The 1,139,320-nt window shown below is 38.5% G+C and overlaps 3 protein-coding genes across 7 annotated transcripts; 2 read left to right on the forward strand and 1 right to left on the reverse strand.

Annotated features, from left to right (window-relative positions):
• Positions 1-38,146: 38,146 nt before the first annotated feature.
• SNCA (synuclein alpha) lies at positions 38,147-109,399 on the reverse strand. Of its 2 annotated transcripts, none has more exons than XM_049815138.1 (6): positions 107,581-107,988; positions 107,142-107,287; positions 100,690-100,731; positions 92,302-92,447; positions 39,812-39,901; positions 38,147-38,789 (listed from the first exon to the last, which is right to left on the reverse strand). In XM_049815138.1, the coding sequence occupies exons 2-6, from the start codon at positions 107,260-107,262 to the stop codon at positions 38,757-38,759; spliced, it is 432 nt and encodes a 143-aa protein (XP_049671095.1). In that variant the 5' UTR covers positions 107,263-107,287; positions 107,581-107,988; the 3' UTR covers positions 38,147-38,756. The 2 variants fall into 2 exon arrangements, with proteins under 2 accessions (XP_049671095.1, XP_049671094.1); XM_049815137.1 differs by lacking the exon at positions 107,581-107,988 and adding an exon at positions 109,153-109,399 and having other exon boundaries at positions 38,148-38,789.
• Positions 109,400-147,904: 38,505 nt separating this feature from the next.
• Positions 147,905-192,645, forward strand: MMRN1 (multimerin 1). Its single transcript, XM_049815099.1, has 8 exons — positions 147,905-148,431; positions 165,103-165,222; positions 167,501-167,607; positions 173,058-173,156; positions 177,178-177,351; positions 182,258-184,237; positions 190,628-190,774; positions 191,901-192,645. The coding sequence occupies exons 1-8, from the start codon at positions 147,905-147,907 to the stop codon at positions 192,320-192,322; spliced, it is 3,576 nt and encodes a 1,191-aa protein (XP_049671056.1). The 3' UTR covers positions 192,323-192,645.
• A 65,973-nt stretch (positions 192,646-258,618) lies between these two features.
• Positions 258,619-974,310, forward strand: CCSER1 (coiled-coil serine rich protein 1). Of its 4 annotated transcripts, none has more exons than XM_049815129.1 (11): positions 258,619-258,806; positions 333,991-335,349; positions 337,935-338,122; positions 392,187-392,280; positions 443,284-443,404; positions 542,676-542,886; positions 599,350-599,427; positions 649,781-649,864; positions 704,261-704,338; positions 833,688-833,733; positions 973,556-973,728. In XM_049815129.1, the coding sequence occupies exons 2-11, from the start codon at positions 334,035-334,037 to the stop codon at positions 973,639-973,641; spliced, it is 2,301 nt and encodes a 766-aa protein (XP_049671086.1). In that variant the 5' UTR covers positions 258,619-258,806; positions 333,991-334,034; the 3' UTR covers positions 973,642-973,728. The 4 variants fall into 4 exon arrangements, with proteins under 4 accessions (XP_049671086.1, XP_049671088.1, XP_049671085.1 ...); XM_049815131.1 differs by lacking the exon at positions 833,688-833,733 and adding an exon at positions 877,473-877,520 and having other exon boundaries at positions 973,556-973,575; XM_049815128.1 differs by lacking the exon at positions 833,688-833,733 and having other exon boundaries at positions 973,556-974,310.
• Positions 974,311-1,139,320: the final 165,010 nt, after the last annotated feature.

Consider the following 1,139,320-nt stretch of genomic DNA (forward strand, 5'->3'; position numbering starts at 1 on the left):
TCCTGCAGTCAGACTTTCGCAATTCATTTGGGCTCTGTCTATCTCTGTTGGCGTAGTCTGCCATCATCTGTGATGCACGATCAGAACTGTATAATTTTTGTGGTTGTTCACTTAATTTCTTCTGTTATTTATGCCTTTTTGTACAGATGAAAACAACCCATAGATGAAAGCAAGGCAATCATTTGTCCCAACATCAAGCACTGCTTCACCAAGCGCTTAAATGATGATTTGCTTATGCATGTCAGCTCACTTTTCCCTACATTTTAGGGGAAAAACTGGCCTTGGTGACGCAGGAGGAGTGCAGAGACGACCATCTTCAAAGCCGAACAAAGGAGAAAGAAGATCCTAAAAAGAGGAGGATGGGACAGCGGACAACAGCACCAGTTTTGCACCCAAGACCATCACCCTCCGGGCCAAAGCTAATTCTTTTAATCCCCCTAGGAAAGTTATCACCAGCATTTTGGCGACAGTTCCCCAGACACCCCCCCCCCCCCCCCAGCACCTTGGCAGGAGGGGGGTGGTGGGGACACACTGGGGTTTGCGAAGGCAGGGATGGCTGTCAGCGGGGGGGCGACAGCGGAGGGGATAGCTCGTCGCCGTAGTGACGACAAGTGACAAAGGTGGGGCGTAAGGGCCATTCTCCCCGGCGCGTCACCAGGTGCGATGTGACGCCAGCAAAGCCCCTCGCTGCGGGCAGTTGCCCCGCTCGGGAGCGGGTCCCTGCGAGAACTTGCGGGTCACGTTCAGAAGAGCATAAGAGGTATTCCCGACACCTGGCCCTCGCTTCATTTTCCCATCTATTGGCTAACACATAACCAGACAAAATTATTACTAAATACAGCAATTTTTCCTGCACACGGCCTCTCTGAATATTTGCATTGACCGTCTGTCGGGACAGTTGAGATGTGACAGCAAGAACATCCGTGCCTAAGACTTCTTCAAAGGAAAGCCACTGTTACATTCAGTCATCTTGAAGTGCCTTGCAGCAGCCAGAAATCTCCAGTGCTCTCAGATGAGCTGCTCACATTGCGTCTTGGACCCCCCTTCCTCTACCATAGGAGACTTTCAGCGTCTGAGTGCAAAAGGATCAGTCACCTCAAATCATATTCCCTAAGTTTGCAAGGTCCCTCTGCAAGAGCTGCCAGCCCCTTTGAGAAAAAGTTGTTTGAATTAAAAAAGGTTAATAGAGATTTCACCTGTATCACCTGAAGATGCAATTAATTTTGTGGAGTCTCGCACTGAGACTACTGTAGTTGTGTTATTACTGGTGCCCATCCTTTCTCTCTACCTACAGCTCAACAGCTGTTTGCAATTCAGCTTGAACACTCAAGGCTGTTCCTTGCAAGTGAGGTGAGAACAAAGTTTCATAATATTTAAAAGGAAATATTCTCTAAGTTAATTATGGCCCCTTTTTCTTTTTGCATTCTGTAAGGCAGCATGGCTCTACAGTACTTTCATAACTGTAAGTTGCCTTCAGAACCACATGACTGGTGCAATTTCAGAGTCTCAGAATGAAATGTTTTCATTATGGTCATCTCAGTTTTGCTGGATATCGTTCAGCTTTACCACCAAACTGCAAAGCAGAATTCTCAAAAGCTGCACAATTTCTAAAGCTACACCGAAATGGCTTAATATCGAGCACAGCTCTTTGCAAAAATTTTACCTACTGTTAGTAAACAGTTGATTGAAAGGGCACACGCAACTTTTCTTGACCTCTCCTGGCCTCTCAAGCCCTGTAATGAATACTTTCTAACGGCAAAGGAGAAGGAAAGAAATGAAAAGGGATGAACCGCTCAAACAAAGCAAGTCAGAGAGAATTGCAGGGCCCTTGCAGACATGATAACAAGAAAAATGTAGGTAGGTTTATTTTGGCAGGAAGAAGCAGTGACTAATCATGCACAAAGGAAGCCTCTATAGAGTGGGAGTTTGAGATGCAGGTGGGGGAAGAAGTAACCAGGAGAAGAACATTAACATTAGCATGACAGAGAACTTATATTTGCAGTCTGTGGCTGGGATTCCCTTCATAATGCTTCAATCTGCATCAGTAGTATGCATCAAACCCAGGTGCTGCCATGATGGGATTTCAGGCAACCTTGTACCTACCTTGAAATCTTACAGAGTTAAAAGAAGAATGAGCAGAGAGCATTACATTAGATGCTGAGAATTTACATTCGACTGAAGACGAGGAGGAAGAGGGAAACAAACCCATTATCTGCCAAATCTGCAACTGGGGCTGCATTCCCGATTAGAGCTTCACTTAAAAGTAAACACAAGCTGTTCTCTAGGTCAACCTCAAAGTAAGTAGCAAGAATCCAGGAGTATTCCACAACTCCTCCTTAAGTTTATCCATGCCAGCACCTGGGAAACCAGCAGGGAAATCCAGCTCCTGGGCACTGAAAATGCCATCATGGAGCTATTATGAAAACACAGACCACAGCAACCTTTTACGTCCTCAAGTTGTGTCACTCTGTCTGGGCCTTTCAATGAATTAATTTCTGACTTAGAAGCAGACTTTTGTATGCCTAATGCACTATTATATGCTGTGCAGAGGTGGATAAAAGTTGCCAAGTTTATTTTACCCTAAACAAATGAGATTCATATGCTTAAACAAAAGCAGGAATCACCCCCAAAAGTTCAAACCTATCTGATTTTTTTAACCTGCAATTGAACAAGCTGTCATTCTTTTAAGAGCAACTGGGCTTAAAACCAAGACCCAGCTATATATTGGCCTGGTGATACAGTGACATCAAAGTGGCTGGCCTGGTGCATGAGCAGCTGAAGGCAAGTTGTCTCTGGATCACCTTAGACCACTAGTAAGATGTTTCCAGGGCCTGAAGATCCCAGAATGGATGAAGAGAGCTTATTCTGTGAGCCCCATCTGTATCTGATGAGCACACATGTCACAACCTGCTCTCAGTGCAACCTGAGAACTGAGTCAAAATTTTCAGCATTCCCTTGTCTGACATGTAACAGAAATGGCCAGGGGAGGCCTGAATGGAAAAAAGCCCCCAAACCCTAAACCAAAAAACCCCCCAGAAATTCACAAGTGTTAAATAACTGTTGGGAATTAGCTGGACAAACAATACTTCTTTTTTTTTTTTTTAAATAAAGTGGAGCTGACCTTTTAAGAACTGTCTGGAGGCATTTCAGCTCAGAGAAGCAGCTTGAAAAGATAAAGAATAGGCAAAAGTGTCCCAGGAGAGGGAAGAAAATATTTAGTCTTTTCAGAGCAACTGAAAACCATCTACCAGGTAGTTGTTGTAAAGATAAAGCTAGATACTATGTGATGAACAGCAGACAAGGACACATCACTGAAATGACAGACTGTATATAAGGAATAGAAAAGGGGGGAACTCCCATCTCCCCGTAGATTATTGATTAGTTTCTTGGGGATGGCTATGCTGTGTTGCTAGCTTAGATTTGGTCCTTCTATATGCTGGGTGCTGAGCTGGGGAACCCGCGCCTGCACCCATACGGTGGTCAGAAGCATAAGGCAATCTCATCTGGGAAAGCATACACAGGTGAGGGCATGCATGTAAGGCAGGACTAGATATTCAAGTCCCTGCGTAGACTGTATCAGGCTCATTGGATTTTCTACTGGAAGAGTGTTGCTTCATCTGTGCCTGGAACCAAAATTAAAACTACCAGAAGATGAAATAACAAATACATCCCGAATCTCAGCTATGAAATCACTTGGATTATATGAAAGATGTTGTTCCAGGTTAAATCAATCTGAAGCAGGCTTGCTAGCTGGCTTACTAACATTCTAGTCTGAGAAAGAAAAACGTGTATAATCAAGCATCATCTGAAGAACAGAATATCCAGCAGTTCTACAGTGTGGAGTCAGTAAAATTCTTATCCTTAAGACTACAATTTTGCCTTGAAATTTCTGAAACTATGTTAACGCCACCAAAATTATTCAGAACTCAGTCCCATGGCATTTGCAGGACTTTTCTTGACATCAGCAGAGATCAGTACTGTCTGATCTCTGAGTCTTATTGTGTACTATAAACTCAACTTGGCTCTGTAGCCAAATTCTTAACACATGTATTGGCTTTGTGTGGCAAGGTTTTGGTAGGGGGCGGGGGGGTTGATGGTTACAGGGGTGGCTTCTGTAAGAAGCTGCTGGAAGCTTCCCCTGTGTTCGAGAGAGAACGAGCCCATACCAGCCGGCTCTAAGACGGACCCGCCGCTGGCCAAAGCCGAGCCAATCAGTGATAGTGGTAACGCCTCTGTGATAACGTTTTTAAGAAGGAAAAAAAGTTGGGACAGACAGAAACAGCTGCTGGAGAGAGGAGTGAGAACATGTAAGAGAAACAAGCCTGCGGACACCAAGGTCAGTGAAGAAGGAGGGGGAGGAGATGCTCCAGGCGCCGGAGCGGAGATTCCCCTGCAGCCCGTGGTGAAGACCCTGGTGAGGCAGGCTGTCCCCCTGCAGTCCAGGGAGGTCCACGGTGGAGCAGATCTCCACCTGCAGCCCGTGGAGGACCCCACGCCGGAGCAGGTGGGTTCCCGAAGGAGGCTGTGACCCCGTGGGAACCCTGCGCTGGAGCAGGTTCCTGGCAGGACCTGCGGATCTGTGGAGAGAGGAGCCCCTGGAGCAGGTTTTCTGGCAGGACTTGTGACCCCGTGGGGGACCCGCGCTGGAGCAGTGTGCTCCTGAAAGACTGCACACCGTGGAATGGACCCATGCTGGAGCAGTTCGTGAAGAACTGCAGCCCGTGGGAAGGGCCCACGTTGGAGGAGTTCGTGGAGGACTGTCTCCTGTGGGTGGGACCCCACATTGGAGCAGGGGAAGAGTGTGATGAGTCCTCCCGCTGAGGAGGATGAAATGGCAGAAAATAATGTGTGATGAACTGACCGTAAACCTCATCCCCATCCCCCTGTGCCTCTGGGGGGTTTTTGTAGAGAAATCCAGGAGTGAAGTTGTGCCCAGGAAGAAGGGAAGGGTGGAAGGAAGGTGTTCTGAGATTTGGTTTTATTTCTCATTACCTTGCTCTGGTAGATCTGTAATAAATTGAGTGAATTTTCCCCAAGCTGAATCTGTTTTGCCCGTGACAGTAATTGGTGAGTGATCTCTCCTGTCCTTATCACAACCCACAAGCTCTTTGTTATATTTTCTCTCCCCTGTCCAGCTGAGGAGGGGTAGTGATAGAACGGCTTTGGTGGGCACCTGGCATCCAGCCAGGGTTAACCCATCACAACACAAAAAGAAGGTAAGTTCAGAGATGCATGAATGTATCCTGAGGCTTACAGACATATTCCTCAGCCGTGAAAAAAAAATAGAGAGAAGCTGAAACTGCAGTTCTGCTTACATATTTATAATTTTCAATGGAAAATTTGAATGGGGATCATCCATCCCTGCTGGGCAATTTCTAAGAAAGAATCTGTGTAATTGTGAGGTTGTTACACTCTATATTGTATGCATCTAAATTAAAGTAGGAAACCCTGTAAGTCATAATCCAAGCCAACTATTAGTCTAATCAGTCTATCATGCTTATTGTAAGTCAGTAATGAGTTGCTGGAAAGACTCCTCTAGGCTGTATGGAAGGGCCTGGAAAAGATCCAGTCACTTTACACATCTAAGAATGTCACCAGGAAGAGAGAAATTAGATGTACAGTGCTGTTAAAAACAAATGTTCAGATCACTCCCCATGTTTTCTTATTACCCTCTACAACACACAAAGGTGAATAATTTGCCATGGGAACACAGGGACTGTGAGTAGTAACGTTTATCTTGAGAATATTTTTGTCAGACTCCTGCAGCCTAGGCACTGCAAAGGAAAAGCAAAATTAAATCATTCTTCAGAATTACCTTTAAAATCAAAGTCAACCCTGCTAGGCATAAGTTGGAATTATTCAGAGAAAAGGAGTGAACACTACTGTGCCATGTTTGGAGGTAACTGGTTTGTTTTATAAATCTAATCAGATATAAAAAGCTGTGCCTGATATATCTAAGACTGCATAACTGTTCCCAGTTTGTGGCATGCATATTCTGTTCTGATCTAAATAACTTAAAATGCTGTGTACAGAAAGCCTACAAGTAATGCAGAAACATAAGGGAGTCTGTCAGTTCATTCTTGTCCTGTTACTCTGAGATTTTGAATTCTTGAATGCTCGTCTGTGTTCCTGGGTACTGAATTAACGAATTGAAGGTGCAGAACCTGACGACACTCTGCTCCGGCCTCTAGAGTAATATCCTGAAATCCCTAAACCAGAGCTGGACATGGGGCTCTTAGAAATGCCACTGTTTCCATGAGAGAGCTGGGATGGAGGAGATGGAAGTTTTGGGCTGCTCTGAGGTGACGTGTACTGCAGGGATGTCCAGGAGACAGACGCCCTGGACCTCCCTTGTTGCTCCACAGACCTCGTTGCTGGCAACAAGAATATTATGGTCCCCTGGAGCAGGTGCCGAGTGAGGGAAATATTTTGCTTCAAATATATTTCATTCAGATGCTTCTGAAATCAAATTTTCTTTGACTTCTGGTTCACAGATTTCTGCCTGAAATAGAAAAAAATCAAATTAAAATAATCAAATAATGTCTCATGAATAGTGGACCTTGGCTGTGCAGCCACCTCTATGTGGTGCTGTTCTTTAGAATAAAAGCTGATTTGAGGCTGTTTCCCATTGCTTTTCTGCTGGTGGATAAATAACAGGGATGCTGGGTATAGCTATATTGCAAATAGCGTGAGGTAACTGCAGCCTTAACACCTGTGCAAGAAACAACCCTGCACAATTTTGCCAACATCAATCAATGCAAAAATCTTTAAAACAACATGTGAAGTGGGAGTAGAAGGCACTCCGGCTCTGATCCATCACTGCTTTCACTCAAATAATGTATTCATTTAAAAAACATCACCTGCAGCAATCTTCAGCAGAGCAAAGGAGGGAGAGCATTGAATTTACATCAATGGCTGCTGGTTTTCCCTTGGGAAGAGGCCAATTTGGTAAACCTCCACAGGCATGCTGCTTTCCTTGCCTTTTTCGTCATGCCATATCCCGAAAGAATTTCAGCTTCCTGCTCAGTCACACCTCAAGGAAACTGCACCATAGGATCAAAGGTGACTGGGGAGTTGTGTTCCTTCCCACCTTCCCTGAGCAGCACGCTGCGAACCTGCTGCTGCCGCAGCCCAACTGATAGGCATCCTCTCGATCGAAATGACATCAAAGATACCTAAATATTATTTTGCTGTTTAAAGCGCAACTTCTGAGAATGAGGTCAAGCAGGCATATGGAGCAGAGTTCCTCCCCCTCCCACCATACCTGACACCTACCAATCTCCTTTTGCTCTCTGGGCAGCTTAGTGGGCTAGCCTTCATCCTCTAAACAGCAGCTGTGTAGTGGAAATACTTTACCAAAGACTGGCAAAGTAGTCTCTGTTTCAGAAAGGCAGTGTGATTTTTGTTTGCTGTCCTCTCCAGCAGCTCTGCAAAACACCTCTCACCAGCAGGCAGAATCCGGCCAGTTGCAAGACCACGGCACCAGTGCCTCAAAAGAGCTGATGTGCTGGGTACCCCAGCGGTACGCCCAGCCATTTCCAGAGGTATTTAAGATATAAGCTATCAGTAGGGCTTTTAACTGAAGGCAAGCTTTGGTCAGTTCAGTGTGTAGAACAATGGATCAGGAAAGTCTTTGGCGGTCCTGGGAAGTTGGATTCCAGACACTTAAACGGTTTCCTAGGATGGTGTCAGTCAGTGCAGGCAGCAGAGGCAACGCAATTATGCACTGAGCCTAAGCAGAGGCCAAGACTGGTCTGCCTCTGAAATCACAAAACCAAATTAAAAACAAAACCAGTGACATACACAGAATGACAGCTCTCCTTCTGCATCCAGCTGGATACTACCATCGCATCTCCTCTTTAATTAAAAAACTGAAACAGTAAAAAGTCTCAAAGTTTAGGCTGACTTAACAGGTGGTGAGAGTGGACTAGGAACAGTCTCTATCCGTGAAATGGCTGAGACTGCCCCAATACACTCTGAGGTGCTCAATCTCTCCTTACCAGCTTAGAACACTTGCAACCTAAGGGTAGCATGCTCTTCCTCTAGTCAACAAGATAGGAGGTTTCCACTGCTTACACTCAGACAACAGCCTTCCTGATGGGCAAGCACCCTGGCTGGAGACGTTATTTTGAGTACTGATACAACAAAATACTAAATGAAATATTCATCTCTAATTGCTTTAGAAAATTAGTTCCATAGGCATGTTTTGGTATGATTTACTAGATCCATTAAAACTCTAGCAAACATTTGTTAAATTGTACAAATTAGAGGTAAAGGAGAGAACTTGCAAATGTATTTTTGCTCAGCTTTGCCTCACTGTTGGCGCAGATGTCCGTGGACTATGATTCATTAATACTGTTTTCAGGTTGGATTTACTTTTAAGCCCAGAAGTACACTTTGTGATGCATTTACTCCAGATTTTCTAAGAAAACCGAATCCTGGCATTCAAGTTACCCTGGCTGTCAGATAGCCTGCAAAATGTTTTTTCTCAAAAGCCTTTGCACAGCTTAGAGTGGTCTTTGTGCTTGTTTACTTCAATACAAAAGGCAGAGCAGGAAACTGGTAATATTACTCTCATATTAAAATGTTTCCTAGAAACAGTTGATGAAATTTAAAGAAAATGAATCAAAGGAGAAATTTCTTTCATATGTTAATCCCTAACCAGTAGCTAATAGTGTGGAATTAACAGAAGAACATAAGCATTCTGCTTATGTTTCAAGTTGCTTGCTAAATATTCTTTACTTACTAACATCACGGGATACAGAAAAGGCTTTGGGGGGGGCAGGGGGTATCCATTTCAGGTGAGTAAAAAAAAAAATGCACAAGGGTTCTATGTAGGGTTCAGTTATATGGAAGTTAGTTATTGGACCTGAAAATAGCTCATGGTCACAAGATTGTTCCAGGCGCCTTTAGAAGGCCTTGAACAGAATAAATAAGAAGATAGAAGAAGAAAGATCCCAATTAGGAAAACACAGGTGCACATTCCACGATAAAGGGAACTTGGCACAAACAACCTCAATTCAGGGGCTTATCTTGACCAATTGGACTAAGACAAGTCTTGTATGCTCTAATTAACACAACCAATTATGTCTTATGTTTGTGCGCGTGGACAGTACCGATGTAACCAATCACCGCTTATGCTTGTGCGTGTGGACACCAAGTGCTTGCATGTAGTAGCCAATCAAAGTCTCTCAACAACTTAGAGAATTGTATAAAAATGATTAGCTAAGCTCAATAAACTGGCGACTTTAATCACCACATTGGTGTTCCGTCGTCCGGGCCCCGCACGGATTAATCCCTAAACCCTACAGTTCTATTAATAGCTTAATTGAACATCTGGCTCCAATATAATTATGATAATCTTTGCTAAGGAGTTTGCAATTTGTAATGTTTTGATGCAACTTAATTGGTTAAATTCACTATATAATGTGTCTATGTTACACTGAAGGTGAACCCTCCTGATATTTAAGTGCTACACACTATTACAAACAAATTTGTAATAGTTTGGAAGATTAATTTTAAAAGGTATTCTTCAGAAAAGTTTGTTTCCAGCTTGTCCTAGAGTTCTGGGCCTGAGCTTACTGCAGAAGAAACAATAAAACAGAGTGGTTTCTGTCTGAAAAGAAGGTCCTTCCCTCAGGATTTTTAATGCTGTTGACATGGAGAGTTGGCTGGAGGAATGAACCTTGCAGCTAGTGATGTTGTGAGCCTTTGCAGCCTCATGTAGAATTCCACCCATGCCAGCATCAGCTGAGAAGAAATACTCTCTTCAAACGAATGGTTAAATATGTCCAATGTGAATGTAACTGGAAAAAACAAGGCACTGATGAAGAGAGCTTTGAGCAATTGGAGACATCCATTGCAGTTTTTCTCTTTTACCTCAGGTACTTAGGTTGTATCTGTCCATAGATGGAAAGTCACAGTCTTTATATCTACAGCAACGTATATCTTGCACAGCCCCTTGGAGATACCTTCATCTAATGGAGATCCTGAAGGGGGGAAATATGGTATAAACGGCATCACTACAAACTCACTTCAGTGAGGCCACAATTCCTCTACAGTTTTCTCTCTGTGACTTGCCAATCAACACCACCTCTGTCAAATTCAAATTTTGGATCATATTTATATCTACAATACTAGACCAGATGCACTTTAGCTCACACTATCTTCAGCAAATCAAATTTCTAATCTATTTTGTGAGCTTAGTGGACCTCCTTGTTTCATACTCAGCAGCCATATGATCATACTCTCTCAGCTCAGCAAAAGCACACTTTTGCCCTCATGAAACTGCTGAACAGCTGGATGGGAACGTCTAGCTTGGCAGCAAATCTTGCCATGTTTAATAAAATGGTCCCCACACACCATCCAGAGTACAGACTTGATGTTTCAGCGCTGAAACCAGGAGGAGTTTTATTGTGGACTTAACAGATGTGAAATTGGAGCCCTGAGCTCAAGGAATAATTCAGGTTGAATCTGACAAATTCTGCTTCTGTCTAGGTTTGCATGCAGGGCAAAAGCGTGTTGTTTATTTCCCGAATAGGCTTTAATTGGGAGCTATGCACTAAATACTATCTGCAGTAATTCTTTGTAAGCAGTTCAGTTCAAGTGTTCACATTCCTCACTGGAGATGTTTTGACTGAACAAAGAGATCACCTGGTATATTTTCATGCCCTTGTTACTCTTCAGAATCACATTTCTACTGTCCATATTAATTTTGGTGTGCATGCTGTTTCAGAACTGATTTTCATTACATAGATATTCAGCAAAAACCCATGCGAAGTGTGTCGTTGGTGAAAATATTCTAGCTACCAAACGAATTCACTAGGAAGTGCGCAGACTGACTTAACGTCACGGGAGGACTTTGAGACCAGCTAAGAGTTGTGCCCACATGGAGACTCTCTAAGCTTGCAAGCAGTGTCAGTGCTCTGTAGAGATCCTCTGTTCTCTGTTCTGTTCTGGAAGTCATTCCTAAAGAACACGTGTAAAATGTGAGCAGTGTTCAATTCAGTCCATCTTGAAATATCACCAAAGGTGAGAATAAAGTTGAACAGTATCTACCAAACTGTCCTGCTGTAGAATATGTCCTGTGGTCTCTGCTATCAAAATGAAATATACAGTATGTTTTGCTGTTAAATTGAGTTTATTATTTAGCAGCCCATGAACACATTATGCCTTCCACTTAATAAACTGGCTGCCTTTTATGATTAGCAAAAGGAGCTTGTCTTCCCACTTAAAAACCACTACTAATCAGTGAGCCCAAATAGAAAGGATTGTAAGCTGAAATGAGGTATGGGATTGAGTCTACTTCTCAAAGAAAAGAAAAGAAAAGGAAAAGAAGAAAAGGAGAAGAAAAGAGAAGTGAAAAATGAACACGGTATTGATATGAGGTATAACCAAATACATAATTTGTAAGGAAAATTAAGGAACCTTAATACGACACTGTTCTTGTGAACCAGGGCAAATACTGCAGATAGAGAAACTTAAGAATTTGAGAATGAAAGCTCTTGGTTGGGAAAAAAGATAAGAAATTCAGTTTTAAGGAGAATGAATAACACTGTAAATTGCAGCAGGCTTGTCACTATGAAAAGTAGGCGAGTATGTTTAATTAAAAATGCTGCTTTTTCATGTAAGAATACACAGTCTGGGCTGTGTCAACATGCTGCCTGCCTAATCGGAGTAATAAAGAGCTGGTAGCAGTGAGATAAAGTACAAGCCAAGGCTATGGTGGTTTTTTTGGTGGTTTTTTGTTTGGTTTTTTTTTTTTTTTTTTAATTGCCTCTCTACCTCATGGGGTTTTTTTTATTCCCAGGCATTAAATAGCCTCACACTCTTTCTCAGATTTGTAGTAAATTGATCATTCATTTAGGAACTGTAAAGCAACATGAGATTAATCTAGATGACAGAGGGAGTTTCAGCAAAAACATTCCTCTTGAATATTGAGATATGTTGGACCCAAGAAGTTTCAGAGTGCTATTGGCCCAAAAACCTGTGAACTTTTTCCAATTCATTGCAAATTGAGTCTTTGCAGAATGAAAAGGGGCGGGGGGGGAGGGATGAAAATTCAGGAAGGCTGTCACATGCAATAGGTACACTGAATGTTTTCCTGATCTTCAGGGGAAGTAAATTTCTACATTGCACATCTGAGACTCTTACAAACCTTTAAAGCCCTTTTGAGGGAAACAGGACATCACCTGAAGGTCTTTGTCAAATGTTGGAATTGACTCTGATGGGCTTTGGCTCAGAGTAAGCAGATCCTCACTGTACGGAGTATATCCAAACACAGAATCAGTCACACTAGAGGGGGAAAAAAGGGATTAAATTCCAGAACTTAAATGCACACCTCCAGCATATTTTGACATATTTTCCCATCATCTGGGAATTGTCCATAAACCTGAAGAACATAAAAATCCGTCAAGCTCTATTCATTTAGTACCTTTTAAATTTCTCTAATTGGTACATTTGCATGCCAGTGATGCTGCAAATAGTTTCCAAGTTATAGTTACAGTTCGGAAATAAAGAGAAAGATTTAGATTGTTTGCAAATTACAGCGTCCCTTTTCTGTAAACTTCAGACTATGCTTTTAGCACTATGATCTAGTTTCTTTTCTGCATGTACCAGCTTGTTAGGAATAAAAAACTAAAACGAAAAATCATAATAATACAATCATGAGCAACTTCATTCTCAAATACAATTACAACAACTCAAAGCTGAAGAGCTGGAGCAAAACAAATTAAACAGTTTAATGACTAAAACTTTTTCTCCATTTGTACACAAAAAGAAGAGTAGGAAGAAAGAAGTTTTGAAACCTCTGTTCAGTCTCGAGCAAACCACAGTCTGATTTGCCTGTATTTTTTGGCTTATTACATGACCCCAAGTCAGCAGCAGTCCAATGTCAGCAGAGATCAGAGTCTTCCAGTGGCAGCGGAATCAAAGGCAGTGTAAAGCTATGTATACGTTCATGTAACATGTTCTCAAATATGAGGTTAAAAAAAGTAATGTTTTTGGTGACCAAAAGACAGAGAAAACTGCTAAAATACATATATTTTCATGTGCAATTTTGCAAAAATATCCTTTATTTAAAGTGACCAGAATACTTTTTTTTCCCCTGCAAATTGAGGCCAGCTATTGCTAACCCTGCTGTCTCCCTGTTTTTTTTTTCCTGCCAGTATTTTCTTCCTGACAACTTCTGTCAAAGAATTACTGAAGAAAGCAATATGGACATATAAAAAATTGCCAGAACTAGGTGTTTAGCTGATGATGAGTTTGATTTTCTTTCTGCTCCTCGGCAGAATGGACTGAACTTTCTCAGGGAGATGTAGTGTTCAAACAAATATTTATCATTTGATTATCAAGCAACAGTGGCCATTTGTACGTGTTTTCAGGAGAAGCGAGAAATCATCTGCTGTCTGCAATACTCACATGAGTATTGTAACAAGTTATATCTGTGGCTACCATAGCACAAGACAGAAATTCAAAAGATATGATATATATTAGTTTTGGCATGCACAGCTAGTGCATTTTCTCACCCCCAAATTAAAAAAAAAAAAAAAAAAAGGAAGATGACCCAGAGAAATTAAGTCAACATCAGTCCCAAGTAAAATCATGGGGAAATTAGTACAAGATTCAACTGATAGACAGTGAAGGATGTAATTAACACCTTTAACACAGTTTTATGCAAAACATCCTGGAGGATCTATGGTTTGTTTAATGGGGAAAACTGGGGGTGTGTAGCGTAGCGTACATAGACCTTGCTCAGGTGCTCCATTTAGCTTTGCAGCACGTTCTGATAAAAACTGGCTCATATAAATGGATTTGACTTGACAGGCTGACAGATTTCAAGAACACAATTTTATTAAAGAACCATAATTGAAATCACATTGTTTCTCATGATTTTTTGCATGGAAGTATATTAGATCTGATACTGCTCAATTGTTTTCACCAGTGATCCAGAAGTACTTTCAAAAACTTTGATGATCAAATTTTCAGATGACAAAGATGAGTAGAATGAAAATATTGAGACAGACAAGCAGTCATACAGAACAACAGAGACAATCTGAGAAGCCAGGCCTGGCCATGAAATTTTCATTTTAATAGGTTTCAGTGCAAAGCACCGTATCTAAACACACAGACTACAGAACAAGCTTAGAAGATTACGGTCTTCATCCTAGAGCGGCAACTCAGGGAAGCCTCTGCCGCAATGTCCAGAAATCCTACCCTGAGGTCCCAGTGTCATGCTATAACAGAAAAACATGTCCTGCAGCAGAAAGAGGAGCCTATGACAGTGACATTGAGCTAAGTCTTAGTAATTCCTTTGCAAAGATTTGAAGCAGATGCAGAAAAGACTTTCCACAAAGACCTGAGAGACAAAGAATACACCTTGCACTTGAAAGTCTTAAAGAGGACAGTCTGTTCAGTGAATATCAAAATGAAGACAGAAAGGCGATGTGATTACAATGTACAAGTACTTCCCTGGAGGAGAACAAGAAGGCCCTGAAGTGCTATTTAATCTAGCAAGGAAAAGCGTAACTTGGATCACTTGATGAAAGCTGAAGCCGGAGAAATTAACACTGGGAGTAAAATACAACTTTCATCATGAGAGTGATTAATCACTGAAGCACATTGTGAATGAAGGCAACCGAGTCTCCACCCCTGGATGTCTTCATCAAGACGGGGTGCCCTTCAAGAGCATGCATGAATGCAGCAGAGCATTAAGCTCAAACAGTGGCTAACTTGGTGGCATAGCCTCAACCATAGCCAGGATAGTACAAGAAGGGCTCTTGCCACTATTCAGACTTTGAGAAGAGGCCCAAGCTCAGCTCCAGGAGCAGGGATTGTCCCTTATGCCTGCTAGTGATGGACTAAGGCACAGCTTTGATTTTTCCCCTCTGACCTGGACCCTGCCCACAGTTCCCCTGCCAGCAGCACTCACTCAGAAAGAGCTTTGGAGAGAAGAGTCATGGTCCCACGCAGAGTAGAACTGTGTATGTTCTCCCTGCCTGCCACATCTTCCTTTCCCTGACACCTAAAAGGAGGAAAAAATGGATGGCTGTTCACACTGCAACTTCAGCCAGTCACGGCTCCTCTTGGGACCATCCCTCCTACTCTGGTGGCTCAGGTCCAAGAGGACCTCAGAGCTGCTATTTGACTTTAGGGGCCTGAACAGCTTAATATGGCTCCAGTGCTTCATAAACACAGAACAAAAGGCAGCATCCCTCACCCCCGGAAATTAAATAGCACAGATGCAATAGATGCAAATTTATTGGCAAGTGGAAATAAGCATTCCCATATTTCTGTAATATTCACATGGATCTGCTATAGACGTCAATTAAAACAGCACAACAGCTAACAAATTAAATAAGTCAGAAGCATAAGGATAAACACTGCACAGGAAAAAGGGGTAGGCACGACAGTGTACACCCTACTGCATTTCTCAAGGTGAGCAAGAAAAGAAAAACTGCACGGACACAAAGGTCTCTGAAACAAAAAGTCCTGCAGTTTGAGCCAGCTGAGGCTGTGTGATTCATGGCGTTAATGATCCTGGCTCCTGAGAAGATCTGGCATCTTGTATGAGAGTTGCAACAGCCAGCTGGACAAGGACCAACTCTGGCAGCAACAGCGGCACGTGCTACAGATGGAAATGATTAATGCTGAGAGAAGGTTCGAGGATTAAATGTGTTTATATTAACCTGCACTGCACTGTTTCAGATTTCTGCCCCTGCATGCCCTTGGCTAATACCTCCTTGACAAGGTTTCCCTGCTGTGTTCTCCAGGGAGAGATGCAGGGGCTAGATCTGATCCTGAATAAACAGTGTCTTAGCATAGTGAGAGTCTCAGGGGTCAGCTTTCAGCCACAGCAGCTCCAGACCTGGCCCTGGCAGTAAGTCAGAGCAATCTGGGCTTGTTCTAACCTGTGACAAGCAATTAGGACCACTAAGGGACCGCTGACCAGCATCTGTATGAAACCCTTCCCTCTCCCACTCTTACTCATCCTCCAACATGCCTTCTCCTTGGAGTCCTACACTAATAGGGATAAGCTGACGGTCCTCTGAAGGACCACTTTGCTGAATATAAAGGACAAACAGAGGGATCAAGCATGAATATGTTTTGCCTTTTCAGGAAATCTGCCTGAGAAGCAGAAGGCAGCAACAGCCTCTTTTCCTGCACTGTGAAGATTTGTCTGCAGCACACGAAAAGATTGGGAAAGCCGCCGCCTCTGAAACACCTAGCAGAGTTTTGCTTGCACAAATTCAATTTTTAGTCAGCAGTTATTTGCTAATGCAGCAATTCTTGCTGTTGTGCCATGCATACTAGTGGGAGTTTGTAGCCTCTATGTATGAGCTGGAGACCAGGAAAAAAAATACTCTTGCTACCTTATTCTACTGGAAAAACCACCAAAAGGTAAGAGGCCAGCAAACTCTTTACCCCGGGAAGTAAGGATATTTGTAAATTCATGTTTAATATCTCTATTCTTTTGTTTCACAAAGGCCCAAGTTGTTATCTACTTCAGGCACATAGAAGAAATTCTGCTGACAGTAGAAGAAAGCTTCTGTAAAATAAAAAGGATGCCATGCAATGCCTCCCAAACACCTAGCTCTAGCCTTCATCCATGTCAGTGAAGTTAGCAGGGGCAGCACTGTGTCAGGTTTGCCTGGAATCATGCTTGAAGATGCCTTATGCCATCTGTCCCCATCTGTGACAGTGACTTAGGGCAAGCACACTCATTCCTGAGCCAAGACACAGGATGTGCAAAGACGCCGTGTCCTCCTGGAGATGGCTGAACCCTCAGCTCCTTGCTTCCAGACCTCTGCATGAGAACATCCCTGCTCCATACATAGGATTTTATATGATTCAGTGAGAGCTCCAGATGTGACTGGTTAAGAACAGTGATCAGTGATACAGACACTAGTCATTTATATCTCATAATTCCTGAACTTCTAAGCGTATGACAGATCTAATGATATTAGTACTGACGTCTGATTTTTTCCCCTCCACTGGAATTAACCAGGTTCACCAATGCCACTCCAAAGCCAAATCCAGACATATGCCAGAACTGAAATGCCAAGTGGACATGAGGCCTTTCCATAAATGTCATATCAATACATTTTTCACAATCTGAAGCATGAGAAACCTTAGGCAGGCAAGTGCCAGTGTCTGCTGTAGGCACAGAGCATCCAAGCCTATCGGCAGGTAGGTGACATGTTCTTCCAAGGAGGGCATCACCAAGCTCTTCAACACCTCCCTTTTCTCAGAGACATGCTGAGCACCCAGCTTCACTGGAGAGAGACAAATCCCTGAGTTCCTGGAAGAGAAATTCTGCAGCTATGTTTATACATGACATTTAATATATTCCATTGAGCTTCAATAAATGAAACCCAGTGATCATGGACTTATTAAATATTTTCCTTTACTGTGCGCACAGATCGGTACAACTTATTTCTTCCTTTTCCCAGTGTTATGATACAACAGCATTTGGTAATGCAGGATTGCCTACAAGTACTGTGAAAAGTAAGCATCTGCTGTTACCTGATTCCTGGTAGTAGTGTCGCACCTGGCTCTTCAAAAAATCTCTCTGAAATAAGCAAAAGAAAAAAGAAAATATAGGTGTCACTTATCAGTACAATACCCCAAAGAAGCTATTAGAAAGCATTTGGGGCATGAAACATGCATTTATAACTGTACAGCACCTAGCACAAGAGAATTTTGAATACTGATTTGGCTGAAACCCATATGCACTGCCACTCTACAATTAATAACATTATTAACACTAAGAATTAAAACACAAGCTGATCACAAGCTGTTATGGAAATTGCTCTGTGCTGCTCAGACATGCAGAGACCACCTCTCCATCTCAGCACAGCGAGACCAGGACCAGACCACAAAACGCAAAAAAAGTCCTTTGCCACCCCATCTCGATCCCAGACAACCGGAGACTGGCGTAAGGACTAAAGCCTGAGGCTTAATATTCTTCCCAACCCCTACTGTCGCATTTACAATTACAGCCGGGCTTTAGCTGACTGCTTTAGAGGACACGTCACACAGCGCGGGAACTGCTTTCCCATCTCCCTGTGGAGTCGGGAGAGGCGAGGCCATGTTGCATTTCAAAGCAGGTCATCAGCAGAAGACATCTGCCCGCAGTAGCGAAGGGCAGGACAGGAAACCTTCACACAAGGGCTTTCATGATGCAGCACAGGCAGGCGGCGCAGTTAATGCCGAACAGCCCCCGAATTAGATGTGCTCTTCAGATTTTCCCACCACTAGTTTCCATCTTCCCTGTTGAGCACCTGTGTGGGCGGCGGGGGGGTCCTTCATGCATATACCCCTGCTGAGCATAGCTGTCTTCAAAGTGACACACGTACGCCCTCCTGAGCAGCAGCCAATAACTGGGAATGGCATAAAGGAAATGAGCCTATAATTAATTACAAAAATAAATAGGTTTTCTTCAAAAATGGAAGGAAGAAAGCCTTGCTTGGTCAGGCATCAGGAAATATAGGTACATTAGTATTCGCACTGATCTTTACCCCCACTAATAACATTTCTAATAGGATAACTATGAAAAGGATGGGAAGAAGAAAAATGAAGCAAACAAACAGGAGGTGGGTAAATACAGTTATTAAACTAAAATCTTTTAAAAGCACAAGCTTGCTGTCTTGAGAGAAACAACGTCCCTCCCATTTCTGGTTTGAAAACAAAACCTGCAATGTACCACACAAGACGAACAATTTAAGGACCAAAAGATGAAAAAGTGTTGTCTTTCATTGAAAATTTATGCACCAGCCAAGGCAGGGATGCATCTGGAAGAGTAAGATGATCTATGGACTTCCTTTCATCACGTTACCATCTGGTAACTTCAAATCAGAGCGTGTAGCACCATGCCTGTGTCTGCCTGCACGTTACTGTTGTACCTAAGGGAGGGTGGCAGCTTCTACCAGGTCACGAGTCTTTCCAAGCTCTGTGGCTGACTCCAGCTTACTGAGGCACTGGCTGACCCAAAGCCAGCCGAAGCCAAGGAGAATCCTACCCCCGATTTCAATGGATATTGGAGCAAACCCTGAAATATTTCACATCAAGGCGGTCTTAATCCTGAAATCTTTTCCCCTTTTTTTTCTGGTGAAAGAATCCAGGCTAACTGAAATGACCATGTCTGTTATTCTCTGCAGAAAATCTTGAGGGACTTGCTTTCAGACACATACCTTATTTGTCAGGCAGTCTGAGAATCTCTTCAAATCACAGTGATTTTCTTTGCGCATTTAACACATGGAAATTTTTCTGTAGAATAAAGCATTATATAGCATAAGAAACACAGACTTTACAAATAGAAAACATTTCCACAACAGGTAGGGAAAAAAAAAATGGATTATTAAAAGCAAGATGTCATTTTCCCTTTAAAAAACACCACCATCAATAAAACCAGTTCTTCACCCTGCCTGCAAGCTCCCTTAGAGGCGTACTCCACCATTTCACGCTAGGCTTGGAGTTTTGGCTAAAATGTTAAAAGAAGATTGAAGAGTTACCTGGAGTAAACTAAACAAATTGCAGTACAAAGCCCGGAAGGTATCTAAACACCGTAGGGTCCTTTGAAAAATCCTGTGCTATATTAGAAGAGTGGCAGGCAAGTCTGCTTCTCATTTTATTGCTCTGAATTGTCTAAGTATTTAAGGGCCATTGGCCAGGAATATTTTTCACCCCGGACCTAACAAACAAGTACCCCTTGGTGGCGATTATTGAGCACACAGAAAAATATAATTCTTGTTAATGAGAATACACTGAATCGTAAGTTAACAAGCAGTGACCATGAGTGTATTAAAACCAGTCTAAATTGATACACATATATTTGCATACTCTAGCATGCAGCTGTTTCTCAGCACAAGAATTGCAGTGTATTGCAATATGTGTATTGCAGTGATGGCTGCATTTTCTTTAAACTGTTACTCCTAAGGCCGTATAGATTTCCCTCAGTTTCACACAGTAGTAGATTTGCAGCCTATGCGTACTTGACATTCTATATGTAATGTGTATATTTAAAAGAAAAATTCTTTACTTAAAGTAGAGTTCTGTTCAATAGACATGGAGGTATAATTGGTGTATGTGGACAGGGAAGGCTGTAATTTAAGCCCTCTTTAACCTATCAAATCAGTGTATAAGGGCCTTGATGTAACATACAGAGGTGCTTAACATAATAGACTTGTTTCCCTAGAAAAACTCAGGCATTTCCAAAATAACTGAAGCTGAGCATTATGAACAAACTGCTGATGCTGATAAGTTATTGAAGCTTTATAAAAATACAAAACCCCCCAAAAAAGCCAACAGCAAAATGCATGTTTTTTAAAAGAAAAGAAAGGAAAAGAATGATGCTACTATTCTACCCATTTCGATGGACTAAGATCTCTCTCATGGAAAACACTGGAGAAAAACAGATTCAGAAAGAAGAAATACCAGCAACCAAGACAGAACACTACGTCAGCTCAAGAGAGAAGTAGGAGCATCATGCCAATGCTTCGAGCAGCAGGCTGTACTCCACACAGGCTTTGTCTGGAAAGCTGATTTGCCATTTATACTTGATAGGCAGCGTTCCAGTAGTTGGGCTAATCACATTGTTCTTTGTTTCTAATATTTTCACGATGTCACACAGATTGGAAATGTAATACAGTGACCAGTAGCATGCGAAAGGGCCATAAACCTGAGCTGAAAGGATAAAAACCATTTGTTTCCATCTTTTCTAAACTGAATTCCAGCCAAGGTGCTGTTGGGAACTGGATGACAGTGAGAAATCTGTATTGTATTGACAAGCCAATAGCCAGAATTGAGTTCGTTTACCGACCTGGAACCAAGTTTGGACCTTAGACATCAAATGCTCTATCAGCAAATTTTCAATTGTGCTAGCATTAAAAGTCACTTTTTTATTGCAACTCTCCAGCCCTCTGCACCCACTCCAGATAGAAATAAACTCTTCAGTCAAAATTGGAAATAGTGATAAAAATGTATAAAGTGGGAGGAGAACCATAGTGCACCCATAAGCAGAATCTGTCTTCAGAAGGGAGACATAAAAAGCTGGGGAAGAAATAATGAATTTTATGGAGGCAATGCGAAAACAAAGATGATTAAAACCAAAACTCTTTACCATCATGATGCCCATGTAATAGCTTCCCTACAGAAAAATAAAGGAACTGTCATCTGAATATCCATGTACGGGGGAAAAAAGTTGTATTTCTCTTGGCACCAGAAATGCGTGACGAGTGGGATTTTTTAATTCAGATGAGCACCAAAGAGATTCAACCTCAGCTCCTGTAACACTAGGAACATTCTGGTACCATCAATCACCAGTCACTAAAGAAATATTATGGTGACAATGCCTCGTATGGTACTTCAGCAGTTTCTTTGCCAGCCAGACTGAACAAGTACAAGGACTTCCAAATATTTTGAGTCATGGAAAAGGATTAGTTGCAGTTTTGTGGAAACTGTTTTTATTGAATGGGTCTTTCCTGTTACTTTTGCGGAACGTGCAATGCCTTTTACAACACTAAGGCTAGGTATAAGAATCTGGTCAGCTGAGAGGTGAACACCTTATAGCCAGGGTAGGTAAAGGGATGACAAAACCTGCTTGCTTGCAGCAAGCAGAGCACTGAGCACCATGAGTGACCTCCCTGCCGCACGGTTCGAGCCCACGAGCTCTGGGCAGGACACCTGGCAGAGGCAGGGTCCCTGCCACCTCTGCTGCCCCAGCAGCTTCTCTCTGACTCTGTCAGATGGTATGCTGGTCTCTCTAGAGAGGGAAACATTTGACTTGTCTATCTGTTCAGCTAAGCCAGTGACTGTATCAATTAATTTCTGCTTTATTAATCCTTTCCTACAAGTGCTTTTAAGTGGAAGCATTGCCTGGCCCACAGAGCAGCTTTCTGCTCACGCTGCACTTGCCCAGCTCTTCCACCACCTGAGCTCCAGCACTCATTACCCACCTCAAAACTTCCCCTCCAGTGATATAACTGCACATCGTGCAGAGATGAGATCGAGCTGCCTATTTTGAGAGCTAAAATGCAAGTAACAACCGATAGTTACACTTTTCTTCCTGCCCATTAGGAATATTTTGCAATCTGCAGATCTTAAGTGTTTTTAAGCTGCAGTTAAAACACTTTTCCGGTATAATATCACACCGTAGCCAAAGAGCTAGTGGACTGAATCCATCCCCTGGCCTTGTGGGCAGTGATGGGTGGAACCGTACCTGCCTCTCCATCGTTCCAGAAACCCTTCCAGCTGGAGAGATGCAGGCAACCTCACCCCAACATCCTGCCAACTTCCAATGAGAAACATTGACAGCACAGGCTGCAGATGTAACTATTGCTGTAGGGACGCAAAAGATCATATTTCAAGGCTAATCTAAAAACCCCACTGTGCTGCACATGGAAATCTGCCAGTGCTTTAAGAGCAGGAGGCTTCCTGAGAGGTGACTGAGCACCAAAGGGCGATTTCAGAGAATATATCATCACGCGTGCCAGGGCGTACTTAAAGATCACTTCCTTTCCTTTTATATTCTGTTATTGTTAATAATGCGCCTAAGATTTAAATGCTGTGCACAAGGTCTCTGGTGGGAAGCAAAGCCTTTGCTGATAAAACAGTTTAAGCCAACAGTTTCCTTCCCTGCAAGCCCTGTCTGAACTACCAGCTGTGTCTGCCAGAGTAAGTGTTGCCTTAAATAACTTCCTCTCCAGACAGTAAGGTGAGGCTGGCAACCAGACACATCTTCTTGGAATAAGTTTTTTTTAAAAAAACAACAACAAAACAACCCAACACAACAGTCCATTAACAGCTCTGTGGAAGTGGTAAGTCTCAAATATCCCTTTCTAATTAGCAGGCTGAGCACTTTCGGAAGGTGGAGCTTTACAACTAAGCATTTCAGCTCTGTCCCCTCGTTGCCTATCACTTCATGGCAGGGCCCACCCTTGCCGCTGCTTCTTTACCTCCCCATCTTCTCTGAGCACAGCAGACGTCTGTACCTGCCTTCCCTCCTTTCTTCCAGCCACCGATTCCCTTCGGTCACGTTTCTGCTGAAAGAGCTCTCGGAGCCTCTGTCGTGCCCTTGGCCTTTTCTGTTGTGCTCATTTCTGTAACTCTTTGTGTCACTGAAATGAAATGCCCCAAACCTACTTTCTGTAGGATCTTTACCATGCTTCATCTTTGCCCCTTTCCTTGTTCTCTCCATGGTATAACTGATGAGCAAGTCCCTGGTGGTCCCACCTGCCCCCACTACCGGCAGGCACTACACTGTTCCCTCGCTTGGCGAAAAAATATACTGCAATTTTCCTCTGAGAAACATGAATTCCTATGATTCTGGTGCACAGTTCAGAAGTACTTCATCCTATTTATTATTTTTAATTAAAGTCTGCAAGACATTAACCTCAAATTTAAGTTTTTGGATGATAACTAGGGCAGGCGGGCTGACATTTTTAAAAATTTTCACATTTTTTTCATATTTTAACCGAATTGTTGGCAAAGGAGATTAAAATGAAAATAAAAACCCCACCAAAACCCAAAATGATCTCTTGGGATTCTTCAGACTCTTAAAAGAAGAACTTTTTATGAATTTAGCAATGCAGCTCAGGTTAACATACATACTCAAAACAACTTAAAGTTGACGCAGAATACAACAAAAGCTGTTTCTCTCTGCTAAGGACACCTATAAAACAGTTTATCTGTTTGAGACACCTCAGCCTTTACAAAGAGTTTCTCTGACAGCATCAGCAGAGACAACAAGCCCATCTCCCCCAGACAAACTACTAAAGCTAGCAGATGAACACTAAATTTAAACAGAACTCATTCTTCCTCTCTGGGAAGGATTTGATCAAACCTCTTGATACTGTGTTTGTATCTATAGGCACAGAATTGTATATATACCGTTTTCTTGTGCTGCTTTTCTTTTTCTTTAAGGAACAACCCAGGGCTGAGGAAGCATCAGAAATTGAAGTATTATGCAGTCCTTGTCACTGTCAATACTCAAATATTATTTCATACTGTTTTCTTAGCAACTTCTGCTGAGGTTCAGAAACAGTTTGTACATAAGGATTACTAATTAAGTTTAGTCTCATTCTTCAGGCCCACCCCCAGCCTACAGTGTAAAATACAGTTGTAGTCTGAATTTAGAAGACTGACTAATTGTGTAGGATACCTACCGTTCCTCTATGGAGAAGGCAGCACTTCGCTGCAGTTTCTACAAGAGGGTTCCTGCCTTTTGCCCCTTTGCACAGCTCTGTCTCAAGACAGAAGACTATTCTGTGGACAGGGAGATAAACAGGGCTTCTAACTCATGTAGTCCCAAATCACACAGCCTTCAGTCCTGAGGAAATTACTAGCAGGCTTCAATAGTCTACTCTTTAGGAGGACTGCTTACCATTAGGAGGTAAAGGATGCTTGACCTAGTATTTATACTATGCAACTGGGAATAAAGGTGCACCTTAAAGAGCTGCCTTAATATAAGTTTTCATATCTTGGCACTGAGCAAATGCCCTAAAGTCCAAGGAAACAGATGATGACACAGATCTCTTTTTGGAAAAACTTGGCTAGCGTAAATATCTTTTCACAGACCAGGTAGTTATCAGCCTCCAGGCTATATTTTACAGCCCTAAAATACCTGCTGTTAACGTTCCTCCTCTACTAAGAATATCAAAGTATCACAAGACAGAAGAAAAGCCCTGCTACATCTTCTCACATTTACCAATTTTCAGGTTTAGGGTCTTTTTTCAAAAGCTTTTGTAGATAAGAACAGACAGAAAGTTCCACGCGAGGAAATATTTGTCTGTGCAACCTTTAAGAAGAGCACATCTGGAGCAGAGAGGGAGAAAAACCTTGCAGACAGGCAAACCTCTAATAGATTGGTTCCATGTCAGAATCTGTCAGCAGTGTGACTCATTCAGTGCTCATTTCTACTATAATAAATTACTGCTTTTCTAGGCCTCAATTTTCTCTCTTGCTGTTTCACTACAGCACTCCACAAAATAACCCAGCGCTGAGCACTGCACTGCAGGAGTGCCACATGCAGTTAAGCATTAGCAATATAATTTTGGCAAAGGATGGAGAAGAGTGGTGCAATGTACAAGTGAAGAAATATTAAACAAATAAACAAGCAGCAGCAGGTGGATTAGAAATGAACGGCATGGCATAATTACAGTATGCTATCTTACACTGAGTCATCAGCTTGAGTCCAGCCCGGTTTTGTTAATGTTATTGCCATCAAGCAGCCATTTGTTTTTCTCTGTCTAAATATGGTAGTGACCATAGTCCTTCTGAGATGGAAGGTCCAGATTTTCAAGCACACAGAGCAGGCCTACCAACAATTAAGGACAAAAGAAGCAGCAGATTATCCCTCTGTCTCTGCTCTCCCCTCCTTCACATTACACCTCTATTCTGCATTTCTGTTCTGCTTGCTCAGCTTCACTACAATCCCTCTGCATGTGTCCTTTGTCTCAGCCTTTGGGCAGTCAGTGCAAAATCTAAAAGTCATTTCCTAGAAGCCACAGCTGGATGCTGCTAAGTATCACTGAATGCTGGCATTTCCCCAAACACCTGAGATTGCCTTTTGCTCCAGGGTGGGTAAGAAGAGAAAGCGGGAGTTCAAAAGAAAGGAGGCTTCTCATGTGAAAAGGACAGACTGTAAGAATTGCCTTGTTGGGCATTTCTACACTATTTTTTTCCTGAGATTGGAGGAGGAAGAACTGCCCCCCCGCCCCCCCCCCCCCCCTTTTCCTTGGGGACTTGCCACTGGTTTTTCTCCTTGCTGAAAAAAGAAATTAAGAACTCAGATTCAAAACCAAAATTAGCCCCACACCCTGTGCGTCCTTTAAAATGAGCGTTGAGGTAGTCCAATGTGAGTGTGACATGGAAGAGGCTCGCTGAAAGTCAAAAGGTGATGCAAGAAATGTGAATTCACTAACATGAAATGAGCTATACTCGGTACAGAGTTAAATGAGTGTTTTTAATGCTGCTTAAACACTGTTTTCTTTCATTGTAGCAGATGTTGTTTTCCATCTGAGTTACAGACTACAAGTGACAAAAGGATCCTGACTTCTAAACAATAATAATTTAAAAAGCAAGAGAAGTCTCTGTGGTGTGACTACCCATGACATGAACGTGCAAAGACATGAATGTCCTCCCAAATAAAAGGGCAAACCAAGAAAATCTTACTAGTCATCTCCATCACACTGGCTTGTGTTCAGACATCTCTAGAGCTAGAAATTTATGAGGTCAGATTTTTAAAAGTATCCACAAAAAGCTGCTATTTAAATACAGAGGTGAAGCATTTTAGGTGGTAGCACAGGCACTCTGAATTCCTGGAAACTTACTCAGACAAAAGGTTGTACCTGCTTGTAGCGCCGATATTTGTATTTCTGTGTGTTCAGCAGCAAATGACCTAAACCCTTGACCTGGAAACTCCCGAGGCTTCATGAAGCTCGTCGGCTGTGCAGGACACTTCATGCTGCATACACACACATGGCAAAGAAAGGAGAAAATGGGGATCAGGAGAAGCAGAGGTGAGGCAGGGATGAGCAGGCACTGCGATTCAGACGTGCTGCCTTGCCTGCACTGAGAGCCTGACTTGGAATTAATTTTATACCGTTTTGTCACTAGATTAACTGAAATAGAAACAGTATGCTATCATTTGGTGAATCATTTGTTCAAAAAATCTGAAATTTAAACAGGTTGTCTGCTCCTCAGCTGCTTGTCTGATGGCCTGAATGGCAAATAGTGTTTAAGAAAAGAAAAAACAGGCATATTGATGCTACAAATCAGCTGAGAGGTGGTTTTCTTTAAGTCCTTTTTAAGAACCTAGTCAAAAACAGTATGTAAATGATGACATATGAATAACATTCCTGGTAGGTTTTTAAAGTATATTCAGATATGGCCCTGAAAGGTGATGACAGTCTTCAAGATACCCCGCAACAAGGTTACTCTCAGAATTTGAGGGGGTCATTCATCTAAAATAATAGCAATGGTAAATCTACTGACCAGAATTTGCTGTGGGGGGAGGATAGGCCTAGGATATTTCTATCCAGATAGTAACACAGACAGTTTTAAGACAGTTTCTTACCGCAAGGTAGAAATACTGGAAAGATCTTACTAGAGTATGTGGTGCTAGAAGTCATATGAAAAATCGTACAAAATTCCATCCAAATTTAAATCCTTCATGGGATAGAGTGAATTATGGCAAAATCTCATTTAGCTGAAAAAAACCTAAGTTGCAAAATGGTTTCGGAAATACAAGTGTGGATTTTGTTTCTGTTTTGAAACCTTCCAGCTTTATAAACTTAAACTGTATTGTACAATGCAGTATTTCCCCAGCTCTTTCATTTTCAAGGGTTGACCTCTTATTTATCTGGGACCAGTAGCGCCACACTAATTTTCAGTACTTCACTCACAGAGAGCTAATAGCGATAGCCTGGTATTAGCGCAGAGTTTTCTGCCCTATTCTCAAGCCACTATAGAGACAAACTTCTAATTAACTATCAAAAGCAACAGGCAAGTCTTTAAAGCCAGTCTGATTATTGGGGTAGTTTCTAATTAAACACAGCTGATAGTCAGTGCTCATACCCCGGGTGTAGAAAGGCTTGCGCTAACAGGGGATGAGATTACTGATCCTCACATGAGGGCCCCCCATGCCGACGGGGACCCTCTGCCTTGCATCTTGCTTGGTGTCTGCGGCACGGGGGTGAGGCTATGTTTTCCAACAGCACCACTTCAGCAGAGAAGCAAAGATGCCTGACAGAGCACTCTTGTTCCTGTGTTCAAGATGTAAGGTGTGACTGCACAGCCTAGGAGGGGAAACTCTTGGCCCTGACCTTGCGGTGACATCCTCACAAAGCGAGGAGCACGCTGAGTGTTGGCTTATGCTGCTAATTCATGCTCAGTCACCAGCGGTACTCTACAGTTTACCCACTCTTTCACTAGAAAACGCAAGAACATTTGCATCGGAGGGTCAGTACTCAATCCCCAGTAGGTCAGTCTACAATCTAGGTTTTTTTCCCCATTGACGCTCAGAAACAATCATCTCCCTCACCCCCAAGCATATGTAATTTGTGGCAAATGGGAGACTCATGGCATTTAAAATGAAAGTATTTCACAGTCCTTCCTTGCAATGTTGTTTATTTGCATGGCACTGGGGATATGCCAGATGTTCTAAAAAGTCACCGAAACCTCATTTCCCTTTCAGCTTTGTAAATAGCAGCTAATCCATTTACATTCCTTGTCAGGTTTGTTTCTTCAACCTGATTATTTTAAAGCTCCTGGCCCAATTGTGTCTAGGGCCTGAGGATGCTCTCCTAACACAGACAATGAATAATAACTGAAGCACCTGGGATTTCATGGATATGTAACTACTGTGAAAGTGAGATCTGAAACAGGCTTCAGACCTGTCCATAGAATTTAGAATCTCATCAGAAAACACAGAAGTGACACCAGTGAGCTGGCCAATGACAGTCACAAATACTGATCTTCTTACAAACAATACCATTAAAAATGGCAGTGGAAGTACACCGCTGTGTGAACCTGCGTGAATACCAACAGGAAAGTGATAGGTCCCTCTGCGCTTCAGCAAGCTTTTCTCAAGTGATAGGTAAAGTCTTGCACACCCAAAAAAATTGTAGCAAGTTACTTTTGGAGACGGAAAATCTGATATGCATCAGCAAAGAGAGAAGCAGAAATCTGAAGCCCGGATGGTCTCAGTGGCAGGAGGAGGAAATGACTTCTTTCAGGATTTTTTAATAGCAATGTACTGTGCAAAGTAGGATTCAAAAGCATCAGCAAAGTGACACCAGTCTCCTTTCTGGAGAAGGAAATCAGACTGACAACCATGAAAATAAACTACTTGGATTGCAATGAGCAGATTAATTAAATCTGGACTTTGAAATCTGCCTGACTTTTAATTGTCCCTATGGTTAAAAATGGATTTTGCTTCTCCAATGCCTGTTCTCACCCGGACCACTTTTCTAAGGTTCCCTCTGTGGCTCTGCAAACCTAAACTCACTACACTGTGACATGTAGCTAGAATCACTGATACAGAAAGATAATTATGGAGAAGCCACCACACTGCTGGTTTCTATTCTCTAGCTCTGTTGCTCTATTTCTCTTCAGATGGCCAAGCTACCTACTTATTATCTAGTAATGTACCCACAAAAATGAACATGTTAATAACCATTTAGTTTGGAAATAACGTAAATGGAAGAGAAAAACAAAAGGAGATTTTTTTTTTTTTTACATCAGCACATGTCCAATTGTCCTGACCCTGCACTTTTTGTACGTCATGTCTCTAAAGAGATTCCATGGGGAATTAGGGATGTGCAAGGTTATGACCTGATAGTCAACACATCTTTGGTTTTGTAACTGAACACTATAAGATCAGCAGAAAGACAAGGACAAAAGTTAAAGGAGACTATTCTTTGGCAAGAGTGTTTTGGGAACAGCATCAGAACTATTCGTGTTTGTGAGTGAAATTCTTTCCAGATCCCAGAGGTAAAAAAATGACTAGGAAGGATGCACTCTAATTCTTAACACTTGGGGACAACAGTACCAGAGCTCAAACTCTAGTTAAGTTCTAGTCTTGCTGCCCCAATGAACAAGCCTAGAGCTGATCAGAGCAAGTCACAGCTCTTCTCCAGCCCAGGTGTCATTGCAGTAGGGATCTGGGTCTTGGGGTCAGCATGTGGCTGGGGCATGACCCCAGGCCAGGGAAGATGGACACACATTAATCTTCAGGTACTTCAGCTGCAAACTGATGTTGTGCAAATTAATGATATCCATGTGAACCTTCATGTTTCAGTTTATTTAATAAGACAACTAGAGATCTTTTTTTGCATTTTATATCTAACTGAACCCATTCTTTGCTTTCAGCTTAAATTAAAAAGTTGAAGGAAAAGACCTGCTGTTGGTCTTTTCCACCAGTAGAATGATAAATGGGATATTAAAAAACCTCTTTTAGTAATGTTTCCTTTTTTTAAAAGTCAGCCTTCTATAAACAGTATGGTTTGGACACTTCAGCAGTAATACCTGCATGACACAGGAGAGCCTGCAATCTCTTTCTTTTACGCTTTCCAGCTCAGTTGTCTTGATCTTGTGCTGTGTTTCGTAAAGTCAAGATAGCCATTCAGCCCTGGTAAGAGACATAAAAACGTGTGACAGGAGAAGGCAGAGGAAAAGAAACGCCAGACTGTGGCAACCAGCTACAAATTAATTTCAAGTTCTTTATCGTCTTCTGTCATATTACATCCATATTAGTCAAGGGCATCAGATTAGCTTCAGAATTAGCTGTAATAACACCTCTGAGATCTGTGAGCACTTTACAAGTACAGCTATTTCTGTTTTACAGTTGGGGTCATAAATTCAGCTGGGATGACTTCCTACCACAACACCATAAGCAATTAGCAGAATTTGAATTAAAGCCTGCCTCTGTAGCTTATATTACCAAGGGATGCCCTTGCTGTGCTACAGCGTTGTACGATCTGCACTTGCCCATGGATTTAATTGTCTAATGGTAACCCTTCATGCCCATCGCAGACACAAGACCAGAAGGCACAGCCCTACATTGAGTGCACTGCTTCTGCAGGTACTGAAGAAACAGCAAAGCACTTAACCTCTAGAAAGCATCTGCTTTTTGCAAAAGTGCAGCCACACACTCTTCTTCCTTTCCTTCCCAGTTTCTGTGATGAAATAAATCTCACTTTTAAGTCAGCACCTTCTCTGAAAATTACATCCCTGTCAGCCAGGTGGAGGTAGAGCTGGTTCAGACACTCAGCGGTGGTAGCTGGGCAGGCACAGGTACATAATTTTAAACAATGCCAAAATTATTTGCTTGAGTAAATTCAAACTTGATTTTCCATGGCAGCACCTGTGTTTTGTGTAATGAGAAGGCTGGCAGGAACCCAGGCAACAGTTTACGAAGAGTTGAAGTAGCCCGCAGGGGCTGAGAACTGAACTCTGCTCCAACACCACCTGTACCGTTCTCCTGTGGATTTCAAAAGGGTCTCCAGAGGCAACATACCTGACTTCTGAACCTCCAGTTTACAGTATTATCCTCACACTTCACTTACGTTTCAGTAATATCTGGGGTCCGTTGTACTAGGGAGTGAACAGTCACGGAATAGGCAATGCTTTTCTCCAGCAACCTTGTAACATGTAAGACAAGACAAAGTGATTAAAGAGAGAAAACAGATGGGCAATTTATCAACATGTTAAATGCTGTTTTTCCCCAAAGTGCACTCCTCTCACCACCAATTTTGTTCTTTCAGATCTACCCACCCTCCTGAGGGAGTGTGCACTTTTGCTTTCGTTTCCTCTAGACTGACTTGCATTAGCCAGCTAACATCCTCCTAGAGCTGCCTTGCCATCTGGGTCAGAGCTGCTCTGCTAACACTCATCTATTTGGCTGTATATTCAAGCTCAGGATAATTCCTTTTATTTAAGCAGCATAGCTTATGTCTTCATGCGAGAGAGAGAAACGACCCTGATTTAACGTGATGGTTTACATGAAGAACTCGTTCATGGTCACGTCGGAGCTGACGTCCCACTGGCAGTCAGGGGTTCAGAAAAACCACGCTGTTCCTGGGAGCAGAAGGCCAATCCCACATAATAAAGGTTTGCCAAGAAATCCATTGTGTAACTAGGCAGTGCCAGGGTTTCTGGGTAGGATGCTTTTATTATCACACTCAGTCAAGTGGAACTGGCACCATGACAAGCGCTTCAGCCCCTGAAACAGCACTAAACACAACACCAGTGAGAATAAATGCGATTCTCCACTGATGTAGCTGTATCATCAAGAACACCTAGTCCAGTATAGCAGCAACAGTGCATCTTTATTAATAGAGCATATTTCACTGTAAGGGACCAAACAATGTTGGTAACATTGCTAAGATAAGCCACATCTGGATTTGTAGAGTTATGTGGTTACACCTGCAAAACTTTGCTAATACAGACTTGGCCTGTCATGTTAGTTGTGAGGCTAGAATTTGGAAGCTTTCAAATATGTTACCTAATACTTATATTAAATGCCTTAAAAATGCATTCCTTGAATTTGGGATAATCCCTCCCCACAGCGAAGACCATTATTAAAATTGTAGCACTTTATAGTGCTTAACAGTAATGCCCACACATACTTACCCATATGGGTGCACACACACACAATACCCATTAAAAAATACATACATATGTATACTTCTATGTGTCCAACGTGATCCAGGATGGTATCATAAGGATGTGTTAAAATCATGTTTCAAACATATTGTAAACTGTATATGATATTTGAAAAAAAAAAATCTCCTTTCTTCAAGCATTTTCCAAATAGCAGGTCTCTATCAGGTACAGTGAACAGCAAACCTAGATTATAAACATGCAGGCACTGAAGAACTCCTAATGGCAGGAAACACTCATCTGTCCATGAAATGCGGTAATACAGGAGATCTGTCCCTTTAGTGCACAGCAACTGCCTTTCACACAGACTATTACAGACTGGAATTATCATCATATTTGAATTGGTTGAGCTTTCAAAAAACTGAGAATGAAAAAGAAAATTGAAGGCTTTGAATTCACTTCCATATATTTCACACCTAAGAACATCCAATTATTCAATCACTCTCTTGCTGCAAATCTGCACCAGGAGGGAACTTGATTTTGGAGTGATGGAGCTGAATAAATAGGAGGAATTTTGTTTCAAGGGTTTCGTGGAAGCTGCCATCACCTTTCTTCACCAATGAAAGTTGCCGCTTAGTGGACCGAGATAACAGATTTGTTTTTGGCCTTATTAAGTAGCATTTGTAGATTATTGTCCTTTAAATTTTCACTATTAACACGTTTGTCCATTTTTACTCTACAACACTGCCTTGTCTTCTTGCTAAGGCTGCTCCTTGTAAGATTTTTCTGGTTTGGGGAAGTGGGCAATATAATCAATTCAGCAGGATGCTATCTTACCAAATGCTAACATTAGATGACCATCTTTGTTATTTTTGCAAGGCTTCATGGAATTTTACAACTGAAATTCACATGAATAAAACTCCTGATCAAACAACAGAGGGTAACAGTCCTATGGGCATTGCACAATTCCCTTTTCTATGCAGGAGACTGATAAAATCAGCTTTCATAGTTTATGTTGATTAATCTAGAACACTCCTCAGTTAATTGCTTTTATTTTCTTGGTACAGAGGACTTCAGGTGGCAGAAAAATAGAAAAGGGAATTCAACATAAAAAGCCAGGTCTCCTCAAACAGCATGGGAATTCTGCCTCACGGAGAGCAAAGCAGCCCTGTTCTGAATTTACCCCACTCGTTGAGGTGCCTGTCCTTGGAAAAATTGTAAAACCACAGGCTATTTTCTATCATTAGCCTCTGACACCGAAAGCACTGCCCAGGGGAGGGAGGCAGGATGAATGCCAGCCCATTCTCATCAAGGCTCTCATGCCTGTTTTGCTTGTCCAACCTCCTCCTTTACCTTCCTTCAACAGCCACCATGCCTCTCTGCCTCGCTGCTTTTGGGCAGTGCCTCTACCTTGCCATGTCTTTGGATACAGTAGCCATGGGAATATCCTGAGGAGGAAATGAGCTGTGGTCTTTCCTCTTTTTAAAGGGAGGGTCGAAGACTAAACTCCCGCTCTCCAGGCATGCACTTGCAGCCTCATCGCAACGTACCAGACGCAATGGCTAGAATAAGATTTTGCAATAAAATGGACACTCGGCAACGGGGACAGGGTAAGATCTAACCCTCTGAAAATTTAGCAGATGAGTGGAAAGAAACAAACAAATGGGAGAGTGGCAAGTAGAGAGAAAAAGAAAAGAAGTCGAGGTATCCCAGCAGCTGGCTTTTCGTAATAACATTCTCCTTGTTAAATCTCAAGTTAATCATCAGAAATGCATGGGTGCTCTGGCCTCTTGTAGAGAGATCTATGCTGCAGCTGAAATAAGCACACTTGTAAATCTCGGGTGTTCACCTTTTCCACAGAAATATGCCCTATAGATGTATCAGATGCTGACAGACTCTGACCTATTCAGAGATACAAATATTGACGGAAAATGCTGAAAACCCACTTTTGTGCCTCCACTGGAGGAAGCATTTTCAAAGAATTTCTTCCAACATGGAAGGAATCTCATCTGACCTAGTTTCCTACCCTGTTTGTTACCTCCTGGCTGTCTCATCTGAGGTTCTACCTGCTGTTTCTCCATCTGCCAGCCTTTTTTAGATCAGAGGAACCTTCTGAGTTACACATTAAATGTCAGGCAGGCTTGAGAAAAGTTGTTTATGTCTGCATTTAAACAGATGATATTTTCCATTAAAAATGCAGCATGGAGACACTAAAGGCTAAGATCTCATTTGCTTTTGGTTACTGTAACTCAAGAGCAAGTCTGCTTACATGAAAACTGATGCTGTTAGTTCAGACCTGTGTATATGCAAGCAGAATGATGATACCCTGTGAAGACCATTATTTGTGTCTTTCCCAGTAGTACTGAAAGCCTCAAGCTGGGGGCCAAAAAGTATCAGATAATTTAGTCAAAGTCACTGGAAGCCTTGTGTGGACTGAAATCAAAACCCAAGCCAGTATCAGGGAACCATCTATCTTCTCCCACTTACTTCCTAAGCTATTCCAGAGCAGAACACAAAGATTTAGTTTGCATTAATATGTCATTAAATATCAATTACCTGAAGGAGTAATTACCTCTAAGGTTGTAATACCTAAGGGCAACTACTCCATCCAAACCCAACATTTGAGGCACGCTGTACCATGCAGTATTTACAGTACGGTATTTTGCCAGAGTATAAGACCACAGCACTGCTGAAAAAGCCTGTTGAGGACTTTGCTGTGGGATTTTATGGTAATCTTTGTTTTTCTGCTACTTCTGCTACTCTTACATATTGTGCAGAGGAACTTTGACCATCTCATCTCTGCCATCTCTTGAGTTCTACCACAGACTTAAGAATGGCACCAGCAATCATCCACACCCACATAAGTCAACAAAAAGACTCCCTTTATTTTCAGCAAGTTAGGGATCAGAGCCCTGGAGCATCACCTCCACTGCACACCATCTATCTGATGAAAAAAACCTACTGTACAGCCAGTGCCTTAGAAAATTCTAGAAGCAAGGGTTTCAGCAGTTATTTTCTAGTAAAAAAAGCACACAGAAAACAACTGGAAACTCATCACGTCAGTACAGACTGCCACACGTAATTTGTATGAAAAGATCAAATGAACGCTGGAGCTACGGGTGTCCTGAAACACCCATGTGAAGCCAGTAGGAAACTTTGGATCAAATCTTAGAGGCATTTAAGTAGTTCTACTTGGTATATTAAGATTTTATGAATATGTGTAGGCAGCCATTCCATACCTGTCTTCCGTTGTGCTCCTGCAATAATTTCAGCCTTAAAATGGATGGCCCTGAATCTTTGAGTCTCCCAGCTCTTGGAGGCAGAGGTCTCTACTCCGAGTTTGCTGCAGCTGATTGACCTGCTGTCCGTGCCAGGTGCTTCCATATGAGAATCACCGAGCCCGGACTGCCCACACTACGAAAACTGGGGTGAGTAAAATCTGTGCTTCCTGAAGAGATGCAGGCACGTTACTTTTCCTCAAGTTCAGCACACCGTAATTTACCTTAACTTAATGAAGGAAAGTCTTGGTGGTGGGAGGAGGGCATTTCTTGCCTTAACCCTCAGACAAATACAATGACTTGGAAGTCATTATACAAAAGGCAGGTAACCCAAGTATTAACACTATGATTTACAGTAACAAAAACATTATTACAATGTGTCTAATTAGAAACCATTATAAGACCAATCAAAGCTGTCAGAACAAAAAAGCAGCATGTGTTTTTTCCCTGGAGGACTGGAATATGGTGAGACTCATTACTAACTAGTAATTTGAGGACAAGATTGCTTTCAGTTTGAGTTGAAATCTAGGCTCTTAAGGAAAAGAGGGCTCTGAGGTATATTCCTCTCTGGCAGGCATTGCTTAAGCAAATGTTATCATGACAGTAGAAGCATTTTTTAATACCCAGGGCAGACACTTAAAAAAATCTGAATGCAGCAGTATTTATTTAGTTCAGCTTTAGTATCCAATACAATTCTGACATTTGCAATCCGCGTGTCAGTATTCATCTCACTGCAGGAAATAAGACAAAATGGCATTCAGTTTACCTGGAAAGAATGGTCAGACAGCCCTTAAGGAATCTAATTAAAATGCAGCTTGTTACCAGAGCACTGCATCACACTGTGCTGCCATAGTAACCAGGGGTCCCATGGACTTTCGGGGCCATCTGAGGGCATGTTTGCAAGAGGCACAAGAACTAAACTGATCTCTTATGGTACATTCTAAATGACCTGAAAACTCTGAATGATTTGCTGATGTTAACCTACAGAAGGAAATAATTAACTCCTACATGCTCAGACAATGGGCAAGTCTCAGGAGTCAGTTTATTCTTATTACTGTTTTTTATGACATGCTGCTCCCCACACCTTATTTAAGAAGCGCACGACTTATTTGCAACATGTGAGCAACCAGTTTAATTTGATTCCCTAATAGAGAAACAATAGAGCAATCAAGACCTGTGGGCTGCGGAAGAGAAGATAGAGAAGATGAACAACAGAAATAAGTATTCTACTTAGGCTGCTATTTCCAGTGCTATTTCCTGAAGCATCAGGCATCTGACTGCTCTCAGTTGTTGCTTTTGGTGGATCAGTCCCTGCTATAGCAAGCTGGGCGGGGGTTGATAAAAAAAAATAAAAATCACACTAGAGCACTGAGCTTTTCTTCCTGAATCCTTCTACTGCAACAGAAAGATCCTTAAACAACATTAATAATTATAAAGCAGTATCTTACATTGTGCCCTGTCCTGATACTAATTTTCCATGGACACAATCAACAGATTTGCCACTGAGGCATTAAGATGAATTTTAACAGTAGTGATGTCCAGGTCAAGAGATTCTTTTGACACACCACCTGTGAAGAAGACCGCAAATCGTTAGTGGGTTGTTACAGATTATCATGAAAGATTTCTGCAAAAGAGCATAGGACTTTAGGATCCATTAAGCAATTTAACTATTGATGAAAATATCCACAAGTTGTTTGAAATGATCAACGGGATTTTTAATTGCTTTGAAAAAAGAGTTTGATAGCAATTCTTCTGAAATAAATGAAATGCCTTAGAAATATGAGGTTGGGACTGGGGGATGACATGGGAAATTGAAGCACCTGTTTTCTAAGCATCGTGAAACCACTACGTTCATGTGATTTTTGGCTCACAGTACTACACCATCAGCTCCCACTGTATACAGCTGGGACGGTTACATACCTGGAAAGATCTATTCCACATTGTGCATGCTAATACCAGGAAGGTTGCAGAAAGCCAGAAAGGAGCTCAGTTCAAGAACAAGTTGAAGAGTTCAGCCTCCAGGTTTTTGGGTCTCTTTTTGTACATATCAGTGACATGCATTATGTGGTTGTGCCTAAGTTTCCCCATTTACAAAAACAGACAATGATATTTACTTGTTTTAAGATCCATGCCCCGGAACACTGGAAAGACTAGCTGTAAGGGAAGATCAAAAACCTACTCAGGATTAGAGAACCTTAAACAAAAAACCACTGTATCATTCAGGTTACAGGCAATATTTGATCCAAAATAACAGACAATAAAACATGAGAGAAGTAAAAACATCTCACATTTAAATCTTTTTACTATATGGAAAAGTTTCCAGGCAACACAATAACTAAAATTACCATGTCTAAAAACAGACAGTAGACTGAACTTTTGCTAAATGGGACTTTATGCAAGACAAATTGATTGCAATTAATCCATCACTCCTCTGTATAGGCCAGCACTTTAACAACCTTGAAACAGTAATTCTTCAAAGGGCCTCATGATTTCCTGATAATCTGCTGCAGCCCATTATTAATGGCTTCATTCACTCTCAGGTTCTCCTTACAACAGAGTTTATTAGCACTACAAATGAATCTATTTTGTCAACAATTTACTCCAGCTGAGGTACCAGACCTGATACTCTCCTTCACTGGTTTTTGTATAGACTGTGCTTCTCTTTGCTGGGTTTGTTCCTCCAGTTCCTTCACAGGAAGCAACACAGCCTGAATGCTTTAACAAGGGCTTTTGGAGAGGAAAGAAGGTGTTATAAATCATCACTAACTTAGAAGTTCATTTTTAATGGGTTACATTTTATTTGCTTCAGTTGAACACCATTATTTACAGACACAAGTTAATAAAACACATCACAAAACAATAAAATTTCAACAGCTAATATTTATAGGTGCATAGTTCATGCTCAGTTACTTTTTTTTATATGTATAATACATACACATATATATATAAAGCTCTCACAATAAGTCATCTCTGCACAGAAAGAATAGTCATAGGAAACAAATAAAAATTGTATCATAAACAATATCAAATTACTGACAGCCTATCAACAAAACATGTACAGAGTTAGAAATAAGCAGTAGACACTTAGGTGTTTTTATTTAATATTTTCTTTTTCAACTTTTAAACTTGAAGCCACAATATCCACAGCACAACAATGACCCTGCCAACCAGCTTTCATTTCAGCAGGAGGGAAATGCTGAAACAAGGTGGATGCAGTCACAGATACTCCAATCATTGCTGATGGAAGACTTCAAAATACACTGTAAAAACTGTAAAAAAATTTTACGACTGGGCACATTGGAACTCAGCACTTGTACAGGATGGGACGTCTTTAGTAGTCTAGTAGATTTCAGGAGATATAAAGGAAGGAAAGGTCTCTCATGCTTCAGGTTCATAGTCTTGATACTCTTCCTAATGAGGAGAGCAGAAATCAGCGCTACTAGTATTTTAGATAAATACATCCTACTTTCACTGCTTGTTCTAGTCCTAGTGGTTTCAATGCCAAAATATTATGGCTTTTCACGTGATCGGGATCTTGCAAGCCATTTATTATTATTTTGTTACATCTTCCGGATACCGTACCTGACAAGCTGTGGTATTTACAGGATAATTAGGCTTTTACAGTGGTTAACACGTCATTCAGTTGATGTTGCCAGGAACTCAAGAAGCCACCCATGGCCATTCACTTGGAGAGTGAGGAGGACTGCCTCTGGGCTGAACAGCACACCAGGTGCTGCAGATACTCATACCAGTCAGTAAATCATTTAAACGTGTGTTTAACTATGGGTATGTGAGCAGCCCCCAGAATTTCAGTGATATTCAAGGTGTTAGTGATCAAGTGTGCCTTTAAGTCTTTTACGGGATCATGGCCTACATGTTTTATACCACTCATTTTCAGCCTAATTATCTGCACTACTGTAAAACTGCCACTCCAACTACCTACCAATGCATCATGCCAGACATTGTAGTAATATCTTAGATAGCAGGTTCATGAAAAACAAAATAATTTACTCCCATAATTGCATTAACTTAAGAGTATAATAAAGAATTATTGTTTTTTACGAAGCATGATGCTTTGCTAAATGGCCAAGCTATTAAAACAATCTCTGAAGATGCTGTTTTTCCCATATTACCTATCAAACACAAGAAAAAGTTACAAATTTACTGTGGATTGCTCAGAAACCCAGGCACAAGTGTTTTGAAACACACACAATACATTCCTGTTAAACTTCTTTACTATCAAGAAGAGCAATGGATTTTCTGAGTCCCAGCACTAACACCTCTGGGAGATCTTGGCCAAAAGAGACTGCGCTTCTGCCCTGCCCTTGCGGCTCACAGCACCAGCCTGTGCCAGGCTAATGTAACTGGAGCATGCAGCCCCCCCTGTGCCCTCCTCCTATGTGCAGTCACAGCGACTACCACAACAGATTTACCTCTGGAGGCATTTCGTAAGCCTCGTTCTCAGGATCCACAGGAACATCTGTGTTATTCACCATTCCCTCCTGCAGGAAACCTTCTTCATTCTACATTTAAAACAGGGAAAGAAAAGTGACAGACTGTAACTGCTTGCCTCGTCATTTATGCCAAAGCGTGCCTTTCCTACCCTTCAGTGGTTGACTTCTTGGCCTGTCCTTTGGTTGCCCGATGTCGCCAGGGGTTGTGAAGAGCTAGAGGACATCAGCTCCAGAGAGATCTCCATGTTCCACAGGGGTATCCATGGGAATGACTACTGTCATCTTTCTAAATAGCTGAAGTGCTGATATTCCATTTCTCTCTTGCCGCGGACAGGCCAACAAGTCAATCTGAACATAAGAACTGTACCACCACCAACTTGCTGAATATCTTCGGAAAATATTTTAATCCCACAGAAAATGCTTTGGTCAAGTCATGAAGCAAACAAAACCAAGTTTTGTCCTCCTTAAGAAACTGATCTGGGAAACATAGTCCCACACAAATTGTTTAAGTAGGTTATCGCATTAATTTCTGTTTAACTACTTGGGGGAATACAGTCACAGGTATGCACAAGTAGTTTTAAAAGCAGGCCAAAAGAATTGAGTAGTATCAAGGCACACAAATGAAATAGTAATTCAAGTATATATATTTGTAACGTTAGTAATTCAATTATGTATTTTTTAATGTTATAGACACATCAATCCTCTCATAACTCATTGTTTATTTTAGAGTCTTAGCCTTTTTCCAGTACATTTCAAAGCAGCCAAAAACAGGGAGAACTATTGTAACTTAGACTATTCCATGCTGGTTTTTTCCTTCAGTTTTAGAACCCAATTGTATTGGGAAGAGTTTTTTTCCCTTTAGTATGCCAACCAGCATGTTACTGTATGCAGTATTAGTCCACGATACACGGCACTACCTGATACCCAGCTTCTTACACTTTTTTCTGGGCCTCTGTTATTGACCATTATAGAATTGCTTCTATTTTATATAGCAATTTTCATAACAGCCTCTTGGAATTAATGGGATTGTAACGGTGTAAGGAATAACTTGCTGAGTAAGATTACTTAAGTTTTGTTCTAGAATCATAGCTACTATTTACCATCTGAAACAAACACAAATTATAAAGGAAAAGAACAAAAACATTCCAATTGGGCCAATTCCTGTAGTATTTGTTACTACAGAAGTTCTCAGAGAAGAAACTTGAGTTTTGCCAGAACAAAGACTGCTGGAGTTTGACCTGAACTGTAAGAAAATTGATATGAAAACAGGCAGAGTACCTCAGTGTGACCACGCTGATTTATACCAGTTGCCAATCTAGACAGAAATGCACTAAAAAACAATTACAGACGCTCAGGAAGAAATTCACTCAAAAAAACCCCCTGCAGGCTGGTAGCTTAGACAGAAATACAAAATTAAGTCACAAACCAGACTAATGAGGTAATTCTTCAGAGTCTGCAATTTACAGGATAGTGATGCTAAATTAAATTTAGGTTCTAGATAAAATGAGGATAAGAGAAGCTAAACCTGAAACTCACCTCTGCAAGTTTAACTTGAAATAGAAAATAATATGCAAAACAGGTGGCACTAAACCCTCTTTACCTTCACACAGTATTTTTCATGCTTCTGCTGTTCATCGTTTGCCACGTATCGGCTCCCTCTCTGGTTTAACCAGGTGACCTTAGTCACAATACTCTGTTCCTCACTTGCTGCATCTCTCCATGCACAAATTGTGACTTTATGTGCCAGATATGAATCCTGTTCTTCCTTGGTTCGGTCACCTTTTCTGCCACTGATGCATGTGCATCTACACGTTTTCACCCTCATCATCAAAGTCCGTGAAGTGCAGAATTTATATCTATAACGTGGATTCTCTCTAGCTCTTACTTCAGACTTTAAAAGGTCCAGTATGAAGATATCTGGTCCCATTGTGTCTCAGTGGAGCCAGATATGTTTTTTGCTTTAGAAGTAAACAGTATAGTCTGTGTGGAGTCAATGCCTACTATTCTGCCAAGTTCCCTCCATTCACATGCCTGCTATCAGTTAACACCCTGCGCTACTCTATGGCATAAATAACATGGACAAATTCCAAAAGTCAAGGGACACCAATGAATAAGGTTGCCAGTATCTTTATTTAGGCCTGTGTCTTCCAGAAGAACTAATAAATTTGGGTGTTCAACATGACAGGTAACTTTTCAAGCATGAAATTATCAGAAAAAAACAGGCCCAATTACAGTTCTGCCCCGGCTTACACTTGAGCTAAGATTATTTGATGTGCAATATTTAATTACCCTAGCTTCTAAACATTTTTTTTTAGGAGCATTTATGCTTATTTACTTTTATGAGAAGTAGCATCAATCCCTACCAGCTTTGACTGAAATAACTAGTGTGTGCACGATACAAGTTTTAAAGCTGTTACTGTGCACTTGATCAAACATATCAACTCTAAGGACCTACAGCTCTAGTCTACTGCTCTCCTGTTTAATCCAAAATATAATTTAATTTCTGCTTCCCCCTATCATTAAAGAACAGCTTCGGCTAACAATCGGTACATCAATTAAAACTGTGCCCAAAATCAGTCTTGAGGCTGCATGAGGAAGAAAGCATGCAGCTTAATGTTATCTGTAGCGGGAAAACAGATGGCAAATGAAACTGCCAGGACCATTAGTAACGATGAAGAAAAAGATTTGCCAGCCGAATTTCAAAGAAGAGCTTCAAAGCTCTTATGCTGTTTGTTTGTTAGGAACCTCTGCCATGGGTCTGGACTGTCCATCAGGATTATAGAGGCACAATGCCTAAAAAATGGCTGAATTTATCATCTTCCCAAGTTCCTTCAGTGAGTTTGGGATGGAGATTCCTCTACAGCTTCAAATAAAATGATCAGCAGCACTAGTGAAATACAGCATCAACCACAACACCAATATTTTTTTCAAATGAAGCAAATCATAAGCCATACCAAACCATCAAGGGAAATCTTTGCCTAGGAAAGGCTTATCACCTTCATCCAGCTGCAAACAGTAACACAAACACCACCTTTCATGTTGATGTCACTGCAGTTCAGATGAGAATGACATTACTCAGGGTCACATTTGTTATGTTTAAATGTATCACATAGGCCACCACATCATTTTTAATGGTGGCTTTCTCTCCTGATGTACTGTCCCCCAAAAGTTAGGATATCACAAAAGTAAACAACCACCCCCAGTAACACAGAGCTATCTAAGGTACACCTTACATCATTATTTACCTCCTTTAAAACAAAGAAATGCAATTTTATGTTCTCATGATCAATAATTCCATATCCTAATTCAGTTATGGAAGAGGAAAAACACCCAACAGACCAATTCTTGTCTTAGTATGAAAGACACATTTTTCTCTTGAAGCTGCCACCTCTACTCTTAAACCACAGAGAAGGGCATTTCCAGAGGGAAAGTTTTTTATTAGAAGATCTGAAAAGGTAAACAAAAGCTTCTCAGGGGTGAAGTCAGTTTTTAAGTGGGGAGCATGAGCTCTTTTGCAGGGAAAACACTTTAAAAAGGGAAAAATACAACTCAACAATGAACAAAGTGTTAAAAGAACGGCAAGGTGAAGACCTCGTTTTGTCCCCTGAGGATTCCCATAAGAATAAGCAAATGCCCACCTATATCTTGGTTTGAAGCATGGTCAGTCTGGGTAAGACTTGTATGTCCACTTCTCCAGAGAGTCTTGTGCTCTCAGACCCCCTGTTATGGAAAGCAAGCTTCTGCGGCGAGCCAGAGCAGAGCACACCACGCCACACTGCTGTTCCCAGGTACCAACAGTGGTGTCAGTTTGTGCTATTAGCACTCCTGCCTGCCTTGCCAAAGCTTCACAACTATCAGACTTGTACAGCCCAAGACCTACATGCTATCGGGCTACCTTGCAAGCCCACCCACACCTTCCCTGGGAATGAACAGCTACGGCATACACCTCCCTCCCGAAGCATGCTGTGCTCTCATTTTGTTGAGCAACTCATGCCATTTTATAAACAAAGGGGAGACAGTGTCCCATCATTGTACAGTAGTACATTTGCATGACCCTGGGGGCCGGTTCTGACTCAAGGAACAGGTACAAAATAACTGGTATACAAGAGCGGCAAAAATAAGATGTGAAGTAGAACTTACTTGCTGCAATGGCTCAAAAATTTTGACTCTTTTTCCTTTACTATGGGAATGAATCCTCCTAAGCTATGTGCATGACAGTGTGAAATGACCCACTTTTGCAATAAAATAGTAACCAAACTAATTAAAAAGTCTTCCTGAAGACCTGGCCCTGTTGAAATTATGGAGTATTTGCCAAAACTTCAGGCCTATTCCTTTTAACAGGAAATGTCACCAAATGGGTTTCTCTTATTTCAGTCTTTTTGGTGAAAATCACCCCCCATTCTTTCCCTTCACCTTCTTTCCCACCTCATAACACTCTTGGGTGAAGGGGAGAGACTGTTTAAGATCCCGTACACACGGAACAGAGACCAAGTGATCTGCCCATGGTACCACACCTATGTCAGCACCATGTGGTGAAATGGTCACCTTCAGGAGCGTGCATTCAGCCCTCTCGGTGAGGTCTTTGAACACCAAGTTACTGTCATCAGAAATAAATTATTTTATCTCAAGTCATGGACCAAAGCAACGTCAAAAGGAAGTACAGTAATTTTAATTTAGCAGCTGATCTAGGCATTATAATTTACTATCTCTCTGGCTAGTAACACATTTTTTCTTTCCATTACGAATGCTGAAGGAGTCTCACAGTCGTGTATATTCTCATGATTACTGGAGACTATTTCCTTCTGGAGTGATTCCATATTCTGCGAGAAATAAACCAGGCTACCAAAGTGTCAGCTCTTAAAACATTTATGCTGGCAAGAGGACATCACCCTGGAAGTCACTTCCACTAATCACAGAGGTCAGAAGGCACCTCCGGAGATCATTAGTCCAACCTCCCAGCTCAGTGCAGGGTCACCTACAGCAGGTTGCTCAAGGCCATGCCTGGTTGGGTTTTGACCATCCCCACAGACGGAGACACCACCATCTCGCTGGATAACCTGGTCCAGTGTTTGACTACTCGCACAGTGAAAAAGCTTTTCCTTACATTTAAATGGAGTTTCCTGCATTTTATTTAGTGCCCACTGCCTCCTGCTATTTCACTGGGCACCGCTGAAGAGTCTGGTTCAGTCTCCCTTACCACCACCGCATCAGGTATTTATACACATTGATAAGCTCCCTTCATAAACTTTCACATTCATGTTGTTTCACACTTTCTGATTTTCTGTCTGTTCTTGAGACCTCTGAAATTTCCCATGCAGATATTGTGAGAGGATTTTTTCCTCTAGTAGAAAGCTCTACTGTCCACAATCAATTATATACATAAAAATAAGGTAAGACTTGCCTCAAACACCTAACAAATTAATGTAACATAAGAAGTCATAGTTAATTTCAACAAAATTGATTATTATAAACTCAACAAGCATTGGTCACAACACATCACTTGCCAGTCTGTTACTGAGTGTTTTATAATTATTGACTAGCTGTGAACCAAGGTAAGAGGCACTATGGAAAAAGTAGTGAATTAGAACAGGGAAAAAGCTGGTTTACAGGATAATTTTGGTACACCTATTTTGTAAAGACCTTTAAAGTCCCTTTTGGAAAGTCCTTTGAGACCTACAATGAAATGTTCTATGCAAAACATTTTTTAACATAGTCCAGTTTGTTGTATATACATACAGCTGGTACATGGGGGAGCTTGAAATAAAAATAAGAATGTAAAAAATAAAAATAAAAAAATCACATCCAATAGCATTATTACCTTGAAAAATTACCATGTACTGTTAGATTACAGCAAGGGTAGTATTGCCCTATACTGTACTTCTGAGCCCTGTGCACACCAAGCACAGGACTGGCAGAGATGTGGGATGTGGTGTTCGGTGAACAAGCCCAAACAGTGCTTTCCCGACTCAGCAATGGAAAGGACAGTCCCATCAGGGAATTTGATATTCCCCAAGCTCTTCAACTGATCCAAGTAGCTCGTCCGGAGAAGCAGCCCTGCCTGCTTCCTGCCTGCCTGACTGCCATGGTCTCGTACATCTTTGTGAGCCCAGATACTAAGTCTAGTCCAGTACTAGTGAATTATTGAATTTGCTGTTGTCACAGTCTGGATAATTGTACTACTAATCCGTCTTTACTACCACACCATTATTTAGAGATAAATTATTTATCCCTAAAGCTGTTGGTCTAGCGCCTGTTATCACACCCCAAACCTATAACTCAGCAGGGCTGCCTTAAGTCCTTACAACTGGTAACTGAATATCCCTCCAGCCTGACTAAACCCATTTAAATTTGAAATTATGCACCCTGTAAGAACTTTCTTCAGGAATTGTCAGTCATTATATGGTGGAGCTTAACGAATTTTGGGATTCCTTTTGTATACCGAGTGCAGCTGTCCAAATTCACCTCTTGCTACAAGGTGAATAGCAATTTGCTGTGCCAATGGGCTTAAAATTCCCCATCGAAAAGAAAATAATTTGTATTCTTTTTTCTCCACCAAATATCAGGGTACTTAGGGGCTGGATATTGGACTTAAATGAACCAATAACTGTCTTTTCCATTTGGTAACTTATTTTTCGCAGGTATTTTGACTGTAAAGTCTAACTTACCTGATGGGAGAAAACCCCTTGAACAAAACAGCAAATTCCCAACAACCTGCAAACCAAAGATATGCTAAAATGGCCTCAATTTATTTACTGTCCTAGTCCTAAGGTATTAAATATATGGTGCTGACTGGTTATAACTGAGTTGCCAGGTTAGCTTAGCATGCTCTAAAGCTCCCGCTCACTCATTGCCATAGTCAGTGCCTCCAAGCCTTGGCTGCAAATGACAAAGCATTAGCTGCAGTCTAGTGATTTTACTCCAGAGAGGCAGAGAGGAGACATATCTGTGCACTAGTTAGAAAGAAGTAAGCTGTTTTAATTATCCCTAAGCTAAATACCTAGGTGAAGGAAATTATGAGAAAGCATTATGTGTGAAGGAAACTAGATGTTCAGTGCACAACTCCTTTGGAGTACCAATAATGAAATGGGACTACGGCCCTCCTTCTTCTTAAATGGCGAGTGGAAGTGAAAAAGAGACATTTAATTAAACAAATAAATGTCAGTGCGATAGCACAATTCCAATGAAAGGCTAACATAGTGCCTGCAAGTGCTACAGGCTGCATTTTGATTCATGTTTTTATGCCCTTCAGTTAGCAATGACAAAAGTGAAAAGGATAAAGACTGAGGCCTACAGAGAGAGGAATGAACATGAAGACTGTCTAAGCGTCTGTGGTTACAGGTCCCTCTTGGTGTCTATAAATAGCTGGAAATACTTGCTGTTTACAGAAATTTATGAACTGTTGTAAATTGCTAGAAAAACAAATTTCAATACAACATAGATTGTGTATATTTTTGTTTCTTTCCTTTAAAATTCCCTATTTAGTATTACTTGTAAAGATGAGACTCAACTCAGTTCAGAGTACAACAGGAACATTTCTGTGAGCAATCAACTTTCCTCAAACTCAGATTCATGTTTTACATTAACCAGGCTGGTGAAGTACTAACTAGAGCTGCTGGTATGTTATTTGCTGAAAAATGGATGTGGATTACATGGGGAACCCACCTGTCGCTCAGGTCAGACCAGCAGGTCATACGAGTGCTAAAGTGATGGACATGTGCATTAATTACACGTGACTTAAAATAACAGGTTGCCTAGGGGCTCAGAGAATGTGCCATCAGTAACGCATGTAAATGCATGCAGAACACACAGTCCTTTCAGCTTCACCCTTTTCAGCTTCCCAAATCTATGGTGACATTGAAAACTCCACAGGTAGGGAAAGAAAAAGCTAGAGCTTATCATTTAGACTGAATTTATAATTGCAAAATAGGGGGAATGATATACGCTAACTAAACATCACATCAGGGGCAGGTGGTCACAGCTGTGCCTCACTTGACATTCTCCTGAACAAGGCAGAGCAGCATAGGTCAATAAAAATATTTTAGGGTAATTGATCTGCTTAAACAATATCCACTATCAACACAGTGATTTACATTCTCAAAATCGAAGTTTCAGAGTGCAGTTTCACAGAAATCTTGATTCCAGTAATACCACTATTTTCAATAATGATTTGGAAGAAGGACTAGGGACTGCACCTACCTGTATGCTCAGTCTTATACATTAAGAAGGAGCAATAAACAGCCTGAGTTTATTTTTGTTATTCTTACTACATAATTCAAAGATAGCGTGACAAAGCTGAATACGTGACTGAAATAAATAAGATGCAGCTCAATAGGAAAAGGTGTTAATATGCTGCACTTAGGCACTCGCCAAATCAGAGGAAGGACAAACGGAACACAGAAAAGAATTACAAAGTCAAAGAATAATATAAACCAGCAATGCCATGTTACTGCAAAAAAGGCAAGCCATTCTCTCATGTATTAACAAGGCCTGTGAGGTAATCTACTTGGTCTAATCCAGCCCAAGGGTGCCTTCTCCTGAATATAGAATTCAGCCTACACTTTGCTGGGGATGTTGGGATATCCCAAAAGGAATGCAGCAGGAATGATCACATCCTAGAACAGAGAGAAAAGATGAAGGAACCTGTCAGGAAAGCATAAGTGAACTAGGCTTATATGATCCTCAAGGAATCCCCTTAATCAGAAGTCTTTAAGAACAGCCTGGCCCTACATCTGTCAGGAGCTCCATGGGATTAGCTAATCCCATCTGTCCCCCTGCAGCAATGGAGGATTCTCCAATCTGTATGAACCCATCGCTAAGAATGACCTCCGAGTATGGTACCTGAGCTTTGTCTTCATTAAATAAAAATAGAACATAATGATATATGATCTTGACTGATCACATTAACTAAGACAATGGTACACATCAGCTTTGCAGTCATCACAGAAATGAGCAACGTTGTTCGGATTTGGCTCCATTAAGTCAGTAAAGATGATTTTAAACAGCATGGTCCCAGTCAAAGCTGCAAAGTTATTTTACCATATTTTATTGAAAACTGTTTGAATATCATAATCACAACAGTACATAATTTTTAGCACAGATAAACTCCAGAAGAAGTTATTTTATAGACTCCATGAGTATATATTCTCTTTCCTAAGAGACAAAATTAAAGGACAAAAATGAGCTCCCTCTAAAAGAATTCTCCACTCATGCAAACAGTTCATTCAATGCTGCATTATCTAAAACAGCAATCTAAACCATAGTCATTTCTCCTAGTCTTAGAAAAAGTCCCCTATACAGAACTGCAGGACCAGCCACCCTCTAGCATCATGAACAGCGTGAGTTCCCACCCCGTTACGCATAGCCCCAGAGACAGCACACATTTCATTTCTGTACCCCATCTTGTGTGAGTGCATTCACAAAGCAATAAAGTAACTTCACTCATTTCCAAGGAAGTTTGTAAAGAAAGAGAAAGAGATCTCTACAGGTAGTGGAAAGCGGGTAGGATTTTCTTCCTTTTGCTTTTCTGTAGAGTATGAGTGGATAAGCTAATGCAATCAGCATTGTCTCATTTGCTTTTACTCTCCAGCACACTGAGCTGTGGGCTGACAGGAGAGTTAGTGGCAGCATGGTCACCTTCAAAGGCTGGATTGACAGGACATGCTGTTAGTGAAGTTGTTACCCTTCGGTTATTATCAGTGAGCAACTCTCTAAAGCGTTGCTTTAATTCCAACCTCTTACAACACTTTATGTAGCTGGGGAATTTTAAAATGTTTCTTCTAAGGAAAAAAAAAAAGCAGCTGCATTGAAAACCACCTGCAACAATTATTTGAACTATAAAGGTTTCAGGAGCATTTCTTGCAGTTGTGATCTATTCAGCAGCAGATCAAACACTACAAAAGACCAGAGAGTCAGCCTGCATTTTAAAATTCATATTCCTGAAGTATCCCTCCTCATCCAGAAGCAAGTATACAACTATTCAGAGCTTTCACTTGCATTGGGAAAGATTACTTCACAGTCCAGTGGCGTGAAATACAAACATCACAAACATCTCTTCTGCTTATTCTTCTCTTGTAGAAGAAGAAATAATTTTTTTTAACTAAGTGGAAAGAATTATTTAGTAAAGTTTACTTAGCAAGGTATAGAAGGTGAGGACACTCTGAAAGGACTAGTACCTAAATATATAATACTTGAGTATCTGCGTTTTCTTTCCTTCCTCACCCAGCGCTGTTACTGTTATCTTTGCTTTTCATTTCTGGCTTGGATGAGGGAAAGCATCAGACTGAAGTCTTCTATCCTCTACACTGCATGTGAGTGGAGTTCAAAGCAAAACAGCCTTTCCCAGGCCAAATTCTGCTCTTATCTATGTCAGTATAAGCCTGGTGTAACTCTTCACCTTACTAAGCCATTTTTGTACTCATACCTGTACCTCTGAGACCAGCCTGTCTTCATGATCCTCTTTTCAGACATCTGCTGCTGTTCCAAAAGGGATACATATCATAAAAATCTGCACCACTTCTTCATATGTAGAAAATCATAAGAGTGCAAGTTTGGGTGGCCTTGAGGAGCCACCTAAGCCACACCTCTGCTTTAGGCAGGTTCAGCTTTCCCTAAATGATTCCCAACAGATGTCTGCGAAAAGCCACCTTAAAAGCCTCCAGTGACAAAAATTGCACAGCATCCGCAGGCAATCTATTCCTTCACTTAGTTACTGTTACCATTAGCATCTTTCTCGGTGTCTAACCTCGATCTCCCTCACTACCATTTAGCGCCAGTATTTCTAGTCCTATTCCCAGTGGACACAGTCCTCTTGCTCTCTGTCGCAAGGCTTTGATGCTGGAAAAACTGCTACCCTGACTCATTTCAGTCTTCTCTGGACTAAGCCAGCTCGTTCAGTCCACACAATGCAGTTAGGAAAAACCTGTTGAGCATCCACTACTCCATATCTCTGGTGCTCAATTTATGAGAGCTGCACACAAGGTAAGTCTTGCTAGAGCCGGGATGTGGCTGCTTGGTGTTTGGAGCAGAGTCAAGTAGGGCAGAGATGCTGCTCTTCAGGCTGATAGAGGAAAAGGAGGGCAAGGCCCAGTGGTGTCTAACGTCAGAAAACTACCTGAACCAGTGTGGGCTGATGATCTCCTCAGTCATAAATGGAGCTTCAAAGGGGAATTGTTAACTGCACCATTTTTACCAGAAAGAGCCTTCTATTAATAAACTCTGTCAAACCATCTGAAATTAAAATGCAGAGCTGCTTTTAAAGGACCAAAGAAGTATAGAATGTTAGTTGTCAGAATTGTTAGAATGACACGTTCCCTCTGGTCCTTTTTTATTATTAATCACAGCAGCTCCCCAAACTTCACCTGCTAAGCAGGGGTCTGCCCTCTGCACCCAGGAATGCATTGGAGTCACAGCAAAAGAATCACCATAAACTGCTACAATTCACAAGAAGCAGTTGGTCCCACAGCCACAAGGAGCGTAATGAAAGGGAAATATTGTCCTCTTCTCCACATCTGCTTTTATGACTTGAGAGAAGGGACTCCACTCATACTTCAGCTACTGCTGCATTAATATTTACGCATACCAGAGGAAAAAATTATGCATTCACACCACAGTGGTGGCACACAAAAAAGTAGTTGAGGTAAAGCATTCATTCTGTTCGCTACATCCAGAACAGCAGGTAAACCCACATTTCTGTCAGGAAGTTTTGTGTGAAGTACTGCTTAGCAGCTGCACTCATTACAGCCTCTACTTTGGGGATAAATAGAAAAAACCAAACCAAACCACTTTTCTTCAAATTCACAGCATAAGTCAGCTACACGTCATTTACAGAAGTTCAGATGAAGTTGTAGAAGAATAATTTTCATGCATGTCATGCCAATGAGAATGATTATCAAAGCTTATTCTATAGAGATGAGGGTACTCAGTTAAAACAGAGGAGGAATTGAGAGAACACATGTGGCAACTCTATTACAGTCACTACAGTTCTTTCTCCTACAAGCCACAGTCGCAGTTTCTGCAATGGACATTGATATGCTGCCCAGAGCAATACAACATCTTCAGCATTTATGTTCTCACTATGATGGAGCTCTTTTATATTTTCAATACTTGGGATGATGCAAAAAGACTGGCAGGATGAGTCCATGCTTCAGAAAAAGATGTGCATTTATGAAATTACTCCCTGTAGTTTGAAAACAACACAAAAACCTATCTGCTACCAGACATAAAGATGTTTCTCTATATGTGCTGCTTGGTGAACATTCAGATAAGAATGAGAGCCAGATCTTGAGAATTAGCCATGCAGATCTGAACACAAAACAACTCACTTGCATGATTGTCACAGCCAGATGCCCAAGTGTTTGCAAATGCTTGAGCAATATCAGTTAGACACCCAGCTGGTGAATTTATGTTCAATACTAGAAAATACTTATGTGGAATATGTGGCTAAATGTAGTTTGCCATGAACAAGCAAACTAAATGAAATTCAGCAGTATGCTATATTTGTCTTTTAATCATGATTTCCAAATCATTTTGTTTCAGTTATCTAATGATAAGTATATGTGCATTCCCATCACAGGGGTACTTCAATGGCTGTCATTAAAGTATGATAATTTTTGTAGTGGTTTAGCATAAAGCCAGTTGATGTGTTTACTATTTCATAATAATTATTGTTCAACAAGCAGATTCCATGAGAAACCATACTACTGAAAATAGCAGTGGTTTCTGTTATACATGTGTAACATTTCTGTAAGAGCAGGCAAAAAACCAACTAGGTCTTATTCTCTGGTTTAGTCACCCATCTGCCAAGAATTATCCAAGAAAGGCAGTGGCATTGGAAATTGCAACAGCAACTGCACTAACATTATTAATCTCTTGCCTATACTTGCAACATTCCAAACATATACATATAAAGAGTGGATTCTCAGAGGGCTACATTTGCCTAAACAGGAGACACTTCTGCCAGGATGTGCCTCAGACCATCCAGCATCTAGCTCAAAAAGCTATTTACAGAATAATAGCTAGTACCACAAATATTCAGAAGCATTTTTCTGAATAGATTCTTGCAGAAAAGGAATTCAACACATTCTTTGCAACAGCGACAAGTGTATACCATATGTAAGCAATCTGATAAAAGAAGCTTAAAATAACATTATTAGTGAAAGCTTAAAAGCTGATTTACTCGAACTTGTATTATTTTTACACATTTAAATACATATAAGCCCTGATTCAGCAAAAGATTTTCAAGCATACACTTAAGCGAGTAGTTAGGTCCATGGAAGTGAAAGCCTTTACATAGATTCAATACTAAAAAAACCACTGTAGTGAATCAAGAACTAACTTCAGAAATCTCAAGTGTTTCAAGTGTCAAAGAACAAACTACTTAATATAAGGTATGACATCTTTGAAATCTGATGCAAACCATTTTTATCTAGTGAAATAGACAGACTCAGTACTTATCCACGTGTAATTTCTCAAATTAAGTCAGTAACAAGAGAGCTCTTCTACTGTACCCTCAATGCAATAGGAGCATTAAGATTCACATATAAAGGGACAACATTCAAGCAAAGTGTGTTCCTAATACATGTTCCAATAACTGTGGAAACCAAGATTTACGTAAGTCAAAGCAAACTTTGGAGACAATATTCCCCCCAATGACTATTCACTGCAGAAACAGAACCCCTTCAGCACTGAAGTTATTTTTTTTGTATATATACTGCTGATGATTACTCTATGCAAAAGAAAACCGCTCCAGTACTTTGTGTTGTGTGGGTGATGCTCCCATTTCCCAATTGAGTTAGGCCCAATGTTTATAGCAGGGGTGAAGTATTCTAAATTGGCTTGTATCAGCACAATGACTCAGTGATCACTGCGCAAGTGGGAGGACTTCAAGCATTTGACATTGCTCCTCATGTTCTTGCTGTCACAAATGCAAATGTTACAGAATTTAAACTCGTTTTTATCTTGTCATTCTCAAATCCTAAAAGGGACCTTTGATCATTCATCAGCCTGTTAAATATTTAGCAGTCAGGAAGAAAGGATTTTTTTCCTTCTGTGATTGTTTAACATGTGGATACAATGTATCACCATTTGACCGTTTCTCCAGCAAAAAAAAAATCCTCAAATTAAAAATTGATCTGTCTTCTAAACTTTAATGAAAAAAGAAGATGGAATTAATATAAACAGAAGATGGGGTTGTGAACCCCACAGGCTACATGTTCTGTATGCACAGAACATACGTACATCTTGGTGGCTTCTATGAAACAAATTTTAATTACTGTGTCTCCTTTCAAAGCTAAGTACCTTGCGAATAGTGGCTGGAGACACGCTCGACTCATTGAACACAGAATTAACACTACCCTCTTCAAAGGTGTAGGACACCAGTTCTGCAGGCACCAATACCCTAAAGCACTTGAACGTGTTAATCCCATTGAAGTGCATGTGATTGTTTTTCATCATAATATTAATCACACACTATGAGGATATGTGTCTCTTTAACCGACGAGCTTAAATTAAACACCTGGGAGCACTGAGATATAACTGCCCTGTTGCTTAGGCTTGCCTAGGGAGGGATGGCTCCTTCACCTTTCCACCACAAACCCTCTGCTGTGCTTGTTAGCATGTCTGTTATATTAATGACTCATCTACATTGTAAAGCACCAGTTCAGACTTTTCATTGATCACCTTAGCATGCTGGCTTCAGCAGTTTGCTCAGAGTTCCCGCTCTATGAATAATTCAGGCTTCAGCATTACAAACACAGGGAAGGAGTTTGTGGGCCAGGCCTTGCACTTCAGCAATGACTTTGTAACTTCACAGAAAATACCCTATGGTTGGAATCCTTTTTTTTTTCAGCCCAGTGTTGAGTATCTCCCGGATATTTGTTACCAGCCAAAATACTGCCTTCAAAATGTGATTGTTAAATTGCATGGGTGGCCAGGCGGTCACTGCTGGTACATTCTCAGTGATGCGCTTGTACGGAGAATTAGGCTTGTACCACAGCCCCGACTATCTTTCCTGTAGAAAAAGCACTGACTAGCTTGTTCAACAGTATGAAAAACCTAGAGTAAATAATGAACGCACTGTACTGCAAATTGATTTATTGTTCAAGGGAAGAAAAAAAAAATCTCCCTCAAAATATTCTGCAAAAGATGCTATATGTTTTATGAAAATGAGAAAGCCACTGAGGAGAGCTGCAGGTTGCAGAGAGGAGCGTTGACTTTTGATGGACTATTGCCACTTTCTCCCGCATCCCAGCCACCACTAGATTAGATTCACAGCTCCTTCTTTACATCCCTTTCAATTTCAATAAACTATTTCTTAGTTATTTCTAAAACTACTATATTTTATTCCATTTGACAAATGACCTTTTTTTATTAACGCTAACTACAAAGTAACTTGGCCTCATACTCTAGATTAAAACAGCTTTTGTACAAATAAACAGGGCAAAGTGCACTGCTAGCAAAAACTAACAATGTGTAACTGATGTAAAGTTATGACCACCTATTGGTTAGCCCATCAATTTGTTCTCTGATAAAACTTCAAAACTGCTGTCAATCTTGCAGACACCCAAGAGGCTTTATCACAGAGACTAGAAGACTAACTCTCCCTTCTAACTTCTTACATCGATAAGTGTACCATTTGATATAGAGATTAGAACTCAGACACAGTAGCACAAGAACTTGACAGATACGTAAGTGACACATCAATGCTGTACCACTCCTTGACATAGCATTTTTTTAAAATACATATTTTCTAGGTATCTAGAACCACATAATTCAGCAGGTGTATATCAGAGCAGTTGTGCTGACTTTGGACCCCATGATGGATCACTTATCTACCATGATAGATTGCTTATCTACCAAGACTGTAATTTACCCCAAATCGTTGCAACTCTAAAAGCAAAATTCATTAAAGCTGCAAATATTCTTGGAGAAGCTTTTATACAGTTTGAACACTCAGATGTAAAATTTAATTAACTGGAATATAAAACACTGATACAATTTCAGAGGAAGACTGGTCACTAATACCATCACAGTGTCATTTGAATTCTCCCAGTACATACACATTAAAGAGCTGAGATGGTCCTGATTAGGCATAACTTTTCAACTGCACTGTGTGAAGGCAGATAATTTTGGTAGGGACTTAGTTCTGAATGGTCTCACTTGTTCTTCTGAAAGACCGAAGCCGCTCCACAGCAGTTGATGGAGATTTGGTTGTACAAAAAGCAAAATTAAATTTATTAGCTAGTTTATACAGTGAACTTAGCAATGGAAAATGACACAAAACCCCAGAACACTATTAACATAAACCCCAAAGTTCACATTAATGAATACACAGATGTCCATGAAAAGAAAAAAAAAGAAAAGGTAAGTATTTTCTTAATATTGTAAAGCTGATGAACCTCTCCAATATTAAAGGAAAAGTAACTTCAAGTAACAGACGTTCAATGACAAGAGTGATCCTAGGAGAGAAAACACACTCATTTTATCTATCTGTGAGGGCTCATACTGCAGCTGCTCATAACTTCCTGGGCTTTACCCTGTGAAAAATAATCATGTGGAAACCTAGTTTTCCCCTTCTCAGTAACCACAGCTGAAACAGTTATTTGGATATTAGGTTTTGGGCTTGTGTAGCCTAGTGGCAATTCCTTATTTGTGTCTTCTTGTGTCACATTGTCCTGGCTTCTGCTGGGATAGAGTTCACTGTCTTCCTAGCAGCTGGTACAGTGCTATGTTTTGGATTCAGTATGAGAAGAATGTTGATAACACACTGATGTCTTCAGTTGTTGCCAAGTAATGTTTAGACTAAGTCACAGATTTTCCAGCTTCTCATGCCCAGCTGGCAAGAAGGCTGGAGGGGCACAAGAGGTTGGGAGGGGGCACAGCCAGGACAGTTGACCCAAACTGGCCAAAGGGGTATTCCGTACCGTGTGATGTCACGTCTAGTATATAAGCTGGGGGGAGTTGGCCTGGGGGGGATCGCTGCTCAGGAACTAACTGACTGTCAGTCAGCAGGCGGTGAGCAATTGCATTGTGCATCACTTGTTTTGTATATTTCAATTCTTTTATTATTATTATTGTTGTCATTTTATTATTGTTATTATTATCACTATTAGTTTCTTCCTTTCTGTTCTATTAAACTGTTCTTATCTCAACCCATGAGTTAGTGGTTTTTTTCCAATTCTCTCCCCCATCCCACTGGGTGGGGGGCTAGTGAGTAAGTGGCTGCTGCATGGTGCTTAGTTGCTCGCTGGGGTTAAAATACAACACACATCCATCATAACTGCTTTTCATTGAGACAGTTTGAAATGGTTGTATTTTATTTTATTTTGGTTTAATTCTGGTGAGCAATTTCCACCTCCAGATTATAAAACTGAGCTTTTAAAGTGCTAATGCTTATCTGAGAAGCTTCAGAGCAGTGCTGGTTTTGGCTGGGATAAAGTTAAATTTCTTCATAGCAGCTAGTATGGGGCTATGTTCTGGGTTTGTGCTGAAAATAGTGTTGATAATGTGGAGCATGTTTTTGTTACTGCTGAGCAGTGCTTGCACAGAGCCAAGGCCCTTTCTGCTTCTCACCCCACCCCACCAGGGAGGAGGCTGGGGGGGCACAAGAAGTTGGGAGGGGACACAGCTGGGACAGCTGACCCCAACTGACCCAAGGGATGTCCCAGACCATATGATGTCATGCTCAGCATATAAAGCTGGGGGAAGAAGAAGGAAGGGGGGGTGTTCAGAGTGATGGCGTTTGTCTTCCTAAGTAAGGGTTACACGTGATGGAGCCCTGCTTTCCTGGAGATGGCTGAACACCTGCCTGCCGATGGGAAGTGGTGAATGAATTCCTTGTTTTGCTTTGCTTGTGTGCACAGCTTTTGCTTTACTATTAAACTGTCTTTCTCTCAACCATGAGTTTTCTCACTTTTACTCTTCCAATTCTCTCCCCTATACTGCTGGGGGGGAGTCAACACGCAGCTGTGTGGGGCTTAGGTGCCAGCTGGGGTTAAGCCACAACAAGAGCGTAAATTCAGAGGAAAAGAAAATGCTATAGTGATATACATCTGTTTGGGAGGGACACGCATCGATCGCAAGTCTCATTCCCTCTTCATCCAAGCACAGCCCGCGTTAGCGTCTAGGAGAAAGGAGTGAAAGCTCTGCCTCTCCTGCCAACTTTACACTATCAGGATTACATGCTACTCAGCTGCTTCACACGGTTTTTATTTTTATGTAAAGTGAGGAAGTTTTTTGCTATTCTGAAACAGAAAGTATGTCACAGCCACTGCCTGCTGACACCAGGGTGCAGCTCACGACAAGCACCGTAGGCACTGCAGAGGCACCAGCACATCCTTGGCTGGCAGGTAGAGAAGGGCAGCCCAAGCAGTGCTGCTCATAGGTGCTTTTCATCTGACTCGGCACAGCTGAGCTGGGACCTGAGCGACTTGGGTCCCTTTAGGTGTAGCCAGCACCTGGGAAATGCACACAGTACCCCCTGCTCTCTCCCCATTGCATCCCTGGCATAGGTGCCAACAAAAACCTCAGCCCCAGCCTTGCCTGGCCTTTAGTAAGATCCTAAATCTTTAATCCCATCCTCCTGCTCATCTGTTTCAACTAGAAAGTAGGGGCTGCACTACGTAAAACCACTCCGTTCTCTGCATACTAAGTTACAGCCTGCATCTTTGCAGAATGCCGTGACTAATATCTGTCTCATGTAAGGCCTGTATCACCAACAACATCTATCACAGCAAGAAAATAAGAGTACTTTCCCTCAGGTTAGAAGCTATTTTGATGCCATATGTGTTAAGGAAGAAATACGCAGAAGCCTAGCTAGCTGGTGCAAGCAGGCTTGAAGGAACATGATGTGACCCTGATCCCCACAACCCTTCCTCAGCCCAAGTACTGGTGATTTCACAAGAAAGTTTAAACCAACAATACCCACGAGCTCCACTTATTTTAACAACAGCACCCCGATGTCCTAATCCTGCTCAGGATTTTTGTATACGCGCGCTTGAGTTCACATACCCACACAGAAGCACAAACCCAAGAACACACATGGTCCTTTACAAGAACCAAGTCCTGGTGTTTCTTGCAGTGTGATTCGTGGGAGGCAATTTTCAGAGATGCATGTCTTTTGCTTTCTGTATTTTCCAATATGATATAGTGCAGTTAGTAATTTCCTTACAACCGGTACAGGTTTTTTCCCCTGAGCCAGCAGAAAACCAGGATTTCAGAACATTTGAATGTTTCTTATAAAGTTACCTCCCCCTCTCCTTCGCTGTCGAGATTCCAACCTCAGTAAAACAAAACCATTCCTCCTCCACACTTAAAACCACTGAGCTCATTAACTACTTAATGAATTTCGTGGTTTCCTGCTGCACAGCTGCAAGCCTCAGCCTATTTTCTAAGTATCAACTCTATTTGTTGTCATTTTTATTACCCAGTTTTGTGCACAGAGGTTTCCTGGGTGCCGTGTGGACTGAGCTTATGTTTCTTCACAGTAGGAAATGAAGAAATTGATAGAACAGCAATATTAAAATTAATATTAAAACATCTGATATGTCAAATAAAACTTACAGCACCAAACCCAGAAGTTCCTAATTATATAACACTAGATTAAGAAAACATAGGCAAAATGTGTAAAATATACTGGAAATGTAAAATTTTAAATGTTATCAGATATATTATTTTTTGCAATATAATTTAAGTTTACCATAAAGCAGAACTGCCTAAACATTAGACAATTATATCATTATAGTTTATCCACTACACGTAACTCTGCTAGAAGACAAGAATTTGTAACTGGCCTGTAGGGAATTCTTCTGGATGAATTATCAGAGGGTGGTTGGATATTCAAAACAAGACAGCTTTTAGAAACCTATTTCTCAAAGAATATCCTATTTAGTTAGTCCTTTCCGAAAATCAGGCTGGATTTTTATTTATAAATCTGTCAGTGTAGATCATCTAAATCAATCATTTAAATTATGTTTACTTTTTAACCATTAATTTTAAGAATAAGAAGACCATGAGATGATCTGCTTGGTTGATCTCTGGCTTCTGCTGCCAGTACAGCTGTTAGGGGGAGAGCAGACAAATGTCTGACATATGCAGGAATCCATCTTTTTAAGTTACTACCAATCAGATCAAATGACCACCTGGGCAGCATTCGACAGCTGCTACTAACAGTGGTCACCGACACACATTCAGAAGGCATCTTTGAACTAATTGGTGAGCTCCCACATTGCAATAGCTTTCTAAGAAGAAAACAAGCATCTATTATATTGGCACTTTTTCAAGTTTATATTTTACCTGATCAAAACCACATAAGGCTAACGTGCTTGGCGTTAAGCAAAAGGCCCAGATCCAAAGTCAGCGGCATTATTTCCAAAAGCCCAGTCAGTTTTGGATCAAGCTTTGTGGTTGCAAGTTTTTCAGGACTAGAGCTGTCGTTTGCCTCTTAGGCTTATACTCTCAGATGCTCAGAAATGATAATAAAAAGCAAAACACGAGGCTGTCAGCCTTATCACACCTTATCTACATCACATGGACTCCTAGCATTACCAAAATTCTTAACTTGCATGGCGACAAAAAGCGCAGGTGAAAGTACTTAGGAAACAGCAGTGATATTGGAAAGCAGCATCATTTCAGGAAACAGTCCTACAGCAACTGTAGACAGAGCCAGTGGCAGCATCTTTTTCCACATCCCCAAGCCTTCGATCACCCTGTGGTAAGCCATGGGGAAATCTCATCCTTGGTTCTAGGAGGGAGAGGAGAGGTGGGTGGACAGTGAGGATGAGCAGAGGAAGTGGTTTTTAAGAGTAACCATGTAAGCAGAGTCCACAAACTCCTAGAAAATAGCTACAGAAGAACCACAAGAAAAAAACGAGAATGAGTCACTACCACAGGCAAAATCTATGGTCCTGTCACTTTGTAGTAACTTTTCCTGAGGCCAAAAGTCAAAGCAGGTGTCCTGTTCTTGCCTGCAAAGTGGGAATAATTAGAGATCCCATACAGCCATTTCCCAGCAACACCTGTATGAAGAGGAAGAGTATCCTTCTTTTCTCCTAACCTATCAACGTAAAAAAAAAATAATTTTTTTTTTTTGAAGAAATTTATCCTGCTATTCACACATATAAAGTGTTGTTCAAATTAGTAGTGTAGATTTATTTTTATTTTCCTTCTTTAAAACAATTATTTATTTAAATATGGAAAATAATTCTATTTATGTTATTTGGCATCTAAGAATATGGTATAAAAACAAAGACCAGAACACATGTAAACAAAATGCGTAGATAGCAAGGAGAACACTTTCTTAAGATCTTACTGTGTAAAATCAATACGAAAAGGAATGAACTAGCAAAAGCTATCATTCTTAATCCGACTTCCATGGTGTAATGACAGGAAATGTCTCAATCAAATCTCTTCAGCTTTGATGAAACCATTAAGTCCTTGTTTTCGATGGCTCTGTTCCTCTAGAGTTTCTGATGGGAAACATGTGAACTAAGTGAGGAAAACAGATCTCTCAACTACTCAAAACCAATAAGGAAATAGAGAAAAATAACCCCCAAAGCTAATAAGACAGCTTCAGTCACCTTCTTACATTCAAGCCCTCTTCCCAGCACTTCCATGTAGTGCTTCAATTTTTTTCCCCCTAGTGTTATCATTATGATAATAGCTATGTTACCTATGAGCCCCAGTTATTGGGGGACTCCATCTTCATTTAATCACCTTCTGGCAAATAGATCACCCAGCACAAAATAGCCAGTGTTAACCGGTCTCGCACAGGAATGACGTTTGGGAAGAGTGGTGCTCAAGCTCTGCCATGGACTTAAATTGAGATCAAACACAGTCTATACACCTCTGTCAACTACATCCATGAATTTTAGTGTTCTGAATGTTTTACTAAACACTGTGCTGATGTTAAGCTCTGTGGAAGTCTTAAACTTGCTTACAACAGCAGCATGCTAAGCTATTACATTTTACATAGAGAAGGCAGAAACATACTACAAGCTTTACAGAGAGGGAAACAGGGCTTATAAGATCTTCAGTGATTCAATACAAAGCCATCAGAAGTTTATGATGGAGCAGAACCATTCCTTCTACTTTTCCAGCAGCCTCTGTCCATGGATCCAAATTTCAAAGCAGCTCAAAATGCATCCCAGGCATTTTAAGCTCAAGAGTTAAAAATTAATTTTGCCTAGCAATGTGCCCTTAAGGTATCTTACTTTCATGGAAATTGTTTTAGTGATCCTTTTTTGTTATAGAAGCAGCTTATGTTCAGTATCAGCCATTTCATTTACAACTGGTACTGGAAGAACCTGGAAAAAGCTTCACTTCATTCATTCAGCCTTGAATTTTCTTCCCTGCTTCCTACACTAATCCTTAACTGAATGTCACTGTCCCCATTTCCACCACAACAACAATTCATGGAAATTATTTATTTTCTGCAGGACAATACAATATATTAATTTCTGATTTTTTTCTTGACATCCTGGGAGGATGCACAGACTTCACGGCAGGGTCACCGACTGCAAATGCCACTTCCCGTACTTTTGTGGAACTTTTCTTGACTATGTGCTCATCTGCCATCAGGCAGGTTATTGTGCATTATTGTCGGTTTCTCTGACTGCTTGTTTCCAAGGGCAAAACATCTAATTGTTAATGATTACATCCCCAAAATTCACCAGCTTCATAACTACACTTCAATTCATGTCAAGGCCTTGACAAAGCCTTCACATGTTCTGTCTTCCTCAGTTTCATCCTACAAATAACTGTCCTTTGAACTTCTTTGTCTTCTATGAAGAAAACTTATCCACGTGTGCTTCACATACATGGCACCCTCCCAGTCCTCAGCAGAGAAAAGGGACATGAATCTTACATAGAGAAAAAAAGTTTTCCTCATTTAAACAGGTGTTCAGTGGGAGCCATATAAAAGTTTGTGTACCACCCAGGTAATGCTGTTCAGGATTAATATTCCTCTTTTTTTTTTTTTTTTTTTTTTTTATTCTGTCCTCCAAAAAATCAATTGTTGCTGGGAAAAAGGAAGCCTTGAACTGTTTTTCAGCCACATTCTCCACATTGGATACCTTGCTGGGTCTTTACTCATCACTTTATATGCTGCCACTGCTTTTATCTTTTTGCCTGTTGAACTAATGTTTTTTATTTATTTTCACGTGCTGTCCTTCTTTGGAATAATGCAGATTGCTTTTCCAGTGTATGCTGCTCCCATCACTACCTTAGCCACAGGCTGTATATAGTTGTTTTGGCTGCATCCCCTCATTATTTAGTGTAGGTTACAAACTCTGATATTGATTCTGCCCCCATGCTGATCTTTCAAACACAGAAACATAGCCCACCAAGTACTTATCCTCAGTCTTCCATTGCAGGAAATACACTCTCTGTCATTCTTTCTATAATCTCTGGCACCACTGTCCATTGCCCTTAAAAAAAATATTATAAGGTGGAGAGCATAAAACAGTACTGGTTTCTCTTCTGCTCAAATGACTAAGCAAGTTTATTTTCTTTTCCTGCAGGAAAATCTGAAGCTGAGTCCTCAAAGTGTGGCTCAGCGTATCACCTGCCATTTGCGAGCTCCTCCTCGGGAGATTTGGTAGGCATGCTACCAAAGCAAAACTCTAGGGCAGTGTGATGGGTTAACCCTGGCTGAACACCAGGTGCCCACCAAAGCCGTTCTATCAGCCCCCTCTCCTCAGCTGGACAGGGGAGAGAAAATATAACAAAACGCTTGCGGGTCAAGATAAGGACAGGAGAGATCATTCACTATTACCGTCACGTGCAAAACAGACTCAGTTTGGGAAAATTAACTCAATTTATTACAAGTCAACCAGAGCAAGGTAATGAGAAATAAACCAAAATCTCAGAACACCTTCCCTCCACCCCTCCCTTCTTCCCAGGCACAACTACACTCCTGGATTTCACCACCACGCCCCCCCAGCGGCACAGGGGGACAGGGATGGGGTTTATGGTCATCACACGTTATTTTCTGCTGCTTCACCTCCTCAGGACAAGGGCTGATCACACTCTTCCCCTGCTCCAACGTGGGGTCCCACCCACAGGAGACAGTCCTCCACGAACTCCTCCAACGTGGGCCATTCCCACGGGCTGCAGTTCTTCACGAACTGCTCCAGCATGGGTCCATTCCACGGTGTGCAGTCCTTCAGGAGCTCACTGCTCCAGTGCGGGTCCCCCACGGGGTCACAAGTCCTGCCAGAAAACCTGCTCCGTGGGCTCCTCTCTCCACAGATCCGCAGGTCCTGCCAGGAACCTGCTCCAGCGCAGGGTTCCCACGGGGTCACAGCCTCCTTTGGGAACCCACCTGCTCCGGCGTGGGGTCCTCTACGGGCTGCAGGTGGATATCTGCTCCACCGTGGACCTCCCTGGGCTGCAGGGGGACAGCCTGCCTCACCAAGGTCTTCACCACGGGCTGCAGGGGAATCTCCGCTCCGGCGCCTGGAGCATCTCCTCCCCCTCCTTCTTCACTGACCTTGGTGTCCGCAGGCTTGTTTCTCTTACATGTTCTCACTCCTCACTCCGGCGGCAGTTTCTCTCCATCCCAACTTTTTTTTCCTTCTTAAAAATGTTATCACAGAGGCGTTACCACTATCACTGATTGGCTCGGCCTTGGCCGGCGGCGGGTCCGTCTTAGAGCCGTCTGGTATGGGCTCGTTCTCTCTCGAACACAGGGGAAGCTTCCAGCAGCTTCTTACAGAAGCCACCCCTGTAACCCCCCCCCGCTACCAAAACCTTGCCAGACAAAACCAATACAGGCAGTGCTTCACCAGGTAGCTGATGCCAAATTCAGGTTGCTCACAGCACGGTTATGCTGGCAGAACATGCAATCCCAGATTTTAGTGGTGCAGATTCCACCAGGAGTCATAACTCACTAGGTTGCTCACAGAAGAGTTTTCTGACACACATTGTAGCCAATTTTCACTTCCCTGCTATCCTCCTTCTAACTCTCAGTTTGTCTGTTGATTCTTGTTCAGTCAGAATCCTTAGCGTTTCTCATGTTGTTTTAAGAAATCACTAAGAACCACAATAAAACCGCTTCCTTGCAGAATTATGTATCAAAATGCATTTTAATGGGGAACAAGTTAATTGAAACATAAAAGGTGCTGAATTCTCAGCAAAGGTACAGAGAAATTATTAAGACAACATAGTGAACAACACATCTCCTGAACTTCCCAAATACAGATCATTCCTTATGCTTTAGTGACTACAGCTACAGCCTTTAGAAAAATCTTGTGTTTTTAAATTCTCTAAGTTTTCTGTCAGTCACTCTGTGGTGATAAAATTATTAGTATTTAAGGTTTGAGGGATCTGGCTAAGAAGTTTATCCTAAATAAAAGAACATTCCCTTTGACTAAAAGCTAACAGTGTGTGATGGTTTGCAACTCCCCGCTTCCGAGATAGCATAGTACTGGGTGTGCCACTCCTATGGGCTCCACCAAAAGCCATCTCCCCACGTTATAATGCTATTTATTGTTTCATTCCTTCTTTGAATTGTGGTGGTTAGCAAGCTACCTGAGGAGCCCATCCCTCCCAGCGATGGGTACCTGGCTTTGTTAACACTGAAATGATTGGTTTTCCTCACCTTTCTTTTTTTCTGAAACAGCCTATGGGTTGGGTCTCTGCAATCTCTTGGCAGAGCGCATGGATGCATAGGGGGAGACGCCGTCCTATGTCCTATGTTTTCCCCACTGTGACCATAGTGAACAAAGCTTCTGTCTGACCTGTCCTAACTTGTACTTGTGTGGTTACGTACTTGGAGTCCCCAGACTCTCTGACAATTCTGTACAGAAGCTCAAACAAATGAAACCAATGGCCTTATTTTCCCCAAAGCAGCAATAATTTCAGTGCTGCATTGTAGCTGGTGGAACAGTATGTCTTAGAAATTAAACAGCAAGAAATAGCATTCCCAACAACATACTGCATAATGCAAGACTGAGAGTTACTATGTTATTCACGAGTCTTTACATACTGTACTCATCTATTCACATAGTACTGAATCCTCCTTTTTAGAAAAGGCTCCTACATGCGCCATGCTAACAAAGATGACATTTACAAGTTTTACCATGAGCCTTTCTTCTCCTCAACTAATTTCGTCATGGTAGGAGTATGTCACTTATTTATGGCATGCATTTGGGTGGAGTGTGGGGTTTTAATCACTGGCTTGAGGAATTTTTGTTGTTGGACTTTTTGGCCAAGCCTGTGTTCATTTAAGAGTGGTTCAGAATTAGTAACACTGAGAAGCCCAATTGGAGGCAGTTTAGAAATACCTATTTTAAGGCACTTCTAATTAATCTTAAATTAGACACCCTGAATTTAGAATCCTAATTGTGGGCCACTCAACAATTGCCTTGGACAGTGTCCTAATTTTTAATGCTAAAATGACATCACTTATTTTATTGCTGCTGAGAACAAAGCAAAGTAATTAGTTGGTGGTCTTTAAAACACAACAGGACAACCACCAATTTAAGTTTTTTTTATGTGGAAATAGTAAAAATTGTAGAGTTATCTGCAAATAAAGCTTTGCTGAATTGCTTTCTCCACTGCCAAGGATAGGCTCCCATTGCACAGAGAATAAGAGGTTGACGGGAGAGAACTGCATCATTAAAAAGCTAAAATGGGTATGTTATTCCACTTTCTCAAGCAAACACTGCTTCTCTTCTTTCATAGCCTTAGAGAGAACTTAAGAACAACACATTTGAAGGCAACCTTCCCTCCAGTTGCTTCAGAGGAGGGAGTAAAATAACCAGGACAAGCCTACGTAAAAAACCTACGAAAACCACAAAACCAAAAAATAAAATGAAAAACACATAGAAGTGAAATACCATGTTTTTCTGAAAGTCTAGTTACCTCCCTACCAAATTTTCTATTGAATACTTGACCAGATCTTCAGGTGGTCTAATATAAGCGTCAATGAAAGTCAACCAACAACCACAGAGAGTCACAAGGTACTCTGGCACTTGAGAACCACACCACACAGGCCCCAAAGATGGTCTCACAGAACAGATCAGTAAGTCTCCCACTGACTGCACTGGAAAGAGATGTAGGCCAACATTACACACAGCTGAAAATCCTGGGCCTGGATGGAAACAGAATCACAAGCAACAAAACACAAGAGCAAATCTTGTCTGAAAAGATTACTTCTTTTGCACAGAATTGCAAAATCAGTGGATTAAGGGGGGCACAGTGGAATTAATATAGTTAGATTTTAATGAAGCAGCTGATGTTGTACCTCAAATTCTTAATTAAAAAATTAATTCAAACTGATCTGAATAAAAACAAGGCCTTTTGTATTAAAACTGAAAGGCTGAAAAGAAAGAATACTGAAAATTGACAGTGTTTCAATTTGAAGGAAGGTGTCTCATTGGTTACTAAAGGGATATTTTTTTTTTTAAACATCTTCCTTAAAGATCTGTGACAGAAAAGACAGTGTACTAGTCACAAATTTAGAAGTGGTAATGAAGTGGAAGGAATTCTGAAAACTGGCAGCAGAATAGGAACAGAAAAATCTAGAAACTGAATCTCAAGCACAAAACTTCCAGAATTTATCCCAGAAGCCCTATCTGTATTTGTTCACGAGCCTAAAGTTTCACTTAAAAAAACCCCCAAAACAATTATTTCTATCAGGAAATTTTGAAAACATGAGCCAAGTGTAACTGTTAAATACATGTGTGCTCAAAACCACAGAAAGAGCCAAATGACAGCTCAGAGATGTCACCTCTCCCCTTCACTTCTGGCTGTTAAATCTGAAACTTAATGACAACAGTTTAAAGGTCTGCACAATTAACTATCTCAGTAAGTCTCCTACAAAAGAACCATCCAGCTAATGCCCATACATACCCACAATGGCAGAGCCCCTTTCCCGCCAAAATTTCCAACATCAGCTGTGATGATGCTCTCTATAGAGAGACGCTGCTTATTATTAATTTTTTTTTAAATAAGCAGATGTCCAAATTATTGCACCAGAACATTCCTGACACAGTAGCAGTTGCATGCAATTTGTCTTGGACTAAGTGGTACTTCCACTTATGGATTTATTTGTTTTATTTTAATTAAAGTATAAAATAACTTAAGGTTTATCACGTAGAAATAGCCAATATGAATTTCTCTCTCAACGGTGCATAGGAAAGAGAAATTTGAAGACAGTGTCTTTACAACACCTATTTTATAAAGTATCCAGGAGAAGCTACAGTAACGTTAATCCATCACAAAATATTCCAGAAGACTTGTACAAACACAATTCTTATAACCATTTCAATTCCATTCCTTTTATTTACATTCTATTATCATACATATGAAAAGCCACTACAAATATGCATGCACTAATGTATCTGCCAGAGTATTTGCACAGTCCCTTCAAAAAGGCTTTGTGAGCTTGGAAGACTTTCTATCCAAGAGCAGGAACATTACGCACAATCAGTGACCAAATGCAGAGTACAAATAACAAATTGCAAATAACAGACAGAGCAATCAATAGGCTGGAACAGCCAAATAATTTTGAATAATGGGAAAATTCATGGAAATTGAAATCTGTTCACACATCATTTGTGGACAGAACACCTGAAATTTCTTTTCTGCATAATAAAGTCTCGAAATAAGCATGAGAAAATGTATTATAGGAAAAAGATGGCTACTAGGACCAAGATAGATTTTTTTTTTCAGTTCCTTATAATCATTCAGTCTACGACAACAAAAACACAGCTCCACTGAATGAGTTAGTTACATAAAAACGTAGGATTTCCCCTTCTCTCTCATTTTATTACAATGTGAATGTTTTTCAGGAAGTGTAAATAAAAACAGAAACCCAGTTAACGTTAAGAAATATCAGGATGAAGAGCAACTGAAAGAGCTCAGATCTGATATTTTTTTGATCATCAACTTGACCTTTACCTGCTAAACAGCACAGAGATGATAAGGAATGATAGGTCAGCTGTCTTCACAGATGAAAACTGAAGGACATCAAATAAAACCAGCAGTGCCATGATCAAAACCTTACCATAGGATATTGTGGCTGCAGAGGGTTACATGAATTCAAATAACCACTGCACAAGTTGAGGGGTATCATAGAGAAACATAGCACCTTTCATCCAGCCTACTGGCACCTTTGAGTTAGGAAGTCCCCCAATTGCAAATCCTTGCTGGTAAGGGGAGAATATTCTGGAGTAGGACCATACCACACGTCCTGCATCTTTGAGATGAGATTCCCCTGCCACACCAATGTCTATAGCTCTTCTTAGGTTCTTATGTCTAATGCATTTATGAGCAAAGGGACTAAAACACCTAATGCTAATTTCCAAGGAGGGGGAGGATGGATAGTTGTTGTAGCAGCTACTCATGCCCCTAGGAAATCAATGTGACTCCTTAAAGATGAAGAAGTTTTCTCTCAGTCAGTAGGCACCAGGAAGGGAAAAAAGAAAGTGGCCAGGGACGGCTCCCTTATACAATACAATGTGTTCAAAACAGCTTACACATGCAGAAGGGAAAGTACAAGAACTCAGAATGTGTCAAAGGCCATTTCTGTCCACTGTGGATATGAAAAGAGATATGATAATTGTAAAAGCCATAAGGCTGTTAATCATCTCCACCATGTGATTGATTCCAGTATGTTGGTGGGAAGTTCTCAAGAAGGTAGAGACTGCTTCAGCTGTTATTTTTCCTGATACTTACCATCTAATTGAGGGTGAATATCCCTGCAAATATTCATACTATTCATTCACTTGAGAGTGAATAATCCTGTAGATAAACATCCTTAAGCGCTTTTCTTTTTTTTTTTTTTTTTTTACTGTAAGATCAATGTCTACTCAAGCTAATGGTAACTGAAATCACAAATAGCGCCACTATCAAGTAAGCAAAATACCCTTGCTAGGGGTAGGGAAGTTACAGAACATTCATCCCTTTTTTTTTTTTTGTTTTGCTTTTGTTTCAAAATTCTCCCCTTTTGGCCCCGAGGAGGAAAATTAATTCTGTCTTTAATACTGAATGCTCACTGCTGTCATTCCCAGGAATTACTTGGGTGTTTATAATCAGGAATTGAATCATTTGCTCTTCTACAGCAACAGGATGGTGTTGCCTGCTGAGTATGAAACAAGTCTCATGTTACAAAACATCACTCTAGACAGAGGGATTTCTCAGCCTGCTATCACATCCCCAGTTGAATATACCTTCACTCTGACCTGGTTCACCCCAGGGGGGAAAAAAAAGCAAACCAAAACCAAAAAAAGCACAACAGCAGCTACACAGATTAGTTTCCTGACAGACAAACTACAGCTGATATTCTTATACATTCATTTTTAGACATTTTGGACCTAAGAAACAAATAAGGCTATGGCAACACATGTTAACTGAAGTTCCAGCCATTTGAGTCTGATTTGACTCAAACAGAACTTAACAAACATTTCCTTTTAATTCAGGAGACAACATAGAAGGCCAAGCCCCATTTTTTGCCTTCCCAAATCCACAAAGATATTAAAACCATAAGAGACTTCAAACATTTCAGTGATGGTTGTAATTTCAAGAAGCACAATGAACAATTTAAATCTACATTGCAAACCTGGCCCAATGCTGAAGACTCGGAAGCAGCAATACCAAAAGATGCAGCTCTGAGTCTGAACAACTCAACTCAATGTCACATTTGAATTTCATGCTAGTCCGTGAGACTCCCCCTTGCCTTTGCATTAGAAGGTTTTAAATAGAAGTGTTGTTAAAAGAGATTGCTACCAATCTTTGTTTTCCTGTTACTGTAAGAAATTTAATCTTTAAAAAGGTGAAGACAAACAATCATCACCCAAATAAAATTTTAATTAGTTTAAATTTAAGAGGACAAGCGATTCATCAGGGTTGGGCTGTTCTTTACTAGACAGATGGCATCAAGATTTCTTTCAGTGTTCAGAAACTGTTGACAGCACAGTTTCTAAAATGCTTTAGGAGTGCTGACAAATTTTAACAAGTGTAAATAGTGGCTGGTAAAGCCCTGGGGGATGTTCCAATAAGCCCTATAAACACTAGCTGTAGGTGCCTAAATCGATACTGAGGCAGTGAATCTATCCTTACATACATGTCTATGTTTGGCAGACAATTGGCCAGTTTGGGTTCCCACCACTGACATCAACATTACTAATTGGACTAATTAATGTTGCTTACATTCTTCTGCCTCGCAAAGAGCAAGAGAAATCCAAGCTCTCTACCTCATATTTCCAACAGACTAGAAGCATCTGTTCTGAAGATGAAAAGTGACATTTGGCTTTTAAGTTCTTTGAAATAATCTGCATGCTCTTCAGAGTGTAAGGACTAATGATTTTTGTCAGTTTAAATGTTTGAGGACGCTATTCTAGTAAGCTGTGTTTCTGTTGCATATTTTTCTTGGATAAAATACAAAAAACTCCCAAAGCAAAAGAGCAGTACACCTACAAAGCCTGGCGAACTGTCTTCCTCTGTCCATCCAAACGACACTCTTCAGGATACAGTGCGACTTCAGACAACAGCACAGGACTCTTGACCCAAAGACTGCCAAAAACCATGTTGTGTTTTACTTAAAAGCTTTTACTTCAGTTCACACTAGGTTTGAGGGAAGCCCTGTGAGTGCTTAGAAGACAATCCCTTGTGATTGGGGAATGTGGTTTTGGTGGGTCTGGTCCAGGATTAGAGGTACATAAAGAGAAGTATCAACACATCAGCTTCGGGCCAACGCTGGCCTGTGTGCATCCCCCCATCAATGCAACCCATTAAGGCACAAGGCATCCTCCTCCCCAGCCATGCAAGAGGTAGTGATTTATTCTCCACAAGGATTGGTCTCGAAGCTAATGCAGTCAATGCTGACAGACTGACTAAGACTCATGATGTTCGCTATCTTCTAAAATAGACTAGGACCGTACAAATCCAGTTGTTTCTACAGCATCTATATCTATCTATCATGTCTGGACTGAGCAAAACAAGTCACATAGGAGCTCAGCATTGCCACTTCACACTGTCTGAATATGTACTTTTAACTGTATCTTTAAATACTAACTGGCACTGAACACTTAATTCAGTTTCCCATCTCCTTTCTCAAACAGACATCTATATGTGGCACTTGAGCCAATCTTGTCCGAATAATGTGATACAGAAGAAAGACATTGTCAAGAAAAACACGCACAGAATGTATTGGGTCTGGCCGAGATGGAGTTAATACTCCCCATAGCAGCCCTCAGAGCGCTGTGCTCTGCATCAGTAGCTAGAAAGGTGTTGATAGCACACCAGTGTTTTGGCTACTGCTGAGCAGTGCTGGCACAGCATCAAGGCTGGCTCTCCAACATTTTTGCCCTCCCCTCAGTGGCAGGCTGGGGCAGGGCAAGATCTTGGGAGGGGACAGGGAGGACCAGGACAGCTGACCTAAACTAACCAAACAGATATTCCATACCATATGACGTCAGCTCAGATATAAAAGCTAAGTGAAGGGAGACGGAAGAGGGGCATTTTGTCTTCTGGAGCAACCACTACGCGTACTGAAGCCCTGCTTCCTGAGAAGCGGCTAGACATCGCCTGCTGATGGGAAGTAGAGAGTAACATCATTTGGGTTTTTTTTGCTTTTGCGTGCAACCTTTGCTATCACTTTATTAAACTGTCCTTATCTTGACCCACGAGCCTTTTGTTATATTTTCTCTCCCCCGTCCAGCTGAGGAGGGGGATTGATAGAGTGGCTTTGGTGGGCACCTGGCATCCAACCAGGGTCAACCCACCACACCATCTTATGCTACGGTGTATGTGTTCTGGTAGGAAACACTTCAAATACAGCCCAAATACTAAGATAACACTTAAATCACAAAGATGAAAGAATTAGTATGCATTAGAAGGTACAGCAAAAATAAGCAAGGCAAAATTCTTCCTCTGAAATTAAAAGTGTAATCACTTTGCTGCAAAATTTCACACACAGCTCACTGATATTTTAATAGCTGCAGGTCTATTCTTCCGAAATATCTCCCTGTTGTAAACATGTCTCCATCCTTGATCACTACCAGTAAAAAGACTGAAGAATTTTCAAAGAATCCAAACTCCACAGGAGCCAAAAACTTCCCTCTGTTCCATTTCTACCTAAACCCCTTTCCTTCTAGTGATGGACATGCAGTGATGGACATGAAGGACAAAGACTACAATATAGGGTGTGCTACTATTCTGTCCTCATAAAATAATTGCTTGAGAACCTAAAGATCACCAGCTTTATGATCGCTCTATCTGGTATCAGATTGTCCTGGTTTCAGCTGGGATAGAGTTAACTGTCTTCTTAGTAGCTGGTGCAGTGCTATGTTTTGAGTTCAGCATGTGAAGAATGTTAATAACACACTGATGTTTTCAGTTGTTGCTCAGTAGCGTTTCGACTAAAGTCAAGGATTTTTCAGCTTTTCATGCCCAGCCAGCGAGAAAGCTGGAGGGGCACAAGAAGTTGGAAGGGAACACAGCCAGGGCAGCTGACCCAAACTGGCCAACGGTGTATTCCATACCATGGGACGTCCCATCTAGTTTAGGAACTGGGAAGTGGGGGCAGGGAATTGCCGCTCGGGGACTGGCTGGGTGTCGGTTGGCAGGTGGTGAGCAATTGCCCTGCGCATCATTTGTACATTCCAATCCTTTCATTATTGCTGTTGTCATTTCATTAGTGTTATCATTATTAGTTTCTTCTTTTCTGTTCTATTAAACAGTTCTTATCTCAACCCACAAGTTTTATTTTTTTCCCCGATTTTCTCCCCCATCCCACTGGATGGGGGGGGGGCGGGGGTGAGTGAGCAGCTGCGTGGTGCTTAGTTGCTGGCTGGGGTTGAACCACGACACAGATCAAAAACTCCACTCACTTTGCAATAATTGTCTGCTTCTCTGGCAGTCTGAAGAAGACTCTAATAACTTATTGTATTCCCGAGAATATGGCAGTGAAGACCCAAACTGCTTGGATTGGGAAAGGAGGAAGAAGGAGGGGAAAGCAGGGGCAGGTGGGAGACAGGATAGTTCTAAATTACTATTACTTACTACAGAGTTAAAAAGTCTGTGTACAGGATAGGAAATATGCTGGTCTTTTGTAAGGGAAAGCAAGTTAAAAGGCAGTATACGCCATAACTGATCATGGCACATACAATAGACTAAATACATATTGATATAATAGTACTCCAGGAAATCAAACACATGACAGTCTGGATGATCTGTCCAACAGCACAACTCGCATCTGTGCCTTTTTTTTTTTTTTTTTTTTTTTTTTTTTTTTACTCTGAAGCACTTCTGTGAATGCTTGACCAATCATTATTTTGTATATTCACAGCTGAAGAATCCTGGCTTTTGTACTTCTTAATCTTTTTACTAATATCACAATTATATTAGTATCGATGATCAAGAAGTGGAATAGAGTATTCAGTAAGAAATCTGGCCATGCACCAAATTATCTCAGATGTTCAGTCTCCACACAGCCTTGAAAAACAAAACTGTTTATATGGCATAATTAACTACTCAAAGTCCAGAACAATCTTCAACAGGAAGCAGAATAGAAAGCAAACAGCAAGTAAATGGAACACAAATTTTTCTGTTAAGTAGGTTTGACTGACAACATCATCCCTTCCTGTCTTGCCCCATCCTTCCTTGCTGTACTCACCCTCAAAGAGTGTCAGTCCATGCTGAGGTGGCTGAGAAAAGCTAGACAAAAACTTACTGTCAAAGGAAGTAAGAAAACTCAATTGCTGCCTTTGCCCGGCTGCCACCAACCCTCTTGCCCCTAATAAATTCTAGTTTCTGTAAAATCTTGCCAAACTACAAGACATACCAGGTTGATCAAAGAAAAATTGTTACAAAATAGAACTGACAGTTGACAGGCTCAAAACAGCCCTTCCTCATGCAGACAAAGAAACATATCAAATGGGATCAAGGGATGAATTTAACAGCCCCCAACACTGTTCTTGCATAGCCAGAATATGATGTTATTTGCTGCTCTGTACTATTTGAATCTTATCCACCTACAGCTTGATTTCTCTGGAATGGAGCACCTGCCCAGATGACTAATGCTGACTCCTGCACTAAAGTAGAGAGGACAACCCTCAAGATGCTATGAAAGAACAATACAAAGAACAAAATATTTTCATGTCACATTTTAAAGCCAGAAAAATTACACACCCCATTTATTTCCACTCTCTAGAAACTTGTTTCTAATCATTATTCAATAATGCCTGGTGGCAAAACTCTCTTTTTTTTGTTTGTTTGGCAAGGACAATTACTATAATTTATTTCTTATATATAACTTTACCATATGACGGTCGAGATTATTAACAAAAATTTGAACACTGCAACATGCATTGCTCCAACAGTAAAAACTAAGGAGAAATGAGTCACAACTGTTCTGAAGACAGAGTCCAAAAAGAACTGGTAAAAACTCTGTATGGAAATATCAAATATCCCAAGGACTGTTTTTGCTGAACAAAACTATGCACTCCTTGTAGCCAGTCTACTTAGACAGATGACTGAGAAAGCACAGGATTAATCAGAACAACTACAAAATTGTGTACTAGCATTGCTAAACACTCTAGTCGCACGTCACCAGTTACACACATACCTGTGTATGTAGTTTAGAATATTTTATGTTATCAATATGCCCATTCACTTCTGCATGTTTTTCCTGCAATAACCTGTCAAATGCTGAAATTCTTCCTTCTTTCTTGAGTAGCTCCATGGACCACAGTTCAGTTCACCTGCTCACCAAAGCACTACTGAGTGGCTGAAGAATAGAAGTGCCTTACCCTTGATGCACTTCTAGTATTAACATTAATGTATTAAAGCAATTAAGCCTGTCTAGCACGCCTGGACAAAGATGATCATGAGAAGCACGCACTCAAGTGAACAATTCTTTCTCATGCACACCCCACTGGCAAATATGTGTCCCAAGTCTTCCCAACGCTAGTCCACAGAGCATGCAAGTGTTGGACTCTGGTCTCCTGCCCTTTGATTTTGGAACTGAAGCAGGCTGTGCTTCTCGAGAGCCACAGTTCAATTCATCAGCCATAAGAGGAGCTTCTTGGTCAGGCTCCCTCACTCCTAAGCTTCTGTAGCTTCTGAACTTTTGTTAGCTACTCACTCCGGAGTAAGGGAGGAAACTTCATGCAATGCTTCATTGTGAGAAAGATAGCTCCTCTGATGCAAAGATAAACAGGATTTCTGCACTTCTTTGTCCCCACCCTCAAATCAGTCTCAAACGGTGGCACATGCAGAATGACATTTTGTCAAAGCGCCGTGTATTCTTCTAACAAAGAGACCCAGTGATCAAGAGATAGTTGGGCGTTTTGAAAGACAGGCCACAATGCCTGGGGATGAGCCAGCCAAATTCCTTCCTCCCCTCCAGAAGAGATTTAAAAAAACCCCAAACAATCCAATGCAACTCAGATACCACAATCTGAAATTACATGACAGTCTTACAATAAGGGATGTTACAGATAACATACTGTAACACAGTAAAGCTCTTGATTAACATACTACGTACAGTAGCTTGAAACAGTCATGATTTCAACAGCTACATTAAAGTGATTTTTGCAAGCAGTGGACAGTTCATGTCAAAACAAAAATTACAAATTATTACAAGTTTTCTTCCTTCTGAAAAATCTTTAGTAAATGCTATGACAGGTATGTTTTTCTCCCTGAATGCCAGATACGCTCAGCTAAATGTAAAGAAAAGCCCAAAAGTCAACATGAGATCTTACTTCTCTTGGACCACCACTATATTTAATAAAGAAGTTTCTAGCCAAACTATATCTTCTACTTCATCTTTCTCCTGGATAGCCACTCTGGATAAAAATCACGTACCTGTTTACACCTGGACAAGCAAGGTAGCCTTCGATAGATTTAAATAACTGAAACTGAGCATTAGGGTAATAGTTTGACTTGTATGTTGATGATTTGTAAGAAAAGCAAGAAAGCATCAATCCAGTTCTGATCTCCTACCAGTCTACCTGGGAGCTCAGGCGCAGGAAGTGGTTACAACTGTGGTATACACGCAACAAACACTCTTGAAACAGTAAAAATAGATAAGAGAGACAACATTTAGAAGGAAATTTTTACACTGTTGAAATTGTTGGCATTTCCTTTGAGTGTCAGCGTTGTGCCAACAACGGACAGTCACTCCCCTTGCCATCCTGGTGAAGGGCAGATTAGCGTCCACCAATACAAGGTGGTCATCTTTACTTCCTCAGGATGGCTACAGAGAGCCTGACAATGGAGCAGGGAAGATAATGGCACAATATGATGTTGTACTAGACTGATGAAATAGCTGGTCAAACACTATGCACCCCATGCAAACCAAAAGGATGGTTCTCCTCCACAGGACACAAGAGTGTTTGCAAGACACTGACCTAAGGCCCAGTATGAACAGATTTTAACATACTGCAAATTTTAGAAGGTATTCAGATTTTTTTAAACTTAGATAATTAATAAACACATACAAGACATGTAGCTGTAGATATTTCTTAAACTCATTAAACTTTGAAAATTACTTTTCTCCTTCCTTCATGCTTACAAACCCATTCAAATATCAGATCCTCAGAATCTGACTCAGTTGAACCTAAGATAACACTTCCTTTCTCCTTGGGGCAAGGGGTACTAATTAGGTGAGCTAGCGACATGTCAGCAACACAGAATCTAACAACACTTGGGCTGATGTGATGGCTTGCTCACAGCTCAAAACATGCTCAGACACTGAAGGGTAGGACAAGAAAGCAGTAGAATAGGACATGACATGATGGACACTGTACAAGTCCTTTCAGATAAATCAAAATCTTCAGCTGAATCTGTGTCCCTGAAAAACAAACACTCAAAAGCCCTGCTTTTCTAAATTAAAATCAGAACATGCAAAAACTCCAGTTTTAAGTGTTAGGATGTGATATTCAAAAGCAGTCAACACTGATCAAGTTCTGCTCCAAATAAGTCTCCTGGCATTTATCAATGGGATCAGCATTAGGACTGATGCAGAGTGGTTATAAAAAAAGAATCTAAAATGTAATCTCTTCCTTCCATAGGATTAATGTTCATGACGGATGTTTGCCAAAAAGGCAAAACATCATGCTGAAATATTCAAGTTCCAGGGCAGCTAGACTTCAGAGCCACTATTTTGCTGGCAAAAAGTGAGCAGCTATGTGTAAGAGGAAGGTAGAATCCATTGCACATCCCGTATCATAGGCTGAGCCCTTTTTCTTCCCTGTTCCCAGCAGCTGGGGAGCAGAAGCAGAGATTTCTGGAACAGGAGTTCTGTGTCAGCATCCCGTACCCCAAGGAAACAGGATTAAGAGGTTGCCTCATGGTGCTTGAATGTTAGGGGAATAAAAGAGCTGCCTTCTCTGATGCATGGCGACTCTTCCCGCACTGACCCCCGCCCAAGTTCCCTGACCATCAGACCTCCTCTACCCAGTCTTTCCATCCTTCCTGAACCCAACTCATTCCCACCATCTGCTTTGTCGCCACAAAATAGACTTCTGCTAGCTAGAGGATGCAGAGCATTTCAGAGGAGATATCAATACTAGGTAAAAGACAAACCTGTTGTTGCATGTCCTAGAACAGCAACAAGTGCTTCTAGATATAAAACCACTTGCCTTCTGCCTCTTCTTCCCCCAAAGGATAGTTTGGTAGTAAACCTTCCCTTACTACAGGATAAAACAGATACAGGGTGGCAGTGGTACTAAGAAGCATATGACCATGAATGCCAAGCCCTGTCTAAAGAGTTACACTAAATGCTGTTGAGCAGACTCGCTCACATTCACCTAAATGATACAGGTACTTTCAAAGCAAAGGAAAAGCGCTCTCTCTCTCCCTCTCTCTCTCTCAGGTAAAAGAAAATAAAAAAAAATAATCAGTATTTAAAAACCTAAAGACTTGAAACATTATCATTCCACAGACAACTCTGACCAGGTCCTAATCCTCTGTGCATCTTCATCCTGAAATCAAGAGAGCCTCTGACAGAGCATCCACAGCTACGATCCGTCTTTGGCTAAATTTGCATAAGATTTCTAAAACAGGAACAGATCCTGACATGGGATGAACATTTACGAATTGTACATACAACACCTGACATAAGGGTAATTTTCTTTCTGATTTCTCCCTGTAAACAATAAAGAGCACTGTGGAACCGATCAAGGTGTTTAATATAGTGGTAGCACAAATTTCAGAGCTGTAGGGAGAAGCAGTGACAGAGTTAAAGAGAAAACTTTACCAACTTTGTAATCCATCTGAAATAACATGGTTTCAAACTTGGCTTTGTAACAATTAGCACAAAGAATACACTACCAGGTTAACAAGGTTTACCAGCAGAAACAAGGTGTGTCAGCAGCCTTCAACAGCATTTTGTCAAAGGATGCTGCCAGGTTGGGTTTAGCACCATCTGTCCTAGTCAAAGCAGTTACCTTTTTCTCCAGCCAACTTTAAACCCAAGATGCACAAACAAAACCTGAAGCAACTGAATGTCCTTAAGTCTGTAGAACATGCTAACTTGGAGATGACACCTTGACCAGCTACACTCATCCATTTTATTTCAAGTATGACCAATAGTTCTCCCTGTTCTTTTCTCATAGTCTGCATACCAAGATGAATCGCTAACCCTGATTCTTCTTCAGGAGGCCAGCAAAGGCTTCTGGTTAGTTGCTTCCCTTCCCATTATGTACAACACAAAATCTAGAGGTGTAAAACTGAGCTAAGGAACAAAGAATAGGAAAATATAAACAAACAAGTCCACTACCCTCTTCTTAACTGTCATCAAGGCGATCATTCCACTCCAAATAGATTGCAAAGCATGGCCTAAGGTTTGCTTTTTAAACTGGTTTCATTACTTCTCCCAGCCTCCCCTATTTCTCAGTCTGGACAACAGCAAGCTTTTACAGCAGTCCAACCAGCCACGTTATAGAGCATACAGCTGAAATGAAGCTCAGGGACAAATCTGCAGAGAGAACTCAGACTTAAAAACCCCATCTCATAGATGCATAGATGGTGTGTAGGAGGTGGAAAGAAGCACTGCTAAATCTGTTACCTTTCCTGTGAATGATGAGCACACCATCCCTTCCAAAAATAGACTATGAAGGAAACATTATGCTGATGACCATGAAAAGCAAGTTCACTACTCCGGTTTTGACAGCAGGTCAGCTGTATGCAAACACATACCCTCCTTCAAAGCTACTAGAATAGCTATTAATTACTTTTTAAAAAAGTAAACACATTAAATTTACTGGAAATAATAATGTTTGAAAAAAATTCATCCTCATTTCAAGAAGCTGTTTTATAAATTCCAAGCAAACAAAAGGAAACAACTGACATAAACCTCCTAGGAAAAGTTTCCATCTTTCACCTGTCGGTCTGACAACCCTGTGCTACACTCTATCACAACAGCCACTACTACTCCCTCCTACCCTCACCCTTCAAATTTCTGCTATGCAAATATATGCTCATAACGGGGAAGCACATAGCTCTGTCTCCATGCTGTGGACAAGGAAGAGTGTTTAAATGTTAAATGCATTGGTCCGGCACAGTCAATCACAGCAAATGCACTTCAGACAAATTTCTAAGACCATGGTAGGGATGGGTATGGGGGTGGGTGGGTGGGAGGAGAAATCTTTCTTCCGTCTGAGAATCCGTGAGAAATACATTCATATTTACATCACCTTTTCAGTGACTTTTCTCCTGACCTGTTAGAATAATTTTCTCCAGAGAGGGAAATTAATTCAGCCTCCAGCTCCATTTGATCTCTGATCTTTCTCTACAAAATAATTTACATACAGTATGTCTATCTGAACTCTGTCAGTTATATCTTGAGGGATTTGTAAGATGAAATATCGCATGCATAAAATTAAAAGCGACCCAACCATTAAAACTGATGCTGCTAGGAGTCTGAGAAGAAGTATTTGTTCAGATCAACTACACAAAGCATTAGGTAAGTCAGACAGCGGTTAAACAAGCATCTTAGAATGCAGTTCTTACATGGCCAAGATGTGCTTGGTGTTAAGTAATGAACTAAAGCATTTGATGCCACAGTGTAATGTTATTATTTTTAATTGTTGTAAGTATATTCATTAGGCAAAACGTGTTTCATGTGTACATTATGTCTATAAGCTGCATTTGGGATATAAATTCTACCAAACTGGCCAGTGACTGCATACATGCTTAGAATTAAACCACACATTTCAACACCTTTAATGTATTAACTGATTATAAATCATTAGCTTAATTAATTATAAATACTCCACATTAGAAGCAATCAAAAGCTCATAGTCAGTTCTTAATACCAGAACTGCTAACAGGTTTTACAGCTTCCAGCCTCCTTCCTAAAGGCTCACACAAAATTAAAAGAAGCTCCAAGTCTTAAGTGTTCTCTACCTTAGCTCAGTTGCCCTTGTAATTTCCTTCCCCAAGTACACTTTGCATTTCTATCTGTAAAAATAATTTTCTTTAGATGTGATAGTTTGTTTCAACCACTGGCACCTTCTCTTCTTCAGCTTGAATGGATACTCCCTGTTAGAAATACTGTCTCTACAGATAAGAACACATTTCTTATGAGTGATCCTCTCCCTGACACCTTAATTGAATTTTTCACACCACTCTAGGGCAACGCATGCCTATTTAGACCAGAGGGCACCCTTTGAAATCTAAAATCATCACAAGGAATTAGTAAGGAAAAAAAACCCCAAACCCACATACTTCTTTACATATAATAACACATGAAGAAAGGATTACATTTCACAATGAAAAGGTATAGCAAAGGTCAGACAAAAAAAGCCTAGAGCCTTTGCTCCATCCCACAGACCCAGAGAAGAAATATGCGTGCCTGACATAATACTGGCAGGGTATCAGCTGCTCTAGGTGATGCCCCTTCCACGCAGGATGGAGTGGGAGGTGGGACAGAGGGATTAAGCAGCTTCAAAGGCACAAATCCTGTTTTATGTGCTTCTGAAGGAAGTGCAGTTACAGACTGCTCCTCTTTCTGTTTGTAGCTAACCTACTAAGCAGAGCAAAAAAAGTTCTTTATTGGCTGTGTCTCCTCATCTTGAGCTTCATTTTGACTTTTCTGACCCAAGCCTGGCAAACCTCCTGGGCATGTGCTAACAAAGCATGAGCAAACAGCTCTGAAAGCTAACACCAAAAGCTTGGAGGGCAATCAATATGTCCAATATATTTCAGAATCAGGTTCTCTGCCTGCTTCACTCTCGCAAAAAGCACGGTTTTTTAGAAGACAACTTTAGCAGCTTACACCTCCAGTTTCCTCACAGGGCGTATTTTGCATTAGACAAGCCACTGTCAAAAAAGGGTTTGCAATCTAAATTTTCAGATGTATTTGAGACATTTGATGTAGCTTTCTCCAATAGCAAATTCCAGTCTCCAGATATATCACGGAAGCTTTTGAAACACTTTCTTTGAGACAAGTACTTAAAACCTGAAAAATTATTGGTAAGAATCCTTACACAGGCCACTTAACTTTCTCTAAGGGACAGATTTAACACAGCTGAAAGCACGTGAGAGCCAGACAGTTTAATGACAGTTTACTGTAGGAAAGATGGGTCATCTCTTCTCCTTCATTATGTGCTAGCAGCTTTGAAGAAGTCCCAGACATCCACAGACTATGTACAAGCTTTTATTTATTAACCTAAAGATTCTTTAGGAAGTTCTATTGGTGGTAAAAATAGCCACCAAAATAACTTGTATCATATGCTACTGGTATTTGCTGATTATCACTAGTCCTCACATAAACTTCCTTTCTACTAATAGTACTAACAATTAGGTAATCCTAATAAAAGCATTCTGCCTTCTTTCTTTCTTCCTCCCTCTCCTTAACCTACAGGCGGGCTTTATTTGTTTATGGTTTTTTAGGAGATGACATTGGATTGATATTCTGAAACTACAGATTAATCTATTTCTCCACAGAGACGTGTTTCCTCCACACTTCGGTCCCAAGTCATTTTGAAGTTTATACAACCCTCACCACCACACCAATCCAGGACTCCAATTTGGCACTCATACCTATTAAGCATCCCACTGCAGTGCCTTGCTGAATAGAGACTGGCAGACATAAACACACATTGCGGTGCTTTGCCAAAATGTCACTCCAGTACCATAAACTTTCACTGCTAGCTAAAAAAAAACCCCTCCAGCTGCAATGTTTGGCTTTTACAATATCAGCAAATGGCATCAGCTGTCACCACAAATCCTCTGAAGATAATGACTTCCAGATAGGCACTGAATAAATCACATTTAAGCTCCCTACCTTCCAAGGCTTACACGCTTCCTCTTGGCCAGTGGAGGAAAGAAACACTGGCAGAAGATGCTAAGGAGACCATTATTGTAACCCAGTAATGTCTGCAAGCTTATAAAACCTGTACCTTAAGTTGCACAAAAATGGTCCTATTAAGTTTGCCCAACTATCACGGGTTACATAAAATTACTTCCCACCTGAAACAGGCGAATCTTTCGCACAACAGTGGGCAAGAAAAGGAATAGTTGGCATGAATATGAATCATCCCCAAATGAACTTAAACATATTCCTCTCAGCAAGCAGCACCTTCTTGAATATTTAACATGGCAACTACTGGCAACTACTTAGAACAGGAAAAAAAAAAACCAAACCATTTCTGTGGGTACTGCATGAAATCCCACAGATGGATGCATAGGAAAGACCGGGACACTGAATCAGAACCGGCCCCACGTTAGCCTGGGAAACTTGCATAATGCAATGGCCATATACACGCAGGGGAGACAAACACAGCAGTCTGGAACGTGCTACAGGGGCATATCAGGTTAGTTAGAAAGGAAATTGGAGATGGAGGATATAAGAGGCGGAAGGGAGACCAGAGTAAAGAACACAAGAGGGAGGAAAAAAAAAACCATAGCCTGCAGACAAGTAAACCCTTAGAATAAATGCAAAAGTCAGTTTTCTGGTAAAAGGATGGGTAGTGTCTTTTGCTTCTCCCTCACAAGTTAAAGAAAAAGAAATGAAAAGTTGCATTCTGCTATCTCTGACATATGAACAATTCCTAGTGAGAATGTGTTCACCCTTCTAGCAGCTAGCAAACAATTCCTGTTCTTTGAGATTAAGGGAGATAGGCACATTCAGTTTAAGGATGGGGGTACTTTATTTCTCCAGGGTCAAAGCTATATCTGTGGTTGAGCAATTGCTAGAAAACAAAAAGCAGTATGATGCCACCCTAAAGCTCCTCAACTTAATTCCTCCACAGGCAATTAGGAATACATTACGGTCAGAAGTAGTGGAGGCAGCAGGTAGACCTGGAACATTAGTCTGCACTAAAATGTTATCTCACAGCATGAAAGCCATTAGGGAAGCAGGAAAACTCATGAGACCTTTACATTAAACTCATATTTGTTCCCAAATTAATGAAGAGCAATAACCTCCAGGATATTTAGATAATACCACACATGTTTTCTTCCCTTGTGACTCAACTCAAGTTCTGCTCGCGTCACAGATGGCAATGCATGGAAATGCTTTGACACAGAGAACATGGTCTTCCTTTAAATACTGCTATTTTGCCCTCTGAGAAAAAATACTGACAACGTGCCCCCATGCAGGAAAGGCATTTTCTCTGCTAACCAGGAAGGGCAAGCACAGGTTGCTATTCAAAATCCTCCCAGCACTTCAACACTCTCTTCAACAAACACAGAAACTCTAGCACTCTTACCTGGAGTCATCCATCTGTTTTTTTCCTGAGGACTGTTATTTTCTGTGCATATTCATCTCTGTCTTGCCTGGCCTAATTTTAAACATTTCAAATGGTGGTATTCAGAGTGAAATAAAATTAAGCTACTCATGTCCAGAAGTGCTACCAGAATGTGCACACACCTGCCGAGCAGGAAGTGACAGGTAAGATCTTATCATAAAGAAAAAGAAAGGTAGAAGAAAAACATGGTATTTCCTTGCTGGCTTTGTGACTTCTGTAGCCTTCCCATTTATCAATCTGTTCTCTGTGGGCATCATTAGCACATTTTACCAAATAAAATTGCTTGTAAACATTAGAGTCTGCTTCAAGCACTCTGTACTGTTCTTTACAGTGCCATTATGCAGTATCAACATATACCAAGCTACATACAACGGGCTTGCCTATGTGGAAACATAGGGAAGGAAAACAGAATTGTATTAATGTAATTACATTAAGTGGCCTCAACTGTAATTGTGGAATTTATTTTGGAAAAAAATTACAAATTATTGAATGAAAGCCACTTGCATTCCAATACAGAGCATTCATACAGGATCGTAATGCAATTTGACAAGTCTACTGACATTCATACCTCTGTACAACCCAGATGATTCCTGAGCTTTCCCATCCAAAAAAATATGTGCACTGTCATGAGGGGGAGATTTGACTGTGTACGTAAAGCAGATTCAAAACCTTAATACTGCCTACCTATGGGTGCCTTATTATTTATAATAAATCAGTTTCCTGTTTCAAGAATATGGATTAGCTTTACAGAATTAACGTTATGGATGTTTTAATACAATACACCATCATTAATTCTGCGACCAGTAAGAAAGGCCCTACCAAAATAAATCAGTCCAGCTATGCTACAATCAAAGAGATATGTCAGTTCACCGACAGTCCTACTTCATTCATTAATTCAAAGAAACAGCTAACAAATGCTTTCTCTTAAGAAGGGTCTGCTGTGATTCAGCTCCTGAGCAATGTGGATCCCCTAATGGGGAACCTCTCTCCTCATTCTTCCATTCTCAATCCATCTACGTACATTAAAAAAGGAAACATTGCTAATTGTTGCTAAATATCCGTTCTGTTTTGCAGCAGTCACTCATACATTATGCATAGATAAAGAAATAGAACAGTAATGGAAAAAGTAAAACCTATCTCAAACTATGTGCTCTTCACACATTATGATTTAAATAGAAATATGAAAACAAGTATTGTCTGCTTGATGTTTAGTTGTGACAACCTGAGCAGGCCTTCTCCTATACATCAGCTAAAACGCTTTGGCTTCCTCGAGGAAGATTTACTGTCTGCTAGTTATCCTACCAGAAACCACAGTAGGCGAGCTTTCCAAACCGCTGCTGTAATTGCTCCTACAAACCAAGCAAGAGTGTCACACCAGAACTGTGGTTGGGCTCACCCTGAACAACCAAAAATCCCACCCCCCTGCACTGCACCGCAAGGCAGAACCGGCATGGCTCAGCTCAAGTGTAGAGGGTTAGACCTCTGGCTGCTTAGCAGACTTACTAGGGATCACATATATTTAATCAGAAACTTAGCCATTCTCTACTGTGACCGTATATCAGAGCCATAAATGGCAAGAAGTAGTTGAGGGGGGCAATTAGATGTTGCTGCACGCCGGCAGCCTGCTTGCTCTACAGTGTCTACAGGAAAGTTACCAACTCCAGAAGTTAATTGGGTGGAGGCTATTTCTGCATTTGCCAAACTAAAATCTTATTAAAGTTTCTTTGCTTAATTCAAGGCTTGAGTTTTTCCTCATAATAAATTCTAGGGGAGATGAATAAACCTGCTTATTCCAACAAAAGAACAATGGTTTAAGTCTCACGTAACTTGCACTTACTGTCCTGCTTTTCATTTGGGTCTACTGGCCTTTTGGGACACCAGCTGCCTAAAAGCATTAAATGTAATGGAAAGGTGGAAAAACTCCCTAACACCCCTTCTGAAGACATAAATTGTATATGTCTGCTCAGTAGCTTTTCCTTTGTGTTTGTGAGCTAAGTTTTTCAAGATTAATTGACTCACCTATGGACTGGAAAGAAGATAGGCAACAGTGATCCTTTAAAAAGCCAAGCACTCTGTAGAGTATACTGAGTGTGAAGATGGTCAGAAAACTAGGAGATATCCATATTCTATCAAAATGCACGGTTCCACCTAAACCAAAATTTTGCCATGATTAGACCTATTTCTGGAACCCTATTTACAAAAAAGCGCATTAAAAAATCAGTTTTTAAAAAGTTTCAAGAATTTTCCGTAGCATGTCAGTATTGTGGCACAGTAGGAAATAAAATATGCAAAATATATCTCAAAGAGATAAAGAGACAAAATGAGAAAAATGCCTGTTTCAGCTTTTTCAAGCACTAAGCAAGGCATTTATCTCATATGCAGGTAGCAAGGGGGCTACTAAAACAATGATGGAGACTTTAACGTTAGGCATTTAAACTTCAGGGACTGCTACCCAAAATAACTTTGGTAAAGGCCAAATGTCAATCCCAAGTTTCTAGTTATTTCCACATAGGATTTCTACAGAAGGGTTTCTAAACAGATCTCTGCATTTTTTTAAATGCAAGATGTAAAGTGCAATAAATAAAGATTTCATATTCAGCTTTTTTTCTTTTTAAACTACAGGTAGTAATTAACACTTTTTTGGGAACACTTGGGAATCTTAGTTTGCAACAAGACAGAACAGAAATCTTTGAAAGACGAGATATTGCTTGCATTTCAAAATGGGCTTTTAATAAAGTAGAAAGGAAACTTCCATTCTGCCACTGAAAAAGAGACGAATCTTCAGAGGCACTTACAGGATTTGCTTCCCTTCTCCCAGAAAGATTGCCCAAATGAACAAATAATAGCTGGCTGGAGTACACTGTGACGCTTGCTATCTTAATCAAAGCTAAGTTGCTCTCATTTCATCAAAATTAAAAGGTGTTTCATGATGTCTTAGCAGCGCACAATGTCTCGTGGTGCTTCTGTGTAAAAAGGAGGAAAAATGCTCCTACATATTGATATATTTGGTTATGGTGATTCCCCAGTGTGGATTCATCCTGTCCCTAAGCAATGTAAAAATGGAAAAATTCAGTTGTTCATAAGACTAGCTATTCTGACCAAGGAAAGTAATAATACAAGAAATACTCTATACCTGTGGGTTCCACTGCACTGAATATTTATGCGAGGACAGTGTTTGGCTTCTAACAAGTCCCAGGAAATACAGGCTGGGATGAGGGGGAAGAAGATATGGCAAAGTTACCATCACTTCCATTCTTCTAAATTATTTTTCATGTTAAATGCAATTAACAAGGCCTTTTAGTCATATAGTATTTTCTGTGGAAAAAAATGCCTAATGCCTAAACTGACAGTCTTCCCTCTTACGGTCATCTTTTCCCTGAAAGCTTGGTAATTAAACCAACGAGTTATATTATCTGGTCTGTAAGTATATTATCTATCTATATGTTATCTGCTACTGTAATTTTATGTTTGTGTTTACAGTGCTGTTTACTGTAAATGTTAAATTAAGAGACACTCTAGAAAGAAAAAGGATTTAGCACATATAGATACCAAACACAATCCATATAGATCATATGGATCCTAAACACGATAAGGACAAGGCCTGCTACTCTACTTACTTTAGTAAGATCTACAGCACAGAAAATCTGTCTAACTATGTCTTTGCATGGTACTCAAAGTACCTTGAGGTTTCAGCTTGACTGGAGATTTTAGTGCTAGAACAGTATAAATAAAATTATTCACTACAGAAATCACAGAACATACCAACAGATTTATTCTTGAGATGCTAGAGAAAAAAATGATGTGAATTTAGTGAGGTTAAGAACCTCAATTAGTTAATTACCTATCTGAAAATAATAAACTTTATAATCCACATTTTGTTCTCAGGCAATATTATACACTAGATATTCACTAACTAGTACCCCTCCATAATATCTGGATCTATATGCTCATACTAAGCTGAAAATAGAATATTCAAAGGATTTCACAGCTTTCTTAATTTAGGAAAAAAACATGTTCATTTCTACAGTAAATGTAATTATCATTAATCTTCCTTTTTTTTTTTTACTCAATTAATATAGAAGCACACTCACACTGTACACAGAAATAAAACATGCACAGGCACAGAATAAATTTAAAACAAATGTTGTATCTGTATAACCCAGTATTTCAGTTTATCATCTTCTCTTAACAGAGAGAAGACAGCATGAAAAAGAAAAGCAACTTCTTTTCTGCTTCCAGGAAGAGTCCCAGTGATTACAAAGAACAGCATTACTATGGGCAGATTGTAATATTAGGCCCAAATTAACTAGTTTATAAAGAGTTAGTCCATTTTCAATAGGCTCTATGCTAAATGCTAATGTGCATTAGAAATAATTTTTGAGTAGATGCATGCTGGCAATGCATGAAAGAACTTTTGGAATCTAAATAATCTTACGAATTGTTTTGTCATTTATTAAAATGCTACTTGCAGCATGTTAACCTTTTTGAAATGAATACAAGCTTCCTAGCTGCCACTACCCTTGCTGCGTTAAGCAGTGAGTTTCCGCCAAAGCGTAAATCCCCCAGGGCAGTCCTCACATGGGCGCTATCAAGTCAGCTCTGTCACTCACTCGTCTCAGCTGTCACTTTGCGCTGCCTGCTTCCACCAGCTGCAGGGTGGGTAAGTGACAGTGTGGTGTGACAGCAGCCCTCCAGCCTGGCCTCAGTTGGATGGTTAAACCTGTTCTTCAGGGTCCAAAGCACACCAGCATTAAAGGCTGCACTAGGCAACCTCAAACAAACTTATGGAGAAAGCATCGTGCCAAGAATCTGCTTCGTATTTCCTTTGCATGAATATTGTTGCATCCACGGGTAAAGAAATGCTACAACTGTTTTCAATGAGTTGAAAGTCAAAACCAGACTTCCATCAAGGCACAAGAAAAATGCCAGTCACCACGCAAGACTACAGGCTCTCGCACAAGCGAGCAGATCACTAGTAGCAGATCCCAGCAATGACCACTAGTTTAGATGGGCTTCCAGACACGTTTTGAGGCAGCTGATACTTATTTCACAGTCCCTGATCCTGTAATTGATGGCAATGAAGCAAACTCCTCCAGCTGGATGGAGGCTGAGTTTATGGCAGTTCACAGAATAGTTCAGGTTGGAAGGGATCTCAGGAGGTCACCGTTTTCTATGTTCAGTTGGAGGATTGGGACTCGATTATGTGGGTCCGTGTGAACTGGAAGAAAACATTTGTCACAAGCTTAGAAGCCAACTAAAATAACAGATTATTGGCTAATGCCTTTTAGTCTTCTGTGGAAAAACAGCCTGTAATCATGCTTCTGTCCACTTCTAATGGATATGCTTCATTTGCAATTCCCTGTCAAATTCCAGTACTTGCTTACACTGTGTAAACAGGGTAAGTGTTCATCTTGCACATGGGATATACAGCCATTTGCTTTAGGACAATCCCAAATAGATGTCCATAAGAAGAATAATCTGCCAAAGGCACTGCTAGCCCTACTTAAGCACAAGGAATGAATTTGCTAGTTGTGGTCTCTTACTCCCAGTTTAGAGTAGACTAAAGATATCACAGCCTTAAGAGACATAACCTTCCAGAGATAAAATACACAAAGTTACATTGATATTTCAATTATACACCTGGTAGGCACCTTCTCTTATTTCACTGAGACCCACCCTGTTTCCTACAAGGGACCTGTGTCCTACTGGTATTCTGAATGCCCATGCCTGGTCCCCACCCACCCGTCAGTTTACCTGGAAAATCCAAGAAAAATCAATCTTGTGGACCTCTGAACTGCAGAGAAATGCAGAAATACTAGGCTGTAGAATATCTTTACATGATTGAATTTTGATGTTAACATTTTCGAAATGGCTACTTATCCCTTGCAAAACCAGTAGGAGACAGAGAGACAGAGCAGCCTGCTAGGAGCCGTAGATACTAATCAGCTAGATAGCCATACTGCATAGATGACTGAGAATCTCATTCTAAAAATACAAGTATCAAGAAGCAAATGAATGGTTTTGCGTATCTAAAGAACAAAGCACCAGTTCAGAGTAATGATGTTATTTATAGGGCTACGGGATAATATGCATGTACGTTATGGATGTCCTTTAATTTCACAGATGTGACTTTATTCTGTTAAGACATCATGATTCATATTTAAGCTTTACAATATACAGAACAGAATTAAATGAAAGTCAGCAGAGATTTGCTTCATACGCTATAATTGTAAGGATCTATTTTTTTTAATCTTAACATATACATATTAGGTATGGTCAATACTAAAGTAGGTAATTGTGTGTTACGGCAATGATGATCCTTATGACACTGAGTTTGAAGATCTACAAACAGAAAAAAATATTCTCAGCATAAAACTATGAAAGAGCTTTAGCAGAAACTAAGGGTATAGACTACTGTGGCCATGCCATACTCGTGTAACCCCTGGCAGTTCATTAGATACTTAATTTTGCAAATCTTCAACACAGCTTTTACAAAGGATCATGGCCACATCAAAAGCAACATTTTACTTATAGCTGAGCAAAAAAGGACTAAAAAGCCCCCCAGGAAAAATGCTCTGAAAGAGAATAAAACTGCTTGTGAGATGTTTTCAAGACCAATCCACCACAGTGGAGTGAATGCCTACCACAAAGTAATACCCCTTTTATTCCCCCCAAACTAAAGCGCCAATAGGATTTGTCAGACAGACAGGAATTCACTTCAATAACAGATAATGATAAAGAAGAGTTTTTAAGGATTCAATTTTAACAGCTCCTCTGGACACTAATTGGAAATAAGATACACCACAGAACTTTTTCATGCTAAATCCATGAGACACCCATATTTTTGTGCAAATACTAATATTCTTTGTAATCCTATTTTTTTCTAACACTTAAATGTTCATACAGAAAACAACACAAAAGGATGTATTTGTCTCTTCTGGGTTATTTTTGTCTCCAAACAACAATATACACATTTTAAAGCATCGTTCCCACCAGCTATTTGGGGTCACTTTTTACCCAGTGTAAGTGGATGTATATAACTGCAGTGTATCAGCAACAAAAATGTAGTAACGCTTAGTATTATGCAAATACTTAATGCTCACCTTGGTGCTGGAATAAAAATATCTACAGAGTGTTTTACAGCATGAGCTAGAGAAAATTTAATCGGAAGAGTTCAGAACAGTTTGGAGGCATTTTTGAGTTTGTGTCACTATATTAATGGAAGATAGTGACTCTATAGCTAGATCTAGACTTCAGATGCCATGTATGTAACCATTTAGTGGATTGGTACACAAACCCTTCTGCTCTTCATCTGCAAAGGATAAAAATTGTGCTGTTAAACCTGAGATTCGGTGCTTGACCTTTCAGCTCTAGCAGGTTGCTTTTCAATCCTGAGTTATTTGGAAAAAAGTTATCTTCCCATTCAACTGTACAGCAACCCTACAGCTGCTGGCCCCCAACTAGAGGCTGCCAAGTTCAGAATCAGCACTAGATCACAGTTCCAACCGTGATGCAAACTTGCTAAGACTTTTCAGAACAGTAAAGTTCCATGCCCAATCCTACTCCAGTTCCCAAATCCTGGAAGCCACTCAAAATACAAGCTATAAACAGCAGACATTTTCTTTGCTGTTACTTCATTTAGCATAACACAAATCATCCTGCATTCATACCACTGGCAGACACAAAAGAAAACACTCCATCTGCCCCTCAGTTCAGGGAGGCCACTCATCGTTCACTTCTTCACCTGGAAAAGTCTGTAAATAAACAAACCTGTTTGGCCAGCTGATCCTTCTTCACCAAGCCAGTGGCTGCAGCAATGTTCCCTGCTCCTTCCACTGTCTTCTGGGCCACCGCCGTCACTCCTGTCACCACAGCTCCCCCAACATTAGACACTTGCTCTTTGGTCTTCTCAGCCACTGAGGAGAAGCAGAAGATGGAACAACATGTTACAGCTCTGGGAGCTGTAAGCTTTTCAGACAATCGTATCTATCACTGACAGCCCAACACCGTGAAGAGCCATAAGGTCATTGCACTTTGTGTACCCCAAGTGGATCTTAAGAAATGAGACTATCCATCTGGTAACACTGGAGCTGCAGAGGTAAAAATAAGCCTTATTTGTGGCTCAATTTCTTCCATGTGAAAGACATTTGACATTTTCATTCATGCCTAGCTGTACGTACTTTAGGGAAGAAAAGTCATTACTTAAGGGGCCTTATTATGCCCAACTCGCTGTGTAACATGTAATAATTTTATTCAATATATCCCAGTTTGGAAATGCATTCCACTTAGACCACCAAACACTTGCTACATGTTACAGGGCATGGAAGACAAGATTTTTTTACATTAGACTCAAAAGCCATTGATTATTCTTTTATTTTTATTTTCTAAAATACACTTGATTAATAAGCAGAGCTACTGTTACTCAACCAGAGAATTTCAAATACAACCTTTTATCTGATTCTCTGAGATTTTTTGCTCCACTGCTGATGTGTCCATCTATTACATACTAACCTGCAAAAAGATTGAATGCCAAAGATGCCAAAGCAAAATAGATTAATAGTTAACTTCCAAGATGCAGGGAAACAACAACTCATTTAGCCTACATGTACATCAGCAGTTGCCATTCTATCTTTCAGAATATCACTGGGTTCTTTCTGCTCATTCATCCCCAAGGGCTCTTTCTGACAGCAGCTTGCACTGTAGTGAATGAAACTGCTATAAGAGAAGAGATGGGATGACTTCATGCCTTCAAGTTACACAGGCAGATTTTCAGCTAGAAACGCTTTTACTCATCTAAACAAGGGACTGTTCTTCAAAAACATCCGGCATATAGTTTTGTAATTGTAACTAATCCTATAATTTCCTCCAGCCCAAATCCCATCTGATCCATAAAACGTATTCATAGCTCTATTTGCACCCTGAGCACAGCATGGATTCTGCATGGCAGATAGACCACCCTTTTTTGGGAAGCACACACGAATAGAAGACATAAAAAGTATCAGTGCCCATATCACAGGGCATGCAGTATAGGTTGTTATGATTGACATTAAATAACAACAATTAGGAAAAAGCTAGAAAGGTACAACATGTGCCCAATATGTGATTTTTATTAAAGACCCAAATAATAAATATCTGCTGACTGAAAATGAAGGCAGATCATTTAATGCTCATTCTAACTAAAGATAGTAACTGATTGAGTATTCCCTCTGTTACGATCAAAACCAGAAGCTTTCATTATAGAGCAGAACAACAGTGGACTATACATAGTCTGAAATTAGAAACAGAAAAAGTCTGTTCCAAATATCTTCCAACCTATACATGCTAATAAGGTACAAATTCACAAGAAATTTCATTGTATCCATCCAGTACTCTATTGCCATGATTTTTCCAGAAAAAAAAAAATAAAAAAAATCAAAAGTGGGCTTTGCTGAAAAGCAAATGTTACCCTCAGGGAAGGTTTGACATAATGCTAGCAAGTGCAGAAAGACCTCTATTAAGATGCCCCATTTGATTATTACCAGCTACAGACTATAAAAAGCTCTGGATTCTACACATAAAATTTATATAGGAAGTTTTTCACTAGTTCTTGCAAACACATATCTTAAGGTGTGTGTCCTAGTAACACGTCATATCTTCCAAAGAATGTTAAGATGTGATTGTGCATTGAGTCTTTCAGAAACAAACTGAGAAATGTTATGAGACGGAAACTTGTTAACACTTTCATATTATTTAGAATGGCAAGAAGAACTCTCACACAGAGCTATGTAAAAAAAAGTAGCATCTTGCAAAAATACATTTTAAAGTGACATTCTTGAAGAAATGTAAAAAATAAATAAAAGAAAGAGACGTGTTTTGGGTAAAGTTCAGTATTGCTTTTTATTTTTCCTCTGTCTCATTACTTTTCTGAGAGAGAAGGAAAAAAGAAAAAACAAACCCAACAGAAGATACATAAATCAAGGTCATTTTCCTTGTATGGAAGTGACATACGCTATCATGAAAACTCCTTCTTCCAAAATACACTGAAAGGCAGAACATTTAAAAGAGACAAATTCAGCAGGCTCGGTGCTGACAAAGGATCACATGCTCAGCTGTTCTTGAGCGGACTCCTTGCTTTTGATAAAATGATAAAGCATGGTTGCATTGTGTTCATTGTCAATAGTCATAATTACTTTCATTATCTCAAGATCTTAAAAAACCTGCACATCAAAAGCAAAATATCAAGAAATAGAGTGAAACTGAATGCATTGTGGATGCTGCAATATAAAACACCTAACTCCCGATTCCACTATTAAACCCACATTTCTCAGACTTATGCTGTCATGGCAAGTATGACCACTCACCAAGAATAACTACCCAGTGGCTGCCGTTCCCACTATTAGAGTGTTTTGGGAAGGCTCTGCCTGAAGTCTGTTTTCTCCTCCCAAACCCACATTACCCTAGAAAGGGCTTAGCACATGCAAACAAAAAACCCCAAAGAATCAGGCCACTAACACTGTTACTGGCACAACAAGAAGATACCTGATAGAAGGAGTAACAAAAGCAGTACATTTAAGATTGCTTTTATTTCAGACTGTCATGGTTTAACTCCAGCCAGCAACTAAGCACCCGGCAGGATGAGGGGGGGGGGAAGAGAATTGGAAGGGTAAAAGTGAGAAAACTCATGGGTTGAGATAAGAACAGTTTAAAAATTGATATAAAATAATTTTAAAAAGTAGTAATGAAAAGGAAAATAACAAAGAGAGAGAGATAAAACCCAAGAAAGACAAGTGATGCAAATTAAAACAATTGCCCACCACCGACTGATGGATGCCCAGCTAGTCCCTGAACAGCAGCCCCCCAGCCAACCTTCCTCCTCGTTTTATTGCAGAGTATGACGTCATATGGCCTGGAATATCCCTTGGGCCAGTTGGGGTCAGCTGTCCCATCTGTGTTCCCTCCCAGCTTCTTGTGCACCCCTAGCCTACTCGCTGGTGGGGCGGTGTGAGAAGCAGGAAAGACCTTGACTCTGTGCAAGCACTGCTCAGCAATAGCTAAAACATCCCTCTCTGTGTTATCAGCACTGTTTCGGTCACAAATCCACAAGATAGCACCATACTAGCTACCATGAAGAAAATTAACACTATCCCAGACAAACCAGCACAAAGACATAGCATAAGAAAGCTGACACAGGAGGTACCTTGAAAGCTCTCTCATACACTGCTTCAGAAATCAGAGTCATGAAGATAAATTCCGCAAACTATACACATAGCACAGATCTGCAAAAGCACTCATACTAGTAGGAGAAAGAGAGTTTTCTTTTCTGTCTCTAAGGAATACCTAAACACCATCAAAGTCCCTTTTACCAGAGTGACTTTGTAAATAAGCTCCAGCCTGGTGACCCTTCAGCTCTGAAACCCTAGCAACAGGAGAAGAAAAAACAAAATAGGTTTCCAGCCTCATGTATTTTATTGCTTACACTAAGTAGTAACAGGGGAAAAGCATTAAGTGCACACAAACAAATCAGTTCAGAATGCAGGGGGTTGATAGCAACTAATTAAATTAATCTGAATACCTGGCTGTTTAATGATCTTAAGCCATTAAAAGTCTTTCTAAAGTTGATGTCTGCTTTTCATCACGGTGCTGAGAAACAGAGTAAATCAGCTTCTGCAGAGCTCTGCCGTGCTATGACCTGATTACTTCTGTCCATCTATGCAGAGACTGTCCATTCCAGTAAATGATCCTGGGATGGTGTACAATGACCATGCCAAGGCTAACTTTGAAACTGAAGTTCTAATACTGACTATAGTACTGTGCAAAAATCATTGGCATTGAAGGTTTCTTTTCCCTACTTTTTATACACAACTGGGTAATATACGATATCAATATAAAACCTTTGGAGCAATTCAAAATCAGAACTAATTGCTTTCAATTTAGAACAAGAAAAGTGGATGAAAACCACAGGATTTCTCTGAATTCATGAAATTACTCTTACTGCACTAAATATACTTTTGAATATGTATTTCAGACAATAAGGTTGCCTTAGGTACTTGAAGAATTCATTTACAAAGAAACCATAAATACATGGAGGGGTTCTTTAATTCATACAATTTACTGAAAGATACCTGATGGAGTTAAAACAAACACAACAAGAATACCACTGACTAAGAATGTTAAGAAGAACAAGAATGATCAGATAAAAGAATTAAGCAAAACACTTGCTTATGGTTCGTAACTGTTGATATTGTGTCTTGACTCAGCTTCAGGAAACAGACACATGGTTGAGGTATCAAGGGCTTTTTGGCTGTGATCTTTTGTACAAACCAGTGCTTTACTTTTATTATCGGGAAATAAGACTGTAAATATTTCATCTTTGATACTATACATTTCTGGACACTTATCCCTGGGAGAGAAGCAAGATTGATGAACTATGCATTTACAGTCAAAGGCCAGTAGACATGTTAATTAGGCAGGCAAGTCAGATACACAAGCTAACACCCGATAACACCAATAAGCAAACCTACTTCATCTTCAGAAGTTCTAAGGGTGACCTGACAAATAACATGCTCACCATATTCCTGCGAATCACAGCCTGGCATCCTCATTTTACAGTGTCTTGATGCCACTAAAACTGGTACAATTAGGTCATACTTTGTTTAAAGCAAGAAACATCTGTCTAGTATTTCTGGGTTTGGAAAGCAACTGACTGAAAACTGTATTTAGCTGTTCAGCACTTTGAGGTGCATCAGCTCCCAGTCCCTTCACCAGCAAATGGTTTTAAACCACAAACTATTAAAAAATAGCAAAACTAGCAAGACCTTGGAACTCAGACAGTAGGAGAGGACTGACTGCACAACTGTGAGCACACTCATTTTGATCTGTGATTTTAGTTTTTAGTTTGCATTTGACTGTCTCCAAGCTCTTGAATCATTTTTATGCACATAAAATGGGTTATTGCACCTCAGGTTGCACATGATAATAACACACTGGTGCATCATAAGACCACCAGAACTGGCAAACTCCTGGTCCTATGAAAAGAAACAAGTAGGTCTTTACAAGTGCCCTAAAAGGCAGTTTGTCACATCAACTTTAATAGCATTGATTGAAATGGATTTGATTTCTAAGACTTTACTAGCATTTCTCACTGTCTTCATATTGTATCTCATAGCATCACTACAGTGAACCCAAATCTGTTTTTACCTACCTTTCCCCTGCTTCCCAGAACAACCCTTCATAGACTTGCAATTTTTTAAAAAAATTTATTTTTAAAATATGTGCCCAAGCAATTCTTCTGGTTTTATACTACCAAGCCTATCCTGTTTCATTTTAGAAACTGCGCTCTCTGGATTTTGCATTAGGTCTCCTCATCTCATTGCCACATTTCAACGTGCATGCCTTCTATTCATTTTCCATTTTCATTCAACAGCCAAACTCCTTTCAAACAGTTTAATAGGCCAGAAGGAAGCAAACTGTGGCACAGAACCCATTATTCCCAAGCTTTGGGTGTTTCACTTTGTGTCACCCATTTCCTAAAGAGGGTGAAGAGCAACCCCTGTTTTGCCTAAAATTAGCTGTAACTTTTCTGAATTTCCTATTCATAGGCACAGCACATAACAGATGTGCTCTCCTTATGTTTGGCTTTATAGTCTGTTTTGTATCTTGCAGAACAAAATTTAACATCTTTTCAAACTTGGCAAAAATTCTATTCATCTACTTAAAATTTCCTGTCTCACTAAGCATATTGCAATCAGATAAAGATGGATACTCGCAGCATTTGAGACCGGTTGTTTCTCGCAGAAGGGAAAGAAGCTCCCCACTAAGCAGGCCCACTACAGAGTCCCAGCGCTTCAGCAAGTTTCATACACATGCCAATGCCCTTGACTTTTATCTACCACAGCCCAGCTTAGTGGACACCACCTCTATTAACTTGCTTGTTAGTGCTGTCAGTTGCTGTTCCCACATCTGTGGTGACATTAGATATATGTGTCTCAAATCTCATTCTACTGCAATCCTCTATTGGTTATAGTAATGATCCCTCTGAATGTTTCTCTTAATTGAGGTCTAACAAGATGCGATTTCAAACCTCCTAACAACAGCATGCACGTTCAGCCTGAGGCTAAACTCTGAAGGACTATCATAGACGTTCTGTTCAGTTTTGTTACTAAAAATACTCTTGACTGACTTCTCAACCATTTATGTGGGGTGTGATATTAAGTACTGCCATTGGTTTACCTACAGTTGTTCATCCTTTGCATTGGCTTATGTGAGCACAGGTGAATGATAGACTGGCTGTACACAAAACGAAAAGAAAGAAGAAATCCTTTTCTACTCCCTTACTTATTTGTTTCCTAATTTCTTAGGGGAAAAACACCTTAAAGTTCTTGGCCATGCATTTTCTTCACATCTTCAGAAGTCCCACATTCTACAGCAGAAGATTACACATTCTATTCAATGCACTATGGTCAGCTAAGGCTTTCCCGCACTCTGTAGAGATCAAAGACTTCCATTCATTTTGCCACTTACTACGAATTATTGGTTACTGGTTTCAGTTCACACCTAAAGCGATCCCTGCAAATCAATTTAAAATGTGAATTTACTACTCTTCTGTGTAGAAACGCTAATGTGAATGTACATGCCTGGCATTAACTTCAAAGTCTGCAAGTGCTGTTGCTGCTGAGAGATTAGTAATTCCAAAAAAAAATGTTTCAAAACCCTCATAACTGTGACAAATCCAAACCAGTTTATCAAAACTCTGGAATTTGTTTCTTTCCTATAAGCTATTTCCCTTCGATCTTCCAACCCAACCAGCTCCAGTGGGACACACTGATGAGTCACACCAATCTTGTGGGAGCAGAGAGGGCGATGGGGCACGTCCACGCTGCAGCGGCAGCATGACTGTTGGTGCTGCAAGCACACCTTGTCTGAAACCGCACTATCTGTGTGTTGCTGGAAACGGACCCCAGGCTGGGATGAAGAACCACTAAGAGTACAGGGGATACTCGGGTATTAAGCTCCCGGGAGGAGCCGCTGGCCATCGGGCGGGCAGGCGGGCGCCTTCCGCCGCTGCAAATCACCCGCGTGGCCAGCTGCAGCCCGGGCCTAGCCGCGCGGGGGAAGGCCCCACGCCGCCCCGCGGTCTGCCCCTGCCGCTCCTCGGCCTGCGAGGCTCGGGCAGCAGTCGGGCCGGCTGCGGTTACACGGCAGCCAGCTTAACGGGAGCTGGGGTCTGATCGTACAGGCTGCGGTGAACAGCAGCGATTGTACGACGGGGCCGAGTTGCCAACCGCGGAGGTGAAACTCCGTTTTGCATCCCAGCTGCACCACGGGCAATCTAAAAGGCTTCAGCGCGGACACGCTGCTGACCTCGTTTGCCTTAACTGCGGACGCTCCCTGCGGTTCTTCCTTCCTACCTACCTACCTCTTGCAGTCCCTACCGTATGAAGGAGGCTCCTTCTACGTTATTTTCCCTCCTTCGTTTGTTGCAGTAGTTCCCGCCTCTTCCACTAGCATTGGTCCCGTCCGACTATGAGCTCCCAGATCAGCAGATGAAAGTCCTCCTGACATATGCCCAGGTCCGTCCCTCCCCCCTTTGCCTTCCTCAGCCCTCCTCCAGCAGCATTCCTCTTCTCCAGATCCGCCTTTGCTGCCTCCTCAGCTCACAAGGAGACAAGCCTGGGCACCCAAGCCAGGCTTGCAGTTTCTACAGGTCAACGTTCTTCATAGCAAAAAAATAAACAAACAAATAAAATTAAGAAAGACCTCACTTTTTTTTTATGCCAATTAGTTTATAACTTTCCAGCACCAAATAGTTCACCTTTGGCAATAAACAACAGAAAGCCGCTTGATTTATCTATTTCCACAAAAGCAAGTTATTTCCTTCTGTTTAGGAATCTGTTTTCGTTAGTCTCCTGGCTTATACTAGTACAGCTTGACTTTGATTTGGGAACTTCCCTCAAAAAACTCTTCTCACATACAGCTATATTAAATTTACATATTTGATTGTAAAACAGTGTATGCGTTTTGACAAAATGAATGTTGCTTTCTGCCTCTCAATTGTTCTATGTTTTTCTACGATTCATAAATTGGAGTGCTCTCAAAAAAAATACACAGAATTTTAAACAGCTAAACAGTTGGTTAATCAAACGTAGGGAAGCAGTTGAAATTAAGAGATAATTGTCTTACCTGTTGTGACACCATGAACAACTCCTTCCTTGGTCCTGGAACCTAAACAAAGAACAATATTGTGTTGAAAATACATGTCTTAAGTACTGGTAAAGCCTAGATGGGTGATAAAGAGGGATGAATATACAGATTACATACAGTTGCATACAGTATTTTCTAAGATTATTAAAATTAATTAAAGAGAAATTCAATCTGAGGGAAAGGGCAAAACCATCAATAAGCAGCAACTGCATGAATGTGTATTGACTGCGGAAAAGGCGAATAATACTGGAAACACTTCTGCAGGTTTTTTTTTCTTGTACATACCAACTTCCTTGCCATTTTCTTAATAGCCATGTTAATTAAGCCTCCCACTTTGCAAACTCACATGGATGACTCTGCACAGAAACCATGTTACTGTTAACATCCTAAGAGGCTAACGCATGTCTTTGCAGATCAGAGCCCAAGTTTCCGGAACATCCTTACAATTTCATCTTATAACTCTTCTCCAGATCTCAGTTTGAAGGCATTAACAACCATTATTGAACTACAGAAAGACCTAGAGGTTAAAATCATGGGGAGCTAGTAGTGCTAGCCAGATTTAGACAAAAATTAATCTGAACAGGGAAACATTAAACAGTAGATAGGATTCAAACATGAAAATGCCACCAGGGTCAAACCCAAGGTCTGCCGCATCCAGTGTCCTCGTTGCCACAGGCACATGTGACAACATGTAAAGATTCTGCAGACAGCAACCTAGAGCTAGTACTAGACTGAGACATAATGCAAGACCTGTGCGAGCAGTGTAACTCTGCCACCCTGAAGACCAAACCATATCTGGAACACCCATGTAAAAACACCATGACTTGTTACCACTCTGCATGAAAGGGAACAATCTCTCATGTCTTCAATGGGAAAAGAAACAAATTAGCACGTATTGCTGTTGAAAACCTAACTCCATGTCTTTCAACTTACCAGAGGTCTACTTGTTCTTGTCAGGTTTTATAACCTGGCTACATTTCAGGGATTAGTAGCCATCTGTGGACTATGATGCTTAACAATTAAGCATTACATGGCTCCTAGCTTATCATCTTACCCTAGTCTGCGGGAGATAGGATGTCTTTTTTTTTTATTATTGCTAACACAGAAGTTACCTTATTTGTAATTCTTTTTTTTTTGTCTGCATGTCATTCAGTATTTTACACATTATAATTTACACTTCTGACTTTACACTTCTAACATCTATATAATTTTAGCTTAACACTATGTGTAAAATCATATACAAACTGATATAAGCAGAAATATATTAGAGGAAAATATATGACCAGAAAAATATTAGAAGAAAGCAACTTTGGCCACAATTCTTTACAATAATACAATTAAACACTGAAATACAATATAAATTCATTCATCAATATGTCCTACTTGCTACTAGTGCCAATTTATGGAACTTAAGCCACATATTTATAGTACTATCAGATTGATTAGAGCATTGAAAAGGCTCTGTTATCTATGAGCAAGAGCAGAATAATAATCCATGATAAATAAGAGGAAAACAAATACTGCATGCAGTAAAATGGCATGTTCCTTTAACTAGCTAATGAAGAGGTTAAAAGCTGAGAAGTCTTTTTCCCCCTTTATTCTGATTTTCTCTTTTTAAAAAGCTTATTTTTGTCTCACTGAAAATATTTACCATTGAAAGAATTGTCCATTTTATTAAATCCAAAGTGTTAATGTCTAAGCACTTGGTTTAGGACTTTGGTTCTCAATCTTGCAGCACCACGAGATCTGAAGCAGCAAAGCACTTTGAACACTTACTGGAATCCAAGCAGGTGATGGTTCTAGTGACTTCTAGAAAGAGACTAAACATGGTTTCAGGCTTACGGTGTGTCTATCAGAATACTTAATATTAAGCATATGCTTTTAAATGCAGTTAGACCTGGCTAGTGTCTTGTTCATCTTGTTGAAGTTATTATCTGCAAGCCAAGCTATTAGACACATGGAAACCTGTGAATAGCAAGTACTCAGTCCCGTAGGACTGGTAAGAGATGGATGGTACACCAGAACTTCCTGAGGACCTCTGCAATGCATATTATCTCCAGAGGGGCGTATGCAAGTTGACTCTTACTTCTCTTACCCTGAGGTAACATTGCTATAACCACAACTGATACAGAAACGCTAGTCTCTTTCTGTTAGCGGAAGACAGGCTTTTCTTTAATGAAAGCTCAGCTCACAGACCCATACAGAACAGAGATATGTATAGCCAAATCCATTAATTGGCAAACAACCAGCTAAGCAGTGGTCCAGACCTTACAGCATATGTTAGAGCTCAATACTATTTGCCCCACTACTGCGCACTTGCATGGAAGTAGCTGTTTTTGCAGCCACAGCTACAACAGGATCTAGAAATACATTAGGATCTGCCAGAACAGGCCTATAAATAACAACAGTTGAATTCAGTAGGACGACTTCTGGCAATGAAGGAAAGCTGGTCATCCACATTTTTCCTGAGAGAAACTAGCTGTCTTTCATTCTGGCATTCCCAAAACATCAATAAACTTGCTCATTGTACCCTGCATAACAATGGGAACAGAGGAATCGGAGTAGCGATAATACAAAGACTAAGGAACCTGACACTGACCTACACCACCTAGGTGATGCAGGAGCAATGGTAGTACAGGGTAATGCTACTTTTCTTTGCTCTAATACACGTTTCTGCAAGGGGAGGATGAAGCCAAAACCAGAATTTTTGCCTTTTTGTAATTATAAAAAAATATAATAGACTCTTAATTTCATTATTTATTATCATCACTGTCATTATGCCAAAACAAAAGTGTATATCAGTAGTTTGGCAATACACTCATTTCTGGGCTTTTTAAGAGACAAAGAGAGTATTCCAAGGAAGTCCTGCCTGAGATTCAGGTTGCTTAGTCAGAGCTGGTTAAAGACAGGGAGACATAAGCGCAAATTAGGGGAAGGAGAAATCACCGCCTACGGAAGACACTTCCTCCCAAGTGCTGAAGCTCAGTATTGCACCAGACGGACCCTGAGTCCCTCGACTACTCTGCTGGCTTTTCTGTTACCAAAGGAAAATAAGAAACCTTATGAAAAGAGAGTGCAGCAGAGGAATTTGGATGGTCTTGCCAAATAGGTCATGACTGCACTATTCTACTCTAAGGCCATGTGCCAGCTAAGCACAGGGAGTAGTAAACAACTCATCCACTAGCTACCCTGCTCCTGATAAAACTCTTCCTTTGTTCTGCTAGGGTATAACACATCAAAAATGATCAGACTGGAAACTTCCATTCTGAGCACTGAACATGCACTCAAGAGTCAACTCAGCAAAAACTTCAGCTCCCTGGTAGGACAAAGAAAGCTCAGAGGAGCTCTTGAGCAATACATCACTAAGAGCATGCAAGAGCATCCTTCTTACTCTCAGTTCCTGGTTTCAAAGCGAGTGGGGGTAACTATTGCCACTTGTTTCCTCACTGCTTCACACCAACAGCTCTTGAACGATACACAGAGACACAGTTTTAAAGTTACAGCGTACACGATGCAGCGCAGGATTGCTGAGCCTCGGTCCTCCTTTCTAATCAATAATCAGGCCGTTGTTTGACATCAAGAAAGGTCCTGATGCTGTGCTTGTACGAGTCAAGACACAGCCACTGATTTCGGCTGGCCACTGTTGAAGTACATCAGCAGAGGAATTTAGGGAAAAAAAACCCACCTGAAAGCATAAAAACACACTACAGACTGTATTGAACAGTATCTTGGGTATTAAAAAGCACGACAAAAACAGTGGACTGAGGGAAGAAAGAATAGACTTCATTCAGCATGGAGAGGGAAAAAAATCCCCAGTTAATCCTCCAATATGCCACTTTCCCTCAGAGCTCCCGCTGTGCAAAAGGGAACTTTCCTTGTGTGGGAAAAAGGGAAAAAAGTTACAACAACCACATTTCATCCCAAGCAGCAGCTTTTGTTAATAGAACACTTACCAGGTAGAATTATGTTACAATCTTTCGCATAATAGCTAACAGCATTCTGGACAGAAAGGTCCAGATGTTTTCCATATTCGCTTAAATTCCACTGATTTCAGTGGGAGGCCGTATCACCTAGGGGATCTGGACCAAAGACTTTGCATCTTATTAATTCTCCAGCAGCAATGGAAGGCTGAATGTTATGGAGCTGACTGTTGAAAGTGAAAACTATTAACAGGTCTCTCTCAGCCCAGTGTTAGGTTCTTTTTTGCAAGGTGTCAGGCAGCTTTCACAGTATAATCTGGCTCTGAAACTTGTATCTGAAAACCCCAGCTACAGACATAGGGAGGGAGAAACTACCAGGAGCACTAATGCAGTGTGCTACTTCTCTCCTCTTCTCACAAAGAGGTTTCACCACCTTTTGCATTGCAACTGTTACCAGCCTCCAGAACCAAAGAGGATCACACCAGCCTTTGCTAAGGCTGCTTGGAAGAGCCTCCTGCACTGTGTGCTTGGGAAGTAGACAGAGAAATATGCTGCTCCTCATTTGCCCCTTACACTACTTGATCCTGTTGAAACTTCAGCTGGGAAAACCGTGGCTCCCTACAAGCAGGTATGGGCCGGCACATACGCGGACACATGAGCTGCCAGAGCTCCCGGAGACAGCTTCCAACCAAAGGCTTTTTTACCTGCACAACTGAAACCACGCATATAGCTCTTTCCTCCTGAAAAGCAGGCGTCTGCTGTGGGAAGGATCCTTTACCACTACTACAGTCATATGCACTGGTCCCTATCATGGCTCAGGGCCCCGCTGTCCTCAGTATTTTATTCTTGAACTAAATAGCAAGCCTGCCCTCCAAAGTTCAACCTCATCAAAAGCGTCTCTGAAGACAATAGGGTATCCGTTGCCTTTGTGAGCAGAACGAGGTTCAAATATTATCACGGTCTGGAGAACAGGTCTGACACAAAGATTAATTCAGCACACAATGCAGGTTTCTAATACAAAGAAATCAATGACCCCAGAAGCACAGTCAAGAACTAAAAGAAAACAAAATAAATTAAAAAAAAAAAAAAAAGCCCCCCAACCCAAAAAATAACTCCAATACCAAGCACGGTGTACAGTGAAAGAACATCTATTTTGATGTATCGAAAATGAGCAGATGCTCATTTTAAAATAGACTCATCTTACAATTAGTTTTCAAAATGACTGCCATCTCTGTTGGCAAGAGCACTGAACTTTGCTATGGCTCAGCAGGAGAAAAGTGTATTCCAAATGAGTAGTCCAAACTATCTGGAACAGGAATAATTTGTTGCAGACTGTCACTAGCCTGCAAGGGCAGAGGGAATCCTGAAAAGACTTTGGAATTGCAGACACTTCAATGCTTCCACTTAAAAGAAATGTCTCAGGTTTTCAACTCTGTTTAACTTCTCTTTGATATCTGTGCACATCTCCCTGGGTACACACAGCATCCATTACAGAACTGACCTGCTACAAAATCAGCAAAAAAGAAAGGACCTACACAAAAGAGTATCTTTTCCCCTTCATTCTTTTATAGAAAAGCTTTATTTGATGAATAGGAGAAATAGATCCATAATTTTTTTTTTAAATGACCACTTATTCATATGGTCTTGGTAGATTATTTTCCTGTGAAGTTTTCATGGCGGCATTCACAAGACAGTCCTCTAAAGCCCGATACTTGCTAAGTGAAGATGATGATCATGCAATCAAAGTACCGATTGGAGATTGGAAAAGAATTTTATCCCTGGCTCTGTGCAAGACTCTTGTGTATGGCCTAGATAAGTCACTTAACAACTGCTTTGGTACATTGGGGTCTACCTGCCCTACATCATTAACTGTAGTCGCTCTTCCTTGAGAAGTCACGGGAAATATCTGCTATGGATATGCAGTAGTAAGTACAGAACATGAAGTTAATTTCAAAAGATGAGATGATGTCACTTTGCCATACAAAATGTTACTGTCGGCATGCCAAGTAGTCAGCATGGCTTATGCTCAGTTCCCAAATTAACCTCTCAAGCTTCTTCTCTTAAAATCCCACTTAAACCCCACGTGTTCAATTGGATGCTGTGAAGCTACCTTCCACTTCAGCTTTTACTTTTTAAAAAAAAATAAATTATTTTTACTGTACCAACTATCCCTTCAACCTTAACCTAGCAAACTTCTTGCATAGAGTGCCAGCTAGTGACCTGTACTGTAAGGCACCTCCTACGACACAACCTCATCCAGTATGGCACTACGGATGTGGCTCCACAGAGCAGTAACGTATGGCCAGCACAATGCAGTGACTTAAGAACCAATATTCGGCTTCAGAGAACTGGAGCTCAGGAGGGCACAAGTCTCCTGTTGTTTGTTTTGCAATGGTCTCTCCTATGAGTGACTCGCATATATTTTTTTTGCAGAAGAATAGGTCTGATGAGGATCCAGCTGTGAATGTCAGGGTACACCGACCAGCAGCATGATCTCTGCCATCCACCTACCTACATAGAGGACACCTTCTTTCGTCTTTCCTGCTGCCTCTGCCACACCCTGCTTGGTTTTTTCTGCTGCTGCTACGACTCCCTCCTTTGCCTTGGAAAGTCCTTTCATGAACACATCCATGGCTGAAGAGTTTCTTCACACAGCTCTGGAGAAAAAAAAACAAAAGAAAAGAAAAAAAAAAAGACAGTACACTTCCAGTAAGATTTTTTTCAGCTTTTTATCCCAGAATGGGAGGAAAAATTCAGTCAAACTGAAAGGGATGGCAATTACTTAAAAATTATATTATTTATACCCACATATTATGTAGCTTTCATCCACATCTCTATTAGCCATACACAAACACCCCTCTATATGCAAGGTTGCACTCAGTATTTCAGACAGAAAGAACAGTTAAATAACTAGAAAAACAAGGAGTAAGGTTACACGAATCACCTTTACATTTTCTCACATGCTGCTATACATAGTAAGTTAAACAGTGCTGCAAGAGCAGTTCCCTCAGTCCAAGAAAGTCTCAGGGATCCTGTTTCCACAGAATCCTACAGAGAGGTTGCCGCTCTGGTTGGAAGATGGATTCATCAATACAACTCCCTTCCTTGCCTACCAAGGCATCATTTCCTCCAAAGGGCAGTTCTGTTCATGTGCTGATTGCAAGATTTAGCCCTGTGATTTGATGATACTCCACCTCTCATTCAGAGGAAAAATCTGACTTAAAAGAAACACTAGCAACTTAAAAAACAATGAAAGCAAGCCACAAAAACCCAAACTCCTCCTAAATGACAAATGTTCACTTGTTATAAGAAACCGCCATTATGACCCAGAAGGAATGGAGCAAATAGAAAAATGCTGCTTTTCTAGTAGTCCAGCATTTTGTGCACAGTCCACGTCATTCTTCTGGAAACTGAGTCTTCCCAAATGGATTCTTTGCATGTATCAGGACCGAGAAGAGATTTTACTAAAAAGCAAAAGCAAGAATGCAGGATTTTAAAAGCACTGCACTAAAGCTACCAAGTGAGTTCTGTACCAACTACATAACCCAGTGCTACACTGGAACTACTACAACAGTCATTAAACCCAAGAAGTCGGTGCCCCTTCAACAAATCAGTTATCGATAGTCCTTTCCCTTCCTCCACCCACACAGAAAGAAGTGCTGCCTGTTATTTTCTCTTCCCTGCCGGAGGCTGAGTAGGAGGAATGGATGTCTAGGAAGGCATCTGGGCTGCCGCAGCTTTCCACTAACTCGTGACGAGCGTGTGAAGAAAGGCAATATTTGTGCTCCAGCCAAACTGCCTCTGCCTACCGTACCTGTCACCCTGGGCCTGGGGGGGGAAGTGAGGAGGGTATACACAGAGTGGGGGAGGCAGGCAGGCCCCAGCCCGCGGGACCCTCCGGCTCCACCACCAAGGGGCTCCCCAGGCCCGTCCCCGTCCCCATCCCCGGGTGGGGGGGGTGGGCTGCGCCACGACCAGGTGCAGGGGCACCTGGGGACGGCGGGCGGGCGGATATCAGATATCAAATAATACCCAGGCACCTGCAGAGGGAGGGAGAGGGCTGGGCGTCGTGACTATATCTATACGTACAGAGAGAGAGAGAGAGGCACCTACCGAGGAGAGCTGGGCGACGCGACCGTGTGGGCACCCACGGGCTCCAGCTGACGCACCGTCGGCACAGGGCGGCCACAGCGCCCGGCTTCTCCTCCCTCCCCCGTGCCCACAAGAGCACGTTCAACAGGACGCATATATATATATATATATATAATTACACATGTATGTATATATACACACACACACACATACACGCACCCCTGCGGCTACACAGGCACGGAAAGCCCAGCCCCGGGCAGCACCGACGCGGAGCGGAGCCGTTCACCCCCGCCGCCCCGCTCCTTCCCCGAACCCGGGGCGCCCCGGGGCGGGGTGTTGGCGGCCGCCCGCCGCCGCTGGAACGGAACGGAGCGGAGCGGCCCCCGCGCCCCCGGCCGCTCCCGGAGACGGCGCCTGCCCCGCCACTTACCGCCGGGCTCCTCCGTCACCGGCGACCGACCCGCTCCGAGCAGGCGTGTGGGTCGGAGGGTGGGTGGACGACGCCGACGGTGAGGCGGGGGGCGACGCGTGGGAGGGGGCGGGGAGGGGGGCCGAGGGGAGCTGCCCCTTTCTCAGCACATCCCCGAGGCCGGGTCTGCTGGCAGCACCCCCGACGGCAGCCCCGCAGGCGGCGAGTGTGAGGGAGAGGCAAGGGCGAGGGGTGGAGAGAGGATGCGCCGCGGGAGGGAGGGAGGGAGGGAGGGAGGGAGGGAGGAGCGGAGGGAGGCAGGCAGGCAGGCAGGCAGCGAAGGAGGCTCCCGCCGCCCCCCCCCCCCCCAACGCCTCCTCCCGGCCCACCCTCTGCTGGGGTTTGGGCGGAGGGGCTGCGCCCCCCGCCCGGCCTCCTGCGCCCAACCCCTCGCGCCCTCCGTGGGAGAGAGGTGGGTGGGAGGCGTGATGAGCTGGGAGCGCTTGTTCCGTCCGTGCAGCCCAGGAGAGGAACAAGAGCGAAAGGCAGGCCGGGCGACCCGGCCCGCTTGTGAGTCCGCACACCCACCGCTCGCTCGAAGGGCTGGTGCGCCGCATCCGAGAAGTGGTGTAAGGAAGCTGTCGATGGTGACCCCGGTACACCTACGTTTCACTTCACCGAAGCCTTAGAAAATCTCCCCGAGCATCTACTTGCTTTTTCTTCCGCTTCCAGATCTTCGGCCCTAAGTGGCTGGAGTTCGCTGTGACTGTTCTCGCAAGGTGCATGGTCCCAGCTCAATTTTAAGTGTGGGAGGTGATGCTTTTGCAGCTGTACTTTGAGTCTTAAATCTTTTCGTGCGCTCACAAAAATTTTCATCCCAAATCAGGAACGCTGTGAGAAGCCCCACCTCACTCCTGCCAGATCTGCCCAACCCCTACTAGCATCCTCCAGCATATGCTCCATGGCCACTGCTACTCAAGCCTTAACCTGATATGTAGAAGTCACTTTTTCTCCAGAAAGGGAACGCTATCAAACTTCTCTATTTTGGTAGCAGAATTTAGGCACGAAAAGCCAAGAGCAGTAGGAGACAAGGCACTATAACAGATGGACCTTCAGCTTCAGTACATCAGTTCATGTGCTATATAAAATCCTTGCAAGACCTACAGAAACAGTTTGTTTTTTATTGCACTCCAAAAGAGAAACAGAACATGGTGTAGATGAGATACAAGGTTGTGAGCTGCAACGAGCATCTTTCATCTATCATCCCATGAAGACAGCTGATGCATCCCTGGTTTTGTTTTCATTCTGAACACGTAGCGCAGAGTCTTCCTCTCGTCAGGTTTCTTCATAAGCCTTAATATTTCTATACTGTTTGTTTGGTAAACTTTCTCTTGGTTCATTCCACTACTAGTTTTAATCAACCAAGCATTCGGCAATATGTTTTATTTCTTTGTGTAAGTAGGTGTGAACTGAGAATACAAATAATTCCTTCATAATTCTGCCCTCAAGGAAAGCCTTAAAAAGAAGAACAAAAAGGTGCTCAGGAATTAAATTACATAAGGTGCTTCATCTCATCCATCCTGTGCAGCACATTCATACTTAGTAGTGTAAGAACTAGATCTGATATTTCTATTTCCTCTCAATTTGGGGGAAAAAAAAGGCACATTTTCAGAAAGTAAATCAAAGTGAATCAAAATCACCTTCTTTCCACATGTTGTTAAGTGGCCCAGCAATTTATATACCTTAATACATAAATTGGGTCATTGAAAGCCACTCCCTCTGTCATTCTCTACTACCCAGGCCAGAAAACATACACCCCAAATTAGAATCAAAGTGAATATTACTTGCCTTGCATAAGTATTATCTTCTGGATTTAAAGAAGCCTTTTTTTTTTTTCTCTAGCACGCAAGTGACTATGAGCATGAAATGTTGCTTTTTATGATGCTGATATAAATCTGGACAGACTTATTTAATTATCTTAGCAATAACAGCCAATCTAGTATGATAAATATCCTTGTATATTTATGGCTCTATTTCTGAAAACTTCACAAAGTAGAGCTCAGATGTTTGCAACTCCAAGCTTTTTCAAGGCTTCTTTTTTTGCCTTGTGTTTATCAAAGACAGGCATTATGTTCTGCTGTTAAACAAAGTAACAGCTTGTTGGTTAATAAAATCATGCAGCTAGAAATAGAGAGGTAAAGGCAAGAGGGATCAGTTACCAGAGCAGAATAAAGCTTAAAATTTCAGCTGTAGTATTCAGAATAGGCAGCTCTTAGATTCTAAATCAGAGGTAAGAGGCATAGAAAGATAAAAAGGTAGAGCATGAAAGTTGACACAAGAAATTCTTCCTTCTGAAAATGGGTGGGACTTAAGTGGAAAACAGAATTAAATATGGTAGGGAATTAGCATTGCATCTCCAAGGTAATTCCTATTTAAACCACATTGTGTGCAACAGCTGGGTGGGGTTTTTTTTAGGTCGTCTCCTCAGTACTATTAGTATCACAATAAGTTCTCCCCTGAAGCCTTTCCTGTCTGAAGAAAGGTTGGTAGCAAGCAGATTGCCCACTGATCGCATTTAAAACAAATCTTTATTTAATGACACTGTTTACTTTGCATGAGCATCTAGAGCAAAATTTAATTAAGCAGTAATAAAAACTCCTTCAATCCGTCTTGTGTTGCAGGCTAATTTATTGGTTTAGTTGCTAGTGATCAAGTAAATCTATCACTATGAAAAGAACGGTTATTGACAATTGAAAAATGTTGCAAAGTAAAACCGATCAGAATTTACTGTCTTCAGGTTAAAAAATTCAAATGTAAAACTCTTCATGTGGAAACACTAGAAGGGTGTTCCCCTTGAACACTACATATGAAATTGAAAGCGTTCCCCTGTTTATTCAAAGGGTGACTCACACAGGCTCTCTGTGTTACCACGGAACTGATCGGTGATGTTCCTGAGAAGAAAGGTACCTCTGGAAACCCAAAAAGCTGCGGTATGAAAGGAAGCTATCTTAGGGCAGGCTATTCATAGGTAACATTGGTTATTCCACTGCAGGGTCTTTCTACTGATGGCAGATAATCTGAAAATGGTCTTAATTTGATAAATCTGTTAACTGCGTGAAACAGTGCAGTTTTTATGCAAATATATCTCAGTCTTTGCATTTCTTACAGAACAGTTTACTATGGGCGTTGCTTTAGAGGCAACTAGGAGTTCAAACCATTTTCATAGACTTTTGCATCACAATGTTCGCATTTCTATTCCCACTCAGGTCCCTCTGTGGGTCATTGCTGTCGTCACTGACCGTTCTGTAACTACCTGTGTGCATAAGCAGCTTCTGAGAACTCAAAACCATGCTCAATTTCAAAAAAAGGTGAGTATGACCTCTCGTTTGCTTACAGGTAAGCCTGAGGTTTAGCACGTAAGTGCTCATAAGCGTTGTAATGTAACACACTAGAGCATGTATGTGCCTCACTTGCATGGTGTTTCCAGTGCTGTTTACTCAACCAAAAATTAAGCATGTGTATTAATGCCTTCGTACAATCAAGTTGCAAGTTATCATTTCACAGTTAGTTTTCCAGTGGAAGCATTCTGTCTATTAATTTAAAATTCGTATCCATTGTTACGCAGCAGTTGCCATTTCTAATTCACCCCTGTTGCAAAGATTTCTGCTCATGAACTCTTTTGATAGATAGAACTGGGTGCTGATTATGGGCTGGGTCACTGGATGTCCACTGTCATGCCATGCAATCATTGACAAGAGACACAAATAGAGCTGAAGCAGGTTTGTTTGAAATTCAGAGCAATATTCTCAGTGTCTTTGTGCATAGAGTCCTTCATCTCAGATCAAAACCGGAGCAAGGACAGAATGCTTCACAGAGATAAACCTCCATGACCAGACCTAGCTCCAGCCTTTAATCTTGTTGCTTCTCCTCTGATTTACCTGCTCCTCTCTGGTATCAGGTTCTTTCTCAGAAATCTCATTTCTCTGCCGTTCCAGCCCTTGTGTTTGACACAGTCAGATCAAACAACTGGTCTAGTACTTCCAGCTCTCAGCTCAGGTGCACATGGCATAGCGTGTACCATCTCTTGTCTGCAAACTACAGGCTAAGCCATTTTCAGCTTCAGGCCAGAACATGTCCAGTGCAGGTGGATGCATCAGAGATCTAACCAAGAAAAAGGTGCATGGGCTGACACCGTGGAATAAGGAGGGCTTCTTCCCTAAGTCTTAACTTTTGAACAAATTAGGCTGGAACTGAAAGCATATCTGGAAAAACCCCACATGTATATCTCAACTGAGGCTGCTAAACTTCAAATGCCTTCTTCCAAACATGAACAATACAAACATTCTCAAAAGGGAAATTCACCAGAGTATTCTAGCACAGGTGAAACATACGATTTCTCCCCCAAAAGCTACTCAGGCATAGCTCAGCCATTTTTTTGTGATTTAGTACATGTATATTTATATGTGTATGTGAGAGAGAATATTTACAAAGTTTACAATGATTCAATATATATATATATATATAATGTTTTAACTGAGACAGACATATATGCCAAAATACCTTGTTGGAGGTATGTACACACATACACACACATGTATATGTATATATATAAATATATTTAAAGAAGGTTGATGTATGTCTCTGACCTGATAAATATCAGCCCAACTACACTAATCTTGGCATAACTCTAACCAACAGAAAGAAAGGTCTCACAGCTTTATACCACCTCTGTTACAGGCAAAATCTGCCAGACCTCCACCTCCTTTACGTGAAGTCAAGGCTGAAGTTACAGGGGCATCACATCTTTCATAGGCAATGGTAACATTTCATAAATGAATTAATTTATCTGGGCTAGAAATTCAGCACTGAAGGGCAAAACAACTCTCTCTGTTGCACCTGGGACCTTAAGCGAAGCTGTACTCCGAAAAGCAACAGCTTAAGTGCCAAGGAGGCCATCTAGCAGCATGTCTCTACTCAGAGATACCCAGTACATCAGATGAGGCTGACCTAAGCGTGCCTGGCAAAATCAGTATTGGTTGTTCGTTAAGATGTTTCCCATTATGCAGCACCTATGGGTTGATTGTAACTGAAAGAAAGAATCATCTTCCTCACATGTGATGCAACACGTTAGCAGTTTTCTCATATAACTGAAAATTCTGATGCTAGAAAAGTGGAAATCATCATGCAGGGTCAGGTCTGACACCTGTCCTGTCCCAAATCCTGTTGGAGTGAGAGGCCAACACCAGATGTCTCCAAGGTCAATGATAAGACTGCATGCTCTAAAGTAGCCTGGTGCAAATATATAGGTATCTGAGCCAGTGCCGGTACAGCACATCATTAATTACCTGGATGGCAGCATTTCTCAAGAGATACACCAGGAAGGCAGCAGCTTTAATTAGATACTGAAGTTAGTCACCAGCAAACTGTTTAAAGAAGTGCAAAACCCAGACAGGAGCATACTTCGTTCTATCAAACTGTCTTTCCACAATTTCTAAGGGAAAGTAGACATCACACAAAAGAAAAGTGGCGCTTTTCATTCAGATCGTGCTTTTGCCATCAGAAGTGATAAGCATATAAGCAATCCAAACACATGACTCCATCTTCAGACAGAAATTTTTGGGTTTCATGTTGCTTGTAAACAAGTTGGCTTTATTGCTGGTAGTCTGTTATCTGATATATTTAATAAACAAAAGTTCTATTCACCTGATGTTCAACAACATTTGCTACACAAAAAGGAGATTCCCTTTTTGAACATTCAGCAGTTGCAAAAAAATATATATAAGCAATGATATACAGAGCAAGTACATAAAGACTACATAGTTTCTTTTATTACATTTTGCCATATTAACCCATAGGGAAAACCTAGAGTCTTCTCCGGAAAAGGCAACACGTTATTCTCTTCTCATTTCTCTGATTCCAACAAGCAAGCTGCCCAGCCAAGTAGGTCCCTTAGATACTGTTTGCTGGTACCACTCCAATCACCAAAAACTCATGACATGGTCATCAGTTGCCTGCACTTTTTTTGTAACACCAACTACAGGTCTGATTCTACTCCCATTCATGCTGACATTAAACCAGAGATTGACTCAGGGGAACCAAGAATAACAACATTACTATCTGTTCTGCTTTCTTTGGCTCCATTATTTATTACATGGAATCACTTATTGGAATCCTATCTTAGTGCAATCTCCAGCCCAAAGGCCTGTACCTTCTTGTCTATGTTTTCATAGCCACAAAACATTTAGGCACTTGTCTTGATTTAAAATTCTTGATTTTAAGGCAACAACTGGGCTATTAAGATTTATCTATATGCAGCACTAAGCAGGGCACAGAGTGACTGCAGGGACCTTTTTCAGATTTCTTCACAAGTGGTTGTATACTCAGGCTTGGGCAATGTAGACAATCAATAGGAAAAAAAGATTACTTTTCCTCGTGTTCATGCACAAAATAAACGTACCTGTAAATTTAATTTAATTTGAATTACCATTCCAGTTACAGCCTCAAGCTCAGATCTTGTAAAAAAAACTACCTTAGAAACATTTAATTTCTGTTAGGCTCTCCAATTTGTTTCAATTCACAAGCAGTTCGAAGCATTCACATTTGCAGTGAGGCCCAGGGGGCAGGAGAAAAAGACTCAAAAGATGACTTAAGTAAGGGATTAAGTTAGTTAGGTAAGGGACAAAGGGAGGACAAAGCAGCAAACTTGGTGGCTGGCAGTAGTCGCAATGAAAGGCCACAGTCAAATTCAAGTCAAATTTGCGTAGGCATCTCAATGAGGGGTTTGTCCAGAAAGGAATTGTAAGATGTCAGTGGGCTAAGTAGAGGTTTCTGGAGAATGACTTTTCATGGATGAGGATTGATGGGGGAGAGGGCATGAAAGGTTTTCAGACAATCTGTAATGGTCAGGTGGCACAGGCACCTGGCAGAAGGGAGGCAAGAGCTGGCATGCTGGCAGCAGGCAGGAGGTGGTCAGTTAGGCAAGGACAGGCCACCGGGAGCCTTGAGGTGTGCTGTCCAGGAAAAAGAAGGGACAGCGAGGATACACAAGAAGAGAGGTGGCATGCCGGAAGCAATGTTCTAGGAAAATTATTTCTCCAGCAGTTTATTGAGGGGGTACTGGAAAAAAATTGCATTTGTCAAAGTCAGAGTAGAAGCTGTATTTGCCAAAACCTACAAGCTGTCAGATGATCAGATAATTTTAAATGTCCCAAGCCAGCAAGGTCAGAGTTACAGCAATCACATCCTACCTCTACTAGGATAAAAGTTCATAAGTCCCAGCTGTAGGAGTGCTTGCTTCCCAGGCTGTTCGTACCATCAGTGACTCAAAGGCGACTCACTCTTGGACTGAGAGATACTCAGATTTTAATGCTTGAGTGAGTGAAGTCAGTCACCCAAAGCAGCTAAACAAGTGGTTGGATTTGCAGCACTGTTGCCTGTAACAGGCCAAAATCGGTTGCTCCCCAAAACAGGGCTACTGATTTAGTTTATCTAAATAGGCTTTTTTTTTTTCATTTTGACAGTTACGGCTTTGCACTGTCCTGAAGCCACATTCAATACCCAGTGTTGTGGCTCAGATCCCTCAGTAGTCATTACCCTGCTACGTGCTCTGTGTAAGAAATACAAATGATCTTGTCTGAAACAGCTGAATCTCCTTTTTTAAAACAAGTAGTCAGTTCCCTGTATGTCCAGGAAAAACATCCTAAAAGACTGGTCTGCTCTCATATTGGGGATCTGCATTTTCCCCTAGGTCAACATACAGATTTCCTTTTGTGTTTTGAAACACAGATGCAGAACTTGTGCAGAATCAGAGTCTCGGGAGTTTATCTGCTCTTCCTGGTCCTAATCTATAGGAGATATTCAAAACCTTTTCAAAGTCAAATTTGTTTTCACTATCAATATATTTTTGCATTCATTTCTTACTAGCACTCAAAACTGCTGATGAATGCCCCATTGTGCTTGATGTTTTACAGCCATGACCAGACAATATTCTTTGCTCATAAAGGGCTTATTATCTTGGTTTCATGACAAGATACAAACAGGAAAATAAAGCACGGATGAAGGATGTAAGAAGGAGTAGTGAAACAGGTGAAACCATTCACAATAACGGTAATCACTGAACACTGCCTGCCTAGGTACCAACTGCCCTGTGAAATGAGAGTTTAGCATCCCTGTAGCTTTTTTAGCAGTGAACTTAGAATATGGAGTCTCTCATTTCTCTTCAGCTTTCACTGTAATCTTCTCTGCTGTTTGCAGCCAAGGTCCACATGTGTTCAACCTGTGGTTAACACACCACAAGATGCTGCCTTTATTGCTGCAATTTCAAACTTCTCTGAAAATGACTGATCTGATTTACTATACAATGAACAGATTCCTGGTTATGCCATTGCTCAAAAATGTCTGTGTCAAGATGCATTGAACTTGATGCATCCTTTTGTACACCACACACAAACCCACTCAATATCTTCTTCCTTTCCTTGTCATCAGACACAGCACTGTTCTGGTTGGGAGCGGCAGAAGCTAACTGCTACTGTCCCTAATCAGGGGCCTCTCACAGGTAACAGTTTACATGTTTTGGCTACAATCTACGTTAAGCTTTTGTATATAAACTGTTTATAGAGGGCTAATGTGTTTTCAATGTTTCAATCAATTGTTAATAATTGTTATTTACTGCTAATGTCTAACCAAGCAGTAAATTCTTTGTACCTGTGGCACACACTCCTCAATACTATCTTCTGCTGGCATCCTCATAACCATGTTATGAGTTATGAGTTATGAAAATCCCTCCAAATATTAAACTCTTTCAGAACTACTTCAGATGGGCATAAATCAGAATTGTAAAGAATTTCCTCTTTCTATTCATGAGCCAAATGCAGCTTTCATTATTCTATGACTAGCTTGAATGCTCTGCTGAAGGAAGGCATCCCCCATCATCAACAAGCTTGTGTTTCGATTTGAAATGTCTGATGACATACTTTTAAACTGAACATTCAGCTTCCTAAATGAACTTCAATGTTCTTCACTTAAAATCATTGTGCTGAACACCTTAAAGAAATGGTGAGTATTATATTTGCATTTAGTGATTTTGAAAGGTTGTGTTTCAGTCACTGCTACTTTTGTCTATTGTGAATAATATAGCATTCACTCTGTGGGGTCATCTGTGCGGTGAGATACTAACAGCATCAATGACAAAATGAGACCTTGACACTTCATTAAGTCATCTCAGTCTAAGAACAGCATTTCCAGTGTCTTTACCATTTTTCACGAGTCAGCTATATTACTCCCATCCAGCACCTTCTCAACACAATGTTATAATTTTGCAGTTTTGACACATCTAGTACCAAAAACCATCCTTGCCTGCTTTTGACTTCAGTGATCTCCATTTGACTTTACCTGATTGGGGCTACCATTTAGTCGAGCTTCTGTGGAAGACTGATTCCTCACAGGAACAACAGAACTAATTTTTCACATGACATAGTATGAGTCGCTGAGTCAGCCAAAGCTTTGAGGTGGATCCGCCTTGTCCTTTTCCCTAAAGAAGCTCCCTAAAAAAGGTCAAAATGTTCAAAAAGCCAGGTATGATGTGAGTAAAATCTAGGCAAATAAACTCAATTTACTGGTGATGTTCAATTAGATTAGCCCAACCAATTAGCTTGGCAGAAAATAAAAATAGTTTATACTCAATTTTCTCCCCGATTGCCACATTCTGGCAGCAACTCTTGCTTCCAGACTTGCTTTCAGATTAACTTGGTGTCTTTCTGAGCTGCAGCAAGCAAGCCCTGCACATTCAGCTCTGGTCCGTGTGAAGTTCTCCAGCCCCACTTGAGGCCTGGTGGCTGCTCTGAGCTCTTCAGTGCAGTTCCACAGTCTGTGAGCTGTGGGCTTCTGGCTCCAGGTGGTGCTGTATGGCCCTGCAGTAGGACTTTATCTCCCTTGGCAGTCAGTAGCTCCACAAGAGAAGTTGCAATCTCCTTCTGCCTTCTCGAAGGTCTTCCTGACCCAGTCTTCTTGGCTTACAAGCAGTATGGTATTGTAAGGAAAGATCCGTAGGAACAAATTGCTGCTGGGACCCAGAGTCCACAAGATACGTATTTGGAACAAAGACGTTCTAGAGTGGAACATCTAGAGCACCTAGAAGACTTTTGGAACAAACGTATTCTATAGTACCTCCAATTTGGTCCCATGGACAGGATACCCACTAATGGAATGAGCACAGCTTCCAATTTATTTTCATCCAAAAGGAAAAGTTTGTATACTCTGAGACTGGTCTGTGATGCAAACCAGTAAGTCAGGCAGAGTGGGAGTTCTGCTTCAAAAGTGCTCTCCTGATCTGATCTAAACCAGTAATGTCGATGAACTGACAATCGTGAATAAAAAAAAATAATAATTGTCATATGGCCTAAATCAGTTTTGAGCATCATTGTCCAGCAATAGAACAATGGATCCACCAATGAATTTTGTACAACACTTGTTTTCTTCCGAGTTGTATAAATGTGCACAACTACAGAATAAGCAAAGGCTCATTTTATATCGGTTAGAGAATGTCTCTTTATTTTGTTGCTAATAAATGTGGGATTGGCATTGTAGAAGATAATGTTCTTACATAGTATGATAAATTCAGTACACCTTTAATAAGGAATTTCCAGTATTGTCAGAAAACACAACTATTGTATTGCAATTCTGCAGCAATACTACCTCTTATTCTATGTCTATGTCAATTTTACCACTCTGAAGAGAGGAAAAAGGGGTTAGTTTTAAAGCTAATTGATATTGCTACCTTCAAATATTGTGGTAAAACACATACCAATTAATGTAAAAGCAGTAAACTGAGATTCTCAGTGATGATGTAGGAATTCTTGTATTCCTAGTGTAATATCAGTTATTGTATTCAGCAAAACAGGAGGAGGTTGAGGATTTTTTTTGTTAATCTTTTTCTTATTGCAAGATGCTCAGAAACATTTGAAGAATTCTGCTCAATAAGCAGCAAGGGGTACAGGTGCATACCTGAACTATACAGTCTTTAAGCACATTTCCTGGCACAAATGTGATTCCGATACAAATTTATGGACATGATACTGAAGATAAAATCTGAATCTACTCTCTTGTGGGTGTAGATCTCAAGAAACTGCTAAGAACAGAGGAAGAAGAGGAAAAGAACTTGGGGTAGAGATGAGCTGGAAGCAGAGCTTATAACTGATCATACACATCGCTGTATTTCTCCATTTTGCCTCATCTGGTGTGATGACTGAGGTGGGTGTGATCAGCTCTGGATATGAAACTAGCAACTCCAGCTCATGAGCAAATCTGAGACTTAACAAGATTGAGGAAAGTGGGGAGAGGGGAAAGCAAGAAACCCGATTGTCTGTCTTATCTACCCACCTGCCTTCAGCAGAACAGCTAATCAGAGCAAGAACTGAGCATTAATCATACATGAAGTCTGGGTTGCTCCTGTGTGTACTTTAAATTTAAGAACTTGCTGGTGTGCACTGTTGAATTGAGGAGTCTGACCTATCAGTGTTCCCATATAGAGCAATTATTTCATACAGGCAGATTACCAGACAAAACTTCTTGGAATATAAAAATTTTTAAGCCTTACCATATTGAAGGATATTTTGGACTACATGCCAGTATATATTTGGTGGCACTTCTACATGTATAATCATTGAGAATCTTACAGCTTTAACTGAATTTTGAAGTTGTTGTGTTTTTTTTTTTTTAATCTAAAAAATCTGCAGTCCTCCACTGAAAACTACCATTGCTGGAGCTGTTAATGTAGAACATAGCAGAACTTTTTTATTAGGAATAAATTGAGGATCAGTTATTAATTCTGCTTTGGTTACTCATTGCTTCTCAAGGAAATTATTTTTGAAACACACCTGTCCTTATCCAAAGCTTGTTGGAGAAAATGGAGAACCACCCATTGATCTCCTCCATTTTGTAATCTTGTCTTTGGTGTTGAATTGCTTAATCAAGAAGTTTTCCCTTTTTGATGGGGGTAAATGAAAAAAAAAACCAAACAACTTGGCAGGAGAGCAGGTTGATATCTGACATTTTGAATTCCTATGGGAAAACAGGCACATATAAGTTATGTGTCATATTTGATTTACAGTATCATTCTTTAGTGAATATTCAGAATGGAAATGTATGTTTTCAGGTGAAAATGTTACCTGTGAGGTTTACATACTGGTTGTTAAGGTAACAGAAGAAGGAACCAGTAGAAATTTTCATCTAAGCCTAGTTCTCATTGAACTCAACACATTTTGGCTAACTAGACTGTTCAGCATCTGAAAACTGGAAAGAACATAGCAAAAGGTCAAATACAGAGAAATGTTAATCCTTTGGAGAAAACAGTTGATGAGTCTGCTCAAGTTATTGAACCACTTCTTCAACCACAACTTAATGACATACTCTTCATGTCCCCCTATGCGAGTCTTGTACATTAAAAAGAGAGAGACAAGGTTGTGACTCACAAAGTACAGTAGAGGATAGGAGACGTAGTGACACAGCAGAGCATCTCAGAGCTTAGAGCCTGGTAAACAGATGTAGAGTTGAGCTTCTAATGGTAACAGCAGGTCACATGTTTGGAAGGAAGCCTAGAAGGTTGCAAACCAGACTGAAAGATAATTCAACCATAACTAAGTGTACTGTTTTTTCTGGGGTAGAATTAAATTTCTTCATAGTAGCTTGTATGGTGCTATGGTGTGGATTTGTGACCAAAACAGCGTTGATAACACAGAGAGGGATGTTTTAGCTATTGCTGAGCAGTGCTTGCACAGAGTCAAGGCCTTTTCTTCTTCTCACCCCACCCCACCAATGAGTAGACTGGAGGTGCACAAGAAGTTGGGAGGGGACACAAGCAGGACAGTTGACCCCAACTGACCAAAGGGATATCCCTGACCATATGATGTCCTGATCAACAATAAAAGCTGGGGGGGGGGGGGGGGGGGAGGGAAGAGGAAGTGGGGGGGGACATTTGCAGTTATGGCATCTGTCTTCCCAAGTAACCATTATGTGTGATGGAGCCCTGCTTTCCTGGAGATGGCTGAACACCTGCCTGCCGATGGGAAGTGGTGAATGAATTCCTTGGTTTGCTTTGCTTACATGCGTGGCTTTTGCTTTACCTATTAAACTGTCTCTATCTCAGCCCATGAGTTTTTGCACTTTCACCCTTCCGATTCTCTCCCCCATCCCAACGGGGGAGAGTGAGCAAGATGCTGTGTGGTGCTGAGCTGCCCACTGAGGTTAAACCATGACACTAAGGCAAAGCTTGGCAAGACTAACGTGCATGAGGCAAGCAAGCGAAGTCTTAATCTGCTCTGTAAATGACAGTCACTAACAGTTTTATACAGGCTGCAGCAACATAGACAAGCTAACTTTTTCCCTAGCTAAGCCTGCAAACATAAAATACCCTTGGCTAGAGAGGGCCCTTTTGTTTCCATGCACGCGTACTCAGATCTGGAAGCTCTACATCACACTGGTCCCCTTAGCAGGGCTAAGTTTTGCTGTATAGCCTCCCAGACTGATCTCACTCTCTCCAGCAGACTGAGGTCTTTTTACACATGCCTATGCACATGTGTTGTTGAGAAAAACATATTTGATCTTCACCAGATTCTCAGGTAGAAAGAATAAGGCTGTCTTTGTGGACTTACACAAGTTTATTGCAAGAAATATCTTTCTCTCTCCTTACAATTACAAAGGAAAACTGCAATAGGATCCTGCTGTTCTATTGCTTACTGCTATTCTGCTGTTTCTACCGTGAATGCTAAATGCATTGCTCTCTCAGGAAGCCCTGTTCTCTCAAGCAGCTCTGGCTCTTGCAGTTTTCTCCCTCCATCATATATAGGCTGTCTGAAATCTGTAATCACAATAACAGATGAAAAAACTCTCAAACCCCGCATTACAGTTTAGGCAGAATGTGCCATTAGCACTTGGATCAATGCTCCATGCTAAAATATATAATTTTCTTTGTGCATGCTCAGACCATCGCCATCTTCAGTGTGGGATTTCAGTTCAATATCTGGGCTTTGTAGCATCTCCAGATTTACAAGGGTGCGCATGACACAGCTGCTTCTCTGCAACAAAGCTCTTCCTGAACAGGGTGAGATATTTAAATGAACAAACCTTTTGGATCTCAGGGTAGCATAAAGAGGCTGTACAAATATTTGCAAGGCTAAAGAGAATAGCACCATGGCTCTACGGGCACCAATAGCCTTAACTGCCCCGAGTAACTTCATTTGGGGTCCCCATCCCATGCCCTCTGTGCAAGGACCTAGGAGCCCTGTTTAAGCTTGGTCCCAGGCCTCAAAGCCTTGCCTGAGCTCACCATAAGGGAGCAGCAGCAATGAGGGCTGCCCTACACGACAGGGTGCAGGGTGGCTCCGTCATGGACAGGGACCTTCCCGACAGGCAGGATAGGCAGTAACAGGCTCCTGCCAGCCCAGGGACAACCAGAACAGCTCAAGGGGACAAGGGTGGCCTTGGTCACTCCATCAGGGGACGGGGGTTAGGGCTGGGCACAGGTGCTCAGTGGGGTCAGGGGAGGCTGCTCAGGGTAGATAAAGCCATTCCATGCCCCCGAGACCCTGAGAAATAGAGGGGCTCAGCTGCATATTGCTTATTTTCTCTGCAAACTGTTTCTCCAATTAACTACTTTTACTGTCTAAAAGTCGCATACAGGATGTATTCTCATCTTCATGATGAGTATTGTCCCATCAGAGGTGACTGCTCCCCATGGAGCCTAATGATTGCAGTACAGAGAAAAGGGCATAAGAGCAGCTAACCAACTGATGTAACCATAAAAAACATGTTAGTAAAGTTTGAGTTTATCATCTCCCTTTTATATGTGTTCAAAACCATATCCTATCTCACAACTAGTCTTGATGCCACCAAAGTCAGCTGAAATTCAAGGGGGGAGGTGTGGACTTTAAAGTTAGAACATCATAATGTAATGATACAATGTATAGACTTGATAATTTTATGGGGGGAAAAAAGTGAAAATCTCTGTGAAACAGTATTTAAATAGTGTTCCCTCTGTATGAAACTAAAAACAAAAGGAGAAAATACATATTGAGAGGGAGTAAGATTTTCTTCACGCTGAATTTATAATTTGAGCCAGAGCAATCTGAAGGCATATTGTCGCAGTAACTTTATCACCGCTCTAAGCCAAATGTCCCATTTATTGTGCATACAGGAGACTGGCCAAAGCCCAGGTTAAGCAGACTAGGGTTAGAGCAGAACCTGATGAAATCAAACGAATAATGAAAATAATGGTAACACAAGCCTGCCACCAATCACTGTAATTTATTTTATATAAAAATATATTTAATTAATGCTTCCCTCACATCCATGTCTACAATACCCCTATTCCCCATCCAGTCCTACAAGAATAACCACACTTTAATTTTTAATGGTTTTCAATACGTTATGAAGGGCAAGAGTTCAAAAATCCAGTGGAAACATACTTCTGAAACAGATTGGATTGTACTTCTGAGGCTCCCCCTGCTTCTCCTCTTTGAATAAAGAGATAGCTCATTCCTCTTTTACCAACATAAAGGTCACTGTACAAAGTGAAGGGAAAAAAATTTTGAAGTGTAATCTGGTTAAATAAGGGGTCCCTAGCCACCTCCCAGCCTATCCACCAGTTTGCTGGTGCCCCTAAGAAGAAGATCCAGTGCTCAGGCTAGGGGAGCTGTGACGCACTGCCACCCCACACTCGATCCAGACAACAGCGGGGCTGAATGCTGGGGCAGACGAAAGGGAGTATACACAAATTCTGTGTATTAACCAAATTTATTACATGCCTGCCACTGTGGGTTATTCAACATGATGATGCACCTTCAGTCAGGAGTTCCCATATTCTTTCATATACCCTACAATGCCTACCTAAGTGGCTGTAGGAAGGCTGTAGCCTGCTGCTTTAGATACGCATATTTTGTTGCACAGCAACACCTATCAACCCAAAGTACAGCTATCTTTTCTGCCCCTCTGTCTCACTAATCTGTCAGTTAGGACTGATTGAAACTCAGCAAATGGAGCTGGCAGTGGCAAACCAACAGTAAGGCAGAACATGTAGAAATTGAAATGGGGCTCACAGGGAAAATTTTATTGTTGCAAAGGATGAGCATAGCTCACACACCATTGTAAACAAGCATCTTAGGCCCTGACCTGCCACATGACAGTAAAATACACTGCTCAGTTCAAGCAGTTTGAAAAGCCAGGAATAAGCCGTCATCATTTCATTTTACTGTGCCTCGTAAATTTGTCAAGCCTGTATTTCCCAGCAGACCACACAACCCATTTTATAGAACCATGGAACTTCCCAGGGAGCTGGGCACAGCCTGGCCTGCCCTGCTATGCTATATTTTCTTTGGATTTTCACCAGCAATGCACGTCATTGACAGTGAGTCCTTTTACAAGAAATTAATCCACTGAAATCCCCCTCCCAGTAGTTGGAAACACCCCTGGTTAACAGCCCCAGTTACTGGCAAGGCTTGTGCTAGACTGCAATATACGCTGATGGGTTTTTTTCCCTGCTACCTCCAGTCTGCTACTCACAGTACAGACTCTGCTCTACACTGTATTAGCAGTTTGTTGCATCCATATTAAAGACTAGATTGCCTGAATTCTCCATCATTATACTCCAAATCCATGAACAGAAAAGGGAATGCACCTTTTCTGTAAAACCAAGAACTTATTTTTAGTTTAGTTAAACTCTAAGCTATTTAATCAAATAAATATTTTTAGTCCAGTTACAATTATACTTACAGAGTTCAAATGAAATACGGATAAAACCGACATATACACAAATTTCCTAGAACCTACCGCTTTCTCTGGTATTGTGCTCAGCCTTGCACTGCCCCTCTGGGTGTGAAGGTTGATGGCTTCAGGCCATGGGCAGGGAGTTACAGCACGGTCGGCACCTCCTCTCCGGGAGGAGTGGGATGTTGGTTCTTCCTTCTCAACCCAGGACCCGTGATTGGCATCATTTTTTACGTTTGGTTAACAGCATTTACGCTCTGCTCTTTCTCCCTTGGTCTGTGATACGATGTTACAGCCACATTTGTGTGTTTCACATGTGTTATATACTAATTCTTTGTTCTCTTCCCTTACCACTAGAACTGGTTTTACACAGCTGCCAAGGTTGCTTTCCTTTGGTAACCTATTTACAACCCATTCATAACAATTGACCAGTGCTGAGCTGTTCAGAGTTGTGGGTCCGCTGATATGATCTCTTGCCTGTGCTTTAAAGCTCCTGCTTTGATCCCATGCCTGCGGTCCTCTGCAATGCATTTTATTTGGGGGTTATAGATAACTCATTCTACACATAACTGCTTGCTATTGCTATGTGTTAAGTAGAGATAACAATATGCATTATGTCACACAATTGTACAAAGCTAAGCGAACACTAAAACAAGGTCAGTAATAGTTACCTGGTCATTAGCTAATTACTGTTACAATGAAAACAGGTTAAAACAAAGCTTCAAGGAAACACAAACAAGTCCAGATCTTTCAGAATGCTTTTTGGTACAAATAGAGAAAGGAAGAGAAGCATCTAGCTCACTCCCCTTCCTCTGAATGGAAAAAAAGAGCTAGAGGATATAGAAATAATCAATCCCCAAAGGGGTCAGAGCTCCGGCATTCCCCAGAAGTGGAAAGACACTTGCACATGTGGTGGGATAAGCTGAATAAAGAAATTCTGCACATGTTGAAAGAGCAGGAGAGGATTTCTCCCTCTATTAAAATTAGATTGGAAGAGCTTAAAACCATGCAGAAAAGTTACATGGCTTTTCTCACCTGGGATGTTCACTGCAATACAATATGTGAAGTCCAGGTCACCCCCCTCCCAGGCCAAGAAGCAGCTGCTTAAATTAGTGGCTCCTCTGTTGTTTCTAGGTCTCTGAAAGATCCTGATGCTTATGGCCCAACACCATGACTTGCAATGAAACCCCAGGGCTTTCCGTAATAGATGTTTCCTGTTCCCTCTAGAAAGGGAAATGGTAGATTAAGGTTTAATCTTGAAGGGAAAGTCAGGCCTTGCTCACTCCAAATTCTTCCAGTGATCCAGTCCAAAACAGGTTCGCGCTGGGCACTCCCAGAAGTTGTGTTCCCAAAGCCCCTTTGCTGCTCCTGTGCCAAGTTTGAACAGTGGAGTTTTTTGATGCTTGGAAAATGTCTTTCCCTGTTCTTTTTCGGTGTCTGAATATTACACAGAGGGATGGGCAAATCTCAGTGCCTTCCTGGCAAGGCTCAGGGAGGCTGCCTGAGCTTTTCATAAGCATTTAAAGGCACTCCAGAAAATAGATCAGACAGGCCCATATTGCTGTACGTCCTGTAGGAACAATGTGCTAGGTGTCATACTGCGGTCTTACATTCCTCAATTTCTAAAAGAGCTGGCAGGGGGTCCTACCTTTCAGCTGCACATGATAAAACATATTAGGTTCAATGCATCACCATTCTAGCACTGTAGCAGAGCTGTAAGAAGAGAGCAAAAGGGTTTCACAGAAAACTTTGAAATTTAAAATCTTTAGCTTACAAAGTGAAGCAATTTTACATTCATTATTTTTTGTTTTGTTTTGTGAGGGATTTTTATTTTGAAAGCTTTTTCTCAGTTATTCATTTTGTTTCTCTTCCTTTTATTTCCTTTGCATCTTTTCGCCACTGGTGACTGGCGCAGTGATGAAAAACACACTTTATTAATCTGGGGATTTTCTAACAACAGCAAACCCCCAAACATTTTGATGAAATAAGATTTTATTATTATTTCTATTTTATTTTTTTTAAGAAATAAACCTCTCCTGTAGATTTACTGGCATGCTCCTGGGGTTTCAATCCGAAATGAAAACAAAACAATGAAGCCAGGGTGAGAAGTAAGAAATCATGCTTATATACTTCGTACAAGGTTTTCCAGCTCTTCCATTTGAAATCAGTTGCTGGTGGCCGTTGCTGCTTGTTGTTACCTCCATTGACCCTCTCTTAACCTCCAGTTTTCCTCTTACTGATGCAGCTAAGAGAGACTTTTCAAATCCAAGCACTCATGTTGCACATATTTTGTCATGGCTACTATACATGAGCATACATACATATATTTAGATTTAGTACTCACTCCCAAAACTCATTATTTTCTAAATTAAGCTCCTTCAGGCTCCAGTCCAACACTAAACTCCCAGCTGCAGCAACCATTGCATAACACATTAGTCAACCCTCCTTCGCTTTTTGGTTCCAAGGGAAAAATTAGTCACTACAACAAGTCCACAATTGCTCAAATTGGAGATTACTCACAGAGGTTCCTGTTGCCCTCCTTTTGTTTTTCTCCCATGGCATGTCAAGACTGCTAACTAGTTTTCTAGGAATAGAATTAATCGCATGGGTCAGAGAAAAGCGTCTCAAATCTATTTTCCGTACCACTGGGGAAAGCTTCTCTGTGAGTAGCAGAGGGCTCACTCCTGGAGCTTGGAACAACATCCTTCTGTTGCAAGATCAGAGGACTTTGAGAAGCCTTCAATATAGATAAATTTCACATATTATGAGGGTTTCCAGGAAAACAAAGCATGGCCCCATATAGTAGCAATCCACACAATAGCAGAGTATGGGGTTTTAAGTCAGGGTGGAAAGCATAGTTTCGAAACCCTTGTGTCAAAGGCTACAATGAAGAGTAAATTTCAGCTGGTTTGGAATATCTTTTCTGACAAATCCAGGGCTTTCCCCATGGCTATACACCATTTTCTGACCGGGAAATTAAAATGCGACGTCACTGGACACATCTGGAGGTAATTTAGCCTACCTTCAAATGCCAAATCTTAAGGAACAGAGATCCCCAAGTATCTTTATAAGTAGAAGAGTAGGGAAAACAATACAATAAAGCAAATTCTATAAAAGAAACGGAGCATGTTAAATCAAAATCAGTGTTGGAAATTGGCTCCAGCCGGTCATTGCAAATCAAATTAATCTCTTGCATAGGCATTCTGCATCCTCAGGTCTTCTACCAAGACTATTCATGTAAAAACCTGCTTACAGATCCAACTAGACAAAACATCTCTCTGCCACAGGACCACTCCACTCTAGATACAGCCACTTTTACAGATCCCCCTGCAACGTGCAGCTACCTGATTGGGTTCTGGGACTCAACTTACCCCTGAGTCACATCTAAATGAAATTAAGACACCATGTCCTGGTTTCAGCTGGGATAGAGTTAACTGTCTTCCTAGTAGCTGGTACAGTGCTATGTTTTGAGTTCAGTATGCAAAGAATGTTGATAACACACTGATGTTTTCAGTTGTTGCTCAGTAGTGTTTAGACTATAGTCAAGGATTTTCCAGCTTCTCATGCCCAGCCAGGGCACAAGAAGTTGGCACAGGACACAACCAGGGCAGCTGACCCAAACTGGCCAACGGTGTATTCCATACCATGGGACGTCCCATCTAGTTTAGGAACTGGGAAATGGGGGCAGGGAATCGCCGCTCGGGGACTGGCGGGGTGTCGGTCGGCGGGTGGTGAGCAATTGCCCTGCGCATCATTTGTACATTCCAATCCTTTCATTATTGCTGTTGTCATTTTATTAGTGTTATCATTATCTTTATTAGTTTCTTCTTTTCTGTTCTATTACACCATTCTTATCTCAACCCAGGAGTTTTAGGTTTTTTCCTGATTTTCTCCCCCATCCCACTGGATGGGGGGGAGTGAGTGAGCAGCTGCGTGGTGCTTAGTTGCTGGCTGGGGTTAAACCACGACACACTACCATATCCTGACCCAATAGACTTCAAGCCACGGAGATTCTAGTTGGGAAACACCTGGCAAACCAAGTTTCTTTACCTACTGAACTAGAACATCACTATCAAACCAAAGATCACTACAAAAACTGGAGACTGACACATTTATTCCTGTGCAGTTCATACACCCACCCTATGAACAGCAAAAAGCTCTAGTCATGTATCCAGCTAAACCTGGACAAATTTCAAGCACAGCAGCAAAAATCAGGAGGCAGAATTATGGATAAACTTTTACATTTAAATTTATGTATACTGAAACGTCTACAGCTGTATTTATCACCTTCCCTTTTAGGTTTCTATCCCACTAAGTCTTTTCAAATGCCCCAGACAGAGTTTGGCACCAGACCATAGCTGAAGCGTAATGAAGAACTTCATAGTTATCTGCACACTACCATTTGAACGCTGAGGCCTCAGTGCTGGAAAATGGAAACAGCAATTCTGTGTATAAAATGATGAAAATTAAATCGACCCATAGATGCCTCGGATGAGCAAAATGCAGAAAAAACCCCCACCATGACCAGAACACCTGTGGTCTTAGGAAATCACATGCAGACTTTTTAGAGCAGATTTTTATCTTGATCATATGCATTAAGACTTGCTCTTTGCATATCTTGCACAACGTTCGTTCTGCTTCAAAAAACACGAATGGCTTCTCACTGTCTCTTAAAGTAGCTGTGACTCTCACTCCAGACTGAGCTGCTCAGGGTGGGGAAAAAAATCTATTTTCCCATGAAATACATATCTACAAGAAAAGTGATAAAGGAGTGTGGTTGTAGAAAGCCAAGTCTGTATATTTGCCATGGAAACAGCAGTTATAAGAAACACAGTGATGGGAGGAATGTCAACTGTCACTTCAGTCTGATTTTTCCAGCATGCAGACACAGCTAACTGTAGGCTGCTCCTTATGCAGCTTGATAGACTTGCCAGTTGTATTAGCTTGTTAATTATGGGTCATTTCTGGCTGGTACTTTTGCAATGTCCTAGGTATCCTTTACTATATTGGAAATGGAAAGGCGAAAGCAAGGGTGGAAAGGGCTCCCACCTCGTTCTGGATTCTCACCTCATTTTTTGTGAGGCCAGCAGTAGCCCTGACACATATTTCATTAACCCATTTGCCTGTTCCTTTACATCCTGGCACAGGCACACAGTATGAGGAAGGAGAAAGACTTCTTTGGAGAGCGCCTGGAGACAAAGCAGTGCAGGCCTTATTCTGTTGTTCTACTTTTGGAAATTTTTTGTTTCATCCATATCAGGAAAAGCTTGACATTAAAAGCACCTCCAAGCTGTAAGAAAGCTTAATCGAAGTTGCAAATCCAAATTTTAGCACAGGGTTCCCTTTCCAGAACTGTCACTACTTCTGTAATTGTCACCTCTCTGTTCTTTGCCTCTTATTATTTTCCTTTCCTTTTGATGCCCTGTTCCTCTTCAGTTGCCTCTCTCTCCCTTCATTATTCCCTTCTTTTTGCTACCAAAGCTGTAGTGGAAGCATCCCCATCTCCATTCTCCTCCTGACTGACGTGAATAAAACCCCAACCCATTTTTGCCGAAGGAAAGAGATGCACATGCTGAATGCTGTCTGTTAGCACCAGACTCTGCAAAAACAGAGATGATTCGCACTCCGCAGGAGTTAGCAGCACTTGATGACCTGTCCATAATAAGAATGCCAAGGGACTTGACAGCTTCCAGAGTTCAGGTAAAGGCTGCTTTTCCGCTCACTTGCAGCACTGCTGTTCAGGAGGGTTGATCACTCCTTGTGGAGCCACATGCAGCTGTGAGAAAGCAGCCCAGCACCAATATGAATGTGTGCTACCAATAGAGGAAATTTTTACTGCTCTGATCTTTTGTCACAGCCCTGGCTTCCTTCTAGTTTCCACAGAATATTATTGATTGATATACTAGGGAATGAGCTAGCATGGGAGCTTTTCAGTGCTTATCTCTAGCAGCACCAGTCTGTTTTTCACAGGGTGTTGCTAACGAAACTTTGCCAGTAGCAGATATGCGTGGGAATTTCACACTATCAGACAGACGAAAAGTGCATCCAGGAAGTTTCTGTGCTTCAGAGATGATTACGTAGTCCGCAGCTTGCTACATTCTCCTGAAGGTAAAGCCTTGACTCCTGGGGCTAGCCAAGATTTTCTTACTGTTGGATTTAAAGGCTATATAAGTAACTGTTGCTTTCCTATGTCTTTTGCTGATTTCTTGGCACTTGGGAATGGTTTGGTCTCCAGAATAAGTGTGAGCATTCCCTAAGCTAAACTGTCTTTTAGCACCATTCGCTAGAGGCTGCTAAAAGAGGCTACAATGCTTACCAAAGATCAGTGCCTCCATCACACTTGGGAGGCAGTACAGGGAAGGAAATGGCCAAGGTTGGACCTCTGCACCAATGAGTTATTTATTTTGTTTTAGGAAAAACCTAGTGTTCTTTGGTATATTTGCATACCAAAATCTTTTCTAGAAAGGAAACGCTAGGAACAGCTCACAGGTATTTTTTAAAAGTAACCCAGACCATTGCCAATTCCTGTTTACCTGATGTCAACTTTGCCCTAAGGATGAGTTGAAGTTAGAGCAGAGCAGAGAGCAATCTCATTCATCGGCTGCCACAGTTTCCACATAAAAGATGTTTTTGATACATAAATGTCTCTGAAGGCTAAAAACTTCCCCACGGGCAAAGGAAAATAATATATTGGAATACACTTTAAAATCACAGCTATTACATGATACTTCAGCAAAGATATACTCAAATACTGTAGGGTATTTTGTTTGCTTAGTGTTGTGGTTTAAGCCCAGCCAGCAACAAAGCACCACAAGGTCGCTCACTCACTCCCCTCACCCTGGTGGGATAACGAGGAGAAAATATAAAGAAACGCTCGTGGGTCGAGACAAGGACAGGGAGGGATCACTCACCAGTTATGGTCACAGGTGAAAACCAGACTCAACTTGGGGGAAAAAAAACCCCAAATAAATTTAATTTACTACCAATCAAATAAAAAAAAGGATAATGGGAAGTAAAACCAAATCTTAAAACACCTTTCCCCCACCCCTCCCTCCTTCCTGGCTCAAGTCCACTCCCCATTTTCTCTACCTCCTCCCCCCAGTGACACAGGGGGACAGGGAATGGGGGTTGGGGTCAGTTCATCACACCTTGTCTCTGCCGCTCCTTCCTCCTCAGGGGGAGGACTCCTCACTCCTCCCCTGCTCTACAGTGGGGTCCCTCCCATGGGAGACAGTTCTCCATGAACTGCTCCAGCGTGGGTCCTTTCCATGGGCTGCAGTCACAGACTGCTCCAGCGTGGGCTTTCCCATGGAGTCATGGCCATCTTTGGGGGCATCCCCCTGCTCTGGCGTGGGGTCCTCCCCGGGCTGCAGGTGGGCATCTGCTCCCCCGCTCCTCTCCGTGGGCTGGGGGGACACAGCCTGCCGTCTCACCAGGGGCTGCAGGGGCATCCCCTCCTCCGGCGCTCCTCCTCCCCTCCTTCTTCACTGACCTCGGTGTCTCCATCAGTGTTCCTCTCACATTCCAATCTCCTCCCCCACTGCAGGTTCCCCTTCTTAAATCTGTTCTCCCAGAGGCACTACCACCATCGCTGATGGGCTCAGCCTTGGCCAGAGTTGGGTCCGACCTGGAGCCAGTGAAGCTTCTGGCAGCTTCTCACAGGAGCCACCCCTGCAGCCCCTCCCCCACTACCAAAACCCCACCACGCAAACCCAAAACACTTAGTTTGATCAAGAGTGATGCTGATGATAGAATATAATTCCCTGCCTTAGCTGGATCTGGATTGCAGCTGACTCACCAAAACCACTAAGAATTTATGCTGTAAATATGCAAACTTCACATACTGACCTTTAATTGGAAAATCCTCTGCTGCTATATTCTTTCTACACTAAGTAATGATTTTTCCTGTTACTACTATTCTAAGCAAATAAGATTCATAGGGGTTATTTTTTGAGAGGTACACAGTGGTCTGTATTATGCAATCAAAACAAACATAAAGAAATCTTATTGATTTATTGAGTCTTATTTTTGATGTAAAATTTGAACTTCCTGGATTGACTTTTACGGAGAAATATTCTTGTGTAAGTACACAATGGTTATAACCAGTAAAACATAATCACTTTGAGCATGATGGCGTCTCTTATATTGTGTGCTTTTAATTCATACTAACCAGCCATATACATTGGATACAAGCTGTTAATTTAAAAAAAAAAAGGGGGGGTGTGGGGTGTGGGGGAAAATTCAGAATTGCTCAGAAGCCTTCAATATGCTTTTGGAGGTTACAGGGGAAGCTGTGACAAGAAGAAGAGACTTTCTTTTCTGATATAGAGGGTTATTAGAGCTCTTCATATAACTTGATGAGAATTTCCTGCATCATTGCGGAGTGACTACAGAAGTGATTTCTTCTTCCTGACCCCGATGTGCCTATTTTCATGTCTTTAGTGCTGCCCTATCCCATCTGTATAGGAGAGGAGAAAGCAAAGTGGCTTTTTCACTGGACCAGCTCAGCTGGTACCAAGAGGCACTGCAAGCAATGTGAGATATTACCTGAAATACAAATGTATTTTATCTGGGGCAAGGGAAAGCAAAATTCTCGCAGCAGTAGGCACACCAGTGGCCTAAAGTGCTATTCAAGAACAACCTTCTCACACAGAACTTCTCATTTTTTACCATATCACTTGTGACGCTAGGTGCTAAGCAGGCATAGAACCCATGGTCTGAGCACTATTTCACACCTGTTGTCGTAACTGCCAGCACAGGTAGAGAAGATGATCTGGCTGTGCAGTCCTTGGCCTGGATAGTTCTGGCACACCTAACCCCTGTGGATTTGGACTACTCTGACTAAGAGGGGGAGCAGTTTTACTACTGGTAAACCCCAAAGAGTGAGGATGATAGAGAGCTGTAAGACAGACTGTGGCTGTGTAGCAGAGGTGAGCTTATAGAAGTTATTAAATAATCTGGAGAATCAACAATAGCCAAATAGTATGCCAAAGTGGCTGTGCAGTCTGATAACTGCAGAAGAGAGCAAACCTGATGCTCCCCTTACAGTGCTTGGGGAGAGCTGGAAGTCCCTGAAGATGGTTCAGGTTATTCAGTGAGATGAGCAGGGATTTGTCTGAAGTCACAGTCTTGAGTGTATGCCATTAGCAGATGTTAAACATAAAAGTGTTTCTAAAATCCCAGCCTTTGGTCAGCTTACTCAGGCTTCAGTAAAGTACTTGCCTTATCTGGAGAGCCACAGCTGTGACCTGGAAAATAAATACCATTCTTTTTTCCACAGTACCAAACTGGAGTAACTCTTTTGTGAGCAGAAGGGTACTACTCTCTTACGTAATGTAGCCTGGTGATTTAAATGCCCCCCAGGAGTGCAGTTGCATCTTCAGACTCCATTTCCGCCTCCCAGGAAATTGCTTCTTTTACCATCCTGTGTTCTCATGGGAGATGAGAGACTCTCCTTTCCTCCTGCTGAATGTGCCGATATATACATAAGTTAAGACTCACTGGGCGAGAGAATATGTATACAACAGCAAGCACGAGTGTAGACTCCAGGATGGGCACTTAATACAGACTACCAACTTGAGATCCAGCGTCTGCTCCAAGGTCAACTTTTAAATTTTACAATAAAAGCCCATGAGGCCAGCCCAACATGCAGGGATTTCAGTAACACTGATACACAGCTAATACAAAAAATGTGGCACCTATGGATTTATGCATAAAGAAGTAACCAGCATGTTAAGTGGGAGTTTTCAGGATAATTTTGAACTTATTTTTAGCTGTTTCACCAAATGCATCCAAGTGCTTATCTCTTCCTAGGTTCAATTTGCACTGAGACAAGCGGTACTGGAATGTGAACTAATGCTGAAATACGATCTATAATGAGCTTGGGATTCAGATCCAGCATGCAGCAATCTGAAAATGGATATCCTGAGTTTCTTACAGTCCTGGGATTGTTTTGCTAAATAAAACCAGCTTCAGACTATTTTATCTTTTAATCAACAACCAAGACATGTACTAATAAAATCATATTAACGTTAAATTTTCATTTTGGAGTATTCAGACAGGGAAATAAACACTGTTGTAATGAAATCTACCAACCACCAAAAGCCAGACTCTTCTACACTACTCTTCTTTGCACTGGTGGAAATCTGCAGTTGCTTCCCTGACTTTAGAGGCAGAATTAACACTTGCAGTTGAGTAACTCAAAGCAGAATCCAAGCTTTGTTTGTTATTAGGCACTCTGACTGTATAAATAAACACAGTATGCAGTTGCTGTGATTTTTCTTTTTTAAAGCCAGCTTGCATTTAATTTGCAAATTTGGTCAATACCAATTTACCCCTCATTTTGTCTTGAGATTTCTGAAAGTATGGGATGACAAATGCTAATTCAGGTAATGGTATTAATTCAAAATCTCAAAGACAGAGCTCAAAAAGAGAAGCACTCACATGAAAGAGCTTATGTTAGCCTTTAAATGACATTGTTCATCAGGCTGCCTCCTGTGTCCTACATTCAAAGAACATTTACAGATTTTCACTACGAATAAGAAAAAGAGAGGGGAAATAAAGTCTCCAAAGGGAGCACAACTGCATTTCTTTTGTAACATGTTGTATCACAAAATCACATCTATTTTTCTTGCACAGTATAAGCCTACACTTCACCAACACAATAAAACAGAAAAATAAGATCATAGCAAATGGAAAACCCAACACTTCAGCACACGTAAAAGTCCAGACTATCACCTGGAAACTGAAAGCAAGGCACTGTTATCCAAATCTTTCAAAACAGGAACAGCCATCACAGAGATTTACTTGACTGCAGTAAGAGCTAGTGGTTTATCCTCCATGGTTGGGGCTTTTAGTTTGGTTGGTTTTTTGTTTTGTTGGGGTTTTGGGGTTTTTTTTGTTGTTGTTTTTTTTTAAAGTATCTTCTGAAAAGAACTGCAAGTCATTTACCAGCTTTTCCATGGTGTCACTGTTAATCATGAAACTTCCATGAAATGGGCTTTTTGCTTCTGTTTTTGAGAAAAGGTGATTCTCAAACAATATGAAGCACACACAGGAGATGCTGTTCTGTTTCCAGATGTGTAAGGTTGCTTTCATAGATGCATTGTCCATAGTTCTTAGTGCAGCACTTGTGTAAGTGGCTAGAGGGGTTTTGAACAGGTTGACAATACGCTGTCAGATCTATTTGGTTCCTGACAGGTCTATTCTCCTACTGCTTTGTCCCTACTTTAAAATTTCATGTTACATTTCTCTATGCAATTTCTTCAGCAATTATCTTTTCCCTTTCTTTTCCTTCAACAAGAAACTAACTCTCCTCAGGCTCAGAGAGCTGGAGAATGGCAGTAGAGGAGGAAAGATTCCTTCTCCTCTTCCCTGACTGCACTATTCAACCTTGTAGCTATTAAGCATAATTTCATAGAGTAATATAGCTTGGAAAGGACATCCAAAGGTCAACTGTTCCAAAACCCAACTCAAAGCAGTGCTTAGATCACATTGCTTGGTCTTGTCTAGTTGAGTTTTGAATTTCTCCAGGCATGGAGATCCCACAACCTCTCTGGGTAACCTGATCCAGTATTTGTCTACCCTTCTGGTGTAAAAAGTTATCTTTACTCTTTATACTGAATATCCATCTCCCCAGATGTGAATGTTAACTGCGTGTTCTGCATGTGAAGTTACCAATATTATGTTTAGGCTGCAATTAATATTGTTTTAGAATAATATTAATTGTAATTAATTGTAAAAGTATGCAATTATAGGGAAGGAATGGACTCAGTGATTCAGGATATTCCTTTCAGTCTTGTCTATGGCTGGGATTCAGCTAGCAGATTTAGAGATATGGATTTAGAGGTTCATAAGTATGGATCTGCATGTGAACTAAGTGTTAAAACTCCAGTTACAGTCAATGGGGATCATGGATGGGATTCAGTTGCCCCTATGTAATCTTTCAACACCATTTGAAATGCCCTCAAGTATCCTGCCACAGAAAGGCACATGTCTCCCATAGACCATATGCCACCTGTGCAAGGCCCACATATGCAGTGACTGAATTAAGCGCTCAAGCTATCGGTACAAGATTCCCTTTATTTCACAAAAGAATCCAACTTACATATGTTTCAACAAAGATCTAGAAAGCACTAACAGCACACAGCCAATACTACTAACACAGGAGCGCATATCTGGCTCAGCTGGGATGTTTGCCAGTCCTCAGAACAGTTAAAGATAAAAACATTCCATACACATACTCATGACTCTCTTCAGCCACATTTTCCCAGGCCTATACAAGGCCATCCTCCAACCTGTCCTTGTAAAACTAGTTCTTCAAGGCTTGGCAAACATACAGCACAACAAATTCTGACTGTCACTCTTGAAAACAAATGCCAGGTGTTCTGAGCTTCTCCCACATCTCCCCCTTTTTTGTTTAGGAACATCAGATTCATGAGGAAGGCAGCGGAGACTCTAGCTTCGAACTGGCGCAATCCTTGTACTGCTCCTCAGATGATTCTGATTGCTGCCAACACACAAATGATTAATAACCCTCCAACAGCAATACAAATTCAGATACACAGATTTAAACCTTCAAACCATGTTTTTTGATTTAACCATTTAACACTATTAGACAGTTCTTTGAAAAACACCTTATTCTGCTAATTTTATATATTTCCCATTTGATCTTGCAATATCTGTGCAAGATCTTAGATGTCTCCTGCAATATTAGTAGCAAATGCAGCTTGCAAATGTGCCTTCACCTAATTCCAATCTCATACACTTTCATTCCTTTGTAAAGGAGTTACACAGAGCCCTTGTTTTTTAAACTCCCAAATTCAATGTAATTTTATTCTATTTTGTAATGCACTTTGTCTATCTCTATGTGATGGGTTGATCCTGGCTGGACACCAGGCACCCACCATAGCTATTCTACCACTCTCTCCTCCTCAGCTGGACAGGGGAACGGGAAATGAGGTTTGTGGTCAGTTTATCACATGTTATCTCTGTCTCTTCATCCTCAGTGGCAGCACTCATCACACTCTTCCCCTGCTCTAGCGTGGGATCTCTCCCACGGGAGACAGTCCCCCACAAACTTCTCCAGAATGGGTCCTTTCTGTGGCGTGCAGTCCTTCAGAAGCATATCGCTCCAGCGTGGTTCCCCCACGGGGTCATAGGTCCTGCCAGAAAACCTGCTCTGTGGACTCCTCTCTCCACAGATCCGCAGGTCCTGCCAGGATCCTGCTCCAGCGCGGGTTTCCCACGGGGTCACAGCCTCCTTCAGGCACCCACCTGCTCTGGTGTGGGGTCCTCCACGGGCTGCAGGTGGAGATCTGCTCCACCGTGGACCTCCCTGGACTGCAGGGGGACAGCCTGCCTCACCAGGGTCTTCACCACGGGCTGCAGGGGAATCTTCGCTCCGGCGCCTGGAGCATCTCCTCCCCCTCCTTCTTCACTGACCTTGGTGTCTGCAGGGTTGTTTCTCTCACACGTTCTCACTCTTCTCTTCAGCTGCCATTTCTGTGTGTTCCGCAACCGCATTTCTCTTCCCCCTCTCCAGCTGTTTTGTTTTGTGTTTTTTTTCTTCTATCTCTACCTCTGTCTATCTCTTCCTTTTTTTTTCTTTTTTTTTAACACAAAGGCACTACTACTATCACTGATTGGCTCGGCTTTGGCTGGCAGCAGGTCCGTCTTAGAGCCAGCTGGCATTGGCTCTGTCAGACACAGGGGAAAACCTCCTGCAGCCCCCACAGAAGTCACCCCTGTAACCTCCCACTACCAAAACCTTGCCACACAAATCCAATACAGCCCAAGCCAAATTACCACTGCTTCTAAAGCGTCCAATCATGCTAGTATTATTGATCAATTTGTACCTGGGTATTCATTTCAGCCATAACATTTTTTAATACATTAGCTACTGTGTGAGCAGTCTGAAGGGATTTCACAAGCGCTGTGGTAGCAACGGCGGCAGTAGCTGCAATAATGATAGCTGATATTATAAAGGCAATGAGCCATCCTATAAATTGTTTTGGGTGACTAATTGTCTGCTTTAAAAGCCTTGATAATTGACTTAATCCTGATTCCCCTTCCCACGATTTGGTCATATTTACAGGGATCCACAATTCAGCACGACGTCACATTGGCGTGATTACTGTAAGACTTAGTTCAGATATGTTCTTATGAGTAAAACAGCTGAAATACCAAGGTTAATTCAGATTAGTTTCAAAAGCATGGTTACATAAAGCAATATCTACAAATTGAGCTGCTACAAAAACATAAGGATGTGAAGTACGTACCATCACCAAATCCTTGTGATTCTGTGTGAGGTTCAAACTCATACAAGGAATGTTTTTTTATATAATCACCGTGGCTTAGGCGCAACGCCTCCAGTGGGCCCAATAAAAATGCCGCATCCGAGCCACAGTGACCCTGCAAAGAAAAAAGGATCAGAATTCTTACGATACTGTTGCTGGCCACTATTGCCAGGTATGCTAAAAAAGGTATTCTTTGGAGTAGGATACACGTTGCATTATCATACTCACTTGTTATTGCATTCTCTTCAAATGTCCCTATGTGATAGCTTTTTCATTCTCCTCATTTATTTCTCCTCTCTCAAATTCAAAGTCTTCATCTGTGGGATTGGGTTGTCCGAGTGGTTTCACCAGCTCATGATATGGCTTCACGTGTTTGGCTGGAATCCACTTGGTTCCTGTGGGAAGAAGAACACAAGCATACCCTCACCCCCAAGTGATTAGTTCCACAGGTCCATTCCACCCAGGTCCACTAAAAGGATCTTTATACAGTACTTTAGGTCTGTGTGAAACAGAATCAGGGGTTTTAAAATGCTGAGCTATCGCTGTGCTGGCCATTAAGTCTGGTGAGCAATTTAAAAAATTCAAAGTAAATGTAGCATTATCTAGCTGTTCTTGTGGTGGCATATTCCCCCTTTTTTGTTTATGTAGCCTAGGCTTTAAAGCATGATGTGCATGTTCAATTATTGCTTGTGCAGTAGGTGAATGTGGAATTCCTGTCACATGGGTTACCTGCCACCGTTGCCAAAATAATCGAGTAGATTTAGCTACATACCCTGGACTGTTGTCAGTTTTAATGGTTTGAGGAACCCCCATAACTGCAATGCATCATGACCAATGTTGTTGAACATCACGTGCCCTTTCTCCAGAATGAGCAGTAGCATAAATATAAGAGGAAAAGGTATCAATAGAAACATGCACAAATTTCAAGGAGTCAAAGGCAGATACATGTGTAACATCACTTTGCCAAATGGCATTAGAATATAAACCACATGGGTTAACTCCAATGCTCACTGCATCAGAAGCAACTCTTTGACAATCTGGACAAGAACGAATTATGTCTTTAGCCTGTGCTTTTGTCAAATTAAACATCTCTTGCAATGCTGCAGCATTTTGGTGAAAAATGGAATGAGAGGCCACAGCAGAGTGGAATTGCACTGTGCCAACAGTAAAAGAGTCAGCCATGGCACTGCCTTTAGTCAAAGGTCCTGGCAGCACAGTGTGTGATCTAATGTGACAAATAAACAAAGGATAAGCTCTTTTATTTAAAAGTTTGCAATTCCAAAAATTTGTTGAATAAGTCTTCATCATTATCTCCTTTAAGTAAGATCCTGATAATTGCTGTACAACATGTACGACATATTCTGAATCAGAATCAATATTGAGTGGTTCCGATGGAAATAAAGCTAAAGCATATACAACAGCCTGTAATTCCACACTGTGTGGAACCATGTAACAAAACAACAGACGTCTGCCATACTCCATTACCTAGCCAGGCAACTACACCTCTTCCAGTTTTTCCAGAGCCATCTACAAAAAACGTACAAGCATTAACAACAGGAGTATCTGATACTATCATCTGTGGTTCGATGTTTAGTGTGCGAAGGTTTTGCAGTAACTTACATTTAGGCAGTGAGAAAGAAATTTTGTTCGTGAAGTCAGCCAATGCAAATTTGCAGTGATTGTGATTGAACAAAAAGGTAATCAAAATCTTTTTTTGAAAAAGGAAGATACAAGGTATCGGGACCAAAACCAATGAGACGCTGAGTACGTGACCATGCTTTTTGTATCAGTCACAATCATTTCCAAAGGCTGTGTAATAGTTTTCTTTAAACTGTTAGAGAGAAACACCCATTCCAAATCTAAAATTTTCTGAGCGACTTTATCATGTTGCCCTATAATAGCAAAAGGTTGTTTTGGACCTTGTGTTACATACACAGCAACAGGTAAATTTAAGTCCCTTCTATAGGCTTGTAACGTAGATATCTTTTGTGAAACTAAATTTAACTCTTCCTTGGCAGCTAGAGTTAAGATCTGTGGTGATGTTAAATCAGGATCAACTCTCAGAATGTTAAAGAGATTACTTAATTCCTCCGTGATTATATCTAACTTGGGTCATACCCAGTTTATTGTTCCTAGTAATTTTTGAGCATTGTTCAGAGTACGTATATGTGTCTGCAACTTTAATGATTGAGGCTGTACTGTTCTTTCTGTAAGAATCCACCCTAAATATTTTCAGGGTGGCATCTTTTCAATATTTTCTGTAGCAATTTGAAGTCCAAAGGTTTGCAAAAACTTTACAAGATGTTGCACAACATTTTCCAAATACTGTGTTGTTTCTGTTGCAATTAAAATATCATCCATATGATGATATATTATAGCATTTGGAAATGCAACTAGGCTCAGTTGAATAGCCGCAGCAACTACTCACATATAGTAGTGACCTGAGGTAGTACTGTCCACTGATAACGCTGCATTGGCTCAGCATTATTTACACGAGGCACTGAAAAAGCAAAATGTGCACAGTCATCAGGATGTAAAGGAATTGTTAAGAAGCAATCTTTTAAATCAATGATTTGTAGTTCCCACTCTTTAGGGATCATTGCAGGATTTGGTGTTCCTGGCTGAGTAATCCCCCATAGGTTGTAACACTGCATTTATCGCTCATAAATCCTGTAATAATCTCCATTTTCCTAACTTTTTTGGAATAACAAAAATCAGCCTGTTCCATGGACTAGTTGAAGTGACAATGTGTCCTTGCTGCAACTGCTCTTGAATTGGTTTATGTGCTTGTGTCAATTTATCCCCTTTTAACGGCCACTGATCGACCCAAACAGGTGTGGAGGTTAGCCACATAAGTTTGAGCAGGGGTTTTACATCAGTGAGCCTTAGGATAAATTTGAATTGACTGTGGTTAGGGTTATGTGCCATCGTTTCAATAAATGTCTGCCCCACAAATTTACAGATGAGTCAAATACATAAGGCTGAATCCATGCTTCATGCTTCTCAGGCCCCTTTACTGACAAAAGTTTGGCACTTCACATTGGCTGTCGAGTGCCTCCTGTACCAACAATTGTAGAAAGAGCTATTTGCAATGGCCATGAAGTTGGCCAGTCCTTTTTTGATATTATAGAAACATCTGCTCTGGTATCTAGCAATCCTGAAAACCATCCACCCTCAATTTGCAAATTTAAAATCCGCTGTTGCTGTGTTATTTCCTGTGACCATAATACAAAAGGTCTCCCGGTGCTACCAAAGCTACCGTCACCTCAATTATTTTGCATGTTTTGAGGTACTCAACAAGGAAGTGATATTAATTGAGCTATTTTTGTGTTTGCTGGAATTGTACATGGAATTTGCATTGAAGTAGCATGATTTTAATTTCCCCTTGATAATCTGAATCAATAACTCCAGGGTATACAATTATTCCCTGTGTCGTAGTACTAGATTGTCCAATTATTAATCCTAACATACCATCAGACAAAGGTCCAAATATTGCAGTCCCCACAATGTAAATCCTCTGTTCTTTTATTGAGAGTGTTACAAATATTCTGATAAGTTAAAATTTTATATAAGCTGGGATTGATCAAAAGGTAAAGATTGTAGAATATAGGGGTTTGAAGCTCGCAACGTAGTCATCGAAACTTAGGAACATACAAAATGTGCTGTATACAATCATAAGAAAATAAGAATTGTCTAAAATTAGTTAACCATAGAAACTTTGATGGATTGGTTAGTTTGTAGTGTTTTGTCCTAAGAAACTAAGAGAGATCGTTATGGACCTTAGTTCTGTTGCTTAGAAACCCCACTTTGATGAAGATTCCAGTTAGTGGAATTAAGTAAGATTAACCAATGAATGTTTTAGTATAAGAATATTGATAAGGTGGTGTGACTGACGGCCAATCACTAGAAACATTAAATTCAAGAATTAACACTGAATGTACTTTTATGTAATTCTAATGCATGATGGCGAAAATCGTACTGCGCAGAATCACATAAGAGAGGTCAACTATTGGACAAAGTGAGGAAGACTATGGAAGACCATGAGAGGGCTTCTGAAGACCACCAGAGACTTCACCATGCCTGCGTAAAGGGACATTTACATATGCTAATGATTTATGGGACAGTTGATGATTATGTATGACATTTCCCAGAAATTTTGTGAATATTTATAACAGGTGTGTATTTAACCTGCATGATTAAACTAGACAGGTGCATACACTAGGTGGAGTGATCCCCTGTGTGCCCAGTGCTGCAAAAAAGAAGTGCCTGCTTCTTAACTTCTCATTGCTGTTAAGGAGTTTTATTCCGGATTTCGGCAACAAGAGGTTGGCTGCTGTTGTCAAATCCAGCCCGGCACTCCCTGTAGTTGCAGGCTGGAGGTCATAGATGGTTCTTGAAGGCTGCCTGTTTGTGTAGCAGTCCCATCAGTTAGTGGTGCCTGCACTGAATTCCAGACCCTGTTGGTTTGCGGGGCACCGGGTGTCGCGCCCCTCCTGTGGTTTCCCTGTAAGATATTACCTTCTTTGTCAAATTTTGATTTGTGTTGATTCGCCCAATGATATCCTTTACTACAATGAGGGCAGAAGTGATTTACAGGTTTATCAAGTTTGGATTTCTGGCATTTAGGACATTGCTTAGCCATATGTCCCGATTTTCCACACTCAAAGCATGTCACGGTAATTTGATTAACATTTAGTTGCTGTGACAGTGCAGCAGCTAACATGTTAACTCTATAAGTGTTTGTTCCTACATTTTGACATATCTTAATATATTGCTCAATGTCAGTAGCTCTTCCTCTAACTGATTTCAGTGCAGCCTGACAGTCTGTATTTGCATTCTCATAAGCCAATTGAAATAATAATAGTTTTGCAGCTTCTGGATTTTCTACCTGCTGTGTTATCGTGACTTGAAGGTGATCAATAAAAGATATGTACAGTTCCTGAGAGCCCTGTCATATAGAGGCAAATGAAGCGATACCTTGCCCAGTTTCGGGTATGCGTCGTAAAGCCATGGTCGCAATACAAGCAGCTTGATCGAAGACTTGCTTTGGCAAAGCTTCTTGTGCCTGAGGTGTAATGTAAGGGCCTGTTCCTCGTAACATATTTTGATCTATAGCTATCCCTGATGACAAGTTGTCCATAATTTGTTCCACTGACAAATCATTGTATTCTAATTGCCATACAGAATACTGAGCAGAAGTCAACACACTTGCCATAAGCAATTTCCAGTCCCAAGGAGTCATAGTATAAGTGCCTCCAATTGCTTCCACTAGTCCCACTGTAAATGAACAGTGTAAGCCATTTCCATGAATTGATTTCCGTAATTCTTTTATCATTTCATAAGGTAAACCATCATGCTGTGGTGGATTATGAGGTTTGCGTACAACAGGAAAAGTAAACATGGTATCTCCTTGCTGTAGAGCTTTTTCTTGACAGCGTTGAATCAAGCCATGTGTATTTTTTCCCCAAATCATGAAGTGAATTGTCACATTTAGCATCGAAGTCTGTTAAAGGTGGAGCTGAAGGCACTACAGTTTTTTCTCCGCACTGCTGTAAAGCAGGAGCCACAGGATTAGACAGAGGCACAGAGTTAGAGGGATTAGCAGGAGAAGGAGATACAGGCAGTGCAGCAAAGCCATGTTCTGTTTTAAGTTCTGCAGACCCTGGAGAGGGAGCACCAGGCGATTGGGGTGGGGAGGTGGGGGACGGCGGCAGCGCGGCAGTGGCCGAGGTGGAGGCCACGGCAGGCGGCGGCGGCGGCGAAGCGGGTGCGAAAGCGGCGGGAGGCAGCTGCGGGGCGGTGGGGACCTGTATGCGGTGGTGAGGGTCGGCGAGCCCGTGCTGCCTGCCCACTGCCTGCCTGCCTGCCTGCCTGCCGGCAGGGTGTGTGCAGTAACCGTGTTAGTGCAGGCGGCAGTGGAGGTAATGAGGGATATAAATCCGGCTCTTTTTCTGAGTCCACCCTGCCTAATGCAAAAGAATTATTATTGGAATCAGAACCCTGCTCGTTAGCGGCCTGCTTACAAACTGTCTCCTCAAAAGCAGGATCAGGTTGTATTGATACGATTTTCTCTGCCGGCTGTAAATGCACCAGCGCAGTATAAATAAATTTCCATGTCACAATTAAATTTTCACAATTTTAATTTTCACAATTAAATTACACTGAATGCCAAAGTTTTTCGCGTTTGTAAATGCTCCCCGACTCTTTCCCAAACCTTGCTATCAAAAGTTCCCCCTGTGGGAAACCAGTTACAATTATCCTTAACCCATATTAAAAGCGAAGCAATTTGTCCCTCCATTTATTTTATACCCAGAGGCCTGTAAAATCTGCTGCAAAACGTTTAAGTAGAGCTTATGCTCCTGAGAAACTGACTGCCCCGTGCTACCGCAATCTCACAACTCACTCGTTCCACAGGGGTTGCTGTTACCTATTTTCTCGGAGTCGTGGCCACTTCTTCAAAACTCTCCCCATTAGATTGCGTGGTCTCCGCAGTGAAGGGGAATCACCTCTTTTCTTCTTCTCTCGATCACGTCATTTTCTTCTCTTAATCATGTCGTCTTCTTCTCTTGATCGTGTCGGGCTCACCATCTGTGGCTACTGAATTAAGCGCTCAAGCTATCGGTACAAGATTCCCTTTATTTCACAAAAGAATCCAACTTACATATGTTTCAACAAAGATCTAGAAAGCACTAACAGCACACAGCCAATACTACTAACACAGGAGCGCATATCTGGCTCAGCTGGGATGTTTGCCAGTCCTCAGAACAGTTAAAGATAAAAACATTCCATACACATACTCATGACTCTCTTCAGCCACATCTTCCCAGGCCTATACAAGGCCATCCTCCAACCTGTCCTTGTAAAACTAGTTCTTCAAGGCTTGGCAAACATACAGCACAACAAATTCTGACTGTCACTCTTGAAAACAAATGCCAGGTGTTCTGAGCTGCTCCCACACACATAGGTGTTTCTCATACCCTAGAGAATCTGAAATGACACCAGACACCTATGGGCAATGCTACAGAAATAGTTCATATGCATTTTTATATGAACTATAGAAACAGAATGCGACATAAATGGCCAATGACCTATGGGTAAATGATTACATTTGAAGGCTTGTACAATGATGAATACAGTGTGAACGTCTTCCTTATCATCTCCGCACTTTTGGCAGCAGTGTGCTTAAACATTCAAACAAAAGGAGAAGACACAGCAAACTTTCAGCTTTATGTAGCACACCAGTTTTGCCAACTCTTTTTTCAATAACAAGGTCACAAGTAGGAACCATCAAAAGTGCACATGTGATAAGTCTCTTCTGTCCTCTGTACACGTACACGTGAAAGGAAAATTACCTCATAATTTCAGTTTTTATCCCTCGGGATTACTTCACAGCACACAGTTTTCCTCATTTCTATTGTGCCATTAATCTTTATCCTGTGCCTTCTGCAGAAACTTCTTTTTTCCTCCCACAAAGGCTGCCAGGCTCCCGCTCTCCAAAGGGTCACAGGTTGCAGAGGAATCCACAGAAACAGGAAACCAGGCTTCCTCAGTCAGATTTGAAACACCAAAACCTGTTTCCTTTCTATAGAAATAAAGCCTGTCAGGGCATCCTCTGGGTAGGCTCACTGTATGTGCAGCAGCTGAGGAGGAGGGAGAGGCTACAGGATTTCTTGCTTGGGAAATAAATGTGAGATAACTTGTAGCATTTACAAGCCAGCAGAATGAAGGAGATTGTCTTCTTGCTGCTCCTATTGCACTTACAGAGTGGCAGCATTGGATTTAACACACCAGGAAAGCCCTGGACCACAGCCCAGGGTGGTGAAAGCCAGACAAGACACTCAGACTTGACTCCATCTCCATCCACAATTGTGGGGTCACCCCATTCTGAGATCCAAGCTGCCAAAGTGAGTGCCTCAGAGGCACCTCCTTTAGCATCTTCAGGCAAGACTCTGGGAATGAAAGCTGTGAAGAAAACCTCCAATCCTACAACGTCTACCCCTGCAAGCCGGTCAAATGGACACAGTGATGGTGACTCTGAGAAAAATAACACAGCAAGCTCATCTAGCAGCAAAGGGACATCTCTACAGAGCAATGCTAGAGAGGTCCCTCTCCAGCAAGAGGTCACTACAAGCCAGGATACAGCTACAGGGAACAGATCTCTCAAGCAGTCATCGCACAGCACTGGTATCACCAGCACCCAGAAGGATGGCAACCCCAAAACATCAGGCTTTGAAACTACCAGGGGAAAGTAAGGAAAGTTACATATTTTTTCTTGTCTCCTATGTACTGCTTAGGAATGGTTATTTTCCTGTTCCCAGTGAAATAATTGGCAAAAGTCCTGGTAATTTCGGTAAAATTGTTTTCTGGGCTTAAAGAAAACCATCTAAAACAAGCAAGGGACCAAATCTGCAGTATTTACTCCATCAAAATCATGCATTTGTAACAGAGTAAATGCTGCAATATTTTATTCCTCAGGGTAGTTATCTCAAAACCATCAGGAAAGTCAATATCATATATGGGTAGGAAAGGACTAGAATAGATGCCTCCCTGTTTTCTGCACAGTAAACTTTTGTTGATTTTTTTCTTTATTTTCTTGTGGGTAAAAGAAATTTCAAATGCACTTTTTAATTTGGAATCTATTAAAAAATGATTGTGTTTGTAGGCTTCTCCACTAAATTGAAAATACAAGCAAATAACTGTACAAAATGCATCGATGTCTGACAATTTGAAACACCTTATTCTGTGATAAGAGCTTAGGAAAATTGGCATTTGCAGGTGAATGTGCATTCAGAACTGTATAATTTAATACATAATAGCTATACATAACATTGTATATCAAATTGTACTGTCTAGCTTTATAGCTCTGGAACACTCAATTACATTCTTTGTTCGCCAATGTCTTCAGTTCTCAATGGGGATGTTAATACTGACTTTGGAGATGCTGCAAGGTTCACTTTATTGCTGATATATATTCAGATACTGGTAGAAAATGGAAGACACAAAGGATTGGTTGTTTTCCATAGTATTTATGGAGAGTGGGCTTTCAGAATGTAGATTTCTTCTTTTGATAGTACTTGCCCAAATGTTAGCATCCAAAAGGAGGAAAAACTCTTTCACTTAAATTCACACAAAAGAGACTAAATCACCACTTAGAAATATTCCTACAATTATCTTGCTATGTGTGGCTGAGAACTAATGTTCCTTCAACTCAAAGAGAAGAGTCCCATTGACCTGAGCATGTTTTGGATCATGCATAAATGAAATAATGCCCCAAGACCCAAAGGAAAGGAGGTCTTTGCCTCTGCTTGGAAGAGATACCCCATTAAGAAGCTGTGTTTCCCAGATAGCTTTGCTAGCATACTCCTTCAGTTGTGAATGTCATCTGTTACAACACCTTACCACAGTGTTTGCCAGAGTCTCTGAGTTAACCCGAGTTAAATGGATTCTCTTTACATATGAGAGCTGATAACTGCATCTCCATTAAAACAGGTCTTAACATATGCTAACCTTAGAGTCTTTAGCTTTCTCAGCTTTTTTCAAGAATAATATTTCAGTGAAATTAATCTTCAGAAAAATTCTGTGAATCAGCAGGTATCATTTCTACCTTTTACATATGATGTAAATATAGGAAGCAAAAAATTAGTCTCTGGTGAACAACATCTCATATTTTATTTATCATAATGGGATGTGGTTGCAACTGCAGAGAGGCAAAATAAGCAAATCTTGTATTGACTAGCACCTTATTTCATGAGTGGTTGAGGAGCAACCTGCTGTGCAACATACATAAAGGTCTTTTTTTTTTGGAGTCCATTGAGCAAGTTAGTGATAAATCTAGGATTCCATATCAAAGTTACAGGAATGTGTAACAGCATGAAACCCCAGCATAAAACAGCACGTTAAATCCCCACTCTCTTTCTCAAACTGCTGTGTTACATAGCCTGTCTCTAGCAAATGTCTACAGTTCTAGGTGTGGCTTGATCCTTTTCACATTAATATTCCTGTGTTATAAGCCTTGTCTTCCTACTACATACAAGTGCTTTTACAATCAGCTGAAGTGGTTTCAGCTTTTCTTCCAGTGTTGCCACTGACCTGGACTGTGACTTAAGTAAGTCACGTCACTGTTCTTTCTCCCTTTCCCTGTGAATTAGACCTGGATGAATAATAAAGACACTTGTGACTTATTTTTTTTCCACTAAAGTCATGAAAAAATGCCAAGTCTAGTGTGCTCAATGTTACCAATCACTGCTGTGAAACACCTGGAAAGCTACTGCTTAGAAACTATGCATAAGAATGCAAGCATTTTTATTATGTACAGGTGTTATCCATTTCTAGCATATGTTTTCTTTTTTTAAAAAAAATTTGCATCTTTACTGCAAATAAAATGAAAGAGATGCTGTAAAACTTCCAATAAAGACATAGAGCTTTCTTCAAGGTTTACTCATTTAATGCTTGAGCACAGCATGAATGACTCCGTAGCAGATTTCATGGTTGTAAGATGTACTACCTCTGAGGAAATTTGGAAGCACAGTTTGCTTTTTGAATTTACTTTGAAGTAAAACGACTCTTTGGTTTGTAGTCTGTATTCCAACCTGAATTTCTGAGTGACCTTGTAGGAACTGCATGACTCTGTTATCCTTTATGGCAACCCATTGTGTTAACATATGTGCAGAGCTGCTGATGTTAAGAGGCTCCATACAGAAGGAACAATAGAGAGAGGTCAGGGAGAGACAAGAGGAAGGAAAACAAAACAAGAATGAGCATTTGTTTTTTAATATATTTAAAATTTTTAAAATAACAATACATATACTTTATTGGAGAGTCTCCAGGACTCTCAGATTACCCACAAGGTACAACATGTGCCCATTGTACAAGCTTAATTCCCAAATACCCCTTTCTGAAGGAGGTCATGTGCCTTACTGGCTTAATTACAAAGATAATGCCCTCACTATCTCTACCCTAGATTACCTGAGGACAATATTATGTACACATATCACATGCATACCGGAACTAGATTAGAAAAAAGTTCCCGTTCATGCTATTTCTGCAAAATTCCTGTTAAAATGTCAGAAGAGCATGATTTGGAAATATTTCATGGATTTTCAAAATCTGAACTTGAAGAATATTTCTGACAACCACCAAGTGTGGCAGGCAGGACACACCCAGGTATGGCAGCTAGCATCACCTCAGCCCAAATCGCCAGGCGCAGCCATGGTGAGGCTGCAGTGCCACGATCAAGGTGGGAAGGCAAATCAGTGAGTCAGGATCAGGGCTGGTGATGGTGGCCAGGGTAAGACAGAGCCCAGTGATCACTGGGCATGTCTACAGTGATGGAGCAAGGCCAAAGTGAGGCCAGGATGTCAGCTTGCAGGTGCAATGTAGCCCTGCAGTGAACTTTAGTGGGGGTCCTGACCCCACAGGCAGTGTGTATGACTGGAGACCCCTGGTCAGGCTGGTCAGGGTGAATAAAACCCACAAGTGACATCAGGGTCCTGATAAGCTTCCATTTCATTTTATTGAAAGAAATGCACTATTAGAACTGTCAGAATAAATTAGTTCTTTTTTTCCTACTGAAACAGAACCATATGTCCCAAAGACCATGACTTTATTTTAAAAACTTGTCTCAGGTTGGCTTTTCAGGTTTCAGCAGAACTTCTTGGGGCAGAGACATACTGCAACAGGCAGTCATCTGATGAGGAGCACAGTCAGTAGGGCTAAAGGCTCCAGATTCAAGATTCTGCTGTTAATAAGGCAAAGCTTGGCTTTGAGCCCCTCTATATCACATCCTGATGTGGTATTTTAAGTGCTAAATATTAGGCATATCCTTATCTTTAAAACCACTAAACTCTTCCTTATGCTTCACTAGAATGAAAATGCAATGAAAACCTGTTCTTTTGCAGTGAAGTGGAACAATTTTATAGGTAACATTAGAATAGGTACAGGAGGACATAATTTATAGATTCTGTAGCTACCTTGCTCTCAAACCATTTCAGAAGATTGGTTTCTCTGGTGAGGTATTACCCTTTCTGGGAGGGCCTGCACCCTTTCAGAAGGATAAGGAAACTTCACAGGAAGCACACCTGGAATGGCCTGAGCTGAAGGAAAATTCCTTTCTTCACTCCCAGTAATGAATTTGACTTAAGCTCTGAAATGTAAGGCTCATGTCTCTGCAAACAAATATGCTTTTTTTTTTTAATTCTACCTGTCTTCAAATTTTTGTGCTATCCATATCAATGAATAAAGAAATGCTGGAAAACTAGAGCTGTGCTTCAGCAGCAAAGAGAGTTTTTCCAAAGTTCAGTGACATTAAATGTGAGCATCAATTTGGTGTCAAAGAAGAAAATTGATGATACATTCTTTTCAATTGAGTTCATGTGAGATACATCTTTTTTAGCCTGTGGAGAGAGGCAATTGCAGCATTTCACCATATAAAGCAGCTTAAATAACAGTGGTGCTATGGAGCATGTCTGAGGCGGAGTCCTGAGACTAGCACACTCATCCCTCCATTCTGAACCCAGTTTTATTAATTACTATTCAAGGTAGCTCCTGAATATATGAGCCATTCATTCAGGCTGTAAATTAACCACACTATCTCCACATTGTTGGATAGCTCTACATTACTCTTTTCTCTTAGTATGTGTGTATTACACATTTTCCAATTATTGTGAATCCACTGAGGGTCTTCATAGACTTCCCCTGCCATTACCTTGGGTAGTGGTGAGGTGACAGTATTCTATTACTAAGCACAGAAGGCTTTAATAAAGTCAGCACCAGGGACAGATTTGCTTAGCTGTCACATGTGGTAGGAGTGCTGAAATATTTCATTCTCATGACCAGCCAGACCTTTGCATTTCTCCCCGGAAATTGCTTTTGCCTATATCAGCTTGGTAGAATTTCTAGTGTACTGGCAAATTAAAATGAATGGTTAAGCTCAGCAGATGGTTCAAATACACAAGACACATAGAAACCTGATTTAACTGCCTAGTTAACAGTCTTTTTTGATCATGTCATCCTTTAATGGAACAGAGAGAACAATTCTTGAAATGATTTCTTAAGATTTTGCATCACTATGCATTTACAATAAATAAAGTCACACATGGCTTAGGTTTCTGCCTCACTAGGTATATTCACTATGACCTGGAAGGAGGAATCTCTTACACTGGTACTTAGGTTGCCTTGGTGTCGAAGTGTCAGAGGATGTTTGACAAGCAGTGCTTGCTTTGCCCTCACAGTGTTGAATTCCAGCCATGGAGAAGACCTTTGCAATGAGCCCCTCTTGTCCAGCAGCATCTTGAATGTACTTCTGATGCTTGGCTGTAAGCCCACAATCTAATTTTCTTACACTTGCTGAACGCACTGTTACTCCCATTGCAGTCCTAAAGACCAAAGCAAATTGTTCACCTAAGTGCTAGTATTCACTACTTTATTGCTATTTCATCCACAGAATAAATGGGGCAATAGACATAATTATGCAGTTCCACAACGATGCATGTGGCATGGTACCAAGAAAATGTAACTGTCCAAAGAGAATTTTAATGCAAGTATTTAGAGATTGGTGCTGTCTTCTGCTGAGGACAGAAGTAAAACAGTTAACAGGTGCCTCAGACTGCTGGTGTGAAGTAGTAAAACACCTTACTGCACCGTGCAGATTAGGTACTACTGCATGCTGTACAGCAGTACTGGTATAGGGCAAGAGCTGCACAAGGTCCATGCAATTTATAGACTTTTAGTTTGTATCAGTGCTATTATACCCCGTGCATTGAAGACATCTTTTCCACTGCTGATGTTGCATGCACAGAATGAATTAGAAAGTCTGTTTGCTCCAATGTGGTGGTCACTTTTCAAGGGGTTCCTGTTCCTGGGTGGGAAGGAGTCATTGCAGGAAATGGTTTACCCAGTTTGCACTACATCCCAGAGAGACGCTGTAGGATGTTTTGTCTTTCAGGGAGAGATGGAATGGTAAACGCATGTCCATAAAATTCTGAACTGTAGGTGATGAAATAATAATTTCAGAAAACTAGACAAAAATTCAGGAAACAACAAAATCCAATGTTCTTGTTTTCTGAAACAGCCTTTCAGCAATGATGGCAAGGCAGAGTCATGACAGACTGTTTTCAGTAGCACAGAAAACAGCACTGGGCAAAAAAAATCACATCTCCACCCAGGCTGCTTTTGAGACACTCACAAAGTACTTATACAAGACAAAAAGCCCCAGCATCTTTTCCTCTTAGCCTTCTCAGAGTCTGGTTATTTAGTTTTTCTGGGATCAGATTCAGATAAGGTACTACTATACAGATGACTTCTGAAATTTTCAAATGAATATAATAAAGGTTTCCGTTCATCTCATTACACTAACTACTGCATTAATGCTCTTGCTTATCTTTGCTCTTACTCTTTGTTTCATCTGCCATGGGAAGAGTGAGGATTAGGAACAGACTGTTTTCCATCCCTACTAATGTTTATTCACCTTTCTGCATAGATTAGGATTACTGTACCAAGCTGGACACAGCGTTAGGATTTACCTCCTAACCACTGCAAACATTTGACTCTTTACAGCATTTCTTTTAAGGTACACCAGAAACATCTGCTCAAGTCTGCACAGAAAATATGCATTCTTAAAAATCTGAACATAATCAACATTTTAGAAAACTGACACAAATTCCTAGAATAGACATGGCAAGGAAAAGGACAGTAGCAAGGTGTCCTCATATGTTTTCCAAAAGCATTATCTGTGTTGCCAGTTAGAGAATGCAAGTGTTTCAGAAGACAACTTTTCTGCCAAATCTCAAAGCAACTACTCTGTATTACACTCCTGGTACGTAACACCATAGGTCATGAGGAAAAGCCTGGGGAAAAAAAATCATCTTGAATTTAATGGACTTTGGCTCAGATCCTTTTTTTGAAGTCCCCCCTAAGAAATTAATCAGTGACAGTGTAAAGATACAGGTCTGCATGATTTAAGTGGCAAATCAGGTACAAAGCAACTGGCAAGGCATATAACCATTTAATGAAGCTAAATAAGAAAAGAGAAGCTGCCCAAAACAACACTATAAACAGATTAAAGAACAACACTCACCCCTCTGGAATTGGGATGGATCTTCTTTTTTAACATTTTCGTTTTGTCACTTATAAAGGCTTTTTTTTGGTCAGTATTTCTCAAAGTGGAGAAGCCATTACTGACATACTACAATCTCCTTTTCCGTAGATTACAAAGGGACTAACAAACCACTGAAAACCAGCACCACTTAAGGTCATCTGAGAAGCACTGACAATAAACTAGACCAGAACTAGCTTACTGAATTTTGTACTCTGGGTCAATTAGATGATGGAAAATAAATTTATACTCCAGAGGGAAAAATGCAGAATGAAGACCCTTTTAAAGAACAGTTTGTCTGGGTTTTCAAATGTGTTTTGCCAGATGATTCTCAAAGCAGATTAATGGATATCTTCTCAAAAGTCTGAATTCTATTTGTGGGAAAGTTTGATTATTTTGAAAGGCTCTGAACACAGAGAGGGAGATAAGGTCTAAAAGAGTTGATCTGGTTCACAACGGGACAACTTTTTAAATGCTAAAATAGATCAGTGAAGTGCTAGATAAGTGGAAATTGTGAATTAATTCTTGCAGCAAAAGGTAGGACACAGAATTGGTCACAACAGTAAATAAAAACTTGGATGAGACAAAGAGGTTGTTCACAGTCCAAGGCTCCAGCACTGTACATAAAAAAAAAGGAAATGAATGATGATAGTAGAATCTGTGTTTTGTAATAGACAGGACAAAGTGTCAGGACCCCGAGTCCTGAAAAAAACATAGAAATTAAACAAATGGTATGACTGCCCCCACCTGATACTTCACGGTCAACAAGTCAGCTGTTTCTCCCAGCTAAAAACATATCCTATACATATTTTACCATTACATACTGTATTATATTGTATATCACATGCACTTTTCAGAGGCTGTGCAGGTTTTCATTCTGATCAGCATGTAAAACAGATTTCCCAATTTGATTTGTTTATGGTCAGTTCCTAGTGAGTACTGAATTTTTATTTCAGCTGAGATTCATACATTTCAGAGCAAAGGAAGAGAGGCAGTGAACATAAACAATTAACTGATTTTGGTTCAGATTTATGATTTCTCTTTGAACTAGAGCTTACATTTTTGAAAGATGACTGGTGTTCATTTAAAGATACAGAATTTACCATATCATTAGTATCAAAAAAGTGAGGGGTCTCTGTAGTCACCTAGTGGAGTTCAAAGGAAGCTGCTGAAACCAAAAATTTCTTTCCCATCCAATAGCAAAAAAATCTTGTGAGGGTGCTTTCTATCCCTATAATCTAAGTGTTTACATTATGTCCACCAACATTATCTCTCCTCATCCAAACTTCACAGGTTGTTTAAAGCAAACTGAAAATATATCACTGCAAGGTACTTTTATACAACCTAAATTCAGGGCCTATACTCTGATTTTTGTGTAACAGTCTTTCAGACTGAAAAAGATCCTAGCTGAAAAAAAAAAAAGAAAAAAAGAAAAAATGGATTTCTTCCACACCACGTCATTACATATTTTTATGTATGAATGCACTTAACCTACTGTATTCAGAAGAACAATCATATCACCCAAAGGAGATAGATATATAAGCAAAGGTCACAGGTTCACAGAACCACAGGATCATTCATGTTGGAAGGGACCTCTGGAGGTCACTAGTCCGACCTCCTGCTTGCAGCCAGACCAGGTGTGAGATCAGACCAGGTTGCTTGGGGCTTGAGCTAGTCAGCTACTGAGCGCCACACTCTGGGCTGGTGATTGCACAACCTCTCTGGGCCCTGCTCCAGTGCCTGGGTCTGGGTGTCCTCATGGAGAATAAATTTCTCATACTCAGTCTGAACCTCTCTTGTTTCAATATGGGCCTGTTTTCTCTTCTCCTCCTGCAGTACAGCTGGGAATAGCCTAGCTCCAACTTCTCAATAGCCTCCCTGTAGGGCCTGAGGGGCTGCTCTTAGGTGCCCTCATAGCCATCCTTTCCCCCAGCCTGAACAAGCCCTGATCCCTCAGCTTCTCTTCGCAAGGCATCTACTGGCTCCAGATGCTTGTAGCATCTTTCTACATTCCCTTTGCCAAGGTGTAAAGGACAATACAAAATGAAAACAGGTGTAGAATCAAGGTTAGTATTTCATAAACTACCCTGTGAAATACAAATAAACTGCATACAATGTGAATGAGGCACAACCACCAAGCTATGCACAGACTACGGCTCCAGCTCTGGGTCCTTCTGTATTCCTTCAGCAATGCAATAATCTCATTTTTCATGATTCAGTGATGTTCAGATGCACTGATTCAATAGCATTTCCATTAAAAGCCAGGTAATCTAGTTTACTCATGGATAAAAATAACTAATTGTCAGATATAATATGAAAGGGGCAGAACAAAAATCTATACCCTCTGTGGCCTGGCCGCCACCAGTGTTCCTGCTGGGTGGCTTTAGGACCACTCACAAGGATCTGAGCTTAGAAGCAAGTGGAGGCAACGGCGTACAGGTGTATCTGATAACTCTGTAGCTGGCAGGTTTTGTGAGGGTTTAGGTTTTTTTCTTGGCAATGTACCCAAAGAACAGTTTACCGTGGAAATGTGCTGTGGAATGTGAGTCCTTGCAGTCTCATAAACTTCCACTTGCCCTCTCACCCCAAGGAAATTATAATTTTTCAATGTTACTGTAAATTGTACTTCACTTTTCAGCAATATCGGGGCATCACAGCATCCAGAGGACTGGTTCAAAACCTGCTGAAGTTAAGCAGAAACATTTCCATTGACTGCAAATGTATTCAGGACAAGCCTGCCACAGGCCAGACAACCTTACCAGCAAGCAGTGGTAGTGCTCCTCCTTTGCAGCTAAACAAATTTGTTTTCTTCTTTTGCTGCCCTCCTTCCTGCAGGCCCTCTGCTCTCCCTCATCATCCCCTGGGAACTCAGCAGAAGCGGCAGGGCTCTCCCTGGCCGTTGCTGCCGGTGAGCCGTACGAAACTGCACCCGAATTTACACGGCCACAGCGCCCACGGGGCCCGACCCCCTCGGCGGCCGTGAGGGGGATGGCCGCACCCACACGGCCGCCGGCATCGGCAGCACCGCGGAGCGGAGCGGCAGGCGCATTACCCGCCCCCGGCAACTTCCCGCCTCTGCAGGCAACGGCCGCCATCTGCCGGCCCTGCCCGGCAGCGCCTCACGCCGCCCCGCCCCGCGCCGCCTCACAGTGTCAGGCCTAGCGTCCCTCGCTCTCTCCGCCAGTGCCTCAGGGCGCCTGGCGGTGCCCCACGGCGGAGTCGGTAGCCGGCTGGGCTTTGGGGCGGGTGTCTCAACCAGGAGCCGGCTGCCCAGCAGCAGCAGGCAGATGGCGGTGGCCCCCGCACGGTGGTGGCAGCCCGCAGGGGGCGGCGGGGTGAGCTTCCCGCCGCTTCTCAGGGTGGGGGAGAGCAGGTCAGACGGGGCGCCCGGGCCGCCGCTAAAGAGGTGGTAAAGCAGAGCATAAGTCCTGCTAATTGCGAACTAGGCGAGGGTTTTGAGAGTGCTGGCAACACACCAGCGAAGCAATGATGAGTTTAAAGGCTCTTGAGCGTCCGCTGAATCAGGAGGCAGGGTCATGCCTAAGAGCACATGCTTCTATAGCTACTTCAAACCAAGTGGGGTATTTTTCATCCTCTAAAGTCAAGTCCAGCTTCAGAAATCTGCACGGCAAATTAAGAAACCATATTCAGTGCTTATGAAAGCTTAAGCAAGAATAAGTTAAGTACTGCTGGGACTTTACCTACTATTTGTCCCCTAGGCATGCTTCTCTCAGGGCAGCATTCCATAGGCCACATAGTTTCATTTTGTGGACGGGGAAGTTGCTTTTTGTGGGGAATCACGTCCCTTTGAAGTTGCAAGATGTTGCCCAGTAATTCACACCACATGTATATATACACCTTTGTATCATGAGGTTGATGTAAATTGCTGAGGATGTCAGCTGAACACAAGGCAACACTACAGTAATCTGTCTTACACTGACCGAAATAAGTGTTTTTTTCCAGCTGAGGGAAACACAGGTATTATTGGTACACACTCATGTAGACGGGACATTGGGTTTCTTGCCATGGACACAGCGCAGGCAGTCCTTGCTTACAATTGCCCCGAAGCTACTTCTATTTCACAGTTATCTCTAGGCTGCATCCTTTCTGTTTTCTGGCCAACTGTGGAAATGAAGAAATGCTTCATGTTTTCTCTGTGGAAAAAGAAACAGGACTGGCATAAGCAGAAGACAAGAAAACTTTTCCAAGAGGGTATTAATGCAAGATCTGAATAAGCTGTATGGGACATGTAGGATCCCAAAAGCTAAAGACAGGCTTAAAGGCACCATCTGGGTCCCGCTAATGCCCTGCCAGTTGTAGGTGCTTTGCTCCAGCCACGTGAGCAGGCTCCACGGCCTGTTAGCTACTCAGGACTGACTGCAATGGCCATAAACCCCAGAGGACTCGGGCCTGCCAAGGCTGCAGAGTAGACATGTTTACTGGTTGCAAAAGAAACAAATGCCGCTCTTTGTACTATGCCCTACTTCTCAGCTAGGGTCAAACCACATTTGTTGCAGAGTTGGGGCAGCAGTATTTTGATTTGAGCTGGAAATACTGCTGCAAATATCACAAACAAAGAGGCTATTTCAAAGGCCTGAGGACTCAGAGGTATTCTCCCACACCTTGCTACCAGTGGGTTTTCCTGGCCAATACATGCAAGAGGAGAATGAAATCTGTCATACAGGCTTTATGCCAGTTGGGACTTGCACCACTCTCTCCAGGCTGGATTTCTTTTGTATGTTGCAAGGATTTTGTTTTGTTTTTAAATACAGCTTTCCTGACTGAAATCAGGTTCAATGCAAAAGAAACACCAGGCTCCTAGAGCTCTCAACAAAACCTGCATGTTAGAAGCCTGTGTTGCTGATCTGGAATATATTATTCCACGGAGGGTAAAGCGGATTTTCAGGTTTAAAGTCCTGTTATGCAAATCAGTTGTCTTCTGTTCTGCCTTTGCATTAACACAGCCTGTCATAGTTCTTCCGCCACGCTTCATCTTCTGTTTCCAAATCTACATTTTTTCAGACAATTTGATTTCAAAATTATATTTACATTCTTAACATCTCTTAATGAGCTTATTTCATTGGTTGCACAAACCTAATTATGAGTCACACCAGGGGCTCTTTTGCTGTGAATATTTCCTCCAATTTAGCCTGATCAAAGATTGTTGGGCTGTGTGAGAACCACAGCTTCAGACATTGCACTCATGTAGCTTAAGAGTGAGCTAAACATTTTAAATAGAAACAATCTGCTCAAGTTGAGTTAAATTTTTGGTAGAGACCAGAGGCTGAGTTCAGACTATCTTTAAAAACCAAGAGGAGTCCTTAACCAATATGTTTGGGTTGTATTGTACCATGTTTTCCTTTGGAAGGCATCTCCAAATGGGAAAGTTCCAATAGCTTTTACCTTGAAGCTAGCCACCATCAATAATAATGATAATTAGTGGATTTACATTATGAACTTTTAAAGTAGATTTTATTTTTTTTAACTGTACTCTTTGTATTCCAAGGTTTTCATGTATTTCACAACTGCTTTTTTTGCCTGTTTTCTTTTTTTTATCTTTTCATTGACCACATTTGCTCAGATGTGAAATGGAATTCAACTACCAAAAATTATATCCCAACTGCGTGCATTGCAGATAAGGTCATCACTGACAACACTGCTATATGTCTTCTGCTTAATCCCTTTCTCTGGTGAGCTGTCTGGTCTGTAGGCGAGGGAGCCATGAGCTCAAGTCCTAACCTCACCGCTGGTCCCTTGTAGCCCAGATTTTAAAATCTGACTCCTATATTTGTGTTCTTGATTTGCAGAGGTGGTAAGCATAGAACCCAGCTGCCCAAGGTGTTAGCTCTTCGTTCCTCACTTTCCAGACAGCTATTGGGTGTGGTACTACATAAGTGCTTCAGGTGGTGTTATCACTTCAGATGTCTTCTGATCAGACTTTATATGCCATCAGTTAATTGCTGAGAGTTATTCAGGAATTTAGATGTTTACATTTTCTCTATTGAGTTTAAATCATAAGCAAACCACCACGCTTAGTCAGAGCTCCAGTCTGGCCCAGTATCACTTTCTGCAGCCATTAAGAAATGTTTAGTATCCCATTTATATGCTGAGAGATTTTTTTCTTTTTTTTTTTTCATCTCTGTGCTGCACTCCAGAGAAAAAATACAGTCTTCAATCTAGGGTATGAATATGCAGAACCCTCACTACAGCTGTAAAATGGAAGAGACCTCATGCCTGTAGTGAGAAAGGACCTCAGTAGTAGTACCCTGGGCACACTAACAAGCCTTGATAGCCCTAAGCAACCTCACCTGAAACCTCCACCCACCCACATGAGCCAGGGAGGCTCCATTTAAGTCGAGGCTTGAGCCTGTTCTCCTTATAAAGGTGCTTGTCTCTATTAGCTTTCTTGGATCTGACTTGTTACCTGGTCTCTGCCTGATACTTTCTGGGCTGCTAATTGACCTGTGACCCTACTGCTGCTTGCCTGTCTCTGGTGCTGTGGTACTGTATGCTGCTGTTGAGGTCAGTGCATAACTTGCGTAGTTGCCCTTCCCCTCCTGGCTCATGTTCTGTTAAGGAGAAGCCCTGCTCTTGCTGCTCTCTGATGCTCAGCAAGGATGCCCCATGGAAGACCTGTCTTCCTGGTTGTGCTTCTAAGTGAGGTAAGAGCCCTGCCAAGTCCTGCTCCTGCTGAACATGGTGCCTATTGTCCCTTGCTGCTGCAGAGGTGTGCTGGAAGGGATGGAGCTACAAGCTCTCTCTGGCTAACTGTTGGCAATGTTTAGCTGTAAATATCATCTAGTTATTGCTGCTAGTCTCTGTGTGATACAGGAGCCTGTAAAGGACCCATATACCCCAACCAGAGGGGTGGTGTAAAGTAACTTCATGATCTCTCTGCAAAACTCAAAAGACTTAAGTCTTCTTTTGATTCTGCCAACTTTATGTGTCTCAAACTTGCATAGAGGTTGCTCCTGGCTTCCACAGATGTAGTGAGAAGAGTACCTAATCTTTAAGCTTATAGTTGAGGAGGTGAATTTAATTTTTAGCAAATATTTATTCATGGAGTCTGTAATTTATACATACAAAGGCTATAGCTAAAGGAGACAGAACATAAAGGAAGCATCAAACAAAATCACAGCCTTTTTATACCCAATTAAAAAGAAATATTATCCTAATGAAAACTCTCAAGGAAGTAGAGAGTGAGTGAAATCAGATCAAAGACACTCAATAAAACCACATTTTTATATGAAACACATTATTAATCAATTAAACAATGTGTTGTGTGAGGGAGCACCACAATATAATACTGACAGCAGAAATACTGAGACATTCAGTCTGTTGGCCTTACTTAGCATCTTACTTGCTAGCTTATCCTGCCGTTTTCTCAGGAATCATTTTCCAAGTAAGGCACTACTGAATTTAAAGTGAGTGACCTCAGTAGACAAAAGCAATCACTTCAGGACAGATGCTGATGCTATTTTGTGTTTTGTGCCGTTGTTCTTGTTTGAAGCAGAGTAAATATGTATTAATGCTAGTTAAGTAAATGGAACTAATCTGGTCTTAATTGTATTTCAATTTCCACTTTAAGGAGCCCAGAGCAAGATACTGATTCCAGGACCCGTTGGGTAATGTAAATACAGATTTCCATACTGGGTTATGAAACACTAACAGAATTACTACAGCTGGAAGCAAAGGTTAGCAGCAAAACAAGACCCAGGAAGATGAACTTTAAGTTCTCATATGCAGATTGGTATGGAAGTACTTGCAAGTTCACCAGCCCTACAGCTGAAACAGTGTCTTGTCACTAACTTGCCAAGTCAAAAACTAAATATGTTTCAGCATGGATATAAGGGAGTGCTAAGTTTGGGGGAGGGGGGTCCTGGGCTGGAAATCACTGCTAGACCAAACAGACATTTGTTCCACTGGCAGAAATGCAATAATACTTTCTTCAGGATGCCTTCTTATCTGCAACTGGGAGACTTCCTGAGACAGAGATTACAGCTACAACTTTATGTTTTAAAAAAACCAACCAAACCAACAACACCCTAAAGGCCTGTTCTTTCATGAAATCACTTAACTGCTTTTTAAAATCCATTTTGGCTTCCCAAATTTCCAAATCTGGCACAGTCTGTTTGTGGAAAGAGTACCCTAACACCCCCCACACCCCCTGGTTTTTTTCCCTTTAAGTTTAAACATGTTTTGTTTTGATGCCTCTTTCTCACAACAAGACCAACTGAATAATGAATGCCATGATTTCCCATCCCTCCTGCTCTTCATCTTCTGTTTGTATCTTTCTTTTCACCTTTCTTTAGGATGTAGGAATGAACCTGAATTCTGTATTCAAACTGTGGTCTAACCATAAACTCGTATGCAGCAACAAGGAGTTGATGTACTGAAACAGTGGTGGTTTCTGTTTGTTGTCTAGTCCTTCCCTAATAATTTCATGAATTTGATTCACTAGTTTAGTTAATGCAAAATACTAAATTGGCATATTCAAAGAGCTAAGCACAATGGCTCCAAGATATTTTTCCTGATGATAGTTAATTTAGGTAGTCATATTGTCTGTATAAGGCTGTCTTTATTTGTGCGTGACTCTGCATTACAAGACTCTTTTCTGACACTTAATTATTTGGAAATTCAGTATCATGAGATTTCTGCAATTGTCCAAGATCAGCTTTAGGTTTACTACACAAAATGATTTTGTACAGCTCTGTATAACTGTCATCTCCCTATTCACCTACTTCCCTCTCATTAATGAACATAGTGTCTATTACAGATTCATGTGGGATTCTGCTGATAAACTTTCTGGATAAAGCTAACTAGTCTTTCACCTCTCTGATTTAATGCCTTATTAATCTGTAACAGGATCTATCCTCTTACTATGCGACAGATTGCTTTCTTCCCCCCTCTAATAGCTTTTGGTGAGTGACCTTGCCAAAAGCCTCTGAAAACGCCCCCTTTATCTACCTGCTTCTGATTCAAAGAATGCCACTAGATTTCTGAGGCATGATTTCCCTGTACAAATCTGTCCCAAACCATCATTCAGTTTATAATTTGTACTTAATTTTGTTCTCTACTGTAGATTCTACCAAGTCGCCTGGTTTCAAAATCCAATTTAACAATTTGTGGTTTTTTGCAACCTGCTTAGAATTATTTAAAAAAACCAAAAAAAACCCTGGCCTTGCCCTTGCCAGCTCCTACATCCTGTGCTGTAGTGATCAAGAGTTTCATCATTTTGTGTGTGACTTCCTTCTCTAGGTGGGTAGCCAGTGGCACAGGTGATTGTGGAGCTACAGCATGTTATTGCTGTGTGTGGCTCAAAGTGCACTGCAAAACACAGTCTACGTGCACTTGCAATATTGCTGGGGAAAGGGAGGAAGAGTAGAAATGTCTATCCATAAAGTGAAAGTTACAGGTGGTTAAAAACCTTACTAAACAATCCTTTGAATTCTGGATAAACAGTTTCTGTAGTCTGAAATGTAGGTATATTTTAAGACCTGTCATTACTGCAGTCTAGAAGAGCTGCTTTGTACTTGGTGTTCCACAAACATTTACAAGGAAAAATTTAGATTTGCAATATAAATACATGTAGAGATGGAGAAATGATTGTCTGTTTTCTTTGTTGTTAATGGGTAGCTGAAGCAAAACAAAAACTAAGTAATTGGCCAAGGCTATGATGGCAGTCTGCAAGAAACCAAACTTAGTCTTCATAACTTAGTCCTATCCCTAAATTACAGGTTTAACTTTCCCATTTAAGTGTAATATATCTTCATATTGTGGAAAATGTTATTTGTTCTTTTCGTTATATCTACCTTCTGTATCTTACAGAAACTGGTGTGCTTATGTCCATACCAGACTCTTGCCTACAGTGGTAGTAGACAACCTGGAAACCTTCTCATCAAGCAGAGCGAAGCCTTGCACTTGGCATATTGGATCCTGTGCTCAGAGGTGTGTAGAACTAGGAAGAAAGAGTACTTGCAATTACATTAATTCTCACCAGCTGCATAATTAATACAACCATGACTTCAGAAATGAAAATTAAAACAGGCGGGAGCAGATCAGCATGTTTCCAGGTCTCATCTTCACATACCCCTACAGCAAGTATAAAAAGCTCATGACTTGTCCCTATAGCAAGTATGAAAGTTCATGACTTGGCATGCTTGCACTCTGGCATCCTCTGATCAGTTCGAAGTCTTCAGGTAAGCCCATTGTATGCTCCCCTCTTCCAGAGTACTGAAAGGAAAGGTACACATGTACAAAGTTTTAAAGCACAAGTGGGGAGGAAAATCCCTTCTGTGCAGTTTTCCAAGTTTGTGCTTTGTTGGAGGAAAAGGGTTCCCCTGAGAGGCATAAATATTTTTGTCATTATCTCTCTGCTGGGTGCTTATTTCTGGCACAGCTTTGGTCAGACAGTGAACCTAGAAAAGTAATTGGCCTGGATACAACTTGTAAATAATAACTCTGTTAAACATACTCAGATTGCTTTTTATGGTTTGGGTGCCTCATTTTATTCTCCAAACATTAGATTTCAGTAGTAACTGAAATTGGATTCTAATGCATGGACCTGGAAAATGAACCAACAAAATAGAGGTTGTAACATATTTTTCCTCTGAAAAATTTCAAAAGCCTCTTACAAGTCAGTTTGACTGTTCTGAGAATTGTCCTCTAGGTGGTATGGCAGAACATGCTTAAAGCTTTGAGGTGAAACAGGGAATAGAGTACCTTTAGGATTTGGTGACTTAAATATAGTCGATTGTATTGTAAAACTGTGGAGTGGACCCTGTGGTTGAAGTGTTGCCAGTTTTTTTTCTAATGCAATCTAGAAGATTCATAAAAACTTTGACTGATTTTTTTTTTTTTTATAGGAAAATGTAGCTCCTTGATCTGATCCTGTAAATAAGTCTCTACTATATACATTTTTGAGGCTTGTTTACGTGGAGAATTATTTTTGAAATAGCTATTCCTGATTAACTCCTTTCATGGACACTTCATTTTTATGAGTGCTTTCAGGAATGGATTATGTTAATGCAGAATAAGGTAGTTTTATCATAAAATAAGACCATCCATACAGCAAAATAACTGTGAACTCTCTTGATTTCAGTTCACCTCAGTCTTTGAGTTCTTGCTGCTGAAAAGCCATTTCTCTGAGGCAGAGCTGGTTGGGGACATATGCAAAGCTCCTGCCAGCTGCTATGAATTTTAATATATATAATATTACATCCCTTGTGAAGGGGTGACAAGATTAACTATAGTGTAAAACAAGGTGGCATCTTCTAATTCATTGGGAGGATATTTTTTGATCTGACAGCCTTCAGTTTTGTCCCCCTTTCTGGAATGATTTAGATGGGGATTGTGTCTCCGAAGCAGTTCTGTAACTATTATATCATTGTATTTTCTGAGATTTGAGGTGTTCTTCATGTTAGTGTTTAGCAACTAGCAGAACTGTGTGATACTCTTTTTAGTCAAACTCTGTATTTAACATATTAAGAGGCAAGTAGACTTGCTGTAGTTAGTTTCTTCTGTATGCCCTGCTGCAGCGTGTTTATTCTAAACTGACTTCTCTGTGAAGTTAAGAAAGCTAAAGGAAGTGATGGGGTAGCCAGGACATGCAGAAGGTGTTGGACACAGAAACAAAATTGCTGCTGCCTCTGCAGTTGCATACTATAAGAGTAATAACTGAGGCATCACAATTACATAGCCATACCCTCCTTACAGCGATGTCCAGAATGGAAATTTTCATGCTTCATCGGATTAATGTTTGTATAATCTTCTTTCAAGTAATCAGAATAGAAGGCTTCCAGTGTGCACTAAATATGAACTGATGTGGCATAAATTCATTGTGAACCCTTTTTTTCACTGATTTCAGAGAAAACATTATAATTGCAATTGTATTTTTGGCTCACTCTCTCCAGTTTAGTAGATATTAATTGTAATAACTTCCATAAAAGTTGGCAGTATTTGGCTCCTGAATAAGATACTCAGGGAATAAGTCTGACAGCACTAGACATCAGGTCCCTTTAAAATCCATGCAGGTGATCTGAAGGCTGCAATATTAAAACTATGATTGCTACTGAAACACCAAACCCTAGTTAGGCTTCACTTTCAGTTTCAAGCAGTTAATTAAAAGATACATTTGACATGTAAGATAATGTAATGTAGTTATACAGGTATCTTACAACTCCTGTTGGGTCACCTAAAATAGGTTTAAAATGTTCTTGTTTTGCAGGTCCCAGACAGCAACACACCAAGCCTACAGAATCAAACATAAAATACTAACATCACTGGAGTGGAAGTGCTGTCCTGGGTACAGTGGGCAAAACTGCCAACCCAAAGGTGAGTAGAGTTGTAAGGATTTGAAACTATTCACTTCAGCAAAAGAAAACAGTAGAACCTGATTTGTGAGCAAATGGCTCTGCTGAAAATCAATGCAGTTCTTCCTGTTAATTTAAAACCAGGAAAAATGCACAGTAAACTAAAATGCTTTGGGATGTTGACTCTTCCCCACACATGAATTTCCAGAGTAGCTAAGCAGAATGTCCTTTCCTCTCTTCCAGTCTAAAACTCATAAAATCTTCAGCCTTATTCCATTTTGCTAAAATACGGAGTTTGCATTCAGTGCGTCTCTACTTTTGACCTTTTAGTTATTGAGTATTGCAGTGCTGGGGATATTAAATCCAGGTCCTCTATTGAATACTTGCTGTAAAATTCATCTACAGCACTGTGACTCTCTTGGTTTTCAGTTTCAGGCTCTAAGAATACATTTTAGACATGATAAAATAATGTATCAACTTTGTTTTCCTCTGAATTGAGTAAGACTTTTGTCATTCATTTCAACGGTGACTGAATTTTACTAGGTATTACTCATGATCCCTGTATAATTGTGCCCATTTTTGACAGAATAGAGTGTTTTACCTCTGCCTTGGTGATCAAACATATGGCAATGTACTGTAGTTTAACATCTGTATAATAGCTATTTCTTTGCTGATGGCCTTAAACAAGCAGCCCTTTAAAAATAAGATATGGCATCAGCATACATATTTTAAATGAATGAATATTACAAGAAAGGCCATTAGATGTGGTGGTGAATTCAATCAGCAGTGGTGAAGTAGAGGCTGTGATTAAAAATTGATGTAGAGGAATGAAGAGAAATCACTGTTATTCACATTCAGGAGGGAAATTTCAATGCTGAAAAGCCAGAACCTCAGCAGGCACAGGATTCTCTTCTGTGCAGCTGAGCATGGAGTCACATATTAACATGGGATACAGTCAGCAAGGCTGTCCAGTGGGCACGGATCAGACGTTTTAAAGGTTTGCTTTTTAAAAATGCAAACGTTAGCAAAAATAGATTAGAAAATGCTTATTGAAGGCGGAGGCTACAGTTGATAAAATTTAAAATGGCATCAAAACAACAGGGAAGCATTGACCAGGAAAAAAAGCTGTATAACTCAATTTGTAGTGGTATCTGTGTAAAGATAAGAATAAAGGAAAATGTTGTCAAGTGTTACAGGAATGGGTTTGAAATTACATCTCCTGGGTTCTATTTTCAAACCTCTTCTGGCTTGCTGAATAACTTGGGGAAGCCACTTATAATCTGCATACCCAAGTTTACCCATCTAGAAAATTGAGATGACACTTATCTCACAGGGGCACTGGGATATTTAATTAATTAATGCTTGTAGAAGTGCTTAAAGAGACTGGGATGAAAGGTTTTATGTCAGAAAGGCTCTTCTTCCCTGCTTCTGGAATCCTGCCTCCCACGAGGAGCAGACCACCAGCACAAGCCCTGCCTGTATTATTCAATTCCCATGAAGGGATGTCAGCTAATGAACTTGAACAGTTGGGAGCCCAACAGCCTTGTCTCAGGCACTCCCTTTCTGAAACTGTGAGGGAGAGACATTGTAAACTCTGACTGAGTCTCTCCAGAGTCACTGAGCCATCTGCTTGGCCTCTCTGTGCTTGATCTCCTCAACAACGGAGCTGTTATAGAAGGGTTTCTGTGCCAAGCGAACAGGGGTATTCTGACAATATGTTATAGATCCTGGGAAGGCACTGTTAGTGTGATGTAGGCTGCTTGTAGCAAATGCTAATTCAAAACGCCTTCTGGTTTAGCTTCTCTCTCAAACCAAGTGAAATCATACGTAACTATTTCAGTCTGATAGTCTAGGAAGGAGGAAACACTTGTCACCATCTGATAGTTATTACCAGACATCTGTAAACCATATTTGGTAGCCTCATTGTAACTGCTTGGTTATAGATGCTTCTCAAGGTAATGTAGTAGTGAGTAAGACAGAAGAGCCTCTGGGAAGAGATGTGTTTAAATCACTATTTCTAATTTTACCTCCCATGTGGCAACACATGACCAAAATGGATAAGACCTGGATCCTAGTCCAGCATGGACAATGCAATTTTACAACAAACTTTTTAAGAAGAGAAAAATGTAGACATTTCTTCCAGCTCTCATGAAAGAGTGCAATATGGACAACTCAACAAATAGAACATCATTATTTTGATTTGGGAATATCAAATGCTTAACTGGGAGCAAAATGGCTAAAATGAAAGGACTTGTAAGTTCTGAGTCACAAAGTTCATGACATCATTTTTGTTAAACACTGCTTAATTTTAATTTTTCACCCTTAAGCTGGAGAAAACCATGTGCTCCTAGTAATGTCCGGGGGGAAGAAATCCCAGTTTGCTCATGTACATATGGTCCCTGAACACTGTATTATGTGTCAAAAATGATTTCAAGAACTGGAAGATGCATCTTCAAATATAGATCATGCCGTTTGAATTCAGTTTTGCTATGGAGTGAGCTGAGGTGACTTAATGTATATATGAGTTCATTTCCATCTGCCCTGGCTGTGGGTTAGAGCAAACAGCTGGTTCTCAGAGTTGCTGACAATGCCATAGCCATTGTTAGCACTGAATTCTCTCGCATGGTAGCGATGTCATTTCTCCAGCAGATGGCTGTAAAATGTTCCACACAGGAGCGAGTGCTAGCCTATGCGTGGGGTGAGCTGCAGACACAAAAGGTAGCAATTCACCTTGAAATGCAGGGAATGGCAGGAAACTACCAAACTCCCCGCAGGGACTCCCCTTCGGCCATTCCTGCTTCATCAAAAATATATTGAAAGAAAAAGATCCAATTTCCATATTTTTAATATTCCCTGAAATCATTTTGCATGCTATGTTTAAAAATACATGGGACAATAAATTATACATCTAGGCCAATATATTCAATGATAGGAGCCTAGTGTTAAATTCCTATGTGCGTTACCTGATATTCAGAAGTGCTGACAACCCTGAAGCTCCTGGAGGAACTGGAAGAACTCATTGCGCAGCATTTTGAATTACTGCTTTTTTTGGTAGTGTTGCTTTGTTACTGTAAATAGCACCTATAAGATGGGTCTAGCAGTCTAAATTTTATTTTATGTTTTAACTTTTTAGCTTAAACTGAGCATAGCATATACAATTTTTAAAAGGTCTCAAATGAGAGTCATTTGATGGCTATTTCTACCCTAAAGGGTGTATGTATTAGAGTTTCAGTCTAGTGCTCCCATCATGTGTGCTTCTATTCAGCATCTAGGATGGGGAATCTCAGCAGTGGGACCAAGGAGCACATAAGACATAATCACCATATGATGTGTCAGAGTGATTCCTTTGGAAAAGGACTGAGCCACACTGGAAGAATGATGTAGAAGAAGCTATATTGCCAGTGGCTCTTCTGAATTTTTTTTTTTATAAATTAAAACCCTGAATTTCTAATGCTGCCTGAGAAGTACCTTTCCTATAGAATGATGAAATTTAATAACTGCAGAATATGAGGTATTGTCTCTGGGTGAGTTTTTCATGTGTGTGCATCACTGGTTACAGTCCTTGCTGCTTTTAGCAGTATAATGCACTATTGGCTTGCTCCTTTACAGGTTTTCTCCAACAGAGTGATACTATGTCCTGGGTCTTACAGGGATTAAGTTATCTGAACTGTTTAGAGCATTAGTAAACCTAGCACACAATGATAAATATATATCCTTGAAACTCTAATAAAAGTGAAAACTGTAAGGGTTTGGGTATTCCACAATGTGAAGCTGTGAGTGGGGCAATTGATTTAATAGGGAGGATGAAAGGTAAGATGGATAGTATAAACAAAAAAAAATAATCTGGTGTCTATAGCACTAACAGTGGCAGTGAATACATTTGGAGCAACAGAAAGATCAGTAAATGAAAGAATAAAAGGACATCGATCAGCTGGTCTTTATCACAGGCAAGTAACTGACTCCCTTGTCACAGATTATATCATCACATCACCACCTGATAAATCCTGTGTAATGAATTGGGCTGAATGCAAGTATTTAACTCCTGTCAATAACCATGCCACAGAAAGGTAACAGAAGCTATTGAAATTATAATTATTTGAGGATTTTGTATTTCTTATCAGCCAACTTCAATAATTTCTATGAAACTTTCAGTCTATATGATAATTGTCTTTGAGTTCCTGTCCTAATTGTTACTCCCCCCCAATTTAGAGCATAAACCACCTTATACTATCCTTAGATGTAATCTATTGATCCTCATATATACTGCTAAGAGGCTGGTGAAACATAGGGAATTTCTTGATTCAGCATTTTGTTCTGTTTCCTTGGAAACTCATATTATGGCCAGACTAGGTTTTAATATTTGAACTAGAAAATAATGTCACCATACCCAAGTTATTCTGCTTGTACTGTATTAATGACTGGAAATGGCATCAGTGTCACATAAGTGGCATTCCTTAGATGTGCTCTAGCTGGAACAACATCTACTTCAAAAGCTTCATGAACTGAGCAAGCATATACAAATTGGTAGGAATTTACACTAGCAAATTTACAACCTACTCTGTACATATTTATTTTTTTAAATAATAATGAAATGAAAATGACACCATTAAGCCTAATGGCTAGAGAAGTAAGTCAGGAAGGTGGAAATTTCAGTTCAGTTCGTAGCTATCCTGTCAGTTGTTCCCTACATTTTGTGAGTGAAGGCACTTTACTTCTCTGGACCTCTGTTTCCCCAACTGTAATATTGAAATGATAATAATGTTGGTCTAACTTTGAAAATTTCTTTGGGATCTTTGGGCTGAGATGTAAAACAAACACAGAAAATCCCATCTACCATGACCAGAGAAAGTATTTACAAACTTGTCACCTTTGTGAAGTTTTTAAATGTAGATACCAGTCACGAATCTCGGATGACATTTGTTGGTATTTTTATTATGTTTTGAAACTGTTCTTATTTTTTAGGTGCTGCGACAATGTAATATCACTATTGCCTTTAGTGAGAAGATTTCCATGGCTGAAGATTTGTGTAATCTGTCAAAAAAAACCCCACCAAAATCACTTTCAACAAACCTGACTAATTTTGTAGCTATAAAAACCACCCCTAATTAATTTGACAGCTGACTAGCTCTGTATTGTCTTTGTACTGCTGTTTTATATTGATCTAAAATATTCTTCTAGAATTTTTAGCCCTGGAGATTTCAAAATTCTGTTTGTTATAGGACAAGTTTTGACATTTTAGTTTTAACACCAACCCCTGCCAATCTCAGGAAGCCATTTATAAAGCCATTCACTGTCTTCATCAGCGTGGTCCCACACTGTTATAGACAGAGCAAGAAGATAACAAGAATCACTGCAGATGATTAGGCTTTGGTAAAGTTGGTACAGAATAGAGACAGAAAGCAATTGTTGTGGAATCCTGATTGTCATGTTCCATGTTTCACACACATCCTTTCCTTTTCCTCCCTCTTTTAGCTCAAGAACAACAATCACTTATACACAGCACCCTGGCTGAAAGCAGCAGAACTGTCAGTGAGAGGACACCAGGAGCTCCTCGGGACCCTGGTGGGCCAGGTCAGCTGTTACAATTACTATCATCTCTAGCCCAATTACTGACCATGTGGTTCACTAAGATCACTGCAAAAACAATTTGAGAAAAATTGCTATCAGCTGAAGGGACCTGAATGAACCCTTAGAATTTCTAGTAGTCATGGTTCAGCAGTATGCTTCTCTGACAAAGATAGGCAGAAGAAACTGAATTTAAAGGTACCAGTAGCTTAGCATTTATAGAGTGTCTTGTGACTAAACTAAAATGAGAAAAGTCATTCTACCTAGAAATATTTAAACTATTATATTAATAAGTAAAGTAGATGAATTAAGAGAAAAAAAGAAAAAAATTCAACCAAGCAACAAAGCAACACAGCCAAAAAAACCCCAAATCTAGGAGTAGTATAGACCAGCATTGGTCATAAAAGAAAATGTAGTAATGTTAATTGTATTATCTGAATACGTGATTATTGTTATATATTTTCTTATAAAAATTGCTGTTTTATTCAAGTTCAGTACAATGGTGCTTCAAACTCTAGCAAGGGCAGCTTAAGTGTTTTAAGCTATTCCATCTAGGATGATCAAATAGCTAAGCAACACAGGGACAGTTTACAGCTGTATGCTACAGATGTTTGAGATTTTTTCCTTATTATGCTATTCATTTGCTTACTACTGTGTTTACTTCAACCTACCTAGACCATAAGGTTGTGGAACTTAATGTACAGACCTCAGCATTGTAAGAGCTAGTTAGTAACCATAATGCTTTTAATCAAGCAGTGATCTACACTGAGAAATTGCCTTAGGTGACAGCTGCATGAAAAGCTTCTCCACCTCTTAGTCTCTAGAGTTGCTGGGTGTGCTCACTTCTCTTTATTTTCCATTACCATCTGTATCATTTAAAGTTTACCAGCACAAATGTTCCAGAAAATTAATTTCGTAGTTATCTGCATAAGTATTTATGGGAAAGGAACTTTATTCATGCCAGGTGTGTTTGCACACTCACTAAATTGGGAACAGAAACAACCATGGTTTATCAGATCATTTAAATTAACCATGAATTCAAATATTAAGTGTTTGCTGTAAAGAAACATGAAAAAATACCTATGATTTAGAGGTACTCAAGTAGTTGACAGACTGTGCTATATTCCAATCTGTACCACCTGAAGGTGTATATGCCTTTGAGGGTACAGAGATGTTGGTAATGCAGAATTATTTAGAAAGTCTGTGTACTCGGGGGGACTGCAAGCAATCAGCATATTGTGTTTAACAACAAAAGAAATATGTGAAATATGCTTGAATAAGGCAGTTGTTTGAAAAAAATTATTCTCTGCTTGTGATATACTCCCCAGCAGTGAGTGAGACTGCATTTATCAGGCAAATTTTGGGTGGCAAATTATATGCACGTTATTTGGCAGTGTTGTCTACATACTGTCAAATGAGCTTGTAGTTTACATTATGAGGGGCCAGATGGACTTGCGAAAGACAGTGTAAAGGAGACATGTTGCTTGAACTTTCTTACTGCCTCACTTTTCTTTTGAAACTGTTGATGTTTCAGTTAAGTATGTCTACATTGGCTTTTTGTGTAATCATCAGCTGTTATACACCATGGTGTTATTGTCACTCACACAGTTGGCCTATATCTGAAAACGTTTTATTGAACCAAATAATAAGGCAAGTTATGTTCTCAGTTCTGTGTGTTGCTGTTGTCAATATACTGTTCTGGTCCTGGGCTATTCGTGCATGCTGGGAGAGCAGGATGTCAGAATCCAGATTGCCACAGATTTTGTGGAGACAGTACACATGTGCTTATGTCCATATATGTGTTTTACTTTAAATTGTAATTGACAAATAGAAAAATTAGCATAGGTGGGAGAGGGAAAGACTGAATCTGGCATGGAGGTATAGAAAGGTATTTTCAAATGGCAGTTAGGAGAAGCCTGTTGCCCCTTGGTGATATTGTGTGAGGAACAGTGTTTCCCAGTACTGGAGAGAGGAGGATGTTTAGTAAAGCAGGCAGGACCCATGTGATAGAGAGCTTGACCAATAGAGCATTAAAACATACCACTTCTCTTAGTAGGAATTCTGCTCTGAAAAATAACTCTGAAATTGGAATCTCATAGATCCATGTTAATTGCTTTTCAGTTATTTTTAAATCAAATGGGGTCAGTTTAGAAGGAGAGAGATACCTGTTCTGGCTGCCAACCCTGCAAACATGACCTGGGGCCAGGACTGACTGCCCTGGTCTGTCTTTCCATCAGCAGCTGCCAGGACTCTACAAGCCAGATTCTGTGTCCAGCTCCCACTATGCAGCCATGCCACTTATAAACCTCACTTTTACGTTCATCTATGCAGCTTGTCTTCCCCCTTCAGTAAGAACTGACAGAAACAGAACTGAAGAAAGCATTGTATCCTGCAGGTTAGTTATCAGTTTGGGTGACTGTGCATGATCAGGTAATGAATGCAAATCACTTTCTCATACTTCTGCTCCTGGTTGAATTGTTAGTATCTAGACCTGTCTGTCACAGAGCAGTGTTATGATGAAGAGTATTCAGACAAAGAAGATCCATCAGTGTCTTGTCTCCACAGTGCTGTTGTGGAGAATTGCCAGAATCTAAACTAGGTGGTTGAGTTAGTTATAAACACAACTTTGTATCTGTGTATGTAGACACCATGGGCAAAGTAAACAGCTGGAGAAGCTAACATCCTAACGTATACCAGCCAGCCTTATTTACTGGGGTCTACCAAGTATGAATTTTACAACCAACATGCCTCTACAGGAGCACATTTTCATGGGTGTTGACATGCTTCATCTGCACTGACTTGGTGCATTTAGTGAATTTTCTGGGTTTTCCCAAAGACTATCGAGTTAGATATGATACATTTACTTTTTACATAGTAGTGTTTTGAAGAATAAAAGACTAGTCAGAAGAATATGCCCTTTTACACATAACTTGACCTTTTTTGTTGTAGTCTTTAGGCCCCTGTGCTTCCACGTGATTTCTGATTATAACTGTTTACTGCCATGGGAATAGACACCGATGCCATAATAAGAAGTGACGTAAGATCAATAGCAATACTGTAAATTTACACTAATAAATGTTTGTATGTGATGCTAAATAATCTCTTGCATAGCAGTTTATTAAGTCATAGTATGGCCTGGATCATGTAGGGCAACATATCCTGTGTCTAAGGTAGGCTATTTGGGCCAAATTGTTGAAGGAACTGAAGAGATTTTGTAGCTTTGCTTGCAGGAATTAAAACATTTAATTTTATCAGCATCTTCTGAAAATGCCAGACTAAGTTTCATTCCTGTCAGATGTGAAACTCAGATGGCTAGCTGAAGTCATGTGGAGTCTTAATTTGCAAGACCACGGCCTTCTTCACCACTACCTATCTTAAAAGCATCCAGTTAGGCCTTTTTACACCTGGAGAGACTAGACATGTCAGGAACAATTTGGGCAGATTTTAAAATAAACTTGCCTTCACAAGTTGCGCGTCTTTTTTTTAGTGGCAGACTAATGATTATTCCAAAGTAATTTATGTATTAGCTGTTTTTCTGCCTTGCTGCTGTGTTGAACAAGTCTTTATTTTCACCCCAACACTGCAAAGATGATGTATTCCTTCAGACACATCCTTGCAAATTCATGAAGTTATGTTATGAATGGTAAGTAAAAATCAGTGCTTTTGTGATTGTGTTAAACGAGATAGACTAAATGAGAGTTAACTGAATACCCTGTAGGGTGCTAGGTAGAGAAAGAATGGCATTATGCTGATTAAAATATGCTAACCGTTCAAAATACTCTTGTAGAATTATAAATACTTTATAATGGATACAGATGCTTCAGTAATTAGTTATTGCTGTGCTGCTGAATGTCACCAACACATGATACATGACAAAAATCAGGATGATTCACTCAAGACTAAAAATTCAGAAACTTTTCACCCCACTTCCAGCTAATGTCTCTCAAGTCAATTATACTTTCTTCCCTACCCCACCAATGTTTTAACACTACTTTTTTTTTTCTTCTCATTTTTTTGGCTGACCAAGCACTTACACAAAAAATGAATGAGAAGATTAGCAGCCAGGAGATGAAACTGACTTTTCTACAGAAGAAGGTTGACAGCATTGCTGCTGCGATGAATGATGTGAGCAAGGTGCTTTCTTCTCTGGAAGGCAAAATCAATGAAGATAAGGGCAAAGACTTCCAGTCTTTTCTAAAAGGCAAGAAAAATAAATTAATGCAATCACTCACCCAGTTAAAGGTGCCAGAAAAAAATAAATGCTAAAAACATTCATAGACTGTCCTATTCTATTGCTCAACATTTATAGGGAGAACTCTTTTTTTTTAGTTTCATTTCATAACAGAAGGATTTGTTTATTTCTATGTTTGTTATGGTGTCTTTTATAGTAACAAAATAATTACATTCTTGGGTACTACATTGTCTACATGGTAAGTTAAGCCACTATCAAGACATTTTCATTTACTTAAAGCTTCTGCAAATTTTCTTATCTGTTTTTTTTTATCTGACTGCTGCTAAAGGATGTAGTACTTGCTTTGCTACCAGGTCTAAGTAATATTCTTTCATACTTAATTCACATATGCAGGGGAAACATATAAGGAATGCTGTGGTAGCGGTATTTATAACATGGCAAACATGCTGCTGAATAATTATGCTGCTGAATAATTTGCCTCTGATCATATTAGGCTACCTTTGATAAACGTCTCTGTACTCATGTTTGGTAGATGAGAAAGACATGGCCAAGGATCAGGAGGTTGGGCAGACCCTCACCAGCAGAATTATGCATCCATTCTTTGCGAATCCTACAGCAAGATCTGTTTGCTACCCAGCTACAAATGGTGCTTAACAAACAGACTGGAACTGAAGCTTTCATTTCCTTGATGTGCAATATTTTTCCTTATTTTTCAGGAATTTTCCCCAAACTGTTTGTATTACACACTTCAGAATCCAGAGGACTTTCCTATGGTTTAAAAATAGAATGAGGGAACTGGAGCTCCTTACGTTGAGATAAAACTAAATGAAACAATAAGTGCTATTGTATCTATCTTGAATTTAGCAAGTGTTGTCCCATTTCTTGTATTTTCAGTCCTCTGCCTCTTGAGTTGCTTGTCCCATATGCTAGATGGCTCTCTTGCACCCTGGATCACGTTTATCCCATCTCTTACTCAGTGACCTGCTTTCACCTCTCCACATATTGCTAGATGGCATTCTTGACCCTTGGGCGTACATTTAATTTGTCTTTGAATAATTCCCATTTCCCTTCTGCTTTCTCTTGATTCTCTTTTATATTCCACTCATTCTAGCTGTCATGTCCATGCTATTCCAAGAGGTCTTTTGTTGCATCCTGTGCTCCTGCTTCTCCATTCCTTATCTATATTTAAGGGTCCAAGTCCTAATTGTGTAGTACACCCCCCCATTATTTCACACTTTTCTACAAATGTGTTTCAAGACTTTATTGTTCTTATCTGCAATGCACTTTATTATACCTGCTTAGATGAAATCTCCAGTTGCTGGCCCTTTTTTGATGTGTTCTCAATCTATCCCCTAATCAAGTAGCTCTAATGAAAATGCTGCTATCAACTACTTTCTTTGACTCTAATTATGGGCATTCCAATACAGGTTATTCTTGGCTTGTACATAGGTAAACAGAAGTAAAGAGGGGAGGAAGGGAGAGAGAACAAAGTTAGTGTTTCTGTTGGCTTGTATATGTGATGTTGGAGGGCAACTGCATTTTCTGTCCAGGTAATATGTCAGTCATACTCCAAGTGGGCAAAGAGCATCCTAAAGGAGCAGGAGCTGGAAGGAGTTTCCATGCTGTCCTCTAACTTGGTACAGATGTGCAGTATAGGCACATCTGACTTGCTAAAAATTACTTAGAGGCTCACCTGAAGCAAAACACAACTTTCCCCACTACCACTGCCATCCTGAAGCAACATGCTTTCAAAGCACAGTTAAGTTTGTACTTGCTTTATGCTGTTCAGACTTCTTCCTTCTTCCCCTACTTTTCCATTTTCTTCCAATGGTTCCCAGGTCCTTTGCTCATATCTATTAATTACCTTTTTTCTTATCACAGAAATTCTAATGGTTGACCAGCTTTGTATCAGGGTTTGGTAGGAGTGAGGTCTTTTTCTCTGAACAAATGATTCAATACAGTTTACAAAGTCTTTATTTCTTGGTTTCATCTGTAAATAGACTTTAGTCCCACAAACCTGTCATCTGTTGATACAGGGCAACACTCACTGGAGTAACTGATATACTCCTCTAATTTCATTAGTGAAACCTGTTCTGCATTTTCTGAATTGTTTTCAGTACTCAGGAGATTGTTCCTACTTTTTACTTAGAGAAAATAATTTGGTGTTCTCCCTTTAATAAACTCTGCTTACTTCTTGCTATTCTTTCTTCCTCCTTTTGTTTCACATCAAACCTTTTCATAGATTCCTTTCCTCTTCATTATTAAAATGTACACTCCTTTAAAAATGAACTCAACAATGGACTGTTAATCACTTCCAAGTCAGAAATGTTATTTACAGCTGGATATATAACTTTAACTCAGTTTCCTGCGTGCAAACATTTATTTTGCACATTATTCTTCAAATAAGTGAAACTGTAAAGGGAGTATATGTTGACACAAATTAATGACACAATTTGGATTTCAGTCAGGGAGTTAAAATTCATAATCTCATAAAAAGTGCAAGATATCTTTAATGTTCACAGGTAGTTTGGACCTTTCGGTTTCAAAATGAGCAACAGAGAAATTGAGTTACACCCATGAATGTGCTCGTGTATTCTCAGCTCAAGCTTAAGAATATACACAACTGTTACCTATGACAAAAGTTTAAATTGGGTCTTTCTGTGGAGAAGCGTGCTACCACAGCCACTGGTGAACTTTGGAATAGGACTTGCTTAGCAGGTACCTAGTTGTCCTAGCCAGCAAGTAAGGGAGATAAACCCAAAGCTGTTTGTTTTATCAAGTTCCACCCCCTTGATAAAAAGAACACCTGAGAACCAGAGCTGAGTTCCATACAACACCTGCGATCCAACTAAATAGAGTAGGAATAGGAGAGAGAGAGGCTGGTAGTTTCCTGACTGTCACAGAAAGAAAAGACCAGTATAGGTCCCGTGGAAGACCTCTTGCAGCAGGTCTGTTATCAAGATTTGTTGCTGAGATGAAGAAATTTAATTCCTTACAGAAGGTGTAGAGTAACCTTGTTTCTTTCCACAGCCATTAAACTTTTCTTCACAGCTCATTGTATCTCTTAAAGCACAGAACATCTTTCAGCATCATAAAGTAACCTGACCAAATCATCAGTTACAATGGTTTCTCTACATGTCAGTTATTTTACTCTACATTCATATCTTGGTTATTCCTCTCAGCTGCCAGGACGTCCTTATTCTCAGGTATCTTATCTTACTGTTTTTCCTTCACCGTAGTCCACTGACAAAGGTCTGTGCGTAAGTGTGCATGTTCATATGCACATTCATGTATATACATCTGTCTAGTCATTTACTTCCCATTCAGATAGTGAAAAGTAAAATAATAAAGGCAATGTCAGTATTATCACCTTGTTGGTTTTTGTACTTTGTAAAAATTGCTGTGACATCTGTGCCCACAGTTAACAGTAATTGAGCTTATTACTTAGGAAACTTCATGCTATATTTCTGAGGTAGCTCTTTTCTAGGCTAGCAAACTTATTGCACTTGCCTATTATATCCTGCCTTGAAAAAAACCCCACTTGAACGAGTGTCAGTTTTCTAGCCTAAGGATCAGATGTGTTCACTGCCCGTTTTATGAGATGTAATGAAGACAGACTCATTTATAGTTCATAAAAAGCAAATATTATCAACTACTTCATCTCCGTTTCCAGCTGGAAACACATGCACAATTCAAATGGATCTCCTGTGTAGAAAAAGTACTGTGCTTTTCTCTAGCTTGCTGAACATAACCATTTTTATTTGGAATCATTTTGCACTACTGGAGCCCAAAGTTGCATTGGGTTTCATGGGTCTGATTTCCTGCCATTTTACTGCTCTTGCTGAGAATGTACTTTCAAATAAGGTTTCAGAGCATGCCTTGCTGTTTTAGAGATGAAGCAATAAAATGCAGGCTATATAAGTAATTGAGAGGAAAATACGGGAAGGCAACAGAGAATTTCTGCCTTTATCAATACAGTTTTAATCAGAGAACTGATGGTCATCAAGGCATTGTAGAGGTTGAAGGGTTTAACCATTCTATCACAAGCTGGCTGCAAGTATACATAGAGTTTAGAAAAAAATGTGCAAAGAATGCTTCAGCGTTTTAGCTGGACGTAGGGTCTACCTTTGGAGAACAAATTAAAAAATTCCTTCTAATCTCACACCAGAGCAGAACTACTGTTCTAATTCAAATATGTTATGCAGCACTCTTGATGAACACTATTTTATGACTGTCTTAACCCATCTAAGACTACATGGAAGACATATTTTGATGTTATTCATACAAACAGAATTCCCACACATTCACCTCTGCCTAGTGCTTTTCAGGATCAATATTCCTAGAAGCTGTTTAAAGAGTTGTAGTATGCAAGACTAACTAAACATTTGTACCTTTAAAATGTCTGCCTTTTGCAGCAGTTGTCATGTTACTAACTTTAGATTTTCAATAAATTCTCACTTAGCATGTACAATATAATAGGAAGGTAATAATCCCTGCTTTTATTTCTTGACCATAATGTTGACAAAGCAGGTGTTTTTTCCTTACTTTCCCAGTGAAGAAAGGACACATCCTTTTCTTATGATCAAGCCACAAAAGTACACAGATCTCCTAATTTCAGTGCTCAGAAACAGCACAGCTAGGATATCAAAGTTGATACCATGTGCAGAGTCTGAGTGCCCTTTCAAAATGGCAAAACTCCCATTGATTTCAGTAGAAGCAGGGATTAGTCTTCAAACACTATAATCCATCCTCTCCATTCCTCAGTTTTAAATTTTGCTCTATGGGTGGGTAAATTGGGGCAAGGGTGTGTGTGTTTTACTTCTGTATGGCATTGTGTTTGTTCATATTGTAGAAAAATCTTAGATGCTGCTAACACAATTGGTTTGTTTCCATATTTCTCCTTTTTTTCCCAAAGGTCTCAAATCCAGAAACGTTAATGAATTAGTCAAAGACCTTGTCAAAGAGCACTTTAAAGCATTTCAAGGTGAAATGCAAGACAACACGGCTCAAATTTTCAAGGCTGTGTCTAGTTTGTCAGATGATCTTGAAAATACAAAAGAATTAGTCAAGCGTCTGAATGAAACCCAACAAAAATTTGCTCAGGAGAAAGACAGTGGGCCAACAAAGCTTGACATTCTGGAGCTAAAGAGTCATATGGTGCAGATGAAAGAGGAAATGACCCTCACTTGTGACAAGCCTATGAAAGCTTTACAAGAAAAGCAGAAATCCTTGGAAGATAACTTGGAGCATCAACAATCAAGAAGTGTCATTTATTATGAATCTTTAAATAGGACTCTTACTGAAATGAAAGGTGCTCAGGAACAGCTATTATTAGCTGAACAGTCTTCAAGCCAAAACATCCCTTCAGCAGGTAAAGTCAAGGAGTACAATGTTACAGAGTACATGTTCACATTGCATGAGAAAGTAAAGAAACAAGGCATGATGGTGCTGCAGATCTATGATGACCTAAGGGTCCAAGACAGCAAGATCAGCAATCTCAGTGTTGCACTGGAAATTCAGAGGCAGTCTGTTTTGGCAGTCTGTGATGACATGTTGTCAGAGAGCAGAAGGTATTTCCAAACACAGCTGGCAGCAGCTCAAGAAAATGTGCTTGTCCTAAACAAAAGTCTCTCTGACCTGGTTCTTCCATTGGACAATAAGATGGACAAAATGAATGAGCAAATTAATGATTTGTGCTATGATATGGAGATCCTGCAACCCTTGATTGAACAAGGGGTTCCTTTTAGTCTGACTTCAGAGCATGAGCAACAAATCAAAACTGAAGAAATCAGTGAGAAGCTTGAAAACCTCACTACTGTCATTAACAGAATGAGTTCTGCAATTAAGGAGCTTTCCAAAACTCAAGAAGGACTTAAAAATGAATCTCAAGCTTATCAGGAACTGTTCGAGAGTCGTGTTAATGAATGCTCTATGGAACTAGAAGATGGGTTAAACAAGACCATGATAGTAATAAACAGTGCTATTGATTCTATTCAAGATAACTATGTACTGAAAGATATGCTACGTGCTCTAAGAAATGAGACTGAAGTCTGCTGTGGCAGAGCTGAGAAACTGGACAGCCTCCTGGCTTTCATTCCCCAATTCCAACAGTTGAATGAATCCCTCCAGACACTGCTCCTTGGTAAGAAGTATGAGTTCACTTCACAAGTAGCGCCACCCCTTTCTGATCTTTCATATGAGGAGTCTGACAAAAGTATCCTCCACAATTTCAGAAGAGTTTTCTATCTTTTAAATGATACATTGTCAAAAGTGGACAATCAACAACAAGATATCAGCCACCTGAAAGAAAAACTATTTGACTCTGTGGAGGAATCAAGGGACCATGAGGTTCGCCTTCTGAATGTGGAGTCAAAAATTTCCAAGCTTTTGGCAAACAACTGTGTCCCACTGAAAAAAACCAAAGCTGCCTCGACAGAGAAAGAACTAGTGGTCTCACTTCAGCTCCAGACGCTGAGTTCCAGGATCAAGGCCCTGGAAGCCAAGTCGATCCGCTTCTCAAACACCATTCCATTCCTGAACAAGACTGCTCATGAGGCCTGGGGGCTGTGTCAGGATACCAACAACAGCATCCAAAAAGTGAATGCAAGTATACCTCTGCTAGTTAAACTTGCTCAGCCAGATATCCCCCTGATGCAGAGAGGCCTCAAAGAGCTCATGGAATCTGTGCTTGAAATAAAAGCAGGAACCATCTTGGCAAATTTAACCCAGCGTGTTGACATAACGGTGGCAAATGCAATGAACAACATCACCAAACTTCAGAAGCAGGTGAAACCGGTTATAAAGAAACCAGCCCCAGCAAAAAAAGGAGCAGCAAATGTAACCATGGGCCTCGCAAGCCGAAGTCAGAGAAACACAGATAATACTATAGATCCAGGTAATACATTTTACTCTACTAAAAATGAGGGTCTTTGTAATAAAGGCTTATGTAACCATTGTGATGAACCGAGGTGGCAGACCTTGACTAAGGTTGCATAAAAAGCCCAAAGACTGCAATAAAGAGTGTTTCAGAGGAACTTGAGGTTACTCTGGTCTCTTGCTTACAAGAGAATTTATTTTTCTTATGAGGATACTCTGCACTAAGGCATCTAGGAGCTCCATTTACTTTTCCTTAATACATTCACATATGATCAGTTTAAGATATATGTGTATGCACACATACTCAACTGAGAACCTGACCTTTCAAATGTAACTGACAATTTAGACAGAATCTAAACTACAAGATTTTTGTGCCTGCATCTCAATTAGCAATTTCATTAAAAAAACCATGCAAGCTGGGAGAGAAATCTGGAGTTGCATCAGTACTTTGGAGTGTCAGTGGGGATGAAAAGTATCAAAAACCTGAAGCAAGTGAATACACCAAATGACTGTAATGAGGATTTTGCCACCTCCTTCAGTACTTCATTGAGATTATTAGTGCAGTTACAATTACAACAGTGTGTTCTTGCAGAATCAGGAGATCAGCCAATAAAGTAAGTTTGTCTTGAATTCATGTGGAGAACAGAGCAGCTAAGTAGGAGCTGCCATTTTTATAAAGGACATTTTGAGTGCGATTTGCTTCTGAACTTAAATTCAAATGTCATCATGTGAAATGAATTCATATGGATGAATTCACAGAAATACAAACTCTGAGTTATGACTTTTGGAATCAGACTTGAGTGAAAATCAATAGCACAAGATAATGTTTTATGGAAATATAATTTCTAGGAAAATAAAGAGTGGTTAAGTGACTAGAAGCCACTAGAGGACTCAAATTCACATTAAAATAAGTGAGACAGATTCCTAACTGACAGAGAGATGTCCAGATACTTTTGAAGACCCAGACCAAAATCTGTTCTGTAAAGCATTCTTAAACTTATGAACATTTCTGAAATTATATTTGGTCCCTATCGTAAGCAGATGTAGGGGTAGTAAGAGCTACCAATCTTGTTCATCTGGTAAGACCATGGGCAATGTCCTTTCCTCTCTCCCTCTCTGTGCCTCTTCCCTCCCTTTCCCCCCTCCCTCCTTCATCTCCTCCTGTCTTAGGTACTGCACTTTTCAATAATCAATGGAAAGGATTCTTTTTAAAGCCCCAGTCCTATAAGTAGCTTTGCTTCTGCTGAAAGCCATCCAAACTGAAAGATTTCAGTCCTTGGTTATCTTTTCAGTTACAGAGGACACACAGCTATTCAAACAGGCAGTCACAATTAAAAATGCACCAAGATTTGCCAAATTCTTACTGCAAAGTAGATTGAATATTTTTATATTAAAAATGACATTTTTTTCTCAGTCATTTCTGTTTTCTGCCCGTTCCTGCCACTGCACAGGATGGAAATTCAAACCACTCATTCACAATTAAAATTAAGGGAAAATGAGCTATGATGCCTTTGATCCTTCCTGAGTCTTCTACTTTGTTGGAAAATGTCACCAGTGCTACATGCCTGGAGCACAGGAAGATGCCACCTGCTCTGTTTTTTACTCCACATTAACGAATTTGTGTCTTTCCTATTTATTATTTGTCTCATGGTGAATTTTAACAAATAGCTTGCTTGATAACATTCGATATATGCTCACTCTTTCAGAAAGTGCAGATCTTTGCAGATGTTGAAAAGCCCTATTTTTATGCAAGGTTTCTACATAGCAATGTTTATGCAGACTTTTCCATCAGTAATGAGCTTTTGCACTTGATATGCCTAGCAGTCATACATTTCTGTAAGTTAAAGAAGTAAGACTATTATCCTAATTAACAATTACCCATCTTCTACCTGGGTTGATTTTACTTCTCCAGGAAAGCTTTTCCTCTCAAGTTCCAGGAGACCATCCAGAGATATGTGCTGACTCTGCTAAAGTTTCTAGAAGAAACCCTAAGGCATAATTGGCTAATTATAAAATGTATTTGATGTTAGATGGTATTTTTCAATTAAAAAATATTAGAATAAAATTCTAGAAAGAGGTGAATGACAATTGTCATTGATTCTAATACATTCAACATTTGATCCTCCTCTAACAGATTGGGATTTTCATTGGCTTTAATGTGTTCAGGATTTGGCCCTGAGGTAATACTTTCCTCAGTAGTTATTTGAAATCAAGGGGAAACAATGTGAATTTGCATTGCGTATGCAGGGACATACAGGTTTGGAGACTTCCCATGAACAAAAGAAAAGGTTTATGTCAGCTAGAGGCTGCAATATGTGTATGAGGGACAAAAACCCCCTCTAACACTTTACCTGATACTAACTGTAATGGCAACCTGGTGGGAATAAAAAAGTGATGGTCTTAGGACAGCTTCAAGTATCTAACATAGGGGAGATGATAGCCTTTAAAGAAAAAAATATACAGTAAACTCTTTATTAGTCTTTGTTATGGATTACGTCTGGTCCTACCTTCCAATGTGCTGTTCTACTGCAGAAATGCATGATGCAGCATGAGGGCAGCTTAGCTCAGTTCCCATTTTCCCATTGGCATTTAGTGCTCTGTCTGTTCTCTACAGAATCTAGAGGCTGCCATGGTTTCCAAAGGGAATGCACTCTCTTGTTGCACATCTTATATTAGTTGTGGTTTTGCTTTATTCAGATTATGCCATCCTCCCATCAACATGAATAACTGAGAGTGCAGCTGTGTTAGATTTATGTATTTAAAACAGTGCATCCATGTGTGAGAGAGGTAATTTCTTTTCATTCTCATTTTCTGTGTCTTATTTCTGATTTTGTTTTTCACATGATTTCTGACTCCTAACAGAAATGCAAGCTTCCATTGTCTCTTTATCATTCAAGCCTGCAGTGAAATTAACCTGTTTGAATGTTTTCCATCTTGTGTTTTAATTCCACAAGTTCAATGATTATTCTATTTCAGTTTGATGACATATACTTCAATTTTGCATATTTACTCTTTAGACTAATGGGTAGATGAAACTGTTCTGTGGTTTTAATTTTGTGATTCTGAAATCATCACACTGAAAGTATCAGATACCTCTGCTTAACAGAGAAGCAGAGTTTCCACACAGCTCAGATCAGTCTCGACAATCCGCTCCCACCCAAAACTGGAGAGCACAGCTGAGGCACCTCTCCTCCTTGCTTTTTGCCCAAGAACACTGCGGGTGAATCTTTGTGGGTTTTTTGCACCACAAATGCCCTATGCAGCACTTATATCTGAATTCCCTGTCAGGGCCCTGACTGCACCGACAGCCTTAATTGCCCTGGGCATCCTGACCTAGCCCCGAGGTTGCATACCCTGTCCATGGGCCTGGGATCCCTGTTTCAGCTCAAGCCAAAATCCCAGGCCTTTTCAGTCATGCTGGGCTGTGACTAACCCTGGTTACCATGATCAACCTGTCATGCTCTGCTTGTCACCTTTCCAGGTGAGGTACCAGCCCTGCTGTCACCCTTATTTCCTGAGTGCTGGCCCCAGTGGGGCTGCCTCTCTCCTGCTGTTCCCTGGCACTCCTCTCATCGAGGCTACTGGAGATGCTCATTGCTTTCATCACTGTCAGACTGAAAGCACTAAGCCAGATGTGATTAATAATTGTAGGCTGACAACCAGACTGAGCCTGTGTAAACAGGGTGGTTTAGTAGATTCCCAGGTTCTTCCAATCTCCCAGGGCTTCCTGAGAGACAGTTACTGATAACTAAATATTGAGAAAACGTTGATTACTTCCTGTTCAGACATTTCCAAATTGAAACACTGGAGTCACTTCTTTCCATAAGGAGACCATTAAATTGCTAAATATTTGAGCTGCTTCTAAACAACACCTCAGTAGATACTGACAGAGCTTCATTATTTGTTTGAAGATTTGTTTGTACAGCATTGGCAGTCTATTTCCCAAAAGAGTTTCTGGCTGCTTGCCTTCCCGAAGAGCAGCAAAACTCAGCATTAACTGGCTCTCTTCGTTCCTACCATACCAAGCGTAAATAGCAACTGCATTCCATTTATTCTCTGCTATTAATAGCTGCAATTTAAGCCTTTAATTTAATTTATAAGGTCTCTCTCTTTTACTCATCTACACTACTAAACTGTGAAAGACTAATTAAAAATAGGATATGTACTGTAGTAGGAAATGCTTTCCTAATCTGAACCTCTTGGCATCTTTACCTCAAACAGATAATATGGACATATTATCTCAGGACGGCCTTCAGCAAGGAAAAAGAAAAAGGAAATACTGGTCAGAGGGACAGCCTCAGCCAGAAATGACAGCAAAAGCATGCTATTGTAAGATCACATGGAAGTTAGATAGAGATTACCTGCTCAGTTGGAGATCTAGGGCATTTGCCTCTTACTCTGAAAATCCTAACTTGACTCAAATCTCTCCACAGCTTCTCCTAGTTCTAGCAAACGAAGCAGGCTCCCCAGCTTCTGTTAAGCAATGCTGCACCTGGAGGGTTAATTTATTGTAGGTAAAGCTATGTCTGAATTTGATTTAACTCCAAGGTTAAGTTCAGACAAAGTCATGCCTCAGCAGACTATTAAAACACTAGTCTCAGTCTCATCATCATTTTCTTTTTGTGATCTTTTTCCTGTTTCTTGGATTTAATTCTTCTTTCTGATAAGCAGAGGCCAATTAGCAGAGAGGCTGCCATGTTCTTGCACAAAGCTTTTGTATTGTGGGACTATGATACAGTCAGCACAATCAGCTGTTTTCCTTCCTTTTCTGCTTTCCTTTCACACTTGGTAAATACGTGGATGCTTGGTAAATATGAGTGAAAAATGACTTCAAATAAGTGTGCAGCAAAACTATTATCTGAGAAGAAAAACATTATTTCCTCATGTCCAGTTGCCTGTGCTGTGACCCCAGTCATGACAGTCCTAAATTGCTTTATTTCGGACATTATGGGATGGACATTATATTCTGTGAAAGGAATTACTATTGTGTTTTTAAGTCCATATGCCCCATCAGTGCGAATTCAAGTGGCACTGGACAAAGTGCTTTAGCATTCTGCTCACTGAACTAAAATTTCTCACAGACATAGTTTGCCTTATTGCAGCAATCTGTGAAATGGCTGGGTGAGAATCTGAAGACCACTATGGGCATTACTGAAATATCTATGTGAAGATCCAGTTCAACATTTCCCTAGCAAAAAGTAGATCCTCTCATAAAAGCCTTTTTCAGCTCCCACCTACCAATCTCAATTTACCATCACAGGACTGTGTGGAGTTCCCTTTCCAGAGCGTACTCTTTCCCAGAGAGTAAAGGTTCATTTTCTAAAACATCTGACTTTTATTTGACCAAAGCAAGAGAAAGGAAAAATGTATGGCTTTGTGTTCAGAATTTTGCATAGCGACATTTATTTTCTAATGTGATCTGAACGTTCTTCCCCTCAAACTGCTATGACAACACATTATACAATTACACTCAGTAGTTACTGTCTCATAGCTCAGCAGCACTGGACAGACAGATTTATCCATATCAGCTGGGTATGACCTGGCCAGCTCATACATAGTCATGAAGAGAGACAAGAACATCCTTGGTGAGGGTGCTCTGCAAAACCACCCATTTGATATAATTTGTGTTGCTTGAAATACAAAACTTCTACAACAGTCTCAGTAGATATCCTGGAACTGAGTTATTTATGGGCAAGAACAAGTACTGGAAGTAGTTTGGACTGCTTTTAAGATCTTTCACCACCAGTAGTCAGACTCTCCTGCAATGGTTGTGACACATCTGGGTGAGTAATGTCATAGACAGGACAGTCCAACCTGTACACCAGCAGTACAAAATCTGTGTTTTGGTACACCCAAGGATAAGCTGGCTCTGTCCAAAAAGAGCAGCCTTCTGTGCCTGTGCTAGTGAGACCAAACTGAAGCACAGATTTGCCCGAACCAGCAGGAAAATAACTATTTCATTTGTCTCACCAAAAGAAGGAAATAAAATTGCATGTCAGTACTGTCTCTTCAAAGTTTTGCTGTTTGTTTCTGAAGGACTCCTGTAGTATGGTCAGCTCCAAGCCTCTCAGCCCATCCCCATTCATTGTAAAGACTAATTAGCTGATCCAACAGGTTTCTTTAGTCATGTGATTGCAGACAACATGAACTCAGAATTTATAGGTTATTCTGAAGACCTTGGAGGCTGGCTGAGGGTGTGCTGTGTTCAGGCAAAGAGGGAGGTTAGACTAGCAATGGGTCCAAACAGCCTGGACAGGATCTGAAGCTGGCCTTCACACAGAACCTCTGCAGAAATTCCACCAGCTTTATGAATTGACCAAGAGGCTTTCCAAGATACTGAAAACTTGGGAAGTGTCACTGTAATGACATTGCAACTGATGTTGTTGGGTTTTCTCCCTCTCTATCACAGGGCAGTATTCAGCTTGTGTCAGTTCCCCATGCCACAATGGAGGAACCTGTATCAATGACAGACAGAGTTTTATTTGTGCTTGTCGCCACCCCTTTGGAGGAGTCAACTGCAGCACGAAGCTGGTGAACGACAATTCTCTGAGTGTCGGCAAGTAAAGAATTTAGTAGTGCAATATACTAGCAGTATGGTCCTCTGCCCCAGGGCCTAATTAGAGAGCATTTGCTGGTCAAAGGTCTCACATTTCACTTTAATGAGTGCCAACTCAAGTAGTAGTGTCCTGTGTTTTGGTGCTGAAGACATCAATCCCTGTGGGTGACTCATAATCTCTTTCTTTAATATGACCAGATGATGGGATTAAATTGGGCTGGGACCAGCCATAATAGCTGGAAAGCTCCCTGCTGAATTGCACAGAGTGGGAGGGTATGCAATAGATGTATCTGAACATGATATCATAGAATATGAAGGGGGAGGTAAATTCACATCACTGGGGAATATCAGCTTCAACACAGCCATAAATGCTCTGTAAATACCAGCAGCTACCATGATGTGTGGGACTATGGCCTCAAGGAGTCATTTTAGGCGTGCCTCTGATTTTCATCGACAAAGATGCAGCCCTTGAAAGATATTTCAAAAAAGAAAAGTGGAAACTGTGCTATTCAGTCCAGTAAACAAATAAATAATTTACATCCAGGCCACATGGAATGTGATTTTTATGCAGCTTTCAGCAGCCATTTGGCTGTTTCTCAGTCATGACAGGATATGAATAGCGAATAAAATAATTTTTACCGTGGCAGGGAATCATAGCATGCAGGCTCAACTTGAAGGGAAAAAACATATACTTTTATTCACTCATTTAATATCAGGAGTGCTAAACCTCTTCAGTGTTTGTCTAAGATTTGTGGAGAAAATTCTTGGCTTCAGCGCACACAGAAGAACAATGAAAGAGATCCAGGGGTGGGAAAAACTTCGCAGGGAGGGGGGGAGTGCAGGGAGAAAGAAAAATAGCAGTTCCCTTAATGATAACATAGTATAGACAAACATAAAGTTCCCTTGCTGTTTCTAAAATTATTCTTTTGTGGATACACTAATTGTGAAGAAAATGACTTTTTGTACAATACAGAAAAACTCTGTGTTTATGCAGAAATACTGTGTTTCAGTTGCTCAAGCTACTGGATGATGTGACTTCAGAAAAGCTGCTTTTGATCTTCTGGCTGGTCCCAGTTGCCTTTCTACAATGTAACATTACTTGAAATTGTTCTTTGTTCCTTTCCAGATTTTTCAAAAGGATCATACAGATATGCACCTATGGTGGCTTTTTTTGCCTCTCATACGTATGGAATGACGACTCCAGGACCCATCAGGTTTAACAATCTGGATGTCAACTACGGAGCTTCATTTGCCCCAGCAACCGGGAAGTTCCATGTTCCATATCTGGGGGTCTATGTTTTTGAATATACCATTGAATCATTTAGTCCACATGCCTCTGGCTATCTGGTCATTGATGGAATAGACAAACTCACTTTTCAGGCTGAAAATATTAATAGTAACAAGTACACTGACAGAGTAATTACTGGGAATGCTTTATTAGAGTTAAATTATGGTCAAGAAGTTTGGCTCAGGCTGGCAACTGGCTCTATACCAGCCAAGTATCCACCAGTAACTACGTTTAGTGGTTACTTGTTGTATCGTACCTAAGTCAGTTGTAATTGTAAACAGTTGCCTAAGTGAAGCAACCTGCATGGGAATTTACCTTTACCTTTAAATACTTTGTTTCTTTAACAGCAGTAAGTTTCTCAAAGTAACCAGTGTGATGGTGTTTGAAGTGCTGATTCTCCATGAAGTTGCTTGGTTGTAGCCACGTGGGCATTTACAAAGAGAGTCCACAGGTTGGAGATGGGGGAAAAATAAGCATCTTCCTTATATATAAGCATGACTGAGAAGCACAAATCTAATTATGTTCTACATTTACACTGCATAAACGTACTTACACAAGGTTGCTTAGAATCAGTTCTCAAGACAAATCAAAGCTGGTTTTGATTGTTTCTTTACAACCTGAGTGCATACCAAAGGTAAGGTGATGGATAGATTTTGATGACTCAGATGCTGGGTTACTACTTAGCTCATTGTATCAAGCCATAATCGTGTATATATTCTGTTTGGAAAAAAATATATTTCTTTTTCATTTTTCCTGACATCATTCACCACATATCTTGATATGTCAACGTTTAATTGATTCATGATTTTTTAATGTAACCAGCATGATAATAAACTGGTTTTTACCTAGCAGGAAAAAAAAAAAAAAAATAAATCCAAGAGTGGATACTGAAAAGCTGCACAAAGATACATTCAGATTAGAAATAAGACTCATTTTTAGCAGTGAAAATAATTAGTCATGGAAAAAACATTATAATGGATTTGGTGGAGTCTCTCTGTTGCTTGAAGCATTTAAACCACAGCTGGATTTTTCTTAGGTGATATGTTTTTGACCAAACATGGTTATATTGGATTCATACAGATTTTAACATATAAACTTTGGCTTACAAAGTACACAAGGTTAAATGAGATAATCCTACTTTCTAAGTTTGAGCTCTATAATTCTATGAGTTTGTTTGTTTCTGCATTATATTCATTAACTACTAAGGCAAAATGAAATGAACTTTAGTCTGCATAAACCAGAATGTGATTTCCAAGCACCAAACCAATAAAAAAATATTTTTAGTTCATGCTATGACTGCCTGAATAAATAAACCCTCAGGTTCACCTCCTCATCAGTTGCAACGTCCTGGGTTGCTGCAGTTTCTTGATAGCCCATTGACTGGTGTGACTGGCCAGGTTTGCTTCTGGATACTGCCTTTGTTAATGCTAATTGATCAGGTGTTATGTCTCTGTGTTTGTCTCCCCCTCTTTCTTTATCCTCTGAGCTGAGAAAATAAACTTTCTCACACTCCACATGTCCTTACCAATTAGTGCCACCAGCCAGGTTTGTTCTCATCACTACCTCCCTTACCATGTGTGCCTCTGCTTGTTCTTGTTTATGGCTCCTTTGACCAGCTACCCTTAAAGGAGCAGATGCTCTCCTTCCATGGCCCTTACAGTCAGTTATTGTTAATTGTTGTGCTCCAGTGATCTATGGCAATTTATGCCCAGAATGTTTAGAAGTTCCTTGAATTATTTTGGTTTCCACTGTCAGGAACTTTTATTGAAAACACTTGAGAATCTTCAGCTCTCTTCTTAGGTATTAGTTAATGTAATTTACCAGGTCTTAAGGTGAATGTCCATGACATGACTGAATTCCCCTGTGCTGTATATGTCAGATAAGATAACCCACAGCACCTTTCCTCAGGTGTATAAAACTACACTTTGTTGTTCAAACCTGAAGTGTGCATTCTCCACCAGGAGCATTGGTACTGAAGCATGTCTGTGGGCGGGTGCCTGTGTGCACTGGTTACCTGAACTACAGAAGTGTGCTGCACTGAAAGGCGTTCTCCCAGCTTCAGGGAGGGGGGTATCCTACCATGGCTTGTGGTTAAGGACAGCAACTGAGAATTGATGAAAGCTTTCAATCCAAGCTCATTTTCTGAGGCCCTAAATCCACTAATTAATTGTGAAGAGATTTTGCAGCACACAAATAGTTATTAAAACATCCTGTTTCCTTGAAGGATCTGACAAAAGCAGAGCCACTACTCTAAGGGTCAATTGCAAATCTTAACAGGTTGGGATGTTTTACTGTTGCTTGGGTTTGGGTTTTTGTTGTTGTTGTTGTTTTTTAGGCCAGAAATCCTTTCTTCTTTGTACCTGATGGATTCTTATCATACCACGAACCCTGAATGAGTGTGCTACAGACCTTTCTCCTGTTGCATACCGTATTTTTCTGTAAACACTCAAAATCTTTGATACGGCACTAACTCAGCCTACCGTATCATTGAATTTTATCAAATATAATGACCACAAGCCCCAGTCCCTCCTTGTATGATTTTTTTCATTTTAATGTGTTTAGCCCTCTTTATTCCTGCTGTGGCTATGGCTAAATGGCGTGAAAATTACTCTGCAGATGAAATTCAAATGACCCACCAGAGACTGCATCTCTGTTTTAATGTGACTTTCTTTGCCCTTGCTGCCCTTGCCACTAAATTCTTCAAGCTGGTTCTTCATTTTCACAGGCGCTATTTTCCCCCAGCAGCCAGATACTTTCTATGTCATTGTACTGGTTTTCTTTCCTCTTTTCTTTTCTCCTTTTTTTCCTCACAAAACTCTGAATTCCTTTGGTTCAAGTAAGAATTCTGATTAAAACCACACCTGTAGCAATACCACATAGAAAAATAATTTCCCTAATAGAAAATAGTACTGAAGCTTATTCTTATTGTACTATTTAAAACACGGAAGAAATATTTTAAAAATATAATAAACGTACACTCCCCTTTTTATACGGTGCAATAATCCAATAAAATCTTTCTGCTGATGTATTAAAACTAAGTATACTTGGCTTTGTCTATTGTTAAAAACAAAAATGCAGATTTTTCACTGTGAAGATAGGTTTGCATTGGCCACTTAGGCTCATTTGTGGGCTTGCGACTATGTACCTGGGCTGCCTGGACTAATGAAGCAAACAATATTGAAAAATAACTGAGGGTCAATAAAATCAGTCAGCCTACCTATTATGCAGAATAGATAGCAATCAGTCCAAACTCCCAGGAGAACTTTTTAGGCATCAGCCAGGAAAGGTGGTTCCCGAGGCACCTTGTCACTTCTCTGCTTTCATTTTCACACTCTGATTTGCATTCCCTAATGAGAGCAGGCAGCAAATCTGAACGTTCATCTCTACCCACAGCCCTTGTGAGGGACCACAAAGCCATCCTGAGCCTTTGTACTTCAGAGTGAGTGGTGTTCTCTTTATTTGGGTAACTCAATAACCATGGCAACATTTTGTCTGGTTTGGCTTTGACAAGCCCGTCCAATTTACTCTGGAGCTTGCATTATCATTTCCTCACCTATACTAAGCAAGTTACCACTGAATGCATTCCCCAGCCCTTCACATATTTAGCATTCATGCTGAGATCAGCAGTTTATTTTCCTCACATACCTTTCCTAGCTGAATAGCCAGCACAACCCTGCTTCGCTCCAGCTCATGCCAAAATTCCCTGCTAACACATGTCTGCCTGACTTGTGGGTATTGCTGTCTGTCTGTACATCTGGGATATTCTTGTTCAATTTTTTTTTTTTTTTTTTTTTTTTTCTCCTGAGAGAATAACATCTACATTGGCAGCAAATGGGAAGAAAGCCATTATTTCTGAATTCATGCATTGACCTGAAAGCATCTATTAGAAGCAGCACTGCAGCTAAACCCCACCAAAATCAGTGGGTATCTGATGATTAAGTACTTTTCACAGTGGGATAACAAGTACATTGAGACAGTTCCAAACCTGAATCTTCCTAACAGCTAAATTCAGGCAGGTAAGCAGAAGAGTGCAAAACAATGCAAAACAAACAAACAAAAAAAACCACAACAAAAAAACCACCACCACCACCACCACCCCCCCAAAAACAAAACAAAAAAACAACCAAACAAAAAAACCCAACCCACTTTTGACATTCCAAAACCCCAAAATGTGTACTGTGGCTTTACACACCTTTCAGTGGTGGCTACTACTTGGGTGCAGGAACTATTGCCTAGCAGCTCCATGGATTTCATTAACCCCTTCAGGCCATGAGATGTATCACAGAGTTAGCAAGACCTACATTTTTTTCATCCAGTTTTAATTTGCTTCTTTCTACGCTCAGCTGACTGCTAGAAAGCCTGAGCCCCATATTCCTGTCACCATGCCGGAGTGTTATCAAAAGCAGAAGATGGGAATCTTCTTTAATTATTGCAGAGGAAGTTTTTGTAATTACTAAATCTTCAGGGTGTAATCATGTTTTCAGCAGAGTTCTATAAGAAGTACAAGTATTTATCACCACTTTGTATTTAAAATATACAGTAGAAGTCCCATTGTAGTTACTTTTCTCTTTGCAAAGCTGCCGTCCTCCCTTTTTGTATGATAGCAGTGATGGCAGGACAGTTGTCAAGAGCAAGATATAATGAAACACTGACTTTTAGATGGGAGTCCAGTTAAGAGTGCTTGGTAAGAAAACTTTATCGGTGTCCTGGGTTCACCTGGGATAGAGTTAATTTTTACAGGAACCTGGGAGGTGGGGGGCATAGCCGGGGCAGCTGACCTGGACTAGCCAAGGAGCTATTCCATACCATGGGACATCCTGCCCAGTATAGAAATGGGGAGCGGGCCAGGGGGGGTGGTCTTGGCTTTTGGTGGGGGAAGTGGCGGAGCGTCGGGTCCCGGGTGGTGAGCGGTTGCACTGTGCATCACTCTTTTTGTATACTCTTTCATTAGTGCCGTTGTTGTTGTTGTAATCTCTTTGTGTTGTCCCAGCAAACTGCCTTTATCTCAGCCCTCGAGGTTCCAGGGTTTTTTTTCTTTTCTCTCCTCTGTCTCCCCCCTATCTCACCGGAGGGGGGCGGAGGAGTGAGCGATCGGCTGCGAGGTCCTTTGTTACCGGCCGGGCTGAAACCACGACAATCGGCAAGCTGCTTCCTAGCTGAAGTCGCTGTAGATATGTTACAACAAACACACTGGCTCGTAATGAACTTCCTTGCCCTGCTTCTCCACCCTCAGAAATCTGTGGCGGCTGCTAGCTGAAAACAGTCTTCTGCATTCACATATTACGTGTAAACAAACTGAAGTGTTTCTGAAAATATTTATTGTGGTGGTTGCTGTTGAAGATTCTTATCTTAGAAAATGCAAGTTGCAAACAAAACAGACCATGGTTGTTTACAAACAGCATACAAGTATTTCCAGAAAGCTTGCTATTCGGATCTGCAGGAGTTGGGAGATACTGTACAAATGACCTGAAGTGCCCAGAAGTTCTTTATAAATACCAAAAGCCTTTTGAAAGCTCTTTGAAGCCATTACTGGAAACTAGTATATCTCACATCCACACGGATTTAGCGTGATGAAGGCTTGTATGTCTCAAATGAAATCACACATTTGACATTAAACCTCTGCTAGAGCATCCTTCCTTCTTATCTAATGGCAGAGTCAGGAATGGTGTAAATTTAAAAAAAAAAAAAAAATTACTAATATGATAGACATGTTTAGACACAGAATTATCCTCAGCTCTGAGTCCTCTGACTCCTCTGCAAATTGCCTTGGAAGGGAACAAAAAAAAAAAAAAAATGTTCAGCCATCCATTGCTAGGTTACTTACTGCTACTTACTGAAGTGAAAAAATACACGTGAGAAAATTGTTTACGATTACTTCTTGACAAAGAAAGTGCCATTACCAGCTTATACAAGCAAGAGACAATTTTCAGGCTCAGCGTTAAAACACATTCTAGAAGAACATAGTAGACCTCAAGTATGGTTTTTGTCAATAATTTCTAGGGTCTAAGTTGATCACTCTGTTACCTTAGCCCCAACACCTGGGCATTACTACAGCTTGTTCATAGGTACACACTATCATAATACATCTAATTCTGGAAAAGCAGGAACTATGCTTACAGGAAAAGGAGACACACCTCACTAAAAGTTAAAAAGTAGCAAAGGAAACTGTGGAATGCCATCAGCAATGCATTAAATACAGCCTAACTTAGCCAAAAAGTGCTAAAAGTCGTCCTTTTACACACTGAATTTTTTGTGTGAGCTAAACAGAAATATGATGAGAGCTATGAGGAACTCCTAGCTTCTAGAGCAGAAGACACAGATCTAGGTCTGCCCTTCAATCTGTCTGTGGGCTTGTCTTGTTTGCATAGGATTGGACTTTGACTTAACTAGTATGTATGGCCATTTTCCCCAAAGGAAGTTCAGATGCTTAAATAATTGTGAAGGCAAGGCACAGATGCATAAGCCAGGGAAATAAGAGGCCCTGTTTGTACCTATTACCATTTTACTTGTTTAATGTACCTCACAAACAACTACATATTAAACAGTCTGCAAGTTGTTTTTTTCATACAGCAAACATCTGAAAAATTAGACAATTGAAAGCTTTAAAGAAAATGCATAAGTAACACTACATATGCCTTCCTAAATAAGGATGAAGGGAAAAATGAATTAAAGCTACGATATTTTAATATACTTGATGAATAAGGGAGAGTGTTCATCAACAAATAGGACACCCAGCTGAGAGGGGCTGTGTGAAGGGTGAGCTTTTACAGTGATCTGCCCTACAGCATAGAAAGGCTTAATTTTGAACTATTTCCGAATAGAAACTAACTTTCCTCATGGAGTTGTTGTCTAGGAAACCAATTTCCATGTTTCACTGTGTGAAGTAGATTTTCCTGTGGGACTTCACCTCTATGGTGTGATATGAAGCTTATTTGGTGGGCATGTGATATTACCACACAAGTACAAAGCCTCACTACAAATTTCAGTGGACGTTGAGAGCTTGAACGACTGGCCATGTGCGCTCACTGTGAGTGAGCTGAACCACAGCCCTGCCTTTTCTCAGACTTTCCTTTCTCCTACCCTGCATTTCTCTCTGCACTTCCCTGCTGGTTTTGAGAATGACCAGACTGTGGTGACTCACGATTGTTTATGATGCAATATCCTTGCACCAGATGACTTCTGAGACATAAAATAAGCCCAAATCTATTATTATTATTTTGCTAAGTCATTATTATTATTTTGCTAAATCCTACGGGCACCCCAATTACCATTGGTTTAGTTTTGTTATAGTACACTACAAAACTCCCAAAAGCTCATGTGGTAGAAAGGGTAGAGTATTCTTTCAATCTATTTGTACACAAACACAGTATTTCATTGCTATTGTTTGTGTGTGGATCCTTTTTTTTTTTTTTCTTTTTCAGGCAATAACAGGAAAAGCAGGTGGGGAGAAATTACTTTTCAGCCAGGTGATAAACACTTTTGTTAGAGGAGAAATTGCACATGGCTCAGAAGCTGTCCAGTGGTCCCCTGTTTTAAAAATCATGCCACTTCATGCCATGCTTTTCATTTTTACAGTTGTATATACAATCTGACCACTCATTTAATAGCTTGTTTCATACCTCTGTCTGCAGATTGTACTCTCTGAAGTTATTTTCCCAGTGACTGTTAATGAGAGGTGTGTATGTCAAAGGCTCTGTAATGACAGAGAAAATTAATCGAGCTGCTGTAAAAATACTTGGAGATCCTTTCAGGTTAAGATATACTGCTGGTAACCCAGCAATGCTGCCCAGCAGAAGGCTGTAGCCAGCAAGTAGAGCTTAATCTACCTTTTTTAAACAGGATTAGAAGCAGGTTCAAAGATACGAAGCGGGAAGAGGACAGTTAAAACCAAAGAATAATTAAAATCATTGCAGGAAGAGTTAGTCAAGTGCTGATATGTGAATTTGTTGTGCAGTGTATAGGATAGACCTTTTAACCACTGCTGAGAGTCAGGTGAAAAATTCTCTTTTGTACTGATCAGAAAAACTTCCTATTTACTGAAGACAGAGAATGAATGGCAAGGCATATAGATCTGTAAAATTACATTTTATTAAAGCACTTAATCACAAGTGAAGTCCTGAAGTCCACCTGAAAGCAGAAGGGAGGTACAGAATGAAGAATCATGCGACATCTGAAACTTGCCAGGAAAGCTACTGATGGGAACAGCAAAACTGAAGCTCAGTAGATCAGAATAGCGTGCTCGCTTTGTTACTGGGAAGAACATGATTAATCTGGGGGCATCTAGGGTGCCTTCGGCAATCTCAGCTCTTATTGTGAGGTCTCCAATTATTAGATCAAAACTGGCGTATGATTTACAAACAGGTACGTAACAGGCCTATGCACTGATGTGTATGTACAGAGCTTCCCTTGGCTTATGAGCACTGATAAAAATAAACTCACTGAGTGAAGTGACTATCTCATGTCAAATTACTTGGTATCAGCTGCACGCAATTCTGAATATGCTTTTGCAATAACTTACATGGGAAAAATTGAATCCTTACCTAACTGGGAACTGTTCAGTTGAATTTAAGCCAAGTAATATCTATTACAAAAATATTTGTTTAAGAAAATAATGAGATTACATTTTGCAGTTAAAAATCCCAGGACAGACTTTAAAAATTGCAGCAAACAATGCCCAAGAATTTTTCAGTATATATTGAGGGAAGCTAAAAATGAGGGTTTGGTTTTGTAGCCCTTTAGTTCTGCTAACTGTATTGAACTTGTAGGAGGGAGGAAGGCTATTCTTCCTGAACAGAGAGAGCAGTGCTTAGAGGCAGTATTAGTGTGGCAAAGTTTTTAAAACCTCAGGCTTAAGTGGTTATAGCAATGAATAAATACCAAACTGTATGCGTGTCACTCTTACTGTCTGATGGAATGGAGCTATATGGAGCAACACGTGCACAGCAGGTACTTTACTGCAGTGATGTTAAAAAGACAAATAGGTTTGACCGAAGTAAATTAGCATTTACGGCAGGCATATAAAAAGTTGAAGTATCGGAGAAGTAGCAGTGCCTGACAGCATTGACAGGTTAAGAGCCAGGTTCCTGCTCAAGTCGTTTTCCTGCTGGTCTCCTATTGTGTTTGTACCTTTTCACCTTCAGGCCACTCTAAGATATGATCATGAGGCTCACAGCCTGCGACCAGTGCGATTACTATGAACAGCAACGTCTGTCATCTATGAAGAGCGTGACCAAAACTAGTGAATGCTGTTAACTTGCTCCTAAGCCACCGAGTGTTACGGTGGATCACTGATCTCAGGATGAAGTGTTGCCTATAACCGGTTACGCTGCTGTCTTTGTAAACTGGATAGCTCTTGCTTCTCAACTATTGACTAAAATAATGATGTCTGGGGGTAAAAGGACTGTTTTGGAGTAACCTTTCATCACCATCCAATTCGCTACTCTTCTTCCCACAATTATTTTCAAAAGTGCTGGCAATGACAGCTTGATTATGAAGCTGCTTCCCAGCTATCACCTTTAATGAGAAATTTTTGTTTGGGTTTTTATCTTTCCCCAGAGTATTGACTATCCTCTGCAGAGTTACAGCACCAGCCATGTGGTCATGTGTGCTTTAGAACAGCATGCCGCAAATGCCGATGTTGTTGGACCTGTCTCTCGAACCTGACAGAATTGATCACATCAGTTCACCTCTGAAGTGGTCAATACTTCTGCAGTATTTCAATCTTTCTGTAGTGGATCCCATACGGTTTCATGCTTTTAACTTGCTTTTCTTTCCTGCCAGTTCACTCCAGACAGACTGTGAAATCTCATGAGGACTCAATTTTTACATCCATGCTGCTCTGAGCTTCTACATTTCTTTGGAGCAGGCAGCACACAACATAATTTCCACTGTCATTGTTACGCTGATGATTCACTGGTTTCTTTATCAAATGCTTGGGAATTTGCTTTCAAATTCTATTACTTCCATAATGCGGGAGTGTAAAAGGAATTGCCTTGGGAATGGTATCTTTCTCTACCACCTCAGTCCACCTTTGTGTTTGTTTTTAAAGGTGTGTGTTGTGTGATCTCTGATCCATTTTGTCTTATGAACTTTACAAACACAACTGGGTTCCCATGCACCCGTTTAGGGTCTGGTCTGTGATCATAATGCTTCAGCCACTCCCACAAAGCTGACTCACGTGGGCCTTAAAAAATTAAACTCTCCTTTTGGGGTAGCTTCCCTTCAAGGCTGCACCTGAATAGCTTTCCCTTCCCCGCTTCCCTAGCAGATGTGCCTCTTTCTGTGACACAGGGATTGCAATTGCAATTTCCATCTCACCAGCCTGGGCTTTCCTGCCTGGCTTGGAGACACCTGGCTTGAGAGCAGCGTGAGCAGGAACAATTTCTAGATGGTGGGTTTCACATGGAACCAGAAAGTACCACAAACACTCAGAGCTGAAGATAAAGGAGACACTTCTATGTCTTTCAGCATAAAAACTAACTTTGGTAAAGCTACACTTACTGGTAACCACAGTGACCCTAGCTCCTAATCTGGTGTCACAAATGGCTTTATACATTGTGATTGTGAAAAGTAATTTAAAATACATTGAATGATTCAGTTTTCATCTCCTGCTGGGATTGCTTTGATGTCCGATATCTTCTTGTTGGAGTGGGACTATTTGTCACGGCCTTTCAAACACCTAGCTCGAAACTATGTATTCCTCTGGAATCCACAGGACATTTGAAGCTAAACACTTTAAAATTCAAAGAGGCTTTGCTCAAATACATAGGTACAAAAATGCTTTCACAAAATTGCAACCTTAAAAAAAATCCCCTCATTTTCACACCCTGTTGCATTACAAGACTAATTCTCCTGGGAGCTAGCAGATCTAAACTGCGTGTTTTGAAGTCAAAAATCTTCCCTCTGTCCTCCTAGGAGCTGTGAATCCAATTCCTCCACAAAACTATCCAGATTGTTGAACTACTATAATCTTTCAGACAATAGTGACATTTTGCTTTGGAAACTTGCTCTGATTTACTTGTATGTTGCCAGTTCTACACAAATTGCCAGATATTCTTGCAAATCTAAACCCCTCCAAATTAAATGTCTTTATCACGCATGTGTCCTCCCGATCCTTTTATCTGACCAAATGGAATGAGTTTGGGATTTACAGGGCCTGATTTGATGATTATTGTATTGTGCAGAGGTATAGAAGTGTGACAATTCAAGACTTAAAGACAAACCCAATGAAAACAAAAGGAAAGCGTCTTGCTTTGTCGGACCTCTCCTTCCTTTGTACCAATGCCATCTAAACCAGTTTTTCCCATTAAGATTAAAAGAAGCAGCTTAATTCTTAAGGATAGCAATTATTTTTGAGCGCTCTGGTGAGTATAATTACACTGTCAAGAGTTCACTTATGTTCCTCCCGCAGCCATGTGGCTCTGTTTCAGATTTCCAGTTTCTCTCTCCTACAGGCTCTGCGCCCCTTAAACGGTTGTAATGTTGCTACCAGTGTAATACATTTGTGCTCATGTCGTGATGAGTTGCACACCACCTGCCCACCACCATAACTTAATGCTGAGCAGATAAATATGACAGTCCATTCCCCAGAGGCTCCTGCTCTCTGCTTCCTAACAGGTGGCTGCACGGCAGGATCTGAGCCTGGGAACATCACCAGAAAATGAAAGTGGGAGAGGAAGAAAAGGAGAATCTATGCTGAGAATGTACAACAACAACAATAAAAAAAAAAACACTTAAAAGCCTAGGTGTGAGATGCATCCTCATAATGATGAAAGAAAGTATGCTACTGGAGTGAGAGAAGTCACCATTAAGGGAAATGGCTCACAGGGAAAGCAAAGAAGATGTACTGTGAGCTGAAGGCTGCCGTGCTGCTGGAGGAGAGCATGCAAAACTGGAAAGCAGCAAGCAACAAAGGAAAAGCAATATTTAATAAGAGATACAGAAACAGAGGAGAAAAATATAGAAAAAAAAGCATGATTAAGAAAAAAAGGAAATAAAAAGAAGAAATTATTGTGGGCAGTGATCCATTGACTAACATTCACGGGATCTGTGTGATTTGCAGAGGGCTAAACCTCGACTTCGAGTTATGGTTCAAAGTAAATTCAGGTCTTCTCAGGGAAGGGGGAATGAGTCCGGCTGGTGAGCAAGATAAAACAAAGAACAGGAGAGAAACCGAGAAAGTATTTTTGTTCTACCACTGATTTTCTTTCTGTGTGATTTGAGCTGTTCTTTAGCTAGGCAGTGCCATTTTAACCAGTCAGCACACCCCTTTGACCAAAATTAAGCATTTGTATCAGGTTTACTGGTTTAATGCCATGAGGTGAAGAACGGAAAGATTTTTATGATGAGCAGAGCATAATTTTATGCATTCCTGACTTTTTAAAGCCAGATCAATTTGTCCTTGTGTTAGTCCGTAGAAGCCTATTACAAATTGCTACTGCTTGGTTCCTTTCCCATCAATATGTGCTATTATAGCTTGTGTTATGTGAAGCAGGAGAGGGAGTCACAAGGTAAGTCTCAGGGGTGGCGGAGCGGAAAAAGATGGTCTTCCTTACCGGTAAAGCTTGAAAAAAGATGAAACACCATGGGGTCCATGAAGGTTGTTCTGAAAAAAAAGTGTCTCAACTCAAATGGGAAAACTTGATGAGAAGATCAGCCCACCGGCTCTGTTTTGTCCCCTCCAATTTGCCACTTCCAGGGAAAGAACGTCGCTTTGCTTGGGAGATGTGGGGTAGACCTGTTCTTCATCAGGAAGCAAGAACACTTCTTTGTGGTGGTTTGAAGGGGAGAGATGACAACCCTTTGAGAGCTCAGCGTTGTCTGATTGCCTCTTCCCACCTGTCCTGTAAAATGGCGACCTGTCTGAGAAACCCTGAAACCAACAAAGGAAACATGGAGAGCCACAGAGAGCAGGTCCTGCTTCCTGATTCAAGGGGTCAGGAGAATCCCTGCGCAGCAGGTCTGGGAGTGCGTGGCCTGGGAAAGAGCTGATGGCTGACGTGCCTCAGGAAAGCTTGGATGCACCTTCTGTTTGCGTGGTTTGAGAGACTCCTGGAGCCACAGTCACTTGGCTATGGGTGTGCTGACTTTAATTCTTACAGAAATGGAAGGAATAGGCAGGGGACAGAAATGAGCACAAAGAATGTGTTTTGGAGCGTATTTTTCGTTTTCCCTTTTATCCCTTTTATCCCTTTTATGGATTATTGCTGTTGTAGTGGGACTTGCAATCTGCGGGCTAGTCTTTCCTTATGTGCCATTCTCTCTTTGTGCTCTGACTTAATTTTGTAACTTGTGGTTTTGGTGATGCTATCATTGTCAACTATATAATGATTTTTTTTCTGCTGTTCTTTCGAAAAGCTTAAGAAAACATTAGATGGTCTGAGTCGGCACTGTTCAACTGATTTCAAAACAGGTGAAGCAAAGCTGACTTGAGGAGCTGGTAAGGCAGAGGGATGGAGGGAAGAGGAATTTCCCCTAATATCACAACACAAAATTGATAGTGATAGATACGATTCTGTTTCTCATTTTTTGATCAGTGCTGTTGAATCAGAACAGATATTAGGAAAGCTTTCCATTTCACACTTGCCTGTGATATGACACTTTGTTGACAGAAAGATGATTTATTCGCTTTTCCAGCATCTCTGCACAGTTCATGCTTGTCACGTGGAGAAGCCTTCCTGATTCACTGGGACTCTGTAGAAAAACGCATCTCCTTTTCTTGGTTTTTCATAAGATCAGTACATGGGTCCCTTCCAACTCAATATATTCTATGTTTCTATGCCTTCCTCCAACCCCATTGTAAGTGATACAGGATAAGCATGGGATTAAAGATTAAAACAAAGAAGTGAAAACCCATGTTTATTGATTGCCTGGTTGTGGTGAGAAAAATCTACTCAGACTCACTGTAAAGTGCAGAGGTTGCAGCAAGGTGCATCCTGCATAGATTTGGCTCATCACAGGCAGCACAAGCGTGGAGTCAGTATTGACTGATTTTATCAGATGAAGCAAGAGACAGAGGAAGAAGCAAAAATCAGTGTGAAAATAAGGTAAGTGTACGAATGCTTTTCCTTGAAAACAGTCTATTTAAAGCTGACAAACCAGTCCCTCCCTGTGATTTGACTTGTTTCAGGAAATCACTTTCACATTTAGGGTGAGAATTCTCAGGGCTCAAAAACTGCACTGTACTTGCATAAAAATCGTGAACTTGTTTGTTTAGTTGGGATTTTATTTGCTTGATTTTCTAACTCTCAGATCTTTTTGCCTGAAAAGTCAGGGATAGAAATGTGTGTTGGATGGATTGGTAGAAAATGTCGGTTTTGAGTAAATGTTAAGTTTTTCATGTAAACCCTGGCTTTGTGAGCTGAACCTTCAAGAAATATTCCTGTGAGACTCTTGGAAACTTAACAATATGTTTGCTTGTACTGGGTGTCAGGTTCCTGTACCATAGCTGGTAAGTTGTGGTCTACATAAACCATGTCTTGAATAGGCTTGCCCATCCTTTTTTCCTTCTGACACAGCATTCACGACTGCCCTGTTGCTGTTTAATATCAGTGCAACAATTATCTATTATGAAATTCAGGGATATGGCAATAATAAAACATCAGAAGCATCAGTAAGTGTGCATGTGCAAATAATTCTGTGATGCTTTCGTTACTGAATCTTAAGTATTCAAAGCCCAGTGCTGTATCCTGCCCAGATAACACTTTGCATTTAAATGTAACCCACAGTTAGTGACAGATGCTGAAATAAATATATGAATAGGGGGGTGAAGGTATTAGTTTATATACAGTCATTTATCTTCTGATAACATGAGCAAAGCTTAAGTCAGATACAGTTAAATGAACTGAAGCTTTAACAGTGCCTTTTGAACTGCTTGAATTAAAAAAATCAATCCTCATAAATTAAACTATCATTGATCTATGAAACAATTAAGTTCTATAATCAAAATACACTATCAGTGCGTGCAGCATAACCATACTTGTTCCAACGCTGAATTTTAACCACTGCTGGCTAACTGCTCCTGCCATGTTGTGTAAGGCTCCCATCTGGCATGGGAGATGCTAACGTTATGATACAGTATTTCTTTTCCATTTTTCAATTTAGGCTGACATCTGCTGGTCTCCACAAATGGCAGGCAACCCTGCTGAATGCAAACCAATTTGAGGCGGCGGCTCTTTCGTTTTTCCCCTTTGTCATTTTTCCAGAGCTGGGAATGGCAACCAAGCTACTTAATTACAAAGGAAATTCACGCAGAATAATAACTCTCTGGAAGAAGAAAGGCAGGAACAATACCATGTAAAAGAAAATGAGTTTGACATGATAAATTACATGTGTGCACGCCCAGCACGCTCTGCGAGTACTCAAAGGAGCCAATACCAGCTACTATATATTGGCCAATTAGACCTACACAAAAAAGGTGTTATTTAAGGGCAACACACTGTGGGTCATAATGAGGAGGCTGTGGATGGGAGTTCTCTCTTTTACACTCTCAATAAGGCTAAAGAGAGGGGGAGTGGCACCACGTTGCTCAATCAGCACTAGACGTTTGAGCAGGCATATGGCAATGGTCACAAAGTGCTTGGGATTGGAGCGGGTGAGAGGTTCCTCCAGGAGCTACCAGCCCTCCAGGTGGAGAAGTGCTACATGCATTTGGCCAGAAGCAGCAATAGAAATGAGAGGCTGCTTTCCATCATAGTGATTAAATAAAACAAGAGGCACCTCCACATTCCCAGCTTGCTGTAGGTTTCTCACCTCTGACCGCGATTTTAGAAAGATGAGTTGACTGGCATCTTACATTGACTGCAGCACTCCATGCCCAGTCACCTAGCTTCAAGGCCATTCAAGTGTATTTCCAGCGGCCCAGCCTCCACCTGTATGGACTTTGTGCTGTATTGTCTCCCGACTGTTATTTTGGATAGGAATCCATTCACAACCAGCTGTACACCTACTGTTTTCCCACTGTGATTTGGAAATCCTGAGTAAAACCAGTCATCTCTGAATAAACTGTGAATCTGTGGAGGTACCGATAGTTGAGTTACAATGCCGATACTGGATCGGCAGTGTTTACTCATTCCCCAGAGGTAGTTTGTCGTGCACTTTTACGTCCAAAGCATTTGCAATATTTTTGCTCTTGCTGCCTTTCATTTCCATTTGTCCCAGCTCTTTGTTTGAGACTGCTGGTGTCCCTGCTTACCTCAGCAGCTGTATTTCCCATTCCAGTTGCATCACTTTGTCTTTCCCAAGATAATTCCTAAGTGGCTGGAAGAGAAAAGGGACTCTTTAATTATGCAACGGCAGCTACTCCTGTAATGCCAGAGTGTTTCAAATGTAGGTTACTGACACTAACTGTTGTCCCTGTCACCTACAGGCTGCCTGGCCTTCAGTAGGAGGTGCGTGAGAGTTGGAGTATTGCCCTGTTCTTCCTGTGGTGGCCAGCCCTGCTTTTCAGCAGGGCGATTACACCACGTCGGCTGCCTGAGCTAACGCCCTGAGACATTTCAACACGGAAATCACTGCACAGGGCAGATGCCCTTTAAATCCTGCACTACGCATCCCCTGAGCTGGTTTTGGCTTTGTAGGGTGTAAAAATACTCAATGCTAGTTGTGGTCACTCATGATGCTGGCATTTCTCCTTTAGAAACTGGGTTGACGTCTCTGCTCCCTTACTTACAGCTGTAGCTTGGGACAGCCAAGAGACCCTCAGCCGGCGATGGAGGAGAGCCCTTCTAAAGCTGCCTGTTCCACCTCGGGGAGCTGCCACGGCTGGCAAGGTGCTGAGGTGCAGCCGCATAGCACACACAACAAGAGAGAAAGGGCAGGTGAGATCTATGTACTTTTATTGTCCTCCTCTGTTCTTCCAACTTCACATTACATCTCACAAGCACTAAGGATCCTCCTGTTGATCCTGCCCAGAAAAGCAGAAAGCCGCCCTGGTTTTGGGAGGAACAAGCAGAGAAATGAGTGCAGTTTATACATGCTGCTAGTATTTCAACCAGGAATCTGAAGTCAAGTTGGATTTTGGCACAGGCTTAATGATGGTTCCTAATTACAATTAACTGTTGCTGTCTGTTAAGTGCTGACAGACATGAAAGGAGACAGTGCCACCCTCAAGCATGGTAACAATCAAATAAATCAGCAGTTGTTGCCAATAATCTTGATCCCAGGTGCTAAGGCACAGCTGAGGTACAGATTTGGGCTTGATGAAGGTCCTGTAGGTAGTGCTTGTTTAGCATTGGTGTGATAGCAAGGAGAGTCCTCTCACGTTTCTCTTGCTAAGATAATTCTACAGCACTTACAAGAATAAAAGGCAATTTCAAAAAGCGTCAACCCTTTGGTTCCTGACTCTGAAAATTTATTCAGGGAGATAGACAAGCTAGCTAACAAGGTGAGTCTTATCTTTTAGTACTTCAAATCATGCCAGTTACAAGAACTAGAAAACTACAGGACTGAAGCTGGCACAGAAGTTTGTCTTCATTTTTTCTAAAACATATAATGTGGGGGGGTTGCATTGGGGTTACAGTTTAGAGCTTTAAATCCTCTTTATAAAAACTATGTAAAAAAATAGCAGCAAACCATAAAGCAGGTGCCATGGCAATACTGGTGTAAGCATCAAGAAAATCCTTAAACTACCTTAAGCCTTTAAACGACTTCTTATGTTGCAGTTTGGACTGCTATGTAAGTAACTGTAGTGACGTTTGGTGCTTCTTCAGGTTAAAGCTCTCTGAATGCTCCTAACATCTCTGAATTACAGTTCAGATTGCTCTGTGTAGTTGCTTCCAAATGAAAATGAATGCATTTACCACTGAATTGCTGTCCTACTGCTGGTGTTCATTTCTCTCACTCTCAGATTCTGCAGATGCCCTGTTTCTATCAGATGTTTAATGGTGACATTAATATACTGACAGATCCACCCAAGTATGATGCAATTTTCTAGAGCTGATGGGGAAATGTTCTCAGACCTACACTTGCAAAACGTATCTGTTTTATAAATTTCATGATTGCTGTTCTTGAGAACTTCACCTCTCCGAGAGTGCTGATAGACAATTTTCCCTTCCATTCATTCCTCTGCTTATCATAATAGATACTTTCAGCACAGATCAGTGAACTGTAAATCTGAACAGACTCCTCAGCATTTCATACAGTAGAAGAGAAGCGTCAGAGAATTCAAATTTGTAACAAAGCTAATATAAATTACAGCACAGGTATCTTGCTAAGGTGGATTTCAAATTCCAAATCTCCAATATCAGAGCCAAAACCCTCATCAGGCTAAGGTTTTAAATCTGCCTACCGCTATGCTTTGGGTAGTAGACTTTAAATGGCGCAATACACTGGATAGACCTCTGAAATTCTCATTTAAATGGATTCCTGTAAATATGGAGTGATGTTTAGTGTGTTGGGCATCCTGGATTCAGTTAATGGTGGAGTGTAGAATTACTGTGTATGTACACAACAGAACTTCCATGTATATATAGCAGACTAATGGTGTGTCCAAAAATTTGTTAAGAGTTTAGCCAAAAGCCAAACCAGCTATTCCCCAGCTGCGTCGCACCTTAGATCATTAATGGAAAACTTTATTGTGGGGTTTGACTTTATTACAGTTTCAAGCCACAGAGCATTAATACACTTAAAATAGGACTATGGTGCACGGTCTTTTACTATTAGCTGGCTCCTTTTTAGTGCTAACAACCTTTGCCATTTGATTACATGATAGCTACAGTTTTTCTTGTAAAAGTTGAGGTAGGCAATTTCACATTTATGAAAACTGTATAGTACTGCCTAAGCAGTTAAGATATGCTGTGGTAACATCTAATTTTGTGTCATCATAGGCATTCAGCTTGCATAAATGCTGCCCCCCCCTTATACAATCTCTTTTAATAGTGGCATCGCTGCTAATGAACAGGGCCTATAGATATTAATTTTCATGGACTTGGAGTGTAATCATGCCTAGAGGATTCCAGTTGATCAGGATTTCATTTGAACTGCCAATGCAGTTTTATACTCTGGGCTCCTACAGAAATGAGCATAGACAGGAACCAGAACTGCAGCAGTTCAGCTGTGTAGGGCTTTCTTTCAGATATTCAATTGACAATAAGAATAATCTTTATTTCCTGTTAGTACTTCCTTATGAAGCCACCAATTTGTTTTGGTTTGAGCTCATTAGGTAAAAAACTCACTGGTCCTAACTGAAGATGATGATCTCTGAAGGCTTTTCAAAGAGCCCAGACGAGTTTAGAGTTGGTAGCCCCTGAACTTGAAAAAAGAGACACAGGTGGAAATTGCTGGACCCATCCATCTAGATGACCTTTCAGTCAAGTCAAGTCATAGAAAACTCTCCCAACAGTTAGGAGAGTGGAAGTGAAAGCTTATGTTTCTCAGTAACGTCATGAATAGAAAATGTTCCAAAGTGGTAATGTGATTTCTTGACTCTCAGTCCTCTTTTTACAGACAACATAACCCTCTGGATCAGCTTCTAACCCTTTTAAAAATTTTGGTCTAATTTCTCACAGCCTTCTGCTTTTTCCTATTCATGCCAGTAGAAGAAGTTGTGAACCATTTTAGAAGACCTCAGATGGTAACATTTCTTGTCCAGTTTGTCTCTGGTGACCAGATGCTGGTGGAATTCAATGCAGAGGCAATAGGGTGCAAACCATCAGAGATTCAAATCGTGACATGATATAGCAATCCCGGGGCATCTGTAAGAAAAGACAGAGAGCAAGATGAGGACCTCTTTGCACAACAGAGCTCAGGGCAGCACAGGCCGAGTGAAGCTGGGCCATCTGTCAGCTGCTCCTGTGGCATCCAGCTGCGAGACAAGAGTGGGATATAAATTGGTGGGGCTGCTCAAAGTCATGCTGGGATAACTGATCACAGCCTGACTAGCTCTGAGGATTTGGGGTCTGCAGGGTGGGTGCAAATCCTCTGTAAGCCTCAGCAGTGAAGAGCTCAGGCCAAAAAAAGCTTCAGTGCTGCTGTAGGGTTTCTACCTCTGTCCCCGTTCAGCTCCCTCAAGAATGCTAAGCAGCAAAGCTTAAGCTTAATCGAGTTATGTGAGCCAGTAAACTTTGCTGCATTTCTTGCTGCCCTACCACAATGATATGCTTTTAAAATAGTTTGCTTAAAATCAAGGTAAGGATTTATAATTCTTCTAGCATAGTCTCTCCTCTTCATCTCCTGAACTTGCTGCTCCGCAACTCAGGTGGACTCAGGACTGCTTGGCATGTACATCTGTGAGGAATGTTGTGATCTGCACAGCTTTCACTTGACCCCAGGCTTCAGGAGAAACACTAGGCTTAGACCCTGAATATCTGAATTAAAGGCTTAACTTTGAAAAACACACCATCGAAGTGGTCGGAAGGTCTGTGGGGTGCACAAAGCAGGCTATTGTGCGCTTAGACCCGTGCATTAGCTTTCTATCTGTGCCAGCAACAAAGGCTGAAAGAAAGTGCTTGTGTTGCAGGTAACAGCATGAAAAATAATCTGGGACGAGGAGTAAAGAAGCAAAACTCCTTATTAAAAGCCCAGTTTTGCAGAAGCTGGCCTTTCTACCTCATTCCTACAGCTTCACAGTAATGAGAGAAGCAGTGAGCTTTCCCTCTCATGGTAACCGAGCTCACCCAGTTCCTTCACAGTTGCAGTGTCTGTAATCCTTTCTGTCTTTTATAAGTGGCACCTGTAACAATTATAAAGCCTTAAGAGAGGTAGGGCTTCAATTTTATAGGTATCAACGATGCTCTCAGGGGCACATATCTCTTGATCCTGGCCATCACTAGTCCGTGCTTCCTATCTCATCGTGAGCGCAGGAGGAACAGCTCGTGTCCCGGGGCAATGCGGCTCCCAGGCATCTTTCTTCATGATTCACACAAACATTTAATTTATAGAACTGACATATTAACTCCAGTGGCCTAAAAGAATAAAAAAGTAATACTGTAGGGTCATTCGCTCAGCAGCAAGAATGTTTTCCCAAAGATCTCTTTTTTTTTAATTGAAGCCATTTGTCATTTTGAATGTGGAATGTATTCATTAGAAAGCAGCAGCTCGGAGGGGACTGGAAAGCTCAGGAGATTAGTAACAGGGTACAAAGTCTTTTGCCTCCAGGTTGCCAGTTTCAAATCTGGCCATGTCATTATTGATCAGAAGAAGTCATTACAGTCTGACAGATGTTTGGCTGCTTATATAGAAGTGACCTTGTCAGATTAGTCAATTTCTTTGTTAAGAGATACGTCCCTACTCGCACACACAAAAAAATCTTCATTAGCACCTTGTTGGTAGTCCTTGCAGTATCAGTAAGGACAGGGCAAGCTTATTTATGCATAATCAGAATGGAGGGGCTTTTGAGCCATGTGAAGGTTGATTGAAACATTTTCAAAGCACCTCATGATGTGCTTTGAAATTTTGAAGTTGATTGTATGCTGCATAATTTAAAATTAATTCTTCTTAGAATATTTGCCACACTTTGATCAACATGAGATTCATTTTAAGAATCTGAGAACTGAGGTTTTGGGTTTTTTTAGAATCATCAGTATGTGTAATAACAGTAAAACAAGTTCTTAGCAAAAAAAATGCATCTGAAATAATAATAATAAAAAAATGAACAGAAGTACTGCATACATTTTATTCAGTAACTTTCAGAGTAAGGCCCAAAATATTCTTAGTCCTGTGCTGTGTGTATATTTTTCAGATTTTGCTGAATGGTACTTAGGGGAGAGAGGAATCTTACAAAATCACCATGGGCACTTTAGCTCAGCCTGCAGTAGCTCATATTTGTAGTTTGAATTAAACCCTTGCTCTGTGGACCATGATGGCCACCTGTGGTGAAAGCAGAAGTCTCCCTTCACAAGGCTCTGTTACCTCTTTGACATCACCCTTGTCTTTTAAAATCACCCAGGGCAATCATTTGGAAGAGCATACACAGGAATTTTCAAATACAGGCTCTTAGAGGGATCCCTTTCCCATGTCCTTTTGAAGATCCTGTGAGGAAGATAATCCACCTTGGAACAGGGCTTCCTCCGCTGTCCCCCAGCTGGGGCTCAAGGGGACTTTAACCAAGTGAAGGGGAGAGCTGGGGCTCTGACAGAGAAGAGAACTTCTGCACAAATAGTCTGTGTGGGAAATACACACCATTGCTCCTCTGAAGCAGGGGAAAGAAAGTGTCAGAAATCCAGTGGGAGCTCAATTTGCCCTAGGGAAGAAAAGGGTTTTTTTTTGTGAGCTTTGCAGCCCGTGCTGCAAATTGAGTTTGAGACCAAAAAATCACTTGGGGGGGGGGGGGGGGGGGGGGGGGGTTCATACTTTTTGCATTACCAGCAATAAATATCAAAGCTGGGTTGATAATTTTGTTGGCAGAAAGAGTGCAGGTGACATTGGTCTGTATTGCAAACAGCAGGTAAAGTGTCTCTTGGTCAGTGAGGTGGGTAGGTGAGAGTTTGTGCCGTTGTGTTTTTGATTTCAGGCCAAATTCTGATTTTAGGGGAGTGAATCGGGTTTTTCCCTGAGATAAACTTACCTCCATCCAGGGGCTTTGCACAGGGTCTTCTTTAACCCATTGTAACCTCTCTGCAAGGGTCTTATAAGGTGCTGAATGCATTAAATAATACCTTCCGGCTTGGCTGGATTGCTCTGAGAAACACCAAATTTTTGGCACACCTTGTTGTATCCTTTAAGCAACGACAGCATGTGACTTTGGCTCTTTCTGTGCCAAGAACATTTGTTGTAAAATGCTGCAAGGATATGTGAAGGTGTGCCAAAGCTTCTGTGCACCTGCAGCTATACTCAAGGTGATGAGAATATAAGGGTGCTTACATCACCAACTTAAAAATTGCGATGTAGTCTTTTCAGAGCACAGAACAGCACATACCATTCAAGTCTTGGGCAAACAGATAAGATAACATGCTGTATTTTAGAGTTAAGGATTATGAATTGGCTCATTGAAGAAAAAAAAAAAAAGACAAAATATATAATGGCACAACACTTCAGCCACCAAATTTGGCTGATGTGATTTTTCTTATCAATAAGGAGCTTTAACCTGCCTGATGTACTATTTCTTTAAGGTTTAGGTAACAATGGGTCTGCAAGGAGTAATAGTTCAGTATGCATATTTTAAAACACGGCTTGCCTTCAGGTAACATCAGCCGTAAGTAATGCACACCGAGTACTTAGGATCCCACAAATGCTTGTGTCCCGGTAACATGAAAGGCACCAGCCCAGAGCAGGCCTATGGATTTCGTAGGTGTCTGAAATGGAAAATAGACAGCTGTTTCTGTGTATTTTAATGGGGGGGGGGGGGGGGGGGGGGAAGGTAGAATCAACAGGCAGCTCTAAATTAGTTATTGTGGTGATGAATACTGCATTATGGACTTGCATATGTGCCTCGGGCTTTTATGGGCTTGTAATTACATTAGCAGATATTGCTTTGACCTAGGCATAACTGTAGAGGTGATTTACTATGATTCTTTGGCTTGAGTTAAATAAAACCTAACGAAAAGACTTTCAAATGCTGTATGCCAAACATATATCTGACAACATATAGAATAGAGAGTCCCCGATGACAAAAGGAACAAAGATGGCCATAGAAAGCCATTTCAGGGTGGATCTGTGAATGGGAACATCGATGGTTTCATGAAGGTAATTTTACTTGTCTTTCCGTAATGGTGTAGCTGAACTGAAGTTTGCGCTACCAGTCTGTGTCTGGAGGCAGTGTGCCCTAATGGACTCAGGAAACTTAGCCTGTTTCAAGGCAGTGGGCCAAATTAATTTAAATCACCACTGAAGGTGTTTCAGAATAACCTGGCTAACTTTTCTAAGGGGATTCAATGCCTTCACACAGCCTAGAAAAGCTGCTCAGCTGGGATGTTGCAATGAAGTAATTGGGCAGTAGCTCTCTAGACTGTTCCAAAATAATCATGAATGTTCATAAAGCAGATGAAAGACTCCAAGTAGCACAGCAGAGCTGTATCAGAAGGCTAAAGTAGCAAGACACATGATTTGTTTAAGACTTTCCCCTCAATTCGCATTAATTTTGTTTCTTCCTTGCATAAAAAGTAAAACAAACCCTTCAAACAAAAGGCTGAGAATTTTCCAAGGTTAAAATTAAAGGCTTTTAAAGTCTCATGAAAATATAATACTGCTGATACTAAAAGACATTTAGAAAAAGAGGTTATAAGGATAAAAACTTAAAAAAAGAATGATAAGGAGTTAAGGAGTACAACTTTTTTAGTATTGTTTCAGCTAGACTAAATGGACAGGCAACGGTAGCTATACAGTAAAAGAAAACAAACAGTGGATACAAAGGATTACAATTTCAGGGGAAAAATAAGAAACCCGTAGCACAGCTTGGAAGGCACAGCTATTAAAGCAAAGATAATTTTTGAAGCTACAGATGGATGCTACGCTCCAGGAGAAACTGACACACAGAAGGGAAAATTAAGCTTTGCTGACCAAATAGCCTTTCACCACCACCAAAAGAAACTCCAAACCCCAAACCAATTGGGAGAGTTTATGTAGCGGGTGGCTTCACTTGCATTTCTCATTTGCTTCCCACCAGGTTTCCTTTTCAGATCAATAAATACACAACATATCCAAACTGTAAAAGCCTAATTTTATTTTCTTGGTTATTTTTTTGTGTCACTGCAAAGCCTCCAAAGGACGAGTTGGAGGAAGACGTAAAGTCTGTGTAGCCTGAGCTACAACTCCTTGAGGCGCTGCAACAGCTGTTGGCATGACCAAGCTGGACTTTGCAGGGCAAGCAAAGGGAGAGGCAGAAGAAAGTAGTATCGTGCTGCTTGCTGCTTTGGCCAGTGCTGTTTTAGCCTGTTTCTACTCCAGCCACTTCCAAGAGCCTGCAGCATCCCAGGGAAGCTGCTCCCTTCAGCAGCTACTAGTCCTTCACCCTTCCCAGGGGAAAGCCAACAAGAAAGCTTGAGCTGGATGTCTCCAGGACCTACACGGCAAAGTGCTCTTTGCACGCACCAATACGTTCTTGAACCATGGCTGCGAGCAGCTAATCGCTCTTTAATCTTACTAACCAATTTGCCTTAGCCATATGTTGGGGTTAAAATTCCTGCTGATAAGATTAAATGCTGTCTTGGACTGGGGCCTACATGATAATGCTATTTCCACTGTTGCACTCATTAGAATAAAATGTAAGAAAGGATGCTGGTATTCCTGCTGTGGGACATCAGCCAGCTGCTAATTGTTCGTGATCAGAAAGCAGGTCTCTTTTTGCCATCCTTTAGGGTTCTATATAGGGTGTGTTGATATAATTACGTTTTACTCTTGCACTGAACTCAACTCTATTTATCTACAATGTTTGAGCTAGATTTTTTACCTCTTAAATGCTGGATATCTGCATGTGACCTCAAGATTGTATTAACCACAAGTTTTGTCTTTAGCTTTCTTATAAGGTTGTATTTTGAATCTGAGTGGCACCTGCTATAAAATCCTTTTGAATGGCAAGGACAGTCACACCTCAGATTTAATCCCTTCATTATAAAACTGACGTGTTTTCCCCATTGTCACACCATTTGTGACTCATTGCTCCTATCTGCTGACAAACAATCCATTATATTAATATGTGTCCGAGAAGTACAGTGACATTGTTCTAGTAATCTTTATTTTAAAAATTTATCGGCGAACACCAGAGAAACAAAGCTGAGAAGTCTGTTCTTTTACTGAAGAATCTAAGAAGCAACATCTGTTAGAGAATGAACATTGAAATTGTAGCTTTAATCTTTGGAGGTGCTCTGTCACCAGCTTAGGCACAAACGCCCTGAAACACAAGCTCAATTTTGGGCAGCTCTGCAATTGTCCTGGAGTGACTAAATGCTTTAGTTGCTTTAGACATATGTTGGCCAACTGAGGAGACTTGTAGATAAAACCAGCAAGGTCTGGAAAGTCTTCCAAAGCAACTCATGTATCAAGATAAAACACTTACTCATGCAGCATTTTGAAAATAAATGTTGAAACAAAACCACCTGTTTTCTCTTGAAAAAATAAGAAACCCAAAAGAGACCAAAGGCTAACTTTCCAAGTAACAGGTGTCCTGTGTAGAATAATGTGTGCCTGAAACCACTTTTAACGTAAAGTGTACAGTAACGTGTGTGATACGGATATATTAACATTTCCAGCACTCTTTGTCTGTTTGAATGCTTATTTTAAACAAACAAACAAACAATTTCCTTGTAAATCTCTTTACTGGGGGATGGCAGAAGGGTGGAGTGGAAGAGTACTGATTGCTCCAATTTCACTAAAGGTATGCAGAGATTGCTTTGAAAACCCTAACTGAATGGCTATAATCACAAGAGGAGTCTGGCTGACTGGGGAGCGGTGCTTTGCCAAAGGAGTTATGTAGGGCATGCCTACATATATGTCAAATAAGACTTGTCTGTGATGCCATTCCCAGTTGCGTGTGTCATGAGTTATCTTCACTGTTTCTGAGTCGTGCACTGTTAAGATAGAAATGCAAATTTCCTGATGTCTTCTGGAGGGCCGTGGAGGGAAGAAAGTGAGGAAGGAAATCAAAGAGAATATATTATTGGTGACAGCAACTATACTAAGTGAGAGATGCAAGCATGAACCGAAGATCTGGTTAATGAGAGCGTGTGAAAGAAAGCAGCCCACCGTGCACGCTAAACGTATGGCTGGGGGAGGGGGTGAGGAGAGACGTTTGGGGGGGAAGAACAAAATAGAGCTCGTCTGGTAATATTTCTGATACTACAACCCTGGCCTTCCAAGCAAGCAGCACTCACTTCAGCTGGCATGGTCAGAAGCCCTCTAATCTTATTCCTCTTGGTACATTCCTCCTCTAGAGTAGAGGTGCTCTCTCCCTTTCCCAAATCTCTTCAAACCTCCTGTTCTCCAATACTGATGCTAAAAAGATCAAAGCTTGGTGCCATTTTGACATTGTGAAATGAATTACTTGTAGCACTAAGAGACTTTCAGTCTCCAGTTCTTTATTATTGTATCTTCTAATATTTTCAGAATGAAATGTTTTCTTTATTCAAAAAAAGAGCTTCCAAGTAAAATAATTTTCTTCCCAGAATATTTCTTTCCCAGGGATTTCAAAATTACCATGTTCCATTGTAATGCATATTGACGCCAAGACAGATTTTGAATTACTTGAAGCCTTTGCCAAATAATATTTTCATCCTTTTGCCAGGTCTAGTTCAGGCTTGTAGCAAGACAGCAGCAGAACAGATCTTGTATTATACATTCAGCCCTGCCAGTCTTATGCAAGACTTGTAAACAAGAGTGTGTGTCCTCATCTTGGCCTGTAACTCCATTTTCCTGCTGGTTTAGTTTATTTTTGTTACATTATTATCACAGCCCTGCTTTTTCTCTTTCCCTAGAGGCTCAAAAACCATACTGAAACACCACAATGTCACAGTACTGCTGTTCTTATGGTAGGTACTTTTGGAAATGCTTGGTACCACTGTTCTGCGATTTATTATCTTCCTAATATAAAATTTCCAGACCTCTTAATTTATACATTTATGTAATATACATATAAGCACACCCCTCAATCCCCACCCCCACCCCCAGTCATACTTTGTATTTAACCAGTATTGGCATTCTTTCATCTATGATTAAGGTGATCTTCAGTGATCAATACAGTCTCTAGGTGAATATCTTACATCCACAATCTTATTAGCATCTCTTCACAGAGGTCTTGCCTTTGTATTCCCTATTCTGTTGCATTTAGGACTCCTTCAAAATATTCTGAAATTGTAAAATACCCAACCAAGATTACCAAAATTATCTGCGTAAAAGTTATTATCATGAGTGACATGGAAATCTAGATGTATAGTACATACTGCCTTTTTCTGTATTGGGAATATTGCTTAAACTTTCAGTTTCTCTACTTCCAAGCAGAAACAGAAAATTTGGTGTTTGAATGTACTGAATGTGTAAAAAAACCAGGAGGGCTTACGTGTTTTAGAATCAGGCCAGCAAGTGATGCCTGGACATAGGAACTTCCAAAAACACAGATGGGAGTTCTAGTGGATGCATCCTTTATACCTTTGAAAACCTTTACCTTGAAGTTACCTATTAGAAACTTACTTTATCAGCGCTTAAGCTTCTGTACTCAATCTTCACAGTGTGTTGAAACAAGCTGTGTCCTGTATCATGGCTAGAAAAACATCAAAATTTTAATGAATGGCTTTTATGAATGCATGCGATGTGTCTCTGTCTTGCTCATATTGCCATGCTATCTCTGAATGTCTCGCCTGATGAGTCTGGAGTCTAGGAATGTGCTGATACATTTCACAGCACAGTACCATCAAACAAGGCCTACAAGAAAAATTACAAGTGTCTTCATGGGGAATAGAAAAATAAGACTTCAGATAAAAAGTTGTATTGAATTTGGATATGTAATTATCTATGAGTAATTTTAGAAATTTAGGTGAGTGGATTTTAAATCATACTAAAAGAGACTAATACATAAATCCTCTTTAAATTTTATTTTAAAAATGTCCAGAGACACTTTGCTTTCAGATCAGGTGAGAATGAGCGCATGTGCCCGTGAAAGCTCTTTTCCTCCCCTCTAGTAAGGAAAGTAATTTCTGAGATTCTGTTTGACAGCACTTCTGACAAAAAAAGAAGACAGGCCAGTTGAAATGAATCAGTATTTCATACAGAGAAACAATACAATCATTTCTATCAGGAGACTGTTTGAAAAATAAAAAGCATGTTGGGCAGGAAGGAATAGCTCCATAGATGATCAGGTTTTTGAAGAGCAGTCATTCTTTTGAAATACTACAGACTTAAATGAGCCCATTTCTCTTAGTCTGACAAGAAATGAGTTTGTGCTTTGCAACATTTTTAACACATACAAACAAAGTGAAATCATTAGATGCTTTTAAAAAAAGGCTCAAGTGAAAAACTATGTAATTTTTATCCACTTGTCCAATCCCAGAAAGCACATGCTTCACAAGAAGCCAACATTAAACTAACCTGAGACTTCTGGTAGGATGAAATCTGTTTCCACGAGCATCCTGCTGCTCAGAAAAAAACCTGCAAATCTCTGACATTGAAAAAACTGCTTGAGTTTTTCTGCTTTTCAGCGTGACTGCCACTTGGATGGGGCTTTTCGGCTGGATTTGTTTCTGAGCCCAGTAAGCACAAGCTAAAATATGCCTCCAAGTCTAGTGGAAGACTTAGTACACATCCTTAGTGGACCTAATTACTACTTAAAGTTCCTTTACAGTAATTGAAAACAGGAAGCAAGGAAGGGTGTTATATCTCACTGATGAGTTACCCGAAATGAAAGAAGAGGGGAAAAGGATGATATCGGGCTTGGAGGCCTGAGGCGTTAATTTTACTGTATTATAGGCATGGTCCCTCACCACTGCAGACATGTCAGGGCTCTGGTAACAGAGCAGCTCTATAGCGCAGTGGCAGAGCCAGAGACTTCTAGGCATGAATCCAAGGCCTTTGGATAAACTCGTGGAGCGAAAGGAAATCATACCGCACAACCAGGAGAACTGATCTGCTGGAGAAAAGGGGGTTTGTCTCCCGCTCCCTTTCTGACGAAGAGGCTGGTGATGGGCAGAGGGAAGGGACTTGCCGACTGCCAGCCGGCAGTGCCAGCAGCCACAGGGCACCCCTTGCAACGCGCATAGCTAGCTGCAGCTCTGCTTCCACAGGGAACTCCCTACAGACTTCCTGCTGAGAACAGCTGGAATGCATTACGGGAAAATCCACATTTTAGGAAGAGCCAAAATCTGTAGGCAAAACACCCTCCAGTTCTAGCAGCCTTACTCTGCTGGGGACACAAGGTGCCTACGTGCACTTTCTCCTTTGTGAACGCAAAACTGGATTAGAAGGACCGTGAGGGTGATGATTTGAATTGCCTCTTGCCAACAGCAGAATGTCTGACTGCCTTATTTTTAATACAGTTTATGAGAGAAAAACTGTTTATACAAATCACCTTCCAGACAGTGCATAAAAATCTTTTAGATTTGAATGTTGAGATGCCAGGAAGTATGATTGCTAACTGGAACATAAAAAGGTTAATACTCTTATAATCCTCTCTTAATGTGGAAATACATGAATTTGAATAGAATGTCTTCCTAGCTAAGGAATTGTCCCCTTCCTAATTAGCAATCACAAATCTGTCTGTCAATTCCACATATAAAATAAGTATCAAGCTAGAAAGCAGTCTTTTAGTTCCCACTCTTCTCTCTTTTGTGCATTTGTAATTTGAATGCACAAATCCTTTTGTGTGAAGATCACTAAAACCAGCATCGATGTATTGTCTTTTTAACACAGGAATAAACCTATGTCCACAGAAACCACAGTTTCGGTGTTCACTTATAATGTGTGTCAAGAACTCCAGCTATTCTGCAGAATATTACTAAAAGAACCAACTACCCCTCACTTCTATTTTTACTACATTTTGCCTTGATCAGAAGCTGATGGGTCCTGCTATGGACATGGCTGGGAGGGGATGGGGGGGTGGGCAGAGGGAAGGATAAAATCCTCCGCAAAACAAATAACCCTCATGCGAATTCTTCTCTTGTAACAATGTATTTATGGATCTAGTTCACTCCTTCCCTTCTGGGAAAGTTCCCGTGAGACAGTTACCAGCAAGTTCAGACTACAAAGCTTCGGAAGATGGGAATACTAAATTCAGATGTGGTCAGTCCTGAAAACTACAGAGCGATCAGGCCCCCATCAAGCAAAGCACATGCTTAACCACAAGCAACTTCAGAGTCACATGGCAGATAAGAAAGCAACTTTTGTACTTAAAATTTTATCGCCTGTTGAAGTGCTTTTTTGGAGAGAGTCCAGAGGTGTCTCTGCCTTGCAGGACTGAACACTCCACATGACCTGCTCACCTACTCAGGTCTGAATCCAAACCTGCTGCAGGCAAGGAAACAGCGTCTCGCTGTTAATGGACACTGTTATCTCCATCAGCCTTTGATTCGGGCCCTCTCACGGCAGCAATTTTTCTTAGCTTTCCTGAATACCTTGTAGCTTGAATTTGAACAATGATGGAGATTTCAACACACTTTTATTATTCCCATTTCTTAACTAAAATATCCTCTGAAAAATTCCACAATATTATTACATTACTTCAGTCAACTGTTTCTTCCCCATTATCTAGGTCTTTGTTAATGTGTGATCCCTCATACTTCTTCACCTTTTTTTTTCTTCTGGGTGACTGATATAACAGTTCATTAACCCTGCCATTATAAAATTCGTGTTAATTTGATTGTTCCCCTCATTTATCGTGGACCTGCTTTTCCCTGGTTCTTCTTTTATGTCTGTTCCATTAAATAGGCTGTTATTATCACCCATAGCTTTGTCAGCTAGCTATAACTCATTATGCATCTTTTTCTTTCTCCACCTTCTCCTGTCCACTGCTGGTTATCTTCTGCTCTGGTTTTTTTTTTTTTTGGTTTTTTTTTTTTTTTTTTTTCCCCTCCCACTTCAGGTGTGTCTCTTCCTTTCAGCTCTCTGTGAAGCAATGGTACGTGCATGTGTTTAGCCAGCCACCTGTGATATGGTGGTTCTTTCCCTTTCTTTAGGCAGCTCTGAAAGTACAGAGAAGATATGAGGTATGCCCTGGACACGTTCCTCTGCAGACCTCCCTCACCCTTCAACCTATCTCCCCTTTGAGACATCCAGAGCATATCAGCCTCAGGAGTGAGCTACTTCTACTGCTGCCAAAATGTGAGCTCGATTCATTTTTACTGCTGAAAATGAGTTCACATTATAAATCAAGAACTGCAAAGATGACGTTACAGAAAGAGATGCATTTATGCTGGAGGGAGGAAAGAAGAGATTCCCAAGTATTTCACTGTCCTGCCACGATATTTAGCATGCTGTGTTTGGTGGCATATTACACATTGTTGCACAAGCTTCTTCTGTGAAATGCCTGCTTCTCGTTTAAGTAAAACTGCAAAACTGCCATTAGTTTCAATGTGACATAACGGTCTCATTAGCTTTGCTACTGATGGAGCCACAGCCAGCAAGCCTGTGTTCTTCCTTCGGCTCTGCCACCACACTGGCAACCAGGTACAGGGTCTGTCTTCCTACACCCGTTTTTTTCACATGCCCTTTCTGGTTAAGTGCATGCCGGAGTTCTTGTTTTCCAATACGTTTTTACTGAATACTGGTGATGGGTGCTGCATAACGCACATGGTGCGGAACTGCAGCTGCTAAAGCCCCCCCAGCAGATTGCTCCCTTCACTGTTGCTAATTCTTTGCTGTTAAGCTGAGTGATCAGACTGAAATCCAAAAAAGGAGCCAGCCTACATCACTCAAAAGCAATCTCCTTTACCCTCCCCTGATCTCCTACATCTGAGAGATTTCCAGCCAAGGTGCTGCCAGTCTGTGCTCACAAAAGGGAGGAAATTCTGTAGCTTAACATCTTTTGTATTCTTTCACATAATCTCTATTTACGCGACCAAAACACTAGGATTAGAATAAAAACACAGAAGTAGTCCCAGAAGAAATGTCATAGCAATTCTGTTGCTTATTTCCCTAGAGCCCTCATCACGTTAAAACCTACCAATCTCTAAAATTGGTAGCTGGAGAAGAACAAATCACAAAAGAGCAAAGAAAGACAAACCCCCACAACTGAAATGGCAGAAAAACCCACATGCATACAGCTGTATTAGCTGGCTCTGCGTCAGCCTCTTCTACTTAAATATGTATCACTGGGCAAAGAGTTCTGAGTGTTGTGTTTACCCAGAGAGTTACTTTCAGTCAAAATGCTGGCTAAAAATCAAGTAGGCAAATGCTGGTTCCTTTAGCTCTTGTAAAAACGATGAATTTACCCATTCCAAAGCACTTCTCTACTTTCTGCTGTATTTTTGTTTGTTTGTTAGTACTTCTCGGTACTTTCAGTACTTACTTTTCAGCAAGACCTCAAAAATCCAAAACATGTGCGAGGTGCTATACAACTGAATAAGAAGGCACAGCTTACAGTCCTTACATCCCATGCCACCCCTCCACACAGACCCAGGCTCTTCAGGCACAGGAGTCCACCTTCATGAATATGTTAGACAGTAGCTTAAGCTGAGAGGAGACTGCAAGAGGCTTTGACAAATATGAGGTAAAAACTTAACTTGGAGGTTGGGATTAATGATAAATATACAAAGACTGGATGCCTAAACTGATGTAAGGATGCTACATCGATTTCTAGCTGCCATCTCATTCCAGAAGCCCACTCCCAAGAAGGCACTGGTAAGCACAGATTTATCTGATCTGTGGGCATGTGAATTGTAGAGAACAAGGAGTCATCCAGTGTTTTTTCTGTAAATCCATACATCTGGAAAAAGACATAGGCAACATGATAACCTTCTCCCTACCATACTCTGTCTCTTCTAAGTGTTTCCATACTGACAGCTGGAAACACAGACCAGAGACACTTAAAAGCTTGTCAGCCCTCGTGTTCTCCTATTTTCACTGCAACAACCGCCTACTCACCTCCTCGAATGCAAGGATCCTGCACAGAAAAATGCACAAAATAAATAGTAGTCCCTTCCCAAAACTTGAAAACACTGTGAAGCTGATGTTTCTATAATATTTGTATTCATTGTTCACAGAGCACCATGATTGGTAGGGTAATCTAGAATATGCAAACAGCTCATTAATGCATGGACATTTGTTGTCATGGGGAATATACTTCCAGCTCCCATTCCTAGCAAATTAAGTTTTATAATGAAGTATGCTATTCACACATTATATCCATCAGGGTCAGACAATAATTTTGTTTTATATAGTCTTGTCAATAGATCTCTAGTCCATAGAAAAACAAACAGTTTTGGAGGAACTGTCCATGTGGAAGATGAAAGACCTTAACCCAGAGCCCCCGCATTCTGTTGTCTCTTACAAGAAATGTGTCTTGCGCTCTGAATTTTTCTGGAGAGTACCATAAACCATGACATGGCTGCATGCTGCTTATAACAGGATTGTTACTTGCTTAATCCTCTCACTGTGATTTTTTTCCCCCTTTCATTCTCTTTTTTTAAAGCCCCCCTCATATACTGGCTGGGACACTGCGCTGGACAAAGGGGGCCTCTATTTGCAAATACAAGATTTCCTCTCAGACCTATCATTAACAACTCCCACATCTCTCCTTGACTTTCCATCTCCAGCGTGGGTCTTAGCTTTACGTAAGTTACCATATCTTGCCAGTGTAGACGGGTGGCTAATAAGCTATCATGACCTAGATTTTTTAAGAGATATGTATTGCTTCTAAACAGATGTGACAAGATAATATTTAATCACTGTAGCATTCTTGACATCTACTGGGCTAAATGCCTAAAACCCACCACTTGTATCAGAAGTGCATGATTGCAAAAGGAAAAAAAAAAAGACTATTTGCCTTTTTCTTCAATTGCTGTGGAAACATAGACACACAGCTGTTCTTCTTCATTACTCTCTAGCAGACAGAGCACAGTATTCATTGTTGAGCAAAATAATTGCAGAAAAAAAAGAGAGATGAAGAGAGAAGAAAGAATTGTCTAATTAAGATAATTTGTTTGGAACTGAGAAATTTGTAATCCTTCCATCCATACCTATTGTTCACTTGCACTGTATTTGCTTCCCCATAGCTGAAAATAAGCTTACAGGTTTTTTTTCATCAGAGAAAACCACCAGTTTTATTAATTTGGCATTTATGGTGTGCATTCATCTGTACCCTCTGTCAGACTGCGTTGGCATATTACTTGGCTACTCAGAAGCGATATCTGACACAGGAATGAAGTGGGGGCAGAGAGGGGAATTGACTTTTTCAACCCGTGACCACGCAGCCACATCTGGAATTGTGGGATGTCTACAATAAATCCCATCCTATTATCCTGCATATGAAATATAACTCAGCTAATAACCATATGGAGCAGATTAATGTGAGCAGAGTCTAATTTAGTAAAGACAGGGAAAAAAAAGGAAACTTCTTGCTTAATTATCTAGGGCAGAAATACAGCAACAGACAGTGTAACAGGAGGACCGTATTTAAGACATCTCCCATCAGATGTTTTAATGGCATATAGGACCCAAGGCATCTCTGAAAATGCCTAGCACTGCTAAAGAACTTGTAACATGGATTTGCTTTTAAAAGCATTTTGGCTAACGGTTTTGAAAATTATTAGCTATTAAGAATATCTTGATTTTTCTGTCTGTCCGACTTGCAACACCTCTAACGAGGATGATGTCTAGATGACTATGGACAGTAATTACACAACTGTTGCAAGGCAGAGCAAGGTACACTCTCAAAAACTCAAGGCACCCCGGACTTGCTCGGAGGAGGATACAGCATGAGCCAAAGACAAGGTAAACCCAGATGCTGCTTGTTCCTGACTGATACTCTAGAAATGTTATTTTAACTGGGACAGCAGTCTTTCATCATCTTAGCAGCTGTAAAAGCACCTTTCAAATATCATCTTTGGCCTGTGTGGGCGGTGGTCCATCATGTAGCATATGTCGTTGCTTTTGATTCCCTACCCAACCCAGGCAATTCCTTTGATTACTACTGCAGCCCTCAGAAGCCATTTGTTTTCTCATATATTCAAATTAGTCCTCGTGGATGATTGCTGCATGAAAGCCTATGGAGTATGTTTTTGCTGTTAAAGCAGTAGTTTTTAACTGATTTTTTTTTTTTTTTTTCATAGCACTGAAGGATCCCAGCTGCTGCGGACCTTGTGAAGTATGCTGTAAAGACACATAGCAAAAGGCATTATTTTTTTTTCAGGGAAATCTTTCTGTCTGAGAAGGAAAGCAAGAGAAAAGTGATTTGTAGAATCTAGAGAGAAAGTGAATATAATTTTAAGGCAGATTTCACAATAAATTTGAAATCTTTTTTTTTTTTGCTGCTTTTTTCATTATCAAGTTAACATATTAACCATGTGAAACTAGTGAAATCTGAAACATTTCAGATTTTTGGTTTGTTTTTTTTATCTATGACCTTTTAATCTTTCAAAATGCAGGAAACAACACACAGTATTTCTTCATATTCCTGACAGCCTTCCTTCAGCCTAACTGCTATCCTAGCTATGAAGCCATTTTCTGTGTTGTCACATATATGACACTGGATGGCTTGGATTATGTATAGCAAAATGTAATTAAAGATACATATTCCACAGGAGATGTAGAGTCACCAAGGAAAAGAAGATTTGCCAACCCCAAAATGAGGATTAAGGAGAAGGAGGTTTGCAGAGACTTGAATACATTAATTTTCCTAACAGCTTGCATAGCAATTCAGAGACTTCCGTTATGTAGAGTTTAGTTAGTGCCTTCCTTGACCTGAAATCAAGAAGAAAGGGTGTACCTGTGTGGAATGAGATGAGAGAATATTTTATATCAGAGTCAAAGAACAAATATCCTAGGCTTGAAAAGAATAGCTGTTAGGCTGTAGCAGAGGATTAAAGTGTCTAGGTCACTGAGGAAAAAACACATGTTCTATCTCGTCTTTTGGGACTGCAGTTCAGTGAAAATTCAATGGTCAATGAGATTATTTTCCCAAATCTCATTGTTTTTCAGTGCTTGTTGGATGTTTCTTGCCTCAGACTCATGATGAACTAGATCTGGGAATAAGATAGAAATGTCGCTCCAGTGTTATCTATAAGCTGTTGAGTCTCAACTCTTAAACCAGCCTCAGTGGTTTCACAAAGAGCAAAACCATCTGTAACAGAAGGAAAATATTATTTAGGAGCTATGCTGGAATAGGGAGGTACGTTGTCTGTTATCCTCCATTGTAAATGTCTGTCCATAAGCTTGCATATTTTATGCATCTTTTGCCCTTCTGTGGATGTGTGAAGGCACCATGAGCAGCTACAGATTTTGCCTGTAAGATCATGAAATAAATGCAAAGGCACAGAGGGAAAAACACTCCACTACAGTGTGGTGATTTTTATGATTCATTTCTTTAAATCTCTGTTGCTTTACTTAGAGATATTGTTACACTTGTGAACAAACAAAAGCGGAGAAGATGTGTTGATCAGAAGATTAAGTGAGGCAGCACAAACCTTTATGCCAGCCCAGAGGCTACTGAGCAGGGGATATTATATTACTGAGCAGCAAATACACAGAACAAGTCACAGACCAGCATATAATTTTGATAGCTGCAATGGGAAACTCTGTATTTCTTTCTGAGGCTAGAAAGACATTGTTCCTATCGAATAAATACATATTCTGCCATTGCTGCAGTATAAAAAGGACCCCAAAAGACATCTGATCCTTGGTAGGATTTCAGAAACATGAATCACTGCTTTTGTTCAATGGAATCAACTTCTTTTCATTTAATCTTAATACTAAGGAATTATTTCTTTGCAGCCTTGTTTCTCCACACAGGCACAGGTCTGCTTTCAGCTCTGGTGGGAGGCTCCGCATGTCCTCAGAGGGCTGATTCTTTCTGAAGCCTTTTGTGTGCTGGCTGGCTGCGTTTCCACTAGCTGCCCAGCCCTTTCGCCAGCTGCTTTTCTTCAATGGGGATAGCCATCCTGGTGCAGCGGGTACATAATTTCCTGCTGGTCACACAGAACAGTCCGTGGTGGTTGGTCATGTGTTAAATACAGGTCCTTGCAAGCATTGTGATGTTTTGTGTTACATTGCTTAAGTGTCTTAGGTAGGTGTGTTTTCTACATGCTGAATATCCTTGCCTTGATTTTAGAGGAACCTGCATGATATAACATTGTTTTTCCTGGATACACTGCAGTTTATTTGTCGAGCCAAAGGAATGAGAAAGAAAAAAGTGCAGCCAGCCTGAAGTTCAGTGAAACTTTGCATTTTGTCCTGTCAACTGCACATGTGTAAGTGATTTCCTTGTGAATAAAGATTAAGGCTTTTTTAAATGCAGGGATTATTATGAGGGCTAAGCTTTCTTCCAACTTACTGTTTGTTGGGAAAGCGGGAGCAATTCCCTCTGAACTTTACAGCCCACAATAAGCCCCCATGGGCTCATTTTATCTGATTCCACAAACGTAAGCCAGTTGCACAGAGCAGGTGATTTCTCCTTAGTTCTTTTATTATGGCTACAGTTTGCACTAGAGCTGGTGGGACACTATGGCGAGAATCCAGGGAAGGCAAGGGGTTTGCTTTAGCCGGGACTCCTGGTGGGGACTGTGAGGTGTCTCCCCCTCAGCTTCGGCCCCAGCCTGAGAAGTAGCACAGCAGCTGAAGCTTGGTCCTGCTGCTGGTGCATTCTCTCTGGGGAGTTTGACGGTGCTCCCCAGACGTTACACACGGACACTGGGCTCTTTTGCAGCAGAGGCTGAGGTTGCTTTTCTCTACCGCTCATACCTCTGATCTCCCAGAGCTGTGAGAGGGAGACAGCTGAAAAGTTCCTGCCTAGAGCTGAGAAATTCAGGTCGGTTCCCTCTGCTTTTGCTTGTCCAGTGAGAGGGATGTCTAGGGCAGCCTTGCATGCAACAACCCTTTTCAATACCTTCCTTTCTCCCACTGGCAGCATCATCCCGGCACACAGGCCTGTGTTCAGGCAGATCAGCATGGGTAGCTTTAACCTATGATACATGTTTTAAAAGCATATTCATGGATTGTATACTGGGAAATGCAGTGTATTTTTGCTGAACTGAATAGCCTGAGCGTCTTGATAGCACATGAGACCATTATGCCTAGCTTATCAGAATAATTACACTATCAATGACCTTGACTAAGAAGGTCAGATCCTTTTCACTCATCTCCCAGTTTAGTGTTATCTTTTTCATGCAGCTTACGCCAGCACTTAAGTAATCCATACAGTGCAATTAGCAGGGAAAGGCCGTGAGTTTTAAGTCGAAAAGTGGGGAAAGAAAGGTAGGATTTCTCTAGTACACACCTGACTACTCAGTAATTAGCTCCTGTTGTATCATTAACATCAGATACAGATCTCGGGAGATGAAGGCTAGCCAGTGCCGAAAACAGACCACTTACCATTAATTCACATACGGGCTATTTTATCTGCAAAAGTTTCTGTCTCTTATAATGATTTGTCTTACTAAGTGCTTCATAATGTTAGGTATTACAGAAACTAAGGGGGGGGGGGGGATTCTTAAAATCTTAATTATTATTTTTTTTTAAGAGCAATGCAAAGCCCTCTTCTATTAACTGTTAATTCATACTCTGGCATGAGAAAGCTCTGAACACACTGTTTACAAGAGCAGGTTGATCATGTTGTACTTGTAGTTTTAGAGAAACTAGTGTGTAAAGGCTGGGCTTTAACTATACTAAGTGCTATATAACACTGTGTGCTCTGAAAGACCATGTGCTACATCGATCAAGTGACATCCCCACAGTGAAAGTGTCTTTTTTTTTTTCCTCCTGTCTGTGCTTCAGTTCCTTCATCTCACAGAGACTGCAACGAAAATTAATTAATTTTTGCAATACACCCAGGTATTAGCGTAATGAGATTCCAGTCCCCATCCTCCCAACTTTCTGTAATATCTGATTGTTTTCCCTCTTACTGATTCCTATTTTGATCTTAGCATTCACCCCTTTAAAAAGGCACTTGTTCAAAAGTCCAGACAAAAATTAAGAATAAAAATGTTGTCCAACATCAAACATTTCTTCTATGCAGGATAAACACTTCCACTTTCAGCTTATTTAACCATCTTTTGTGAATGAAATGAACATAGAATCATAGAATGGTTTGGGTTGGAAGGGACCTTAAAGATCATCTAGTTCCAACCCCCCTGCCATGGACAGGGACACCTTCCACTAGACCAGGTTGCTCAAAGCCCCATCCAGCCTGGTCTGGAACACTTCCAGGGATGGGGCAGCCACAACGTCACTGGGCAACCTCTTCCAGTGCCTCACCACCCTCACAGTAAGGAACTTCCTTACATCTAATCTAAATCTACCCTCTTTCAGTTTAAAGCCATTACCCCTTGTCCTATCACTACATGCCCTCATAAAAAGTCCCTCTCCGGCTTTCCTGTAGGCCTCCTTTAGGTACTGGAAGGCTGCTATAAGGTCTCCCCAGAGCCTTCTCTTCTCCAGGCTGAATAACCCCAACTCTCTCAGCCTGTCTTCATAGGAGAGGTGCTCCAGCCCTCTGATCATCTTCATGGCCCTCCTCTGGACTCACTCCAACAGGTCCATGTCCTTCTTTTGCTGGGGGCCCCAGAGCTGATCGCGGTACTCCAGGTGGGGTCTCATGAAAGCAGAGTAGAGGGGGCGAATCACCTCCCTCAACCTGCAAGCCACTTCCTTTGAAGCAGCCTAGGATACAGCTGGCTTTCTGGGCCATGAGAGCACATTGCTGGCTCATACTCAGTTTTTCATCCACTAATACCCCCAAGTCCTTCTCCTCAGGGCTGCTCTCAATCCATTCTCCGCACAGCCTGCATTTGGGCTTGGGACTGCCCTGACCCACGTGCAGGACCTGGCACTCGGCCTTCTTGAACTTCATGAGGTTTGCATGGGCTCACCTCTCGAGCCTGTCAAGGTCCCTCTGGATGGCATCCCTTCCTCCAGTGTGTCGACCGCACCGCACAGCTTGGTGTCGTTGGCAAACTCGCTGAGGTGCACTCCATCCCACTGTCCGTGTTGCCGACAAAGATGTTAAACAGTGCCAGTCCTGATACCAACCCCTGAGGAACGCTGCTTGTCACTGGTCTCCACTTGGACACTGAGCCGTTGACAGCAGCTCTTGGAGTGCAACCATCCAGCCAATTCCTTATCCACTGAGTGGTCCATCCGCCAAATCCATGCCTCTCCAATATAGAGACAAGGATGTCGCACAGGACAGTGTCAAATGCTTTGCACAAATCCAGGTAGATGACATCCATTGCTCTTCCTTTATCCACCGATGCTGTAACTCTGTCGTAGAAGGCCACTGAATTTGTCAGGCATGATTTGCCCTTAGTGAAGCCATGTTGGCTGTCACCAGTCATCTCCTTATTTTCCATGTGCCCTAGCATAGTTTCCAGGAGGATCCGGTCCATGATCTTGATGAGCACAGAGGTGACACTGACTGGCCTGTAGTTCCCTTGGTCTTCCTTTTTTCCCTTTTTAAAAATGGGGGTTATGTTAACCCTTTTCCAGTCAGTGGGAACTTCTCTGGACTGCCGTGACTTCTCAAATGTATTATATCCCTTTAAAATTGCCTGGAAAGTTTTATCTTTTCCAAAAAACTTCTCCTTCTCCTCTTCTATTTTACAGCAAATGTATTTGTTAAATTCATCCTGAGGACAAAACCCCCGTTTTGTTCCTGAAATAAGCTAAAAATGGCCAAAGCTGAGTAGCTAGCCCTGCTCTGTAATAAAATAAGCCCTGGGTGCAGTGGATCAGTTCAGCTGAGAGATTTAAACAGGGTCTTGCTTCAGGTGAGAGGAAGCATTTGGGACTTGCTTTAGGGTTAACTCATAGGAGTGTTTATATTTTATCACTTGAGGGCTACTGTGGCTTGTTATTTTCTTCTTTCTGCTTCTCTTTTTCTCAGCATGTATAGCTGTACTATTCCTTCTATTTATTTTTTTAGAGAAAAGGTCTGGCTAAGCAGACTGGCTCTAGCATTATTAGTCCTGTGCTAGTTAAGAGCCATAACAAATCTCAGGTGGAAGGAAACAGAACAATCCATCCTGGGAGAAATATGGTACCTTTTCTCAATTTATGATGCCTGGAAAAAGTCAGGAGATCAGTTTAATTCCAACTTATAAAGAGATTTTTTTTGTTTATTTGTTTGGTATTGGTTTTAGGGCAATTGAGTTTTAGTGTTGTTTCTTCAAGGGGCTCTAATGTTTTGATTGCTGCCTTTACCTGCAACACATGGCTATATCATGAGTCATTTATTAACAGTATATGCCAGCTGAAAGAGATCTTGCTTTTCTTCATTGTTTCTTAACTGCTGTGCAGGAGAGGTGTCTTCCACTTGCTGTGTGATGGGGTAGTCGGAGCAGACTTTGCTTCTGTCCACATGTACCTGTGCCCTCTGCAAGCAAGGTCCAAGGAGGAGATATGAGAGAGCTGGGAAGAGGTCCCTACGACTGCTCTCAGCATCCAGAACATATAACTACAAGCAGGCAAATGCTTTGCCTTGCTGCTCTCAGAGCTTTCCTGATACACCTTGAAGGGCTGAAGCAGCAGTGCAGAGGTAAATCTAAACAGTGATGAACACAAAATGTCTTCTTTATTTGAGCAGAAAGGGAGCAAGGAAGAGATGGTGAGTTCCCTTGCTTTGCATGTACTGGTTTGTAACTGCAGCAAAATTACTAAAGAAAATAGCAAATAGTCACCCTTTCTTAAAGACACTTTTTGCATTCATTTTTTTTGTATAAACCTGTTCTCAGTCTGGAGTGTTTGTGCAATTGCCATGCAGGCTTGTGCTTATATTCTGCCTAATTGTCGAACTGGTACGCTGGGGAGATGTGAAATTTCACACTATAGTCTCAACTTGAGCCATAATATTCCAGTTATAATAATAGCTAATTAAGAAAATGTGAAATTAAATCCATTCTTATCTGGGGGGACCGAAATGAGAATACAGAAGAAAACTAGAAGAAAGATATAGTGAAAATTGTTGCCCCTTAACATCCTATCTCTATAAACTGCTTTTGAAATACAAGTGATAAATTTAGGTATTGGAAAGTCAGTTTAGAGAACAGCCCTGCGTTAAGAGCTGCCTAAGCTCTTTTCTCTGCAGAAGTAACTATGAAGTCTTTCCTGTGAAGTTAATACTATTAATATCGGTATCATAGATTTGAAACGCTAGATCTAGAAAAAGTGCTTTGAGTCTATGCAACCATCCTACTCAAAGCACTTGTTAATCAAATATTCACAAGACAAGGTAGCTGTGAATTCACATGTTTTGGAACACAGGTATTTTGACTGTTCTCATACCCCATAATCCAAAGGAATTAAAAGATTGCTATTCTTGAATTCAGTTGTATACCTACACAAAATGTGTTTGCCATATGAAATGTATATACATATAGATCCTCATACTTATTTGTATGCATCGTTATACATGATGTTCAAGCAAGGCTCCGTGCCCCAGGATCTCCTTACTTAAGCTGTGACTCCTTCCTGCAGAAGAGTTATCCCAGCATTCAGAGTCTTGATGGATTTCCTTTCCCTTCTGTGCTTGGTTTGTCCTCCCTCCGTGTGATGTAAGCAGTGGGTGATGAAGTCTAAAATGAAGGATGTGCCTTGTTTTCTGCAGACACATTTGCAGAAAACTGATGACAAGAGGATGTTAGCTAGCTCTTTCTAAAACTTTCTTCTTGCTGTTCCTTATTTTGGATGTACAATGCTTCCACCCATTAAACTTTGTTTTGAAGATAGAAGGTTTTAGGTAATGAAACTTGATATTCCTAGAAATAAAGTGAATGAAATATACACGTTCCACCTACGGTGAAAAGGGGTATTTTCCGTTGAGATGTGTATTGTACGATAGTGATAGAAATTCTTATTTAGCAGATTCCAATTCTAGTAATAAAAGGGTCACAAGTATCTATTTTTACATCTTTTTAGGAAGTTATGGTGCTCTTTCAAGATTATTTCTGCAGAGATATTGTGTAAATATAACAACGTGGGAAAATAGTTCCTCTGTGTTACTATTTACAGGAAGTTACAGATCTTCTCCCCCCGCGCCCCCCCGGATATATGAGGTCCAAGAAGTCAGCAAATAAAGTGTTGCAGTGCATGTCTTCCTATATTCTGTCAAGGACTTCTCAGACCTCAGAATTACTGTATTGCTGTGTTGTAGCAGCCCCCTTGTCATTGATGCCCAAAGGTAGGGGTGCACTAGACTGTACTAGGCAGGCAAACTGGGACTTGTTTTTCTGGTGATTTAAATTTTACCTTCTGAGCTCCTTAAGAAAATACTAACTAGTCTATAAGTTCTGGACAACATACTGTATGTGATATCATCCACTCCAACTTGTGCTACAATCTACTTTCCACAGAAGTGTCTCTTCAGCCTAACAAATTTATGATGTCTGTGCTTTCTACATAATTAAGTATGTACATGTTGGTATAATTATTTGGTCCCACTGCTTTAAGGTGATTTTCAGGAAATTGCAGCCTCAGTGGAAAAAAAAAATAAAGATAGAGTTAAAAAAAGACCAGTTGTTTCATTGTTTTCGTTTAAAGCCTGTGGATCTAGAGTCAGAAGCAAAAACTAAACCAATATATCATGGGAGGTGTACCTAGGGAATGATTACTCCCTTGTTTCTGAAAATTAAGGGCCTGCCACATGAATCCAAGGGGTTATTGATGTCGGCAAACTTGCCTCTCGGCCCCCTCAGAGAGCACAGGGAATGCAAGACAGGGACACGGATTGCCACTGCTTCCAGGTCACCCTTCTGGAAACTGGGAGGGAGTTTAGGTAGGAGCTAAGCAGCAAACATGAGATTTTTCTACCAGGTGGCTGGACATTTTGAAGATGTTGGCTCTAAAAGTCAAACTCCTTGTTTCAGGTGACAAACAGCTCATAAAACAGAATATCAAGCGTCTGCCTGTGCTAGTGATCTGTTAAGCTAGTATGGGAAAATATATTCTCTTCTGTAGCTACCAGAAATAAAAAAAAAAAAGGGGGGGGGGCAAAAAGTGCTGGAAGGTAACTGCTTTTATTAATCTGGATTTAAACCTGAACTCATCTATCAATTGGCATAAAAGTACTTTAACTTTTCTGCTACGTCACATCATGCTGAGATGCCAAAAATGAATATGCCACTAACTCAGTGGGACCAAACTTGCCATTTTCTGCTCATTTTGAACAGGCAGGCCACATCACGAACAATAGCTAGCTACACATCTACTGCTGATGCTCCTGCTAAAATATTATTCCCGTTTTGCGAATGTGATGCGTTTGTCTGTATTCTAGCAAACACATACTAAAACATGTCTCTGATAAGTGCATATGCAGACAGAAACCTGTGAAATAAACCTGTGATTTTTTTTTAATTTTTTTTTTTTTTTTAATTTTATTACTGGCCTGTGAAAGACTGCTCAAGCTGGAGAATATCCAACCATTAATTATTGCAAATGCCTCTGTTTCAGTAAGTGACAAAGCTGCTGATCCCTTCCCCACTCCTCCACTGGCTTTTTGCTGTAGGGAGGTAAATGTTGTTTTCAACCTCTCTACAGCCTTCAGGTTCTACAGTGGCATATGACTTAATTATATAGGACAGTCGGAGGGAGTGAATTTCTGTTCAATAGTACAAGATTCAAACCTGTGAAGTGACATATCTTGAGATTTAATTTTGCATGTCCAGAGCTCTGTAAGATGACTTGAATTATGGCTATGAATGTATCTTGTGTGAGCATCCATATTCTATATATTAGAAGAAGAGTTCTTTGCCAATCTAAATGTAAAACTTCAACCTGGAGTGAATTTAAGTGATTTCTGGGAGTCTTTCTGCAAGCTACAAAACTATGGATGGAAAATCTGCAAGCCTTTTTTAGACTCTGCTCAGATATTTTGTCTGTTGATAGATAATTGCAGAAACTCAAATAAGTTAACATAGAAAGTTTTAAGCATTAAAAATAAAATCTGGCTATCAACTAGTCTTAATTGGTACAATTACTGAGCCCAGTGGAGCTCTCTATGTTTTCACATTGTGAAAATGTTGCCATTCGGTGGTGGATCTGTGTTTTCCTGGGGTTTTCTCATTTCCAACCCTTCCTCCTGCAGAAAACATAGATTGCTTCCCCTCCCTAGCCCCTTGCCTATTGCTTATTAAAAGTAACATGAAAAATGAATACCATAAGGGTCAAATTATTCTGAGTAATCAAGAAAACTAATTATGAATTTTAATATTTAGTTTTAAGAGCAATTAGCCATTGGAATAAAAATGCCTGGAGAAAAAATGGATTTTCCTTCATTTGACATCCTTAGATCTGGATATCTTTTTAAAAGAGAAGAGTTGCTCAAGCAAAAGCTAGTTTTAATGTAGACATTTCTAGATCAGATTTTAACACCAAATCATGTAAAGTATGTCATTTCATGTGAGATATTTATAATAACTCCTCTTAACTAGTGAACTTAAAAATATTAGAGGTAACATTTTGTTCTTTGGTGTGTGAAGGAAACCACCAGATTGCAGTCTTGGAATAGGATTAAATGCTGTTTCCAATTCTAGCTAGAACAGTTGTCAGAAAGGTGGATTCATCTACTGTGGTCAATAACGACTTTTAAGAACTGATTATCTGAACTCAAGATTCAGCAATACTTAGGAAAAAGTATCATGTGAAATGACGTTGGCCAATGCAGGAGCCTTTCCTGAGCTCAGGAACTAGAGGCATCATAACAAACTCTGAAATATGTTTTGCAGTTCAGAAAGGGTGATTTAACTGTGTTGCCTAGTTGAAGAATTTCACTGTCCCTGGGCCTTATCTGGCAAATACATTTTTATTATTGTTATGCAACCCTGCTCATCAGTGAGTATTTGACAGTTCAGACAGGTGACAGGCATTTTTAAGATATTTGGTGTTTGTCCCTGTAGAAGGAGATGCAAAATCTCCTTTGTGTGATGCGGACGCTGCCATACGTCATGTTGTCACTACACTATTTCATGTGCCGTTGACGTCTCTGAGAGTGGGCAGAGGAGATGCAGTGTTGAAATTGCCCGTGTCCTTCAATCTGAGTCAGTGCTGTGACGGCTACATGAAGAGCGTGGACTTGGGGAGTGTCGTGGTTTAACCCCAGCCAGCAACCAAGCACCACGCAGCCGCTCACTCACTCCCCCCCATCCAGTGGGATGGGGGAGGAAATCGGGGGAAAAAAAAGCAAAAGTCCTGGGTTGAGATAAGAACGGTTTAATAGAACAGAAGAGAAGAAACTAATAATGATAATGATAACACTAATAAAATGACAACAGTAGTAATAAAAGGATTGGAATGTACAAACGATGCGCAGGGCAATTGCTCACCACCCGCCGACCGACACCCAGCCAGTCCCCGAGCGGCGATTCCCTGCCCCCCACTTCCCAGTTCCTATACTAGATGGGACGTCCCATGGTATGGAATACACCGTTGGCCAGTTTGGGTCAGGTGCCCTGGTTGTGTCCTGTGCCAACTTCTTGTGCCCTGGCTGGGCATGAGAAGCTGAAAAATCCTTGACTTTAGTCTAAACACTACTGAGCAACAACTGAAAACATCAGTGTGTTATCAACATTCTTCACATGCTGAACTCAACACACAGCACTGTACCAGCTACTAGGAAGACAGTTAACTCTATCCCAGCTGAAACCAGGACAGGAGTCGATCTAGAGCTACAGGACATGAAAATGATTTAAAGCTTTCTCTGTGTAGACACGCAGTTGCTCTGTACGCTTCTATCCAGCAATGCAGTTGGGCTCAGGGTAATTGTTTTTATGCTTCTTTGCAACACTGAATACTGTCTGCTACTGAAAGAGCTGTATAAAGGAAATTTTTCGTTTATCACACACTTAGATGATAACATCTACTATGGTTAGGGCTGACGTAGTCCTCTACAGACTGGTAGGCTAGAGTAACTTCTGAATGTATCTGGAAAGAGCGAAATAAATCCAAGCCATCTAAATGCATATTCAGTGAGAGCTACACAAATATTCCTACTCCTATATGATAGGCTGAAGCAGCCTAAGGAAGTAGCTGAGCATACTTTGGCAGAAGGGGACATAGCAAGTGCATAGAGCCTTCTTCCTTTTTGGTACTATTCCCTGTAGCAGAGAATTGTCTCAAATGTAATGCAGGTCCCCACTGATGAAGCAGCTTGCAACTGGGCGTAAGCATTTACTACAAACCTAGTTCTTCCCCATCCAACACATTTTGGCTGCAGACATAAAGTGCTTCCCCAAACCAATCTCCCCCTGCTTTGGTCTCTAATGCAAACCTGATCTCTGTGAAGCAAATAAAAACTTACGTGCTTTGCTGTTGCTAACTGTTCATTGCGGAAGACTTCCAAGGCTCTGAAATGAAAGTATTAGCATAAATAAGTTAAAAATTAGTTTTAAATGTAGGCTACACAAAATCTCTGTTTCATCACAGAAGAAATAAACCAGAGGTCTGCTCAGAAGTTAAAGGGCCCAGTTTCCTTTGTGATATGTCAGTGTACAGTAACTCTTACTAATGTGGATGGTAGTTACAACCTGGTGCTGCTCATGAAAATGAGGGTAGAGCTCAGCAGAAAGGTGACAAGACCGGTAACAGACCCTTCCCCTTTTCTCATAACCGTCTTTGGATTGCCTGTACTGAGGGCTTTCGTTATCCCTGATGCTACTGCAAACACATGTGCTTCTGATAAGAAACATTGGCAATGTAGAGGTACGGTGATCACAGGAAGAAGCAAGAATGACTGTAGACTTGCATCTTCCATGTCCAACCTCCTCCCGCACACAGGGCTTCCTTGCAGCCTGCCAGCATCCCAACGCTCGCAGTCTGTCTGCAAATGTCCATCTGCGTCTGTTTTAAGCTGCCTCCTGTTGCCAGAGATCTGACGGATGGCCTCTGGCTATGCTTGGGGTGATGCTTGAGGCAGTGCTGTTGTACAGTCTCCAAGTTTGGTCTCTGGGAGAGCCCTGGGGAAGCCTGATATGATGATAAAGATGCAACTTTTACTTTTTTTTCCACTCCTTGGAGAGTGCTGGGAGTCAACTTGCTCTGGGAAGCCCAGGAATTACTGACATTGCTAAGGAAGAGAGTTTTGTTTAAAACGTGAGGGCTTCTAGGTTCACCATGATGCTCCCAGGCTGCTTTTGGGTAAGTTCAGAGTCAGGCAACTCACGACAGCTTGCACTGAGCTGGCTCTCATGGATCAATACTTTATCTAGGGCTCTGCATCTGACACTGCAGTCGTTTGCACTTCCAGACCCTTTGTGTATCCTGATGGCTTCTTTTGATAGATACAAATGAAACTGCTTGGTAGCTGGCTATAGGAAAAAATGTACTGGGCAAAAACCGAGCCAGACTCAATTTCTTATTTACCAGCTCCTGGTAAAACTTTCAAAGCTTTTTGTACCATTACTTCAAGTTGTTCAGTCTGTATGGTAAGATATTTCCAACCTATTAGCATGTGGGACTACCTGAGTTAGTAACACGATGATCTGATTCCTGGCTGACTTTGATGCTGTTTTCTACCCACATAGCAGATCAAGAGTAATATCATAGGAATTTTACATTTTACTGCTACTTTAACCCAATCGATGCAAGATTGCCAGTTACAGTACTATTTTAAAAATTTATTGCCTCTTGTCTAATTAAAAACACAAAATGCTTTGCCAAGGTGATGCGGTATCTTTGCCCAATTTTAAGCAAAGGTACAAATACAGTGAGTGCATGAAGGTTGTTGCCAGTCCCAGCGGAAGATCCACATGCAGAGCCCAGAGCTCCCCACCCTTGTTTGTGCTCTAACCACAAATCACCCTGCAGCCATCTGCACCCATCAGCTCAATTTCGTAAATATAAAATGGAGTGTAAACGGGTTAAGTGAAATACAGGTCTGTCTCCTCACGTGCTTGAAATAACAATAGAAGCAGTTGACTGCATTTTCTACGGATGCACTTGCTCTCATTTACGTACATTCTCATATTGACTTGGCGATCTTTGGCAATTGATGCTCTGTTTCGCTAAAAAGATGAAATACAAAAATGCCCTGTCAAGTGTCATCTGATTTACAATGTGTTAGTTTATGAATGAAGACAAGCCATGGGCTTTATGAAAAGCAAAGTGTTGAGTAGAATGAATTCCAAGGGTAAGCATTCATTTGTTTTGTGAGTTCTATATCAAAATCATAAATAAGGCATAACAATTTAAGTCTCCCTTCTGAATTAATCTTATATGGCTCTGAAACAGTACTAATCGTTATGATCTCTTTTTTTTTTCCCCTATGCTTACATGGACACTGGCTGTATTGCCATTTGTGCTGTACAATTATCTAGTGGCATTAATTGCTGCACTCTTAAAATAGTTTACCATGATTTCACACATACTGTGAATTGCTTAGGTGGTAAACCCATATGCAGCTACAAGAAATATCTGATGGTGTTTATGAGTGCTTAAATGCACACAGCTATTGACAGTGTATTTTAATGAACATATTACTATTGGTGTTTATTCCATTGTAATTAAGTTCCAAAATTAACTTTAATTATTACTGACCTTGCATTAGCTTTCTGCATACTGCAGGCATTTACAATAAATAGATAGAGACGGGTAGTTCACCGAAAATAATTTAAGAATTGAGCTTTCAGCAAAGTGACTTGAAAGAAATTATGGCAACACTTTTTTGTTCTTAATCTACAGTGATGTATGCAACACTTGACAGTTTAACATACATGCAGCTTAAAAGAAGACACCGGGTACATGGTCCAACCCTGCTTGTATTATAGTAAATGCTTTTCTTTCGTGAGCCAGTACCTGAAAGATTTGTTTTAATGTGGGCAAAGCAGTACATAGGAGTAGCGGCAGCTAGTTAAGATTATTTAAGGTTTGCTGAGCAGTAAAGTTCACTGGAAAAGGTGGGACTTTAAGTGCTAAAAGAAATACAGCTGGTACTTGGCCTTTGTTAATGAGGCAATTGTTTTAAGTGCAGGGGCTGACACTGAAGAAGCAGCAAATTGAAAAAGAAGATAGAAAACAAAAGGCAAGGTTATATGTGCAGCTTCAGTATTTGTAAGTCAGAACACAAAGCAGCTCCTGCTTTGCCCAGGAATGGGAGGGGATACCAGGGCTATGTTTTTCCTGCAGTTGTTCCCGTTCCTTCCAGGCAGGCACAAAGGATGCTTCAGTGGGTTGGGCTGAAGGGGAGTTGTTATGGGTGGAAATCATGCAGTCTCAGAAACCATCATCACCTCCCATGACCTGCAGCAGAAGCCAAGGACAGGTTTGGCTTGGAGAACCTCAACTGCCAGGGAAAAACTGAAGGAAGGCGTATCATCTCTCTCGCTCCTTCTAAGCACCAGCTGACTCAGCCCAACTAGTGCTGTATTGGAGGCACTAAGATGTAATATCTCAGTTATTTCAGTTATTCTGGTGTAGGCTGAGGAAGCCCATGTGTAATGGAATTGTGCTGTTGATTTAAAAAAAGGAAAAGATGAAACACCATTCTGAGATTCCTCTTGCATCTGCCTGAGCATTCTTAAAAAGTTTCAGTATTTTTCTTCTTAATTTCTTCATGCTTCTTAATTTGCATGTCAAATAAAACCTCAGTGACTAATTTTGATGACACTGCAAGTGCTTAGCTCTGTAGAAAATCACTGTAAATTGTCATACATTATCAGATAACCATTGACAAACTACCTAACCATGTGCTTCATAGTCTGATGTGTAACAATTTTCTCATGAAATTAAGAACATTCCGTACAAAACTGTGTCTTTTGTTGGGAATATGTTATGTGCAATGTTGTAAAATGAGACTTAGGTCAGGGAATCTGACTGAGGTTCTTTCTCCCTCCGCCCCTAAGGCCTATTTGTCCTTGAGACATCAGCTATATGCCACAGACTATTTTAACAAAAAGTGCTTCATATCTTTATGGATAGGGAACTACCACTGGGCTTTCACTATAAGTGTGCTTTCAAGATTATCTTTCTGAACCAGTCTAAAAATTATGCTGTTGTTGCAGGCATGTCCCTCTGGATCTTAGCAGTATTTTTCTTTTTTTTTTTCTTCCCTGTGAATAGAAATTAAGTATCTGTGAATAGCCATTTGTTATGTTGCAGCATGAACTTGAGGCAGAAAGAGCAGAGTATGTGCATGTGCATTTTGTCTGGCAGAGGGTATGTCTTTCTCTAAGCTATGGGGAATGTAGATATTGTGTTTTCATATTAGGCACAATGGTAAGTAACACACTTTAGAGCTTAGTTTCCAGTCGGCTCTCCTACTCAGTGAGCTGAGATGATCCATACTAAAGAGATTTTTTTAGCAATATCTTGGCAAATGTCAAAGAAACCAACTCTTTATTGTTGATGATTATTTTCCCCAGTGGAATGACATCCTGGTTTTATATGACAAAACAACAGGAAGGTGCAAAGTTGGCCTCGTCAACTATGATAGAAGATTTGATTGAATGCACAGTGGCAAAGAATAATTAAATACCTAGGCTTTCTTTTTCTAGGGTGTTTTTGGTTTGTATCAAAGAACATAATTTCACTTCTCTCTATGTTATGGTTAGCAGCCAGAAGAAAACATCTCAGATGTGCAGTGTTGTTACTAGCTGTTACTTATAAACATGCATTTGCGTTAGTTCGATGGGCTGGCCTAGTACTTGTTAGAAATGTTTTCTTTCTCCTCAAAAAGACATGTTGTTCAGAAAGGATATTTTTTTTTTTTTCATAAATGGGATTCAAGTGTGTGTGTCATATATCATTTAAGAAGAAATGAGGAGATGCTATGGAAAGGTCAAGTACAAGCTTTACCTCATTTAAAAGGTAAGCTTGAACTGTTTCTCAAAGCCCCCTCCTCAGGGCTTGGTAACAAAAAAACTACCAGAGCGAGAGCTTTTCCTCTGGCCTGTTCCCAGGATTTCCTGAAGGGCCTCCTTGTCTTTCCTCCTTGCTCCTCTGATTGTGGGGTCGCTTCCCCATTGCTCTGCAGCTGGAGGGCTCACAGGAGAGCCCGTTGCATGGGGCAGGGGTGTTCCTCAGGCGTCCGGCTCTGTTACACAAAGGGCCTTGCTGTCTTTATTCCTCAGCTGCAGAGGGGCCGTAGAACAACTGAAAAATGCTGTAAAAGGTTTGCCAACACACTGCTGTCATCATGTGAATAGAAATGCTGGACTTTGTGTGGCACGTGCACCTCTTCTTCCTGCCGATATAAAATTATTTGGGTGCTAGTTACTTGCTGGTTGACTAGTTTGAGAACATTGCTTAACAGCTCTTATTCACGGATGTAAGATTTTGCCGTTTGTTCAGATGCAAATACACTGAAAATGCTGCAAAGGATAACATGAAATTCTGAGGATCCCTGTTTTGAGGGTTTGCCCCAGGTGCTGGCTTCAACCTGCACCCCAGGGTGAAGGAAGAAGCAGGACAGCGAGAAACAGTGCTCAGACACTCTTATAGCAGGGGGTTGCTTGGAGGAGATGGCAAGTACTGAGAGCACAGCCAGGGCAAAGCAGGTCTCTAGCCCCTTGGGCTGACTGGGACCCTCCTCTCCTCTCCACCCAAGCACCCATCTTTGCACCCAGTCTGGCCTCTCCCTGCGGGAGAGGAGTCTCTCTGGTCAAAGAGATGGTGTTCAGTTTCCCAGGAGGTGGACAAACTCGACTATCTGGTTCTGCCATGGTTCACACCGTCTGCTTGCTAAAGAGATCAAAGCATATTTATTTCTGGCACAAGACTGATACAGATTCCTGGGGCTGTATGTCAGCAGAGCATGGATAAGCTCTCTGACCATCGCATTCACCCTAGCCACACCAAAACTTCAACACCTCTCATCATCCCTTTTGGGAAATCAGTCTTTTAGCTGTCAGACCAACTCCCTTATTAATTAGTTTGTAATGATCAGACACATCAAATTCTCCTGAATATTTGTTATTTTTGATGGTTGTGTTACAAATTAAATCATCTCAGGTTTTTAGGCAGCCGGATGGTATAGTTGTGAAACAAGATGATCAACTGACTCATCTAAGGTTATGCCATAAAGCATGGTTTGATTCAGCTTAGAGTTTAAGCTGTGTCTAGTTGTAGCTATAACCGACTGCTGAATCACTACCCCTTGGTCACTGACTGTTTCAGTGTTGCTTGGGCTTTGTGAAGAAAAAAAAAAAAAGTTTATGTGAAAGTTAGAAAATGTCTATCCCTTGGTCCTAACCCATTGTAATTAATTAACTGCATAGCTACCATTCCAATGTTCAAATGTTTTTATTTGTTCATTTTTCCTTACTTTCCTCAGAACTTTTGTGAACTTTTGAAGAGGCTGGTTAGTCCACAGCCTTTCCGCCACAGCTCTCTACTGCATCACAAGCTCTGTCATGTGTTAGGGTGACTGATGTTGAGTCATACTTTCTTCTGCTCTACCTATAGTGTTTCTACCATAATCACCTTCACTCACATTCTGTCCTGCATTTTCTTTATTCAAATAATAATTCACATACTAATAAGATTTTGTTTGAGTCTGTTTCCATAAGAGTAGCTTTTAGCTGGGGTTTCAGTCTATACTTTCCATTGTAAAGATCTGTTTAGATTTGTAAGTTTTTGTTTGTTTGGTTGGTTTTTTTTAATAGCTGACATTGGTAAACAGCAAGCACTGTGCTTCATAAAATCCCTCATGAAAAACTCTGAGTAGAGTGTATACTATTTGCAGTAGTATACCAGAGGTAAAGCAATGTTAGAGCTCTGATGCCAGAGCCACCGATTCTGGTCTCTCCTTTGCCTGATGGCTTTATCTGTCAATCTCCCTTTTTACAGGGGCTGATTCAACATCTTGGAGGGTCCGTGGACAGATGCTTGTCATGGTAAAGGTGCTCCGGAGTGCTGCAGTGCTTGCAGAGGAGGTAGAGTGCTCAGCAGGTCAGGGCCACCTTCTTGGACTTTCCCCATGTATCTCAACAATCAATGTGTATTTAGCATTCAGGCCTAAATTGGGCACCAGGGCTCCCTTGGGAAAAAGTAAAAAAAAAAAGTCTGAGGAAGGGTTCCTCTGAAACCAGAAAGCCCATATTGCTTGGGAACAGCTAGGAAGTGAACTTCAGAAGACAGAACTGGAGTTTACATACGTGCCACCTACTCCTTCATTTGGGATCTGAAGTGTGACCTTTTTCTGGGAGTTTATTCCAAAATGTGACGTTAGTTGGCTGTATCTTTGAAGTTGGCCCTGCTTTAAGCAGGGCTTGGAGCAGATGACCTCCCAAGATCTGACCTAAATTATTACTGCCCAGTGGGGACTGGGTGGAGGGACATAGCTCAACACTGCCCAGTTTCCAGTAGCTTGTGATTAAAGCAGCCGCATGTGAGAGGCCCAAGTTCACGTTCCTGTCCTGCTTGTTTCACAAAAACATGAATCCCTATGATTTGCTCCTCAGAGGGACTGTCCTGACAAACAGGCTAGTAGATGCTCCAGAGGGCTGAGGTCTCCCTCAGTTTCTTCTTCTGGAGGTGTTTATCTGAATGTACCTTGAGAAGGAGACAACTGGATGCTGGCTCCATAGGTTACTGCACTTGCCTGCAGATGTAAAAGACTGGGCTAACAAATGTGGAATTATTTACGTAGTGTAGACCAGGAAGAACAGAAAATAGCTTCCAGGTTACTGCGCTTATCTGAGTGTCAAATAGCCAGGTTAAGTGGGCATCTGAATGTGACTGTCTGACCCCCTGGCTCAAGCCCCTTGCTGCACTAGTAGATGTTTTGATGCTTGCCATGCCTTCAAACAGCTTTTTAGCTTTTTGGGCAACATCCCTATATATGCAGTTAAGCACATACCAGCATCAAACCCATATTTACAAGCAGGCCATGGTAGCAGCCAGCCTGATACTGAGGGACAACAGCAGTCCTGAATGAAACTGAAAGGTGCCCTCATTTTTTCCCTGCATATCTGGCCCTTGGCATGACCACAGTGAGGCCCTGGAGGCCTTCTGCCTGTCTTTTTCTCAAGAAAATAGTACTCTACAATCATTGCCAGAAGGCTTTCTTCTATAAATACTGCAATAATGGGCACAAATGAGTTTTCCAACCAGTGCCAAATATCATCTCTCCTTTAAGTCCTGAGTAAATGCTAGAATCTAAGTTTCTAGAAATTTATCCTGCGGTAGGTCAGAGTGTATCCCACAATATGGTAAGAAAGAGCCAAATAATTTTATGTAAAACTCTGAACTTCTACATATGTGCACACATAAAATTCTATTGAAGTAACAGGCTTTCTATTGCAAAGGAAAATTTTTTTTTTTTTTTTGCCTCTGGCTTTTTGAAGTAAAACATTTCAGTGTGCATTTCAAATTATGCACTTTAAATTAATCATAAATCAATGGACTAGTTTGGACTGGTTTATATACAACACGGAGAAATAGTATTTTTAGGCATTTTGGTAGAATAAAAGGAACTGTTCTGCAAAATCAGCTTCAGCCCTCAGCCCAACTTCCACGCATAGTTAGATTAATGTAAGTGGAATTGAAATAAGTGAGTCTGGATCAAGTCCAAGGAACAAACAGATTGCAGTGGACCCAACACTGAAGCAAAAGGTAATTTTTCCAATTGATTTTGGTAGATACAGGATGTTGGAGCCAAGAAGGATGCTGCAAAACCTGACATTAGTTCTATTATTAGTTCTGTGTTGAGGATATATCTGCTTCAGATTTCCCCAACTATTTGTTAGCCCTTGAGTCCTGATTCCTTTAAAGTCCTTTATCCAATGTCTCGCTGTGGGTTTCTGGAACTGTGCAGGGGCATGGGCAAGGTGTAGGCAGCAGGCTGGGAGGAAGCTTTCTTGCAGGGGAAATGATTGAACCCAGGCTTTAAGGGCTGAAAATCTCACACAGCATCCTCCTAGTAGGCCAGTCATGAAACTCAAGGCTTTATAGCCAAACCCGTTATTCTAAGAATATGCTGTTAAATATCTGATCAGTCTTCTGATAAAACAACCTAGATTCCTACACTAGAGGATGTTGGTGGCAGTATTTTCCTCGCTGTGAAGAGAACTGGCACGGCCCTTTTAGATAATTGGGTTGCTGTTTTTTTTTCACACTAATTAAACAGAAAACATTTTGAAGTGAAGTCAGTCACTCTCCACTGGCAAACTGCCATACTGAACGGCGCAGGGGCAGATGCATTCACAGCTCTCTTCGCTGGCTGTAGCGCACAGCGAGGGACAGAAAAAAAGATCCGTGAAAAATGGACTGTTCAGTGAAGATGTAAGTAATGGCAATGTTAGACCAATAAAATCAACAGTATGATTTTTATGTGCAGTTGTAATTATTTTCCACTAAAGAGGGTGTGGGAGAAGTGTAAAGCACAGCAATCCCCATTGCCAGTAGCCTGAGTAGCAGAACGCCTGCCTCCTCCTCTCCGCCTCTCGCATACACACATCAAACAATTGCATTAGCACTTCTGCTGCCTTTCTTCTCCCACCCTCTTCTTTCGCACTATTTAAAAGCTAAAGCAGAGTGGTGTTGATAGTTGAGCCTAACAGCGAGTTTTGTTTGAACACAGCCTATACTATCAATGATAATTCGAAATTTTCTGCATGCATTTTGAAGGCAAGTTTAAGTAAATTTTAAAGACATGTTTCTTCATTTGCAAATAGTAAATCAGTTGTTCTTTTAGTGCTTCTGAGAGCATGTCTTAGTGGAAGAGCTAGTTGGTGAAAGCTGGAACGTGATAAAATTCTGCCTCTGCTCACAGGGATGTGCTCTATGTATTTGTTGATTTAGAATACGTATACTTTTAGAAAACGTATTTATATCTTACTACCTTTTTTAATTAAACCCCCATTATTGTAGAAGAACAAATTTTCATATTTCATCTTTATTGCCACCTCTACTAGTGTGGGAGCAGTTGTTAGGAAATGGCAGTTCAGTAACTCTAGGTGCTTTCTGCAGACAACTGCTTTTTTACTTGATGGGTTTTTAACAGTTTTTAGATCAGGCCCCAAATATATGTAATTACCTTTCTCCTTTCAAGGCTATTGGGTGCAATTGTCCTCCCATCTGCATTTTATGTTCTGGCTATTAATACTATAAATGCTTTAAAAAACACAGCTCCAAGCCCTGCTCTCTTCCTAATAGCTAAGGCCTAAATTCCATTTTTTGGCAAAGAGGCAGGGAGAAGCTCTTGGGACTCTAAACGTAAGCATCATCCTTACACAGGGGATGTGTTTAGTATTGTGGTTACAGGTAATTCACCCACTGATAGGACTCCAGTGCTGCTTCCATTAAAAATACTGGGACCTTTGCCATCAAGTTCAGCAGATACAAGTTTGTACTCTTCACTTAAGTATTAGCAAAATATATGTATATTTGCTCACGAGCTTTGATAGCAAGCTTTCTTTTTCACTTAGTCAGTATGTCTTCTGCAAGGGCTAAAATTTTGTGGTCTTATATAATGTAGGTGATAGTCATAATTTCTAAACAAAATCTGCGGGCATCAGTTGGTATTTTCAGAGGTCCTACTTTTTGCAAAAGACATGTTTCATATGGACTCAAAACAAAGTGTGGTCTTAAAGAGTACATCCATTTAGGATGGAATATTTGAGGAAGTCTGTGGGAGTTAGTACCCAATTTCTAGTATTTTAATTGGATTTTGGTCGCTAGCTCTTATATACTCTCCAGAATCTCTCAGCCTTACTTAGTCCCCAAAATTTTCAGCAAAGACCAGAATCCTGCTGGGCTAAAACACAGACTAAGTGACAATTTCTGTCTGAAAGAATCCTATATATAATCACTTCAAACATAGGATCTGGTCAAAGAAAAAAAACCCACAAGTTTGTTAAAAAGGTTTTATACCTACAATATAGAAAAAATATTTTGTCTTGTCCTAGTGTTTTTTTAAATCATCATTTAATGAATAGAATTATCTAATGCACTTTTTTTCTCAAAGATTAATTCAGTATCTTGGAATTAACTAAAGAACATATGATTCATCAGGTTTCATGGCAGGTATACAAATGTTTATTGAAGAGAGAAGCATTTAGGGACATAAATCTATGCTGCTTGTTGAGGCATAACTTACTGTTACCCTTGGGAAGGAAAGACACACTGCATTTGTATGTGTGTGTTAATGAACACATATTTAATATACTGGCACATTTTACTTCCTACAACACTCAGGTTTTCATTTTCCATTTTTATTTAATGTCCATTCCAATGGCACTTAATTGTCTATGGTCTAGGCACAGATGAATTAAAATAATCTGAAAAACTCTAATGTTCAGAGCTGGTAACAAATACCTGTGTTTATTTCATAACTATTCTGTACATGTATTTCAGAAGGACCCATTTATTACCTGTATATGATTCAAAGATTGTCATGATAAATATAAAATTATACTCAGGGGAAGTGTTAATAGGGATATAAAAGTCAGGAAACGTTGTGACATGTGAATTATTATCACCATATATTAGTCAAGTTAGTTTTGTGTTTTGAACAGTTTTTCTTATTGATTTAGTTGTAAAGTGTATGTATTTGGCAATGTTTGGGCACTGCTGAACTCTACAAATTTCTGGTACCTTTCTACCCACATCCTCTATGCTGCTGTGTTTGCTAATGCTTTTGAAATCCATGCTACTGAAAATTTGGCTGTTTAGTGTCAGTTATCACATTTATGTGACTATAAATAATAAAATTACCCAGGATGAAATTAACAGACGTTTCTGGTGTCATCCTTAGGTCGTTTAAACCGATCACCAACTGGGAAAGACACTACCCCAGGAGAAGAGCAGTAGGGAGCTGGTGCCTTTCACTGAATGCCAGACTTGTACTGTTACCATAGATCCTCTTTTCCAGATGCGTGTTCCCCGGGAAGGGATATGTGCTTCAGGGACCTGAGCCAGAATATGAGGCTGTTCAAATATTCAGAGCATGAGGCAACACTGAGCACTTCTATATTTGGGGAAGTGTGCTAATTTTTTTTCTCACACTGACTATGACAGAGCTATACATCATGGGTGTTTGTGATGTTCATAACAATAATACTGTGTAATAATAGAGTATGTAATGGAGTAATAAATACCCTTTAGGATGTGAGCCAAAGCCCAATAAATTCATTAAACCGACTAGATTTCCAGCCACTAGCAGCAGACCTTGCACTTAAATCAGAATCACAATGTGAGTTTCGGCAACTATCCATCTCTAATGGAGACCAGGAGGTTTTTGGAAACCAACTTTAAAATTAGATGTTTGAATAAAGAAAAGACCTCTCTTCCATAAATACAAAGTATGAAGCTAGGCATAATAGGCACGAATGTGAAAATGGGTGCCTCTTAGCACGTCTTTGGATCTCAGTTTGATTGCACATTGTGAGAGCTTGTGGCTTGATGCCTTCTCTCCTGGAACCTCATGATCACACAAGCCAGTGCGATGGCTGATGAAGCGAAGCTGCTCCTGCCACAATAGCAATCTGAAGTGAAATGCAAGGCACCAACCTCTTACAGACTTTGGTACAAAATTTGGAAATTTCAATGCAAGTACTACTCTGTAAAGCTGCTATCTCACATGTACACGTATCTGCCTGAGGCTGCACTGCGCGTGGTAGCAAGTAAGGGTGATGCAGTGGAGAAGGCAACAGGGTCAGACTGAGAAAGCTTTCTCTAACCCCAGCTCAGCAAGGGGCTTCCAATGCGAGACTGTCAGTTCATTTAGTTCGCTACATCCACTCCCCAGCCTGCAGCCTTAGATAGGGCACAGGAATGTGCTCACTGAGTTTTCAGACATATTATATTGTAATAGCCCATAAACAATCTGCTTCCTGGGTTAAAAAATTCAAGTTTTTAGTTAAGTCTAAATGCTTTAATTTTTACTTGGGTACAACTTTAGCATCGTATAGGCATTCAAGGTCTGCCACAGGTTTGTTTGTGTGATTGCTAAAGATCTAAAAATGAATGTGCTTTTTCCTGTGGTTGAGGAAATACAGAGCTGATGTTTTATATAAAGACCAAATCCTTTGCCTTCCTGAAAAAGCACTGGTGATCATCCACATACAGCTTTCCAAATTCTTGCCAATGTGACCACTACATAGTGGATATACAGAGATAATGCATTGAGGGGACTCAGAAGTTATTGTGTATTTATTTCCAGTATGTTTTTTCCAGGTAGATTCTTCCTACTGAAGATCAAACTGAAAGGCTGTGTGGAAGAACATCAGTAACTGAATGAGCTTCTATGTTTTTCTAGGTGTTGCCAAGATGCTGGTTATTGATCATACAAGCCAGCTGAGTAATAGAAAATACATGACGTATTCTTCTTGTTTTGATATTAATTCTTATTCTTTGACCAATACTTAAAGTTTAACTAGATAGTCTTACTAGCAGATTTTTTTTTTTTTTTTTTTAAATTTACCAAGGGAAAGAAGTAGAGAAACAAGTGTTTTCTCCTCAGTAAAGCCCATATTGATTCACAGGCACATGAAGAATGGGCATTTCAGGGGAGAAATTAGATCTACAGCGGCAGAAGTGAAAGGGAGAATTTGGGACGAGAGCGCTGAAAAGCGGCCATTGCTCTACCTGGGTGAACAGTACTGAGCAAAACCTGCAGTATGGAGTGCCTGTAACAGTTGTAATGATGGACTGCAGGGCCCTTAGTCTATCTGTGCTGGAAGCCTTTTCATTAACTGGTCTTTTAGGAGTTACACTGCATAATATATGACTGTGCCTTATACGTTTCCATGTATCAGTGTATACACCTGGACACCCTACATTCCTCTGCATAATCTCAGATGATGCCCACCTCTTTTTTTTTGGCTTGTGTGTGGTCTTTTGTCCGCAAAGCAGAAAAGTTGCTGCTCATTAAACGTATGAGGAAAACTTTCATAATTCCATGCTAACTGAACAACTTTAGGTGCTATTTAGGCCTGAGGCAAACCTAACTAATGAGACTTAAATGCAAGATTTGCTCAGGCCCCCAGGTTCAGTGGTACTGTGGAAAGCTCCTGCTGTGATGATGCATTAGAGTGGTAGATATGATAAAATGAGGCATACCTTATTCTTTTTTAATCCTCTATTTTCTGGTACAGAATACCACCCTCAGACTATGTTTTCAATGCTAACACTCAATCTGTTTCAAATAGAAATGCAGTTTTCCCTTTCAGCAGGTTTTCTTCCTATTCCCTTTTTGTACAATGGATAAATAACGAGGCTGAAAAGAATGCTTGTCAACTTCAATTTTGCCAAACATGTAAATGTTATAAAAATAACCTTTAAAAAATCCCCAGACAAACCAAAATATTTCCACAATTTAAGTGCAAAGGTTACAAAGCTGAACAGACAAATTACAAGCAAATATACCCTGGTAGCCCGGAGAACCAAAATATTTGCCATGGGGATCCTCCAAGTGAAAGAGCTCAGAATGAAAAGTAAAACTGACTTTATGCAGACTTCTGTTGTCCAAATAAAAAGGCATGCCAACACACAAGGCAGCCATTGGATGCTTTTATTAGCTGCTGTTTGTGAAAATACAATACCCAAGTTCTTTGGAGTCCCTCAGATTTACATATCCATGTGAATCTTCAGGGTTTACCATAGAGATCCAGGAGTTTGCTCACCTACTGTGGGATTGGACCCTCAGCCAGTATGCACAGATTTTATTGGGAAAATACGCCTCTGAGTTAGGAGTGGGTTTTTTTCACCAAGAGAGTTTTGCCAGTGAGAAACATTGAAGTAAATACATTTACGCTTGTACAAAACCATGTTCTCCAGTTACGGTGTATTTCTATATGGAAATGTAAACAAACTATACTGCTAAGCTAATTTATACAAATATTAGAGCTGATAAGGTTTTTACTACTTTGATTATACCAATAACAGTAAAGCACGAAGCTCGCATATCGACAGTGCTTAAAATTGGACTAGCTAAAAAAATATATTCACAAAGCTGGTTTATTAAAGAGAAATCTTCTTGCTGCCCTTCTGTGGTAGTTATACATTCACTGGCATCACAATTTCCAGCAACGAATGATAACAATACCTGACTTAACTGTTTGAATCTGTTTGAAAAGAAAATAGCAAAGCCAAAATAGATGAACTGAGCTGTTCTAACAGGCTAAACAAGGAGAAAAGCAAGGGCATGGGGATTGATCCTTTTTTAATGCCAAACTGGAGGGTTTTCATCAAAGGTAGATTCATGTCAGTTATCTCACTACAGAGATAGTCAAATAACCTTTCTTCATTCAATTTAATAAACTAAATTTTGAGAGTATAAGGAGCATTTATCTTTTTGAATGAACAGAAATTCTATATTTCTAATTGTAATTGTTCTTTCTGGCCTATGTAGTGAAGGTGGTTACATTCCTAGAAGGTGCTGTTATTTGTGCCATTGGTGCTGAGGGAGCCCAGTGACAGAGACTATAAATCAATTTACAGCCTATTTAAAAGCAGAGGACAAAACATGAATTTAAAAACTGCTGCAGATTACTATTCTTTTATGATTAACTAAAGGGGACTTCAACCTCCTTTGAGATTGCAGAGTTAGCATGACAAAATTCATCGCTTTTAACAAACTGCCTGGCTTCAGTGACAGTATTCAGTACATTGCATGTACATGGCACACTATACAGCAAGTGGAAGGACGCTCGATTAATCCTTGCTCCAAAGGTGTGAGTGGATATGACCGTATGCAATACAAAACCAATACATATTGATTAGCGTGACAATGCTCCACTGAACAGATGTTTCTTGAAAGGAGAGTGAAAACGATTTGGTACAGGAGGCTTCCTTTGCCCTCTTCTGTAACGGGAAGATAAACCAGGACCTGACAACAGGAGTGCTTCATGGTTGCTGTGGTGTAGCAACACCCCCAATGCCAAGCTGGCCCCCAAAGGACTGGTGGTAGCTATGGCCAGACCCAAACTTGATGCAGTTAGGGTCACTCATACAGACGACTACTGAGTGTCTAGTCTGTTGAATAAAGGCAGACTAGCACTTACTTCTCTCTACTGAAGACTTATCTCGGGAATAGAGATGCCTGTTTGATGAAGGGCTGAGGCCTTGAAGAAGGTCACACAGGGATGCATGCTTGACCCCTGATGGACATGTCTGTTGAAACCGATTTGATCTCACTTGCCACAGCTCCCCCTGTGCCTGCCCTGTGATGGACCCACACTGACATGTGGGGGGGTGGGGGAAAAAAAAAAAAAAAAAAGGGATAAAAGTGTGAAAACCCCACATCCCTCTTACTTATTAAGAAGGAGGCAGCATCAAGCACGGGGGATCACGTGAAATCATTGGTCACACAACAAGGAACAAACACAAACTGAGCAGATAAATGATGCAAGGGAATCGTACGTGTCAGTTGCGTGACTTTGAGAACATTGATTTCTCAGTCAACAAGAATGTCTTGCTCCTGATGAATCCGCTCATCTCCGAATCTGGAATTTCCTCTTAAGCTTCATCGTGCTAGCAAAACCTAATGAAGATTTTGGTGAAACACCCCGTCATACAGAGAGGCTTTCTGCTGAAGTCACTTACGCCATACCAGTAGGAAACGGGTGGGAGAAGAGAATCAGGTTACGTGTGCTTGGGCAGGTTCAGGGCGCGGTGGCCACAGGTTTTCCTCCTCCTGTACCTCCCATAGCTCTCTGTTGGGGCCTCAGTTAGCAAACCTGCTCCAAAGCAGGCATTGCTCGATGCTTAAGCTTATTACAATGTTTGGGGCTTTTTTCCCCACCTCCAATTCACTAGAACGCAATTTAGTGTTGGAAAAGCTGCCATTATTCCGTACAACCTCTAGCTGCTGGCTGTTGTTGATCTGTCTGTGTCACTGGGCTGATCAAAGCCTCGCCGGCTTCACTGGAAGCATCACTTGTGAGTGTGTCTGGAAGTGCTGCTTAATCACGGGGGCTCACCTTTCAGCTCAACAGCAGGCAGGAGAGCTTATATAAACGTGCCGGACAGTCGGAGTTAACCATTAAGGAGGCTCTGAGAATCTTCTGCTGAATACAAGGAAGAAGGAGGGCGAGAGACGGAGTTTGAAAATCATGCAAGACTCTTAGGAGAACCCTGATTCAGCAAAACACAGATTCCTCTGCCTCTAACTTCAAGGCTGCCTCAGCTTAATAAAGTGGCTAAGCAGACCCATAATTTTACTTATGGCAAATACCCTAGTCTTCATCGTAGACGACTCATGCACATGGAGTTGAGTACATGCTTAAATGCTTTGCTGGCTTGTGAACTAGCTCTCAGTAAAACAATCTGGTTACTGCATACTCTTGTTTGAAATTCCCAAATTGTGAATGTAGGTACTTTCACTAACAAACACACCTACTCTTGAGGTGGTGTCACATGAAATTTTTTGCCTTTTAAATGTTGATTACAGGGCACCAAAAAATCTGTTTCTCTCTACGTGGCATCGTTGTGGTCCTACTGTGTGCTGCGTACGCCAAACTTTCCTCTGCGACCCTAGAACATTTTATCTGTTTTAGTTTTATTATCTGGCCCAAGAGAAACACCATTAGGCTTGGTTACAATGTTTCATCAAACGGTCTTGTGAACATGTTGAAAGGATTGACAGTTATATTTAACAGTTTATATAATTAGGTATGATGAACTCACTTGTTTGAAAGTTTAGCTTTTGTAAAGACGCATTTATAAGCATTCAGTTTCCTGACACTGTCATACCAAATGTGACATAGACACAACTGCTTCTGCATTCTCACACAATTCTTATTCAGAATTTCAGCAGAACCTCATAGTTGCTGTTAAGTTGTAGGTGTATTCCGTGTGTATGTGTTTTACTCAAAATTCTTCAAAACTCTCATTGACTTCATTCTGATCTGCATTTCTCTGTGTAAGCCTAATAATTAAAATTTCTTTGGGTTCAGTTTCAGGGTGAGGAATGATGTTACGGAATGAAGAACATACTTTGTTCCTGTGGAGACTCAAGACTGCAAAGTCAACGCGTTTCTTCAGTTCACCAAATCATGCACGGTGTTTTTTATAACATGAGGGGACAAGGCACATATCTGCAGTCTGTCACTCGTGAATTGTCACTCGTTTTGCTCAAATGACCTCCTTACTGAGGCAAGATAGATCACTTTGGTATGTAACAAAGGAAGGATCCCGTATAAATTGGCAAGCAAAACCAGCAGGAAAACTCAATCATACTCCTTAAGTATTAGTTGCAGAGAACACGGTTATTCCTCTGTTTTGCCTTTTCTTTCCGAATTGAATAAGGAACTTAATTCATTACATTTAAACGCCATGTAATTGACCCCTGCCCTGACCCAATATTCCAGGGAATCACTCCTGCTCTTGCAGCGGGCGCAGATGAGACCTGCCTTTGGTGTGGCGACTACTTCTTAAACGCCGTTTCCTCGTTCCCTTCCTAGGATGGGCAATGCGCCGGGATGGCGATAGAGCAACTGGAAAACAATTACAAAACACGTATCTGAAAAGAGGATGAGGAAGTGAAATCAGACGGCTCCACCGCCCTACGGGAAAGGGAAAAACACAAATAACAAATCCCTGAGCAGATGGTGAGTGTAAACACACCGGAGCTGAGCTGAATTCCTCCCGGGGAGGCTCGGACTTCCCCGCAGCCCCCCCCCCCCCCCCAGTCCGCGCGTTTCCCTCTCGCCCGAGGAGGCCGGGGAAGCTGCTCTGCCCGGCCCGCCCCCGCGCTGCCGCTGAGCCCGCCGGGGGGCGGCTCTCCCCGGCCCCCGCCTCACCGGTCCCGTAGCGGCGGGGGGCAGCGCGGGCAGGTGGCAACGCGGTGGGTGGGTGGGAAAGACACGGACAGACACGGGGGCGCACAGCGCGACACGCGCGTGTGCGCGCGCGCGACCAACCCCCCCCCCCACGCCACGCCGCACGTACGGACACACTCATCACTCACACACACACACACACACACACACAGACGCGCGCCGCGGGCACAGGCGCATCGCACCGGCGCGGAAGCGCCGCCCCGGCCCGCCCCCGCCCAACGCCTCCCTCCCTCCCTCCCCCCCCCTCCCCCTCCCCCCCCCCCCCCCCCCCCCGCCGCCAATCCTCCTGCCGCGCACACACACACACACACACACACACGGCCGGCCGTAACATGACTGACTGACTGACTGACTGACTGGGGCGCCGCCGCTCCGGACGGATTATTCACCCCGCGACGGGGGGACGCAGGAAACCACCCAACCACCCACCCAGCGCCCAAGCGGGGCGGTGGCGGCGCCGCAGGGGGGCCAGGAGGGTCCCCAGCCCCTGCCGGCCGGCGGACGGCGAGCGCCCCGGGCGCTGGAGGAGCCCGGCCAGGTAACACGTCAATCCCCCGGGCGCTACCGCCGGGCTGAGCTTGCCGGCGCGGCGTCAGGGGGAGCCGGCGCAGGCCGCGGGGCGCCGCCGGGTTCCCGGCGTGCGGGTGCCCCGGGGTGGTGGTGGTGGTGGTGGTCGTGGTCGTGTGTGTGGGGGGGTTGTTGGCGGGAGAGGGCAGGGGTGCGCGGCGGTGGGGGCCGCCTCGCCTCCCAGGTGCTGAGGTGATGCGGGCGGGTGTCGCCCGGGGGCGCGGGCGGACCCCTCCCCCGTTCGCCTGGCCTCGCCTTCCCCGCCGGCGGGGCGGCGGCTGCCGGCCGCCCTGCGTCGACCCGCGGCGCGGCTGCAGTGGTGGCGGCAGAGGATCGGGGCTGCCGGTGCCGCAGCTCCGCGCTGATCCCCGGGAGCCGCGCTCCAGTAGCGGCGGGGATTAGCGAGGCCGGCCGGGGAGCGGGTGGCAGGGCGGGGGGGGAACGACACCGGCACGAGCGTCTTTGTGGCGGGGCTGGCAGGGGCTCGGCGCCCGCAGGTGTCACCCGGGGGCCGGCCCAGCTCGGGGCAGAGGCAGCGCCGCCGGGGCCGCGGGGAGGGGGAGGCCCCGGGGGGGTGTGTGTGGGGCCCGCCGGGCCCGGCCTGCGCTGGGGCGCACCGTGGGGAGCCGGTGCCGCAGCGGCTGCACCTCTCTCTGGCAGTCAGCTCCGGCCTCGCCGCTGCAGGTGAAGGGGAAGAGGATCAGGTCCTTTTTTTTTTTTTTTTTTTTTGGTTGGTTGGTTGGTTGGTTTTGGCGTTTCTTGTTCTCCCCCGCCCCCCTCCCGTGTTTGTTAAGCAGTCTGCAGTTAACCTGTGGGGATGGCAGGGGGAAGCGGTTTCGGAAACGTGAATGGGTAGGGCCGGGGCACGCCGTCGTGTGTGGCCCTTGCCGTGGGGTTGGATTTGGAGGCAGGAGCTGGATGCTCCTGCCTGTGTTTTCCAAAATTGCATGGCCTTTTAAAAAGCGGAGCAGATGGTGATGGTAGTGCTCATTATGGAAGAGGTTCGTGAAGATCCCATATTTCCGCTAGACGGTTTTGGTGTTGCTTCTCCTGGCTGAAAGCGGTTATCTTTCACGTTTGCCAAGGAAAAGAACGTTGCTGTGAGTTGCCTTGCAAAGGAACGGGGTGGTTCTGCTTTTCCACAGAGAAGGGAACCCCCCACAGCTTTATGTTTCCCTCTTGCCTTCACGATTGACAACAGTAAGTGTCTTGGCATAAAGAGAAACTGTGGTACACTTTATTTTCTTATTGCACGCCTTTATAGTTGAATGGAGCTAGACAGGAGACTCAGAATCTTCTCTCATCCTTTTCTATGCCAGATATGTTTTTCTACCTAGTATATATTGCACTTGAAATGTTAAACTCTCAAGAGGCACAGAGGTGGGGTTGTGAGGCAAGGTCTACTAGTTACTTCAAACAATTCTCCTTGCTCATACTTAAGAAGGAGAGAAAGGAACATCTTGTAAAAGCAGCTGAGGAATATATAAAAGTGAAATATTAATGAACTGGAAAAGCTCAGATAGCAAAGACATTGCACCTAATCATTCAGGAGTGTTCTTTTCCTCTTTACAACTCCTCATTGTATGTGTCTTTGTAGTACAAATGCAATTGGTATAAAGAGCAGTGATATTTGTATTTATCTAGCTAGAAGTAGTAATATTACGTAAAATATTTTTTGCATTGGTGATCAACTCTGCAGTGGCTTGATTTAGCCGTGATTTTTGAGGCTTCTGTAGAACAGACAATTATTGCAGAAGCAGTAAAAAATATTTCAAGAATGTTTTCTTAGAAATGGAGATGGGAAGGGCTGACTCAGACCTGGAATAACCCTGAGGAACGACTAGCCTTAGAAAGTCCTCTTAGAGACATGATGATGACGAATCTTTTCACCCTGAAGTTGTTATTCATCTCTAGCATCCCAAATGGAAAGCAACATCCCCTAAATAGGCAGCACTGTCTCAGGAGAAGGTAATAAGACATGGCTGTCCAGGATCCGCTGAAAGCGTGTCGTACAAACAAGGGATATTTTATGCAAATTGGGGTTCCTTTACCCCTTGGAGTGCGGAGTGCAATGGTCCCTGTAGTTTGAAGAACCTCCCTGGTTTGGCTTGGAGGGCTACTAAGTGCAGCAGCTTTCTGCGGCATTTTGGTGAGGGAATTTAGTTCAGTGGGAAAGTTGTCTGTCAGCCCACAGGGTGAAGTCCTGTAGCCCTGGCTGTAGTCCCTGGCAGGACTTTTTGGAATAGCTGGTGCACATTGGCTTGAGCAGGGCCTGCCTTCTGGAGACCTTGGTGCAGGCCTGAGTAGGGGGACAGACATGGGGAGCTGTAACAGAAGGAGGACCTGGAACAGTACCCAGGGTATGTACCATGACTGGGTTGCAAGAGATGGCGTTTGATATTTAAGTCTGTTGGAAGATGCTGAAAAGCATCTTGTGTCATCGGACCTAAGCGTATGGTTGTGAGAGAGCACGATCTCTCATGCGGCATAAACTGTGTGTGATTGAGTTTGTCCTTCTTGATTCAAGCCTAATGCCTCACATAAGCCTTCGTAGTTAATAGCTGGATGTTGAACAACTTAAAATAAATTTGGCAATGTTTTTGTTCGCTAGATAGAGTGTTTCATAAATTGCAAGGGAGATGTTGCTCCATCTGGACAAATTCCCACTCTTCCATGAAGGTTCATGGAAGATACTGTGGCTTTGTTGGATTAGCTCATCTGGAGTATTTGGAAGGTCAGAATTGTATAAAGTCAATGTATGGTTTTTATGGGATGTTGGTGAATTGCACAGATATAAGTCACTGAGAAAAGTGTTTTGTCAAAATAAATAATGGTAGATTTTGAAAAACATAAAAATCTGCACAGTCTGAGGACATGACATTTTTGTAGAGTTTAAGTTCTGGATTGTTTTCACTGTACTTCTGGAGGTGTCCTAATATAAGGAGGATGTGTATTTGCCAGGTGTTACAGACCTTTGAGGCAAGGTAAGAAGTAAAAGCTGCATAGCTGTTTTTCTGAGGTTGATTAATACAAGTAAAGCATGAGATGAAATAGCATTTGTGTGTCAGTGAAAGCATTAATGGAAAAGAAACCTTATAGACACTTCAAGTCAAATTAATAAGCAGTGCGCACTTTATTTTTGAAATAACTACCAGTTTACTAGGGGGAAGAACCTAACCTAACTATATCCTCTACCTTGCAGAAGTTACTGCTTGTTATAAGATTCAGTGCCTTAATTCTTCCCCTTGTGAGTAGTTTTGCTGCAATTGAAGGGGCTCACACAGGATGGGGAAACAAGAGGAAACATATACATAAGTAATGGCAAGTAGGGGCTGCGTTTGTTTCCTGAGAAATAACTATGCAGCTTCATCAGGCTTTTCTCTCATTATTGCATTTATTTGACAGTTTTCTGCAATGGTAGTAAACTGGGTTACCTTGATAAAGTAAATATACTTTTGTATTAGATTTCAGCTATTGAATGTGCTGGCTGTGTGAGATGGCATGTATAATACAGAACTTGCAAGCACTTAAAATGTGTAGTGTGATTTGTACTTGTAACATTTCATGTATATTCCTATGCTTCAGCAAGGGCCTATAACTTTGAGGTTATGGAAGATGCAGCCATATATTTTACATGCAACTGTATTAAAACTCTGTAACTGTTCGCTAGTTAAACGTGTGGTTCTTTGTACTTACCACTTTTTGACTTGTTCTTACTGCACTACATGTGTATCGCTTAGACAATATAAACTCGCATGCGCTGTGACTGAAGACTAGTATAATTTCTCCATTGTATGGCAACAAAATGTTAATGTTTAATACAAAGTCTACTGCTTTTACCTGAAATGTGATGTCCTGTACGGGATAGTTGTTTTACTATGAAATACAATGATAGCGTAAGGGAAAAGAAACCACAGGCAAGCAAAAGCAGGAAAGTCCTGCATGTGCAGAAAATAAGAAATTTTTAAAGTGTACGCTGTAGTCTGTTGCATGTGTTTTGTAATACTGCACAAAGAGTAAAAAAATAAAAAGAAATACCCCAAATAAGTTTCTGAGGTGTATTATAAGATCTGAATCATCATGTTTCTGTATCCAGATGTTCCAAGTTGACTATAGATGGTACTACTTTTTTGCCCAGGTTATTGCTATGAAAGCCCCTGTGAGTATCGAGGTATGAATGTAATTATTTTCTTCATAGATGGGAAATTGAAGCAGTGATTGCATTGAAGTCACACAGTTGATTTGTGATAAAGACAGCTGAACTGGAATATGCATCCCAAGTCCCACAGTCTTATCTTAATGACTTAATTGTTTTAGTATAGTTTGGGGTTTTTTTATAATTTGGCATAGATGTGGACACTTCCTACAGATCCAGTTGCAGGACTTGAGTGTAAAGTTATGCAGCATTTTCTCTATAAAGACTAATTACTAGCAGATTATTTTTTTTTCAGTCTAGGAGAAAAAGATTTCCTGGCTTTTGTTTTGTTGTTAAAGAGAAAGCAGTTCAGCGCTCGTAGAATGTAAAGACACTTTTACATTATTTAAGGAAATACCACTTAATTTTTTATAATGCTCTAGCATATCAGGAATTTGAGATCCAGCTCAGTCAGTAATGCTTTTAAGAGTCACAGCTGCCTTCCAGTGTGACGAACCAGTTGTGATGGACTGGTAGGAAGCTTTAAAAAATACTCTTTGCCTATACATTTTGGTAGTGCACATCATTGCATCTAAAAATACATTGATTGGTTCTAGTGCATTTCCAGCTCCGGCTTTCTCCTCTGTTTTTGCTGCTTTCACTCTTGCTTTCAGGCCTCTTTCCTGCTTCTTCTTTGATGTGCCATCTTGATGTGATCTCTTCAAATGCTTTAATGTGAAAACAGCAGCTCTCAAGTGATTCACTGATTTTGTATAGTACAGTGAGATTTAGGTTTGGGTGAGAGTATAGAAGTATTCAACAGGTTCCTTGTCTGTATGTTGCTTGTGACTTAGTCTAAACCTTGTCATTTGAAGCAGAACCTGTGAAGCGATGACATCTGTGCAAATGTCACCTTCCAATGATGTTAACCTGTCATCGTTAGCCATGCTAGCAAAATCTCAGACCCTGAGAAAGATGGAGTCACCTGGTAAAGTCAGAACGTGGTAGGAGGCGTGTGCTGTGCTAAGGTGGTAATGGCAGCCTCTGCCAGTAGCCAACTAAAGCAGCATTCTGTGCTTTGTATCTTGTTCTGTGTGCTAGGTAGTAGTTCCAAATTCTACAGTGTATTCTAGCTATATTTAGTGCAGTGACAGCCTGGGGGGGTATATTTCTGAACTATCCTGGCTCATTTATTTATTTAATCATTCATGTAAAGAGGTTTGTAGTCATTTTTTACTATATGACTAGTGAGGAGAGAGAAGAATGAAGTTTTGCTGTAAATTCTCAGAGAAGTTTTGGCCATATAAGCCAGTGGCAGAACTGCTCCTGATTTGAATAGGAGCCTTGGTGACTCTTTTAACAGGTTTTACAACTTTAAAATATGCAGGCTGGATTCTTGATGACCAGCTGAACATGTTGTGGCACAAGTACAATGGAAATAGAGTAACAGTCCTGCCAAAAATAAGATTGCCTTTCATTTTCTTCATTAATTGTCACCATACTTATTACATTAGTTGTGCAAGAAAAATAGTATTTATTCTGTTGTTAACACAGAAGCTTTAAATAAGAACTTAATCTATATACTGAAAGGATGAAAGTGCTAACAAGCTGATTTTGTTTGCAGTATTCAGAAATATTAATAAACTGCCTTAGTAAGCAGATTCTTCCAATGATATATTAATGTTTTATTCTTGATACTGCTGAAGGGAGGTGACTGGCAGAATATGGCAATAGGAAAAATGATGTGGCTTTCTCCATATTTATTTAAAGTGGTGCTGCAAGTTGATGTATATTCTACATTCTTTCAGATTCACAGACCTCTCAAACACCTTGAGAGCAGATTATGCCTTCAGCTGTGAGAGCAAGGTATCAATTGTGCTTAAAATGACAAAGTAGCTATAGATAATAAGTATCAAGAAATATTAAAAATTTAGTATGTATTGATATTTAAAACAAGTATTGTTGGGACACAGAGCATCTGTAGGAAATGGCATTTACAAATTGATATCATGTAACGGAAATGTTGGTTTCGATATGCATGTGGAAGTGCAAACATTGTGTATAATTGCTTGTTGCACGACTACTTGGCTATTTGGAAAAAAACCATGTTGTATGTGAAGGCACACCTGTATGTCTTCCAGAGGCAGTCTATGAAGGCATTCTAATTGCTCCACCTACGTTCCTTCTGTAAGAGGTTAATGAGCTGCCAAGGATCCTGGGGTGGGAGAGCTATGTAGGTATCTTCTCTTTGGTTTTGCTGTTTCCCAATGTAAAAGTAGATGTGGTATAAGGAAATGTGGTGTGCAATGGTCGCAGCAGGCTCTGCCCTCATTGTGAGTAGCAAAATAATATGGTTTTGTTTTGTGTGAATTCTCTAGCATTTTGTATCTAGTTAGTGCAGCGATTATGCTGTGGGTAGAAGACTCAAGCATCCTAATTTGTTAGTATTTTGAACCCATTTTTTTAATGTAGCATCTATAAGCTCTGTGAGAATAGTTGGCCCCGTAAGCCAGTGGCAAACCTGCTACTGATTTTAATGAGGCCTTGATTATATCCTTAAATAATACTTTAGTGTCCGTTGGTTTGCTTTGTACAGCATTTGTTTGTGTCAAGGACTGATTTTCAGAAGTTACCGAGCATGTACTGTTTTGATGTTTTTTGTTACATCATTAAATTCTTAGTACCTCTAAAAATTGGGTTATCAAAATTTTTCTTACAATGAGTTGAGAGTCCAGAAGAGTAAGAATAGGAGTTTCAGAATGGTCAAAACACTGCAAATACAATTGATGTGAAGAAGTTCAGTGTGTCCGAAAATAAACTGTACTGTATGTTTAGGCACCTATTCTATACTAATGGTAATTATGCAAGGACACAATATCAGATGGGAAACAAGGCATTTAGAGTTTTTATGAAGGCCAACTGGAGCAGGGGTTAAACAGACAAGGGATGTTAAAATGATTGCCTGGATTTTAAATTTTCAGAAGTTGATGAATAATGGGAAAGTAGAGGAACATAAGATTTGGGAAAACTGTGTTTCAAAATAAACTTGAGAAGAGTGTTGTGGAAAACATGCATATGGAGTAGATGAGGAGGAGGTAGAAGGAATACAGAGACATTAGTTTGTCAGCTGTTAAGAGTTCAAACCACAAATGGCTTCTTTTTACCTGGTAATCTTTATTTTATACCTAGCAAACTCTGGGGCATCCACTGAGACAGGGAAGAAAAAGACTTAGTGAGATGGTAGGGAATGAAAGAAGAATCAGCTGTTAGGTTCTCCCAGCTCTGTGCCTTTGTTCTACTCTACCACAAAAAGGCTGTTGGAAGAAACTCAGGGATTAGTCACATTAGCCACAAGGTAATCTCTCCTCTCTAAACCCTCATCTTAATATCCTGATATTGGTCGAATATGTTTTTGGTGGCTGACTGTCTGTGGCAGGGTCTCAGCAAACTTCACACCAGCCTTTATTACTTGCTCATGGCCCTTAATAAGGGAGTAATAATAAGGGAGTAATGCACAACTGTCTGTTAATGATAGGTTTTGTTACAGATTAAACTTTTAACAGGCAGAAATCAGAACTAGAAGCTACAAGGCTGTTTTAAACTGTCAGATCTGCAGTTCTGTTACAGTTGTGTGTATTTTTAACATACAGAAAAGTTAGTTTCAACTTTTTTCATTTAGTTTTTGATGTGAGCTAAAAGCATGCAAACAGCAACCTTATGTGGCATAGCTAAAGGCCTAATAACTTGATTATGCATCTGAATCTTTTGTCAAGAGACGCATATCATTTATACCTAAAGTAGTTTCAAATTAAGAGTGTTAGCAGATGAAGAAGACTAGGACATTAATAAGACTTGAATGAAGTTTTTAGCTAACCCATCCTGCGAGTAGCCTACAGGGATACGTAATATTCCCTAGAAACCATAGGGATCAATTTTCTGTGGTAAATACTGCATACCTGCATATGTATATATATATAAAATACCAATATTCTTTGTGAAAGCCAGAAGATAAGCTGTTGTGCTTTCAGTTGAAAGCTACTCTCTGTTCTAGCTGTGGAATAGTGAATGGTTCAGAAAAAAGGATTTCTTTCATTTACTTGCTCTAGTACAGTAAAATCCAGACATAAGCTCACAGCTTTTAAAATCTACTCTCAGATCTCTAAATACTTAATAACTGGGGGGGGAGAAGATAACAGAACAAAAAAATACTACTCATCCTGGTTTTAAGAAGTTTAGTATGTTGTGGGCAAGATGTTTCTGAAAGCTGTATGTTAGCAATACACAACGTTATTTGTAGTCTTAGTTTAAGAGGGCCTTAGGATGATACTATTCATTGAAGAAGGTAAGCAAGAAGTTACTGTTGGAAAAGGGTGTGAGAATTTTAGTTTCTGTCCATTTTCTCATGCTTTCATTTGAATTTGATTGAGATCCTGCAGTGTTTTATTGTGATTCTATATGCTTGGAAAATAGTCAAGGGAAAAAAAGTATGTATGAAGGAAAAAATTCTCTACTCACATTAATGATTCTTTTTTCCGTATAGTTTGCAATTGCCCAGGACAATGCATGTGGCTTCCAAAATGCTGAAGTTGTACACCAGCGAAATTGTAAAACACTTACACAGCACTATATCTTTATGCAGCATTTTCTAAATATAGACTAAGTCCTTGTCATAAAGAGTTTCTACAGTTAAAATAAAACAAGACTTGGCATGACACAGAACAGCTTGAGAGAGGCATGAGATCTATTGGTGAGGAACTGTGAGGATCTGAGTAACTGTTTCAGGTCAAGGATTTGAGGAAGGCTTGAAAGGGCAGTGAAGATGTCCCACCCCCTCACCCCCAGTTAAAAAAAAAAAAAAAAAGAAAAGATACCGGGATTTGCACTCCTTTTGTTGCTCAGGTTTTGTTACTAGTTTTTAGAAACCACTATTTCTTTCTAATTTAGATAGTAAACCCAGTAACTATATAAAATCTATGGAAATTTATTTAGTAATAAATAATGAAGGAATTAAAAGCTGTTTACAAATGTAAGCTTATGGGTCTAGATCCTCAGCTAGGGTAATAGTACTGCTTCCTTCAATGGAGCCAAATGCACCTATTGCTTGTCGCTCCTTTTTGGCTTTGTATTTGTTAGGCTGAGCAGTGACTACTGATGGCTGAGTGAAAGAAGGATGGAGTAGGCTGGCAACGCAACAGCTTTTGAAGTATGGTGCCTTTAGCAGCTCTCCCTTAGTATATTGTTGGTTCTTCTCCATTCCTCTTGAAACTGGTTTTCTGTCCTGGAAGTTGAAAATGAACCTTGCAAACCTTTGGTAAATTGTGTTGCTCAGAGGATAGATGAAAACACAATACAGTGGAAATAGCTTATCCTGATTTCCTAAGGAAACAATACTTGCTATCCTACTGTCCTGGTGTATTGTTTGTATATTAATCTGCACCAGGTATCTTTGAACTTGATGGTTACTTTCAGCAATATTTGACAAAAGAATGGAAGTCTTAAAACTTAATTAAAGTTTTAATAAGTTTTGCGAAATCAGAGGAGAGTGAGTCTCATGTTTTCTGGCTGAGAGAAAAGCTGCCTGGTGAGCTCATTCTATGATCAGTATCAAAAAATCAGCCTAGGAGAGGAGTCTTATATGTGTCCTGGCTGCTGGGAGCTCCTTAGACATTAAAATGAACTAACCACAGCATGCAAATCTGTAGGTAACTAGGCCTTGTTAGATCTGGCGCTCATAATGATATGTGAGAAAAAGGCCTGAATGTTTTTTTTAAGTTGTGGGTTGTTTTTTTTGGGTTTTTTTTGTGGTGTGTTTTGTTGTTGTTGTCGTTTGGGTTTTTTTTGTTTGGTTGGTTTTTTTTTGGTTTTTTTTTTTGAATGGTCTTCCTCCCTCCCCCTGGGTTATTTTTATATTACCTTTTCCAAAAGCATAGGGTGGAGCACTCATTCAGGGCATTGGACTGACACCTGCCTGATGAGAATTGATTTGTTTAAGCCTGTATGCTGCATCCATTTACACCACCTGAAGATTTGGCTTTCTTTTTGTTTTTAATACTTACCTACCTGAAGTCCTCAAGGAAGCATGTTGCAGGTATGGAGCTTTTGTTAAACTCAGCTTTTGACTGAAAAGCTAGCAGGTATTGTGTTTAAGTTAGTCTGTTTTCACTGACATCCAGCAAACCTATCAGCAGAAGCAAAGCAAGCCAGACTTGACTTCTTTCTGTTGTATGGTGTCAGAAAAGGATGGGGAAAGCCCAAACCAACCCTACTGTCAAGAAGGTGCAGGTTAATTGGTTTTGCTTTGAACTAATGCACCTAAGTGCTTGGAAGAACAGAAGCCATGCCAATAAAAAAATAAAGCGAGGGAGTCTTTGTGTCAAGAGAAGCTTAACAGACATATGGAACAGTAAGTTTAAGTACTTCAGTCTTTATGCTAAGATTTAGAAAGCATATTATGTTTCTGAACTGTAGCTGATCACAATTTATGGTGGAGAACATACAGAATAAATATTGAAGGGTGACTGTGAAAAATAGAGTGTAAGTGTTTGGTACAGTAACAACAGCAAAAACCTCCTCATGTAGTTATTTATTTTGGAAAACAGTTTGGGCCAGGCACTGTAGTGATTATTCAAGAGCATGTTTATATATAAAATGAGCTTGGTTTGCTCTGTCAGACAGGTGTGCATTGCTGTGTTCCTGTAAAACCATTTGCTGAGCTTATGTGCAGAAAATGCACCTGTTTATTGGAATGAAAATTTCAGCTGAAACTGGTATGCAGGGTACAACAAAGTGATTTAAGGGTGAAGCATCCTTTTCAAGCTGGGATTCTTGCTTTGGCCCTGTGATAGTTTTGCCTTTATTCATGTTAATTGTGCTTCAGTCAGTGCTGGTTGCACTTCAGTTGTGCTCTGGTTACTGTGTATATGTATTAAAAGACCTTTTGTAATTTATCAGTTATGAATGATTGTTATTCAGGAAAGTTGTTTCATGGGCTACTTTATTATCTTGAATACTGCAGACCTATAATACTTCAGGGTTTACCAGAGGGATTTAATGAATCTGTGACAATAGAAACAATTACAGGGGTGGTGGAAAGAATCCTTGAATGTATTATTTTTATTCCCCTGGAGTTAATCGTCACATATCAAAGTAAATTAACCAGAATATGCTGCTTAGATATCTTCTGAATTCCCAGGTCAAAAGCTATTATGAACAAAATCTGATTCTCTTTATTCCCTGTCATACAATTCGTACTCTAAGTATGCTCCTAGTGAAGTCAATATAACTGAACAAAGTAGTATTTTACGTACATTCATGGTATTAAGGGAAAGATGCCAGTCACTGCGATATGTATAGGTGAAATTATTTCAGGAGATATTTTGTCATGAGTGTTGGTTTTTTTTTTTTTTCTTTTTCCTCTGTTAACTAGATTTTTGCCATTAGTTAATCAGTGCATGAAAACTGAACAGGTGTTTTTCCTGTAACGTATTCTAGGTCATAGCCTGTCGTATCATTCTGGGAAGATTTTTATAAAGTGCAATGTTTTGTCATGAATCTAGTTTTCAAAATCAATTTAAGACCCATGGAGACACGTGCTGTGCTAGAATGGAGTGTTTGCATGCCTCACTTTGTCCATTTAATACCCTGAGGGTTTTCCTACTGAGTGGCATTTACTGGAGAGGTCAGATTTGATGGAAATTGAAATAGTATCCTGGCTGAAGATGAAACGGAATATATTTCATATTTGTTTATTTGTCTAGGAGTAGATACATACAGAGATGAATTTGAATTTCAGTGTAATCCTCAAATTGTTTACTATGTTGTGCTAATCTCTACAGCTACATCTGATTACAAAAGGAAAAAAAACCCACCGGTAGGCTTTAAAAGTTTATGCCATCTGTCCTGGTGCTTACCCTTCGTTCACTGTAAGGAAGTACTGCAAGCAGCTTGATGGGCATCCCGTGTATTTCAGCCTTTTATGCTGTTTTTACTTTCTGTCTCTCTTCTGTGCTGTCTGTTCAAATGGAGCAGCATGTGGGTCTTCTTTTTCACCAGAACAATGCAGATCCTCTGATCCTTTCCTTCATTTGCTCAGCCTAGCAGCTTTGGATTTGGGACCTTCTTTTTATACCGTACCTGAAACAACAGCTTGTGCAGCAAAGTTTTCACAAGGAACAGGTCTCCTAGGTCTATTCCAGCAAGAGGAACTGTGTGCTTTCCAGCTCATTCATCCTTGGGGTCTTAGCGCTCATGGGCTGGTTTTACCCTGCATGCCTTGTTAGCTTACTGTGTCTCCAAACCCCTGCCATGTAAATGGCTGTACCCTTTAGCTGGCTTTCTGGTTTGTGCTCATCCTCTGTCCTCATCTGACACTTCACTCTTTCTGTCTGTTGGGGAGATCTTGCTAGATTTGAAACCACAGGAGGAGGGGGGATGGCATATACTTCTAGCAAGACAATAGTTTTCTGGCAGCTCCTGGCCTACTTTATGGTGTGTATGAGTTAGTGTAGTTGAAAGGAATATCATTACTTGTGACTGCTGTGGAGGAACAGGCTGTCATCATTTGAAGAGCTGAGTAAGGTGCACAATTCACAACAATGTTTTCCATGCTGAAGTACCTCGTTCATCTAAATCACATTTTGTCAATGTCCTGAATGTAATAAACAATATGTCATTAAAGCTAGTCATGACCTCCATGGGCTTTTGAGAAAATACTATCATTACTGAAAAGCTGGGTTAATCTCTCCCTAAATCCATAAGTAATTCAGGCTGTTACTGTGGTTTCAGCAGTCTTCCCTAGAAAGCACAGACCAGGCAAGTGATGGAGATGAAGAAAATAATCTGCAGATACAAAAATTGAGAACTAATCCCTGTATTTTTTAAATAGTCAATGAATAATTTATTTTAAAAAATTCAGTATTTAAAATATTTAAAGTGTATTTAAAACACCATTTCAGCAGCTCTCCCTTCTTTGGATTTTTGTTTCTAATTTTTTTGGTTCATGCTAGAGGTCTCAGGTATGCTGTTATTTCCCCTCCCTTAGGCTGTATTTGAAATGAAGTATTAGTTCAAGACATGAAATTGGTGATACCAGTGCTTGGGTACAGTAAGGCATAGATACCTAAAAGATTTTAATGGTGGAAGTCACTTAAAGTTGTGGATTTAAGAGAGAAGGCTGTACTTAATTTGAATTATTTGCACAACTGGATGGAAGGAATTAGTGCTGTCACAAAATGTAATTATCAAGTTTTAAAGATTTTTGGTTTAAAGGATTTTTGCCTCCCCAATGTATACGTTCTCTAGAACGTGATGTGAAAAATACAGTAAAAAATACTATTGGTATGTTGGGTTTTGTGCTTAAAATACATGATCTGTGCTTACTGATTGTCACTGGCTGTGACAAACGAAAATAGGTGTAGCCAGTTTAAAGAAAATAATGTTTTCTAACATGTTCTTCGTGCAATGGGTATGTAAACTTGAAGCTTCATGCCAAAGTGTGTGGTGAAGTTTAAAAGCGTGTATGTTTTCAAGGGAATGCAGGTCAAGCTTATGGAAGTGAAACCCAATGAGTGTTACCAAGTATGCAGAAATTCTGATGTGAAAATGGTAGGGTGCGGGAAGAATATTTTTTGGGGGCAGTATCTTATGTTCTTTCTGGACATAAGATTTTGCCTATGGCTAGAAGCAGGTGTGCAGGCTGGCTACATCTTAGGAATGGCCATGCAAGATCAAAGTTCTGCATTCACAAAGCGTCCTCAAATTAAAAGTGTTTACAGTTGTGGAAATTAAGAACCAAAAGTCTTCATGTGAGTTAGTTATGTCTGCAGTGCCCAAGATAATGCAAATTGCATGAGCTGACAATCTTATTCTGTGAGCTAAGGGAATGCTGCTGATCTTCCTTTTGTTTTTTGAACTTTGATAATCCACTGTCCCACATGGCCAAACAAGGGAAATCTTGTTTTCTATGTATCAAATGATGGCAACAATTTCTTGGCAGCTGAATTAATTTCAGATTCGGTAACATGACTTCAGATTAACATTAGATTTCTCATAGCTAATGGTATTTTAGCCTCTCAACTCTATTCATAAGAAGAAAAAAATCCTCTCTCTGAGGTATTTGTGTTTTAAACCTGATCTCCCCTACGTTCTTACATAGCATGTGTGTGTCACAGTTTGACCACTTAACAGATAATGGTGTGGAAAGCACTGTGGCCATGACTAGCATCGCTTGTTTGAAAAAAATCAGTTCTTAAACTTTCAGATTCTAGATGAACAAAAAGGTTGTTAGTGTATACATAATGAGAGGAATTAAATTTCAGAGAGTGATCTGTGCTGCATAATAAGATGAACTCACTTGTACAGGATTCATTTTAATAAGCTAAATGAAGTATCGCATGAATAGGAAGCAAAGATTTAGGTCACCCTTAAACTACATTAGAAAAACAGTGACTTACTGAAGTAGTGGGTAACCAATCCCCATTTCATACAGGGGATGAGGCTACAGTATGCCTCTGCACGGGTGAGTCCTGAGCAGAAATAGAGGTGTTTTTCCTGCTGTGTATTTCGTTAGTGAGACTCCATGCTGGAATGAGTCAGTTTGGTGTCTTATATTGAAAAATATGTCAGCTTGTGGAGGGTTTAAAGAAAATGAGGGAAGCTTATTCAAGAATCAGAAAATGTTTTACCCTGAGGGGTTAAAAATGGTTTGCTTGTTTGAGTTAACAGGAAAAAAAAAAAAAAAGAAGGAACTTGATAAATAGAAATATGAAATGCAAGTGTGGGTAAGAGGAAGCTTCTTGACATAGGGTGGTATTTAGTTATAGTTTTGTAGTTGGAAGTACAAGAAGAGCTTCTATAAAATCTGGAATCCGAATATGAAGAAACTAATTTGTGTTGACTGTTATAGAGGAGGTCTGAAGTGACGCTCAACTTGATTACTCAGTCCCTAAAATCTGAGAATAATAGAGTTATTCCTCAGATGCGAACACGGTAAATTTTATTTTAAGACTCTGATGGATGGATTAAAAAAGTGATTATTTTTAAAGAGTCCGCAGTCCAAGTATCTTCTGTTTAACACTAAAGTATTTTTAATATGGATGCATTTTTCACTGCTCATGCCAATTACTCTGTCTGTTAATTTATTTTAGGTTTTTTTTACAGCTTAGAGTAGGAAAATGATCTAGCCTCTTCCATCTTCATGTTCTTGCACGTTAGGGCAGACTTAATAAGAAAGTTGATGGAGAGAGGTTAATTAATTTAATTGGTTTCCATGGGACTTAAAAAAATTAAATATGGATACAGTTCATTTTCTCATAGAAGACTGTTTTCTGTAAGCTTACATATTGAATTAAATTTGGCTTAAAATCTGTTTGGAGGAACTTTTTTTGATATGGCCTAAGGGGTAGGATGGTAGGAAGTTTTGGGGCTAAAAAGAGGGATCCAGGACCTGAAAAGTGCTTCCCTCCATCCTTGGCAGCAAATGTCATCCCCCCAGGGCCACTGCAGCAGTGGCATCTATGTTGTATCCTGGACTGTGTTCAGGAGGAGGTGTTCAGCTGCTAGGTCTGCAATCACTGCCTGAGCAGCTGTTCTGCATCTCCTCCAGGTGACGAAGTGTCCTATGTGCCTCGTATGACCCACAGGCTGTCCTCTGGATGGTCCACGTGGCTAGCCAGTGTTCATAGCTCTCATGGTAGGCTTCTCCTGCTAGTGTTAGTGGGTTTTCTAAAAGGTTGCAATTCTGTTGTGTAAGAGTACACTTAAAGTCTTGCTTTCTCGAGAATACTGAATGAAAAAGATCAAGCATTTTTCTAACTCGGAAATGCAGTGATTATAGATTTTGCTAACCAGAAACTTATGTTTCTTCCTCCCACCCTGCAGCTATGACTGCAGCTGCTTTCGTTGTTATCTGTTGGCCTTTTGCCTTTTACATCTGTGGACACGTGCAGTTATAGTCACTCCCTATCCTACATTAGCAGTCTGTGCCAGGAGGAGCCCTCAGAGACCATGGCTTAACTCTGCTTAGGCTTTGCTGTGCAAGCCTGTTGTTAGACAAAGCTTCACATTGAATTCACATTTTCATTATGAAAACGTGCATCTAATTGGTTCTTTCAGCTAACTGAAATGAAAGATGGGTGGCATCTGCTTAATAAAGTCCGTCATCATCTGGAGATTAAAGAGGGAAATATTTATAGTTTCCTGTATCTTAATGTATTGGCTCAGTATTTCTATAGCAGTTGAACATTGACCTGGAGTTTTATGACACTTTATGCGGTCAGTACATGGCTTGAAACTGTTATGAACACATTTCCATATAGACATTTTCTTGGACTCTAGTGGATATCTGAAAGTGAAAGTGAGCTTTACTAGTCTTTTGTCTGAGCTGTCCAGTACAAAGACCCTAATTTAACCAGGTTTTTCTCATTTATTTCCACCATGATTCTCTGTATTTTTAGGACTTCAGTGTATGATTTTTTTTTTTCTTTCTTTCTTGGAAACAGTACTTCTCCGAAGAAATCTTTATGCCAAGAGTTATATACAAACACATCAACATTTCAAGAGGAGAACAAACTGAAAAAGTTTGTAGATAGTTGAGGTGTACCGTATGTTGTCCACCACTTTGCCACAGCTGGATTCTTCAGAAGATTGTTGTGGTAGCATTTCATGGGGTGAAGTATATGGAGGACATATGGAATGTTTCTTGGCTGACTGTGAACTTACGACTTTCTTGTGTATAGCATAGGTATAATGTTTTTTTAATACAGGTTTTGTGTGCATGTGTATATATTTGAGAGAGTTTATTTTATACTACAATATTATAGAGAGGTGTCATAAGGTATAATTAGGCAAGCTATAATTAAACTACTACTGAGTTATATAGTTTAGGATGATACTTTATTTCCTTTTGGATCGAGGCCATTTCTTTCATGTGGTTTCCATGTCTGTGATTTCTTGTTCTTCAAAATGTGATTAAAGACTCAGCAGACATACACAGCTAATGACATAGTGGGAAGTTCAATATTTTAATGACTTTGAGGCATAAAGCCCCCTCCATATTTATTTTTTTATTAAAAATATTATTTAATACTTAATATATGCTAATGAAATATGACAGAAATGAAACCACAAAATACAGCATCTGTGGTGAAGCTGAACCTTAGATATCTAGGATGTTGCAAGTAAAGGGCATGGTCAAAGGCTGTCCTTTATGCATCAGCTAAAACTACTGGGATGCCATGTCACAGTAGCAGACTAGAGTGGGAGCACTGATTGCTGACCAAGAGGCTGGTCATAAGCATTTTGGTGACTGAAGGATTTGGATAGGGATGCCATGTTCTAAGGATTGTCCTTATTTCTGCCCAGTCAGCTGTGGTAGACAAATTCCTGGACTGGTTTGGATCAACCACTTCAATACCACATTCCAGTTTTGGTTATAGCAAAAGATAAGGGCATGGGTGGTGCCTGCATCAGAAGTGGAAACATGCCCTCATGGAAGAATGTGGATGATGAGTAATATAGGTAGAGAGGGACAGCAGTAAGGGCCTGTGAGGAGGGAATGGAGAATTCTTGTGTCAAGGAAAGAGTGACATTTTATGTGTACATGCGCAGGTTGTGTGTCAGGAGCTCGACAGTGTGTTAGAGGATGACAATGGGACTGCTGACCTTGAATGCTGCTCCTTTTGCCATATGATGGCTGGACAGCTGTAGCTCTTTCGAATGAACCTGTTCAGCTGGGGACCGGGGCATGCTTTCAGAGAAAAGACAGCAGCACCAGTGTCAGATGGACAGTCTGATAGTGAATGTTGCTTTGCTTCTTTTTTTTTCTGAAAAAATTTCTGAGCAAACATAACATACACTGTGTTTGTGCATGTATGCTGTGTGAAACGTACATATTTGCAAAAGCTTCCATCCTTTTGCATACATGGTTTCTGTGATAAAGGTGTTTGCTACTGCCTGGTGAAAACTGTTGTGTGATCTGTTTGAGTAAATGTTGTTTTTGTCAGGAGATTTCTGCAGTAGTGATGATATTAATTGGTTTAAATTTCTTTGTTTTTTTTTTTTTTTTTTTTAAATTTATCTTTCCCTGTGAACTGTGGTATAAGTAAAAGCAAGGTGGATGACAACTTAAGAATAAATATCTGTTCTGCTATAACAATATGTAAGGCTTTATTAAAACTGATAGCATATATTTTTCAACTACTTTAAAACCTTTTCTATTTCCTTATGATAACAATAACATTTAGTGCTTAGGCAGTGCTTGACCTTTCTGAGAGCACTTCACAAATATTAATTAATTGTTTTCTGAGGTTGAAAAAGCTGCACATTGCAGAATGTGGGCAGGAGCAGTGGGGAAAGCCAGGCCAGGAGAGCAGAGTGCGTCTTGCTACACCTTATTATTTCCCATTGTAAAGACTATTGTCAGAGGTGCCAGCCACGTTTCATCATCCTTTCCTCTTGATAGCTCTTATCTTGAGGAGTCCACCCTGCGTATTTCTTAACGAATCTCTCCTCTGACAATACACCATGAAGTTGCACCTCCTATATAGTTTTAGGCCCACTGAGTTTTTGACTGGAAAACAGCTAATATGGCTAATATTCTCTTTGTATGCCTCAAACTAGGAGTTATTAGCATTTGTGTGGTACCTTCCAAATAGTGATCTCAATGAGTCTAACAAAGTTGGCATTTCCTCATTTTGCAGATGGATAAAAAATTGAACCTCAGAGAAGACAGAATTGAAAATAACTTATTGGTGTCCTGGCAAGTAGCTTCTCCTTAAGTGAATGAATAAGATTGTCTTACTATGGAAAGCAGAAATGCTTTGAATTATGGAAAAGAACAAGATTACAGGACTTAAGAGGTACAATATATTTCACATCCCATGCCTAAGTCAGAGGAAAGGAAAAGCCAATATCCATGTGTGTCAAACTGGGTTCACAGTAAGATAGTGCATACACCTGGGAATTTGTGTAGAAAAATGATGGCTACTATCGTTATTTAATTTCATTAGCAGATTGATTAGCAAGCAAGGCCAAGTAAAGCTAACTGAGGACCAACAGCAAAAAATCCTGTCTCAGACCACACCCGTTGCCATTGCTCTGTGCACTTTAGTGGACCTGTGTTGATTTTTGCCAGCAGAGGGACTGGCACAAATCTCTGTTTAAATCCTAGTTTTGTTACCAAGCACATTAAACTGTGTTCCTCCTGAGTTCTTCAGAAGCACGGAAACGCTTCTTTCCAGTGCTCTCTTTCACGGATGTGTCAAAACCAGGACTGCTGCTGTTACAGTTCTTCACCTCCAGCTGCCAATTATAGGCATAGCTTTAGTGTTGTGCTCCTCTGCTTTTGGTGAGGTACGATTATAATGTGTGCCCTGGGCTCCCACAGCCCTCTGAGCTTCTGCAATAGTTGCTTGGACTGCAGCTAGCCAAGTTCGAATGCGCTTTTCTTTGTGCTTTTTGCTCTATCCTGTCCAAGGAGAACAGGACGTCATTTCCAGTGATCCCATAGGGGCTGGGAGTTGAAAAATCAAATAGGAAAGGGAAGAAGATGTCAAGAAAGGAGGAAAATGGCAGATGGAATCAGGAAAGAAGATTAATGTTCAAACATGTCAGACTTTTTTTTAACCTGGTGTTAGGTTTTTGTAGAGCAATATCTGCTACAGTTTCAGGAGATGGTATTGGCATTTAAGCATTTTTAAAAAATTTGCTTTGCTTTTTTATTTAAAGTCAATTTTTTTGACCTTCCAGAAACAGAAACTTGTTTATCTGATGATTGTGATAAATTATTACTTCCTGAGAATTCAAATGGACTCAGCTGAGATGATAACTTTTTTAATCATCTTTGTTAGCTAAGAATAATCAGTCCAATATGTTATTCTTCTCTCTACTGTCTTTCACTGTGCATCGTAGTTAAGGTTTGTACTTTCTAGTAGGCATTTTGCTAAGTAAACAGATATGGCTGAAATAGATCAGTCCGTGGCCTATTTAATCCAGTGTCCTGCCTTGCACAGTGAAGAGTGGCAAGGGCTCCAGGAAGAGTTGCAGATATGACTTCTACATAGGCATTGCTTTTATTCCTTACACTTTTGAGATTTGCTAGAGCCCTGAAAGTTGAGCTTTAACAATATATTTGGATAGGATGTTGATATTAAATACTGTGGTTGTCAGCATTGTCGTCTTCATAAAATTGAACACAGTTTTTGATTCGTTACCTTTGCAACTGGTAATGAGCCAGGTATCCGCAATCTTTGGTACCCCTCAAGAAATGAGAGCTGGGAACATAAATCACTGTGTTGTAAAGCATCTATGAGTGTGCTAAAATCCCACGGAATTAGGGATTTTGATCATTATGTGTAGCATATTGATTACCCTTAAATGGCAGAGGGATTTTAATTTTTTTTAAATAAAGACAACTAGACTCTAACAGCATAATCAGCATAGCATATCTTCATTGTTCTATTTGTGCTCTTACTTCAAGAAGCAGCTAAGAATGGATGTATATCCATTGTTAGAGGCACCTTGTTGTAGTAAAAATCATAACCACCTGGAAAGCTAATGTATATACACAGGTTAGTTGTAAGTAAAAGCTCACGATGTCTTTTAAATTTCAATTTTGGTACACATCTTTGCTTAATTATGCTCTCCACTTCTTTTCAAGTCCTTTCCATTTTTGTGTGTGCAGCTTTCTCTATGATAGTATATACTAAAGTTTAGGAATTTTTTTGGGAAATAGGACTGAAACAGCTAACAATTTATTTATTTGAAGACTGGTTGAAATAGGTGTAATTGAACACCCAGTTCATCACCTCAGTAGGCAGCTTGTGTCTCATTGCACTGTGTCTAGTGACACTTGGTTAACATGTTATCTGAATGTTTTATCTGAACTGATCAGTGGTGAAGTTGCTAAGTTGATATTTAGATTACTAAGTTAATGCATTGTTTATATGAATACTAGCAATTCAGTATCACATGTAGGCCTATACTTTTAGTCTTTTCTTGGTACAGAGAAACAACTCTGCTTTGTTTTCTATCTACTCATACTGAGAAACTTAGCTTGGAAACATAGGATTTTTCTTTTTCTTTTCTTGGCAGCTTAGGTCTTGCAGGAATGGTAGGTAAATCCTGCAATCGGAGCAGGAAGTCTGAAGTTTTCTGAAAATGTGAGGTCCTGATTGCTGCTTATTAAGAAAGCTGAATTTCCATATTAGCTAACAGGAATTTAAGAAAAAAGTGAGGTGATGCTTGAGATCTCTTAATTACAAGCCCAAAGGTTTTAATAATCTGAATATCAGGTCTGATTTGTTTGTACAATTTCTTAGACAATTATCAAAGTAGTGTTGTGAACAGTAGTCCTAGCAGCTTTTCAGAGGTTAAAGCATCTGTGCAGCTTAAAAAATATAATCCAGAATAGTAGAGTATTAGAGACCTCAAAAACATACTTGGGCTATTGCATATACAAATAAAATTATGCTTTCCAGTAGGCATGGTGTTGATCACTGGTCAATCAGTGGTCCCTTAGAATACATCAGGTAGTGGGAAGACTGATAATGGGTAAAATTTTGATCTCAAATTTAGGCTAGAACGAGCCTGCAGTAACTCCGCCAAGGACAGTAGGGTTATTCTGTGTTTATGTCCAAATAGATGATTATCCACTTAGTTGAATAAAAGAAAAAGACTAGAAACCATTGAGCTGAAAGATGTTTGGCTTTAATAAGGATGTTGAAATCCATGTTAAATAATCAAAATTTAATGAGTATAGAAAGATAAGTGATAGGAATAGACTCTTTTTTTCTAGCCATGTGGATGTTACTATCAGTATAATGCCGAGAGGTGTTTTTCGTCTGTATTGGAACATTCTTCATGGAAGCATTGGATGTAAGCACTGTATACCCAGGCAATTTTGCAATTTAAATTGTGGCATGTATTCTATCAGGATATGTCACTGCAGACTGCCTGCTGGAGGTCAGAGAGTTAAATATTGGAGTTGGATTCTAACAGGGCCAGATAATTTAATAACCCATAACAGCATTAATAGTTATGCATACTAAGATAAAGGTTATCATGCTTTGCTCTCTAAGCTGATTGCTGTAGGGACCTGTGGTGCTGCTTCCCTCCTCTACTCATGTTAGAACAGTGCAAGAGCTAGTGGCATTAAAAGGATAAAAAGGTTTTCTTATAGTTGAATCATCTTTGTAAACAAAAAGATAGTGGACTTTAAGGTTCAGTGATCTCAATTTATATATGAATGTTGCATCACTTCCTCTATACCGATGAGATGCTTGCAATGCAGAGGTGTTACATGAGGGTTGGCGCAGCACCTTAGGGAGATAAAGTACTGTGCCCGACTATTGCCATAAACATTATTAGGATAAAGTAATAGGAGCTGCTTTGTATGAGTTAGAGAATTTAGAAGTGGATTAAGAACTCTTAATCTCCATGTCAGTACAGATGGATACCTCAATAGAGAGAATCTGGTAAGCTTTTGGGAAAAGATGTGTAGAACTGCCATACTGAGACCATTATAAGAGTTAATCAGAGCTGAACAGCTTTAATCTGTTTGTTTACTACTGAAAGAGTACACACAAGGAAACATGGAATAAAAATTGAATTTACAAGTGAGTAAAATGTTTCTTGTTTGTTGATTAAGCATACTTTTTATAAAAAAATTTGCAATCAATTACTGATGTGAAAGAAGAAGGCAGAGTACACGAGCCAGATACAGTCAACTAGGAAAAAAAAAAAGAAAATCTGCTGCTTAGTATCTGTTTATTCAGGACTGGCTGCAATTTCAAGTATGTTCTCTGTTGATCTGGACTTTATGAACGAATATTGAACAGAAAGTACCATGTTTTTTTGAGAGATTATTAGCTGATGCTCAAACACACTGATTCAGCAGCTGAGTATGTGCTGAAATGTATTATAGTCTGATAACCACTCTGGGTATGTAGAAGATTTCATTATAGTTAGATTTTTAGTGCTGTGGGGGAGAGCTGTTAACCTAAAATATAATTACCTTGTCGCTCTCTTTGTTCTCATAGTCTGTTTGCCTCTTTATATTACATTGCCACTTTTTCCCCCCCCACATTTTGTTGGAAATCTATTTCCTTCTTTACATTTCCTTATTTATTCTACATTTCCCTAATTAATGGAGAAGTGAAAGAATATTGGAAGTGTTGAATTATTGTTTACTGTATATTGTCATTGCAGTAAAATGAAGTGTGGGTTTCTTACTAAAACAACACAAAACAACAACCAAAACCACCCCCCTGTGTTCTGCCTCAAGCCATTTAGAGTTGAACTTTATCCCTCATTGTATATTTAACTGGAAAATTGGAACCTGCTTAGGCTGAGATGTTTTATTGAGTACAATACCCTAACTTTTGTGGGCTATTGCTCTGAACAGAGCAGTATGTCTGTCTGAACCATTTGGTGCAATGGGCCTACAGGCATCCACTTAACATCACTCACTGTCCTAATCAACAGATACTTCAAGGAGACTTGGTGGGTGAATAAGATAAGCTTTATGCTGTGCGCATTTAATGGATAAGTGAAGAAAAAATGTGCATAGTTTTGCTTGTTTGTTTGTTTCACTTTACAAACATAGAGGGGCTTAGTCATTGTCGTGTCCCGTCCCCCCCCCCCCCCCCCCCCCCGCCAATTCTTCCACCATTTTCGATCCTGTAGTCACAAAAAAAATAGTCACAAAAGCTAGGGATGTGCAGATGCTTTAAGCCTGCCTATAACAGGGATTCCGCCCCTGCTTATCAACCTCAATCTGCAGAGCAAAAACCACAAAAACCAATCCTCTCATGTAATTGAATATCTAACTCCTTTTCCATGCCGGAAGTTACTGTAATTCTCATGTACTGAAATTGGTCTAGTGGTCCATTGTGGGACACAGTAAATGACTCCCCATATAGCTGTGATTGATCTCAGAGAGTATGTAGTTTGTCTGGTGCCATTGTGAAATGTCAGGAACAATGCACAGAAATCAGAGTTTCAGCAAGGATTTTTACCTAAGTCTTTGAAATTGCAGAGACCTTTTAAATCTGGTTGCTTAGATTAGAGGCATAGAAGACAGAAGAAATGCTTAGTTTTGAGTGTGACTGCATTGGCACACATCAGTCCTCCAATAATATAAACATTTGGACTTTTATTCTCTGATTTGTGAAAACTTGTTGGAAATAATGATTTAAAAAGCCCCCAAATTTTAAAAATTGAAAAGGCTTTCAAGCTCCTTGTGCTTTCTTAGGAAGGGGGAAACTGACTGATTCCTCCAGGAACAATAGTGAAGTTATTCTAACAAAAGTATTGCATAGTTTTGGAAAGAACAAAACACAGGTGTATACATGTAGAGTGGCTAGGTGTAACTTCTATGTATTTTTTGTATCAGAAACATCTTTTACTATTGCAGCTGTGATGTTAATGTTGGAAAAAACGTACTAAGTAGAACTTCTGTTACTTATTGGAATGGGTGATGGGGTGCTCTTTGTTTATGCCAAATCTTTTTCAATAAAGAAGCCTAAGTCCAGTATCTTAGCTGAAGCCTTGTGCAGGAGATGCCTATCAGCAGGTTATTTGGAATTCGGTGAGGATGGTTACTAAGCTTTCTATGCAAAAGTGCTCATCCCTTGGAAATGATATTGATGGCACAGGGGCTAGAGAGTTCTCTTCTAACCTGATCAGAGGTTAAAATTACTGCATGGTTGCCGCACTTGGAAACAGCCTAGCATTTGAACAGTAAAAACTGTAATGCTGTACAAGTTCATTGGCAGTAAGGAAGCCTGCCTGCCTTGTAGTGGCTCATATGATACCTGAATTCAGCATGAAGGAATTACGACTTGTGGAGAAACAAATTGGCTTCTAGAAAATGGGTACAGCTGGTAAGAACTCTGGCTAGCACCGGTTAGATTAGAATCAATTATAATAAAACATGCAAGTTACAGTGAAGGAGGCAAGAATAAGGGTTTGAAAGATCTTGGTTAGCTTGTGCTTCAGGTGAAATAAAAATAAGATGATAACCCTTTCCTTTTCTTTTCCTCCTAAAGTATCTACTGTTGTGTTTTTCTTTAAAATAATAATAATAAAAATATCAAGTGAAATTGTTGCTTGAAAATTGGCATGGAGTTCTTTGTGTGTTATTTGCACAGAAACAGCTTCCAAAAGGAAGCCTTACAGTTTTCTCCCAGGGAATTCTATTTCCTTGTATTTGGTAATTGTAACGTTGTTAATTGAAATGCTTTGGCAGGAGAACTGTTTCATTTTAATAACCTTATTTGAAATACTTTTTTTTTGGGGGGGGGGCAACAATTACAAACTTTTATGCAACAGGTTATATTATATTTTGTTACATTTTGGCAAGATGGTGAGTATGGATTTATTTTTTTCACATTTTAGTGTGTTTTTCAACTTTTCCTATTGGTGAAGAATAGGTGGTTAGCTTAAAGCTAACTAAGCTTCATATGGCCAAACAGGTTAATTTTCTGGGTTTAAATCCCCGATATCCTTCAGGAAACTTCTGGAGTATTTCCCGCTACGCTCAAGATATGGTGGGCCATACTTGTAAGATTCCTAAAATAATATCTGTGTAGCACTGCAGATAAAGAGTAATTTGGGAGTAGTTGAACAACCTCCTGGAAATGACGTCTTCTCCATAATGCTTCCTAATCTCCTGTATCAGTAAATGCAGGCTATGATCTTCCACCTCTCTGGGGCTGCAGGCTACAAGCTTCCACCTCTCTGGGGCTATGAAGCTTTACGGCAACTCCAAAGTTAGAATAATTTTGATACTTTTCACCATGAGAGCTATGGCAGCGAGTTAGCTGTTGGTATGTTAGCTTTACTGAACTACAGTAAAGCGTGACTTCAGACAGAAAGTTTGTGGGAAAGAGGGGGCTTCTTGTCATGTCTGCTGGTGTTTGGGTTGGTATGAAGTGAGGAATGGGCAAGAACGGCATTTCTGCTAGTCTTACTTGTGAAAGGTGAGCGTGTGTAGTAGAAAACATTTTCTGGGTTACCTGCTTGGAGGAGAAAGCAGGGTTTTATGTGACAACTGCCATCTTGGCTTACAAGCCGGTGAGTGAACTGGTCCCGTGAGTTATTACAGTGCGGAACTGTACCTGCAATTGCTGCAGATCCCATTGGCACTGACTATTAGTAGGGGGATGTGACATGCCTATACCATTGGGTTTCTTCTTCAGGGAAGGTGAGATGTGATGTAGGGATGTATCTTCAAGATGTGTCTTCAGCTTCACAAATAAAGCGGTAAGTAGTCATATTTTAGAATGTGGTTTGATTTTAAAGATAGGCATTTTTGAGGGGAAGAAGCATCGACATCATCTAACTTCAGTCATGTAACTGGGATTCTTATGTTAGAAGTCTATTTTTTTCTCAATGGTCAGTGGAGACAGAGAGGCTTCTCTGTAAAGCAATTCAGAACCTCTGAATTGGATTAATTCCCTGATTTTGCTCCCTGATGGAGCCCACCATTCTTCATAGAGGGACCTTAGGGAAGCTAGACTCATAATATGCTCTTTTAAGTCAGATAAGCTGGAACACCTCTACCCAACTTCATTAATAATATATAATTGCGTTATATGGTGGAAAACCACATGAAATTCAGTATCACAACACTAAGCCTTACCTTTTCATTTTAAAGAAAACCCCAACCTTTTCCATTAAACATTGGTGATAGTCAGCAAATATTGCAATTACTATATAATGGTGCTTTCAGAATTTCTTAGTGTATTTATGTTTTCATCAAAAGTAAGAAATTCCAGATGCTTTTGAACATCTCATTCAGGATGGGATAATACAATACAGTATTGTGCTACATGCTTGAAAATATTTATTATGACAAGGGGGGCAAAAAGAGCTTAGTCAGTTGTAAGGAATATGCAATTGTGTCTCTGCAAAAATAGTCTTAATGTTGTCTCTGACATATGTATTTCAGTTTTGGATGTTTTGCAGTTGAGAGGGAGTAATGGTCAGAGACACTTTTTGAAAGTATTAACACGCATGCTTTTGTTCCTATATAAAATAATTAGTTGACTGACTTGAAGAAAACTTCTCTAGTGTGTGGATGTTAAGGATGCGTTTACAAGTGTTTGGGTTCGTCTGACTTACTAACACATTAAAATGGTAACATTTACAGTGTATAGGAGAAGTACTGCTTTTGGATCCCCATTACTGACCAGCAGAATTGGCATACAACTGCAAGAATAATTGCAAGCAGTCAGACTTTGTCTCCAGCTGACAGTTAAGCAGATAGTTCTGGTGAGTTGTGCGGGATCACTTTGTGTACTTGAAGTTAGTAACTGGTGAAGTGCTTTTGTTGGATCAAGGTCAGTGGTTCACTTCCTCAAAGGATCCCACCTCTATTTATCTTAATCTTTTTCAGCTTTTCTATAATTTCCAATGTAAGGGCAACAAGTTTTGTTGCTTAAAACTAAATAAATTGAAAGAAGTCACCTCAGTGTCAGGCATTTGCTAACAGTTTATTTCAGATTGTTCTACTATTCCTAAAGTACAAGCAGAAAGTTCATAGCCCCAGGGACTTGCAGCCTGATAGGAGGCAATGGGAAACAGGGAGGCAGTGTTCAGCTGGCCAGGCCTGGGAAGGGCCCCCAAGGGTTGCTGCAGTAAGATCACAAAGTTACTCAAGTTAAGCATATATGCATCTTGATTAATTTACTTCAGTGTAACAAAAGAATTGCTTGCTAAGCTGAAACAAAATGTACTGAAATGTAAAAATACATTCTTGGAACTTCTTGTTTCAGTGATTTTTCAGATGAAATAAGAAATGTTAAAAATTATTCCCAAGTTGACAATGTTCATACTCTCTGTTGCTCCTGTCTCTTGCAGTAGCATATTCTTGGTGCTTTTGATCAAACAGCTGGTGTTTTCAGGCAAAAGACATGTGCCACGGAGAGCAGCAAAATGACCAGAGACACTTTGGCTGACATTGGACAACAGTATTAAATGAGAAAATGTTTTGAATGCTATGTAATCTGTTTGAAATATGGAGTTATATCTCTTTATAATCCCATAATGAAAGTAAAATCAAATCTATAAATCAGAGTGGTGCATTCAGTTGACAAGTGTGGCTTGTCAGAAAGGACATAAACCAGAAAAATATTTTGAACTATAACTCTTTCCTGGGAATATTTGGGTTTACAGAGGAGGCAAACATAAATAAAATATTCTTAGAATAATTTACATGGTGCTAAGCTAGTGAGCTCAGTGGACTTTCAAGGCTTCAACCCTTCAAAGAATAATACATACATATATCTGGAGATAAAAATACAGTGTCTGAATGACTGATTTTAGGAGCTGTCCTATTGCCAGAAGCACAAATCTGCAAAATTAGAGAATCCAAACCAAGAAAGCCACTGTCCTACTCAGAATATTGAGCTAACTATAGACTGCACAGGCTCTGGCTTTATGCTTTGCTTCCTTCCAATCTGTGAAATGCTTTGCACCAAAAAAAATGAGGTATGTAAACGCTGGAAAAGGGCCTGAAAGCTCAGACAGCAGCATGGCAGTGACCTATAGTATCCTCGGAGCTGACAGAAGACCCCTGCAGCTTGGGAGTGGGGCTTCATCATCTGGCAGTCAGTGCTTGGTGAGGCATCAGTGCCCCTTTCAGCTCAGCACAGCCTTTGCTTGGCTTCACTTACGGCTCAAGCTTGAGCTGGCACGCTTTCTGTGCAGTGCTTCCTATGTGTTCATAAAAGCAACTTTTGAAAGTTCACAAAACGGTCTGAATTGGATTATTAGTGACCTGGTAGTGCTGGACATGGTATGCTTAGCATTTAAAGCAGTGACAAAATTATCCTTGATCTCACCTTGCACGTGTGTAAGCTCTAAGGCAACAAAGCCAGCGAAATTATGCCTAGATACTTACTCCTGCTTGAAAGTTGCCTACTGATAACATACAGTGTCACACTTAACCATTATTCTGTGTCATTCGTAGTGTGTATGTACTTAAGATACTTGGTACATAAACAGTAGAAGACCATTAAAACCAGTTAGCAAGTTGTTTGATTTGTAAGTATCCATTTTTTGATACTGCTAACACCAGTTTTGTTTTGAAGGACAACGTGTTACACAGTTCTTTTAAATTACTTGATACTATAGTCTGCTAGATCTGATCATGAAACAGGGTATAGGTTTGGGTTGCAGTGATGTTTTTGCAGAATGTTTTGATGGAATCTGTTTATTGTATTATTTGTTTTTGACAAACTGTTTTAGGGATATTTTCATCTATTACTTGAAAACCAATTATTTTAGGTTGAAATGAAAAGAATATTTTTTTTTATAGAAGTGAAGGCAGATTAGCAGCCCTTTCTGTCTTCAAATTTAAAACACTAGTATTTTCTTGGGAACAGGTATTTTCTGCAAATAAGCACATTTTGACCTCAAAAGTGCATTACTTCGAGTATGTTTAAGTGGAAATTTTCATCCCACATCTGTGCAACACGCTTTTCTGTTCATTATTTGCAAAACTAGTCAGTCCATATAAGATTCAATTGTATAGACTGCTCCTGATTTTATGCCAATCTGTGAAGACAGAACAGGGAGTGACAGGGCTAATTATAGTCTCTCATGCTTACTCATCCACATACACTTGCATTTGCAAGTGTAAAATTCAAGATGTTGTATGTGCATGTCATTGCACTTGATAAAGATATATTTGCTCAGAAATAATAAATATGTGCTAGAGATACTTGGAAATTTTTTTGAAAATCAGGAGAAAGAATGCATTGCAAAACCACTTGGGTCTCACTGATTCTGTCTGTGGCAACTCTAAAAGCAAAAAGCATGGTGTGCAAGCTTTTTTTCTGCTTTTTGTTTGGAGATACCAGAGTTTTGAAAAGTTGACATCTTTTTCCAAATGAGTCTTTTTTTTTTTTTTAATGAGAGTCCTACAATTTATAAGAAAGCATAGTATTTTTATTTTATTATAGATTAGCTGTCAATAAGAATTTGGAATGCCCAGTTTACTATTACTATGCACTAGTACTTGCATAAACTGTTGATGAGGTGATCATACCCTAGTATTGTCTTGAGTTTAGTCGATATTTACAAGTTGTTTAACAAGTGTTTGCTGTCTTATGGAATTTTTAAAATCTTTTACCCCTGTGTAATTATGGGCTCTGAACCATATTGCAGAGTGTCAAGCAGTGAGATGAGTCCACTTTCTCCAAGCACATTCTCTATGCAGTGCAGGACCAGACCTTCACAAAGCAAAAGCTAGATTCTGATAAAGCTTGGATTATACTTGGTGTGAATGTTTATACCCTGAGGGCATCTGTCCCCTCCTTGAAGTGGTGTATCAGATCACATCTGTAAGCATATGTAGCCAGTATTGAGATTGAGAGAACTCTCAAAATGCAATTGAGAGTGATTTGTAATGCCCTTACTGGAATCTATTTCTGAGTTATTTTTCTCATATTCATTTAGTTTAAAGCTGTGTCTATTAAATTAAGTTGTCTTTACTTCAAATGCATTTTCTCAGATGCTTAAGGTAAGAATGAGTGAAAACCAAATGTTACGTTGTGACCTTCTAGCTTTCTGCTCCAAATCAATCACAGAGACGTATATGTTGTATCAAATACATATTTAAAATGCAGTCTGAACATAGAGATGTGATGGGGAAATGGTGCAGAATCAATAAAAATCAGCTACAGTTCTTGCTGTTTAGCTGCATTGTGTTTCAACACTGAGGCAAGAGAAAGCTAGGGTCCTAGCTTACAAAGGAGAGAGATACTAGCATGGTAGTTCTTAAAACATTCTCCTGCAGAGCTCAGCTTGTGTTAAATATTCAGTTCATTGCCCTGTAACTCCAAAACCATTCCTTCTGCAGGATTCTTTCCCCCTCAAGTAGCATTTGCATCAAGAGATATCGGTTCTGTTTGGTACAATACACTGAGGTGTGGGGGTTGTAGCTAATGATACAAATTTGATAGCCAGTTGGTGGAAGCACCAGGCTTCTTGAACATCACTATAGTATTTTTATTTCATTGAAATGTCTTGATACAATTGAAAGGTATGTGTTTGAAAGAAAGATCCTCCAATTCTCTGTCATGCTTTGGTGGGGTTAAACTGACTCTGTTTCCAACCTTACAAGAAAATGTCCTTGTGGCAGGCACTTTAGTCATGGGGCTATTAACCCTCCTTCAGAAAGAAGGTGAATGTTAAAATTAAAGGCATTGTCACAATAGATACAGCTGTTCTATATGAAGAGGGAGTTTTGGAGGTGGAGTGTTGTTCATCTGCTATTTAAAACACTCATTTTAATTGATGCGTATTTTCAAAGGCATTATTTCAATATTCCGACAACCGGTGCCTTCCTGCATTCTGTGTTCAAAGGAAAATGGCTTCAAATGTAATAAACTTCTGTAGTCTTAATGAGAGCTATAAAAAGTAACTTGTAAACAGGATTGAACATGCTGAAAGAAATACTTATAAGAATCTTACCTTTTAATGGAAACCTAGCACAGGTGCCTGTGTGTGTGTGTGTGAGGAGAGGCTAGGTTAGAGGAGGTAGGATCCAGCATGCTGATAATAAGCTATAGTGCTTCCAGAACCACATACAGTGTTTAGTTCAGACAGCTATTGGTACACTACTATTGGGTTTGGGTATATTTATTTATTTAAAGTCTTGTGAACAACAACCTGTAGTTGGCATCACCTGTCAGCTTTTTCAGTGACCAGTATAAAATGAGCTGATGCTCCTGGTTTGTTTCTTTGCACAGAGGTAAACTTCTGCTGTTTAACATCTCTTTTTGGCATCTACTCTTAATACCTATTTAACAGAAGCATCTTGTCTCAGGGACTTCTTTTCTAATGCATATTAGACGATGATGGTTGTGAGTCCTGTATTGTTACTTCATATTGCACTAGTTATCAGCAAAATACCTTTGAATATTGGAGCATTTTTGAAAAAGAAAAGACTGTGGTAGAATTTCTGTAACTGTTTCTTTTAATTTTTTTTTTTATTTTTTTTCCCAAGCAATTGCAGTAGAAGCCCTAAAAGCATAGATCTAGAATAAAAAAAGAAAAAAATTAGTGAAAAACATGGCAAAAAAAGGCAGAGCATTTAAGAGATGGTCGTAGGGCTCAGAATTGGCCTTGATTTGGCTCTGTTGTTCTGATTTATTGAAAATATTCTGAAAATAAGTGTTCAAAACAGTAAGTGGAAACATGCTTATACTTACTATCCTTAAAGATTCAGTAAAAGTGTAGGGAAGTTTTATTACAGCAGTACTGATAGAACAGGAAGAGAAAGTTGTATCCTCAGAATATTTTCCTGCAGTTTTGCAGCCTTTTTCCCCATACTTCCAACAGGAATGTGATAAAAGCTTCCAGACATCTCTGTTTGAAACAGATCTTTCTTGTGCCATCTTCCTGCCATACTCAGCATGGGCCAAGGGGAGCTGAAGCTTTGGCAAGAGCATGTTTTTTTCCCTGTGACTTTCCCTGGCAAATGGCCCTCAGGAAAATAGCCTTCATTTGTGCTTTAGACCCAGAGTCAGCATGAATTAATCAAATGCATCTGTTATCAAAGTGCAGTGGAAGGTGGGGAAGGAGGGAAGGAAAAAAAAAAAGTGGAGGTGTTTTTTGGGGGTTTTGGTTTCATGTGGTTTTTTTGGGTTTGTTTTTTTCTTTTTTTTTTTTTTTTAATTAGAATATATATAAAAAAATGCTGATTTCCCTGAGGCACAAAGGTGATGGTTTTGGAAAACTACCAGGTATCATGTAATAAACCAGTTTCTTTATCCATTCTGACTAATGGAAATTACTGTTTCAAGATGTACAAACGAATGCTATGGACAACTTAAAATTAGAGGCAACAGAGGAATTATTTTCCCTAATAGCTTTCCAGAAATTTACTTTCTCTATGAAATTATATCCAAGCATTAAAAACAATGTGCACTTCTCTCTTTCAAATCCTGGGACCAGAACTGCTCTGGGCAGTTCTTTAGTCCCTTCCTGTAGAGGAAGTACAAGAAGTGAGTCACAAAACCAGACTTGGAAGAAGCAATTTCTCCCATGTTCATCCGTAAAGGATGGAAGCCTTGTAATAATATCACAAAGCCTCATGTGTTGGTTCTTAACACTGTTTAAGGGGATATATACTGTTCTCTCGAGGTAGCATGAGCAGATATTAGCCTAAATAGGTAATGATGTGGGAATTTATGAAGGCTTCCCCCCTTGGAACTACTCACAGTGCTATTGAGGGTGTTAGGTAAATGTAGGATAAGATTTGACAGCCACCCAAATTATGATGCTTGATAAGTGCAAGGATTTGTGTATCCTATGTTTGGCTGGTGCTGGCCGCACAGTTATTGTATCTAGAATGCAATTAGTGGTGACTGGGCAGCCTTCCTGTGTGCACAGAAGTTCTGTTTGCAAAGCAGCACAGATTAGCTTGCAAAAATCTCTGTTGCAGAATACATGTGAAGGAGAGGGAGGTCTTTGTGTAGCATTGCAGTTACAGGAAAGAGATGGTGGGAGCAGTGTGAAAGCTTCCTGCAAAAATCTGGACATATGTAAAGGTTCAAATGTTATCCTTTACTCATCTCACAAGAGAACAAATTTTAGCCATTTGCTCTGAAAGGAAGGAAGGAATAATTTGTTTGAAACTCTGCGGAAATGGTAGAGTTCCCTTACATGTACACAGGTGTTTCCTGGATAGAATGCGATATATCCATATATTAGCATATGGTTTTGCATATCTTTGGGTATTCTCTGGAGCTAAATAGGCGTATGAGCTTTTCTTACGCTTACAGTTGGGGAAGTAATGAGCAGCTTTTCAGCCACAACGTACACTGATTATTTCTAACACTAGTATTACTTATTTTGTTACAAAACCGTTCTTCAACACAGTGTGTAAAGATGGACAGGGATGCTTTTCATAAGGGTAGCAAATTAGCAGCAAAGAATATTGATCTTTAGTGCTTTTGACAAAGCCTTACTAAAGTCATCCCCTAGAGAGTGAGGATGAAGAAACCATTTGAGACATGTTATAATTTTGCTCAGTTTAGTTTTAAAACAAGGCAGTGTACTGCCACTTTGTTTTTGTCTCTGTTGGGTGTTATTACTTGTTGCAGCCATGGTCAGAGGTCCATTCCTCAGATGTCCACACTGTCACCAGAGGGATGATCCCGCCGTCGTCTTTGTCCCAGGCATTAGTGTCGTGAGGCTGTTCCTCACCATAGCTGCATCATAACTAAGCCTGTGGGAGAATTCACTTTGCTTTTGTCTGGTTATTTTTCAACTAGTTTAAGTTCTCTTGATTTGATTTATTCTGTGCCCTAATAGCACCCATGCCAGCAGGAAAGCATGAGGGGGCTGTGAGACACAGCTGGGTGGGAGAGAAGCGCAGAGTCCATTTGCAGTGGGTTGAAGTGTCTTGCAACTGTTCCCTGGGGGATTTGGCAGGCCTGAAAACAAACAAAAAGGAAAATAAACTTTGTATTTTGTTTCTACCATTAAGAAAGGATTTATTTAAAAAGGAAAAAATAAAGAAAAATGATTGACATATTTCAGTACTGAAAACAAGGAGCGGATTCATGCTACTTCATTTGGTCTGTAATCACTATTCCTTTACTTTTTGAATATTATTGAGGCACACACATTTATGACTGATGAGCTTTCTTAATGGAAAGCAGTGTGTCTGGACAGCAGTGTGACAGCCAGGAGGAATTTCCAGCTGATGCAGAATATGCTGGTGCACCAGCTAAGTAGCATAAATTGCTTAGGATGCAGGTAGCACCCGCTGGACCACGTGTTCTCCTTCCCTCTGCATTTTCAGACTGGACTGCACTCCTAAGTGCTGATCCTTACCCTCTCCCTCAGCTGGCCTTGTGTGAAGAATTACAGCAGAGGAATGTGAGGCTCCATGGGAGTTTCCTTTTTTAAGACCTCAGGGCTTGTCTGACCTGTGCTTTTGTGTTTGAGCGTTGCCAAGCACATAACTGTTCTGTGTGGCTGGTGCATTGCTGCCAGGTAGAATTCCCATTTCTTTTGTTTGAGAACTGTGTTTCAACAATCCAGTGAAGTTGTATAAAATGTATTTAACACTTAGTAAACAATCCCTTGAGCTAGCTCATGTATTTTTCCAGTTAATTTATTACTTTACTAAGCACAGCTACACTGTCCATTTCTAAATCTGGTATGCATTCTGTATCTTTTTCTGTCCATACAGCACATTTGAAAAGGGTTTTGCTAATTACAGTTCAATAGTTCAGACCTATTGTATGTTGTGATCACTCTAATTTGAATTCTCACAGCATACGTTGAGCTTGATGGTGATGCTTATGAATTTTTTTCATTGAAATTGCTACCTCATCTCATCCATGGAAGTGCTTTCTCTCTGAAACACAGCTGCATTATGATTTGCTATGATAAATGTTAATTGATAAATGATAGTCAGAGTCTCTTTGAACCTTATTACAGATTCCAAATTAAAACTTGTAAAGCATTTTTCTGGATGCGTGAATGGTATGAGGCATGGGGAAAAATAGGTTTGGGAAAATATGTAAAAGACCCCACAAATGGACAGGCAAAACTCTTTAACATCATGTTTTTAGCTTGAGAATGATTCTTATGTTAATCATTAAAGTGAACACTAAAGCGACTCCTTTACTAATGGATTAACAATATGTATTTACTGCTCATTGATGTGTGAAAAGTCTTTGTTTCCAGCTTTTGTGGATATACCTAGGAAGGTGCTGATTTATGTTCCTGCTGCATGCAGTTTTATTGCAACTCAAAGCTGCAGCTGCCATGTAACTTCAGCAAATGATATGTCCAAGTAAAGATTAAAAGCAGTTTCCATCTGTGAAAATGCGGTAATTCCTGAATTGGGAGATGACTGGGTCCCAGTTCTCATGAGCATTGGGCAGAAGTAGGAGCTCTCTGGAGTAGCTTTTTCTGTTTGTGTTCATGTATTAGCTAATACGGACAATGTAGCTGATGAATGTGAGGTCTACGCTGCCTCACAGTGAGATCTTTACATGTTTATTTGCATTAGGAACCTTGTGGTGGGAGTACAAATGCACCATGATCAATTTGAAGACTTATGATATGATATAGCAGTTCTGATCTGACAGTCCAGTTCATGATTTCAGTAATTGTCAGTTCAAGATCTGCTGGATTAATATAAAGGTGTATTTCGACACCAGGTTTATTTAGAAAGGGTAGGAAAGTGAATTTGTACATATGTGTGTTGAAACTCTCCTGGCACCAGACTGTTACGTTGATTTTACTCGCCTTAATGTCATAATTCATTAGAACCAACTTTATGGATACATGTACAATAAGTGATACTTTGTACTGAAAAGTGGAAAAGAGCAAGGATTGTTTTGTGTTTCTTTTTTAATATGGGTACAGCACACACAGTTTTGCTAATCTAAGTATCACTCTATGTACATATGAATCTAACTTAAGATTAATTTTTTTCTTAGATGAACACCTATCGTTCTGCATATTGAAGCCTGTTGACTTCAAAAAGCGTAACTACATGTAAAAACATCACACGACTCTTTCTGCTTAATTTTATTTAAGATTTTTGCTCCCTTTTATTAAACATCTTTGCAATAAAGAGTGCTTTATTCCAGCCTGTGTGATAGCGATGTTGTTTTGAGTTTAACAGGAGTATGTTTAGTATATGTGTTTAGAATGTAATGTATGTATTTTTACAAATGTTGACAGTGCTTACACATTGTATAATGAGCATTGCATATTTTCAAGATTGGTGTTGTGGTTTAAGCCCAGCTGGTGAGAAAGCAGCATGAAGCCGCTTGTTCATTCCTCCCACTTGGCGAGATGATGAGGAGAACGTATAAAGAAAGGCTCATGGGTCAAGACCAGGACTGGAAGGAATCACTCACCAGTTAGTCATGGGCAAGACACAGGCTCAACTTGGCAAGAAACAAAATCAATTTAATTTACTACCATTCAAATCAAAATGAGGATAATGGGAAGTAAAACCAAACTGAAGAACACGTTCCCCCACCTCTCCCTCCTTCCCAGCTCAAGTCTGCTCCTGGTTTTCCCCAGTGGTGCAGAAGGACAGGGAATGGGGGTTGGGGTCAGTTCTCCACACTTTCTCTGCTGCTCCTTCCTCCTCAGGGGGAGGACTCCTCGCTCGTCCCCTGCTCCAGCGTGGTGTCCCTCCCATGGGAGACAGTTCTCCATGAACTTCTCCAGTGTGAGTTCTTCCCATGGGCTGCATTCCTTCATGAACTGCTCCAGCGTGGGTCCTTTCCATGGGCTGCAGTCCTTCAGTCACAGACTGCTCCAGCGTGGGCTTTCCCACAGAGTCATGGCCATCTTTGGGGGCATCTCCCTTCTGCGGCGTGGGGTCCTCCCCGGGCTGCAGGTGGGCATCTGCTCCCCTGCTCCCCTCCATGGGCTGGGGGGACGACGACAGCCTGCTGTCTCACTGTGGGCTGCAGGGGCATCCCCTCCTCTGGCGCACCTCCTCCCCTCCTTCTTCACTGACCTCAGTATCTCCATAGGTGTTCCTCTCACATTCCAATCCCTCTACTCACCTCAGGTTCCCCTTCTTAAATCTGTTCTCCCAGAGGCGCTACCACCATCGCTGATGGGCTTGGCCCGGGCCACAGGTGGGTCTGACTTGGAGCTGAGGAAGCTTCTAGCAGCTTCTCATGGGAGCCACCCCTGCAGCTCCCCAACCCCCCCCCCCCCCAGATTCCCACCACACAAACCTGAAACAATTGAGTAAGAGGATTGCTTTGTTTTAAGAATGAGGTGGAATCGTTTCTGTTACGATTTGGTGCAGCAATGTTCCTTATAGCTCCTTATGCTTCTGTGCATTGTATATGTCTGTCTGTTCTAACTCTCACTTATTGTAGAATGTGCTTCTTCCAAAAATACTTAAGTCAGAGCCAAAAAAACCCCATCAAATGTGCTGTTACACAGGTGGGGCTTTCAACAAATAATTGATCTTTGGCTTCTAGATGTCTTAATCCTTGAGAGCTTTAGGAATTGTGCTAAGGTACTAAAACAGAAAGTCTGAGGTCTGAAAATTAATTTATGTTTAGTTTGGAGGCTCAGCTACAAAACAAATTTTAAAAAATCCCCAGTGGCTCAGCCAACAAGGATTATTGCTTCAATATACAGCAGACTGAAATGAAGTAATTTAGCTTAAAAAGTGTTTTGTTAAGACACAAAATCAAATTGTTTTATTCTGATTTTTGGATATTTTTCAATGAAAAGATGTAATTTTCCCTGCAGTGTGCAGGAAAAGATAGGACTGTTGATACTTATCTTCTCCCTCAGGTGTCCTGACTGACTTCTGGAGGTAAGTGACTCTGGGATCACTCACTTCAGTGGGACATCTTTCTCTTTTTTTTTCTCTTGCTGAGTGCATATGTATGTATTTGGTACAAAATGGAATTGTTTTGACAGGAGGCTGCTGTGGAGAGTCCCCAGGATCTTCACACCCTGTCAGTGAGGCACGGCCTGGGAATCAGTCCTTGGTTCACATCTTTGCTAGGAATCACACAGAGAGGGAGACTACGGTCTGGGTCTTCCCTGTCCCTGGAGTCAGATGAGACTCTTCTTCATAGAAGGTCATTGTAACCTTGCCAAAGGCCAGCTTGTGCTTCACCCTGTCCTAAGACCTTTCTGCCTGCCTGCTGCCTTCTGTTACCTGGTTAGTTACACCTGGAGGATAACTGCATTCACCAGGGAAGATGCTTCATAAAAAGGAAGAGGGAAGGGGTAGGAAGCTCACCATGGAGCATGGGTGAACTCTTACAGGTGCTGAAGAATGTGGAAGGTCTGTGAGGTGAGCAGTGCTTGCTGTTTTCCCTGCTAGGCAGTGGACAAGTTTTTTAAAAAGGATTTTACTTGATCTGGTTTTAGTTTAAAGGCTTCCAGCCTACATAGCAGAGCAGTCTCTGGTAGAAAAATTGTGTTCAGAAGACCGCTAAAAATATGGAATTCAAGGCAATAGGAATGAAAGACTAATTAAAACTAAAGGGCTGTAAGGATGTGGGCTTGGGATGGAGGAGAAGGAATGAGTGTATGTGGCCAGGAGGAAGTGGATGATATGGAACTATGGAGTGAGTTTACGATGTTTTAATAATATTTTAATACAGTTTTAATAATGCCTTCTATGCCCCTAAAATTGATCAATTACTGTTGTCATGATTTCACCTCAGCCAGTAACTAAGCAGTACACAGCTGCTCACTCACTCCCCCCATGGCAGGATAGGGGAGAGAATTGGAAGAGTAAAAGTGAGAAAACTTGTGGCTTAAAGTAAAGACAGTTTAATAGGTAAAGCAAAAGCTATGCACACAAGCAAAGCACAATAAGGAATTCATTCACCACTTCCCATTGGCAGGCAGGTGTTCAGCCATCTCCAGGAAAGCAGGGCTCCATCACGCGTAACCGTTACTTGGGAAGACAAACGCCATCACTCCAAATGTCCCTCCTTCCTTCTCCTTCCCCCAGCTTTATATGCTGAGCATGACATCATGTGGTCTGGGACAACCCTTGGGTCCATTGGGGTCAGCTGTCCCAGCTGTGTCCCCTCCCAACTTCTTGTGCCCCCCCACCCCACCCCCGCCTCCAGCCTCCTCACTGGTGGGGTGGGGTGAGAAGCAGAAAACGCCTTGGCTCTGTGTAAGCACCGCTCAGCAATGACGAAAACATCCCTGCATTATTTGTTTTCGGCACAAATCCAAAACATATCCCCATACTAGCTACTATGAAGAAAATTTACTCTATCCCAGCCAAAACCAGCACAGCTGTGGATTTTAGAAAGTGAGTCGGGCTTTGTTTCTTTGGTCTAATCTGTACAGGTGTAAAAATGCAGTGTTGGGTTAAATTTGTGTGAGTTTCATGAAAGTGCTGGGATCTGTGAACAGGCAGCTGAAAGGTGGTGGATTAGAGATAACTGAGCTTCCAAAAATATAGTAAGGAATACAAAATTCTGTCTCTGCGTTTCTCTGCTAGCAGTAAGGTTTTTTTCTCTCTCAAATGCCTTAGCCTTTGTCTCTTCTAATATTCCTCACTCTCCTTTCTGTAAGCTCACTTTTGTCCACAAAACTTATTTTCCCTTATTATATTTTTCCTTCCCCTTCCCCCCCCCCCTCAATCCTCTTCTTTTCCTTAGGGTTCTTGTAGGAGGATTCTTAGCTGTAGCCTTTCCTGCTACCTCTGCTGGTTTTGCTTACTGTCTTGTGATTGATGACTGAGTTTCTGATGCTTGCTCTTTAATTTCTACAAACCTAACTGGCACCACCCAGAAGCACCTTTGAATGGCTGGAGCTGGAACCTGGATGAATGGTTCTTAGCCTGTTTGCCTTTAGGGTGGCCATAAAGAGACTATAGTTGGTGGAACTTGTTCAAGAAACACTGTTTTTCATTGTAAAAAAAACCCTAAATAATTAAGTGTGCATACCAATTTGTGTGGACCAGAAATGCAGCAGTATAATTTTCCATACCCTGCTGCTTCATTTATTTATATTTTTAAAATTATGTTTAAATTTAAAACTCTGCTTCTAAAAATTCTTTTCATGTCTTTTTTAAGTTTCCAACTACACTAATTTATTTCTTCATATACTGTCCTGTTCTGCTAAATTCTGTAGTAAATCTTATGACAGACAACTTGCTTAAGAGAAATACAGGTGAGGCCACTAAGTTCAAAAGATATTTCCTTGTTTTACAAGATTTTGTAACTTGAATGTGTATCATATGACAGTATTTACAGTAAAACCTTGGGGTCGTTTGCTCTTTTTCTTATTTGAAGTAGAATAAGATTTTGCTTTAGGAAATTGGCAGCTTTAGAACAGTTGAGTAGTTACCACTTTTAGAGGTATTCAGTATACACATCCATGTATTACTAAGAGAGAGTGAAGCAGCATACAAGATTTAGCAGCTGACTAATGCCAATTACAGACAACTCATTCTGCAAACAAGTGGTTTATTTTCTTTCAGGTAACAAATAAAGATACAGTAATTTTCACCTGGTTAAATCCACAGTGTATTGATTTTCTTTGCCAGTATGGATTTTCTTTGCCAGTATGGATTTTCTTTGCCAGTATGGATTTTCTTTATCAACATTGATTTCAGGGAGATAGACCTCTTATTTTATTTGCTTACGGAAGAGGCCAAGCAGTACATATTGACCATTCCTTCATTCAAACTACAGTTGTAATTTGGTAGTGAGGTTTGTAATGGGCTAAATGAGCTGTCTGAACTTTTCACTCCCTGAATAAAATTCAGCAAACTTGTTCTTAGTTTTTAGAAGAAAGAAAACACTGAAAATTTGAGATCTTCATGTACTTTTCTGCACAAGAAGTAAATTTAACTTGGGAGATCCTCTCATAGACAGGTACACACAGTTGTTGAAGTTTTACTCGTATTTTTAACAGTGAATGAATTTAATGCTAGAAGTTCCCAAGTTTGTGAAATCTTCCCCCAAACTCCAAAGTGGGAAACTGCTTTCAACTCTGATACTGTTTCGATGTTTGATCATCAGTGAGAACCTTGTATCCTTTGCCTCAATTTATCCTTCTGTAATGTCATTATCTGGGTGTGTGGGCTTAGATAACACCTACAAACCACCCAGGACATTTGGATGAAAAAATTCTGGAAAGTCTTTGAATGGATGATGATTTGACAAGGTAGTTTGTAAAACAGCACTTTGAGGTTTGAGTGTTGTGGTTTTGTTTGTTTCTTTACTTTATCTCATCTTGAAACGTTGTTTAAAATTGTAGCAAAATGTATTCCTCTGGCCTTGTGCAGGTTTTCTAAGTGGTGTTTTTTTTGTTTTTTTTTTTTTTGTAATAGTCTTTATTGGAGGTTCTTTATTGCTTTCAAAGTTCATTCTGTATGTCAGCTGAACCTGAATTCAGTTGTAAAACATGAGGGCTTGGTTTGTTCATGTAAATTGCTGCATCATCTTGTTTTACTATCATATGAAATCTAGTGTTTGGTAAACTCTGTAAGCTAACTCTGCTTTAGAGCAAGCAGAGAGAGAGAGACAGTATAGTGACATTGGCTCCTTGTCGACAAGACCTTTTGGAGGTGCATTTCCCATTTTCCTTCAATGATTGGTAAAGTGCTAAAGAAGCTCAAACAAGGTAATAGCTTCCCAGGTTTTGTAATACAGTTCACACACTCTCAGTGCAGGACTCTTCATCATGTAGTGGTATATTAACATCAGCAAGACTTTATTAAAATATTGAAATGGGCATTTCAATCAAAAGAGAACAGAAAGAGGACCTTCAGCTTTTTCAGGAAAGAGAGGTGTGGTCATTTTATTAGCAGTTCAACGTAGTCTTCTAAAACTAGACTCTCTTGTGGATTTAGTTTCAAGTTGATCTCTACTCAGTAAAATACATAAACCTGTGGTAGATTTTTGTTGCAAAGAGTGCCTTAGGTGAGATTTTTGTTTTCTTTTTTTGTAGTTGCTCTCTGTTAGGAGAAAGTAGAGATGTAAAGGAAAACAGGGGTATGTTTATGTATTAAAGCATCCCCAACTGTCATACCACCTGGTGGTTACCCTGACTGCCTCCTGTGGTTCCGGGCTTCTGAGGAGTGCCAGGAATTTGGATATTCAGATCCTCTTATGTGGTAGGAAGGAGTACTTAAGTGTGTGTTTTATCTTTACACTTAGGTAAACGAGGAATTATTTTTTTTCTTGTTTTTTGTTTGTTTGAAGGAATAATGTAAAAAATTGCCTTTGAATCACTACTAGAATTACATGTTTCCTGAAGCCATAGCTATAGGCAAATATTATTCTTTTTATCTGAAGCGTGAATGTATGTACATTGTAAGAGGTACAGTTACAATGAAGTGTTAATTTTACCTATTTCACTTGTTTTGATTTCTGCTGTCATTTAGCTTGTGCCTTAAGTACTTAGGGAGCAGAGGGTTTTGTTTTGTTTTGTATTTTTTTTTAGGAAGGGTACTATTATACTGTTAGAGAAGCAGCATTGCAAGTATTAAGTGATTGTGAATGTAGTTACAATGTAGTCAAGGATTAAAGTCCAAAGCTCATTTTCCCTGTACAGATATAATGGTTCTTTGTTCTGGTCAGTATTATGCCATGGATAGTGATACCACAATCCTCAATGACTGTGACTCAAGTCAAGCAGAGAAAATAAAATGTTGAAGAGACTGATAACTGCAATATCTCTGTTCACAAACTGCCCTGAGATTCTGTTTGATGGCATGACTGCAGCATCAGACTTCAGGTCTCTTGATGTGAGTCCTTCTGTTTAAAAACCCTCAGGGAAGAAGTATGCCTGTGAATACTGTCTAGAAGAGTTAATTTGTTCAGAGTTTTGAAAGTAGGGCAATTTTTCTAATTGTGCTACTTCTGAGAGCTGTTCTGTTGTTGGTTTACCTTTCATATATGGGAGATTCTGCTTTTGAGAAGGGACGAAAACTTCTGTAGAATTTAAAAAGATCAGTTTTTATAACACAGATTTCTGATCAGGTATACATAGGGAGATGGCAAAAGATAAATACCAACAGTGGTAACTTTGAAAACCTTTCACTAAACAAAAGCCTTGTTCACCTTTTTTTTTTTTTTTTTTTTTTTTTTTTTTGATTAAACAACTTAGATTTCCTGGTAGAATTATCTGGGTAGTAACGAATGGTTAGACTATAGTATTGCGCGTATTAAGCTCACTGGACTCCTGCGATTAAGCCTCCGACATTCAGGCATAATCAGGATCTTGATATTAGCCCTCTCATTGATTACATGGGACAGATGTTTATGAAGCTGACATTGAGTGTCCGTAGGTGGCCTGACTTGTCATATGCACAGTATCTATGTGCATGTGAATCATGTAGAGTCTGCAGATGTGCAAGGGGTCAACAGCTGCATATTATATTAAAAAGGACATGTCAGTTACACAGCGTATTCCCTAGGTTTCAGTGAGCGCATTTCATGTGTAGATCGTTACGCCAATTATCCTCCTTCCAGAGACAGGGAAGGTGAAGCACAGGGACATTAAGTTACCTGCCTAAAGTCACAAGAGAGTCCGCTGGCAGGAACTGACTCCACATCTCATAAATCTCTTCTCCATGTTATGTCCACAGAACCACAGTAAGACATTCGTATTGAATTATTTTCTTAAAAACTCTGAAAGTGCTGCTCGATTGTTATAGGCACTGTATTTTAGAATGCTTTCAGATGTTTTTAAGCATTGTAACTGTCTATATTCAAAGAGGAAAAACCCAGACCCCTTTTTTTTTCTTGCACTAAAAAAAAAACATTCACACCCAGATGCAAAATCCCATCCCGAAGCAAATTTTACAGCTCAATTATTAACCCCTGGAAAAGAATTCCTAATGAAAGTGCTGACAGTTCCTTAATTATAGTGATTCTAAGAGAACCTGTAATAATAAGGTAGCACCCCAGTTTGTTGAGCTGCTGTGTTAGCTGTCAAACCCAGGCTCACAAAAATCACTTTCTGGGTAGAAAAGTGGTATAATGCCATTCAGGGCCAACTTGCATCTGCTGTTCTCAGTGAGCACATTGGCTAAAGTATGAAACAGTGTTTTCCTACCATTACGGCTGTGTAGCATGCTGCTGAAAGTATGTCTTAACACATTTGCAGTTATCTCTGCTTCTTTGAAAGAAAAAACCTTTCCTTATTGGATGGTATAAAAGCCAGTGTTATTCTGGGAAATTGAGGAATAATTAGCAGTGTTAAAAATAAAAATGGTAATTGTTCTTTTTTGTTAAAATGGTCTTGAAAGCAAACTTTACCTTGAAGCACTGGTATTTCAGTTATGCGTAGGTTATAGTCTTCATAGCAATACTTGCCCACATAGTGTGGAAGACTGATATACCAGTGACCCAGTTTTTCCAGGTCTGTCCATTTTCCATTCTCCTGTGTCATAAACTAAAGATTTTTCCAACTTGTTTACTTTAAACAATAGAAAATATTTAATCAAGTTATACATGGTGAGGGTAAGGGCCTTGAACTGGCATTGCATGTCTGGTGCTGCAAGTTCATCTGGGGGAACAAATGCTTCCCCAGGTAAGCCGCTGTCGAGAAGTGAGCACTGGGTTGCACTGATTACTCTAGGTAGACCACAGTTATTTTCAGTCTCAAGGAACAGCTGATACTTGGACTCTTTTTCTGGGTCATGAACGTATTGCTGGTACCATACCTGATAATGCCAAACCAAACATCTTAGTGTGGATATTTAAGAATTAGGTTTGCTAGCACTTAAAAATGCATACATGAACAACTAGTACTTACATATGTGATTATTAGCGATTGTATTACTTTGTTTCTAAAAATATTTCATTTTGAATTAGCGATGAAACCTCTTGTCATTGTTCATCTAAGAATTGATCTAACTGAGCTTTAACTGTCAGTCTCATCTGCAACAAGACTTTTGGAGCAGGAAAAAGATAGAAGAGATTGCTGCTAAAAACAAACATCTGTTTGCCTATGATTTTTAAAATGTACGTTCAACATGGGATGAAAAATACCTTTTTAGAGTCATTTTGTGTAGTAAACGAGGCATTCAAGATAAGTCATGATAGTGTCGTGTTTATGTGTCTTCAAGGAGCTAATCTTCTTAAATAACAGCTTTTCTGATGGCTGTTCAGCCAATCATATTGATTACTTCAGTGCTACTGAGATATATACTGTGCTTCAAGCACTGATCCATGGCACTATGAGAATACTTCAGGTAAATAGTTTTATTTTTTAAGTGAGGTAGTGTCAGGAAAAATAAAGAGGTTTTCACCAATATTAAAAAAACCCAGTTTGATATTTGTTAATTGTAGTGTTTTAATTAGCAGTACTTCATTTGTGAAAAATGAGAAAAATTGTATTTTTTTTTTCTCCTGAAAGTAAGCAGTTAAGTACTAACTGAAGCATACTTCAATTTGTTTGGCTTTCTTAGAGATGAAAGGAGCAAGTTGTTTTTTGTAAGTGGATTCATAAACATGGCTGTAATGCCTAATAATGCAAAGTCTCTTTTCTTTTATGTTATAAATGGAAACAAGTGCCAGAATCGGGCTTTGATGCTACTGGACACCCTTTCCTGCTAATGTTCTTTTTTGGGGAAAAATGACTGGAAAATGTTTAATAAAGACTTAAAGCCTGAAGCCATAGGCTTGCATTCTCATAGGCAGCTGCTTCTTCAGATCAAGTCATTGAGAAACCCTCCAAAGAAACACCTCTGAAGTATCAGTAAGTTACCTTTGACTTGCAGCCACTTTTATGCTGTTATAAAAGCCAGTGGGAAAACTGTGTTTACCTTGGGAGTCTAGCCTAGGAGCACTGTATGCAGTTCATTGTTGCTAACCTAAATAACAGTATTGATTCTTAAGTGCTAGGGAGTGTGTGTGCCTGCACAGTTCAATTTGATAGCAGTCAGTCATTTCTAGTGCTTTGATACTGATATCACCAAAATTACTGTTCAGATAGAGACATGAAAGTAAAAGCTACGCTGTGCCCTACAACCACTTATAGACAACTGTTGTGCCGTTTTCTTACTGTTTCTATGTTTGTCAGGTATTGATGATTGTGGTAGTGTGAGGGCTGTTATTTGAAGCTCGCCAATAAAACCAGCACCAAAAAAAAAGATGTTGCAGAAACCCACTTCTTTTGTCACTTAATCAGCAGACAAGCCCTTGTGGTAATGTGGTGGGACAAAATTTCTTGTCCTTTTGTGCTGGATCACAGCAAGAAAAATGCAAGAGTAGGTCTCTTTCAATTTGTTTCAGTACTTCTACCTAAAATATCTGGGTTATTTTAGGATGTTTATTTTGAGATGTCAGTGATAATCCATGAGGCTGAGAAGGTTCTTAATTTCTGAAACCAGTTTGGTTGTTACATCTTACTTTTCAAACTTAATGGATTCAAATTCCAGATTATTTTCCCTTGCATTCTGTTCTGAGTTGCTCATTTTCTTTTGCTGATCTATGATGGAGAAGGTGGCTGAAATAAAACTAGAAAAATAGCAAAAATTGTTAATGTCCAGGTCATAAGGATATGTTCTTGCCCTTATCTCTTCTCCTCATTCCCCCGCACCACCTTTAGCCTCACTTTTTTCTGCTTTCTGTGCTTCTGGTTTGGAACTGTGCTTCTTATCTTTTTGGCCTGTGTTTTCTTCCTGTTGCTCTCTGCTGTGCTTGCATCCTGGTTCTAAAGAGATGGTGAGTTTTATTTTCAGCACTCGGTGATTGGCAATGGAATTTCTTTGATGAGGCAAATTGTGCATCTAGAGCCTGTTCTCCGACTCTTGCAACAGTACAGGGCTTGCTGCTAAATGTGATGCTCATCTCTGGTCTAGACAAAACCTTGGTACCTTTGATTCATTTACTGTCTGTTTTGCATTTGCTTCCCTATATATCCAAGCACTAATATTGGTTGAAGTCATGTTTAAAATAATTAGTACAAGAAATTGGAGAGCTTTTTGGCTCTCTAATTTTTATTTTTTAGACTCTGCATGAGGCGGAGTGAAGAAGTTACCTCTAGCAAGTGCAGCCATCAGCATATGTTTTAGATTCCATCTGTGGAAAAACTGAATTTCTGCATGGATTACCAGACCAAACTGCAGACAAAGGATTTGCTCTAAAGAAATCCATGCTTTTATTTCCTGAGGTCTTTGACTCCATCCCAAATATGCTGGCAGTCATAGCCACTGTTACACTAGCAAATACTGGTTTTGGGTCAAAAGATGTTGGTGTATTTTATTGTCTTCTATGTAATATAAAGATCTAAACTGTTGGATAATTAACATCTTTGTTTCAGATAGACTTCAGTGTGCCTGAACTTGTAAAGCATGGGCCCAAAATAAAGCTTCTCCTGATTTTGAAGTGGAAGTGATATCAATAACACATTAACCTTAAATGGCGTGGGGAGATGGGCAAGCAAGGTATAATTCACCCTTCCTTGTATAAAGTGGTAGGAGTTGTGCACTCTGTTATTGTATGTCTTGTTGTGCCTCAGGCAGTTCTGATTGTGACTTGTGGACTGTGTTTACAGATGAAGTTTCACAGGACCCTTATTGCTGAATCGTGTCAGGCTGATGTTGTTTCAGATGATGTCCGACATTATCTTCTTGTTGCATGGCTGTGGCCATCCTCTCTTGGGAGCATTCTAGCTGTTCGCAACCTTTGTGCCATCACAGCACCTGGCCTATTATGCTCAGGTGTTTGTCAGCAGAATAAATGTTTCCTCCTTCCTCATAGTGGGGTTGCCTATATTCTCAGAGTATGGGTTGATTTGACCCTTTACTGACCAAATGAATAATTATAGCTTAATAGGTTACACTTTCCATTTGGCTTTTCCCATGCAATTTAAAGAGAGGTTATCAGAATAGGAGCTTGTCTGTGGGATTTTATTTAAGTATTTTTACATCCCTTAAATGAAGAGACAAAATTGTTCATGTAGCCCAAAGCAGAGCATCAGGGAATTGTTGCCAACTTCTCTTCCAGTTTTTGCCTTGGAAATGCTTCATATGAGGTGTTGTGTTCCTGTACAGCCCATTCCTAAAATGGGGGAATGACTCAAGTAAGTATTCCTGGCCAACCTTACAAGCCTTCCCCTCTGTCATTCAACACTGCCTTTTACTTACGTCTGTCAACAGCAACTCTTGAAATTATTAAACAGTCTGTTGTGTAAAAAGATACATCTTATATAATGTCTTGTCCAAGTTTTTCACTTGATCTGCCTTACTTATTTTACCATTCCTGTTGACAGTATTGAAATCTGGTATTTTCATAATCTCCACAGAAGCAGTATGAGCTGCTAATGTTATGTTATACTGGTATTGCCTGGACAGTCCATATTGCCCTGAAATGTCAGTGTTTCAAGGGATTTCTTTTGCTTTGCTACAGCGCCTTCTACATTTACTGCCTTTCCAGAAGCTTACTGCGCTGCCTTATATTAGTCTCAGCTTCAGAAACTGCAGAGGTAAACCTGGGTTTGTGCTATTTGGTCAGTTCTTTTGTCATTTCTGTTTCTGTCTGTCAGAGCTTGAGGATTATAATTGTCACTTTGGCTATTCACTTGTGAAGCTTTTGGAGGTCTTTTAAAGATGCTACAGGCTGAAGGTGGGGAGTCATTTTGGAGCAGGTCCCTGGGCATGGTGAGAAAGAGTTCTGCTGGTGCAATGGGTAGGTGTCAGGGCCAGACCAGGAGAACCATGCAGGTGTGTGCCTTGCGCTGCCGTGGCCACCTTGAAAACTTTACACAGCATAAACTAGCCTGAAGAGAAGAAGGTCAGAGCAGGAGTTGTGGGAACAGAGAGGAATAAAAACATAGATGAATCTCTTCTTTCAAAAAACAGTTTATTCTTCCTTAGCATCTCTAGTGATTGCAGATGATGTATGAATTGGCTGATCAGAGGTAGGATTAGCACTTGATTTGCTATTGCCATGTAACTTCAGTTGGTCTGGATTAAAGCAATGGATTACATGTATTGCAAGTACAGCTATATCTAATAGCTTAAAATCAGCTATGGAAAGGCTGGTGTTAAGCTTCTGGATTTTTACTAGTATTTTTGGTGTGGAAATTCCCAGCAATGCTTTATTTTTTTGGGCTGAAAGTTTTGTGTTGGGCTGTAATACACTACAATAGTCTATTATATTAAATAACTTTCAGTTATGTTTTCAGTACAATTTGAATTGCCTGTCCAACCATATCTCCTGAATATCTTTAGGAATACTTTGATAGTTTGGCTCCACCTCTATTTTTAGTAACCTTGTTCCTAAACCTCATTTTCCTTGTATTTGCCTTCTAAAATACCTATTTTATTCCTTGTATTCTAATAGCCGTCTTCCTGAACAAAGTTTAAAGTCTGAGTATTTGGCTGCTTTCTCCATTTCATGTGTGTGTCTGCCTTTTGTTTGCAACTTTCTTCAGATCTTCTGTATAAAAGGAGATTCTTAAAGCTGCAGTTATAATGGATGAGACCATAACAGTTAATGTAACCTATTGGCCTGAATATTGCAAATATTTCCTTCCATACAGTTTTCTCAAATCAGACAGGAGCAAGTGTGTGAAAGTGCCATGTGCATTACATGCCTGTGAAGTATTTGTATAAGAATGAAAATAACTTTAAACAGGCATGCCAGCATTTGAGCTTTGACCTGCTAATGGCTTCCTCATTCAATAAATTGTGGAACACTGAATTCCTGTGCTGGGCTAATTCAGGCTGCTAATCTGTCAAAGCTGAATAAGAGGAAAATGTATATTTTGTAATTCATTGCAAGAACGTAAGGAAAACAGAAGCCTTAGTAAAAGGAGCAGTAAGGTGCTGAATATCCTTTTTGTCTGTTGAAAGCAGATGAAACACAGTAGGACTAATCCACAGGATCCAATATGTGTACTTGTTTTTGTGTCAAATTAGATGATTCACATGCTCAAATGAATATAGGAGTGTCTTCATGCTGAAGAACGGGTGATGGTAGAGGATTGGAGTAATAGGAAGTTCAAGTAAATATGAACTCATTTACATTCATTCATACATTTCAAATTGGTTAGCACACACGAATTAGCAGGTTTTCGGTGGACATATTTTGGTTGTAGAGTTCAGTTAAGGCTTTTAGGACAGATCATAAGTCTGAGCTGTCACCCAGACACTTTTTTAAAAAAAAAAATTTATCAAACCAAAGATAATTCTGAAAATACTTATTTTCTCTGGAGGTTAGCCCACTATTGCCAACTAATCCAAAGAGTGAGCGATGTCCTTTACTCCTGTATTATTTGGTCTGTTGAGTGACTTTGGGTTCTAGCTATATATTCAGAAAGGAAAAAATACAGCTATAGAGTGAACAGTTCAAAGCAGGGCCATGCAAACATGTGCCCAAATCCTGATACTCAATGGTAGAGCAACTTATATATGCTTAGTGCAAGATGATGAACAATGCAAGTGCTTCTCAAGTTATGCTTTATTATCCAAATAAAGTGCTGTATTCCCTTAGTCAGCAGTTCCTATTACAATTGCACCATATGTTCTCAGCAAATGGCAGATGTACGGTCTAACAATTAGCAACAGAACTTTCCCACTTGAGAGTTTGGGATAATACTAAAATAATTCATAATTAATTTGTGTTCCAGTTGTAAGGCAGTTTTTCTTTTTGGTGCTATTTGTCCCCACTGTATGCTCCAGAAAGGTTTGCCACTTAAAGGTTTTAGGGCTCTCATATAGACATTGCATTAAATCTTTTCAATAACCCTGTAAAGGATTCTCCATTTTAATGCTTGAATGACTAAGTGACTTCCCCAAGATCACACAAGGCACCATAGATGTGCAGGGGGACACCACAGGTGTCTTGAAGACTAATGTTTCTGCAAAGACAGCCACAGCTGCAGGGTTGATGGGGAGCTGCCCAGGGGCATAGTATCTGTTAAATGACATGGTACCACCTTGGAGGCAGTGCTGAAAGACATTGTCTCGTCAGTCTCTTTACCCCTTTTGAATACTATATATTTCATTAATAAAGGGAATTCCAGATACTGGATGTTAATTCCAGTTTTCCCTACTGCTGGAAGGTTCTTGCTTTATAATGCTATTGAATACTGAGGAGGTGCAAGGTGGGTACAAAGTTGTGTCAGAAGAGGATGCAAGATAATGGGAACAGGGGAAAAAGCCAGATTTCCACTGCAAGTTTTGATAGATCAGCTCAGCCTTGGAGTAGTCTGAAGAATATAATATGAATCAAAAGTCCACTAGAATCAGCCATGCTGTGGGAAGTGGAAAGGGATTGACTGGCTGTAATAGGATTTATTTTTAAAAGTGTCAGTTAAAATTGTTCCTGTCTAGTCATGTTCTCTAAGAAGAATCTTGTATTGTTTGTTGTGAATAGTGTGTTAGCCCTTATAGCCTCCCGAGGAATGTATTGATTAACTTCCTTTTTCTAATTCAGCCTTACAGTTCTATGGAAAAATGTCTAATGCATGTATAATGTGTAGAAATGTGTATAATATTTTCTTCAGCGGAAAACTGATGAACTTACGACTTTCTTGCATAGCCCTTTGCTAGAGATATATGTAGTCTTATGGGACTTTGATTCTTAAGTTCTTAAAAATAGTACCAAGCTGTAAGAAAAGGCAAAAGGCTTCCCTTTTTTGCAGTATTTTTTTTAACTGTAAAAGCTCTTTTAGCAATTTTGTCAAGTGTGAAACTTGATCTATTCCTTAGAAAGTGTTATTGTCTCTTTCTACAGTTCATTTACAGTGCATTAGAAGTCCATGACTTGTTTATTTTTGGTTTTAATTCTGCTTAAGCCAATCAATAATTGTCAGATCTTTCCTTGGTAGTAATTTTGCAGGCTGTAGATGTTTGATCTCTATCCCTCATCTAATTGAGGATGAGTCAAGGCTGAATACTCATTTCTTTGTTATGCACAAAGTTATCAAGAGTGCAATAAATGGGAACAGATGGCATGGTTTTTGTATGAGGACAAATTTCTAATAGATTTCTTTGTTGCATCTTGGATTATTTTGCCTTACTGTGCCACTGTGGCATACAAAGCGTCTTCTGAGGATAAAACACAAGCAAAACAATCCTTCTGTTGTTCAGTGATACTTCTTGATGATATCTGGATGAGTGATAAAACTGTGTAAGACTGCATTAGTTGCACTAATAGTCTGTACTTTCCTGGGGTATGCATTGTAGTTCGGGTGGTGAGGCATGGGTATTATTCTCAATAGGAAGACAGTCATTAAGTTTAGCATTCAGCACATCTTACCTGTTTGGTTTTCACTTGCTATTTCTAATCGATCTGAAGGAGTAGGCTTCCAAAGTCATTCCCACTTTGGTCTAGTTCCTGACACAGTACCGGATCTTCTCCCAGTCAGATTTAATTCCAAAGTGTACACCATGCTTTTAGGGTTTTTTGCCCCTGGACCTATCCAGTAGTTGCTTCTAGGGATGTGGACCTCATTTTGGCATTGGAGTTGTACAGTTTTGAAGTTTGCCAAAATTAAGGGGCTTGTTCTTCATTACCTCTGTTCTGCATTTGTCTGCTGCTGCATTCATAGAATGATCATTTTTTATTTCTCAAAAGTTTTTTGTTTTTTTTTTCTTGTCCAACCTCTCTGTGTCCCTGGAGGAGTTAAAAGTGCAAGTAATATGCAAATAATGTGCTGCTGATCTAAGCTGACTTTCTATTAGATGCAAACATGAAAAGCTGGCCCTGCAGAGGTTTAACTCTGACCATCAGTAGAAAGAAGTGCAGTTTAATGAAGGTCAGTTTTAGTGAAGCTGAAGTTGTGAGGGGGAGAGAGTTGCTCTGTCATTAACTTCCCTGTCTGCTAAAGGCATCTGTTGACTTCTGCTGTGCTCTTCATGTTTGCAGAACAGTCAGGTAGCTATGGCTCTGAAACACATCTGTTTTTCTTCCATGACTTTTCTTCTAACTAAATCACTTTCTTTGTATGAAAAAGTGAAGCTCCTAGGCTTGAGATTTGAAGACAACCAGCTCTCCTACAAGTATGAAACCACTTCTCTTAAAGCCATATTTATTTAAGAAATGGTGTCCTGTCTTTTCAGCTAGAGTAACCTGCTTTCACATACTTCAGTACTTTACTCTCCTTACTAGCACAAAATACCTCCCAAAACTCAAAAGACTTTTACCCTCAGAAACCTGTTTGGCCTTGAAAGACCACACATACACATTTCTGTTACAGCTGTATCAGTTGTATTCAGGAGTGATATTTCAAATTTTCACTCTTTTGACCATTGGATATAAAATGATACCAGAGTGCTTTTGGGTCATAGCCTGCACAGAAGACAAGACAGCCGCTTTCTTTTTTGAAATAACTATCTTTAGTAATGGTGTTGTCTCTCAAACCAACTGGAATGGATGTATCTTGAAATACTCAGCTCTGAAAATAGGATTATGATAAGAAAATAGATATTAAAAAAAAGTCCTCAACTTCATCCTGACCCATAGCTTGCTCTGAACTACTGAAGGCATTGATGAAGGATTCAAATAACTGAACTTGAGGTAGAACTAAAAATCTTGATATATAATGAACTTGTACATTAACAGCAATAACTCAGGGAAACAAGTTGCAGAAGGGTGTTGATATGGTAAAATTATTGCTCAGAACCAAAATGTGTTGCATATATATATGTACACACTTTTTTTTTGTCTGCAGAGCTACTGTGTCGTATTGAGAAAATCTGTCCAGAAGTCCTGAGAGATATGTTGAATATGAATAGCGCACAATTCTTCTTCTGGTGATATTCCAAATGGAATATTCACTATGGCATATTTTTGCTGATGAATTTTGCATGACAAGATAGGTACATCACAGCAGGGAATGATGGTGGTATAAGGAATGGTCTTTACATCTTGTAGTCCCTCCAAAAGACTTCTTGCTTGTATACACACATAACCAATTCACGGATGTGCTTGTACATACCTCATTGGAAGTGTGCTGGCTTCATTAAACATACCGCAAATCTGAAAACGATGGAATTTCAGACCAGATTCTGACCAGTTCATTCTTGGCCAGTGACCAGGGGGTCTCAAGCCCTAACACTACTTCTGTCAGGTTTACCTCCTATGCCTCTGCATTCTCTCATTCATTGGGTTCCTGTGCCCCTGTGTTTGAGTTGGGCAGTTTTCCTTTATTCACAGTAGAAAGTCACAGCTGTTACAGTGATGGGTGCCCAAATCCCTGCTTTGATTTGTAGTAATACTTCAATCAGCTAAAAGTTGGTCAAAGACTCGATTACAATATCTGTAACCTTGGCTGAGGATGAGAGCATGTTTTCTGTGAATGAAGAGGGATGTGTAACAGGGTGATAGGAACAAAGGAGGTGTTTTGGCGGTGGAACTAGTAAGAAGTAAAATTTTGTGCTGGTCTGTGCAGGCATTTGGATGTCTTTACCTTAGATTGTGAGAGCAGCCTCACTTAATCCTGTGGGACTAATTATAGGAATATTGTTATTCACAGGCAGTGTAGGGGAGGGTTCTGATTTTTGTGACTGTGCTTTAACTGCTGATAATGCAGTCCTCCTTGTTTCCTGCTTTTTCTTTGGAGAACCCTGAACAATTAGCATAAATGTGATTTCTCTTTGGTTGGGAGGCACTTTGCAACATCCCCGTGCAGAATAACTTGCCTCTGTATCTTTGAACGTTCATTTCATATTACATATAGCTTGGAGCTGGTTTCATATTAAACATTGTTGGACATGTCCCAGTGCACAGGGACAGCATTGCTCACTGCATCCTCTGCAATGACCTGCCCTGCCCAGAGCCTTGGTGGAGCTGTGGGTGTATGATCGAGCAGAGGAATGTGTCTCCGCTTCTTCCAAGTCTTCCCACATTTTCTTCTTCTCTTGTCTCTGGAGAATGTTATTCTGCAGGTAGCAGTGGCGCAGGTGCCTCAGGTACCTCTTCATCAAGTCAGGATTTTCCTTCAGCTGGCAGATCAGCTCGTAGTTCTTACAGGAGCAGTCACACTGGCAGGATGTCCCTGGAGAAACTGAGGGTGTCTGGCCCATCTCCTGGAAACAACAGGGCAGGGAGCGTGATGAAACGGGCAGGGGCTTCAGGGGGCTGAGACCTCTCTGGCTGGGCTTGGCCTCTCCTGGAGAAACTCAGGCATGGCTGGGCTGCCCCAGGCAGCAGGTTGTGTGAAGATGACCTCAGGCAGGTTCTGTCTTGTTCCCCTTGTGGGTCAGCCTGTCTTTGTTTCCTCCTCTGTTGCAGAGAACCACCTCTGCCTCCTGGGGCTGGGCAAAGGGCTGGGGAACAGGCAGAGGACCTTTGGCGCCTGCCCAGGCTTTCTTCTTCACATGGGCTGTTAGTCCTTGTCCTAGGACAATAGTTGGCCCAAGGCCTTGGTGGGTCCTGGCTCCCAGCCACCTGGCACCATCCCACCTGCCTGACCCCCATCACTTGCCTCTCTTGGGTGTCTCTTGGCTTTTCTGCAGAGGCAGCTTACAAGCAGAATCCCGCTGAGCAGCAGGCACAGGCCTGAGCATCTCAAACAGGCCATCTCCAGGGACCCCAGGGTTATACCCAGCTGGGCAGAGGAGGATTGAGGCTGCTCTGCTGGGCAGGGCCGGTAGGAGCACTGGCTCCCTGTGCCAGTGCCCTGTTGCTCCAAGTCCTGGGGAAGCACATCCCACATGACTGTGGCCCAGGCAGGACGGCTGGAAAGGCCGAGGCTGCTGGGGAAGAGAGAGGCCATGCAGAGAGCGAGGACCAGGGAGAGCCCCAGGCTGAGCATCGCGCTGCTCCCTGGCGAGCTGCAATCTCTGCACAAACCGTCCCCTGCCGTTGCCCAGAGCCGAGCTCAGCCTGTCACCAGCAGCGCCTGTGCAGTGTGAGGGTGATGGCGTGAGCTGTCACCCACCATGCTGTCACCAAATGCCCTGTGATGTCACGAGGCCTTTGCCCAGCACCCAGCAGGCGGGCAAGGTCAAGGCAAGGACGGAGGGTCCGAGCATCTGGATATCTCAGCCTGCTGCTTTGTCACCCCACTGGGGGGGTGGGCCTGAGCCCCAGGGGCTTTGGGCTGTGCTCCCCAGTGCTCACTGAGGAGGAGCCGTGCCAGGGCAGGGGTATTGCCTGCGTACTCGCACGTGGGTGGCTGCCCCCGAGCCCCAGCGGTGCTTCAGGGCTGCCCTCCATGGGCTGCCATCCACATGCCTCCGGGCTGGGCCTTGGGCTCTGCTGCTGAGGGCTGTGGGTCCCACATTGGGCCTTGACCCAGCGAGTGTGGCCCTGGCGCGGCCCACGTGCTATGCACCACTTTTGGGGTACCCCAGAACTCCCTGTGTGCCTTTACATAGACCCGAGCAGCCCCTGTATGTATTTTGGTGGGTGAATTCAGGCCTTGTCTGAGCTTTGCTTGTGCCCCAGGGGCCTCTGTGTGTCTCTAGGAGCACCCTGGGGTGGTCCTGCCCCTTTCCTGGTGGCCCAGGGTTCTCCAAGTGCCTTCTGGTGCAACCCAGCCACCTTCCCGTGCCTTTTGGCACACCCTGGCACAAATACATACAGTATTCTAACAAAAGTTTAATTGGAAGAAGTTGTCAATAAAATATTTTGCATGATCGTATTTCCATTTGTTGTAAAAACGTTGTACCTGTCTGTTTTGCCTGAGTTTTATTGTGAAGAACTTGAAGAGTTCTGAGCCAAGGACGAGGTAGAGCATAAAAGCAGGCAGCTAGAGTCTTGACATGAGAAAAGCCATGTCCTGCCCCATTGCTCTAAGACAGAGACAAAGCTAAGAGAGAAATTGAGACCTGACCATGGGAATCGGAGAAAATGCATTTAATATTGTAGCAGGGCGAAGAATCATGTGTTTTGTGTTTATGGTGTGTATGTAACAAAGGGAAAGTAATTCGTGATGATCAGGGCTGCTGTTAGTTGACTTCCCTGGAGCTACAACTATTTTTCAGCTAGCCATCTCTTCTAAAATAATTTGTGATTGGATCAAAAGAACAGACTTGAAGAAAATGCATTATAATATTTTACAGAACAGCCTTTGGCCCACAGCCAAAAAATGTGGTAACCCTGGACGTAATTATTAGAGCAGTAATGAGCTTAAGAGGTGACACAGAGTGCAATCTCTGCCCTGCTTGACAGGAATTTAGGACTAAAGCAGAGGTGTTATTTTTATTCATGATGTTATAGGACAAGTAATACAGCAATAGTGTAATTTTCAGCATGTGATGGAAGTTAAAGGACTACATCCACTTTCCAGCTAGGTTGACGGCAGAACGAGAGAGACGAAGATAAGATGCAAGTTTTTGAAAGGTCATGTATCAAAAATTTAAATTTCATAGGTGTAAAACAACTACAAAGGTTTTGTTTTTTTTTTTAAATTGATTTGATAATTGGGCATTGACTAAGAAGCAACATAGACAAAGGCTCTGAAAGAATGTCTGAAGGGACACTTTTGGAATCCCTCAGGGACTGTGGTCTGCACAGAAGATATTGTATGGAATGGCAAAAGTCAGTGAGGGGAAGAAACAGGAAATTTAGTGATACTCCACTGACTTGAGGTACTTGGTGAATGGAGATAGGAAGATAAAGACCAATAGGTGTGCTAACCAAGAGACATCTCCTGTATTTTGTTAAACCTTTTGGTTGACCACAGAAGACCTAAGAAGTCCTAATTTGAATTATAAGGGATGAGAAGAGAACTTAATGTAACATGAAAGAAGAGGTTGTGGCTAACTAAAAAAAGTTACAAAATACCCGTATTATCTCTTAAGTCAAGACAGAGGAAAAGGAAGACTGATTTCTACTGAAATCCATGAGCTGTCTATGTCATGTGTAATTCTTGTTTGTAAGACTAACTTAGAACCACAATAGACAACTTCAAAGCATGACAAAATAACTGTAGTTGCTATACCATTATTTTAATTTCATCTTGCACCTTCATTTGTTAAGTTCCGATGTCTGATTTGTATTTCAGTTGTAAACTCATTGAAGTATAGACCACATTTTCTTAAATGTAGGTGTATCATGTACCACAGGGTGCCTGAGACAGGACCTGCAGGCACTCATCTAATCCAAATAATAATTAGCGTCTGAAATAATAAGCTCAATTTTATTTATTTATTTAATACTAGATACTTTTGTCACCAATTGAAGAAGAAAAACTATCTTGAAGCTTCTTTTAACAGCATTTTTCTTTTTAAGAAGACTTAATTTCCATTCAGTATTTTCCTTTGCTAGGTCACACTTTCTGGTCCTTGTCAGATGCTGGAGGATTATAACCTCGTTTTTTACTCATCTCCTGCACATGAAATGTATGAGATTTGCCTTTGTAACATATGCTTTTGACAGAAGAAAATGAGTGAGATTTGCTGTTGCCATCCTATGTCATCACTGAGCAGAAAGGCATTGAATGTAATACTCTGTGAAATTATCTCATGAAGTATATGCCGCTTTTTGCCACAGCCTATGTTAGCAGTAGTCAGATATAGTAGATTTTTAAAAGCGCTCATTGTCCCTCTGCACAGAATTGTGATTTTTCAAAAGATCTCGGTAAGAGTGACTAGTTAAGACTGCTGTGCATCAGATACTTTTGCATATCTCATCCAAGCTGGCAGATGGCATAGTGCTGTCACTAGTTCAATTTCATGGTAACACTTTAAGTTCTAGAAATTTCATACAAAATACATCCTGCTCCGCTTAAGCGGGGAGGTTCGTTTGCTTGCTCTGAAGCTGGCAGTTTGCTGTCTGGCAACAGAGCTCTCCTTCATTACTTCCAAACATTTCCCCTCTGTGGACTGTAACTCCTCTCTATGTCATTTTGTTAGGATTGTTTTTACAGTGTGCAGAGAGAGTCTGCAGACAGGATACTTGCTTATATGTGTGATTTCAAGTGCAAAGCAACTGCTTATTGTCGAACACGTGCAGTTGACAGTTAGGACTAATGAGAGCTATGAGGCTAAGTATTAATATACTCACCATCCTGGTGAGACTTCTAGACAGTGTGTGCTTGCTCCTGATTCATGCTATCCGTATCTTGGTTATGCCATCTATGCATATCCTCACAAGAATAACAAGTAGATGTACTACACTAGGATTCAAAAGGTTGCTTTTCAAGATTTCAAAATAAGGTTGCTTTATCTGAATACCATTGTTGGAATTCATCTGACATTATTCTGGTCTCTTTTTCTGAAGAAGAATAATCAAAGAACACATTCCATTTCTGGAAAATAAATTCATGAAAATACAAGGAGAGCTGCAAATATGCAAAGAGATTCAGTGTTGAGCAAGTATGCTTATTTCGGGTATGAATGAGAATTCACAGAAGCTGGTAAGAACAGTAGTTGAAGTGTCCCTGTTCTGGCTTTTAACTTACTAGTTTGTGCCAGTTTGAAAACTTCATTATGTAACAAACAAAAAGACAAGGAGTACATGAAAATTAGAATATATGGAGATCGGTAGATGTTTTTGTATTCAGATGTAAATGTGCTGTGTTTTGGGAATACATTCACATGTTGTGCTGTGGTGTAGGAGGGCTTGGTTCAGCAGCCGTGTTAAGCAGTCGTTCTAAACAGAAGATATTTTCCTTCCTAGTGTGCAGAGTCTGAATCATGTTGCTTGCTTATTTTCATTTTTATATTGCTTGTTAAGGGACTTTTCCAGAGCTACATGTCTCAAAATCAGTTTTGGGGCACCTTTTGTGTGTCATCTGGGATTAAATTTGACACTAGCATACAGGGTCTCTTGTTTTGGAATTATTCTATCAGGCTTTGTGCAGCTGACAGGTTTTAGATGCCTTTCCACACTTCTTTGCAGCTCTGGGATTTGGGCAGACTCACAGAATGGTTTGGGTTGGAAGGGACCTTTAAAGATCGTCTAGTTCAACCCTCCTGCCATGGGCAGGGACATCTTTCAGTAGACCAGGTTCCTCAAAGCACCATCCAGCCTGGCCTGGAACATTTCCAGGGAGGGGGCATCCACAGCCTCTCTGGGCAACCTCTTCCAGTGCCTCAGCATCCTTACAGTTAAGAACTTCTTCCTTACATGTAACCTAAATCTACCCTCTTTCAGTTTAAAGCCATTACCACTTGTCCTATCACTACATGACCTGGTGAAAAGTCTCTCTCTCTTAATTATAAGCCCCCTTTAAGTATTGAAAGGATGCAATAAGGTCTGCCTGGAGCCTTCTCTTCTCCAGGCTAAACAATCCCAACTCTCTCAGCCTTTCCTCACAGGAGAGGTGTTCCAGCCTGCTGATCATTTTTGTGGCCCTCTTCTGTCCAATCCACCAATATCCCCAAGTCCTTCTCCACAGGGCTGCCCTTAATCCATTCATCCCCTGTCCAATATTGGTATTGGGATAGCCAGTATTGATATTGGGGATTGGCCTGACCCAGGTCCAGGACCTTGTACTTGGCCTTGTTGAATTTCATGAAGTTTGCATGGGTCCACTCCTCAAGCCTGTCAAGGTCCCTCTGAATGCCATCCTGTCCATCTAGCATATCAACTGCACCACTCTGCTTGGTGTCATCTGCAAACTTACTGAGAGTGCACTTAATCCCACTGTCTATGTCATTGATGAAGACATTAAATAGCATTGGGCCCAGTATGGACCCTTGAGGGACATGACTCATTACTGGTATCCACTTAGACATTGAGCTATTGACTGTAATGAATCAGTTGTTGGCTTTGCTTTCAGGTGTAACAAAGCTTTCTGGCTAATGTTTTCCTCTTTGAAGCAGATATATCTAAGCAGGATAAGCTAAAATTATTGAATATGTAAAAGCAAGCCCTTATAACGTGAAGGACCAGTCTTTGCATATTAGGAAAAATTTCTTTACTGAGAGGGTTGTCAGGCAGTGGAATAGGCTGCCCAGGGAAGTGGTTGAGTCACCATCTCTGGAGGTTTTCAAAAAGCACGTAGACAAGGCACTCCGGAATATGGTTTAGTGGGCATTGTTGATGGTTGGGCTCGATGATCTTGAAGGTCTTTTCCAACCTAAATGATTCTATGATTCTATGATTCTTTATAATACAAGCTGCAATAGGAATCATATTTATTGCTGGGAGTGTGCGTTTTGTTACCTGATCACTTGAGGGCCATGGAGAAAAAATGGGTCTTTTGCAGCAGCTGAGAGACTGTACGTTTGTATTCACAACATGCTTTCTGATGTTTTTAGGCCACTTTGAAAGTATGGAAGCACTATTGCTATATCATGTAGAGCTTGGGTGTGATGGAATAAGTCATGAATAGACACTATCATGAGCTAAAACTTAAATCTCTCCAAAGCTTTTAGCTGTGGGCTTGTAGTTACTCAGTTGTGAGTGCTTACATAGTAAATGAGATCATACAGCTGAATTTTCTGAATTTGCACTCCTGTTTACTAATATCTTCCTCTACACAAACTTTCGTCAGACTCACAAGTGCTACTAAAGTAGCCAAAATATGCTTGTGTAAAATGAACAGTGTGCAAAACTAGTTATGTCACTTAGAACAGAATAACTAAATACGCAAAACCGCTGATCTCTATAGAGTCAGAGGTCAGTGATATATAAATGTTGGTATCTCATAAGTATATATGCAGAAATGGAGTCATATGAGCTTCCGAATCCATTTTTTTATCCTAGAATTATTAACCTTTAAATAATAAGTGCGCAAACTGCTTGCTTATTAGAAGTGATTGGGGGAATTGGGAAATACCGAGGCTTGTTTTTTTGACACTTCCTTTATGCATTCAAAACTGCATATAAAAAAAATAATCAGGGAAGCATGGAGATCTGCTGTATTTAGTTTTCTTTTAGTCAGAGTTTTGTGTTCACACAGAAGTGTGTGAAATCTACTTTTATGTCTCTGATTTTTGGAACTGAGAACCATATGGTATCTTGGTTTTGCGTTTCTTAGATCTTAATTATGCCTGCATAGCAATTAGGCTTGTGCATAAATTTAAGAAAATAATTTATTCATTTGTTCTTACTGTATAAAATATAGTGAGAATTCATTTCAGCTTTTACCATAACCCTAAAAAGCATTCAGAGTAGAGCAACTTCATTTACAGTTATTATGTAGTTAATTTTACCATTTAAATTTTGTTTTACTGTTCTGTCTTTTATTGTGAAATGGCAAGACACAGGATGTCTAAATCATCCAGTGAAGGGGGACTAAATTATATCCCTGTGCGCTGATACACCGAAGCACTCGGCATTGTGCTTATGTGCCATTGAAGTCAACGGGACCACTCATGTTTTGAAAGTTAAGTATGTGCTTTTAAGTGTTTTACTGAATAGGGATGAGATTATTCTCATTCTTAAAGTCAAGCATGTCCTTAAGTGCTTGGCAGAATTGAATTAGTTAGCATCTATGAGTTAGAACAGGAAAAAAAGAGCCTTGTAGCATGCTTGTTCAGAAGGTCCTTGTAAGTTCCAGTTGAGTTTGACCGACTGAGATAATATCATTAAGCAATAAGTGTCAGTAAACTCTTCTGTGTGATATCTTTCAATGGAATTAAAAAACCAAAAACCATTCAGAATGATTTGAGGACTTTTCCTCATTTGGACGTGATTTTATCACCAAAATTCTCTTTTTTTCCATCTTTGTCTCTTCTATTAACTTTTTTTTATTTTGCATTTTCCAGTTGCTTTTTCTTTAACTGTCTGTTCTAGACATTTATCTTCTCTAGGTTGAGAGGAGAGTTGAATTTCTTCCCTTGAGTTTCTGAGCAGTTCTGTGTTTCAGCAGGCATCTCTCCTGCTAGGGTGCTGCCTTACCTATTCTCTATACTCCTCTGCCTTGAGATAGGTCTCCAAACTGCCAACTCTGAATTGACATGAGAGATTATTTCTGTTATCATTTCTCTGTTGCTGTTGGCATCCTTGCTCACCAATTTTCTCTCTTTTTATTTGCTGAACTTTTTTGTATGTGGAAAATTGTTTATATGTTAACCCCCGCCCCCAAATGTGGGCTACAGATCTGTCTTTCTTAAGTGTGAGGGAACATGTTGTAAAGAAATAGCAATTTGTCTTCCTGCGAAACTTATAGGCGTGGTTTAGTTATCTCTGCTTTCTGTCTTCCCAAGCAGGAGGCAGAGTACAGATGGATTGTACCCTGCTAAGAATATTTTGATTGGACTTCTAGGACTGACTTAAAACACTAACGTCTATAAAAATGCCTTCACAAGTGTCTCTGATCTTTCAGAAAATCAGACTAGCTTTGAGGGTTACATCTGATGATAAGGGAGAGCAAATGATACCAGCTTGGACATAATGATAGAGTCTGATTAAAGACCCTTGAAAGCTGAATCATTGTTTTGGTTAACAATGACAAAGCACACCAGAGACATCCAGGAAGTTACAGTAAAAGCATTATCTAAGAAGATTAACTGTCACCTGCTCTGATTAGTTTTGGGGATGATTGTTAGAAGCTGTTTGTTGAAAATGGTGGTGGTGGAGGGAGGTTCAAGTAACAGGTAGTTGCCACAGTTGTGAGAGGCAATATGGTAAGGCAATAAACTTTAGAACAAAAGGCAGTTGTAAAATATTATTAATTGAATATCTCAACTGAAAGAACTGTTTTCACCCATTTTGGGCCTATGTGTACACTTTCTTGTTTCTCAAGCAAGCTGAATGAAACAAACTTAATCATCTGTTCATACCAACCACTACACTGCTTTCCTTTTCTGGAAACTCTCTCCCCTAATATAATCAGTATTTCTCCTTGCCTGTTTTTCTTCCCAAAGGGTTGCTTTTCACTGCTCTCTGTCTCCTTCACCTTTACTTGCTACAACATCTTTTCTATTAATGGGGGTGGCTGGGAGAAGTATTTTTCTGGGGATCAGATTTAGTATTTGATTCCCAAATAGCACCGACCTGAGCGTGAAACCTGATTTTGACAGTAACTGTGGACAGGTGGCTTATTTTTCTCCTCACACAGTGCTGACTATTAAATTGTCTTGAGTTCGTAAGGTGTTCTGTTGATGTGAATAGTTTTAGCAAAGATTTGTGTGAAAAAGTTGTAGAAAATTAATTTGACAAATTTTGCTTACTTTTTAATTAATAAAAGTATCCATTCTGGTTTCCACTGTGATAGAGTTAACTTTCTTTCTAGTAGCTGGCATAGTGCTATGTTTTGGGTTCACTATGAGAAGAATGTTGATAACACACTGATGTTTTCAGTTGTTGCTAAGTGGTGTTTAGACTAAGTCAAGGATTTTGCAGCTTCTTATGCCCAGCCAGCAAGAAGGCTGGAGGGGCACAGGACATAGCCAGGGCAGCTGACCCAAACTGGCCAAAGGGGTATTCCATACCATGTGATGTCATGTCCAGTATATGAACTATATATATATATATGGGGGGAGTTGGCCAGCAGCGGGGGAAGGGGTGTATGCTTGGGAATTAACTGGTTGTCGGTTGGTGGGTGGTGAGCAATTGCATTGTGCATCACTTGTTTTGTATATTCCAATCCTTTTATTATTATTGTCATTTAATTATTGTTATTATTAGTTTCTTCCTTTCTGTTCTACTAAACTGTTCTTATCTCAACCCACATGTTTCCCCCTCCCCGCCCCCGATTCTCTCCCCCATCCCACTGGGTAGGGGGGCAAAGTGAGTGAGCGGCTGTGTGGTGCTTAGTTACTGTCTGGGCTTAAACCATGACATTCTCCTAAATAATGTTAGGTATCATCCAAAGGTCTTTATTTGGCTGTTTCTAAAATATGATTTCTAAACATGAAGTTAAAATATCTATTTGGTTAAAATATTCCTGGTATAATACATCATAATTCTCTGATAATGCAGCAATACTTTTCGGCAGCCTTCTATCTAGTTGTCTCAAGCTGCTTTTACAGGGAAAAACTACAATGCCTGAGTATGATCCATATGTTAGATGAGAGGGATAGGTTCTCATGGGTCCCTTGGTCACAGAGCAGATCATTGCTAAGTAGGGGAAACACAGCTGATGGCTTCCAAGAGGCTTGCTCTTCCACTTAATATCTGGCTATTTATTTAGCATTTGGGGTAAATGGAAACTGTGATATACCATCTTCTTGTAAACTTTTCTGTGTTGAACTTTGTTTTGAATCCTAACATTAACGGAGAGTGTGTTGTTTTGTGACTACAAGCTGTGAATTTCCAGGGAGTTGGGTTCCTAAGTGCAGAGGAAAGAAAATTAAATTAGGTGTTTTTTTTTCTAGGACTCCTATGAACTTCCATGCTGGTTTTTTTCTGGTTCGGCAGCTCTGAGTTTGCAAGCTGTTTTCTTTTTCCCCTTCCTGTGCTTGCTTTTTGGGCTTCAGATTTATGCTGAGACCTTCTTAACCTTCAGTTTTCAAACCAAAATGCAGGTCTTTACTATGTGTGTAAAATAGGTGTATGTGGTTCTGGGCATTACTTCTGTGGCACTTGATTTTGCTAAAGTGTGCTATACTCATTGCTGCAGACATGTGAGCCACTGTGTTTTAATGTTTGATTAACAACTTGCAATCAGATTTTGAGTGTATGAATATGTTCAGTTGTCTTGAGTTTTCTTCTCTTGCATTGTTTTTATTAGTAAGGAGATGGATTGAAATGAGTCTGATAAATCTAATCTAGCAACAATTATATTTTCAATATAGCAAAAGGGGAATTGCCTGAGTCTTTGCTAAGATTCACCGAAGTCTTAAGTGGAACGTGATAGAGTATTATCATTTATTTCTAAGTGTAGTATGATTGATTCCTAAAAATGTGTTGTTCTTCTAAGTGGTGTCCAGTGGAGTACGTTAACATAAAGAAACTAAAGCCTTTAGTTTGCAATTAAAATAATAAAATTGCACAATATTTGGGATGGTAATTATGTATGTATTTAATATTCAGCCCCATGAGGCATACGTCTTAATGTGTGGTAAAACCTGCAGGGAAGAGGAATCATGTGGTTCCCTTTCATAAGAGTTTAGTAAGCTGTGAGTACCTTGCCTAGAACAGGCAGTCTGAGGATTTTCAGTTCGTTTTGCACAACCAGAATTCTTTCAAGGCATGAGCTCGAAATTGTTGGGTTTTTTTCTGTTGAGCTTAGGGGAATTTGGAAAAGAGCATTCTTGCTCCTGTTGCTGTTAATGATATATTATTTCATGGTAACATAGTCAACAGCTGCTACAGTCATGTACTACAATTACCTTATTATTAATCAAAGACCAATCTGTAAATTAGTCTGCCTAATGTTAGGCAAAGCTTTCATGGTTTGCTTTCATGAGTACTATTAGCCATGTTGATTTAATTTATTATTATTTTTTAAATCCTTTCATTTCTCTGGATCACTTGGAAGAGTTCTTACTGCCCATTCCTTTTCACTGTGAGGATATAAGGTGGACCATGGGTCCCTCTGTCTCAGTACTCTATTTTCAACAGTGGCTCTCAACAGACAGTTAGGGAGAAGTAGGAATAGAGTACAGGTGTATGGATCTTCAGAACTGCATGATTAATTTGTTAGGATTTTATCAGTTTCCATTATAATCCATTAAGGGATTCTGTACTTGGCCAGCTTAAAAAAAAAAAGATGCAAACAAAATCCTGCTTCCATCCACTTAAATTGGGAGTCTGTATACTAGGAGTGTCTACATCATACATGTCCATGTGTTGCTTTTGCAAGAGTTAAAGAAGAATTACAGATGGGGTGACTGAGGCTTATAGGGATGAAAGGCCAAATGGTTTAAATCAGCATGATTCACTTCAGTGGAGCCCCATGAATTTACAACAGATGAGGCTTTGGTCCGTTTTAATGCAGTTAAGGTCACACGTTCAGCCGGTGACAGAGGTGATAAATGACCCCAGCCCTTGTTGTCACTGTGGTTGCCATATACACAGCAGAAGCAGGCAGCACTTGAGACTGAAAAGCAGTCAGACTGGAAAACGTGCAGGAAGCTTTAGCATAAAAAATAAATTGCTGATGACACTGCAGTTATGGTTCAGGAAGATAAGAGGAATAGACACGGGAGAGCACAGAACAAAGACTTGCAGTTCTGCTGGGACCGCATAGTGCCGAGATAGTTATGAGGTGGTCGCTTGAAGTCGGCAAGACGTACACGATTGTAACACATCGAAAAACAGATTTTAGAAGGAGCATGTTAAGGCAGAACTTGAATTCACTACTGACTGTGCAAATCAGGCAGATCACGCTTTAGAGACACTTAGGACGTCCTGTGAGCCAGCAGAATATTTTAAGAAAGTTGTTGGGGTCTTTTTGTGGGCGAGCTGATAGAGATGCTTAGAATGCCTGTGGGAGTTGTAGCCAATATTGGTGCTTTCCTTCATGCAGCTGACAAATTTCATGCAATGAACAGTGCGCCATGGGTACAGAGCTAGGGCAGTGTTATTCCTGATATTTTTCTCCTGAGAATACCAGCTGGCTTGTGCAGTGGTGATCTGTTCTACTCAGATTCCAGAGCAAATGGCTGGAAAGGAGTCTCTCCCTCTCTTATGTCCCGGGCTGAGGCAAATGCTAGATCTGCTGTTTTCCAGTGCGCAAATGAGTCAGTGCTCCAATGAGCACGTCACACCTGTTTTTCCCGCATGAAGGAAGCAAAGAAGAGCCTTGATTCTTTCTAGGTTGCTTTTCCTTTTTGGTTAAAATAAAATACAGGTGAAAGTCAAATTGCTGTCTATAAATGAACACATCCCATATTTATGACTAAATCCTAGTATTTAGTGTGAAGTCCAAACATAATTATTTTCCTTAAAGCCTTAATTGAACAAGATTTTCTGCTATCTCTAAGCATCATAAAAACACTACCATGTGCATCATGAGTAGGGGTGAGAGGAGAGAAAGACGTGAGGGAAGAAGGATGCCATTTGATCCTATTGAATCCTGCCCAGTCACGAGACTGCCATTTCTATGTCCACCAAAGACGTCTCAACATTAGTCGATGTCTTTTTGTCCTTTTATGGTATAACTTCCACATACACTCAGGGACCTGTGTAAGTCCACTTGTTAAAAGCGAATAATTAATTGCTTACAAACACATTTGGGAAAGGTAATCAGGGGAGTTGGTGCCATGATATTTGAGTCACAAAGCGAGCATATGCTCTTTGATACTTCTATTTCCACATTATTGTTTATACTTGTAACTGTTTTATAGTTAAACTATAAGTATTGCAAATACCAGATGTTGTAAGAAATGCATTGTACACTTCTCCAGAATCCAGGTAAGTGATAGAGGTGAGAGATACCTCTGTTAAGAAACCAACACAACACACCAAAACCCAGTCACATGAATGTGACTGCTGCTTCACAGTGGTATGGTCCTTGCTCTGTTTCTGACCTGTTTGTTTCTGATTGTTGAATAGGTGAAAGTTAGTTGTTTATCTTCTTCACACGGTCAGCTTTTTTCTAGTAGATTATCCCAGCTCTGACTGAAGAGTAACTGGCTGTTGGGTGTATGTAAATACTACCAGTAAGATTGGTTCACTTCTGTCCCGATGTTTTGTAAATTATACTGAAGTGCTTTGAGATAACCTTTGGTGTGATACAGAAGCATTTGAAGTAGGGGATGATTTAAATAAACGTAGGTAGGAGGGAACTGTGGCCTCTACATTTCTAGAGATCAGTTTCCCTGGTTCTCTTTCAGTAAACCCGCAGTTCACCTGGTACAAGCAGGATGGATTTACATACCCAGTGATAACGAATGAAAGAATGAGTTGCATGTGACATGTCTCATGCTAGTGTTTGCCTTCTGGCTAATTTAAGGTCAAAAGACGATATATAGATAACTTATCTCCAGTTTTCTTTGAATGTTTGTTACACTTCTAACTTCATTCCAGTGCTAGGAATAGCAGTTACAAACTTAAGAAATAGCTGTCTTCAAGTGGTACCAGTTTTGACTGAGACCAGTCAAAATGGGAGAAGGGGTTTTGATGTGTGTGTGTGCCTTCAAATTTATTTATTGCAAATTTATTTGCGTGCTTCCTCTCTTACTTCCTGATAGCACAGGAGCATTTGAAAATAAAGATAGGCCTGGGCTGCAGGACACAGGAAACTGAAAGAAATTGCATGTCTTGCCTTATGATACCTCAGTGCTTGGATTCTGTATTCTTTTTTTCCAGATATCTAAAAGCTATTTCCAGATGTGTAAAAGCTATTTCACCCAATCAGTTTTTAGCACAGAGGGAAAAAGTGCGTGGAGTTGTACATGTGTGCATGTGTAGACACACATAATGTTTTAAAATTCTAACTCCCTATGTTGGGTATTCTTTCGTTTATAAACACTGTTGAGAAAAATCAAACTCCAAGCAAGTGCGGACATGGTAGTAGCTTATAAAATTTCACACGAAGATTATGGCTGTGGCCACTGTTCCACAAAATACGTTCTTGAGCTTTGTACCACGCTGCAAGGGTTACACGCACAAGGAAAGAAAAGGGAAAAGTGTTATTCACAGAAGCAAATGGAGCTGTTATGTATTAGAAGGAATTTCACTCATTTCATTTGCAAAAACAAATTGCTTCAGTATCAACGATCCCATCTTTGTTAGCTAGTGCCTTCTATTGTACAGGCATTAGGCTCTGATAGTATTTTCAGTAAGGCCCTATTAATCCAGTTACATTATCCTTGATAACAGCTAAAGCCCTAATTATTTCTATGCAGGTGTTTCTTTGTTTGCTTTTGTTTTAAATGTAAAGCAGTATTTTAATGACTTTTTAGGCTCTTACATTCTCCCTGTGTACAGGATTGCTCACACGTAGTGACCTTTGGGAGCTATGCAGATAAAAACAAGTCACAAACGTACTAGAGAGTCAAATAATATTGCAGTAAAACTGGAACAATATTGAAGGTGGTAATGCTTAAATGCTGAGGACAATATAGTGCTGGAGTCCGGAGTGATGGAAGTTTAATGATTCAGGTGGGATCCCCAGGCTATTAAGTTACCTGTTGGGCTAAAGGACTGTTCTTTACAAGTGCACCAGCTGCATTAGGACTTCTGTTGACTCACCAACAATTAAAAATATTTATTTTCATGTGTTTTTGTAGGTATTTGTAGTATCCTGGGGTAAATTTAGTTTCTGTGTAAGTCTGGAGCCAGCTGGTCTATACAGACTGTGTCTATCATGTGGTTGTTGCTTCCTGCCATATGGTAGTGCTCATGTGAGGGCTGGAGTAGGTTTGCAGTTTGATTCATGTGTTAGTCCTCTGTGTTTTGCTTTATTATATGGTTCCTGATTCAAAGCATTAAAGAAAATGTATCATCTTCCTTAAACTTTGAGTGTAGCCTAAAAATCATACTGCTGTGGAGGAGAGAGGTAGGGAGCAGATGGGTATTGATGTTCTGCTCTGATTTGAAGCTGGGGCCTTTCACCTGTGTCATGTCATCTCCCAGTTTAAATTTAGATAGCTAATTCAGATTTGTTCCTTGCATGGAAGACATTGTTTGATATTTCTAGGAGGTGCATCTTTAAGGAGAACATCTTTAGGAAAGCTTTGTTTAAAACATGTTGAGAGGTAGTAGCAGGTTGGTTATTTATACAGGGAGTGTTTGTACCGGCCTATGCGTTACAGTTCTCTGTTGAAAAAACATATATTAGCTTTTGGTATGTACATGTAATTATGATAATGGTAAAATTCACAAATAATTTCAAGTCCTAAATTTTGCCTCAACGGCAACGAGAAATGTAAAAGGCACTGACTTGCTTTTTCATACTTACAGTCAATGAAAATGAAGATCCACGGCTCCATCTACTGGAGTTCAAAACCACCAGTGAGATTTGCTCTTTATTGAGTGCACTGCACTCCGGCACACTTCTGTGAGTAACTGCTTGGCAGAAGCTGAAATAAAAAATACTGGGTTTTATTTTTCAGCTGTTGGACTGGTGGAGTAGATTTCTCTGGAGACATTCGTGTAATGTTTTGACAATTTTGTCTGTTTTAACACTTGTGGTTTTTTCTGCCATTATACTCACTGTCTGAAAGTTGAACAATTTGTTTCTTCTGAGAAGATACAGTAATATATAAAATTCAGAGCTTGTTGTATAATTCTTAGCCTGTACATTTACATATTTTATACTCATACAACTGCTGTAGGCAAGATAAAGGCCTAATATTGTATGGTTGGATGGTTCCTCCAATGATCTCCTGTGTGGAAAGCATAAGCCAGCCCCAAGTATAAAAAACTTGGCCTCTTCTTTTTCTCTGGCAATTAAATACACAACTTTAAGATAGTTTTGAGATTAATTTGCATTTTGCAACATCTTGGTGCAGACCAGTGTGATTGACTTCTTAAATTGCTAATAAGAGGGAAAACGTTTTGTTCACACTGCCTGTTTCTCATTTGCATTGGTTTCAGCACAGGAGCTCAGAAACTGTGAGCTGTAGCCAAGCTCTTGAGGAAGAGCAGATCCTGAAATAATCCACCATTACTCTGGCTGCAGTTAAATATTTTCAAACATTTATTAGGTCTTAGATTGACTGTGTAGGATCAGAATTGTTGTCCAGTTTAAATTTGAGAGTTGTCTGGAATGGCATAATACCATTGCAAAGGTGTCTTTGCTGTTTTTTTCCCTCTGCTGCAGCTGTTAAGAATGATGCCAATAGGGATAAGGATGCTAGATACAGAAAATTAGTACTTTCGTAGAGAATATATAGCTGGAGTGAATTTCACTCTGTAAGGGTTACTGTTATAAAATGGTAAGCATAAGTGATTATGTTAAATGTGAAGACTGAAAGGAAACACTTATTTTGCTCATAATAGGACATGTATGATAGTTTATAAGTCCTCTGCAATAAGCAAAAAAATTAATGAAAGATTTTATTTCTTCAATTTCTGAGGGTATTAATATCTTGAAATACATATTATTTTTTCCTGTGTTGCAGGTAGAATTGTCACTTTAACTCAGTGCTAAACTTACACACATTTTGCAGAGTAAAAGTGCTTGTGTATATATCTATAGAATAAACGGTATATTCAAATAATATTCAAAATTTAATAAAATATTCAAAATATTCAAACTGTATATGCACATAAGCATTCATATATGCATATATACATGGATGTGTGTGTTTTAAGAAATGTCTTCTGATAGCTATTGTAGACCCAGAAAGAACAGTATATTGTAATTAGTTTGTATTTTATGGGTGAGGATTTCTGCTGTTTAGACAAGAAATGTTCACAGTTTTTGTGCTCTTCCTTCAAGAGGCAAGGAAGGAAAAATGACTGAATAAATGCCATTTTGTTATCTGCAGTTAGAGGCAATGTATTCTATTAAAAACTGTTACCACCTGGAAAGCTAAGGCTGTGTATGTTCATGGGTCAGTTATTAGGAATAATCTCTATTCTTATTTAGATACAGCCTTTGTATTTCCAGCAAAAGTTACAATACCTGCTTTTTGCTCAGTTTTTTGCTTCCTTCTGCTCTCAACTCGGAGAATTTCGTAATTATAAACCAGGATAGTTTGTTCTCCAGTGAACTGACAGCTAAGGTGTGGGCAAGGGAGAGAATGATGGGAGCAAACATATTGTCTGAGCATAAGATGCCTATAGCAATTTAACATATTTTAAAAATATTTTCCTCCTCTACTGCAGTTGTAAAATTGCATTCTAAAGTCTTTTTTCAGCAGTTATGATGTCTCCTTAAAATACAAGGAAGAACCGTCACAATTGCTAAATAATCTTGTGTTTATGTGTGTGTGTGCATATCCATACATAGCAGCATGCCTGCAAGTACATGTTCACAAAAACAAAAAAAACCCAACACAATAGGGCTGGAAATGGTTAAAGAACCAAGAGAGGTTTGTATGGGGAGGGTGGAGATGGTTGCATGTGGCTTTCCAAAGTCCATTCTCAGTAGGCTGAATTGTGGACAGACAAACAAGCTGGTATAACGTAAGCCCCTATGTGAGTTTGCAGGGCCTCAGCTTCTCTGTGCTGTCGCCTCTGCTTTTGCTCTTACAGTGGTGTGAATGCAAACTACCTTACATGTCAATGAAATGGAACAACTGGCTGTGCATCAGTTCATTTGGTAGTTGCAAAGTTATTCTGACAACCTACGTGTGTGCCTGTAGTATCAGTTCTGTCCCAATCAGCCTGTATTCAAATTTGGGTTTCAATCATAGGACCTGGGTATTGTCTAGGTCTAGTTTCAGCTTGTCATCAGAGATCACTGATGACTTCTAGGAATTCGTGATCATTCCCAAGCTGTTTCTCTCATGTTAAACTACAAAATTGCTTATTGATTCCTAGTGCTTGTGAATATTGTGGCTACTTGGCAGTGCATGTTCAGACTGGAGCTGTACTAGCTTTTTAAAAAAAAAAAAAAAGCTAAGAATGCAGAAAGTACAGTCCAATGTCCAGTCAGAAATAGTCTCTGAACTTACTCATTACCCTTTCTTTCACAGTAATATAACATATATGTAGTTTCAGTACTCCTTAAATATTCTGCTCCTATTTTTATTTTTATATATGTGTATACATATACTGTATAAATAGATATATTGTTCTTAGATAGTCATATCTAATGCATAATGCATATTAAATTGCTCCTTAGATCAATGAATTTGTTTTTGCACTTGACATATAAACATTGCTTAGATAAATGACCTGATTTTTACTCCTGTGTGCTGAACACTTGCAGCTCATGAAGTTGCACTTGGGCATTATACCTACAGCCTTTCTTGTTCTTGTGATTATATGTCACATGGTTTTATTGCTCCCTCTGTGGTCCTGCCTCTCACAACGGTAGTTTATTATAACGTGAACAAAAAGGAGATAGAACTCGTGTATATTTCATAAAGATTAATTTTCTTCCAGTACATCTTCTGTGCTGATCAAAATAAGTTTTTATTGCTTAAATACTTATAAAAAATGCCAAGTGTCTGTATGAAACACTTTTCACTAATTTAAAAAAAAAACGCAAAAATAGCTAATTATAAGCAAGTAGGCTACAAGAGGATTTCAGAGAAGTGTTCAAAGGAAACATTAAAGTTCAAATCTAGAAATGTGATCCCATATTTTGACAGTAAATTCCTAGAACTTATAGCTCCTTGGGAAGAATTTTTGGTGGTGCATATTTTAGCTTCACTGCAATGCCAACATTTTCTCTGCTGTAATGTGATACATACAGCCTTTAGCAGGAGCACATAAAGGAATTAAAAATCCAACTGAAAGTTCAGTGAAGATTAGAAAATGTAAATCCTCTTCTTTCTTGCAAAAATCTGAGTATTGAGGAACATGAAAAATCAAGTCTTTTTTAAGAGAGCTCACAGTTTATAAGACTTGTCCCAAGAACTTACAAAAACAAGATTGTTGTATTTTTATATCTTTTGGCATGTCGATTTTATAGTTACCCAGTGTGATCTGCATTGTATAATATATTGTATATAGTACTGTATCTCGTCTACAGAATGTTTTGAGCCACATTTTGCTCAGCTGCTGGGTTTTCATTGCTGCCTATTGAAATCACTCTGAAATTCTAAAAATCTTCAGTAATGCACGTGCAAAAACTTGCAGCTGTACATAGAATTCATGTTGGCATCGCATGTATGTAGGCTGACTTAAAGCCTGTTCAAGTGGACTTTGAGGCTGAATCATTTATGGTTTTGGTGTTTTTTTTTGTCTCTTTCTCATCCCAGATTAGTATATTGGTTGCAAAGAGCCACGGACACTTTGTGCCCTGATGGGGGACTCAGGATCCAGACGATCGACTCTAGTATCTCGGTTGCCAATATTCAGGAGAAGTATTAGCCGGAGACACGACTCCCTTCCTTCCTCACCTTCTTCTGCTAATGCCATTGGTATCCATACCTCCTCCCCATCCAGCACTAACTCCAGCTCAGGGAGCACAGGCAAGCGCCGGAGTATTTTCCGCACTCCTTCCATTAGCTTCCATAACAAGAAAGGGAGTGAGCAGAAGCCTGACTCATCTAGTCAAAATGTTAACATCTCAAATGGTGCCCAGTCATGTCTCAGCACTTTTCAAAAACTGAGCTTAGAGGAACACATTAAAAGCAGAGGAAGGCATTCAGTTGGCTTTGGCAGCTCGCGTAGCAAGAAGATAACAAGGTCTTTGACAGACGATTTTGAAAAAGGAAAGGAGCCCTCAGCTAATAAGAATGTCTTTATAAATTGCATAAGCTCTGGGAAGAATGAGGGTGATGATTCAGGCTTTGCAGAGGAGCAGAGCCGATACTCTGTCAAACAGTCCACGCGAAAACTTCTCCCTAAATCTTTTTCATCGCACTACAAATTTTCCAAACCAGTTCTGGAGAGTCAGTCAGTTTCCTCTGCGCAGCAGTCCAGGTGCTTGCTGGAGGTTAAATCGTATGTGGAAAGCGAACCTGTGATCGCCAAGTCCTCTCCTCCATGTTCAGCCGAGACGACAGAGTGCATGGGAAGCTCCTTGCAGTCCCCGCCGCTCTCAGCTGACCTCACGGCTGCCCAGACCCCCTCTGACTTTGTCGCCCTGACGGAGGATTCTGTTTCGGAGGTTGATGCTCTGCCCAGCAGTGGGACTGGGGTGGTGCTTGCAGAGGATTTTGGCCACAATGTCTCTACCTCTCAGATCTTCTTTAATCCTGCTGCTGCTCCTGCAGGGGGAACGTATATTGTGGAAAGTAATGGCCATTCTGCTGGTGTATCTCCTGTGAGTCATGCAAGCTCGTGTAGTGTTGAATCTAATACCTTATTCAAAACCGCAGCTGCTAATCAAACAAAAGTATTGTTGCAAGCCAATGAACTACATGTTAACGATGCCAGGCACATAGGAGAAATTAACTCGGCAAAGGCACATTTAGAAACCTTTGCGTTACAGCACAGAGAAGAACCAGTGGTACTCTCTCCAAAGGCACAGGGATTGAGTGGGGACAGAGATGGAAGCACGCCGTCCAAGCACACAAGAGAGACAATTCCTCTAATGGAGTCTAAGATTGTTCCATGTTCTGAACCTCAGTCCTTTAAAACACAACAGGGTTATGAAACAAACCATTCTAAAGGTATGTCTCGTTGTCTTTTCATTGTTGGGTTTGGTCGGGTTTTATTGGGCTCAGTTGGTCTGTAAGAATTGTTTGGTCATAAAGTGTTTTTGTAGAGTTGCAAATGCTAGCTAGGAAGTTGTGAAATGTGTCCTCCTTCCAAAATTGTAGAAATTAAAAAGTCTATGATTTTTTGAGTTTGCATTTAACAGTTTGCTAATGCCCATCAGTGGTGTTCACAGCTGTGCTTTCCTGTGGTAGAAAATGAATTAACAGAGTATTGATTCTCGTCTCTTGTTGAAGGCTGAAGCTGGGATTTTTGAGGCATGCCTATTTTGGACTTGAGCCAGAGAGTTGCATTGTTTGAGATAGAAACATTGCCAGAGAAACAAACCTTCTTTTAGTCTGGTTATGAAAAATAACACAGTTTATCTTATATTGATCTGGGTTTTGCAATTTCCTGACTCTTGCTTGCTCTATTCAACTTACGTTCTAGAGAAGCTTGGAGTGGCTGTCTCTGTGGCAGAGTATGAGAGATCCTGTTTCTGCTTCCATCTGAAATAATATTGTGCAAGTTCTTATTATGTAATCTATGAAACAGAGTTAATTACCATCTAAATTTCACACTGGATCTTTAGCTTATGAAAAGGAATTTGGAAATATTAACAAGATTAAGTGGAAAGGCTGTGCCTAGAAATCCCAGTCTATAGAGATGCAGATGAATAAAGGCACCAGGCCCTTGAGTGAAGGACACCTGTCAGAAGACATTTATCTCTGACAGTTTATTTTCTCAAACCAACCTAAAGACTGGTGCTTTCTTGCATAATCCTGAGGCTGTATCTTGTGGCCCAAAATTTCTGAGAGTTAACAAGACTGCATTTATAGTGTTTGTATTAGAAAATGAATGAGTATAAACGCATAGGAATTCATACCCATCTTTTTGCTTGGACATTTATCTAGGCATGTAGATTATAAGCAATCAAAAGCAATCTTGCTTTTTTAATTATTTCTCACTGCAAGGCTTGGTTGGATATCTTGTACATAAATGGCAATATAAAGTCAAATTAATCCACTAAATTGGCTTTCACCAGAATGGACCTCTTTCCCTCTGGACCTTAGTCAATTGGGAGAAAAAATATTTCCATTTTGGTCCTGAGCACTGGGTTGTTTTTCCTTGCAACATTGGCTCATCTGTGAAAGAGCTCGTCCTTTTGAATCTGACTTAGTAGAGTGTATTGCAGAACAGCAAGCAAGCAGCTTGGAGTGATGTTTAGAAATACACAGTGCATTTGAAACTCATGCATTGGCAGTTGTATATTTAATCTGTAATTCTGGAAGGCAGCTTAAGTGGAGTTGAAACTGTGATGGGGGATTTTTGTAAATGGGATTCATGTTCACAGAAACACTAAAGCTAATACTGCACTATTTAAAAGTCGATGATTAATTGTTAGGGTTTTATAGTGCTGCTCAAAATGCAGGTTTTTTTTTTTACTTGTGTGGTGAAGAATGTATTTAAAATTAGAAACTGGCCAAGCCTACAAAGGGGCCATTGAAAAAACATATAAAAATCCTGCCATATGAAATGAAACAAGTATAGAAAAAGCTTACGTGGCATTCAGTAAGATATGGTTATTAGTAGTTATATCTGTTACAGACTGACTGGTTTGAACATTTGGTTTTGCTAAAACAGTATTTAAAACCAGATGCAAATGCAAAATATTTCAGTGCATTTTCTTTGGCAATAGATATTTTTCTCCTGTAGCTGGTCTCATAGCTGATATCATTATAGAGAGCATCGTGAACATGACATTAATGTATGAGAAGGTTTGATGTGCCATATATTTCTTAGTATACCTTTATATATTTTTATGTGATGTGGATTTTTTGAAAAGCCTTAGAGAAAATGTCTGTTTTCTCACACAAGGCAAAAGAAGATAAGATTTTCTGTGTTACATTTATTATGCTATTAAGATATTCTCTTTCCCCATCTCTAAATTTGCCCTAACACCTCCAAATGTATTTTTTTCTCCTCTTTTGTGATGTGTTATTGTTTAACTGGAGTTGGGGACTGGGATTCAGCCTGCTGGCTGAAGCCTGGGTTTGGAGGGTGCGGATGCAGAGCTGAGCTAGGAAGGCCAAACAGAAACTGAAAGCAATGTGCATCCCTGTCTTATGCAGTGATAATAAAGCTGTGACCTGGCCCTACAAAACCTGGACTTGCCTCAGGACTCAGGGTAAGACAGGTTGTGTTTTGGCACCAGTGGACCAGTGATAGTGTCTCTGGTGGGTTTTACTGGACAGTGGTTTGGAAGTGTCCTAGAACAAGGGGAGAAAGGAAAGGATGAAGCAAAGGTCCTTCTGGATCCTGTTAGGAGCCGTGGACTGAGTTGTAGTGTGCAGAGTGTGCTAGTCATTGGAGGCTGAACAGCAAACTGGTGGCCCAGGTGATGCTTTTATCTAAGTAAGCAGGATCTGCTTTGTACAAAACATCTCTTATGCGATTGCCTTTCAATGTAAGCATTTCAAGCAAAGCGGTGTTCTCATTAAGAAAATATTTGTAGAGAGTAATTCTCTTTAATGATTGCTGATTGCTTCTCTATTTGTAGTTGATCTTGCCAATAGCTTCAGTCCATACCGAGAAGGCAGATTTGTTGAGAAACGACTGAGATCCTCTTCAGAAGGTACTGCTGGAGGCAGTCGGCTGATCATAAAACCAAAGGCTGGAAATACAGAAGAGCTTAACAGCCTACGGAAGCAGAGAGCAAGCTCATCCTCTTCAAAAATGAACAGCATGGTTAGTTTTATTCCCATATGCGTAAGTTTTTGGGTTTTAGTGGTTGATATAACTATAAAGAGAAGCAGCAACTTTACAAGTAATGGGTGGTAATAAAAGGGGCGGGGGCATGGGGAGGGGCAGGGTGCAGGAAGCTGTCTCAGGCTTCCAAAATGTGATCCAGGCTCCGCTACAGATATTAAAAGTATTTTTTTCAGGGTGTGACATTGTGAAAAGGTTTGCACACTTTCTGTGAAGAGATTCTTGTTGTCATGCTTTGCTGATTTGCCTGGGAGAAAAATACTGGGAGAGGGAGCTGCAGCAAAATGCCATATGACTATTTCTGAGGTTAAATACAGTGGGCTATTCTGCGGCAACATTTTATTGTTACTGTGTTAGTTATTTCATGGACTCATGTCTGGTACGAGTGAGATGAGACTCAGATCAGAAGTTGGATAGAGAGGAACTTGTCTGTAAGGAGGCTCATTTGAAAGGGACTGAGCAGTCCCTTTTGAAACTGGTGACAGGTTTGAATGCTTTCACTCTGAGTACAAGGTAGGGAGGAGAGGAAGGGATCTCTTCTGAGAACCCTTGAGGGTTCCGAGGACTGGAACAGCTAAGACAGATCAGATAACTGCAGGAGAGTACTTTTGAAACCTCTTCAAGTGAAACAATAGTAGAAGGAACTGAATGACTGACAAGTTTGTACTTTCCTATAACCAGTGAGAATAAACATTTTAAGATGAGTGTAATTGGCACTTACGCATGTGCTTTCCAGTGAGACAAATAAAGAAGATGCTAAAATTGAACATCTACAGCAATGGCATCCACTCTTTAGCTTATGGGAGTCACTAAAACAAGTTTTATGGCCATTATTATTTTGAAATATTTTATTCAACATGCTAGCTGAAAAAGAGGAGGATTCATTTTGTACTTATATCTGAAAACATCTTTCCCTAGAAAGCAAAAATCTCCAAATTTCTTACCACTGCGTAGAATTGCTAAACAGATGTGTAAATAAAGGGGCTTTTCCTTTTCACGTTTATGTAATAGTCATTATGTTACAATGATGCAGGACCAAACACATCCCCGAGAGACACAGATGTGAACACAACTGCCTTTTGTAAAAGAGAATTTTTGCAGTTTTTTGGAGATGTGAAACTATTGGTGCAAACTGATCTTAGATTTCCAGTTATGTGCTCTTCTGGCGTAGTTTTACAGGCTAATACCAAAATTCAACTACTCATACCATTACTTAGACAACTTTTATAACTGTGTGCTGCTTTGCCACTCTCACCCGAGAAGGCAAGGAAAGCTAAAATTGTCTTTCTCTGCAAGATTCGCCCATACTAGTTCCTGGTTTGTCGTTTAAAAATAGGTCCCCAGAGAAGGATCTGATTTAGTGTGAAATACCCTTAAGGAAACTGTGGTGGGAAATTGGGGTTTGGGGGTTTCTCAAGAGGATGTGAAATCTCTCTTTTGTCTTGGGAAATCTCACCCATGTGCCTGAATGTATCATCCAAATGTTCCTTTGTGGCTGGGCTGGCAAGTGCTGTGGATGGTAGGAGAAAATTACATCAGTACCACGCATATTTTTACTATGTACGGCTGACGCCCAACAGATTTTCCAGTGTACCAGTGTAGTGAAGCAATGGTTACTAAACAGACTCAACTAAAATGGAGTTACTTGATGTCTTTTCAGAATGCTTGCCTGTACACTCACTTTGTGTAACCTGTGCAGATTGGATTACCTACGCTTCAATAACAGGATTATTCTCTTCTTAGCAGTATCACATTGTGCAGATTTATCAGTATTCACTGATTAATTTTATCTACCTGAAAGAGCAGGAGGCAAATAAATTTAGTAGGGAGAAGATTTTATACATCTGCCTTTCTTGTTTCTAGATTGTTGTTAACTTGTAAGATGAAGCAGTCCAGTAAATCAAATTTCATTAAAAAACACAAAACCACCTTGACTGCCACTGGATAATTACACCCAGAGATACAGCACAGAAATTATGAGGTAGAATTGCTAAATAGTAGAAGAAACCTTTGTGCTACTAAAGTGTATAGTTATAGTGTGTTTCTCTGTTTTTACAGGAAGTTCATATCCAAATGTCAGTAAATAACATCTTATTTTTCAAAGCCAGAAAGAACATGATGCCATTTAAAGATGCTGTTTCATGTAGGCATAGAGCATTATGCAGATGTAGTTCCTGCCCTAAAAAGCTGGTTAACCCTGGCTGAAGCCTGTAAACCTTATTTGGGTTGTTAGACCCAAGCTATTTGGCAGATCTCTCCGTTCATTAAATACTAGGCTAGACTGATGCCACAGCACTTCATTCTATTTAGCCTGGTATTAATCATGAGACTGGGCAGGTGGCAACATGGTAATAGGAAGTAAGCAAAGTGTGCATGTGGGGTAGGTAGCGATTTGAGTCTCTTCTTCATGTTTTGTGTATGAAATCCACAGTTGTGTTTTTTTGTTGGTTTTTTTTTTCTTCCACTTCCATTAGCAAGATTGTCCCCAAATTCACAAGTGTTTGCTCATGCTTATTTGTATTATAGTCACAGACCAAGAACGTTTATGTCAAGATTACTGGGCATACTCTTGAGTGAAGGTGAAATTATTCCTGCTTTCCCCCAATACATAAGGATGTCATCTTCATATGTGAAGAAAAATGCTAAGTGAAAGCTTTTTTAGTAAAAAATGAGGTTTAAGAAGAGGTAAAATGAACAAAACCAAAACCAACAGCACTCCCCTCCACCCCCAAACAAGACAAAAGAATAAGTGGTGTTCCCTGGAAAGAAAAGGAATTAAAAATTGAAGAAATTGAATGTTTGTAATAATACATATCTGAACAGTAAAAAGGCCCCTTCCAAATACTTGTCTCAAGCAATTAATATTTAACACCACGGTAGCAGATTGTTACCAGTGAATGATCCTAATGAAGAATAAATACTAGGTAAAGAATTGGAGTTACTAAACGAAGTATCATTAGAAACCTTAACCTAACTTTCTTGTGTGCCTAGAAAAACATTAGGCATTATTCTTCTGTGGCTGTCTGTATTCATTTTGTTCAATTTTGGAAGAGAAGGAGCCACAGGCGTTTAAGAGATGGCACGTTCATGGGGGATTGCTGAGGCCTCCCAGCCATTGTGGTTCAGTTCTGCTCTGCGGCACCAAGCCAGTGGTAATAGCTGCGGATGCTGGTTTTCTAGCATCATCCAGATGTCGTGTTAGGCTGAAGAAGCTTTGTAGTGTGGAAGATACCCTTTCCTCGCAAACTGAAGAAAGTCCTCCAAGACCCTGTTTGCTTTCTTTTTCTTGTTTGCAGGCAGTATGGGCTGCTTCTGCTAAGGGGCTGGCAGGAGTGAGGAGCCAGAAGAACTCAGGGGATGCTAGATTTTCACAGGAGATGAGAGGAAGAAAAAAAGATTAGCATCCGAGAAACTGCTCTTCCTCCTAAACAACTTGCTCAGCAGAATATTCTTGCGTGACTGGCAGTGCTCTTTTTGAAGGTGATAGAGAAAAGCTTGGATAGGTGGATCTCCTAAATACCGAGAATATGTATCAAACCTACAAAGGTGGTCACCAGCTCCCCCAGGAGTGGCATTAACTCATTTGTGAGATGCTGAAAGTAATTTATAATTTGGACAAGAGCAATGCTACTCATAAATAAGATATAAGGAAAGAAAAAATTCAAAATAACTCTGCAAATGTGCCAATTTCTGTAGTAATGTAAATAATGAACTGAAACAGACACTTGAGATTAACTGCTTAGATTACTAATTATGTGTGTTTTTCATCAGAATCGTTTCAAAGCCATCATTCTTGCAGTGGCAGATTTCTGCCACAAGATGCCATCATTTCACTAAAAATGGTTTTAGACTTTAGTGTTACATAGTTTACACAGAAGGTGAAAACTGCAATTCAGGACACGTTTTTGGAACAGCTTAATGTTGATTAGCCTGTGCAGTATAATAGACCCCTTTCAAATGAATATGGTTGATACTGATGCAATTTAAAGAGATTCATATTGCTGTAGAAACTCTGGTCATTCAAATGTTCCAACTATGAAGTAATCAATTACAACTTTAAATATTTAGACATAACATATAGACTATTTAACTATGTCTCAGAAGATTGATAGAGGCTATAGCTGACCTCTCTGTTCTCCAGCTAAGTGGTGGTTCTTTTCCAATGTATAAGAGAGGCAAAAATAAAGAAACAAAAATGCAAAGCAGCATGGTAAAAGACCTGAATGACCTGAAATATGCAGACCTGCAAGACCAATGAAAAGAATGTAGACCTGTGTAGTTGAAATGTAGGAGACAATTAGAATAACCACGTTGAAAAAAATAGGATCAGACCCCCAAAGTGCTGTAAGTTTGTTCTTTAAAAGGCTTAGGAGACAGAACAGCAGGAAAAAAGAGTTGATGTGCTACACTACTTAGAATTAACAGTAGAAATTGAGGTGTGAGTGACAAAATTATCCATTGCTTCTCATTGTAGTGGCTAATGTGTAAAGATGACTATCCTAAATATCACCTTTACCACTACTAAAGAGAAAATGCAAAAAAAAAAAAAAAAAAAAAAAAAAAGCCTTTTTTTTTTTAAGTTGCTGATAGAGATTTTTAAATGCTAACAGATTCCAGTCAGTCATTAAAACCAGATAGTCATGAAGGATGATATGAATGAAAGTAGCTGTATGTTACTAGAAGTTAAAAAAAAGTTCTGAGGATTGTTGGAGTTCCTAGACCACAATGTGCAGCTTCAAGAAGGGAGCTACACTGTGCTGTATGCACGCATGTGTTTTAATTCTATGTAGAAATGTGACTGCATACATGTAGTAGAACGAGACTGCCCACTTATATTTGGCTCTCACAGACCTGCCTTTCTGCCTCTCTACAATTATTTACAAAGAAAATAATTGTCTCTGTGAGTGCTCACTTGCCCACACCTGGGTATCAGCATGTGTGCTATATAACTGAAAGAAACCTCATTTTCCAGCTTTTTCCTGTGTCAGTGGGTGAACATTACCACTGTCCTTTCTGTTCTGCAGGACTCTGTTTCTCTGGGCACTCTCTTGAGCACAGGTTTTTCTTCAGTTTCTCATACTTGAATCTCCTCTAAATGTTGCCTGTTTTTCATTTCTTAAATTCAGCTACAAGTTTTCATCCTTGCAGGTTAAAATTTTTATTCTTGCCCTCAGTGCTGCATCATTCTCTCCTTTTGCCTAAAGCAAGGCAGCCTTGCCTGCTTGTGTCAGTCCAATTAGAGCTGCAAAACTTATTTTTCCAGATTGTTGCTTTGACTGTGCTCTTTCTTTGTATCTTTCCCATGGTTCCAATATATTAGATAAAAGTGTTTGTTGCCAGTTAAAGGACTTTCATGGCCTAAGGTCATCCCAGCTTTTTCCCCTCAGCTTTAACAGTGATACAAGTCTTCATTGCCCACTTGTCAAACTGTCAAATAGTTGCATTCACCCTTTCTCCCACACTGCCTATCACACACTAGAGTAACTGCAGTTACCACAAAACTTTCTTCACTTCCGTTCTCAATTTTCATTTTATTTTTTTGCCTTGCCTATATTAACAACACACTACTGAACTAAGATAATTTTTTAAGATGCATGCTGGTACTGTATTATTGAAGTTTTTTTGCTTATCCATCTAATGCTGACACTTAGGCAAAATCCCCTATTCCTCATGCTTTTACAATGCTTAATATGTGGGGATGCTCCGAGTACCTAACATCTCAGTAAGTATACTTACAACTTAAATTAAGAACAACGTGTATCCAAAACCCAATGTTGGAAAACAGGGTAATATTTCATGGGCTACTGCAGGCTTCAGTTGGATAATGTGAGGAGTTGAATATGTCAGTTAAATGTTAAATTTGAAAAATCAATAATTGACTAATTTAGTATATAGACGGCCATCTGAAACTTTGGGAAGATATTACAAAGGTAAACGATTGACACAGAAATAGTGAGATACTAGCAAAAGAGATATTATCTGCAAGTATTTGAGATTCTTTGTATATCTCTGGAGGGAGCAGAAAGGCAAAACATAGGTCGCTTTAATGGAAATGTGTTATGGCCTCTGCTTGGAATGTCTGTTTGTGATAATTATCTAATTAGCAGCTGGTGTCTAGATTTTAGTTAGGTGTCCTGGATATTCTGTGTGAGTAACAGTACCTAGGTTTTGTTACCTAGGTGACTTGGGGTGACTTAGCAATTAATAGTCAGGTTTCTAGTGTACTTCAGAAATAGTACTTGCAATGATGGAGCAATTATCCAAACCTCACTGTATTCAAATCTATTCTTTGTGTTTGATATCGTATGTTATGAAGCAGTATCCAAATCTGCAACTCATGAAAAGTGTGATTGCTGCTTCTCACAGATTATTTTTAATGTTTCCTAAGTAGTCTTGTTATCAAGCACCAGTTCTAACCTAGTTGCTACATCATGAGAGAAACGACAGGATACTGTGCCCCCATGGACTTCACTGAATGTATGTGAATAAGGGCTAAAATGGTTTTTATGTTCCTCTTCTCTGTGCTGTATAGTATGATATTTTGCTGGTGCCTGATGAAGCACTGAGTGTGGGTAAAACTAGGTTGGCTGCTTAGTCTAGAGAGGATTGAAGTGATTTTCATATTTGTTCCAGGTTGATTTAACATTACTTTCTCCTGCTCTTTTCTCCTTGAGTATGGACTTGATCTTCTGCTTCATACCTTCTGACAGTCTACACTGAGACCATTTGGAAGCTGAAATTTTTATGCAATCTGTGGCCAACGCATTATGTGGAAAATGCTATTGAAAATACATGAGTTGAATGGTTTATGAGTTACAGTGGGTGACCAGTACACTTAAAAGTGGAATTGAAGGTGGTTGTTTTTGTGACCTGTAAATGTGACCTGTAGAGGCTTGAGAAAACCCAATGGGATACACTCTCTGTCTACAGAATGGAGACACATTAATGATTAATGTCTTAACAGTAGATAAGCTTCTGTCTTGACAGCTTGCACTGGAAAGGCAGTGAATGAAAGGTTATAGAGAGGACTTGAGTACTCAGGGTTTCAGTTCAGGTTAACCGCTCCTCTCCCACCAAGCAAAACAGCATTTTTCAGATATACCAAAACTGTTATAAAAATATGAACCAGGTAAGCAAAATGCACACACTCCTGTAATGTCCTCAGCACAACTTTATTTAGAACTAACAAGGCTATGTTTTCTCTGAATAACTGCAACCTGTTGTTATCTTGCTATACATATCTCTGGTATCTGTGATGTTCACAAAAGTTTTTTCATACTTAAAATAGATGTTATATTTTGTTCTGTCACTGAATTATGGGATTTCTGCTTAATTAAAATTCTTTGTTATACTGGGCTTCTCAATGGGGAATATTTAGGAACATCAATTCTTATTGAACTGTTCAAGCAAACTCTGTAAGGCACCGGTTTACCCTTCATGTGAAGTGGACTTGACAGCATTCATTTATAACTAGCTTTGTACTTACATAACAAAATCTGCCCTTTTGTAATGAATTTGGCGTTTTGCTCCTTTGTGGACAGAAACTGTGGAAGCCACTTAAAGCAAGAACTGTCAGGACTGCTTTGATAGTATAAGGCTGAACAGTGCTGTCTAAATAGGAACAAACTGCTGATTGTAGGTAAGTAGTAATTTAGGTCTTGCATTCTTTTAATTTAGCATGGAGAAAGTGCCTTTCACATACTTTTAGCATGAACAAAATGGAAACTGCAAATTGGGATTTAAGCATTTTGTCTGTGATTTTTAGGTCAAGTCAACTAGAAGATTTTCAGCTAAATGCCCTGTGGGAAATTAATGTCTGTGGTGTAATATACATTTCTTAACACATTAAGAGCTTTGTAAAATCAGATTGCAGTTGTTAGACACTTTGAATTAATTCTTGAGATCAAGTGACTAATGGAAATTAATTTAGATGTGACTTAATACTTACGCTATGGTGTTCTATGTACTTCTTTAAGGACATAATCATTATAGCCCCAAAAAGGGTAAAGTGTTATTCTAACATTGCTATAATTATTCTGATTGAATAGTTATGTTAATACAGGTAGAAGGTAGAGTGTGCTATTAGTAATTTTAGGTCCCAGAGTAATCATGGCAGTGGATGGATGTGTTGTTACATAGTGAATATAGGACAGAATTAGTTCTTTTAGTTCTGTCATGGGTTAACCCCAGGGGGCAGCTCATCACTGTGCATCCATTCGCTTACTCCCTCCAGCAGGATGGGGAGGAGAATCAGAAGGGTAAAAGTGTAAAAAAAAATTGAGATAAAGACAGTTTAATAGGTAAAGCAAAAGCTGCACATGCAAGCAAAGCACAATAAACAATCCCCTGGTTCCCATCAGCAGGCAGGTGTTCAGCCATTTCCAGGAAAGCAGGGCTCCATCACACGGAATGGGTACCTGGGAGGACAGATGCCGTAACTGCAAATATCATGCCTTCTTCCTTCTTTCCCCCAGCTTTTATTGCTGACCATGACATCATATGGTCTGGGACATCCCTTGGGTCAGTTGGGGTCAGCTGTCCCAGCTGTGTCCCGTCCCAACTTCTTGTGCAGCCCCAGCCTCCCCGCTGGTGGGGTGGGGTGAAGAGCAGAAAATTCCTTGACTCTGTGCAAGCACTGCTCAACATTCTTCTCTGTGTTATCACCACTGTTTTGTTCACAAATCCACAGCATAGCACCATACTAGCTACTATGAAGAAATTTAACTCTCTCCTAGCCAAAACAAGTACAAGTTGGATATCTGGTATTTTCTTCTGAAGTTCTAACGTAGGGGTACTTGCTGTAAGTATTGTCTGAATTAATTTAGAGGGGACTGGACTTTTAAAACTACAGATAGGTGTCCTCGGTCATGTGTTATGTTTTTCTTTTTTTGTATTTTTCTGGAATACTTAGCTCTTTATCGAGACTCAAAAATATAACTATAAACGGCACCCAATTAGTGGATTTTTCTAACAAAACATACTTCTGTGCTAGTCTCACTACAGTCCCCAAACAGTTTTGTGAGTTAATGTTAGGAGAAAGCTTATTTCAAAGCTGCTCATCTTTTTGAGTTGATATTATCTTTAAGGATTTCTTTTCCCGCATAAAGGGAAGGATTTGTCTGCACATAAATATCTAGTAATGTGTTAAAATATGCAATAATGATCAATATAATTTAAACAGATAACTATATTTGTCAAGCAAAAGCAGCTTTGTTATTTTTCTATTTTGTTTTGACTTTTACATTTTAGTTCCCTATTCATTACCACGTTTTCCACAAGCACAACATATTCTGAGTATAAGTGAGTACTGTAGCAAAGATGTTATGCAGTGTTGTTGGAAAAAAAAATAACTTTCTATGGTCTTTAGTGTGTTTGTGTATGTCGCCACCTACGTGCCACCTCCAAAGAAACAATTTATTTGTGGTGAAAACCTTTACCTTCTGCTCAGTGCCTGTCATGCTTTGGAGATGTGAGAGTGGTCAGGGATTTACCAAGGATTAAACAATCCTCTGACAAATCTAATCAATACTCCCTACTGACTCTCACAATACGTTAATCAGTAGTAGGAGAGGAACAGAATCACTGTTCCTTGTATTTCATTTTGCGCCTTGCGTCTATTCAGTGGGCACCACTAAGAGGAGTCTGGCTCTGTCTTCATTATTGCCCATGACCACCCTCGTATGTCAGATGCTCAAAGCCCTTTGATACTGGGAAGAGATGAGAGTCCAGGGTTGAAATGCAAGGACAGGGAGCTGCAGGGAATACTGAAGAGGACTCCTTTGACACCTCCCATTACACTCCCAACTCATTTGTTGTGCCAGCGGGCTCTGCCCAGTCATGCTCTGCCTGCAGACATGCTGGGGTGGGAAGAAATCATAAACTCACAGGAACTGGTGTCATCGCCATGTGTACACACACCCTCTTATATTCCTTATTCTACTGTATGGACTGGGTGTGCCAGAGAAAGGAGATGGTTAACAGGGAGTTCCTGTGACGTGCTATGGTGGTGGATGGAAAAGCAGAAGTGTAAGCAGGGGAGGAGGCAACCAGGACCCTAGAAAATGTTTCCGAAGGAATCGGAAGAGGTAGTACAACCTGATGTACTGTGTGTGCTTCCATACTGGGATCTCTTTCTAATTGTAGAAGGGACACAGGTCAGGGAAACCTGAGAGTTATCGTTGGTGGAGACAGGTGATAGGGTTATATGACCTAGTGTGGCTGATCTAATATCTGTACTTCAATTACTACAGCTGAATTTTAAATAAAAGAGGGGTCTTTATGGAATGAGTAATACACTTAAATGGAAAAATCTTTCTATCCAGTATTGGTAACAGAAAGTACTTCTTAAGAAAACAAGGTAAATGATTTTAGTTTAATTCCTTCTGTGCAATGGAAGATTACTGTCACGTCTGTTATCTTGGGACATGCCTTTAGCACTGGCAGATTTTTTTGCAACTGTGGTATAACTTCTGAGGTTAGCATATGCAAATGATACATACAATAGGAAAACAAATCACTAGGTAACTTCTCTAAGGGAGACAGTTAATGGAGAGGTAATTCACTGAAGTTGAAATTTATGACTAGTGAATACAAATTAAACAGCATTGGGTTTTTCCATCATGTAGGTCAGATGATTCACAGATAGTTTGCACTCACTTGGTTTTTATGGAACTAATTGAAAATTGCCCTGGTCTTGTTCGTAAAGTGACTAATTTAGCTCCTGTCCTTTCTTGTGCATATCATTTGCTGTGGTATAGGTCCCTCAAACAGTGTGACCAAGAACAGTGTGTGGTGAGAGTTCTGCAATGCTTTCCCATAAACTACCTATTTGTATTCTTTTGCTTATGTGAGAATACTCAGAATAAATGCAGTATTTTTTCCTCCAGGCTATAGCAATTCATGGTAGGGACTGTCTTCCAAGCCTTTGATTGCCTTGATTGATTAAAAAAAAGGTAATGGGGTGAGAAATGGAAATGCTGGTGGGTCATGGTTGTTATATTTGTAGTCCTTCTTGTCTTGTCAGTGTGTTGCTGAAGGCAATGCTAGGTGAACCTTGGGTTAAGGAAGTGGCAGTGGCTGGAAAACTAGCTGCAGACCCCAAAAGCTTGCCATTTAGAGCAAGAGTGTTTTCTGATTTAGAGTCAAGTGCATGCTAGCCCACTAAAGACTTGGGATCACGTTTTACATGCTATGTTACTGATTGATATGTGGAAATTAGGTTTGGGAACGCTTATCTAGGTTAACTCACCTTTTAAGAGAGGAATAGGCAAAAATATATCATTCAGGAATGGAATGAGATGCAAAAACACATTTTGTTGCCTCAGAGATCATTTTCTGTATTCATAGCATTCATTCAGTAAAACTAATAAAATTCATTGAAATAACATAGGCCTGGTGAATAGCTTAATATCTTTCTTTTTAAATTTGCATAACTCACTGAATAGATGTTTTCATTAAAAAACCATACACAACCCCTCAAACACCACAAACATTTCTGAAGTCAATACACTTTAAATTCAGGACAAGAATGTGCATTTTTGTGTTTGAATTCTTCATAAAGAAACAAACATTTTGCATTTTTGTGCTTTGAAAAGCTTTCTTGAAGAATATTAGTGTCAGATAATTGTCTAGGATTTATGGTTACGTAAACAGCCTGGATAGCTGTTATGAGTCAGAGCTGATTGGCAGTTAGAGGAACATTGGTACTTGAGAAGTAGTAGTTAGTAATAGCTGGAGCAATTCATTGCATGACACTTACAAAACGCAGTCTTTGGTACCAAAGAAAACCTGGGGAGGAGAGTTAAAATTTTTAGTAGCAGCCTGCTTCAGGATCGTGAACATCTGCAACGGAATGGAGAGTTTTAATCAATCCAAGGCTAATGGATGATTGTTCACCCGTCTATTTCAGTTGCTCAGATAAATATCTTGGATGAAAAGAAGGGCTTCAGTTTTTCTCACTTAATTGTTTTTTATTCATGTGCATGTTTTAAGTTATACCCACATACCTACCCTGTTATATCTGATCCTGTAAAACAGGCAGCACTGTAGCAGAACTCACATTGTCTCCTAAAAATGACTCCTATAAGATTCTTCACTGGATAACTTTTTGGAGTATATCAAAGGAAATGAGGTTAGTTTTGACTGCTCCAAAAATCAGAAGTTTGCATTTGCATGAGAAGTCTCCTGTCATCTTCTTTTGGCACGTTGTAGTTGATAAAAGTAAAACCCACCAGTTTTGTACTTTGTTACTCTAACCTGAAATGATAAGATTTTAAGTGTTTGGAATATATTTTGAAGAAATTATCCCAAAATAAGCATTGTGAAACTTGTGTTGTGCAAAGTAAAATGAGTAAATAGTGGGAGGGAACACTTAGTTAATGAAATTGTCCTTATAAATCTGCAGACTTGGCAGAGTGTTACCCTGGCAGACTTTTGTCTTTATAAATCTGCCAACTTTTGGAATCTGGCTCCTTACTGGAGTGGAAGAACTGGGAGTGGGGAAAGTGAGGACCTGATCCAGAGAGTAGCGAGGAAGATAAAGAAAGGGTAGGACTTACTGCAGGGTGGGCTATGTTTCCATCAGAAAATGGGGAGGATTATGAAGTGCTGATGATAAGAGAGGAAGGGTTGAAGGTAAGAAAACTGGGATTTAGTATGGGGTGGAGTTCACTGCAGGTAATGTGGAAAAGGAAGCAATGAAGCACTGGGAAGGAAAGAAGTTTAGAGGAAATTTGGGGCTCTGAAAATTAAGAGGATGGAAAGTAGGTCAGGGGAAGGAGCTGGAAAGAGGGGAGAGGCTTTCTGTATTTTTGTAAATCAGGCAGGAATTGAGGGAAAAGATGGGAACTAAACAGGTCAAGATCTGACAGAACTGGTTGCCAAGAAAAATTTGTAACCTTTCTTTTATCTGAAATACCAAAATCCAGGGGTTAGTCTTATTTTCTATGAATATTCGCTCTAAGGTACAATGTTCAGAGGAAAGTAAGGCAGCCTGTGAAATATGCATTGTTGGCAACAGCCTGTCAGGCATTTCAACTGAAAGAGGGAAGTAATGCAATTTTCCTGCTGTAAGTGTGGCATCATGCATGATAGTATAAGTCTTTTCATATTTTCATTACTGACATTTTAACAGAATTTTTCCTCCAGATGAGAATAAGTTGTCACTTTTGCCTTTACTCTTTAAGGACAGATGTGACATGGAAAGCAATTTGATCCTGTTATCAAAGCTATACCTTTTCTTTTGAAACACTTTACCTTCTCTGACCCTCTAAAAGAGGAAAGAAGAAAAAGGAAAAGGTATGTTTTTGCACCTTGATACATAGATATTTATGCCTGTAACTTCCATTCATGTTAGCTCTGATCAATGTTAAATCACAAAGTATCCCCAGCACTGACATCTTCCTTAATTTGTTAATTCAAGTCTTTATACAAGATACATTTTCTCCTTTCCGATGTGACAATTATGTGCTCTTTTTGCAACAGACCACAATATTTCTTTTCCTGTATCTTTTTCTTTCACCTCGTATTCACCAGGTGCAACTGTTTTCACAGCTATTGTTTAGATGTCCCTGTTGTGTTCCTTATTTTGCAGGTATATAACATGGGAAATATTTTCTTTCTTTACTTGTGATTAAGGCTTATGTGATGAATTGTTTCCTTAAATGATTTGGCATTCTTCAGGGCAATATCTAAAAATATAAATGTGACACACGAAAATGAATTTATGAAGTTTCAGAACAAGTCTGAGGCTGTATTAAGTGGATTTAGATGAAGAGAGGGGGAAAAAAAAGCAATCAGTAGAGACTACGAACTGTTTTATGGACAGAATTGTATCCAGGAGAGCATATACCTACAGACAGAAAAGTAAGCTTCTGAAATGAATTCTGTGTGTCTAATGTGTTGACATTTCTAAGGGAATTATGAAAAGATGTGGTGTCACCTGTTTATTCATACTTTTACTGTTTTAACCCTATGGTTCAGGGCTTTTGCTGGTCAGAAAAATTCTGTGGTCAAAAATAACCAAGCAACAGCTGGATCAATTGACCCTGTTCGCTGTAGACCTGGCACCATGCTGTAGGGAGTGATGTGGGCATAGGGGAATTGCTATTTGAGGGTGGCAAGCAGAAAAAACATCTTTTTTGGCATGGCTATTAACTTAAAGCACATGTCAAACTACAGCCTTGTGTTGCAGATCAGAGACTGGCTGCTGCTGGTGATGTGGTAGGCGGGTCTCACAGTGTTGCAAAGATTGTATGAGATGCCTCTTCAGTATGTCTTGTTCACACCTACACTATTAAACTGATCACTAGCGATATGGAGTCAGGACAAATTTTTTTCCCCTGTGTCAGACAGAAGGTAACTTCTGGGAAACTTTTGTTTTCCCCGTAACTTGGGATGTTGTTCTTTGTATTCCCTGCTCCTATGTCAGAGGAAGTATGCGCGCACTCATTAAAGATTATGTGGAAAGAAAAATTAATAAAGGAAATTAAGACTGAGTCATGGCTGCGCTTCAGATGCTGCTTGCTCCCAGGCACATGCTAAGGACCTGTGTTTTATGTAACACATTGTCTACTTAATGTAAATTAGTTCTCAATCAACTACAAAGTAATGCATATGTTATATTGTTGTTACACTGAATCACTTCTAAAGTTTACTATTGGAAGAAGAGGTTCAAAAAAAGGAGGATCATCTTCTATGATTTGATCACAGTGTGAAAATTTAGATGTCTTTTAAAAAACCAAGAATCATCATTAATGACTGAGGACTACCTCTATTTCGGAGACAAGCTGTCAAGCTATTCATGCTTCAGGTTTCTAAGAGCAGAAGGGAAGCAGAAGTAAAGTTAATTCCTCAAAACAGTACAGTTTAGTAACAAGATATGATCAGAACTGGTATATTTACATGAAATAGAGTGTTCCTGAGTTCTTGTGAATGTGTATATTCATAAATATGCATATATTTTTATTTATATTGGTATTTCTAAAGTAAGAAAATAGCGGAAAAATAAAATGTCCTTCTCACTTTTCTGTGCCCAGATGCAAAATCAGGAGTAAAATAGCCCACTGAGAAGTGAGTAGCAACCTACAAAGCTTATTTGTGCAAATGAAATCTTCAGAACAGACAGATTTAGGATGGGGGCTTGTGGATGTCAGATTCTTCATCGCCTTTATTAGGCACTGATAAGATGAGACATGGAATCTCAGCATGTTGGTGTCTTTGTGAGGTTTTTATTTCAAAGAGATACAGATACATGAATAAAAATCTTGAATTTAAGTGAAAGGAATAGTCAGCCATTCAGCCATGGTTCATGAATCACAGCAGTTCTTGTTTTAATAACTTGTGTTGGGAAACTGGATGCCAAACTATTCTGAACTCAATGCTTTAAGTGGACTCAGCTGTCTACTGGAAGGACCTACAGGTAGAAGAGAATAGAACTGAAGCAGGGATGCTATGCTTACTAACACAAGAAAGAAAGGCACTATTAATGCATGGTTTTACTCTCGGATAGCATTCACCCTTCTATACAGTCTGCATAACAAAAGCAATTGTGACGTTATTAAATGGTATGAAGTGATACACAGATTTCTTGAGGCATATTTATTGCTGCACTGCAGGAGGTCTGCAAGGTCTATTAACTAGAGAAGTTCAAAGATATATGTTGTCGTTCCATATTTATTTTTTTTAAAATTCCATGCAGCAGGGTGTCTGATAAAAGATTTTAGGATCCTCTGTTGTCCCTGTAATGCACATTTCAGCTTGTTTCAGCTCTTTTTGGAGCTAATGTGTGAAGCTGCCACAACTAAATTGTTCATAAGCCTGGTTGTTGTTGTGAGGAAAGAAAAGCCAATGTTCCTATGGGTAAGTAAAACTTTTTCATGATCAGATGCTTTAATCATTATTGCATGTTTTAATAGCTGGTGAACAAACTCATCATTCGTTATTCTGTCTCTGTGTTGTGATGGCAAACAGTATTGGTTTACCAAAAATAGAACAAACACTGCAGATTCTGTGGAGGGCTTTGTTCAAGCTTAGAATTGTTTGGCAAATAACAAAAGAAATATCTGGTTTTATTCATTCTACATATTTCAAAGGTAGAAAGATGCAGCTTCAGGCAACATTGTATAGATGTACTGAAAGTTATTTGCATATTCGAGGTGAGCAGAAAGGATTAGCAGATCCTAACATGAAATAGGATTTAATTTCAGACCTCAGTTCCATTTTGACAGGCGGTTGCTGCATACAAGGTTTGCACACTAGCATTACAAAAGCCACACACTAATAGGTATTTGTAGAGAATGGTCATACTTTGAAGTTCAGTCTTACCTACATGACATATTGTTTGAAATCATAAAAGTTTTGACTCTTATGGGTGGCTTCACAATAAAGATGAACTTGAATAGAACTATGTATGTAACAATATTCCTGAGTAAACATTAAAAGGTTATACATCTATGAATAGGAAAAATAATCTGTGTTATTGCTTGAGATCCCTTCTTTTTTTAGCATTTTTTTCTTAGACAAACTGTTGGAAATTATTTTTACTAACAGTATTTCTAGACCAAAACCAAACTATTTTGTTCTTTCCTGTACTTGTGTTTACTAAGGTAAAAGGTGGTGCTGTGTCCAAGCAGAAGGCAAGTATCAATGTGTGTGGTATGACAAAACTTCGTAGATGATGGGGTCACAGAGTAGGGAACAGAGCGTTTGCTCATGTGTGTACAAGAAGTGATATCAAAGAACTTCCTGGTACATATGTAGCCACAGGTTTTAACAGAAAAAAAGACTGATAGACTTCTAGAGCTGGAAAGGACCATTGGATCCTCTGGCTAGGATAGGACATATATAAAAGGACATGTCATAAAAGGTAACCAGTTACCTCTGGGTCAAGGACAATGAGTTCTACTGGAGTAAGGATATAAAAAATATGAAGAGATGGAACAGTTGTGCTTTCACTTGCTAGATTATTCCAAAAGTGTGAGGTTTTCTCCCCCCCCCCAAAAAAAAAAAGCCACAACTAAACCCAACAAACCAAAACACCAAACCCAAAAGACTATTTGAAAAAAATATGCCTAATTCCTAAATTAATGGTAACTGTGTTTTTTATTCCAGCCATTAGGCCTCAATTTGTTTTCTTGTCCTGGTTTCAGCTGGGATAGAGTTAACTGTCTTCCTAGTAGCTGGTGCAGTGCTATGTTTTGAGTTCAGTATGCAAAGAACCTTGATAACACTGATGTTTGCAGTTGTTGCCGAGGAGTGTTTAGTCTAAAGTCAAGGATTTTTCAGCTTCTCAAGCCCAGCCAGCGAGAAAGCTGGAGGGGCACAAGAAATTGGCACAGGACACAGCCAGGGCAGCTGACCCAAACTGGCCCACAGGGTATTCCATACCATGTGATGTCATGTCCAGTATATAAACTGGGGGGTGTGGGGGTGGGGGGATCACTGCTGGGGGACTAGCTGGGTGTCGATTGGCGGGTGGTGAGCAATTGCCCTGCGCATCATTTGTACGTTCTAATGCTTTTATTATTGCTGTTGTCATTTTATTAGTATTATCATTATTAGTTTCTTCTTTTCTGTTCTATTAAACCGTTCTTATCTCAACCCATGAGTTTTACTTCTTTTCCCGATTTTCTCCCCCATCCTACTGGGTCGGGGGGGGATTGAGTGAGAGCCTGTGTGGTGCTTAGTTGTTGGCTGGGGTTAAACCACAACACTTCTGTACTTAGAATTAAGAGCATATTTTAGTACCTGGTATTTTTCTGTCCATTAAAGCTGCTTGTAAATTGTAAACAAAGCTACCTTCTTGGTCTTTTCTTCTTTTTTATTGAACAGATTGAGGTCTTTACATATCTTACTTTACAGAACATTTTGAGTCTTTTTATTGGTTTTAAAAAAAAATAAATCCGATTCTAACAAAATAATAAATAATACCCTGTCAGGCATTTGTGAAAATAACTGGTACAAAAAGGCAAAAGTCACCACCTTATTACTGTCTTATTGTTGTATGTACAGTTGATAGCTATAATAGCAGTGAATACCTTAATTCTGCACGGTAAGATACACTGCACCTCCCAAAAAGATGAAGTCTTTGCTGCAAAGTATAATGACTTCACTTAGATGTTACTTATGCAAATGATATGAATATCTAGTCCCTCATAAGGCATTTTGCTCAATGAAGAGAGTAGCTCTTTCTAAATTCGTGTATAGTTGGTGATTTTCCACTGTGCTGTTTCCTGTAAAGCCGATGCAACTCTTTATGCATTAAAGAAAATAAAGTGCAGGCAGCAACACACAGTTCATGTTATCAGTTGTACTCACTGAAGTAGGAGTCCTATTGTAGCTCAGTGGGATGACATATGAAATTATTCCAGTGTGTTCTGGGAAATAACTGACCTTGGATTTTCTTCATTGCAGCCATTCTGTTGTTCTTAATGGTTTTTATTTGTCTGAGGGCTACATGTATATTTTCTGCAAGGGCTGCTGGTCATAACTGCGTGTCTGTCAACCTTTAAGTGAATATTCTTCATCCATTACTTCATCTATCATCCACTTGCATTGAACTCCACAGACGTGAAGAGATATTTGCTCTTGTAAAAAGACGTGCTGCACCATGATGCAGAAAGATGCGAGCAGTACAGGTAATATATTTTATTAGTCTAATTGAAATAGAGGAAAAAAATAACAAGCTTTTGGCACATAAATCCTTTTCAGGGCCTGTTCCTTAGGTAATAAGTAGTTATCCTGGAAGAAGTGTTTGTGTCCAGGGAACATGTGTGTTTTTTCTAGCTATAAAATTGGTCCAGTAAAAGATATTATTTCTTCTAATAAACCTTGCCTTTCCTAGGTCTTTAGTCAATCATGGTTGCAACAATTCTGCTAATGCAGTTTTTCAGCAGCTCTCAGTTTCTTATCTCCCTGCTTTTATGTGCCTTCAGCTGACACAAGCAGAATGCAAGCTTTCTGTTTTACACACAAGTAAAAGTCTGGAAAAGCAGTAGTACATCAGAAAAATTAAAAATATACCCTGTTAATCAACTTTTTTATACAGCTTCTTTTTACAAAGGTGATGCTATTCTCATCTCCCACTGCAGCTATTCACTACAAACTCCTACTTCTTCATATTTATGTTGTTGATTAAAAAAAAAAGAAAAGAGATGGTGCCTTTCTTAACTTGGCAGATTTCATCATTTACATTTTAGATGAAAGCTGCCAAGCTTTATTAAGGGGCTAAGCTCAGAAGGGGGATACTTGTGTCATTTCCACACGCTTGTCATGTTATTTTCTCTACACTTGTTAACTCGAACTGTCAACCTATAAAGTGCTCTTATAACATTTGCACATGAGGGGCTGCAGGAGGTGACATAAGCTAATAGAAGGTGTTCATGGAAACAGAAAATCTTGTTTGTACGTAGCACAAGTGATGAGCTCAGGGACTTGCACTTTGATTGTGTTATAATTAGGCGTGCTTTGTATATCTTGGTGTGATAGCTGCAGATACTGCTGCCGCCTCACAGGTCCTGTCTGACAGATTCCTTTCTCCTAAGAGATGTGGACAGCAGAGAACAATTGAGCAGGTACGCAATCTAGCTGGGTTGATTGCAAGTTTCTCTGCTAATCACAGGCACATCACTCATGATTAAGAATCAAACACAGTCCTCAGCCTTACGTCCTGGTTGTGGATGTGAAGTCTGCAGGACTATGTTTTAAAAGCATTCCTTTTATTTAGCAACAGTGGAAGAATTAGGTAGATATCCACAGGAATAAATGCTAAGAAGAGACCACAAAGACAGAAAGCTTATATCATATTGCCGTGTAAAAGGATGGCAAGATAAACCTTTTATGGTTCCTGGAGATGAAGCTTTCTGCACCAGATGTTGTTGAGAACCTGTGGGCTATTTGGTTTTATTCTGCTGTTTCTGATTACATCTTTAGAGAGCAAAACATTACCTACTGAATTTCTTACTGTGCTTGGCTGCTATTCTTTCCCTTCCCTTAAAAAAGAAGGCTTGTGAAGAGGATGAATAGAGCTGTTCCCGTTTGGTAGCTGCAGTAATCTGGCACTTGCTTTGGTTTGCCCTGGGGGCAAATTGGCTTAGTCCCTTCTCTGTGAATCCAGAAAGGTCCCCCCTTTTAAGATAACAAAAGCCTTAGTGAATGCACAAGCCCATTTAAGAGAGAGCTTATTTGGTCTCTCTTCAAGGTCTCTGCCAACCTATTTTCCTTCTCTAACATGGAAGATCACTAACCCTGGTGGTTTTTCCATGCTAAAGGACTGCTCATGCTTTTAACTTCTTGTAGGGCTTCAGACAGTAAAGTATTTCCCTGGCTGCTTTCCCTTGTTGTCTTTTCTAAAGGCTGGGTGAATCTGGCCTTAACCAAGTGTTTCAAGGGATTGGCATGAACAGCTTCATTCCTTCAGGGCCATCTTACAACTAGCAAGCAGAGTTGATTATAATTTGCATAGCTTCCCAACATTTCTCATTTATATACTGAAGATTACATCTTTGATTTTTTTACTGAGCAGATCTTTGAGCCTAGAGCTAAAGGAAGAGAAACTTTAGCTAACTCTTACGAATGTTTTGTATTAACTCTAGTGTAATAAATAAACTACTTATATATTGTCTTATTTCTACTGCATATGGATTCAAGTCTTCTCATCTCTTAACACTGGACATTTGTCCTCTGTGACCTTGTATAGCACACAGCTGGTAGGGTCTATTTGTAAAACTTAACTTTAAATTATTGTTAGTTTCCCTGGTGTATTTTATAGTCAGTGGAGAAAAGGGCTCCTCCAGGAGATAATTAACAGTGGCTAATTTCAATCTCACTTCAAAACCATGGGTAAATTTCCTCACTGTTCTGCCTTGCTGACTTTTGAGAGGACCTCAACAGATTAGCTTCACTGGCCTGGTTCATCTTTGAGAGTCTGGCTCACTATTAAAGCATTCAACCCAGTTTTGTTAATTAGTTCTCTGTGATGGCAAATCATGTGCTATGTGGATCCAGCCCAATTTTTGAGTGTACCACATGCTTACCTGTTTCAACTGATAGTGTTTGTCCCTTTGCCTCTCTGTACTGTTGTATTAGCTGGATTCTTAAGTATCTGCAGGGTGTTTTGGTACTCGTTATGTAGATGAGACAGGTTTTTAACTTCATCTGCTCTGAGCCAATTGATACTGTTTCAGGCTCAATTTGAGATTCTGTATACCATAGTTCCCATTTTATTAAGTAGGAACTGGTTTAATATAGCTAAATAAATACTCTGTCACATTTTACAGAGGTCTTTTTCCTACACATACTGACTAGTGCTGGCATGTGTAATAGATGTGAGCCAGCATTTTTTTGTGCTGCCCTGCTTTGGATGTGTGTTTTCTCTGGAAATATATATTTTTTTAATTTGCCAGCAGATTTTGCATCCTACAGTGTACTTAGCCTTACTGCTAAATATTTTCAAAAAATTATCCAAAAATCCCTGCTAGAAGGGTATCAGAGGGTATCCCAAACAGTTGCAGCAAGCCAGTGAGAATAATTCATTTCAGATTTTCATTTGATTTGCTGTCCTTAGAGGTCTTTTGATAAAGGGATGGACTCAGGGAGAGGAGATGGAAGACAACTTTATTATAAAGTAGATGTCATCCAGAAATTCCAGTGTCCAGCACTAGGGTGTTATTCATCATTAGTAGACATGGTAGAAACAGTATTTTGGTTAACTACCAGCACAAATACTATAAATTGTGAAACAAATCACCAAATTACAGCAGTTTTTTTCAGGACAGTTCTCCTTCCTTTAGTCCATGGTCCTTGAAGTCAGGAGGCCATATTCATACCCTGTTGTGGTTTAACCCCAGCCAGCAACTAAGCACGACGCAGCTTCTCACTCACTCCTCTCCCCTGCCCTGGTGCGATGGGGAGGAGAATTGAAAACAAGAAAAACTCATGGGTTGATATAAGAACAGTTTAATAATTGAAATACAAATTAAAATATAATGATAGTAATGAAAAGGAAGATAGCAAAAAGAGTGAAATATAGCCCATGAAAGACAAGTGACGCACAATGCAATTGCTCACCACCCACTGGCCCATGCTCAGCCAGTCCCCAGGTAGTGATCTGCCCCTCCTGGCCAACCCCCCCCTTCCCCCCCCCCCCCCCAGTTTATATACTGGATATGACATCACATGGTATGGAATACCTCTTTGGCCAGTCTGGGTCAGCTGTCCCCTCCTAACTTCTTGTGCTCCTCCAGCCTTCTTGCTGGCTGGGCATGAGAAGCTGAAAAATCCTTGACTTAGTCTAAACACTACTTAGCAACAGCTGGAAACATCACTGTGTTATCAACATTCTTCTCGTACTGAACCCAAAACATAGCACTGTACCAGCTACCAGGAAGAAAATTAATTCTATCCCAGCTGAAACCAGGACATACATGACAATGTGTTTGAATTTAGCAATCTAAAAAGTGTACAGTTACTGCACACTTACATACTGTTCATCACAGCCTCACCAACTCAGTCTATCTCAAGAAGCTGAAGTCTGTTATCTACCATACACATAAATATTTCACTGCAGACTTGCAAGAAGAAACTAGGACTGACTTCTACAACTGTTGGTCCGAAATTCATGGATTGATTATCATTTTTTAATAGTACTTCAGACTGTGTGTCGAGGAGGTTTAGTTGTTGATGTTATCTGAAATAAAGTTCTGTAACCTTGGAAAGAATATACTCACCCTTTTATTTCCTAGATCATCATAGTATATAGAACATATGACATTTGGTTTTAGGATTGTATTTTTTGTTAGAACAGAAACATTATATTGGGAAACTCCTAATAAAATCTACTGAAATTTTGCATGAGGAAAGACAGGATGTAAAAGATTGGATATAGCCAAGGATCATACCATTATTCTTCATGACATTCAAATATAAGTTGCATTGTCAAATACTGGAAAACACCTGCAGTTTAGATTGCTTACTTTATGCTCCATTTAATCATCTTTCTTAGTATGGCTTTTTGTTTCAAGTCCAGAAAACAAATAGTATAAACTTAGTCACAAGCTGCTTTTTAATGAGATTATATTTTTCCCAATTCTTACATGAATTGAAGTGATATTGTTCTCTCTTATTGTATGATCCCGGAATTGCAGGCCTGAGAAACGAGTGAAAGAGCATGCTAGATTTTTGTGGTGTGTAGATAAACCTTTAATGTCATCAACTTAGAAATGTCAATCACTAAGCAAGGAGATTCCTTTTTGCCTGAGAGCACAAAAAAGATGTGTTCAAAACAGTACTTCAAGCCCCTTTTTTCTTACATACTCTCTAGGAATAAAAGTTCAGGAAAAGCAAAAAGTAGCATTGCTCTCAAAAATGCTTGTTGTAATACAAGAATTTTCTTTTCTTATTTTTGCAAAAAGACTGACAAGAACTTGTTTTGGTAAATGCTCTTACTGCTGGAAAAAGAATCTGACATGAAAAATGCTTGCTGTGCCATTGGCCCCTCATAGAGGGTCAAAAAAGGATGCAACAGGAATAGGAAGGAGATTACTGGGATTGCAAGCAGGTATTAAAATACCTTTTGAGGCAGAACAAATTTTATCTTAATTTAGCCAGTGAGCTGAAATTACAGGTGGAGGTGAAAAGAAAGAACATGGAAATAACAGATAAAGAGATAACAGCTTAATATTTAGAGAGCAGATATTACTTTTTCATTACCCGCTTCCCTCTGTTGGTTTATGTATTAGGGTAATTTGGTTTGCTGCTGCCTTTATTTCTAAATACGTGCATATTATATAGCACTGTATAATGCACTTCAATGTTCCTGCTTACTAATTCCAGGGTGAAATCTGGTTTAGGCTTGATATACCACGTTTCACCCATTACATTCTCAAGAAAGACAAATGATTGTAGGTCTTTGCAAGTCAACAACTCGTAAATAGGGCCTTTGGGAATTAGAGGCTACTTTCTTCTGTCCTTCCTTGCAATCGCATAAGCTCTGTGTGATAAGAACGGAAGAAGAATCAACAGTGCATTGTAATTACAAATAAAGGTGTTAAAAGAAAAAGTACATTGACAGTCATTCTGCTTAGTTGGCTACCCCCATAATACTCATAGCATTACATATAGTTACAGTTCACTGAGAACATAATGCAGACGTTTGGCTCCTTAACACAAATACATACATTATAAATAGGAAGCGTAACAGTGTAAGAATAAAGTTATAGCCTGGTTATTAAATTATTCCATTCCTTTTTGGAAAATCCTGTAATCACTGTGCCCTTAAATTCTCCTTATTCACAGTCTTCTCTCTTGGAACTCTCCGTTGTTGTCATTAATGGAACTTTGTCAGTCATGCTGATGTTTGTTTTCCATTTGTTTTTTGTGTCTGGGACTGATGGAAAGGCCCATTTATCTGATCTGTTAAACTTGCAGACTCTTTATAGTCACCGCATTGCCTTTACATCTGTACAAAGCTTGTGGCATGCTTGGAATGCTGTACAAATTTTGAAATATTTTGATAATTTCATCTAGGTCTTTGCGTACTGCAGGTTTGTTTACCATAATAAAAAGCAAATAGTGCATAGTAATGTTAGTTATGCTTTATGTACGTATGGTGTAATATAGCATGAATGTCTTTGTTGTTTTTCTAAGATACCATGGTGAAGGGATAGTAATAAAACCTGGACAGATTTTTTGAGTTCACGTTTCTTGGAGGAGGACTTTGATTTGCTATGCCTGGGAGCGTCGTTTGTGAAAAGATGAGGAGCTGTTAACTGTGAGGCTTTCCCTTACCCTCTCTCATAGGCTTGCTGCATAGCTTGCGCTAAATTGCTCAAATGACTTTTTTTTTGCCTCATCTGAAAAAAAAAAAAATATAGTCATCTTGCTGGCTGTGAAGATACTGATGTAATGAGGGATTATCTCCCTAGAAGCATAAGATGATAAAAGACATTTTACTGGAGCATTTTGCTATCTCTTAATCTGTCCTTTTCAGTTTAGTGTCTGAATGTATGCAAGAGCTTAAAGGCCTGTACGAATTCTGGATTTTGCTGTAATGAATAGAATCAGAAGCAGCTGTGTATACATGCATGACAAAGGAAAGACAAACAAAGATTTATGCTTGTAATTCTGAGGTAGCTACTTCATGTTATATTCTTCAGTTTATTATTGATACAGCTCTACAGATTTCTGGTGGTTTTGAGATGGGAAATATACTTCAAAATGTTGATTCAACACATAAAGTTACTATTACATTGTTCAGAATTCATTTTCCATTCATTAAAAATGTCATAGCTAATTTACAGATATCAGTTTGTTTGATGAGGCTGTTGACATTTCAACCCACTGGCATTGGTCAAGAGAAAAGTCAATTTTTTCCTGTTAGCCTTACAGGCAATAAACAGAAATCTCCTTTTTATTTCATTAAAACATTTATTTCAAGTATTAATATTCTCATGGGTGAAGGAGATACTTATGTGATTTGTTTAAGGAAAATCTTAGACTTCCTTAATCAGGGAAGAAAAATGTCTTTGTGTGTCCTTCCTGTTGCATTTAAATCACAACCAGCTACCTACCCAGCCAACCCTGTTCTCTTAGTTTTTACCATAGTGCAAATCTCAATTAACTTGACTGGCTTTATTGCGTTTATATTACCAGAGGAAAAAAAATGAGTTTTGTGGTGCATTGACTGGCCAAGTGCATCCAATCTTAGGTTGAAAATGAAAACTCCAACTCCAGTTAGCCTGCAGGCATGGCTGAACTCTTATGATGAACCTAAGCTATTTATCTGGAACAGAAGTTACATGTATGCAGAATAAATTTGATAAAGCAGACCTGTAAAAGAAATTTAGCAAAGTATTAGGAAATTAACTAATAATCTATTTCATGGGCAATTAGGGGCTTTCACACTAGTGTCAGTGGTACAGTTTGTGAGTGCACTAGTTTTTTGGGTTTTAGAATCATCTGCTATTAGGTTTTGCATTTCTTATTCTCTGTGTGAATATAATATTAGAATTTACCATTAATCCTGCTGATGCTATATTGAAGCACATGAAAGTCACCTTAGAATATACAACAATTTGGATGTAAAAAACCTCAGCATGAGAATGAATATTCTGTTTTGATAAGAAAAACAAGGCCTTGCCTGAACGGTGCCTCCAGAGAAACCATTTGAAGGAGACATCTGAAGCCTGTTGCATTTTGTACTTCAGATGTTGTTTGACAGTGAAGCTTGCTGGCACATCAGGGACCGTGATGTTCAGTGGAATCATTGGGAACATTCAACTGAAGTTGGTTAAAGTATTATAATATGAAATTTTGCTTTTTTTCAAATGAGTTTTGCTTTTCTGGAAACCTTAAAGTGTTATTATGGTTACATATCAAATACGAGTAGAGAAGCAGCTATCCGTGGCAGGGGACCGAAATTCTATGGTTTTATTAATATATCTAAAAAACAAACACCAACCCCCCTCCCCTTTTTGGACTGTTTAGTAGCCTGTGTGAAAAATGGTGGCTTTAGGCTTAACTGATTCTGTATGCTGAAAGTGGAAGAGTGCTTTTCTCTAGATTACTGGATCAAACTTTTTTTCCCACTTGAATTGAGATCAGTAGTGATTGTGTTGCAAGCAGTACTTTAGTGGCAAGTACATGTTGTGAGTTTTGCTTTTTCCCTGCCCAATACTAAATTTAATTTGTTTATCTACAGATAATTTTACCGATAGACATGAAATAGTGTTATCCAAGTCATACTAAAAGGACAGGTATGCAGAATGGAGCATTTAAATTTCTCATTGCATTGTATAGATCTGCAGGGGTTAGTTTTTTGCCTTTTATGTATTTATTTATAAAAAAAAAAAAGTGAAGAGAATCTTAAAAAAGAGTAAAAAAAATACCTGGAATTTCTCCATGGAGGATAGAGAATAATTTGCTGTTAATTCTCTGTATTCAATGAGAAGCGCAGTACCCATTCTAACTTGCAGTTTTATATGGTTTTACTTGCTGTTGTGTGTTCGTATGTTGTTTTTTATCAATATGGTTGCCCATAATAATAAATTTTAGGTGTGTGAGTGTCTGTGCAAGAGCTGCAACAGACGGTGATTTAAGGTTTTACTTAATGCTTTAATACAATCCTTGATCAAGTTAACAAAACTCTGTATCAGCAGGGGAGCAATCTTTGCTGGCTGGGCTCTGCTCTAATCTTACAGATAGGCACAGACTGCAGAACTGTGGATGAGAAACCTGTGTTTGGATTTGCAGTACTTGAGAGTATATTACACTGTGAGGTAGCTAGTTTTTCACTCACCAGTATAATAATAAAACACACCTTTATAGATTAAGAGATATCGATGCTGAGCTCCATATAACCTGTCACAGGTAAATAAAGTGCTGCAAAAATATTGATGCTTCAGGCACAAATCATGAAATAGTGTTTCTTAGAACATACTTTTTCAGTTATATTAAACCTGGTCTAGCAGAAAAAAACCACATTGCTGGTGGGCATTGTGAGCCCTTGGAGGTTGTATGTCTTGTGCTTATATTCAGGAGAAGAGCCTGTATAAATATGAAAAGCCAGGCCCAATCCTGTGCTTACAGCAGCAGGGGAAGAGAGGGGTAGAAGTTAGCTACGCAACAGTGATTCAACATAGAACTTAGTATCTGTAAGTCCAGAAGCTGCTGAACTGAAAACATTATTTTGGATATATTTTAGTCTTAGTATCTATATCCTGATTTATAAAATATACTGTACAGTGGTACTTTAACGTGGTCTTGAAAGGTGCATAACTGAATAGCTCTTACTGGAAAATTCATTGTATTTGGGAGAGATACTCCATAATTCTGGGATGCAGAAACATGAACTCTTTTCAACCCAGAGTACTGTGTTCAGTTTAGGCAACCATATCTCTAACATTTGTGAAGCATGGGGGAAGGGGAAGCAATAGGAATGATCAAAGAAAACTCTGGGCAATATCTGAATTATTTGAGGTCAAATAGCCTAAGAGGAGAAATTTTGTGGAGGAAGTAATAATTACTCTCAAATACATTAAAGTCTGCTGGAATGTTGGAGGAAAGAATCTATTCTCTGTATTGAAAATGGTTAGGACAAAAAGGATTTGTCTTAATTTGCATTAAGGAGGGTCCAGGATCTATATTAAGAAATGCTTTCTGATGGTAAGGAATGGTAAAAAACACAGGTAGTATGACTAAAAATATTGTGGAATCTCCATCACATCTCTAAGATCAAATTGGATAAGCAGTGGATAAAAATTATATACATGTATTTCTTACTGCCTTGGAGTAGCAGATTTGACTCAGTAACTGCTTTTATCCTGCTTTAGTCTTCCTACAACTTTCCGTGATTCTGAGTTATGTGCTGTGCACTCTGTGGGCAGCTGTGAAGCTTCAGCGTGACTTGCTAGGAGGTAAGGTTGATGTGTAAAAGGTGCACAGTCAAAACAAGCAGGATTTTCAACAGACAATTCATTTATTCTCTGCATGTGTCAGAGGAGTGGAGGAGGAAGAAAAACCTGTTAGTAGAAGAACCAACACCAGAGAATCAGCAAGAACCTGAACTACTCATTGAAAGCACTATAGATCACCATTAACTGAAAGTATTTTTCCCATTTGGTAGCAGTCATTGCTAGTAAGTCATTGGGCCCCTGTCTTCTGTCTGAGAGAGATTCTGGAGTGCGTATTTGTGTGTAAAGTTAAGACTTTTATATTAGCTTGTGTGTGCATGTATATATATTCAATTACATGAACTTGTCCTGAGTTCAAATGTCTAGAAATGACAGCTGTCATTGTGCATGTCTTTGCATCACAGTCACTCAGGAAAACTAAATTAGAAATGTCTCAGAGATTCTTTTTAATTTTAACAACCTGTGTATTTTTATAAACTTTTCTACAGTGACATTTTACAAACTTCCTTCAGTTACACATACCAAGGTACGCTAGCACACTAGCAAACTGGTGGAAAACTTAAGTGCCAGTTTTGCCCACCTAACTGATGTAATCCCACTTTCTTTTTCCAGGAGCAAAATTTCCCATTTTGAGGCTTCAGATGTTTCAGGTGGTACTGGCAGGATCAGTCATCTTAAATTCCACTAATTTCCTCTGCGTTTAGTGCATCCTCCTGGCTACTGCAGGGCCTTGAGCCAACCATCAATAGCAAAAACTAGGTAGAGTGACTTTGATGGAATTAAAGCAATCTGAAACCGGGCCTGAGTGTGATAAAATGGTTTTATGGTTTTCTTAATGAGGGGAAAAGGTGATAACTGGCCTTGTGTTCAGAAGTACGATTTGCATTTTCTCTTCCCAAAAAACATTGGCCAAATCTTTCAAGGAGCAAAGTGTTGTTTTAACCCTCCCCCATATATTGCTGTGTAAAGTTATTCTTTTTATTTTATAGAATTGTCTGAAAGTCTGCAGCAATAAATTTATCAAGCAGCTTGCATTTTAGATAGTTGAGAGAATGTATTAGTATTCACTGAATGCATTATCTGCAGTTTAGAAGAAAAATATCCAGTATTTTAATATGGGAGATAGGTCTGCTAAGGGTGTGCCATCATTCCCCCCATTTACCACTTCATTTTCTATTCCCTTTCACTTTCTACCCTTGATTAAATACTGTGCTGTGGTGCTCATGAGAATAACTGGGATGAGCAGAAGCATTACTAACAGGAAAAAATTGCAGCCTCCAGCAAGTACTTTTTCTTATTAGTCAATGTGCCACCTTATGAGAATGCGATTAATTTCAGATCAGAACTTCACTTTAATGATGTGCTGATGTAATACTGTATGTGGGTCATTTGTTCCCCCAGCCCCAAACATCTGCTGGGCATCAAGGTAGTTGTTATTTTTATATCTGCGATGACCACTGATGAAGGTATAACTTTTTATACTAATGCTGTATCTTCATTGAGGAATATATCTTGGTCTGAAGCCTAATGCTACATAACTAGTAGTAATACAGTACTTGGAGGTTTTTCTCAAATCAAAACTTGGTGAGAGGCCAATTTTGATAGAAAAGGATTCATGGGGAGAACTGGCTGTGGCACAGGAATGAAGACCTTGGATTTCTTTTTTTACTGTGCTATGTCAGTAAAAGCCTCTGGGAGTTTGAGAAAAACAGTATTTCTGCCTCCTTGTTCTTGTAGCGCATATCCTGAATTATCTGGATCCTGAGATGAAAAATGAAAGAAGCGCAAAACATTGATGCTTGCTAAGTTTTGCTTTGGTTGAGAGTGTTGATGTTGGTACTAGGATTGGATGGTGTTCAAACCAGCTGAGTCAAAACTGGACCTTTTTCAGATGATTCCATATGGTTAAATTATGCTTGTTCTGGCAATTGTAAGGCAGCTGTGTCCTTTTTGTAAAAACCTTGGACATTTCAAAAAAAGGCAAAAGGTCTGGTTCCTAATGACATGGAATTGTTTTGTGTTCATGCAGGGCTTGACTAGCATGTCTACAATTTCACTTTTGAAAATCAGGAACTTGTGTTTGTGCTGCTTATGAAGAACATCTAAAATGAGAAAAAAACCCAAACAAAAAAACCCCAAACCAAAATCCAAAACAAAACCAAAAAACCCAGCATGGAAAATGTCATAGTGATAGTGAGGAAAGAAAAGCATATGGTTATGGTTGTATCAGACTGTCAGGAATTTGGGGAAACAAGGGCTGAATATCCAGCTAAAGTGAAACGGGAATAGGAAGATTCTGAATTTTGTTGGTTTTAAAAGAAAGTACCTTTCATTGAATTTACATGATAGTTTTAGCTTCTGGGAGTTTAATGAAAGTGTTTGTCAGTGTCTCTTTCACCAAAAAAATCCTTTTCACTACACTGTTGTTGTAATTCTAAAGAGTGAGAAGAGCACTGTGACTTGCACAGTAAAACTCTTAAGCAGAGCCCCCATTTGATGTGGGTCTGTCTGCAGCCAGGCAACAGACTTCCCTAAAAGAGTAAGTAAAGGCCCCATCTAAAACATGCTCAGTTACAGACCTGCTTCTGAACAAGTGCTTTGAAGTAATGATGCTTGTGCTGACCTGTAAGTCACACATTTCTGCTGCCCACTTACTCCATAACGGCAGAAGTATTCTTCATTGGAGGCTGCACTGTTGGGGCAGTCATTTCATTAATAAGTGAGTAAATTCAAAAGTGCTGTTTCTTGGTCTTGTTCCTGGCTCCTGTTAGTCAATGAGTAGTTCCAGTCCAAAACCACTTCCTGAAATTTGATTAGCTTTGCGTTTTTAGCTGGTAGAGTGTAACATCTGTGTTCTGAAATCCAAGTTCTGTTTAAAGGAGTTTCATGACTCTTATCTGTGGATAAAGAATAGTTGAAAATGTTCTTGGGATGGTGTTTGATTAATTTGCAAGCCTGTGCGATGGTAGGATGGTCTGAGGGACACTGCACCTGAACTCATGACTGCTTTGTTGCCTTTGCCAAGCAGCTGATTCAATGAGTTGTTTTGTAAGAAATGAGCAAGTCACCTAGTGCCACTACATTGCCTTTGGATAAATTTGCAGAACACCTACTACATTGTGGACTTCTTGTAATGTAAGCTCCAAATATACCTGTGGACAGACCAGAAATTACTTGAATTTCACATAGAGAGTTTTGCTGTTCATTAGAATTTACTGTCCAGAGACTGAAAAGCTTCAAAATGAATTACAAAACCCTATAATCTTAATTTTTTTGCAAACTTTTATTTTTAAAATTTAGTAGTAGTAATGACTCCTTTATCTGTCAGCATAAAACGTAGTCCTATGATATTGTATCAGCAGATGCAAATGGGTTCGAAATTTTTCTTCAGCAGTACTCTAATAAGAAACTGTGGTGTCATAAGGTAATTTCATAACTCATAAATTTGGAAGTCTACCTCTGGAAAGGAGACTGTTTTTTCACAGTCATAGAAAAATATTCTGTACATCAAACAACCGCAGAATGGAGAAGATGCTTTGGTCGCTTATTTGAATGGTGTGTGAACGAAACTTTCCTCCTGTACAGTATCCTCAGGGAAATAGTTACTTTCCATTTGTATTTATAATTGCTGTGTGTTGACTGCCAGCCACGAGCAGAGAACAAGGAATGTTCAGCGGCCCCCTTATTAGAAGTCAAGATTCCACAGGCTTTACACACAAATAGATAAGGAAGGACTTCTCTTAATTCTAAACACATAATGCAACTGATGATTAAAAAAAAAAGAAAAGAAAAAAGTGTCTGGAGATAGTAAGTGAAAGAATAGGATGGATATTTGATATCTAGAAGATTGCAAATTCTTTCTTGGATGTCATTGAGAGCACAACCTTATTTGGTAAGGAATCCCATCTAACTTGCCCTAATAATTTTCAAGAAAGTCTCTGGGCTTCTACAGATAGTAACCTCTGCTTGAACATGTATTTAATACAAGACTTGTCTGTGAAAGGAACTCTGATTTTCTTACCTTATCTTCACTGGAAAATTATCACATGATAAACAGTGATATACTTATTTTGCTAGTTTGAATCAAGCTTATTTTCCTAATAGTGCTTTTGGAAATGCCTTGTCTCTTGTTTGTGATGTTTTGTGCTTCTGATGTTTTCCTGTTTTTTTTTTTTTCTTACTAGCTTAACTTAAAATACCAAATCGGAAGATAGATCTCTTGTCTCTGTAAGCCTTATGCGTATAGTTTCTTGTAGAATCACAGGATCATTCAGGTTGGAAGGGGCCTTAGGATGTTGCTGGTCTGACCTCCTTCTCACAGCAGGGCCAGGTGTGAGTTCAGACCAGGTTGCTCAGGGCTTGATCCACCTGGGTCTTGAAAGCCTCCAAGGCTGGAGACTGCACAGCCTCAAGGAACTGTTTCAGTACCTGGCTGTCCTCATGGGGAATGGAAAGATTTTTTTCTTATATCCAGTCTGAACCTCTTGTTTCAATGTATGTCTCTTATGTCTTGTCCTTGTGCCATGCACTGCTGTGAAGAGCCTGGTTCTGTCTTCTCTCTAATCTTCTCAACACTAATGGCAGGCTGCTTTTAGCTCCTCCCAGAGTCTTTTTCTTTTACTTCCATTTGTATCACATCACGTTAGGAGGTGTAATATCAGCTAAAAGCAGCAAAGATTATTTAGTTAGACTGTAGAGATTAAATCAGGAGTTCTTGTCTGAGTGCACAAGCAACCTATGAATAGAGTTAACTTGATATGGAATTTAACTACCTCCCAGTATTCAAAAAATAAATGTAATCTTTAGCAACTTTTTCTTTTTTTGCCCATTGGTGACTTAGAGTACAGGAAGATTGCTTATGTCAGAGGCTGTTATTTTCTCTGACCTAAGTGGAAGGACTTTCAGGTGTGCAAAAATGAATCTGAAGACAATTTTTCTTTGCTTTGTGCTTGAGTTGAAACCGTCAGCTAGTAGTGCAAACTACTACGGCACGTACAGGACAACCAGGTGGTCAGGGCCAGTCAGCATGGGTTTATGGAAGGCAGGTCCTGCTTGACTAAACTGATCTCCCTCTATGACAAGGTGACCCACTTAATGGATGAGGAAAAGGCTGTGGATGTTGTCTACCTAGACTTGAGTAGAGCCTTTGACACTGTTTCCCAGAGCGTTCTCCTGGAGAGGCTGGCTGTTCGTGGCTTGGATGGGTGTACTCTTTGCTGGGTAAAAAACTGTCTGGATGGCCAGGCCCCAAGAGTGGTAGTGAATGGAATTAAATCCAGTTGGCAGCTGGTCACAAGTGGTGTTCCCCAGGGCGCAGTATTGGGGCCAGTTCTGTTTAATATCTTCATCAATGATCTTGACGAGGGGATTGAGTATCGCACCCTCAGTAAGGTTGCAGACAACACCAAGTTGGGTGGGAGTGGTGATCTGCTTGAGGGCAGAAAGGCTCTCCAGAGGGATCTGGACAGGCTGGATGGATGGACTGAGGCCAATTGTATGAGGTTCCACAAGGCCAAGTGCTGGGTCCTGCACTTCGGTCACAACAACCCCATGCAACACTACAGGCTTGGGGAAGAGTGGCTAGAAAGCTGCTCAGCAGAAAAGGACCTGGGGGTGTTGGTCGACAGCCGGCTGACTATGAGTCAGCAGTGTGCCCAGGTCACCAAAAAGGCCAATAGCATCTCGGCTTGTATCAGAAATAGTATGGCCAGCAGGACTAGAGAAGCAATCGTCTCCCTGTACTGGGCACTGATGAGGCTGCACCTCAAATACTGTGTTCAGTTTTGGGCCCCTCACTACAAGAAAGACATTTTGGTGCTGGAGCATGTCCAAAGAAGAGCAACGAAGCTCATGAAGGGTCTAGAGAACAAGTCCTATGAGGAGTGGCTGAGGGAACTGGGGTTGTTTAGCCTGGAGAAAAGGAGGCTGAGGGGAGACCTAATTGCTCTCTACAACTGCCTGAAAGGAGTTTGTAGTGAGGTGGGTGTGGGTCTCTTCTCCCAATGAACAAGCAACAGGACAAGAGAAAATAGCCTCAAGTTGTGCCAGGGGAGGTTTAGATTGGATGTGAGGAAAAATTTCTTCACCAAAAGGGTTCTCGAGCATTGGAACAGGCTGCCCAGGGAAGTGGTGGAGTCACCATCCCTGAAGGTATTTGAGATGTGTAGATGTGGTGCTTAGGGACATAGACAGTGGTGGACTTGGCAGTGTTAGGTTTACGGTTGGACTTGATGACCTTAAAGGTCTTTTCCAATCCAAATGATTCTATGATTCTATTAGTGTTTGTAGTACTGTGCATCACATGAAACAGAAGACAGTGTTCACTATTCTGAGCAATCATTTTTGTTTATAATGGAACAAAGACATTTAGAATATTTATGTGGTGTAATGCATAACCATGTGATATAATGTATATGGATACAGAAAGTTGTTAGGATTGTTATACTCGTTTTTTTATATCACTAAGAGAAAATGACAAGTCACACCTGAAGAACTTGCACCGTGTCTTCTTTCATTGTACCTTCAAATCACCAGGAGTGGACCACAGTCCCCTAACAGCCCAGTTTAAGAGCTCCCATGAAGAAATAAGCATTGAGATAAGTGATTATCAATCACAAGTTAAGTGCTTTTTTCTTTTTATGTGGGAATTTGTTCTGAGGATTTAAAAAATCCTTTTGGCATTTTTTTTTAAATTCACATTTTAAAAGCTTTTTTTTTCAAGTGACATCTTAAAATATAAAGTTTATATATAAAGGGCAGAAGGCAGTACCATATCATCCTGTTATTTTTAGTTTGAAAAGAAAGCATGTGTGTGTTTGGTTGAAATCCAAGTATAACAGACAGTGTGGTTGGAACTCCTGGATGCAGAGTTAATTTAAAAGTATGCCAGAAAGATATCATGTCTGCCACTGATAACAGCAATAATGATGTACTTCTTAAATTCTGGGTAGCATTAATATTTAAATTCATATATCTTTCCATTATAGTTTAAGGTTATGATACAGAACCCTGAGGCAAAAATTGAAAGCACTTATGCTGTGTGGTATCAATGCACTATTTGTCTCTGATTTCAGAGATCCAGGAAGATGTCTGTTGATTGTTGTGCCTAGAAATTAATTTTTGATTGCCTGACTTTCTTAACTCAGACCGCCAACTGCCATTCAAAGTCATTCTTTTGGGAAATGCATCAACATTAGGATCTACAGGCTTTCTGCACTCAGTGCATTTCGCCAATAAACTTATTTTTCCTCTTAGCCACTCGGTGGCAGTAGGCTTCTTTGTAACAATGAACGCTGATGTAAAATGTGCCTGTGCTTCGGAGTAGAACACTGCTTGATTTCTTGTGTAGTATGATAGCTAAGCCTTTTGATTAAAACATAAATTATGTTTTCCTTATTTTATACAAATAACAGTGTGATAATATTTTGGAAGCATTTAGGAGAATCTATGCCACTGTGCAGCGTATAAAAAGGTTTCTCAGCAGATGAGGCCTGTGACAAGGAAGGCTCTTTGAGCTTTTATTTCTGATGACGCCATTGTCATAGCCAGGGAGCAGTAACCCTGCAATGCTATGAAATTGGCAGCACGTCGTCCTTGGGATTGGAAGTATCTGAGATTGCTCAGCAGTAACGAAGCCTGACAGATAAATTACCATGGCAAGTCAAATCCTTACGTTGAAGCTCTACAGGTTTAGGTGCCAAGCTTCAACTTCAGAGTCGTGTGGTATGGCCGACAGGGAAGAGATGCCTAAAGGCACTGGGCAGCTGGTAGGCTAAGCAGTTCTGCTTGTGACATGGAGAAATGCTCTGAGTGAAGTGATGGACTGGCTGGTTCAAGCGTGCTTTTACTCTGCCTCTAAGCAGCAAGAGGCTGGAAAAGAAACTTGCAGCTTTTTGAGTAGTAGAGCTAGAGTATCCAGTTGTTGCTTGGTAGCAATGCAAGTACTATATGGATGGGAAAATAAAATCCTTCTGTATTGCTGCATAATAGAGGTTAGGCTTGGTTTCCTTTTTACTATAAATTGTCTCAAGACATTTCAGAAAAGAATGATTTAATAGCACACAGACATTATACACAAATGAAGGAGCTAAATTTCATGCATTATGACAATATGCAAAAAAAGAAGTAATGATATCTGTGAATTTTCTTTGTTTAATAAAGCACTAAATTGTCATGATTTCTGTTTTTTTAGTATATGAACACTGGCATAAAGACGTTGATTGAAAGACACACTTGGTGTTCTGCATAGGCATAGAATGCTGCAAGTGAAAGAAGCTATTACGGCTGAGACAGTTACAGCTCTCCGTTTTCCACCTGACTCCTCTTTTGGCTGAGAAAGCAGAATATAATAAATGACTGCTCCTGGGTCACAAAAGTTTACATCACAGACCGTTAAGATAAATTACCATAAAGAAATTTATTTTAACACTTCTAGTGGTAACTTGTGGAAGTTCAGAACTGAATACTTGTTCCATGTGTCCTCATAAGGTTGCAATAAAGTAGAGGAGGGATGGAGCAGAGATGGGGTTGGTGGTCTTCTCAGCTGTCCCTGCAGAATCTCCTGCTGAATGTGAGTGAAAAAAATTTACTAACAGAGTCATTTGTTCTAAGACTTACTATTTGAATAAGCTAGACAGACATGGAGTAGGAGTGGAGACAGTACCTTCAGGTTGAAGAGATTACCTGATGTAATGAAGCAGAAAGTGTATCAAAGCTCACAGTTTCTCAGTTGACTGATATTCCTTTAGGTTATGCTGCCTTTCAAGTATCAAGTTGGAGTCCTAGTTTATAGCTTCATCAAACTCAAAAAATAAAAGCAAAATATAATCAGGTTTCAAGTTTTTCTCTGGTTTCATATCCAAAGAAGATAAAGATACAAGTTTAATATTATTTATAGTAAGTTAGAAGGCTTTTGCAAGCTATGTAACAAAGCAAATCATATACTGGCTCTGATTCCCCTGCAAATGCGTTTTTTAAAGCAGAGTGTCATTGAGTAAAAGCAGATTATCACCTGCTTTTTTTCCAAAAGGCGTGAAATCTACTTTTCCTTGGACACTTACCCCAACTCATGCAGTAAGTGGAACATATGAAGAATGCTACTTTTAGCAATGCAAGCGTATCTTCCACTGGGAAATATTCAAAGGTATGAGTCTGAATCCTGGATTTTTATGGCCCACAAACCATAGGTCTATTAATGTAACCTTATAAAATAGTAAGGATAGATAATTTTGGAGACCTATTTTATACATGGCAAATACATGCTTATGGGTAGCTTTTCTCTGCTTTATATTTGATAAATGATACAAGAATCTTTAGTGTAGTATTTTACTTTTGTAGATAGTTCATGGAAAATCCTAGAGATGAACAGTTATTGCTCTGTTCATGGGTGGTACCCAAAGAACACTGTGTGACATGCATTTTTGCACACAAATATTTTCTTTTTTTTTTTGTTGTTTGTTTTTTAACATTTGATGTTTACATTCTCATAGATTATACTGGACTTTTTCCCAGGGATCAGAATGCCAAACTTTCATTGGTACACTGTATTGTCAAATTTTGCAGTGCTAGCCTCCTGCGTATCCTGAGGGAAAGGAAAACAACAAACTTATTACATCTCTGTAGTTCATTCTTCTATGGATAGTCTGAATCTTCTTCTTGAAGAAGGAAGTACATACTGTCAAATTATTTGGAGTGTAGAAGGGCCCTTGCTTTGTGGCTGAAGTGCAGGACTGGAGCTGAGACCAGTGGAGGCTCATCACACTCATGATGAAGTACTGCTCAGATAGTGACCGGCAGAAGGAAAACAAAGTTTTATTTTTTTTTTTTTCCCTTTGTCATCCCCTAAAAGAACAGATGAAAACTGAAATTAGTTCAATGTGCTTGTAGTTGTAAGCAGGTATGTTTGGTTTGGTTTGGTGGTGGTTGGTTTTTTTGGTGTTCTAGCCCAGTACTTTCAAATGAATGCCTCTTGCCCTCCTAAATCTCTGCTAGTTGGGCAACAGGGCTGTTGCATCTGTGTGGCACAGCTATTTTAGGAGGTTAAAGCCATAACTAACTGGTCATCTCTCAGGTAGGACCGTTCCTTACACCTTTTATTACCTGGTCATTGGTTTTTAAATGGGCTCTGTTCAGTTGTGGGTCGGAGCAGGGAGGAAGATCCTGAAATCGTGTGTTTGTGGTGATGGGTGCTGCTGAAGCAGATGAATTCATGTTCTGTATTTGCACGTGTCTGCATTGAAGGAACATGCCTGTTCCTCAGTCAGTTTCAATTATCACATGTTTATAAATAATACAACTGTAGCATTTACACTTTACCTTTAACTCAGTAAATCTCTGATTACAATGATTTGTATATAGTTCTCTAACAGCTTAGGATACTCACCTATCTGAAGTGAGTACAGATTTAAAGAAGAAAACCCTTTCCCTTCCCTTAGTAGCAGTAGGCTACGTATGATTATGCTGGTACACGCTCATTGTTTCAGGAGCTGTAAGGACGGACACAGGGGGTTTAGCAGCTAGTATGGCAGCACAGACAAACCTGTTTAAGAACCTCTGGCAAATAAAGAGTTCTTGTTTTTTTAGTCAGTTCCACTAGGTGGTTTGTTGCTCAAATTACGATACAATAAAATTAAGTAATTGCCTGGTACTGCTGAATAAAGGAGGAGCAGAAATGAAAGACTGTGTTCTGGTCCCAGCAGTGCAGCCTTCTCATTCTGTGGAGTAATTTCACCTTGTCTCTGATTTCTCTTCTAAAAACAGTAGGATGTTGATTTGGTCTGTATTAGTTAGTGTATGGAAAGTAATCACGGAATATTCACTGTTTGATTGTGTAACAAGCAAATGAGTTTTATGAGCACCGGAACTAGGGAAACCTGACTTGCAAGGGTTTTCATGTTTTGGTACAGATGGATCAGTGTCACTACCAAAGAAGGATGTAGGGTTCAGCTGAAACTTCCTACAGTCCAGAAAAAAGGATATTTCATACCCACCGTTGTAAGGTGTGAGTTTGTACAGCACTTTTGCTCGTAGCAGATGCACTGCTTGAGTCTCACACTTTGATCCACATATCTGCTGTTGCTTAGCTTCTGCATTTTCTCTTAGGATTGCTACCTTTCTGTCCAATTCAGTTAATGTTGGTAAAGAGGTTCAAAATTTCCTGGGAAAAGAAAAAAAAAATTTTGTGCTTAGACGATGAGATGACATCAACCTTGTTCTTTAGGAAAGTAGGCTAAAAAGTTGTCATTTGTAAAAGTACAGGCGTGCTTCCACTGCAGAGCTGGGAATAATAGTCCTGCATAGTACTGAACACCAGAATGGCATTTATACGTGCTGGCTTTATTATAGTGACTATATTTTCTTTATGACTCCAATAAATAGAAAGAAAACCAAAACTAATTTTTGGCATAATGCAGTCTATTCATACAGAATTAAGGCTGTAGAAGATATGGGCTTTGATATTTGATCAGATTTCTTTTGATCAGCACATCCAGTAGAATCTAATATTTATGTAGATTCTACTGCACTTTCTAAAACCTCTTTGCTGTCCTCTTATCTTACCCGAAAAGCAAGAGCAGTTACAGAAGGTGCTTACATGCAGAAAAGCATCTTGAAAATAGGGATATTGACCAAGAAAGAACATGTCACTCTATTTTGGGTGTGTCAAGATGCCTGCTAATCATTGTAGAAAGTATTATTAGAACCCATTGACTGAAGTGAGGTTTGAATCTGGGTGAAAATCAAGGCAACAAGAGAAAATCAAGTAGTTTTAACGTCACTAATGTTGGTATAGTACAAGTACTATAGAAGTGCCATACTGAAAAGTATAGTTCAAGTGCTTCCTCGTTCTAGTAAACATTTGAAATGAATGGCAATCTGCTATTGCTAAGACGTAAATATTTGGTGTGTAATATTTCAGTTTATTCTGTAAGGTCCTGACTACAAAGACATTAAGGACAGGTTTCTTAATTTAAGTGTCCAAGTTCTTCTTAGCATAAATTTGAGCATTAAGGTTATGTGTTGTTATATGCTGAATAACATTTCATGGTAAGTATTCTCCAGATGAGTTTATTGTGATGGCCCTACTGAAGCCTAGTCCATGAGGATCCGGTTTATTCACATTATGGGATAAAAACTTGTCCTTGATGCTGAGCAAGTCGGGATTTTTGTGGTGTTGCCTGTTTAGAAAGGCAATGAAACAGCAATGTTTTGTTAACTGAACTTCTAAATGTCACTATTCTATTCAAAACAGAACAGAAGACTGTGTTTTACCTCTTTCTGAAAGAAATCATAGCTGTACTAAAGAAGCCTACCCTGTGATGTATGTGGTGCTGATACTTTTTAAACCTAGACTTTTGACCAGGAGGCTATCTTATTGTAGGCCTCTTAACAGTATGCCCTGAGCAGCTAGCTGTTAACAAATAATGAGAGCATTGATTCACTGAAAGCAAAAAAAAAAGCCCAAAATGGGAGCGTGTTAGACTATTAAATGAAAAATTTATTCCAATTAGTACTGGGGGGAATGCTTTCCACCCTACTAAATTAAGCAGCTGAGAATTAATGGCAAATGAAGATCATTATAATGACAGTCTTTTTTGGTAAGGATTTGAGAAAGTTTCTGACAGTGTCATCATGACCTCAAAGAGTTTCAGTCACTGTCTAGACGGAAGATGCATAAATTTTGATTAGTGAAAAAGGTCTTTGGAGTACTTTCTAGCAGAGCTAAGTCGTTCCTGAATGTCTTGGGTCTGATGTCTAACTTGGCGTAATAAGCTACACATCCCTGCTTGTTCAAATAGCAGACTTTTCATGTGCTCAGGATGAAGAATTCTGTGACTAGATATATGATACTTAATTGCAAACCAGAGAGCCTTTAAGAAGTAAGTTCCTGATTAAGGGAGTGCATATTTTCAGTCATTGCCCTTTTAAACAAAAAATATGCTGTGTCTTTGCTATTCTTTATTATATGCACATTATTTCTGTTAAATTTTATAGGAAAAATGGAAACTGTCAAATATTGCAGAAGCCATTTAAACTGCAAAGCCACACAGTGAACAGAAATAAATGGAAACAGAATTACGGGTAAAAGACCTATAAGGAGAGTGAAGAACAGGTTTTGTGCTTCACTTTGTGGCAAATCCGGTACATAGTTTTTTAGAATACTGTTTTCTTCTGAGGAACCAGACGCTGATCCAATCTCTACAATACGTGTATAACATTATGTGGGCTCCATATGTATGTATATATATGTTATATGTAACAATATTATTTGAGCTTTCGCTGGTTAGAATGCATCAGCAATTACATTTTCCCAATCTGATAAACCTGACATCAGTCTGATTTGTAAACAGCTATATTGACTCCACGAAATTATTGAAGAATTGGATGTCCTGCCAGCAAGTAACAGTTTGTGATGCAATTAACATTACTAAGGGTTATGTTGTACTGAAAATGGATTGTGAATTCATTGCCTTACAAAGGGAATCATCTTTAGCTGCTTCTTTGGGCTCTGAAGCAGTAATAAAACTAGTGCTGCTGTTGGGGTAGGTTGAAGAGACAGGGGTGCCCAAAAGCTTAAGGTATAGCCTAAATATCTGCCCTGGCCTTAGTTCGGGCAGTGTTATGCCTCTCCAAGAGTTCTCAGGTATTTCCACTTTGCTCCTACAAGGAGATTGTCCCTGTAATAGTATACTATTTCTTCAACGGATTTTTTGGGGGGGCGGGGGGAGCACAAATGATGTAACACAACCAGATTCTGTTGATTATTCCTGGTTGTGGTTGGCAAGGTGACTGGCAGCTGAACGTACAGGTTTGGTCATCTCTGAATCCAGATAAAAAAGCCAGGTGATACCAGTATACTGTTCTCTTCTTAAGCTCGGCATGTCTGGCAAACCAATGTTTTCTGTTCAGTTTAAGCACCTGTGTAAGTCATGGGGAAGAATTTAACACTGGTTCCATTCTGATGTCTAGGGGCCTAAATATTTGTTAGAAGAAAATGCACATGTGGATACTGAAAGAGAGAGTAATTTTAAACATCAAAGAGTACAGAGGAGAAGTAACAAAGCCTGTAAAATGTATGCAGGACAGAATTTCCGGCAAGGGATTGTTGTTTCTCAGTCTCTGTGAGATTTAGATACCTCTCCAGGATGGAATATTGCGTTTTGTACTGCTGATGTTAGTCAAAGCTTGTTGCAGGTTGCCTTGCTTCCTCAAGTTCTCAATTCACTGCCCATTCAACTGCAATAACAAACAAAATCTGTTTTCTGGACCAGTAATTGCCATCACATCTTTTTCCAAAAAAAAAACCAACCCCAAAAAAAACCCAAAATAAAGTGGGGAAAAAGTATGTGCTAGTGGAAAAATGACATCTGAGCAGAAGCCTTTCTCAAAGAATGATTTAAAACCCTGTTTACCAGAGCTGCCGTAGGCCAAAGTTACCATGGAAACAGAAAGAATTCAAATAATATTAGCAATAGCATATCTATTATGATATTGCATTAATGATGCTATAGTAAAGGGTCACTTGTGGTTTCATTTACAGGGCTTACTTTTTAGTGATTTATCACCAATGTTATCAGCTACAAATTAGAATTAGAAACAGAAGGTTCAGCCTTGAATTGGCTTTTAATAATATTGGGAGGGAAAAAGTATTAAATTTTCCTGTTACTAGACAATTTTTTTTTTTTATTTAATCATATGTCTAGGAGAGTTTTGAGTTTTTCATATGTAGAAAATCTTAGTCTTTTCTTAGAAATGAAATAATACTCAAGCCATAAAAGAGATTATATTCATTTAGCATCCAAAAATACTGACTCCAACAGTATAGGTGATAAAACTAGAACTGGGACATTTTGGGGAGGGATTATTTGCAAGAAGAATTGATCGGGTTTTGAGCTTGGTACCATACATGTACCCTCTCCTGCATTGCTTTTCAGAAATACTGAAAACACATGCTAAACAATGTTAGTCCTGTTTGGGGAAATGGGGCTTTAATTCAGCTGTCTCTGCCAGATGAATGTGGCTGGTGCTGGATGGTGGCAGAAGGAGAATTGTTCTGATGTGGTTCATCAGAAGAATAATATTCTTTAAAGAGATTGCCATGGTTTGCCCCTTAGGAGTGGTAGTGGTTTATCAAGATTATAAATGCTAAGGTTCTCCCTCTTGTATCCCCTGAACTTAAATGTTTCTTTTTTTGGAAGCCAGGCCCTCACTAACTGTATGGTTATATTTTTTTTTTTTTCCCTTTTTTTTTTTTTTCCCTCTTTGTGTACTACTGGCCAGGAAAATTAAAAAATGAAATTGGAGATTGATTAGATGTCGTAAAGCAATTTTTGACCCTTTAAATGTTGGCTGAAGTATCGACTTGTGTGCTGTCAGGACACAGCTGGAAGTTTCTCATTGCCGAAGTTCAATCGCAAAAGGTTTAGCTGTAAGTTATGTGTTTAATTTGAATGGTTTTGGAAAAATTTACCTGATCAATCCATGTGTTGAATAACCTGTTTTACTCACATCTCTAAGGTATATACAAATAAACTTCACAGTATGGTCTAAATTATATTCCATATAAATGCAGGATAGAGATACTCAAGGAGCTTTTTCTGTTTGGCAGAAAAATCTGGCACATGAGATGTAGAAAACTTTCCCAAAGCTATATGATGATTATGACTGCACTAGAATGTTTGCATAGCGCTTTGCCTATTACAAAAGCTGTAAAAACATTAACTAATCCACAAAGCAAATTATGTGTTGCAGATGTATCCCTCTGCTGGGAGGAAAGCATATGTGTGTATGAGTGAGGGGGGAAAAAAAAAAAATCTATTAAAGGAGGCTTTATTTGGTCATTTTAAGCTTTATTGCATTTCTTTGACTGAGTTTTCATACTTTCTTAATAGAAGAATTTTTTTTTCTAGGATTCTGTTAATGAAATTTTACATCGATGTTTGAAAAATGTACACACCTTTTCCTTTCTGAATACAGAAAATCTAATTGTCTTGATTCTGTTCATAACCAAAGTGAATCTGAGTGCTCCAGAATTACTTGAAGGAATGGCAAATAGTAAGCAAAGTGCCTCTCTGTCTGAAATGATACTGTTTTTTCTTTTATTCACAGACTCAAATCTCAAGCTTTCTGGTGCACATAAGCTTGTGCACATTTTAAATGTGTCTTTGATATGCTATTGCTAGATAGTGAATTCAAGGTTACGTGACTGCTGTCTTTATCAGCTTTGTCAAGAGCTGATCCTTACCTAGGGTCGACTTGAACCTGGATTTATTGCAATCATAAATGCATAAAGTATGCTAAATTTCAAATGCTGAGGGCACCTGTTGCCTCCCAGCTCTCTAAGAGCTGTTTGTCTGTGCAGCTGGTCTGTGTGTTGCAAGTGGGTGTGTGCACATACATGTATGCGTATGTAAGTGTAGGAATTAAAGATGGCTGCAATGGAGTTTAGGAGACTGACAAAGGAGGCCAGTTTCACTGGGGTGTGGGTACCGGTGATGGCGGTGATCCCGGCCATTGCCCTCACTGAGGCTGTGGGGCCAAGCTCCTGTGCTCTCAGGTGTTGGAAACTGGAACCAAAGTGTGCTGTGTCTTCCTTCCCCATCTTTACGCGCTCAGCCTTGGTGGTTTTGTGCTTCTTGGCTTCTTCCCCAAAAGGAAAGGGAGAGGACCTTATCTGCCTCTCCTATAGGTCATCGAGTTTTTGGGACCAGGACTAGTTCGGGTTCCATCACACACCTTTCCTGCCTGTTATACAGCCTTTGTTGTCAGCTTGCATGTTTTGCTGTATCAACGTTTGTGCAAATACACCACCATTCTCTGAGTCTTTGGAGTTGCATGTTATTTATATACCTGTGCTTAGCAGTGTTATAAGATACTTGTATGCTACCAGTTAAACTATTAGTGGCATTTCCGTGTTACAAAAAAACTGGCTATTGCTCCTCCGTGTTAGTGTGCATATGGCCGAGTTCAAGGCAAGCTAATACTAAGTGTGGCTTTTGTTACTCCTGCGAAGGTGCTCTCTTAGAGGTAGGTTACACTATTGCACTATGATCAATGCTGCCAACCCGTGGCTTTCGGCTGCATGTTATCCTTGCCAGTGTTGTAGTGTTTGGATGACTCAACAGCAGCAAATGTATCCAAGACCAGCTGGCAGCATCTACAGCTGCTATGTAGGAAGAGAAGCCCTTGTAGGTTTGCAGTGGGAGGTGGGCTAGTGACCTCAAGGTGTCAAAGTACCCTACTATATGAGCCCTATGCGTGCTGTCACAATGATAGGAAAGCTGGTTAACGTGGGGAGAGTGAACTTTGGTGCTGTATATCAACATGGTATTTGCTCAAATGCTTTTGTCTGTGGACTTCTGAAGGTAGGTGCCACTTTCCCCTGTCATCTGATCCTGACTGACACTGTGGCTGGACAGGAGCATGGTCAGCTCCTCTTTCTGCTGCCAGTGGTGCTTGGGCTTTGCTGAATTACACTTCTGTGGCTTCAGTGAGCCGACCATATTGTGGGAGAATGAGCCCAGTGTGGGTGAGTGCAAACAGATCTGTTAGGAGAGTCCATTAGTTATAATCACTCAGGCAAAAGGAGCATCATTGCAGACATTGATTTAATGCACAGAGAGAATCAAAAGGGCAGAAACAAGAATAGGATGGAAAATACTGCGCTTCCCTTACGCACACGAAAGTGTGCATGCAAAAAAATACTTTGAAGAATAGTATGATGGGTCTGAGCTTTACAGTTAAGACAGTTCCCTCCACTGATAGTTTTCTGTCTTTGGTTCTTAAGGGCTCATTATTTTATAATATAAATGGATTTCCACACGTTAGCTACAGAAAATGTTCTCACCAAATGTTACAAGATTTATTTTTTTTTTTCCTAAAGTCTGTAGTTTATTTGAGTAAGGAATAATATGCTTTTTCGGTGGTGCTATTCAGGAGAAAAGAATGCTTTTAACCTGCTCTTGGTATATGAAAGGCATCCATAAGCTTTATATTTGATACAGAGATTTCTAGGCTGCTGGCAGGGATTCTGTGTTTTTAAAGGTTTTTCTGTTTGCTGGGTTTTGTGTACTTTCATTTTCCCTTTGAAGTGTGTAGGAGAGCGCAGAAGGTGAAATACTTCATTATGTCCATGAATTATTCAGGTATGGTTCTAGGAGTTAACATTACTTTAAATAGCTCAAGGTCTTTCTTTTTCCTTGAGTATATCTCAGTTTTCATTCTTATGCTGATTGTATGCCATGTTCCTTTGCTGAATACAATTTTGATGAAGTACTATCTTTTGGCAATCTCTAGAAATCATTTCAGACTTGAAATAAGTATTTAATTCTGATCTTTTCCAGCATCAGATATGCAGTGACCCTGTGTAGATACAGGTGAATTGTCGTACATATGACTTTACAAAAGCATCAAATTATTCTCCCTAGAGTGTGTTTTCTATGTGCTTTGCAAAAGCATTGATCTCAAATAGCCCCCCCCATATATTTCTACAGTGAAGGAAAAAAGGAATCTATAATATTAAATGCTAAAATACTGTTATACATGCAATACCAGCATGTTTTTCTGTAAGAGGGATTTTATAAATCACATTTAGTACATTGTTTCAATGGGGAGGCATGAACACTAAATCCTTACGTTTTGAAAAGAAACCCAAACCAATAAGAAATGAAAATCTGTATTCAGAAAATAGTTAAGAACAATAACACAGAGAAAGGTGATCAGAAAGATCTCTAGAAGCCAACATGGGGAGAAAGGAAAACAAAACAGAATCCACAACATGTTTTTGAAAAGTGAGTTTTTAAAATTTTGTTCTTGTATTTCTAAAAATACCTTTGAAAGTCCAGTGATCGCTGCATAATCACTTATGCAAACGAGACACAGGCTATTATGTCAGCAGAAAAAAACTTTAAAAAATTATTCCCCTGGATTTTAGGACTTTCCTGATATAGTCTGAAGTGGCAGTGAAGTAGGATTACAGATTCTTGAGGAGAAATGCATATAACGTGTACATGTCAACTGTATATAACTAGGTGATGATGAAGAATAACGTTTCAAAGAGGGATGCCTGTGACCAAAGCTCATATGCTTGGTTTGAATTGCAGCAGTAGTGAGTATTTTTTGTAGACACACGTCAGAGGAAGCACAGTGACAAAATGCTTTCCAGGGAAAAGTGTTTTCTGAGCACAGGTGCAAAGGTTGATCAAAAGATACATTAAAGATTAAAATGTAGTCAATATGTTCCAAGTTCATGATAGTAAAGGTTATATCAGCGTATATATAACTGGAGCTAACTATTCTGTGAATACTATCTTCAGCCATATACGTGTCTGACAGAAACGTTTATGAACTGAGTAACTGCAAACATGTCAGTGCTTTAGTCTTGTAGCTTCACTAAGTTGCTTACTGGACCTCAAGTTCCCAAAGGTCTTGAACAATCTCCAAGCAATAGTCAAGATTTTGTTGCAGTATCACTATACTGTAATGAAATGGAAATCTGTCACCTGTGTAAAAGAGCCCTGAAAAACACTGGGAAATGCCAGGCCCCAGTGGCAGCCTGTGGTCAGAAATTGGTCAGAAAAAAAATCTGCATCCCCTTGCTCAGGAAAACAAAATTTGTCAGTGCTGAAAATGAAAAAGGAACAGAAGCCACTGAACATCATATTGACTAGGTACTGCATGTTAATTAGAATAAGATTACAAAATAACGTATACAACTACCCAAAGATGATGGTAATGACGAGAACCTCTATCTGCTGTCTTTAGGACCTTGCTGTTACTTTATTATTTCAATGGTCTGGGAGCAAGAAGTCTAGAATAAAAATGTGTGAAAACATCAAGAGATGTATCTTTTGATTGGTGCTGTTGATTGCTGGTTGTTTCAAATGGGCAGATTTGTCACCTAAACCCAATTATTTATCTTGGTTTTGCATATTAGTTGTAAATATTCGGTTCTACATGGATTTACCCTGCTTTGTTTATATATATTGTGCAATTGATACGATTTCGCTAGGTCCATTTTGGAATTGAATTGCATCGCTTAGCAAAATAATATGCTTTAGTGTGTTTGTATATTCATATGTATGTTTTATTGTCATTTTTGAATACTAGACTAGTCAATTTTTAGAGGACTATACTGTAATTCTATAAGCAGTAATTTCACTAGATATTTATAGGTGTGAGTTGGTTATTTGGAATAATGATTTAAAAAAAAAACATAGTAAAAGGGACTTCATAAAGAAATATTATCTGTTTTTTGTTGTTTGATATAAGCTTAACAGTAGATTTGAGACCTGTTATGTGGGGCACTTTATATGTATTTGCTACTAAAGCTGTTTTTATTTATTCCAGCTTTCAAACACATTTTAAGTATTGGAGAGTCTGAGCTGGAACAGGTCTAAAAATAATGAAATACTTGACTATTCTGGAAAAGGACTGAAAATTCATGTATTATGCATTAGATTTCCTTTAAGTGATTATAGAAAGGGAAGCTGGGAAGAGAGAAAGACAGAGATAGAGAGGGAAATAAGGTAGGAGGAAAGCCCCCTTCAGCAACCCTGAGTAAGCTTACTATCCAGATACACACCATTTGGCTGGGACAAGCTATATGTCTAATACATATCTATCCCTGTAACCTTTCAGCTGTTTCTGAACTATACCCATACAAATCACTACGCTTCTTTTAATAATAAAACGATTCTTAGGTCATATTTCTTAAGAATGTTAAGAACGCCTGGGCTCAGTCACGACTAAATTGAGTACCATTGAGTTCAATGAGCTTTGAGTAAGATACCTAGCTGTTGGATGAAAAACAGCAGTTTATACTTCTTGTTGTTGCCGAAAGAATTTTGAATACGAAAATTGTTACTGAAAAGTTAGTGATGCCTTGAAATATTCTTGGATTAGCATCCTGTTCTGCTACAGCCATTATCAGTTCTCAAAAGCAGCCTGAACCATTGCACAAATTAGTGCTTTTTATTCTGAATTAGTAACACTTGAAATATCTCTGTAAAACTCCTATTTAAATAGAAACTTGTTTAAAAAAATGGTGGTAGTTCACCAAGTCAAAGGTGGAAAGACTGATAAGTAAACGGGGGCTGCAGCCTGTCTTGACCAGGAAAACTTGAGACGTGTGGGCAAATGAGTTTAAGGATTAAGTAAGCGTGTTCATACGTTCTTCTCACAGGTTATGATCAACTTCCAGATCAACTGGAAGAAAAAAGCACCATCATGTTAATTTTGGGTCTATTATAAAGGCAAAATGATGGTAGAAGTCAAGCAGACACCAGAAGTAGGAAATATGTCTTAAGGCTTCTAAGGGGTTGTAACAGTCAATAAAGAGGTTTTTGCTGCAGAGCTTCTGCCTTAACTAAATAGTTTGCCTCCTGGAATAAATAAAAGGTATGCCACCATAAATAGTCAACAAATGTTTCCTTGGGACCTTGATGGAAGCATTCATTTCTTTTTCTTTATGTAGCAAAGCCTTGAAATTATTCACTTTGAATGCTCTTTAGGGCTTGATCTCTGTCTCTCTTATTTTCTTTTTTTTTTTAAATTTAATTGCGTTATTCTTCAAAGAATGCAGCAGCAGTAGTGAGGGGGAGAACAGGGAAAGGGTCAAGAGATATTAAACTTAAAAAGAAATTACAATTGTTACTAACTGTCATAGCAACAAAGGAATGATGGATCCTGGTGAGGAGGCAGAGGGGTGGACGATGTCAGTCTGCACCCACAGGGGTACCGCTGAGCTCTTCTGTGGCATTAGGCAGGTGATTCTAGGAGCCCTTTTCTCTTATTATGTTTTCTTATTGTATGTTTCTAGAAAATATTACTCAGGACAGCCCTGGGAACCTAACTAACGCTCTCTGCTTGGGTGTGCTTTTATGCATTCATGAGTTCATTTGTTTTGTATCTGTGGAAGGACTCCACCCGCAGAGGTGGGCAGTGGGAGCGGGGAAGCAGCTGGACTGACAGCACTGACACCCCTGGCAGGTAGAGCAGCTCTCTGCCAAGCCTTTATTCTCGCCATGATGGACAGTGGCTGCTTTAATTTGTTTGTTTCCAGTTTTGTGATTTGTCTCTTTGTAAAGAGCAAGTGAACTCCTGGGGAAAGAGGGAGACTGCTTCCTTGGTGGAGGTACTTCTGAGAAAAATAAACCTGGGGGAGCTTTTCTTTGTCACTTTAGCTTGCCTACAGTTGTTGGTGCAGTTGAAGAGGCTGTAGGAAAGAGAAGGCAAGGGGGTCACAGGTATGTTGGGAAGGCAGCTGGGAGCCCTCAGCTCAGGTGGACAAGCAGAGATGTTGCTGTGAGGAGCAGGTGCCCATCAGCCTCGGAGGACAGAGAGGATACACAGACCATGGTTTGTCTCTACTCCGAAGGTTATTGGCAAATGAAGACCTTCCTGAAAGGCAATAACAGTTTTCCTTTTTGGTCCATCTTAAATGCGGTGGAGTTTCTTCAATTTAGAAAACTGTAGTTCTGCTTGTGTTGTTTGCTCTTTCCAAATCAGACAGAATTTGGGTTTTGGTGAAAGCGGTGAATCACTACATATTTGCAGAAAATCTCCCAAGATTTCAGACCATGCATAAGTTATTGCACAAGATGTCAGAGATGCTCAATTAGCATGAAATCATGCTCATTACTACTGGTATGGCTCATCAAAGGATGCTTGGCATTAATATCAATATGGGTTCAGTTAGTCAGCCGTCATATAGATTATAATTTTAAGGTAAGGAACAAACCTGTGTACTTAAACCTTTTTATCTTTTGCCTCTACGGGCATGAAAAACTTTCAGCTGTTGCTTAAAAATTGCAGGGACTGTTCTTTTGGACTTGTCACCAGAATGCTTTTCTTACATTAATAAAACAATATATAAACAAGGTGTGTTGTACATTCTCTGAGTAGTTTAATATACCATTTGATCAAACTCGAGTGCATAATAGCACCTAAATTTAAAAAGGGAGCAAAAAGCCCCACGCTCTTCCTTTGTTTAGACATGGTTTCCTTATGTTCATCTGCTGTTAACTTGCCATAATCATTGATTCTCCTTTGGAAATTCAGCTGGTAATAACAATTGGACTGAAGATACTTCATTCATGTCAGGCAGTGCTCTTGGAATTTGTGAAAAAGAACAGAGAACAAATCTTAGAAATTTCTTGCTGGTACTATTTTGAAAGATATTTAGGTACTAAAGGATACACATAAGCCCTAAATGAGATTGTCAATCTTCAGTGTTTCACTGGCTCTAACAGTGATTCAAAGGTTATTTAAGTTTTAGGTTATCTGTAACATTGAGCAGTGTATGTTCTCCCACTTTTGTTTTATACAGAACACTTTTTCTTTAATTTTTTTTTTTAGTGAACTAGTTTTTGTTTGGGTTTGTGTGTTAATGCAAATCTAGACTAGAAAAGTTTGAGTATACGTAAGCATCAGGTACAGTAACCTGATACGATGCATCTGCATATTGCATTTTCCTGTTTTATTTTTATGTTTTTGTACTGTATAGTGAGTGATAATTAATTTGATTACTGAAGGTCTGTATTTTGTCAGCATGAGGGAAAGAAACAGTCACTATGACAAAGGCTTGTCAGCAGCTCTTTGGGTTAAGACAGAGGGGAATGAGATGTCTGTTTGTCACTAATGTTCATGTGTTTGATATTTTCTTTCTGTACAATGCTGCTCACTGCTTGTGTGGAGGTCTCTGCACTTGACAATTGTCATTTTCTGCGCTTGGCATCTGTAAATACAGTGAAAGCATTAGCAGTGGGTTTTGAATCTACGAAGAGGTTTTCTTCTGCTGATAGTAAGCCAGGGAAAGAATGCAAGAAAAAGTCCTTGTGTTGCTTGTGTGGTGTTTGTGAAAGAGTGGAAAACAGAATTTGAAGAAATAGTTACTCAAAAGGGTTGAATAAGTGCAAGTTGTGAGTGTGAATAAGAATTGGCATCTGTTGGGGAGGAAAATACTTAAAAGAAGGAATGTAAAAAAATATGGTTGGAACTGAAGTCAGGGAGGGCTTTTGCTAGTTTAATGTATACTACTGTTATATTTCTCTGCTTTTCATACAGCAGATTGCTATACAGAGATCTTACAGACAGCTTGATACTTTGGAACAGTCATCTGGCCTCTTTTGCCTGAATTCCCATGTTCTCTGGGTTACATTTGTATAGGGAGCATGTGAGATGTGTGGAGTGCCAGCATCTCATGCGGGATCTACTGACTTTTTTTGCCTGCAAATGGGCTGAAGTATTAAGCCTGTTGCAATATCACTTGTAGATATGCAAACAAGATGCCAGCTGGAGAATGCATGAATTGTCTTTGATTAGATGTTGGTGACTGGAGAAAATCATGATAGAATCAGGCCAAAAGAAATGACCATGGAATAAAATAAACATGGAAAGAAAATGGCAGATTAATATCTCTTTTAATACATTCAGTATAGCAACTTTAAGTTGTTAGGGGCTAGAGAAAACAGGTGCCTCATTTTCCAGAGTTGCCCGTGGTGAACGTAGGAACAGGGAACAAGAAAGAAGTGAACAGTTTGGGTGTGGGTTGCCTTCTCCTCGCTGCTGTTTCTCCCTGGATGGCAGAGAGGAGAGACTTTCTTCAGCCATGGTTCCCTGTGTGCAGCTCTGGCCCCCGTCAACGGTGTGTCTCTTCAGAGACCGATTGTCATTCCTGTGTCTGGCTGCAGGCACTGGTTGTCCAGGCAGGGCTTTGCCAAGCCTGAGCTGAACACCATTTCATAACCACAAATGACGCCTAAAACGTGATATTGCTGTATTCAGAGTTTACAGAGTAAAGATGTCTACCTGCGACGTAACTAGTCATTTTATCTTTGAGAAGCTAATCCTGTAGGGAAAAATGTAGTGCGAAAAGCTACCATTTTGCTCTCTTTTGACTGTAGATCACTCACCCCTTTTTGACTTTCCAGAACCTGCCTTATCTGTCTGTGGTTAAAACTTGTGTCGGTGGTTAAAACTTGGCAAACAAAATGAATCACAAAGAGGGAATGAGGACCCAACCAGCTACACTTCACAGTCAGGCTTTCTTCTCTGTCCATGTAAGCCTTTACCACCCTCCTTAATACTTAAAAATTCATGAGTTGGTCATTCGTGCCTGAATTTCCTGTTTATCCTAAATTTGTGTCTCTCTATCCCTTGGATAAATAGAACAATAAATCTCTCTTCAGAGTATATTGGTAAGGGCAGGCAGTGCTTAGAATTCCAAAATTTAATGAAAAACAAGTACCGATACTTCTATATTGTGCCAAAAATAACATTTTTATGTTTCATAAAAAGTCATGATTAAACTTGGAAAGACACGAAGCTATCATTGAACAGAATAAAAACCCCAGGGTTATATAGATGGTATTACTCGTACTTTTCGGGTTTTGTTAAGTATTCGAGATTCTGTAAAAACAGAGAATGGTAACAAATACATTTCTACTTGGACAGTTGTTTCATACAATTTCTCACTGGTCCAACGTTAGTAGGAAAATTTTCTGTAGCTCCTGCTCAAATGTATTTCCCAGATCTGATTGTTCATTATTTTGTGCAGAACAGTTTGGTTAACACATCTATCTAAATGCTTCTTTTTTTTCTTTTTTTTTTTTCTTTTTTTTTTTTTCTAAAATATATATTAGGATGTTTTGAATAACTTGGGTTCCTGTGAGTTGGATGAAGATGACCTAATGCTTGACTTGGAGCTCCTAGAAGAACAACATCACCATCGTTCTGGTAAGTCAGATGAATACTGAATATCTTCAGCAAGGTATTATTATTCTAAAAATATATTTAGAAATATTATTATTCTAGAAATATAAAGTAAATCTATGTAGTACAATCACTTGGAAATAAAAAAGTCATTGTATTGGAAGTGGAAATAGTATGTATTTTGTAGTGTTATTTCTAAATGCATTTGCCATTTAAGAGAAGGATATTCCTTACACTGCTTTTGGACTTTGTATGGTCAGTTATGAAATGGAAGTGATTTTTACAGCTGCAGAAGAATTCTAGCACCAAGGGCAGACCCTTCTGGTTTTCTAGATAGTTAAAATGACTGCTACATACCCCAGGCAGTTACCAAAAAGACCATTGCTGATAATTGTGATACCATTTTGTGTGTGCCAGAATAATATGCTTCAAACAAAGAAGGTTTGACTTGAGATGTGAGTGTAACTCAATCCTTTCTCTCATGGTTGGTTGAGGCACTGTTGCACTGCCTTGATAAATAGTAATAACCAAGGTCCATTTGTGGTGTGTTCAGAATGATTTTATAATAGGATTACCCAAGGTCTTGGTAAGTTGTGGCATTTGCAGCGGGGAATCCTGCATTTCCTTTGGCTGTGACGTGGAACAGCATAGGGCCTAGTCCATGAACAGGAAAGGTCCGGGTAACTCCACGGGGTTCGGAGAGACTTAAAATGTACGTGAGAGTTGTAACTGATCACAGGTAGAGCTCTGAGTTTGTACTCTGTTATGGCAGTGACGTGCTTTTAAGCAGGAGCAATTCTCACCCTCTCTTTTACCTGCTGTTTTCTGACCCCTCTTTCTCCATCCACCCACGTAGGTATCTATAGTGCATATTTATGCAGACTTGTGTGGAAGTGGTGTTAATGAGACATGTGCCTGCTGGTGTGCACCATTTTCAGTTCTGGTCCCTCCTTTGATGCAAATTTAGCAATGGTTACAGATAAACTGCTTGAATTATGCTCCTGTTTTAAATGTTTTGTGTTTGATAGCTCTGTGAATGTATCTGAATTAGCTCTATGATAATTCTATTTAACCATTGTATTGTGCTTTTTAAACCTGTTCTGCATATCTGCTTATAGGTTAAAACATCCCTTCCATTTTATTTGGTAGAAAGCAAAGTAGTCAGAGAATGGAAGGTTGTAGCAGGAATATGTGCATGACCATAGTTTCCTAAATTGCTGGGAGCTAGGATGCAACAAATTAACTGCACAGAAAAGTTTCTACTCTTTCTAATTAGTACTGAATAATGCTATTAACTGGTTACAGAAAGTCAACTCATGGATGAAGAAATATGGGTCAAAAAGCTTCAAAAACAAACATTACATTTCTATAAGAAATCATAATGTTGACATTTGCTCATTCCCTTGACCTGTTGGAAACAAATTAACTGGCAGAACCATTTTCCATAAATAAACTGCCCTAACATGTTGCACTTGGCCTCACCTGTGGTTTTGTCCTTCTTTATATTTATAAAGCACTGAATGAACAGTTACGGAAAAGTTATGTCCACTATAAAGATTTGTAGCAGCTTCTAGAACAGCTAAGATCATAATGCCTGAATAACATTATACTTGATAGAAAAGTAATTAAGATGGAGATACGATATGACACATAATCCTTCTACTCTTGGCTCATTATCCAGGGCAAATGAGATGCTTTTAAAACAGAAAGATCTACATTGCCCTTTGAAGAATGGTGACCGTTTCTATTCTGAGCAGTAACGTAGAGACTCGCGTTGCAGTCTCTACATTGTCTTTAAGCACAAAGGTGTTTCTCTTACTAGTATTTGCTCTTTGATTATTTGTTTGGTGGGGGGTCTAGCTGCAAAAAATTTAGGATTTGCCTAGTTGACACTGTTGTTTTTCAATCATTCAGTTGGAAGAAAGGTTGGAAGTATAGAGCCACAGTGTAAGGTGACACAATTTCACCAAATAAAGCTGATGTCTTTATACTGTGTTAGGATCTGGCACAAAATGGTTAGATGTGGTTTTTTGTAAGTGTTAAGATATTGAGATAAGAGTCTTGATTTTCAGAGTCTTTTAGCATTTACATACCACTGAAGTACATAAAACCCTAGAGTTAGATACTGACATCTAAACATTTTTGACAAGTTGCTTTTCTGATTGCTATATTAAGGTGTGGCTCACTTCCAGAATTTAAGACTTTTCAACCAAAATTCTTTTTAGTAATTCCAAATCAATCCATTCTCTGTTTTCACTTTTGGGCTTGTTTGTTTTCTCCAATAGGACTCTCAATTCATACTCAAATAGAATTCTTCTAAACTTCTTCAATTAAAATATATTATCAAATATTATTGATGCTTTTTTTTTTTATAAGCACGTGAATACAGAAGTGATCAAGTGATCACATTCAAGATATACAACTAGTTTAATGCAAGCTCATCAGATTGGAAGTGATCATATTTCTGGGCATGACCATATAAGCTATTGCAGATAATTGGGAAGCAGTATATGTTTTTAAAAGATCTTTACTCTTGCCCCCTTCATAAACAAGATGACAATGGATTACACACTGAGGATGAGCCAGTACCGTTATGGTAGAATTTGTTATTCTAATCAAATTTAAATAAGACCAAGGGGCTATTTAATTATTTTAGTATGTGGCTAGCCTGAAAACAAGAGTAGATGATTTCCCATAGTACTTGCTAGTAGCTGGTTTCTTGGACTCTTTGTAAAGGCTTCTTTAAGACAATGGGCTTGATAGTTTGCCTGTGGCTTGCTTCACCAAAAATCATTTATGACAATCCCAGACGTTCAGATTTGTGAGCCTTCTCTTCCCTGTTGGTACATGCTGTCCATTGTATACAGGATTCAGCCCTGTGTTATGTCAGCTTTACATATTTAAGCAGTTTCGTAGCAATATTTGTTTATGTTCCTAACAAGTTCCTTAAGTTTCTCTAATACTTGAAAGGGATCTGTATATCTGACATTCACATGTGTATCATACTGAAGTCAACTGGGAGTTAATATATGTGCTTCTAGATCCGTTATCAAAATGAAGGTGTTTATGAGTATAAAAATATGACATGAAATGCTGCTTTTTGCATGGAAACCTTAAAATTATTCTCCTCTGGAAGTCAAAGCTGTCAACACTACTGTGACTATTTCTAGTGCAGTAAAAATCCTGTTGATGTTCTACATACTGATGCTGATTATAACATTTATTTGGTTAAGGCCATCAGTCCTAGGGCTATATTACAATTCACTTGTGCCCCACTTTGGCTCTTTATAAGGATTTCTGTGGGGAATTACCATGGGGGGGAAATGTTCAAAGGGAAGCTCTGTTCAGTATTTTAACAAATACGTTGAATATGGAGAGGTGTAATTGGAAAATAATTCAGTTCTTTCTTTAGTTGTTATGGAGGGATAACTAATGAATCAGGCAACTTCCTATTCTTCAAGAGCCTATGAATATCTCTAAAATGACAAATTACATGAATATGAGGGCTAACATCACATCTTTGATTTGAGTATCACAAACTATTCCTTGGTCAGGAGGCTGTATGCAGCAGGCTGTATCATTGAAACATGGCAATTCTGAAGTGTGGTGCCACAGTTGTTAAATACAGTTGATGGGTTGGTTAATAGTGAATTGAGAAAGTCTCTTAACTACCATTAGGAGCTCCAGATTTTGAGAGACTCTTGTTAAGGCCCGATTTACAATAGCTTCTGCTTTTAGCTGCTGTGGTTGAAAAGAGTAGTATTTGCTGGGGTGAGGATATGTCTTTTTGACTTTCTACTGAAGTTAAAAATATAATAATAATTTAATAAATTAATTGTATTGATCTACCATAATTTTAGTGACTGTTTCTGAATAGAAAATAAGATATTATTGGAAGGATTTATGGGAGAAATGGGTATTAATGAGTGAGTTTTAAAAGAGGAGCTAGGAGCCAATTGGCAGGCAAGGAGACATTGTTCCAGAAAGTGGAACTCTGTATTAATTAAAATACAGAGCTAGAAAGGAGAAAGATCTGTCATCTCTTTCATTGTTTGTGATTTTTTTTTTTTATTTGTTACTCCAACTCAATTTTTACTTGTATTCTGTCCTCTCAGCTTTTCCCTAATGAACTGGTTGCCCTCCAGCAGCATCCTCATGAAATGGGGTTCGTGCAAAAAGGCACCATGAACCCTGATGAGTAGTAGAAAATTAAAAAATATCCTTAATTTTTTTATCCCTAACCATACAATTGAAGATAAGAAGAAACCTGCAAACCTCATGTAGATAATTCTACTCTGAATGTACATTTCTGTGCCCTACTAGTTTTAGCATGGGTTTAGAAGTCTGGAATTCCCTCATTTCTGACCTTCTCTCCATAAGTGAGTTTACTGCTTTAATTTACTACTTTTGCTTTTGTTTTAAAGGCTGTATTGCTGAGATAAAGAATGTGAGAGAGAGAGATATTTTATTATCCCGCCTAACACAATTGCTTTGAAATTTAATAAAATAATATTTATATAGTACTTGGTGAGTGGAGAGCACTACTGCATACAAATGCAAAATATTAATCAACTTGATTCGCTGAGATTTTTGCATACTGTTCTTAAGCTGGAATGTTTAAAACTAAGCATAATATGACATACATGATGAGCCTTGAGGGTGCCTTTTTATTACTCTAAGTAAATTAGACTTTTAAAATATGCTACAGCGTTGATTTCCTGTTGTAAAATAATGAAGTTAGTGGTTTCTGTAGCGGGAAATCATTGCTGGTTTATAGAAAGTGACAGCATTAATTTAACCTCATTCATTTTCCTTTTCCCCAGTGAAACATGACTTATTTGATTCCAAGTATTGATTACTCAAATGTATAAGGAAGACCTTTATATTCAGTGATACAAGCAGTGGGGAATTTATTCAAGCAATGCACATTAATGTGGGTGAGTTGCGTGCTTGTGTTGTGCCATAGCCTATTGAAAAACCAAATACTTGGGTTTGAATGGTTAGTGTTGTCATTAAATCATGATTGCAGTAAATAGTAGCCTTTTCTAAAAGTTCACAAAGGCATAGCTATCCAAGGTCTTTTGTAATTTCTTAACCATTTGCCATAGGTGTCATAAACCCAGTACCCTTGCATCTTTCTACAAAGACACAGGTGTGTAGCTGGGATTTGTAGTGAGTTGGCTGAAGTTGGGGGGACTGCTTATGATACCAAATATTATGCACATGCGCATGTTATCTCCACATCATGCTCCATACTACACAGTGAGTATTCACGAGTTTGATGTTGATTAGCTGTGAGCACAGACTGGTCTGCTGCATCCATCATGTTGTTGCTTGAATGCTTGCCAAATAGTTTTAAGTAATGCAGCTTGCTATAATTTTTAGAAGAGACTTGTCTTCAGCAGGAGCTTTAGCCATTTTTGGATTTAATGCCTCAGCCTCATCTGTAAAGGAGAGATCCAATGTACACGTAAGGCATAGTTATTTCACCCAGCATAGTTCAGAAATTAAATTATTTCTCTTATTTGCTGGAAAAAAATTAATTAAATGTGGAAATACGAAAGTATACTTTAGCTTCTGTCTAAATATTGTTAACTCTTAAACCAAACACTTTCAGAGATAGGATGCATTTTGTTCAAACCTAACTTAAGACCATCTCTGTTAAAAGTTTTTAAGTGTATGCTAAATTCTATGTATGTGTTAATACATGCTTTGGTACTTGCTCAAGGTTTATGAATGAAAAAGAGTATACGTGACTTGGGAAAATGACTTTTGATGTGCTGGTAATGGTTTTTATGTGCCCTGTATATATTTTCTTCTATTAGTGGATGTTGAGAAAGAAGGGCCTGTTCTTGGTGTAGGTTTTGTTGATAAAACTGAAAGCAATGAGCATGTGAAGTGCTGATGTAGGAGTATCACGTTTATGATGTAATGCTTGCTCATGTATACATAATAAAACACAGAAAAATAGTTATTACATAAATGCTCTTTATCTTTAAATGTAATGCTGTGGTATGGTGTCTGCTTAGCACTGTCAGTAATGAGCACGGAAAGGCACATCTTAGTGAAGTGGTTGGAAATTGTGGGCTCTAACCTCCTTTTTCATGTGTTTGTTTTTACTTTAGTGCACATTGGTGAGATCCAAAACATAGTGTGTTGGGTTACAGTGCTCTATCACAAAACAAATATTTATTTTTTTATTTAAAAAATAATTATTATTAATTTGACATATTAATGTATAGGTTTTGCTAACTTCCAAGGGCAAGGTAGAAATAGTGTTTTAATTTTTGAGATGGATACACAACTTAAACATACTTATTTAAATGTCAAATTACAGTCATCATATTGGATTATGATCTTTAATAACATAATTACATTAGGTATCAGCAGCCTCACCAACAAAAATGCAGCACACTTGTTTTTTAGAAGGTAAAAGTCAGGAATTTTTATTGTGTTTCTTTTAAGTTCAGATAGCCTGCAGATCAATTGCCATCAGTACCCAGTGAAACTAGAGTGTTGGTGTAATAACCCAGTGATATTAATTAGGTAGTTGCTGAGTTATATTGAATGTGATGAACAAGCTGTATGAAAATTCTGTCATGGGTTTGGAGCTCCTCCTGTGTCTATTAATTAAATGTACTAATTATATTTATTAATTTTTTAGTGGAGGGTAGGAGTGCTGAGCTGAGATGAAAACCCCTTTGGTGTTTTGGGGTTTTTTTGGCCAGGAGTGGGAGAAATACAAATGCTATTAAAGAAAAAGTACAGAAAGATTCAGTGCTGGTAGTGGGTCATTAACACAGGTAGTTATGAACTGTAAAGCAGAAATAAATTTGCTTGCTTTTGAAATGTGAAACATCTACTAAATGTAATAAGGAAATAGAAAAATATGATGTATTTGTAAATTATACAACTTGTTTTGGCCGCAAAACGCCAAAAGCCAGCTCCTCAGCTATGGTGCATCGGCTGGGATTCATCAAAACCAAAAGCATTAGCTATTAGTGTGCCCAAAGCAGGGTGGTTGCAGGATGCCGTTGGCTCTAGGGCCAGTCCTCAGCCAGTCAAGGGGCGGCTCTTCTCAGAAGCCTGGAGTCGGCATCAGTTTCTTTGGAGGACAGCGTGGGCAGCGAGCTCTGGCACTAGCACTGCTATTGTCTGGGTAGATGGTATCTCATTTTATAATACAGTGGCCAGGGGCAAATACCACTTGTTGGGTGTTCTTCCTGAGCTTTCTAGCAAAGCAGACCTCCTGGTCCCAAACTGAATTTGTCTCCGGGAGTCTGACAAAGTGCCTGTGTAATCCATTCGTGTTTATCAGTGCAAGGGAAGCAGATTTTTTTCAGTTTTTAATTTGCCTTTAAATAGAGAATAGGAAACGAGATCCTAATTATGGGGTTTTTTTGTCAGACAACTGCTTAGAACCAGAGAAAAGATACTTAGGTAATTTGAATGTATTGCTTTACTCGTGAATGTATCGTTGGCAGCAAATTATGTTTCTGTGTTTAAAACCAATGACAACTTTCGATTTTTAATGGGAACTGGGCACCCAAATCCCTGAGCTCTTTTGAAAGCTTCACCATTCCCAAATGCCACCTTTAGAGATGTATATGTTACAGATCAGGTTAAACTAGGGCAGCATCCCTTCAGTTTTCTGCAAAAACAGAGCTCTGTGTCTCTGCCAAAAAGGAGGTTCACAGATTATTTAGCTCAGTAGCATCTTGTATTGTCAGTACAGATTTTGGACAATAAGATAATAAAAAAGTGAGCAGTATACTAATAATGAACATAACAAAAACTGATGTGTGACTTCACTACGTTAATTACAACACTACATAGATATCCTAATAGCGATTAAAAGGGGAAATTCATGTTAGTTTTTAATTTCGCAAGGGAAGAAGTCTCACTGAATAAATGCCTGCTAATTGTCTATGAAACTCCTTGTCGTGAAGGGAGAGCAGCATGAGCCCGAAATGTGGCCAGCCTGATTTCACATATACATCCGACTTCTAGCATGGCTTTGAAGTATGGAGTGGAGAGTCACGTGCAACTAGTTTCTCAATAGCTAGAAAAGTTAGAAACAGAGGGATTTTTGTATTTTCAGAATGACCTATTCTACTAAGCTACACATTTTCCCCTGAAGCATCGTTTAATAAATCTGACACAGTAATGGAGTAACTTAAGGTCTCCAGGGAACTGAAATAAAACTTGTTGTCTTCTATACTCTTCTAACCATGATCTACAGCTTCTGAAAGAGCACTGGGCATGGAGGAAAGGGATCTTTGTGGTCTTCGCAGTGAAAGACTACGTAGCATTATCAGAAGAAAAGAGCATATTTGTGCTAGTAAAAAAAAACGTTTGCACACATGTGGCTAGGCCTGTTATTAGAATGAGTCTTGAAGCTTAAGTTATTGAAAGTAAGGAGAAGAAATAATGACTAGAGAAGAAGTTAGTATTACATTGGAATGAAACTAAACAGAAATCATAGGCTGATAACAACGTTAGTCCTCTATCATCCTGGAGCACCCTGGTCCACATTCTGGAAAACTACTGAACTGAGAGTCCTTCTTCTGTTCTGTTATTTATATAAATGAATGATGTAATCTTATCTGAATTTTAATTGAGGGAAAAAACCCCGCAGCCCGGAACTGCTACCAATTTAACTTTATCCTAAAACTCATTTAGTGTATTTTACCTGAAAAGTTGAGTTGTGAATGAGCCTAGTTGATGAGCTACAGGAGGCGTGTTAACACTAGCTTCTAGCTGTGCCCCTCTCAGAGTATGTTTAAAACATGTCTGAGATATTATAGATAATTGGCCTGTGGTGTGCGTTCTCAGTGGATCAAGGAAAATATTCAGTTTCCTGAGCAAATTAGTATTTTTTAACTCTTTTTTTGGTGTGAAGAGGGGTGAAGGATTGATATGTTCAAATAGTGGGTATAAGTTAGGTTCCTTTCTGGCTGATACAAATTTTATTGATTATATGTACTTGCATATCCTATTCAGTTAAATGAAGCTGTTAGAAGATCAGCATCACAGAACATCACAGCCACAATTTAGATGCCAAGAGGTTTTTTCCTTCATAAATAGACAAGAAGGGCAAAAGAGCATGGTCATGAAAGACTTTGAGTGAGATGCATTTGTATGGTTATCATAGAGCAATTAGAATCAGTGTCTGTATCTCAATTTCCTGCTTTTTCATAATTACAGCGTGACATTTAGTTACAAATCCTTATATTGGTATGCTCAGCCATCATTTACTGAAGGAACAAGGACAGTAATTAAAACAGGCATACTGCCTTTCTTCATTCCTTTGATTTTATACATACATTGAGATGAAACCTTTTTAATAATATCTGCAGGCAGAAAATAAATGCAATAATAAACATTATGACAAATCAAAGCATACCATCGTATTTAAAGCAATTGTGCATTTCTAGATGGCAAAGTTTAAGTAATGTGTCAAGGGCTGCTTTTCTGTCCTGCTTTTTGAGTTTACAAAGATCTGCACTGGATGTCTTGCCAAAATGGAAATGTGAGGAGAACTTGAGAGGAGCATGCTGTTTCTTCTCAGTTTTGCATGAGTACAACCAAGAGATTTAGGGACTAAGAGGAACAATTATGAGTTCACAATTATTCTGCAGAACAGCCATAACTCAGTTGTATAAAAACAACTGCACCTTAGATACTACTTCTGCAGTGATCCTACGTCAAGGTCAAACTGAAACTGCATGTGTCTAGAAAATGTGAGTTAGCGATAGCTTTCGACACTTTGAAGTATTTATCTCTGGGATCCTTGTAGCTCCGCTCTTAGGTAAAGAAAGGAAGGGCAGTCTGATACTTAAAACTTGAGTCTAGGTGTCCCGTGTTGAGCTGGGTTCTTTGATGCAGATTTCCAGTGTTACTACAGGCTACTCAATTTACCTGTAGTACATAGGAAGTGGTACTCGTGTAGTCATGGGGGTTTGCCGTTAAAATTTGAGAGATACTCAGCATACCATTGGGATGGAGCTGCATTAATAACTAGAGTCATTACAGTCTTTAGAGGCCAATTATGTTATATTTTGTGCCTCTTCATACATCATTCCAGGAAGTGGAACAGACACTATCATTGCTGGTGTGTCTGCTACTGTTATTGCTCCTGTTATTTTTGTCTTCCCTTCTGCTGAAAAAATGCCAAAGCAAAACACAAGTTTCTTTGTAACAGGAAAAAAAACCCCTGTAAAAGCCTATCATACTCATCAACTAAAGCCTTGCTTCAAAAATAAATTACTTTTTACATCTTTCCAGAATTGTACCTACCATCCATCGTTACTCAAAGATTGGGTCATATCTGCTGTAGTGTTTGAAAATATTAGTTCATTTTATTGTTGTATGTCTTGTACCCGAGTTTCTTGTGATGCCCCTTTTGTTCCTGTGAGGATTCTGTCAAATACTTAATATTGTTTGGATTTTGTCAAATTTTATTTCTGTTTTTACCTCTAACTTCCCTTGAGAGGGAAGGAATTCACAAATAAATGCCATGCAGGTAAGTAAGCCATGAGATTTGTTGCAGCCTAGTTTCAGCTTTAGGAGAGGGGGTCAGTAGGTAGCAAGCGCTTTGGATGTAGATCAGGGGCACACAGCAGCTTCCTGAGAATGTTTCAGCCTCTTGGAGAGCCCCAGAAGTCTGTGCTTTTGGATTGTATAGCTTAGCTAGTTTTCTGTAGTATGCTGTAAGAAGGAAATCATACACCTCTCTTTGCAAAAGGAACAATTAGAGATTGTCATGGTTTAACCCCAGCTGGTAACTAAGCACCACGCAGCCGCTCACTCCCTCCCCTCCCACTCAGTGGGATGAGGGAGAGAATTGGGGAAAAAAAGTAAAGCTCATGGGTTGAGATAAAGACAGTTTAATAGAACAGAAAGGACAAAAATAATAATGATAATAACAATAATAATAAAAATAATAAAAGAATTGGATTATACAAAACAAGTGATGCACAGTGCAATTGCTCACCACTTGCCAACTGATGCCCAGTTAGTTCCCAAGCAGCGATCTGCCCCCCTGGCCAACTCCCCCCAGTTTATATACTAGACATGATGTCACATGGTATGGAATACCCCGTTGGCCAGTTTGGGTCGGCTGTGTCCTGTGCCAACTTCTTGTGCCCCTCCAGCCTTCTTGCTGGCTGGGCCTGAGAACCTGGAAAATCCTTGATTTAGTCTAAACACCACTTAACAACAACTGAAAACATCAGTGTCTTATGAACACTCTTCTCATAGTGAACCCAAAACATAGCACTGTACCAGATACTAGGAAGAAAATTAACTCTATTCCAGCTGAAACCAGGACAGAGACAAACTCTGAAAGGTGACCTTGAAGATATTCTCTGGTTTTACCTTCTGTACTTAGGCTTATTTTAGGATTGTTTGATCTGACCCAAACTAAATAATGTCCAGCCATCTCCTTCTCACACACCTGATTTCAAAATTCTTCCATGGAACCCTTACTATAGGGAACAGCTTTAGAATGAAAGTCTGACAAAGCACCTGCTTGCCACCGCTCCAGTAGCTTCTGCAAAAGACAATGCATTCATTACACCTACTGAGGATAAAATCAGCATTACATGGTTTGTTGGGTTTTTTTCCCCCCCTCCTGTTTCTGTAATGTTGTAACATCTTTAGGACAAAGACTCTATTTCCAGTTAAGATTTAAAGGAAAGTGTGGTTGCAGTTGAAAATGTTCAGAATGTGCTTTTGAAAACAAGCAACGAGTGGTCTATTGCAGGGTGAATGACATATATACTGATGGATCTGCACGTGGCAAGTTATGCACTAATGGACAGTGCACTGACTCTATGGCTATCCATATCATTTTTCTTTTTTCACAGAACCAAGTTTTTATCAGTTTGATATTTAGAGAATTGCTGAACCATACATTAGTCTGTGAAAAGCTGATTCCCAATGAAGGTTTCTCGACCTCCAAGAGTTGGAAGAGTTCCAAGTAGTCTGATGAATGGGTAATTTGAGAGCTCCTTGAATCTTGCTCTACGAAAAGTTTCTCTTTCACCACCAGCAATGGTGAAACTGAAATTCTTTCATATCTGTATAAAAAAAAGGAAAAAAAAAATCAGCATATTCCTGCAGGCAGTGCATTGCATACTAGGGAAAAGAGGTTGCAGTTAGTTGTGGTGAGTAGTATGGTGTTAAGATGACTTAAGCTGCCAATAAAATAGGCAGTTGCTAAAGCAGAAGGTTATCGTAAGAGGTGAGAGGGGCTGGGGTGCAGGCAGGTGTGCCGGGCTGACAGGGGCTGTGCTGGTATTTCAGGGATCCACGAACGTGCGTGTGAATCCAGACAGTTGGAGAGCCGCGTGTGCTTTCACTAGCGACCTTCAGTCTTCACCAGCCCAAGAGGAAGAGGGCACCTGGCTGGCTGTGCTTCCATTTTATGCAGCTCCTGTACACAGGCGCTGTTGCAGGCAGCGCCTTGTCTGTGGCAGTCCGTGTGACGGGCCGTGTGAGTGTCCTGCGCGTGTCTGCCCGTCTCTGGCGTATGAGCTCATTTTCACCGCTGGTTGAAGCTGCAAACAGGCAAGCGGCGGCAGCGTCATTCGGGCTGGGGCACAGACCTTCCGACTGAGCCCCCGCGGCTGGGCAGGAGGGGTCGATCTCCCCAGCCCCGGAGCCGCTGGAGTTGTGGCCCCTTGTAGCATCCCCTCAGCCCATGGGGCTGCGTGTATGTGCTGAAAGGAGTGTGTACGTAAACACACGTCCCTAGTAGTAGTACAGACATAAATGTAAAAGGTACCTGACAAACCAAAGGCGTTTCTTTGAGCTGTTCCAGGGTTTTAAATGCCTTAATTCCTCACACCCAACTTTTGAGAACTAGTGACAGGTTGTGTTTGTAACCCAGTAACTGCTGAATCTGCAAGGATGAGAAATAAAACAGAAAAATTGATAGTAAATGACTGTAGTGCTTTTTGGTTGTAGGATGGATAATGCGCTCATTTTCTCTTCCCTCTCTCAATATTTCCAGCACTGCAAACACAGTTCACATATTTGTTAGGAAAAAGGATTAAAGCAGTGTCTTTGCAAAGGTTAAGGAAACCAGAGAGGCCCTAGGGCCTGAGAAAGCCTTATGAAAAAAGAAGAAAGAAAAAAAAAAAAAAAGTGTTAGTAGTAAATTTCTCTTTATTATAACAGATTATGATTTTGCTGACTGTCAAAAGCCCTGGCAACATGATTAACCTGTTGAAGATCTTTCTGACTTGACCACTTTTTTTCCTCACAGAAGTTTTTCTTTATAAAAAATGCAATTTACTGTAAAAATACACTTATTTGGAGGTTGAAAAGCAGGCAGTGGATAAAATGAAAGTACAGCTGTGTTGTATTATTTTTATGCTTTTTCCCCAAACTGTTAATTTCACAGAAAATAGTTTTGACAAGCCTCTGTATTTCTAATATATTTTCTCCATGAATAAAACATGGAATAACTCTATTTCTAAGGTTCAATTTCATTGTTTTCTTCCCTACTCAATCTTTAATTTGTTTGTTTGACTTGTTTGGAGATTTTTGCAGCATTGGAGGTTCAGGAAAAGGTATTCTTTATGCTTCTTAATATAACATTACTGACAACGATGTACTACTTGTAAATTATGGTTTTTAGGCTAGAATGACACAGGTATGTTACTTAATCATCTTATTGTCAGCGTGTATTAGATTAAATGCAAATAGCTCCTGGTTCTGAGGATTTTAAATCAAAACCCCTCAGTTTGCAAATACAGCACGTGTGTATTCACAGACAGGCTGTGCAGAGCTGTGTGGAGTTACTCACATGGAGAAACTGGTGACTGTATCATTGTGCATCTGGAAGGGGTAGTTTTGGCTGTGGAAGGAGGTTTACCAGGCAAAAGGCATTGCCTTGTACTGAGTTTTCGTGGTATACTGCGATCCTTTGACACTGAGTTATGACAGGCAGTGAATAGTAGGAGTAAGTAGAAAGGAGAAAAGAAATTAATAGAAGAAGGAAAAATGGCATGGGAAAAATCACACCTTTAGCTTCTGGGAAAAATAAAATGCTTTGGAATGAAGTTGCTTTAAATTTGGTTTAGAATGATATATGGCAAGCGGCTTAAAAGAATTTTTCAAACTCTCCCAGGTTTCAGATACCAGCAGAAGTATTATTCTGTCCCTCTATTCTGAAAAGAAATCAACAGGTTGAATGAAATGCAGGAGTGTGTTCTTCAGGCTGCAGGGTTCATAAGCAGGAGCTCTCCATACTACAAGTATGCTTGCTGTGTGGGCTGCTCCCCTTGTTCCCCGCAGCAAACACAGACTATGGGTAAGAAGGGACGGGGAGGTATGTTACGTGGTATATCTAGTCTCACAATAGCCTGCATTCTTACCTAACCTGCAAGAAAAGCTCCTGAGAATTTCTTCTGTTGGCATACAGGAATAATGAGCCATTGAATCAGCTCAGTGGCAGGTGCTAGAAGGGTGGTAAAAAGGGAATGCAGTGAGGCCTGAGGAGATGGCAGAAAAAGCTGTGCTTTCTTCCAGTGTGAGAATTTATATTTCCCAGATTTTGTAACTGTAAGTAAAAGGAGACACTTCCAGTTGTGTAACTTTTTCTTCTTAAATACAAATGAGGTTGTTTTTCTCTCCCCCTGCCCCGACGCTACCAGTCACTTCTAGCTTGCCTTTTCTCTCTTTTTTTCCTAACAAGCTTCCTGTACTTTCCTAGAATATGCAGGAGCCTCTGTTATCTTAGATGATGTTTGGATTTATTATGATTACAACTCTAGCCTATGAAATCAGTTACATCAGCCTGTATTTTTTCAACCTTCAGTTAGTTCTTGATTTCTGGTAACAGTGTATTCAAGTGACAGTATGTTTTGAAACTGTAGGTCAAAGATGCTAAGTCTTAAAAGTCCACAGTTTGCCAGTTTGTTACTGATACAATAATGGAGAATGCTGTCTCCCAATAGGCTGTTTTATTCTTTATCTTGTAGAATAGAATCACCGTGATTACTTAATAACACTAGTTGTATTTATAAATTATAAGTTAGGCATTCTGGAGTCGGCAGAACTCCTTAGAGATCAGCCTACTTTCTAATTATGTGTGGGGATGAAATGTCCCTATATTTATTGCTGCAAAAATATATTTGAAATTTTGATATCTCATCAGGATTTAGGTCACTGTGTTTACTGTTCTATTCAAATTCGTATCTGTATAAAGGATGAGTCAGCACATTTTACATTTACCACTTAATCCCTTTGATTTCTTTAAGTTCATTATAGTTTCAGATCTATTCTATGTCCTTACTGATTTTTGTATGTGCATATTCACTAGTTTAGGGAAATAGGTTGCTAGTGTGTCAAAGAGTACTTGGGAAAAAGACATCTTTCCTTTAGGAAACAGAAATTGTTTGGTGCTTCAAGAATTTGCTGTGAAAGCAGCTCGGTGGAGCGTTAAGCATGTTGTTAGCCTAAGGCACATAACTATCTCCACTGAAGTCACTGGGATCATACACTTCAGATTTAAGCTCATTCGTAAGTGACCTTGGTCCTAGGAGCTTGGACTTGGTTCATATAATGCCCAGTGTGTGACTGAATTTTTATAGCTATTCGGTCGCCATCATTTGCCTTAAATATAGTTATGTTGTGGCTAAAAGTATATGTAAGTACAGTATTGCTAACTATAGCTATCTATAGTTACAGATAGCTAATGTATGGACTATTTTCTTCTTAATTGTGGTATTAATAGCAGCGTAGTTTAGAGGAACAAAAGGTCACATTATTAAATGAGTGACGATTATTTTTCTTAAAATACGTTTTGGGATGCTGTCTAGCTGTTTAATTTTGTGTGTTTTGTAGGCATGGATAGGAAAGAAGATTTGAAGATACCACAGAATTTTTGTTTATATTGCAAGGCAAATTAGAGTTGGTAGCAAAGCACAGTATGCGTATTTCAATTAAAATGTTAATATCTTTTCAAGAAAAAAATCCTTCAAAAGGTACTCTTCTCTAGTGAGGCTTAGTCCGTACAAACTCTGCTATTTTCCCAAAACAATGAGGGCATAATTCCTGACTCATTCTTAATCATCCAAGCAATGTAGAAATAGGTAATATGAAGAATTTACTTCTAATAAATATTTTCTTTAAATAGGTTGGTTGTTTTTTTGTTTTTTTTTTTTGTTTGTTTGTTTGTTTGTTTTTTATAACTGCCTATTTTCTACAAAGAGTAGTCTGAGGAGACCTTGAAAACAATTATGTGGGGAAAGGAAAGAAAACCCACAGCAAAAATAACTTGTTCAAGGTTCATTTAGGTTAAGTTCATTTAAAATCTCAGCATGCCTTTTAACCCACTAGACTCCTGTTTAAGAAGTGTTGTGAGATTAGTTCTTTATTAAAGATCAGAAGCAGATTAGGTCCTTCACTATCTCTCTTCTTAAATAAATTCTTTTTGTTTTTCTTGTATGAATGTACCGCCTGAATATTCTGCATCTAACAGATGAAATTGTTGGGCACTATGTTAATCAATTTTGTAGTAATTTCCACTGAAATTGATTCAAGTCATCCTAGAAAGTGTTACAGTCTGGGTTTTTCCTGAAAGAGAAGCTTTGTCCTTCTTGGCAACCTTGTACACATGTGTAGGTTTCTAACTAAACTACTCTGAATAAGGGATTCTTAATGAGGATATTTGATTTTTCTTAACCTAAACCAAAGACCATGATCTCACAGGTTTGTTTCTGCATTTTGTGTCTTGAGCAGGTATTTTCCAATAAATTTTCCCAGTGGGTGGCTAAAACTATACTCCTACTTTCTTCTCTTCCATACATATTTTGAAAAGATTTTCTTTTATGAGCACAGGATTTTTACAGGGTTTTCCATCTCTGATATGACCTATATAAACATCTAGAATACCTCCACTGGGAAAAATGAGTCAAAACCCAGTGAAAGACTTGAATTAATTTATTTTGAAAGAGCTTGTGTGTTGTAGAATCAAATCAAAATTTCTGGAAAAGCAGTTTTGTCTCAATAAGCGGAGGCTAGATCTACAGAGTTTTAATGGCATCTTAGCTCCTACCTGAGTATCTGGTCTGTGCTGTTAAGTGCTTTAACCTCTACTCCTTACCCTTCTGGTTAGGTACCAAGTAATCAAATCACTTATGGAGGTATCACACACTGATTAAAGTGGTTTTATGGAGTTATGGAGCACTCGCCATTCAAGTGTCAGATGTTATGATTTGTTAAAAATTCAAGTACTGTCTGTATTTCCTTTGTCTGGTGCAGTGCATACATGCAGTAAATAGGGTATGTATGGATGCAAAAATAAAGTAGGTTAGGTATAGACTGCTTACAGGGGGAATAGATCTGTGAAGCCATAGTTCTTTAGGCTGTTAGCAATGTGGTGAGCTGTAATTTCTTGTGTGCTGATGCAGCTTTCCATACTTAGCTGTACTTGGCCTTCTGCTCTTTAATAATCTCAGTAGTTTTGTTTTGGTGGTTTGGGTTTTTTTTCCTTGTTATTCATATGCATCATTCCATGTAGTATAGCTGTCCAGATTGCAAGAATAAGCTAATAACTTTTCATGCCTTTTAGCATACCTAAGTATTTTAAGAATAACAGCCAATGTGCTGTCTGAGCAGAGGATAGAGTTTAGAAATATTTATCTGGGGATTTTTTTGCAGTCTTTCACCTTAGAATTTAATGTAGTGGCTTTAAAAGTTCTATTTGTATTTTCCATAGCAAATACCGTAAGGAGTATTACACTGTTTTTATTGGACAGCCTTGGACTGTTTCCTGTGATTTTTTTCAAAACCCTTTTCCTTAGCTGGTACTCATTCTGAAAAATTATCATGTACTATCCTGAGAAGATTTAAGTGTGTTTGTGTGAGATAACATTACAGAAACAAGACTTCTTGCATGCTGAAAATACTTAAAACTCCTTATTTTCTTAATTCTTGAGGTGGCAGCAAAGCAATGCTGCTGAGTCACTACTGATTATTACTTCTGCAGTTTGTCACTTGAAAATGGGAATAAGAGTAGTTCAGATATACTGGAGGTGACACAGAAGACGTTTTAGAATAGGTTCTTGTGGACATTGCGAGAGTTAGTTAGAGTTTCTAATGAAGAAGTAACCTAGATTTCACTCATTTTCAAGCAGCAAATTTTATCTTCCTGTTAATGCAGCAAATGGGGTTTTGTGGTTGTGATCTAGGGATCTCTTTGTGCCCTGTAGCACTTGCTGAGTATTTGGAGAGTAGTTTGAAGGGAACATAATATTCAATACATTATTTATGTTAGGTGATTTTTTTCAATATTTTTGCTAAAAGGAAATCTTTCATTGATAAGATGTGTGTTGGATTTAAGAACAGCAACAAATGGTTTGTGTTCTCCGTATAACTTTACAGACAGATCTACTTTAAAGGAAAATTTGTGTTAAGAACTTGGTTTCAATTTCCAAATGAATGCAGAACTGTGCTTTGCTTTTGAAAGTATCCTTAACAAACTGATTGGTAAAGATGTAATTCTGCTCCAGTTATAAAATGCAAAACAGCTTAATTTTGTTAATTGTATCAGACTGTCCTCCTTGGTCTTTGGTGCTTTATGATGGTAGGGTTGATTCAGCTCTAATGAAACTGGGGAGGGGTAAGGATAACCTGAATTTAATAGATTCATATCTTCTAGTGTAGACTTGCTGGTTTCCTTAGAGATGTAGTATGTTACATACACTAAAACAAATGGATGTAAAATATCATTGGGAGGTTTAATTTAGTCAAGTACTGTCATTTTAAATAGATGACTATTGAGTTAGATGAAAGAATTTACTTCCAGTGACTTTGGAGAGAATGACATTTGATTCATGTTCCTCTTCACATTTGTACCCAGTAGGGAACTGTCTGGTAACATGAGATCTCATATGTCTTTCACATAATTCAGAGATTCTAACAGTGCATCTAGCACTCAAGGGTATCGTGCAGATTTGTGGGTTCCCTGTAGTACCTCTGGTCCAGAAAGCAATAATTATGCTGACTCAAAAATGTTGTAGGTTTGGTTGTTGCATTTCTGGGTTTTGAGGATGAAAAAGGAAAAAGTAGCTGAGAAGGGGAGAAATATTTTTCTTGTTAGTTTTGATTTTCTTTTTTTTTCCATTTAACTGGATACGAGTAGAGGCTGTGTAAACATTAACAAATAAGAATGAATATATTTTTAAACCAGTTTTACTTGATAAATATCCTAAATTAAATCAGCACTAATTTTATACTTGTATGTTAGTCTTTTGTATTCTGAACAGCTTCTTTTCTGGTATGTTTCGTAGTCTTCCCAGAAACTGTAATGGAATTACAGCCCTCCTCTGGACAAGCAGAAATAAATCATACAGTTTACAGGAAAAGTGTGTAGTCTCGATTCAGGACATTTGAGATCTGCTTCTATCCGTGCCACAGATTGTCTGTATAATCCTTTGCAAGATACTCTATTTGCTCATCAGTATTTATCTGTCACATAAGGATCCTGTTGGGATGCATTCTTTATTTCATAGGTGTTTATAAACTGTGATCCCAAGTGCTATAATATTTCCTGCACTTTAATAACTTACAGTAAGTGTTTGGCAAATAACTTTCTGATACCAACTGGATTGCTTGAGAAATGTTTTGTTACGCCTTTTTTTTGCTGTAAGTTTTCAAGTGATGTTTACTCTTAACAAAAGAGAAAGTAAATAGCTTTAAAGTTGACGATGATGAAACAATGCTTACAGGGAGCTCAATCTCTTGATTGTCAGTGAATAGAAGCAAACAGGAGATTCCAAACTGGACTATCAGGAATGAGGATCAAGAGCTGCACTCACAGGCTGTGATAATGAGCCTGGACTGAAGAAGGGGCTGGTCCAAGGGCTCCAGTGCTCTGTGCTGTCATTCGGCAGATCTATAGGTGTGCTCTCATCATACATACTGTACCAAAGTGTAAAATGTTATTTGGTTCACAAGTATTTATTCTGTACATGCATCCATATTTTAACTGAAGCTCTTCATCCTGAAGAATCTCAAAACATTTTATGGCATCACAAGCAATATTAGTGGAATTATACCTGTAATTGTATTCTTAGTTTAAAACCCAATTTGGAAAACAAACTACAATGAGAGAAAAAACCTGCAAACCACCAAGATGACAAAACTGAGCCATTTTCATCATCTACACTTACCAGTATGCCCTATACCCAATCATAGATTGGATTGTTTTGTGACTTTCTGGATCCTGTGGTTATAAGACCTTCTCCTCTGTACTGTTTCCTGGCATCCACTAGTATTGAGAGTTCAGATGCTTCTGCTATAGAAATTACTAATTATGATGTTGCTAACATCTGTTTATTTGCAGAAGTGGAAAAAATTCTTTCAAAACTAGAAGAAAATGCAGAATTTTTGAAAGAACACATAATTGACCATCCCTACTTGTGTGAAAAATATTTTGACATCTTTCATCCAGCCAACAAACATAGACTTTATGAGCCAGTATAAATCACTTTAGTTCTGGAAGTGTTGGGCTTGTGTTAATGAACTAAGCATCTGTGTTTTTACGCTGTAACTCTGAAAAGGCACAGTATCTTCTTTCACAATATTGGGACAGGGAGCCAGTGATCTTGTCAAAGAAACAGAACCAATCCCAAGTCACAGGTGTTTCCTGCTTTTCCAGTGGTTTCTCATCTAGATACTCATTGGGCCTAGTGCAGTCTGTCGTAATGGGGAGTTCACAGCCTGGAATACCATGCCTGAAAACTGATCAGTTGAATGCAGTCTTATCAATTTACAAGCAAATTGCATGATACTTTTTTGTGATCAGTTTCAAATATTATCATTCAACAGAAATCAAGGGCAGAATGGTATGGTTTTATACATAATTCAACACTGTGGACTGATCATTTTAATGCATTATTCAGTTTGAGGAGGTTGTAGTTTCCTCAGTACGTCATGGGCTTTAAGCAGGAAAACTGAAATTCAAAGAGGCTACTAGATGTTTTCTGAGCCTCAGGTTGAAGAATGAAATATGTTTGTTTTAAAATATAAACCAATTATTCCTGAATTATACTGATCACCATAGTAACCTACATTCATTGTATTTCATATGAAGTTATTTAAAGCCACTTAGCTGGAAGAAGTAACTGTTGTCAATTATTGATATATGAATCTTGCCTAATTATATTAATGTGAAACATTTTTGTAGGATGAGTATTTCTTCATGCATTGTAGTTTCATGTCATTGTCATAATTAGTGTCAGTCATTTAGGTGAACTGTAATTTTGAGAGTTTTTTTCCATGTCACTCTTACACCATGGGTTGTATTCAGCATTTTTAAATTATTTCAGTTCTTTTTTTGGTCGTGTGTAGTTGCAATCTTCCTTCTACTAGAGTCACATGAGTTTGGTTTTTCTTCATGTATCTGCCCACATAGGGTCTGCCTCGGTTGTGCTCATGACTTGCAGTAATTTCCCATATTTGAAGACTTTGAATGGCATGGAAACATGCCTTTCTCTATATGTTTTACTATTGCTAGCTATTTAGAATCATGTCTCTACTCTACAATTTAGTTAATATTGAGAGCTGTCCTGTTGGTAAGCCTGTGCCCCCTGCCTAGATGTCTGAGCTGTTAATGAATCACTTCCCTGACTGAGCCTCTGCAGTTTAGAACTTGGCTTTTTAAGGCAAATCAGGATCAATGGACCACCACTATGGACTTCCGGAGGGCAAACTTTGGCCTCTTCAAGGCACTGGTTGAGAGACTCCCTTGGGAGATGGTCCTGAAGGACAAAGGGGTCCAGGAGGGATGGACATTCTTTAAGAAGGAAATCTTAATGGCTCAGGACCAGGCTATTCCCATGTGCCACAGGTTGAACCGCCGAAGAAAATGACTGTCCTGGCTGAACGGGGAGCTTTTGCTAGGAGTCAAGAAAAAAAGGAGAGCTTATCATCTCTGGAAGAAAGGGTGGGCGACTTGGGAGGAGTACAGGGATCTTGTTAGATCATACAGAGAGAAAATTAGAAAGGCAAAAGCTCATCTAGAACTAAATCTGGCCACTACTGTAAGGGACAACAAAAAATGTTTTTACAAATATGTTAACAGTAAAAAGAATCCCAAGGAGAATATCTATCCCTTAATGGATTCAGAAGGGAATGTAGCAACCAGAGATGAGGAAAAGGCCTAGGTACTTAATGCCTTCTTTGCCTCAGTCTTTAATAGTGAGTCCAGTTATTCTCAGGGTACTCCACCCCTTGAGCTGGAAGGTAAGGATGAAGAGCAGAACATACCCCCCTTAATCCAGGAGGAAATAATTAGTGACCTACGCCATCTGGACACTCACAAATCTATGGGACCTGATGGGATCCATCCAAGAGTACTTAGGCAACTGGCAGAGGTCCTTGCCAAGCCACTCTCTATCATCTATCGGCGATCCTGGTCAACAGGGGAGGTCCCAGAGGAGGCTTGCCAATGTGACTCCCATTTATAAGAAGGGTCGGAGGGAGGATCTGGGGAACTACAGGCCTGTCAGCCTGACCTCGGTACAGGGAAGATTATGGAATGGTTTGTCTTGAGAGCACTCATATGGCAAGTCCAGGATAAGAAAGGGATCAGGCCCAGTCAGCATGGGTTCATGAAAGGCAGGTCCTGCTTGACCAACCTGATCTCCTTCTACGACGAGGTGACCCGCCTAGTGGATGAGGGAAAGGCTGTGGATGTTATCTTCCTTGACTTCCCCAAGGCTCTTGACACTGTCTCTCATGGCATACTCCTTGAGAAGCTGGCAGCTCGTGGCTTGGATAAGTGTACTCTTTGCTGAATGAAAAACTGGCTGGATGGACGTGCCCAGAGGGTTGTGGTGAATGGGGTGAAATCCAGTTGGCGGCGGGTCAAGTGGTGATCCTTAGGGCTCGGTGTTGGGCCCTGTTCTGTTTAATAACTTTATCAATGATTTGGATGAGGGGATTGAGTGCACCCTCAGCAAGTTTGCAGACAGCACCAAGTTGGGAGGCAGGGTCAATCTGCTTGAGGGTAGGGAGACTCTACAAAGAGATGTGGACAGGCTGGATTGATGGGCTGAGGCCAGTCGTATGAAGTTCAACAAGGCCAAGTGCTGGGTCCTGCACTTGGGTCACAGCAACCCCATGTAGCACTACAGGCTTGGGGAAGAGTGGCTGGAAAGCTGCCCGGCAGAGAAAGACCTGGGGGTGCTGGTTGACAGCTGGCTGAATATGAACCGGCAGTGTGCCCAGGTGGCCGAGAAGGCCAACAGCATCCTAGCCTGTATCAGAAATAGCGTGGCCAGCAGGAGCAGGGAGGTGATTGTTCCCCTGTACTGGGCACTGGTGAGGCCGCACCTCGAGTCCTGTGTTCAGGTTTGGGCCCCTCATTACAAGAAAGACATTGAGTTGCTAGAGAGTGTTCAGAGGAGGGCAACCAAGTTGGTGAGGGGCCTGGAGCACAAGTCTTATGAGGAGCGGCTGAGGGAGCTGGGGCTGTTTAGTCCAGAGAAGAGGAGGCTGAGGGGAGACCTTATCGCTCTCTACAACTACCTGAAGGGGGCTTGTAGTGAGGTGGGTGCTGGTTTCTTCTGTCAGGTGGCTGGAGATTTAGGTTAGATATTAGGAATTTTTTTTTTACTGAGAGGTTTGTCAGGCATTGGAACAGGCTGCCCAGGGAAGTGGTTGAGTCACTGTCCCTGGAGATATTCAAAAAGCAAGTAGACGGGGTACTTCAGGACATGGTTTAATGGGCATGGCTGATGGTTGGACTCGATGATCTTGAAGGTCTTTTCCAACCTAAATGGTTCTATGATTCAATGGTGACTTACCTTAAAATGTGGTTCAGGAGATGATTTAAGAGCTGCCCAGACATTTTTCTGCATGGGCAGATGGATAGCGCTGATCTTGCAAGCCATCCCAAGTAAGCTGTTCGTGCTATTCACTTAGTCTTTAGTTAGTTTGGCTAAGTATCTAGGCAGAAGCTAAGTCCCTAGGACTTCAGACCCGTCTTAACTGCAGTCCTTTGTTAGTATTAACAGCAGGCGTTTTTGAGTGTCTAGGTTGGCATCCAGAGCTGTATCACTTTTTCCTACAATGTCTCTCGCTGTCCTCAGAGCATGAGTGCAGACAACTTCAAACTGTTACTTCTACACCTGGCCACTCTCTCTCCCCTTTTCTCTCTGTCACTGCACAGGGCTGAAATTCATATTGCCTAATCTTAGAAATCTACTTTGGAACCATCGAGGACTATTCTGTGCTCAGTGGCCGATGAGCACCACTGCTTGTCGTGAGACATACTTCAGATGTGCCCATTTCTCTGCATGGGCTATAAAGGCGTCTAAACAGCTAACCCAGGTGTAGATGTCTGCTGACATGAATCCTACTGTTGTTTTTGTGGATTCTATCTTGGCTTCTTAAAACAGATATAGGGGCTCAATCTGTGTTTTGTTTGCAAATACACCTGGGTTGTATTTGAGAAGTGCTAGATGCCTGTTAGGTTCTGCGGTAAAGCTGTAGTCACATGCATACAGATACATATCTGCAGAATCTCAGTTATCTTATTTGTCTTTTATTTATTTTCCTGGTAGACCATTATTGATGTGGTCTTGCAGAGCCTGATCGCAAAGTCTCTTGAAGTTACTGAAAAGGTTTCCTTGATCCTGATTTTTCAATGGCTTTTGCATGGGCACTTGATTAATCAAACTGTTGCTTATTTGTTTAATTGATTAAACCCAGTGGTGTTTGAAGGCTCAAAAAGCAATGGAGTGAACAGTGTATAATTGACTGAAATGGGAATTCCATTTGAAGAACTGCTGGAGATTCAAGTTCACCATGTAATCTTAAAATGCAGAACACTTTTGTTGTTTATGTATGCAGCTCCTGTTCATTATGCTGAAATTGAGCTGAAAATTGTTTTCTTTTGCTGCCATTAATTTTAATTTTTAAATTCAAAACAAATTAAGTTTCTAACTTCAACAGCTATAGAGATGACTTCCTAAATACGAGATAAACTCAATCTCCAGCTATGCCTAACAAGCCTCATTTTACTGGGTTGTTTCCAAATACCTGCAGTGAAAGCCAATGTATTTGAAAAAGAATTTGTCATGATTGTTCCAACTAGTATAAAATGCCTGTTGACAGCAGTAGGCAAATAACCCTAAAACTTACTGTTGAAATTTTACATGCCAGCTTTACCTCATTCATTGCTAATCACTTCACCAGCAGCATTCCGTTCACCTAGTAGGGTTGGATAACACAGAAGTTACAGATGGAGAGAGCTAATTACCTCATCTGGCATGTTCATTTTTGTTTTTCTTCTTCCTTTTTCCTGCCAATACAGGATGTTTCCTATGGTGTTTCCTATCAGCTTTCCATTACCTCAGTTATGAGATGGTGGCCAGTTGCCTTGAGAGTTTTCCATGTTTCAGCTTTTTCCTTATTTTGATTCGTATCTAGCATTCATAGATATGAGCGATGCCCAAAGTGATGCAGAGGAAAAATAGACGGTGAGATGAGTGAACAGATGTGCCTGGAGTTCCACTGTTGTGTTTCTTACCTCTGTGACCCTGACTCTTAATCAAAATAGGTTTTTTTATGATTTTCTGTAACACACTTATTTTAAACTTAATGAATACTGATATAAGATGCAAATCTTTTTTTCTTTTTTTTTTTTTTTCCCCCTTCCTGATGGGGGTAACAAATCAGAAACATTTTTTTTTTCTGATGTAGGCAACATTATTATTTAAACTGTTCTTTATGTGATGTAAAAGAAGTAAAGAGATGCCATATTACTGATAACTGACAGTTTAAACCTCATTGCCACAGGGATTTGGTTCAGTCTCTTAATACACACAGAGCTATAAATACAAGCAATTACCACATTGTATTTGTATATGTGGTATACTGTATATGACTTCTGTGAAGCAATATGGTTTCTTCATTGTAGTAAAGAAAACATCCAGGTAAATACCGTCTTGTTCAGTAAGTTTGCTTCTGTTGCATATTCTGATTCTAATCTGCTCACTTTCTTACAAAACTAAATGTCTAGACTTTTAAAATTTTGTTTGATCTCTTACTTCATTGGTGGAGGAAAGAGTGTAAAAAGGAGGAAATCAACTTTTTTACTCTTCTTGGCCTTAATCAACAGGTTTTTCAATCAACAGAACTGTGAGCTGCTTCTGATTTTTATTAGCGATGATTCATTAGCCTAAAAAGAAACCCAGAGGCTAAGTTAAATATTCTGATGTTGCCACAAGGGAAAGAAAAAGGTTATAGTAATAAATGGAGCGTATTTGCTCTAGAATCATTTTGAGAATAAATGCAGGGCCTCGTGAGACTCTTCCATACACAGTCATGCTGAGATTATGCCTTCATAAAATACATACACCAGGCCTGAAAATAATACAAATATTCTTATATCTTTTGATGTTTAAATAGAACTCTCAAAGAAGGCAAATGGTTTGGCTTTGGTCAGTCAAATTTACACTTTAACTTTCAGATCCACACTTAGTCTTTGCTTTTCTGTGTTTGACTGTTCATGAATGCTTACTAGGTGCCTAAACATAAACTTTAATAGTACTTTCAATAGTTTGATTTTGGTGCTCATGTTGCTTTTAAAAGGTACCTTGTTCTTCTCAGCCTTGCTGTCATTAAATGAAGTGTATTTCCCAAAGTGTTCCATGTTTACATGGAAAATAAATAACAGCAGAACTCAATTGACCATCTGAGGGTTGGAGAAAAGCTTAGACTCCTGCATATGCCACAAAGGTGGACATCCTGGAAGAGTGCGTTAAAGGTAAGAAACATCTGTACTCTTCCAGGGCTAAAGGTGAAGATGAGTAGCTCAGCAATGTAAATTCCTCACCTGTGTCCATGTATGTCAGGATCACACATTCATCAGCTCATTGTTCAAGACTCTGTTAGTTAATGAGCTTTCGGCTTAGTAGCCTCTTTGTGGTAGAAATACTGCTGTTTGGTATCAACTGCTCTGGATGAATACTACTGCTATGAAATAATAAAATAAATCATAAAACAAATAACAACATTTTGAAATAAGAAAGAATTCCCTCTGTTTTATATGTGTCTGTTTGTATAATCTTTGTTGTAAGAGAGAATTTAGATGCAGCTGAAGGATTTGCCTTCGCAACTAGAGTGTGGAAAAGCTAAATCCTGGCAAAATGGTGAAGTAAGATTCTTTTCAGATGACCCAGAGTAAGAGAGTTGTATCTATTGACTGCTTATGTGAGTTTTTAGTGAGAAGGCAAAAGTTTTTTCTGAGGCTTTATCATAGTGCTTGTATGACAAATTGTACCAGCTTAAGTATATTGGTTTAGAAACTGGTGGAGCATAACTGCTGCCAAACATGGACAGACTCTTACCTTGGTTTAACAGTGCCTCACTGTTTTCTTTTAAATTAATTATCACTTCTGTTGTTCGAGCTGTTTTTCACATATATAGCTATCTGCACAGTTTTATCCTTTACTCTTTAGCAAAAGAAGTTGCAACATCTTTTAATAAATAGCACTGTGCGGGTTGAGATTCTGGCAGTGCATAAGTCTCCAAAGTCAATGAATTTTAACTGTAACGGCAGTCTCAACCATATAAGACTCTCTGATAGTCTCTGAAAATTTCAGAGAAGCTGGAAAACAAGCAATATAGCTGTACTACGTGCAGCATAAATAGTGTTATGATAGCGTTCAGTTGTTTGAATGAGTACTCAGTAGAGTCTCAGAGGCTTTAAAGAAAGAGCTCTGGGAGTATGTGGTCAACTGCAGGTAGGTCTGTCATGCTTATCTCCATGGGATGTTTCTTAATATGCTTTGTTATAGTGCCTTGAATTGGTAGGATGACTGTAGAAGATGTAAGCCTAATTGGGAGGAGGAAGAAAGTCTCTGAACAGTTTCATCTATGACAGTGTCTGTCAGAAAACATGAAAGACTATTCCTGTGGCACTTAATTAAGCCTTGAGTCTTTGTAACAAAAACAGCAAACAATTAATTAATGATTAAAATTAACTGCATGTCCTTTGTGTAGTGATTTATATACATTAATGCTGTAGCATTTTAAGGCGTTAGCTGTCCTTTACAGAGTCAGGTAATAAATGGTGGCTTCAGAGGGTGTTACTTAAAATTCAAATTAACGTTTACTCCAAAATACTCTTAGGGCTAAGAGGATAACTGGAAGCAAGAGTGAGGCCTCCCTCCATTTTTATATGTCTGTGAAGAGACGTTGGTCTTGTATAGGGACTACATTATTGTACATATCTGCTTTAGCTAGCTGAACATGCTATTTCTGTTTCTAGTACATGGATGCTTTATACTGCTTGTTTTCCCAAGCTACCAAGAGGACTGATTAAACAGCCACATTGAACCACACATATATGTAAGATATGCATGCTTAATTTGAGTTATCCCAGTTTTCCTCAGCTAAGGGTCTGTGTCCTGGTGTTTAAAGGTATTGTGCTTCACATTGCAAGACCTAACTGACCCTAGAGCACAAGTCTTATTTTATAAAGGCACTTGGTTACTTTGGGTTCTTCCTTTGACTTTCAGTGAGATACAGGCTCCTAGGAGGCTCCCAGGACTGTTGAAATCAGGCCAAAGTCCTGAGTCCGCAAAGAGCTAGGTGTTGTCTTTTGTAATTGTTAAAACTTTTGGATATATTAAAGCTTGGTTCAGTTAAGCCCTACAGCCTAAACAAAGCAATGTGCACATCTGCGTAAAAAAACTTGGGCCTTAGCTTTACCTTTTCACACGATGGACAAAATGGAAGGCTGGAATTCAGAAAACAGGAGCACAATGCACTGGTCTGCTTACTGAAGTTTTGTTGTGTCAGTGATGGATTTAGGAATGATGACCATTTTCTTTTATGTCTAGGCTCCTCATCTGCATTCCAGTTTTGTCTGAAAAAGGTTATTTCAAGGTTCACTCAAAATGCACTTTCAGTTTAACTGTGATATCTTGTATGCTTAACTACTTTTAAAAATCCTTAAAGCTTTTTTTTTTAATTTATAAAGGAATATGCTTTTATGATTCTGCAAATACAGAGTTTCAACTACCAGCATTGATTGGAAATATGAAGATATAAAGGAAAGCTGTGATTCAGTGGCTATAAAGTGCTTGAATGGAATATGTGAATTAAGGAAAGCAGCAATTCAGTGGCTATGAAGTGCATGAAATATGTGAATTAAGGCCACAGGGAAAAATTACTGTAGAAGTATGCTTTGGTAGAAGTTGGGATTTTTTAATTATTTTATTTCCTCCTGTACTTATGACCGTAGTCTACCTACATTTGGGATAGCAAGGAGTGTCGTGGTTTAACCCCAGGCAGCAACTAAACACCATGCAGCTGCTCACTCACTCACCCCACACCCAGTGGGATGGGGGAGGAAATCGGGAAAAGAAGTAAAACTCATGGGTTGAGATAAGAATGGTTTAATAGAACAGAAAAGAAGAAACTAATAATGATAATGTAACACTAATAAAATGACAACAGCAATAATAAAAGGATTGGAATGTACAAATGATGCGCAGGGCAATTGCTCACCACCCACCGACCGACACCCAGTTAGTCCCCCAGCGGTGATCCCCCCCACCCCCACTCCCCCAGTTTATATACTGGACGTGATGTCCCATGGTATGGAATACACCGTTGGCCACTTTGGGTCAGCTGCCCTGGCTGTGTCCTGTGCCAACTTCTTGTGCCCCTCCAGCTTTCTCGCTGGCTGGGCATGAGAAGCTGAAAAATCCTTGACTATAGTCTAAACACTACTGAGCACCAACTGAAAACATCAGTGTTATCAACATTCTTCGCATGCTGAACTCAAAACATAGCACTGCACCCGCTACTAGGAAGACAGTTAACTCTGGAGGACAGTTAACTCTATGCCAGCTGAAACCAGGACAAGGAGTTAAATATATATATAATTCAGTAAAGAGGTGATAATTAATTTCATAAAAATTGATTTGTAAGTACAGGGAATTCCTATATATAGGTGCTGTAATAAAAAGGCCAGAATAACATGGTAACCTGGGAGTTTCTATTCTGGATTAGAACTATGTCTCTTCTCATCCATTCTCCTCTCCTTATGACTAGCAATAGAGAAGAAAAACTCATCTTTTTGTAGAAAAAATCTTGCAGAACTTAATATATTGCCTTTATAATATGGCATATGCTCAAAACTTTTTTGCTCAAAATCACAAAGATGATAACAGCACAAAAGGCCAAATTCATCCCTCGTATAACTTTCTGCACCCTGATTGTATTCTTAAGCATTAGGGAAAGCTTGGGTGGTTTGATTATCTGATATTCTGCAAAATGTGGAGAAATTGTATCCTATCCTTCTGCAACCTTATGCCCATCTCCCCCCTAACCCCTCCATCAGAATTGTTGTTCCTATGTACCTGAAGCCAGCAGAGTCCAAAACATATTGATGGGATGGTTTTTGGTCTTGAGCTGTGACCCTGGACCACACAGGGTGTGTTGTAGGCAGAATAATTCTGATGGTGTTTATTTGCTTATGTGTCAGTAAATTTAATTTTTACCTGCATGTTACATAATTATTTTAAAATCTTATATGATACTGTTAATTTCAGCCGTAATTAGCAACCTGGTAACAAGGTAACTATGTCTATATAGGCTCTACATTTTTAACTGAATGTTTATCAGTATCCCTAAAAAGCCATGCCAATGAAAACAAAATCCAAAAAGAGTATTGCATTTAGAGTAACTATGGGTTTAGTTCATATCACTATAAAATCAACACAACAAGTTACTGAGAAGTTGAATGATAATTCCTCTCTATCCAGTACCTAATTAATAAAGGTTAATCAGATTCTTAAAGAGCAAATTCTTCTACAAAGTGTACCTTTGCGACCATTCTTATTATGTATCAGGGTCATGGCCCTGCTTATGCCTTTGCTAGACCCTGAAAACGTTTAAAAGATTAGAAAAAGAATTAAAATTTAAGGTGTGATCATGGTTTATTTTTTTAGTGAGTCAAAATGCTTTTTGATATTAGCAATAACTTTGCTGATTAGTTATGGGCCCTGAGAGCTAGTTTCTGAATTAAGTGAATATTACATGAATTTCAAAGGTACAAAGAAAATAAACAGCTAAACCTTTTTTTTGTGCTTTTACAAACTTTTCTTCATGTTCACATAGAGATGTAGTCCACAGCACTCCACAGAAATGAACATTTATTTGCCTATTTTTATTCAGCACACAAGATGCAGCGCATGCATGTTCTGTGTGCTTTTTCCTCACTAATATTAGTAAGATTTTGCACTTGATTTGACCCGGACCTGGAGCTTTCTGAAATAACTGCCTGCTTGAATGTGCACCATAACATGCAATGTGAGCCACTTAAGTGGTTTGCTTACTTCTTCATCACTGATTATGAGGTTCTTAAAAATTCAAAGTTAATGCTGTGTTAATGTAAATTTTATTATGTAAAATTTTTAAAATTGACTACTGTTATTGAATATTCCTATCCTAATAGCATTACTAATTTATGTACATGACAAAGCATTCCTGCAAATTTATATGCAAGAGTAATTTTTATTATATTGGACTTTAGCATTCTCACATTGCAATAATAGTAACTAAACTGTGAAAATACCTCTCAAGGGAATGCCGCTCCATAGTCAAAACTGTGAAATACCTGTTTCACAGCACGGTCATATTTGACCTATAAATAGAGCTTGTAATGTACGAAGTAGTACTTTTATTTTCTCTGTAGAAATATTTCCAAGATATTTTATCCAAATTGATTTCAGCTCTTGCCTTTGTTGTTTGTACAGTGAAAAATCAGAAAATTTGTTTTAAATAGGCAGTTACATTCTCCTAAAAATCGAAAGCAGAGATACTCTGTAACTGGGAGGGGAGTGGTCTTCTATTTAGTAGAGAGAAGTGGCAGGAATTGAATGCCTCCTGCTTGCATACACAGAAATACAGGATAAAAGGAAACAAGTGGCCAAAGCTTCCCATCAGGACTGGTGTTTTGCAGCTTGCCAGTTCATTTACCTGTCAAGCTGATGGCACATGGGAGGGGGGGAGCAAGCCACCTGAGTATGCAACAAATTATTTTCTTTTTGTTGTTAAGTATTCTAAACAACGTACATGATACACATTAGATGAGCCTTTTCCCAAACAAGCTTAACAGCAGTGAGGTTTCTAATGTGCCTCTTTCTTCTTACCCCTTTAACATTAAGGAAAGGTTAACTGGGCTCTTAAGTTTTCTGTTCGGCATGTTTGTTATGCTTAGATGTGTGGTAATGTCTATGGTAGGCTATTAACAGAAGTGCCCAGTGTTAGCCTTCAAATGACAATACGCATGCATGAATGTAGACGGTATATACAATTTCAGGAAATTCTTGCTTTAAAAAAGCTTTCCTGTTCAATTTTTTAGGTAGAACTTACAAAAACTTACAGAAGTTTAGACTATGGCATAGCTATTTTTAAGTATTGTTAAAATAAATATTATGAAATGCTTAAACATCTTTCATATACTTTTGTAGCAGCTCTGTAAATTTTTGTTTCAAGTTCATCATTAACAATGAAAAGGTAGTGTTGATAAGCTTAAAATTCTGTATATTGTTGTTTCTGTACTCTTATCATCACAGAGACCTTAGAGGGCAGGGCTCTGCTGGCAGGGATCACAACAAAGTATGGCCAACTTCAAACACTCAAAAAATAATTTAGTTGATAGTGCTGAGATTTTTAAAATGCAGAAGAATTTGTATTTTTTCTTTGCCTTCCAGTTTCAGTGGTATACCGAAGTTGTATTTTCAGCCTTGGTTCACAATCTCAGGTAAGCCTATAAAAACGAGGAAAAGCTAGACTGAGCTTTCACTTGAAATGGATGTAATAAAGCAGTTTAGCACTTGTATTTCCTCCAAAGGTGCCTTGGGAAGCACCGTTGACTTAAAGTAAGAGTTGACCCCTTATTTGCCTTTCCTCAACTGGGCAGAGAAACTTCTTGTAGCCCTTGTCACCATGGCTCTGGCAGCTGGCTCGTAGGGCTGGGGCTACCTGGCCTTGCCTGCTGGCAGGACCATGCCCACCTCTGCCTTACCTACTGTCAGGAGCAGGCAACGACTGCTTTGGAGCCTTCTTCCCTCCCAGAGCCCCGGCACTGCACATCAAGCTGAGCATTGCTGCAGCATGTGGTGGGGCCTACAGTCCCTTTCAATCCTCATTGTTTTCTGGGATTTCTGCTGGGATAAGTCTGGAGCAGTACAGCTTTGTGCCAGGAATATATCTGGTAGTGTTGAAATCCTGGATGTAGGCTTTTTTTGTTTGGTTGGTTGTTTGGTTGGCTTTTTTGTTGGTTTTTTTTTGTTTGTTTGTGTGGTGGGTTGACCCTGGTTGGAAGCCAGGTGCCCACCAAAGCTGCTCTATCACTCCCCCTCCTCAGCTGGATGGGGGAGAGAAAATATAACAAAAGGCTCGTGGGTTAAGATAAGGACAGTTTAATAGAGTGATAGCAAAGGTCATGCGCGAAAGCAAGGAAAAAACAAATGATGTTATTCTCTACTTCCCATCAGCAGGCGATGTCTAGCCGCTTCTCGGGAAGCAGGGCTTCAGTACGCGTAGTGGTTGCTCCGGAAGACAAAATGCCCCCCTTCCGTCTCCCTTCACTTAGCTTTTATGTCTGAGCTGAGGTCATATGGTATGGAATATCTGTTTGGTTAGTTTAGGTCAGCTGTCCTGGTCCTCCCTGTCCCCTCCGAAGATCTTGCCCTGCCCCAGCCTGCCATTGAGGGGAGGGCAAAAATGTTGGAGAGCCAGCCTTGATGCTGTGCCAGCACTGCTCAGCAGTAGCCAAAACACTGGTGTGCTACCAACACCTTTCTAGCTACTGATGCAGAGCACAGCGCTCTGAGGGCTGCTATGGGGAGTATTAACTCCATCTCAGCCAGACCCAATACACAGTTTGTTTGTTTTGTTGTTGTTTTTGTTTGGGTTTTTTTGTTTGTTTTGTTGTTGTTGGGTTTTGGTTTTTTTTAGTGTGAGTCTAAACTAACACTTGTGAATCTCTGTGTGAGTACTTAATAAATGCACTATTTTTTAAAAAAGAAAAAAAAATCAGTTTCTGACAGTAAATGTGATACTTTTTGGTATTAAACACTTGGGGAAACAAAAACATTTATTTTCATGCCTTATAGTCACTAGAAAATTTGGCAGGATGTCAAGAGGCTTTTCTGCCTTTTCTTTCAGTGGCTCTAGCAAGCAAAGCACCATTCCTCTTGAGATTTCAAAGCAAGAAGCTGGAGACTGGAAGGTAGTACTAACCCAGTAGTTTCTTGAATCTTGGTTAGTTGAGACATTTACTGTGGACCCTATCAAGGGAACCCTCTCTTGGTGGACGAGCTCTCTCTTAAATCAGTTCATAATTTTGTGCAGTTTTATTTTTATTTGTTTGGAAGACATTGTGTAAATATCAGCGTCTGTTACACAAAAAATCATGCAAGATGGCTGCGTTTTGCCATCTTTCAAGGACGTGTCACTGGAGATGTACCTGTGTGACTGCGCAAGTGCACTCCAAATGCTTGTGACCGCATTGTTTTTAGTAGTTGTGTCTTGGCCCACAAACATTTCTCATGATGTTTCATTGTCCTATGAGAAACTATAAAACCCCAAATGGTTGTTACTTCCCTTGTTTTCCATGTGTCAGCAAGGCAGAACCTGGAGATTGCCTAATACATTGCTGTGTGCTGAACTTCAAACAGATTTTGATTAGTGTATTTAGAAATAGTTCTTCATTCACTTTATATTCATGATGTTAGATATTCCATAACCAAGGAAGACACAACAGAGCTAATGCATGTGGTAATTGACTGTACAGCCCTCTGTACATCAGCAGAAGGACCTCATCACTGCTAACCCTCACAGCAGGCTGCACATCTTCATGTCATAGTCTTTAACTGAGGTGTGGGAAACTCCTACTGAGAACAGCTACTGGGCGCATTAGCTGTATCCTGGACTTTACGTAAGGTTTTATTTTTCATGCGCTTTTGTATACACCTTTTCAATGCATTTCTTTATTATTTAGAGGCATAACTGGATGGTTTTAACATTAAGCTGTTTCTGCACAAAGACTGCTGAAGTGGAGACCATATGTTATCTCGCAGTTTCTTTCTGGTTTACTAACATTTCTCTTGCTCTCAACTTGTTCTTGCAACTAGAAGACAAGCTACCTCCTCTGGCCCCTTCAGGACTATGCTAACATCAGAAAATCACAGAGAGTGACATAAGCGTGACCCCCAGAACTGGTTAAAACTTCTTGTCCCTCAGGTTTTAGCTGCTAGGTCAGACACTAAGCTGAGGGCTGTTATTTCTGACTGATCCAGCCAGAAATCCTGTCTTCCACTGTCCTGAAAAGACACCACTTGTTGGCTCCTTTTTTTATAAATACAATAGTTAAAATAGTTATCTAAGGAAGGAAAGTTTCATGTACCCCACAGTAAATGTATATCTTGGAGATCTTCATGGTCAACCTTGATCCCACAATCATCTTGACTCTCAAACTTATTTTTCAGTCTTTAGCTACTTGTTACATCTTTGAATTTCAAGGGACTGAGAAGGAGTGTTGGTCCTTCTGTCATTCTTAATCTTCCTTGGGAAGCACCAGGGGGCTATGTATATCCCATCTGAAGCTGCAGTGAACCATACCTTACTGTGCCATCTTTGCTTCCTACTCTATCGGAAGGAATCATGGTTCTGTAAAGTAAGTAATCATTCCTTTCTTTCATGTTTCTGGTCTGACATCATTAATACTGACAGTACGGCTCTGGGAATCATTTGCTAGCTAGATTGAATAATCTCTCTGCTGTCTTGGCATTGACAGGTTGCAAAATGTTTAATGTATTACTTCATATTAAAAACAGATTTCAGTAACAAACCCATTAGTAGATCTAAAAATAAAAATAGATGCTCAGAATTCAGAAGTAGTATCAATATAAAATTTTAATGTATTGCTCTTTCATAGCATTTTTCATCTGGGGGTAGCAGTTCTGTATGAAATCATTACTATCCACATTGCTTGTACAGTTGTACAGAGGCAGACAGGGAATGCTAGTCAAATGAAACCTTGGTCAAGTGTTTAATCCCAGGGGACCGCAGCTATCTCATAACATTATTTTATGCTTTATGTTGTTACACTAGACAGTACCTCTGAAACCAAAGATAATAAAGAGAAACTGAACATATGAAAGAAAACTAAAAGCATACAGTGAGAAATCTTTGTTGAGTAGAAAATGCATTGCCTGCTTTCTAAATCTAAATGGGTGCTGATGGCCTAAGCACAGTAACTTTAGCACACTTTATGCATGGCATCTTACATCCAAGTGGTCTTGTTTTATATATATTTATTGCAGAGCTATAAAACTATATTTTGACTGAAACAGAAGTTACTCTTTCAAATGCAATAATGTTATTTTAGATAGCTGATTTTCCAGCTTTTTTATGCTGTTGAGTGTATAGAGCATCTAGCTGGTTCAGATGCCACTGATGAATACAAATTAATCATATAGGACAATTAGGAGTGGTGTTTTTAAGGAGGATGATGTGCTAAGTATGTTTCCTTCAATTTTTGGATCTTTATGTTTTGAATATTATCTTAACTGTAGATTAAATTAAGTACATAACATTCATATTTAAGATTTTGTCAGAAGTGAAGTTTTATTTTGATTAATACATATGTTATTTAAAATATTGGGTAACTTCCAAATAATTCTTGTTTTTAAATTGGAGGGCTTTCAACAAATGTCAAGTGTTAATCTTGGGCCTGCTCTTAAATTCCAATCAGCTAAGAGCATAATTGTTCACTAGAGAGTGAAGTAAATCACCTTATACACGGCGACTTAAAGGACTAGTTGGAAGGAGGTTCCAGAATCGGTGGTCATGCATTCAAAAATACAAGTAAATGCTCTGCGTACCAAAGATCACACTAGTCACCCTCCCTTCAAAGAGACAAGGATAACCTTTGTGCCCTGGTGTCTAGAGTATTCTTGGAAGTTAGGTGGGACTCCTTCCAGCGAGTGCTAGGATTTTAAATTAGATTGTGGAGGTGATAGCTGTTGACATTTGAATGAGAATGGAGCAGTGCCATTATGTGCGCTACATTTTAGAAACTTGGGAGCTAATTTATCCAGCTTCACTATGTAGGTTACAGTTTTTCTAGAGCCTGGATTTTTGTGTGCATCTGGTGTTTTTGTGCGCCATCCTTTAGGAGCAAGCTGCATAAATATGTAGTAAAGGGGAGTATTGTCCCTTGGAAACAAGCAGTGGACACTGATGGACATAGCTGATTTTATATAAGGCCTGATTCCCTGATATTTAGTTGAAGGTAAAAGATGTCTCCAGAATCACTGTGGATTAGAAAAAAGTGGTTCATCTTCATTTTTAGGTACCTCTAGAAATCTGGTCCATTCGTACTCCGCTAACTTTCAAAAGGATCTGTTGTACTTGACTGGTTCCTTGGATGCCTTTGGCATGACATCTGAAGTAAAGATTGAAGATTTCCCAAGGGAAGAAGGAACGTGGGACTGTGAATGTATTCTCACTATTTAAATAGTCATTAGGCCAGATTTTGCTGGATTCACAGATGCACAACCAGTCTTCCATATTCATGAACACTCTTCATCTTCTTTGACAAATGGTGCAATCTGAGAATTGAGCTTTCCTCTTTTTGCTTCTATTTAACCAGTTCACCTTGGGTTCAGAAATCCTGAGGTTGATGAATCCACAGAAAGCTCCAGGTGAATTTGGCCATTTACTCTTTATCTTCAGCTGGAGAGTTAACCTGTGAAAATCAGTAAAGTGTGTTTTATTCCTATTTCCTTTGCATGTTCTGCTGTTTTAGAACATAATGACTTTTTCCCTGGAACAGGTTTTCAAGTTATCTTCCTGCCAACACCTACAGAATTTCCCTGTATCCTCTTCTGTATTCATAAAATTTATTGCCTAGATTATCACCTGGTGGAGTGCAGGAGAAAGAGCATGTAGTTCTTTGCTATTAGGGGAGATGAGGCACAAAAAGATTCAGTGCAGGTTCCAAATCATGTTTTAAATAAAACATCATCCTTCCCCTCCAAAAAACATTTACAGTATTTCATCAAGGAAAAAACAACAGCATTAATAACTGTGCCATCACTCGGCATTTGCAATTCTCTTACTAATATTATCAGTGTACAGTCTTGCATTCCGTTCAAAAGGTGCAGTAAATCTACCTGACCACTAAATGGCACTCTTCCCTTTTTAGAGCCAAACCAGAGGGAAGGTGCTCAAAGCGAAGTAGAGAGGTAATATGCAAATGTATATTTTCTTGTTATCTAGTCTCCAAATCGTTGGTTGCCAATAGAAGAAAAGTGACTTACTTATTAATTCTTTGCTTTGCAGTTGTTATGACTGGTAGAATCTGAACAGACCCTGATGAATTTGTAATGGCTTGAGTTTATATGTTGTATTGCTTCATATGTTTGTATCACTGCGTTCTGTGAAGAACTTCACGCGTAACACGGAACAAGCAGAGAAGCAACTGAATTTCTTTGCAAGTTAGGTTTTTATTTTAATCACTGCTGTGGTTAAACTGCAGCCGGTAACTACGCACCACACAGCCACTTACTTTCCCGTTTCCCCCGCCACCCCCCGCTCTGTGGGATGGGGGAGAGGATTGAAAGAAAGTAAAACTCGTGGGTTGAGATAAGAACAGTTTAAATAGAACAGAAAGGAAGAAACTAATAATGATAATAACATTAATAAAATGACAATAATAATAATAAAAGGTTTGGAATATACAAACCAAGTGATGCACAATGTAATTGCTCAGCACTTGCTGACCGATGATGCCCAGTTAGTTCCCGAGCAGTGATCCCTCCCTGCTCAACTCCCCCTGGTTTATATAGTGGGCATGACATCACATGGTATGGAATACCCCTTTGGCCAGTTTAAGTCAGGTGTTCTGGCTGTGTCCCCTCCCAACTCCCTGTGCCCCTCCAGCCTTCTCGCTGGCTGGGCAGGAGAAGCTGAAAAATCCTTGACTTAGTCTAAACACCACTTAACAACTGAAAGCATCAGTGTGTTATCAACATTCTTCTCATAGTGAACCCAAAACATAGCACTATACCGGCTACTAGGAAGACAATTAACTCTATCCCAGCCTAAACCAGGACAATCATGTTAGGAATTTGAATTACTCCTCATTGGTCAGTTTTCTGATGTTTAACAAGCTTAGAGCATATCTAATACAGGCCTGGCTGGAGACCACTGAGCTCTGGCTATTCTGCTTCCAGTACTGGTCTATCTGCATGGTAGTACTTCATGGTCCTGTGGTAACTTGCTCTGAAGTTTTTTCAGGCATATTTATGTATGGGTGCCAAGCACGTGGACAGTTAACAGACATCTGCATGTTTTGCAGCATTATGACCTATGCAGAGGAAAATATTTTTGGAAGAAATTAAACCCGTGTAGTTTTATATCTCATTTTCCTATACATGATTCTTCTTTTACTCCATTGAGCTTTGTGGGGCTGCAGTGTAAATGTCAGTATTGGATTTGAAAATTACAGGAAAAGGAAAATTATTTAGATAACTTTCTTAAGGAAAACAGCCTCCAAAATACCTCTATACATGCTAATGTTATTGTGCTTGCCATGACTGCTCGTATAATTAAAAACACTGGTTTACAGGTCAGGATAACTGAAGTGTCTGTGTTGCACCCTTGTAGTGTGACCTTGAACAACCAACTTTTGTGACTTTCACAGTTAGATAGGGGCCTCAATTCATCAAGACTAGTCTCCTAAATAGCAAAGTGATTATACTTTGCATAGTTATGCTTGCAATGAACCTTAAAATACGTAGTTGACTAACACACATCTTTCAGAAAGGTGTTGGTCTTAATTTTAAACTTGTCTAAAGACAGACAACCACCAATTTTAAGTTTGGGATTTTTTTTATTCCCAGTAGCTTAATTGCTTTTAAAGCTACAGTTTTACTTGTAATACACCTTTTTCTGCTTATTCAGGGAGGTCTGGGATTTCTCCTATACAGGATCACATACAGCATAATAAACACACCCTTCGGTCATCTTTTTGAGAAGGTGAGATGGTAACCGAGTTGAGCCTGCCTTCAGTGACTCCAGTCAACAATTTCTTATTTGTACAGCCAAGGTTTGTGTTGGACATTTTTGCAGAGGCAGCACACTGAATTCCTGGTTTGCTGTGAACCAAAACTCTACTTCAGAGGTGTAGTGATAGTCTGCATTCTTTGTTTCCAGGGTTATAATCCTGCACTGGGCTCTGTTCAAGCACTGTTTGTGAGAATCATCCAGTTTAATGGTTCTTCAAGACCGCTTATCTTGCTTGACCTGCCTGTCATTTTGACCCTGACCCTTTTTGCAAAGCATAATCTATTCCTGTTTCAATTTATTTTCTTTAAAGTAAAATACATTGCCCTCAAACTTGGTTGGATTTCAAACCTTAGTGATTTTTTTAGAATATTTGAGACTTTTAGAGGAAGTGTGAAAAGGTGTCAGTGTAGTGATGAGTTGTTTTATTATGTTTCGGACAGATGCATATATTTTACTTGGCATATGCTTTATCTGCAGCATAGATGTTTGGCTAGCAATCTGCACTTCTGAAAATCAATTGAAAAATTATGCTGTTATTTTGGCCATTAATTGGAAGAACTCAGCAGACTGCTTATGAACCTGGCATAGCAGTGACCGCTACTCTTCAAAGCTTTGCATCAGGACTGTAGTATTAAATTTCTGGAAGAACCACAGCATGTACCTGTGCCGTGTGTCAGATCAGATGATTACAATAGTTTCATTTGGCCTTGAAATCTAGTAAATTATATGGAACAATCACAAAGCATAGCAAAATCTGGAAACTATGTAAATGGGCAGAATTTTAGAAGTGCAGGCACGACAAATGGACAGACAGTCATATTCCGTTTCCACATTTTCTTTGTGGCACAGAAGACTTTATACCTTTCTCTTTCTTTGGCTGCCGCTGAACTTTCTAGCTTCACCTAGCTAACTTGTGAACATCATTTCCCAGGTATTGCATGAAAAGCTGTGTAAGCAGCCTAGGAAATTCTTATTCTGGTTGTCTTCTGGAGTCCATCTTTTGCTTGTGGTCACAACATGCCAGTGAAGAGCCTTCACCTTCCAATCCTGTGAACATACAAGTGCTCTTCCATCACACACGGGTTTAGCTGGTGCCTAGGTATAGATGCCCACAGAAGGAAGGTGTGGTGTATTCTGTCTCATCCCAGGATTTAACCCGCTGTTCCTTAAAGCCGCTCTTTTTCCCATTTGGTTCAGAGGTATATCAATAGATGATCATAATGCTGCTGGCCTGTTCCTTTGCTGATGGAGTACCCAGTGGTTAGACTGTGGGTGATGCTCTACCTGCTTTCCTCATTTCTCCACTGCTTTGCAGTTACACTGGAGCAGTCAGCTAGAGTAGTAGCCAGCTGTTTGTTTACGCATGCTGTTACACACGATTAAGTGACTGCAGAGACGTTTGAGTTGAATTTGCTTTCCTGTAGGATCCTGTATGAGCGTGAGGGCCGGGCTGCAACTTAGCCCAGGAAAGGTCTGTAACCACTCCAGACACAGTCTGAAGAATAAGGTGGAACTGACTTTCCCCAATATATGTTTATTTTTATTTTCCAATAAGATTGATTTTACTTGGTATTTGGTGTTGTTAGATTTATTAAATAGTACCAGAAAACTGATTTTATACAATTTAGACAATTTTAGCCCCAAGAAAAACAAAACAAGACCTCAATACTGGTTAAGCACATAGTGATCTTGAAGTTTCTCAAGGGAGATGTGCAAATATTGAAGTTATTAACTAAGCAAGGTTCCAGAGTTGGGGCAGTTTTAATCACTAAACAGAACCAATGACAGCAAAATTCCCTCAAGAGTTTTTAAAAAAAAATTAAAAAATAAAGGGGGAACCACTCACCTTAGAGAGGGGGAAAGGTGTGGAATATATTGTTTGCATTTTATAATAAATATGACAGATGTGTGCCTCCAGAAAAGACAGGGAGGACATTTTTTGTTATGGATACTCTAATCGTTTCAATGTCTGGTGTAAATTTCTAATTCATGGTATATGAGTGACTTCTGTGAAAGAAGGAATGAGTCAGGAATAGCTATGACAGATGTGCTGCTGTAGGGACTGCTCACTGGGTTGCTTGTCACTGAGGTTGACAAAGGCTGTCATTCTGTGACTGAGAAGACATACAGCTCTACTGGCAGCTGTACTTCGTGCTCCTGTTAGCGGGTGCCAATACGGTTATAACAGAAAGCCAAATAGCCTCATACTCTTGCAAAACAAAAATACCTCACATAATTTTCCTGGTGAGCTTTTGTTGTTAAGAGACTGCAAGGACAGCTGACGTGATTTTATTTAATAATTTCTCTTGGGAAGCTATGCTCTTTGAGGTTTATCTGTGTATTAATTGTTTAAATTAATTTCTTGTGACTACAGCCATTCACTACAAACAACAATAAATTAATCTTGCTTGCCTGTCAGTCTTTATTTTAGCTAGACCAAGAATAATACTTGAAGCCAAGAGACTATGCTCCTGAAAATACTTGCTATTGAGTTTTGACGGTTTTACTTGCGGTGAGTGACAGTCAAGGATATTGTTGTTGGAGTAGTCATTCCTTCAGGGGCTTGTATTGTGCCTACAGAAATGCCCCACAGGTCTTTTTATATTCCTCCTTTTAAGATGCTAGTGTCGCAGTCGCTCCTGTTTCTCTCCTTTTCTTGAAGGCATCACATAGCTTAAATAGAAAACCAAATGTGATCAAAAACAGAACTAAAACTATTATTCTTCCCTCGGCTGAAAAGGGAACTTGGAGGCAGCCAGCTCTTGTGGCTGGCGAAATCCCTGTTAGGATTTCCTCCATGTCCTGTAGGAGGAAAGACGAGGGTTTCTCAGTTTCTGGTACCTTACGGCTATTACTGGGGAGTGGCTTTATGCTTCCATCTGAAATTAACAATTTCAGTAATACCTTTTGCATTCTTCCTGGAGAAGCAGAGGTTTTGGCTGTTCTGTTTTCTTCCATACCGGGGACTGTGGTGTTTTTCTTTCTTATTTTCTAGCCAGAGCTCCTGCAGGCAGCCTCGCGCTTTGTGGCTCTGTTGGCGAGTCAGGAGTACCAAGGGGTCTGAGAGCTCAGGTTATGTACAGGCCAAGAACAGCAGATATGCTACTGGTAGAGGAGGTCTTGGTGAGCCTCCTTTGCCCCAGGAACCCATCTGCGGCTGTTTTCTATGGTAAATTAATTTAACCAGTTATCTTCTAAGCCTCTTTGTGAATAAACCAATGCACTTATTTGGATCACATGGTGATTATTACTATGCATCCTGGATGGAATGACTAAGCCTCCACTTTTTATTCTAATGGATATTCATACTATTAAATTATGAAACTTCCTGCAATTTGACAGAATTAGAAGTATTGTTGGGGCTCAGATCATTAGTCCGTCATCACAACCTTTCCCTCATTTATGCACGTGGTTTTTATTCACGTCCATTTCACAAAACAAGTCATAGGCTATGTTGCTAAAAACACAAGACTGTGGCATCACCCTGACAGTGTTGCCAAAAGCCAATGAAAGTTAGTTGTTATTTTAAAAGTCCTAATGTTAACACTAAAACAATGCTTTCTGATATTGAGAAACAATACCTACCTACTGGATATAGAATATGCTTTTATATTTAAAGGTTGTTTTTTCAATTCCTGTGTAGGCTGCTTGGAACAATATTTGCTTTTAGTAGGTCACTGTGAATAAGAAAGTATTTTAGAAGCAGCCTCAAGCATAAATGGATATACTTAGAATGTTTTAGGTGTATAGTAGTTACAGCTGAAAAACTAACCTATTTAATTTTCTGTGAATGCAGTTATAGTTTCTCCTGATGTTGCTACAGTGATCCGTTATCGCAGGAACTGCAACAAGGAGTGGTTGTTCGTGGAGAGGTTAGCAGGGTGGCCAGAGATATGGAACAAGTTTTATATAGGAACAAAAGCAGATTCTGCAGCCTGTGAAAGAGATGACTGGCAAAGCATCCAAAAGTCTGTAAAATCCTGAGTGGAAATTGAAGGGGGAACTGTGCATTGTCTTTTCCAATACTAAAAACTGGAGAAGTCAAATGAAAATAGTTGGTACCAAGGTTAAAGTGGACTAATTCCTATTTCTTCATGTAACCTATAGTTCAGCTTCGGAACTCTACAGGGTGCTGTGGACGCTACAAGTTTGCACAAGAACATAACTGAACAAATTCATAAAATCCATGAGGGATTAGCAAATACAGACACAAGGCCTCTGTTCAAACACGTCTGCAAGTCATTGTAAGGTGGGAGAGGCTACTTGAGAACGCTGAACAGGGGTTAAGGTGCTACCCAGTCCTTCTCAAGAGAGACCAAACTACAGTCGTTTTGTCAATACGGTGTACTTAACAGAAAGTGTGCAAGAAATGGGCCACCAGTGTTACTGTTATCTAGGTCATTATTTTAGCAGTCCATGTAGCATTCTTAGGTGATCAAGGCATACCCTTCCATTCAGTATCAACAGTAACGGCACCATTCAATTAAGCATTACTATTAAAAGAAGCAGCATTCGCTGCTTCTTACAGTTTAATTTCTTACACATAGAGTAGAAGTCAGTAGGCCCAAATTTCACATGTGGCTATTACCATATTATCACTGTGGCTTGTGACAACAAACTAACTTGGGGTACAAAAGCAAGGGTGCAGATAATCACTACAGAACTGCTGGTGTGTTAGAAGAATTCCCTGGCTCCTGCTTAATGCCACGTTATTTACCCTTCACCATTGCGTAGCAGTGTGGATAACACAAAGCAGATATGTGTGCGCAGCCTTCCTGAATACTACAAAAGAGCCAGGAAACATAAGAACCTGATAGAAAGTAATTCATTTGCCCGTAATGGGCCTGTAATTGTTGCTATTACAAAATTTCTGATTCTGACTACGCTGTGTTTAAGAATTGGGCCTGTGGTTTTATTGCAGAATTATTACAGCAAACCCTTTGGGGACTGTACGCATATAGTCTTATCCTCTTAAGTATTCATTTGGCCAATATTGTGAAATGTAGCTTTCTAAGGGACAAGAGGCCCTAGAATAACTGTTGAACTAATAATAAAATGGAGATCCATTTAGTTTCCTTTTTTCCCTGAAAGATCACCATCAAATCTAGAATCAAGCACCAGAAAAAATTAGGCTTTTAAAATTATTATTTTTTAATGTTAGGCTTTTTTTAAGTAGGTGGGCAAAGTACCTTGACCTTTTGTGTTGCTTTAAAAAGACTTTCAGTCTCCTTGGGCTTTAGAGTTTTAATAACAAGGTATTAAGAGACTTTGTTGTGTTTATGGGGCTGAGAAAGAAGGCATGGAACTGAAATCATACACTTGGTTTTGCTGAAGTGTTTCATGCAAGTGGTGTTTGTGGTTGATGAAGACAGGTCTGAACAGTGGTTCTTTTCTGAGCCCACTGAGTGGACCAAGAATATCAGAGGACGTGTCTGTGTGATGAGGAAGGGATTAGCATGGTGATTAACCACAGTTCTTACTGGAGATACCAAAATTAATAGACTAGATTTCAAGATCCTCTCATAAACTATTTCTAGTGTCAGCAGCTTTCCTGGGAAAATAGCTGGAGTTACATGTTTTAAATGCTCCTTTTTCTTTCCTCAGCTTTTCACTTGTCCTCAAAACTAGACTAATCACTAGAGAAATTTACAGTAGATCCTCCATTCCTTTTTGTTTGTTTGTTTGGCTTTTGGGTGGTTTTCTTTTTTAGCAAAGTCTTTCTCACATGTAACAGCTCTTTGTCCTGTGTGTCCCTTGTCTGAAGAACCTGCATATGGGTTGCATGTCTTGTAGCTCTTTCTTGTCCTTTGTTCAGACCACCTCAGAGGGTGGCTCCTTTCCTGAGCCTTGTCGTGACATAGGCATGTTTAGGAAACTGTGTGCCAAAATGTAAATGCCTGCACTGAAAATTGGTGCTCTGGAGTAATTAAAACATATCTTCTGGCCTAGAGTAGCAAAAGGAATGTGCGTTTGGATACTTGGGATCCAAACCTTGCTCCCCCATGCTTCAGTCCCTTGTCTTCTACAATGGCAGTTGACAGATATTTCATGGGAAGGTATTTAGCACCTTCCATGCTCCTGGCTGGTAGCCTAGTTTTTTACCAAAGCAAAAGGTTTTTTGGTATAAAACAGCAGTTGTTTCTGGACTTGATCTGTCTCTTGAAGGATGAGAGCTGATTATTTTAAACTTTACAGGCACAAGTGTAAATGCTTTGATAAGTGCCCAGCTTTTTTAAATCCAGAAATACTTCACTGTTTTTTGTCTCCTGTGCCATAAATGCCTTATGCTTCATTGCACACTGCATATGAACATTTCCCTTCTGTTTTCTCTAAGCAGGTAGTACTTGCTGCTAATTTCATCTAACTATCTCTTGCATCTTGTGTCAAGGGAGACTTTTTTTTGATAGTGAGTGGTGATAACCAGATTTTCTCTCTCCTCTATTTAAAAAAAAAGAAGGGAAAAAATGTGTACAATTCACAGTGTTTGAAATAGATGCTGTAAATGACACCCCTAGAGCTTAAAAGTCTTTTTATTCTCTGGAGAGATACATTCTATTCAGTAGGTCTTGAAGGCTTTCTACTGTCCTACTATTTAGGGAATTAAAAATTTTTCACTGGTCGGTTCAAAGTAGAAGACAACTGTTTAATTAGTCATTCTTATTGTTCTTGAAAGAAACAGCAAAGGAAAAAAAAAAAGCTACCTTTTTTCTTCTCCAGATGTAGAGATCTTTTTTGATAGTGAATGATGTTCTGAGACTGTTTAAACTAGAGTAAATCCAAGCAAGCACTCCTAGTGATAAACTTATGGGGTACTTTTAAAACACTTGGCAATGGAAGAAAACAAGCTGTATGCATCGTTAAAGTATAAATTGGAGAATCTGGGGAGAAATCATGGAACTTCAAAAGCAGTACAGATCTTTTATAACAGTATTGTATGAAGTTAGACTGTTTGTTTTCTTTTTGTAGAGTTGTCCTTTATATGACTTGTAGTTGGTATGTAGTGTCTTTTATTTCACTTAAAAAATATGTTTCTTTAATGATAATACATAGTAAAGATGTTCCTCCAATTGTATTATTTCACTACAATTATTAGCTGGTTCACATAATGGTTGAATTATGAATGAAGGAGATGCCATGGTACTGAAAAATACCATCTCACTTGTAGGCAAATTACTGATTTTTTCAGAAGGTACTCAGTGTATAACACGTTCAGAGGTACTAAATATTAGTCTCTTAAACTTAAAGAAATTGTTTCAGGTAGTATAAAATTAGCTGATTGTTTTGCTTGATGTTGATACCTTGTACAGTTTTTTCCACACTTCAGAGGTACGCAACAGCAAGTGTGATAATGAACCTCTACCTACAACATGTACTTAATGTTTGTGTGCCATTGTAAAAATGTAGCAGATAAATGGGAGAATTTTCTTTATTGGTTTCTTTATTGGAGCAGTGGATATTGTGTACCATGACTTCAGTAAGGCTTTCAACACTGTTCCATAAGATCCTCGTAGACAAGCTGTTGATGTACGGGCTGGATGAGCAGAAAATGAGGTGGATTGAAAACTGGCTGAATGGCTGTGCCCAGAGGGTGGTGAGCATGGAATTAACTTGCACACTCATGTCAGGAATAATGTAATAGGCTGGGGCAGCTGTTTACATTGATGGCTTTTCCAAACACCAACTCAGATGATTGAAAAATCTGCTTTTCTCTATTTGCCTTACCAATTCATGTGGTAAGGCTAAATTTGTAAAGTTCTTGCAGGCTGTTAAAGTGCAAGTTGGCCATGAGAGGATTTATGGTAAAAGGAGGTAATCCCTTTGTGTAATTGTTTGATATTCTGAAGTTTGTAATATTTTGAGGATCTAAGAGATTTGGATTAATGAAGAGTATGAAATGTGGACATCACTAATGGGCTTCTTTGGGGATAATGTAAGCCACTTGTAGATAAAAAATGAAGGTGTATAATAGAAGCTACACTTAAGAGAAGTGTAAAATGAAAACAGTCTCCTTAAGTAAAACAGTGTCCATCCCCATCAATATTAAAGTTGATAGTCCACATTCAAGCACACTGCCATTATTTTAATGCAAGTTATGAACAGATAATAAGAGAATGCACTCCAGTAGGTGAAAATTACTTGCTGCTGTGCTGTTGCTATTTCATGACATTTTAGTTAATTATACTGTCCCATAATGACTTATGACTGTGTGCACAGAGACTTGAGATAAAAAGGAGGAGTTGTAGTGGTTTTCAAAAGCCAGACCAAGAGTATAGCTGTCTAGAATGGGAGGATAATAAATTCCGTGGGCTCAGATCACTGGGTGACCACTGTGTTTGTCTTCAGCTGTAAATTAGGGGATTATACAACTCATATATAGCATTAATTATTAAACAAAAGCAATTTCACAGTTTCATTCTTTCGTGAAATATCTATAAAGGGTAAGAGACTAGCAGTGTCTTCTTTGTTACTTGTGATTTCCTATTTTATCTTTCTTCGTAACTGCCCTGACGGACAGTGGCTCATCTAGGGAAAATCCTACCCTGTGATGCTTCCGTAGTCACCAGACATTTTACAAGTTTTAAAGTAATAACTAGATATTCAAGTGGTACCACAGGTCTTTTAGAGAAAAATAAGTATTTGCTTCATCCTTTACTCCCTTTTTTTGGTCAGCATTTCAGGTTAAAATTCAGGTACTGAATATTAGTATCACCCTTTGACAAACCTATCTTTTTAAAATTTTTTGACTGCAAATCAAAAGTCAAATAGAGAGAAATGTTCTTATTTGCACATATTCAGTCACTGGTTGCAATGAGAAGATACTATTTTGTACATTACTTGGTGCCTACCAAACCGCACCTTGCTAGTAGATGGTCTGCTGGCTGCATGCAACATAGTAGGATAAAATTCACCTAAAATTCTTTTTTTCTTATGTAGTCTCTCTAGTTCAATGTATTTTGCATTAGTTCCCTCCTTAATTTGTTACGCATGAAGCTGTAATGCATATCCTACTTGCATACGTGTAGGCAATATAGCAAGTTCTCTTTGGGTATGACCATGTTTTGGAGATGGGTGTCTATGATAGTGACAAAGTTTTGAGTAGTGCTGGTTCCAAATTAAAATGAAGGTAAGGTTTCAGACTCGTCATCTTATGTGTCTTAGTCACTTAGCACAACGTGCATATTAATATTTAAAAATACAAGTGTATATGGAGAACATCAGATGAATTCAACATAATTACATGTACTCCACAAACAGGTTTTTTTTCCTGCCAGAATTTGCCTGTGCTCTGGCCATTTGTGCTGCTTGCTAAATGGCTCAGAATTGTTCTGAAAATAGAAAGACCTTTGCACTTTTCCGACCTTTGTAGAAATATCCAACCCCTTTCTGACCTGTTCCTTAAAATCTACTCTCTAGCTGCCTTAAAGCACTAGTTATCACTCCAGGGTGTTTGTCGGGCATGCAGTGTATCTTGTTGATCTGTGCTGAATTCATGCTGAATATAATTTGAGTGCTCATGGTAAAATGCCACAGTTGGTTGCTCTTGACCCAGTCAAGGCAATATGGATGAAGTTTTACTCTAGTTTTGCTTCTCTTGTAAGGGGAAGCATAGACTATGCAAAAGGTATGTTGTCTGTGGGCAATAAGGAAGCACATGATTGTGAAGGATGGAAGGTAGGATAGTCTTTAGAAACAAGTTTTCCATTAATATATAAATGCCACAGTTCAATGTTCCCACCTGTCAGAATCTTGCATAAATGTGTGTACTTGTAAAACAAGTTCTTTCTGGTTTTGAATTGCTGAGAATGTGCCATGGTCATCCTTCTTTTACAGGCTATGTTATTGGCTGTGTACATGCATGTGTACACTCTGTAAAATAGTTCTCTATGTTATACATAAAAAATACTGAGTGACTTTCTGCTTAAAAGATAGGTAACCACATTTCTTCTTGTTATATATGATATATAATAGTACCATAAATGTATAATATAAGAAGTTGCTGTGCTTTATTCAATACAACCAACTCCTAATTCCAGCTTTTATTTGTCTCATAGAGGTACACCTTGGCTGTAAAGAAAATCTATATCTTCAAACTCAATAGGAGTGGTGAATGCTAGATGCTAAATTACTAGTGACACTTGAAATTTAGAATTTAGAATATGTATAACTTTTAACAAACATAGTTGTCTGTTTGGATGTCAGGAACTTTGGGGTATTCATTTATTATTGCCAATTAAGCCACATGCTCAGCTGAAATACATGATCTTTCTTCTAGCTCTAAATATAGTCTAAGTCATATCATCCAGCACAGTAAAACATAGATAATTTGTATTAACGGAAAGCATGAATCAATATATCAGATATCGCTCCTAGAGCATTTGGATTTGGCCTTTTGGTTTAAAGTAAGACATAACAGGTGAAGAAAAAAATAATCACTAATCAGTTTTTCTCAAATCTTATTTTCTTACAAAGTCTGAAGTTTTTGAAAGTGGGAGGTTTGTCTGAAAACCATCCATAATTTCTAGTCTCATTTTCAGTTCGTGATGAAAAAGGAAAAAGAACGGCATCATATTCTGATGTCATTCATGGAAATATACGTCCTTTTAGGACTCAGAGACACCAATGAGCTAGAGCAGACTGACATCAGATCTTGTGCTAGGTAAAACTTAGTGAATGATGATGGGGGTATCAGTCTATGGCAAAAAAAGTGCCAGGCAAGCGCTTTAGGAAATGTGAAAAACAATGAAGTTTTCATTGCAGGTGACCACAGTGAAGTTCAATTAATCATTTGTGGTTTTGTTTATCACAGTATGACTTGATTATATTTTTTTTTTTTCTTTAAGCATTTAAAGTACAAACTGAGTTTACTCTTTAACACTGAGATTTCTTCTATCTTTGCAGTTTGCCGGGAAGACTCATACCAGTCGATAGTCTCATGTGCTGCTGTAGTACTTACCCCTGTAGAGCCGACAGTGGATACAAGGAAAAAAGAACAGACAATAATGCCCGATGTGTCTAAACAGTGAGTCATTCAAATAACATGATCTTTTACAAGTGCAATTTAAACACCAGGCCAGATTCTTTCTTGTGGATATGCATATACACCTCCTTTCTTTTTCCTCAGTGGTTACATAGGCATTTCCAAAAGCAGAAATTGGCCTCAGGCTAGGCTGCTGCTTTTGTTCATTAGCCTACCTTTTTTTCCAGGGCTTTTGGTAATGAGGTATATAGAGGGAATGGGCATTTATATGCTGAGAAATTGACTTTTTAACAAGCTTAATAAGGCAATTCTTTTTGTTTAAATAGTCCTTTCATTCTCACACAGTTTTTCTAGTCAGTAGTTGATTTTTAGAAAGAACATAATTCCTAAATGCTCTGCTCCTCTGATATTTTTCAGTATTTTTCAGTATTTTTGCTGCTATGGTATAAGATATGAGGGCATCTTCAAAAGTGTGGTAGCGGTCTTCCAAGGAAATTCTACTTAATTAAATAGACTGTAATTTGATATCATGCCTTGGATGAGAATCATGACCACAGCATGTGCAGTAACATTTGTCTTGCAATACCAGGCAGGATGGTTGTTTCTTAACAACTGAGTCCTTGGAGAACGAAAAGACCTTTTTTCTGTTAAAAGGAAGAAAACGTAACAGTAAATGCTTTATCACAACACAAACTTGGGGTCTGCACATTTTAAAGTGGGGAAGGTAATTAAAAACATGACAATGGATAATACGACATCATTATTGGTCCTTACCATTTACATTAGTTTTCCGCTTCTCTGTATATTTCTATATACAAATTTCCTTTGAACTTGTCTATAAAGTCCTAGCTTGCATGCCTATTACTGTGAGAAAATGAAAACATTCCCCCACTCCCCCCAAAAAAACCCCAAGACTCCAAAACATCACTAGTGGATTATATTAGAGTAGATTAGATGGGATGTGATCTTGGTACAGATCTATAGCTTAAGTCTGTATCTGGCTCTGGCATCTTTTTCAGTCTGGTGATCAACCCATTTCATCTAGTGTACCTGTACTTAAAATTTAACACAGTATATTGCCTATCATCTAGGTATTATTACAATGACTTAATGTTTGAAATACTGTTAGCATCTCATTATTCTAGTGTTTCAGTCGTATGGTGCTCTGAATACTAAGGGATTGGAAAAGCAATGGGCTGCAAAATACTGTGCTGAAATCCAGAATAATTTTTGTGGCTAGTTCAAACAGCATAGTACATTTTTGCCTTCTCTCCACTAAAAGGCAAGCCTGCACTGTTGTTTGATTGGCTTTTTCCTCTGCTATCAGCAGTTCAGCATTTCATAACCCCTTATGAATTCAAAGTAAGGTAACTCCTTTATCTGTTTAGTATGTGCTTGAAATCTGAGTGATGCCACCTCCTAGATTTTCTTTCCCACAGCTTATTGGTAGTAGCAAGTATATTAATCTGCTTTCTGGTGTGCTTGGTTTTTTTCATTACAACCTGACTAGTGATGTCTTCTAAACACATAGACTTAAATCATGCTTGTCTTATGTACTCAGAGGTCTCAGAGACATGCTCTAACCCTTGCGACTCTTCCAGTTTTCACATCTAAAAATATGACTTGTGGCTCTGGAATTCTTTCAAAAGGAAACAAGCTTGTGCTTAAGCAGATTAAATATATTTGAACTTCTTCACATGAAACAGCGTAATTGTATTAGTATCTTTAAACCAACATTTCTTACAAGTATATTGGAAATGAAACAGAAACATCTTGCTGGAAAACTTTTGCGTGTTATTAGAATGGGAATTCAGTAAATATTGTCGAAACCTTCAAAGTAATTGTAGGGGTGTGAAAGCATACAGCTTCAAGAAAATCTTAAGCATTGCGAAACATCAGCATACCATTCACTTCTCTCATTTCACCCTGTGCTTTCTACATGTAGATCATTTTCCCCACATCCAGTTTTAATGGAAGCAATATAGATCCCAATTCCTGTGTGTAAATTTACCAGGTCATCTCTCTCCAATGTAAATATCAAGCAAGAGGAAGCCCTTGGCAAATGTTGAATTCCATTGACATGAGTGCAGGGCTGATCTGCACAGGTGAATTATAATTATTTGTATTAGTAATTATCTCTATGGAAGTTAACACTGATGATTTGATTTTTATGCTTATCTTTGTGCACCTGAGTGGTTTTGACTTATACCTCCCAAAATTGTGCATATCACAGAGGACTTGAGTGGTGGCCAGCCGTTGAGGTCTTGTAAAGAGAAGTTGCTGCCTTCAGGGCCTCGGACAGAGTATATTTAGAATAACTAATGCTTTGTAAAACTACATAAGGATTTTGGATTACTACATGTGTAATCCAAAACAGATAAAATACATATTAATGATAAAAATATGTTAAACAGTTACAAAAACCTAAAAATAATTATATTGTAAACCACAGTGGAACTATATCCAGGACCTTCAGGACACAAGAAACTGTTAAGTCTGGGCAGGGAAAAAAAGCGCCTTTAATATGAATTGCATAATATTTGACTGATGATGTTATTTTGTCTTAGAAAGAAACTGTTTAGTAGCTTTAAATAATGTACTGTATTTGCTTACTATAGTTTTATTGTAAGCACTAAAGAATTGTGCCAGAAGTGGTAACAGCAAAGCTTAACGCTTCTTTGAAGTGTCAGTGATTAGGTGTCACCAAGATTGGAGGAATAAAAGGCCAATTTTTTCCCCCTATATTTTTTCTTGGAAGCTCAAAACATTTCATCAGGAAGTAATTTCTTAGTGATATCTAGGTAATTGCTAACTCTTGTATGCTTGTGCACTGGGCAAAATCCATACCTTGTTCATTCAGAAGGAATGCACTTGGCTGAGTAATGTGATAGCCACAAAATAAGCAGAGAAGGCTCTGGCCAAGCAAACATCATATCTTTAGCAGTCTGAGAGTGACACCATTGTCATAAGGAGCATGAAGGAACCTGTTTGGTGAAGCTATAGCACCTGCAGAAGGAAGAGGTAGTCCTTGTTAGGTGCTTTGGCCATTATTCTATGTTGCCTTGAAGGCTGGTAAAGTGCAAAAAGGGTTTGCTGCTCTTCTGTAAATACGCGTTTTAGAACAGAGGAATGTCTCTGTTTTTTTAATAGGAGAACAATGCACAAGACTTCTTGTTTTCTGCACTTGGCAAAGCACGCTTTCAGTACTCAGCTGGCAAGAGCAAGAGCACCCCTTTGTAGCTTTTGTCGATTCCACTCCCTAACAGACTGTGATGCAGAGAAAATATATAGTCTGAATGTCAGTGTGAGGTCAGGATGAAAAACAAGAAATATGAGCTCTACCTTACTTCATCCTCTGGGCCCTCCACTTTGTCTAGGATTTTGCATTAACTTTGTTATATTTTGTAGAAATACAAGACTTAAACCCCTCACACTGTCTTAACAGTTTAAGTTATCAAGGCCTCTTTGTGTTGCTGTAGTGATAAATCAGTCAGTTGCTCTTGAAGATGCCCAGATGCTAAAACAATCTGAACATTTTGAACAGTGTATTCTCTTTGCATAGTCCTAATTTTAGTCCTTCCTATCTGAATTCAAATGTAAATAAATCAGCTGCTGGGACAGAGCAATGACATGAGGAATCTTCCCTTTCTTTTCAAGTTCTTACAAGGAAGCATGGGAAGGGGGGCATGGCCCATTGAACTGGGTGTTATTCTTTAAAACAACTTAACCTTCAGATTCTGTGGCCAAACTATCAGCTGAAAGCTCATGCTACAAGGACAGTGTGGAAAAAGAAGTTTCTCAGACACATGTGTATCTGAGCAGACAATATTCTGCTGCTCTGTGCTGTTCATGTGCAAATACAGAAAACTATTCATGTGCTACTAGTGGTTGAAAAAAGTAGTGAAATTCAGATGCATCATTCTACTTTATGGAATGTAAAGTTAAGCAGGTGCTTATGTACTTCATTTGATCGGTATCTTTGGGTAGGACTGCCCTGCAGTTCAGAATAGTGATGGCAACATGTAGCCCCCTCTGAGCTGGCCAATTTAAAGCTGTTTTGTACATTTGTGCTTCAGCTGCCGTCACATTTCTGGGTTTGGTTTTTGGTTTTTTTTGGCAAGATATCATTTGCTGTTAAATTGTTTTTAGAGCTACAGATCTTGTTATATCATGAAGCAGACACAGTAATTTGCCAACTGCTTTCCATGTCAGAAATTTCTCCTGAGCTTTCGGGGAAATTTCCAGGTGAAGATCCTAGGTAAATGATAGGACAAGAGGTAATGGTTTAAGACTAAAAGAAGGGAGATTCAGACTAGATATAAGGAAGAAATTTTTTATGATGAGCATGGTGAAACACTGGAACAGGGTTACCCAGAGAGGTTGTAGATACCCCATCCCTGGAAACATTCACGGTCAGGTTGGACGGGGCTCTGAGCAACCTGATCTAGTTGAAGATGACCCTGCTTAGTGTAGTGGGGTTGGACTAGATGACCTTTAAAGGTCCCTTCCAACCCATACTAGTCTATGATTCTATGGTTCTAAATGCTACAGCTCCTTTGGCAGTTCTTCAGACTCTTAAGAATCAAGTCAGATTTTTCTTCTGGTAAATGCATGAATGGGCCTATGTAATGAGTCTTTTCAATATTCTGTCTGTGCCAAAGCTGTTTAACTTGTACCTTGCTACTGTACTTACCTGAGCAAGATTCTTATGCATGAGTTCAAACACATGAGAAGGCTCCTTGGAGTCACAGTGACTAGCTGGGTGCTTACTGATGGGAAACAGGGTGGTAAGTGGGAGAATTACAGCTTTAATGCCATTCTGTACTGTGCTGTTTAGTACAAATATTCAGTTTGGCATCTAGGAAGGTTTTGGTGCATATATATCTTATACTTGCTAGCTGAAGTAAGAATATTCAAAAATGTAGGAGCTTTTTTCTCTCTGAGATCTTGAAGTTGTAAAAATGTAATTGTTACATCTGAAGACAGTGGTAATCCTTTCTGACTCTCGCAGCTTTGCCCAATTCCTTTCAAAAGGAGTTCAAACCAATATATTACTCTTCACTATTTTGGTTGCAGATTTTCTTTTCCTTTTTCTCTCCCCCCTCTAATTTTTTTTTTTTTTTTGGTATTTTGATAAAACTCAGGGAAGACATTTTTTTCCCTCAGAGTGACAGTGTTGTTATTTTACCTCTGTAATTTTTGGTGCTCCTTACTGGTGACATGAACTGTGGTCTGTAGTGCAGCCAGGTTGTCAGATGGTGGTACCCCACTGCAAGATTTGTGTCTGCTTTGACAGTCCATTCAATAAGGCGTGTTTCAGTAATGTGAAAAATGAACGCTTTTCAGACTCGTTTGGACAACCTGATAAAAGATGATTGAACTGTTTCAGTTTCCTGGATATTTGGGACATATATGCGCTATGAAAGCATGTGTCACTCTTTGGGTAATACGGAAAGTATAGGGATGACCAGTGTTGCTCTGGAATGACATTGGCTTAAAAGCTGCGGTTCCAGTTCAGCTTAAAAACAGAAGACACATCAGCTGAATTACAGTATACTTTCTACCATGACATTTTAGTGATAGGTAAGAGGTAGAGCAGGTAGAATTCATATCCATTTCTTTAAAGCAGATACTTCGAGTAAATATGAGCAATATGATTATGCTGTCAGTGGTCAAACGCACCATTCAAATCACTTCCTGGACTAGTAGGAATCAAATATGTTTCCACAAGGGCCAAATACATTCCCAGAATTGCTCGACACGCATGGGTACTGGAGGTCCTCCTTGGGGAACCAGCCAGGCCTGAGTGTCCTGAGCGTGCAGGCCAGAACGATGGGGTGTGCATGCGTGGATCCAGGTCCCATCCGAGCTCACCACAGGCTGCTTCCTCGGCTGTGTTGTACCGCGTCTGCTCCCAGCACCCCCGAGGGACACAGCCGTCCCTCCTCCCTGCCGCTCGTGCTCCTCGCGGGACCTACAATCCCCCGACTTTATGGGCCTTTGCTGGTGGGTGCATGGCTCGTTCTCTGGGTAGATTTAAGGATGGCTAAAACACATTAATGTGTCTCAGACGGTAGAAAATTTTGGTGTGCCGTCTCTTTCTCAGACCTGTGGCAACTAGTCACGTGTGCTGCCTGTCTCAATGGACAGGACAGATGCAGGTATTACTGGTGAGGAGCTGTCTTTCCTGTGACGGGCCACCTGCAACGGCTGGAAATCACAGTGGGTGTGTTTGGGAAGGTAATTTCCAAAGTACGGTAGGATGTTTGATTTACTTTAGGCCCTAGTGAACAGGTGGGTTTTGCGTGTTAGATATGCCTATACTTAACTAGGATATACAAAAGTCTCTGAAGAAACATGGGGTGAGCTGAATATATCTTAGTAATAGATGCCAGTTTCCTTTGATAAAGTTATGCTTAATGAAACAAAGGTGGTTTTATTTTTGAAAACGCAAACATTTCTTTGAAAAAATATTTTCTGCTTGATTTTTGAATCATTAATCTTTGTACTGGCAAGAAGAGCATATTAAAAAATATATAACTCTGGCTATCACTATGCAAAGAATTAATAAATACCCAAAACATAATCAGGGCGACAAACAACAGATTAACTCTTTGTTTAAAAGGCACTACTAAGCTGTTACATTTGATTAAAACCTCATTTTTTATTATTCTGATTCCCTGTCCCTCTGCAATAAAACAGAGAAGAAACAGACCATAGCCCATGGCCATAACAATTCCATGGTCTCCTTGTACATCCTGTATTGTTTTTTGCACGTAATGGGAAAATGAGTTATTTTGCTATACTCATGTCTTCTCTGAAATGGGAAACATTTCAGAAAATAGGAAAAAATATAATATTTACACTCCTTTTATTGTCTGCTATTCCCTAACCCTAACTAGCTGAAACTCCTACCTGACATTGCCTCTTGTCTAGGCTGCTCAAATAGGTAACCTCTTTCTGAGGGCTTTGAGGAAAAACAAAACAATAAACCAGACTCTGATTTTACTATTTTTTTTTTCCTCTGTGTCTGGCCACTGTGAAAATGAGAATGATTTTGTACAAGAAAATTATAAAATAAATAATGGTTGTGCAAAGGAAATATAATTGCACTGCAAAGCGAGTATGGAAGGAGCTTTGTATCTAAGTTATAGAATGGGAGCATCATCAGTTCTCAAGTTCCTTCTCAGTCACAACAACCAGCAATTTATAGGAAAGATTGACAGGAAAACAATCTACATAAGTATTTTAAATACCTTAGGCAATTGTTTGCAACCAAAGGATTAAGAAGTTCTGTACAGCTTAATTTGATCTTTAGTTGCAAATATTGAATAAGCTGTTTTTTGAGAGCCACTAACTAATTGCAATTACAGCACTTAATATTTTCAATATTTTGTGGTTCAAGTCCTGTCTTTTCCTGTGTGGTGGCGAGTAATGCAGGAGGAAGAGGAATGATTGCAATTGTCCTATGAAGGAAAGGTGTTACGTAGATTTCACCTATAGCCCTGCCAAGAAAGCTCCGATCCTTTGCAAATATGGTCATTGTTTGGAAAGCTTCCTCTTCCCTCTGAGAAGAGACTTGGTTTCTAATGGACAATTGGCTGTGTTTCAGTCATTGTCCTTAAAGTATTACTGGTGTGACTGAACTTAATGGCATTTCATGAAAAGATATAGGGATGGAATGTTAAGCAAGGTTCTTAATGAATCAGAGCATGGAGGATCAAGAACACTATGGCATTTCTAAGTTGAGATAATTGTTGTAATTTCAAAATAAGACCAGTGTGTTTTATCATTGTGTAGCTAATCTTTATTAATAAAAGAAAATTAGGAGATAAAAATGTGTAGGGATAATACAGTTCTGTTGAAAAGTGATGTGTCTGAGCTCCAAATAGTGAAAACTCATATAGAACTTTTGGAATCAAAATAGTTTTGTAATTTACATTGGCAGAGAGTATGACCAAAGCTGACTTAAAGCATTAGACTGTACAAACTAAGGACAATGCAATTGAAAACTCATATAGAACTTTTGGAATCAAAATAGTTTTGTAATTTACATTGGCAGAGAGTATGACCAAAGCTGACTTAAAGCATTAGACTGTACAAACTAAGGACAATGCAATTACAGTCATCTGGAATACAAATTTCCCCTGCTTCAGCAGCAAGCAATGGACAACATAACTGCATCAACGACTGCAATTTCTTAAATAGACCTGAAGTCATTATAAGAAAAACATTGTCACCAAATCACAGTTACATTTAGAAAATGGCTCTGGTTTAGCCTGAAGCAAGAATAAAAGATCACTTTGTTCCATTCACATCCCTAAACTTATATGCCTTTATGATACCGTAATGTCTTTCTGATTTTGGCCATTACTCTAATAAGAATGTCCTTCAGAGTAAGATTATCCATTCATGTATCAGACCGGAGACAATTTTTTTATTCCTAAATTAAATTAAAATCTGCACATTCCCATGCATCCTTCTTTTCTTTGTTCTCTGTGAATCCTCACTTTCTCCACTGGACACTTCTGCAATAGTGGAAGCTTTAGTCATCTGATTTGCTCATCCTTCTTGTCCAGAAATTTCCCAAAAAAGAAATACATCAAGATAAGTAATTTTGCAGTCTGTAGAGATCTTATTTGAAAAGATGCCAGTTGTCAGCCAGATAGATATACACAGGAAGGTGTTTAAGATGTACTTGGTTCAAGAGTGGAAATTTTATCGTGTGTGTACTGTAGTGTCTAGAAGTTTCTGCTTTATTTACATTACTGAGAAGCATGAGTCAGACCACCAATATCAACTGAATCCCAAAATGGCAGCCTAACACTCAGCAACCAAGAACTCTTCTAAGCTAATGGCCTAGAATAATCATTGCAAAATATTCTTGGCATATACATTGTAATTAGAGAAATGAACCATAAGACACAGTTATGACTAGATAGGACATTTGTTTGAATTTGAATTTTGTGTTGAGATTTTTATTATGTGATGAAATGGGAATGATTACGTATATATCAAGACACCTTAACCTCTGAAGCAAGTCTAAAAGGAGATGTAGTTGAAATAAAAAAAAAATCTTACCTGGTTCCTTGAAAAGGATGGTTACTGTAGGCAATGCAGGCAGAGATGGTTGAGAGGTTCTAGGAAGCTGAGCCACTGGTACAGGCTTAGGCAATTGAACATCAATTATTTTATCTGGAGATCCACGTCTGAAGAGTTGCTGTTCTAAATTGTAGCATTAGTCACTTACAGGGTTCGTTATTCTAATAATATTGTAATGTTTTCCATTATCCTACATGGTGCTGCCTAAGCCCTGTAGAGCACAACCATTGTCTGCTGGGATGACTGTATAAAGCCACTCAGACATAATGTCTTTCTGAGCCAGGGTTACAGTTGGGCATGTGGAAAATGACTCACTTGTTTACTTGGGATTAAAAAAAAAAAAAAGTTCCCTGTGGAAAACAGACTTCATTTTCATCCAGCCTAAATTCATGTCCAACATAGACACTCAGAACAAGCATCATCACTCTGCCAGCTTCATATATTAAAGGAGACCTAATGTTTTTATTTAGCAGGTACTTATTCAAGGGGCTGAAAGAACTTGATCTTGGGGCAGCACAATGAAGCCGCAAAACAAATGCTGTGGTCTTATTGTCTGGTCTTTTTCCTCATTTCAAAAAAGCCATTTTTATGATAGTCTAAGTGTAAAGTTAGTTCATATGCACTTATGTTGTACAGTGGTTGTTAAATTTGTATTTCAATAATCAGTTCTTGTAGCATACTGCACCATTTGGGAAGGCAATGTTAAATTACCTTGTTAACCTCAATGCCCGGTTTTGCCTCATGAGAATTTACAGTCGCAGTGAGACTTCACCGAAGGAACATGCTTTTCAAGTACATGACTGAGAGCTTTGGGAGAAAGCCTGTTTAATTCAAATGGGGAGAAAGAGAGAAGTGCCAGCCGTGCCCATTTATTCTTTCTTTTTGTATGCTAGTATGTCCAAAATCTTGAAAGGATACAGAAGTTATGTCGCTGTAAAATTGGGGCAAAAATATTTGTTAAACTTGACTTCATTGATTCAAGTCTGCACAAAATTAAGTGGAAGTGCTTAGTCTTAGGTAACCACTGCAGAAACAGAATTATACTTTCTGGTATGTAAAAGCATTGGCTGTTTCTAAACCATAATTAAGGTTCTGTGTGAGCCACAGCCAGTGGTTGTATTTTATCATCTCACAAGGATATTAAGGTCGGTTTGGGTCTGTACTTTTGTGCAGCAGAAACATAAGTCTGAGGCAGCGTTCTCTAAATGCTAAAGAGGTGTGGCAGGGGTGGTGGCGGGGAGAAGGGACCAGGGGATAATTTGCTTTGTAATTTAGAAGTCTGTGGTGTTTGTAGTAAAGTACAACCTCAGTTCTTACAAATTAGATTTCAAAGCATAATTGCAGCTCAAATATAAAAATTAATCAACTATGTTATTACTTGTGAACAATTAAAGCATCATAAAATGGAAAACAAATATGAAGGAAATATACTTGTACATGTAATGCTAGGATTGCGAAGTACTTAATTTGGTTAGACAAATGCATTGTAGATTAAAACTAGAAAAAACAGACCAAGTATGTAGCAGAGATGTGTATTTGTTTTCACTTTCACAGTAATTTAATAATATCTTTGAAGCATAACAAAGAACAGCATTTCTTGGTAATTTCTTACTGTCACTGGAAAGTGGGGGAAAGGAGGGTTGTAAGGGAAAAAAACTAGGTAGATTTGCATTTATGATTGCATGGTATAGCTATCAGACTACACTGTGCTGTTTCATAGCTCATTGTACACTTCCAGTGAAAACATTATCAGGTGTTCTTTTGAATCTGATCAGTGAAAAACAATAGTGTTGTGATGGTGCTGTTATTGGTTTTATTCGAGGGGTTTTCTAAACCATGTATCGTGCAGAACTTTCTTAAAACCCATTGTCCTGTGCAGTGGCTGTATTAGAGTTAACTTTGTTAGAAAATATACTACTCTGTGTCATATTGTCATGACTTAAATAGGAATACTGCTGGAGCAAATGTAAGTTCAATCAGCATACTGCTTAAATATATTGAAACTGCTTCATGGTGCTTCAAGTTGAGATATCACCTGCATCCTAGAGGGAATGAATTCTGTGAAAAAATATATATACCTGCATGCTATACTTCGCATACCATCAGTGGGTTTTCACTTTTTACTTTGCAAAACTAAATGGGGAGAGATACTACAGAAGTATGCATAATCTAAATATTAGTATTTCTAAGAGCAAGATTTGCTCTGTTTTGTGTAGTAAAAGAGATACTAGAGAAAGGACAAAAATAATTTTAAGAAGAATCTCCTTACCCCAACATCCAGCTCCAGTTTTTGTTCTTACATATTTTTTCCCAGAGGTAATGAAGATATAGAGGCGATATCCCTCTTACTCATCACAGAATGGTTTGGGTTGGAAGGGACCTTAAAGATCATCTAGTTCCAACCCCCCTGCCATGGACAGGGACACCTTCCACTAGACCAGGTTGCTCAAAGCCCCATCCAACCTGGCCTTGAACACTGCCAGGGATGGGGCATCCACAGCCTCTCTGGGCAACCTCTTCCAGTGCCTCACCACCCTCACAGTAAAGAACTTCTTCCTTACATCTAACCTAAATCTACCCTCTTTCAGTTTAAAGCCATTACCTCTTTTCCTATCACTACAGTCACTGTTAAAGAGTCCCTTCCCATCTTTCTTGTTAGGCCCCCTGTAGGTACTGGAAGACTACTATAAGGTCTCCCCAGAGCCTTCTCTTCTCCAGGCTGAATAACCCCAACTCTCTCAGCCTGTCTTCATAGGAGAGGTGCTCCAGCCCTCTGATCATCTTTATGGCCCTCCTCTGGACTCACTCCAACAGCTCCATGTCCTTCTTTTGCTGGGGGCCCCAGAGCTGATCGCGGTACTCCAGGTGGGGTCTCATGAAATCAGAGTAGAGGGGGCGAATCACCTCCCTCAACCTGCAAGCCACTTCCTTTGAAGCAGCCTAGGATACAGCTGGCTTTCTGGGCCACGAGAGCACATTGCTGGCTCATACTCAGTTTTTCATCCACTAATACCCCCAAGTCCTTCTCCTCAGGGCTGCTCTCAATCCATTCTCCGCACAGCCTGCATTTGGGCTTGGGACTGCCCTGACCCACGTGCAGGACCTGGCACTCGGCCTTCTTGAACTTCATGAGGTTTGCATGGGCCCACCTCTCGAGCCTGTCAAGGTCCCTCTGGATGGCATCTCTTCCCTCCAGTGTGTTGACCGCACCGCACAGCTTGGTGTCGTTGGCAAACTTGCTGAGGGTGCACTCCATCCCACTGTCCATGTTGCCGACAAAGATGTTAAACAGTGCCAGTCCTGATACCAACCCCTGAGGAACGCCGCTTGTCACTGGTGTTCACTTGGACATTGAGCCATTGACAGCAACTGTTTGAGTGTGACCATCCAGCCAATATCTTGTCGGCTGCCATATAGGAGATATAAGACACCTACAGCATTAAAAAAAAAGGCAAGCTGGGAAATGGGGAGGTAGGAAGCAGAGGAGATAAAAGTGAAAGGACACTGCATCAACACATTAGGATACGTGCAGCATTGGTGCAGTTGGATTGAGACATAAATTTGCAATTATAGTGCAATGAAGTTAAGCTGTAAAGACAAAATACTGTACCAAGCAACACTGAATTTAAAATAGCTGAATGCTGCAAAAATTATCTGTGCAGTTATGAAGCGAGTACAAATAAAAATTTTCTCCTGTGCTCCAGGAGCAGGGTTAAGCTCTGTTATACTGAGGATATCAGCTGGCCAAGCAGGTTTTTGTCAGTAGTAGCTGCAGTAGCTACCATGTAAAAAGTTCACTGATGTTTGTGAGGGAAGAGTATTTTTTTTGTTGTTTTTTCTTTTCCTGTGCCATACCTGTAAGTATTTCATGTGTTTCCTGCACCAGATTAATTTACTGGGTCTTCATGGATATGGTAGGATTTTACTCCAGTTGTTTTGATTATGAATGGTTTTACTTTTGGTATTTTGATCTTCTCTCTATCATTACACAATTGAGTAGTATGTAACTTTTGTTGCACATGAAAAATATTTGTTCCTTGTACGTGTGTTGCAAATATATCTACCTATTAATAATCCAGATTTAGAGCTTCCATCACAGCAGCCCACAATGTCAGCTTGTGTACACCTTTAATAAATGCCCCTCCCAGAAAAGAAGCAGGGAAAGAGAGGCCAGTGCTTGCATCGTAGCTGTGAGGTGTCTTTTTCAGAAGCATGTACCTATACATCAAAGTATGATGTAGGCTATAACCTGCAGCTCTCTCCCTTTTTTTCTCCAAGATCGGCTGGTTTACACGTTCAGCAAATCCCCCAGATCCCAGGGAGATCCCTGGGATGAGCAGGACAAGTAGGAGGAGGTAAAAATGGATAAGAGATTACTGGGAGTGAGCTATTGGGAAAAATCAAGGGAAGCACAGGCAGGGGAAAAGGGAGGGGTAGCTCTGAGGTAAACTTTTTGCATGTTTTAATCAGTTATTCTTATAACCTATACTCTTGGTAAAACGTTCTCTCTGCCCGCCCCCCTCTCTTAGAGAAAGCTTATAGGGTATTCACCCAAAAGTATGGTAATGTTCATCTAACTGTTGAACTGACCTACTCCTCCATCCTCAGCCCTTTATTCAAAATTTTTAATATTGTTTTTTCAGGACTATTCCAGTCCCACTTCCAATTATCTTTTTACTGTGTTGTTTTGTATAATATACATCTTTACGTACAATTTTAGTATGTGCCCAGGTTACTATTTTGGAAGATACTGATTTGAAAAGGACTCTTCTTTCCTGGCAGTAGAAGGTGCAGAGGTGAGAAAGACCTCAAATAAGACCCACAAAATAACCTGGAATAAACATTATGAGAACAAAGAATGAAAAGCATTCTTTTACTTTAAAATATATTCTTGTAGTTTTGATTGCATCAATCTAAATGTCTTGTGCACAGAGTTTGAAGGCAGAAAAGGAGAAATGGAAGTCCTTTTTGACAGGTGAACTAAGTGGTAAGGTGATACCAAGTTATTTTGTCTTACAATAGCCCCCTATTAATGTGGCTGTATTTTGAGCCTTATTTTTATAATCCTATTTTAATCTTAATCTAATGTTGTAATCTTATTTTTCTATTCCTTGTCTGGACCTGAATAAATAGAACTGATTGATATTTTTGACTGGAAAAATTTAAATGTTATGGATAAACACTTTCAGAGATATGGTCTAGATAAACATTGCTGTATTGATTATTTATTGTCAGTTCTGACAAATTGTGTTACAGCACTCTAAAAGGTGCCACGTACCTCCTTAGATAAATAAAAACCTACTTATTTTCTTGTCCAAGGAACAGTGCACTGTATTTGGCATAACTAATGGAGAAGCTAGAAAATAGTATTTATGCGTCAGTGAGAGAGCACAAGTGTTCAGAAGTAGGATTACCATATTGCTTTCTGAATTCTGTGCTGGTGTTGTGGGAGCCAATATACATAAAAAATAGTGTACAAAATATATTTTACTTTAATATCAGGTGGACTCGAAATGGAGTAATGCAAATATGTGTAATAATAAATGCTATTTGTAATCGTGTTCAAGTTCTCTACTCTTCAGCTGTGCTGCAGTTTAAAATTATACACTGCCATTAAAATTCAGAGAATAAATACAGTGCTGATACAAACCACGTTATTTTATTTAAGAAAGCTTAAGTACACAAATCGTCACTCTTCATTTATTCTCCCAGAAATTACTTCTGTTTTTTAAAGATGTCACCTAAAACCACGAATATATTTAGAGAACTTGGAATTCAGTCCAAGTACGTTACAGGAATAAATCACAAAGCTGAGCCATAGTTCAGAAAGGAGTCATATCCCCATTCAGGAAGGGAATTTTGGTATGAGGACTAGCAATGCTTGTTTATCTGCATATTTAAAGTTGAAATGACTAAAATTCACCTGTTCAAAATAATAGTTAATGCTTCCAGCTTTGTGCTATCTACATAGTTATTCCTAAATTATTTTTTTTAATGTGATACTACATAATGAAATACATTAAATGCTTCAAATTCCAAATTATTGAAAGCAAACTTGAATTTATAATGAATGCCTGATAGACTTCAGGGAATCCGTAATTTAGACGGCAACAGAACATGCTGACTCCAGCAACAATAACAGTTTATACTTGAAAAGGCAACAATTAAATACATATAATAGAATGGTTTTGGTTACTATGGGAACAGTTAAAGAAAGGTTTTTCAGCATTACAAACCACTGTGTGTATACAAGAGAAATTATGTTCTTCTGAGTCAAAGCAGCTATGAAAGCTTTCCAAGGAAAAGACTGAATAATATGAAATGTTTGATGCAAAAGCTTTTAAATATCTCTCTAAAATATGCTGGTGTTCTTGTGTTCCCTCTTAAGCCTTTCCCCCCATTTTTCTGCCACTAATTTTTTGAGATTTTGAGTTGAGTAGCAAAAAATACTTTGCAAAGAGGATTAGTGAATGAAAGAGCAATGTGGATGAGTTATTTTATTTCTGTGGCCCTTTACAAGAGATCTAATCCTATCTCATAAATCTTACTTAGATGAGGGCATCTGTACCATAGTTTAACACTTTCTTTGGCATCCTTTTCTCTTAATTCTCTTAACCTGGAAATAATGAATGCACAAGCTAGAGGAGGAAGAAATAGGGAAAATTATCAGTTCTGTATTTCATTAAAGCTTAAGTGCCTTCAAATAGGATTGCACAGTCACTTTATGCATGTTATGCTTAATAATATTGCTAAACCAGGTGTTAACCTTGTTATTTTTATTATTTTTTTTTGGCTCTAAACATTATCACCTTGTTGTGGTTTAACCCCAGCCAGCAATAAATCACCACGCAGCCACTTGCTTACTCCCCCTCCAGTGGGGTGGGGGAGAGAATCAGGGGGAAAAAAGTAAAACTTGAGGGTTGAGATAAAGACAGTTCAATAGGACAGAAAAGGAAGGGAAAATACTACTACTACTGCTGCTAATATACAAAACAAGTGATGCACAATACAATGGCTCACCACCTGCTGACTGATGCCCAGCCAATCCCCAAGATGCGATGCCCCAGTTCATATACTGGGCATGATGTAACATGGTGTGCAATACCCCTTTGGCTCGTTTGGGCCAGTTGCCCTGGCTGTGTCCCCTCCCAGCTTCTTGTGCACTCCCAGCCTCTGCTGGCAGGGCAGCATGAAAAGTTGAAAAGTCCTTGGCTTAATATTAACACTGCTAAGCGATAACTAAAACATCAGTGTGTTGTCAACATTATTGTCATACTAAATCCAAACCATAGCACTATCCCAGCTACTAGGAAGAAAATAAACTTTATGCAAGCTGAAACCAGGACACATCTGTACCTCAATTTTTATATTTGTTAAAAGAAAGCATATCAGACAGGGAGTACTTAAAGCATTGAGTTTTCAGTAATGCAAATATTAAATAAAAGCATTTAAAGCATCTTTTATACTTGAGCTAAATCCAGGTGTTTATATATCTATTGAGGAAGATCTAAAAGCTTAATCATCAGGAATGCTCAGTCCTGTACTGAAACTGGCACAATCTGTAAGAGTTGGGAACATCTGAAATTTGGTCCCTTGGAGTAAAGGAAATTGCATCTGAAGCCAATTAGCACACTTACTTTCATTATATGACAATCAGTTTAAAAAGGAGAAGGTTCTCTGACTTATTTTAAAAGAAATAAACTGTCTGGAAAAATATTATTAACTTAAATATGTATTAAGCAATACTGTGTTATTTCTGTGTATGTCTTTCAAACTCCAGATCTGGGAATGTGCTGATGTTGAACTACAACCCAGCAGTTATGTAAACTCTGCTAAATATGTCATCTAGTTTTCTGTGCTTACTCATAAAGTAAGAGTGCCTACCTTTCGATATGAAGTACCATACAGCTTGTTTATTTTTAGTACTGAAGAGTACTGTATGTTTAGTGCCCCTGAACATGTGTTTCTCAAGATATATAATTAAAAGTCTCAAGTCTTTTGGATGTGGTATTTATTATGAGATTGATATGCAGCATTTTTCACAGTTGTATATGAGAAAAAAGAAAGACTCTGTATTGTTGTGAAAAATGCTTCTGTATCGTTATCGAGAGACCTGGTGCTAACTGACATATGTGTGTGCAGTCACGAGTGAGGGGAAAGTCTCTAGATTTAGACTCGTTTTTGCTTGTTTGGGACCTTTATTGTGCCTGTGTGTGCAGTTCCTGTTCCCTTACAAGTCACCTTTAAAAAGCAAGGAAGTGTTTTATATCTTGCAGCCACAGTGTTATAAACTGAAATTTTCTGGATTCTGCATTTTGGGGAAAAAACCTACATGTCTTTACAAGTGCTTTTCACTTTCACCCACATTCATTTGTTTACATCGTTTAATAACCTTAAATTTCTTGATCTAACTCCAAATTGCTGTCTAAGAATGAATGAATAGAAAACTACTAGGTGAGACAATGCTGGGTACGATTGAGCTCAGTGGCCTTCTCAACTTCCTACATATTCATTGACCTTGACCACCACCTCCATGAAGGAGGAGGATTTGGGGGCTGCGAAGCTAGTAAGCTGTGTTACAGATGGTTTTGTGCTGATCTCTGTTAGTAGTCCTCTGCGAAATTCCCACTGAACACTGCTTCAGAGGCCATACGCTCAAAATGTATAGCTGCCATGATTATTATGTGCTGCTTCATTACCATCCCGAGCCTGTTCAAAGCCGTATTGCAAAGCTGATGGAATTGCCTTTAATGGGAATTGAGACAAATCTGTTGTGCTGCCTGCAGACAAATTGCTAACAGAACTGAAATGAGTTTAGGGCTCAGCATTATCTGTTTGAAATACTTCCTTGCTTGAGCCCTGTTTCACATTGTCTAGCCTGCTAGTACCACTGATAGGGAACAGAGCAGCAAGTACAGGCACTGCTCAGCCCGGCTGTGCCACAGTCCAGGCAGAACAGGCGCTGATGTCCCTCCTCTGGCAGGAGAATACCTTTCATAGGCAGAAGGCAAGGGCTGTTTTTCTTTGCTTGCTGACAGCTGCTTCAAAGATGACCTCAGAATATGTTCAAAAAACTAACAAAAGACAGACAAGAAGTCTAGCTTTAGACAAGAAAAGATAATGAGTACATTTTTGTAGATTGCTTTCCTCATTTGGGTTGGAGAAAGCTAACTCAAGCTTAGTCATCGCTAAGGCTTCGTGAATAGGTTTACAGGTACTTCAGTGATTTTGGGCAGTCAGTATAGCATAAAATGATTAGTTTCTTTTCAATGAAGTAAAAGCAGCCTCGCATCCGTTATTCTTATAGGTGGCATTGTCCTGATTTGCCACATTTACCCGTTTTCTTAAATGACCTTTGCAAAGTAAGTAAAGTGCAAAATGGATCTTTCAGAAAGCTTACTTTTTTGCACTATTTTTGCTAGCACTGGCTATGGAGGAAACATACTTCTATGGAAAGTCTGGTAGAGTGATTCTTATGGGACCAGCTAATTAACTTTTGGGTTTTTTTTTTGTTTGTTTTTTTTTTTTTTTAATCTTGTTTTAAATATAGGTATTTTTTATTTTCATACATGTGCTTGTGTGATAGTCAGTTACTTTTCTATGCTGTAGTTTGCTTAAAGTTAGCCTGACTTAGGTGAAGGAAGCAATTTTCCTTAATTCTGAACAAATTTTCCTTAGACCCTGAATACTTTCTAAAATATTTTCCAAATATATCCTCCTTATTATATATAATGAAATAAATTCAGTAGCAAATAGTCAAAACTAAAAGAAGATACTATGAATGAGCTTACTTAATAATACATTACGCTTCCCTGTGATCGTCTTCAAACCAGTAGCTATTAGAGGCAGGCAAAATTTCAAATCTTTTAGAGTATACATATAAGCAATATATCTTTGGGGGACTTTAATTGACTATACATGAGGTTCATAAGGATCAATTTTGTTGCCTACATTTTCTTTACACCAGGATAAAACCAGAATAATGACACAGGCTTAGGGAACTCCTGATAATGCAGAAAGAATTTCATCTACTCATTTGCTGCATTTTCATTGGGGTAAATGGGGAGAAATACTTCACACAAAATGGGATGCCTATGCTATCTGCATTGGATTCCCTTGTACCTTGCCAATAAATCAGGCTGTTCAATGCAGCTCCATTGCTTATTCTCAGAGGTGTCTTGTCTCATAACAGTGAAGCGGCAGAGGTATTTTTTTAAGAATTAATATATGCAACTATGCCTGTAGGTTTCAGTGGTTCAATACAATGCCATGACAAGAAACCTTAAATAGCTGCTGAGCAACCTTCCTTGGATCCTAGAAACAACAGTTAACTTAGCGTTTTCTTGTTCACTTGTTAGTTTTACTGGACAATTGAGTATTTTAGCCTGAACGGAATGCTACCTAAATTGATTGGAGTATGTCTGTATATCACTGTTAGCATAAGTAAATAGTCACATACTGCCAACTAGCTATCTGGAAATGATAGCAGATTAATTATTTTTAACAAATTTTTATTTGTTGATACAGTTGATAAGTGGTTAAGATGCTTTTATCAAGTATGATCTAGATTTTTTTTTTCTTTTATGTTGTAGTCCTCTTTCTATAGATTCTTCATTGATGTTGGAGTGAAAGAACTTGATGTTTTATGTCTATTATACTGATTAAAGTATCATGTGAATGTTCGTCATTGTTGATGGTGAACAGAATAATACGTGTTAATCTTTGTTCAGTCATTGTGATTTTGTTAGAAAAGGGGTTAGCTGTAGACTGTTTTGATAGAGCTACTATGTTTTGTGAGGCATTTGATCTTGAATCTGGACTTGCTTACATTAGGACCTTCTTTTCTAACAGGCATATGTATTTTCTGATCAGGACTGCTGCTGAAAAAATGCACTTCAGCCCTGTCTATCCTGTGAATGCTGATGAGCAGAAAGCAGATTTGCTGTCTTGCCATCTACCCCTCAGGTTTCTTGGGGTTATGAATCCCATTGTATATTGATGACACAGTGATAAACTTGTTCATTCAAGCACACCTATGAAAAATTCATGTCTGTTCTAAAGATCTGTCACCTTGGATGCATATTGGTAGCTATATGAGCACATCACATATTGGTCAAAGGCTGTATTTTTTAAAATTTAGTTCACAATGGCTCTATTCATCTGCCAAAGCAAAAATAAAGAAAAACTTTCAATCAGCCAAAATTTGTAGGGGAACTTTGATCAAAGATCATGCCTATCCTGAGGTTGCTACTTCCTCCAGATAGTGGTGAATTAAGGTACTTAAAAGTAGGAGCTTTAAACCATGAGTTATACAGATAGGTAAGTATAAAACGTGGCAGCTGTTATGCTGACTTCAAAACACTAACTGCAATCTCCCTATTTCTTATATTAATGCAAATACAGTGGTAAAGCAGTTGAACAGTTGAGATTCGCTTTGTAGACTTTAATTTCCTGACATTAAAAGGTCTCTGTACTCTAATGATAAAATGCCAGATACTGCATTATGCTGAGTGTTTTTGCCCAGTAATTGATACTGCCCAAGAGTGGTGCTGCTGCTTTGACTCCCAAAAACTAGTAGAGAGAATGTGTTCTTATATATGTGCATGCTTGTAAAATGGGGGCCTTTAGCATGTATGAAGAGTACCTTTTGAAATCAAGTACCATTGATTTTCAACTCCCATCTTGGAAATTGGTGGGGTTTTTGGTGGGGTTTTTTTGTGGGTTTTTTTTTTGGTTGGCTAAAATACAATGGCTATGTGTATTAGAATATTACAAAGTCAACAAAGTTCATGGGAGCCAATTGGATTCAGATAGCTTTGATGCTCAAATCCCTCAGTGAAAAGTGAGAAAAAAAAAGATATAGAATAAGATTTGAAAATTCTCTTCCAGATTACTCCCATGTCTGAAAGTCACATATTTTGATGTATTGAGTTTTGCAGAAAATGTAACTTACCGTAAATGTGCTTTTATCGGAAGTCTGAAAGTGCCATAATGAAGTTAATATATTTAAAAAATTCAACTACAGTGCTATGAAGATCTGCATACTTATTCAAATTTAAGCAAATAAATAGTCCATTGAAATTTAAGCCTGTGCTTAAGTCTTTGTGGCAAGCTTGTGCTGTTTTATGCAGTGTTCTTTCATTTAGTAAAGCAAACTGAGATGATATATGTCTGTGAAATGTAAATATAAGTACTTTTGCATGGCAATATTTAAAAAACTTTAGGAACAGATGTACTGAGAACTGAAGGAAAAACAGAAATTAAAGGTAAAAGCATTCTTATTTCCAACATAACTTTTCAACTATTCACTGGGAAGATACAAAGGACAAAGCTGTAATTCAAACAGGTGAAGGCTGTGTCCTTGTAAAGAGTGGACTCTCATTTCATTTTGAATAATTTAAACCATTTCTTTCTTTTGAGGTGAAGATTGTAGAGCAAAAAAGATCTCTTGTACCGTTTTAACCATTAAAAAGAAATTTGGTGATCTCTTACCTTTTCTGTCCTTCATTACATGCACATCTGACATTCACTTCGGATATTAATCATACTTATAAATCCATTTGCTACCCATAATGATTTCACTAGGGAAGACTGAAGTCTTTCAGGGTAATGGACTTCTAAGTATTAGTTATTACATACTTAAGATCTTACTTCTTCCAGATGGGGATGCTTAATCTGGATTTTAACCACTTTCGATGGATTAAGATTCCAAATCACAGTTTGAAAAAGAAGTTATTCCCTGTATTCTAGTTGAACGGGTAGCAGCTCTGCACCTTGTACAGAGCTTTCCGAGGCGAGTGTCACCTTCTGCAGGCTCCAAACCTTGTTCATTGTGCTTTGGCACTGCACTGAAACCTTCCAGCAGTGAGGGAGGTTTAACCTGCAGTCTTAAAGTTTACCAGAGTCTTTAGGGAAAGATTTCTACATACTTGCACAGTTTTCTCAAACTGGAAATAGAAGACTGTCAGCAGCGTTCTGAGTTTGTGCAGCATCTACTTACACCATAGTTATTCTCAGCTATGGATGATAAAAAGTGATGTTCATGCCTTCTTTATTCCACCATCTCCCTCATGCCAGCCCTACCTTGAAATTAGGATGCAACCACAAATCTACTTGCTTCAGCATCAGTCAGGAGCAGAAACCGAAAACAGACAACTGAGGGAGAGGAGTGAATGGAGTGAGGGAGTGAAGCAGAAACTCGCTAAAGCATCATAACCACTATCAATAGAATAAAAGTGTGTTTTGTTTTTTTTTTTTTTTTAATGGCGAGTCTGCTTCTGGAGCTTTTTGTCCTCATAGTCCTAATCCCTAGCCAAGCACTATGTAGCTGATTTATAGCTTTGAGTTTCAAGATGCTTTGGTGAGGACATGGTAACAGATGTGTTTTAAGTCAATTAACATGTTTTCAGGCTATGAGGTGGAGCACAAGTTGTTTACAGTATTTACTGTTCTCCAACATGTATTTTCATGGATTTTAAGGTGCTGAAAAATTATGTAGAAAATTTAACATGCTACAGTAGATGTTGGTAAGAAGTGGGATTTTTGTAAGAATCCATCACTGTCAGAGTCCACACCCTTGAATAACAAAACAGAATAACCAATAGAGTCCACTGCTCTTCACGTCTTTTCTTTATATTTCCTATGTAAAACTAATCCTTCTGTGACAATCATTAAAACAAATCCTTACTCATTAGGAACAACCATTAAAATAAATCTCAACTATGAACAAACCTCAATAATCATTAAAATAGATCTCAGATCATTAGGAATTTTGGTATACAGGGTGAAAACAGAAGCTGAGGACATTTTTAAAAAGAAAAAATCAGTGAAAGTAGACTCCGTATATAGCTGCTGACTCTCCTTATCTAGCTGCTGAATTCTGGATTAAACATATTTGTTGGTCCTGCATGAACTGATGATATCACAGCTGTCCACAACAGTGTTCCCTGAGCTGATTTTTCATGCTGCTGTTTGGAAGAGAACCACAGAAATGTTAAGTCAGGCCAAAATCTTAGTGTATAGATACAATTCCATACAGTGGAAACTCAGAAGTTGCATGTGTATTCACTATTATAGTGGAAATATTCACTTCTATTCAAAAAAAAGATACTAATACTGATGATTTAGGGGTACATCTTTTATGAAATCACATTCTTCACTTTTAAAACTTCTATTACATCAAAATCCTAAAGTGTCTTTTAGTCACTCTAGATCAAAGTGTTCTCTGAAATACAGTGTTCATATTCACCACACATTAAATTCACCTCTGCCTCATACAGACCTGAACTGTTGGTCATTGTTTTGTTCTTCAAATAAAAGGAAATTGGTCAATAGGAGTTGAAATCAGTGGCTCAGCTGAATGGGAGTTACCCATGCATATGTGCAGGCAGAGTACGAACCATTTATGTTTAATTAAATGTAATGGTCTGAGTGCAAAACAGATCTAATCTCTGTTTATTACAATACAGGAATGAGCAAATCTAGTTAAGCAGCAGAATAGCAGTACTATGGGGGATCTAAGGAGCTGGAGGTATTGTTAGATGTCTTAACGCTAGAGCTTCATCTGCACCGGGAATAAATTGTATAGATGGCTTTAATTAATGCTGAGTTGTAGATTCCAGTACCAATGAATTTCTAAAATTAATAGACCACTGTTGTGGGAAAGAATAGCTTCATACAAAAAGCATCAGCCAAAGACAGAATGCCTTTGTATTAACTCAGTTTTGAGATAAGCATTTAAAACTGTGCTAGATATTGCTAAGGTTTTAAAAGCTTAATATCTTCCTTTAATATCTATTTTACTTTGTGGTGAGACTTTCTTGGAAACTCACTGATTGTATATATAAGTTATAAAAGCATGATTTATGCACTGTTTTTTCTAAAGGGCACAACAGGGAATCTAATGCCATCTTTTTCTCTTAAAATTATAGTGATAGTCTTAGCCTAAATAATGCACCCATTTTCAGGTGGTTCAATGCTGATTTTTTTCAGAATAAAATCCAGATTTTATTCTGAAATATTGTAATCTCTGTTTGGCATATCCTAAGAACATAACCTGAGGGGATATTTATTCCTACTGAACTCAGAGGATATAGAAACTAATCTGTACCCTTAATGTTAGAGATAATCCTTCCAGGTTTCCTCTAAGGAAACTTCCATGGCATCCTATTCGGCAGATAATAAAGGACTTAAATTTTTATTGGTCAAAGCTATTTTGGCAGTATTAAATACATTTTCTTTTTTAAAGTTGCTAAGAAGCCACACTCTGTGGCTTAAAGTTCCCTATTGTTCATCTGTATGCAGTATGTTCGAAAATATACAGACAAACCCAAAAAACAATCACAACAGAGATGGTTTGTTATTACGCCAGACACCACTCCTTAGCTGTTAGACCATCAGTCACTTAATTTGCTGAACTCCCCAGTCTATTTGATTTACTCAAGTAACTGCAGAAAAATGATTGTAGTAAAGTCTTGGGATTTTGCAGGGGTGGGATTTGGCTGCTCTTTTCTCAATCTCCTCTGGAATGTATTTTACTTTATTCTGTATTTCTAATCATAAAATACCAGTGGTACAGGAGCTATAGCTATTACATTGTCTTTGCCATGTATTGTGAAGGGTAGATCTATCACTTTTACTAATTTTTCTTCTGTATAGGTTCATTTACGACAACCTAGTCAAAACTCCAGTTGATATCCAATGTGCTTGGCAGTAATTGCATAAGTAGAATTTTCTAAAATGTCATTGCACAAGGAAATACAAATGTATAATTTAATTTATAGAATTGAAATGTGGTTGGGACCAAAAAAGGATACCAGAATATTGATTGTAGGGACTGCTGATTTTATTTAATAGTTTTCTTATTTAAACTTGGGTTGGTTGGGATTTTTTTGTAACCCCTTGTCATTGTCAAGCTAGACACAAATGTCTTCTTTGTGTTTGTTTTTTTTGTTTGTGTGGTTTTGGGTTTTTTTGTGTGTTTGTTGGTGGGTTTTGTTTTTTTTTAAATCCAGAAGTCACGAGGTGCTAGCTGAAGCAAAGTGATTGTGTTAAGATTTTTTTTCAGGTTTTTCCAGTGAACTCATGTTGTTTGAAGCCCAACAATATTGCTTTAAATCTCAATTTTCTCACTGTTGTGAGCATTTTATTATAAACACATTAAAGAAAAAAAAAAATCTTGCTTGGATTATATCACCATGCAAGAAAAGGGTTGTGTTAAAATGTTCCCTTTGAAAGATTTTAGTATTGTCAGTATGCAGTAGCATGCAAAATCTGAGGAACAGAGAAGTCTTCTGCCAACATAGCAAAGTATAAAAACCTCATTAGTTTTATGTAGGATTTTTAGATGTTAGATGACACCTATAAAAATGTTATATTGGAAAAAGCTGCTTTTAGATGCTTTTTAGTGACCTCTGTCCAGCCAACGGAAGTTGGTTCTTATGATGCAATGCCTTTAGCTTGCTTACCTACTTGCATGAGGATATTGTGCATTTGCTGTAGGGTTGCTCAGTCCATCAGAAGAATTTTGAGGGAAGAGTTTTGTGGAAATCCAACATTTCTTTTCCAGTCATATGAAATGATCAGCCGTATAACCTAATGTAGCTCCAGAGAAAAATCTTGTCCTTTCTCCAGAACTATTTGTATTTTTTCTGAACAGGGCAACATATGTTTAGGATGTTCAAAGCCAATGTGATGATGAACAGTGTAAGCAGATGGAATCTCTGGAAAACTGTATATGTGTGTCCTGGTTTCAGCTGGGATAGAGTTAACTGTCTTCCTAGTAGCTGGTGCAGTGCTATGTTTTGAGTTCAGTATGAGAAGAATGTTGATAACACACTGATGTTTTCAGTTGGTGCTCAGTAGTGTTTCGACTAAAGTCAAGGATTTTTCAGCTTCTCATGCCCAGCCAGCGAGAAGGCTGGAGGGGCACAAGAATTTGGCACAGGACACAGCCAGGGCAGCTGACCCAAACTGGCCAACGGTGTATTCCATACCATGGGACGTCCCATCTAGTATAGGAACTGGGAAGTGGGGGCAGGGAATCGCCGCTGCGGGACTGGCTGGGTGTCAGTCAGCGGGTGGTGAGCAATTGCCCTGCGCATCATTTGTACATTCCAATCCTTTTATTACTACTGTTGTCATTTTATTAGTGTTATCATTATTAGTTTCTTCTTTTCTGTTCTATTAAACCGTTCTTATCTCAACCCACGAGTTTTACTTCTTTTTTCCCGATTTTCTCCCCCATCCCACTGGATGGGGGGGAGTGAGTGAGCGGCTGCGTGGTGCTTAGTTGCTGGCTGGGGTTAAACCATGACAATGTGTTGTTCTGATTTGTGACTGATGTAAAATAAATATTTCCAAGTTTGTATATCTTGAATTTAGAAGTTGTGTGTATATGATAATAAGATACATCATGTGAAGAATAACTTCTGCCTTTTTAGATGCCAGGCATGCATACGCCCACACAGATAAAACTCCTTGGTGTAATTCTGCTTTTGTTCAGATATATGCAATGCAGTGGAAACTGTTGACGATTCACTTGAGTGACTGAGAATCAAAATTGGCCTCTTTTTTCCCCTTATGAAAGTAATGTAAAAAATCATCTCCTGTGCAATAATCATAATTTCATATAAAACCATAAGCTCATGTGGATATATTTGACCTTAGGGAATATCAACAAAGATTAACATCAGACAAGATAAATAAACCATTACCTTTTTCACTGTCAAATCCATGATTGGACAAGAAGCTTCATGTTGTTATTGAAACATTTTATTGCTCTTAAATTTGTATTCATATCATATATTATACTGCTTTCTTATGTTTCCTCAGTATTTCTGTAGTACTGCAAAGTTCTATAAATGAAAAAATATAGTATTGCCAGGCAGTTTAATATTACTTTAAGGAACAGTAGTGCACATTGCTATGTGCAATTGATAGTACTTGCTATAGTCAAGCAAAAGTGAATGAAAAGTCTCAAGCTTTGCCAGAAAATATATCAGTGAGCCCTCGATATCCACTTCTACATTGTTGTTTTCAAGCTGTCTTCTCACTGCAAGTACATAGCTGGATCTTTACCTCCAGTTAGTAAAACCTTACCGAAGATGAGAATTAGCTTGTTTTCATTTTGACTAGATTTTCATATCTTGTGATTACATGGGCTCCAGTTCCTGTCCACAGACCTCTTGTTTGAAGTTATACCAATCATAGATGTAAGCTATGTGTTTTCACCTTTGTGGCTGTCCTGAATCACAGTTTTGCCACCTGATCGCATTGCCCATCACCAGTGTAGTTTGTGTAAACTCCTTGCTTACCCCTCTTTCTACACACGTTCATAGTAACTGTAACTGTTGCTGCCACCCACTAACTTTTCACATTTAAAACCCAGGTTTAGAGGCCTGGCAGTCTTAGGTGCTAGAAACCCATAAACAGTTACTTAAGTGACCATTTCTCCAGCTTCACTCTCCCAGCCCTGCCTCTCAGCTCCTCCTCATCTGGCCAAGACATTTTGCTAAAATTTAAGATTGTGTGAAATTTATTTACAAGTATGTATTTTACAAATATGCACAGATTACACATTGAGTAAGCTAATTTATGTGTCTGCTAAGAGTGTAACACTACTTGTGCATCTGTCCAGAACTTCTCGGTTGACATTTTGTCCTTTGAAGGCATCACGTGTTTTAGAAAGTAAAACCTTTTTAGCTGAACTGATGCTGTTAACAGCAGTGTGATGTTCTCTGTGTTGATACTGGTCTTATCTGTTACTCTTGGTGGTGTAGGTTTTCCCAGAAGGGAATCAGGTAAACTTAGGCCATACAGGTCATCGTACAGGTCATCGTCATGTCACTGGCCATAAAAGGCATTAAAGTGCATGTCTGGGAGCGTGGGTGTGGAAGTGAAACTCACACATGCAACCTGTACTTTTGTCCTGGTATACCCACCTCGTGACAGCAGTAGCTTTAGCAGAGCTTCTGCTGTGGTGGTTACGTGATAAAAACTGATACTGTGAAATTGCACCGTCTGTTGTTTAGTTTGCAGTGAGGATCCTGGTGGTCAAGAGGATTGTGACTGTAGAATTTTTTACCGTTGAGTTGTTATTTATCATACACTGATATTTATAATTTCTAATGGCGATTAAATTTAATCCTGATTTACAGATGTATATTGTCACAATTTACAAAGAATGCCAACAGTGGTCTTTTGCTTGAAGATCAACATAGTAGCTTTCATATTTCAAAATATTCTGTATGAAAGCATAAACTCTTTTCCCTGAACTATAATCTTGATTCATGATAGGAGTCAGATGCAGAGCTGCATTCCTTGCCAAACGATAGGATAGATTCCCAGAGAAGCCTAGGAGATAGAAGGTAAATTTGTAGCGAATGCTGAAGGATGTAGGTGCTGTGGACAAGGGGATGAGAGCAGTTGCGATAGCTGGGTTGCAGTGATAAAGGAGATGCTTGGGGACAGCACAGCAGTATGTATATATATACAGTATAACATAGTAGGCACACTGGCAGAACTGTGGGAGCAGTCTTGATACTGCAAATCCTAAATCTGTTGACTTGGACGTACTGGGTTTTTTTTCAGTAATCATGTCTGTTAAAATTATTTTAAAATACAAAAAAATACATTATACAGGTGGGGGTAACATTTCAGGAAATAGAGGTACTTTTGAAGTTAATTGTTGATGCCACCCCTTTCCCCCGACATAAAATGAAGTATTTTGTCTATATCTTTATGCAATATGTTTTTTTTAAAGCTTTGCCTGAAGAAATTAATGCTGTGCATCTGCAGTAATGTCAGATTTCCATGGTTTATTAATCTCACAGTCAGCTGGAATTTAAACGGTTTTCTTATGGTAGTCTCCCTTGTGTTGCCATGTAGTTCTTGATAGTAAGGAAGAAAGCTACAAGCTTTAATGCTGGAAAAGAAAAGAATATTGAAGGCTTCTGTCATGTTTTTTAAACAGACTCTTTAGTTACACGAGCCTGACAAAAGGAAGAGAGTAACAAAAAATACCTCAAGAGCTGGAGAAGGCCCACAGTTCAGCAGTGCTTTCATTATTATTATTCATTTGAACTGATTAAAATAGTTTTGTAAATTACGTGCAGTCAATCAACAACTTGAGGGACAAATTGGGAGTGAAAAGTCGCTTGCCTAATGTGGCTTCTATAAATACCTATGTCCCACCTCTTCACATGACACTATGTGCTGTTTTATATAGCACTTTACATCATGGAACACCAGTTTTGTGTCTGAGTTGTTAGCTGGGGTTCTTCTTGCTCCTGTCCACATGTTACTTCATGGTACTGGCTGTATACCAGTAATATAGTTAAGTTTTGCCTTGCCTCTACATCTAAAATACACCTGTGAAATAAGAATGCTGAAAAACCCACAACATGGGCAAAGAAGGGGAAAAATTTTGTTAATAAAGACTTGTTTAAAAATATGGAGAAAAAGTGTAGACTAGCTAACAGGCACTGGAGCTTCATGATGTGCATCTAGGATTCAGTCTCCAGTTATGACGTATGAAGGAATCTTATTATATCTCAGGGAGGAAGGGAGGAAAAAAACCCACACAATTAGTAGAGAGGACCCTGTTTTGAAGATGATTTGTTTTTTTAATCAAAGGACTAATGTTTTTGTCTAATACGCTGCATTTATTTAATTGTAAAGAGAAGAGTCAAAGTCTGAGGTCAGATTGCAGGTTGGGAGGTAAAAAGCTACGAGTCAGTTTATGGTTTCCAGAGTGCTAGATAAAATATATTTTCACCATACTCAAGGAAGATAAATGGATGCTTCACACCTGTCATGTCTGTGATGACTTTCATTGTTGGCTCCTTTGATAGGAAAGGTTAAGAAAGCTTTTGGGGTTTTCTGAGATTTTATACAGAGTGAAATTAAAACATGGATATTACCTCTTTTCTTGTCTTTACAGAAATAAGTGTGATGGGTATTTTTTTTTTAATTGTCCATAGATATTGTTCAATGTGAAGGCTAATGCATTCTTGAATATGTCTGCCGTCAGAGAAGCTGTTGGTATAAGTGAGTGACTCTCATTAAACCTATCTATTTGCAAGTTGCACACAAAAAAAAGTCCTTCTTAATTGCCTCCCTGCATGTGGACAAGAGCTTAAAAAGAAGCAAAATATAAAAGATTTAAAGAACATAATGACATATTCAAAAGATGAAAGATATGATCTAAACGTTAAAAAAAAAAATTGAGAAAAGCTTGAAATCTCTTTGTGTTTCCCCCAAGTTAAGTAGGAGAACTTTGAAGATGACAGTAATATTCCAGTGTGTTTCAACTTTTTCATAATAACATATTTTGAAATCTGGAATGAGTGTATCACCTAATAATGTTTTTTTAGGACTACATAAGCTGTAGTATAAAGCACAATATAAACAAGATTTTCTTCTACTTTTTTTGCCATAATAAGTAAAGATACTATCCTGTTTGACTTTAAATAATTCTGGTTGGATGTGTAGATAGGTAAGGCATCTGTAAAGTAAAAGGAGATTGATGCTGATGATTTAGCAGTTGTCATTCTACAACTTAGTTGCAAGCTGAAATCTTCAGGACCCAGAGTCATGAGGTGCTTGGTTTTGAATGAGGTGTAGAATCATGATTCTGACTGTTTGTGGTCATTAAAGATCCCATGGTGCTTTTGGGGAGAACCCCTCCTGTCCTGGCCAAATTTAATTTTGGCGAGTTCCACAGTGACTACCTTGTTGTCCTTGCGCTTTTGGTTAGAGGTGACATTCCTCGCTTCCCATCTTGAATGCCTGGTATGAGTTGCTTTGATGTTGCTTAGTCCATAGTTTCCAGCCTAAAAGTGACTGCAGTTCAGCAGTGAGCTAAGTGACACAGCACGCTTCATGTTTGCTATTCAGTTAGGAAGTTCCTGGATTCATGTGGAAAAATGTTTTTTGCTAGATAGAGAATACAGTTTCAACACCAGCACAGGCAACATGAATTTACATATGCCAGGTAAATGTTTGACCTCTTCTAATAAAAAATCAGATTCTTTGAAATGGTGACCATCTTTTTGACAATGGACACACACCACACGTGCTGTCTGATGATGTGTGTAATGATCTCAGTCAAGGAGCTGAAAAGAGCTTGTATTTTCAAAATGCACGAAGTTGCTGGAAAATTCTTGACTAGTGGTTCAAAATCAGTATTTGATTTTTTTTTTCTGAACACAGAAATGCAGACTTCCTATATGACAAATGCCAGTGTTTATGCATGTGCCCACCCAGTCTAAAGGGATTTTACAAACACTGATGTGCTATGTCCATAGTAAATGGAATTACTACTTCTGTTTGTGTTATAACAAGAACTCCCCTGATTTCAGAACACCAAAGAATCTGAAGTTTTAAATTGATTTTGACAATGTGTCTTTGTAACATTGTATTTTTTTTTAATTTTCCTTTGCGTTATTTGAAAGGGATGAATGTGACTAGCCTACTGATTATCAAGTTTCTCAACTCATTTCCAGCAACTTTCTTTCTTGCCAAAGAGATGCCAAATTATTCAATAGCAGAGTAAAACATTTCCCTTATAGTTTCAGAATCACAGTTTGTGTCAGATGGACTTTGTTGGCGTTTAGCAAAGAGAGTTTCTGTACTCTTGCTCTTTTTGTTTTTAAAAGAATGTGTTTGCTGTACCTCTTAAAGAAAAATACTACATCTTTGCAGTAATGGTGTGTATCTTTGGGGTGAATGGGTTTTGGTATGGAGTGGAAATCGTTTTTCTTAATACAGCACTGATACGAATAGCTTCAAACAACAGCTCTGTATTTACAGGTTACTTAGAAGGTCCCTAGAAACCATCAATCAAGAAACTTTTCTAGTTGTTACGTGTGTTTTTATAATCCATGCGGATGTGTGTTTGTGTGCACATAGGAACACCTGCATTACTGTTGCATGCAGAAATTTTGGTGGAGTGATATATATGTAATTTTGTGTCTGTCATTGTAAATATGCGGGTGATGATGGATCTGCTTATTTTCAAGTAATTTGGTGACAGTGCTTCTGTTAAATCAGCCTTGGCAGGAAGAGCCTGAGCTCCATCTCACAGCCTGTGTCCAGGCAGTGGGGCAGGAGAAATTACCGTCCCCTGGCCATCAGAACTGGGAACTGAAGGCTGGAATCTACCCTGGCAGTTTCCAGCTGTTGCCTTGCTTTGCTTTCCGTGGAGACCAGGATACAGGGAGTACACAGGATAGTTGGCAGCTATGAACTGGCACACAACACTCAAACCAAAGGTGGTTTTACCAAATATATTGTATTCCAACAGAACACAAAATGTTCTTTTTCGTTGTTGTACAAGCAGGTTTAAAGGTGGGGAGAAGTGGTTTGATAATTTGAGAATGCCACCTTCATCTGACTTGGTATGAAGTGAAATGGTTGACCAAATGTTAGGAGGAAAAGGGTTTGTCTCATCCTGAACTGGAGATTTTTGAGGGCAGTCATTATTTTTGCTTTATGACACCTCAGGTCTTCAACCAAGATGTTCAGAATCCCCTCCTCGTAGATGGCATCTCTCTTTATCTAAGAGCAGATAGGGAGCACAGGCATCCGTCTTGGACCATCTGAACTGTGCCTGTGTTAGATCCCCCAAACAGATGAGTTGCCTAACCCCCAAGAGGCTATCTTGCAGAAGGAGGCTGTAAGAGTGCGTGCAGCCTGAGCTGAGGGAACATCTCTGCCATTCCTGAGAAAGATTTCCATCTTAAGGTTACAATTTAAACATGAGGTTCTTAGGGTTGGCCTTTAAATTGCTTGCGATGTGACAGGCGTGGTGTGTTTAATTCTCAGCACATCCTGTGATCTTCCTGAAACTCTAGCTTATCTTCCTGCATGTTGTGTGGGGGACATTTCACTTGCCATGCCAGTCCTTCCCGTCTATCCTCGTCATCCCCAGCTGGAATGCAAGATGTAAGCCGCCTTTCTGCCTAGGAGGAAGTCTGTGCATAAAAATTAGGCTTTGAATGGGGAGTGAGCTTAAATGTTATCTTTGCCAAATGCTCTGTTTGACCGTGATGCTATGGAAGAGGAGTAAAGCTTTTGTGTATCTAACATTAATATTTCTGGCATGAGTTTCTTTTATCGATATCATTAGCATCTTAATACAGTACTGCTTTTACAGACACTGTGCTTTACTTAAAAAGGTTTTTAACAAAACAGCAGATGAGAAATCTCATATTTAATTGTATTGCCCCGTGAAACTATTCAGCTTTTGTTGCTATTACTTGGACCTTTCATCTCTGTCTTAAGCAAAAATAATTGCAGGTTCTCTGAAATGAGTTACATGAAGAAGCCATTATTATTTCATTTAGATGTTTTGAAGCCAGATTTTAGATGTTGTTTGAGGTGCTGACATGAGCACTTCCGGTAAGCTGCAGCAGCTGTTGTGCAGTGACTGCTCCTTAGCTAATGCTTTGAGACCAGCAGATTACTTGTATTTCATTAAAATTTAATTAGCCCACAGTACCTATGCCTTACTAATGACAGATGAATGCAGTGAACTTGAGGACTATCTGACTTTTTAAAATTTATTATTTTAAACCTGATTTGTTGTCTTTGTTCTTGCCTTCCCTTTAATAATCTGACATTATGATAGCTTTTATTTTATTTTAATCAGCCTTTGGATACTTAAACTTGGAGAGGGAAGTAAGCCTCACCATGTGATTAGAAACCACAAAATGCTGTAAGAGTGCAGCAATCATATGTTCTTTCAACATGTTGTTTCAAAAAGATCTTTCCCAAAAGATTATGGTGTGGACACACACTGAATCATTTGGATGACAGGAAATACACAGAGTCAGCCATTTTGAATGGGTTGTTTCAAATGTCAGGTTATCCTTGAAGTACCAGAAAGCAAATCTGACCAAAGTATTTGTTTAAAGGAGCATTTTAATTACATTTATAGTCCTTTGATGGCACAAGAAGCCTTTATAGTTTTGAGAGAGTGATTTTAAATTTTTTTAAAAAAAATAACATTAAATTGATGTTATAGAAAATAACATGGACCCTTTGCTTCTTGTGGTACAATATTAAAATACAGAAAATTGCTACGGCATCGAATTCAGAAATCTTAAAATATTTACTAGCATTAGGAGGAAAGGAATGAAAAGGAAACACTGCAAAAAAAGGAGAAACTGGTTATTGTTCTGAATAGCAACAATGAGTTTGATGTGAGACTCTTCATTGATTTTAGTGTGGAAAAGTGACAGGGCAGACTTCTTTCTTGTAATTCTCAGGAATTTAGTAAATATCCAGAAAACTGAAAGAACAGAAGCAACAAACAGTATTGTTGACATCCATCCAGTTTGGGCCCTTTTCCTTATGTCCTTTGTTCTCAGAGGAAAGTCTGGTTTAAATCTGCAATTTATTTTCTGCTTAGAAAAATGTTTATTATGACTTTTGGATAGAAGTAATTAGAAACAGTAGACTCTCTGCTGACAGAATCTAGAACAGAATTCAAAGGACTATTCCTCAGCTTGCTAGGAAAATTTGTAACAAATGTACGTTATGTATTTTGTTCACTTACTATTCAGGTCTGAGAAGTCAATTAAGTCCAATGGGAATCATACTCATTACAACAAATGCCTAAATACTAAATCTGAATGGTTTTACAAGGACAATGAAAAAGAAGAGCAGTCGTAACATTTGATTTTTATTTTCATGCCCTAGCTCAAGTTTATATTGGTGCCATCAATAAAAAAATACCAATAAATTCTATACACTAAAAGATTGCCTCTTCAGATATGGTCCATGGTATGTACTTGGTTAAATTGATGACTGGTGACTCCTCTGTGATGAAAACCTATCTTTTAAACCTATCTTTTAAAAAATACTAGAAGTCAGGTCAATATATCTTTCTCAGCTTCATGGGGCCAACAAGAACGCTGACCCTATCCCAGGAAAGAAGATCATTTGTCAAAGGGAGAAGTTTTGTAAGAACTCTGTATCCTATAGAGCTGAGGGATGCTGGAAGGACAAAAAACGTTTTGAGCAAGTAAAGGTTGGAAAGACATATGTTGCCCTTACCTCTGCCTGTTGGGATCTGTCAGTCAGTTCATTTAACGTTGTTCTTTCATGACTGAAATGGTTCACCTGGGAAGTCGGTAGTGAAAATGTCCTCATAAACCCAGAGTTTGCCTGGCTGCCCTCTGCTATACATCACCTCTTGGCTGTAAGAAGGCAGAGGATATCTGAAGTGAAGGAAGACATTGTAAGAAAAGCTAGTTTATAAACCTGCATCAGTTATAATGAATTACTGAGAATGAAGGTGTAGGTTGAAATCAGTTGTCCATCATTTCCGAATGCAAGTGTGAAAACCAGGTGATAACTGTGTTTTCGTGTGTCATATGTGAGGTTTGGGAAAAAATGAGATTTGAAAAGAAGCTAATATGAAATAGCCACTTTAACCACCCCAGAACTCCCACCTGGAGCAGCACAGGGCATCACTGGTGTTTGTGTTTGCTACAGCAGCATTGAGCTATTTTCATTTCTACTTACGAAGCTGGAAACAAAACCTTGTGTTTGGGAGGATGAATATTTTCATTCTGAGAATTCCACGGGAGGACCATTTCATTCATTGAAAAATTGAAAGTAACATTTGTGGTTGAAAATTTCTATTTTCAGCCCTCAAAAAAGGGAGGAAATTAAGATGAATATAGTCTGGATTAAATTTTTTGTTATCTTTTGTGTGCATTTTTTTACAAGGATGAGCTGTATTTCTTTGTAAGACTCTTAGAGCTATTCTTCTATCTACTAAAATATCATTATGCGAACTGATGACTGCACACCCCTGGGGATATTGCCACATAAAAATTCTGTTTTTGTGAAATTAATCTCTGTAAAATTGGATAGTAAACATAAGCAGCAAAGCTCTTGAAGAAAATCTGTTGACTTTAGCAATTACATATGCCATTTCAGTGCTGCCAAAGGATGATCGCAGCTCAAAGTTATTATTTACATGTAGAAATATATCACTTCCTCTGTTTAAAACTCTTGACTAACACAATATTTGTGTATATTCATTTTTGGTAACCACAGTTTGAAGGCTCTCCTCTTGCGTTTTTCTGTTCATAATGTAATTCATTTTTCACAGTTTTATTTTGAAAAGTATTTTTAAATTTAAAAATATTATTTTTGGGAGATGAAAAAAATAGCAGCTTCTACACTATCAGTTACTGCCATCTGCATGATGGCATGCGAGAATATAGAAGTGGAACTAGACTAGCGAGCAGGACTTAATTTCTTACATTCAAATCTTACATAGCCTACCTAATTTTTACCCCCCAAATTTATGTTAATTTTGCCATTCACACATTAGTCTGTACAATTAATAGTGTTGTGATATCATATGCGAATGCATGAATCCTTGTGTCTCTGACAGAATCTGTGTTTTCAGGTACTAGGAATAAATGTCATTAAGATGATCTATGTGATATTACAAATGATGAGGAAGGATAGTCAGCTTTGAATGCTAATTCCAATAAAATTCTAAGTGACTGATTTTTGTGATTCTGCTTTAAAATATCTGAAAGCAGTCTGATAATAGACATTATGTCCGAACTAAAATTTTTGTGCTGAGTGGGAAGGAGAAACTTTATCAAGTTATTTATATCAACGTTGTCAAAGAAAATATCATGTGTCACAATAAATTGGTGTCATTGTTTGGACGTGAACTAGAAAATGAAAGAACAATGCTTTTGAAACAACTACACAAAATTATACAAGTCTTTTAAAAAGTAAAGCACACTTTTTTCATCTATTTCTTTATCACCGTATTAAATCTCCTTTCTGACAGCTAAAAGGAAATTACTGTGATTTAGGGAGTGAATCTTTATCAGTAGTTGACAGGTAGAATAAAATGATAAGGCCATACAAACAGTTATTTATAATAGCATTTAGCTGGAAAGTAGCAATCACTCAGCATTTGATTTATGTAATTTTACAGGGCAGTAGAAATACCTTCTGCAGTCCATTGGGCACTTTTTATGAGCCTGTAACTGAAGCATGCAAGTTTCTCTGCTCACTGCAGAAAGAACAAGATAAATGCAAAACTGGATACCGTTGTGTAACAGATAATGCAACTACAGATTCTTGTCCTGCTTAGAAATGATAATTCTTTTATAAAGTCAAGTTGGTATTTAACTGCTCTGGCCAACCCCCCCCCCCCCCCCCCCGCCTTTTTTTTTTCTTTTTTTTTTTTTTCCTGAAGCACACACAGTGGCCAACCTCTACCTGCAGAGTTTAGTCTGCTATAATAAATGGGAGCTTGGCACAGCCATTGAGGATTTGCCTGGTAGAGTCAGAGCGGTAGAATTCATTCTATTTTCCATCTTGTTTTGTGTTCCTGCTGTCCCATCCCACTTGAGGAATTCCTCGTCATGTCACTATATGCTCTTAGCTGGTGTTTTAAGGTAGAAAAAAATGATTGCCCTATCTTTGTAATGTGTTTCTGAGAAACATTGGCAAAATTGATTCTTTGAAAAAATCTAAAAATGTTTTGTACCATGTTATGTTGCTTTCTAGCCAGGATCAGCTAGAATAGCCAAAATGTGGTGAGGCTACGTTTTCCTTTTGCTGGTGTTCCTGGCAGCACTTAAACAGAAAGTGCCAACGTGAGTCTTAACAAGAAAATCATCTTATGCCAGAATTTTATGGTTTTGAAAAGATAGGACTGAGGAGCTGAATTTTTAGAGCTTCAGCTGAACAAGCTGTGGTGCTTTGGGCTTTCCACTCTCTCCTATTTCCTTCCTCTCAGTTTGCAGGTGACTGTACAAAACTAATATCTTGCTCGTGCTGCTTTTCTCCAGCTGTTGAGCAAAACTGCTTAATTTTGCAGGTATCCAGTCAAAAGTGGGTGGACCATCAAAACCTGTAGGAGCCCTGGGGTGGCTCTGTTGGAGGCTGACCTCTGGGGTGCTGGAGAGCTGGTAGAGTTAGTTCAGGATTACAGCAAATGCATCCCTGGGGGATTCTCTAACAGGGGAAGAGTTTCAATATCAGTAAAATACATACAGTTTCAAATCCTATAATGGTGTGAATACACACTAGTCAGAGAGATGATATCAAGCTACTTCAGTGGAGGAGCTGTCCTAACCAGGAAATTAATTGCTGAAAGTTGAAGACAAAAATTAATCATTCAGTAATCATAGCTGAGGATGGCTCATTATGAATTAACTTTCCTGTCAACAAACCTGTGTTTTCCATTTTTTTTCTGCTAGTTTACACCCTCCACCAATTCCTTTTGTCTGTGAGCAGTGCCTTATACAGTAATAGTGAATTATTATGATGTTGCCCAAAAAGGTTTACTGAGGAAGACAGCCTTTGCTATACTTTAAAGAAGTGAGGCCTTAGGTCAACATTATTGTGCCTTACAAGAAAGCAATAGCATCCTAAAAAACAATTATTATTGTTGCATGAGGGTTATAGGAGAAAATTGTATTTGACCTTTGCCTCTACATGCAGATCTTGACTAAATGTGGTCTCTCTCACTGCAGGTTTCTTTATTTGTTTGTAAAAACTTTCCTATGCTATGCCACTGCAATTGATGATTTTACAGTGCCTTCCCTAGCAAGCATGAGTTAATCATGAGGTGCTTAGATTTAGAGTTAGATTTTTTCTTAAGTCTTTTAGTACAAAATTTTAATAGGGGTTTCGGTGCTTCAAGGAAGAAATGTTAAGTAGCCTGCTAGCTGAGCTTCCTCATTATATTACCTTATGCTTAGCTGCTCAGATGAAATGAATAATAAATTTCTGCCTTGGCTGGATTAGCTCTGCAGAAGCACCATAAGCATCCAGTCAGGCAATTCTGCATGTTGAACTGTTTTTAATACATCGATTTGAATAACAGTTTAATGTGGTTTACTATGATGTTGCCATCACACATAAAATGGCATATCTTTTAATTTTTTTTTTTAAATTAATTTTGAGCTCACTATGTGTTAGGATATATATATATGTAACTAATGATTCGTGGAGGTGTACATCTCTGTTGCACAATATGCATCAGTTGTTTGAATAATTAGATAGAGGCACTGAATGTAGACTATGAAATAGAAATACTCAAGCAGAAATCCTAATCTGCCACAATAATTTAAAGAAAAGGCTTGTCATTGCCTCTTGTAAATCTTGAACAGACTGTTATCTTGCAAAGCCAAAACAGCATAAAATTTAGCTCAATGAAATAGAGATGCTTTTCTAATATCCTGAATTTTATCAGCTATGGAAATAGGCATTTTAGAAATTACCAAAAAAAAAGCACCAAAGATTTAATAATGGAGAAGATTTTCTTCTGAAATGCATGGTGTTTTAAGCAGGAGGTTAAAGAGATCTAGAAACCAGGAAATGAGGTGGGAAAGCTCTAAATGCATTGGCATTACCAGTGGAGAAGACTTTAGTATATATGAAAATAACTAGAAAAAAACATAGTAAGTCCTTATTCCCTGCACCCACCACAATGTATTTCCTACCTCTCGGTTAGATGGCTCTTCTGGGAGTGAAATTTTCAAGATTATTCTGGAGTCAGGTAGTTCTCTTTCCTGATTCAGTCTAACATTTTGGCTTTAGCAGCAATAACTCAGAAAACAGAGCAATTTGGACAGGTGGAATGAACTTATCGGATCAAGACTGGAGAACTTTTTCACATATGTTATTTTTGATCCCCGTACAGAGATGCACTTCCATGTGTTGTACAGCCCTGTGCTGGAGAAAATGGCCCTGTCTTTGTCATCAACTATGAGTTGACTCTGTAGCTGTATTCTTTTTTCCATATTTTTAGATTACATCTTCTTGTGCACTATCATGTTAAAGATCCTTTGGACTTGAGGCGGGGGAAGTGTTTGTCATTTCTTAACATCTTAGCATATTATTGCCAATTCATCACATTGCATGGCATCCTATGACGGGATGATGAAGATCAAACATTATTTGTCAGAGTCATATGACAAACCAGTGCTAAATTATTGAGTCTTGGTTGACAGCACTTAGTAGTGGAGAAAGCCTTTGAGTCATCAATTTCAAAATGTAAGGGTGTTAGAAGAAGGTATGCCTTGCCAGGGAAAACTGTGAAATAAATCATTATGTCGACTCTGCTAGCTTATGTGCCATGTTGATTTGCTTTTCTGTCTTAGTCTCTTCCCCGCCCCGTTCTTAATCCATGATTTCTTTCATTCATCAGTATTTTACCATTCTCACATGAGCATAACTAATTATCATGCTAATAACAGGATGATTGCTTTCTAAGGTTCTTATGGCTACAATCTCTGGATACCTTTTCTATGGTCAAAAGTTATGGTGGAAGGAGCTGAGTTAATAAATTACAGGATTTATAGCTGCTAGGAAGAATCAAGGTTTTCCTTTTTTGAATGCATTTGAGCTAGGTAAGATTTGCAGCATCTGTTGGAGAACGACAAGGGATGTCCATTTTGGACATGGGATTTACATGGTGGATTTTAGAGTTGTTTTTTCTGCTGCTTTTGTCTGTGTAATACAGCAATAATTTTGCTTTCTGTGAACTTCTCTAAATATTTACTGGTTTTGCTGAGTATTTTTCCTATTAAACTCACTTGGAAGGAGATTTGGGAGAAATGACTACATTAAGTATGCAAAGAAAAGCAAAGGGAGTCATGGTTTTCTTTTCTGTTTGTTTCTGGTTTTGTGTATGGTTGTGAAAGAATTAAAGATATTCCCCTGGGCTACGAAAGCATTTTGCTTCTCTGAATGGGAGCAGTTGCTTGTAATCAATGAGGGCTCTGTCATTGATACCAGCTGGAGTATTAGTCGACTTGTTGCAAGATTTGCCAACGAAACCTGGCCATGTTAAAATACAATTTATATATCCAAATATTTCAGGTCTAAGACATGTCAGATATATTTTTCAGTTCAGTCTGCTCATTTTTTGCCACTGTTTGAGAATTACAGATTCACTTGCAGTTTTTTTCTGAAATACTGTGGCTTGACTATATTGTTTCTGTGGTGTGATATATTAAACTAATTTCTGCAAAAGTCTAAGCATTTTATTTTTTAGAAGTAGTATTTTATCATGGTTATGAAACAAACTACACTGTAGATTAATACTTCACTTTTTCACATTTGAGATAATACTACACTATCAAACACATCCAGTGTTTATCTGGCAGTTCATTTTTTTTTTGTAAGAGCAATAAAATTGTATTCACACTTACAATTTTAAACCTGTAACATAAATTATAAAATAACATATATTTTATTGTTATTAATTCTATTTTAGAAAGGATTCAGGTAATTGCAGATTTAAAAATTACAAAACAAAGTTTTATTCAGTTAGGTTTTTATGTCTGCTTTATTATTTTTCTGTTGCTCATGTAAGAGAGAGAATAGGAATATTTTTGCAACTTAGTGATATTTCATCAGTGTGTAAATTAGTCTATTACTTGACCCCCTGAATGTATTTTAAGTGTCATATTTTAAACAATTATCTGAGATTACTGTGGCGGTTACTTATGCTATATGTGCTCATATTAACCAGAAGACTAATCAAAATACTTGAGTTAATATTCACTATTAGCAATTCTTTACAGAATATATGCTATTGAAGGGTTAGCCCTTAATTTTTATCTACTTTTATATACTCACATAGTAGAAATCATTAGAGACACAAGGAAATAAGGAAGACGGAAGGAGAGAGAAGTGACACGGTAAACAGATGGCCAAAGGATAAATGGCTTTAGATTCTTCCAACCCAGAATTTTAGCTGAATATAATTTTGGTTTTGGAAAGAACACAAAGTGTGTGGAGTCTAAGTGTCTGCGGTCTTTAGTGATGGACAGTATCAGGCAGTGGTACTTCCAGCAGAGAATGATGAAGTGCTCAAGACAGTAGGGAGAGAAGAACTATTGGTGAAGTGAGAAGTAGCTGGGTATTCAGAACTATGTTCATATCCACAAAAAAGATTTAGGAAGAATTTAGGTACCTCAGTCTTTGTATAATAATAATAATAATAATGATATAAAAAAAGTATCCCGGAGGTCAGTCATAGAATCATAGAATAATTTATGTTGGAAGTGGTCTCTGGAGCTCTCTAGTCCAACACTTTGCTCAGACCAGGTCCATTTGGAACAGGTTGCTCCAGGCTTTGTCCATTTGAGTGGTGAGTATCTTCAAGGATGGAGGTCTGACAGCCTCTCTGAGGCCCTCTCCTAGTTTTTGATGCCCCTCATGAGAAACAATTTTTTAATATATCTAATAAGATTTTATTATGTTCTGCATCTGCATGTTATTATGTTCTCCATCATCTCTGCACCTGGCATTAGGTAGTTTTAGACAGCAATGAGACTCTCTTTAAGGCTGAACAAACCCTGATCTCTCAACTTCCCCTCATACATCATGGTATTCCAGCCCCTGGTTCCAGTGGCCATCCACTGGCCTTGCTTCAGTAGGTACATGTTTGTCTCACTGTCAGAAGCCCAAAATTGGCCATAGTACCACAGTAGTGGTCTCGCAAGTGCTGAATGGATAGGAGGAATCACTTCTCTCAACCTGCTGGCTTCACTATTGCAGCTCAGTATGTGGTTCACCTTCATCACTGGTGGGTGATGCTCTGACTACTGTTCACTTGTTGTCCCCCAGGACCCTGAAGTCCTTTTCTGCAAAGCTGCTTTCTATTTAGTCAGTGCTCACTCTGTATTGGTGCATGGCGTAATCATGGGGGTAGGAAAACAGCTGTATTCTTGCTTCCTCCCTCCAACTTGCACTCATTTGGCAAAATAAATGGTGGAGCGTGTTCGGGTGGTTTAGATGCCTACAGTAAACAAAATATGAGTGTCAATCTGACAATTGTAATCTGCAACAGAGCAGCTGTTGGACAATGTGGATTGCAATCTTACAGTTTTGGATGTCTCAGCCTTCCAGTTTAGTCACCTTAAATGGAAAAGATTTAAGACGGTCTTCTCCAATGAGCGTTTCACATGGGTTGCTTAAGGGTTTCTGTTCTGAGTCTGTTCTACTTTTTGACAACTTCTTTTTCTCCACCCACTTTATAATAACTTTATGTGCCCAAATTAGGGCTGTGGTTTCTGCTCCAGGACCTGGTTCTCAGCATCTGTTACCATGTTCAGTGTCACAACCTTTAAGTATCTTTCGGATCTCACCACAAGTGACTGGATCACTCTGCATAATTTACTTGACATATTTAGCTTGTTTTTCTGGACGAATGTTTGTGAAGAGAGTACATTTTAGATGAGCTATCTGAATAGCCTCAAAGAATGGCTTTGTCAAGTATTTTTAAAATCACAGGCTTAATTGTATGAAATTCATACCCAGGATTTAAAATGTGTGCTATTTTGCCAAATTGTTCTTATTCCTTTGATTAGGGCTTATATTCCTTTTACTGCATTAAAGTACTTCCCATGCTTGCAAGCTGAAGACCACAATCTAGCATAGCATATTTCCTGTGAGATTTGAGTGACTGTTTATAAGACTAAATGATTGTTTCTCTCTAGTAAGACAGGTTAGTGCCCAGTATTCCTCACAAAAATATGTTTTAACGTTGCCTTTTTGTTTAAACGTATAGCCTCGATATTTCATTCTTTGTTCTTTACAATTATGTCGCTGTGCAAGTGCATATGTAGAGCTATCAAAAGAAAGAAACATATTCAAAATCCAGTTGTTGCCATTGCTAGTGGAAAATAAGTCAGAGCTGACTGGCAGACTAATAACCCGATGTGACAAGAATTACTGTGCTTTTTAGATACTGACAAATTATATTGAATCACTACTTACATGAATAAACTTTGACTACCTTAGATCAGGTTTGTTGGTGGCTTTTTATTGTTTGGTTTTTTTTCCTTAGCTTCTGTTTACAGTTATGGTGTCTCATAATCTGTGTGTGTGTGTATATATATATATTTATTTAAGTGCCAAGGTTATAGTTACAAAGCGATAAAAGAAAATTGCGATTTTGTAGGCACCTTGTTAGACCCTTTTAATGCTGGGCATACTAAAATGTTTTGCTGTTGCATATTAAAATATTGACATTCAGCGATGTTTCATGGGAAATTTTTGGGTTGTTTATTTTTTGTTTTAAATACTGGTAAGGTGTAAGAACAGATCCAAACCAGGAGCCATTTATTTTCCTAACTTGCTATTCCTAGGGAGAGCTGAAATATAAGGGGATCTCTAAGATTCATTTGGGTTGGGAGTTAGGGGGGTAAGCAGAAATATTCTTTTGTATAAAGGGAAGGGGAAGGTTAAGAACAGGGTAGTGTGAAGGTACAGTTTCTTAAAAAAAGAAGAAAGAATGGAAAAATGTATGAACAGTTACTGCTTCCCGTGTCCTCTAAACCGCAACCCAAACCAAATAAATAAAGCCCTGGGGAAATGTAGGGCCTTCCAATGAGAGATGCCAGGAGGAGTGGCATTTATCTAAGCAGACCCTGTTTTGAATGTAGTAGGCAACTTAAGCTCAAAGTGTAGGAATCCACACCTGAGGGAGAGTCAGAGGTGAATGGTGGGGTTAGCATATGGAAGGAAGAAGGTTGTGTTTAAAAGAAGGTGCCTTCCTGGGGAGGATGCTCTCCAGCTGTGTCCTGCCTCTGTGTGGAGGTGGCAACTGTGTATACATCATCCCTGTCCTCCCATATGTGCCACGGTTTTTGTGGAAATGAAACCTAAGCACAAAGGCTGGAGTGCTCCAGGACTGACTGCAAATCACCTCTGGTCTGCAGTTTACACATAACATACGCATCTCAGAGGAAATCTGAAAGGTCACCAGTTAGGATATAGTCTGTATGTCAGCTACAGCATGTATTTGGTCTATTTTTATGATTTATTTCCATTCTTGGTTGCAGATGAAATGTATCACTGTGGGCAGTGTGAAAAAAATTATGTTTAAAAGAAGTTAATTTAGTAGATTTGAAGATCTACTGCAGGCAAAATATTAAGCTGGAAAACATGCAAAATGTCTTACCTTACCTCGGAGACTGAACTCCAGTCAGAAGAGTTTGCTCTATGCAAAAAACAGCTTGCATTTTGTGCTGTAGCTTTTCTAAAAAAAAATGTTTGTAAACAGTAATGCTGTTTCATAATGCTGCCTATCAGTTTTTTAGGAACAACAGAATTTGTGAAGTCAGTATGCTATGTTGTGACAGCTCTTACCGGTACTTGGCATTAATTGAAATGGATCTGTGGAACAGGAGTGTTCAAAACTGGTTAGCACGAGAAGATGTTTTGATTAACAAGTACCCTAGGTAACAAAGACTGGTTATGATAGTAAAGTTACTTGTTATACAATATTAGTGAAAATGGTGTTTAATTCATAGACCTCTTCCTCATTCTTAGTCTGGCTTTAGACATAGATTACATGCAAGTATCATGCGCAACCCCCTTGTTTTTAGCATTAGCCTAGCTTTACATCCACTGTACTTAGTAGCATTTTCTGCCAAAAGAGAGTTGTTGTGATTGCAAAATCAGTTCCAGAAAGGTCCGATGTAAAAATAGCTTTCAAAACATTAATGTAAAAATCCCTACAATTTTCTAAAATGCTTTTAAAATCAGATATTGAAATAAAATGAATATTACAGTTGCTAGAGGTAATGTTTTCCAAAATCCCTGAAAGTACAATGAACAATAAATGAGTCTGCTTCAAATACTTGAGCTATTTTATACCATGTTAGGTTTCTTTGCACATAAGGAAGTGTACAATGCAGACATAGCCTAGATCCCAATTGATTGTAATTCCTTAAGTAATAAATTTTCGAGTGTATGGTTATAGTGTCAACTCTACCTGTAGCGTGTTGTGGCTGAATGGGAGGTTGCAAAATCATGCACGCTTCTAGGTGTGTGTAAAAACCATTTACTACCCTACTCAAGTACTTCTGGAAATAGAAGATCCATCTTCAAAGTTTTTAAGGTTTGTTTGTCTGTTCAGTCTTATTGAAACTTCATGGAATTTAGATCCATAAAAAAGGCAGATTTTTGAAGTAAGAATAGGATTTCAAAAATGCTGCCTTTTACTATTTTTAGTGTGGGCAAGGAGTTAGGATATTTTTTTTAGATTTTGACCTGGGACTTGTCTTTTTTAGGCACCAAAATATTTATAAGGTTGTCTTAAGCCACAGGAGACTTAGCTAGTGTCTCAGCCACTTAAACTTTGCTCTTAAACTGTTCATGTTTACAGGTACAGTGCTCAAGAGGAGCAATGTCTGTCACTGTGCTCCACATCCCTTGAAGTGCTTTTGTCTCGATTCTGGAAATAAAAACTTGTAGGATTGAAGGCAGGACGTATACAGCAGAGCTTTTTGGTTTATGAAATCATTGTCCCCCAGGCAGTTCAGGGGGAAGTGACTCCAGTACGCCATGGGGCACAGTGCTTACAGGCATTTGTGTGGCATCTTGCTGAATGCTTTGAGTGATCCTTTCATGTGATAGTGAGATTGCTCTCTGTAAATATGCTCTAAAAAATAGGAAAGTGGCCCAAAGATTACTCATTGCACCAGAAATACCAATTCATTACTAAGGGATGGACTTCAAGAAGACTGTAGAAATTATTAAGCAGTCTTTTCAGTGAATGCTTGTGTTATATATTAGATTTGAAAAGAATCATAGAATGATTTGGGTTGGAAGGGACCTTAAAGATCATCTAGTTCCAACCCCCCTGCCATGGGCAGGGACACCTTCCACTAGACCAGGTTGCTCAAAGCCCCATCCAGCCTGGCCTGGAACACTTCCAGGGATGGGGCATCCACAGCCTCTCTGGGCAGCACCCTTATAGTGAGGAATTTCTTCCTTACATCCAATCTAAATCTACCCTCTTTCAGTTGAAAGACACCACCCCTTGTTCTGTCACTACATGCCCTTGTAAAAAGTCCCTCCCCAGCTTTCCTGTAGGCCCCCTTTAGGTACTGGAAAGCTGCTGTAAGGTCTCCCTGGAGCCTTCTCTTCTCCAGGCTGAACAATCCTAATTCTCTCAGCCTGTCTTCAAAGGAGATCTGCTCCAGCCCTATGCAACTTCCTGAAAGTATGACAGGTAATATGGCGGGGGGGGGGGGGGGGGGGGGGGGCGGGCTTTTTTTCTTTTTCCTTTTGTATAAAATGACACAATTTAAGATTGTCAGATCACATCAGATTCTCTGAAATATTCTGTAATTTAGATGAAAACAAGTCTTCACACAGCAGGAAGAAAGTGAGAAGAGCATTTATGCCAGTCAATCTTACAGACATTGTACTTACTCTCACACATTTTCTTCTCCTCCCCCAGTCCCGCCCCCTGCCTTTTCTCTCCCCATTGCTGGTAACAATTGCATCAATAATAGGAAAACTATCGAGCTAAGCCTCACGCACCGCAATTAAGTTGTTTTGATGCAAATAGGGCTCAGTTGCTTTAGTTTCTCATTTGTGACAATCTTTAGTAACAAACCTGATAAATCAAATTGAAGCTGGAAAGCAAGTGTGTAAAGCAAGATAAAAAAATAGACTTCCTTCTTGAATAATGGCCTTGGGGATTATTTTTTTTATAATTTGAAGGACAGTTATGAAGTCTAGAGTAACATATTTTTCTAATTGTAGCTGAAATGAAATCTGAAATGCTTCAGGATCACCAGCTATACTGGGATGTTTTAAATGAAGCACAGACAACTGGACAGACTTCCCCCATACCATTCTTTGAAGCCAAGCAGTGTCCTCAGGGTTAGCCCCTCAAAGTATGAATTCAGAACATGGCATCTGTGTGGCTGGGGGGCACGTTCATTCGCATGTCTCTGCCTACCCAAGAGATTTGTATGTTCCCTAAAAGCATTTGCCTTAACAACACTGCACTGTAACGAACAGTTTCTGTCACTTCAGACAGAAACTAGGTATTAAACTGTGGTTCCAGCAAACAGATCAGTTGGCCACATGGAGAGATACAGTCTTGATATAGACTCTGGGAACATGAGGAAAAACACCTGCTAGTTGGCACAATCAGATTCTTTACAAATTGTGTAAGTTTCACATTATAGAATAATTTTTTTAATGTGCCTATGGGGTTATCATTTCTGAGAAAGATGGTTTTAACAATGTGTAGAAAGACAGTAAACTTCACCATAGGCAAGAAAATAACCTTCTAAATGTTGGCACAATTCTAACAAGGAGTTTCCAAGGGTTTCTTCTCCACCTTCACACCCATTTAAAGCTAAACTTTCATTTTTCATAGTCGTGTTTGTGTAATGTTTCATTTCTACTGAGGAGACTGTAATGGGCTAAGGCATATCATTCTACACTTTTGGAGAATACAAATGTTAACTCCTATGTGTACAGGTCACCAATGCTTATTTAATGCTGAATTGGTGACTGACTCCTCAGTATTAGAAGTTTCAGAGAGAGAATAGGTGTAGAAAATCCAGTCATCAATGAAAATAAACTTTTCAAGCCCTTAGTGGGTGGTATTTCTTAAGTAGGTTGAAGAAAGAGTCTGAGAATCACATAGTAAATAGGTTCTGTCATTTTATATTGTCATTCACACAATGTTTATGTCTGTGTCAGCAACATTATAGACCTTCACATCACTAAATGAGTTTGTCTATTGAGTATGAAAGGAAATGTTTCTGTGCATTGCCAGTGGTGTTAAATTTCTGGTGTTAAAATGTTAACACCATGGTGTTAAAATTTCTGCTTTTTTTGGCCAGCACGATTCTCCTCTGTATCTGCAGAAGTTTCAGTGGAGATGGTACCATACTGGGCACTAGCTGGCCCACCGCTCAGACCTGCTTTCCAGTAAAAGCCTTTGCAAGGCTCTGGAGATGGAGGAGTCACTTTTCCTTAAATCTTTAGCCCCATTAACATCCAGAAATTAGTGTTTGCTTTCTCTCTGACAAAAATAACATAATTCACTGTTATTTCATGCTTATCAGTTTTAAAAGCAGGAACAACTGGGTGGACGACACTGAGGTAAAGACAGATAAGAAGAGACTAACATTATATTGAGACTGGGTACTCTAGATTTAAACCAGTGAACTGTCAGGTTGTTTAGTTCTTTTTCCTGATCTTCTCTGCATTAAAAATTATTATAAATTACATTTGCCTTTATTTGCCTTCATTGAGTATACTTAAACTGAGAGCTCGTAAGTGAAGTTTTCCTGTAAATAATACAATTTTGTAACTGCCATATTAGGGACTGATAAATATCTTTATTTGCACAGTGATATCAAATTTATTTTCACTGTACGAGTTCCAGTTTAAACATCTGAGTTACCTAACTCTCATCATTTTCTACAACACTCAATATTCTTCATAGTCAACTTACAGCATTTGAATAAACAGTTCAGAAAGCTTGAGTATAACGTGATTGCGTTATTACGCTTTGGTTACTTGGCAGTTTAAAACTATTTTCTTCCAATTTGGAATGAAAGCCTTTCTTGGCAGATGTTAAATTAAGGGTAAGCTGGATATCCCCAAAATATTTTGCTTCTTTTTCAAGCTTTTAATGGTTACTCTTGGCCTTCTTAAAAATAAAATGCAATTTGAGTAACAAGAATTATTTCAAACTGAAAACTGCATTTTTTTAAAAGTATAAGAACTAGCTAGTTCATTTTTTTTACAAAGGATTTCCAATAAAATTGGCTAAGAGCTGTAATTCTTTTTCCATTTGATTGAATCCATTTTGTATTCAAGTAGAGTTAAAGCAGATTTTTGCCTTTTCATTTTTTTCTTCTTAACAAAGATTGAGGAGGTAAATTGAGTAGATAAAAAATGCTTTCATTGCAGTAGCTTAGAGTTACAAATCTGCAGCAAAGAGCCAAATTCTTGGCTTCTCTGCATGTTTAAAATACCTAGATTGCATGTTCAAGGTTAGAGTGTATATGTGTGCAAGCTTATTTGGTTAGATCCTTCCTTTCTGAGCATTGTACTGATTGCAGGAGTTTTTACCTGAGTACCTGTCCCCAGAGCAATCCCCTTTCTCTTCTTGCATTAACCTGTTCAGTTATTCACTGTTACCTGCAATAAGAATGCAAGAAATCATCGCATGCTCCTGGGCTGTTGTTAGAGCTGTAGCAGCTCTCCTGGTTATTATGTCTTCTCTTTTGTTCGAGGAAGCTGTGAATACCTTTTATAGAAAAGGAGAAGTTTTAAATTTTGCACAACGTAGTTAATTTACTGGGCTGTTCTTTCACTTGTGAATCTGGGAAGGTGGGAAGTGACCTTCCAGGATGAATACCATGACATACTTCTGGATAATCCCAAGTTGATCATCTCTTGTATTTTCTGCTCTCTTAGAGATGTTCCATTCTTCCTGACGGAGCAGGTAGTAAGTTCTCCCAAGTAGCATTTAGTAAGCCTGCCAGCTATAATTGCCTCTCACTTGCATCTTCCAGGAACAAAAATGAATATTACCCTTCTCTCTCTCCATTGCCATTTTTAAGAGAAGGGCAGCTATTCAGGTAATGTTTATAAGAACCAAGATGCAGTAACAGGACTATGAGTCCTGTGACATCAGCTCTGTAAAGATGATAAGCCACAAAGAGTTGCTTTGGACTGTAAGGGGCATCTAGACAAAATCTGATAGAAAATCAAAGTGCGATGATTTCACAAACTACATCAGGGTTCAGGTGAGTTTCTCCTTACTTTATTCAATGCCAGAGAGCTTTTTTTAGCATTGTTCACTGCAAAATGCTTCTGCCCCGCCTATATCATGTAGCTTCTGAAGACTTACACTCTCATTTTTAATATTGCCATGTCTGTAGATGTCAAATGCTTGATATTAGCAAAATAGCATGAAACCTTTAATTCACATAAGTTTCAGATCAAACATAAATGTTTGGGTTTGTCCTTATTTACAAAGACTGTGTTAATGTTTGTTTAAAACAAACAAAAAAAAAAAGGAAGGAAATAAAAAAACCCCAAAGATTAATTTACTTTATGCCACATCAATTTCAAAAAGTCACCATCTCTCTCCCTGTATTTTTCTGACCTTCTTTAGATGCACTCCTGACCCACCTCATCAGGAATTATGTCCTCTTTTCTGTCCCAGTTAATTCATTTCACTGAAATGTATACTAGCCTTTTTGTTGGACCTCCATTTAAATGCATTTACATGTCCACAGAGCTCTATCACTGTATATCAGGGGACGGTTTGACAGTGCTAAATGAAGAACTGCCATGTCTCCTTGGAGATACAAATACCTTTTTTTTGTGATCAGGTATCATCTCCTGTAGTTGCATGATCTGTTAGTAGCTCCTTGACTCAACAAAGTAAAAAATTTCTTCTTCCTCTGTATCTGGGTGACTCAATATTTACACTTTATTATAACATCTCTGTACTGCTCGAACATTATATTCTGTATTAACCTATAAAGTTAACAACTCTACACGACACAAACATCTAAATTGGATTAATGTGTGAAGCCTATTAATAGCTCTGAACTGAGACCAGACCCAGTGGTAATCAATTGCTTTGGGATAATATTAAGTTTGTGACTGACTGAATCACATCATGTGGTGTTTCAACTGCTGCAGCAAATGAAATGTCAAATGTAACATTCTTTACAGCAATGAAAGTGTGAGGCTTCTTTTGATGGATTCAGCATGCTGTGACAACATATGAGAAAGCCCTAGTCAGGAGACAGTTTTCAAGGTTTTTTATATGCTTTTATGTATTTTAGCTCTATTAATACTTAGCACTCTTAGTTTCTTACTGCTAACTTCTCCCTCTCTCCCAAACAATAAATTGATATAATTTTCTCAGTTTGTAAGATCTTGTAGATTTTATAAGCAGCTGTTTGTAGACTTCATCTGAACATGGATATGACCTACTGATTACATTTAAAATTGAATAATTTTTATGGAAGAAGCATATTGAATTTTTTTATTTCAACTTAGAACTTGAAAGTTCAGAGTGATAATAAATAAGCTTACAGAATTCCATGTGTAAAAGGAGATAATTATTGAAATAAGTTTTATAGAATTATCAACCTAGTTGTACTGTATCTTTGTTTCTCATACTAGAACTTTGCTTGCTCTTATTTTGCTCTTCCATTTGACATGGAAGATTTCACAGCGTTGCTCAAAGACGACAGATGCCAAAACTCACTTTCCAAAAGTATACCTTGTCTACCCCTAAATTCTGTTGACTAGCATAGAAGGACATAGTCTCTGCTACATAAGTGTAAGTACTGTGGATCTTCTGTGTTCTGAATGTTTTGGAAGTCCATGCAGACTTGATTTATTTTGGTCAAAAGTCCAGAAATCCTGGCCACATTCTCTTCTTCACCCAAACACCTCTACCAGCCACAAATGCAATTTTCAGTAGGAAAAAAGGGGTATGTGCGTCTGGTCAAGATGGATTGATGTACAAGATGGGAAACAGAACAAAAAACCTACTTGCTGGGTTTTTTTCCACCTCCTAGTACTCTTTGCTATTTAAGCCAACATAAGTTGTGCAGAGTTTTTTATATTAAAGTAAAATGAGCCTGAAAGTCATGAGGCACTGCTGTGTTTATCTTAAATTCCCTAAGTTTTCTAATGAGCAGAAGGAGCGCCTTTTTTGAGAGATTGTTTACCTAATGAAGATTAATGGCTTGATTCTATTCAGCAAGGAGTACAATACGTTGCATGCTTTTGCAATCAACCATAGCACAATTTTATGCCTGTCAGGCAGCTGGTTTGAACGTATATGATGTAACATGTTTGTGGATGAGAATTCAGGAACAACTCCAGTCTGCATGGGAAAATGACTTCAGTAATCACCACCTCAAATGAAGAGGTTTTAAAGTACACCTTGGTGTTTATAATATCTTAAAATTTTATTCCAGTTCAACAATATTGTTGTTCTTTTGCTTTCTCTTGCCTGTTGAAAATCAAAGAAAAATTCAGGGGAATGTAAGAGCTGTTAATGTAATGATTATCAGACACAGTAAAAATAAGAATATTTTAATAAAGTGTTTTGTTAAATTGCTACAATAACAGAACTCAAAAGTTTCGTTAATTTTCTCCTGTAAATCTTGCTGTAAGACAAAGTGCAGGAGAGAAAGACCAGCACCGTCTGGTTATTTCATCTTATAGGTCTTCAATTTGTCAATAAATGGTGCCAACTTCTGTCATTTTCTTGTATACCAGGAGATTAAGTTTGAGGTCACGTGACAAGAACTTTTCTGACACCATTTTCTCCCTCTGTGGACAAGGATCCCTGTCTGAACTATGGCTAACTCAGCTTATCCTCTCTTGATGTGTGAACTCCAGTTTTAAGCCATGATGATGGCCAAGCTGATGACCATGATATGATTCACTGAAGTCATCCAGGTTTCATAGGATAGTTACTAGGAAGCTAGCCTGGTCTTCACTAACTCTCCAAAGACTTGAGTTTTGAATGAAAAATAGGAAGGTTGTCAGGGATGTTCATTTGGCACTTGATCCTCGGCAGGAGTTGTGCTTGAGGGAGACATTCTCTGTCCATTCATTCACTCTAATTATGGATTTCCTAACTTCTCAACTTTTTTTGCTTCTGAGCTTAGCAGGGCCTCTTCACTTAAATATCTTCAGAAGAGCTGAAGATTGATAAAGTATAGTGCTTGCCCCAAAACTGAAGTGCAAAAGGAAGATAGGGAGAAGTGTTGCTGTACTTTTAATGTTATTTGTATTAGATAAGAATATGCATTAACTGAAAGCTCACTGCCTGTTTTATGCAATAGATTTGTAATACGTTATGAAGCTTAAAAAAAATCATGTACTCGTAAAATGTCTGTGCTAGAGATCTTTCAAGGAAGTTTCACAAGACTGTATAGGGGCTTTGTCAGTTTTTATATTTGGATGAAAAATGCATTTGATAAATTAGGACACAGATTGTTTTACAGCAAGATGATGACTGTAGTTGTGAAGGAAAAAGCAAGCATAAAAAGGGAAGATGATCACAACAGGTTAAAACCACACTGAAAATACAGGACAGAAGTGGAAGAAAGTAGCAAAAAGTGTGTGAAAGTAATTTTAACATTCCCTAGACACATTTCTCTGTCATTTGAAGCCTGAAATTAATGAAAAAAAAGAAGAACGTCTGAAAGAAAGGTAGACTGTGTAGGATGCCAATAGAAAACACATGTCACAGTGGATGTCTCTTTCAGAAAGACTTATTCAAAAACTGCATGAAGTGCATACTGGAATCAGTGCTGCCCTCATACCCAAGCTGGTAGCTTAAAAGTTATCTGGGTAAATCCTGCATTAGGACTGTATTAACATTGTGTCTCACAGTTCAAACATACCTTCAGGCAGTAATCCTGTGAACTCTCTTCCATGTCATTAATAAGACACATATTAACCATTCCATTTAATTACACAGATCTTTATCTAGGTTTAATATAAGTCTATGTATACAGTGCCAATTTGAAATAGAAAGAAAATCCATGAGAGTTATGACTAAAATCTGAAATAGAGGGAAGTAGTATGAAATTTATAAAATAGCTATCAGGTGAATCCTTAATTCAGTATAGATAATGTCAAAGTCTTACTGTATTCAGTAGGGCCAGACTTCTAAAAACTTTTGAGTGAAATTCTTGGCTTGTATTCAAAGAAAAGGATTTTTACATCTATATGTTTGAGTTTATGTACTTATATAATATATATTTAATAGCTGAATTATATATGCAAAGTGCATATGAATTTCCCCTATAGTGTGCTGTTAGTCATGCCATGGAAATGTATTTTGAGCCCTTCCATAAATCTGTTTCCTGGATTTTCTCCCTGTTCCTGGAACAAGAGCCTAGTGCCAGGCCAGGAAAAGTCTCAGGAGAATTATTCCCACAGAAGGGCTCATGCTGCTTAATCCACCAGACACAAACCCCTGTCAGAAAATCCCTTCACCTGTTTTTTTGTTGAGGGACCAAAAAAAAATGAAGTTTGCAACCCCTTTTTTGTCCTAAGGCTTCAGTAATTAGTATAATTGTTTATTTATTGTTACAGAAGATACTGTAATCTCCCTGAAGCGGGGATTGTCTTCATGTGTGCTGTGATCAGCTACAGCAATTTTTTACTTGACACACTGCCAGCATTAGCCTGGCTTTATTAATTAAGTAATCTTTTCAATGCTGTATTTGTACTGTTCAGTGTTACTACACATGTGCACATTACTGTCCAAATTTATTAAGAAGCAAATTTTAGCCGGGGGGAGGGGAGGAACACATTTTATATTTCATGAAGTTTGAATCTAGAAGATATTGAAGCGACATCCCTGAGAGAATATTTCACTAAAAATGTATAGGTAATATCTCCTGGGGGGTACTAGTGGGTAAATGTGATTTGGGATCTCCCCCTGACCTTTGCCATGAGCCTTCAGTTAGCTACTGTTAAATTTAGATTTAAAGAATTTGCAGTTTGCTAAATAATGGCAATATTTATCCTTGTCAACTAGTGGACATAGGCAAACGCTATTTCATAAAGGAATTATTTATTACATTTACGTGAAGGGCAGAGGTCCAATTAAATTAGTTTGAAGGTCTTTTCACTGTTCATTCATCTGTACTAGATCATATGAGAGAAACAAGAATTGTGAGATATAAGACACATTGGGCTACAACAACATAAAGTAATATAGTGCCTTACTTTTTATATGCCCTTTTTTGGGGCATGGTGGTTCACAGGTTAATGTCGAAAAAAAGATGAACATTCGAAAGAAAAGCAAATCTGGATGGGAAAGCATAAGAGAACAGATATGACTTCAGTACCACTCTAAAGGTGAGAGGAAATAAGTAATTCTCTGGGAATATTGAAGTTACCCACAGAGAAAAAAGCAAAAAGTAATAATATTAAAGTGAAACACAAGCAAGAAAACCCATTATGACTGACTAGTAAAAGAGATGGGAAAAATATTTGAAAGTAATGGCATGCAGAATAGACCTTATTCTGACAAACCATATTAAACACAGTGCTTTGCCTAAACTAGAAATGATAAATCACCCACTATTTATGAAATAATAGTAGACACGCTTGAAATGGCTAGAAGGAGTAGGGTGTTTATATAGGCAGTATGCTGTTTGAAATGAGGAAAATTCAATGCTGTAATGGATTATGTAAATAAAGCAATATAGATAGTATTTGAATAGAGAGGTGACTAAATCGGTCTAATGATTGTAAAATGGCATTGATTTTCTTTGCAAAAAGACAAGTTTGCAAAGTAATTCTTCTCTGTTTACTAAATATGGTGGGTCTTGAGGTAAGATAGTTGTGTGGATTGTGCTTATATCAACCAAGGTGCAATGAAGCAGTAAAATATTTACACCTCATTTTTATTTTTAGCAATGTACATTAACGGCATTGGTGGTTTAGTCCTTATATAACAAATGCTTTTGTAAATATTTGTAAATGCAAGGACAGAGGAAATTATTGTTGTATATTTATAAAGTGAGACTGATTACCTCATCAAAATAGTCTCTTTTGACAGATTAGTTTTCACTTAAACGCTATCATGAGAAGAACTGATGTTATGCATATCTGCTTTCTGACCAGTCAGCTTTTCTTCACAGTTACTCTCCTGTAATGCTGGAATTTCTGATGGTGTTTAAATCCAATAACAATATCGACAGCACTCTTCTCAAAAATATGGTATAGATCTTGTTTTTTGCTCCAGCAAAAGAATTGGATCAGGTTCATGGTGGGTGTTAAATTGACGATTACTACGTTATGCTGGAGTAGAACTATGCATGCATGTAACTGTACTGCAGGGAAACCATGCTTCTCTGTCGACAGTTGCATACTTTTATCTCCTTGCCATAGATTTATATATGTGTGAGATATATACCTGTGTGGAGAAGCCCTGGCAGGCACACAGTATTGTACTCCAGCAGTCCCTGAGTCGTATAAGGTCTTCTAGGTTGTCACAGTTTACAAACCCCATGCATCACTCTAGGCTGCTGAGAGCTTAATGATCCCCTACTACTTGTAATATTAGGAAGTTTCAGCCAGATTAATTTGCAGCTTCCAGTTCTCTTTGCTGAGGAGTAAGCCCTTCAGGCTTTAGTTGCACTGCAAGAAATTAAAGCTATAGTTATGTTGTTGTGCTTGTCTGTTCACTTTCTTTTATCTAAATAGTGAGAAACAGTCCTCGAGTACAGACTAGAATATAAACTTCCCAATGCACTTGAGTGAGACCAAATATAAATGTGAGGCTGGCTTGAAGGGAATTTGCCAAAATTGCAGATGGGGTCTGTTAGAAACAAAGTATTTCCCATTGAAAAGGTCTGTAGCTTTTTGCAGATGTCAGTGAGGGCTACAAGCATGGAACATATTGGGATTCAATCAAAGTATCTTAATAGTCTCAGAGTGAAGGGAACTGTGAGAAGAATGAACTTCCCTTACTATTTTCTTTCTCATAATACTGTCTCTCTTACTAAATATCAGCAGGAGGACACACTTACTGTTTTTATTTCTGCATCTTATCTAGGAATAAGAACTTAGTTTTATGAAACATGATAGGGATTTAGTTGTATAAATAAGTCAATACACACGTCATTTTCAGTCAAAAGTCTTGGTTAGATCTTGCAGGTTGAGAGGTAGCTTTCCTATTTCTTTTTAATGCTATCCTTGTTCTCTGCTTCAGGAAAACCAAATAGAAAAATCTTGAATAGATTAAGCCTTTTTTGGTGATCATCCCCCCGCCCCCTCCATGTGCCTACACAAGATTACTGAATATTGATGAAGTTTTATGTTACAGGTTATGACCTCAAAATACAGCAGAATTTCATTCCTGATCAGAAGCCTGATATCTGACCTTGTTTTCTTCCAGTTTACATATTTTTTGTTTTATTTTGTTACTGCTCATGCCAGTATAAAACCCTGATATGTTGAGTTTCATTCTTACTGTATTTGGCAAAAATAAACCAAGGCCAACAGTACAAATCATGTGAAAATATATGTTCTGATCATAAAGATAGTAAATAATTCATAGATTCTCCTAGCTAATTGGGATCAGCAGGTCATCATGTCTGATCTCTTCCTTAAAATAAGCATAAGAATTTCATTCAAGTATTCTTTTACTAGCAATATTATAGCTATGTATAACTAACATTAATGGATTTGCTACTCCAATCAAAGTGGATCAGATCACTTATCCTTATGTAATGAAGCCATATGTGAAACGGGTAGGAGTTTATTTCAACCATCGGGAAGCTTAAGACCATATCTGAGGTAAAGTGTACACTATGAAGGGCTTGAGGAAAGCAAGATAATTAGCAATACTCTGGTTAGGGAAGAAAGTGCTGGGGGAGGTCACAGATCACTAGTAGCAGCATCAAGGGTCATAATTTCTCAAGCACCTTGAATTAAAAATCCTAGTTTCAGAAGTAGCTTATGCATTTAATATTTTAGAAACAATTAACCATTAATGAGATTTAGGATAAGCATCTAATTGCATTAAATTAGAGAATATAGGAAAATTAATTACTTAAGACACCTTGTAAATTTTACCCCTCATTTTGTACAGTCTGTGCTCTGGGAATCTTGAAGATCACAAGTGGTCAGGTCTGTGTGTTTTTTAATGAAAAGGATACAGAGCAAAAGTGCTTTTCAATTTTATTGTAGTGGTTCTGGCACAGGGGATTCCCCCTGCCAGCCCCTCAATGCTTTTTTCACCATTTCATGGGGCAAGATGCTCTTCCATCTTCCTTTCATTTAGATAATTTGAAAAAGAAAATAGTCTGAAAGACTGGAGTGGGTTTTTTTTTTAATACTGTGAATTGCACAACCTCAATTATTATTTCTTTTTTGGCTTGAGCCCTGTACATTTAGCAAATGTTCCCTGATGCTGTGTTTTCATCCTGTCTCACTCATGCCTCCCTTCATTCCATTTCCAGCCTATCCCAAAGCAAAGGCTGGAGAATGCACTTTTTGGAGTCCGATGGCTGAATGGCTGCTGTGGATTGTTCTTTGAATTTGAATCTGAGGTGGACTATCTAAAGTAATCTTGGGAGTGTCAGATAACCATTGCCTCATATGAAATTATTTTACTTAATTTTCAGCATCAGTTTCTTCCATACATATGTAATTTACACACAGTAATGCATCTGCAATGTTAAAGTAATGTTTCCTTGATTAGAGTATTACAAATCTACAGGAAAGAGATGGATTTCTGATTAATTTCTAATTTTGCTTGTGTTAGGGAGATAACTGCAAGCCTTCATGATACTATAAACATTGCTGTGACTGACAAATGTGTGAGGAGCTCCAACAAGAAGATTAATTACCTGAATTACACATGGCTCTGTCAATGCAGATACTGTAACACTTTGCAGACAACTGAAGTGTTTATGGCATTAGCTTATAGCTATAAACAATGACAAAACCAGAAGAGGACAATTTCTCAGGGGACCTGGGGATTAGGTTGAGAATTTATCCAAGCACTTTTATATGCAAAACTGTTCATTTATTGCCTTGATAGATTTCCAGTTTGTTGTTGAACTACTTGGTCTCTGTTGACGTCAATGTAACATCTATTAAATTTTCAATTTTTTTTGCTGAGAAGAAACATTTGGAGCTTGAGGATGTTAAAAGCCTATAATGTTATCTTTTCATAGGTAATTAAATCAAAAGAAAATTTGCATCTTGTGGAAAGTGAAAAGTAAACAAAAGAGAGAACCTGGAGAAACCATCATACAAAAGGTGCTTCTGCAGTTTCTCTATTTCTGTGTTTACTTATCAGACTCAACTACTCCATGAATGTAGTTCTGACTCCAGGCTGCCTGGCTTGGGTTGCCTTTCTGAGTCAGCACCATTTAGAATATCCTTGATTGCTCTCAGTTACTCTCTCTTTTCTGTAGAGCTCCAAGACTAAGGACTTCATAACACAAACTTCTTCCCTCCTGTGACAATGATTGAATTTTAAAGCACAAATCTTTCATCCTCCTATTTTTCAAAATGCTGCTACCAGCTAGAATTTACTCATTGTGCTGACAGATGCTTTGGAAGTATGAGAAGTAGCAAGAACTGTTTAGATCCTTAGTTCAGGTATGCTTCCATTAAAATTTGGAAATATTTTTTTCCCTTTATGATCAGTGATTCATATTTTTTAGATGCAATAAGGGGATTAGGCATCTAACTCCAAAGGAGAGCAACAGAAGTTGGATGCAGAATCCTGGAAAATCAGAGTCCATGCGAATTGTACTTTGCCACTCAATTTCGAGTTGCTACTGTCAGCCAGTCAGTCTTTTAACTTACCCTGTGCTATCCTTCATCTTACCAATTTTTCTTCAATTATGAAATTATGTTATGGTTTAACCCCAGCCAGCAACTAAGCACCACGCAGCCACTCACTCACTCCCCCCACACCCAGTGGGATGGGGGAGAAAATCGGGAAAAGAAGTAAAACTCATGGATTGAGATAAGAATGGTTTAATAGAACAGAAAAGAAGAAACTAATAATGATAATGATAACACTAATAAAATGACAACAGTAATAATAAAAGGATTGGAATGTACAAATGATGCACAATGCAATTGCTCACCACCTGCTGATCGACACCCAGTTAGTCCCCTGAGCGGCGATTCCCCGTCCCCACTCCCAGTTCCTATACTAGATGTGATGTCCCATGGTATGGAATAGACTGTTGGCCAGTTTGGGTCAGCTTCCCTGGCTGTGTCCTGTGCCAACTTCTTGTGCCCCTCCAGCCTTCTTGCTGGCTGGGCATGAGAAGCTGAAAAATCCTTGACTTTAGACTAAACACTACTGAGCAACAACTGAAAACATCAGTGTGTTATCAACATTCTTCTCATACTGAACTCAAAACATAGCACTGCACCAGCTACTAGGAAGACAATTAACTCTATCCCAGCTGAAACCAGGACAAATTACTGTTTTCATGTCTCACTGCTGTTTTCCAATATGCTGAACCTCCTTTTTTGTAAACTACAATTAATTCCTACCTCTTCTAATCTATATTTCTAACAAAAAAAATAGCTGAATTTATTTACTGCAAGCATAGGGTCTAAAAGGTTGTGCTTATCAATACCACAGAACAGGGGCTTAGCCTTTACCAGAAATTATCTCTGAAGTATTCATTACTTTTTTGGATGGATGTTAGATTTTATGTTGGGATATGATTACATGAACAGGTATAGATAACTAATTTTTTCATATGTAATCAGAGATTCCATATGTATGTGAAACCTATTTGTGGCTGTCTCCTATGGAGAACTAGAACACATAACATAGCAGTGATGTGTTCATATATTTGAGTAGCCTTTATTCTCTCTAGCCTCAACCTTATTTTCCCTGTTGTTATTCCTCTGTGGCATACATGCATTGAACCTATAATCTCATTGATTCAGCAGTGATCATTTATTTACCTGTATTGTTCCATGTACATTTATATGTATTAAGAGCCATGTATGCCTAAATATACAACAATAGTATCATCTGTACTGCCACACAGGTTAAAAAGTATAACCTTACACTGCCTGTCACCTTTGAAAAGTATTGTTCTGCCAGTAGGCATTGATTTTTGTGAATCATTTGGGGCTTACAGAGAGTAGTAATTTGGGAAATGTCAAGACACCAATCACAAGGTGTTACGGAACAGTTTTGTTCACCACTAGTAATCATTTTTACCAGTAAAACGTTTTTATTGTGTAGTCTTATACTGCTGTCAAATGTTGAAAGGTGTGACTATGGAACACAGGTCTGAACGTAGACTGGGCATGATGTATCAGGAAGTCTACATCTGGTTTCAACTAGCACCTGCAGTCAAAGAGATTATTGTGATTTTCCTTTTGAAAGGAAATAGACCATACAGTATGCATTTAAAAATTCTGATGAAAAACTGGGAGCATGTGCGGGAAAAATTTGAAAAGGTAAGGCTGACATTTCTTCGGTTAACACAAATCTGAATTGTGGCGGTATTGTTATTACCTACATCCCAGCAATGAGAGCTGTAAGAGTGGAGTGGTGAAGCATCAGTAGTCCAGAAAAAAAGAAACCACAATAATCACAAGAATGAGATGCTACTTTCTAAGGACATAAAATGGAATCTAGTTTGGGGTTTTATGATTCCTATTGTATATTTTTGCTTCACATTTTATTTCTTTATTTGCTTGATATCTCTGAGTTGTAAACAGAGTGATAATTAAAGCAGAATTCTAGGTATTTCAGGCCACTCTGCAACACCTCTTTCCTCTGTAAATGGTATTGGCAACATCAAGTTACTTATTCAAGCCCTGAAAGGAGACAATGCTTCTGTGGAAAAATCCCTGTAGCAGAAGTGGATCACACTCAAACCTAGTAAACTCACCATCTTGTATAGAGCTGTGAAAGAAATTAGGTCAGTTTGTCTTTGTGGGTCTCTCTGTTAAATAGTTGATTGTTACTTTTTATGTGAGTATAGTGATATGGAGAAGCTCAGTAAGTGGTTTCTCTAAAACCATTTAGCAAGTAAATTCTTTAAGAATACCCTGCATCTTTTCATCCTAATAATGTGTACAGTGTCACACTGTGGATTTGCGAGGAAATGCTACCAGAGGTTTAATTTCTCTGTCACTGTTTCCAGGAGACAAAGAACATAGAAACAGAAGAGTAGGCAGGGAATACAATTAATAAAATGAGATTATGCAGATCAATATTAGCTTCAGAGTTTGTATGTGTCCAGGAAAATACAGAAATCAATGATGGAAGTTAAAATCAGGATATCACTTGTTGTTTAGGACTATTAATTTTTTAGTAGTATTTTCAAGTGTTGTGTTACTAGTAGGTAGTTGGGCAAGACATACTATTTCGTCTTTGAGAACAAGGACTTGGTGTCTAAAAGTACCAAAAGCCTGGATAAGATAAGAGGGAGAAGTATTTGCCAATTAATTCAGAAGTGAGATGGAATAAATTTGTGATGGAATTAATTAGTCAATGCTAAGGGTTTTCTGAATGCTAGAAACAACTCTTTTACAATACACAGTATTTTACGAACATCTTTGAAAATGTCTTTTGGAACTCGACAACTCATTTGGTAGATGTCAGCTTTAAGGTTCAAAAAGCTTGGCATATAAAATTCAGCTTGGAATGGAAAATCTAGAGCAGCTTTCCTGGCAGATGCTCCCAGCAACATCACAGAAAACTTCCACGCTGTAGGTGATGGGGTTTTAACACAGTTGTCTTAGTGCTAGATTAATTTGTAGACACTATTCTCTAGTCATTTGGCATTAGGGCAAGTTAAGAAAGAAAGAGTCAAGTTCACACAAAGAGGTATGTAAATCTTGACAAAAGCAGCTAAATTAGAGCAGACACAGTATGAACCTACTCATGCAGTAGCAATCTAGGCTGTTTTCTTGAAAAGAGTATAGAGCTCTGTTGATTTTTAGCAGATATCTTTTTTTTTCTTTTAGTTATGTGAAAGCCATGGGAGAAGACTGTCTGTAAGCCATTGAATCAGTGATAATTTTCAGACAGAGATAAAAATGTTAAGTTTGTCTGGTTATTCTCATGGAGTGTTCCAGCCATTAATGGAAGCAGAAGGCAAAGTTCTCAACCCAAATTTCTCAGACTTTCAATAAGCCAGTTACTTGTTCTGTACACATTATCTTCATGAATGTTACGAAGAATGAAAATACCTGTTGTTGTTTGTTTAAATGAAAAATGTGTATGGTTTCTCTTAACCTTTCCCACTGACTTCTAGTGTTCTTAATTCATGATAACAGACTGTTTGTCTCAGTGCTGATATCTATAATGTCTTGTAATACTACTTATCAAATGGAAGCCCTTTTTTTGCCTAGTACATAAGTTATTGAATTTAAGGATTGACTTTTTGACTTTTTCTGTGCTCCTGGAAAGCAAACACAAGATCTCTGCTTCTGTTCTCACTTGTAAATGATGATTTCTAATTCTTTCAGTCTGTTTGAAGACCATTTTTTTGTCCTTGTACCATAACAGGTCACACACAGAACTCCTTATCAGAGATTAGGACCCAGCTGTGCTGGTATGAAACAAGCATACAAGATTAAGATAGGGCACATCACCTAAAGAGTTTGCAACGGGGGGTGTGTCTGTATTCTGTGACTGGGATAGCTGTAAACTACTCTGTTCCGTGGCTGCTATCTGTGTAGCTACCACACCTGGAGTCTTATGGTAAGAGGAGGGAATATATCTCCTGTATTAGCTCCATCTGGTATTATCTGCATAGCCCATTTTCTTTTCAATGCTGCTTTCTCCACTTCATTCCTTGTTAAAGATTTAGTAGGTATTTACTCAGCTTTTGTGTTTTTCAGCCCATGCTAAGGTCTATATGATACTATATTTGACTATTTTAAAATTTGACATACATATACATAACCAACATGCAGCTATTTCATGATGCATTTATATAAAGTAATTTCTCATTAAAAAGTTTGTGTTAGTTGAATAGGTATATTGTGATATATTCATGCCACACTGCTTCTTAGTGGTTTTTTCTGACTAGTGCTAAAGGAATGAATCTCTTCTAAATTGGCCTACATGACAATGGAGACAAGATGAATTGCAGTCTCTTCAGGCTTTGAATTGTGAAGCCTGTAGGTATTTGCAGACTATTTGATAAACAATGTAGTAGAGACATTGCAAATCTACTGATAATATTTTTCAGGGTTTAAAGAATGTTTAACATCTCTTACACTTGGGTGCATAATTTTTTGGGGTGCAGAATTTAGAAGAGAACTATGACTTTTCTACAGAGTTGACAAACCACCCACAGAACTAAAAAATGTTATTTATGATACCAGAGTCAGAAAAAATGTATAGGAAGAAATCCACTTGAGGCAGTGACTAGGGAGAAGTAGGTACCTGAATAGTTTTAAAAAATGTGAGTAGAGCTTTGAGGCACTTCCACTATTCACAAAATCTTTATCTAATTTGTGGTGCCCAACTTTATGGCTCTAGGCATGCTCAAAGCCAGTTAATTTTGACATGAATTGCTCTGCATCTGGCTCCTTTTTTCAGCTCCTTCGGGATTCACAGAATAGGCACGGCCCTGACTTCCTCACCTGTAGAACCAGATGTTAGAAAGATGCTAAAAGTGTTCTTTCAAAGAGCCACTGAAAAAATACTAAGGAGCAGTTTCAGGTTTTGTCAACTCTCTTATAATCTCTTTCAACTTGACAGAAGTATTTCTACCAGTTTCTTTGCCCAGTGTTTTGGTAGTCTTATAATATTCCTCCACTTGTACAGACTGGTTTTCTGCTGGAAAAGGCAGCCATAATTGACCTGAGAGAAAATTTTGGAAAAGATGAATAATAGGCTTGTGCTTTATCCAGTAGGTCAATGACTTGAAAACTGGACTGTATTTGGGAAACCTCCATTTCAGTCCTTCTGGCTTAGAGAATGTGAAGCCCTACACCCAAGGGGAGCAATTTGACTTAAGTTAATATTCTGAGGATATTTCATTCCCTTCTGTTGGAGCTCTTCTGTTTAAAATGGTCAGAAAATCATGGAGTGTTCAACACTTTCAGAAAAACTCCCTGTAGCTTTGTGGTTGAATCATGAGGAGGAGTAGAAACATGTAGGTCAAAAATCCCTCAGGCAGAGGAGGGATTTGAGTCCAGGACTTCTAAATGTTCTTCCAAGTTCTTATTATCAGCCTTTGGAACAGAGAGGTTTAGCACCTCATAGATTTCCTTGTCAACTAGTGTGTATGACTACTTACCATAATGTTCTTCTAATGCTTTCAAGTGCTTTCTACCTTAGCATGCTTTTCACTAAAGAAGCCATTTAAATGAGTGTTTTCCAAATAGAAGTAGGTGATTTTTGCTGTTGCCATGATATGTGCAGCCTAGGATCACCATCTGTACTCTCCTGCTACCTCACATAAATTATTGGTTGTTTAATTTAGCTTTTTTCTCATGTCATTTATTTCCACATATGGAGGTAGCAGCTTTACCAGTAGATAATGGGAAGTTATTAACTTGTTTCACCTTACATTCCCACAACCACATGCTGCTATTTCTTATAATAACCTTGGCTTCAGTAATGGGGCCTTTTATGGGATCTTTCGAGTGTGTTGTGTAATTGTATTGCAACTACAGAACGAATGTAGACTGTCCTTGCATTACCTGACTAATCTAATATGGTGATTGGGCTGTTGTTTGTATGATACTTTTCCACTTTTCTCATCTGATAAAATTATGTTTAAAATGAACTATTTCCTTTTTCTGTAACACTGGTGGATTCTGCTCCACTACACAGCCAGTGTAGGAGTAGGGAAATGTCTGTAAAACTGCTAAAATGTGAGTAGTAAAATTGATGCAATTAATTTCCAGGTTTTAAGGGAACACTACCAGCAGCAGAGTCAACAAAAATCTAAACTGTTCGTGGGATTTTTTTCAGTTGTTTTAACGGGGCCGTTTAAAATCATAATTTTTCTGAAATGTTTTAACCTAATGTGATTACAGGCAATTTTTTAAAGCACTGCAAAAGACAATAAAGAGGTTTATTTTCCTTTAAATTATGTATTACTTGCTGCATTCTCAACATTGGAGTTTTCCTATGTAAATTCCTAAGAAAATTAAATATAGCGTAAATAATTCAAAAAATATAAGGGGAGAGAGGCTGAGAATGTAAAACTAGAGAAAATATTCACTGTGGGCATTTAAATTCTCTTTGTTAATGTTTAGTGCTGAATTTGGCTCCTTTTGAGATTATTCCCCTAATTGGCAGATTATGGGACTCTCTGCAAGAAGATGGTAGTAAATGCAATTTGCCATCTGTGGGCAAGTTTTTTTGTGGCAACATACCTGTATCAAAAATGGATCTTTATCATCATGCTGTGTTTTGAAGTAAATGTCCAAATTTTCTAGTAATGCGAATCAGCCTCTTAAAATGAAAATTAATGGAGTTTAGCTAATTAAGCCATGTGAGATCTGACCCTGTTTTTCAAGATGTCTCTTATTGTTCATAAAATGACTCATTAGTAATTGTTAAGAGGGATATATTAGTGATTGTTAAAAATAAATGAGTTTCTGGAAGGTGGAAAGTTGAAGAAAGTTAAGACCTAGTACCATTAACAGACGGAGACCTATATGTAGATATTAACTTTATGATAATTACAGTGGATCACAAGTAATACATGCCCCCACTCTGCTTTCCAGTATTTGACAGGAGTGATTACAAATTCTTTGCTGTGTCTTAGAAAAGGTCAGCATGTGGCTTTCCTCTTGTTGCACTGAGACACGCATATTTCATACCGCGAAAATGCTGCTTGATCTGCCCTCTCTTATGTTGCTCTGAAGCACTTCAATAAAATGAAGATTGTATCTGTCGGAGATGAGGGGAGTACTTTTATGGATTGGTGTAATCGATTCATTCGTTTATGAACCCAAAGTTCTTTAGAGGGCGACACAAATATTTATGATGTCCTTGAGCATTTGATTTTACACCAGATCTGTAAATTAGCTGAAAGATATGTAAAAATTCATACAGTCAGACAGCTCCCTCCTGGCTACACACATCAAGTGGCTCAGGAGCATAAATTATTCCTGCTGAGGTCAATCATAATTTATGCTATTTTGCTTCTGCATCTGCTATCCTGAGGAAGAAGCATATAAAGAACATTGGCATTTGAAGAAAAATTTCCCTCTCTGCATCAAACTTCATTCACTTTGGGAAAACTGTTGTTACAAATGGTAATCTGAAGAGCTTCAGTTGAAATTGGCAGTTCATAGAGGAAAAGTGCTTCAGACTGTGTTTTTGAAAAAGCTGAAAAAATGACTGCAACCTGGACAATTGAACCTTAGAGATCTGCAGAGATGTTGTTATTGAGGATGTGTTCTGTGCATTTCACTGTGTAAGTGTGAACTAAAAATATGTGATAGTAAAAGATGGTCACAAGATGCCCAAGTTAACCTTCGTTCTTCCAGTGTCGCGTTAAAAAATATAAATACAAAACAGTAAAGAAATTCCAAGTTACAGCGTCTAGAGCAATTTGAGTGCAATCATACTGCATGACTGATTTCCCACTGATGGCTGTGTGGAGTCAAAATACTTGCTTATGACTTGAGAAGTCTTACATGAGCTTGAGGCCCTCCTCTATTTGCATTTGATAGTGATTAAACTGCTCTTTGAAACAGACAGGGAGCTATTGGCAGAGTAGCGATCTAATTATATCATTATTCTGAAATCTTTTACTGTTTCTTGGGCTGTAATATTCCAGATTTAGTGAAGCCCATACAATTTGCAAACACCACCTACTTGGCGGATTTCATTGAACTGAAAACATACTTCCATATTCAATGATGTGATATAAAGTGCGATGACAAAATTGCTAAAGAAAATATTAGTTTGATTTTGCTGAGTATATGGTATTTGTTGTTTGAATGTACTGGGTAGAGAGGATGGGAGAGCAACAGAATCTGGCTTTTTCCTGTTGAAAGCCCTCAGGCTGCCTCTTCGCCACCCTACTGGGATACCTGCTACTGAATCGTGTACCCTTCTACAATGCCATGATCGGAAAGCTCTGGTGTCTTTTTTGTTTACATTAGTAGAAATCCATCCTGTCAGGTATTTCTATCTAACAGTTTTAGATTTACTACCATCCCTGAGAGTATGAGAACTTCTAAGCAGCTAGAGAGGTGGTAGGAGATACCCTTATATAGTCTGAAAAGTCTGATTTAAAACAGCAAAAACTAGCAAATGGTGATTTAAACAAACTAAAATCCTGACAGTGTATTTCCAGGAAAAGGAAGCATGTACAAAAATCCTAGTTTTATATTCCTTTGTATGTTGAGGGATGAATTCTACCAGAATTAATCTCACAGGAATTTCATTTGTCTGATATGTGTCACATGCGTATGAAAGCAGACTAATCCTTTAAAAAAAAAAAGAATTGCAGGTCAACTCCAGTTTCTGTTCTATAGGATGTAGATGGAAACTGGAATTCATGTCATCGAAGTTGTATTTTGGTGCCAGGAATTGCTTCTGTCTTCATGATAACAATGAACACATTTTATAACTTTGCTGTCTCTTTAGTTTTCACATTGTAAATGTTCTTAGCTCATTAACGGAATTTTTGTAATATACCTGAAGTATACCTAAAGTATACTTCCTAAGAAATACCTAAAAATACCTGAGGTATTTTAAGTACCTATGTTTATGATAACTTGCATGGATTAAAGGGTGTGATGAGGTTATAATTTCACTAGCTTGTTGCCTGTAATTCTTTGCCTAATCATCCTTGCTTTATTTGGGTGAGTAATCTATTTTTTTAGGATGTCTAGCATGAATAAAACTAGCAGATAAGAACTGTAGTAATGCTGGTAGGAGTCAAGAAAGTAAAGTGAGAGAGTTAGACTCTTCCTACTAAATAGTATTTCCTGTCTTTGTCTTGTTACTGAAATCTGGAATAAAACTCCTTCACACCAATGTGAAGTTAAGAAGCAGGCACTTTGTTTATTGCAGCGCTGGCGACATGGGGGATTGCTCCTCCAAAGGCGTGTCCAACTTAGTATCAAAATCCATCATTTTTTATATACTTTTTCTGTCAGGCCATTGTTACATAAGCTCTTTATATAAAAATGCATACGATGCTCCTTCTTAAATTTAACCTTTATAATGATTGGTCCTTTGATTATATAACCTTATCAATATTCTTATTTAAAAACAATCATTGGTCAATTTCACTTAGCTCTACTGATTGGAATCTTCGATACTCAAATCAAGATGAGAAGGATAAGGGGTTTCCAAGCAGCATAACTGGTGTCCATGACAGTTTCCTTAGTTTCTTGAAATAAAACATAGAAAAACCAGTAACTTCCTGGTGAGGTTTCTATGGTTAGCTATTTCAAACTTCAACAGTTTTAAGGTTCCTATAGTCACTCATAACACAGTTCCTAAAGTTTCTATGGCTACATTTCAAACTTAACAATCCTATACATTATGCTTCACAATTTTACTTCGTAATCAAACCTAACTCTTCCATGTGATTAAATTTTTATTTCTTTATCAGATTATTTGCAATAGTCTCTTACAGCTTCATGACAATTTTATCTGAAGTTCCATGCAGTACATATTATATACAATAATAGCTCAAACCTGGAATTAGTTGAAGCATTTTTCTTAATTTCATCTCTCTCTGATATTTATCCCTAAATAAAGGTTGGCTGTGCAGCCATTATGAGGAAAAGAATCCAATTTTTCTTTATGTCACTTGGAGACTAAAGATATGTCTGTGACCAAAGTGGTCAATTTAGGCAAGTATGAACAGGTTATTTAGAAGGCCCAGGGGTTGTCTTGTCTCCAGTCCATTTTTTCCCTCTTTTTTTTTTTTTTTTTTAAAGTAGAACAGGAAGAAAAAAGAAAATATCAGCTTGCATTATTAAAATTCACCTTTTTGAGACATAGTAAGACTAGTGGTTTATATTAGAAATGGGCTTTGTTAGTTTGAGTTCAACAAATGAGAGATTTCCTTGTTAAATTGCTATTTTAATATCTAGCTCCAAAAGCTTATTTAAGGTCAATCTAAGAAGGAAAAAAAAAAAAAAAAAAAAAAGACACAGCTTTTTATTTTCCTCTCACTTTTGTTTACCCCATTTTTTCTTGTCTGGTTTAGCTCTCCTAGGCAGCATATACCGTACTTCAGTCTCAAAACTATTTTATAACATGCTTCCTCTAGATTAGCAAAATTATTTGGAAACAAAATGAATAATAATGATTTTTCTGGTATTCATTTTGCTGGGCAGATGTGCTCTCTCTGTGTAAGGAAAGCTAGTAGTAGAGAATACGAACTGTTGGAAATGCATCAGGATGCCAATAATAACATTATCTTTAACGAACAGGAATGAATGAGTTGGTCTATATTTTTACTTTTGTATATAAATTGTTTCATATTAATATTTATGATCAGGCAATGATGCCTCGTGCTTAATCTCCCCTTATGAAGAAGTTAGGCAGCCTGACATCAATGCTGTGAAGTGTCAAACAACTCCAAGAAATACTGAGCTCCTTAAGCTACAAAAACAAGCAGCTCTGTGGATTTCTGATGCCAGTACCATCTCTAACGAAGGAGGAGCTTTTGCAGTCAGATGTAAAAAATTTGCATTTTAAATTCTCATCTGTTTTATTTTTAAAAGGCAGTTTATGTCTGAAGAAGTGTCATTTACTACAGAATGCCAAAACAAAAGCATGCAAATTATACCAGTTTACCATTTTCATCATGAGTGTTGTTACTGCTTGTAGAATGAAGATTTTGCTCCTATTTGCGCTCTTTTTTACATATATTTGTGATGTTCAGCATGTTTGATCATGGTTTTCTTCCAAATTTCATTTTCTTTCTCCTTAAATAATAAACAATGATAATGAAGCAAAGTGCCTTTTCTATTCTGTACTCTAATTGAATATAGCATATAATAGCATCCGTTATAATACATTACAGGAATTGCTTCAAATATTATATACTATATTCCACTGTTTTAAGAGATGCACTGGAACAAAAATTGTGTATGTTACTAGCTTTAGGCTCTTTTTGGGGGGGGGGGGGGGCGGGGGGGACCAAGAAAGGAAGAAAAGAAAAAATTATGCATTTCAGTATTGGTGCCTGGCATAATTTTTGCATTTTTCTTGCTACTTAGAGAAGAGAATTTAATTCACAAACATAAATGGTTTCTTCTTTTTATTAAATTTCCTTAATTCTAAATGTCATTTGTGACTGTGTCCTTGATGTTTTTAGCCCTTATTATTCAGCCTCTGCATCATATCTGGATATTTACTGTTTTGAAGCTCAATACAAATGGAATTCTAAAGACAAATGTCTTTAGACTGTATTTTATTGAGAAGATTATTTATACACCGAATATTAAAACCTAGTAGATTTTACTTTGCAATTGGTATTTTCTGTTGCAAATACGGTAAGACTTGCAGAAATTTAAGAAAAGGTAACAGAAAAATTTGAGGGGTTTTGGCACACTGTTTCAAAGTTACTATGGCATGAGACAACTTCTGTTATATTTAAACATTTTCAGTCGTATAGACCTACTTTTTCACAATAGGGACACCCCCACCCCCCGATCTGTCTTTTTAATGATTCATACTCTTGATTTTATTTTATTTTTTTAAAACTAAGGAATGCCAGAATCCATATGGTGCTTTCCAGGCTGTTAATACTTCAGACTTGGAACGTAAAATCTGTCCTCTTTCAATTCACCCCAGGACAGATGGAGCAGTCATTCCAGCTTTGCAAAGCCATCCTTTTTTATCATTTCTTTGAACGGTTGTTTCTTAGGTACTTTCCTAAAGCAATAATTTTACTAATAGCAACTGAAAATTGCTGTATAATTTTAGCATTACATTTTCTGACCTTTTTAGTTGATCATGCAGGAATTGTAGTGCAGTGTCTTCTGCACAGTAGATTATCGCATTACTGCCTCTGGTATCAGTCTCTTCTAATACCATTTCTCTTATGATCATTGCTGTCAGAATCTCATTTCCCCCACAGCTTATCAGCTCTTCAAGGGGCCACGTTACTGTTGGAAGTGGTAGGGGGGTGAGATTTTCCCCAATAGCTGTAAAAGTTTTCCTGAAGCGCCAGTGTCAAAAGCTATGGTGTATGTCCTGCAACTGCAGATCAGGTGAAACGTCTTTAGTTCATAAAGCTGGGCTGGCAGGGCTGAAAGGCAGGGTGCTTTACCAGAGGTCTAGCAGAATGACTCTTTGCAGCTGGAGGGGATAAGAGTATAAATTGACTTCTGGTGAGTACTTGTGCTGTCTGGAGTAGACCTTGGGGCTGTCACGCTGCCCATGTGGCTGGCAGCATCCTCACCCTTCCCACTGCACAGCAAAGGAAAAAAGCATCGGCTCTGGATATGAAGAACCACGTTTTGAGTCACTGGAGCAATATGAGCTTTTATCTTGTGCCGCAGACACTTGAGACAACTGTTATTACACTGTTCAGTGTTACTAAACCACCTTTTTGCCCCCATTATATCGTAGTAATGGCACACAAATTTTGTGAAGGCACAGAAGTGAACGCTGAGGTGGGTAACTAAACGGTCTCCATAACCCTTCAAGTGCTACACTCCAACTGCTGGACTTTTTATGGCTGTCCCCAAATGGAAGTTAACGATTGTCCAAAAGCCAGCAAAAGACTGATCTTCATGGTTCTCAATAGAAGAGGGTAGAGGCGGATGGACATTAAAAAGCAGATCAGCATTTTATATACAGAGATGTTAACATGACTGTAGCCTTTTACTGTGCCAATAAAATGATACACTACCATGAATTTCTAAGTGTGAAACATTTGGCTTTATATCACCATTTACGTGAAGATTTTTTAAAACAAAAGTGAACCATGATTCAGCCATTTGGTTTAATTAGTATTGTTTGTCTAAGAGTATGAAAAAAATGATTCTAAATTAGATGGGCATTAAGCTTGCTTCTTAAAGGGAATTTGTTGTCGTACAGGCAGGAGTCAGAAGTAGCGTTAGGCAATTTAATTCCAATTTTTCTTGCTTCCTGATAAGCAGCTGAAGAACTGAAACTACTTCTCCAAGATTGGTTCTCACGTAACTTTGCAGAGCTATTTTCTCACAAACTGTTGCTACAACTCACTCCGTGCTTCTTGCTGTTTAATTTCTTTTCACTGTAGAAAGGCACTTGATGCCATTTAAGAAACTAGCAGAGAGATCTGCCAAAAAAGCACTTGTTAAACCACATGGCACTTAAAATCAAAATTTAGCTCCGTAATAAGTACAAGACCATTCCTGGGTTTAATTTAATTTATTTTCCCTGTGAGGTTTAGTGTCATGAATTTTCTGTAGCTGAATTTTATTCTCTGCACTAGTGTCTAGTAAACCTTTTTTATTTTCTATAAATAGGTTCGTAAGTAGACGATCAAGGTTTGAACCTACTTTTTTTCCCCTATTCATAGAAAGCAAAAGAAAGCAGCTCCTTCCTGCCGCCACCAGTATTAAATAAAATAAATTAAAAAAAACAAACAAACAACAAAACCCCATAAAAGAGCTTCCTTTCTAAAACATCAGAATATTACATATCATACCTAGGTGCCACTTCTGTGGACTTTAAAGCAGAAAGCTTTAGGTATGAGAAGAACAGCAGCAGAAGGTGAAATTAAGAGTTGTAAAGTCACTAGGTGTTATTAGATACAGCATGGCCTAGGAAAATGTCAAAGAGACCTGATAGCAAGTCTGAAACAAAGACTAGTAAATTTCTAATGCCACTTAGGTGGCTGTATGTTTTTCAGATTGGCAATGTAATGGACAGTGCTACATTTCATGAGGTAGAACTGGGGAAAGAAAATGAAGTAAGAAATCAAAAGGATATTGATGAAAGTAGGCAGTGGAGATTTGGTAGAAGTAAAGAGGAAGGAACTAAAGAGAAAGGACATAAAACCACAAAAAATGCTTTAAAGCAGAGGTGATTAATCAAAAACTAAGGAACTATGCCTAGAAATTAATTTTAAACTTGGAAAGATAAGGCTAAGGATTAACCTCTTCCCTGGCACAAATTCATCTTCCTTCATTCCTTCCTCAGAAGCCTCAAAATGGTAAATGGGATGTGAGTGATTTGCTGTCTCTCACTGGGCTTTGTTCAGCTACATCTTGCCATGATCTCTTTCAAACCAGGGTCTAATACCTCCTGTGAAGAAAAAACTTGACAGGAAAAAAAAAACATGTAATAATTTTGAAGCTGTTGTTCTGGTTGGTTTGTTAAAAGCAACCTTAACTCCAAACTTCTCATGGGAACATATTCAGCTGAATTCACCCCTATAGAAGAAACTTTTCCTTTATATGTTTTTTAAGAGAACTTTTTTCTTCCACAGATTACTTTTTCAACTTCTTACAAATTTTACTTCTGAAGACAGCTGCTATGAATATAGTGCGGGCTTGACAGATTAGCCCTTACTTTCTGGTCTTCTCTGCATGTATTTCCCTGCACTGAATCAAGCTTTTAAAATGTTCTCAATCATTAAAAAAGCCTGTGAACTGCAGTATTTACATGCACTGTATTCTTCCCTTTAAATATGCTCCTCTATAGGAAGAATAGTTCAAATACCTGCAGTCAGAGTAAGTAATCTCTCTCTCTCTTCTCTTGGATATATTGTCTTATTATCTGTCATTCTGTCTGTGTTTGACTAAATGTTCAATTTCTTACTTTGTTATGAATTTGAGAAGATTACCCTTCCTGATACGTAATATAAATGGATCCTTATTATTTGGAGCATTACACATCATTTCACACCAAACCAGCTGCACGGAAATGTCGGGGGGGGGGGGGGGGGGGGAAAGGGGGCCCTAAAAATTTTCTAATTTGATGGTTCATTTCCTGAAATTATGATGTGTCTCAGAGGTAGTAACGATCACTGGTGTATGCATTTCTCAATTCAGAAATAAGACAGGGGGCACCTGAAGACACAAGGGTTAATGCAGGATGCAAATAGATAAAACTCGGTCATAATGCAGTATCAGGGCTGGCCTTCTCTCCCGAGGCAAAATATGTCCAGATTTGAAAATCTCAAACATCAACCGCTTTATTGTTCCCAGTTTTGGTAGAGATAAAGCTTGGTAGGAGTTTTATTCTCCCATTATAAAATTTGATTTAATTTTATGTCCAGAGGCATGTAATACGCGTATCTTAAGTGGCTTTGTAAGGCCTCTTATTTAGTAGGTGCTTACATTTTACTGTACCGCACGTAGGGCTTCATTATTAATTTCCCACATATACAATAAGCAGCTACATAGCTAAGGGTGTGAATGCACACCGCTGACCAGGCAGGGAGAAGACTTGAAGGTTTTTGCGTTTAACTCCTCTTCGGTGTTGGTTTTTTTTGAAGGACTATTTAGTACCGGCAAGCCCTTTTCTTGCCTGAAGAAATATCATTTGAGTTCATTCGGTGAATGAAGTCAAACCGGGAGCTGTCGCTGAGGCAGCCGAGCCGCCAGCGCAAGGGTAGGGGGCCGGTGCCTCAACGCGGGACGCCTGAGGGGAGCGGGGAGGCGCGGTAGGACGCCGCAGCTCTCGCGAGAGCGGGCGACGAGAGCGGGGCGGGGCCAGGAGCAAAGGCGGTCAAGGCCCGGCGGCGGGCGCTCTACCTCCGCCAGAGGGAGCGGGGAGCCGCGGGGGGAGATCGGCCCGGGAGAAGGCTGTGTCCGCAACCGGTGGAGTTGCCCAGGCAGAGCTCCGAAGGGAACATGCTGCCACCCGCCCAGGCGTCAGGCTGACAGGACACATGATACGGACGATCCTGTGTCCTCTCTCCACCTGGCAGAAGGCAGTGACTTAAGGGATAGAGGGGGAAAGGTGACAAGTTCCTGCCCGGTGCAGCAGGCGCGTCTCCTCTGTGACTACCTCACCTTCCCAGCTGCCCTTGTACAATAGGTATGAGGCACTGGAAGTGGAAGGAAACAATGAGGAGGATGACGGGCCTTCTAGGTTGGAGGTGTCGCCAAGGTGAAGTCGGCCTATGCCCCGCCTCAGAACCACTTCTCTTAAGAACAAAAAGATGGGTTATTGTCGTAGGAGTCTTCTGAGGGGAACAGAAGGCCCAATTTAGGGAAGTCTGCTGCCTCCCTGGGGCCTGGCTTAAAGGCGTGATGAGAAAACTTCCTACACTGGTATGTCCCTTGAATTATTATCCATTATTGCTTTTTCATGTAGGCAGTGATGAAATTGCAATAAGAAGTCCAAGGGCAATCAGAAGAGACTTCAGGGCCTTGGGATGACTGGTTAAGGGTTCAGGACAACTAATCATGTTTTCCTCTCATCTTCCAGTTGCAGGGAATGATGTTGGAAGAAATAGGCAGACCCAGCTGATAAACACCTGGCTCTGTGACTGGTGTCACTGGCAGAATTCTGCTTTTTTTGATCACAGGAAGGTCTACACGATACCAGGCCTGCTAGCAACAGATGGGGTACACCTCTCTCAAAGGGGGAAAAGGATCTTCACACCGGAGTTACCAGGGATCGTTGAAAAAACTTTAAACTGAATTTGAAGGGGGAAAGGGATAAAAACAGGCTCGCTATCGATGAGCCATGGCATGGTATGCCAGTGTTTGAGGGACAGCATGCTAGTGAGGTCCTTCAGTCTACTCCATAATGTGCTGAATACACTGAAGCACATTTGAAATGTCTCTGTACTAATGCACGCAGCATGAGGAATAAACAAGAGGAGCTAGAAGCGCGAGGGACGCAATTCTCCCACTCCACATTGGTGCGGCCCCACCTCGAGTACTGTGTGCAGTTTTGGGTGCATCAATATAGGAAGGACATCAAACTATTCGAGTGTGTCCAGAGGAGGGGGACCAAGATGGTGAAAGGCCTCAAGGGCAAGATGGAGGAGTGGCTGAGGTCACTTGGTTTGTCCAGGTTGGAGTAGAGAAGGCTGAAGGGTGACCTCATCGTGGTTTACAGCTTCCTCAAGGGGGTCAGAGGAGGGGGAGGTGCTGATCTCCTCTCTCTGGTGACTAGCAATAGGACATGAGGAAGTGGTATGAAGCTGTGTCAGGGGAAGCTCAGGTTGGACGTTAGGAAAAAGTTCTTCATAAGAGGGTGGTTGGTCACTGGAACAGGTTCCCCAGGGAAGTGGTCATGGTACTAAGCCTGTTAGAGTTCAAGGAGCATCTGGACAATGTTCTTAGTCATTTGGTTTAGTTTTAGGTTGTCCTGTGAGTAGCAGGGAATTGGGACTCAATGATCTTTATGGGTCCTGTCCAACATGAGATATCCTATGAATCCTGTGAGCAATTACAATTTTAGCCATGTCTTTCCCTGTAAAAAAATCTCAAATTTCATAGCACACAAAGCCATCCTGTGTGGCCAGTGGTTTTTTTTGCTCCATGGGTTTTTTATTCTGTTTTTGTTTTTCTATGTGCTGAACGAATAACTGCTGAGAAGGAAACACAAATCCTGCTGGTATAGAGTCTGTTCTGACCAAAATTCTTCTCAGTCATTCTTCATGTGTGTTTTTCACATGTGATGATGATGATTATTTAGTGCAAAAAAAGAATGAATAAAAAAGTCAAAGATGTTCATTCTTGCAAATATAGGACAGATTTTTAAAGACTTTTTTTTTTTTTTTTTTTTTAGTACCCCGATACAGTATATGCATTTTGAACACTCTCGAGAATCATGAAATTGAGAGCAGCAGTTTACACTATAAACTCTTGTCTGGCTGTGAGTGTGTTTCTGATAGGATTTAGATGCCATAAAAGTAATGCCGATGTCATTCACTAAAATTTAGGTTTTGTAGGGGTAAACAACCTCTAAAACTGTTTGTACAGTCAAGGAGACAGCTTGCAATTTAGGAAATACCAACATTTTTGTCTAGGAAAGAAAACAAAATCTCTTTTCCTGCAAAAAGCAGGAAAAAAAGCTGAGCAAAGAGTTGGAAGCTGTGAAGCGGGTTCCCTGCTTGTTCCAATTGCCTTACACTAGTCCAAAGCGGAAACTTAGTTCACACAATTAAATTGCTGTTTCCATACACCCAGAGCAGTGATGATGGCAGAACATAACACTCTCCATTCATGGGTTGCCCTGAATTTTTCAATGCATGTTTAGTCTGATTCAATACTGAAAACTTTTTTTTTACATTTCTAATGAAACAGAAGCTCCAAAAAGTTAGCTCCAACTGTTTAATTACAACACAAACTGGAACATTTGCTTTTACAGTGAAAAATGAGTACTAATTCAAGTAGTATTAAACAATTGCTGTTACAACTGAGCAATAAGAGAAAGTAAAATGAAACAGTAGACTATTTCAGGTGTTGTATATCTGATAAGGGTTCACCTCTCCTCCAAGAAAGTATGCAAAGATAATGTTGACCTGACTGATAAAATTGAAGCAAAGCTGAACTTTGTTGAAAGATGACACTTTTAAGTGCAGTCAGCCATGTAGATTTGGGAGAATTGAGGTCCATCAGAATGTGTTCTGATGAAAATTGTTCATACAAAGATGTGTGACCATGTCTGTTCATGGAACATCGCTGAAAAAGGCAAGGAGGTCTCCATGAGGAAGCCATTTCTTGTATTTTGCTAGCAGGTCAGCCTGGTTATTGTGCCACGAACCTCACTTTGGAAGAATTGCAACAACTTTGCCAAGCTTGCCTCAGTTTCGGAGATACCTGCCACACCTGGTAGCTGCAGCAGTAGCTTACCCAGTTCTTTGTCTTACTGTTTTTCACATTTTAAATGCATTCTATGCATTTTAGAGTAACACCAAATTCACATCCTTCTTCTTGCTGTTTCCTTTTCCTCCTGATTGCTTGCTCTTTGGCATAGAAAGCCCTTCTGGCACAAAATACTGAGAAGGCAATTTACATGCAGGAGAACAAAGGTTTCACAATTTGAATTTCTCAGCTATGTACTTTATACAGAAGAGCATGTTTGGCACATTTTCCATAGGGAGTGAACCAAAGTCTGCTGTATGCTGTACATTATTATAATGGGAAGTGTCCCTTTATGTGATCTTTAATATTTATTTTATAAGCTAACATTATGAAGGCTGAAACACTGTCATTGCTATTTATACTGTATTTGTGCTTTGGGATAAAAAAGAAAAGTATCTGCATAGAAAAGGCTTATGGGAACTGTTCATACACCGAGATTTTTCGTCTCGGGGTATGAAATGTGTTATATAAAAATCATCAAGGAATCTTAATCCTGTTTATGCTTCAGAAGTTCCCTCTGGGGTTTAAATTTTTCTGAGAGTGGAGGCTGAACTCTTTATGAAAACATTAACAGTTAGAAAGGATTTTCACATTAAGTGAAATAAAATCATTGGATTTTATTCAGAATGAGATTGTACAGAGTGGCTTATATCACATATTGCTTTTATGCACTTTCACTGCAAGGATTTAAAAAGACAAGTGTAAATGTCAGTTCTCCAAAGAAACACTGTGTGGCAGAGAGTCTTCCATTAATTTCTTCATCAAATCAAAAAATTTTACTGATAGTGCAATTAGGATTGCAACAGCAATTAGCTCTTTATTGAAGTTTCTAAGGTTATTACCATGTATATATTTCTTCTCTTCTTCCCCCCTATTATTTCTATAAAAAATAAATTCTCCTTAGCTGAGTGGCTACTTGTGCCCAATTTGCCCCATTTGCAAGAATGATGTGTAACTTGTATTCCATCATTTTGTTTCTACTGTGCAGGAAGGTATTTTAAAAAAATAGACAAATATATGACTGAGCTTTAGATATGAGCTAAAAATATTATGGCATACTTAGAACATTAATGTGATGTAATCTGAGAAAGTTACAACAAAGGAAGGCTAGAGAAGGAACTACATGTGCCAAATGTTGTCAGTAGTATATTTTTAATATGTCAAATGTTTTGTTTCTCCAATAGAGAATATTGTAACAATTCTATACAGATTACTTTTTATAGTATGCAAGTTGCAAGTCTGGGGAAGAGTGAGCCTGAGATACTGTGGTTTAATTAACTTCATAGACAGGAGAATGAACTTAGAATTCTTACAAGCAGTTTGACCTAAGCATAAAAATTTTGCTAAATTAATTAGCAGGAAGGGCAAGAGTTTCAGGCTCTGGTTCCAGGAGTAATTTTTAAACACTGTAGCCCAGGTAAACTTACAGCTAGATTAAAATAAAACTTTATTACTTCCCAAAGGCAGCTTTCTTGGGGCATGGGTGCATCATTGCTTTCCTTATCTGTGGAAGAGCTGCCTTAGAAGAACCTTAACTGACAGCTTGGTAAAAAGACTTAATTCCCAGTATAGTTCAAATCTCCATTTTCCCAATGCATGCCTTTTGTGTTTTTTATTATAGTACCCAATTATGGTTTTGAGAACTTTTTGTTTTTTCTAGACTAAAGCTAATTTATTTTGTAAATCCTCTAGAATGTATAGTGAAATCAAGTAAATCTTAGAATGATGGTTTCATAAAAGCAATAAATCTGGATAAATTAGTGTTGAAGATAACTTTGGGATCTTACCAGGAATTCTTCCTTTTTCTACTTTTTTTTTTTCTTAAGGGATGAAAAAGTATAAAAATGCCAGTTAAACTCTCCCCTTGTTTGCTTACAAGTACAAACACAAATGAGCACAAATAAATTAATGTGAACCAGTTCTCACTGATTAACTTGCTTGTCTCATTGAAAAGCTTTGGTTTCTTTTTCAAGGTCTGACTTCAACCTTCTTCAAGTCAGCTTTGACAAGAAACATAATCTGTTAATGCCTGAGTTTTCCATCTGTATGCAGGTGACAATAATTCACCATTTTTCTTGGCTGTCAGTCAGGATTTGCCTGCAGCTGTATACTTACATTGTAGTTCTCACTTGTGCTGCTTGGAACTATGTAATATCCCATGTGATGCTAAACTGAAGTTGAGCCTAAAATACCTACATTTAGTCTGCTATATCCTGTCACTTACGTGTACTTGAGGGACCAGGATATGTAGCTTGTAGATCAGGATCATCATTATCTCTTCATGGATTTTCGGTGGTCATAAGTGATAAAGTAAGGCACAGATTTGAGCGTTGTTCCACTTGCCTCTCATCACTGGGTACTTGATGTATTGTACATATTTACAGTTTCTTTCTGTTGCTCTTCAGAGCTGTCAGTCTCTGTGTTAGACGCAGTCAAATTGCTGTCACTGTAAATTTCACTTCTCAGTTATTGATTTTCTTTTCCATGAATGGTTCATCATGTATTTATTTATTTGTTAGTGCTTCAATGAGAGTTTTTATTTCAGCGTCTATGCTCCGCTTCCTTATGAGATGCCTGATGTCTATTTGTCTTTCCAGTCATTATTTCTACTAGAAAATGGTGGTGAGTAGTGAACTGGTGATGTAGTGTGGCTCATGGGCTTTGGCACTTGGCAGAATTTTCAAAGCACAGCAATAACAGGTCTTGTCATCACAAGTTTGGCAAAAATATCCAAATACAGAAGAAGTATTTCCTGGGTTTTGCATTCAGGCAGCAAAGATTAGACTCTGTTGTTGTCCTTTGCTTCCGAGCAGCTCTCCCTGAGGAGCAGGAAAAAATGTCAGTTATGTCTTCAAACAACATTTATATTTTCTTATGACTGTATTGCCCAATGAGTTCTAATGCAGAAGCCTCTTCCCATCCCTTTGTCCATTTGCAAGTTTTTGTCTCTTGAAAAGAAGTGCAATGAGGGAAGTATATACAAATGTTAGAAAACACTAGCAAGGCAAACTGTTCTTAAATGTCTTTGACAGGATCAAGGAAATGAATAATGAGGCTTTTAGCCAGGTGTGTTCACCTAGAACAACAAAGAAGTCATACTTTGCCCTCTGTCTGGCATTACTGGAGTGTGTTTGGAAGGATAGTTTGGGGGATTCCCAGCACGAAGTGAGGTGATAACTTCTATGCCCTCTGCTTTCACATACAAGTCCTTGAGGAAGGGAGTATTTTTTGATTATATGCCCTTTCTCTTCTTCTGCATGTTTTCACCTGAGCCCTTGCATTATTACTGTGGGTGGCTGAGAACTTCCTCCTGCTCTCAACTACCTAAGTGCAGTTAGTACATATATGACAGGAATCTTCAATCAGCCAAGAAACAGCATTAATTACCTCATACAGTGAATACAGTGTGTTGAGATGGTGCTGTGGTACAAGGTGAACCCCACACCTTTATATAAGTGAAACTTGTTTTTTCACCTAAAAAAGTTCCCTTCATCAGCAGTAGCCTTTGTCACAGATAGATCCCAACATGCTGCTACGTGAAGCTCCTTCTCTTATGTATCTAAATCTTTATTCTAATATCTGCAGCCATGAAATAGAGGGATGCAATAAAAACATTTTAGCGGGAATACTCTTCTAGAGCTTCAGAACATCTGTTCAAAAATATATCAGGATTAGTTCACTCCTAGAGCAGGACCAGCTCTTATGCTTTTCAGCTGGGATGGATTCACCCTTTCCCTACCTCCCCCTGCCCTGAGGCCACTGCACAGGCACAATACACTTGTTATGGTGTGCTGTGGTGTTGGGTTTGGCATTGGCATGTCCATTGGGCCTTTAACAGAAGTAAAAAGGTTGGGAAATACTTGACCAAGCTGGCATGCTAATGTTCTGGTAGGGGTGGACCCTACAATCCCCAGTGTAAGAGCTGCCCCTACTCTTAAGTATTTTTTAGTAGAAGATAGCTCTTTTTTTAAAAGTTCCCTGATTTAACTCTGCTTTTTGACTTCAAACACTGATGGCAAGCTAACTGAAAATGGATTTTTTTTCCACTTAGATGTTGAAATTTGAAATTCAGTGGAGAGAGTCAGGAGAGACCACAGTTGAAGTTACGCAAGTAGTGTGATAAGTTCTGAAATGCCTCAGCAGAATATGAAATTGCTTTTGATCTCTTTCTGAGTTGGAACATGCACAGAGAGAGACTGCTGGAACACAGGTGAAATAGGGTCCCCCAGGCTGAGAAGAGGATGTCCTTCAACAGTACCTCCCTATAAGTTCACTCTACATTATTTCCCTTCCTCTCTAAAAACTTCTCAGGATATATTTTATGTGTTATTACCAACATTTGGACGTATGACTGCCATGAAATTTACTGCCCCTGTAGTCAGTAGTGCTAATGAGAGGCTCAGTACTTTCTTTTCACATTTAAGGAATAGTTTAGTGTGATGATAAAATGTGCCAACTTAAGCAGGGATATAAAGTAGAATTCTTGCCTATATTAAGTCATTAAAAGTCCAAATATTTCTCATATAAGAACAGTAGCCCCAGGTATTACTTGTAATTGATGTTTCTAAACTTCTACTCTTAAACTGGGCAACGTACTGATCAAAAACTTGAAGAGACTTTTGCTAGTTTAGAAATAGAAATTTGCATTTCAGCAGCAAATAGGTTTATGTGTTTTAACTTAACTGCAATAAGTAGTGCACCTATCCAAGGCCTTAATTTTTTTTGCTGTCAATTTCAAGAAGAAAAGAAGGAGCATGTACCAGATATTCACAAAATGACAAAACTGCTGGCTACCACACATCCCTAATACTCATTTTGCACCTCTTTCTATTGATAACCTTATGGGCCTAGAAACAAAAGCACTTTCAGTTTGGTCTAGTTTGGTTAAATTCCAGGAATCTTGTGGATAAAGAGCATGTATATATTTTCCAAAGTTGCACAGCTTTCACTGGTTTTGGAGATAAGTATAGAGACAGGCATAAATCTATCAATCAAGGTGTGGAATTGCTATTTTATGATCTTGGTTATTCTTTGCCATTTTTAACTGTAGTTACCCACTGTGTGTCTTGAAGTATTGGAATTTAATTCTGATTAAAATACCAAACTTTTTTTTTTTTTTTAAAAAAGACATTGCACATACAAAATTGGAAATAAAGTAATTAAATATAAATGATGCTGTGGGGAAAAATGTCATCTACACAAATAACATTACCAGCTGTCTTGCTTAATCAGCCAACCAGGATAAAAACAAAGAATAGTAGACACTAATAAAGATACACCATCTTAAACTTTCTTCCTTAAAACTTTGGCTTGTTTCAGTGGCTGCCTCAACAATTATATTGATACTGCAGTCCCTGCAGTAAGTATCCAAGTGAATTCTCTGGTTCGTGTTCTGAAGGAACAATCTTTTATTCTTACGTAGCTTAATCGTCCTTGTAGGATCCACAGGGTTCCTCTCTGTTGGTAGTGAGCTGATCACCATTTGTAAAAAGCAGGCTTCTAGCCTTCCACTTAAAGGTGTGAGAGTTGCAATTATTTCCTCGGTTATCTTCGCTCAGTTTGCTTTAAAAATGAAGTTAATATTCCTGTGTCTTCTGCTTTATATTTTCATGTTTTCTCTTCTCTTTATTATTGCTGTGGCAAGAGCACAACTTGTGACATGCAAGTTTGGCATGTCAAAAACTCAGTGGCTTATCCTGAGGAGCAAGAGTAAACATCTCCTACCTTTCACCTTGTGTTTTGGAGGGCTTTGCAAGTGCAAATCAGAGAGTCCAGTAGGTTTAGATTGGCTCTTTCTCATTCTCTGACACATGGATAAAAGGTGTAAATCTCTGTTTTACAGTTTTTGCCTTCATTTACATGAGTTGCTTCATTTGTCTCAGTTATTCCTGTGAAGTGCTTTATTCAGGAGGGATGAGCTGAAGGAGGAACGATGTGCATTAGATTAATGAATTCTTACTGTATTTTCTGTTTTCTAAAAATAATTTGTAAAATTACAGGACTTGTAATGCAGAAGAGTTTTTTGCTTAAACTGTGCTCTGATTTAGAAATTTCTTTTTCCTTTTTCCAACATTGCATTTGTTCTTGAAAATTAAACAAAAAGCTTGACAAATGATGTTGTGTAAAAAAAATGCAGGCTGCAGACCATCGGGCTTCATTTTGTCTGAGGAATGATACTAAAATTTCAAAATGCTGCTTCTAGAACTAATAAAAACGTCTCTAAGAGAAAACTTATTTATTTAATTGTCCGCTGCCAGATTATTTTGCTGCCAAACGTTGTGTTTTGCCATATGACCTTGGCCAAGCTGAAAATTTATATCAGCAAATGATGGACAGTGGTTCTATTGGGAAGGAGAAAAAATTACAGATTGTGCTTGGAGTGCTTGGAGAAACTCTTATACTAGTGATGGTCAAAGGACCTTCTAAATCAGCCTGTTTTCGGTTTAGCTTGACTGTGCTTAATTACATCAATTTATTATGCTGGCTGCATGAAGTCTTCCAGGAGAAGGCAGGTAGTGGCTTGTTGGGGGTGTGTGTAGGGAGATACTCTCCTTCCTTTGTGGACACACCTCTGTAGTAGTTTTGAGAGGTTGCTGCCAGGTGTTAAAGCGTGGGAGATGCAGGTAGACAGACTGCGGGAGAAGGGATATTAGGAGATCAAAGAAGTGAGGTGGAATAAAAAACTTCAAGGACTGATACCCCTACTCCTCTGTACTGTGAATTTGAATAATTCCTGGCCGCTCAAAGAAACAACTAAAAATATGCATTCTGCATGCCGTAGGTCTTTAGTGCCCTCTTCCCTGTCTGAAGCTTGGACCACACTTTACATCAACTTCCTATTTTAACCAATAAAAGAACTTTTTATTTAGGTGGTAAAAATCTCCATAAGTGGCTAGATGCAGGCTTAAAGGCATGACATTTCGATTTGGGGGGCCCAGGAACTGTGGACTTAAGGGAATGCTGCTAGCTTCCCTATGGTTTTGTGACATCAAGATTTTTTTTAAGAGGTAATTTGATATCTGGCTCATCTTTCTCTATCAACTCCCCACAAAGCAAGTGAAAAACAGTGCATATTTGTCAAATATATAATATTTGTCAGTCCTGTCAGAAAAAATGAACTTTATCCCTTTTTGACCGGTGCCCTTCACTGTATTCACCAGAACAAGATTGTCTCTTCTGGGAGATGTCACAGAGGAGAGGAAGACTTTTATCATTTTTACCATCTTTGGACAGAGTGGTATTTGCATTCTAGGCTTTGTTTAAAAGACAATTGAGCAAAGATAGTGATCCGTGTTTATGTGGCTTATTGTGAATAGAAACCTTCCCCTTTGCTACCAGCCAGCCTTATCTGGTTTTAAATGTCAGGTACCCTTCAGTGTGCAGAAAAGAGAAGATGAGATAGCATTCACATAGGCCCATGCTGGAAACAGAGGTATGGCTCCAGGAGATGGGTATTCACACCTCTGTGCAAGCCTTAGCAAGGACACCCACCAAAATCACCCACAGAGAGCACCTCTGAACATAGTCTGTTCTGTTGTATATTGTATTGAAGTTGTGGCATTAATCTTAAAGCTGAGACACTCCACACTAATTACATGTCTAGTTACGGGTACAGGCCCAGAGAAAGCCTCTTTATTCCTAGACATGTTGTCTGCTTCTCTTTTTATTACAGTTGTTTTCAAAAAGTCTCACTGCTTCTTCAAATGCATAAGAAGACAAAGTTCTTTTCTAAAAAAAACAACCAAAAACCCACATAAAAAGTAAAAAACAACAGCTCCCCTCAAGTAAAAAAAAAAAAAAGAAGAAAAAAAAAAGAAAAACATTCTGGTAATAGCAGACAAATTTCGTGTTCATCCTTCTGTTACCCCCTCCTAATTAATTGTGTCTCTTTTTCTTCTTTTCTCTTCTGCCAGTGTCTGATGTATAGTTGTGCAACATCTTCCCTGATGATGCATGCACGCCCTAAAGTGTTCCTAAGGTTTTGTGTGCCAGATTTAGAGAAGGACAGCCTGGCCAGTAATATGTATGCTAATGCCAGTGTCTAATGGATTTCTGGTCCCTGAAAGCAAAAGCGGGAGGATGGCCTTGCATTAGCAACACAGAAGATTCAGAGTCATAAGTCAAGTGATACTAAACTTAAAAGATTGTGCAGTGTCTATGTGTGCACAGGCATATCTTTTGAGTTGTTTTCTGCTTTCAAAATCTATAGGGTGTGCTTAAATAAAACTTTCAAGCTGTATCTGGCAACGGTATGGGCCAGAAAAAGACATTTTGTGCAACTTTGATCTTATGTAAAAAAAATAAATTCAACTTATCCCAAAACCTGGAGGGGTATTGCTAAATGCCTTGAAAATAAATGAGTTGGCAAGTCCAGTTTTAATCACCTGGTGTGCGAAGAGCCGATAACACACAGAGCCGAGATACTTCTTTATTTCATGTCTGTGCAGAGATGGGTGCTAGGTGGTAACTCCACAAAGCTAGCACACACTTGAAGCATAAACAGGGTCTTATATACACATCAGGATCAAGGAAAAAGTAACAAAATACACGATTGGTTACAAACAATTTATATAACAAAAGTACTTATACACAAGTCTAGGTAATTAACTCATTATATTAAGGGGATCTTAAGTTTACATACTCGTTATGCACAAGTGGGTGTAATTTTTTAATATTAAAATCAAGCTAAGTTAGCTAAGGACACACTTTTTTTTTGATACTACTCCATAAGTGGGCGCGGGTGATATAAATCAGAAGTAAGGCAATAGCATTGACAGAACCTCATTGTTTCACCTCCTTGCTTCAATGGATTCAATGTAGGGGCCTTTCATTCTTATTCCTACGGTTTCAATAACAGATTGTCCTTCGGACATCAAGTCTAAATGTAGCTTTGGACAGCAAGTTTTAGCACACACTCCAACAGTTATTAGGGCTGCATGTTATTGACGCTGTCCTGACAGAGTTTGCAAAATTAGTAACTAAAAATATTAATTACTCTTTTATGTAATGTACATTTAATGTTTCACATAAGAAATGCTATGAATTCTATTATAAATTAAAAATCTTACTAAATAATTTCCTTAAAGCAACATTTACAAGTGTGTTTTTTCATTACCATATTTGTTGCAACCTTGAAGAAATTAATGGTACAGGTTATAACAGTACTGTAAAGTTAAAAGAAATTGTGTTCTGAATATGACTGTTATTTACTGCTTGAAATTCAAATATGTGCAGTGAAAAAGAATTCAGACATTAAATTCAAATCATGGGCCATATGTTTTCAGTGAGATGCAGCTTTACTAAACTTGCATAGTTTTGCACAATACTGTTCTTCATGTTATTCTCAACCTTAAACTGCAAACTAGAAGCAGTTACAGTAACTCCAAATATTCAGGTAATTCAAGCAGAGTCCCCAAAGTAGAGAATGTAACAACCAGAGAGTAAATAACTGAAATAAACATTTAATTTTAAAGTGACAGTCTAACAAAGTTAAAAGGCAGGGGACCTAAAGTCCTGGAAGAAAGAGATGAGACATTGTAGAGAGAATGAAGCTTCTGATAGGACATAGTTTGTAAACACTTATGTATCAAGTAACACTGTATCAACACAAAAATATTGTAAGCAACAAACAGCTCAGTGCTAGTATTGAAGTTTTAGCATGCTACTTCTTTCTATGTGCTGGTGTACAAATAAATATTTAGAGAGATTTAAATATAATTCAGAGATCTGAGCTTTGGTCCTTCATGGTCAACCAAACCAAATATCTGGTTTTTTTACCTGGCTCCGGACTCAGTTTGACAATTTTTTAGATTTACTTTTCACATTATGAGGGAAAGAAGAGAGGAGGAATGTTTTCTTCTAAAAAAGGGTAGTATGGAAATGCTACTGCAGTGGTTTAGTCAAACTAAACTAAGTACTCTGATGATTTTTTAATGATTTGTTTACAATAAAAAAGAAAAACATTGAAGACCATACTGGCAAAGGCAGGGAAATCTCCTGAAGGTGGGCTAGTTTCACCATATGATAAAATAACACATTTCTGCTGTGGCACTTAGTGATTGATTATGCCATGTAAGAACAAACCAATTAGGTTAATTTACACATTAATTAGTTTATTGCTTTCTTTTTGTTTGGTCTCTAATGCCTTTGTTTAAAAAATGGAGCATGTGCTTCTGGAGGGGTTTAATTTCACTAATTAAAATCTGAGTGCACGTGTTGCAACACTTGCCTTGTAAGTGAAACCTGTCTGAATGAATAAAAGCCCTCTGGAAGTTTGAGAGGACGCTCACAAGGAAATAATGCCCAAGGGGTCCCATAATGTACATGCTTTCATCCATATATATATATATATATATTTTGCTGGAAAGTTGTTGTTAATCAGTTTTTTGCCTCTATTTATGCAATGGCAGTTTTTGTAAGTTGATGTGTCGAGCTGTGCAGTGTTCAGGGGAGAAGGGGAGGCTTTCAGCCTCTGGAAGGTGGGTGCTTCCTGGGACTTCTTTGTGCTTGTGAAGCTCTCAGTCTTTTACGTTTTTTTTAAGATGACATGCATCTGGATGCAAGCTATTTATTTCATGTTGGTACCTGGCACTCATGGTTTAGTGCAAAGTGTGAGACCTACAGTTCTTGAGTAGTTTTTATGCAGTTACTCTAGAAGGAAGTTTCTTTATTTCTTCTGTTCTATATACTTCATTTATGATCAATTTTGTCTGGCGCCCAGGAAGTGTATATTATTTAACTGTGGGGGAAAAAATACATATTATCTTGTGTCTAAGTCTGCCAGGACCTGCACATTGTGAAACAACAGGTTTCACATCAGTGAATGGACTGCGGAAGATTGCTTTCTCACTTCATGCTTGAAAATACTGCTCTTATTTTATAAGTTCCACAATTTCTGTGGATACGCGATTTAACTTTTAGGTTGCTTTGTGTGGAGTCAGGAGTTGGATTCGAGGATCGTCATGGGTCCCTTACAACTCATGATATTCTATGAGCCTCCTTGATAATATAAACCAAATATATGTATGCACACATAGATTCATACACGCAAGTACTCAGCGAGCAAGGAAACATGCTATTTGTAACCACTGTGGCAGGAACAGCATGAAGTTTTTTATCAGCAAACTTCAGTAAGTAAATGGTGTATTTAATTGGTGCTGGCTTTCTCATGTTGTTTTGTTACTTTTTGTTTAAATCAGGCTTTTGAAGTCACTGTGGCTGTTCATGTTTGTCAGTGGAATTGGAAATTTTGTAAAAGATTAATTCCATAATGTTTCCTAAACACATTATAGAAGAATCCAATTTAAGCATTAATAAACTTCTAGTAGACCGCTGTATTTTAAGAATGGATATATAGTAACATGCATGTTCTGGATTTCTTCATAAATTATGTCCCTAAATCCATTACATGCTTTCATTTATTGGTCATAAAAGAGGATTTAACATAAAAGCTCTTTCAACAATAACAGTAGGTTTCAGCTATTTTATGTGATAATGAAATAGGATGGGTTTTAAAGTTGCAGTTTCTTCCTGACATATTCATCAAATTCCCTACATAAAGTAGGTGGACAGTATCCTCTGAATTTAAACACAGCTCTCTTCTACTCATTATTCTTAAACTGTTTGAGGGCAATGAGAATGGATACATTTTTTTTAATGATATACTTTAACCAAAATGAAGGCCCATGGTGTTGATTCCATGAAAGAGTATTGAATGTTATCTTCACTTGGAAAACTGTTTGTAATTACTGATTGTTTTGGTGATTATATTACTGATTATATATTTCACTATGTGAAAATGTACAGAGCTAATGATAAATTTTGGGATTACTAGTTGGAATTTTCTAAACTCCCGCGGAGTTTTAAATACCTAATTATTGTACAGGGCATCCCTTAGCTCTAACTGCTCAGCTCTGCTGAGGTTTTAGTCCTCTTTCTTCTAGTCCCTGGTATTCAGCTGCCATCTAATCTTGTAGACATGTGCATTTTGCTAGTGGGGGAATGTGTGTGACTATAGGATGATTATTTAGATGTCTGTATATGTTATCAAGCCCTGCCATGTTCAGTAGCTGGTACATTTCTATAGCTGGACCCAATCCAGGAAGGGTTCCCTGAATCACCTGCCCAGGATGAAGGCAGGTAGGGGTTGGGATGTAAGGAAAGCAAGCAGAATGCTGAAGGTATTCCACTTTGGGTATTTTAGTAAATATTAATTAGACCTTTAAAACTGACTGTTATGCATCTCAGATGAATCTCTAGGCCAACACAAGGTATGATGAATTGCCTGCTTGTTTCACAAAAGTGTTCTTAAGGCTTAATAGCTTCATCAAAAGATAATATCTTGGTTTACACAGTAGTAATGTGGTTAGGTGCTTCCCAAATGTTTAAAAACCAAGTCAGACAGGACTTGAAGTGAGTGGCTTGTCTCCTTTATAAAGTGTATGAAATTTCCACTTAATTTTCTGGTCTTGTTGGAAGTCCGTCTTACCTGTCTAACTCATGTCTGTGAATTTTGCCAGGCACTAAGCAAATATTTGTTGCAAACCCTGCTGTCTTTTTGTCTTCTAGTGTATTTAACCTTACCTGTTAACAGAGCTATATTCCCACTGAAGCCTATACTAACAGTTCTATAGCTTCTTACTGGGCACAGAAAATGCCTTAAGCTTTTTTTTTTTTTAAAGCTGAAATATACATAATTTTGAGGAGAATTTTGAGAAGCCTTAGTAGCAAAAAATGCTGACCTGTAATAGGACGTATTTGACAACTTGTTTTTAAGGGAAACTAGTTTGGTAACTGAATGAAAGGAGTGCACTTCCTGTGCTGCTTGGAAGGCAGTCATCATATCCAATATCCATCATGATCTTCCAGCTTTTTTTTTTTTTTTTTTCATTTTCTAACCTTGTAAAAACTTGGAAGTTTTATGTTGCACTTGCACAATTTCTGAAAGCAAGACTCAAGCATTTAGAGCAGAGAGCAAAGGTGAGGAGAAATGTTTTGATCTAGAAGGTGATAGTGGCAAAACAAATTTATAATTCTCCTTTTCCCCAATACTATGAAGTTTGCTGGGCATGCTTCAACACCTGTGTTCTTCAATAGATTAGATCAAAATTTTGTCATTCTAGTCCGGGGTCAGCTGCGTTGGTCAGCTCCGTGGAGTACATTTGGAGTGAGATTTGGAGAGGACACCAAGTGCCTTTAGCTTTTATCTGTGGTGAGGCAGTGTCCAGCCAGAAGTACATCATGTTCACAAAGGCTGCAATGACTGCAGGTGGATGAATTTATCCTTTGTCCAAATAAAAGGTAGGCCGCCTTCTGTTCATATCCCAACCAGAGATGTGATATGAGTTACTGCTTGCTTTTGTGCATAATTAAGCTGCAATTTATATTTTGTATACCAGTTGTGAAATACTTTCATGATTTTATTTTTTTTTTGGGGGGGGGTGGGTGGTGAAAACAAACTAATTTAAAAAGACTCAAACTCTCAATGCCCAGACAGCCTCATTTACTTTTCCTGGTTTATCTGTAATGCATTACTTACTACTGCATTATTAGTACTTGAAAATGAATAAGGCCCACTGGTCTTTTCTAAGCAGCTGTTTTTTTGGACATTATATGATTACTATATGGTGTTTACATTATCTTATTTCACATTTAAATTTTCCTAATAGATTCCAGGAGGAAGAAAAGGACTGAAATCTCAAGTGCTGTGGTTTTGTGTGCTAGATCAGGGGATATAAACAGAACTCTTGACTCCTGTAGAATTTAGAGAAAGGAAAGAAATGCTTGACATGCCCTTATCAGCTGTACTTTACCAGCAGCTGAAAAATGGAGGGCTTTTTTTTTTTTTAAAAAAAAAAAATTTGATTCCGTATTTCATGATCATGAGGTTCTAGCCCAAAGGAAGTCTTTATGGCTGTGATATAAACCTTTGAAAGAAAAGGGGTTATAATGGAAAAGGCTGACAGTCTCTTAACTTATAGCAGCACTAGCCATTAGAGTTTGTGGGGACATTTATGTGTGGGTGCATAGTTTGATAGTGACATATTCCGAACATTTTTCTAAAAGGATGACCTTGAAAAAATCATAACATCAGAGTACCAATAAATGATACATAATTCTAAAAGCTGTAAAATGTGAAACAACATGTACCTTATGACACTGCGGTTTAATATTCTGAGATGTCATCCCTATAACTTCTGAATCATTCTGTTAGAACAGAAGTAATGCTGACAAATTGTGTGAGATGAAGACGTACAAATTTTGATGCCAAGGAATGCAAATATGGGTAATTAGCCAAGTGTTTATATTCTGGTTACCCTTTTATCTTCTCAGTATTTATTGCAAAGGCTGCATTTTCAGAACTGAGTGAGGAGTTTGGCAATTTTTATCCTCCTTGACCAGAGCTTGAGAATATTTAGGCACCTCGCAGTACATTATTTGATATCATCATTGGAATACTTAGGAACATGCTTTTAAAAGTCTATGTCTTAGTTCTGCTAAATATGGGGAAAGGCCTTTCTTTTTTTCCAAAACGTATCCACATATTTCAGTTGTAAACTGAGATAGAAAATGTGTTTTACAAAGTGAGATTAGTAACAGATTAAGATTTAGTCTGGGATGATTGTAGAGTTGACTGTAATGTACATCGTTGTAAGAAAGCCACTGAGTGCTTTGAACTGCATTTTGGAAGTGTTTGAGATAGGCAGATTTTTCTCTAAAAATCAAAAGTAACTTTTGTATGTAAAAAAAAGTAACTTCAGTTACTTTTGTATGTGTCTTATATGTTCCAGCTGAGGGACCTTTCTCAAAACAATAATTAGTGATTTTTCTAAAAGAGCATCTCTTTCATCTGTTTGCTGTTGGTGAGAAAAAGGAAAATGCCTGATGGGAGAAAAAAGTGTGGATTGAAGGCTATCTAGATTTGTATGAAATAGGATTTCAGGATATAACCTCTGTATGGAGCTAATAACATTTTTCTAGTATAAAAGGACGTATGTTTCCTACTGAGCCAAGTTATAAACAAATAAGAGAGTTTTGCTAAAAGATTTATGAAGATCAAATTTATATGTGTTTATGAGTGTGTGTGTGAATTTTAAATCTGTACCTACATAAAAATATATATATACATACGCATGATGTATTTATATGTGAATATATACACATACAGTTGCACACTCAGACACTGAAAATACGTGATTTAAGGCTTTTTCTAAGACCCTGCTTTAGAAGATAAACCCTCGGAAGAAATAAGGTATGTTCAGCTCTTCCTATAGAGGCTGGGGTCTTTTGCTTGGCTTGCAAAGCCTTCCTGATGCCCACAGTGTTATGTGGGTTCTCTTCTGTTAAGGTGGTATCAAGAAGTACAGACTCTGTGGAACCATTTGTATTAGTTTAGGCTAATTCTACTATAGCAATGTCTTGAGCACTGCTGATGAAAACTAAGAAGATTAAACTCTACATAATCTGGGGATTTTTATGTAAGTGAAGTTCAAATTACCATAAGCTCTTCAAATCATTGATCTGAGGATCGGTAAGAATGGAAGAATAACTCAAACTAGCTGCAGTTGCAAATCTTTGGGTCTTTTTTTTTTTATTTTTCTTTTTCCTTTTTTCAGTAAACCCCTTTAAAGATGCTTTGGAATAAGAACGTGGTTCTTGTTCTACCTTCTTAAGGGAAAGCAGCTTTGAAAGGAGCTGCACAATTGTGTCTCTTCCTCAGTTAATATGCGGTTGGATTGGATTTATGGAGACTATTAAAATGCTAAAAGTCACTGATTATTTTAATGCTATCTCACTATTTCAATAAAGATTGCTTTTGAAATAGAACTCTGTCTTAATGGCACTACCATTTTGCTAAATGTGGATATTGTAGCTTCTGATTTTTGTATCCATTAAAAAGAGGAAATATATTCACGTTCAGTGGATATGTCCAGATACAACAGAAACAAGCCAGCAGGCTCAAAGTACCATCAAGTTGCACAGGTTTTCCTCCTATTTAACATTTACAAATTTGTAAGAAATTTTCTGTGGATTTTCGGACCTTATGGTGACCATAATTCTACTGACGTTAAGCTTGCTTTTCTCCGTTGTCATCTGTGGTCCCCTTAGATGTAACATGCAGCTGTATAGTAAGCATTCCACAGGCTTTACGTTGACACCACTTGAGCAACTTGAATTACTCTGTTTCCCTGTGACATTCATCTAGAGGACTGGGCAGTTTTAAGTATGCCATCTGTCAGACTTTCTGATCTTCGTCAAACAGGATATGAGAACCACTTGTTATCTGGGAAGTGAAGTCTGTAATACCTGGGAGAAAATTAAGAGCAGCTTCCTAAAAGTATTCTCAGCTGTGATTTGCCACAGCATCCACAGTTCATCTCAGACTTTTCGAAACAGGCTCTTCTTCCTAGGCTCTTCTCTTGCCTAGGAGTCTGGCTGGGTTTCACATTTCAGGCTTGGAGTTTCATGACTCCATAGCCATGCTCAGAGGTTTGAGGTGACATCTACATGGGATGGTTCTTTAGTGCACAGCTGTACCACTGACATCCTCCAGAATGGAGTAGTCCGATTCAATTTGCCTGTACTGACAATCAAACCATGCCAGGGAATTGTTTGAAAGAGTGATAGCTGAGTTGGGTCAAGCCATTTCAGAAGTGCTTTAACACTGACTGACTACCACTGCCCAGGAACACTTTCAGGTATGGTTTTATTTAAGTAGGTACATAGCCAAAGTGTGTGTGTATGTCAGGCAAATTTAGAGCTCGGACAGGAGATGCATATTTAAAAATGACCAAATTGCTTTTAAAAAATATTTTATGTTGATAATATTATAGATTTAATATTGTCAGTTAAATGAAATACGTTGTCTTTAGTCATTAAAATAGACTTTTCGAGGCTATTTATCCCCAGTTTCAGAAGTTTGTCAAAGATAACATTTGCCTGTGAAATGTTTTTAGTACAATAAATGCATCTTTGGAAGGTGGAGAGGGCTGGCCAACTGTAAGGAGTTCCTGCACTACCAGTCGAGGAACTAGTCCCTTCTCCAGCTTCAGAGGTAGAGGTGTTTTATGAGTAAGGGGAAACTTCTAATTTTAGTAAAAACTTTTTTTTTCCTTGCTAAACTTCTACTGCTGCTTTGAGATGAATTGCAGTGGATTACCATAATAATACTGTAATAGGCCACGTGGACATTGTTAATAATAAAATATCAGCTCTGGAATGAATTTAAAATGAGCTTTTTCCTGCAGTGAGTAGAAAGAATTGTTTCAGACAGTGAAGACTTTTTCTGTCACAGATCAGTTATATTCTTTTCACATAGTTCAGAGGTACTATATGATCTGAATGCTCACTGTATACCGACTCTGAGTCACCATTTTCCAGTAGCAATTGAGTTAGATTTTAAACTCTTATGGCCATGAGTGGTAATATGTTATTATGGTGCTTTTCGTACTTTAGTAAAAGGTTCCGTATTTAAAAAGACGGTAATTTTGTGTATTGAGCAGTGTCATGTCAACATAAAGCCCACTGAAGTAATTGAAAGTGTTTTCCTCAGTTGAAATTAAGATTTGCTGTATTTCCAGTACATTTATAGTTTATACATAAACTCTGTATCTCTTCCATGTAAGAGGAAATGATAGTTCTCCAAGAGTACTACTTGTTTCCTTATCACTGGGGCAGCAGGGTATTGGTGTTGATACCAGGTCATCCTCCCTGATAATGTGCTGTAAAAGACCCCTTCTGGGAGGCACTACATCTTAAGTTAGTCGTTTCTCAGTATTGGGATGTTACCCCCATAAGATGCCCAGTCAGGAGCATGAGGAAGATGAAACTTCGGTGGGAGTTGCAAAGTGAACATCCAGAATATTCTAAGGAATAATTCATCTCTCAGCCTGCAGGCACTGGGCAGGAAAAAAGAGGATCTTGTATCATCTTATTTAATTTTAATAATGTGCTTTTCTGCTACATAAATCTTACTCGTTGTAGATTCCAATAGTTTGAATATGGCTTCTTTTATAAACCCTTAGAAGTGGCCTGTGTTATGAAACTTCAGTTAAAAGTTGTTTTTTCTTTGCATGATTTATACCTGAGGCTTCTTTAATAAAGGCTATGAATCAGCATGGCTTAATATCCCTCAGTTAGAAGCACCTTTATCATCCACCTCAGATTATTATTTTAAAGGATGCAAACTACTCACAAAGTTGTTTCAGTGTATTTAAAAATTAAACCAGACTAATTTCATTGAAAGTCATGAAAAGCCTGGATTAGAAAATTTTGATTTTATTTGTCATCATGAGCATCTGTCTATATCTGTGACCTTTGTGGTGCATTTCTTGATCTAACACATTGTCCCTACCGCACTTTACATAGCTTGCAAATTATAAAAATGAATCATCCATAAAACATAATTCTCGTAGCCTTATTTCCAGTTTGTTAGTATGGCATTGGGAATTGCTTGTCTTGAGAAATCACATTAATCCTGTTTTGTATGTGGTTCCTATGAAACCAAAGTTAACTAAGGAAACCTTCGGGCAGAAAAATATCTGTTGTCCTTCCGAAATATGGCCGTGCTTAAAATTCGGGATCAGTTTTGTGTTGCATGAAAATTCAAATGGAACAGAAAATTGGAACTATACATTAAATGAATAATAGTAATTTTCTTCACCACTTATGCTAACATCTTTAATTGTAGTGAATTAATTTAGTAGGAATATGGGTGTCATGTATTGCTGTTACAACCCTTTTGTAATTTAGTAGTAATTAATATACTACATTACACAACGCAGCCACATTCTCAGATTTATTCTCCGTTCAGATTGTCCTTTTTCCCTGCTGGCTGAAGAGAAATAGGTGCAACATTAAAAGCTGTGAATGCTTTCATGCCAAAAAAACCCCTTAGTGTTTTTACTTACCTCCTGTTCCACCCAAATGTAAAGTAATCTCTAAATTATTTTTCTACTATTAAACTTTCGGCTGATTGTGGCTTATTGAATCTATGACCTGTCGATCGTAGAATTACACAGGTGGGAGGGGACCTCTGCAGGTCTTTGTTCCAAGCCCTTGCTCAAAGCAGGTCCAATTAGAGCAGGTTACTCGGGGGCTTGCCCCATCATGTTCTGAATATCTCCAAGGATGGGTATCCGGCATCTCTGAGCCCCTGTTCCTTTGTTTGACCACCCTCATGGTAATAAGCAAGTAAATAAATAAAAGTTCTTATATCTGGTCACAATTTCCTGTATTCCAGCTTCTGTCCATTGCCTTTCATTCTGTTGCTGTGCATGGCTAAGGGTAGCCTGGCTCCATCATCCCTGCACCCTTCCAGTGGGGACATAGCTCTTGTTAGCAATGAGATTCCCTTCACCTTCTATTTGGAAGACTGAGGAAAGCTGGCTTTCCTAGCTCTTCCTCGTTTATTGTGGACTCCATCCCCCTTACCATCTTGTTGGTCTTCGCTGGACTTGCTCCAGCATGGCAGTCATACGTATCTTGCTCTGATATTAAAGGAAGATAGTATGTATGCAGCAAAAGAATGGTATTCTGTTACCTCCAAAGTCCATCAAAATTCCATTGTCTTTAATGGATTCTCAACCACTACTTAAGGTTGTTTTGTTTCATGTTCTGCTTAAATAGCTTCAATGGTAACCAAACTTCAGAGTGAGTACAGATTAATTACATTTCAAATTCCATTTTATAGAATAGCAGGTTCATCTTATGCCACTGGGCCAGCCCAGAAGGCAGTATTTTCTTTGGCTGTTTTCTTTTCTTTTTGAGTTCTAAGTCAAAGCATATGGAAGAACATGATACAGCTTTTGAAAGTGCATGACGGATTCATTTTTTTAGTAAAGCTGAACTGAAATAACCCATAACAGTTTTGCCCATGGGATATTTTGTTTTAAAAAAATTGCTTTCTTTTGAAGGGTGTGGCATAGAGCATGGTTTCAATTTCTGTAGAAAATGGTACATTTATAAATGCATATTTTATTGCTAACACCATATGGCTATATGTACATTATAAAGGCCATTCATGCTAGCAGGCTCAACAAGTGAATGTGTCTTTAAACTCAAAGGAACTAAAAGCCAAAAATTATTTAGTTCTCTTTCTTTTACATATTTCAGAGTTGATCTTTCTGTTTTCTCTTGTAAGGAGCCTATCTCTGAAGCTGTCGAAGGAGGTAGATCAAGGAGAAGCCAGGTACCCTCGTGTTAGCCAGCTGGCTGGCAGCCCATCTGTGGAGTGGCCTTTTACTGGTCTGGAAGAAGGCGGAGGCATTGAATCTTTGCCCTTCAGATTGATGCTGCAAGACTGCACAGCTGTAAAGACATTGCTGCTGAAAATGAAGAGGGTTCTTCAAGAGGTAATCACCCACTCATTTGTTAAATTAATAGATTTCAGCATTAATGAGCTAAGCAGCAGAAAAGGATCAGAAAAGTTTATGGGCTTGATGTGTTTTAATATGTCTTGTCTATCTGGAATTGATGCAGAAGTATAAATAGTAGTACCTCAACATGGTAGAGGTCAGAAAGTTTATACTATAGCAGAATTTAACTGATACTGCCATCTCAGTGTGCAGAGTATAAAGCTTCTCTTGAGCTTTTACCGAAAAGGGGGCAGGGGAGAGGAACTGCTTTAGAGCAAAATAATTTTTTTTTTTTTTTCCTCTAGTATTTTAGAGCTTTTTCAGTTTGCTTTACATTTGTTAATCAGTATGAAGTTGCATGCAATTTATTCAGAGGAGAGATGCAAAGGAAAATTTTTCTTTTAAGTAACAGTACTAAAATGAAAGGTTACTAGCTTAAGTTTGTAAATGATGGCCCAAATCAGATTTCTTAGGCCATTCTAACAGTTTCAAGAGTCCTGGCTTGTCCTGTCCTGCTATATTCTCCTGCTTCTCCCCTGAACTGCTGGTGTTGCTTTGAAAACTTTCTTTTGCATCCAGTTCCCTTTAGGATTTTAGAAGAAATCAAATTATTATTGGGTTTGTGATTTTTTTGACACTTTCCATCTGTGGAGCTTTGATTCAGATACATACTTTACATGAGTTCAGCTTCGTGTTAGTGGACTGCAGTGTGAGTCTTCTTTGAGATCTACAACAAAGATAATTTTTTGTTTGTTTTGTTTTTAATCTATATAGTTCAGAGAACTACAGAATAATTTAGGTTCAGAGGGCTCCCCAGAGGTCCAACACCTCTACTGAAAGCAAGGCCAACTTAGAACAGGTTGCTTAGGTCCCTGTCCGCTTAAGTTTTTGGTACCTTAATGGGGTTTCCACATTGTCTCTGGGCAAGGGTTCCAATATTTGACTACATCATTGTAATTTTTTTCCTAAGATATAATCAGAATTTCCCTTGTTGCAAGTTCATTGTATGATGACGTGCTAGTCACTTAACTGATATGTTTAAATAACAAAATAAGGCTTTGGCAAGTTTGGGATTTTTTACTGCTCACTTCTTGATCATCTGTATCTAAATTAAACTAATAGTTGTCCTGTCTGAGAAGGTTTGTCAAAGGTTTAGCCATGATGGTTATCCATTAGTCCTCCTAAATAGCAAGTTTTTGCTGGATGGCAAGCCTCATGCCTTCCAGATTCTTTCCATTCACTAGAAGCTTTATGTATGCTGTTGGGCTTCTTAATGGACTACTGTTTTGCTGAATCCAGAATTGAAATCATTCATTCTCCATCAGTTCCTGTTTATATAATGTCAGAATACAGAGTGAATTTAAAGGTTCTTGTCCACTGAGAAGGATTTGTAACCCTATTATATATGGAAATAAATAATAAGAATTATAGTATTTCATGACAGAGCAGTTGTAACATTCAGCTGGTAACATTGGCAGCATGCTCTGTAGCTTCTAGTGTGAATAATTCTATGCCTTGCTCAGAAAAGTTCTTTCTTACCATGACAGTAAGCATAAGAATTTTATTTTTAACTTAAGTTCCATTAAACTTGTGTAAGAATCTACTGTGATTTTTTTGTATGGAGATATGTTGTATCTTATAGTACTTCATCTTTAAAAATATTCACCAGGTGATCTCCACAAAAGGAACACAAGGTATTTTGTGAGACTCACTGGAATTTCATGTCCAGTTACTAATACCTCCTTATGTAACTCATATTGATTTATTTTTTCATCGTTCATGATTCAGTCTTTTACTTGTTCCTTTGCACCACATAATTTCCATCTCCCCATCTGACTGTAACACAGTGTGATTCTGTCCTTTTCTTTTTGTCTTGCCTTCCTTGTGAAATCAAAATGGCCTTTTTCTACCTCTACAGTTGGATGTTATATGCGATGCATCTATAGTATATACGTGCTGTCATTTACCTCCCTGTTTTAAAGCACATTTGAGATGGAATATCCTAGTAGTAGTACACATTGTTCTAGTACACAGCTAAACAAAACTCTTACATAGCTAGAATGCAGCAACCAATCTGATGATTATCAAAAACTTTTGCTATGTAGAGTTATTTGTATTTTGTTTTTTAATAAGCGACTTGTATAATATAAGTGATAGAAAAGATAAGGAGAATACTGTAAAATGGTGTGGGAATATCCTTTTTAGTAGCCCTATCTGAGAAACAGCTGTCTGATAGGTAGTGCAATATTCTAGTTCTACTGATCGTAAATACACAGACTATTTCTTAAAACAAAAAATTACTTTTCAAGGTCATTGTTAAACTACACAGTTTTCATATCTCTTAAAGAGTTAAAAAACCTGTCTAATATGCAGTGGGCATCATCCATGGTATAATTACAGGAGAGTGAAAGAGCAGCAGCAACAAAATATTCACAAACAGTCTTTAAAACACATTACAATATTAGGAATTAAACCAAAACCGGAGTATGATTCAAAAGAACTTAAGTAGCTAGTTTGAGCAACCAAAGAGAAGATGACCTTGAAATAGATTACAAATTGGTTTTGGAATGACATACCTCGATTATCTTCAGAAATACAGACATTTAGATATTTATGTCACTTTTAAATTATTAGTGAAAGATTCCAGGAAAATATAATTACATCAAATTGAAATATTGTGTTGAAGAATCTGATAAATAAGTCATCTGAGCATATTTGCTGGGCAGTTTCTATGGAGAAGGTACCCTAATTCCATTGTAACTACATGTAATTTCTTCATCCAAAAATCACTTCCACCCCAACCAATATTATAAATCAAACTCACAACAGTATAGAATTAAAAGACATAAAAGAAAAATTCTTTCCTTACCATGGAATGCTCATCTATTTTTAGATGTAGTCAAACATAGTCTGGCAGGCTTATATGGTATAGAAGTGAAATATTTTATGCCTATAACAGTATAAAATAAGTATAAAATATAAAATATTTATTAAAATGTCACATGTTTTCATTCACTTCAAAAATATAGAAAGCATACAATCTACGTGGGGAAAAATTATACAAGTTGTCAGAAAAAAGCTGCAGTATTTCTGTTTTATAGCTGATGATACTCATAGAAGAAGAAATTACAGTAGTGTATACCTCTATTGAAAAATAACATATTAATTGAGTTAAAATATTAGCCCCATTATTCAATATAATCCTTCTTCTTTAGCACTGAGCACTGCTTCTAAGGAATAATTTAATTATGATCTGCCAAAATGTAATACTAGCTAGTACAATACATTGGATTTTTTTGTTGCAGTTGCTTGTAATTGTAGAATCTAAATGAAAAAACTGCATACAATATATGCTGTACTGTGTAGCAGATTTGTAAAGCTGTGAGTTTAGCTTGTTATTGGTCTTATCATGAAAAGGGAAACTGAAGACATGGCGGTAACTTGCGAGATTGAGAATGTTATTAGGTAATGTATTTAGTAAAAGACTAATGAATGATCATTCAATTAAGAGAATTAATTACCATTTCACTTTCAGTGAAAAAGCCTTGAAAATGTCTACTAATAATTCTTTATAGCTTTGGCCATTCAAGTCTCATAAGGCAGATTGTACCCTAATGTTTTGAGAACCTCACTGAACAAAGCTGAAAAGAGTTTGGAGGACCCTGGCACGTGAGGAAGCTCAGTGATCCACCAGGAATCGGTCCAGAAAGTATATCTGAATCTGTTCTGCAGCTTTTCCTCATGGATGTTCCATTTCTGACAGACAAATCTGCAATACATGGAGTAACCAAGACTTGTGGGCTGCAAAGTTTCATTAAAAAACATTACCAGAGATTAGCAGCATAGGCAGCTGGGTAAAAGCCACTTCAGCATATAAGACAATACAAGCTTGTCTGTGATTTACAGTAGTTTTTGGTATCCCCTTTCTCTCCATCTCACTGATGTTTATTGAACTGTTTTTGTTTTCCTCAAAGTCTACTTGGTGTTTACCTTTTTCTCAGTAATAACTTCTCTCATTAAAAAAAACCAAAAAACCAAAAAACACAAAAACCAAGAAAATGGGTAGTTGGGTGGATGAAATTGATAGGTTCGCCTTCAATGGATTCTTCACTTTTTGACTTCAGGCAGGCATTTCTGCTCTGCACTGGTCTTCAGCTCAGAATCTGTGTCAACTTTTCTCCCCCACATGCTGTGCTGTACTTTCTATATTTTGTTACATTTCTAGCCACTAACTGATTGCGCGTAGTCAATGAGCTTCTAAAAATTAGACTGTAGCTTCTTCCTCACTTACTGCTATAAACAATAATGAATATATAATGCCTCTTTCCCAAACAATGTATGGGCTTTCCTGTACTTTTCCAGATGAGACTGAAATTATTTCTATTAACTTTTTTATGGTTTCAGTTATAGCTAACTGAGGCAATGTCAAAGACTGGCTAATTGAGAGGACATTTAAGAGCTTTGCCTTTGTCGAAATCATTGGTAGAACATTTCAGGCAGAGACATATGAGGAAAACTCATGGTTTTGGTTTTGTGCCTGGCAAGAGAGGGTCTTTACTCTGAAATAAACATAGTGAAAAAATACAGCTATTTTGGAAGGAATCCGTTTAGTCAGTGGTAATGGGTTTTTGTTCAAACTTTAGATGTTGAGCTTGTTGATTAATTTTACTGCATGTCCCAGTAAAAAGAAAATCTTGCCCACATTTAGGCTTATTTCTACAGGTCAAATTTTCCCTGTATTCTTTATGAAATATATAGGTTATCAACTACTAAATTCTACTCTTAGATATTTTTATGGGGCTATCAGAAGTGACCTTACTGGTTGCTAATCCAGAAAATTAAGATATTTTGTATGTATGTTTGTGTAATTTGTAATATCAATTATTCAGTGCATGCCCATGCTTCTTTCACAGCTCTGCAAAACACCATGCAGGCTGTGGAGCTTTAGAAATTGAAGCTAATTGCTATGATTAGCAGTAGGGATAAGTCACTCTGGACATATACTTCATACTGTTTTTACTAATTAATCATTTATTTTACTGAGGGAAATTGCAGCTGTCTGTGGCTGTCATTAAAACTTAATGTATCCAATACAGTGTTTTTAGATTGCACTTGAAAAAATGAGAAATGTGGAAAATTATGTCAAAATCACTGTGAGACTGGCCATGACAGTTGCCTGAGACCTGGGGGACAGAGTGAGACCATTCAATCTGCAATTAGCCTGTCAAGTATCAATGGCTATATTACTTCTCTGTATGCATCTTTCACCTCATCAGTAAAATAAGCATAATTACAGAGTCTTCTTTTATGCTGCACTTGCAAGCTACTAATGGAATGTAGTAAGAGAAAGCTAAGTGTTCTTTGCGATATTTTGTAGACTGATTGCTAAGCAATATGGAATTGGCCTTAAACTATGGGTTATAAAAATATTAAAGCTTTTCCTGCAATCCACTATGAAATGTATTGTTTACTAATATTGTCTGTTAGCCAGTTAGGAAGCAATAGCAAGTTTAATACACTGTGAAATACCGCAGGTTTTCTTCCTTTAAGTAACTTTGTAATTAACCACTGTAGCATTGCTGATTTATTCAACAACTCTGCATTTAATGCAGTCCCTTTTATCAAGTAATTCATGCTGGAAATTGGTAATTCCTTCATTTCATGGTGTGTTGACACTGCATATACCCATAAATTTAAATAACTAATAATAAAAATGTACTAGATTTAGTAATAGGATTTAACTTTATCATATTAAATTGCTTTTTCACTTGGAAATATGCATTGGCATACCCTTGCCCAGCTGCCTGCAAAGAGACTGCAGAACACCCCATTGCACACTTTGTGTGTATTTTCTAGTAACATATCTCAGGGTAACAGAGAATATTGGGAGCTGGTGGATATAATCAGATGTTCTTTTTGGCAGCAAAGATGTTTTATTCTAAGTTTACCAATTATAAAGCATTTAATAAGAACAAGCAAACACAGTGTTTGCTATTTAGCTCGATATTCTCGAGGTACAAGAAAACACTTTTTTCCCCTATATTTTTTAGGCAAGCTGGGTAGGACAAATACCGTCTCCAACATTGTCATCATGTGTGGTGAACTTAGCTGAAATAGGTTGTAATGCTGCAGTTCCAGTCCCAGTCTTATTGCTTAGGTTTCTTAGCTGAATAAGCGGTAGTTCAGATAATTAAAAAAGGTTCTGGAGAACTGTCAGACTATTTTGGTGTGTGCAATAGAGATTTCAGTGTGTTCAACACTTAAAATTTCTCAAGATTGTTAACAGTTGTTTAATAGTACTGGGGAAAACCATTTACCTGGCAGATCAAGGTATGTTCTCCAGTGATTCATTTAGAAGATCTCCTTTGGTAGAAGTTCAGCAGTTTGGGGAAGGGTTAAGAAAAAGGTTGTATATGTCTGTATCTTAGAATCAAATAATCATTTAGGTTGGAAAAGACCTGTAAGATCAAGTGCAACCATAAACCTAACACTGCCACGTCCACCACTAGTCTATGTCCCTAAGCACCACATCTTACATGTCTCTTAAATACCTCCAGAGATGGTGACTCAACTGCTTCCCTGGGCAGCCTGTTCCAATGCTCGAGAACCCTTTTGGTGAAGAAATTTTTCCTCGCATCCAATCTAAACCTCCCTGGCACAACTTGAGGCCATTTCCTCTTGTCCTGTTGTTTGTTCATTGGGAGAAGAGACCCACACCCAAGTTGCTACAACCTCCTTTCAGGTAGCTATGGAGAGCATTAAGGTCTCCCCTCAGCTTCCTTTTCTCTCCAGGCTAAACTACCCCAATTCCCTCAGCCATTCCTCACAAGACTTGTTCTCTAGGCCCTTCACCGGCTTGATTGCTCTTCTTTGGACATACTCCAGCACCTCAATGTCTTTCTTGTAGTGAGGGGCCCAAAACTGAACACAGTATTCAAGGTGCATCCTCACCAGTGCTGATTATAGGGGGACGATTGCTTCCCTGGTCCTGCTGGCCATACTATTTCTGATACAAGCCAGGATGCTGTTGGCCTTTTTGGTGACCTGGGCACACTGCTGGCTCATATTCAGCCGGCTGTCGACCAACGCCCCCAGGTGTTTTTCCGTCGGGCAGCTTTCCAGCCACTCTTCCCCAAGCCTGTAGTGTTGCATGGGGTTGTTGTGACTGAAGTGCAGGACCCAGCACTTGGCCTTGTGGAACCTCATACAATTGGCCTCAGTCCATCCATCCAGCCTGTCCAGATCCCTCTGGAGAGCCTTTCTGCCCTCAAGCAGATCACCGCTCCCACCCAACTTGGTGTTGTCTGCAACCTTACTGAGGGTGCAGTACTCAATCCCCTTGTCCAGATCACTGATGAAAATATTAAACAGAACTGGCCCCAGTACTGAGCTCTGGGGAACACCACTTGTGACCAGCTGCCAACTGGATTTAACTCCATTCACTACCACTCTTGGGGCCTGGCCATCCAGACAGTTTTTTACCCAGCAAAGAGTACACAGCAAGGAGTACACCCACTGAAGCCACGAGCAGTTTCTCCAGAAGAATGCTGTGGGAAACAGTGTCAAAGGCTCTACTCGGGTCTAGGTAGACAACATCCACGGCCTTTTCCTCATCCATTAAGTGGGTCACCTTGTCATAGAGGGAGATCGGTTTAGTCAAGCAGGACCTGCCTTCCATAAACCCATGCTGACTGGGCCTGACCACCTGGTTGTCCTTTATGTGCCGCGTGATGCACTCAAGATGATCCGCTACATAACCTTCCCTGCCACCAAGGTCAGACCAACAGGCCTGTAGTTCTGCAGATCCTCCTTCCAGCCATTGTTGTAGATGGGTGTCATGTTTGCTAACCTCCAGTTGACTGGGACTTCCCTGGTTAGCCAGGACTGCTGATAAATGATGGAAAGGGGCTTGGTGAGCACTTCTACCAGCTCCCTCTGTACCCTTGGGTGGATCCCATCCAGCCCCATAGACATGGGCTTCATTCTGCTCCCTGTCTTCCAGCTCAGGGGGCTGGGTGCCCTGAGAACAACTGGTATTACTATGAAAGACCGAGGCAAAGAAGGCATTAAGTACCTCAGCCTTTTCCTTGCCCTTTGTCACTCTGTTTCCCCCTGCATCCAATAAATGGTGGAGATTCTCCTTAGCCCTCCTTTTCTTGTTAGTGTATTTATAGAAACATTTTTTATTGTCATGGCAGTAGCCAGGGTTAAGTTCTAATTGGGCTTTGGCTCTTCTAATTTTCTCCCTGCATATCCTCATGACATTCTTGTAGTCCTCCTGAGTTGTCTGTCCCTTCTTCCAAAGGTCAGAAACTCCCCCTCCCCTGAGTTCCAGCCAAAGCTCTCTGTTCAGCCAGGCTGGTCTTCTTCACTGTCGGCTCATCTTTCAGCACACTGGAACAGCCTGCTCCTGCGCCTTTAAGATTTCCTTCATGAAGAATGTCCAGCGTTCCTGGACTCCTTTGCCCTTCAGGATCTTTATACTTTACAACAGGTGCTTCTGACAGTGTGTTCATTTGCTGACACTCTATGTTTACTTAATGAGTGTGAGGTTACAGGCTGGCGCTGGCACACAGCGCTGGGGTCCTGCGGAGTCACGCTAATCTCATCTCAACAAAAAGATCTTCGGATGTGATCCAACTCAGTTATCAGTTCCTGTCAATGCCCACACTCATGATGAAGTTCTTTTGCAGGCCATGTTCCGAGCGTTTTTGAGCCATGCTTTGAGATTATCAGTTTCAAATGCACTCATTTTTAATACTGAAAAACGGAAAATTTCTCTCCTCTTTTTATGTTCTGTTTGTTCTGCTGCCGACCTAGTGACTTAATCTTTGTAGGCTACATATGTCTGTGTGCTGCAGCCTTATTGAAACAAGATTCACCATGAAACACGTTGTCCTCCCACATGTGGCGATTATATTGATATATGTGTCTACTCCATATATTCAGAAGGCGAGTGAGTAGCTTCTTTCTTACTTCTCCTGTGGTTGCCTGAATGAAACGTTTTCAGACGACAGTGTGATCTGCTCCAGGTCAGCATGGATTTGTATAACATGTTGCCCCAGCCTCCTCAACAGCCAAGTCTTAACAGCACCTTGCAGAGAAGCATTAAATAGCAACCCCATTAATATGTAGTGTCCCAACATCAGCAGTTCTGTGCAATTGGCTGTGATTAACTTGTGGCTGAAGACCATAAAATTATAACAGCTACAAAAATGAAACCATTTTCCCATTTAGTACTTCCATGGTTTTGATCAGTTGCTGCAGGTCAGTCAGCTAAATCCTAACCCGACACTCTTTCGCAATGGAGCTGATCACACCAATTACATTTTCTGATAAATCTGCAAATACTGAGAAGAGCCTTGCAAAATAATGAGCTAGCAGTGGAAGCAATCCAGAACGTCTGTAAAAGTCTATAGAAGGAATAGATTACACTCAGTTGTTAGAGCTCATGAGTAATTTTGAGCTAAAAGAGACATTTAGTACAGAGGGTAGATGGAAGAGTTCCTGATAAGAAAACGAGTAATACTGCCAGATCTAACAAATTTCCCAATGATTTATCCCATTCTATTTCCAATTGCTTTTTGTTAAAAAGAGTGGGATGAAGATGAGTGCACAACACCCAAGCTGCACTATAATTGAATTTCCTGCAAATTTACTGGGGTTGTAAATATGAAAATACCAACTTGTCAAACAGTTTTGTAACTTGCAAAGGAGCATTTAGTATGAGGCTTATATCTGGTGCCATTGCCTTCAAGCCCAGTAGGTTAAACACCACCACCCCCCCCACACCCCCCCAATATTATCCTCATTTAAATAGTTTCTCAACTCCTGAAGTTTCACAGTCCTGTATTCCAGCCATATTAAGATTTTTGCTTCCTCAGGATAGGTTTCAGATATTTCCTGACATGGAAAAATCACTGGTTATATAGATAAAGCACTAAAACTGATGATACGCAACTGTTGCCATAAATGGATGTACAAGAAGAATAAAAATGTAATAGATAAAAATGTAGGTCTAGTATTCAGGTAGCAGAGTGCCAACCATGCATGTAGTTACCCATTTCAATATTTGCGTTTTTATATGACAATATAGATGATTTGGCAGAATTTAAATTTAATCTCTTAATTATCCCTTACCCTTGATCAGCCAGAATTTATGAAACAAGTGCTAGTGTGGTTGCAGGAGAAATTCTCACAGTTCACAGGATGGATCTTGGCATAGCTCTGGGCTGCGGATATATTTAATGTTTTCTCTGCATAGTGCATGCCATTACTTTGTAGCCCAGGTTATCAGAACAGTGCTGATCATTTTCCTAGTGGAAGAAAGAAAAGATGTGAAAACTGTTGATATAGCATGCTTACATAAATTCATGATTTTGGCCAAAATAATAGTCCTCATTTTGTGCAGTCTGGCTCCATTTTAATTCGTGAAGATGAAGTGATTTTTTTGAAGGGTGACATGATGATTCCCAGTGACAGAAAAGGTAACCTTTTTTTTGAAAAGGATTAGAAATTCACACATCAGGGACATATCCTACACCTGGTTTTGTAATTGTCCAGAGCCAGTTGGTAAACACATCTATTTTTTTTTTTTTTATGAACATGTGGTGTATATAAAGAAATATTGCATATGACTAATAATCTGTATTTCTTTCCTTTGTATACCTTGATATTATAAATACAGCAGTTTTCTGCCTTCAGTCAGAGCCTCGGCTGGGTGTGAAATAGCATAGGTCCATTTAATCCAGCTGGTACTTGATGCCTTCTCAGAAAGCTGCTCTCTTCATCTTCCTCTCTCCTTAGGTTTTCACATTCGTGGTGAGCTCCCCTTACAGAGACAGTAATCGTACAGGTGATTTAGAGCTCATGGATGAAAAATGCAAAGTTAGCTCATACCTAGGAATTAATATTATTTTTTTTATTTAAATTAAAAACTCTCCTCTATATTCAGTCCCGGACTCAATAAAAAATGTTGGGAAGTTGTCAGGTAAAAGCAATATCCTCATTTATGAGCTTAAAAGAGAGGAGTCTTCTTTTTATCAACAGTTCTTATGTCAAATCTGTGTGACGATAATCTAGATGGGAACAAAGATATGTTCAGAAATAATTGATGTTGCCTCAGTAGAAACTGAGCATGTCGTAAAGCAGCTAAGCAAGGATACAGTTTGACAACTTACCTCTTTTAAGCAAGATAGAGATAACTAGAATGAATGGCTAGCCAAGGATCACTTATATTCTAGGATTTTTATTTCTTTTATGTGGCTCAATTTTTCCTATTCCTATTGGACAAATCATTGCTGATTTTTTCTTTATTTTATTTTATTTTTTTTATGTAAGGGAAACAGCTCTTGGGTCACAGCTACAAAATGCCACTATGGAAAAAGAGGGCCAGGTTTCTATTACTTGCCACCCCATGCACAATCTCTTCTAAAAATTGTTCTTCACTTTTGATTTAAACTATGTTATGAATTTAGATCAGTGATGAAATAAATGCTTGAATCTCTGGTGTATAGCCATGCCAGTCTTGCTCATCTGTGTAAGACCTTTACTGCTATTAAACTCCCAGTAATAGCACAGAGGAAGCAAGCAGTGTTTGTGTCAGTCCTTTTGCTATAAGAATGAGCAGTTGTTTTTCTCTCTAGTCCCCAACCCCCTGTGGGGTTAGAAGATTTAGCAGTCTTTTTTTCCATCTAGGCTTTGTGATGCAGCTTTGTATCAGATGATGTCTTAAACTTGTGCTCCGAGCCTGTCTGATACTTTGTTTCTCATGCACAGTGCTATAGAGCAATGATTGCTTTCCAAATAAGACCAGCATGGTGAATGTAGAGAGAGACAGTTTAGTGTGTCTGGACGTTTTATAGATAAAAGATTTAACCAAAATAATCACTTGAAATCACAGTAGTGGAACCTTTACTGATGTGCTCCATCAGAAGGAAGAACTTTATACTCCTTTTGTGTAGGCTACTTTGACATTTAAGCAGAGAGTTAGCTTTTCTGGAGTACTCAAACTGAACATTCAAGGTAAAGTTTAAAATAACCTAGGATAAAAATACTGCTAATCATACTGACTTTTGTAAAAGCAGTCCGCTATCATAAGTATATGCTGGCTAGTTCTCTTCCTTGTTAAAGATCTCTTTCAAAGCTCTTTGAGGCAATGGAGAACTCTGCATTGATGCTAGTGAGCTTTGGATAACTCCCTGAATGAATAAGACAGTGACATCAAAATGAATTTGTATTCATAGTTTCTGTTCGTATGTGGTTGTCATTATAATTTGCATTCTGGTGGTGCCAGACTGCCTTTTTTCATTGTGATTGTATGTGCATGTCTGTGGGTGAACTGTGGGTATATAGCTGTAAATTATTTATCTATTTTTACAATAAATTAGTTAAGATACATGTGGCTTTGTAATATGCACATGAGCATATAGTTCTTACAGATATACCTAAAATAAGCCCACTGTCTCTTGCTAATTACACTGATGGTAGTATGAATTTGCTGCTAAAAACTGAAACCATACTAAAACCCCATTATATAGTTCCAAATAGAAAGTCTTTTTAAAATCTGTGTTTCTTAGACTGTTGTTTAGATACTGCTCTTTCCTACCCAATGTCATTCCATCTGGCATTGAGTTGCTCTTCACAATGGAGTTTTCTAATGAATATGAACTTTTATATCTTTATTTTGAGTTTTGCGATTAATTTCTTTCTTAGTTGTGTCTTTTTTTATTGTGGTGCCATTATGTTTTGACAACGCAGGCTTCATAAGTATATTTTGTGTGGCAGTTTTGCAGGCTATATTTTACCATACAATGTAGTTTGCTCATACAATATTTGACTGTTTATTTGTTTATATATTCATACAAATGAAATTTTTTTACACAACTTAAGCATTTTTCTGTCTATCTCATGGTTTTGGCAGCTTCTTGAACAATTTTTTAGTGCAAAATATAATTGTTTACTACTTATATTCCAGCTTTTCTGGATATATAATTTTGTAGTACTATGTGGATAAATGATTTTTTCCTATTCTAGTCACTTTAGGACTTCCATTGTGTGCAATGTATTTGGCTAGAATTAGTAAGAATTAGCATACAATACTATATGAGTATTAGAATTAGTACACAATATTCTTATCGTTATTTTGATATTATTTAGTTTCCTTCCCACCATATGTTTCCTGTAGAGGATCTTAGAGAGGCATTTTTTAATATTTTGACAGCATTTAAAGATAGAAAAAATTGCATTGCATAAACACCAAGTTTCTGGTGTATCCTTAAGCACACTAGGATGAATTTTGGTAATATAGTATTGTCATAGCATAATAGTATGTTCTCCGTAGTGTTTAAATTGATTCTGTTTATAAGTGATTTTCAGAACTGTGGACAGATAGCTGAAATGCAGTGTGGTCTTACAGATACTACTGAAAAACAACTGAGGTTTTTGTAGTTTGATAGAGTAAGTGTTTTATGGAACGTTTCTATCAGAGCTGGAAGAAGGCACCCTGAGCCTGTAGTGGCAGAATCACCCCAGGTCTTCAAAGCCAGTGCTTGCTTGCATCATTTGCATTTGTTCATGTAGTAGGAACAGGATATAAATGGATATATAGTGGGTCTTCAAGAGCATATTATTCTCATGCTGAATTTTATCTTTTATGATCTCATTTAGTTTTGTCTGTGCTGTGGTTACAATGTAGAGTGTTGTTCCATTTTCTGTGGAATGAAGGTAGAAATGAACCTTTTTGACATGCTGGGAACTGAAAATATGTGTTCTTCTAGAGCTATTTCAATGTGTCAGAATAATCAAAGTGTACATAGCCATAAACTAATTTTTCATTCATATCTTCTTTTTGGGAAATGCAATACTGGCAGTGATAGCTTTATTCATGTGTGTCATTCAGGAAGGCATTCTGTGCAAGTTACACCAAAAAAACCCTTCATTACATCCATCTTGGGTTTAATGTTAAATTGCAAATTCTTGCCATGATCTGGAATATAGCTGCAGAAAGGAGAGGGCATGGAGCAAAGGTGCAAAAATAGGAACAGGAGAAAAGCAGTGAAATGTGAACTAAATGTGCGGAATAGAAATGCTTCGCTGGAAGGGCAGTTGTTTGAGCTAGTCTGGCACCTTGACAGGCCTGCTTCTGTATTGATATTTGCTGAAGCAAGTAATTTATCCTGACAGTAACTTTGCCAGTACTGCAAGAATCCTATTTCACTAAGATTAACACCTTCTCCCTTGTTTCCAAGAACAAATATGCTTTATTTCTTGTTTCTGGATCTTCTTGTCATCTGTCTTACTGGTCTCACTGTGGTTTGTGTGTGTGTGCTTTAGCAAGTGTATTTCATGAACTCAAGAAATAAGATCTAGCAGCTGAGCTTTTTAGCTTTCTTAAGATTTTTGGTTTTGTTTTGTGGGTTTTTTTTAAATTCTATTTTATTTTGACAAGACAGCACTGCATCATGTGAGAGTTCAGCCTCTGGTCTGCTGCCCCAATTACTGCTAGCGTTAAAAGTTTTATCACTTTAGCATATCAAGAACTAGGGTTTTTTTCTCCTTAATTCCTTCTCCTGTTGTAAGACTATGAGCTCCAACTGCAAGAGAAAGGAAGAAGACAAAAACTTGGGGTAGCCATTATTCCAGATGGCTTTTGGAGCAATAATGTGAAATATTCATATACTGCCTGCTGAAATTCTCAAATTATCCTGAAAGTTTAAAAAAACCTCTAAAATGTGTGGAGTTTTTCTTCCTATATTAGGTTTTAAGGCAGAGCTTTATTTAGAGAGGTTTCTGCCCAGCAGAACGCATTGATAGCTTGCAATATTGGCAGGGGAGAGGGCAATGTGTACTGCCAGATACCAGCAAAGAGGCTGCTTGTACCAAAGCACAGTGTTTAGTTTCACACCATGATTGGCAAAGTACCTCTGAAATTAAAATAATGACATTAATGAAAACTGGGCTAAATTTTTAGGTAAACTCAAGCACAAACTGTAGCCTGTGTATTTTTCTGATTTTCATGTGAGCTCATTCCAACAATTCTTAATTTTCACTGAAAACAACAAATCCGAAATCTGCCATTCTTCTCAGTTTCAAATACTAGTATGCTTCATGTCATGGTCTTGCTGCATAAGTAGTCAAATAATCACTAGTGCACTTTTTGCCATGGATACCTGAATTCCAGTTTTCTACCGGAGCTCAACACACAGCAGCTCAGTTGCAGCATGATGTACAGGCTTTAATGAAACAGATGAAGTCAATCTGCAACTTGAATTTACAAGTTGTAAAATAACCAGTGCACAGCAGATGGAGGCACTCCTCACACACTGACCATCTAGAAAGGCCCTCAGAGCCTGCCTCGATCAGCCATTCAAGCTGGACTGTGACATGAAATAATTGGGGTGCTGCACAGCAGTCACTTCTACTGACAAAACCTCCCGCTTCCATTCTTGTATGTAAAGCAAAGGCATGCACTGACTATTCTGGTAACGCGAACTTTTTTCTACATAGACTATCTATCTAGAAAATAATGTTTTTGAAGCAACTTAGATTTCAGTAGCCTTAAATAGTGGACTTACACCGGTGGTTGTGGTAATTTAACTTCTGCTGAAGTAGTTTAAAAGAAAATAATGGCTGTATGAATATACGGTTACATTCATTTAGCTGCTCTCCTGCTAAATGTTTTCTCCTCTCCCCAAAAGTACTTTTTTTAAAAAAGCACTGAAGACCTAGTTTAAATTCTGAGAGCTAGGGATCTCAGCAGCTTGACAGTGTTTTCACATATGAGGCCTCTGTGGGCACCAAGAAGCTTCTGTGTCTCTGTGCAGCACAGATGTATTCTGAGCGGTGCTACGTTTATAACTCCATTCTTTTGCATGCTAACAGAAAATATAGTGCAGTCATCAGTTTTATTTTGAAAGTCTGCCTATTGCAATCGTGTTGTCTTTGACTAGACCATGAAAAGATCCTTGGCTGTGAAAATTAAAAAGCTTTGTTGTTGCTGTTATCGTTTGATTATAGTACAGAAGTGATATGGTACAAGTTAGCTCAGACTAATTCTATTTACAAAATTAATCTATATATCTACCTATAACTAGAATAAATATTGTCATGCTTTAATGTAATCTTAATATTTTCTCAAGCCAAATCAATTCCAAAAGTTAGATGTTTGCAAAGTTAAGTTCATGATGGCTGTGTGGTTCTCACCTGTGCTTCCAATGCACCATTGCATTCCAGACAGCACTTTGGACAAAAGACTCCTTAAACCTGCTTTTAGAAATGTGGCTGATGCTGTTCTTGATCTGCATTTGTCACCTGTGCTTCAAACATTCTTGTTTTAGGTGTTCTGAATATTTGTGAATATTTTGTGAACATTTCAAGATACCAATATTTGCCTTTTATTTTAGTCCATCCAGGGGTGGATTAATTAATAGTAAATTTCTGCTACCATGTATCACTGGCCTCTTGCTCTGCATATGCTTATCACTTTTTGTAATATCCATCTTTCCAGTGTCTATCTGGTATATAAAAAGTCAATTAAAGTCTTTCCATTAACCATAATAGGTGCCAATTGAAAGAAGCCTCCAAAAGAGTCTTTCCATCTCCTTTAAAATAAATTTTACGGGGTTTAATGTAGAATTATAAGCCTTTATTAAGGTGGGTTTTTTCTGTCCTCTAAAAATTGATAGACTACTGTCCAGTTACTATAGAATTTTTTAGGACTTGAAAGACCTATTAAAAACTTAGCATTTTCTGTGGAACCTGTACATTGGCTTTGTTGTGTTTTCACCTTCATTGTTAAAAGACAGAAACAGATTAATCACTAAGGTCATACAGCTCTGTGTTTAGGGCACATACATGCTTGTATGCCTAATCGTAGTACACCTTGTAAAAACTTTACAGTTTTTAGGTTTTGCAAGCCACATGGCCAAAACATTCACATAGTTTTGTATACAAATAGCAATGTCGATTGCTTTCAAAGACAAAACTGAAGCGAATTTGAAGTGCATGCATGCATATAGAACAACTTTTGGAAGTAGAAGGAAGGTTGTCTTAAGTTCCAGTAAAAGTGAGATAAACCCCGGTGTATATATTCTGAATTAATATCTAGTTTCAAATGAACTCATACCTTTAGGCCCAATCGTCAGGAATTTTAGTACTACCTGAAAAATTTGCAGTTGTTTATTTGTATTTGTATACTGTTAGTTTTTTTAATAGAGTGGCTTAATCATATGCTGATTATAAGAAGCAATAGATCTAGGAAGAAGAGGCAAACACAGCCTTGGAAAGAAGGAAGAAAACTGTATAGCATGCAGAAAATGAAAGGCTTCTCAGATTACCTGAGATTACCTCTGAGCTAATTTCTTGGTGGGGATAGATATTTTATTTTTTTTTTAAATGAAATATGTTTGTGTGGGAGATGAACAAGTTGTGTAAAACTTCTAAGAGGCATTTTTACGTAGACAGTTTTACACGCTTAGCAGCTGTTAAACTATGTCCACTGTTAAATGCCTTCAGGGAGCAGGAGCAGTTGTTTTAGAAACAATACATAGAATGGCAAGAGCTTGGTGATTTATTCTGCCGAGCTGCTGCTACTTTCTGTTTCAAAACTTCTAGCAAACGTTTCCTGTAGTCTTAGTTTTTCATTCTGAAAAAGATAGAAACCCAGGAGATTTTAATCTGGTGCTTTCTCATTCTCTCATATAAAATAGTTTTTGCTCTATACCAAGACTATAGCAGATGAATTGCTATAGTATCAGTCTTTTAGCATGTGTCAACACAAGGAGCAGCTGGTAACTGCTCTTCTTAGAGGAAGCCTAAGGAAGAAATGATGTTTCATTTCCTGCCGTGCTCTTCTTTTGGGCAAGGGAAGATCAGGAAAGAGAAGGGAACTAGTACAGTCCTTCAAAGAGGGAATCTCATTTCCTTCCTTGTGCCTGTTCCGCTGTGCTGACTGCAAGTCAGGAAAAGTAAACCTCTGCCTTCTCTTGATGTATAGCTTCAACACCTCTATAACAGGAAGGGACAATCCACTGGGCAGTCACCAACGGAGTCATTAGACCAAAGCAATTTCTGGGTAGGACAAGTAAGGTTGGACGAGTAAGGAATTTATTATTCTACATGGCTGAGAGCACATCAGCAAATTCTGAACTCCTTCTGCAGTTTCCATGTACTAAAAAGCCTTTTCAAATTAAGCAACTGTCATGGTTTAACCCCAGCCAGCAACTAAGCACCACGCAGCCACTCACTCACTCCCCCTGACCCAGTGGGATGGGGGAGAAAATGGGGAAAAGCAGTAAAACTCGTGGGTTGAGATAAGAACAGTTTAATAGAACAGAAAAGAAGAAACTAATAATGATAATGGTAACGCTAATAAAATGACAACAGCAATAATAAAAGGACTGGAATGTACAAATGATGCGCAGGGCAATTGCTCACCACCCGCCGACCGACACCCAGCCAGTCCCTGAGCAGCGATTCCCCACCCCCACTTCCCAGTTCCTATACGAGATGGGACGTCCCATGGTATGGAATACCCCTTTGGCCAGTTTGGGTCAGCTGCCCTGACTGTGTTCTGTGCCAACTTCTTGTGCCCCTCCAGCCTTCTTGCTGGCTGGGCATGAGAAGCTGAAAAATCCTTGACTTTAGTCTAAACACTACTGAGCAACAACTGAAAACATCAGTGTGTTATCAACATTCTTTGCATACTGAACTCAAAACATAGCACTGTACCAGCTACTAGGAAGACAGTTAACTCTATCCCAGCTGAAACCAGGACAGCAACATTTACCAACATTTTGCAAACACATAGAACAAGAAAGACTGCTTTTTGAGTTTACCTTTGAATGTAATATAAATATGCATATGTGTTTTACAGTGCCTCTGTGAATGATCTCATATTTGTCACATACAGGTTTAGCTTTAAATTTTGAAGAATACATGAGCTAGAAAGTAGATGTTTCTTCCTACAAGGAGGGCTAGTGTTTATGAGCCACGTATGTCAAGCCTTTTCAAATGGCGAACTTGTTTCCTGCCTGATGCTCACACAGACGTTTTCTGGTACTTAGAAGTGCATTTGCAGATTGCAGAGCCAAGCAAGTTTCACAGCATGACAGACCAAACTCTAAACACTGTTACTGAACGTAGGGGGAAGATGAAATTATCCTTTTTAAAAGTTCTGTCAGTCATTATACATGATGGCAAGCTTCAACTTTAAATTGAAACTTAGTGGAATAAAAATAGCTGGGAATAAAATTAAAACATAATATAGTGAATCTAACCTCTTTACATGGAATACTACTTTTTAAAAGTTATAAGGAAAAACCCAGAGGTGGCAAAATATATCATTTTCAGTCTGGAGAAAGATTGATAGCCTTAAAATGTGTCTTACCATGCCAAAAATAATCTTTATGCTAATGGACAGTCCTTATAATATTGTCTATAGATAATTAGAAATTATGAAAGAGGGCAGGAGACCTTGAGTTCACATTAATAAAGTAGTACAGTGAGGGAGGATAGAGAATAGCTAATATGTACTGCTGTCTGGCAGACAATATGAAAGGATATTTAATTTTGATACTAAATCAAAATTGTGGTAGGAAATGGAAGACAAACTTCTTTCCTTCCTAAAATAAGGATAAAATTAGATCTTCTTCAGCTGTTTTTAATGGTAGGTTCAAGAATAGTAAAGGCTCTTCTTATAGCTGCTTCCCTCACTGAGAAGAGTCTCCCAGAGATGTAGGGACATTTGCGTTTGGTTTTGACTATCATAGATGGTACTTTCCATTTATCAGAGAGAATGGAGAGGAAAGAGAATGTTATAGGCACTGGGCAGGAGTGGTAAGGTGTGGGCAATGGAAAATTAAATATATCCATCAGTATCAGACTATAAGGAATAGGAACCACCCTTCCTGGAGCAGTTTGCTAATATGTACACGGGAAGGAAATGAGAATACAAGAACTATAAGAGATTTTTCTGAAGCGATATTAAGGTCTAATAGGAATGGTGGAACCATTTGTTTATATTCAGACATAGTATGCTGAATTCTCAGAAACACAATGTTGGGGGTAGTAGTGTGTGTCCTCAAGCTTTCTTGTGTGATTTCTTTAAGGAAAAAACAACTTCTTATAAGATTGAGTGACAATGGCATTTTGAGTTCATCCATCTGTGAGAAATGCTATGCCAGCGCTGCTTTCGGTCTGTGGTCTTGCTGGAACTCTGACAGGTTTGTGTGGAATTACCCTGGTTTGCTGTAGCCAAGAATATACAAACTTGAACAAACACCGTGGTGATTCAGCCACCTTCAATTTCTTCTGGAAATCCAGAGCTTCCACTGGTGTCTGGAGCATATGTGGGCCCTGCATGTATGTGTATAAGGACTGAAGGGGGAGTGTGAGCGAGATGAGATTTTTGTGCTCTATGTTCATAATTCCATACACAGCAGGAAGTAAAAAATGAACAGATGAAGACAAAGGCATGATGAATAATGTAATATAAGACTCAGTAAGGATTATTCTTTTTGATTAGCTATTCTTAAGGTTTCTCCTGAAGGTCAGCAGTGTCGTAGTTTCCCATGTTGTTTCAGTTTTGATTGAGAGCTTTCTAGTTGCATCTCCCAAGGTGGCAAAACCTCATTCCATGTTCAGGGTGTTTTAGGGGAAGAACCCTGTCTTCCCACAAAGGTTCTTGCAGACTTCTACCTTATCATAAACTGCACTCTTTGAAGTTATGTACACTAGCAAGGCATTAGGTAAATATTTTTAAATACTGAAAGGGCTTGATTCAGTTCCTTTACTGTAGATGTTGAATACCATTTGATATGCTTTATGGTAATCTCATCTACCTTCTAGTTCCAGCTCTTGAAGAGCATGGGTCTCCTATAGGTCCTATGTCATATCTATTGGCCTATGCATATGACTTAAATACCTTAGGATATCTCAGAGATACTTACATTTAGGCAACTGAACTGCTCCCAGAATCTCAAATCAGAAACCAGACAGGTCAAGACAACTGCCACCTACCATGTTCAAATTTTTGTAGGACTGTAGAGAGTAACAGAATATAAAGCTGGAGTAATGTTTCCTCTAAATGTGTTTGCTGCAGTAGAGCTACTCACATGGAGGCATGTGTTCTATTTTCCATATTAAAAAAAAAGAGATAATTGTTTTCCTTTATGCTACTTTCATTGTTGCAGCCTTGGAAAGGTCTTGAACAGGCATTAAAACAAACAAACAAAAAACACCCTGCCCCCCATAAGTAAAAGAATCAAATCCAGTTTATGTGGAAGTCTCCTTACTTTTTAGAAAAGAAAACCTAAATCTCCATTTTTCAGCATTGTTAAGCATGCAGTAAAATAATGCAGTTACAAGACCTAATGGCAGTATCAAGCCCACACAGCTTGGCTCTATCTTTCAGAAGAAACTTTTCATGTGAGACAAGAATGACACTAAAATAGTACATCTAACAGCACCATCAGTGCTTTTCTGCTAGGTTTAATCTCTGAAGTTGTGGGCTGTTGCTTATGAAGCTCAAATTTCAGCTAAGAGTGTGTATTACATTTAGTGAGCTCTTTGATTTCATTACAAGGTGTAGGTCTGCTGCATTTCTCTGACTGCACAATCCACCTGCCTTTGCAGAGAGCACTCCCACGGGAATCAGAGTGTTCATATGATGATGAAAAATTAAACCTTCCGTTTGATGCTCCTTTTATTGAGGCTCTGCAAGAAGATGTTAAAATACCTTCCGTGTAATAGGCAGCTGGAGTAAAGTATTATCTATCAGCGTGGGCATAATGATTTATGTGAATACATATTTATCACTGTATCTGGTGACAAGCTCCAGTGAAGCTCAGAGTGTTCCTCGTGGTTACCCAAGGAGTGTTGTTGTTATATTTCCGATAGACTTTTACGCTTTTTGGGTTTTTTTTTTTGTCTAACACTTATTTTTATTCGTTTCTCTGTACACCAAGTGAAGGAGTACTACTCTTACCCAGTTAATCCTCCTTTCTGTGTAGGAGACATAACCTCCTCAGAGCAGCTGTCTACGCACCTAAAAATACAAACCCGTCTAAAAGAACTGTCAACACCGAACTGGAAAGGAGCAGTCATAGGATACATCTGCAGTGCAGTGGCTGCAGCTTGTGTATATGCAACAGAGCTTGTTTTAAACTTGAAGTAGCTCGTAATGTAGCTGCCACACCATTAAGCATAACATGAGCTTCAAAAGCTGCCAGAGACTTTGAATGGGCTCTAAGGCAGCCTTAGTGCCGACATGAAATTCGGGCTGCTTCAGCCTCCTTGCTGGCAGTGCCCAGATTAGCTTGTCGAATGCTGGGGGTGGAGGTGTCCTGGTGTCCTGCTGAGCGACAGTGATTTCAGTACAGCCTTCCCTACGGCTTCAATGCTGTATTGTCTTAAGGAACGTCCCTTTTCATTTTTGGAAAGAAATATGGAAGTGAATTATACAAACTCATTGGAGTTGTTTCAGTTATGTTATTTTTATCCGTGCTGAATGGCGTTACTCGCAATGCAGCAGCTGCTTCCCACCTCACGTTGGTTTGTGTTTCTGCAGAACTCTGGCAATGTATTTTGCCAATTCCTCCTCTCTCAGAATTTTTTTTTTTTTTTTTTTTTTTTTTTTTTTTGCAAAGAACATTAAGCCTACTAGATTTTAAGTTGGGCAGACTGCTGTTAACGATTTCTTATGTATTGGTACTAAGGTCTTTTTAATGTTCTTTTTTATAAACTCTTCAGCCTCTGAAACTATTAATTTTGTAATGAGTGAATTGCCTCATTGTTTCTTTCTGAGGCAACAGTGTTGCCCCAGCTGTATGATCTTTTCAGGATATTCCCAAAGAAAAAAAAAAAAAAAAAGATTAGCAACAAGGTCAAAAATCCTCCAGGATTTCCCACTAGCTATTACATTCATCATGTGCAGCTCTCTGGTGGCCTCTTGGCCTCACTAATTGCCTGTAGTGCAAAGTAATTTTATGCCTAAAATAGCTTATATGCCTCTAGCTTGAGTGAAGGCCAGAAACCAGGCCAAAAGTTATAACTGATAAATCTGAACAAAATTCAAGCTGGTGAAGAAGTAAAATGGCTTGTCCCATCTTCTGCCTGTCACATCTGAAACTCCTGTCTTTCTTCCTTTCTTTTCTTAAGATGAGTTAGTGGTTTTAAACCAACCAGTTTGCACTCTGCAAAGGCTCATGGTTCCCCAGCTGCTGTCTGTGAACTGGGATGCGTTTGTGTTTCTGAGTGCTAGTACCATCCAGACGGAGCCAGGGGCGACCTTCCCTCCTCCAGGTACCACAGCTTAGCTAGTAAGCATCAGACCATGATGTACAACCTACTAATGTATTATTCTTAAGAGACTGAAGACTGGTATGTCTCCTGAGAAAGTTCTCCGTTTCAGAATGCTCTGCTTCCCTGAACAGTAAGGAAAACTAGATTCATGCCATACAAATAGGCTATTAGGTAGTGTGAATCCACATCATACCTTCTGTCTGTACATACATGGACACACAGATACCCACATGTGCTCTGTCACTCACTCCTATTCCTTAGTCAACATGTAAGGCATCACTTTTGTTTGGCAATGATTTTTCACAGTGTTTAAAAGCATTAAAAGAAATTAAGCGTCCTGGTTTTCATTGTATTTTACTAATAAAGAAACAAGTGCGGACCGCCAACAGTCTTCCTTTCTAATTTCCTCTTCCTTTCCCATCTCTTTCCCATTGCCTTGTGGCTACCTGGGAGGAATTTACAGTCTAAGGAGTAACACTTACTGTAGTGATGCAGATTATGGGGTTTCCCTTAATTCAGGTCAATCCCTGAAGTAATTTTGTTGCCTTTTTTTTTTTTTTTTTTTTTTTTTTTATTCCTTCTAAAACTAGACCTCACAGCTCATACTATCCATGTAGGCAAGATGGATATCCTGAACAGTTTATTTTTTAATATTTTGGGATATTAGCTCCTGGAAGATAATAGTGTTTTCCCATAAATCAAGTCAAATTGGAGGCATTCGGCAATGACATTTCCCTGTGTATGTGTATAGAAAAGCTTTTTTTATCTTCCATCTGGATGCTGTAGGTATAAATTACTACAAATTAGAAGATGCTGTGTTTCTCTGATGGCATCTTTTATTCTAGATCCTGAAAAATAAGTATAATTTTCACTCATTTTTACTGTTATGCCAGGATATCACATCTTTTCTACTAAACAGGGCTTGTCTGCTGAAATGAAGGATGCATTTTATGTTCAGCTTGCCAGAGTGCCCTTCACTATCATTCAGTGTGACATAATAATAGCTTGGATGTCTTTTGCTTTGCCTACACCATTTGCAGTATGGGAAAATTAAGAAATCATGGTTTTAGTGTTGCTTGTCAAGAAGTCCTGAAACTGTCTCTTATTTTATACCTTCACTTTTCATCTTGAGAACAACAGAGTCCTTGTGTAGTCACTTAGTTTACTAAAAGAACAAAAATGTTTTACATCTTGAGTGAAAGTGTGGCATAAAATAGCATTTAGAAAAATGCCAACAAAGCTTTTTAAATAGAAGAAGGTCTAAAATAACGTATAGGTTTTTCATGTTAAAGAAGGCTTCAGTGTGAGTTGTCTTAATTATAATTTAGGAGTCTCCAACAGTTTGGTAGTGTAGAATTTGGATTCTGAAAGAGCAGACATAGTTCAGTGGTGGTTTATATTTACTATCCAAGAGGATGTGCTAACTTTTTTCTAGTTTTACGGGATGTGTAAGTCTAGACTCTCAGCAGCTGCTGGTAAACTCACATTGTCTGCCTCGCAGTCCCCCAAGTACCTCTCCTCTTGCTTTGCCTTTTAAAGCTCTCTGCTCACTTAGTCTTTCTAAGTACTGCACACCATTGTCATTTGATTAAAATAGTTTTATGGAGAGAAATCAGAATTGAATTATTCTGAGGCACTCTCATGATTATTTATCTATGAGTAATATAAAGCAAGAAAGTTGCACTTGTGCATATGGTTTATTTAAATTTATTCTGAGAATTGGACCCAAACCAGTCTCCTGAATCCAGTCTTGAAATTATGCAGTAGCTGGGATGTTGATCTGAAAACTGTTACTGGCTCAGCCTCCCTGAGGATATGTTCAAGCGCTGAAGTCAAAGCCAGGCTCTTCGCTGGGAGGAGTGGGCATAGGGTTGGACAAGGCTCTGAGCCTCATGATGCCAGCTTACCTCTCCTCCTTGTGTCTGCTTGTAATAAACACTCTCCTCTAACCTCAATCATTCCAGCAGCCAGATGGCATTGGTTGATTAGAATAAGTGTATACTATTAGCGTTCGATAGTATACTGGCTAATGACAGCGGTCGGTCCAAGCCAGTCCATCAAATTGATCAGAAGTAAAATTTTCAGTAGTTTCCCTGAATAATATGAATGTGTAGTAGTTACTAATTTAATCTATTTCTCTTATCTTTTAATTTCTGATCTAATTGCTCACCATCCTGCATTATAAATGTCACACTGAGGTAGGAAAATGCTTTTTAATTTCTGCCTGTCTGTTGAAAATTAAGCCTGTATAATAGAGAAATAAGTCCCAAAGACCCTTTTTAGTTTGTTTTCTAAATTACTGACAGCCAGAGCTGAACAACATACTGAATTTAACTTAAAACAGTCTATTCCACTGTCTTTTTGAGATGGGAGGATGGAAAGTCAAAGCAGCAATGATAGAGTGAGCTAGAGTTTGAATAACTACTCAAACCCTGGCTTGTTTTTGGATTTCTTCTCTGGAATTCATGGAGTTATATAGAGCATGATCTAAAACACTACAGAGGATAATTACATGTAATTTGTCACCTATATGGCCACATGTATATTCCACATAATTACAAAATGCTTTTGTTTAAAGTAGCACGTGAGCACATTTTAAAATCTTTTGGAAGTCAATGGGATGCAAACACTTGCTTAGATTTAATTTATTTGTCTAAGGAGGGAGTAATGTTAGTGATTATTTTATTATGAAACAGGGATCTTAATTTATGATTTTGTGCAGGAAAAGCCTGCCCACTAACCAGGAATCTGTTTGTATGAACATCAATACTGTAAGCATCTTATTTTAACTTCAACCTGTAGGAATTAATGTAACACAAGGAAGAAAGGAAGGACTGCTTACCTGTCTAATTATCTATCCAGAGCCTTGTATTTTCTTCTTCCCTTCTTTAATGTTCAGAAAGTCAGTAGTGAAGCATCTTTTTGGGGAAAACATTGTCTGAAATTAAGATAAATCTGTTAATACAAGCAAATCTGCCCATCTCTTAAAAATTAAGAGTGCTGTTCGAAGATGTCAGAATACGACAATATTGCAGTCACACCAGTGACTGCACTTTAGTATCAAGTATTTGTTAGTATTGCATATGAAGAATTCCCTGTAAAGTACTGATTCAAAATTGATAGTTGATTACCTGGAACTGGAGGGAATTACATGTGGGTTGTGAAACCCCGCAGAGAATCAGGAAAAAATTATCCTAACTGGTCACTCTTTACAACAGGATATGAAAGAAAGAAACCAAACCCTATCTTGTCTATCCTGAGGTTAATATTTGAAGGCAATGCAAAGTATTCTTTAATGTGATGCTAATATTCAGGCTAAAAGTGACCCTTTTTAGCCCTGAAATGCTTCTCGTTTCTGTTTCTCAAATAACTATTACTTATGTCAGGAGTTAAGAAGTGTTATGTAACTGCCCTGCAAAAAAGGAGGCAGATTTGAAGGCCTTTCCCTTTCACTAGAGGTGTATAAAAGCGATCTTTGCAGTCTCTTTCTCTGCGCAGCTTCATGCATCAGTCTGTTAATCCAGCCTGGAGACTGCCTCGGGCTTGTCGTAGGCTTCCCTGGTGCCTGAGGAGTGCTTGCTTCCTACTGAACTGACCTGCCAAAACAGTGACAGTTCTAAAATGTGGGTTTTCAGACAAGCCAAACTAGGCTTGCAACAGTGCACAACCAGGTCTCCATATTACTGTGGTGCCATGTGATGGCACGGAGATGAAATTTCCTTGGCATGCCCCTCCAGGACTGTGAGATTTTGTGATGAAGTTGTTTTTAGCTGTGGCATGTACGAATGATATGAATGTGGTATAGTGATTAGCCATTATTAGAAAGATTTATCCTCGTTTCTGGATTTGTTTTAAAGAATATAGGGTTCAGATCTATCATGGCTATTGCTGACTGTTCAACAAAAGAATAAAATCAAAATGTGTCCACATAAAACAGAAATTTGATGCAGACGTGTAAGTAGATAGTTACTTATTTATAAGAACACCTATTGGCGCTTCAATAAATTATCTTAATCTAAACTTCATTAGGTCAAATCTAAAATCCAAAACACAAAATCTTAGTCTGTTTTGAGATATAATTAGATGACATTCAAAGCAGTGTAATTACATAACTATTGTTGACAATAAGAAAAAAGACCGCATTCAAGGTTATCAGATTTAACTTCAAAACCAAGAAGCACTTCAAGTTTCTGAATTGAGGTAAAATAAAGGAACAATAATATTTGACTTATATTTCATATATGTCAAAGTACGAAAAAATGTTTAAAAAGTACATGTGTGCATCAGTTTGTGTGTATGTATATATTAATACGCATTATATATATATAACACCGTGTGTGTGTGTGCATGCAAAATTACTCATGTTCTTACAAAATATGGTACGGGGCAAGGTGTATGCTGTTGTCTGTATAGTGGATGTATTAGAACACCTCATTTTGGCTATAAATTTATTATCCATTTTAAGTAGGTAGCTTTGTAACTGGGAATATTACTAAACTTATTTTTACTGCTTACTTGAGTTTGGATTATGTAGGCATATTTCGAATCAAGCATGTGCCCTGCCAAATGGCTAGTACAGTTTGCCAGTCATGTGGAAAAGCAAAAATCTCCATTTGATTCGCCGCTGACAGATATTTACATATATATTTCACCATTTCCAAATATGTTCATATAGTTGTAAGCACTTCTATTTTTATAAAGCCAGCTCTTACTGATCATGCAGAACTGTTAATGGTCCAGATTCAAAGAAACTTAAATCATTTAAGAGTGATTTGGGAATTTTGTTGCTGAAATGCTAAACTGAAGTCTAGCAAATGTTGTCTACCATGTTATGAGGCTGCCAGAATGCTGCCCTTGCTAGCTCAGGGTTGGGAAATGAAGTGTGTCTTCATCTAACTGTACTCAAGGGTCTCTCTCCTACATGTTTTCCTTGGTTGTGTTTGCCAAACACCAATAAAACTGGGTCTCCTCAACAATCCCACTGATGATCGTTTTAGTAAGCAACCAGAGAAAGTGGTAGCAGTGGCACCTCTCTTCCACAACAGCAGGGTGGGAGGGATGCTGGAAGCTTGTGATTACGTCTTTCTGGTACCCAAGGAAATTCAGACCCACTTTTGGCAATTGAGCAAGTGGCTCATGAAGGCAGGAGGCAAATGCTCTCCATTCCTCCCTTCCACGTTGTTTGTCTGTGCAGAAAACTATCCAAGATTCATTGGTTCAGGGAGAGAGAAAAAAACCCAACAAACATCATGTGAGTATCAGTAAATGTGATTTTGCATTGATCTTTGTTCAACACTTGTCTGAGAAGGAATAGTCTTTTTTTGGTTTTGTTCTAAATCCAGGGACTATCTCTGTATTTAATGCAGTGCTTTTTATGTAAATTATGTTCTTAAGAATGACTAATATATCAAGAAGAGCTACCATAAAAATACTGAAGTAACTTAATGCATTGCAGAAATGATTTTGGATCACTGTGCTAGACTAATGTGGAAAGCAGACAGCTGGCTTTGAGTAAAACGTTAATATATTGGCATTGAAAGTTAATAAGCCTTTTTCAGTGAGATGAATAACAAAAAAGCAAAAAATACCTCACAAATCCAATTAGAATAATTCTAAGTTCCCTGTTTCCTAAGCAGGGATCTTGGGTCTTAGAAAATGTTATTTTCACCTGTCTTGCCTTTCAGTTTTCCCTTGGCACTTAGCAAACTGCAGGTCATGTATTATGAACGTAGTCTAGTACCTAAGTCAGGATCTCGACTTCATTAACTTCCACCTAAGGAGAGATGCCTCTAGCTGATACGCTCATTCATTTGTCAGTTTCATCAATTCTGGGAGAATTACTGCTTTTTCTTCTGGTCTGAAGCATTAAATTGGTCACTGAAATTGAATCTCAGGTTCCTAAAGAAGTGAAAAATATTCCATAATGTGCAGTTTCTATACTAACTATCAGAGATTTTGTCATAGCCTTTATTTTGATATAACAGTGATATACAGATTTTAGGAAATGGACAACCCACAGGACTAAGGTTTCAATTCAATTTGATTGACTTAAAGTAGGAAGATAAACTAATATATGCATACATACTCACTGAAGAGTCTCCTCACTTCCCCTCACCAAGAACAGTAAGAATCTGTTTTAACTATACACAACTTAGCATTTTCAGCATCAGTTCTCCCCTTCTTCTTTATAATCCCCACAAGCTTCTCTGTGATCAAATGTGAATCTCCACAGTGCTTTCTCTCTGTTCCCCAAATACATGCTAGTTTTGTGGACAAGTTATATGAAACATGTCAGCATTGGTTTCCATCCTGCAATGCATTAACTACAAATGTAGAGGCTTTCAGTGGAATTTCTAGAAGTACTTGGCATCAAGCAGAACTGAAAAGAAGCAGAAAGCCTCCTTCTATAGTCTGCCTCTTGAAATGACCCTGGCTAAACCCTATGATTTGAAACTCACCGGTTCCTCTTACCAGTCTGATGTGTCCTGCCAAGGGAACCTGTATAGTCTGCAGTTCCTAGGAGTGCTTTCTATGGAAGCATTTGTTCTTATTTTTACTGATTTTCCCCTCTTATTCTAAAGCAAGTCAGTTTTAAGATAAAGTTTCTTGTCTTTATGTCCCTCAAAGCCACTGGCAGCAGCTTCACTCTCTCCTTACTTCCCTCCCTTCCACCCTCCCTATTTTGTCCCCATAACCTGGAGGCATTTACTCATCTGATGTATAGTTTTCCCCTCTTATATTGATCTTTGAGTATGTTATTGATCACAGTTAAGGTCACCCTGCTTCACCAAAGGTTGACATGAATAAGCGTTGTTAGATGTCCACTGAAAAATACTTATGTTGCTGAAAGAAAGAAAATTTCCTTTTGTTCTGTTGGAAGACTTTGCCTGTTCTCCAAATAAGGTTTCTGGTAAAGATAAGGCATTTTCTTTGAGGCATTTGCACAGTTAAAGTTATATTGCTACACAGCTGCAACATATTTGGATGTCTAAAGAATAAAAGTTGTCTAACTACAATTACATCATTCAGTCTGAACTCTTCTTTCCAGAACATTATAAGGCCTTGGTCTTGACAGTTCAAGAGTGAGAGGAAATGAAAGCTGACCTGCCTAGGAATTGAGGTCTATTTCTATAACTAATAAAAACTGGGAAGTCTTATGAGTATATTGCACTTGAACAGAACAATTAAAAATAATAACCATAAGCTATATACACTAGGATGTACAATATGTAGCAGAAGTATGGCAATAACAGATTTATATGTAGAAGCCAGATTATAAATGCGATGTGAATGTGCTTATGTAAGAGGAAAAATGAACTGTAATGTTCATTATTCTTTTAAGGCAGAGTCAAGGCAATGTCACATTATACATTAGCTTGGTCCCATTATTCATTTGGTATATGGATTATGGAAGTTACATAACATATAACTGCACATTGTCATGCATTTCGATGATTATTTTTTTTAATGGTTGTATATATTGTATATATTCTGTAAACTGTGCGTAGGCTGCAGTTGTCTGAGAATGCTTACTGATCCTGGGCTTGCACCAGTGAAATAAACTAAAATTTAAACATTAATAGTTGCTAATAAAGTTGAGGTGGAAAGCGCAAGATTATTTCACTCTATTAAAAGAATGAATTTTCAAAAGAAGACAGAATTTAAAAGCCTTATTCCTTTTCTGTCTTGGCATGCACAAGTTTATGACTAAATACTCTAGGGCCTGATCTTTTCATTCTGTTTTTGTAGACCTCGTATAGTAATGTTGTGGTCAGTCCTTGCTGCTCCTCCAGCGCGTATAACAAAAGAACCTTGTCAACATCCATTTGAGGCCCTTAGTTCTAAAATTAGTTTTCAAGACTGGTGGCTTGAAGTATGCTGGTGAAAATGAGCTCTGATTCAGTTGATGAGTTACTGAAGGTACACTTTTGCAGTTTGATTTCTTTAAACATCATTTTAATGTTTAGTTTCCACACATTATGCTCCTTTAATTAAGTGCCTTTAATTTTCATTTTTCATGAGGAACAGTATTTTAAGTCTTTGGAATTTTATCTATATTATTACATTCCTCTTCACAATTTCATGTTGTCAGTCCATTTTGCTCATGTACAATTGACCATCTGTTTAGATACTCTCCCTTGGAATGATGCTCAACATTGCATCCACTTTGGGCATAGTCCCTTTCAAATATTATTTTGTTGTTATCTACTGTGTAGCTGATGGTGAAAGCAGACACCTGTCAACTGGAGCTTTGTCAAAGATCTTTCGAAATAAAGAGGGCCTATTCCAATCTTTCCACAGCAAATCAGAATTTCTTCAGCTCTCTAGGTTCTTAATACTGATTTTTTTTGGCCTGGTGCAATATTGTCATGGGTTGACCTTTGCTGACTGCCAGGTGCCCACCAAGCTGCTGTATTACTTCCTTTTCATCAACAGGACAAGGGGAGAAAAATGCAATTAAAAGTTCATGGATCAAAATAAGAGCAGGGGAATCTCTTCCTAATTACCATCATGGGCAAAACAGACCCGACTCAAGGAAATTAATTTAATTAATTTAATTTAATTGCTAATTAATTGTAACAGAGGAGAATAGTGAGAAATAAAGCAAAACTAAGCCCACCTTCCTCCTGTCCCTCCCTCTTCCCAGGTTCAATGTCCTCCCAACTCTTCTACCTCCTCCCTTGAGCGATGCAGAGGGATGAGGAACAGGGGTTGCGTGGGGTCCCTCCCATGGGATACAGTCCTTCATGAACTTGTCTAGCATGGATCCTTTCCATGAGCTGCGGTTCTTCAAGAATTGCTCCAGTGTGGGTCCTTTCCACAGGGTGCAGTCCTACAGGAACAGACTGCTCCAGTGTGGGCTCTTCACAGGCTTCAGCTTCCTTCAGGTCACATTCACCTGCTCCGGCATGGGGACCTACATGGGCTGCAGGTTGGATATCTGCTTTGACATGGTGCTCCATAGGCTGAAGGGAGACATCCTGCATCACCATGATCTTCACCACAAGCTGCAGGGGAATCTTTGCTCTGGCCTCTGGAGCACATCCTCCCCCTCCTTCTTCACTGACCTTGGTGTTTTCATACGTGTTTCTCTCACATATTCTCACTCATCTCTTGCAGCTGATGTGCAGCTTTTTTTTACCCTTTCTTAAATATGTTATCACAGAGGTGCTACCACCGTTGCTGATGGGCTCAGCTTTGGCCAGCAGTAGGTCCATCTTGGAGCCATCTGGAGCTGGTTCTGTTCAACATCGGGGCAGCTTCTGGTGTCTTCTCACAGAAGCCACCCTTGCAGTCCCCCCTCCCTGCTACCCAAACCTTGCCATGTAAACGCAATACAAATATTAAAAATTGGGATGTACAACTGTGGTGGTTTAAGCCCAGCTGGTAACAAAACTACATGAAGCTGCTCACTCACTCCTCCCCCGAGTCCCGGTGGGATGAGAAAAAATATAAAGAAACGCTTGTGGGTTGAGACAAGGACAGGGAGGGATCACTCGCCAGTTATGGTCACGGGCAAAAGACAGGTTCAACTTGGGGAAGAAACTAAATCAATTTAATTTACTACAAATAAAATCAAAACAGGGAAAATGAGAAGTAAACCCAAACCTTAGAACACCTTCCCCCCACCCCTCCCTCCTTCCAAGCTCAACTCCACTCCCGGTTCTCTCTACCTCCTCCCCCCCAGTGGTGCAGGGGGACGGTGAATGGGGGTTGGGGTCAGTTCACCATACATTGTGTCTGTGCCCCTTCCTCTTCAGGGGCAGGACTCCTCACTCTTCCCCTGCTCCACTGTGGTGTCCCTCCCATTGGAGGCAGTCCTTCATGAAATTCTCTGGCATGGGCCCTTTCCGCGGGCCGATCTTCAGGCACAGACTGCGCCAGCGTGGGCTTTCCCATGGAGTCACGGCCATCTCTGGGGGCATCCCCCTGCTCCGGCATGGGGGTGCTTCATGGGCTGCAGGTGGGCATCTGCTCCCCTGCTCACCTCCATCGGCTGCAGGGGGGGCACAGCCTGCCGTCTCACCACGGGCTGCAGGGGCATCCCCTCCTCCGGCACACCTCCTCCCCTCCTTCTTCACTGACTTCGGTATCTCCATAGCTGTTCCTCTCACATTCCAATCTCCTCCCCTGCTGCAGGTTCCCCTTCTTAAATCTGTTCTTCCAGAGGCGCTAGCACCGTCGCTGACTGGGTCGGCCTGGGCCAGAGGCAGGTCCAACTGGGAGCCGGGGAAGCTTGTAGCAGCTTCTCACAGGAGCCACCCCTGCATCTCCCTCCTCTGCTACCAAAACCCCACCAGACAAACCCAAAGCAACAATGGAGGGAAACACCATATGAATAACAATATTAACAGCTACAAATAGTTGGGGGCATAGCTGTTTAATTAAGTATCAATGCTCTACTTCCTTCTGTAAGCCTTTGTTTTCATAAGGAACTTTGCTGCAAGGTAGAAAATTTCTGCAACTTGCTTTCCTCTGCTACTTTGATTCTGCCTTTCTGTCTGGCCCTTTCTGTTCTTCCTAGGAATTTATAGTCAAGTTTTGTATTTAGGAACTTCAATCAGACTGGTACTCTTGACCGTGTATCAAGAGTATCCCTAAACTTAAGACAGTGATGGAATGGCTTGTGTAGAGCATCAGACTAAGTACTCACAACTGTGGGTTTTTATTTAATTTGATATGGCACTTCTTGTGCATGTATGCTGAATTGTGCTGCATTTATTTGTGATACACTAGTGTTGCCTGTTGGGTGGGGAATTTTGTTGAAAGAGAAGTTTCTAAATGCTTTTGGCGTCATAGAGAAAGGAAGGGGTTTTGAGATATTTGCTAAAAAAGCTCTAACTGAAAGCATCAGTCCTAACTAAAATATTTGTGCTTTTGATTCGTGTCAAAGACACTTAAAACCTGAATACATGTTCCTCTCAGGCCATCCTTGAAATTCACAAAAAATTTAATACATGCTTAAGGCTAGCATCAGCAATTGAAAGCAGTGGAGAGCAAACCTCTAAGGCATCAGAAATTCCCATAATGAAAGGTATTTGCTTTCATTTTTTCCCTTTGTGTCAGTACATTTTTCAGGCCTATTTGCATTATGTCAAGAAATCGATAGAATTCATAGGTTTTGTATGTTGTAGTGTATTTGTATAGGAACTTTTTATTTGGGCTGTTTTAATAGGTTCTGCTCTAGTGGGTAAGTACTGTTAGTGTCTAAACAAGGAGGGATTTTTTTAAAAAATCAAAACGGGGTGGGAATGAGGACAAAGTATGAGAAAAGGCTCTGCTACATCCGTGACCCAGAACAGTTGGAACAGGGCTCTGACCATCCTCAGAGAGAGAAGAGCAGGAGTTTTAAAATTTACAAGAAACAGGTGCTGGAGGAAAGACTGCCAAGCTCTGGGAGGAACCATGCAGAATGTCATGCCAAAGCCTGAGAAAATTAGTGTGATTGTGATATTATGCAGTATTAATTTAGAAAGAGCTTAAGCTAACTAATCACTCTTTACAAGTTAAGGCTGCACACTTCATGTTAACTTTACAAGTATATAGGTTTGCTGAGATGAGAATCAGCATGGTCCTCCTTTACTACTTGTAGGTTATGTCTTTGAGTTTGGGATCTCAAAATCTGTCAGTCCTTAAAACTTCTTCACCATATGTACTGCAACTGCAGAAAAATGGAACGTATTATTAAATTCCCCTAACTACTTCTTGAGCAAGCTGCTTTGTGAGCTGAGCAGGAGATGAAGGAGTTGTAGTGCTTCATAATCCCTTCCCTTTGGTTCTTTTTTGTCCATGACAATTCAGGAGTAGATATCAGTGATTTAGTCTGTCTAAGTGACAACAATAACTTTAGTTATTACATCAAAAATTTCAAAATTCAGTACAAAACAGCCTAGTATCTCACAGAAAATTCTAACGCCTTACTGAGATAGTAGGATATAAAAGTATATTATCACGATAGCTGCATAGTTAACATGTACCACTGCTATATTTCTCATTTCCTCCCCCGCCAGCCTGTTAGAGTTTACTTTAATTCTCTTCTATTGTTTCTTAATTTAGCTTGTAATCTCTGTAAAATAAGTTGTCAGGGAGAAAGTGTTTATATTACATCAATGTGTTTGCATTGCTCTTATTGTTTATTTTTCTTGGTAAGCTCTTTGTTTATGGTCTGTGAGCAAGTGATTAAAGCTGATATGGGTGAAAAAAGATCATGCGGCTGAAGCTCAGATTTGAGACATTGGCAAATATGAGATTAGCGCCTGCATCAGCCATGGAGTCTTTAACTCTTGGGCCATCTATTTACTCTTTGCATCTTACTGTCATAGACTGTTGTGAAAATGAATTAATTGGTACTAGGTTTAATTATCTTTTTTTTTTTTTGTTATACCTCAGTTACCCCTGTCTTAATTAACAGGATTACAAGTAGGGTAAGGGTTATTGCTTCGGAGACTCTGAAATTCGTACAGATAAGAGCCAATAAGTGCTGGTTAGCTAAGAAGCAGCCTGAAGGTGTTTTCTCAATTCAGTTTTGGCATAAGCAGCTATTATTCTGTTTATTTGAGTTGATCTGCATTGATTAGGATAGTAGTGAGTCTGACATACTCTCTTTGTTTCCCTGGTACTAGCCAAGAATGCTTGACTCTACACCACATAACTGATACTTGAGCCTTCATTTAGCAGATCTCAAGGGCTGCTCAGACATGCTGGAGGAATCGGTCAAAGCAGAAACACTTGCAGGTATTTGGCCTGTCTTTGCTACTAAACTTACCCTCTTTATGATTCTTCTTTGTTCCCCACAATTTCTATGGGGCAAAAACAATAGGGCACTAAACCCTCCTCTAAAACCTATGATTTGTGCTGGTTCCGTTGAGACTGCTTGCTGTTAAGTAGATGAATTAACTTGGATGTTTTCCCCCTTGACTTTTTTTGGTTCTGAAGAAAGCCCTGTAACTTCTGAGTAGTCTGCAAAAAATACAGGAAAACTTCTACATATACTTTCACTTTGATTGTAGACTGCTATTAAAGCTTTCCCTATAGCTACTGCTAAGGGGGCAGTTCATCTTGAATGCTTTTTGCTGAAGTAGAATAGTAGTTTCAAGGCAGTGAAATATCAACTTCATCTTAAACAAAACCAGTGTATTAGTATCCTGCACATCTGTTATATAGACCAGTTCACAGAGATATTTGCACTTAAAAATATGTATGCAACACCATGCATAAATGGTATATGTTCTAGCCCATTCTTCACGGAGATGCTAAAGATACCCTGACAAATGTCTCAGGGGAAAGAAGGAAGAGAAACAGAGGAACGTTGTTAGAAGGAAATAGAAGGTTTATAGGCAAGCCATAAAGCAGCGTTACATTGTCTTCCGTTTTACTTTATGTTCCTACTTGCAAAACTGAGGAAATGTTCTGCTGAAAATCATCCATGTGTTTGCTGGTGTGTATCTGATTCTGGAGGAGGGTTTTCTTAGTATGCCAGTAAAATGTCTGAGAAAGGGTGCCATTTTTTGGACAAGAGAGTTAGATTCTCTATTACAATATTTTCCGCTTGCATAAATTGTGAAGTGAGGGCAACTTTTGTTTATGCTTTAAAGAGAGAAGGCACAAATATAATGTTTCTATCATGCTACATGCAGTTAGGTTTTTGTGGGTTGTTTCTGTAAGCTATGCCACACTGCTGTTTGTAACGTAAGCAGGAGGAAGGTTAATGTTGAAGATGGTGGTTAGAGTAGACAACATGCAGTATTAATCACATAAAATGCTATCGCCATGACTATATTGGTACCAATAACTATTCCTAGCCTCTTCTGCTATAAATGGAAACCATAGCTTTAGCGTACCCCTAGCAAACAGACTGTATGTTACCAAATTGTTAGGTCTGCCCATGCAAACAAGCACATAAGCCACCTTGAGCTATGTGGTCTGTCTGCAGCAACCTCCATCAATCTCCATCACTTCCCCATTGCAGGCTTCCTTTCTGTCCTCCTGTATCTCGCTCTCTCCTCAATGATGCTTCCAGAAAGCTTGTCACTTGGGGATGAAAAATTATAGGCTCAGGTGAAGGTTTGCTTTCCAGACAGCACAGACCTGAGATCCTGAGCCTGCGGTATCACCATCTGGCTTCAGATCAACAGACAAGGCTTGATAGTGACTGTTTCCATCTTGAAAAGGAGTCAGTCTGTTTTGTGTATTAGAAGAGCAAGGGAATTCAGCACTTATGGTGCTGAATAAATGAGCCTGTTAGTGACTGCTGAGTAATGTTAAACCGTAATAACAGAGCTTTATGATTGTTATTTATGCTTTCTCAACATTTATCTATCTTTTGTGAGATCTTTGGAGCCTAGTCTTACTTATTTTGCCCACATTTTGAGACTGAAGAACAACATCAGATAGTTGAGTTGTCTATGTAACTTTCAGACTTTTTTTTTGTGAAATGGTGGATTTGTAGGAAAAGAGCAGGGGGTAGTAGAACAAAACTGCTGTTTGCTGCTATTGGATCTGAGGGTCACCAGTAGTAAGGCACAAGGAACTTCAATGCACTGCTGCCTTTTCTAGGGCCTCGCTTCAAACTACAGCCTCTAACTGAAAGCAGTGTTGGTCTCTTTCCATACCAACCCATGAGGAACTGCTGAAGCATTTCATCTTCAGAGAATTTCCTCCTAAGTTTCCAGATGTGCATCAGAAAACACATTATATATCCCATCAGATAAGGACAGATAACTCGGCTGGCAGATACAGTGGGCACATTTTGCTTCTAACCTCCCTTGTACGTGTCGTGTGTGATTCTCAGAAATTTCCTGCACCGCCTGCCTGCTCTCTCACAGCTGGTGCCCACATGTTCATAATTAAGTCAGCTATACCAGCAGTCAGCAAGCACAATTGAAACCTGAACAGTTATTTTTTTAATACAGAATGACTGTCCTGAGTATTTTCCTTACAAGTAGGTGTTGCATCTGGTATGTACTGCTACAGTTCTAAGTAATAAAGGTCACATGTCAGTCCATATAATCTAGGTGTGGTGTCTTTGGTGCAATTTCATTTTAAGGACTTTTTCTTCTGCTTCCGTGAATTTCTCCCTATGGTTCAATTCAGGTGAAGAGTTCTTTATTTCCTGGTAGAAACTATTTGTGTCATACAGCAAATGGACAGTTTCCTCTCACTGGCAGCTCACAGCTATTCCTTTGTGGATTTAGTAGCACCCAATAGTACTTTAGTAGTGCAATGGGCTAAGTTGTATGGGTTTTGCTTTGATTTTTTTATTTTTTTAAGTAGACTGTCAATGTTTTCCCAAGGAATGCAAAAAAGTCTAGAGAAATTTTACTTTAAAGTGGTTTTATACCTCAGCAAGGTTTCTTGAGACAAAGAAAAGTCACTTCGTAAGTTCAAGGCTGTTTGCTACACTAAATATAAAAGACCTGCAGCGAAGAGCATGTGCATGAAAGCTTTGAAGAAAAGGTCACAGGAATTCTTTATAACAAAAAACATTAGGCAGGCTGCCTGTAGGTGTCATTACAAGCTGTTTTGTGTGTACCCGGAGGCCTAATCTTGGAAACAATTAAGTGTAGACATGTGGGTAACTTTAATTGTGTACCTGCCAAATCAATAAGACAAATGAAATCTTTCAGCATTTGTAAGATCTTCAGTTTACAGGTTTTGCTTCAGCTGTTAGAACAAAACCATGGAAATGAAATGTGGGGAACCTGTCTAATATAAGCTTGGTCTTATATTGCAAGACATTGAAGAGCTCTTTAGATAATAATTGTGCTTTTTTGTTTTGTGCTCTAAATTGGGTTATTTTGCTAAGCACGTCAATACGTGGACAAATAATTATCATCGTTGCAGTTTTCTGTTCCTTTCTGTGACACACTCTTTGGTCTTAAATTGACACTTCATTTGCTTTTTGGGGTTGGAGAAGATACTGTCTTCCATGTCCATATATATTATAAACTAGGTTGTTTGTATATAATATCAATACATTAACTGAGAGGAAAAAAAACAGTGGGCTCTGCTGGGAAATTAAATCGATCTATAATTACCTGGTTAATTGCGTTTGTCTATAGATTGCACTGGGCGCTGTAAACTGTCTCACAAGACATCATATTTTATCTGTTTTATCATCTATCTTGTAGAATGCTCCTGCAGGAAAGTGAAAACCCTTCTTTTGCTTTGAACATCAGTGGATAGTGAAGCATACGTACTTGAGTATATGTATTGAGGATAGATAGACAGGCAGATAGACATAGGGTTTTTTCTTAGTCAAAAAAATTATTGGTCAAGGTGAAAAAATAGTTACGTGCATTAATGTAGTCTGTTTTAATTTGGTTTGCTTTGGCTTTCTTTGTATTAATTTGTAAGCACATGAAATTATTTTATCCTTCATATTGTCTACTGTCTTGGGCTGATTTCAATGCTTCATCTTTATTTTATTTTATTTTATTTTTCTGTTTTTGTTTTTTTTTTTTCTTTATTGGCAGGTATAACAGGACTACAGTTACATGCAAAACCCCTATTAGAACACACACTTGGAACTGTACAAGAAATCTGTTGTTATCTAGCCAGGAATAGCATGACCTTTCTCTTTTCTTGTATGGGTTTCTTCTTTTGTGGCCTCAGATTGTAGTTTGTGTAGCACACTGTGAAACTGAAGAAGTCCATCCCTGGAACAACACAAATAGTAGTGAGGGTGGTGTGTTGCTTTATTTCTTACTGGGTGTTTTTTTCCCTTCAGAGAGAAGAAATTGTTCATTACTTTCTTCTACATCCCTCTTTCAAAGAATTCCTTTCTTTTGACACTTCCATCCTGCTTTTTGTTCAGCCCATATCAAGTTCCTCGCTTGTTCTTATTTTCCAGTCTCCCCACTTGCCCTAGTCAGCCCACTGTATTTCAGTCAGCTTTTGATAGAAAACCTAATGTAAATATTTCCTCCTACTTGCCCTTCTCAACCTCTTCCATGTCTTTTTCACAAGACAAGCCTTCTTTAACGTCTTCTGTCTTAACTGAAGACAACCTCAGGACCATTTTAATGGCTTCTTTCAGATTTACCGAGAGTCCTCTTAGACTGTGCTTAGACTTCTGCTTCTCCAATCATCCTACTCTTCCTCAAGTCCATCCTTCATCTCCTTTGCTCAAAAACCTTCAGTTTCTAACGACTACTTCCTAGCCCAAACTTATAATCAATACTCTATTCCCTTATTTTAGACCTGCCAACCATGTATGTCAAGACATTCTTCTTCAGGTCTTGTCCTTTTTGACATCAGTGGGTATTTGGCTCTTTTGCTTCTGACTCTTTAGTGTTTTTTTCAGTACAGAATGCCCTGGCTCTCTCACCAGCACACTGTTGGATGCCATCAATCACTTTTGTGTCCTTTTTTTTCTTCATTCACAGCTCATTGAATTATCTTACCTGACTACATTAATCTGTCAGATAAAAGGTTAACTTGGAACTTTCATAATCTTTTCCAGACATATTTTGTTTTGTTCGAACTAAATCTGAGTCGGTCCAGAGAAAAACCCATGTATAGTCACATGTAATGTTGTTTATTGCCCTGATATCAATCCAACATAACTATACCTTGCAGTGTACCCCAGAAATTAATTATGTGCACTGCTGTAGTTCCTTCTGGAATCAATTACACCATTAGGAAGCTGTTGTATTTCGCTTCCTGATTTTTCACACTCTCATGAAAATGTTCCAGTAAAATGCCTTAGTTCTCAGTTCTTCTGAGTGATTCTTTATTTCAGGAGCACATCTCATCACAGCAAGCAGTTCAGGCATCAGCTGAACTGAAGCCATAATAAAGACTGTCTTGTTAACGTTTACATGTAGGAATACATTAATTCATCTTTCTTTAAACAAAATATACAAAATCTACCAAATTATCAATGGAAATCAGTCACCAAAACTGTTGTTGGTGGTATACCACTGAGACTTCTTTCAGGAACTGTCTTTTATTGAGACAATCCTTCAGTAAACTGCAAAATTTTATTTCTGTATAACATAGTTCTTTTCATGTCAGAAAAATTATCTTTTGAAGGCTTCCCTTCCTTCCTACAAGTTTGTGTTATTCAATGGAAATTAACTGCAGCTGATGTTTCTTCTTAGGGAAGCTCCCATATGTGGCATAACAAGTGGATTTGCACAAAACCCATACGTCAGAATGCTGACTGAAATGACTACAGTAGAGTAAATTATCAGATACAATTGTTTTTTCTCCATTGTCTGTAAAGTCAGCTGTCATTTAACTGGGTGAAAATCATGTCATACGAGGCTTTAGTCATACAAAATCTTAATGTGAATGTATACATTATTATAGAATTGAATAGGTAGTGAATTATACAGCATGTTGTTGTTCTGAAGAAGTGTTTCAGTCCCTGTGTAATCATGCTTATGGGTTTTGCTATGTATTAATGACAATATGTACTTTGTAAAGGCCATAGGGTTAGGTAATTATTGAGAATTAAAAAACAATTCTCTCACTAGATCACTGCAGGATCACTGAATGTGACAGAAAGACTCATCCACATATTGGTGACAGAAATTCCTGCTAACACCATTTTTTAAATGCAGTGATGATTCACTGTGTGAAAACGGTCTTCTGTATCCCCCGGCAACCAGAAACAAAATGTATCTGTTCTTGACTTGGTAGCCTTCAAGAAAAGATCTGAAAAGTCATTTGTTTTTACAAAATAATCATGCAACATTAGAAACCCACTCCCACCCCTTCTTCATAAAGAATTCTTCAAAAAGAATAAACAGAAAATAGACCTCTGGAGTTAGTGTTATTAATCAACAATTTATTCTAGCTCTTAGTCGAGTTGTAGGGCAATTTTTATGGTATGATGTGGGTTATTTCAGATTCCATCTGTGCTGTTTTCATGCATGAAAAATAATACTGTATTTTATGCAAATTACTCTTAGTATACAGTTGAAATCTGAGGGATGTGACTTTTGTCCTCAGAATTTTTCAGATTCCTATAGCAACACAGTATCTTATTATTTTATTGCTTGACATACTTTTAAATTTGATTCTTTAGTCTGCTTAGGATAAAGAAAACAGAGACTCCATATTTCACAAAACATGTAAAAATAAAGAATGTTTCCTTTAAATGTAATATATCAAATGAGTGGTGTATCTTTGTGTAGGTAGCTGAAATTCAGAAAGTTAAATGCCTAAAGGCTCCTGTCAAAATAAACACAAAAGACATAGGCTCTTTTTTGCAGGCTTGTTTTTCAGCAGTCACACCCTGTTCTCTTTCCTCCCAGTATCTAGCTATTGATGCTATTTTTAGAAATTATTCTGGTAATAATCACTCAGCAGACTTTAAGCTGAGTTGTTAAGAGTACAGTACTCTTAGCTGAAGAATTGCATTATTCTATACAGAAGGCTTTAACCTTTTCAAATCTTCAGTTTCCCTATTTTGCTTTATAAATGTAAAGTGTGAGAAAAAAAAATTGGGATTTATCCAGAAGAGGCACTTAACTGCACAGTTACAGTTTGCATTTACAGAGCAATGGGTTTCTTCCAGTTTTAAAATAGAGTTTGGTTATATTTCACACTGGCAATTGTGTGAAGAATTTTCTTGTGGGAAGTTAGACCAGAACAGATTATTCACTGTGTATGTTCATGACTTAACTAACTGTGCACTAGCTCCCTGCCTGGACAGACCATAGGGGAGAAGCTGCTTTAGTCCTGGAGGAACTGGCAGACTTTGGGTCACAGGTTAATTTAGCCTTGCTTATACAAATGCTGTAAGGTGAACATTAAATTTGTGCACCCAAGGCACAGATTTAAATGAGAAGAAGCAGAAGAAAGCCCTGTTTCTCTTGAAAAGTATTTAAATGATCATAAGAATTGAAATTTGTATTCATTTGCTACTATAAACCATTAATCAGCTTTAATAATAAATGTATTCAAATGAGACTGCAGAAGTGATCATGCTGCTCAAAATAGAAAATAAAGTATCCATGTGTCCTGGTTTCAGCTGGGATAGAGTTAATTTTCTTCTTAGTGGCTGGTACAGTGTGTTTTGGATCTAGTGTGAGAATAATGTCAATAACACGCTGATGTTTTAGTTGTTGCCAAGTAGCACTTCTCCTAAGTTGAGGGTTTTTCAGTTTCCCATGCTCTGCCAGCAAGCAGGTGTACAAGAAGCTGGGAGGGAGCATGGCCAGGACAGCTGACCTGAACTAGCCAAAGGGATATTCCATACCATAGAACATCATGCTCAGTATATAAACTGGGGGGGAGTTGGCCGGGAGGGGTGGATCACTGCTTGGGCATCAGTCAGCAGGTGGTGAGCAACTGCATTGTGTATCACTTACCTTTTCTTGGTGTGTTGGTTTTGTTGTTTTTGGGGTGGGGGGTGGGGGGTTAGGTTTTTGTTTGTTTGTTTGTTATATTCCTTTTCGTTACTGATTATTATTATTATTATTATATTATGTTATATTTTACTTTAGTTATTAAATCGTTCTTATCTCAACCCACAAGTTTTACTTTTTATTTCAATTCCCTTCCCCATCCCACTGGGAGCAGGGAGGAGTGAGCGAACGGCTGTGTGGTGCTTAGTTTGTGGCTGGTGTTAAACCACGACACAATACTATTTTTATGTTCATGCATTTTTACATTTTTTCCCCACTTAATTTTTCATTCTCTTTTTTCGTTGGTGTTGATTTCATAAATTGGACTTCATTAATTGTGATTCACTACTTCGGGGCCCAATTGTACATGATGCTTCACGCGGGCAGTACCCTTCATCTGCTTGAAATGGCTTGCAAAACAGGAACAGCACTTAAATCTGTAACTGTTTGGTATAAGTTACTGCTGTGCAAATCTGTTGAAGGCCCATGCTTGCCTTTTTGAAGATATGGAATTCCCTGACATCCTATGTTCAAGAAAAAACTCCCTTTTCTCGCTAAAATTGTTTTAAAATCTTCATTACTTTTGCCTCCCAGTGGAATGAGTGTTTTTTAAAAATAAATTGAGATTATTTACTTGTTCTTATAATACTTGGAAATATTATGCATTTTTTTTCTTTTCTGATGTTTAGGATAGGTTAGGAATCCATGTGGACACAGGACATCAGGTATGCATTTGTAGGCATTTGGAATCCAGCGTTGTTGCCTGTGGGGAGGGACGTATCTTCTGGGGCTCTGGCAAACGTTGAATGGCAGTTTCCTTCTCCTTGGTTATGCTTCAAGCTGTGCAAGACTCCCCTGAAAAGAGTTTAACAACATCAATAGTTAAGGCTTATGATTTCTTTCTTACTTTTACTACGTATAGTTAATACATGTATCTGACCTAGCTAGATTCAGTTTGCATTTGGTGGGATGGTTCCATTCTCCTATAGCTGGATCACAATTTATGAAGAATGGCATAATAATTTCCTACAAAATCCTTAAGATTTCAAGCCTCAGTGGCTTTAGTTCCTGGTTTTGGGATGCTAGACATCTTATTTTCTAAAATAACACAATCTGACTTTCAGGTAATTAGGCTCGGTTTTCACATGCTCCCAATATAAGCATTTACTAGTGACGTTTTAAAAGTGGAATTCTTTTGTTTTAGGAAACTTATCATAAACAGATGGAAATAACGGTATTCATTGTTTTCTAGTTTGTATGATGTTGTAGAAATCCTCTGAAAATTATATACCTGCAAGTAGCTTTCCTAATCACAGTATTATTACTTAAATTTAAGTTCAGGTATCTTCCTGTAATAACCTGTAGGAAGCATTCAGGAAGAATCCTGTGAAAATCATTGTTCTCCTTCATGAAAACCATACTTAAATGATAAAGATTTTTCATTGGATTTTTGCATGCATCTGTTAAAAAGCTACAGAATGGCATTTTTTTCCTGTTTACTAGATACGATGCTCTTGTTTTGCAGAAAACAAGCAAAAGAAAAGTGATGTGCAAGCCATTTGTATTCACTGTTAATATATTGTCTTTAAGAGCCATCAGTAAGAGTTGCAAATTCTCCGTATTTTTAAAAAGTGTGTTAATGCAGTTTTGTTTAATGTGAGATTTCCCAGAACTCCTGGTATTGAACTCTGTGTCTCTGGCTATGACAAGGGTTAAAACTGCTTCTGGGCACCTATCCATCGCCCTTCTAATACAGAAACCAATTAGACTTTATACTACTGAAGGACAAGCATAACTGAGTGAAAGAAATGGAGCCATTAGACTAGAAAGTATTGAAACCTGACAGCAGAATTTTCTTCTGATTGTATGTGGGCAGCTTCCAGACCCGTTGCAATATGAGTGTTGTATGTTAAAAGAAAATACTGAGCAGTTTTTAAAAGCCATCATCATGTGCTCAGATTGAAACAGAAGTTCTGGCAAGAAAAGTATGTGACCATTAATCGAGAGGTATAATAAAATAGATAGGCATGAGCGATATTGATTTTAGCATTCCCTCAATATTGATTTCTTCTGTTGAAAATGCAATGTTTGACAAGCATGTTTTTGCATTTGCAGTGTATGTGCTAAAAGTTTCTTATATTTGATCTGTTCATTTCCTGCATTCCAGTGCAAACTCTTTGCCAAGAAACATTTGTCTCTATTCTCAGAGCAGTGTCCTTTCCAAGATTGTCCTTTGTATGCAGTATCTGATGCAGAGAAATAGAAAATTGTCCCAACTTTAAGAGGCATGAAAAAGCAGAGTGATGAAATTTTTGTATTGAACTTAACACGCCTGCAAGGTTGGGAGCAGCAGTAAGAGCCAGAGTACAAAAGGAATAATGTGAGCCAGCCTCTTCAGCGCAGCTCTGCTGACAGACGTCACTTAAACCCAGAGTGCTTCTGCTGCCTGCAGATCCTATGACCTCTCTGGGTGTTGTTTCGTATCCCTTTTGGATATCAAGTTCTGCTGGAGTTGTTGGGGGTTTTAGGAAGACGTCGGGGAACTAGCTTTTGCTTGTAACTCAGATGACAGCTCATGCCTAGGACGAGGTAGTCCCATGCAGTTTGCTCTGCACACGCTTGCCTCTGGAAGCAGCAGATGCAGTGACAACCACACAGCCGCCCTGCAGGAGCCAAGTGGCGTTAGCACCTGCCATCACTTCTGTGGTGCTGAGGAGTGAAAGATGCAACGGCAATGCCAAGAGAAACTTCTGGTTTTGTCATAACTGGGCCTACAGAGATTCTCGTAAGCAGTGGCAGCTGCTGAGAGCTAAAATTGTAGTGGTGGATGCAAGGGGAAGGGAAAAGAAGCAAATAAACTCAATGGAGCCGTGCAGAGAGATTGCCGTCAGATAAGCCAGGGTGCCAGCTGCTTCGTGGCACAACATGAATATGGATAAACTCCTAGCCTGTGACACGAGCCTAGGAGTTTGCTGACATGTCTCCTCATTTGCTTTGACTCTTGCTGATTTATTTTTATCATAGTTCTACCAAGGCTGTTTCAAGGAATACTGATTTATCACATGGTGATTGAGCCAGTACCTTGACCTTGCCTGGTAGAATTACCAAACAAGAAAATAAATAAATATATAAATACAATAGTGGAGATGCATGTAACTTCCAAAGACTACAGACAGTATTTATTTTTTCAAAGTATTTTTCACTTGAAAAGCTCTTTATATTTTGTTGTAGCTAAATGAATGTGAAAGGTGTGTACAATTTTTCTCCCTGGTTTCCCTATTAATGTTGAAGGGTAGGAAGAAATTATACCCATTTGTATTCCTGGACATAATATAAATGAAAAATGAATATTTTATTGCTAATGGCTTTAAAAAATGCTGTTCAGATATCTCAGCAAGTTTAATATATAATTCCATTGCAAAACACAAAAATGAAAACAAAATGCTCAGCTGAGGGCTCTAAAAATAACGATAATGCAATGCCTAGGTACTAGTACAGGCAACTTTTAACTCCTCCATTCCTTTGCAAGTTGCATCAGTTTATTAACCAATGCAGCTTCGCCTCCCCAGATCGTACAGAGCTTGGGGCTGAGAAGGTGTGTCAAAGTGAAGGTTCACTGTAGTGAAACCTGAGATATTTTTCAGACATGCAGTATTTGACCAGCTGCACTGTGTATCTTTTCAGTAGCAAACCAATCATACAGCTGTTACATCACAGCAACTACATAGATTCTTTCAGTCAGTTTTGAGTGTGTGTATTTTTATATCTAAATATATATAAAAATATATATTAATATATTTACTATATACTCTTTATATTTAGTGTATATATATTCTAATATATTATATATGTCAGCCTCTATATAGGCTGAAGGGGCTGGGTGTCGACCAAAGGGAGGGAGAAAGGTGGAGAAGGTGGGAAGACTTTCAGGTTCATATGGATGGCACGACAGGAGTGGTGTTGGTGATGGGATGGGTGTGGGAGCGGGAAGTGTGATGCTGTGCAAGTACCCTAAGAGGTAAGAAAGGGCAGGCAATCTTGACAGATCTTGATTTGAGCTGGTGGGAAGAGAAGTAAGCATTAGACTAGAGAAAGGAAGAGGAACAAGTAGAGCTATAAGGACTGTGGAGAGCCCACTGCAGTTGGGGTAGTTTCTGTTGAACCCTCTGCCAGGGTGGGAGTTGAATTTCCTGTTGTGCCTTACTCTTCTTAATCTTTCCCTTAAGAATGAAAGCTGCTGTCTGAAGGTAGAAACTCGGCATACCACGTATTTACAAAATCAAGGAATATTTGTTCTGCCTTGACCAACTCCACTTTGGAACCTGCTTGCTAAACCAAAAAGCAGGCTTAGCATGCTTCAAAACTGTGTCTATGGTAATCAGGATTTCTACCTTTCAGGAGCTGAAATATTGCCATATATTACACAAAGGGATTCAACTTGTTAAAAACATTAAAGAACATTACTATTAAAAACATTGTGAAGCAAATAATGTGGCAAAACTTACTAAACGTTTACCTTTTATTTCTAACAACGTCATGCAGAAGAAGTGTTGCAGCCAGGGAAAGCATATTTCAAATTGTTAAATGTCACTTGCTTCTTTTCTTGCAGTGAGGGGGAAAAAAAAAAATCTATCTTCCTTAATTTAGCAGCAGACACATACAGATGTTTAAAATGTTTCCTTTACGCTGTTATTGGGGAACTCAAGACAGTTTTGAGAATGAAGCCTCTGCATCTAAATAAGTTAAAATACCCTGTCAGAAGTGGTTCCATACTGAAATTGTAAAAACCCTTCTGAGAACTGATGAAGAAGTGAGAATAATTGCAGTCACAACATTTAGAAAGTGCAAAGTGGCTTGTTAAAACCTCAGTGAAACGTATAGCAGTTGAAGGCATCTGAATCTTTTTGAGAAACACAGAAAAATAAAACATGGCCTCACATTAAAACACCAGTGTGAAAATCTGGCAATGTTGTTCTTGATGCTTACAAAGTAAAATAAGGGTAGAAAACAACTTGACAATTGAGCAGCAAATTAGTAATGAAAATTCAGCTGGCTTCATTATGTTCAGTTTTAAAAAATAAGTTTTATTAATGTTATGAAACATTGTCCTCATTCAGATGAAAACAATATGTGTCATGGAAACTGTAGGCAGAAAACTGACCAGTGTTGCTGGAGATGCCACCTATATCCCGATGTACTTAAGGGCAAAGGGACGTACTGAACAGTAAAGCATGTGTAGTTTTTTGGACATGACTTTAGTGTATGAGAAAATGTGTACCTTAAAGAAAAATATTCATTAATAGCAGGTGCAAATAGATTTTTGTCTTGAGGAAATCACGTCTTTCTCTTGTAGACTAAAAAAGATGTTACACAAGCTGTAAGGAGATCATGAACATCTTTCAGAGCTTCATAGAGAATAGTTAATTGTATGAGTATGTGAGCATGGGAACTGTTTTGCTGAAATTGGCACCTAAATCCAAGTCTGGCTTCAACAGTGGCCATCTGCAGATACTTCAGAGGAACTTACAGAACAACCTGTTTTCAGGAGCATTTTTTTCCTAACCCACCAAGACAGTTACTTTCACATATCCAGAAGCATATAAATGTATATCCTGTCTATGTTTTTTACCCTCGTTAATGTAGTTGTAGGTGCATCTACTGTTTGTATTAATATCTGATCCTTTTTGGCTCCAGCTTATATCTTGGTCCCAGTATGTTATGATACGTAGTGATGTAGAACATACATGAATGTGTAAGGGAGGGGGAGACAAGGCGATTCTGTTATCAGATTTGATCCTTCTCTGTTTAATTAATTGATTACTTCTTTCCTAAGTGTTTTATTTGGAAGGGTAGAAAAATGATGGATCTGTATGCAGGGAAGATGTAGGAGTTTGAGAGAGCCCGGAGATACTTTACTGATAGAATCTTCTTTGAATGGATGCAGACATTTTCTTCCAGATTCAGGCTATGGCTGTAGTATGGAGTATCAGTGTAGTTACTCTTAGTGCTATGGTGCAGACTTTGGAGAAGGAGAAAGTCTTTGTGACTGGAGTTAAAAAAAATACCAAAAAAACCAAACATTGAACCAACCGTATGAGACAACCGTCATATTTGCTACAAAACTGAATGCATTTTGAGCAAAATATATTTGAACCTGAAAGATCTCCTGCAAGGAAATAAAAGCAATTGAAATAGGCAGCCTGCAGATTAAAATCCCAGGAGAGTACTTGGTTCTCTCAATTGACTGCTGAAAGAGCAGAAAAAGCTGATGTTATATGATATTATTAGGGAAGAATATACAATAACAAAATGTCAAGGCTGGATAGTATAGTCAATGAAGTATGAAAGAAACAATAGAAACTGAAAACAGTGTAGAGTTTTGCTCAAGGAAATCAGTTCTCCACTGTGTTGTCAAGAAAGCATTTGTGTTTGTGAAAGCAACACCCTGGTTTTCATTAGGATAAAAATATGACTGGGGTTGCATTTAATATAATGCATCATAGTAGCAGTCCTAACTTACACAGTGATTGTCATTGATGATTCTGCAGTACTCTTCACAAAGAGATGTTAACCCCAAAGTCATTGACCAAATTACTTTTGCAATGACATTCTGCTTGCAGATAGAAGTGAAGGGGTTTTTTAGAGATTAACTGGAGTTGAATTTGCTGTTTGGGAAGGTAAAAGTGGTTTTCTCCTACATATTAATGGACCCTTCATCTAACCTCTGTGTGCCAGGAAGTTATCTGACCAAGGAAACTTGTGTCTCTGTTTATTACAAGTCTTGTGAAGGAAAGCGGGGAATAAAGACAAACTGGAAGAATGAGCAATGAAAAATGAGGGTGAAAATAAAGAGCAGGAAGGAAGGGATATTTGCTATTAAATAAATCTGTTAGTTATATAGTGATATATATGTCATTTTCTGTTATGAGAAATGTGACATTTATATGCTTATAAAAACAGACTGGTTTTTTCCCCCTGTATGTACTCAATTGTAAACCAGCAACCTCCAATTCTTGTGCCTCTATTTAGAAGCTTAGTTCAGCTTTCTACTTTGTTTACAAATTTAAAGCCATGTTTATTAAGGTGTTCTCCTTGTGCCAGTTATCAGATGTTTTATATGTTAGATATATTCATATTGGCATTTTTAGAAACTGAAAAGCAGATAATAGCAATTTGTGCCTGGTACTTCAGTATTTTTACATTTCTGCATTTAATATAATGAGAGGGGAGATAGCTAGCCTAGTAAATTTAAATATTTGAGTAAATTAAATATGTATTAAAAATAAATTAAACAATGCAAACCCATAATCTGAGTCTAAACTATTTCAAACACTATAGCTCTGCAACAAACCATGAACTGGTTATATACTCTTTGTTGCTTACTGGTTATAGGCTTTATAATTAATTTAGCCTAATTAAAAGGCTAAAAGAGCATCCTTCCAGGTATTTTTCAAAGTAGAAACAAATAGCAGTCAACAAAATTTCTTCATCCTGATCCCCCCTCACTGAAAAAAATTATTGTCCAAAATATTACATTAAATGTGTTTGCTTAGAGTTGCTGAGAACTCAGTCTTCTAAAATAAACAGTACTAGACGTACAAATGCTGTTAAGTGACAGATCAGTGTCTTATTTAAAATAAAGTGAAATTTTCCTTTGGCATTTCACAGCTCAGGTGATAAGGTTTGCTTAGATTTTAAGAGGAATAGAGGCTAATCTGTCCACCTGTATACTAAGTGCTGGTTGAGAATCAGTAGAAATTGAATCACTAAAAACTCACTTGGCTATCCACACCTCATGTACTAGCATAAAAAGAGGTAGCAAGAAGCGGTAGCAGCTGTAATTTATGGTTTGCCCCTGCAACGGGAGCTACAATAACTCGGGTCAGATGCAAGACCCATGCAGCCTTCTAAACCATAGGAGTAGCAAGCTCTAGGCAATGGACCTGGCAAATACTGCATGACTCAGCTGATAATTGCATGTATTAGTAATTAGTAAGAATAATTAACTATACCTACTAATAAAAGACACATGAAATAGGTTTATAAATAACCACCTGGAATGTATTCAAAGGTGTTAGAAAATAGGCCTAAACACATTTTAAGGAGGCACTTCCATTCTTAGTGAGTGAGATTGGAAATATTGGGGAAAATTAATTAAACATGGTGAGGGGTGGGAGGTGAAAGCTCATTTCATGTGTCTGCTATTTTTTCTTCTCAAAACTAATTTTTATTTTTCTGGCCTCAATTGTTTATAGTAATTCTATTTGCACGAAGTGTATGTGTCAGCAAAAACTGTTCATGATGTTAAATAATATAGAGACTACAGAAATCGCAGCGCTCCAAAGTGAGTAGGGGAGCATTGCACACTCTGGATGAACAACTGGAGTGTTTGGACTTGTGAGTTTGTGATTTCTGTCTTTGTTTTTAAGAGCCTTTCATAGCTTTGAGCAAATCACTTCCCCTTCTTTTTCACTTTCATTGATGAAATAGGTTAATAATATTTAAGCACAGTATTTCATAGAGATGTTGTGCAGATCCATTAATAAATCCATTTGCAGGTCTTTGATTACCTTCAGTATATCAAAGTGTCACTACTGAGCTTGCTGACTGCAGTTATTTAATTTCCTAGTTCTACTCAACTTCTAGATTATAAAATGATACTTACTGGTGTAACTTATGATACAACTAAAACTATCATCCTGAAAGTCAGTTCAGCAATCATCCAGTACTCCTTAGAAAAAGCTATAAAGTACACAGATTGTCTTTTCTTTTCTTCAGTTATTATAAAGATTTATTTGATCTCAAGCTCTAATATCCACTGAAGATTTTCCCTGTCAGTATTAACTTCTTAGATCAATAAATTGTGATACTGATCTCCAGAGAAGTCAATGTCTGCCAACTATCATTGCAGTGTTTACCCTTGTTGAAAAGCAGTCATAGCAAATTAAATTGGCTTCTGTCAGTGGATGATATACAGTGGATGGTCCATATTTTATGGTACAGTTAACGAAGGTTGATACATAGGCCTCTCCCTAGAGAAGATCAGATTAAAGCAAGGGTTTGTAGTGAGAAAAATCCCAATTTATGAGGAGAGGTAAATCTGTTTTCATTTAAAGAACAGTTGCTGAAGACTGGAAGATACTGTCGTTTTCAAAGGAACATGGTTTTAATAATGTGCATTTACTTGATCTTCTGTATTGCTGGAAAACCACTGACTGCATTCTCTAATCTGCCATTAGACAGTTTACGTCAGTATGTAGGTTTACGAAACATTCTGTTTTGAGGCAGGTATACGGAAGTGGAAGAACACAAAACAAAACCAAGTCTGTAACTACATTTAAAACAGCTCCAGAAAGAGGTGCTTTCTCATTCCCCTAGCGAAAATGGTGGAAATCTGTCCACAAGCAGGATCCTGATCTTGGATCTCCAAACAGGATGCAGAAGTGGGAAAAGTTAGTTCTCTTAGACCTATTTTCTTCCTTTGCCTCATTATCAAGAAATTTCCTGATAGTTAATCACATTTTTAACATTGCTTTCCAAGGATAAATTATTATCACGGCCTGGCAGTGAGTCTATGGTACCCGTTCAGTTGCACAATAAGGATGATGTATATTTAATCTGATCAGCTCTAGAAATTAGAAGAAAACTTGAGCATTGACCATTGTAATCGTGGAACAGTTATCAGCAAAATTCTAATAATGTCCGTTGTCTGTACTTTAACAGCCTGCTCCAAATTTAAAAAATGGCCTAAGAGCACTAAAAGAAAAGCTCACGGGGTTGTTTTCAACATGGGCAAGATGGTATTTTCTAAACTGTTATTCTGAGAAATACTTGAATTACTTGGTATTCAGACATTTTAAAAAGTAGAGTTTAGGTAATTAAAGCTTTGCAAAGTCTCTGCCCTCCAGAACACTCAGAGGTTTCCAGCAACACAGGGAAAAGGCTCAGTCTACAAAACCCAGCTGTGGTATCACTGTGCATCAAAAATGCATTTTAAAACGTTGCAGTTGCACAGCTAAGTACTGCAAAATTAGGAGATGTCCTAATTTACCTAATTTTGCCTAATATGTATAATTATGATACAAATGATGTTTAACATCTACTACGATTTATAAGATATGATTATAGCCTAACGGTGTAACATCTTCTCTTTCATTTATAATAAAATCTATCAACTTCAAGTGAGACTTGCAGCTATTGTGAGAACAGAATTGGTTTAAGCAACATCAAATAAAAAGTCCTCACTGGGTGAATTCCTTACAGTGGTGGGTTTTTTGGTATGTATGGGAGGCTTTAAACTGCAAAGTGTGATTATGACAAATGCCCTGTGGACGGTAAATTTATGTTGTGTGATGTTGTTTGAAATTGTTAATATGTCCCTTCAGGAGGGCAAGCTGACAACATCTCTCAAAACAGTGATTAGTTTGGAAGGTTTTTTTTTTTTAATAGCTCAAAAAACAACCGTTTTGGTACTGTCTCACTCAATTCTCTGCTATAATAAACAGTGTTAGCACCACTGGATTGAATTAATTTACACTGGCAGAGAAGTTGCTCTGCATTCCTTAGAGAGGAAAGTTACTGAAGTTGTTGGAGGGGCCACTGAGGGTATGTATATATGGACAGCTGTAGACAGACACAGGCTCTTCTGCCAATGCTCCTATCTGGCCAGACTCAAACCATTTGCAGTCCAGAAGCTATATGATCACAGTGCCCCTACTAATACACCCCACCTCTCAGCAGCCTTTCTAGTTCAGGCACAGCGCCACATCAGCATGGCATCCAGACCTGGGCTGGCTCGTGTCCAGTTACCACAGAAGAGCGGATGTTTTTCTGAGGCCATCGTGTGGATGTGCCCTGGGATGTTTTGTCAAAGCAACTTCGCCACCCTCAGGGCTGCTTGACCTTTCTTAGATTCCAGCTATCACTGAAGAACTTGCAGGTCATGTAGCGTACATGTACCAATCTGCTTTGCAAGATCTGCATACTGAGGCTATTTCAATGCTTAAAAGATTGGACTGCCTTCCTGCGCACTTCTAATTGCAAATTAGGGCACTTGATTTGGTTTGGAAAGCAGCTACTTGATTTTTTTTTTTTTCCTTCGTTTTTTTTTCTATTCTGTGTAAATTAAAAGACAAATTGTCCTCAGCTGAACTGTTGGCTTTTGAGGCAGAATGTTGTCACAGAGGAGGTCTCCTGGTTTGTCCGCACTTTGAGTTTAATCTAAAAGAGCTATGTTTCACTTCCTTTTAGTAAATTTTATCAGTCAGCGTCCTTGATGATCAAGTGCAGGAGTCCATGTTAAAATTTGTAATGTTTCTGCATACCAAAGTAATGGATTCAACAAAGATATTGGCTTTCTGACATGTTATAATCTCCCTTATTCCTCATCAACTTCTCTGTGTTCCATCGGCTATGAACTACCTGTCTTACTCGCTCTCTTGGGTAATAATTACCATGGCCCTCCCCTTTCTCCTTTATGTGAATCCCTTTTATTTAGCAAGTAACTGTTGCCTTTGCTTTCAGGTATGGTGTAAATGTTACATATCTAATTAAACTCAGTGATCTTCTCTGTAGCTGTTAACTTTGAAGTCTGTGCCTGCTATTTCAGATCTGACATTGGGATTTCATACCCAAAATTTCATCTTAGTTTTCATCCTGTACCAATTGGTTAAATAAAATATGGTATCTCTGCATAAAAATCTTCTGATGAATGAACTGTTAGAACTTCATGGGTGGAGCGGTATTCTTCACTTGCAGAGTTTGGACTTATCGAATAGATTCATAGTCATGTGAAACCAGATATCTGATTAGTTACTTGCATAAGTTGAATTCATTAAATCATTCTGCCTTGCAGTGCCACAATGTGAAAAGGAAATGAACTTCTAGCCCATGCAAACTTTTTTTTTTATATTCTCCATTACATCTTTTCTATTTTATTGGTGGTGGTGGTAGTGGATTTTTTCATTTTAGCACTTAAGGACTTATTTCCCAAGAAGTGTCATAAATTCTAGTTTTCTCCAGAACAATCTTGGTATTGTTTGTGTATTCTTTTAAATCCAGATTTTGATATTCTATTATTATTACTGTTCCAAATTATTAAGTTTCCACACTTCTTTTCATATCTGTCACCTCTGTAAAACTAATGACCGTGCTAACCAACAGGTTACTAAAATATTATCTAAAAAAGGAGTGGGTTTTTAGATCAATCTTTCAAGCATTTTGACTGGATAGGTCCATTGAAGTATACTGACTTATTTCCATTATTAACTTTGGTATTCACTGGGGTTTTTTTCATATATTAGTGCTCATTTATAAGATATATTGACTCATATGAAAGCGAACTTTTTTTAAACTTGGATCCAAATATTTTCCTGCAGTATATTGCTTTCCTGTTAATTTTGCCTTCTAACTTTACTATTGGGCCATCCAAAAAATAATAAAAATAATAATAAAAAAATTGTATATCATAGCTTGTTCTATATGAACAAAATTTTGTTTTCTCAGTTATCCTCTTGTATTACTCTTTTGTAGACACAGTATGTTTGCATACTTGTGCATATGCTTCAGTTTTTGAATGGGGAGTTCACTTAAGATAAAGAAAATGCAAAGTACTTCCTCGTTAGTGAAATACTTTTACTAATTAAAGGTAAATACCGTACAGATTGCAGTTGCTTTGTCAATCTAATTCTGTTGGATTTTCAGTGTTGGTTTTGAGCTCTTTGGGTTTTTCTCCCCAAATGTAAAAAGATGTCTGTAGAACTTGATTGGAAATGCAACCTCCTGTGTGCTTTTCTTTCAGAGTACGGACATGAGTCCAGCTAGTAGCACCACCTCACTCCCTGTTAGCCCTCTTCCTGAGGAGCCGTTATTTTTCAAGGTATGTTGTATTAATTTCATAATAAATATTGTATATGAATTTTGGCTTTTCGTGTTATCTGGTGTACTATGAAGTGCTATTATTACTGCTTCCTTTTCTTTAAATTACTGCGATATCAGCAGATGTTCTTATATATACACCATGCAGTTTTCGAGAAATACCTAGAATAAACCATTATTGGTTTTGAGAGGATTATTTCTCTAGCAGACTAGAGCTATGAATTGTTATTTATAAGACTGTGTTTTTATCCATCTCATCTGCCGGTGATACATTTTGATATGTGCATTCCTGTATATGCGTGTATGTCATTTTCGTCAACAGATTTCTCTTTATATTGCAAGTACGTGTTTTAATGAAGCAGAGATTACTTACTGCAAAAATACAGGAGTTGTTAAAGGTATGTCAAAGAACAGTTTTGGTGTAAATCCAGTGTAAGCCACAAGCCTGTCATTTTAGTTAATTTTAATAATAAGTGATGGGACAATATCTGCAACTTTGTAAGGTTCAAGCTGCAAGGAACAAGTGGCCCTATGTCACTTTTTCACCTGACTTCATGGTATCCAGCCCTGGGACACAGAATGGCCTTAGGCAGAGCCCACCTCTTGGAAGAGGTCTCCTGAGGCCACCCAGGTATATATTCAGAGCGGTGCTGCAGCTGCAAGCAAAGTAGTCACCTTGCCAGTTGTTTGCTGAGACAAGGAAGAGGCGACTTGGGTGCTCAGCACCATTGTCTTAAACGTGTTGTAATATGGACGAAGTTACACTCAAGAGGAACATCCATTTTAAAATTTCCCCTTTCCCCAGTAAGTTTCCACCTACTGTATGAAAACAATTTGTAGCTTGGGTTGTGTTTTCAGTCGCTTTGTGATGACACTGAATTAAAACCGAGGAAGTAGAATTAGTGAAGTTTGATGATGTAAAGTTTGTGTCTCTCCTGCACAAGCCTCCAGTGCAGGAAATACCAGCCTCCTTCAGACCTGGCCAACCTCATAAAAAAACTTGGGCTTTTTTTTTTCTTTTTCCCATACCTTGTATGTCTGTGCAAGAGTTGTACTCTGCAGTTCATAACCTGCTAGCTAGCCAGCTGATTCCTGTTACTAGAATGGTTGCTTGCTGGTTTCATCAGTGGAGGTACAGATGGGATATCTGTGGCCAGCTATTCACTGATTCTCATTCCTCTTTTGGGGTTTAATGTTCCAAGACCCCTAGCTCTCAATGAGATTTGGCTGAAATTGAGAAATGTTGTGCCAGGATACTAGAGCACACATGTCTTTTTCTTGGGAAACTACATTAAATGCACATTAAAGTCTACTCAACATTATAAGGCAGATTTGGTAGTTATTGTTTCTCCCTGTGCCTGGGAAACCACTAAGGTATGTCACATACAAAGAAATGGGCTGTTCAGCTCAGATAAATGTTTAAGAGGTAAGAAAATCTAACTTGAAATAGTTACAATAAACTCTCATGCTTAAATTCACAGCTGAGGTAAGCAAACGCTGCTCTCTTTGCATCAGGAGCACTCTGACAAATACACTATAGTGCCTTTATTTATTTTTAAAGGAAATGGAACTTGTATAGCTCAAAATGGGTTGTAAATGACTTCTTTGAAGTGCAATAGTTGCTCTAATAAAAAATGAAGTTATTTCTTCATATTAAAAGTCTCCTTCCTTTATATTTTATAGTAGAAAATGGTACAAGAAACTGAAAAAAAAAAAAAGGGCAGGAAGTGTTATTTAATCTCTCATTTTCAGTCAATTTTCAAAATAGGAAACGTTTTCCTTTGGAATTCAAGTAAAATGGAGGCCAGACCAGGAGAAAGTCCAATACATCTCACAGCCAATGCCCTTAAATAGAAATAAAAGTAATATACAATGTAACAGTTTCTGTTATTTCTCCCTGACTGACTCCAAGAGAGAGCAATATTGTTCCGGTAGTAATGTGAATGACTGGTTTTACAAGCCATAACTCTTTCCAAATACTGTCAGTCTATAATATTGGCTTTTGATGACGGGATGATGCATTTCCCTTAGCAACATGATAATAACCTTTCCCACCTCCTTGCTGTAGAATTGGAGATTGAAAAAGAAATTCCATTCTGTGGTTCTGAAAACACAGGTGTAACGAAGCAGCACAGTATAAATGCTGCGTCTCTTTGGGATAGTTGAAGATCTCTGAACTAATGAGCTTTTATATTGGACTGTGAAATGAAACCAAGCCCCTGGTCTCAATTGTACCTGGTTTTATACCAAGAAAGAGAGCTGTCCTTTCTTGGGTTTTATCAATTCATCTTCAAAATGAAGCCTGCATTTCTGCATGAAGAAAGAATGCAAATCCTGTCATCATACTCTTATTACGTCCAACCTCACCAAAGCAGATGCCTGTCATTTTTAATCCCACATGATATGTGCTTTATGAATATGAAGGAGAACCTGAGCTTGTTCAAAAACATTTTAAGATTTTGAATTTAATCTAAGGAAAGCCGGAAGCAAGTTTCCGATGGGAGTCCTTGCGTGTGCCATCGTAGCTCTGGTAACACTGACCTCGGCTACCATTTTCACAATATATTGCACAGGCTGTGAAATGCAGCACTGCCAGAAAGATCCAAATCATGTGAGACCATACTCAGGAATATTTGGAGCAAAGTCTTTTCCGGTACCGCAAGCAATACTCCACCTGAGTCCATTTTATACCATTATTTTATTTGAATCATTATGTTTTATTTATGGTGAGACAGGACCTTTAAAGGAGTGTCAGTGATACCTAAGAAAAGGAATAGAAAACAATTGAGTAAGAAATAAGGGTAACCAACGCCAGTGCTATTTAATCCTAAAAGCAACCTTGAGAAAATTAAAACATAAACGTATCAGTAATGCCATTCAGCAACCTTCATTCCATAACTGTTGTAAATAGTGACTTAGCACTGGAATTTGGTTTTGCTTGAGGAATCAGCAACTTTGCATAGTAACCAGAAGTACAACCAATTTTTCATGTGGCTTTGGGTTTCCTTCTCTCTGTGGAGTTAGCGACACACGTGTTCCAAGCAGTCTTCCCTAGCCGTGGCCTTCAAAAGCTTAGAAAAAAATCCTGTTCAGACATGTATGCAGACAGTGCTCTTTTTAAAAGCTTTTCTAAACCATTTTTTGATAAAACTCATAGACAATTCTTTTTAGTGAGGGTTATTTTTATGTCAAATTCCAACTTTGAATTTTCTGCTGTTTTCCATGGTTAAAGCTATTTAAAAAACCAAGATCTTTTCCTGTATTATGGGAGAAGTTTCTTTCTTCTCTCACAAAAGAACAGCTTCTTTGTTGGTGATTTTGCACTTAAACTTTTCTGTAGGGAGGATCTTCCTTTGAACAGAAGTTTATCCTTCTGTCCCTGTATAAAATTCCTTGAAGAATTAGAACCTCATCTTGGGGAAAAAAGTTATGTCACAGTTGAAAAATTTCAGAATTAAGAATTGGAAATACAGTAGAGCAGAATGGTATTTGTCATGCAACCTTAACTCAAGTGTTATTCTGTGTTATAATAGCAAAACTGTAGCTGGCTTAAATGTGAGTGACTTTTAATTGTAAATACTTATATCTATGCTCATAAGCTGTAATTAAAAATAATCTTGCCTTTCATTTAGAAGATCAGTGAAGGAGTGGGTATTTCTGAAAGGTCAACTTACCAAGCAATGTCTCAACCATTTTTTAGAACCTGTTCCCTTCTCCTACTTACTATACTGTGCTTTATTACAATAGTATTTTATTATTTTTTAAGTTATTCTAAAATATAGTGACAGGCATTTTTAAGAAGGAATCTGTGACAGCCATTTGGTACGTAAGATAGCTAATATTACCTAATTATACATTATCTATTATAATGAGCACCAGTCTCACTGATTATTAGCCACAACCAAGTTGTAAATAGTAACCATAATAGTAATTTAGTATAGCAATGTTTAATTGCTTTTTAATTCCATGATTAATCTCAACCATGCTTTACTAATTGGCATTAAACATATGAAAAAAATCCTTACATTCTTTCTTTTCTGCTTTGAGCGAGCTGAGAATTTCCTTCAGCATTTTTTATCTTACTGTGTTCTGACTTCTGTAATTAATAGTTTCAATGCTAATTCCCTGAGTAAGAAATGGAAGTGCCAGGACAAGTAGCAGAAGCTAACAGTCCTTAGCAGTATTACCACTGCTAAGACCACCAAGGTCTAATAAGTTATAGATCAATACTAAATTAGGTCTATACTAAATTACGTCTATACTAATAGTTTCGCCATTCATCCTGCAGCTCTGCAGGCTCTGTAAATGCAGATCTTTGCAGTCACTAATGGGCATGACTCTGTCAGCTCATGACATTTGTGCATCCATCTTTAACATGAGATGAATTTTCCATCTGGTCAATAAACAGATGAATATTTTTTACTGCAGATGTTTGGAATAATCAATATGACAGTGACAATAGTGTGACTTTACATATGTAGCTGAAGAATGAGATCTTGTCCTAACTTAGACAGGAACAATGACAACAAATTCGGCCTGTATTTCAAAAAGCTTCTTATGCTAATTGACACGCAGCCAGCCTATTTACCCTCTCTTCCTTAAATGCATTATTTCCAATATTTTAAGTATTTGCTGGCACTTCTTTGAATAAGACTATTTTAATGTATTGTTTCTTTTTGTTTTCAAGACAGAGTCTGAAATAATCACATAGACATTATGACCCGTGGGCAGATAGAGGTTAAGGTTCAGTGATCCTCTTTCATGGGCTGGGGGCCTCACTAGCTCTTTTCCTTCTCATTCCACCCTCCATCTGAATTTCTGCTTGCACTGAGCAGCATGTAAGCTCTGAAGCCTCTGTGTTTTTTGGTTTTTATTTGTTACAGAAATATTTTTGGTATTTCTACTAAAGTAAATAGGGTTGTAGAAGTATGACTCACTCAACCCCACCTCTCCTAATCTGCTGCCCGAACCTCCATCTTAGTTTAAACCAGTCTCTCATAATTCTTCCCTGGTTTAATCAATTTCTCCCACTCTTTACTTTTATTTCCTGTATCAGTATTCGCTTTCTCTATCACTCCTTATGTTTTACTGGTGCAGCACAGACTTTGAAAAGTCATGTCATCACAGCAGCATTCTGTCTTTGATGAAAGCCTTCCATTTTGTAATTTCTGAGAAAAGACTTATACATGTGATTTGTTTCGTAGTCTTTATCATCATAGTATATGAGATATACAAAAGCACTGAATTTATTCTGAAGGTAGAAGTGAGAAATAGGTATTATGGGTCCTGTTGCAAGAAGCATCTGTGCATCTATTCACTCTCTTTTCCTTTTTCTCAGTAGCTCTGTGCACACTTTCCCTAAGGAACAGGGCTCTGCCAGCAATTCTGTCTGAGTAGAACCGTGTCACCTGTTCCATGAGTAATATTTGCATCAACTCATTCAGCAGGGTGTGGATGTGGCTGTGAAATGCTCCTCCTAAGCTTTGACTGATATAAAATGGAGTGACAAAGAATAACACCATCAGAGTAGAACTTAATGGAAGAAAAAATTAAATATATATACTTGCCCAGTTTTTCCCTGACCTAATAATTTCTTTCAGGTCTTGGTTTATACTGGCCTGTAAACTGAGTCTGGGAAACGAGTTGTCTCTCTCCCAACATGCTCTCTGTGTCTGCTATTGATTCTGACTTCTTGCTCTTGTTGAAAATACACAATGTTTATGGCCAAATTTGAACATCTTTGTGTACCTTGTGTGTGTCCATTGAAAAAGCTGTCCTATGGAACCAGAAATGTCTACCTCTTCCTGCAGGTTTTGAAAGGAGGAGATACAGAAGACAATGGAACTACTGTATAATCTAAAAATACTGCTACACAATTTTAAGAATAATGTATGTGAGTGAATCATTCAGGTGATATTACTGCTTAGCTACTTTGGGTTATTAGACTTCCCTACATGAAAGTATTTGATTTAGCTCTCTTAGGATAAATTGGGTGAGCAAAAAGAAACAAATAGACTAAATCAGCAATCTCCCAAGGCAGAGTAAAGACTAGGACAAAAGACTGCCTCCAGACCTGGGGGTCCATCCTTGTTTGGTCAGTGGTACTAATTAACCAATCTAAGTGTAATGAAGTGTTAAAAACCAGACTGTAGATGAGAGTGAACATCAAGAACCCCTTAATGGAGATTCTTTTCTGAATGACTGATTTATAGCTAAGGAAGAATTTATCACCCAGATAAAAGTGGTTTTGAGTGCCTGTGGGTAATGTATATCTGCCAGGCTTCATGTATGGAGAAGACAGACAAATGTTTACACATTCTGAACACAAGATGGTATTTCCTGAGATTACCATTTCCTTCAGGGCTTGCAGCTCAAAGTTTGGTCTGAGAACAAAATTCTAATAGCTGAAGGCCCTAACACCTGAAATGCGGGATCATTCAAGAAAACTTGTGTGAGCTCAGAAGTACAGTTGTCCTGGTACAAGGAAATTTTTACAAGATTTAGCTCCCCACACACACACACACCTTTTTTTAATTTTAATTTTGATTGCAGGGAGCCTAAGTACAAAATCTGTAATTTCCCAGTGTCACTGATATAATTACTGAAAGAATCAGGAATGAAACTGGGAACTATGCCTGTATTGCCTGATTTCTTTCTGCCTCTATGCCTGCCTTTCCCAAATTTTGTGAGCATGCATTTTCTTTTCTTTTAGTATGTTTTCCTTATTTTTTTGAAACTTTCTTCATAGAGTGAGGGTTAGTTCAGTATTTCAAAATTGCAAGCCATTGGCTTAGGCAAAATTGGTGCTTTTAATGCTATAAATTCAGTTATTTTCTCAGCAAGCCACATACAGAGAAAGAATTAATGTCTGTTTTACTAAAATCTCCAAAAACAACGAGAAACACACATGATGCTTCAACCAAAGGCATGCAGAAGGGTCATCATTACTTTTTTTCAGTTAACAGGGTTTCCAGCATAACTTAAAAATTAATGTAATCAGTACTACAAGGGTAAATATTAGATTCATTCAGGTTCCTTCCCTCAGGCAGACACATGATCACACAATGAATTCTGATATGTACCTATAAGGTAAGTTTTTCTGCTGAGTGCTCTATATCTAAGACTAAAAAGTCATAAAATTTGTAGCATTACAGGTTGCTGAAAACATGTTATCACTGACTATTAAAAAAGATTTTCTTGAAGCTTCATGGGAGGATCCTGATATCCCCAGTAAGAGCACTTAAAGTTCTTCATCCTAATCATCTCAACACAGATATTAAATCCTCCTAATTTCCCTTGGCTATGGACCGATAGGCATAAGTAAATCCGTGGGAGTACATTGGCATTTGAAAATATGATGAACGTTCTTTTAGTTAGCAGAATTATTCCAAGGTTTTTGGAGTGAAATTTTGTTTAAATCAATGGCACAGTGCCCACTGACTACAGTGGCATGTGCCTTCTGGTCATGGATGGCATGGATTATGTCAGAGACATTGATTACTTTAGAAGTGAAAATACAAATCTGTACTTACCATTTTAACCCCATCAATTATTTTAGAGGTGAAAAGGTATATCCATATCAACTGTTCCAACCCAAGAGTATTTTTTGCGGTTTTATTGTTGTAAATGAGATAAATTTGGAGTGTTTTCATAAATTTAATTCAATATAATAAAAATGTAGAACTGTTTGCAATCCAAGAATTTATTTAATAATAATGATTTGGTTTCCAGTATGTGTTAGAATAACAGATGTTTTCTTCCTGGAATAAGTTAAACAAACTGGGGACTTGGAAATGGGTTTCCCACATCTCAGACGAGTATTCTCACAGTAGCAGGTGGTCTTTCTCTCTCTCTCTGGCCAGCAATTGTATTTTTCATCCAGAAAACCTCTGACAGACACTTGCATGGAAAATAAACAAGTTTTTGAAAAAAAGTTTTGGCTTCATCAAATAAAAGTTTTCAACTGGAAAACACCCATTAAAAAGTTCCTTGACTCTTCTATTAAAATATGTATAAACTTACCCGGTGTCTAAATAAGTAATGTTAATGACCCAGCCACATGTTTTCAAACATAATCCTTTACCATAGAAAATACAGGGCTGGTGTTTTGAAATTCTTATCAAGTTGGATGTCTCAAAAGTACGACATTAAAAATAACTAACTAATTTTGATAATGCTCTCCTCAATTTTAAGAAGACAGATATTTTGGTGAGCAATTTAGACAGCATTAAGGAGAATGGTATATATTCTGTTAATTTTAATCAGCTGAAATTAAAGGCAAGGTTTAATTGCTGAAACACAGACAGCTTGTGCCACTTAAGAAACCCAGCTATATCCTGCCTTTCCTCCACCTGTCTCTTTAGTAGAGCAAAGTAGTGAGAGGTGATGGATGCTGTAGTTTGATTTTTTTTTGTTGTATTCCTCGTTTGGGGTTGTGGGTTTTTTGTTTTTTTTTTTTCCTTTGAGTTTCGCCCTTGGTCATAGTGTGTCTCTTGCTAAATTATAATCTCCCTTGCAAGTGATGTGTTTATACTGGGCTGTTTAATTTTGCTGAGGAAACAGACTTGTCTGGGAGGCTTTGGTTGTGTGATAGAACTGGACTAGGTGACTTATAATGTTTAGTTGGGACTTTCCAGATGCTGTTCCTCTTCCCACCAATGTTTGTATGGTTACATAACATTAAAGTTAGCTCTGTGTGTGGGGAAAAAAAAAAAAAAAAATTCCCTGTATTTAAATATTAGGAGTATAATATTCTTATTGTATTATTGGGGTAAGTTTCTTGTTTCTGAAAGGTGTGATGTACTCTGATTTTAAGCCACAGCACGTGCATTCCATTTACTCTCTGCCCTTTTCCTTGTTCCCGCTACAGTTCAGTACACTGATGATTGGTGATGAAATATATTTGTGTGTTTAAGGTGACCTTTTCATCCTCATCACTTGTTCAAGAATCATCAAGTTTTGTTTTGCTTTTTTTACACAATTTTTTTTAAAAAACCAGGAAAAATAAAAGATCTTTGTTTGTTTGTTGAATGGTTCTTAAGGGTGGCTAAATGATCTGGCTCTTATTAGTAGTTTAGGGAAGTTTTATGTCTCATCACATGTGTAGAATAAGAAATCTGTTTATTCAGGCTTCTTCATTTATCAGAGACTACCAAGAGTCATGAAAGGTATTGAGGATAGAGACAATGGAAAGTGTCAGTTTTATTTCTTTTTAAAATGTTGAAAACCTAGACTCTAGGCTGTGGGTATGTTGTGTTGTTGTCATGGGGAACATGTGTAGGAAAATGCCATTCTTACTTCAAGTAGCTTACAGATAACTGTGACAATTTAAAAAAATACTGTAGTTTTTAAATAACATACATTTCTAAACACTTTTTTATTAAACAGATGTGGATATGAGTCACAAATTGCTGTTTAAAAAAAAGGGCAAAAGGAAAAAAGAGCACTGCTTTTGTGGTTGAAGGAATTGATAATGTGAGAGTGGAAAAAAACCTGTAAACAGGTTTAGTAACTTGATTCTCATCAAGTGAATAATGAACAAAATATTCAGTGGATAGTTGGACAGAAATTCAGAGGGAACACATGAACCAAAGAAGAAACTTCTTTTTTTCTCGTAGATTTGATATCTTCAAGCAAGGATGAATGCTGTAGTTGAGAAGGTATAACAGAGTTTTAATTTGGATAATGTTTTCTAAGTGTGTTAAACTTAGACAGCTATGAGGGGAAGAGCTGTACACTTGTTATGGGTAGCCTTGTGATAGATTTTAGCATTTTAAACAGGAGCTCTGAAAGCTTAAATTAAGGCTAATGAGGGCACAATGGAAAAAAGTTCTGTTTAAGTACATGACAGATCATGGACACGTCTGATTCCCAGATCCGTATTTGTAAAACTTGATGTTTGTCTTCATAAAAGGCAGCTTTCCTTTGTGATAAAACAATCATTTCAATTCACAGGATCCGGCTTTGTAGTTAGTTCCTAACAGTTTTGACCTTGGTATGAGCAGAGAACAATGAATGCTTATGTCCAAGTAATAGTAGGCTTTGATAAGATTAAGATTAGCAAGGGCATCGTGGATCAGGATATAAGAACAGTGAATGGATAGGTATCCTTAAGTACAGAACTGTGTATTTCAAAAAGGGATAGGTGAAATCCTTTTCCATTCATGCTGAGCAGTTCAGCTCAGTTCCTAGACAACAGATAATAAAGTTCATCATGGTCAGCAGCATAGTTGCTCTTTGTCAGGAATTGGGAAAGACAGGGACCTCCTCTCCCTCCAAACCAATTTTTTACTCTTGTAGTATTTACTCTCAGCAGTATTGTATAGTCCTAATCATAACTTGATTAAGTCACCTTAGAACAGGCTTTTCATCCCCTAATGGTTATGTTCCTCTGGTGTCTGATTATCTCCATTGCTTGAAATCAACGTTGCCATTTGCTGTAATTGTTACATTTGTGGATGTTGTCAGTAACCAAGAAATGAATGAACAAGCATGATTGATTTTTTTATTATTTTTTTCCACGTGGCAGGATCCTTCCAAAACAGAGTGGAAGGGGGAAACACGTAATGCTCCACATGACTGTACAAAGCAAATCTTTGTTTCTGGTGCTTCTAACAAGATGTCTAAATAGCCAGTTTATTTCAATAAATCAGTAAAGTTCAGGGGGAAAAAAATGGGTTATCTGAAACGGAACGAAGGGTAGATCGGATCTGAGGAATTAAGAGTTGTTTTCAAGGCTAATTAAATATCAAGTTTTTAAAAGCAACATCAAACAAATACTATTGCTGAAGTTTTTTGTTTACCTTTCACTAAAATACCTAGTGCCTCACCTCTTTCACAGGCTGCTATGTCTGCATAGAATTTAAAATGCCTAGGACACATACAGTAACTGAAAATCTGCAGGGTATAATTATGTCTCATATAAAAATAGACGCAATAAAAACATGAAAAAAGACAAATAGGAAAAAAGCTGGTGAAAGTGAATGTTTAAAATAAAGTAGTTAATCTGGCATGCCAGTGTTACAGGAGTTTCACACACACACATGATGATTTTTTTAGTACTATGAGAGAAAAATTTTAAAGATTAAATATTGTTTTCATGCTAGTATTGCAGCCGTGAAGTAGGATGAAGTTAGGATACTGTTTGAGAGAGGAACTAGGAATAAATGTTGACTTATTATTGTTTCTGAGTGGTTGTTTGAATTGCTATAGGTCAGTTTTCTTTGTTTGATCAAATTTTCAATCTCTTTAAATATAAAATAAATGTTCCTGTATTTGCAAGCTCAATAGGCCAGCATCTTTCTGCAAGCAGTTCTGTATGTGCATTTGCTTCTCTGTCCATAGTGTGCTCTGCTCACTAAGCAGCACTAAGAGGGATTTTGTGGAAAGGAAAGGAGTTTGTCAAACGTGACCACTTGAATGCTCATTGTCATATCAATACAGAATTAAATTTGGATGAGAAATGTTTTTCCTGTCCCACAGAAACGTCAAACATTTCAGGACTTTCTCATGCTCTGCACAGGCACAAAACAAGCAGGTTGTATGCTGTGTCATTTGGTCACCCTTAGTTATAAGAAGCAAACCCTTTAGCTGTGATAGTAAGGTACTTGTCTTAATTAGAATTGACCAGAATGGTACTTGTGGCTTCTTGCTATCTTTGTTATTTTGCTTTATGCTCTGCTATATTCTTGAGGATACTCCTTCAATTGCAAGTTTGTCTATTTGATGTTTATTGCCATGATTATAAACATTTTGAATGAATAATATATACAGGCCTTTAAGTTATTAATCATTCAAGCCTGTTGCTTCAGTCTCCTCTTCTGAATATCTTTATCCCCTCTCCCTTTATAACCACAGAATGGTTGATTCCAGTGCTCTTCATCTCATTTCCATAATTATATTCAGTGATGCATGAGGATGAATGCAAATTTGTTAGCAAAATGATAATTCCTTATCATGACAAGAAAAAAAAGAAAGCAGAATTATCTGTCCATAAATTAAAACAACATCCTTGTTCAGTTTAATCCATTTTATAAAGCAGTATTTACCTACCTCTTAGATAGAAAGAGGTCCATAGAGTAAATGAAATTAACTGGGAAAAAATTAACATGTTATGAAGCTGTCATTTTTTAATATATCAGTACTGCAATCATATAAATGCTATTCATCTATCATCTAGATATCTTCAGCATGAAAATTTGAGGAGACTGATCATCATAAATATTAACTAATTCTGAGGTGCCGAGGCTGTTGCAATCACTAATCCTCATAACACTCCTATAGGATGAAGAGACGTTGTTGTCTTCCTTTCACAAAAAGAGGCCTGAGGTATTTCTGCTGTACTGGTGATACTGTTCGCTGTCCTGGTCTCAGACTGGGGAACTGATTCTGCCTTTCCTGCTTTTAATTTCCAGCTGTTAGTTATTCCTTACTGACCTATGTCTTACTCAAAGGGCTAATCCTCCCACTCAAAACAAGCATTCTGCAACTCCACTGCTACCCAAACTGGGGAGCCAAGCCCACTCTTCAAACAGATCTCCCCATTCACAATCATGTGTAGGAAATTATAATTTCTCCTTAAAGAAGTGGTATCTGAGGAATATTTATTATATTTTAAGATAACTTTCAATTCAATATAATGTTAAACACAGAAGTAATCAGTACTATGTGACCTGTCAGTTTCTCTTACAATACTAAAAATTCTTTGCTTATAGGAATGGAAAGATAGCTCGAAAAAATAGTTCTTCAAGTTCGCATCATATTATTTCATGGGAAGTGTAGAGTGTTAAATATTTCTTTGTACAGTTCTTATTATTTTCTATCTGCAGAGTTCTTCCCATGTCATATGGAAATGAGTTTCATTTTTTTTTGTTGTATGTTGATTCCCCTCTGGAAGTCTGGACACCAAGGTCTTTAAGTGTGGAAATATAAATGACAGTCATTTGCTAAAAAAATTTAGTCACTCTTTTGCCACAAGGAGATGAGGTATAAGTGTCCATTTGTATTCAATCTCTTCTCTAATATTTTCATAAACTTTTTTGTGGAAATCAATTGCTCACCTGTTTGTAGGACTGTCTTGCACACCTCCATGAATCATTCAAAGCAACAGTGCAGACAAGATTCATGGTGCAGTTAGCTTAAAAGAGTACTCCCAGAAGGGTCCAAAAAGGCAAAACTAACTGAATCTAAGCAAATGAATATCTCACCAGGGAACAGATTAAGTTAAATTGGCTTATGATTATGATTTAAAGTGCATCAAATGTTCTTTTGTGGTATATCTAAGAGGTTACTATTTGTCTGTCCAATTGCAGCAGCTTCATCCCTTCAGGCTGTATTGGCAGGGTGGAAAATATAACTAAACATGATGTTGTGAACTGAAGTGCAGCTGATCACTTTGTCGGGTACTTGTATACCTCTGACTGTAGGTAATTTGTCAGGAGAAAGGTAAGAATATACGACTGAAAACAAAGGTGGCATTTAATGTCAGTGCAAGCCTAACGGCAGAAACAAGTAGTCAAGAAACAATGATTTGACTTAAGTCAAACAAAAGATCAGAAGCAAACAAAGCTTCTGCTCCATGTTTGGAGAGCTTGGGGTGGTGATCCTGTAGGCTCTTGCAGGCCACAGGTTTGGGGCTTGTTATTTCACACAGCAAGAGCCACAGGAAGTCTGAGCCCTGCAGTTCCAGTCTTTCTGGGCAGTCACTTGTGCCAAAGGTGTCCAATTCAAGATGGGTGGATGGATGGGTGAATGGATGGATGGACGGATGGATAATGTCAGATGGACTGTGTCACTTCTCTCCTGTGTAATGAAGGTATGACACCTCCCCAGGTCCCTTCCAAAGCATAATATGCGCACTATGGGGTACCACCGACCTACAGCTTGGACCAGTGACTGAAGTATTAATTAAAATTACCATCCTAATCAATGTGACTAATGTTCTACTTTGTACCTGCATTAAATTAGTCTGAAGACAGATTAATGTAGAGGAGATACTTTTAACGTGACTTTTCTACATTACAAAACTTAGAGTGCTGCCAGGGAAATTCATCAAAGAGTTCAGCTGAAAAGATACCCCTGCAGAGAGATGATATACATAAGCTGTGCTGCGCTACTTTTCAGCCATACCAGCCTGTTATCAGCAAGGTTTGTTGGGGTTTTCTTAGTTGAGATGTAGTTTTCATAAGATCAACATAGGCTTAAGAATGGTTAAAGAAGGTTACCTATGAGTCCTTTGGGTTAAGGAAGTAGAATTTCTTTAAATATATCGAGTAACGTCTTCATTCCTTGGTATGTGGGTGTAATGGGGGTGAAAAAAATCCCGACTCTGTCATGCTGTGACTAATGGAGCATTAGACTGTTGAGCAAAACCGAACATTTGGCAGCATAACCAAAACGTTTACAACCAAGATGTTTAGTGGAATTCGCCAATTGTTAGGTTAAATCAACAGAAGCCATCTTTCTTTGCCCTGCATGAGGTTCAGTTTATCAGGTGGCTCTTCCATCTGTTTTTTTTCTCCTGTCTTGTCTTAAATAACAGTATGTTCATCATTTTGCCCTCTTGACTCGGTTTTGTCTCTGTGATATCAACTCTTATAAAATAAAATTATTGCACAAGATAGCACATGGCTAACACCAGAAAATCTCTCCTCTAAATATTTTACCAAAAAAAGTGTTCAAATACAGTCTGTGATATGACAGTTGATGTTAATCCTGTTTTTAAATAAAAATGCTTGTACGGTATATTATGAGAAACACTGCTAATATGAATAGAGGGGAGGATTCCTTTTTTTTTGCATTGTGAAATGATGTTATGAAAAAGATGAGTATCTTATGAAATTTTACTGTGTCATACCAGCTTCTCGTAGATTGACTCTTACTCCTTCCCAGTCCTTTAGGCAATTGAATTTTTAAAAGTAAGAATTTGGGGGCTTGCTGGGATTTTTACAGAGAGATGATTGTATTTCCTACTGTGAGTCTTTTGGCCACAGCATAACCTTGTCTTCAGTGGTGGTATTAGGAGTCTCCTGCAGAGCAGGTTAATCTCCACTTGTTATGCTATTGTTCAGCAAAGACAAATGTGCTCAATGCTCTTGACAAATCATGATAGCCATTTCTGATAATAAAACCATTCGGCATGAAAACTAGTATTTGCAGGTATCATGGTGGTATAAACAAAACAGCAGTAATGCAACATGCTTCAAAGAAACACCTTACAGAAATTACTGACATTTATTTAAGCTGCAACTCTAGCTGTAAAATTATTTAAAAGTACTGAATAAAAGTCAGATAAAATGACTACAAAAGAGATTTTAAAAGGTATGAACCCCTAGTCAGTTACTAAGGAATATGACAATGTTACAGCCTTAGCAAAATTATATACTTCTAAAGTTAATATTGTTTGTGTGACAGCTATTATCTCACTATGAAGAGTCAACTGAGGGTACCCACTGTCATTTTAAAATTCAGTGTAAGAGTCCATATTGTTAACTCCTTCATTCCCAATCTGAAGAAGAATAAAGCAAGCATTAATGTATCTGCATAACTTCCTATGTATTTTTTTAGGAGTTTCAACTGTTATTTATATGCCAGATGGGAGCTTTGTGAGAACAAGCCTATAAGCCAAGAAAAGCTAATAGACATATTCAGATGGGCAGAGTATATGGTCACTAGGAGAAACAACGTATTGCAGAGTCCTGTTAGGTAGCATGATACTCAGCAGGTGTTAGATACAAGTTCATTTCTGATTTGTCTTTTGTATGCCCTGTAGTCCCACTTGGTTTAACCTACTACCTTACTTCTCATCAGAGGACTGGAAGAGGTCTGCAATGAATTGCAAATGATCAGGAATTACCCAGGAAAAGTAAATATACATCATTTTAAGGCAACAGATCTCTTGCATCCCTGAAGGACTTCAAAATATATTTCATCCCATACAGTTGGGAAACTTTTATTTTAATAATTATTAGGCTAGAGCTTATTTAAATAATTATTAGGCTACAATTATTAGACTTGAATTCATTTTTTAAACTTCATGCGCTTAACAGATTTAGGCATGTTTTGTGTATGGTCAGAGCTGTGTGATTTTTCTGCTTGCTGAGCTCTATTCAACAGTGGATTCTTGGTATATAAGCAAGGATCTACAGTTTTGTAAAAGACCTATGCTGTTTTCCCCCAGAGGATGAATATGGCTGCTGCTTCATTGTATTTCAGAGTTGTGTGAAAAACACTGTGACCACATAAATGTGAGGATCATGGATCGATATCATCTGTTATAATTTGAACTGAGAAGACTTGATAATCCAGAATAGAATTTGATAATCCAAAATGACCTTGTTTTAACTGAAAAAAGTTGTTCAGAGAAGGAATATAAAATACATCTGTGTAGCAGATGACCTACAGAATGAATTGTATGCTTGTCAATCTTCATTATATGCGTGAAATTCTTAAAAGTGGGTTTTTTTTAAAAGAAGTCACTGCAACAGTGTATATATAGTACAGATTGGCAGGGCTGCCACACTGTTATGCAGGCATGGAGTTGTTGGGTGGCTTTCTCAAGGTCATAAACCACCCAGGAGGTGTGAACTTCCTAGTTCTTTTCTTTAACAAGATGGTTATTATTCTTCAATTTAAAAAAAAAAAAGTTTGAAAATTTTAGAATTTAAAGTAACAAAATAAAAGGGAAAAGTACAGCATGGAGCTGTGACTTAATCAAACAGCTTGTCAGTGACAGTTCCAGATATCATGATCTTCCCCTTTGCTACCTGGTGCTTCTGACTTAATCTCTTTTGGAACTTGGTATAATCTCGAGCTTCCAGAAGAAGCAGTCCCATTTCCAGCCTCACTTCTCTTCTGCCATCACACCTCTTTCTATGCGAGATCCCTGTTTCGGTTTGACTTTGCTTGCTTGCATACAGGTAGAAGATGAGCTGGGGTTGCGGGGAGAGCAGGACCTGGTCTCTTGGCACAGGACCTGCTCATTCCAATAAATTATTAATTGAACTGTAAGCCCAAGACAAGTGACTTCCACGAAGTGACAGTAAATTCTATTATTAGTCAAAATCCCCTTTCTTTTTCCTTCTGTGACTAGCTAGAGCAAAACTGTCTGAATGAAACAGCTTTCAGTAAATCTGTGGGAGACAACAATCTGGTTTGGTCCAGAACATGTAAGCATCTAGCTTTGACTAGAATATGCTCCAACTAGCAGGATAACCAATGGAGAGCAAAGATGCTAGGAATGACGATATAGTTTCTTAGATAATGGGACTTTGGTACATAAAGAGAAGTCCCACAAGACTTATCTGAGAAGTGTTATGGGCGGCAGGACTGGAAGAGGCAGCAGGAGTTGAGCTTTGCACTGCTGTTGCGGAGCAAGTTCAATTCAATAATAGAGTGTAGGAGGTAGCGGAGTGTTATGTGATATGACCGATGTTTTTCTGCTCAAGAAAACAGAACAATTTTTACTGAAGTCCTTATAAAGTCCATATAAATAAACAAGCGTTATTCTGCTTTTGAGAAGGGCCCATGCTGGAGGTGGGGGGAGGTCGCTGGTGCCTTTGGGTGAGCTAGCCAGCCTGCCCCAGGGCAAGGAGCTGCCTCCTCCTCCCTCCAGGGGCAGATGAGGGAGGCAGTGTGGATCTGGGGGCTGTGTGGGGAGCCCAGGTTACTGTAGTGAGGGTGGCGAGCTGACCCCGCAGGCAGTCTTGGGCCCCGCGGCAAAGCTCAGGGTGAGCGGGGCTGCTCAAACCAGGCCAGCATAGTAGCGAAGATATCTCCCATGGCACGGGAGCAGCTAGGAAGTGACTGTGGTTTTGTTCAGTTCTCCCTAGAAAACTCAAAAGTTTTCTCTACTTAAAGTTACGTGTTCTTTTAATCCTAGCAGAGCATTTTTGGGTTGTGCGAGTTAAAGGCCCTTCAGACTTCTCCATGGAGTTTTAGAAAGTTTAATATAAAGTTTATTTTACTATAAAGTTTACTAGCAGGCTCGCTTGGGAGCCGATTTCACCCTGATAAATGCCCACCCACAGATAACAGGTACATATTTCTTACAGAAATACTTACTGTAAACATGCTGTCAATTCCTAGGCCACTTTTTTTTTTTTTTTTAAATTGTACCTAATCTTGTTCAGAGCTGTGTCTGTGTAGCTCTTGATGACAGCAGCCTACTCATCCTTTCTCTCCTTTGTTTCATGAGAGAAAAGGGCAATAAAGGAAAAGGGGAAAAAAGTAAATCAAATGTCCATCAAAGGTTCTTATCAAATGCCTCAGAAGAAGAAAGGACTGCGTTTACCTGTGATTTTTCAAAAGTAGCACTGGATTTTTCTTCTTTCTGGCTGTACAAAAGGGAGAAGATTGCAGGGGTGGGAATTTCCATTTGTGGTTTACAAAAATGTGTTTAAATTGCGAATAGTGCAAGCTTTGTGCTATTTTAGTAGTTTATTTATAGACAAAAATGGCCTTGGGTTTAAGGTACAAAAGTGAAGATCAGAGGATAGGGAACTTCTGTCCCAGAAGCTGCCTATCTTCCTAGGGGAGATAATGTAGGTGATTTAAATTCTATCTGCAGAACTGCCAGAGTACATTTATTCTTTTTAGTGGCATAGTGAGACTAATTTTATTAATCCTTTGAAGTGCTTAGAAGGCAGCAGTGGTAGATGTGCAAAATATTAGTACTTGCAAATGTTCTAGATGCCAAAATACATAAGAATAGGGCAGTGAACGTGATGCTGCAGGCTGCATACCAAAAAACATGGGAGTGCTAATTGGTAATAAGAATATTAATTCACAGCAAATAGTCCACACTGGCATCTGACTGTTAGACTGTTGTGAATATTATGATTTAATTACTGCTTTTTGACAGGTCTGAGGATGTTCCATCAAACTGGTAAGATTGGATCTGGTGTGCATGAAAGGGGTGGACAATGTCTTGCCTAATATAGCTATGTCTTAATTAGTTTTTCCCTACTACGAACTTAACAGAGCTTCAGAAGGATTGACACCTTACATTACGGGAAACATGTTGGAATCACCTTGCTCTAGTTCTTTTTCATCTCATGAATATGATGAGATTAAAAAAACCTGCCTCTTTGACAGTTTCAATGAAAATTAGGTTCCCCTCTAAGTAGCATTGTACCCTAACTAATAAGTTTGGCTTGAGAGCTGCTGTAAATAATATAAGATGAATACATTTTGAAAAAGGCTGCTAATCTTAATTTTGTTCATTAAGTTCTTAGAAGTCGTCTATTACATTAGGTTCATAAAGTCTGAAAGTTTAGGATAAGAGTCTTTATCATAGAATTCTAAGTAATATTTCACTACCAATTTTTGACTTTTGAAGTCTCTTCCCCCTCCTCCCATATCACAAGAGAAAACAAACACTTCTTTCCTGTGTAACAGATAATGAAATTGAAGTTCCAATAATAATAATGAAAATTCTGTTAAGCAAATCAGTGTTTTCCTCTCACCCAGGTAGATGAGAGGCTAGGAACAGGCAGAGGGGTAAAGATGTCACATAATGAAAAGGATGACATATGGTTTGATCTTTCCAACGACTTCATTTAAAAAAAAAACAAAACAACTCAAACCCATAAGACTTGGTCCTATTTGTTTTCAGTAGAAAATAAGCTTAGAGAGATGCTTCACTTGGAAGTGAAAGGGAGATATAATTTCTGTATAAAAAGCAAGAGTACAACATCACTAGACAGATGAAACTGCCTGTAAAGACAGTTAGATCCACGTTCAAATTCTGTTACAACAACACTAATTTCTTGCTCCGAAATATATCCATCAGAGTTCTGTAGCTATTGGAGCATGATAACAGGGTTTCAGTTAATCAGTCAAAATTAAATTTAGTAAAGCCATTAACAAGATGGAGGAAAAAAACCCCTTTAAATGTGTCAAATAGAAAGATTATAGGTATGATGTGATGATACACCTCATAAGGCATGAAAATTTTTTTGAGAACAGCAGAAAGATAGTAAGTAGCTGGAAAGCCACATGGCAAAGAGTAGTAGAAGGTACCTAAATTGGCAATAGTCACCAAATGGCTGATGAGCCATACCTCACCTGCAAGAGAGACTGAACAAGGAGAGAAGTCAAGAGTTTTGTGCTTCTCCAGCTAGTTGGCCAATCTGTATGGAAATGGCATGGCTTAGCAGTTCAATAATGCTAGTTTAACTGACTTACACATGATGGACTCACAGGAGCAAGGTTAGTTTTCTGATGCAAAGTTTAGTCTAAACTGGAAAGTAGCTGGCTTTCCACTGCCAAATTCCCCTCTGTCCAGGCTCTGTTATCTAGGGACTGGAAGAGGCTAGCGCTGGGCTGGGCTGAGGGACCCCTGCAGGCAGCAAGGACTAGATTTGGAGCAGGGGGCTAGTAAGAGACTGCTGGATGGATTGGAGGGCAACGACCCTCGCAATAGTCATGTGGAGGCTGTTTTACTCTGGTCATTTCTGTGGAAAAGGGCTTGGGTACATAGGCAACACTCCTGCACTAGGGGCAGGATCATTCCAGCTGAGGTCTGCGCTAGCATGGGAAAAGTACTCATGGGCAGAGGGTTGAGAAGGGTCCCTGTGATGGCCCTGAGCTGCAGGTTCTCTCACCGATGGGTCTTGCAGTTGCCAATATTTTCTCCATTATTTAGAATATGCCACCTACCTACTATTTTGGGAAATGATAGGTTGTCCAAAATTCACCTGAACAAACAAGTTGTTGCCAGAACAGAAGCTGGCCATCCCTGATCTAAGCAATCAAGGTTGAAGAACAAAGATTACTTGACGTGAGTTTCAGCTAGCTGCAAAGCCAGCTGCTATGTTTCTCCTGGGTAGATCAACTGCATGCTTGCAGCTGTCTCTTTCAATCCTACGTGATGATAAGGGAGGAAAAATTCTATCTTACCATTATAGTCACATTAGCTTGCATCTGTTAAATCTTTCCAATGGAGAGTGATGCCAAATATTATTTCCTCAGCTCTTCGTCAGTTCCCAGTCAAATTATTTGGGATATTTTTTTCCCTACTAAGAAGGTAAAGATCTTTCTTAAACTCTCTTATTTAATTCTTCAGAAAACCAAATGAATTCAGTGTCACTTTCCAGGAGCTTTAACAGTAAGCTTCTGCAGAAACATTTGTTTTCTCTTGCTGTTGGGAAAGCATTGTATTTGAATTGTGAAATTCCACCTGTGCAAAAAGGGATGCATCAGTAGTGTCTAAAAAAAAAAAAAGGTTCTGCCTGATCAAATGAAAATCACTAAATTATTTTCTAACCTGAAAATGCACTTGTCCATCATTGGGTTTTCCATGGGGGAGGAAGGGGCAGAAACAGGAGATTAACTGGGTGTTTAGAGTCAAGTGTGCAGTTCAATACCAAGATAAATCAGGAGAATAGCTGTGGCTGAAGTTTCAAGTTTGTCAGAAGTAAAAGAAATAGCTGGGTTCTTTCACTGTTCATTTCCCCCATCCCCTCTCATTTCAAAGTGTCTGTAAAGTGAAAAAGCCTAGACAGAAATGGTTTGCTGATTTCAGGAAGGACTTCTTAAATGTAGCTCTTTCAGATGTAGTTATGTTGTTATTCAAAACTAGCTGGTTTTAGCTGAAGTTCTCCAAAGTGCCCACTGATGTGAGCTGCTTAGTTTTTTCTGCTTAGCATAAGACATGAAAAAGAATGAAATTCTGAGTGCAAAATGTCAGTACTTTCTTCAAGTCAGGTCTTTTAAGAATTGCTGGTACCTAAAATTAAAGACTCCTTAAAAGCCACTGGTAAGCATCTCCTGTACAAAAAAGAAATGCCATTCTTCAGAGCAGTTACTGCCTGCTCTGGTATATAATAAAGCTTTGTATGAAATTTTAATGTTTGAAAATTACAAATAGAGCAACCAGCTGGGGTGCTTAAGATTAAAATGTTTAGTTTATTAAGTTTTAGTTAGCTTATGCCTTTTCCTTTGGGGGCTGGTCTGCAAACATGTATTGTCAAAGGCTTCCAAATTTTTTCTAATACTTACTATAAAATGCATTACTGATTAATTTGAATGTGCAAAAGTGCTTAGTATCAGTTAAAAGCATTCACTGTGCTATGTCATTGAAGATAATTAAAATAGAAGGAAATTTACTGTAGTTATGGTAGGTATTTATATAAATTAAGTCTTTATTATAAAATGTATCTGCACAATTTACACAGTGTGTGGAGAAACAGGGTAGTCTGAAAAAAGAATTTTCAAATTGTACATGGTTTGTAAAATACACAAACGTACTTTCAAAGAGGTATACAAGGTACCTACTTATTTTAGTACATTAAATACGTTTCTAAAGAAGTAAGGTCTCCTTTCTGTTTGGAAAACTTGAACAAGTCCACGTTTCCTGTAGTTCATATATTTTTTCCTGTTTTGTAAAGCCACCACAATATGTAAATCACTCTCAACTTTTTACTGAATGAATTTATCAACTGAAATATGACGCTGCTAGGAATATCCATATAACCTTGGTGTCTTTGTCAATATATTGATTTTACAGTAGTTCTCCCAAATGTATTAATCAAGTATCCTTCAATTTTAATGAAAAGTTGTTTGTATAGCTCTGATGTATTGCTTAAAACATAAGAAGTTTTCTGCATGTGGTCTTTGAAGACACTTGCTGCGCTTCTTGAATTAATAAATATTTTGAAAAATGTAACTTCGACTGCAACAACTTCCTTTTATGGTCTTAAAAGTAGTTCTAATATAAGCATGTGATTATCTTTGCACATATGCTTGGGTTCATTAGTGCTTACCTCTGGCATTTTCAGTGCTGGAGAAATAAAATCCAAGAGTCATTAGAAGTGTGCTCTTCAAAACGAAAGCAGCCATACTGAACAGGAATGCTTTCTCAAGGAAGGGTCCTAATTATTGGAACATGATACATAGAAGCAGAATTCACCAGCACTCAAAACAATTCAGCAGCTAAAATTTTTTTGCATATTTACAATGCAACAATCTTCTGATTGTAAGTGTTGCAGTAACACCAATTATTTCCTTTTAAAAAACAGATTATCTAGCATTCCTTTATTATACGGCCATGCCAAGTTCAGAAGAAAAGGTGATAATCTGCCATCTTTACTGCCAATGTCTTTATCTAGGAGTGCTATTGTATAAGCAGCTTAAAAAAAATAGAAGATCTAAAGTGGTGTCATGCCCTCAGATATGTAGGAAAATCATTTCAACAAACTTGATGTTCAGAATGAATAGCCATTACATGGCAACTAGACAGTTCCGATATTGCGCATCTGCCAAGTGAGTGTACAGTAATGAATGTCTGCTAAAAGAAAGCACAGACCTGTGATCCCAAAAGGAATGTTTGATGAATATCAAGACCATTGTATTTGTACTCAAAAGATAAATCTGTTTAACCTTTCTCATAGAGATACAGCTGCAACCTAATATTTCAAAAAAAGTACATGTTCCTTTTTAATCAGTGAAAAGTTACATGATTAATAGGTCTTTGGGATACGATATTATTTAATTGGAGTAATGCATAACATGTATTTTACACCCTAGCAACATAGTTATACAGATAAAAGATCTGTCAAATCATCGTTAATTTCTAAAGATTTCCAAAACCAAAAATTAGATCCAGGAAGTGCTTGACTTAATGGTCTAAATGAGCATAAATTGTTTTCATTTCATCCTGATTAGAGTCAGGTAGCTTTGACTAAGAAAATCTCCTGATTTTTACCAAAATTTTTCAAAACAGTACCATTAGAGATTAATTCCTGTTGCATTTGTTCATCCATGGCATACTGGCATCTTCCTATTTTGATCCCGTGTTTATTATGAATGTATTAGCTAAGGTTACATAGCATTAATGCTTTTTGGAAATTTGAAATTATGTATTTAAAAGTGTTTTATTGTGTAGGTGAATTCTAAAGTGTTTTTTATACATACTTTCAAAAAAGATTTAGCTGTAGCTCAAATAATGAAAGATCCAAGTTTTATGCCTGATCGTAAACTTGTAATTTTTAGAAATTAGTTGTCATATTTTATGTCTGACTGTAGCAGGATGTAATCCAGAGTATCCCCCACTGTGAGATGGCACTGCACTCAATCTGATCTGCATAATATTATCCCTCAGAGGTTTACAGAAACACACTGCACCTTCAGCATGAGTCATTTCCTCAATCCTCCTCACCTTCTGACAAGAGGTACCTTCCTGAGACAATGAGCTTTATGAGGTAAAAGCCCCATCTTGGGCCTTAGATCCATGCTGAAACAATCAGAAACTTTGTTGGCCAGTCTTTCTGGACCCAAATTCCATATCTTTGTAAATCTGTCATCCTTTTTATTACAATAAAAGTCGCCACGTTTTTTGTGTGTGAGGGGAGACAAGCAATTGTACCAGCCTCCACTGTGGGCTTTGAGCTCTGGAAACCCTAAATACCAAGGCATGTAGTCTCCCGCTGTCCTGGTTTCAGTTGGGATAGAGTTAATTGTTTTCCTAGTAGCTGGTGCAGTGCTATGTTTTGAGTTCAGTATGAGAAGAATGTTGATAACACACTGATGTTTTCAGTTGTTGCTAAGTAATATTTAGTCTAAAGTCAAGGATTTTTCAGTTTCTCAAGCCCAGCCAGCAAGAAGGCTGGAGGGTCTCAAGAAGTTGGCACAGGACACAGCCAGGGCAGCTGACCCAAAGTGGCAAACGGTGTATTCCATACCATGGGACATCACGTCCAGTATATAAACTGGGGGGAGTGGGGACAGGGGGATCACTTCTTGGGGACTAACTGGGTGTCGATCGGCGGGTGGTGAGCAGTTGCACTGTGTGTGCATCATTTGTGTATTCCAATCCTTGTATTATTACTGTTGTCATTTTATTAGTGTTATCATTATCATTATTAGTTTCTTCTTTTCTGTTCTATTAAACCGTTCTTATCTCAACCCATGAGTTTTACTTCTTTTCCCAATTTTCTCCCCCATCCCACTGGGTCAGGGGGGATTGAGTGAGCGGCTGCGTGGTTCTTAGTTGCTGGCTGTGGTTAAGCCACAACACCCAAACTTACCATTTGGGGGATTATTTCTGGTTTTGAAACCTGGATTCACATAGGTTTTCTTTCTGGACAGAGTAATAATAGTACTTTAGTACTGGACTACTGAGCTACATAGCTAGTTCTTCCGTGAAAGAGGAGGCCACCCCTTCGATCAGTGTCTTCTGACCCCCCTTGTTCTTATGTTCTTAGTTGCCTGTATGTATTTCATGGCTGTGCCCACTTTGATTTTCCTCCCGGAAGGCTGTGCTCTGGACTGGCATATTCCCTTACCTGGCTCTCCTGTCCCTGCTGCAAGCTCCTGCTGGGCTTTCTAGTCATCATGATTCTCAGCTCTGGGATATGCAATTTGAGTTCAGCAGTTTAAGTGGGACCTCCTCTAGACTGTAAATGCTATGAGAATAATCCCACCATCCTCCCATCAGCCTGAATAAAAACCACTCCCAGATAAACCACAAGGGAACAAACATTTTGCATATTGTTACACTTCAGAGTGTTTTATTCTTGTTGTGTAAATTAACTGATTTTGCAAAATGCTGTTCTTGTGTTCTTACACTTTTCCTTCAGCAAATTACAGAATTAAGTTATTGATTGACCCAATTAGAAGGCATTTTTAATGAACAAATTTTTACAGTTAAAAAATGTAATCTGGCATTTTTTTGGTACTGTGCTTTTAAAAATGTCAGAAGTGTTGCTGAACAATGAGAAGACTGAGGATGGAAAGCCCTGCGATTTAATGCATTGAACTATTTTGTATGATGGGAGAGTATAAGCTATGACTTCTGCCTACTAGGATGATAAGATAGCCAAGTACACTGGTGAGAATAAGCCATACTTTCCTGGCTTTCAACAGTGGAAAAGCTTGAGAAGGGGATAAAATAAGGTGTAATTCCTTTCTTAGTTCCTAGTCTGTGCATCTCAGCACTATCCTCTGATTAGTTAGATGGCTCTTTGGCCATTCTGCGTTTAAAAATAAACCAGATACCTTCTTATAATAGCTAATTATTATGCCTTATAATGCCTGCATTAAAAGGAAAAAAGAATTATCAATATTTTAATTTATTTTCTACCCTGAAGATTGTTACAGTGACATAAAGCATAGACAGAATGTTCTTGTCAGTGCAAAAATAGTACCATCTGGTATTTAATTTTGATTATTATATGAAGCTTAGGGTAAATTTTTATTATTTTCTATCAAATCTGTCTCAGGATATACACATTCCTCCATTAAATCACATTCATTATGATTACCATTCTGTTGATACTGAAATAGGTACCATATAAAGTTATAAAACTTTTATGAAATCTTAACTAGTGAAGCTTGTATGAGATGGTGATCCATCCTTTCTGTCTTAGGAGAATGAGCACAAAGCATGGCTATTTTAAGACATGGGCTGAATTGAAGAGGCATAGGTGAAGAAGTGCTCTGCTAGCCACATGTAAGCTGTCTTTTATCTGAATCTAGAGACTGAAAATGATACAGAAATAATGTACAGTGGTCATAGCATTGTCTGAGGAATGGAAAAAAAGACTAAAAAGGATTAGGCATATTTGCCTTTCCATCAAACCCCACACTTTTCACCCAGTATCCAGAGCTATGGCCTCCTCGCCTCCTTGTGCTGCCTCATTTGCTCTGGCCCTTTATCTTCTATCCCTAATTGTCAGCTTCCCCTGGTGGGAAATGATCCTTAGCTTATGTTCCTGTCCAGACGCACTGTCTACTCAAGGTCCAGTTGATCTTTGGGGTTTTTTTCTTAACTCATTAAAGTCTTGTCTCTTGTGGTCTGTAACATCAAACTCTTTTCTCATTCCTTTGCTGTCTTTTCATTGACTTGAGTCTTTTTTCCTGCTGGAACAGCAATTTTCCAGTGAGGTTGCTCTTTAAAAATTATTGTATACGCAGAATTTTCCAGCTGTGGGCATTTGTTGATGTAACTCTGACTTCATTCCTTAGGCTGTTATTTATTCTAGATGATTTCTGCAGGATTGCCTTTCTTTCCAAGGCAAGAATGAAAGATGAATACTGCACTCAGTCTTTCAGCAAATTACTTTCTTACAAATCAAAAATTTAGACATTTGATAAAACATTAATTTTAGGTTCTTGTACAAGAAAATTATATTCTGCTTATACATAATACGGCACTATTTATATTACTGAATCTGTTTTGGTGTTGATTATTATGAATTAAGTTCAGATTTTCTGTGGCATTTATTGTTTGTTTCTCTTTTTTTCCTTTTGATCGTATTTTCTATCAAAAGCTGTAAACTTTTCTTCTGCTATTTTTGATAACTTCCTCTAGCTTAGTTTTTCTTTCATGTTTTTTGCTTGTATTTCTTCTATTGCATCATCACTGGGGAGGTTACAGTCTTGCGGAGGTTTACATGGCACCGGGCTTGCTGGCGACAGATGGAGTCCAGCTATCTCAAAGGGGGAAAAGGATTCTCACTCATGAGACGGTGGGGCTCGTAGAGAGAGCTTTAAACTAGGTTTGGATGGGGAAGGGATAAAACTAGGCCTACCAGAGATGAGCCTGGGGGCGGCATACCAATGTTGGGGGTGGAATTGATAGCCCAGCTCAAGTGCATCTATGCCAATGCACGCAGCATGGGCAATAAACAGGAGGAGCTGGAAGCATTGTGCAGCAGGATAGCTATGACTTAGTCACCATCACAGAAACATGGTGGGACAACTGCCATGACTGGAGTGCTGCAATGGATGGCTACAAGATCTTCAGAAGGGATAGGCAAGGAAGGAGAGGTGGTGGGGCGGCTCTCTATGTTAGGGAGTGTTCTGATTATACAGAGCTACACGACTGTGATGACAAGGTTGAGTGCTTATGGGTAAAGATGAGGGGGAAGGTCAACAAGGCAGATATTGTGCTGGGAGTCTGTTACAGACCACCCAACCAGGTTGAAGAGACGGATGAATCATCTACAAGTGGCTGGCAGAAGTCTCACAATTGTGTGCCCTTGTTCTCATGGGGGACTTTAACTTTCCAGACATCTGCTGGAAATACAACACGGCAGAGAGAAAGCAGTCTAGGAGGTTCCTGGAGTGTGTGGAAGATAACTTCTTGACACAGCTGGTAGGTGAGCCTACCATGGGAGGAGCCTTGCTAGACCTACTGTTTACAAACAGGAAAGGACTGGTAGGAGGTGTGATGGTCAGAGGCTGTCTGGGGCTTAGCGACCATGAAATCATAGAATTCTCAATTTTTGGTGAGGCAAGGAAGGTGGTCAGCAAAACCACCACTATGGACTTCTGGAGGGCAAACTTTGGCCTGTTCAGGACACTGGTTGAGGAGGTCCCTTGGGAGACGGTCCTGAAGGGCAAAGGGATCCAGGAAGGCTGGACATTCTTCAAGAAGGAAATCTTAATGGTTCCGGACCAGGCTATTCCTGTGCATAGCAAGATGAAGGAAGACAACCAGTCTGGCTGTACAGGGAGCTTTTGCTAGGACTCAAGAAAAAAAAGAAGAGTTTACCATCTTTGGAAGAAAGGACAGGCAACTCAGGAAGAGTGCAGGGATCTTGTTGGGTCATGCAGAGAGGAAATTAGAAAGGCAAAAGCTCAGCTAGAACTCAATCTGGCCACTGTCGTAAGAGACAACAAAAAATGTTTTTACAAATATGTTAACAATAAAAAGAGACCCAAAGAGAGTATCTATCCTTTATTGGATACAGAGGGGAACATTGCCACCAGAGATGAGGAAAAGGCTGAGGTACATAATTTAATGCCTTCTTTGCCTCAGTCTTTAATAGTGAGTCCAGTTATCCTCAGGGTACTCCATCCCTTGAGCTGGAAGGTAAGGATGAAGAGCAGAACATACCTGCCTTAATCCAGGAGGAAATAATTAGTGACTTACTACGCCATCTGGACACTCACAAATCTATGGGACCAGATGGGATCCATCCAAGAGTACTGAGGGAGCTGGTGGAGGAGCTTGCCAAGCCACTCTCTGTCATTTTTCAGCAGTCCTGGTTGACAGGGGAGGTCCCAGAGGACTGGAGTCTTGCCAATGTGACGCCCATTTACAAGAAGGGTCAGAGGGAGGATCCAGGGAACTACAGGCCTGTCTCAGATTGACCTCGGTACCGGGGAATATTATGGAGGGGTTCATCTTGAGTGCACTCACATGGCAAGTCCAGGATAAGAAGGGGATCAGGCCCAGACAGCATGGGTTTACGAAAGGCAGGTCCTGCTTGACCAACCTGATCTCCTTCTACGACCAGGTGACCCGCCTAGTGGATGAGGGAAAGGCTGTGGATGTTATTTTCCTTGACTTCCCCAAGGCTTTTGACACTGTCTCTCATGGCATACTCCTTGAGAAGCTGGCAGCTCGTGGCTTGGATAAGTGTACTCTTCACTGGGTAAAAAACTGGCTGTATGGACAAGCCCAGAGGGTTGTGGTGAATGGAGTTAAATCCAGTTGGTGGTGGGTCACAAGTGGTGTTACCCAGGGCTCAGTACTGGGGCCAGTTCTGTTTAATATCTTTATTAATGATCTGGATGACAGGATCAAGCGCACCCTCAGTAAGTTTGCAGATGACACCAATTTGGTAGGGAGGGTTGATCTGCTGGAGGGTAGGAAGGCTCTACAGAGGGGTCTGGACGGGCTGGATCGATGGGCTGAGGCCAACTGTATGAGGTTCCACAAGGCCAAGTGCCGGGTCCTGCACTTGGGTCACAGCAACCCCGTGCAGCGCTACAGGCTTGGGGAAGAGTGGCTGGAAAGCTGCCCTACGGAAAAAGACCTGGGGGTGTTGACCTGGGGTTTTGTTTGTGTCCCCGCATACACAAGCCAGGGCACTTCCTCAGACTTTCTGGAGCGGAGCGCTAGGTCTGATAAGCCGGAGAGAAAGCATCACTTTCAAAGTAAGATTAACCCTTTCTCAACCCAATTTCAACCAGCAGGTATTGGCACGTTCTAGGAGGCCCTGGATAAGAAACTGTGTCTGAACTGGGACTGAGCTTAATGTGTCATCAGCATTTGCATTCAGCAACACTTCATGGAGCTGATTAAGGATTTAGGGCATAGAAGCGGCTATCCTGATACAGCATTGACCTACTGCACTCCTGCATGAGGGAACATTGCCCCTGTAGGATACCCAAGACCAAGTAAGCAGTCATGTTGTCCAGAGCAATGCAATATTGATGTCTGCATCTAATTGTATTACTAGTAGAATGGAATAACTTCAGGTAGGATAGGTAGGAATCGGTAGTTGAAATGAGGGGATAAGAGTAAATTAAAAGGGCAATCCTTACTTGATGCATCATGTGTCACCTATATCCAATCTGGGACTGCATAGACACTTTTTGTTTTGTTTTGTTTTGAACTGCAGGATTTCACATCTACTGGAAAGGATTGTATACTTCATGTCTGCATTCAAATGCATAAATTTGTATTGTGTTTAACTGGTTATGCTCTCTGGAAATAGGCTGGTTTATATATATTTTCTTGCTTAGTTGTGCCATATTCTGAATATATATTGGCATCTTCCTTAGCACTGAGAAAGGTGATTCAGTCAGCAAACTTCTTGTGCAGCAATGGTCAGCAAATGGTTCTTTTGCTAATAAATTAGAATTTGATTTACTTTTGGTGATTAGAAGTTTAATGCCTTCTGATCTCATGCATACTTAATATATATATACTACTTTGCTTTTAATGGATTGGATTACAAAGGCTAATAGCATTCCTAAAGTGTTTTACAAAAGCCAATTTGTATCGGTGCAAGAGTATTTTCCTTGTTGTGAGGTTTAGTAGAAATTGACAATAGAGTTAAACAGTAAATAATTCATCTGATGTGTTATGAAGAGTGAAATAATTTCATCCTTTTGTTGACAGGTTTGGCTATATACCAACAATTTAAAAAGTAGGGATGAGAGTAAAAATTTATAAACCAGCCAGGCAATAAGATGCCTAGAGGAACACACATTACTCTTGCAGAGCAAAACAGGGGTTGCCCAGATTGATCTTTATGATACCATAAACCATTGTGTTTCTCCCATAAGCTGCTTCTTTCCATTGAATCAAGAAAATCTATGCCTCTGTTTTAATGGAGAAGTTCTGCTCTGGGGTTTTCATTCGATTTGATATCTCTGCAAAATCAGTCTGGCTTTTTCTGTTCTCTGAAGTCTAAGCCTGTATCTCTGCAGGATGTAAAAAATTACTGCTCAATCCTGTAAGTGTATAACACAAGCTTATTAGTTTGCATAGTTCCATTAATTTTCATAACACCCAGTAGTAAGTACTAAGCCTATTTTTACTGGTTGAGAAAATATGTAGGGCAAATCCTCCATCTCCATAAAACTGTGGAGATATATAGAGGATGAGAACCTAGTTCCATGAATACTGTGGCAACGGTCTTTTGGTGGAGGGACAGAGGGTGAATTTTGTGGAAAAGTAATTTTTTTGTTTTGTTAGTGCTAATGCATGCACCAGTGTTAACCTGGGCAGGATCTGCTTCTGTATACATGGAAGGAAGGCTATGCTGCAGTGTTACGAGTATTGCATCTAGATACTACATCTGTATCTATTAAATGTACAGGCAAACTTGTTTAACCTTAAAAATTCTCGGGTTTTCAACAACAACAACAAAAAGATTAAGTTCATGACCATTGCTTGGTTCCATTTTACTTTAGCTTATTAAAATAACAGTAAGTTTTCTAATGTTTTGCAGTTTGCTTCAAAGAGTAAGCATGTCCCATACTGGATGTAATTGGCTTCTTTGTTAGAGATTACAGTTAACGTTTTCATAGCCTTTAGCATGAGTTCTTGTTTTATATATGGCAGAGAGAAGAAACAAAGCAGTGTCTCTCTATACTGTAGAGGAGATTCTTTGGAGGCACCTTTTAATGTGGTGAAAACTTCCTGAGGAAATGAGTCATTCTATCAACTATGACAGTAAATTCTGATGTTTGCTTCAAAGATTTAACCTGTGAGATAGAGTGCTTTATACCATCTTTAAAGATCAGGACCTCATTAGGACAGAGGTTTAATCATATATATAGATATGGAAGTAATTTCTATCCCTAGTTTATAGCCTTAATTAAACTCCTCATCCACAATCTGAAAGGTGCTGAAGGACAGTATCTCCAGAAGTACAGGATTTTCTAAGTCATTCTGTAATTTTTGTCGTAGGCTTTTCACACATTTAAATTCCAGGGGGGGGGGCGGCATGGAATATCAGGTGAAACCATGTGTATTTCCACAGCAGTTTCACACTCAGATGATTTTTCTCTACTAATTTTTGATAAAACTTCTGCTCTTTTACTGCAAAAGCAGCCACTTTATATTTTCAGGGATAACATTTGACTTTTGTAGGACACAGTTAATGCCAGTGGTGCATAAATATAGCAGCAGCTGAGAAAGAATAGTTGTCTAAGTTGTGCTTCCTCTTCTGTCAGACTGAAGATCTTTGAATGATGAGTGTTCAAAGCATTGACAACAGCAGATACACTCTCAGGAAGAGCTTACCAGTACTCCGTGTCCATCAGCTACAGTTAGCCGTAAGAGCCATCATCTTCCTTCCTTCAGATTTTCATTTAATCTCCAATTGAGAAACTTAACTGAGAAGGAAATAACCCCTTTTTCCACTTACTGTTCTGTGTAATTTGAATTGAGCAAGAAGACAAAGAACTTTTAACCATGAAAACACATAATGAGCTGTACAAGAGGCAGTGTACTCAATGCCAACAGTTGTTAAACATATATGTGCTAGCAAAATCAGGGTCCAGGTTAATAGGCATAATCTGCTTTTTATTTTAGGCACATAAATATGTGATCTTTAGTATTTCAGGCTTATTTTGCTGATTGTTTTTCATTAGTTCCCTTAGTTTAGTCTCTACCTTGTTATTGCTTTTCATGCATGGAGCTGATGCTTGGGTTTGACCTTTTTTAAAAATGTATGTAGAAAGAGTATGAAGTGTAGGACAGTAAGTACCTTTTCTTTAAAATAAATAAAGGTGAATGACTGAGATCTCGTACATCTTTCAAGTGGGAGTCCCAACGACTGAATTTGACATACAGGGTGATACAGATCTGTGATGTTATTTGGGTAAGTCATTTGTCATGAACAGGTTATACTGATGAAAAATTTACGTTTATTTTTCATGAGAGGAGAATAATGTGATTGATACCATAGCTTTTTAATATGGATTTCAAAAAAACATACTTGAGAAAATATAATGAAATAAACTACAGTGAATAAACTGCTAGTAACATACGTACTGAAGGATCGTGTTACCATATTTAAAAAAGGTTGTGATTGGTTATTAAAGCTAAATAGAACTTGAGAAACAGGGAAATTCAATTTGTGCATTCACTTATAATTTGTTTTGAATCAGTTGGACTATGTTTTTTCAAACAAATATTTGTTTTTAACAAAATAATACTTTTCATTAATGCAGTTGGTCCAAACACAGCAACAGCCACCATAATTCTCAGTGATTCTTGCTTATTCACATTGTACTGAAGACTTTATGAGTGTTTTCTCAAAATTAGAGCCCTGTTTGGGTTTTCTATGTCAGGTACCCAAAAACTGAAGGAACTGAAATTCTAAGTTTATTTTGAAAGTATAGCTCATATGTTTCTGTACATCCTTATATAGTTCTGAATATCTGAAGAATCCTATTGCTGTTAGTTTTTAAAACAAAACAAAACCATGATTCTTCTGGACATGGCTAAGTACCTCAGCAACAGCTTTCATTGTTAGTACTAACAACTGACAGCAAGTGGTAGAAGTGTGACTGTATTCTTTCCACAGCCAAACTGATACAAGTAGAATATTCAGTGATGACAAGGAACAACATTAGCATCATTTACAGATAAAGTGACCAGTTCAACAGGGATTTTCAAAGTGTTCTATTCAAGTAAACAATTTTTTTTCCTACTATTCCTTTAATGTGTATGACATAGTAATTTACAAAACATCTAAACCACAGATTTGTTGTAAGGATTTCAAGGATTAGCTCTACAAATGGGTTCTGTTTTGTAGCCTTATAAAAAGAGAAGGGAAGTTATACAAATCAGTCTTATAATATCTCAGGGAACTGTTTTAAAATGGTTTTAAGCTGGTATTATGGTACAAAAATAAATGAAGCATACTTAGCAAGGAGAAAGAAACTTTTCAGAGATTTGAACTATAATGCAGAAGGAAACGAGAAGTGTCCTCACTTGCATGCAGTATAGCCCCCCATCTCTTTTCTCTCTTAAAAAAAAAAAAAAAATAAAAAAAAAAAATCCCAAACTCCAGAATCATCTTTGGGGTTTTTTTGGGTTTTTCCCCCCCCAAACAGAGATTTTTTCTGATAAGCGATAACAAGCCCTTTGTGTTAAAAGGCAACATGATCCCCTTGCTAAAGAAAACTATGAAATCAAACCAAATAGGTCTTACTCCAGGGCAGACACAACTTTTTAGTATGTTGAGTGGCTTTTCAAACAGACAGACAAAAATTAGCCTTTACATTAATTTTGTGTTATCAGGGGCAATTATACTTCAAGTTCAGAGAGAATCAACTCAAAGTAGCAAGAAAGAACTGCTCTGCAATGTCTCTTTTATGTTACTGCCTTGCTTGAGATTTGATTCTTAACCCCAGTTCCACTCCACAGCTCCCAGAAAACTGCAAATAGTAAGTATGTGATATGAGTGAGAACAAGGTGAGATGACAGTAGTTTAGCAGTCTTCAAAATGTGCAGAATGATCAGTCTGCATGGATTAGCTAAGCTACAGCTAGCTTTATCCTATATACATAAACAATGGTGATGTTGAACAAATTTTACTTGAATAGATGAATTTGTTGTATCTTGCACTGCTGAAATTACTTTCTGTTTTCTGTAGCACCCATAAATCCACTGTGTACAATTGTCAGATTACTATGCTGAAATCTGCTCAAATCCTCCCACCTAGATGTGAAAGGGGAGTGGTATGATGTGCTGGGTTTGTTTTGTTTCTCTTTCCTTTGTTTCACAGCTTAAACTGCAGGAAATATTTTTCCTCACATTGGACTAGTAAAATATAAAATGATTCCCAGTTCACATGTTGGACTAGATATTCCAATTCAGTTGCTAAGGATACTGTTGAGCTTCAAAAAGATTACGTACAAGAGGGAGAAACATGCAAATACTAACTGATTGGGAAATCAGTATTAATCACTCCTAAAATAACACCCATAAAAATTCATCCATCTGTTTCAATGATTGAAAGTAGACCCAGGAATCTTATTGATAAATATTTTCAGGTTTGGTAGTTTACCCTACCCACTCTCAAGTAACTGGAAATCTTTTGGGAATATAAAGTCCTGGGCTCAGAACCAGTGAGGCTTGGGAAAAGTATCCAGCCCTTAATTGTGCCTGACCCAGGTGTGGTACAAGGCTAAGGAGGCTTAAGAGGTGTGAGAGCAGTAATAAGCAAAAGAGAATTGAGATATGATCATGGCAACAAACAGAAAGTAAAAAACCTAAGAGTTTTATTCAGAGATTTTTCATTGTCCTTTTTGTTCAGCTTCCTCTTCTGTAAGAGGATTGCTTTTAAGATAACAGCACACAGACCTGTACAGAAGACATCCCAGAAATCTGTGTGTTGGCTGTCTTTATTTTTGTTAACCCTCAATTTGTGATGCTTATATGTGCCATATTTACAACAGGTACCTGAAAATGTCTGACAGTTAGATGCTGCTGCCCTGTCAGTGTCAACAGTATCATACTCAGCTAATAACCCATGGGGCCACTTACCAAGGGAAATGTTGCAAAGCTCATGCCAAGGGGTGAGGTGCTAGTGACACTTATTTTCTTAGAAGAAGCAAAATAACAATGGACATTTGCTCTCTTATGTAATCAGGAAGAAACCTGCTCTTTTGCACTAGAAAATTCAAAAGTAACCAGCGATTTCTTTGTGAAAATTTGAGGAGAAAGAATGGCTTTGAGGTAGTGGGTGTACAGAGTGGCTGAACAACACAAGGCATGAAAATATAATGGTATGTTTGAGAATTGACGTGACTTTAGAAGCAGTTTTATTTTACGTTGTTTAATTAGCTCATATATTGGGGGGGCGAGGGGGGGGAATCTTGCATTATGCTAATCTAAAACCACCTGAAAATTATTTTCAAATTGAAAAAATTCCTATTCCTAAAGATATGCCTAGCCATAATTTGCTATACTTCATTATGACATATTATTTAGAAATTTAATCATCCATTACCTTATTGATGACCAGTTTAGACTATGGTTCCATCACTTTCTTCTGTTCGTGAATAGAACAGGGGCATTCATAGATATCCCTTAACTTTTGTATTAAATCAAATGCCTAACTCTTGATAAGTTTTTTAAATATATATAAAACACAATATATTCAAAATACAACTAATCAGGAATGTAGGGCTTAGGAAGATTAACTTTCTTAGAGTGAAAGCATGTGTAATTAAAATGATGATAAGGTAGTCATGATTGTAATTATTGAGGTTACAAAGATTAGACTTTAAACCATTTGCGTAAAGATGAAGAGATCTTGAATGTGAATATGTTTAGGCTTTTAAATGTTAAAAAAAGTGGATCCTAGAATGTAATCCTTTCTTCAGTGGGGCTTTCGCAGACTGAACAAAACTCTTAAGCTCATTTTCCATTTCTCTCCATCCAAATCTACTATTATTTTACCTGGGTTTTTTTACCTGTTGTTATCTACAAAAAAATGTTTACCTGTTGTTTAGCTGCAACTTACAATTGTCAAGAAATGTGTGGAAATGTGTTTGCTAACCTGAGGGTTGACTTAGAAAAGAGGCTCACATGTTTCTGAAGAAATTCCAGTTACCAATTAACATTTTCATTAGAATATTTGAGTCATAGTTAATTTGCATTAGGATTTATTATCTGAGCAAACCTGACCTATTAAACCTTCTAAATCTATTACTGCCAGCTAATGTTATGATTACAGGAAGAGTACATGGTGTGCCATAGCAACACGGCTGTTCCACCAAATTTTCAACTTGAAATCACCATTGTGCTGTTTATCACTGAATTATTAGACACCATAAATTATTTTATGCTAGGCACTCTCATGTCCATCTTTTTAATACTTTCCTTGTCATTATAAGTGCCTTTAGCCTTACAAGCTAATGAAAGGTTCTCGTATCAACTCTGATTACCACTCTAATGTTTTCCAGGCATGCCTGGTGATAAGCTTGGCATATGAAACAATTTCCTACAGTAATAAAACTAATTAAAGTAGGCAGTCATCCCCACATCACTCTTTAATGAATTATAATGAGCTTATTAATCTATCCAGTCTCACTCACTGCATCTATTGGCTAAGCTTCTCTGGGGGTATGTCAGGGTAGAACACTTGCCCAGGAAAGAATGGACACTGAAATGTATCTATGTTCTTTTTTTTTTACAAAAACCAGGAGACAGCAGAGGTCTACGTAGAATATGCTTTTTAATAATCAAAACGGGAAAGGGTAAATAGCTAAGACCCTGTAATAGTGACAAAGGAAGAATCATGCAGGAACTTAACTAGGTATAATATTGCATGGCAAGTGACAGCGTAATTAATGCCTCTGTGGCACACATAAATCACTTAAAATATGACTTACCAAAAATGTTTTAGTAACTGGATCTCTGGGAAACTGCCTGAAGAAAATAACATCAAGCTCATTTTTGGCTGAGTTTCTTGGCATTTTTCTTTGTTTCCTCAAAATGAGCAGAGAAGAGGTTACAAGGTTATGCTTCCCAATTCCATAATGACAAATATTAAAGAATTAAATGGTAAGATTTATGATTGGAAAGAGATGATTCATATGAACATCCATATAGCAGAACCACCTATTTTTCTTAGATTGTAACCCTGCAACTTTCCCCATCTGTAAAAGATCAAGTCTAGTAATAGCTAATTACAGCTACCCACTGGAGTTAACTAGTTCTTATTAGCATTTGGATGCTTTTAATTCAAATCCTACAGGCATAATTACAATGTTATTACCAGGCAAATTAATCTTTAGTTTACCTCCATTCATTTCATGTATTTAAATATTAGTAAAAAGTTCTGCAAAAAGTACATTTCCAGCATATGAAAAGATAGTGAAGCAAATACACTGTTCTAAAGCAGAAGCAGCAGCCACACTCAACAGTGAATTTCCATTCAGCGTCTTCTCCACCACAGATTTGGCGCTCTTTTCTCATCTGTAACAAAGAAGCTCGGATGATGCTCTGCGTGAAACAGGAATTCATTTTTATGCAAACTACTGAGGCTTTGTTTCATTTTCCTGCAGAGGGAAAAAGTGCAGGCTGCTCTAAAATCTCAGGAAGGCAGTGACCAGGGCAAATCCAGTAAATGCAGGTGACCTGGGTTCAAGTCCCTGTTGTGAACATGAGGAAGCACATGGGTCTGTACCCACCTCCCCAGGGGTAACCTCAGCCACTGAGCTCATGGGTAGGCAGCAGCACAGGGTAATGGCTATTCTTCCAGCTCAATAGGATGAAAACATTTTGCCCCTGTGAGGTTCTTCATAGCTGATGAATTTTTATTCAAGAAGGTCAAGGGCTTTTTTTCTAATGAAATAAACACTTTAAAGTGAGAAAATACATTGTTATAAAATCCCCAAGTGGCTTCAGTCATAAAGAAAAAGTAGTAATCTGCCACTCAGTCACAAAGAAACAAACAAAAGGTGTCTTTGCTTCATGGTCATTGCTGTTTCCCATGGTATCTTGACATTATTAGGCTTTTTGTTTGTTTCTTTTTACAGAGGAAAATTTTATAAAGACTGTCTTCCAAATTTACAGGAAAAGAACAATATAGTTCAAGTTTCTTCTAGAAGACTTGAATACTTGAAATATTCCAATTTAAAATGTGCAATGTAGGGGGCTCTAAGTATAAAAAGAAAAAACAAAACAAAACAAAAAAACCCAAACCAAACAAAACAACACAAACAAAACCTAACCCTTTTTATTTCTATATTATTTATGCATAGAAATTTATTTCTACTTGGCTTAGTACAGTGGTGTATCTCTCTACATGGTAGCTCAGAAACAGGAAGAGCAGCTCTGCATTAGCACGTTTATTATGCCAACGCATGTTTTACTAATTAGACTATACTGTCTTCCCTACTGGCTAAACTAGGTAGGTATTTATAGGTGGCACTGTACTGTCTTAAGAGACTTAAATTTTGTAGTATCTTTGTAATTGTCCTGTGACAGCATAACTGTCTTCTGATAGCTGAATTTTTAGTTATCTGTCAAAGCCTTTTTAAATTTTGCTTAAAAACTCATTAAGATAAAGATGTCTTTTCTTTTGTAATGATCCTAATGCCAGTCCAGAAATTAGATTTTCTATATGTATGCAAAGTTGGCAGAATTTAAAGATTGATATAGCAGCATAAAAACTACCAGCAAAATGTCACATTGGTTGAACAAAGGTTTACGCTGAAATGAAAAATGCATTTTCATTTAAGGTCAGTAAGTAATTGGCTGTGCAGTTTGTAAGGGAGTCACACTGATTGTATGCTCTAGTTGAGTCTTTTTAGATTTTTAATTTACTATTCTGTGACCGCCTAGCTTGAACATTGACTCGCAAAATTCAGAATTCTTTTCTAAGAGAATATAAGAAGCTGATGGAGACGTAACCACCTGAAGAGGAAAGGAAAAGCAAAATATTTCATTGAAAGCATCAAAATAATGAGTAGCATGAATAGTTTCAATAAAAAATAAACATGGCCTATTATCCTTTTGGTAAGATATATATTGAAAATTACATCCTTTCATTACCCTGAAATTTCCTCATACTTATTTATATAAGTGAGAAGCATAGTGACAGTGTGAAGTACGTTCACTGTAATTCAGAATCTGCTCTTGCCTAGCTCATAAGAAGGCATAAAACCTCAGTGGTTCTATACAAGAAATGGGTGTCCAAGAGCTCAGTGTACTACATGGCAGTAAGTGAAAGAGGCTATGCCAATATTCCACAAAATTGCTCATTTAGAGAAACAAATCCATCTGTCTTTAGCAAGTGTGGTAAAGGCAGGAAACAATCTTCATGTTTTATATGTGCAAGATGTTCTAAAATATCAAAATAAATTACAGATTTTCTCACTGGTTGTGCATCATTTTTCTATTCACTCCAGTTTTATTTAAAGTGTCGGTAATATTATGTAGTATGTTTATTGATATAAAATATTTAAAAATCTATAAGCAGCAGTAAATTACAAGTATTATATGAAGTTTAAGAGAGGACATCATGTTCTCCTCAATGCCTCTTAATGATATAAGAATAAATACAGTGTATGGTACTTCTGTGGCCTCATTTTATCTAAATATGAGGGTCTTACTTTTCTGTGTTACTATTGTGGATCTAGGGAGCCTTTTGCAATAAATGGAGTTAGACTGGTATAAAAGTACTCTAAGAATTGCCAAAGAAAAGATATTATGTTTTGAGATTTCTTTTTTTTCTTTTTTTTCAATTTGTTTTATTTTTTTATTTGGATGAATGTGGCCATGGTTAGAGATGTCATTAGGCATTAACACAATATTAGCGTTTACATGGTGTTTTGTGTGATGTGAACAGGGGAGTACTTTTTCATAGGCACCAAGCTCGGGAAACCTGTCACCTATTGCGGGTTCTTCTGGGTACCCCAGGTGAATGCTTACCTCCCTTGTATACATCTGAATTTCCTACCCTGAAAAAAATGAAAAGAAGAATAAAAAGGGGATGGCAGAGACCTCATTATAGGGAAGTATTTGGAATCCACAAGTGAAAAGAACCCATATTTCAAAATATTGTACATATGGGAAGTTGGAGGGGGAAGGGGAAATAAGGCAGCAATTTGTAATCTACTAAAGTGTAACAAAATTACGAAATTCCTTATATTTAAAAATACATGGTTGCCTCAATACTCGCAGTATTGGTCTCTTAATATCATAAAATATTATTAGTGGTCAAATAAAACTTTATGGTTCAAAATAGTGAGGAAAACATGTAGATTAATCTGGGGTAAACTTTTTATTTCCAGAGTATATTTGTGTGTCCTCTGCTGTTCTACTAGTCTATATGCTCTTTTGACACTCTTTCCTTAGAATTTGCATTTGTCTTTATAACATATTTTCCATTTTATACAAAGATAAAACACAGGATGCATGAAAAAAAAATCTAAATTCTGTCTCATGAAGATACCTTGCTTGCATCAATTGAAGAATTTGTAGTATTTGCCCCCATTTAATAATTTTCTTAAATATCTGGCAGAGAACCAGGTAGCCTGCCACCATGAGCTTTGATGTTCTTATCACTTAGTCTCCAAACCTGCACTAAATGGTATTTAGTGGTAACTTGTTTATCACTTAGTTCTGTGAGTATTTGTTATTTGCATGCATTATATATGCGTGCAAGCATTAGTATTTTTTATCTTAAAAACTTTCCTGGAATTCCACATTATTTTTGTAATTATAACCTTAATCAGAGGTGGCTGAATCTCTTCTCCTTTCTTATTCTTTTGAGAGCATTTAATAAGATTACTTCTGTCAGTTCCTAAGTGTTTGAAAGATCTGAAAATTTATTCATTGGTTTCCTCCCTGAATCATCCCGGACAATCTAAAATTATTTTTATTCAGATCCTAAAGAAAATCTTGACTTGGCTTTAAAAGTGGTAACTGGAAAACCTAAAAATATGTTTTGTCTTTTGGTTGTTCTGCACAAGTGGTTGTTTTGTCATATTTTTCCTCACAACTGAAAGAGCTGAAGTCACTATTTTTTAAGGCTCCCCTTTCCTCCTGTCTGAAATTTTCTTGTGATTCCAGGAAGCAGGAGAAAGAGTATTTTAAAGCATAAATGTTGAATTCAGCATAAAATAATGGAAATGGTGTCACATTTTCAAGCTGATAGTAGGAGACTACAGAGGAGACTTCAGCTTGGTGGCCTGTGCTGTGTTGGAGCCAGAAGGAACTTTGCTATTTATCTCCTCCCAGGGGAGCCAGGATCTGATATGGACTTGTCTCCTTCCATTTTGAGAAACGAGGTTTTGTGTAGGACATTATTCTCCGCATATGAAGAAATGCATTTACTGGCATGGCAGTAAAGAAACTTTTACAAAAATGTGGCAGTTGGCAGATATTTTTACTTCTGGCCTAAATGGTTTTAACATGCTGGTTGGCAGAAAGAAACTGTGACATACCAGTGAAAAAGTGGCTGCATTTCAATTGTGAGTGAAATTATATCTTTACAAAGTTATAGATCTTACGGGTATTCTTTGACATCAGTCAGTCTATATGTGTTACATGATTAAGGTTGTTTGCATGCAAGAGTGTGAAGGGGTTTTGCTGATTTGGTACTAGAGCCAAAAATTGGATATGAATATTTTTCCCTGGTGATAATGAGAGTTAACAGGAGAAAATTAAATTGCTAAACTTCATGGTTACAATTTAATGTAAAAATAAAATAAGCAAGGCCAAAATACTAAAACAAACAAACCAACCCCTCACCCTGATTATAAAAGGTTTTCTTCAATTAATAAGTGGCATGAGATCTTACAGAGAAATTGCAATGCTGAAAGATAATTGTTGTGTAAGGAAGCACTCTTGGCAAATAAGGTTATTGTAAAAAAAAAAAAAAAAAAAAAAAAAGTAAATACATTATTTGTGTTTGTTTCCACATAAGTAGATACACCAGCAGCATTGGGGAACTAGTCTGAGGAAAGAGTCTTGAAATGTCAGTTGAAGATATCCAAGAATAATAATGGAATACCGTAGAATAAGAAATCTCTTGCACCAGCTAGTCATTCAAGTATGCTAAAGAAACTGCTACGAGAAATTGTCGAACTACTAACTCTTACCTGTTATCTATTGCTTAAATCATCTTCTTAGCAAAATGACAGATGGAAATAAGATAACAGTTTTTTGTTGTTTGTTTGGGGTTTTTTAATAGTTCTTTTAATTTGACTTTGTTACCAGTTAAATTAGTAGAAACTGTTCTGGTAAATAGATTTAGTTGGCCCATAAATGAATACAATAAATGGGGAAGAGCAGACCTGACTTTCTGCATTTTTAATCACACCTCAGAATTCTGCTGGAAGAGTCATCAGCATGTGAATAAGGATGATCTGTTTTGTGTAGTTAACTCAATTTTCAAAAAGTGTTCAACAAGGCCCTTCATCAGAGGCTTTTAAAAAAATAAGAGGATGAGTGGGAAAGTCTTCTTGTGGATTAATGGCAGATTAGGTGTACAGTACAAAAGATGCGAGTAAGTAGTCATTTATTAAAGGAAGAATTATACTTCCAGAGGGGTCCAGAATAATCAGAATAAAAATGGAGTATGAAATGTTGCAAAAAGATCTCATCATACCAAATAATTTAAAGATGAAAGGCAGTTGAGATTCAATGTCAGCAGATACAAAGGAATACACATGGAGAAGAAAAGTCCTATTTTTCTAAATGAGGAAAGAGATCTCTCAGACATTGTTCATAGTTCCCTGAGAACACCAGCTTAGTACTTATCAAAATCAAAAAAAGTACATACAGTTGAGTAATTCTGAGTAGTTCTTGCAGGGCTCTTTATGAATTAGGTACAGGGACATTGTTCCCAAAGTCTGTTTACTCTGAAGTTTGTGACACTTGATTTTAGGTTTACAAAAGGGTTGGTGATTGAATTTTTTCCTTTTCTGTAGAAAATGTAGAAGACGTGTTTTTTTCTATAAATCTGGGCCCCTAAGAATTATTTTGAATACTTACTTAGAAATTAATGCAAACCAAAATGTTATAATGCAATTGTGTGAATGGATGGCTAAGCCACTGCTCAAATGCTACATGGAATCCTGATTACCTGATTCGAATGACTGATACAGTGCAACTAGAAAAGGTGGATCATGGGTTTTAATCAGAGATACAGGTGGTTTATGTAAGCATGTAGACTTATAAAACCAAAACCACGGGAAAATAGGAAATAGTCCTCTCTTTTCTTAAGACAGAAACAATGACATTGTTTGACAGCAGTTTTTAAACAAAAGGAAGGTTTGGGGGATTGGGGTTTTTTGTTTCACTTGGTTGGTTTGTTTTCTTTTCATGAACATGTAATTTATTTAGAGATATTACCAAAGGAGGCGTGGTACTGTATATGTGAATTCTGGCTCAGGAAGAGCCATAAGGAGAGAGTAAATGGAGTGGTTATATTGGGAAAAAATGCATTTATATGTTTGTTACACGTTTCCACTCCTGGCTGCTGTTCATGATTTCTGCAGGTTAGATAAACCTTGGGCTTTACCTGGTATGATCATTCAGTTTTATGTTTTGCAGTTTATTGATCAAGCTGCGTTCCTTTAAACTCCATGCTTTTTATTGTCACTCCTGAAGAGAGCAAAATACAGCTGAAGAAAAAAAATAATAATTGTTCAATCTGTATTTCACAGTCAACTGACAATTGGATCACTGTGAAGAAAACATCATTTATTTAGCTCTGTATTTATAAATGTCTGAAGTTAAAGTATCATAGCCTACATAGTCTTTTTGAGTGTTACCTTTGTAGTAAAATATCAATTGAATTCTCGTATTCATATGCATATAGCTGCCCTAAATTGTTCCAGTAAAATATTTATTGACATATTCCATGTAATTTAACTTAGATAGAACAGGGTATAGAATTGCATAAGGTTTTATGAGGATTAATCACCCTTATTTATCATTATGAGACCAGATCCTGTGCTCCCGAAACTCCATTTGATTTCATGATCAGGAAATGAAATGTAGAGAAATGTCATTTGAATGCTGTAGCTGCATTGAAAGAAGATGTATATAACGATGCCTGTTTTCTGATATGACCACAGCTTCCAAAGCTGATTCAGGATTTTTTTGATTTGTTTTGTTCCTCCTGGATGGATACCCTGTCGTAAGACTCTGCTTGTGTTGAATCAGGGTGGCCATGGGAGATTGCTCGGAGTTGCCGTGTTATGCTTTAATGGGAATTTCTGAAGCAAGGACTTGCCCTCACCCTTGTGCTGGGCTTGAGCAACAGCTGGCATGGCAGTGTGACTTGAGAAGTTAACTGTGACCACTGCCTGCGGTCAGTGGTCTCTCTTTGGGAGCATTGTCAGGACTCCAGCCAAGACTAACTGGCCTGGCAGAGCACCAAAACAACAGATGAGCCAAAAAAGCATAATCCATGTGCTTTGCACATGTGAAGAATTGCAGCCAGCCTATTCATTTCTCTCTTGCTGTGATTGAGAGGAATTGATATGACAGATTTAAATTGATACAAGACATAGAGTGAACACAGAAAGGGAAAATAAAACACTGGAAAGTTGTACCGTGTACATCCAGTAACATGGTGTAAATACGTCAGGGGACCATCTCTCAAAGATGGACCAGTGACGTCATTTTGACACCTGAAACAAATAATTCAGTCTCAGGTTCTCTCCCTCATGGTAAGATCATTAAAACTTTCATTAAAACAATGATAATCAATAAAAATATTCCTGATCTGACAAAAACCCATTTCTAAAAACACAGCGTGTAATATGCACAAGACCACTCACATGAGTAATCTCAAATAAGTAGATGCTCTTCCTTTTAATAAAACTGTGTGTGTCAACATGACACATGTTAACACAAGTGGGGTCTCAGTTTGTAGATAGATAATGGTGCTTCTCTACAAATTTCAAGTAAGATCCACAAAAGTACTTGGTGCTTTTCAGATGCCAGGTGGTATAAAGTGAACCATAAAAGATATCCATAACCCTGTACAGTCTAGACTCCTATGCTGCTGGCATAAAAATCCTGTACATTTTAAAATAAATGGTGTTTTCTCTGAATATTCTAGATATTTATCCAGAAATGTATTAATTTTGCTGTATAAATCTGCTGCATAATTTAGAGGAGGCTTCAAGTATTATTGCATTTATGTAGCTTTCTGGACCTGATATTCAGTTTTAAATTTCTTAGTTTGGTTTGTTACAGGGTGATTTTTTTAAGACACTGCACCCTAAGTAATTGCTGGTTTTTACATTACCCTAAGTTGGTAAACAATCTGCTTATCATCTGAAATTCAGCACATTTATCAAATGAGTTTTATAATATTCTAATTTTATGGTACTATTTTGGCAGCATATTCTGTTTAGAATCAAAGTAAATTTGCAATAAATTTATCTTCCATAATACTTGGTTAGTTCTGTTTATAACACTTTGATTACAGTAAGCACAATATGCCTGTTAGTTTCAAAGTATGAAGAGGTATAAAGTAAGTTTTCAAAATGGAAATGATTATGCTTTTTGGCACTTATGCATAACCTGCTGCAGCTGTCTTCACACACGCAGTACAATTTGTCATCTTGTGACCTAATCTGATGAGAAACAGATTTGCTATTATGTTTAGCATTTTCCCAGATGGACAGAATTAAACTAAAATAGGAAAATACTAGCACTGAGACATAGCAATTGCTGTCATAGGCTATGACTGAAAATAAGTAAAAGGGTGATAATTTGAAGAAGTACAGAGGATAATTTAAATAATATTCTGACTGTAAACTTGTACAGTAATAACAGCAGATCCATAGTGAATATACAGCTACATCCTGGATCTTTTTTACAATCAGAGAATATAAGTGAGGAAAACATGATGGACATTTTTCACACAGCTGCTTTTGCATTTTTGTGGAGTATACCTGGAATTTAGACTACAAACCTTTTTGATTACCTCCATTTAAAAACAGAAAGTAGTTTGAAGACGTACCATTTTATTTACAGATCATCCTGTGTCTAACAGTTCTCTTTAAGAATGAGCTGTTAATTGAGTTCTCTTTTCAGCAAGTATTTCCAGAGTCTTGGACAAGCCTGTTGTGAACATGCTTACGGCAAGGGAGAGCAGAATTCTTATCCTTTTTTTTTTCATAATGAGATCATGATCAACATTCATAAGAATAATGAGAATATCATTATAATATGTAATACTGTATGTAATATGTAGTACATATAATTTATTAAACTCATCAAAATGGCCTCAAAGCTATGGTGTATACAGGTAGCTTATGAAAACATGCATAGAGCATATGATTTAATTATTTGGACTAATATTTTCATAGCATCCATGTTCTCATTGGACTGATAGCCTTGATAAAATATACTGGTATAAACTCATTTAGCAGAAAGATAAGGAATCAGAGTGTCCAAGGATATTGGTTTAGTTAATAGAAATGGTAAATGTTACCTAGCAGATTTTTAAATCTATGGTCATTTGATTGTAGTTGGCACATGAACTCAGCTATACTTATATGCCAATCTGTTTTTTCTCTTACACTCTATAAATATTATAAAGGCTGTGAAAACATGACAAATGTTTTGCACACATGATCATACCCAGCCTTATAAATAAGCTAGTTTGTTTAAACATAGGAATACATGGGTTAAGTATCTGCTAGAATGTGGGGATAGTGAAAAGCCCAAATCATCAAACCCCAAAGTGTTCAAAGTGTATATAAAAAGTCCTATTTTATGGGGGAAAATGTTTCTTCCAGCTTTGTAATTACAGTGTGGGCTTAGAATACACTGATTGCATGCTTTGCTAAAAGCGGGCTATCCTTTTCAAGTCCCTTCCTCTTTGATGTCTGTTGTTGTGACAATTCTTTAGCAGGGAATTCTGGTTTTCCGGTAGGGTTTTTGGATTTTGGTTTTGGTTTTGCGTGTTTTTTAATACTATAAATCCCCATTGGACTGTGTCTCCTATTCTTCATTCATATTGAGAAGCTTTTCTCAATAAATTTCTTGGTCTTTCCATAGTAGTCCTGCACTGTACTACAGTTTCACAGTAGATAATGAAACATTTCAGGCCTCCTAAGGAGTAAAGGTGATCCGTTCCTGAATTCACACTATCTGATATGCATTGCTGTTTGCTCCTGGACTAATAACACAGAATTCCACCAGCTCTTGCTGCCCCTCCTACACCTTTCAATGGCATGCTACTTCTCTGGTATCCTCCACACAAGCCTTCACTGAAATATTTTGACTCTTGCACAAAAATGTGATTTTTGGAGCCTTTTCCCTAGCTTTTAATAGTTACTTTTTGGAAGAACTGTATTCACTGTTTTGGCAATAGATAGTTGATTCTATAACATTTTTTATTCTGTTAGTATTACATTCAGACAGAGGTATGGGATATTGAAATTACCCAAGCCTTTCTGCAGTTGACTATTTTTTTCTCTTTTATTCCTGTATGTTATTTTCTTTCTCCTATTCATGTTCTCAGTTGGTATTATAGCAGAAATGTCCTCAAAATATAATAGAAGCAGAAGCACCAAGCACCATTTGTCTTTTTCCTTTTGTCTTGCATTTGCTGAACGAATGATGCCTATGCAGATACCATGCAGCAGAATGGGATTATAAAATCCTAATTCTACACTGTGTTCAACAAGAAAAAGAGCTATCTGCTGCTTGCAAACCCAGTGTGGCGTAGAGTAGATGGAATATATACTATGTTTATTATTCCTTCTTTTACTAAGCAATAACAAAAATTTGGGAATCGCTAGCATTTCCCTTTTACTAGACAATTCTGGGTAACTCCTGCATACACATTGATATGCCTGTACAGCAAGTTGCAGGGAAGATTCTGTCTGAGGTCACAGCAAGAATGTGAAACCATGCTGACAAAAAGAACTTGGAATAATGTAACTAGAAATTGAGGTACAATAGCTAATGCCACATTGTTTTTAAAAAACTTCTTTTTTTTAAATGAAGACCTCACTTTGATAAAATAAATATTTTTTAGAAGCAGATGTTTTTGATAACAAAAATGTTCAATATGTACTAATAATACATTCTGTGCTGAGGACTGTTTTGTGGAACGTGCTAGTTTTTTACTTTCAGCTAACATTCCTAAACAGCAATCTATTAGCAGATAGTAAGAGTGAAATGCTGCTATACCATATAGCAAAATAAAACTCCTGTGATTTTTTTTTCCTTAATGGATGTAGTGTAAGTTCTGGCTTTTTTCTAAGTTTGAATCTTTCAGGAGATCAGTATATAGTACTGAAGTAGTGTGTAAGCAGGTTCATTATCTCTGCCAGACATGGGGTAACTCTTTTTATTGCAGTTGTAAATATTTGGGGGTTTATATGCGAGTATCTTGTTTCTTCTTCCAATTCGGTTAGAGCGGATGATAAAGCAATATAATGACTTTGAAAGGTAATTATTATAACCTAACATTTAACTGGGGAAAATGGACTTCACACTCTTTTTTTTTGTCTTATATTTGTGTGTTCATTTGGAGTTACAAACACATTAGTACTGACAGAGTTCACGTTTACCGCACTGGTTATACCCTTTTGAACCCCTGAGCTCTTCATGTTCTACATAATTTCTGCACTTTTCTACTTGTTATCATCTGTTAGCTAGAGGTCTAATTTTTTTTATTTTTAAACTAAGTGTTGTGCAAATAACACCATATTTCCAAAAGTTTTCTTGTTGTATGGCTTGGGTTTTGGGGGAAAATAATGATACTCCAAACCAGTAAATTTCCCAAACTTCATAAATATGTCTCTGTACTAAGAAGGATGTAAAGATACAATTCTTCATTTATAGTTGTATGACCAGCTAGTTGGCTAGTTAGTTAGTTAGGCTTTTATTCTTCAACAGTTCAGTCATTTCATTTGAGTTTCTCCTCTTGGATGTTTATCAGAACCACACAAAAATATATGATTGACATTTCTTCTCCAAATAAGGTGTTTAAACTTACATGGAAGGAAATTGCCTGGGGACAGCTTGCCAACTGCCTCATGGACCTGGGTTTGGCTACAGTCCTAGCTACCAGGTTCATTTTCATCCAAGTCGAACTGAGTTACAGTCAATGGTTATATCGCCAAGTGGTAACTATTTTCTTTCCTCCACCCAGTTAATATCAGAATTGCATTTGTTTTGGCTGATGTGGGAAAAGAGATGTATGCATGGGAAGGATGCTTTACTTTTCCTGTGAATGTCTGTTGTGCTTTCTTTTTCATCCTCTCCAAGATCAAGAGCTCCACAATAATGCCTCTAAATTGATATTTCCCTAATGTTGTTTTGTATGAGTAAAATTATAACATTTCCTGCCCATTCCTTTACTGAAAAGGAATGACCTGATAGGATCTTCGGTAAAAAGGCTTAAAGAATTCAGAAAACAAGGATACGGACTTCTGTGAAGGGAGCTGTTCACATTTCTATGTAATGTCTTTGGATGCATTAATTTGTTTGTGCAGCAGCTTAGAATATGTTATTGAAAATACCACACATGACAAAGGAGAATTGAGTTTCATTACTTGAATGTAATTATCTCGCACTATGTGGAACAGCCTTTTCTTGTCAAGAGCAAAATAAAAGCATTAAGCCTATTATAACATCTCTTTTGATGTTTTTGTAGGATGGAATAAAAGATGAATACTCAGTGCTGAAGCTGCAGCTGAAGGAGAGAGATGAACTCATAGCCCAACTTCGTGAGGAGCTGGTAAGCAGCAGAAGCAATTGTTTTTATTTTTTTTTGTTGTTGTTGTTTGTTTTTTTAAGTTCATTTACCTGATAATGTCACTCAAGACCAGAAACTAAAGAAATACAGTTTCATACCCCCTACAGAATAGCTAGCCTAAGGCTATGTTAATCATTCAGATAAACACTGATAGGGACTTGTCAGCCTCTGAAGTGGCTACTATCTAGATGCACTGCTAGTAGAAGTTTCTTTGAAAAGATTGTGTTGACAGTTGTCTTGCAGTATCACAGGCAGAGAAGTAGCACAGCACTGTATGCATATGCCAGAAATCTTGAAGGGCTGTGCACATGTCCTGATGAATTGTGAATACTTCTCCTATGAGCTGCTTTTCACATCTACAAGATTGTTCAGTAGAAAATGAAATACTTTTTTCTCCTTAATAGATGTCTTTAAATAAAATAATAAATATTCTTACACTTGCTGAGCCTTTCCTTAGCATTTGAGCTACTAATGCTTGAGTACTACCATTTTAAGGATAGACAGGATACTCTCAAGTGACTGAGTGAGGCAAAATATGTGATACAGCAATTAAAAAACCTAAACACATGAAAATGCATTTTATCGTCCTATTAAAGCTGTACTAACATAATTTTAAGATTCCATTTTTGATGGAACATGATTAAAACATGTATGTCTTCAGTATTTTTAAATAAAGGAGAGAGATTTTTCTGCCTCCTCTCACAGAGAACTTGAAGACTCTGCAGAGAAATCATGTAGGGTCACCACATTCAGGAAGACGTTCAGCACATACATTGCTTCCGTGGAAGCTGCAGGTGTGCAGGCACCTAAGATTTTGTATAAGCACACTTTGGGAGGTGGAGTTGTTTCTCTAATTAGATCTTAATTATCTGATCTAGCTCAGGGGCTTTTTGTGCTTTTCTGTCTCAGGCCTGGTGGCTAGCTCAGAACTTGGACCGAATGAATTCAGGTCCATCCATTACTGCATGTTTTATATACTAACCAACAACACCAGTATACTTTTACACCAGCATACTTTTACACCAGCACAAATAGCTAAGTTTCAAGTTGCATGGGAAAAATGCAATGCTGCTCAAGGATGAAAGATTCCTTTGCTATATTAACATCGGCTAAATAAATACAGGTCATCAATATTCTTTGTTTCATATTTGGCTATATTAAGAAATGATGTATTATGTAATTATTATCTAAAATTAAATGACAAAATGGGACACAGGGAACATCAAGCTTCTGTACAGTCCTGGAGCATTAATTTTATATCAGTCTAGTTCAGAACATATGCTATGTAACTGGTTGACAATTTTGTCAGTGTAAAATTATCCTGTATTGATACAGTGAGCTGTAGCTCATTTGCTGTTAACTGTTGTCAAAGTTCATCTGTATATGTGTCAGTTGCAGAAAAAAGTCCCACAAGGAATTTTGTTCTTGTACCTCATAATAGGCAGAAAAGTAAATCTTCCTAGGGTCTTGAAATAAGGATTTCCATATGGTTGAAAGTACATATCCTGAATTTAATCCATGATTAACTGACTTTAGTTTTGTTACTCTAGGACTTGTAAAAGAGAGTAGAGGTGGGAGTCTTGAGAGCACATTTAGTAAATTGAAATTAAGTTTTGGAAGGGCTCAGTATATCTCATTTACTCCTATTGAACTAAATAAAACTAGATTGGGAGGTGAACATGACGGAAGCTGGACTTAAGGTTATGAAACCTATTAAAAAAAAAAAAAGTGTAATGGGTGCCCACAGGACTGGAAAAAAGGATTTTTGTGCGTGAGGTGTGTAAGTACAGAGTCAGTATGCTAGCTTTGGCCATCTGTGTATTTTTTAATCTCCTGCAATACTGTTTATCTGTAAAAAGATGGGGGGTTTGTTTGTTGAAGGGTGCAGTGGTGTAAGAGCTGCCAGGATTTCTAGAGCAGCTAGAATTAAAGTGACAGCCTAGTAAAAGAGCTCACTAAAAACATGGTTAGAACTTGTGCCAGAACAGTCTTCTGGAAACAGAGCAACTGTTTTGCTTTGTTAGCATCCATGGGATCACCAGACTAAAGTCTACTTATTGAAGGACCTCAGCAATCCAGCAGGGGAAGCACCCACTCAGCTTAGGCTTCTCTGAAGTTAGGCAGCTATGGAGCAGCTCTTTCCAACCATGGTTTTGGTCTTAAGCATCTAAAAAGCCTCAGTGTACTTACAGTGAGCTCCTGTTTTTTCTCTGATGCCTGTAACGAGCCTGTGTGAGGCTGAGGATGCAACTTGAAGTCCTCTGAAGAGCATGAGAGCTCCAGTTCCTCTGGCCACGACCTCTTGCACTACACATCCAGTGTCCTCTTCATGGAGGTGCCGTGGGCCCTGCCATCACGCCGCTGCTAAATACGGCTGCCCACCACAAGATATACCTAGGGTTCCCTCTCCAGTTTGCTCTGGGGCTTTTTGCAGGGCACGAGGCCCACAGGGGAAGGTCCCGCTGCAGCTTTGCCCACCACGCTGCAGGCTAAGGAAGTCACTCCAGGTGCCAGGAGGTCGTCGCAATCCCCTTTTTTGCATTTCTCTGCCCTCCCAATGGGAGCATCATGCTGTTTGTTCCTCATTGCTTGAGGTGCTTTAAGGAGCTGCCTGCAGTGGACTATTCAAGAAAAGTAATCTCTATTCTTAGAACTGTTAAAAATGAAGTACATTTGAAATGATTGCTAGAAAATGCTGATAAAAATGTTTTATCCACTTATATAAAATGAGCCAAAAATTGATGAAAAACATGCTTTAATATTCTGCAAATCCTACAGTTATTTATGTGTTTGTTATACTGTAAATATTAGGAAAGTGAATGTTTACAAAAGGTAAGTAGAACAGTAATTTTTGGCTAATGAAACTGTACGCCTTCTCACTTAGATACAATATATTACAGACATAACACTTGATGGATAACTACCATTTTTATTCTTGTATCTTAGGGCAACCCATGCTCCATTGTCATTTTGAATATGGAAATATAACAGTTGTAAATACAACCTGCCTGTCTTAAAATCATGGCATCATGATGTTAATTCGTAGATAGCACTTTAACATAAAAATCAATTTGAGTGGGAGTCAGTTTTGTACTTCCTGAAAGAGGTATATGAAAATCTGTACTTGCCTTGTGGTTTTCCATTAAGTTGGATGCTTGCATGTAGATTTAAAACCCTTGGTTAATTATTTTTTCTGCAGAACTCTGCAATTAACCTGAAGTGGACTTAGGTAAATTTTGGATCTGAAGGAGGTTTTGTTTCTTTCTCCTCTCTAGTTTTTCTAGAGTGTTTTAGTAATCTTCCCCTCCTCTCTTTGATTTTTTTATTTTATTTTATTTTAAAATACTTTTTAAAAACTATTTCTACCACATTTGAGTGTGTTATGAAGGAGACCTTGAACAGGTCTGAGGGTAGAAAATGTCAATGGAGTGCCAGCTGACTTGCTGTAAGCTGATGATGCTTCAGAGCACCTGTAACTGCTCTCTCTCCTAATTGCTATCTAGCTTTTGAAGGAAGAAAAGGGTAAATCTTTGAGGAATGAAAATAGGGGTTTAGCTGTTCAGCTACAAGACCCAGGTACAAAGGATAAAATGCAAGTAGCCGTCACCTACCTCTGAGCAAACAAAGAAGAACTTAGAAAAGTAGTCCGTCACCAATTTTTTTGTTTGTTCTCTTTTTCATGATAATTTTGGATTGATGCCCTTGGTCACCAGAAATGTTTCTGTCCATCTTTGGAGGAATAAATATAGGTAGACAGAGCAGTGGAATTAATTCCTCTATTCCCTCATTATCTTCTGAAAAATACCTGCTCCAGAAATTGGAGGAGTGTTTGGTTTTCAAGATGTCAGGTGCCTAAATGCCTTGGTAATGGTGAACCTGAGCAGGAATTTAAAATCTGGGTTCAAAGCATGGCTTTGTCTCAAAGCTGTACTCATTCATGAAAATATCCTCTTACCCAGAAAATCAAAGAAACGAAGTGAATCCATTCTTCAGGGTTTGGTAAAAGGAGTCATTTGCTTGGTCTTGTTCTCTCTCTCTTGGTTTTTATTCTTCCCTAAAATAAACGAAATAAATTAAGGTCTCAGTTTTCATTTGACGCAGAAAGATGTTTGAAACCTCAGCTGTCTCCTACCCAGCTCTACCTGCAACTGCATCTTAGTGTACATTTTCCAAATCAATCTTTTTCCACTGCAGTGTGAGCACTTAGAACGACTTTAAGCAGAAAATATTTTCATGGTAGAGTGGCTAAAATAACTGAGTGCTGCTTACAGTAACATTTATTCTACTGCTGTCATTGGTACAGCAGCATTCACACTGAAAAATGAGTGTTAATAATATTATCCTTTCAACCTTGATTTCCCTGTGTAACTTAAGTCATGTGTGTTGCACCATCAAAATTAAAAATGTAGTGAAGCACTTTGGGTGGATTCTGAGTGAAGCTGGAGGCAAAGCTAGGTCAGGAAATTAATCCCTCTTGTAGCCCAGCTGTTGGAGATATTTCTCTGCTGTGGAGGTGGCTCTTTATCAGCTGTTAGACTTTTTACATCTATGGAATATCAAGGTACAGTGCTAGCTAAGTGAGCTTTACCTCAAGCGGTAGAAATAAATGCTTTAGGACTCTGGAATCAGCTCAACAAAATGTAACTGTTCTTTTTTTGTTTTGTTTTGTCTTTGCAAATTGTAAACAAGTTCTACCTCCTTGTCCAAAATATATGTTAAATGATTTGGGGGCAGGAGGCAGGGGGGTGTAGGAGTTTGGGGGGTTTTAGTTGGGTTTTGTTTGTGGGGTGTTTTTTTTTTGGGGGGGGGGGTCTTTTTGGTTTTTTGTTTCCTAAATATAGTGTATTCCTGGAGGGCAGAATGATGGCAAACTTAGCCCTTTTCTGTAGGTTGAGTTCATTGGGCAATTAGGCAATTGCTTCAGTTTTGAAGTATCGTGAAGGTGAGTACTTGTTATCCAGCCTTGAAGTGTAACAGAAAGCCTGAAATGCACTTGAATCCTGACCATGAATTGTTTGTGAAAGACACTTGACTTACAAGTAAAAATTACCTCAAAATGTATTCATGACAATATAGATGCCTTGAATAGTACAGTCTTAAAATCACAACTTGTTTTGTTTTGACAGGCCAAGAGAGAGATTTGGAAAAATAAATCAATGAATTCATGGTGAATACCATTTTTTGAATTGTTAGGAAAAAGAGAAATTTTGATTAGTCCAGTCTATTTTCAAAATTAAAAAAAAAAAAGTCCTTGAAATTTTAAATAAATAAGGTAATTCCCATCTGAAAAGAATAGTAGTCTTTATATTAAAAAAATAAAAAATGAAAAAGTCTAGATTAATCTTTACACTGGTTACCCACTTGCTCTACTTTCTGCTGCTTTGTAGTACGTTGGCTATTTTATGGGGCATATTACAGACCCATGGATGATTTACATAAGAACAGGCAGTTGTAAGTACTTTCAAATCCTCTTTCTTCCTCATATTTAGGAAACATTAGGAGCAGAAGAGAAATAGATTAGGTGTACTTAAACATCATGAAAGTGTCAGGCTTCTTTCCCCCTTTTTTACAGAAGAATTAATTGCACATATTCCAGAAAAGTCTTATCTGAGCTGTAATTACTCTCTGAATCAGTTCTGCAAGACAGACGTGGAGTGTGACAGTGGCAATATCCTATGACACACAATGGCGATTAGGCTCCGATTCCTCATCTACACCAGTCCCTTGATGACAAGCTGCCAGTCAGATATTCCTTTAATATTCCTTAGCACTTGTGGAGGTGATTCCGCATATAAGTTTAAGTCCCTATCACAAACCATTGTCATATCATGGTGTTTGGCATAGATAAATGATTATGTCACTAGCACAAAGTAGTGTCTTACTGGTCTCACTGAGATTCTGCTCCTGAGTATTTCATAAAAATAACACTGCAGAAATAAGCAAATACAAAATTTGTCCAAAGTCTCCCTTGAGACACAGTGCTGAGGCGTACACTCTAATAATAACATACTGCATATGCTTGTCTTTGTCAGCAGTGTCACTTGTAGACTGACTGCTTGCTTCATGAGATGCATGGCATTTTACTGATGGGTCTTTTAGTACAAGCAGGCAAATATGATCTGGCCTTACTCTGAAATCTCACTTTGGTTTATGTGAAAGACAAAAAGTAGGTCTCAATGTCACCATTCATTTTTTCACTTTATTTTTTGAGCCAATTTGAATTAACCAATTTTAACTCTAATGAAGATATAAAGATTGTCAACAACAGATGAATTTTAGGACAAATGGAAAAGGCAGTGTCTTGGAGGTGTGGTCAGGAGGAAGACTTTGTATGTTGCAGTTCATCAGCTTTGTAGATGTTACATACTTTTGACTGACACATGGTTTTAGAGATTCAAATTTCTCCTTAAATGAATGGTGGTAGATTATATTTCCTATGTAGCAGCATATAGTGTAGTGTTTGTTTTACACCATGATTGTGTCAAGGTCAAACTAGAGCATTAACCTGTGTCCTTGGAGCTCTGGGGAGCTAAGCTACTATGCCTCACCTGAGGGGCTAACTGGAGCAGTCCTCACCTAAGACTTGCAAAGCAAGTTTTCATGGTGCAAAACAGGATTTAGACCAAGGCTTGCTGAGTAATTGAGGCAATGGAAAATCTATGTTGTTTTATAAGTGCTAGGAATAAAAGATATGAAGGAGGCAGCAAAGAGCTAGTGTGATTTTTTTTTTTTTATATATATAGTTTTGATTTCTCAAAAGCCTAGTTTTTTTAAATTCAGATTGTGTTTTTCATATATACATATACACACATGTGCACACACATATAAATATATAGAGAGAAATATGTATATATAGATACATAGAAACATGCACACATTCACACACACACACACACTGCCTCTCTTATTCAGTATGCTTCTTGGTAGTTATTTTCCACTCAAGAATTGCTAACATTTTTAAAATAAAGAACGTTGTGGAAGGAAAGTTGGCTAAAAATATGGATATTTACTATTGCTTGACATGGCCCTGTATTCCTGATATTGGATAAATTCTCAAAGAGGTACTCAAGTTTGAGCTTGCATAAAAATGACTGCTGTCAGTATCATCTAGTGACACGCGTTACATGTGTTTGTAAGAGCAAAAAGAAAAGTAATGTTGCTTGAAAACAAATACAAGTATGCTGGAAATCTTGTTTTGCTGCTTAAGATCAGCAGTTTAATTTGTATGACTTAACAGCTTCAGTATGTTGCTAAAGGCATCTGTGTGACATTTTTACTGTAGTCATCTGATGTGGATGAGTTTCAGATTAATAAATGCTTTATCCTCAGCTCTGCACAGCAGTGTTTAATGAATCAACTAGTACTGTTGTTTCTTCCAATAATTAATTTTCTGGTTGGGGAAATATTTTTACTTTTGAAGATGTGGAACTGTCTGTGCAGTTCACTAGGGATCTAATATAAGAGTAATGTTTTGCTTGCCTCCCCCCCCTAGTTATAATTTAGGGTCTTAATCATTTTGCTTTGCTGTACCTGGGCATGATTCACAGAAAAGTCTGTGCATACACACTGGTATAGCAAACATAACAAATGAAGAATCATCTGTATTTTAATAGCAAAATACCATTTTTGTTTACATTCTAGTGAAGTTCCGTAAGGGAAGTGTGTTACGTGGTTTTCAACCTCAATGAATATTTTTTCCTTCACTCGCAGTGTATTCCAGCATTTAAAGACATTAAGTATTTCTGTCTGTAAATGAATGAAATATTTTTGTCTGTAAATAAGACATTTTTGTCCATAAATAAGATTTTTTAGAAAGAAAAATAGTAACATTTATTTGAAAATACTTTGATGTAAGGACTGGGAAACTCTTCTTAAGACACTGAAAAGCTGAACTGCAATCTCTGTCCTTTCCTAAATAAATAACCTAACAAGAAATTAGCTGTATTAGAGTATTTGTTAGATCTCACTAGATTTCACAGAAACTTACTCCATAGATTCTCTCCAAGTTTTGTATGGTTTTTTTTTACTATTCTCTTATTACATACTTTCAGTTTGTATGCAAGGAAAAAATGTTATTTGAGGTACAAGAGATTCAATACATTTCATTTAACCTCTGTTTCAAAGACTGAACACTTTCTCATTGAAGATACTTTTCATACTCTGGCATCATGTCGCAAACGAGTGGTTTGGACCGTTTAAAGAATCACCATCAAAGATATTAGCAAAAGTGATTTAATAGGAATTTATAAAAGCACAACTTCACAAAGCTTGATGACAAGCTTCAGTCTATTACTTAATACATGGGTGAAGCATACAAAGAAAAAACAAGTTAGAATCAAACTAGAATTATTTATATAGAGACCAAAAATGTAAAAGAGTGAGGGAGAAACATACAAAAGAAAATTGAGTTAAAATTAATTTTTCATGATTTGTACAAAGATCAGGGGTACAGAAAGGTAGGGGAGACCCTCCCGTTGAGTCACAAGGTTCAGAGAAGACCCCCTTCCTTTCTAAACTCCTGTTTGAACTTAGGTGTGGCTGGATCTACTCCTAGTCCCAGACTTAGCCAACGGTTTATGTCTAATGGATTATGTGTGTAGCAGCAGTCTGAGGTTCATTTACAGTTTGAGGTAAATGACAAGATTAGGAACACTTAATCACTGATTAATTTAACATTTACAAAGCCATTCAAAAGAATATACCTAGGTTAATTCACACATGCATACACAAATACAAATAGCGATATAAATAAGCAGAGGTATACCTATTAAAAATTCCCCTCAAGTTCAGAATGCCTCAGCATTTCTCAACAGGCAAAGGGTTGACCCTCAGGGAGTAAAGGGTATCAGCACAGGTCCTGCCGTCAGCTTTTGGCGATGGTCGGCCAATTTTTGCAAACTAGAGACTTTGCGAGCTCCGAGAGGTGTCTCCGCCTCAGCGGGAGATGCTGGTTGCAGCCACTTGGGGTCCAGGAGAGCTCAAAGGGCCTCACTTGGGACCACTGTTTATGGGTTCCAAGATGATTGACTTTGGTCAGTGTCATTTCATTCCAGCCATAATTCTTGTCAGGCAACTACAAAAGTGAGTCATGATCTAAGCAGCAGGAGTCTCAGGTATGGTTCCACATGACAGGAGTTTCAGGTGCAGTTAAGGGGTGCCTAATTGTCCTGACTCACTCTACCATAGCCAGGGTAAGAAAGTACCAGCCCGTCCCAACTCACTGTGCAAGAACACAATGTTGTCTGGTCCTGATATTGCAACGTGGCCCAGGGGGGCTGCACCACCACACATCATGAATATTGCATGGTTCAAAGGGTGCTCAAACCCTTCCTCAGGTGCTCTGCTTTCTTTGAGACACAGTCTTTAGTGATTTTAAGTTGGGTTTAGAGCTGGGATGTGTATGTGGATTTTTACTGTAACTTTCATAGAAGGTACTGCTGCATACCCAGTTTGTCTGTGAGAAGTCTTAGCTCAGAATGTATTTCTGTTATCTCTTCCAGTTTTTGGATAGCAAAAATGTCCCTTTCCATAGCTGTTTTTCGGTTGATTTGGTCTAGAGGCTGAGAAGCAGAGGGGGTGGAGAGATCAAAGCGAGAAATTTTCCTGTGCTTGGGAGAAGTTAATTAAATACAAAATAGTATTATTCATCTTCTGGATTTGAGTAGCAAATCAGCATCTTGGATGTCCTGTGTTATTTTTGCTAGGATGGGCAAGAAGGATGCTGATGCTAGATAGCTAGTGGAAGTGGTGCCATTCATTCAGAGAATTTAGATAAATTCTTTTTTTTTTTTTTTTTTTTCTTTTTTTTTCTTGGAGCACAGTAGAAATCTGACAGCAAGAGGTAGGTTTTGGTCACAGTGCCAGGCCTCTTTCTTCCATCCAGCTCTTTAATGCTCCACTTTGGGTCTTTCTTCTGCTGTTTTGATTTCCTGCATCTTTCTTCATATTTTGAAATATTGTCCCCTCTTCCTTTCTGTAGAAACCACACACAATGTGTGCTTCTTTCAATGTCCTGTGCATGTTTTATCCATTGTTTGAGAAGTTTGACTTGATGCCCATTTCTGGTTTTTGCATGGAGGCTGCTACTATTTTCAAGCTCAGTCATTTGGATTGATGCTCAGCTGTAATACCTTTGACTCTCAATGAGATTTCACCAGTTCCCCAATATAACAAGAAGGGGAAGGATTCTGTGCAAAGCTTTCAGAAATGACCTGCGTATTACCCTGTATTTAAACTGGGGGTGTGGTGAGATAGGCAGTGGTCTATACAAATGCTTCACCGCCCTTCAGGGAGGAGGACGCAGATGACTGAAGTGCTATAATGCATTCATGCTGAGTGGTAGTAAAAGTGCCATGTGTGATATCATTGATAAACAGTGTGTTACAAGACTATATACAAAAGTCTGACTAGTGTCCTAACAGAAAGCTAACTTGCAAATTTATACTTTTGCTGGTAAATTCTTTCCAAAATATTGCTCAAGTAATAGCTTTTCATATTTTGGCTCCTTTGATAGTTTAACTGGATGAGCTTTTTATTCTCCTTTGTGTCTTGATTTAGAAGATAAAAAGGTAATATACAGTCATTGTCAGAAAATCAAATGATCTTACTGACTTTTAACCGTATATTATAATTAAATTACAAGGAGAAGAAAATAGCTACTGGTTAATAGTAAATTAACTGAATCCCATACATTATACATCTCTTTGGTTTGTCTAGGTTATTCAATTCTAAATATTTTTTCATTAGGTTGTTCTGTATGGCTAGTAAAATAAAAGCAATAAACTGTTTCTTACTATTCTTTGTTGAGTTCAGAATATAGAGTGAACATATATCTTTTCAGGTTTGGGTTTTGTTTTTATTTTTCAGAGCTATTGTTTATGAATTATTCAGTATGTTTGAAATGTACTTAACATATTTTTGTTTTCTAGTAATAATGCAATACATTTATCTTACATTTCCCAATTTGACTTAGTGATGATATTGTTTTTCTGAAAGGGAGCTCTCATGATTTACCAGAAGAGTAATAGAGTTTGCGTGCTGTAGCATTTATCAGAATTCACCAAATATCAACACAGGACTTTATAAACCCAGACTTTCTCACAGTGTGATATTTGTGTTCCAGCTTACAAATGAGGGTTTCACCAAACAATGCTTGTTGGGCAATAGGATGCTCTATTGTTACGGTTTTGGAAAGAACAAGTGGAGCTATTGTACTAGTAGTATGGTGATGAAAAGGAAGAAGAATAAACTATCTTTATGTAAACTTGCTTCAGTGTGGTTGGTGTGCTTGTGAAAGAGTTCAGGTTAATAAGCTGGAAAAATAAAAAGTGGTGGAATTAAAGGATGATCTAAAGCTGGAGGAGAGTTCATTGTATTTTTCAGCTGAACTGCCTATTTATCATATTACTTTCAAGAGCAGAGTGATAGATTCTGAAGGGAAGGGCGGTACAGAGAGGACTGAAGATTTTTAAGTTGTCACTAGACCCACCTTTTAAGACTACTGCGAATATATGTGTGCTCAGCCAACAGAACTTGCTGGGCAAATGATCCTTCCTGCCTTAGCCAGTGTGAATAAGGAAGCTTAGATCAGTTTCTGGAATCTTGTGGAATTTATTTTGTTGCATCTTAATTTATGGAAATTGAATTCAGTTCTTAAGGGACAAAGATGTTTGCTTTTTTTTTTCTTTCCAGTTCTGAACCACTGGGATGATGTGGTTCATCAGCTTCTTTCTCTCTACCCTCTCTACCACTTCTACCTAATAGAGAAGGTTAAGACATCTTCTCTAGTACTATTTCATCTTTATTTGTCAAATCAGGGTTAGTAGCGTATGTCTGTTTCTCTTGATTTTTAAACCTAAAATTCACGGACCATTCTGCTTAACCAGCAAAATTTAAGAAGTATCCAAGCAGAGAGCTTTTTTCACATATGTTGTTATTACCAAAATCTGATTTTCTGCAGAATCATGTAAGCAGATTGAGGGGGGTAGAGAGCGAGAGTGCTAGTTCTTAATCAGTAAAGCTACAATTAACTGGGAAGTGCAAACTGTACACAACCTGTAGGGGATCAGGAAGCTGCATGTTGCATGCACACCCGGTTAGTTATCTGTTTGTCTACCTAGAAAGGAAGAACCCTACAAGAGCAGCAAAGCCGAGGTTATGTCTTTAATAATTCCTAGAATCAGTAGTGAAACATATCTGCAGAACAGGGGGTCTTAAGAATTTTTTTCTTAATTCGATTTCAGCTTTCCCCCCCCCCTTTTTTTATTAATTTTGTTAATTTATTTTCATTATTCATGAGTTATTAAAATGTCACATATACATGAAGTCCCTAATAGGGACTTTAATGAAACAGGAAGACTGGTCTGATAAGGAATACATAAAATTCAGCATGAAAAGAAGTAGATACAGCAAAGGCCTAGCAGTGATCATGTCGCCAGAGAGGAATTGATACAGGCAGTCAACTGAATTGTAATTCTGCCTATGAATAGTGCTGAACTCCAAATCTTTTAAGTTTGGGCTATTCCATCCTTTCCCATGCACTGTTTTCTCAATTACTGTGTTCAGTTGAACATGAATCCCCACCCAAAGCCTACTGACATAAAAAATAAAATAAAATAAAAACAAACCATTGCTCTGTAAGACCAGTTGCTGAACATAATAAATAGAAACATAAGGCATTTTATTCTCTCTCACATCTTCCAGCAGGCTTATATAGCAAATTCTAAAGTGCAAGTCATCTAATGTTCGTTTTTTCACCTCTCTGGCATCCCACTATTTATTGGAACACTGTACCATATAGTTACTAATATTCTGAACTTGTTAGCATAGAGGCTGGAAATAGTATTTCAAAAATGTACCAAACCCCATATGCAAACTGCGTGTAGCCTACCAGGCAAGCTGCTTAGTAAAGACTACTTGGACAAAAGCAGGTAATTTAAAATGGTGGGTAATTTAGGAGAGAAGGACCTCAGGAGTGCTCTAGTCCTACTGCCTGGCTCAAAGCAGGGATCACTTCAAGGTCAGACCAGGTTGTTCAGGGCCTTTTCTAGCCATATGTTGAAATCCTTCAGCGTCAGAAGCTGCAGTTTCCTTGGATGACCTGTCTAACCAGTCTGGTGAAGGTAGTTTTTTTTCTTGTGTCCAGTAGGAGATTCTCTCATTGCAACACGTGCTGTTGCTTTTTGCTTTTCTCTGTGCCCATCTGAGAAGGATCTGGCTGCCTCTTCTCCATACCCTGTTCAATAGAGCAAATAGATGCCTCTTTAGCCTTCCCTTCTCCAGGCTAAACAAACCCAGTTCCCTTAGCCTGTCCCTGTATGTCATTTGATCCACCATCTTAGTGGCCTGCACTGTCTCTGGTTTGCATCCACCTCTCATACTGGGGGCCCTAAAACATTGTGTGTTATTTTCAGGTGCACTCTCCACAGCACTGATTAGAAGGGAAAAAACCAGTTGCAGCCATTTGCTGGTTGTGTCTTTGGCACAGCAGCCCAGTGTGCTGTTAAACTTCTGGTCTTAGAGTCTGAGCATAAATCATATTATTATTCAATATCATAATCAAATTCCATCATAATCAAATTATTATTTACATTATTATATTTTAGGGAGTGCTGGGCTACTTGAAAGCATGATCCTTCTTTCAAGTGGGTGTTATCGAAAAAGCTAGCTAGTTATCAGACTCCTAGCATGTCTTCTAATGATAACAGATGTCAAACTATTATTTAGGAACTTATTGTTTAAGCAACTGTAAAATATGGATTCAGGCCAGGATAGGGAATTGAGACTATGTGCCATGTATTGCTGAATAATATTTTCCTATTAATGGATAAGGTGCAGATAACTGGTTTTTCACTTGGGAAAGATGCCTGAAATTCAAGTTAATGTATAACTGTGAGACTGAGGCATTAACATCTCTCAGAAATGATCATCACAAACAACACCTTTTCTACCAGGTGCCATAGTGTTTCCTTCTCTAAATAGATTCATGTACTTAAAAATAAATGAAACAAACACAGAAAAAGGAAGACTCAAGACAGACCTGTATTCTTCCATATATACTGCTTTGCCTATGGAAAGGCTTAAAAGTACAATGTATTATGATTGTTAGATATACTGTTAAGTAAAATGGAATAAAGCTCTCCTGTTTGCTGTCAGAGTCTGTTTGGAAACATAAATAAGCCCTAATAGTACAGGATTTATTATTTCATGCAAATAAGTTCCATATTAAGATCTGCTTTAAAAAACACCTTATGAAATGATCAATGGCATGTTAGAGAAAATTTGAGGAAAGAGAGATTAATTAACGAGAAAGGAGTTCTGCTTCAAGCAAGCATACATCAGTTGTATTGATTTAGTATTTGCACGGATTTTAATTACAAATGTATTTTTAGCTCTACTTAGCCATCTAGAGGACTTTGGGAAGGGATAAGTATAGATTAAAAAAATCAACCTATTTATTACAAGCACCAAATATTGTGGCTTAATTTTGTTCTGTTATGTCTTTCCCTATACTGCTTTATTGATACGACTGAGCACTGGACTGGGAATTATCACCCAACATGAAAGAGTCAGGTGCAGCCTGCTTGTTCATCTAATCTTTGATCAGGTTGCTTAGGCTGTGCGAAGGGTGGATATTAATGACAAATGATGATTTGGTGGTATAGATGCCTGCCCAGTAGGAGCAGGATTCAGCTCATTTTACATAAGTTAGTAATCATCTAATAGATAGTAAGGGCTTTGACTCATTGTGGGTTTGAGCTAGATTTGATGACTTACAGGTGAAATACTTTGGCATTTCTGCTGTCTAGTATTCTTCCTCTGAAAATGTGAGGAACTTGCCCATGGAGAAGCTTTTTGGTTGTGGTGTGGTTTTTGGGGGTTTGGGGTTTTTTTGTTTATGTTTGGTGTCATGTCCCATCATTGTCATCTGTCCCCCTGCTTCTGTCTCTCTTAAGTGTAAAAAGGCTGGTGAGCATCAATTTGATTTTTCTTAAGCAAGTTTGAGTTATTCAGGTGAACTCCAGTTTGATAGTAAGCATTGCAAGTGAATATCCCAATAAGACGCTTTATATAAAATCTCTACACAGACACTGGCCTTTGAAATAATCACACAAAGACCTGGTAGAAGGTGTCCTATATAGCTGAGAATCCAGCATTGCCTCTGTTTAATTGAATCCTGAGGAATGCCTGAGTGACTATGGTATGCAATGTTGAAATGGGATATATCTTTAAGGAAATAGGATATATTTTTAAGAATAAGACTTTTAAGGAAATTAATATGTGGAACAATATTTTCCATGTCAAGGACATGTCACAGTATAAAACTAAAATAGATGAAATAAAAAAATGAAGAAGGGGAGGACTGTATGAGTGATTACAGCTCAGAATTTCAGCACTACATGGGACCATGTAAGACAGATGAGCAGCAGGCTCAAGTTGCCTCATGGTGCACCAACTAGAAGTTTCTGTGCTTTGTCACAGTGAAACCAGGATACAATTACTCCTCCTTAAAATAAGACACTGAAGGCTTATGGGATCCCTTTTCAGAACAGACTTATTCTCACTTTATTTTCCATAGCTTAGACTAATAGAATTTGTAAAATGTGTAGGCTGTTATTGACATTGCTTTTATTTTTACCATTTTATTCAGTATGCATAGATAGGCATGCATGCACTGCTCAAAAAAAAAAAGAAATTCTTAATGGTTATCTCTTGCTGTTATAACTTTTGTAATCAGTATTATGTATTTGCACAGAATGCTTTGTATTTTAATCATTTTTTCATCTGGCATAATATAATTAACAGAAAGGACATTCCATGGTAATAGAGTTGATCAACACAAAGTTTGTTTAGAAAGGTAAGGAAGTTATTCACCTCTTCCTGGAGAGCTGCTGCCCAGGTAGCTACTAGTACACTAGTATACCTTTTGTGTGGGGTAACTTTTGGAATGCTTTTCAGGCTTTTAAGTATACTTACACTAGTGTGCGCTAAAATTGTCAACATAAAATGTTAATAAAAGTTTGCTCATTTAGTTTGCTGAATGTCTCTTCATAACTGTATTGTACCATATGTCTAACTTACAGCATCTTTGAAAGGTTCTTAAGGGCTTCACATTTACAGGTTACATGAATTTAGTTCTGTGAATGCCTTAGCATTTCTTGATCAACTTTCTTGGTAATAACTTCAAGCTGCAAAATTAGAAATATTTATTGGTGAAGAATGTTAAAGAAGTGTCAACCCCAGTTACTTAACATTTCATGATGATTCTCGTTTTTTCTCGTAGAGCTCTATTAATTATTAGCATCCTTCTTTGTGTTTCATGGTGTTGGAGTCCTTGTATACACTGATGTGACATAGAATGCAAACATAGAATAATACTCCAGAGCCCTGTAACACTGCTAGTCTCCCGCTTTGGTGAAGTAGTTCCTGAATTGTACTATAAATAGTGCTATACTTCTCAGAAGGTGTGGGAGTAGAATTTTATACTTATGACTAGTTAATGCAATTGAGAATGATCATGTACAAGGAGACATCTTTCACAGCTCATCTGTTTTTATGCCAAAATAAGTAAAAATAACCATCCTTCCTTTTTCTGTGAAACATTGGCTGCTTTGGTTTTTCCTATGTAATTATTGTGAGAGAATTGCAGGACAGGCTTATGCATGGTTCTTTGCTGTTCAAAAAAAATAGCATTTAACGATTCCAGTTGTCAGCTGTACATCAAGGTGTACATTGGACTTAATTCCCTATTGTGTCTGCTTTGAACTTAAGTGTGGTATAGAAAACAAGTTGATAGCATCCCATTCATGTCTTAGGGTTAGAGTTATGTAATCTCTTATTCCATTGTAGGACTTGAAGTAATAATGAAGTCTTTTTCTCATTCCCTTGTGCCAGCCCCAGAGTAGCTGTTTTCTGTTTCTCACACAAGGTTGGGAAGCACCTTAAATCATGCCATGAAAGCTCTCATGTGTAGGCTTTATTCCTGGCAACTGTCTGCTTGCATTAATACCCACATATGTTGTTTAACAAAACAAATTCTAAGTGAGAGCTTCTCAACCATAATCACAATTAAACCATTTTATAATGTAAAAAAAAAAAGTAATTTTTTTTTTTTGACTTATGCTTTTTCTCTACAAAACTTCATTGTGAAATGATAAGTGGAAAGAAAGCTCTAATTTCTGCTCATGATGATTTATCTGTCAATAAGGGCTAGGTCTTTTGCAGGCATGCATAAGCATAGCTACTTGATGTGCTGATGAGCTATGCTGATTTACAGCAAGTCCTGTCATTGTATGCCTAGAGGGGAAAAGTGTAAGTATCCATTTTGTAGGAGAATAATAGAATGCTTAATTTACTTAATAACACACTTCTGATGGACAGGTTTATTAATGTAATACCTCACATGTAAAGATTGTTGGCAACTTACTTTGTCATTCATTAGATCAGATTGTGTCTTTTGATTTCAAGATGATTAGTGTACTGCATTGGAAATAGAAGAGTGCAAAAAAGGCCAGTGTTAACCAAGTTGGAGGTCTCCCTTTGTGACAAATGGTGTGATCTCCTTAACCAAATAACCAAAAGAACAAAGTGTTATTTTTATCATCGAGCTGGAAATGAAGAAAGGAAAAGGTTGGCAATGCCATATGCTATCTCACACACACAAAAAACCTGCCACCCTTATCAGTATAGAAAATTGAAAGCTAATCTTTCTGAAGTGAAATAGCAACAGTGTCTCTCAGACTTCACGTAGTAAAAATGAAGAAAGCAAGAGAATAACTTTGAAGGTTTAGTAATTCTTTTTGTTTCTGAGACTTTTTTGGTTCATGGTAGCTGAAGTACACAATAGCAGTTCTAAAGGTGCAATCTCAAACTCAACCAGAATGGCAGATGGCCTTCAGGGAAGATTTGAAAAAAATTGTGCTTGAATGCTACAGAAAATTTCTCTTCTATTCACAAGGTCATCTGTTGGAGATGATTACTGTCCTTTTCACTGCAACTGCTGTGAATCCTGTAATATTTTTGTCACCAAGAGGAATCAGAAATGCATTAAAACACATCTAAGCTTTAATGAAACTTAGGTAGGAAATGACTTTGAGTGGTTTTTAGGCACTAGCATCAGCTTAAAGGGATGTTTCAATTGTACTGAAAAAAAGGTTTTACCAAGTCAGAATACGTTAGCTTTGAGAGAGGAGTTACCAAAAAGCTACATATGGTACAAGATTTCTTTCTGTGAAAAGAAATTGGACACTACTTGTATTGCAGACTCTCTTGGTTGATGAGATAGTAGAATTACATATATTTATGTCCACCCAGGCTTGGGAGAGGTTAACAAGAACAAAACAAAGAATGTTAGTGCTCTTTTGTATCTCTCACTTTCCATGGTCATCCAAAGGAGGCTCACCCTACCAAAACTATATTATTGTCTTAATGAATTTGGTAGACTACAATTTTATTGTCAAAAAAAAAAAAAAAAAAAAAAAAGAAAAGATATTTTATCTTGGAGAGAGACAGTTAAAGCACTAAGAGCAGAGTACAGTTTTATAGTTTAACAGGCAGGGCATTTTTTGTATATATACAGAATATACTGTAATGAATACCTAGAGAGATAGAAAGTTAACTTTGTAAGAAGAGATCTGCATCATGGTGCCACAGGGGTTTAAAACAGTACATTACCCTTTAAGCTTTAGGATATGGAGTTCCAAATGATCATCTGAGAAGCCCCTACAGTCTATTTAACACAGGGCTGAACATACCATGCCATTCAGGCCATTCTTTTGAATTACTCTTAAAAATAACAGTAAACTCCATTTAAACCACTGTGGAGACCTCTCTTCAGCAGGAATGAAAGTTCAGCAGTTCTAGGCCTTTTGTGTACAGTTCCACAAGGGTTTAATACTTTTCTGCAGATGACTTCTGAAAGTGAAAAGGTTTTTTCTCTCACTGGTGTCAGGATACTTAGATTCTAAAAATTTTAGTGCAACTATTTATGTAGTAGATGATTTTTATTGAAAATAATTTTGTTGTTGTTGTTGTTTGGAGGGTTTTGGAAGAGCTCATTTTCATTTCAGTTAGGACCAGAAGGACATGATGGTTTATTTGGCCTCCTTTGTAAGGCCATCCATTACACACCAGGCTGATTTTTTTGGTTTTGTTGTTGTTGTTGTTGTTGTTTTTTAATGGACTTTTATAGCATTTCTGGGAGTATGGCTAGCTTTTGAATCTGCTCATATGAAAATACAGAATAGTACCTCCAGGTCAGCAAGGCAGGCCTAGTGGCTTGAAACATCTTCAGTTTCACTTCTAGGACCAAATTAACACTCACTTAATTTCAGTTTAAAATTGTCTTGAAGGTCTTGAAGAAGAAAAACCTAGTGATTCAAACTTGTCTTATTTCAGGACAGAAATAATTTGTTAGTCAGAAATTGGGTTAAATTCCAAATCAAAGCCAAGGGCCTGCATTTGTGATTTCTATCTGAAGTTGTTTGAAACTTTCAGAATTAACTTCAGTATCACAGTATTTTTTTTTCCCTCATGTTAACATTTTTTAAAAACCTGACAAAAAAAATAATGTTAAGATGCAAAGATTTTTTTAACATAGTCAGAGTTCAAATTACTGTTTATTAGAACAGTTATTTGTAGCCAGGGAAGTTGTCCACATTTCTTATGTCATAAGTCTGTAAATGTTGTTGTTTTTGTACTATCAAGTAGTACTTATCAGCATGAGTAGGAATGGATCTGAAGATTACAGCAGTTGGTTCTGATGATCCAGTATCCACTCTGTGCAATTTCATGGGGTTTTACTCTTAAATCGGGTCCTCTGGATTGGACTCCCATTTGGAATTGAAGCATACCGACTGTGTTCTCAAATACATGTTTTTGTTCAATTTGATCTGACAGAAGCTGAGTTTGTGGACTCAGAGGTTGTTACCTGGTACGAACCGAAATGTCATAGGGGAGTTTACGTTTTGAAACCCTATCTGAACTCCATTGTCTGTATGGATGCACCCCTGGATGGGTTCACTTTTTGGTGACTCGTTTTATGGGATTAAACTAAATGACTTGCAAGTGAATTTACATTTGAAAGTGTGACCTTGTGTATGTCACGGAATAAAGTGGAAGTGGACTTCTCTCTCTTAATCATGAAGATGCTATGGTTCCTGTCAAAAGATTTAAAGACTAAGATTTTTTCCTCTCATCTTGGAGCTATGAATTGAACTGAATATATTCAAGGGCCACCTTAGATGAGCAGCTATATAGTGTCATATGTGATTGTATATCCTTTTTAAGGTGATCTGAAGTGGATTGTTTGCACAACTTTAACATGTGATGCATGACTTCAGTAAGCACTAAAAATGTTATTTCTTTGATATTTGAATAAAGCACCATGAAATGCTCTGGTAGTGTCACTTCTTTCTCTGAGTGAGTGAAATGTTCACTTGAATGCCATGTTTTGCTGCTTTTCGGTGACTGCAAATCACTGAAAGAAGCACAGGTTGCAAGTGGAAAAATCATTGTTGCTCCCTTAGAGTGCCTAATCAGTTTATAAAAATCCTGCTAGTCCCATTGTTGTATCATTTATGCCATTGTGATATCATCAGTGTAGATCTAAAGAGAGAATGAGATCTTGAGTGCAGGGTGATAGCATAAAATCTTACTGTTAATGAATGAACTACCACAGAACTCATTTGATTCTGACTCTCTCTGAATGATTCATCATATTAAAAACCTCTGCAGTTCTACAATTTGAAGCAAACAGATACCAGTCACTTCTAGAAGTTGATGACAAGATATCTGTTATGTTTGATTAGGTCAGATTTGTCCCATGTGATTATGGATACAAAGAAAACAAATTTGCTGTGGAAGAGGTTTATGCTGCTATTTTGTGATGATTATTGGGCTTTGCTCCCATTTAAACTCCATTTCCTGCAGATAGCGCTGTCTTCTATCTCACTGAGTGCTGGTTTTCATTATGCAGTTTCTCTAAATATAATGATTAAATAGGTCTTTTGTATCTCTATTCTCTTTATATCTCTCAAAAGTTCAAAGCCAAAATCTGATATCTGTATTTATACTGAGTGATGCTTACTTCCAAAATTGATAGTATTTGTAGAATATGTTGTTATAGAGAATAAATTTTGGACTCTGTGTGTTCAAAGTATAAGCAACAATAATGAAAACAATCAAAGCCTTGAATAGCTGAACATTGCTTAGTTCTGATAGGGGATACTTAAAAATGAGACGTCCAACTGCAAATGTCTGTCTTCAGTCTTTAAGACACAAAGTGAACAATCACTTTAAGATAAAGCACAATAATTTCAGGGAAGTCATTGAGCCTTTCACAGGCATTATATTTACTAGAAGTTAGGGGAAATGAGGCATCTGGCAGTTAGGTTTATTCCAGCTGGGTAACTTTGACTGAGTCTGTAGGCACCTAAAGAGCTTTGAAAGTCTGGTTCTTACTGCATTGTTTACAACTCTGGAATGGGAGGTCACACTCTAGAAAGGTTATGCTAAATCCTTGACCACTTTCTCAAACATTTGAAACCTTCAATTATGAAGAAAGTGAAATCACTTATGTGTTAGCAATGAACAGGACAACTGTCTCCTAAATGCTGTGCATATCACTTTTAAGACTTACATATTCTTTAGTCCTTATTGATAATTAGAGGAAGACTGTGTGTTTTGTGAAGTACTTCAAAATACACTCCTTTTCATTTCTCACATGCATTAAAAACACTGGCATAGTTCTGATGTTCTTATTTTTGAAGTGCCATTATGAGAACTTATATTAGACTTGATAAAATTCATCAAAAATCTTCCTTTGGATAGATCTTTCACATTTCCCAAGATTTTGTAGTTGTTGCCAGAATACTTGTGTAGTTACAGTTTATTTCTTTTTTTTAAAAGGTTGAGGGAAATTGAAAGTTTTCCTCTTAATCTGAAGTGAGTTCCAGATTGTTGTAGGATTATTTTTTTCTTAATTATATCCAGGATTATTAATTGCCTGGTTGTTCTCAGGTTATAAGTATGGTTATAGAGGCATTATCACCATACAGTCCTTTACCCAGTCCTGTTCTTTGAAGCTACTGTTTAGAATAGTCCTTCACTGGAACAACTTGAATGAAGCCATAAATGGACTCCACCTTTTTTATTGGCAAGTTGAAAAAAATATCTCCGTGACATGTAGTACCTGATATTAAATACTATCACAAGCAGGAAATCTGTGATTTTTCAATTGATGTTAAATGGGAAACTATTAATGACAATTTATATTAAATATATACAGCGGTCCTGAATTACTGCATAAATGAGTTAGTGGGATAGAAAATTATCTTCCCATTAAGTGAGATTTTCTATTGAGCCACCTGTTACAAACCAGAGCTGACTGTCCTCACTGTTCCAATGTTTAATTTAACGTGTAAAACGTAAGATGTTCGCTTTGTGATTGCAAATATATTTCTTTTCCTTTATTAGAGTGGGAAGCAGCTTTTCGGAAAGTTTTGAATAGACTGTTTCATTATGAGTGAACATTACCAGGATGTACCCATACCTGGAGAGGTACTGGAGATGTGCTTTGACCAAACTCTGTAAGTTGAAGGGCCATGATAATGGAGTTAAAGAATAGCAAAGGCATTAGAGTATAGCCTTAGTCTTCATGCTTTGTGCAGATCTACTCATCTAGTTTGGTCAATTTAAGTCCAAATCAGTGTACCCTTAAACTCTTTGAGACATGTTTTGCAATATAGAGGCTATTGTTGCTTTGAAACTTAGTTGTGCTCCTACAGTTTCTTCTCTACAAAATCATTCAACTTAATTTTATATAATACAAATCCTAGTTTGGATCCATTTACCACTGTTCAAAAGCTCTTATGCTAGCAGAACTTGCTCTTTCAGCAGAGCAGTGTTTGTAGCAGAGTTCATTTGTTGCAGTGTGAGTGTGCAGAAGTCTCTAAAGAGTAGGTCTGAAAGATGGAGCTGCTGAATGCAGCTGGCTTCTACCTACAGCAGCAGACATATATGTGATATAAAACCAACTGGTTTTCCTTTATATTCCACATACACATAAGCTGCACAGGTGCAGGTTCTGTCAGCAGGAGCTGCCTGCTTCTCTCATGATGGTATGAGTTGTATAAATGTTAAGCACCCAAACAAAGCAGTTGGCTTTTCTATCAGTGTAAATGCAGTTTTAACAAAGGCCACAATACGCAACATGTGGGTTTGCTTCAGTAAGAAGCTGCTTTCCTAACTAACAAGGAAAGTTAGGAAAGTTAGCTGCTGATGAGCAGCTTAGTTGATGCTGCTGAGAAGCTGCTGAATTTTTAACCTTGAAGGTCTTGTATCTCTTCTGATGTTCCCATTGACTGGGATTTCAAATGGGATTTCAGAGGGAGCTGGTAACTAACGTAACAAGCAAAAAAAGTAGAATGATTTTGAAATTGTTTCTGTTTGCCCAATAATGTTTCTGATTTTCTGTGCATTAAGAGAAATTTCTTTATTACAAGAAATGTGTCTAAACATAGCACAGAATACAGGTTGTTTATCAGACTTACATGCTTTCAGTAGTTGTTTTCTGCTAGTTCAAAGAGGAAGAGCATTTTGTAGCACTGAAAAAACCATGTATTTTTTTAAACGACACTTTTTATGATAAAGCACCTTAGCAATTAAGACCTTTCAGTGTACTTTACACAAAGAATTAGTGTGGAAATTGCTTATGCATGACAATGTAGTTTGTTGGTAAATGTTAGCATACAGTCACATGATACTCGAACACTGTGTTCAGTTTTGAGCCTGTCGCTACAAGAAAGACATTGAGGTGCTGGAGTGTGTCCAAAGAAGAGCAACAAAGCTGGAGAAGGGTCTAGAGAACAAGTCCTACGAGGAGCAGCTGAGGGAACTGTGGTTGGTTAGCCTGGAGAAAAGGAGGCTGAGGGGAGACCTTCACACTCTCCATAGCTACCTGAAAGGAGGTTGTAGCGAGGTGGGTGTGGGTCTCTTCTCCTAAGTCACAAGCAACAGAATAAGGGGAAACAGCCTCAAGTTGTGCCAGGGGAGGTTTAGGTTGGATATGAGGAAAAATTTCTTCACCAAAAGGGTTGTCAAGCATTGGAACAGGCTGCCCAGGGAAGTGGTAGAGTTACCATCCCTGGAGGTACTCAAAGGACGTGTAGATGTGGCAGTTAGGGATATGGTTTAGTGGTGGACTTGGCAGTGTTAGGTTTACAGTTGGACTCAATAAGCTTAAAGGTCTTTTCCAACCCAAATGATTCTACGATTCTATGATACAAGGGAAAGAATACGTTGGAAATCAAGATACAGTTAATATGTATTGGTAATCAAGATCTCATTCTTGACTGTGGTTTGTAGAGATGAATGCATGTAATTCTTGGGTTTTGTTTTTATTATTATTATTATTTCCTTGTTTCAGCTGTTGGGAAACAACTTCTGCAATGAAAATTCATATTTTGAAGCCATAAATTTTCTCATTTACTGAACAATATGAATAACTCTTCTTAATTAAAGAAAAAAACACAGCAAAACTATTCAAATAGGATTTTCAGAAATGATTGTTTTACAGTGGTTCTACAAGCCCCTGATCTTGCTTTTGCCAGTTTATCCACAGAAAACTTTATTATTATCTGTTCAAATTACTTTAAAGGGGGTGATCTAAGAGTAGACGCTAACTGTGTTAGGTAGAGTGCAGATGTGCAGCAATTAACAACCTCTACTCTGAAGAGCTGAAACATCAGAACGTAAATTGTTTTTGTCAAGGTGTGCTGTATATCTTTCAATTACTGTAGTAAAGGCTTACCTGATTATGGAAGTTTAATAAATTAGCAAATAGTATCATTAGTAGACAGTTAAGTATGATCAAACTGATTTTGCTGGGGAGATAGTTTAACATCTCCTTATTGTCTTATGGGGATAAGAAAGTTACTGCCGTGTGGGGAAGGACAATTTTAAGATCATGAATGAGAGAGCAAATATATTTTGCCACTGAGAAGTGAGTACGGAAACTCAAGGAAGTTATCTAATGTGTATGTTTCTGGGTACTTAAATTTCTTACATGTCCATAACTCTCAAACCCTTTTGTAATGTAAAGCAAAATAACATTTTGATGTTCAAGGCCTGATTATCACAGAACCAGCAAAATAGTCTGCTTTGTAACATGCAAAAGTGAATGTTTTGCTGTACTAGCTTATTTCTCTTCTGAAATGGAAGTACCTACTTCCAAACACACATTAATTATAGAATGAAAGTAAGACTTCATTTTCATATTACAGGCTACGTATGAAATACTATCTTCCAGATGAATAGCCTAACACTAACCCCTTTAAACACTGACAACTGTAAAATTATTATTTTAACCATATTAAAACAAAATGATGCATTTCATATTCTCATTTAATTACTTCAGTGATCCCCCTTTATCTTCATTAAAAAGTGACAGTAATTATTGGGTTTAGTTTTCAAAAAGCATTAGTGATGATGTCAGTATGTTAAAGTTGCATCCAATCTCTAAAACACTGACAGTCAATTGTATTCAAAAACTTTTCTTTATAATAAGCCAGAGGTTAACCTAAAACTGAAAAGGAAGGAAGGTTATGAGTAGTTCCATACCATCCTCTGGGTCATTTCCTGCTTCAGCGTTATGTGTGATTTAAATAAGTAGGGTTTTTTTAAGCGACTGCAATTATACATGACCTTAAAATTAGGCATGTGTTTAAGTGCTTAGCCAGAAGTTAGGCTTTAATTTTCCTGAAATTTCACTGTGAGCTATATTTCCCGCTCCAGTGTAATGCTTGCAGCTTTCTCCATAAAGTCATAAAAATCATTTATTTCTAAAAGTATGAGAACCATGATCAGCTGGTTCAGCTGAACTGTTCGTCTCATAGAGTCCTATCTCTAATAGTAGTCAGTAGCAGATGCCTTGGGAAAGACACTGCAGTACTGCTTTTCCTAGCATAGCTTGACATTTTACAGTAATTTGTTGGCTTTGAGCATTCTGAGTTGAAGGTTTACCTTTATGTTTTATAAACACTGATGGATTTATATATTTTTTTTCCTTCTTCAAATGTGCCAAATAGTTTTGAATCCATCTACAGTTTCTACATCAACAATATGCTCTATCCATGAGTGGCATTATTAAGCAACATGTGTGTGCAGATATTCCCCCCTTTGAATTCTGCTTCCCACCTGAGCATTCCTCCCAGTTCTTGAATGATAGGAAACACCAGAGGGTGAAAGAATAATATCCCAATCCTTCCAAATGCATGCTTGGTTTCTGTAGGTATCACACTTCTGTCAGTTGATTTTACTGAATCTGCGCTTGAGAGGGATGTTTTTGCTCATTTTCCTTCTTCCTTTCCAATTTAAGGGCTAGTAACTGAACGCATCAATCTGAATATAATGGAAAACTGGTCCAACAAAAGTAAATTATGAGTTTGCTCTTCTGTTGAAGAACTGATCCAGCTCATTGTGTGGTCATGTAAGTGCTAGACGGAATGCAGGAAATACAGTGGAAATGAACAGCTGGACAGTAGGGGTTTGAGGAAGGAGAGGAAGAATATAATCATAGAATCATAGAATCATAATCACAGATTCAATTTCAAAGGCCAGTTTTGTTGTACTCCATTCCATTTCTGTCCAGGTTTCTGCTGTCTTCCAGTCTGTAAAGAAATGGTGTTAGCAAGGTCATTGGGTACTGAGATATGTCCTTCCTGGTCAATTTAGTTTAACACTGTGATCCTGGTAGGAGCCAAGCAGACGAAAGCGAAGCTGAGCTCTGTCTACCAAAATAAATTGCAACCCTCCCACCAACATTCCTGTGGTAATTTCACTGTTTATTTTTGCCTAAGACGAAAAGAAAAAGAAGTTAGACTTATACTGACTGAAGATAATGTATTTTAAATATTTTGAGCATAATAGAATTAAATTTGAACAAAATGCATTTACTAAAATATTGCCAAGGTATTCATATTTTATACGCTGTATAAAAAAATCTAATTAGTTCCTTCATTTTGGATCCTTCTATCTAATATACTGTTAACCTAGATGTGGATATTTATTTATTTACATATGTATGCAAATTTTTTCAATATTACTTTATATTTCTACCCAAATTCCATCAATATTCAGCATGACTAATCTGTGTCACTTTCCATTTCCTTGCTTCTGTTAATGTGGAATTAAGAAATTAACACTGACTCCACGGGTAATGATATGTACTAACATATCTCATAAGTATTCATATGTTCTCCCAATAAATTTTTAATCTTCCTTCAGATCTGCAGATGAGAATAAAATATGCACATCAGTATTAGCAATTCACTGTTATATGTCTCTCATAGGCTGATTAAGCTGTGCATTTAAATTAGGCTTGGAAACGTCTATTATACTTCGGAGTGGCAATGTTAGGTGTGCAAAACCAATACTCCTCATATCTGGGTTTAGGCGGCTTTTGCCCTCTTCCCCAGAAGCTTGCTGGAGATCTCCTGGGTAGTCCCTCGTGGAGAAGCTGGTTCCCGCTCCTTTCCAGAGCTTTATTGATCTCCTTGAACTATAGAAAGAGCAAGTGTGACAAGCTGGCCAATAAGGGGTACTGAAGCCTTCCAGTCCTTTTCCTCATGAAGAATAGGTGCTTTCTGTGTTTGGCTATATGTTTCTGTGTTTGGCGAGCCACTTCTGCAGTGGCTTGCAATGAATAACTTGATGTCTAGAAGGGCTTTTCAACCATGAAAAAGAAACTCACCGTGAAGACAATGCTTTTTTTCAAAACCCGTATTCTATACCTACCAAACAGTAGCCTTCCTTATAATTAAAAAGTAATTTATTAATCTCTTGAACAGAAATAAAAGCCCAAAGACGAGCAAAGCTTTTACTTTGAAAGAGAGAAAGTGCAATGTTTCCATTACTCTGTGGGACTTTTTACTGAATGTACGAACTGCTTAAGTACTTTGGCACTTGGTAGTTTCCTGAAACTTTAGGATAAAAGGGGATTTTCCACACAGGAATTTATTCTGCAGGATACAGCTCTAAAGCTGTAAATCTGTGTCTGTGTCTGTCTTTAAAAAGCCTGTTGGCCAGTTTTACATGAGAGTTATTAGGAATTACTAGTTTCTTCAGATTTTCTGCGAAAAATTTAAATGTATAGAATGTAAGATTTTGTTGAATGCAGCACTAATGTGTTTTAGAAGGAGGTTGTATGGATTATGATATAAGTCTTTTCATTCCTGATTGTAGTATAGTCCATGGGGAGAAAGTGAAATATTCTTTGTATGGGTTTACCCTAAAAGCTTTGACAATATAATTCTTGGTATTACCAGAACTTACATTTTCATGAACCATACATTTCTTCCATGTAAAGCAGATATATTCTGATTAGTGGAAAAATACAAGCATTACCACCCTCTTTCCCCTGCTGCATTCTTCTCCAAAAAGGGCTCAAATCTTAGCTGTTGATATTTAATAGTTATCCTTACAAAATATAAGGATTTTTTTTTTTCCTAAGTGCTTTGTCAAAATGAAAACTATTAAGAAAATTATACACATACCCTTAGTGAAAATGAACTTCAAGGTAAGTGTCGTGGTTTAACCCCAGCCAGCAACTAAGCACCACGCAGCTGCTCATTCACTACCCTACCCTCCCCCGCAGTGGGATGGGGGAAAGAATCGTAAAAAAAAGTAAAACTCGTAGGTTGAGATAAGAACAGTTTAATAGAACAGAAAGGGAGAAACTAATAATGATAATAATAAAATAATAAAATGACAATAATAATAATAATAAAAGGTTCGGAATATACAAAAAAAGTGATGCACAATGCAATTGCTCACCACCTGCCAGCTGACAGCCAGTTAGTTACTGAGTAGCGATCCGCCCCAGGCCAACTCCCCCCAGTTTATATACTGGACATGACATCACATGGTATGGAATACCCCGTTGGCCAGTTTGGGTCAGCTGCCCTGGCTGTGTCCCCTCCCAGATTCTGGTGCCCCTCCAGCCTTCTCGCTGGCTGGGCATGAGAAGCTGCAAAATCCTTGACTATAGTCTAAACACCACTTAGCAACAACTGAAAACATCAGTGTGTTATCAACATTCTTCGCATACTGAATCCAAAACATAGCACTATGCCAGCTACTACGAAGAAAACTAACTCTATCCCAGTCAAAACCAGGACAGTAAGTCTTAAAAATGATAAAAACCATTGTCCTTCTAGAATGTAAAAGAAAAACAAGGGGGAAAAACACCGAATCAGTGTATTAGAGAATAGTAGGTTTGAAACCTGCAGTCAGCAAAGCTGCTATAGACCTGAATACAAAACGTTAGTATTCTGTGATAGGTAATACTTCAGTAAAATGTTACAGTAAAAGTTGCAGAAGATGAACATTTTCCAGAAAACTTTCTTGTGTGTCTTTTTCTGTTCCACAAGACAAAATAGAAAATAAATTAATACACTGCTTTTGCAGATATATCATGCTACTTCTTCATAGCGTTGTCCAGTCTTTCACACATACATCTATCAATGTTGGCAGGTTCTCAGTTGCTTCTGACGAAAATATCATTTTACGCACTATAATGTTGCCTGCAGAATGCAAATTCAAGTGATACTCCACCAAGTCCACCATTTGTAAGCAACACTTCAAAGTTACATGCTGCATATAGAATTTTTGATACACAAGAGTGAGATAGTTTTACATTTTCCAATGCTTATCCCTGCAAGTTCCACCAATTTTGGTCATCAGCGTAGGTTAGGAAAAGATAAAGTCAACTCTAAAATGAAATTCAAGTGGGATTCTGACATGCGTTCATTGTTAAACACATGCTTTATTACGTTGCTAACCTGGAATAATAAGGGAGTAATATTCATAGGAACTCAATTGTAGTGATCAAAAAAAAAGCACAAACATCTGAGCAGTTATACTGATGGGTGGGAAGCCACTGACTCAAAGAACCCTTTCTAGCCATAGTAACAGGAGTTCAGCTCTGTGTGCAAGTCTTGCACATCTGAAGTTCCAGTATGGAATAAAATAAATTGTTTTCTCAGCATGCAGGTAACTATATTTTCATTTACCTTTTTTAAAAATTATTTTTAGTTTGGTATCTGTGGGAGAACATAGGAGACAAACTTTGGAAGCAACAGCAGTCTCAAATCATTCCTGGTCACCTATGAACAAGGCTCTGGTCGAATTTTAAAGATGCCAGTGTCTCCAGGAAGTCTCCAACACAGCTGGTTCTTCGGGAGAGAAATCGGCATTGTTCTTTCAGTTCTTTTTTGCTGGTATTTACATGGCCACTAAGGAAAGTGCCACTGAGGTTGAAATACTCTTCATTAACTGTTAAAAGCAGTACAAAATCACTCATGATTAACAATTTCTAGGTGTTTGTTAGGCATAATATATTGCATTTTAAAACAGAATGCTTCAACTCAGGGTTTTTTTGACCTCGAAAACTGTGAATTATGGATTCATTTTCTATTTGGTTTGTTTGGGGTTTTTTTTCAACTCTTGTTGTAGTGTATTCTTGTAACAGGATTGAGAGCCTACTTTTACAGGCACTTGATCTAATTCACTGCTGCCGGAGTAAAGTGAAATTCTGACTTCAGTATTTGGCAGGCAAACAAAGGAGGAATTGACTGTCAAGTATTTTGTGTTTAAGTATAATTATTGTGGATCTTTATTTTGTAGTTTGTTGGGTTGTGTTTGTTCCTCTCTGGGTTGTAACTAGTGTCTGCTTGAGTGAAAGACTGTAGTCAGTTGAAAATGTTGTAGATATTAGAACTATGCCTTATAACATCTTGTATCCACAAAGTACTTGGCTTTTTCACAGTTTCTGGTTCTCACTGTGAAATTATAGTGCTTGTTTGAAATGGTACAGATGGCATATCATTTGCATAAACTTTTATATGAGTGTTTTAATGATTGTCCCTTCATAACTGTGTTATTAAATATCAAGCCAAGTATTCAGCGCCAGGTGGTCTCTTCAAAAATCCTTTAAGCAATTGTTTAGAACATTATAAACCATCTTAGGCTGAGGTTGGCTTTGTTCATTTTGAATTTTTGGGTTTTTTTCCTGAGTCTGAAGGAAAGGTTTTGAAATATTGTCGTGGAAAACAGACATTTATGTTGTACCAGGTGATCTCCAGTTTTCAAGTGTTAATGCAGCAGACTTTTCTGATTCCAGAGTGGTATCAAACAGCATGTAGTTGAAAGCAGCAGATTCTGTGCTTGCTTTCATCCTTCACTAGATCTTAATAGTTTTTATCACAAGGATGTTGGAGTAGTAATCAGCTTTCAAGCAGCATGACTTTCTCAATTCCATGACCCTTTGATGAAATTGCCAACTGCAATCATGCAAGATTGAAATATGGCAGGGAAGCATGGTGCTGATTAAAATTAATTTAGAGAAACAAAAGTGGGAATCTATTTTATTATCATGTATTTAAAATTTCTGGGAGTTCCTGGGTGTTAAAGGTAGCCAGTTTCTCATTGTTCTTGCAGTAATAAGAAATATAGAGATATTTTTTTTCTCCCTCTTTTTAGTTGAAGCAAGTTCTGATAGTTTTTTGGGTTTTTTTATATATATATAGTAATTTCCCAGTTTCCAGTAAGGAAGACTGCACTAACACAAATAGAATTAATCTACAAAATTCTTAATTTAATAAAATTAAATTTTCTATAGCTGCCTGCCTTCATATACGTTCTGTGCTTGGAAAAAAATAACTAGAGGCTTCAGGGCACCCCTATGGTGGAGCTGTGTCCATTGTAGCACACGCTTGTGCTGGAATCTCTTTGCCCATGACATAGCTTCTTACCAGAAGGCTGCAGTAAGCATGAAGATCTTATCTTTTGTTTTGCTGATGTTGTCTGGGTGTTTTGGCTCTTGTGGAAGATTGCTAGTCAGTTGTAACTAAGAAAATGTTTAAAGACCTACCCAGAAGCCTTAGAATCAATGAAAATCAACTTTGTAATTCACTGGAGACACATTGTCATTGTCAGTAAGAGTTATCAATGTATCTTTCTAGTTGGAGCATATGCCTTATGTATCCTTTGGTTATGAACCATCACATGTAAGCTTACACTTTTAAACAGCACAGCCAAGCGCTGATGAACAAAGTAGTGAGCTAGTTACTATGCACAATGTTTTTGCCATATATCGATGTTCTAGCTGACTTTGTTCATTTCTAGATGGGTAACCTGAAGTTTCAACTTCCATTACGTTAGTTTTCACACTTTTTGCATCTGATAAATAGCCATACCTTAGGTTTTCTCTCCTTTATTAATTTCTCAAGACATTCCAAAAGGCATTGTTACTTAATCATTCATAAAGTGTTGTTTGTTTCTCCTTTTACACATTGCCTTTGTCAAGAACAATACAATGGTTTACCCATTGTTGGAGGGGATTTTCTCTCAAGAGTGCTTCATAGCTAGAAAGTGCTTGGTTGTTGGTGTTTGGGGTTTTTTTAGGGTTTTTTTTTTTATTTTATTTTTTTTTTTTTTTTATTCCAATTATTCAACTTTATGTACTGTATCTGTTTGGACACAATATCTGCAAAAAATGGTGCATTATGATGAAATAGTTAATGACTTTTCTTAATTCTGGCTTTCTTACAAATGGAGAAACTCCATTACACATAATGAAGGATAAAATATAGGAGTAATCTAACAACACATTAGACCAGACAGCTTTGCATCTATGTATTCAGCAAAAGCTAGAACTGGTTGTTCATTTATTCTCTACAATACACAGGTTTGACTGAATGCTTGCGCTGTTTACGGGCCCAAAGCTTAAATGACAATGTGCTCTGAGTAAAACGTGGGGAAGTTTGTAACCATTTTGTAACTGCATTTAGTTTAGTAACATGAAATATCAGTTATTCCCTAAGGTATTGTGTAGTTGTAGATCATAAACTTTTAGCTTAAATTAAACATCACAGCTGGTTGCCTTAATTTGATGCATTATAGCACAAATGTTTCAACAGCTTGACTAAAATGAACCATACTGCAAATTCAAAAGAAGAGCGAAGGTCAATGCACATGGTGCCTACGGATTTGCAAATTTCCTTTATTTGGATATATTAAATGTATTCTGTTGAACTTAGCTTAGAGGAATGGAATTTGACAGTGCAGAACAGATTAGCAAAGGATGTTCAATCAGTTTCACTTAAAAATAATATGGTATAATAAGGAAGTAAAAAATAGTATAGCTGTCTCAAATTTTCAGAAGAAAATTAAAACCAGAATATCTTCTGGATAGCCAGATCTTCTGGATTCTTTCATACATGTTTGTATAGAAATATGTATTTCATATAATTTGTGATCCTAATTTCTAATCCGTTTATCCCATTAAACTTTATTGCTTTTAAAGAACATAGTATGGCTGATATCTCATCCACATTTAGGGGATTTCTTAGTTAACAAGAGAAATCTAGGCATCTAGAGATATCTAATCTGTAGCTGTGTTTCTAGTTGACCAAGAAAAATGCGTCATTCAGTATTCAAAAAGGCCTGGAATGCAAAGCAGCTGTCATTGCTCCCTATCTCTTCAATGTGAGTCTAGTCTTAAGAATTCATATCTATCTAATAGAAAACACTAAATTGAGCTACCACAAAGAAAACGAAAGCAGACTGGGCACACTTCAAAATACATTATGTTTAATACTGAGTACTGGAAGTGTCTGTAGACTTTCTTTTTAATATGTACCCAAAATCCATATAGCTGGTAATTTATCTGTAACTGCACTTGGTGTACATACCTCTATATGAAGTTGAAAAACATGATCCAGCGGTTTTCGCTCACCTAAGTGTTAGGCAATTCTAACTTGTATGTGCTTTAGGAGTTGGATCTGGTTCATACCAAAGATAATGACTTGTCCTTTGACGAGCAAGCCCTATGGAGCCTTTAAATTGAAGAAATGCTGGCAGTAATCTGTTCATTCAGTTTACTTGCCTGTATTGTTTTTCATTTGGCTACTACCTTGCTTGTCTGAGACAGAAGTTGGGGCTTGCACTAGTGTTATTTCTTATAAGAAATGTATTCATATACATTTAAATAAATTATGATTTTTTGAAAATCCAGTTTATGTTCTTCCTTCACCGAATGTCAAGGTTTTATCATGCCTTTCTCATCATATGGTCTTCTGATCTAAATTGACAGTGTTCTTGTTTCTATGGTACCTGTATTGACCTCCTGAAATACCCCAGTTCATATAGCAACTCTTTATTACAAAGCAAAGTTTGATGAGTTTTCTGCAGTTAGCAGCTAGTGTTCTTGGTAGAATACCTTTACGTATTCAGTTAATAAGCAATGACTGTACCTCCTTCATCACCATCTTCCATGGTTTCATGAATATCCAGCTACCTATTTTAATCATTTTTTTAAAGCTTTTTTCCTGTAACATAAACCTGGCTTATTTCTCCTATTACTTCTATACTTTATTTCTGCTTGCCCATTTCTTTGATCTTGCAAAACCAGGTAGAGTTTTTCTTTTTCCCCAGATGTGTCATCTTATATGGAACTTAAGAAATCATTAAAATCGTGTGATTAGATGATTAACGCTTTGTAATAATGCATAGCAGCAATAATTATTGAGAGACTAAATCCATCTGACTGTAAAGTAAAGCCTCTATTTCTTAAATTGCAAGTGCTTGCGAGTTTATCCTTCCACTTCAATACTGATATGGTATTAGGAATATGGTCCTTAAATTACTTTGTCACCCATGTGAAGTTAAGTATAGGTTTTTTTCTGGTTTGCACCTGAAACTCCGGTGTTGATGTAGCAATTTGTGTTGATAACATTTGGATTCACACTGTGGTGCCCAAGATCAAATATGGTGCAAATCCAGTATTTGTCTTATATCAACATGAACTGGCTTTGACCTTTGTAGATTCAAGACTTGTTGCCATAACATGAATTAATGATCTAAGGCAATGCTGCATTAAAACATTTGCATTCTGTTTCTTTCCACCATTTTAATCATAGAGAATTTAATCGACAGTTACTGTGTTAATAAGAAATAGAAGGTACATTCATTAACTTAAGTAATTATTTGATTGACTTCAGTCTATAAAAGAAAAGTTACATACCTGTAATAATATCTTCTAAATATTTACAGAAGTAAAAATAAACAGACTGTTAAGTTCACTGGAATCAGTTTTTCACAAAGCATCTGTTCTGCAATCTCCAGGATATGGTTTTCATAATATTTTAAAAAAATATCCTTAATTTCCTGCAACTTAATTTCCTGTATTCGTGTTTATTTTTTAAATACCTCTACTTCTGTGCTAATGCTTCAGGTTTTCATTTAATTTAGTTTTACTTGACAAGTTGACAGCAACAATTGTTGCTTATTGGCTTTTGAGAACTTAATTCAGTTGGTGACAGTATGTTATGCTGTGAATATATAAATGTTATTTTAATCTGATGCTATAGAAAGTAAACTACTTAACTCCCCTTTCTGCTTTCTTTTGGTTTAAGGGCATGAATTCTTCATACAGCCAAGTTTTGGAGACTAAGTGGGTTTTTGTCTCACCCCACCCCTCCCCACCCCTCCCCCTTATTAAAGTTAGGTTTCTGGGTCCTTACCTTGAAAATTGCATAAGCCTTCAAATACAACTGGTATTTGGGAGTCTCACAGAAATTAATACAAAACATTGGATGCTTCCAGCATTTGAAAAATGCGTTGTTTATGGGCTTAATAACTTAATCCAGAGCTGCATTCTATTAAAAAAACCAAAAAAACCAAAACAAAACAAAACCCCAAACCAACAAAAAAGAAGGAAAAAAATGAAACCGTACAAGTATGTCATCAGCTAAAAAAGGGCTTTAGAAGTCTTGGCGCAGGTGTGGATGCTTTGGAAAAATAGTGCTAGACATCCTAATCATGAAGAGTAGTTTCGCTGACAGTAATTTGTAATAAATTAATTTTAATTCCTTTAAAACCTGTCTCTCAGGCTGAGCATCAGCATTTTCTGTGCTGATCATAAAGAAATATGATTGAGAACAGTCTTTTTTCAGTAATAGGGTAAGGTGATCACCAAAAATTTGTTTTTATTTAAAAGATCAGAACTAACATTATGTAGTCTTTGAACTACAAGCAAGTTCATCAAGCAGATATATGAATTTCAATTTGATATAATCACTTTACAATGAAGAGAGCCATATTGTTCAAGAAGCTTTGTCCCAAGGAGATATGTAAAAGCTGTTTCTAAAAAAAAATATCGGAAAGCAAGGCTATCCTAATATCACTTCGTTCTGCCACATGTTTTTAATAAGCCAGCTATTACACTGATAAGTGAAAAATTCAGATCTGCTCTTTTTATGGGATAGAATTAAGGAGAAGTAGCTAAATCATAATGTTGTTTGTATGACTAAATTATGGAAATATAATTACAAAACTTTGAAGGAAAATGAAGGCTGCAAAAGAAAGCACTCCTGTGGGAGGTACCGTAGTGAAGACTGTCTTCTTTTCTGCTCATGTTCCTGCTGGCAGTGATAAAATTTCATTACATGAGCCACCTTCCTATCCCCTCCTCCCCACTACAGCCCCCAAAAGAGGGAGAAATTAATCTTCTGATGAGAGTATATTGCTTTTATTGTAGGCATTGTTTGTTATGCAGTTCAGATTTTGTTTCCTCTGTTCAGCCAAACACAAAATTTATTTCCTTGTGAGCTAAATCCTTGGAATAGGATGTCTAAGCCTTGGAAATGTCCAGCTTCCTGCCAGAAGTTGCTGCTGAAGAATAGAGGCCTTAGAAATCAATCAAAAAGTTCTATTTTACATGGATTAATTTTTGATAACACATTAAACACTTTTTTAAAAAAGTCCCAGGACAGAATATCTGGTAAGAAAAACACTAAGAAATTTGAACTTCAGCAAAGCTATTGCCCTTTTGAGATACAGCAAACGTTGCCCAGCGTTTTGTAAGGTTCGTTATTATTAAGGAACAAATAAAAAGGAAATATGTTTTTATTTTGTTGTTCAATTCAAAAAACAAAACCAACCCTGGATTTAGAAGGCAATGATCTCTGTAATGCTAAAAATTCTGTCTATCACATAGAAAATAAATCTTCTGACAACTTACTACAATATAGATGAACTTTTTTTTATTGCATGTCATCTGTGGAACCTGAATCACTGGTTTATTTCGTGTGAACTAATGTCTGACCGTACTTGATTTCCCACAGGTGCCAAAGCATTTTAAGGAACATGTTCCTACTACCACATTGGTGTGAAGGAGTTTCACAGTATATTACAAGGTCTAGACAACTAATTTTGTGACATCCTGAATTGCATAAATAATATTTGTTCAAGCATGCAGGAAGATGTTAATGTTTTTCTTCAGATTTTCCACAAATGTTTTTAATTTGATATTGCAGTGAAGTATTTTGTCATTTGTGCTTGTGACTAAAACATGATGTTGTGCTCATGGTTCATATTTGCAAAAGAAGTCTAAAGTGTATACATGATTTTGAAGCTTCCTTTTTGGACAGGGAATGAAGTGATAAACTGGATATGCTATCCTGGCAGATTGTAATGAAACAGTACACTTGGGGAAATCAGAATTATTGTTCTTCGCAGAGTAGCATCCTGATACTACCACTCAGGAACGGTAGGGAACAGAAATTCAGAGATGGATGAAGAAACCATCTGTGTAAAGCAGTTGGTTGAAACACAAGAGCAGACATAACAGAGGGGAGTATATGAACTGTGTGACCTGTACTGCGAGGCAATTTGGTAAGAATCATTGGTATAGAACATTGAATTTCTGGTGACTACCTTTTTGAACTGCAAAATGAATGAAAATATGAGGGAAGGGTGTGTGAGAGAAGTATGGTACAGCACAACTCCCTCTTTCCCTTTTGACCTTGGATCTCTCATTATGTCCAATTTAAAGATTTCCCTGGAAGGGTAGCATCAAAGCCAATGTGATTTGGAGCTTTTTTCTTTTTTTTTTTTTTTTTGTCTCTCCTGAGAATGTATTACTAAAAATGTGTGTTAAATTACCTTTAGAATATTTGGGCTTTTCCTAGAGTGCAAGAGAAATACTTACACTCTACCAGGCATAACTTCAGTAGTTGAGACTGCTGTAATACTGATGTTATATTCAAATAAGATTCTTCAGTGTTTCTTTGGACTACTGCAACTAAATTTTCCAGTATTCTGACCTCTACCAGTAAAGGCAGAGTGCAGCAATACACTTCTGTCCTGCTTATACACTCAAAATTTCATTCCACTTGTCTGGGGTCACTTCAACTGCAGAGTGCAACTCCTGCTGGCTCACAGTCATGGAGTAATTAGTGACAACAAATATGCATCATGTGAGAAGGTTGCAAAACTGTTCAAAGCTAAGGTCATCTTGCAATACATATGCAGCTGGATTGTCTAATGGTCTCTTTGCAGCTAAAAGAGATTTGGACTGGAACTTAAGGACTGTTTTTCTCTTTAAATTGGATTATATCAAGAACAGGAAGGTATAATGGTACATGGCTTCTGTCAATGGAAGGCAGCACCTGTCACCCACCATCAGAGGGATGATCTTTTTCACCTATGTAAATGTGCATATATTTATGTATTTAGTGAAAGTTTATAACAAATTTAGTCTTTTTCTGTCCTGTCCACTCTGCACCATGCAAGGTCAGCATCATGTAGCATAGAGCTGTATTTTTTCTTGTCATGATAAGCTAAGTTTCTAGGAATCAATACCAACTAGCTCCTAGGACATGACCCATAGAGGACTCCCATTTCACAGAAAGCATTCTTAGCTGTCTCTGACAGCCCACTATGTTAAATGTGCCAGCTGCGGGGACAGCAAGTTAATGAAAAGGGTTTTCTTATTTTCTCTTTTAAGAACTCAGTAATGCAGGAGTGCGTATTGACAAGTGGCGTTAACTATGTCCTCCACATTTACCTATCTATCTAACATCCCAGTCTGCTCAGCTTTCTGGTAAATCTGAGCTGTGCGTGCTGCTTTGCTGAATGCAGAGGAGTTCTGGAGGTGGGGAAGGTTTAAGAAAGTAGGTTGAAGACTAATGCCATGCAGTGTGGTGGAGGCTATACTGCTCTGCAGTTAGTGTGACCAGAAAGTCTTTTATTCTAGATGATTTCAGGGAGTCCCAGCTACAGAAACAGACCTAGCTGCAGCTTCACGGCTGGCCTGGAGTTTGGTCAGATGGAGAAACAAAAATGTCCTATGTGAGGCAGTGGTTAGAAGATGAAGCAGAAAGTGAGGGGCATCACCCTGCTCTCTGGAGAACTGCTGACCTTGACTTAAAAGTCTAGATGCACATTTAGGATATAATATAAAGCAAGCATATGCAGTTTGTAAGTTATTCTGTGATGAAGAAAATGGGTGCTCCCCTTGCTGTGGAAAAAAAAAGGTAAAGAGGATAACAAAGATGCTATTTGTTTGTATTTTCATGTGCCAGGATGTTCTAAGGCCAAAAGGTATCAGTTCAAAGATAACTTTTGCAGTGAAGTGAGTTCCATTTTTGTTCTCCCCATGACACCTTTACTTCTTCAGTAAGAACTTTGAAGAGAGTGCCAGCCCTGGCACTTTAGCAGCCAATTGTGACTGCCCCTGAAGCTGAACTTGTTGTAATGAAGATAGACTTTGGATTTAAGGGTCACTCGTATTTGGAAGCCAAAGTCTAAAGGGAACAGGAAAACCTCTCACTGGCAGAGAAAGAACAAAGGTTCTTAGTCATTCTGTAGCAGGGAAAGGACGGACCAGGAAAAGGCACAAGTAAGGAAGAAATGGATCTACTAGGAGAATACGTGAGTGGAAAGGAAGGACCGCAAGTGATGGTCATCTCATATCTAGTGCAGATGATGAGGGACAAGAGGAAATGAACTTAGCTGAATAGAAGTGAGAATTTTCTGTCAGAAGTTTACCTTCATAGCATTTGGGTCCTATTCTTAACTATCCTGATCATAGAGAAGTCTTATGGGCAATTTTATTTGGCTTTTTTGTGGTTGTTGGTTTGGTTTGATTTGGGTTTTTTTTTCCTCTCTTTTCCCTATGAAAGTTCCTGGTTCATATCAGTAGTGGAATAGACAGCCCTATTGGGTCACTATCTATAACCAGGTAAGGATTACACATACTACACCAGCCTACGCAAGCAAAGCTTCAGTGGTACCACACGAGTCTCTGGGAGACCAGTTGTTGGGCTAAAGGTGCTCGTTTGGATGTAGTCCTCTTATAACCCCAGTTTTGATATCCACCTACAAACTAATGATCTCTTCATCTTGCCTGTTTCCTTTGATGTGTTTTGTGTGCAAGTGCTTTGACTAGGTCTCCACATGGTGCGGTTTCCTTCTAGTTAAGAGTCTGTGTAATGACTGCCATCAGGACTGGTAAATATGTAAAACAGACAACTAATGGAGCATTGCATTCTGAGGTAGAACTTTGCAGATGAATGGAGCTGAGCTGAATATGTAGGATCAAATGCCATGGAAGATCTCTGTAGTTCCTCAGGAGAACAAGGTAAGACTAGGATAGAAATCAAACGCACTCAGAAGAACACAAACGAGGAAAATTCATCTGTTTGTAATGTCTACCATAGTCCCTGTGGTAGAAGTGGAGACTTAGGCTGCCAAAAACAATTAAGTCTTTGACAGGTTGGACACAGTTTTGGCACTTCAAAAAATAGTCACTCTTTTTCTTCACTTTCACTTGTGTGCAAATTCTGATAGAAAAGCAAATGCTGTCTCTGTAAGTGATGCTAGAAAAGTCAGTGTATACAGAATAAACTGAACATCTTTTCCTAAAAACGTTGAACGCTGCATCACTTTTCAAGAAGCTTGCCACTTTTTTGACATAGAGTGGAGCTTCTGCATAACAAGTCAATTTTGACTGCAGTATTTCTTAAACAAATAGCTAGGATAACCTAAAAGTTTAAGATGACCTGCTTGCGAAATTCTCTTGAACTCATGAAAACCTCAGCTATCTTTCCATAAAAGACAAGATACATCTACCATTTCTGATAATATCTATACTTCGGAATTACATTTGTTCAAGTAAATCTGTTTCATTTTCTGCTTTTGTATTTCATGTTTTATGCAATTTGGTAATAGCCATGTGATGGCCTACTGTAAATGCATCATTGCATTCAGAGCAATAAGGCTTTTTGTTACCATGAATGGAATAGCATGCCATGAATGCTCAAGACATGAAGACTGGCAAACCTTCTGTGATTATCAAATATGCAACAATCTAAAACAGTTTGTCCACATACACCTGACTGAGAGTTCAGTGGTGTTCTGAATTTTTGGTCTGCTGAGTCAGGTTCAGTTTCAAGAAAATATATAGGAAACTGGGAAACAAATGGATTGATGTCCTGATAGGAAAAAAATAAGCTTTAGTCAGATTTAAGTTCTGCAAAACCCATTTAATGAACAGAGCAAAATCAGATTTTTACCTTATTTGGTTCTGTTAAATTAGCAATAAACAAAAATGGGGGCTGAGCTGCTTGCATAGCTTACACTTAATGATTGTAGGTGCTATTCGTCTTACGGTGATTCCTAAATCTACAGATATCTTGTTACAGTGGACACTGAAGGAAGGTTCTGGAGAAAACAGAAATCCGAACCAAGTAGCAGCAGTATGGTGTAGAGGCACAGGTTGTTACCCTACCCCAAGGTCTCAAAAGTAAATTCTAAATTGCTTTTGCCACTAGCTTTTGGATGCAATTTAGAGGCTCTTGTAGACTTTCTTCTCACTTCTGTGTTAATAAACCACCTGTTTCTTTAACACGTTTTATAACTTTGCTTCATTTTGAAATTTTGAAAATTGATTGAGAGCTGCCATACAGCTCCTAACTGAGTGCAAGGAGTTATAGGTTAAAATAAGTTCTTTGGGTTTTTTTAGATTAAACAGATGCTTGTTGTTGTATTGTAAAAATGCTAACCAGTACTTCGTCCCTGGATAATGTTGTGTGGTTGCTAAATTTTATAACTCAAGATCAAACAAACCAGTGAGCTATTTTATGATTATATTATTGGTATTAGTTTTGGCAGAGACTTTTTTTTTTTAACATCACATCATTGTGCATTAGTAAAATCACCCATGGATTGTAACATTGACTTAGTACCTTTCACTGTACGTTGCCCATTGATTTTGGTTACTGAAGTATAGCCCGTTCCCCTCCCATCCACACCCCACCACCATATCATATAAAATATACCCTTATCTGCCACATTAGTCTTTGTTTATGATAATCTTTTTAATTTTTTTTCCTATGTCTTTAAGTATTTCTGATTTAAGCTCTGGATTCCGGATTTTCAAAGTATAGTCAGGTTTGGATTTGCATATAAAAATATGTAGACAAGGCTTATTTTTTCAAAGTCAGTAACACTATACAGACTATTTTTATAATGCCCAGTTTGAGAATACATACTGTTGTTAGACCACGTGGCAAACATTACTGAAACGTAATCGTAGAGATTACTATTTTCTTTGAGCTTACATTAGTTGGCTAGAAAGTTCTTCCCAGGATGTGCCGTTTGTTAGCTTTTGCTCATTTTTATATTTTTTTCTTAGCTCCTAGTACTACAAGCTTAACTGAAGAAGGAGGAAAAATCTACACAAATTATCTTTTCCTTATTAAGAAACAGGGAATAACCGGATGAAAAGTAGAGGCAACCAGTTCTCTTGTCTGATGGAACAGTATGAGCTGGGTGCTTGGGAGGCTGATACTGCAGTATTTCAAAACAGAGTGAATTTGGTTTAGGCCTTAGAATATGAAATAAGAAAAAGTGTACTGGGTCAGTGCAAGGGTTTATCCAGCCCTTCAGCTGTCTGTCTCCAGTGGTTGCCACAAGCAGGTGCTTACAGAAAAGCTGGTATGTGAAAGCATGCGATATTTTCCTCAATGCTCTCCCAGTCCATCACTTTGCAGCTCAAGGGAGCTCCTGAACTGTTTGTTACCTGTTTATTTGTTAACCCCCAAAGGACCTCTGCTGCTCACTTGTCTACTCCAATTTTACAGTGTTTGTAGTTTTATACCTCTATCTTCTACTTCAGCCATTAATTGCATCTTTTAATGTGCCTGGTTTGAAAGTGCTGTTGTTTCAGAGCTGTCTTTATTGGTTTACACTTACAGATCAGAGGGAGTCCTTGGTCTTCGACCCACAGACAGGATTAATCTCTCTCCTGCATCTTTACAAGATACTACAGTGTGTAGCATGTGTTGAGAAATGAGGCATCTTCCTAGGCAACACTGGCTTATCTTAAAGCAGTGTTTACAAACAACTCCTTTTTTGTTAATAGGCACATATTATGATCTGAGACAGCACTAGGGCAGCATTAAAGAACACTTGTAAAAATTTTAGCAAAACAATTTTCAACAATAGTGTACCAACAGGCTGATTATGAGCCAATAAAGAGGGTTTATTTGGTGCATTGAATTTATGTTATGGTAGAAACTGACTATTAATGTTTCTCAAGTGCCATAAGTTCACCTTCATCTCTTTTTCATTTCTTGCTTTCTGAGGCAAAATTAGAATTTATTCTTCTTTTGTCTGAAAAAATGTAAGATAGTATCAGGGTGTTTCTTTAGACTCAAATAATGTAATCCTTATGCTTTTATGAATATATCGTAGTTTGGATTGTTATTTCCCCTCTTTGAACATTTTTGTGTGACAGATGCTTATGGTCATGATTATAAGTTGTCTTTTTTGTTCATTACAGCAGTATTCTGGGGACCATAGCAACATGTTTTGCTTATGATACGTGTCAGTGGGAAATAGAGGTCTAGTCACCATTTCCTTAAATGGTGAGAAATTGTATTTTTAAAAGGGAGAAAAAAAGGAGAGATCTTTTTCCAATATTCTTCTGTTAAGATCCTGTAATGCTTCTAGAAATAGTAAGAAAAACTTATTTCAGATTCTTTGTGCTATAGCTTCTTTGTGCATATGCATCATACCAAAAGCTAGAATGTTATGGTTACTTTCCTTATACAGTATAAGATTTTTTAGTATCTTTTGCAGATACTTGGAAGAGTACAACTTTTATACAGTGATGAAAATACTGCTACATATTTCATTACTTTCATCAGTTGAAATCAGAACGTCAGTGCTATAAACACTCGACTAAGTTCCAGCATCCCACTGATCTGCTGTGGAACTCATAACAGTCACACAGCTTTCATGAAGTCAAACTCCCATCATTGCGAAGGTTTCTGAATTAATTAAAGAAATGTTTGAAAGAAGAGGAGATTGACAGGCTTCTCTCCCATCCTGTGTCGTAGTCTGTCAGGTGTTATCAAAAATGGGAAGGCTGGTTTGGATTTCTTTGGTATTGTAAAAGTGAAAGCAAATTTTGTTGTCTGCTCAAAACTATTCTGCTTTGGCAGAGCAGTACGAAGCTCCCAAACATTACTCATGAGCCTTGGTTAGATGAGTGTCATGGTTTAACCCCAGCCAGCAACTAAGCACCACGCAGCAGCTCACTCACTCCCCCCCATCCAGTGGGATGGGGGAGAAAATCGGGGGGGAAAAAAAAAAGTAAAACTCCTGGGTTGAGATAAGAACGGTTTCATAGAACAGAAAAGAAGAAACTAATAATGATAACACTAATAAAATAACAACAGTAGTAATAAAAGGATTGGAATGTACAAACGATGCGCAGGGCAATAGCTCACCACCCGCCGACCGACACCCAGCCAGTCCCCGAGCGGCGATTCCCTGCCCCCCACTCCCCAGTTCCTATACTAGATGGGACGTCCCATGGTATGGAATACACCGTTGGCCAGTTTGGGTCAGGTGCCCTGGCTGTGTCCTGTGCCAACTTCTTATGCCCTGGCTGGGCATGAGAAGCTGAAAAATCCTTGACTTTAGTCTAAACACTACTGAGCAACAACTGAAAACATCAGTGTGTTATCAACATTCTTCTCATGCTGAACTCAAAACACAGCACTGTACCAGCTACTAGGAAGACAGGTAACTCTATCCCAGCTGAAACCAGGACAATGAGCAAAAGTATTTGGCATAACATGATAATGCATATTAAAGCATGTTGGTTTTGTCATATTGAATTAAATATGCTGTACTTCATATTTAATTTTCAGTATCTCAATTGAGGTGGGTGGGTAAGAGTGGAGGGCATGAGTGATGAACCTAAATTCACAGTAAAAAGGTATCTACTTTAATAACCTTCCAGTGTTGATTACTGGCAAACCCCACGCTGTGGCTCCCTCTGAAAGCAGGTTCACAAAGGGTGAAAGTTCCCTTTTGTTGCAGTGCATCTGAAAGCCTGGTGTAGTGGCTGAAGCTTTTTCATGAGCAATACCGCTAAATCCTATACCGTGTATGTCTCCTCTGTTTCCCTGTAGTTCTCCATGCCCTGCTTTCACATACAGTCCCTAAACATCCTTCCGGGCTCCCGTTACCTAGGCCGAAGGTGCTGCACAGTGTGGCTGGCTCACAGCTGTCTGCCTGCTGCCCATCTGGCTGACTGCAAGCTTCAACCTCATGCTGAAGCCCCTTGCCAACTTAGGCCCTTTGCATCTGTCCAGACAGCAACTTTCATGAAACTTACAGAAACTTTAATTTTCTAGCTCTGCTGCTTGGACTAGTTAGTGTTGACCATTGTAATACAAAATTATTATTAAGGAATAGATGGACAGGCAGTGTGATCACTTCCAGTGGGTGCGTATGAATATGGACACTTAATGGGCTGTGTATGAGTGCAGGACAAAAGCAAGTCACATAGCTGTCCTATTCTGGCAGTGCTAAACCCAAGCTGATGGTTCTGTCCAAAATACTTGCCAAAATGTACAAATAATTTATTGAATAATTGGCATAATGTCACACATGGACAACTCAAAGAATGTCAGCTGTGGATTGGTTTTGGTATTGCTAGATGTATTTACAGTGATGCAGGGATCATACATTGTTGACATCAGTGCATAAAACCGCAGCCTTATTTATCACAAGGATTGGTACATGTTTTTGTTGATTTCCATGGTGGCAGCAATTATTTGATTTACTATTAGCGTGGTTTTTTCCTATTCATTTGACCAAATGATCAAAATCTGCCCCATGCATTTGTTGCTGGGACAACTTGAAAATGACCCTTTCGTTGCATTTGCAGTATACGCTTCTAATACCACAGTCATTAATCTCGTTCCTCAGGACAGCAATCTGTAAAATTATTGTAAACGCTTAGCTGGGTGAGGTTTAATTAATGCCAGAAGCCTTCAATAAACATCAGTTGCAATTTGGAATGTGCTGAGTTAATGATTCCTGCACTCTGCCTAATACGTGTGCTGTTAAATCTATGTGCAAAGTGGCTGGCACTGACATTAATCGCATCCCACCAATGTCCCTGCATGCACAGAGGGAAAGGAAACTGCAAACCAACAGAAACATTTGACCGGCAATGCGCTTAAACGTCTCTACTTAGAAGCCTGATGGACAAAGTGCATAATGTTAGCATTTCACATGGTAGGGAAGAGAAACATAACAAAAAGTTAAGGAGTGCCTTTGATACTTTCAAATGTTAATAAAATAACTTCCCTCAGTAAAACTTTATATTAAATGTGTTGAAGAATCATTTGTTAGTTACTGCTACAGGATTTTCATATGGCTGTTATTTTGTAATGTATTTGTGTAACCAGAGAGTTTTTCCTTTAATGAATACTGATAGTCACCAAGAAAACATGGAAGAAGTTATGGAAAGAAAAAAAAAACCTTCCAAAACAGATGTTTTGGAGCAGACCGTGAAATTCTATTTGTGTACCCATCCAGAACATGGCAGCATTTAAAATCATGTACACCATGAAAATGATAAATGTGGTTGCTCTAAAAAGGCATAAAGGAAGGAAAAAAACCCAAGGTTATAAAATCTGTGCTTTCTTTGTTCACCAAAGTTGATAGGTTTGCATTCCTTTTCGTGTTAGTTTTGTGTTTGCGTGTCAGCACAACTCTGCCAGCTGAATCATGAGCATAGGAACTGGAGGTGATGTAGTGGCAGTATATTTTAATGAAAGAAGTAGTGCAGGAATAATCTATCTAATCCCTTTTGTCCTAATCTCGGTTCTTGGAAGAGTTAATTCTCGCTACGCTATGAAAAAGGTACTGTGCTACTCCCATGAGACAAATATTTGAAATAAATATTTTTATATCCTTGTTTAAGGTAATTTTCTAACTTGCAGTTGTTTCTAAAAAAAGCTGAACACTGGTTTGCTGGGCTTATAAGCAATTTAATTAGAGCCTTTACATGTCTCATCTTCATTTGCAGCTAGTAAACTTAGGAAAAGCGTAACTTAAATGAGGTAAAACCTTGTTATTCTTGATGATTTAGTAGTTTACAGCTGATGGGTTAACAGTTGCTGTGTAAAAGAACAGTAAGCAGTTTCACATCTTCGGTGGGGCTTTTTAATACTGTACAGTTAAGTAAATGAGAGCTGTAATTGAAGAGGATTCCACTGCCATATCTGTGATGTCCATTTAGAAGAAAAATGCTGAAATGTTGTGAATCAAAGGTGTGCAAGTTGGATCTTTGAATCCAAATGGGTAGTCCTGCTTTGCAGTAATCTCGCGTGTAATTGTACTGAATACTGTTCACTGTTGTGGACTCTCAGAAGATAACTGAGCCCAGAAATGCATATCTAAAGCAAATGTGTTTGGAGTTTAATGGTGTGAGGAAGACTGCTTTTGTGTATAGGACATAAGACTTGGACTGTGGATCTATCCAGTACTCCACTCTGCAGGTGGCTTCACGCATGACCTTGAAAAATAAATCACCTATTGGCTATTTTTCTTCAAATAGTTGTAGGAAGATCAGGTTAATAGTGCTAATGGGTTTTTTTGTGTTTTGCTAGTGTAAGCCTTAGTGCCCCTGTATCGCAATTTCTGAATTATCAAATTGGGATAATACTGTCTCCTAGGCTTGTCTGTTGGGTGTCTTATATTTTGGGACAGAATTGTATTTGTCTAGGTGGTCCTACTGGTGGTGTAGCAGTCTGTTGGGTGTCTTACATGTCTAAGTACGTATGTGTTGAGAGCAAGCTAATTCTTTATTAGATTAACTACTATAAAATTTAGGATATCTTCTTCGACATCTGGATGCAACCATAACACAAATCAAGACTAACAACAATGCTTATTAAAAGTTCAGAACTGTACTTATAGAGATAATTTCTGCATGAATGACTATGCTTGATGTGTCAGCCTTTTAAAGGTTTTTATGACTCCATTACTGCTTGTTTTTTCCTCCCTTTCAGTAACTTTCTCAGGTTTTGGGGTTTGCTGTTGTTGGAGGGGAGTGTTAAGATTGGCATCACTTGTTATGGCCATATTATTCATAGAGTGTGACCATATAAATTTTTTATTGTATTGCATTATTCAAGGCATGCATGGCCATGTTTGGGCCATATATGAAAGTGTGATTTGTAATTTTTTTACTTTAGAGATGTGATGACTAGAAAAAGTTCCTCTATACTTTCAGCGATGTGTGTACATAAACTTATGTCTTAAAGTAGCATTGATTTATTATGGGAAACATAATCAGTAAAGAAATGACTACTTGAAATACAGCTTTACTGAATGCGTGAATGATAGTAATAAACAATAACAAGGTATTGCTTTAAAATGTAAGTTGTAATACCACCTGGAAATGGAGCCTTTTGCTTTCTGATGCAACAGATAAAACAGGAAATATTTAATCAAAATACATTCATTTTTAAAAAAAAATTCCCCTAATGCAAGAAATGCAATGTTATTTTTTAATACAGCATAAACAGATATCTGCCACTCTTTAATGCTATGTCTTAAGGCATCTTCCAAAGATGCTTTTGAAAAATAAAGTTAAAAGCGCAGGTACATTTGCAAAATCCTTACCCTGAAATTCTGTGGTAGTCTCATGTCCCTGTAAACATTTGGCTTTAATTTTGTAATACATACACAAGTGGTAATGGCAATGTTTAGGATACAGCATGGTCCAGTCAAATAAATGGAAGCCAGAAGATAGAATTTTTAAGGTTCTTTTCCCGTCTCTGGCATTCATCAGCTAAGTGGACTGAGAGATTCACTTTTTTGTGTCTTTTCTGTTTCTGATTAGATAGCCTGTGCTCTCAAAGCTTGGAGTCTTCTTTTTATTGGTAAGGTCATACAGCACTCAGTAAAACAGAAGAGTTTTTCTCTTGTAGAGCTTGGGGGTGGAAAGTTTAAGAAAATACTTGGGATTATAATGATTTAAAAAGTTCTTTTACAATAATAGTAATAGCCCTCTCTGGTTAGGATCTAGTAAACCTTTGTATTACTGTGAATAAGGTTAGCTGGCATGACTATAGCAGGGCTTGTATTTCTATTAAGATTTGAAATCTTCCTAATTATTGTTCATCTTCAAAGAGCTATTATGAAGTGATTACACTTTTGGAAGTTGCTTTTTTTTTCATTAAATGTATTCAGAATGGCAGTAACTAATTATTAAAAGTCTTGCAATCTGCTTGAAGACAGGTTTGTCTTAGCATTTCTTGATTCAGACCTGGATACTGAGTTCTGATAGAAATCAAACCAGAAGCTATGTCGTCTTTCATTCCAGATACCACACTTACCATATGCATAGGACTTTGCTTTTGCGTTTCACAAAAAAATTATAATGTAATAACTGGAAAACTATTCTGGTTTGTGTAAGAGTCCTATGTGAAAACTATGAAACATTCATTGAAGTTCTGTGTTATTTTGGTCTTTGTCATTTACAGTGATTTGACAGAACTGTAGCCCTCAATGAAACTTTTATTTGTGCATACTTGGGTGCATTCCCACCAAGTTCTCCCTTGTTTTTCTCCTGAATGATGGGCTACTCCCCTTGGGGATGATCGTACCCATTCACCGCTGTGACTCAATTAATGCCTCTAAATTTGTTGTGGCTTTTTAGCACCTCAGTACTTTATCTGTTGAGTGTTGAACCATGCTGTAGCTGCTTTTTAACCTGTGCTGGAGAGACGGCTGGGCTTTTTGCTGGGCTTCACAAAGAGTTTTCAAGTGTGATGTGATTCAGCCATACCACAGCTAATCACTAGAGCTATGCTGTATATGTTATGTTTTCTTCCCAAACTGAGTCTCAAACCAACAGGGACTCAATTTCTATGGAAATAGCTGTCATATAGTCAGTTTTGTAGTTTACTGTAGTCTGTAAATTAGGTAGAATAGATGCTGGAGAGCAGTTTTTTGTGCTACTTGTTATCCCTTTGCTCTCATGGCCTAACTGCTGCTGTTGATTAAGTTTAATCCCAAAGCATATCAGAATTAAAAGACTTTGCATTTTTATAAGTCTTCTGAAGACAAGCTTTTCTCCCCCCAGTTCTTTTGCAAACAGAAGTTGTTATTCGCAGTGGGGTAAATGCCTGAAGCAAGGGAAACAATCCAATCGTGTGTAAGTTGTAAATCAGACTGCAGTGCTGATGCTGACAATTGCAGGCTGTTTTGGATGTGTGCTGAGAGAAAACCCAAATAAAACAGATTTGTCTTCATAAAGGCATGCAATAATCTGTACAGACTGTAGGATAGAAAGGTTGAGTCTTTTGAGTATGAAGAGATTTGAAGGCAAAAGGTTAAGTTGTGAGATTTTTTTAATCAAAGTAAGAATAAAGGTGAAATAGCTGTTAGAAAAAAAAAAAAAAACTTTAATATGTTATCTGCTAGACAAAATAGATTCCTTCATGACAAAAGCCACAGTTGTACTGGCTAACAGACTTCTGACTCCTCCAAAACAGCTGGAATGGTAAGTTTTGCTGTTTGATTTAGTATGACCATTCAAGGTAATTTTCAAGCACTTTCTTTTTGGAATTTGCAATTAAACAAAGCACCACAGGTGGTCACCATGCTGTCACTGATATGGAATTGGGTAAAAGAATGGTCACAAGAAATAACTGTGACCTGTTCACAGTCAAAGCTATGAAAATTGTTTTAACGCTCTTCTGTTCAGAGAAGGAACATTCTAAAAAGACACTCATATGTTTCAAGATGTATTAACCTATACAAACTTCTTAAATGTAAGTAGTCTGGTAGTAACTGACTCTGTGTCTAGTAGCTGTCATTCAGTGGTGAAGACTAAGTCCTTTTTTCACTTACTATTTTATCTTATTTCACTCCTCTATTTTATCTGTAATGTTTTTATATGCATGTGATCAGCTGATGCCTATTATCTTCCTATTTCAGCACCTCTTGGTGACACCATGACTATATTACAAATATAGTAATAAAATAGTAAGTATATAAACAATGACACTCTTATACTAGAGATACTATTGAGATATAAACTACATGTGAACTTATTCCCATGTGAAGAAATAGCTTTATTGATCATGGTCTAATGCTTTTCACTAAGGCTGTTGAAATACTTAGATTAGTAATCTCAGTAATTTAAGCAACTGCAAATGATGGAGAAGATGTCCTTCCACATATTTTTTTCTCTCTCTCTCTCCCCAGAACACACACACACTCTCACACACACACATGTACATGAGAGGGAGGGGTTGCAATGAATGTTGCTGGCAATGTTGCTATGAGTTTTCTGACTTTAAAATCGCCAACAGATCTTCTTACCTTTTTGCTAATTAAGATGAACCCAGGGAATGAGAATTTTTCATGATCTTATCCCTGTCACCTTGCAAGTGTACTCTTAATGCTATTTATTTTAATAAGAGGGAATAACAACACACAGAATGGTAAGACAAGATGTTCTTTTATGCTCTATATAAAAAGTCACCTAGAAGTACTTTGTCTCATCCTAAAAATATTTTAGAAATAAATAATTTGGTCCCTTCTTGGTCTTTAAAGTAGCAAAGGCACCTGTTTTGTTTACCCTGAAAAGGAGGAGGATAAGGAATGATCTATTTGCAATCTTTTTTACTACGTAATATCTTACAGAGAAGGTGGAGCCAACTCCTCCCAGATACGCACAGTGAAAGGGCAGAAAGAAGGAGGATGGAACAACTTCACCTCCTGTGATTCTATGGAATACCTCAAAAGAAAAATGGGGGCATTAAGGATGCACCTTATACTGTGTTTTGAGTTTCTCAAAATCCATACATTTCAACATAGACTCATGAAAAAGCTTTCAGAAGTCTATTGATATAGTCAATGCAGCATGAAATTATATTTAAAATACCAAGTTATCATTTAAAGAAGTGTTTTTATATTGGAAAGAACATTTTATAGTGGGTTTTGATATCTAATACCTTTAATATTACTAAAATTATTTAAAAAACAAAGGTATGTCTTCTGGAACAGCTGCTTTACTCTGGCAACAAGAATTCTAGAAATAAAGTAGTGCAAGTTAGGGAATTGTAACTGAGATGAAGTTGAATGACTATTAAGTGTAAGTAGCCTCTTCCAGTAGGATGCTCTTTTGTGACAAACTGTAAGTTATCTACATCACTGCATGGAAAATATTTACTTCTGTGATTTTAAACTTTTTGCAGACTTTTGCTGCATTGCTGGAAAAAAAGATAAAATACACTGTATTCTTATTATATTTGATTATTATTTTTTAAATCATATTATAAAGGTGGTTTTGCATCAACACAAAGTACTCTTTTTGTAGACTAAAGAGAAAATATTACTTGTCAACATGGACCTCTTTAACTTCTACTTCTGGTAAAGGTGTTAATGTGGAGTCAACTTGGATGTGTTAAAAATGGATCTCGCTGCATATATGTAGTTAAATGAGCAGTTCTCAGGAAGAAATGCATTTGATTATTCCAGCCTACCCATCTTTCCCAATTAATTGGTTGCCTTAGTGAAGGTTTTGATTTGTTCTGGTTTTTTTCCCCAGTTACTTCAAAATATGTATTTGTGAATCCACAGAGAAAGTATGCAAATGTTAAATTTGATACACGGTTTAATACTGGTTTTGGTCCAATGATAATGTTACTTGAACATTCACTCTCCGTGAATGTCTGAGTTTGTAGCTAGAAAATTTGTGGCGCTTCTGAGCAGTAAAATGTCATTGTCTAAGTAAGAAAGTAGATATAGAACAATGTCTGTTTTCTAAACACGTAAAAATGCTGTGGCCAGTGGACTAGTAATTCAAACCTTGAGATGATGAAGCTTTTCTGTCAGAAATGAGATTATCTTTGCTATGAATTCAGTTTTAAATCAGTTACATCAGTAAGTTTGGGTGCAAGTTGTCTCATACCAGTGAAGTGATTGGTTTGAATACCACCACCACCACCATGACCCATCATCCCCCACTCCCCCCCCACCACCACCTTTGAACAGTTGAAATACTGGAGATAGGGTCATTTAGGCATTGTCTTCTTCCTCTTATGTACATGCTTTTGGACAAAATTCACTTAACATATTGATATTTAAAATACTTAGAAGAGATAAAGGAAATCACAACTCAGACAATAGCTGAAAATAATCACATTTCTATGTCTTTATTTCAGTAAAAACTGAGATTCATCCAACTTGAGATTCAATTAACTTGAAATTCAATTTACACAAATTCTGTTTTACTGTAATACATACCTGTAAGTAACATTAAAATATAGTTTTGTAGGTCTTGAGGAATTTGAGTCAAAGAAAAGTATTTCTTATGGATATAGCTGAAAATAAAACTAAATCAGTAAATAGGAAAACATAAATCAGTGCAGTAAGGGACTTTGCGGTCCCTGTTCATGGAACCTTCCCCTCCTGTGTGCCTTTTCCTGCCTTATCCTGCATATTTACAGTTGTTTCATTATATACTTTCTCCTGGAAAATAATATAGTATATATAAGGGCTCGATAAGCATCAACATTTCTACTTAATGACGAGTTTCAAATGAAGCATCAAAATGGTTTTTTTTGGTGAAGCATAATTGTGTCAAGGTGGCCAGATTTCTTTGCTCAAGCCTGTCCCAGAGATTCCACACCACACTTCCAAAGACGATTGAGGTATGTAGAGAGGAACAAGGATGGGAAAAGCAGAAATCAGTACAATACCCAAGAAATGTTTAGGCTTTGCTAATGTATTTGCATCAGGCAAGGGGGAAGTCATCTCAGTTTGCATGTTCTGTAATATTTCTTGAAAAAAAAAATGGTTTTTTTGCTGTTGGAATGGTGCTGGTGTTTGCAAGAGTCACTACTGCTGCTCAGTGCTTTGTACCTGTATCTGCTCTGGAAAAAGATTGCTTTGCATCATGCTTCAGTGACATCCTTCCTGTGGGCCCCGCTTTCAGACTTTCCAAGTTCACTGTCTGTTTAAGAGAAAGATAAGTTGATAAAAGGAAATAACAGTAAGGAAATCAACCTCCCAGTGAGAATAGTGCCATAATAAATTTATTTCTGAACAGCTGTCCATGCGTGAGTTTTGAACTTATCTGGATATTTGTAGCTGCAAAGTCCAGTGAGGAAAAACATGACTCACCTATGATGTTATTTTGTTTTACAGGAAAAGGCTCAGCGCTTTCAGAAGGCTCTTGCTTCCCAAGCAGATAAATCTACGCAGACAGAACTTGTAGGCCATGATGTAAGTAGCTGTATTGAACAGTATTTTTTATTATCTTTGTGGGCGTTCAGACTTCTGTCAGCCTGTTTGCCTCTGCTGCTGTTGTGTCCATGCACTGATTTAGTGGGATTTACTGGAACACCATTCATACTTTGCTCTTAGATGATTCTAAAATACCTTCTGAAACATAAGAAGATAATTACAACTACCTGCCAGCATATGGATGCCCTATTTATTTTATCCTTCACAAATTGCTGAGAATTAGCATAAGTGAATGTGGAGGATATGTATTAGTGGATTGTAATTTATTTATTTTTTTCAGTATTCATTTACATGCTTATTGACAATTTAATGAGGTGGTTATGTTTATAATCATCATATGCTGTCCAAACAATATTTGAATTGTAGAAGATAATGGAATAAATACAATTTTGCTGAGTGATATTAAAATTCTGTTTCCTGAAGAGCATCTGCCAGAATTTCTGCTAGAAGGTGAACTGATAGTATGTATCCTTATGCAAGAACATAGTCAAGGAAGATTCCGTAACTGTAGAAATATTTTTTCCCCTTTTTTTTTTTTAATGGAAGTATTCTGTCTGTGGGACATTGGTTGAATATGTGTAAGACATTCACTTATTTATATGAGCCTTCTTGAATAATCTTTGATTGAGAATGCCACAATGTGGAATATTTAGCACAGTTCTATCCTGTGATTTGAACAAAATCTAACAATACTTTCTGCCAAAGACTGTTCTGCAAAATAAAGCTGTGGTTCTGCGCTGGTGTATATCAACATGCTGCTTTAAATTTATAAAAAGAACACTGGAATTAAAGCAGGTTTTGAAATCTTTCTTTCAGTATGTTTAAGTACGTTTCAGTGGAGCATTAAAGTTTTGCCTTCTGAATTTTCAGATAGTCTTCTGAAGGTAGAACCAAAAATTTCACGTTTTAATCTGAAAAGTTCTTGAAACAAACTACACTTTGGTGTTTTTTCAGACTGTCTTTTAAGCTGATTCAAGCTCCCAAATCAAATATGTGGTATCTCATGCTGCAGAGACCCATACTGTTAACAGATTTTTATTTTTTTCCCCCAGTCTGTGTTCCCTTGGAATTTGGGGCGGGGGGGGTCTTCTGTCAGTAAAGTAGATGATTGCCAATTCTGCAATAAAATTAGAACCCCCTTCCCCAAACAGATACAGTTTTCTGGCTGAGATCTGAGTATTAAAGATAATAATAACAGTAATTTGAAAAAATCCTTTTCTTCAGCAGCATTCTCTTCAACATTAGTGGAACACATTTTTCAACCTTCCCTGCTAAAATGCCTCTACTATGTCATAGTTGCAATTATATATTTTCTTATATAGGGTGATTCAATGCAAGAACAAAAGGAAATGTGTTATGTTTTTGTATGGAACAACACATCCACCTGTATTTACCTTGTACAGAGTACTTGTGAAAATTGCATTACAAGAAATTGATTGCAGACAAAGTTGAACTAATCTACAGGAATAAAACATGCTTACTATGATCATCATGAAGGGAATAAAGTGAAGAAGAATGTGCAAATAAAGAGTGTTAACACTTTTCATAATATTGTTATAAACTTTTGGTCACTTATTTATTAGATTATGCAGCTTTTCTTCAACGGAGAGCAGTTACAGCTAAGGATGGATTCAGCTGTGTTTCTGTTGAAACCAAGTGGCAATTACATTTGTATTCTTTGCTTTTATATGAGATTTTGAAGAGCGAGTTGTAACCCTGGCAAGTAGTATCTGTACATCATTTTATTTAGGATGTGTGTAAGTGTATAACTACAAGAATATTGTGTTAATGTGAAATTAGATTAAATAGAAAACCACAAAAAACATCAGACAATGAAATAAATAATTTTCACCCCATTAGTCACACATTCTGACAATAGCATACATTGAATACTTAAGATAGCTAGTTCAACAGGTAAGCAGAAAAATTAATTTCATTCCATCATCACTACAGATTTGCTGCTGTAATTCCAAAACAAACAAAACAAAGTCACCAGTTTTATTTCTCCTTAATGTAACTTTAAAAGCTAACAATATTTGGATAAAGTGTTATCAGGAATTTACATAGCATTATTTCATCAATGTTGTACAAATATTGATATACACTTCATAATGTAGTATTTCAGAAGTCCTTAAGTTAGTGCTTCTGTGAATAGTTTGGTTTATATTCTTTCATAGTCTTTTATTTCACTGCATAAACTTAATAGTTGCCTATTTTGCAGTGTAGAAAAAAACCAAGACAGGTTAGTCCCCAAAAGAAAGCAACGCTCTGTTTTCTTTGACTTCTGGACAGTGTCTCCAGTAGTTGAGAGAATATTCTTAAGCCTTGGAGTTCATTTAGTTGCATTGTTAAAACTAAGTGGAAGTTCTGACTTTGACTTAGATGAGAAATGAATCCTTTCGTCCATAGGGTGTACAGTAGTGAAAAAAGGCTAGAGGCTAGTCTATATATAGGAAGGAATGGGTGAAGAAGGAAGAAATGCAATGTTTCAAAGGGAAGAAATGTTCTTGTCTCTGTGGAGCTGCTCTGAAGAAGTTTAAACACTGTTGACTGAGTGTTTTGGGTGTTTGAGAGGTTACCAGAATGGAAGGTAGTATAGTATATTTTATGCTAGTGGTTTTAACATAATTACAGTCAGATTCTGGCTATCAAGATGATCAGCAAAGTTTGGATCGTGCAATCTCCTGCAATACTTGTAAATTGGTGTTTAATACTTCTGATAGATTTCTCTGTTTTCTCACATGCAGCACACTGAGATTTTTCAGCTAAAATTACTTTAGAGTACTGTATTAGCAAGCAAGTGGAAGCTAGAGTCTGTAGCAGTAAAGAAAATGTTTCTGATAAAGAACTGTTTGAACTGGAAAGCATACTGCTTAATCTCTTTTCTGTATTAAAACAATCTAATACAAAACTTAATTATGGAATTAAAACATGAAGTTTAAAAAAATGTTTTGATAAGGAGGAAAAAGGTCTTCTATGATGAGAAATGCTACAGTTTCCTTAAGTGATTAACATGACCACTTTGCTACTTGACTAAATTGAAAGTAAAATATCAAGCCAGCTGCCATGTGTATTCAAGGGAAGACATTAGAAAGTAATCCAGGTTTCTCAGGAAGCAAATTGCTTTCTACTGCAGAATGTCAAGGGATCTCCCCCATATGATAGTCCTAAATTTATTGTTTTCCAATATGTGTACTGAGAATCATTTAAAACATGTTGGGAGTCTTGCAGAAAGAGCCATGTGCACAACAGATTGATGTGGGAGCCTGCTAAATAATAAATGATTAATGTGTCTTAAATAATCAAAGCCAATTTAACCTCTTTCACCTTCCTTTGTTTACAAAGCCTTATTTTATTGAGAAGTCAAGGAATAATTTCTCCCATGTGGATCAGGTTACTAAAACGGACTGGAAGATGAATAGATACAGTCAACTAGCATTGCGACTGATTACAAGATCATGTTAAAAAATACAACTCTAGTAATGGCTGCTAGCTAAATAGGTAGTCCAAAGAATCATGCAGGCATCGCACAAACACTCTGCAGCATGTGCCTTTGCTAATGAGTTTTCATTAAAGTGTGTCTCGAAAGCAGAATTAAATAATCACAGTACAGTTCTCTATTTCTGTCACCAAAAGAAGTCTGACTCAGCATCGCTTTGTCAATCTGTATCAGTCTTTGGATTAAAAGAATTTGTACTTAATTTTGTTCTACAGAGTAGAAATCCCTAAGAGCTGACATGATTTCTACAGTGTCCTTTCTGTGGGTTTTTTTTGCTGATTTTATAGGTTTCACATCTCAGAACTGCTATTCTGTTTGGTCTTTGTCTTTCATACTGAGAGTAAAGCTGATGTGAACAGGTTTTTGGACTGGTCCTTAACTCATTCTACATTTAATGAAAATTCTTCCCAGTTTAGTGGTCCTTACATTTTGTATTATGCTTCTAGACTCTCAGACAACAAACCTGTGTGGTATTGCTCCCAATCTGCTTACTGTTCGATTTGCATAGCTACAAGCAAAAATTACCTTTCCTTGGCGATCATCAGCATTGCATTTACAACAGTGCTGGGTGATACACAAGCAAGCACTGAGTCTAAACATCTGCACTACCATGCAATATTAAAATTAATAGGCATCCATACTAATACATTTGTCAGGGTATTTGTTTTGTAGCTTTCTGTACATTATCTTGGACGGCATGCCACCATTTCCCTTCTCAAAGCCTGGCCACCGCTTTCTGCAGAGCCTCTGTGTTTCACTAGGAGGGAGTGGAAGACGTGGAGGTGGATGCTGTAACTGTTCCCCTCCGCCTCCCTTCTAAGCTCCTCATCCTCCCTGGCAGCCAGCCAGCCAGCATGGTTTACGGATGCTGTGAGAGCCCGTCTTGCATTATGTCCTCTACTTCAGGAAGGCAGGGGAACAGAATACTAAAGTACTTGAACTTCTTGAACTTTCCACTTTAATCTAAATATATTCCTGCTCACCGTATTGCTTAGTTTGTTACAGTGTGACATGAGTTGCATTTTGCCACCTAAACCAGAAAATGCATCCTGCTTCTGCCTTCCCCGCCACCCCCCACCCGCCCCGTCTTGGGGACTGATGTCCACCTGCTATTGTATGTTACTATTAGATTATTTTTCTCAATTTATTTCTTATTTTCTCTCTGAGTTTGTTTTCTAATGTATACAGTGAAATAATGCAAACTTGAGCATAATATACCTTTCTCTAATGTAAAATTATTTGAAAAAAAATAAGTACCTTTAGAAATCAAGTAAACCATTAACCATTTCAGTCTTTGCTCTGCTTGTACTTCTGTGTACCTATTCATATCTGGATATCCGAGTTCTTGGCATGCTAATTCCTTTCCACAACTTCCTCTAGCAATCATTTTCTCTTCTTCTCATGCCCAATTTCCTTTTTTTTTAGTATACAATTTCAAAACACCGTTTCAAAATCTGTGTGTGTTTTAGGATATCCTACTTGCGTAAATTCTGTTCTAACTATTCATCTATTAATAGTGAAATATTATGGTGCAACTTTTTTGGTTTTAATGATTACCTCCTACCAACCCTTACCAAACATACTGCCTCACCATCAAACCCCTTTATTTGCTCTTTGAATTCCATTTAGCCATGAGGTCATGAACATGGATGAATTGTTACACCTAGTATTGCTCACTACAGGGTTAAACAGTTCAAGTCGCCAGTGCTGAACTTGCCAGAGGATGCCTGCTTGTCCTGAGGGTTTGGTGTCTGTGGCACTATATAAAAAGTGATAGAGGCTTTCACATAAACAAAGTTCAAAAGTAACTGGATTCTGGGACAAAAAACTGAGACTTGCGGTATGGAAGAGACAGGCTTCCACTAATAACTTTAATTCCATGGCTGATTATCAACAGGTATTATGCATTCTAATTTTGCCATCTTTAGGAATAAAGAACAGTAACATTTACATTCTGTAGTGCTGCTCAGTTAGTATGAATGATCTTCAGTTTTGATTTGTGGAATGCAAGTTGGCTGCTCGCTGCTTGTATAAATAAACTGTGTGCTGTTTAAATATTTGTAGTAATATGTGGCTTGATGATACAGTAGCTGAGTTTCCTCATAGACCAGAACTTAATATAACCCTGTAGTCTCTGTATCTTTAAAAAATATTGTTTTCCTATAATATACTCTGCAATAACAGTGCAATGTTTTTCTTGTCTAAGTTTTCCATCTTTCTACTTATTCTACCTTTCTCTGTCATAAAGTTCTTCTGTCTTTGTATCTGCAGTTATGCTGTTGCTATCTTGCTTTTAAAGTGCAATAAAATATTGACCAGACTTACTGTCACTAACCTTTGCTTAGATGTCTTGGGGTGGGGAGAGAGAAGGGGAAGAAGGAAAAGAGGGTGTTTAGTTATTACTACTTATTCATCCTAGAAGTTCTCTTTTGAAGGTAGTGCTTTTCCCACTTTTTCTACTTTAGCTCCATCACTGTCTTCTCATGAGAGCTCTCCAGAAGTTTGCTTTTTCACTTAAGCATATCCATCTAGACATTTTGTCTCATTTCTTTTTTTTTTTTTTACTTTAATTTCTGTACAGTACTTGTGAGTATGACTTACCAAAATGTTACTGCAGTAGTACATTTTCATCATGTTATAGTTACATTGTTTCTATCATAAACATGCTACCAGGCAGTCCATGACATCTTTAAGTATGAATTAAATGAGTGGTTAAGCCCAGAATTAATAACATGTTCTTACTACATCCATTCTGACCTGCTACGCTAAGGATAGAAAGAAATAGGACACTGACAAACAAGACCTTTCAATAGTTTTTATTTGATTGAAATTAAAAAGCCATCCTTGTCCCACTAGATTATACCTTGCTGAATTTGTTCATGCATTATGCTGAATACTAGCAGTGTCCTATTTGTAAAGCCAGAGAATGGTTTGGGAATATCATAGCAGCACTAAAATCTTTTAATTTTGTTGAAAAGAATGAACTGAGAATTTAGTAAAGTGCATTCTATGACAAGCAGAAATTCTCAAACATAGCAACGTTTCACAATAGGTTTTGAGTATATTTTCTTAAAAATGATGAAAACTTGGATTCACCTTGAAGAAAAGATCGACAAGCGAAATTCAGAAATAAGTCATGGATAACTACTGTATTATAAAGCAACGTGTATGGGTTTTGTCATATTAGTACATTTAGGATGAGTGCTTTTTAATGCAGAATGAGCTACTTACACAGTTTTATCATAACGTGGACATGTTTTCATGTTAATGTGCATGCTGCATGTAGATCCCCTCTATTAGCATAAACTAGCTCACTCTGGTGACCTTTTTCCTGTACAAACATGGCATCTGTTGTACATAACTGTTTTCTAACTAGAACTGTGTCGTGCACAAGCTGACAAGTCATATTTCTGTTTTTGTATGCATTGTCACTTAATTCCTTGTTATGTTGATCGTTAGCGTGAAAGAAGCTTTATTATTACATGGTGCCTGCATGACTGCGTACAGCAGAAATGATCATTTTTCATTTAACTTTGTGTTGCCATCAAACCATGCATCTCTAAGATTTCATTTCTTTTCTTTTTTTCTTTTCTTTATTTTTTTTTTTATTTTTTTTTTTTTTTTTTTTCAAGGCCCTGTGGAATTCTCCATGTTCTGAAGGCTTAGTTTACAAACCTATCAGCATCTCATTGGTTCCATCATTATTAAATTAAAAAACAACATCTGGACACTCTGCACTTACGGATTTAACTAAATACTGCTGTGTATGAAATGAGCTGCAAGTTACCATTACTGGCAAAATTCTACTACTTAACGTAATATTTGTATTATCAACAGTCAAACATCACTTTTTTGGCAGTAATATCTTCATTATTAAATATATCTCTAAATAAATTATTAGTAAGCTATCACAAAGTTATTATCTGAAATAAAACTCAACTATTCTTACCATTTTGTGCACTTAATCATCCATTGGTGATTCACTATAAGTAAGAAAATTCTTCAGTGATGCTTGTCTCTGAGATTGAAAAAAAATACGTCTTCAAGATCTGGAAGCCTAAGGAAACTATTAGTTTTCAAAACCTGTATTTTTTGTCTTCCAGTAGTAACATATTTGCACCGATTGTGAGTACACTGTCAGCAACTTTCAATATCTGGTCTATTTAATGAATGTTCTTAATGATATATGTAATTCTTATGTGTGATTCGAGAGACATTTCTACAGAGGATGTGGTGAGCTTTTACAGGGTCAGGATTTACCCAGCTTTATCCCAGGAAATAGGAGAGCTGATCCTAAAAACTTACACTCTGTTTTTTTAATCCATTAGAATCATAACTTTACTTTTATTTTCTGAGTGCCTCAGCTTGTAAGAGACATTGTTAAGACAGCACCGACACGTGAGCAAAGTGAATATTGTGTTTGCTGGACATGACTGTGCTACTTGAGTGGATGGCTGTTGTTGTCCAAAGTGGGGCGGGGAAGGTAATTCTTGGTTTACGGCTTTATTAAGCAAGGAATCAGAAGCAAACTGGAGAGCTCACCACAAACGCTGTCACCACTGTTAGTTGCTTCAGTGTTCTCCTACCCAGGATTGACTTCATTCACCTGAGGATGTACTCTACAGCCACCCTTACCAGGTAAGGTAAGAAGGTTCTTGTGCCAGCAGTATTCTTAAAACTTTCCTGCTAAAACCTTTTCTGACTAACAAGAGATGATACTTGAATCTTGTTACTATGCCATTTTGATCAGGCCTCGTAGAATAGAATAATAACAGTTATTCAGCTGGAGCACCTGTTTAGCACCTGTGGCTTTAATTGCAAACACAGGACATATTACTCTCATTTAAAAATAACATTTCAGCAGTTTTTCTTAAATGGATCTGAACTGAAAATAAAAGCAATCAGCTAAATATTCATGCAGGTCTTTAAAGTGAATGAACCTTTTTTACAGGTGATGTTGCATTATGTTGGCTGATTCTGTACCAGTGAACATGGTGTTATTGTTTATCTATCTTATATCATCTTCACTTTGGTTCGTAACACCCATCTTCAGCATCCTTTCTCACCCTTTCGGTCAGGCTTCCTGAAACTTCTTTGTGTGTATGATTGCATAGTTCTTACTGTATTTGTTGGAAGTATCTTGAAAAACCAATTAAGTAGCAAATACATAATTTAAAGAAACAACAGAAACGAGCATGTGCATATTATCCTTTTGAACTTCACCTTCCTTGTTGATCTTCGTCTGTTGCCATTCTTTCTTCTCTTCACTGGTACTAGAAAATCCTTTTTGTAGTCATTGATGAGCATAGAAATATCTACCTCTTGCTGTCTGTCATGCTTTCTTTTTCCATCACCATCTTTATTACAGTAATATTTTCCATCCTTGTAGGATACTGTTATCTGGAAGAGGATAGAGAGAACATTTTTGATTGTGATGCTTTGGCACAGAGATCTGTATTTTGCCTAAAGAAATACATATTGGGAATGGAGAGGGTTGTGAAAAAAACTGTGGAAGGCAGTGAAAGAAGAAAAATAAAAGTGGAAGAAAAAAATAGTTTTCAAGATTCTGATGAGACGAAAACTAGTTTCACTTCCTAAATGAACAAGCTTTTTACCTGTTCCTCTTAAGTCTGTGAAAGAATACTTAAAATACTCAAACAGCTAATGTAGTTCTAAACCTGTTGCCTGATAGAGGTGTTGCTAGCAGGTGTCGTTTTAGTGTAAAACTGAACATGGCTCTTTGACTTTGGGGGTAAAGAGCGTAAGAGTTGGGATTTTAACTTTCCCATGAAATTACCCATCATTTCCAATACCTTTTTTTTTTTTTTTTTTTTGTTAACTTTCATTTTTCTGTAACTTTATGAAACAGTATGAACGAATAAGAAATTATTCAGTTTTTGCTCACATAGCATTCGAATGGTCTGGAAAAAAATCATGATTGACAAGTACTATTCAGACTTCAAGGAGACACTATCAGTGTGGGCAAAGCCCACACATTATATGCATAGGCAAGAACTTAATGTTAGTTTAATTAAAGTCTTAACAGTCTGATAAAAGATTTTCTTTTTTTTTTTTTTTTTTTATTATCCCAGTTACAGTGATACTAGCACATCTAGTTCGAACAGACAAAAATTAAATGTACATTTAATTGCAGCATGTACTTAAATGTACATTTAAGTTCCTGGTACCTACCTCTTTCTTTGATGTATTGCTCACTCTTGCAAAGCCTCTTGGGATCTGAAGGTCAGTGGCTTAAGGTCAGTCATGGGAGTGGTAGTATTACAGTAAATCCGGTATCATAACTCCTTGGCAGGAGTCCGATGTTAATGTTGACGATTTCTTTCTCTTCATTTTAGAATTCAGTTGGGATCTCTGATATGTTTGCTAGCCTGTTGTACACGTTGCTCTTTATCATTGGTTTCAAGTTCATATGTCATCTCTGTTATCCTTACAACTGATTTTACCATGCTCCAAAGGTTTCTTTCCTTTGATGGTAACTGGCCATTGCTGAGTATTTTATAGTCCTGGGACCTCTGGTGTCGTCCAGTGCCTCTAATTATTTGGATTGCTCGTTATTGGAAGATCATTCTTCACAGATTAAGTGCTGGTTACCAGTATCTGTAACATATAGCTGACAAAGCCCCCCCTTCTCCCCGCTCCCACCTGCTACCGAAACCTTGCCATGTAAGCCCAATACAAGGTGTTATGCCACACAGCTGTAAAAAGCTGAACAACACCTAGTGCAAAAAAAGGTAATAGTAACCTGGTCATTAGATAACCACTCTTTAGAGCTAAAGTGAATGTCCAGGCAGGCCAGACAAAAACAAATCTTGATGCCTACATTGTTAGCTTGATCCAAAGCCTCTGTCTTGTTGGCAACACTGTGTTAGCTGGGATACGATGGTAAAACAGTATTGGCAAAATACTTTGTCCTCATTCTGAGCATTGACATTTAAAAAGTGCAGAGGTTTGTTATTTTAACTAGCACTTATTGTTCTTTCTCCATTTGATGCTTTGCAAGTGGTACCAGATAGCCTGAGTTTGCTTCCTGTGCTTTCCTCCAGGGATTTCTGAATGTGTGAGTGCAATGCTGTTTGATACAGCATAGGAGGCAAAAAAGTAGAAATTGAGTCACTGGATTTAAAATTAATGAAGGTGCAAAAATGTTACAGCTAGAGCAAATATTTTGCGGTAAACGTTGAGAGCTTGAGAAGGAACAATAGTAATTTTAAGAGTTATAAGCAGTCAGAGAGGCAGACAAGTCTCAAAAAGCCTGGTGTGGGATAGAGAGGCAGAAATGTTACATACTGCTTGAACTGAAGGGAGAATTTTATTTTTTTTTTGTCAGTGCTTTTTTTTTAATTAATCTTCTGAAGCAATTTCAATATGAAAACATGCAGAACGGTGTGAATACTGGTATGTAAATTGTTCTGCTGTACCTCAATATGCGTTTGGGCCAATAAAGAATTCCTATAGCTTACAACGTTTACAACAGGTCTCTAAAATAATTTGAAACATAATCATTGAGGCTGTTTGTGGGCATAGGTACTGTGTGCATGGTGAAAGGGCTGGAAATTTTGTTGTTCTTAAATAGTTAGGAGATCAGTGGCTTATCTTCTGGAGATGAATTTACCTAGTGTTAACCAGTGTTTTTTAGATATATGTACACTATTTGGTAATTTAGATTATAGCTTAAACTGCTCAGTATGCTTTGGTCTTTTATATCAGTGTTAAAACTGAAAGAGCTTAGGAGGATAAAGTTAGCATATAATATAGGATCTATGTTATACCAATAACAGAAACAGAAAATGCCATTTCTATCCCTGACCTATTACTAGTACTTTCTCAATAGAAGTGCAGTGAGAACTATGTCCAGACTGTGTACTCTGCCTTCATTTCAATACAGTGCTCTTTTAGTATTCATTTATTCATTCCCAGTAATGGAAGTTTCTACTTCTTAAGAGTCAACAGAATATTAACATTAACGATAAAACAGCAAGAAGGAGCATGAAGGGAAAGGATTATAAATGAAATTTGGGGAATAGCAATAGGTTTCTTTTGTAGGGTACAAAAAGGCATTAAATTGAAAACAGAATCTACTGGATACTAGCAATTGAAGTAAAAAAGTTCTGTTTGGTTACTAGCAAATGCACTGCAAAAAAACGTGCAAAGATATATTTTTGTGTGTGCATGTATTAAATCACGTTGCAGTTGAAAGCACATGAATTAGATACCGTATTACAACTTTATATTCAGTACCAGCTTCATTATTTTCAGGGAGTTTTTTAGTCATCTTGGAAACATCCAGGAAAAACTTGGTGCTGCTGTTCATGTTAACTATCATGATGAAATTAAGTGTTAGCTTTGTATTTCATACTAAAATAGGGGGCCTTGGTCTATATTATGTAATGGTGCATACAAACTATCAAATATTTGGAGAGAAATGCCAACACCTTCCGTGACATAATATTATGTTTTAAGCAAAGAATGAGGAAAGCACAACTTCCTAAGAGGAATAGATGATATAGGCAGTAGGATCTTCATACCTTAAATATATGAAACAATTTTAAGTGCACACATCAGAGACATGAGCTTCCCAGTGTGCAAGTATTAAAAAGTGTCCATGTGCGTCTGTGTACATCTATATTTCATCTTCCAGTCTGTTAAATTAATGAGAAGAGATTAATGCAGAGACAAATCTACTAAAGGAGTCCTGTCAGGTTATGAATAAGTTCTGCAAAGAGAACCCCTAAGAAATTGCCAAGTTTCATGTATTACAGAAATAAAGACAACATGAAGACAGACAAGCTTTGCTGGTTAGAGTGGAAGTTTGCAAAGGATCAGTTCAATGGTCCTATCTGGCTCCAGTGGTCAGCTTTTAAGATTCTGCATGTTTTGCAAACATCCAGGTACCCTGAAAAAAATCAAGTAATCGCAGAACATGAACATCAATAAAAATCCTGAGACTAAGGATGAACAGTTGGCTTTTCAGACATTATCATGTATCTACTCATACTCCTGCTGTCACAAGTTTTTTTGAAGGCTTTTGGAACTGTCTCCTGACACTAGAAGGTGCTTACTAGAGAAACACTAGCTAACAGGTTAGTTGCCTACCAAAACCTGTTTCATATATAGGTGTAGCAAAATAAATCCAGGAATTTTCAGTCACTGTGGTAACTGGATGGAAGTGAGCTCATTTTTTCTATGTGAGAAGCTCTCTGAATTGCAAAACTAAGTATAAGATGAGCTGAAGCCACAGATAATGTTATTTATGGGACTCTTTGGAAATTATGAGAGCATCCCAGTGAACTCAAGGCAGGGCCATTTGTTCTTTCCTCGTTTTTAAATTGGGATCTGGAACTGAGAGGCTGACTGTTCTCCGGGAGGTGCTCCAGTGCGGGCTCTCTGTGGGCAGCAGTTGCTTCAGGGCATATCCACCTCCTCTAGCACAGTGCTCTCCACAGGCTGCAGTGTGGATGTCTTCTCCAGCGCCTGGAGTACCTCCTGTCCCTTCTTCTTCACTGACCTTGATGTTCTTAGGGGTTTTTTCTCACCCTTTTTTCCTTCACTCCTCTGGTCCCTGGTATTTTGCCCTTTCTTGAGTATGTTTTCACAGAGGTGCCACCAGCTTTACTGATGCTCACTGTGGCATTTGTGGACCCACCATTGCAGAGCTGGCTGGAAGCATCTGTGTGTGGCCCGGGGCAGCCCCTGATCTCTTCTCACAGAGTCCACCTTGCAGCCCTCCTGCTGCCAACACCTGGCCACATAAACCCGTTGCAAAAGCCAACAAAAGCAAAGCATAACTCCAAAGTTGACCTGAATGGGGTGAACATTAATAATCTTATAACTGTTTTTCACATTAGTAAAACGCTTCCCTGGACTTACAGATCTGTTAATATGTGAGGGATGAGTATTATAAAATGGTTGATTAGATGTGTGAATTTAGGTACTTAGCAAATTCAGAAACAAATGAAACTTAGCATAACTTCTGTTCCAAAAATACCTGGATACACTGAGATTGGTGGTGTTGGTGACAGCTACGGTGAATTCATCCTTGCAATGGGAGACAGTGTTGACAGAACTACCATTGGTGCCTCAGGCCAGGAGACCTTTTTTTGCTACGGGAGCTGGGCATTGCATTGAGTGTGTCAGGTAGATGGTCCAAGCCTCAGAAAGAAAAGTTTTATAAATAACTTTGCTCCTATTTATTTACATTCTCAGAACAATTGGATTTCAGGAATTATAAAAAAATAGGAGTTTTGCTTGCAAGCTGGCCTGAAAAATGAAAAAATTGATTGGGATACTGTGTTAAATTGCATTCGTACTAGAATTCTTTTTTGGTAGTATGGAATTAAGAACAAGTGTTTAGATTAGAGGTCATTTGGGTGTAGGTGGGACTACATTCAATTTATTTGGGACAAGATGATCTTTGATGTCAGTGGAAAGGCCTAATTTAAAAAGCTCAATGATCTTTCCTGATTTTGGCCAGTAGTAGAGAAAGAAAAAAGAAAAAACAAGTGTAAAGGGATGTTACCAGTAAACTGCCTAGATTACCAAATGAGATTAGGGATTTTTATCAACCTGAAGACTCATAATTGCTGATAGACCTATTTTTTATAAGTTTATTTCCCTTGTGATTCTCTATCCTGACAACATCTTTAAAGGCATATGTTCTGGTTTGGTTTAGTTTGATTATTCTTCTTTATGATACTTGTTTAATTAATGTGCTTCACATCTTCTATAGTGGTGATAAAACCAGTGTCCAATGTTCATGATTTTTTAATAGGTGTTTTTCAGTAGCTCACTGTCACTATAGTTCTGTCTTTATTGAACATGTTTATGCTGAGAAGCAGATTAAGTGGATATTATGTACATGGGGCATATATTGCCAAAAGGTGCCAAATGCTTGAATTCAGGAGCTTTTTATACTCCTTTAAACAGAAAGGGAAGAAATTAGTTGGCTGACTCCATTCCTAAACTCCAGTTTTTTCTGTCTTCCTTTTTCAAATCTCTTGTTGCCATGTCTGCAAATTTCTCTTGCTGTTGGGAATATTTGCAAACTCTGTTAGTAGTGGGCTTTTGTTCTGGCTCATTATTTTCCCCTGCTGTTGCTCCTTTGCTCATTTCCTTTTATCTTGCTGTATTGTTTTTATTCTCTCTCCACATTACAGTCCCATTTGGCTCATCCTCTCTTTTCTTTCTTTTCTATAAAACATCATTTTTATCACCCATAAAGCATGCTTCTAAAACTTCAACAATAACAGAAACCAGGAAGTCACACTTTTTCTTTTAACTTCTGTTTTTTCCTCAATCTTTCTTATTTTTAGGCAGAAGGGAAGAGAAAAAAGACATCTAAGACAAAGTACCCATACAGAATAATTCTCAGGGCCTAGGAAGTTATATTTTTCCTATAGTTCCAAATGCTAGCTGCTATGTTTAAAATCTGTGAGAAGAAAATAATGCCATTTTCAATTCTGTGGATGTTAAGGTAATTTTATATATCTTTTTAAATGTCTACAAAATCATATAAGTTTATTCCATTTTGTATCAAGTAAGAAATTCCTGTAAAACTTGTTTACCCACCCTTTGGTTTTCTTGAACTATTTCTAACAGATTCTGGTTGGCAAATATCAAGAAAGCTTTACTGTGTGCTGTCAACTTGGACTGCATAGAGAACAGCTATTTTCAGCTGACCATGCAGATGTACAATTTAATTAAAATACTTTTAAATTCTTTTGAGCAACTACAGAAAACTTTTTAGACTGCTAGAAGGCTTACTTTGCATTAATGCTTTGCAGTACCTTATATTCCGTAATGTAATGAATTTTTAGTAGGTCATGCCACTGTTCCAGCTAAGCACAGAATGCTTTCTGTATGTTTATCATGTCACACATTCATGCAAGATCCTAGCACAGTAAATTGGAGGGTGCGAAGAGAGCACTGACATCATATATTCCTCTTTTATACTGCTAGTCTGTATACTTGAGTACAGATCTCATAGTCCTTGTTGCACACAAATACCCATAAAATTCTTAAAGCTGACCTCTAAAACTCTAGGTGAGTTACTGTTAGTAAAGACTGAAGAATTTAACATTTTGACAATATTGGGCAGCTTTCCTTTTACCAAAGACACTCATTTCAGCTTTGTTTCTATCCTGCATTGTTCCAGCTGTTGCTTCCCCTTGCCCCTTGGTTTTAAGTAACGAATCTAATGTGCTGCTTTACTTCTGATAAATTTAGTCTATGATTAGTACCAGTATTTCTGCATAAGCATAAAAAACATGTTCAAAGACTTGAGGCCATGTGCTCATAAAATACTCATCTTGTTCTTGTATTAATTTGAGTAGACTATTGCAGGACCAAATAAAAATCTTATTAAATACACCTGGGAAAGCATACCCATTGAGGATTTTGCATAGCAAGATTTCAGTTCCTTTTCACGGGAGGCCTTTCAAAGGCCAGGTTAAAGAAATCAGTGAACTATCCTGTTGTCTAGGGAATTCTTGTCCAGGGGAAACATGCTGCTGCTTCAGATTTTCTTAGCCATCAGTCTAAGAGAAACTTCTACAGAAGTATTTATGGTGTACAACTCAATACCTACAGCCAGGGGAAGCTCTGTTTTTATTGAAGAACAAGGAAGTATGGACATCCTGACTCAATTTCCATGTTCAATTTGGGATGCCAGAACATTATATTGAACTATGCAGAGGCATTAGGGTGAGTCACTCAAAATCTCTTCTGCACATTTTTTTAGTAGTTAGGTTTTCTTTTGCACAAAGTAAATTTTAGGTTTCTTCCTTTTTGCTAAACACATAGCTAAAACTCATTAAAACAACAACAGTAATGTGACGTTATTCTGTAACCCCTAGTTGCATAAATTTGTTCCACTATATATATGTGTGTGTGTGTGTGTGTGTGTGTGTGTAAGAGATGATGTTTCAAATAACTACTGGGGAAACCTCCCACAGTATATGACAATTATTCACTCTTACACCTCTCCCAAGACTGAAATCTAGGTCAGTTCTCACAGGTTAACAAATACATTATTTCTGAAAAAGGCCTGCTGCCTACCTGAAACTATTTTCTTTTAAAAGGGTCAAGAGGGGGAAGGCACTGGGGAGGAGAGCAGGGATGAGGACTGTGCAATATATTTAATTAAATGCTCGTTTTTTTCCTATTTTTATTCTATCTTTCTTTGAAATGTTCTCTGGAAACTTCTAGTGCTTTCACTTCCTATTCCTGTAAGCTTGCCTCATTGACCCATTACAATTCTCTAATTCCCTAATCTCTGTTCCTTCCTTTATTTGCTTTCTTTTGCTTTCTTTTCGTCGTTGTTGTTCTTCTTCTTTTTCTTTATTTCCCAGACTTTTTCTTTGTCAGCACTTTGTTTTCCATGCTACTTCTGTGCTCATTTGTGAACAGTCATCTTCCCCATCTGCAGTTTTCATTCTTGCTTGAAATCTTTCCTTGAAATGTATCTTATTATCTTTTTAGTCATATTGATAGTGCAGAACCAGTAACTTGAAGTGCAAGTTTATATGAAGGTACTGGTGAAGTCAAGATGGAAAACTTTTGGGTATAGAATAAAATCTCCAATTGGAAAAAAGTTACTGCTTAATTTTAACTAACATGTTTTATCTTACTCAACATCTATATCAGTTACTGCAAAATAGGTTTATGCCCATGTTAAGAAAATAAGTTAAATCAAGGATTGTCACAAAATCCTTAGCTGTTTTATCTTTTTTTATTGTCTCGAAAGTGTATTCTCCAGGCTCTTGATTATTGTGGAGTCACGGCATCAGCTGCAGATTTCCTGAATGCATATTGAATTAGCACATTAGCAAGTAAGCTTCCACTTGTGCATGGCCACTTCAGAAATAATAATGATGATATTTAAATATGCTGACACTTTCTCCTACTGTTTGCTAGCATTTTTACCTGCTTTGTCTTTAGAAACCAGCAGCTGACTACATAGTCAACATCTGTGGCAAGTTTTGGCGATATTTGGCAACTAGAGGATCCACATGACAGACTCTGCACTTGTAACCTTTACAATGGAGGTTTCTGGAGGCAATGTTTTAAATCAGTGTTGCTTTGGTCCTCACACTATGGGGAGAGGCTCTGCCAGTTAGCCCCATTTTTGATAACTGCATAGCTGTCATAGAATTGCAGTGATCCTAGGAATTGCAGCAGGTCTTTGCCTACTTATAATACCTTCATTTCCATTAATATCTATTATTTTGCATAACTTTAGTCACAATTAAAATAACCAAGAAAATCCACGTATAAAGTTTCGTTTAAAAGGATGCTTTAAAATTACTCTGCAGAGCTCCCTAGGAATGTGACAAGTTTGGGGAGAGAAGATATTTAATCCACAGGGCAGTTCAGATTCTCATCCTTAGATGCAAACTATTTCCTGGATTTGTTAGAAAAAAACACGAGAGCACCAGAATCTGTCTCTAGTGTACTTTATTTAATCACCAATTAGTTAATTGTTATTTTTCCATGTAAAAATGGTATATAGGCACTATAAATATCATAATATACAAAAGCTACCTACCCATTGTAACTGCTTTGAATTCAATGCAACCTTTCCAAAATAATTGATTAGATGATACATGATTATAAGAAGCAATATGCAGATGTTGGATAGCTATGCTGACACCCTCTTAATTTCAAAGGAAGCTACTTTTGCTGAGGTAGGAATTGGCCAGTAACAACTCGAACTTTTGCAGGTTGACTGATAGCCATGCTTTAAACCTTTTCTTGTTATCTAAATTATCTGTGATGCCTTTAGTCATGCAATGTTGGCAAACCAATTTGTGATTGTACATGATTATACTACCTACGAGAGGATTACAATTTCATCACTAGCTATAAATGGAAACAAAACCCAAACCACAGCATACAATGTCAAAGGATCTCTAAGGCCAATATAAAATTAATGTAAAATAGTCAAAGTGCTTTTGTTTCCATATGTTTTAATAACATTACCTTTTCAAAAGGGTTAAGTTACTTGCTGCAACAAACACTAACTTCGGTAACTCAACATCTTACTGTAGTTTTCTTGTTTCAGGAAAACAATTAGTTTGAGCAGTGTAATATACTTCCACCAGTGGGCTCTAAGGTTGCGCTAAATGCATATTTAAGATCCGGGGCCTTTTTTTACCAAAACTTAAAGCACCATCTTGAACAGTATCTTCAAAAATAATTAAACTGTTTGTTAAAACCAATCAGCACTGACATTTGTTGGTGAACAGGGTCAGATCAGTACACTGATCCTTATCTTCACTGAAGATTTTGCAGACACATGGAACTTATGAGGAGACACCTTAATATGCCAAATTTTATAACACACAGGTCCAAATACAGAGAAGTACTTAAGTACCAGCTGCAATCAACATCCTCCAAAATCCTAAATATAGTTTGTGGATTTGGATCAATGTAACTGTTGGAATTTTAAATATCTTTGTAGTGTAAATGACCCAGGCACAACTTTTTATGCAAATATGAGGAGCTGGTAGGTTTTGTAGAAGAAATAATAATTAAAGTTTTGTGGGGGTTTTGGCATTTTTTTTTTTTTTTCATAGAGCTCTTTCATTAGTGCATCTCCTTTTTTCCGTCACTGTATTCTCAATTAGCATAATGGGGGTTTTCCAGTGTGAACCTTTTTTACGTGAAATGTGCCAAAAACTTTATCTTGTACTAATGAGTATTAATCGCTGTGTCACTTTGTATGAATGCATGGAATTGTTATGTCCTAGAAGTAAGGACTTTCCACTGTATTTGCCTCGAAGAGGTTTCACCATTGCTAGAATAGAAATCTGCGTTGCCTTTAAAAGGTGCAGATAGGCTGCTGTGAAGGGTGTCAGAGATGGGATCTATCCATTTTTTATTTTTATTTTTTATAATGGGATCTGAAATTGAATATGTTGTTCATTTATTTGTGTGGCATAAATAGAATAGTATGACATTTTTTGTACGGTTCATGTGAACCATTATCAAGATTGAAGTAAAAGCTATTTACAAATTGTGAGAACAAGGGGGGGCAGCAATCGCTTGTTGTTTCCTTGGTTTAGCTCTCCAAATTCAAAAATTATTTAAAAGTTATGCCTTGCTCCCCTTCCATGGAATTTGAAGGCTGCATTCTCTATCAAAAATAAATGGGATGAGGTAGATGGGTAGTATTTATTTTTATTGTTATTGTTATTCCTTGCGCTGTGCCTGGAGAGAGCAGGGGACTGCTCATTCAGAATTTAGAAAAACTTACTATCTTTGCAAAATGAATCTGAATTTTTCTACCTCCAAAGTGCTTGACAAAAACATTAGAATTTTATGTATAGTACTGTATATATACATAAAGTACAATGTGATGCTGTTTTATCAGAAAGCAGTTTTCTGCCACTATTTAGCTTTGCATGGCCTTTGTAGTTTATTTAATTAGGTTCTGATCACATCCAGGTTTGTAATGAAGCTGTACATTACGTAGAAGGCCACAGTGTGCGTATTCAGGCATTTATCACTTCTGACGCAGAGAGAAGTAAATATTCTGTCACCTTTTCCAGTTGTCTTCTGGTTTAGCATGCTGAACTCTGGGATCCTGATCTGTGCAAATCAGTAGCGCTCCACCAGGGTGCTCTGGTCCCTCATAAGCAACATGTATTGCAGTGTCTTTTGCACGGGCGTGATCTGTTCTTTTGGATATTTTCTTTTACTATGAAAGTTTCTGAAATTATACTGAAGTATGTAGTTCCCTTTGTTTAAAAAAAAAAAATTAAAAAACCCCCAACAATTTGTGCTGACTTCATTTAGTCTGTTACTTGAGCAAGTGTGATTCGCAGTTAATCTCCACTTGCATATGCTATTACAAACACTAATTAATCCTATTTGCAAAGACAAATTATGATTAATGCATATCCTTAAAATTTACACCTAATTACACAGAATATAATCTCTAAATTTATATAAATAGAAGTTACAATTTTGAACATTGTAGATAATAAGCAATTTTCTGAACTTACATTTGCATGTGCTAATTAAGGACTGCTTCATTGTATTAACATTTGCAAACACGTTTTGTTCTCATTACTCAACTTAGTGCTCTGTGAACAAAGGAAAATAACATGCCATTTTTGGCACAGGTCCAAAATATACATCTTAAACCTGATTTTGAATCTAGATTCATCTTTTGATGATTTGAACTAGTTAGTGGTACTTTATTTAACAGTTCCTATTGATTTAATTAAATTTACGTGCACATAAAAGGGAGGGAAATTCTGGGATTATTTTTTTTTCTCCTTTTACCATTTTGATGAATACCTCCTTTTTATTCTTGGGAAGCTAAACCCTTATGTAGTAATAAACTTGATCATGGCATACAAATAATGCATGGGTCAGTATGCAATATAAGAAATTTCTTGTGCTAACAGTAATAATAACTATCTTAAGATTTTTATAGTTATACATTTTTTTGTCTATTCTTGTATATATGAGCAGAATTTGAAACCTGGGCAATCTAAAATTCTGAAAGAGAAGAAATTTTCTTGCAGGTTTTAATTTTGGCTCTGTTTTCAGAGGCAGATTAGAAAGTACATATGCACATTGTGATGAAATACGCAATTTGTATAATGTAGTAGTTTAAGCAACGTATTAATTTTCAACCATGATAAGCTAAAAATAAAATTTAGCAGATCCTATTTTTATAGTTTGTCTAATAAAAACTAGTTTCTAAATTAAAGTAAAACCCATAGCTGAAGCCTGATTATTATCTTGTATTTAAATCCATTCACTGCTTTCAAATAATTTCACTTTTTTTTTGGTTTCCAACCGAGTCAAAAAATGTTATTTATAAACATTTACTAACAACAGTTAAAAAAATACTTACATTTCAACCATCTCATAAAACAATAGCCATTAACAGTAATTGGTGATTATATGCTGCTTAGTGAAATATTTGTTGGTTTATTTATTGGATATACCTGCTATTGTAATAAAAAAAACCAAACTAATTATCATTGGGGAAGACTTGCAAATACATTTGATCTCAGACATTTTAAAAACTATTATTATGGTTTTTATATTTTCTGTAATACTAGTGCAAGTTTCTAATTTAAATAAATAGAGGATTCCAGAGCACACAAGATCTTGACGTTGCTGCCAGTGTTAACATTGGGCTTCACAGTGGGATGTAATGCAGGTCAGTGATGTAACCTATATTTTTTCTCCGGTGACATAATTCTGTGATGTAGTGATGGGTAAATTGTCCGAATTGACTATGTGGAAAGCTGCAGCACAGACTGATGAAGAATTAAATTTATAAAAGCTCACTGAAATTGCTCAGTAAGCCTAATTTAGACATTATTCAAGTGAGCTAGTAGATAACCTTCGTTGTAGAGATGTGATGACTATCCAATGTTGCTTTTCCTTGGACCATTCCTGTCTGTCACTTAGTCTATGAAGTTTAACTTTAGGGATGATGCTGAAGGGCTTGTAGTTATACTTGGTAATATTTTAAAAATTTCTAACTTTATTATAATTTTTCAGGTTATAATGTGTTTTACACATTCTCCTGAATCAAAAAAAGTACATTGGTTTTAATGAACAGATTTGTTTCTATAGGTTTTTCATGAATATGGTAACCCTTTTACATGTATGTGCTTTTGATTTATTTACTAATTGCTTGAAAAAAGTCTCTAGGGAAAGCTTTTGACATGCTTTCATTGAAAGATTAGTCTTTAGATGTTAAATGTAATCATTATTGGAATGGAGAACAGCAAAACAACTGTTTTACTTGCTGAGGCTTATCTAATATTTCCAGGTCTGATTTCTTAATAGTGCTTGATCCATCTGTGACTGTTCAGACACTGTCATGGGGTTTATGCACCTTATTTTTTAATGGGACCAGACGAACACAAAGATTCTATATGCAACAGCATTATTGGTATTGAAGTAGTAAGACAAGGTTCTCTCAAATGATTTAATCGAATGATTGGTTTTTGTTTGCATTTATTTCAGAAAACTTGAATCCAATCCTCTACTTTCAAGTTTTCGCTATTAGTTCCATCTTTTTAACCTTCTGTAGACTGTTTCTTCCCTCATTTTAAGTTCTGAAATCAAGCACTTTGCTCTTAACCTCGTATTAATTCTCCAGGTCCAAATTCACATGTTCTGATACTGCTGTGTCACTGAAATTTCTGCAGTTTCCTGTGCAGTTGCCTACCTCACATAACATGTATCATTTCCTCAGAGTCCTAGCTTAAAGAGAGATGGATTTTATCCACAAGTGCAAATTTGATGTTAAGTACTGGCAATTGTTACTCTAAAATTTGTGTATCGTCTGTTTAAAGATTTTCTAGAAGTCTTCAAAACACATGGTATGATAAATAGCACAACCTTCCCTTCACTGGGACTCAATTTAGATAAATTAGTTATTCAGTAGGTCCCTGTTTCTCCATTATTTTTAAAACTTAAACGATGTAATTTATGCATTGCTGTTCTTAAAATAATGTCTCTGTTGAACTTCAGGGACTGTCCACAAGATGTGATCCAACAGTAATTTATGTAATAACGTTTGCCATGGACTTATAAGAGCTGGAAGCAGTCACTGCTAAGGCAGTTTGAGTCTCCATGAGTGTCCTCATTTGAGGTATTCACTTGTACTGTCATAATTACTTGAATGTCACATTTAAATGTTTTGTCCTTTTTAAGGCCTTAAGAAAGCAGAGTGATTGCAGTGGCAACACCAGTTATCTGTAGGGAGGGATTCTGAATTACCACCACAATCTGGATTGCCACAGCATTTTCCACCTTAGTTGTTCCTTACTCTTGCCAGATAAATTTCAGTAAGAAGTCACTTTAGTTTGTATATATGTATATACACACAAACGAATCGGAAGTTTGCCAGCAAGGCATCCAAAATAATCCTTCTTGCACCATTTGGTGCTGGTAAGGCCTCCTGAGGTTGCTGTGGTGTTTTGGGGATTGCATTTCAAGACCAGAAATGAATCAATTTGTGAAAGTCCAAAGGAAGCACAAAGCGATGAGCAAAAGTCTAGAAATCATCTCTTGTACAGAGGATTTGCTGGAGTCTGGATAGCTTAAGGACAACAAACCATGTTAGAAACTGTTCAACCTGGTTCTCTAAGCTAAGAGTTTCTGCAAAAACTGTTTGCTTATCAGCTCGGGTACTGCATATAAGCAATGGTGAAGTTCAGATAGTTCATTAAAGCTAAGTGGGAAGAAAAAAAAATGGCAAGAATATTCTACTAATAGGAACCTGGGGAGCAAGAAGATATACTAGCAAAAGCAGCCTTCAATGATCCAGAGGCGAGGTTACCTGGGAAGGATCACCCCTGGGATTCAGTTCCATCACAGAGCGGACCTGTGTCCTCCTGCTGACCCTTTCACTAGCGCTGAACTGCTCGCTCATATTATGGACCAACATCTTACCTCTGCAAAAAGTGAACAATTTTCAGCTCACTGTCCCAGTTTAAGAGCTGTTTAATGCCAGGCGTGGCAGTTTGAAGAGCAGCATCATGAAACTGGAAAGAGTAGGTGATTACAGGGAAGCCTAACTCCTCCCTGAATATGTGAGTCACTCCAGCTAAACCTGTCAGTTGACAGTTTGCCACAGAATTTGCACTAGCTCTCACCAGACAACCTGGTGAGCCAGTTCAGGAAGGTATTCACTTCTCTGTCGGGCTAGTTACCACTGGCTGAGCTCCTGACCTGGCTCCCTGGGGTGTCAGAGACATGCCAGTGCTGTTGAGAAAGGAGCGGCCGGAGGTCCGACAATACCGTTGCTGTAGGCTGCAGCTGCCTGGTGTACCACTTCAGCTGTCCGCGAAAGCAGAGGGCCCAGGGACAACAGTGTGGCTTTTCCCTTTTCCCCACAGTGGAATGTTTTTCAGGTTGTCTTGGAGAGCTCACCATGCTAGTAACCTATGATGCAATTACCGGTGCTTGCATAACAGCAGATAGGGCTGCAGGACAAGACTGTGGAGCACAAACTTTGACCGTCTTCATGTGCTGTGGGGGAGAAATACCTCACTGGTGTAAAGAACTGAACTGAAGCTTAACCTGATACTCTGTTCATCTGACAGGTTTTTACATGTGGGGTCAGAAGACTCCGGACCTTGGCCTGAGAATTCACGGGCATAAGTGGAAACCAGTTTAACTTTTAAATGTGGTGTAAATAGCCTGAGTTCAGGCCGTGGCATGAGTACGCGCATACTCAGGTCTGTGAGTGGGTGGGTATATATTCTTGCTAGCCTTTCTAATGTTTTAAATCCTTGAGTAATCAATCTCAAAGTTCCACATAGCGTAGTAAGTTGATGGACTTGCTTTTTTAAATAAAAAGGGGAAGTGAAAGTACTAATTTTGTTAACTGTGTTTGAAAGTACTAATTTTGTTAACTGTGTTTTCAACTGGGTCATTAAAAATAATTCAGTTCCTGTATGTACCATAGTGCTGAAACCCTGAAGCTGTTGAAAGGGAAGCCGTAAATATGTAGTTTTATGGTTGCTAGGAAAACTCAATGCTATTAATGTAAGGCTGGCAAGAGGTAAATATCTATTCATCAATGTTGCATTTAGAGAAATTTATCGTAATGTTTTCAGAAGCACCCATCCTTAAATATATTCCCCAAACTCGACTGAAGTGTCTTTGTGCTCTATCCTTAATCTAGCATCCTGCAAACCCCCGAGTGTAGGAGTAAGAAGATGTTTACATAGTATATTAGCTCCAAATGTTGATTCCTTTCTTTTCTTGACAGCTATTCAGTCAACTGTTACTAGATCTTATGGGATGAATTGAATATTTTTCTTTGTTTAGGGTGGAGGAAAGAAAGGAAGAGAAGCAGTAACTAATAAAGGCGTAGTTCTGCACTACACTTACGGTGCTCCGATAGCAAGACGCTAACTCAAGTGGTTTCAGCTTTCCACGTAGCATTGAATGTAGTGATCATGGAGCTACAGTGTGAGACAGTTGATACGTTAAGAGGGGTCCACCTGCACCAACTTGTCCTGCAGCATCCTCATCTCTAGAGCTGGCATACGGGGGGTTCAAGGACACGCTGGCTTCTCTTTCAGTGCAGCTTGCCCCGGCAGCAGGTTAGCTGTAGCAAAATTACAACCTGCACCTTGAGTTGTAAGAGGGAAAAGAAGGACTGAAGCAAGCAGACACTCAGCTTCGCAGGACAGTCTGCGGAGCGTGACTGTCAGTGGTAGCACACACAGGTGCTCCATGGACAGGCTCAAGAGCCAGTGTTGCCAGGTGGCACAATGGGAAAGAAACTTTTCACTGCGGTCAGAAGTTTCTTCTGGTGAATGGTCATAAGCAGAATACTTTCATGTGTGGCAAGTCTTGGAGAAACATGCTGGTATACCCAGAGTGCCTGGAGAACGTGTCTCGCACTAGTACAGACCTTCCTGGAGAGGGAATGCTTCAAGCATGGTCCTAGAGAGCCACGCTGCAAAAGTCAAGTGCCACTGAGGGGTGCAACTAGTGACACGCTAGCAGTTGGCAGCCCGTGTTCTTGATAAAGTAATCAATGATGTAAATACCTTAAGAATTATTCCCATTCTGTTACGGGCAGCTGTTGAAGGTAGAGGATGGTGACAGGATAATTCTTTCTGAGAAATGCAAGCGTTAAAAGTTTTTCTCTGAAAAGTGTGGTGCTGAAAATAACAATCCTTGCACGCCACCAGGCAAACAAAAAAAAAAAAAAAAGAGCATGCACAGTATTATTTGTGGTAAGGAAGAATAAATAAAGAAGATAAAGTATCAGGTGGAGGGAAAACTTCCATGGTAATACTGCAATTGAAGTTCAGTTTTATCAAGAGCATTTCTCTTCATCACAAAATGATACAGAAGTCTAAATTAGCATATACAAAAAGAAATAGTTCATGCCTGGGTTGTACGTGGTATTACCAAAGCATGATGTACGTGCAAATTTTCATTCTACCATGTGTGCAGAATTACCACTCAAATCAATTCATAGCTTTTGAAAAAATGCAGAAGTAGTTCTATGTGTTAATTAAGTACTTGTTGAAGATAAAATGTTGTAATATATTTTACAACCCTGAAGTAAGCAATGAATTGATGATACCTTAATATTTGTATTTTTGCTTTTTCAGTGTCATTGCCATCTTATGCTGTACATGTAGCTGTAATGTCACTCAGTGTTTTGAGGATTGTTCTGGAATTTCTGCTTTACCTTTCTGTGCTTGCCTTTTTTTCTTTTTTTTTTTTTCACCACAGCATGATTTAGCAGTGAGGCTTCTGAGTTCATTATCAGAAAACCTGTTTTCTGACCTCATGCTTCCACTGATGTTCTGTATGACCTCACCTAGGTAATTTTTCCTTTCTGTACCTTGGTTTCCTTATTTGCCATTTATTGAAGTGCTTTGAATTATCTGAATGTCAAGAATTATTCTTTATTAGGAAAACATACCAGCTTTTTTGTTAATATTTGCATAAAATATTTACATTTGTGATACTGTATTCTTGATTTATACTGGTTTAGTAGAGGTAACAAGTGTGATGGCTTTGTGTCAACATTTCAAAGAAGAAATGAGTGTTCATAATACAGAAGACATTAGCTAATCAGATCATTATTAACAGTTTAAATAGGTAATTTTAAAACTCTTATCTGTCTTTTCCTAGCTTGAAAAGTAATACAGTGAGATTCTAAGTGGATCATAAATTGGCATAGTTTAAGTGCCGTTGCTCTTAATTTTATATGCTGCTGCTATTAAACCATGAAATGTATGTGCTCAGAAATTGGTCTGCTGTTTAGCATATGGCACTGGACTGTATCTGACACTACCACCATTGTCTGTCAAGATTGTCTGTAACATGCCCATGCTATGAGAAGAGAGAATTATTGAATTTTGTAAGTAATGCATTATATAAATGAATTAATATAGCTGTTCCTGTGCCAGGTTGTTTGAACAAATTGGAACTTTTCTCAAAACATAACCAAGAAAACTGAGTTCTGAAAAGGACAGTATTTTCAACAATCCAGGAATGGAAGGATCGAGTTTATTCTTTTTGTTCCTTCTGATTGAACTGGAATGTTCATCAGAGATTCACATGCTTTAACCTAGGCAGTTTTTGAAGGGTGGTTTTTCTGTTGTTGTTTTGGGGTTGGGTGTTTTGGGGTTTTCTGGAGAGGGAGGCAGTTCATGGCATTACATTTTGAATACTTTGCAATGTGGTTTGTTATGTTCTGCCTTATAGGTAAAATATTTATTTTCTAATAACTCTGGAGGATTTTAATGTGAAAGTACATTCTATGGTGCTGAGATTAGATCAAGTTAATACTGACCAAGTAAATACTGATCAAGTTAATACTGCTGAGACAGAATTCATCTATTCTTACAGAAAAATGAGAGGAGGTTTCCAAAAATAGAACTTATTCTGACTAAGATTACTGCCTATGTGGTTTTGGATGCTTAATTTTTGAGACTTTTCATTACTGAATAAGCTGGTTTATAGCAAAACAAACAAACAAAATATCTGCAAATTTTTCGCCAGTAAGAGGAGTGCATATGCAGAAATAATTTTTGCATTATTCCCCAAAAAGCTCCATTGACATCTGTGACACCCATCCCTTGATTTAACATGAATCACAGTTACAAGCACATGTGGAGAATTATATCATGTTGTTTAGAAGCGTTGCGTTTTTATGCGTGGTGTTATTTTACTGAAGGTGTATGGGAGCATGGCATAGAACCATAATGCAGCTTGTTCTGCTTTAGTATGTTATGATAGGATTAATTTCTACTGTAGTCAATGCTATTTTGATTAATGCGTCACAAAATATGGGCCAGCTGGACAGCAACCTACCCCGTGAGCCTTATAATGTTTCCAAATTCATCATTCTTGGTATGTAATGTGTCTCATTTTTCCCAGTAGGCTGCCATAACCTACTATTTCATAGCAAGGTTGAGCTTCTAAAATATCAGACTTTAATGAAAAAGTGAATTATAACTCAAAAAGACAGAATTTGCTTGTAACCAGTGAGGCCTACTGTCTTTCGTTATGGATGATCAGTCAATTGGCTTCCACTTTTGCATTCTGCTCTTCTGTTGGATTTGATTTAAGGGTGTGCCATTTTCTTTCTGTAACATCAGCAAAATAAACCAGCATGTTAATTAAGTACTTTCTGATAGCAGATAGACACGTTTTGGGGTTACTTTGTAAAGATTTCAGGACATTAATTTTGTAAGCCATTTTGTGGTGGTATTCTGGGTTTCTTTTTCCTCTTGAAGTGTAGAAGGATTCATTGTCTCCAAACATGCCCAACTCAGATCACACCTTCCTTGACTAGTCCGTGATCCTATTACTTCAGTAAAAGGCAAGCACTGTAAAAACTGAAGCCTGCAGTTACGTCTTACTGCCTGATTCCTTTCAAGAAGACGTTATATAGAGAACAGTAGGGGATTTCGTCCCAAGGAAAATATGGTTTATTATGAAAAAAGAAAATTATTTATATCTGTGTATTTCAAAAATATTTTGTTGTTGTACTTATCTTAATGTAACAGCCGGTTTAGTAAGAAGTCTAGCATGTGCTTGAAATACTTCCCCCCACCCCCACCAAGTGTCCTGTTTCATTAGAACGAGTGATGACTCCAAAACTGACCTCTGCAACAGCATTGTTAGGGAAAAAGAAAATGCAGAATGCTGTGGAAGGCAGCAACCTCCTGTTTCTCTTTCTTCACTTGCCTTCATAGTTTGCCGTTGCCTTTGCAAGGACCTCTGCTTTTTCAGTGTGATACAGATCCCATGGTGGAGAACATGAGCTACACTGTGGAAGTGAGCTTGCAAGCAAACCATTTTGCTGAGTCAGCAGATCGTTTAAATTGTGGGAGATGTGCTGAATGATAGATAACAGGAATTATCTTACTATGTGTCCCCTATTGACAGTGCTAGAAATGGTGATATCCAAAACCGGCTTGGGCTGTTTTACATGTCTTGTGTCTCTCTTGCTGTACTCAGTAGTGGAGGATTGATAAGAACTGTTCTGATCAAGTCTGGGGTTTCAATTTTAACTTAATTGTGGAAATTGTCTTTTCTTATGCAAAAAAAAAGAGGTTTTTTTTTAAAAAAGCGTTGCCATCTTGTGTCAGTGTCTGTCAAAAATCTAATTCTGTTATTAAAGGATATGAGAAAATTAATGCACCAACATGACTGCAAGCTGAAACAATAAGTGGTACATAACTCATTTCTATATCATCTTTACAGAAGCATTAATTCCTATAAAGTGTTTTTTGTTACTTTTCTCTCCTGATTTACAGTGTTACCAGGACTAGCTGAAAATGCAGGCAGAAATGTGGTTTTGTGGTTAATTATTTGGAAGAGACAAGGCAAAATAGTAGCCGTTAATTATATATTGACAGTATAAAATTTGTTTTGCAGAAAAATTGATATATTTCCTGGCTATCTTCAAGTTTGTACATCTGAAAATAGACTCTAAATTTATGCCAGGATACTGCATCATTCATTTTTAATAGAGAAATAAATCTAAGTATCATCAGCATAACAATGCTATAATCTTTGGATCTGAGTAATGTGTCTTGTGAGTGGGCATGAATGGCAAGTAAGATGAGATAAAATATGCAGCTTTATGTAAGGTACTGTGGGGATTGGTGAAGATCTGGATGCTATTCCTGAAACACAGGATGGTAAAGTCCTATTGAAGCAGTTACACCATAAGAGAGACAGCAATATTAACATCAAATAAAAAGAAAGAAATTTTTACTTCTGCTTTAAAAAAAAAAAAAGCTACAGTGAAAACCCACTATAAACAGACAACTTAGAATTGTTTTCTATGTTACAGTAATTTGTTTACTTAGATCCAGTAACTTGTATTCTGCAAAGAACAACCCCAAACATTTAACTGATTGACCATAGGAAAAGAGAGCAATTTTGGTTCATGCTTGTTGGTATCACGTCTGTAGATTGTATGGATATATAGAGAGGCTGTCTGCATATCAGAATAGTTCACTCCCAGAAAGAAATACCACTGTAATCCTACTCAATAGGGCAGCGTAAGCGGGAGCCAGGTTTTTATTGAGGCTTCATTAGCTGATTATACCAATACAAATTTCTGGTGATGATGGGAATGTGAGGGCTAAACTACTGGCTAGTTTTGGTTGACTGTACCCTATGAGTCTTGAGATACCCTAGAAACTGATAATCACAAATCAGTCTGTCTGAAGAAGTTAGAGGTGAACTAGAACAGCCAATGTTTTTCTGATTTGTTTTCCTTTAGGCAGCTTGTGAATTACTACCAAATTTTGTAGGGAGACTTTTCAATATATTCCATGCTATAAACTAAAGAGCAGTCGCTGCTATAGAGCATCACCCTACTTTCCAGTTTTTGGAATTGCTTTTGCAGATTTTGCAGGGTTTAATATTTAGGAGGGGGGGTGGTTAGCTATCAGTTCCATTTTCAGTCTTAGATCTTACAGTGCATTGGTTAATGCTACTTTGCATTTATATAGAAACATAAATCTAATGCCTTTTATACATGTAAAGTTTAGTTTATCTCCCTTAGAGGTGCTAAGTAGCATTTTTTTATTCTCATTTTGGTAATTCTTGTCAGCATAGGCCCACTTTTTCTTTTCATCTGTCTAGCACTTAACTATCTTCCCACGTATTGCATCATTTGCAGATTTAATTAATGGCTTCTTCATTTTATGACTACTTGTAGAAGTCTGATGAAATTTTAGCACTCATCCAGCCACTACTGGAGTAGGCTTTTCATCTGCACTAGATGGAATTCTGTTATTAATTTTACTTACGGTTTGTTACTGGGTGTGATTCATCTAGGGATACTTTCAAACCAAGTTTGTTTAATTTTGTTGTTAAACTTTCTGACATAATTTACCAGTCACATTGTATTGCTTATTAAATGTAATAAAATGTCTCAGATCAAGAACATGAGTAGTTCCAGCTATTTTTACATGTTTTTAAGGGACTTGCGAAAATTAAACATTCTACAAGTATCCAGTTAGGCAGAAAGCAATTAGAAAAATCTGGTTTTGAAGACTTCAAGCAAACAAAGTCTAAGGTCCTGTGACCCTGAACACTGCCTTAGGAGTATCCAAAGTGTATATCCCAATTTATCCGGTTTAAATGTACCATGAATAAGTGTTGTCTTCTGTGTTAAATGGCAAAAGTAGTATTGGAGAAAGAAGAGCACATAAGTTCCTTGACTGTGTCTATGAAGACTTTATATATTTATAAATTATATTTACATTTATATACTTTTTAAGCTCTTTGTGGTTGTCATTAACTCAAAAGTTTCAAGTAATGAGAAGACTTAATGGCCTAAATTGGTTTATTTTTAATTTGATGAATAAAGATATTAAATTCAATTAATTAATGTAATAGACAAGTGGATTCTTGTTTGGCTGTCTCTAAAATTCTCCGGTCTGTTTTTGCTATCTTAGCACTAGTAACACAAATATTTACCTTAGAAAATACAGGAAGATGAAGAACCTCACACAAACGCTTATTTTCCCTGTAAGTATTGTGCCTTGGTGCAGCTTAACAGTTTCCGGAATTTGTAGGGGTTTTTACTCCTCTGAATAAAAGAAATCTCAGTGATTAAAACAAATAGGTCCTGTTGATCCTGCATCTATGTATAGATCCTCTATTTAGTTGTTATTGAAATATTTTTCTCTCCTCTGCTTTTTTTTAACAGCTGTAGCTTTCTAATTTTGAGTTAGCAGTATTTATCCATCTTGTATGTTAAATTTTTTGTCTTTCTCTAAGAAATTTGATTATTCAGTTATGCATATAAGAAATCTTACATGAGTTAACGGTGTACACAAATCCTTGCTCATTCAGGTAAGTCCTTAAGAAACCCAGAGAGGTAGGAGAGGTCTCTGATAAACAGTATGTAAGTCAATAACATATTTAATAAATTTGTAAGCTGTGTTCATTTGGTAGAAACATAAGCTAGACAGAAGTGCACACATTCTTTGGAGTTTTGTTGAGTTGGATTGGAGACAGTAAACTATCCATCCTAAGGCAAGAAGGGACATTTATAACAGAAACAGAAATGTAGCCATAATGCTTTAAAACGGTAGCCTGGCTCTTAAGAGAGAACCATCATCCATCCCATTTACTTTATTTGACAATTAACCAAGATGCACTATCCAAAGAAGATAAAAGATCTATTTTTTCATTTTCTTTCAGGCACTACATCTTTTTACCTTCCATTTGCATATTGTGAACTCCTGTCTCCAAAACGTAGTTGGATATGAAATATCTAGCTTTGACTGTACCATGCTTATAGATCTGTGTCAATACTAGCTTATTTGGGATTTGACAGTAAAGAAATTTTATGAATTACATATACTTTTCTTACTGCATGTATTCTCTTCAATCTGTTGAAATGGTAGTAGCTGTTTAAACACTCACTGTAAAACCACTGTGTCCTCCTGGCCTTACAATTCATAAGTGTAAAGCATTGCTAATGTGATAGCCTGGAATTACAGTGCTGCAAATTCTATATGTGACTTTTAAAAAATACAAGTAATTTAAAAAAAAAAAACCACCCCCCCAAAAAAACCCAACCAGTAGCAAATACAGTGACTGGTCAAAATTTTTAATTTTTCCTTAGTTGTACCTGACTTTGTAAGAATTTAAAACTTTGAAAGTACTTTCCGAGCTATTACCTATCATAAAGTTCTAAAAGCTATTAAACAGATTTAAACTCTCCTATTTGAAGTGAGAAGCCATGTTTTTGCACACCATTAGCTGGAAGGTATGTGTAATAAAAAGGATAGTTTATTGGGCAATAATGATGATAGTAGAAGATATTTATTTTAGTTTCCTGGCAAAAGTGTTCAAGCGTGTGTTCAACTTGTAGCTGGAGCCCAACCTGTATGAACCTACCCCTGAGCAGGGTCCCTTCCCAGCGCTCTTGATGTTTCTGCAATATCCTTGTCACGTCTTTTCCTCGGGAACGGGTGGCCTACGTTTGACCCACAGTATATCCCACAAAACCCCACGCAGATGTAAGGCTTGTTGCAATTCTTGACATCACCTTCTAGTGCACTAGTAATCATCCTGTGGTACAGAGTTATAGTGCAGGTTTTTAGTGCGGTGCATCTTGCGTCCAAAGAGTGCTCTCTTTTATAATAAAAACGATGATTGCATTTCCACTTATGTCCTTTTAATGTGCTGTGAAATATGCTGGCAGTGGCGTGTCAAGCATAAGAACTCATGAAAGTGGCAATCCTTCAGTGTGTTTTTGGAAAGGGGTTTTTATTTTGTTTTGTCCCATTTCATGAATGGACTTCAAAGAAAAAAGCAGGATAAAATACAAGTTAGCCACCAGAGACCGGTTTGAAATGAACTGAAAGTTTTTGGTTTGTTGGGGGGAAAAAAAGTGATGCTTCTTTAATATTTGCATTTGAGCTACAAATTCTTTAGTAACTGCTAAATAGCTTACAAAAAAATTACCACACACAAGCACAGCTTATAGATATCATTTATTTATTTATTTAAAAGCTTTTCAATACAGAAACCACGTTTGGCAGTGTAATAGTAGAAAATCTTTTGTTTGTTTGTTTGTATTTTCCATGCATGTAAATAGTTCTCTGATTATTTATACACGCACAGAAAATGAAGGCAAAAAGCTTCAATCCCAGTGAATGTAATGTGTGTTGTCTCCCAAAAGATCTGAAAATGATGTTACTGGCTCTGGAAAAATAGAGTTTGGTCTAGGAGGAGTGCTTTTGAAGTACCACAGCAAATCATTTAAGTATTTAATAGTCTTTAATACACATTATTAATGTGTTAGAAACAATTATTACCTTAAGCAATAGGAAGATTATAAAGATCCAGACACAATAGTAACTCAGGGCAAGGCTTACTTTACAGTTATTTTAGTACAGAAAAAAATTGAAATGCAGTATTTTTAAAAGCAGGGAGACTCAATTACTTGAATTGTATGTCGCACAACTAAAGGAATGATCAGATGATTAGTATGTTTTGTAGGAAGGCTGAGCATTTTTTCACATAACTTCTTGTTTTAATTTGGAACTTATTAATGAATGGGATTAAAATAACTATTTATTCTTTCCATTTAGTTTCTCCAGATTCTTTTTTTTTTTTTTGGATCATACAGAGCTAGCACATGAACACTGTCCAGTGCTCTTTTTTTACCCTACTATACATACTGCAATGTTGTTATAATTTATGTCATTGTTGGGTAGCAGGATCTTTAGAAAATTTATGCTTGAGCTGTGAACATGGAGAAATAAGTGGAATGGAGGAATAAGAAGCAGTGGTGGCGGAGAAGGGCTGATTTTCCAAATTGTGAGCATGGGAGTGATAATTAAAACTCTGAACAGGGACACGAACTGAAGAGCAGGAGGTCAGATATAAATCTGTGTTGCTCTGTTAGAGACAGCAATGCGGTGCCAGCCTCTGCCAGGTAATGCTCCATTACTGACTGCAAAGGAAGGACAAGGACAGAAGAACATAAGGAACCATAAAACTGTCCTTCACTTGAAGGGATGTGAAGGAAATTCCTTAATTTTTGTATTACACAGGACTTTCCAATATGAGGGGGTTTTTATCCTGTCATTTTTGATCAAATTTGGTCTGTCTGTCCCCTAATATCAGCTTGTTTCTATTGGGGGGGGGGGGGGGGTGGGCATATATACATACATGTGCCTGAGTGTGCATCCATCCTGTTGGGAGAGCAGGGAGGTATATCTGCAAGACATTTTGTCCATAAGCACATGAATATTCCCTGTATCATGAATACTGTGTGTTTGTAAAGGACTGCATCACCCAAAGTTGAAAATTATAGGTTAGGAGGTAAATTAGGCAATGATTTCATTTCAGACCTGTTTAAAAATAATTTGGCACGTACTAGTTGTGAGCTAGCAAACATTATTTTTATTCTTCAAGATGTATTACAATGTGGAAATAAAAATAAACCTCAGTCTTGAAGAGGGAGCGCTTCACAGGTTTATACTTGTCAGCCCTGTTCTGCTTGAAGATGGCAGTGTAAACTGCTCTCAAACACTATTCTTTGCAATCCACATTTTACTTTTGCATCTTATTTATCCCCACTTGAGGACTGAAGCCTCAGATCCATATGCATGATACATGTAATCTCATCAACTGAATACTTTATTAAATAATGTGTATAATGTATTAATATGAAAGATTTCATGGCACATCTTTGGATTGAATTGATACTTGATACATTTAAGTAAAGGAAGGTGTGAAAAACAGAGGTGTCTGTTCTCAGAGGTTTGTAGGCAAGGTACAACAGTTCAGAAAAGCATTAAAGTATTGATTTGAGTGACTTGATGAATCTTTTCCTAATTCTATTCTTAAGTAAGGCAAGTTTGATGATGTGTTTAACTAGGAAATGATTTGATACTTTTATTTGAATTTTTACATTTTCCATTTAAGTAGAAGACAAAAAGTTCTTTTTTTCAGTGTCTTTAAGATATTTTTTCAATTCCAATAGTTGATAGGCCCGAGAGAGAAAATCACTTGTAAGAGGTGTCTCCAAATAATGTGAAGCAAAACATAGAAGGGATTTCCAAAACTAGGGGTTGGATGAAAGGAAATTTGTGAGTATGAAACAGACAAACATTATTACAGATGGGTAAATAGTGGTAGAGATAAAGTAAAGTACTCATTCTAGATCAGTGACAGATGAAGAGGGTTCTTTATTTCTTATAAGTTCTTATCTCTAGTCTATGCATCATGTGATGTTCTCTAGTTCTCATCCTATAATCAAAGCAGTCTTTCATAAGCATGTAATGAAAGCGTAATTAAAGTTATATACATTTCATTTAATCTGATGGAAAAATCAGGATTCTTTAGAAAAGGAACATTTATTATAAATCACTAATGAGGTTGGCAGTGAGTCAGATTACTACTTAGACAACACGATCCATACTGAGAGCTTTTAAAAAAAAGTATGAAAAAGAGATATTTAGCTATCTGTGAAACAAAGGCTCAGTTACTATAATTCAAGTAACTTCAATGCTTGCTTTGATTTTCTTTGATAACATACACTTTAAACTTCTCATGAATGATTGTATATAGCATGACTAAATCTTTTCTACATGATGTTCTTTTTTTTCTCCTCATTAAAAATACAAGTTGTATTGTGCCAAGCTAAATAATGATTGTGCACATGTCAGAAATAATTTGAAATAAAAAATAAAATATTTTTTTGCCCTTTTTTCAGAGCCTAACTGTGCAGAAGAGGTTAATCCCATCTGTGTAACTCAATCTTCATAACTGCAGATAAATCTCTTGTCAGATCATGTATCTATTCATGAGCCATGGCTATTTTTAGTGTAGAATGCTGCCCTCTGTATATTTTTTTACCCTACCTCTTTTTTGTTTTAAATTAAAATGCTGCCATAATATAACCAAACGCTATGTCTCATACCACTGTCCCATAGGAAATTTTGCCAATTAAAAATAGCATTGGTGTGAAGCAATTCAGAAGAATGCTAGATTAACATTTAAATATTAGTCAAAGCAGCCTGCTAAAGAAAGACTGATGTATATGTTAGAGAGACAAGTTTATTAGGCTTCCTTTTCGATATGTATATGCAGTTGTCAATTTTAAGAAATCTCCTTTTTCCTCTCAACTAAATGACGTCTCACTCCTTGGTGGGGATATATAGTATGTTACATAGATGTTTTTGACCTTGTCTTCTGTTCCTGGGAAAAACTGTTAGGAATGGGCCTCTGTCCTGGGTTCAGCTGGGATAGAGTTAATTTTTACAGGAACCTGGGAGCTGGGGCATAGCCGGGGCAGCTGACCTGAACTAGCCAAGGAGCTATTCCATACCATGGGACATCATGCTCAGTATAGAAATGGGGAGCGGGTAGGGGGTGGTCTCGGCTTTCGGTGGGGGAAGTGGTGGAGCGTCGGGTCCCGGGTGGTGAGCAGTTGCACTGTGCATCACTCTTTCTGTATACTTTTTCATTAGTGCCATTGTTGTTGTTGTAATTTCTTTGTGTTGTCCCAGCAAACTGCCTTTATCTCAACCCTCGGGGTTCCAGATTTTGTGTTTTTTTCTTTTCTCTCCTCCATCTCCTCCCCATCCCACCGGAGGGGGGTGAAGGAGTGAGCGAGCGGCTGCGTGGTCCTTTGTTACCGGCTGGGCTGAAACCACGACAGCCTCATTCTTTAAATAATTTATGTATCAATTAATATCTGCTTTAGAACAGGATTGCTGTAGCTGCATAGCTGAGGCACCATTTGTGGGATCTCACAATATCATTCAAACTCTTTTTATAGTTGCAACATGTTCTCTTATGAAGTTGCTGATGGTATTGAATTTTACGGTGGCTTTATGCGAGGGTAATTGACCCCAGCAAGGTCATGAGGCTAAAGCACACCTGTATTACAAACAAACACGGTGAGTCAGGAATGCACAAGTATTCCTGAAAGTCTTCATCTTCTGAGCGGAAGGTGTTTTGTTTAAGTGTTTATGTAGTAAAATTAAGTAGGGTAGTTCACTTATGAATCGATAGAGGTTTTTTTAAATCAGTGCTGGCAAAATCCTAGGATAATAAGGAGGGTTAAATTGTCTGACTTTTTGCCAGAGAGTCAGGTGAATGAATGCTGCTTCTGTGCCTGATGGAGGAGTTCTGAATAGAGGGTGTTGTTCCAGGTCCTTCATCAAGGAACTCAGCAATGAGTTAGGAGAAGCAGTATTGTCCCTGTTTTATCTATTGCATTTTGGATTAAGAAAATCATACATACCAAAGGCAGGGGGGCAGGGAGGGAAGTTTGAGATCTGGTGATGGGTGAAACATTTATACTGTTAGATAGTCTAATTGCATTAGCGTCAGAGCAATAAAGAGCACTGGAGGGAACATCAAAGGTAAGGTGTCAGACTGGTGTCACACTGGAGTGTAGATGACTTTGGGTACTCATGGCTCTCAATGTAAGAATGAATTTAGATGATGTTTCTGATTCTTGAGGTTTGATTCTTTTCTGTACTGTGACTTGTTCTTTGCACTGTGCAAACATATTTTAAGATGTTCTCTCTTGTGTGGGGGGGGAAATGCCAGTGAGAGAATGTATAAAAGGATGAGGACTAGGAATTCAAATTCAAGGCTGAAGGATCCATTAATGTGACTCAGGATTTCATTGTGGACTTTAAATTAAAGACAGATTGTATTGTTCTAGTACTGAATAAAGGAATAGAAATTGGTTACTTTTAAATTGCATTCAACAATTAGAGCTGCTGAATTGTTTGGAAAGATCATGGGAGAGTACCTTTCAGATGTGTTTGCAGTTATCTCTAAAAGCCTGGTGAAGGAATTTGTCTTTTAGCACCCTCCACTTCATCTCAGCAATTTTGACTGTTAAGGTCCGTGTACTCTATCTATCCATTTTTACTTGATGTTGTTGTGACTTCTGGGTCCAGAGCTCCATAGAATCACCGAACAATTAATTTGGGACGGGATCTGTGGAGGCAACCTACCAACAACCAGTTGTTGGTGACTTACAGATCCGAGCAGAACTGGCAAGCTGATTGCTACTGCTCTGCACAGGCAGCTTGCTTTTTGGTTGTTGTAAATTTAGCTTTCTAATTTGTTATGTGGAGTTTTTCTGCAGGTGAGGTGAACTGTACTATCCTCTCAGGTTAAGATGGATCCTTATGTTGTTCAGTGTATTTTTAATTTATTTACTTATAACTTTCTAAAAACCAGATAAAAGTTCTGCTTCAATAACCTTAATAGTCCTATTAAAGAGGACTTTAAATCTATCGTGTGGTTTTGCATTGTATCAAGTTAGGCACAACTAGAGAAAAAGGGAAAAAAATTTGTGTTTTCAGTTCTCGGAAATATCTTACTCAAAATAGTATGTACTTCCCTAACTTTTGAGTCCTGCTTTTACATTGAGTAACTTAGGGAAACTTGACTATGATTTTGTTATCTGTATGGGTATTTGCATGTGTTGTGCATGCTTGTTGGTTTCCCTGAGCAGAAAGGGACATAATCCAAGAATAATGGGAAAATACAGGAGAATCTCTCACGCTTCTATTTCCATCTATACTTTTACCAAGCCAGCTAGCTGTGTTTCTACAATGGCTTTGAAGATACACGTCTCTGTAATTCTCATAGTAGATGATCAAACCACTGCTGGTATCAGTGTTTAACTGGTCCAAAGTTTGGCTGTAAGAAGGAGGTAGGAGAACAAATGGATATAGTAATTATAGATCTGACTATCAGCATTTCTTTTTGCTGTCTGTTACATTGATACTTTTAGAAATGCTGCCTTCTCTTCATTTTCTTCATGATGTTTTATAAAGGTTGCTATCAAAGAAAAATAGGGTGGATTTTTTCATATATACAAGACTTTTATTTTGTGCAAAGATTGGAAAGAGAGGGGACATTAAAGTGCTTTGATGTTTGAATTCCTAGGACACATAGCATGAGAGTATTTGAAGTGTAGATTGTCCTCACAAAAATAAAACACTGTCCATTTATGGTTGATTTTTTTTTCTTTTTACAACTGGAGCCAGAATCCACAGTACTTGTTCTTTCTTACTTAGACAAATTGAGTTAAGTGATTTAATGATACTTTCTCATGAATGAAAGATTTTTTTTTTTTTTAATAACTAATAAAACTCTGTGAGGATGTTATCTGGTATTTTTCTGGGATCTAGAGCACTCAAAGGATGGCAGCTTTCTGTTACTAGCCAACAGTAGAGCTTATCTAGTGCAAATGTTAGAAAACTGTGAGTTGCTGCTGTTGATTCCAGTGATCAGCTCTTGCAAAGATGGAAGGGGGGAGTAGAAATAGAGATCAAGAGTAAAATTCCAAAGTTAAGACTCCAAGAAATTAAAAAAATAACGTAAAGCAAATGTTACTATCAAATGCTTGAGTGTCTCTTATTTGTGGTAGCCTAATTCTGGAGAATTTCTCTTGTATTCTGTGACCAGGAAAGTCCGTGACCAGGAAAGTCCTGTATGTTTTTGAGATGAAAAAAGGATTTATTTTTTTTTTGAGGCAAGTTGTAGGTAGGAATGTGTTCTCAAGTAGCTTTTGTGAACTTTGTAAACACAGAATTTGAGATGTGTAGGAGAAAAATTTTTTCAAGAGTTTCAAGCATCTGACTGGATAGAATAATTTTTCTGTTGCATTTGTTATCGGATGAAAATCCAGGATGGTTTAATAGTGGGGCAACAACGGCCTACTATTCATACAAAATTATGAGCAGTAGACTATTGCAAAACTCTTGTAGGAGGAGGAGAAGGCTAGAACTGAAGAGTTCTCATGTCATTATGCAAGAAGTCCCTACGTATGGGAGGGTCCCATGGGCTGCAATACATTGTTTTGACATGACAGCTACCAGGTGTTCCTTTTCCCTTTTTTTAATGGAAAAAAACCATAAAATCTGTGGGTCTATCACAAATGAAGCAGAACTGATGGTGCCAGTATAAAATTTCTGTTTAGAAAAGTAAATCCCAGCTGCTGTGTACCTGAGGGTTAGATAATTTGCTTCAGTACAGAGGAAATATAACATAGGTTGAAAATTTATTTTTTTTTTTAATAAAAGTACGTTGCATCTGCTCACTAACAACAGAGAAATTCAGCTAAGTTCCTGAAAGTGAAGAGATTCAGCTAATTTAAAAATAAGAAGCTTAGAATATACTTTAGATAAAAATACACTATGTTCAGGAAATAGATGGCATAATACGGTATTTCAGGTATTTAAGATGTGGATTTTTTTTTTTCTGAGTCAACCTTTGTGTGCTTCCTAGAACAAGTAAATAATTTCACATTTCTTTTGTTCCCTAATTTTGCTGCAAATGTACAGGAAGAGGTTTTATTGTCTTTTAATAAGCTTCATGCATAGAGAAGTCATGTCATATATTGGTATTTATTTTTTAAATGCTTACCACAAAATGAATACGAAAATATAACCAATTATGGAATGTCTCATTATAGTACAATATCAGTCTTGTATGCATATTCCTAGCTGTATTGTATTTTATTTTTCATGAGTGTAAGAGAGGAAAAATTGTATTACCTTATTTGAAACTAAACTTGCTATATTAGTGTCTTGTTTTAAAATTACTTTCTTTATGCAAACTGCATAGTATAGTTCTCCTAGAATCTGTTTAATGGCGTGCATTATTTCCTCTTCTGGAAACCACGCACACCTACACAGATATTTCTCATAAAATTGTATTTGTTAGTTGATAAGGTTGTGATTATATAACTTCCTCAGGGCTTTTTGCCTTTTGACTTTCAGCTGCATAAATTGTGGGTTGTTTGCTATCCTGGACTTTGATTTTAGCATGCAAACTAGGCTGTTTGTTTCTACTGGAGGACTTCTAAAATGCTAATGTAGGCTGCTGCAGCCTCCCCCCCCCCCCCCCCCCCCCCCCGCCCCTTCTCTTGTAGGCCAGCACATGCGATGAATATTATGTGTGGTTCCAGCTCTGAAATGATTCTCCTGAGTGCTTCAAGTACTTGGATTACTGCATTTTAAAAGGGAGCATCATTCTTCTTTACACCAGTTCCATGCTGTTGTGACTTCATTAACTTTGGTGAAAACCTATCAGCCCATAGTTGTTGCACCATGAGGTATCAGGCTACTGTGGGGGTTTTAAGGCTTTTTTACAAAATATGGTATTGTAATAGTTTATGATGCAGAAATCTTGGAATCTTCAGTTAATTGGTAGTTTCTGAGACTGGAATGCATGGGAGACAACACGCCAATAACAAATTGTATGTGTAAATTGTGCCTGTGTCTATTTATTTGTGATCTGTGGAGGAACATGATACACACCTGCTGGGCTCTGCTCACGTTGTCCCTTCGAATAACTCTTTTTTTTTTTTTTTTTTTTTTGCTCCCTCATGTATGGTGCAGAATCTGCCCGAACCAAACTCTCCCAGTACTTGCAACTAAGCAAGTGCCATCAAGCTGACAAAATTTGACCCTGGCCCATCAGATTCTTTAGCAGAGAAATATTTGTCTTTGCAAACAGCTTCACTGTAAGACTGTGGGAATGGCTGCTTAAATACGATTGATCGTGTACGTTTGTATGAAGGCTTTGCATGGAGCTGTAGCAGCAACCTGTGTAACCTTCAATGTGTTTAAAAGCACTATGGTTTTTATGTTGGAGCCTGCCATCTCTAAAGCAAGATAAAATCACAACTCTATGACCAGATCTGTTGTTTTATTCACCTGAAAGCAATAAGTAAGACACGGAGATCAGCAGTTTGCTATCGATGTAAGAGTTGCTTAAAGTCCTAATTTTTGGTTATTACTTTTTATTGCTGACATGGGCCTGAAGAGTTACTTACCTAGCCACTTCTATGGCCTTTTTTTGTTGTGCTTTGTAACAGTGATGATATAAATGGTCATGAAGCAAATAAAGCTGTTGTAGAGAGTTGTGCTGGGGGTCATAGTCTTGCGGGCCTGGCAGGTTAGTGATGGCAATGTATAATTATGAGGAGACTCATCCCTGCTCTGATGAGCTCGCTGGCTTTACCAGGGCTGAGAAGCAGGAGCTGGCTCGTTCACAGCCACTGTCACCACCTGCAGCTGTCGCCTCCTCGGAAACCTCTGAAGAGAGGCAGGCGATGGTCCTGTGTCATCCCTGTATTCTGATTTTTGTGGACTCATACTATGTTTCCACCACAAGCAACTGGCAGAGTATCTCCTCTTGATTGTTGATAATTGTCTGACTGTAACAAGAATTTTAATAAAGGGTTGTGATTAGAATTATGATCCCCTAATACCGTTTTTATTTAAATCTGTTACAATAATTACCATGTGATTAATAAAATACGTTAGTGCATTCATTGAAATCACCACTCTGCTATCAGACAGTGGGGTAGTTAAACACAGTAAATATTTCTAATTAGTTAGTAATTGAATAACATGCATTATGCATTAATTTTTATTATATTACCCATAGGACATTTAATAGTATAGTTGGCTATTAGCTGATGTGAAATCTATGGGAAGGGTTAAGTTATATAATTATCATTATTCAGGCATTTTATGGGAAAGACTTTGACCAACTGTTTCAAACAGACAAAATCTCCTCCACTGTACTTGGCCTATATTAAAAGTATTCCAGGACAGACGCTCCTAAAATTAAGTTAGAAAGCTAATTATATTGTGGATGATAATCACTTCAGCTGTATGTAAATATTTGTTGTTAAATTGAGTCTCACTTTTAAAACCTGTGTTTAAAGTTGATCAAAGCTACAAAAAATACTGGGTGGTTTCATATAGGCACAGGTATATGGGTGTGGGTGTGTGTGAGCATGCTGCGCGCATTGAACTGAGATGTACACTGTGGAAAGCACGTAATGTGATCTTAAGTATTTCTGACCACTCTTCTGAGTTTGTTGTGGTTATTAAAGCAAAAACATATTCATCTGTTTTAAAAAGAACAATTTCCAGAGCAATTTTTTTTTTTTTCCCCTGCCTGTGGCCAGGTGCATTCTTGAACCACTGACATCCTCCTGTTTTTATACAAATGTAAGAAAATTCTAAACTGACACCTTGTAGCTGTGCAGATACATAAACAGAACTGGAGACTTCTATAGGGTTGATGGTGTTTTCCAGGATACTGTTTAAATCCTTTACTTCTAGCTAATTTTACAAAATACTGAAAATAGAATGGTGTCCCAAGCTGAACATCCCTAAATCAGCAGTTTGAAGCTATTCTCTGACTTCTTACATTATAAGAAATAGTGAGCCTTTAACTACTTCCCAGCTCCAAATATCAAAATGTAATATTTTCATTACCTAAACTTACCCAAACATAAATTAAAATTCAAATTTTTAATACCTAAAATACTTTTTCTGTACTTTTAAAAAAAGTTAGTGGAATACGTAACAGCTGTTTAGCTTAGAAAAGAAAAAAATATCACTCTCCCTATTCTAGAAAAGGTCATTGGAAAACTTAGACTTTTGGTTCTGGTGTGCTAAGTTGAGTATATATCAGAGAATTCATCTGAGATTTTGTGTATTTGGTGAATTTTGATGTTGTACAAACACAGGCAGAAAAGCTGAAAGATGATGGGCAATGTTCTTGCCCACAGAAACATTTTATCTAAACTGTAAACAGCACCATCAGGAACCAATAAGTCCACTTTCAACTGCGGGCTGAGACTGCATTTTGATATACCAGTGGGGTGGGGGAGCAGGGGGACAATTCAGAAGATGAGGCATGAAAGCACTGATTTACACTTCAGAAACAGCAGGAAAGAGTCTCTCTTGACTATTTGTCCTTTCATTTTTTCCATTATCTTCCACATAAACCAGAAAAATTAGGACAGCTGGTTGTTGTGAGAATCCCCAGTTATCAGTTTCCAGCTTGGTGATACATCAAACCAATTCCATCTCACTATCTCTGATTTTTCACAAGCATATATTTTAAGAATATTTTTAAAAGGCAAATATTAACAGAAAAAAAAAAAAAAGAAAAAGAAAAAAGGAGTAACTAATATCAAACTTTATAGATATTCTGATACTTACACTTTCTGGAGATGAAAAGGGGAGTAAAAACAGTGGTGACAGCAGAGAAAGGAATTAGTTTTGAAATACTTACTTAAAAAAAAAATAAAATTGGTAATTGACTGGGGACATCTGGGGTAGAAGGAACCTGTCACCATGCTGAGTGTCAATTGTATGGGAGAGGAATATCTTCCAAGAGTCTTTTATACTCAGCATGATGCTGGGTCCAGCTCTACAGTTGAAATAAATGTTAGCAGGCAAACAAGGGAAGAGTTGGTTCTGAAGAACATCCCCTAGCTTCTAGCATCATTTGTAGGCAGATCTGTAGCTTTTTAAGGCCCTTTATCCCATCTGCAGTCTCTTAGTGACTAACAGTCTAGCCACCATTCCCCAATCCCACAGGTAATTTCTAAAATGTAAAGGTCATCTAGTGGATTGTCTGTTCTTGTCATCCCCAATCCTCTCTTTTTTGTGTTTAACAATGACATATACTCAGTTCTGTGGCTAGTGTCATTAAAGACCACTTTCTTCAGAACTAGGAGACTAAGACACAGGTATGAGGTCTTGCCTCCAGCAGTGCCATCAGGAAATTTTCTGTTGATTTCAGAAAAGCTATGTTTTTTCTTGGACATAAATGAGTACCGAGATTATTGGTCAAAAAAACCTAAACAAACAAACAAAACCCCCACAGATATGATTATGGGAAAATCTTACAGCTCTTTTTTTTTTTAAACAAGAGTTTTTTAAAGTTGTTTTTAAAGTATGTTTCCCTATGTAACATTTCTTCAAAGTGATCTGTGAAAATACTATTGTGGAACTGTACAGAATATTTAAAGATAAAATTACTCCCCACCCCAATTCTCTTTTGTTTACTGCCAATTTTAATTGCTGAGATTAATTGTTTCTTTTCCTTTGTACACATCCCAGTTCTGAAAGGTTTTTCTTTCTCTTGTGCCACTTTTAATTGGGATGTAAGGGTATATAGAGGTACAAAATTAGCTGACAAAGTTCTCTTCAACTGTTTTCAAGTAGGGCACATTTCAGAAGTGTGGGTTGTTGGGTTTTGTGGGTTTTCTGGTTATAGTCTTCCGTATTATGTTCTTCCTACAATCTCCGCCTATCTTAGCAAGAACTAATTATTTGAAGGCTTAAAGACTGCTGCTGCCAAATGGCCTCACAGTTAGTGACTGGGTATAGAAATGAAACAGAACACTAAACCTTGGGGATTCACCTGGCCTCCTTTGCAAGCCAGGTTGGTTCCCACAGTGTCGAATAACAATTAAAGGAATTCAAGTTTGAAGGTGACTCTTTAGAGGTCAAACTACAAAACAAGTTTCAATATAGAAGTACTGTATCTCGGCATAGAAAAAGAAAGAGCATAATGCAAAAAAGGAAAAGCAGAGCAAAGGTATTAGTACATAGGATGATGTTTAAAAGTTTTCATCATCGTATACAAAATGTTTGCTTATTACTTAAGAGGTATGTTTTTAATACTTGTTTGTTATAGTTTCCCTAAGGCCATGATCATATGAACATGCACATGCGTGTGTAACTTGATTCCTGTCAGAAGGGCTCCAAGTTGAGGACCCTCCTTCCACTTCCGTAAACATGTAATATATATATATCGTCTCATTAAACACAAAGGGCCATTGCCATTTATGCATCAGGGTAACGAATGCAAGTGTCTCCTTTTATCTTCCATCAAAAGATCTCAAACCATTCTCATATTCTTGGCTAATCAACCCTTAACTGAAAAATTCAGAGGTTCATAACCTTAGATACTGAGTATTTAACAGCTTAGACTGTCTACTCCTGTGCCAACAGTAGTTGATAGATGAACACTTAATGTAAAATCTCATGTGAGACCTAGAAGACCAGAAAGGAGATCCACAAAAGGTGCAAGATGTTCAAAAGCTTCTTTGGACATCTGAGTGCAATGTTTATCCTGAAAAACCTGTTTAGCTGTTATTACTTCGGGGTGGGGGGGGGTGGGGGGGTGGTGGTGGTGGTGTGTGTACATTTCTGAAATTAGATATTGTGGGATGCAGTTCTGAGGTGCCTGGTGCTTATCTTATTCTTGCTCTTCTTCATGCTCCATGAATTAGGCAGTGTTTTTCAGCCTGTCTTGCAACAGCCACTTCAGTGGTCATTCTTGCAGCACATGCATTAGATAGTAACCCCCTTTTTCACAGTCTTCTGCCACCTCTTCCAGGAAATAGAGCTGCCGCTGGGATTCAGAAAACCAAGTATCTGTGCACATTTCTGCTTGAGGAGGTGAGACTGCCCATCACTTACCTCCCAGAAGGTGACCTACCCACCAGCCTATTGAGTGTCTGTGATGGTCCCAGCCAGTCCGTCTGCTGAAGCTGTTGTACTTTTCATAGCATTTTAAAGACTTGCTTGACCAGCAAGGAGAATTTGTGGAATTTCAGACTAGATATAGGGAAGAAATTTTTTACGATGACTGTGGTGAAACACTGGAACAAGTTGCCCGGAGAGGTGGTAGATGCCCCATCCCAAGAAACAGTCAAGGTCAGGCTGGACGGGGCTCTGAGCAACCTGATCTAGTCGGAGATGTCCCTGCTCATTGCAGTGAGGTTGGACTAGATGAGCTTTAAAGGTCCCTTGGAACCCAAACTATTCTATGATTCTATGAATATAGCCATTGAGACATATGCCTGGAAGAGGAGCCAAGAGCTCTGGTCTATGCTTTAATGCCTTTCAGGTGTATTGAACAGCCATTAGAGCAGGGGGAGGAACTCTTTTCTCTCTGCACAGTACAGCTGCAGTGTTTCTGTTCTCCGAAAAGTCAAATAGCTTTAGTGGGAGAGATCAAAGCTTCCCACTCCACAATAGGGGACAGCTTGCAAATTAGAGCACCCTGCTGGGAGAATCGAATCTCCTGAGGCTGAACAGGGAAATCAAACTGTTTTCTCACATTCTGGGTGCATGTTCTAACAACTTACTTAACTTTTGGTTGAGTTCTTAGGGCTCAGGCTAAAGCCTCCCTGTTTCTGCTGTCTTGTTGGGGAAGCTTTTTGTTCAGCATCCTGCCTTTAGTGGATTCCGTCCTGGTGTTCCTCCTATTTCACACCCTCAACAAAAAACCTATATACTTACCCCATTAGGTTGGTGGCAACTGCACACATTCTCAAAGGCCTTTTGAGCACTTTTGTGATCTGATTTTACTGGGAGCAAAGTACCTAAACATCTTCAGAAGTGTGGCCTTGTTATATAAAAGGTGAGATTGATTTCAAAGAGCTGAGCTTGTCCATCCTGTGCAGTCTGACTGCAGCTTGCAGGCTATCCAAACAGTCTGGAGACATTCTCCAAGATGTGCTACTTGATGTGGGATGTCACATTCCTCTTTTCTGTACCCTTGCTTTGCTCTAGTTATTAACACTCTGTAGGTCTCACCTTCTTTGTCAAACTATGAAAGGGTGAAATAATTTGTTAAAATAATTACATTTAAGTCCAGATTGGATTGAAAGTATATGAGCTTTAAGAAACAGTTTTGATAGTTTAATCTAAACTTTTTCTTATATGTTCTAAACTTTATAAGGATTTTTCTATTTAAGTTCTTTGAATTGAATGAGATGGAGTTCATTCCAGGATTGGAGCCATTTAGGATTGGGCCATAGCTACATGTAGGGTGAATAAGGTTGTTGCACATACTACTGAGGCCAAAATTGTCTTTAAGCACTGCATGTCATCCACACTGGTCTTCTGCTCTGCTTAGAGATTGTCAGCCTTGAGAGTGCTGCCGTTGGGAGCTGAAAAGTTTTTCCTGACAAAAGCTGGCTGGCAAGCAGGCCAATGTCCAAAATGAGAAATCTACCTGTAAGGTTTTGGTGGAGAGGGGGCGAAGCTGTGCTTATTCTTAAATCTTTTCCATATGCAAGGAAAAATTATACAAGATATTCTACACCAGTATGTTTCCAGAATGTTGTGATTATCTGCTAAAGAAATAGACCTTATTTCAAAGTGAACAAGTATTATCCACTTCCACAAATAATAGTTTTTAACTTTATAACTTTGAGAGATATTTTCTACCTGGCTGAAGTCATCTTGGCTGATGTCTGTCTGTGATCGTGTATTGCTTTATTCCTGTATCTCCACTTCAAAAAACAAAGTTATTTGAAAACAGGCTGTTACTATCCATGATAGGCACTATTGATGCACACCCTGCTGCTTTTGAAACAAGAGATTTAAAGTCTAATGTTACTGTTTACTGCATCATATATTGTTCAGTGGACAATATAAATTGCTCACAATTCCAGAAAGCTTCTCACTTCTGCTGAGTGTATTGTATTGTGTTGACTACAATAGGCCGGACATTATCAACCCTAACCCTAACCCAAACCCTCAGTGTAGAAGAAAGGTTAGAACTTGATGGTTGAAAGGTTGCTTGAATGAAAACATGTATTTTTGGAAAAGGAAATTCCTGCACAGGATAGGTATCTTACGCAGTGAAAAATTCTAGTCCTCCTGATTATTTGCTAGCTCTAGGCAGGGCAAGAGGAGTTGGCCCAGATGTCTTTAAAGGAAACCAAAGCTAAACAAAAATATTCCTTAATCCATTTAATCCCAAATGGTGAATTAAGGTAAGTATTTTTTTTCTTGCTTGCTGCTGTTTCCAAAGTAAATGCTAATAAGGCATCTAGAGGTCGTGGTTCAGTAAGCAAATGCCAGGGCATGAGCACACACATCAAGTGCATAATACATTTCTCGCAGCATGATATTTTTAGTGTGATACAGTAAGTAACAATTTGAAACCTCAACAAACATCTGGTTTCTAGGGAGATCTTCTGAAGAGGATCACAGCCTTATTCAGGCATGCTATGATAAGGTGTACAGGAAAGCAGTGAAAACCCTTTAAATTTAAGATTTCATACTGTGATGGCCTTTAAGTACTTCTAGGGAATGGGACTGGGGCGTTATGTGTGGTGCTCCACAAATGCAGTTCTGCGTTCAAAGCATATCATCATGCGATTTGTACATAGCTATGAAACACAATAGAGGGATAAACAGGGAAGTCAAAACTGAACTTGATTTGGGGAAAACATTTTTAAGTAATTTGTGCTGCATGTTTTCTGATTTTTCTTTATTTGTCTATTCCTCAAAGGTTTTGTGTTTTAAATGTGAAAAGGTCAGACTGGAGTACAGGCTATGGCAGTGACTTAAAAGCAAGTATTGACTATACGTGCTGATTTAATAAACCATTAGCCTATTCATCTTGTAAACATCTTTGGAGAAAACTAATGAACTCATTCTGGGCAAAATTACTTACAGATGGAACATCACTGTTAAACATCAGCAGATAATTTGGTGCTCTGAGGTTGTGTCTAGCTTTCAGGACAGATGGACGCTGTCAGTCATGCCACCATTGTCCTGGTTTGCCTGAGTGGAGAACCTTTTACAATGAATGTAGCTCTCTTCCAGGCTGTGTGCCCTGCTCTCCTCCCATGGGAATCAGCTGTCAGACAGATGGTGTGTTCCTAATCCTGCCCTCCAAGGCCAGGAGTTTATAAGGGCTTCAAGGTGTTGCAACTGTATGTTACATCAGTAAAAACATGCCACTCCCCAAAAAACCCTCCCTGCTTTTCACATTGTCTAGTGAGAAAGGGCACAAGAGCTTATCTGCCTGAGCAAAAGAAGCATATTTGAATCCCTCCTGGTTTTGCACAGCAGCTGTAATGTTGTTTTATAGTCGGTATTTTTAACAATGGTTGGATTGTTCACTTTTATACACTTTTATATCAACAATATGAATATATTTACATCACAAAATGTCAACGAATACAGAGACATTGTTCCTCTTAGAAAACATCAGGCCCTGACATAGAGAAAGCAAGCTAACAATCAGGTCCACGCTAACTGCAAGCAACAATATATTTATTTTCTTCTTCTGCGTATTTTATTGGGAATTCCTCCTAAATTATACCTCATGTAGAAGAAAGCCAGAATTTCAGCTAGTAGATGAATTACAGGATTTATGAACAGGGGAGGGAGAGGGATGAAGAGAAGGAGAACTCCTGCTGAAGTGAGTAGTGATGACGTTGTGAATTTTGGGTTGAAAGGAGTAAAGGAGACCAGAGAATAATGTTTAGCACAAAGGTTATTCATCATGCCATACGTGTTTTACTAGTTCCCAGTTGTTCCACAAATCTAATTAATGGGAATAGGTGGTTGAATTTTGATTTTAAATTACTGTAGAGAAATGTCCTACTTGCAGACAAATTTAAGGGTCCCTTACAAAATAAATTCTGCATAACGTTATGCTAGTTGGAAAGTTTGGGGCATACATAAGGATAATGGTCAATATGCTCAAAAGACAGTAGCTGAAGGGCAAATGAGATTGCCTTTGGGAGAATTCAGAGGCTGCTGTGTAAAAGATCTGTGCAAATTAAGCATCCACAGTGTCTCTTGGGGGGAAAAAAAAATCAAACCAAACAGATTATCTAACCTTTTGATACCTAAATATAAATATTTTGGTCAGAGGTCAAAACAGTAGGACTCATTACAGTTTCAACTCTTTACTCATTGGTGCAATGGAATTCATTTAGGCAACTAGAAGTAAGAGCAGCTGCATATCATAGGATTTGAACTTTCACTCAAACTTAATATTTCATTTAGCCTTTAGCTACGATAACCACAGACAAACCCTATGAAACATTATTTGTGCCCATAGAGTACCATTAATTTTCTTTTAATCTTTCTCTGCCCCAGGAAACATTTCAAATGAATTTTGCTCTTCATGCAAGGAATCAAGAGTACTGAGAGCCAAGCTCATTTCCTTTCATTTTCCCTTTATTTCCATATTTTTAATAGATTCATGACCCATGGTGCTAATACTGGAGTTATTGTAAGAACATGTTAAATTAAAAATATGTATTTATTGTGCCCATCTGCTAAATTCCCAACATCTTTCTAGAGTATATTGAATTTCCTAACATCAGATCTCGGTTTCACAGTTCAGTCTAGTGGCATTTTCCTGACCAGGCGATTTGTGTTCTCTGCCCTTCCCATTGCTGCTCTCTTTCTTTCACTGTTTTACTCTTCCTGTCGGGCTTCCATGGATTCCTTATGCTGCTCTCCCAGTTTTTATTGGCCCAAACCTATCTCCTGTTCTCCTTGTAACTTTATCAAATTGTCTTAACCTTCTCTCCAGCTTTGCCCTCACAGTTGATTGATCCTTTTTTTTTTTTTACCCAGTTTTCTTTCCTGCTTTTCTCATTTCATGAGATTCTAGCTCTCTTTTCTTTTTCTTTTTTTTTTTTTTAATCTTTTTTTCTTTTTAATTTCAACTTTATTCTATTACTTTTGCCTACACCTCAGGTTGAGGAAAGCTGTTTCATGGGTATTGGCAAGAACTTGCAGAAACTCAGGTGTTGTTTGGGAGAGAATATTTTACTCAATAGCAAGTAGTGAATAACTCTTCATTTAACACCCTATTTCACTGTTGCATCTTCAGCATTCTGGTAGCATCTTTCTCTTAGATGGATTGAAGCAGCTGTTTGACATAGAATAATACCATAGCAGAGCTTAACAACTTTTTCTTTAAAGTAGGCTTTGGATTGGTAATGATTGTAAAATCAAGATCTTTGCTGAATGATAACACCTCTTGCAATCTCAACCCTGAGATACTGGTTCAGAATTAACTCAGAGGGAAGTGTACCATCTGTTGCTAAAACCTAGCACTAAGAGCTCAAGTAATTTCTAGCTTAAAGGAAAAATGTGGACCTGAACCTAGCCAATTAAGGGAAGCGGGGAGTGGGATGGAAGGAAAAATTTAAAAATAGCTTCTGGTCCTTCACTTGTGCCTGGTGCTGGCTGACAGTAGAGACAGCAGAGAGAATTGACACTGCAGAGAAGACAAACTGCATAGAAAGTTCTGTCAAATGCCCAAAGTAAACAAATGAGAAAGGACAAATATTGTTTCTTCGCTATTTGAATTAGAATAACTGTACTGTACTATGTAAAGCTTCCACAGGCTCACTTATGATGTTTAAACTGTTACTGCTCCTTCAATGCTTGATAATCAGGACTAATTTCTGTGCCAAAAATGTATCTCTGGATAGCTAGTTTACTTCAAGACTGCTCATCAGCCAAACCTAGCAAAAGAATCAAAATTTCTTGCTGGTGCTTCTTTACATTAATAGCTTGTTTTACCTCTAATTTTTTAATTGAATAGTTTAGGTGATCTAGAAAACAAACCAAAATGTTCTGTTGACCCTTGTTTTCAGTTCTGCTAAGAGGGGGGGAAAAAAACACAACAACCCACACCAAAAAAATAGGAGCTTGGAGGCCTCAGCTGCTTGAAATGAAATACAGTGCTCCAGCTTGCTTGGCCATGCCATATCTTCAGATAATGCAGTGGTAAATCTCCCATAACTGTGGAACCTGGGTAAATGCAGATCTGACCTTTTGTTTACAGGGTATCAAGGGAAATCTTTATGAGACCATGGAAGTGTTTCAAAAGGTTTAGAAACATTATGAGATGGTAAAATGTGTCCCCTGTGGATAATTTTGACAGCAAAGTTCTGACACTGTTTCTCAATGAGCTGTGCCCTTCCTGTAGAGATTTGAACAAGCCATTTGGCAATGCTGTTTGAGAAGCATTTTTTGGTAATACAATTCAGGGGAAAACTGCTCTGTGCTGTTATAATTAAGCAGGATTTTAATGTTATTAAAATATTCACATGATAATATTTACTGGATGTACAGATGTTGATGCTGGTACAATGCAAGATAAGCTAGAAAGGATAACATTTTCATTTTAGGAAGAAAATGAGTCAAATTAGGCTATCTTTTATACCTCCTCTAAATTCCACTGGTTATGATTGTTTATCTGGTTATAATTAAAAGCGGGAACTTAAATCAGCATGATTAAAAGTCCAGATTGTGTTTTGTTACATAAAATGAATCTATTGATTAAACAAATACAGAAAAATGTTCCGAGCAAGAAAGGACCCTTGCTGCTGAATTCCAGGCAGAAAAGATTAAAGTCTGTTCTGCTGCTTGGAAGGAAGTGCCTTAAAGAACAGAATAGCAGCAGTAGGCTGGGACTCAGTTTTTTGATTAAAACCTCACTTCTGGTTTTGGTTTTGGTTTGGTTTGGTTAAAATTTAGATAACTTCTGTAACTTGTGATTTGGTTTCTGACCTGTACAAAGGTACTCATTACGTATACATCCACTAATTATCTCTATGTAACTAATTTACTATGACTGCTCCTCCTGGTAGAAGAGGATCAGGTTAGAGAATACTTAAGCAGACTGAACATACATAAACCCATGGGCCCTGAAGGGATGCACCCACGAGTGCTGGGGGAGATGGCTGTTGTCACCGTAAGGCCACCCTCAGTAATCTTTGAATGATCATGGCAATTGGGAGAGGTGCCATCCGGAAGGCAGCTTTGCAGAAAAGGACCTGGGGGTCCTGGTGTACACCAAGTTGACCATGAGCCAGCAATGTGCCCTAGCCGCAGTGAAGGCTAATGGTATCCTGGGCCACTTTAGGCAAGTTATTGACTAGGTCAAGGGAGGGGATCCTTCCTCTCTGCTCAGCACCGGTGAGGCCACACCTGGAGTGCTGGGACCAGTTCTGGGCTCCCCAGTACAGAAGACGCATGAACGTCTTGGAAAGTGTCCAATGAAGGGCCATCAAGATGATGAAGGCACTGAAGCATCTTTCCTATGAGGAAAGGCTGAGTGAGCTGGGACTCTTTAGCCTAGATAAGGCTTGGGGGGGGGGGGGGGGGGGGGGGGGGAATGTTGTCGATGTATATAAGTACCTGAAGGGAGAGTGCAAAGAGGATGTAGCCAGGCTCTTTCCTGCCCAGTGACAGGAGCAGAGGGAATGGGCACAACGTGAAGCACAGAAGATTGCCTCTGAACCTCAGGAAACACTTTTTCCTGTGAGGGTGACTGAGCACTGGCACAGGTTGCCCAGAGAGTTCATGGAGACTCCATCCGTGGAGATTCTGAACAGCTGTCTGGATATGGTTCTGGGCAACTGGCTCTGGGTGGCCTTGCTCGAGCAGGGGAGTTGGATAAGATGACCTCCAGAGATCCTTTCCAAACTCAACCACTCTGTGTTTCTGTAATTAATGCATAATTAATACATACATAGAAAACATGCGTGTTAGATGGTGTGTCTGCTCGCTTGCGTATGGAAATATATTTCCTCTCTGTTTCAATAGGGAAGTAGATCTAAAGTTTTATTCGACTTTGAATAAATGTATTTGATCGTATACCCATTCTTATATATGCAGTCATTATAAATATTCTAGTTCTATTTATTTTAGTGTATTTTGCATGTTTCTTAGACGCCTACTATAGTTGACTATACTCTTAATTCTTTTATTGTGCTACATGCTCACAGTACTTTTTATGTATGTGTTTCCATCCCTCATACATATGAATAATATTCCACACGCGTTACGTATACAGGTACATATATATATATGCACACAGAGAATACAATTTCAGAAGTACTTGTGCATTCATAGGCACGAATATGTAAGCACATCTCTTGAATGTCATGATCAGTGAGAGAGACTGAGATAACCCAAATAATAAAAAATACACACAAAACCCTGCATATGCAAATTGAAGAAGAGAGAAGGGGAAGTGAAGTTGTGTGGTTTCCAAAGCCAAGATTTCTGCCAAAAGTTGAAAGGAGACACTGTTTTAGAGAGCCTTCTTTATCTAAGTTTACTAAATTTGAGAAATGCATAAATATTAATTTGTAACTATACTGGCTAACACATGAAGGATATGGGGGTTTTTTGTCACGTGAATTATACTGATCCTAGTTATCAGCACTTAACTTTCCTGTTGCTGTGTTTAATTTATTAATGTAAAAATTAATCTGGTACTTAATTATTAACAGAAAATAATTCTAGTAAATACCCAAATGTTCAAACTTAGCATTGGAAGTATGCCATACCTATGACATAGTCAAGGTCATTTTAAGACCTGGCTGCAAAGAGCATCTAGGTGCCAGCTGGCTTGAAAACAAGTTGTCAGGGTGATAAACCCATGTTTAGGTAGTTTCTGATGGATTTGGGACTACATTTTATAGTGTGTGAGGGAAACTCACCAGAAATGAATAGACTGCACTTACTGCCGATTCCCATCTACAGAAGGTCTTCTGATGTTCTTGCCTGTACAAAGAGACTCATTCTTGGTGGATTTAACTACCTAAACAGCATTATAACTGCAGAAGTACTCCATTCAGCAGGGCTACAGCCGGATTTGTTCCGTTGTTTCAACTTGGTTCTCCTGGAACTGTTGTGTGTGGCATGCACATACAGTGGTGCGTGGTCACTTTGGCATCCCAGCTGTTCCAACAGGTTGCTACAGCAACAAGCTTCTGCAGGGAGAAGATATCTGGCAAACAGTACCATGCCTGTTTACTGTGGAGCTGCAGAAACAGAAGTTAATAAACTTTTAACATGGCAAATAAGCAAGCATCTGGGGTTTCTGTCTCTGTCACCCCGTAGGATCAGGGTGCCATCATATTTTATAAAATGGGAATTAAATATATATTCCCCTGACATCAGAATGCTACTGAAATTATTATGTGTTTTTTGTTGAGCTTTAAGCATATAAAATCACAACATGGGTTGCGTACTTTTGTTTGTGGGTGTTGCTGTGTTTGCACACAACCTTATCTGTTGTTGGCCTCAGGCCATTAAATAATTACACTAAGATATTACAAATACAAATGTAACAGATCAACAAAATGTGTAATCCCCCCACCATATTAATTAAAAAACAAATAAGCTATTTAAGAAAAAAATAATCTATACTTTTATTGAACCTAACTGCCAGCCTCATTTGCTCTAACTTATGATCTCAGAAACTAGATCATCTGAAGATGAAACAGATGGAAGCTCCTTTAGTCTGGGTAGGTGTGGGTATGGAAGGGAGAGGGGCACAGCTGAAGGCACCTTACAGGGTGAGCAATGCTGCTTTGGCACCTGCCTTGGCTTTGAGTGGTTGTCTGGTGACAACATCAGCCTCACAGATACGTTCGCTGTGATTCACCAGTTTTTCTACGGTTTGGCTGCATGAGGATAGAGAGAAGAATGACAGATAGGAGAATAAATATCACCTCGATACATTGGTCTGACCCTTCTGTCAATATTGCTTCATTCCTGAGCAAAACAACTGGCATAATGCAGTTCCCATGTGCTGTAATGTAAGCAATGTGCAGAAAGGATTGCTGCCTGCCATACCCTTTTTCCCAAGAAAGTGAGCTGAAGCTTGGGATTATTCACACTATTAAAAACATAGAAGGCTTCTGTTTTGTATGACTGCATTTTTTTTTTTTTTTTTTACTTTAAGAACTGCATTTGTAATAAGTGAAACTAAAATACTAAAAGAACACAGAAAATCTCAGCTCTATAATAGTGTTTTGTCTGGGAATTCTATTCTCCATACTTTTAATTTTTTCCACACAGGAGGACTTCATATAGTAGTCAAAAAATTAAAAAAAAAAAAAAATAAAAATCACTGTTGTGCTAATATGTTTCTCTGGAATCATAACTTGTTGTAACCCAGTCACATGTTGCATTCATTGTCCGATTGGCAGGTTTGAGTGCCTATTGTAATTATTTCTTTGAATTGAGTCCCCAGTTTCCCCTTTGGCTCTGTAAGTGTTTTGGGCACCCAGTACATGCTTTTTTCAGTTCATCCGTTATCCACACTGGTGTCTGTCTTTTTAATGTTGACAGCAAAGATGCCAGCTGAAAGCCAGGCTTGTTTTGTGCATATATATATAGTTTTATTTTTTTTAAAACACTGCCGTTTTCAAAATGGCTGGATCTCTTCCTATTACTGACGTACTGAATCTTTTATATTGATTGCAGTAGGAATTGTAGAGTAAGCAACAAAAAAACTCTTATTTTTTTGTTGTGGTGGAGCAAGATAAAAAGGACTTCATTTTCAAGATAAAATGGGAGGAGAAACAAGAAACATTTCAGTATCTGTCATTTCATCTAGGTAATGTTTCTGTCTTGAAATTATCAGAACTGGTGTTGCTCACAGACAAGACCTATAAGTCATTGTCTGTTAATGAAAAATTCAAGCATAAGCAAACAGCAGTTTGTGGCTTTCATCATGAAGATGTAAGTGTCATGCATACTGGATTATAAAAAGTCAGTCTGTTGTATTTTCTTTTTCACACTGCAACATATTTTTCTTTTTTTTTTTTTTAATGGGGAAAAAGCATTTTAAGGAACAGAAGAAAAATCTAACCTACTTTAAAATTCAGTGTTCAAAAGCATATACTTCTAAGCTGATGTAAATTCATAACACTTAAAAATATTTGGCACAAGCTAGCGTTCTTCTGTTTTTTCCCACTGAATAACAAGTACGAGCAGTTCTTTCTGCCTGCCTATTGAAACAGGGAGCTAGCAGTATCAGTCCAGACAGGCTGTGTAACGTATGATTTTTTTTGTTTGTTTGTTTTTCACACTTAGAGTTATTTAATAAAACCCTTTTCTGAACAGGTTCCAATTGTGATTAGTTACAGTGTCTTCTTGAAACAGGTGGTTTAAAACAGAAGAAATCAAGTGTTCAAGCAAAGCAGGGTAAGCCATATCTAAAATACTGTCCAGGCTGAACTACCTAATACGTATTTTTTGTATTTCCTCTTAAGGTTAAACTGCTTCTCTCAGGATCTACACAGGTATAAACTTAGACCTGGGAAAGCTTTATGTGATAGGGTACCAAACTGGGGTTTGGCATATCTGTGTGAATGTCTCAGATTTGCCATAGGCTTCCTGTATGACATTGGTCATGTGATTTAGTATTTCTGGGCCTCATTATCTAACTATGTCTATTTGTAAAAATGATGTGGGGTTGTTTCCCCCCCCCCCCCCCCCCCCCCCCATTCTTTGGATGTCTTGTTTATTCTCAGTAATCTACTTCGATGAGATGGGGTGCTTTTTTGTGGGCTGAGTGTGATAGAGTAATGATAAGTTGCACTGCAGTCTGTGAAATTGCACAGAAGTGGAACAGTCTGTATTATTTAATTGTGGGACACTGAGGTTTCTTGTTTACTAACAAAGTACCCTGGTTTTCAAATGAGTTTTGCACTATCACATGTAGTACCCAGACACTCTATCTTAATATGCAGTGTAACGTCAACCTTTCTTAATAGAATCTCACTGACCCAAGAAGTCACACCAATAATATTTTTTAAAAATTGGTGCTTCCTGAGCTTATATTGCTTAAAGGTGTTCTAGTTCATCTTCAAATATGTTGTGAAAAATTCTACATTCCCTTTATCTTTTCTTTCTAGGTATTGTAATAGAAGTTTTAAAAAACCCATCACCTTCAAGTTTTCAAATATTTTTTTCCTTTATAGTTCATTTGCTTTAAAACATGACACTGGAAGATCTGGGTAATATCATAGTCTGTGTATCTTAAACACAGACCAGTTGAATTCTGTCCCAGTTTATGTGACGGACCAGACGTCTCTGATTGATAGATTTGGAGCAGGGAGAACGCAGGAACTGACATAGCATTCCTGACTGTAATGGGAGTGCTATCGTTAAGCTATGCACGTACTTCTTGTCTTGATTTTTTTTTTCCTGCTAAGTTTACCAAAGTGGCCTGAGGTGAGATGGTGATGTTTCTGGTGAAATAACTTCGGTATTTAGGTAAGGCCTAGTTTCTGATATGGCCGTCATAGAAGATGGTTCAAATGACACGAAGAATCCATGTACAGGAGAAGTAATGTGTGATGATGTTGATGCAGTCAAAAAGAGATAGATTCAAATGTATTCAGAACTTTTCTTAAGTAGGGCTTTTGACATATTCTGGATTACTTTTTTACAGCTGAAATGTTATTAAAATATGGACTGTCATTCTTTTGCTGGAAGATGGTTACAGAAGATAGATGCTTACACGTTATACACTTGTTCAAAGTGTTTCAGTAATGCAGGTCACATTACTTAAAAATCCAGTGTAGACACAGCAGACTACTGCAGATGCCTCTTCTCCCTGGCCTAACCATCCCTTTTGTGCCATTGGAAAAGGGTATAAATATCTGTCGTATGTATCTTGGTAACTAGGTAAGTGTAGCTGTACAAGTAACTCAGAATTTATTGCAAGAAAGGCTGTAAACAGGTCAGGACAAAGAATAAGAAGAAAAAGGACATGTAAGCCCAAACTACATGCCTAGGCTTTTCTGACATTTTAATTCTGTCCAACTTTCAGACACAGCAGAGGGACTCTTTACTACTATTTTAGGTACAAGGGAAATTATGCACTGTTGTAGAGGTGACTTCTAGTGAACATGGGAACAAAACACATGCAAGACTAGAACTTTTTTTTTTTTTTTATAGCATGTAACAGTCTTTTCATGGTATGGATATGATTTTTCAGCATAAAACTGGCTTGCAAAAGATACCACAAGTCAGTGTTTCCATTTTTGTTAAAATTTCCTTTGATATTATCCATAACGTTCTCATGACTGGTAATTATTTCATGGATTGATTTTTAAATTTGATTGGGAAAAGACATTAATGGAACACCAACTCTGAAAAAGATATGGGGCTCCATTATGGGAAATTAGTAATGATTACGCTGATATGTAACATCAAGAAATTGTATGGTGACTGGGTAGATTTTCTGAAAGGAGTCAGAATAGCAAATTACTCTGTTGCCCATCTGGCAGGATCCTAAGAAGTCCTGTCAAGTTTGAACCTCGTCAAGGAATGGCCATTAATCAGATATACCTTACTGATTACCTAAACCAGACGTGATTTGTAATTGTGGTAGCTGACAGTGTGGCTCATAATGTGCGTCCACAGAGAGTGGAATCATAGGTGTGTGTATTGGTTTTGTTTGGCAAGGTTTTGGTAGCGGGGGGGGGTTACAGGGGTGGCTTCTGTAAGAAACTGCTGGAAGCTTCCCCTGTGTTCAAGAGAGAGCGAGCCCATATTAGCCGGCTCTGAGACGGACCCGCCGCCGGCCAAGGCCGAGCCAATCAGTGATAGTGGTAACGCCTCTGTGATAACATTTTTAAGAAGGAAAAAGTTGGGACGGAGAGAAACTGCCGCCGGAGTGAGGAGTGAGAATATGTAAGAGAAACAAGCCTGCGGACACCAAGGTCAGTGAAGAAGGAGGGGGAGGAGATGCTCCAGGCGCCGGAGCGAAGATTCCCCTGCAGCCCGTGGTGAAGACCCTGGTGAGGCAGGCTGTCCCCCTGCAGTCCAGGGAGGTCCACGGTGGAGCAGATCTCCACCTGTAGCCCGTGGAGGACCCCACGCCGGAGCAGGTGGGTTCCCGAAGGAGGCTGTGACCCCGTGGGAACCCCGCGCTGGAGCAGGTTCCTGGCAGGACCTGCGGATCTGTGGAGAGAGGAGCCCACGGAGCAGGCTTTCTGGCAGGACTTGTGACCCCGTGGGGGACCCGCGCTGGAGCAGTGTGCTCCTGAAGGACTGCACACCGTGGAATGGACCCATGCTGGAGCAGTTCGTGAAGAACTGCAGCCCGTGGGAATGGCCCACGTTGGAGGAGTTCGTGGAGGACTGTCTCCCGTGGGTGGGACCCCACGCTGGAGCAGGGGAAGAGTGTGATCAGCCCTCGTCCTGAGGAGGTGAAGCGGCAGAAAATAACGTGTGATGACCATAAACCCCATCCCTGTCCCCCTGTGCCGCTGGGGGGGCTTGGTGGTGAAATCCGGGAGGGTAGTTGTGCCCGGGAAGAACGGAGGGGTGGTGGGAAGGTGTTCTGAGATTTCGTTTTACTTCTCATTACCTTGCTCTGGTTGATTTGTAATAAATTGAGTATGTTTTGCAAATTGAGTCTGTTTTGCCCGTGACGGTAATAGTGAATGATCTCTCCTGTCCTTATCTCGACCCGCGAGCCTTTTGTTATATTTTCTCTCCCCTATCCAGCTGAGGATGGGGGAGTGATAGAATGGCTTTGGTGGGCACCTGGTGTTCAGCCAGGGTCAACCCATCACAGTCTTTTTGGTGGAGAATGCGGGCAATGTGAGGAATTTGAGATAAGGATAGTAACTGAGAGAGGTAACGGGCAAAACATGGACTGAACGCAGCTAGAGAGTTAAGAGCTGCTTGATGAGTGGGGAATCTTTATTGTTGTAATTGTGGTGAAGGGATGAGGGGTGGATTGTGTGTGTAAATTGTCCACTTTTGTCAGTTTTGTGATGATATTATTTTGATTTTGGTGTGGGGAATTATTTTTGTGATGTGAGTGAAGACTTTGTGTGATGAATGTGGATTTTAATGATAGTTCTTAAAAATGTGATGCACAGAGGCGAGGGGTGGAATGTATTGGTTTTGTTTGGCAAGGTTTTGGTAGCGGGGGGGGGGTTACAGGGGTGGCTTCTGTAAGAAACTGCTGGAAGCTTCCCCTGTGTTCAAGAGAGAGCGAGCCCATATTAGCCGGCTCTGAGACGGACCCGCCGCCGGCCAAGGCCGAGCCAATCAGTGATAGTGGTAACGCCTCTGTGATAACATTTTTAAGAAGGAAAAAGTTGGGACGGAGAGAAACTGCCGCCGGAGTGAGGAGTGAGAATATGTAAGAGAAACAAGCCTGCGGACACCAAGGTCAGTGAAGAAGGAGGGGGAGGAGATGCTCCAGGCGCCGGAGCGAAGATTCCCCTGCAGCCCGTGGTGAAGACCCTGGTGAGGCAGGCTGTCCCCCTGCAGTCCAGGGAGGTCCACGGTGGAGCAGATCTCCACCTGTAGCCCGTGGAGGACCCCACGCCGGAGCAGGTGGGTTCCCGAAGGAGGCTGTGACCCCGTGGGAACCCCGCGCTGGAGCAGGTTCCTGGCAGGACCTGCGGATCTGTGGAGAGAGGAGCCCACGGAGCAGGCTTTCTGGCAGGACTTGTGACCCCGTGGGGGACCCGCGCTGGAGCAGTGTGCTCCTGAAGGACTGCACACCGTGGAATGGACCCATGCTGGAGCAGTTCGTGAAGAACTGCAGCCCGTGGGAATGGCCCACGTTGGAGGAGTTCGTGGAGGACTGTCTCCCGTGGGTGGGACCCCACGCTGGAGCAGGGGAAGAGTGTGATCAGCCCTCGTCCTGAGGAGGTGAAGCGGCAGAAAATAACGTGTGATGACCATAAACCCCATCCCTGTCCCCCTGTGCCGCTGGGGGGGCTTGGTGGTGAAATCCGGGAGGGTAGTTGTGCCCGGGAAGAACGGAGGGGTGGTGGGAAGGTGTTCTGAGATTTCGTTTTACTTCTCATTACCTTGCTCTGGTTGATTTGTAATAAATTGAGTATGTTTTGCAAATTGAGTCTGTTTTGCCCGTGACGGTAATAGTGAATGATCTCTCCTGTCCTTATCTCGACCCGCGAGCCTTTTGTTATATTTTCTCTCCCCTATCCAGCTGAGGATGGGGGAGTGATAGAATGGCTTTGGTGGGCACCTGGTGTTCAGCCAGGGTCAACCCATCACAGTGTGACATCCAAAAGATGGATTAGCCCGTGTCTTTCCATGAGAAGCCTTGGTTCCTCATGGCCTGCTGTAAGCAAGGTCTGTCTGTGGATTTCCTTTCAGGACACTGACTGACTTGTACAGTAAGTTGATTTGTAGCTTGCTATCTAGATGTTCCCCAGATGCAAACCTATGAGAGAGATCTTGAGCTGAACAGCGTGCAGCTGTGGCCTAACACTTGGGCCGACTCTTACAGTGTAGAGTTGTATGTTTTAAACTCCGAGCTTTGTTGCAATAATTGCCTGTTACAGTGGACTGATTTACTCTAGTTCAAACTGCAGCTGTTTCCCATGGGGTAGTCATGGGTATATTACAAAGCATCTGTATATTACAAAACATTACAAAGTTTTAAGGTGACTGCTGGCTGCGTCAATGAAAAATAAGTTCTATTTGCTTATTGGAGGGAATGACAACAGTTGAGGTATGCCTGGGAAATAAAAGCAGGCAGTAGTATACTGTTAGCCAACCAGTAAGGACTCCTAGAGAACTATTTGCTAGACAGCATATTGAACTTTGAACACAGCATGCTGAGTACAAATGTAAATTAAGAAGAAAAGATTGAAATGTGATTTAATTTATTTTAAAAGTGGAGAACAGTACATTGATTCATTAGCATATCAATTTTAATAACGTTAAATGGTGCTTTCCATGTCACCTCCACTATAACTCATTAAGTATGAAGATGTGTCCGTATATTACCAATGTCTTTTAGCAATAAGTATTACCAATAATGTCTTAAGTATCTGAGAGGAATGGAGTTGTTAGTCCATTATTGTACCTTCAAATGTAATTTGTTAAAATCGCATCATTTATGTTGTGGTATAACTTACCTGTTTCATCACCATAAAGCCGAGTGCCATATTATTCTGCTGAGTGCTGTCATTTTCCTTGTCCATATGAAATACCAATTTTGTCTTTTTGCAGGCATACTATATAGTCTACAGAAAATGACTTAATATATCCTGTACTTAAATTTGCAATCTATAGAAGGGAAAATGTAAATTTATGTTCAGGCTTAAATGCAAGTAGCTTGCACAGAAAACATATGGATAAATAAGGAGGTAAATTCTAGTTCATTTCCGTGTTCATCTCAGCACTGTTTCTCTTATGAGCTTCATTAAATGGTGCAAACTGCACATCTAGAGAATTAGTTGATGCTTTTCCAAAGAGTTTGCATTAATATTTTCCATAAGATGCTATAGAAATTAACAGGGATCTGAGTGTCCAAATCTGTAGAACGATTTTAAAATCTCAGCTGCAAGATTGTTTTCTTCTACTATTGCCTTTGTCAAAGTTCTTTCTCCCCACTTCCTTCACCTCCAAAACTTCCTGTGGGCTCAGGAGATTAAATGGAACTGTTATGAGTGAGTAAACCAGAGAGACAGGAATAGTTACGAACTCCAGCCTTGGGTGGGGGAAAGGCTAATGACTTGAAACTGGTAGGAATATTCTGATGAAGCTTTTTTAAATCACTTACTAATTATTTATATGTAAAGGAACAGCTAGAGCAGTGGAGAGAGACATGATTGTCTCATGCTTTTTACAGTAGTCACCCACGAAGTGGGAGATCAAGATTCAGTTATCTGTTCTAATGAATATTCATTTACATATTCAGTGAGCTCTCAGAAAAAACTAGGACTCACCTTGGAGTATCTCGTAGCTGCATCCCAGGGGACTCCTGTGTGACATGGGTGGCAGAAAAGCTGGGTTCTGTCTCAAGGCAGCAGATCTGGAACTGTGCCCTTATTTCCCAAGGAAGTGCTGAGCCCTCAGCTGTTGCCTATCCAGATGAAGCTATTTTGGCTTTTTTTTTTTTTTTTTTTTTTCCCTCATTAAGAGATTCTTAGCTGGCATAAAACAAACATTGACATAATGGAAAAATTATCTCATACTTAGCCCCTTGGTGAAAAGTGTTGGTGTGATAGTAAGCAGAGCAGTCTGATTAGCCAGAGTGAGTTGTGGAATATTGACAGCAGACTTTCGCTAGGTATATTCTTGTATAGCTTGTACATTACTCCATTCGTAGTAGACTGCAGCATACCGTGTCGTTGTTTATAAACTGGTTCATTTGAAAGAGCGTAACTTGACCATGTAGGATATGGTTTTCGGAGATGCTAGAGTCCCCAATAGCTACTGCCTGCACAGAACAGATCAAACTTTTCTATGTAGCATCTGTACACATAAGTGTGAATTTTTTGCATGCAGCTTGTCAAAATATCAGATTTATATAGCAGCATGTGTCAGTTTATTCAGGCATCTTTGGCCTGATGCAGAGAGTCTTCTGCAACCAGGATATAGACAACTTAAAACCTAAAGCAATTATTTACCGGCTGACACACAAATAAGGTAGCAGGGATTTACTGAGGTCTTTTGCTCATCACTGCTAATAAGACACACAAAGAGTCTCTGCTGACCAGGAAGGCATCGGTCAGGCAAGAAGGTTCAGCTTCCACAGCTTTCTGGATTGCATCCTGAGGTTGCTGAGTTGCCATATCTTGCCAGCTCCATTGGCAGAGACAAATAGGGTTGGGTTTTTTCTCTTCAGGATTTATACCTTTTGTGGCAGGCTGATCCCAGCCAACACCCACTCTCTTGAAAGTGAAATTAGAGGGAAGGTGGGAAGATTCAGGGATCAAGATAATGACAGTTTAATAGGGAAAGCAAAAGCTATGCACGCAAGCAAAGCAAAAAAAGAATTCATTCACTACTTCCCCTCAGCAGGCAGATGTTCAATCAGTTCCTGGGAAGCAGGACTTCAGCATGCATAAGACTTGCTTGGGAAGACGAATGCCATAACCACAAACATCCCCCCTTACACCTTCCTTCCCTGAACTTGTATTGCTGAGCACAATGTCATATGGTCAGGGATATCCCTTAGGTCAGTTGAGGTCAGCTGTCCCGGCTGTGACTCCTCCCAACTTCTTGTGCCCCTCCAGCCTACTTGCTAGGAGGGAGAAAGCCTTGACACTGTTCAGCAACAGGCAAAACACTGGTGTGTTATCAAGGCTGTTTTAGCCACCAATGCAAGGCACAACACTGTGTGGGCTACTGTGACTTAAGGGCTGCCCCCATCCCAGCCAGGCCCACCACTTCTTTCCATGCTGCTGTTTTCCCTCTTGAATCACAAAGCTGACAGCAATCCCATCTCAACAAGACTACCCTCTGACTGTAACTTCACCTTTTCTGTCTCTCTACAGATTTTCTCACAGGTCTGTTTTAGCCACCTGAGTCGAGGTGATACAGCTGGGCTGTATCAGACCCAAGGTCCTTGTTACACCGGCGGCGAAGCCCCCTGGGTGGGTGGGTGTGGGGAAGGAGCTTCCAGCAAGAGAGAGGGGATCACACAGGTTTGTGAAGTTAACCTCATTGCAAATCAGTCTGCCACCCATTCTCTCCTAAGGTTTAAAAAAAAATTAAAAATAAAATAAAATCAAGATAGGATTAAATCATCCCAGTCTTAACAGCTGGGTGCTTTATTCACTACAGGGCACATCAACTTTCTCTTCCCTTGGGAAAAACACAACTGTTTACTTCTTACCATGCAGAGTTTGTAGGTCCTAAGAGTATATCATTTTCAGTTCTCTAAGTAAAACATTAGTTATTATATGAAAAAATCACTATTTACAAGCATCCCTATGCTGTTAAGCAAACATGTGAAAAAGTCTTCTCAGCTGGAATGTATCAGGTATAAAAGATGACTCTGTGCTTCTCTTTCTGCTCTGTGGGGTCAGAAATCAATGGGCCTATATAGATATTTCCAGTTTTAGTTCCTAAGTCCAGCTGCTGTGTCTTCTGCTAAAGTTGATCCAGAAAAGAGAAGAAAAAAAAAATGCGTCCATGCAGGGGATTCTCTAAGAGGTGAGCTGGAATATTATTCTCTACTCTCTTCTTCTCAGGTAGGTGTAGCAAGAGGAGCCTGTGTTCTGTGTGTGTGTTGTGCAATGAGATTTGTTGCTTTTGTAGTGCCTTTGGGTGTGTTCTCACGCTCTGGTAATGCACCTTTATTCTCTCCTTAGCCCACTTCATGTTTCTGAGTATTTTTCCTTTCATATTTTGAATTTCAAATAAGTCAAGACTAGATATTAGCCATTTTGGTTTTAGGCAGTGCAAGAGGCGAAAACCAGGGTAAAATCTAAGCTACCGTTGTCAAAACAAAGTAAAGTAATAATAGAAAAATGATATGTTAAGCAATTTTTTGATGATTACTGGAGAATGATTGACCATATAATAATTTGGGTTACAGTATCCTTCATAAACTCCACAGACTGTACGATTTTCACATCGCCACAGTGGAGGCTGAGACCTGCGGTTGTCCTGAGGCAGAGGCATCAGTACAGCTCTGCCAGGTGAGCCAGAACAAAGCCTGCCTCTGGCAAAACCAGCGGGGATACTGCTAAGCTTGTTTCAACCTGGAAGTCATTCTGCATAACTTGCAGTAAACACAGAGGAATAATTCAGAGACAAAAATTAATGCAGATGTGAAAAATGATAAATGAGAATCCAAAGCTTCAGTGATGCTTTGCATTCAAGTTTTGGTTCCTACATGCATAGAAACATCAGCAGATAATATATTAGGTCAGATTACACAGCCTAATAGGTGATCTCCATCGCAAGCTCAGTGGCTTTTTTCTTTTTAGTTGATTTGTAGATGTTCATTGTCCATGATTTGCAAGTGTTCAGTGGTGAATTAGAAATTTGAATTAAGGAAAGGTGTTCTGTTAAAGAGTGTCTCACTGGTACATTACTTGCTGGTTTCATTTTTTTCTTTCCCCACCCTATCTTTTTTTAGATCTGATTGATCTTAGCGAATTACCCTCAATGAAATTATCTCTGAATTATAAGACTGTAAGTGTGCCATTAAAATTTTAAGTTCAAGTATCAGCTCTTGTGATAAATCTCAGAAGATATTCAGAGCTCAAGTCATTTAGCAAAGCACATATATTTTGACTAGTACCACAGAAATGAGAGGACAGGACAGAAGCAGAGTCAGGAGAAAGTGAACAAACTAGAGGGAAAACCAATTAATTGTTTTCGTATCAGTGACACTCATACATAATTGTTGTTATTAGGAGAATGAACTTTATCAGCTGAGTAAGTAGGACATTAGAAAGCTTACTTAGGTTTTAACTGGATTTTAACCTCAGCAAGTGACAGTTACAAAGCTGAAAATAACTGATTTTAATAAAGGAAGATATTTAACGTGAAATACAAGTTCTGTAACACTTTGTACTATATGAAGTGTGGTCAAGTAAAAGTGGAACTTCAGGTAGAACTTTTAAAATCTTTAGAAAATGGAATTTGTAGGACTTCCTATTTTTTCTCCTTTGTGATAACATTTGGGGGGTATTTGGGGTTTCCATGAAAAGTGATAAATGCAGGCAAATTTAATATTCTCCTGCTCAAAATAATAAAAGCAACATTTAAGTGCACATGCTTTCTTTGAAACTCATACCTTGCTCATAAAATCGCTAGGTTATTTGGCTTTGTACCCTTTCTAGAGGCTGCAGACAGATGATCTGCAGTGATTTAGCAGGACGTAGATTTTTGCTCCCTGAAAGTTGTATTGTCACATTGTAAATTAGCAGATTTATATTTTTAATTCCAGTGTTGTTGTGTGTTGGGTTTTTTTGTTTAAAAACAGCGCAAATAACTTTAAGATCACATAGTCTGTGACTTTTTTTCCTCTGTAATATCTATGTCCGTCTTTTGCTTAAAACCTCATGCACTGGTTTTATTCTGAAGAACTTTTCAAGAGTATTTCACAGGACAGTCAAAAGCTGTTTTCATGTAGATTAGCAAAAAAATTCTTGTTACTGCCTGTTAATTACCAAGACAGATGTTAGTGGAAGCCCAAAGTTTCTGCTCATAAATTACTATTCGGGTCCATTATTTTTAATACTCTGTAACTCCTTTTCAGCCAGGGAAATATGACTAATTCTCAGTAGTGACTGTACACTGTGGCAAAGTTGGATATCTGCTTTGAGCCACTGTGTGTCCCCTGCTATAGGATATGGAGCAGCAGTGAATGTATGACACAATGCATAGCCTGCACCTTAGATAGAAAATTAATGAAAGCTAAAGTCAGTGTGCCCATTCTTTCATTGCTATACATATACACTCCAGGTAAGTAAATGGTAGTTTGGGCATACCTACAACCTGTTACTGCTCTTCTGATTTCAGGGTTAACATAGTCTCTGTTTTGCTAATGGCACTTGCATTCAGATGCATTAAGCTGAAAGTTTCCTTGGAAGCCTGTAGGTTCTGCCCTAATGATCTCTTTGAATATCAGCAGTAATTTACAGTGTAAGGGCATGATAATTCAGCCCAGCCAAAGGAATGCCTTTAGTCTTTGGATCAAGATTTCAAAGCTAAGACCAGCAGCCATCCACATTCAGCAAAGGAAGTAGATGTATATCAGTGAAATTTTTTGTGTTCCTTACCACTGGTGAAAAATCAGAACTGTTGACTGGTACAGATGTTTCTCTGTATAAAAGACTTACTTGGACTATTTGCAGAACATCTGATGTCCTTCTACTGAGAGGAACCAAATTTAAAATATATTTTGGTTTGGGACTATGCATTGTTTTAACAATTACTTTCTTCTGTATCCACTCAAGCTAGGTACGATTTTAGAAATAAAGCTGATATAAAATAACTGCTTTGGGTTCTAAATAGCTGGCCCTCTACACTATAAATGCACAATATTGTAATTTAGAACTAAGAATTAAACCAGAAGAGCTTTGAACAATGCAGTATTTCAAACTGAAGCAAAGGTAGCATGTTTATTTTTTTTGGGGGGGGGGGGGGTGGGGTGGGGGGAGCCGATAGTAGTAAAAGCACAAGCTACAGATATTTGCATGCATCCTTCTTTACCTAATGTCAGGTCTGCTGTGTTTAAAGTACTGTGTTGATTTCAGAAATTGGGCAGATTCCTGGGAGATTAAAATATAGAATAGGTAATAAAATTTTGTGGAACAACTGGTACTTTTCATGGCCACCTGTCTTTGCCCATCTTTAGTAATCCTGTGTTTATCCGGTTTAGGATTTCAGTACATAATTATACTATATTGAGATTCTAAGTGATACCCTATCTCAAAGATAGTTTGAAAGGTAATAACGTTATCTCCATAGTCAGTGGAAGTGCCAGCAGTTTTTTGGTAGTGGCTGTATAGGACAGTTAACTGGATATTTAGGAAGGGAATTATGCAAGCAATCTTCATAAGTAAAAGCTACTGACTTGCATATACAGTACTTTACATAAATACCGTGGTTGTGGTTATATGGGTGGTCACGTTGAATTTTGTTTGTTTGTTATAGAATTTTTTAGCTTTCTCTGGGTAATGATAAATATTAAGTCCATTCAAAGAGTCCCTATGTATTTTAATTAATATGCAGCAAGTTTTTCAGTTAACAAAGCGTGAATGAAAATCTTTCCTGGAGCCCTAGTGAGAGGTAAAAAATATCTTCATCTACAAACTAGATATGTTCCAAGTCTTCGGCTGCACTGAGCAGCTCTCTCTAGCAGTGCTGTGGAAATGGTTGCTTTTCCATAGCTAAGGAAGCTCCTTAGTTGCTCATCCTCAGGGAATTGTGTAGGGAATATTTCAAAGATTTCAAAGTTTTCACCTGTCTCTTCCACTCGGAAAATTGTTTCTGTTTCAGGAAGCACAAACTTTGATGAGCTGTGATCACCTAAAGCAGATTTCTATCCACAGCCTTGAAAGAGGCTGCTGGATCATGCAAGGTTTGCACTTCAAGGCAAGTGATTTTAGAGATGTGGATTACTGCCTCAGTTCAAACTTGAAAGCGCTCTGATCTTGTAGTGGCCTGAGGTTGTAACATTAATTTTATAACTAGATAATAATTAATTTTATAACTATGATGTGTCATTTTGTTGTTGTGGTACTGGTTTGAATATTAATGTACTGTGCACGATCACGGTTTTCTTTCCCAGCACCTTAAGTAGAGTGTACTTGATGCTCTACTTGAATTTGCAAATTTATTTTAAAAATAGTATTTAAAAATTCCTTTTTAAAGGGATTGGATTTCTCTGACTGTAATTTGCAATTTGATATGCCTGTAAGAAGAAAAAAAACCCAGAAGTTGACTTTCATTGAACACTATGTTCCGAACTGACTCTTTTCCAATAGGATTCAAAGGGAAACCATGGCTCAGTCATTCATATAGAATAAACTATTAGGGCTGGGCTGGTTTTTATGTTGCTTTGTTAGTTGTTTTTTCTTTTCCTTTTTTTGCTTCTCTTGCCTATCTGCAATAAAAACAGTAAAGTGTAACTTTACGAAGGTGAGATTTTGGGCGTTCAAAGCACATTTTGGACTTCCAACCATGTCCTTTAAAGGGGCCATTATCTAATTTTGTAGCAGAACTAACATTTTTTTAAAAAAAAACAAAACTCATTAATTAGTCTTTGTTCAATCTCAGATGAATGAGTAACCCTTATTTCTATATAGGGTTGAAGTAAAACTTCATCTAAAAAGCAAACTAAATGAAATTTTGAGGAAAAATAAATCTAGAGCTGAAATGTGTGGTCAAGACCACTAATGAGAAATGAAATGTTTTAGGCATGGTATTCATACAAAATGAGTTGGGAAAATGGCATTTTGAGGTAGTTAAATTTTTATTTTGGGGTCTATTTCAAGTTTTGAGTTTAGATTGTTTAGATCCTCATTTGTTTGTAATGCTTTTGAATGGAAATTAAGCTACTACCTATCAAGCTCAACTTCTTATCTTTATATTTTAACGTTAACTAAAACACTGAGAAAACTTAAAGATGTGTGCTAATTGCCTTTTTTTCCCCCCACCCCTAGGATTTCTTTTAGCATAATGTTGCACTGATTATTACTCAAAGAGAAAACTGGATTTTTCTGGGGCTCTATCTCATTTACCTTTGTCATTAGAAACAGTGCCCCCTGGCTAAAAGATTAGCCAAGAGAACATGTATTCCATCTTCATCTTCCTTCATTAGGGCAGTGAGAAAATTCATTAATTTCCAGTTCCTATTCATAGGCAGGTGACACTCTGTAAAGGCAATGTAAGAAATTTTTGCTCCAGACTTCTGACGTTTTATCATTAAACCAGTGGTGAGTTTGAAGTTCTTGAGCTATTTGTCCTTCCTGATAGCTCTTGGGGAATACTGACAATGTTTGATGCTGCTACCACAAAGCCAATTTGTATAGTCAGCCAGAGCAGCTATTAATTGTATTGTCATTTTGTACTTTAGCAGAAGTTGCAGCTAGATATATGATCTCATTCTTGATCAGTTTTTGGAAAGGCACAGGGAAAAGAAATCTATTCTTTTTCATTGATAGGTATTAGTAGCAAGGCGGATATTTTTCTCTCAGTTTAAATAGAAATCCTATGTATTTGTGCATACATAATCTCATTAAATTTCTAATCAGTTTACATCAGCTTTTTCCTCTCCTAAGCAGTCCTGAAAGCGTGCTGGTTTGTATGAAACTCAGTTTGCCAAAAGAATAAACAATCACCTTGTTTCCATTCTGAGGCCTCAGAAGCAATCCACACAGTGCTTTGAAAATGTTAGGTAGAAATATGCCATACACATTTAGAAACCTGTTGCAAATGGAATGCATTTTTGTTGGTTTATGATGGTAAACTGGTTTTTATTGTTGTTATTAGGTACTAGCTTAAATCCTTGTCTGCACAATCCAGTAATACATAACAGTCATCATATTAGGGAACATTATTAGAGTATGCATGTATATCTAATATGCCTGCATTACAAAGGTTAATGGCGCATTATTATGTTTAGTATGTTAATGTGTTTAGAGATTGCTTTTCAACAACTATATGAAGAGATTATTACAGCTTCAAATTTAGTTAGAAACGATGGCATTAGAGTTCTTGCGACCTTAACCAGTCCCATAATGCTATTCTGTAGTAAATGCACCCAAAAATAATGGCATTATCACAAGACTCCTGTATGCCTGTTTCACACATAGAGGGAAAGGGATGCTAACACTTCAAACTGTCAAAAATACATAGGTCTTGTATGTGAACTTTTTTTTTGCTATTCTTTGGTTTTAGTTTTGTAATTTTCAAAGCGTGGATCCAGCTGAGCTAATTTGCAATCCTGAGCATTCTGTACCTTATCAAATTAAACCCTTAATGCCTCACACAACCCTTAAAATGCAGAATATACAGGCTAGTGGATAGCTGTGAAAACCTGGGGTCTGTTCTCTTCATTTAGAAAGTTGATGGTGGAAGCAAAGATCTGATTCTATAGGTACTTTTCAGTAATTTCATTGTCTCATTCATTCCGCATCTTCCATTTTCTACTTGTCAAAGATACATATAGATAGCAAGTTCATTCTTTATACAGATGTGATCATTCACTGGACAGTACCTACCTACCCTGGGCACTGAATCATAGGAGGTGGTTTAGGGAAAAAATGCATGGTTATCAGGTTCTGCATTATGATTCACCCTAATATGCTGTACGTTCAGGCTATACAAGTACCTAAAATTCAGCTTCTACTCTCTTGACAATGTTTGACTTTGTAACTTTAGTGATTTCTTATGAAATTTTGTATTTCACCAAGAAACAAGGTCGAGATTTGCTTGGGATAAAGAGATTTCACAGGTGATTGCTGAAAGTAAGGAAATTTGGTTTTGTCCAGAATAGGGATTCTTGTAGTTGTAGGCTTTTCTTTTCATATTCTCTTCAACTTTGTGGCTTAAGGCTGCATCCGATTTTCTTATATCCTTATCTACTGTGCCTGCATGTGTATCCCTCTGCTTTTGATTCTTGCCTTCTTTCTCTGTCTCTGTTTCTTTCCTGGCACTCTGGATCCTGTGGCCTGTCTTCTGGCTTTCCCCTCAATTCGTAGTCTTTAAACCAAGTGCTTTTTCATTTGCCACACTGCATGAGCATCTGCAGGATAAGAGGATAATTGGGGGGTGGAGACGGGGGTTGGCAGCATGTTAAGAACTGCAGAAAAACTCTGGGCATCTGGTAGGAGGAGTGAGTGTTCAGTGAAGTTCTGCTCAGCCGCCTGCAGCATTGTAGGCATACCTGGGATGTGAGAAAGAAGGGTTTGTTTTCCACAAAGAAAAAAAAATTAAGAAAATGTAGAGGCCAAATACCAACATGTCTGCCATGAAGCTGCATGAAGAAAGCTTGGCTTGTAATTTGCCCCAGTTTGGATTCCTTTCCATAAGACAGACAAAGGACATGTCTAAGAAACCAACAGAAAGATTCTCTAACCTCCTAACTCCAAGGCACTGAAACTTTAAAGTGAATGATGTTGATTTGGGAACTCTATCTTAGTGTTTTGCTTTGATGCCATTCTCAAACTTAGCCAAATTATTTCAACTTTAGGTTTTTAAAAAGTCAGCTTGAGGGATGGAAAATATCAGTCCAGACAGTTTAAAATTTAGCAAACGATAAATGCTTGAAAAAACTTTTATCTAGTTCAGCAACCAGAACAATACATAGAACTGAACTGTCAGCTCAGCCTATAATCTGTTTTATCCTGTGCATTAGCATGCATTACTAAAAACGATTTTCCCAAAGGTTAAAAAATAAAAATAAAAAGCATATATTAAATACCTAATAACTGTTCTAGTTGCAGTAATTCCAGAGGAGAATTGTAAAAAAATGATTCTCGGTTTCTTTCCTAATATTATCAGGGTCTTTAGGATGTTAGTCTTTTTCACTGACTGATATTTTGTTTGTGATCAGAGCTGGGCTCTGCTCTTTCCCAAACTCTTCTAAAGGAACATACATGACCTCAGAGGCATGGCTCTTCCTATATTTCAGTGACAGGTCGAGAGTGGTTTGAGACCACAGACATTCATGTGAAACCTGTTGATATCTGAATCTACCACTTTATTCTGACTCAGATGCTGCTTTACAAAACTCTAGTGAACTCAGTGGGAGTTAGGTGTGCTCACGATGCCCTCCAGTCAGACCATAATTGGTGTCAGTCTGTACAGAAGGATAGTTCAATGTTTCACACTTCCATAATGATGTTACTGTGCATGGATATACTCAGTCTGACAGATGTTTAAGAAAGATAATGATAACTAGGAAAAGCAGAGAGTATTTAATAAAAGAAAAATCAATTCTTTAAGCCTGAAGGCTGCTCAGTTTTGGTACATAACATTGAACATCGCTGTGGGCACACAGATATCGGTAACAATGTGTTTGGCAATTTAACGTCTTTCTTTGACCCTTCCTAAAATTGGATGTCAGAGATACTCTATAGTCCTCAGTAAAAGGAAAATGTCAAGCGTGAGAGAGAGAAGTTGCCATATAAAAGCTGGCCATTGAAGGTTGAGTAGGGAGGCATGATTTTTTATTTCACATATGCAACAAGAGTCTTAAAGACCATCACTCCCAAAAAAGGTAAATCATTCTCTGGTAGAGCAGTAGATCCTTTTGACCAAACAAGGTCAAGAACCTCTCCAGTGCCCATCAGGAATGTCCATAATAGAGCACATCTTCACTCAGAGTTGCCAGTCAGGAGGTGAGTGTGTTCAAAGGGAAGGGGAAAAAAAAAAAAAAAAAAAAAAAAAAAAGGCAAGCAAATTTACCTCTGCTAATTTCAGTTGTGTATGTAATTTGTAATTCAGAGGAATACTTTCTGGCTTTATTGCCATAGTATATTGACTTCTTTCTCCTGCTAATTAGGACATTTCAGTTCCTCTACGTAGACACCTACAGTTACATCAGTAGTAAAGAAAACAGCTCGTTATTAATCTAGTGATGAGGATGTAAAAACTAAATCAAAGCACTTTCAGTCAAACCTGTTGACTTTCACATATGTCTAAACCTGCAGTCTAATCATTAAAGGAACTTTTTCTGATTCAAATTCTTTACATTTACAAACAAGGCTATCTGAACTCATGGAGCTCATTCAGAGGAAGCAACTGAGAGAAATGCTTTTTTTAGAGTCCTAAAGGGTCAATTAAACACACACATTTACTTAAGCTGACTTCTCTTTTTATTGAATACTTACTGTAATCAGGGTATGGTCTGAATTATCGTTTCTTATTTTGGAGAGAATTGACAAGCTGTGGTGAAGTAGTAGATTTCATTTTCAGATCTATGTCCCTGCGTGGCACTGAAATTTTTCTGTTCCTTTTTTGCATCCAACTCTGAGCTTCTTTCCAAAAGCATGCTATGTGAATATTATATTCAGTGTCTCCACAGAGATAATCAGCTAACTCCAAGATGCAGAGAATTTTGTTGCAGTTTGTGTTTGGGAGTTTGTTTTCCCTTAAGAAAAAAAAAAAAAAAAAAAAATTTAACAAATGCATCTTTTGCTCTTGTCAGACTAACTAATTACTATGACTTCCAGCACTTTTGCTGCAGTATTCTGCTGGGACTAAGGGATGTGACCAGCTGCAACCAATAATTAGGCCAAAACAAGTTAGGAAGCAGTATATGTTTGCCATTCTGTATGCAAACCAGATTTGCATAACACACCTGGATATTGCAAGTAAAAAAATATGTAACAAATAAAAAGAAAAATGCCAACAGAAAGCCATATCCAACACTAAATATGCATACTGATTTGTGAAATTATATTCTGTACTAAAAAGAAAGAGAAAGCTGTTGTTCTTACTCTCAGGGGTATGTGTGGCTTCAAGTATATTTTACTGCATAACAGCAGCATACAGAATTCAGTGCAGGTACTGCTTAAATGTATTCAAATTTCAGCCTAACCTGAAAATGATGTGTATCATATACTCAGTTCAAAGTTGGTTTTTGTTGATCCTCATAGTATTCATGCAGTAACTCGCCAACAAACATATGCCATCCAAATTTGTCCACTATGGGAGGCTGGTTTGGTTTGGGGGTTTGTTTTTTGTTGGGTTTGTTTTTTGTTGGTTTATTTTTTTGGGGGGGTGGGGGGGAGGATTTTTTTTGTTTGGTGGTTTTTTGGTGTTTGTTTTTTTTTTTCCTTCTGTAGTGCTCTTCACAGGATAAATAACACTAAAATGATCTAGTGAACTGTGTTGGCTTGTATTTGCTCAAGAGAGCTCTGCAAGTCTGTAGGTGAACGTGCTTTGCCTGTGCCTTTTAAATTACAAGCATTAAGCTTAATCACTTGCTCTTTCAAGTCATTTGCAATCATCTGCTTTTTTAATATTTATGCTTTCTTTATGCGTGCTGTGGAAAGATTACTTTCTCTCATGTATATAATTATATTTAAATTATATAGTGGTTATGACACAAATCAGAAAAGCAGCAACTTGTTTGGGGGAAGTATAAAAATGGGGGAGGTAGGTCAAACTGTTATTGTGCCATCTCTGACGAGCGATCCCTTTAACTAGTCATTAGCTGACTTTCCCAGACAGTTTCCCAGTGATGATTGTGTAAATAGCATTATAGGAGAAGGCATTGCATGGTGAAAAAGAAAATCTAGCCAACAGTGTCACTCAGGGCTGGTTTTAAATGAATGATTTACAGTCTCATGTCTTTTGTCACATTCTTCAGCCAATTTTTCTCCCCCTTGGCTAAGACTTTTCCCTTAGGAATGAATTAGTAGGCTATATTGTTACATGCTTGTTGCTTTTTGTTTTGTTTCTCAGCAAATACAAATGTTTTCATAGCATTTGTAATGATACAAAAAATGCAAAACTTGCTATCAAAAATGAACTACATAATTATAATCTCGGCCTTTTCACTGACTCAATTTTTCATTCAAGTGTATTGTCCTGGTCTAGAAAAATATATACATGTATATATGTCTCCATATACCTGCATGTAAAGTCATTTTAAGAACTATGCAGGATTATAGTCCTAAGCAATGTGATCTTCAGCTTTTTAAGAAAAAATAAAAATTCATACACATGGTTTGGGAGTAAGAAGAGTTTCTCTGTGTCTTCATATCCTCTGGGTGTGCTGGTTGAAGAAAGTGTTCTTCCTACAAATGAAAAGGCTTTCAACCTAAGCCCTAAAACCAGTGTGTCTTCTTTCCCTCCCATCTTGCTATGGATACTGAATTTTTTTGATTGTCTTCTTCAGACAAGCAAGAAAAAGGGGTTAACAGAGGAATTTCTTTGCAACAGTTGTAACGTTGTATCCTGCAGACTTAACAGATAACTGCAAACTGGCATTGGCTTTCTGCCTATTTCATAGTGCAAACCACCCCTTCTCCCTGAAGAGCTCTATAAATGTACTAAAAACCCTTCACAAATTCTGAAGTCTTGATATAATTTTTTTCCTTTATTTCTTCCACCATTTTTTAAGCAAGCTTCTGTTTTGTCTTTCCATGGGTAGTGAATTGTTCACTTATGGGATACCATGCTGATATCTTAAATTTCATCTTGAAATCTTTTGTTCTTTGTAGCATCAAATCCCAGTAGCTCTATGATAAAAGCAAGCATAGTCTTCATGTTGATCATAGCATCATGATATAGTTATAATCATTCTTTAACTTGTGTAGTGTTACTCTAGCTCTCCTCCTCCGTAACCAAACCAACATGTACATTTGTAAGGTCCATTCTAAGCTGCATTGGTTGTACTCTGCAGCGTCAATATAAGGAATATTCCACGTTTGTGGATATAGGTTATGCTTTTAACACTTACATCTGATTGGCTTCTTTGGAAGTTAAAATTCCTACTGAAAAGCAGGAGAGTATGGCATACATGAGAAGCAGTTTCACTCATTCTGCCCATGTCTATGTTATGCTGTCAGAATGACTTGAGTAACTGCTACTTAGGTGTTAAAATGCTCCCCCTGCCCTTGTTAGGTATACCTATGCCAACAACAACAACAAAATAAAAAACATATACAAGTTTCAGACTATGAAATTCACTTTAACTAATATGCTGATTTGTACTCATGGATGGTTTACCTGCTACTACCAAAGCAAATGCCTATTTAATGTTATGGAAACCAATAGAGCTTCTTTGGAACGAGTAGAGTTTCTCATGAAATGTAATAGCTTTCCTCTGTTCTGTGATTGGTGTCATTTTAAAAAACATTGCCATCTAATTAACATGAACTTAGCTCTGCACACAATAGTCTCACAGTAGGGAATACCTCTAGTTAACTGTGGAAACCACCAGATAAAAGCATGAGAAATTAATTTAAATAATTTATTTTTCTTTGAAGCCCTGTAAAACAGAAAATAATTACTTTTTATGTTTTGTGGGTTTGGGTGATTTTTCTCTTCAAATAATAGATTATTTTACTGTTCAATTCAGTGATTTATTTACATCAAGTTAAGAATATAAGGTAAAAAAAAAGCATAGAAATTTAAAATTTAGTTGTTATTCTCTTTTGCTGAGTTAACAGAATGTAATCATCTGATACTGTGACTCTCTTCAGGCAAGACTAAACTGGTTTGACTCATAAAAAAAGTGTCCATTATTTTCCATCATGGAGAATTTCTCGCTTTATGTTTAGATATTATTTCCCTCATCTACAAGAAACAGGCAAATCAGGTGATAGCTATTCCTACTTTGTAGTCGTATTATAAAACATTTTCAAAGGTTAATGTTGGGAAGTGGCTTGCTGAAAAAGGACATGGGCCTGTGGAAAAGTTGTGCGAGCAGAGTTCTGTGTGAAAGAATGTCAGTTTGAGCAACAAGACTAGGCCTTGGCTGAAAATAGCTGGCTTTACTGATATCAGGAGAAAAACAACAGCTGGTCTCGCTGTTATCAGGAGAAAGACAGGGACGGTGTGACCTTGGCATAACTTCACAAGTAACTTTTGAAGAAGTTCTCATGAGAAAGTTACTGAACACGCGTAGCTGCCAACCACAAGTGGGTGTGTTTTAGTAATGAATAAACATTAGCAATGTACCAATCATATTAGGACTAGTAGGCATAATTATCGCAAACTGTATAAATATGAGCTATCCGTGCAAATAAAGTTGAATCACTTCTATCACTCATATTGGGTCGACTTATGTGCATTCCTCCGCCGCTCCAACAGGTTAATCCAGAGAAATATTTTGCTTCCTTTGAAGTAAAAATATTTTTAAATTAAAGATTAGCAAAAAAGTTACCATATTGATGTTAGCTATGGGTAATTAATCATTAGAGTTTTCTCATAACTATAATATAATTTCCTATTTCTCTATTCATATGTAGTTTGTTTCTTTCCTTCATCTACAGGGATACTGAAATAGGTTCGTTAGTTTCAGGTTTTTCTGTACAATGCTGAAATTTTGGAATTGTCTATTGCTGAAGATACATTTATTTAAAAGAACTATTTCCCTTTGAATTTTATGAACATCTCTCATAAATGCATATGAGAGGACCTTCATTCATTTATGCTGATCTTAAGCAATAAAAAAAAATAAAATCTGGGACCAAATTTGCAATGAGATCCTCTTGAGAAACTAGTCGTGGAAATGGTCAAATCAGTTTATGGTGGCAAAACAAGCTCAAATTTAAATACTCTGGAATCCGAGAGTGTTGTGGAGCTTGGAAAATGCATGTGCTGAAAATGATGTCTGATGAGAGGTAATATACAGGAAACAAGTATTATAATTGTGGTGTTGTTCCTTTTAATGGAAGCATGACTTACACTGCAGAGAGAACATGGTCCCTGTGGCTTTGCACTGGTTTCGTTAATTTGTTTACTGTCTGCATGTGTTTTGCGGCCGAAGTTTCCCATAACATTACATTTTAGAGCCAGATGTTTGCAAACGGTAGATTTTTTCATCTGGCAGAGCCTAAGTGAAATAATCAGTGGATGAATGTTAGTCTGCATGGACACTTTTCCTACCAAGAGTTCCTGTGATGGCTGCTTGTCTGTATCTTCACTACTGACATAGACCAGTCATGTCTTCAGGCTCCATCTCCCCCTTTCCCCTGTATTCCTACCATGATAATCCTGTTGGGGAGTAGGGGAGTGGGCAGAGTCATTAAGAGAAAACGCTATGCGACGCTGAAATAAGAATTGACCTTGTGGTGACACCAGCAAAACTGCAGATCAGAAAAGGAGAAGAAAAAAAAAATCATGAAGAAGCTCAACCTCTTGGTGGTGGTTTCCATGCTATAAGAAGGATTGCATACAAAATGTTTTCAAATTAATTCTGTCTTGGAATTTTCAACTGAGGCAACTTTTTCATCTTTTCCATCATTGTCACCATTTCTATTGTACGCTGTTTAAGGAAAATGGTAATATGTAAGAAGACCAAAGCAGGCTCCTAAATCTTCAACATTCTGCTGATAAATTGATCTATTTGTACTCTGAAACCGTTTTTGCTTTTTTGTTTCGTTTTGTTTATTACAGTCCTGTGTGGTAAAAAACTCTTTTCTTACTCTGCTTGACTGCCTTAACAAGGCTTTTTAAGGGGTCGTTGAAGAGATAACAGAAGTGGAAGTTGCTATGGCATGTTTCTAGCAGAGCTCTGGCTGCCTGTTACTTGGCCTGGGTGGTTCAGGTATTTTGTACCCTGAGCCATGGCTGGGGTTAAGGCATCTAGGCTAGCCGATCTGCTGGTTTCATTTCCTATCAGATTGCTGCCTGCTATGGCTGTCTTGGGAGCTAGCCCTGACCTTAGGTAATAACTTTCATAAGACAGGTCATGAATATGATAAGTTGCTTGGTTTTGAATAAAAAATAGTGCAGTAGGATCTACAGGATCAAAAAATTGGTTTAGTTATGTAAGATTTTTAACATGTGTTCTTTAAATCACATAGTAAATATGCTTTTGACATTTTGGACTGAGATTAATGAACTAATTATCTTCAGTCATTATGTGAAATGTGCTGGGAGCCCTCAAATGAATTTCTACCTTAGATCCCTTTGAGTGTCTGTTTCACATGTATGTCAGGATTGGCTTTCTGCAGCTCTTTCAAGATGGAAGCTGTGTGAGACAGAAGCCAGGAATTCAGCTCTTGTGGCAATGTTTTCTGAGGTGTGATACCTCGAGTTTTCCAAGTTTGTTTTGTGATTGATGCTTCCTTCCAATGCCCTTGAAAGCAATTCATTTAGTCCAAAACGCATAACGAACAGCACAGCATAAAAATTATGAGCCCAATTTTGGCCGGATTAGCCTTGCTTCTAGATCAACAAGTTTGTAACAGACAGCTGTGCTTCTAGATCAACATCCAAGACGGCATGGTTTTCTCGCTTTTTGAGATTATTTCTCATTTCAACATCTGCCCAATCCATTCATTTCCTCCCTCATCTATGCCAGAACTCGAATCCCCTTTACTCCTGGAGAAACACAAACTGTACCAGCCTGGAAGGAGCTACACTTTCAAATATTTCTCTTAAAGATATTTTCCCATAATTTCTTAAAACACTTGTTGGCATTCTCTGTTATAATTGCCTCATCTTATTCTTGCTGCTCCCAGTGGTATCTTTTGAGCCAGTCAGGAAAATAGCAAGTATTTTCATTATAGTCATGTAAGAATTTAAACCCGCATCCCCTTTTTTCCCCCTCTTCCCCCAGAATCCAGTTGGCTTCAAAGCACTTTAATGAGTTCAGAGAAATTCCTTCATGCCGTCAGGTAACCTTACTCGCTTGGAAGACCTGGTGAGTTTTGTAGTGTGGCAGATTTGTCACTGTATTGCAGTGGGAACTTAACCTGAAGTCTGAGCTTTTGTAGAACTCGCTGTCCTTCACTAGCACTGATCAAGTTCAAACCCGAGAGGAGTTCTTCAGCATGTAGAAGGTCCAGGCCTAGATTACCGTTGAAAGTAATTTCCAAGGGAAAGCATATTGAGTAGCTAGGCTTGAATTTTTGGCCCATACACTCTGTAGTGGAATGTAAGGTAGCCATACCTGCATCACAAGGTCCTTTTATTTCTTTCTTTATTTAAATGGAAGAACATAGTTAGAACATTTTTATTGATTGTGGGCATTTTTTGGACAGCATGAAATGCCACAGCTGCCGTCTGTGTAAGGTAATTTGTGTGTAACAGTAGAAAAACACTTTGAAAATTGTTCCGATATTGAGAAAAGTCAGTGTACTTCAATTTGGCTTTTGTTGTAAAGGGGAAATATGCTGTTTCCGTCACTGTTCACCTTTCTTTCAGAAGGAAATTCCTAAGTACCTTGAAATAAATTAATTTGGAACCCACAGAGGAGTCAAAATTGCCTGATACAAGGGGGGTGAGTGGGGGTGGGTAATCACACTTGGGTAAAATCTTCAGAAATAGTAAGAGAAATGTACTGAAGAAGAACTGGTCTATTATTAATAACATTTTCCACAGGCATTTCCATAAAATGATACAGTCAGCATTTACTTTGAGTAGCTAGTGCTGATTTGTTATATATATTATATACTTGCATATATTTGTACATTTTCAAAAACAAAACTGCAGAAAAATCCTAACTGTGGTTAAACTTTACAGTTATGTCTTTATGTAAGACAGATTTCAGCTATACTCTTAAAGAATCAAAAATGCTGTAGGGTAATATGTCCTTTTAAAGGAAATTAAGAAAAAATATTTTCACCTTGTTTGTTTAATCCAAATAAACCTCAATACTTTTTTTTTTCCTGTATTATCAGAAAAAAAGATGATCCGCATAGAAAAATATTCTCCTGGTTTCAGACTACAAGTAGAAGAGTATAAAGTTAAAATAAATTCACCAGATGCATGCACTAAATAAAAATAAATTCAGTAGGATATCAAAGAACAAATACTCAAAGTATTGAGGGGAAAAAAATATCTTGCTGGGAGACTAGATTTATTTTTTTTTTTTTTTTTTTTTTTTCCTTCAAGCATGGCTTTGGTCCCGGCACAAAAAAATAAAATTCACTGTGCTTTCTCTCCTTCCTTTGTCCCAAGCAGCAGGACCATGCCAGACTCACACACACTTAGTTACATTCTTAGTAGAAGAGGGACTGTGGAGTCTGGGTGTGTTTGTTTTTTCTCCTCCAAAAAGAAGGTAGGCCATTTCCCTTGTCACCTGCTTCATCTAGGCCATGGGTTAAAAGAAAGATAGTAATTCTAATTAAGGCTTCCTTGGAAAGCACAAATTCAACAAGTGATAGTTACACTGACTGGCTGATGATGCTGGTGCATGACCAGCTGACGTCATGCTGATGTTCCTGCATGTTGCTTGTGCAGAAGTGTATACACACACGCATGTACACATATGGATAAGTATCCTGCCATCTCTTCCAACTGCAGAGTCTTCACCAGGCCCAAAGGCAGCCCCAGGGTGTGCAGCATTTAACCAAACACGGCCTCTGACCTGGCCTTAGTTGCTGGGAGCTGTGTCAAGCTGCCTCGGAGAGAGGCATGAGTGCAGTAAGGGAAGCAGAATTGAGCAGGGTCATTAAACTGTGCCTTCCTTTCAGTGACAGGGCTGAAGGCGGAGCTGCAGGTGGCTCCAGGGAAAGTTGCATCTAGGATCTGCCTTTGGTGATACCGGAGAGCACATGAAGCGAGTTAGGGAACTGCTTTTTATTATCTATTCATCTTTGGTTTTCTAGTCAAAGTAAGTATACAGGATCTGATACAGTAAATCTGTGTGGTTGACTATTTCCGGGTGTTGCTTGGGGACTTGCCGTGGTTTAAGCCCAGCCAGCAACTAAGCACTGCGCAGCTGCTCACTCACTCCCCCCCATCCCACTGGATGGGGGAGAAAATCGGGAAAAAAAGTAAAACTCCTAGGTTGACATAAGAACGGTTTAATAGAACAGAAAAGAAGAAACTAATAATGATAACACTAATAAAATGACAATAGTAGTAATAAAAGGATTGGAATGTACAAATGATGCGCAGGGCAATAGCTCACCACCCGCCGACCGACACCCAGCCAGTCCCCGAGTGGTGATTCCCTGCCCCCACTGCCCAGTTCCTAAACTAGATGGGACGTCCCATGGTATGGAATACACCGTTGGCCAGTTTGGGTCAGGTGCCCAGGTTGTGTCCTGTGCCAGCTTCTTGTGCCCTGGCTGGGCATGAGAAGCTGAAAAATCCTTGACTTTAGTCTAAACACTACTGAGCACCAACTGAAAACATCAGTGTGTTATCAATATTCTTCACATGCTGAACTCAAAACATAGCACTCTACCAGCTACTAGGAAGACAGTTAACTCTGGAGGACAGTTAACTCTATGCCAGCTGAAACCAGGACAGGTCTACAAGGTATCATTTCACATTTTAGGGCATATCTACACAGCATTGTCTGAATATACAGGCACTGGAATGGGCTTGGGTAGCCCGTGTGGGGCTGATGACACTGCTCAGGTACCCATGCTAGTTCATTTCAAACTAGCTTGAGTGGGAATGAGCTTCAATTAAAGCGCTGAGTGATTTGTATTGTTGGCTTGGAAAAGAAACTGCTTTCTTCTCTTAAAAAAAAAAACAAACCAACAACAAAACCCCAAAACCAAAAACAACCACCCATCAACAGACAATAGGGTTGCTGATAAAACCTTCCAGGGATAGCTGCTTTTATAACTGAAATATGTGAACCTCTAAGAGAACAGTGTGTACAAAACCACAGAGATTATTTAACAAGAAATAGTTGTTATGTGTAATCTTGGGCACTATGCTTTTCCTACTTGGGAAACAGCAGGACTGGAATCTATTTAACTATTTAGAAAACACTGTAAAGCAGATCCTGTTACCCTTACACATGCTGTTTAGTATCTCTCCCCAGTTAAATTCTTTCAGAATTCATTATGTTTGCTTAGTATACGTTGATCAGTAGGGTGATAAAAACACATTCGTGTCAATGATCTCATTGCCACCACTTTTATGCTTATATTAGGGAGTGGAGTATACTTTTTGTGTTACTTAACCAAAGCAGAGAGCAAGTTCTGTGAAGCTATTTATTTTATTTCCTTTTAGTGTGTTGTTCAATTATTAGGAGGTCTGTGAAAGTTTACTGTCTTCACAGAATGACTGGAAAGCCATTGATGGCAGGAAAATTGCAAAGGGGGATTGGGAATCACAGTCTGTCTTGAGAATTCCAAGTGCACCAAAGGGAAATATTTCCCCTTGCTAATGTCTAGGTAGGGCATCACTAATGTAGACCACTATAAATGCTCATTATTTCAGTTAGCCTTTGGTATTTACGCCAAGCATCCGGTTTCTTCTTTCCTTTTAAGCAGTAGAGTGCAGTTTAAACTAGCCAAGAGACAAGCTGAAATAGTACCAGAGGCTGCGGCAGAATTCTGCATTTCTATGCAGAATGTGCATCAGAAAACAAACCTGCTTCATTTCTGGGCTTGTCAGTTTGGACCTGGTAAATAAGTAAAGCATGTCTTTGGCTTTAGGTTGTTTCTAAAATTGCCAACCTCCCCTCTGTATAAGCAGCTACTCACATTCACAGTCATCACTATCTGCTTGAAGTGTCACCTCTGTACATATCTGTCTGACCTATTTCATTTTGGAGCAAATTGTGTTCCTTCCCCCTTGCTATATACATGTCCTAACGAAAGACACCTTGTTTTAATTCTAAGCACTATGACATTAGGATGAGCAAAATATCAGTCAGTCTTGGAAAAAAGAAGCAACTTCAGTTTTCATTTGGCTATTAAAGCAGCTCCCTAGAAGACCTGTTCTATTCTTGTAAAGGTTAAAATTTAGTTTTAGGGATCAGTTTTTTTGAGGGCTGTGGTAACTACAGTAAAAATTTACTGAGCAAACCCTTTTGCTTACTGCTCCCTGCTCGTACTGTCTGAGTTTAAGCTGCTACTACACAAAACCTGCTGATGTGCCTTGGGTGTTCTGAGCTAGTCTGTCACACAATATCTAGAGGTTGTGACTGGAGCCTGATCAGATCTCATACCCGCCAAAATCAAGATTTCAACTAGCCCGGACTCTTATATCTACAGTATGTGTTTTTTCTTTATTCTCTGGATTTTCTAACATGGTTGTCTTTTAGATTTTGAGGTTAAAATGTGTATTCATCTCAGGCTTTATTCTGGTACATGTTGTCCTCTAATATGAACAACGCACAGCAGGCACCTTAGCAGGCAAAGGGTTACTTGCAATGTATTTAGAGGACTGGTCTGTTGCAGCAAGGTGAAAGGAGAAAATACCTTGGATTTTTTTTCCTACCCTTCCTTTTTTTCTTCCCTGCTGCTATTCCTTTTTTAGCGTGACCCCAGCCCAGAACTGAGAAGTATAGCTGTTGACCAAGTGTGGAAGAAAGCAAGTACCAATCCATTTGTTCATACAGAGTTTAATTTATAAAAGGAAAAGTCATTTTGAATTGACACTTTTCATTTACCTTATATTCTCACTGACGTTAAGAACCTTCGTATTCTGTGATAAAGGTAGCTAACAGACTTGAGACATTTGCCATGTTGTCAGCGAGCATTTGGAAACACATTTGTAACCATGTTGGCCCTAGCAGACTAATGCATTGCATCTAACTGCTGCCCAGATGCTGAACTAAACCATTATTTAACAGGCACCTATTTGAGGGGTGGAAGGGTGTGCTGATGGGCTTTTACTAAAGCAAATGCAATCTGAGAAGGTTTCAGTGATTGTTCACAGAAGTGTATTAGATTGCTTGTTGTGCAGCTAAGAATTAACAGGCCTGCATTAGACAATTGGGCACATCTCTAATTTGAGTGTTTTTCCAATAAAATCTGAAAATTTGTGACTATTAGCTTGGAAACCTCATTTTGAAGTATTGACCAAGAATTAATGAATCTTTCATAGCCTGTGTCAAGATATGTTTATGTTGCTCGTATGCCATCCTCCCACCATGTTTCTTCAAATTGGAAGGGAGGGAGGAATTGAAAGGGATTTTTAGTTAAAACAGCACCAAAATAACAAAAACTTGCATTAAAAGTTATTAAAACTATGAACAAGGATTCAAATTGACTATCTAATTAGTTCTTGGAATTCACTGCCGGGTACTGTGCAAAAAAAATCTAAGTTGTAGTTAGAATATTAGATTACCAACCTAATTGGGCAGTATAATTTTGCAGCAATATATAATGAGAATTCAGGCCAACAATTAATTCATTGGTTCAGCTGATAGAATTCTTGGGTAGCAGCCAGCTTCACTTGTAACCTCAATTACATCCTTTCTTCTCCCCCCCTCCGCCTTTCTCCTGAGGATGATCAGCCTATTTTTCTACTACTTATTTTAAAAGGAAATTATTGTGAAGTTTCAAAAGTTAGATGACTTGAAAATCCTGTGCCATTCCCAAACAAATATTGAGTAATTCATGAGGCAGAGTAATATAATAAATGACTTAAATGAAGTAAAAGACTTGAATCTAAACACTATGTTCTGCTAAGATAGAATTTTCTTTTTCTCAGTTATATAAAGTGAATGCATAAAGCTCTGTTGAAAAACACCCTTCTGAAGCCCTCATTATTCTCTTTATGCTGTGGTTGTAGAATCCTATATATTGGTTTCCAGCCTAAAGGATTGGTTCTGAAAAGTGTGTGTATGTACACCAAAAAGATAGTGAGTATTCTGCGTATTCTACAGTGCTCATAAATCTACTTCTATTGGTATCAAAATGTAGGCTAGCCAGGGGTAGCCTTACCTCTTAATACCCTTCTAATGTATTTTTTAGCTGTATGTGTTTTGAGGAAGGATGATAGAACACATTTATACATAATATGTACATAAAATTAATCATATATTAAGGAATTCCTTCTAATTCAAGTTTGTTTTACTTTATACTAAAGATAAACAGAAATTCCGAGTCTACAAACTATTTTCCGGTTTGAGAAACACTAAAAGGTGCTTCAGTTTGCTGTAATTACTTAAGAGAATAAGCCAATACTAAGGCAATTTAAGTTATCAGTTTAAATTACAGATAACTTTAAATCCAAGTGACTTCCTCTGAGAAGTGGTAGAATTATGATTTAGGAACTTTTCAGTTATTTTTAGGACTTTTTTGTGTTTGTTTTTTTTTTTAAATCTTCATTTCATATATAAACCTTGTGGTTTTCCCAAGCCCCAAATATGTATTTTCATTACCTTAATGGATGCCTTAGTTAAGGAGGTGAATGCATATTCAAAGAAATTCTCAGGTTCTGTCCAGAGTAGGACAGAAGGGCTTTTACATATATTTATATTTCTACCCAAAAGTGGGTAGAAACAGTCACTTTAAACAATGAAGATCACTTACTAACTGATCCCTTCAAATTTTTGGTACTACTTTTAGCAAACATGTTTTATGTTATAGGAGTCATCATACTGAAATGCCTTTTTAAGAGATCAAAGGAGTGTGCTGCATGTCATTAAGACATGCCATAATATTTTCTTTTACCTGTAAAACTGCCTTACGCTGATGCAATTTATCCTGAAGAAATGAGTTTAGGCAGTCCTATTACAGTTTAGTATTGTTGTGCATTAGTAAAATACTTACATGGAAGACCTTGTAAGTAAACAAGACAGACATCGTAAACAAAGAACAGTGGAAGATTTTTGCAACAAATCTAACTGGGGAATTGCTTTAAAAATATGAAATCAGGTGGAAATTCATCAGGTATAAACAGGCTTGTGAAAGCAGTAGAAGCAAATCGTAACACTAATGGAAGCCTTGTCAGGATGCAAATTGTCCAGTCCTTTTCTATGTGAAATTGTTTAGTCCTGTGTTCTGCAAGTGGTCAATTGAGGTACTATGTCTAAAATTACTTTTTTCCCCCTAATTCTTTGTTTACCTATGAAAGGGAAAGGAAGGGGAGAAAAAGTGGAGCAGTAACATCCCGCTGCAGCTGTCAAATGCAAGGCAAGCTGTCCCGCTCTAGGAGAGAGTAAAAGCCTCATGTATATGGTGCCTTCTGACAGTAAAAATTGTGAATGTAATTAAAAGATAATATAATACAAGTGTGCATTTCTCTTAATGTTATCCACCTCTGACAGATGAATGCTGAGATGAAGCCGAGATGCTTATTTTTGAAACAGTTACAAACTGTTTTCAGAAGGAAAGTTCACGTCCTATTAATGTTGTCACTATCCGAGCAAATGTTAAGCTTTTAAAGCCTGGATTTCCTCTCTTCCAGAAGATAGTTCAACCTGTCACTTGTCCAAAAGTCTTTGCTATTGGTATTTTTATGGTGGCACCCAAAATGTTTTTAGTGCCATGCAAAAACACACCTTCCCTGGAAGACTTGCAAGTGTCATGATAGTGTAAAATCTCACTATGGAAAACTGTAGGAGAGTTAATCTACTTTCTATGGCTTCCATTACACTGTTGCTAATGCTACAGTGTCCTAAAGAGCTAGTTCATGCTTTGTCCTATAAAATATGGTATTTATTTATGTAGAAGTATTTTTATAGGCTATATCAGAGTAGGTGGTCTCAGATATTTGCTCAACATCCTCCAAATTTCAACTGGAAAATGGAGGCATTTTCCCAGCTTTAATAGTCATTCCTTGCTCTTCATGAAATCTGCTAACAAGATGTATCACAAATGGTAAAGGACGCATGCCGTATAGATTAATAATTCCCCTCTTAAGGTTTGAGTTCTGTTTTGGAAATGAAGGTCTTTGCTGCTTTCTCTCACATTACAACTTGTGAAATACAGCTTCATATTTCTCAGCAAGTCTCCCTTCTCTTGTTTTTTGGGGTTTTTTTTTCTAATAATGATAAAAAGCCCAGAATTCATGAAATCCAAATATATAGTAATCGAGCATGATATATAGCCAGTTACTGTGCTTGCTATCTTTGTCTCTCCCTTGAAGTAATTTATTATTTGAGTTGACACCAGTCTTGGCACCAAGAGTGTGAGCTGCTGGCCATGCTATTGCAGTAGTAGCTTTTGATGACCTCCTCCCTTCAAGTAAGCTCCGTGCCTAATGATGTGCTTTTATAACCTGTTATTGATTAAGCAATCTAAATCCCATTTCAGTCCATAGAGATGTGCCACAGAAAATCAAAAAAGCATGTCAAGCAATAGTTAAACACATTCAGTCTTGGAAAACATGTTGTCTGTTAGAATAGATGCAGTTCAGTCCTTTACAGAGCTAGAATTTTAGATGAAGAGACGTTTAAAATCTTTACAGCTGTATCAAACTTGGAGGAAAAAGTGCATAATCGATCTTCCTTCTTAGTTTAAAATAAGAAGTATAATTCATGGTCGCAGCTGGGATTATATCAGAGAAAGTTTCATATCAGAATAAGCTTCAGGCAGAGTATGTTTCCTGGAAAAAATAGCTAGTTTGTTAGCCTGTTTATAATTGTTTCTGTGACATGGTTTTTATCAGAATCCAGAATGTTAAGTTTCCCTTAGGAAAGGCATTTTAAAGTATTTTCTTAAGGCTACTGTAAGACCATTTGGTCTCCCCAGCAATTGTACCCTTTCAAAGTATGGTGCTGGACTGAGTATTCAACTTCTTTTGGCTTGTTCAGGCTGGTTTGATACCTTTGTAGTGGTTAGTCTTTGCTGCTTATTTGCATATTATCTGCACACTAGGAATCTCCCAGAAATGGGCAGATGTAGTTGATGTATCTGCTGTCTGTACATCTGTGTGATGTACCTTCCCCTTGGTTCTAGAAGGCATTTTTCAGAACCTAGAAATGAGAAAATTGTTCTTGTCTGGCATTAGTAGATTTGATGAGCAGCTTTCTGCCTCTCACAAAAGCAGTTACAGTAGTTTATTAATAAATGAATTTTATGTTCTTCTCACAACCTACTGCTGCTGTTAGGATGCATGTGATTCATGCCATTATCATATCTCTGTGGATGTCCTGTTACTCTGTGGAGGTAAATAGGTAACTAACACGGGGCCAAAGACAGTGGCAAAGCTGGGAGATGCAAGCATACATCACACTGATCTTCATGAATCTTCTACAATCTCACTTCTTACTCTTGCTTTCAAGAAGCAGGAAACAATGAGACCTAACTGCTCACCCAAAAATGATCCCCCTGTGCAGAAAACAACTAGCAGAAGATAGTTATGATGAAGATGTTACCGTTTGCATGTGCAAATCTGGAAAGGGCAGTAAAGGAAATAATAGAAGGTCATAAAAGTGCCTTTCTGGCACTTTTCTGGACTTCCAAGCCTTTAGCATAAAATTAAACAGTACTTAGAATATTTATAGTGCAAACACCTTCTGATGATTTGCAGAGTCATTTTTGAAGGCCAGGAAGCAAGTAATATTTCTTGAGCTAATTGTTTTATCTATCAGATTTAAGATTTTGTATTGTCATTAACTTTACACTTGTCATTCAGAGTGTTAGGAAAAATACACTTGTTTGCCTGCTTTTCCTATGATAATCCTGAATCTCATTAAGATCCCTGTGCCCTCTCTCCCCATCACATAAACTTGGAGCTTAGCTCTTTCTGCTAACTGTGCAAGGACTTGGAACGCAGACACAGAGGAGAAAGGTCTGAAGTAGAGTATGACTCTCTCCCTACCCTATTCCAGAAGAGAACAGGGTAAGGACAAATATAGAAAATATTATTAGATCTGTGAATCAATATTATGGCCTTACTTTGGAAGTCTCTAATACTGATGCTTACTTAAGTAAGCATCAAAAAGATGACTGAAGGAAGGAGGTCACAGAGGTAATGGTATCATTCCATTCTAATGAAAGATGAGAAATTCACAAAGTGAAGGATTTGCTTTTTAACACTGAAAATAATCACACTATAAAACTATTTTTATAGCAAGTACTGAAGTTAAAGTTTAATAAAAAGCATTGCAAGTATTTCCTTTTTTTAATATGAAATTAATTTTCTGTTTCTTGACAAAATTTTTAAAATTTGATGTTAAAAATGGCAAATTTGAAACATCCTATCTTTTGGAAATAAAAAAGGAAATGCTTCAGTTCCAAAACTTTAAAACAATTTGAGTGACCATTACTTTAAAAATATGAATCTCTCTAGCTATAAGCATATTATATTTACATGCTGTATATGATACCATAAAGCTCAATGATTATATAAAGTTCATCTTAATGTTGCTCTGTAAACCAGTATTGCTTTTATATACCATCAGTATTCTGTTCTTTAGCAACAATGAACTTTATAGGTACCTAAAAATATACCAAGCAGATATTTCTGCAATATAACATGACACTACCCCATTTCATTCAGTAAAGCTTACACCATTTTATAAGTTGAAGGTCTGGATGCACAGGACTAAAGTACAGCTCTCTACCAAAATATCGTCTATATTGTAAACAAACCAAATTCTTATTTGCAAGTATTTTTGTGACTGCTTGTATTTCACCTGGGCAGTTCATCTAAGTGCATTAGCTTCGCTTTTGCCTCCACTCCTGTTACTTTACGTAGCTGCCACCCCAGAAAATCTGTTCCTACATGAACATGCATCTTCCCTTTTTTTTCCCCCCTTCTGTTATGTTCTATGCTGTAGTGCTAGGATCTCACAGAGTATGAAAAGTATTGCTGTGATGTTAGGCTAGTAACTATGGACAGTCTTTAAAGGATGAAGCATTCACTTGAAAAGAAGTCTGTCTTCTGAAAACTTTGTAAGCATTTTGGAGTTTTGGGTATTCTTGTTTATTTGTAGATGGTAGAAAAAAGAAGCTGTTATTAAAATAAAACTTGTATTTAATTATACTGGAATAATTAAAAATAAGTTTGCATGTACCAGCCAGTGGCAACAAATGTTTCTATTTTCAAGTGCTTTTCTTCGGTATTGTTAAGATCTAAGGAGTGCTGATCAGGGATTATTTTATATAAATTCATGATAAAAATGACACCTGTAAATATGGTGCTAATGAAAAACTGTGGTTAGGTAAAATCAGTATTCTGTAGTCCAAAATTTAATTTTAACTAAGCTCCTATGCTAGTATTCTTGCATAGAGGCTTAAAACTGAGTGAATTTCCCTTGGTTTTGTCTTTCTCAAATTGGTGGTGTTAGGGTCTAATGCTTCCTGCTTTTTGGAAGCAAGAGCTGTTGGCCTTTGAAATGCAAGATGATCAGCAAGACATATCCTGTTCTTACACTTTAAGCTCTGGTTTGCTTGTCTGGTTTCCTAACTGGGCACTCACAGAGTATGCAGTGTGCTGAAAGTACATGGTAATGACTGCTGCGTGCAGACCCGAGACAGCAATGGAAGGCAGTGGCAGTAAGGCGTATCTCTTGTGGAAATACCTGCCAAAATTTTCATCTTGGTGTAACCCAAAACTACTGCTATTCAAAAGGCAGTATTAAAAAATTAAATAAGTAAAATAAAATTCTAAGCACTTACTCTACAGTTTTCAAAAATCCTCTAGAGGACACTGAACCCATCTTGAATGAACAAATTAGCAAGGTATTTGTTCAGTTACCAATCAGAACTGTGAATTGTTTTCAGCAAATTTAAATTTCTGTGAATCCTTGGAAAGTATGAATAAATGAATTTACAGCTTGAGCAAGTGCCCATTTGTTTTGATTATTACAACTATAAAGATGTATTTCTATTAGCTCATTAGCACCTGAGAGGTCATCATGCGTACAAAGATTTCAGAATAAATTAACCATGCTTCCAGTTGTCATTCACTCAAAATCCAAATTGTCTGAACATATATAGGTTTCCATTAAAAAAAAAATTTGCAGTGGTGCATTTATATTTAGATCTCAGTCTATACGGTATAACCATAAACTACATGTAGAGACTGTGAGCTGGTCTTTTCCAGTATATGTAACATTTATTGCAAAAGAAGTGCCAAACTTGATGAGCAGTATGTGGCACCCAGTCTGACGTTGCTGTCTATCGTGTGTATGGATCTTCTCCAGGCGATAAAAATCTGCATCATCCTAGAAGAGAAAATCCTGCCTGTAATTATTATGCCATTTAACTCTACCTTTTCCAGGGCTTTTGCATCTCTATTGGAAACTGTAAAGACCACCTGTTAAATGGATCAAACTTACGCCTGCTGCAACTTGACTGGTAGACTGGTTCTGTCAGAGAAAATACAAACATATAATTTCATATTCTTTGATGGTGCTTAGGAAACCTCAGGAAATGGAAGCTTTGTTTTTCAAGATGAGGTTGCATAGCCTTAGAAATGTAGTTAATTAACATTTGTTGCTCCCAAGTCTATATAGATATTTTTAAAAGTCAATATAAATGTTAATATGGCTTTCAGTAGTGTAAAGTGTTTAAATATGTATGTATCTGATACATAAGACAATTTGAAGTGCGGCTGAAATGGCTGAGGCTTTACATCTGCAAGGCAGGATGAACGAAATGTCTCTGTGCCACAGACTGACTTTTCCTTCCACCGACTGCTCCAATTCAGAATAAAGTGACCCCACATTACTGAAACTTATTAACCAAGATATTACTAGTTACAGAAACTGAACTGAAATGGTTCTTCTCAAAAGCTTTTAGGTCATAATGATGTATAATTAGCTTAAACTTATATAGAAACCATATTAATAACAGTTTGAAGATAAAATTTGAAGATAAACTGTCACTCCTTTAAGTATGCCAACATTTCAGGATGGAATTTTTTTGTGAGAAGTAAATGGTTTACACTATCTGAAGTCTGGCCCACATCAAATTAGCAATAAAACATAAACACACACTGTCTTTGTATGTACGTATTTTTATTTATAGTACCTACAGATATATATTTGTAGTCTAGAGTATGTATATAGGTACACATACATGTAAAAATAATGTGAGGTACACTTACATAGACAGAAAACATTATCTGCAAAGATCCCTGTGTTGATAATGTGTGAATAAGCTGCATATGTAAATCCATAGAAATGTAAATGTTCTGGTGTAAATTGTTTCTTCTTGTAGACTATTACACAGAAATGATAGTGTATATTTTAACTGCCCTGACAAGAGCTAGTGTGGCCTAGCATTATGTATGGGCTCATCTGGATATATGTGTGTATGTATTTATTTGTATATAAATGCCTTCCAGTAATAGTGACGTTTCAGAGGTTAAATTACAAACCCTTAGTATTATTAACTTGACCGATTTTCTCTTTAATATATCACTTCCTTGGCAGATGTTGGCAGGTTCTCTAATGTGTATCATTAAATATACAGAAGCTGTGGTGTTGCTGAGTAAATGTCATTTATCTTTTCCACTTTGGAATCGTAGTATCACATTATTATACCTTTTGTTCAGTCTCCTTAGTCTAAAGTATGAGTAATGGCTTGAATTGTGCACAGTAATATTTGCATAACTAACTCTTCACGTTTAGGCCTCTTCGAGGTGAAGATAGGGCTGTGCCTGGATCACTTTACTTTTATGTTGTTGCAGCTGTTAGAGTGGAGATAAAAAGGCCAGTTACACTTTCTCCTGAAAACTATTAGGATTTACTGAATATTATGGGCTACAACAGAACTTTTCGCTAGACATAAACTTTTCGGCTATTGTGATATTTATCATGATCATCATTTCTTCTTAATACTAACGAAATGGGCATGAGAAGATGTGCACACTACTGAGTTTAGGGTTTCAGTCTTCCATATTTAAACTGTCCAGGCTGATTCCTGTTTGATTTGGGAGCAAAAATATATAAATTTCAGAAAGGCTGGGGAGTTTTCTTTACTGACTGATGGCATTGCCATGGCTTAGTGACTCAGTGGAGGCCCTCGGCCTGCTTCTCCACCATTGCATAAGTCCAGTTAAAGAACAGCAACATCTCGAAATCCTAGACAGACACACACCCCCAATATTTTTTTTTTCCCCAAAAACATTATCAGTCTGTAAAAACAACTTCAAATGATAATTTGGATATAATTATAAAGCTTAGATTACTGTCCTAAGGCTGAAATATACAGAGAGGTTTTAAAATGCAGTGTACCTCCCAAGATGCGTAGCAGTAATATTGCTCTATGATGAAAGAGTCCCTGAATATATCTGAATATAGATAATGACTTGATTTCTTTGTTGAAGTGATAATCCATCCAAAGGCTTTTACAGTTAATTACCTCTAAATTACTTGTATTGTATTAGGTTATTCCCTGAAAAACAGGACATACGCTAACAGATGAAACTGAAAGATAGAGTCTCAAATTGTTTTATGATGCTCTGCCTAGCACAGCTGGGTAATATAGCCATATTTCTTACCCTGCTTGACACAGATGCCATGTGATATACTTCTCAGAGGATCTTTTTTTTTCTTTATGCCACTTCATGTTTCAAATAAAATGTAACAGATTTTATCGTAGTCAAAGTTCCACCTGTGCATCACCACTACGAAGGCCCCTCGGTGGAAGACCTATGATCCTCTTTCTCGCTTACATTAAAATATGCAGATGAAAAGTGAGAGTAGAACAATTAAAAAATAAGTAGGGGGGGGGAGGCTTAAAGTCACTTCACATGCGAAACTTCAAGCTTTTATGTTTGCAGTGCAAAAACAATGTTTCTGCTTAATTCCATTTCTTCTGCATTTAGTACAATGAGAAGTAAGTAAATGCCTTGCTTGTAGAGTTGCTTTGTTCATTTTGCTGTGTAAAATTGATGGTTTGAAATTTTTATAGAACTGGTACTTCCAAGACTATCATTTTTCATTTCACCCTTTCTATTATCTCAAACTACATGCATTTTGTATTGTCACATTTTGCTCTTTTTATTATTCAAACTCTTGGTTTTGCACAATTCAGTAGGTCTGCCAAATATCACAAATATATTCTGAAAAACAATACCAGCAGTACTAGATGAGTGTTCTTTAGAAAAATAAACTTTCTTTTGTCTTTTGGCAGTTTAAAGCTCTTTTGGTTACAGTTCTGGGTTTGTTTTTTTCTTCTCCTCTGGAATAAATGTAAAGCTGTGTATTTTTACTACACAGTATTGTGGAGATGATGGAATGCACAGTAAAATTGCAAATTAGCACTGGATGAAACCCAGACCCTGATACAGTAGAGGGAGATTAGAAATTATTTGTTTGCTCTCTGTGGGGAGGTGTGCCAGATGTCCCTCTGTTTAAACAATCCCCAGTGATTTACCCCTGAAACAGTACTCTCTGTAGCTAGGGAAAGCTGCTTGCGTGCTCTTAGCACCTGGTTAGGCAGAGTACAGGAACTTCTGGGGGATTGCCTCAGGTATATAAGGTATCCCCCCACAAAAGTCAGTTTTCAGCAAAATATATATAATGTGCAAAAACGTCATGTGTAGGTGAAGGGCATAGCCTTCTATAGGCTATGGTATCTTACTTCCAGACTATGTAATGATGTAGTCCAAGACAATCAAGTAATGCAGCTTTACTGTACTCAGTCTGCTTTCTGTTGAATAATGGGCCGATTACATCAAAATGGGAACCATTTGCAAAGTAAGGGAAGGTGCTTTTGAACACATTTCAGCTTAAATTAAGTTTCTGTAACATGTCATTATCTATAGTAAGATTAATACATGTATGTGCATGTATTCATACACATCAAATATATGTAGCTTTTTTCCACAGACTAGAAAAATAGTCTGAAATTAATGCTGAAATTGTGCATTAGTAACTCAAAAGAATGGAAGTGTCATAATGAAGAGCTAGTCATCCTGCTGGTGTAAATTGGTATAAGTCTAGTAAAGTCAGAGGATCAGCCAGCTTTCAGACTTGAATTTAGTTTTCTCCTCTTGATCTGCCTGCGTAAGTCACTGAAGACAATAATTGCATGAGCACAATTTTTCTCTGTAATTAATAAATCACTACCTTTTTTTTAGCAGTTTGCAGAGTGAAGACCTTGCTTTTGTGTGTAATGTTCTATTTTCATATCAATTTTTTTTTTTAATACAATATAAGTGAACAGGAAAAGCTAATAAGGTCTGTGCTATCTTAGTTTGCAAAATATCAGTAGCTGCTGACTAGAGATGGTGAGGGTCTCGGTACGTGTCAGTGAGAGACCCACTTGCTTACTCCTGAGTTTAGCTGTTGTCTCCAGCCTCCTCTTCAGCACAGTTGAGCAATTCCTGTTAAGTATTGTGTGTCTGCTCTGTCCTTGCAAGTGGGCTTTTATATGGAAATGTTATATATATTATGTATTTTAGTCAAGGTAGCTTAGTTCACTGCCTAGAAATAAGTGCCCTTAATTTGCTATAGCTACAACGCAAAAGCTGCTACTGAGAAAATTAGCTGCATCCCAAGAAGAATTGTGATTACAAAGTGTCTTTTTATGGAACAGAAACTATTGTGCAGCCTTTGACAGGGTGCAAAGGCAATGGAGACAAGTGCAGTGTTTCTTTTCTGCTGCTTACTTTCCTAAGGTGAGCAGTCATATCCACGCGTACCAAAGGAAGGCATAAGTGTGTATATATTTTTTTGCTTTGTGGTACTTGTTAGGAGACCATGCTCCACCGTTAATGTCTGGAGTCACTCATGCCGCACAAGTATTCACTTTGGCCATTCTAGAGATCATGAGTGGCAATGACTTGGACCTAAGCTGAGCTGACATTTTGACCCAGATTTAGCTGATTAGGGAAATATTTCCATTTCAAATTTGGCATGTGCTGTAGGCTACCAGGAAAACTAGGGCACAGATTCCCAGAGGGTGAGGTTTTTGAATTGGATGTGTGTTCAAATGTATGCTTATGTAACTATAGCACTGTTAAATCACACACCCGTTTCTTTGCTTGACTATTAAATAGTCAAAAGAAGACATTGCTCCTTAATTTTGTTTTTATTTCCCCCACCAAACTTGAAAATTTAGTACAAATAAACTATAGTCAAGAAATATTATAATTGTGATTTTTCCATGCCTAGAGGTCAGTGCGTTTAAAGACACAATAAAGTTTGCAAAAAGTGCTTTGTGGATAATAAAGGGTGGAACTATGGTGTTTGTGAACCCAGCATAGCCAGGTAAGCATGAAATTTCCTCAGCATCCGTGAGATTTGACATTGGACAGCATGACTAAAGATTGGGAAAGTGCTTCCAAAGAGGGTTGTGCTCTGCCTTGTCAACATTATTGCTGCATAAGATAATGATTAAAAAACTCTGTGGATGCACGCTGATAGTTTTTCTTGTTAAAAATTAATTGGGGTGTTATGTGTAATTCTATGTAGGAACTTAGATGCTTGAAATACTGTTTACATTATATTTCCTAGCTGTTTGGTGTAAATAATTGCTTCGTAGAAGGTAGCTTTTAGCTACCAGCTGCTTGCTTACTTTTGTAAAGCTTTCTCTGGAGGAGTTTAGCATCAGAAGTTAATGCTGAAAGCTAGCTGAAACAAAACCAAAACAAACAAACAAAAAAACCCAAACAAAAAGGCGTGTTTATTAAAGAATATAATCACCAAGTTGTTTAGCTCATCCCTACTTAAATGATTGTCAGCTTAACTAATTAGTCTAATTAGGCTAGCTGAATAATATAGAATAAATACAATATCCTGAAAAGTTTCTATGAAAGTATTTACTTCAGTTGTTATACAATTTGATTGCTGAAAGCTTATTTCTTTCATTTTGAAAGAGTAACATTTTTGTTGCATATATATTCACAAAATGTAGACATGATGGACTTGGAGGGAAGAAGAAATATTATGAAAAGATTTGTATGTGATCTGTTGTTTCAAATAAAGTAACCCAATATTTAAAAAAAACCCAAACTCATTTTGATTACATATACATCATAAAACTGTCAGTGTTGAAAAAAAGAATTAAAACAAGACAGCTTTACTGCATTTTAATATATCTTTATTATTTAGATTTATCTTGTTTCCATAATAAGTTTTCTATTCTTTCAAGTAATTCAGCAGGATTTAGATTTCATTATTTCAACATTAATGTTTGGCTGGCTTCTTATAAAGCCCTTTTGCATTTTTTTCAGTACTACTTTATCTAGTCATCCATCTTGATTGTATAATGCAGCAGTAGCTATCCCAGTATTTAAGCTTGAATCAAACGTTCCATTATATCAATCTTATTTTTTTAACCAGCCTTCAAGATTCTCCCATAATAAACTAATCTCTGAAATTGTAAATGATACATCATGCCAAGGTTTCATTTCTGAGAGAAGTACTTGTATGGAAAGAGTTTTTAACAAGGAATCCTGTAGCATAAGGGTACCTTGTACCTGCATTTTTTCTATCTGGTATCTTGACAGAAATCGTTGGGGGAAAGACACTGTTTAGCAGGTCTCATCAAGATATTTTTGATGGGAAGAGCAATTCTCATAGCTAGAAAATGTCATGCTTTTATAATCGGTTATTAACATTTTGAAATTTGTACTTATGAAATGCAAATCAGTAATGGTGAATCAGTAGGTACCACCTAGGTCTGTAAAACTTGCTCTTAAGTTTTAAGCAGCTCTGCTACTTATAGCAGAGCTTACTTTTCAGGGACTGGGTAAGCTAGAAATGCAAAATATACCCTTGGAAATTTATTTTTTTTCCCATTACTACTAAAGAAGTTGAAAATATTTTAACTACTTTGTTCCCTATTCCTGGGAAGTTGCTCCTGTTGAGATGTAGAACAGACATAATTTATATGAAGAGAACATTTATAGATAGTACAAGCAGCCAGTTGTCATGGATGAGAGCTCATCTGAAGAAAGAAGCAGTGGCAGGTTCAGAGGTATAGCCTGTAGTCTTAAAATTCACAGCTACATGTAAGAGTACATATTTACTCTAGCAGCACCTACGGCGTGCTAACTAACATTGGCAATTACATGGAGAAGTTATTCTAGGCTGTGTGGATATCACAGAAATGTTTAAAATTGATTTGAATGTTGTGGCTGTTTCATGAGTTTCACTTCCCTTCTCCCCCTGCCCCCGGGTTAAATTCACTATCTGTTTTCTCATTTCCAATGTCAGCTTCAAGACGTGTTGGTGTTTGATTCACTGTCTCTGCTCACTCTACCCATTACTCGAACCTTTAAATCATGTGTACAATATTGTGCTGTACATCTTTGAGTTTCCTCCTTTTCCAGCCAGTTTGATCATGGGGGAGTGGACACCAGTGGCATACTTGCCAAAACAAGAGACTCTATCCAATTTCTGATACTGTACAGCCAGCTAAAGATGTGGAGGAGCACTAGGAAGCTCTGGTGGGATAAAAGGAATTGCTTTCTGTGCAGACCAGTGCACGTGTAGTTGCAAGGATCATGGGTTGCAGTGGCTGGCTGTTAGCATTTTCGCAGGAGCCACTGGGACATGATTAGCGCACCTTGCAGTTGGAGAATCTCATTCCTGCTCCTCTTCCCTCTTGCAAACCTTCTTGTACTCCACTGAGTACTTTTGCGCCTGTACCGCACTGATTCCCCCACTACGCCTCTGGCTCATTCGCCATCCTAGTGCTTCTCCAAGCCAAGGACACAGACATGGTCATGGAAAAGAAAGCCATTATTCTAATCTAGCAATAAAATAACATATTTGAGTAAACTTTTAGAACTCTTTAAATTCCTGTGCAAGTGAGTTGTTTGGTCTTTGAAGAACAAATTCTTGAATTGTACCTGCTGAAGTTTTTTGCATTTTACTTTTTTAATTATTATTTTCTGTTCCCTTCTCGAAGAGGCTTTACAGTCTATTTTCCCTTCCCTTAGGTCCTGATGTGCTTTCCCCTGTTCCACTGAGAATGTAACATAATGACATGATGCCTTGTGACCTGCAGAGTGTGTCAGAGAGTTTTAGAAACAGAAAGGAAGCATATACTTCAGTTCTGGTATTACTGTTTTCTCAGTGCATGAGAAAGCATTTGATGTGGATTTCTTTGCAAAATGGGATTGGAGGACAGTTATTTCTAACCACTTCCAATACAGGCTGGTGGCTTGTGACTGCGATCCTCTTTTTTCTATTTTTGCTAATGTGCTGGCAACTCACTTGGAGAAAGTGCTGTCCAGATTAATTTGTTTTGATTATGCTGATTTTTATCAAGATACTTTTCCTGCCTGTCACTTTCAGTTGGGTCAAAAAAAAGAAGAGTTAAATGTAATCAGCAGTTCTAATAGCCTGGGAAAAAAACCTGTAATCATTACTGCTGCAGGAAGATGCAGCTACATGATGTTTGCTTTATGATATTTCCCAAGGTTTGTTGTCCCAAGCTAGCCAGTTGCAGGAAGCAAAGTACCATTACCCATGATAAAGGCAGCAACATTTCCAAGAACTTTCTGGAGAAAAGGGAGTATTCCTCTTTGACTTGGCAGATGCCTTTTTACAGGAGTAGCCACCCCATCGCTGTACAGCTAGGTAGGTATCCAGCACAACTTTTCAGATGCTTTGTAGTAACTCAGCAGTGCAGAAAGCTTCTCGGGTTCAGGGTGTGGAGTTTGGGAGAAGTCAGAGAAGCCAAATGTTTAGCAAGGAAGTTGATAGAAAAATTGAAGAAAGGGGAGGGAGAGAAATCAGTTCAGTTATAGGATTTGCACTAGAGAGAATCTAAGAAAAATATCTAAGAAAGCTTTTATAAGGGGTTGAGGAAAGGCTTGCCATCACGGCCCTTCTGGTAGGGTGGAGGAGCATGTTAAATCTGGGTAAGGTACATGAAGCCTGAAAAAGAGAGGATTCTCAGCACTGTCAAGAGCTGTGAGGTAGATTTGAGGACAAAGGTTTAATACTGTTAATACTGGTGGTGACATGAAAGTTACAGAAAACCATGGAATGGGTAGATGGGCAGCTTAGGATGGATCTCGGTCTAGAGGCAGGAATGACAGCTTTAGGAAATGTGTCCAGAGCTTAGCTTCAGGTAGAGTCTTCTATATTTCCATTATGATATGGACGTGGAATTTGAAAGATTTCTGCTGGGCGTTGTAATTGCACTGGTGTGTTTTGTTACCTCTAAAAGTTTTAGTAATTTAATAAGTGATCTGTATAATAATCAGCAGCCATAGTGAAAACGTAAATAATGTAAATCCAATTGGCACAAAAGCCAGCCATGCTGTTGGATTCTGTTCTCAGAAGAAAAAGTACTCAGAAACTGCACTAATTTACATAAATCAATCTGGTTTAATTTTGTCTCTTAATGAGATGGTTCACAGGATATCTAAAAGAAGTGGGAAAATACGGAGGAAAGTAAGATTAACAACCAGTAGTTTGGCTCTGCTCAGAACTGGAGTTTCTATGGGAGTTTCTGTATCAACATCAGTAAGGTGGCCTTAAATGAGTAAAATAGGGAGGAAAAGAGCAATTGTCTACATACTGCTCCCATTAGAACAAGTCTGCAGACTTGTTTGCTTGCAGGTGTTTTGTTCAATTTGGTGAGATGCATTTGGTGAGAGGTCTGAGATTTGTTTCACCTTCCTTCTTGATGCGTTTGATAAGACTGGCTTTTAAGGTAATGCGTATAAAATACATGATATTTACTCTCTTGATTTTCTCTTCTATGTAGAAGGATGAGAGAATTGATTTATTGGCAGTATATAAATTTTACCATCTTGCTACAAATTAAACTCTGTATTTAGTCTATTCTGGGTAACACTGAAGCAGACTGATGCTCTGAATCCTCATAAATGCTTGTTTTTACTATCATTCAGTCTCCCCTTCTTCATGGAGTGTTTTTCATTTGATTAAACACTGTACTTAAAAAAACAAGATGCAGCCCTTGCAATGATTTTGTCCTTGGTTTTTCCTTTTAAATTGGAGGAAAGATCACTGAGTTGCAATGCATTGTGCTCTATGAAGAAATACTGCAGGAAAGGTCTAAATGTAATATCTAGTGTTATGAGTTTAGCAGGAAGGGACATGATTTGGTATTAATTAGTTACTAGTTAAAAAAAAAATAAAAAAAAAAAAAATAAATCCAACTTCTATTGGCCCACTAACCATCTCCAAACTGCTGAAACCTGCTAAAGAGAATCATATAACCAAGCACAGGGAACTGCCAAAATATAAATATAAGGCAAAAATGTCTGCAGAGTTGTGATTTAAGATTTGGTTTAAGTTTTATTGATTTCAGATTTGTTTAAGTTTTTAACATGCATAATAGAGAGTTTGCACTTTAAATTGAATATTTTTATTCCAACTTTGGTAAGTACAGTTACTCTGCCTGCGGCAATACCTAACCAGACTGGACTTCAGTGTCTGACTCCCTTCTCCAACCATTGATTACGGGAAATAGAAATACCATTCTCAGTAAAAAGTTTTAGAAGTGAGAACAAGTTAGTAACTCCAACTAATTTAGGTTGTAGAGTACAGTTGTCAGTTTACATTCACTTACCCTCAATTCTCTTACGCTAGTTTTTATACAAGTCAAAATACTACTTGAATGTTGTATAAAATGAGACATTTGCTCAGTTTTTGGGAGGAGAACCCTAGATAAGGCAGAGACGAATGAAACCTTCTGGTTTGTCTCCCTGAAAATGTGAGGTTTATTGGTAGATTGTTGAATGTATTGTTGATTCTTATTCTATATTAGTACTGAGATTTAAACCCAAATTAGTCTAATCCTTTTCTGAATGATAAAATTTTAATGGCTCCAGATTAGTCTTCATATTTCATCTAGTACTTTGACAGTGCTAGCATTGAAATGGCTGAGCCTGGCCTTTAACATTAAAAGCCCTTTTAAGATAAATGGCAGAAATTCCCAGCTTAGCAATGGGTTTTTCAAACAATCTAGTCACAGACTGAGAAGAAAAACAGGAGGTTGAGCTTCTCTTTTCTATGCAGTCGCAGTGACTGGAATGAGAAGCACCAGGTCGGGTTCAGAAAGTTTTTAGTACAAGGGTAGGGAATTTGGAGCCAGTGATTGACACCTCACAAATGATGTTAGACTGCAAGAAAAAAGATGCTACTAAACATTGGTGGGGAGGAGGGGGAAGAACTCCCATCACATGCTCTATCCTGATATTCAATAATCATACACGTTAGTTTCTCTGATAAATGTTGTTTGTGATGAGTTGTGGTGTTGTGTATGTGAAAATCAGTTTCCACATTAGTATGGACAGTTTTTACTTTTGTTGGGCTGTATCCAAGTAAACTTGCTCTATAAATTGCATATTAGAAACATCTTTGATCCAGAAGGCTAAATAATGGTCCCTCAATTTTTATTTTTTTTTTTCTTATTTCTTATTAACTCTACCTTGTCGTTTGAAACAAACAAATGTGTTTAGGAAGATACAATTTTCCTCTATTTACGAGGGATTTGAAAATGCTAGACCTAAGTACAGGTAGCTCCAGTCAATATTCAGGACTGTTGTGGAAGACTGCAAATCCTGTTTGTTGGAACAGAACAAATTTTCATCTGCTTCCAGATGCTGCCAGTCATGAATACACGCTGTCTGTATTTTACAGTTTGTCCATGAGGTGGCAAACACTGTTGGTCCTTGGCTTGCCACAGAGAGATATAACATGTCAGTGTTGCTGATATTTTTTATGATCAGTATGGTAGTTGCAGCAACCTTTCTGATGTTTTGCAATAAAGGTGTTTTATATTTGCCAGTATGTAGCAGTATCATGATTTCTCTTCTGAAGAGGCTGGTCTAAAAGGTTATTGTCCCTTGCTTTTTTCCTCTGCTCATTACCAGGTCCTGTCTCAGCTACAGTGGCAATTATCACTCATGGTTTAAATGATGCAGTGCAGGGAGTGGTGAGAGGCCGGAACAGGGTGGAGCTAGGAGCAAATTTCAGCAGACTTTTAAAAAGTAATCTGTTGTAAAAGAAATTATTGTGTGGATTTATACCTTAGTTGCTATGGAAGAAAATATATCTGTTGATCAGTTCGTTTTTTCTCTTTTTCTCCTTTAGCAGTTGCCTTGGCAATCTTCGGTCATTTCCCCTGTTCTGTGCTGTCCTTAATAATGGCAGTCGTGTGAGAGAGAACACCAGGAGTTCAGTTTACGCAGCTGCTAGGTGTTTTCGTGTAGGTGGTTAGAGCAGTCTCTGGGAAAACACAATTCACTATCACCAGTCTTCTACTCCCGTAGATAATGAATTTCATGTAGGTAAAGGATAAGTAGGTGACATGCCATGAAAGGGAAGAATATCCCTTTGTCTGGTGACGTTGCCAGGAATTATACAGGCGTCATGAACTGGTGGACCAGATCACCCAGGGCAGTGGCACAAAGACGAGCCCTTTGATCAGCAGCTTCTTGTCAGTGAGGTGGGGTGTGGTGGAGAGAATCTGTGAGAAATTTGCTAGATGTTTTAAGACTTCTGTACAACCTTCCACCATGTATGAGCTATGTATCTTTATTATTGCTAACAAACAAATGCAAGAATAGAACCACAGGAGGGTTCCAAATCAAAACCACGACCACTGGTTATAGGCTGCATTTGCGAGGATAGTGTTTGTGGCTGCAAATACAGGACTTGCCTGTACGGGTAGACCTCTGCACTGCATGAACAGAGCAGTTGGAGCTTCTGTGTGGAGCCTGCAGGATTGAAGTCCTGGTGGCAATCTGTATTGGCTTTTAGGAGAAGCTCCAAAAGTAGTTTCTGTGTTTGATACGTATGGGAGGGTGCTTAGCTGTTCTTCACAGATCTCCCCAATAGGATGTACACAACAAAGCCTCCTTCAGTTTTTGACATTTATAGAATTCAGAAATCCATGGAGATTGTTCCTCACAGGTATACAATTAACTATGAACTCTCTTAGATTAAGCATATGTTACTAAAACAAAGTCTTCCTCTAATTAAGCGTAAGCACTCAGGAGTCTCTGACATTTAGCCTGCTTAATAGCATTTCTCTCATTTTTGTCCTTTAAAGCGAGTCGGCAACTGGCATTTATATAAGGTCCATTTGTTCTTGTGTTTGGTTTTTTAATTGCTTATGAAGCTCTATATTTAAAAAGTGTCAAGGTGGTAAAGTGATATGTGCCCTATAAAAATCAGTAATTATAAAAGTAGACAATCCTCCTCCTCCCAGGTTCTCCTGCTTACTAGCACTGGGCTACAATGTCCTTAACTTGGGGTCTGTACTGTTTGCCTTTTATAAGGCGAAAATCAATAATCACGCTTAGTTATTTTATGTCTGTCTCCATTTGCCAGATTTATTACCTGCATGTTGCAAATGAGGAAATTGAGAGCAGCTGTGTGGCTTGCCCAGGGTTGTACCTGAAATCTGGCAGTTTTGCATATTTTCTGACTTGAGATGAAACCATTAGACCACTTTACCTCTCTCTGGGGAAGTGTGTGGAGACGATGCGCTGGTCACGCAGAAATAGAGGTTTTGCTGTTGACGTCAGCAGGTCAGAATTTCTCTCGCGCTGCTTGGATTTTCTTCCACTTTGTTTGTCTCTAATGAGTCTCTGTGTTGACTGGCAGAGAGGATATATGTGTACCCAAAAAGTTTATTGGAATAAAGGGCAGCTGCTAGCAGCTGCATTATGAAGAGAAGGAGAAAGCGGAAGGTGAAGCTGAAAGCCAAATGGCTTCTATCAGGGCCACAATTTACTGCCTCTATTCATGCATATGGGTTTCTTGATTTTTGAAAACTGCCTCAAAAAGTCTTTTTCTATCACTGAATGAGCAGAATTATTTTTTTATTTGCAAGTGTGTCCTGAATAGAGGAGAAACATAAATATGTTCTTGTTACTGAGTTAGTATCATTTCAGGGAAGGGATCAGGCTCGCTCTTTACAATTCTTAGTAGACCATATCTAAATGGGAATTTTTGAGTCTTAATTTACTGGCCCATGGTTCTTATAGCAAATAAAAATAAGTATTTTTTTCATCTGTTTCAAGTAAGTGCAGAGAAAGGAAAACAAAATACAGAATTTAAGACATGTAGTCTGACAGCAGTGTGTTACATGAAATTAGGAAAATGGCCACTTGCTTTACTACTTCTTTTTTATCCTGTTTGTAGATAGGAGTTTTCAGTGCTTTGCTATTCTCTGGTTACTGTAACTTCAATTATTATACTACCATCTAGTAATACTGTGTTTATACAATAGAAAAATAGCTTCAATACTGTTAAAGTTTTATATTTGTTGAATGCAGAAGGGATCTACTCCCTTAGGGTCTCATTTCTAAAGAAAAACTAAATTCTGAGGGAAAAAAAGTGAAGATTCTGACTATTCTGTTTCTTAAATCATACTTTTTAAAAATCTGCTTTTCCATAATAATTTGTGAGAGATCCAGAGAGATCCACCCTTAAAACTACAAAATACATTGATTCTGAAACTGTTTCTATAGCCTTAAACTCTTGCTGGTGCCAAGGATATCATAGAGGTTGCAGCTTAATGATTCTTGCTGGCTGGGGAACAGAAGTGGAGACTGAGCCTCCTCTGGCTAGCCTGGGCCTGAGCACGGTCAGATACACTCCTATGGGTTCCATCAAGGCATGGAGATGAGCTGTAATGCTGCTTCTCATCAGGTTTATGCCTCTGGCCTCACCTTTGACTGTGACCCTAGTTACAGGAATTAAGTCTTTTGAAATTCTTTGCCTTCCCATTGAGAACTTTCTGTCCTGCAATTTCACAAAAGAACATTGAGTTTCTTAAACAGAATAAAATTGCTATTGTTGCTGTTATTTTGTGGAATGTGCAGTGTTCGATGAGCTCTTTCAGAATACACTGGATCACGCTTTTTCTCCTTAGTAGCTGCGTTCTTAATCAGCAGTTTTGGTACTTGAGATTGGGGCTATGATTGTATCTCGCACGGTTTAGTTCAATTTGTTGGGAACAGAACATTGCCCACTCTTCTTTGTGTCAGTTTATGTATAATATAGAATAAAAATTGTTGAAAAATGTCCTCAAACTTATGATTTTGAAAGCTTTTGTTCCCAGCTCCACAAATAATTTACCATCAATTATATTTAAAATTATCATCAGTTGGAAATAGGAAAGGGAACAACTTCTGTGGCAGACTGATTGAAATGTTTTGTCTAAGTAACCACTTTATGCCTATAATATATCTGCATCAGTCCTTAAACTCTGTTTGCTCTGTCCTGAAAAACAGTTCCTTAGCATAGTTATCAAAGGAAAAAATCACTTTGTGCAGTGAACTCTTACCGTCATTTAGATAATTGTTTGATAGTTATGTATTGGATGTGATATGGTGCCCATCTAATTTTAGATTACTGTCTCTGGGAGGGATATGAGAAAAGAGAGATAGATGTTCTTCTATTGAAAATTTTGTATGCTTAATTGATTATTTTAGTTGTTTTAGAAGGCTTTCCCCCTTTTTAAGCTTCCCATAAAGAAAAAACATGTTTTTCAATCTCTTATTATCAGAAAATGCATATTACAAGTATGCCACTGTGATTTTGAAATACTCTTGCAAAGTAGTTTTCTTTTCATGGCAGTCAATTCATCATTACGTTGAAATAACAGAGTATTTTACCTCCTGATGATTAGTGCTGTAGCTAAATGTTCAAGGTCACTCTGTCTTGGATGGATTTTATTTTTAACATACTTAGCATTTTCATTTAGCTAATCCGTGATCAAGCAGTCGTCTTTTTCTCTTCCCTTTCCTTTAATTTCTTTGATAAAACTTGCCCGGGGATTCATTAAATCTTAATTCACAATACAAATCTTAACTCTGCTTATTCCCTGCAGTGTAGCCCATCGTTGATTCTTTGTAGATCTGTCCTTTTGTGAAGTAATTGCATATCTTCTACCTCCTTTAATTCTCATGCTAGCCTGGGCATTTCCAGAGAGCACGATTCATAATTGTCCCCCCGAAAGACTAACATGCTCAAAAGAACCAGAGATAAACAGTGTACTTGACCTTTTGGTTTGTGTTAAAACATACTCCATCATGTAAAAGCTATGTGCAGCCTGTGCAGTGTGTTAAGCCTATTACCTAGAGGTCCAGCCCAGGAAAAAAAAATTAAGAATATGCTTAATCACTTAATTTTCAAAGCATGAGTAATTTTATCAGTGTCAATGAGATTACCAGTGCTTAAAAGCAAGCGGGCTTATGTCCTGCACTGTGTTCCTTTCAACGGTAAGATTTCCGATAGCTTCTGTGGCATCTTATGTGCCTTAATGTAGTCTAAGCATACAAAGGTAGCACATCTTATTTTTAAAGCATTCAGAGTGTGGATATAATTAATAATACTGCAAGAGCCTTTATCACAAACTTTGTTCTCTCAAAATGTATTTGTCACTGTGACATCACCTTTCAAAGGTGAAGTGAAAGTGAATTGCTTAATGAAATAGTAATTTTTAGACAAGTCCCTCTATCCTAAGATGTCCCTTCGGAGTTCAGGAATAATAACTGGGCAAGGACCGTCATTTTATATAAATTATTGAAGTTAACATGTTATTGAAACTCTGAAGCACAGTACACTAGTATGTAACTTAGAGGACGCTTTTGTAAAAAGTTAATTAGGTCATTTGCAAAACAGAGTATTAAAACACCATTAGTTTTTCCTGCTCTTGACTGTCTGCTGTAGTAAGAACTGTTTTTTCATGTCAAATATTTGATTTTGAAGTGCTAAATTATTCTTTTCTATTTTTTTTAAGCAACAAAATGCAGCTTATTTTTTATAAGCTGAAAAAAAATCTACAAATTGTTTCTGTTGGTCCCAACAGATGGCATAACCAGTTTACGAATGTAAATGCAGTGACCAGTGTATGCCACTAAAAGTGTAAATTTGTCTTTACCACTGTTCTACTCCTTTTCTGTTCAAATCAAAAAACAAGTCAAAACTCTGTTGTGATACAGAAACATTATTTTTTAGCCATGTCTTAAAGTGTTTGTTAAAACTTATCTTTGTGAAACAACAACATCTGTTTGCTGCAGTTACTGCTGGTGCTGTTTCAAGAAGCACTGCTGGGCTTGACCATTTGGGAATTTATTACATTTGTTGTGAAACCTGCCTTTCTGATTAACTGCTTACGTTCACTCCAGTTAGGATCTCTGAAGAAGTTTAAATGGGAATCCTTATGTGTGATTTTAGGCTCTTACAAGCAGGGAATTAATGTGTGGTTGGTCTTTTACAGTCTGAATTGCTGACCAATATGAAATGGTCTGCCATTGTATGATCAATCATTTCACTACAAAGGAGAAAATAGCACACTTTCTTCTTCTCTGAAACCTATAAGAGCTTGATCATAGAGTTGCCCTGGGTTTTAGTGTTCTGAAAACAATCAGAAAGTTGGGGCACAGTAATTGTGTAGGAAATAATACCCCCCCACACACACTTTTTTCCTCTTTCCTCAAGGATTGCATGTTGCCCATATTTAATGTCTTTGAAAAATTATTTATAATCATCTGTGTGTTATGATTATGTTTTTCCATCACATTACTCACATTATTTTTAATTCTGTGTGTATGAGAATGTACTTAGGGGAACAATCACAGATAAGTCTCAAAATAACTTTTGAGAAGTGCTGGAAAACTATATAATCCCTGCTACATGGGCAGGGAGCAAGGGTAAACGTTAGAAATACAGAAAATTTAAGTACGTGAAGACCATGGGAATTTACACTCTGATCCACTGCTGCTATCTAAGAGTGGAAATCAGCATCAGCTCATTGACTTCAGTTGCTTCCAATGTGTGGCTGGATAGTGGCTGCTACGGGAAGGTGCTAAAAACATTCTAGGTGCAACACAGACCAAATGTGAGTCCCATTTCCATTTGTGACTGGAACTGGACAATAGAGGTATGCTCAAAATTACATGTAAAACTATATGGTCAGATTTCAGAACATGTCTAGGGTGAATATGGTCATCTATATCTTGCCTGATTCCACAATTGTTTACCATAGCACTACTATATGCTTTGTCTTTTCCTCTGAAAATCAGAGCATTTGCATCTTACAGGTGGTATTTCAGTATTGCATTCATTGCACCCTTCTTCATTGTAAACTGACTGCCATCTGGAATTTTTCTTGCCTGGGAATCTCTAAGCACAGCGTAGTTAATTAGTTTAAGACTGTAGGACACTTTCTTTGGACTCTCTTAAAAATAAATAATACTTTGCCTATTTGTATTAATTTTGATAGCAGGAAAAAGAGAACTGGCACTTTCTTCACTTTCATTATCATGATAAAGGTAAATTTTAAAAAAAACCAACTCTAAAGCAAAATTTGTTTCAGATACCCCCCCCAATCCAAATGTATTTATGTTTTATGGCAGGTGTTTCAGCAATTATTACTAATTGGAAAATTAGATGCCGTTGCTATAGCAGCATCTTTATTCACTAATTGGTTTTGGCACATTTTAGCTAGCACTAGCTCAGCTAGACACAAAGCTATTCAAATGAGACATGTGAATGTTTGCGTGGAAATGGTGAGCCGGTGCTGCGAGTCAGTACGTTAACCTTCCACCTCTATGGCCCTGGGCACAAACCATGTTCTCTCTGGGAGCACAAGCAAGACCTTGGTGGCCTTATCTGTGTTAGTAAAGCACAAGAAAACAGGAAATTTTCAATTCTCATTCTTCAATTCTCATTCTTCATTTCTATTTTGACTGTATCCATTGCTGCAGGGTCAATAAATTCATGTGATTTTCCTTTTCAGACTGCTTTGCAGCTGGCTCGATCTCCTCTCTAATTGCAAGTACATTGTTGCTTATACTTGGGTGGGTGATGTGTTTCTTTGCTGATCTCCAAAACCTTTGAACTTGTCTTTCCTTGACATGCCTTATGCTTTTTCCTTTGGTTCCCCCAGTGAATATTGGTTGGTTCTTGGGTCATTGAAGTTACCTCCATGTACAATGTAACGTTTATTTTCTGGGCAATTTACGTTTTCCTTTGAGTGCCTCTTTGCATCTGCTTCACAGTAGGGTGGAACTCCACTGACATGCTGCAAACTGGAGGATTTTCATACTTTAAGCACCTTATTCTTCTTGAGCTTTGAAAGGTAGAGCTTGCTATGCAAAATCCTTCATTTTTTTTCTTCTCTACCTGACCTGGATTTTGTGAAGATTTTGAAGTCTTGGACGTTAGTAGATGTTGAAAATGAACAGCAGTTTCAAATCTCCTTGCTTCCCCCTCCCCTACATTTTAGATGGCCTTCCCATCGACCCTTCCTTCTGTGACTGTACGTACCATGTGAAGGGGAGAAAAGGGTTGCTTAATAGTAACTATGGTTCCTCGACAGGTGTTATCTCTTCACCATCCATTCTCTGCCTTTTCTCTGTTAGAGTTGTTCTGAGTTTCTGAAAAAGAAGTTGAAGAGCTTTTAAAAGTAAGGATAGTGTGAAATACTTCCCTGCTATATGTCTGAATGAGGAAGTCGTAGTGGCAGTGTGAGTGTGCACTATATATTCTGTTGGAGAAAAAGAATGTTCCTGTTTTGTAGGCTTGGGTACATAAGCCACATTGAGAAGTTTCACTCATGTGTGTTCATGAAGTTTTTAAGTTACTCAAAGTATCACTAGAGCCGTGCCTCTTTTCACTGCCAGCTAATTATGTGGTTGTGTGTCAAAATACTGAAATATTGTGTGCCATAAAATTGCTAATAATTTGTCATTCTCAAGTATGATGCTTGGTGGGTAGTGAAATAAACCATTTTGATTGTATGGGTTTCACTTCAAATAAAGCAGTTCTATAAAGATGGGATCTCTATTTGGAGGTGTATCATTTGGGCAGTGGATGATATGTAAATAAGGATTTGATTTCTAAATGTGACATTAGTTGTTATTAATCATGCTTTGGCAGCTTTTAAAATAGCTTTTGCAGTTACAGTTTTGTTGTTTATAATAGTTAAACTCTTGTTTAATTGAGGTATGTACTCTGACAAGAAGTACTCAGATGCTTTGATGGGGTGAACAAATACCCTGTTCGTACTGTTATGAGAAATTTTTGACTTCTAATTCATAGAGCATATTCAAAGTTAAAGGAGTTGTTGGTTTTTTTCTTTAATTTCCCTTTAAATGTCAATTTAAATGCTTGTTAAATTGGGAGACAGAAAAATGTGCCCTCAACCCCCTGAAAAGCTGCTGCATGTATACTTCATGCTCTTGGTAATACCTCCTTCTTACTATAGCAGACATTCTCTAAAAGGAGAGGAGAAACATTTTAAAAACTCATTTTTGTCATTATCTTTACAACTATCACTCTAGGACAGTTTTGTCTGTCATAATTAGTTCTTAATAACTGGTATCTTTCTTTGACAGTAACATAGCCTCAAGTCTATGTAAAAAAAGAAAAAAACCCACCTCAAAATAATAAGGAAAAGTCAAGGTGACTATTGTCAGTGATACAGAAAACAAACAGATGTTACTGTCATTTTTGTGGTACTTCTGAAAACTTTGGTATGGTATCAAATCCCATGTGTACGTATGTGTGTAACTAACACTCCCCTCACCAAAAGACCCCGTGTAATATCTTGCCTTATCATACAGGTTTGAATTCTACTGTGTTTAATAAATGTCTTTCCAATAATTACCCTTTTTTCATATCTAATCTCATCTGTTTTGTAGTAGAGTTACATCCGTGATTTGGGAAGTTATGAAGTTTCAATTAGAAGACTAGACACAGCTTTAATGTATCTCCAGCTGCACAAAGATGCATTAGATGTCGCTGTGAATCTTCTCTAATCAAATGAGAATTTCAAAGATCCCCAAACCTAAACCCAAAATGCCTTCAGCAGTTTGGAGTTCAAAGAAGAAATGTCCTTATTTTCAGTCATGTTTGGAGCTGTGTTTATTAGAAGTAATTTCCACACAGCTACTAGCATCATCCATATGCTGTAGCTGAGGTCTTTCAGACTTTGCCATTGTTACTGATTCTAGTAAGAGAAGTAGACATTTAGTCCATCAACTCCTACCCAAGTTTCTCCATTTCTTCTGTTTCCTCATTTTTGTTCCCACCCCACCCCTAGTTTTCTCTGGTTTTATGCCTCGTTGATGAAGCTACTTAGTAAAATAGATACATATTTTTTTCCTCATAGCCTACTGTCCATTCAGTAAAAAGTTGGAATTTATTATGGCATATGCACTACCAGTAAATCTAATTACAGTAATGAGTCTTAATGCATCAAGTGGTAAAAAGACTTTTCCATATTGGGACTGCATAAAAATATTAGTTCAGTTGCAGAGTGTGGGAAGGAAGAAATGTTTGGAGCCAAATTAGGTTTTGTTATGCTACACACCCTTTGTGTGAGGCATGCAGCATTGTATTCTTAGGGAAATATGCATCAACAAGATGTCAGGGCATCTGACAAGGAACAAAGGCGAGGGACTGAGCTGCATTCAGAATGTTTTAATGTAATTACAAGGCATTCACTTGTTTTGAAAGCACTTTGGTATAAGAGATTGGAAAAAATAGTGTTTGATTATTTCTAGATGAATTTTGAGCAAGGGACAGGACTAAATGGAATAGAGAGAGGTGTGCCACCCCTTACCAGTTTAAGAAAGTATAAAATCAAATAGCAACAGAAATATTCAGGTAGTAATAGCACCACACAGGTTAGTAACAGAGTAATTCCCTGCAGCCATGTATAAGGTTGGGTGGTGGGGTTTTTTTCCAATAAACTCCTTAAACAGCTAAGATGCTGTTGAAACACTATGCTAAAAGATTTCTGTAAAAAGATGCTGGGTAGCCCTGTATTACATAGCATGATAGAATTATAGAATAGTTCAGGTTAGACGGGACCTTTAAAGGTCACCTAGTCCTACCCCACTGCAGTGAGCAGGGACATCTTCAACTAGATCAGGTTGCTTAGACCCCCGTCCAGCCTGACCGTGAATGTTTCCAGGGATGGGGCATCTACCACCTCTCTGGGCAACCTGTTCCAGTGGTTTACCACCCTCATTGTAAAAAATTTCTTCCTTATATCTAGTCTAAATCTACCCTCTTTTAGTTTAAAACCATTGCCCCTTGTCCTAATGCAACAGGCCCTACTAAAAAGTTTGTCCCTATCTTTCTTATAAGACCCCTTTAAGTATGGAAAGGCCACAATAAGGTCTCCCCAGAATCTTTTCTTCTCCAGGGTGAACAACCCCAACTATCTCAGCCTTTCTTCATAGAATAGGTGTTCCATCTCTCTGATCATTTTTGTGGCCCTCCTCTGGACCCAACAGGTCCATGTCCTTCTTATGTCGGGGGCTCCAGAGCTGGATGCAGTACTCCAGGTGGGGTCTTATGAGAGCAGAGGGGCAGAATCACCTCCCTCGACCTGCTGGCCACACTTCTATTGATGCAGCCCAGGATATGGTTGGCTTTCTGGGCTGCAAGCGCACATTGCCGGCTCATGTCCAGCTTTTCATCCACCATTACCCCCAAGTCCTTCTCGGCAGGGCTGCTCTCAATCCCTTTATCCCCTAGCCTGTATTGATACCAGGGGTTACCCCAACCCAGGACCTTGCCGTTGGCCTTGTTGAACCTCATGATGTTCACCCACTTCTCGAGCTTGTCCAGGTCCTTCTGAATGGTATCCCAACCCTCAGGCATGTCAACTGCACTGCACAGCTTGGTGTCGTTGGCAAACTTGCTTGAGGGTGCACTTAATCCCACTGTTTATCTCATTGATGAAGATATGAAAGAGCACTGGTCCCACTACAGGGACAGCACTCATCACTGATCTCCATCCAGACATGCCAGAAAAGGTGAAATACTATATTGCTCAGGTGAGCATTAGTCAAATGAACTCATATATATATAAAACTAAATGAAAACAAAGACAAGAAACAGCAAAGCTAAATCTAATAGCAAACTTCCACAATTGATCATCTGTTCAACAAAGAATCATATTTTATTGTACCAATTCAGAAGGTCAGATGCTGAAAAAAGTGGATCAAAGCATGAACACATCAATCAGACTATGGTTTAGATATGGGAATCATAACAATTTTTGTGGGTTTAATTTGCATGCTGTTTTGATGTTTGTTTTTTTTAATTATTACTCTTTGTAAGGTTCAACCGGCAAGACACTCTTATCTACCTGTGCTGAAAACAAAAAAAGAAAGATTTTCTTTTCAAGGGAAAAGAATAGAAAGGAATGATACCTATCTTCAGGAGCTGAGAAATTAAGACATTTCCTGCCAGGCAGTTTGAAATTAAATTCTGAGAGCTTGTCACACTGCCTGTAAAATAAAATCAAAATGAGATGTAGCCAGAATCATGTCCCTTTTCTTGTATAGTATGTGTTTTATTTATATTTTAATTTGGTTTTGAAATGAAGCTGAATCAACAGTCTCAAAAAAAAGAAGACTTCTGTTTGAAGTTGATACAAATTAACATAGATCTCAACAGCAAAATCTTTCTCAAATAACAGTTTGCTTCAGTTCTTGAGCATAAGAGGAGACCTTGTAGCCAATCAATTTTTTATTTTTCTATCAAGTAAGTTGATATTGTTTTCTGTCTCCTTGCCTACCTCATCCCCACACCCCTGCAGTAGTGTTTTGCTGGAATATGAGCATTTACCAGTTAGGTCCAGGAGTACTAACACCGTTTCATGAAGGCCATCTGTCGTGGTTTAACCCCAGCCAGCAACTAAGCACCACGCAGCCGCTCACCCACTCCCCCCCATCCAGTGGGATGGGGGAGGAAATCGGGGAAAAAAAAAGCAAAACTCCTGGGTTGAGATAAGAACGGTTTAATAGAACAGAAGAGAAGAAACTAATAATGATAATGATAACACTAATAAAATGACAACAGTAGTAATAAAAGGATTGGAATGTACAAATGATGCGCAGGGCAATTGCTCACCACCCGCCGACCGACACCCAGCCAGTCCCCGAGCGGCGATTCCCTGCCCCCACTTCCCAGTTCCTAAACTAGATGGGACATCCCATGGTATGGAATACACCGTTGGCCAGTTTGGGTCAGCTGCCCTGGTTGTGTCCTGTGCCAACTTCTTGTGCCCTGGCTGGGCATGAGAAGCTGAAAAATCCTTGACTATAGTCTAAACACTACTGAGCAACAACTGAAAACATCAGTGTTATCAACATTCTTCGCATGCTGAACTCAAAACATAGCACTGTACCAGCTACTAGGAAGACAGTTAACTCTATCCCAGCTGAAACCAGGACACCATCAAGCATTGGTCTGATGGCAATTGCTTTCATACTGACTGAGATTTTCCATCTTCTAATAAACATTCCTCTTCTCCCTCTACAGTCAGTCAACTGTTTCTTGTGTATAATCATGTGATTTCTTTTTTTTGTAGATGTATTTTTCAACGATAATCCTCATTTTCCCAGTTGAGCCATCAAATTAGTTTAATAACTCCTAATTTATGTTACCATGTTATTTCTGTTATCTACTCATGTTATTTGTGACAGTTAAACTTAAAATGAACTCGACTTAAATGTTCTCATACAGCTTGAAGACTGTGAGTGGCTGACTTCATATCGACAACTAATACATATCTAGAGGTCCCTACTGTATTTGAGATTACACAAGAAGAAAGTACTTTGGGATATGAAAGATTTCCCATGACTTTTGGTCAGACCTGTAAAGTAAACACATCAAAACCTGCAGTGGTAATCGCATTCATGGTGATTTGTACAAACTTCATATTCACCCCTTAAAAATAAGAAAATTAGTTTGTCTTGCTGGGATATTTCAAACAGAGACCATTACAGGAAATAGTATACTGAATTGTGGAAACATTTATTTAATGTGGCAAAGCAAATGCTGCAGGTCTGCACTTTCTAAGCATGTGAATAGATTTGCAGTTTGCAATAGGGAGAAAAGTCCAAATTTCACACATTCATTGTTCATTGGCATATATTTCTTTTTAGTGTTAACACTGTTTTTTATGAAGGCACAGGAGGTCTTTTTTTAGAAATAAATGAGCTCTAGTGGAAATATGAGCTGAAAAGGTAGCAGTAAACATGTGCTTCAGCATTAGGTTCTAACTCTAAAATAAAATTGGAATGTGAATCCCTCAGCATTCAGTTAAGCTTTATACAAAGATTTACTGCAGTGTTATTTTCTGATCTAGATATAATCACCCAAAGGTCTCTGCCCTTTGCTCTACTGAATGTTTAATTTAGGGGTGGTTAAGTCATAATTCATTGTTGACACATGGCTTTGAGCAGGAGCGGGAACTAGGTGACAGCTGAGGCGTCTTCCAAACAGAATGGTGCTGATTCTGTGATAATCAATCAATAGGATGCATGTACATCTACACCTCGTGCATTTTTGAAGTGTTGCTTGTATGTTCCAGACACACTTTTCATATGTATGTATATAAATGAAGGCAGTTGGGTAGACAAAATCTACAGCAGCTAAAAAAGGGAAGCGAAAAGAATTAACTTCACAAACAGAATAATTTGCCTCTTTGTCTCCCTTTGAATCTAATGAAGAAATTTTCCTATGGTGAAGCAGGCAGTAATTTAGGGGTAAATAAGACCAGTCTTAAAGAAAATCCCAAAACCCTGTGTAGCCATGTCTCAGAATCACTATATGTATTCCTGAACAGTATCAGATTCACCCACAGGGGTTGCTTCCAGCCAAATGGTTCACATAAGAAATGACATCCACCCCATATGGACAACTAATGCACTCTGAGAGGCGGCGAGGTACCCGTGACTCTTTAAGCCACCTACAGAACTGAACAGCAAAATGTATTTTTCCAACATTAAACAAATGTAAATGGTGGGTTTTTTATTCGTCTGTGGCAGTCTAATGTATGTGACAATTTATCATGGAAGATGTCTAATTGTCCTTAAAATATATGCCAAACTGACTTGCTGTATAATGCAATGAATTCCTTTTTGTTGTTGTTCTTTTCAACAGGATCTTGTATGTTTGCCAAACAATGGCTGCACATCACTTTGCAGAACTGGATATCATAGGTATAAACCAGGTACAAGCAGACAAAAAGTGGCCATTCATAGAAAAATTAGTGCAAGTAAGAGGACCTAAATACATGGTACTAGCGTGGATCAGACTGTCAGCAGAAGGGCAGCTTTTGGCAGGAACGGGGGGCAGACAAGAATGAGAGAAGGGGTGGAACTTGTTTAAGTACTGAGGCTGCCCAGCAGTTTCAGTCTGAATTTCCAATGCACAGTCCTAAAATAGAAACACTTTTACTGAAGTGAGTACAGTTAATATGCTCTAAATGAAAGATGTCGTAGGCAATAGTGCCTAAGAGACCTGTAAGACCAAGTTCATGAAAGACTTAAATGAGCAAAGCAGGGTGGCTTTAGAACAACTTGCACAAGCTTGAAGACAGGGATAGCTAAATTCCAAGTTCACTTAAGTCCCCTGAGAGGACAAAGAATCAGACAGGGCATAAAGTGATTAAGAAATTAATATAATGTAACATCTGTAGTGTGAATGAGATGTCTGCAAATAAGTTAGTATTTTCCTATTTTGTGCGGTTTTTATTGTGTTACAAATAATTTTTTTTAAATGGGAGAACAGTATTTCAGCAGAAGTTAAGGCATGCAGGAATTCACAATTTATAAGAAATTTCTACCTAAGCAATCTGAGCAGATTGTTGTAAGATAGTTGCAAGGAAGTATTCAGTTAATAAATGCAAGCTAGCTCTACAGAAACTTTAGTTGGATTATGCATTTGAAACAATTATCCTATTGCTATCACATAAGGGACTGTAGGTACCCAGAAATACTGTTATTGCCTTGTCTAATTGTATCTAGGTCTAACGTAGTGTGTATAGTTTGACCTTATGAGATTGCAATCCAAACTGTGGTGTGAAAGTGTATTTTAGGATCTTTCACTGATATGTGGAAGCAGATTGCTGAAAAGTGCATGTAAATGTTGATTCAGAGTTGAAAGTGTGCCAAGAGACTGCTAGTAAAATATTTACTGATAACTTTAAGATGGAAATATGTCTTCCTTATTGAGCTATAACTTCAGTTTGGAAGATATTTGGAGGAGGAACATATTTATATTAATCTATGTATAGACTATGGAGCAGTATTTGCTCTTGAGGCTATTTTCTTTTAGTAATTTTGTTCATGCCTGGCATAGCTTTCAAAAACAAACAAAAAAAACAAAAACAAAAGAGAATAAATATGTGTGATTGCTGTGCTATCATCTTCAATTGCAGATAGCTTTAAATATTTTGGAGTTGTATGAAGGCGTTGTGATATTTCAGGCCACGATAGGAACAAAATATTTTTTCTTCTTTCTTTGTTTAAGGTAAAACACATTGCAATCTGAAATCTAATAAAGGAAAAAGACACAAATGATAAGCAGTTTTTCATCAGAGGGATTGTAAAGACTGAATGTTGGCTGTTATTAAAGTTGGATAATGCTATAAAAGAGATTAAGTTGTAAACAATTGCTTGTGAAAAAGTAGTGGGTTTTTTTTGTTTGCTTGGGTTTTTTTAGTATTTTCTAATCCCATCTTTTTTTAAGGAAAAAAGAATTCCTGTTCTGCTTGAGTTTTGCTTGAGTTTTGCTTTAAAGCCTTGATCTTCCTCTTTGATACTACTATTTTGACTACAATTTTTCATTTATATTTATGCAGATGATTATTATTCCAAAGTATCAAACTCTCCACCTCCTTCTGTGTTCAAATGATCATTTCTTCAACTTGTCAAAATAAGCCTGAAGGATGGATGGTTTCTACATAAGTAGAAATGGTCTCAGCACTTAAAATTTTAAATAGGAATTTTTTTAAGACGAAAAGTGGAGTGAAGGCTAAAAGGCAGTATATTACTTTTGGGTAGAAAACAGGGCAGAGCATCCTAACATAGTCCCATTGATTCAGCTCATGCAAAAATAGGTGATGTGACAAAGAGCAGGTTTTTCTGTCAAAACGGTAAAAATCTTTAAAAAAACAATGAGTGAATTTCCGTGGCCTGAAATGAAGAAACCTACAGAAGACACCTCAGGCATTTATGGAAAAATAAGTGGTGGGACATTAGTACCAAGGTGAAGAGTTGGGTAGGAACTCACATGGTAAAATCAGCTCTTACAAGCTGCTTTCTAAATGTGGTTGGAAGAGGCAGTGTTTATGTTAAGGGGGCCATGGATCATGTTATGGTAATGAGGAGATGCTGAAGAGCTAGATATAGGTCTTCAGTTGTGCAAAGGCTTTTGAGATGTTTGTGCTCAGATGGTTGAGTGTGCACAGTAAAATCCAGTGATCAAGAAGGTGTTAATGAGCAAGTTCCTTGCACCAAAACTGAAACTTTGGAGAAAGGACATGAAGTTTGGTAAGAGTCTGTATGTTTTAGAATATGGTGGCACCATGATATCTGGAGACATGCTAATGTCATATTGAATTAAATAGGTTTTTTAGAACCATTTAAGAGTGACAGTGCATTGGAAAAGTAGTCAGTGCAAGACAGCGTTTACTGAACTCACTACTGAACTCAAGAGTAGCGGCACACTACTCTGTCCATCATTTCATTGATATACTCAACCAGTGAAGTGCTACATGAAACAAGTGAAAGCTATCATATCAAAGCACAGCTTACCATTTTAATATTTGCTCTATTTATGAGAGAAACGCATTCTGCCCTTACAGGAGAATGTGGTAGCGATCTAGCAAGTTTTTTTGTCTCTGGGAAATCTTACTTATCAGTGGTATTATGCCATCATGTATTGACAAGGCATTATGTTTCAGAACTCTTGTGAGATCAGATGAACAATTTTTTTATGTTAATAACTAAGACTTCAGTATAGCCTGACATTTAAGACTATGCTTTTTATTCTTAGTAGTGTTCTGAAATGTTCTGAGCTATCAGTCTAATTTCTATGATAAGAAAAAGGGATATGTTGATTTTCAAAGTTCATGTCAAAGTATTATGCGCTTTGTCTAGGGAAAATGTTGCCTACCATGAGTAACCTCTTTAAAAATCATCATCTGGCGGTGAGGATGTAGCGTCTGTGTGTGTTTGGGTTTGGGGGGTTTTTTGTTTGGTTTTTGGGTTTTGGGTTTTTTGCTTGGTTTTGTGTTTTGTTTTGTTTTGTTTTTGTTTTTTTTTAATTAGTGCCTTTTTAACTGTGTAATAGGTGGGTGGGTGTTCTAAGAGAAAAGAGGGCATTTATTGGAAAAGCATTTATTTGGTGGGTCGTGAGCTATCTTTTGTTTTCTTCTGTCATTGATTGGTCTGTTGTCAATACACATCTTTGTGCAGATTCCTCATAGAAAGTGATGCAAAAAGAACAGCAATATTTGTGTAGTTGTGCTGCAGAGTGGGTATTCAGTTCAGCTGGATTGATCTGATAATTTCATATATTGCAGTGCTAGGACTTCCAAGTTGCTCAAGGTGAACCCAGAGGAATTCAGTTTCTATATGCAGTTAATAACAGGTGAACTCATTACTTCAGAGTTCTGAGAGATGTAGGGAAACATATGCAATCATTGAAGTATTTTCCTGAAAGGTTTCATTCGAACAGCAAACTAATACATCCTTGGATGTTTTGCTTCATTGAATAGGTTGCATTATGAACCCTTTTCATTTGGACTTCCTTGCTGCTGTTGTCCCAGAATAGCTCCAGTCAGAAATATTTAGGCTGGCTGGTGTTTGTGGTCATTACTTTAAAAAATTGACAGTAACTGGTTTTGTTCAATGTGAGGGTACGAGAAATAAAATAGCTGTGGAAACTAAATGCCAGATTCCCTTGCAGAGTTCATTGGAGCTTCCAGTGAATACTTAACTGTGACTTCTGATGGAAACTGTGTCACACTCTCACCTTGACAAGATTAAAAATTGATAGTGTTTTCAAAAAGAACAGAGTTTTGTAATGTTCTCATTGCATTTCTGAAAGCTAAGTGAAAAGAAATTATAAATGACTGAAGGAATGTAAACAGAACAGCAGTGCTTGTGTGGTGCATGAAATCCACATTCATTTTAGGGATGTTTTGGGTAATCAAACATTCTTGCATTAACAATGAGGGGATGCTAAGGATATGTTATATGGAGGCAGAAAAGATAAAATAAAAACCTCTCATTTTTTCCTTCTGAGGAACAAAGACTGTAGCACTGAATTGTATGGTACAGGAACATATAGAAAAATTAGTCTTTTCCCTGCTTTCAAAGGGAACACACCTAGGGAATCTATCCTAAGCATGAATTAACTAACTGGTTAGTGCTTAGTTCAGCATCTGATGCTATGGTAAATATTAAATAAATGAATATGGTTGCATAGAGCACTTAAGCCTTTTTTTTTTTTCTTTCTTTTTTTTATTCAAAAAAGTGTCTGAATGTACTTTGTATCTACAGACAGAAGATGCTGACTGGTTTAGCACTTCAATTCTAGAGGATGAACTCTGGCCCTCCCAGACCAGCAGGCCAGCAAGCACTTCAGACTGAAATCTTCATACTTGTTTATTTTGTGCCACAGGATGTAAGTAGGCAGGAATCAAGACCCAAGCAGGTGTATTTTCTCATCATACTGCGTTCATGGGCGACACAGTCCTAAAAACTGTATTTCCCTCATTGTTCTACTGAATAGGCCAGGTGTTATAAATGAGGCATCCTGACAGCTTCACTTTTAGAGGCTTCTGGATCTTGATGGATTCTTTCTTGGATGTTAAGCTCTGAATTGTCAGGTACTGATGACTCTTTTCTCCTCACCTGTATGTTCAAAGGTGAAATTTAGGGGCTGTCCATTTTTAAACCTTCCCTCCAGAAGGTCTCTGATCACAAACAGCAACTTTTTTTTTTTTCAGTTTCCTTACACTGGCACATTAATTGGCTGATGATGAAGTGTAACTTACTGTGCTCATTAGACTATTTTGGTATTTGTTGGAAGCATAATGTATGTAGTAACATCACAAAGATGATTTTTAAAATTTATTCCATGTTAAATGAATTAGCAGAAAGAGATTTATTTATGTATGTTAAGCCAAAAAGGTCTTTAGAACTAATTGAAGTGGTTAGGAAAGGTAAAAGATACAATCACCATGAAAACTTTTTTCCTACTTCTCATCAGTGACAGCATGGACTTGCTGGGATTTTAGCATTAAAAAATTAAGTGACATTGAGCTGATATATGCAGAGTGATCAACAAAAAAAAATATCATTTTGCACAGTGATCCTGAGATGTGGAACGTGCACCTGTGTTCTGTGCATTTACATAATAAAGGTTTAGAAGATGCCATTGTTAACATGTATTATGTACCCTCTAAAAGAACTTCAAAACATTTTGAATGAAAATTAGTTACATTTAAAATGTATGGGAATGCTTAGCATACATTAGTGTCCTGTGGTGAACCTAATGCGTGCAACAGTATTTAAAGATGAATCCAAATTCAAACTTTACTGTATACTAAGAGCAATATTTTGAGAGATGCTATTCTGTAAGTGATCTCTTAGTTAAAATTATGCTGCAAAAAGGTAGGGAAGGGTTAGCCACTTAGAAGCTTCAGATGAATGTGCTTTTAGGAATCATTAACTTAGCAACTACAAGGTAACTAGTCATCTACAATACCTCTGCATTATTAATAGCATTATCTTATCCCTGTGTAAGTGTCCACATTTCTAGGAATCACAGGGCACTTGGAAAACTTAATATAGTATTTACCACTGATGCTATCACGGAAGCCTAGACACCTTTAAGATTAAGTGTTACATGACACAGAGAGGACAGGAGAAAAAAAGCTATATGTGATTAAAACTGTGGAACTACTAAGAGTTCCAGCAAAGCCTGTATTTTCCATGGAGAATATCTGAAACTTGGCTTAGTTTTGAAAAATGCTCCTTATCATTGTGCCAGATGTTACTGAAGGATAACATTGATTTCTGAAATATAAGGGGAAAAAAGGAAAGGAAGGCCTGATTAAAAGATAAAGGCATATATCCTTTTACCTCTGGCAGGCCATTTACTCTGGAAATCAGAAACATGAAAAAGCAATGCAGTCAAATTCTTTGGCATCTTGCTTTTCAGAGGAGCATTATGTCACTAGAAATACATTACTTGAGCGGTGTCAGTAGTGATAATAGTAACTAACAATGAATAATTAAATTCCCAATTCTTTGGTTGATGGATTTGTGTAAGTTGAGGCTGTTTATATGTTTTCTTTTTGACTTATGGGGTGAAAAAATGTAGATGCTACAACACATTCAAAGCATAGGAAAAAAAGTACTTTTGGCTAAATAAGCAAACAGTCAGCTAACCACTGTCAGACCAATTTACTTTGTGCTTTTATTTTTTATATATGGTTACATAAATCATTTCAATGTCTTTAAATGATGAACTGAAAACTTACTTTCAGGAGGTACCTTAATATAAGGCACCACTGCATAACTCAGCTTTTCCAGAAAGCTGCCATTAAGCAAAGCAGAAGAGACTATAGTTGACAGAATGGGGAGGCTGTGGTACTGCCCTTGTGCAATGTGTATTCTTCAATACTTCTAGCTTTGCTTTAGATGAATACGTGTATTCTTAGTATTTCAAATAACTGTATTTTGGTTCCAAAAGACTTAAGAGAGCACTGGAAATAATTGGTAAAGCCTTAGCGGTCACTGAAGAACTGGTTTAAGTGCTGATTATATGGTTAGATTTGGTATCCAAACCAACTTGTCCTCTGGCTACCTTGAGAAGTTAGTTGGAGATAAAGGTGGACTTTGGCAGTGCTGAAATAACTCGACAAATAACCATGGGGTTGGGGGATAGTGCACTCACAGGGCACTCACTGCCTGCCCTGGAGGGAAGGACTTTGAGCACATTGCCTGCTCGCACTGTTTGCCTGGTAAATAGGAGAGCTTACTGCCTTTTCCTGGCAGTGTATGCAACCTTGGAAACAAGGGAGGCAGCTAGTGGGTTTTTGCTGCCCCAGGACAAGTTAACACCAGCTTGGCCCCTTGGCTACTTGTTGGGGTGACTGTGACCTCTTACTACAGTTGCAGGAAGGACTTAGTCTCGGAGTGGCAAGCTTGAGGCATAGTGGGACAAATGGTTTCCGCAGAGCTACCCAGCGCTGCACGTGGCCACAGTTTAGCGAGTGGTAGTCTCAGTGGCACAGCCATGGCATCTGAAGTGATGAATAATCCTAATTATTCTGCTTTTCCTTAAATAAAATGGTATGCCAGCAGTGGTGTAAAGATGTTTTTTCTCTGTGGCTTTCTGGATATGCATATATATGCTTCACTCTTTCTAGGTAAAGGAAAACAGGATTTTACAAGATCTGAAAGAGAAAACTATCTCAAAGAACAAATACCTGACACTGCCTAAGTGCCTGGTAAATCAGTTCCCAGCCTTGAATTCAAAAAGATGGTGGAAGTCAAATGACTTCAAAGGAAGCCAAGCTCCACTCAAGTCTCATAAGTTTGAGGCGTTCGATTATTTTTTTGTTTTAAGGTAATAAGTGCAATCTAAATATTATTGTAAGTAATCATCCTTGACTGCCCAGTCCAAATGATCAGTGTGGTCTTTTGCATTGGGAAGGAGGATGCAGTCTTGGACACAAATTTGAAGCAAAGCTCTGATTCATGGTCTAGATTGAGAATGAGACAACATAGTTTGTTTTAACACTGCTCTGCAAATTTTGTACACTAGAGTTTCTTTTTAAATAGTCATCCTCCAAATGTCTTTCTGTTATTGGTTTGTTTTTCTGAGTTTGGGGTGGTTTTGGGGGGTGGGTGGGGAGAGCGGGGGTAGGGGATCACATTGGGAAGAGGCTTGCCTACAGATCCCAACTGGTATGACTTGCTTGGCCTTTGATTCATATTTTCTTTACATGCACAGTTGGTATTTCAGAGATGTGTGGTAATTGCTGGCATAATACATAAAAGATGAAGCACTCTATCTACTGAAAGAGCATACTGCATATATTGATCGGGGATTTAATAAAGCTGCTTCCTATCAGCTGTCATCAAACTGACCCAGTGAGGACTTGTTAAAGAATTTTGGAGAGCAGGTGAGGAGGAAGTGGCAGGAACCAAACTGTACTGTGCTTGCTCTCCTTCCTACCTGTTTGAAATGTACTTTACCTTCAAACAGTGACAGTATCAGCTAAGACATTGGTGTAATTGAGCCTTCTTATTTTTGTAAAGGAATTCATTTTAATATATACTCTGTACATTGTCCTTTACATCAAATTTAATTTTTGACAAGTGTGAGCATGCCTGTCTTATGCTGATACTTTTTTTCTGTCTTCTTTCTTTCTCACTCTTTTTTTCTCTCTTTTTGGTTCATTGTGTCTGCTGATGCGTGGATTACTCATGGAACGTTCTCCACTATAATTTATGTTTATCTGAAAATAGGAACTGCAGTTCTTCAGTAATAACAAGCTCCTCTATCTAAACAGTCTCTATTCCGTTTCACTGCCTTCATTTTCTTCATGTCTTGTCATTTTTTTCATTTGCTGCTGCTGTTAATCTGACATCCCTTGCTCCAAAAAAAAAAAAAAAAAATGTGTTTTATTTACAGGGCACAGCATTTGGAAGTGCTCCTGTACCTTCTCGCAGGCAATTATGTGAGTCTCTTAAATTCCGCTCTGTGTTGTAAAGATGACTATGTGTTCATGTGCTGTAGCATGGCATGCCAATATAGAGTTAATGCCCCAAGGTCAATATTCAACCGCTGGTGTTGTATATTGCCTGTAACGTGTTTGTAGCGAACAGCTTCTATTGACCCCTCCTTTATTTCTTTGTTGTGTTTTGTTCAACACATCATAAATTGGGGCTGCGCTGTGCACTGTAAAGTTGCAAGAAGGGAAGAAATTACCATAATGGCTCAAAGTCTGGAGGGGAATAAGAATAATATCCTCAGATCATGTGTTCAACATATTGATGAGTAGTATTGGTAAAACTAAAGACTGTCTCTTTCCTATTCTTCGAATTAATCTCCATTGTGCAAACAAAAAAGAATCTGGGTCTCAAAAAATTAAGAAATGGAAACCCAAACAATAGAGTATAAGGCAGATGTTACTGAGACCAGCTGTATTTCTTGTAGGACTTTCCTTCCAATTAATTTGAAGAACAAGTCCGTCCCCTGAGTTGGGGAGGAAAGGGAACTTTTATAGAGGGATCTCATTCATTTTTTTCCTTAAATCTATTGGAAGTATTGACAATAGATAACATTTATTTTAAATTAAAATAAAATTCCCCCTCTTGTCCGCCCAAACCCCCAAGAAATCACAAACGTAATGTGCTATATATTTTTTTGAAAAAAGACAAGAAAGGCTTACATTCTAATTCAAGATGATCTCTCTCCACTTTTAATAGTGTGCGTGTTTGAGTGTGTATATTGAATACATAGATTCTCAAAATACCATCAGACTTTGAGATGAGGACTTTCTTACATTCCTTGAGTCTATTCCTGTCTCTCTGCTCCTACCTTGAGTTAAATGTCCATCCTAAAGACATTGGCGTCTTCCATATGCATATAATAAGCTACAGCCATGCACTGCGTTATTATAATTACTATGCACTGCATCACACCGCTGAATGTCAAATAGATTCATCATAATATAACTTTACAGGCTTATTCATAAAATACGGTGCAGTTTGAACGATGCTTCATTGTTGGCAGTCTTGAAACGTGTTGCTTGCATAAATTCACCGATGCTGCTCTTGTGTATTCATAGGAAAACACAGCGTTTGTCTATGAGTGTGGATCTTGCAAAAGTAACAAAAAAATTTGATCTGTATATGACTGTCCTTTCTTTTGTGCAATTATCTAAGATGTTCCTATTCTACTGCATATATCTAAGGGGAGAAAAAAAAAATCAAGATGAAACACTGTTCATGAAATATAGTTGTGCTCCTATTACAGTTATTTAAGGTATGGTGGAAAGAATTAATATTCTCACTGAACTCTTCAGAAAAACAATGCTGAAGTTATTTTTATCCAATATGTATGACACTTAGCAGTCTGCTAAAATGAAAATTCAAATTGTGATCTGGCTTACTTTAATTAATCCTGCTACTGGTCTACATGATTAACAACATCAGCGAAGACTTTGGATGCACACCGACATGATAACATGCTTTAACATGCTTAGTTATAAATAATCAGAAGTGTGCATGGTACCACTGTTGACAGCTTCCTTCCTTGTACAGAGGCCCTGTTCGAGATGAATGTTGAAGTGCCACATAATGAAGTGTCTGGGATTTGAACATAAGGAATGGTGTGGGAAGGGCAGAAAATGTTTTATCTAACGAAGACAGGATAAAATCTGTGTACCTAAATGAAGATGCAGAACTGTGAAGTAAACAGAGGAATGGGTTGAGTTAAATAGGTGGATGAATAGGTTGGAAGAAGTGGTTAGAAGAAGCTAATCTCCATGATTAGCTGATGAAATAATGGTAAAACTAACATCGCTGAAATGGTGAGATAGGAGAAGTAGGTTTAAAACTGCATATGTAGAATGTGTCAGTGGCTTAACTGTGAAGCAAATAGAAGCAAAAGAAACACATAAATAAGAGGATCTGTAACGGGGGGGGGGGGGGGGGGGGGAGGGGAAAAAATTATTTCAGCCAGCTGTTTTCTGCTTTTATGTTTACTAGGAGGCAAAGACTATATGGAACTATGAATATGTTGTGGCAAAGTTCTAACAAGGAAGCTAAAATTAGAGCTTGAATTTCCTAAGCTTGTCTTCTAGTCATTGGTGGTAACTTTTCTGGTCCTTGCAAATCATTGAATGTTGTTACTGTTCATGTACAAAAATGGGAAATGAGGATGTCTGGGAATCCAGAGCAGGAATGCTACTGGACAAATGCTGTGTCCTATCACACAGAAACTGAAACGTAGGCTATGTTTTCTTCCAACTGATATTACCAGTGATCCTACAGTAATTCCACTGCAGTAGAAGAGGCAAGATTGAATTGATCTGAGTTCACACGAGATGTTTTAGACTACTGGGGACTTGTGGCCGCCTCACCTCTAGAGTGAGCAGAGTAGGCTCAGTGGCGGCGTTGCGAGTCACCGGGAAGTCGTGCACTTCTGGGCATCTGAAAGTGTCATAGACATTGAGTGGCAACTGTGCCAATGCTGTGTTATGACATTTCCTCTTGTAGCCCAGGGTCAACAGAAGCTGCTGGTGAAATATGGCAAAGTAATGAGCGGTTGAGACTAAGATGCTGTTTATATCACATGTGAAAATAACAAGCTTCTACTGATGGGGCATTTTAACACTCTGGCTATAAACTGTGAGATACCGAGTACAAGGATAACTAATAAATTCCAAAATCCGAGTTAAAACTCTTTTCCACAAGATAAAAACTTGCCTTTTGAAATCTAATAGGTTGCAACTTCATTTCTGTTTTACAATGAAGACACCAACAGAAGTGGAAATAAAGGAACGTACAATCCAAACTGACTGCAAATATGAGATCATCTGTAATTAGCAACAAAATAAGATGTAGAGACAGAGGACAAACTGAATGGGGAATCCAAAGTGAATACAGATGTCGTCAGAAGTCCATAGTGATAGCTATATGACCCAGCTTTGGTCACTGGAGTACTGCTGACCTAAAAGCAAAATACAAATTTACAAAATCTAGTTATGATTAAATAAAATGTTGTACCAAACCAAAATGCAGCTCCAGATTTTTGGGCAGAATTGCAATATAATTTCCCTAGGGAGAGAAGAGCTGTCATATTTTCTCCTCTCACTTGTCCATTACATGGAGCAGAAGCACAAATACACCAGTGAAACTGGTATACTGTGCAATTTAAACTGCCGGAATATTTTATTTGCAAACTACATGATGAAGATTAAACCCCACAATTCTGAAAATACACATGTTCATTGCAAGATTTCCTTTAAACTGCACTTTTGTCCTGCAAAAATACATATTTGAGTCAGGGTTTTGAATTTATATCTTCTGTTAAACCACTGGATTAAGCTAGTGGGCCTTGCACCAGATGACAAAGCTTTATCTTTTTTATATCTATGGTACTTTTTATCACGACTTTATTCCAAACTTTTTCTTTGGTAACAGTGGGCAGTACTTTTAAGAAAATGTGTTATCATTTACATGTAATTTGTGGAATGAAAAATGCTCTACCAGTTTTGATTAGCACTACTTAGTAGAAGAAATCAATGAGAAGAAATATCATAGAAAGAGCCTTGCTATAATAGATGTTCCTGAAACACAGTAGAATCTCAACAAAAATCAATACAGTTATGGGGTACCTGACAATCAACTTTACAGACAGAACAAATTGTATCAGACAATTGAAATAGCCATATTATATCCAAAGAATTTCATACCCTCTAATGATAAGAAAAGTGCCCAAATCTAATGCAGTTAAACTAACCTTTAGGCAGGGGATTTCATACAATGAAGAATTCACTGTTAAAAATAAACCAACCTAACATCAAAATTAAAGGAAGTGAAATCCTTAGTTTGTTGATAAATGGCACTTTAATGTTATAATCTCACAAGCAAAGTTTAATTACTTGGGGCAAACATAAAAACTTCAGAGTTTTTAATTCAGCTGTAGTGATTTTTTAAGGCATAAATTACACCGAAAGAGATGTAGAATGGAAATTATGAGAGTTAAATTCCTAGCATGGCTAGTTCAAGTGACAAAACAGTCTTAAAGAAGTAGTTGCCCACTGTCAAGATATTTCAAAGGAGTGGATGACTTCTTTGGTCAGCCAGAGGGAGAAAACAAGGAAGGTAGATACAATGCTGAGAAGTTAACCGTTCTCTTGAATGCATTTTTCATGGTTCATTGTGGAGGAAGAAATCTTTTTCATGGGAGCTATTTTCTAATATAGAGAAAAACCTAAGGTGGTAATGGTAAATATGTAAGTGGCAAATGTAAAGATATAAAATGTCCTTTCAGAATTTTAAAGAAATTTAGAAGTTAGTAGACTCACCAACCAGTAAAAATAGATTCTCTTATGAAAAAGTACTGGCAGTCATTTTGTTGTACAGTTGATCAAAATATATGGAGTGAAGAGGTTATAAGTAGTAGTTTGGTTTAAATAATGCCCAAAACATGCTTATTAAAAATACCTGCACATTTGTAAAGTACAACCATGGCAGTTCTTGCAAATGTTTATCTATCAGAATTCTCTTCTATATATGATAAAAACTGTGAGCATAGGAAAATAAATTTGCGTATTTTGAGCTTTTTAAGGAAATTTTACCCTCACAGAAGGGTGCAAAACTCTCCCCCCAACCATAGGCCAGATAAGAGTTCTCCAGACTGAACAACTGACTAAGAAAATGCTAAATGTCTTAATCTCACACAGGGTCACCAATTTCAGTGGTGGGTCTCAAAGTCTGTAGTAAGACTGGTATCAGTTGTTTGATGGGTTTCAGTTTGAATTGATGCAAATACCTATTTCATCTTTCAGAATAATGACAAAGGTATTTGTATGGTAAAATTTAGGACGACAAGATTATTCGGGTTAATCAACCTAAGTAGGTTGGGGGCTACTACCTAACTAGGTAGTAAGGTCTAGAAAAAGGTATGCACACGGTAATACCTTGTGTAGGAGAATTGCAACAATAGCTTTGCTTCAATCCTCAGGGTGGAAAATCTGGAAGAATGCTGAAAATCTGAGGCTGTTCAGATGTTCTCTTTGCCATGGCTCCTTCCAAACTTGATGGCAGCTATCCTCCCAAGCCCTGGGTGCTGTTGTTGCTGTGACCACTACTAATTCATTGGGCCACTCTCAGCTGTGCAGAAGGGAAGTCCCCAAGCTTCATGCAAACCTGAGCTATCAAAGGCTGTGTCTGCCTTAATCATAGAATCATTTAGGTTGGAAAAGACCCTTATGATCGAGTTCAACAATTAACCTAACACTACAAAGTCCACCATTAAATCATGTCCCTAAGTGCCACATCTTTTAAATACCTCCAGGGATGGTGACTTTACCACTTCCCTGGGCATCCTGTCCCAATGCTTGACAACCTTTTTGGTGAAGAAATTTTTCCTCATATCCATTCTAAACCTCCCCTGGCACAACTTGAGGCCATTTCCTCTTGTCGTATTGCTTGTTACTTGGGCAAAGAGACCAACTACCTTTCAGGTAGTCGTAGAGAGCGATAAGGCTCAGCCTCCTTTTCTCCAGGCTAAACATCCCTCAGCCGCTCCTCATAGGACTTGTTTTCTAGACCCTTCCCTTCACCAGCTTTGTTGCTCTTCTATATAGCAATATATATATGTAGTATAACAGAAGATGATCCAGAGAATGAAGTGGTTGGGGCTGATGTAAAGGGGGAAAAGTTGTCTTTGTCTATCATTTCAGGCTTAAAAATTATAGTTGTGCAGCAATGAATCGGAATAACTCAGTGTCTTAACTCAGTTGAACTCTGCACAGGTAAGATTTTTGTGAGTTCAGGAACCTTACTAACTGCAAGCCAATCCTGGATAGGTTCTCTCTTCAGGATTTTGACTGAAATTATGGTTTGGGGAGAGGTAAATTATTATTTCTTAAGCTACTAATTTTCTTACAGGAGGTGTTTAAATGTTTACAAGGTATGCAGAGAAGTACACTTAGAGGGGCGTTTGTGAGGAAAAATGCAAATCTCTTAATTACTGCAAAATAAGTATGTACTTAATCCTACAGAAGTTTAGGTTTATGCCAGCGTGATGTCCATAGATTCAATTACTGGGTGGCTGGAGTTTAGAAATGTATCTGACTAACTGTAAAATACTTTTAACAAAGTAATTAACTCTCAAAAATTAAGCAACAGTAATATAAATAAATTATGTAAACAGTAATAACCCTCAGCAACTATTATTTTACATTTTTGGCGCACAATTCTTCATTGTAATATTTCTAAAAATGGCCTCATCTGACAGTCACCTGCTAAATTTAATTTCAAAATTCATTAGAAAATTATTAATTTAACTGAATAATCATTTGATCAGGTTTTTTTTTTAACTCAGTAATATGTTCTTAGTGATTTAGGCATGTTCTATTGTAATCACAAGTGATAGTCCTGTTAACTCCAGTGGATGTAAGATCATGCTCTGTTTTTGCAAAATGAGAAAATATATATTCTGACAATAGTTTTATTAATATATTATTATTTTTAAGTCTTTCATTTGTGGGAGAGAAATCTAATTTTTTTAACAGCAGCTCCTGCTTTCAGTCCTGTTTCTATGGAAACAAACATTAGCACAGTGAAAGTTTTTAAAAAGTGATTATTTTAAAACATTGGGGACTGGAGAATTCATTTAAGCAAATTTGGAACCCACTCAAAAAAACCATGGACCTTAGATATAGAACAGAAATAAAAAGTTTTTATGTTATACTTAGCATGTGGGTTTTATTTGTCTTTGTTTCTTAATTCCATGATTGAAAAGAAAGATTTCTTCTTAAAAAAATAATTTTTATTGCATTTAGATTGTGCTAGTACAGAAATCCCCAAGAGGGGTATTACACTGAGGGATGCGTTTCTGTACCTAGGAGCATTGAGGAATTTAGAAAAATGAATTTTTGTTTTCATCAATTTGTGCTTGATGAGGGAGAATAATATTTGTTAGACTGGTATGTACAGTGGTACATTGAAAATCTTCATTTGGTTTACATACTACACCTGAATATGGAAGAAGAAATAAAACACATACATTGTTGCTATCTTGGCTATCTTATCCCTGAGCACATTAAAAACACCATGGTCGCGGTTGTATTAAAAATCAGATACTGTTTCCTGTTTAAATAAAATAGCTATTCAAAAACTTAGTCTTTCATCATTGAAATAAATAGTCTATTGGGATGAGATTCACTGAATTCATACGCAGTCAGTTTTTTCTGTCCTGCTTTGAATTCACGGACTTGATTACACCTTAATAAAGTGAAAGTAGAGTACAGAAGCCATGAGCTGAGGAATTGCTTGTTCTGTTTGTTGTTTCTGCTTTCACTGCCATTATAGTGTATAAAAATGCAATACATTCTTTTACACTTCTGTTGAAAGTTAAAAGATGAAAACTAAGGAATCCATTGAAATTAGATAGGCTTTTGTCAAATCAATTTTAAAGCACTAGACAATTTTAAAAAGAAAAACTTCTTTGGGCTTCTTGAACTCTCTCAAGTAGCTGTAATTGTATGTTTTTGGAAGTTCTGTCTTCAAAACATCTGTATAATTCATTATTATAAATGTGTTTTAAAGTAATTTCTATATGAAACACTTTTTAGTCTTCTGGTTTGCTGTAAGCTTTTTTTCCCCTGAAAATGAGTAGAAATGGCAGCCTCCAACAGAAGTTGTTTATGGCCTTTTTTTTTTTTTTTTTTTTTGTATTTCCATTAGTAATTTCTGTGGTGACTATGTCTGTGATCACTACAAGAGCGAAGAAGGTCTGTGAGGCCTCTCTTGCTCTAACATTTCTGAAAAATATATATAATTGAAATTATGAATATCTGTTTTCCTAAAGACTGGGCTTTATATTTTCTGCAGAAATTCATGAAAGTTTTACATGAACTCAGGGAATTGTCAATTCCATATCTCTAACGCTGGAGCTTGTGTCTACAAAAAGGTGGCTTTTAACTACAGGTCCTAAAGAGTTTGCGACAGCTTACTAGCTGGTTGAGAGTTACTCTTCTTGATAGTGCCAGATGATATAGCAAGGGGTGCAGGCCATAAATTACAGCTTGGCAGGTACAAAATGGTACATTAGGTACATTAGCAAGAACTTTTCTCAAGGAAGGTAGTGCAGCTCTGGAACAGGTCACTCAGGTTGTAAAATCTCCATCCTCAAAGGTTTTCAAGACTTGGCCAGGCAGAGGCGTGACTGAGCTCACTTGGAGTTGGTAGTCCCAAGCAGGAGGCAGGGCAAAATGACCTCCAGAGGCCCCTTCCAGCCAATGTTTCTCTAAGTTTGTAATTTGGGGAGCACTTGTAGGGATGGGAAGAAGGGAAAAAAGGCAGTCCTCTGAAGCTGCATCTTTCTTTAGAGTTTAATTTCTTTTTGCAAATTCATGTGCAGTTAATCTAAGAAACTTCAGCTACTAAAACAAGTTGGTGGGGGGTTTTTTGGTTTGTTGTTCTTTTTTTTAAAGAAGTTAATGATTGGATTCAGGTTTTTCAAATTAAATTGACATTTTGAAATGGTGTTACTTTTTTTTTTTTTTAAACCTAAAAATGAGGTTAACACGGTAAATAATTCTTCAATTAAAGTAATATTTCATTTTAGGCCAAACAAAATATTTCTGATTGATCTGATATTTTTCATTCAGGAACTAAACTGAAGAGTCCTTTATTTACCTAATTCTACTTTGAGTAATGAAATTGAATCTCTGATAGATCTCCATCAAGAGTAAACTCAGTGATTGATTTATTCTGGATAAATTACCTATGAAAGTAATCCTATTTCCTATTAATGAATTATCTAAAATCTGACAGTGGTTTTTGGGTTGGTTTTTTTTTTTTTTGGAGTTTTTTTAATAACTATTTTGGAATTATAATGAATTGTCAGTATAAGCATATGTTAGCTTATGCTTTGTCAGTGAAGTAATCTCCCTCATTCAGTACCACCCCTTTTCACCACTGTAATATTGCTGCTGTTCCTGGACTCTTCTGCACAAAAACCCGTTTTTCTCCAGGTGACTGTCTACTGTGCTATAATAATAGTCATACATACTTTCAAATTGCCTATTGTTAAATTTTGCTTTGAAAAACTTTTCCTACTAGCAGCTTAGTTGTTCAATTATTGTAAATATTCTGTTGATCACATAGTTATCAGATATTTATATAATGAAAGTGTCAGGAAAAGGAAGAAAAAAGACTTCCAGAAAATTGAAGCTTTAGCTCATTACTGAGTATAGTAGGATAGTAAAGTATATAGCAATTCAAGATAAAGTTTCCAGTGAAAGAAACTGTGGTAGAGAAAGGGTGCATTAGAATGAACATGAACAATGAATATTATCTGCTGAGAACACATAAAACCTGCAGCTAAAACGTTCTTTTTCAGTACCATTGAGTATCAGACTTCACGGCTTCAGGTACTGATCTTCTCATTGATGTTGGAACAGACTTAAGTGAAGCAGTCTCAGGCAGAATTTAAACTAAAGAAAATATTTACCTATGTTTTTCTGATTTAGAGTATGTGCAGTCGTGAAAAAAAAATTTATTTCATGATATGAAGAATTACAACATCATTTTATGATGAGGATTTACAGCCTACACACTTGTATTATAGTTACCTTGGGTGACATTCAGCATGTACAATTATGGAGACTGTATTTGCTTTTTGATTATTTGCTTTTGCTTCATCATTGTAATGGATAGTGCTTTTCTTTCATATGCCACTAAATTAAAAACTATTATATTCATTGTTTTGGTCAGTAGCTCTGTCTTCAGAGGATTAATGAAATTTGGGACTGTTAAAGATGGTTATTTAAATTACTGAATGGCTTAATAGGCAAGTCAATATTAAAAAGTTTTCAAGCCATTCCCATTAGAGTATGTTAAACACAGTGGAGAAATTGTATGAAACTACATTTATTGGCATACTACTGTTCATTGCATATATGGCTAGAGATATCATGAACATGTTTTGCTTTGGCATAACTACAGATGTGTATAGGCCGAGTAATGAATGATGCCATTTGTTGCTCTTCTGATATAGCTATTAAACCATTAAGAGTTTTCTGTACTGTACTTAAAAACCATTGGATAGATTAAAATATGCTGCCTTTAATCAACTCCTGGTACAGAAGGCATTCTTCCCCCCCCCCCCCAGAATTCCCTTCTAAGATTAGGCATGTGCAATTATTGCAATCACTTTTGCATTTTATCAGCACTGGAGAAAGCAGACTGATAGACGTTTTACTCTCAGATGGCTGAAAAGAGTTAAAAGTTGGACTAAGAAATATTCACCGTTTCTCGATGCCACACAAACTTGCTTGCAAATGCACACTTTGCTATTCTCTCCCTTGCAGAAATGTACCTTTCTAAAGAGAAGCTAGACAAATGGTCCACTCTGTTGTTCCCTCTCCTTTTCCCTTTGTTGTTCATTTTGTCATTTTCCCATAAAATCCATGGATTTTGTATGCTTCTTAGACCACTAATTAGAATTACTTGTTTTTAATGTGAGGAAGCAAAACATTGCTAATGCTTGAATTATTCATGGGTATTTATCCCCTAGGAACTATAAATACAAATAATGTGGTATGATTTGTTAAAAATGAACATTTGGTATCATGCAATTTTAAGTAGCGATGTATATAATACTTTAATGATTATATCAACTCAGTTTATTCCAGTTCATTTGTCTTTCAGTTATTTTTTTAATAAGTTTTTCCTCCTTTTCATCCACTCATTTCTAACATCTGGAAAGTATCTATTGCTTTACTTTTCTATGAAAGTCAATTCGTTATTGTCATTTGGTCATACTGCTGAAGCTCAAACACACAGGAAGAGAATGAGAGGGTTTTATGTGCTTTGTTAGAGTCATCTATTGTTGGGAAATAAATATCTGCTGAATGTTTTCTGGAAGCTATTTCAAGCATTTGTTATAAGAATATACAATAAAACCAGTACTCACTACAAAACATCATTAAACTTTTCTATAAAGCAACAATAATTTTTACATCCTTTCTCTTCAAAAGGCTAATAATTGCCTTAGTTTTGTTGTTAAAATAGCATATTATATGAAGTTTGCTGCTTCCAGAATTTTACTTAAAAAATAATTGATATTTGTTGACAATTGCCTGCATATCTGATCTTTGGGGTTTTAAAAGACCGTCATTCTGAAGAAAATAGATGTAAAAATTAACGTAGTAAAAATAAACTTTACCATATATAATAAAGATCTACTGGGATTTTATTAGTTATTTTAAAAAAAAATCTTATTCTCTATACTAACAGGATAGCTGAAGAAACCCAATGGTAATTCCCTAGTGGAAAGAATTGTTCTGTTTCTCTTGTGGGGTGCTGTGGTCACTGTCATTCCTCTACCACACACAGTCTCCTGCCAGCTGTCTTGGCTGAACTCTAGGAATGGCTCCAGACTTGGACTGGAGAACCAGAAAGTAGAAATGCTTTATGACTTGTATCATATAGGTAACTGAGTCTCCCTTTCCTTCTCTAGCAAAAGGATGCAGTATTCCATGGTTTTACAGGTTAAAACTGTAAGAAGGGTTAACAAAGACTATTATTTGTTAGGATAGTGACTATATGCATAAAGTTGGCCTTATGCTAGCATTTAATATTTTAGTCATCAGATTATCATCATTACCCCTGGGCTGCTTATATTTAGTTTTTATATGTAGGTTTAGACATTGAAATTAAGCTATCAGGCAATAAGGTAACTGAAGCATGACTCCAAACAAGAAAAATGCCATCACCCATGCAGACAGAAGTGTTTGGAAGACAAGCATAGGAAGGAGTACAAAGACATGTGGTTCACTAGCTATATGCAGAAACAATTTGGAAGCATGAATTAACGTGTCTTGGTATTCCTTCCAGGAGGGCTGAGGTTAGATCAGCTCGCACTAGTCTTGGGTTTACGTGCAGGACAATCCCTAGTGTTTCAGTGTCATCATGTGTCCCTGCCTGCTTCTGGGTTGTCCTTTCAACGCAACCTGTTCTATCTGACTGTGATGTATCTCCTGTAACATCAACAATAGTTCCTGATGTGAAAAGCCTGACTATTCTATTTAATTTATTCATAGTGTCTTTTCAAAAAAGAAATCAAAATCTGTGGGGGTTGAGAAAAGAGACGGTAGTACTGGGGGATCGGCTTGGTCTGTACTCGTCACTAGCTGGTGTTTTGTAAGCTTCACTAGCTTACAGCTCGTGTGTGAATTTCCACTCTGTAAGCTACTCCTTTTATAGATAAAACCTTGACAGAGATCTTGAGTGTGTTGTGGCTTTTCTCACTGGGGCTTGCGGAAAGCTTTTAAAGTTTTGAATTCATTTGTGTGTTGGCTGTCTTGGCCATGTGCTGCGTATCTGCTACCATCACCCTTGCCTACTCACTCCTACCTGAATGAATTATAAACAGCATAATATATAGTCCATCTTCATTAGAAAGAGTAAAGGTGTCTTCCTGTGAAGAACACACAGGTTGAGGCCAAGCAGGACTTTTTTTTCCTGTTTTTTTCTTTTTTTTTTTTCTTTTTTTTTCCTTCTCCCCCCCCCTCTTTCCCCCCCCTCCTTTTTTTTTTTCCTTTTTTTTTTTTTTTTTTCTTTTTTGCTAGCAGCCAGGGCCAGCCTTGAGAATGAAAAGAGTTGCTAGGTGATGAACTCTGAGCTTGGGCTAGCTCTGCATGAACCAGATCTCCTGTCTCCTCACGCAGTTTGGTAGCCCTCACCTATGGCATGTATGGTAGTGCCCCACACTGGATAATAATCTTGCTTACCAGTTTATGGCTGTAAGTAAAACTACAGTCTAGTTGTTATTTTAGCTTCATTGACTGTGTCAACCCTTTCTAGGGTAATGAGCCTGTACTGGGTTCAGTAGGAGAAAGCTCAGCTAAAGATTTCTGCTGACCTGTTCACATTCCTTGGCTGGGAAATTTCAAAGAATGAAATTTAATTGTACTATACAAAAGATGATAAAGCTAGGCTGCTGTCACTTAACTGTAAGCACCTGTAGTTTGTCTTTCAGCAGCAGTGATTGTTCATGAGTTGAAAATTATATTTAAAATATTTTATCTAACACATGCTTAACAAAAGTCTTTGCACATTTATTCTTTGGATTACAATGGAAGGAGCATTCTGATATTTTTCCATTTTTAAGTACAGAAAGTGTTAGTTTTTGTGATGCATTCTTGACCTTACAGAACAATCTAATAGTCAATTATATTAGCAAAATAAGCTGAGTTAATTAAAACAAAATAAAGCAACTGCTACTCTAGGTTGGGAACTATATGGCTGTACTTTAGCATAACATAGTGTATAAAAAAGAGTAGTACCTCGTTTCTTCTTTTTGTCATCTTAAATTACCCACATGGAGACAGTAGGCGTTTGCTGCAGATTTTAATTTTAAATTGTCAACATCCTCATATGGCATGAATAATTGATACAAGTGTAATGACTAGATGCTAGCAATAGCAGTGCTATGTTTATTTCTTTCTACTGGCGCCCCTTGGCTTGACCTCTCAAGCATTCTATGGGAGCAGAACACAGAGACCTGGGAGGTGGAATGCTCACCTGGAAGGCTGTGAGCCTCCCCTCTCAACTTCTACATAAAAGATTTATTTTGGCTAACATGCCTTTCAGTCAGGCAGGCAGTTGTACGTGCTTAACTTCACGAGTGTGAATAGAACAAAATGAGACTATTCCCACGTGTGACTAAATATGTCTGTGTTCCCGGAGCAGGGGAACATCCTATGACATATCCATCCTATGACAGATTTTGTGTTCTGTTGCCTCAGCGCTAACCACACAGCAGGAGGATTAGGGCATTTAGGAGGACTTCCTGTGACAGTGAAGGGGTTTTATTAATGTGTTAAATGCTTATAAAAACTTGAAAGATCTCACATCCAGCTGTCAAACTTACCAGGGAGTTGCACATCCAGATGATCTGTTAGGAGCAATGGAGCTGCTCCTTTACTGAAAGCTTTAACAATACAATAAATTTGATTAGATGTCCAGGTCGAATATGAGCACAAGTCTCAAGATCTGAAAAATTATTTCTCTTCTCACCTTTTTGAAGCCTGTAATTTGTCTTTGGATGCAAACACAATCTCTTTTATTATTTATTATGATATTAAATATTATGTTTATGGTAGTATAAGCATCTCAAATATTTTTAAAGGAACTGTCAAGTATAGCCACAGACTAAAATGAAAATCACATCTGGATATTTTACAGTTCATTTTGACCTCAGTGCTAAAATAAATTTAAATGCAATTTGTGCAATAAGTCATATGGAATAAAACAGTAGCGTGAAAAATACCCTGCAGTACTAATTCATCTGATAAGGAAAACTCCTGAGTCTGAGTACTTCTGCGTCCCAAGCGTGTGTTTCATTGCTGTAAGCACAGGATGCCTCGCTACAGATTCTGCATTCACATTTACATTGAGCTATAAAGTACAAAAGGAACCACTGCAGGAAGCAGGCTAATAATGTTGTTTCCTAATGGACTTATAATGTCATGGAACAAAGATTCCCTGATTCCCTAAAAATACTTAACTAAATAATTACAGGATGAGGTGCTATATTTTTGTAGTTTTTCTAGTATATTGTTTAAGCAGTTGCCCTGCTTTTGAATAAGGTGGAAAATCAGGAAAGGCAAATATGGAGTAATTCTTCACATTGCTTATTTTATAACTAACTATTTGAAGACTCATTTGTGGTTTTTTTTTTCCTTTGAAAAACAACAGGCAGAAGGCAATTTAAATACTGTAATTTATCTTTGATGGATGTGTTATTTAAAGCAGCTGAAAGCAAATAATTTGAGCATGTAGTAATTAACATTCTTATCCCACTAAGGGATTTGCATATGCTGACCCTCACCATCCAAATACAGCTCTTAGCAGGTATGAGGTCTAGTTCTAGTTTCAGCTGTAAAGGAAAAATGTTACACTTTCCTGTGTTGATTTGATATGAAATGCCAAGAGATTCAACAAAACTTTTTCTAGCACATTCAGACTTTGGTGGCCAAATCTGTTGCTACAAAGAAAATTTGCAAACTTCCCTTTGGGAAGGCACAAAAAGAGTCATGACCCAGTGACTTGTCAAGCCTTATCCTTAGCCTAAATGATACAAACCAGATATTACATGATTTTTATAAGTCCTTATGATTGCTGATGATGTGGAGTCCCAGGCACAGTGTGTTTTCCCTATTCTGTTTTTCTGAATGCTTGTTGGAGAAGAATCAATGACACCAGAGGGACTCTGCTGCTCTTAACTGATTTCCTCAATGGCAGTATGGCTGTAGTGTAAGGAGGTTTTGCCAAGTGTGTGGTGTGAAATGGCCGTTCGGCTCCCCTGGAATCTGGATCAAAATGTTGAGAAATGCAAAAGGCAAGTTTGTGTTCTTTTTTTTCCCATGGGATCCTGCAGCCATGTAGTCATATTTTGTGTGTGTATTTTTTATAACACCTTATTGAACAGCATGGTCTCGCATTGCTTCTTCACAGACATCTCCTAGCGAGAGAGAAGCTGTGGATGAAGTGCTCTGGTGACGCTAAGATACAAAGCTGTTTTCTTCAAAAAAGAAAGTCCAGGACAGGTTATACATGATCAGTGTGAAGTTATTGGCTTGGGTTTTAGGCAGTAGCTCAACCTCTGTTACACCAGGTAAATAAGCAGTACTTTGAAAGCGCACATTTGTAAAGAAAAGGTATGAAATTATAAAAGTTAGATAGCCAATTTTGGGAAAAACCATTCCGTCTACAGATAGTCCATGCACTTTTGCCCAATTTTTTTTTTTCTAAAAGGACTGGTTTAGATAATAATGAACTTTATAGGCTAATCCCTTGATATTTTAGACATGTTATTTCCTAAATGCCTGTGTTTACTTTCTGGTGTCATTAATGGATTTCAGACTTTTTTCCAATTATATGTATGGGGAAAAAAAGACTCTTCATATTATAAAATACTTCTATGCCTTTATTGCCAATTAAGGGAACATGTTGAACTCTTATTTCTTGTTCTTGTTAGAGGGCATTACCTAGCGAATAACTGAATTGTTTTGATGTAGGAAGCTACTGACAGAATGAATATTGAAGTTACAAAGGATTCATTTCTCAGCAGTGGGATCATCTTTCTAATACTGACTTTGTAATAAAACTTTGAAGTTACAAGCTTCCTTTTGTTTGTAGTATCTCAATAACAGTATATGCCAGATGTCGTCTTCCTTAAAACTCTGCGCTTGTGATACTGAGTTTACGTGAAATTGCACTACCTCGTAGCGTTTAGCTTAATTCTGAAATTAAGCTCATCTATTTCAGCCATTCAGGTTAATCTTACTTGAGAGAGAAACAGCATCTCTGAGTAAAGTAAAATTAGGAAAATTATAAATGAAACAAATACTTAAAACTAAAAGATGCTTTTTGGATATCTAAAGATGAAGTAATAAATAATTTCAGTTTAGGTACTGCTTTCTTTTCGTTCACCCTTTTATTTCTCTGGCTAGACTTTAAGTGAACATCTAAGCCTTTCTGAAAGGGCACTGATGGCTATCTGGAGCCATTTGAAAGCTATTATTGAAGAAAATATGTGTACTTTGATATCCATAAGCTATAGTATGCTTAATAATTGCATTTAAAAGTAATTTACCGCCATGCCATCATGTGACTGCAGTCTTTTCTTGGCTCCCAGGTTAACTTATCAGGGTTGTGTAACAAAGAATAAAAAAGATTTTTTAAAAAACATTTTCTCTCTATTGTGGTATTAAAATACAAAACAGATTCAATGTTTCGGAACTGGTGTATGAATTGTGAGGCCTAACTGTGCCGAATATGTTCACGAAACCAAGTGCAAGTAGCAATCAGTTCTTAAAATGATCCAATAGTTGGTTTGGGGTTGGTTTCCCTGCCCTCCATGAGTAATTTCAAGTGGCTTAAATTGTTTATATAGCTAACAGGGTTGTGCTTGTGTTACTGTGATAGTTGACAGTCCATGATAGAATTAGTATCTGTTGGTCACCTATTGACTACTGTCCAGCTACCCTTTGAGCAGCTGTGCTGTACAGTGCCTATGTGAGCTGTGGTGGGGCTTCTTGTCTCTTCTGCAGCCCTGTGAAATCCCCAGGCACGTTCAGCATCTCTAAAAAGTGTATCTGCTGTATCAGAACATATATTGCAATAGCATAAATGTGTAGCTTATTACAAAATGAATATCAATGAAAATATACTTTGCATTTGGAAAAAATGCAATGAGTAATTTTACTCTAATAAGGCTTTCTGAATATATGGAGCACTATTACCATAGCAGTTAAAATAACTTGAAAAGGCTGACTATTGCTTATGGTATTTCTTAATGTGATACCAGAACTTTTCATTTAGATTCATAATACATGTTTATGCAAGCCCTCAAAACAGTTTTGTTTGGAGTAAAACATCTATTTTGTGATAATATATTCACTTGAAATAGAATTAGAGAAATCCGGAAAAAAATACACCTTAAAACTTAGTTGAAGCTGATTTTCAAGTAGTTCAATATGAGCAGAAAATGAAGAAATATTGGGCCAGTGACCTCATAAGATGAAGAGGAAGGAAGGAAAAAATTAGAATGCAAAATATTCTCTGGGTAGTTTGACCGTTTACTTCCCCTCTGTCACCCTACTAGCCTTACCAAATGTGCTTTCAAAATGACACATAATTGCTGTTCTTACTCCCTTTCTGGTACAATTTGACATTAATGTATTTGAAGATATAGCACATTATGTGCTAACTATTCAGAATCGGTAGTGAAAATAAAAAAATCAGATTGACAGAATTTAACATCAGTGTCTACGGTTTGAAGAAGCGTGGATGTATAAATACATTTTCTGGAAGAAATAACTTTCCATGTTCTCATTATTGTTTGCATTTTCTCATAGGTCAAATGATTTTAGTAAGCTGGCCGAATTATTTTAGTAAGCTTTGGGAAGATACATGAGTAATTAAAACAATGAGAAAAGCCACAAGGGAAGTTAATATCTGTTTACTCTTGCTGTCATTACCATAAGAACTTCTATGGCTTCAATGGTAATTCTTTCGGAAGAGTGAGTTATATCAGAAGAGAGCAGTCAGTATCAATGCTGCATCACTTGTTACCAGAAACAAGCCAGTAAGTCTTGACCAGCTTATCCTTTACTAGAACTGAATTACCATTTTACATTTCAAAGACTGAAATGAGAGGTGAAACTGTGTTGCCATGACGTTACCCTTCTTGCAGGACTCTGGACAAAACAACTGATTCAGGCTCTTTTAGCATTACATTATGCTTCTTCTTATCTAAACTGAACATAGTTTAAGCTATGCCCTTTCAGTTAAGGTGAAAGGGAGGGTAAGAGTCAAAATGCCACTTTTCATTCCCATCAGTCCAGATCTGCATGGCCGTGCTTTTGGCTCCGCAGCTGGCTTGTCTTACAAGGTCAAATCCTCTGCCCCATGGAGGCAGCCGGTGAGGTTATAAAGCAGGGTATCTGACTGTTTTCTTGGGGAAAAGAAAAAAAAAAAGAAAGAAAAAAGATTTCCTTGTTTAACTTCATGCTGCAGTCAGCTAACTGCCTCACTACATTTACCAAGAGTTATGTAAATTTGAGTCCTGCTAAAGTAGCTTAAGATGTTTATCTAAAGCTTATACAGTCAACCTTAAAGCTACACACGGAGATGGAGATCTTGCAAGCATAAAGACAGGCTTCAGGATCACCTCTTATTGTCCCAAGAAAAATTCCCGAGAGAACTGTTTTTTTCATGTGAACGGTGGCAACCCCATTTATCATCATACCAGGAAACGTATCTGTAATTTTAGAGTGCAATCTTCCACTTAAGATATTTTTAAGCCAGGTTTAAAAAGGGGACCTTCTCAAGCTTGGGCAAATACTGGATTATTTCACCTTATCACAGGCTTTTTTCCTCCTTGATCACCAGCCATCGCTCAGAAAACAATGCAAGTCCTTGTAGGTAAACAGAATAGTGCGCAATCAGACCTCTGAAGGAAAACATAAAATACATCATGCGGTTTTACATTCCCAACTGAAATCAATGGTACAAATGCAAATCTGTAAAACCAGACAGATTTGTTGCAATCCTATTTCCAACACATGTTTTGCAAATGCTTCAGGGTGATTCACATTACAAAAATTTTGCATGCTCGTTTCACCTTGAGATCCCGACATCAAAAGTATTAAATGCTTCTTTGTGCTTCAGGCAAGCATTAACAGCTTTTTTCAGACTTAGCTTAAGCTCTCCTTATCTTTTTTTATCAGGTAGCCTCAGAGATCTTAATTTTGCGTTGAATTTTGTAAGTTCATTGTAAATTTAAGTGAATAGAAGTATAAACTATAATTTTCTCAATGAGAAAATTTAAGTGCTTAGTTTGTTGCTTTTCCTGGACACTGAAATGCTGGTCCACTGATATCGACGATTTTAGCATTTGGTCCACTGGCATTAATGATTTTAGATTTACCAGGGTTTTAATTATTATTTTTTTCGTCAGTTATAATTTTTCCTTGGTGCTTTGCATCTGTGGGAGTAATTTTGAGATGCTTGACATATTTATAAATATACATTTCATAGGTTTAAAGTCACATACCTGCTTAAGACCAACTGTGGTTCATAATAGGTAGCGGGATTAGACATAGTTATCTTTTGTAAATTAGAATAAGCTCATGTTTTTAATTAAATTATGATTTATAACATTGCTATTAATTCACGGTTTATGTAATGACAGAATGGGGCAAGCACCATTCTCTGCCCTGATCACTGAATGACTAAGCTGAAGGAGAGAGACAAGTATTCTTGTCCTTCTGATTGAGCGGGAGAGCTACATCAAATCTTACACAAAGTAGGGCTGTAAATACTTTCTTTGAAGTATGAAGATTAACACATTTTAAATAAAATAATTTAAATATAATTGTAGATGAGGCTTAACATCTTCAAACTAAGTTACTAGGTTGTGCCCAGCCCAAGTCAGGCCAAAAAGTGAGACTATGTTTGTATGACTTTTCTTGAAAGTCTGTCGACATGAGAAATAATTTTGGTACTTTCCCACTCCCTTATAAATCATTTTATATAATTGGATGCCATTAAGCATACATTAACCTGTGGTCTTTTAACAGGATGAAAAGGGAGAAAAAAGATGAAAGACCATCTTTCATATCTGTGGTGCAGATCTGTCTGAGATAACACTTAGCCCACGTATAGTGTGTGTGTAAGCAGTGGTCATGCCACATTGTATGAGATGAAATCTTACACTGAGCATTACAAATAAACTAATTTTGTAAAGTGGACGTAAGCCTTTGGTGGAAGAAATATTTCTGGTTGTCAGTGAAGTTTAAATAATTTACCTGAGGACTCACTCAGTGTTTTTAGAGTTTTCTTGGTAAAATGTAGTAACTTTCAAGCCAGAGTACTTCGTATTTTCATGGAATTTTTTTCCTTCTTGCTATTCCAAGGCAAGCTTTCCATTGTATGCCGAATGGTAGTGTACAGAAAATTTAATGGATTCCTTTATTACACCATAAATAGAGTGCATCATCTTTGCACTAACTAAAGATTGGATTGGATTGGATTGGATTTGAACCTTTAACCTATTTTAGAAATATACATTCACCTATAAATTTAACCTCTTTCACTATCTTTGTTATTGCTGTTACTATTGAGGAACTGGGCATCGCTGTGATGGCTGTATTCTGAGACTGAGTCACTAGGCAAATATCAAAGCCTTAAGTAATTATTTATGCTCAACTACTACTGTTGGAACTTATTTGGATGGGTCTTTATCTCCTGTGTGCAGATCTATTCTGTCTCACTGAGGCAAGCATTAACTATTTGCTGACTGACTGCAAGTCATCTGATTAATTCTAACGGTTGCAGGCTGGAAATTATCTTAGTTTTACTATTTTTGTACCAAACAAAGAGCCACTACAAACCACTTGCTTCTTACCATAAGTCATTTTATTATGTCTGAGTGTAAGGCAAATAGAACAAAATCACAGATAGTTCATCTGCTGCATCGCCTCCTAACTTCCATGTATATTCCTCTTTCAGGTTCTTAAAACACCAGTATTCACAGTTTTAGGTGTGTGCTATTTTTCCCCTACTCCCTGCAAAACCCAAGAAATTGAATAGATACACATTTATTCAAACATAACAGAGCTCACAAACACAGTATTACTTTGGCCAGTAACCTATTATCTTCTGTTTGCTTCGGGGTTTTTATTTTATTTTTACTTTATGTATTTGTGGTTTCAACCCAAAACTCCTCAAAGCATGAGTTCAAGTACTATGACAGACTATAAAATATCTAGGCTATTCTGCTATGCTGAATCCATAATGTTTTAAATTCCATTTAATTATAATACCTAACCAAACTTCTCATAGCATTTGCTTTGAGTGAAGCACAAGCGAGGTAGTGTCTCTCAGGAGGTGATCCTGCAATAATCTGCTTATTTAAAGGGAACTTGTTTGCAGTCTTTCTCACAAAAGCTATAAATACAAGAATAATATAGGATATAAGGAAAAAAAAAAGGTGTTTGAAGTAGTGTAATTTATTGGTTTTTTTAATGCTGCCTTCTAAGAAATAACTGTGTTTTATATTTAGAAAACCTAAATGTCTGAGAAACATCGTTACATGTGATATATGAACTTTAATACAAGAAAATTGTGGGTTCTGATATAATACAGTCATTAGGTGATATTCAGCACTGCATTGCTTAAGTGCTCAAAGGCTTCAAAGTCAATGCCAGTCATTTGATCCTGGAGTGAATTTATTTGATAAACTGCTGTGTTCTTCATCTGTGGAAAGCAATAGGGATTGCTGGCACTATTGATTTTAATGCTGAAAAGCAGAAAGATAATCTCTCAGGGGAGCTTGCCCTTTTAAATATCAACCCGAGCATTAAAATTACACCTTTATTTAATATAAGTTTTTGAAGGGAAATGGAGAGTGGCATTTATTCCCTGTTTGAATCAAGGTACTGTGTGGTATCATATTCAACAACAGTGTTCTAAGTCTATGAAGGGCTCCACAGACCCAGCAAATTTCAAATTAAAAGCAACTGCTGTGAGTTTATTTAGACATGCATCCATTTATGTGAGCGGAACAGTAACTGGTACTTCTGAGGCAGAGATGTTAGGAGCAAAAAGATGCAATACGATGTTTAGTGTCTAAGGGAAAGAGACAAGAAAATAATATATGCTTCACTCACTATGGAGGCAGGAAGGAGATAATTATGTTATAGTTGTGTGTTATTATGTATAGTTGAGGTTCTCCTAGGAGAAAGGGAAAGAGGAATGTCTGGGAAGTATTTACTCCAGTAATTGAGGAAAAGGGTCAACAAATTATGTACATCCTGCTTTACACACAGCCAACACTCATGATGTAGCTTTTCTTGAGGCATGTTGGTTCTCACAGAAGATGGTTTTGATGGTGAGCTTAGTCAGGATAGTGAACTGCTTGAATGATAGAAAACATGGTTCTGGGAGGATTTCTTTTGGTGCTAGGTGTAACTGTTTAATGACTTTTGGTATAGGTGCTAGGGTAGTGTAGTACGTGGCATCCAGGGTGTACAGTCCCTAACAGTGTATTACAGTAAATTCCTGTGTGTTATTCAGGTGGTTTTTACAAAAATGTTTGTAATCCTGTTTCCCTACAGGTGTGCTTTAGGCAGGTGAAGCTAGCACTTCCAGGGCCAGAAGTACTCAATATTAATTGTCGATAAACTCAATATAAAGCTACATAATTTGCACCTTTAAAATTATGGTGTAGGGTGGCAAAAATGTAAATGGCATCTGAAGCTTAATATATTTTTCACCACCACCCAATGTTAGCCAGGGGTTAAATATGGATACTTCTATTCCCTTTTTTGTAGTAGCTTTTATCAGTGCTGATTTCTTGGACAGTGAATGCAGCAAAGTGCTTCTTAATTGGAAAGGGATGTTATGTTCTAGACTGATCATGGTAACATGATTTATACTTGTCTGCTTTCACAGAGCAATTCCTGTGAAGGATTAAGTATCTCCAGCAAGTTGTTAAGCCTGCAGAGTTTAGGATATTCCTTTACCCTCAGTATTAATCTAATTAGTCCATCCATAGCATAGATAGGTAAATTAATAGCTGTATCCTGTGTGCCCTGCTCCTGCTGTGCTGTAGGATGCAGTTCTGCAGCTTCATATGTAGACACAGTGTGTGTGTATAAAGCATCCCTAATATTTGTTTCTTTTGTTCCATGGTTTTCCATTTATGAAAATTTGTTATCTTACACACTAGAATTCTAGGAGAAAGTTATTCCTGGACAGGGTACAACCTCATAATTTGATTGCACCTGGTGAATAAAGCAAACCACACTTTGTGGGGCGGGGGGGCGGTAGGGATAAGGTGCTGTGGGAACCAGTGGCTGAATCAGCTCTGAGCAGTTTCCCACGTCCAGAAATAATACAGCTCACCAACTTATTCAATCGTATATTAAAGTGTTAAGTCATGGTAATAGGCACCTTAATAATACGCACAGTGCCAGACATTGCCTGTGGAATACCAAGAGCATGAAACAAGAAGAAAGTAGGGCTAAATGGCATAGTTGGAGCCCAGGGGTGAGCTGTTTCCCTTTGAGGCTGCTATCTTCATGAACATGGAGGACTGTGTCTGACTAACGAAGGAGTGGGAGTTCAGCCCTCTACAATTATAAAGCAATGATAATTTTGTATTACCTAACTTACAGAATGTTGTAGCCTTTTGGATGAAGCTTTTCATTACGTTTTAACAAATTTACTATAGGTGGTGGTAATGTTAAGGGATAAAAACATTTTACTACAAAATGAAACAAAGGATTTGGGGATGAGATACTGTAGTATAATGAACAATGAGAAACAAACAAAAAACTTCTTATGTCTTTTAAATTAATTTAAAATCTTGTACCTTATCAAACAAAAGAAAGATAATGCTCCAATATTTTTATAATAATTAGAAGCCTCTTGAATTTTCATATTAATTAGAGGGAGCTAGAACCAGGTTTCTTAGAGCTAGCACAAGGAAACACAGAAGTTTTCTTTTGCTGAAGTCAGTCCTGAGACACAGTCAAGACAGAGGAAAGGCCAGGATGTTAAACTGACCGACTGCCTGATGCCAGGAGAGGCACTTGAGCTAGTTTCTGGTCCCCACAACATCTCTGAGATGGTAACGGAGCCGGTGCTTGTGTCTCCCAACACGAGGAGGTTTCAGGGTGGTGCTGCTGCCCTCCCTGCTTCCTCTGGGGAGATTAGGAACACTGCCATTTCTTTTACTTCATAGTCATCAAACATTAAGGGCACCAAAAACCTAAGTAAGCATTGACTGCATGAACTTGGTCTTGCCCCCCCCCCCCCCCCCCCCCATACGTGGAGCAATGTGTTTGGAATCACCTGGTATTTTTAAGACTAGAATAAAAATCACTTCTGAATACAGTGGGGTTGTTCCTCGTAGCAGTGTGGTTGAGAGATTTTGTCTTCTGTTATTTGTTCTGTGATTAATTAGTCCCTAAGAATAGTTTCATGATTTTTGGTCCTGATACTTTCCATGGAAGCAACTCTCTATAAATCCATTCCTTTATTCATTTATTTGTTTAAGATAAGAGCACGGGCTTGGAAGTACCAAATCTTAGTGTACTGACAGTATCTTTCCATTAAAAAAAAGACATTGCCAGCACTCCAATCAAATTCTGAATATGAATATTCTCTAATGTAGAGTATATATTTCACTTTTTCAAACTGAATATTTAAGCCATGAAACAGTAGCACAAGCTATGCAGACAAGTTCACATATAAAATCACATTTGTTGGAGTTTAAGTAGCAAATCTAGCAAATACTTCAGAGTCCAGCTGTGGCTGCTGGTTGACGTTAGGTGCTCTGAAGCCTTGCACAAATACTAACAACATTGCTTTTTGAAGCCTGGAAGTTGAGAACTTTTATGTAAGGATTTGATTGCATATAATGGCTTCATCATAAATGCAGAAAGTAATGTGATAAAGTAATGATTATATTTGCAAACCAATAATTTTCAGTGACAGCATTTCTTTGTTCCGTTAAAATCCATTATTTTCAGGATGGGTATAATAAATTTCTTACAAAATATCGAAAATACTAATTAGTTATGGTAATCAATTACTATAAAACTTATCTGATTACATAGAAGTAGCTACTGTAATGAGTTTTGCAGCTTGAAATATAAATAATCCTTCCATATCAGGGTGAAAAAAGCCCACAAAGATAACCTTTTTGCTTACATAGCCTTAAAAGAGGATTATGGAGATATAATATATTCTGGTACACAAAAGTAAGGACTGTGAAAGCATTCTGTATAGATATATTTCTTCATGGCTTGACTACTTTCTGTGAGGGATTTAATGACCTTTTGTTATGCGGATCCCTGTAGTTTCATCACACTAATTTTATTTTTTTTATTCCTGCTTTTATGCAAATAGTTGTAGGCTCCCTACTAGCTATCAACTGAAAATATCGAAGTTTCACCCACCATATCAAATTTCCAGAGTGACATTTTCTTTCCCTGCTTGTGTGGATGCAGCGCCATGCAGGCATGTGCTCAGGCACGAGCAGGCGTACACGTTAACTCCCAGCACATTGCACCTCTCTTAGAGGTAGATCACACCAGTTAGTTCCTGGCTGTAGTCAGCAAATGTTTGCGCTATAAATTACAGATAATTGAACTTATAATTGATCTTTCTTAATGTTATCATACTGCAATTCCTTCTATGTTTTTGAGAGTATATACCTGTCTTGAACAACGCGGTGGGAGAACATAAAGTAGACACCACTACGCTGTATGCTACGTTGACCGAATTCAAACAAACCCACTGCTGGAAAGTCTGATACAGTTGTATTATCTGAGACACGCAATGGAGTGTGTTTTGTAAGCATATCTGTTCAATGGAGGTCTTAATTTTCCCCTATCATTTCTAAAAAAACCCTAGGGTAACCACAGGACAGAGAAGGGGAGCTGATCATAGTCATATTCATGCTGTTCCCAGACGTATTACCAGTGTATGGCTTCTGCATTACAGGCCAGCAAAAAAGATAACCTATATCTGTGTCGCGGTTTAACCCCAGCCAGCAGCTAAGCACCACGCAGCCGCTCACTCACTCCCCCCTGCCCCCCCAGTGGGATTGGGGAGAAAATCAGGAAAAGAAGTAAAACTCATGGGTTGAGATAAGAATGGTTTAATAGAATATAAAAAGAAGAAACTAATAATAATGATAACACTAATAAAGTGACAGCAGTAATGATAAAAGGATTGGAATATACAAGTGATGCACAGTGCAATTGCTCACCACCAGCCAATCAATGCCCAGTTAATCCCCAAGTGGCGATCCCCCTGTGCCCACTCCCCCCAGTTTATATACTGGACATGACATCACATGTCACTTTGGCCACTTTGGGTCAGCTGTCCTGGCTGTGTCCTCTCCCAACTTCTTGTGCCCCTCCAGCCTTCTTGCTGGCTGGGCATGAGAAGCTGAAAAATCCCTGACTTTAGACTAAACGCTACTGAGCAACAGCTGAAAACATCAGTGTGTTATCAACATTCTTCTCATACTGAACTCAAAACATAGCACTGTACCAGCTACTAGGAAGACAGTTAACTCTATCCCGGCTGAAACCAGGACAATTTGGTATAGCTCTCTTAAATGTAGAAGTGGGCATTTTTATTCTTTCTTCTCTCTGGTGCCACAGAGCAATCTGATATTTCAAATAGGCTTGAGGGTAGGAAAATGTCAGTAATTACAGTTCTGAGAGCCTATCATATAAGTGAGGTGCAGAAACAGGGAGAGAAAAAATTCCTGAAGCTTACTCTTCTGAGACTTCTCTTCATACAACTTGTAAAATCTGACAATTATTTCAGGTTTCAATATTTCCATCCTTGTTCTTACTAGCAATGGATAATGCTTAAAAAAATACAGTTAAAGACTTAATACTTAAAGACACTTAAAAGAAACTCTGTTCAAGCATGGTTAGCATTTAGGTTTGGTTCCTGAAGTTCCCCTCTGTTTTGCTGATAGAATTTGGCCTCGATAAGCATTTGGCAGCTAATAAGAAGCTCCGTATACATAAATAATATTTTGTTTGTATGATTCATTTTTGCAGTGTTTTAAATAGTAGAGGCAGCATTATATATCAGTGAGTTTTGGTGAAAAAAAGCAACAACAACAACAAAAAGATCAATGCATGATTTAAAATGGAAACCACCACTGTAGAGTGTTTAGGACAGCTTTCAGAGACACACCAAAAGGTTACCTACCAGTTGTCGTGGTGGGTCTGTGAAGATATTCACAGCAGCTTGATGTGCTGATATCTGATTTTATTTTACTGATGCTCCAGTTGCTTGAATGATCTAGTACTCCTTAAGTCCCCATTATCCACCTGATTGCTTCTTTCATTTCTGCTAGCTCCTTTACAGTATTATGAGGCATAACCATTTTGGAGCAGAAGATTTTTCAGATGTTCTGTAGATCATGGTATAGTGAAGCAATGCCTTTACTCACAAATGTTTTATATATGCTAATTTTCTGTGTCTTGGAGAGGAAAGTGAAAACTTATCCACCAAGTTATTGACTGGCACACGGACTGGCGTGGTCCTGTCCGGATATTTTCTTAGGTCCTAGGAGTAATTATTTCTGTGTTTCCTATTGGTTTGTATTAAACCAGAGGGAGCCTAGACAATATAGCATTTGAAAAAAGTGAAGCAAGGCTATAGGGATGCATACATGAACTACTACTACTTTTGATCTACTCTACTTTTGGAAGACAGTGTTTGTTTTATAAGGGAAAAACTGTATCCCAAGTATGTTTGAGCTTACTGGGATGCACTACTACATTAACTCTGACATTTGTTGGGTTGGATTATGCTGCTAAAATGCAAAGATGTGTTATAGCAATGAAACACCAAAAACAGCCCACAGAAGTTAATGATGCTTTAGATAGTCTATCCTTTTACTCAGCTAATCCTCTGTTCTGCTTTTTCTGCCACCTTTTTAATTACGAGGCCAATGAAAACAGGGGATTCTTTTTTTCATCATCAACTTTATGAGAGAGATAAAAGACCAAGACAGAAATATTTTGTTGGTCAAGGTTGCTTTCAGAGTTGTTAGCATTCCACAGAAAAGCAGAGATTAAAGTATGTGGCACAGCCTTGTAGTGTGGTATCTTGAATCAGACTCATGGTCTCACCCATTTTTTGTACTGAACATTGCTTACTTGCATTGGCAGCATTCCATACGGCTAATACATGAGCCAATTCACAGATCTTTCTTCCTCTATTACTTTTTCTTTGCTAGGAATAATGTGCCTGCACAGCCTTAGCACTTGGCACTATTCTGTTTCTCTTTCAATCCTAGCGAAGAAAAACAAGCTGAAATCACAATTAAATATTAATAGCATAGAATACTGGGGATGCTAAAATGATGCATTGGTTTTATCTTGGAAAATTGAGATATTTATTCATTAGTCACAACTTTATGAATCAGTTGTTTAATGGGAAATTAATCTAATATTTTTATTTGGAAAAGTAATTGTTTGACATTCTTGTCTCTTGATTAAAATCCAGCTCTTCTAAGTCCAAAAGAAAGTACAAGAGAAACTTGAATACTTTCACGGGAGCAACTAGCTGCGCTAAAAGCAACTATGTCATTTGTATGTGTATGCTTAGTCATGTATAGGGAAAGGGCAGAGTATTTTCACATATGCACCCAACAGTAGAACGTAATTATATTGAAGAATAGAACTGAATGAAGAGTTCACTCAGGCTACATAAAAAAAGCTTTCAATTCTTTGGCTAAAATACACACACAGAAAATTGATCGTATCGAGAATCCTGTTTACAGTGTTGTTGCGAAAGCCTGATGGTATTTAAAGTCATGGATTCACTTAAGCAGTGAGTATTCCTCAGCTTAGCCCTCTGAATACAACTCGACCTGATTGTGAAAAGGGATCTAAGGACCTCTTTTCTCCAATTCTGGGCTGCTTTCTGCAGTGATTTTTCTAAATAAGAGCATATGAATGTCAGCTTGCCCTGTGTTATCTCCAGTAGTGGTAAGGCTCTATGATAGTGCCTTCCCCTATACTTTCCTACAGCCCAGGTATTTTCAGCTCCAATTCATATATGCTTCCAACTGTGTTGTAATCCTCAACGGAATATTTTTTCCATATTGATCCTGTTCATTTCAAAGGCAATGTGCAAAGTAATCCCTACAGTGAGGACAGATAAATATTATGGCTTGCCAGGATGCTTCACAGCACAAAGGGACTCTGTGCATGACCAGTTGCTGAAGGTATGACTTAATTAACAACTACAGATTGCATTAAATTAACTTTGTATCTATTACCAGTGAGCATAGCTATAGTTGATATTTGATCAGATTTCAAGTATCTTCATGAGGGAATTTGTGACCTTGTGTTTTCTTTGATCCTGTTGCTGTTCCTTGGTGTTAATGAAGTCAGGACCTTTCTTTCTTCTTTTTATTTCTTTTTTTTTTTTCCTCTTTGCTTCCATACATGCATCCCTCACTCTTTACAGACACCTAAGGGCTATGCAAAAATAGCCTTCTAGTCAGAGGTTTCATCACATCATCCATAAATAGTCAATCCTCATGTCACATTTTCTCCTACTTGCTGTAGCCTTCAGACTCCCTTGATCTGGCTTATGTTATCACTGAGTTGGGTTAAACACGTTACAAGATCAGCTTTCTTCAGTCCCTTGCCTACCAGCTATTTGTCTGAGTGGCTTTGAGGCTTCTCACCGATTGTGCAGAGCATATTTGTGACTTGCAATGTGCTGCATGAAGAACTATCTCCTTTTGTTTGTTCATTTGATTATCCTAAGTGGCTAGCTCATTCCTAGTAACTTTTTCCATGTCCTGTGATAATTTCCTTTCCAGGATGAAGTGCCCTTGTTTATTCGCTTGTTGCTCGCACAGGAAACTTTTCCATGTTTTGATAGTCCGTGTTACCCTTCTTTGGATTGTCTCCATTTCTTAAAATTTCCAGTGTATTTTTTGTTTTCTTGAGCACTGCTGTGCATTGAACTGAAGTTCCATAGAACCACAGATCATAATCCAGAGATGATCTCACTCTGGCCACTTCATGCCCATCCACGCAGCCTTGTAGTGTTCTGCAATTCTTAAGTCAGCCTTTGGCCTCCGTATCCCGAGTAACGTTACCATCAGCAAACTGTCAGCTAGCCGACTCGTCTCAAGCAGAAAACATTTATTCTGATGTACACCAGTTCTAGACTTTCCACTATTGCTAATCATTTCCCTAGTACAGACATCAACATCTGTGGGTCCCCAGATCTGTCACATTTTTTTCCCCATTGAAACCACATTTATCTTTGTTCAGTCCCTAGATGCCAAGGGTGTTTTAAGCATGATATTACATGCTGCAAATAGTAATTCAGCTATTTAATCCCTGAGGTCCTTTAGGATCCTTAGGCAGACACCATCTGGCCCTGCCTCTGCTGTTTTCCCCCCTTCCTCTGCATAATATGTTCTTCCATGTCCATCTTTTTCTTAATTTTATGCTCCAACCTACTGGACTACTTGTCTGTTCGAGGTTTTGTTGTTGTTGTTTTGGGGCATTGTGTGTCTGTGTTTTTTTCCAAACAGAAAGCCTATTTCTGCTGAGTCACATGTCTTTACTGAATAGTCGTAGTGTTGCCTGTTTCCTCCCCCCCTTACTCCAGTAAAATGGGTTATTGCTATTGAAAGGAGTGTCGTGGTTAGCTCATGCTGGAGAAGTGTGTACTGCTCTTTTGGGAGAAGCAGTCCTGTATTAGTTATTTAAAATACTTCAGAAGTTAAAACTGTCAACAGATTTTATTGATCATACATGATATGAAAATTTTACTGAACATGCTTTTTTATGAGGTTTTGTGTCTTCTAGAGGCCTTTAGAACTGTATGTGATGTATTAGTGTCAGAGATTATAGACTTGATGCTGCAGTTCTGGCTTCCTTGTATATTAGGTTTTGGTAGGTGGTAGGTGTTGCGTAAAAGGGTAAAGTAATTTGGCAGAACATAAACCCCCTTCCGTTCCAGCTTATCTTCAGATATCAGAGGGGCTGGGGGCGGCTAAGTTTAGATTCCGAGTGATATCCAGTTTGGCACTATTAGTCCGGTCGTGTTCAACTTATTAACTCTCATGATTACGGATGCACTAATCGCTCACTGCACTTCCAGCTTAGTTGCGCTCCATGGACTCACACAGCCAGTCCCAGAGAGTTTAGTGGCACCCAGTGAGAAACTTAGGGCTAGCTTAACGAATAGTGCAGTTTAATAAAGCCACTGGAATACAAGTTCTTATGGATTGCCAGTGATGAATACACTGTCTGCAAAGCACGCGCAAATGATAATACAGTCGACTACAAGCACATAAAATTATGAAAGAAAAGAGCTCTAAAGAATTCTAAGTTTCCCAGGGAAGCACTTAACCAAGGGTTTGAATCTTACCCAATAGGCATCCCAATGGTGGGAGGAAGAGAGTTTCAGCCCGTCGACTGATCCCAGAAGTCAGCAATGTCCTCCCAACTTGTCTATGGTGGTATCTTCCCTCAACAGTCTTCCTCTTTTGGGGTCTTTTTATCCTATTTTTCCTTTTAGGTGGAGCTTGAGTGACTCTAGTCATACATATTTTTACTTTGATTGGTATAAAGTTCTCTCACTTTGCTTTTAAAGGTATATACTAGAAAAAATTCAGAACGCATGCTCTGTGGAGGGGTGGTTTCCACCTTGGAGGTGGGTAACTTTTCGGATGGAGGTGTGTGTTGGTATTATAATGATATTATAATGAGCAAAGTTCACACAAAGGACAGCATTTTGTCAAAATAGGACAGACTGTTGGCCCAGGGTGGCAAATAGGCAGCTTATCAGTACCATAGTACCATGAAGTTCCCATCTCTGCAGTGATTCATCTCTGGCTGTGGAGTCTTCACTCTGTGCCATTTTGCAGGCAATGTTGTCTAGGGAACCACTGTGGAATGGATTCCTCACATACCAGTTGCATTCCACCCTGAAAGCTTCTTCGATGTTATACCTTTCCTTAATGTGTGAACAATACTGTACCTTTAATAAAGGTTTAATTTCTAAGTCACCTCCAGTAATTATTCCACAGTTGGTATTGAAACTTTTTCCCTAACAGAGAAAATGGTGTATTCAAATTGTGTCTTTGCTGGTGCTAAATAAAACAAACTGAACAATATTTTCACAGTGAAAACAAAGTGTCAAGACTTTAGCTTTATTTGGATAGCTTTGTTGAGGCTAGAAGGCATGAAAATACCTAATCTTGGATGTGTTTCTTCTTGATGGTGTTTATTTTTCCCTTAAGTCGGAGAGAAAAGAGTTTTCCTATTTTGAGACCAAAAAAGAGGAGGAGAAATGGCTTTAAACATTTTAAGTGTTTCTGACAGTTTTTGAAAAACTGAAAATTTCTGCTGGACTCAAAGCTTATTTACTTCCATGGGAGTTTATCAGTTTATCTCAAAGGATTTAGATTCAGTTTCTCATTACAAGGTTTGAAAGGTTTGCAGACTGAAAGAGATAATAGTACCAACAAGGATAACCAGGAGCTACTCTACAGACTGTATCAATAAATATTTACATTTTAGCTTTATATTTAAAAATAATAACTTTAAAACAGAAAGGATACATTTATAAGTAGGACTATGTAGATTATATTTTTTATTATATTTTAGACTTCTAATTTAGCATTTTAGTTACATTGCTGAAGTAAATTTACTAATATGGAGGACTGAATTATCCAAACATCAGAATATTTTCCTGTAATGTGTAATACATTGTAAACAAAGTCTATTCATTCTAAATATGTATATTAATTGCTTTTTACTTAACAAAAACCAAATAGATTCATCTCAACTTGTTTTAAAACTCAAGAAACTTGATGTTAATTTTCAGTCCTATCTCATAAAGGACTATAAAATTATGGCAGGAATAAAATAAATGTATACAGAGTAATTTAAAAGCAAGTAATATAAAGATTTCCTGTAACCTTGATTCTCTTATTATTGCTGTACAAAAAAATTCTCAGAAGCAAGCTAGCGAAACAGATTAAAAAACCCCAAGTGGTCCAATAGGCTAAAAATATCATTATTGTTATATTTTTTCTTTAATATGTTATTGTAATTATGAAAGTAAGATTTACCAGTTGTTTTTATAAAATATTTTGAAATTTATCTTTTAACAAAATTGAACATTTTGTAGAATGAATTATGACCTGATAATATGTAGCCCTTTTTGCTGAACTAAACATTTTCTAAGCTTTCAAACCCACATTTAAGCTATTTTTTGACTCAATACATCTTCAACGATAGTTTTATCACAGAGAAATTGTCTCTCTATGCTCATGTCTAGCCAGCCATTCTTGTCAGAAAGAGCATCTTTGCTAAAGAGCTGCATAAACATTTGGGATACTATTGTTATCAGAGGAATTGTCCATGTATACATGTTTTTAAAACATACCATTATGCTTAGATTGATAGCCTGGGAAAAGAATTTTGAATACCATATAATACACAATCTTAGTCAGCTGTCACAGCGTGTCAGCCACTTACTCGTTTACCAAGGCAGCATCTGAATGAAAAGTTGGTTACTGTAGTTACAAACGATAGAGCATCAGGAAAGTACTCTTTTTGAACTAACCTATAAGCTACAGAACCATTATAAGCTGGTGAGTATTCCCTGGATATCTGTTAGAGAAGATGTTAGCAAGGGTTGCGCTGCTTATTATTTCTCTATCTTTTGTTTTAACATAGTATTGGGGAAAAAAATAAGTTTGAAAATAATTTCTTTTGCAGTTTCTTCCTATGATTTACATTTCCAATTCTGTCTTTAAAGTGGAACAAGCCCCTTCTTTCTGTTTGCCCTGTAATTTAGTTTGAAAATATTTTCTCCTTTTGAAATGTGAATAAGTTTATGCTGTTGAAATTCCTTGAATCAATAAATGCTACCATTGAACCATCTCCTCTTTAGAGAGCCAGGGCATGGCCTTGCCACTTTACTGCCATCTTACTGCCCTAGCTCCATCTGGGAATTGATTGAGCAAATTCTTGGGTCCATTAAATCTGCTTGTGTTTGTTACTTAGTGGAAGATAATATAAAGTGGCACATCTGGCTGGCTCAGGGTTGCTGTTGAAGGAGGGAGAGCTTCCAATTAACTGGTGAAGTTTCTAAACAGAACTGGACATATCATTCCCAAAGACACCCCGAAGTACACAAAGCTAGCCTGAAATGTAGTTCAGCAAAGTTGAAAAGCACACCAGTGACCCAGTTTCCAATGAAGACAAGCCACATACACCTGAAATTATACAATGTCATACCTTGGCTCTATTTCAGGTCATGGCAGATGGTGCCAGGACTTTGACTGAAGCTTTCTGGATGTACCTTAGGCAATTCTGGCTAAAAGACAAAACTTTAAAGAATATTTGAAGGCTTCTCAAATTTGGGGAAAATTAACATATGAGTTTTCCAACCTTATCATATCTCAGTACATACATCAGAGACAAAACCAAATCTAGTCCTGTCCCTCCATCCTTTGTCATTTGAAGGTGTTCCTAGTAGGCTTTGAACTCTGTGTTTTGAACCCCTCTCCAGTTTTGAGTAAATCTGAATTTTGTATCATTTGGGGGTTTTAGGCAAATAGGAAGTAAAACTTGGAGTCAATGACAACTTCTGGGGCTTCATTTCGTAAAAGTTCACCACTGAAAACCCTAACAAAAGTCTTGAAATGCGACTAAGCTTTTAGTGTTGTAGTATATGTCCATTTTGTGACTTTAGGTGATAGGAGGTCGATTAGCACGATTGTTTTGTCTCTGACAGTTACAGTGCACATTTGATTGTTTTGCTGCTGGTGGAAATTTCCTTCTTCAGGTGTCTGTCTTTAGTGTCTGTATTACATGCTAACATAGCTTTAAACCAGCTTTCTTGCCAAAGTTATTCTTGGTCTAATTTGTTGCCTTCTTAGAGTAACAGCTTTGCCGCAGTGTTAAAATGGTGTTTATGGCTGTGGGCTACCAAGCCAAATACCCTGGAATCCATACCCTTTCTAAGAAAAGAAGCTACAACTACAGCTATTTTCTTTGGATTTTCTCCTAAACACTGATACTGTTGGTACGTCAGCAATGCTCATAGCTGCATTGGCTCTCAGGTGGGATGACGGATATTTGTCCCTCTCATGAAAGAGGAAAGTGAGGAGAAGCATATTTTATTCTCCTACCTACAAAAAATACCTATCCAGTCCTGTTGTCTCCGTAGGAAATTCAAAACTTTGTGCTCGCACAAGTGGAGTTTCATATTGTGAACAGATATCCCTGGGGCTATCTGATACAGGATATAACAAGCAATAGGGGAGGAGAAAAAAAGAAGAATAAAACAGAAAAAAAAGAAAAATAATTAAAAAATTGCCTCCTAACGCTGCAAAAACAGTTGATATTTTTCCCTACAAGTGAAAAGCCAGCTCAAGAGAGAAAGTCTGCTTGGGTTAGAAAAACTGGAAAAATGCTCAAAAATAATTATTCCTTCTCATCAAATTGTCATGACAGGACTGTCATTTCAGAAGGTTAGATTGCTTCTCATATGAGTTTTTGCTTGATATAGATGCACAATTTCATTTTTCTCACCAGGAGATAGAGAGATTATTGTTTGATGTATAATTAGATATATTAAAATCTTGTTTTAAAGAAGGTATGTGAGTTAAAAAAAAAAGAAAAAGTATGGGAGAGACACTAACTAAAGATTCTACCATAATGTTCTCTCAATTATAGCAGTTCATCTTTCATGCATTCATCACCCTTGGCACTTGATTACATCAAATTTTCATTGGAAATATATAGAGTGGATCCCCACTCACTGTCATTTTTTGTTGACTTTATCATGGATGGGCTTGAAGAAAGAAGCATGTTTGCAAGTTGCTCTGAAGGTGGTGAAATTCAGAGCTTTTCAGACCTATTCAGCAAATCGGTCACACTATACCTGGTCAAGTGACCAATCTTCTGTGTTAGGAACACTGTTACTCTGTATGCTTTTGTTCTTCTTGTTACAGATGAGCACTTGGTAAATGAAAAGCATCTCCAGTAAATGTGTCAGTCTTACGAAGACCTTACAAGTTGCAGAATGAACTGTAGAAACTGAGCTGGAATTCAGTAGGAACTTAATAGGTGGAGGAATTGTATGGGCTTGGGCATTTGGTTTTCCTGGGTGATATTCTGCCTCCTTGAACAAAGGGATCAGCTGTATGGCAGGGTTGCTGTAGATTCTGTAATGTGAGATCCTGCTGGAGCTGTAACATCTGTCATGGTTTTAAAATAACACTGATGAGGATGCTCAAAGTGTGCAATATATTCTGTGTATGCCACAGCTCATAAAGCTGACAGCATCATCAAGGATGGACGTGACATGTAGTTCAAACTCTTGGACTGCCAATTTCTGAAACTTTTGTGTTGAAAACTCTTCTGCTTAGCCATGAGGCTGAACAGAAGAATTAGCAAGATGGTACAAATCACAGTGTACATATTGCCATAATTCTTGGATGATTTTCACTAGGAAATCTAGAAATAAAAACCTGAATGCCTTTCAAAGTGTTTACATGTGCATTTTTGCAAATCTATGCTACCTCTTAGTCAGTGACATTGATTGTTTTCTTGTAAGGAAATCCTAGTTAACCTTCAAAAGACTTTGCAAACCCAGATTGCTTTTTCTCAAGCCCAGACTTGGAAGATAAATTCTAAGCGTGTGTGTGTGTATCTCAGTAAAAAAGCAACCATGCCCAATATGGCCTTCTAGGTCAGTAAAATAATTGAGCTAATAACAGGGCATGCTGTTGTACATAAAACCATGCAGTTTGACAGATTTAACTAATTGTCATGTTCTGACCTCCTCCATAGAGGACATGGGTGTACACATGTATATTGAAATGTCATAACAATTATGGAATTATTTAAAATATATATGCATGACACTTCCATGTTTTGCCAATAAGGCTGTCTTATTTTTCTCTCTGATATTATTGTTGTTTGTTTGTTTTTTTAATAAAGAATATAGAACTATAAGTGGTCTAAACCCATCCTCATTACATATGATTAATGCAAGATTGATGACCAATATAAAAGAACCCTGACAAATTTTCTAACTTAAAACATAACTAGGATTTTATGCTATAGCAAGGATGAATAAAGCTGGGAAAGGAAAAGCTTTCCAGAAGGAATTACATAAATTAAGTGACATGTTCAAAGAAAGATTGATATTTTTTTTTTGGTCTGATCAGTATCCTCAGAGAGAAACGTGAGACACATTTTATTTCTGAGCAATATCTTTTTGTTTACATCCGCTCAACTCATTAGCACAGTAAAAAACCAAGATCTTGTACTACAGCTGATGAAATAATTGCTGCAAGCTGAATGTTTAGACACCTTGTACAAGTTAAATGTACAGGATTCACCCATTAGGATCCCTTGTGTCCGCAATTTGTCATTCACTCCCAATTAGGAATTTTCTGTGGAGCAAACAAACAAAAATCCCTCAAGGACCAGTTCTTCAAGGTGTTGACTGTATTGAGATGGCGAACATCCCTTGCTTCAACTGAAGTAATCTCTCAGAATTTCATGCATTTGTTCAGGCTGATGTGCTGGAGTCTTCTATACCCATGATAATCATTGAGGCATTTTGATATTTTTCCATTATTGTTCTTCTTCTCACCACCACAATTTTTTTTTTTAAACATATTTGCATTACATGAGATCATTTTTCTATGGCACGGAGTTGGTTTCTTTTCACACATTTACACATAATTCATAACGGTCAACAAGCTCTAATGGGCTTTTGGAGTCCATTAAAAAAGTTCATGTTTCTCATAAGTAGGTCTGCGGTACGCCCACACCAGTGTGGAAGGTGGAAGAGGGCTATTCTGCAGCTTTCTCTTTCTCCCCTGACTAGCTTAGTATAAGCTGCAAGCATGTTATAAACTGTAGCAGTCTGCAATAGCTCCTAATTGATGCTACTCTAGCTTAGGGTAATCAGGGTACTTTAACTGCATCTTTCATGATTTTCAGAAGCTTTTATTTCTGAAAATTTTGAAGTGGTTTCAAAGAATTTGCTATATTTAACACAGATGAGGGTCTAGCCACACTGCAAAACCCTGAGCTTCAGCAAAAAAATTATATTCAGCATCCCTTGCAATGCAAGGAGGACTTGGCATATAGCGGGCTCCATATGGAATCCTACTAGCAATTTTCTTAGCCCTTTCTTTTTCAGTCAGTCTTATTTTTGATGGTATAAGATCTTTGTTTCTTTGAAATTATAACAGTAACAGTTTTGGATGAACCAGTGATAGATATGGTGCTACATATTGGGGTTGGTGGAAGATGAAATATTAGCTACCATTTTTCAATTACACTGCTGTTGAGCTTAAGTTTTATATGGTGAGAAGCAATACAATATTTCAATAGGAAAGTATGTACTGACGTTAAGTGGGTGGAGGGCTTAATTCTGATGAAATGAAATCCCTATACAAGTCTATGTGAAACTAATTCATCCTCTTGAATAGCTGTTGTGGTTTACCAATGAATTTAGGTAGCAGCCTTGAGGTTTCAAGAGGAAATTAAGGTAATTTTGTTCTTTGCCCAGAACAACTCCAGCATAATGTGAATCACTATCCTGATAAAGCAGCTAAGCAAACTTTAAGTTTCAGATATGGTTTTAACACGACGATGTCCGCAGACTCTGTGACTTCAAACAGGGCCTTGTAGAAGAAGCCAGATGCAGGTGCTTGCCAAAACAGTGTGTAGAGGACAATGTTTGCCACCTTCTTTTCTGAAGGTACCTGGCACCCAACTCGTGTGCTACAGGACAGTTGGATTGTTGTTGCGTTCTGCTGAGGACGTGACTGTGCATAGCTGAAGTGTATCTTGTGCATGAATCTCTGATCCCCAAAGTACTCCTACTTTTATGCAAAAATGAAAATTAAAGGAGGACCTTAGTGAGTTTAGAAAGGAGGATATTTCCAGTCAGCAAAATGACTGAAGATAAATGGATTGATTAATTAAAATCAGTATGTCTACTCATGGAGTAAAGCACTTGAGCATGATATGTATGAGGAGTTATTGTGCCGGACTGTTTGATCCCTGGCTTTGAGAATTAAATGTAAAAGTCTCATTCTCAGTCTCAAGGTTGAATACAAATCCTCACGAGCCTGCCCCTGTTAAATTTTGTCCTGTCACTTTCCCCAGGTATTCAAAATGTTATGTGAGGCCAAATTCACAAATCCCTTGCCTTAACCTCCTATTTCTCTGCTGTCACTACATGTGGAGTTAAGCCCCATGAAAATTTGCTAATGTGAATCCTTTCCCAGTCTTCCTATAAATCTCTCTCTTACAGTGCCATATAAAATTTGTTGACAAAAGATTAAATGCACAGTACTTGCATGCTGGTTAACCATCATAGGAATAATTAATTGTAACTATTCCCTTTCATGCCAAAAGAGTTACCATACATGCTCCATTGGAGAGATAATATGAATTGTTTTACCAAATGTTAGATATTTATTTAGGGCTATATCTTTAATTTGGAGGTTTGTTATAAAGTGTCAGGAAATCTATTTATATCAAGGAAGTATTTATAAACATTCATTTTGCAACAATTCTTATGGAAAGTTTCCAAGTGGTTATTGGATGTTTCCAGACAAAAACATTTTTCTTCCCCAATAAGAGACATAACCAAGACAAATATGAACCGTTCAAATTAAGACATACCAAGAAACATAGTACTGATGATATTCATGAAGGAAATCGCATGAAAAAATAAGGAAAAGAACAAATTGTCTTTCAAACAGGAAACAAGACATATATTTTTGAGACAACCACTTTTTATAATTTCATCTGGGAAAAGTAGTTTACAGTATAGGGCAGTAGTAACAAGGATTCTGAATTAACTCATAGGCAAATGGGTGGGAATCAATGTGTCACATGTGGAAGAACAGAGTTTACCCAGCAGAAATTAGTGAAAGAAATTGCCACTTGATGCATGGAACACAGAGCATTGCTGACTCATAGAGCTGAAAGGGTGTCACACACACACACCAAAAAAAAAAAAACCTCAGAGAAATCGGTCTCATACTGTTTTCAGTCCCTTTTGGCCAGTCAGGTAGGGAAAGGTTGCCCTCAGTTTCTCTCTGGAGCAGCTGATCCTGCTGCAGCATGGCTCTCTCCTGATCCCCTGCTTTTCTTTTTTTTTTTTCTTCTTTTCTTTTTCTCCTTAGAGTTTTGTACCTTTCATGTCAGCATTTGCCTTTTAAATCTTACAGCCGCTAACTATGCCCACATCAGCAGTGAGAACAGTTTGTCCCAAGACTGTGTAGGACTGTGGGGAAAGGAAAAAATGCCTTCCAGGTCTTCCTTCACACTACCAAAACCAGTGATTAAGTGGCACAACTTCTCTATGAGTGAATTTCAACAGCAGACAAAAAGATGTGCCAGCCCCTCTAGAGTATTGATATATCCCTGTGGGAACATGAGATAGGTCCCCATGCAAAGGATGGGGAGGAGTAGGGGGCTTAATGGACACTTCTCTAAATTATTTTCCAGTCTCATCTTTTTACTGAAATTGTAATAAAATGTAAGGTGGAAACCAAAGCCTAGGAATGCGATGTGCGTTTAAATGGTGGTGGATTTGCCTGTGGTTGCATCGTCAGTCCAGAATGAAGCCCAACCGTACAGGTAGCCAAGTGAACTGTGACAGAGCTTTGGGTGGCTTCAGTGGGACCACTGCACTCAGCACCTTGCTGAATTTGAATCTTGGTTCTGGTGTTGGTTTGCATTTAGGATTATTTTTATTCATGACATGGATATGGGATTGCTCCTGTTATCAGTCTTCAGCAGACTTTTTGAAAAGATTTTTAGTTTCAGCTATAGGCAACTTGGTTAAACACAATTTGTTTAGGGTTTTTCCTTCAGTCCTTAGTGGTATCCAGTTAGTAGTAGAAGACATTTAACTTCTGTCAGTGAATGATGGCTTTACTGACCTACCATCGAAATTTTAGCAGAATCTCTATCTGAAACTGCTCCCAAGTTTCCCAGTTTTAATGAAAATATTGGGAAGAGGTGGGATAACACAGTAACTTTTCTGCCTGCATCAGTAGATCCAACAGCTGTTTCATCCTGGTGCCTTGAACTTTGTGTGTTATTACAATGGCTTTCACTTCTTTGATTTATATGCGACTTTAGAACACAACTTTTTGCATGAATGGAGGTTTTAGTTCTGTGTTTTATTTTTAGATGTATTTTCTTGGTAATTGAAAGCTGTGATGGTGCACTAAGGAGAACGGTACCATAAAAGAATCAGCTTGCAGTGATCCCAACATTTCACTTCTTTGAACCATCAGCTGGCTGCACAATATAGAGCAGTTTTGCTTTGAAACATGGGACTTCAGTCTATAATTATTGCTGATTTAGAAGGTAATTTAAATTCATTTTAAAATAGTCTTAATGATTTTTCAGATAAATCAGCTGAATGACAGGAAAAATGAATGCTATTTTTCATCGTTACATGGTTGCTTTAATTGTATTTGGTTTCTCAGTTTTATTAATTTGTTATGCTTTTCAAATTACACTAGTAATATATATGTACCAAAACCCCTACATAGCACTTAAATTATCATTTTCTTAAAAAAATAAAATAAATTAAAAATGCATAAGGTAGGTACAAACTCAGTTCTTAGTAAATAGAATTGTGTAATTGTTTATAATGAATTTATTGTTTGTTTGTTTGTCAGCTTAAAGGACCCATGTCCTAAGTTTTACATTTATTTCCAAATTGTCATGGTTAGGTAGTGTTCAGAAAATGAACGTGATCTGTGTACACATAAAATATAGAATATATACAATGTAAATAGTGTACACATACTGTAGCATGTGATATTAACAGAGGGCATACAGATAATATTGGTAAACAAAGGAGTACCAATTCAACAAATTTTCATTTTTTTGCACATGTACTAGCAATTTTTTATTATATTTAGGCTAGTATTTTCTTCTCTAAGAAATCTTTATGGTCAGAATGAGAGAAGATTGTTCAAAAGATTCGAAGAACCAGCTATCCAAGTAATATTAACATCTTTAACTTCTCATGAACCTGTATTCTACCAAAAAAAACCCCAACATTATAGGAACCCAGTCCTTATAGCTGCATTTCTAGTGGTGAATCCAGAAATGTAGTCCCTCAGCTTCTTTCATATTGAGCATTGTCTATGCGTAAGAGGGCGTTGCAGTTAAATATGCAACCCCTTCCTCTTCCCGTGGTCAGTAATCTGGCTATTTACCCTTAAAGAAAGAAAGAAAACAAAAAGACACAATAAATAACAAGAGCAGATCCATATAGTGTAATTGTTTTTATATCTCGTTCTATGAATGGCTTTCAGCAGTGATTACATCTTGGCAACTGAGTCCACTCCTTAAGTGAACCAAAGTATCAGAAAATTCGTAAATCTGATTTTAGTGTAACAGCGGTAATTAAAAGACTATATATAAACGACAGATTGAAATTGGTGGTTTACTGTAGTCTGAGGTTATCTGCAGTTTTATTTTTCTGGCTCTTCATCACTTGAAAGGCTGAATGTGGAAGTTGTGAACTGTCTTGCTACTGCTTAATGTTGCCCTTGCTTTGTGGCCAACAGTGCTTAGAGAGGTCACCTCCCTTTGCTGCCCCCCCCATCCCTACGCCCCCGAACCGCAGCAGATCCCTTCCCTTCAGTTACACTGTGGCCTTTTTCAAGGGGAGGGAGCCTAAGCACATTGGTGAAGGAAGAACAACAGGAACCTCCTAAGCGGTGTTTCGGCTGAAGAATACTTTATGGAGAACCAAATTCACATAAGGCCAAATAACGCCTGGACTGGGCTTTCTGAAAGCAGGTGGATCACACCACTCTTGTTTAGCTCCCACACTGATCCAGAGAGTGAGCTGTGATCTGTGCTTCACTTACCTCTCCATTTGTTCCTCGCAAAATAGAGGAACTGATAGATACTGTAAAACAAAAGATATAGTCGGGGGTGAAGTTTTAGTGGAGGTGGGGTTTTTGGTGTTTTTTTTAATATATGTATATTTTTATATATATATATATATATATATATACACACACCCACACCATCTCTTCTCCTTTGGAATTCTAAGGTAAATTTTAAATGGCTCTTCTCATGTCAATTTAACCACGATTTTTCTCCAGTGATTGCAAAAATGTTAAACATCTCACTCCACGTGTTCATAACCTAATGTAATGTGTAAGGTCAAGATTCTCAACAACAAAAACCCAATAACAGTCTGGTGACAGTGGTGGGACTTGTTTCCACAGTCTGTAATACTCTAATAATGGAGGGTAATATCAACTGCAATGTTATACCCACAGAAGACCAGTCTGTCTTTACTGTAGTTAAAAGCAGAAAGTAACCAAATGTCAGGGTGAAGTCTGTAAAGATAATTGGTTTAGTGTAGAGGTCTCAGAACTGAGTTGGAGGGGACATTTAATTCTTCAGTATCTCCATTAAGTTTTCTAGTTGTTCATCTTTGTTATATGTGTTTTAATATCATATTCATTCCTTCTCTCTCTTTTTTTTTCTTTTTCCCTCCATCCATCCATTGTCACGTATTGTGTTCTTGATTACAGTCTGTGTAATCGTTACCACCGTGTGAAGGCAATTCCCCACATCACCAGGTACGGTGTCACATGTCTCTGGAAACATGTATGTGTGTTTTCAAATGTTTTCAGTGTTCTGCATTATTATAGTAAATTTCTTCTACAGAACCTCTTTGCTTCCTCTCTTCCTTTCCCATTGGATATGAACTAACATTTCTGCAGGAAAGTGATTTTTAAAATTAATTTCTTTTTTCTAAAAAAAATTTAATCTAATGCTCTGGAACAAGGAGGTACTGTCTTTTGTATGGGCTAGAAAGCAGTACTGTTCAGGTTTTTGATTGTTCATAGGTCATGGCCTGGACCCTGTAATCTTTTTAGTGGATTAACATTTGCTATGAAGTTTCATTTTTGAAAAATCCTGAACTGCATTGTTCAGTTAGTTTTTATTGTGACTGTGAAAGGTTTCTATTAAATGCTTGATACTCACATGTCGTTTTCACCTCTGTAATGGTAAACATTGATGAATAAATCAGTACTTTTGTCGTTCCTTTATTGTTCTAGGTCTATCTATCCAAACTCATTCATCAGTGTTTATGTGGCTTTCAGAAACATTATGTGCAGATTGCTATATGGCTAGCTGATTTTATTTTTTTTTTGAGAAAGTAGCAAGATTCTGAAGGTGCTCATTTACATGCAAACTTTTATAACTTTCTAATGATGTTTCTGAACATCACTGGCTTGTAGCTTGATTACTTTTGCACTTTAGCAGAAGAAAATTTCATTAAAGAGCTGATGCAAGCTGTTATTGGTCATAGTGGAAAACCGTGTCTTACAACTTGTTTTTCAGAAATAAAAAAATAACATAATTAATGAATGTGAGTTCATGAGCTTATGCACATTTATTAGACATAGATATGTTAAACATGAATGATGTGTTTCCAAGCATTCTTCTTAAAATAAATAAGAAAGAACAAGAGTTCTTTCTAAATGCATGTTACCAGATCCAGAGCTGGTGAAAATTAATATAAACCAGTTGCTTCTGATGGTGACACATCTCATACACCATTTGAAATGCCAGCCTTTTCTATTTAACATTTGTTTTGAAACAACTTACAGTCCTTTTGACTCTCCAAGCTGCAGTGTACCTAGGGGTATAACTTTTCCTGAATGAGGGAAAAAAAAAAATATCTTGAAAATTAAAGCATGACCATTTCTAGGCTCTTCATATACCTCTTGACTTTTCCATTGTTATGTCCAGTGTCTCTGCAACAATTTTAACAGCATAATCATTTTCCCATGTAAACATAATTAACTTGCTGTATAAGTTCCTCTTTTGCTAGGACAGTAGGAGCTATTTTGTCTGTCACCTCAACTTCCAAGTTTTCAAATTTTTTTCAATTTTTTCATACTGTAAAATGGTAATAAATATTAGGAAGTTTAAAAAAAAAAGGGAAGTGGCAAGTACTCCTTTTCAAATCAATACCCTGAAATAGCTGAAACAAAAAATAATTCTTGTATTGACTGATAACAACAGTTAGAGCTGCTGAGGTTCATCTCAGTATCTCATTCACAAGCTTACGTAAAGGTATTCAGGATATATATTGCCATAAAAAAGACATGGTCCTAAATAGCTGAAAGCTGCAGCTTTGTGGCATGCAAACTGCAAGGTACATTATTGTGAGGTCAAACCTAAATGAACTATTATTGCTTCCTTGTTATGTTCCAACCTGTATAATTACATTACCTTAATGGATTTTCCCTACTTATTAGTTAGGTAAAAGATGTGGGATATAAAATTAGCTATTAATTGCCTCAATTAAGGCAATGGATAAGGATCATGGTTCAGCTATGGTAATCACGTGGGATAATAGCTTTGTTATGGAACCTGCTGTAGAATCATATTTTGCAAAAGCAAAAATGTAATTTAATTTAAAATAATTAAAAATTGATTTGTTTTGAACAGTGAGCTTCCTAGAGAAGGAAAAACTAGAAACACTGAGATAACTAGAGAGATATGTAATGGGTGGATGAATACATGTATGACTGTGAGTCTAATCCCACTGGTAGGCTCAGTGATTATGTAGCGTTCTTGGATTCAAATTAGTAGAGACGATTCTGCACTAAAAACAGTATTTGGGTCACAAAAGTGCACAGTATACCTGTCATGTACTTAAAAGAAGATTTAAATCTGTTTGCAAATTTACACGTTCCACTTTTACTAGGGTTTTGCAATCTCAAGATCACTCCTGAAGTTCAAGCAGCTCCTTTTTTGATTTATGAGGACCATATAATTCCAGCAGCTATTTGATTATTTTTTTTTTTACCATAACCTTTAGTCTGTTGGTCAAAGTTCAGTAAATTGTAGGCATTGAAAATCATTTGGAAAGTGAAGATATATGATAATGGTGGAGGAGAACAGGATCTGAATTAAATGCATAGGTCTGTATTTTCCTTCTGGGAACAGTCTGAGAACAAATAACAAAGCCAAATCTTGTAGCACTGCTTACAACGGTGCTAATAAAATCTACAAAATCATTCTGCCTATTTTCTAAGAGAGTAAGAGAGTAGGGCAATTCACACAAAAGTGTTCTTATACTGTATTGATCATGAATTCGCAGTGAATTGAGAAAAAGAAAAGTTGTAGTTAGCTACTGTTATTTACATTCCAATCCTGGTAATCTAAGACTGCTCTGATTATATTAGTTAGTATTATATTATTTATCACAAATATCCCTTAAATGATTGCATAGAATAGGCTAGCACTTTTTAGATGCAATCAGTACTAAATGAGGCTATGCAAGGGGTACTATTTGTATCTGGCCTATGCTACTGAACATTTTGTTCTTTATATTTTCACTTGTAAACCCTTTTTCTTTGGTCACATCTTGGCAATTTGAGCTACCTGTCTGAAATTGTACAGATGTGACTATTGGCATTTAAATACTTTATATTTTTATCAGTGCTGCTTTTGTTTAGTTTCTAAGAGATATAATAAATATATTTGTTCATGAGAATGGAATGCCATATAATTAATACTGTATTTTTTCATTAAACAGTATATCATTGATATTTCAGCTTATATGCAGGTGTTATGCTGTGATGTAATTGTGAGATTTCAAAGTACTTTTTTCACCCAGATTATTAAAAATCTGCCAGAGGATTTCCTTATGAGGCTGTTTTGGATTTATGCAGGACATATTAAATTCTAAAAAAAAAACCAAACCCAAACCCCGAAAGACTTAAGTTAAAGGAGATTTCTGTAACTCCACTCATGAAGCAGCTGAAATTCTACACAGTTATAATTTTGTGGAAAACCAAGAAATCAAATCTATCTGTAATTTTATAAAGAAAATAGTACTCAAGTTTCTCTAAAAACATGCTTGTGGGTAAATTTGTAATGCACTGGGGGTATGAATGCTTAATGGAATTACATGCAGGTACCGAATCATTGGTGATCAGATGTTCTCTATTAACAAGTAGTATCTTTTAAAAAGACTAATTTTTTTGTAACTCAGAGCATCAGTCCCTTTTGTTTCGGTTATAATGAAACAATTCACTTTTGGCACACCACTGTAATGGACAAATGCCAGAAGATAGAAGCAAAGGGCAGCGTATTTCATTAAATCTAAACAATAGATAAATGATATTCAAAGCCAATTTAAATGTCATTCTTGTTGTTTTCAAGTCTAGTTGGAGTCCTTTAGAGATCTTAATTGGTGTTTGTCAGCACAGAGTGGGAAGAGGAACGTGTCCCCATTTGTTCGGTATATGCTGCTGCCCTGCACTGCTGCATGTAGGTCAGCTGAACTTCCTACAGCTTTTGACTCTCTTGCTGTTTTTCACAGTTCTAATATCAAACAGTTTATTAAATGAGAGTAAATTTCTCATGGCTCAATGTATTCCTGTGAGCCTTTGATAATTGGAATAATCACTTTATTTCCATTTCTACTCACCTAAGCTATTTAAGAAGATACTACAGTAGGCTGAGGCAGTGAATGTCTTCTTCTTTCCAGCCGTATGTCTTGTCATGCAATATAACTGCAAATCAAAGCAAGACAGCGTGCCAATTACTACTTCCAAAACGTGTCTCTCCCACTGAAGTTATTTATGCATACTGCTAATTAGCCATCAATATTTTTTTCCACTAGAGGAGAATGGGCATCTATGTCCAAGGCCCCAGGTCTCCTGCTTCTCAGTGGGACGTTGTGGCTTTCGGTAATAATTTACATTTTAAGGTAAGAATAGTGCCATGGGTGTTTGTGGCCTGTAATTTTAGGTCATTTCCTGAAGGAAGGGGTGAGGGAGTTTAGGCAGGATCAATACTAATAAAACTTTATTCTGGGAAAACGTACTGCCTTCTCCCATGCTTACCACTCACAATATTCACAGAGTGCTGATGGTCCTTTGAAATTGTCTGTATTTAGGGCTTTCCAAAGTTGCAATTCTGTCTTATTTTGGTTTCTTTTGTTCCATTTCTTAAACACAGTTTATTTATTTTTTGTTTCAGATACTTCATCCAGGAAAACATGTGCTTCTACTAACTTGTCTAACCAAGCCTTCTCATTTTCCTCAAGTATTTTAATGTATATTTATCATAGAATCATACAGGTTGGAAAAGACCCTTCAGATTTGAGTCCAACCATAAAGCAGAAGAAAAACCACATGTAGAAGTAATATAAGGGAAACATAAGTCTGCTCAGAGGTATAGTATAGCACTTCCTCCAAAGAAATAACAAGTTGGTGAGAAGTCAACGAGAGATGTAACAGTTAAATGTAGTCAAATGTATTTGTCTGTAATTGGGAAAAATACAGAAATTAACCGAGGAATATGACAGAGAGCAACCATGATGGAGAAAAAGTTGTTATAGGTAATCCAGCTGGCCTGCACAGGACATAAAGAGATTGTAAGCATGAGGAGCAAAATGAAAGTTGTCCTTAAATCATGGCTATAGGTATTTTAAGGAGGATTTTAAGTAGAATCAAGATCTCAACACCCATACTGTTATTCAAACTTTTATTCTCTTGCCCTTTTCAGTTCTTCTACTTCTCCTGTTCTCTCCTCGGTTGCACGTAGCTCTGGTGGCCAGCCTCACTTTAAATATGGTTTCTTGTTTTAGTCAATTGCTGGTCTTTGTAATACCAGTTTAGGACTAATGTCCACTGAGTGCCCTCACCTCAAAGGTCCTGAGTTACGCTCTATATCACTTGTGTTCTTTCTGAGCCCATAAATCTCCCCTTGTGCAGCGGCACAGCATCGTCGGGGTGAGCAGTGAGTGCTCTGCTCTCCCTGACCCTCTGCCAGTACCAGGGCCTCTTAGTATGAGTTTGGAGGTGAGTGACTTTGATCACACAGCTGAGGAGGACATGAAGACAATATTTTAAAAAAATGACCCCCTAAGTGTTTGCCTCCTCCTGTTTTGCACCAAGAGTGAGAGGCTTCTGCCTTTCTCTCCAAGAGCTGATGGGGCTTTCTCCCTTGCCAGGGGGGATGCCATGCCCTGGGGTACCCTGTGGGTGCAAACATTGCAGTCCTGAGTTAGCAGGTCTAGTGTGAGAGGGGACTACCTCCCCTTTCAGCAGGTAGTTTCTGAAGCACTCTTAAGACCTAAATAGGGAATCCAGATGCCTGATTAAGGATTATGGATTTTCTCCAGGGCTGGGCATTTGAAAACAAGTTGCCACCTTGTTGTTTGTTGACTCATCTAAATCTTTCTTAGAGTCTAGCTTGCAGTCAGGTGCAAAAAGGGTTACAGGAGGCAAAACAGGCAGGGAAGGAAAGAATGGGAGTGAAAAAACTCTGACAGGAATCTAAAGGGTTATTCATAAGTAAAATTCACTTCTGTACCACTTAGGATGAAGAACGTATTTTTGCAACAAACTTCTTGCATCATACTATGGTACAGAACTTGGCAGCAAATCACTGCTGGACAGTTAAAATGGGAGTATTTGGGAGAAGGGGTTATTGCAGTACTCTTCAGAGGATTTCACCACACTGTTTCTTTCAATTTCAAAAGCAGCTATGCAGAGCATAAAGATGATATGTGTATTTATATACTAATGTAGGAAGCTCCAGTTTTATGGAAACTTCAGCAGCATGTTTAAGGGGCAATGATGTATTAGCTACTGTCAAGGAAATCTCTGTAAGCAAGAAGGAAACATTGTGAAAGTTGTGAGGAAGATGAGACAATAGAAAAGAGAAAGAAAGAACTCAAGCTCACAAGTGCCTATTTGATTCCAGATGTTGGAGGCTGAGAAATCATAGTCAGGGTGAATTAAAACCTTCAAATAAAAGAATAAAACTCAGAATGTAACCTGAACCTGTGATAATAGTATCATCTATGATAATGGTATGCTTTCAGGTAGGGGGGGGTTTATATTTCCAGTGTAGGTTGAACAAAACCAGTAAGTTCACATTTCTACTCATAGGAAAAGGAGAACTATGGCATTTAAATAATTCTACAAATTAGCTTAATAAGCCCTTCAGTTGAATATCTTATTATTTACATTATAATGCGTGTCTGCATTCTCTGACTAATGGAGGAAATTTTAAATATGAAGTGTTATCTGGAAGTAACCTTTCAAAAGAAGATGTAAATAGGGGTAAATGATAGAGTCAGGCATTTATCATTGGCCATAGTAGAAAATGGTAGTCAGAAGCTTACTCATTTTGATACGAAAAAGATGCTGTCGCACTGTCAAACATGCCTATACAATGCTTTCTGGGATCATTTTTCATACCTGTTTTCTGTTTCACAGAAACAGCGCAGCTTGAAGGGGTTCCTCTTTAAATAAATTTCAAGTTTATTTTTAATCAATAGCAAATCAGGGATTTGGTTTATAGGGCAGCTGTGCCATAAATTATAACAGCACAACTCATGTAGAGAGAGATTTTGACACTCCTGAAGACAGGAATGAACATTCAAGGGACAGACAGATGGGAAACTTGTTTAACCAGCTTTATTGTCAGTCACAATAACAATGTGATTTTACATCTTCAGAGGGGGGAAAAGGTATTCCTTTGATATGTACATACAAACTTAGAGTAAGATTGTGCAAAGGACCACAGATGTACGTGATTTAGGTCTAAATGAGAGTTCAGCCAAGCTGCCAGGATTAAAACAGACTGAACAAGACCGAAATAAAAGTGTTGTGACAGCACCGCAGGCACCAGTGCTACTACTCCATGTAAATCTGTCTTAGCGGGCTTAGTAGTCAAGACCAGTTGTGGTTTTTTTATCAGAGTTGTAATGCAGTCTTTTGGGGGCAGCAGAAAAGAGAGGCAAAGATAACGGTATAATTTTAAAGATTTACTGAACTGTGTAAATTTACAGTGAAAGCTGTAGATTTACAGGACACTCAGCAGTACAAAATGCAATGGGAGTGGCTAGTTGTTTCAAATATTCAGCATTTTTTTAAGTTGTTCAGTCAACCAACTTCTTAAGAAAATGTACTGAGCTCTTAAAAGGGCAGTGAAAATGTTGCTATTTTTGTGTGAAGCAAAATATGCTGAGATACAAACAAAAATGTAATATGAAATAAATGCAATGGGCTATTTATTAGAAAAATGAGAAGGAGGCACTTTCAATATGAAGGAAATGCATTATACACAGCAGTGGTACTGAAACGATACACTTCTCAAATTAGGTTTATACTTTCAGATTAGAAAAATGAGTTGAAAGCATGTTGGGAAATGTGAAATTTTCCTTGGGAGCTTAATAGCTTATTTGCATAAACCACAAAATAATCAAACAAAGCTGGGACTGGCTTTTAAAGTATACACCAAGGAAAACATATACTTTACTTTTGTATTGTTTTAACAAAATCTTTAATTGACCTCACAGTGTGGTGGTGCTAAAATGTGTGTGATATAGTTAGGTAATTAGATAGGCTGTTTAATAAGGCATTAAAAAAATAAATAACAGATGTGTTAATAAACAGTGAATCAGTCTATACAGTGTAAAAGAGGTGTAGAAGTGTCCTTAAAGACTGATGCACTACAATGTGTCATTTTCACTTAAATTCATGTTCCAATTTAAGAACAATGGTAAGACATTAGTAAGAGTCATATCAATTCTATTAATAACTTAAAATTTTATTAAAATATGCGTGAGTAATACGAAAATATTTTATTACTAAAATCCGCCTTTTTTTTCTTGGGAGCAATTTAGATTTGCAGAGCTTGATGGCACACTAATCCTCCATTAATTCTGATCCAAATGAACTTGTGCTTGTCTGTGTTGTTGTTTAGATATTTCAGGAAGTGAGATACTCTAAACCCATAGGCAAAGATTTCATAAGGTAGTTCCAAAATCAAGCCATTGGAAACAAAAATCTACCTTTTTCCCTCTCCTCAGTAAAAAAACCCAAGTTCCTCATTCCTTTCTCTCACTCTTGGCTCTTTCTACTTACTTCTTTCCTCTTTGACATCACCTGGAGGGAAGAGTCATAGATTTACACAGTTCAAACTTTGCCTTGCCCATCTGCTGCATTGTAAAAGACATAGAGGTCGTGTATGATTTCAAAAGAGCTCAGGAGGGTTTCACACCCTTAGAGGGATAAAAAAATTTGTTAATAATCATACACCAAATTATTATTTTTTTTTAATGCTTTGAGTAAGAGGTGATACACTGAACATACACAGTAAACTTTCTCCCCCTTCACAACTGAGTTGTGGTGAATTGGTGGTTTCTTTTTTGTCTTGAGCTAAAATTTACATGTTCCCAAAATTACCTTGTCTGTTCAAGAAATATTCAGCTTCAATAGCAAGTAAGGACTAGAAATAAAAATAAATGAATAAATGATTTTTAGAGGCAAGAGACAAAGCTTTTGTTGCAAAGATAGCTGGAAAAGCTTCATCCAGATTTTAACCAGCGCTGATGCCAAAATGTCCGAGAAAATTTTATGTTGAATACAGTGCACAAGTTAAACACCTCTCTTGAAATTAGTCTTGATGGCAACACTGTGAAAACCTAGGGGAGTATTCCGTAGCCATATAAAGTTTTTTATGGGTCTGTAATTAGACAGCAATCAGTCAATGCTTGACATTTTAGCACTTTGGCCGGCTGCAATGCAGAAGTACGGACTTCATCCACAAATCCCTCGTTAAACTTCCAGTAAAACAGGATTACTGGCTGCTTTCACTGTCAACATGCATTTTATTTTAAATAGTGATCAGAAAAGTGATTGTAGTTCATTCTATAAATATGCATATTTCCTCTATCCATTTTTTTTAAGTTTTCAGCTGTGGTATGATACAAATTAAGTAGGATGAGGTCATGGAGCTTTCTCCTTAGAAATAGTACATAGTTCTGTGCCAGGTAAAATCTTCAGCTTCAATTATAAAGAAAAATTAAGATGTGCTGTGGAGTGAAACTACAATGGTGAAAGATTAATTAGCTAATATTTGTGAAGCTCTGAAGATAAATTAGGCTATGCAGTGTGTGTGTTAAGTATTACTGCAACAGCATTGCTAAATGCACAGTTGCGAGTCAGTTGGAGGGTTGAATTTTTTCCCAATTCACTCCATCTGAAATCTTCCATATTGTGAGGACTTTACAGCTAGGCAAATAAACTTGCATGATAATCTCCCTGGCACTAGTGGATCAATACTACTCAATTAGTTTAGCTCACACTTCTTTCTCAGTCTATTAATGCCTCTACATGTCAAGCCCAGGCTTCTTTCACAGTCTATTAGTGCCTCTACATGTCTCATCACACTAAATCCTTTGGGGGGAACTGAATGGTGAATCATTCTTCATTTGCAGTTCCTTGTCTCTGGAAGACAGAAAATTGAGTGTTTTGGGGGCAGGAGTGACCAGTGAAGGAAAATTCCCTTTGTAAAATGGCTGATGCCTGGATCTAAATGTCCCTGCCCAGGCATATGCTGTCAACTTCTAGATAGAGAAGCTGTAGCGTTGTTTGTGGACCTCTTAGTATACGCATCAGAAATGTTACAGTTATATCAAGTAAAATGCCAATCCAGTATAAACTCACTGTTTGATTCAAATAATCTTGACAGGTTAATTTTACCTGGGAAGTCTTCTGTGGCTTCAGGCAGGGCCAGTGTAAAGACATTAGAACTACCTTTTCTTCTGTGTTGTACATTCCACCTAAAATATGGTCTTGGACTCGTGTCAGGTGTTTTACCAATTAGGTGCATTACTAGGTGATCTGGGAGTCATCATGGTTGTTAAGAACAGTGACAGGCCTACACCCAATCTGTCCAGGGACCAAAAGGGGAGGCTTAAGAATGGGACTTGCACGTAGCACCAAGCTTACTCCAGCCATTTTTTAGATGTGGATAACCAAGGTAAAAGAATAAGCCTCTTCTAAAAAGGCTGAAGCAGAATAAGTGACATCTAATTATACATTTTTTAAATCTTCACTTTTTTAAAAATAAATTGCACCCTTTCTGGAAGGCACTTTGTCAGTAGTATTTTGTCATTTTCATTTAGTGGGATATGCAAAAAACTTCAAACTTTAGTTTAGTCCTTTCCTTTTTAACCAACTCTTGTCTAACCAGATTCAATATGAAACAGGCCTGTTTTCCCCATCTGATTCAGCAGAAGTTCTGTAACATAATCTGCTTTGCTTTGTGAGATTTCTTATATCAAGAGCCTCCTAAAGGCAACTCTGGGATTTTAGTGCTTGATAATCTTTTTTCAGATCTGCTTCATTGCTCATCAGCTACAAACCTGTGTCTGTCTGTATTCCGATCCCAGAGGTTGCCTCTTTCGCTATGATTGGATAATCTGTAAAAGCAAGGTTTGAGTTCATAATAATAATAGTAGTCGTAGTAGTAGGAATAATAATAATAATAGTAACAGTAATAGCAATAACAATAATAATAATAATAATAGTTGGATGGAGGTTCTGTCCTCCCACCTAACAAGTAGTAGCCTGAACCACTAGGCAAAGAAGCCGTAAAAGGAACATGCAGTTCTGAATATTAACCCCGTGATAGTTTCTATTCTCAACCTCCACAAATTTTGTATTTTCAGTATTTTAATGTAATTTCTGTCATCTAAATTGGCATGTTGTTCACAACTTTTTAATGAGTCTGTCCCATAAATCTGAAGAATGTGTTCTCTAAATTCGTCACTCAATTACATCCAAGTAGCAGCAATCCATTTTGACAGTGAAAACATCATTTTTCTCATTAATTCCACTAGTGTATCTTGTAGCCATTTACTGGATCTTTCACTATTGTCCTTGTGGCCACATTTGTAGCCTTAATATAGAATTTCCCAAAGGGATGCTTTACTATTATCTTTGAGCTTCTATATTTACTTTCTATTTCAATACTGGAGTCTCTTTGCCATTTAGCGGAATTCCCTTTTTCTCCTCTCTCACTCACACAGTTGGGAAGGGGAAGGTTGTTAGTTTTCTGGTCTAGGAAAAATAAGAAACAATTGATATGTCCTCCTGTTTTTTTGTTTAAACATCCCTTGTGCCACCTTCTCAAAGAAGTGATACAAGACATTCACTCAATCAGAAAACCTAATTTTTAATAATGCCTTAACTTTGGGAAATATTTTATTCAAGTATAGACCTGTATCTACTTCAGAATCTCTACTGGACTTTCTATCCCATCACACAGACACAGTTTTAGACACAAATAAGGAATGTATTGTAACTAAGGTTTAGACAGTTCTTCCTTTACTGCATGCATCCTTACATACTGCTTAGCATTCAATGCACAATGTTTGCATATATCTCGATGAGCCTAGACCTCTGCTTCCAAAGATGTTACCATTTATATTTTGATAGAAATGAAAATTGTAGTGGTAGTGAAACTGCTCTGTGTTATTTCAATGTCCAAAACACCAGGTGGCAGAAAGCTTAGCCCCATGACAGTGTTGCGCTACCCATTGAAACCAGAGGAACTGCAAAACAGCTGGGCAGTGGTTCCTTCATGGAGAACAGCCTTCCTCTGATGATGCCTTGCTCCTCACTGAGGGAACCATCCATCAGGATTCCTCAAGCCAAGGCTTGCGTCTTCTATGCAAGACCAGCAGAGCTGGGTTGCAGTTGCAGTTATACGCTTCATTTGTAGCGAATATTGTAAACTAGGACACTTGTGAATATTTCAGTTACTTTTCTGTTGATGTCAGAGAAGGAAGTTCCAGGTTTCTGCATGATAAATAATGGAGACCTGTGATTTTTTTGCTATTTATACACTCTGTGTTTGTCAGAAGTAAAAGTGCAAGTGAAAAGTCCTGTGTCACCATAAAATTTTCCTTACCTCATCACAGTTAAACCATAGCAGTAGCGTAGTTTTTTGCTTAAGAATGGTTTGCAAAATTTTAGTCTTTAGTTCTCTTAACCTCTGTAGAGTTGTGCAGAAATGATGGAGCTATGTTACCAAGCTCCTTTTGTGAAACAGATTGGAGAGTTATGTTTTAATTTTGCTGTAAGGCTTGTAAATGCCTTTAAATGTAATTGGACTTAGTGCCCAATATGAGTTATATTCTTTGATTTTTACATTTTTAAGAACTCTGGTTCTGATGTGCAGTAAAAAAGGAACCATTTATCCACTCTTTAATTATTAGTCAGGCGGATGGTGTAGTCTGATGTTATGCGAGGATGTGTTCATCTCTGCTGGCAAAAAGGCAATGGGATAGTTGAAGGATAAATGTATGATCAGGGAAATTCCGGTTTCATCATTTCAGACAGGGAGCAGACTTATTTTCTGATGGAGAGAAAGGTTCTGTCTTCCTGGAGCTGTGTCATTTCATTTAAGCAATCCCCTGATACTACCAGTGTGCATATATGCTCTATACCACAGATCTGTAACTGGCCATAACAGGCAAACTTGGGTGTGCTCACAGATTTTCTAATTTTAAAACATTGTGTTTTAATGTTTTAATGTGTGTGGATGTTTGACTCCTGTTGCTGGAACCCAGAAGGAAGTGTCTTTGCCGAGAACTCAGAAATACTAAAAAAAGTTATTCTACCTTTTTTAAAAAAAAAATAAATGCAATAAATTGATTCCAAATAAGCATTTCTGTAGTTTCCATTTGCCTGTTGGTAAAGATAGTATTTGCTGTTTCCTTCTGGAATTTAATCATAATTTTACTATACTCATAACATTAGTAAGAATGTTTCTCTTCCCCTTCTTTATATTCCCATGCTTTTGCAACCACTTTGGGGTAAAAATGCATGGTCACAATGTAGACCAGAAGGTTCTCTTATTTACTGTGTTTAATATTTGATTTATATTTATAGTTTTGTTTGTTTGTTTGTTTTGTGAAGAGATGCAATGTTGTAGGAGTGTGGTTGGAGAATGGTTTTTTTTCTCTGCAATTTTTTAGATTTTTCAACTTGGATATTTTGTAACAAAGAATTTTCTTGTGAACATCTTTATTCAACGTTGGGAACTTGGATTCTATAAGAAAGAAAAACTTGATATTTTTTGCCTAAGTTTGTATTTTGTCACTTGGTCTCAGGTTAGGCAATTTTCTGATAGTAAATAACAGCCATCATCATAGTAATTCTTCAGCTGAATGTCTTGGGACTAGATCTGAGCTCTAGAATCTTTTTGCTTATTTTTCCTCATTGAACTTCTTACTCGAAAGATATTTTGCTGTTTTTAGCTGGTTTGCAGTCTCTGATAGTACAGACAAGTTACGATTGCCTGGAAAGAGTCACTTCTTTTCAACACTTCTCAAGAACACATTTGCTATCGTTGTCACAATTACTACATGCTGGTGTTTCGTCTGGATTAAATAAAGTTGGATCTTATATTGATCTAAAGCTATGGTGCATGTACTGCCACTCTGGAAAGTGATGACTTTGTAAAGTGTTTTTTAATGCAGTTACTTTGAAGTACTCCTTTATTTCACAATAGATTTAAAAGTACATTTAGATTTACCATCTTGCCTATTTGCGTGACCTGGAGCCCAAGGCCCATCACACAGCCATGATGGATGCCTGCAGTTGAAACGGGCAGCCTGAGAGGTCATATTCATCCCATGAGGTGTGGCATGAAGGGAGGTGTTCTGGTAAACCGGTGGCACCCACTGGGCAAAGAAGGTAGCAGATGAGAAGGGGCCACCAAAGTCTTACTTGCATGTGAACTCTCTGGGGAGGTTGGCTGGCCATGTGTCCATCCCTTAGCCCAAGAGAAAATTGCCTTCTCCCCATCAAATATTCTTTTTATTTCTAATGCATTCAGTTGCTGTTGTATTCCTGCCTAATTCACGCTTGCTGTATTCCCTGTGTCCCACAATCTGCATGACATTATACCATAAATGCTTCAGCCTCTGTTAAATCTTAATGAGAAGCAAAACTGGCTTGAATTAACCAGGTCTGACTATATCAATATTTTAACAATGTAATTTATGACTATATGTAAAAAGAGACTTGTAATTCGGAGGATTATCCGCTGTTGTATAAGGATGGAGAAAAAATCTCATTATAACATTTTAATGCCTTTCAAGGCTTTCTGAAATTGAGTTCTCCCTTGGTTATACTTGCAATCAGAAGGATTTTTATATTTTTATTTTATTTTTGTTTCATCTCCAACCTTTGAAGAAAAGCCCTCCAGAGTAGTGGAATGAAACTAGGATAAACCGATAGGTTGTTCCTGAAATTAAGGACCAAACTATCGTGTTACTGTATGTCTCTAGAAGGGACTAAGAGTCTTGTTCAGAGATTTACGTTTATTGGTGGAACTTGCTTCTGTTTCCTCTCTTATTGAGAAGTTTCTGTAGCACAGTAAGGCTAATACTAATCACTTCATCTCTTGTGTCTGTGAGGGTCATGACTAAACTGTTTTGAGCCATGTTTTCCTATCTCTCCTCAGCCCCTTGCTTAGGGATTGTGACAAAAAAACTAGCAGCCACAAAACAATTTGTGTTTACATGGCAGTTGCTGCCATAAATTATATTGTGAAAGTATAATACAACTTTTATGTAAGTTGTATACTTATATCACAACAAGTATAATACTTGTCACACAAGCGTGGCATACTTAAGGTTACCTTTAGCTTTTCTTTATTGTGTGTTTTCCTAGAGCTTGTGACATTTTGGAAAATATTTTCTCACCCTAATATAATCTCTACATAATTTTCACTGGTGTTATTGGAAAATATTTTTAGTGAAAATGCCAAAGGGCACATCTGTGCCCAAAGTTTTGTAATCTGAGGTCTACCAAGTCTAGGCTGATTACAGCCATCTTATCAAAATCTGCAGAGGGAAAACAAACTCTGCACTTTATTCTCTGAAAACATCTTGAAAAGCTAGCTCCCTGACTGACTTTCAGACTTTATCAGTAATACAATGGACAAAGTCTTGTGAAACCTGCAGACAAACTTTGCATATTTTCGCGTTCAGGTTTCTACTTCTGTGCAGCCACAATTTATTAAAAAAAAAAAAAAAAAAAAAAGGAAGTTGTTCACAAGTGCAGTCATCGTCAAGCAGCATCTGCAACCCTATTAATGAGAGATAGGGATCATTATTTTTGGATGGCGTTTGGAAAAAAAATATGAATGGCTATTGCTTTGTCAACTTTTTCTATCTAAGTATTGCTATTCGAATTAGCTGTGTACAAAGGAGGGATGTGATCTGAGCTCAGCACAAAAAGCTTCAATCTTGTCTCTGAGTCTTTCTCTCCAGAGTAAATAGAAAGATTTATGTGAATAGATTTTTCGGTGTGGGGGGTGTGGGGGGGGTGGAACCTTATGTCTCTCTTTGGAAGTGCTTTGATTTGATGTAGTAGTCGTGGGCCAGTTAACAGTCATACACGCTGGCATAACAAAAGCACAGCATAAGATTCAAGTTTCTGGTCCCAGAGACTCAGTGATCCATTTTCCAGCTTTAGTTCACAAGGTATTGTTTGTCCTGCCTTATTTGATTCTTAAATTTCAAATTAAAATAAACCTGTAAAACATCACAGAATTTGGCTGAATCCATCAGATCTATTAGACAGAATCACAACTTTTTCAAACTACTTTTGAGGGCTTGTAAAATCTCTTTTTGGGCCAGCTCCCTTCTCACACTCCCATATTAATGAATTAAAGATCAATGTGCTTGTGCATTCTTTACCTTTCTCAACTGGTAACATGTCAGGTAAGAAAACTTAAAAATGGCATCTGTGAATGAGTTGGTTATATCTGTCTAGAAGCTGCAGAGCCAAAAACATTCCACAGTATCACACTGCAGTTGTAATGACTATTTTAGGAGCTAATGTTGTCCCATGGTCTACCAAATGCAGCTGCATTGTGGACTTTGATTATTTTGAGTGTCTTGAGTTTTTGACCGCCCGCTTCTCCTTTATTGACCTATCCATTTTGTGGGACCTCTGTTACCTTATAAAATTACAAACAAATTCTCTGTTCAGTGAGCAAGTATTAATTGTATTACTAATGAATATCTTTTTATGAGCTGAAAATCTGCTGTGTTGCCAGTTAGTATATTAGAATAATTTGTAAAACAATTGAGCATCTGCCAGTGATATTGGCTGGTCATATCAATAAAGGTAAATATTGCCTCCAATTGAAAAGGCTGTCATTCATAGTGTAATTAAATTTTTATTGTTTGCGCTCTCTGTACAGCCTCACAGCTTCTCTTAGAGCTTCTATTAAGAAAATAAGATCAATTACTCAGTGTAAGTGCTCTTATTTTTAATAAGAGAATGTTAATCTATGAATCTTACACTCTGACAACTGTACTGTAGTATCTTGGCTCTCTAGTAGTCTAATTAATAAACATACATTTGCTCATTTTGTCAGAGCAAGTTTATTGGTATAATGAAATAATGTTTTACTGATGAGTGAAACTGTCCAAATCTTCAGCTTGATTAATTTCTTAGCATGAAAATGAAGTGGATTTCTTTTATAAAATAGGTTATTCTGAGGTGAATTTAATGTGGGGGGTTTTACCATTAATATGTTTTCATAGACTTATTTTCCTTGGTTTTGTCTTTCAATTAGCTCTTTGGAATATTGCAGTTGTGACCTTTTTCAAGTTTTTAAAATGAACTGGTCACATTTTCTATTTGATATTTTATGTGAATTGATTCCCCTCTGTTCACAGACCCACTGAATTGTTGCCAAAAATTGTAGACAGTTAGTTGAGTTACTTTCACCCCAAATTATCTTTGCTGCAGATAGCTTTTAAATGTCAATAAAAGATGAAGCTTTAGAATGCTATTTAGAAATCTTGCATTTTGTCTTTTGGGTCATACATGCTATTTTCCCAGGTTAGAACAACTCCTTTAACACAGAGCTAAAACAAAAGTAGACTTTCATGTCAAAGTCCTAAAATGTTTCATGAGTCTTTGTTTGTACAGGTAAACCATGAGCATATGTATTTTCTAGTACAAATATATGTTAAATTTAATTAAGTCATAATTCAGATTATTGTTATTCCTCTGCATGTCATCTTCTCTCTCTTTCCTGTTTCCTCAATCTGTTTGATGTTTGGAGACCTGAAGAAGTTAAAGAACTCTTTTTTTTTTTTTTCAGAACCCTAAAGGGAAGTTTGCTTTTGTTACTCATTTCTGGGAACACCTGTGCACTGTTGAGTTTAATTGGGCTACAGCTGGTGCCACTGATGTGTGGAGCGAGCAGGGCTTTGCAGCCTGCCTGGAAATCTTGACATTGTGTGTCATTGTCTGTTTCCTAAGCTTTATCTGTATTTACATAAGTTAGAAGGTGTACTAATTTTTAGGTGATTGCATTCTCTGTCGGCAGATATAGCTGATGTAGGAAGATCAATGCTATGAATGGTGAGCATATTGCACACTAGTGCAGAACAAGCCTGCTGAACACCCACTGAGTTTAACTGCTGTTTGGAGAAGTTAGGTGGTTTTCTCACAAACTTAAAAATGTTGAGGAGAGTTTTGTACAGAAGGGAGAGGAGCCACGCGTTTTCTGGCTTTAAAAGTGTGATTGAAAGCAAGCTACCTATCTCCGATCCTAAGGAGATTCCAGAGGACTGGTAGAGTGAAGGAAAGGAGGAAATAAGATGGAACTATGCTGATCAGAAATAAGAGAAATTTGAAAACAAAATCAGTTTATGGTTAGCTTTTTAGTTATGGAATGTATTAAGTTTAGAGATGGTAAAATCAAGTAGTATTGAACTTAAAATATAAGAATTTTTTGCTTAAAGGCTGAATAAAAAAATCAAGTCAGGAAAGCAGGGTATTGTCCGCCGTGCGTAAAAGATGACCTACTATTCTCTTTCTTACACACCGTAGTACCATAGGTTTGCTAGCTCTTTTACACACTCAGTAATATGTCACTGCTTGAAGAAATTGCAGATGGTGGCCTAACTAGTAAATCAAGTTTACCAACTTTTGTAGTCATCTTAAAAGCAGTTCAAAGCACATGGTATATCCACGTGCCCCCTCAGAATGAAGAGAGCATCTCTGGCCTGGTGGGTGGTACGTGATGAAGCAGTGGGTCTGGCTACCATCTCTGCTCCACTGAAGAGCAAAGGCTTAGCTTGTACAGCTAAAATAATTTCAGCATAAAATTCCTGTGGTGGCCCTGAAGTACCACAGACGGACTTAGCCATTGGCGCTTTTTGAGGACGTGCTGCCAAAGGACCAGCTGCTTCCTGTAGGAGACCTGCCATCTGGAGCTTAGAGAGTGATCCCTTTGATAGACGTCTCTGGCAGTGAACGATTTGCCACATGTAATTTTTTTCCTCTTTTCTTTTTTTTTTCCCCCTGAAGTTTTGGAGGATTTTACACAGTAAACTTTGTAGAGAGATGTTAAAAAATTTTTCTTCTCTCTGGGTCGACAGTGGGAGAAGTTATCTGATTAATTGTTTTGGATTCAGCCTTAAATAACTAAAGTTCAAAATTAAAAATTGTGGCAGAGGACTGAGGGCCATGACAGAGACTAGCAGCCAGAAAGTACATGAGCGGACACAGTTTGATACAAGGGAGGTGAATGGGTTGTGTTCCGGATAAGAAGCTATTAAGAAGGATTTTGTTTGGTATGTGTTTAGAGACTTAAGAGAAAGAACTTGAAATGTGATGAAATCTTCTGTTGAGCTGGAACTGCTAAAGAAAGTAATGAACTTGGGAGTGATTTAAACAGGCTTGGCTTCAAGTTAGATAGATGGATTTCCAGTTCCATGTAGAGAAATATAGAATAACAATAACATGGAATAAAGCACATAAAAGGGAACATGCACTCACTAGCCAGAGGTTAACAAATATTGAGCAGGATGTCAGTCTGGAGATAGGAGTAGATGCAATTGTAAAATCCCTGTGCTAGCGAGCAAAGAGTAACGAGGCTGCATTCTGCTTGTGGGTCTAACTGCTGACTCAAAATAAGAGCTAATACAGATTGTTTGTGGATTGACTTATTGCTAGCAGAGAAGACCTGTGTTTGAAGTGTTACACAGGGTGCAAAGATACAGAAAAGTAAGAGGGAAAGCATGATACTTCCTCATGAAGTAATTTCACATGACCTTTTCCTACAGTTTAGTTCCAGCTCAGTTTATTCTGAAAGGGTTCCTGGGGCATAGCAGGGTCCACATGTTGGCCACCTCACTGTGCAGCTAGGTGGTAGGTCATTCACACCTTTCAGCAAAAGCAGAATTGGCTCCCTGGGAGTTTCTGCTCCAGTTCTCTTAGCTGTTGTAATAAACTTTCTTAAGGCAGGACAGTCTTAAAACATCCTCTCGAGCAGCAGGCAAATGTCTAGGAAGAGCTGGTCCTTTTAAAAGCAGTCCTGGGCTTATCAGTGAGAGCTAGAAGCAGGAGGGCAGAGCATTTCAGTGGATGCAATGGTGGATCAGCTGTCTGTGATTGTTTTGCCCCTGATTTGCTTTATGACTTTGCTTTACACTTTTGTTCCTCTGCATCATCTTGGCTAACAAACTCGAAGTTATTCAGATAAAGATGGCTCCTTGCCATGACTTACACAAGGCCTATGACAGTAGGACTCCAGTCTTGTTCAAGATGTGTATGTACTACTTTCATTTACAGAATCTTTCTGTAAAAGCCAGATGTTTGTTTTCAACAATGGTATCAAGAAGTTTACAAAATTTGTGCTGAAGGAATAATACTGAATTAAATTTAAAGCTTTATTTTATGTGGCTTTCATTTCATACATAGCTCTCATCCTTTGTGATCCAGCAAAATAATAAATAATTGCTGCAGTTAATTAGAAGTACAATTGAATTATTCCATTCTCTGGAAATGCTGTTCATTTTGTACAAACTTCAAAATGAGAGATAATTGCTTTTATATAAAGGTGTACATAAGTTATTAGGAAATGAGAGGAGAATTCATCACAACCTTGTTTTCCTCTTTGAGAGCTTCAAACGATAAACTCTTGTACTTTTTGGTGGTATGTGGGCCTGGCATAGGAAAAGAGCAAGTGGATATTTACGGATGATAACTCACTAAGGAAATGACTTTTGTCAAATGAGGGAAGCTGTGCCAGGCTGAAATACAGGTGATGGTTTTGGAAATGCTTTTTTATGAAGTTTTCGGTGAAAACTGAAAGCAATATTTGTCTTAAATGTCTTTCCAACATGTGGTCTAACATGTGAGATATGAGAAGTGCCACTCTATGAGTATTTTCCCCTGAATTCCAGTCTGTCTGGATCTATCTGCCTGTGCCAGAACAGGGGTCAAACTGCTTCTGCCCAAAACCACCTTCAGCGATGCAGTAGTCTTACTGCGATGTCAAATTTCACCATTATTCCTTTGGCTGTGGCTGCTGCAGTTTTAAGAGATTGCCAACACTTGTTACCCGCCCTCTGTAGAAGGGTTAGTAATACCACAGCAGGAGCAGTGGATAGAAATGCATGTCTAGACTGCCTTGCCACCTCCAACAGTCATTTTTGTGCTCCGACGGTGAGCTGCAGCCACTGAGCCCTGGGCACGTGTTTGTTCCTGCTGCCTCTGCTGCAGGTGCAGTCGCTTTTGACAGCAGCGGCAAAGCAGGGGGAGGCACTTTTGTGGCATTTTGATGTGGTCTGCAGGGGACGAAATTCCCATGCCTTGCTTTCTCGCTCTTGTTAAGAGTAGCAGTTACTAACTCATTTGTATATGACATTCTTGATGAACCATAAAAAAAAAAGCCAAGGTAGAAATCTACATGGTCTCTTTTAAAAAGTCTGGAGGCTGGTAGAGCATATTTGGGAACTATGCCTGTATGATTGCCCAGGGTCTTATACCCTGCCCTAGGCATTAAGTCTTGGCCACAGTCAGAGGTTGGATGCTGGGTTGCCACAATTTTGCCTATTTCCTTCTGTGTCCTCTTGTTCATAACCAGCAGGTAGGAAACTTGGAAAGTCAGTATGATAGAAGGAAACTGCAATGGAAATTAAAAGGAAAAGAAAAACAATTGAATTCACTGAGGTACAAAATGAAAGTAGAAGTGATCGTACCATTTTATTTTATTTTTTTCTTTTTCCCAAATGATACTGCAGGTGGCCCTTCAGAAGACGTATCAGTAAGCTGCTGGTAAAATGTTAGGATTAGGCCTGCAGTAGATGAAATGAAAGCAAATCAGAGTACCAGAACTATGGACACTGAAAGCTAGATGAGGGTGAGAAATATTACTGTTTCCGGATCTGTCAAAAAATAGCAAATAGTGAAAACGCATATTTCTAAACTGCAACATAAATACCTTTGGTCAAAGCTTAATTCCACCTGAAAACAATATTGCATCTTCTTATGTAATACCAGCTTTTCATTTGCACTGATAGAAAGTTTTGCAGCCACTTGACTTCACCAACAGGGCATCTCAGATTTATCAATTAATTGAGTAGCTCTCACCACAAAGTGGATCTGGTTACAGATGTGGGCATACAGAAAAAAAATGTATGCTTCTAAAATTTGGATAGCTGAAAAATAAGAAAACAATTACTTTTTGCCTCAAATACAATTTCTGACTGAAAAGGATTTTTCTGGGAAATTTATCAAAGAAGTGGAATTAGGAATGGAAGCTGGAGCTTAAAAGTAACAACTTGCTTGTTTTATAATATCTGTTATATATTTTTTTTTTTTCTATATAGTTTGTTAGGTGTAGTTCACATTTTTATTTCTTAGACCAAGTTTATGCTAATAACAGCTGGTTTATTCCAGCACTGGCATTGCTTGATAAGAAAGGCTTTTCCTTTTATCAATTTTTCATCAGTTTTTCTTCTCCCTTTAAGCTGATACAGTAGGTGCAGCATTCAAGATGTTATGCTAACTAAAATATAAAAACCATTTGTGCTATGCACCTCCTGTAAATAACTTACTAGTGTTCTTTTCTCTCAGAATTACTAATAAGAAAAAGATTCCGTGATGGTCTTACAAGACGGGTTTTGGAACATCTGCTTTCTTTTATGCGTACACCTCACACCCACTGTTGCAAAACAGGCATTCTTCACTGTAAGTGTTATTTGTTGATGCTTAAAGGTTCAATGAATAATTCAGCCCCTTTACCCTTCTTGCTTTGCTGCACACCTATTGAGCTCTCAGAGCAGAGTCATATCAATAAATTCTGACTTGCTTTACAGCTCCAATTTCATGCTTGGCCTTTCCTAAGATACATACAAGCAAAAATAAATAACTGAAAGAAAGAAAATATCTGTACAAATTGTTTTAGCAAGGCTCATGTGCAGGTAGTGAGCCTTTCCCATCCCTCCTAAATTAAAATGGAATGTTAAAAGGAGTCTGCATTTTTTTGATCAGGCAAACCCTGTTGTGTTACAACTATGTCCACCAATGTGTGGGTTAGAGTTCAAAAATACAATGAAGGTGCAAAGCACTGTGGGTGCTGTCTTTAAAGGTCATGAGCACATCACTGTGTACATACATAAATAAAGCATATATTATGGTGAGAAATGGCACCATTGAGTCCCACGTTTAGGGGTCTTAATTTCTCCATGGGTGTACTTATATTTGTAGGCAGGTAGATCATCTGCATGTACCTTAAATTTTCCATTGTGACAAAATATGCACAAACTTACCTTTAATTGTCAACAGTTTTTGCAACTTGTTAATTCACATACTCTTTCTCCACTAAAAGCTAATCATGTGCTGAAGGGTCAGCAGGGAAAACAATGGTTTTTACCATCTGTACAGAGGAGTTGTCCACATTGGAAAAGTGAGGATAAGCATAATGTGGAAAGTGGTTCATTCCCCTATGTAGTCAAGATAGTCATATCTAGCCTTACACAAGAAGGCAGAGATTTCTCCTTGGATGCCAGAAGCATTTGGGAACATGAGTACCCTTGTGGTCAGTGGGATTTAGGGATCTAGATTTGATTAAGAGCCCAGGTTTAGTTCTTGTAGAAAGGTAGTTTTTAAGATTAACCACAAGCATTTGAAACAATTACAAATGGAAAGGTTTGTTGTCCTCTGAATAATAAAGGTGTTTATCATCATGCTACTTAACCTTGCCTTAATTGTGAGTGTTTATTAGGAGTGATTGCCTGCAATGATTAAATAAAAAAGAAATATACTCCTATACTGGAAGAGGTTATTTAAAAACTTATTTCCTGTGAGCTTCCTTGCTATTAATTTTGTTTCAGTGGAGCAATCATTTGGACTCTTCTGAAGCTGAAAATCTGCTAGCATTTAAACTAAAATTTCTGCTTTTGCTTAGTCACCAACTTGTGAAACAAACATTTTACAGTTGTTGTTCAGGGGAAAAAGAGAATGTCCCTTTCAAAAGTGCTGCTGTCTGTGAAAAATAAATCTTAACAGTGATTGAAGAGAAAATATTATAAAGTACTCAAAGTATACCTTTGAGTTAGTGAAAACATATTTTTTTCTCTGTGATGAAACCAAAGAAATTTGATTCTCCTAAATAAACAAAACCTCTGGCTACAGATGAGCTGCCCATAACGTCTGCAGATTTGTGAGAAGTTCTGGTTTTTTTCTGAGAACCGCCGCTAAGTTATTTGCTAGACCTCAAGTTATATTTAAATATAAATTTTTGTTCCTCCTCTTCCAGGTGAAAAAAATATTGTTCACAAAAGTTGCTAGGAGAAATCTTTTCTAAAGCACAGTTATAATTTAAATACTAGCAGTGCAACTTCTCCCAGTAAGCCCCCAGAGATAATTTTTAAAGATTTTCCTAAATGAAAAGACTCAGGCAGGATCAGATAAAGTGTGAAGCTTATTTATTTAGTGCGTTAGTTCACAAAGTTTAGATGTGCTCATTTAGGAATAAAGCATATTTAATATTCCTGAAAATGATTGAATGCTTCAGTTTGCCAGTTGTTATTTTCAGTGAGACCTTCATTTGACAACAGTTTCTCTACTGTATATTGCAGTGGATAATTGAATTGCTACTTAGATAAAAAAATCAGGGTTACATAAAAAATAGGTACATGGTGCTATGAGGTATCGCATAAGCACTTCTAAAAGTTTTAATTTTTGCTCATATACTTTAAGCTAGCGATGGGAAAAAAGGTACTCTCATTTTGTATTTTGATTTTTTTTTTCCCCCAGACTCTTAGTATCATTGTCTAAATATTATCTATTATTAAAGCTTGCTTGCTACTTGTCTTAGTAATGTACTCATTTGTGGGTGGCAATGTTGAGATATTAGTCCTCTAGAGCTCTCCAAATTGGAAAAATTATTCCTGATAATGTTCCAAAAGTTTTTGAATCTTCTGATTATCTGGGTATACCTAGCACATACTGTCGGGCTGGCATATTAGTATGCTTTTTTTTAAAGAGTATTTTAGTGAAAAGTGACTTTATACATCACTCACATTACCTAATTATATTCTGCTGTTCATATCTCATCAAGCATGCAAGTTGTTGGGACAGCAGTTTCAAGTTGTAGCAGATGGAAGTCACTATTTTTATAACTATAAATAGTTAATTTACTGTCATTCTTTATTCCTCCAGAGGTAGAGGAAATAAAAAGAAGTCAATTGATATAGTAATAAAAAGAAATTTGCAAGCATGCTGCACTGGCTGTTACTACTGGTGTTGTGTGATTGATCATTTTCGCCATTTTTTGTTTAATGACATCAGTGGAAGCATAATGCAATCTCTGTTCAAAGAGTTGTTTAAAATTATTATCCTCCAAATAATACTAGCTTTTTGGAGAACTGCATTATCATAATGATCTCCTCGCTTCTTGTGATTTGTGTCCTGTTATTGACCTTAATGCCCATTACATGTATGGGTCAGCGGGAAACACGTACCTGCAATAAAAAATGCAAACATGCGGATGTGGCAACAGTCAGAAGTGATTCTCTTCAATAAGTGTATGAATTCCATTTGTGTTCATGTTTTTAACCTCATCTGAATTTTTTTTCTCTCTAAAACTTCGTATACATTTGTAAGCCTAGCGTTCAGTAATGCAATTATGCTTACATGTTTTAACTAGTCTGTAGTCGTGGATAGCCATACTCGTGCTGACTGCAAAAAACTGCTACTGTAGGAGACACATATTTTAGTGACACAGCAATGTGGCATCTCTGTAACAGTAAGCACACTTCCACAGACTACCAAAAGTAGTGTTGTGTCTTCTACACTGTTAACCAAAGAGCACGCACAGGTGTCCTCTTTGCTAGTCGCCAGGAACCTGGTGGCATGATCACTGTTGAAAGCAAGAATTTGTTTTCCGTATGCAAATGAACCTTGATCGTATAATTTTCTTCCTATTTTAAGAATCTGAAAGAGTTTCTCAGGTATTTGAAGGCAGCAGTGGCCTTCTTATGTACCGGGGGTTTAACACTTAGGATTTCTTTACAGAAACAGAACTATTTCAATTACACTCCCTTTTCATAGCTTTTCAGAATTTGTTGATTATTTTAGTTGCAGGAGGGGAAGTCTCTGGCACAAACAGGCAGCTATTCAGGTAGCTATGTCCTGATTTCCTTTGGTAGCTTTCATGCAGTCAAAGATAGTTGCAAGGGCTGTGATTAGACTCAATAGAAGAGTTACAGTTTTGATCCCCAGTTCCTACTCTGGGATGCAGGAGATCTGATATCTGCTCCTGTTGGACCAAGTCCTTATATCTTTCATCAGATGGTGTAAAGGATTTCATACCACACCAGTCAGGTATATGGATTTGATCCTTGGTGTGTCTATCAGTTTCCTGATAGCATCTGCCCATAACAAGCTGCCTACCACTGGGGTTTGCATGCCAATACATACTTTTCAGTATCTTTCCTTCTAGAAGGAGCTGTTTAATATAAAGCAAAGCACAAATAAATGATCTAATGGCAGAGTCCTACTTGGCTGCTGTACTCTGCGAGAAAGAGATTTCTCATTAATTTATCAGATTCATACCCTCCATCCCACTCACAAGCTGCTCACTTGTTACAGTAAGTCATTGAATAAGCCTAAAATTTATTGTATCTGTTTTCCTGTGTGAACTGTGCAAGTTTAAAGGCAATGTCCCGAGTTAAAAGAATTCTGATGAGTACTTGTAATTTTGCTGCAGATTCAGTAAGAGGTGCTTTACTGACCCAGTTGATGCCTTTACTTACTTAAGAACAATAAAATCTCATAGAAGATTGGTATGAGGGCCAAAAAGAAAGTATTGCAATGCATACAGAAGTACCAGTTTGTTAGCTAATACACACTTTCAAATACGTGAGGCTATATAGACCTGCTGCTGTAGTCAGTTAACTTTGGAATGAAGCTGTTGGTGTGACTTGGTAATCCCTGCTGTCCATAGGAACAGTGTTACAGTAGTGATACTCATTTTGAAACATGCTGTTTTGTGTCATTCACTTCAGAAATGCTGTTTTTCTCACTGGGCGCAGTGTAGCATAGGATGTTATTTAGTAAGTACCTTTTATTAACTAGCTCTGTCAGATCTGTTATTTACTGTGGCCGACTACTGCAGTTAATAGAAGGTGTAATGAAGAAAAGACTCTCATGATATGTTGATCTCTCCACAAACAATACATGTAAGAGAACCTAAGCATCTAAAATCAGAAAAGATGTTTTTGTCTTCTGATAGTTGCCAATTTTAATTTAAATGATTAAAGCACTTGCGATATTTAGCACCTAGGGTTAACAATGGAAAAGGTAATTTAAGCTGCACTGAAGGGCAGTCTTTAAAGGTTGACATCTGCATGTGGTTTGACCAAGATGCAGTATTCAGAGAAGTAATTATTTATTAATTAGGAAGATTCATTGGCAGGTGCAATGGGATTTAAAAAAAAATTGGGGAGAATTTCTTTTTCTTGCTTTTTCTTCTCTGTTACAATTTGTACTGAGTCTGATGATGAATAATTGAGTTCAGATTTCCAGATTTGTTCAGCATTGACCTAAATCAGCTCCCACTGAAACCGCTGTGAATTCTACCCATGTTTTAAGACAAAGGTGGCTCTGCTCGGTCCTAGATGTATAGGTTGGGGTGGAAGTGGGGTGTGTGTCCATGAATTAATTGAGTGATCTTTAATATTTTTTTAGTTCCTCAAGATAATTTGAACCATTGGAAAATATGTAGAATGTAATTTTAAAGTGGTAAAATGCAGTTAAAATTCCAGTTATAAAAAAGGGTGAGTTCTTAGCACCATTTTCGCATAAATCCTCCTGTCATAGCATGTTAACAGCTTCAAAGCAAGACGAGATATTTACTTGCAACTGCATGAATTGTCAGGGGTCATAATTTATGATGGAAAGATTTCAATTACAGTTAAAACTAAAGATAATCCCATTAAAGGAGGCAAGTGTTGGAGATATTAAAGCCCACTTACCTGAGAGGCAAATATTGATGTATTTCACTGTCTGCCATCGAAGTTACACAGTGTGTCCTTATTTCCTTCTAGAAAAGTTATATGCATTTGTAATAATGAATATTCCCTGCTGGGGCCTCTACTAAGTTAGCATACTAGAAGAATTAGATATTAATTTATTTATTTCCCCCCTCATGATTAACCTGGTCTCTTACTGCAAATAGCAATTGACTCAGATTCTGGTTTTCCAAGTGATAGTGAACTCTATTACTACTCCTCTCTTGAGGGGGTTTCATTATAGCAGGTCACTGAAATGCATTAGAAAAAATAAAGTTTTATAAGGTGTGTCATCTGACACTTGTTTCAGTTTTCTGGCAGGATTTTTTAAGGAAGCCATGGAAGTTTCTGTAGTTTGTATTTATTTCAGTGAGATTTGGATGCATTGATTGCCAGGCTTCTTTGAAAATCTAGCCTTTGGAAAGAGTTTACAAAATCAAGTAAGTGACCTGGAAGCAGTACTACTGTTATAATTCATGGACAACAGAATAAATATGAAGGGGGGAAATGAAAAACAAAAAAAATTATAAGCTTTGAGGCATGGAAGTGACTTTAAAAATTCCCCTTTATTTAGGTTAAAAGATTAGACTGATGCAATAGTTCTGCTTCTGGGTTTCTTCTCCTGTCTTTGAGATGCTTTAAACTATTCATGCAAATCCTGGGGCTCTCTACTGGTTCTTGTTGCTTATGAACCTACACTACTTAAGAGAGAACAGAACGAGTAATTCTTCATGAAGTTTATAATATTTTAGATTATTATATCTTTATGATGTATAATATCATGCTTCAAAATAATTCTAATAAATTCAGTGGAAACAAACCTGAGAAATAATCTCTGCCATAACTGCACTAAGGATTTCTGATTTCAGTCTGATAGGGGACTATAGCAGTTTTACACACTGTAGAAGCATTAAAAAGTTCTTCAAACTAAGGAGTCAAAATAAGAAATGGCATTTGATTGCCCAGTTCTCCAGATTAGGATCCAAGCTTACACACACAATATTTATTTTTCTTTCCATTTTATATTGAGAAGGATGTCTGCCTTTCTTTGATTTCTGATCATGATTTCAATTTAATACATCATGATTTCCAAGGAGATTCCCATAGCGCATGCATCAAGCCTGGCAGTCTCCTGTTGGGTTCAGCAGGCTTTTTCATTCACCTGTCACATTTGCTGAGCTCTCAAGCTCATGGGTTGTTTTTGAAACAGAGTGTTTCCCTTCATGCGTGGAAATAGGTGAAAATACAGCACCAGTCAGTATTAGAAAGAGAAGGTATTTGGGTGTTGGGTGTGTTTGTACATTTTACTGGAGCTTTAATTCAAACCTTGCGAATGTGAAGCTGCAGCTGGAGTATTGAACTGCAAGTCTAAACATAGCTGGGAAGAAAGTATCTCCATATTCATTACACAGCAGAAAATTGTCCCACCTTGTTAAAAAAAAAAAAAGAAATATTTCAGCTGAAACCCAAAGGCACAAAATGTTTTCAGAAGAAACTGCTTGTTTTCAATCTTCTAAGGAAAATTCAAAGGAAGCAAGTACTTCTGTTAAAAAAAAAAATGTCAAACCCAAGTTTTCATTTAAAAAAAGCTTCCAAGATGTTCATTAGCCTTCATTTTGTCCTGGTTTCAGCTGGTATAGAGTTAACTGTCTTCCTAGTAGCTGGTACAGTGCTATGTTTCGAAGTTCAGTATGCGAAGAATGTTGATAACACACTGATGTTTTCAGTTGTTGCTAAGTAATGTTTAGACTATAGTCAAAGATTTTTCAGTTTCTCATGCCCAGCCAGGGCACAAGAAGTTGGCACAGGACACAGCCAGGGCAGCTGACCCAAACTGGCCAACGGTGTATTCCATACCATGGGACGTCCCATCTAGTATAGGAACTGGGAAGTGGGGGTGGGGAATCGCCGCTTGGGGACTGGCTGGGTGTCGGTCGGCGGGTGGTGAGCTATTGCCCTGCGCATCGTTTGTACATTCCAATCCTTTTATTACTACTGTTGTCATCTTATTAGTGTTATCATTATCATTATTAGTTTCTTCTTTTCTGTTCTATTAAGCTGTTCTTATCTCAACCCACGAGTTTTACTTCTTTTTCCCCCGATTTTCTCCCCCATCCCACTGGATGGGGGGGAGTGAGTGAGTGGCTGCGCGGTGCTTAGTTGCTGGCTGGGGTTTAACCACGACACATTTTTATTCCTTCATTCCCATAGACAGTGTCTTGAGAGACTCACTTAATCACTTTGTCTTTTTTCCCCTTCGTTAGAGGCAGAGTAGTAAGATTTAATTGTGTCAAAGTATTGTGAGGAATCAGAAAACAGCTGAAAGGAAGGATCTTTAAAAGCAGTAAATAGTATAAGTTGGTTTTAAATGTCTTCATAAAGTAAAAAGCTCAAGTTTCAAGCTGACAAATTAAATTGTTTAATTCATTTTTTTCTGAAGGCATAGGCTCAGTTAAAGCATGTACCAAAGAAAGCAGTGTGGGAATGGTATTGAAATAATAATAATAATAAAAATCATTAGGAGCATGAGTGGAGTGAATGCATAGAAGTGGAAATTAACAAATGCTTTCCAGTGGCACAGGCTATAACTGTGTCATGGCATTGGGCTGTGTTAATGTAAATGGCAAGACAGCATGATTCTAGCAGTTGTAGTTCTGCTAATTGTTTGCATTCATGGCTTAATGATGCTAGAAAGAAATGGTACATTTCTCAGTAAAATATATCTAACTGACACTTAAGCCAGCATTATGTTCAGCTCTGAACCAAGTGACTGTGAGTTGTATGTAGCTTGCTTTGCAAGTGTTTGAAGCAGTGCTAACCTTTGAGATTCCCTGAGGGAAAGGGGGTGTTATTCTCTTGATTTAAAACGTATTACAACTGTTCACATGCTAAGCAACATATGCATTAGAGAGATTGCTGTAGGCTCACAGGAAAGTTGCATCGCTTACACATTAATATTTCGAACTACCTTTCTGCACGTATCTGTGCATTTTGTCCTTCTCACAGAACTTGCTCTTGTCAGCTCCCTGGACCTGGCTTAATGGCAAGAAGGAAGCTTTAAAGATGAAGTTTGCTAATGAGGATAAGGAGTTCTATTTCAAATGTCTTTTTTAAAAAAAGAATATAAATATTAATTTCAGCAATGGCACAAACATAATTGCATTATATAGGAACACAGGATGGAAAATGAGTATGTACTTTATTGAACACAGTGCCCTGAAAAAGGCTGGTGATGCCCACAAAGTCCCAACCCACACAAAAGACAGGTGCAGCTGTCTCTGGCAGTCTCAAAACCTGTTGTAAAAGACTCAAAACGGAACCTTTAACATGTGCCTGGGTAAGAGGACAACAATGTCACTAGCGTCCCAGGTCTCTGCAGCATCGGTGTCTGCGTTAACTTAAACTGCCTTATATAACCCCATAGCGTGTTCCAAAGCCCCAGTGATGGTGCTGACCTAACAGGAGCAAAGGAGCCCCTGCTGTCCCCAAAACTAGCAATGGGTGTGACTCAGGAGTGAGAGCGGATACACATCAAGTACCTCAGAAAAGTTAGTACCACTAACTGATACCAGTTTACCTTGCTTTACATCCTGTTTGCAATTGTAGCAGTTGTAGCAGTCGAAGGTAAACTATGCATCAAAAAGGGAAAAGGTATTTGTTCCTAGTGCCAACAAGTTTCCCCATGCAGAACCAGCAGAAATAGACACATGTGAATCACATAATCTAATAAGTTTCTCAAGTTACAGCTTAAAGCAATTAGTTTTCCTGTCCTGCTGCATTGTTTGGAGGACAGTTCCAATATTCCTTTCTCCTTTTATCTAAATATATTGCAAGACTAGCTGGTTTTAATACATTGAAAATCAGACTGTGTATAGACATAGTTCTTCAAACTATTTGACCAGTTGTACACTATGTTACTTGCAGTTATCAACTGATCATACCAACTGCATACCAATATATAGCTATATTATAAATAATAAGAATGCTAATAGTAGTGCAACCTATTTAATGCACAGAACCTGTCAGTGTAGTATACTAGTACATTATCAGCACATTCAATGCAACAGAAATTATCTCCCTTTTAGTTGAAGGCAGTGTTTGTTGGTGTGCACTGACAGACTTTTGAAATCTTTTCCCACTGAATACCCATGAGAAGAGAACCAAGGACCAGTTCTTAAGGTTTAAATTCTCACCAAGGCCCATAGAAGGGTTTCAGGAGGGGGATTGTTGCCGAACTGCGTGTGTGGTTTTGACAGTCATTTTGAAGGGTGAGAAATGGCTCCATATTTGCATTTTTAACATTCATTATGGAGAAGCTAGAAGCCTGTGGTTTTCAATTGCCTTTCTAACACTGGTCAGATGATGAAGACAATCTGTTTAACAAACTGGCATATAAGATAGCTTTCTCCGTATGTCACACATTTGCCATTCCATCTGCTGGGTAATAAAGCCAGCAAAAACCCAGCCTGACCAGCCCCTTAGGTGATCTTGTTGTCTTCCAAAAAACACCAGAAAAAGTGACAAACTCATTTAAACTTTAACATATTTTATTTCATTTAGTACCTTCTGTTGTTCTTGATACTACATAATGTAAAGCCAATAGGTATAAATCACATATTTGCGGTAAGCACTATTTTTTACTCTTTGTCCTTAAAGAAGGAAATATATGAGGTCATGAGAATATGATGCACCTTACCAATGATTTGTAGCAGGTACAGTAAGCTAGTGCTTTTTCTTTTTTTAGGTCAATTAGTGTTAGTGAAGAAGAGTCAGACTCACGATACTAGGAGAGGTCTGTGTTACCAGCATAAGAAATAACAAGGCCAGACAAATGAAGTTTGTCTGCGCAGTTGAACAAAATATAGAAAAATACAAAGAGAAATTAAGCAAAACACCAATTTGCCAAACCACATTTTTAATAGGCACTTTGCATCTAATGGAAGGTGGAAAACTGACAAGAATTGATTTGAACGTATTCTTCTAACTAAACAAAAAAATCTACTTAATAAGCTGCTGTAAAATTGGCAGTTAATGTTGGGATGTTTCAGAACTTCCTTGATACATGGTTCAGCTGTTCTTTTAACGGTCTTCCACTAAGTGTAGTATTGTTGATTGCAAAATGCTATGAAGGGTATGCTGAAAACAGTCAAAATTGGGTTCATTGTACTCTTTGACAATGAATTTAAACATTTTTGTATGCAGTGTTCATCTCACAGTTATTAAAGAAAAAAAACTAGTAAAAACTTTGTCATAACTAAGGGTTCTAGTAAAGATGCCTTCTAGCCCTGGAGACAGCTAAAAAGATCTTAACCAGGTGTTCTCCTCAATTTTTTAGCTATAGCCTAGCTACAAAGCTGTACAAGCACAGTGATAAAATGAAGGCTTAGTTTATAGCATTATTTGGGAAAAAATACTTTCAGAGTGCATCATGGAAATTTGTGCTCTAAGGAAAAATTTTTTTAGTTAGGCAGAAGTCTGCTAGAAAATCCCTTCCATTTTTGAGAATTATTTGAGGAGTTAGAGATGATAGTAGCAAAACATTATGATTTATTAGATATTTGACTGTAAGATGTTCTCAACTCCAAGCTGCAAAACTGTTATTTGCATCCTGAATGGAGATGGTCTTCTCTAACCTTTTAGTTTTATGGTGTGAACAGAAGAGTGCATACAAGCACAACACAGATTTCCTTTCAACTTTTTTTATTAGCTCTTGCAGAAGTCTTCAAGTAGTATGTATGAAATTGTGCATCATGCAGTCCATCTGACATGGCTGAAGCTCTTATTATTGAACAGGCAGGTACTGAGAAGTCCTTGGTGGATGTGTTGTCCTTTGAAAGGGTATCTGTGCACGGTGTTGCTAACATGCCCTCATCTAATGTCAGAAGTACAGATACAGGTTGGAGAAGTTCACTCTTCTGCTAGGTAAAGCTCCCTTTCTTTTTCTGTAGATGCGGAGTGGGACAACCATTCATTCTCAGTTCACAGCTCCTGAAGAGGATGCTGTTTCTCCAGCTCAACTTTTTTTTTTTTTTTTTTAATATGAGAATAAATACATTAATTCTTGAGCCAAAATTTATCCTTTGACAGGCACAATTGTGCAACATATGTTAGCCACTCAAATCTTAGTGCCATGAAGACCACATAAGAGCTTCAAGAAAAAAAGGCGCTGTCAGAAGATGAAGTATTGCGATTTCCTTCTGTTGAAGGAAAGGAACTTCACGTGGCTGTATCCCTGCACTGATACACTGGTATTGACCTTCAGATTTTGTTTGCTATGCTGTTTCCAGTTTTTATTAGCTCTTGCAGAAATCTTCAAGTAGTAAGAGCTTCTCTTCTGTTCCTGACTAAAGTACTTGAAACCTAATTCTTATGAAGCACTGTAGAGAACAGAGGGATGACTTTTATTTTTTCCAGGAGAGCAGATGTTGCTGAAACAGAATGTAAATATGGACGGATGCTGCTGTGATGAGAGCATTATAAAAGTACATATAACACAACACAGGGCTACTCCTGCAGGGAAAACTGGAATACGTTGTGTACAACTGGGTAAAAAAAGGAGAGAGTTAAGCTTTTTAATTACTTTTTTTTACTCATAAACCTCTATATTTTGTACTCAGTGTTAAAATGTAAGTTCAGAGTTAACGCCAATTGAGGACACTTTTTAATTTTCATGTTTCATTACTTATGACTGGTTTCTGACTTAGAAAGGTCTCTTTTAGGTGAAGATGCCAGTGATAATTGCTTTGGTACTCTTTCTTATACCAGTTGTCCTCAGATACAGCTGCAACCCTTTTATTTTATTTTGTTTATTTGTGGCCTTAGTAAAAAGAAATCTTGATGCCAAGCTATTGATAGACTGAAAAAAAAAAGAGAAAGGAGATTGTATGGAGACATTTCAAGGAAGAGAAGGGGGAGGGAGAAATGGCATCTGGTGTTTGTTCAAATCCTCTTCAGGGATTTGAAATCACCTACATTCAGGAATTTGTCCCAAAGGAACTCAGGTCTCTCTCAGAGTGGTTATGTAGTGGATCTAGTCCTAGTTTCTGCAGCTAATCTCACTGGCACACTATGCTAACCTTGGGTGTAGTGCAAACGAAGAGCAAAGCTTTTGGCTGCCATGTGTTTTGACACAACAATAACAAGTTGTGTTTGCTGGGCAAGTGATTTATTGTATAAGCATTATCCCTGAGGTCATATGAAGGTCAGTGAGCATGTGGTAGCAGCACAGAAACTCAAAACAATGCATAGTGAGCAGAATGGAAGTCGCTGCCTCACTCTAACAGTCCTGGTTATGGGCAATTTGAATTTTGTAAACTCAATGCACTCTAAAAATTATGGGTGGTTTATGTGCAAGGCACAACTGAAGAGCTACAATCACTTCCTTATTTGTCTGGATTGCTCTTTTTCATGCTGGAGTTGAAATATTAACTCCAAACTTTCATAATTTTGGTGCATTATATTGTGTAAGTGTTTGAAGATTTCATGTATAGTGTAATCTCAGGTCAGAGGAGATAAGGAGATGCCGATATGGACAGATTCAAGCATTTTACATGGAGTTTACTTAAAATTAGACAAATTCTGAGGTGGGAAATGTGGCATAATAGAGCAATACTCTGTATGCCCCTCTTTTGCAAATGCATAATGTTGTATTTTTCCACATTGATGTCTCCTTCAAATCTTAACACTGGGTTCTTCCAGGTAATGGAGGTATGCAGAAGGCTGAAGGTATGTAGTGCTGGTGTGATGTGTTGCCCGATGGTTTCCTGGGGAAGATTATGATGTGTAGGGTACCGATGTGCTGCAGGTGGCCCCATGTGGACAGGACTTTCTCAGCCTAAAACTACGTGGCAGGCTGTTCCAGCAGTGATTATTATCTAGTGATTAGATTATATAGAGTATTTTATTCTGTTATCAGTGATTATATTATCTTGAGTATTACCCCAGAGCAGAGAATTTTAATTCCCTCCCTGCAGATCCCTTAGCTACTGAACTCTGTTAAAGGAGCATATGTTAGCACTTTCATATTCCTCATTAAAAAATAAATAAATAGCAGATTTTCTGAAAATAATGTTGAGTTTGGGGGAGTAGAAAATTGGGAACAGAAGAGTCCACTGTGTATCAGACTTTGAGTTCCATTTAAGCTGTTTGTAGAAACAAGTTTGATATATAACATTTTGATTTGAGATAAAAGTTTGTATGGGAGAGATTGGTGCTTTAGGACTTTAATAATCACATGAAAGTGAAATACTAAATTGTTCACTCCTTTTCAAAGTAAGGACTGGATTTTGTAACTTTGCTGTATTTTTGCTTACTCTGAAAGTTTATTTAAAATCTCATATTTCTGTATACAATTTGTGTGTGGTCACTTCTTGTTATGTCCAATACGCCTCTGTAGTGATGCTGTAAAAACATGTCTTTACAGTTACTCCAGGAATTGTTTCAATGCCTTCTCTGTTGCCTTTGTAGCCTAAAGTGTACGCTTTTTTCCTCCCTGGGAGGAAACCTAATGTTTTTTCAATCCAATGAAAATGAATACTTTCCCAATTTTTCCGTGAAATAATAAACTTGAAATTATGTTCTTTTTAATTAAACCCCAATGTTAATTTTATTTAAAATAGAAGGGGGGGGAGGCGTCTCATTTCGGAATTTATTTAAGTAGAAATAAAGCAACAGAAATGTAGGGCTAACCTTTAAAGCCAGTCACAGTGCCAGAAAGCAAGAGGACGTCATGCTCTCAGTTTAGGTAATGTGTAGCCTAGGCAGTGGGCACCTGGATTTTTTTCCTTGACTGAAGAGTTTGAAATCACAGTTTCCGTCTCCCATCCTAGACATAGAGTCATCATGTATTATGGGATGACTTACTTTCAGGCTTCCTGTTGATTCTTTTCTGTGGTTTGTTTCAAACACTTTTTTTGTCATTGAGGAAGGAAAAAGAGGGTATATAGGTGGCTGTGAACACTTGGGAAAGTAATGTCTGTATCTCAGTCCCTATTTCAGCACATTTTCAAGTTTTTTAATGAAGAAATACCAACAGGAAAAAAATGATGGGTCTTTTCTCAGAATATCGTGTAGCCCTGTGGTTATGACCCTTGCTCAGATATGGGACTTCACATTCATTCTTTTTAATACAAAGATTCAAATCTGTTTTGTCTTGAGCTGGAGCTGTTTGATACTTTCCACTATTCTCAGAACAAATACTTTGTGCTGAACAAAAGAAGTGTCTGCAAGTTATCTTCTCCTGAAGTGATATGTAGGGTTGTTTTGTTTGGTTTTAAATTTAAACCACTTTTTTCCCTTTCTCCAAGGTTGAAGGATGAGGGTTGTCTCTGAAAGGGATGGGTTTCTCAGATAAATAAGGCTACCATAAAGATAAATACTTTATACAGTGTTCAAAATTTTCTGTGGTATTTATGTCTCATTTCACCAGGGTGTATGGCTAAATTCTTGATGTGTTTTGAAGTTATAATGGAGAATTGGAAAAGTTAAGACTTCCTAACGTAAGTTTAGATAGAAAAGCGAAATCCTAGTGAAGGGTGACAAGGTTTTGACAGATATTGTGGTACAGCATTTAAAAGAAATATTTGAAGCATTTCCTCTCAGAAATATTTTAACTTGAGAATGTTTTATTTTCTTGAACCTTGGCGTTTCTGTTGCTTATTATAGTTATTTGTTATTTGTAAAACTGTGCAGCATTTTTTCATAGCTAGTTCAAAAGAAATTATTCCATTACATTAGATCTCCTCCTTCCTGGAAGAAAGGAAGCTTGGCTAAGTGCATTCATCTGGACATAACATACTTGTGTACGTTTGTAGTGCTCTACTGCAAGTTCAAATGCATAAAGATTCCAGCTGCATACAGGGATAGATTATATGTAATATAGTACAATGTAATATAACATATATGATGGTCTGCATAAACTCCTTTTATGCCAGAAAAGAGATTTTTAACTGTTGCAGGGATTATTCTGTACCAACTTCTCCATACCCATTTCAGTCTCTTCACCAGTGGGTCAAAACTGATCCTGAATTTATGCAAATACCACATTTGGTTCTTGCTCTGCAATCATAACTTGTGACCTTAGGCTTTAATCTTCATATGCAGTCCTAGGATACTTAGTGTTCACATTATTCATGACTGCCATCATTGCAAAGTCATCCAAATTGTATTTATGGAATTTATATTTGCCATGGGGTACTGACAGTTTTATGGGTGAAATTAATTGAAGCATCTAAAGATAAGTTTGTTACTTGTCACTTTCTTCTCATCCCTCCGCCCCATTATAATTCATGGGCTTTATATATTTTACAGCAGGCTGACATAATTTTAATGATGTTTCTTCTGTGCAAGCTTTAATTATATTTTATAATCTATGATACATTATACTTTCTCCTTGCTTGTGCTAATAGGGTGATAATCTGGCAAATGATACTTCTCTCTAGGCTCGTGCAGATGAGGAGTGATGAACTATATAGACACAAGCTGTTTTTCCCTTAAAAGGAATGTCAGCCATTAATGTAACTTTACTTGCTTTCAAGCTGATGATATTTGTGGAAAGATGGAATTCTTCTTTTCAAGTAGCATATTCAGAAATGAATGGGAAATAACATACAAAGGCTTACTATATTTAATTATTGTAACTGTACCACATAAAGTAGAAAACACTAGTGTGTTTCTGACTTGTTTTTCATACTGCATATTTTCAGTAGTAGTATTTTACCATTTATGTAGTTCTGAACGTTAAATGTTTTCTAGCATGATGACATGAAAAGGCACCTTGGCTGATTCAGTGTCATCATGGATCATGAAAGCCAGTGATGTAGGGAGAGGTTTGCTACTGGGCATAGTGGGCCTAGTTTTATAGTTTAATACTAGACAGCTTGATCGCATTAGGTCAGCCAAAGTTCACAGGTATGAATGACTTTGTCATACAAGAGTACAAGATCAGATTTTGCTAAATTGATGGTCTTTAGGAGTATTTCCAGGAATTTGGGGTTTATATCCTTTCTCAGTCTCGCTTGGTTTTGGAAAGCAAGACTTTGGGGCCTATGTATAGCAGCAGCAATACTAAACAACCTGTGCTGGCTTAAAGAGTTTGGATACTGTGGTTTACAAGCCAAAGTTAAATCTCTGTTATCTAATGCCCAGCTGAACAGCCCAGGTGCAGAATGCCCATTATTTGCTAAATGTGAAGTATTCCACATTTAAGGATGGTTCACTTCTTTTGACCTTATAAAGGGATACAGCTCACACGAAAATTTAGCTCATACCAAAATTATCTACTTAAGCTAAAAGTGCTACTCAGATTTAATTTCTCATTTCAGAAAATAGGCACTTTGCAAGCATTGCATCCAAGTTCTGCAGTGTCTTTTGCCTTGAGAGGTATGCAAGAAAATGTCAAATTAAGCCACTTTTACCTATTTATCTATTTAAGATCAGCACGCTTGTGTTCACCGGGGTTGTGAGACCAAAAATATGTCAAACATCACACACAGGGTTTAAAATAAAGGTGGAGAGAGAATCCAGAGAAATAAAATATAACTTTCTGTTCATAAACATAGAGTTATGTATTATATTTTTACAATTCTGCACTGAGGTGTCAGTAAAGTAATCTCATTCCATAGCACGGCATTTAAAATTCTTCTCTTGCCTACACTAACATAAATGAAGAGAAACAAAAGTGTTTACTCCATGTCTATATCATAAAAAACCACATGCACACACAGTTTCTGAGAAATTATTTAGGCCTCAGGTTTTTAATGAGTGGTGAAGATAGGAAGTTTTTTTGTCATTACTGGGTATATGCATTTTTTAACGTGCTTTTCTCTCTCCTCACATTTGACTGGTCTTATCCTGTCCTTTCTTTCTCCCCTTCCCCTTTATTTCTTTCTCACTGATACCTGGCTTCAGTTCATCTTCTTGCTCTGCTGTCTTTTCATTTATTATCACTCACTGCTGTTGCCTATACTTTTTACTTTTCTTTGCACCAATTTATGTGACTATTTGCATTCTTTGCAAGCAAGAAGTGGTGCTTTTTATATGCCTGGAATATCAAATGCAGAAAATTTTACTTTCCATTCCAAACTGGAAGAATAAGATTAAATTTTCTACAGAATAAAACTTCTGACTATTAGTCATTAGGTAAAAATATTTAATAATTTTTTTCACATCTATATTTTGCTAAAATCATCAGAGTGTTATACTTAAACACCCTTTCTTGATTGCTGTAAAAGATATCTAAATGTTGGTTTAAATTATCAGAATTAGTAAGAAAAAAGTTAAATTATCAGAAAAAGGAAGTCAATTTATTTTTACTTTTTCTGATGAAAATATAATGTAATCAATATATTGTCCTAAAAACATTTTATTTGGGTGGAGCTGCATTTAACTTTCTTACCACTAACTTCTCTGTTACAAAAATTAAAACTGGCTGTAAAGGATGGTGAAGAAAAACCATGCCTACTATTCTTGCCCGTTTGCTTGAGACATCCACCCTTCTCAAAGGCGCTTTGGATAAATCTAGCGCAGTAATACAGAAGTAAAAGATGAGGCTTATCTGGTCTTATGGGCCTCCTGGCTGTCAGGGCAGGATCACTTCTTTTACTATATTATCTGAGGCTTTACTCTGTTCTTAGAATTGATCTTATTTCCTTACAGCAATCAGCAAGAGTTAGTTGCAAACAGTTCAGTCAGTCTTTCCTTAAACTCTTTGCATAATATTGAAGGATGAGAAATGGAAATCAAAAATGTTCTACAGCTGATGTTTGCTCTTGTTTTTTTTCTTTTGTTACTTTTTACTTTGTTTTTCTCTCCTGTCTATAAAGCACTGAAGATTTTGCTGTGGTTGAAATGAAGTTGAATTACACTGTGATTTATAACTTGTGGACCAGATTAAAAATTAGACTAGAGAGTCTCAGTAGCCCTTGGCTGTGCATGTCTCTAAGATATGAACGCAGCTTTAACTGCCATTTTCGGAACTGTAATGTGGTTCAGTGAGGGGGGAGCAGCCCAAACTGTGATTAAGGAAAATAGTGGTTACGTAACTACTGATACTTGTTCTAATTAATTTAAAGGTGTCTTGGATATATTAAACCAAAAAACACTCAGCACAGTGTTTCAGTTGACTATTCCATAAGAATTCCATAGGAAGAAACACATTGTCTGTAACACTTGTGTAGGCTGGAAATAATTATCAGAGTGTGAGAGCTGGAGAAGTACGTAGGTATGGTTGGTTGCTGTTTTGTAACTGGCAGAAATAAGATGATCTCATTTGCAGTACCATCTATGTTTTCTTTTGAAGAGGGCTTTCATCATTCCTACATAAGTCACTTTCTCTTTTCTTATAGTAATTATAATTTTCAATTTACTGCACATTTTCTTGTGAGACCTATCATCTGCATATTATGACAGTTAAGGAGAGACTTTCAGTTCACCTCTTAACCCTGCCTAGCTGCATCTTGAAAGGATTTCCTTTGTTCCATTGTACTTGGAAATCATGTCGTCACCCTAGATGTTCATATGTAAGGAATAAAAACCCAAACCCAAGACTAAGCTTTGTGGCACAGGTAGGTTCACCTTTTATCTTTCTCCCTTTCTAATAATCACTTCTTGCTAAGACCTTTTCTTTTGTCTGTAAGTAGACTTTAATTAATTTTAATAATTCTCTTCTGCTGTGGCACTCTGACACGAGCAGTCAAACCTCACTGCAGACATAGATTTTCCACTGTGAGACTGTTTCTCACTTCAGACAAATCATATCCATTACTTCACATTTTTGCTTTCCAGTTCAATAACGTGCTTGGAGGAACTCAAGCATGTCTGACAGGTGCGATCCTCTTTTCATGGGTCTGGGCTGGCTGGCCCTTACTTCACTGCATGATGTATATAATCCTTCTCTCTTATTAGTGTGTCCTCACAGCTGAAGACAGAATCATTCCTTCATCTTGCTGGGTTTTTTTCTTACCTATGGGAACATCTGCACACATTGACTACATCCTGAATTCATTCAGCATCATGTGAATGACAAAACTATCTGCCAGAGGTTTACCTGTTTCTCTTATTAATTTCTGGGCCCATGCCCTTCTAATTGTTTCAGTGCATCTTTCTGGTCTTGGTTACCAGCACACTGAACTGTTTAATTGATGCCAGGGTATTAAGTATTTACACCATGCCTGAAGTCATGCCGCATCATCAAGTGTTCTTTTAAACTGTGGTAATGAAAATAGCAGGTAAAGCACTTCTCTATCAGAAAGATCTCTCTCTCAGGGATCACCTTCAGTTTCCAGTGTTTAAAAAAATAGGCATAGACTCCATGCAACCTCTCAGCAACTTGATTTCATCTGTCACCACGATGTCACTCTTGTCCCTTAATGGTCCCGCTGCCTATTCATTGAGCTGCTCATATCCTGTGTATTTTAAAGACTTGCCTTCAATTCATCTTTATTTTCTGTGCTATTTTTATTTCACTGGCTGCTTTTATACCTCCTTATCCATGCTGAGATTCTAATTTAATTTCTGTTTGTATATTTTTCACTCAACGTCCTTCACTGCTATTTATAAGCTCCGGTAAGACTTTTTCTCAGTCCCTTTGTCAATCTACCTTTCCAGCCAAATGTCACAGAGCTGTGGCATTGCAGCAATGTATTATTTACTTTCTAACTCCTATAATCAGTGCCAATACTATCTGTTTGTTCAGTTAATCCTTCTCAATACCTCCTTTTTCACTTATTCTTACTTCTCTGCCTCATTGTTTACTTCCATGTGGTTTTAACTGTACCCAGGCTTGACAGTATATGTGTTCTTCCTAACTTAACTTCTTTTTAAATAAAATTCGCATTGCTGAGATTCTTCACTGCCTTAAATCACACCTATTCTGATGCTTTCTTTCTATTCTTTTGCAATTTGAAAGGAATGTTTTTCCTTTGCATATGTTGAATTTAGTCACATTCCAGATAGTCTAACGTATTGTGCCCCCTGGCCTTATTACTTCAAATTGATGCAATCTAGACTCTGGATAATTTAAATTTTACACTGCTATCATTTCAACCTTTTAAAATGCTATTTCATTAGTACAGTCATTTCATAGACCAGTTGTTCTTTCTGCTGAGAATAAGGCCGACAATCTATCCCTATAACTAACTCGCTGTCTGAAGCATATTGAGCCACCATCCAGACCAGTTCTTTTCTGTCCTTATTTCTCTCCTGTTCCTTTCTCAAGGACTTCTAAGTCTTCCTTGATAAATAAGACTGTCTCTTTATTGTTAGCTGTGTAGCATATATACATATTCTGATTTTCTGGAATATAATACTGAATATCTTCCCGACAGTTTTTGTCATCATACGATAAAGAGAACTCCTTGCAGTTTTTAACTGAGAAGTCAACATACCTGAACAGAGCGGGAGTTCAAATATCAGCTGCTCTACAGAAGACCTAGACTATGGGTAATAACACGAGTGGAAACCCTTGCATTCTAGGATATACCAGAATAACTCTCAAGTCAATGTCCAACAACTCCTTTTCACGTAGAAAATCTAATGCTAAGCATAGTCAGCTATTCAAATGTTTCCCTCTGTGATACCTATTTAGGACATCTTTCAGGCAACACAGTGCTTGGACTCCAGTGAACTAGGGCCCACACACTATAAGCACCCACAGCTCAGCAATACTGGCAATTATTGATGAACTTCAAAAAATTTTGAAAGTTATCAGCTGCTTGTGTTGCTGCAGCAATGCTGTAAAGCCAAACAGGACTCGACTTCACTATTTGTTTTGCTTCAGAAGAGGTGCTTTCTCCTGTCTTTCTCTCTACCTCAGAAATCACAAAGCTACATATTTATTCTCTAAAGAGTAATCCTTAGTACTGTACTTCAATTCTGTTCCTGGTCTATTGACAGGTTGCCATCTGACACAGGGTTGCTTGGGTGTCAGCACTTAACACGGCTGTCCTCCAATTTACTGCTCTCTCCTGTTGCACTTTTTTTACCATCCAAATGTATGAGGTCTTTAAGGCATAAACCATTTCAGGATGTTTTTTTGCAGAGTGCTGAGTAGAATCAGGTCATGCATTCCTCTGATTTGTTCTCATAGAAATATTAAAGTTTAAGGGTAATTTTTGCAGTTTTATAAAGGCGTGGGAGCAGAAAGGCTTAAATAAAGGGTTGTACACCCTCAGTGGGGTGGGGGAGAGAATCAGAAGGGTAAAAGTGAGAAAACTTGCGGGTTGAGATAAAGGCAGTTTAATAGGTAAAGCAAAGGCTGTGCACACAAGCAAATCACAATAAGGAATTCATTCACTACTTCCCATGGGCAGGCAGGCGTTCAGCCATCTCCAGGAAAGCAGGGCTCCGTCGATGACAGGTAATGATTACTTGGGAAGACAAACACCACAATTCCGTATGTCACCTCTTCCTCCTTCTTCCCCACAGCTTTTGTTGCTGGTTACAATGTCATATGGTCTGGGACATCCCTTGGGTCAGTTGGGGTCAGCTGTCCCAGCTGTGTCCCATCCCAACTTCTTGTGCACCCCCAGCCTCCTCGCCGGTGGGGTGGGGGGAGAAGCAGAAAAGGCCTTGATGCAGTACAAGCACTGCTCAGCAATAGTTAAAACATCTCTGCATTATCAACACTGTTTTCAGCACAAATGTTTACACATTTGCTACATGCTGTCTATTCCTCTGTAACCGCTGGCAATACTTGATGCTTGACTTGCACCACATTTACCTGTATTCATTCAGCACAAAACATAGCAGCATACAAGCTACTATGAAGAAATTTAACTCTATCCCAGCCAAAACCAGTACAACTGGGGAAAATATTTGTGGTGATTTAATAGGGTCCTAGCTCCAGAGCTGTGGGCCATTACGAGTAAGTTGCATGCTGTAGTCTGTAAAAGGCTTTGCACTAAGGGACAACGGAGATAAAAGAGATGAGTTGAACAGATAGATTTCTGGAGCTCAAAGATGAGCATCTTCTGTAGCAAAGATGTAGCATCAGATGCTTCAGTTATAAAATAAATGTAATAATGTACTTTCAATTTTGAACCAACTTTTGATTGATTTACTTATAAACCATACCTTTAAGTAGAATTGGTGCATGATATTTACTGAATATTAGCACTTGTTCTGAGTATGGGTACAGCAGCAGGCATAATGTTAAGTCCTATGAGAAGAATAGATGCTTGACAAGACTCAGAACAGGCTTATTGTTTAGTATGGCTGTATTTCACAAATGGTTCATGCTGACCCAAGGATATGCTTGTGTACAAACAGAATGGGAACACCTCTGTCTAAATAGGTTTCCTTGTGATTTTAGAATAGCCTTTTTCTTTTAAATAACTCAGATGGGAGGTTTACAGAGCCAAAAGCACATGCTTTTTTTCATGTTTTATTTTATTAGTTATGTTTACACATTTGCTACATCCTGTCTATTCCTCTGTAACCACTGGCAATACTCAATGCTTGACTTGCACCACATTCACCTGTATTCATTTCCCTGCTGTCATTGCTTAAGATGATCTGTGTGTTTAGCACTAAAGGAACAGCTAAATGGAGTCTACACTTAGTTTGGTGGCAGCAAGGGCATAAGGGATGTAGCCATTAAAAAACAGTGACTGACATTTTTTCTAGTGTCAAAACCTGTTTGTATTGTTTCCAGTTTGGTGTATCTGCAATGCAGTGTCACCCCCAGTCTCTTCTTTTTTTCACATCTCTCTTCCAGTTGCAATTTCTATACTTTTCTGGGAAGTGTGTGTGTGTGTGTCCCGTCCCCCCCCAAGTTGCTGTTTAGGGGGGGAAGGGGGAAAGGAAAGCTTATTTCAAAGTGTCTACAATTTTTCTCCATATTTTCTACCAAAATTATTATCTGACTTTTAAAAATGTAGCCCTCTAATTCTTTGCCTACTATGTCCTTCAGTGCTATGTAAGTGATACGTAGGGTCCTAGGAGTTTTTTCATATTGGTGCAGGGAACACAGACTAAAATAAACTCAGCACTGACACACACAACTACTGTTTTTTGCATGAGCAGCATTAAATCTATCCATTGGATAGATTAATTTGAGACTGAATCAATTTTCCCAGTCTCGATATATCTTTTTTTTTCACATGATATTAGGCTAAATAGGTAAAGCCAGAACACTTGCGCTTCAATGGATCACATTAACACAGTGCATTAAAGAAAAAATTTTGGGGGGAGGGAGAGGGGCAAGTCTGAGCTTTGTGTTGTGGTAGCATGAGAAGTAGGTGTTGTGGCCTTCTCTCCAGATGTACAATGAAAGTAGTGCTGCATATGTAAATAAAATTTTCAGCTTAGTTTGTATCAAAGAAGTGAAACGCATTGGAATTCTACATATGTTTAGCATGAAGTGTTATTGTGTATAGGCCACTGCACAGCATGCCTTTGAGAGACTGCTGGAAGTAAAGAAAGATACTGCCTAAATGACAGGTCAGAAGAATTATCGGGTTGCAGTGAGCCATCATTTAGAAGAAATGATTTTGGTGTGTGTATTTTATGTAATTTTAAAGCAATAGCAGAAGGAAATTGTGTTTCACATACAGTATTTCCCAGTCAGCTTAAATAGCCCTATCTTTGTTACAGGCATAATAAAATTGCTGAATTGCAATTAATTTAAAATTCCACAGAAGGAAATTGTTCATCTGGGCTATTCTTTGTACTTAACACTTACCTGCCTCATTTATATAACAAAAAACTGACTTGGTAGGAATTTTCTTGCAGCTGGAAGGCAAAATTGAACATTTGTTTGTGTCTCACATCTGGTTTGGTAAAATAACACCCTAAGGAAGCTCTTACCAAGAAAGTGACTCATTTTTTGAACATTTCGACCAATAGTGGTAGGAATAAACAAAAGTGTATGTATGTCAGACAACATCTGGACTAAAAATGGTTAAGAATCACATTCTGATGCCTCATTAAGGATGGTAGCTGTAACATTGGTTTCAGGAAGTGTACAAGATCAGATAAAGCATCAGAAGTTAGAAGATAGAATAAGGGGGGGGGGGGGGGGCTGTTTTGCTTTGTGAAATAAATTACTTAACATATTATAGATTACTGATTTAGAGAAAGCTGCCCACAAAAAAAGATCATTTTTAGGAACACCTGGCAGTTCAGAGTTAATTTTACACACGCTTCACATCGGCATTATTAAAATAGACTAGCTTTCTGTATTTCAGTGTACTTACTGTTTAGGCTGGATTTAATATGCATTTATTTGATTTTTGCAAGCCTTTTCTTTAGAATTAGAATGATGATAATCAAGCATCAATTCTTGTTTATCAACAGCTTCATTTTCAAATTGTCCATCTGGCAATATTGGATTGCACATACTGAATAGGAATTTTTTTTTTTCATTTGAGAAGCCCAACATTAAAAAAAGTAATATGTATAACTGTTAAAAAAATTGCTGTTTCTTCATGCATACAACCTAAACAACTTTGTCCATAATTTATGGACAAAGCTTACTTCTGACCAATAAGAATGCAGAAAAATAATTTTAAAATTAAATTTATTATTACCATGTTTGGGAACAATGTTCACACAACAAAATGTAGAAAGCATTCAATTATTTTCAAACTAAAGAAAGAAACGATTGTTAATTAGATAAATGACTTAATGTTTTGTAGAAAAATCTTTTTCTTTTGCAACCGTTATTGAAAACATAATAAAATGCTTCTTAGTCTTAGATTAAAAAAAATCTTTTCCATAATATCTGTATTTTGTGTCAAATTTTAATTCGAGTTTGCCTTTGAAAACATCTCTGATATACATCTTCAAATCAGCATAAAGGCAATTATTACTAACACTTGCAAGTAATTACAGAAATTACATTTTTTTACCAGCAAGACTTTCATTAACTTTAAAAGTTAGTCTTTGGCATGTTATCAGCATTGAAAGAAATTGCAGTAAATGCTTGATTGTAACTGGCATGAATACAGAAACAACAATAGAGATAACTGCATGTAGCTAAAAAAAGACACTGGCCTCAGACAGATGTTGGTAGAAACATAGTTTTCCCAACCACGAAGGTACTTCTCTGTGTTGTATAATTTTTCTCTCTATATTCTGCACCACTGCTTATCTTGCAGCAACTTTTCTCCTTTCTTATAGGCACAGGTCTAGAAGCCAAAAGCTCCTGTTCAAGTTGATTGAAGTCTTTTCCTGTCAACCTAGAAAGTCTTTGGACAAGATGCAAATTCCTCTTAATCAGCATTTTATCAATTGTTTCTTCTCTACCTCTCCCCACACTCTCACCCCTCCTTTGCTCAACTCTGCAGAGCATTTTGGGGTACAGAAGTGTTTCTGTATCTTATGTGCTTTGGAAAAGAAAGATAGTTGCGTACATAAGAAGGCTTTTCTAATGCACATGAAACATAATGTTATGGCAGTTCATCCAACTGTATTCTCCCTTGCCTTCCCAGAGAACAAACAACTGTAGACAGTTACAGTAACCATCATTATTCCCATAACCACTTTCCCAAGAAATGATCAATATACTGTCCATCCATTGGCAAGTAGATAGTATTTTTTCTAAGTGTTCAGGGAAAAAAAAAGAACAGGCAGAGTTAAATGGATTTACTTTGTGGGGATCTCCTATAGGGCTGGCATGCACCATGCTGGGATATGTGGTCACTTACCAGAGAATCTTACATTACTTCCAAGGGAGAAGAAAGCTCCTGAATCTTAAGCTGACTGAGTAATAGAAAGTCTGGGATAGATAGCAGGGCATTTGTTATTTACATTCTATCCTTCATAAAATAACGCAGAAGTCTATTTTCAAGGGGTGTTTCTTTTCCTGATATATCTCTTGCAGCACCTCTTCTTCACTGGCACTAGAAGTACGGTGTTTCTGTTAGTTGTGGGTTTAAATATATATGCAGCGTGATCGCTTTGGGCTTTTGTATCAGATTTTTATCCCTGAAATACAGAAGGCATGCTCTGGCTTGGTAAGAAGAAATAATTTTCTTATAAGATTGGAGAAATGTGGAGGGAGGCCAAGTGAAAGCTAATCCACTAACCACTGACAAAAGCAATGGGAGGAATGTCCTGAATCCATCTGAAACTAAGAAACATGTCTCCGTGAAGAAATGTGGAGGTACTGGTGAGAAAAGTGCAGGCTAACATCTTGGCTGAAGCAGGCGGACATGGTAAGGGTGATCAGAGATCTGGCAAGTTACCTGTCTTACCCAGGTAACAGCATCAAGCCTAAAAGAGAATCTTCATGTTAGATAATATAATTTTTTTACAAAAACAGGTGAAGCATTCAGTGTCATTCAGGGAATGAAAGTTTTCTGTTAGCTATGCTCTCTTTTCTCCGATTTCATAACATGCCTTCCATTCGTGCCCTGTATCAAACTTATCAGAAGGCAAGAATGAACACACAGAAAAAATTAAACCCATGCCGATCATCGCCCTAAATCCAATGTGCTCAGTCCAATCCTGGGCTCAGTTCTGCAAATCCTTACTGCAGACTGACTTTAATAGGTGAGATGCTGCAGTGTCAAACACACTACCAAAAACACTCAGCACGTGCTTACGGCAGGAGTCTTCAAAAAGGAGGGTTGTTTTGTTAGATAGGTAGGACCCTTCCCAGTGTGTACAACACAAACTCGCAAAGAGCAGCAGCTTGGGGTGCTGAGGGAGATAGGAAGCTGCAATGGATTTGCTGCTACCCCTTAGAATATGGACACTGTGAGGGAAGCCTCAAAAAGGAGAAAATTAAGGAAGTGTAAAATATACCAGGAAGCTCCAGGCTTTAACGGTAATATGGATGAGGAGTATTTTAAAAGGAAGGATACAAGAGAGGGAGCTTGCCTGAGGGAGAGAGCCATCATTGTGTTGGAGAAGGCTAGAATACAGAAGCTCCTGGAAAGTTGCTCAGGACCTTGATGCAGAAAAGGCAGTAAGCTAATGAAAAGATTTGAGAGGATAAGCAATGTACACAGAAGTAACATTTATTTTCACTTCTGAGGGAAGAGGTTCTTGGAGGAAGGATTATTTTAAATACAGTCAGCATAGAGTAAAAGCAGTTCAAACAGTCAGCAGTAATGGTAATTATTATGCCATGTCTGGTTTAATATTGAGTAATAAAAGAGTGAGTGGCATATTTTATAATCATCTTCACACAAATACTTTTTCGGGATTTACAGTAATGACTGTATTTAGATATTTTTGCTTTTTTTAGAAGATGTTTTTATTCAGTTAGCTAATTTTCTTTTTCATAATATTTGGACAATTTTTTGCTTTACCAGCTTGTGTATTTTAAACTTCAGGGTTTCTCACTGTCTGTCTTGAGGCAAATGATGATAATTGGACTTTTTGTAGGGCTATGTTGCTACAAATTTTCAAAGAAGTAGTAAAATGTCTGCTAAAGGATTGACAGTGAAGTTAACAGAAGATCCCCTTGGAAATGAAATTCTTAGTCCAGACGTGCTGTTGATGTTTCCAGGAGAGGACATTGATAGCCAGTATGAGCTTCAAAAGTTGCCCCTGACTATCAAGAGATAAATGGATGCCAAATTTTTGATGGATAGTTTCTCAGCTCTGTAGCAGTCACAGACACAGCCTGTGAGGGTTACCCAACCCACAGGTGTGTAAAGATCATGACGGTGCGAGTCTCAGGATTCTGCAATACACAAGGACACGGGGGTCTGGGTTTCTGAGAATTTCCTTATTACAAATTACTACAAAACTACTATTAGTAAATATATATGTACGCACACACTACAAGTCACTACAAAATTACCACTAAGAAAGCAAATATATGTATATTAAAAGTTGTTACAGAATTCCAGCTAGTGAAGCAAGTATATACTTATATAATTAACCTTTACCTGTGTGTGCTCCTATAAAGATATTACATGAGGTGTTACCAGTATGACATTCACCAAACCAGTCCCAGCAGTGGGGGCTCATCAATGACAGAAAAGTCTCACTTCAAAGATGACCTGTGTCAACGGAGTCTGGAGTCAGTCAGGTGTCCCCAGCCGGGGTCCAGGCTGTCTGGGACATCTTGTGCAGAGAAGCTCATTTCAAGTAGGAAGCAATTTACTTTTCATCCTTTTTGGTGTAACTGGGTGTAGGACATCAGTTCCCAGAATAACTGTTGCTGACTCCTGTTTTCCTGGAAGGTCAGTTCCTTATCACTGTTTCTTTGTCCTGCACCCATCAAGGTTTCTTTGTCCCGCCAACCACTCCCCATCAAGAAGGTTTCAGCAGAGCTTATCAGGGATGTCTCCGGGGTCCCAGCTAAGGAGATGTTCTTCCTCAGTATGTTTACCGGGCCATCTTTGTGGCAGCTCTGTCAAGCTCTTATATTATACTTTGAGATAAGAGTAAAACTTGCAATTCAGAAATAAAATGCCACACTGCATTCACAGAAATATTTTGCTTCATTACAACATTTATTTTTAATGTTGGTTGCTGTTCTTTCTGATGTGCAAATTTACCTGTGTGTAGAAAACCTACACCAGACCTTCTGAAGCACCCACTCCTCTAGCTTACTGTTTGCTTGAGAAGAGTGCTGATTGAATATTCAAAAAGATACTCAGTACATGGCCCTCTCCATACTATTCTTTTACTTGTGGTTCTTTGGGTTTTTTGGTTTTGTTTGTTTGTTTTTGTTTTGTTTTGTTTTCATTTAGATTAATGCATTCGCCCTTTCTATGGAAGCATAATCATTCAACACTTAGGCTACCAATAGAAAGCCTTTTTTCCAAAAGTTAGTAGAAGAGCTTCAAAATGAGCAGTTCTGAGTCATACTGGATTGAGGTAGGCATGGAGAAGGCTACTTGCTTCCTTAGCTATGAACTCAGTCATCTCAGACTACTAGAATAATGATCCATATACTGTGATTCATTGGAGAGCAGGTATGTGGTGTGTATGCACATGTATGAAAAAGAGATTCATCTATCTTTTCTTCATTCCCATCTCAAGTTCTGGTATTTCAGCTTCAGAAAGTCTGGATACTCAATCACATTGCACTTTGTACAACACTCAGTTGGCAAGGTCACATAGCAAACGGCAGCTGGATGGAGAATCTGATTTTCTATTACATTCAGCTTCGCTATCTGTTCTCTAAACAGGAATGATAGAACTACCCTTTTCAGGATCCTTTCATATCTTCAGACATTTTTGAAGTGCTGGGTATTAGTTGTGGTAAAAAATTGTTACCAGATTATAATTTAGTTGAAGTCTTAGACCCCTTAGTCTGTGTGCTCTGTTGGTTTTTATTTTTGTTTTATTGAAGTGCTGTTAAAAATGGATTGGATTGTCTAGAGATAAATTTTGAGTCCTTAAACTAGTGTCTGATGCTGTGAATGAATGTTCTAAATAATTAAATGAAAAAAGGGTCCAAATACCACCAGAACAGCTTTGTTTTGATTTTAGTCACTTTTTACAAAGTAGTTGCAAGATTGCAGGTTTTTTGTTTTTTTGTTGTGGGTTTGTTTATTTTTTTACAGTAAAGTAATATGTCTGGCAGTACATCTGAGAATGTTATTTTGCACAGTTATAGGCATCACACCAGTTGTCATTTATATGTCTCAATGCATTAGACAGAGAGAGGGAAGGAAACACAGAACAACTCTCATTCAGAGTCAATTTGCTTAGGTTGGAGGATATAAAGTACATAGAAAACATCATGTATACAAGAATTAATGGAGGATCTTCCAGTCATTAGAAAAGTAGTCTGATTCACTCAAGGCACAGCACAATTCTCAGAAAGCAAAATTCTCTGTGTATTGATTATGAAATGTGGAATACTAAAAACTGCTCAAAAATTCTGCACATGCAGGGGAAGGGAAGAAAGGACTTGAGGAAAAGTGAGGTATAATAAACAAAAAAGGAGCAAGATTTTTGCATTTTCATGGATGTGTAAAAACAGTGGTAAAAAGTCATTTAGAGTTTCATTCATGTTTGTGTGTTTGCATTGATTTTCATGACAGGATCAGTTATGTTTTGTATAAACAGGGAAATAGAGCTTAAAGATACGGTTTTTTTCTGACACACAGATCCAAGTTTTGAGAAACAGGATATGTTCCTTTTCTATTATTTGCCAAGTGAAAAGAGTCTTGGTGAAAAAAGTTATCAGCATTGATACTTTTATTAGAAAAAGGGAAACTTGCAAGTTGGAAATGTAAAGTGAGACAAATTCCAGAAGGCTGAAGTGAGATGGTGGGACACAGTGCATGCAGGAGAGAAGACTACAGGAATAGAATACTGTCTCCATTTTTTTGTGAAGCCTGGAGTATATGTTAAAAGATATTTGCAGTTTTGACTGTTCAATGCTCACTTAGATGGACACATCCTGATGATTCACCTTTGCCAGGGGAAGTACATGTTACTTTTCTGGTTTTGTCTTACTGAGAAAAAAGTAGAACATCTGCTATCATTTCTTAAGTGCAAAATTGATCAAAATGACATCATAAATTTTTACAGCATTTTTGAAATAGAGGAACTGCTGAAGTGTATAGCTAGAACATCTCTGAGATGTATTAAATGAGAACCAGATTTAATATCCTGGCATACTTAGCTGTATCTTATTCCGCCGAAGTCGATAGTGCTACAGAAACAAGAGTTAATGGTGTCAAAGAGTAAAATAGGATCTTCCTTTCTAATGAAGGTCTTGATCTGCTTCCACAGAAGACAACAAATGTACCCTTTAATTTCTCGAGTCCATAACTGATATCCTATTACACAGAGATCTCATACCAATTAGGATTCTTACCATGAGCATGTGTAGAAGACTTTTTTCTATTTAAACTCATGGACTGAACTGATAGAAATGGATGTACTTTCATTAGAAAGTGTAGATACGCACTGACCGAGAAGACCATGGAGTCAGGCTTCTAGAATTGCTCATGAGAAACATTGTCTTCTGACATGTGAGAGGATGATGCCAAACAGTGCTGCAGCTTTTTTCTTTCCCTCCTCCCCCATGCTCCACAGAGGTAGAAGGTTCATTTAGCCAAAGCATAAGTGGCTTCACCCAGATGGAGCAAAGGGAAGATTTGATTAAGTCCCCCTGCATATACACTCATTAATCAAGCACTTTGAAAGTGCAGCTTAACCAGCACATTATATAGTAGATTGGAAACAACGGGCAGTTAGGATTAATTTGTTCTGTTCCTAGACAATCTAGCGACTTGCGGACTACTCTGGGTAAGTCAGATTCTCCTTCTGCCTGCATTTCCCTAATGAAGAGTAAGTAATATTTACCCAGTTATTAGAAACCTCATAAGATATGCATTCTCAAGCAGTTCTTTTTGCCACATTTTAACTTGACTTTAAAATTTCGATTGCAACCTACTTATTCCACTATGAACAAAATGAAACTTAAACTTAGTAGGAGAAAAAAGGGAACATTTGCAAATATGAAACCAACAGTCTTCAGGCAGAAGTCAAGACTAGTTGCCATGCATATTGCTTTCTCTGTTTTAAGAATACTTGTCAAAGATATGAAGATAAGCAGTTGCAAGAGAGGTGCAAGAGATTTCAATCTTCACTGGTACACGGGAGGATTTTGGAGGAAAGACTTGCTAGTAGAGAGCATGCCAGACACGTCTAAATTGGGAGAGGAGTGGCTGGAGGAGAGCCCTGCAGAAAGGGATCTGGTGGTGCTCGCCAACAGCAGGCTCAATAGGAGTCAGCAGTGTGCCCTGGCAGCCAAGAGGGCAAACCCCATCATGGGGCGCATCAAGCACAGTGTAACCAGCCGGTCAAGAGAAATTATTATCCCACTGTACTTTAGCTTTTGTGTGGCCTCACCTTGAGTACTGTGTGCAGTTCTGGGACCCACAGTTTAAGAAGGATGTGAAGGTCCCTGAATGCATCCAAGAGGAGGGCAACAAAGCCGGTGAAAGGGCTGGAAGGCATGTCATATGAGGAGTGGCTGAGGACTTTGGGCTTGTCTAGTTTGGAGAAAAGGAGGCTGAGGGTCAACCTCATTGCTCTCTACAGCTTCCTGAGGAGGGGATGTGGAAAAGGAGGTGCCGATCTCTTCTCCCTGGTATTCAGTAACAGGACATGCGGCAATGGCTCAAAGATGCGCCGGGGGAGGTTTAGACTGGACATTAGGAAGCATTTCTTTACCGAGAGGGTGGTCAAACACTGGAACAGGCTTCCTCGAGAGGTGTTTGATGCCCCAAGCCTGTCAGTGTTTAAGAGGCATTTGGACAATGCCATTGATAGCGTGCTTTAACTGAAGCGGTCAGGCAGTTAGACTGGATGATTGTTGTAGGTGGCTTCCAACCGAAATATTCTGTTCTGTTCCGTTCCGTTCCGTTCTGTTCCGTTCTATTCCATTCCATGTGAAGTTCCAGCACTAAAAGGGTCTCTTCCTTGACAACCAAGATAACCAATGTGTACATTATCAATAGCAGAATCAGCTTCGAATCTCTTGCTCGTGAAATACAATCTTAGCAGCACAATGTTTTCCTTGATAGAATGCAGACATGTGTGTACTTTCATATGGACAAGAAACAACAGTTCACGGTAGCATCATTTTTCTTTAGTCTGCAGATGGCTCAGTTTTACTGAGACTAATATTACAGAGAAGGCTAAAAGGACTGCTTAACACAGTGCAGGTACTAGACTTTCTTTATTCCAGCTTTACAGAAGTGGGAGAGGAGAATAGGAAATGATAGCAACCCAATAATCAGTTTATCAGCTTTACTGTCATCACTAAATGTCACTGTCATCAGAAGATATTGTTCCAGAATACTTTAGAGGACAAAAGGATGATTTGACAGGCTTAGAAAAGCTATGGATTGTGGAAGGAATGGGAGAATATGGGAAGGAGTAAATTTACATATCTGAATCATGAGAGATTTATAGTTTAAATATTTCTGTATATTAACTAACAAATTTGTCCCCTTTTGCTTGCATCTTTGTTACAAAATGATAGGGAAAAGTGAGACTATATTTTCAGGAAGTCATGGACAACTCTGACTAATATATTTTTCATGTATGAGGAAGGAGAAAATATGACACGCTAAGCAAGGTAGTGTGCTACACTTAGCTGTTACTCTACAGTTTCATATGCTCCAGGGACTCTCTAGCAATGCAGTAACAAGTAATATGTTTGCCTTTTCTTTGATGTTTTGGATGCAGTTTTATTTGCTATCATGCTCCCGATGAGCGGAACCATTCTACTCAAACATATGTCACAATTAATACATTAAATAATTTTCTGTCACTGCAGATACATGTTCTGCCTTTCCCCAAATATCATTCATTGAGAAGTTAATTTTTATGTTCTTTTATTGTTCTAACTTTTATTTATTTGGTGCCTCTCTAAATAATGGCGAGGGTTGTATTTAGCTGGTAAGAGCTCATTAACATAAATCAGCAAGCTGTAGTCCAAAACAGATGGTACTGGCGATACTGAACAAAACGTTAGGTAAGGCAGTTCTGTGTGCAATAATGAGCATTTCAACTGTGGAGAATAGTCTTCAGTTCCCCTACCTGTTTTAAGCAGGTACCTTAGCTTAGCTATCTGCTTGAGCTAGTGCTGCTAGATTTTGAACAGGTAACAAGATCACCATGGAAGGAGCTTTCTGTGTCTCTCTGCAAGAGCTCTAGAATAATGGATTTTGCCATGTCATTTGAAGCTAATCTGCTCTAAAAAGTTATGCCATAAATGAATGCTGTGCCACTGAAGTTGAAACAAGTCAAAGCTGTGCTCAAAGCAGAGCATGTCAGACAGGTTTTAATTAAACTCTTAAAAATAGCTCTTTGAGCAAGAGACTCCATTGTTTTTGCAGACTTCCACTATACAATGAAAGTTATTTGGCTATTAATGGGGCTTGGATTCTCATCGTTTGCTGTCTTCCTTTGAGCTTTCTTTCACTTTGTAGCAGCATTAAAAAAATCTACCTTGACTTCTCATAGCTCCTTTCTAGTAAGGCATAAGAGAATTTTGGTTACTAGCAACAGCAGCTTTTAAAAATGCCAGAGGGAGGCTTGGGAAATAAGGACATAATAATGGTACACCTACTGCAATCATTAGATACAGAAATTGCTACAGTATATTCTTCTCCTGTGAATAGCACATGAAAATGTTCCTAAGTAGTCTACATGCAGACCAATAAATATACAGGGAATGGGAAAAGCCATAGGTGAACTGTTCTGGCACAATAAGTAAACGGTTTATTATACAAGTAAATGTTAACAAAGAGAGTTTTAGTGCTTTTGATTCAGGCCTGTTTTTTCAGCTGACTATCTAACATGGAATTCAGTCAAATGTCAATTTATACAAACAGCTTAAAGACAGAGAATTGCAGGTTTCTTTTCCTGTGTTACAGAGGAATCAAAGGGGTTTTGCCTTCTTTATGAGCTGTCACTGACAGAATTTTAATTTAGGAAGAGCTGAACTCTATCATATGACATAACAGTGGTTCAGCACAGTGATAACTCTTAGGCAAGCTGTAGGTTTTATATCTTTTTTTTTCAGGGTTTGGTTTTTTTTCCCCTCTGTCAATTAGAAGCAATAAGAGGAGTTCCAAATTTTGAAACCAGCTCATGTAGTCTTAGGAAGAACAATTTTGGTTTGGTTTTCTGTGAAGAAAAAAATCAGTGAAAGTTTGCAGTTCATCCATTCTTAACACCACTGTAATCTTAAGCATATAAGTAGTCTTGCTGAAGGCAATGACAGTTGCTAAAATGCTTCAAATTAAGACGTTAAGTGCTTTTCTAGATGAGAACAAGTCATTACTAAATTTCATCACATCATACCCATGAAACAAAGAGAAAAGTCTTTATTGTTTTTATGCCAAGGGACACCTGAAATGAAAGACCCATGTTGATCATTAAAAAAAAAAAAAAAAAAGCAACTGATAATTATAATATTTCTGCATAAAATTTTATTTAATTTCATTCAAATAATTCAGCTATCTGCAGATACAGATATTGTAGTAGCAAATAATCTTTATTTTGACTGCTTTTACTTGAAAAGTTCCTCATTTGCAGTAGTAAGTACTGGTGGATAAATATTTGTGTACATATTTAATTTTAAGAATTAATCATGTATCAGAAAAGAACCGATGCTCGTTAAACAAATACGTTTTCAGAAGAATGAAAGTAAATGGGGCGTGTGTAACCACTAATGCACAGCAGCTCAGGAAAAATGGTCTGACTTTATAAAAGTCATTATAAAAAATACCTACAAGCGTATACGTAATAGCAGCTAATGTGGTGCAACTCAGCTTCTTGACAGAAGTGGGGATTTAGTTGGGGGAGGAAGGATCAGAAAATGCTACAAAAAGCATGCAACTTTCTTGGCAAACAATCCAACTTAATATAAAAGCCCTATAAGCAGTAGAACTTGACAAAATGTCAATGAACAACTTCAGCAAATGTTCAGTTCATAAAGTTAGATCAAATTCAGTGAATATATTCAGGTCAAAAAGAGAAGCCAATATTGTATGCAAATAAAAATATTCCACTTGATATTTCATTTAAAAAATAAGTGGAAAGCAACATGTTTTGTTTCATTTCTTTTCTTTTAATTAAAACCAACAACCCCTACCCCCACAGAAAGAAAAAAGCTAATTTAGCAATTAGACCAAGAAGTTCACTATTCACACAGCTGAGATTATTGCAGTGGTAATGTCCTAACCTGTGCTTTAAATCCCTGTGTTCAATTGAACTTCTAGAAAGAAGACTTTTCTATCCTTAGAGATATTGTGTGATTCTGTCAAGGATGTGCATGGAAATTCTCTGACTGTGCCAAAGCAGTGGATTATTGCTGATAGCGTGTGTACTAAATCCAGTCTTTCACACTGAATTCTGTATTTCTATGCATCAGTCTGTTTTTAATATCCATAGCGTGGCACTTCAGTACAGTATATCTGGTGATGGTGCCCGAGCAGTAAGGCTTTTTATTCTTTGAGTTATTTTTTCTGTCTTTTACTGCCCTTTGCACATGAGAAATAGATGGCTTAGGACAGATCTAATGAATGTGTCCTAAAATACAGTAATAAAAAGGAAACACAAAGCTTGGGGGTTTGTTTGGGTGTCGTCCCCCCCCCCCCCCCCCCCACAGATTCAGAAGTATTCTCTGAGACAGACAAATGTTAAATCGCAGATATTGGAACCTGGACCAAAATTATATCACGCTTTTAACTTAAACTTCATCCTGCTCTGTCAGTCCCCTTCTCTCTGTAAAGAGATGTAATGCAACAGTAGGTTGAACTGCAAAACCTTTGTGTACTTCACGGGCGTATGTGGTGTGCATGCTCACAGTTCCACTGTGAAACCCTGATCTTGCTATGCCCAGCGTAATGAATACATTGTCCTTCTACATGCTCAGTATTTTGGCTTTTTGTTTGTTTGGTTGGTTGGTTTTTTTCTTTAGCTAAGGAGATTGATTTTGTTTATAAGTATTGTGGCCTTCTCTATTAAATAGTCTGCAGATGTGTTTTCTTCTCTGCTTCCCGAAATGCTGCTTTTAGTACCAGAACTGGACGATCAGAGAATAGTTTATAAAATGCCACAGTCAAACCAGTGACTATATTTAATTACTTAATGGCCTGTTTATTTCTTACAAGAAAACAGATCCTTCTTTTTCATGTTTTCAGTGTTCATTACCTTTGAAAAGATAATTTTTTAGCAAATGCCTAAGATAATTGTAAATATGAACATTACAGTCATATATATAGATATCTCCATAAAATCTGTGGAATTAATTGGCTTTTGCTATCTAGTTATAAATTGTGGTTAATAAATTGCTTATTTGCATATTGTGCAGATTTAGATTTGCTGCCAGCCTTTCACCTTGCATACAATGTTTTTGTTTTAAATGGTGAAAGACTGCATTTCCCATTAAGCAGATGGTTTATTACATCATGTTAAATTTCTTTAGAAATAGTCTGTTGATGCTCCAGCATTGCAAGGTTAGTGGATCCTAGCACACCTACTTTAATTCTGACTCTGTCGTCTGCACTTTTTCACTTCCTCACCTGTTTGCAGTAATTTTTGTCCAGCAACATGTCCCTAGCACAGCATATGCCCTTCACATTTTCCAGATGACATTCAGAAGCAGCACTGTCCTGGTGTTTTGAAATCATAAATGTGTGTTTTTCTGTATAGGCTCTATTTTTAGTAACTTCCAATAGGGAAGGTACATTAACAATGATGGTAAGCAGTCAGTGGTTTGACTTCTCATTTAAAAATTTTTATACCCCTCAGGAGTTAAAGGAGAAGTGAGGTTGGGAAATTGGGAAATAAGCAATTGTAGCCTTCTTCAGTGTAGAGGTACTAAAAATCTGGAGCATCCCTAAATACACTTGAATCTGTAAGTTCAAAAGATGATACTTTTCTGGAGAAGGAGAGAGCAGAAAAAGATGAAGAATTTAGGACGACAGCAGTAAGACCTGCCAAACATTTGGACAAATAAACAGGAAAAAACATTTCTGGGAAATTTTTCCTCTGCACTAAAGGCTTCCATCTTTCTAGGGAACAGTCAGTCTTCACTTTCCCCAAGACACTTTTGGCTGTTTCTAATGTCCCACAAATGTCTTCCTCCTCATTCACAGACTAAATCCAATTTGCAAATCAAGCTCTTTGTTTGACCACCAGCTCAGGTGACATTTACTTCCAATTGCCAAACTCAAGCTACAGTACCTCTGATCTTGTTTTCCTAATAATTTACCTCCTTTGTTTTGGAGCAAGACCAGCCTGGCTGGATGAACTTGGGTCTAATTCAGTTAGAAGATACCAATTCTCTAACTATGAGAACACTATTAATGAGAGAACCCCTCTTTCTCTGTCCTGGCTCTTTTTTTCCCCTAAATTATCCAATTAAATATTCAAGCATTTGCTTAATTCACAGATTGATAAATTTCTGCTCATGCATAAAGCTACACAGAATTGAAAATAGTCTATAACTTTAATCTTCTAATATAATTAAACCAGGTAAAGGGAAACAGTGTTTTGCACTATTATAGTTACATATATAAAGTAACAGCTAAATCTGTATCGTATTAGTTTTGAGTGAGGCTGGAACCTGAACAATGTACTAATAAGAATCATTACAAAGCACCAGTTGATTACTGCTCAAGATCTCATGGCTAATCAAGCTGCTGAAGCAGTGTGTTAGGCCTTCATTCCAGTCCCTTGTTTTTCGTCTGAAAACCCATTCCCCAACAGCCATGCCTCTGCAACAAAACACGGCCTTCGAAGTGCTGAATCCAGTTGCTCTCTCTTATCACAAAGTGTTTGGAGACCAAGACTAGGTTTGAGTTGAACTTTTGAGCTCAGGTTTTGAGTTGAGATGAGGATTGAAATATGAAACCCCTAACCCAGAATGAAATTTTAACTAAACTTCTGTTGTTAAAGCAGTCTCATCTTTAATCCCAGATGTGATGCAAGCTGAGAATTATCAGTCTGAAAATGACTTTTTTTTTTCCCCTTGCATTCATTTCACTTATTTTAGTGTCCGTTTTCTTAATAACTCATTTACATAACATTCTGCTGGGGTATTCTCTGAATCACAGAATCCCTTTGAAATAAGCAATATCTGGAAATCCTGCAGATTAGCTTTACAGGAGGCACAGCACCCATTAATATTTGCCCTGAATTTACACATTTTAAAGGATAGTCCAAGAAAAAAACATATCTCTGAATTTCTGAGCAGCACTTTGCAACAGCAGTGTGCATTTTCTAGGATATTTTAAGAACAAAGAGCAGCTATTGCTATATGAAAAACATAGTATCTGCACTGTACAATTTGATGTTCTCTGAACACTTCCTCTGCACTAATGCATTATTGGTAGTACTTGATTCTAGATAGGAGATGCCTATGGACTGACATAGTTTGAAAGTTTCCCCCAAAATGAACATTTATGATCGTAAAAGCTCAGCTTTTTATCTTGAAGCTGTGATTACTGTCTTGTCATGCCTTTAGTCCTGTTTTCCGTTCATTCACTTTTCCATGATTGACAGTGCGAGACCACCCCCTCCTAGCTTAAGTCTGTTATGATGTCCCCAAGTGTTTCTTCATGAGTTCTCCTTTTTTTACTTTCCATGACTTCTGCCTTAGCAGTACTTGCACACTTTCGTACATTATATATCCATTATATAAAGGCAAGTCTGAAACACGCACTTGCTTTTCACTCTTCTGGACAATCCCTTACTTCCTCCATGTCTCATCTTCTTAAATATGTTCCTGTTGCTTTGAATTTCCACTCATCACACTCAATATATGAAATCACATTCTCAATTGAGTCTTCCCATTTACGCCACCCTTCTCAAAATTAAAAATTAAACTATCTTGTCTTCCATTTTGGCTTTTCTGATTTCTGTAATGTGTGAATCTACTGTTTCAAGTTTTTACGAGGTGGTTGGCCAAATGTGTGTCATCCACTTTCAGGAAAGGTGAAAGTGAAAAATGTTTTTGTAATTTTAAAGAAAAGAAAAAAAAATCACTTCTGCAAACAACTTCAGCATCAAAATCCCTGGAACTAGCATGCTGGAGCTTGCTGTGAAACAGAGCCCCAGTCATAGCAGTGTGTCAGTGAAACTGCTTGGTAGTCAGAGGTCACAGATCTCGGTTGCCAGAAGACAGTTGCTGCTGAGTGTTCTTATGGAAAGTGGTTCTGCCTTGACAGATTGTATGAGAATTGAAAATCACAGCATGCCTATAGAAAAAAGTGTTTTTACCAAAGGTTTCTAGCATGGGATGCTGCAATGTACATGTAAATATGAGGGATTAATGTGCAGTCTGCCTGGTAAAACCCTAGGATTTTTAAATAAAAAATTTCTTTATATGAATACACAGGAAGAAATCTAGCACTTTTTTTCAGCAAGTACTATAGCTTCATAAAATAATTATTTCCAGATCTGTGATAATTACTGCGAGTAAGGTCTCTCTCGTATATAAACACATGTACACATGCATACATATATAAAAATAACATTTTGTTCAGTATACTTGTGTTCTTATAGGACTCCTGCAGTTCATCAGCTTGTTCTTATGGTTGCATCTGAAATGTGCTGTTTCAACACCACCCTACTGGGATAATTCCCTATTTGCAGTACTTAATATCAAACATGTCCTTTTTTTCAGTTGGCACTCTTTTTTTGGTTTGTTTAGCAATAAAAATAAACAACCGAACATACAATACTGAGGAGTGAGAAAGCACCAGTTGTTATTGAAATGAAAAAAAATATATGAGAATTATTAGCCATCTTGCCAGTAGGAATACAAAAATGTTCATCACACTTGAAGAACTGATGTAACCTTAGCAGCTTGACTATATCATTGTCACTGTTCATCCCCAAAAATGTATCAGGCCATAGGTGACATCCCTGTCTATGGAGCCTATGTGTATGATGAATCTTCTTCTTTGGGTCTTTGTCAGCTGCTAGCAAGATTGTCTCCCTCCCTGCATATTACAGGAGTGCACACACATTCCTCTGTATAAACACACATCCCACGCAGAACATTAAAACAAAAAAACAAAATACAAAAAAAGGAGGGATAAGGAGAAAACCTTCATTTATGTAATCCAGTACAAATCACCATGTCAGTGACTGACTTCTTTATTGATAGTATTAGGTAGGATATTAAAGGAAAAACAGTTTTATACAAATCAAGATAACTACAGCAATATTTACAGTAATAGAGCTACCGAGTAAAACTAATTCATATGTAGCATGGTGGTCTGTATGGATGGTATTAATTGCTTTTATCATATTTCTTGTTTGATTTGTTAAGGTGGTATATTTAGTTGCAGCTCTGGGCAGTCACAGATGGCTGGGTATGAAATTCAAGGGGTTTTCCATAGTTGTGGAATGAAGGAGTATCTCTAGAGAATCATGTTTCAATTGTCAAACAATCTTTGCTTTCTTTTTTTTTTTTCCTCTCATTCTGCCAGTAGTATGACATTTTGTGGGGTCACATGTTGTCCTGCATTTTTCCCATGTACCTGAAATGAAATCTCACTGCACAAAAGTCTACCTCTTTGCTCCAGGTGGTTCATGTTTAAGGTCTGCATTACAGGATTAATTAGTAAATTGAGACAAAGTTCTACCTTCTTGTACAGAATTCTTTTTCTTCAGAATTTGCCTTGAACATCCTTATCTTTATTGCTTCTTGGAGGCCAATTCCTTCTTCCATCAAAGCAAATGAAAGAAATTCTGTGTATGTGAGTCCTAGTATTTGAGCAGGTGGTGGTTGGCCATCACCTTAAGATAGGTTAATATAAGACAAGACTGACCGTAGGTTTTTTTCTACAAATTATCAACAAGTATACAGCCATATAAACACTTCTTATTACTGGCTACTAAGAAGGGCCTGGATTCAAGACCCTCAGATGCAACAGGCAGGGTACATAAATAAGTTTCTTCCTTATATCGTGTACATTGTCAAAAGCTAGATGCTATCCTAACTCAGTATGCATTGTGAAGCCTGATAAAATTTTGGAATTATTAGACATTTTCGTAAGCTTTGATCTTCAAACTGTGGGCAATGTTACCGCAAAATTGTGGCCCAGATAGATGGTCCTCTGTGTAAGTTTGATGGAGTATCATGAATTCACTTGAGTTATATAAAATTTTTCCTTTTAATTAGATTGGGGAATGAAAACAAAGATTTCATCAGAAAATATCCCTAGTCCAGTGATTTCTCATGAAGGTAGCATCAAATAGTTGAGTGCTATTTGTTTTGAAATGTGCAATGATTAAATTACTTTGATCTATTTTATATCTGAGGCCTAAACATGTACTGTCTGATTTGCTTTCTGGTGCCTTCATAATTGCCCTCAAGCATGAAAGAAGTGAGTTGTTCAGGTTTTCTATTTAAAGAGAGAAGTAGATAGTCCCTTTGTGATATGCCTAAGCAAACTGTATAAAGGCTTCAGGTATTGAGGAAAAAGAGCACGTGATGCAGAATGAGGGGAACAGCTTCCTTTCACGTTGCTTCCAAAGACTGTAAAATTTAGTTGTTACTATTACCTATGGGCTACAAAAGGCACAAGAACTACTGCTGGTTGTGGGGAGCTGTAGTGGCGGCATCTTCTTGTTGAGATAAAATATTTTAAGTGAAAGCTTTGTCGGCACTCTGGAAGAGGGAAAATCTTTATCCAGAGAAGCTTTCAGTACAAAATGATAGTTCCAAATACTGAATAATCCCCAAAACCAAGAAAACATGTTCACAACACTGGCCAGTTGCTACCAACATGTGGAAGGAGTCACGCAGAGTGTGGAGCTCTACTGAGAGGTTTCGTTAAAAACGTTAGCAGTATTGAACATGATTTAAGCACCGATGATCCTTCCTAGGTACATAGATCAAATGACCTCTCGAAGTCTTGCCATTCCTGTTTCCTTTTACCTCTTTTTAGTATTATTATTATTGTATGGCATGCTTAATGTATTGGGATTGATATGATTTACCTTGGATTTGTTCCTGTCTCTAATCACAGAACAATGAATGCAGGTGGAAATTATACTGAAAGAGAAAGAAGTGATCATTTTGGTGTAAGCATCAGAGCTAAACAGAGTGCATTTGGAAAGCGTGAAGTACTCCATATTCATGTGCACTAATGCAAATTGAAGGATCGTTTTTCACAAAACTCCTTCATGATAAGTGATTATTTGCCATAGGCAAAAGCCCAGTCTGCTGGGTTTGTCTCGTTTTCCACATAAAGAGTTATGAATTTGGCAGTGTGTTCATCCTGCCCAGCCCCGTATATTTCAGCCTAGCCCCATATAAGCTCAAGGAATAATGTCCCCAAATAAACATTACACTGCACACAGTATCATTACTGGAGAGGGTATACTTAAATGCACATTTTTAATAATCTCTCCAGTAAAAACCACGTATACCTTCCAGTAGTCACCACATTAAATGCTGAATTTAGAATATTAAAAACCACAGACTCAAATACATGAAATGGGTATTTCTAATTCCACTGAACTTAAAAGTATGTTACTGCTCTGTCACATTGACCTTGTATTTAGTGCATAAATTTCCTAAGCGTTTCTTGTTCAGCAGCTTTGTGTTACGTAGAAAAGAGTTGTTTCTTTCAGGTTCTCTTATCCGTAGCATTATTATTGGGTTGTTATGAATATGATGTGTTATCTCTTGAGAAGCTCTTTCAGCAGGTTCTGAATTTGTACCTTTCTGTCACCCCGCAGAAAACCTTGCTAGTTTTTTATCTCTGCGTTCACAACCAGGGTTTCGGATTTCACAGCTCTGTGCCATTGGAACTTCTTCTCATGGTTGCAAGTCAGAGCAGCATTGAGCAGGAACACCATTGACATTCGTATGAGTTATTGTTACCAGCCTTCGCAGAACACTGTTTTTACATTTTCTTTTTGGGGGGGATAATGTGGTGTTTCAGATGAAAAGCTGAAGAATTCTATTTATGATAGCTGTCTTTCACCTTCCCAAAAATATCAATCAGCACATTTATCCATAGATTGAAAACCTGTTTAGGCACTGCCTTCTCTTTTTGTAGTATGAATTCCTGTACTGCACATTCTGTAATGCAAATGTCATCAGCTGAATTTCCAAAGAACTTATTTTATGATTTCTTATTAATGAGCATTTTTTTATATAAATAGTGGTAATGCAATACTATTTTCTCTTCTAGAGTTCTGGTTCATAAATGATGTTGCCACAGCTCCTGATGTGCTATGTATTTTCGAGGGTAATTTCTTATGTAGGCCTGTGATTATTTTTTTTAAAAAAGGAAAAGAAAGGAAGGAAAGAGAAAAAAAGTTACTTCCCAACTTCCCTGTGACTTTATTATTGAATTTTAGACTTTTTTTTTTTCACTAGAAATAGATAGTGGAACAAAGGCTACATGCTGTTTAATTTTGTAGCTGACACACTTTGACAATTGAATTGGATGAATCAATTCAGCATTAGAAACTTGGAAAGAAAATTCTGAGAAACAGTAGAAAAACTGTTCCAGCTGCCCCATCTCCATTTGTGTCATTTAAAAAGCAGAATTCTAACAGTTTTTTAAGCAAGACTATGTTACATGTCTGGTACTAAGCTAAAGTAGCCCCAAAGCAACCTCATGTTCCCAAGAGTTTCATCCTGCTGTAACAGTTTTGCCTTGTGTGTCCAAGTCTTACCTGTGAGTCTTGATATGTGTGTTTGAGGGTCTGTTTGAGCTGACTTTCTTCCTGGTGTAACCACGGCTGATTTTGCACACGAGAGCTATTTGCAATGTGGACACAAGGTCTTTGGGCAACTTGTTCCCTCTGTGTGGGTACCGCCAACCAGAACTGGCACGTGGTGTGAAGTTCACTGCCCTTTCAAGGTGTGACATGGACACACGGGTCCCTAGCATGGCACAGAAAATCAAATCCTATTTAAAAGAAAAAAAAGTAACGCAGACAAATTGTGGCAAATGAAATTTCATCTGAAAAAAAAATTAGTCTTTCTGTTGTTAACCCATTATTTTACAAATTGTTTGTTCCAGTGCCATTGCTTATTGTTATAAACATGCACCATAATTTTTCTGGTTTTAAAACTGTTTCTTTTGGAGTCCAAGGAGGATAAGTATGTGTGGGAACAAGGGAGGAAAAAAAAAAAAAAGATAAAAATCTGATCTTGATGAATACAGTATATGTAGAAAAGCAAGGAAAATCTGGAGCGGGAGCCTAACATTCTGTTTACACCAAATAAGACCTTACTGAATATGTGGTCTCATTGAATTTAATGACACTTATTGAGATAGTAAAGAGGTTCAAAATTACTATAAAAAGGATTTTTATATAAGGGAAGATAGGTATAATGAAAGTGTTATTGGTCTATGAATGATCTCAAAGAATAAAAGCCAATTCATATGATGGTGGTTAAAAACAACAGTAAGTGAAGACAGCTTTGAATATAATAAGATAAAATTTATTTTGGACCATGAACAATAAGTCACATTAGTAGTAATTCATGTCTATGCTATTATGGGCCACTAAAACAGTCTATCTTTTTATGTATTTATCTCCAGCAAGAAATAGATGTTAATATGCCACATATGTAGGTGATAAAAATATAAAATTTGAAAGGGGAAGGTTTGGCTTTTTTCTTTAATAGACATTTATGATAGAACAGATGGATTTGATTCATTATTCCATGAATCTTTAAAAAGCTCTTAGTCTTCAGACCAATCATACAGCATAGCTGGCACCTAATACAAGTCATAGTTCTATTAGGTGAACAAAATATGAAAAGAAATTTCTCAGGTTCTTCCTCATCTTTCTATCATGTGCACCATTTATTTTTGGCTTTGTTGGTGTTCTTGGTTTAGAGAAGGGGCAATGTACAAAGTTACGCTTTTATGGCATAGATGGTGGAAAATCACTTTTCTTCCCAAACCAACCTAGAGTAGTTACACAAATCAGCTTAGAGGAGATTTTCAGCTACAGAAAATCCTCATATTGGAGAGCTAACCCAACCAGGGCAATATAGATAGGAGCTTGTTGCAATCCCCAACTGTTTCTAATTAATCGTGCTGTGCTAGTTCCAAACTGCAGGGGTTGCAAGCACTACAGGTTTGCTTATTAGTACTTGCTAAGTCTTTCATGGCTTTACATCACCAAGCTCCAGTGCAATGGATGCCAGAAAAGCTGATGAAAAAGACTATAGTCAAGGAATTACATGCTAAAATAGAAATAAATAAGTAAACAAAAGGAGAAAATAATGTTAAGGATTCCACCGGTTTACTGTTCAAGCATACAAGGAGCAGTATTGGTGTTCATCTCCTTCAAGGGAATGATTACAAGTTATGCAATTAGAATGAGCTGAACTTTAATTACGCACATCAGAATTTTGCATGTGAGGAAAAGTAATATTTTCCAAACTGGTGAGAAGACAAAAGCTTGCCATTAAAATTAAAACCCGACAAAACAAACACCTCTCTTCCGTTCTGCTCTTTCCCACCTTTTATATCCTCCCCCTTCCTGCTTTGAGGTGTTTTTGTTGTTTTTCTCTCAATGTTTAATATCAACAATACTTCCCCTCTGGCTTTCAAAATGTTATTCTCCACATTATGCAGATCAAGAGCTCTAGATGCACGTTTGATAGTTCTTTCTAAAAATAGGTAGTCTCTATGGCAATATTTCACAGTGCCCTTGAAGGTGAAAATTCAGTTTTGCTAAGCAGGAGTCTTTCAGTAAAAATGACAGATCTCAGCTTCTGTAGGGAGACTGCTATTGCCAAAGTTGTATATTCAAAAAGTCAAAAGAATTCAGAGAACTATATCTTTAAAAAAGTCAGGAACTAGACAAACTCTTCCGCTAGAAAACTGTTGCATGTTACTCTTTCATTACCTTGATATTATTCTCTGTCTCCTTTTATTCAGTTCTACAAAATTGCGTAGTTTGATTTTCTTAATTTATGACAAAGATCTTTATGAACTGTCTAATCTGTTATAGAAATGAAACACCGGAACAACTCTCTTCAACACTTCAAGAGTAGCTCATGTTTTTAGAAGGTGTCTCAATATTGACAACCTGAATATAGAACTTGTAATGAGCACCTTTTTTTTGTCTCTCTAATCAGAAGCAATTTTACTTTTATCTGTTATCATGTGTCACTGAAAGAAATGCAAGTTTAACTTAGGGCTGAAAGATTGGAACCTGCATTGCATTCTAAATAAACTGTAGCACTTCAGTGTGATGTTTTATACTCTTGTTTTGGTTTCTGGCAGAGCTACCATGGGGGGAAAAAATTGAGAGTGACATGTCTTTAGTGGACATCAAAGTATTTTCTGCATTAAGTCAGGTTTTCAAAATCAGAGTCACCTGTCTACCTGTATTAACTTGCCCATTTTACCTACAACTGTATAGCTAAGAGGCACATGCAAATCAGATACTGCAATGCACATGTATTCTCTAAATGTGAGGTTTCAGGGACCAGAGTTATTTCCTTTAATGCAGTGATTAGTTATCTACTTGTTGCACACTAGTGCATGTGGCAATATAAAACAGAACCCAATTTTGAAGATTCACAGAGGTCTTATGATGTATAAAACCACAGAGGTGATGGCCAAAAAGATTAATTTTTCCTTTCTGATTTTAAATTAGGTAATATCCAACAGGAAGAATATAGAAAATGTGAGCATAGGATATGGGATTTTAAAGAAAGATCTTTACAGAAGTATAGGTATCATTCAGTTGATTATCAGAGTAAAGGGAGGAATGAGGAGGAGTACAAAATAGGTTTGTAGGTATCAAATTTAAAATAACTTTTCTGTTGAATGATTGACTTGGAACAAAAAATATATGTAAACCCCCCCATGATATCAACAACACTAATATGAAAATGTGTTACCTGCAGTCCATTAAATCTACAGAGTGAAATTTCACATATCTCAGTTTGCTGGTGCAGCACAGGCTAACATCACTCTTATAGCAGGAATAGGTGAAACTTCCAAATTTTACTAAAATGCAAAAAGGCTCTAAAAGTAGAATACATATCAGTGTTTTTAGCTCTAATGAAATAGTCTAATGGCTGTGATGCTGCCAAAAAATTAACTTTGTAAGAATAAGAGAAAATGTCTGCAGTTCAGCTTACTTAATGCATACATATATCATTTGGAGTCTTTATACCTCTATGTGTTGTTCTATGGTATAGCCTTCACTAAAATTTGGCAGGCTAACTTCATTCCTAGGTATAAGGCCATTTAAAATAGTGGACATATACCATGAAAAAGTGGGACCCCTGTTTTCAGCGAATGACATTATAAGGGTAGAGTAAAGCATTTGTTCTGCTCAATTCTTGCATTGTGGAAATTGCTAAGATTAGTATGATAAATTTTCAATTATGTTTCTGTACTCCCAGAGGTTTGTAGCCTGATGTGTATGTGTAAGAAATGAAACACCTAAGTGACAGATTCACAATACTTGGACATATATTCTATTGTGGGTCTCATGTAGGCAATAAACAAATAGGGAATTTTATATCACCTTATCAACTGTATGTCCTCTAGTGTTTTTCATTAGAAGACACTAAGAGCTCTGTTGAATAAGGAGGAACTGGAAGGGGGAGGGGGGGGGGGGGGATAAAGAAACAAACAAATTTGCTTATGTACTGATTCTCAGTGTGCAGTACATATATACATATATGTATGCAACATGTATAGTGTGATAATGTTAGTCTTTGTGAATTCTTGGATGCTTTCCTAATAGTAACCATGGAGTTAGAAGCTTTGAGAAAGCCCTAAGATTCATGCATATGATTTTCAGTGTCAAGTCATGTCACATCACTACCTAGTGTATCAGACCCTCATAACGTCAGAAGTAATCTGTATTTGCATATGGTCCTGCTATACTGAATTAATTTAGCAAAAGCTTGCCTTAAGAATCTGTCTAGTCCTGTCACTATTCAATAAATTTCTCAAGTATGTGCTATTTAAGTGATTATGAAACCCCATAGAATCATATAAAAACTGTTTGTTTAAATTAAATGTGGCAAACTAATGTGAATTAATTGTTCTATAGTTGCCTCAATTTTAACCTTATTTTGCATGAGCATTATATGATTAGATGGTGTGATGGGACTGACCATGAGAATATTAGAATGAACCTGCAAAGATAATTTGCAATGCTGTTCCTGTAATTTCTTTGTCTTAGAAATAGAATTAAAAAGAGTCTATAACCAGAGAGTGTTTAGCAAGGTTATTTTTTGTAGAGGATCAGAAAACCACTCATTGGAATGAGAAGCTACCAGAGCAACATGAGAATTACTTTCTCTGTTAATGAGAAAGTCATTGCTTGATTTTTCTTGGTCTAGGCTAAAAAAGAGACTTTTTAATAAATTTTACTTGGGTTCATTCTTTGCTGTGTCACATGCTTGATACATGTTCTGAACATTAGTATTGACAGAACACATTGTAGATATTTACAAGGATTCACATCAGAGGGTAGTGAGAGGGGATTTATTTACTTTTTGTATGTATATTACATCTCTTCCCTGAAGCACTTCATATCCCAAGAGCGTTCTCCTCTCCATTATGAATCATTTTCACATCCACTGCACACTGAAACTGCTTTTCAGATTAAGAATAAAAAATACATTTTTAAGGCAACAAATCTGGAAAACAAAGGCCTATGCACAGTACTTATATTGCTGCAAGACTTTCTTCTGTGAGGAAAAAAACACCAAGTCAGGAGTGGTAGGCTTTATGAGAAGCTTATTTGTTATTTTATTATTCACACTGATAAAGCAAGGAAACTGTGAGGTTTGAAATGCTACCATCAAACCTAAAAGACATTACTTTGTTGGTTGGGGTGCTGAAAATACACTTCAGGTTGTACTGAACAGCTCCGGTAATAAAACTGTAAGTAAAATACTTCGGTGGCTTTATAGTTTTAAAATACCTCTAAAGGAATTATTTCATGCTAATAGTCTTCTGACTTTTTTGATTTCAAAGAGTGTACTACTACAAGTCAGTTCCTTCTCTGAATGTTACTCCTGTGTTCAAGTGAAAGAAATAGAGTTTATAGATACACCAAAAAATACATCTCATTATTTGTTGCAAGTGATCAACATGCCCAGTGAAGATCAGCTTTCAGCATATTTTTATGCATCATGTAAATAGTGAGACTATGCAAAGCATATTCATTGATGGCTTTATGAACAGACATAGAGATGGAAAAAAGTTCTGTTGAATTATGAATACTTAATAAATTTTCCCTTTACGTGCCTCCTTCCTTCCTTTCTCTTTTTTCCTTCCTTCCTTCCTTCCTTCCTTCCTTCCTTTTTCTTTTCTTCCTTTCTTTTTCTTTTCTTTCTTTCTCTCTCTTTCTCTCTCTCTTTCTTTCTTTCTGATGATGAAGGTGATATTGATGTTTGTATCGGATATAGGTTTTTTCCCTCATCCTCTCTCTGCCCAGCATTTCCTGCCCTTTCTCACACACCCTTTCCCCGAGGCGCCACCATCTTGGCTGCGGGGCTGAGCCCTGCCCTGCGGTGGGTGGGTTGGAGCCGGCTGGAACCGGCTCTGTCCGGCCCGGGGCAGCCCCGGCCTCTCCTCACGCAGACCGACCTGCAGCCGCCCACTGCCAGCGCCTGGGCGCCTGCGCTCTATGCAGGCACGCAGGAAGATTATGCAAAACGGGGTCCATTTAAGCTTCATTGCCTTCTCCTTCGCCTCCTTCCATGACGTAGTGTAGATAGGGAAAGCCCTCCGTGCAGGGGTGCAGCAAGCCCCTTTAGACTTCACAGTGGTGTAGCCTTCTTAGCAAGAAAAAAAATTTGTCCGCTGGTGAAAAGCATAAAACCTGGGGATTGCTGATTCAAAGATGAATGCTCCCCAATTAAATTGCAGAATGCAGCGTAATGTAATCTTTACTAATGCTTTGTTAGTAATGCGTTATTATAAGACTGAAAATGGAAAATAGCGTGCGTTGCTTAAATCGACCATTTTATTACACAGCGTAAGCTAACTGGGACTTCTGTTTCTTCTTGCGAGGTTTTCTAAACGAGATCATTACAGAATATTGATTAGTCATAAGAATTACAATGTTTCTCATTACTGCTTGACTGAACAAAATTAAGGAAATCGCAAAATAAGTTGCTGTAAGTTATAATCTGCCTTGGTGTTCCCTTCAAAATACAGAGGCTGCGTTTCAATCTTTCCCCTGGCAAATTTGAACCGCAATGTTAAACTGGAAATTTGAATGTTGCTTTTCATAATTAATATTAGGAGTGCTATATGTGCTATATGGGCTCAAAGCTCTCAGTTCTGAACAAGTTTGGATCCAGATTTAATTTTGACTCTCACAAGATGATAGGTTGGCAGCTTTACTGTTTAAAATACAGTAAAATTTTATACAAACTCTGCCATTAAAGTCCGTATTGTCTTCTTTTGAAGACTGTTGACTACGCTGCTGTACAATAGTCTTATCAACAGAATGAGACACTTTGTACACTTGCTGAGAAAGAAATAGGCTGAAAATATTCTATAGCTGTTTCAGAAATTAAGTTTAAAGTATTACTTATAATGTGAGGTACAGTATAATGCTAACTAAATTAGTATTTCATGAAACAGTTTGATGACATTTTTAATATACTTCAAAAAATAACTTATATCATATGGTTCTGCAGTTTGTCATAGGACTGCTACCACATTTGAATCGTTAGTCTATATTTCTCCAGTTTTGTGTTACTATTTCCAGCATTTTGTAGTCTGAGCAGTTTCAAAGAGCAAAATTTCCTGCTTTAAATCAGTTGTTAATTTTAATGCTAATAAATTTCACGTCTTCAAGAGGGAAAAGGGTGGATTTTGATTCTTGACTGTAAGAGAGAGTGTTGACCCCCGGGAGCTGATCATAAACCACAGCAATCTAAACAACTCCCCATCCCCTGTAATGTGGGGACAAAGAATTTCAGTGGCTAGGATTGTCATTATTCAGACATTGAACAGTTGCAGCCCTAGGATGGGCAGGTCTTTCTAGCTTTAACAGAACCTCTGAGGTGGGTACATATCCCTACCTTGGTAGCACAAACAAGAGTTTTAAGATCTGAAATATCTAGAGATGTCTAAATTTAAAGACATAGTGATATGCCAAAAGCCCCTGCATTGCATCCTAAAGATTTCACGTCTTTGTTATGAAACTATTTTTCCATACAAAACATGGCAAAGTGACTGCCGTGTGCTGTAAAATTAGAGAACTGTGGCAATTTTCAGTGAAACGACAATCCCAAATTTATATTTAGAGTGCAATAGATGATTGTGCTCAATGCTATACACAATCTTTTCCTGTTCCATTGCAGCCTGTGATGAAGGAGAAGGAAGAAACAAAGACCACAGAATTATAGCAAGCCACTGGGGTCCTGACCTGAAGCCCAGTGAAATCAAATTAAGTTTTCCCCATTTGTTTCAATGAGGACTGAATTAGCTTGAATGTGAACAAGCAGCTTCATTAATAAAGTTAAGAAAAATAAAATGTTTTTCTGTTACAAATTAATTAGCTTCCTTTTTTTATTTTTATTAAAACAACAGCAGGAAATATTAACATGAAAAACCCTGTTTACTTAAAGACTCCCTAGGAGTTAGTCTCCAAACTGAATTTAAATATTACTTCATTACATTTTATTGGGACTTTTCAGACGACTAAATATAAGACTAAATAATCTCCCTTTCAAAAAGGGTCAACTGGAGTTGCACAGACTTACTGTAATTGCAGAAGGTCCTTTATAATTCCTCCAGACATTTTTTAAGGATTAGTACAAAACTTTAACGAAGTTCAAACCTCAATCATTAAAGAAATATTGAGGTTTTTTTACTTTTATATAATGAATTTTAGTGGGGATTTTATTTCCATTTAAATTTACCCTGCTGTCCTGCCGCATGATAATGGTACATTTTGTCAAGAATACTGAAGCTTAATTTGAAAGGAGGAATGATATTTTGGTTATTTCCAAGAAGGCACTCAGTCTTGCTTGGGATATATCACTGCAGGATAAGAGTAGCAATATGAGCTTCTCTGTTAAAATGTCTAATATATTAATATAGTATTAAAGAACCTTCTTTTCAGCAGGGACCTAATGTGCTCTGGAACTCCCTACACGTTAAAAATTTCAGAAATAAATCCCAATTACTAAAGGCCTAATTCAGAGCTCTTTAAAGTTAGTGGGTCAATTTGTAAATTCCTTGGTAAGAAACTACTGGGTTATATCATTTAAAGGCTGAACTGGAGCCTAAGAAGCAGCTTAATAATTTTATATAACTGCACCAGGAAATACAAATTAGATTCTTCCTACATATTTTTTGAAGTTAGTATATGTGATAGTTAGCAATGCTGGGGAGGAGAGGCAGAAGTTAGCCATTTCAGGAAAAGCAATCCTGAATGTTTCCAAACAGGAAAGCAATGAATGAGGAGACAGTTACAGTAGCTATGAATTTATACAGATCATTAAAAGAAAGGGGGGGGGGGGAAGGGGAGAAAGGGGGAAAGACAAAGAAGACTAGAAATTTGAAGTAGAATTAAAGATGTTTATAACAAATCTGCTCAGACCACTGATGGAGGTATGCGCTGACTTCAGAGAGTTTTAATTTAAGTCTCAAACAACGTTATCAGGAAACTCAGCTTAAACATGTGGCGTTAAAATTAGCTTGTCGGATTGTTTTGAAAACAATATGTGCAACGGATGTAAGGATATATGTATGGAATACATATGCCTTATGTAGTTGTACTTAATAGCCTCAGGAAACCATTCTGCTGCCTTTTGTGCAGAGTTCAGAGACCTGAAATAAAAATTTGGAGCAAAGGATTCTTGTATTGTGGCAACTTCTCCATTGCAGTGTCTCAGCTTCCATCATAATGGAGAATGTGGGAGGTGAACGAGGATTTCCGCTTTGCATCCTTGCTTAAAAGCTTAAAAACTATGATTGTGTGCTTAATGATCTGCCTTAGAATACACTGTGATAAAAACATCTGCCTCTAAAATCTGAACATATACATTTCACTATATATAATGAAGAAGAAAAATAATTTCTTCCTTCTATATTATCTGACATGCTATCTATAAAGCCAGGGACAATGAATTCTCACTTGATACTTCTGGGAGTTGGCAGCTGTCATATTTCCCATTACTCAAAAGATATTGGGGGGGGGAGGAAACCACCAAAAAAGCCTTTTAAGTGTACTCCTGAAAGGCCCAAACCTTCAGTGAGAACCATGCAGGTATATGCTTGACTACAGAAATAGATCCACTGAACAACTTCTCTTTGTAAGCAGCTAGAACAAGTGTATACAAAAGACTTAAATCCTAGCTAAGTTCTATTTTCAGGTATAAAATATTCTGGAGACCTTCGAAGGGGCTCTGTATAAAATGGAGAGTTTCACCTGAAAGCTACAGCTACCATTTATCTTCTGTACAGCTTTATGTCACCATCTGCAATCATTTGTCTAAATTCAAGACCTCCTCCCAGAAATCTGTAAAGAAAAGAAGGGTTTAATTATGAAAAAGGCTTTGTCTGAGTCATTACATCAGTTGATTCTGAGCAATGTGGATGAGCAAAAAAACCTAGTATCTTCACTCTCAAGATAGAAATATTGAAGTAAGTCAAAGTTGTAAAATTTTTGGAAAAGCATTTTTCAATATATGTAACAGGACATAGAAATGATGCTGATTTATTTGCGCTATATTGAATAGCGTGTCTGAGAATAACATTAAAGTTGATAGATAATAATCTGATAAAGACTCTGTCACATTTTAAAAATAAGCAAATGCCTGCCAAACCAGAACAAATAGAATTGAGGTATTGCAGTACAAGAGTGCATTAATAATTTCATTATCTTTTTTGTAATAACAAATGATGAACCTTTTATTGGCTCTGTGTAAAAGCAGGTATCTTTTCCAGAGAGCAAAGGGGTGAGAACCATGTTCTTCTGGACTGGAATCCAGAAAACCTGAGTCAATCCTGGGGTCAAAAGATCCTTGTGCAAAATTAGTAAATCATCAATCCTCTGTCTGTCATATGCCTATAAGCTGATAATTCTTCCTTTTCTCCCTTGATTGTCATAAGAATAATTGTATTAATATTTGTGAAGTGATCATATAATGGGGGGGGGGTAGTGGTTGTATGAGTGGAGAAGTTAAAATGAGAGAAAATTCAAATGGAAAGAATGATCGAAGCCAAACTGCTGAAAGATGAAGATGAGACACTCCAGTAGTTTACTCCTGATATCACCCTTGCAACTGACACTTCCATAATATGGATAAGAATGTTTTAAATCCTCCTATGACCAGTAGGTTTTCATAGCAGCATTTACTGAATAATTTTATGTCTCAAATTCAGTAATAAATTTTGTCTTTACAATTTCTTTTTTAAAACCGAAAAATATAAGAACATTACACTTTTGCAGGTAATTTTTTTAAAAAATAACCCTACAGAACAATATCCTATGTCTGTCTTCGAACAAATCTGATCTCAGAGTGAAAGTCAGTTGACTTGAGTGTGTTGAGACGATGTAGAACCCATGCATATTCCATGCAAATATGCTTATTCCAATGCAATATGTTTATTAATAATTTACATGCTAGAAAGAATAATGATAGTCTGTTTACATATTTTAAGTTTTGATTGGGTTTTTGTCATTATTTATGTGAAGACAAGAAAATTTACCGTGCTGATGGCTTTCATTTAATGGTCTAATAGGACCTAAGATAGCTAGATATTTATGGCTTTTTCATAGTGAAGTGCTGAGTAAGAAGTTCTTTAACAGCAAAATGAATAGTTAGATGATGACCTTGTGAAATTCCAAAGTTGGTAACTCCCACTGATGTCACATATAAGAGAAAGTTTAGACAGTACTTGGAGCTGCTTCCATGCCTTGACAAACCAGAACTAGGAACAAAAGTCTCAGAGATTAATGCAGCAAATCCAGTGGCCAGGCAGGCTGGCTGGAGGTGGCACTGGTGTTGCACTAGGAGTATGATGGTCGTAGTTATGCACAGGGACAACTTTGGCACTGGAGATGGGTGGGATCTATTCCCACCAGAGCTTTATAATCCCCTGGGTCTACAGGAGTCTTGCTTCCCTTCAGGGCCAGTGGCAATGGTGCATTTGCTAGCATCATAGCGCAATAGAAGCAGAAATAAGTACTGTGCATCTGGCAGGAGAGCTAAGGCAAAGAAGGAGATGGATCTTCACCAAACTTTTTTGCATAACCCACTTTCACTTGCCACATTGCTGCCCTCTCTCATAAAAAAAAAAAAAAAAAAAAAGAGAGATCTTGGTCTCCCTCTTCCTCTTTGGCTGATTGTTCTGGCTGCTTTCCTTCTGTGAATAAAATGCATTTGTACAACCACACGGTGAGCTTGATCAGTGAACTGTTCTGGTTGAAAAATAACTTTCCACATATAGAGAGATTTGAAAGACATAGTTTTCAGCCACACCAGCTTCCTTGTCTAATTCACTGTGTAACCCCTCAAACCCTGACACTGGCAGAACAGAATTAGCAGGCAGGGATGGCTGGGAATGCAGCTACCCTCTCTGAAGCAGCAGGAAACATTTACTCAAAGTTAAACAGTAAAGATGACAAAGGTGCAGAACTTAACATAGTGGGTTAAGTTTTGTGCACATGGGGTTGTGCCCCACATTGGCTACTGTAGCAGTGGCCGTTTGGTTTGATATCGCTTTCAAAAATGTGGTTCCGAAGGGAAATATTCTGCAGAGAAACCCAAGGCCCCAGGGTAGAAGTTTAAATAATGCTCTGTGGATGTTCTACCCTGCTTGTTAGTATGAGCTTCAGGTGGTTCCCTACAATGTAGACATCCTGTTGCCTCATGTTTGATGAGGAAACAATAATGACCACAGTTAAACATAGCAATATACAGTCTGAATAGAGACACAGCTGTTAGATATGGGGCATTTCTGAAATAGGCTTTGGAATACTGTGCTTTGGCTGTAATTCACATGCAAAACATTGGCAAGATAGGGACATTATTTTTTTTTAATGCCACACCCCTATAAATTATGTTATTCTCATACCTCATTACCTTGTCTTCCCCTGGTAATTTGTAAGAACTGGATATCACCTATAATTAGCAAAATCTACTAAGGGTACCTAGTTAAAGGCTTTGCTGACACAGTACAAATGGAGAGTAGCACATATTTTTCTTTTATATGTCTTTTTCTGATCTAGCATTTTGCATGCTAAAAAGTCAAGCTGTTGTTGCTTTCTGCTAGTAATAGCCATAAATGTTAAGAATGAAGGGAAAAAAGCTTAGCAAATTACCATATATTTTTTCCCCAAGAGAACGAAATAAAGTATAATAGGTACTGTTTATGGCATTGTGGACTAGTTAGATTTAGTGCACTTTTTACTTCATGTCTGCACTGGCTATATAAATCAAAAATGGTCAAATTCAGCCAGTACATCATGTCAACATTTCTAGCAACATTATGGGAATATTGCCTGTGCAATCTATAGGTTCCGTATTGGGACATCTATATTTTCATGAGGCCATAGACATAAGCCCAAATATGTGCACACATAGATGTGGATTTAGTCTGGTCTGACCTGTTCTTACACCTCTCATGGGTGAATAATTCATTATTTTTTTCACTGTTGTTTTTTTAAATTGTTTTTCCTTTCTTGTTTTTTTACATCTATGCAAGTTCTTTCCTTCTCTGGATTTGTGAGCTTTATTATAGGCAACATTGTTTGAAAATGATTTAATATTAAAAGCTCCACAGAAGGAAGTAGAAATATTTTCATTAAATAGGATCTTAAATAATAATAATTAATATTTTTTCTATGTAAATATATACTAAACATAGAAAGAGAAAAGTTTCTATGTTTGTACTGTAGGTATAAATTTTAATTTTATTTTCTTTTATGTTGACATACGAGTCAGCTTGATCTTATGTTAAGGTGATATCATGAGATTTAAATCCTATTAGAATGAATCTTAGTGACTGTTATCAGATAAAAAAAGGGAAAATGTTAGATGCCTTTATCAGAGTTTTCAGGAGGATGTGGTTTCATATTAATGAGAACTTATAATGAGACATTTTGGTTACAGATTCCAGTAACGATGTATGTTGAATTTATAGCATAGATTTTGTTAAATCCACTGTTAAGATTTTAAAGCAATAGTGCTCTATCTTGAAATGAAAGGTGTTAAATGTGGACTATTTTTCAATTAAATAATTTCTGAAGAGAAAGGATGACCTACATTTCTGCTACTTAAAAGCAGTTTCATTTTTGCATGGGCACGTGATGTATTTTTGTTCCCATATAAAGCTTGGTATTCGTGTACACTTTCAGCATTTGTCTTCAGGTACTAAAAGGAGAGTGCTTTTCTTTCCATATAGCAGCCACTTCCTATTTATTTTCTAAAATACGCTTTTCTGCATTTAAAGGGAAGCAGTCTGAAAAGTTAAGATCCCCATTTCAATTCCAAACCAATTTGCAAAGGAGTCAGTTGGGGGGAGGGGGGGGGGTTGCAACACAATTTACTCCATATATCACTGCATCTCATGAAAGGATTTCAAGCAGCCTTCTGTTTCCCACTTTCCAAGGCAGGATAGTTCATGGAAAGAGAATCACAGAGTGCCACATCACAGGTCAAGCTTGCAGAAGGGGTATGACTCCCATTTTGATAATCTCCTCTTCTGGCATCAGCGTTCAGATTCTTTGGAGCTCAGGGCGGGAGCAGTTCTCTGCACTGTAGCCTGGCACTCAGGCACATTCAACACTTTCTGTTGGCATTATTTGACATATTGTCACTGTGACTGTTCGACAAATTGCTTTTTGGCATAGAAGCAACTGCTATAAGTTCCTCTTCCTTGTAGCTGCACCTCAGGAAAATGAGCAAGTGGAAAAAGAGAAGGACAAGAAAGAGAAAGACGAAAGAGAGATGTTGCCTGAGCCTGAATTTTCTCAAAGCAGCAACATACTGTGCACTACAAAACAACTGATTGTGGTTGAAAAAAAAAAAAAAAAAAGGCTGTGTTGCAGGTTTGGGGTAGTCAGGTTTGGTGTAGACATTCTGCATTTGGTTTCCTTCCCTAGCATTATGCAGGCAGCTTATCAGCATGAGAGTTTGTCTGCTGACAAGTGTGTAATTATTCCTACATGAAAAGCCACAAGTCAGCTGTTAACCTGTTTGGCCTGGGGAGGTGAACTGTTGAAACTGCTCTGACGGGGTGGCTTTGTGCTGTTTATTGCATGTGGCAGGTAGCAGTTGGTGGGTGTTTGCCAGTCTTCCTGAGGATACTAGTGTCTCTGCATGCAACTGCTCAGCCACTTGCAGGGAAATGTGATCTTGGGACTATCCTGGCAGCAGTAAATTAGATATGTGTTAGGATGTGCTCCAATGCCCAAGAAACACTTGATTCATCATTTATACTCCTGGTTGATATGGAAACTTTTGTGAATTGGGATTTCCAAAATTTCTGCTTGATATTCCTAATGAGACAAGGGTGCTTTTTCAGCACACCTAGCAGTATGGGCGTGAACGGCATCGGTGTATACTTGTTTTCACCTCAGGACACTCTGCTTAATCTCTCTTTCCACAGCTGAGGGTGACTTTTACTTTGGGACCAGAGCAAAGAACTACCAAACTAATGCCTAAGCATCTTCCAGATCACAACAAAGATTATGTTTGAGAGACTGAAAGGTAGATGGCATGTACTAGCTGGACACCTGGAGGCAGCAGAGTGGATATGTGCCCTGAATTATAACGGTATTCCCTGTTTCCTGCAAGGTTTATGAAAGTGGGGGGAGAGATTTGCCAATGGTTGAGGCAGAAATTCAGAGGTGAGATAAGCAGCTTGTAACATATCTGCTCCTAAATAATGGTTACCTAGCATGTGTTGTAAGCTTAGCCTACATAGCCTACTTCGGGTGTGCTGTTGGGATATTCTGGAGAGTTGTTTGTATATATGCGCTTTATACGCTTTTATGAGTTGATAGATGTCAGTCAAATGTGAGGCTATCTTTTGTCAGTCCCCGGGGGTGTGTGATTGTGTGCATGCACATTGTTCTCCTTCATGAATGTCAGACATTGCCCATGTTTTATCTTTCAGCGTACAGTGAATTGGAGTGTCTGGTATGTTGCCTTAGCTTTGTTGCCTATGTGCAAAGTTTGTTTTCCTGCTTCTAGGGCTTTCGTGAGTTTTAAGCATGATGCCTTTTTTAGCTACACTGGCTAAATTTTTAGCCAGTTTAAGTGTTGGGGCCTCTCAACTGATAGGTAGGTTCATTGCCTGTGGATTACATGAAATGGATCCTTTATAGATAAATCACAGTTTTAAAACAGTGCTGTTTTGGCTGTTGAGGGAAAACACTAGGAACATCTGCAACACTAATAACGCTACAAAATGGAGGAGTTGAGCTTCATAAGTATTTAAGCTTACAGCAGAAAGTCTGATGGTCAAGGCGGAGATCTTTCCTCTTGAGAGTGGCTTGACAGCTCTTTGTTACTGGAGCGGCGTTGCTGCAATCTGGTGCTTAAGCTGGTTAAAGGACTCACCTCCTGGAAAAAAATGGTGTTCCCTGCCAGATTTAGCTGTAAGCTCTTCTGGTCTTATTTAGGACCAATGCACTGGGTCAGCAGACTTCAGAGCTTCAGCCCTGGTGATGGGGTGTGAATAAAAAGAGAAAGTAGAAAGTGAGTTGCAGGCTTTATGTGTATGTAACTTCCTAAACTCCATCCTGTTCAGACTTTTGCTTCTCACCTGTGCTCTTAATCTGATCTCAGACTAGCAAATACCTTCACATCACCACAGAGTGATCGAGGTTGGCAGGTCATCTTGTCCAAAGCCCCTGCTCAAGCAGGGCTACTTAAAGCCGGTTGGCCAGGACCGGTTGGCCAGACAGCTTTTGACAGCTTTTTCCAAGGATGGAGGCTCCAAAACCTCCCTGGGCAACCTGTGCCAGTGCTCAGTCACCCTCACAGTGAAAAAGTGTTTCCTGCGGTTCAGAGGGAACCCCCTTGTTTCAGGTTATGCCCATTGCCTCTGGTCCTGTCACTGAGCACCACTGAAAAGAGTGCTCTGTCCTCTTTGCAGCCTCCCTTCTGGTACTTTTACACATTGATGACATCCCCCTGAGCCTTCTCTTTTCCAGGCTGAACAGTCCCAGCTCTCTCAGCCTTTCCTTACAGGAGAGATGCTCCAGTCCCTCAGTTGTCCTTGTGGCTCTTCATTGCACTCTCTTCAGCATGTCAATATCTCACTTGTACTGAGGAGCCCAGAGCTGGTCACAGCACTCCTGGTGTGGCCTCACCAGTGCTGAATAAAGGGGAAGGATCACCTCCCTCATCCCGCTGGCAGTACTTTGCCTAATGCAGTCAAGGATACCATTTGCCTTCTTTGCAGCAAGGGCGCATTGCTGGCTCAAGTTCAACCTGGTGTCCACCAGGACCCCCAGGTTCTTTTCTGCCAAGCTGCTTTCGAACCAGTCAGCTCCCGGCATGTACTGGTGCATAAGGTTGTTCTTCCTCAGGTGCAGGCTTTGCACTTTGCCTTGGACATCATGAGGTTCCTGTTGGCCCATTTCTCCAGCCTGTCCAGGTCCCTCTGGATGGCAGCGTGATCCTCTGGTGTATCAGCCACTCCTCCCAGTTTTGTGGTCATCTGCAGACTTGCCAAGGATGCACTCTGCCCCACCATCCAGACTGTTAATGAAGATGTTAAACAGGACTGGACCCAGTATTGATTCCTGGGAAAAACCCTGTATTTTTAAAATGTGTCTCTGATGTATAGCTCTAACGAAACAGATACTCATCTTTCAAGATGGCTACTCAGAAGAAATATTTCTTTTTTTATTTTTCTTAAAAGGTATTAAAAAGCCGCCTTTTTGCAAAACAGTGTATTTGAACAAGTTACTTTGGTTACGAGTTATTTAAAGTAACTTATACCCTTAATTTGGCAGGAGGGAGGAGTAAGAGGCTGCCATCACAACAGCATGTGGTGCTCAGACAAGACAAAAACACACTGGTCCCTAATTTATATGGTAGTAAATAGCCTTCAGGCACATGCCTAAGTTCATTCCTGCTCAAGACAGCACAATAAAGCCAGTGGAAATTTTCTAGTGGATTCAATGGGACCATGTTTTCAATAAAACCTTTCAGAATTTAAGAATTCCTTTAAAATAGCGCTTAATGAAATAAGATGGCAAACAGCAGAGGCTAAGAGTTGAGCTGATGTTTATGTCACAAGAAGCTTAAAACTCTCAACCATTTTAGCAACTATTATGCAGCAACTGGTAAGTCAGCAATACTACCAATTTACAGCTGAAAAGCCTATAAACTCAAGTGAGCAAATAATCTTCTATTACTTTTTTCAAATGAGAGACCCACAGTATCATCTGTAAAGAAAAGAAAATGTAAACTTTTACATTTACAGAGAAAAGGTATGCTACAGCAGTCAGTAGGTAAATGCCTCCTATGTGCATTATTACAGAAACTTGGAGGCATAATATGAAATATAATCTTGCTAAACTTCCTTAGGCTAGGCAAATGAATAGACAAGCAGAAAACAATAAAGGTATTTCAGTATTTTTGCCAAAATTTTTGACGTTGGTTCTCCTAGAAGGAAAGGCAAACCAAGACATTTCAGCGGGTGCTTATTTATGTTATTGTTTCCTTCTGTTTGTTTTTGCTTGCTAAGTTTGCGTAATATGGTTTAGCTGAAGGAAATACAGAGCTGATATGCTGAATATTTTGAAAAAGCTGCATTAATTGTTTGCATGTTTCCAGGGAATTAAGATGGAAAGAAGGTTATTTTTCCATGTAACATTATGTTGGTACTGCAAGGTTTTTGTGAAGTGTTGGGTTCTTTGTCATTTTGCAGGCTGTAGTGGGCTCCTCATGGTCATGCACCCTGTATAATCATTTAGAAAAGAGAATAGGACCTTCAAATCAAACATATAAGTACTTACATCACCAAAACTTTCTCCAGACAGGGATAACTCCAAAACCAACCAGCACTTTCTTCAAGAATTGCCTGTTCCTGAATATCTTAGACAGTATTCCCCTCTGCTCTTTAAAGACACTTCATCTCCTAGCATATTTTAGCAGCAGTTTTGTCAGCAGATATTGCTTATTTTCTTTTGTTCAAATATTAATTTAAGCTTTGTTACCAGAATATAGCAACATTTCCAGTAAAGACCTAGATTGCATTGTTATAAAAATATTTTAGTGGATTATGAAGAAATAAAATATATTCTCCATTACTTTCAGCCTTTTAAGTCATGCTTTAATTCTACCCCCTTTTTTGGCATACATGATTTCACCAAGAGAAACCTATGGCTTCTACTGCAGAGAAGGTCAGAGAAGATGATTATAACATTTTTTGCTGGACTTAAAATACATGAAATATATGAAATAGTTTTACCTTGTTAGAGCTGCCTTTCCCGAACACTAAGTAGCATATCTTGTAATGAACACCATGCTACACTATCTGCTTTAAAGAGAGCTGAACTGAATGGACCCTTATTGAGGTACAGTAAAGATGCTATGAAATATTTTTTTACTTTTGTGTAAGCTACTGGCGTAGGCAGGAAGAGGTTATTTTGTGTACTTATCTGATGGGCTATCTTACCTATGTGAAACTTGGTTTGTTTGAAATTATGCAGTAAGGGAAAATTTCTATCACTGCCAACTATACACAATTTTGAAATGATAGAAGATAGGTTTCTGGATTTTTTTAGAACATGAGGGAAATTACGTCATTCAACGACAAACACTAACTGTTATTTTAGAGCAGTATCTCTTTCATATAAATCAGTTATATGGATTCCTTATGGTGGTCACATTTTGAACTACTTATACTTCCTAGCTGTGAGTCTCCTTCTTTCCCTGACAAGATTTTCTTTCTGTAAATATATTTGATATTGACAGATGGAGATCACAGAACAGAATTTATATGCACCAATTACATACCGACAAAGACAATACATTCTTGGGTCATTGGTTTACCAGAAGAAAAAAAAAAAAGTATATTCCCTACTCCAAGAGAATCATATTTGTTCTTTCCCTATTTCTAAGACTCTCAATACCTAAAAAAAATCCTAGACAGCATAGTTTTATAGCCATCATAGATAGTAATATCGCTGAAGAAAATATTTTGAGGGAAATTTTTCTATTTTGAATGAAATCTGATTCACTGAGGGTCGTCCTATGGTACAAAGTTCATAGAGGGGGTTTTTCTGACTGAATCCTACAGCAGGGAGTCAGTACTTTTCTGGAATAGTAATGCTTCATCCTGTCATAGGAGTCTAAACTATTTCTGCATGTTGTCAAACACACTGAACCTGACCAGTTAACACTAGGGATTGATTGTAGGTAAGTTGTTATGTTTTCATCTAATCACAAAAAAGGCTTAATTATGGGAATTTACTTTAGGGATAAAAAAATCTAGCTACTTTGTGACATTTCATTCCTAAAACAGGTGTCATCATATATATATATATATATATATATATATATATAAAAAAATATATATATATAAAACCAAAAAGACTATTTGCTCTTTTTCTTCAAGGATGCCTTGGTCTCAGTAATCTTGTCATAAAAATAAAAAGTCAAGTCAATTAAAGGGCAATTAGTATTTCTTTTCTTGTCATCAGGATAAAATTTGCCCTTTTTGTTAGTTCTTTGATTTCTCCTTTGCAGACTGTATACTGAACTGAGGCGTAGTGTCACTGATTAACACGACAGTAGCTGAACATCATTTGCCAATGTACGCAATTTCCCCCGCTGGTCTTATAAGTTCGGCCCCTATTTCTTCCAAAAGTAAGGAAGCCAATTTATGCAACTCAGTTTAATGGAAGGTTTTTTTATTGTTGTTAAAGAATGTAGTGTAAAAAGGTGAGTGTTGGCTAAGTACAATTCATCTGGGGTTTTGTGTCGTTTTTTATGAAAGAGCAAGCAGTGCCTTTTTCAGAAGGTACATGTTCATTAGAAATCTGATTTGTGACATTCACTAATTAAAAGTGACACAGGAAAGCCCTGAACTTAAAGATAAGTATGTATGATTATTTTTTTCACAGAAGGTAAGATAATAAAAATATACAGAGACACAATAGAGGTTTAAGTTCCTCTATGTGCAGCTGATAAAGCAAAAACCTCATATGCCAAAGTATTTAAGATTCTTATCCTAAACATAACAGGAATACATCTGTAAGCACAACGTCTAATGCATTCCTCCACATTTTAAATGAGAATTTATAAGCAATTAATGTAGACACTATATTTTTTCTTTCTTTTCCTAGAAGTATGTCTCAGATATAGAGCGATACAGTATATAGACAATTGAACATGGTGTATTTAAATCTTTTTGAGACTACTACTCCTAAGACAACTGTATCCTGGTATCTTATCTAACTGAATACATAGTCATATGAATTTCATTTTACATACAGAATTTCTGGTACTATAGGAAATTATGTTAGGTGACATTAGAGTAGGAAAATAAATTACTGTATAATTAGAAACCTGGTAAAACCTAAACATCTATATAATAGAAGTTAGTTGTCAAAGGTAATTGCCACCTACAAGTCAGTCTTAATTCAGATGATCTACAGATATGACAATCAGGTTCTAGTGACCACATGTCAGGCCTGAGCCTAGAAATGGACTTCACAGCTTTCAGGCAATTGGTCATCAAAAAAATAGGTAAGGCACAAGGCAGAGATCTTTGAACAACTTATTATGTCTACATGGCACATCAAATGCTGTACAAAAATAGTAGTTTGGCTTGCAAAGCCAGAACACCTGCGTTAGCATAGCAATAAATGTCAGCTGAGTAGCACACTCTTTCAGAAGGGCTAATTAGCACTTGGGCAGTTTTCCTGCTTGTATTTCCTTAGTGTTTCCTCATGACCTTTGTGTCAAACTTCATTGCTCATACTGCATGAACTGTGGTCTTTTGAAGTGACCCTTGTGTTCCCTAGTTCCAAGTTCTATCAGTTCATTTTGCATCAGTTATGCAAAAGAGGACCTTAAGTGTAGACACCTATGACTTTCTATATGACTGTAGCTAAACGTGTGGCACAAGTGGCCCTTAATTCTTGGGTTGCACGGGGATAGTGAGACCCAAAGTGCTGGGTGAACATGGGGCCGATCCAGTCCCCTTGAATGGAGCCTGGAAGGTCCATGACCAAGTATGACTTGGACACCTTATTCTAGACTCTGCTACCTATAACCAAAGGTGGAGCCTGTGTACAACAAGAGCCTAATGAAGATATTTTCCTCATCATTGGATGCAATAGCTGTGGCTACCCAAAGAAGCTGAGGGGATAGGAGGTCGGTAAAAAAAGATGCCAAAGGCATCAAGAGAGACAGAGGTATTACAAGAATTGCTGGAGGAAGGGGAGCTAGTCTTTGCTAAACACAGGATGTTTCCAGGATTAGGTAGTTAACAGATTTTTTAAATGGGTGTAAAAGTCCATTGCATCTTCCTTACCATTGTGTACCCAGGTCCAAAATAAGAAAAGTTCATCTGGTAAAAAATCACCTTTTCTGGATGGACTTTCTGATCTTGGGGAAGTCTTGGATACGGACTGAGTAAAATAAGATTTGTTGTCTCACATAGTATGTCCTGCTGTTCTGTAGTCATATCATTGAAAGATCCACACTATTTAGTAGCTTTTCATTATCATCAGTATTTTTATAATTATTTGGAATTTTAAGCCACAGGGTATAACAAGGTGTATTCAGTATCATTCAAATGAATTTTGTAGCATTTTTGAAGAATATGACTAACACTGGTGAACAGCTCCAGAGTTCCAAATGTTTAATTTGGAAGACATGGTAAAAACAGCTGTAAAATTCAAAATTTTCTATTAGCTTTACTAATGAGAAAAATCTTCCAGTTAACCCTTGAAATGCAGTATTGAGAACGCAGAGTAGTGATTTACTGTAAGTTACTAGAGATGAATGAAAAATTCTTCACTGTTTTCTTCCTACTTTATAAAACAGCATTACATCCTTTTATACCTTGTTGCCTCAACTCTGCATTATACTTACATAAATGAAATTTTTCAAGGGTAATTCTATGCTGTGAGAAGATGAATATCTTATTTAAGCCTTCTGTGGGTTACTTATCACACTGTATCGCCACTACCATAAAATCCTTTTAGGACATTAGCTCACCACTATAGTTCACCTGTATTCAACTGGCCTGTTGGTTAAAAGGGCATTATGGGAAAGAGGCATGCATTTTAGCATGTCATAATTTTTGCTTTCAGTAAGTAAATAAAGGTGTTTGAAAGGCAGAAAGAGGAATGTTTCTGATTTATGTTAACTGCATTCATTTTATAATGGATGACAGCAGAGCTTGCAAATTGATCAGCAGCTGGTTCTTACCCATAACCTGTTGATACTAGTCCATGCCTTATTTTGACACACTGGACTTTACTTCTTTCATGTGTCGCATGTTGCCAGAAGGCAGCATCATTTGATCAATAGGTGCAGATCTGGGTTGTAAAAGCTACTCTCATGGTCGAGATGCTACTGAAATCAATAAGAATGAGTGCTTTTTAAGAGACTTGAATGAAGAACAATTACCTGCTGCAGCTAAATTACATTTTGTATTGGATCATCTCTAGGCTGGAAGCTGGTAAGCACAAAAGTGAGGAGGTGTAGAAATTAAGGAACTGACATAGTGACAGATGTGGCATACCAAAGTACTGAGTTAACCTGTGTTTTGGTAAATTAGATCTGCACTTATATAAACTCTCAGAAGTGTGAAAGGCATCTGAAGGGATATAAATTCAAAAGCGTGATGCAGGGCTTCATCCTTTCCATCCTTCAAAATATAGAGCTATAGCACCTTTTTTTTATTTCTGGACTTCTTTATGTTCCTTTATATTTTATGAATTCTGGGCTAGGCTGCAAATGGAGACAGTTCTGCAGAAGGTGCTGCAGTCTAGCTGAGACCTGACAAGGGCCAAGTGAGCTATGCTGGACTATATAGTTAATATTATATTGCAGAACACGTTTTATATTCCTCATGTAACAGCAAACACAAAATAATTAAGCAGTAGAAAACCTGAGGAAATCCAGGAAGTCTTCATGTTTCTGTCAGAATAATTACTCTCTCTAGAGCGTGCTTCCATTAATACCTCTGAAAGCAAAAATACTTTGGGGTGGTAAAAACCTTGTTCTTCAAATACACTGTTGTTCGTTGGTTGTCTGGGTGTGCTGGATACACAGATGAGAAAGTATTTTGTTTGGTTTTATTCTCTGTGCCTGCTGTCAGAATGATGTATTTAAGAAAGCTGCTCTACTTGGAAGAATTACGTTATAGGCATCTAAGACTCCCAGATGCCTCTGGGCACAGGCATCTTAAAAATCGGCATGCTTTTTTTGGGTGTTTTTGTATTTCATGTCTTTTTCTGTCATTTTATATCAGTACTTTATCAGAAGACAGTCAGCAACAATATCCATTTTTGAATGTCCTGCAGCAGTATTGTCTTGTTGTTAACTCTTGTCATATTTCACTCATTGGTTTTGAAAATGGAAAGTGATGAATGGCTGCAGTGGGTTTTTAATAACATGTTCCATTCTGGAGCTTTCTATAAGAGTAGTCAGTTTTCATTACTTTAAAGTGGGTCATTGAGGGGTTTGGGTTTTTTTTCTTAATATAAGATAAAGTTGCCAGAATGACAATCATAAAGAGGAACCATCAAGAAAATTTATGGAAAAAATACTTTAGGAATATTAAGTTGCCATTTTTGGTTCAATCTTAATGTATTTAGCACCAGTGTGGAATAATCAAACCTAAGATATTTAGATCTTTCTCATATTTATGTACCGTAAAACACCAGTGATCATGATACCAACCTATCAAAATTTTACAGCCAATCAGATTTTAATAGAAATCCTTTTTTTCTTTTCTTTTCTTTTTGAGAATTAGACTTAAGCAAGAAAGCATGCACTTTTTTGTGTTTAATGTGATCAGGAAATTCAAATCCACATGTCTTCTTACTTTCAGATCTATTTGAAACAACAAAGGGGGCTTATTTTTTTTTTTCCTCTTCATATATTTAAAATGGGCTACTTCTGAAAAAAGTTTCAGAGCCACATTTGCATCCTAATTGCAGCCCATTTCCTCAGTCCACAGTTAGGCAGACTGTAGGGTGGCATTTGGGGATTTCTGGGGCAGAGAAGTTGTTGGTTCTAGCTGAGCTACTGAAAAGTAAAAGGGAAAGAGATGAATGGATTTTTTGCTTCGGCAGTCACCAGCTGGCAGATCAGCTCCTTGGAGCACTGCCAAGCAGCAGTTTACAGCAGCCCTGCAGCTGCTCTAGGCTAGGCTGGAACACAACTGGCATGAAGCCACCTTCAGCTTTGGACAAGGACTCAGCCTTCAAATTGGCAAACAGATGCCTTGGGATTGTGGCTTTGCTCCATCACGTCTAACGCTCATAGAATGCAGTTGGTACCCAAAAGTCCACCACAGAAAATTTTTCATGAAACATTTACAGGAAGATAAGGAGAAATAGGTTAAAAATAAAAGTTCAAGTTTGTCCAGAGTATTTTTATTGTTGGTGCTGCATGTGTGGTTCTCACTGTTTGTGCATTTCATTCTGGGATATTTTTCTTATTCTGACCAGACCATGAGGATTCTAAATAACTGTAAAATGGGCCAGCAAGAAAACTCAGTTGGACTACATTCTTTCAAGCTAAACTATCTGAATTCAGCAAATGAAAAACAACAACATACAATTATTTTCAATTCTGTATGCTGTGATTTTTATAAAAATGTTTGAATTATACAAAAACTAATTTGCATGAAATTCAAAGCAGCATTGGACTTTTTATTGTCAATATTTAGGGGGGAGAATAATGTTATGGGGAAGGGGGAAGGGGAGAGGATTTCTTGTTGATTTTGACTCCTGTCTGACCACTGTTCTCTCTTTTCCTGATTAGAAGCTATTCTTTGGTAATTTGTCATAGATAACAATAATAGTATTGCTTTTTGGTGGTGTTTCCATTAAAGTCCCAGTTCATTTCATGTCTAACTATGCATTTGATAGAATGAGTCTGTCTTTCCATGTTAACCACCTGTGTCTTATTGCTGGAGACAGGGTCAAACCAATGTCTTAGAATACTGATGGCATATTCTAAATTTCTATTGATGTTTTAAAATCAAGGTAAATTAGCTCTTAATTTGTTACCACCTGGTATTTGTTTAATTATTCAACAGAAGGGGAATTTCAGCAAGTTACAGCTTCACAAGACCTTCCCTCACCACATATATATTATTAAATATTTATTGATACATACACACACACTGTCTCCCCCCTTTGGTCAACAACCAGAAGCAAATATTTTGGAGGCCTACAAATTCAGCATGTATTTTCTAAAATGAAAATATTTCATGTGAAAGAGAACCTTGATAAGGAAGATGAAAGAAACACCACAGTGCCAGATATTCAAAACAGAGCATTTCATCAAGATCAAGTTAAAAAAGCAATATTAAAAAATTACGTAATCATGCCTTGTACCTTTTACTGGTACCCATTTTCAACAATATGCCTTGTTTTGAATATGCCTCTGCACTTCTCATTTTCAAAACCAGTTGATTCTGCTGTATTTACTGTAAAACCTACATTGTTGGTATAACTCATTTCATAAGAATTTTTTCCCCTACAAGTTTTTATTTTTTATTCTATTTCAAGAGACAAAAGTAAGTGCTAAGCCATTCTTAAGACTATAAGACAATTTGTATCCAAGACCTCCAGCAATGGTCATGCTTCTCACTGGAAGTGGCCTCTGTAGCCAAGGCTACAAAGGTCTGCAGCAACATGTTTAAACTCCAATTATTCACATATCATGCTGTTTATGACTGAGTAATCTCACTGAATGAAGACAAGAACAAGGATAGTTGCTGATTAAACACATAAATTATATCCTTTCATTGGCACTTCAGTAGCAGCTGTAAGAAGAGAAACTGTTCTTAATTCCTAGACTTTACTGAGCAGTGTATGCCACTACAAAAAGCTCTGAGGCTTTTTTATTAAAACAAGAATATACTGATCAGAGTGCAGTATCAGTCTCTATTTTTATAAGTGTTGGGGGGAGGTTGTGATTAATCTTAAATATATTATAATGTTTTCCATTAGTTTCAATTCTCAGACAAAAAGTTGAGGCAAGTAATCAAACTAACTATAGGCACATAGAAGAAAACGAGATGAACAAGAGCCAATGTGGATTACAAATCAAATCAATTGCCAAACCAATCTAATTTCATTCAACAGCACAGTAACAGGCCTTCTGGCTAGAAGAAAAGCTGTAGATGTCAGATTTCTTGCTTCTAGTAAGGCTTTTGATACTGTTTTATAAACATACTATGCAGACTAAATGAAACAAATATAGAGTAAATTGGAAAACTGTCATTGGAAATTAGTTACCAATGGCCCAATGTTAAAGCAGAAGGTTATAGTAAGTAGGGTTTTATAGTGTTCAATACTAGTCATCTACTACCTGAATGATGGAGTAGAGAATATTCCTATTAAATTTACAGCTTACATGAAGTTGTGCAGGATGGAAAACATGTTAATGGATAAAATTGGAATTCAGAATGATCTTGATACTTTAGACAAAAGATCAGAGGAAAAATTATGAAATTCAACAGAGGCAAATGAGGAATTATGCCCATGTGACAATAATCAGCTGAACAACTTGGTAATAATTTTGTAGAAAAAAAATCTTGGAACTATTGTGGACAACCAGATGAACATGAAATTGCTAACTTCATACTGGAGTGAATTAAAAAGAAGCAGGCAAAGTCCTTCGTAGGATTAATAGTGCTGCTTCTGCTTCCTAGTGGTAGGGGATTACCTTAAGTGCTGTACTCTTGGGCCATCTACTTCAAGAAAAAATGTGGAATTACTGAAGAGAATCTATAGAGAAGACAAGAGTGAATGACTCGGAGTCTAAAAGATGAGTCCTATGACAAAAGATCAATGTGATATTTTTTCTTCTAGAGCAGAAGAGATTACGGGGTAGCTTGTCAGCATTCTTCAAAGACATAAACAGGTATTCAAAGATCAAACAGCAATTCTTTCTTCATTTCCATGGTAGAGAGATAGAAGGAATAGACTTGCAGCCAGAAGGATTCAGTTTAGACATTAGGAAGACCTTTCCTAAAAGTAAAGGTAATGTAGTGGAAAAAGTTAGCTGAGGAGGCTGTACAGACTACATTGATGAAGGTCCTTAACAGCTAGTTAAAAAAAAAAAAAATGTCAGGAACAACATAGGGATAAGCTGATGCTAACCAGAAGTGTAGAATAGACTGGATGTCCCATTCTGAAGTTCCTCTCAGTTCTATGATACCAATCTTTACGTTGTCAAAGGGCATAGGGTGACATACGGTAACTTCAGAAACATTCCCTTATAACAAATGCAGGGATTTTTGGCACGACATTGAATGTGACTCTCTTGTCCCAGTAGGAAGATTTTATTTACTGGCATAGAAATAAATTTTGAAAATGTGATTGAACTTACAGACAGTTCTCCCCAAGAATGATTCCCTAGGAATTAAATTGAATTTCATCTCAACATCTGTGTGCTATAGGCATAAAAACTTAAGTGCTGTTTTCCATAAGCGTTTTATTCCCATTTATGAGTCTGGGTGCAATCAGCACTGAATCAAGTGGGAAAAATATTACTCCAGTACTAATAATTTTTGAAAATACTATCGCTGGTACCTAAAATGCCCTGCAATACTTGTATCCAAACCTGCATATGAATCTGTGTAGAAGCATGACCATTAGCATGCCTACAGTAAGAAAAAGATGTAAGCCGTCAATATTAACTGTATCATTCTTCTGTGTTGTTTAAAATAGAAATGCATGTGAAGTGATACAGATTGTCCTGAACAATGTATACAAGTTTCCTATGGAATCATGGAAACATCCTGAAATATTCTTAGCAAAGTATTGTTGTAAAGCTTGGGAGTATTTTTTATTTTCTCAGATTTATTCTGCAACATCAGAGCCCACTAGGGACCAGACTTCTGAACATTCACATCTTGAGTAGTGCATTCCTCATCTCTTTGTGAGCTGAGTTCCTTGGGCTTCACCTCTAGAAGCTACCTAGTGCAGTCAGTCATGGAACAGGCAGAATCCTGCTGTGACTGTATTAGCATTTTCCCCTCAACACTTTATACACTGAGAGTATATTTTTTAAATGTGTGACAGAAGATCCCACAGCCCCATCATCTCCTCTCCAGCCAGGTGTTCTGTGGAGGGCAAAAAGAAGCATCACACTAAGCACACACTGGAAATTTGCAGTGATCTGGCTTGCCGTGCACAGATAAATTCCCCTTATTTAAACAAATACAAATGCATGCATGTTCACACAGCATCAAAAGTTGCTAACATGCTGGAATCCTTCTTGCATTGTAATTTTTCAAAGCAGCTGAAATAAAATTATTGCTCTGCTCTGGCGGAGCATTTTGGCATATATTTAACTGTAACTACACAACAAAACACCTAGATTCAAGGGACAATGAAAATTAAGCATGTTTTGAGCTTAACCAAGGCATGAAGATATTCACAAAAGAAGTTCTTTACATTTTGTAAGTATTGGAGAGTGTTAAGAGTTGAAATCTATGCAATCAAAATTCTTTTTGTTTCATCATGTGAAATGCTTTTGAAAATCTGTTTACAATTCATGGAACCTTTTTATCCATTCATTATGTTCTGAAAAAAAATTCTCCTCCTTTGATTTAAACTTTTTTTTTTTTTAAAAGAAAATGCTGAAATCATTACCTATAATAAGCATTTTTTTAATATTAGTTCTGTTAAATATGAATGAACAATACTTCTATTTTATGCTAGCAGAGCTTTGGGAGTTTTACCAGTATTTGAGATTCGTCTTTTGTTTTAATCTGCCAGCCCCACGTGCTGTACATCTGTAGCGAGGAGTGTTTTATATACTCTACACCATTTTCCTAATATGTTCTATTACAAATACAGGTTTTTTTGTTTCCCCAGGCTACATATCCAAACAGAATGGTGAGCCAAAATCTCAGCACAAGGGACAGAAAGTCAGCACATACTCCCACCGAGGACCCTTTTAGATACTCATCAGGCAACCAAGCAACGGCCTATGAAAGCAAGAGCTGTCAGCTGTCTAATCTGTGTCTGAGCAACCTCTTAAAAGAGAAGGAGATTGTGGAAGTCATCAAGCATGCTAGAGGCACGTATGAAACCCTCGCTTCAGAGGCCACCCAGAACGGTTTGGCCACCGTGACACCAAGTACAGCAAAGCCAGCATCCAAGGCAGACAGCTATCCAGTGTTCTCAGGAGCTCCAAAAGACCCATCAGCTGCACCTCGGCAGCATACCACTTTCACAGGGAGACTCGGGCAGCCTCCGAGGGGACCCATCTCTTTACACATGTACAGCAGAAAAAATGTTTTCCTCCACCACAATTTACACACAGCAGAGCTACAGACTTTAGGTCAACAAGATGGGTAACAAGGTGCTTGTATTCTTGCCATGGATTAAAGAGGAATATAAGCTCACCTAGAGCTCAGTCTTCAGTTTTTATCTGCTGCTACTTTCACCTGAAAAAAATAAAGTAAAAAATTAACATTGTCTGTAGGCTCCATACTTTTCCATCTGGAACTGTGGCAAAAGGATGAACTAGACTAGATTGATTTGTCATGCAAAAGTCACCATGGGTATAATAAATGGGACCATTTAGCTGGCATTGCTAGTCCAGTATTGGCTAAATGTGTATTTTTTTCCCCTCCATAAGCCACTATCATTCCTGAAGCTCTAGAAGGTGATCTTAAATAATATGTGTATGTTTAATAATGTTACTGTTAAAGTAGATGTGAGGAATGAATAGATAAGTAATTAGTAAAGCCTCTTGAATTTCATAGAGTCTAGGGAAATAAGGAGTCAGAAATCTTTGAGGATCCTCTTTTTACACCTTTTTTTTTTTTAATACAATGAGCTTTGCTCACTTGTAGAGGTGTGTTACCGCTTCTTACTGTATGTATTTTATGAATGCCTCATGCCACAAGTAGAGGAAGTGACTGATTTTCCTCTAACAAGGTTCATAGAGGCTCACCAGGTATTTGAGTCAGTAATTGAGTCCCAAACTGAGGTTATCAGCTTGGTTCCTCAACCTTCCCTTCCCTCTCCACACCTTTCTTTAACTACATTTGTTCAAGTGGTTTTGGTCTATGAGGACATGGCAAGTTATGGTGATGTTTGTGCTTTACAGGCACCGTATCGCTCACAACACAATGTGACATTCTATGCTATGTAATGCATCATATAATGTCATTTCACTTCCCAAACCAAAAAAGGGTGAAAGACTAAAGTAAGAGAAATTGTCTCTTATTACCCAGTCCACATTACCTGTGCAAGTTGTAATTTCTGTAGACTGTTATCATCTGCACTTAATGACCTGGTTTATACCAACTCAGCGGGTTTGCTAGTCTTGATGTATTACACACAAGTGAGATGAATCTACTGCTGCCTGGCGTGCAGCATGCAGGTCTCATGGGAATATGAAATCATCTGATCACAGCATAGAACTTGCAAACTTGTCAGTAACAAAAGATCCTGTTTTCCCCTTGCAGAGGGCTTGAAAACAGGAATCTCAGTCAAGTTACTCTAAACATGTGGCATATACTGAACACAACACTTAGCTTACAGCCACTCTGATGGAGGATAATCTGTTTGAATGATAATAGGACATATAGTTAGTAGTTTATAAATAATATGGCGCCTTTAAGTACAATTGAGGCAGATCTGAGACAAGTCACCTCTCTGTAACTGGTGATTAATAACAAAAGACAAGGGTGCAGCACATTCTTACACAAAGAAATAAACCAGTGTGACTTAACTGAAGTAGCATATAATGAAAAAGGAAGCTTCTGCAGCCACTAAAAGTGCTGTAACTTTTAAAAGGTAAGTCACATAGGGCATATAAAATGAACTAAATGATAAAAAGTTTACCTAGTGTTAAATATATCTGCTTAACTACTTAATATTTGGATTAATACAGTGATTGGTTAGATTAAGAAAAAATTAGACTATGAGCTTGGCAGATATTCTGCAAAGCCTTTTCAGCAGCCTGAACTTTCAGGATTCTATTTATTGAGGTTTTTAATTTGGTTAGAGCAAATTTTATGACATTATCTGATGTTGAAGAGAGCAGGTTTTGTCTAAGTATTCTGTAGTGGTAATTTTGGGTATCCAGAGCTGGATACATAGGAATCAAGACAAACATTTGCCAAACTTCTTCGTGTTCGCGTGTGTTGCTACTGCCAAAACAGAATATGCAAAAATTGCAAACATAGCTTGACCGAATTAACTATGGGTATTCAAGACTCCCAGTCCTGCATTGAAACTCATAGTTTAACGTCTACCAAAAAAGTTTAAAATAGTAGTAACAGAAATTCACTACTCAGAATCACGTTTTCATCTCAGCAATCTCTTAAAGTCATGGTAGGTTGAAAGGACAGTTCTTACTAACAATACATTTCAGTCTTGCTCATCTCAAGAGTTGATGTATGCAATTATATTTCAGATCTGTAAATAAATTAACATACACTGTAATCAAGGAATTTTTTTTCCAGGATACAAATGTACTATACTACATTAAAAAAAAAAAAAAAAAAAAAAAGCAAACCACCAACCAAAAAACCCCTCTTCAGTTTTAACTTATGTACTGTATCTATAGTTGTTTTTTCCTGGAAAAATGAACTTTTGGATTACGCTTTATTAAAAAAATCCATCTATACATTTCAAAAAGAACATTTTAAATGCTACTATTTTCTTGGAGAATCTTTTATAAAGCTGAAACTTAAAAAAACTGGAGAAAACAGTTCAATTAAAGTGAGGGATATTTTTAAAATGTCATCTTGAATCTGTTTTGTATCAGTATTTTCAGCATTGTTATTTGTAATACTAAGTGTAAATCTCACCCAGAGAAGGGTGTTAGCCACATGATAATGTACAGTACAGCAGTAACTGTAAAACAGAGGTCCTTTGATCCTCTTTTGTATATAGTAAATCATAAAGCAACAGCATGTGGACATTCTTGCAGTGAATTGATTCCTTTGTACTAAAAATCTCTAGTTTTTTAAGAGTTCCATGTATAAAATGATTTATACATTTCTCCAAGGCTGTACATATCCAAAGACATGACACCAGGGGGAAAAGGCACTTATTATTTTTTTCACAGATGTACCTTTTTTCCTTTTTTTTTTTTTTTGTATGTTTCTGTACTACAAAGCATAACTGTAAAATTTCTACTGAAAATTATTTCTTGTTACTTCCATATCTTTTGGTGTGATAGAGGGCATTTTAAGGAGGAGGAAATCCCCAAAGAAAAGCTGTTTCCATTTGCAGCAATGTCCCATTTTTTGAAACAATCACTTGGAAAAGAAACTTTAGATCTGTGCCCTAAATATTTTTTAGTAATTTAATAGAGCCACACCTGAAATGGTGTATCATCTCTAGACTTATCCTTACTTCCCTTAGTAGAGTGCTTCTAGAGGATGTGTTTATAAGATACAATAACATGCCTGGTCATAAATTATTAAGATGGAAGGAAAATGCTTGTCCAGTACTGTTCTTATATTTCAGAGCAGTGAAGAGGTTTTTTTGCTATGCCTTGTGCACGTGAGTGAAGTTCAAGCTGTGTGCTTGTGCATACCAGAGGGAGAAGTCTCACTAAAACCTTCTCCTCTATTTAGGCTATTTAGCAGCATCTGAAAGCATCCTGCAGCATAAACTTCTGCCACCTTTTCAAGACAGGCTGACCCTCTATACATAAAAAGAAACAGACAGAATAGATTCCTTTTTTTCAATCCGAACTTTAACTTTATTGCTTTTCATTCCAACATACGCACATACACATAAATGCTAGAAGGGCTTCCCTTATGTGTCTTTTTTCTGGAAATTTTGAAAGAGAGCATATCCAGACTAAGATGTTCACATGGGGTTTGGATAAGTATTTGAAAGCTTACCTAGGGTATTCATGTTTGTGCTACGAGTTCATTGCAGTCACTGCCCCAAAATTGATATTTTTCTCTATCCTAAAAACTGGTTTGAAAGTAGTGATTTCTGTCTGTGCTGATTCACTTTATACTGTTAAATACAGTATACTCTGCAAACTAATGAAAATAGGATATTTACAAATCAGTACTGTAGTTTATAGGCCATAACTGTTGCGCCATGTCTCCACTGGTTTGATTAGTGTAACATGGACTTCAGTTAGACTATACTGAGTTAAATCACCTGACAATTGGGATTGTGGCCTTTAATCCAACTAGTCTCAGTTTATGCATAGGAGATCTCTGAATTTGTAAATCTTTCCTGGTTTACAGAAAATACAAGAAAATATTTTACTTACTTAGAAAAAATGCCACTTCACAATCTATAGTGAATGTACTTTTTTTTCCCCTTCACATTCAAAAGCAAAAAAAAAAAAAAAAATCCCTGCAGAACTTAGTACATCTATGTAGATCATAAATGAAGTCCAGTAGAGTAAAAGTGACCTCTAACAAAAATTTGAAATAAATACCTGGAGCAAAAAAATCCAGAGGAGTCGTCTTACACACACTTGTAGTGGTTCGAAAGCATAAGTTCTGTATGTGAGCGCATTACTGAAATATGTCCTATGGCCTCTTTTCTTCCACTCTAACTACTGATGATTTTTTTTTCTGGAGGAGAATTTGCTGTTTGAAGCTTGTTCCAGATGAAGTAGGCAGTACAGAGTGAGAAAGTACATTGAAAGTAATGGTGGAGGTCTTCTCCCAGTTTGGAGAAACACACAGCATCTATTCGAGGATGTATTTTAGTGTTCTCCAGTCAGCAAGAAGTTGGCAGAGATCCCTCAGGAGAACGTCCTCAAATTGTGCAGGCCAAGACTGCCTTTAAACCAAATTTGCTCTAATGTGTCCTACATAAGGCACTTCTAAGATAATTTGGAAATTTCAGCAGCTGCAGAACATATCTTGCTGATATTTATTTTTTAAAGATAAAAATGCCATGTGCTGTTTTTAACCTAGTAAACTCTGTCTGTTTGGATCTTGCTTCCTCACTGATGATCTGTCCAGGTTGTGAGAGTGTATGTACTGTGACGCAGATGGTATTAACTCCTTATAGTATGAAAGACACTGGATATCTGTCCTCTTTGAGGGGCTTGAGATTTGCAGGGTATTTAATTATATTCCTCTTCAAGGATCTTCTGTTGTTGCAGTTAATGGTAAAGGAACTTACTGAAATATTTTGGAAATGGTTTGTCGTGTTTTTTGTTTGTTTTTTTTTTTTTAAATATAGTTAAAATACCTCTCTGTATCTAAAGAAAAGAATAAAAAAGGGGGGGGGGGGGGGGGGGGAAGTAACTTTTATCAGCATAAATTTTCTATAAATCTGAGATTCTCAGTAGCCAGAGCTGTCACTTGCATTTTGTACAGCTGTGAAATATTGTTGGAGTTGCCATTTTTGTTACCTTCATTACCAGCAAATCACCCTCGTTATGGGTTTTTTTTTCCCTCAGTTGTGTACTACAGGGAGGACTGTTGAGAATTTCTGCAGAAGTAATCCTGGTCCTATGAAAGCAGGGCAGCAATAAAATTACCTGAAGGTCTCAGTATGATTCCTGGAGATGGAAAACCTATTCTGATTGATACTAACTATGAAAGATTTGTGAGAATCTGATGGATGTGGCAAGTGTCACATCTGTTGGTTTTCCAAATCCATATAGAGATTATAGAGCAGAAAATACTCCACTGAGATTTTTCTAGTGCACAAATAATATCTCCTTATATTTTTTATTGTGACCCTTGCTGTGTGTCTCTGAATTTCAGAATTATTCCCTTTAGATATGGACTTGTGCTGACTGTGTAGACAGGTTGCACTACAGTGTCATTTCTGCTTTAAGAAGGCTCCACTGGCTTTTTTAAATATCTGATCATTAAAATGTTTAATATTTTCTCCCAGAACTGTTGTGATGCTGCTTGAGTAGTAAGTGGTACATTCACAGAAAAAATTCTACTTCCTAACTTAAGGTTCCCACTGTTGGTGAGGTGTGGTTACAGCTGATTTACATCTACGCAAAAAGACTCTCAAACTTACTTAAGCACCTGTACAAACATATGCATTGCCTGATTTAAGCCTGCTTTTATCACAGTGAAAAAGCCCTAATAGGGTAATGTTTAAATGTATATGGACATCAACAGTAGTAGTAGAATTTTAATTTATTTTTATTTTCCCATTATGTCAATGCACTTTATATGAGGGCTTAATATGAACTACAAGTTAGCTTGTATTCTTTTTCTTACCTAAACTTGATTTCAACAGGGTTCAGAATTCTCTGCTTAACTGTAAGCATGTGAACAATCCCATCAAAGTAAAACAATCAAATTCTCCTTCTTTGAAAAGGTAACAAACAAGTAGTATTTTTCCTAACATAAACAATTTCATTTATATTTATTGTTTGAAAGGTATGATTTATAAAAAGTATTTTTACTTTAAAAGATATAAATACTTTTCAACCCCCCCAGATAAGTAGAAAAGATAAGAAACAGCCTTCCTACTCAAGTCCCTTGTCCAGCTGTACTATGAGGCTTTGCTTTCCAAATCATTAATTTTTAAAAAAAATCTATTTCTTTCCCATGGTTAAGAGTGTGAAAAGAAACAAAGAATGTTTTCGTACATACTCTACAGATTGTGTGTAGGGATGATCAATATTACAAGGAGAATATAGGCAATCAAAGTCCTTAATCAGTGATGCATCTGATGTTGTTTAAGCAAGAGGATCAACAGTATATAAAAATCTGTGTAAGTGGAGAACAGATGTTTTGTAGCTGGGAAAAATCTAATGGAAGGGTAAAGGGTGACAGATTGATAGCTGTTTTTCTGTTCTGAGGGTGGTGGTGTATAGCCATTTTCTGTGAAATACACTGAAGTAATATTTATAAAATAAATCTCTTGGAATAACAAGAAATGAGATAAAAAGATCACATAACACCATGAAGTATGGATAAGGGTACTTCGATATTTCGATCAAACAGCATCTGAGTGAATTTATATCTTTTTATTACCAGGGTGTTATCTTTATCTGAAGGATAAGTGTAAGCAGAACAATGCAATTGCATTGTAACACAGAAATAATTCAGACAAAAAAAAAGATTGTATCCCTAAAGCCTTGCACTTTGTGTAGTCATTTCTAACTATCTGAAGTAGGTTTGTGTAATTGTATTTCATGCAGCGATGGTAATGCTCTTTCGGTAGGTATTGTCCTACTCTAAACAACAAGGAAACATTGAAGAGAGTCACGACCTGGACCCTACACCAAGAGCTGCATTTAGTTAATAGGGTCACGGTTTTGGTTTTCCTTTCCAATGAAGGACCACGGTTCTTTTGAGAAAACTTCTACACAAATATTTCCACAAACAGTTTGGCTTATGTGAAATTCAAACTGATTTGGGGAGAAATAAAATCAGGCCAACTCTGAGTATTTTTGAAAACTGTACATGTTCTTCAATACTGCCTATGCCATTAGAAAGCTTTAGGATTTTATTTTTTTTTTTTAAATGGAAGTGTTCTGCTTTATTTATTAAAATTGGACATTATATCTGATCATTTTCTCATGGTGTACTTGTTTATGAGTATCTTGCTGTTCAGGATGGTATTTTTTTTAAACTACTGACCACTATAAAAATTGGAGGACTAATAAGACATTGATTTTTGTATTATATGTTGATAAGTTTCCATTTAGCAGTACACTGCAAGGCCTGTTGTTATATATGATTGAAAACAATTTTTTAATGTAATTGGCGATACCATACAGATTAATTGAATTAGAGGCTTTAAAAGAGTAACACAGATGAGAAAAGGAGGAAAAGCTTCACTTGAACATTAAGTATAAATAATGCACTATTGAAGAGTATTGAAAAGAGTAGAGACAATGAAAAGCTTTTTCACTGAACATACTCAAGTCCAGGATTTCACTTTGATGATTTAAATGGTAACTTAAATTTAAAAAGAAAGAAATGAGAATATTTTTTTCTAAGAGATAACACACTTAAAAAGGCAGTTTAAAGAATCAGCTTGGAGCAGAATTTACAATAGTGGAGATATTTGCCCCATGGCACCTAACTTCCAGTTGTGTTCTGAAAAGCTGTAAAATATCTCTCAGTTCTGACTGGACAAGTTCATTGGTGACTTTAGTGGTTTTACCCTACAAAGCCATAAATTAGTTAAATTCTTATCCTTATTTAACAGGCAAGTATCATTTAATAATTAAAAACATTCAAGGCACAACCCTAACCTCTGATTTTAGTATCAGTACCCCATGTCCTCTGATTTTTTTCTTTTATATTCTTTTTTTTTAATTGTTTTGAGGTTTTGTAACTTGTGTGCAATAAGAACCTGATTGTTTCAAATTCAATCTTTGTGCACTGACTGAAAAAGAATACATAGCCTTTGGATACAAACACTGTTGTCTCTGAAGAATATCAAGCAGCACTCTGTTGTTTTTTTAATCAGATTACTGGGGATATGATTTCTGTGGGTTACTTTGAAGAGTTATGGCAGTTCATAAAACAGTACTATGGGATTCTATTGGTATTATTTAATGGACATTTGTTCTTATTTCTAGTTGGCATATTTTTACTTTTACGTTTGATGAAAAAAATAAAATATTATTTTTGAATATTTATATGGAATTTTATTTTTAAACCTTACTGTAGAGGTGCACATTCAGATATTTCCATATTTGAAGTGAACATAAAGGGCTCTTACAGTGTTTCTTTCCTTTCTGCCAAAAGAGAATTGGTTAATAAAAATCCTATGTTATTCTATGATGAACCTGTGTTGTGGTTTCTTTGAAATATCTTACGTTTCTTTGACTTTTCTTCCTATTTTTGTTGGTGAAGTACCTGTTTCACCTTAATACACACAAATGCTTTTATGACTTAATGCTGTTAGCAATCTGTCAGAATCAAAGACTTAAATTATTTTTTCCCTATTATTTTCTCACTTGAGAATTGTAGATTGAAGCTATTTGATACTGTGCTAATAATTAAGTACAAGCACCTCTTCAGAACTTTTTACACAATCAAAAGGGTATATACAAAAATTCTACTGTGTTGCAGGAAAAAAATATTTCCATTCTGCTTTGGTATTTTGCAAATTCCTTTTTACATTATTTCTTGAGTATCGAAGTAATTTTGAATCCACAACATTTCTCAGTTCCCTACTCCACTTCCCACTTGTTCTTAGTGTGGAAATAGTAATATACATAATTAGGCCTAATTTTTTTTCTTCTCTTTAGCTTCTTTTTCTGTTATATTCTTTTGCTTATATTATGTTTATGTTTGTGTATTGTCCATCACAGTGTTTCAAGTAAGGATGTTGTAAAACACTCCTCCACTTTGCTTCATTTTCCCTGTAGCATATCTAAATGAATGTCTTAACCTTCAAAGGCCAAAATCATTAATATTACTTTGATTCAAATATAGAAGAAATAAGCAAATTAGCACATTTGTAAGGCTATAAAATATTTGTCATCACTAACAGTGCTCTATTAATAAAAGAAATATGAAGACCAAAGTGATTGCTGATCCTGTCATAATTGATAGTCTAGTGGCCAGCTAAGTTCTACTTCAGCTTATTCCTGCATGTTAATAATTCCTGTGGGCTACATTCTTAGTCCAGCAGGCTTATTTGGAGGGTTTTATTGCATGACCAGCAGTATGCCATTTCCAGTCCCAACTTTGAAAGCCTCAGCTTGGCCTCCAGTTCTGCACCTAGAAATGGCTGTAGCTCATTTCACAGTACTTATATGTCTACTATTCTGTCAGTAATAATGTTAAAAATATATGTCCTACTCTAACATGTTTCTTACTGTTACTATGCACTGTTCAATAGCTGCTCCATTTCAGTGGTGTCCATAGTAATTCTTTCTAGCATTTAGGCGCCTTGCAGGAATGTGAAGCTTAACAGGTTATTTTACTTTATATCTGTGTGTGTGTGTATATATATATATATATATATATTTCTCTTCCAAGGAAAAATATAACTGAAATATATTATTATTATATCAGTAGAAGAATAATTTTTAATCTGTGACAGTGTTATACCAGCTCATATCTACACAGAACACTGATATTTTTCGGTGAATTTAAATTACTCTATTATCAGCCTTCTACTCAATGAAGCTAAAGGAATATCAAATTAGATGCAAGTGCAAGGAAGAGGAAGTTTCTTTGAAATTTGCACAGGTTATACAAAGTGTTTGGGAGCTAAGGAAGCTTCCCCATGTGACAACACTTCTATGAAGCTTGACTGTGTCCAAAATGATGGACAGCTTAGTCTTTGTATGGTGATAGTCTGTAAAGTGCCTGAGAATATTTTCACGGTTACGTGTCATATACGTTTCCTTACTTCCCTGTAAATTGTTCTCATCCTTTATGAAACAACAGGACTGGAATTTATTCCCTATCATGTAAATACCTCAAAAGTTAATGGTTACTCAGAGTGAAACAATATTCAGCAGAGAGCAAAGTAACTCCTCAGTTGTTTGGTGTGTATTATTTATAATGTTTTATATTGTAATAACTCTAAAAATATTATGAATCTTGTTGCTTCAGAAAACCACATATAAGAGAATAAGCTAAGTCTTTATTCATAGTTTCAGTTTGAAAAAAATACTGATATAAAATTAAAGGAAATTGAACTCAAAGATTTTTCAAGTGTGGGAAAACCAGTAATAATTAGCATAGTTCCTTGACTTCACCACTTTTAATGACAAACATGAAATAATTTATCTAAGAATTAAATTTTATTCAGAAAAATCCTGCATATAGTGATTCAGTGCAAGTTAAATTATTTGCGATCATAATTACATCTGCATGCAGCGCTGTTTCAAGCAACCTGATGTTACACAGAGCACTATTTTAGAGGAATCAGCATGCATATACCTCTATGCTGCTGCATAACGCAAATGTGCGCTCATGTTAGCAACGCCAGCTAGATATAAGTTCTGCTTTAAATTACTTCAGTCATTTTAATCAGTCTCCTTTCTTGCTTTCTTTTTTTTTTTTAAAATATATTTTCTTTTATACTTTGTTACAAATGTCTATCTATAATGTAAGGTATTTTGACCCTGTTAAGACACTAAGACCTTCAAGAATTGAGTTTCACCTGTGCCTGATTTAATTACCAGGTCATAAGTACCAGGCTTTAAAAGGTGAGAGTGGAAAAGGTAGTTGTGGTTATCATTGTTGGTATTAGGGGATTTAGTCAAGTAACATTCAGAAGCAGCTAGAGAAAGTGTATTTTGTTGGGAAACAATACAAAGGGGTGGGAACAGCATAGTCTGAATTGCCTGTTTTCTTGGGTTTTTAAGACTATAGTAGTTTAGGCTCATTATTTGATTCAAGGGTACAAATTCAAGACTTGACTGCACAAAGGATGGAAATGTTGTAACTATCAGTAGAATGTTACAATAAACCAGCTGAAAGAATGCTTTGGTAAGTCAGTATGGTCCTACGCTTTCGCACTGTGAAATTTTTACTATTGGGAGATAGCTATGCTGTGGAGTCCAGTATTTTTGCACCCATTAAATGAGTTTGGCTTGGGTTTTGTTTTGTGGGTTTTTGTTGGGGGGGGGGTGTGTCCTTTTTTTTTAATCCCTTAGTTCATTATGTTGATTGACCTGTTATTCATACTGGCCTATCATTACTTGCCCATCACCTTTCTCCTTCTAGTAAACTGATTTTCATTTTGAAACATGACTAATGCCTAATGAAATCAATGTAATAGTTCTTTTGTTACTTAGCATAGCTTAGTGGAGAAAGCTCTGGCTACAAATTAAGACTGTGTGAATTTGTGTCCCTAATTCTGTTGTTAACTAGGTGTGTAATCCTGGGGTAGTTATTTCATCTGTGTTGCTGCTCTCAGTTTTGACCTTTTTCGGTCTATAATAGCTTCAGGACAGAAATTCTTGATCTCTGAGAGCCAAGCATGAAAAAATCTGAATTTGTAGTCTCCTCTAACACCCATGGGCATGTGCATACACACATGTACACAGAGACACAAAAACCGATTTAAAATTTTATAGGTGAACTCTTGTGGACCTACTGTTGCTACACCTTCTTCAAGCCTTTCTGCTTTCTTGCTGTAAAGATACAATTCCTCACAGCTACGTTTGATTCTGGAGTTTTTAAACAGACCAGACTAGATGAGAAGCAAAAGACTGTGATAGGATCTTTGAGAGGGAGGAAAAGAAGCTAAAACTAACACCTATAAGCAACCAGAAAAGAAAGCATTAGCTTCGACAGAGAACCCTAACTCTGTGGAATTCTTTATGCCCTCCACTTAGCTCCATTAGAATAAAAGGAGCTAAGGCATCTCATGTCTTAACTGCGTCAAGGCTTAAAGAAATATTCAGTAGAAAAGCATCAGATAAGGTGCATATGAGTAAGTATTTTCTTTATTAGTTTCTATGGTAACACCCCACTACATAAAGCCAAGGAAGAAATGCATCCACAAAATACAGTGTTAGTTCAATCATGTGAACGCTGTCACTGTTTGTCTGATGCATAAAGGCATCAGAAAACTGTAATATATAGTGGGAGCAATCTAACTGTAAAATTAAGAGCTTGCATCTTGGAATCATAACACTGAATTGTATTGTTGTGGCAATGCAATTTGTAAGGACTGGGAGATGGCAGTGCTAGATATTGACCCACACCATTTCACAAAAAGCTCATACTCTCTTACAGAAGTAAAAAAAAAAAAAAAAAAAGAAGAAAAAAATTATTTTACTGTGAAAGATCTTTCAACTCATGACTGGTGGAAAAACTGATAGAATGGTAAAAGCAACAAATCATGCAAAGTATCTGGGGTCCTTTTATAAAGGTTTTTACACATCCAAATTAATGCCCCTGGGACTTTGGCAGCTCTGACTTCACTATGGGGTTCCTGAATTGAAAGGCAGACTTCAAGGGTAAAATTCCTAACTAGTATCTGGTGTATCTGAAACAACCTGAAAAACCCTCCCAGGTTATGCCTTGAAAAAGAACTTCCCCTTGTAGTTCTCAAAAGGCAGCGCCAGCTCAGTGGCCAAGTGACTCTTGATACTTTCTTCTAAGGCTGAACTGTCTGCACAGAGACTCCTTGCCCTTTTTCTTTCTAGCAATGTTACAGATTTTTATATATAGATCTAGTTTCCTTAAATTGCTGATACCTTACCTTTATTTCTTAGCAGTTACATAATAGTCATCTTGACACCTCAAGACCTTGGTATTTTATTACGGTGCCAGCTTTGTCAAATTGCTTCACTGTTTTGTTGAACCCCAACTGTCTCTCCCCATCCCACTCTCCACTTTGACCATCTCCTTGTTTGCTTGTAATTATCTCTGAATAATATTTTTTTAATGTTAATCATCATGGAAATCTTACTGGGGCTGTTCATTACACGCCTGGGGGAACTGGGCTTACCAGTACTGTCTCTACACCTGTTTTGTTCAAATTCCTTGGGGAAAATCTAGAAAGGCAGAGCTCCGACTGCCTTCAGAGAAGGGTAATATATGGCTTGGCCCATATAGATTGTGGAAGGAGAGGGCCATGCGCACTATGAGTGTGTATATATAGGCATTACACTGTCACTTTACTTTCTACCAAGGCCTCCGCCACCCCCTTGTTTGCTTTTTGGTTGTGTCCTGGGTTCAGCTGGGATAGAGTTAATTTTTACAGGAACCTGGGAGGTGGGGGCATAGCCGGGGCAGCTGACCTGAACTAGCCAAGGAGCTATTCCATACCATGGGACATCCTGCCCAGTATATAAATGGGGAGCGGGCCGGGGGGTGGTCTCTGTTTTCGGTGGGGGAAGTGGCGGAGCGTCGGGTCCCGTGTAGTGAGCAGTTGCACTGTGCATCACTCTTTTTGTATACTTTTTTTTCATTAGTGCCGTTGTTGTTGTTGTAATCTCTTTTGTGTTTGTCCCAGTAAACTGCCTTTATCTCAACCCTCGAGGTTCCAGTTTCTTTTCCTTTTCTCTCCTCCGTCCCCTCCCCATCCCACCGGAGGGGGGCGGAGGAGTGAGCGAGCGGCTGCGTGGTCCTTTGTTACCGGCCGGGCTGAAACCACGACAGTCCTTTTTGGCGCCCAACGTGGGGCACGAAGGGTTGAGATAACGACAGATCTGGCCAGAGCGTGTTGAAACAAATTTGCCAAACGCATTTCTTAGATATATAGATGTTAGCCACAATGTTGTTTCATTTGTTTACATGGTGGCGTTTTGTAAGCTCTTATATGCTCTATGTATTGCCTGTAGTTGCGTATCTCATTTCTGGGAGAGTGATTGGGATTATCATTTTGCTGTACTGGGCAATGTCGACTTATGAAATGATTACATCACTGGTCATGAGGTTAAGCTGGTATCTGTATGAGGCAGTGATATCATTTCCATACTTTGGGCGCCTTCTGTCGGATTTTATTGGTAATTACACCCAATCCATGGGGAAATTAGGGGGGGATACCTCCCCCCGTCCGTTCACCTCCCTCTTCTCCTTCCGACTAATTACAACAGCTTTTGAGAATTTTGAATATCCTTGGGATGCGCAAGCCAGTGTGCTGTTAGTGCTATGCCTCCTGAATATGTTTCAGGTCTTGTTTAGGGCTACAAAAACGCTCTTTAAGAGTACCACTCAGAGATCTCCCCCAAAGCTGGAGACTCATGGGTGGCACGGCATGTGGGAGCATATGGGCAAGTATCTAGAGAACTTCTCACCGCCAGTGACTTGGAAGTTCACTCCCGAACAACTACAGAACCCTTATGAAGTGACAGAATATTTGAAAGAAAAATGCTGTGGCTATTCCAAAGACATACAACTCGCTGCACTGTGCTGGGCTCTGGCCAATATCTACCAAACACTGCTTGATATTATGCAGCACCCTCGGGGGGAAAAGGGGGAAAAGATGGAAAACAGGACAACATGTACCGTGGCTACCCAAACCCTGACAACAGACACCGTGGCTGCCCCTACCCCGACAACAAGCACCGTGGCTGCCCCTACCACGACAACAGGTACCATGACTACCCCTACCCCGGTGACAGACACTGCAGCTGAACCAGAGAACCAGCCTGTGCCAGTATCAGTCGCCCCTGTACAGAAAAAGAAACACACAAAGAAATCAGTTCGCTTAGCGAGAGATGAAGATGAACCAGGGTCATCGCGAGAACAGGAGGTAGAGGCAGAACCTGAAATAATTACCCGATCTCTATCCATGAGTGAGTTGCGTGACATGCGAAAAGATTTTAGCCGCCACCCAGGTGAGCACATTGTTACCTGGCTGCTCCGATGCTGGGATAGCGGGGCTAGTAGTGTGGAATTAGAGGGTAAGGAAGCCAAGCAGCTGGGATCTCTGTCTAGGGAAGGGGGCATCGACAAGGCGATTGGGAGAAAAACACAAGTCCTCAGCCTCTGGAGGCGACTTTTGTTAGGTGTAAAGGAAAGATACCCCTTCAGGGATGAAGTTACTTGTCACCAAGGCAAGTGGACCACCATGGAGAGAGGTATCCAGTACCTGAGAGAATTAGCCGTGCTGGAGGTGATTTACAATGATCCAGAAAATGCGCAGTCACCCACAGATCCAGATGAAGTCCAATGCACACAACCCATGTGGCGGAAGTTTCTACGAAGTGCACCACCAACCTATGCCAACTCATTGGCAGTAATGTCCTGGAGAGAAGGCTATGGACAAACGGTGGATGAATTGGCTGTCCAACTCCGGCAATACGAAGGGAGTCTCTCTTCCTCCCTACGGGCCTGTGTCTCAGCTGTGGAGGAGTTGTCCCGAGAGTTCCAGCAATTCAAAGTGGATCTGTCCTCCTCCTCACCTGTACAGGCCCGCATCGCAGTTATTGGGAGTAAGCGTTCCTCTGCCCAAGAGAGAGGAGAGAGAAAGTACACTCGACGGGCTAACCTGTGGTTTTACCTGCGTGACCATGGAGAGGACATGAGGAAGTGGGATGGAAAACCCACTTCAGTCTTGGATGCACGGGTACAGGAGTTGCGAGAAAAAGCAACCAGAAAAGAGAATTCTTGGAAAACTGCTGCTCCAGTTTCCCGTGAGCAGTCCCCCAGACGCAGTAGATGGGCTGATCTCATTTCTGATCCCCTTGAAGGGACTTCCGATTTACGTGTGCAGAAAGTGAGTAACGGATATTCTAACCAGGATTAGAGGGGCCCTGCCTCCAGCCAGGTGGAGGAGAGGGACAACCGAGTCTACTGGACAGTGTGGATTCGATGGCCTGGCACATCAGACCCACAGGAATATAAGGCTCTAGTGGACACTGGTGCACAATGTACCCTAATGCCATCAAGTTATAAAGGGGCAGAACCCATCTGTATCTCTGGTGTGACAGGGGGATCCCAAGAGCTAACCGTATTGGAAGCTGAAATGAGTCTAACCGGGAATGAGTGGCATAAACACCCCATTGCGACTGGCCCAGAGGCCCCGTGCATCCTTGGTATAGATTATCTCAGGAGGGGGTATTTCAAGGACCCAAAAGGGTACCGTTGGGCCTTTGGTATAGCTGCATTGGAGACGGAGGAGATTGAACAGCTGTCTACCCTGCCGGGTCTCTCCCAAGACCCTTCGGTTGTGGGGTTGCTGAAGGTTGAAGAACAACAGGTGCCAATTGCTACCACGACGGTGCACCGGCGACAATATCGCACCAACCGAGACTCCCTGATCCCAATCCATAAGCTGATTTGCCAACTGGAGAGCCAAGGAGTGATCAGCAAGACTCACTCACCCTTTAATAGTCCCATATGGCCCGTGCAGAAATCCAATGGGGAATGGCGACTAACAGTAGATTATCGTGGGCTGAATGAAGTCACGCCACCGCTAAGCGCTGCTGTGCCAGATATGTTAGAGCTTCAATATGAACTGGAATCAAAGGCAGCTAAGTGGTATGCCACAATTGACATTGCTAATGCATTTTTCTCCATTCCCTTGGCAGCGGAGTGCAGGCCTCAGTTTGCTTTCACTTGGAGGGGCGTCCAGTACACCTGGAATCGACTGCCCCAGGGGTGGAAACACAGCCCCACCATTTGTCATGGACTGATCCAGGCTGCACTAGAAAAAGGTGAAGCTCCAGAGCACCTGCAATATATTGATGACATCATCGTATGGGGCAACACGGCAGAAGAAGTTTTTGAGAAAGGGAAGAAAATAATCCAAATCCTTTTGAAGGCTGGTTTTGCCATAAAAGAAAGTAAGGTCAAGGGACCTGCGCAGGAGATCCAGTTCTTAGGAGTAAAATGGCAAGATGGGCGTCGTCAGATCCCTGTGGACGTCATCAACAAAATAGCAGCTATGTCCTCACCGACTAATAAAAAGGAAACACAGGCTTTCTTAGGTGTTGTGGGTTTTTGGAGAATGCATATTCCAAATTACAGTCAAATTGTAAGCCCTCTCTACCAAGTTACTCGGAAGAAGAACGATTTTAAATGGGGGCCTGAGCAACGACAAGCCTTTGAACAGATTAAGCAGGAGATTGTTCACGCAGTAGCTCTTCAGCCAGTCTGGACAGGACAAGATATTAAAAATATGCTCTACACTGCAGCTGGGGAGAATGGCCCTACCTGGAGCCTTTGGCAGAAAGCACCTGGGGAGACCCGTGGCCGACCTCTGGGGTTTTGGAGTCGGGGATATCGAGGATCCGAGGCTCGCTATACTCCAACTGAAAAAGAGATCTTGGCAGCATATGAAGGAGTTCGAGCCGCCTCAGAAGTGGTTGGTACTGAAACACAGCTCTTCTTAGCACCTCGACTGCCAGTGCTGGGCTGGATGTTCAAAGGGAAAGTTTCCTCTACGCATCACGCCACTGACGCCACGTGGAGTAAGTGGATCGCACTGATCACACAGCGAGCTCGCATAGGAAACCCCGGTCGCCCAGGAATGTTAGAAGTGATCACGGACTGGCCAGAAGGCAAAGGTTTTGGAATGTCGCCAGAGAAAGAGGTGACACGGGCCGAAGAAGCCCCGCTGTATAATAAACTGCCAGAAAATGAGAGGCAATATGCCCTGTTCACTGATGGGTCCTGTCGCATTGTGGGAAAACATCGGAGGTGGAAGGCTGCTGTATGGAGTCCTACACGACTAGTCGCAGAAACTGCTGAAGGAGAAGGTGAATCGAGTCAGTTTGCAGAGGTGAAAGCCATCCAGCTAGCGTTAGACATTGCTGAAAGAGAAAAGTGGCCAGTGCTCTATCTCTATACTGACTCGTGGATGGTGGCAAATGCCCTATGGGGGTGGCTACAGCAATGGAAGAAGGGCAATTGGCAGCGCAGAGGTAAACCCATCTGGGCTGCCGCACTGTGGCAAGATATCACTGTTCGGATAGAGAAGCTAGTGGTAAAAGTACGTCACGTAGATGCTCATGTACCCAAGAGTCGAGCCACTGAAGAACATCAAAACAACCACCAGGCAGATCAGGCCGCCAAGATTGAAGTGTCTCAGGTGGACCTGGACTGGCAACGTAGAGGTGAGCTATTTATGGCTCCGTGGGCCCACGATACCTCAGGCCATCAGGGAAGAGATGCAACATATAGATGGGCTCGAGATCGAGGGGTGGACTTGACCATGGACACTATCTCACAGGTCATCCATGAATGTGAAACATGTGCTGCAATTAAGCAAGCCAAGCGGCAAAAAGCCCTGTCGCATGGAGGACGATGGCTGAAATATAAACAGTGGGAGGCCTGGCAGATTGACTATATCACACTCCCACGAACACGCCAAGGCAAGTGCCATGTGCTTACAATGGTGGAAGCAACCACTGGGTGGCTGGAAACATACCCTGTGTCCCATGCCACTGCCCAGAACACTATCCTGGGCCTTGAAGAGAAAATTTTATGGCAACACGGCACCCCAGAAAGAATCGAGTTGGACAACGGGACTCACTTCCGAAACAACCTCGTAGACACCTGGGCCAAAGAACATGGCATTGAGTGGGTGTATCACATCCCTTATCACACACCAGCCTCCGGAAAAATTGAACGGTACAATGGACTGCTGAAAACTACATTGAGAGCGATGGGGGGTGGAACATTCAAGCATTGGGATACACATTTAACAAAAGCCACCTGGTTAGTTAATACTAGAGGATCCGCCAATCGGGCTGGCCCCGCCCAACCAAGAGATCCACATACTGTAGAAGGGGATAAAGTCCCTGTAGTGCGCATGAGGAGTATGTTAGGAAAGACAGTCTGGGTTAGTCCTCCCTCAAGCAGAAGCAAACCCATTCAAGGGGTTGTTTTTGCTCAAGGACCTGGGTACACCTGGTGGGTGATGCAGAAGGATGGGGAGGTTCGATGTGTACCTCAGGGAGATTTGATTTTGGGAGAGAATAGCCAGTGAATTGGGCTGTATGATATTTAACTGCTAAATAACCTGCCAATGCATGTCATTGTATCTATAGTGTCTATATGCCATATCAAGGGTATTATTGTGAGAATTATCCAAATGACTACAGGATGGACTTTTGAAACTGAGCCAAGTACAACAGCGATAGAACTTGAACTGGCACCCACCAATTTCCTCAAGATCAACATCTTCGACCTGCAGACCAGGGGCATGAGTTGCACCAAATGTACTAGCCACAAGTTCCAGAGGCAGCGTACAACAACCCAACATCTCACACCATCTCTCTCTTATCCTGAAGAACTGTTACAACAGATAGAGCCCCAAAATTGATGGACACATTAGAGCGATAGCCCATAGGCTAAAGGAACACCGTGTGTGTGTGTGCGAGGTCAGGGGGTGGAGTCCATATACTTATATATAAGACAAGGAAAGTTGTAGTGGTTCATTGGAAAAAAATAAAAAAAGTAAGATCTGGGCATGATGTAGATGGTATAGAATAAGGGGTGGATAATGTCCTGGGTTCAGCTGGGATAGAGTTAATTTTTACAGGAACCTGGGAGGTGGGGGCATAGCCGGGGCAGCTGACCTGAACTAGCCAAGGAGCTATTCCATACCATGGGACATCCTGCCCAGTATATAAATGGGGAGCGGGCCGGGGGGTGGTCTCTGTTTTCGGTGGGGGAAGTGGCGGAGCGTCGGGTCCCGGGTAGTGAGCAGTTGCACTGTGCATCACTCTTTTTGTATACTTTTTTTTCATTAGTGCCGTTGTTGTTGTTGTAATCTCTTTTGTGTTTGTCCCAGTAAACTGCCTTTATCTCAACCCTCGAGGTTCCAGTTTCTTTTCCTTTTCTCTCCTCCGTCTCCTCCCCATCCCACCGGAGGGGGGCGGAGGAGTGAGCGAGCGGCTGCGTGGTCCTTTGTTACCGGCCGGGCTGAAACCACGACAGGTTGTTTGGGGGTTTTTGGTTGGGTGGGTTTGTTTTGTTTGGGTTTTTTTTTTTCACTTAAGTATTCTCTGGATATATAGTAATGAAAAAAGATCTAATCTGTCTTCAGCTGATAGATATGCCAACCCTTTCAGTTAGGGTGCCATTATCAAAATAGGGCACAACAGGCTATAAATGTGGGTGCATCAGTTGGGAGCCTCTAAGTGACTGGGGAATATGTATGATCCGTTATCCTACAATTGGAGTACTGTTAGGAATCTTGGATCTTATTGTATCCTCACTGGCTGTGAGGGCTTGCGGTAGTAAAGATGTAGACAATTAATGTTTGTTGCATTCAGGCTACATTTTAGGGACTTAAAGGTCAAAAAATAAAGAAAAATATTAGCACTCATGAAATGTGCAACTATTCTGCACAACTCTTGTTTAAAGTTTTTGGTTCTCATTTCAGACCAAAATTCATTGTGGTATAAGAAATTCCTATGAAACTTGATTCCCCTCCCCCCCACCCCCCACCTCCAACCCCCCGGTTATTTCTGGTTTAACACGTCAAAGATCTCAAAATCAGAACAGCATTCTTCAAACTTCTGATATCTGAGTTTCCTAGGATATAATAGATTCCCCTTTGGGTGCTCATGCTAATATGTTGAGGCTTGATAGAGAAAGACTTATATACTTCTTACAAGTAAAGCTTGTATTTTTCACTCTAACTCAAGTAAAGTAACTCAGGTAGAAATTTATAGCATAGTTATATCTGGATTTGCTTCAAATACTAGCAGAAGTGAATGTCTTGTATTGTAATATGAATTATAATAAGATATGACATGAATCTTAATATAAAACTGTAGGCCAAATTATGTATTTTTTAAAAAACTAAACTCTAAACAAAATCTAATTTCTGCACTACTGTCTTTGTCTGGAAGCTTGTGCACATTAGATGCCTTCCCAGTACAAGTATTTTGAGAATGGGGAGAAATGGGTACAACTAGGAAAGAAAGGACTGACTATTATATTAGTGATCCTTGCTTTTAGTTGAGAAGTCAGACTGGAGAGGAAATTAGAATGGCAGGGTACTTAAATGAAAATTATAGTAATACCACCTTGGTTTTTTTGGATAGTATTTCTTCCTTTCTTCATACCTGCTCTCATAATTGTTTTTTGCAGCAAAATAGTTTGAGGCCCTAAAATAGACTGAAGTACCAAAATATTTTTTTGTCCAAAAGTTCTCACCCCCATTCTGAAAGAAAAAACAAACCAAAAAACAGAACCCACATTCAGCAGATTACAAGAGACTGGAAGGGCCATTTAGGGACAGGTACTTGGCCACAAAAAACTGAGCTTTTGGAAAGAGACACAATTAAGGATATTCCACATCAATATCAGAACATGGAAATTTGAGGCCTCTAGAGACACAATTAAGGATATTCCACATCAATATCAGAACATGGAAATTTGAGGCCTCTATTAATAGACATTCTAAAAAAAATTAGTTTTTCTTTTTTCTTAGGCTAGGTGAATATGTAGAAATAATAATCCTTTCCTGCAATACTGAACAGTGCAAATAAACTTTAAGTAAAACAGTTTGGGCGTAAGTCTGTTGCTTAGGCACATATGTAGTGCTGTTTCAGACGGCCTAAAGCACTGAGTGTCTGACTGGTACCAACAGCTCTGGCCCTGGATGTATACAAGTTAAAAAATAAAAATGAAGACTCATGTACCTGCAGAGCAACAGCTAGAAGCTGGACATGGTATACTTGGGCATCTAAACTAACAGTGGACAGCTTTGAGCAACTGATTATTATACTCTATTTCAAAAGTTATTATAAATTAATTAGATATGAATTTATAAATTACTATAAATTAATTTCTTTATCCTACCCCTTCAAATGTAATTAACCTTCTAATTCTATTAGAATGTGGAAATTTGAGGCTGATATTAATAGGCATTTGTGTACATTCAGTAAAGGAAAATCCCAGACCCAGCAACCTGCTGAGATTTATTTTTTTTTCTTTGGAAATGCATGGGGGTATTTCCTAGTGACTCCTATTTCTCTTCTGATTGGAGGAACAGAAGAAACTCTGGGAGGAGGAAAGGGTTGGTACACGAACACACATGGCCACAGATCACTTCTTTGGCATCCTTCTTTGTGGAACTGCCTTTCTTGACCTGTTAAAAAGCTTTAGGGAAAGTCTACTACCAGCATGGACTCTTACTAAGGAACTGGAAAGAGAAATGTATTGCAGGGCCTAGCCATCTGATAGATAAATAACTAGGGAATCATCTCTCCTGTCAGCAATCTGCTGTGAAGGATACTTCAAAAGAACTTCCTCTGTGGTCTGTGTGCGTGTGACAGACTTTAAAGACTTCTGAGAACGCAGATGTTTGCAGTGCCGATCAGAAGTAGCTAGAAAGATAGTGACTTCAGGACACTGATGTGTCAGAGAAAAAAGCACCTGAAAAATAAGTATCCTTTTCTCCCCTGAATCCTTCATTCTCCCATTTAGGTGTGATCATATAAATTGGCTGAGTTGGTAAAGTAAAGGTTGAAAGGAAACTGTTGGCTGCAGCAGTTCTTGGGCGGTGCAGCAAGCACTCAGCTTGTCTAAGTTACCCTGGTAGCAACAGCACACAACGGTCTGGTTTGGTCCCCCACTTTTTTTACACACTGCTGTTTGCTGGCAGCAGCAAACTTATTGTTGTTGGCTTGAAAATGAATTAATCTATGCCAAACATCAGGGTTATCATCTGCAGGAAACTACATGTGCCAGAGTAGCAGCTAGTTGCCATCATAGTTCAGATAATCCAGTGGTAAATAGAAAACCAAAAAATCTGAAGAACTTTTGTTTTCCCCCTGCTCCTCAGCAGCTGGCAGCTTCTGGGTGGCTTGTACTAAAATGGCTTTCCTGTGCTGGCTTGGGGAGGGGTAGGTTCAAATAACCCACTTGGGCAGGAGTTACACATCTTAGCACTTATCAAATAAATGTCGCCCTCTGTCTTAACTGCTTCCAATATTTCAATGTCTTGCTTCCTTCCATTCTGCAGTTATTCTAAACTTAAAAGTCACTTGTACTCCTCGTACAAAATCCTTTGAGTGACTGTTTCTATAGCAGGTTCTCTAGAAATTATTCCGCTGAAGACCCTTGTCATGTGTCTCACTTCTGCTGCATTTGAGGTAACCCTGCTAGGGCCTGACCTGGTTGCAGCTGGATTGCTTTCTACAGTAGCTACCTTAAAAAACTGAAGAAGTGATGAACTTGGAAAGTGGAGGCTGACAGACACGAGACCTGAGAGTTGCCTTTCTGCCGTGGATCTCTTCTCTCTTTCCCATTTCATGCCAGGACATCTGCTCTCTGTGTTGCATTTCCCAATTCTCTAAGCTTAAATTCCTTCATCCCTCACAAGCGTAGGCCTGGAAAATCAGGGTGCAGAGGCAACGGGTGTTCTTCAGTACTTCTGTAAGAAGTCAAATGCTCTGTCTTTGTGGGGCTGAGCTAACTATTCTATAATATACCCCTTCCCAGCTCAAAAAGTTTTGTGGTTTGGTGGTGGGTTTTTTTTAATATCTCAGGTGCCACATGTTCTGTACCAAGTACCAGAAAGAACATTTAAATTGCTGTATACTTATGGCAACAGATGCAAGCTGAATCATATTGTCTTTATCTAAACTTTAGCTCTAAACTGTTTATGGAGGCATAATTAGCCACCCCTTAAAGATAGACTGCCCCAACAAGGAATGTATTTCTTTTCTTAAGGAATCAAAAATACTGTGTTTTAGAGCAGGCTACTTCAGGAGAAACCTATGATTTATTCAGCTCATACTTCAACTAGGCATTGGTGTGGTTCTAAAGCCTTTCAAGAAGTTGCTGCCATAAGAACTGGAGGACTGTGCTGTAAACTAGACACAAAACTATCCCAGGTTTAAAAATTGCCCTCTCCTCTTTCTTTAATTTTTTTTTTTCTAATGGATCTCATTTCAGTCTAGCTTAATCAATTGCTGTAGAACTGTTACTGAATAAATAGATGGTAAACCCACAGGAACACACATGGAAAATATGCCCTGGCCCGTATGGAATGCATGCTCTGACCTTGGTACTATGGTGTGAAGTAACTTTAAATTTTGCCCTCTGAAATAGCTGCAGCTTGTTCCACAGCAGCATGGGCATGTGGCCACTGGGTTGCATCATATTATTCAGACCTGCCATATGGGTATTTAATTTATCCAGGTGGTTTTAGCCTTCTGTCTTCTGACATAACAAAAGATCATTGCAGACTTTGTGCAGCTTCCAAACACCACTTCTACATGTAGCGTAACTTCACGGATGCCAAGCCTTTAGCCCATAAAAGACTAAACTCACTTTATGCTATATCACTGAAACCGTGATATGTTTGTCAGTGTAAAACCTTCTGGTGGTAAATATATCACTGCATGGGCTTTACATATGTATAATTAAAATATAGCACATAGGAAAACAAGAGCTACAGCCGCTTCCGATTTGGAAGGCATGTGGTAAAGGATGCTGATTCCTTATTTTACTTTCTGTGGTCATTACAGCCAACTGAGAAAGTGAATTACTGAAGGTATTTATAAAGCAGCAAAATATTCATAGAAATTGCTTAAGCAACTTTAAATATTTATAGAAACAATGACAATTTCCATCTGTCACCCTAAAAACGGTACTGATGATTGCTCAAGATGGGTAATACTTGAAACTGTCTGGCACTCTGAGAATGGCGGGGAGAGAAGCCATTTGTTTCTCCTACGTAGATTAAGAAAATTGTGGATGCAATTGTACATGTGTTACAAAACCAGGCAGTGATGTTCATGATGCCTTAGGACAGCAAGCTCTGATTTTTAAATAACAAAAACCCCCAAAAGCAAACCCTACCTTAAACTCTGTAAGAATAATCTTTCTAATACATCTCTTGTATTTTGATAACTTAGATTAAAAATAATCACTTTGCAAGACAACCTAGGTGACCCTATTAATGCTCAATCTTCTGGGGAAGGGGTGCGAGTGTGATGTGTGTAGAGAAATGGCTGCAAAAGTATTATTTAGATTTCTTGTCTGAAACAATACCCTATGGCATAAAGCTGCTGTCACAGAATTGCTTGATCATCACCACTTCTTGTCGTATACTATGAGTCAACACACCCATTATCAGTGGTATCAGATGGTGTGGGACAGACTGGGACTCTCTAAGCAGTTTCTTATGTATTGGAGAACAGAGGACTTCAGCAATCCCTAGATGAGGTGCCCTGAGGGTTCCCATTACAGCCACTCTTTCAGTGGCTCTGTTACTGCACTGAAAATGCATACTGAAGGACTGGTAGCTGCAGCGGTGCCTGGATTTAGTCTAGCTACGTAATTGTGCTGCTTTTTGGTACTAATAGCAGAAAATGGTATCATCCTTCAGAACAAGTACCTGGCAATCACTTATGTAAGGTCTTGAAGATACCTGGGGCTCTTTGGCCCTGCATTTGTCTTCTAACAAAAAGTGTAGTTTCCTTGATAAATTAGTATCATCCAAGTCGATTCTATAGTCTTAAGGCTGTGGCCATTGCTCTTCTAGTATGCTGTGTCTGCACTTTTAGGAAAGATGGTTGCTATTCTGGGCAGTCTAGAGACCTCTCTTCAGTGTGACGGCAGATGCAAGAATTTAAGGCTTTATTGTGGTATGCAGAGGACTAGGTAACACAGTGAGGGTACTATCATTATTAATTGGAATACAAGCTTTTTCAGGCAACTTTTCCCATTTATAGAATTTGACTTGGGGGGGGTGGGGAGAAGTGGGGGGGGTGGGGAACAACCCTAACATGCTGCAACAGTACTCTGTTTACAGTACATTACAATGTAATGTAACTAAGCAGAGGGGGGGGGGGGTGGTGGTGGTGGTGGTGCAGAAAGCCTGATTTCAATAAGTGAATGCAAGTTATCTGCATGCTAAACAAAAGAAAAGTTCAAAATACAACACTTTTAGTCAAATTCAACATGTACTTATGCTTATTTTTTACTAGTAATACAAACTCTAGTGCAAAAATTTTGTAAATGCCTGTTGTGGCACTTTGCTCATCTCTCTTTCATCAACCTCTTTCCCAGATTTTGTCTAGATTTTAGCGTTGGCCAGAAAACAGGCTGGATGAGCAGAGTGAAGTAAGTTACAACATTTGCGTGGGGCGAAACTATAAAGTTTATTTGAAGGACAAGTTGATCAAAGCTCCATAAACTGGAGCTGTTTGTCAAGGTGAAACACACCCCCACCTCCTGACAATCCAGGGGTAAATTCTTTTTTTACAATGTAACCCAGGCAAAGGTTTTTGATGTGTTGGGGTTTTTTGTTTGGTTGGTTGGTTTTTAATCCTCTTGTCCTGCTCTCATGTGAAGTGAGATACACTGATTATCATAGGCCAGGGGAACTTCACCACTGCTTCTGAAGGTTTACAAGAGGACAAATGTGCCTTCCTCTTATTCAACTTTCCTTGTCAGGGATGTTGTGCAATCTCTAGTGTAGGAATGCCTCTGTTTTGGTGGCTTTTCTCAGGTTCAAAGAATAAGAATGAAGAAGAAAATAATAATAATAAAAAGATTATCAAGCTAAATATGGCCGTAAGAATCAGCCTTTAAAAGTTCAAGGTGAACTTAACCAGTTTCTCCTTTAAGAAATAAGCATGGTGGAAAAAATAAGATACTAATTTTCTTAAAAACTTATATCCAGATGAAAATATCAAATAACTTTCTTTAAATGTTTTAATGCTGTAGCAAAAGCAAAGCTCTTCATCTCCTCATCCTGTAGTGTTTTGAAGGTAGTTAAGTTCTCCTAAGCAACACTTGACCTTCATAGTACCAATGCTCAGAGTGAGGAGGGATAAAGAGGGAACCAAAATCAGTTACCATGGTGTCCTGGCACAACCAGCTTTGTAAGTGTGGCTTACTAGAAGAAGTTTTAACTTTAAAACAAGCAAAAGGAAAATCCAAGCAATGCTCTGCCTCCTTGGTTTTCATGGGAAAACCTTTCCTTTTTCTGGTCTTGTTAGCTGTTAATCATTGTAATAGAAGATTAGGCAGGTCACAATTACCTCTTTGGCAGTGCTTCTCACGAGTCACCAAAAAACCAACTGCGTGAAGTCACATGCTTATTTAAGCAGAAATAAAGTGACAAGTTTTCTTGACTTCAGCATTACAAAGGCTGACTACAGTATGGCTTGGCAGAAGCAGAGTAACAAATATCTTGATACGAAAAGGGCAACTCCCTTAAGTGTAGCTGCTGTGCATTACGTATGTAAATTTGTCACTTTCTTGACTAAATTTGATTAGTTAATTATTACTGGCTACACACATATTTCCATAGCAGCTATTGTCACAATTTAACCTTGCACTTCATTAAGCTCATAAAAAATAATTCTAGCAAACAGCTCAAACAGTCTAACACAAACATCAGTTATTTTCCTTGAGCCAATTTGTGGTAAAGTGGGGTATCACTATAACCTGGAAAGCAACCTTGAGTTGTGTTTTAAATATAGTTCTGCCAAATAAAATTTTTAAGGTTGACTTTTTCCCCTCCTCGTATTCCCATAAATAACACAGCAGTAAGGTTAATTCTTGTTTTACTCTAGAATACTTAAATGTGTGCCTAACTTACATGAGTAGTTTTATACAATTAATGCCAAGAAACTCATGTATTCTGATGAAGCCTATCGGTCACTAATTTTCATTTTGAAAAACAGAATTTATAACACAGCCTAAACAGATTTTCTGAGGTTACCCAGTGGCTGTAGCATAAACCAGGATTTGAAGCTGTATCTCTTAAATCCAAGTGCTATGCTTCTAAAAGTGCCTTCTCAACTTTCCTGTCTAACGTGCACTTAAATTAAAGTGGTGAAGGTGACTACTACACAAAGTGTCTGGGCAGAAGTTATAATCTAGAAATTCCCCTATTTTTCATGGCAATCCAAATGATCTGTCTAAATTCTTACAGATTTATTTTAAAGATAAGTCTCTGTCATCTTCTTTGTCTTGTGTGTGTGAACATATAAGGTTTTTTAAGAGCCCAATGTGGCTGGAAAGAGATATTTGCTGAAACTGATTATTTTTTTTATTTTTTTTTTATTTTATTTTCAACAGTGGAAATCAAGAAATCTAACTTGAATGAAAATACAGAGTATTGACAGTAAACATGAACAAAAGTTAATTTAACATACTTTTTGGAATGAAGTAAAGAATGTATCATAAAATTCTACTTTCAGATTGGAAAACCATAGGAGTTGGTTTTGGTATTTTTTTTTGTTTCCAAACTGAGATACCTTGACTACTGAGTCGTACAGGTGGGGGGTGGGGACCCTGAAAACAGGTGGTTTTCTGTGGGTGAGAAAAAAAAAAAAGGCACAGTACCTGCAGAGGCAGTTTCATGCTTGCAATCATCTGCACCCCAAATTTAGCATGATGTCTGGGTCCCCAGTCACTATTTCTGTCACAACAGTTACTGTGTTTGGCTAAAAACAATTTACTCTTTTTGGAGAAAGAAGAAACTTCATACTGGTATAGTCTGTGCTATAGGCAATGAAATCATATGACTATATAGGAATCCTTTTCTCAGGGAGGCCCTGAAACTATATTCAGTGACAGAAGCTGTAGTTGGGGTCAAGAAATAATATTGATGGATGCTACTACAGAAATTAAGATAAATAAGATAGCACTTGAAAAATACTGGCTTTTCCCAACTGAATATAGCAAAATATAGCCATATCAGTGTTATTGTAAAATGTGATCAACATCTAATGGCAGAGTTGGCCTTGTAATTTCCAAATACAGTCTGGAGCAATTCTCAATCCTTCTTTGTCAGTTTTAATCTTTGATGGCAAAGAACCTTTCAAAGTATGTCTCTAATGGAGATAATGGTGATTGCATAAAAATAAAAGCAGGTTGCTGTATCAAGAGGAAAAAAAAACCAGTCGTACTTGCCCTTGTCTTTTATTCTTTGCTGTTTGGAATTACAAGGATGTTGCTTGCCAATAATCCGGCTGACAGTCACCTTTTGAAGGTTATTGCTTCCAGCCGGCAGAAAGCCCAAACAGGAAGGAGAAATATATGCTTCCTTCTTAATTTGCAAGGACATCTGCTGTATTTCTAGCTTGAGAGAAGAAAATTGAGAAAAGGAGTGGATGGACACATGAGCAAAGTACTAGGCATCAAAATACCAGGCAGGGCTTCCAGAAACAAGGATGGATACCTTAAGATGCTGAGAAGATAAGGTATCTTTGAAGGTTGACCCTTCATTAGCCCATTGGTAGTGTTGACAAGTGCTTTCCCTTTCTGTCAGGAACATATTATGCTTTTTATTTCATCTTTCTAGGTACCGATCAACCCCATAAAAACCCCCACCTCTTTCTGCTCTGTTCCAGTACCTATATAGGGACAGCATGTCAGCCTGCACTGCAGGGCAGGGGTAATACATAGAATTTTCTCCAGTCTGTTACTATCAAAAAACTTGTAACCTATTCTGTGCAACTTTACAGCATAGGACCATATTACCTCTTCTGAGCTGACTGTTTTGAGCTAGGATGGTGTGTGTTCTAGGTGCCTAACCATTCTTGGTGTCGTCCTCCATGCAAGGGCCATCTGGAAGGCTTATCCCCTTCCAAACGTGTGATCAATGGCACTGTAAAACCATATCCGTCTGCCTCACTCAGGTAACAAAACTACATAATGCAGGAAAAAGATGAGTCTTTGAAGTTTTAGGTGCATCATGGTTTGGATACTGAGAGCTGTGTAAGCAATTACACAGGCTCAGTACAGGCTAATCTCTCAACTATTTGGAGACATGTTTTTTCTAACTTGATGCTATGCCTGAACTATTGTTTGATCCTGATCCAGTTCGTAGCAAGTTTTTGTAATCATCACAGTCCATGTGATGTCTGAAACTTGGATGTGCCAATATCAGCGTTATCAATATTTGCTTCAGTTCCTTATGGGTTTAGAGTATTCCAGGTTGTAGGTGAGGGGTTTGACTTGATCCTTGTAAAATTACTTTTTTCATGAGTAATAAGTCAAATTTAGTTCTACTCAGATTAATGAGAGCTTGTTTCTGACTTAAATGACCAAAACTGTGAAAGCCAATTTTAATACTTTGGCTTGCATCAGCTGTGGATGCAAGTACATAAACATGCAGTACTGAAGTGAGATCTAAGCAATCAACTTTCAGTGTCTGGGGAGTCAGGTGAACTACAATTCCTGTACTTTGTCTTAAAATCAGACTTTAATTTTTTTTCTGCTTTTCAGTCCAGAACAAAACTGTAACCGACTAAAAACTCATTAAAAGTTCAGTACAAATGAAGAGTGGCTAAAAAACCAACCTCCTACATAAAAAGCTTTAACAGGTTTAAAGGCAGCCTTCCAATAGAGTATTAATCCTTACATACAGGCATATTACTTGTCTGTTCCTTCTGTCCCCAAATCTCCAGCCCATACAACAAAGCGAAGCAAAAGAGAATCCAAGGATAAAATCTTACTATTGCATTCTAACTTTGTCTGTAAGACAACAAAGGAAAAGATACATTTCCATGTTAGAGGGTTTGGGGTTTTTTTTGGCAGCACTTTAAACTATGAAAATAGTTGTAAGACACATGCCTGTTCAGTAGGAATTCAGTTAGCTAATGGCTAACTTTTCTTGGAAAGAAAAAAGGTTCTATGAACCTATAGCCATTTTAAGTTTTAGACAGGGTGTCAATGAAGGTTTTAGTTGTAAGTGGTATGGCCTTTACCCATTAATAAGCATACCATAGCCAAAGTGCTCTGACAATAAGGATCTCTTTCTACAGGGCTGGTTGTGGTACTGGCTGTGTTTAGGGGTTGGGTTTTTTCTTTGTTTTGCTCTACTGAGTATTAACTGCTTGATTCCAATATATATCCCAATTCATTACATAAGGTCTATTGTTTCTTTTTGTATCTGGCTACCTAGTAGTTCAGAAAGGTAAGTGCATCCTCACTTTACCTTTTGTACAGATGATAATTTTGCAAACCAAGAAGGAAGTGAACAAGAAAACCAGTTTATAAATACTGATTTTGACCTCAATTGGCATGAAAGAAAAATTTACTTTTTATTTCATTTTTATTTTCCCAAACTGTTCTAGGAATTAGCTTTTCCTTATGACCGATTACTCTTAAGCAGTTCTAGGAGGATAAAATCAACTTGTATTTTAGATCTTTGTCATTTTCAGCTATTTGTTTCCAGATGAAGCAAAGAAACACCCCTATTGTTAAGTCAACAGAACTTGCTTAAAGATTTTCCCAGCAGGCTCAATACATGCAGAGGGTAGGAATGATTTGCAGAAACACAGCTGAATGCTGAACACCTGCTTGTTTATACATGACAGGTTGTCTTATTCCACTAGGAACATGACATGAGTTTTCCCCATGATAGCTATGGTTCCCAGAGGGCACGTACTCACACCTCTGCTATTTGCTAAGGAAAAGGACCATTCTTTACCGTGTCTAAAGTTATGCTTCCTTTGGGACAAATTTTTATGTTGGTTTGACTTTCAACAAAGAGGAGCAAGGACTAAAACTGGACTCAGCCAATTTACCAGTTTTACAATTTAGGCCAAATTTTAGCTGGATTCAGTTAGTAATGGCTTTGAACTTTAATCCCCTGTTTAATTCCTGGAGTTCAATGTGAGTCCTGAAAAAACCTGCCACGTGTCTTGCTCTGCAGGGCAGCCTGGCAATCCTGGCTCTCACCCGAAAGTTCTCCTGGCCCCTAATGCCTCCCTGGGGGAGTGCACTGAAATGACCATTTTATCTGTAAAGTATTGAGTTGGGGGGGGGGGGGGGGGGGGGAGGGGGGGAATATCACAAGAGCTAACAACTCATGTGACTGTCAATATTGGTTTCTTTCTTTTCCATACTGACAAAGAAAGTAGTAAAGCCATTTGAGATAATTTTCTCCTCCAAAGTGCTCTTATCTTTACTGAGGATTTGTAAACCACTATAACATATTTCAGATTCCTTATACAAGGAATCCGTGGCATTGAAAAAATGATCCATACTTGTCGTGGTTTCAGCCCAGCCGGTAACAAAGGACCACACAGCCGCTCGCTCACTCCTCCGCCCCCTCCGGTGAGATAGGGGGGAGACGGAGGAGAGAAAAGAAAAAACCAAAAAACCTGGAACCCCGAGGGTTGAGATAAAGGCAGTTTGCTGGGACAACACAAAGAAATTACAACAACAACAACGGTACTAATGAAAAAAAAGTATACAAAAAGTGATGCACAGTGCAACTGCTCACCACCCGGGACCCGACGCTCCGCCACTTCCCCCACCGAAAAACAGAGACCGCCCGCCGGCCCGCTCCCTATTTCTGTACTGAGCATGATGTCTCATGGTATGGAATAGCTCCTTGGCTAGTTCAGGTCAGCTGCTCCGGCTATGCCCCAGCTCCCAGGTTCCTGTAAAAATTAACTCTATCCCAGCTGAACCCAGGACAATACCTCATATGGGTTAACATCAGTTAGGTTCATGTACAATGTCTAGTAACACTGATCAGAACTTTTTTCTTCTTGTGACTCAAAATGCACAGCCTGTGTCAGGATATAGTGGAAACACCGTACAGGAATGAAGCACATGAAGCTGTTTTGTTTTGTAGGGTTTTTTTTTTCAAACAGGGTTGCCAAAACTTATAAATGGATACAAATTGGGATTAGACTGATTAATGCAAAGCTGTAAGTCAGTGAATGCTGTCACTGGAGTTGATATCTAATATACACAGTCAGGACATCAATTTGGTGAATCTCCTACTGTTTCTCACAAATTAGCTTCTGGCTACTGCCAGAGGTGGTGTAGCTTTAATATTGCTGCATACTCTCTGAGAGTTCAACCTGTTGCTCTTCTTTCCTCTTCCTTCCCATCCCTTTAGGCACCCCTCAACACATACCTTGAACAGAGTTTGCATTTGGGAAGGTGTTCAGTCTTTGTGCTCCTTGATGGGACTAGAAAGTCTAACAAAGACTACTGCTGCATGTTTTGCCCTTCTTGTACCAAAATTTTTACTTTCATAGTGTACAGATATATTTGTGCAATTATTCAATTTAGTTTACAAGAAGCTTCTAAAGAGCACATGGATTAGACTTGTTTTGGAAGCCTCAGAGTAGGGTCAGCCAGATTCTCTGAAATGCAATTAGTAGGGAACAGATTTGGAGATGACCCAGAACTGTTGCTTTAGTGACTAGACTAAGAATTTCTGATTAGCACCTTGTTGGTGAAGTATTCATAGACACATAGAGCTAGTTGGGTATTAACAAGGTTGCTAATCAAGCAGCAGACTGGAGGTGATAATACAAGGCTTGTGTTTAAGAGGAATTTACATGCTTTACAGTAGAAATAGCCCAAAGCTATAATACTCAACCTTCTAACCTCTGACAGAAAATGAGGAACCTAAACCTTTTGGTGAAAGTATCCAGAACTATTCAGTCTCTCCTTTCTTCCAGCAATTTTTCTGAAACTTGTCTTTACTATTAGATTTACATAACACAACTTGACAAGCATTTGATCTATATATTGGCTTACAAGAGTCGCAGAACACAATGTGAGAAGAAACTGATGGGAAAAAAATGATGAAAAAGTAGGGAAGTTGGGAACATGAGTGCATTCTGATGTGAAACAGAAATATAAGCTTGTTGAAACTGAATTTATTTTGACCAAACTTTAGTTTCTAACCTCAGGTGACAATTAGAGTAGTTCAGACAAACAGAGGAAAACAAATAGTGAAGTTGGAAAGACACATTTTGATGTCTTGTCCTTAGCTGGTTTTAGTAAAAAACTAATTGCTGAAGTACAATGAGATTGTGGCAGGGAGGAGAGGACTGTGCACAAATGGGCAATTTAAAATATAGATAACAATGGGTATGGATTACAAAGAAGGCTGAATTGCAAAACATGTAGTTCAGAGATGATAGTCTCCAAAACTATAAATCTGTCCAGGTTACGATAACAAGAAGAGAGTAGAAGAGCCACACATAAAGTAACAGTTTAAAATAACTTAGTTATCTGGGACAAACATATTGGGAGAATAAATGTGCTACTCTAACAAACAGTCTAATTGATCCTGATGTCTCATGCCCAGGAAGGAAACTTGTCTGATTTAGAGTAATTCAACTCTAACACAAGCTTAACACCTCTAGGCAATGAAATTGTGCATAGATTATAGACATTATTAGCGTCAAGATTTTTTATAGGTACAAGTCACTAACTACAGGCCTTCAAGAGCTGAGTAATACTTTTAGAAAGGACTAAATTCTTGGATAATCTTGTAAGAAAACCCCAACCAAACAAAAAAAAAAACAACCCCAAAAAAACAACAACAACAACAAAAACCCCAAAAACCCCCAAAACCCAGAAATATAGGTATGGAGTACTAAGCATCGATTATCCTGTGACAAAAGCAAGCTGTTAATGGGGGCATAGAAAGTTTAAATTACACAAGAAAACTCTCTAAGGTCTTAAGGATATAGATGTAAATGATATTTCGTGAAATGTGCCTCAGATCAGCACAGAAAAAGGTACCCAACTATGTATTAAAACCTCATTTGTGTTCTTTCCATGAACATAAACTTTCTTTGAAGTTAAACACATTAATATCAGAAAAGAGTCCAAGAAATGCCTGAATATGAGAGACTCTCTTCAGTAAGGCAGTTATAATGAGCAGATAGTTGTGGAAGAAACATAAAGTCACCTTTTTGACAGGAAAAAAAAAAAAAAAACAAAACTAAAAAAAAACCCAAACCCAAACACCCAACTTCCAACATGCACATTGTAGATAAAGCTAGCCATCTGGGAAACCAGAAGTACTCCAGCAGTGTGATGGCATCACAAAGGGATTTGGAGAGCAAACTGCTTTTTGATTAACTCCCATGCCTCCAGGGTTTATTTTATTTTGTCTCTGGTGAGGACAAAGACTCAGAGCCAGACCTTCGAAGAGGCTGTTTCCTGACTTCAATGAAGGCTCTACACTTGATTCAGTGCTTCCCGGCTAATCGTATTTAACGGGCTCTTTCAGTAAGAGTAGTGTTTCAGGGACATCCATGGGATACTCTACAGGCACAAGGTTAGCCCCTAAACAAGATAATTGAAATACACCTTTTTAAAGTTTTTTATGAGTTGAGATAGAAGATTTTGCATTGTTTTTGATGAAATGTTAAATGTAAACTAATTTCCAACACCAGAAGCTACTTTTCAGTTACAGAAGATCAGAAGTGTGTCAAATGCAGGAGCCTAGGGGAAACCTCTAATTATATATGGCATGGTTTGTTACCCACAATATCTTTTGAGGACTAGGATGCCAAGGTTTGGGCCTAGGGATCTGTGACCCTAAATGTTTAAGTATTTAACTTTTCAAACAAAGATAGGAAACCATAGCAGCAGTAGGGGTCCAGCAGAGTGCTGCTTCTACTGTGCTGAAAAGCTGTGCTAGCAGAAATGATGCTATTTAGTCTGTCATTGTAAAGTTTATTTTGCTACCAAAGTGAGCCTCAGGAGGGAAAGTCAGACAGAGGACAAATCACGTTCGCTGCATTAAAAATGCCTGTAAATAAGTTTAAACCAACAATAGCTGTAAATTATCCACAAGTGCTCTATGAACACAAATTTTTCAGGAGATCTATAAACATTAAACCTGTTCACCTCTGACTCATATTTTGACAAAAAGATAAATAGTTGAAATACCTTATTTTTCTATTATATTACAGTGAACAGTTTGCTCCTAGTTGCAGCAGATGACTACTTTCTTCATCTACCTGGTGTCATTTCAGGCGGTATTTTGTAAGAACATCATTAGTGCCATTTCTATGGCTTTTTCTTATAGTCTAGGTGATAAGACACTGAAAAAGTAGCAATAGCAGCATGCGATATCATCATTGCACCTGAATTCACATTGATGTGCCCCTTACTCCCCAAATATTCAAGTAGAACTAGTTTAGGAAGGAGGATGTTGGAATCTGAGTTTGGAAAATTACTTGGGTTATGCGAATTAAAATCAATGAAAATATGTCTGAGTAAATTCTACTTAGAATTCTATGCTAAGTTTATTCTAAACCTGTGCTCTTGGAGGCCTGTTTTCAACTGATGTACGTGTGTGTGTGTATTCCAAGCAGAGGCCAAAAAGGGCATTTTTACACTGGGAGTTTTCTGTGGATTTGGAGTCCGCTGAAAGAACTGATATACATCCCTATCATGTACATCTTAGATGGCACTGAGGCTGTTTGTGAAACACTGGTTTGAGCAAATTCAGCTTTTGTAGCTTTTATTCATACAATTTCCATTTTCTCCTAACAAGAACTTCTGTTCTTCCTCTAACAAAAGTACTGTTGTCTATAAAAACATTGCAAACAGCTCTACAGGAAAAGATAACTAGACAGTTGTGTTGCCCAAAGGAGATGAGGATTTTGTCCTGCATTTCCTTTTTCCCTAAAACACTGTGTTCACCAGTACAGTTCTGCTGGTAAGAATGGAGGAAGCTATCATAATGGAAAACTCTGGATGGTCTAAGAATGCTAATAATAATTTTGATTCTGCCTCGTCACACAAGAATGAGCCTACATGCAGCAGTGATTGTCAGTGAGTCTTGCCTTGCCAGGCACTTGAGATTCCTTTTGCCAATAATAGTAATTAGAAATGCTCAACCTTGTGAATATTGCTTATAAGCCTGTTAAACTGGGCAACCAATGCTGGAGCTTTACCAACATGTTTCTACCACATTTACTACACAGCACTTACTTGTGTACACAATATGTATTAGAGCATATGACAAAAGGCAGAATGTATGATGTTCCATCAAGTAATCTCTCTAGTCATCTTCTCATTGTAGGAAGAAGCTGAAATATAGAGGCATTAAACTTAACTGGGAAAGTAAGCCACAACTGAATTCCATAAAAAGTGTCTACTTAGGTATTTTTAGGCTGTTTTAGTATGAGTTGTAAATCTCCTATTACTCCAGTGCTCACTTAGCATAATTTATGATTTCAGTGAACTTTCAATAATGAACAGAGTAATACCACTTAGATATTAGTAACAAGTATGTTTGTTAACATATAGATTTACACAAGGTTCAGTAGATGGAGTTGATTCACTCTAAATTGAACTGTATTCCAGGGTGACTCATCACTTGGAAGGTAGAAGGCGGAAACCATTAATTAGGCAGCCAAGTATGTGAGAACATCTGTTTAAAGAAGTGGCATTGTGAATACTTCCAAGGTAGTGAGACAATTCTGTTTTCGTTAGACAACTTGAAGGATTCTTGTGAAGTAAAGGTAAACAATTTCCTGATGAGGAGGGATGATGACAGTTAGCAAGTCAATTTATAGCCCCTGGAGGCATTCGGAAATGAAGAAAAGCTATGAAATATGATGTGCTAGATGATGGTTTTCTCTAATGTATGCAATCAAAGAACAGGTTCCCTCTCTCAGAAAGGTAGAAATCCTGAGAGAATGAGTGTCAGGAACGTATCAATAGCAGGTCAGCCGGCTAAAGGGAGAGAGAAATCCTTTAGACTTAATCCTGCAAGATGTTTGAGATGGCTGAGCCAAACTCAGTGCTGCCACAAAGGGATGATATAAGTATTTCAACCTGTACTCAAAGATAGGAGGTCCCAAACTCGTTCCTCTGTCAGCTTTAGTGCCTGACTGACCTGTTGATCAGCCAGTTCTGCTCAATAAACCTACAGAAAACATGAACCATTTGTCTCTTTTTGAAACACTTTTCTGTCACTTTAAGCCAACCTGGTTCACTGAAGAAAGCGCCAGCTTTAGGCAACAGAAGCCCTGTGAGGGCACAACTTAATGAAAGGAGAAAATGGTGGAATCTAATTACTTTTTTTTTTTTTTTTTACAGCAGTGAGCATTTAGTTTGGCACAGCTGTCTTATAACCTTTGGATTAAGCAGGTTTTATTTTTATTTTATTGTTCTGGAGCTTCTTATAATGGTTTGTTTCTCTTTTGGCTATAGCATGCTTGATCTTAGTAGGGAGGGAAAGGGATAACAAATGATATACCAGTATCACTTCGATCTTTCTTTACTTGCACCATAGTAGGTCTTCTACAAAAGCTGTCTTTTACAAAACATGCTAATATTTATGTTTCAGTTAACTGGAAAGCTTAAAGCCAAACACCAGGGAGCACTGTACAGTCTTCTAAATGAAGAATCTGAGGGGGGGGGGGGGGGGGGGAAGGGAAGGCTTTATTCCAACTATCCTCCTGTTTTAAGGTTAAATTTTTAGTGTCACATGGGGAGCCCGGTACCTGATTTGTCAGTAATAGATATTTTTGTTCTCTATGGCCACATGCTGCCATAATGGATTAATATATTTATCTCACTTGTAATCTGCAGTTAGAGACAATCATAAATTCCAGAGAGGTTGTCTCTGGAAATATAAAATTCTGGAGGGCTTTGGAAGGTGGGTTTTTTGTGAGAATTTTTACATACATATAGGACAAATATCTGTCTACCCAAACTGGAAAAGTTTATGTATAATATACTCCTTTGCACAAAGTCTTTAGTGTTTTGAAGTAAGCAAGTGGGGGGGGGGGGGGGGAGGGGAATTGAAAGGGCAGATGGAGATGGTATTACAAAAGGAAGAATTATAGAGATGGTACACAACCCTGAAAATATTTAAAGATTTGTGGTGTCTCACATCTCAATTAGTAACACCTATTAAAGTAAAGGTAATCTAGAGGTTGAACATGACCATCAAGTTCACTTATACTACAAAAATGTCTTACAACTAAGCAGCATTATGAAATAACATTGTTTAGGGTCTAGGTTCTGGTATATATAAAAGTGTAATAGAGAGAATAGTGGATAACCTTGATTTCATAAAATAACACGTGGAGATACCAGAGGTTTCATAATGCTTCCAAGATCTAGTCCAAAGTAATAATAAAAATTAGTAGAATATTACTGATCAAGGTGAAGATGATAGAAATCTGACAATTCAGGTCAATTTACTTGGATTCAGATTTTAGTCCAGATACTTTGTCTGTTTTTAGCTTGGGGTTTTTTTTTTCCTCCCTTCAACCTTGCTTTGGATGTCTGTCAGTATCAAAAATACAAGCTCCAATTCCTGTGTCACACAAAGAAACATACATACTTTTGTTTTTCAATTGTTTTCTTCTTTATAGCTGATGTTTGAAGGAGAACCAACACTAATCACAGTCTAAATGTTACCTTACTGCTAGTCATCTTTATTTTCATCACATTTCCTTCCCCTAATGGTGATTTATCTTTGGTAGATATCTGCTGTAGGGTTTAGGGATTAATCCGTGCGGGGCCCGGACGACGGAACACCAATGTGATGATTAAAGTCGCCAGTTTATTGAGCTTAGCTAATCATTTTTATACAATTCTCTAAGTTGTTGAGAGACTTTGATTGGCTACTACATGCAAGCACTTGGTGTCCACACGCACAAACATGAGCAGTGATTGGTTACATCGGTACTGTCCACGCGCACAAACATAAGACATAATTGGTTGTGTTAATTAGAGCATACAAGACTTGTCTTAGTCCAATTGGTCAAGATAAGCCCCTGAATTGAGGTTGTTTGTGCCAAGTTCCCTTTATCGTGGAATGTGTACCTGTGTTTTCCTAATTGGGATCTTTCTTCTTCTATCTTCTTATTTATTGTGTTCAAGGCCTTCTAAAGGCGCCTGGAACAATCTTGTGACCATGAGCTATTTTCAGGTCCAATAACTAACTTCCATATAACTGAACCCTACAATCTGCCATTGATGCAAAAGTGTCTAATCATTTCACTCTATCCTGTTTTTTGTTTGGTTGGTTTTTTTGTTGTTGGACAAGACTTGTGAAAACAAAAGGCTAGCATGTGAACCTGTTCTTTTCAGGTGGACTGTAGCTGCACTTGTATCTCACTGTCTGCGATTAGTTTCTGTTCATGATCATATTTAAAATTGCCATAATATAAAACATTAATTTTTAAGAAATAATACAGAACTACCATTCTCTGACTTATTTTTCCATTTTCAGTTTTCTGCCCCACAAGTTCACAAGGATTGACTTTTAATTGTGTCCAGTTAGTTACCTTGGTTTCTTGCACAGACAAGAACAGCAGTTGTAAATTTTTGCACTTTTTCTTCCCAAATGTAAGAGTTTGCCTTATTGCATGTTGCTCTGCAAGTCTTAACCACAAAATATAAAAATATAGAACTCTCACACCAGTTCTGTAGTTGGTTTTTTTGTTTGTTTGTTGGTTTTTTTAACCGTTTCTCTCTTAATAATGGTCTCTTCTCTTCTGGTATGCTTTCCTTATGGAATGTTACTCCTTTTTCTCACAGGTTTCAGCCACTTGCTGAATGAGGTTCAGTGCCAGTGTCCCCATCGCCCAGTCCTCCCATTCCTTTTAATTACTATGGGACACCACATTCCCTGTTCCTACACAAAGCTGTTAAACAAAGCCAGCTTAGCTCATTCTTCATCAGCTATAAAATCTGTTTGCTAAATCAGTGCTCCCCCCCAGACATTCAGCACACAAAATACAGAATGTGCACCTGTTTCTGTAAACTACCGTCCGCAATTTTTATGTTTCCTGTCTTCTGACTACATTTTCTTCTATGTGTTTTTTAACCCTTCTCTTAGTCACTCACCTCAACCTGCCTACTCTTGCTCTCATCCCCGCTCTGGTCAAACTCTCTGCTAGGATTCATATTACTTCTCCATTTGCTGCACTGCTGTTGCTCTGAATGATGAAGTCTCTAAAGACAGACCTGAAAAGGCAATGCAGAAAAGGAGGAAAAAAAATCCCAAACCCCTAAACAACAACAAAAAACAGGCAAGGCAATGTCCTTTAGTATTTATTATCAATGCCTTAAAATATATATATTTACAACCTTTTATCTTATAGACTTTTAAATTTTATGTCAAATCTCAAACTTATAAAAGTTGTTAAAGATTACTAACTTTAAAAAAAAAACTTTTTTCTTTTATTTTTAAAAAAGGAACATGATTCTGTAGGAAGTTTATGAACAGTGAAGTGTAAAGATATTTTTTCCATTCTTAAGTATTATAATTAGTTTTCTGAAAGAAGTATTAGAGGAAACAACCACAAATCCAAAACCTGTTCTCAGCTACAACCCTATAAATATGAAGTAATTCCACAGAGCAGAATGACGTTGGGTTTTTTGGCATTGCTGCCTCTGAACTCCAATACAGAAACATACAGATACCTATTCCCACCCCACTTGTTCCTTAAAAAAAATCTAAGAAGTCAAAAACTTAGCATATAGAGTTTATAATTTTTTTCAGATGACTAAATGGAATACAGTACAATATTAATACAAATCACATTTCTTGGAGATGAAAGTAATCTGTGGACTTTCACTAGATTTGTGCTAGAAAATGTACTCTTTATTTTTATATAACCTCTAAGCTTCTTCCAATCCATTAACGTTCCACTTAAAAACCTCCTTTGACCCTACATTCACTTCTAATTATCATCCCTTTCTATGTAGCGTTTCTCAATGCAATAGCTTTTCAGACTCTCCGGATTCATATAAATTTTAAGCTAACAATGGCATTAACATCGGAAAGGTATTTTTATCTTACGCTTATGAAATGTAATCTCTCTTTGGTACTACATACTAACTCCAGGTACCTCAAGACAGAAAATGGCGTTTCTTTCACCCATTAATATTTTTTTTGCTGATTCACCCCAATATTTACATTCAAACTTTTCCAAAATATAAAATTAAAAAAACAAAACAAAAAAAAACCCCAAACAAACAAACATCCAACAAACCACCAAACCTCTAAACCTCCTTTTTTTTCCCCAGATTATTACTTCAGCCTCATCTGTTCTGTAAACACCATTCTGCATGAGTATGTGAAGAACACTTTCTTTAAACTGATAATTTTCTCTCTTTAAAAGATTTCAAATATAGTGAAAGGACAGCAATTTCTAATGATACAAAGTTGACCACCAGCTAAAAGTAAGACTGTTTTTTTATTGCTATTTCTTTTATTCTATTAGCAGAGTAGAAAGATGGGATTAATAAAGAACAACAACAAAATCCTATCCTACCTGGATTATAAATTCTTTGAGGTAAGGACAATTTCCATGGATGTTTTTCAAAAGCCAAAACATACATTCTAGCATACCATATTATAATAAACTCAGATCCTTGACTGAAACCCAAAGGTACCATGAGATTTGAATACGGAAAGGAAACAGTTTATTTGTTTATTTGGAAGACAGGACATTCAGGTTTTGTACTGTGGTATTTTTGGAGGGGTTTGTTTTGTGTTTTTTTTTGCGGGGGGTGTGTGTGTGTGTTTTGGTGTTTTTTGTTTTGTTCTGTTTTTACCCTCAGGGCAGTATATACTTCTGGAATTGTAGAAAGAAAGTGAAACTGCAAGATAGAGGTTGCATCAGTGGAAACAAGCACTGCTATTTGTCAAAATGGGTTAGAATAAGCTGCTTTATCAATGGAAAAAAATGTGCTTAAAGTAGTGAGGAAATTTGAAAGGAGTTTGAAATGGCAAAGGACGCTTAAAAAACATGGTAGGAGAGCTAGCTTGTGGATAGTGATACTGAAGCAAAATAACACATTAGAAGTATCTCAAAAAAAGTAGGATAAAACTTATTTATATGCCCTGCAGAGGCTTTAAGCGATCAAAATGATCCTGGGTTAATAACTTTGGGCAGAGCTTCTTCTTTTTTTTTTTTTTTTTTTTTTTTTTTTTTTTTTTTTTTTTTGGCAAACTGAAAATGCATTCCTGACTATATATGCTTATTTACTATTTTGCATTCTAAAATTCCTGAAATGGGTTAATCCTGAGAAGGACTGTCAGGGTCTGCAAGTACCCAGGCAGTACGTGAACTCTTCAGTTTTATCAATATGCTTTTAGCTCTTGTAAGCTTGTTATCAGGAAATTATTTACCAAAATAAATACTTTTCAAAATTTCTACTTGGGAGCACATTTTTTAGAACTTGACATTTGTCAAGGGAAAATTTCAGAAAAGAATAGCATTGTACGTTATTCTACTTGAATTTAAGTGAAGCTTCATTTTTAATGTGATGGTGAAAATTTGAACAATTGACAAATGTACAGACCCAGTGAGTGAGCTGACGTTTTTTAGCACAGTCCATGTAGGACAGGAAGGTAGGTAAGTATCTTTAAGTGCTTTATTTCCAAAAAAGCAAAAGGTTACAATTTTCACTTTAACAGGAGCTTTGTAATTTGAAGTAATTCATACATTAGTTATGCTAAAGTAAATGTGACAATGGTTACAATGATACTTTTAACTCCTTCAAACTCCAGTTGCTGTGTAGGTGTATGTAGAATCATGTACTGTGGCTTATAAGCTAGAGTCTCATGAACTGTTTGAAGATCTGCTTCCTACAGAGCAGCAGAATAAAAGTGCCATCATGCTATGCAATCTAGCAATGGCTGGCACTTAAAAAAAAATTGCAATATGAAATGCATTGTAAACAAACCTTCTAATGCAACTCACTCGTCTATAAAAGACTATTTTCAGTGATTTGCATTTCTGAAAACAGTACGAGAAAGTTGATTTACTATAGTACATCTTGTACGTAAAAGAGAGAGTATTTATTAGTGGGGCTGTAGGAAACTCAGGCATCCTAACATGGAAAGACAGGTTTCACTGTTTACAACTACGGCATTGTATACAGACATGTCTTAATAGTTCATAATACTTAAACCTATACTCAGCTAGATCAAAACTCATCACGGGTTTTAGGGGTGTAAATCTGCAGTAGGTCTGGCACTTACTGTACGAGCGCCCAGTTTTTGACACTGAGAATTCAGGGAACATTTGCTCCTTACCTCTGTTGCTGTTCTTGGCTAACAGGATTCTGTTTGGAATAAAGTCATTTGCCTAAGATGAGTGCTTTGAGTCTTTTTACTAAGTATCTGGAGTCTTTCTCCTTTTTGTGAGGATAATGGAGGCACTGGATCTTTGTCATTTCTTGTATCTTGCCTATTTGAGTATATTCTCTATTTAAACAGTCTTCAAAGCATTGTTTGCTCTTGCAGTAGTTTAGTTTTGCTTGTACTGAGGACAACATTGCTGGTGGTTTTTGAGGAAATGATATGATCTTTTTTAGTAATCCTAATTTTTGCATTATGCTAAACAATTTTTGGGGGAGGGGTATTATCTTTCCTTGTGTTTGTTCCATGTCTTTACTACCAAGACAAGCCCATCAAAGGAAGCTGTGAGGTTCTAAGAGGTGAAAAGGACAAGTATTGATGTGGCATGTACACTCATTGTGTCTGCTGAGTTCTTTGTCTGGTATAGCTTTACTTTTATTTCTATCACCACGTAGACAAAAAGAGATGCTGAAGAAATAGCATGCAAAGAATTGAACTCCATTAAAAAAATGACCCAAGTGAAAAGCAAAAACCATGGAAAAGAACAAACACCTTGCCTATTGTGAAGCCTAAGTAACTCTAATCTAAATCAGAAGATGATACATAACTTAAATGATATATAACTTGTCCCAAGGCCTTGCCCATTCTTTGTTCAAAGCAGTAGGCTTTTAATGCTGAAAAGGCATACCAAAGAAAAAGGAAGAGTGTGGATGAACAATGAAGAATCTAATAGAGTAGTTTGGGGCAGAAAAAGAGGTCAGTTGAATAAATGAAAGCCAAATGGGCAGAGGGGGGAAAAAATAAACAGAGAAAGTGAGAGAACAAACTCAAAAGCAAAGCATAAAGAAACAGAAGACAGTTCAGAGGGAGAGAGGGTTCCTGGGTGCATTTGTGGGGGTTTGAGTCGCAATTTGAGGGAGATTAATTTCAGAAACCCTGGGGGCTTAGAGTAATCACTTGCTATATTTCATCTCTTGTGTTAAGTTGTTTAATTTTGTTCTTTGTAATGTGTATTCTGGAGGGATACTGCTACTTCTCTGAGTAATTTGGTGGTATTGTTTGTGTTTGGTTTCATAGGCCTGAAGAATATTTTTTTATGCAGTAATAGTTCTATATTGCAAGATAATCTTTTAAGAGGATTTCCCTGTTTGCAGGGCTGGAATGAATTGATTCTCAGTAGATACTTGATTATCAAGTTCAATCACACAATATTTGAAAAGAAATATTTATTACTGTGCATTTTGCCAACTAGTATGACATGGTTTAAATTAACAGTACAGTTTGCTTAACTAAAAGTAATTTGCAATAATTATAAATTTGCTCAATTATTTCTAGAAACATCAATTATTTACTAGGAAGTTCAAGAGAATATGTTCAAATGAAGAACTGAATGTTCACAAATAGCAGACATGGAAATACAAAGAAATAAACCCTGTCATTTTTTTTGTGGGAAGGAAGGATGAGGATAGAAGAAAGAGGTTCAGAACATGAGTGCATTAGGACATGTGGGTTTAGATGCTTCTGTAATCATAAATGAATTGTTTTACTTAACTAATGCACAATAACCTCACCTCAAATGTGCACATAGTATTGGCTAAATGCCATTTAAATAATGACATCTCCATATTGTGTATATAAGTAGCACATAAATCCTTCAAAAACTCATGCATGTATTAGTAAGGATGTTGACCTGCTTCAAAAGCTGGGTGACTAAAGGGAATTGGAGATGTCATTACTTTGTGGCACCCACTCCTGACATTATGGTCTCTTGACCACAAGGTGGTAACACATACATTAACATGTCCAGGTTTCAGGTAAAAAGAGTAAGTGCTAAATGAACATTGAGTGTGGTGGAAGAGAAGGAAACTAGATGTTGCAAGTTATATGAAGGAGATTAACCTCTGGATTAAGCTAACACAGAGTTTATTCCAGAGTTTGGAAATGAGAAGAGTTAAAGAAACAATGGAGACAATCAAAGAAAATTTGTATCTTCTAGGGCTCCTTCTGGCCTCTTCAGCTAACCATTTCTTCTCATCTATGACCAACTTTGTTCTTTTTAAGAAAGAAATTTAGGGCATCTACTGTAACTGGTATGGTTGGCAAACAGCGCCTTTTTTTTTTTTTTTTTTTTTTTTCCCCTCTATATATCTATCACTATATCCTATCCGTCCTGGGAACTCTTTTATTTCTATTTAGCCACTACAGATACAACTGCTTTTCAGTTTCTCCTTCCTCAGTCCTGAACCATGGAAAAAGACTTGGTGGATAAGAGGATTGCAAAAGTGTGTGTCCTTGAGGGTCACAAAGCAGCCTGCTAGCTCTTTATTACTGATGGAGATGTGCAAGAAGAAAATTACTCAGATTTCAGGGCCAGGCATTAGTGGTCACTCTTCCAACCAACAAATAAGGACAGGAAACAAAATCTAATACCCACCATAATACTTCAGAAGTTAAGTGTCCTACGAATGGCACCAAAGATAAAGTAAAAATAGAAATTGTTCCATATACCTTAACACAATGCCACTTTACTTGATGCTTCTATGGATAAAGCTATCTTGATTCTTATGTCTATTCCATAAAAAACTAATAAGGCTTTTAAATGGTGTTTTTTCTAGGCTGAACCTGACACTTGCAGCCTCATATTGAATTTTAATTGATTCTGCTTTAACATCCCGTTGTTGATTTAAGACAGTTTTGTTACAATTATTTGGACAATTACACTCTGTTTATTCACCTAGAGATATAATTCTGTCAATTACTTTACTGTGTAGAATACAGCATATAAGGTATCTTACAGCAGTACAAGTGCTTTATTGTATCATGCGATTTGTATAAGAAACAGAAAGTCAATTTAAATGAACTGTACCAAAGGTTCTTTCAATAAATTCAGTACATAGTTCAATGAATAATGCATTGCTCAAGGTGTTTCTAGATATGGAACATCAGCTAATTTTACTCACTGTCACTTATTTATAAAATAGTGTTTGATGTTTTTTACCAAAGAGCAGAAAGCCCAGCAGTAGTCCGCTGTGAATGTGTTAAGGCTGAATAAGCTCCAGCTGCCTGATTGTTTTAGTCTGAAAGAAACATGTTGTGAATTCTTGCAGCCATCACGCATCATAGTCCACATTTCATATCAGTATATGCATATTTAATACACATAACCCTTTTTGATTAGTAAATATTAAGGCATTTTCTAAGGTGATTAAATTGGCATCTGCTTCCCTTCACAGAAATGGATATACATGCAGTAAAATTAATCTGCTGTTTTCTAATGAAGTAAAACTTTAAAGAAAAAAAATCTAAACTAAACATTACTTCATATTCTACTCTTTGATATCTCTCCCACCCTAAATTACCTCAACAAAATGACATGAGCAGGCCAGGTAGACTTTAACTGCAATGGAACCTAATAATGAAGAAGCCACAGTACTTTGGGCGGAGCAGATTGACTTTTACTGTGCAACTAGTTGATTATATATCTACCAGTCAAAAGGACAAGATATAGAAATAAAAAAACAAAACAAAACAGCATAAAGCTGAGTGTATTTAAACAGGAAGATTGAATGAAGTAGTGGCTCACTGATCTAAATCATTCCATTGAAATGAAATAATCCTGCCTGCTGAATAAGGGTCTAATCATCTGACATATACCTTACAAGAAAATACACTTCACGGGATGAACTTTTGCTTTCCAGCATGACACTGGAGAACTGTGTCCAAATCAGTAAACAGATTTTGGCTCTGTATGAATAGATAGCTTCTAGCTTCCATGGACAGCTACGGCAGTGACAAATTGTCTTGTCTGTTACAGGGATGATGAGGGCAAAAAAAGATGATAATGAGGCATTTTCTGATTTTTTTTTTCTTTTTTTAGTGCTATAAACAAAAACCAGACTGAAATTCTCCTCCAGCTCTATTGCATTGTACCCTCACTACTGCTAGAAACATTGACAACAGCACCTGTATCACTCCTTCCTAAGGCCTTTTTTAAAGAGGTGCTGACTGAAATTATCTAATATAGCAGTCTGCATTCTTCTGGCCCTGGATACTCCTTGTCCCAATACGCTTTGCAATTTACTACATCTAGACAGCATTTCCCTCGTCCTATTCCCAGCACAGAATGCCCACAGGTAGCTCCTTCCTTTGTCCCTTCTGCAAGTAGACATGAAAGCAAGCATTCAGGAAATATTTTCTTTTCAGAATGTTTTTGCTCTGTTGTGCTACTTCTGAAAAAAGAATGAAATTTTTGAACACTGAGCATAAAATGAGCCCTGTTTTTTGTTCTCAGATTTAACAAAAACAAAAAAAAACCCAAACCCAAAGAGTTAATAAAGACTTCCTTTTCTTTAAGTCTAGTAGCAGTTTGCCATTTCACATTTTTATTAGTAGACTGATAAATGTCAAAGATATATTTTAGTACAGCAGATGCATGTTGTTAGTTGGAATGTAACTGACAATAATAGGATTTTGATGTACCAAATTCAAAGATATTATCTTTTTAACATTTGTTATCTTAATCAGTGCAAAGCAGCTGCTTGAAATTTGACTTGGAAGATGCTTTAATGGTAAGATCTGGGTGATGGACTTAGTTGCTTGAACTATGAGATGTTAAATGCTGTTAAAATGATTAAATGCCTAAGGCCTTTAAAAAAATAACCTTTTAGTATTTTTATTCAATCCAAATTTCCTATCAAATGCCTAGAGAATGAGATCTAAATTCTACATGTGATGAACATGTTACTAATGAGAATAAATATATCAAAATAAGATTATTTAGTGTGATTGTAGTTTTGAACAGGTTAGGAAATACTAACAGATTATTCAAGATAATACTTATCACTACTGAAGTAAATATTATATTTCATGCATCTTTCCTTTGAAAATAACTTTGTAGATTTCCTCTGAGATCCAATAGGTGAAAATGTTTCAAAACTTACAGTATAGGGTACAATGCTGTTCCTACAAGGTAAAATGAAAACTATAATCTTGTGATTTATGTAAAAGCATATGGATGACTTGCAGAATACATTACAATATTCAAACTGAGACAAGAAATTATACATTTGTGTTCATATCTTTCATGGGTTAATCTGCTCTCTATAGCTTCCAGTTCAGTACTAATAATGCTGCATTCTGTTCTGAAATTTTTCATTTGTTGAGTGACATTTTTATTGCTTCTTTGCTAATAGCATGTATCTTTTTCTTCCGTCCTTTTCTAGTTAACTTTCATTTACCTGTTGTTTATACCATTTTCTTCCATCTAGAATGGAAATATTTCTTCTACACTACATTCACGATCACCATCTTCATTATTAATCCTGGGAACAGCATTACTAATGGATTCATTATCATTCTTATGATTTAAGAACAAGTTCATTATCTGATGAGATGCAATTTTCTTTGCATTTTGAGACCCTTGATTTTCTTTCATGATAATCTTTGTAGACTACCCTTCCTCGCAATCTATAAAGATGACAATTTAGGAGTAGATTGTTAAGATTCTCGTTTTTCCTTGTGATGCTTTTTACTGTTGCTTGTCTGTCTATATATGCTTGTGGAAAAAAAAGAAAAGCACTAGAGGATTTTTTTTTTTATTAGAATGGTTAATAGCTTAGGTTCACTTTGTTGAGCTGGATATTTCACTTTAAACGTCTTTGAGATCAACAAAAGTAACATTCTACCAAAAACATATATTCATTTTACAATAAGCACTCACTCTCGTCATCTGATAAACGCACAGTAATACATAATTCACACATCTTAAGGTATCCTTAGAGGTGCCTTATATGAAATCTGAATTTTTACCTATTTGTATTGGTACAGTTCTATTGACTTGGAGTAACTTACACCAGTGAAACTTACCAAGCTGTATGAATGCATATGCACTTTGTTTAGTACCTATACATAGACTTGTTATAGGTGTTTCAATAGAGGAATAATTTCAACTTCATAATCTGGTCCTCATTCTGTGTTTTGAGTACAGCTGTGAATGGAGATGCATAAATATGCACCTACATGCAAATTTAAAAACAAACCAAAACAACCAACTATAATTGCATACAATCTAACATATATCTTAGGGAAAATATTCTTGTTTCTTCTGGACCAAATCAGACAGCTGACTTTTTAAAAAATATGGATTTTAAGCATGCTTCATAAAATCAAAAGGCCAGGTGCTGCTTAGTGTAAGTTGGCTACTAACTTAAACTGAAAAAGGATTGGTTCCTAACTAAAGATTTAAGCCCAGACAATGATTTCATTAATAAGGTACATGAATAAAAGCTCCCCCATCCAGCCCTGAACCCTTGTAAATTTGGGACATACAGGCATATAAATTTTTAAAACTAAGATGTTGTAATGCTGGATAGGAATGTATGATTTAAAGTATTTCAAATTTATTAGTACAGCATAATCACTGAGAAAATACTCAAAGGTCCAAAAAGTATTGAATGTAGTCAAATAAAATAACTTTTTATTGCAAAGAATTATTGGAAATGTGAGCCTCTGTTCTACTAGAACTTGAGATAGTCAAAGAATGTCTGTCAGCCTAACACAAATATGATTTCATTAATTGACTATAATTACGTATTTGGTGGAATATCTGGCTAGAAAAATCATTCTCTATGATTTGTATAAAATGAATTTTATCCCAGATTAAATTGTCATTAATCAGTCATTCTCATAAAAGTATATGCTTGGCTTTTAATACTTGGAAGGAGCAGAGTCATATGGTATTCTCTGATGTGCTTTAATTTTACTTAAGATAAAACATTTTATTTCTAACTTCATTTAAAAAGACATATTGCAGAAAACTGCGAAGATTTTCAATCAATCCAAATCCTGAAACGTGACAAATCAGATACTTTTCTTCTCTGATTAGCATGTAATAGTCATGAAGAGTTCAAGAGAAGACTTACTTGTTAGTTTGTCTTGGTTTGGATTTTTTGGTGGCTTGTTAGCATGGCAGTTAAAAGAAGAAATTGGAGGGAAAAAAGATTCCAAAGGGAGAAAATAAAAACTTATTGTTAGTTATATAACATAGCATCCAAAAGAAATCAATCTATTAAATTTCCACACTGTCGTGGTTTCAGCCCAGCTGGTAACAAAGGACCACGCAGCCGCTCGCTCACTCCTCCGCCCCCTCCGGTGGGATGGGGAGGAGACAGGGGAGAGAAAAGAAGAAGAAACTGGAACCTCGAGGGGTTGAGATAAAGGCAGTTTGCTGGGACAACACAAAGAAATTACAACAACAACAACAACGGTACTAATGAAAGAGTATACAAAAAGAGTGATGCACAGTCCAACTGCTCACCACCTGGGACCCGACGCTCCGCCACTTCCCCCACCGAAAGCCGAGACCACCCCCCACCCGCTCCCGATTTATATACTGAGCATGATGTCACATGGTATGGAATAGCTCCTTGGCTAGTTCAGGTCAGCTGCCCCGGCTATGCCCCCCACCTCCCAGGTTCCTGTAAAAATTAAGTCTATCCCAGCTGAACCCAGGACACTGGTATGCCACAATTGACATTGCTCATGCATTTTTCTCCATTCCTTTGGCAATGGAGTGCAGGCCACAGTTTGCTTTCACTTGGAGGGGCATCCAGTACACCTGGAATCGACTGCCCCAGGGGTGGAAACACAGCCCCACCATTTGCCATGGACTGATCCAGGCTGCACTAGAAAAAGGTGAAGCTCCAGAGCACCTGCAATATATTGATGACATCATCACATGGGGCAACACGGCAGAAGAAGTTTTTGAGAAAGGGAAGAAAATAATCCAAATCCTTTTGAAGGCTGGTTTTGCCATAAAAGAAGGTAAGGTCAAGGGACCTGCGCAGGAGATCCAGTTCTTAGGAGTAAAATGGCAAGATGGACGTCGTCAGATCCCTGCTGACGTGATCAACAAAATAGCAGCTATGTCCTCACCGACTAATAAAAAGGAAACACAGGCTTTCTTATGTGTTGTGGGTTTTTTGAGAATGCATATTCCAAATTACAGTCAAATTGTAAGCCCTCTCTACCAAGTTACTCGGAAGAAGAACGATTTTAAATGGGGGCCTGAGCAATGACAAGCCTTTGAACAGATTAAGCAGGAGATTGTTCACGCAGTAGCTCTTCAGCCAGTCCGGACAGGACAAGATATTAAAAATATGCTCTACACTGCAGCTGGGTAGAATGGCCCTACCTGGAGCCTTTGGCAGAAAGACTCCCTGATCCCCATCCATAAGCTGATTTGCCAATTGGAAAGCCAAGGAGTGATCAGCAAGACTCACCCTTTAATAGTCCCATATGGCCCGTGCAGAAATCTAATGGGGAATGGAGACTAACAGTAGATTATCGTGGGCTGAACGAAGTCACGCCACTGCTGAGCGCTGCTGTGCCAGGTATGTTAGAGCTTCGATATGAACTGGAATCAAAGGCAGCTAAGTGGTATGCCACAATTGACATTGCTAATGCATTTTTCTCCAATCCTTTGGCAACGGAATTACAGGAGTTACAGGTTTCCCTTCAGCAACCCCACAACTGAAGGGTGTCTCCATGGTGGTCCACTTGCCTTGGTGACATGTAACTTCATCCCTGAAGGGGTACTTTCCTTTACACCTAACAGAAGTCGCCTCCAGAGGCTGAGGACTTGTGTTTTTCTCCCAATTGCCTTGTCGATGCCCCCTTCCCTAGACAGAGATCCCAACTGCTTGGCTTCCTTACCCTCTAATTCCACACTACTAGCCCCGCTATCCCAGCATCGGAGCAGCCAGGTAACAATGTGCTCACCTGGGTGGCGGCTAAAATCTTTTCGCATGTCACGCAACTCACTCATGGATAGAGATTGGGTAATTATTTCAGGTTTTGCCTCTTCCTCCTGTTCTCACGATGACCCTGGTTCATCTTCATCTCTCACTAAGCGAACTGATTTCTTGGTGTGTTTCTTTTTCCGTACAGGGGTGACTGATACTGGCACAGGTTGGTTCTCTGGTTTAACTGCAGTGTCTGTCACTGGGGTAGGCGTAGTCACGGTACCTGTTGTCGTGACAGGGGTAGCCACGGTACCTGTTGTCGGGGTAGGGGCAGCCACGCTGTCTGTTGTCAGGGTTTGGGTAGCCACGGTGCATGTTGTCCTGTTTTCCATCTTTTCCCCCTTTTCCGCCTGAGGGTGCTGCATAATACCAAGCAGTGTTTGGTAGATACTGGCCAGGGCCCAGCACAGTGTAGTGAGTTGTGTGTCTCTGCCACAACTGGCACAGCATTTGTCTTTCAAATATTCTACCACTTCATGAGGGTTGTGTAGTTGTTTGGGAGTGAACTTCCAAGCCACTGGAGGTGAGAAGTTCTCTAGATACCTGCCCACATCCTCCCACATGCCGTGCCACCCGTGAATATCGAGCTTTGGGGCAGATCTCTGGGTGGTCCTCTTAAAGAGCCTTTTTGTAGCCCTAAACAAGACCTGAAACATATTCAGGAGGCATAGCACTAACAGCGCACTGGCTTGCGTATCCCAAGGATATTCAAAATTCTTGAAAACTGTTGTAACTAGTCGGAAGGACAAAAGGGAGGTGAACGGACAGGGGGAAGTATCCCCCCCCCCCCCCCGCTAATTTCCCCATGGATTGGGTGTAATTACAAATAAAATCCGACAGAAGGTGCCCAAAGTATGGAAATGATATCACTGCCTCATACAGATACCAGCTTAACCTCATGACCAGTGATGTAATCATTTCACCAGTCGACATTGCCCAGTACAGCAAAATGATAATCCCAATCACTCTCCCAGAGATGAGATACGCAACTACAGGCAATACATAGAGCATATAAGAGCTTACAAAACGCCACCATGTAAACAAATGAATCAACATTGTGACTAACATCTATTTATCTAGTATAAGAAATGCTTATGACAAATTTGTTTCAACACGCTCTGGCCAGATCTGTCGTTATCTCAACCCTTCGTGCCCCACGTTGGGCGCCAAAAAGGACTGTCGTGGTTTCAGCCCGGCCGGTAACAAAGGACCACGCAGCCGCTCGCTCACTTCTCTGCCCCCCTCCGGTGGGATAGGGGGGAGACGGAAGAGAGAAAAGAAAAAAAACCTGGAACCTCGAGGGCTGAGATAAAGGCAGTTTACTGGGACAACACAAAGAAATTACAACAACAACAACAACAACGGTACTAATGAAAGAGTATACAAAAAGAGTGATGCACAGTGCAACTGCTCACCACCCAGGACCCGACGCTCCGCCACTTCCCCCACCGAAAGCCGAGACCACCCCCCACCCGCTCCCGATTTATATACTGAGCATGATGTCACATGGTATGGAATAGTTCCTTGGCTAGTTCAGGTCAGCTGCCCCGGCTATGCCCCCCACCTCCCAGGTTCCTGTAAAAATTAAGTCTATCCCAGCTGAACCCAGGACACACACAGATTACTTTCTTACTACTTTTCCCATCCTTTTTTCCTCCGTTGGAGACTAAATAAGACTGTACTAACGGCGCTCAGTGGATCTCTAGGAGCCATTGGCTATAAAACACCAGTAATTAATCAGGAGGCTATCACATGGAGTCCTATAAGAAATCTGCAGTTCTAAGAAGTTAAATTGCTTTGCCCCAACCCCACCCCCAGTTTAACAAAAATAACCACAAAAACTTGGGTTTGGAGAACTGAAGCAAACATAGGACTAGTTACTCTTGCTCTGGCTTCCTACTTGTTTGCTGATTGGCAGACTCTTCCTCTGCTGGCAGATAACAGGGTAAGAAGGGACATCAGATCTGTGCAAAGATGAGCAGTTACCCATTTTTTTCCCCATTTTCTGGACAGTATTTCCCTCCTGCTGAAGAAAAGACTTTTTTTTTTCTGATCTTCTGCCCTGCTGTTTTGAGGCAACAGCATCTCTACTGGAAAGAAAGTGGTGCTCCTCAGTAGGTTCTGAATGTCCAGGCAAGTGCATTTTTTGCTTTGCTTCTTTGCTCAGCAAATGCTAGGAAGGCTGGGTAACCTTCATGGGTTGCTTGTCAACAGGTAGTCTAGCAGCAAGTATTAGGTGAGAAGAGTAGTAATAACAATTATACAATTTACATTGGGTTTATATTAGAAAGATGTACTGCCAAGCTCTTGAACTTGTTTAAGGGCCTTACTGATAGGAACCATAGGACACCAACAATGCAGAAGAGCAACAGAGATGAGGAATAAGAGGCTTTCATCTAACTGTTTTTCTTCTAGATTTTTTAGTGCCTATTCTTAAGCCACAGTCCCTTCAGTCATAGTCACTGATCATGAAAAGTAAGCTGGAGTTTGTTTGCCCTCCCATGCGTATTCTTCTGAGGTTTTTCTATGTTAAGTTTAGCTCATGACATTTCATATACTCTCCCTGTATCTGAACTCTGTTCCAAATAAGAATTTCTCCAATTAGCTGGGTTAAATTCAGATCAAGATGATGTGACACACTGTAGGAAGAAGATTGTTTCTCTTTGACCTCCTGCTCTCAGTGCAATGAAAAATTTTTCCTTACAGGGCAAATTCCTGCACTGCACACATATTGATATCAGCAGCAGACATACAATAAAATCTGATCTGACCTATGCTACATCTGGCAAAAAATCCAGGTCAATGGCCTTTTTTATGTGATCTGCCCCTCCCAGCATATGTATGTGAAAATTTTTCTGTGCAGATTTCAACATCACTACTGCTGTTGATTGTTCAATATTTCTTCTGGATTATTCTTAATGCCACATTTATCTCAGACTCTAACCAGACTGCTTTTCTTCCTCCTTTTATTCCCTTATCGCAACTCCTAAGTTACTCAGGAAATCATTGAGTGTTATCCCTAATCCTTTTGGTTTTTATTAGCTCATGCTTATTTTTTTTCAACTAGGGCTATATAATTCAAAGTTCACTTTCTCTAGCAGAATGCTGCAGGTACACATCATTACACACATGCCCACTCACTCTTAAAACTTGGGGGGGAAGTGCTTTGTCACTCTGTTCTATTTATGCAGAAAAATGTGTCTACTCGGCAACATGGGAGGATGGGTACCTAGTGGAAACCTAGCATGTATTGTGTCTTCAGAGATGACTGGTAGTATTACAAAGTAGAGGTTTTTGTAACTGAAGTTCCTTGATGGCATTTTTCACTTGGGGATTCAGATACTAAGTGAAATCAGTTTATTCAAAACATAGTCCTGGAACATGAGAACAAAATATATCTGTTCCTTTTTACTGTGAACTCCTTTTCATTGTACTGTTGGGTCCTTGCCTATATTACTATTCTCTATCAGGAGTTAACTATGTCCTTAATATGAACTTCAAAATAGACCAGAGTCTTTATCTACTTAGCTCCATCAGGAAAAAGACCCAGTGACTTCAGTGATTATCATACCTGTGGCAGAATTTATTTTACACTTACTTTGAATTGTTTGGATTCATGAGACAAATGCAAAATAAATTCTAAAACAGAAGACTGATAAAAGAAAATCTACATAAGAAATAAGGGCTGTAAGTTGGGAAGTTGTTACCAAATTCAAGTCTCAAATGCAGGAAATTCTACTGAAGATGGATATGCAGGGGAAGATGCAGTTGAAGAAAGTGAGAAAGGAAAAAGCCAAAGGTATGCAATTTACCTTTCCAGTTCTTTGTTTGGGTCACAGTTTTGTGGACCATTGAAGTCAATGGTACTTCATAGTTAATTTTGAACTATTTGTGGTTCTTATAGTTGTACTTTGAACTAGTTTCCAGTTATGATTTCTATTTTTGCCTAGATTGGTTTTAATCTACATCATTGCCTGGTGTGATTTGCAGTTTGGTTGCACAAATATTTGGACCAAGGCAAGGGTGAAAGTGGACTGGAGGTGAGTGGAACAGTGTTAGTACATGTGCCCTTTTGATCAGTGGTATTAGCTGAGATGTGAATCCCCTGCTGATGTGAGTTATGCCAGCTTATAGAAACAGAAACACTTTAATACATCCACTATACTGTGTTCCCAAACTGAACAGCATGAAAATATCTGTTACTACTGAAGACAGTCAAAGCTTATTGAGGTTTTCCTTTGGCAGTGGATACGTTTTGGGACAAGTCTTAGTTGTTTTTTCAAAGCTAAGAAGTAGGTTTATATATATATAAATAACATATCCTCTAATGGTGTAAACTAACCCCTGACTTTGGTAATACTATGAAAGTTTGTATGCACTAACCATGAACCATGAGATATTAAAAAAAGAGGGAAAGGGATCAAATACAGATTTTGTAAAACAAGTGAAGAATTTGGGCTAAATGGTCAACACCTTTTTCATAGTAATCCTAAATAGAAGCATAAATAGTGACAAAAGAATATACTCAAAAGAAAATTATATGAGCAAAACTATGCAAAATATTGAACTCAGGTGATTAATACACACACACATTTTATGGCCAGGAATTCAACAGCAACTTTGTACAGCAGATAACTTCACACAGCAAAAGACAGCTCTAGCCTCAACAAAACTGTGTTTTAAATTCACAAATATATCCTGTTAACAAGACACATTAATTAAAATATAGATTAAAAATATAAATAAATAAAACATCCTGAGATCTGTAATTTGCAAAATAAATTACAACAATTCCTTAGAGATATATTGGAGAACTGTGAAGGAACAAATAAAGGTCATGGCCTTAATGATTCAAAGTAGACATCAATTTCTAACCACAACACAGCTCCAGTTAATATGAGTAATCAAGAACAATACTCTGAGACTAAAGACAAAAATAGCAAAAAAGAATTTATTCTAATAGAACAAATGCTATTGTAAGGTATAAATCTTAGCACCACTCATGTACAGACTTGGGAACTGAACTAACTGCAATCTCTGCCTGACTTTCGAATCTTCCCAAACTGACACTGTTTTGCTGGTAAGAATATTTCTATATATGCAAGAGTGTCAATGGAGTTCGACTTCTGACATGGATGTCAAGATACACCTGGTAATCACACCAAAAAGTGAAATGCATTTCAAACTGGATTCTTCCAAAGACCCTGAATGACTTCAACAGATATGCACTCTTAAGTCAGCTATGTGCCTTTGCAGACATACCTTGAGAAACCTTTCTGTCAAAACTTATTAAGAAAGTATTTGGCACCACTGAATACTTTTAGCAGTTTGGGACTTTCCTCTCTGCCTCCCCCCTGCCCCCCTTCTGACACTAGATTCCCTTCTTTCTGGTGACTTATGTTTGCATGCCTCTTCGCCATACTTACCCATGAAGACAATTGAGAGAAAATTACAGAAATGATGTTGTGTATGTATTTGTGGATGAGGTAGAGCATCCAAACACATTATGGATGCCTCTAATCAGAAGGCTGGGAAATTATAAGATCCAGTAAAATCATACTTATTGCCTATATGTATGATCACTTCACTATTGCAAATGCATTTAAACAATAGAAAGATCAGTAAATCTTTGTATGTACATACACTGGTGGGCTGCAGGTATAAAATTGTCTGAAAAGGCTGGCAAAGGTAAATATACTCTGGGAACAAAGTAATAGGACCACGATAATGAAAAACCAAAGTATTAAAGATGTCATTGTAAGAATAGAAATTAGCTTAACAAAGGGAAAGTTTAGAAGTACGGTCAATTGCTGTCTGAATCTAGAGGTAGCTGAAAGTGATTCTCAGCTGAATATTAGAAAAAATTCCTGACACTGAAAACTACTAATTTTCCACAACTACCTCAACTGTTTTTTCTGGGTTTTGGAGGTTGGTTGGTTGGTCTTGTTATGCCCAGAATGGAGGGGGGGAAGAGCTCCTATGCCTCGTCAAGATTATATCCTCTCTAATCTTTTACGACATCCTTTCTCTGCCATGGAAGTCACCTGGAAGCCTGCGTGGCTTTGAAGACAGGGAGACACCTCATAGCTGTAACAAGCTGTGGCAATGCAATGAGAACTGTAAATAACCTTTCTCTAAGCTCAAACAGCTTCTGGGCCCCTGCTGTAGGGAAGGCATTTATTTCAGAAAGTAAAACTTCTTAAGGTCTTAAAGAGCATTCTTTCTCCATTTGCTACCTCAGTTTTCCCTATGTTAGGCTAGGCAATTATTTCTCTTACTCTCTGATTGCCCTAGACAACTCTCCTTTTCGCTCTTTCATTTAAGTGCACAACAAAAGAAATCCAACATCCTACACAATATAGTGTTTTGTGCTATTGCTGTCCACAGCGGAGGTAAGCAATACCATAGTCTCTTGTTCTTCCATATACTAGGATGTCCTTCTTTCTTCTGCTTTTCGAAGTGGCATTTTATTGAGGTATTTTATAGCTCCTAGGAAACAAACTAAAGTCAACACTAGCCAAAGCCTACTGGAATTTTCCTGTAGTAGAGTCAGTTCATCAGTTAACTGACAACAAACACAAAATTCAGTCAGTAGTTCATTTGACACTCGTGTGCACATTTAGTGCTATGTCACAGCCTAATGAAGGGTTGCTGTGGCATTATGAAATATGGATGTGCAAACTGGTAAATGTCATTGTGCAGTATATAAGGAACTTTCAGTACATCTTTCACTTAATCAGTTGACCAATTCTTGATAGATACATGATTGGAGAGAATAGAAGGAAAACCTGGGCTACAAATTATAGCAACTGGATAAAATTTGTAGAAGGGGAAGCTGGGACTTGAATTTCTTTGGACCTGTTTTATGTTTGTTGCTGTTTGTGCTACATGAGCAAAAGAAATCTGTGTTCCAAACCTGATTTTATATAGCTTGTGATAAAAGTAAATGAATATGGGTTGATGGAGGGGGAGGTGGAAGAAAAAGCCTTTGCAGTGATTAACATAGGTTAGTGGTATGAGGCAAAACCAATGTAGTTGAGAGTAGGTTCTTGAAACAGAATTGGTGACCATTGGAGAGGCTACTCTGAATGCAAATAGTGAAAAACATCAAATAACTATGCTGTTTTAGAGTATGTCAAACAGATTACTGTAGTAAGTGATAAAGTTTTTCTTCTGCCATTCAACTCCTCCACAACTTTTGAAGGAAATTATAACTTCTAGGATGCAATTACAATAAAAAGACTAATGTTCTAAAAGTGAGAAGGGTGGGCTGAGTTTTCCACTGGAATCAAGGTGGCAATAGCATTCCTCCCAGCAAGCATTCAGTGCCTTGAAGTGTCACAGGCCAGCTTTCAAATTGACAAAAATTGCAAGAATTTCTTAATGGATAACCACTATACTGTACATGTGATTTTTTCCTTTGTCAACTTGTAACTTCAGCCTCCCAATACTAGAAAAATATGTGATGTATTAAGCATTTGTAATACCACAGTGTTACAGCCAGACTCAACACAGAAAGTTCATATTCATTCTAGCAGAACAACCCGTCTTTGTACTAGTAGGTCCCCACAAGATATTTCATTGTTTGGGGAAAAAGCTACACAAGAGTTTCAGCTCTCATCTTCTTAAAAATATTTCTGGTTAATTCCTGAATGGTGGTACAATACTTACACAGCAACCCCTTAGAAGCATGCTCCTGTGTTGGATAGTGGGATTTTTTAGAGCCCCGTTTCACAGCAGGAATCCCTGACCTGTTGTAAAGGAATTGGTTTTGCTACCTAAGGATAACTAAAGGTTTGTCACTCTGATGTCTGTTCCCCTCTGACATATGTCCCTGCTGAAATCTCTCCCATGTGCACTAACCTAGAGCTCCTTTGGGATATGTAACCTTAAAACAGATCTCCTGCAATACAAATGCTCTCTTATCGTGTGTGAACAAAATGGGTCATTTTGCTTCTCTTCAAGTGCAGTGTATCATCCTAATAATGTGCTTTAGTCTTTCGTAAGAATAAAGTTTTGCAAGTCTGCTTGGCTTCTAATATGCCACTGTTTTTGCTGCTTCATCTGTGTGCTTGTCCATAATAGCAATGAAAAGCTAGCATAATCTGTTCCATTAGTAGCAACAGTCTCACAGACAATAGAATATTTTAGAATATAAATTTGGGTAGTGACAAAATTATATTCAACAGTGAGGTTTTAGAAATAGTAAAACATGGAATAATTCTCTCTAAAGTACAGAAAAGACATGATAGGCCTCGTTAAATGATCCAAAAACTGCAAAGCATATTATTCTCAAACTATCCAAATTACTGTCTTGATTCATTATAATAGCAGTTGCTGTTCACACTTCTAAGACCGAGTTTCATTTCTACTGTGGTAGCATTTCTATTGAAAATCACATTGCTCAGAGGTTTATGGCTTAGTCACTTATAGATGGCCTTCAGCCAAAAAATGTCTTATAGAGATTGTTTACCTTTGTGTAGAGGTACAGACAAAAGTTTATGTTTTCTGGTTTTCTAGTTATAGAGGCAAATGGCAAGAGTATGGGGATGTGTTCAAGAGCAGTGTAACAGTAGCTCTACAAAAGTGGTGTCATTAGTAAAAAGTCTGAGGTTTTGTTGTTTGAGGAAAAAACTTTGCAATAAACGGTTGTGGGATTGGAGATTAAAATGCTCTTCAGTAGGGTATTCTTCATGTTGCCATTAGGAATGCCTTGTTTGCTTCATTGTGTATCAGGGTTAACTAAGCCAACCTTCCTGCAGAACATTAAAAATCACCATGTTGTTGTAGGTCAAGGGCCAGATTCTTGGGAAAAGGGAAGGAGAGTAACCAGCACACATGAAATGATGTGCAAAATGGACTTTAAAAAGATTGTGTTATATGAGTCTGAACCTGTTCAGAATTGACACACTAAGAAAACCTGGATCCTTCTTCCCTCTCTTGCTCAGTTTCAGAGTGTTCATTTCTGTTCATCTGCTTGTCTTTTAATTATCCCTTTATGGTGGAGAATATCATTGCATTTGATGTTTCCTAGACACACTGCACCGAGGCTCTGTTCTCTCATTCAACCTGTGTCAACATGGTAATGTAGTCATTGGAAAAAACCCAACAACAAGAACAACCAATGTGTGTTGCTCTGGTTGTGTTGCTTAGGTCAGCAAGACACCAACAGCATGAAATAGAAACCATTAGCCATAAGTTCCTCTGAGATCCCCTTGTACATGGGTGTTGCAGGTTGAGCCAGTTTTTGGGCAGGCAGACATGACAATGGGTTTCCTTTCTCTTTTTTGTATCTTCACGTAGGTGATGAAGATGTGCAATGTATAACCTGAAGCATTTTGCACCACTTGGCAATCTGACAGAATAGCAAGGAGGGGAGTTGCATAGCTTATTGTCAGCAACCCACATTCACTGGTCAGGAGTAAGAGTTGCAGAAGAATTCTTCATGCCCGTAATGTTCAACCAGATTTCTGGTGTACTTGTATACAGGTTTGCTTTGTTGTCACAACATGCTCCTTTGTTGCAAGAACTCTTTGTGATATCTCTAGCTCCCAGGACAAAGATCCTCCCAAACTTTGATTCATCTCATACTCTCAAGAGAAAGAAGACAAATTTCTTCAGTTCAAGATAAAATTTCCATAGCATGACTGTACATTTTCTACTGCTTTTCTGCATTTGATCTTTTTCTAATTTTGGACAAATCTATTTTTCATCCCCTTCTTTTGTTTCTTTTTGATGCTAGTGATCTGTCACATCAGATCCCAAATGACCAGTTTTGTGCCATGATCTTGTTTGAAATTTTACCTTCTATTTTAACTTCTTAATGGGCAAAGTAGGACTTTTCAAAAAGCACAATGGAAAATAGGCAATGTACTCCTTATTCTTAGGTGAATCAAACAGCTGGCTGGCATTTGTGCATTTGAAACCTCCCTTTATTCAAATGGCTTAATAAGGGGATGAGGGATTGGTTATACTTGTATTTTGCCAAAGGTTATGTACAGAAAATGTGACTTCTTTTTTTTTCCAGCCTACAAAGGTGTCTCGGAACCATTCAGTAGAAGCCTGCTAAATGATGTTTTCTCTCTGAAAGCCTTTTCTTTTCTACCTGAATCCCAATATTACTATTAACAAGTTATCAAGTGCTGTGTGACGTGAAATACAAGTCACCGTAGAATATTTATGCCAGTATCATGCAATACTCTGGTCAGCTCACGTTATAGTTTAAGAAAAGAGCCACCTAGATGTATATATGGAACTGATTTTAATAAATAGTGTAGCGTAACATATATTTTACCTTATTAGTCTCAAGGTGAGCTGAAACTGTATTGGAAGCACAATTTGGCATTTATAATATGCTTTTATTAAGACATGTTCAGTAATGCAACTTTCTGAAATTAATCACTCTTATTTGTATGTTTTTAAACATCTTTGGGGAAGTTGATACTATTCATACTGAAGCCTGTTACTGTATTGTTGTCATTCTGCTGGGCACTATTCAAATGTGCTGTACCTGGCATACCTTTTAAATGACTGTCTTCTGATCTTAGAGACAGGAGGAGACTATATAATAATACAACCTTTTTCCAGAAAAAGTTTTCCCATTATTTGTTACGCCAGAACACAGAGTAGGAGTTATGACAGGGTGCATATGCAAATCCCGATATTGAAACTTCTATGGCTGACTTAGCCATTTGCTGTGCTATCACTGCCCAGGTCAGCAGAGCTTCCAAACTGAGCTTTCCTCCTGTCTCATAGACAAAGGGATGCTGGCAGGATGGTCTTTGCCATCTGCAATAGCATGAATTTGTTCACCTTAGGTGTGTAGGCACAGATCTTCCTCTGGCATGCTAGTTGTGAGGTGTCCACCTGTGCTTGGGAGAAAGGTATCAGTCATGTAATTCCTAGCAGCTGTGTCAAACTACTGTGTATTAATTTTACGATACAAGTTTGATTCACAGCAAACAGACCAAGCTTGGGACAATTCTGTTTGCAGGACCAACGCAGCTTTCCCTCTCTAGTTTCCTTTCCTCTTATGTAGCACAGGACAATTATAAGGGTTATATAATTATAGTAAGTGGAATGGTGTCTCCTTAGTAGCTTTTGTCTTGTTTCAGAAGCCTATCATAGTAGTCACAGAGAAGATGGCTTTGCTTGTTTTCCATCTACCAGAAATCACTCACTCCAGCATCCCCAAAAGGTCTTTTCAAAGAATCTGTGCTTAAGAGCAAAAAAGACAAAGCTATTTGTGATTCTACAGAAAGTGCTAAGTATGGACCCTCGGTGATACTGCTGTAGCTGAACACAGACTTCTGGCTTCAAAAAACAGAACTGTTGCTAGAAACATTCAAAAGTAAGCAACAATTTACTGCTAACAGGAAGTAAGTAAGGGTTGGAATATAACAGTGTAGCAGCATTTTCTTGGATTTAAAGATCTTAGTTAAAATTTCCAGACTCGGCACCAGTGAGAATTGTATGCCCATTAAATATCAGGATCTACATGCCAGATTTGTCCTGTGTGCTCTGACTAAAAGATGCATGTGACAGCAGCAGTGCTGTACAGGAGGGTGAGGGTGGGAGCAATAAAAATATTACTGCACAAAAATTAGAAGTCAACTGAATGTGTAAGTGTCCAATGTGGGGGTCTTGACTTTGTCCCTGCTGAACAAACAACTACCCATCCAGAAGACAGATTCTGCTTCTCCTGAAGTCAGAGTACTACCAGTAAATTTGCTAGCAAGAAAACAAAGTAAGAAAACACCAAAGCAAACTATGGTTAACTTAGTGTAAATTTGAGAAGTAATGAGGTGGGTGACAGATCTGTGCTGCAGTCTTGATCAAATTGTTTACTTTGTAATTAATATAAGCATCAGATTTTTTTTTTTTTTTTCCCCACAACTTTAGAATGAAGTTTTAACACACACACAAAAATTGTTTCAAGTGAAGTGCTTTACTAACAGAAATTGTGAAACATGTCTGCAGGCGGTTCTCCCTGCTATTCAGGCCTTGGCAGAAGATCAGTCATATTCAATTATATGGTGAGATTTTGGCATGAAATATAGGGGATTTTTAAAAATTCAGAAACATTTTCATTCAAGGCTTAAAAAGACCAGAGCTTTTCATCATGAAGGGCAAATAAAAAATCCTGGATATAGATGTCTAGGCATTCCAAATCTGCATATTGAGATTTGATCACTGAGGTTAGAGGCTAAAGCAGTTGTGAGAAATCTTAGCTATTTCAAAGTATCACAGACCTAACAGTTGGCATGGTAGACAGTGTATATTCAAAATATGGAAGGCATCTGACAGCATGTCTCATAAACTATAACAGCTAAACTGAGAATAAGTGATATTCACATAGTTTACAGTGTGCCCGTGTAAAATAAGACTATACCATTCTGAGACTGAATAAGTCAGATTTTTTTAAATATTAAGGCACCACTAACCAATACAACAAAACCAGATTTAAACACAGTGTTACTGGTTTTTCCTAAAAAGGCAGGCCAAAAAGTGATGGTAATGCCAAAGTAAAGATTGCATCCATAAGCTTTCATCAAACTCTTGTCGTTTCAAGGAGCTATTCTTGCTTATACTTTGTCTTGATCTGGGTAGCATAAGTTGAAGATTTGTGACTTCAACTATGAATTTTTTTTCCCTCACCATTTTCCTCTCTGTCGTGGTTTAACAGCAGCCAGCAACTAAGCACCACGCAGCCACTCACTCACTCCCCCCTGACCCAGTGGGATGGGGAAGAAAATTGGGAAAAGAAGTAAAACTCATGGGTTGAGATAAGAACGGTTTAATAGGATATAAAAAGAAGAAACTAATAATGATAACACTAATAAAGTGACAGCAGTAATGATATAAAGGATTGGAATATACAAATGATGCACAGTGCAATTGCTCACCACCTGCCAATCGACACCCAGTTAGTCCCCAAGTGGCGATCCTCCTGCCCCCACTCCCCCCAGCTTATATACTAGATGTGATATCACATGGTATGGAATACCCCGTTGGGTGTTTGGGTCAGTCAGTTTGGGTCAGCTGCCCTGGCTGTGTCCTATGCCAACTTCTTGTGCCCCTCCAGCTTTCTCGCTGGCTGGGCATGAGAAGCTGAAAAATCCTTGACTTTAGTCTAAACACTACTGAGCAACAACTGAAAACATCAGTGTGTTATCAACATTCTTCTCATACTGAACTCAAAACATAGCACTGCACCAGCTACTAGGAAGACAGTTAACTCTATCCCAGCTGAAACCAGGACACCTTCTTAGAAGGCTTGACAAAGTCTATGTTCTCTTGCTTGACCTGTTTTATTATCTCAGGTGTTAAAACAGTTATTCACAATTGCCATCTGTACCGCAGACCTCTAAATGTGCTGAATTGAATTTACCTATCACTTACCTGGGAAGTACATGAAGTAGAAAAAAGTTGTGGAAGAAAATTTGGCTTAAGCAGAATCTCTGCAAAGTTGCTTATTGCTCAGAGTCAGTGAAAACAGAAAAATATGATATACAGGGCTCACTAAACAGCCTTTGTGGGTCAGGCTGAGGGAAGAATCCTGAAGTGCAATATCATTTGTGCCAAAATCAACATTTTAACTATTGATGCTACCCCTTAGAGGGGAAGAAGTTAAGAGGAGACAAAAGTTAGTGTGTTCCCTCTGACATCGATAAAAAGAAAGCTCTATAAGGAATTACATAGAGAAAACTGCGATGCAGCTGCATTATTGATGATCCTTTGATCTATGATAAATTTTTGTAGCATACTGTTGACCTGCACTACCCTATTTCATGTTGTGTGCAATAATTAAGGGCTACAGTACCCTTGTTTATTCCCTGCCCCTTCTTATGCTGGACCTGTTCGCTGTGTTAGGTTTTCCTTAAAAGCTTGTTTTATCTGTGGAATTTTGTTTTAGTTATTTCTAATATTTTAAGTCAGATTATAAATTAATTATTAACACCGGAAGAGTACAATTTTAAATTAGAGTAGGTCCAGGGAGCTTGGCAGCAAGGCTTCTTTTTATTCAATAGGTTGTGGAGGGAACAAAAACCCAAAAAGTTATATGGTATTCTCTTTCCTGCTATTTCTAGTTTTGTTTTGTTTTGTTGTGGTTTTTTTTTTCTCCAGCCTCCTATTTAATGAAATGTATTAGCTTGATCCTCAATGAAAACAAAGAAAAGGAGGGGAAAAGACAACAACTCAAATTTCCTTGTCCCCCTTAGTATTGGGGAGTGTAGAGGAAAAAGAATGCAACCTGCTTATCTTTTAGTGGGTGTATGGTCTAGGGGCCACATTTACCCCCTTCTTCCATTTTAAGAACAAGGACTGTATCACCTTGTTTTGCATCTTTCTCCAAATATGCACACAGGCTGAAATCTGAGAGCATATTACACATTCCCTAGAAAATAGTAGAATAGGAATGTATTTGATTCCGCAGCCCTAATAACTGAGGAAAAAGGGTTGCCTGAATTAGACATGCAAAAACTGGAGAATTTGCAGATATATGCTTACTAAGATTTTAGATGATGAGACAAAAATTCTAAGCAGAAAATTAATTTTGCTTCTACTCTTGAAATGTTTATTACAGTGTCTTTTTACAATTAGCGAAAGTCATTGGCACTGTGATATCCAGAAGTAGTCCTGGTATACATACACGAATCTAGAGAGAAATACATACATGAGTTGTGATAATTTGAATTATTAGGCTAGCTTTTAGGCTGAGAAGTGTAGCAGATGCTTATTTTTAATGGTTTGAACACAGAAGTGAATGGCTGATGCATGGATAAGTGGGGTACACTTACATAAACTAGCAGCAGAGTGGGGAAACTGAAGACAATACCTCTTCACAAGCCTACTGTCTCCCATACTTGCTTGTGTCACTTCAGTGAAGCTTCATCGCAGAAAAGCCCAGTTAAAGCTTTCTCCTCAGTTCAGTTAGGTATACATAAATATTTGTATGACTGACTGCCTAAATTACAGGGACAACTAAAGAAAGATTCACTTTTCTGGGAATGATTGTTTTATCTTCTTGTTTCTCTCTGTTATGTTTTGTGCATTTTGCACAAACACAGCAACTGTTAAATAATTGAACATTAAGATGCTCTATTTCCCTCTTTAGTGGAAGGAAAGAGCTGCTCTATTTTGTAATGTAAATAAGCTGGAAATCATAATCCTGCCCTGCTCTCATAAGTGCAAATACACTCAAATATTCTTTTTCAATGTCCAGTAGTATCAAGAAACAACCCACATAATTTGTTTCATCACAATAATTAAGTTACTCCTTTTACTATCTATATTTTCTGAAATCGTATCCAATTCCTTTTTAATTTTTTTTTTTTTCCTAAAAAGATATTCAAACCTGCATCTCAAAATGTGTAATTCATCCAATATATTCTCCACATACTGTTAATGCATTGGTCATTGCTGCTATGTGAATGAAAAAAAAATAATCTGTAAACCTAAATTTCTGGTTTTCAATCTTGGGCTGCATGTTGCATGTAGATAGAATAATTCCAGTAAGTGCAAGTATAGCAACTTTAATGGCAAACAGTGATTTCATCTTCCCTTTCAGGCGGTATTGGTCTTAAATGCTTCCTTTGTTATCAGTGTGCTGCTTCATAGAGGAATGGGTTTTACCACCCATTCCACATTCTGTCATTCAAAGGCAGACCAAGGCTTTGTAACACTCAGACAAATATTAAATAAAACTTGACTATTTTGTTTTTAAATCCACCTTTTTAAAAAGCAGTAACGGTGCCAGTGTTGAGGGCTGCAGAAAATTGTGAAACCAGAGGTTTCACATGCCAGAGGTGAGAGCTCTTTAAAAACCCATTATTTCTAGGGTTTACTAATTTGAGAACAACAGAACAATGAAAGGACAGGCACAGATCTTTAATACTGCTGTGATCCTTGACTGCAACTACATGTCTAGTAACTCTCTGCAGTCACAAGATCTTCAGACAGTGATGCTAGGTGAAATAGTGTTGAAAACATGCATAACGTTTCAACGTCCAAAGTCCTCCAGTATTCTTAAAAAATCTAAATACAAAAACATATTGCTGATTTTAATATCCATATAAGTATCTCTGACTATTTCTTCAAATATGCATTGTAAACTGTATAAAGCATATGTTCCATGAGCTCTCAGGAACAAACTTTAAAAATGAAAATTGATTAATGTTTATTTTACATACAGGTGTGGTAAAAAGAGAGCAACATGCTCACTTTCTGGGTGAAAACATCTCTATTACTTTGTTTGCATTTAACCCTTGTAAATGCATATTTCTTGTAATAAGAAGACATCTCACTGTGCCTTGAGAATAGCGATGTCTCTTCTAAAATGGCTAGACATTATTCTATCACTTTCCAGATTTGACTTGGTATTTTCTTGTTTTTCTCCTTTCCCCAGCTGGACCTGTTATGTGTTGGTTATAGGGGAAAACAGAAAAGTTGCTAGTATTGTTTCCATCTGAATATTTAAATTAACCAGCCTGTGTTGGGAAAATGATACTTTTCCTTCTGAGAGTTAGGAGGAAATGAAATTTAAACTTTATATCTGGTAACAGAATTTTGGGACCCTATTCATCATATTTGTCCTCAGGACAACAGCAGTCCAACACGACAGTTTGCAAGGAGACTAATAGATTGCATGGAAGTGTAGCCCCAAGCAAAAATGGATGGGTAGGAGCTCATCTCCCATGCATTTCTTTTTGCTGGTCTCATTAGTAGCAGCATTATCTTCTGTGGTTCTTCTGGGAAGATACCAGAATTATCAATAATACGTTAATGTAATTCCCCAAAGAATCATGGACTGGAGGGACAGAACTGCCCATCCATCAATTTGTTGTTATGCCTTGTGTTCAACTACAGTACAGATATTTAGGATCTGTAAGTTCTGAAGATTTCATTCATATCTGCAGTTAACCCACAATCCTTTTGATTCATCAGTCACTTCTTAAAATGCTGTGAACTGTGGCACTCTCAATTCTATTTATCCCACTATTTCTAACTGTTGCTTCTCTCTTTAGCAGGAGATGCACTGTTTCCTTGAAGTTTTTAAAAAATAAGTACTTTCCTGAAAGCTGCACCCCAAACACATTTTCCCTACTTCTCATAAAAATGAGGTTATAATAGTATAAAGCCTACACTTCAGCAGGTATCACCTGGACTATGATGTTAGAAGCAAATGCCACAATTGTTTCTAGCTCTGAATGCATATACACACACATTTGTACACATGTGCATAAAAATATATATTTATATGTACACCTCTCCATGAACTGTATTTCCATGGCCCTTTAGCTGGAAAAGTTTGGTTCCTGTCAAAATACTTGAAAAGATTCATTATTTACTTTCAAAAGATTACTGCGGTTTGACCTTGGCCTATCAGTTCTTAGACAGATTTGACTGCAATGCTCAGAAAATAAATGTCTCTGCCAAAAACCACCTTCTAAAATGTAACTGACAGCTGTTTTCCTTCCAAACCTTGTCCATTAAAGAACTCTTGAGAAAAACAAGAAATTTTAAACCTAAAACATGAGAGAAATTAACTTATCTTGGCAGAAGCTTGGAGATTATTAATAAACCATAAAGTGAAGAAATTTACTCTGCTCTGCAGGGACACCAGGAATAGTGATCTCTCTTGGAAACATTACTAATAAAAGGGATTGTTAGTTCGAAAAGTTTCTCTTAACTTTTTACATACAGGGTGTTAATAACTAACTTTATTATCTCATCTGACTTCAGAGTAGTGGTCCAGCTGCAATGAGGCCTCGTCCTGGGAGAGGCAAGCTAGTTGTGTTTGTCTAGTATGTCTAGCTGGTTTTGAGTGGCAATACTTAAAAGGATTTTTGGTCATATGGTATAGCTAAAAGTTTCATAACATGGGGCTTTTCTTGCATTTCATTAAGGCAAGGTTTTTGTTCCTTGGTTCAGAGCCCCTCTACCATCCTGAAGAAGTCTGCAAGTCTCAGGACTATCTACCAAATGTCCCAAGCTTTGCCTTGCAAAAAGAATAAATGTCCTGAAATCACCTTCTCCCCCCCCCCCCCCGCCCCCCCCCACTTACATAAGAAGAATCAACTTTTATTTCTTATTTGGACACTTTCAATTTTCTCCAGAGCCCTTCCCCATCCAGAACCAGGGATTACTATGCAGATAAGCATAAGAAAAATCCCTAGAGCAGTCAGGGAAAATAGCCCTCTGGCATCACTGAGTATAACTGCAGAAACATGACCTTGTTTACTCCCACCCATTCTTGCTTTCCCTCCATTTTTTGAGACACATATTTTTACCCACTCATTAAAAGATTTTGGTTTATCTGGTACTTCATAATGGAGGTTGAGGCTCATTAATTAAACTGATGTTGAAAATGAGATCAAAAGCATGTCTGTTCTGCTTGGAGATTACTGAGTGTAGCATCAACCATGCTGCTTCTTGGTCTGAGGAGCAGTGTATGTGCAGGGAGAGCGATTCCAGGTCATGAGTTGATATTTTCTCCAGACACAGTATGATGGAGATATATCCACATAATACTGTGGATGTAGCAGCTGAATAAGTGGAAGGATAGAGGTCTTCAAACAGTAGTTCCTTGCACAGCACAGATGTGGTGTAGGACTTATTTTTGAAAGCAGTAGTATAGTAACTACATGCCCTTCTCTCCCAGTCCTGTCCACCTCCCTGTCCCAGTGACTAAGCATGCATTTGTCAGTAGGATAAAGCTATATGCTGTTTGAAAGTAGGACTTAAGGTCTCACTTTTATAGTTGCTTTCTGAGAATATCTAGGGCTCAGGTAACAAACTTTAGAAGCAAAAATTGGTACAAATACTAACATCTAAAAGTTTGGAAGACCTGTGGACCAACGCTTGGAAGCTAGAGTCAGTACATTTAAAGCACATCACGTTTCAAACCCATTAAAGCCAGAGATTAAAAAAAAAAAAAACACAAAAAACTAAATTGCAACCCTAAACATTTTCAAACACTTCCAGCCTCACTCCTCTAATACTGTCATACTTTTTTAATCTCAATTTTTGCACAAGCACATAGAAGACTACTTCTGTTCATGCCTAAAAAGGCTTCAGTTTTGATAAGATTGAGTATTCTAGTGCATGCCTAAAAAGAGTTGCTATCCAGAAAAAGGTTATTTTCTTCCCTTGCCACTTTCTGCCTCATGGATCTTAACACAGTAGTCATTACTAGAAGATACAGGTCATTTAAGAGAGAAAGAGGAATATCCCTCACTGCTTTCTCTTCCCATACAATAGCCACGGTTAACGTCTTTATACATGACTGCAAGAGACCCAGTTCAGCTTCATTCTCTACCTGAGGTAACTCTCATGCCCCTGTTGGGTGGATTATATTGATGTTTATGCACGATGTTTTTTATCATTTCTTTAATATTAAGAGAAAAGGGGGAAAACTATAAATAAAAAAAGGGGAGATTATGATATCATAGTCTCAGGCATACAACTGAGCAAGAGAATCCTAGCTTCCATTTATTAGTCCAAGGCTTATTCAGAAATTTTACTCTAAAGTCATTTCACTTGCAGCTGTCCTCTTGCACTAATTTGAGCTCTTTTCTCTATTTTCCTCTAGCAATAAACCTTTTAATCACAAAATATGTTATGTGAGCTCATCTTTCACACAGCCAAGGTAAGAAAAGAGATTCATTATCATCTCCACTTCCCTCTTTTTCTACACATACCCCACCCAGCCCTTAGCCCCACTATAAAACATACAGTCTTGCTCTGTTTTGTGCTTATGACTTATGGATTTTCTTTTGATGCTTTTATCAGTGTTGCTGGCAAATTTGTTACTTATATCTTTTAGCCCAACTTGAAATTTATGAGCAGTTCCAGAGCAAAAATCCATTTACCATGTGCTGAAGCTGCTTACCAGTCTCAGGAAGGGTTCCTCTGAGAAAACAGAGCTGGTTTCCTCTCTCTGTCTGAAGAGGAACACCACTGATGCACACGTACTTCAAGTAAAGGATAGTTCTTTCATCTCTTTCCAAGCACCAAATAGCATGACCACGAGAGTGGTGTGCTTAGGGTTGAAGGGTTTGGAGCTTTTTTTTTTTTTTTTTTTTTTTTTTTGCTTTTAGTTTGTTTTTTAAGACCACCAGCAGGATTTAGATGGCTGTTCGGGTGCCTTCTTCCCAAGAAGAAGCCCTAGCTGATTCAGGATCAACAGCAAAGCCCAAGAGGTAAGGTGAAGCCTTGGGTCTGACAGCAACTGCAGCTGAGGCTGAGTGGCCAACTGGTCTCAGCTGTGCCTCAAATGCCCCCACCAACCTGAAGTGAGAGCTAGTAATATCTTTTTGGGCAATATTTACTGGAAAGTAAACTGTTTAATATGTTACTTTATGTTTAAGGGAAAAGGACAGTTTGTATCTTTTATGTAAACAACAGCATTTCTCCAAATACAGGACTTTTATCAGCAATGTTTTCTATGAATAGAAAGAACCCAAAGCACTTTTGCTTGGGCGGAGAAGGGTCAACAATATATCTGTAGCCTGTGACAAGGTAATTAGCTATTTTTTTAAAAAAAGAAAAGTGATCCATCTGACAGAAACTGTAAGAGAGCAGCAGCATTTTAAAGGTAAGCAATTCAGGTTTCATGGAAGATCTGAGCTGAGACATTGTGATAATGAGATATGCTATGTTTTGCAGCTTGTGTAGTTTGGGTAGGTGTCTTTGGAAATTTGGAGATCTGTAGAATTGGTTGTAACTAAGTTTCCTTGCTTCCTAGATGTCCTTAACATACCAACTTTGATTGTACAAATCTTTTAAAGGATATCACAGGAGGCAGAAAAGCTGCTTGCATTTCAGCCCCTGATTCTCTTCTCACGCAGGCCACCCTTGCAGCTCAGGCCCCCACCCTCCCAAAAAACCCACCACCACCTTGCCATGTAATTCAGTGATTTTTTGTTTTCCTTGGTGCTTGAGTAACTCCTAAGGGCCTTTTCTTGCAGTAGCAATCTCCAGGGGTGTGAAGGAGAAGGGCAGATCAGAGACAGTACTTTGCTAACAGGCACTGCTGGAAATTCAGGAGCATCCTGGCACAAGCCTCAGGGTGTCGGTAGGATGACATGCAGCCATGATCCATTTTACCATATAGAAATGTTCTAATATTTAAACATTTACATTTGGGAGGAATCTACATTGGACAGCAGTAATACTGATTTTCCCGCAGTAGCAATTGTCACTCTCTCAAGAAAAAAGCTAAAATGGAGATGAGGATAAAAAAAGGGTATAAAATATATTCAAATGTTATTGTCATTTCTCTGCACCTGTATACTGCGATGAGTTAAAGTAATGGAAAGGAAAGGTAATAATAAATGTTGAGCCTTGTAAAGCTGAGATGAGATCTTTCAGAGTATAGTAGCAGATGTCTCTTTAGTCCTTGCTTCTTTACTGAGACTCAGGGTTCAACAGTATCTTAGCTATATTAATGGTCTGAGGATATGGGGCAGGAAAATGGCCATATTCTGTAAATACTGCACTGCTGAAAGAAATTATTCTGGCTACATTTCTAGGCTGGCACGGGCGAGATGATGAAGGAGGAGACCAAATCCTAGTCCAGTAACTTTTAGGGATCGCCTTTCAGCTGAAAGGGCATAAATACAAGATGTCTTTCTCCCATGAATGTTGGGCCCTGCTCCCTGACATTACTTGTTCCTTTCAGTGTTTACAATAGTATTTAACAGTTGCTGCAATTTACCGTCATTTGCTTAATGTTTTTATTCATGTTTGGATGGTAAACAGATTCACAAGCCTATCTTGTGGATTTGTTAGTTCCTAAATGTAATTCTAAAGAGACTTCATCAGGGACGTTTAACAGAGCCATAATAACTCGGCTTCTGTGTGCATCTACAGAACCTCACAGGCTGCTGAGGCTCTGACATAAGGCAAGGACACTGGAAGACCTAGGAGGTTTTAATGCTTGTTAAAGTATTATTATACAGTTTTCCAATGAGGTAATTTCTGAGCAGAATGAGATTTATAATAGTAGACATGGCTTACTGCTGGAAGAAAGGAATATAGCATGTAGCTTAAAGGAGAGCAAGACGCCGTCACTTGAATAGAAAATGAACTTTCTTACTGTTCTGTGGCAAAATTCTTTGGGTTTGTCATCTGGAAGATGAGGATAGCAATACTTCCCTTTAATGATGTTTTGAGAGCTAATAATAAGCAACCTGGATGTAGACTCTTTGGTTGGTAACATTTTCCTATGAGCACATTTGTTTTGCTACAGCTCTTGGTCACAACACATGAGAAAATGAGCTTCTTATTTATCACCACCAAACCCTCTAGAAGGGCAAGTCATAATCAGCTGGGACATTTTTATGTAGGATGCTCTCCTTCAAGAGTTTGCATGCTATTAATAGAGCATAGTCATCCAGAATGCAAGTCAGTGTTTTTGCTGGCGGTAATACTAGATCTTGGGAAAGAAGTTATCATTTCATGTGATCTCAATGGTCATGAGGCAAGCGCACACTTTCAAAAACACCCTCAAGCATCTAATTATACTTTAGACAACTACATACTTTTAAAAATCATATTAAGAAATCCTACTTGAACCTGTACAGGTTAGACCATCATGACATCTTAAAATGGAGGATGTTTTAAACTTTCATATTTTATTTTCATTTTTATTTAGACAAACCCAAAGAAACTGAAAAAATGCCCCTGGAAGAACTGCATAACTGGTTTTATTTCTTGTAATCAATAACTATTCACAGAGCTAAAAGAATAACCATAGAAAACCCCCAAGGAGTCAATTATAGCCCCCCCAAAAAGTTTACATAGACCAACTACTGTCTCATTGAGTTAATGGATCTGATTCACTTTAGCACTAATGCTACTTTACAAAGCAGGATCTGTGTGAAGAGGTCTTAGGGTAAATGGCAATCATATTTAATGAGTCAGCACCTGAGCTTAGCCTTGCTTGTGGTAGTAGAAATTGAAAGCATCCTTGTGAAATTGAATATGCCTGATTCTCTGTTACATTAAGGCCACATCAGAGACATTTTATCAGTTTCCGAAGCAGTTTAATTGGGATTGGTTGCTGTCAGAATGGATAGATTTGTAAGGAAGGAGAATGTAAACATAGGAAAGCACAGAATTCTTGTGTCTTCTGCTATATCATTACAAAATATTTTACTATCTTTTAAAAAAACAGCACTATTAGAACCAACTACATTATGTTACAAAAAAAAAGATTAAACCAAGGCATTAGACTACACTATAAGAGCATATTTGCACTGCAAATGTAAGCAGTAAGTCACTGATGTGTAAATTTACACTGAAATCTTATAACTCAAGACATGTCAAATATAATATCTTAGATGATTTGAAAAGAACCAGAAGATGATTTTTTTCTTTGAAACGGTTACAAAAATGTTTCTCTTCTAAAATGTCTTATTTTGAATATAATTTTAATGCAATGCATTTGAATATAATACATGTTATATAATGTATTATGTTTATAATTCCTCTGGCTTTGCATTTGCCTTCTTTGTGTATAAAAGGGTCTGGAAAGGGAAAATAAGGATGCGGGGAAATTATTGTCTGGAGAGGAAAATGAACCACAGTCAAAAAAAAACATTCATAATATCTTCACTGCAAGAAAAAGGTGAGAGGGAGTTATGTTAATAATTTTGACTAGCTCATGCCCTTACAAAGCAACCCATAAACTATGCTGTTATCCACATGCTTTGTCATTACATATTTTGTTATGAACATGTCATCATTCCTTCCCCTTGTTAGGAGAAAAATAGAAAGCCAAAACAGAAAGTGCACTTGTACCTCAATTTATAAACTATTGTCTTGATTGTCACTTCTACCTTTGCAATGGGAATACAACCCCATCAGGAATCTTCATTTACACAGAAGATCCTCTTGTGCCTATATTAACGAATAGATTTCTTGTAAAATATGGAAAACTGGTTCTTCCTCCTGAAAAATGTTTCTATACGTATGACTGCATGTCAGCATAACAATTTGAAGGTGCAGTTCCATAATAGCTCCTTAATTAGCAATATCTAAGTGGACAGTTTTGGGCCAGTTCAACAGCTCTCCCAAAACAGGAGGAGGTAATTTTTCCTTTAAGTCTAAAAAGACTAAATGACATAAAATACTCCACTGTATAAAGATGCAAGAATAAAAATGAGATTCAGTCTGTTTCATCTTTATTTGATCTTTGCTTCTTTAAATTTTTAGTCGACAACTTCATTATTAATAGACTAGCTCAGAGTTTCACACTTAGTTAATGCCTGATTAAACACTGTTTAAAATGTGATTTTTGTTTCCTTGAAAGGCAATTCTAAGGCCATAGTTTCATGTACATTAAAATTGGTATAAACTTTCCCTCTGTCTAAAAGAAGCAGTTTCTCTTTGGAGGTTAGGTCTGCATAAATAAATCAGTAAATAAATCTGGCTGGTTTAGCTTTGAGCACACATCATTTCTCTGCCCTGTTTCATTGGGTAGGCACAGCAGTATTAATGTCAGTATTAACATGCAGAGGCAGAGCAGGGTTCCTTCTTTAGGAGACAGTGTTGTGGGCAATGTATCTCAGGGAAGTCAGGGAATTTTACTTGAACTGTCACCAATCAACACAAACTTCTGATCACTGATTTCAATATTGCTGAAAAAGACACAAACTCTTACGCAAAACACTTGAATGAAGACCTATCCTCCCCCTCCCCAGGCTCGACTTGCCGTGTTTTTGCCATGGAAAGGTCAGAACTAGGATATTTTTTGCCTCCCATGCATGTGTGTTGGCCTGCCCTAGGGTCCACATTGAGCAGCTCAATCAGCTGAGCAGATAAATGGAGGGTATTATTGTCCTGCCACATGTTGTTTTTTTGTTTTGGGTTTGTTTTTTTGTTTTGCTTGAATTTTCATAGGGATTGCAGAAGGCACATTCTTGACACCCAGGCATTTCACAACCTGATTTCAAGCCTTCACTTCAAAGCACGAAATCTTTCCGCCATAGTGTAAAGCTCTGTATTTTTTCCTGTAGAAGTAGGCTGAATTATTTTAAATGAAACTTGAAGGAAAAGGAAATCAACCTGAGGTAGACATGTAATACAGAAAATTTCACTCTGAGCAGCTTAAGTTTGTCTGCTGTTGTTTCTGGGCTAATTTAGGCCACAAAGGATGCAAACTGTGTATGGAAAATTAATTCAGGGGGAAAATACACAAACTTTTATAAACTCTCTGTGTTCCTACATATCCTTACAAATTCTTACTGTGGGAAGTCTCAGCATCATTAACTAGGAGTAGTGTTCTAGATAGATCCTACAATGATCAGTCAGAGTGTAATCTCAATTTATAATGCACGCAAATGTGTGGCTTGATAGGTGGATGAGCCAGGGTTTCAAGTACTTAGCAGACACAGCTGAAGTCAAACTTTCAGCGAAACTCAAGTCAGGTGTGAAAGGTTTCAAAAATCTGGTAGCAATTATCAAAATACAGGTTGATAATAAATTTTATATTTTTAATTTCACATCTTGTTTTATTTTAATCCAAATTTCCTATGTTTATGTAAGAGCAGAAAACTTTTTTTTTTTTACTATGAAAAGTTTTTATTCACCATCAGTGATACAGCATTCACAGCAACAGCTTCATTATGTGGAATTAGAAAGAAATATGACCTGTAAAAACCCTATGATTTCCTTCTGGATATATTAAAAAGTGCAAACCACTTATCAAAAAGTCAGCCTGTTTCTTTATATCACAAAATTTACAAAATCTAATTGAAAAAAGAACCATGGAAATACTTTAGCCAAAGTAACAGAAGGAAATTTAGTGTTAAGTATTCAGCATCAAATACCTAATGGGACTACTTAACATTATCACACTGTACAATGTTTAATCAAAGTTATAGTTCCCACAGCAAATTTAATTAATTTTTTATTGTATCCAGGTAACATTTCTGAACTACCACACTTGTCATTGTTATGTCTTCATATGACCAAGCAAGGCAATATTGAAGATTACTTGAATATCAGTGTGAAACGGAGGACTAAACTGAGGGGCCAAAACTAGCATTATCTATTTATGCAATTATTACCATACATGTGGTAATACTGAATTGGCAGCTCCTGAAGTCACACAAACCTATGACAATCTCACTTTTTTTTTCACCGTTACTTCCTTTTACATGGTATTGTATTTAATCAAGACATTGTATAGTATGAACTATACATTTGATAGAATTGTTTAGGATCTATGGAAATATTGAGTAAAAAACCCCCACCCATCCCAGAAGACAAGCATTAATCAAAGAAGCAGTCAGAATCCTTATCCTACTGTGCTTGTTTTCCCTAGAGCTGGTTCCAGTTTCATGAAAGACACTTTGATTCTTCTGGTTTTTCAACTGTTTCAACCAGGTATCTAGTTAAAGGAGAAGAATCTCATTAAACAAGGTTCTGGACCTCAGGGTTCTAAAGAAGGCTTGGAAGTTTGAACCTTAAAAGCTCATGTAACCATAGATACATGATAGGTAAGTAGTACCTGTATATGGATATATAAACATATAGAGATAGATAATGAAAATTGTGCATAAGTACATTTTCTAATATTTGAATGTTTGTGGTACCACAGAGCTATGAACAACCACTGGATTCTGCATAGTACGTAACAGGTGTAGAAAATGCAAAATGAAAATGAGAACTTATATTCTTTTCAGATTCTGCTTCTCTGGCAATTGGCAATTCTGTTCTCACTGACTTTCTCATAATTTACTTAACAGCTTAATGGTTTAATTTGAAATCAGTGCTCTTAAGGACTATCTGAAATATTCTGTGCACTATGTTCCTCAAAGTGTGTTTAAAAAAAAATATTTTTTTTTAAAAATCATCTTCTGTGCACAAGGCTCTGACTCCCTTTTTCACTTGGTGTTTTGTGGCTTCCCATAAACCTGGCTGTTGGCCCTTCTCCCTACTAAATACAGCTTTTAAACTTATTTTTAAAGTATCAAGCAGGGCAGGTATTGAAAATTTGCTGTTTTCTTGCTACAGTCTTAGGGGAGGTGGACTTTACTGAGGCACGATTGCAATACGTAGATATTCCCAGTAGACCTGTTCAAAAAGAGTCTTACTTCAAAATATTTTGATGGGAACCAGAGGAAAAGAATTCATAAGATCCCTCCCTGCCCTGATAAAAGGTTTATTTTACAGCAGTTTTCTGAATTTCCTAGTCTCCAGCTGATGGCATATGCAGATTACAGAGTTGGCTAATACCCAACATATGACTTGAGGCTTATTAGTGTCCCTAAGGTCACAAAGGGATAAGCTGTTCTGCTGAAGTGCTTTTTCTAAGGAAAGGGGAACAGGAATTAACACATTCAGGGTAGAAAAAGGTACTTCTACCTATTTTCCTGTTTGCTGTCAAGGAGTAGTTGGTAGTATGTTGTGGTAGTGTTCTCCAGTCTGTACTTCTGAGGCAGTACCTTTCTCTGATGTTCACAGTAAGGCAAGCTGCAGTTATTCCATTGCAGATTGCTTTAGAATGCAGCTAACTTTAACTGCTTATTTTTAGCCATAACATGAGAGGTTTCCTGTTCATTAAACTGTGGAAGAGTTACTCATGTTAATAGTTGTAGTTACCTCTGCTGAAGTCATTATGTAAAATTCAGTGACAGGCATGCAATTTACTGATTATGACAAACTGATATTGTCCTAGGACTTGTTAAAAACTCCTCTTACTATAAAAAATGCACTAAATCTGTAAGAAGCAATTTCCAATTGTTTACTGGAATAACAATACTTGCAAATTGTTTTTATTGTAACTTAACAGTGTATGTTATTTAAAGAGCTAAATAGTTAGCTGCTCATAAGGTACGGAAAATCCAAGCTGCAGAGCTAGGCAGAGTGCAGTCCATGTGAGGTTAAGAGATTGAGGTTTTCTGTTATAAATAATAATTAAAATAATATAACAATATTAATGTTTGTTCTTTATTGCTATTAGTCTGGAGGTAGATAGACATCAGGGGATTAGTTTATCCTTACGTTATGTGGTTTGGACCTTAAAAGATTGTTCTTCAGATGACATTAACTGGAGCAAAAGCTGAGCACTCATCAGCAGGGGCTGTGCAGGAATCATCTAAAGCAGGAGTTGCTTCACTGTGGCTGTGAATCTCCTGAATCAAGAGAAGAATTCAGTCCTTAAACAACTCATGCTTCAGTAACCCCTAAATGGTGCTTTGACTCCATTTATATCCTTTTCTGTTCCTATCCACATTTTCAAACCTACACAGTCACTAACCAGACACTGTCCATCCTTGTCATCTACTCAACTTTACTTCTCACAGTCCATACTCATCAAACTCCGTGTACCTCTCAGCTTGGAAAGAACAGATCAGCTTCGTAACCCCATGATAATGGATGGCAGTTGTGGAAAACTGGTGAGAGTGGCTTCTCAGCAGGACAGCCCAGTGGAACTTTTAGCTGGTAGTAGCTGAGATTTCGGTATGCTTTTAGGATCACAGCATTTTCCCTGCAGCTAGCCTGAACATTGTCCGAGTGTGGAGTGGGATTGTTGCTGGCTTTACTGCCAGTAACCTCACTGTGGTGATGGAGAAATGAACCAGATTTATGTCTCATTTTCTTTTTTTAGGTGCCATGCTTATGTCTAAATTTTGGAAGCAGGAAATCATGTTCCCTCCTTCTCTTTGAATTTCCTTGTTTTTCAGCTTAACTCCAAATGCATGCTACTGTTGCATGCACCTCCTTTCTTTCCTCTATATCTTTGATCCTTTTATATTTGCTTCATTAAAGTTATCTTTAGATTTGTTTGTCTTTGACTCAGACATCAGTCAGCAGCATTGCCTTTGATGGCTGGATGAGTCTGACATTTGTCTGTGAAAATACAGTAATGCTTCCACAGGGAGGCACCAGTCTTCTGGTTTGCTTTTCTAAATTATACAGCCCCTTGCTGGGCGACATTACAGAGGACATGCAGTAATGTCTGGCTGCAGCACTGGTTTCTGGGCTTATGAAAAAACAGAATCTACACTGTTTTAGAAACTCTGGACTTGTTGGAAGGATACATCCAAATTTCATTAGATAATTTATTTTTTTCTTCCTCTGATTTTCTTGAAAGGTGAAGTCTTATTACGTTAGTAGCTAAGATGTAATGACTTCCGACAAATATTTCTTGCAGATTTATCATAGCCATTCTGAGTGAATGTTATCTGCTGACTGTAAGGCAGTGAGTTACTGAAGACTAAACAAATAATTTGAATATTCTTTTATTCAAAATAGAGAGGAACCTTGACTGCTTTCTAGTGCATGTGTATGCCCACTTGGCTAGACATAACTCATAGATACATCAAAAAGACATATTAAGTTTGGAAACAAATCAAGCATAAAGCATTTCCTAGATGTTTTTTAAAAAATAATTGTATCTCAGCAACAGTCTTTGTATTCATGCTTCGCTAACAGAGTAAGTGCTGTACACGATAATCTTACCTACTTAAAATCACAACAGGAACATTAAAAAGACTGTCCTACCATAGCATAACAATATCCCATGGCACTGTTCACTTTTAAAAAAATCATCTGCATTTTTATGATATGCAGACAAGTATTTTAAACAGCCAAAAAAGTCTTTAATATCTTCTGCTATTTTAGCCTGCTCTTTTGAGTGCAGGAAAAAAAGAGAGGGGTAGGAGAGGGATACTATCAGCTTTGGAGAATAAAATGATATCTTCTTGCTAGGTTTCAGGAACAGATAATTTCTCATTTACAAATCTATGCTTCAGGCATAATTCAATAAAATATATAAAGCTTTTGTGGCCTTGTGAGATTCTGTAGTGCAGAAACTGGATATATTTTTATTGAACCTATCTTTTAGAAATTTATTGAGTAACAGTCATGAGGTTCTGTTTCAGCTTCAGAGCAGTGTTGCAGTTTTATTATAGTAACAGCCAGTTGTAACGCTCTGTTTAAGGCTGTTCAGACATTTGTGCTTTATCCCCTCTATTCAGATGCTTTGTTACTAAGTCAAACAGAAGTCTGAAGTTTGTGATAAAATGGGCTTTAAAAAAAATCTCTGATCATGAGCAAATGTTGATGTATTATGAAAATGACAGATTATCCATCTTTTTCCCCTCTCTTCTAATTTTAACATTTTAATTCATCCATCAATTTATATACACCTTGGGTTTGTGTCTTTGACGCATTAGTCTATGTCACTTACTTTTTATTCCCAACAGTTAAGGCACCATTTCAAATTTTCTGTCTTCTCGACTATCTTCGATTTTTAGGGTTGTGGGGTTTTGGGGTTTTTTTTTGCTATCCATGCTGAATTACCAGTGAATAGGCAGTAAAAGGTACTGAAAGAGAGAAGAGACAAGTAAGATCAGAAATTTTTAGGTTTCTGAAGAACATTCGCTAGGGATCTGAAGTTGGAATTGCAGGCAACAGGATGGCAGTTGCTTCTGCTGGCACTTCTTTTTGGAGATGGGAAATGTTTGCTCCTGGAAATTCATGCCACTGATAATAACTGATTTCTTTTAATCAGATTTATTCTGAAGAACATATTCAAAATGTGTTGTTAGGTTGTTCTGGTTTTTTGTGGTTTTTTTTCTTCTGTAAAATCCCTTTTTTTCATTCTGGTACACAGAAAGCTTGGCACCTATTAGAAAAATGCTGCAAAATACTTTTAGATAAAACCTGTATTCCTTTGGGTATATTTACCTCCTGGGAAAAAAACCCCAAAAACCCCAAACAAAAACCAGCACTATAAAAAGATTCATAACAAGTCTACCTGTAAGAAGATTATACTCCTGGAAAGTATTTGCAAAGGGGAAAAAAGGAAGACGAAAAAAAGCCATAGATTTTGTTTTTTCTAAGTTTAGCAATAGCACACAGGAATCTATGACCAGGAGTTGAGAAAAATAAAATGAGAAGTAACCCAGAGATAAGGATATTCCTGTAGTTTTAACACAGAATAATTTTATAGTATTTTTGAATTCAAAAGTGACTTGATCTTTGATTCATGGCAAATTCTTTTTCTTAAGGCAAACACTATGCCAATATTAGTCCTAGGAACTTATTTAAAAACAATGTCTTCTTCAGTTATAATTCTGTTAATTTAATACACATTTAGTGGACAATAGTAGGTTATTTAAAGGCAACATTTTAAGCTGTTGCTACTTGTCTCATACTTTATTAAAAGGCAACATTACTATTGCTGTTTCTCAAAATCACCATGCAGTGAATGGTGCCTTAGGTACCTCAGTGCAAGTTGACATTTTGCTGTTATGTTTTAAGATTAGGTCTCCTTCTGGGAAGAACACTAAGAGAAAAGAAATACAGTCTGACAGTGAAAACAAATGGTTATATAAAGATATTCCATAAAGCTGTGAAGAAAACCTGTCATATACTTGGCTAGTCTAATGGCATAGCTATTAGAAAATAACTAGTCTCAATCATGTATGTTGGCCAGTTATCCTGTCTAGAGGCATCCTTATATACAAAGCAGTTCTAGACAAATATAGCTATGATCTCTCTGCTGAAAACAAAATCCTTGAACCAGTTCTCTTGTCCAGCTGGAGAGGAATTTGTAATTTGCCCACATCAGTAGGCACACATGTTGATTTTGGAAATCTGCCTCTAATTAGCAGGTGTTTAATATTCCAAATGTATTTGTTCAGGTATCCACAAGCAAGCAAGCTTCCACTGCTACTCTGTATGCAAGGAAATTCTCATCCATAGGTTAGTAATAGACAGTGAATTGAGTTACAAACAAGAGCAGCTAATGTCCTGAAAAGAAAGTCTTGCAGCTATTACACAGTCTTATTAATTAAAAAAAAAAAAAAAAAAAAAGTAGTAAAGAAATAAATATGCAGAATAAATTGGGCCTTCTCCTAGGAAATGGCAAATTATAGAGCCAGTCCCTGATGATATAACCTGAGAGCTACTCTTAACTGTGCAGACTACTAGTGGAACAAAAGAAGAACAGTGAAACTGTGGACTAATATTACACAGGCTGAGCTTTTATTACTGTGCCTCTTCCTATGGTAGCGTAGTGTAGTGTGTCATATCAAAGGTATTCTAAATTTACAGTACTAGATAATCTGTGAGCAATGGGGTTAGGTATGCATGCTTTTCATCCATATTCCAGCAGAGATTAATACAAAGAATTTTAAAGAATATAATCTATGCTTTATGAACCACGCTTCAGTGGTTAAAAGCCAGGTTATATAGTTGCCAAAAGAAAAAAAAAAAAAAAGAAACAAAAGAAAAGAAAAACGCACCCGACCAGCAGATGTATCATTATATGCACTGTGGCATAGCATATTGCTTCACTATTTCATCATAATTCTCCAGTTTAGAGGGATCACTGCACCGCTGTGCAAAACACTTCTGAAAAGAAGGAAGGGGGAGAACAAAACCTTAAAGTGACAATATTTTGAGCACCAAATCAATAATTGCTAATCACTGTATTTGCATGAATAATTTGGTGGAAGAGAGTTACGATCCATCCTTTGCATACAACAATTATTTTAAATAACATTACTCCTGAGAAAAATCTCAGAAAGGACTTTCAAATAAATTAGCTACAGGTAAGATCTCCTGGTTTTGGTGAATTGTTTGATAGTGTCCTATTTGAGTCTTCAGGGGCTCATTTAATTGTTTTTTTCTAGGCTTTTATCTGGTATTACAGGTTAAAATGATTGATCAGACATGCTTAACATCTGTTACCAAAACCTACACCAAGCTTAGTTTTAATATGACTGTTCCATACCATTTCATATAATTACTAGGCACATGTTAATTATGGGCATAAATTAATGAAGAGAGAAGAGGAGATTATTGTAACAAATGAAAAACCAGCAGTAAGCTAGAAAAATCTGGAAAATAGGTATTTACACTTACTTCTATATTACAAATAAAAGATATGTCTTCTGCACCCACGTTTGATCCAGTGTCCTTTGGCTGAGGTAAGATCCTCCACATTGTATCTGAAATATTTTAAATTCAGTCCACGTTAATCATGTTAGTTGAGTTTCGTTAAAAGTTTGAGTTTTGTGAAAAGTGGGCAAACTTCACAGGTGAATTGCCACTGCCAAGCAGAGGTTTCAAAAGAAAAGGCTCCATTCATCTAGCTCCATTCCCAAATCTCCTCAAGTAACTGTTTGTTGTCTTTTCTTTAAATGAAAGTCAACAGTGTGTAAAATCCTCCATAATATTGACACCTGTGACTTGCAGCTAAATAAGTAGATGTAGTATTGTGCGTCTTCTCTGTGTTGCTAATGTACCAGAGATCTTCTGCAACATGCAACATGAGGTTATGAGCATGCAAACAATCTTCTGCTCATCTTGAAGCAGATGGATCCTGTCTTATTAAAACCGCTGCACTTTCTGCAAATGACAGAGCCCTCATGTTTGTACATGTTTGCACATGTTGGTTTGCTCCTGAAGGAGGAAGGCAAACAGATTCTGTTGCTGTGGGTGCTGGCACTGTTTCTGTTCCCTTTTGCATGGAACATAATAGCAGATACATTGTACTCAGAAGTATCATGACCCTTTCCACCCCCCCCACCCCACCCCCCCCCCTTTAAAAATGATGTGGTGTTTAGAAGAGAGTAACAGGTTTCAAATAATAACAATTAATTTAGAAAGCTCAAAGTGCTGGGTTTGCTTTATTGATACAAGAAAGTGTTGGAAGGGAAACAGAAAATCTTCCAGCATGTCAAAACTCTTAATAGGAATTTGTGTCTTTTCCGCACATGCGATAAAACATAACAATCTCAATCTTTACACAGAGGATTTATGTAAGGAGGTAAGCCAGGAGTTTTTAAGAACAGGTCACGCAAATATCTGTCTGGGGTGTCCTAGGTATGCACTTCATCTTGCCTGAAACAAGGAAGATGAACTAGGTAATGCCATTGGATGCCGTTTAACCAAGCACATCTTTGATTTTCACATTGACAGGTACTTCCCTGGAAAGCTTTTGTTGCTCAAAAGAATTAGCATAATGAAACACAAAGGAAGGTGTTGCCCTCTAAATCATAGGTATGTTTGAAGGACAGCCTGATTCACAGGAAAATATTTTGGAAGGCCTCCAGTTCTTTACTTTTGCCCATCACCATACTGCTCTGCTAATTTGGACAAGTAGTTTTAATGTTATTTTTTCATGGGTGCCACATAAACAGAAACCCATCTATAATCTCAGTCAGATGTGTGGTTGCTACTGCAAAAAAACCCGGTCTATTTCTCTACAGGCATTAGGTGACTATTCACTACCAAAATGTCTCTTGGGACGGTCATACCAATGATTTTATTTTTTAAAAATCAGTGACTGTCTTCTTTGGTATTCAAGTATTCTGGTTTGTTTAGGCAAGTTGGGTTTTCATAAAAGTCAGTGGGAAATTTCCCTTTGATTTTAATACTGTTGGGCAATTTTTTTCAGTTTGCTCTAAATCAAATGAACTGGGCCTTAACTCAGGAGAATTTTCTTGGCCCTGATGTTGTAGGTCTGTGATTTAGTCATACAAGTTTGAAACAGAAAAGTAGCTTTGAATCTGATACTATTTTTAAAGTAAGGACAAAAGGAAGTCTCTAGTTTATGGATCTTTGGGACAGGTTTGGGGCGGGGGGGGGGGGGTTCAATTAAAATATTTTTTCAATAACTCCACAGGTGTGATAACATTCAGAAGGTCTGATATTTCTTTCATTATATCATAACAAAGTGAGTATTTTCAGATAGTTAGCTCCAGCCTTTGAGAAGAGGAGTGCAGCTGTGCTGGGAAACAACCAGGCCCTTCATCATCCTTTAGTTTAACTTGGCTTATTTGGCATGAATCTTGCAGATTTTGGGAGGATAATGGATTTTCTTTTAATTATTCTATTGAAGAACTCATCTCTTCACCTAGGCCTCCTTTTCATAGGGTTTGGGTTTTGGGGTTTTTTTGTTTCGGGGTTTGGGGTTTTTTTTCAGTTTTAATTTCTTTCCTATTCCTAATGAAGATCTGTGGATGCTAGGTCCATTACACAGCAACTGGTATTGAAAAGTGTTGCTATAGTTCTAATTGTAACAACCAACGTAGCATGATACAAAGTGTCCAAGCTCTGCTCAGTGGAAAAGTAGTGCTGAAGTTAAGTATTTTTAGAGCCACCTGTATCTTTCTAGATTTCAGGCTGTTTGTAAGCAGCCTGTAAGGAATGATTTCAGCAAACAGGGATTAGACTCTCCCAGCTCTCTTGCATCAGTGTGCAAGAGGAATGATAATACAAGAGATGATACAAAGGCCACTGTAATTAAAATATTCAGGAGTAATCCTTGTCAGGCTTCTTAGCCAAGTTTATTGATGCTTATAGAAAGGAAATGAAAGCTGCACCAAAACCTTATAGAGTATGGCACAGTCAGCAAGGGAAGAGTTCATGTGAGGTGATGAAAATAAGTTGTGGTACCTGGATTTCTTTCGTGAAACTTATCAAATGGTCAAGCTTAGCAATGAAACCTGGATTTCTTTACCTCCCCCATGGTTGCTGTTTTCTTTTTTACAGCTTCCTTTGTGTGGCTGATACTTTGCAAGCAAATAAGAGAACATAAGGAAACTGCCTCTTGCTGCATAGGCAGTGTATATTAATAGTTAAGAGGCATACTAACACGTACAAAAAAGTGGGTTTCGTTTCCACTTTCTGTGTAAAGGCAATGCATGTCCTGCTATATCACATCATTGTATTCTCAAGCTAAAACCATCCACATTGTGTTGTCTTTATCTATGTCTGAAATAATTATCTTTGGGGATTATGATGTGTATTGTGATTTTCCATTCTTTCCCTCCATTTTGGTAATTATTAAATTCCTAATAAATAGTTTTATCACTAAGCTGACTCCCAAAGGCATAATTTCTCCACTGCTGTGACAAGAGATAATAAAGCCAAAGGCTCAGTCTTATTTTTTGTCTGTTTATTTTTATTGTCTCAGAAATGGTGCTACTCTAGAATATACGAGATTTAAACTGGTATTACTGAGGTGAAAGGTTGAATATAGTCTAACTGCTCATTGCTTTCTCTTTATGCATCTCACCATCTGCTTGCAATTGTTTTTTTCCCCTTCCCTTCATACTTGGTATTCTGTCCCTGAGAAGCATTTGAAGATTGTACTCCTGTCTTCCTTCATTAACATGTCAGAGGATGCAAATGCCAGGACTAAACAGGCATTGTGTATGGTTCAATGGAAATTGTAATTAATGAGACCATAGGCACCCCATAGTCCTGATGTGCCTTTTGCAGGCTGTCACTCTGCGAGCCATCTTGTGGCTGCACAGGCTTGTAATGATTGCAGGTTTGCCTCTACCTTGGCATGATGGATACCCTTGGAAGAAATTTTTTCTTAGCTCCATCATTTATAGAGGGGTACGAAAACCGTGGATTTTGGAGGGCCTTATTATCCCTGTCCTTTACATATATATTCTATATAATGTTTGCACCCAAATGCTACTATAGTAATAATGATAATGCTTTTGCATTTCGGATGTTGATAGCTTGTCAATGCTTTGTCTACAGCAAATATTGTTCTCTCACACCATGGCTTTTTTGCTAATGATAGATTATGACAATAAAAAGTTTCTCCCCTCTCCTTGTCTATTTTCAGTATTCCTAGACTTTCTCAATAGTAGCTTTTCAGAACGTTGTTCTAAGCTGCTTTCTTAAGCTTTTTTTTAATTACACTTTGGATTCATTTTCACCAGGTGCCAAGAAATACCTAAAGTTGGTTAAGAACAGAAAATCTGGGTTGTGGGGTTGGGGGGGGGGGGGGGGGGGGTTCTTTGGGTTTTTTTTTTTTTTCAAAAGCAAAAGATGCCAACTTGGAAACTTTGTAGTAAAATGGTCAGAATTCTAATACGCTTTGCCTTATACCTGCTTTGTGACCCACTAACTATTTTAGCTAATTTCTTCCTTTGTTTTTATACTTCATCACCATTGCCAATTTATATCTCTCTGAGGCTCCGCTGACATTTTAAACCCGAGTCGTACTTGGACTCCCTGACTTCTCTGTGTGCTCTGAAGCCCTGTTTGAGTCACTCAGTAAAGACGTTGTTATGCTAGTAACACACCTCTAGCAATACGGAACGTTGTTGGACTTCTATTCCTTTGAGGAGGAAAGGCTTCTGTGGTTTTGCCCTTGGTTACCTCACAGTAAAAGCAAGTTTGTATAAAACTATTTGCTTTGGCAGAAGAAATAATTTCCATTCTTATCAGTCACAAATCATTTTGGAGATGTGAAGTAAGTACATATATCATTCAGGAAAAAATAGGCCTTAACAAAAATGCCTGCTGCATTGTGTAATGCCAACAAAGATCTTCAAGGCTATTAGATATGACATACAGCGCAATCAATACAATATAAAGCATATTGTTTCAAATAAACCCTCAGAACCTTTTATTGGCATGTCAAAACAGAACCTGAGAAGAACAGGTGGTTTAGATGTTTATTTCCTATTGAGTTTTCTAGACTTTTGAATATGTAAAGTTGCAGATACTAGCCCATCCAGACACCTGAGGGAATATGGTTTTGTTTATTGTATCTATCAAATACATATAAGCTGGGATAACATGTCCAATAGTCATTCCATTTCTTACATGTCAGCTGGCTAATTGTGGAAAAGATTTTACAGAAATGCATTTCAAAGAACATAATTGAAACTGCTACCATGTACAATTGTTTCCAGAAAATAGATACTATTCAGTGCTGTACATAGCTCTTACATGTCTAATTAAACTGCTAATACCTTTTTTAGCCTGGCTATCATCATTGTTTTAAGATCATGTGAATGCAGCTTTAATTAGCTGAAGGAGTTTTCAGACCAGATACATATTCCTATGGACATAAAGATGTACACTGAATTCTCTTCTTATGTTGTAAAAAATCAGGTTTTGTTTGAAGTTACCAATTCTTTTACTAGCAGAAAAATTTTCAAGCTAAGACAGAAGTAATTTTTTTCTTCTGAGTAAGAGTAAAAATAGATCTATAGTAATAGATACAGTTTAAAAATCTTTTTGGTTTTTTAGCATATAAATAAACTAACATGCAGAAGAACCTAGTTTTCTCAAATAAATTTTCATCAATGATTCAGTGGGTTACATGAATAAATTATGCCTAATTAGCATCGCATTTATGGTTTTAAAGCATGTTTCTTAACATTAAACATTTGAGCTAACTAATTTTAAAAAAACTTTTGTTTTCATACATTAAATCACAGTATTCTTTCTGTAACTAATTTTATTCTGTTAGTCTTCCAGGAATGATAATAAAGCAAAAAATAAAGATGTCTGTATATGAATCCATCACCAAAGAAAACAAAATGCTAACGAGTATCAAGGAAATAGGTAATTAATGAGTATTGTGAGTGAGCAATCTGGTACTCAGCCTTTCAAAGGCTGAACAAACAAAAAGGTGAGAATAAGCTTGCTCCTGTTGTATGTAACTTTCCATGTCTGAGTTATGCCAAATGTTTGCTATGTGGCAATTTAATAACGTTATAAATGACATTCAGTTCCCAGTAAGGTTGTAAATTATCCTGACTATGATAAATCATGCCAGATTTCTAAATATTGGCTGTTGGTGGTGTATCTCAAAAGGATCCATTTCATTGCCTGCATGGTGCAATGTATCCAGCTGGGGATATGGCCATGAAGCCTGTAGATCATTGATGTATTGAGGATCCCTGGTTTGCAGTTTGCAATACAAAACTCCTGTCGTGATTGGTTTTGGCTCCATGGGACCACCTGAGTAACATTCCTACCAGATGCTTCAGAGTTGCTCTCCCACTTCTGAGAGCAGATGGGATTGACGGTATAGAACAGGAATTGATTCTTGTTAGGGGAATAATTTGCCTGACATGTAGATGGAGGGGAATTTCTTCAAGGCTGCTAGTCCAGTTGAAAGACTTCAGTGATTAAATTATCCATAGAAAGATACTTGTCTTGCATTACACATTTAGGTAAGTAATTTGCATACATTATGTTTTTATGTATCAACGAAGACATCACAGATCATTTCTTCCAAACTCAAACTTAGACATACCCTTTATGTCAGTCTTTTGCTCATTCAGGATACAGTGGAATGGTCACTCCTGAGCTTGACTGTTTTGATCATATTTATCTTGCATTGCTTTCTTTGCAGTTTTTAAGTAGTTTAACTTGATTTGTTTATGAAGTTTTGAATAGACTAGGTTATAGTCAAGATTGTCTCTTTAATCAAAACACCTATGGACAGTCTTTTGATGCTGAGAACTCATTGGCTGTAGAAGCCTAAATTAAGATCTCATTCCCCATGTGCCCACTCTTCCCTCAAAATCCAGTTCATTTCACCTCTCAGTAAAACCAGTATTAAGCAACATGTAAAGCAAAACAGGTAATGGATATAAATAATCACTGCTTTTCTGCTTTTCTTATTAAAAGATGAAAAACACTCTTTCATCTTAGATATAACCTAACTGATGTTCACCTGTACAAGGCTGTTCTGTACAATTGCTAAAGTTGTATTGAAGGCATACACTTCACCTATAAAAACATACAATAAAAAAAAAAAACAAACCAAAAAAACCCAACAAACCCTTAAAATTTTTGAAAAGGAACACAAGACCAAACATTTTGACACCATTGCTGTGAACCTGTGATTCTGTTGGAGGGGAGTTTAATTTTGCAGTGGACTGCAGCAAGCAGAATTTTACCCCATACATTCTCTTTTCCAAGCAAAATAAAGAGTTATTTTAGTCAGAAAAGAACAAATTTAGATTTGGAAATTAGTATAATAATTAGCTTAAATAATTACAACAGTGAAGTTCTTTTGTGACTCTTAGCTTATCACACCTTTAAGACTGGTGACTTTTTAAGGAGTCTGGTATTCAACAACATCCTCAGGCTGAGAAAGTCATTGGATTTCTCTCCATTCCCTATTGATAGACCCATAAGATAACAAGGTAAAAGCTGAAAAGACCTGTCGGCTCACGTCATCCATCTCTATGCTCATTCAGTGCTCCTCCTTACTGTGCATTTTTAGCACTTTGCAAAGACTGGGTTTCAGTGTCTCAACAAGATCTATTGAAAAAAAATATTGCAGAGTCTAACACATATAATCAGTTGTATGGCTGCAGAGCTTAGTGACAAGGGCGTGATTCTGGCCTGTCTCTAGTTTAACAATGAACCTCTTGCTTTGAATTATTTTTATGACTGTTCACAAGAGGAGAGTCAGAACAATTCAAATGCATCACATTTTTAAATAAGATTGAATTACATTTAATTCAATAATACTGTTGTATTTATTCATTCCAAAAGTTGGTTTGAATGCGGCATCCTTAGGCAAATACTTCATAGTACAATTAGCTCTTCTATTTACTTCTTGTCTGTTGCTTTTTTTGAGGAATATGGATTTAAAGAAAAAAAATCAGTTGCCATTTTATTGATTGTATACTAGAGGAATCCTGTGAGGATTAACAGCTCATTTTTACTTATAAGTCAGGTTTAAGGACATGTTTCTCATTATTCTGAGTAGCTCATATTAGCAAGCATTGTCATCGTCCCCATCATTATCATTATTATTTCACAGTAAAGATCACATGGAACAGCATAAAAAAGGTCAATTACTTCATTTCCTCTACAGTGACACTCCAAGTGCTTCCGTAGTTTCCCTTCAAAACAAAGTGGGTGTTAGTTTAAAACCTCCATACTCTGCAGGTCATTCTGTATAAACATTAATCCTTATGTTTCAGAAGAAAATACTGTCTGTGATGCTTTGATGCTGAGTTTAAATGAATAAACATTGTAAAACGCCTTTAAATTGCCTGTATCTTCAATAAGAAGTCAGATCCCTCAAAGTCTCCAAAAGGTATAAGCAATGTTTGTGTTGTGATAGTTTGTGATAAACTTCAGAAAGTGTCAGAGTTTCAATACAAGTCAAGGACAGGACATTTATGTTTCAAGCCAGTCCTTTTACAGAATACTCAGCATAACCACCTTGCAGCAACAAGCCTTCGTGAAAGAGCCGAGAATTTCCCACACAACATTTGCCCACCTTTTGGAAGCAAAATCTTTCAGAAGACTTGCACTCTACTGTAGAAAGTCAACAAGCCCTAATTTTAAGCTGTTTTCTTTTAATTATTAAAATTCAGGGGGGTTGTGTAGCTTGGGTAATAAAAATATAATCTATTATATACATAGGATTTCTCTCCTTGTTTTTCCATCACCATTCCAGTTATTGTTTATAAAAGTTATTTGTTATACATAACCTGATATCCCTGAAAAAAAATAAAAATTGAAATCTTCAGCTAGAGATAACTAAGCAGATTTTTAACCTTGGAGTGCTTTTACAAGTCACAGACTGTAAAATGAAAAAAAAAATAAAAAAATAGGCCAGACCTTTAGCACAAACTTTCCCTTGTGTTTTAGATTTAGACAAAAAGACCTATTTCCTTTGTTCCCTACTCATCAAATTGTGTTTGTCCTGCACATGTGTTACACAGACACAGTCCTAATGCTTAGGCTGCAGTTTCCAAATGTTGTCATTATGTACCCAGGGGCAAGACCCTTGGAGGTATTAAAAATCAGTTTGAATTATACAGAAATGCATTTCAGGATCTGTGTCAAGGTGCCTTGAAATACTGAGACCTAAACACCATCTGGTTCTATCAAAAGCTAATGTGTTAGACGAGTCAAGCAATTCTGAAAAATCAGGCCACTTAGATCTTCAATATGTAACATGCTGAGCAACTCCTGCCCTTCAGGATCAAGCTGCTTTTTAAAAACTTAAGTTTGAAACGTTGGACATAATTAATTTTCTGCTACAATTAGTTTGAGGCCAAACAGTAGAATACAATCACAGATCCAGGCTTTAGCTGGATCCTAAGGACACCCTTGCTTTGAAATGTAATATGCCTGAAGAGAGAGACAGTTAGTCCCACATTCTTTGTTCCTTATGAGAATTTAAATATTTAATGTGGGGGAATGTAGAATTACATTTTAAGTCTATGTACTGAATATAGCTATCTAAGCCGCTCTTATTACATATTTCTTTGTTAAATTTGTTCTTCAGAAATCCTTTTGATGATTTATTTCCCATGTCAACAGCCATTACAGGGAACATTACTGAAACATTTCATGTTATTGTTAATTTTTCATTAGGTTTTATTATTTTAAATTGGTACACTGTTGCTAAAAAACCCCACACAATTTATTAACCAAAAATCCTAATGTAGTAAAACCACACAGTATAATTTCTGCTGAGCTTTTTGTTTGTTTGTCAGTGTTTTGTTTATGTTTATCCTTATCCAAGGTCATAAATAATGAATGTCTCTCTCAGTAGGCCTTTGCAGCCTAGTCCTGAAATCCCTGAGGTTTGTGGTGAAAGACTGTTGAGATCCTAAACCTGATATCACCCAGCCTACTGTGTCTTTTGAAAGATTTTGTTTATACCATGTACATCTTCCACATCACTGTTTGTGACTTTTGCTGGTCTGCAAGACTTATGTCTGTATATACTGTCTAAAAGAAAGTAAGAGGGAAATAGAAACGGTGCTCTGCTGGCAGTCCCCTATTCTTTCATCACACACATAACATCTCTGCGTTATGCTTGTTTTTGTTCCTCCTAGTCTTGTCTCCAAAAAGAGATTTCTTGATATGAATCCAAACACAAAGAGGATGACGATTCTCAGCTGTGCCTAATACTTGTTTGTATGGCTTGGAAAACAGTTATTGAGGATATTCATAGCTTTGTACATTCGCCTGCTTGCCAGAAACGGCTGTTTCCCACAGCTTTGCTGGGGGTCACACAAATACCCCAGCAACTTTTCAAACCAGAATTCATTAAAGCACTTCTAAAAGCTTAAAAGAGTAGGAGAAAGGAAAAAACGACACACACACACAGACCACCCTCTCCCACCCCGGGTCTGCCCGGTATAGCCAAGAGCATAGATGTTTGCTATTGGGAGTATTTCCTTGTTTATAGTTAAGTGTTCCTAATGCATAAAATTAATGAAACAGGTTCCCTTTTTCTGACCAAACAAGCTATGTGTGAGCTGTTCCACACCTGCTCCAAATGCATTCATCCCTACTGTGTTCAGCTAGGCTTGAATAGCTGCACAGATCAATTATTCTAATTTCTTACTGTTCAGGAAGAGCGTTAACTCCAGCTAGCCCAGGTTCAGATACAGGAGTGCAGTAAGAACTAGCAACGAATGACATTCCTAACAGTCATCAACAGTTTTGCTATTAATGTGAGTACTAAATAGTAAAGACTTTCAAGGACTTAATTTACCTTTTTTGCTACTTAAGTGTTATTTGGCCTTGCAGTTCACTTGGGTAAGATGGTAACATTGATACATTTCAAATTTCTAATGCATTCTTTCCTTGTAACACTTGGTTAAAAATTAACAGGAAACAAATTGAATAAAAAGTAGAATTGAATTGTGGACATGTTCTTTACTTGTTTCAAGTATATTACAAGTCTTTTTGGTGTCTGAAACTGATGAAATCATCTTAGTTACCAATAGCATGAAAAATCTAACTACCAACTTGTTTTAAAACAAATTGTTCCACCAGAGTGACATACTTGTTAAAGTATCATACCTTATGTGTCAATATCATCCAGTCTAGCTGCCTGCAAAAAAAAAATAAAAAGGAAAGAGACTCTCCTCAAAATAAAAATAAGTTTCTGAAAGGTCTCCATTGGAAAAGCTAAGATTTCACCAGAAAACTTGCAGTAGCTTAACAAGCTAGAACTTATGTCCTGGCCTTTCTTCTCCCCCTAAGATTTTTCTCCCATGCTTGCACTAATTCAGCTGCAGTCTCATACCATTGGGTGACACTACTACAAAGATGCTACCCTGAGGACTGTGCCATGATCCAGCAGTCATTGGGCCTGGTCCAACTGGAACTCGTCACCATTAATTAATACTACTAGAGCAATAACCTTGCCCAATCTTCAGAGGTCAAACTAGCAGCACTCTTATCTTAGCAACAGCAGCTCAGCTCTGAAAGTTTCACATAGTGACAGTCATTTCCTTTTAGGGTCAGGCTAAAAACAACATAAGTAAAACAAAAAGGGGGGGGAGTAAAATATATTATAGCTGATGAAAGAATCACCCCTTTTTCTCCAGTGCTGGCTTTGAAAATACCCACTTTCTGAACACTGAGATGCTTGAAAAATGTACTGATTATTAGAGCATAATTTCTAATTTCTACGTAGTTGGCTGAAACAGGTTTCAGATTCCAGGAGCAGTGAGAAAATCTCCTAATACAAAAAAAAACAAAAAATGAAATAAGTAATGTCTTGGAATTGCTGCCTAGGCATACGGACAAATAAACTCATCACTAGCTCTGGCACAGCACAGTTACTCAGAAACACTGTGGCTGTTGCTGTGTGCTGATCCCAAGTGGTATGTTGAAAGTGAAACACAGATGAAAAGGAGTGTGGGGTGGATGGAGAAGAAAAAGAGAGAAAAATACCAAAGAACTTAGCTTGGAGGGACAGGAGGGCTTGACTAGAATTTTTCTCTAGATGTCTTGTTTACTGAATGTAAATGCTTAAAGTCATTCAAAGAAGCTAAGCAAACTTCCCTCCTTTTCAAAGGATTGTAATGTATCTCACATGGTGCTTTAAAAAAAAAATTGAATGTAGTTTGTTTTCTCTGTGTGTTTTAGGAAGCGATTGATGCTGCTTTCAGAACTTCATTAACCTCTTCCCAGTTTCTGCTCATGTTTTGTTCAGTTTTGTTATAAATGTTTGGTCTTCAAGCAACCTGCTCCAGGTTATTTTGAAATGCTCCTCCATGCCAACGGCACCTTCATTCTGTTGCCTCCAAGCAGGTTCATTAAAATCTCTGTGGAGTAGCATGCATTTTATTTGGCATTAATTCTAGCACAGCTCCTGAAACAGCAGTTTCTGATTGATCTTGAAAGCTACTTTGGTTTTGGCTTTACTGCAAACCCCTCCGGTGCCCCTTGTGCCTTCTAACAGTGTTCACTACAGCCAGCTTTTCTAACAGTTTAAACCCTTGGAAAGCTATTGCTTCTTCAAGCTTTAGTGACATTTGGGTTTTTTTCTTTAAAATCTGAGGGTAGCGTGGTATAAAACACTGGTAAGCTGCCATTTTTCCCTCTGCTAGTCATCTTTCACCAGAACATCTTTCACATTCTTCTAGCTGTAAAACCTTTTTCCTGAACATTGACATGAATTGGCATTTGGTTTCATTTAAGCTATGCCAGTTTGTACAACTTTTTTTACTTTCCATGTTAATGGCCAACATCTTACACAGTTATAAATTAGCAAAAAAAAGGTATCACTTCACACTTTTTAAACCAACTTCAATTGCAGTTATTTTATCGCCTACTTCTCCCCCCAACTTTGGAAATTTGTTAAAACAACTGCAAGTAATATCTCTAAATCTTGAGTATCTTCTTACTTTTGCAGAGAAGTGAGTGTTCGTGTTTCTGTCTGGCATAAGTCTTAAATTATAACTATTTTCTAGCAATGAGATGCTTCATCTCTTTTACAGCTTGTCTCAAGGACTGTATTAGTACATGAAGTACTGAGTGGTTCTATAGTCCTTCTACTGATAAAGTGAGAATTATTCAGAAAACCCAATTACTGCTTTGCTAATGTCTTCTCCAAGTGACACAGCTTTATTGGAGAACAGCTGCCTTATTCTGGCCACTTTCATTCTTATTGTTAATTATGACCATATCCAAAATCCTTATTCTGTGGTAGGACTAAATTGTACTAGGTTTGTAGATGCATTTACAAAACATGGAATTCCTGCCCTGATCTAAACATTAAGCAGAGGACAACAGAGGAACGTTTGCAGAGTCAGGCGAACAGAGACAATATTGACTGGTTTAGCAGAAAGAGGCCTCAGTACAATGGAACTTACACAGCTTCAACCTTCTAAAGATCTTAAAGCTTATAAAAGTGGTCTTAAAGGTTTTTTTGAAGAAGCATAACAAGAGGGTGAGAGGGTTTTTAAGAAGGGAATTCGGTTCAGCCTGACCATCTTCCTCCTCCAGTAGGATAAGGCTGTGGCTAGCACTTTCAGACAGATAAAAATGTTAAACTAAATCCATGGCTATACTTTACCAGACCGTCAGTCTGAAGCTACAGTGACTTTCCACATCAGTGTGTGTTTGTCTCCATGTGGAAGGGCACCAAAAGTTAGACTTCATTTTTTATTGCATGTGTTTGATATGATAGATTTTTATCTGTTAGGGAATCTACTCTGTTTGCATGGTTTTCCACCTGGTAGATGTCCACTTTAAAGAACTCAGATTAAGACATTTTCACTTTGCCTTGTCTCAGTGATCTCCACAGACAAATAAAAGTTGCTGGGAAATATTTTCTGCTGCCCAGGATTTTGCTATGTTCAGTTACACTTCATGACTTTTAATAGAAGATAGCCTCGAACCAACCTTTGTAACAACATTACCCTCCTTTTTTGCCTTTGATGTCACACTAAGACCATGTTTTTGGTAGAAATATGGTATAATATCAGGTTTTTTAAATGTTTGATGTTGCATTTGCAGTGCCTCCTTTTCTGCCACTTTGGAATGGCACTCAGCTTTCAGTGGCAAGGGAATTAATTCCCATCTCTCAATTCCCAATACCCATCTTTAAATTCTTCAGACTGCCATGTGTGTCAGTGCTCTGTTTTGCTTCTGAGTTCTGCACGCTGTAAGTTTTTAAGCTGTGAAATGCAATACTAATGTTCTCAAAGATTATCTTAATGCTCGTCTCTTTCCCCTTTTCTGTTTCCTTTGCATCTTTCCGTTTGACGTGGCTATTTTTGTGCCTCTTTCTCTGAGTATGAACCTGGGCTCATACTGAAAAGCACTTTGAGCCCTGAATAACCCCAGTAAAGTCACCAAGGATCTTGCAGAGCAGATTGCCAAGCACAGTGTTCCAAGAGTGGCTGAGCTCAGCCCCTGTTCTCCATGGCTATAAAGTCGTTATGTACTTCCATTTTACCAGGCCTCTGATTGCATTAAGGATTACTGATATTCTGTGAAAGTATGTCCTCACTTAACACTCTTTGCAGTTTTCTCCCCTTCTCCTCCTTGCCTTAAAGCCCTTCCCTTTTTGATTTCCCTATGTGTTCCGCTATTAGCTGCAAACTGACTGCTATTTCCTGGTACTGTGCAGCCCGACTCTGAAGCACGTATGTGAGAATATTGTCGTAGCTTAAGCCTGCTCATGCATGTGGCAGAAGGGTTGCTTTATTTCTCTTCCTTTCCTAACAATGTTTGGTCCCACATTACATCATTCTCCCTTGCTTTACGTTCATATTTCTTTACTTTTCTGTGATGTTGCTTTTGGCATTAGACAAAAAACTAAAACTGTCATGAAACCCTGAAAAAGTGGAAAAGTTTTAACACTGAGGAAGCTAAGATAACATAATTAATACCTTAAAAAGTCTTATTGCCATAGTTAAGCAATGAACGTTCAAAGGCTGTCCCTATCAGTGCTACATAATGCCACTTATGTTTGTTATATTTTACCCTTTTATAACAGAAACTTAGGGGTTTACCTACTGTCTTTCTACACATAAATACACATACTATACATAGTAATATAAACACATATCATGATATCTAAAAAATGACACATCTACCAAAGGCTACAAATCCAACCAAGATATCCCTGCAGCTCACAAAAGAGAGCTGAGCTCATATCCAAATTCTCTTTACAGGCTCTTCAAAGTGTAACAGAATTATAAGTGAAGAAACATCTTTTTTAATCAATAACTTGATGAAGACCAGCAATTGCAGTAGAAACAATGGAATAAATTCTCTTTCCTCCAATTGCTTGGATTGTTTCTAATGATAAAAAGACAAACAATACACATTCACTAAATTACTTTATTTAACGAGAAGACTATAACACATTCAGGCACAACGTGCAGAACAAGGAAAACACAATAAAGCTAAAGGGAAATTAAGAAACATTCATTTATTCTTTAATTTAGTCCTTTTTTTTTTGTGGCACAACATAACCCCTTTCTGAAAAAAAAGCCTTATTCTGATGCTTTTACTATGATACGGTAGAGAACTGCTCGCTCTACATCTAGCTGCAGGGACTACCAGTGGTGGCAATGTATTTTCCTAATAAGCATAGCAATGGAAGGAAACTGGAAGGAAGGCAAAACTGTTTTGCTCTTGGTATAACATAGGCTCACTTGGCAAAATATCTGATAAACATGAAAGAAAGCAAAATACCATGTAATCTTTTCAAATGTGTTTCATTGGCAATGACATGCATCCAGCTACAGTATCCATTTTTGAGCAGACATTTCAAAAAGCTCATCGCCATTTCTGAATGTCAGCACATTTATCCATTCTAATATACATGTGCACTGTGAAAACAGAGATGAAGATGGTTATGGATTTTTATAGCATGCTATGACTTTCTGGCAGCAACAAGACCATTTGCACATACCATTGAAATTAGAAAATTAGATTTTAACCTCTAATGTCTATTTAAACATAGCTAGCACATAAGTAAACAGCTGTGCTTATTATAGATCCAGAACGTAATAATAATAAAAAAACAATCTAATTTGAAGCTCACACTTCCGAAGCATTCCTCTGAGATTAATTCTCTTGGCTCCCAGCAAAGGGAGTGGGAGTCAGAGCTTCTCATTTTCCCGAATCGGGCCCTATAAGAACAGTATGTTTGTTCTTTAACATTGTTCAGTAATATTTAATACCCAGAAAATGCAGATTGCCAGCTGTTACACATCATCTCACAGCAATAACACACTGTGATTTTTAAAGCTTATAGTTATTTTTGTATGAGTGATACTCAGGAAATTTGAAAGTTGTCAGTAAATAAATATTTGAGTGTTCAGCTTAACTTGTTTATTGGTACATCTGCTTAGAAACTTGGTAATAGTGATCAATAATCCAGAAAATTAAGCTAGCAAAGGTGATTGGAAGGGAGTATCTTGTATGTTTGTGCAAGTACATATGCATGGTTTATTCTGTCCTGCTTGAGCAAATTAGGAGGCATCCTCAACTTGGGAAGCAAGTTGGTGGAGCTGGCTGAACCTGGGGGTTGTACAATGTCCCTCAGTCTTGTCTGCACTTCGCAAGGCTGAACTGATGAATCGTTGGTTTGCTACTCCTGATTTTCTCCCTTTTTCCCCCTGTTTGTGTAGTTTGGTCGTGTGTGTTTGTGTGTGTGTGTGTGTGTGTTTAGGGCTTGGGTTTTTTTTCCTAGTTTTGTCCTGAGTGGAAATGAGGTGACAAGAAAGACTATTCCAGCAGGCAGTGCATAGGCATGAGCCGGTGGAGTTTACATCTTTTTTTTTCCCTCCACACCTGCCAGAGAGACAAAAAACCCGCAGCAGTTACATATGCAGTTGTCTATCCTCATAAATGCAACACGCTCCTAACGGGACAACTGCTGAATGGCTCGGGCGCGGGAACTGCCTGACAGCCGGGCTTTCCTCAGGCAGCACTCATGACTTCAGCGAGGCTGAATCAAGCACTCTGCTTTGCAGACTCACAGGATGCCATTTGGAGAGTACATTTTCAACTGATGTTATTATACAGTATTTAAAGGGAAACAGTAAGACTCCCATGCAGGATGGGGCTCCATCTGGGCTATGAAAAGTATATTGCTTAGCAACTACGTTTACTGTTCCTCTCAATTTCATTTTTTTTGTTGTAAGTATATCTCCAAACAAGTCTGTCTGGATTTTTATTTTTTTTTTTTTTACCCGTTTAAAATACAAACAAACGAGAAAGGCTCCAAAACCCAGAGCTGCCTTGTAACAGAATGCCTGGTAATTCCTATGGGTCCATGCCAAAAATCAAGACTAAAACCTTCCATACACCACTATGCATTACCATATAAAAAGACAGACTTTTCTGTAAGGCCCAGCTATCCATACCTAATGGAATACTCTCTTCTTACAGTTATTCACTGTTTGTGATTTTATGTCTCTTAAAATAAGTGATGTATTTGAGTTTTAAGAGCTTGCTTCACTTCCTATACAAAATAAGTATTTTTCTTTTATTTAGACTTCTAAAGTCTGCAGTATTTGAACTTATGAAACATAAAGCAGGAATGCACACAAATGTAAGTATACATATACCTATGCATATTTCTGAAAACCTGGCTCTGTGTGCACCTTTATCTGAGAAGAGCAGATCACTTTCAAGACATTTATTCAGCTCCTTCTCTTGTTGGATAACCAAGAATCAACATACATAGGTAGTAAGGTGTCCACCAAAAGATTAAGCAACTTCTTAAAACCATATAGTAACACAGGGTAACCCACTTGTGACTCCTGATTTTGAAACAGTTCTTTTGCCCCTGACAGCAGTTATTTTTGCAGAGCTGGCTTGTAGGAAACAGTTGGCTCTTATACTGTGCATAGGTTTTTTTTGCTAGAAAGGCTATTATGGGGAGAAAAAATGATGTAGAATCATAATAGTATTAAAAAAAACTTCTAGAAGCTGTAGGTTATTTTCTTCATTTTCAAAGAGTTTATAAATCCTGTTTACTTTATAGTGGAAATGTTCGCAGATTATTGGAAGCATTTTTCACTTTCCTTGATAGAGTACAGGGTTAGGATCTGCTGTGCATGAAGCACCCGCATCACACACTGCATTTTTCTGAAACAGCCCTCATACCTGAGCCTTTAGGAAAATGTTTGTTATCTTTAACACACATTTCAGAAGATGCCTGATTAATATTTGAACTACATTCACTGGAACTGAACCTGGCTTTTCACTTCATATTTGCAGAGCACCAAGTGGAATAAGGGTCTGATTCCATGACCAATTCTGCTATTCATTAAAAAGAAAATAAAATCCTTATGATGTGAGGGGGTTTGTCTTTTTTTTTTTTTTTTTTTTTTTTTTAATCTTATGTGCTCCTCATGTATTTATGTGGTTTGGAAACCATTTATCTTCTGTATGCCTCAGGATATGGGGTGACACTAGTCATACTTTATCATTTGAAATAAAGTAAGATTTATTGGTGTGAAAAGACACAGTATGCATACTAGACCCACAGTTGAGTTATTAAGGGTTAATGAGCTACCGTCTATCAGCTGAGGTGCACTGAATGACCATGGTACCTTCTTAGCCTGCAGTAAAAGAAAGTAAAATATATTAACATAAGGCTCCATGAAAAGAACCTAACTTTTTGAAGTGAATAAAAGAAGTGTGAATGTTTATTTTGTGTGCACCATAATTTTTGCTCTCAGATTGTCTTTGACAATGCTGAATTATTTTTATTCTTAATATTTTTTCTTTATAAAATAAATTTCTGGGATGTACAGTCCTTTTTATTTGCATGGGCTTTTTGATTTTTTTTTTTTTTCTAGAATCCGAGGCTATATAGTACTTCCCTTCTTACCATTGTAGTCTTTTTATTTTTAACATGCAAGACAGCTATCCGGCACAGACATAAAATTAGTTTTGCTCAATGGATTTCTTGTCATGCATGTGCAAAATCCTTCATTTGCCTCCAATTTAAATTTTTGTTTTCCTCTGGTGACTCATTTTGCTGCATCTGTGTTTATTCTATAACCTGTGGATAAGGCATGTTTTCCTAGCTGGGAGCTGGCTGGGCTTCTGCTGATGACTGCCATGTGTTGGTTTAGTCTTGCATGCAATTCTGTCTTGATTTCTCTAAAGCTCTCACTGTCAGCATTTCCCCAAGGTGCTCCACACATCTCTTCTGGGAAGCCCTTCAGGTAGAGTTCCTCTTCAGGCTTATGGAAGACATCACAGAGGCTTTGTCCTTTGTAAAAAAGTTTATTTCCGTCCAACAAACATGCATACTTCACTGGTCTCAGTGATAGATTATTTATTATTATAGCTCATCTGTTGCTTTATAGATTTTATTTTGGTCACAGTGACTTGATCTGTTTGGGGTTTTTTGTATTTTACAGTTCATTGTTAGTATCATTTCATTCTGTATCTATCTTTTCAATGAACTTCATCCTGCTTCACTGCGGTTTCTGGCTGATAGGAAGAGGCTTATACACCAGAAAGACTAATGACAAGAAAGAGGTTGAGTGATCATTTTCAAAGATAATTTTCTAGGCAGTCAATAGTGCGAGTTTGAGAACAGTTTTTTATGTACAAGAGACTAAACTTTGTACAAGTATGCTTGTATGTATTGATGTTGAACTTCTACTTACACTATAAACATTGTCTATATATTTTATTTGTTCTTAATATTACTGTACAAATGGTAATGTAGGTTGCTTTAATATAGTTTAGGCTTTCTGTGCTACCCTTTCTGCCCCTCCCTAAGTGCCTCCTTATCTATGCCAGTATTCAGGTGCTTGCATACATAGCTATCAGATGTGTACAAGGCTTGCTGCTTTTCAGAAGAGATCCCACTGGCAAAGCTTCTAGTGGCTTTATCTTCTGAGGTTACTGAACACATCCATTGTTTATCTTCAGTCTGACAGCTGTGGCTACCTCTTTGGTAGAAATATGGGAGAGGCCTGTGTGCTGGGGAAGCAGGTGGAGAGCATTAGGTGACAGAATGCAGAGGACTCTGAAGGGAGGGTGCTGTTGATGTTATGATGTTATGAGCAACTCCTGTGGCTGAAACCCAATGCATGAAACAGAAATACCTGAAAAGCAAGAGAGAAGAGGAGGTCAGAGTCTCAAGACAGGTAAGCATTGCTGTGCTCTGATTGGTGCACCCACAAATCAGGTCTTGATGAAACATAGCTGATCAGTGTGTGTGAGTCCTTCTTAACCTATAAGTTAAACAAACAGAAGAGTTTGCTGTGTCTTTGGATCAAGAGCTGGTAACAGTAGAAGAAGGGGGAAATCTTGCTGTTGGCTAAAGTGAGTTTGGTTTTAAGTGTGTGCTCTGGTCTGTCCTTTTGCTCTGTTTTTTATTAGCCTTCACCCATTTTCTCTTCACTCTCAACTGTTTCTCACCTGGCAAAGATGACTGCTTTTCTAGATGTTTCCCTGGTTAAATAGAGGGCCTAATGTTTCTTGAGAAGGTGAAACTGCCTGTTGTGGTTTAACCCCAGCCAGCAACTAAGCACCACACAGCCGCTCACTCACTCCTCCCCATCCCACTGGATGGGGGAGGAAATTGGGGAAAAAAGTAGAACTCCTGGGTTGAGATAAGAACGGTTTAATAGAACAGAAAAGAAGAAACTAATAATGATAACACTAATAAAATGACAACAGTAGTAATGAAAGGATTGGAATGTACAAACGATGCGCAGGGCAATTGCTCACCACCCGCCGACCGACACCCAGCCAGTCCCTGAGCGGCGATTCACTGCCCCCCCACTTCCCAGTTCCTATACTAGATGGGACATCCCATGGTATGGAATACACCGTTGGCCAGTTTGGGTCAGGTGCCCTGGCTGTGTCCTGTGCCAACTTCTCGTGCCCTGGCTGGGCATGAGAAGCTGAAAAAACCTTGACTATAGTCTAAACACTACTGAGCAACAACTGAAAACATCAGTGTTATCAACATTCTTCACATGCTGAACTCAAAACATAGCACTGTACCAGCTACTAGGAAGACAGTTAACTCTATCCCAGCTGAAACCAGGACACTGCCTTAGAAATTAATGGGAGCTTTACCCAAGCAAAGACTGTAAAATTGACCCCATGTCTTGCAATGGGTTATATCAAGTTGTAAATAAGTAGGTTGGGCTTCATCTTGTTGATCTCTAAACCTGTGGCTTTCACTGTTAAGTGGCTGTTGGGTGATGCTTAGCAGAGTGCAATCTGTCTTGTGTTAGAAAGTGTTGTATTTGTGGTGTTTCAGATAAAATGGTTGTCGTAGCAAGCACCAAATGGCTTGTGGGATGTAAAAATCTTTACCTTTTAACATTTACTTGGGAACAGTTAGTATGTTTCTGTTCTCTCAGAATACTGTGATAGCAGAATTATCCTGAAAATTATTTTAATATAGTTCATAAAAATAATCATCAGAAGAAATACTCTTGTATTCGTTTTCTTTTTTCTTTATATGGCTTTTTGTGTCATTCAGAGGCTGTTTCTGTGCAGCACGGTCTCTCTATTTAGGTTGAAAAAGCAGGTGTTTTATTAACTTTGAGTCGCGATGTTATAGACTTAATCTAATGGTAGACTGGCTTACTTTTCTTTTCTTAGCACTTCCTACTTTATTAGCGTCTGCTTGTGGCTTTGTCTCCTCCTTTGTTACTAATGTGCTTCAGTGTGTTCGTCTGTGTAAATAACAAGTCACTCCATGCTGTTATGACTCAATGGGATGATAGATTTCTTGCTGAAATGAAAAATGAGCTTTATTTACAACCTTCCCCCAAAGGTTCTGATGAGGATATGTGAGTACAAATCCATTCCTTCAGAGCCTTTCTGTTCGTCCGTGTAAAACCAACTTGATAATGCTGCGTCCAGGAAGAACCCGTGTCAGTGCTGCTGCAAATTTTTGGTGTAATGAACTGCATGCATGCATCAACTCCATAAGCACACACAGATCACTTAAGTTTGTAGAACAAGAGGAATGCTCTATATATCTTCTTCACTGCAGTGTGTATATGAAAATTTATTTGGGAATCTGACACAGAAAGGCACAAAGCAGCTCTGGCTCTCCACGGCTGCAGTAGACTAACTGTAAGCAACTGTGATGGTTCTCTGTGGGTTTATGAATGTGCATATCAGCCCTTTCACATGACTATGCGCACAGATCCCATTACTGCTGTATATTGGCTACCTCTAACAACTGAATGAGCTCTTAAATGATAGCAACTACTTTAAAATGCCTGCTGTTTAAAATGCCTCCTACTGAATTGCTTGTCAGTCACTGTAAAAAAGAGCAGTTACTTCAGCTACTACCAAACCCTTTCCACATACAAAGACTGCTGCTTTCCCATTCTGCACATGCCTTTGCAGTGTACAGACCCAGGCAGCCAGGCAAATTCCGAAAATGAGAAGAAAAAGGCAATCCTGGTTATTCTTTTCCTTGGCATTTCCCAGTCAGTCTTTCTCATAGATTTTGAAGCTGGAGATATATAGGATTAAGTGGATTCTACCTCATACAGCACTGAGTGTTGTGAATAGGGATATATTCTAGGAAGGGAATCGATCAGCTAGCACTGGGTAAAGAGTGCAAGACTGAATGTTGTGGCTGGAGTCTACTCTCACCAACCCCGTCTACTGAAGAGAAATATCTGTGTTGGAAGCGGGCATAGCATCTAAAAGAGATTTACCATGAAACTCTTTCCTTTTGGCAACAAAAGCTTGTTGATGCTGTTGAAATTTGCTATATGGTAGGACATCTTCTATTGGGCAGAGGGTCTAAACAAGTGGTATCAAACCCAGTCCAATTCTCTGAGTCTTCTGTAGGTGTTTTTACTGTTAATGCTGCTCTACTGTCAACGATCAATTTTTGCCAAAGACCTTACCAAGTAAACGATCAGAAAAGATCATTTGCAGACCCTGAGTCTGTTCTTGAGGGTGTGTCGTGGTTTCAGCCCAGCCGGTAACAAAGGACCACGCAGCCGCTCGCTCACTCCTCCACCACCCTCCGGTGGGATGGGGAGGAGATGGAGGAGAGAAGAGAAAAAGAAACTGGAACCTCAAGGGTTGAGATAAAGGCAGTTTACTGGACAAACACAAAGAAATTGCAACAACAACAACGGCACTAATGAAAAAGTATACAAAAAGAGTGATGCACAGTGCAACTGCTCACCACCCGGGACCCAACGCTCCGCCACTTCCCCCACCGAGAACAGAGACCACCCCCCGGCCCGCTCCCCATTTATATACTGAGCATGATGGCACATGGTATGGAATAGCTCCTTGGCTAGTTCAGGTCAGCTGCCCCGGCTATGCCCCCCACCTCCCAGGTTCCTGTAAAAATTAACTCTATCCCGGCTGAACCCAGGACATTATCCACCCCTTATTCTATACCATCTACATCATGCCCAGATCTTACATTTTTCCAATCAACCACCACTACTTTCCTTGTCTTATATATAAGTATATGGACTCCCCCCCCGACCTCGCACACATACACACGTGGTGTTCCTTTAGCCTATGGGCTATCCCTCTAATGTGTCCATCTATTTTGGGGCTCTATCTGTTGTAACAGCTCCTCAGGATAAGAGAGAGATGGTGTGAGATGTTGGGTTGTTGTACTCTGCCTCTGGAACTTGTGGCTAGTACATTTGGTGTCACCCACGCCCTTGGTCTGCAGGTCGAAGATGTTGATCTTGAGGAAATTGCTGGGTGCCAGTTCAAGTTCTATCGCTGTTGTACTTGGCTCAGTTTCAAAGTCCATCCCGCAGTCGTTTGGGTAATTCTTACAGTAATACCCTTGATATGGCATATAGAGACTATAGATACAATGACATGCATTGGCAGGTTATTTAGCAGTTAAATATCCTACAGCCCAATTCACTGGCTATTCTCTCCCAAAATCAAATCTCCCTGAGGTACACATTGAACTTCCCCATCCTTCTGCATCACCCACCAGATGTACCCAGGTCCTTGAGCAAAAACAACCCCTTGAATGGGTTTGCCTCTGCTTGAGGGAGGACTAACCCAGACTGTCTTTCCTAACATACTCCTCATGCGCACTACAGGGACTTTATCCCCTTCTACAGTATGTGGAACTCTTGGTTGGGTGGGGCCAGCCCGATTGGTGGATCCTCTAGTATTAACTAACTAGGTGGCTTTCGTTAAATGTGTATCCCAATGCTTGAATGTTCCACCCCCCATCGCTCTCAATGTAGTTTTCAGCAGTCCATTGTATCGTTCGATTTTTCCAGAGGCCAGTGCGTGATAAGGGATGTGAAACACCCACTCAATGCCATGTTCTTTGGCCCAGGTGTTTACGAGGTTGTTTCGGAAGTGAGTCCCGTTGTCCAACTCGATTCTTTCTGGGGTGCCGTGTTGCCATAAAATTTTCTCTTCAAGGCCCAGGATAGTGTTCTGGGCAGTGGCATGGGACACAGGGTATGTTTCCAGCCATCCAGTGGTTGCTTCCACCATTGTAAGCACATGGCACTTGCCTTGGCGTGTTCGTGGGAGTGTGATATAGTCAATCTGCCAGGCCTCCCACTGTTTATATTTCAGCCATCGCCCTCCATGCGACAGGGCTTTTTGCCGCTTGGCTTGCGTAATTGCAGCACGTTTCACATTCATGGATGACCTCTGCGATGGTGTCCATGGTCAAGTCCACCCCTCGATCTCGAGCCCATCTATATGTTGCATCTCTTCCCTGATGGCCTGAGGTATCGTGGGCCCACTGAGCCATAAATAACCCACCCCTACGTTGCCAGTCCAGGTCCACCTGAGACACTTCAATCTTGGCGGCCTGATCCGCCTGCTGGTTGTTTTGATGTTCTTCAGTGGCTCGACTCTTGGGCACATGAGCATCTACGTGACGTACTTTTACCACTAGCTTCTCTATCCAAACAGCGATATCTTGCCACAGTGCGGCAGCCCAGATGGATTTACCTCTGCGCTGCCAATTGCCCTTCTTCCATTGCTGTAGCCACCCCCATAGGGCATTTGCCACCATCCATGAGTCAGTATAGAGATAGAGCACTGGCCACTTTTCTCTTTCAGCAATGTCTAACGCTAGCTGGATGGCTTTCACCTCTGCAAACTGACTCGATTCGGCTTCTCCTTCAGCAGTTTCTGCGACTAGTCATGTAGGACTCCGTACAGCAGCCTTCCACCTCTGATGCTTTCCCACAATGCGACAGGACCCATCAGTGAACAGGGCATATTGCCTCTCATTTTCTGGCAGTTTATTATACAGCGGGGCCTCTTCAGCCCATGTCACCTCCTCCTCTGGCGACATTCCAAAATCTTTTCCTTCTGGCCAGTCCGTGATCACTTCTAACATTCTTGGGCGACTGGGGTTTCCTATGCGAGCTCGCTGTGTGATCAGTGCAATCCACTTACTCCATGTGGCGTCAGTCGCGTGATGTGTAGAGGAAACTTTCCCTTTGAACATCCAGCCCAGCACTGGCAGTCGGGGTGCTAAGAAGAGCTGTGTTTCAGTACCAACCACTTCTGAGGCACCTCGAACTCCTTCATATGCTGCCAAGATCTCTTTTTCAGTTGGAGTATAGCGAGCCTCGGATCCTTGATATCCTCGACTCCAAAACCCCAGGGGTCGGCCTCGGGTCTCCCCAGGTGCTTTCTGCCAAAGGCTCCAGGTAGGGCCATTCTACCCAGCTGCAGTGTAGAGCACATTTTTAATATCTTGTTCTGTCCAGACTGGCTGAAGAGCTACTGCGTGAACAATCTCCTGCTTAATCTGTTCAAAGGTTTGTCATTGCTCAGGCCCCCATTTAAAATCGTTCTTCTTCTGAGTAACTTGGTAGAGAGGGCTTACAATTTGACTGTAATTTGGAATATGCATTCTCAAAAAACTCACAACACCTAAGAAAGCCTGTGTTTCCTTTTTATTAGTGGGTGAGGACATAGCTGCTATTTTGTTGATGACGTCCACAGGGATCTGACGATGCCCATCTTGCCATTTTACTCCTAAGAACTGGATCTCTTGCGCAGGTCCCTTGACCTTACCTTCTTTTATGGCAAAACCAGCCTTCAAAAGGATTTGGATTATTTTCTTCCCTTTCTCAAAAACTTCTTCTGCCGTGTTGCCCCATATGATGATGTCATCAATATATTGCAGGTGCTCTGGAGCTCCACCTTTTTCTAGTGCAGCCTGGATCAGTCCATGGCAAATGGTGGGGCTGTGTTTCCACCCCTGGGGCAGTCGATTCCAGGTGTACTGGACGCCCCTCCAAGTGAAAGCAAACTGTGGCCTGCACTCCATTGCCAAAGGAATGGAGAAAAATGCATGAGCAATGTCAATTGTGGCATACCACTTAGCTGCCTTTGATTCCAGTTCATATTGAAGCTCTAACATATCTGGCACAGCAGTGCTCAGCGGTGGCGTGACTTCATTCAGCCCACGATAATCTACTGTTAGTCTCCATTCCCCATTAGATTTCTGCACGGGCCATATGGGACTATTAGAGGGTGAGCGAGTCTTGCCGATCACTCCTTGGCTCTCCAACTGGGAAATCAGCTTATGGATGGGGATCAGGGAGTCTCGGTTGGTGCGATATTGCCGCCGGTGCACCGTCATGGTAGCAACTGGCACCTGTTGTTCTTCAACCTTCAGCAACCCCACAACCGAAGGGTCTTGGGAGAGACCCGACAGGGTAGACAGCTGTTCAATCTCATCCGTCTCCAATGCAGGTATACCAAAGGCCCAACGGTACCCTTTTGGGTCCTTGAAATACCCCCTCCTGAGATCATCTATACCAAGGATGCACGGGGCCTCTGGGCCAGTCGCAGTGGGGTGTTTATGACACTCATTCCCGGTTAGACTCATTTCAGCTTCCAATACGGTTAGCTCTTGGGATGCCCCTGTCACACCAGAGATACAGATGGATTCTGCCCCTTTATAACTTGATGGCATTAGGGTACATTGTGCACCAGTGTCCACTAGAGCCTTATATTCCTGTGGGTCTGATGTGCCAGGCCATCGAATCCACACTGTCCAGTAGACTCGGTTGTCCCTCTCCTCCACCTGGCTGGAGGCAGGGCCCCTCTAATCCTGGTTAGAATATCCATTACTCACTTTCTGCACACATGAATCAGAAGTCCCTTCAAGGGGATCAGAAATGAGATCAGCCCATCTACTGCGTCTGGGGGACTGCTCACAGGAAACTGGAGCAGCAGTGCAGTGCTTGGTAGATACTGGCCAGGGCCCAGCACAGTGTAGTGAGTTGTGTGTCTCTGCCACAAATGGCACAGCATTTGTCTTTCAAATATTCTACCACTTCATGAGGGTTGTGTAGTTGTTTGGGAGTGAACTTCCAAGCCACTGGAGGTGAGAAGTTCTCTAGATACCTGCCCACATCCTCCCACATGCTGTGCCACCCATGAATATCGAGCTTTGGGGCAGATCTCTGGGTGGTCCTCTTAAAGAGCCTTTTTGTAGCCCTAAACAAGACCTGAAACATATTCAGGAGGCATAGCACTAACAGCGCACTGGCTTGCGCATCCCAAGGATATTCAAAATTCTCAAAAGCTGTTGTAATTAGTCAGAAGGAGAAAAGGGAAGTGAACGGATGGGGGAAGTATCCCCCCCCCCCCCGCTAATTTCCCCATGGATTGGGTGTAATTACAAATAAAATCCGACAGAAGGTGCCCAAAGTATGGAAATGATATCACTGCCTCATACAGGTACCAGCTTAACCTCATGACCAGTGATGTAATCATTTCACCAGTCGACATTGCCCAGTACAGCAAAATGATAATCCCAATCACTCTCCCAGAGATGAGATACACAACTACAGGCAACACACAGAGCATATAAGAGCTTACAAAACGCCACCATGTAAACAAATGAAACAACATTGTGACTAACATCTATTTATCTAGTATAAGAAATGCTTATGACAAATTTGTTTCAACACGCTCTGGCCAGATCTGTCGTTATCTCAACCCTTCGTGCCCCACGTTGGGCGCCAAAAAGGACTGTCGTGGTTTCAGCCCGGCCGGTAACAAAGGACCACGCAGCCGCTCGCTCACTTCTCTGCCCCCCTCCGGTGGGATAGGGGGGAGACGGAAGAGAGAAAAGAAAAAAACCCTGGAACCTCGAGGGCTGAGATAAAGGCAGTTTGCTGGGACAACACAAAGAAATTACAACAACAACAACGGCACTAATGAAAAAGTATACAAAAAGAGTGATGCACAGTGCAACTGCTCACCACCCGGGACCCGACGCTCCGCCACTTCCCCCACCGAAAAGAAAGAGCATCCCCCAGCCCGCTCCCGATTTATATACTGAGCATGATGTCACATGGTATGGAATAGCTCCTTGGCTAATTCAGGTCAACTGCCCCTGCTATGCCCCCCACCTCCCAGGTTCCTGTAAAAATTAACTCTATCCCGGCTGAACCCAGGACAGAGTGGCAGAGAGGTGGAGTAAAATGCAAAGTATTCATATGCTTGTCATCTAAATCCAGGTTATGTTCACTGCCAAAGGTATAGCTACAGCTGTTGGCTTAGCTTGGTAAGCAGATACCACTTAAGGGTAAAGATGAGACAAGGAAAGAACAAAGGAAAGAGCTAGTGCCAAATAGTTCTGTAACTCACAAAATAATTTGCTTTACAACACTCTTAACACTTTAGCATTTTTATGGCAAGGGTATGAAAGCCATTCTGAAAAAATATATATTGTAATATATCCCAGTACAGACACCTTCCAGCAGATAATACAACATTGTGTCAGATTGGTGTTATATACCATATTTTCCCTATGAAGTGGGAAGGGGGGGGGGGTGGGTGGTGGTGGTGGTGTAAAAAAAACCAACCCACAACCACAACCAAAACAAAAAAAACCAACCAAAAATAACCCCAACAAAAACCCAACACGCAAACCCATAAGCTTGAGCCCTAGCGAATTCTCATATTGCTGTCTACAGGTCATATCCTGGGCTTGTCATAATCCGTAACACAAAGCCTCTCAGAGCTGTACAGCTTGGCCACAGCAGGCAGTTCATAACCTGAAAGGCAAGAATATTCCCAGCGAGAGCTGTGTAGCTGCACTGTGAAACTCTCTGGAGTTTATAGAGATGCACTTATGTGTTGCCATATTTAAATTCTTAAATTTTGCTACTCTTCTCAGGATAAATAGGATGGTTCTGCAGAGGCTGTGCATTAGGAGATTATCCCTTATTTGCAGGGAAAGCAAGCTAAGTTCCTATATAGCAGAGTCCCCAAAGAGTGCCCCAAAAAAGGCGAAGTCAAATGTTGCTGGCATAAAAATTGAGGACTTTGCACCATTTGGGAAGGGTAATCCTGCTAGGTGGTTTTCCCCTCAGCCTTAACTGGAATATGAAGAAGACCTGTTCAGAGACTCTTTTGCCTGTTCAGACATGTGAAGACCCTACAGATGCTTGGAAATGGAGAAAATCTGATATCTGCAATGTGACAGCCCCTAGCAAAAGAAAATTCCAGATTTAAAGCTAGAGAGTGGAAAATACTTGTATGAAAAAGCGCCTTTTTTCAATATGAGAAATGTTATGTTACAGTTGTGGATGGTTATGTAAACTCCATGAGCTTGGAAAGCGGTTAACTCTCGGTAACTATTTTGGGCACAGGATTGCTTAGCATAGCGAAAAAGGTTCAGGTGTACTTTCCTGCAGCTTTAAGCAAGCTGAACAACCTGTATAATTTTCAAATTTTTTCTTTTCCCTTTTTTTTTTTTTTTTTTGTCAGTTAGTTTAGTTAGTTTTAGTCAGTCTTCTGACTAGTAGCATATGAAGAAAAGTTAAGGCAAAACATAAAAAGTCCAAGTCTTTAAGTTTGGTGACATGATGGACTAATTCAGTGCCACAGATTTGTACTTTGCAATAGCTGGGTTTAAATAGCCTTACCAGCAGCAGGAGTTCTTTAAAACCTTGATTTGGGGAGGAACAACACGTCCCCCCACGCCCCCCTTTTAAGATTACAATATTGATATATGGTTATGGCAACCCTGGCATTGAAGACATGATGGTCTAAACTTTAGTAAGGCAAAACCTCTTGGATTTGTAGGCATGGGAAATAGCGAGCTTTGATAAATAAGCACTGGCTGGGGACCTTTCTAAGCTCCTTCACAGGGTTGCAAGCTCAGCTCTGAAGCTATAACTCTGAACCTCCTTTGCAGGTGATGCCTACACCCTCTTTCAGAATAGGGCAAACTCCTGGGGTGTGATGTATATCTTTGAAGCCCCCAGCTAGCAAAGTTATTTGGCTGGAGCTTCTCCGCAAACTGCAGGACTTTCATGGAGACCTGCTATAAAATAAGCCAGGCCAGATTTGGGTAAAGCCAAGCTAAATGCTGATCAGACTGCTGAGAACTGCTCAAAGGGAGCATAAGATGCCCAGCAGTGGAAAGGGGATGGATTGTCTGTGTTCCCTTCACCTTTATTTTCTGTGCCTCATAGCTGTAAGCAGCCTTAACATTATTGGGTGCATTTCATTAATTTTAACTTTGCTCTTAGAATGCCAGAACTTTTTTTCCTTTCCTGATGAAAAGCATTTCAAGGCTCTTGTAACTAGATGCTAAGAAATTGGGTCATAGGCATTTGTGTGTATGCCTAGAAAATAAATCGTGATGTTGAGGTGACTAGTGAAAACATTGATACTTGGCAGGATTGGGGTAGTTTTGAGCTGTTTATCACTACCTGTTTAACTTCAAAAGGTTAGGCTGAGTTAATTTTGGCTTTTTGCAGTGCTTCTGAGGAGACAACAGTGGTCCCCGCTGAGGATTATACTGCTGTGAAGAGTAGACTTCATAGTCTGTATTTACTTGTCAGTAACTGATATCCTTACAGAGCTTTCCTTGTAAGATGCTATTTGTGTTGTTCTGACATAATGTCAGTTTTATATATGTATAAATAGTTTAAAAAAAACCCAACAAACAAACAACAACAGAAAAACAACAACACCCCCCCCCCCCCCCCCAGAACTAACAGCCCACAAAACCTCAGGGAAGTAGGCAAGCAAGCTTTTGATCTTGTTTTATGACTCTGAGATAAATTGGTGTATCAGGAGTAGATGATAATTATAAATGAAACTGTGTTTGTTCTTGCTGCCCCTTCCCTACACCAGCTTAAGGTAACTTACATGAAATGATTTCCAAGTACTATCAATAACATTTGAAATTTAGAGGAATGAGACTAAGTTTTAGCAAGATGCAGCATAATTTTTTTATATCTCAGTATCAAAAAAAAGCTATAGGAAAAATAATAACACTGTAGAGCTTGCCTTTGCATTTAGGGTTTATAGCAAGCAGGTGATAGTATAACAATTTAAGGGCAATCTACATTATGGACTACAAAAAGTTTAGCACCATGTGATCCTGGCTGAAAACTGCTGGAAACATTCCTATCATCACGAATGATTAGTAAAAGGAGTTAGCTTTTCACAGTATAGTTTTTCTGTCTTAATTATGACTGCTTTATTGGTGCAGGCTGTAAATATTATAAAAAGCACTTTAATAGGACATTCTATCTGGTTTTGGTCACAATGCTGGTATTTTTTTAGTAAGATGTTTGCAGAAAGAAATTAGTATGCCAATCTTAAAACAGGAATTTGGATGCCAAATGTCTGTTCAGACGCTTTTCCATAAACCTTTATAGTAATTTGGCAACTAGAAACAGGATAAAGGCTTGCAAAGTAACTGAAGACCTGAAAGTAACACTAAGAAGCTGTTGGTGGTAGCTTTATTTCCCAGTGAGGTATATCCATCTTCCTCTTTCTTCCCTTCTTTGGCCCCTATACATATTACAAATACATGCAAGGTGTAATGGTCCTCTGATAAAAGACATGCTAAAGGCTTATCAGAAAGCAGATGCCTGCATTTAAGATGGTCTCCTTACTGTACAGTAACTCTTTTCCAAGTCTAAGAAACCAAAGTGCTCTTTAGCTGTAATGGTTCTTTTCAGGGGTGCGGATTTGTTTGTGGTGGCTCTGGCCATTCTGGCTGTGTGTGTTTCTGCCTTAGAAAGAATACAGTAGCTGCAAACCTTTAATAATTTACTTTTTCTGTAGCAATACTCTGGTCTTAAAATGTTCAAACAGCATTTCAGCAAGGAAAGGATATTTATTGGAAATGGGATTAATATGGTGTTTGGATGTTGCAAAGTGAATTGGTTTCTTGCCTTTTAACCTTTTGTCCAGTTAAAAAAAAAAATAATCTAAAAATCTGGTAACTTCTATTTAATGATATATCAATCTGGAGTATGATGAGGAAGCTCAAATAATAATGGTTTCCAGGTTGCTATGTGCTATCATGCAGTAGAGAGTAGGAATTGTGAATTAGGCAATACTACTACTCTGTATTTTAATTTGTCCTTTTTTTAAAAAATTGAAGTTACTAAATGCAGCCAGCTAATTTGGCCAAATAACTTGAAATAAGGCTCTATGAGTATTTCCTAGTATGATGAATGGAACTATTTTGATTAGCAGTTGCTGTTATGGCTGGGATGAGACTTTAGCTCAAGCAGATCTAAATCAAGCAGTGCTTGTGCTGATGATGACCCCTGGCCTGTCTAAACTAGTTACTCTCTCTGCTGCTGCACGTAGAAGTACTGTGACAATATCAAACTGGGGAAATTGCTTGCCATGGATTGCTGAGGAGCTGTGAATTGTTTTATATCTAAAGCTTAGTATCTTTTAAAATCAGATTACTTAGTACATGGTGAAATAAATACTTGAGCAGGTTTATTATCCAGAATATCGATTACTATGAAGCAGAATTTAAAATCAAGGAGGAGTGAGGGACTAATACCTTCCACAGGCCTGAAGGCATGAGACAAAACAGAAAACATGGAGTTTTTCTACCCAGTTCATTATAAAACCATGGGAGATCAGTATCAGGGTAGAGCATCACAAAATGTTTCTAAATGCAGAGGATAATAGAAGCATTACATTCAGAAATGAAGTCTCTCTAAGAAGAAAATACTTTCCACTGCCCTCTGCTGACTGCAGGCTATGTAGTGATCTGGTTCTGCTCAGCTGCCTGTAGCTGCATGTGCTTTTCTCAAAGCTGTGCACTTGAGAAGTAGGTGCTAGCTGTGTTATGAATGGAACTGTGAAGGTGAGTCATACTTTGAGGATAACTTTTTGCTGCAGGTGCTGCTATAATATCTAAAAGCTTTTCTTTATGCTCACCTGCAATGAGCCATGATATATTGGCAGATGTAAAAAGCTTTTTCAAGTCAACTTTGACTGCCAAGTTCTATCTGCTACTTAATTTTGGTGTGCTGTCTTTGTACCTTTGCTCCTTGGAGCCATGTGAATTTTGGGCTCCTAGAAAAGTATGAAATGCTGTTCTGGCCTATCTGTATTGCACAATGTCAGTTTTATCCCAGTCACTGAAGAAAAAAAGAAAAGAAAACAAAAAAACCTCAGAAGTTTGCCCTCCCTTTTCCAGAACAGCATGACAAAACTTTAGAGAGTAGAGGGAAAAGTAGGCTTTAGCATTACAGCATCTTCGTGCCCTCACAGCCTTAGGCTGTTTTGGGATCAAAACAGTCTTTAGGGTACCTTAGCATGAAGGCACTATAACTTTCCTTTACGGTCGAGGCTATCGCTCACCAGGCTTAAGATATGATGTGAGAGTAACACAGCTCCTGCTTGCTTATTTTGCTGTGGATTGCGGGGGAGCCTTGATTTATCTGTTTAACATTAAATCCTTCCCCTGTCACTGTTTGTAGTCTGGATCTAGTACCAGGTTAGGAGAGACAGTGTTAATGAAGCAGAAGGTTGGGGCTGGCTCCAGTACTACAAACTGGAGCAAGAAAACAAGGTAATTTTCAGTATTATAAGATTTATTGCCCTATATAGTATTTCTATACATTGATTATATTTCTAACATTATTCTAGTATCTTTCTCCCCTACTTCTGTAACAACTCTATGCTTTAATTTAAACCAGGAATGTCAATATCCTGTACTAGTTTCTCTGAAGCAACTTACCTGGATGCTATGTGCAAGTATTGGTGCGGTCAAGCACCAGACACCTTCTTCACTTTTTAAACATAAAGGCAGGCAGCACTTCAAAACTGGGCTAATGTTACAGGCCAAGTAATGACTCTGGGTCAGTAGATGTATTTCAGTAAATATTACTTGGTTAGGTCAGGTCCCAGAATTAGATTAATAAGAGCAAGATGCTTTCCAGCTAAGTCTTTTATCTTGTCATGAGCTCTGTGCAATGTGGCTGAACGTTACCCTGTAGCTCAGGTTAGCTGCAATCTCTACAGATGAATTAATGGTATGTGGCCATTGTCAAGTCTGAGGACTGTCTAGGTGCATTAGACATGCTTATTGCCATGAGGAAAGCAAAATGCGAAGTAGAGTCTCAATTTTGTATTTAAGTATTTTCCTCAAGCTATTGTTTTTCGTGATTGTGCTTCTCTTCAGAGTGCTTGCAGGCAGCAATCTCCTTCTGTTTCATGTTCAGTATCACAAGTGGTCTTCAGGGTTTCTTGGATGCTGCTGCAGTGCAACCTGTCTCATTGGCAGCCAAAGCCGCCTCTGAATGCTGTGTCTTCCTCTCCTGTAGATTTGAAGTACTCTTGGCACTTCAGCATGAACACGTGGGACCTGCTGTAAGAAAGCATGTGCCCCTGATCTGCTGAGTTCAGAGGCCTCTACATCAGAGAGACAATTTGGAAGGTTATATGACTACACAGTGTGAATGCACCTGAGGGTCAGGACGTGGATGGATAATGTGGGTACCCAGCTTGTCACACCTGTGGTGTCCAGTATGTTCGGTTTACTGGCTGAAGGCATAATTCTGTATGAAATGGTTGTCTAGCCTCTGCATCCTTAAATCAGGTCAATGAACACAGTTAAATGTAGCTTGGAGGAAGGCAGCATATGAAAGTCTGTCTGTCTTTAGCAAGAAACTCGGTAGCAAAAGCTGTGCCAAGACTAAAGACTGTACAGTTTAGAATGCTTCCATAGATGGAGCACTTGCAAAATTGCAATTATTGCTAATTATAAAAGGTGACCTTGTAAAGGAAGGTAAATATTAAGAATGCACCTGTAAAAGAAAGTTTTGCTGGCCTGTCCTTAAGGGGTAAAAACCCCTCAGTGTGGCTATGTCTTGCATGTTCAAAACACTTCTGTTCAATCAGTTCCAGCATGTTGTCTAAATGAATAAATAAACTGTTGCTTTTTCTTGCAAGAAAAACCCTTTAGAAGAAGGTTCATGGGATTTTACCCCTTTCAGCTTTGCTGTTTGGGTCTTTTGTCTGTCGTACCTGTTTTGATGCAAAATTTTTCAGAAATCTTGTGATCTACAGAATGAGCCTCAAAACATGAGGTATGATTGCCTATATATTATTGGCTGCTCCTGTATTTTGCTCTGACACCTTTAATTCCTCCTGGAATTGGGACTGTGCAGTACCTTTCAGGATCAATGGCTACAGAATGGCATTTTAAGGCTGTTTCATTCAGCACCTAAATATTGACAATGGCTGTTAAGGGGAGTTTTATTTTGAAAGCAGACTTACAGTTAAAATATCATTGTTATTGGCTTCTTTGATAGAAAGATATCTATTCTAGATACATCTGTCTATTGACTGAGTTAATTAGCTATTAACTGACTTAAATAACTATCAGCTATGTATATTTCTATTAAATGAGTACAGTTAATTTAGAAATTATTCATCTTGCAAACTAACTGCCAGCTCTGTAAACAGCTATGAGTACAATTTTGATTATGTCTTTCTAGCATCCTTTATGATCACTGGAAATGGAGCTCTGCAAGCTAATTTAAACCTGCTTCACAATACATTTGCAAAGTGTAATTGATTAGTACTTAGTGACTGTTCTGCCAGTTGGGTATAGGAATAGTATGCAGATCGTTCAATCTATCCCAATCCTGTAGGACAAAGAATAGTGAAATGTATCATTTTTTATTTGACGTGCAGTCAGATGATGTGAGACTGGCTGCGTGTGAGGAAAGTTGTTATTTTCACTTTGTCATTTTTTCTGCAGAGGACTGCAAATTAACAGTTCTTTTCAAAGGAGAACTCCTTTCCTAGTAGACTGCTAGAAAGTTTGTAAGGTGTATTCTTAATCAAATTTGATCTATTAGTTTGTGTTTGGACTAAATACGCTACTCTTCAGTGAGAATTAATATGTCTTCCTTCTAGTTCCGATATCAAGCCAAGGTCATGTGTTGCCTTTGTAGACAGAGGATAACTCCACAAGGATCACACTTTGTCAAGCACCATGAATTAATATTTTCTATTTCTGATTCTTGACTGTAATAGGATAAGGAAGACTGATTTTTGTTGTTGTTGTTTTGTTCAGTTTTCGGTTAACTTATTTGCGAAAAACTGCTACAGAGATGAGTCTCCAAAGAATATTACCAGGATCTTACAAATTACCTAGCCCCAAAGACTTGTTTTGAGAAGAGTATCCTCTCCCTCTCATGAAAGATCCGAGAGGAATTGCCTTGAAATAGAATGGTTTCTCTCAAACATTTCTGTCTATACAGCTGCAAAGTGCTTCTTCCACGCTGTGACAGCTATGGCCTTTTGGTCAATCAGATGTTTCCCAAACCTTTTGGCAGAACCTGTGAAATGTATTTGAGGGTATCTGCAGTTATTTCAATGTCTCCCAATTGCATTTCCACACAGGGCCTTGAGGGAGCATGTCACTATGTGTGTTTCTCCACCCCTTCTCTTGTCTTCAGTCCTGCAGGGCTCTAACTCTGCTCAAGTTCAGTGGACAAATTCTTCAACTGTAGAGTCATTGAAAAAAAACCCAAAAAACTTCAAAGGTTTAAGCCTTTAGAAGATGATCTGTTGGGTCCCAAGCACTTTTATTCAGAAAATCAGAGACCATTGCAATTGTGCAGTTCTCCTACCTGAGAACTAAACCCCAAATATTTTCTTAAATAAATTAGCTTAAAATTGTTTGCTTATTCTAATGGACACTTTGGGGCTGTGTTTCTTGATTGTTTGTTTGTTTTAATTTTATTTCTGTTATGACCTAGTTGTAGGGCAGTTACATGCCCCAAGTCCCTAGATATTGTTTGAGGCTCATTAACTAATGCGCTCAGGCAGGACATGAGAAGCTGCAGTTAGCAGAAGAAAAAGGTAGTTACTCAATTTTATAATTTGATAAATATTTGGGGAACTTGCTGTCCCTTTCTCTATTTACGTATGTTGCTACTTGCTGCCAAAGCTGTTTGTTTTCTAGTTTGTCATTGTTATCGTTGTCTTTACTACAGTCTACTTGCAGATATCTGATACACAGAAAGACAGTAGCATGTATTGAAACAAAAGTGTATGGGCAAATTGTTGGTTTAGATCCCTACTGAGGGATACTTAAGCCATAGAATTGGAAATGACATCTTAATACTTTTTAAGAAATGCATAGTATTTCTCCTGGTGCTTACAGGACCCTCTGGAAGGTACAACTACAGAGATCAGGAAGTGAAAAATACTTTCTTTGATAGCTGGATACAAAAACATCTTAAATCCTTCCCGACCGGAAAAAGTTGTACAGTTAATACATAACTATACAGTATGATATCTACTGCACAGGGGCATGCTAAACCCTTCAGGAAGAAGTAATAAGGGGTGTGCAGTCTAGTGACAATGGCACTTGGATGGGAGGTGAGGAGTTCTGGACACTGCTCTGTAAATGGTTTTTACCAAACATGCAGTGTTTGCAATATAGGGGGTGGGGGGTGGGTGTTTGTATATAGCTATAAATATATGTGAGTGTGTGTATATATAAAGTATTTTGGAAAGAGGACAGAATGTTGTCCCTTCCCCAACTTGAGCACACTACTTGGTATGACAGAGCATTAATAGCATCATGCTCTTCCTGGCTTTAGAAGAGAAACTGAACTTGGTCTCCAGTTTCCTGTATTGAGGATATTAATAAATGTCTTCAACATGAGGGAACCACTGTTGGCATTACCAGCACCTGGCTGAGAGGGAAAACTCATCAGGTACTTGTGAACATTTCTGCTCCTTGAGTCCTGGGGAGGATTTGGGGCCGGAGCAGCTCAGAGGCACGCACAGTATGAGCGCAGTTTGGGGTTCAGTGGCCCAGGGAAGGGAAGCAGTTCATGGACATTGTTAGCACAGCATTTAACATGGACTAGTTTGAAGTCCTTGCCACACTTTGTACAGGTTTTTGAGATGCCCAGCTCTTCACCATACATAGCGTTCAAAACCTTGTCCCCTAACACTGGGTTTGATTCCAGACCCCAAAAATCTCAGGTGTTTCTGTATTGAACCTGTCCTAATGCAAGGCTCTTCAACACTTTTAATAAAAGCAAGCAGTTATTCAGCAGGTGCTATTAATTTTGTAAGTCACTTTACCTTCAGCACTCTGTGTCAGGAAAATTAAAGCCAGATCCATTACATCAAACCATGTTCCAACCTATTAGATCATATCACCAGGCTTTCCTTCCCTTGTGGGTAAATAATGATAATCTAGTGCTGTCCCTAGTGCATGGTTATAATTAAGGTCTTTTGTAGGCAGGTGTACTGTTTATTGTTTACAGCCATGCCAATATACTGTGGTGAATCTGTTCACTGGCAGGGGTCCCAATTAGAGGGGTGTGACATCTATCAGAATGCTGATTAGTGAATGCTATCATATATGTGCAGAATGTAGTAATATCGAGTGTGAATATCCTTATTCTTGTCCCGGTGCCCTGTTACAACTATCAGTACTAAATCCAAAGTGTGGTGTCCTGAGCTCCCCCCACCCCACCAGCATTTTCAGAGCTGTTGGCATCTTCCCATTTCAGACTGAAATTTTATGTGCTTCTGTCTTAAAAACGGATGAGTTTTCTTTTACTCCTCTTAAGAGACTGGATCACGCTGGCTGTCATTTTACTTGACCACTATTAATGGTGGCAGTGGAAATAAATTCTTTTGTTTTTAACAGAAATTCTTTCAAGTTTTAAGCTTACATAGCAAATTTGAAAGATCACAATTGGTTTAGAAATTTGGCTTTATGATCAGTGCTTTGATCCCCATTAGCCTGTGAACACTTCCTAAAGGATACCAACAGTAGATTTCAACACAAATGCCCAAACTACTTCAATTTGGTACTTGAAGGTTTAACTAAGTATATGAATACCGACTTTGTAATTCTCTAGTAACTATCTGGTTTTCATATTTTTCAGGTAAAATATTTAGTTTTCACAAATATAAAAGTCATACTTTTGGAAAGAACAATAAAGTATTTTTAAAGTTAAAATCAGGACATTGAGACCTTCTTTCTCCTGAGCTGTTCTAATAAACACTGTTATAGGATGCTTGATATCCAATATGCATGCACTTCTACACAATGCTTTCTGTTCTGATTGACTCAGAAGAGCTTGGAAAGAATGATACCTCCATGGAAATCAGTTCTACTTGGTCACCACATGAGATGCAAGGTTTTTCTTTTCAGTGGTAAAGCTATATAGCTATGTGACCATTTCCCCGAGATCTTCAGGAAGTCAGGGTTGTCCATGGAGAAATAACAACTACTTCAGGTCAGGTCTCACAGTTTTGGCAGGGAAACTCTGCTAGCATTGCTTTCACCATGTATGGCAGCCTTGTGAATGCCAGGCAAGGACCTTGATGTAAGGTAGTGCCTTCTGTAATTCCCTAATTTAAAAACAAAACAAACCAAACCCCCACACCCCCCCCAAACACTTTTTTTTTTTTTTTTTTTTTTTAATGGAGCATGAAGGTAAATGTGGATTCTTGGCACTATCCACAGTTTGTTCATGTCAAACTGCTATGCACTAGCCTATGAGGTGGACTCTGGCATTCATTTTGGTGTAGTCCAAAATTAAACATATGAATTATTTATATATGGTATTATTTAGAATGGACATGAACCCTGTTCTCTGTAAGGTCATACATAGAAGCAGCATGTTAAAGTAAAATATTTTCCTTGTAAACTCACAGCTGGAATTTATTATGATGCATTTAAAAAGATCCACAGCATTAAGCTGTGATTTCTTCAGGCTTATGTATATTTTTGAGGGCTTTTTGAATTTGTAGCTACCATAATGAAGACAGCCTTTTGCACATACACTACTCTTAGAGAGCAAATGCTGTACCTAGATAAGTAACTAACTTTTTCAGATGTTGCCTTTAGGGGGAGGAAAAAAAAAATCCAAACTTCTTAAAGGTCACTTTATAAACCAATAGTTTGTGTTAAATGCTTCTGCAGCTCTGGACACTCTCTAGTGGTCACCTATAATTGAACATAGTAAGAAAATGTCATATCTTGTCTCTTTGTCACTTGTTCTTTGTCTCTCTGAAGGGCCAACTTCCCTCCTCCCCCACTTGCTTCTGCATTTAAGTAGTTCCATTTCAGTGTATCTCGTTAAACAATGTTGCAGATGGCCCTATAGGTGGTTTTTGTTCTCCACAGCAGAGAAATTAATCAGAATTATTTCTTTCTCCAATAAAAAAATCTTAGAAAACAGTGTTATGTTACTCTTTTCCTTTTTTTTTTTTTTTTTTGAAAAAAAAAGGAATGAAATGTGAAACTTGATTCTGAAAAATGTTCCTTTCTATGTTTGTCAACCCATTACATAAGAACAGTGTCAAATTACCTGTGCATTTGTGCTCATTTCCCTGGTTTGTACAGGCCTTAGCATACAAAAGGGAATGTTTGGTTTATTTCAAGAAGAGTTCAAGATGCATGGTTTTGTCCTGATCCCAGCGGAGCACAGTTCAACTACTAGAGACACCTTTGGTGATATTTCTTGCATTCTGTGCCAGCATCTTCCAGCCTTTCCACCTGCTTCTCTGGCAGCTGGACGGCATGCCATGTCACCTTGTTCAGTCTCGTTTTTCTTGCAGACAATGCTAGAATGCGGATGTCACTTCTGTCACCCTGGGTTTTGAGATGACTTCTACCGTGCCAAACTGCAGAGGAGCTCATGCTGTGAAATTTGGTTGCTGGCTTGAGGAGTGCCTGCAAACTTTAGTCATTACCTGGAGGGCAGTGACAGCTGGAAATAACCTGCTGGGCAGCCAGCAGTTGGGATGCAGAGCCCTGGAGTGGCCCACGCTGCTGCTTCAGGCTCTCTGCCCAACTTGCTCTAGGCAGCAGACAGTGTGGGATCTAAGCCATTGGTGACTGTAGGGTGTGTACAGAGACGGACAACCCTTCCACCTTCTTGCAGCATGTGTGAAGGAAGAAATAGGAGAAGGGAAAGCAGGCTGTTGTCACCAGACTAGAGATACAAAGTTGTGACACTGAAATGGCTTGTAGCCATTCTTAGTAGGTGAAATTTTGTTTGAATGTTCATCTTAAAGGATGATTACCGTAAGACAGTACTAGCATAGCTGGTGAGAAGCTCATCTGCCTGGAACTTCCTTCTCCATGATATTTTAATATAATAAAAGCAAGACTAAACACTTAATAACTGCCTGTCTTTAGCATATCTATAAGGAAATTCACAGATGCGGTTAATCCAAAAGCTTTTAGTAAAGTTTTGGGAGAATATTAAATTACCTGTAGAAACTAATTTTATGAGAATTCTGATGTGACACTCGCTAAACAGCACACCTATACTTGCCTGGAGCCTATTAAGCTTTACAGGCACAACATGCTCTGCAAATACTCTGTCTCACAGCATCCCAGAAATTTAAAGTAAGTGTGGCCTTAAACTCTTGTACCATGCGGATATGCTATACCCCATGGTAACACGTAAGACAAGATGTGCGTACAAGATGTAAATCAAGTTATTGGAAATGTGCACATATGTGTCTATCTCTGACTGCCTCTCTTGCAGCCAGGCTGATATTGCTAGTTGCATTGATTTCCAGCTGGACAAATCAGTAAAGAAAATAAGACGTGTACCCTGCACACTGATTATGAAAACATACACTTTTAGCTGTTCTAATAATCGGTAGCCAGTGAGAGTTATAAATAACGTTTTGAGACATTGCATCCAAACTAGGAGCTAGTTCCCTCTTGCCTTCAGCCTTTCAAGTGTTCGTTCAATCACCCTCATCTAACTGCTTAGCATATAACTGTATTTTGTACTTGGTAGCATCAATTAACTTAGTAATGTATTAAAATTGCCATCAATAAAGAATACAAGCCTAAGCAATCTTGAGCATATCAGAGCTCTGCAGGATCCTGGCCTTGCATGCCTCGCCAGTGCAGCACTGCTAAAGGGTAAAAACAGCCAAGTAATCCTTGCAGAACTAATGAGTAACATTTCAAGTTATACTGGTGGGTCCAGTTCAGCATGCCTGCTCCTCCCTCTCCTCATGTGTGCACAGTTTGAGACTGCCTTCCGCTAGAGCATGCTCTACGCACTCATAATTGATTGGTAAAGAGCTTTCAGATAACACTGCAAACATGTACCACCAGCAAGCTGGCATTGGTGTTGCTGGAACCATGCTGGTTAATTAGGGCTCTGTGGACTTCCAAAGCAGCCTGTTAGCACAACGTGGCTTCAGTGTGCTGCTTCTGTCCTTTGGTTCTCCGTCGCTTGCTTTAGCTGTAGAAAGATGGGGCAAGGGTGTTTGTTAAACAGGCCCTGGAGGCATTACTCCATGGACGCGTGACTGGTCAGTCAAGGTCTGCAAAGAGATACTCTAGGCAATGACGCTTGCTCCCCTCCCGCTGTGAACCCTAGCGCAGGCACAGGGCAAGGCAGTAACTGTGGGACTTTACATTTCTGCTGCTGTGCATGTGACTGGCATGGCACCTGCGTTTGCAGGACTTAGCTGCAACTTCGTAGTGAAATAATCCCCATGAAGAGCTAGTTTAGTTTTCCCCTACCCAAAGATGATCTGGTAAGATCCTTCGTTGATAACTGTCCTTATTACCAGCGTTTGGTTCGTTAGCTACAGGATTTCTTGAGGGAAGGTGACTTTTTAAAGCCGATGTTATCAATTCTAAGCTCTTAAAGCGAGTCCTTGATGGAGTTCCTGGTTAAAAAGGTTAATGTCCTGTGTCGTCTTCAAAAAATATACCAAGTATTTAAATGCAAGGGTGCTAACTGCAAGAATACTCATTCTACAAGTTGACTTTTTTCTCCACATTTCTTTGTGCATCCCAAAGGTAGGACAGCTTTTGTAAGCAAAAGAGGCCATGGCTGACTAATGAGCATCTGCATCATAATACCTACTTAAAAGAGGTAGGATTAAGATAGAACTTATTGTAGTGCTTGATTTTATAATTTAATGTCGTTTTACAATTTCCACAGTTTCCATTTCTTTTGGAAAGATGATAGTAAAGATTAGCACTTTCTTCAACTTTTAAAATATAGAGGTATATATTGCATGTTGGCATTTTCAATTTTTCCTTTTGCCTCCATTTTCTGAATACAATGATGATATGCAATGTGAAGGAATTATTTCATGTTTTACTTTTCACCTTTTTAAAATTTTTTTGTAAGTGGCAGCTTTCCCAGATTTATGAATTTTTAAAATTTCATTGGTATAAGGAAAACCATAATTTTTCAGCTTTGTTTCTTGAGGGTGGCAAAGCAAACCTGTTTTTTGAAGTTTTTTCTGTTTACTATTTAGTTACTTGCATAAAACTGAAGGATTTTAAACTTTTCCAGCACAATCAGAAAGAATCCTAGGCTTGCTGATAGTTTTAAACATATGCAACTTCACATATGGATGACAACCAATTTTGAAAATAGTAATTTGCAGGAAAGAATGTATTTGCAAGCTATAATTTCCTGAATAATTATTAAAACTGGACTGTTTTCTATTTTGACATAGCTGACTACCCTTTTTTGATAACTTTTTTTTGATGATAATGGCACATTTATGTTCACAAATTTGGCCATATCAATTCCTATGAAAATGATGCATACTGTTCAATAGAAGTCTTAACTGAGTGCCCTGCAACAATCCTTAATGATATGATATTTCATTATGTCCTTATCAAGGAATGTGCTATGTGATGTGATTATAAGTGATTTTTTTCAATTAAGGTGTACCAGTTTCCAGTTGTAATTCTTCCTATCTAATAATATTTCTTCAGTCTCATTATGGTATGTTATGTAAGTAACCACCAAGAGCTATCATTTAGTTCTTCTGCAAGTAATAAAAGCAAAGAACTGAGAAAGGAGACCCAGCTACTTTGACAGTTCAACCATACACAAACACTTTTAACCAGGGCTTGAAAAATAAAGCATACAGTTTAAACTTCATAAAACCTCCTACATAGAACCTATTCATGCTGCCCTTATTGCAGAGCGAATGCTGTTTCACCTCTTGTGGTAACGTTACATCTAGGCTTCCAGGACACAAAACTTCTCTCTGCTTTTTAAGGACTCAGTCTTGTAGGAAACAAATATCTGTGATTTCTCAGCAAAAGGTTCAACAAATTTTGTTAGAGCTCAGTGCAAATGCAACAACTGTGTGCATGTTGAATTGCTGCTACTTTGTAACAAAAGTATAAGGAGGACTATTACTATTTTATTATATTAATATTCTTAACAGTAATTACACTATATAACATTCTTTTTTTAAAAATTTTATTTGGATTTTATTAAAATTCAGATCAGAACTCTGCCATTCTTTCTGCTGTTGGGTAGTAATTTTCTCCCCAAATAGTAACTCAGGCTACTGGCAAAGCAAAGTTGTTCAACATGATTAAGAGTATTAGAATCACCCTAAATTGTTAATCTTGTGCAAATACTATCATATTTGAAGTTCTTGCTTTCTGGAAATGGGGGAAATTGATCTCTTAAAGTGAGTTAGAAATATAATATTAATAAATTGAGATTTATACACTGGAACACATTCAGTGTAATTTATTTTTCCAGATTACAAGGCATAAGAGATGTTTTTTCTCAGTATCTCAACAGAAATTCAATAGTCTAATAGATGTGCAAAGGATGTAAATTAGTTTGAACTTCTCTTCCTGTATTTTAGCGTATTCAGATATAGCAGTCAAGGTGTAGACATTTTCCCTGACTTACTACAGTAAAACATGTGATAATACCATCGCTTAAAGACCTCATGGTTGGACTGTCAAGTAGAATACATTTTTGTCTAGCTCATATTGGAATGGTTAGCTGGAACATCCACAATAGGAGGGAATGATGGTTTGGGGTCCACCCCCCAAATCTCTTGTAGTTCAGATTGTGCCTTATTAAATTCACATTTATATCCAGGTTGACTAGAAATCAGGGGTTGTATGTGTATGCAAAATATGGCTGACAGCAATTCCTTCCCTGGGTGCTTTTAGATGTCTCAGTGATTTGGTGGTGAAGGTGATTACCTGATCTTAGCCATGACAATGGGTTTCTTCGCATACCAAGGTTGAACTAGACAGAAAGCCTAAAATGCCAGAGAACCAGCAATAACAGGACCCAGCTGGGTGAAGGAAAAGAGCAATTTTGCTGCAGAACATGAAAGGCAATTCTGTTTTTCCAATGGTGGAGCAGTGAAAGACAGTTTCAGGCAGTCTATTCAAACTATGAGGAAAGATATTTCAAGGCAAAATAGTAGTTTTTGTGACACAGGTTAGATAAATATATACGGGGATAGTTTAACTGCGCAGCAGTGTGCCAGATTGAAGGTCACAACTACACCAGCTGATAATAGTTGCCTTCTTCCTTAGGTTCCCCTTCGCTTCTTAGAGGATGTGGAGTTATTGTGTAAATAGGCACTTGAGGGAAGGTAGTTACTCGTGAAGTTGCCTGATACTTACAAGTCCTAAATGGACTTTTACCCTTTGTCGCATCCATTAAGCCATGGAATGTTCATTGTGATTGCAGAGCAGAGGCATCACTTGGGCCATGTAAACAAGCTGTAACTACTGTAATGTGAAAAGAAAAGCATGATGTGATTATAACTAATATTAGACATAGCACTGTAATCGTACACTAATAGGATGTCTAAGATTCCTTATGTCTCAGTCCTTAAACTGTGTTTAGATGCAGGTGGAGGCAGTGATGGGTTGCAGCTAAGGAACACAATAGAAAAGAATAGATGATAATCTTAAGACTTACAATTACTTACTGAACAAAACATTAAGGCAGCACAACTCTAGCGCAGAAGGGCAATCCATAGAAGCTCATGCTGTGAAAGACAAGGCAAAAGAGACTAGCTAGAAGGGAAAACAATATAGCTGTCAAAGAAGCTTCCTGCACCAAGGAACAAATAGAAGTAAAGGCTTGACAGAAGATCACACAAAGTAGAATTTAATACCAGAAAAACAGAGGACTTGGAGATGAGTTAGACAAAGATTAAGGACAGTAGATGAAGAGAGAGGAGGAGTGAAAGGGTTGAGGAAAGACAAACAAATGCATGTGAGAGGACAGAAGATTCACACCCGTATGAAGATGAGGTGTCATAAATAACTTTGAAGCACGAAGAGGCTTGTTGCCAGAGCACAAGGAGGTAGTGTGCTGTCTGCTGAGAATGAGGATTGCTACAAACTTTGCCATCAGGCAAGTAAGATTTTTAGAACGTCTGTCCAGTATGTGTGGTAAAGGTCAAATTCTACCTGACTTTGAAATTAAGCTTGTTTAGTATCAGAAAATATATTCTTTGATATGGCTGTCTGACCAAGACCATTCCTTTTGCTCTTATGCACATAAAAAACTGCTGGTAGTTTTGACATGTATTCAGCACACTCGTATGAAAAGACCTCTGACAACAATGGGTTTTCATGGTTGGGTTTTTTTATTAGATCATCTGAGTTAGCTTACTTCTTAAACACCACAGAACCTCAGTAGCACATGCAACTATAGGACAAGCAGTTGCTCACAGGGAATCCATTGCAGCTCATATGGTGTGATAGGAGATAAATGGAGCCTTCCTGACACACAAATTAAGGGAACAAAATGGAAATTGAGCATGAAAAGTGCTTAACAGTGCAACAAAAGCTAGGATTGCCAAAGAAAATAAATCTATTTTGTAACAAAATTGTAGCTAGAATTGTAAGTTTTAAAAATGGTCACATGTCTCTAATTATACCCCATTGTCCCTAATGCATGAATGAAAGTGAAAAGAATTAGTATAATGTTTTGATCTGAAACAGTTGTTTTAAAGTAGTGTTCAGATGAAGGAAAGAAATTATAATATGCAGATATTTATTTCATCATTTTAATACATTATTTACATAGCCTATTATAAGTTTATACAGTCTAGAGAGGATATCAGGATAATTACATGATATCTTTCTTAATCTAACAGTTGATAATAAAAATCGAGTTCAAAAATAATAAGAAGGCTTTGCTGGGGGGGGGGGGGGGGAAATGTTGTGTTGGTGTTTGTTTTGGATCTTGGTTAGTTTTTCTATCCTGAGGGCTATTGAACATTTTGTTTCAAGCCACAACAGTGATTTTTAAAATTTTTTTAGTCTCTGAATTTTTGACTGAAACAAACCCAAATTTTAAAGAAACTCAGTCAATACTATTTAATCTAGCTGTATAGTAGTACATTTTAAAATAAGAAATTTTCACATCTTGTTGAAAAATTCATAAAGTTAAACAGATCAGAGCAAAAGGAGATGAAATAGAGAAAATTGGCTATGCAGCACTTAATCTTACTCTCTTATAGATAATGTTTGACCTTCAATAATTTGTGTGATCTGTACTTTTCACTCTATCCTATTGTACTGTTTTTCTGGATGCACATCCCACTACTAGAAACTTCTGTGGCTGCTGCTTCAAGATGACAGACACTATCATATTCAGGTCAACAATTTTTTTATTTTTTTTTATTTTTTTTAATAAGTCCTACTACTTAGTAGAAGGTTTGAAATGCTTTCCAGAAAGATATTTTATTACTGGGGGCTGTACAGTACTAGCACACAGTGAAATCTTTTACTTTTCCAAAATGGAAGCTGAAGACTGAACTCCAGATGGATTAAAGCTCAAGATCTCAAGAGAAAAATGACAAAAGGACTTCTTACTTCCATGTGAACAGATTAAAAAAAGAGGCAACGTAGAATCATAGAACCATTTAGGTTGGAAAAGACCTTTAAGATCATCGAGTCCAACTGTTAACCTAGCACTGCCAAGTCTACCACTAAACCGTGTCCCTAAACATCATATCTACATGTCTTTCAAATACCTCCAGGGATGGTGACTCCACCACTTCCCTGGGCAGCCTGTTCCAATGCTTGATAACCCTTTTAGTGAAGAATTAATATCCAATCTAAAATCCTAATATCCAATCTAAACCTTCCCTGGCACAACTTGAGGCTGTTTCCTCTTGTCCTGTCACTTGTTACTTGGGAGAAGAGACTGGCTACAACCTCCTTTCAGGTAGTTGTAGAGAGCGATAAGGTCTCCCCTTGGCCTCCTTTTCTCCAGGCTAAACAACCCCAGTTCCCATAGCTGTTCCTTGTAGGACTTGCTCTCTAGACCCTTCACCAGCTTCATTGGATGTGCAAAAACATGGTATTATCAAAAGTAACAAAGTCCCATCAGACTTCCAGTACTTATTCCTGCTTTACAGACAGCACACAGTTTTTCCTATACACTATATTCAGAGTAATGTGAAGAAGACAGATCAGTATGGGTAAGAGCATGACTTAGGATGCTTAGAAATACCTTTTAGGATGGGTGATCTGTTAAACAGAAAACAAGTGAGAGGTGCTGGTAGGTTGATTTGAAGTGCTTTTATTTATACTGGACATACCAGTATCAATTAACCCTAGGACAGAGGGCTGACATCGTAATGGTTTCCTCCTGAGTAGTTAGAATAACAGCTTCCCCTCCCTTCTGTTTTAAGTTCTTTAACCTAGCCCCCCCAAATAATTACTTCTTCATTTTTATTCAGTATTATGTTAAGGATTCTGTTGCTGTACAGAGGTAAATGGGAGGGAACAATGACTATCAGAAGCAAGACTATACATCTGGTAAGCTTTCAGAGTTGCCCAAGTGATTAGGAACCACTTGCTTTGTGGTTGGGTTTCTTACGCTGCATAGTTCTAAGTTGTCATTCTGTTGCAAGAGATGTAGATGCATCTTGAGCAGAAAAATCATGGGTGGGTGAGGATGAGATAACAGATGTGAATGTAAGATGACATTTTTGGCTAAGCTGGTAAATTTCCTACATCAAAATACAACTGACTTGCATAAGTATAAAATCTGCATCATGACTACCACAAAACTGAAAATCTGGGTAAAGCAGGTGTCAATTTCCTAAGGTATTTTTCCCTTTATTTTTGAAGATGCTTAACAAAAGGTAAAAAAAAAAAAAAAGATAAAAAAGAATCCCCATACAGACGCCAAATCTTGAAAAGCGCAGTCGATATAGTCCAAACATACTGAGAAGAGATTAATGTGTTATTTCTATAGGACAGATTGGAAGACTATTAGAAAACAGAGGGAGGGAAGGAAGGACTTAAGGCAGTCCTTCAATGCAGGCAGCCTTAAGGATAAGGAGGAAGAAAATTATGAGGATTAGAGTATGATCCTAGAGCAGAACGCAAAGGTTAGGTGTTATATACGGTATCTGCTAGTAAATTATTATGTTTCTTTTCTGTGATGGAAAGGCACTGAGCTAAAGATTGATTAGGTCCAGGTCAACTTTATCAGCTCTGGGAACATAAGTGAATAGGTTTCCTTTTGAACAGATACTGTTGACTTGCCTGACTTGGACTGATTATGTCAAGTAAAACTGTCCTATACCACATGTGTTTTATCCCAGTTATTTCGGTGACCTAGAAATACTTTGCTCACAAGGAACTTTGACTTTGAAGAATATAACTTATAATATGAGAAGAGGAAGTGCAATGTGGAGCAAGTCAAAGATCCATTGAGACTGAAACCTCGATAACTGAGAGAAGAGAAAAAGTACTTTGATACTCATATGATGCCCTGTAATTGAAATGTTGGCTCACTTGAGTTACTGCTTCTATAAATTCAAGTGCAAAATATGAAGTGACAATTTCCTCATGGGAAAGAGGCAAGACCTTGGCCCTTTAACAAGGTGTATTCAAAACAATGACGTGCTGTTCTATGCCTTAGCTTCAGAAATATTTGCCATTTAAGACATACCAATTAATAAATCACAAATGTCTTAACTTGCTGTTCTCAGTATGAGAAACTATCTTATTAAGTCATCAGACTGACATTAAAATTAATGAATTATATACACCAAGTTTATTTTTCATAACTGAGCAAGAGAGATAATTATTAAGGCTGTAAAAATAATGGTTTGTATAGATTAGTTATTTATCTTTCAGGATAGTGGTGTGGAGGGTTTGTTTGTTTGTTTAAAAACTTGATGTGCAAAATGCAAGTGCTTTGCAGGATTTCACCCATCTCTGAAAATGAGCTCTAGTCTCGCATTATAAATGTTCCTCAGCTGTCCTTAAAACATGTCCTCCTCTCCTTGGGCAACCTTAATCACAAATTGCTGTGATAGTATATAACATTCCATGCTATACTACAAGCAATTGCAGAGTAATGCCCTAACTAACTGGGACTTGCTACTCTGTTTTGTAGTGTTCTTTCTCCAGTAAATGAAGTTCACTCTTTCCCCCTCCCCCTCCAAGGGATGTCTCTAAACGTTAGGGAATAGAAAACAATTAGAAACTATAGGAAAATGTATGTGTCGATGGCTGTTAAAATAATTAAATTATTGGAACAAAAATACTCTGCTGTTTCATCTAATAGAGATTTTATCCTAGTAATTTTCATGCTATAGGAACCTTCCAGTTTAGACAAATTAAAACGTGTTTCAGCTTACAAGTGTTTTGTGAAACTAAGAGGTTTATAATAATAACCTGGTCACTATCTGCTGTAATAGAAATATGAGAGTCTTTCCAGTGAAGCAGCCAGTTATTTACAAGCGCTTCAGGGTATGCAGCATTGGAAAGAGAAATCTTAAAAAGATAAATTATTTTAATTACTGTTTTAAGTAACTTAATCTCAGAACTGGCTAATTTTTTCTCAAGTACTCACAAGCGATTTTTTTCATCAGCATGATCTCCCATTACTGAATGCAAGAGCATTTTAAGCCATTGTAACTTAAGGCAGTGTAGGTTATAAGAACACACCGTTTGGCTTTGTGCGCTGAACAGTAAGCAATGTCCTGCATGAAATTACTTAATATTACTATTTGTAATGCAGCAGCATGTAAACATCTCGGCCAGCACTGATGAGCTTGAGACTGCCCCTGTAAAATAATAATCTATATAGTCCACAATGGAGGAGGAAGCAGTGCTCTCCTCCCAGGCCTCAGACTGCCCTCAGTTACGTGAGTGCTCTCAGACAAAGCTGCAGCTGGAACACTGTCAAGCGGAGGTAACCACACCAGTGCCCTTCTTCCCAGCAGCTGAAGAAATGGCAGTCAAAACTGTGGAAGCTTGTAAAGTTCAGCCAACGCAATTCAGAACTATAGGAACGAAAGTAAGTGTTAGCCTAGCTAGTTAATTTATGACTTTAGAGGCATGCACTGGGATCTGAAAACTGATCTCTACCTGACTGCTCTGAAGCATTTAATAGTGCTGCAAAGGTAAATGGGTTTTTCAGTGGTCTAGAGTTTGCCTGCTTTTTTTTTTTTTATCTTCGGGCAACAGACAGAATGTGATGTTACAATGATCAGCTGTAATGCCATTGCGTCTTCAGTTGGTGAAAGTTGCGTTAATTCTCTAAAGTTAATTTTCCTCATTGATGAAATAGTTAACAACAAAAAAGAGTTTTTCCATCCCTTATATAAATAAGCTTTGTTTTTTTCCCTAATCTTTATATCCATCATAAGTTGTTTTCACAATATGTACTTCTGTTGAAATCTCAAAACCATGGGCTTCCAAATGACTGCATGGGCACTTTAGTCTATGTTGAATCCATGTGTGTTACTAAAGCCCCATGATGCAAAAGAACTGCCAAGAACCTGCAAAGAGTTTTGTTTTATTAATGTAATATTGCAAAAGCAGTCCAATGACTGTGATGGGAAAAATAATTCTGAAATGAAAAATAATTAGATTCAAAAAACTTCTATAATTTCTCTGCAGTGTTCACTTGTAACTTGCTCTCTCTGTTAAGCGTGCTTGGTGGCAATCTACTATGCTAAAATGTTCCTTCTACCAGAACCCAAAATGTGAGGAGGGGATGATTATGAGAATTACGTGCATTTAAAGCATCAATTCCTCATTTAAAATGTTTGGTTACCTTGCTGATGTTGCAAATAAAGAAAGAAAATTCTAGCTGTCTAGCACCAACTGTTTTATTAAAAAATGGAGCTGAATTAATTTTTAGCATTAATTTAGCTATGGTTTGCACAGATCACTACCAGGCAAAGGGCTACAGAAAATCTGGTCATCACTGATTTTTCTTGGGTTTGCCTCAATGTGACTTTGAGAGCCAGCAATTGTTGCTAGTAGAAATTCTTGTTTCTATTTCTCTGCCCCCAAATTCATGAGCGCTTCCTTTTGTTTCGTAACATGGATTTGTCTGTCTGAATGGAAAAGTGTTTATTCTGTACAGCCTTGATTATAAAGCATCACCATGCAGAAGAAAATGGAACTACTTTTGTTTTCTGAAGTGGAAAATAGAATATAAAGATGTCTGTTTATATAGTTTTTATATCTGGTTATTCACTTTTTCTCCCCTAAAGCACATTTCATTCTATTTGAAGTAACTTTGTGGTACCTTTCCTTCATGATAGTAGGAATGTAAGTCAATAAATCAGAGACTAATAAAGACATAGTATTCGTTAGAGATATTACAGCATTGGAAGATCTTTCTATAGGCTGATATCAAGTATGCCAATAGTATAAAAGCATTTCTACCAGGAAGAACTGCTACCACAAATCACTGTTTAAAAGAAAATTATTGGTTCATAATTAGGCAATTAATATAGAGAGTTTTTAGATGTTGAACATGGTTCAAAGTTCGGGTTTCCCGTATGTTAAAATGCCCATGCACACATGTTGTGTACCAGAGTGCATCTGGCAACAGGAGATAGACTACTAAAAGATTTCTTCATTTTAAGTGGTAACTTTCCCAGTGGTCAGAATGACAACTTGTTTTTAAATATGTGGACACTTGTGCCTTAGAACTTGCTGAAAGGATAAACCCCACAATAACCACTGACCTGCTACAGTAGTCCTATGTGAGGGCTTTACCTGAATCATTGTGCTCTAAGCATTTAATGTGACCTCTGTACAATTGAGTATATGAAATTTCGAAGTGGATGATATTGCCTCTTCGCTTGCAGCTACAGTACTTCAGTTTTATTTAGTTTTCTGTATTTATAGCTTAGCATCATGGAAACTGTAGATAGTTACAGAGGCTTCTTAGGCTTATCAACAAGAGATATCTGAAAGGTGTGGAATTAGATGAGGCAGGAAAGAGATTAGACCTTTCTGTAGAAAATAGCTGTAATTTATGGTGCAAACTAAAAGTTTACCTTTTTTGTTCACTGTAAGTTTACAGAGCATGTTTTTGTCATCTTCCTTCAAAGATATTTAAAGGCATGGTTATGTGAGGGGAAAAAAAAAAGGGTGTGTGTGTGCTGCACTCTTTAAGAATGGATTCAAACAGAAAACAAGTCTTGATTGGACTTGGAAGTATTAGTGGAGGGCTGTGTTTTTTCCTGGTTTGGGTTTTTCCCCCTTTTTTGTTTGTCTTGTTTTGTTTGTGGTTTTGTTTGTTTTTCTTCATTAGCTAGGAATGAACAAACCCAGAACTCGGGTGGACTTCAAAAATCAAAGGCAAAACGTAAAATGGGTGAAATGGTATAGAATGTGACATTTCAGTTAATGCAAACTAAGTAAAACTTATTTTCACTGCTCAGATGTGTCGACTGAATTTAATGGAGAGAGATATTCTAAAGCCAGCTTAGACTTTGATTTTAATAGTATCTTAGTCACTGTTTGCACACTTGTACTCTAAACTTTAAACACATAAGGACAAGACTAACGCATTCATGCCAAGACCAATTTTTAAGAGCTTGGTTAGTATAGATAGATGTTGCTAGAAGGTGAAATTTCATGTGTGTATCAAACCCTCTGAGTTGTGCTTTGCTCCTTCAAACATTGCTAAGTGCCACTTAAATAGTGTGTTAATCTTAAGAGGATTGAATTTGAAAGTCTTGGATCTGAAAAGTTGAACTGAAGTTGAAGTTGGAAAGAGGTCCTGGAGCTGAGATGTACTGAACTGTCCATCTAAGTAAACATGTTCAAATAGTATCAAATATCTGATTTCTGTATCCATTCCAGCAAGAATTTGAAGATTAAATTGACTTTTGAAGTATGTTAAGTGTAGCAACTGAACTGCAGCAAGGAATGAGACACTTCTGTACTACGTACTTTACTGGAAAATGCTAATATAGTTGCTCTCCTGATGAGACAAAAGGACACATCAGAAGGATGGGGTAGATAAATCATACAAACAGGTCAAGCTCTACAAAACATAGGGCTTGGCAAAAAAAAAAAATGGAGTAATGGATTCCATTTAAATGAAGTGTTTTATTTAACTAGTGTCAGAGAGGAATAATTTTTAGGCATCATGACCGCAATACAGTTAGGATTTAAGAGATCTAAAAGGAGAGTTTTTCTGAATACATGTCTTCCATAGGAGTTTTTTCTCATGTGCAGAAGGCATACCGTGGAGGGACAGAAAAGCCTGAAGGTGGTATTGCCGTTAGGTTGTGGTCAAGAGAAGTAAATTGAAAGACCCAATAGACAGGATGGAGAAACACTGAAGAAGGCAGTCAAAGCAAAACTGTCCGTTCTGGTGCAGTGCAATGGTATTCTAGAGATGCTTAGTTCAGCTTCCTTGTGGTCAGCAGCCTTTTCCTCCTGGGCAGAACTGCTGGTGTATCTTGATGTTTTTCTGTCATTAGTGAGAGCAGTATTTCACTCTAAGGGCCTGGTCCAGCTCCTGTTATTGATTGACATGAATTCCACTGAGAGCAAGAGTAGGCTGTGCCAGAGTAATGTTTCTTGACAACTGTGGGAGTCTGGTGGATGTATGCTTTACATAGCATACTGTGAAAACCTGTCAGGCCCTCATAATCACAGGTAAGTAGTCTCTAAGAAAATTCAGAAATGTAATTAAAATATACCAATGATTTGTAAAACCTGGTTCAAGAAAGTACATTTCACTTGCAGATCAAAGTTGAGACAAGGTTAGTGTGAGGGGGTGTTTTCATTTAAAGTAGGCAAATGAAGGGGTATGCAGAAAGATTCATGAGCAAAATTCAGCTTAAAACATTGGAAGTCAACGGTTTATCTAAAGGACAAAGGAAGCTAATACAATGAAAGGGCTGTATTGGGACAGGCTGAACATTTATCTAGCCTGCTACCTTGTCTCTGACAGTGGCTGGGGGGAAATGCAAATGCTTGAGGGAGAGTGTAAGACTGCCGAGGCAAGTGCATAGTAATACTTCATCACTTTCCCAGCCTCAAACCATTTATAACTTGTAAAGTTACTGAGCTAGAAGGGCTTTCTGTGTGGCTTTTAACCCTCAAAGGCTTTCTCTTCCATGAAGATACCCAGACTCTCCTTGAACTTGTACTAACTTGCAGCATCCTGTGGACAGGAATCCCACAGCTTTGTTACAAGCTATGTGATGAACCACCTACTTTTGGTTATTTTAAAATTGTCACCTAGTAATTTTTATCTGGGACAACTTAGCTCTTGTATCAGAAGAGGTGGTGCTCTTTCGCTCCACGCCATTCATGTTCTTTTTCTTTATCTGGACTAATAACCCTGTACCTACTCATTCATGGAATAATTCAGGTTGGGAGGATTTTGGGAGGTCTTCAAGTCTGACCCCATTTCTTTGTACTAATCCTTTTATCTTCCTTTTTTGAAGACTTTCCAGTTTTACTAGAGCCTGTGTAGACAAGGGATCATGCTGCACAGTCCTTGAGATGCAATTTTTTTTTTTTTTTTATTTTTTTTCTAGGCTTTTTAAACTGCAGGACATGCAAGAAAAGAGTTTATGTGTGATAAAGTTGTGTTGGTAAAGAAAAGTCATGTGTGCAACACTTTTCTGGTTAAAGCACAGGTACTTGTTAAAAATTTGAACTTAGAAAATATGTTACACTTCAGTTGAGAGCTCACAATATCAACGGAGTTTTATAAGAAAAGTAGTAACTGTCTTTCTACTATTAATATTCATAATAATGACAAGATTAAAATACAAGTCCTTGTACTTAATGTGATATTAAATATAGAAGATGATGGAGGAAACATATCACAGAAAAACTCTCCCTCAATTACTTTTAAAACTGGGGGAAAGGGTAAAATTACAGCATTTTGCAGTGAATAGCACAGCATATGTTTAAATGGTGGAATTCATTATCCACCCAAGACTTCCGTTGTATATATTGTAAATAGCAAGTCTATAACCAGGCTTTAGAAAATCTGAAATTTTATCCTAGGAAAGTAATTTTATATCTCTAATGTAGACTTGTTACAGTGGAATTTTGATAACGCTGCATTTAATTTGGATGTGCTTCTGATGACATAGGTCATATGCTTTCATAGGTATGCCATTTTTTATTATAGTGGTAGCAATATAAAGATGGCCGAGACATAGACAAGGACCCAAATCTAATGCTATTAAAGGGAATAAACTGCATAAAGGCACATTCTTTGTCAAAGAACATTTAAAGCAGAGGTTGTTTATCACACAAAGACTAAGGTCATATCAGACTAAACTTTCCCCTTGCTTAGGGCAAATAAAGCTCTTGTGCCAGGTGAGATGTGACAATAGCAGGTATAGAGCCCATTGCTCATTAATCCTTTCACATCTGCCATCACTTCTTCAATGAATGTAAAAAATACTTTTTCACTAATCAAATCTGTGAAATACCTTTTCACAGAACTGTGTCTGAACAGAGTCTTCATGCTGGTCATGGGTATTGCTGAATGCTGTCTAATTTTTATATAAACCTTATTTAAATGTGCACCATGTTTGGGCTTATCTGTAATGTCATACACATAGCCCTCTGGGGAATAACATGGTATTATTGGTGATTGTGCTTAAATGTAGGCAGACCACAGATGCTGATCATCAGCGAAATGAGGAAACAAGACCTGCCTACTGTGGTAAAACTAGCTTAATTATCTTTTCTAACTTTTTGCACAATACTTCCTGGAATTTGTGACTAAGGGAATAAAGTCTAGGAAAATTTCACTGATTAAATGATAGGAAGCTTAGGAAACTGTAAGGTTTGGAGAAGTCTTGAAGGCAACGGATTCTGGGATATAAAGATGACAGGAGATAAGGTGGAAATTTTTAAGCATATGTGAATTAGCTGCAGTGACAGAATGAATTAAGTATTTTCCATATTCTTCTATGCATCAAACACACCGTGATGGGCATAAAATAAAGACTGTTTTTTGTCTTAATCTAGGAGAAGTTTTGAAGTAGCTGGAAGGCAAGCCTGAGGAATCTGTATCACTAGAGGTTTTAGAGGTTGCAGAAACAATATAGAAATACTAGTTACTGCTTTGCCATCAGGAGGTGGTCTCTTGCAGATATTGTCTGTATGTTTGGGGGTTTTTACACAGGATAGTAAAGCTGCAGTAAAGAAGTGATTTTTGCCTCCATTATTCTGTAATAAAAGTAATGTTGACACTGATTCTGTTGCACTGCACAGTGATGTTGGTATTTAATGGAACAACAACCTGAAGATAATATGGAAAAGAGACCTAGAAAATGATTGACAGACTTGAGAAAATGTAGTAATGGGCTATTTTAATCTAATAGAAGAATCATAATAAGAACAAATAACTGGAAGTAGAAGATTCATAAACTCAAATTAGAAATAACACACAGATTTTTATGCCGAGAGTGATTAACCTTTGAAACAAACTGCCAAGGGGAAGTGCGGATTGTGTATTTCCTGAAGAATTCAAATTAATACCAAATGTTCTTTCTGCCAGTTGAGCTCCAGTTAGGCTTGGTAACAGTCCACAAATAGTCTAATCTATTTTTAGAAGTGGAATTGATGTTTGTTTTGGTTTGGTTTTGGGGAGTTGGTTTGTTTTGGTTTATTTTTATTAACAGTTATCTCAGGTTTGGCTTTTTCCACTCACCTCGCTACAACCACGGTATCCCACAGTATCATTGGATTCTAGTTGGTATCAGTCCCTGGTTTAAATAGAATGTGTAACCAGCAGGTCATAGGAAGCAGTAACACTGGTTCAGGGTTTGGATGTGGGAGGGCTGAAATAAGCATAGATAATTTTTTTTCTTGTTCTGATGACTATAGTCAAATCTTGGTTATTGGCATGCTACGGGGAAAATGGACAAAAATTTAATTGGTAAAATACTAGAAATCTGATTAGATGATGTAATGATGCCTTAAAGACTATGAATATATTCATATCCAGCTACTACTAGGAGATGGCAATGGTGTGATTACGTCTGTTTAGTAATTTGCACCTTGCCTGACTTAATAATATTATCGGTCAATTTCTTAAGTAATAAAAGGTAATCAAATAATTTTTTTCTTTTATGATATCTTGATTTTGGTCTTTAAAGTTCACCTGTAAATTGCACTATAAATTTTATGTGCAATGTCATTGTTCAGTATTAAATCCAACGTTCTGTGCAGTACTAAATCCAGTGCTTTAACCCTGACTGTAGCATACAGAGCACTGTAATCAACCTGATGGGATCACACAACATTCACACTGCCAGGCTTCTGTAAACCATTTGACTGTTATTAAGACTGCAGCCATGATAACAAAGGTCTTTTTTCAATTGCCCTGTGTCCTTTTGTATGTATAAGAATATAGCAGCATTTTTCAAGGGTAAAAGTTTAGCAGAAGTAAGAAAGCAAAAAGTTTAGGGGGAGAAAAAAAAATAATCCATCTTTCCTTACTTGACATTTTGTTATTAGGAGAACTCAGAAACAAATATTAAGCTCAGGATTCTTTGCTTGCTTAGACTGCTTATTTACTACTAGTTAATATTTGTATATTCAGTAGTGCCTAACAGCACAATCAAAGCTTGCTCTGCATACAATAAAAGCTAGTCCCTGGCTCTGGAGTCATATAGTTTAAGTGTCAGCTTGTAATACTCTTGCTCGTTTTGCAAAGATATATACTTTGCAAATAGTCATTTTGGATTAAGTGAAGTAGTACTCAGAAGGAAGAAAGGATGCGAAATGTGGCCCTAAGGATAAGATTCATCACCCTTAAATTAGCTATTCAAAGTGCAGTTAAACATTTCCTACTTGATCCCTTTTCATATTGATTCAGCTCCCTGGCCCAGGCAGACACTTCACTTGTATATCTAATGTACTGTACTTTGAACATCTAGGAGCTTGACTTATGCAGGGCACTTCTGGGCTTTGAGACTCCTGCTATGATTCTGAGAGCTCCCAGCCTTTCCCTGCATTTGTTTCTTCATAGATGTGCACATAGATGTTTGCTGTACCTGTCCCAACTCTGTTGTATAGAAACATAGAATCATTTAGGTTGGAAAAGACCTTTAAGATCACCAAGTCTAACTGTAAACCTAATGCTGCCAAGTCCACCACTAAACTATGTCCCTAAGTGCCACATCTTCATGTCTTTTAAATACCTCCAGGGATGGTGACTCAACCACTTCCCTGGGCAGCCTGTTCCTTTCTATTTTTTTTGCAGAAAGGTATTTGAGCTATTCTGTTCCCAATAACCCCATATAGGATGAGGCCTAGGGGAACAAGAGAGTTACAGGGAGGACAGAGTGACCAAGCTGAAAACCATGACAGTGCTTATGTTTCCCAGTGTTGTGTATCAGGATCATCTGGAAGCAACAGATCATTTCTCTTCTGCCCACCTCATTTCAGACTTAGTACCTGAAGTAGAGGTTGCTTGCTACTTGGTGCAGAGCAGAGGTCTGAGGCAGCAGGGCAGCTATTCTGGATAACTGGACGTTTTGACACTGGTATGCCATCATTAAGAAATGGTGGGAGCAACAGGAAAAGCTCTTTATCATGAAATGACATGTGGGGAAGGAGAAAGAATGTGCTGGAGAAGACTGCTCCGCAAAGACTCATGCTTCTCTCTCCTTTATGAGAGGACTCCATGGGAAGAAGGTGACCTTCAGAAACCTTTTCAGAAGCCTTCACAACTTCAGAAAAAATGGTGTGTCATTTCTCCCACCAACTCCCAGATGGGGAGAAATCCCAGATTTATGTAGCTGTGCTCTACAAGCTTCTAATAACTTAAAAGATGCTTAGAGATGTTTGATCTCACAGGCTAAGTGTGGGTCTAATCATTGCTCCTGCTGCTACCTCTGCATGAGCCAGCTGTGTAGTCTTGAAGTGTCTTTGCTTTCTCTTGCTGCTGGTTTCCCTATGTGTAATACGACGACCATAATATCTAGCCAATTAATTTCTGAATTTCAGTGCATGGATGTCACTAAATTTTGTCCACTATACTAAAGAACTAAAATTATCTAGAGGATGACCATCAACACTGCTTACTAACACCCATCTACTTGAAGTGCTCAGGCATACAGTCAACTACTGTATGTTTGGATTCATTATGCTAGAGTGGGCCCGCATCTATCTCTACAAAGACAGATTATGTAATGCCTAGGTTTATTCTCTCTCTCTCAGACCTTGGCTAACAATCTGTGACTGTTATAAATCTCAGATTGTTATAAATCTCTCCTGTAATTTCTATTATACCAGACTGGGAATTGAGTTTTTCTCTTGCATGCCTATGGTAATGAATTGCACGTTACCAAAATTACCACTTATTGTATCCACCAAATGCAAGCCACTAACTGACAAAATTACCACTTACTATAATGCAGGTAATTGTTTTTCTCGCGGTTTTAACTCTTCTTTTATGGGATTCTTAATTCCTTTAGATGTTGTTGGTATCCATCTAGCCAGCAAAACAAATAGATCTGCTGCTGCTTCCTCACTTTTAATGATTTTTTTTTTTTTAATAGGTGTTTCTTATTCATCTTGGGTTCTTATGTGTTTTCTGAGAAAGCTTAAGTGGAGTTTTCCACCTTGGAATAAATGTACCTATGGAATAAGTATCTATTTTTTGGAAGGTTTTCATTGAACAGTTTGTATGCAGAAGAGTTTATGCAAAAAAAAAAAGGGGGGGGGGGGAGAAGGATGGAAACAAATGGTGTATAAATATCAAAACATTAAGTATTATGTCTAGACATAACTTGATACTTTTGTCTTTGTAATTACATTTCTGCAGAAATGCTATTATATGCTTCCCAGATAATTTTTATCAAGCTATTTAAGTATTTAACTAAGTGTTTTTGGTATGGGGTGAATAGACAGAAATCTCTCCCTCACAGATATGTGCTTAAGGATAATCATCTGCAAGACCCTAATCTCGCATTTATCCATAGCATATAAGGTTGGAAGGTACATATGCCTTCCCAGTGATAATGGCACTCATATTTTAACTATTCATCCAGACAGGAGAGCCAGCTCTGTTTACCAGTGAAGAAGGAGAGAAAGCACTCTCCTCTTTTATTTGTCCCACCTTGGTTTCCATGTACTTTGAGATATCCCCAAAGAATACAAGTTGGGAAAACTGGTAGATAGACAAAGCTTTAGTTTTGCAAGTGTTGTTGTAGCAACTTGCAAGTGTTGTAGCAACTCAGTTTAAAGTTTGAAGAAGGTTTCTTTTAAAATACTTCACTTGGCCCACAGTGTCCCACCCCTGTTTAAATAGGCATTTTAGTGGTACAGGCCTGGCATCTTTCCTGTGTCTGACTTGCAAGCTGAAGTTCTCTGAAGGTGCCACTGCCAATATTGCTACTGGGATATTGGAGAGAAGCAATGCCTTCTAGAGATCCATAATGCAAACCCTTAGATATGTTTGTAAGGACTGTAATGAAGTGCGATTATATTGTTTCTCAAGAGCTAAAAGCAACCTTTGTCTATACTGAATCAAATATTAAGTGTTTTCCCACTGAATGAAATGGTCTGTCTTATCTGTAAAGGCCAGGTGGCAGATTTTGTTTGCTTACCCTGTCTTTGAGGAATGTATAGACAAGTTGGTCTTTCTCACAAAATCTGATAAAAAGCTTGTCTCTTCTTTTGTCCTAGAATTTTAATCAAATAAACTGTTCCCTGCTTGTGATAGGGTTTACCAAGGGGAAGCCTGCTGTTGTTCACTTGTGCAGTATGGACACATACTTAATCTGTTGGGATGAGAGATGCTTCCAGGATTATAGGGCAGTGAAATGGTCAGCAGGACCCCCTCTGTGTTCACTTCCAGTTTTTCTTAATTTTATGTAATCTTTCCTTTTTGTCGCTTAGGTAAAAGTGTTTTTAAATGAGAAAGTGCTGCTGGCGTAGAACACTAGGTATATTTTCTCAAGCTTAAATCCTACTTAATAAAAACAAGTTCACAAACATCTAGACATAACATCCATGTGCTGACCATAGCAAGTAAAAAGTAAAACATAATCTCTCCCAATTTCCAATGGAAATAAACTCTATTCATTTTTAAGGTTCCACTATGGTTCTAACTTCTCCCTTCAAAGGAATACTTTCTCACACTATACCACATGTTGCTTTTTGTTCCTGTCTTTTTCCAGCATGTCCTAAATCCACAATTACATGAATCCATGATTGTCTGTTATGTTTCAGTTCGGGCTTACAAACCTTGTCTAGATACAGTTTAAGTGAGACAAGGTAGCTGAATCTTTAGTCAAATATCAAGGGTTAAATTCATGCTGTTGATTTGAATTTCTGTCACCTGCCTTCCTGCACTTATCTCTGCACTATTTTATGTAGCGTTGTAAAATGTTTAACAGTTGCTAAAAAAGAAAAGTTGGTTCAGAAAAAATAAAGGTCACTCAAATCAAGACACAAAAATACCATATGCAGCTAGAAGAGGCTCAACCATTTAAAAGGTCAGATTAAATAAGACACACTGTGGGGTAATTTTCCCCCCAGTTGCTTAACTTTTATGAAAGCTGCTGAAAGCTCAAGTGCAAGCTCAGAGGTGGAGGAGCTGTGTGTTTTAGAAACAGTTTCTGAAGCAAAATTTGATGAAGATAGATGCCTCTTCTGTAAGTTGCCCTTCAAAGATACCTATCCACTTAGTAGGTGAATATCTTTGCACGATGATCACAAAGTAGTTGTATCAGTTCTCGGGTCTCATGAAGCAAATACTCTCCGATAGAATTATAAAGGGTCAAAGAAGGAAGGAAGTTTAAGAGCTGTCTTGGTCTTTGGTGCATCTGCCCTTGAATTTTTGTGTGATGACTCAGAGTGCTGACAGACTGAAAGCTGTATTATGTGCTGCATGTTTGCAACTGATTATTTTTTTTTATTAAATTCTTCTTTTTTCCTTATTCTCCTTTAAGAAAAGTAATGTATTTCTGTTCCTTGTAGTGTATGTCAGTGAATGCTTTAGGAATGTCACATTGTCAAAGAGCTTTCCTGTGTGCATGTGGTTAATTATCTGGTTTACGTCCATCTTTTCCCTTTTATAGAGAAAGATTCAATGAGATGTTTTCCAAGCAGTTGTGTTTCAAATGTAATATTTACCAGTTTAGAACAACTCTTTGGGGGTCGTTCAGAAACTGGTAGGTAATATTCTACTTGCAATGAAAAGAATTATATGTTTGTGTGAATACATGCATAAGGTAGTATAAGGCTTATATGTTGATCATAAAGAGAGTTAACTTAGTGAAAGGAAGGAGAAGGAGATAACACTGGCTCTTAAACATGTTTGTGTCTCAATCTGGGAAAATCAGGCAAAACTTTGGGAAATTTTTTTTCTGTCATAAGAAATTTCTTGTATTTCGTTAGCTGGTGTTCTCCCCAGTTTTCTTCAATATTTCTGTAGAACAACTGGAAGCTTAATGAAGAATTGTAAGTCACAGTAGGATAGTCACATGCCTTATTTTGATTATCGTTTAGTTACCATTAAGGAGTGTCTTCTGTTGCAGTTTAATGCTTCTGTGTCTACGGTGATTCACACAAGAAAGGGGGTTTGAGGTTTGGTGTTTGGTTGTGTGTGTATGTTTTGGGAGGGATTGTTTGTTTAGTTTTTTACTTTTCTAACTTTCATCCAACTTCTATCTGAAGGATGCTGTTTCAGACCACATATAAACCACACTGGTAATCCTGAATCTTCACTGAGTAAGCACTGAACAACAAGCAGAATTTGCTAGGAATTTACAGACCTTTAAACGGTATTGAATTTCCCTCTTCCAGAGTCTGTTTTTCTTGCAAAGCCTTTGCATCAACAGCAGAGTTGGTAAAGAACTGAGCCTGCTGCCTCCTTCATCTGAAGGCCAGGGAGCCTGGGCACATGCTCTCTGGTGGAGATGGTTCTACAGTTCTCTTCTTGGTACAAGGTATTAATCTGCAGGACACAAAAAAAGCCTTTTTTCTCTGATTTCAGGAATTATTGAAAACATATAAATAGAAAATATCGTTCCACTGTGTGAAGCTTGTGACTCATGAGTGACTGAATTTTGAGGGTTTTGTTTATCGGTCATATTCTAGGCAGAGAGTGTCTCACTGCTTTTTATTCTGGACTAGTTTTATTGTATTATATGTAAAGCAAAAGCACTGAGAGCTTAGCTCCATACCCACTCATGTTTCAGATTACACATTAAATAAGAAGAGTATTTACTCACTTAGGTAACATTGCTACCTGAAATATTTTTAGCAGTCTTCGCCTATTTTTATTTACTTAAAAATAGGCAGTGAACTTGAAATATTCTGGTAAAGGTGACTTTTTTTTCTCCCCACAGTTCTGCCCCATATTTGTTCTTAGGCGTTCAGTTTGCTCCATGAGCTTTGACATTTCATCTTTGTCAAATTTGCTTTCTGGTTTCCTGGATGGAACAAAATGCTGCTACCTATTAAGTTTGATGCAACTACAAATTTGGTATTAAATTAGGAACTGATGGTTGTCATAGCAGGATGGAATGTTCCAGCTGAATCACAAAATGTTTTTTATTACAGTATATGCTTTCTCCGACATAATCTAACACCCCAGTTCTGAAGAAAATTTGGTGCAGGAGAATTCTATTGTACCTATGAAATTCACCAGTGTTGGGGGCCTATACTTGAAAGTTAAAATACATGTTAATTAATAGGGTCTTTAGCATACATTTTAATGGGATTGGTAAACCTCATCTGGGTTCTCTCTTCCATGCTACTGAGTGCTTCTTTTAAAACAGCTGACATGAGAGGGATACCTATATGTTCATAAATATACTATATACAATGTGCCTTTGCATGTGGAAAAAAACCCTAAAATCTCTTACATCAGTGGGACTCTCCTAGATTTTCCTCATGCTAACATGGTATGTGCCTTCATTTTTTTTCCCTCATGAAGTTTAAACCAACTTGCTACATATAACTTAAGGTGCTTGATTATTCTTGGATTGACGTTTTTGCTTTAAAAATGTACCTTTTTAAGCTATAGGATATACTATGTTATACTGTACTTCATGGCAATCTTGAAAAATATTTTTGTATGCTTTTCAGCCTTCTCCAGAAAGCACAAACAATATCCAATGTATTGTTGGAGACCGTGTAGGACATGTGTAGGTGACCATGCAATACTTGAAGCAAGAGCTGCAATAGTTTCTTTGTATACATAATTGCTTTATAATTCCAAAAATAGATCAGTTTGTTCCGGTAACACTACACTAACACTTCACTACGGTAACATTACAGTTGTATTTAAATGTTTTTCTTTGACTCAGACTAATTGGGTGTAGTTCTGTGAATCATTTCAGTATTTTCAGAAGACAACAGACTCTACACTCTTGTGCAAATCTAAGTTCCTATACTTTGTTTGATAAAACAAAGCAAAGCAGAGTTCTGTTTAATGCTTGTTTTAGTATTTTTTTTTAATACAAATCTGCTGCTAAAAATGCATTTTTCTGACCATGTGCTATGGGATAAAATTCCCCGAATAACATGTAGCTTTCTGATACTGACTTTCTACTTGGAGGTAATCTTGAGGTATTCACTGCTTCTAAAAATAGAAGGAATCAAGAATTTTTCATCAAAATGCTCTAATCATAGGAGATTTCAGATACCTTCTTTAGAGTCTAACCAATTACAACTTCTTCTGCGGTTTCAGTTGGATGCACTATTCTTTATCACTACATCTCAATGTAAATGAGCTGTATGCTGGGTGAGCAATTGTACTTCCCTGGTGACTAAAGCCATTTCTGTACATGGCAGCATGTGAAAATTCAGAATGAAAAATTGTCTAAATGATAAACAACATGAGTTTATGACATGTCTACTGAGCCATGCCAAACTTCTGTGTTTTAAATTCAGTAATTAGTTGATTGTGCAGATAAGAGAAGGTAGTAGATGCAGTAAGTGTGAATTTCATTAGGGCACTTTTAATCTTTGCCAAAATAACACTTATTTGTTTGTTTACTAGGTTTTTTTGTTTAAGAGTGTACCGTTCACTGAAACATATGCAGTGCTACACAAGGGCTAGAGCATGTTACATTGTATTACACTTGAATCCTATTGTGTGTGCCATAAGGTAAAGTCACTATGATATGGTGTACTATATTATTACCCTGCAAAGCTCTCATGGTCCAATCCAAACCCAACTGAGTTTTCAGTATCTACTACTCCTGTTTTACGGTAAAATCAGAAACAAACATATGTGCAAGCCAGCTATTAGATTCTTTTGGCATGACCTACTAGGTTTTCAATAAACCCATGCTGTTTATTGGGTTTCACACATTTACTCCCACACGTTCACATACTGTCTTCCTTACTATATGCCTGATTACTCTTGCTAAAACATAAAGAGCTGTTTCCATGTTTCAATCATCGATAAGCACATCTTCCTTTTGCTAGTCCTCTGTTATTTCTCCCGTTGCCTGATTTCCTGAAGACCATTTTTATACCAGTGGGACTTCTTGGGGTTACTTGTTGAAGGAGCAGCAGGTCCCCACTTGAAGGTGGGAGCCCATTTCAGAGACTTGAGCTGTGCAAACTCCTGAACCAGCATAGAGGAGGAGGCAACGTTCAGAGGTGACAGGTTGAATAGACCAACGGGAAGCCTGAGCAGGATGGGAAAAACTGGAACTGAAGATACTGATAACACAATAGCAACATGGTTTGAGTCATGAGCTGCAGTTAGGTTTTTAGCTCTTGTATTACAAGTCACTTCCTCATTTTGCCTTGTTACAACTGCTTAACACTTTTTCTTTTTTTTTTTTAATTTGAATAATGCCTAACTTACAGAAAGGCATCCAGGTTCATTCTGAAAACTCAAATGCTCCTCTTCCTTGGCATTGTACAGTGGTTGTAAATTCCTCTCAAACCTCAGAGACCCTGTATCTGATTTAGAGCTTCACCCTGCCTGAGTCCACCACTGGGCATGGTAATCCTGACTCAGTATTTTAAGTGACTAGTGACCAATACAAACTCTAGTACAGCTAAATAGTCTTAGTGGCTGATTAAAAATTTGGATCAGGCCTTCAGCTGAATGAGCAGCACTGAACTGAAGCTTTAGCTGGAATATGAGAAATGGCAAAGGAAAAAACCCCTTATTTTTGGATGTTCGAATGGCTTCCAAATATTTTGCTTCCTATCCATGCATTATGGCCATTTGCTTTTTACTCATTTTAATAAGGATAGTATTTTGCCAGGAATACTGTTTCTAAAGTGTGAAAATTGAGGCTGTGGGTAGAATACCTTTTAATGGTTAAGGCCAGACCACCTCTGCTCCTGTTCAGAGTTAGAGTTTGAAGGAGTAGGCACTTGGCTTATCCCAGCCACCTTTGTGACTCCAGCCAAATTGTAGAAAGCCTCTTCTAATTGTCAAGCTTCCTGACGGAGAGTAAATAGGTTGAGGGGGGAATGGAATGTAGAATAAAATCTGACTTCAGTTGCTGCTCACAGCAGGATGTAGGCAGGTCTCTCAATGGATGAGAAGAAATTATTTCTCCTCTGTCCCTCTTGGGTACACATGGAGTTAGAGAAACAGAGGCATTCTATTTTTTTCTCTGTCCATAGGGCAGTTTGCTTTAAAACAGTACCCCCACCCCCTTGTGTGAAGTTAGGTCAGCCTCTCAAAACACAAAAATAGTGTATGATTAAAATGACACATCCAATGTCTTAGTAATAGATCCCAAATAGTTGGAGAGTAAAGGAACAACTGAATAAATTACCAGTTCTTACTGATTAATTGGATGGAATTGTTATTTGTGAAATTTTTTTGTTTGTGTATTTGGAAATAACAAATTACTGTATACTGTGGTCTGTTCATAGTCTATTTAGGTGTAGATAAATATGATAATTTTACCAAACAGAAGAAAAATTCACAGCAACAATTAACCGGTTAAGTGGTTACAAAAGTATATGTTAGTTTCTGAACCTTTAAGACACTTGCTCTCATCAATGTACATTTTGAGAGGGAAAGCCCTAAATATATAGATATACTTTGTAGAAAAGTATCTGCATAGATAAGTGAACACGACGAATGTGTATGAAAGAAACTATGGACCATTTGGTAAGGCAATAGTAGAAAAAAAAGAAATGTTGCTAGGTTAGGACAACATACAGTACTGTTCTAGCCAAAGTGCGAAAGAATTATTTTGTCCCTTTCAGTGCAATTTGTAATACATACATATATTCATATAATGTTGTTCTCATGTACCAGAAAGTAAAAGATAAGATATTTATATTCCAAGTCCTAATGTTAAAAATTTTTAGGATTGATCTCTGCTGGCAGATATAATTCTTATTTTTTAAGACTCTTCTCATTTATTATACCCATCAAGCTAATACTCCTGTTTGTTGTTTATTCTCTCTCTGTACTAATCATTGAAACAAGAGCCTACTTGTGATAATGGGTTTGTATGTAGATCGGTGGTGTCATCATGAAAGGGTGACATTGAAGTTAAAAGAAACTACTAAAGAGGGTCTCAGTGGATGTGAAGCTAATTAGTCAAGTTAAAAAGGGATCATTCATTGCAGCCTTTGTCTTAGAAATACGTTTCAAAGTTTCATTTCCATTTCAAAGTTGCAAACTGTAACATGTAGAATTATCATGATGCATGTAGCTGGAGAGTAACAACCTGGTTCTTTCTGATTAGTAGCTGAACAAGATTCTTAATGGCCTGTGAGTCCCAGGTCATCATCATTTAAAAAAACTTAAAGACCCCATTTCAGGGTGATCCTTCCCAGTTACTTTGAACATGTTTTCATCCTTTGCCTTTTTTTTTTTTTTTTCCCCCTTACAAAGCTTAAAAAATAATATGCACTTACATATAAAAATAAAAATCTCTGCCTTTGAGAAACTTGGCAATTGAAGTTCTGCACAGGATTGCGCAACAGTAGGTTAGCTGTCTCTCTGTGTTACAGAATATAGAGGGTACGTGAGCAATCAAAATGCCTTCCAGTTACCTTTACCAAAGAGTAAGCTGGTGAGAGCTGTGGCAATCGGTATAATTGAGGTTTGGTTTTAATTCCCTCTAATCAGAACTGAAAACTTTCTGAGTAGTTTCACTTTGGGTAGATAACTTTTGATCAGGTCTTTCAAGCAAAGTCGCTTTAGAATACAAGGAAACTAATGAAATATTACTACTACACTTCAAACCAAAAGAAGATATTTCAACACTTTTTCCAGCAATTATAGCTCTGAAACAAGGTAACTTATAATGAGCAGTAGTTTCTAATCTGTCAAGTGAATGCTCCAGTGATCATAAATTTAATTGGAATATGCCAACAATCTTGTTTCCAAAACACAAATGATGCTAATTTTATGCTGTTAACTTAAGTTAAAAATTATATGGTTAAGGAAAGTATCTAGATGGCAGGAGATGATTGAGTTAATATTCCATGCTCTGCGTTAACTTTACCTATTACATGTGTATATCAGGATGTGTATGATTTTTCAAATTATGTTTATAGTACCATATAACTATTTCTAATATAGATACTCATCTTCTCGTGTGATTAACTACAGTTTATAGTAACAGAGTATCTTCATATTGTTTATAGTATAAAAACCCCAACAAGCAATTCCTATTCAACAAGCCAAAAGTTAATTATAACGATGTAAAATATAAGAGACAAAATTCTGACATGATACCTGAATCTGCAGTTAAGCTAGCTTTACAACTTAAAAAGTATTTGCGAATACATATTGCTGACTAAATTGGAATATATACACTGGCCAGTAGATAGCTTACTATATTTGTCTATCCATAAAGGCCTACTGGAGAATTACAAGGAAACACCTAAAGCAGAAAAGAATGAAAATGATAGCTGAAATACTATGGAGGATGCTTAATCATGTAACTTAAGTATGATTATTATTATTACTGACAGAGAACAAAAGTAAAAATAAAATTTCCCCCCTTGCAAGTGTACAGAATAAAATAATTTCTCAAAGGAAGCACTAAAAAATACAGTAGATAGAGTAACTTAATATGGAATATAATTTAATAACTGTAACCTACATAAACTAATTTACTAGTGTTTTGCATGAAATGGTAATATTAATACATAATATAATTAAAATATTGTAGTATAAGGAGTAGATGTGGCCCTTGTGTTTAAAGACCTGATTCTACAAATAGTTGAGCAGCCACAAATCTCACTGAACTCGACATGTTGCAGCCTTAAAACACAATGGATTTGAGTGTGTCTGACACTGGCAATTCTAATTCTAAGTAATGTGGTCTGGAAAAAATCCTCCAAGGGAAGTGAATCCTATAGAAGAAATATGTAGTGCAACTTCTGTAGCTGACAGGTATTCAGAAACTTGAAGATAGTCTAGGTGGAAATGCTGATTCTGATTTGGCAGGTAGAACTATTTTGTTAGTGAGGCTGCAGCAGTTAAAAATGCTGGCCTTTACACAGAATTTTCTTGAAAACATGAATAATCTTTCAGTTTGATGTTCAGAGCTTTTCAGTATTTATCTTAGTCCTCTGTGGCATCGAAATAAACACAGAGGTATTGTTTGTTCAAGTAGTAGGCCAGTGTACTCAACAATCACTCGCTTCTATTTCTGACTACTTGAACAATACTGAATGAGAGAAATCGTTGAGAATAATTTTGTTTGTGAAACACTTAAACTGATGGCACCTGCCAGCAACCTGGCCACCAAATGCAAGAGTAACAAATTTCCCTGTATGATATGGGGGTTGCCGTCCCCTCCCCTTTGTGCTTTAGAGGAGCACTTACTCAATGTTCTTTACATAGACAGGTATATTACAAGGAGACCACATTAGCTTAGGCTTTCTTCATTTTAAGCCTTTAGCATTTACATTGATGGCAGACAGGGTGGTTGACCTTTTGAAGTCATTTTGCTTTGACCATTACTCATTTGCAAGCTCATTTGAAGAGTTACCTCAGAATCATCCTTAAGGCAAGAACTTCACTTATATAATTATTTGACTATACAAAGGGGGGGGGGGGGGGGGCGCAAATCTCTACTTGGTAGTGGATTCTGATAGTTTAGTTGTGTTTTTTTCCCCTCATTCCAGTGAAATTCCGATGTCAGCCAGTCTTTTATGTCAGCAGACAGTCTTTTTCTCAAAAGACTATTTATTCTATTATGTAGGTCTGTGAAGTAATCTTTGCTCCATTCTGACCAACAAAACCCCATGCATTGTGACTTCATTTTTGTTTAATTCCCTTGTGAGACATTTCCTCTACAGAAGTCCTGCAGAAAGCAGCTCTTAGCTTTGCTCACTGCCTATGTAGAATACTGGAGTCACCAGTGACGGAATAAATTTGCGTGGTGTGTTTCATCCTTCTCCTTTTTGTGTCTGGGTATTTGTGTGTTTGGTGTGTATTTCTTGATTTTGTTGTTGTTGTTTTTAAAATTGTGGAAGGCATTATGTAACATGGTATACTGTTGAGTGGGTAGCTAGTTGTGTCTCTTAAATTATGTCAATTCTTTGTGTGAAATGCCTTTAAAATAAAGTGTTTGAACTGAAGCCTGCTGTAGTCAAAAAGAAGATTCTCATTTACTTGCATGCAAGTCAAAGGGCTCAAATCTGCCAAAGGATAAGCAGTACCCTATCTGCCTGAATAAACTGTGCCATTCCCCCAATTAATATGGCCGCAAACAGGAAACGTGAGATATAAGGTCTTGGTAAATATTGTTTTCTAATAAAATGATAATTTTAAAAAAATCTTTTAATACTAAACCTACTAACATTGTTTCCAGAGTTACCTAGGTTAATATACCATATTAACCTAAAATATCAATGGTAACTTCCTCTCCATTTACAAAAAGAATGAGCCACAGGGAGACTTACTAAGAAAATTTATCAAACTGCAGAGACACATCTAACTTTAAGTGATGGGTCATTCAGCCCTATCAGCTGAGGATGAAACTTCTAATTAATTGGGCCATCATCACAGTCTGAGCAGACACGAAGAGAGCTGTTTAAGACACTATCATGTGTCAGACACAAGACTGCATTTTCCTACACAGCGAAGATGAATCCAGATATTCCACTATGTCAAGAAGCATAAGATGAAACAGATCTTGGTTTCTTCTCTTTAAATGACAGAAGAAATAGAGGGAGACTGAGATGAAAATATATTGGACTGCACACTAAAAATGGAATCCCTATTCCACATGGGGATGGTCACAAGCAGAGGCCACCTTTCTTCTGTGTAGAGATCACCTTACTTTCACATTGGCCTGTATCCATTCTGAATATGTAAAGCAGGACGTAAGGATTGCTTTTAATTTCAATAGGATTAATGAGAAATTTGCACTTCTATGAAATAGAAACACTATGTCTCTATGGTCTGTTGTTCCAGTTCAGTAGAGTATTTAACCTATTAATACTGATAAAATGAGAGACGTTTTTCTTAAGAAAAGGCAGGTCTTTGAGACTGCCTTCTACTGTTCACTCACTTAAGGCCTAAGTAACACTTAAAACATATAGAAATAATAAGCCATTGGCCTAGTTTCAAGAGGCAGGTTGGAGCAGATAACCTCCAGAGGTCCTTTCTAACCTAAATGATTCTGATTAGTCACTGCAAAGAGACAAAACAAGCAACAGCATAAGTACACCCTTTTAAGCCCAAGGACAGTCTTAAATATTCCAGGCACTGTTTCCTCCTTTTACATGATTAACATTATTATGGTGTTAAGGATGTCGGGAAGGCTAGCTCTGCTTGTCTCACGGCTGTGCAGTTAACTTGGGTCAAGGATAAAGTGCCCCAGCAGTAGGCTGCTGTGCAGGTCTGGGGAGTGCTTAACAGAGGCATGAGCCCCTAGCTGTTAAAGAAATTGATTGTTTGACTGTGATAATCTGTGAAAAGTATAGTGCCTATGTAGAAAAACATCATGAATGTGAAAGCTGGAAGTGCAGATGTGCTATGAACACAACTGTAATGTAAACCAGCACCAGCGGTTCATACCTGTGGTCTAAAATCCAGAAGGGCAGGACTATATTATCTATGATGTGGAATATATGCAGGAGACCAAGATGCACATCCTGAACTACATTTTTGCTATGGAGTTATTACTGGATGCTCCTTAGGATGAATAAGAGACAGGAGGGAAAACTGAACGAGAGTGGGAGTTTAAAGGGAACACAACAGGAATTTATTCAGTTCTTTATGGGGACAACGTTTTGGGGCTACACTTTCCTGGTATATAATGCCAAAGGCTACGATGGCCGCTTTCATAGAATAGTTTGCGTTGGAAGGGACCTTTTAAAGGCCATCTACTCCGACCCCCCTGCAACAAGCAGGAACATCTTTGACTAGACCAGGTTGCTCAGAGCCCCCATGCTTTGTTGTTTGTCAGCTTCCAAAGGAAAAATTGGGTGTGCAAATAATCCTATGAGGTGGTAAATTTATGTTCATAGAAGTACCTAACCTAAGTATATGTTTCATAGACTCCTCAAAATTTTTATCTGTGAAACTAAGCAGCCTCCTTCATGCTTTGGGCATTGAGGGCTACAAAGGTTATTCCTCCAATTCTTTCAGCACTGATGACTTGCAAAAAAACCCCTGAGTTACTGCTGACAACAAGGTGCAAAAATTTTGAGGGAGGCTTCCAAATCATACAGGAATGGGATTATGGTGATAACCCAGGGCACATCCTGTGAAAGAGAGGGCAGTCGAAAGGTAAAAGCTTATTGCTGTACAGATTCCTTTCAGGATACTATGCTGGCCTCTACTTGCATGTCCTTGTACTTGTTTATGTTCCTTATGCCTAATACAGTTGCATTTCTTCCTCTCCTCTAGGTGGTTATCATCAGAGGAAAAAGGGGATATTCAGCCCCCTCCATTCCATGTTTTATATATGTGGCTGAAAAGTAAAACATTCAAATCTCTCACGAGCTACAAGGTGGTGAATATCAAGTAGGCTCCATCCTACTCCTTGGATGGCTATGTAGTCATCGGTTGGGTGCTACAGCTTTTGAATTTAATGGGTGCTTTTCCTGTGGTGCTATCGACGTTACCATGAAAATGACGAGAATACTCTGGCAGGTGCCACGTTTGGATATTTGTGTTGCACAACACAACAAAAGGTGGACCACCCTAGAGACACACTTTTCAGCAGCAGGACAAATACTATTGCTTGAACTGCAGGGATCCTATTTTGTATAAATTCTTATGCATTTATTGAGGCATAGGTTTTTGTCTCTGGCTTTGACACCTCAGCTGAATGCCTCAAATGCAAATAATCAAATAAGAAATGCTGAAAGCAGTATCTGCTTACAAATTTTCTGGGCCACAATGTTTTTGAGATATGTACACAAGGAATAAAAGGCCTTGTGTTGATTGAGAAACACTGAGGTGTCCTTTTTCCAAGGTCTACCCTACCTGTCATATGATATGTCCCTTGATGTAGCTCTGTTCTTGGGGTTTTCTGTACAGCTGAGGAAAAATAGAGTAATGCCAAGAAGGGATTTGCTGCGCAGGATTACTAGCAGATCTTGTAAGATTGACACAAAATCAATCCTGAGACCCACCAAGAAATTGAAGTCATGTGCTTTCCTAAGGTTTTGAAATTCAATATTGATAAATGGTGCATGCCTTATGGTAAGACTCTCAGCTTTAGAATAAAGTGATGGGTTGATAGCCTGTTGTTTGACCACTTTTTTTTAAAACATTTTGAGGCATAGAATTCACCTGCAAGAGTTCTTTAGAGGAATTTTTTAATGTCCCACTGGTTTAGGAGCACAAATCCCAGGAAAATCCTTATCTCTGTTGCCAATACAGAACAACGTATATGAAAATACCAGTAGCTTGAATAAAGAGTAGAACCCAGATTTTTTTCACGTGGTTTCCCACTAAGATGATATTAAGCAGAATCTGTTACTGAAATGCACAGAGCAAAAGAACCTTCAAATATCTCTTCACAAACCAGGAAAATAAATAAAAGGTTTTGGACTTGGTGACCTATCATTTTACTGTTGAAAGATACAACTGCTGGATGAACTTGCATAGTCTTCAGCTTACTGTAAATAAAATCCTACAGGCATTTTAATGTTACATTTATGCAGTGAGGTCTTGCCAGGAGATGAGAAAGATAGCAGAAGTATGTCTTTTTAAATTGTCACTCCAGGTAAAATATGGGCCCTTCATATACTTGTTTTGTACAATTCTGTGTTCGTTATATCTCACTTGTTTTGTTTATTCTCCCTGTTTAATGTATACTTATTTGTAACATAAAATCTGTCTTGCAGCCCTGCAAGCATAGCTTAGATTTAACAGTTGAACTGACTTCTTTCCTTTTCATGTATTGTCTGTAGTCAGAGAAAGCCTGCAGGCCTGTCGCTTCCCCTAACTCTTCCTGCACATCCCAAATCCTTCTGGATTATTCCCCTGGGCTGCTGATCCAAACCCATTTAAGACTAATAGGTATGCACGTGTGTAACTGAGTGAATGAGCTGAAGTCAGAGAGGGTTTTGCAGATGTACCTGTGCGTCTGCAGTCCCTCTTTTACTTAAGTTAATGTGTTCTATGAGAAGACGCTGATAGAAAGGAACATCTGATCCCAGGGAGCTCACGGTGCTAATGTTTTTATAGATAAGTCAGTGGAAAAACCCTGCCTATGGAATTCTCAGTGTTGTTTCCACAAAGGAATTTTCACAAGAACCACACATAAGATCAGACTCTGATGATAATCCTGGAAGATCTTTGACAAATAAATTGACGAGATCTGAAACTTTCTAATTTCCATGTAAATTGAAGTTCCTGCCATAGGAAGTAAAACCAAGAATAATTATAAAAAAAAAAAAAAAAACAAAACAAAAAACCCCATTTTCTATAATTTCTATGTCCTAGTGATTACAGCAAAGCCTTACGAGATACTCTGATTGAAACATTAATAAAGTAATTTAATACAGCATCAGTGGATCTAACTGTTCATGGCTCCCATGAACATGGATCATATTGTCATCTATTTAGATAGAGCAAAGTACCAGGCTGAAATACTACTTTGTGTTACAAAGTAAATATACTAGAGACCTGAGATTCAAGGTACTAAGATGCACCTTTTTATAAATGCAAGCCTTACTGCTTTAATGTGAGTTGTAGAACTGACTGCATCTGTATTGCCTTAAGCCAGTTATGCAGTTAATCATTGTGGTAGTGGCTACTCTTCAGTGGGCTGTTCCTATATACCCTGGTCTAAAGTAGCCAAACTGAAGAAAATTCTTTGGAGCACTTATTCTTTTCCATTTTTATGAATCTGGTCAGATTAGTTTCAGTGTCTGCTTCTTTCAATCTTTTTCCCTGGTAAGTTTTATAGTTTCATAGGAACAGTGGTTTTGGTTGGGGATTTTTTTGTTTGTTTCTAATGTAAGACAAATAAACACAGGGTGCTGAAAATACCTTGGTCACGTTCTAACTTAGTTTGAATCTGTACTAGTTGATAAAGGATGCAAGTGCTATTTCCAAAACCATCAACCATGGGTAGTCATCCCTTGAAAAGTGATATATATCTTGAACTGCTGGTAATAGTCACTGGTCACACTTAGTCTAACAGTGTATACATATATACACACTGTGTGGGGAAGGAGAAAAACTATTCATATTTCAGAGAAAAAGTAATTTGAAGACTGACATTTTCAGAAAGAAAAATATGTAGAATTTGCAAGTATTTATTCCTTAACTTCTCAAACATGCTTTGTTTGACATCTTTGTCATGTGATTGGTGGAAGTAAAAAGTAGAGTAAAGTGTAGCTGATTAGAAGAGTTCTCCGCTTTCAGGTATATGTGAGAAGAGAGTATATAGTTCAGAGTCCTACCCTGGTGTGATGGCAATCCAAAATGTGACATGCTGCACAATTAAAACTGCTTAATTTTTCCTCTGACACTAGATAACAAAAAGTTGACTGTAGATAGAGAGGTAAATTAGAGAAATTGGTGGAGTTTGAGAAACAAACAACTGTTAGTACCTGGCCAAAGGAGTGAGAGCTGTAAAATTCGCTGATAGTAAATTTTGACTAAGCAAATATCTCTATAGAAAATTATTAAAAAATCACTATTGCTTTACATAACAGAGTGCAAATTACAAAGACTAGCTGAATTTACTGCATAAAAGGTGGAAAAACTTCTAAACCCATGCTTTATTTCAAACTTTATTTTTGAACTGAATAGCTGTACAAGGAGGTGAGGAAAGGCATAGGAAATCTCTGGACTTTAGATTTTTGGAAGTTCAGACACAATGTTGTGAAAATATTGGTTGCCTCATTTCTTGTATTTTCTACTACTTGCACTATTTAGGTGAAGTGGACATTTGCTTTTGGCTGCAGTTAAGAGAGACAGTGGTTAGAAACCAGTCTAACCAGTTTTGGTTTATGTTCTTATTTACAACGTGTGCTAAAAATGCGCCAATTTATCAGGTTTTATACTGTTGTTTCCCCCTGTTGAGTGTATAGCATCAGTGCAAGTGAAATCCAGATCCATGATGTGAGCTCACTGCTGCAATAACAATGACACTGCATGATATACACATGAGCTCATTGAGTTGATCCTACGCTATCTGAGTTTAGAATCAGTAGTTTTAACAGATCTTTCCCAGAAATCTTCAGATAATCTCAGAATGGCCAACATGAAACACTTTTGTAATACATTTTCAAATAGGCTCTTCAAAGCCTTTATGTGATATAAAAAACAGGAGGTAGAAATTCAATTTCACACATTTAGTCCATAAATACATTTTGTCCTGGGTAATAGAAATTGTATCTTCAGATATGTCAAACCCAGTATTCTCATGTAATTCTCAAAGCATTTCTTAAATGTTTAAGTGTGTGTGTAGAGACAGACACAAAAACACAAGACAAAGAAAAGTCATCCTTTTTATCTAAAAGAATAGTGGAGAAAAATTAAAAAATTGACATTGCTACACAGAAGGGCCAATATGGGATATCTGAGGTCTGATCTGGGGATTAGAAAAAAGAAACTGTAACCGAGAGGAATGAGGAAGTAGTAGGAGAAGCTGGTGAAGCTATTTGAGCTGTTGTGAGTGCTGTTTGGCTTTCTGAACCATCTGTGGGACATTTAGGAAAGACTCTGCAAAGAAACATTTTGGACAAGAATTAAGATGAGCTTGGGCCCAATGTATGGAAACAAAAACTGCTCAGGGAACCTTGGGATGTCTTAGAGAAGTACTGTCTTTTAAAGCAAAACTCTGCTCTGCTTCCCTAGCAAGAGTTTCCCAACTCTCAGCTCTACCAGAGAACATCATGAACCTACAATAAGTGACTTTATGTTAGCACTTTAGAGTATGTAGATCTGTCTTTAAAAAAACAAACAAACAAAAAAAAAACCAAACCCCCAAAAACCCCAAAACCAAACATTTATTTTCCAAACTGTAGGAATGAGGCAGTTACGGAGGAAATGCCTTTGCTGGTGAATCTATTGAAAGTGTTGACTGACTGTAGCAACTTGAGTTTCAATTAGGCATGGAATTAATATTTGGAGAAAGCACAAAGTTTAGACGTACATCTTTCTGAGACTAAGTGAATGCCAAATGAGGAGTGAGTTTTCAAAGTATGTGTTTAAAAAATGGAAAGTAAAAATACATGATCCAATTACTAAAGAAATTTTATGCACTCAACACCACAAATTGACAGCTTTGAGTGAAATGAATACATCAGCTGAAAGAATGTCTGAAAGTGAACAAATGATGTGGAAACAGTCTGATGTATCTAGATAAGTTGTTAAAATGTCAGCAGAGTATTACATGAGCAAAATATGGATCCTCATAATTGTCAGAGTCCCACAACTACTTATAAGTATTCTTGAGCAGATTTTATTTATGATGAGGGATGACCATTATGTAGCTATCATCCTTAAATTTGCAAGGAAAAAAATTGGTACATAACAATCTCTTTGGTTTTCATCAAATTAGCTTGCTCTTTTCCCAAGTCTCTCTTAAAAGTGATCCCAAAGATTTGTGGACCTATGATTCATTTATGTTCTTGATGCTCATTTGCTGTTGACCAGAGTATATTTGTGCTTGAGCCAAAATTATGAGTATAAGCACTGAAGTAAGTATAAGATGAACTCAGCAAATTTTAATCTAATGAGAGGATAAGCCTCCAGGAAAATTCTTGGGCTGAGAAAAAGAGACCAGGAGAGGAAGTCATACTTTTTCTAAATGTTGTTTGATTCATGTTGTACATTTATTATTGCCGTGATCATTAACTTCCATGATATGGAAGAACAGCTGAGATGTGACATTTCTTTTAGAGAAATTAAATACTTCAGGGGTATCCCATTGCCTTTCAGTATATACTATACAGCTTTCCAGGATACAGAGATTGACTTCTGGATTTTTAACTACCATCATTTTATGGCTGATTAATGAAAATATTTGGTTGATCCTCTGAAGAGGAATAGTGTAAGTCCGCAGCTTGAATAAAAACCCTAATGTTTCTAGGAATTCATGAATGTTTAAAGTAAAACTTTCAATCTTGCCTTGCATGGCAGATCACATTAAGGCATGTTTCATACAGTGAAAACAAACTAGACCTTGAAGAAAATGTGTTTGGTTGCTGAAATATGTGTGCATATATACATGTATATATATTTTTGTATATATGTAAACTTAAAATTTAAAAAATTATTATTAACTTGTGAAATATTAATGCTTCCAGCTTTATCTGAGATTTTTCTTTATTTTGTTTATTATTTCAGAGGGAAGGTAAGGTATGCATTAAAACTAATATTTACATGCCTTATTGAAAGTAAATGGAAGCTACTGAAATGTTGAAAGGGAGGACTTTACTGCTGGTATAACAGGCTGTAGCTTTGCTCTTCTGTCTTTTTGGTAGCTTATTAGTTCAAAATGA

Source organism: Accipiter gentilis, chromosome 12 (genome assembly GCF_929443795.1).
Source record: "Accipiter gentilis chromosome 12, bAccGen1.1, whole genome shotgun sequence".
Lineage (NCBI taxonomy): Eukaryota > Metazoa > Chordata > Aves > Accipitriformes > Accipitridae > Astur > Astur gentilis.

Excerpts from the sequence above, each read along its gene's own strand:
- SNCA (XM_049815138.1), bottom strand. The coding sequence starts at position 107,262 with ATGGATGTGTTCATGAAAGGACTTTCCAAGGCAAAGGAGGGAGTCGTA. Across the intron at positions 92,448-100,689 it reads TGTTCATGGTGTCACAACAG|TGGCTGAGAAGACCAAAGAG; the intron begins GTAAGACAATTA and ends GCTTCTCCTCAG. Across the intron at positions 39,902-92,301 it reads AGGATCAGCTGGCCAAACAG|AATGAAGAAGGTTTCCTGCA; the intron begins GTTTGTTTATTT and ends TTTTAAATGTAG.
- MMRN1 (XM_049815099.1), top strand. The coding sequence starts at position 147,905 with ATGAAGGAGATTGTCTTCTTGCTGCTCCTATTGCACTTACAGAGTGGC. Across the intron at positions 167,608-173,057 it reads GCAAAACTGCCAACCCAAAG|CTCAAGAACAACAATCACTT; the intron begins GTGAGTAGAGTT and ends TCCCTCTTTTAG. Across the intron at positions 173,157-177,177 it reads TCGGGACCCTGGTGGGCCAG|CACTTACACAAAAAATGAAT; the intron begins GTCAGCTGTTAC and ends TGGCTGACCAAG.
- CCSER1 (XM_049815128.1), top strand. The coding sequence starts at position 334,035 with ATGGGGGACTCAGGATCCAGACGATCGACTCTAGTATCTCGGTTGCCA. Across the intron at positions 542,887-599,349 it reads TGAAGAGGGTTCTTCAAGAG|AGTACGGACATGAGTCCAGC; the intron begins GTAATCACCCAC and ends CTTTTCTTTCAG. Across the intron at positions 649,865-704,260 it reads CCCAACTTCGTGAGGAGCTG|GAAAAGGCTCAGCGCTTTCA; the intron begins GTAAGCAGCAGA and ends TTTGTTTTACAG.